General features: G+C 43.2%; 4 protein-coding genes, 1 long non-coding RNA gene, 1 other non-coding gene and 2 pseudogenes across 12 annotated transcripts; 4 read left to right on the top strand and 4 right to left on the bottom strand.

The window, feature by feature from the left end:
* The first annotated feature begins 128,071 nt into the window (after positions 1-128,071).
* LOC125165885 (uncharacterized) lies at positions 128,072-949,097 on the top strand. 6 transcript variants are annotated; one of them, XM_047859334.1, is made up of 14 exons: positions 128,072-128,428; positions 156,161-156,273; positions 166,613-166,762; positions 324,745-325,133; positions 327,742-327,915; positions 334,402-334,498; positions 340,335-340,589; positions 443,620-443,663; positions 670,681-670,844; positions 835,335-835,496; positions 836,499-836,658; positions 894,298-894,395; positions 918,850-918,911; positions 948,672-949,097. In XM_047859334.1, the coding sequence occupies exons 9-14, from the start codon at positions 670,735-670,737 to the stop codon at positions 948,866-948,868; spliced, it is 789 nt and encodes a 262-aa protein (XP_047715290.1). In that variant the 5' UTR covers positions 128,072-128,428; positions 156,161-156,273; positions 166,613-166,762; positions 324,745-325,133; positions 327,742-327,915; positions 334,402-334,498; positions 340,335-340,589; positions 443,620-443,663; positions 670,681-670,734; the 3' UTR covers positions 948,869-949,097. The 6 variants fall into 6 exon arrangements, 5 of the variants coding, with proteins under 5 accessions (XP_047715290.1, XP_047715293.1, XP_047715291.1 ...); XM_047859337.1 differs by lacking the exons at positions 128,072-128,428; positions 156,161-156,273; positions 166,613-166,762; ... (3 more) ...; positions 340,335-340,589; positions 443,620-443,663 and adding exons at positions 445,421-445,476; positions 632,001-632,108; XM_047859335.1 differs by lacking the exons at positions 128,072-128,428; positions 156,161-156,273; positions 166,613-166,762; ... (3 more) ...; positions 340,335-340,589; positions 443,620-443,663 and adding exons at positions 574,465-574,803; positions 632,001-632,108.
* LOC125165646 (60S ribosomal protein L31-like) lies at positions 240,731-240,979 on the top strand. Its single transcript, XM_047858751.1, has one exon. It carries the CDS (start codon positions 240,731-240,733, stop codon positions 240,977-240,979), a length of 249 nt encoding a protein of 82 aa, XP_047714707.1.
* Positions 274,386-276,695, top strand: SOX4 (SRY-box transcription factor 4). 2 transcript variants are annotated; one of them, XM_047859333.1, is made up of 2 exons: positions 274,386-275,657; positions 275,775-276,695. In XM_047859333.1, the coding sequence occupies exons 1-2, from the start codon at positions 275,236-275,238 to the stop codon at positions 276,664-276,666; spliced, it is 1,314 nt and encodes a 437-aa protein (XP_047715289.1). In that variant the 5' UTR covers positions 274,386-275,235; the 3' UTR covers positions 276,667-276,695. The 2 variants fall into 2 exon arrangements, with proteins under 2 accessions (XP_047715289.1, XP_047715287.1); XM_047859331.1 differs by having other exon boundaries at positions 274,386-276,695.
* LOC125165645 (translation machinery-associated protein 7-like) lies at positions 296,035-300,606 on the top strand (annotated as a pseudogene).
* Positions 318,891-318,963, bottom strand: TRNAR-CCU (transfer RNA arginine (anticodon CCU)). The gene has a single exon. It is a non-coding gene; the product is annotated as a tRNA-Arg (tRNA).
* On the bottom strand, positions 744,745-745,838 carry LOC125165887 (uncharacterized). Its single transcript, XR_007152255.1, has 3 exons — positions 745,444-745,838; positions 745,098-745,243; positions 744,745-744,883 (listed from the first exon to the last, which is right to left on the bottom strand). It is a non-coding gene; the product is annotated as an uncharacterized LOC125165887 (long non-coding RNA).
* PRL (prolactin) lies at positions 862,993-873,011 on the bottom strand. The gene is made up of 5 exons (XM_047859339.1): positions 872,958-873,011; positions 870,810-870,991; positions 868,104-868,211; positions 865,547-865,726; positions 862,993-863,335 (listed from the first exon to the last, which is right to left on the bottom strand). The coding sequence occupies exons 1-5, from the start codon at positions 872,983-872,985 to the stop codon at positions 863,144-863,146; spliced, it is 690 nt and encodes a 229-aa protein (XP_047715295.1). The 5' UTR covers positions 872,986-873,011; the 3' UTR covers positions 862,993-863,143.
* Positions 949,098-956,701: 7,604 nt separating the features above from the next.
* On the bottom strand, positions 956,702-957,007 carry LOC125166729 (10 kDa heat shock protein, mitochondrial-like; annotated as a pseudogene).
* Positions 957,008-966,467: the final 9,460 nt, after the last annotated feature.

The following is a 966,467-nucleotide window of genomic DNA, read 5'->3' as shown; positions in this document are numbered from 1 at the left end:
TTCTGAGGTGTCATTGATTGCTTTTGGTCTCAGCAGCTCTCTCTAATCCAACCTGTTATTTTCACCTTTAGCACCAGGGCCCTTCAGCGCTGGTACCGAATCGTTCCTTCAGTCTTCTGTTTGAGGAGCTGCCATTATTTTCTGCATAGATATATTTGGGACTTAAATGCTATTGGTTCAGTAAAAGAACCACGGCGCTTTATTGTGAGTTGAGGAAGCCCAGGCAGGATTTTGTCCCTGTAGTTCCAAAGATCTATTCCTCTGCTGGACCAGCCCACTGAGTTAATGTTTCGTATTAAGATTTCTAGTCTTCATTCCTAGGAACAGAGAGGCAAGTGGCATGCTAACGCTTGATGCTGCTGAAAGAAATAAAAGATGTAGTTGGAAATTTAAAAGGCAAATCTTAGCACAGTGAACCAAATTTCCCTTCTTTTCCCCACCGGGCACATGGGCACACTTGGCAATGATTGAGCAATGGTGTTTTTTAAACCAATAAAATGATCTAGAAGACAGGCCCTAAGGAGTTCAGTCGTGTGAAAAAATTGTCTTGTGCTCTGAGCATATCAGGTACCTAGAATACATTAGGAACAACCACAACCGCCTCTAAATAGTGTTCTGATTGTGAATCGTGACCAGCCATTTATCGTAGGAGCCGTTGTTCTCCCGGGATGGGGGTTGAGAGAGAATAAGGAAGTTGTAGGGTTCGCGATGTGTGGGGGGTGCCTTTACCATCTTGTCCCAGTGACCTGGTGTCTTGGGCGGTGTCAGCCACTGAGTGTGTGCTCAGCATGGTGATTCTTGAGTTGCGCTTACTTATGGGTTTCTATCTGCAACGATTTTCACAAAGCAGTGTATTCTATGTTTTCTATAATGTACCAAAGAAAATACATCTGAGAATATCAATGAGGAAATGGGAACCCAGAGGTTAAATCCTTTTTAAATATCGTGATAAAATATGTGGAACATAAAATTGACTATTGTGGCTATCTTGAAGGATGCGATCTAGTGGCCATTACATTCGTGATGTTGTACAACCATTAACGCCGTCTAGTTTCAGAACTTCTCATCACCCCGAAAGGAAACCCCTTACCTATTAAATAAGCACTCCCTGCCTTCTCTCCACCTCGCTGCTGGTAACCACGAATCTGCTGTCTCTATAGATACTTGCCTATTTTGTGTATTTCACATAAATGGGATCGTATAATATGTGACTTTTGTGTCTGCTTCTATCAGTATTTCTATCCCTTTTATGTCTGTTATCCATTGGTGGATATACTACATTTGGGCTATACATTCATCAGTTGATGGACACGGGTTAAATGGTTTTCACATTAATTAACAACATGAACTAAAATTTTAAGTATCTACAACCAATTAATAGATTAATACTACTGTATTAGTAGTAATCGCTTCGACTAAGCTTCAGAAAGGGGCTATGTGTTTTAGCCAACAGATCGCAGGAATGGGCTCTTTTCTGAAAGCAAGATTCATGGTTCATCTTTATCCTTTAAAATGCTGACAGGCAGGAAAGTATTTGAAAGACATGATTATCCTGAGAAAACTGATCCACTGAAAGCTGGAGGATATTTTTATGGGTTCTGGCATTGGCAGATTAGAGTTACGATGGGGAAGAGTTGGGCCCACTGGTTGTGGAGAGCTTTCTGGGAGGTTCTGGGAAGGAGGTCCAGGAGCTGTCTCCTGGGTTATGTGTGTATGTGGACTCACTTTCCCTCTGCCTTTCTGGCTAGAGTGTTGTCAATACTCATGAATTATCTCTACCTCAGGCATGCAAACAGTCATCCCCTATCAAAGACACTCCACGGGTTGGGGTTTCTGTCACTCCAGCGTTTCACTGTGACTCCCAGTGTTGCTGCTGCACCTGGCACCGTTGAGCTCAGAGGCTGGGATGGAATGTAGAACAGGAGTCCCCACAGCCACGGAGCCTGGCAGTAGGTCTGAGATGAAGAGTTTGGCTTTGCATGGGCAGAGGCATCTCTAACCCATGCTCACATGACAACGATGCTATTCTGGTGTGTAATTAGAAACCTTGGTTTGGAAGGGAGTAGGTTTAGAAATTTGTGAGGGTTGGTAGGTGTCACAGACCAGAGGAATGGGGGCACACTTAGTTCCGCAGTTTGCACAGGTCTGCACTCGTTTGGATCAGCTCAGCCTTGTGTATTTGGAGACTTACATCAGAGCCCCTTTCAGGATAGCTCTCAAACTCGTGTAGTTACATCGGAGGAGAAGAAAACGCCAACTTTTTAAACTGGGGACATGGGAACATAGGTGTTAGTCATTGCATGATGATCTTTGTACCTTCTATAAATGTTATTAAAAGTCATATTATCTCCTGATTTTATTACAAATTCTTAAAATGCTCTACAGAAGCTAAGTGGTTGCAATGAAAATGGATAATAATTGCTTATACTTAAAGAAAAAAAGAGCCCATACCCTTAATGAGATCACTGTGTATACCACACAGCATCTGTTTGGTCTAAATGAGTCTAAATGAGTGATGCTGAATAATAATGTCCTGCATCCTCCACTGCTGCAGAGCCCAGATGTGGTCTGCCATTTCTGGTATTGGAACTTCTCCCTGGCCCACCTCTCCAGTTACTAGGACAAGATCCTACACTGGTTTATGTCTGCAAGTGAACATTGGATGGGTCAAAGTTGAAGTGATTCATGAACCTTGAGCGTGAGTTATCTACCTGTGCAGGATGGTTCTTGAGAAAAGTTGCCTCGTCTTTCTAGAAGGGTGTTATCATGCTACCTTAGTCATGCTAATATGTGGCACATCTTGGAGTAAATGCACGTGATTAAATATGACTCTAAGTGTAAAAGGAAACTAACTTAGAATTTGGAACATGGTTAGTGCTCAACACATGATACTTATTTGAAAGCATCGGCAAAAGTCTATGTCAAGAGGCCTAGAATATTTTCTAGGTGGAAAAGATAGAAACAACTAAGCAATATTCCAGGCTTTTTGGTACAATCTGCAAAGCATTTTTTTTTAAGTTTATTTATTTATTTATCTTAAGAGAGAGAGCAGGGGAGGGACAGAGAGAGAGGGAGAGAGAGAGAATCCCAAGCTGACTCCGCATGATGGAGCCCAACACAGGGCTCAAACTCATGAATTGTGAGATCATGATCTGAGCTTAAATCAAGAGTCAGACACATAACTGACTGAACCACCCAGGCGCCCAATAAGAAACATTTTTATTTTTGACTGGGCCATGACCAAAAAAGACTTAGCGTGGTTCCATGTGGATTTTGCATACCTCTCATGGGGGACCTTCTGGATGAAGGCGAGACAGTTCAAGATAATTCTAGAGTCCATATCCTCATATAGAAAACTAAATCCTTTTCAACATCTCTGCCGAACGGGCGTCCGTCTACGTTTGAACATCTCCACTGGCAGGATCTCACTACTCTTCTTTGTAAAAATGAAACACCTGCCTCATCTGTACTTCACGCCCAGGAAGCCCACCCACTGACATTAGTCCTCCTCATCCTCAACCAGACCAAGTGCATGCTGGAGCGACTGCATTCCTAACAGATTGTTGGAGGAAAGTTGCCATAGCCTGTCACCCGGTGTATTGGGCCGCCATAACAAAATATCGCAAACTGGGCGGGTTGAAACAACAGACGTGTTTTCTTACGGTTCTAGAGGTTAGGCATCTGAATCAGGAGTTGACAAGGCCATGCTCTGTCTGCAGGTTCTAGGGGAGGATTCTTCCTTGGCTTCTGGTAGACCCTAGCGTTCCTTGGCCTATAGATGCATCATTTCAACCTCTGCCTTTAATATCACGTGGCTTTCTCGCTCTGTGTGTCTGTGTCTCTTCCTCTCTTCTTACGAGGACACTAGCCATACAGGATTATGGGCCCATGCTACCCCAGTAGGACTTTATCCTGACCTAACTAATTACATTTACAACAACTCTATTTTCAAAGATTTTATATTCTGAGATACTAGAGGGTTAGGACTTCAACATATTTTGCGTAAGACACAATTCAACCCATAACGCCACTCAATCTATTTTTCTGTCTTCCAAAAAGGAACTCAGCCCTGCTGAGTGTCTAGAGAGAGGATGTGTCAAGAATTGTTAAGCACTAGGAGAGCTGTGAGGGTGTCACCCGGAGTCCTTACCTTATACCCAGCGGTATCACAGAAGGTTTTGCAAAAAGATACAACATTAATGATTAAATGATTGCCCATTGAGTGTTCTGATTTTATTCCCCAGGAGTTCTTACTAGATTTTCTTTGGTTCAATTTGAGTTGCAATGCTTCTGTGTTTCTCATTCTTTTCAAACTCATGTAAAACTTCCTTATTTTATCCTCTGTGGATCCCCACCAGCTAAACCAGTGTCATTGAACTTGGCTTTTGGAGTTTTTGTCAATAAACATTAGATCAATGAAGTATGCTTTGCCAACTTCCACACATCAGGTCTCTATTCTGATGCCTTCTCCTGAGAGGGGACATACTATTTCCGCCAACCCCACCTGAGGATCACTGAAGTAGTATGTACTGCTGTGAGGTAAGGAGCGGCTAGTGCAGAGATGGTTGAAAGACTTGCCCACATCCCCTTCTCTGAAGCTCAACCCAGTATTACCTCCCCTGTGTGAGGCCGGATGGACCTGTACAAGTTGAGTTAAGGTTGCTGCTTCCTAAGAGACAGTTGGTGGTGGGAGAGAAAGAGAGGGAGTTAGGCAGGAAATGGAGCGGCGAGAAGGGAAGACCGCCTTAATCTTCAGAATTGTCTGGATGACTCCTGGAGGCCCTTGAAATGAGAGGCCTCCACCTTGATCACCTACATCTTGATCACCATAATTATCTGCCAGGCAGTTCTGTGGTAGGATTCTAGGTGGAGCAGAAAGAGTCCCAAATGGAGGTGGCGTGGGATACTGGTGACTGAGGAGGTCTAGAGACAAAGACCTCATTCGCTGGGTGGCTCAGAAATTTTAGAGTATCCCTGATTATGGTGTATCTCCCTCCCTTGTTTGTAGAGGGAAGAAGCATCACTTCCAGTTAATTACAGGCTTATCAATGATTGTCAACACCATTCACTTTCCTTTCTTAATGGAAATGGTTCCTTTTAAAAAAAAATTGTGAATTAATGAGTCAAATCTGTGCTTATTGGAATAGTTTCAGCAAATTCTGGTGAGGGAAAAATTACAACAGATTAATTATTACCACTATAATTCCACAGTTTTACCAACTCCTGGGAACATCTGCTTCCTTTAAGAGGGCTCTGCCCACACAGTTCTCAGCCCTGCACTGAGAGGTGGTTCACCCACTGCTTCAAGAGTCAAGTGTCCCCCTCTTTGAGTGAAGTGAGTTTTTTGCTGTAAGGAGAAGGAACTGAAGAGAAGGAATGAGGGAGGCAAGAAGGCTAAGAGAGCTGAGTATCCTATCCACTTCTCCTTTGGGAACTCCGTTTAAATCTTGGGCAGAAAGCATTGTCCAAACCCTCTGTCCCTAGAAGAACAGAGTAAGTTTGCCCCAGAAGAATTTGCTATGTTCTGAACACACTTTCAAGTCTCGGAAGCCATGTGCCATAGGGTGGACATGGCGGGCAACCTAGTGCATCAGCAGTTGCAAAGCCCCAGAATGGATCTCTACACTGTCCGCTGATTGCTTGTGACCACAACTTCCTTTGCTTTTTGTGATTAGCAAGACTTGGAACCCCCTGGCATTTCTCATCTACTAGAAGAGAATCAGCTAGACAGAACTGAATTTGAGTTTATCTGCTGCATTAAAATATAAGAACCAACTTGTCAAATTCTCTGAGAACTAATGAAAGGCAAATTATCATAATGGGGTCTCCAAGTAAAAAATATATGCATATATATACAGTACAAAAGCAAGCATGTGTATTACAGAATATTTAGAACATGTAGAAAAGCCCTAATGAGAAAATAAAACTACTTCTACTCCTAGTGATAACTATTAGCATCTTGGCATGGATCATTCACAAATATATACACACTCCCAACTCGAATTGTATTGCTCACACTGTTTTGTAACACGTCCCCCTGAACTATATTGTTCATGATTTCTTAAGGTGTTAATTACTCCTGTAGAACTGATTTTAAAATGATCACATTATACTTCATCGGGTGGCAGTGACATAATTTATCTAACTAATGTTCTAATTATTGGTCATTTAGCTTGTCTCCAGTTTTTCACTATGACACGTGATACCACAGGAAGCATCCTTGTGTGAGACCGTTAGTGCACATCCTTATCAGATAATTGCTTTGTTGTGTCCTTTTCCGTATTTTTGCTATTTTCTGGATACATGTGTCGTCACTTAGCAATAGCAATTTCAGGTTGAACTCATGTGTTATATTCAGGAAGCCCTTGTTTTATTTGCTCCCACCCATGAAACAGTATTTTCCATTTTAAAACCACTACTTAAATTTAATAATTAGAATGAACTTTAAACATTGTCATATTCATCTACAAAACACGCTGGAATATTCGACTGTGTATTAGTCTGCTCAGGGAGCCATAACACAATATCATAGACTGTGTGGCTTGAACAGGAGGTATTTATTTTCTTATAGTTCTGGAGGCTAGAAGTTTATGATCAAGGTTCTGACCATTTCAGATTCTGGAGAGAGCTCTCTTGTTGGCTTGCAGACAGGCTCTTTCTCACTGTGTCAACGCATGGCCTTTTCTTGGTTTGCACACACTCAGAGAGAGAGGGAAGGAGCTGTCTGGTGTTTCTTCTTTTTTTCTTTTTTTTTTTCAACTTTTTTTAAATTTATTTTTGGGACAGAGAGAGACAGAACATGAACGGGGGAGGGGCAGAGAAAGAGGGAGACACAGAATCGGAAACAGGCTCCAGGCTCCGAGCCATCAGCCCAGAGCCTGACGCGGGGCTCGAACTCACAGACAGCGAGATCGTGACCTGGCTGAAGTCGGACGCTTAACCGACTGCGCCACCCAGGCGCCCCATGGTGTTTCTTCTTATTAGGACACTAGTCTTATTGGATCAGGGCCCCACCCTTATGACCACACTTGAACTTATTTACTTCTGTAGAGTCCCCGTCTCCAAATACAGCCCCGCTGCAGGTTAGGGTTTCAGTATATGAATGTTTTAGAGGAACACAAATATTCAGTTAATGACAAACTGAGATCTTAAAACTTAATTATAAGTCCTTATCTTTGTACAGTACTTTTTAATTTTTTAAGCACTTTTACATACACTGTCCCGTTTCATTTGAAAATGAGTCCTATAATCTTCAAATTTCCCTCATGTTAGCTTCTGTGAAAATTAGGGTCTTGTTTTTCCCCCAAGTAATGCATGGATATGGTTTTCAAGGTCAAATAATAAAAACCTTATAACAACAACAGTTGAAATAGTCCCTGTTCACCAGTCAGCCACCTCACCCCACCCCTGTTGGTTCAGCATATCGAAGGTAACTATGTTAATGCCTTTTGGCACATTTCTTCATATTTCTAAATCCTACAACTGTGTATTAAGTACCGTTGCATAGTAAGTTGCTGCAGATTTAGTGGCTTAACATGATATACTTTTCTTAGCTCATTATCTCCGTAGGTCAGGAGTCCAAGCACAGCCTTACTGTGTCCTCTCCTCAGGGTCTCACGACACCACAACCAAGATGTCAGCTGAGCCGTGTTACATTCTTGAGCTCAGAATCTTCTTCCAAGCTCACACGCCTGTTGGCCGAAGTTGTAGGATTGAGGTCCTCATTTTCTTGCTGGCTGTCCACCATGGCCTCCCCTCAGCTCCTCAAGGCCACCCAATGTTCGCTGCCACTTGGGCCTCTCACTTCTTTCGGCCTCTCTCTTCACAGACTTTCACCTGATTAATTCAGGCCCACCAAGGACAATCTCCCTTTTGTTTATCAAGTCAGTTTCTAGCCTCTCTTAAGAGGAGGAGGTATCCAAGGGCATCACACATTGAGGTCACCATAGAGTATCTGTATCACAATCTATAAAGCTAAACAGTAGAACTTTGGTTTGTGATCATTATTTGTTCCAGAAACATGTTTGTAATCCAAAGCACTTGTATATCAAAGCAAATTTCCCCATAAGGAATAAATACTAAGATGATTCATTCCACAACCCTAAGATATTCATATAAAAAACGATACCCGTACTGTAATATAACACAAAATCATAAATAAAATACAAAATATAAAGAAAAATAAATTAACCTGTATTTACCTTTGAAAACCTTCGTGGCTAGTGTCGGGAAGATAAGAGAGAGGAGGGTTATTGTGTAGGACGACTTTCACTGTCACTAATGGATGTTGACTCCAGTACAGTATTAATAAACTCTTGTCCTATGCTGTATTTAGTGTAACTGGCAATAAGGCAGCAGAGGAAAGGGTCTTTGTCTGTAGGCAGCCTGACCTAGAATAAAGCAAAGCGTTCCTAAGCTCACTCTTTCTGGAGAAGCAAAGGACTGTCCACAGGTGCTTGGAAGTAACAAAAAATACACTAGTGCCTATTGTGAGCGCCTTCCAAGATTCTGAAAAATCACTGATTTCTGCCAAACACCGCGGCCTGAGACCCAGCATCCGAGCATGGGATTCGATCACCCACAATCTCGCAGCGAGTGAGAGAGAACGATTGCCTCAGTTGTGATCATGTAACATTCAGCGTCATTTACTACTTGTATTGCAAGATACGGCCCATTTATCAAGTTAAAATTTATTAGAAATGTTTGCTCGTCTTGCAGAACATTCACAGAACAAGTTACTTGCAAGCCAATGTTTTACTGTATTTGATCAATCAATTTTAGATATTACTGAGTTCCTTTTGGGATCCATAGTATTTTAGCCCTTATGCTTCCTTTCCTCTCCATTCTCTTTCCCACTTTAAAAAAATTCAACCCATGTGTGAAACTTTAATATGTCATGTAAATTGTTGGTGGACATCTGTCATATTTTGTACCTGCAGAGTCTCCTTTGAACACTGTTGCTGTTTTTGAGGAATTACCTGCCTAGTGATTCCCCTCCCTGTCCCATCCCTGGCAATTGTCCACTATCTTCTAGCTTCTAATATTGATTTTAGATGCCTGCTGCGTACTGAATTCATATGTGGAAGCCCTAACCCCTAATGTGGCTATATTTGGAGATACGGCTTTTAGGAGGTAATTAAGATTAAAGAAGGTCACAAGGGTGGGTTCCTAATAAAAAGAGGAAGAGAGAGACCTCCTTCTCTCTCTACATGCACAGAAGAACGTGAGGGCAACAACAAGAAGGTGGCCATTGACAAACCAGGAAGAGAGCTGTCACTGGAACCTGACCATGCTACCACCGCCATATTGGATTTTCAGCCTCCAGAACTATGGCAGGATAAATCTCTTTTGTTTAAACTACCCAGTCAGTGCTATTTTGTTATGGCAGCCTGAGCAGACTGACACAATGCCCAGTGCTGCTCTGACTCCTGCTCTTTTGGGTATAATGTAGATTCCCTTTTTAGAAATATTTAGGACCTGTTCTTTGTTTCTAGAGTTCTGAAATATGATAATGCATCTTGATGTGGGTCATTTAAAAAAAATTCACTCATGCACATTTTCAGCTTGAATGGGACTTTTATCATTTGGATGTTGGACATTCTCATCTAACCCTTAATTTTCTTACCTTTTATGTCCTCTTGTCCATCTTTATCATTTTGTGAAAGTCTGTATTGAATTTGCAAGTTTGGCTTTCATGTTTTTAACTTCTGGGAGCTCTTAAATGCTGATTATTATGATTATGATTAAATGGTATCTTATTATTTCATGCATGTAGTATCGCGAAGTTTTCTTCTTTCTGCATTACTTTAATTTCCTCTGAGTTTTTTGGGGGGAGGGGTATTTATTTATAGTTTTCTCTATTTTGGATGTTTCCCTCAATAAATGTTGAGAAGGAGACCAGGGGCAACTTGTTTTCCATGCAAAACTCCAAACAGTTTCCCTGTGTTTATCTCCTATTGCATATGTACCTCCTTCATGCTGAAAAGTGATTATCTCTAGTACCTTTGCCAGATTTCTGAGATAATGAATGGCTTATTTCTCACCATGGCCATCCCTGCCAACATTTAAGTTTGAATTTTCCCTCCTCTGTGATATTGACCACTCCTCTGTTTTCTTTCTGTCTTTATCTGTTATTGTGTGAGTTATAGGTATCTTCTGGTTTCAGAACCAGAATTCCCTCATCTTTGGTGTTTTGGGGTGGTTCTAGGGATTACTTTCATGAGAAGGGGGCCACAAACCACCCAGGATCATGTTAGAATGTTCTTCCTACTTCCTTGGTGGGAGGGGCAGGCATTTTTGAGTATCTTGTCCAGATAATGGAACTTGAAGCTGGGAGAGGGATGTTGCACGTCACACAGCAGATCGATGGATATAGAAGGAAACTGGAAAAACTCAACTCCCATCAAGGATTCTTCTGAAATGCAGAAGATGGATAACTGGTCTGTTTGGATTATGGAATTTCCCGTCTGATAATGCCCATTGCCTGTAACTAGTTGGTCAAAATTAGATTTCACGAAAACAGACCATTTTGATTACAATGTTAGAATTCTACAGCAAGGCATACCATGTGATTTGAAGTCCTCAAACTCCCTGTCAGAATGAATTTTTGTAAGCCATACTTGTTCAGCCTTTAGAAAAACAGAGAACTTGGCGATGTGCTTCTGGCCAGGACAGAGCAGACTGGAAATGACCACATCAGATTTAAAAATGGTAGAATGCTGCCCCTTTTCCAAGGCAATCAAGGTGAAGGCTTGCGTTCCCCAGTGGCCGCGGGGGATGATCTGGAAGCTGGCTTTGGGCTTCTCCAGCGTTCAAAATGGTGTTCTGGTTCCTCTCTCAAAGTTAGCGAAGGAATAATATCTTTAAAAAGGCTGAGTCATTTTGTGTTTGCTATTTACCGAACTCAAGACAGTATGGTTTGCATTAGCAGGACTTCTGCAAATAAAATTGTGTGGAAGGGATTTAAAACAATTCTCTGGCTTGTATGAAAAATGAGCCCACAATCCCTGGCCCCTCAGAGTTCCTTGTGGGAGTCCTAGCGTCAAGTGATCTTCTACATGCCTGGCGGATCTGTGAGCCAAGCAACATCTGCATTTTTTTAAAAAATAAACATTTGCATGTAGAACTGAGAATTTCTTCTTCAGCCTTTTTTTTTTAGTGCTAAATAGATTGATTCATCATATATGCACACAAGCACTTAGAGAGAAATTGTCAACAGATTTAAAATACATATTTGAGGGGCACCTGGACAGCTCAGTTTGTTAAGCATCTGACTTTGGCTCAGGTCATGATCTCACGGTTCATGGGTTCGAGCCCCGTGTTGGGCTCTGTGCTGACAGCTCGGAGCCTGGAGCCTGCTTCGGATTCTGTGTCTCCCTCTCTCTATGCCTGTCCCCTGCTCACACCATCTCTCCCTCTCTCAAAAATACAGATTAAAAAAAAAATTTTAAATACGTATTTGAGGAGATTTTGTGGTGATTTCTGTGTAACTATTTTGGAGCCAGGATTCTTCACTTTCGTTCCGAACATTTTGTGTTAAAGGAAAATTCCCAGTACCCCAGCTTACAGGTGCATATGGGCAAGACAGCTTTTTCCTACAGGCAGGACCCTCTGGCATGATTTGTAGGCACTCAGGAAATGTCCCTAGCTCTCCACATAGTTTATTCACAATATTACTCCCCGAGAAAGCCTTTTATTCTACATCTAGATATAAATTCTATACTTTAGCAAGCTTTGGGAGAAGTAGCACACTGATAGAAATTTCCAAAGGCACAAATGTCCCAGACCCAGTTGCGGATCTGTATCTTAGGAAGGCAGTGACAGAGAGGAGGCACAGAAGATGTCAACGAAACAGGAAGAAGGGGCTTGGTTAAAAGGAGGATTTTATGGCGAGACAGGCAGTATGATTTGAAAACCACAAAGTGCTTAACTGTCAGATTCAATTTTTAGAAGCCCAAAGCCAGAAAGTTTGCAGAGACTAATGAAGGCAAACTTTGCCTACTTTTCAGTGCTGCTGAGGGCGATCCCCGCAGATGGACTGGGAACGGGCAACTCTCCTGTCACGCATGGTGGAAGGCAGAATGGCACAGTAGCAAACCGGACCCTGAAGTATGGTTTCCCAGAACACTAGGTGAAGGCTGGGGTAGACGGGGTAACTCTCCTTTCTCCTCTGCCTGCACAGAACGAGTTCCTTGGCACTCTCAGACCTGTGAATGGGTTTCCTCATCTTGACAACATGGCTCTAATTGGAAAGAATGGGAGTTACATTCCTGGAAGTATTTGCTCACAAGGGGTTTCTAACAGTAACATAATATATTTCTTTGAGAGGGTATAAGAGACAGAAAAAAAAAAAAACCCTTAACGTTCTTTGAAAGTAACGATGGTTGTTAAAAGTAATACTTTATAAACGGAATTTCAACTTCTTTACAACCCAGGAGGAAAGATTCTGGGCCATGGCATTCTCCAGCTAAACTCCCTTTTATCTACAACATTGGTTCTTAACCTACATGATAATTTTTTTTTTTTTAAATAAAAGCTCTTTCCAGGAAAATGTGTGAGTGCATGCACGCACACACATACACTCCTTACTTACAATTTTCAGGAGCCTTTAACATTTTCATATGAAGACACTTGAGTTCTAGAAAAATCCAGTACCATAAGTTTGCATTCTGGGTCTTCCATTATTGGCCCCAAAGTACTTCTCCATTAAGGAATTATTTCTTTGAGACAAGATTGTGCCTGGACAGTATGCTGAGATCTAAGCCAAAAGGCTGTGTGATAGTCTCAAACACTGTGTAACACAAGATATCGTGGGGTAATGGGCAAAGCTCTGAAGTGGGCATTAAGTTTTGTAACTTAACTAGTTTTGTAACTCCTCAAGTTATAACCTTGGAGAGAAAATATCATCTAGTCTTTTGGGGACTCCTTGGCCTCTGCATAATTCAGGATGGCTCACTGATCTCTTGTTTCTCTTAGCTCTGAGTTCTTAGACTTTATCATTCCAGGTTATGACCACCTCGCGTGGGGCCAGTCCCACTCCCAGGGATCACTTATTAGGCTACTTATGATGGGAGGACATTGCAGAAGATCAAAGCTATGGAGCCTGACCACCCTGTAGGGAGGCAGATCCAGGATGCATCCCCTTCAGGCCTTTTCTAGTTCTCTCTCTGCTTCTCTGAACTCTTGGCCAAAGAGTACCCAGTGACTTATCACCCGGTATATCCAGCATTTGCCTACTCCCTCTTGCATTTGATGCCTTTGAGAAGTGGGGTTCCTGCGTCTCTGACTCATTTATCTACCTGGCCCTCCAGTCACAAGCACTCTTGCCAGAAATGTCTTACCTGCCTGACTCACGTTGCCCTGTTCCTCTTGGCTGCTGGCTCCTATGGCCACCCATGTCTCAGTGTGACACAGAGATGTGGTCTAAGGACAACCGTCTCTTCTCAAGGACATCTCCCTTTCTCAGTCTGTGTGGGTTGCCACAACAAAATACATAGATGGGTGGCTTAAACAACAGATATTTATTTCTCATAGTTCTAGAGTCTGCAAGAGTGAAATCAGGGTGCCAGCATGTTGGGTTGTGCTGAGAATTCTCTTCCTGGCTTACAAATGGTCACCTTCTCACTGTGTTCTCACATGATGGAGAAATAAGGGGCTGTGGCCTCTCCCTTGTCTTCTAAGAATACTGTTCCCATCATGAGGGCACCACCCTTATAACCCCACCAAACTGAATCACCTCTCAAAGGCTCCATCTCCAAATGCCATCACGTTTTGGGGGTTAGGACTTCAACATACGAATCTGGGTAGACACAAACATCTAGTCATAACACTCTTCTCTCTGGCCGAAAGAAGACTGAAAGGGGATACGAAGTGACTTCGGAAGAAAAGAGAATTTGGGACACGGGTGGAAGATGAAAAGTAAGGAGCCTGAGTGTCTTTGGATTTGCATTCACCGAATATCTAAACTGTTTCTAATTTTAAGCTTCAGAGAACCTTTCGTGACCCTCATCCAAGCACCCTGATGAACATACAACTTTCACTGTGCAGCATCTAAGTTGAGAGGGGTGGTTTCTGGGGAAACGCTGGGCTTCATTTTGAAGCAAATGGAGTGGAGATGGCGGCAATAATGGAAATAGAAATTCTTACATTATCCTCCAGGTTCTCAAGGAACCACATACAAATTTCATGCATCCTCTGGCAGTGTTCTGGCTGGAGACAAGAGTCTGGTCATAAACGACCAGAATGTAATCTCCAAATAATTTTGTCCTTAGCCTCCACAGAGCGCAGTGTTTCCATGTGGTCGCCTTTTTGACAAAGGTCAAGATGAGCAGAGACCACTGAGCACATTTCAAGAAGGATATTAGATTTCACTGGGGCCAGAGCTGAAAAGTGAGTTATTAGGGTTTTGTTTACGATACCCTCTGGCTCTATCCTTAATTAGGTGGAACTGATAAGCTTGATAAATTTTGAACTATTGCTTTCTGTTTGCCAATCACAAAATATTACTGTGTAGGATGTTAGTTATTTTCCGCATCAAACCCTTTCTGTTTTCCTGAAGATGTCATTAGTTTCCATTTCAATGGGCCTTTTGTTTAGAGGGAGAGGAATGTCCTTTTTACCTTTTTTAATTAAAGCACGTTGGTGACTAACATACAATTTCTTTAGACTTTCCTCTGAACCTCATTCTCTATTCTTCCTTCTCTTCAGGGCTCCAAGGTTTTGCTCTGCTAGGCAATAATTAGATCAAGCAAAGGACTCAGACACCGATAACTTCTTTCCAATTCTCACCAGCATTTCTTAGCTTCTATTTTCTTTCTCTCTCTCTCTTTTTTTTTCCTTTTTTCATTTGTTTTCCTTTCAACTGTACTAAGCAGACCCCACTGTCAGTGACCTCCTACCTACAAACATTCTATCCCTACTTGGAAATGGTGAGAAGCTATATCGGCAGTATTTTAAGGAACCCAAACCACCAGCATGACAGCAAGAGCAACAAAAAATAAATAAAAAGCAAACATGTATTTATGTTTATGAAGCAGTCGCATACATAGGTTTATACATACAATGAAACGGATATGGCATGTTGGAATATTTCCTTAGCAATGTTCTGAAACCATAATTATATCTTAATGAAATATATGGTCAAGTTCTAACAGGTCCAAGAATAATTATTTTACTCTTGTTTGGTGAATGCAAACTTAGACATCCAAGAGTTCTAATTATCCTACAGTTGAAACAGTTTGCACATAGAAGGATTTTTCCCCCTGGTGTGGTGTTCAATATAAATTTAAGTCTGGGTTTAGTTCCTGCAGGTCGGAAAGATATCCTCCTGCTAACCTCCTCATTCAAAAATACCGAGGAAGATCATTCCAAGGAATCACACCAAGGAAATGAACCAGCTCATTGAGACATAAAGGGGAACACCTGGATTTTAGAACTGTACAACACATGAGACTACAAGAAATATCTGTGGGAAAGAAGAAGTCAGCAGTGACTTAAGGATGAGGTTCATGACTTGTAGTAAGTTACCTTCCAAACAGAAAAACGTGAGGCCATAGGCTGAAATCCTCTTTTGTTTCACACTGGAAGATTGCTTATAAGAGGCTGCGTGAGACGATGGTACTTAGGTCATTTTTGGAAAAGTTTCTTCCCTTCGTGATTTATCTCAGAAATTTGATTTCTGGACAGTCTTTAGTTTCGGGATGTTTTCTGTGGTTATCACCTACGATAACCTACGATATTTCCTATGGCTGGGCCACTTCGTGGGAAGTAGAAGAGAAGGTTGAGGTAGAGAACATATGGGAAGAAAATAAAGCTGAGGGTTAGAAATAGCAAATATATGGGTAAAAATAAAAGACTGATAATTGTTCTCTTCTCTTAAGTTCCTTAAAAGACATTTAAAATTGCATAGTGTGTCTTGTAGCACTGTATTGCTGGGTTTATGTTATACATACATGAAATATGCGTGGCAATAATAACAAAGGAGGAAGGTGGAAATGGAACTATAGTGAAGTCAAATTTCTGTATTTTACTAGAATTTGGTCAGAATCAAGTTGGAGTAGACTGTTCTAATTTGAGATGCATACTGTGATCCCCAGGGCAGCCACTAAGAAAATAGCCCAATAAGAGAGTTAAAATTAAAAAAAAAAAAAGGAATCAAAATGGCACACTAGAAAATAGATATTTAAGGGGTACCTGGGTGGTTCAGTCAGTTAAGCATCCGACTTAAGCTCAAGTCATGATCTCAGGTTCGTGAATTCAAGCCCCGCGTTGGGCTTTGTGCTGACAGCTCAGAATCCTGAGCCTGTTTTGGATTCTGTGTCTCCCTCTCTCTCTTTGCCCCTCCCCCACTCATGTTCTGTGTCTCTCTCAAAAATAAATAGAAATTTTTAAGAAATTTTAAAATTAACACAAAATAAAGTAAAAAGAAAAACAAAATAAAAAAAGGACCTGAGGCCTGGAAAACAAATAGCAAAATGGCAAATGTAAATCCAGTCAAATCAATGACTTTATTAAAGGTACGTGGACTAAACACCCAAGTCAAAAGGCGGAGATTCCCAGATTGGATGAACAAGCAAGGTCCGACAATATGTTGTTTGCAACAAATGAAAGGTACAAATAGATTGAATGTAAAAATGTAGGAAAAGATATACCATGCAAATAGTAACCATTAAGAGAGCTGGAGTAAATATATTAGTATCAGACAAAATAGACTTTAGTAAAAAATTACTAGTATGTAGAAAAGAATGATAAGATAATTGTAAATGATAGGGGCGCCTGGGTTGCTCAGTCGGTTAAGCGGCCGACTTCGGCTCGGGTCATGATCTCACGGTCCGTGAGTTCGAGCCCCGCGTCGGGCTCTGTGCTGACCGCTCAGAGCCTGGAGCCTGCTTCAGATTCTGTGTCTCCCTCTCTCTCTGATCCTCCCCCGTTCATGCTCTGTCTCTGTCTCAAAAATAAATAAACGTTAAAAAAAGTTAAAAAAAAAGATAATTGTAAATGATAAAATATAACGATAAAATGATAAAAACATCAATACATGAAGATGATACTACAGTTGATAAATGTATATATATCTAACACCAGTGGCCCCTCATCCATGAACCAAAAACTGAGGGAAGGAAAGAAGAAATGTCAAATTCAACAATTAGAGATTTTCATACTCCCACTTCAATAATTGATAGAATAGCTAAACGGAGAATCAGCGAAGACATTGAAGACTTGAACAACACTATCAAATTTGACCTTAATTGGGGTAAAATGGCATTTATAGAACTCCACCCAACAACAGCATAATACATATTCTTTTCAAATGCAAAAGGAATATTTTCCAGGATAGAGTATATGCTATATCAGAAGGCAAGTTTAATAATTTTAAAAACCATAACCATTTAACCATAACAGACTTAAAGTAGAAATCTATAGCAGAAAGAATTTGAGGAATACTGCAACTTATTGGGAATTAACACAATTATAAATAATACATGGATCTAAGAAGATATCAAAAAGGCAACTAGGAAATATTTGACCTTGAGTGAAAATGAGAACACAGCAAACCAAAAATTATGGATGCAGCTGGAGTAGTACTTAAAAGAAATTTGTAGGTTTAAATAACTGTGTTAGAGAAAGGTTCTCAAATCAATAAACGAAGCTTCCAGTGTAAACCAGCAAAAGAAGACCAAATTAAAACCAAAGAAAAGAAAATGAAGGAAATAGAGTAGAAATCAATGAAATAGAAAGCAAAAACACAGTAAAGAAAAATCAATAAAGTCAAAGTTGGTTCTTTGAAGAGATGAAGAAAATTAATAAACCTTTAGCCAGACTGATGAAGAGAAAAAGAGGGAAGGCTCACATCATCAAAATCAGAAATGAAAGAAGGGACATTACTGACCCTACAGAAATAAAAATTACAAATGGAATATAATAATTTCATGCCACTAAATTAGACAACTTAGATAATATGGACAAATTTTCAGACAGGCATTAATTATCAAAATTAACTTAAGAAAAAAGTAGAAAATCTGAATAGATATATAACAAGTAAAGAGACTGAAATAGTAACAAAAATCTTCCCACAAATAAAATCCCAGTGTCAAATGGCTTACTGGTGAATTCCATTAACTATTTAAAGATGAAATGATACCAATTCTAGACGAATTCTTTCACAATATAGAATAGAAAGGAACACTTCCAAACTCATTCTTTGAAGCCAGTGTTACTCTGATATCAAAGCCAAACAAAGACATCACAAGAAAAGAAAACCACACATCAGTATTCATCACTAACATAGATACAAAAATCTTTTTAAAAAATTAGCAAAGTGAGTGTAGTAATGTCAACAAACAAACAAACAACAACAACAACAACAACAAAGATGATATAGTATGACCAAGTGAGATTCATCCCCAAAATGCAAGGTTGGTTAAACATCCAAAATCAAGCAATGTAGCATACCATATGAATATAATAAAGCACAAAAAAACCTCATATGATTAGTTAATGATAATCTCATTAAATGCAGAAAAAGCATTTATCAAAATTCATCACCCACTTATTATAAAAACTCAAGGAATAAAAGGGAACTTCATCAACTTGGCAAAGGACATATATGAAAAATCTACAGTTGACAAAATACTTCATAATAAACTGAATTCTTTCATCACTCCGTTTAACATCATATAGAGGTTCTAGCTAATGAAATAAAGCAAGAAAAAGAAATTAAAGGTATGTAGAATGAAAAGGAAGAAATAAGGCTTTGTTTTTAGAGAGTATGATTCTCTATAGAAAATACTAAGGAAATTACAAAAACGCTACCAAAATTAGTGAGCGTGTTTAACAAATTTCCAGGATAAAAGATCATTATACACAAATCAGTTGGGTTTTTTTTTATGTATTAGCAACAAACAATCCAAAAATGAAATTGGGAAACTATTTCATTTATAGTAGCTTACAAAAGAAGAAAATATTTAGGAAAAATATAAAAGAACAAATCTTTTATGCTGAAAACTTGAAAAAAAATTGCTGAGAGAAGTGTAGGAAGACCTAAGTAAAGGGAGAGACATTCCATGAACGTGGCTTGGAACAATCAATATTGTTAAGATGAGAGTCTCCTCCCCCCCGCCCACCCTCATCTGTAGATTCAACAATCTCCATATCAAAATCTCAACAGGTTTTTGTTTTTGTGTTTGAGTTTTTTGGTAGGAATTGGCTAAATGTAGGTGAATATGCAAAGGGTCTAGAACAGCCAAAACAATTTTGAAAAGGAACAAAATTAGATGATACACACTACTCAATTTTGAAACTCACCATAGAGGTATAGCAACCAAGACTGTACTCTTGGCATGGGAAGAGCATATAGATCAATGGAACAAAATTTAGTATCCAGAAATAATCTCTTTTTTTTAATGTTTGTTTATTTCTGAGAAAGAGAGAGACAGACAGAGTGTGAGTGGGAGAGGGGCAGAGAGGGAGACACAGAATCTGAAGCAGGCTCCAGGCTCTGAGCTGTCAGCATAGAGCCTGACACGGGGCTCGAACGCACAAACCATGAGATCATGACCTGAGCTGAAGTTGGATGCTTAACCGACTGAGCCACCCAGGAGCCCCTGCAGAAATAATCTCTTAAGTTTATCTATTGATTTTGATAAGAGTACAAAGGCAGGTCAGTGGGAGAAAGGACAGACTTTTCAACAAATGTTGCAGGAGGAATTGGCAATTTTTGTCTTTTTTTTAAGTTTGTATTTATTTATTTTGAGAGAGAGCACACACACACATGAATGGGGGAGGGACAGAGAGAGGAAGAGACAGAGAACCCCAAGTGGGCTCCATGCTGTCAACGTGGAGCCCGACATAGGGCTCAATCCCATGAACTATGAGATCATGACCTGAGCTGAAATCAAGTTAGATGCTCAACTGACAGCCGCCCAAGTGCCTCAGCAATTTTTTTTTCTGTAGGAAAGAAGAAACCTCCACCTAAACTTTATACACACACAAATATGAACTTAAAATAGACCACAGACTTAAATATAAGATTTAAAGCTCTAAAACTTCCAGAAAAAATAGGAAAAAGTACAGAAAAAAATAGGAAAAGGTATTTTTGACTTTGGTTTAGCCAGTGGTTTCTTAGATAAATACCAAAGTTACCTTCCATAAAAAAGTCACCTCCCATTTTTTTTCCAAAAAAAATGGATAAATTGGACTTCACCAAAATTAAAAATCTTTACCCTTTAAAAGATACCATTAAGAGAATAAAAAGACAATGAGGTGCCTGGGTGGCTCTGTTGGTTAAGCATCTGACTCTTCATTTCGGCTGAGGTCACGATCCCAGTATGATCGAGCCCCACACTAGGCTCCATGCTAAGTGTGGAGCCTGCTTAAGATTTTCTCTCTCCCTCCCTCTCTCTCTCTCTCTCCCTCCCCCTCCCCCCCCCCACCTTCTCCCTCTCCCTCCCTCTTCCTCCCTGTTCCTCTGTCTCCCTCTCCCCTGGTCGTATGCTCTAAGATTTAAAAAAGAAAATAAGACAAGCCACAGACCGAGAAAATATTTGCAAATCTGATAGATGACTTGTGTCCACAACACACACACACACACACACACGTTATATACATCATATGTAATCTTACTGCAAATCATATATTTGCAAATCTGACAGATTTTATATGGAATATGTATTTTAAAACTCTCTCATAGCTAAATAACAAACCCAATTTAAAAACAGGCAGATTTAAGTAATCATTTTACCAAAGAAGATACACCCTTGTGCACTTTTGGTGGGAATGTAAACTAGTTCAGCTACTATGGCAAACAGTATGAAGGTTTCTCAAAAAGTTAAGACTAGAACTACCATATGATCCAACAGTTCCACTTCTGAGTATATATCCAAAGGAAATGAAAACAGGATCTCAAAGATATATCTGTACTTCTGTGTTCACTGCAGCATTATTCACAAAGGACAGGATATGGGGAAGAATGTAAGTATATTTCAACAGAGGAATGGATAAAGATCATGTGATACATGCACACACACACACACACACACACACACACACGAAAATTATTCAATCATGAGAAAGAAGGAAGTCCTGCCATTTGCAACAACATGGAGGGACCTTGAGAACATTATGCTAAGTGAAATAAGTCAGCCAAGAAAGGCAAATATTGTGTGATCTCATTTATATATGGACTCTAGAAAAAGCTGAACTCCTAGAAACAGAATAGAATGGTGGTTACCAGGAGTTTTGCCTTGGCGGTGGTTTTGGTTTTGGTTTTGGTTTTGGTTGGTGGTTGGGGTTGAGGAGATGTTGGTCAAAAGCTACAAACTTCCAGTTATAAGATGAATAAATTGTGAGGATCTAATATACAGCATAATGATTGTAGTTAATAATACTGAGTTGCATACCTGAAAGTTGCTAAGAGAGTAGATCTTAAATGTCTCAGCGCAAAAGAGAATTGGTAATGACGTGACGTGATGGAGGTGTTAGCTCATGCCCTAGTGGTAATCATTTTGTAATATACATCAAATCAACACGTTGTACACCTTAAACTAACACAGTGTTGTCTGTCAGTTATATCTCAGTAAAGTTGGAAAAGAGAAATCTCTAATTCCCTTTGTCTCTTGGTTGACTTTTTAAATGCTGAACGTATCTGAGGTTGGTTCTGGCACCAACCCTTATACTGAAGTAAGCAGAGTAGCCAGCCAACAGTGTTTCAAAATGTATTTGTGTAATTGGGTAATTGGTACTTATGCTGATGAAATACATTTAATTCCAACGGTAGATTTTCTTACAGAATATTCATCACCTACCCCCAATAGTTCATGAATTTCACTGCAGATTTTTAAAAATGACCTTTTGCAACTTGGTAGGAGAATATATTTCGTGGAGAAGAGGAGAGTTAGTGCTGCAGACTGTAACTGTTATCTTGTCCTCTGAATTGGTTCGAGCCAGTGTGGGCTAGCCAGGAAAAGATGTGTTGTCAGAAGCAAGAGTAATTGGCCTTTCTCTATGACTATTTAATGGGCTCTTGCATAAATGTGTATTAGTGTATCCAAATTAGTGTCATTTTTTTAGGCAGCAGAAATTTAGAAACTGAACCAAAGAAAGTCTATTACTTCCTTTGTTTTATAGAACTGAAACTGAACAGAATGGTTGATTATAATATAGCTGGTTTGCATGCACCAGAAATACATTTTGTTTGGCCCATTTCAAGAATAATGAGATTCTAGGAGGATTCCATTAGAATCTTGACAATGGCTTTCATGTACGAAATACATATACATATATTCTCTGCCTTGTCTCTTGTCACTCCAATGCACACAAATATATGATATAAAATCATAAGTCTGATTTTTAAAACACACACATGCTAGAAACTACATCCCCGTGACCTCTGTCACCTCAGCACTTTCTGAGCCTGTAAGCTTATTAAAACAATGTTGCTCAAACATTTCTGTTGCTCAAACCTATTCTGACTTTTTAAAATAAACAGTGCCAAGACTTGTCTCAGGATTTTTTTCAACAAATCTTTGCCCTAAGAGGGATGATTTGACGTTTGGAAACAAATGGGGGTCTTTCGGGGCCAAATTTGATGATCAAGATGGTCTATCAGGTTGGGAAATATAATTTTTAATTGAAAACAGAATACCCTAATTGAGTACTGAGGTTTTTACTGATGTGATTGACCAATTTTTAACAAATTGCAGTATCTGTAGATATCAGAGCACTGCTTTCTTTTTATGGAGATGGGTTTTCTAGTGACATTGAGTAGGAGAAATCTTTTAGTCTCGCAATTAATCACCGTGTAATTCTTGGGAATTATAAAAGTCACATTGTCAAACTGAGTTGAAATTTAGACACCCTGATGAGTTTTTCAGGATTCTTGGAGAGTTGGAGAGGGTCAGAGCCCTCCATCTGTGGGGAGCCGAAGCACTGACTTTCTCTTCCCTGCACTCTATCCTGTTTGGCATCGAGTGATCTTTTAAAATGGCGAGTTGGTGTATTCCCACTTTGACATTTTCATTGGTTCCCTGAAGTCCAAAAGCTCATACCTGTTGGCTTTATAAACTTGAGTCCTCAGTGGGGTCCCCAGAGTTCCATTTCTCCCCCTCACCGGCAGGAGGAAGACGTTTCACATGGACCCAGTGCCACCACTCTGCCTTCCTCCCTTCCAGCTGTGATTCTCTGCTGGTCAATCCTGTCTCTGTTGACATCTCCAGGTCTCTGAGAAGGGCTGTCATGGCTCACCTTGACTCTCCATTGCTGAGGGACTTTACCCCACAAATACCCTTTGTTTCCCATCTCTGGCTCTCACTCTTTCTCCCACTGGAAGCGCCCATCTCTTTGAGAGGAAAGGACCGCTGCAGAGGAACCAGTCCTTAGTGAGAAAAATTTGCCGCTTTCCTTTAAAGCCCTCTTCCCCTCCATGACACACAGATATTCTGGGACAGGTAGGGATGCTGCAAATGTGAACCTTACCCTGCATCCTGACCTGCACCTTTTGTCACGCACAATCAGTCACCTTCTTTAGCCCATTCCTCCAGGTTCATTTTTGGCTTGGTGATTTTCTGTCGGTGGCTGTCTGTTCCTGTGTCATCTGCCAGCTCCAGCCCTGATCCATTCCCAGGATCCATCAACCACGTTAGTGGCTGTTGACCCCCAGTTGTGGACAAGATTTGGGTCCCTCTTCGTGGGGCTCCTTAGCCCTTTTATAAAACAGTCTGTGACTATATAATTATTCCATAGCAATTAAGGAGACATTGACCAGAACGTACAGAAGGTGTTGGGTGTGAGTAGGGGGGTATCAGTTCTGTTCAGCCATGATATTGTTGGCATCGTGGTCATCTAAGATGTTTTGTATCCTGGCTCCTGTCTACCTCTCCAGGCCCTTCCCTTTCCCCCGTCCTTGAACTACCTGCATTTCTCTAACAGGTCATGCACTCTGCTCTCGTTCATTCATCAAAACAATATTTGAGCGTCTTCTGTGTTCTGAGCTCAAGAGACAGGATGTGACAGATAAAAGTTCCGGAGGGAGAGGGACAAGCTTACATTCCAGTAGGAGGCACAGAAATAAACTACTGCATAAACAAGAAACTACCAGATAGTGATGGATGCTATGAAGAAAAGAAAGCACATATACCAGGGACCAGGGAAGGCCTCTCTGAGGAAATGACATTTAAAATAATTTTTTTAATGTTTATTTATTTTTGACACACACACACACACACACACACACACACACACACACACACAGTGTGAGGGGGGAGGGTCAGAGAGAAAAGGAGCCACAGAATCTGAAACGGACTCCAGGCTCTGCAGAGCCTGACGCGGGGCTTGAACTCACAAACCGCGAAATCGTGACCTGAGCCAAAGTCAGATGCTTAACAACTGAGCCACCCAGGTGCCCCAGGAAATGACATTTAATCTGAAATTGGAAGGACATCAGCTTACCTGGAGCGCCTCTTGAACCAGGACAGGGAGTTTGTGTTTTATTCTAAATGTAGGGGAAGCCGCTGGAGATTTTTAAACCAGGTGGCGGTGTGGGATGGTCTAGCTGCCCGACAGTGGATCTTAGAAGGCCTGAGTGGAGGCAGGAAGACAGGTGTGCTGGTCTGCTCAGGCGGTTTATCACAAAATAAGTGGACTGAGTGGCTTAAACAACAGAAAGTTACTTCTCATAGTCCTGGAGGCTGGAAGTCAAGACTGAGTTGTCAGCGGGCTGGTTTCTCCTGAGGCTTCTCCTTGGCTTGCGGATGGCCACCTTCTCCTTGAGTCTTCACGTGGTCTTTCCTCTACGTTTGTACCCCTGGTATCTCTTCATGTGTCTTAATCTCTTCTTGTGAAGACACCAGTCACATTGGATTAGAGCCCCTGAATGGCCTCATTTAACTTACGTAATTAAGGCTTCATCTCTAAGTGTAGTTACATTCTGATATACTGAGGGTTCGGGTTTCCATATATGAATTAGAGGGTGGAGTGGGGGCCGAGGACACAATTCAGCTCATAACAAGTTAGGAAGCCATTGCAGAGTCCAGAGGGGAAAGACAGGGCTTCTGCTAGGAAGCAGCCTGGAGAAAGAACTAGATGGATTTGGGACATATTTTGGAGTAAAGTCAGCAGGGCTCCATGGTTAGATACGGGCAGTGAGGGAAAGAAAGGGATCAAGGTGACTCCACGGGTTTTAGCTTGAGCCACTGGATGGACAGCAGTGCCATTTACGGAGAAGTGGTCTTCGTGCATTGTCTCCCTGTGGCGGGAATTGCCGCTGGGGCACCCCCACAGCCTAGCTGCCCCAACACCCACTCAGACATCCCCTCCTCCTCGTCCTGGCCAACTCCCGTTCCTTCTTAGAAACTTCAGTTCAAGAGTTACCTCCTCGGGGAACTCGATCCCCCCTTCCTCCCACCCAGTGGTGGGACATGGTGGGGGTCGCTCCTCCACACCCCTTAGCACTGTGTGTTGATGCCTGTACCACCCGTTCGTGGTCAGTTTGCTTGCCGGTCTCCTCCATTAGACAGCGAGCACCGTGGCTTACTCCCCGCCATGTTTCAGGTCCTAGAACAGTGTCTGCACGTGGTCCACAGAGAAGGTTTGTTGAAATGAAATGAAGCTACTTCTGAGGTTTTAGTGGTCACCGTTACAGCCCCCATCCGCCTGTTGGCCACGGCGAATTGTGGCACTTGGAGGCTTTTCCCACTTGCCTCTTTCAGCTTGGACCATGACTGTGCTTTTTGGAAGGTGCTGGTGATGTCCATTTAAAGCGTGCATATTTAAGACTGCAACATCTAGCGGGTTGGGCTGAGTAGAATACACTGTGATTATTGTCTCGTTTCAGATGCTTCAAAGGTTTCTCAGGTCCTCGTGTTGGCTAGATCGAATCAGCGGGATTTTCTTTTCTTTTTTTTTTTAAACTTTTTAAAAAGTTTATTTTGAGAGCGGGGGGGGGGGGGGGGGGGTGGGGCGGCAGAGAAAGAGTGAGAGAGAGAGAATCCCAAGCAGGCTCTGCACTCTTGGCACAGAGCCGGATGTGGGGCTCAAACCCACGAACTGTGAGGTATGACCCAAGCCAAACCCAAGAGTTGGACCCTTAACCGACTGAGCCACCCAGGCGCCCCCATATTCAGTGGGATTTTCCATCACCATTTTCTCAACCTTATTGGGATCTTGCAAGTCCATTCATTTGTCTTCACAGGGAGCTCCAATACAACGTAAGAAATGCTCACGTGATTCCTTTTCAAACAGCGCTGTCTTAACTCCCCCTGAAATATTATTTATCAGGAGGATGCCAAGTGTCCGTGGGGTGAGGCGGAGGGCACAGACCCACAGAAGAGCGAGCCTTGCTCTGGCCCCCGCAGCTTTCACACGTGGGGCGTATTGATCTGCACACCCCCATAGAAACCTACCAGGCCTGGGGCCCCGCTGGCCACACCTGGAGACAGAGACTTGAAACCAGGCAATCCGCTTCCGGTTACCAGAAAGCGGATCACAAACTGTCCGCGGCGCCCCCGCGGTCCTAGGACGCAACAAAAGCCCCTGCATGCGGGCCTCTCTCTGTTGTGCCCCCGCTTCTCCTCCCTCCCCCTTCCATGCCCTTCTCTGGCTCTATCACCTCCTCGCCTTTCCTCACCTCACTACCCCTCATCTGTCCCTGGCAGGGGAAAGAACCACGGAGGAAATGACCGCCTTGCACGTCACGTATTATCCGTCACCTGCATATACGCCGTTTGGACATATGTTCCAAGTCTAGGATTCCATGACTGTGTGGCATACAGCTTCAGGTTTCCAGCTTTTCACTTCAGAATGGAACTATCTTCTCCTCTCTCAAAAGCCCTTTTTATTCCCCATCATGCTTTGTTTTTAGTTTATATGTGAGTCTTTCTTATTTATTTATTTTCTCCTTTCTAAGACTCCATCCCGTCCACCCCACCCCACCCCGCATTCCTGCTTCAGGCTGAGCGAGAAGAGGGGACAGGAAGAATTGAGATGTATTGGGCTGGGCGGAGGGGCAGGAGAGCCTGGTCACCAAGTGGGGCTTCCTCCGCACCTTTGCACTTCTCCCAGCTCGAGCTTTGGACCAAAGGCTTTGTTTAAAACGGGAGCTGCATTTTCCCTCAGCAAACACAGAGAGCCCTCTTTCCCATTAGGTGCCTCGCTGTCACCCAGAGTCTCATTTTTCAGGGGCCGCTTGAGTTGCCAGCTCAGGGCACAGTGCCGGGGGAACCTTCCCGGAGCTGCACTTTCTCTTGTCACTGCAAATGAACCAGAAAATTCTCTGAAGCGACAGGCCCCAGCAGATAGGGGCCTGATTTCTTTTGTGTGTACATGTGTATTATGCAGAGAAAATCATTATCTTGCCTTAGATGGGGGTCATTTTCTTCCCTCTTTTCCTACAGACCTATAAATTTAATTATTTGGTCACTGCTGCTTTAATTAAAAAGTCTTACTTATCTTTAGAGGTTTCCCTTTTAAATTCCTAGAGATTAGGATTATCCACAGCATGTCAGCTCTTTTTATGTCCATATACTATACGGTTTCTATAATGATATAAAAATGAATTACCGAGATACTAGAAGCTAATCATATTCTGCATTTCTCCCCCTAATAATCCCAGATTACATTAATCATAAATGTCAGCAGCGTCTCTAGATGACTTCTTGACTTTTGACAAAAAGCCTTCATCTTGGCCCTTTAAATTCCAAGGTCAAGGGGAATGTAACATTCAGAATAATTATCAGCATTATTTTACCTTGACATTTCATCCCTGCTTCCAGTTTAACATTCCACCCAGGCAATGAAGACAAATGTCATCTTTCGATTCACTGGAGGGAATCGCCCCAATTAAACCTGACTTAAAGGCTATTGGAAATGCTGTATTAATTTGCTATTCTTCTTTAAAATAGAAAATATTTCATGAAGGAGCAGAATTTTCATTAAAAGCATTAAGGATTTACCATGACATGAACAAGCAATTTTTGAATTGACTTTTTTTTTTTTCTCCCCGGGCTGGAATCATAGTCACTGTGTACCTCGGCCAGACCAGGGCCTCCCTGTCAGTGGGCATCCCGTCGGGATGGGCCTCCTTCTCTTCCTCTTAGCTCAAAGGTCATCGTTAGAGTCCTGTCACATCAAAAGCGATTAGAAGTATCTCTTAGAAATCCCGGCCTTTCCACGTAGCAGGACCTGGTGCCTGTACAACCTCTTGATTTCACTTCCTCCCTCAAACTCCCCTCCTCCCCCGCTTGATGAAAAAATGTCAGGCCAAGGTTACTGGGGCGTGTTCTCCAAAAGCCTCTCATCCTGCATATGCTACTTAAGACGGGGGTGGTCAGCTCCTTTCGAGAACACCAGTGCCGTGAACACAGAGACCTCATCGGACTTAAACTCAGTGCTGTACGTCTAGCACGAGCCACAGAGTCAGGCAGGTATTTCTGATGGGAGTGAAACACAGGAGTGAGATTTCAGGTTCTGGATCCGACCACCCCGGGATTGGATTCCTGTTTTGCCACCTACTGGCCTTGCGTCCCTGACGAGCTGTGTCCCTTTTTCCGGCCTCAGCGTCTTCGTCTGTAACAAGGAAGTAATAGTACCACCTTCATGGGGTGAGATTAAATGAGATGGTGCTTGTAAAGCACCCAGCTGCAAGCCTGGAGAACATTCGCTCTTCCATGTTAGGCAGAGAGGGGTCAAGGCTAATACCCCGCCCTCCCCAGACCCCGGTTGCTTGGGGGCCTGTGCTAAACTGTGGTCGTTCGCTTTCCAAGCTTCAGTTGGGAAATTGTGGAATTCTCGCTCTAGAATTCTGTGGTAAACTTTCTAGTCCAGCCCTACTTCACAGGTTACACTTCCTGTTCCTCCACCAGCATGAGTTACCACCTGCAGCAAGTTTGAATCTCGGGTGCTCCTCTGTCTGGGTAGCGTCTCCGGACCTGGCTCCCCTGGGGCTCCCCTGTGTGCACCTGCCTGGTCCTCCGTGTCCTGGGACTCGCGGCCTGACGGGGGGGGCCCGTCCCACCTCCTGCAGTCTGGCCCGGATCTTCGTTCCAAGCCCTTCCATTTGTCCCTTCAATTTGTCTTCGCCTGCACTGGGTCGATATTGCCTTGCATGTGAGTCTGTCTTAACATCGTGTTCATCACAGCAAGGGATGCTTCTTCCCTGATGCTACTTTCTCAAACAAATACTTGGAAATATTTCAGATGTGAAAAAAAAAATGCAGAGAATAAAATAATACCCCCAACTGACATTAGCAAATGTTAACACTGAACTGTCTTTGGTTCATATTATGAAAGAATTGAATGGTGCAGAATACAGTCAAATCCCCTTTCCAGATCCCTCTAGGTACCCATTCACTCCTTTTTCTCCCTCCCTGGAGGGACGCACCATGCTGAAGGTGGTTTTTTTTCTCCCACACATGTTTTTGTCCTTCCACTAAGCATTTATATGCCCATAAATTATACACTGCATTGTTTTGTATTTTAAAAATTTTATGTAATCTAAAATTTTACATAGTATGCTGAATGTGTCTGTTGTGGGTTGAGTTCTGTCCCCCTAAATTCATACGTTGAAGTTCTAACCCTCATTTCCTCACGAGGCAACCTTCTTTGAGAAAAGGGCCAGTTCAGGTGTAATTAACTGTCACGATCCGGGGGAGGGGGAGTCCCCATGACTGGTGCCCTCATAAAAAGAATGCCATGGGAAGAGACAGAAACACCTAAAGAGGGAAGACGATGTGAAGACAGAGGGTGAATACCTCCAGGAAGCCAAGAAATGCCCGAGGCACCAGGGACTGGGGGAGGAGTCTGAGACACCTCCCCAGGAGGAAACAGCCCTACGGACACCTTGATCTTGGACTTCCAGCCTCTAGGGCTGTGAGAGAACACATTTCGGTCATTTAAGCCCCCCAACCATGGTGCTTTGTTTAGACAGCCCAAGAGGGTGAATTCAGGATCCTTCTGCCAAGTCGGCTTTCTTCGCCCCACTGATACGCTGTCTCTCTACACATGGCCATGTTGGGGGTAGCAGCCTACTGTCCCCATTTTAAATACCAAATGTTGGATTCAAGGGGTTTTTGTTGTTGTCTTTGTTGTTCTTGTTTTTGTTTTTAAAGAAAACAGGCACCTGGGTGGCTCAGTCTGTTAAGCGTCTGACTCTTGGTTTCGGCTCAGGTCATGATCTCACCGTTCGTGGGTTCAAGCCCCGCGTCGGGCTCTGGGCTAACAGCATGGAGCCTGGTTGGGATTCTCTCTGCCTCCCCCTCTCTTTCTGCCCCTCCCCTGTGCTCTCTCTCTCAAAATAAATAAACATTTAAAACAAAAACAAAACACATAGCCCAGTGCCATCTGCAGCCCTCATTTTTTCTTTCATTCAATAAAAAAAATGTGCTGAGTACCAGCTCTGCGCCAAGCCCTGAGGAGAGCACAGGGGAGTCTAGTGAGCTGGGGCAAATCCCTCCCGGAAGGCAAGCGAGTGACCGGGCTTGAAACGTATGCTGACGGGGGAAGGCAGGGCAGGGTGGGGGCGTGTTTGGCGGTCTAGGCTGGCAGCTCCTGGGGACCAGGTGGGGCTGCTGTCTGGGAGTGCCACCTTCCGCAGCCACCGGGGTGCCCATCCCCCTGCGTCGGTGCTCACCGCCCTTCATCAGCCAGCAGCATCCCCTGGAGGGCTTGTGAAAATACAGATCCCTGGGCCCCACTCACAAGGTTTTGAATTCAGCCTGTCTGGATGGGACCCAAGGAATTTGTACATCTACCACGTTCCGAGGTGATGGAGTGCTGCTGGTCCAGGGAACACACCTTGAGAATGATTGGTCTTTTGTATTTGATGCAATTTGGTGTCTCGTACTTTCTTTGTGTGGTGTGTGTATTGTATAGTGTGTGTCTCATACTTTCTTTGTGCAGTGTGTATGTATATCATACATAAAGATCAAGAGTCATCTGCTTTGCCAACTGAGCCAGCCAGCCACCCTAGGTATATATTTTTAATGAATTCATTTTTCAGCAGGATTAAAAAAAAATGTGTGTGATAGCCTGACTTGTAAAATTTTTGTTCCAATTAATTGTTCTGGGATGGGTTTGTTTTTGTTTGTTTGTTTTTTAAGTTTCGGGTGGGGTTCCAGAAACTTCAGTGTCCCTAGACCAGCACGTTATAGTAGTTTCTTAGTTTACGTGTAGGGATGATGGGTTCAAAGCCCACACCAGTACCTGCTGCAAGGTTGGGCTTTTATTTCCTACTGGTGATCTGTGCCCCTTCCCACCAAGGGCCCTGATAAAATGGCAAGTTTTCTCTAGCTTTCTTATTGCCTCCCTGACACGTAGAGCTTTTTTGTCACGGACTCTGTTGTGTCGCCCAGAATTCATACATTGAGCCCCCGGATAGGGCTGTGTTTGGAGGGAAGGCGTTAAAGAGGCAGTTAAGGTTCAATGCCATCGTAGTGCAACGCGAGTGGTGTCCTTTGTAAGAAGAGACACCCGGGACGCACACACCCAGAGGACAGTCCCCGTGAGGACCCAAGAGAGAGGCCTCGGGAGACTCCCAATCTGCCAGCACCTTGATCTCAGCCTTTCAGCCTCCAGAACTATGACAAAATCAATTTCCCATATGCCACCCGCTCTGTGGTGTTTGGTGACGGCAGCTTGGGCAAATGAATACAGCCCTTTGAAAGGCGGCGGTGGTGCTTCACCCAGGGCGTTATCCCCCCATCACCTTCTGCGGGCAAAGCCTCCACCTCTTACCTCGTGGCCACTGGAAACCCATCCCGTGGAGACTCCGGGCGCTGCTTCTCCTCAGCTCGTGTGTACTCCCCCGAGGGCTTAGGTTTCTTTCGTCTCTGGCACCCAGCAGCTTCCCTTATTTTCCTCTACATCTTTCAATGTTCTGTTTCACCCAACGTTTGGGTCTCTCCGTAACCGTCGTCCCAGGCGACATCAGGTTCATCTGCTATGCCGCTGAAGCTCCATACTATGTTCTTAAATCCTTTTAACACCTTCTTGCATCCGATTTGATCCACATCCCTCCCGATGGTTTCCATAAGACAGTACCGTCACCCTCCGCTTACAGATGGAAAACTGAAGGCTGGAGAGTTGGAGCGATTTTTCCCCAATGTCGCGTAGCTAATAAATAATGGAACTTGTCCTGGGACCTCCCAAAGGTGCCTCCGCTGCAGCCTGGCACCTCATGCAGCCAAAGTGTAACGTTTTTTTACAAGGTAGACGAGTAATATTCCAGCACTACAGAATATAGCTTTATATACATATATATAAAAAAGCTACAGAATATAAATTTGAAAATTCTCCAAATTTCAGAAAACATTGCTAACATTTCTCCCAAGTAAAGCTGTGAGATGCTGTCAGGAACATCCACATTTGACTGTTTCTCTTCCGTGGATCTAAAAGCATCTTCTGAGAATCTGAGAAAACCTTCTCTTCCACACCATCCATGCCATCACTCCTAAGAGACAGATTCTCATCTCTGTTTATGCCTGAAATTTAGCAAAAATTCTCTCTATTTTCTTCTAGTAGATTCTAGGGCCAGCACCCAAAGGATTTTCCTCTTTCAGATATAATCTTGGAACCCTCTAAAGTGCAATGTGTAATATGGAATGGGGAATACAGAAGTGTAAGTTATCCACCGGGCTATGATTCCGGGCGCTCAGCTTAGAAACAGATCTGAGGGTGAGTTTTCCTCTTACAACCACTGGCTTGGGTATAAAGCAGGTCCTTTCTGGAGAGGCATCTCCCCACATTAACACAGCATTCTCTCCTGACCTTGCTCTGAGTTAGCTCACCGTCCGCTGCGCTGGAGTCCATGATTAGGATCTTTTGTCCTGTCTTCATCCCTCACCCCCAACCCGGCTCAAGCTCCTTGCATGCCGCCTTTCCACCCGTGAAGTCTAGAAGGATCCTCGAGTTTCGTTTAGATGCTCTCAACTCCCGTCCTGGGTTCATCCGCGTCCATTCGCCTCCTGCCTGTTTTGTCTGAACCTCATGTACATTCCTTGCCCGTAACCCTCAGCCACTGCCTTTCCTGAAACTCATTTCCTGGCTGCTCTCAAGAGAGTAGCAGTGGATTTGCCCTCGGTTGCCATGACCGCTCGTCTTTCTCTCTTCACGTCTGCTGCCGGAGGGCCTCCAGGGAGGTCTGTCACCCAGCTCTCGCAAGGCAACTGGGCGTCGTCACCACAGGTACCGCACGCACTAAAGTTACAGACCTCGCTCGCCTGTTGCCTAGCCTCGCGCAGGTCTGTTCCGATTTCCTCACCAGCCTTTTTTATTCCGTCAGAAGGAATTGTCAGGTTGGTAAGTGAAGTGATTCCAAGTCAAAAGCTGTGTTCGATCAGGGTATGTATTTGAGGCTGGAGCATTCTTTTCTGCCTACGTGCATCGTGGTTCCTCTTCTTGGCCATCCGTTCTGTGCCTCAAAGTCACCAGGTCCAGTAGATGTCGATGCTCAGGGGCCCGATGACCCCTTTGTTCTCCTTGGTACCAGGGTGATCCCATGACGGTAGCCTCCCCCCTCCCCCACTGGCTGTGTTCTCAGGCACCCGCTCTGCTCTAAATAATCGTGGAAAAGAAAGTTCATGTCTTAGAAGTAATGTTCTCTACCTCCGTTTTCTTCTGACTTCTTAAATGTGAGAAAGCAAGGGTGGGGTCCGAGCCCACGTGGTCTTGCCGTCACAAAAGGCCTCGAGTCTCAACAAAACTGTGCTGGACACATCATGCTGACCAGAGTCGTGGGGATGTTATCAGAGCTCCCTGGAGATGCGGTCTCTTCTTGGGGAAGAGACCTCGCTTACACCTGCACGTGTCCTCCTCTTATCACCTCTGGCTCCACTCTGTTGCTTACGTGCTACCCACACACACAGATGGCCTTGGCGAAGCCGGGGATCCGTTTAATTCCCTGTCATGACGTAAAGCTGCTCAGGAGATTCAGGTGATTATTTCAAATGGCAGCATTTTCTTTTAAACCGGTTGGACGGATTCAAAAATCAGAAACCTGACAGTTGGGTCATTTTCGAAATGCAGCTGTTTTTTGTGTTCTGCGTGAGAACAAAATACTTTTGGCAAAGCCCCCCCCCCCCCCCCGAAATGCTAAACATCTGAAGTCAAAGAGTCCAAAAGAAGGCAGGGGGCCACGTGTTCTAGGAAGAAAAGCGGGAAACAGGAATCCGAACTTGAATCTCTGTCTATGACTGCCAGGCGAGTGAAGACTTGGACAAGATACAACTGTCTTCATATGGGGAAGAAAACCCAAGCCCAGATACGTACTGGTCCCCACGCACCTCACGGTGATGCTTCGCTCCAGCTGCAGCTTTGAGAAACGCGTGAGAAGTCCCTGAGGTTTCTGCATCCGGAAATTCAGTGCTCCGGGAGTTTTTTCTGTACGCAGAGGAAACACCACGGGAATAATTGCTACCAAGGAATCCGGCCTCTCAGGTGGACTTGCAAGGCTGTCAGCTGACCACGGTCGCGTCTCTTCACCCCCACTGTGTGTGTTGGACGGGCGGTGAGCCGAGGAGGCCGTCGTGCATTTTGACATCTACGTGTTCCCTCTTCTTTGCGTCTTCGAGGAGTCCTTGTTTCTTTTCTGCTCATTTTCTCAGCTCACTTTGCAAAGTTCTAGTACCTAGACATCTTCAAGTAGCCGGCCCCACTTGAACCCCGAAACTAGTTTGTTAAACCTTCAGGTTCAGGGGACATGGGAGGGAAGTGTTTGTGTGTTTTAATCAGTCTTCATCCATTCTGTGCCCTAAAGTATTAAAAAATAGGTAATAATGGAAAATACGTGGCGCCAGGCAGAATTTCCAGCATTTTAACTCCACTTACTCCTTTAGTCCTTCCATAGGGAGCACAGGGAGGCTGGGGACGCCCCAGTGTGGACCCCGCAGCCAGTGGACGAGCCGGGAGGGGACCCAGGCCTCCCCTCGACCGACACCTGCCACCTGCGAATGTTTTCACGACCAGTTCTCCAACATCCCCAAAAAGAGCCCTCATTCTCAGCAGATAGTCATTGCAGATTTCCGTGGTTCAGTGCTCCCTCTCTGGCAGAGCTGAGACTTCCAGCGGGAACCCAGCTGGCTCCCAGACCTGCCGAGAAGCTGAATCGTGGGCTTTCGTGAGCCGACGATGCTCCAGACAGAATCTCTCTATTTTCTCCCGCAGCAACTGAAGGGGGTTCTGTGTGCTGGTTCACCCGCCTCCCCAAATATCCTCTGGGACTGGGCTGTCTGCTTCTGTGCCTGCCTCTCCCGCCCCTCCCTGACTCCTGGCACTTTCCCTCTGTGGCCAGGAGGGAGGTTTCGTGCCTCTGCAGCGCAGCGCCCAGGGAGTCAGGAACAGGCGAGGCTCCCTGTCAGGTCAGGTATAGAAGGGCAAATAAACACACTCGGGATAAGGAAGAGAAGGGCTAAGCCGCAAAGGAGGAGAGACGATAGCCATTCGGAGCTCATGGGCACCTGACACCAGCTCGGCTCTGCCCCTCCTTGTCCATCTGACGACCTGCCTCTCTAGGAATAACTACCTGGGTCAAGGGAGCTGTAGTTAGTTTATGCGGATCAGTAAGGATGTGTGGGAATACCCCCCCCCCACCCCCACCCCCCACCCTGGCTGATTTCCATTGACACCTGACTGTGGTTCACAGAAGAGGCCAGGGTATCTTGTCATTGAACTTTCAGAAACATGCACAGCAGGACGGTTGGGGGCGGAGTCTCGCTGACCTAGAGGCCATGAAGGAAGATATGGTTTGATCAGTTCCCATACTTAGGTTACGGCTTTTACTTGGATTCTTTGGGGATTGACCTGCGTCCTTTGCACTGTCTCCACCCAGGTTTCCTTGAGCCTCTGGACAGGGTCTGGGCTTTGCTTCATGCCCACGAGGTCCTTAGAGGTAGCTGAAATCAACCAGCCCAAGGTTGGGGACAGGGAATGGGGAGGTTTGCTCACAGCAGCTTCCGTTGAGGTCACTGCTCCCCAGAAATGGAATTTTTGGGTGAAACGCTTGAAAGTACTAGAGTAGGCTTTTTTTTCTGATTTATTTATGTTTGGTTTTGGGGTGTTTTTCCCTCTAAAGAGAAAGATTCCTTGTGTATAATTGTCAGTTGCTTCTTGGTTTTCATGTTGTAGTGCTCACTATTCATTTCAATTCTGCTGTCTGGATCCCAGTCTTGATTTCCACCGGGAGGAAAACCTCATTCGCTTTCGTGTGACATGAGGGGATAGATCTGCTTTGAGGGTGTGAGTGGGGCGCGTGGGGACCTCACCTGCAGTGCGGGCCAGTGAGGCAGGAAATGACCTTCTTCATCATCACGTTCATGCCTGTGCCCAGTTCCGTTGCAGTGGCTGGGCACCTCCATCACTGCTGCTGAGGCTGGATGGGCCTGTTCCTGTTTCCAGAGGGTTCTCTCTGAGCTCCAGACAGGATGATTAATGGCCCTTCGAGCCGACCCTAAAAGACTGAGGAGACAAATATACCTCATTCATGGGGAAGCAAGCCCCAGGACATATATTATCTAGGAAAAATGAGATGGCCAATGAGCTATTTCATTGGGTATTTATCAGCTTTACTTTTTTATTATAACACTTTATTTGGCCTTTATATACATCTATATTTATATATGGGTGTTTGAAGAGAGGTCTCTATGAATATACAGATATATTTAGAATATATATACACTTTGTTATATATGATATATATTAGTTTGTGTGTACATACTTATATATACTTTATTACATATAATAATGTATATTATGCATGTGTATGTATACATACAGCACCTTATTAAAAAGACCAAGAAGAAAGCACTACATACTAGAATATCATTAAGGGGTAGCTTTTCTTACATGCTTTTTCTTCTTGCAGGAGGTGGAGAAGACTTAGGTAAAAGTAGGTGTAGGCAAAACAAAAATAAAAATAATATGTTGTTTTTTAATCACACAAATAAACTACTGCCAACAGCGTGTATCTTTCCAGTTATTTATGCATGCAGAAGCATTTCTTTAAACAATTAGGATTTTATTATGCATGCAGTGTTGCAGTAGCTTTTTAAAATGTACTATAGTAGGATTAAACAGGATAAATTGTATAAAAAAACTTTTAACCTACTACCTAAGAGTTTACACTAAATAAAAGTTATTATTTCCTTCTCTATCAAATATCATTACCTATTTTATTTCCAGTTATAAACAGTCCTGTAATGAATATTTTCATGACTTTAGCCTTATATATAGCCATTATTATTTCTTTAATATAGTTCCTATGAGAAGAAATGCTAGGTGGAAGGATTATTCACTAATTCATTAAGCGACTCTTTATTTTGTGCTTACTATTTGCCAGCAACTCTCTTAGGAGCCGGAAAGAAATATCAGAATAACAAGACATACTTGGGACCCGCTGTAGTAGAGCTTACACCCCAGGGAGAGAGGGAAACCGGTTAAACAATTAGAGGGAGCTCAGAGAAAGCAACTTCAAATGGTTAATAGACATGTGAAAAGACGTTCAGTCTTCCCTGGTAGGGAACAAAATGCAAATTGAAATCACAAGGAGGTGCCACTTTCCGTCCATCAGGTTGACCCGAACTAACCAACAAACACCAAAGCCAGCCAGGATGTGGAAGACTGGGGTGCTTACAGATTCACATTTGCTGGGTGAAAGGTGAATTATTACAGCCTTCCAGGGCAGTAATCTGACCACATCTATAAATATAAAATGCACATATACTTTTAACTCAACACTGCGGTCGGCGGTCGGCGGTGGGGGGGGGGGGGGGCGGATTTATGCCATAGAAATTGTGTTTAAGAACATACGTCTGAACAAGATCAGAGTATGCCATCCCCAAAATATGCCACTGTGACAGAAGCATTATTTTGAGTTTGAGGAGTCACGGAAGCAACGCTGCCCTCCCTTTCTCTCCTAAAACAGGGTACGTATTCCCTTCATAGAGGTCTCCTTATATTCCCTCCTTGTCACTGGGGACAGCGTTTCCTTGATGCTACATAAACAAGCCTAACCGCCGTCTTCCACTAGTCTCCACATATGTGTAGCCGCCTACAGCTTACCGTTTGGGAAACCCAAACCCCTTCGCCTTCGGTCATTCTTCCACACTTCATCGCCCTTTGTTAAAATAGTATATACACTCTGGGGCCTTAACCATTGCTGTGCCTCTCCCTCTTTTCCTGTAAAACTCCTGTGTGCACGTGAAGTGAACTCTTTTCCTGTGAATCTGTCTTTCATCACTTTGGTGAGCAGGCCACAGTCACCTAAGTGGGAAGAGGAAAAAATTGGGCTTTTATCCCTTCCCTGCACATCCGACAGTGTTCATGGCACCTTTGCTCACAGTGGCAAAAGCCAGAAACAGATCAAAAGGGAGTTACAGTATAGCCACTACATGGGAATTTTAGTGCTATCATGATTTCTTGTACGATATCCCCATTAGGTGGTCTTGTGTGTGTGTGAGTGTGTGTGTGTGTGTGTGTGCATAAAGAAGTTAGGGAAGAATTAGATTTAGGAATATCCGTGATGTATTATGAACCAAAACACAAAACAAAACAAAAAGCCATGAAGAAGAAAGACACAAAGAGTTTTACAGTAATGAAAAATGCATGAGTCTCTTTCAGGGAAAAGCCAGCAAACTCAAATATAAGTATAAGCTCTTATGTATTTATCTGATTAAGGGGAAATGTGTGTACAGATATCTAGCACAGTTTTAATCTGGTTCCTGCGGGAAGATGGGATTGGGTAGATGATTAGCCTTTTTCTCGTACGCCTCATATTGTGTTACAGCGGTAAAATACTAAACATAGAGAATTTTAACATCAGCGGTTTTATTACTAATAAAACGCTGCAGAGAAGATTGAGGGGGTTCCAAGAGCTCAGAGCAGAGGCACCCAGCACTGTTCCTCTAACTTCGAGAAGCCTTATCCATCCAGTGGGCCCGGTAGGGAATAAAGTTCCCTTGTCCAGGAATAAAGAGGCCATGCATGGGCATGCGTAACAAGTTGTGGTCTTTGTTGTTAAGTCTAACGTGAGTGCACATCTATGCAAGTAAGATGCCATTCACTTGAGCAGGTGCCATTTCTTAGGCTCACTGTAATCAGGGAGAGAATTGTAACGGAGGCACAGAATTTAAAGCAGAGGATATATAGTGCAGAAAAGGGTCAACTTTCAGCCCTGGGGCATCCCATTCTCCGATGCTCAAGTTTTTTCCTCTGCATGGGGGGTACCTTCCTTTTGCCCACCTTGCAGGACTGCGAGCAGGATCACATGAGCTAGACTACGCGAAAATGCCCGGCACAGAGCCTGGCGCGAGGTGAACCCTCCGAATGTGCTCCTTGATCTGAACCTGCCCATTCCATCCTACAGAACCGTCACCAAGAACAAAGGAGGAACAGATGCGAGGGCCCTCTGGAGAGTGTGAGGCATGACATAAAAAAGGGAGGCATTAAGAAAGGCAGCGTGAGAGCCAGTGTTAGAACCGGGGACCTTGGCATCCACTTCGGATCTTGGATATGCTCCGTGCGCACTGTCACTGCAAAAAGTTTAGCTAAGTTCGAGAAGTTGGTTGCTTGTCTAACAGCCGGGAGAATGAGGAACTGGCTGAGGTGAAGTGCTCCAAAGGAATGTCTGGCACAGAGCCCTTATTTCCAGAACTTTCCAGCACTGGCAGGTGTGAGATTGTGCAGTCACCGAGAGCCTTGCCAGGGAGATTCGGTGCTAACTGCCGAACGCGAAAGGGAAAGTCCCTTGGTGGGCCGTGTGAGCTGTGAAAGGAAAGTCGCAGAAGAGGGTACAATAAATATCAGTTCCAAAAACACTTTGCAGGCATTGAGACTCGGCCAAGTACAGAGCTAGAGTGTTTTGGCCAGCTCTGAAGTGTGGGGAGAAAAACTGATGAGACAAAGCTTGTCTCCTAGCGTTCTTTTTATAATGCTCTGTGTGTACCAAGTGTCTCATAGCACAAGGTGAAAATATTTGAAAGGAAAAGGAAAAAAAAAAAGTACTGGTTTATATTCATGAAACGGGAGCCTTAGAGTATCACGTCTATCCCCTTGTATCCACCTAAAGCACGGTGAGCCTTCCAGCCTTCTTTCAGACCCAGCTCGAACTGTGCCACGCGGCTTTTTGTTGCATGCTTCGACCTTGAGGTAGAAATCTGTGTGCAAACGCTCTCTCCCTGGTCCATCTTAGAGAAGAAATGGAGGCGTACAGAGGGATGGGCGCACCCACAAGTACCCCAGCTGTGGAAGGGGAACGAGACAAGGGCATCCTTGGGTCGGCACGTGGATCGGGGTCAAAGGACGAAGGTCAAAAGGGTGGGACTGTGACCAAACACATATACTTGGATTCTCAGTTCTTTTTCGTTTTGTTTTGTTTTATTTTTGAGAGAGAGACACAGAGTGCGAGTGGGGAAGGGGCAGAGCGAGAGGGACACACAGAGTCCGAAGCAGGTTCCAGGCTCTGAGCTGTCAGCACAGAGCCCGACGTGGGGCCCAATCCCACAAATCATGAGACCATGATCTGAGCCCAAGTCGGACGCTTAACCGACTGAGCCACCCGGGTGCCCCCGATTCTCCATTCTGAGGTAAAAGCCCATTCCTGGTCTGCCCCTCTCTTCTCTCTAATGTGCCCCTTTCTGGCTTGATGGCCAAATTGTCTCAAGTTAGCTCATGGTGGAAATCCTGTGAAATCACTGATCTTAGACAAAGCCCCCCCTGTTCTTGCCTCCTGTGGTCAGCAGAGGTAGGTGTAGACGGTCACTAATTAACCTTTTAGCGCTTGCTGTTTCTGTTGGCCACAAACACACAAAGGCTTCGGTGTAAAAACAGCAAAACCACTGATCACAGCTCAGTAGTTTCCTGGGTTTATGTGAACAGACAGTCAGAAAAATTGAGGGTGCTGTGTATTCAATGCCTTTTTTTAAAAAAGAACAGTCGTAAGATTGCTGGAGGTGGACAGTCGGCTCCTTCGGGCACTCCTGGGCCTGCGGCTGTTTAGGGGACAAGCAGCCTTAGCTCTCGGGCCTCCTCTTTCTCATACATAAGATGAAGACTGAGTTGGAGGACTGCTGTGGTTCCTGCGGCAACAGTTTAGGATGGCCAGAGTTCGCGATATTTGGGGCATTACTTATTCGAAAAACGTATTCGTTGTTTATCTGAAACTCGAATTTCACTGGGTGTTCTCTGTTGTCTCTGGGAACGCTACCCCTGTTCATATCTTGTTGGGAAGGCCCGCTAACCCGGGTTCCACTGCCTTGCTAGCGACAAGGGGACCACGGCTCCCTCCCACCCCCATGGCACGGGCTCACCCTGGCTGCAAGGCAGGAAAAGGCCCACTGTCCCAGTCAACTTGTCTCTGATCGGGGACCCTGCAAACTAAATTCTCTCCAGTTCTTCTGAGGCAGAAACCTCAAACTTACACTGGGTTTGGCCTCATTTCCCATCAGCGTTGTTTTGAGAAAACAAAAAACAGAAAACCCCCTCTCGCAAGAAGGAGACCATTTTTTTTCTTTCTCCATGGAATTAAATTCTAACACGTGACCAAGGAGGTAGGTGGCTTCTCCGTGGAAAATCTTGGGTGTTGTATGCATTGGACTGAAATTCACTCTAGGAGGCTGGCATGCCCGGCATCTCAGTGAAAATAAGAGTACTCAGAATGGAGAAGCACGATTTGCCTTTTGTTTGTTTGTTTAATTTTTTTAATGTGTATTTATTTTTGAGAGAGAGAGGGAGAGACAGAGGGTGAGTGGGGGAGGGGCAGAGAGAGAGGGAGACCCAGAATCAGAAACAGGTTCCAGGCTCCGAGCTGTCAGCACAGAGCCCGACGCGGGGCTCGAACCCACGAACCGTGAGTTCGTGACCCGGGCCGAGATCAAGTCTGACGCTTGAGCGACTGAGCCACCAGGTGCCCCAGGATTTGGCTTTAAAAAGGGGTGGGAAAGGGGTGCCTGGGTGGCTCAGTCAGTTAAGCATCCGACTTGATTTTGGCTCAGGTCATGATCCCACAGTTCGTGGGATCGAGCCCCACATCAGGGTCTGCGCTGACAGTGTGGAGCCTGCTTGGGGTTCTGTCTCTGTCTTGCTCTGCCTCTCTCCCCGCTGAAATAAACAAACATGAAAAACACCAACCAGTTTGATAAGCATTATTTCAGCAGATGAGGAGACTGTGGCTCCAGATGTTGAAATTAGAACCCAGACATTCAGGCAAGCCCTTGCTCTCTTTCCCTCCCTCCAGTGATTAGGCTGTGCTCAGCCCAGGTGGCTTGGGAAACACTCACAAACGCTTGAATTCAGGGTAGGTGATAAAGAGGATATGGCCTAAGGAAAACAACACACACTTCTGGGGCACCTGGGTGGCTCCGTCCCAGGTTAAGCGTCTGACTCTTGGTTTGGGCTCAGGTCATGATCCCAGGATTGAGCCCCTCCTAAGCATGGAGGCTGCTTAAAATTCTCCCCCCTCCCCACCCCTCTCCCCTGCTCTATCGTGCACTCTCTCTCTCTCTCAAATAAAAAAGAAGAGAAAAGAAAAGAAAACCAACACATACTTCTTTCTCTCTTCCCTTGCTGATATGGGAACATACCCTGTGTGTGTTTCATCAGTGACTAACAATAATTCAATTGCCATTAATCAAATTCACTTCTGTGGTTTCTGGGTGGGTAGACTAGGCTGGGTTCTACGGTAGTTTGTGCCAGGAAACTAGGAAAATGACCAGGATGCTTATTGGACAAGCTTCACTATCCTGCTCTGAAAAAAGATCAGCTAGTTTTAGGGTTTTAAATACTGAATAGCATCGTTTGCTTTTATACGGAGAGCCCACAATGCTTCCCTGTTGCTTTCAAAAGTATGTGCTACTGGGCTATCGCATTAAATTTAATTGCTAAAATTTATTTATTTAGAAAACAAATCAGTTATCCCCTATATTCTGTGTATATAACATTTGTTGTACTCATTCATTCATCCATCCATTCATTTATGTTTGTTATATATTTATATTGTTTTCGGTCACTTAGGCGGAAGAAGAAATAAAAACTACTGAAACCACATTGGACGAATGACTTTAAGGAAATGCGTGCTAGCTGAGATTATGAGTGATCTTTTAGTTTCTTCTTTTACTCTCATAAATATAAAATCCTTTTTTAAAAAGTTGAGAAAAATCCTAGCAGAAAGGAAACCTTCTCGCCCAAACCTACATCTACAAACCGATCTCTCCCAACAGCCTAAAGGTCACGTCCGCTTTCTAGCTGTTGACAAACAACACATATTAACATAATTGAGATAATTAAGGGCAGTGCCAGGTACTGTTATCATACGGGCCTCTACAGTTCAGGGACTGCCAATATCCGCTGCCTTGTAACAGCCTGAAGGCGTGGAGATTAACACCTACAAAGTGTGATGGCTTGAATATAGATGAGGGGAGGGACACAGGCTGCTTCCTTTGATTAAAACATTACCGGAATAATTATTACAATAGCGAAATGGCTTCAGCCTTCTGTTAAGATTTTTTTTTCCTTCTCCAGTTTACCATGTATCTCCGAAACCTTTTTTTTCTCATCCCTCCATATGGCAAATGACTGTCATTGAAAATCTTACGGTACTTCAAGTCGAGAACATTTTGTATGGATTGAGCGAGTGGTCCCCAAGATGGGGTAATTTTCATTGTTGCTGAGGAGAGGAGAATATTACTTGGGGAGACTCAGCCGGCATTTTATTAAACAATTGTACCAGCTGGAAACAAATTATTGCCTTTATTTGAAACCACCATTAAGGAGTCGTACGCTCTCATTTCTGTGGGAAGTAAGTGTCGGGACCAGGCAGGGTTCTCATGTTGGTGGGTTTCTTTGCAGGCCGACCTGAACCCAAATCGTGACCAACACTGAGGCTGTTGGCCGCTGTTTTCACATCAGCACTATAGTTGCTTTCAACTTGGAAACTGATGCCACTGTCACTCTTTTCTCTAAGGCTCTGGAATATTTATGATTTATGGAATATCACCTGCCACAGATAGAGGGACACACGCATATTGGGTAAAATCCAAATGCGGTATTAATGCACCCCTCCTTCAGCTGTGATTTCTTTGAAACAATGATGTATGGATTATTGCTGCAGCCTCTGGGTCCCATCTGTGGTATGCTGTAAGAGTCAGGCACCACAGTTTTGAAAAAAAAAAAAAAATACCGGCCATAATGTCTAAAGGCCTTGTGATCCAGAACTTGGTTGTGCTCTTGGAAAAAAAAAAAAACCCACACACACACAACCCACATTCTGCCAAAAGTAGCACAGGCCATGTTATCAGCTAATATCTCCACTCTGTATAGTTAGTGGGAAAATAAAGTATAGCAGGACAGTGTAATTTAGAAGGGTGGAGAGAGCCACATAATTTCCAGGGCAGGGAAAAGAGTGCTCGTTGGTGCATTTTTGGTGGAACTGATCTGTTTTGGCAGTAACTTCCAGTTTCCTTTTTTTTCTTTTTTTTCTATGCCTAGTCTTTATTTATTTTATTTTATTTTATTTTTTTTTTTTTTGGTAATGGAAAAATACAGCACCAGACCCTAAAAGTCAAAAAGTGACTGCTGAGAACACTGCCCACTGCTTTCTTCCTAGAATTTGCTTACAGCTGCCTTCTTGCTGGATACCTGTTTATTAGAAAAAAATCAAGTGCCTTCCGGTCACAAACTTAATTGAAATGGGCTTATTCAAACCCCGGGGGGGGGGGGGGGTGCCTTTTGGTCATTTCATTTCTTTCAAATCTGCTATGCCTTTTGGCCTCATTGATTAAAACACAAAAAGCCTTCCATGTAATTGTGCAAGTCGGGCACCCAGATAATTTTCTCAACTGAACCGTCTGCCTTGGTTCACCCAGGCTCTACCCTCGCCCTGTGGTTTCTCAAGGGGGACAAAAATCCACTGTGGGTGAAACAGCAACTTCTTCCAAGGTGGTGAACTGAGACACAATTGTAACAGCGCCCTAGATTGACTGGGACGAGGGGATGAGGAGGTTTGCACTAGATAAGTCAGCTCAGTGGAACCCCATCTCAGGACTCAGAAAGGAGCTGTCAGTGAGGTGTCCCCAGCTGTTCTGAGCAGAGAGGGAAGGCGAATCTGAGTGTGGTGGGGTCACCTTAACTTTTTCTCTGAAACACAAGTCGAGTCCCTGGTGAACGTTCGCGACCACCTCCAGCTCCTTCGGGTGGCCCTCTGAGAAGGACCCCGTCCTTTCCACCTGGAGATCTTTCTCCCACCTAACAGTGCTGCACTTTGCAGCCAAGGAGGATGCTTCTTGCCTGTTCCAGAGCCAAGAGAGGGGCTGAGACTGGGTCTGTGTGACGGGCCACCTGTGAGGTCTTGATCCTGGGAGGTATAGACTTGCAGAAGCCCTATATGAGCGAATCTCTCTCTCACACACAGACGCGCGCACACACATTTGAAATGACACAAAATGCGTTTAAAAAATGAGTACTTTTATTCCTTTCCTGTTCCTGCTATATAACAAATCACCACACTCCGGAGACTTAAAACCACAGAAATTCATTCTTTCATGGTTCTGGAGGCTACCGGTCCAAATGCAAGGTGTCCGTGAGGCTGTGTTCCCCTGAGGCTCTGGGGGAGAATCTGTCCTTCGCCTCTTCTGGTTCCTGGGACGGCTGGCTTGCCTTGGTTGCACTCAGATCCCTCTCATCTCTGCCCCCGTCTTCATATCACCTTTTCGTCTGTGTGTCTTCCCTGAGGACAACTGTCATTGGATTCAGGGCCCACTTGGATAGCCCATAACCATCTCTGCATCTCAACATCCACTACTTACTTCCGTCCGCAAAGACCCTCTTTTCAGATAAGATCGCCGGGACCTGGGGAAGATGGCGGTGTAGGAGGATGCTGGGCTCCCCGCGTCCTGCTGATCGCTTAGATTCCACCTACACCTGTCTAAATAACCCAGATAAGATCGCCGTCCCGGGTTCTGGGGATTAGGACCTGGACATCTCTTCTGCGGGGGAGGGGACACACCACCTTGCCACTGCAGTAGCCAAAACTGGTTGATTGCCCACAGCAAAATGTTTAGAAGTAGGTGCCTTATTGTAATATTATATGTTATACTGAATGGCATAGATGTATTTATTTCTTTGGTACACTTCACTTTGCTCCAGAGAGGTTTTGAGATAGATGCGCAAGGTCACACATTGCTCATGAAGAGAAGTCACGCGTATTCTGTATGTTTCTTGCGACGAGACCCTGCGGTCTCTGGGGACTGGAAGCCCTTATCGGGCACCCCCAAGCATGAGGAGCACCCGTTCACAAAAGGAGGGGGTGGGTATTTTTGCCGTCTTGCCCGCGGTCCGTCGAGGACCTCCTCATCCCAGTGGGGCCTCCCCTCCCAGCACGCTTCTCCCACGTGCTCTTTGAGAGGCAGCGACTCTCTGCCTTCGTGCAGTCATAGACCCTCATCGACTGCTTGTTGAATAGTGCTCCTGAGGACTGAAGGGGAGAGATGTCCTCAGCATTCCAGAATACTCCCTGGTGAGGTGACCGGAGATGAAGAGACAGAGGGCGTCTGGTGACAAGTATTAACTTCTCCGCCTTGCAGTAGGCCGTGCGGCCAACAAGCTCCAGTGAGACTGGAAAGCCACGTTCCCCTCTTCTGTGTCTCCTTGTCCCTGGTCTGAAGTTGGCAAGCCATCCCTCTCTTGCCCATCTTCTTTTACTACACGTAGCATCACTGGTAAACTGAGCCAGGATCCCTGTGAGGGCAGGCCCTGCCATGTTTTAAACTCTAGCTCCTCACAAACACATCTGAGTGGATTTGATGGAAAAGGGTGAGCAGAGCCCTCACTTGGACCGTGAGCCTCGGCTGTGGGCCGCAGTCCCAGTTTCACCAGAGGAAGTCAGCACTGGGGATTTGGGAGCATTGGTGCCATTATTAAGAACATGAATACGGGGGCTCCTGGGTGACTCAGTGTGTTGAGCGTCTCACTTCAGCTCAAGGCGTGATTCCACAGTTTGTGAGTTTGAGCCCTGTATCCAGCTCTATGCTGACAGCTTAGAACCTGGAGCCTGCCTCAGATTCCGTGTCTCCCTCTCTCTCTGACCCTGACCCACTTGTGTGCACGCTCTCTCTCTCTCTCTCTCTCTCTCTCTCTCAAAAATAAATAAATATTTTTAAAAGAGTTGGAGGGGCACCTGGGTGGCTCAGTCAGTTGGGTATGGGACTTCGGCTCAGGTCATCATCTCGCGGTTCATGAGTTTGAGCCCTGTGCTGACCGCTCAGAGTCTGGAGCCTGCTTTGGATTCTGTGTCTCCCTCTGTCTCTGCCCCTCGCCTGCTCATGCTCGCTCACTCTCTCTCTCTCTCTCTCACTCTCTCAAAAATAAACACTAAAAAAATTTAATAGCAATAAAAAATAACATTAATATGGATTCCTACCATTTATCGTTCCTTTAGTATCACTCCTTCCAGAATCCTGGAGGGCAATGGGGTGTTTGCAGACGGGGTTCGGACGTTCCTGGGTTTCTAGTCAAAATGCCTTGAAAACCCCATCAAAACCTTTCTCAGGGCACACTCACTTCTATGATTGGCTCAGCGAAATATTGTATTCAGTGGAACTGGCATCTGGCATCATAAGAAGGAGAATTTCTCTAGAAACTATGGCCTGTGCCCAAATCCCATGCTGCATCTTGACTGGGTCCTGCGCCCTCTACTCACGAGATGGCAAGGGGAAAGAGGCCCAGTCACCAACTTGGATGGTGACCAATCAGATTAGTAACCCCTCCCAGCGAGGAGAAAAAGCAGAGGCACATCTGGTGTGGGAAAAGCCAACTACATTTCCCTCCTCACTTTTTTGGTTACCTGGGTTACACCGAGCTCGAGTCCGGGGTGCAGGGGGTTCTGTTTCGTTCAGTTATCTCTGTGCTGCCCCCATGTTTGATCACAATCTAGGCCTGTCCGAAGCGGGCTGCCATGGGGCCTCACCCTGTCCCACTCCCCATCTGACATTTCTTCTCTCTAACGTCTTCTTCTCCGTAGCTTGCATTTATGCTTCGTAAAGGATTTCCTAGACACGGATCCAAGAAGCATGGAGTCCCAAGAGCTGCTTTGACAGGAAAATAAAAGGGGTCTGGCGTCTACTATGTTTGGAAAACTCAGCATGTTGTAATCCCCGCTTGGAAATTGATAATAAACACTAAAAGCCTCCTTAACCTCCGTTAAAGTGGAGTTTCCCAAACTTATTTGACTCCGGAATTCCTCTTTCACATAACCGGTATTAGTAGGGAGAGACACATTCTGGAACATACTGGTGTGCTTCAAGACGTGTCGGGACTCTGAAACGATAGGCCTGGGGCTGAATCTTCTACTCTGTGACTTACTAACTGTTGGCATCAGATAAGTTGTTAGGGAGCCTCAACTGCCTTATAGAAAAAATGAATGTGTACGACACTGGCCTACCTGCCTGCCGGTGTAGGGAGCAATAAAAGTATCCATAAGAGCTCACCTAACATTACAGTAGACCGTTCAAAAAAGTTATGTGTATGTACATCTGTGACAGGAGAATGGCCCGTGGACTAACTCTGTCCCACCGCCCTTTACAAATAAAGTTTTATTGGCACACAGCCATACTTAACGTGTCTATCATCGTCCGCGTCTGCTGTCGCACTCCAGTGGGGAACTGAGTAGTTGAAACAGAGACCATGGGGCTCGCAAAGCCTGAAATGTTTATTATTTGACCCTTTCCGGAAGAAGTGTGCCGACCCCTTTTCTGTAATGAGAAATAATTTCTGTTCAAGGGCACATTGTGTCTGCGGAAGGAGAGATGGCCAGATGTGTTTCTCCTTCATTTGGGAACCTGGGCAGGGGCCCTGGCATGGATCCTTGTCTCAGGGTGCGGGTGGCCTGGCCTGCCTCACCAGGAACATCAAATGGGAAGGTCTCCAGGCCTAGCAGGCAGGTAGCAAAATACCCACACACAGACTTTCTCCAGATAATAACTTGGGTGATGAACCTGTCTGGACACTTGCAGCAAATCCTGGAAGACTGCCCAGTTCCACCCGAGGAGAAGGAAGGGCAGAAGAGGACACAGCTCTGGGCCTATGGAACAGGCAGAGAGGGTCGTCGTGGTTTCTAAAATCCTTAGGAACCAGAGACAGGTATTCACTTGCAAGAGTAATTCCCAGAAGGTTAACAGAGCACTGAAACGTCTGGGTGACACTCGCAAACGTTTCATCCTTTGGCCCCCGTGGTGGGCGAGCTGGGGTTTGGGACCACTGGGTCTCCACTCTTCGACGGTCCGGAGCACTCAGGGAGGCCAGCGTTCCGAAAATCCATCTCGACTCTCTGGAGCTCGCCCCCCCTCCACTCAGCTGCCCGGTGTTCACAGACCCAGGCACGCCAATAGCCGAGCTAAAAGCCGGGAGCCGTTCCTGGGAGGAAGAATGTTCTCCACTCAGTAGGTGGGTGAGTAAGTGTGATAAGAGCCTTACCACCAGGAGCTAGATTGTGGCCGTATCGCTACAGCCCGTTTCTGGTCTTCACAGTCCCGAGCTGCTAACAGCATCTGGCATCCACGGCTCTTGGCTGAGGAACGCTTGCGGGGCTATTTGTGGAGCCTGTCTCGGAGAGCACACTTAAGACACCTCGTGCATTCCTAGCCTTGCTCCCCACCACGTGCTGCCCTTCTGTTTATGGCAGGGAGGGACGAAATGTTTGGGAGAGTCACCGTGACATTTCAGTGCTCTGTTAATCTTTCGAGAATTGCTCTTACGAGTGACTACTTACAGCTGGTCCCTAAGGATTTTGGAAACTCATAGAAACAGAGGGTAAAAAAAAATTCATCATAACTCGGGGGCACCCTCGCCGATTATCGTTCTGCCCGTTTTACCCTGCAGACCAGTCAACTTCCCTTAGTGATTTGAAGGCAAGTGGACCTCCCCCTGCTCAGGCTCCAAGACCCTCTACAATCTTGGGAGCATGTTGTTCATGACTCTCTGGACTTTTGCTGGGGGCAGGTGGCTGAATCCCTGTCCCGCAGTATTCCACCTCCCCCTCCTCTCCCCATCCTCATATTGCTGCCCTCCTGTTTGCCAAGCCCGTCTGCATGGAGCCTGTTCTCAGAACTCTGAGAACCTGAGCCCTACGCTGTATTTCACATTGAATTAGATGCTATTAGTTAGGGCCCACTGAAAACATATATACACTCTCTTCCCTCTAAGAAGAACATTAGCTCCTCGAAGGCAGGGACTGTCTACGTCACTTGAACCTGCCCCACTGATCCCAAGTCGTAGCTGGAATACGGTAGTTCATCGGTAAACGCGGTTGGAAATGAGAAATTATGAAGATAGGTTTTGAGGGGGTCTTTCTGTCTACAACATTTAGGCAGGGGGCGGGGGGCGAGGGGGAAGACATGTTTCAGAGGAAAAAAAGCAGAAGTTCTAGCTGGAGAGTGTTAGCCGTGTTCATTCTAGGACTCAGATGCATCTGGAAGGCCAGGGGTGGGCTTGCCAAGGTCCATTTGCATTTGACCCAAGGAGCCACTGTCTTGGGAAGGAGCTCATCCTCAGGGAACAGAGGGTAAAGGGTCATGATACTCGGACAAGGCCTCTAGGCCCGTGAAAGATGGAGGGGTTTGTCTCCTTTGCTGCCTAGAACAAAGTATCACAGAGTGGGATGTGTGAAACGACAGAAATTGGTTTCCTCACAGCCAGAAGTCCGAAGTCAAGATGTCGGCAGGTCTGTGCTCCCTCTGAATCCTTCAGGATCCTCCCCTGCCTCTTGTAGCTTCTGGTAGCACCAAGCATTCTTGGCCTGTGGCTCCATTACTCCCAGCTCTGTCCCTGTCTTCACATACCCTTCTCTCTCTCAGAAACATACCAGTCATATTGGATTAAGGGCCCAGCCTAGGGGCGCCTGGATGGCTCAGTCAGTTAAGCGTCCAGCTTCAGCTCAGGTCATGATCTCGCGGTCCGTGAGTTCGAGCCCCGCGTCAGGCTCTGTGCTGACGGCTCAGAGCCTGGAGTCCGCTTCACATTGTGGGTCTCCCCCTCTCTCTGCCCCTTCCCTGCTCATGCTCTGTCTCTCTGTCTCTCAAAAATAAACATTAAAAAAAAAAAGGGGGGCCCAGCCCAATGACCTCGTCTTAACTCAATCACGTCCACAAAGACCCTACTTCCAAATAAGGTCACATTCACAAGTACAGGCATTAGAACATCAGCACATCTTTTTTAGGAACACAGCTCAACCAATAACAAAGGCATCTTTAATGGAAACGTATGTGTCAGTCTTCAATATCATTCTTTTCTTTAGGCACTGAGCTAAATAAAGCCCCTGAAAAGAAAAGTTAATAGAAGTAGATTTTTTTTAAATAAAACATTGGTTTATATGCTTTGATTGTATATACATTTATTATCTATATGTGCTTATCTGGATACGTTTATTATCTCTATGTGCTTATAATACTGTTTTGGGAGTGTAAGTGAAGTACAAGAAGCTGATGGAGATTTTCTCCCTGGAGCCCAGAGCCTGACCGAACCCAGCCTACAGCCCAGTCTGAGTAGAGGTAGGCCCATCTACACCTGGGGCGAGACGACAGCAGGAGCGGGGGCTTGAACAGGGAAGAGAGGCCAAGGTGACCGTTCCTAAGCACCCAGAGGGAAGTCAGACCTCAGTGGGGACTGTAAGGGGCTCCTCCCTCCCTTCCTACCCGCTTTGAAGGCTCTCCTCCACCCCCAAACCCCCAGCACTTTGTTCTGCAGAACAGCTTCCTTGTTGCTTCAGTATCCCACCTTCCCCCCTCTTCCTTGTTCCAGGAGCTGGCCAGCTCATTTTATTTAAGAGGGAAAAGAGGATTTTCTGTGTCTGTGCAGGGATGCATGGCTCTGCTCCCCTCCATACTCAGGGCATTCGTGAATCTGCCCCACCAGGGCATCCTGTTGTGGCTGTGGGTGGAAGAGGAATCCCTCCTGCCCTCGGGTTCTCCCCCTCCTGCTAAGGAGTGGAGGGTAGAGAGTCTGCGATGCTTCCAGGTGGCACTGATGCCCTCTGGCTGCAACAGCTCTGCACCACTGTCCAGAACTGTGTCCATCAGAGCCATAGGCACCTGCCTCTGCCTGAGCGAATGTTTCCATAGCCCCACCGAGGGGCGCCTGGGCGGCTCAGCCGGTTAAGCATCTGACTCTTGATTTCAGCTCAGGCCATGGAGTTTGAGCCTCACGTCGGGCTCTGCACTGATGTCACGGAGCCTGCTTGGGTCTCTCTCTCTCTCTCTCTCTCTCTCTCTCTCTCTTCTCTTTCTGCCCCTCCCCCACTCTTGGCCTGCATGAGCTCGCTCTCTCTCCCTCTCAAAATAAAGAAACATTAAAAAAATTCTTTTAAATAACATACCCCCACTGAGCAATCACCTCCCTTTTTTATTTGGTACGAGCATCATCTTTTCCGCCATGAAATAGGAATTAGACTAATATCTGCCTCTCGGTCTTTACACCCTAATATGGGGCCTTGGGGAAAAACGGGGGGGGGGGGCGCGCGTAGAATGCTGTCTCTGGTGACGGGGACCCGCCGACCCTGGGGCACCTGCCCGGGGGGCGGTCCTGAGGGAAGCCTGGATACAAGGCAAGGACACAGGTGCAGCAGGCACAGCCCCAGAAGATGATGCACAGGGGGCCCCGGGGGGGAGGGGGGGGACTTCGGGCCGGGCATGAGGCCTTCGCTGGGCTTGCAGGCTTGTGAGGAGAGGGCAGAGGGAGCAGGGAAGGCGTGAGCTCCCCCTGCCCCTCCCTGGCCGGCCGCCTCGGCGCTGTGCCCTGGCTCACCCCTTGTCAGCCAGGCCCTCAGCAGGCGGCGCTGACAGGGCGGAAGGATGCTGCGGTCATGGGCCTGCCCGCCAGACCCCACTTGACACTTTTTGCGGAGTGTGTAATCAGGGCATCAGAGGGAACTTGAACGGAAAGCACAAAGTCCTGAGTCTTGGGCCGGGTTTTCGGAACTGGAAAATCTTTGTTAACACGAGAGTGTCTACGGATGATGTGTTCCTGCATATGTTAGTGCTTACACATCTACTTACAGGGGCTTGATCATTAAATCATGTTATCCCCTAAAGATGTTCTCAGCAGCAACAAATCTCCTGGCATGACATATCACAGCAATAAAAAACTACTCGTGACAGGCAGGATGCTTCTGGAGCGCAAAAGAAATTTTTTAAAAACTAGGTTAAAACAGTAGGAGGCATGATAGTCAAGCAGAAATAGAAATGACAGGCTGAGATTGCCAAATCCCGATCTTCTGTTCCTGAATAATCGATGAACTGTTTTTAGCTCTTATTTTGTTAGTGTGTAAAGGTGCTAACGGGGCGTTTTCTCCCATTTCCTGCCCAGACCCTCTCCATCGTTCTCAAGTCAGGAATCAATATAATGTCAAAACAACAACAACAAATAAACAACAAAAAAAGAAGAAACAAAATAAGGGGGTTCATTAATTGGTAGATTGATAAACTGATTCGAGAAACTGGGTTCAGAATAAATGACGGGAATGAGGGAGGAGGAAGGTGGCAACGAGGGATATAAGACACGATTTCATGTCCTTAAAGAGTTTCTTGGGGCGTCTGGGTGGCTCAGTCGGTTGAGCGTCTCTTGACTTCGGCTCAGGTCATGATCTCACGGTTCGTGGGATCGAGCCCTGCATCAGTCTCTGCGCTGACAGCCTGGAGGCTGCCTGGGATTTTCTCTCTCCCTCTCTCCCTCTCAAAATAAACTAAAAAAGACAGAGTTTCTTGTCACATGACATCAGCGATGATTTTTTCGCCTGAGGTCAGTCAGTCAAGATTAATAATGATGATTTTTTTCGCCTGAGGTCACTTAGTCAAGCTTAATAACGGTATTCAAAATTTGATTGGCTGCAATGTCTGTGGCAGCATTATATGGGCTCTCTTTCATCAGCTACCCGATCACACCATCTCCCTGTTTTACAGACGAGGAAATAGGGGCCCCCAAAGACTAGGTGGCTTGCCCGAGGTCACGTGACCGGTGGCTGTGGACATTGGCCGAGATCCCATGAAATGAGCCCGCGGAAGCATCATGTGTCTCAATGCCGATGTCCTGCCTTGAGTGTTCTGTGGGCTGCTTGGCTATCTTCTGTCTTTACCACCTCCCTCCCCCAAGTAACCCCCAAAGCCTGGCTGCTAACCCAAGCCCATGGGACTGAACAAATAGACTTGTCCTGCAGGCAAGTCTAGAGACCAGGACATTAGATCAGCATGGCCAATGGAGCCACCAGTGGTCCAGTTGCCCAAAGGCCTTCATCCTGGCTGCTCTTCCTTCACAGAGGCAGATGAGAAGTGGGACGGAAGGATCGCTGTGGGGCCAGGCTGGCACCAGCTTTCCTTAGCCCCAGGGGCGTATTCATTCCACAAGCACAGCATGAGATCTACAGACGTGGGTGTTCAATCCCTACTGTGGAGTGGGTAGTATGTACTTTGGGCAAGAACACCCGCCCAGAGGTGGTTCCCGGCCGTCTGTTGTCCTCTGTCCCGCATCCACATGTAGCTCCTTCGACGCTTCACTTCTTGGCTGTCTCCAGCAGCAGCAGCTTTGCGACCTGGCACAGGAGATGCGAGAACGCGTTTGTCATTGTCAAGCCAAGTGATGTTCCAGATGCCCGGGGCCAGCTGGCAACAGTGTCCTGGCACCTCTGTCCCCGTACAGACAGGCATTAAGGATGCGGCAAGCCCGGTCACTTGTACTCTTGGAATGTCATCTAGGTTGGCCCTGATTCTGTTACCTGGTACCCACTGGCAAGGAAACATGGGCTCAGAGGAGGTCAGCGTGCGCACCTTGCTTCTCCTCTGCCTTCGTGACATCACACGGCAGCTTGACGTCCACCACGAAAATGAATAGTGCCACCAATCAGGGCTTTTTCTTTCCTGTGGGAAGGCTGGTTGGCACACATTTACCTACACACCGCTGCCTCCAGCCTCTGGAGGTATGTAGGGAATGGCCACATTGATCTAAGAGAGTTTGCTGTATCCTTAAAATAAGTCAACCTTGGGGCGCCTGGGTGGCGCAGTCGGTTAAGCGTCCGACTTCAGCCAGGTCACGATCTCACGGCCCGTGAGTTCGAGCCCCGCGTCAGGCTCTGGGTTGATGGCTCAGAGCCTGGAGCCTGTTTCTGATTCTGTGTCTCCCTCTCTCTCTGCCCCTCCCCCGTTCATGCTCTGTCTCTCTCTGTCCCAAAAATAAATAAATGTTGAAAAAAAAATTAAAAAAAAAAAAGTCAACCTTCTCACCCCTATTTTTAGTCCCTATCGATGCGCAAGAAAGCTTTTAATTCGTCTTAAAAGAACCCTAGGATTTCTTTTCTTTTTCTTTTGTTTAATGTCTGTTTGTTTTTGAGAGGGGGGAGGGGCAGAGAGAGAGGGAGACACAGAATCCAAAGCAGGCTCCAGGCTCTGAGCGGTCAGCATAGAGCCTGACACGGGGCTCGAACCCACAAGCCATGAGATCATGACCTGAGCCGAAGTCGGATGCTTAACTGGCTAAGCCACCCAGGCGCCCCTAGAATTTGTCAATATATGTGTATTTATTTACAAACAAGGTCTAAAAATGATAAAAGCAACACATATTTATTATGGGATATTAAGATACTACAGAGAAGCAAAAAAAAGAAGCTGGGGCTTCTAGGTGGCTCCATCGGTTAAGCATCTGACTTTGGCTCAGGTCATGATCTCATGGTTCATAAGTTCAAGCCTCGCATCGGGCTCTGTGCTGACAGCTCGGAGCCTGGATCCTGCTTCGGATTCTGTGTCTCCCTCTCTCTCTCTCTCTGCTCCTTCTCCACTCACACTCTGTCCTTCTCTGTCTCAAAAATAAATAAATGCTGACAATTTTTTTTTAAAAAAGATGAAAACATTATCTCCTTTTATTCTATCCTCCAAAGATGATCATTTTTACTTTCTTAATAATTTTTTAAATGTTTATTTATTTTTGAAAGAGAGAGGGAGGAAAGAGAGCATGAGTGGGGGAGGGGCAGAGAGCCAGAGGGACAGAGGATCCGAAGCAGACTGTGTGCTGACAGCAGAGAACCTGATGCGGGGCTCAGACTCACAAACTGTGAGATCGTGACCTGAGCCGAAGTCAGACGCTTAACCCACTGAACCACCCAGGCGCCCTAAAGATGATAATTTTTACAACTTTACGAAGTTGCTTGACCAAACTTTATTTTTTTATTAATTGCTTTTTTTTAAATTTTAATTCAAGTTAGTTAACATACAGTGTCGTCTTGGCCTCAGGACTAGAACCCAGTGATTCATCTCTTACACACGACAACCAGTGCTTATTCCCAAAAGTCTCCTCCTTGATGTCCATCCCCATCTAGCCCATCCCCCCACCCAGCTCCCCTCCAGCAACCCTCAGCTTGCTGTCTGTATTTAAGAGCGATCAAGCTTTATGTTTAAGAGAGCAAGCAACAAAAGCGAAGCTCCTCCGGATTATGTTAAAATGACCCTCATTCACTGTGGAAAAGGCCCCTTGGAAAGGTTAATTTCCATTCTTTCGTGGTCACTTAAATGAGCCCTGATTCCGGAAAAAAGAAAAGCTGCTTTTCCACAAACTTAAAGCAAGTAGCAGTTGCTCTCCTGTTGTCCTGGATTCCAGTGTCCAAAAAATTACGATTATTTTCCGGCTTAGTGTGTTAGCAGGAAGTTTAGGGGTTACAAATACGCTGAACCGTCCTCAGAATTCTCAGTTTGTTATCCATGAGCTCCCTGAGAAAGCGTCCTCTCAAACGAGTTCAGTCTTCAGAATCATTTGACAACCAAGGCCTCTCCCAATCGCACAGTGGGAAAGTCAGCAATAGCCGTGGTGTGTTCGAGACTCCTCAGAGAGTGACTGTCGGAGCCTGGTCGGGTTCAGAGGCACGCATCAGGGCACGTTAACTGAGATGCGTTTGCTTTGGAACGAAGACTGGTTTAGAAATAAGCTAAGGATCCAGATGTAATCGAAGAAGCAAGGACCAGGCTCTCTGTTCTTTCTCAACAACACTTAAAACTTGTTACCCACATCTTAATGCTGTCACACTGCGGGTGTGAATTGAACAGCCCGCACCGGGCCCTGCCCGAGTATCAGTGGATTCTTCTGGCTCACCGTATAACCGTATAGGGCGCCACAGACGCCCTTGTCCTGACAGCTCACGCGAATGGTGTCATGGAAACAGCCCATGAGGGCTTGTCTAATAAAGTCATTCCTGTGACAGTTCTAGAACTTTAAGATCGGTTCGTTTTTCTGTTTCAGAACTTTAAGGTCAGTTCATAGCAATAGCTATGCAGGATGTTGAAGGCAGTTGGAATTAGACCGAAGTTAGAGTTAAGGTCACTGCCCTTAGGTTGTCTGGCCTCTGATGGGGGATACAAGATTAGTTCCTAAGGCCTAGCAGTTCATAAGTTCATTAGTTCATAAAACCTAGCAGAGCCCAAATCACAGAGCAGGTATCATAAAACCCTTTGCCAAAAGTGCTTCCGTTCACCAAGAGCAAGCCTCATGTCAACTATGGACTCAATTCTGTATCAGTGTGGATCCATCACTTGTAAGAAATGTACCCCTCTGGTGTGGGACGTTGATAGTGGTAGAGGCTGTGCCTATGTGGGGCAGGAGATATGTAAGAACTCTCTGTGCTTTTCACTTAATGTTGCTGTGAACTGCTGTGAAAAACAGTCTGTTGGGGGAAGAAACAAACAAACAAACTTACAAGTTCTCAGGAAACCATTCCCATTGTGGGGAGAGTCAACTTCCAAAGCCAAAGCTATAGCGTTCCTGATGGGTACCATGAACCAATGAACTTATGAAGTATGCATTCGGGGATGCTCCGGACCTTGGGTTATTAGAAATGACTTTTTAGAAAGGTAAGAAAGAAAGAAAGGAAAGGAAGAAAAAAATTCATTTGAAAAGCTTTGTTTCCAACAAACACATCAAATGTTGATTTGTAAAAGTTTTCTGTTAAAAGCAATGAGAGGGAGATACCACATTTTCATTATGGTTCCTTCGAGAGCACTGTTTTTAGAAGATTTATTCTTCTCTTTTTTTTTTTAAATTTAAGTTTTAGTTAACATACAATGAGATTCTGGTTTCAGGAGAAGGATTCAGTGATTCATCACTTACATACAATGCCCAGTGCTCATCCCAACAGGTGCCCTCCTTAATACCCATCTCCCATCTAGCCTGTTTCCCAACCACATCCTCCATCAATCCTCAGTTCTCTATCTTTAAGAGTCTCTTATGGTTTATTTCCCTCTCTTTTCTAACCCTTGCTTCCCCTATGTTCATCTGGTTTGTTTCTTAAATTCCACATATAAGTGAAATCATATGGTATTTGTCTTTCTCTGACTGACTTATTTTGCTCAGCCTAATACATTCTAGCTTCATCCACATCATTGCAAATGACAAGATCTCATTCTTTTTGATGGCTAGGTAATATGCCATTGTATATATATACCACATCTTCTTTATCTGTTCATTGGTCAGTGGACTTTTGGGGTCTCTCCATAGTTTGGCTATTGTTGCTAATGCTGCTATAAGCATTGGTGTGCAGGTACCCCTTCAAATCTGTATCTTTGTATCCTTTGGGTAAATACCTAATAATGCAATTGCTGGATCTTAGGACAGTTCTGTTTTTAGTTTCTTGAGGAACCTCCATACTATTCTCAAGAGTGGCTGTGCCAATTTGCATTCCCACCAACAGGGCAGGAGGGTTACCCTTTCTCTGCATCCTCACGAATACCTGTTGTTTCTTTTGTTAATTTTAGGCACTCTGACTGGTATTGTGGTTTTGATTTGTATTTCTCTGATGATGAGTGATGTTGAGCATCTTTTCATGTGTCTGTTAGACATCTGGATGTCTTCTTTGGGAAGGTGTCTATTCCTGTCTCCTGCCCATTTCTTAACTGGGTTATTTGGGGTTTTTTGGGTGTTGAGTCTGTAAGTTCCTTATAGATTTTGGATATTAACCCTTTATCAGATCTTTTCAGTGTGGTGCAATAGAGAAGAGAAATAAAGGCAGAGCAAATGAGATAGTCAAAGGCCAGGTGGTCTGCAGGGTGACTACTTCCTGCAAATCCACAAATCTCCAGTAAGATCTGTAGAGAAAAAACCATCATAAAGTGCCCCCTTTAAGTGGATTTATTAAAGTAATGGGAGAGCAGGCTAAGTTTCGTGTTCTGGGAGTCTTAGGGTGTAACAGGGACAACTCTTGAAGGTTTAAGAGAATGAAAGCAAGAGAGAAGCATGAAAGGGAATATGATTGTCAAGGGAAAAATAATTCTATTAGTGCTGGTTTTCTTAACTGCAATGGTCAATTTGGGGAATATCGATACAGCCAGAAGGATCCCTCTGACGGATATATTCTACCCCTAACCTAGGAAGTGCTGACATCAACACTAATAACAGATGGTGGTTTCTATACTGGTTGAATAATAGAACCCAGAATTATCACACAAAGGAACTTCAACTACTAAACCGTTTTAATCTAAAATGATGCCCAGAAGGTAAGACGGTAAAAGTCAGGATGGTTCCAGTTATGTGGGAAAGTATCCACAATCTGTTAATCCTGGAAGATTATTGTAGAAACAGAGAAATCACCTGGGGATTGACTGTGTTTATTGTTAGAGGGTAGACTGAGCCACCCGAGGAGGAAGTCATGCCGTCTTTGAACTTGACCAGGAAATTATATATCTCTTCTCAATGACTGCCTTCTGCAAGATGGCTGTGATAGGACTTAGTGCTTCTCAAGGTATTCATAATCAGACAAGAAAGAAGGTGGCAAGATTTTAATACAACACTCAAAGATATTTTTGGAAGAAATATACATGTGGTAACTTTCCTTCCTGCTAGGTATGGAGCAGATCTGAAATATCCTTGTGTTGGATGCATGGAGACTGGGAAGGATGATGGGGGAATGCAGGTACTTCTGGAGGTAGATAATTGAGCTCAGGCACATTCAGAGCCTCTGAGGTGGCAGGACCTTGGGAGTGTGGGGGTTTAACTGGAGACTAGAGTGCCATGATCCCTACTGACAAACCTGGCACTGAGGGAGTGGAGCCAACAGCCAAGCCACTTGATGTTGAAGGAATTGTGTGTGTAGACCTGGGGAACAATAGCCAGGTGATTGCCACGTGATGACCACAGACTGAGGGTCCGGCTTTCTTTTATTTTCCTTGGCCCCAACATGTTTTATAACCAGGTTAGTTACAGTTGCTTGAGCATCTATATCAAGTTCTCTTTTCATCTACTCTCTCCCACTCTGTTTCCAGCCAGGTAGGATCTATTCTTGTTCTTACGTAGGATTGAGCTCTCATTGTCCATGACATGAGACCACTGTGTGCCCCAGCTTGCCTTTTTAAGAAATCTTTAGCGTAATGCTTTTCAATTCTACCTATTTTAAAGTATTTTTTTTATTCTGCCTATTTTAAACATAAAAATACCCATGCTCCAAATTTGAACTCAGTTGGTATGGGGAATGGTTGGGTATTTAATTTGGAGTCAAACATAGCCCTGTTGATTCTAATGTTTAGCCAGAGCTGAGAATCAATGCTCACCTGAATGTACATCTGGGTTCTCTGTAGGGTTAACCTTATACTTTTGTTGTATTGACTTCTATTGAGTTGGCCTTGTGCTGACTCTCCAGTCTGCCTGGGTTTTAACCTTTGGTAACTATCTTCTCTCCCAACTTACTGCCTACTTGGCCTCTGAAACTTGCAATTTTCCTATGCAAGCCTTCTTGGATATGGCTTTTCCTAGAGAAAAACCCAATCGTGTCGAAAGCATGTTAGTGGAACTTTTGATTCTAGTGACCAGGATGTGGTTTTCTGGTTCCTCCTTTAGTTTCTGGCTGTGATACATTAAACAAAGAGGACATGTGGTCATGGGGAGCATCTGGGATCACAACCCCAAGGCTGTAAAAACATGTATTCAGGGTTCTTGCTGTCCTCATGACTTCTTGAGCTTAAGACCTGGGAGGAAGCTGGAAGGTGGTGTTTGTAAGGGGTCTCCAACGAGACAGTAACCAGACATAGAACTCCTTGCCCCTTTGAACAGGTGGATAGATGGTGTGACCACAGTTCACACTTTGCCTTAGTAAATTGTACTGCCTTATGGGGCAAATTTTCCACATGAGGCAAAAAAAACAAAAAAAAAAACAAAAAAAAACCACCTAGCCTCTACCGTGGGATTCCTGTGTGTTGTCTAAAATTCCTCATTTGACTATTGAGAAAAGAGAAAGGACAACGTATGGCTTCTAGAATTTAGAAATAAGGTAGAACACTTGTACACTTTTATTAGGACTTAGCCACCTTGCATCTATCCTGTATTATCCTGAGGGATGGGGTCTCCAGTGTGGCTGATAAAGAAAAAAAAAAAGTGAGAACTGCCCAGATCTCAGCAGCTTTGGTTAAAACCTGCAGGAGTCCTGGTCTCTTGCAAGTGAGAGGTTAAAAAAAAATGTTTGCAAGTTGTGAGCTCTTCCTTTGAAATTTTCATTTTCCTTTGAACCTACTCTTTTGCCTTAAAGAAGAGAGTCACCTGTATCACCCGAAGCCAGAGCTAATTGGAAGAGATTTTCAGTTCTGCAAAGCTGACGTGGTGTTTCATAGGATTATTTCTTTGGTCTCAAGTATATTTTTGACTTTATGATTTCAAGTGATGGTTTTCCTGAGCTCAGATTCTGTGATCTGACTCACCACCCCTGGATTATCAATCTGCAATATAGCTTTAAAAACCTGAAGAAGGATGGTGGTATTTAAAACAAAAACAAAACCCAACTCTCAAATAGACTTATAAGTTAAGTTGTCCTCAAAAGGTATTGAATCATATATTTGCTAAGTTAGGCAGAGATACTGTTTCAAGCATCTTTATTCATTAAATTACTCTTTGTTCATTATGTGAAGGACCCATAAAATTTAACAGCAGTTTTCTAAGGCTAGCCTTGCTTTGAGTTACATGTAAGTAGTGGTGTTAATTTTTCAAGAAACTGGAATGGGGATTTAAAATAAAATATGGGTGTAGGCTGCCTAGTGAAATTTAGTGAAAGCAACAGCAAGCGCCTATATTTGCATACTTAGCATTGGAACTAAGGACAAGTCAACACACACACATTTCCCTGTAATGACAGTCCAAGATGTGCTTCTTAATGGGAGATACTCAACTGCACTGCAAATTTAATGAACTCTTATTTTGAAATGCAAACCGAATCCAATATCCCACAGAAAATTAACCTAGTCAATAATCTAATTTGAAGTTTTAAGCTCTGAGAACATTCCGGTGCACTGACCACATCTGCCTTTTCAGATGCTTTTGCCTTAAAGAGGAGAGTCACCTATATCACCCAAAGCCAGAGCTAATTGGAACCACAGAGCTGGTTCACCACCAGTCCCTGCATATCATACTATTGGCAAAATGCTACCACTCTTATTCTTAAGGAGGGTGCTATGGAACTTCTAGTGACCACCCGTGAAATGTTAGCCTGCATAAGACTGGAAAGAACAAAACAAACCCCAAACTTGCCTGACCTCATTCATATAAACGAAGGAAAGAGAAGCTCCTTTCCAGCCAGGCGCAGCCCCTGTCCCATGTGGCATCCTCTCCTCTGCCCCTCTTTGTCCCTCACTCCTCCATCAAGCCTTGGGGAGCTTCTCTCACTTTCCTTGAACCACAGAGACTCTCCCGTGGCCCCTCCGTCTCAGAAAATGGGGCTGTTTGCCCCACATCTACTCTTCAAAGTAGAGCTCCCGTCCGTGAGTCCATGGTCTTTTATCCTTCAAAGGCCCCTGGAGAAAGGCCACCTGCAGAGCAGTCTTCTTTCCAGTGTAAAACCACTTCCTGTGATTACAGGGTGCTTCGTCTCCTGTCATGCCTTTTTAGGAATGGCCTGCAGTCCGTGGGTCCAAGATGTTTTTCTGGGTCTTTTGATGAAGCACCCTTGTGCCAGGTGGGGCGGGCAGTTGAATATGTAGGTCTGGAACTTAGGAGAGAGACCACAGCTGGAGACAGGGGTTTCGGTCATCCCCACAGAGCTATTAGTTGGCAGCATGGCAGAGGGTAAGATTGTCAGCCACGGGCCTGGAAAATGGAAACAGGATCCCACGGCACCCTGAATCCTCTAGAAGGTGTAGAAAAGCTCCATGGGGCCTGATCTCCTACACCTGAGAGAAAGAAAAAACAGAGAAGAAAGTATAGCAATTGGGAAGCTGTATATACCATGTAGAGAATGACTATGGCACAGAAAACGGATGCTGTGCCATTTTGTGCCGCTTTTCCTAAGTTAATGAGGAATGTAAGTTATTAAGCCTTTGGAGGCTTACAAACAAAGGCAAACAAAGCCTTCTGTAGAAATTAATTTATAACGATTTATAGACTTGGTGCTGAAGAACCGTACTTAGAGGAAATGCATCAGGGAGATGAAGAGTTGGCGGTAAGGGCCTGGGGATAGTAAGGGGCCGCCATAGTGCAGTTGGTGTGGTTTGTGGTTCACAAGCCACATGTGGTGTGCACGGTAGCATGAAGACTGGAGATCAAGGGGAACTATTTCCGAAGCTGCATCATGTTAAAGGTTACCCTCCTCCTGCCCCCTGGTTCCTTAGAGGAAACAGGATCGGAGGCATGTGTGAACCCCACTGTGTACACTTTGTAGTTGATTTTGTACAAGTAATCACAGGGATGCATTGTAAACTGAATCTGGGTTGCCAGATTTCACAAATAAAAATACAGGATGCCTAGCTAAATGTGAATTTCAGATCCGTAGTGAATAACTGTTTCGTGTGCATCTGTCCTGGGCAGTATCTACCCTGTATCTTGCAGGACAAGTGTAAACTGAGCCTAATTCTCATTAGAGAGTCATCCTATTCAACATTCTCAACCAAATCTGCTGTTTTCCTCATAAGGACTTGAGTTCAAGGCCGTCCAGGTATTTCTGTGGTCCTCTGAACTGACTTAATGTCCTCAATAGCTTCGCCACATGTTTCTCCAATTTCCCTGTAAAATCTTATTCCCTTGAATCCCAGTGGCTGCAAGAAACACTCCCAGATTCCCGCCTTCCAAACCGGCTGGGTCCTTCAGGTGGTTTTCTATTCTTAACCTTTTCTTCTAGTTTTTTCCTCTTCCTTCTACCCACTCTTCCACCATTTGGCTTTTCAGATGGTTTCTTGCTTCCCAAGGCGACCCCTTCCTGTCATCTGTAGATTCCCTCTGCTTCCCAACCCGCAGCTGGGAGCCAGCCTTGCCTCCTTGCAAGTAGCAGCTGACTTGGGATTGAGGCCCGGATGGTTCTCTGCACCCTTCTCTGCTAATACCCCTAATAGCAAGACAGATCTGCTAGATCCTGCCTGAAGTATTCACGTCAAGAATGTCGTGCCCACAGTGGCCGAGCCGAGGAGAGAAGTCCCTCTTACGGTGAGCCTCTCTAAGGCTGAGTTCTACAAGGTGCTCAGTGATGGATGCTCGGACAGGCCCTGTGGGGTGAGGAGTGAGCTCTTTAGCATCATGTGGTTAAGGCAGAGGCACATCTGAGAGCATGTTTACACTGTTTTATGTTATAATACAGTACTAGGATTGGGGGGGGGGGTAGGGGTGTCGCATAATTTCCTCAGGAGCTCTAGACTCAAGCTCAAAGTCTAATTCCAAAGAGCACTTTCATATTTATTCACCCTGAAATAAAAAAGATTTTAATTCGAGCTGACAATCTCGACATTTCATTAGCACCAAAATCATGTAAAATCAATTCATGTCACCCGGATTGTTTATTACAGAGAATGGATACAAATACATATATAACTGAACAGTGGCAGATTTCACCCAATGATTACGGGAGGGAGAAGATGCCTTTCTTGGCCGCAGAGGTACTGGGTTCCACCGGGTCCTCTGAAACTGGGCTCCCCGGTTACATCTCTGTGGTGACATCCGAGCATTTCTCGTGACCGAGAGCTGTCCTAAGAGTTCTCTTCCTGGTCCCCGAGTCATCTTCACCCCTGCCCAGGCTGGCAGTGGTGTCTCTTTCTACCAGAATTTCTGCCGGACGATCTCTACCAGCTCGGTTCCTGAGGATAGTTTCTGCGATGACCCAGGGTGCATTAGATCTGGGCAGAATTGGGGCAAGCTCCAGGAGCCACTCCCAGCTAGTTAAAACATTATTTCCATGTGAGCTAATGCCATTCCTACAGCTTTTTATGGCAACAGCTCAGCATTATCGTAGCAACATCTGGAATGACTCTCCCTCTTTTCCCCTCAAAGCGTGAACAACTCTCGGAGACTTTCACTTCGTGTGACTATTTGCCCTGTAAATGTGATTCTCGTCGTGACTGCATTCATCCACACGGACAAATGAGTTGGTACACCATAAGAATCTTTGAGGCCAAAGCCGAAAAAGGTCTCTTTCAGAAACACAGACCTTTGCTCCCCTTCATTCCTCCTAGCTCACAGCTATTTTTACAGCAGCACTAGAGTCTGGAGTTTTGGGAACAAGCCAGATGTGTTGGGCGTGTCTGTGCAGACTCCAAGATCTTTGGGGGGCGGGGGGGAATAGCCGCGAAAGAAAACAGTTTTCCTCCTTTCCTTGGTTTCTAAGCATTTCTGTTCATCTGCATCATGTATGTGCATGGTATGCTAAACTGTTTTCCATTTGGGGGAGTAAGACTGTACTTTAATGCTCTCTGTGATCTTGCTTTTTGGTCCCTCCCGAACTCTTTATTCTCCTGCCAAATCACTGACCTGTCTAACCCTCTGTTGCAGGGATCCACCCTGACCTTCATGGAAATTCCAACCAACTCAGGAAAGGAAAACTTTAGCTCCAGCCAGGCCTAGAATCTTGCAACGCAGGGAAACCAAAATGAGATTTTTATTTGGAATATGCATGGTTGTTACTCCAAATGATAGTTTTAAAGAATTTCTTTTGTTAAAAACTTGGCCCCAGCATTATCATTTTGAAATACGTAGCTTTAGATGGTGCCTGGAGTTGGGCTGTAAAAAAATTAAAAAATAAACTCAATGTCTTTTTTTTTATAGTGTATAGTGTCCCAAATTCAAATCCTAACACTTTATAACAATTGCTACAGCTCTTAATATCAGTAATATGAAAAACTACTTCTTGAATTATTTAGTCCTTTTCCCTGTCTTCCCATGTCCTTTCCCGATTCTGAAGGGTGTTTTCAGTCGCCAGATACATTGTGATGCTGCTTTTCTAAGCCTTTAATTCCATAGGCCATGGAGGGTTAATTAAAATGAGGGTGATTGCAAGTGCCAGTAAGCAAGTATTCCCTTTTCTGAAGAGGGTGTGGTGGACACTATCAAGTCATACTCTTACACTTGCTTGGCAAAGTGTTGTTTGATTTCTAGAAAGAATTTACAGTCAGTCTGAGGTCCAAGTGTCTTTAGCCAGTAGAAAAGATGAAATAGAAGTCTGTGGTACTGGGGCGCCTGGGTGGCTCAGTCGGTTGAGCGTCCAACTTCAACTCAGGTCGTGATCTCGCGGTTTGTGAGGTTGAGCCCGACATCGGGCTTGCTGCTGTCAGCACAAAGCCCACTTCAGATCCTCTGTCCCCCCCCTCTCTGCCCTCCCCCCGCTTGCACTCTCCCCAAAATAAATAAATATTAAAAAAAGAAGTCTGTGGTACTTGAATTCAAACTAAAGCGAAGGTTCAGGCTAAAGTCTGCTACTGGTACAGGGACAGTAGAACCAGCCCCCGGAAGAGCACAGTGGGACCATCCTTCCATCCCAAGTCCGAGGGGCTCTGGGACATGGGGCAGAAATCACCATTCGCTGGCTGATAGAATAAGGGTCAATAGGGTAAATGCTGTTAGCGTGAGGCCCCCCGCCCAGCCATTCTAACATTTCATGACCCCTCTTTTCTCCATCAAAAGCAGGGGAAACAGTGATGCACACATCCATTTGGGGCACCTGTTATACGCTGTGAGGTATTTCCAAAGGGAAAGAGTGGCTTCCTACCTTGCCACCCAGCCCCGCTAGATAACGAAGGCACTTTCTCATGAACTCAGCCTGGCAAGAGCACGTCTACCTTCCAACGGAGAGGTTGGTGATAGTTAGGCTCTGGAATAGGACATCACGACGGTGACCGTCTCCTGGGAAGCTTATTAAAAAGTCCCTTGCACTTCACCCCCCGAGATTCTGATGTAGTTAGTGAGATTCAGGGCCCAGGAATATGCATTCTCATGAGCACCCATGGTTTCTGGATGCAACCAATCAAAGCTGTCATTTATACCAGGCTTCATCTGTTTAAAAACTGTTAGGCAGGAAAGACGGGCCCCAGCTAAGAAGATAATCTCACACCCCATGCACTGAAAGATAGTCTCAGAGATATATACACACACACACACGTACACACACATATACACACATACATATACACAATACATATACACACTCTCATACATGCACACATACACATACATGCATGCATATATACACACATACACATATACACATATATGCACATATACATATACACGCATATACATATGTATTAAACACTCATACATGTACACGTACATACTTATACACGTATATACGCAGACACATATACACACATACATATACACACATGCACACATACATATACACACATATATACACATACATATACACACATATATGCACACATACATATACATATATACATACATATTACTCTCATACATATACACATATATAGACACACACACATACATATACACATATATATGTAGACATATACACACATACATATACACATATCCGCATATACACACGCACACATGTATACACATACATATGTATACACACATGTACACACCCATACACACTGACATATATACACGTACATACATGTACACATATACACACATGCATATGCACACTCACATATATACACATACATACACGGACACACATACATATACACATATACGTATACATACACTTATATACACACATACATATATACATGCATGTGTATATTTTATGTACCTAATATTTACACTTTAAATATACATATATACATGTCTGTATGAATAAAATTAAGGTACATACAGACACAATTTTCACTTAAGGCTGGAAAATATTAATGCTCCTTAGTAAAGAGTATTTTTGTATCACATGAGAATTATTTTTGGAAAAAAAATGCAGCATGGGGCTGTTCCACAAACTCTTTTAGCTGGATTCTAAAAATCACTCAAATCTGTTGTGAAGGCTTCTTGTGGCTGAACGTCCCTGTGTTATATAAGGAAATTGTGTGCAGATAGGGGATATATATTGGTTGTATGCATATAAGGGAGAGGAGAGGGAGCAGAGCTCTGAATAGTTTTAATTGGCCATTTGCTCCTCCAACGGTGCATGAAATATAATTGTTATAACTGAATGTGGGGAGAAGTTAAAACCCCTGAAAGAAGGGTGTCACATTCGTGACGCCAACAGCTCATTTCAAAAGCTCAGCGACAGAACTATTTTCAGAATTTCTAAACTGGCACAGATTTGAGGTGCCAGCTACTGAGAGCAGAATATATGAATAAACTCAGGTGCTGTGACCCAAAGGCAGCGAGACTTCAACATTATTAATAAGACCCCTGGTTTTCAAAATATGCCCCCCACACATCTCCAGCCTCCCACACCCTCCGTGCTAATTGGCCATGAATCCCCAACCCCCCATAGCACCTTCCACTAAAAAATCCCTGACATATGTTAGCACATGAACAAAAGTGCATGCTAAGTGCAAGAAACAGCCCTCCGAGCACAGTCCCTGATATCCTTATTCCGTGGGTCTGGGTGAGGCCGAGAGTTTGCAACTTGATAAGTACCCAAGGGCTTCCTGATGGGGGTGCCACATGGACTCCGGCATGGGCCATTCTGCATCCAGCTGTGTGTGGCCCGAGTCCGATCCTTTCTCCAGAAGAAGAGGGGTGCTGGGCAGGTACACAGCAGTAGGGCAGGGGACATGCGTGCACGGTCCGTGACAATACCTCCTTCGCGCTCTCCTTAGGGTTAGCCCTTGAGCGTCATAGGTACTAGGCAGACATGTAAACTATACAGTAAGACCTTGGATTGTGAGTAACTCGTCCTGTGAGTGTTCTGCACGATGAGCAAACATTTCTAACAAATTTTAACTTTATAAACGAGCAATGTCTTGCACGACGAGTCGTATGTGAAGCCGAATGTCACCCGATCACAACTGACCCGATGGTTCTTGGAATGCACTTTGATATACAAGTGCTTTGGATTACGAACATGTTTCCGGAATGAATTATGCTCTCAAACCAAGGTTTTACTGTAGAAACAAATGCCAGGGAGTAGAAAAATCTTTTTGCCTTTTTTATTATTTTTTTAATGTTTATTTCTTTTGAGAGAGGCGGGGGGAGACAGAGAATTTCAAGCAGGCTCTGCACTGCCAGTACAGAGCCTGATGCAGGGCTTGAACTCACAAACTGTGAGATCATGACCTGAGCTGAAACCGAGAGAGTTGGATGCTTAACTGACTCAGCCCCCCAGGAGCCCCTCTTCGCCTTCTTAAGTACAGTATATATAGGCTCCTAGTCTGGGACGGCTGTTTACTGGGATAGAGGGTTCAAAGCCTTTCCATTTGCAAGTCAGTGAGCAGATGTCTGCAGCATTGGATCTGGAGAGCATTCACCTGAATAACCTTCAGGATGGCTGGGGGCCACGTGCCCTCGCATCCGTCCTTCAGCAGGGTCGTGTACCCCGGGAGGTCTGGGGCACAGACGCTCCGCGGTGAGGAACAGTAGGACTGAAAATGTGACCAAGGGTTTGGGAAGTCTGCCCAGGAGACCCATTGGGAACCAGATTTATTTGCAATCAGGCTTTCCTGGGGCAGCGAGGGCCTCGGAAAGACTGAGTATGTGGAGATGGGATCAGCCCTGGGTCAGCACAGGCCTCCATGGCTGAGCTGAGGAGCCCGGGAAGAACCGAAAGGTGACTGACCACCAGCGAGGAGCCACCTGGGAGAAGATGTGGGTTTTCCCTGAAAAGCAGACAGGACACCTCAGCCAGAAGGGCCACGAGCCCAGGCAAAGGAGCCTGTCTGCTCTGCGCGGGACATGGGCTGACGCTCATAAATGTTCCTCGTTGCCTGGTGCCTCAAGTCGAGCGAAATTTACTCCCAACCCTGAGTGGCCAGTGGTTTGTATGATGCATAGGTTAGAGTTCTAGTCATGTCCAATGTCTGCTTAAAATCTGCCTGTGCTTCCCTGTTTCTCTGCGGATAAAATTCTAAGCATGCCAGGACCTGCGGGCCTGCTGCGACCTGAACCCTGTGTACCTCGCTACCCTGACGTATCCCTCTCCTCACCCCAATATCCTCACCCCTGCCGCACAGGCCTTCCCAGGTCCCCCAGTGCGCCGGGCGCATTCCCTCCCCGGGGATTTTGCACACGCTGTTCCCTGTGAACAGCCCCACTCATCCTTCTTAGGCTGCTTGGCGAAGTGGTCTCCCTCTGCCTTCGTCAGCCCGAGTCACAGCCTCTGGCTGTTTCCTTTATGGCACTTGTCACTCTGTGACACGGCGCATGTGGTTGTGCGTCTGCTTGCTGTCCCCACTAGGCTGTGAGTGTGGGGAGCATGAAGACCATGGTGGCTGTCCTGTCCACCCCCACAGAGTGCCCTCCACACGTACAAGGACCTCAGTATATGCTTGTTGAATGAATGAATGAATGAATGATCGATCCATCTCTTGGCTCTTTGCAACAGTGCCCGGCAGCCTGGGCTCGAGAGAAAGAAAGCAGAGGATGGTGAGAATTCCCTAGGGCTGGGAATGGCACTTGGGACCGTGCATGAGAAGCTGCGGCCGGCAGAGGGGGACCCAGCAGCTTCAAGAGAAATGCATGTATGAATCCGCTAGGACATTGAATAGACCGCCTGAGACGCAAGTACGCAAACAGGGGACAGATGCAGATACTCGTGCTTGTGTCCCATTAGTGCTCCGCGCGGCAGACCGAGAGGGGTCAGGCCAAAGAGCCCACTACGCTCCCGCCCGGATTTCCCGCCGTGCCCGACGGGGCCTGGAACAGCAGCATGAAAGCTACTGCTGAGTACTTGCTCCCCATCGACGCTTGCATTTTACACATTAGCTCCTTTAATCCTCCGCAACAACCCTGTGCGGTTAAGTCATTTCCTGAGGATCGGCAGGGGGCAAGACGGCAGAGCCCCAGCTACACCCAGGCCTCTCTGCTTGCAGCTGCTGAGCTCTTCTGTCTCCAGCACTGTTACCCAGTGCACGTGGCTTCCCGTTCCTGGTCACTGCTCTTAAGCAGAGGGCTCCAAAGCAGTCACGGAGAAGCGAAATGAAGGCAAGACCCTCAGAAGGTTTACAGAAGGCGTATCTTCTGCGTGCCCGTGTGAGGCAAATACTCGATCCCTTGCGCAGCATCTAATTGCCAAATTACTTCCATCTTTTCTTTTGCAAACGACTGCTTAAAACAACCTTGCCCAGAAACCTCTCCTTTCGCAATGACTCGATTGGAAAACCCTCATGGAAGAACCACATATCGGATCCCATTTGGGGTCATTCTTTCTCTCCTTTTTAGCACCAAATGCTCTTTGGCAACTTTGCAGATTGGACATAAGGTGCTGCCTTCAGGGGCATAGAGTGAAAACCATAATTTTCTGCCTGCTTCATGTTATACCCAACTTCTGTCTTTCTGTTTATAAAAATCATTAGGACCGGTTGTGCAGGGAGCAGCTTCTATAGGGGGTGGGGGTGCGAATTTGTTGAAATTCCAGCTTGGGAGCTTGGAAGGAAAAAGTAAGATCAAAGTGAGGTAATGTGAGGAAATGTAAACATAAGGAAACGGCCTGGAGAGGATGATGAAACTCTAGTCCATCTCACTGTGTATTTCCAAGAAGAAACGTATTTGCGTGATCGGTTCACTTGTAAGTAGCCACCCGGATGGATTATTTTGGCAAAAGTGAGTTCAGAAAATCTGCCTGATGCAAGGGAAACAAAAGCAAAAATGAACTACTGGGACCTCATCGAAATAAAAAGCTTCTACACAGCGAAGGAAACAATCAGCAAAACTAAAAGGCAACCTACAGAATGGGAGAAGATATTTGCAAACGACATATCAGATAAAGGGTTAGTATCCAAAATCTATAAAGAACTTATCAAACTCAACACCGAGAAAACAAATAATCCAGTGAAGAAATGGGCAAAAGACATGAATAGACACTTCTCCAAAGAAGACATCCAGATGGCCAACCGACACATGAAAAAATGCTCAGCATCACCCATCATCAGGGAAATACAAATCAAAAACCACAATGAGATACCACCTGACACCTGCCAGAATGGCAAACATTAACAACTCAGGCAACAACAGATGTAGGCAAGGATGTGGAGAAAGAGGATCTCTTTTGCATTGTTGGTGGGAATACAAACTGGTGCAGCCGCTCTGGAAAACAGTATGGAGGTTCCTCAAAAAAACTAAAAATAGAACTACCCTACGACCCAGCCATTGCACTGCTAGGCATTTATCCATGGGATACAGGTGTGCTGTTTCGAAGGGACACATGCACCCTCATGTTTCTAGCAGCACTATCGACAATAGGCAAAGTATGGAAAGAGCCCAAATGTCCATCGATGGATGAATGGATAAAGAAGATGTGGTATAAATATACAATGGAGTATTACTCAGCAATCAAAAAGAATGAAATCTTGCCATTTGCAACTACGTGGATGGAACTGGAGGGTATTATGCTAAATGAAATTAGAGAAAGACAAAAATCATATGACTTCACCCATATGAGGACTTTAAGAGACAAAACAGATGAACAGATAAGGGAAGGGAAACAAAAATAATATAAAAACAGGGAGGGGGACAAAACAGAAGAGACTCTTAAATATGGAGAACAAACCGAGGGTTGCTGGAGGGGTTGTGGGAGGGGGAGTGGGCTAAATGGGTAAGGGGCATTAAGGAATCTACTCCTAAAATCATTGTTTCTCTATATGCTATCTAATTTGGATGTAAATTTAAAAAAATAAAATTAAAAAAATAATAAATAAAACATTTGGAGAAAAAAAAATCTGCCTGATAATAGTCATTCAACCTGCGTTGCTTTCCCGTTGATGCCAGTGTTTCCCAGCATAGGCAGGTGCCCCCAAGCCACAAGGAGGTGCGATCCGAGGCTGGAAGCCTTCCCACATCGGTCTGCTTTGGGTAACGTAGGGACGGTCCCATTTGGGATCTGCTGGCAATTACATTCATGAAACCGAACAAAATCAATTGGTGCTTCGGAAGATTCCCGCCTCCTTTCCTGACTCCTGCTGCGCCCTTAGTAACTGGTCTGGTCGGTAATAGACTTCCATATAGTTAAGGGTTTAACGCAGAATCGCTGTCGCGTGGCAGAGGAAATGTGGATGTCGAGGCCCCGTCAGCTGTCTTTCCTTGGTCTTGGAGTGGGGATGGCACGTGTTGGGCAAGTTAAAGTAGCAGGAAGAATACAGTGAGGTGTTTTATAGGAGGCCCTGGAGACGGTGATTAGGATCCCTCTCGTCTTCATCAGACCTCAGCTGTACAGGAACTAAATTAGCCTGTTAATGACCTGACCCAGGGGCCAATGACTGAGAAATGACACTCTTAATCATGGTGAAGATTCCCGTTGAGACCAGGAGAACCTCACACGTCACTCTGCAAACACAAGGCGGACTAGGGGACCTCCAGGAAGCTGTCTGAAGTGACGTGGGTGCCCACACTCTTCATGATCAGAGGGCCCTGTGTATAAATCCTGTGATTTCTTTTTTTTTTTTTTCCATACAAAGACGTGCTGAGTTCTCTAGGGCTGTGGTCCAAAGGGCCACAGACCAGGTGGCCCACACAGCAGAAATTTCCTGCCTTCCAGTTCTAGAGGCTGGAAGTGCAAGATCGAGGTGTGGGGAGGGCCGGATCCTTCTGAGGCCGGGAGTGAGAACCTGTCCCCGGCCTCTCCTTTAGCTTCTGGTGGTTGCTGGCGATCTTTGGCATTGCTTGGCTTTGAGAAGCAGCACCCTGGCCTCGGCCTTCACTTTCACACGGCGTTCTCCTGTGTGCCTGTGTCTGTGTCCAAATTCCTGCTTTTATAAGGACACCAGTCATACTACAGTAGGGCCCACCCTCCTCCAGTACAATATCTTAACCAATTATCTTTACAATGATCCCCTTTCCAAATAAGGTCCCATACGGAGGAGCTGTGCATTAGAACATCAACATAGGAACCAGGGGGGACACAATTCAAGCCATAACAAAAGAGTTGGTCTCTTAACTTAGGAGTTTATTAAAGGGTTTATAGATAATACAGGCTGTTGACCCTCTTTTCTATTTTGCTGCCAAACTGCTTATAATAAGTTAACAGGGGCACCTGAGTGGCTTAGGCCATTGAGTGTCCGACTTCGGCTCAGGTCACGATCTTGCGGTTCGTGAGTTCAGGCCCCGCATCGGGCTCTGTCCTGATGGCTCAGAGCCTGGAGCCTGCTTCGGATTCTGTGTCTCCCTCTCTCTCTCTGACCCTCCCCCCACTTGCTCTCTCTCTCGTTCTCTTTCTCTCTCAAAATAAATAAACACAAACTTAAAATCATACTTTTTAAAAAGTTAATAGGGGTGCCTGGGTGGCTTAGTTAGTTGAGCATCTGATTCTTGATTTCTGCTCAAGTCATGATCCCAGGGTGATAGGATCAAGCCCTGCATCAGGCTCCATGCTATGAACATGGAGCCTGCTCAAGACTCTCTCTCTCTCTCTCTCTCTCTCTCTCAAATAAAAAAAAAGTCAATAAATAAAGGGGAAAACAATAAAGTTCAAGCCCCTATATCTCACTTTGTTGCACTAAAGCTCTGGTAACAGGTTGGGGGTCAAATGAGGCTTTTAGTTCATAGTGGGTATAGGTGGCTCCCCATCATAATGATGAAGAACGAGGTGGTGACCGAGTACGAAAGAGTCAGAACTAATTGTAAGTACCAACGCGGAAGGAAACACCAGTCATCCAGTTTGAAGTCAGGAGGCATGCCTTACGTGTCTTGTTCTAACGGTGCTCACTGCCGTGGGATTTGTTTGATTGACACCTTCAAGTGTGTAGGGGGCTGTCTCTGCTCCAGGTTGACCTGATGACGCCCTCACTCCAGGGAGCAGCCCTGTGTGGAGGCCCAGGGCCCAGGATGGGTGGTTCATTGAGCAGACGAGGGCATGAGAAGGTGGGCTTTCCTACCCACAAACAGCCCTGTTTGCAGGCCAGAAGGCAATACAGCCCTTATTTTTAAAAACCTCTGGGGGCGCCTGGGTGGCTCAGTCAGTTAAGGCTCCCACTTCAGCTCAGGTCAAGATCTCACGGTTCACGAGTTCCAGCCCCGCGTCGTGCTCTGTGCTGACAGCTCAGAGCCCGGAGCCGGCTTCGGATTATGTGTCTCCCTCTCTCTCTGCCCTTCCTCTGCTCATGCTCTGTCTCTCTCTGAAAAATAAATAAACATGAAAAATTTTTTAAATAAAATAAAAATAAAAATAAAAAACCTCTTCCTCCCCACACATCACTGCCTCCTTTGCCCCCTAACCCCTTCTCAACATGTCATGTTCGACACGCTGTTTTGCCCCCATCTTTCCATCCTATTAACTTATTTTAGGGGGAAATAGTTTTAGCATCCTCCTCCTAAGGAAATTATTCTGGAATTTCAACCACCAGAGTTTTTCCAGGGCATTTCAAAACTCAGCAGTAACTTTTTAAGGCACCGAGGAGAAGATGTTTAGAAAACGAAATTTCATTTTACTAATTGCCACGCTGCACAGCTTGCAGAGGGCTGTGGTTAGGATTACGGGAGCGAGGCACCAGAGAGGATTACAACACAGCGCTGACCTTTTACCACCCCGCCGAAGCTCCAAAAACAAAACCAAATCCTGTCTTACTAAACCGTACCTGCGTCTTTTCTGGGAAATGGCCGAGAATACAAGTTTGTTTGTTTTTTAAGATGGTTTTCCTTGCCTGGGAGAACAATCCAGAAACTGAAGTCAAGAAGGTTCTCCTAGGACGGAAGCATTTTGCCTCATCGGGTTGAGCCTGGGGCTTTTTCTTCCCCCCTTCCCCGTTTAAGGGATATCAAATGCCTTAGATCACAGTTTGTCCCGGGCAGGTTATGCAATTTTAATCTTATAAATATGAAAATTAAAAGGCGTCATTAGAGCTAAAACAGGACACTTTATGTTTAAACCAAAGGAAGCAAAAACAGCAACAGAGAAGGAAAGAGTGTAATTAGGGCTGTCTCTGGGACATACTGCGTATCAGCCCCGCTTCCTCCCGCTTTCCCTCTGGATGTCCTTCGTCTCCCTCCCAACACTCCCGGCCTCCTCTCCTCTCTCTTGCTGTAGCTCTCGGGTTCTCATTCCATCCCAGCTTCTTCCACTAAAGACACGAACGTTTAAAAACAAATTCAAACTGGGGCGGCTGGGTGGCTCAGTGGGTTAAGCCTCCAACCCTTGATCTCGGCTCAGGTCATGATCTCAGGGCTCGTGGGTTCGAGCCCCCCAACAGGCTCTGTGCTGACAGCTTGGAGCCCGCTTGGAGTCTGTCTGTCTGTCTGTCTCTCTCTCTCAAAATAAATAAACATTAAAAATAAAGTTAAAAACTAATTTAATCTGTCTTCGTAACAATGCGCTTTTCCCCTCTCCAGAATTAAGGGAGTTTGGGGGACGAGGAGATGCTCGACCCAGGGAATGCATCCCTGCTGTCAAGTCAGGTGGCCCCGGGTGGCACAGGTGTTTCTGCCTACTTGTATAAGCCCTACTTGTATAAGACCAGTCATGGCTCATGGTCATTAAACACGTATTACACGCTTACACGTTAAGTCGTTTGTATGTAATAATGACCGGCGATGAAATGCGCCATGATTTCATTTTACAAAGGGAGGGATTGGAGGGTGAAAGAAATCACACGTTACCCAGTTCTCCTGGCAAAACTGAGATAGGAACCGGGGTCTTTCTGACCAAAACCGAAACCGTTACTATGTAATAACCTGGGGGGAAGAACCGGGAAAACAGGGAGGCGGAGATCACGGAGTGTTCTTGAAAGCAGGGTTATTCAAGATTCAGGAGCTGGGAGTGCCAGGGAAAGTCACTGAGTTCCAGTACTTTCCGCCTTCCTTCAGCCTCGGGGAAGGATAGGTGTGTTCCTAGCTGCAGATGGGGCCTGGGGGAAAGTTAAAACTGTGGCTAAAAGGTCAAATGCGTGCACCCAACGGAATATCATCCAGCCTCAAGGAAGGAAGGAAATCCTGCCGTATGTGACACTATGGATGAACCTGTGCTAAGTGAAATGAGCTGGTCACAGACGAGCATCCACTGCATGATCCCACTTACACGAGGAATCTAAACCAGTCAACCTCCTAGAAACAGGACGACGGGGGGGGGGGGGGGGGGGGCGGGGGCATTGCTGTTCAGAAGACATAAAGTTTCCGTCGTACAAGATGAGTACCTTCCGGAGATCTGTGCATCACTGTGTCTACAGTTCACAGTGCTGTGTCGGATGTTTAAAAATCTGTTCAAAGGGATAGAGCCTGAGTGGTGGGCTTGAGGGGCAGAGGGTCGGGGCCGGGGGTCACAGCGAATGGACTGCTTCAGCAAGAGCATATGCTGGAAGGATCGAGGATCCCACACAGGGAGATGGGGGAGTCAGGCCACCGCTCGCCTTGGCCCGATTGTCTCGGCCTTTCCCTCTTGCTGGCTGCAGCATCACTTCCGCACCTCCGGCTGACGTAGCTGCGTGCAGGTAGAAGAATTTCAGAAGATTACCAGACGTGTCTGTCCCCTCCTGTCAGGAAAACCCTCTCAAAGACACCCCCCCCTCCCCCCCGGTCGGGGGCTTGTGTCTCCATAACTCGCCGTCACGCCGGGCTAAAAAGGAGACTGGGCAAACAAGCGAGTCAGCTGGCTGATGGCTCCAAGGAAGACGAGCACGGCGAGCGAGTGACTGTGTCCACTGGCTGCTGCTGTTCACACCTTAGTAAAAATAGCTGGTCAGTTTGCTTTTTGCCTGAAATCAGTTATGCTGTGAGAAAGGAATCTGGAGAGGTCCACAGACTGGAAATAGACCCAGGGCGAGGAAAAGGAAGGATGGTTTCAATGGACAGTGTGCTTTAAGAACACGGGTTTGGGGGCGCCTGGGTGGCTCAGTCGGTTAAGCGTCAGACTTCAACTCAGGTCACGATCTCGCGGTCCGTGAGTTCGAGCCCCGCGTCGTGCTCTGGGCTGACGGCTCAGAGCCTGGAGCCTGCTTCCGATTCTGTGTCTCCCTCTCTCTCTGCCCCTCCCCCGTTCATGCTCTGTCTCTCTCTGTCTCAAAAATAAATAAACATTAAAAAAAATTAAAAAAAAAAAAAGAACACGGGTTTGGGGCACCTGGGTGTCTCAGGCGATTAAGTGCCAGGCTCTTGGTTTCTGCTCAGGTCATGATCTCATGGCTTGTAAGATTAAGCCCCACATTGGGCTCTGTGCTGACAGCATGGAGTCTGCTTGGGATTCTCTCTCTCTCTGTGCCAAAATAAATATATATGCTTAATTTAAAAAAATAATTAAAAAACACACAAGAAAATGGTTTTCTGAGGAGTTCAAAGTGCAGATTGCTGTGCAGACAGAAAACAGCCAGACAGTTGGAGGCCCCGAGGTAGAAATAGGGCCCCAGCATCCAACAGGGGTAATAAAAGCAGAAAGGAATGGCAACAATGATGAACCCAACTTATTTTGTAATTTTCCCAGAATTGACAATCTTTCTGGTGCACTAGTTTCTAAAAATATTCTCCAGTGCCTTTCTTTCTTTTTTTTTTTTTTTAAGTTTACTTATCTATTTTGAGAGACACAGAGACAGCACAAGTGGAGGAGGGGCAGAGAGAGAGAGGGAGAGAGGGAATCCCAAGCAGGCTCCACGCCGTCAGCACAGAGCCCGATGTGGGGCTCGAACCCACGGACCCTGAGATCATGACCTGAGCCAAAACCAGGAGTCAGACACCTAAGTGACTGAGCCACCCAGGCGCCCCTCCCCGTGCTTTCTTTGACCTCCAAACTGAACTTCACAGATGCCTGCTGGAAACACACATGCCCATGATCTCCAGGTGACCAAGAGACATGTGAGCAACCTGGGGCACAGGCAAGGCTGCTGGGGGGAGGAGACGAGGAACTGATTGGCCCGGGCACCTTAGGGAGTCTGCCGGGTCCTCACCGCGGCTCTGGGGCCTCCGGGCGGATCCGTGATACACCCTGGAGCTGCCTTCACTTCACTACAGACTCTCAGGGCCAATCTTGAACTCGTTTATCAGCAACAAGAGCCATCATGACCTCCTCCGTGGAAAAGCCAGAAGGAGAAGACATCATAAATCATCCCATTTAATTTCTTTTCTCTCATTTTTTTTCCCAGTTAATTTTTTTTTTTTTTTTCAGTTTTATCTCAGAAGTTCCTGCGGCTGCAAAGCCATGGGTTCCCTCCGCCCCCACCCCTTGAGGTCAAGGCCCTGGGCTTGGGGAGGACTTATACCTTCTTGGGCTCCCAGTGGATACAGCTGCTGGCAACTCTCAAAAGGCAGACAGGGACATGGACCCCGCAGCGGGTGACTCTCCAGAGGAAAGCTGCCATGCTCGGGACATCCGGCTGACCCCACAGCCCGCAGGAAGCCCAGGGAAGGGTTTGCACTTTGGTGTAAAGTCTCTCCACCTTAAGCCTCTGGCATCAAATTGCTGGAAGATGATTTAAAGAGATTGCAATGACTGGTCATTCCCTGGCTGCCGGGTCACTTTCCCAACGTAGGAGTGAGGGTGATCTCTGTAAGAGGCTTTCATCTCCTGAAATTGTGACTCTTGCTCATTCTCAGGGCGCCTGGGTGGCTCAGCCGGTTGAGCATCCCACTTCAGCTCAGGTCACCATCTCATGGTTCTCGAGTTCGAGCCCCGTGTCGGGCTCTGTGCTGACAGCTCAGAGACTGGAGCCTGCTTCGGATTCTGTGTCTCCCTCTCTCCCTGCCCCTCCCCTGCTCTCTCTCTCTCTCTCTCTCTCTCTCTCTTTCTCTGTCAGAAGTAAATAAACATTAAAAATATTTTGAACATTTGTGTTTATTTTCCTCCTGTGTCCTCAGGAGTGAGCTCTGATTGTGTCGATCACCAGTGGCCTCTGTAAAGTCAAGGTCTCCCCAACCCCAAAGCCAGGTTTCCATATGTGATAACTCAATATTACACTCTTGATATTACTACATGTAAAGCAACATTTTAAAAAAAAAATCAAATAAAATATTCATTATTTGGGGAAAGTTGAATAATGAAGACTGTTCTATTTATTTTAGAATTTTGATAGTCTGGTGAAATTAATAGGCTAAAACAGGCACTCTTCTCAATTACCAACTGGATTTATCAAGTGCCGGCGCTACAGGGGCTCTGTTAGGCATCGTATAAAGAAAAAAAAAAATACGTAATCTGCCGGGAAGTCATTTTCAATCTAGGGAATGAATTGATATTTTCTATTCAAGTCCACAAGTTAATTGCAAAGTGATTTGAAAATTAATTGTTGTACAACTGACGGTTTTTAGGTTCAACTTTCTTTCCTCTGTGGTCTCACAGGTCTTTGGAGATCTCTCCACTGTTTTGTGTTTCATACTGAATTTCAGCTGTACCTTTATTTGCCAGTAAGCTACTAAATAATTTGGGGTGAATAAATACATGGTGATAGGAAGGACAGTAAAATTGAACAATCAATACTGACTGAAAGAAGTTTGGGGCACCTGGGTGGCTCAGTTGGTTAAACATCAGACTTCGGCTCAGGTCATGATTTCACGGTCCGTGGGTTCGAGCCACACGTCAGGCTCTGTGCTGACAGCTCGGAGCCTAGAACCTGCTTGGGATTCTGTGTCACCCTCTCTCTGCCCCTCCCCCAGTCGTGAAATAAACATTTTTTTAAAATGTTGTATAAAGGGTGGTCATTGCTGGAACAGAAATGCAGAGTGGAAGGCACAGACTTACTAAGATAGCAGTACAAAACCACACAGAAATGTTTGTATCTATTCCCCCAAATTTAGCCAGGATCGTTCTGGCACCGGAGACTAGCAAGAGCGAGCATGGAAGTTTCTTTTCAGACCATCAGTCTTTGCTTTTCTATCCACCTCCGAGAGCCCTTACCCTCATTCACACTCTCTACCTCCAGCGGGTCCTACTGAAACAGGCTTCAAGTTTCACATCCCTGACCCCTTTCCAAAGCGCAGGTCAGCACAGAGCCTGAATGGCATCCCTCCCCTAAAAGCCACATAGTGCCTCATCGTCATCTTAACAGAAAAGAAACTCAAGCCTTTCATCAGGATCTACCCGCTGGGCTCCCTCACAAGCACCCACTCTCCGCCCGTCACCAAGTTGACCATATACATCAGTCATGGTAAACTTCTTGCAGCTCTTGAACTTCCTATGTTGTTTCCCACCCCTGTGCTCTTGCAGATGCTCTTCCCTCTGCATGGACTGTCCCTCCTCCTGTTGTCTTCCTTCATTTCCAAACTCAGTGCTCCAAACGCAGCCCAAGGGCTGTGTCCACTGAGGACCCTTCCTTCCACTTGTCTCTTCCTTTGTGACTGACTTTCTCTGCTTTGATGATTACACCTCTCATTCCACTGGTGTTATTTTGTTTACGTGCTGGTCTCCTGTGCACTTGCAGAAACTGGGCAGAGCCCATCCGTGTGTCCTGCGCTCCCACATAATATCTGTTACGTTGTGGGTGCCTAAGTCCTACCCGTGGGGACGACTGAGTGAAGGAACGCAGGTAGACTTCATTAAAGGGGTAGACTCTCAGGTGCTGGCTATGACAGGTGTAGAAATGGCCTTGACTTCCATAGGGTACGTGGATAAGAGCAAATACCGTACACAGGTTTCTCCCATGATCCGAAAGTAGACTGTTCCTGTGAAACTTTCTGTAGGTGGTGCAAAACAAAGAAGCAATTACCATTAATTTATCAAGAAAGTTTTTCTGAGCATTCTCAGACCTCCACCTGTTAGGCTTTTCTGACACCTTGGGACACACCTTGCTAGCAGGTGCACAGAATAAACCGAGATGAGACACAGATGCTCACAGACGCGGTTCAGAACCCTGGGGACTTGATGCTGAGCACATTTTTCGGGGAAGGGGCTCTGTGAGGTCTCTCTCACTTCTCGGGGCACTCTGCCTCTTCTAGAAGGGGCTCCCTGCAAAACACACGCTGAATGCTATTTACGCTTTTTGCGTAAAAGTGAAAATCCTCTTAGGATTTCTTTCAGTGAGTGAAAATAGGTCTTTCGTAAAAGCGAAGTGACATAACGCAAACTTTTGGGAAAAGTGGATACCTGTATTATTTTTAGGGAAGCCTCCTTTTTTGTTCCAGAGCCGTGGTTTTCAGAGTAGGGTCCCCAGACCAGCAGCATCAGGGTGACCAGAAGCAATGTCAGAAATGTAAATTCTTGGGGGCGCCTGGGTGACTCAGTCAGTTGAACGTCCAACTGTTGATTTCGGCTCAGGTCATGATCTCACAGTCCTGTGAGTTCGAGTCCCACACTGGACTCTTGTGCTGACAGTGTGGAGGCTGCTTGAGATTCTCTCTCTTTCTCTCTCTCTCAAAATAAATAAAACTAAACTTAAAGAAAAAAGGAAGAATTGTAAATTCTTGGGCCTCACCCGAGACCTACTAAGGCAGAAACTCTGGGGCCGTGGCCGGGACCCAGCAATTTGTTTTACAAGCCCTCCAGGTGATTCTGAAGCACACTTGAATTTGAGAACTACTGCCCTAGGGAGTGAGAAAGTCAGCATTCCACAATATGCTGGTGTCCCAGCTTGAATTCGGGACAGATTAATGAGTTTACACAGGCTCACTGGTGGGAGGCAAATCGCTGGTGACTGTCTTCAGTTGGCCTAAGTACCTAAGACGCCCTCATCCCCCACCCCCATTCAGATCTCCTTACCTCTCTTACAGCGGCTTTCCCACACCCCTCAGTTTCTAATGCCAAAACAGGGAGTTCTAGGTGATAAGATCTAGAACTTTGGATTCACATGAAAAGATATATCTGGAATGAAAAGGGCCTGCTTATGTTAGGCTCCGGATGTGTCGTGCCTTGTTGGGGAGAGAGAAGGAGAGAGTGGCAGGTAATGGAACTGATCTTGGACTCGAAGTTGGGAATGCCTGGGGGAGAATCCTACCTGCACTACTTGGAAGCTGACAAACTCCTTGACTCTCCTGGGCTTTAGTTCCATCCAAGTGAAAAGGGTGTTGTAGCCCCTATCCCGGGGGGGTGTTGGGGGGGATCACATGGGACGCAATGTGTACGGGGGCTCAGCAGATGATAGTCCCTTGCCTTTCTCTCACCCCCCTGGTAAAAGGACTCCCCCGGGGCCACACTCACAAATCAATCTTTGTTGTTCTCTGAAGCCAGGCTACCCTGAGATGTTCTCACAAGTTTTGGTGACAGAGGGTTGCCAGATAAAATACAGTGCATTCAATTAAATTTGCATTTCACATTCTTTTTAGTTGCTATTAATGTGTCCCATGCAACATTTAGGACATACTCATGGTGAAATATATATGTATTTTCGTCATGTATCCGAAATTCAGATTTAACTGGCTGTCTTGTATTTTTGTTTGCTAAATCTGGCCACCTAGGATCATCCGACGGCAGAAGCAAGTTCGGTGGCTTGGCTTTTCTGCTCCCTGCCTGATGCTTTAATAAAGGCTGTTTCTGAGTGGAACATGCTGGGTGCACCTAGGAAGGACACTCAGCACCGGAAGACACGGGATGATGTGGGGCCCGAGGCGGGGAGGCCCATCTCTTCACCTTGGGGACATGGGGGAGGGAAGGAAGGAGGGGCGAGGGCTCTCGTGGAGGTGGCTGCACCTCAGATCCTTGCCTCTACCAGCACGAGGACCAGGGGCCACCTCTCCCCCTTCCTGCACCAGCAGGCATCTCTGGAGGTGAAGTTGTGTTCAGTGGCCCATTTCTGTGCACTTGCGGCACCACTGGAAGTCAGAGGAGGTATTGAAAGCGGTAAGCCTCCTTTTTTTTAGGATTCCGTGGTGCTTATTTTTATTTTCCAATCTGGTGTTGGTAACGAGAGGCTTTACTAAATCTAGCAAACGAGTCGGATCTTAAAGCGCTTGCTTAGTTCCACCCCTTTGAAAATGTTTAGCAGTTGAATTATTTAAAGGAGAAAAAGATGAGGGAGTTTGAAGGGAGGGCTGCCTGCCTCAGGCACAGCCCGGGGAGGGTGCTAAATGTGGTTATCAAGAGATCAAAGAACCAAGGAGAGACTCCTTTGATCTGATGCTTGTCAGAGTCGAAATTAGATCTTTGAGACTCTGCTCGGGTCCACGCCCCGCCCCCCCCGCCCCCCTTCCCTCACATTTCTTCTCTTTCATGGGCACCTGGAAGTGTTAGACCAAGGCATGCCCTAGAAAAAGCCTGTGTGGCTATGGGAAATGTGAGCGCGCCCTGGGACACGAGAGACATAATCTCCGCTGGAGGAAAACCCCTTTTCTAACTACAGTTGCTTTCATTCATCATTTTTGAGGGGAAAAGGGGTAAATGTGAAATCCCCACCCCACCCCACCCCCACTCAGTTGTACCTGCAGACACACGTCCCAGTGTGGGAACTGATATTCATCAAATGCTTTTCCTTTGATACAAACAGGAAAGGTACCAATTGGCTGGGACTATCTTTTGGTTGCCTGGATTTTCCAAATGTTTGGGGGCAAGGGGTCCCCAGGGGAGGTCCGTCAAATCTGAGCAAAGCCTGCTGCATACCCAAGCCAAACGCTACCTCTTTTGATTTCTGTGAGCTTTATTTTCTAAATAACACAACCGCATTTAGAGACCTGCTCTGTCTTCCCTTTGCCCCGAAAAGCTGCTTATCAGGGGCTTTAAGATCTTATTTACGGCAGTCCCGTAAGCAACCTAGGTCTCATTCTGAGAATCGTTTCCACAACTTGTACTACTCCATATAGAGTGCAAGAATAACGGGGTACATTTCCACAGATGAGTCGAACGGTTCATCCCTATCAGTCCATGAGAGATGCAGAATGTCTGTGGGTTCAGCGTTTCCTTAATGGACAAGATTTGATGTGTGTGTTTCCTAATCCCAAGCTATTGAAATATTGATTCTCATCCTGACCTGGCCTCCTGGGAACAGAGCCAGAATATCTACATCTCTGCACTCCACATTTAGACTGTTTTCCTGCTGGCCGAGCCTGTGAACACCAGGATGAGATTAGATTTGTTTGGGGTGGAGAATGTAAATCCCAATGAAATAGCCGTCTGGCCTCGTTTCTGTTTGACAGAATGGGGAAGCCATTCCCGACATTTTTGGTCAATGTTATCATGTGTTTGCCTTCATATCCTCTTTGCTGCTTTTTTTCCTGTTTCATTTAAATGTCTGTAGGCTGTCCGGTGAAAATAATATGAAAAGAAATCCTGGTTAAAGATTCCTTGGAGCTTCTGAATAGGATTGTCTGAAAAATGTAAAATACCTTACAAGGGATTCCAGAAAGGTGAATAATTTTCACCAGGTCAGAAATGTTTCCTGACCTGGAAAATATTGGAAGCCTTTCCATCATGTGTGTGATCTTTGAATGTAGATCAAAGGTGGTTCGGAATCATGCCGTCGCAGCCTGGTGCTGGGCACAGTGTCTGGTCAGTGGTAATGCCATCCTATTTGCAGATGAAGGGGTGGGGAATGTGGCGGCCAAGGGACCATTTATCATCATCAGCTCAACCCCTTTGCACCATGATAATATTCAGGAAGCAGAACAAAGGTGAACCCTGAGGACACTAACAGGCCTTCTCATAACATGTTTAACGTCTTCTAAACTTTGTTTCTCTCCCTTCCTCCCTTCCTGTCTCCTCCACCATTTCCCCAGTTTGGACTGACACAGTCATTCACCTGGACAGGGGATGATGACTTCCTACTGCACCTTCCTTCTCTCAGTCTTGTGGCTTCTGGTATTCATCCTCCGTACTATTGCCAGACGGAACTTTTGAAAATACCTACTTGTTCAGATTCCTCTAGAGGCTCCCCATCACCCAGAGTCCCATGCCCCTTTTCCAACATACCTAGTCACCGTGATCTGATCCACCTCCCTCTACAGACTGGGCTTCCTTCCAAATGCATCTTTAACTTCACCTTCCAGAAATTCTGAAATGCAGTTTTCCAGGTTTGCCTTTACCCCGGTAGTTCATTTTTCTTGGAAGCCCATTCCTTTCTCTTTCCCTCAGCTTTCCCTCTTAGAGACTCCCCTTGAGGACATCTCCAGGAATCTTTTCGAATTTGCTGTCTCTCCATCCCTCGGCTACCCTTCCTGTACTTCGTTAGCAATACTCATGTTGGCTGCCATCACTCACCATGTTTACAGGTTTGTTTGTTTGTTTTGCCCATCCATCTCCATGACTACACTGTAAACTCCTTGAAAGTAGGCACATCCCTTTACTCAACTTCGTATCCGTGGTAACTTAGTCGATGGTGGAGCAGAGAAGGTACTCATGAGGGTTTTTAGACTGAATTTAAGGGAGGATGCTGGGAATATAGACAGGAACAATAAAGACCAAAAGAAATGAGCACCGGTAACATTTTGTTTTTCGTAACAACCCTTTGAGGAAGGATTATCATCTCCGGTTTTTCTGAAGAGGAAAGTAAGGGTCACAGAGATTAAGTTTGGGATTAATCTCTTAAGATTAAGATCAAGAGAGAGTTTCAGCAGGAACATCCTAGAACAGTTCCAGGAAAGGATCTGTAAGGATCAAAAACATTTGTTGAATTGAACTCCTTCTAGAATATCTGCAAGCATTACTCTTGAGTAGGTTCATCATCAAATCTCATGTGGGAAGAGGTTCTTTAAAGACCATCTTTGTTACTTCTTTTTGTAAGGTTTTACCTTAACATCACCAAATTTGATATAGGAAAATGAGTCCCCTGGATTTGAAATATTCATCCACAGTTCCTTCAGCAGGCATTTGTCATGTACCTAAGATATGCCAGGCACTGTGCTAACACAAAGGGGTGTGATTTAGGGCAAGAAAACCTTCCCCAAGGAAGCTTTTATGGAAAAAAGTCTGCCTGGAAAAATCTAATAACATGGAATGAATGTACCATTGACTCACCTGTGGATGAGAGATTTTATCAGCCAGACTCCTACAAATCATACACACTTGTAGACCCAAATCCTGGAAGCCAGAAGCATTTGTGACTCACCAAAGAGTTCTGGATCTTTGGGGTTTGTTAGTGGCAACAGAAAAGACTGTAAGCAGAAAAGGAATTTATTGAAAAGATTAGTTGCTGTAGAGAACCACTAGAACAGCTGGAGGACCAGATTTGGGAACTGGACAGAAACAGAAGGAGACGATAGCTCAGACCCTTGGCTAACGTCTGTATGCAGAGTATTCCAGTGGAGACACTGCTCCTGACCCCCTCCTTCTGCCCCCTGGTCACTGTGGTCCACATGACCACTGGTGCTGAATTCTGAGGCTACTGGTGCCATCACTGCCACCAGAGAAGAACTGTCCTCTTGTTTCTAAACCTTACTGTCATCAGCTCCCAATTCCTTATGGGCGTATGTAATGAGTGGGCCCTGTGCACCCATAAGTCTGTCTGCAAGGGATACTGACAAGGTGGGTAGCCCACATCTGCAGCTGTTGTAGACAGTCAAGGGTTCTCCTTCCCCCAAAGACTGACATACGGGGCAATTCTCCAAACATAGGAAGGGCATCTGGACAGCGAAAAACATGACCAGTGTCCACTATAGCCACTAAGATTAATTTTAAATCTTAAGATGGAGGTATCTCACCAACAGCCACATAGTACAACATGAAAATGAATAATATTTGTCTTTTCCTTTTTAATGTTTATTTTTGAGAGAGACAGAGTGTGTGTGTGTGTGAATGAGTGAGTGGGGGAGGGGCAGAGAAGGAGGGAGGGAGAGAGAATCCCACACAGGCTCCACACGTTCAGCATAGAGCCAGATGCAGGTCTCGAACTCACAGACTGTGAGATCATGACCTGAGCCAAAATCAAGGTTCGGACGCTTAACTGACTAAGCCACCCCGATGCCCCAATATTTATCTTTCCTAATACTACTAATTGAATTCCTGGACTTCCTTGAGTAATTAGCTTCAGTGTTTTATAGAAATAGTGGTCAAAGTTTTACCACATGCCTTTTTTTCTGGAAATAAAAAATGGAACAATATTATATTGTGACATAAATTCTCCCTCCCTCCCCTCCTTCCTTCCTTTCTCCATCCTAAAAACACTGTCAAATGCCTACTATATTCCAGGAACTGTGTTTGGTCCTAGAAAATCAAAGATAAATAAGATATGCTCTTTATCATCAAGTGGTCCCCAACATCCTGGGGGAGAGACAGAAATGAAACAAATAATTGTCTACAGTGTTAGAGGTGCCAGGATACAAATCTAAATATGGTTCCATCAGGGCACACAAGGTGGAATGTTCATCTTTACCCTGAGGAACTGAGAGGTTAGAGAAATCTCCATGGGGATAGTGGCACCTGAATTGAGTCTTCAAACATGTAAGTGGTCATCAGGTGAAAAGATAGAGGGACATTCCCCAATGAGGGTGAACTCACAATGAGAGAATGGGGGCCATGAAAAAGAGGTGGCTGGCCAGAGAAACTCCGAGAGCTTGGAGTAGCCAGCTCGTAGGGTCTTGGGAGCATGGTACAGGGGGAGGCTGGTGGACTGGGTGGAAGAAGGCCTAGATGAAATAAAGTAGAAGGTGGGTCGTGGGGGGACCTTGGCACACACAAAGGGGTTTGGAGCTTTTCTGAATGGATTCCAGAGCCACTGAAAGAATAACATGATCAGACTTAACGGTTATGAAAAAATCGCATTGGTGGCAGTGAGGTAGAAGATCTGGAATGGGATCAAAACCCTGGGGACCAGGTAGGAAATTACTGCAGTCCACATAGCAGGTGGTAAGATCCTACTAAGTACTACAGCAACATTGGGAATGGAAAAGAGGAAATAGAATAACTCCTCAGGAGCTGGAATCTGTGGGACTTTGTATGGCTGAGGGGAAAGCTGGTGGATGCTCTTCCCCAAACAGAGAACTCAGGATGAGCAATAGGATTTTATCTGGAGGAGAAGGGGCTGGTTGAGGGGCACTTAAGATACACATTAGGCCTTAACCATGCTGGTTATCTAGGTGGTTACACATAAAACACCAGAGCTGGGGCACCTGGCTGTGTCAGTCAGTGGAGCATGCAATTCTTGATGTCAGCATGATGAGTTTAAGCCCCAAGTTGGGGGCAGAGATAACTTAAAAATAAAATCTTTAAAAAAATAAATAAATATCAAGAAAACTTAAAGGCAACCTATGGAATGGGAGAAGATATTTGTAAATGACATATCGGGTAAAGGGTTAGTATCCAAAATCTATAAGGAATTTATCAAGCTCAACACCCAAAAAAACAAATAATCCAGTGAAGAAATGGGCAAAACCCATGAACAGACACTTTTCCGAAGAAGACATCCAGATGTGTAACAGACACACGAAAATATGCTCAACATCACTCATCATCAGGGAAATACAAATCAAAACTACAATGAGATACCACCTCACACCTGTGAGAATGGCTAAAATTAACTCAGGAAACAACAGATGTTGGCAAGGATGTGGAGAAAGGGGAATGCTTTTGTACCGGTGGTAAGAATGCAAACTGGTGTAGCCACTCTGGAGAACGGTATAGAGGTTCCTCAAAAAATTAAAAATAGAGCTACACTACAACCAGAAATTGCACTACTAGGTATATATCCAAAGTTTACAAAAATGCTGATTCGAAGGAGCACATGCACCCCAATGTTTATAGCAGCACTCTCAACAATAGTCAAATTATGGAACGAGCACAAATGTCCATCTGCTGATGAATGGATAAAGAAGATGTGGTATATATACACGATGGACTATTACTCAGCAATCAAAAAGAATGAAATCCTGCCATTTGCAACAACGTGGATGGAATTGGAGTGTATTATGCTAAGTGAAATAAGTCAGGCAGAGAAAGGCAAATATCATGTGATTTCACTCGTGTGGAATTTAAGAAACAACAGATGAACATAGGGGAAGGGAAGGAAAAATAAGATAAAAACAGAGAGGGAGACAAACTATAAGAGGCTCTTAAATACAGAGAACAAACTGAGGGAGAGGAGGTGGGTGGGGGAATGGAGTAAATGGGTGATGGGCATTAAGGAGGGCACTTGTTGGGATGAGCCCTGGGTGTCATATGTAAGTGACGAATCACTAAATTCTACTCCTGAAACCATTATTATACTATATGTTAACTAACTTGGATTCAAATAAAATTATAAATACATACATACAGACATACATAAAATAAAATAAAGGACCAGAGCTCCAGGATTAGGGTAAAAATTAAGAGGTGCATCTCTGTCGTTATCTCACCAACCAAGTGGTAAGGCCCTCCTAGTGGCTACTAAAACCTAATAACATACATACCAATGTGTGAAACTGGAGAATCCAGTCTTTGCCACTAAATTCCAGAGTAGGAGCTAAAGTTTGCACCCTCCTAAATCTCAGATGGTTTAAAGAAACCATACTGCGTCTAGGGAGAGTTAACAAGTTTTGACCATGGCAAAGACCCTGGGTGGCAGTCAGCAATGTGGCTTCTATCCAAATTCTACCCATTACTTGCTTGGTGATGGGGTAAAGGGATCTGCACTTGATCAGTTCTTCTCTGCAAAACGAGAGCTAATGATCTCTGAGGTCCTTGTTCGGTTCTAAATAAGCCTGTATGACCGGAGTCCCACCTTGGGTACCTGTGAAGCCACATTCTCTTGTCTTTCAAATTAAGTCTAACTTGGGTCTCCAGAGCTTGGCAGGATATCCAATCCCTCTGTCTACATTCCGTTCTGGTAATAAGCGCCTTTTGGAGAGAGAACTGCCACATATGACCAGCCCACTACATAGCCCATTTGTGGTTGCTTCTGCTCCGTCGCTGCCTCACTGTAGACCTGCAGAGTCACAGCTCAGTGCCCCCATCTTGTCCTGTAACGAAGCCATTGCTGGCCCAGATCTTTGTGCTGAGTGGGTCTTTAAGGCAGGACGATGGCCACACTGTCAAGGCGCACAGCTCTTGGTTTGCATTTGCTCATCTGCACCCCTGTGTCGCCACACACCCACCTTGTCCCCCCTACCCTAGAACCACCTCTCCCTCACCCCCTGGCTGTAGAGTTCCAGTACATTTCTAGACCTTTCCTTTGCCATCATGGTGAGTCCCCGTTGGTGGCCCTTGGCATGTTTTCCCGACGGCAGACCTCGGTCAGTCTACTTCAGTCCACCAGAGACTATTGTGCAGACTTACCCATTTGCATTAAAGTTGTTCTCAGAGCCAGGAGACCCCCAGGGGGACTTTCCATCTCTAGGATAGAGAAGTGGCTTGCAAATTTTAAATAACTAGCTAGTTCCATTGAAGAAGAAACGTTAACAATGCTGATTAACCAGGTACCCATTTAATATTATATGTCTCTATAAAATGACAAACAGCAGTAAGAGAAAGGGAGTCACCGGAGGAGGGACCAGGAAAGAACTCTGTGAAACTTTTGTCAGTCAGCATCCCATTAAGTAGATACAGTCGCTGGTTGGAAATCATCTGCCGGGATCCAGCTTTTCAGCTGAGGCTGTGGGAAATTCTTGTGGTGTGTGTGTGGGGGGGGGGGGGGGCGGTGTCCATCATCACGATAGAAGGGATGGCCAGCGCACCACCACCCACCCAGCCCTCAGCCCCTCCACATATGGTGGCCACGTGCGGTGAACCGCCCTTCCTGCTTCTCCCAACTTGGATATGAAAGTGAGGGCCACCACGACCGCCTGGCGGGTGGAGGTCGGGCTGGGGGGTGAGAATGCCCCCCCTCCCCAGCATTACAGGAGAGTGGGCGGGGCTGCGCCAGCAAGTGGGGAGGCCTCTGGGAATAGCTGAGTGATTTTCAAGAGGAAGGTCAGCTCCGCAGGGCGGCACAGGGAACGCAAGCCGGATCCACGCATCAGGAGGCAAAAACAAACTGGAAAAACACTGCCATTTCTTGCACAATCAACCGCTGAATATGTGTCGTCATCAAACACGAGATCGTCCTCACCTGGCAGTAATGCAGCTGAAACAGATCATTTCGGCAGTCTCACTGTTCCTGAACCCAGTGTGGCTTTGCTCGATAACCATCCCATAACAAGAACCCTGGCCGAATAGTCTGAAGTGCAGGAAACGTTTATTTTCTTCCTCATCAGACGAAAATGTTGTGGGTTCAGAGCCAGAGAGCACGCTTGTATTGGATGTGGTCTGGTGACTTCAAGTTAAACAGCTGTATTTTTTTTTTTTTTTTTTAACAATCACTGCAGCATCCTAGTAAACCTTTTGGGATGAAACGAGGGACTTGGGTTTTATGGGGAAACCTACATTCGTCTTAAAGATAGTACATCATCACCATGTCCTCTGGGGCACTTGGGTGGCTCAGTCGGTTAAGCATCTGACTCTTGGTTTCAGCTCAAGTCATGATCCCCTGGTTCATGAGTTTGAGCCCTGCCTCGGGCCCTGCGCTGACAGTGCAGAGCCTGCTTGGGATTCTCTCTGTCTCTTCCCCTGTCTCTCTCTGCCCCTCCCCTGCTTGTGCTATCTCTCTCTCTCAAAATAAATAAACTAAAAAATATATATATGGTACATAATATCCTCAACTTTGTTATTTTCTGAAGATGAGTTCTCTGAGAATCAGGATCCTGTTTTCACTTCCTACTCATCCTGTCAGGCAAATCTCAAAGATGGAACCCCACAGATCGACTTCAGCCACAACAGACTGATGCACAGAGCACGGAACATGCGGTGTGTGTATGGTTCCAGGACCCTGCATCCCATCTAATGAAAACCTAGGAAAGTGACTTGCTGATCCCTGGTTTTGTAATGAGAAGTCTGCAGGAACAGAGCAAGTCAAGAAAGGAGGTACAGTTGTGTAACTAGTGGTTGCTATAATTAAAGTTATTAGTTAAGGAAGGGCTGTTACTCGGGGCAAAACAATCAGAAGGAAGTTTGAGCAATTAAGTCAAATTCACTGTGGTTATAAGGATTCCACCCCCACCATACCCCCCCTCCCCTGCTTTCTTTCTTTCTGGAAATCAAAACAGCCTCGGGCGAGTGTTCTGTACTTCTCAAAGAGCATCTTGACTCTAGAGTGGCTGGAGAGCAAACAGCACAGTGAACTGTGCTGTTGACTCTAGCAGCAGGTTAATTAAGAAAGCTGTTAGTGATGACTAAAAAAAAAAAAACACATTTTCAGTTGGTATGGACAAAAATCCATGACCTAGGTAGAGTGGATGTTTGTTCAATACTAGGAAGACGTGCTAGAGGCATTTAAGGGAAAAGCCCAACAAAGAAAGCTTAAAGCTCAGTACAAGATGTCCCTTATTTATACTGTTAGCAGAGTCGATCGTTTGAAATCTTACCTACTTTTTCCTCTCATATAAATTATGTAAGCACAAGTGTTCAGGGCTTCAGATTCACCCTGTAAAGGCCCAGTTGGTTCCTAATGGGGTAATTACAAGGGAATAGGGTCTGGCCGTTGGGAGACTGGGCTGTAAGTCCTGGGTCTGGAACTAAAGTGCTCTGTGGTTTGGGACAATGGGTTCGATTCTCTGGGTTTCCATTTCTAGGCCACGTGTACCATAGGTACACACGAGTCTCAGCCACACAATAAACCTGCTTTGCCCAGGTAACATCTTCCACTGGGGGGAACCAGTTCAAAACCCTAATAGGGGATGATGGTAGGAACGCATTGCCCCCGGGACGGTGGCACTGAGTGGGACCATCCTTCTTGGAAACAGAGTCCCTCCCATGCTCCTTCTGTTGCCAGTGGGCTGGCCAAAGGCTGATGAGGACTTAGAGAGGAGGCAGTATTGGGGATTGTTCTACATTTGCAAATCCTGAAGTCAGACCTTGATGGGAGGGAAGAGCTCCTAGTTCCCTAGTTAAGCTTCTGTTTCACTGACCTTGGGTTTAGCTGTCCTGGTTCTCTTCCATGGCCATCACTCATTTCCAGTCTCCCTTGGAGACTCCCTTAGTCCCTTGGAAACACCGAGAAGCACTTCCTCATACTAACAGTAACACGAGTACTGATGTCATTGCTTAGGGGACATGGAAAAGGAGCACAAGGGTTCCCACTAGACCTGGCACTGGCCTTCACTCTCTGCTTCCTTTCTTCCCAAGCGAAGACGCCACTGGTGATTTCCCACTGGAGACTGGCCCAGGACGGGAGCCATTGGAGAAAAGAAAGCACCCAAGAGAAGGGACTCCCCTTACGTGTCTCTAGGATGTAAGGACGATACCAAAGTCAGAAGCACTTGAAATGTTATTTGAACATACATAGTTACTCACCACCTCAAAGATGAGTTACTGACTTCATTTCTCGAGGCCTTTTCTGTCTCTTTATATTTGAGCATTTTTAGTGACCTAACCTCTAAATTTTATTCTTTTGGACCCTTTTAAAGTCTGGAGGTAAAAGATAGAAATATTGACTCCTAAAGATGAGTTCAGAAATATGATTAAGAAGTAAAAATACGTTTTTTTGGTATTTATTCATTTTGAGGAAGGGGAGAGGGACCAAGAAAGAGGGAGAGAAAGAGAAGCCCATGCAGGCTCTGCACTGTCCATGTGGAACCCAACATGGGGCTCAATCCCATGACCCTGGGATCATGACCTGAGCTGAAATTAAGAGTCAGACACCTAGGGGCGCCTGGGTGGCTCGGTCGGTTAAGCGTCCGACTTCGGCTCAGGTCATGATCTCGCAGTTTGTGAGTTCAAGCCCCGTGCCGGGCTCTGTGCTGACAGCTCGGAGCCTGGAGCCTGCTTCGGATTCTGTGTCTCCCTCTCTCTCTGCCCCTCCCATGCTCGTATCCTGTCTCTCTCTGTCTCTTAATAATAAATAAATGTTTAAGAAAATATATAATAAATTATTATATATAAAAAAAAGAGTCAGACACCTAAATGGAATGAGCCACCCTGGTGCCCCAGAAGTAAAAAAAAAAAAACAAAACAAAACATTTATTTAAATAACCTCACTCCCTCTGGTGCACACAGGAGCGAGGATGTGGTGTGTCTGGCTTCAGTGGCAAGATGGCATATGGAGAACCCCAAATGAGAAGAAGGGGAGAGGCCTGACATAGTAGGACCACAGGCCATCCCTGGGGAAGTCTTAATAGCAAGAGTAGAAGAAGGGGGTTGATGAGAGATGGAATGAAGGAAGTTGTTGGGAGAACTGAGCTCAGAAACTCTGGAGGGTCGTGGAAGTTGAACTCGGGGTAACTGAATACCCCACAAAGTAGATAAAAGCAGAATCTCGGAACTCGAATCTGTGCCAGAGGCAGAGAAAGGTACCGGTTTTGCTTGGAAACAATGCCAGTCAGAGTAGCATGGAACTTTATGGGTTATATTCTGTCCCCTTCCATTTGCCCCTCAGATTTTCTTCCTCTGATGGTAAAGCTGAACATGTACAGTTGAACTGACCAGATGCCACATGGAAGGATGTGGGGGGCTGGGGGGCATTGCTACTAGGGATGGAGGCTAAAGAAAGCTAGTGAAAATCTGACGTCATATTTTTTGACAAATAGCGGGACCGCTTTTGGGTACATATGCGTTCTCTCCATTTCTCACAAATTCTTTCTTCTAAGTCTCTAAATACCATGACCTGGCTATATCGCTTCCCTGCTCAAAATCCTGTAAGTCATTTTATGTCTGTGCAATAAAGTCCAGATATCTCAGCCTGGTACTTGCAAAAGCGCTTCGTTACCTAGATCCACACACAGGTTAAACTAAAATCTATAGCAAGCCCCGGGCTGTGCACAGAGGGCATGCAGGTGACAACTCTTGGTCCCCATAGTGGATATAATGGTTTCCATCCAAATCCCATCCTTTCCTCCTTCCTTTGTCTTAAGAGAGCCTTTATTTTGCTCAGATCTCCATTTATCCCACACTTAGAGATGTATCTCAGGGGGAGAGGAAGGCCCTGATTCATCTAAGAATAATCCGAATCCCCTCACCAGTGATCACTTCGGGGATGCGCTGGTAACTCAGTTCTGGCCAAGGAGATGTGAGCAGAAGTGTGTTAGAAGCCTCTGGAAAAACTTCCTTGCTCATTAGAGAGTCTCGGGTAGAGGCAGAGTCTGTCTTTGGGTGTTGCATGTTTGGCTATGATTCCTGGAAATAAGCCAACCCCAAGGATGGAGGAACAGAGAGATGGTAAGAACCTGGGTCCTTAAGGCATCCCCAGGCTGCCGAAGCGACTAAGTCTCGAGTTTGCTCTGCCTCTGGAGATGCTGTGACATGATTTGATACGATGACGTGATAGATGAGATGAGATGAGATGATACAACTTCTCATTTTAAATCAGAGTCAGCTTTTCAACTACTTGCAGCTAAAAGCATCATGCACAACCTTCCACTCTCATTTTCTGATCCAGCCTAACTCCAACCTGGATGTTTACACCTCAGGATCCTTAGCCAGGTGCACCTATGATTCTCCATAAATGCCCCCCATAACTCCCTCCATCTGCCCAGCTACTGAGATCCTAGCTCTTAAAAGCCTTAGTAAAAATGTCTTTTCTGATAACCCACACTGTCCTCCCAGGTGCCAGAAAGTGCTTGGTCCTTTGAATCCAAAAGCCCTTTACTTGTACATTTCTTCAGGCATCATAGTTATTTGTGTGAACCACGTGTCTTTTTCTAACTGGAAAGTCTTGGAGAATCGGGGCTCTATCGTACATATCTCCCGCATGGAATAGAGTCTGTGTTTAACAAAAAGCGCTGAGAGTTTGTTGGGAAAAAATCAGATACTGCTAGACTGATTTACCACCCACCCTCTGAGAACTCAGCAAACACTAACTGGTGTAGTCATAGAGTAAGAACACTAATTATGCAGTTGATTTTTTAAAATGTCACCTCCATGTGAGAAATGTACAAAAAACGAAATCTTAAGGATCCGGTCCCTCTGGTAGGTCCAAGTGAGTGAAATTTAATGATAACAATGGAATGACATTGTAAACAAAGTATCAATTCGCTTGGCAAGTTCTTTGCATTTAAAACGGAAAAGTAAATCACCCAGAGGGCTTGGTGTTGGCTTTTCAATTGAATGAGACAGTCAGATACCCAAATTCCAAGGGCAAATTAACAGCAAAAAAAAAAAAAAAAAAGACAGGGCAGAAATTGTTTTACCAACCCATCCGATAAAACTCTCTTAACCAACCCAGCCGATAAAACATTGGCTCATAAAATTTAGGATACTGTGATAAACCTAACAAATTAGGAAGTTGCCATCTTGGGTTGAGACAAAGGTTATATTCCACACTGGGAAGTGGCCACAGAATGACTTTTCACTTGCAGAAATCATGGGTCATGAAACCTGAAGTTCTCTTTTCTTGAGTCTTTTAAAACAACGGCATCATGACTCAAGTCTCACTGTAAACATACATCTAAGGTTGGAGAGGTATTTTAAACATCATATTGTATTCATTTCAATTTAATTTGAAATATGTTATACACGCAGAAATTCAAAGAAGATGGATTTTAGACACCCCATATACCTAGCTTCCTGAAGTGATAACATTTTGCCACATTTGCAATATTTACCACAATTCGCATTGTGATACTCAGGATAAATTTCTGCTCAAGCTCTGAATTCAGTAATTTATTAAGATTTTTTTAAGTTTTATTTTTTATTGAGGCAACATTTGGAGAGTAAAATGTACAATGAGTAAGTGTAAATCCAGTGATTTCTTTTTCTGAAATGTATTTATTTTGAGAGAGCGAGAGAGAATCCCAAGCAGGCTCTGCACCCTCAGTGCACGGTCCGACACGGGACTTGATCCCATGAACTGCGAGACCGTGACCTGAGCTAAAATCAAGAGTCAGACACTTAACTGACTGACCCACCCAAGCGCCCAAGTCCAGTGACTTCTGACAAATATATACACCTGTGTAAACAACATCGCAATAGCAGTGTTCATTTTCATCACCCTATAAAGTTCATTTGCGCCATGTTGCAGTCAAATTGCCCTTTGAAAAGCAAATCCTGTTCTATCACAATTATTTTTGCCTGCTCTTAAGTGTCATTTAAATGAATTCGTATGGTGCCCACTGATTTGTGTCTGACAACATAACGGGTTTAAGATTCATCCATGTTGTTGCACATTAGCAGTGGTCTTTATGTTGCTTAGTAGTTTTCAACTTACGAATATGACACAATGGCTTTACCCATTCTCCTCCTGGTGGACTTTAGAATTGCTTTCAGTTGGAGATTATTATGAATAAAGTTGGGATGAATATTCTCATGCAAAGTCTCTTTGTGGACATGTTTGTTGGTTTGTTTTTTAATTTGAGTATAGTTGGCACACAATGTTAGGTTACCTTCAGATGTACACCTTAGTGGTCTGACAACCTCATACGTTGTGCTGTGCTCACCACAAGTGTAACTCCCATCTGTCCTGTCACATCCCTGTTACAATATCATTGACTGTATTCCTTATGCTGTGCCTTTTATTCCCATAACTTATTCATTCCATAACCAGAAGCCTGTGTCTACCACTCCCCTTCACCCATTTTGCCCAATCCCCCTGGCCTCCTCCCCTCTGGCAACCATCAGTTTGTTCTTTGTATTCATAGGTCCGATTCTGTTTTCTGTTTGTTGATTGGCTTGCTTGTTTTAAGTTCCACTTATGAGTGGACTCATATGGTATCTGTCTTTCTCATTCTGGCTTATTTCACTTAGCATAACACCCTCGAGGCTCATGTTGTCTCAAATGGCACAATCTCAACCTTTTTTACGGCCATGTAATATTCCGTGTGTGTGTGTGTGTGTGTGTGTGTGTGTGTGTGTGTGTGCTTTCCATATCCATTTTCCTTATCCATTTGTCTACTTATGGACACATAGGTTTCTTCCATGTCTTGGCTATTACAAATAATGCTGCAATAATTATAAGGGTGCATATATCTTTTTGAATTAGTGTTTTTATTTTCTTTGGGTAAATACCCAGCAGTGGAATTATTGTATCACATGGTATTTCTATTTTTAATTTTTTGAGGAACGTTCATACCGTTTTCCACAGTGACTATACCAATTTACATTCCTACCAATGGTGCATGAGGGTTCCTTTTTCTTCACATCCTCACCAACACTTGTTATTTCTTATCATTTTGATTTTATCCATCCTAATTGGTGTAAGGTGATATCTCGTTGTGGTTTTGATTTGCATTTTCCTGATGATGAGTGATACTGAGCATCTTTTCATGTGTCTGCTAGCCATCTGTATGTCTTCTTCGGAGAAATATCTATTCAGATCCTCTGCCCATTTTTGATTGGATTATTTGGGGGTTTTTGGTGTTGAGTTGTAGATGTTCTTTATATATTTTGGATATTAAGCCCTTATCAGATATATTATTTGCAATTATCTACTCCCATTTGATAGGTTGCATTTTGGCTTTGTTGATGGTTCCTTCACTATGAAAGCTTTTTATTTTCGTGTAATTCCAATAGTTTGCTTTCGCTTTTGTTTTGCTTTCCTGAGAAGATATATCTAGAAAAATGTTGCTAAGGCCAGGGTCAAAGAAATTACTGCTTATGTTTTCTTCTAGGAGTTTTATGGTTTCAAATCTCACATTGGATCTTTAATCTATTTTGAACTTATTTTTGTGTATAATGTTAGAAAGTGGCCCAGTTTCATTCTTTTACATAGAGCTACCCAGTTTTCCCAGCACCATTTATTTAAAAGACTGTCTTTTTCCCATTGTATATTCTTTCCTCCTTTGTCATAGATTAATTGATCATAAAAGTATGGGACTATTTCTGAGGTCTCTATTCTGTTCTGTTGATCTATGTGTCTACTTTTGTGCCAGTACTATACTGTTTTGATTACTACTCCTTTGTAGTGTATATTGAAATCTGACTCCACCTCTGTTCTTCTTTCTCAGGATTTCTTTGGCTATTTGGGGACTTCTGTAGTTACATACACATTTTAGTATTATTTGTTCTAGTTCTGTGAAAAGTGCTTTTGCTATTTTGATAGCGATTGCATTGAATCTGTAGATTGTTTTGGATAATATGGAAATTTTAATAGCATTAATTCTTACAATTCATGAGTACAGAATACCTTTCCATTGTTTGTAATCTTCAATTTCTTTCATCAGTGTTTTATGATTTGGGGAATATAGATCTTTCAACTCTTCAGTTAAGCTTATTCCTAGGTATTTCTTTTTCCTTTTTTTTTTTTGGCACGATTGTAAATGGTGTTGTTTTCTTAAATTCTCTCTTTCTGCTACTTCGTTATTAGTGTATAGAAACACTGCAAATTTCTGGTTATTAATTTTGTACTCTGTCACTTTTCTGAATTTGTTTATTACTTCTAGTGGTTTTTTGGTGGAGTCATTAGGATTTTCTATGTATAGTATCATGTCATCTGCAAATAGTGACAGTTTAACTTCTTCTTTACCAATATGGATGCCTCTTATTTATTTTTCTTATCTGATTGCTGTGGCTAGGACTTCCAGTACTATGTTGAATAAAAGTGGTGAGAGTGGACATCCTTGTCTAGTTCCTGACCTTACAGGGAAAGCTCTCAGTTTTTTTTACCATTGGGTGTGTTAGCTCTGGGTTTTTCATATATGGCCTTTCTTATGGTGAGATATGTTCCCTGTTTTAATCGTGAATGGATGTTGAATCTTTTCAAATGCTTTTTCTGCATCTGTTGAGGTGGTCATATGATTTTATCCTGTTTTGTTGATGTGGTGTATGGCCTTGATTGACTTGCAAATATTGGACCATCCTCACATTCCCTGAGTAAATCCCATCTGATCATGGTGAATGATCTTTTTAATGTATTGTTGTATGAAGTTTGCTAATATTTTGTTGAGTATTTTTACATTTATGTTTATCAGGAATATTGCCCTGTACTTTTCTTTTTCTTGTTGTGTCTTTGTCTGGTTTTGGTATGAGGGTGATGCTGGCCTTGTAGAATGTATTTGGAAGCTTTCCTTCCTCTTCCATTTTTTGCAATAGTTGAAGGAGAATAGGTATTACTACTCTTTAAATGTCTGGTAGAATTCACCTGTGAATCAACCTGGTCCTGGACTTTTATTTTTTGGTAGTTTTTTGATTACTGATTCAGTTTTGTTACTTGTAATTGGTCTGTCCAGATTTCCTATTTCTTCCTGGTTTGGTTTTGGAAGATTGTATGTTTCCAGGTATTTATCCATTTCTTCAAGGTTTTTCAGTTTGTTGGCTTATATTTTTTTGTAGTATTCTCTTATAGTTCTTTTTATTTCTGTGGTATCAGTTGTTACTTTTCCTCTCTCGTTTCTGATTTTATTTATTTGGGCTCTTTGTTTTTTTCTTGGTTAGTGTGGCTAAGGGTTTTCAATTTTGTTTATCTTTTCAAAGAACCAGATGTTGGTTCATTGATTTTTTTTTCTTTATGTCATTTATTTCTGCTCTGATCTTTATTATTTTCTTTCTTCTAATCACCATGAGCTTTATGTGTTCTTTGTTTCTGGTTCCTTTAGGTGTAAGGTTAGATTGTTTATTTGAGCTCTTTCTTGTTTCTTGAGGTAGGCCTGTATCGCTATATATTTCCTGCTTAGACCTGCTTTCACTGTGTCCCAAAGATTTTGGACCATTGTGATTTCATTTTCATTTGTCTCCATGTATTTTTTTAAATTTCTTCTCTGATTGCTTTGTTGACCCTTTGGTTGTTAAGTATCATGTTGCTTATTCTCCACATGTTTATTTTTTCCAGTTTTGTTTTTCTTGTGATTTGTTTCTCATTTCATGCCATTGTCATCAGAAAAGATGCATGGTATGATTCCCATCTTCTTACACTTATTGAGGTTTGTTTTATGGCCTAGTATGGATCTATTCTGGAATATGTTCCATATGCACTTGAAAAGAATTTGTATTCTGTTGTTTTGGATGGAATGTTCTGTATATATCTGTTATGTCCATCAGCTCCAATATATCATTCAAAGACATTGTTTCTTTTTTGATTTTATGTCTGGATGATCTGGCCATTGATATAAGTAGGGTGTTAAATTCCCCTACTATTATTGTATTACTATCAATTTCTCTCTTTGTCTATTAATATTTGCTTTATGTATTTAAGTGCTCCAGTGTTACATATGTACTTATGTACAATTGTTATATCCTCTTGTTGGATTGATCTTTTTACCATCATGTGATGCCTTCCTTTGTCTCTTGTTACAGTCTTTGTTTTAAAGTCTATTGTGTCTGATACAAGCATGGCTACCCTAGCTTTTTTGTCACTTCCATTGGCATAGTGAATGTTTTCAATTTCTATACTTTCAGTCTGTATGTCTTTAGGTCCACGGTGAGTCTCTTGCAGGCAACATACAGATGAGTCTTGTTGTTTTATGTCTTTTGCCACTCTATGTTTTTTGATTGGAGCATTTAGGCCATTCACATTTAATGTAATTATTGATAGGTAAAATTGCCATTTAAAAAATTTGTTTTCTGGTTGTTTTTATAGTTCTTCTATGTCTCTTTCTCCTCTTTTCTTCCTCTCTTTCTTTGTGATTGATAAGTTTCTATAGTGTTATGTTGGCTTTCTTTCTCTTTATTTTCTGTGTATCTGTCATAGCTCTCGGGTTTGTTTTTACCATGATGTTCATATAACATCCTAAATAAATAGAAGTCTATATTAATTTTGTGGTCATTTAAGTTCAAAGACATTTTAGACAAGAAAAGGAAAAAAAAACTTCTTTCTTTTTATTTTCCCCCTTCTCTTCCCTTTTTACTTTCTTCTCCATATTTTATGTATATGTATTAATATTTTACATCTTTTTATCATAGTTTCCTTTTATTTTTTTATGTTTTTTATTTATTTTGAGAGAGAGAGAGAGCACACAGAGGAGAGGCAGAGAGAGAGGGAGAGAGAGAATCCCAAGCAGGCTCCACTCTGTCATTGTATAGCTGGTGTGGGCTCAACCCCACGAACTGTGAGATCATGACCTGAACCAAAATCAAGAGTTGGACACTTAACTGACTGAGCTACCCAGATGCCCTATATTTTTCTTTTTTTTAATGTTTGTTTATTTGTTTTGAGAGAGAAAGAGTGCATGCAAGCAGGGGAGGGGTAGAGAGAGGGGAGAAAGAGAATCCCAAGTAGGCTCCATGCTGTCAGCACAGAGCCTGACATAGTGCTCGATCGCATGAACTGTAAGATTCTGACTGAGTCAAAGTCAAGAATCAGACAGTTAACCACCTGAGCCACCCAGATGCCCCATTCATAGTTTTCTTATGTCTAATTTTGGCCATTTCTTTTCCACTTAAAGTTCCTTTAACATTTCCTATAAGGCTGGTTTAGTGGTGATAAACTCCTTTATCTTTTGTTTGGGAAATTCTTTACCTCTCCTTTAAACTTGAATGATAATCTTGCCAGGTGGAGTATTCTTGGTTGAAGGTTTTCTTTTGAACACTTTGAATATTTCATGCCTCGCCCTTCTGGCTTGCAAAATTTCTGCTGAAAAATCACCTGATAGCCTAATGGCGTTTCCCTTTTATGTAACTTTTTGTTTCTCTCTTGCTGCTTTCAGGATTCTCTTTATCTTTAACCTTTGACATTTTAATTGTTATGTGCTGTGGTGTGGACGTCCTCATGTTCATCTTGTTTAGAATTCTGTGTGCTTCTTGGACTTGGATGTCTGTTTCCTTCCCTACTTCCCTAATTGCCTTCCCTGCTGAAATTTTCAGTCATTATTTCTTCAAATAAGTTTTCTACACCTTTCTCTCTCTTCTTTGTCTTCTAGGACCCCTATAATGTGAATATTTCTTTGCTTAATGTTGTCCAAAAGATCTCTTAATCTATCCTCATTAAAAAAAATTATTTTCTCTTTTTGCTCTTCAGCTTGTGTGCTGTGCTGTACATTACGCTGTCTTCCAAATTGCTGATGTGTTCTTCTGGATCATCTTATCAATTGTTCATTCCTCTAGGGTGTTTTTTATTCCAGTTATTGTTTTCTTCAACTCTGATTAGTCCTTTTAAATACTTTCTATCTCTTTTTTTTTAATGTTTATTTATTTTTGAGAGAGACACAGACAGAATGTGAGTGGGTTAGGGGCAGAGAGAGAGGGAGACACAGAATCAGAAGCAGGCTCCAGGCTCCGAGCTGTCAGCACAGAGCCCGACGCGGGGCTTGAACCCACGAGCTGTGAGATCATGACCTGAGCCGAAGTCGGTCACTCTACCGACTGAGCTACCCAGACGCCCCTATTTTCTATCTCGTTATTGAAGGTCTCACTGAGTTCTCCCACTCTTTTTACCAGTCCAGTGAGTATCCTTACAGTCATTACTTTAAGTTCTTTATCCAGCATATTGCTTATCTCTGTTTCATTTAGTTTCTTTTCTGAGTTTTTTTTTCTTATTCTTCCTTTTGGTGCATATTCCTCTCTCCCCATTTTGCTTGACTATGTGTTTTTTCCTTGGATTAGGTAGAATGGCTACTTCTCCTAAATTTAACAGAATGGTCCTGTGTATGGTGTCCCCTCTGTAGACAATGTGTGCATGGTGATGTTTGCTGACTGGCTAGAGCTGTGGCTGTATATGCTAGTTACTCTTGTAAACCACAGTTTTGGGTGTTTTGTTTGTTTGCTTGCTTGTTTATAGAGAAAGAATAATAATTTAAAAAATTAAAGAAAAAAGTAAAAAAGAAAAAAAGAGAAAAAAGAGAGAAAAATAAAAGGAAAAACCAAAAAGAACAAAAAATAAAAACAAGACAAAGAAAAGAAAATTAATTAAAATTTTTAAAATTAAGTCTTTTTAATAATAATAAAAAAAAGATAGCTTATTTTCTATGACCCAGCACCCCTGGGGCCACTGTGGGCTTGCAGATCCTTGTCTTGGGAAAGTCACAAGCTCACTGTGATGACCAGACCCACTAGTTACGGCATCCATACCCTGCTCCGTTCTGGGCTTTTAAAGTGAGGGGGAGAGAACATTACTGCAGCTCCTCTGCTCAGCCCTTTTAAGCCCTGGCTTTTTTTTTTTTTTTTTTCCTCATGCCCCAGTGCTACTGGGGCTGGTGTGGGCATGTGGCCACTGGGCTAGCTGAGGTCACAAGCTCACTGTGAAGACCAGTCTCACCTATTACAACGTCCAGATGCTGCTCTGATCAAGGTTTTTAGGGTGGGGTGGGAGCATTAATGTGTAATTCTCCAGTCCCTCTGACCTGGAGAGCTTTCCTGCAGCTCTGCTTGGCAGAGTTCTAGAGTTGTCTCTTTTATATGCTAGTTGCACTTTTAAGCCATGGGTTGTTTTGTTTGTTTGGTTTTGTTTTGTTTCTGTGCCCAAGGACAGAGGGATCTGTTCCTGGTCCCTCAATGCTGCAGTTCCGCACTGTAGTTCACAGTGTCACAGGTGGGGGTTCCCCACGTCACTGTGTCTCTATCATTCTTGCTGTTCTGTCTTTGGTTGTTCACAAGCTGTTCAGTCATTCCTCAGTTCTTCTTCTGGAGGCATTGTTCTCTTAACAGGTGTGATTCTGTGTGTTCTGTGGAGGAGGTGAGTTCAGGGTCTTCCTACCTGGCCTTCTCCTTTTTTTTTTTTTTTTTAAACATTTATTCATTTTTGAGAGACAGAGACAGAGTGCTACTGGGGGAAGGGTAGAGAGAGAGGGAGGCCCAGAATCTGAATCAGGCTCCAGGCTCTGTGCACAGGGGCCCATGTGGGGCTCAAACTCACAAACCAGGGGATCATGACCTGAGCCGGAGTCAGAAGCTCAACCAACTGAGCCACCCAGGCGACTCCCTATCTCACCATCTTGGAATGGAGCTGTGGATATCTGTTTTTGTGGGGGTTTTTTGTTTTTCATTTTGGGGGTTTGTTTTGTTGTTGATGGTTGTAGTTAAATACTTAAAATGGAATTGCTGAGTCATAGGGAGGTACATAGTTAACTTTATAAGATACTGACAAAATTTTTCCATAGTACTTGAACCATTTTGTATTCCCAGCAATGTATGAGAGTGCCAGTACAGCACATTCTTGCCAACATTTGAGGTCGTAGACTTTTCAGTGGAAATGAAGTAGTATCTCATGGTGGTTTTAATTTGTATTTGCACTTGACGAAGAATACTGACCACCTTTTCATGTCTTTTGACCATTTTAATCTACCTTGGTGTCTATTTAACTACTTTTGCCCATTTGAAATGAGCTTTCTTTTCTTAAAATATTGATTTATACAAAATTTTACATATTCTGGATTCAAACCATCTATCTATCTGTCTATCGAAAGAGAAAGAGATCTTTTCCTCCTATCATTTGCCTTTGTATTAATGGTATATTTTGATTAGTACAAATATTTAATTTTAATTTCTCCTTTCTGCTTTCTTTTGGGTTAATAAAATATATTTTAGTATTGGGGCGCTCAGATGGCTCAGTCAGTTGAGTGTCTGACTCTTGATTTTGGTTCAGGTCATGATCTCATGGTGGTGACACTGAGCCCTACCTTGGGCTCTGGCTGGGCACAGAGCCTGCCTGGGATTCTCTCTCTCCTTCCCTCTGCCCTTCTCCCACTGTCTCTCTCTCAAAATAAATACACTTAAAATATATTTTATATATACATATACACACACATATAATTAGTATTCTATTTTATTTTTTCTTTTAGCATTTTTTAAAAACAGCTTTATTAAAGCATAGTTGACAACAGGTAAACTACACACATTTAAGGTATACAATTTGATAACTTTTGTCACATGTATACACTTGTAAAACCATTACCATAACCAATATAATAAGCATACCCATCACTTTCAAAAGTTTTCTTGATGCTTCTTTGTAATCTTTTCCCCCATTTCTTCTCCTCCCCACCCCCACCCCCACCCCACCTTTTTAAAAATTCCCACACAGTAACTACTTATCCACTTTCTGTCACTGCAGATTATTTAGATTTTTTTAGACTTTTATACAAATGGAATCATACCATACATACCCTTTTTTTTTTTTTTAATTTTTTTTTCAACGTTTATTTATTTTTGGGACAGAGAGAGACAGAGCATGAACGGGGGAGGGGCAGAGAGAGAGGGAGACACAGAATCGGAAACAGGCTCCAGGCTCTGAGCCATCAGCCCAGAGCCCGACGCGGGGCTCGAACTCACGGACCGTGAGATCGTGACCTGGCTGAAGTCGGACGCTTAACCGACTGCACCACCCAGGCGCCCCATACCATACATACCCTTTTTAATCTAGCTTCTTTCCTCAGCATGATGAATTTTGGTTCGTGCTTCAGGTGCACGTCAGTAGTTCATTCTTTTCTATTACAGAGAAGTATTCTATTTGTTTATCCATTTACCTACTGATGGACATTTGGATCGTGTTCAAATTTTGGCTACTCCTAGTAAAACTCCTGTGAATATTTGTGCACAAGTCTTTGTGTTGACACATGCTTTCTTTTCTCTTGGGTTCATATCTGGTAGCAGGATGGCTAGATCCTATGGCTGGTGTATATTTAACATTTTATGAAACTGTCAGACTGTTTTCCCAAGAGGTCATGTCATTTTATATGGCCATCAGCAGGGTATGAATGTTTCATTTGCTCTACATTTCCACTGACACTGATATGGTCATTGTAATTTTAGCCATTGTAATAGATGTTTGATGGCATCTCATTGTGGTTTTAATTTGCATTTCCTTAATGACTAAGATGAGCATTTTTAAAAAATCTGCTTATTTGCTGTCTGTATATCTTCTTTGGTGATGGGAATATTCAAATTTTGACCATTTTTAAAAATTGGGTTGTTGTTTTCTTATTAAAATCCATATTGAATTTTGAATATTTGATTTTGAATTCCCAATTGAATTTGTATTTTCTGGACACGGGTCTTTTTATCAGATGCATCATTTGCAAGTGCTTTCCCCCAGGGGGTAGCCAGTCTTTCTGCACTCTTCATTTTCTCCCTATATATGGCAGAAATTTCTATTTCTGATTACGTCTAATTTATTAGCTTGTTCTTTTATGAGTCTCTCTTTTAGTGTCTTATCTAGGAATCCTTTGCCTTACCCAAGGTCACAGATATTTTCTCCTTTTTTTCTTCTATCAGTTTTAGATTTCGGGCTTTGAGATTTATGTCTATGATCCACTTTGAGTGGATATGTGTGTAGGTATCGTGGATATGCGTGTATGTGTGAGGGATTGCTTGAAGCTCTTTTTTTTTTTTTACATATGGATTTCCAATTGTGAGAGCAACATTTATTGATCATCTGTTAACATAACCTAAAATGTATACTTCTTTGTATTTTTTTTTAATTGTTGCCCTTAGGTTCACATTATGCATTCTTAATTTGTCACAGTCCACTTAAATTAATATTGTACCATGTAAACCATGTAAACTGTGAGAATCTTGCAGTGGTATGATTCCATACACTTCCCTTACATCCTTTATAAATTGGCATATATTTTACTTCTATATATATTATAAAATTCACAACCCAGTGTTATTATAAAGAGTCAATTTTCTTTTAAAGACATTTTTTAAATTTCAAAAGGCAGGTTTTTTTTAAATTTACCACCATATTTACTATGTCTGGTAGTGTTGATTTCTCTCTGTATAACTAAGTTTCCATCTGTTACCATTTCCCTTTAGTCTGAAGAACTTCCTTTAGCATTTCTTGGAGTGAAGATCGGCTGGTTATAAATTCTCTCAGCTTTCTTTTTTCTAGCAATTTTTTTAAACCTCATTTATTAAAGGATATGTTCACTGGCTGTAGAATTCTAGGTTGCCAGTGTTTCCTCTGTGTTTTATAGATATCATTCCATTGTTTTTTGACCTTTACCGTTTTCCAGAAGGAATACTCATACATAATTTTTATCTCTGTCCCCTAGTAGACAATGTGTCTTTCTTTTCTCTCTGCTTTACAGTTTTATCTTTGATTTTCAGTTCTTTGACTATGATATACCTAGGTTTGATTTTCTTGATGATCAATGTGTTTTATTCAGTTTTCAAAAATTCTCAGCTACTATTGCTTAATTTTTTGTTTCCTATTCTTTCCCCTCTCCTTCTATATCTTCAGTTACACTCTGTTAGATCACTTTATATTGTCCTACAGGTCACTGATGCTTTGTTTATTTTTATTTCAATCTTCTTTTTCTGTGTTCATCAATTTGGAAAATTTCTGTTGGGCTTTTTTCAAGGTTATTGGTACTTTTTTCTGTAGTGTCCAATCTGCTGTTAAGCTTATCCAGGGGATCTTTTATTTTAGACACTGTATTTTTCAGCTTAGTGTTTCCATTGGCTCTTTTTTATAGATTTTATCTTTACTATGATTCCTCATCTCTTCACGTTTATTCATGTTCAAAATCACATCCTTAAGCATATTATAATAGGTGTTTTTAAATCCTCATCCGCCAGTCCTAACATCGGAGTCATTTTCGGATCTGTTCCCATTTTTTTTTCCCATTTTACTTCTTTGCAAGTCTAGTAATCTTTTATCGCATGTTAGACATTGTAGATGATACATCATAGGGAGAACTGATTATGTTGTCTTCTTTTAAAGGTTATTGAGTTTTGTTTTGGTAGTAGTTACATCATTGGTCGATCTTGATCTAGTCAGACTTTGCTGAGGCTTTCTGAAGGTGGTCTATTGCTATTTTTATTCTGTGTTCTAGGGTATGGCCCTGACTCTAGGATATTGATTTTACTCATAAGATTTGGCTTTCTAGGGTCTCGATCTAATGAATGCCTTTTGTTTTCATTGAGGATTCTCCACTCTGATTGGGCCACAGTCCCAGTATCTTCAAGCTCGGTGTGATCTCTGATATCTCTGTTCAGCCCTCAGCCTCCCACCAGCAGGATTCACAGAGTCAAGACTAATCCATGCACCTCTCAGCTCCTGGCCCAGGATCTGAGGGGAATCTCCATGCAGGTTTATTGGTCCCCAGTTTTGTGTAACTCCCTCCTTTTTCTGGCCATGCTCCCATTAATTCTAGCTGCCTCCAAAACACTTTTTATAGCAGTAATATTGGGCAGCTCTTTCTTGTTTCTGGTTTTAACAAGAATTTCTTTAATAATTCATTATTTGTTACTTTCTAATAAATACTCTATCTTCTTTAGGAATCTTCTTCCATTTTCATTTTACCTAGAGATTTTACCAAAAATGCCTACTGAATTATATCAATTTCTCTTATCATGTAATAGTATAATCCTGTATTTTCCCCCTAAGTTATTAATAGAATAAATTGTGTTGATAAAAGTCCTAATGCTCAGCCCTTCCTTGATTCCTATAATAAACTTTTATTTTATATAATATTAGGTATGCTTTTCAAATTTTCAGGACCTTAACATTCAAATGGCTAAAGTAGAAGAATAATCTTTAAAATAGAGCATGCTTTAAAAAAAAAAAAAAAGCAAAACCACTTGTTTCAGTCACTTTGTTTTTCTTAAATGTACAAAGGCAAGTTGATTATTAACAGTGAAAAGAAGTTTGTACCGCATTTCTGACCTCGTGCTTTTAAGGCAATTGCATGTTTTATTGAAGTATACTTGTTGACAATTGTACATTAAAGACTGAGCTGATACTGTTGATTGACATGAACAGAATTTAGAATCCTAAGCTCTGTCGCTTGTGAACCAAGGGACCTTGTTTAAGTCATTTACCCTCTCATTATTTCAGTCACCTTCTTTGTGAAATGGAGGTGAAATCATATCTACCCTGCAAGGTTATAGTTATTCTACAATGTGAGCGACTATATTTTTTTTTTCCAGAACTGCTCCACTTTCAGTATTTCTTCCCTCTCCCCCTTCTTGTCCTTAAAACAATTAAGATGATGTTTTTTTGCAAAGCAGTTTAAGGTTCACTGAAAAGTTGAGAAAAAGGTGCAGAGATTTCCCGTATACCCCCTGCCCCCGCACATGCAGTCTTCCCCATAATCATCATCCGGGTGGCACATTTGTTACAACTGATGAATCTTCCGTGACACCTTATGATCACCCAAAATCCATAGTTTACATTAGGGTTCATTCTTGGTGTTGTACATCCTGTGAATTTGGACAAATGTTTAATGACATGTATCCACCATTACGATATCATACAGGGTATTTTTACGGCTCAACAAATCCTCTCTGCTCTGTCTTTTCATCCGTCCCTCCCAAACCTCTGCCAACCACTGATCTTTTTACTGTCTTCATAGTTTTGCCACTGCTATCCTTTATTACCAATGGTCCCTAAGGACTACATGGCTGACATCAGATATTCCCTTTTTAGGAATGGGCTGTGGGAAGATTGTCTCTTGACCCCGCTGTCATTGTTCACAATTGGATTCACTGTTCCTGCCGCTAGGCAGTACCCTCTGAGGGTCCTGTTGTTATGTGAAGAGACATGAGCGGGAAGGAGAAATCCACTCTAACTCCCTGGGAAAGAGTTAAAATGGGAAAGGGAGGAGAAAACTCATCTGTCCTTGAGTGGAAAAGGAGGAGAGAGATGTAAGGGAAATTCAACTCTGGAGACTGGAGCTGTATTTAGAGCAGAGTTCTCAGCCTGCTTTCAAAATTCATTAGGACCAGTTCATTGTTTTTCCCAAAGAAACAATTGGGAACGACTTTAACACTCCAATTCAGCTGCCTTGAAGTTTAAATAAATTTTCAGAGGACTGACCTAGAAACCTAACCACCCAAAGAATTCTATTTTTCAGAAAAAGCAAATGCATTCTGGATTTAAAACAAAAACAGAGGAAAACCTTGCAAAGATATTTCTAGCCAGATCCTTCATATGCATCTCATCAGCCCAAGCACAAAACGACTTAACACATGACAGCAATACTTAGGAAGGGTTCTATGTGGAAAGGGAGCTTTTGAATGCCTAAAAAATGATGATCGAACACCGGGATACATAGCAGAAGAAAGCATCTCTTCTCTTTTGGAGAGCCATGGAAATGCTTTCACATGGCCTTTTAGGAACGGTCACCTGCAGGTGGATGTTAAATAGTCCAGGCTCCCCTGACACCAGACAATACAAATGAGGGAAAGTTGCGAGAGAGCTGAGAGCATTTTTAAAGAAAACCCCAAAAGTCTGTTCTTGGATAAGTGGCCCCAGTTTTACACGCACCCAGACATACTAATTAAACAAATGTGTGCATACACCCTCAACTTGAGATCCCGGACATGGAACTATTAAGTGGCGATATTAAGACTTAAGTACATTCACTTGAACTAACTGAACTTCTGTTTCAGATAACGGGGCCACAAAATTCCTGGAATTTACCTTTTCTTCTTCGTATTTTTCTTTCTTCTGAACTTAAACCCCAGTTCACCTAGAGGTTTCAGGATTCTGGGAGATCTGATTTGCCTAAAAATGAGGTCAAGAGAAGCTCTCTCTGTTTATAACCAGAAAGAGCACGTTCACTGGTGAGAGAAAGATCTTCATGGTTCAGCTCTACGACAGCGATGGCAAATGAAAGGGAAGTTGGTGGCACGATGTGCTTAGGAGATCTGCTTTGCATGTGTGCTATTATCTTCTTGGTTGGTAGCCTAGTTTGTGGTTTTTCAGGAAAAATACTGTAAAGATCAATATCTGCTTCCACGTTGCTATTCCTTTGGTTTCCACAATCCAGGATACAGGCCTGCCTGTTTCTCTGTTTGTCTCCTTTGGGAGACTCAAACTTCATTTATTAAGTTTGATCGGCTTGGGTTGACGCAAAGAAATGTCCGAGTCTACTCAAAAATAGTGATGGAAAAAGCATTAAAGAAAGAAATCAACAAAAATAGTGGGAGAGAAGAAAAAAAAATAAGGAACTAAGGAAAAGGAATGATTAGTGTCAATATGCTATTTTAACTGAGAATTTTAAAGGGGGTGAAACATTGAGAACTCAACGTAATGGCCTGGAAAATAAACTCAGATTAAGAAATGTCAGATTGGAGGGTAATCTTGATGGGGTGGACGTAAGAGAAGCAGTGCCCTTCCCCCACCCCCGTGGAGCATTGCAGAACTCCTCAGATGAATACTTTTTCATTCCTTCCACAAGCCAGATCTTAATTTCCCTAAAGCGTGATGCTTTGACCAGTAATCTGTATTTTATACGTAAGATGAGAAATCCTTGCAGGAGAAAGGCAAATGTCTTAACTTCCTCTGGCCTCTGATGATTTTTTGCTTCTGCTGAGAAGCTGACACAGCCACCACTTGGATTGTTTCGATTTCAGAGGGCTTAAACCCAAGTTATTAAGAGTTCTAAACATTGTGAGTCCAACGCTTATCTAGCTGACGCTAGTTATCATATTTAAAGGATATACTTCCTTGAACTGTTATCTTTATCGGCACAAGAGTACGCCGAATCAAAAGAATTTTTGAGTAGAAAGGGGGAAAACGTTTGGAGAAGAAATAAGATGCAAGACATTTTCTTCATTCATGATCCTACCTGGAGATTCCCAGAATCCTCCTGGAGTTGCAGTGGGTGGAGGGCCTTTTATCAATGGGATTTTTCATGGACTGTTTATATCCCGTGAACAACAGATAACAGCAATTGAGCATTTGTTCTCAATGCCAAACACCATTCTAGGTGCTTTATATGTTCAAATTCAATTAGTCTTCCCTACAATCAAAGGTGGCGCTATTCTTATTATCCCCATTTTAAAGATGAGACCAGCAAGGCTAGGTCACTGTCTGAGGTCACACACTTCTTAACAAGAGAGGCAGGATTCATATCTGACTTATTCTGACTCCAGAATCCACACTCAACAACCACCATACTGTGGTGGTCCCATTATATGAAGATACCGGAATTTTTAAAATAATCTATTTCTGGCCATTGGTGGGAAGATATACTCATTTACCGGGGGAATAGTTGTGTTAGCAGGAGGAAGTCTCCCCTCTGTTACCCATTCATTTCGTAAAATGAGTTTCAATACAAACCAAGTCAGTCTTCACACTGCCAAAAAGATTGCAGTAAGGTGTGGGGAGGGTGGGGAAGAAAAGCATGCGTTGAGAAGAGACTGTGTTGTCTCCCTGGTCCAACACGGATCGAGTATGATATGTTCCTTGCGAGAAAAAAAAATGGAAATAAAATTTAAGGAACTGGTTTTTATTTTTTTCATTCATTTTCTTCTCTGCGACATAATGGCTGGTTTAATTTACCCAGCAGCGGGGAGTGATAAAAAAAGAAATGCTTTAACAAAGAGCGCGGAAGAAACGTGTTTTGAACCCCGAAGTCGGAAGGTGTGAGCGGCTCCTGTGTACCAAGAGCAAGCTGCCCAGAGAGGAGAAGAACGAGCTGGTCGCCACACTCAGAGCAAAGGGAAGCACTGTGTCTCTTGACGTGATGGATGTGCCCGCACCACGGGGTTAGAAGTAGCATCTGTTTCTGCCACCCAAAGAATGATTTACACAGCCTGTCCACATGGTTGTGACCTAGCCGGTGTTCTTGAAGGGTAGAGAGTGCAGGTGGGCAGACTGGAGAGGAGGTTGAAGCAAAGAGGAAGAGATTCACCGTCCCCTCCTCTAACCCCAGTAAAGTGGAGCGTTGTGCAGAATCAGGGACCCAGTAAAGGGATAAAAGAAGAAGCCCGGGAATGGCCGCCTCCAACCCAACTGCTGTTAACACCCCTCCCTTTCTCCTTCCCGCTTTGCAAGGTACCACGTTCGCCGCAAAAATGGAAGAAAATGCCCTGGTGATTCTGAAAGCCCTAACTGGTGAGGGGGGAGGGCACCTAAAGTGATCACAGAAGTAAGAGCTTGGAAAAAAATATTAAAAGCCATGGAATCCCACAAGAACGGCAACGGCTGTGCATCTTGGATGCCGTCACTTAGGGTCCAAGGAGAGCTTAGCTTAGATCTCTACTTTCTACATCGATATGAGGGAAAGGTATGGTTTTATCTCTTTTTACAATAGTTTCTGGCTATGTGATAAGAACTCCTCGCAATCTTGCATGAGGAGAAATGGCTTACATAACTTCAGACGTTACCTCTGCTGGGAGGGGACAGTGCAGTTGCAATTTTTTTAAGTTATTTACTTGTGAGGTCACAGGTTAAACCCATGTTTGCCGAGAATCGTGGGAGAGGAAAATACGGCCGTGCCGTGATTCTTACGGTGGGCTAAGAATCCAGATTATGTACCTAGAGACATGGGCACGGCCGGTACAAGACCTCCCCGCAGATATCTCTGTTTGTGAAATGCAACAACATTTGCAGATGCTTTCCAGCAGTGGGGATTCATGAGACAGTGGTGTTGACCGTTCCTTCAGCACCAACACAGCACCAAGCTTGACGGCCTGCATGTAGGGATTTGAGACTTTTATTTATTTTTTTTTTTAATTTTTTTTAACGTTTATTTATTTTGAGACAGAGAAAGAGCATGAATGGGTGAGAGGCAGAGAGAGAGGGAGACACAGAATCTGAAACAGGCTCCAGGCTCCGAGCTGTCAGCACGGAGCCCGACACGGGGCTCGGACTCACGGACCATGAGATCGTGACCTGAGCCACCCAGGTGCCCCAAGGGATTGGAGACTTTTAGATGCCGCAGAGTGCAAACCATTATTACCCCTTGTCGTTTTTTAAGTTATGGGATTACACAGAGCAGCCCTTATGGCGGATTGCACAGAAAGCCTCCCAAAGGCATTTTATTTCATGCTTTACGGTGTAGTAAGATTATGATCAACTCTATGTAAATCCCAAGAAAGAGTAGAACTTTGTTTCATGTGAGACACGAGGTTGCCTCTGGCTTCTGCTCTGGCCGGTACCATGCCAACAGACCGCAGGGGGTGAGGAATTAAAATTCTAAAGATTTCAAATTTTTGCAAGGTGTGTTCAGTCTATAGTTTCCAAAAGTACGCGTTTCATGATTTTATCATTAAATTAACGCCCATTCATTAAAATATAGGGAAAACAGGAACGAATACAAATTTCTTTTAAAGAGTCAAGGACCTCAACCAGTTCCGCAAGTAGTCAGAGGCAGAAGCCAAGTTAGGAATCCACAGACTCTGATTTCAAAGCTAATGTTTTCACTGGATCATACCTTAGAGTTTAACTATTTTAACATTTTGCTTTTTTTTCATTTAACATTGTGCCAAAAGGATGTTTGATGTAAAACTTCCTTAGAGGGAGGCATAACATTCTATCTCATACTCCAGAAGTGTTTCTGGACTTCTAAAAGTGATGTCTTGTGGAACATCATTGTCGAAGGTGAAGGTCAAGGATCAGGGGACTCCACTGTGGCATCTGGTCCCTGCTGGAAACACAGCTTTTGTGCAAGGACCCGCTCTCCTCAACCTGGGCTAGGGTTTTGCAGAGTCAGTAGGAGGGGCAAGGACCACACCTGTCTTTCATTATAGGAAGTCAGAAGATGATTTAGTAGGTTTTGGTTGGGAGGGAGGAGACAGCATTCTTGACCCAATGTTTAAATAATAAGGGAAAGAAATGGAAACTCATTTCCTTGGGGATCTCTGAAGACAGGAGAAAGTCTCATCCATCTAGCAAGATTAAAGTGTGTCTTCACTCAGATGAGTAGATAAGAGTGGCAATTAGTTGTTCCTAAGCTTTAGACCTATAGGAAATGGAAAGCAAGTGAAAACAAACAAACAAACAAACAAACAAAGCAAAGCGAACAGGGTAACTCAGCCTAATACTCTGAAAAGACAAAGTTGAGTAACACTAGCACCCACGTTATCCTAGGATGTGGATTTCACGATGGAAGGACTGGAAACCCTTCATTCTTCCTAGGCTTCCATCCACCTCCTCCTCGGATGGGTGTCTCCCCGCCTGGTGCTCCTCTCTCCCCTCCGGAAGCTGTCTGTCTGTTCCTTCAGCCCGTTTCTGTACTGCCCAATTTCCTTCCAGGAAATCACTCCGCTCCAAGAAAGACAGACGGTTTCCTTGTCATGGATACACCTCACATGTAGATTCACTCTGAAGTATCAGACTCATTTTACAGCTCGTAAATTAATTTCAAATTCAGTCTCTGGCAAAGCTTTTGCGGCCAAGAGCGGCAGCTCAGATCACGTGCCCCCAGTCGCCCCCACCTCTGCGCCCATCAGCGAGATCTATTTTCTCTACAGAAGCACATGCATTGCCCCATGCTGACAGTCACTTGTTTTAGCATTGGCTAATCACCAATATGTTCTGTTAAGTGAGATTCATAGATGCTGATTACATTTATTGCATAAATTACTTCATTATTAAAATCAGGTCATTTGAGCCCCCAAACCATTAACATGAAGGTTATTAACATAATTTCATAAGCTAATAAATCAAGCACAGGAAAGGAATTAAAGGGTTCTTAGTGATAAGTGTTTCTTCAGAGATTAAGGAACACAATTTTCTTATGCATATATTAACATTTTATGAGTGGATTCGTGCAAGAGCAGTTTTTTTCTGTCTGCACACATGACTCACAGTTCGTCTTCATGCTCGCCCTCTGAAGCTCATTTTCAAAATTAAGGTGTTTTTTTTTTTCCTTTCAAATAACTGTAGAGCAGTTTTCAACTGAATCCATTAGCCGTCTGTAATATGCACTACCTATAAAATTCTTATCTTCTCGCACTCCTTAGGCTGCAAAATCTTTGGAGTGAGGGTGGGGGGAGGCAAGGTAAAGGTGGAAGGAAAAATAACTTGGATTGGTGTTAGATAATGCGATTTTCATTCTAGGTGAATTTCAAATGGATTCCTCGTCTTCAGACGTTCTCCTGAAGTTCTAATTATCTCTCTAATTACAACACATACTGAGGTTAAGTGTTCTTATCAAATGGTGCATTAAAAATGGGTTTTATTCCCAGGCTGGATCTAATAGTTTGAGATACCGGCCTGAACACACAGAAATTGGTTTCTTCGTTCATTCCACTTACCAGATTGTGAAAGATTCTGAGGGTCGGAGCCATCGTTATCCAGTGCGATGATGTTGCCTAGAAACGGAGATAAGTTCCAATGTAAATTAGACTATAACAACTTTATCCTTTGTGCAATTTGTGTAATGTTTTTAGCAAATAGCAACTGATGGGTCATAATTGAAATACGTGGAATGTTGTTAGCAAGCCTTGGCTGTGATTTTACAGGAGAGTTTGTGAGATGGGTGGGACTTGACAGTTCTAAGAACAAATGAAAGAAAAAAAAATAAAGAACAAATGTAGTGGCCATGCCATACCTTTCCTCTAAATCTTAAGTGACTACAGATATTCCCTTGAACAAGTTACGAACTTCCCTGGACCTCCTCCTCCCTGCCTGCTTAAAAAAACAAAACAAAACAAAAACAAACAAAAAAACCTCTCATTGCTCTTGGGATAGAAAAAACTTTTCTCAGCGTGGTCTACAACCCCCACGTGGTCGGGTCTGCCTAGCCTATTGGTCCAGCCCTCTTCATAGCTGGCTCGCTATGGTGCTTGCTTTTCATTTTTCATAAGCAGTTTGTGAGTTCAAGCCCCACGTTGGGCTCTGTGCTGACAGCTCAGAGCCTGGAACCTGCTTCGGATTCTGTGTCTCCCTCTCGCTCTGCCCCTCCCCTGCTCGCACTCAGTCTCTTTCAAAAAATAAGTAACATTAAAAAGATTTAAATATTTGTTGCAGTTGACATTTTTAATAAAAAACAATTTTTAATTTTTAATGTGTTTTCATGGTTACAAAAATTAAAATGAAATAAAAAGGTTTATACTAGGCTGTCTTGCTTTGATCCCCATTCTCATATATTCCATTACATCTCCCGTTAGAGGTAAACTTTTTTTTATTAGTTTCTTATTTATCTTTCCAATATTTTTTTTTTGCAAGGACGAATGCAAATGTATATCCTAAATATATATCTTGTTTTCCTCCTTTCTAACACAAAAGATAACATACTTTGCACTTGGTCTATGTAATGCTTTTTCCTCCTTGACAAGATACTCTGGAGCTTATTCTGTATTGAGACATAAAGAACCTTTCTCCTTCTTTTTATAGCTGCATAGAATTCCACTGTGTAACTCTTCCATTGTTTATGGAACCAGTTCCTTATGCTGGCAGTTAAATTGTTTTTGGTTTTTTACTGTTACACGTAGTGCTGCAGTTAATAACCCCTGTGTGCACGCATGTGTCTCCTTGTTATGCGTATGCAGGTTCCTTGTAGAGCAAAGACCCACAAGTAGGATTGCCGGGTCAAGGATAAACGCATCAGTAATTTTGGTGGCTCTCAGCGTACCACCCTCCCTGTGAGCGGCGAGCGGTTTCCTATTGTGGCTTCATCAGCAGAACAGGATTGTCCATTTCTCCCCACAGCTTCACAGTCATGTTGTCCAACTTTGTGATTGGGAGGTGAGAAGGGGTGCTCAGTGCGGTTTTAATGTGCATCTTTCTGATTTTGAGTAAGGCTGACCATCTTTCCAGGTGCTTCGGGACCATTGGTAGTGTTTCTGTGCAGAAAGTGCATCTTCAGGTTCCCCGCCCATTTTCTATTGGGGTGATTAATCTTTTCCTTCCTGTTATCTGGGTGCCTTCTCTTACAGAGATTAGCCATTTCTCTGTGATATGTATTGCCAATATTTCTCCCAGTTTGTCATTCATATGACTTTCCCTATGGGGATTTGGGATAGTTAGTATTTACTTCCCCTGCAAAGACCCTAATACTGGGGCAGGGGGCAAGTCCCACATCTCTTTTGGTGTCACTGTTAGCGTCGCAAAACATTAGTTTTTAGTCTGTTAAAAAAATGTGAGCTGTGTTATAGGTGGTCTCCAGAGCCCCCTTGTCTCTGCAAGTCTCCAGTACTATTTTCCTACATTCTGGTTTACTAAGTTTCCTCTGCCTTCCCCTCCCTCTGCCTCCCTGAGCTCCGGCTCTGGGGCACACATCCATTGGGAAGTGTGGGGCCTAACATAATGTTACCTGGGAAGTACCTAGAAAGGCTCCATTCCCCAAGTATTCCACCTAATTTTCATTTGAAATTTCACCATCAGTGATACATTTTTAAAAATATATATGTGTGTGTGTGTGTGTGTGTGTGTGTGTGTGTGTGTATATATATATATATATATATATATATATATATATATATATATAATTTGAGAGAGAGGAAGTAAGCCAGGGAGGGGCAGAGAGAGGGAGAGAGAAATCCCAAGCATTCTCCACATTGCCAATGCAGAGCCTGATGCGGGGCTCAAACCCACAAACTGTGAGATCATGACCTGAGCTGAAACCAAGAGTTGGACGCTTAACCGACTGAGCCACCTAGGCACCCGCCATCAGTGATAAATTCACATTCTGTCTTAATTTCCACTAACTTTGTTCAAGTCTTCTGTCTCCAAGTTTGTCTGCCTGGATCCTGTCTCTCCAACCTCCAGCCCATATGCTGCCTCCAGATGACATTTCTTATAGAATAGTCTCGATCAGGGCCCTTTCTCATCTGACTTTCTTGTATTGCCTGTTTCGTTCACTGTTAAGCTTTCAGGTCCCTTCCAGACAAGGTCTCAAATGCATCTCATCATGCTCTCGCTGCTACCTTTCGTTCCATCACGTGGACTCCTTGCTTCATCCACCTCGACGCCCTTCTCAGGCTGCTCTTTCGACATGGCATGTCCTCCTTCTATCCCATCTAATTGTCCCTACAAAGTTTTTCCCGTTTCTCACCATCCTTCTCTGCAGCTGGGATTGAACTCTGCTTCCCTAAAACCCTCACAATACTTTACGAAGAAAAAAGGTCATCTCCTGTGTTTTTCTTGGAAGGTATGTGCGTGGCTCTCTGTCTACCAGAGAGTATGATCTCTTTGAGGGCAGAAAGGTATTGTTTTTCATCCTCCGAGGGTTCTGTATGAAATAGTCTCTAAGGCATTTGTCGGCTAGAAGTGAAGCAATACTGACTCCTGGGATGGGGTAGCAATTTATGACGTAGGTAGGTAAGAGTTAGTTTAGCAGAGTTGGTTTTTCCTCAAATTATGGTTCATGGAAACATTAGTGTGTGTGCGTCTGTGCGTGTGCGTGTGTGCGTATGTGTGAGAGAGGACATGCTCGTGGGAGGGGAACAATATTGAGAGGGAGGGAAAGTATGTGTAGAGGTTAGAATTGAGGGGCACCCAGGAGAACACCTTCCACCTAGCGTTTTGCCAAAAAGCATCTCTGCTCATTTCTGAAGTAGTCTGCCTCATTGTCCTTCCAAATTATATCTTTCCCATCTTTCTGATTTTGGATAAAATTTATCCATGAAAACTTTTCTAGTGAACTCACCACCACCAGCCACCTGGCATCACTCTGATAGGTTAATATGTTCTGTGTGGGCATGTGAAGGCATTATTGATGCAGTCTAATACAGCGTGAGGCTGTGTTTTGTCCATCTCATCACTTCTTTGGATTGTCCCTTCTGATAGAATTTCCTATTTAATCTTGTAGCCTTTCTAGAGAAATAGCTCACGAATATTCGATCGTGAAAGAATTCTTCAGGCTATGTGAACAGGGCAGAGCCCGCCTCCTCCATGACCGCCTGGAATGGAGATTACATCTCCCAGGCTTCCTTGCGTCTAGGTACGGCCATGTGACTAAGTTCTGGTCAAGGAGATGGAAACCCAAATGGCTTTTGAGGTCAGAAGTTTCGCCCTTTTGGACCCTTTCTCCTTCCAGCCAAGGGGGATGCCAAGGTAATGCGTGAAGCTTAAGCAACTATCTTAGATGCTGAGGTGGAATCCCTATGCTAAAAATGACCGTGGAATGAGATACAAAGAGCCTGAGTCTATGATGACTTTCTGAAGATGCACTTCCAGACTACCTACCTCCAGATTTTTTTTTAAGTTTATCTATTTATTTTGAGAGAGACAGAGACAGCACACGTGCAGGAGGGGCAGAGAAAGAGGGAGACAGAGAATCCCAAGCAGGCTCTACAGTGTCCGTGCCGAGCCCGATGCGGGGCTTGAACCCACGAAACCGTCAGATCATGAGCTGAGATGAAGCCAAGAGTCAGACACTTAACCGATTGAGCCAGCCGCGTGCCCCCTGCCTCCAGACTTCTCACACATGAAAGAGAAGGAAGGCTTCTGCGTGTTGTGTAGGTCTTCATGATTTAGGGCTTCATTATTCACAGCCAAACCTAATCCCAATTGAATATAGTCATAGGAAAGAGCAGAGGCTAGAGAATTACAAAGAACCCTTGAGCAAGACCCAAATTGATGCTCCGCCCAGATAATAATAATATACAAACCATTACAAGGGAGAGGAAGAAGATCAAAAATCGTGTGCTAAAGGGCATCTTCCCTTCTCCTTGGTGAGAGCAGAGAATGTGCCCCCAGTGCAGTTCTAATACTCTGGAAGGGCAGGGAGTACCAGAGAACTGAAGTGTGAGCAAGAAGAAAACCAGAAGGTACTCAGGAAGCCAGAATGTAATGTGTACTGGCCTTTTAGACTATCAGGAGGAGACTTCAAAACATAGGAGATGGAGATTTTGATCACATGGTCCCTTCATTCCTCAACTACAGAACTAATAATTTTGTTTATGGCAATTAACATACCAATATAAGTTTTTAGTGGGGCGCCTGGGTGGCTCAGTGGTTTGAGCGTCCGACTTCAGCTCAGGTGATGATCTTGTGGTTCGGGAGTTCGAGGCCCCCCCCCCCCCCCCCGCCCCCGGCAGGCTCTGTGCTGACAGGGTGGAGCCCATTTCGGATCTTGTCTCCTCTGTCTGACCTTCCCCCACTGCTTCTTTCTCTCTCTCTCTCTCTTAAAATAAATTTAAAAAATAAGTTTTTGATCATAATACCTCTCCTTATTTAAGCTATTCCCAGGAGTTTTAAAGAAAAAAACTAAATAAATAAATAAATAAATAAATAAATAAATAAATAAATATTTAAAAAAAGAAGGAAGAAAAAAAAATTCCAGCCTGGCATTATTCCACAGAGCCAACTCTGCTCACAGAAACTCTTTCCAACAGTGTAGAGACATGGGCGTTATGTTCCGGTAGAGAAACTGAGGTCCAGAAAGGAAAGTGATTTACCCTAAACCACCCACCTGCTTCATTAATAACAGGATTAGGCTCTAAACTCCCCCCTCGAGGCTCCTAAGCCAGTTCTCGTCAGTACCATTTTATCAGCCCCTAATTCCCTGTCCAACAGGAATATTGGTCGTGCCATGGAAAACCGGGGTGGGGGGGAAGTGGAATGGAACATTCCTCTTTGCCATAAGGTCACGGGTAACCAAACACCGAACTCTCATCTACCACCCACAAAAGAGAAGGTTGGCTTTCAAAACGTTTGTCATTTTGAAATGGAGTCAGCTGCAAGAAATCCTATGGAACGGGAGATACGCTTCTTCCCAGGCTCTCTGCCCCAGCGCTTCAGGAAAAGTGGTCCGTCTCAGAATCTCAGGTTTTTAACACTGAAAGAAACCTCTTAGTTCAATATATAAATAATCCAATCCCCTCATTTGTAAATGAGGAAAATTGAGGTCTTGAGAGAAGGAAGATTGTGCCCAAGGTCACAAAGCTGGTTGAGGTTTTAATAAGTATCTCTTCCATTCCTTTCATGTCTTTGCAGGACAGATTAAAAAGAAATATTTTTTCCTCCCCTTCTGTTTTCCCAGCCACCAGGCATTCCAGATGAGGCCCCCATGGTTGGAATCATAAATATGGCATAACAAAGTACCACTATATACAATTTATCAACTGATGATTTTTTTTTTTTTTTTTACCCTGTAGGAACAGAATGTATCATAACCACTGATTCTTTTGCACTTTTGTTGTCAGCTTTTTATGCATGGGTTGAACTGGCTGTTCTTTGCACTGAGGTGTGTGTTTGAAGATGTCATGTGTTAATGGCTAATTAGTAGCATTTCAGAGCAGAAGTAGACCTTGCTAACACAACCAAGTTTCTGTGTCGCTGCGATGCAGGGTACAGCTGCTGCTTTTAGGCGTCAACAAAGCCCAACACAGTGGAGACATTACCCAGGGCTGGGAGAAGTCTCCTGAGAGAGGCCAACGACTCATCTGGAGCCTGCCAAGTCGCCGTGTTGGCCACTGGTCTGAGCAAACCACTGGATGCCTGCAGGCCCCTGGTCACCCAGCACTAGCTCCCAACCCCTCGGACAGTTATTCACATGGAACAAACGGCAGGCACTGAAAGAAACAGCGAGTACTCGTGAAAAGAACCATAGAGCCAAGAGAAAGAAACTGAATTGTCGCCACCACTCTACCTGCAGCTGGGGGGATGTCCCCACCCCATCCCCCTGCACTGTCAGTATTGTATTTGGCCGGGCTTTTCGTTCCTGGGACGGAAGTCATCAGGCAAGAGTGCAACGATTAATGAAATGGCATGCTTTGCGGGGAGGAGGAGAGATACTGTGGAATTAGTGTAAGATAACAAGGAGGTGATCAAATCCACGTCGCGGCTGCATAATCTGTCTGATCTACTACTATGGGATCCCGGGCACATCAGATATCAAAGTTCCCTTTGATCATCCCAGGGAATTCAATATGTTACCTTCGCTGAAATTGATTAGAATGGAGCTGCTTTCACCTTTCGTTTTAGACGCTGAGAATGAGCAATGAGCTTGCTTCTCGAGCTTCACCTCAGAAAAACACCCGGTATTTATTCAGCACCAACTCAACAGGCACAGGCCTGTGCTCAGATTCGGGGACGAGGGTTTGCACCTGCACGATTCTTGGAGTACGTTTAAGGCATCGTGCAAATTCGTACAAATGCCCCATTGAGGACCAATTCCGGTCCAGGCGAAGAAGGCAGTTTTGACATTCCTATTTTGAGATTGCCACTTGGTAATAATTGCCACCTTCACTCCATTGTTTTCTTTTTTTTTTTTTTCCTTCACAAGGAATACAAAAATTTCTGAACTCTTGTCACTAGTGTTTAATGAAAACTAATAGAAACGGACTGTGATGCAGAACACAAAGAATATAATTGCTTTCACAATTACTTAATGCTCCTAAAAAACAAACCATAGGGACTTGTAGTTAAATGTGGCAGATGGAAAAAAAAAAATGACTATACGTCCAATCCCTCTCAAACTCCCACTAAGATGACAGTAACAGAAAGAAAAGGCAAACATAAATAAAGGACTACGCGAACAAAAGAGGAAATGCGATATTTTGAAAGCCAGAGAGCAGGATATGTAATGACTGACTGACCAGGGCAAGCGAAAGCTGGAGGGTGAGCGCCAGGAGGGGTGAAGTCGAACTCCAGGATTGATGGGGCCACAGACGTCTGGAGAGGCTCAGCAATATGGCACTGGCCGCCTCGGAATGGGCGTGGGCAGGACTGGAACCGGGAGGAGAGGTGAAAAGTCTGTTTAAGGGGTAGATCCACCTAGATCCCCTAGAGTGTCCCTTCCCTACCTCGTGTAAGACAGGAGGTTCATTCTCAAAAGAGGTTGAGCAAGAAGCTCCTGGACTGGGGACCACTGGGCACAGCTGGCACCCCAGGAGACCGAGGGGGCATGTGCAGACCAAACACTGGCATCACCAGCACCACTGTGCTCCTGCTCCTGGATTGCGGGCAGCCGGGCACATGCACTGGCAGGAGAAAGGAGGCTTCCTTTTGAATAAGCTAATCTTCCCAGGAGAAAGTGTCTACAGATACCGTGGCAACTAGGGCGAGCAGAATAGTGTCCGCGTCCTAGTCCCCGAAGCCAGTGAGTGTGTTAATTACATGGCAAAGAAGAATTAAGGTGGCTAATCAGCCGCCTTTGACATACGAGGTGTCCTGGGTGACCTAGGGGGAGCCAGCGTAATCACCAGGTTCTTAAAAGTAAAAGAGGGAGGCAGAAGGGGTCAGAGTGATGTGACGTGAAAGGCATGGACCCACCGTTGATGGCTTTGAAGATGGAGGAAGGGACCCAAACCCAAAGAATATGAATGGCTTCTAGAGCTGGGAAAAGGATTCTTCCCGAGAGGCTCCAGAAAGGAATGCAGTCCTCCCGACACCTTCTAGTTTTAGCCCAGCGAGACTGTGTCAAACTTCTGACCTCCAGAACTGTAAGGTAATTAAAATAGGTGGCTTTAAAAAAATTTTTTTTAAGTTTATTTATTTTGAGAGAGAGAGAAAGAGAGCACAAGCAGGGGAGGGACAGAGAAGGAGAGAGAGAATCCCAGGCAGATGCCACGTGATCAGCGCAGAGCCCAATGTGGGGCTTGAGCCCACAAACTGAGATCACGACCTGAGCCAAAATCAAGAGTTGGAGGCTTAGGGGCACCTGGGAGGCTCAGTCGGTTAAGCATCTGACTTAGGCTCAGGTCATGATCTCATGGTTTATGAGTTTGAGCCCCAAGCCAGACTCTGCGCTGACAGCACGGAGCCTGCTTCTGATCCTGTGTCTCCTTCTCTCTCTGCCCCTCCCCATTCATCCTCTCTCTTTCTCTCTCTCAAAAATAAATAAATAAATAAATAAACATTAAAAAAGAGTCGGACATTTAACCGACTGCATCACCCGGGCACCCCAAATGTGTTGCTTTAAGGAGCCGAATCACTGGGGGCTTCCTACGCTGCAATAGAAAACTAATGCAGATACTAAGGGGGGGCTCCCAATACCAGATCAGTGAATTCCATCAGTTGCAAATCCCACCCATATTCTCTGGGCTGCCGTTAGCTTTTTAGAACATCCAAGGAATAACGGATATGTGAAGGAAATATCTAACATTAAAGGCAAAACAACGAGGAAGGCATTGATGGTCAACCTGGCACTTTCACCTGCTGCTGGAATGCAGGCCTCACCAGAACTGCTCCCGGAAATAGTTTTGGAGGCCCTCACAGTACTGCAGGATTCCCTGCTTGTGATTCAGAAAGCAGGGAATTCAGTGCAGAAGTATGTTGAAGGCACACCATGGGTCCAGTCATTGCAGATGACATGTGTCCCCTATTAGAAGGAACAAAGATTCTTAAGGAAACAATTCTGTTGCTACGTAAAGAGCAGCATAGACTCCAGACACGGTGGAGGATGTGCACAAGACAGCTCAATACTACTGTATGAGAGAATCCCTATGATGGGAGAGTCCATGAGAAGAAGCCTAAGAAAGAAGTTCCAAAGAAGAGGTACAAGTCTTCCAAAGTACCTCTGGCTCCGAAGAGAGATCATGAACCTCAGCGGGCACGCTTCCTCAGAGCTCAGGAGCCAGCCAAACCACAATTTTCTGGGAAGATTGTTCAGATAAAGGCAAACTTATTGACCAAGCAGCTAAGTAAAAAGAACAAGGAGAAAGGAAAAAAGAAAAGAAAGAAAAGCCTTCATAAAACAGTTTTAAAAATAAGAGATAAGTAAGAAAATAAGTGTCTCTGTAAAGGATACCCAACAGGTGTCCCAGAATAAGGTGGAAAATTTATTGGACCCAGCGTCTACAAGCCTACAGCAGGAACAGAAGACCCCCAATGAGATACATCATTGTATTTTTTCAGAAGTCCAGTAATACAGATGATTCCTCTGGAAACTTCTCAAGAAGAAAACCTGATGAGGGACCAAGGATCGGGCATCAGATCCCAGAGGCTTAAAAGCACCTGAACATTTCTGAAGAAAGCAGTTTCCCCATGGAATTTCCATCCAAGTAGGAGAGCTTCTTCAGCCATTCAAAGTCTCAAAAAGTTGCCTCCCATGCACTTGTTTTTCAGGTATCTACTAGACGTGATGTTCCTCCAAGAAAGAAGACATTCTTAGCCAAGAAACAGGGCATTCTAAATAAAAAAGTAGCCAAGGGAAGGTCGGAATGATTACTATGTTGCAGGCCCAAAGAACACCCAGTCCAGATTGGCATAGAAGGACAGAGAGCTCAGAAGGGATGACTCCAAGGGGGTGGTGGAGGGAGAGGCATCCGACAGTTCATCTGTTTTGCTTGCCCTTGGGAGATGCATACTTACTGAAGAGAGTTTTCTTAGAGCTGAATTAGTGGTAAGCACCTTGGAAGACTGAGCAAACAACTCAAAACAAGACAATTATTTACTCTGAGGATCAGAGCAGAAATCCGTACATGTAAAAGAAAATGTAATCCTAGTTGGGTATGAGATCTAGTGACACGTCCAGCGTGACAATAGGGCAAATACTGAACACCGATTTAATCCCAGTTGATGATGCCTGATATGCTCATGGCTGTGCAAAGAGAACAGTGGTGAGGGGCGCAGATGTGTGTATATGCCATTTGTCGCGCTAGATTGTGAGAGTGACCGCAATTGTCTTCTCCCTGTGTCCTTCACAGCGTGAGGCATAGCATCTCCGTCAAGAGGTGGAGTTTATTTTTCCTGCCCTCAAACCCAGCTGGCCTTCTGTCGGAATGCAGTGGGGACTACCATTTCTGAGCCTGGTCCTCAAGAAGCTTCGTGGGCACCTGCGCCTGGGAGCTCTGACCGTCCTCTGTGTGAGCGAGCCCGACACAGCCTGCCAGGGGATAAGAGGCCCCAGTGGAATGCGGGAGAGCGACCCCAGCTGAGGCCACTCACGCCGGCCGGCCCCCAGCCAGCCCAGTAACGGGCCACAGCTGTATGAATGAGCTCAGCCAAGTCCAGAAGGATTGCCCAGCCCAGCCCAGCCCAGCCTGGTTCAACTGCTGATCCTTGGCATTGTAAGTACATACATGGGTGCTTTAAGCCAATATGTTTCAAAGTGCTTGGTTGCACGGTAAAAACTAATTGATATTGTGCGTATGTGCGCGTGTGTCTACGGGAAGCCGTTAATGCACAAAGTTTTCGTGTTCTGTAACGGGGAATCACTACATCTACCTAAGTCTGGAAAATCAAGCCATACAGTGGAAGCAGGTCATTTAGGAACACGGGGACAAGACAGTGAGTAGATGCTCAAGTGGATACCCGAGGGATGTCAGGAGGGGCCAAGCGGAGGACTGTGCTTTTTCATCAGAGGCTTTTTAGAATGGTTTGAGTTTTGAAAATTATGTACACATTTCACTTGGATAAAACTGCCAACCAAGTGGAAACAGAAAAGTAACTGAACTCCCAAGTTATTGATAGTCAGCTGGTGTAGAGCGTTCGCCATTGCCAGCGATAGTCATGTGTTCAACACATGCCCTGGTGGCTAGAGGAATTTCCTGCTAAGACATTCCCACAACCAGCCCCATTTTCCCTTTTGATTAGTATTCAGTCTTCGTACTCACATACTTGTGGTTAGTACACAGCGGGAGAATTGAAAACAGCACATGGAAAAGTTGGATGCAGGGTCTCAGACACTGCAGGTGTTCTCCAAGCTGGTAGTCTCCATTCTAATGGACGCAACTAAGGACCGCAAACATCAAAAATAATGGAATGCTGGCTGCCGCCAAAATCGGGGCCTGGAAAAATCGGTCATTAAAAATTATTCTGTGGTTTAAAAAAAAAAAAGATTATTCTGTGGTAACGCTGTTGAATTGGCATGATTAAAAAGTGGAGCAAATCACCATTATTCAACATGGAGCAGCGGTGCTGTAAAAACCAAACACTCCATACACACGCGCGCGCGCACACACACACACACACACACACACACACACACACTGTGGCAGCAGAAATGGCTATCGTCAGATGATCACTCTCTTCTTCCCTGATACTACTCTCTTGCCTTACATGTATTTTTCTCTTTGCAATTCTTTCAAGGTTTATTTATTTTGGGGAGAGAGAGAGACAGAGTATGAACGGGGGAGGGGCAGAGAGAGAGGGAGACACAGAATCGGAAACAGGCTCCAGGCTCCGAGCCATCAGCCCAGAGCCTGATGCGGGGCTCGAACTCCCGGACCGCGAGATCGTGACCTGGCTGAAGTCGGACGCTTAACCGACTGCGCCACCCAGGCGCCCCATCTTTGCAATTCTTATTATCACGTGTGCTTATGAAATTCTCTCTCCTGTGTTAGGTTGGGAAGAATTAAGCGATACCTAGAAAAGGTACACAGAAGGTAAAAGCAAGAGACTAAATACCACGCGATGTGTTTACCAGTCAGAATGGGCTAGGGAATGTCGTAGCAGCAGAAACACCCAAACCTCTGTGACTTAACATCTCAGGCTACATACCCAACGTTGAGTCTTCGGGAGGACCCTCGTTGTGCAAGTCACTCAGGGATCCGTGCTGATCTGCGCTGCCGTGATCGCTTCCTCTCAAAGCTGACCGGAAGCGATGTTCATCGTAGATCATTCGCCATCTTCACAGGGCTCTCTCTGTATTCGAAAGAGGGAGAAAATGCCATTCCGCCATGTGCCCAGAGGAGAAGTGGAGCATTTGGGACACATTCCAACTCAATCTGGGATTCTTCCTGCTGGTCAACATTTTCATACCTCACCTGGAATATAAACTGGTTATGTTTATTTTTATCCAAAGTATAGGAACTTTCCCTAGACACGGTTTACCCCAGAAAATTATTGTACTTTGAAGGCAAGATCATGAAGCTGGCTAAAGAGGGAGGGCCTGGGAGGTTATATGAGGTACGAAAGTTATGTAAAGTAATGTGGTTTCCTTTTTCTTCTTCTTGCGGTTTAATGGCACAGCACAGGATTTACAGACCAATACCAGTCTTCCTTAAGTGGTTTCTATAACAAGATAATTTTATTTCACCTAATCACTAACCAATTTACTCTCGCTTCCAAGTGCAGCCTTCTTTTTGCCCAATTTCTGAAGATTGTGAATTTAAGCAAACACCACTTTCTGCCCAGGAAATGACCCAAGGTGGTCTGGAAGTAGAAATGCTAATGCGCGAACGAGAAAAACTTATTCATCTAAATCTCAGGGCAACAGTTGTGCTGCCAGCAGGAGAGGTTAAGGTGAGCAGGGCCTGTTGATCTAGAGGATCTCAGTACAGTCTTCAGATGAGACATGTGGAACGGGGAAGGAGCAGAGTATATGTGCACCTCTGGGGACTAAGGAAGGAAACCTATTTTCCAGCAGTTATTTGGGAAGAACCGCAGTGACAGCACTGGGCTTCTCTCTTGCGGAAAGATGGAAACAGAGAAGCAGGGGATCCAGATATTTAGCCACAGACCCAAACCCGTTTGATCTTGCAGCTGCAAATATGTCGTGCATCCTATCCAAGTCTGGTTACACCTCTTTGCTGAAAATCCAAATAAGCAGAAGGCTGAAATAATCAGCACTCGTTACTGCATTGGAGGAAGACAACACGCGTGGCAAGTAAACCAGTTGAAATCAGGAACACGTTCAGAAGAAAGGCAGATCCAGAACGTTACAGGGTTGGGACTGATTTCAGCCCATTTCTTAACCTCTCTAAAACACATGGCACATTCGGGCAGGAATAAACTCCACCAGGATGAACCACTTACCTGATGACTTCGCTCATTTTGAAATCTGAAATCCGTATTATAGAAGGTTCCAACTCACCTGAATTATAAGTAACGTGGTCTTCAACGTGGGACCTAATGAGATCTGTTGTGAAGATTTGTTGGGAATATTCATACCCGCGAGTATATGCCGTAAACTTCCAACCATCTCTTATGGGCCCTGAGAGCACCTTTCATTCCTCCCTCATTAGCATGCTGGTAACATAAGACAACCAGGATGCTATTGACCTCAGCCCCCTTATTTTATTTTTATTTACTTACTTACTTACTTATTTATTTATTTATTTATTTATTTATTTATTTATTTATATGTTTTACTTAAATTTTCATTTTGTTTTTTTTAAGTTTATCTTATTTATTTTGAGAGAGAGACAGCATGAGTGGCGGAGGGGAAGAGAGAGAGGGAGAGAGGCAGTACCCCAGGCAGATTCCACACTGCCGGCGCAGAGCCTGATGCGGGACTCGAACTCACAGGCTGTGAGATCGTAACCTGAGTCAAAACCGAGAGTCAGATACTTAACCCACTGAGCCACCCAGGCGCCCCCAGATAAGTGTTCTCCTCATCCCTTTCCCCTGTTTCACCCATCCCCCCCAACAACCTTCCCTCTGGGAACCATCTGTGTGTTCTCTGTAGTCAAGATGCTTCTGGCCTCAGGCCCTTTATATTACAAATGGCAGCTTACTGCTTGTAGATTACTATATCATATATATGCCATCATATAGATATAGATTTGTCACTTGTTCACTTTAAGCTCCTTTTATACTTGTTTAATTGATTTTTTAGATCAGGGTTTGTCAACCATGGTGCTAGACATTTTGGATGGGTAATTCTTTGTAATGGAGTGGAGGCCATCCTATGAGTGAGAAGATGTTCAGCAGCATCCCAGGCCTCTACCAAGCAGATGTCAGTGATGCCAGTGTAACAAACAAAAATGCCTCCAGACATTGCCAATGTCCCTTGGGGGCCAAAATCACTCCCATTTTTTTTTAAATTGCCAGCATTTTTTTGGAGCGAATATTTTTTTTTAACGTTCACCTATTCCTTTTGAGAGAGAGAGAGCATGCGCGCATGCGCAGGGGAGGGGCAGAAGGAGAGAGAGAATCCCAAGCAGGCTCCACACTGAGCCCTACATGGGACTTGATCCCACAAACCATGAGACCATGACCTGAGCCAAAATCAAGAGTCAGACACTTAACCAACTGAGCCACCCAGGTACCCTGCCAAAATCACTCTCATTTGAGAACCACCAGGGTAGACCACTTCTGTCCAACAGAAACATAATGCAATTCGTAAGTATGAGCCTCAGAAGTGATTTTATTTATTTTTAAAAAATTTTTAAGGTTTATTTATTTATGTATTTTATATTATTTATTTTTGAGAGAGAGACAGCACGAGCAGGGAAGGAGCAGAGAGAGAGGGAGACACAGATGCCGAAGCAGGCTCCAGGCTCTGAGCTGTCAAGCACAAAGCCCGATGTGGGGCTCGAACTCATGAACCATGAGATCATGACCTGAGCCGAAGTGAGACATTTAACTGACTGAGCCACCCAGGCACCCCCTTAGAAGTAATTTCAAATTTGCTAGTGGCTACATTAAACAAAAGCAAGAGCGTGCCCCTCCCCCACTCGTGTGCTCTCACTCTCTGTGTCTCTCTCTCAAAATAAATAAACATTAAAAAAATTAAAAAGAAATTAGCAAAATGAATTGTAATGATTTTTAATTTAACCATATATATTCAAAGTATTGTTTTAATATGTAACAATGTAAAAATTATTCATGACATCTTTTCCATAGTTGTTTTTCTTTATTTTCTTACCAAATCTGTGAAATTTGGTGTGGATTTTGTACTCACATCACACCTCAACTTGGACAAGTGCTCAGTTGTCACATGTGGCTAATGGCTGTCTACCAACAGGACAGCACAGGACTAGATGGCTGTTATGGACTGTGAGTTTGTGTCCCTCCAAGATTCCTATGTTGAGGATGCAGTTCAAGATGGCAGCATAGGAAGCTCCTGAACTCACTTCTTCCCATGGACATGAAACATCTACAGCCACATATAGAACATTTCCTTCTGGAAAGAACCTGAGAACTAGCTGAATGGCTACTCCACAATGAAGGATAAAAGGGCCACATCGAGACCAGTAAAAAAGACAGAGATGCACTTTTACCAAAAACCCGAACCCCTACTGCAGCAACCCACCGACAGAGGGGCCTTACAAATATGGAACTCCCCCTTGAAGAGTTCTTCGTGCCCCACGTCAAGCACACCCAACCCTTGGGACATGCACTAGAGAGGCAAACCCCCAAGTCTGGCTTTGAAAAACAATGGGACTTATTATATCCAGGAGAACCACAGGGCTATAGCAAATAATGTGCCCACTCTTAACTCATATGCAGACTCATTTGTCCCAGGACCCAGTGCAAAAGCAGCAGTTTGAAAAGAGCCCAGACCATATGCGAAGGAGATTCATTTGGCATCTGCCAGAGGAGCAAAAGCCTGTTGGGAAACTCTTCAGGGTTGGATAGCTGACAGGCACTATTTTTACAGTCTCTCTCTACCTTGCTAGGACCCATGTTGGCAGGCACCATTGTTACAGTTTCCCTTTACCTTGCTAGTGTCCATGCTGGAGGGAGCCATTTTTGCGTGCTCACTCTAATTTACTAGCACCTGCTTGTGGACCCATCACAGGTAGTGGGTAAGTTCCCCTCCACTGAACTGCTTCCCAGGTTCTCAGTGGGCAAGCATGCCACCTTCCCGGAGCCAGCAGGCATATGCAGCCCACACAGGGGATGCCTCCTGATTGTGAGGGTCTGGTGGCCATGGAGGATTGTGTTTCTGGGCCCCACACATGTGAACAATTGGACAGATGATTGGAGAGACAATCAAGAATTTGGGCAAGGTTAAATGATAAGGTTCATCATCTATACAGGGCCACCCCTTCAGGACTGGGAAAGATGGCCGTTTTGCCTAACACATACAAATAAACACAGAGAGTCAAGCAAAATGAAGGAACAAAGCAATACCTGCCAAATGAAAGAATAAGATAAAACCCCAGGAAAAAATACCTTGGATGTGGAGTGTCTGGGTTGCTCAGTCAGCTAAGCGTCCAACTCCTGATTTTGGCTCAGGTCATGATCTCAGGATCATGAGATAAAGCTCCATGATGGGTGTGGAGCCTGCTCAAGATTCTCTCTCTCCCTCTACTGCTGGTGCTCTCTTTCTAAAAACAAACAAAAACCAAAATCTCGATGAAACAGATAAATTAATCTACATGATATAGAATACAAAGTAATGGTCATAAAGATGCTCACTGAATTGGGGAAAAGAATGGACGGACACAGAGAGAACTTCAACAAAGAGTTAGGAAATATATTAAAGTACCAAGGATAAGTCACAGAGCTGAAGAATACAATAACTGAACTGAAATATACACTAGAGGGGTTCAACAGCAGACTAGAAGAAGCAGAAGAAACAATCAATGATCTGGAAGACAGGGAAGTGGAATTCACCGAAATAGAGCAACAAAAAGGACAACAACAAAAAAAATTAAAAAGTTCAGATACCTTAAAGGACCTTCAGGACAACATCGAGTAGGGTAATATTTGCATTATAGGAGTCCCAGAAGGAGAAGAGAGAATGGGGCAGAAAACTCATTTGAAGAAATAATGGCTGAAAACTTCCCTAACCTGGAGAAGGAAACAGACATTCAGATTCAGTAATCCTAGAGAGTTCCAAATAACATGAATCCAAAAAGACCTACACCAAGACATATTACAATTAAAATGTCCGAAGATAAAGAAAAAACCTTAAAGGCAGCAAGAGAAAAACAACTTACTACACACAAGGGAACCCCTGTAAGACTGTCATTAGATTTTTCAGCAGAAACTTTACAGGCCAGAAGGGAATGGCATGATAAATTAAAGTACTGAAAGGAAAAAAACTTCCAACCAAGAGAACTTTACCTGGCAAAGTTATCATTCAGAATTGAAGGGCAGACACAGAGTTTTCCAGACAGGCAAAAGCTAAAAAGGGTTCATCATCACTAAACCAGCCTTACAAGAAATGTTAGAACTTCTTTAAGCAGAAAAGAAAGGGCACTGGTTGGTAATAAGAAAAAATATGAAAGTAAAAATCTCATTGGTAAAGGCAAATATCTATATTTAAAGGAAAGGAGGTTAATTATGATGTTACTATGAAATTTAAAGGACAAAGTAGTAAAAATGTTAACTATAGTAATTAGCTGAAGGATACACAAATTTAAAAAGATGTAAAATGTGAAATCAAAAACAGAACATGGGATGGAGAGGGTAAAAATGCAGAGCTTTAAAATGCATTCAAATTTAACTTGATATCAACTTAAAATAGACTGATCTGTGTGTATATTGGCATACACACACACACACACACACACACACACACACATATACACACACATGTACGTGAGCCTCATGGTAACCACAAATTCATAACCTATAATAGATGCGCAAAAGATAGGGGCACCTGGGTGGCTCAGTCAGTTAAGTGGCAGACTTCAGCTGAGGTCGTGATTTCGCATTTCATGAGTTTGAGCCCCATGTCGGGCTCTGTGATGACAGTTCAGAGTCTGGATGGAGCCTGCTTCAGATTCCGTGTCTCCCTCTCTCTCTCTGCCCCTCCCCTGCTCATGCTCTGTCTCTCTCTGTCTCTATCTCTCAAAAATAAATAAAAATTTAAAAAAAAGATCTGTGCAAACTATGTTTAAAAAAAACAAAACCAAGATAAAGAGAAAGGGGTGCCTGGGTGATTCAGTCAGTTGAGTGTCTGACTCTTGATATCAGCTCAGGTCATGATTCCAGGGTCATGGGATTGAGCCCCACATCAGGCTCCATACTGAGAATGGAACCTGCTTAGGATTCTTTCTCTCTCTCTTTCTCTTTCTCTCTCCCTCTTTTCCTCTCTCCCACTTGTACTCCCTCTCTCTAAACAAAAATGATAATGAGAGAAGAACCTAAGCACAACAGTACAGAAAGCCATCAAACCACAGGGGAAGAAAGCAAGAGAAGAAAAAAGGAACAGAGTAGCTCCACAAAATAGCCATAAAGTAACTATCAATAATTATTTTAATTATTATTATTAAATTATTAAATTAATTATTAAACTAAATTATTAAAATAATTATCAATAATGAGTTTAAGTGTAAAAGGACTAAATTCTCCAATCAAAAGGCATAGAGTGGCTGAATAGATAAAAAATACAAGCCTCATCTATATGTTATTTACAAGAGGTGGAAGGACACACACACAGGCTAAAAGTGAAGGGATGGAAAAAGATGTTTCATGCAAATGGAAACCAAAAGATGGCTGGGGTAGCTGAATTTATATCAGACAAAATACACTTTAAAGCAAAAGCTGTAGGGGTGCCTGGGTGGCTCAGTCAGACATCTGACTTTGGCTCAGATCATGATCTCGCAGTTCACTGGTTTGAGCCCCACATCAAGCTCTGTGCTGACAGCTCAGAGCCTGGAGCCTGCATCAGACACAATTCCATGTCTCTCTCTCTCTCTCTGCCCCTCCCCCACTCATGCTCTGTCTCTCTCTATCTCTCAAAAATAAATTTAAAAAAACATTAAATTTTAAAGCAAAGGCTATAATAAAAGACAAAGATGGGCATTACGTAACAAAAAGGAGTTAATCCAACAAGAGATATTACATTTGGAAATACTTATGCATCCAACATAGGATCATCAAAACATACATAAGCAAATCTTAGCAGACCTAAAGGTAAAAAATGACAGCAATACAATAATAGTAGGAAACTTAAATACCCTACTCACATTAATGTATAGATCATCTAAACAGAAAATCAATAAGGAAACATCAGTCTTAAATGACACATTAGACCAGATGGACTTAATAGATATATATAAAACATCCCATCCAAAGCAGCAGAATATACATTCTTCTTAAGTGCACATGGAATGTTCTCTAGAATAGATCACATGCTAGGCCACAAAACAAGTCTTGATAAATTTAAGAATACTGAAATCATATTAAGCATCTTTTCTGACTACAATGGTATGGAACTAGAAATCAATTATAAAAAGAAGACTGGAAAAATCACGAATACGTGGAGATTAACCTGCATGCTGCTGAACAATCAATAGATCAAGAAATCAAAGGAGAAAAGAAAAACAAAAACAAAACAAAAACCTTGAGACAAATGAAAATGGAAATACAATATATCAGAGTCTATGAGATGAAGCAAAAGCAATTCTAAGAGGGAAGTTCATAGTGATACAGGCCTACCTCAAGAAACAAGAGAAATCTCAAATGAACTTGATACCTAAAAGAATTAGATAAAGTAGAACAAATGAATCCCTATGTTAGTAGAAGGAAGGAAATAATGAAGTTCAGTGTGGAAATAAATGAAATAGAGACTAAAAGGACAATTAAAAAGATCAGTGAAACTAAGAGCTAGTTATTTGAAAAGATAAAGAAAATGGGAAAATCTTTAGCCAGATTCACAAAGAGAGAGGGCTTGAATAAAATCAGAAATTAAAGAGGAGAAATTACAACTGATACCACAGAAGTGCAAAGGATTGTAAAAGACCTATGAACAATTATAAGCCAACAAATTGGACAATGTAGAAGAAATGGATAAATCCCTGGAAACATACAGTCTTCCAAAAGAGAATAATGAAGAAAGAGAAAAACTAAATAAACCAATTGCTAGTGAGGAGACTGAATCTGTAATCAATATTCTCCCAAAAAACATTAGTCCAGGACCAAGACAGGACCAAGTCATCAGTGAATTCTACCAAAAATTCAAAGAAGGTTAATACCTATCATTCTCAAACTCTTCTAAAAAACTGAAGAGGTAAGAATGCTCCCAAATGCATTTTATGAAATCAGCATTACACTGATACCCAAACCAGAAAAGGATGCCACAATAAGAGAAAATTACAGGCCAATATCCCTTAGAAACATATATGTAAAAATCCTCAACAAGATCTTAGCAAACCAAATTCAACAAATACATCAGAACAAATGGTATTCAACAAATACACCATGATTAAGTCGGATTTATTCCAGGAATACAAGGATGGTTCAACATCTGCAAATCCATCAACATGATACACCGCATTAACAAAGGATGAAAATTTTAGGATCATCTCAATAGCTACACAAAATTAATATGGTGAAACTCTAACCCATGAGGAATGGTATTAGCCAGTGAGTTTGGGAGGTAATTATGTTTAAACGAGGCCATGAGGATGAAGGCCCCATGAAGGGGATTAGTGTCCTTCCAGGGAGGGACTGGAGCTTGCTCTGTCAGCCATGTGAGGGTACAACAAGAAGACTGCTATTTGCAAACACAAGGAGTGCTCCTACCAGACATCCAAAAGCCTTAATCTTGGACTTCAGCCTCCAGAACTGTGAGAAATAAATGTTCGTTGTGTAGGCCACCAGTGGCTTAGACAAATATGTGTGCACCCATGCATGATGCCTTCTCCCCATTGACTGTGTCTTCTTACACGTTGTCATGATGGAAAGGCAGAGAGGACTCACGTATTCCCATTTAGTCACTTCATGCCAATTTTGTGTGCGTGCCTTTGCACTTAAAGAATTGGCACAATGAGAACTAAAGTCATGACTGACCATCCACCATGCTCTTTGGTTTATCACAAAAAAATTATATTCAGGCTGTGTTTACTGTTAAATACATTATATGAAATGGTAAACATCCTAATTACCCGTGTATCACAATGCTAGATTAATTGAAGTTCTCTACCAAACATTCGGGAGGAATATTAAGTTTGTGATTTTGTTGTTTTTTGCCATTGTATTCGGTTTTCAGAGGAATCCTATTATAACAGTGGTTAATAGAACCGTGTGCAGCAAAGAAGATAAAAGAAACTTCTTTGATAGCCATTCTTCCCTGTAGGGAGCGTTTTTTCATTCAAGACTACCATTATAGAGAATGGAAACAGGCCTCAGAGTAAGACTTGAATATTGAACTAGTGTAGCTGGGTCTGTTTCTTCCAGGCTAAGAATGATCTCCTCTTTGTATATATTTCCCTTTGTGTTGTTTCATTCACGAACCTTCTTGCCCTGACAACCATCTCCATAAACACTGCTGAGATGATGACTAAGGCACCCGCAGCCCAAATTATTTCCCTTTTTTTCATTCTAAAACAGAGTGTTCTTGAGACCTTTTAGTAGTAGTTGTTGCTTTCCAAACCTGCAAGATTATCAAAATCCTTTGGAGGGAGCTGTTTAAAAGACTAAGGGCCCAGAAAATGTAGAATATTTATATATTTATTTATAACTTATATTTATATATATATTTATTTATTATTATATATTTATTATTTATATATAAATAAATAAAAATAAGAGGATGATGAGAAACAGGAAATAAAAAGCAATACAGAAGTGTGTCAGGCAGTTGATTAGTAAACATATGTTATTTTTCTGGAAAAAGAAGTCTGAAAAGACTCCACCCCCAGAGGTCATATTTCACTAGCTCTAGCGTGGGCCCTGATCGTTGCATGTTTTTAAATCTCATGGGCGATTTTTAAGGATCAGCCATATTTGGGAACCAGTGGTTTCATTTCCTGTATGAATCAAAAGAGGTGGTCTATGATAGGGAGTCTTATCCTAAGATCCTTTGTTTTCCTTCTGTGAGCCTTTCTCTGGGCTAAGATCTTGTCCAGTGGTAGGTGGCACATGAGGTCAATGAGAAGTACTTTGAGCTCGAAGTGAAGACAGCCAGATTTGATTTTATCTGCTAGTAACAATCCCTTTTCAAACACCTCGTCTATTCTTACGAGTTTTTTTCTGCCTATAAAATAGATTTTGTAAGCAATGATCCTTTATGTTGGTTGCAAAAGTGATTTGAAAAGTATTTAGGCTGCAGGGGGTACGTGGATGAAAACCGCTATGGTTATTCATTGGCATATAAAACAAAAGATCAAATTTGCTTCTCAGTACTTACCCCCAAACATGTTTTTGCTACTTTATTCACTGATAGAAGATCCCTTGTATTGTTCCCATAAGAAATCATCCTAAGACTGAGTTGATGGAGATACAGACCCAGTAGGACCACAGCTATATAATATATACGATAAAGATAGGCGCAAATACACATGGTTTCTCTGATCGCCAATAAAATCTCAAATTAATGTAAAATTCATCCCATAAAGTCATTTCTTATTGTTTCATAGTGTATTTTCAAATATGTCTTTTTTTCTTATTTGGATAATATTTCATATTTAACGCACAGAAATTTAAAGCATTCTTTCATCAATATTTTCTAAATAATAAGACTAATTTCAATGAGACATAAAAAGAAAACTGTGGTTAATAACTAAGTATGAAAACATGGCTAGCTAGAATTAATCTGCATATGTAAACTTAATTAACATTTATTTTATTCAAATCGAGTAATTTGCATAAATTTTGAAGGGAATTTACTTTCTGGCATATTTTCATTTTGTGAAAGCTCAGATGCTTTATGAATATCACAATGGCTTCAAACAGTTATTATTCTGAGATAATCAGGATGTTATGATAGCTCAATTTTTGTGGTGAATTTATTTTCATGGATAGCCATTATTATGTAATCCATCAAGTAACGTTTAGGATTTGTCTTCAGAGACAACTTTTCTATCCATACAAAATCTTGATGATCTAGAAAGATGGAACGTAGTATCACCCAACGTTGAGTTGTGTTGCCGAGAGGATACTTCTCTGATGAGTTTCTTATCTGTCATGAGCAGTGGCACACATGTGGAAACCATCTCAGCTCTAAGCCAGCTCCATATGCATCTTGTAAAATACCACCCTCTGAGGCAGTGGAGAAAAGCTCTCTATTCCCATCTCCACCCTGTTTCCTGCAACTTCTGTGAAGTCACAGAACTTGGGGAGGAAATAGTGGCACTTCCTGGCCTAGATTTATCACCATCTGGGAACCACAATGAGATGCCTGGTGATGCCACCACCACTTTAATCTGCTGCATTCTGGGAAATTCACCACCCACGGGGTGATCTGGCCAATTCAAGTCACCTCATCCACTGGGAAGAGGAAGAGAAGAGAAATAATGGGGAAGGAGTCTTGCTCAGAAACCTCCCAGCCTGCTTCTATTTGCCACCACATCCTGTGCTAACATTCCTCAGGCTGACTTCCAAGGCCATTGCTGATTTGGCCCCGCCCTGCCAATTTCTCTCCAGAGCCAAATTGGCCCCCATGATCCACAAACAGAGTCATCTCAGCCTCGGTCTTCACTGAGATTCTTGCTCTTCCCCATGATCCTTCCAGGTGGGACGGCCCAAGTGTCAAATCTCCGAGAAATCTTCCCTGATTCCTCCAGCTTATAATACCTACTACCGTTCCTCCCCTCTGACCTCACAATTTCACCCATAACAAGTCATTTAGAACCTAATTAGGAGCTAGCATGTGCCGTCCTTTGTGTCGTGAGTGAACTTTAATTCCCCAGTTAGCATAACTTTTGTGACTAATGTCTATTTGCTAAACTCTCCTCACTCTCCCTTTCCTCACCCAGTGGGATGGACACTCAGTAGCCATCAAGTGCTCAGTCCACTAATAGATGTTCAATAATTCATAAGATCTTAGAGTTGGAACTTTTAAATTCAACTAGTAGGTGGGCAAATGAACTCTGCTGTATTAGAGAGAGAACCATTTCCATAGCCCTTCCGTCTTTCCTTCCATCCTTCCATCCAGTTTTCCTTCCTTCCTTCCCCTAATCCTTACTTTCTTCTTTCCATCCTTTCCTTCATCCTCTGGTCCCTCCCTCTTTCCTTCCTTCCCTAGCCTCCACATGCTTGCAGAGTTGATATCTCTTCAACTATGACCTTTATCAATGTATTCATTTAACCTGAATTCTCAGACACCTACTGAAAGGTGGACCGTGTTAGGCTATGGAGATGTAAAAGTAACTACAACCTGGCTAGGTCTCTTGGAAAAGACAAACCAGTGATACAATGTGGAAAGAATTAAGCTGAGGAGACACTTAAAACTGCAGAGAGCAACTCCCTCCCTCCGAAGGCCACAGCTTTGCAGCCCTGTGAGGTCAAAACAGATGGTTACTGAGGTTTAACTCTCATTGATCCAATTGTGGAGATTTGCTACAAATTCTTAGGAAGAAAATGACTAAGGTTGACTTAAATTCATACAGAGAGTTTGCACATTATACCAGTTATGTCCTAAGAGCTCATTGCTAAGAATATTCTTTGGAACTTTGGGACACCTTTTTCAAATTCAAACACAGTTTTGGATAGTGATTCTGTCCTTGGGCTACGCATGAAAGCTGGTTATATCCACTGTGTACCTGAAGTTTAGCACAGCATAATATTAATGCTATAAAATCTAACCAGATGTAAATGGAATTTTTTCAGAAAGCAGCAGAGCTCCACATCTGTCCACTGGGACCATGGCAACCCGCCCCCTCTCACCTGCTTCTCTGTGCTCCCCTTACCCTACCATTCAAGAAGGAGGGGGCACCCTCTTTCCCTGTTCCCTCCATGCAAACTACATGGGGATAAGTGGTCATCCAGCCTCTCCCATGGTGGCTGGGAGTGAGGCTTCCTGGAGGAGCATGGAGAACACGGGGGCAGGTTAAGAGAGCTCTGTGTACCGCAGCCACATTTCGTCAGTTGGAAATGGAGATAAGCAGTGTCACAGAAGGTTTTTGGATATTCCCCTGGTAGGAGAGGCAGTCTGGGAGATGATGATTTGTCACCAAGTTCTGGAGTTTCTCAGACCTTTTACCCCCTCCTGGGCTTAGAGGAGGATTAGAGAGAGTGTATATAAGGTTTCTACTTATGGGCGAATGACAGTTCTGAGTAGAGTAAGTTTAGTATTTACTGAGAGCTTACTCTTACTAGGAGAGAATAATGAGATACTATTCGATAGGGCTTCTTATTCGATGTCACTTTTAATTCTCACAGCACCCCAGGGGGCTGTTCTAGCCCATTTACGGATGAGAAACGGAGACAGAAGGTTAAGGAAGGCCACCCAGTAAATAAGGACAAAGCTGAGGTTCACAACTGGGCAGTCTGAGGCCGGAGCCCAGCACCCTGGCTTTTGCTGTTATTGCTCGTAGGGTCAGTAGAACAGACACCCGGAACAGAGGCCGTCATGGAAAGCTCCAGACATGTGCTTTGGTAGTTTCCAGTGGGTGGGCTGAGGAGAGGGGCTGGAGGATGACGCGTGAAAGCGGACCAGGGGCGGTGGGAGTACCAAGAGCGCTGGGGGCCAGCACCACCCGTCTGCAGTCTCTGCTCGCCCACGCCCACCCACTCACACACCTGCTTGGGGCCGCGTGAGCTCTGAGGCACCCCCTTCTCTCCCGCTCCACTGGCCCATTATGGGACTTTCGTGTTCACTTGCACACCTGTCGGAAGCCGGGGCTCCTGTCTGCCTTGACCTCCCCCGCCCCCCCCCCCCCCCCCGGTTGTCTTATGTTGCCGCCCTGAGAGCAAACACAGAAGCAGCTCGGGGCTTCGCCCCCCCCGCCCCCCCACGCCCTTGCCCTGCAACTTCAACTTCAACCCCGGACAGAGATAGATGCGTGAGATAATAGGTTAGGTTATTCCTAAACACCATTGTCTATAGTAAAAATTACCGTTTGTTGTAGTAAAGTCCCAGCCTCGGAGCACCACTGAGGACTGATTTCTAGGACCAAGAAAAAGAAGGATCAGGGGCTTTTGGAAAGTGAGGCTGCGGGTTTGGTGAAGTGGGGAGGCCGCCACAGGTGGGGTGGGAGAGAAAGGAGCGTTCTCTCTCCTTTCTCTCTCATTCCCCCCTCTTTGCCATGTACCTGGGGCGACGTAAGGGGCGTGCCTGACCCCAGCAGCCAGAGGGCCACGAGGGTAGCAGGCTGGAGCAGGGGCTCTCCCTCCGCTTACGTGTGAGGAATACGTCTAAACCGGTGAACTACGTTTCACAAAATTCAGATGCCCCACTGAGCTTTTGAAAGTTAGACGTGCAACGCAGACTCACTATAGGAAAATCAGGACGACTGTTAATCTAGACAGCGCTTTCTCTAATCTCATGTTATCCCGTCCAAAGAATGGGATCTGTGGTCATCTCAAAATGAGCCCACTGCTCCTTTGTGGTTTCCTGATAACTTCATATTTGAGGGATCATCTTAGATTTAGATTGCTCTGAGTTCATGAATATAAAGAGCCTCTGTAACTCCTCTGCCTCTAGGCCAGAAACAGTTAAGTAGAATAAAATCTGTAAAAATAAAAATAACAGAACAAGACAAGCTTTAAGAACGAAAATATTCACAGGCCAATTTCTTGCTTTCTTGCCTCCTTCCATTCCTTCCTCTCCCCTCTTCTCCCGCTTTCCTCTCTCTCTCTCCCTTCCTTCCTTCCTTCCTTCCTTCCTCCCTCCCTCCCTCCCTCCCTCCCTCCTTCCCTCCTTCCCTCCTTCCTTTCTCTTTCTTTCTTTCTCTCTCTCTTTTTTTCTTCCTTTCTCTCTCTCTCCCTTTTCTTTCTTTCTTTCTTTCTTTCTTTCTTTCTTTCTTTCTCTTTCTCTTTTCTTTCTTTCTCTCTCTTTTTTTCTTTCTTTCTCTCTCTCTCCCTTTTCTTTCTTTCTTTCTTTCTTTCTCTTTCTCTTTCTCTTTTCTTTCTTTCTCTCTCTTTTTTTCTTTCTTTCTCTCTCTCTCCATTTTCTTTCTTTCTTTCTTTCTTTCTTTCTTTCTTTCTTTCTTTCCCTCTCCTATCTTTCTTTCTTGTGGGCAGTGATTTTGCAAACCTGTTGAGAGAGGTAAATTGAAATGAATTGTCACAGAAGCATTAAATATTATAGATGATAACAGTGAAAAATGAACAGGGAATTGGGGTGGAATTTTGTACAGCTGAAAAATAATTCCATTGAGGGCCAGATAACATTAAGACAGAGGAATTCTGGAGTGATAACGGGAATTGCTTTCAGGTAACCTTCAACTCCCAGAGAGCATGTTGCAAAGGAAATGTAAAGTTGATGACTGCCTTTTGTGTGGAGAGAAGTATTGATTTACTGCACAAGAATTACTCCCCGGCTGGCCACTGAGCAGAGTTTTGGGGAACAAGACACCTCAGAACTGAAGTTTTGGGGACTCACATCCCACATGTATAAAGGATGGGCAAGAGTTTGAAAAGCTTGCTAAATAAGAATCAGGGGCACTTGGGTGGCTCGGTCGGTTGAGTGTCTGACTCTTGATTTCGGTTCAGGTCATGATCCCCGGGTCGTGGGATGGAGCCCCACATAGGGCTCTGCACTCAGTGTGGAGTCTGCTTAAGATCATCTCTCTCTCTCTCTCTCTCTCTCTCTCTCCCCCTCCCCCTCCCTCCTTCCCTCCCTCTCTCCCTCCACTCCTCTCCCCGACTCGTGCTCCTTCTCTCCCTCTAGAATAAAATAAAATTAAAAATTAAAAAAAAAAAAAAGAAAGCCATTCTTCCTCTTACCTGGAAATGTGTGTGACCCATGGAAGCAAGTTTTGATCCTTTTCCTGCTTAGGAAGTTTGCTGTGTTGTGGAGCAAACAGCAGTGCTGTAGACGTATCCATACAAATACAGTGTGTTAATAGGGATCTCAAAGCAATATCCAAACCAAAACAGTGAGACCTCTCTAATCCCTGCAGTAGACAGATGTATTTTTCTCACCTAATATTTGCTCTAGGGCTTTCTGTAGGGCAAGGTGCCATGGCACATAAAAAGTGGAGCTTGTCTTCTTAAGGAATCACGGCCCTACAAAGTGTCTCCTGGTTCTTGGTTTGCCCATGAATGTGAAGATGGGGAGGGATATCAGCGGGGGACCTACACACTAAGCCCAGAGGAAATGATCTTCCTGTAGGTAAGCACCATGCTTGTAATTAAAACCGAACCACCCGCAACCTGTACTTTGCTTCCTGACTAATGGTAACCTTTTTCAAAAATAAGATAATTAATGGAGGCAGAATAATACAAAATGGAGGCAGAGAATCACAGGGACCACTTTACGGGAAACTTCCTCCCCGGCCTCCTCCATCTGTGTATTCTACAGCTGCGTTCCCCTTGCGCAAAAGGTAATTAAGAGGTGATAATGATATGCGTCCTCCCTTATCAAAGTCATTAACACGTTATTGTTGTTGTCGGGAGGCTAGCTATTGCCTGGTCTCGGAGATGCCACTTTAGGCGAAAAGTCCTTTTTAGTCTCCCAGGGATTTCTGCTGTGAGGAAGAAATTCCAGTTTGGGGACGAATTAGCAGGTTACATTCGCTGTGACTTCTGAGTGTCTTATTTCACCAAACCTTGCAGGTTTCTGAGAACCCCCGGGGCCATTCTGACTCTCAATTTGACCTACATACTCCTTTCCAAGCTGTTCTATTCAAATCAGGGACAAACTGTCTCCTAGTCGCCACATTGCACATCTATTTTGCTTGAAGATTTGGCTCCCACCCCGTCTATCCGCGGTGCCTTCTCTGAACTTAGATAAAAAGACAGTACAAATTCTTCCAACATCAGTCGGTTTCTCAGCCTTGGTTAGCGAGTGGTATGGTGCACAAATATTCACTCCAGATTGTGGTGACGGTTTCGTAATTAATCTCTTAAACATCTTGGGAAAATATGGGAGTATCTACTCGTGCAACTTTTTAACACTTTAAGGATTTCTACAGATGGAAGAAGAAGGAGCAAATGCATTCAGATTGGTTCTGAAATGTCCTAGGCTTCTTTACATTAGAAAATAGTCTGATTTCTCTGAGGTTTGTGTTTAAATTATATGATCCTTTAAATTATATGATCTAATTTGTTGACCGTAAGCCTCATTAGAATCAGACTTATGAGGGCACCTCGGTGGCTCAGTGAGCTGAGTGGCCAACTGCAGCTCAAGTCATGATTTCGCGGTTCGTGAGTTCAAGCCCCACATTGGGTTCTCTGCTGTCAGCATGGAGCCCGCTTTGGTTTCTCTGTCCCCCTCTCTCTATGCACCTCTCCCACTTGTGCGCTGTCTCTCTCTCTCAAAAATAAATACACATTTTTTAAAAATCAGAGTCATGGCAGTTTGTCGTCTTTAAAAATTATCCAGATAAATATATACATCTTAAGAACCAAATATTACTAAAAAGCTTTTTTACATAAAGGGAAAAAACCCACAGCAATTCTCCTGTTCTACCCTTTCACCACCAGTCCCTGCAGGCAGCTACTTATAATTAATTTTAGCAGTTTCTTCTGGTATTTACCTGCATATATCTAAGTAATATATATGTTCTACTAGATCATTATTTAATAAATAACAGTTGGAGAGGATTTAAGTCTGCTATCCCATAACACTGCTTCCTCTTGTTCCCTTTTTTGGTTAAATCAATATTCAGAGTGTATATTATTATAACTATGTAAATAATGTTCTCTACTGAGCTAACACTACACTATAATTACCTTTCCTTTCTTGTACACCTTTTTGTTTTTCTTGGAGTTAATAATTGCCTTGTTTTTCATCAGCCTGACTTTGTATATAACTGTCCCTAAATTCTGCCACAACATCCAACAGTCTTCCCAAAACTTTCCACATAGTAATATAGAAGAGATAATCTATGAGAATCTAAAGACCTCCTTCCTGGGGCCCCTTTCTTCTTTTTTTCCAACCTGGACCACTGTTTCTTTTGGGCCATAGTATCACTGTTATCCCAGAACTTCTCTCTGTCATCATCTCAGTGATTCTCTGTACCTCCTTCTTGTATTAGAGGCTCTCCTTCCTGGTTTTCGTGTTTTCCTCTTTCTTGCTTTGTTCCCTCATTTGAGTGGCACACCCTTCCTGAGTAAGAGTGCATGTGAGGTAAACTTACTGAGAACTTTCCTACCTGAAAATGTCTTTATTCTACCCTTGCAACTTTTTTGGTAATTTGGCTGAGAATTAATTCTAGGTTAAAAATAATTCTCATTCTGAATTTAAAATATCAAAATGATATGCTTTGGTTGAGTCTTTTCCTACTTATTGTGTTGGGCATTAAGTGGTCATAGCCTTTAAATGTCCCTATCCTTCCAGTCTATGAAATTTTCTTGTATTGTTTCTTCAACAGTTTGTTTTCTTCTCCCTTCTTGCAACCCCAGTTTCTCTTATAGAACTCATATTGGGCAACTATTGAAACTTTTGGATTAATCTCATATTTTCTTTTTTCTTCTCGCCTAATGCCCATGTTATTTTTTTTTTGTTTTATTTTCTGGAAGATTTTATCTACTTCATCTCCCAAACTTTCTAGATTTTTTTAAAATACCATGGCTCGGGGCACCTGGGTGGCTCAGTTGGTTAAGCATCCGACTTTGGCTCAGGTCACGATCTCGCGGTCCGTGAGTTCGAGCCCCGCATTGGGCTCTGTGCTTACTGCTCAGAGCCTGGAGCCTGTTTCAGATTCTGTGTCTCCCTCTCCCTCTGACTCTCCCCCGTTCATGCTCTGTCTCTCTCTGTCTCCAAAATAAATAAACGTTAAAAAAATTAACAAAAAAAAATAAAATACCATGGCTCATATTTTTAATTTCCAAGGAATCTTTCATGTTCTAAGATTGCTGTTGCAAGGATGAAATATGTTTTTCAGCCTCTCTCTGAAAATTCATCATATTTTATTGGAAGTATTCTTCTAATCCCTGTATTGTCTATCTTCCCTCTGATTTCTTTGTTTTCTGTTTGCTTGTTTTGTCTCTGTCTTTCATGTTGGAGGCTGTCCCTTGCCAACTGAATGTTCTGTGTGCATGTATAAGGCTCACTGACTGAGGGATTCACTATAGAATTATAGGTCAGTGAGCCAACATTTTTACTAGAATACCACTGAATTCTACAGGGTTTTTCCTGGACGCCCTTTAACTTCTCCACAAAAGGATCTTCCAAATATCTTCCTAGGGATTATAAGCCTGGCTGTGGCCTTCTGCGTAGTAGGTGAAAAAATGAGGTTAAAAGAGTTTGATGATCAGACTTTTGCTACTAGCCCCTGTTTCTATGTCTTCTGTGCCTTGGATCCCTGGTCCTGAGCCTGTCTGGTTCAGAATAAGTCAGCTGTCTTTGAGGGTTGGAGATGATGATGACAAATGGACCTAAGGAGCTAACCGCACTCTACGTGGGTGGTTAGTCCACCACTGACTCCATACCAGTATCCTCTGTGGTCCCTATGGCTCCAGTTCCTGAGCCCTCCAAGTTCTGAAGGATGACTAGCTTATTTCTTATTGGGTTGCCCCGATGGGAGGCATAGACTCCAGCCATCTGTGTTCTGCTTAAACTGTTATCATGGCTCTAATAGCTTGCATAAGGTTGGCATTTGTTGACATTCTTGCCCACTGTTGTCCTTTTAGTTCTGTTCATTCTTGTAGGTTTATATACTTGCATTCTTTTACTGACATTCAAGTGGGTTTCCAGGAAGGAGTGGAGATGAATAGTATATAAAATGAACATGAACTTTGTGATTTAATTGATGATTACTTCTGAGCTACAGCTTATTTTTAAAGGAATTTTGGACCTTAACATACTGATAAGTAAATCATATTAGCATATCATTTATTTTAGTATTGATACCTGCAAGGACTGGGTCTTCCCTTATAAATTAAACTAATAATATTCTAGGGGTACCTGGGTGGCTCAGTGGGTTAAGCATCCAACTCTTGATTTCAGCTCAGGTCATAATCTCAGAGGTTTGTGAGATCAAGCCCCACATCGGGCTCTGCGTTGACAGCGTGAAGCCCACTTGAGATTCTTCCCCCCTCCCTCTCTCTCTGCCCCCCCTTTCAAAAAAAATAAAATAAGCTTTAAAAATAATAATATGCTAAAGTTGGATATGCTAACCAAGGTAAGACCAGGCCCAGGGTGGGGCGCCTAGGTGGCTCCGTCGGTTAAGTGTTTGACTTTGGCTCAGGTCATGATCTCATGGCTCGTAAGGTTGAGCCCCGCATTGGGTTCTACGCTGTCAGCTCAGAGCCTGGAGCCTGCTTCAGATTCTGTCTCTGTCTCTCTCGCTCTGCCTCTCTCTCTCTCAAATATAAACAAACATTAAAATAAAATAATTTTTAAAAAGACCAGGCCCAGGGTTTGTGTTATCCGGTTCTGTGTTGACCATTCTCTTAGGACTTAGTACATACTTTTGCAAAGAAACTTAAAAACAGCAACAGCAACAAAACAGTGAATCACTAGGCTACAGTTTTCTTTCTTCTTTCAATAAACATTTTAGTGGTCACCTATGAAGTGTAGTGAAATAGCTGTATGAACTGGAGATACCACGGGGAATGAACAAAGGTCCTTACCCTGGAGGGCTTCACTGCTAGTGAGAGAGACTAACAAGAAAACAGGTAACTACAAGGCCATGTAATACATCTTGGCTTAGCAATTTGGGAGCGCCATTCCCCCGAAAGTGATAAAAATGCCTAGTTAATACTCTCTTGATGCTCTTCATGTGGGAATCCAAGACTCTGGCTAGTGGAAAGGTTAGAAATCAGTTCATATAGCTATCTGCTATATTTTAGATATATAGCTAGATGCTACAGATGGATACATAGAGAAACCGATAGATGCTATATTTTAGTGGGCCCTGTACCTTACAGAAATGTCACCAGAGATAGACAGAAGCTCTAAATGCGTCTTCTCCTTAGGAGACTCCCCAAGCTTTGCCCTTCAGAGCTGATACAGTAGCATGTCTGGGTTCAAAACTGTTCCTCCATGAGAAGAGACCTAGGTAAGCCTTGAATGTGATTCTATTTATTGCAGTAATCATGTTATTGTTTGTAAACACATGTGCAGACTCTTTGGGGGCAGGTGGAAGGTCTTACTCATTTCAAGGAGGTCCAGTGGTGCATTGCAAAGAGCATGAACTTTGAAGCCAGGGGAGCTGGGTTTGAATTCCACATATTAACTGTGTGATATTCATCAAGTTACTTGATCTCGCTACGTCTACATTTCCTACTATATCAGACTGAGATCATAATACCTGACTCACAGATTTATTCTGTTAAATAAGCAAAAACAGATAAAGGGCCAAGGGCAGTTCTTAATGGAAGTAGGTGCAGAATGATAGATAGTATTTTTTTCTTCCTTTCCCACAAGACAGTGATCCTTTCAAATGCAGAAAACATATGCTATTCCCTCCCTCTCTCTCTACACACACACACACACACACACACACACACACACACACACACACATATTTTTAATGTGTATTTATTTTTGAGAGAGAGAGAGAGGGAAACACAGAATCTGAAGCAGGCTCCAGGCTCTGAGCTGTCCACACAGAGCCCCAACACAGGGCTCAAACTCACCAACTGTGAGATCATGACCTAAGCTGAAGTCGGACACTCAACGGACTGAGCCACCCAGGCGCCCCTGAGAACATATGCTATTATTATGTGTAATCCCACCCTTAGTGCAAGGCGGGGCACGCAGCTGACACTTAATGCGTATTTATTCAATGAAGGAATAAATAAAAGGATGTTTGGATTCCACGGGTTGAGGTTTCTTCCTTTAGACTGCTCTTAACTATTTGCTGATACTAATAAGCCAGTATTCTTTTCTGAGCTCCTGGATTACAAGTTCTGTGGTGCTGCAAACAGAGCTAAGAAACATTCACAGGGGGGGCGCCCGGGGGGCTCAGTCGGTTAAGCGTCTGACTTCAGCACAGGTCATGATCTCACAGTCTGTGAGTTCGAGCCCCGCATCAGGCTCTGTGCTGACAGCCTGGAGCCTGAAGCCTGCTTCAGATTCCATGTCTCCCTCTCTCTCCGCCCCTCCCCTGCTCATGCTCTGTCCCTCACTGTCTCAAAAATAAATAAAAACATTTAAAAAAATTTAAAATAAATAAGAAAAAAAAAAAGAAACACTAACACGATCTTTAAACACCCAAATGACACTTGAAATTCAAACCCGCTTATGCACCCCGCGGTAGGGCATATAAAGAAGTGCCCCTGAAATAAAAGAGGTGTCTGAAGCAGCAGATTGTCTCCGCTTTCTTAGTTAAAAAAAAATTTTTTTTAATGCTTATTTATTTTTGAGACAGAGAGAGACAGAGCATGAACGGGGGAGGGTCAGAGAGAGGGAGACACAGAATCCGAAACAGGCTCCAGGCTCCGAGCAGTCAGCACAGAGCCCGACGCGGGGCTCGAACTCACAGAATGCGAGATAGTCGGCTGCTCAACCGACTGAGCCACCAGGCGCCCCTCCGCTTTCTTAGTTTAAAAGGCCATTTGGCAATCATGTCTCTCAGCAGCCTCCCGGATAGGAGAATCTTCGGTCGTGAGGCTCCGCGCTGAGACTCAAAGGCAGAGGAGAGGGTGAGGCGAGGAGTTCTGTGTGTTGCACGTGATGGTGGTGGCTCTCCCTGCACAGAGCTGGAGAGCGGTCCCCGGCCAGATCGTCCATCCACCGTTGCGTTCACGAGAGCGGGAGCCGTGTTCGGCTAACCCACCGTCCGGCACTTTGTGGCTGGGGCGCTGACAGTGCGTCAGGGCTGTTTGTACACAAAACGAAACAAGCCTCAGTGGCGTCGTCACCGCGAGCGGTCCGAGCAGCACGTGCCTCTGCTGGCCCTGGGCTCCCGTCCCCCTGGCGGCAGACGCCCCGGCTCCTGCAGTCAGCGTCCCGCGCGTTGGCCCTGAGGTTTCCTACCGCGCTCCTGGCCGGGCTCGTCCTGCCCTGGGGTCTGCGGGAGGCCTGTCGTGCGCCGAGACCGTGCCTTCCTCGCTGGCGGGCGCGCACCTTGCTCCGAAGAGACCCACCGGCCGGAGGGCTCTTATCTGATAGTGTCCCCCGAGCCTCTCTGCCGCACCGCTCTCTCTGCAACACCTGTTTGGATTCAACTCTCTTCCGAAGATTTCTTTGAGCTTATTCTGCCCCTCCCCCCTTTTTAAGCTTTATTTATTTATTTTGAGAGGGAGAAAGAGAGGGAGAGAGAGAGAATCCCAAGCAGGCCCTGTACTGTCAGCGCGCCCAGGAGCCCCACTTCGCACTCTCGGGTATGGTTGCTCATCGGGTCTCCTTCCTTCATTTTCCCCCCAGGGGACATCCCATCCACGCCCAGGACTGGGATTATGACGTCTGTGCAACTGACAGCCAATCGTGGCATTCATTTGCACCTCTTAGGAAATTCATAATCAATGAACCTAAAAAGAAATTTGTTATACTTTGGCCCAAATGGGTTTTCCTGTCTTCTGGATTTTTTTTTATCTATCTTGTATTTATTTAGTTACTTTTAGTATGTTTCTCTTCATTTTAAACTCTGTAGATCGAAATATATATCAAATTGATATCTCTGTATGTTTTTTAAATACTTGTTTTGTTTTTAGAGAGAAAGCATGAGCAGAGGAGAGTGGCGGAGGGAGGGAGGGAGGGAGGGAGAGAGACACCGAGAGAAAGAGAGAGAATCTCAAGCAGGCTCTGTGGAGCCCTATGTGGGACTGGATGCCACGACCTTGGGATCATGACCCGAGCCAAAGTCAAGAGGCGGACACCCAACAAACAGCTACCCAGGCACCACTATGTGTATTTATACCAATTACCCCCTATCACTTGGCCAATGTAGATGCCTAATGAATGTTTGATGGTTTATCTTGAGTCACTGTTTTGGCCTTTACAATTAAATAAGGTCTGGTCGGGAGGGCAGTGCTTTGAGCTGAGGATCCTTCTAATCCCAAAGGAAGGAATGGGTCCAGTCTGTTCTCCAGAGAAGATTATAGGACTTAAGACAAAACAAATTTAAAATAAAATTTTAAGGGCATAGATACACAACATGTAAAAGTTGATTTTGTAAGGGAAAATATCAGACCATTACATTACCACAATCAGCTCAACTGAAGTGTCTAAATTAGCTGAAGTTTAGACTTTTGAGATATCTAGTGCAGAGATTTGAGCAATTTTGTGCAATTTTATAGAGGGCAGGAGTTAAATCATCTCTTTCAGAATAGCCTTGGAAAATAACAAGTTTTCGTTACTTCTAAGAGATATCAGGTGTGGCTCTTGAAACACAACGCTAGATAAGGTCTTTTAAGTTCAAGAGTTGTCCAGACTCCCATGATCATAAACACACCATGCCAAGACCATGGAGCACATCATTATTGTTCAGATTCACCAGTGTTTTCTAATAATTCCCGGACATCCCAGCCATGAAGACTTACAAGGGAGGGAACTGGAATTTGCCGTGTCAGCTCTGAGGTGTCTCCCTGGAGCCTCTGACCTGGTCTCTGTTTAGACTAGACTTTGAAATGCCCAATGTGGTGCTTTTTCTCCACTGGACACTTGGGAAAGGGGCAGTGAGATTTATAGTGCGGTTCATACCATGGCAAGGAGATTTTAAAACAGTGTTCAGGCGAGCTGATTAGCCAGCAGGGATCTCTGCTGATGGTCCTCAGGGTGTAAAGTTAAGAATAACTGGCTACATGTCCTTGTTTTGGGTTTTAAAGTGGTTTGGTTTCTCAGGCCACATTATCGCAGACTTCGCTGCGTTTTTAAACAATGCACACCATAAACGACTTCTCCAGGAATCACTCTTCAGTCTTACCTGGATCCCTTCCTCCTTGTTTTGCACTCAGTAATCTGTTGCTTACATTTCAACGTCTTCTGGAGACTGGTTTTCATCTGGCTTACTAGAGAGAAGCAGGGTTTTTTGGTTTTTTGGGTTTTTTTTTCCATGAAGAATTGTGTTGTTGAATTGATCGTAATTCTTCTCCCAGAAATCTTGGCACGCAGCATCGATTTACAAACGTATACATTTGCCTGGGTTACTTTGGCTAGCCCTATGTATGACGGTGGGTTTGGGTTGAATTCTCAGGCCAGTGCCCAAACGTCCATATGCCCCAATGCTTGTTATTAAAGTGGCATTCATATCTGCAAAGTCTCCGGCTAGTCCCATAATATTTCATTTAGCTGAGAGATTACACACAACAATACTTTACGTGTGATGCTGAAATAGGAGTGTATCAAGATTCTGCTCTTCTGGTAGTATTTCTAAAAGCAGCCCCACCTGACGGTAGCAATGCCAGATGGTTAAGTAGAAAGGCTGATGGGCGTATAGATCTTTGGAGCTCCGTTAGCACAGAATGCCACTCTCCGCTTCTTGGAGACTCGTGCTGTCTGTAACCAGACATAATTAAAAGATTAAAGAGACATTTGGAAATGTGAAGCTGGTCACTTTTTAATCAGGGAGATTGATTTTCCAATCCCAGTGTGAAGGTGGAATTTTAAATAATTTATAGGGTAGAAATCAGTGGCTTGTCACAACTTGGCTGAGAGAATACAGCCTCGGGGAAATAGGCGGACTGAATTTTTCTTTTTTTTTCCTCTTCTCTAAGTGCTTTATGGAAAGGAGCGTAAAAGGGAGCGAGCCATGGCTGGTTGTTACAGAGATGTTTCCCAGCCTCTATATCTCTGCTGGGAGAATGAAGATTAGTTGGGTTCCCTCCCTCCCCCTCTCCTCTTCTCCCTCTGGCTGGAGGTCTGCACATATTCTCTTCACTACTCAGCAACATTTCTCTTTTATCCTACAGATACCAGTCAGGTTAAAACCAGAGTCTCCTGAAAAGGGATCGTGACTGCAGAAAATGATGCTTCCATTAGCCACGAGGGTGCATTCCAGGGACACAGATTATCAGAAAGCACACAATCAGAGTCAGAATACAGGAGGGTTAAAGACGGGCTCTGTGGCGCTATCTCAGGGCTCCTGCGGCACCAAAGGAATAGCAGTCCTCCAGTATGAATGTCCGTTCCAGCAGCTATGTGCCAGAAGATGTGAAATGGGTATCTAGAAGCCTCCATGCTAAGGGGAACAATCGATGGATTGGTTAGCTGACCGACAGAAACCAGAGAGAGGGAGGGGGTCGCCAGAAGAGGCTATTGTTTAAGAGCATGGTTCTTTTATATATGTATGTATGTGTGTATGTATAAATAAATAAATAATTTTTAAAAACCTATATGCTAACTAACTTGGATGTAAATTTATAAATAAGTAAATAAATAAATAAATACATATTTTTAAAAATAGAGTATGGTTCTGTTGGGTTCAGGAAACACTGAAGAAAATTTCTTTTCTTCCCAGGTCGGCCAAGTTGGCGGGTCCTCCCTGATTCAGAGAGTGTCCAGTGGTGCAGGCTCACCGTGCTGGGTCCCTCCTGGGCGTGAACCAGTCGTAACACCTCTCCCCTTCCCCAGGTAAGCTTTCGGGACTAACACGGACTTTCCTGTGCTTCATGAAATTTCCAGATTGGGTTTGCCCTCGCCCAAGGTCTCCCTGCAACTTGTAAAGTTTTGTGTGTGTGTGTGTGTGTGTGTGTTTTAATGTTTATTTATATTTGAGGGAGGGGAGGGGCGGAGAGAGAGGGAGACACAGAATCCGAAGCAGGCTCCAGGCTCCCGGCTGTCAGCACAGGGCCCGACACGGGGCTCCAACCCACGAACCGTGAGATCATGACCTGAGCCAAAGTTGGGACCCTTAACCATCTGAGCCACCCAGGCGTCCCTCCCTGTTACCTTTAATGTCTGGAGTGGCTTTGCCAAAGTGGAGGGTGGAATGGAGAAACCCTTTTATTCCACAAATAAAATCCTGTGAGGTAATCCGTTTCCTAAGGGTGAGTAGCCATTCAAGTGCATCAGTCAATAGAGGGAAGTAGGTGATGATGGGACCTTCTCTGTTCTTAGCTGCTGTGGCTCTTTGGGAAGGATGGAGTGGGATGGAGGAGAAGGAGAGCAGGGGAGGGCTTCAGAGTATACACTGTTGGCAGGAAGGTAGGAGGCAGTGACTGCCCTCAGGAGGGGCCAGGGGAGATGGCATCGAGGGACACCTATGTGCTATTGGTTTGGCTGGAACAGCTAGAAGCTGGGAACGAAAGCGTGTTTGCCACTCTTCAAGATACGTCAACCGAGCGGTTCATTTCTAGGACATTTTCCCCCATAAAACTCTTCAAATGAATTGGTAAAGATTCGTAGCCTTCTGGCTACTGAAATGGCAATGGATAGTCAAGTATAAGGTCCACAAAACAACTCTCCCAATAGCGGGTCACAGGGCTGAACGTAACAGGGGGTTTCTGAAGAGGGACAACATTCCAGGGCCACTCTTTGCATTCATGCTTTTACACCCGTGGATTCCTGTTCCTCTGCAAGACATAACTAGAAGCTACTACACTACAGTTCTATCATTTCCACAACCCTGGCTGCTGGCCTATAACCCTACAGCCCGGTCTCTCAACTGCAGCATGATCGCCACTCTGGACTGGACAGGTCTTTTCTGGGAGAGGCTGCCCCGTGCATTGTAGGATGCTTACCAGCGTTCGTGGGCTCTACCCAGTCAATGCCAGTAGCACCCTCTCCCCCAACTGTGACAACTGAAAACATCTCCAGATATTGCCAAGAACTCCTGGGAGAGCAGGGCAGAATTGCCCATAGTTGAGAGTCACTCTCCTAAAGGAACTTATAATTCGTACTGAACCAGTAGGCCAACTACACATCAGGTGAAATCTACACTATTTACTAAGCTTCCTGTAAATAAAGAATAAGACCACATTAGGCATAAGCCTGTAGGTTTGAGCCGTGCTAGAATCATTCTGTCATAATTATTACCTACTCTGTTTGCACTAATGTTGCAATGCAGTCCTGAATAAAACTCTCAACACACAAAGCTTTATGTTACCACCTTTATTTCAGCTCTCTTCCTTTTTCCTCTCCTTGCTGTCTCCCCTCCCACCCCTTTGACCACCAGCTAACTTAAATATGATAACTCTTTGAAGAGTGTTTTCCAGAAGGCAATGCTTAATGCAAAGACATGATTCACTAGTGGTGGAGACTCAGGTAGCAGGGCTCAGGTAGTCCAGAAGAGAATTCTGCAAGGGAGCCTCAAATCATACCGGGCAGAGGCTACCGAATCCCTCCATTTGTACGTTGGCTCTGTCAGAGCAGATCATGTTCTTGGTATTCCCCAACAACTGGCGACAAGAGTCAGAATTTTTGGTAGCTTTCCTGGGAAACAGATCTGGTGCTGAAGACAGGGATCTTGTCTCAACGGAAATGGAAACTTTTTGCCCCAGGAAAGGAAGAATTGTAACCAATGGTTGTTACAGAGCTCTTTGCCCAAGTAATTTTGGTGAGGTTAAGTGTGTCAGCAAAGTGAACCAAGTGTTACCATCATAGATTATGAAATGCAGAGTCTAACTTTAATAAGGTTACCAGTAAATGTGGGAGTTCGGGGTCAGTAATGGGGAACTGGGGTGAGTGAGAGCCAAAGAATTGGGAAGACAGACAAATCAACAGTAACCTGTAGGGTAAACATAAAGAACCATTCACTTGAACACTTGATGAGAACAGGAAGTAAAATTTCTACCTGCATTAGTATAGTGTTGCAAATGTGTCTGGGATCATCAGGTGCATGTTAGAGGGCACCTCTGTTGTAAGGGTCTTCTAGGAGGGAATGAACATTTGGGGAAATTGATACCTAGGTCTGCCTGATGACCGAGCCCTGTCTACCAACCAGTCCCTCCAATAGCAAAAGTTGGTCTATTCCATACCATTCTGCTAGTTGTAAAGAGTGAAAAAGAAATGATCTTCTTGGTTGAAAATCCTCGGACTAAATATTCTGAGAAGTTCCTTCAACTGCCCTACTAGAAATACAAGTGTTTATTCAAAATAATGAAATGAAAGAGAACAAATTCATAGGCAATCCATTTTGTGCTTCCAGCTTTCTTGGGCTGAGATAATATTCTTGTGAGGTGCCCAATTTCCCTGAAATCTGTAGTGGGGGGGGGGGTAGTACAACAAACATGCTGTGATCAATGACTGTCAGACTTCTCCCTTTTAAATCAACTCCTGTCTGTCTTTGGAGATAAGCCGCTGTCTTTCCTGTCTGTACATGTGCATGGGCTCTCTTTCCTGAGCCATGTTTGAGATGTCTGGTGAAAAGGTCTGTAATGACTGCTTCTTCTTCCCTCCCCACATAAATGATCTGCTTAGTGTAAGACTTGGGGTCCTCTGTTTTTCAGTTGACTTTTAAGCATCAGGTAACGTGCTGCTGAGGTGATCTCATTCAGTTCCCCGGCTTAAATACCGTCTGCTTGCTAATGTCTCCCAGTCCAGACTTCTACGTAAACTCCTGCTTCTCATTCACTATCACCCACTAAGACATCCCATAGGCATCTCAGACCTCACATGTCCAGAACCTTGATTCCTGGCTCCCAATCAGCAGACCTGTTCTTCCTGCAGCCTTATGCATCTCAGCAGATGTCAATGCTACCTCCCTCCTCATTTGTTTAAGCCAAGAACCTTGGTGTCATCCCATCTCTCACTAAGTATATCTAATCTATCTGCAAAAATGATTGGTTCCAACTTCAAAGAACATCTTTCCCCAATCTAGTCATTTCTTACTGCCTGTGTGTCTGTATCTGGCCCAAGGGACCCTTTGCCTCTTGCCCGGTTAAATACAATAGCTTCTTATTCTTTCTTTCTTTTTTTTTTTTTCTTAAAGGTCTTACCCTTGAATAATCTCTACACCTAACATGGGGCTTGAACTCACAACCCTGAGGTCAAGAGTTGCATGCTCCACTGAAGGAGCCATGCAGGTGCCCCTAAATGGCAACAGCTTCTTAACTCATCTTCCTGCTTCCTCACTTGTGCCTTTAGCGTTGATATTCTCAGCACAACAGCAAGAGGAGTTCTTTTAAAATTGCTGCTGTGCTTAAAATTGCCCAAAGTATTCCCATCTTAGAGTCAAACCAATGTCCTATGGACAAGAAGGCCACGCTGATCCTCCCAGTGGCATTCCCTGTCCTCTTCCTCTCTCTCACTGGGTTCCAGACCCACTGCCCTCCTGGTTTTTCCATGAGCCCACCAAGAATTCTACTGCATCCGGGTCTTTGCGCTTGTTCTGCCCTGCTCAGACTGCCATTTCCCCAGATAGCAGCCTGGCTGCCTGGCTCGCTAACTTCGGGTTTCTGCTCAAACATCAGCTCGGCAGCGAGGGGGACCTTGACCCAAATGTTGAGCAGCACTTGGAACTTTCCACGCACAACTCTCCATCTGCCTTCCTTATATTATTTTTCTCCAAGGCGTTTTCGTGGATACGATTGTATTTACTTGCTTTCTTTTGTCTCTCACTGCAGGGATGTAAGGTTTATGAGGGAAAGGGCTTTGTTTTGTTCACTCCTGTATCCCCAGGGCCTGTATCAATGACTGACAGATCCCAGGTGCTTAGTACACATTTGTGAAACGAATGGCAGCTTTATATTCCCTTTAAATGTTACTTTTGGAGGAAACCTCCCATGATCCTCTAAGTCTGGGTGGAATGTCCCCCTACAGCTGTTTCCAGTAGTGTTTGCAAAGTGGTCAGCACACTGTCCACACTCAAATATTTGTTAAATTGAATACACACGCGCATACATACACACACAAGACAGGATTATAATTTAGTGAGTTAAAATTCACATGATACGGAATTAACTACGTTAAAGTCTGCATGCAGTTCAGGGGCATTTTTTACATCCATAATGTTGTGAAATCACCACCTCTTTCCAGTTTCCAAGCATTTTATCAACCCAGAAAGAAACCCCACACCCAGTAAACAGTCACCCTCATACTTCAGCTCAACCCCAGCTCCTGGCAACCACTAATCTGCTTTCCATCTCTAGGGCTTTATCTACTCTCAATATTTCGTGTAAATGGAGTCATACACTCTGAGACCTTTTCGGTCAGTGTGGTTTAACTGTATGTGACTTCGAAAGGTTTTATATCAGCAAGACTATTTTTAATCCTTTTGGCATGTGTGGCCATAGGCTCAACCTGTATCTCTTTCCTTCAAGGACCTACCACTTGAAAAGACCAACAAATAAACTCACGTGAAACTTTCTTCCGAGTTACCACTGGTAATTGACCAGAAGCCTTTACTTGTGCTGTGGCCAATCGCTCAAGCCTTCGTCTCTCCCCCAGCACCCCCACCTAGTGTCTCCCATTACGCTTCTTCTCAGGGTTTACCATGTGTCCCACCCCTTTCTGCATGCTCACTGGGATGAAAGTGTTGGCAGTAAAAGACTAAAGCGGAGGGGCACTGCTGAAAGTCCATAAAATCATGAAAGGTAGGGAAAATCTGTGTAAGAACTTGCTCCCCGAATCCAGGAATCTTTTTGAAGCTTAAAGGAGCCAGTTTAGGGGAAAAAAATAAGAAGTTCTGTTTTATGGAGCAGATTGGATACATACAAAACTTGTTACCCTGGTGAAAAGATAAATAGCTTTAGGGTTTAGACAAAGATACAGACAATAAATCAATAACAGACAGTTGAGAGGAAACAGGGGACAGGAGTTAACATCCGAGGGCAATTCCCATTCTCGCCCACAGATACCCCTGGTCGGGGCGCACACGGGGCCGGCAAGAGCGGGCCCCACGGTGACATGTTAACGACAGCCTCCTGGACTGACCGACTGGACTGTCTCTTCCAAACAGACCTCTCTGGAATTGCAGTCAGCTTCAGATTTTCAGAGCCTAATTTTGCAAATTCTCAATGAACTTGCCCTTGGGTTGAGCATTAATGTGTTCCTGAGTCTGAGCTATTTCAGAGCCTGGAGGTGACAGCATGAGAGAGGGAGGCAGAGGCATGGAGACCAGTAAATTATTTCCCTTGTTACCGAGAATGAACTTGAATTTTATCTTGGAGGAGGTAAAAGTAAAGTTCTGGGTGACCTCAGGTTTTCAATAGCCCAGTTAATTAACAGGGAACATTTGAGAATTAGCCCAATAGTTTCAAAACTTTAAACACCTTATTGAAGAAACAACACTTCCATTTTCCACTCTGACTTCAGCTTATGTTTTTGCTTTTAGATTTTGTAGTAATTTACAATTTGCAGGCAAGACCATTTGTAGGCTATACCCTGTTGTACATAACTCGCTGTGCTAGAATATCTCAACACCGCAGTCTGAGACCAATTGGACCCCCAAATATTGCTTTTTTTTTCTTACTGGACCAGTGTTAACATGTATGGTTAAAACTGAGGCATGACAAAGTCTCCCTGAAACAAATAAATGAACAATAACCAAATATTGTTTCCTTTTGCCAGTGAAAGTAGCCAGCTGGATGGACCAGCCAAAGAAAACTAAAACCAGTGTGATGAGATTTATTTTCAAAAGCTCAGACCTCTGAAATAGGCAATTAGAAAAACAGGAGTTTTGACTTCTGAAATTGAGAGTTGTGCTATTTTTTTTGTTTAATTGGGCGATATTTAATGTAGAAGTGAAAATAACATCAAGGCTTCAGGCACGATGCAGAGATTATTAATCTGAGAACAAAAGGCACTTGGCCAGTTAAAATAATAATTTTAAACAAGGACTACAACTTTCCCGGCAAATGGCTGGAACCCAATTAGGTCTTTCCAACTGGAGTTGTAGCTCGTCCCCCCAGATGATGCGGTTTGGCATAATACAGAATGAGTAAACTTTCTTCGGTGGGGAAAATATTATCAAAAGAAAATAATGTCATGAGGAGCCTGACCTTAGCCACTATTCATGAATGGGAAGGTGGGTTTGCTAGTCAGAGAGGGCACCTACCGAAGTCCGGGGGTTGGACATCACTTGAGGAAAGGCAACAAGTCAGAAGACAAATGTTTTTGATTTGTGTGGTTTCCAGTAGGAAGTAATTCATCAACTCACACGGATTTATTTAGGATCTACTTCATGTGTAGCCCTGTGCCCGGGCCAGTTGGTCTGCAGGAACTTACCTCATTCAGGGATCCTCGCAGTGTTCAACACCAACGCCACCGCCATCATCCACGCAGGCAGCGTGTAACGAAAAGTGTGTCAGGCACTTTCGGTGCGTTCTTTGAATGTTAGCAAATCCCCTGCACCGTAGACACTGTTTTGCTCATTTTGCAAGTAGGAAAAGTCACGTTCGAAGAGATGAAGAAGCTTGCCCGGCATCTATTCCCAGTGGCAGAGTGAAGAGGAAAGCCCACGTGGGACCACACAGCCCTCTCAGTGTACCACACTGAATGTCTGTGCCTAAGTGTGTGAACGTGTAGGGTTGTATGAAACATGAGTTGTTGAATTCTGGGCAACTGTGGGCCATTGGTTTGACCAGTTTTCCCTAACTACAATAAAGACCAAGAAGACAGAGTCAACATTTTCCGTTTGCATCCATTATTCAGTTAACAGAAAGGTAAATCAGGTGGTCGTATCTTAGTCCTCATCACTCAAATAATCAACACAACCATCTTAAGTTGAAAACCCAAAATTTTATATGATTTAATATCTATAAATCTTATTAGAACTTGCTGAGTTTTTAAAAATAATCTGTTAAACCTCGTTCGTTTTCGTTCTCAATTACTTTGAGGAACTTTTAGTTCAAAGCCATAAGAAATTTATCTTTTCCACAAAACAACTTAGAAACTTTCTCCCAGAACTTCCATTTAGCCATATTATCCGTATGTGTGACAGCTTTTTTTTTTAAGTCATTTTGAAAGTCATCTCTAGAGCTTTAAAAATTTTTTTTAATGTGCTACCTATAGCAAAGGCAAGGGACAAAAGGCACTTCTTAATCAAGTAGCACCTAAAATCATTTTCTTTTCATCGTGGCTAAAATTTGTGAGACCTAAAAAATTTTTTAGAAGGATATAATTCACATACCATTAAATTCACCCTTTAGAGTGTGCACTTCAGTGGTTTTTGTGGGTTTCGTGTTTTGAGAGAGAGAGAGGGAGAGCATGGGGAAGAAGGTGAGAGGGAATCTTTTTTTTTTTTTTTTTTACGTTTTTTTACTCATTCATTTTGAAAGAGACGAAGAGAGTGAGTTGGGGAGGGGCAGAGAGAGGGAGAGATAGAGATCCCAAGCAGAATCCACGCAGTCAGCACAGAATTTGCCTACCCGGATCTCCATCCCACAAACTGTGAGATCATGACCTGAGCTGAAACCAAGAGTTGGACGCCCAAATGACTGAGCCACCCAGTCCCCCTCACTTTCTATTATAATACTGCTACAAACACTCAACGTATAACTTTTTGTGTGCAGGTACATTTCCAATTCTCTTGGGCATATACCTAGGAACGAAATTGGTTGATTTAAACTATGTTCAGTTTTTGAAGAGCTGTCGCACTGTGATTTGTACAGCAGCTATACCTTTGTACTTTCCCACCGGTAAGGTGTGAGGCTCTAATTTTTCCACATCCTCCCTGACACGCGTTATTCTCCTTTCTATTGTAGTTTTTAATTACAGTCATCACAGTGGGTAAGAGATGGTATATCATTGTGATTTTGATTTGCATTTCCCTGATGAGTAATGATATTGAGCACCTCACATGCTGGCCGTTGTATATCTGCTTTGGAGAAATGTCTGTTCAGGTCCTTTGCCCATTTTTAAATTGTGTTGTCTTTTCATTGTTGAGTTTTAAGAGTTTTTTTAAAAAATATATTCTAGGGGCGCCTGGGTGGGTCAGTCGGTTGAGTGTCTGGCTTCAGCTCAGGTCATGATCTCACAGTTCGTGGGTTCAAACCCACATCAGGCTCTATGCTGACAGCTCGGAGCCTGGATCCTGCTTCAGATTCTGTGTCTCCCTCTCTCTCTGCCCTTAACCCATTCACATACTGTCTCTGTGTCTCTCAAAAATGAGTAAATGTTAAAAAAATTAAAAATATATATATATGTATATATTCTAGATACTAACCCCTTATATGATACGTGATTTGCAAATATTTTCTCCTATTCTTTAGAGTGTCTTCACTTTCTTGATAGTGTCCTTTGAAGCCCAAAGGTTTTTAATTTTTATGAAGTCCAGTTTATTCACTTGTTCTTTTGTCATTTATGCTTTGGTATCATGTCTAAGAAACCACCATTGCCTAATCCCAGGTCCAAAAGATGTATATTTTCTTCTCAGAGTTTTAGAGTTTACTCTTACATTTAGGTCTTTAATACATCTTTTTATATGGTGTGAGGTAGGGTTCCAACTTCATTTTGTTTTTCTGTCACTAGAATTAAATGTCTTGGTAGAACAACAGAGTGATGACAAGCTCAGGCTCCAGCGTCCAGCTGCTATATTGTAAAACAACCTCCCTTCTCCAGTTACAAGATGTGTGATCTTAAGGAAAGTTCCCTCATTTCTCCATGCCTCACCTTTACCATATGTAAAGGGGATAGGCAGTAACTACCTCACTAGTGTGCATTAAAATCAAATTATAGAATTGTCCTGAGAAACAGAGTCTGTGCATTTAAAATGCAGATGCACAGTAAGCATTGATTATTAGCTATCGTCATCACTGGCTCTGTGAACTTTACTTACATTTAGAACTATCCCAGGGGCGCCTGGGTGGCTCAGTCAGTTAAGCGGCCGACTTCGGCTCAGGTCATGATCTCGCGGTCAGTGAGTTCAAGCCCCGCATCGGGCTCTGTGCTGACGGCTCGGGAGCCTGGAGCCTGTTTCGGATTCTGTGTCTCCCTCTCTCTGACTCTCCCCCGTTCATGCTCTGTCTCTCTCTGTCTCAAAAATAAATAAACGTTAAAAAAAAAAAATTAAAAAAAAAAAAAGAACTATCCCATCATCTCCTCTGGGTATATCTTTTCACTAGCAGACTTGATAAGTGTCTTATCATGAATAAGCCTTAGCAGATAGATTTTAATGTACCTTGAATGTTCCAAGAGGGTTGAATGTGGGCTGAATTTAATTTTTTTTAATGTTTATTTATCTTTGAGAGAGAGAGGGACAGAGCGTGAGCGGGGGAGGGGCAGAGAGAGAAGGAGACACAGAATCCAAAGCAGGCTCCAGGCTCAGAGCTGTCAGCACATGGCCGAACTTGGAGCTCGAACCCACGAACTGTGAGATCATGACCTGTGAACTGTGAGATCATGACCCCAGATGTGGGCTGAATGTATTGTTGTAGCTCACCCCAGAAAGAAGCAATGTATTTGGCAAAAGGCATTTCCAATCTTGTATAGAATTTCACACAAATAAAGAGACTAAAAACAAGGCAAATACATCAGTTCGCTAGGACTGCTGTAACAAAGTCCCACAACCTGGATGGTTTAAAGAATAGCAGTTTATTTTTTCACATTTCTAGAGGCTAGATGTTTGTCTTTAGTTTCTTCTGTTACCCTTTTTTGGTGTCTCCGCCCCTCCCCCTCCCAACACTCCCTCCTTCCCCCAGCCTCCTCTGGGGAACAGTCCTCTTATCCAGCTGGCATCATTTTGATCACATAGAACATTAGACACAAAAGCCTAATTCTTACTAATGTGCAAGCAACTTAAAATGTTACCTGTTCATGGGGCGCCTGAGTGGCTCAGTCAGTTGAGCATCCAACTTAGGCCTAGGTCATGATCCTGTCGTTCGTGGGTTCGAGCCCCGCATCGGGCTCTGTGCTGACAGCTCGGAGCCTGGAGCCTGCTTCCGATTCTGTGTCTCCCTCTCTCTCTGCCCCTCCCCTACTCTGTCTATATGTCTTAAAAAAAAAAAAAAAAGTTACATGTTCATGCAACGGTGGACTTCTTACCCAGATAGTACCACCAAACCATCAACTGCGTGTATTTGACTCCCAACAGGAAGAAGCTCTGGAAAGCCAACCTTATCTTCAGACACTGCCAAGGGAGTGACCCTCTGCTACCAGTTGCCCCAGTGCTTCCTGCGAAACTATGCCTGGTGTGGCCCTCGTGGCCTGTCTCCGCTGGACCCCGCCACACGGCTGAGTTCAGGTAGGAACCAGAAGTTACTCCTTTCGGGGGTACATTTTGATGCAGAAGCAAAAGCAATGACGAACTCTAAAGTTGATGTATTCGTTGTGAAATTCAGACATTTGCAACAAGCCAGCGAAGGAAATGTTTTGGAGAGAAACACGTTCTTTTTAACTCTCTAATCATCTCACGTTAGGCAACTGACTGCCTTCCTAGAGCATCAGTCCTACTGAAATGAGAGCCCCTTAATTCAGGTGGTTTGTGGAAAACATTTACCAGGAAACCTTTCTGTTCACATAACAAGAAGCTCTCAGGTAATTTAGAATTACTTGTTTTCTAATGTAAACTCTGTATTCTTAAAAAGAAAAGACAGAGGTTTAGTGTTTCCTGAGATTGGCTTCAGTTAATTAATACATGGTTGCTAACTTCAACTAGGGGAGCGGGCAGGGGGTAAAAGTGTTGCCTTAGGGAGACTTTTGTCAAATGGATAATTCAAAAAAGTCATTCCTTTTGAGCTTAAAGCCATTAACTCCTCTAGTAACCAACTGTGAGAGTTATGTTTGAGCTTGTCTTGAAAATTACTTAAAAAAAAAAAAAAGGAACAGACAAGGGGCTGCTGACTTGGCTGACAGTTTATTTACACATCTTAAACAAGAAGCTGCATATACTTGTTTTAAGATCTGTTTGGAATACTACCGGCACTCCCCAGCTGTCTTCCAGAAGAGTCCCTCTATGATCAGGGTCAGCGCCTACTACCCTGAAGTTGCTACGGACCCTAAAGAACCCCTTCTTTTTTTTTTTTTTTTTTAACCCAGAGGAAGTAATATTCAAATGTTTGTTCTTATATACTCAATCAGTCGAGTGGATCAAATCAAAGGGAACTCTTTTGGGACAGGCTCACTATCTGGTACCTTGTTCAAAATGTAGCAGCTTAGTTCTGTTGGTTCTAAGTCCTGGAACACTTAGTTCTGTTGGTTCTTTTTGGTGTTGATGAACCTGAGGAAAGGAGAGAGAATTCCAACTGGGGCAGTATGGAATGGGGGGGTCTTTCCGTTTGCTAGGGCTGCGGTGACAAAGTATCACAGAACGGGTGGCTCGAATAACAGAAATTTATTGTCTGATGGTTCTGGAGGCTGGGAAGTTCAAAATCAAAGTGTCAGTGGGGTCGGTTCCTTCCAAGGCTGGTGGAGAATCTGGAGCTGGTCTCTCTTCTTAGCTCGTCGATAGCAATCTCCTCCCTAGGTTTTCCCTCTCTGAGTGTTCCTGGGTCCAAATTTCCCCCTTTTGCAAGGACACCAGTCATACTGGGTTAGGGCCCATCCTAATGAGCTCATTTTAACTTGATTACCTCTGGAAAGACCCTGTCTTCGAATAAGGTCACATTCTAAGGTACTGGGTGTTAGGACTCCAACATATGAATCTCAGGGGTACAAAATTCAACCCATAATTGGGGAGCAGAGTGTGGCATTTAGCGAAAACCCATGTGAGAACCGCATGCTGCCGTAAAGGCACTGATCCCTGACAGCCTCACCTGCTACACTCAGTACAATAACAAATGCTTTCAGTGTCTCAAAGACAAGCCTTCTAGAAGCAGTCAGATTAAGTCCTCTGTGTTCCTGTGTTTAAAATTGTGCCGTGGTCTCTTTCGCTATTATCCAGGGGATGCCTAGAACAATACGTCTTTCGCATTGGGTCTGGAAGACAACTCGAATGATCCTTTGTTAAGATGCCATGCTTGGCAGCCAACTGATCTGCTTCTTAACATTCGGATTCGTTTGGGCACATCACTTAACGTCTCTGTGTTTCTTTTTCCTTATCTGTGACATGGCTTAATAATACGCACCATGGGGCTGGACAGTCAGATGACGTCATGCGGGTAAGCTCTCAGTTTAGGACCTGGCCCATAGTCAATGCCCAATAAACGGTAGTTTCTACTACTTTATTTTTGTATTTTTGGATCATTATACACATCCAATTGTGGATCGGGGCCAGATCTTCAGTGTCCACAGACTGAGAGTAGGAGGCGAGGGTCACTTGTCATGAAAGGGAGCCTCGTGAGTCAGAGGGAGGCTTTACAAGCAGGGTGATGCTGAGGAGAGGGACATGATAGAGGCTTGTGATGTGACCCACACTCCCCAACATCCTGTATGTATCTGTAAACTGCAGAAATCATAGGATTGTTGATATGACTGGATTTCCTGTGGAAGTTGGCATGAAATGAAGCTTGGCATGAGTCTGGTATTGACTACAGGGTGGAGACAGAAAGTCAGAAGGGAGTAGAGACAGAGGACTCTGTAAGTAAATAAGATCGGAAATTCGCAGAATATGAAACCCTGTATTATCACCTACAAATAAATGAATGCATGAGTGTGTGAAGCCCGTGTGGTTTCAGGTATGATTTTCTATTGCTGTAAAATCAGAAAACTTCCCACAATCTGGTCGCTTTCGACATTCTTCAGGATAATTAATCTGTTGCATAATTACCCATTTTCCTTCCTAAAGCCCATTTTCTTGGCCTTGTTTTAGATCACCTGGTCGTTTGCCTACTGGTCTTTCAGCCATACAATTAATTAATCTCTCTGTGAATTTTTCTGCCATATAGTGAATGCAATTATGCCCCTTGCTTTCTCTGTCTTTCTGGCTACTAGTGATCACTTACAGTCCGGTTGGGGAGACTTTGCGTTGGCTGGAGAGGTTCACCCAGCAGGCAGTTCAGCACCATCCGAAATCTTCCTCTAAACCACGATCCCAGCCTCATTTACCATTAGTCCTCACAATAAACCCTCCAGGTAGGGCAACTAAGTGACCTGTTGCTCCCTGAATTCCCATTTTCCATGTTGGTTTATCTCCCTGGAATAATGTTATTTATCTCCGTCTCTTTTGCACACTCCCCCCTCCCATGGCATTTTCATCAGATGCCATCACGCACCTCGTCTAACAGTATCTTCAGCCCTATTCTTAACTGCATGGTGAGACTGTGGCTCTCCTCTCCTCAGAGCCCGGTTCACTGACTGACGTAGAGGGGGAGCCCAACACAGGGTTCCATGAAGGGGTAAATGAATGAACAGAAATGAATAGTAACAGGGAAAATCCGAAACATCAAATAACCCAAAAATAATCTATATGTTCCTTTGGTATGTATTTTATACACACATTCAGGGAACATCAAACATGAAACTTCAAATACAGCAATGAAGCCAGCCTGTGCAGATCCCACTTGGGTGGGGTGGCCTGGAAAAAGGGTGGGAATCCTAACAGGAAGGGAGGAACCTCTCCCCAGCCAAGTGCCCTTCCCTAGCCTCAGTGGCTTATCTAGAAATCAGAGAGACTCCAAATGGCTGAGAGCTTAAGGGCACAGGGCTGGGTAATTAATAAATGATTGTAATGCCTTTAGAAATGAAAGTCCTATGGAAACACTAAATTATAATGACACAAAAAGAATCATCTTCCATTTTCTTCTTTAAAGATGTAAATGGCATACTTAAAAAACAAAAACCCAAAAACCTGAAGTGGTTTGAAGAAACAGCAATAGGTTTAACAGGGACACGCACTGAATGATCATGCAAACCCATTCGGTGTTCTAAATGCAGTCACAGTGCTGACCATCAGCCCTGAAAACAAATTACAGTAGCTAATGACAGGGAACAGTAATTAGGATGTTTTTAGAAAATTACTTGGAAGCAAAATTGTCAACAAAGACCACTCAAATATAGCTGTAAACAGCTTAAATAACGGAATAATTCAGTGACCTCTGCCCCAAGCAATATGAAGAAGATGTAAAACACATCCAGGCGCCCAAATAACTGTCTTTCAAGTCATTATGTACATTGTTTTTAACCTCAGTCTCTGTGGGCCGTTCTAAATGTGGTGGGGAGCCAAGTGCCCTTGAACCGTTGTGTCGTTTGCTAAGCCTTATCCTGGTTCACTCGTATATTCTGGATAATCCTCCCTTTCTCCTCTCCTTTGCGTTTTTTTGTTATCTTTGGCATTCATTTTTGAAAAACATGTGCCTCACTTGGAGCGAATCCACGAAAGCAAACAACCTGAAAACTTTCCAGACAGCCCTGACTGTTGCGAGCCACAGGCAGCCCAGCTCCGGTGGAACGCAGCTCCCACGGCCCGGCCCGCAGTGCTGCGGGGACCCTGGCGGAAGAGTTTCTCGTTGGCTCTAATAGCAACTGACATTTACATATCTCCGAGTTAATTCCCACCCCCCCCCCCAGACTGGTGCAGCTCGCAGCTGCGATAAGCAAGTGGGGGGACGGAGGGTAGCGGGAAGAAGGGGTGGGTGGAGGCGAGTATGGAACAGGAGACAAGCCTTGAGATTGAAAAATGTTTTCTTAGTGCTTCATTTAGTAACACAGCAAAATGAGGGAAATTTGAGGAGCGAGTTGCTTTGATAAATTGTCACTTTTTTTTTTTTGTCTCCAGAAAAGCTTGAGTAGATCTCCTCATTTATTGCCTGTTAAGGAAAAGTGAGCAGTTCCTTACAGGGATACGTGTGTGTGCGTGCAGAGTGCACACGTGTGTGTTCAGGCAAAACAACCAAAAATATATTTTAAAAAGAAACCATATTAAGTGGAATCCTTTCCAAAATGTGCATTCCACATGCTTCTCTGACTAGATAGCCTCCCAAGTAGGGTAAGTGTGTTGCTATTGAGAGCTCTAGTCATTATTAGAGCCAACTGCCATAGAAAATGCTGGAATATAGTTATGCTCGGTACCCAGTATTAAATCGTTTTCAGTATATTTTGGTCTGCTTTGGGGTTGTTTTTTCTACCTCTGGACTTTACTGTCAGGCTGGCAGATGTCACTTTCTGCAACCCCATCCACTTTTCCATTTCCTGGACTAGAAATTCTAGCTTGTTCGAATTATGGCAAAAATGAGCCTACCTGGCTCTCAGTAAGTACCTGTGAATAACGCATAGGGGCATTGACAGTCATTTTGCTTGTAAGAAACTTTACTTTTTACTTTTATCTGTCTCCTGACCACATTCCAGAGATTTAAGCTGATTATCTAAATGGGGTGTCACTGAAATTAATAAAAAGGTGAATTTATAGCATAGGATTTAGGCAGCTGATAGAGATTTATATGAAGTGTTCAGAATACACATAACTTTGTTTCAGTTCTTTGGCCCTTAGTTTCATATTTCCAGGAATACACAATGTATTCAAATCATATTATTTTTAATTAATTTAATTTGAAATTTTTCCACTAATACAACTAATATAATTCTACTTGCTATACAGAGAAAAGAAACAACCAAAAAATTCTGCACTCCTATTACCCTAACACAACCATGCTTTGCACTTGGATATATAGTTGACCCTTGCACAACATGGGGGTTAGTGGCAACAACCCCCCACACAGTCAGAAATCCGCCTATAACTTTTGACTCCCTAAAAAGTTAACTGCTAATAGTCTACTATAGACCAGAAGCCTTGCTAATAACATAGTCAATAAACACATATTTTATGGGTTTTTTAATGTTTATTTATTTTTGAGAGAGGGGGAGACAGAGTGAAAGGTGGGGGGAAGGACAGAGAAAGGAGAAGAAGACACACAATCCGAAGCAGGTTCCAGGCTCTGGGCTGTCAGCACAGCGCCCAATGCGGGGCTTAAACCCACGGCTTATGAGATCATGACCTGAGCTGAAGTCGGACACGTAACCAACTGAGCCACCCAGGTGCCCCCCATATGCAAATCTTAAATGTTCAGCTTGATGTCTAGCTTGATGACTTGATGACTAAAAGAATTGACTAAAATTTTTTTTTTTAACGTTTATTTATTTTTGAGACAGAGAGAGACAGAGCATGAACAGGGGAGAGGCAGAGAGAGAGGGAGACACAGAATCTGAAACAGGCTCCACGCTCCAAGCTGTCAGCACAGAGCCTAACACGGGGCTCGAACTCACGAGCTATGAGATCATGACCTGAGCTGAAAGCAGACACTCAACCGACTGAGCCACCCAGGAGCCCCTCTTCTATTTTCTTAAGCATGTTAACCAGAGTTACCTTTAATTTCTTGTCGGATAACTCCAATAATTTGTTAGCTATTTCACCTATTCTCCCCCACCCCCCACCACTTCCCCTCTGGCAATCATCACCCTTAGGTCTGTGTATATTACCTGTTTCTTCTTTTGGTTTTCATCATTTGATCCTATTTATTCATATCCTGGTAGATTTTTATTTTTTTTTACTGGTAGATTTTTTTTTTTATTGAATGTCAGACATTGTGTATGAGAAATTGTAAAGCTCTGACTAATGGCACTTCTACCCAAAGAAGATTTAATTCTTTTCTGGTAGACAGACAGGCTTTATGCAGACAGACTTGATCTGGTTGAGCATGAGTCTTAGGCTTTGTTAGACTTGATCTTTTTTTTTTTTAACATTTATTTATTTTTGAGAGACAGACAGATCATGAGCAGGAGAGGGGCAGAGAGAGAGGGAGACACAGAATCTGAAGCAGGCTCCAGGCTCTGAGCTGTCAGCACAGAGCCTGATGCAGGGCTCAAACCCATGAACCATGAGATCATGACCTGAGCCGAAGTCAGATTCTTAACTGACTGAGCCACCTAGGCGCCCCAGACTTGATTTTTTTATGGTTTTCTCTTGCTCTCATGGTAGAGTCCTCTGGAGTCTCAATGGTGCCAGAGCCCTTCAATCTTTCTAGGCCCCACACTTCAAACTCTATCTGTCTGTCCCCTTTGGGAACGCCAAACCCTGCCATTTTCCATCCCAGAAAAATTGTCCCTATCCCCAGCCCACTTTTTTGCCCATCTCTATTCTCCATCCCATACTAGGTGGAAATAGAGGCAAACATGAGGCTTCTTTCAGTATCTCTCTCCCTCTCTCTCCAGGATTCTGGCCAATCAAGTTCTGTCTGCCTTAGTTGTTCTCTGGTGCCTTTCAATAGTTGGTTTAAATTTCTTATTCAGCTTTAACTTTTTTTTTTTTTAATTTTAGAGAGAGAGCACAAAATTTTTAATTTTAGAGAGAGGGGCAGAGGGAAGAGCTCAGAGCCTAATGCGGGACTCGATCCCACAACCCTGGGATCATGACCTGAGACAAAATCAAGAGTTGGACGCTCAACCAGCTAAGCCACCCAGGTGCCCCTTATTCAGCTTTGATAAGGAGGGAAGAATCTATCCAGAATGCCCCCAGCAGAATTCTTGACACCTCAATGGCAGGAATTGACTAAAAGAGTCAATGACAAGGGGAATGAGACCATCATATATAGGTTAGACCCACTTGAGCACATGGAAAGGTGAACACCTGAGCAAAATTGAGACTCTGCCAGAAAATAATTGCAGAAACTAGGATTCTATATTATTTATTTGTTTTCCATATTATTTATTTAGATGATGATGGGTTTCCTTACAAGAACTGTCACATGTTTAGATTGCACGGGCTCTCCATAATCTTAATCTTCTCCAGACAGACCTACCTTCTAATTTACTCTCCCTTTCTGCCTTGATTCCATTAATTTACGAGTTCCTTTGGACCCATTTGCTGCCTCTCTCTGTATCCTCAGTCTAAAATGTATCTGTATTCTGGATAACTGGGTCTCTGTTATGAAGCATTTGATTTAAAATGTCATTTTTCTTATTTTATTTTATTTTTTAATTTACATCCAAGTTAGTTAGCATATAGTGCAACAATGATTTCATGGGTAGATTCCTTAATGCCCCTTACCCATTTAGCCCATCCCCCCCCCCACAAGCCCTTCAATAACCCTCTGTTTGTTCTCCATATTTAACAGTTTCTTATGTCCCCCTCCCTGTTTTTGTATTATTTTTTGCTTCCCTTCCCTTGTGTTCATCTGTTCTGTGTCTTAAAGTCCTCATATGAGTGAAGTCATATGATATTTGTCTTTCTCTGACTAATTTCACTTAGCATAATATCCTCTAGTTCCATCCATGTAGTTGCAAATGGCAAGATTTCATTCTTTTTGATTGCCCAGTAATACTCCATTATATATATATGTATACCACATCTTCTTTATCCATTCATCCATCAGCGGACATTTGGGCTCTTTCCATACTTTGGCTATTGTGGATAGTGCCATTTTCCTTTTTTTATTGAAGAGTAGTTGACATACAGTGTAACATTGGTTTAAGGTATACAACATAGTGATTCAACAACTCCATACATTATGCTATGCTCACCATAAGTGTGACTACATAAGTCACCATATGCTATTCCAATACCATTGACTATATTCCCTATGCTGTACATTTCATCTCTGTGACTTATTTATTTTATAACTGGAAGTTGCTACCTCTTAATTCCCTTTATCTATTTCACCCATCCCCATCCCCCACCCCCCGCCACCTCCCCTCTGGCAATCATCAGTTTGTTCTTTTTAAGAGTCTGTTTGTTTTGTTTCTTTGTTTTGTTTTTAGATTCCACACAGAAGTGAAATCATATGGTATTTGTCTTGATCTCTCTGACTTATTTCACTTAGCATTATACCCTGTAGGTCCATCCATATGGTTGCAAATGACAGGATCTCATCCTTTTTTATGGCAGAGTAATATTCCACTGTGTGTGTGTGTGTGTGTGTGTGTGTGTGTGTGTGTGTGTGTGTGTGTGTATCACATCTTCTTTACCCATTCATCTATTGATGGACACTTGGGTGGCTTCCATATCTTGGCTATTGTAAATAATGCTGCAATAAACACAGGGATGCAGCTATCTTTTCAAATTAGTATTTTGTTTGGGTAAATAACTGGTAGTGGGATTATTGGATCACATGGTATTTCTATGTTTAATATTTTGAGGAAACTCCATAATTGTCTTCCACAGTGACTGCACCCATTTATATTCCTACCAACAGTGAAAGAGGTTCCTTTTTCTCCACATCCTCACCAATACTTGTTATTCCTTGTCTTTTTGGTACTAGCCATTGCATTAGGTGTGAGGTGATATCACACTGTGGTTTTATTTGCACTTCCCTAATGGTTAGCAATGTGGAACATCTTTTCATGTAACTGTTGGCCATCTATGGAAAAATATCTAGGTTGTCTGCCCTTTTTTGATCAGATCAGTTTGGCTATTCTTGTTTTTGTTTTGGCATTGAGTTGTGTAAGTTCTTTATATATTTTGGATACTAACCCTTAATCAGATATGTCATTTACAGATTATCTTCTCCCACTCAGTAAGTTGCCTTCTCATTTTGTTGATGGTTTCCTTTGCTGTGCAGAAGCTTTTTTGGGTGTAGTCCCAATAGTTTATTTTTGCTTTTGTTTCCTTAGCCTGAGGAGATACATTCATAAATATGTTGCTAAGACCAATGTCCAAGAGATTACTGCCTAAGTTTTCTTTTGGGGGTATGGTTTCAAGCTCTCACATTTAGGCCTTTAATTCACTTTGAGTTTATTTTTATATGTGGCATAATAAAGTCATCCAGTTTCATTCTTTTGCACGTAGCTGTCCAGTTTTCCCAGCACTATTTATTGAAGAGACTGTTGTTTTCCCCATTGTATGTTCTTGCCTCCTTTGTCATAGATTAATTGACCATAAAAGTGTGGGTTTATTTCTGGGCTCTCTATTCTATTCTTGATCTATGTGTCTATTTTTGTGCCAGTACCATACTGTTTTGATTATTAAAAGTGCAACTTTCTTATGTGAAACCAAAGTAACATTAAAAATTGTACTGAAGTCAAAATGAATTCTAAAACATGGAAATAATAGGCACTTTTCTTCCGAATGCTAGTAACTCCAAAAGGAGTTAAAATGTTCCATTAGAAGAATAGGATTCTCATTCTATTAAAATATAGAAATCTATGTGAATTATTTACAATTGGTTATATTTATACTCTTTCAAAAAAAAATACGTGGCCACTAAAGGGTGTTTGAAAAGTCACAGAAATGCCTAAAGAGGAAAAGAAAATTAAACTTATTCTCACCATTTTGGGATATAGCTTGTTCATTTTTTTGGAGAATATCTATCTGATATTTTTTCCTGTGTGTGTGTGCATGTGTGTGTGTGTGTGTGTGTGTGTGTTTAAAAACAATTAAAATGGTTTTAATGTGGTGGGCACTGCACGTATCATTTCCAAACCCTTTTAATATTTATTGACTTTTTTCTTTAAAAGAGATAAAAACTATACTATGTGATTATCTGAATATGAGGGGTTTTTATTTAATGAAAACAATATAAAAGTAATTACTTCTTAATATTGTTTTCATGATGTTTTTCTCCATTTAAGTCATGTGTCCACACATCCTTTGAGTTTTGAAGCTAAAAAAAAATAAATTTTATGAGAGTTTGGTCACAATGAAAACAAACAAGGAATTCAGGAGTAATCTGTTGGGTTTCACACTGTCATGCTTACAACTTCACAGCAAATCTCTGAGATTAAATCGTGACATTTCCAGACTGAGAATCCAGAGCCCTAAGCCTTCCTCCTGCTTTATTTCACTGATGTTTGAAGTATGTTGGTGGTCTTGTAAGAGAATCTGAATAAAGAGAGGAAGTAGCCAATGTTGGGGCATAGCCTAGGAAAAGAAAAACATGATTTCCTTTCTTCTACCAGAAAATATAGCTGCTCAGCCAAGATTAGTCTTTTCTCGTGCCAGACTATTTATTGGGGTGCAAAAAGAAAATATTAAAATGTTATTTTCATTTATTCATTGAAAGTTACATTTTCTGTGTATATCTTTTTTTTTTTTAATTTTTTTTTTTAACGTTTATTTATTTTTGAGACAGCATGAATGGGGGAGGGTCAGAGAGAGAGGGAGACACAGAATGTGAAACAGGCTCCAGGCTCTGAGCTGTCAGCACAGAGCCTGATGCGGGGCTCGAACTCACAGACCGCGAGATCATGACCTGAGCCGAAGTCGGATGCTTAACCAACTGAGCCACCCAGGCGCCCCTTCTGTGTGTATCTTATATATTATATTAACACAGTAGGATATATACATGTTTTATAAATACATAAATATATGTATATTGAGGTAAAATAAAATTCTGTGTTATATTTACACACAAAATACAAGGTATGTATTTTTTTAAGTTTTTTTAAAATACCTTTATCATGAGGCATCTGGGTGGCTCAGTCAATTAAGTGTCCAACTCTTGATTTCGGCTCAGGTCATATTATCATGGTTTGTGGGTTTGAGCCCCGCGTTAGGCTCTGTGCTGACAGTGCAGAGCTTGCTAGGAATTCTCTCTCCTTCCCGCTCTCTCTTCTCCTCCCCTACTCACATGCTCTCTCTATCTCAACATACATAAGCAAACTTAAAAAAAAATACCTTTTTCATGATAGGAGTACACAATCAAAACTTTTGGAGATCACTTCAAAATCACTTCCTTATTGGAGTCTTGTGAGAGATTTTAAGTGTGAAGAATCATATCCTCACTGGAAAATGTGCTGTTTAAGACTACCTTTTTTCTGGGAGTGCCTGGGTGGCTCAGTCACTTAAGCCTCTGACTTTGGCTCAGGTGATGATCTTACTGCTTCTGAGTTTGTACCCTGCGTCGGGCTCTGTGCTGACAGCTGGGAGTCTGGAGCCTGCTTCGGATTCTGTGTCTCCCTCTCTCTCTGCCCCTCCCTCCGCTGGCACTCCATCTCTCACTCTCTCAAATATAAAATGAAACATAAAAAAAAATTTTGTAATTACCTGTATTCTATACGTCTTTCTGATGACTGAAATCATCACTGAATGGAGCCTGGCTGTGGAAAAGGACCTTCTTCCTTAACCCCTTCCACGTGCTAATTAAAAATCGATTCAGTTACTCGGCAACGTTGATTGAGCACCACTCTGTAGAGCACTGTTCTGCCACTGTGAAGGGAGCAGGAAGGGTGAGGACAGGATTAGACGAAAGTCTGTCATTCGCAGAGAAGTGAAGCTTGTCATTCGCAGAGAAGTAAGGGCTAGGTGCTATGGGAGAGCGGAGGCGGGGGAGGGGTCTCCCTTCAGACCAGGGCTATCAGGGAGAAGGTTCCAACTGGAGGAGATTTTTATAGGCCAGGGGGTGCAGGACTGTCCTGGATAAGCAACCAAACAGCCATGCTGGCAAGGAAGGCATTTGGTCTGTGGGAGAAAGCAGTTAGGGTTAGGATTAGGGTTAGGGTTGGAATAAAATAAGTCCATTAATTTGGAATTCAGTCAAGGAAGTTGATTAGGGAAGCATGCACACAAATAGATTTGGAATAATCTTACGTCCCTTAATTATGGATTTGGCATTTTATTTATGAGAGCTAGCATCTTTGAATTTCTGGTTGACAACTAATGGTAATATGGGACACAGCACCGTGGTACAAAGTACACGGGACTTAGGAATTAGATACAGCTTAAACCTTGGTTCTACACTTTCTTTAACTATGGATGAGACTTTATGTAAACTTGGATCATTTCTATGAGTTTCAGGTCTCCTGTCTGTAACATGGGAATATTAATAGTACTTTGTAGGGTTGTTGGAAGAACTAGAAATATAAAGGACATGTAAAGGCCCTGTCACGTATCAGCCATACCACAAAGTCTTGCTGTTACTGTTTTCGTTTTCTGTTTTCATGTTTTAAAAACTCTGGTGCGCTTTCTGACAAATAGTCATTTTGTTGGATGGAATTCCAAGCTCGTACAATCTGTGAACACGGTCGATAGCCATATAATTTTCTCAGCCTTTGTACAGTAAAATTAAATGCAGGACCATCCTGTAGGAATGGATAACTTTAGCTCAGTGGTTTCATATCTGTGAAAATACCATCATTTGTTTAATAAGTGATGTCAGAACAGGGTTAAAGCAACCTACAGAATGGTAGCGAAATTGGGTTTAAACAAATCTGTCTGTTTATATTAATTCCCTCCACTCTCTGATAGAAGGAACAGTTTTATTAGAAAATAATCAGTGTGTAGATCTCTTTTTTTCTACACATTCTATCCACCTTCACTGCATAGACCCTCTTAATCTCAATGATTCCTGTTGAGTTGGGTTCTTCACAGATAACAATGAATTTTAAGCATAGTATTTACAGCATTCTTCATTCTGTGGGGAAATTGATTTGATGGGAACAGTAGATTTGGAGTTCCGGCCTGGGGCACTGTGGAGAATTTACAGAATAAAAACAGATAACTGGGCAAAGTAAACAATATCTTTAGAGAACTTATCATCCGCTCTCCAGAAAAGGCCAGCAGAGTCATTCATTTGCTGTGTATCTTATTTTGTTAGAGACATAAATCTCAGTTATAAAATCAGTTGGGGGACTCTGCTACATGACTTTATAAAACACATGCTTGTGAGCTTTACAAAGTTTCTATGAACTCGAAGCATCCTCCTCATCCCATCGGGAATCTTCCATTAGAGGCTTGAGACATAGGAGTTAATAGGGTTTGTGATCCCCATTCTGTTTTTCCACCAAGCAGATCTCCTAAGAGTATTAATTTACGCATTCTATTTCAGTGGACACGTTAACGCTAAAAATGTCAAATTATTGCCCACATAATTTTTGTCACATATTAGTGGAGTCTCAGTTGTCCAGTCCCTCCTCACCTGAGAGCTTTGCACACGATGAGCTCTAGCCTCTTCATAGTTCTCCCGACTAAAATCCAGCACTCTGGAAATTCTGTGCGCAAATCTCAACCCGTAGGCAAACCTGACCTCTTTGCCTCAGACTCTTCCCTCAATAAAGACAAGTTTCATCCTGCTTGGTAGTTGACATCAGTTGCGTTCCAACAGTCCAATCTTCCTTGCTGTTGTATCGGCCACAATTTTCCCTAGATAGCTTGTTTTTCCAGTGAAAAGGAATCTAAGAAATAGAAATATCCCATATTTTAATACGGGCTCTTGCTTTGTAGTAAGAGTTCAAAGGTCTCTCCAGAGGGCCCTTTTGCAGTTTTCTGGGCCTTGGCCGGTCTCCCTGGAGAAAAAGCACAGTGGGAAGACTGGGGGTATGCCTATGGACCTCTTCCCTGCTTTTCTGCTGCAGTGGAACCAGCAGCCCTCGGTCAAGGTGTGGGCCCTGTAGAACTCTACCTTAGAACCCTGGAGAATGAATCCATTAATTTAGAAGAGGTTTTCCCTGACCTCAAAGGGTGATTGAAAGTAGGTTCAGAAAGAAAGTACATGGTGGCTTCCCGGGACTGGGTGGAGGGAAGATGGAGAATTATCATCTAATGGGTATAGACTTACAGTATTACGAGATGGATGGCATTACGAATATATTTAATAACACTGAGTTGTACACTTAAGGCAGGTGAAGATGGCAAATACTGTGTTATGTGTACTTTACCACATTTTCAAAAAAGGAAACCAAACCAAACCAAACAAAAACATAGGTCCGGAAGTATCACCGCAACTTTAAAGAAAATATGCAGCTGGTCGCAGCTTCAGAGTCTGAGCCAGGCCTGCGTGCACTCAAGTGCCCTGTTCCTTGTTCTTGTCATAGTCTCCTCAGATGCCAGCTGTGGGCTTCTGGCCATCGGTCACATGCTTAGCAGGAACGAGTGCCTGAATCCCCTTGTGGGGACGGGGACACTCTACACAGCTCATGTTTGGGAGTCAAAGGGCAGAGTCCCTGGGTGGCTTCAGGCCCCCACTGCTTCTCCTTGGGCTTTTGTTGACTACATCAGCTTGATTCCTCTCATGTTCAGACCTCCATATTTAACACAATTTGGAAACTGCTCTATCCTTGGGGAACTTTGATTTTAGGTAGCTTACTACTCAGGGAGAAGGTGGGATGAGTGCCCAAGGCTCTAAAAATGCAAGTTCCCAACCTCCAAAGGTACTGCAGCACCGTGACTTTTTCCTAATGAACCTCTCCTTGGAAACATTCTGGGGCGCCCGGGTGGCTCAGTCGGTTGAGCGTCCAACTTCAGCTCAGGTCATGATCTCACGGTCTGTGAGTTCAGGCCCTGCACCAGGCTCTGTGCTGACAGCTCAGAGCCTGGAGTCTGCTTCAGATATTGTCTCCCTCTCTCTCTGCCCCTCCCCCGCTCATGATCTGTCTCTCTCTCTGCCCCTCCCCCGCTCATGATCTGTCTCTCTCTCTCTCTCTCTCTCTCTCTCTCTCTGTCAAAAATAAACATTAAAAACAATTAAAAAAAAACATTCCAACGGAGAGAGGAGTTCTGATATAAAGTGCAAATTCTCTCCCTCCTCAAAAAAATGCCTTCCTCAAATTACATCCTTCAGTCCCCTGCTCCACACTTTCACATCTTGGTAAAATGCATAGTGATTAAAATGGTCTCAGGTCTCTGGGTGATCTGGCCTTTGTCCCCCCTTAGACCTCATGCCTTCTCCCTCTTTCTTACTCCATTCCAGCCTCAGTGGTCTCTTCGCTGTCCCTCTGGCATGGCAGGTATGCCCCTGCATCAGGCTCTGCCCTCTGCCTGGAATGCCCCTCTGTAGATATTTGCAGACCTCGATTCACACCTCCTTTACATCTGCACTCAAATGCCACCTTCTCAAGTGACACCTTTCCTGACCATCCCATTTAACATTGCATGTATAATTTCCTATATTCTTAGGAGTAGGAAAAGTAGGAAGCACAAAAGCAGTAAAATTAAGTATATCTATAAAAATCAAGGAAGGGATTCGCAAAATAAAATAAAAATAAAATAAAAATAAAAGGGATTCGCAGTAAAATTAAGTATATCTATAAAAATCAAGGAAGGGATTCGCAAAATAAAAGGTATGACACCATATACCTAAAGTGCGATGTGGGGGGAGGAATAAAGAATGGGCTCAAACTTAAGTGAGCAGCAACTTCTTACAGACTTCTATATGCGCAAACCTAATGGCAACCACAAGTCGAAAACCACTAACATATATGCAAAAAATAAAGAAAAAGGAATGCAAGCATATCACCAAAGAAAGCCAGCTAATCATAAGAGGGCAAGGAAAGAAAAGAACAGAGAAGAACTACAAAAAAACACCATAAAACAAGTAACAAATCGGCAAAAAGTACATACCTACCAATAGTTACTTTGAATGCAAATGGACTAAACACTATAATCAAAAGACGTAGGGTGAGGGAATGGATGAAGAAACAAGACCATCTATATGCTGCCTACAAGTGACTAATTTCAGACCTAAAGACACCTGCAGATTGAAAGTGAAGGGATGGAAAAGCATTTATCATGCACATGGAATGCACCCAACATGAGAGCACCCAAATACAGAAAGCAACTAATAATAAAATAAAGGAAGTAACTGATAGTAATACAATAATAGTAGGGGACTTTAACACCCTACCTACATCATTGGCAGATCACCCAAACAGAAAATCCACGAGGAAACTACAGGCCAAGATCTCTGATGAACATGGATGCAAAATCCCTCAACAAAATATTTGCAAGCCAAATTCAACAATACATTGAAAAAAAAAATCATTCACCACAATCAAGTGCAATTTATTCAGGATGCAAGGGTTGATCAGTATTCATAAATCAATGAACGTGATACATCACATCAACCAGGGAAATAATAGAAACAGTTGCATGAGTCATACTTTAGTTTTTTCAGTCACAAAAAAGTTGTTTTTAAAAAGCAGATCCTGGAGCACCTGGGTGGCTCAGTCCATTGAGCGTCTGACTTTGGCTCAGGTCATGATGTGGTGGTTCATGAGTTCCAGCCCCACACTGGGCTCACCGCTGTTAGCCTATCAGTGCAGAACCCACTTCGGATCCTCTGCCCCCCTCTCTGTCTGCCCCTCCCCCACTTGCACACTCCCGAAAATAAATATTAAAAAAAAAAAGTGGATCCTAAGGCTAAGTGACCAACGTCCTTTGGTGAACTCTTTTTCAATACCATTTCCTTTATATCAACTCAGAAAACTCAAGCTTCACAGATGATTGAAGATGTTTGAGAACCTGTGTCTACTACATGGCGGTGATTCTGACGGGCCACCATGCCTGCGATCGTCTCGTTGAACAGAGCCCGGTCTTGATGGGGGAGGATTATGCTGCTGCTGCATCATGAGTAATTCAAAGAAAAGTTTCATTTAAAAAAAAAAACAAACTATAATGGTCATCCATAGCTATAATAGTTTTAATCTCGACAGCGTTTGTTCTTTTCAAAAGACGTTCCTAACAACCATTTTATGTTCTTCCCAATGTTCCTGGGGAGCAGAAGACAGGACTTGTAGTATTGGAACCATCTTACATCGGGGGTGCTGCTACGGAGTGGGACCAGAACGAGAACCCGCCCTTCCAGTCTCCTGTCTGCTGTGCGTTACTATACAGTCTCTGGCACTTGCCTGTGTGTGTATGTGTGTGTGTGTGTGTGTTTGACACCTCAAATCGGTCATCTTGCTTTTTAAGAATGGATTACTGCCACCATTGGCAACCTGGATAGATCTAGAGAGTATAATGCTAAGTGAAATGAGAGAAAGACAGATATCATATGATTTCACTTACATGTGGAATTTAAGAAACCAAAAAATCAGACTCTTAACTATAGAGAACTGATGGTTCCCAGAAGGGAGGTGGGTGGGCGGATGGGTGAAATAGGTGAAGGGGATTAAGAGCGCACTTATCAGGATGGGGACTGAGCAATGTATAGAATTGTTGATTCACTATATTGCACACCTGAAACCAATTTAGTAGAACACTGTATGTTACCTACACTGGAATTAGAATTAAAGCAGTTATAGGGGCGCCTGGCTGACTCAGTCGGTTGGGCATCCAGCTCTTGATTTTGGCTCAAGTCACGATCTCACAGTTCGTGAGTTTGAGCCCCACATTGGGCTCCACGCTGACAGCGCGGAGCCTGCTTAGGATTCTCTGTCTCCCTGTCTCTGCCTTTCTCCCGCTCGCACGCACACTTCCACGTGCACTCTCTGTCTCAAAGTAAATCAAATAAGCTTAAAAAAAAAAATTTCTTGGCTAGAGAAAAAATATCACCCTAAAGTCATCTTCGTATAGTGTCTTCCTTTCCTTTTAAGATCCAAGATGATGCCTTTTCCACATACCTTCTGTGCATTTGGTCCCCCTCCCTTTACCCACAGAAAGCCTCAGCCAGGTGGTGACACCTTACCGGCCTTGGGTTTGAAAAATATGGATCTTGGGCGCCTGGGTGGCTCAGTCAGTTAAGCGGCCGACTTCGGCTCAGGTCGCGGTCCGCGAGTTCGAACCCCGCGTCAGGCTCTGTGCGGGCTCTGTGCTGACAGCTCAGAGCCTCGAGCCTGTTCCGGATTCTGTGTCTCCCTCCCTCTGACCCTCCCCCGCTCGTGCTCTGTCTCTCTCTGTCTCAAAAATAAATAAACGTTAAAAAAACTTAAAAAAAATTATGGATCTTCACAAAATAATGCATAGCCTTCAAAACAAATATGCTTTTTTCCCTCGCCTCTTTTAATGATTGGCTTGTCACCAAAAGAGGCCCATTGATACAAGCAGGGGGGCCAGGAGATGTTGCCGTCCAAAGTGGTCGATGCTTGGTGCCGACCCCTGAACCGTGAGAGACCGCGGCCCTGGAGTCATAAGTCCTCGGCAGTGAGCTCCTGAGGCTGTGTGGCCGCCCCCGGACCCCAGCTCCATCTGCCCGCGTCTCCCTGTGCTGTGCCTACCATGGCTCCTGTCATTCTGCTCCACACTTGCCCTACTTTGCCGTGGCTTGAGGACAAACAGAAGTTTGCCGAGGCTCCCAATCAATGTGTGCTTCTCTCTTTAAACGGATCAAAGCTGAAAAAACATTGGCGATCAGCTGTTCTCAGAGGAAGAAGAAAATATGTAGGATTCGTCACCGCCGGGGAAAGTGACACTCAACGCTCACCCAGAACCGGATACTAACAGTCCTCGTCTAAAGGCTGTTCCTCAACACCCTGGCTGGTTCTCACGTAGCCACCAGACCGTCCACCCAAGCGGGTCTGCAGAGAGCTTCTGAATCTCCACCCCCCCCCCCCCAGGGGCCTGCAGGGCCCAGGCTAGCCCCCGCCCAAGCCCTGTGCTCACAGACTCAGCTTCCAGTCCAACATTTGTACAAAGAAATGTCTTTTAAAAAAAAGAAAATGTTTCTTGTAGAAAGGGTGTTTTAAAGTCGCTGCTCTGAGAATCTGTTTTGCCAGAAAATGTGTTTTTCTTATCAAATGTCTTTTAGCCTTGTGACCTGAAACAAAGTATCACAACGGTTTGAATGCCATAAACTTAAAAAGCAACAACAACCAAAAAACAAAAAACAAAACCCTGCCTACTCCGGCATTTCAGTAAGTGAAAATGTCAATTTGTCGTTAGGGCTCAGATTTGCAACGGCCTAATTGGCTGACCCTGGTTCTACTTGGAATCACAGCTGATTTATTTATCCTGGAATAAATGCGATGCCATCATGTCTTGGTGACAACCGAAGTAAGCTTTGGCCAGGTCCGCGCATAGTTTGGGGATGAAGAAAATAAGTTTTGAAAGGCAATGGGTATTGCTGATTATAGATTTTGATTAGGAACAGATGTGGGGCTATGGCTTTTAGTGGTAGACAAACTATTATTGAAACAAGCAGCTACGAGCCGTATTATCTTCTTTTTCCAGAAAAGAGAAATATTAACAAGTTGAATCTGTTATCTTTTTCTTCAAGGGATGGCCCAATCACCAAAAAGGAGCTCTTAAGATACTTGTTTATGCTTATGCTGAATAGTGCACAAACAGGGGGCACTGTTTTTGTTAACGTGTCTCCAGGCAGAAGCAGAGGCTTGCAGAGTAAGTCTGGAAACTTCTTTTACCACTGTGCTAAAGCTTCAGACCTCTCCACTTTAAATTTATTTATGGCTACCCCTGCCAGCAGTTTCACCCTCTTAGGGTACATTACATACTATGGACACTTTGCGTATTCCAGGGCTCTTCCCCTCTTCCTTCGAGGACAGCATAAACGTTCAGGATCACTTACTGCCCAGTCTGGGGCTGGGTCAGGCAAGGGGTGGGCTTTAGACATTGCAGATCGTTCCCATCTTTCTCCGCCATCTTCTTTCATCACCCATCATTTATGGAGACCCCTTCATTTAAGGACACTCCCCAGAAATTTCATATGGCATTTCCAATCATACACCATTGAGCAGAACTTACTCACGTGGCCACACCTAACTTTAAAGGAGTCAGGGAAGTGAAGGGTTCATCTGAGCAGCCATGTGCCAAGGATTCAGCTTTGCGGAAGACTGGGAGATAGGTGTCAAGACTGACTCGTAGGCTGTACCAGAGACTTGTACCAACCTACACACCCATTAAGAGCATCTGAGAGCTCCATTTTCTCCATGTTTTCAATAAAATGTGGTTACTGTCGGTCACTTTGATTTTTGTCCATCTGATGGACACTCATTTGTTTTGTTTTTTCAAAAAACCCCTTTATAGGGGCGCCTGGGTGGCTCAGTCGGTGAAGCGTCCGACTTTGGCTCAGGTCATGATCTCATGGTTGTGAGTTCAAGCCCCACATTGGGCTCTGTGCTGATGGCTCAGAACCTGGAGCCTGCTTCGGATTCTGTGTCTCCCCCTCTCTCTGCCTCTCCCCTGCTCATGCTCTGTCTCTCTCTCTCAAAAATAAATAAATGTTGAAAAACCTCTTTATATCCATAAACTACTCCCATTCTCTCCCCTTCACAGACAACCAGACTAATGTATTTAACATATATCTGTGTTTTCTATTATGCATAATGGCTATTATTTGGTATGTGCCTATTTTTAAGTCTTTGATTCGTAAGATAGTTGCACTGTATGTCTTTTTTTCGCTAAGCAATGTGTTTTTAAGGCCCATTCACGTGGCTCTGTGTGCACCTAGCATGTTCCTTCTGACTGCTACGTTCTGTGATTTCCACCCACACATCTCACTTGTCCATCCTTCCCGATCATGGACACCAGGTTGCTTCTAATTCTCCAGCATCACTTAATGCCTGACAAGGAGCTTGGGTGATAGGTATTACCCCCCACACACCTTGAGAGAGGAAAACTGAGGATTAGAGAAGTTTAAAAGTTCAACCCCGGTCCTATCGTTAATATGCTCTACTGCCTTAGGTTAATGGCCTCTAGAAATAAGAATGCCTGAGCACATCCATATGTGAGTAATAAAGGTGTCTCTGTGGTATGATTTCAGACGTCCCAGGAGAGCTCTACTGCTCCCAGGTTTTCTCCCCCTTTCAGCTCCATTGCTGCCTCAAAGTTGAAAGCAGAGATTCTTTTCTTTGAATGAATGATTCTTCTTTCATCAGAACCCAAATAGAGTGTAAGCCTTGTTGGTTTTATGCCTTGTGGTTAAATGAGTTTTCAACCCCTCTCTGGAGGGGAAGGATTAGGTGAGCTGTCGTAGCTACTGAAGGGCTAGAGGTCAGCGTATCATTTGGGACTGTATTCTGCTATGAATATATGAAAACCGAGGCTTCACCAGAGGGCAGTTCTGTTGTCCAAGTGGCTCTCAAGCCCGGCCTCCAACCAGTGCAGTCAGCATGACCTACGAACCTGTTTCGAGCCCTCACCTCAGACCTTCTGAATCAGTCTGGAGGAAGGTTCCAGAACCCCGTGCGTTAATGAGCCCTCCAGGTAATTCAGATGCCCGCTGGAGTTTGGGAACCACAGGCTCAGCCTTTGTAACAGAGAGTCCGGGGTAAGCAGCCAGGGCCGGTACTATGGTGCAATGATGCCACGGAGGACCCGGCTCCTTCTCTCCCCCTGCCCTGGCATCGTTAGTACACGGCTTTCATGTTTGATGCCGCATCTGCACTCCAGGTCGGCAAAAGGGCAAATTCAGAGTGGGTTGAGCCTGTATGGAGAAAACAAACCTCTCTCCCAGACATCTTCTGCTGACATCTCCAGACGCTGCAGAGTCTGACTGTGAGTATGTGGTAACTGCAGATGGCCATTGGCCCTCTGCTCCCCAGCTGATGTTCCGTCAGTACGACAAGTGGGGGGATTGCTGTTGTGAGCAGGCGGATGGGCAGGTTTTGCGTTTTGCACTTCAAGATGAGCTTACCCTGCTTCACAACTGGTCAGGAGGCAAGCCTTCCTAGGGAGGGAAGGGTGATCACCACCCTTTATGAGCCCCTGCACTTGAGAGAGGGCGGTAGTTCACCTGGCGTGAACGGCAGTTCGGATCCTGCGGCCAGCATCTCCCTTTTGTCCTTGGAGATCAAGAGAAATTCCGCAGTTCACAGTAACTCAATCTGAAGCCCTAAGCTGGGCAGCGAGAACGCATTCCGTCCTGCAGAAACCACAGAAGCGATTAGCAGTGGGACAGAGAGAGATTCAGAGAGGCTTGTTATGATGAGTTTGTTTACATGAGCTCCCTGCAGCCCAAGAGAAGGGATCATCATTTATTTTTGCCTCTCGGCCTTGAGACTGTTTTTTCCCCCTGCTGCGTATCTCTGCCTGTTGACTTACTCTCCAGCTCAGGGAGTATTTCACCTACCTTGTAGGTGAACTTGGGACTAAGCCCCGGATTGCAAAGAAAATAAATATCTTTATCTTAGCCCTCCGAGGGCTGCCTTTTGAGAAAGAAAAGCCAGAGCTGCCTGTCGTCGTAAGCGTTGGGAGATTACAAAGCGCGAGAGAGCTGTTTCCCCAGCAGGCGGTAGGGAAGCTTGCTTCCTGCCCCCTCTGCCTGGGAGGGGCGGAGCGCCCTAGCTCCCCGGAGACCTTTCATGTCTCCCCGCTCCTGGGAGTGGGTTGCGCCCACCCGTCAACACTACAGGTGGGTCCGAAACAAGTGCCAAACAAGCAGCTGCACAGCCCAGGGACTTTGAGCTGTTTGCAGCTCTCCTGTCTTTGTACCCGTGCCAGTTCACACACACCTGGGATCTCACCAGCTGCCTGCCCACTGCAGCCCCCTTTCCACCATGTGACCCTGTGCTCATGACATCTGCTCCTCTCCAGGGCCGGGCGGCCGGCCCCATCCCCACCTTGCCTAAATAAGGCCTGGGGAGGTTGGAACAAGACCTACGCTATTCATGCCTAAAACAGCCAACTCCCACTAATTTCATGGCACGTTACGAGGGATTAAGGTTTACTTCGAAGAAAGGCTGGCGCTCACAATTAATCAGTGTGGTCATTTGGGGATCAAATTAAATTGGACCCGAGACCTCGGCTCTAAAATGGAATCCCAGTCTATCTTGGGCATGTGTCGGACTGAGGATACAAAAACACAGACCGTCCCCATCTTCCTCCTTTGCATATAGATGTTGTCATTTGTAATTTGAAAACACAGCAAGGGGTAAAGCAGGAACTACAGCCTGGGTTTTTAAAGTGAATGCAGGGCTTCTGTTGAATTCAGGAAAGACTTATTTTGTCCTTCTTTTGTTGAGAAGTCTCTCAGGTAGGTGCTGGGGCAATGAGGCAGTAAGGTCGGAATAATACCAGATTTTCAGCGAGACGCAAATCCAGTTATTTCGGAAATGATATTAATACAAATTTGACTACCTAGCACCCACAGGATAAAGAGCTGTAGACGTTACTAATTCTGGTTGGGGATTAGCCATGATTTTACGGGGCGGGGGTGACATCTGAGCTGAGTTTTGAAAGATGAGTTGTAGGGGCGCCTGGGTGGCTCAGTCAGTGAAGCGTCCGACTTCGGCTCAGGTCACGATCTCACGGTCCGTGAGTTCGAGCCCCACGTCGGGCTCTGTGCTGACCGCTCAGAGCCTGGAGCCTGTTTCGGATTCTGTGTCTCCCTCTCTCTCTGCCCCTCCCCTGTTCATGCTCTGTCTCTCTGTGTCTCAAAAATAAATGTTTAAAAAAATAATGAAAGATGAGTTGTAGACGTGTGCTTTCACTCTTCAGGCAGATACTGGGAGGTCACCTGCAGTCAGGATCTCTGGTTGTGTCTGACATTGCTTTGCACCATTATTGCTCCTAGCCTTCCGTGCATGACTATAGTCCAAGGCTAAAAGCGGTAATCACCTTTGGAAACTGCCAACAAACAGGAATAACTGTTCCGGGGCCAACTTTTCTCAAGGAAGTAATAAATGTACCCTTGTGGCTAATGACAGTAAGCATGGAAGTCTCTTTCCAGCTCCCTCCCTGCCTTGTGACTTTGGACACGAAACATAATCTGTCAACTCATTGCCTTTGCAAGTATGGTTTCTTGAGGATGGCGTTAATCTGCAAATGAATTGTAAGCACTCGCTGTATGCTTGGTCCTATTTATTGCCACTTCTCTGACTCCCAACAGTGTAGAAAAGATGGAAAAACAGGGAACAGAAAACATGTCAAGAGCCATATAAGTAAGGGAAACAGCCTTGTTATTTTAAAACAGTATCGTTCCAGAAACGACTGGAAGGGCCACAAAAGAAATTGCAGCAGTTTACGAAGTTTAGAATTCAAATAACTTTTCTAGTAACTTTGAGAATACAACAGGCACACCCCCGCCCTGCCCTGATCGCCCAGGGTGGTCGACTGGTGCCTTCGTTGCTGCCCACCAGTATTTACGGTTCTCTTTTTGGGACCACAGAGGATTGTGTTAGCCCCTTGAGTCTGGGTTTTGTTTTTACCAATGAAAAGTGACTGTCAGTGGCTCTATATCCGATCCAAAGCATTCTAATCACAAGTGCTCACTTACACGGTCCTCCTGCAGGACCTGCAGGAGGTGAAACCTCTCTAAGGAGGTGTCTTGCTGAGCCATCCGAAGGAGGATAGTTTCCCTCAAGAGTCACGCAGACCTGCAGTGGCCTCTGGTTACGTGAAAGAAAACCAAAGAAAAGAAAACAAAAACCTTTTGAGAGTCTTTGAGAGCCACTGAGACTTAGGGGTTGCTTGTTACCACCGGATGACCCAGACTGTTCTAACGAATGCAGCACCTGATTAGCTGTTACTGAGTGCGTTCACATGTAAGAGATTGGAACTGATGAGAACACATACACCCGAGGTGGGGCGGACACACAGGAGTCAGCTCAGGGTAGCTCTGTGCGTGCGAAGGCCCTTGCCATACAGGCCTGCAGCACATCACGTGAAGGAGCTCATTCGAACTCTCACAACAGCACCGACTGATAGCTACTACCACCTGCCTTCCTCGGATGGGAGGACCAAGGATGGAGAATCACAGAGCTCAGGTGACTTGCCTAGGATCACATAAAAGTGGCCAGTGCGATGCCAAAGACCACGTTCTTTCCTTGCTGCCTCCCAGGATGCTCATCTAGACTGTTCCCTCCTGATCGTATTGAGCAGGTAATGAGCTTCCCCGTTTCCCACTGGTCACTAACCTCAAGCCCCCCAGATTTCTGGATCAAGCACCTGATGGATGTCATCGTTAAACCTGATGGGAGAATGTGGACCGAAGGGGGCAGACGTATCCCAACTTCCGGAAAAAGCAAACCAGATCATTGATTGGCTCACAGAGTCATCATTATGTATGAAAACCAAGCAAGATATTCCTGTACTATGTAGATTAAACAAAAACAACAAAAAGGTTGTCTACTCTATTTTTCTAGAAAACGTGGTTGTAACCCAACCAAGGTTAAGTGTTTATCAGTCTTACAACATCAGTGATATCCAGTAAAGGTTTTCACAATGTCCTGTGGTAATTTGTTTCCTGAGTACCCCTGCCGGCAGATAAACATACCAAATTTCCCCATATTTGCATATGGCCCTCCGGTCAGTCCGGCATTAGGTTATCCGAGGGACAAGGTGAGGTTCTGGAAGGGCAGGAACTGTGACCATCTTGTTAATTCATGGATCTCAGTGCCTAGTTTGATGTGTGGAAGGCAAGAAGCTATTAGAGACATTTGTTAAACAAATAGAGTTAAAGAGCCTGTGACTGCTGATAAAGATCACCCAATAAACACAGAAATAAGAGTGTGGTTTTACCAAAATGGATGAAACCCTTGCTTTAGCCAGTCACATGAAGGATTATCCCCCGAGATCTGGTTGTACAGCCTTAACCATGTGGCCTAGGTTTATCTGAGGTCTAAATTCAAAAAAGGAAAATAACTCTTCCCTGTATATTTAAGCTGAAATCCTTAGGGTTTTTTTGTTGTTGTTGTTTTCCTGTTTTATTACTGCTCCTAATCCATTCTTTTGGTGAAGGACGAAATTTAAATTGGCAGCTTTTGGAGAATTTTGACTGGAGGTATGCTAGCATCTGGATTTGGCTTTTCCAAGTGGAAACCAAAGCAGTGTAGCAGCAGTGGACATGTGCTTCAGAGCAAGTCGCCTATGTAGCAAGAGGCTACTTGAGGAAGTGCATGTTCGTCCTTGAAGTGTAATCACCCATCCAGCAACTGGACTGTTAAGAAGCATCCATTGCTTCAAAAAATAACCAGTTCTGGGGCGCCTGGGTGGCGCAGTCGGTTAAGCGTCCGACTTCAGCCAGGTCACGATCTCGCGGTCCGTGAGTTCGAGCCCCGCGTCAGGCTCTGGGCTGATGGCTCAGAGCCTGGAGCCTGTTTCCGATTCTGTGTCTCCCTCTCTCTCTGCCCCTCCCCCGTTCATGCTCTGTCTCTCTCTGTCCCAAAAATAAATAAACGTTGAAAAAAAAAATTAAAAAAAAAAACACCAGTTCTTATTTGGCAAGTCTAATCTCAGGGTATGTGTCATCATTCCACAGTGAAGATAAAAGAAAAAAGTCACCAGAGAGATTTTATCAAGTAGACACCCATACCTATGTGGTAGATACTCCAATGATGTGAGCTGTGCCCACACGTCCACAAATGCCTCGAGAGCCCAGCTCTAAGAATCGACAATGCCTATGAAGGTGACTGCTTGCTTTTGTGTTATTAAGTCAGCTCTGGACGCTTAGCTCAATTTCCTTTCCTTTCTGCAGTTAGTTGTTAACACATGTGTAAGGAAAGGTTTAAATAAATGCTTTATTCACCAGAATCACACGGGATGGAATTGTGGTTAGGGGCATGCATTTGTAACCAGCTTGTAAGTTCCTTGCAGGCAGAGTGCACGTTGGGCTAGTTTTTCAAAAATCCTTATGACATTTAAGCTTTGCATTAAATAGGTGTCTAGTAAGAGCCTGTCAAGTAGGCTTAGTATATATTTGTATCTGGTAATAAGGCTAAGTTTGTATTGGTGCAGGCTCTCCAAAAGATTGTGGTCTGATTTTTTTTTTAATAAAGACTTTATTTTTTAGAGTACTTTTAGCTTCACAGCAAAACTGAGAAGAAAGTACAGAGATTTCCCGTATCCTTCTTGCCCCCACACATGCATAGGCTCCCCAGTTAATCAACGTCGCCCACAGTAGTTCCTGTGTCACAGCTGATGAACCTGTGCTGGCCTGTCATAATCACCCAAAATCCATAGTTGACATTCGGGTCCACTCTTCCTCTTGTGCATTCATGGGTTTGGGCTGGCAGCTTTTTTATAATGGCCACTTAGTGATTTTGCCCTAAGATTTATTGGGTTTGGGGGTGTCTAGGTGGCTCAGTTGGTCGAGCGTCCAGCTCTTGGTTTCTGCTCCGGTCATGATCTCATGGTTTGTGGGATTGAGCCCCATGTCAGGCTCTGTGCTGACAGTGTGGAGACAGCTTGGGACTCTCCCTCTTCTTCTCTCTCTGCCTCTCCCTCACTCTCTCTCACTCAAAATAAATAAATAAACTTAAAAAAAAAAAGATTTATTGGGTTTGGTTTTAGACTCCTAAAACTCTTTTTAAAATTTCTCTCTAATTCTAAAACAATCAGAAATTTACAGAAAAATTGCAGCTACACTATAAAACTTCCTTTCTGGGGGCGCCTGGGTGGCTCGGGCAATTAAGCATCTGACTCTTAATTTCGGCTCAGGTTACAATCTCTCAGTTCATGGGATCAAGCCCCATGCCAGGCTGTGTGCTGACAACACAGAGCCTGTATGGATGGGATTCTCTTTCTCCTTCTCTGTCTACCCTTCCCCTGCCCACTCGCCCTCTCTCGCAAAGTAAATAAACATAAATTTTTATAAAACCTTCCTTTCTGAGCCACTTGAAGGTAAGTGCTGCCCTGATGTCCCATCACCCAAATACTTTAGTGTAGATTTTTTTCCCTAGATCATGGACGTCCTCCTATAGGATGGATCAACCATCCATCATGGACACTTCCATCAACGTCAGGAAATTAACACTGATGCACTACCACCCTCCAACCCTTGGGGTCTATACAAGATTCTCCACTTGTTTGTTTGTTTAATTTATTTTTTAATGTTTATTTATCTTTGAGAGACAGAGAGAGACAGAGCACAAGCAAGGCAGGGGCAGAGAGAGAGGGAGACATAGAATCCAAAGCAGGCTCTGGGCTCTGCACTGTCAGCGCAGAGCCCAATGTGGGGCTCAAACTCACGAACCGTGATATCGTGACCTGGGCCGAAGTTGGACACTTAACCAACTGAGCCACCCAGGCGCCCCTTGTTTTTGTTTTTAAGAATCCCTACCCCCAACGTGGAGCTCGAACTCATGACCCCGAGATCAAGAGCGGCATGCTCTACCGACTGAGCCAGCCAGGCGCCCCTCCGATTGTTTTAACAATGTCTCAATTTTCCAGCACAAAGATCTAGTCCAGAATCACATTTCTTCTGTCAGAAACAGTTCCTCAGTCTTGTTGGGTTTTCATGAACCTGACATATTTTGAAGTGTCCCGGACCATTACTTTATGGAGCCCACCTCTATTTGGATTATTGGTTACTCTCCCACGATTAGATTCAGATTATGCATCTTTGGCAGAAATAACGGAAGTGGCCCTCTGTTCTCTCTGCCTCCTGTTAGGTGATGTGCAATTTCATCCTGCCGCCTTCCAGGCACCGTTCGGTCCAACTGCTTAAGATAACATTCGCCAGCCTTCTTCGCCTGCCTCCCCGGCTCCCCCCCCGCCACTTTCTAATGAATAAGATTTCCTGGGTGATGTTTTGAAACCATGTAAATGTTCCATCCCTCATCAAATTGTAACTGACTCGTATGTAAGGATTCCTAGTTTGCTATTTTATTTAACGGGTTAAATCTACCTTTAAAATTATTTCTCTTAATGTTCAAATTATTCTAACTTGGCCAGTAGCTTCTGTGCTATTTTACGTGACCCCACCATTCTTGGAGCATCTCTTTAATGTCTCGTGCAAAAATACTGGGTTTCGCTTGCCCCAACCCTGGAGTTAGCCACTTCTTCAAGGAGCTCTGGTCCTGTGTAGTGGAGACGCCAAGGTCTGGACCCTGTATGTACTCATTTCAACTGGCATCGCTGCGTCTCGTCACCCACAGGGGACAGAGGTAGGGACTATATGTGCACGTACTCATGTCCACACATACGCTTACATCTGTATTTCTGTATCTGTCTATACGGAGAAAACCATGGGCTCGTACCAGTGTTTGCACTTCCAACCCCACAGGTTTACTCTAGTTTTCTCTAGAATTTGTCATTTGTACCTCCCTTCTCTGGCAATGAGAAGCATGGTATTAGGGACTGAATTGTGTCTCTCCCCCATTCGTATGTTGAAGCTCTAACCCCCAAGGTGATGGTATTTGGAGATGGCGCCATTGGGAGGTCGTTAGATTTAGAAGAGGTCATGACAGTGGTACCTTCGTGATGGATTTGGTGCCCTTAGAAGAAGAGGAAGAGACAGCAGAGTTGTCTGCCGTGTGAGGGCAAAGCGAAAAGGCGGCTGTATGTGAGCTGCAAAGAGACCCCAACTGTGCTGGCACCTTGATCTCAGAATTCCAGTCTCCAGAAGTGTGAGAAAATATAGCTATGTGGTTTAAGCCACTCAGTCTATAGGACTCTGTTGTGGCAGCCCAACCAGATTAATATACATGGTTTCCATTGTTCCTAATATATGTATTTATTTTATCGGTGTCCCTCACTGGGGCCCCTGGCCCTCCACATTGGACTACCTCTCCATGGGGATGCCCCCTGCTCACCCTCCTTGGGCTCTGATTTCCCATTCTGTGCCATCGTGTCCGGCTCCTTCCCCACACCGTGAACTTCTATTCACCTCTGCTTCATCTAATGGCTTCGGAGCTGACCTCCTCAGGAAGAGAAGGAAACAGATTTTGCTTAGTTCCCTAATAATCACCTGATTATTTGGGGAGAAGGGTTTTATCAAGCAAAAGTCTACAAAGTTCACTATAGTAATACATTTGAAGCTAGAAGGAACCTTAGAGATAATCTATAACCATCTTATTTTATTTGGTAACTATTTGATTTCTAGGGATAATTTTTCTTATTTTTAAAATTTTTCTTATTTTAAACAGAAACTGCGTCTTGTAAGAAGTATTTTGCACTTAATGGAGCTGAGATTATAAAGAAGTTTCTGGAGTTAGAACCACTGCTTTGTAGAAACTCCTTCTTATTTATAGAAGCTCCTTGGTTACTGGCATGATGGGAAACTCTGCTACATGGTGTTTTCTAAGGAACATGGGCTACTTAACATAGTTTCTTCAGGGGCGCCTGGGTGGCTCAGTCGGTTAAGGATCCAACTCTTGATATCAGTTCAGGTCATGATCTCACAGTCGTGAGTTCAAGCCCCACATTGGGCTCTGGGCTGACAGTGTGGAGCCTGCTTGGGATTCTGTCCCTCCCTCTCTCTCTCTGCTCCTCCCCCACCTCTAAATTAATTAATTAATTAATTAATTAATTAACTAAGAAAAAACATGCTTCATTCATCCCATTCATTGTGTTTCTCCTGCCCCTCCTTTGTGTTTCCAGTAGAGAGACTTGGAGAAGCAGAACTATAGCTGGAGAATTTGTTTGGTGAAGAAGCTAAAACAAAAGCAGCAGTGACTTCGTTCTTTAGACTGATGTTGAACTAAGAGAAACTAATTTTATTACTGTCTCACCACCACCACCACCACCACACACACACACACACACACACACACACACACACACACACACACCAGGACATGTGGTTTAGCAAGTATAAAGGCATTTACCGAGACAATGTTTCTACAGTGGAGACTGCGTGGGAAAGCGTAGGCAGCGACAGTGGCCACCGCTAAGTGTCTTGCTGGGAAGTTAGATGGGGCTCAGGCTGTAGGAAAGACTACTGACAAGGCTGTGCCTTTAAAGATACAGATTTAGGGATGAGGCGCAGAGAGGAAAGTAGACCCAGGATCAGTGGAGGAAAGCCACTGAGGAGCCAATGCCTTCAGCAGCCTGATTTCACTGGGGAAGAGAGGAACTCTCAAGGGTGCGGTGAGAGAACAGAGCCTGTCTTGAGAAGTGGAATGGACTTCTGTCTCTTTGGCCACACGGAGTCTTTTAGATGACACATTTCAGACAGGACTGAGGTCAACTGCAGATGATAGAAAACTCCAACCATGGTGGCTTAAGGGAATAGGGGTGGATCTACCTTTTGTTTTTGGAAGGACAGTTTTTATTTAGTCATTCGTTCTACAGATTCACCTCTTCCATTTGCTTTTCTCCTCCAGAGCATGAAAGGTTGTGTCAGATTCCCCTCTGGGTAAGAGTTGGCCCTGTCTGAAAATTCCAGCCTGCGTCAGAGCCATGAACAAAGAGATGGACTTTATAAAGCTTGAGACAACTTGCATTCGTTAAACATATACGGTTTATACTACTCATTTATCTTAAAAGATTTTTTTTAGTTTTTATACAAATTCTAATTAGTTAGCATACGGTATAATAACGGTTTCAGGAGTAGAATTTAGCGATTCATCACTTTCCACATAACACCCAGTGCTGTGACAAGTCCCTCCTTAATCCCTGCCCTCCACCCACCTCCCTCCATCAACCCTCAGTTTGTTCTCTGTAGTTAAGAGTCTCTTATGGTTTGCCTCCCCCTCTCTTTTTCCCCTTCCCCTATGTTCATCTGTTTTCTTTCTTGCATTCCACTTATGAGTGAAATCATATGGTATTTGTCTTTCTCTGACTTATTTTGCTTAGCATAATACATTCTAGCTCCATCCATGTTGTTGCCAATGGCAAGATTTCATTCTTTTTGATGGCTGAGTAATATTCCGGTGTGTGCGTGCGTGCGTGTGTGTGTGTGTGTGTGTGTGTGTACATACCCCACATCGTCTTTATCCGTTCATCAGTCAAAGGATATTTGGGCTCTTTCCATAATTTGGCTACTGTTGATAATGCTGCTATAAACTTTATGGTGCATGCGCCCCTTCAAATCAGTATTTTTGTATCCTTTAAGTAAATGCCTAGTAATGCAATTGCTGGGTCATAAGGTAGTTCTATTCTTAACTTTTTGAGGAACCTCTGTATTGTCTTCTAGGGTGACTGCACCAGTGTTCATTCCTACCAACAGTGTAAGAGGGGAACCCTCTCCACGTCCTCACCAACATCCTCACCAACGTCCTCACCAACATCCTCACTAACATCCTCACCAACGTCTGTTGTTTCTAGTGTTTTTAAATTTTTTTTAATGTTTTTATTTATTCTTGAGACAGAGAGAGACAGAGCATGAGCAGGGGAGGGGCAGAGAGAGGGGGAGACACAGAATCGGAAGCAGGCTCCAGGCTCTGAGCCGTCAGCACAGAGCCCGACGCGGGGCTCGAACTCACGGACCGTGAGATCATGACCTGAGCCAAAGCCAGACGCCCAACTGACTGAGCCACCCAGGCGCCCCTAGTGTTTTTAATTTTAGCCGTTCTGACAAGTGTGAGGCCGTATCTCATTGTGGTTTTAAGGATGGATTTATTTTCTTAGAAGTTTGGAGGTTGCTGTTTCCTGGCAGTGATTCAATAGCTCAAAAATGAAGGGCCAGCATCTGTGTGATTCTCGTGGCCTTTCCCTCATGATTCCAAGATGGCAGCTGTAACTCCCGGCATCATGTATGCATATAAAACAGGAAAAAAGGAAAACAAAAACTTATCCAGTCCCTCACTCCATCACCACCCTCAGAAGATATTAATCTGCTGAGCATTAGCCTGCATTTTTTATAATGTTAATTTATTTTTGTGTGAGAGAGAGAGTGTGTGTGAGCGGGGGAGGGGTGGTGGGGGAGAGAATCTGAAGCAGGCAGAGAGCCCGTGACATCATGACCTGAGCCAAAGTTGGATGTTTAATACACTGAGCCCAGGCACCCCTAGCCTGCATTTTGACATCATCCCTTCTGTCTACAAAGAAAGCTGGAAAAGTGAGTAGTAACGTTCCCAGCTTTTATAATAGAGACAAGAAGGGAAAAAGTGATTAGAAATGGGTTTCAGGTCTATCAGTCTATTTGTCTGACACAAAAGGACTGATCGATTATTTTCTACTTATTATTTAGGAAACAAAAGTTTCAATTGGACATAGGAAAAGCATTTTTAACCCTCTGGTTAAAAGGTTACTGAGGCAGACAGCAATGTTCAGATCTTCATGTTGAGAAATATTCATGATTCTCTGTCTTCGAAGATTTAGACATTCGGTTGCCAAAAGCCTGGAGACTGGACCAGATTGTTTCATTAGGTCTATGATTGTTTGATTCACTTCTTCCAAGCTACACATTCCCTACCTCTCATTGTGAGATGCCCAAAAATACAAGATGGTCATCCCTCTTCATCAACCGCGTTCCCCCTCCCCCTCCTGCATCTACCTCACTGGAAAATTTCCACCGGCACTTTGCTATTAGAGGCTCTAAGGCTAATGCTATTCCTCTTAATCAAAACTAATTTCAGGTATGCCAAGAAAAAATAAAAGAATTTGATAAATGAGGTATAAGTAAAAAATCAGAACATCAAGATTTATTTAGTTTACTGAAATGCATTCGGATAAAACTAAAAATTGGTCTAAGATCCTCTTAGACGTGAAGCAATGACTCGAGTTTTACAGTAGAGTCACAAAACTTCCCCAGACATAATATTATACAAGATTATGTGCTATGCTTACTTTGGAAGTAAACACATTTGTAAATCACTTGGCAAAAGTGTCGAGAGCCCACGGTTTATTTCTGCTTCACGTTGCGCTGAAGTCTTGGCTCCACGGTTCCCTGATGGCAACGACTAACCTTTTCCAGACATCCCTTCGTGCCCCGGAGCGGAGAAGACAATGCCCCATTGTGAACTTACACAAGATTTGCAAATATGGTGCAATTTTGGTGTTCCAGCGGTCTGAACTTCACAAACCCACCAAAGATTCCAGCTAGCCTCTGCTTGTCAGCCAGAAAGCATGAGGAAGACTGGGGAAAAGTCCCCTTTCTTAACTGCGTTTAAAGACAGTCAAAAAGACACTTTCTTCTCCTCTAGCCTTTCAAATGGGCAGAATGAGAATTGGGCTTCGTTTCACAGTCATCAAACAAATCATCTCTTTCATACACATTTATGTTTATTACATGGCCGCCTTAGTTTAGGGAAACTTACTAGCTTCCGGGACTTCCACGGATTTTGCTAGCCGAAAGCTCTGGTTTCCATCATGCACCAGGCTCCACATGAGGTGTACCATACGGTACGTCAAATTCATCCCATCTGCTTAGCAGATCTGTACTGAGCACCTACTCACGAGCTGGTGTTCTAAGTGTCAGAGACACATGCTGTCATGACCCCTCACAGTATTACAAGGTAGTTATTATCTACCTTGTAAAAATTAAGAAACTAAGGCCCAGAAAGAATGAACAACTTCTCAAGATCATACAGCCAAGTGCACAGCAAAGCTGGGTTTAGAGCCAGGTCTGAGCCACTCCATACTCCGTGAGTTTGAAGCAGTATCTTCCTGCCTTCCTGCTGTTGACTGGCCTTATTATAACGGGCCATCATTGTAAATGCATGGCATCTTTTTCTAGACTACAATTCATGAACATTTACAATTCCTGTGGCCAAAGAGCTCACGCTCACGATATGGAAATGCAAAGGGGTCCCTGCCTCTATTGAACCTGGTATAAAAGTAGTTCACTCGCCCCTTTTCTTTCCAAACTGCTCAGTCTTCAAAATTCGATTTCAGGAGCCTTTAGTTCTGAGGCCGGCCAGTTGATACTTCCACTCCTGGCAGGCCAGCCTTGGATTGGGAGTCCTGTGGGTCCTGGTTGGAATATCCTCAGAGGGGCGAGGAAAGAACCCTGACTCTGCTGTCAGGAGCCCCTGAGCTTCTGATCCGCTTCCTCACCATCCCGACAACATTCTGTGTTTTTCAATTCGGTGTGTTCCAACTTCAGGGTGGAGAGAAACAAATGAGGTAATATCTGGAAAATTGGAAAGTGATGTATCAAGAATGATCACCCTCCTAGGGCACCTGGGTGGCTCAGTAGGTTGGGTGTCCGACTTCGGCTCAGGTCACGATCTTGCGGTTCGGGAGTTCGAGCCCCGCGTCGGGCTCTGGGCTGACAGCTCGGAGCCTGGAGCCTGCTTCGGATTCTGTGTCTCCCTCTGTCTCTGCCCCTCCCCTGCTCATGCTCTTTCTCTTTCTGTCTCAAAAATAAATAAAACATTTTTTAAAAAATTAAAAAAAAAAAAAGAATGATCACCCTCCTAGCTCACACCCAGAAGCGACCAAACACTAGGGCACATGGCACTTCAGCTCAACGTCACACAACTTCTAATAAAATGTCATTTAATTAGGAGGCTCCGAGGAGGGTAATGAGACCACGCCACTTGCTTCCTGGTATCTGGGGAATGAGATTCTCAAGAGCATTCCTCCTTCTTAGACACAAATGCCGCTGAGGTCAAGAGTGGGTTGTCTTGCCCCACCGATTTTCTCAAGGCCCGTAGGATAGGTTAGCAGAGGCAGAGAACTGGTGGGGTCTTGCTCACAGCCTCAGAGTGGAAAGTTCCTCGGAGTTGGAGAACAGAGGGCATGCAGCCATTTCCATTTGGTTTGCAAACCCTGAATCACATCCACGTGGCCATGGGCAAGAGTCACGGAAGCAGGTTGAAAGTTCCGGAGGCCTAAAGAGGCGGGCGATGGGGGAAAGAGGACCTGCGTGGTTTTGTTGGCCCAGAGCCTTCTGTGGAAGTGATAGAGGTTCTCCGTCCACGTCTCGAACCCAGAGGCAGGGCCCGTCAGCCAGCCCCTTCCTTCACCTTCCCAAAGCACCTCCCCAAACTGTTCAGTCTTCTGCGTTCCTTTGCTCCATCAGCCCACTCCACATCCACATCCACATCCAGCTGCTTTGTCTCAGGGACATATGCTGCCCTTTCTAGCCTTCTTGGAGACGTCAGCCCTTAGGCAGAAGCACACGCAATGCCTTCTAGAGACCGCTTCAGGGAGACAGAGCGTGTAATGCCCAGAACGGCCTGCCAGGAGGGGGCGGGAGGAACCAGGCGGCACCCTGGGCCTCAGTTTCTACATGAGTAAAAGCGGGAATTATCTCTTCTTGTGTGTGCCATGTAAATCAAATGAGACGTTTGCGGAAATGTTTGAACACACTTTACAAACATGAGCAGTCCCGTTTCCCCCGCAGTGACCCTATGACAAATGTAGTCATCTGGCCAACGACGATTGAGTGTTTATGATGGGCCACACTGGGCTGGGCCCTGGGGATATGACAATCAATACGGCGTGTCCCCCTGGGCTCAAGGGAGCTCACCCCCGGGGTGGATACGACAGAGCAACAGGCAGTTAAAATACACTCTGCTGAATCTCATAACTGAACGTAAGAAGGGTGCCCAGCTCACACTGAAGGGGTTTTGCAGGGGGAGGGGTTGCCCAGGAGCTAAATCTGGAGGGACGATTGGAGGATTTGCTAGGCACAGAAGGGGTGGAGGTCCTTCCAGGCGGAAAAGCAACATGCACCAAGGCAAGAGAAATGACATGGTGGAAAGGTCAGAGGATGACACACACTGGGGCCCAGTGTGAGGGAGAGATGACCCTGGAGCAAGGGGAGGGGGACATGCTGTGGGCTCATGAGGGTCATATTCGTATAGAACTCAGGACGAGCAGAGCGCTCGCTCATCACGGGTATCAACTCTTTAATGCTCCTGCCTCCTCCGTGAGGTCAGTCCTTGTTACCCATTCATTGTGGAAGGAGAAGGTGAGGCTCAGACAAGTTAAGCAACTTGGCCAACATCCTACGACTAGAATGGCTACCAGGGAATTGGGTTTTGTCCTAGGACCACTGAGAAGATACTGAGATTTTAAGCATTTCCCCGGGGCTGGGGTGGGGGTGGGGGGTTGGTTCAGATTTACTTCTAGTTATTCTAGTGTCTGTTTCCAGTCTTTTAGATCGTTTCATGACAGCCCGCATAACTGATAAAGTATACAGCCCTTTCTCTCCAGGGCAATGTGTGTTGTTTTGCTTAAATACTTAATGATTATCTCTTGGGCTTGTCAATAAAGTAACCCAGTAATTGAAGTCTTCTGGGACCGGGGAGATTATAAATGGAAATTTATACTTAATGGTCGATTATACTTAATGATCAATTAACCTGGCTAATTTTGCTTTTCCTCCTTTCCTTAATAATCTTTTGTGTGGGATAAACAGAATCAGTGGACCTCAGCAATACAGAAACTTATAAAGAAGACACCGTATATACAAAAAAACCTTCAAACTGTCTGGGTTTTTTTTTATGGTAATTTCATTTGTAGGAATTTATCCTAAGCAGATAATGTGGCATACTAAGTTGCACATATAAGAATAGTGTTAGTTCAGTAACAGACATGAAGTCCACCTTAGCACTCTGTGTTTTAATTAGCTCTACACCCAACGCGGGGCTCGAACTCACAGCCTCTGAGCCAGCCAGGCGCCCCGGTCATGAAGTACACCTGATGCCTGGGTACCACATACTCTCTCTAAACAAATTAAGTCTAGTTTGGATGGTGGGAAGCTCAGTCAATCATTTTTCTGGTCCTTTGGGATTGTGGAGAATCCTTGGGTTTAGGCAGTGCTGGAATTGAAGAAAGGTATATTTCCTGTGAGTTTTATTATCTAGGCTTGCACGGACCTCACAGCCCTCTGGATCAAACTCAGCCACAGGAGTAAATGTAGAAGAGTCCCCGGTCTCCCCAAGACCCCTACCCAAAGCTCTGCTACCTCTACCACCACCAGCGTCCTGAGGATTCCTTCCCTCCTGAGGAATCTGCCCCTCGTTCCCAGTGGCAGAGTATTCTACCCTTCTGCTTCTGGTCCGGCCCTATCCCTCTGGGCTCTAGGAATTCAAAACCTTCAACCCCTTGCTGGAGGGGGTAGCAGGGGATGGTCTAGATGGGTGATGGGCACTAAGGAGGGCACTTTTCTGGATGAGCACTGGGTATCATAGGTAAGAGATGAATCACTGGGTTCTACTCCTGAAGTCAAGAATATTCTGTATGGTAACTAACTTGAATTTAATTTAAAAAATAAATTAATTAAAACAACAACAGCAACAACAACAACAAACCTTTGGGACGCCCGGGTGGCTCAGTCGGCTAAGTGTCCAACTTTGGCCCAGGTCATGATCTCATGGTTCATGAGCTCAAACCCTGCATCAGGCTCTGTGCTGACAGCTCGGAGCCTGGAGCCTGCTTCAGATTCCGTGTCTCCCTCTCTCTCTGCCCCTTCCCTGCTCATGCTCTGTCTCTCTCTGCCTCAAAAATAAACTTAAAAAGAAAACAACCAAAAAAGCACCTTTAATCATTTTCTATCTAGGACTCTTAGTTTATTGGACTTCAGTTGGCTTTCCTTCTTGAGCAAATACTTTTGAAGCAGAGGCCTGTTAACTTGCTCCTGGGACCAAGGAAAGTCCAGATGGCCCCAGCTCAAAGCGCTCCGTGGGTCCTTGGGAAGAGAAGGGAGGACCTCTGTTGCTTTATAATGAACCTACAGCCGAGAAAACAGGCCTACTTTATGTCCCCATGAATTCTACCATATTAAACCTTTAATGTCATCCAATTACATCCATACTAGTAAAAATCTGGAAAAACTTAAATTCCCACTGAAAGGACTGTATATTAGAATAATACACAGCGATTAAAGGGCTCTGTTTTTAAAAACTGTTTCAGTGATTTGGAAAAATACTCTTTATAGACTTGTTTAAAAAACGTTACAGAGAAGAGTATGCAATTTAAATCCAATCTTTAGACTTTGTTTCCACACACACACAACAGTGCTGATCTCAAGAGGAGTGGGATGATAGTTGAGGTTTATTTTCCTCTTTACGCTTCTGTGCATTTTTTCAATTCCTTTTATCTACTTGTATTACTTTTCTTTAGGTTTACTTATTTATTTTGGGAGAGACAGAGGCAGCATCAATGGGGGAGGGGCAGACAGAGAGAGAAAGAGAGAGAGAGATTGAGAGAGAGGATCCCAAGCAGGTTCCATGCTGCCAGCACAGAGCCCAACATGGGGCTTGAACTCCTGAAACCACGAGATCGTGACCCGAGTTGGATGCTTAACCAACTGAGCCACCCAGTCGCCTCTATTTGTATTAGTTTTGTGATGACACTGCATGGTACGATGGTGTGTGTGTGTGTGTGGTGTGTGTGTGTGTGTGTATGTGTGCGTGTGTGTGCACACACGCATGGCACTGGCCCTTTTTCTGGAGTAGTTAACTCAAGTGAGGCAGTGAGCGATCTTGACAGACTTCTTGGTTGGGCATAAGAGGTTAACTTGGAAAGGGAATGACACTGTGAAAAGCAAAATACAGAAGAGGGAGGACAAAACTTCAAATTTTATCAGGATAGCTGTACTGTAGTATTTTTTTAGGTTGTTTTTAGTTTCTCCTTTGGAAATGTAAGTGACACAAATATCATTTTGAGTCTGGCCAACATCAGCTCCTGGGCGACGTGCAGCTTTCAGAAATAGGCCTGATGCTTGAGTATCTGTTGGATGGTGGGTCTTTTATTCACTGTGTGATTAAAAATAAGTCGGTCATCTCTTTGGACTTTCATTTCTTCACCTTGCGTTTTTAATGTTACTCACCAAATGCCTCTATAGCCCTTGCTACATGCCAGCCACTCTCCTAAGTGTTTCTGCAAATATTAACTGAGCTGATCCTCACTCCTGCCCTACAAGGAGAGCACTGTTATCCCTGCTTTGTGTATGAGGAAACTGAGAAACAAAGAAAGGTTCGAAACTCATCAAAGGTCCCATGGATAGGAAGCTACAAAACCAGGATTCAGGGGCGCCTGGGTGACTCTGTCCGTTAAGCCTCTGACTCTTGATTTTGGCTCAGGTCACAGTCTCACGGGTTTATGCTATCAGGCCTTGCGTCTGGCTCTGTGCCGACAACACGGAGCCTGCTTGGGATTCTCTCTCCCCCACTCTCTCTGCCCCTACCCTGCTCTCTCTCTCTCTCAAAATAAACAAACATTAAAAAAAAAAACAAAACAGGATTCAAACCCTTGCTGTCTGGCCACAGGCTCTGTTAGCCCGTGTGCTGTGCTTTGCCGAACTAAATGACAATGTCTGCCATGTGCTGTGTGTAAAACCCCTGCTCGGTCCCAGGCACGTTCCCTGCCCAGACTTCAAGCCTCTTCCTCTCTGTCTCCTGAAATTTCTTACAGAAATCCAGTTCAGAAAATGATCATATTCACGCCAGGTTGTATTTTCTGAAATAATGACTCTTCTCCTATCATATATTAATTTCTTAACTTCTCTGTTTTAAAGTCACCTATATGGGGCACACCTGGGTGGCTCAGTTAGTTAAGCATCCAACTCTTGGTTTCGGCTCAGGTCATGATCCCATGGTTCATGAGTTCAAGCCCTGCATCAGGCTCTGTGCTGACAGTGAGAAGCCTGCTTAGGATTCTCTCTCTCTTCCTCTCTCTGTCCCCCTCTACCCGCCCCCCCCCCCACTCTCTCTCTCCCTCTCTCTGTCTCTCAAAACAAATAAAAAACATTAAAACAAATCTTTAAAGTCACCTATTCAGTACTGAATATTGACTTCATGGCAATGAAACAGAGATCACGTCTTTAGCTGGCTCAGTAAAATAGCCCCTTTCAGTCCATGTCCTTCCATATGGCAATCCTTGTGGTCGCATGTCTAATTCAGCCGACTGCTGGCTTTTGGACTAGGTCAGGTAAAAAACAAAACAAAACAAAATGAAAACACCACCAGCACTGTTTACCTCTTCGATTTGCCAGGAGAGAGAAAGACCTATTTCACTTGGTAGAACATATGCAAATACAAAATGAAACTTTCATACTTCTGGAATTGACTAACTTAAAATTTTTTGGATTAAAAACTTCAACCGAAGAATGGGCTGGCCAGACTTCAGTGGGTAACAGCCTTCCTCCCTTGGCATTGCGAGTAAAAATTTGCCCACCAGTGCAACAACTACCAACCCAGTCAGGATTTTGGAGAACAGAGACCTCCAAAAACTAGCTCAGGTTCTGGCCTGCCCCAGCATTTGCAGGGCCTGGGCAGGAGTTCAGGTGGCCTCTATACCGTGCCTCCAAATATTTAAAAGGTACAAATCAAGCCAACGTGTTGTTAAATAAAATAGAGTCTGCTCTCTCACCTTGACAAACGCAAGGCCAGAACGGACCTTGGGATCCTCCCCTGCTCTGGCGTCCATCCCAGAATGTGGTTGGCCGGCTCTGGCCTGACTCCCTCCTCTGCCCACTCCCAGCTCTTTGTGGCATTAGAAGAGGCTTCTCCCACACCTGTGGGTATCCGACCCCCATGAAGCTGCTCCCCCCGGCCTCCTCTGCTCACCTCCGAGGACTACCAGTGCCTGAGCCAGCAGCACGGCTCACTCAGCCACGCAGGCCCTGGGGCACAGCAATGTCTGGGTGGGGATTCAGGATGTGTCTGGGTGGGGATTCAGACTCCAGGATGCGTGCTGTAGGCGTGAGGTAAAACACAGGCTCTGGGTGGACACGTCCCCTTGACGCACTGACTTCTTGTCCTGTGGGGAAGCCTGTAACAGGGAATGACAGCAAAGGGGCAAATCTGGGCCCCCCGAGTGCAGCTCTCAAAAGTGTGGGCCCGGGGCAGTGGCCCCTCCTGCTGCGTCTAAAGGCTGTATTTCTCTGGAATATCCTCAGTCATCTGCTGTGTTCTGTGGGATGGAAAGGATTAGGAGATGATGTGGCAGAAAGTTAATCTTCCATGATGCTACCTCTGATCTTCCTCCAGCTAAGCCTTCAGTGAGTTCTATTGGTTGATTCTGTATCACACTGAGCTAAAAGCTGGGGACATTTTTAGACCTTAAAAAAAAAAAAGAGAACCTTAGTAGGAGGTCCCTCAAGAGGAGCAGATTTGGACACAAGAAGAGAAGGCAGTCCGCTAGTATCTATTTTCTTTTTTTAATTAGGGCGTTTAAAAAAATCTTTATTATTATTTAGTTAGTTATTTAATTAATTTATTTAATTAGGCTCCACACCCAGTGTGGGGCTTGAACTCACAACCGTGAGATCCAGAGTCACATGCCCTACCTACAGAGCCAGCCGGACGTCCCTGCTGGGATCTATTAAATAGCCCTGGTGGAAGGAGGGCCAGCTGAGTTCTAGGATGATGGCGCCTTCTGTTGAGATGATGATGGTGCTGATGATGATGACACTGACATGTGGTGAATACAAAGTAGCTGCCAAGCACCGCCAAACACTTAGCAAACTTTTGAGGACGTGAAGCTCAGAATGCTTCCTTAACTTGGCCCGGAGTCATGTTGCTGGTAGAGTCACAACACAGATTACAATCCAGGTTTGTCGTACTATAGAGCCTCTTAACCAGTCCATTAGAACGAATTAGTGCTTTAACAAAACAGGCACATCAGTGGAATCCCAGCCAAAGACAGACCCAGCCTTGAGGCGCCTGGGCGGCTCAGTCAGTGAAGCCTCCAACTTCGGCTCAGGTCACGATCTCACGGTTGGTGAGTTCGAGCCCCGCGTCTGGCTCTGTGCTGACAGCTCGGAGCCTGGAGCCTGCTTCCGATTCTGTGTCTCCCTCTCTCTCTCCTCCTCCTCCTCTCTCTCTCTCAAAAATAAATAAACATTAAAAACTTTTTAAAAAGACAGTCCCAGCCTGAACTATTGAATATCTTTAATATCTAATGGAAGCTTTAAGCATGTTGAACCCAATGAAGAAAGATGGCCTGAGGGAGAAGCCACCTAGAAAGTGACCGACATGGGGAGGTGGACCAAAGCCTGGGGAAAAAAGCTTTGACAATCCCTGCACCCCCACCAAGGGGCGGGGCCAAGGGCAGAAGACCTTGTGTGACTACTGAAAGGAGATGCTATGGACCAGAACTAGTGCCCGGACGCTGTGGTCTACAAAACGTGGCAGACTTTGGAAGCACAGCAGGAGCCTTCAACCCTACCAGTGCAAATCTTAGAGAGGCTTGGTCTAGGGCTCAGTTAGGAGAAGAACGGCTGAATCTCATCCACAAGGCTGGATCCAAGAGGTGAAGTCGTGAAGAGGCCTTGAGAGGGCAATCCTTGACTCATTTTTATTATTAAGACCAAGAGAAACTAATCCTCTGAAGAGTTCTTGTGATTCCTCAACTCTCTATTTTTGCTTTCCGTAAGAATTTCCCTGATGCCGTAGAATCACTTGCAAAATGATGAGATTTGTCCCCTTGTTCTGAGGAAAAAAAAATAGTTAAGAGTTGGGGGAACACGGAAGGGAGGAAACTGAGTGGGACACACAGGGGAGCAGAGGGAGAGGCAGAGAAGAGCCCATGTGGAAGGGCAGGTGGTGATTGTTCAAGGGGCATGGGTCACCACTCACCTGCAGGAGAGAGAAGGGAAAACTGCTCCAAGAACAGAAATCGACCCTGGAAATTAATTATGAGTGCCCCGACACCCCCTCCATCCTGATAGTGATGCCGCATTATCCGTGTTCCCCAGGCACAGTGGGTGAAAGTTCGCCTGGCGATGGAGACGGAGACTGGGAAGAGCCAGCTTCCTTCCACCATAGATGTGGGCTTTGTACATTCCAAGTTAAATCACAGGGTCACTGGGGTTTGCATCAAACCGTGCATCATGTTAAAGAAACTGTTACTGCCTTTTAAGAAATAACAGTACACTGTCCTTCCAAATTCTTGCTTCATCATATATAATTTTTTTAAGATTTTATTTGTTTTTGAGAGAGAGATCACGTAAGCAGGGGAGAGCGGCAGAGGGAGAGAGAGAGAGAGAGAGAGAGAGAGAGAGAGAGAGAGAGAGAGAGAGAATCCTAAGCAGGCTCCACGCTGAGTGCTGGGCTCAATCCCACAACCCTGGGATCATGACCTGAGGCGAAATCAGTGCTTAACCGACGGAGCCACCCAGGCGCCCCTTAAAGATCTTATGTTTAAGTCATCTCCACACCCAATATGGGGCTCAAAACTACAACCCCGAGATCAAGAGTCACGCACTCCACCAACTGAGACAGCCAGGTGCCCGTCTTTCTTCATCATATGTAAATTTTACTTAAAGGAAAGCTCTATAAACAAATGTTGAATTCCAGTTAAACACTTCAGCAGGTATATCCTTAGCGGCCAAGTGTATTGACGTCTGCAGCTTACTCTGAAATGTGTCAAAACACTAAGATGGATTGATGGATGGACAAAGAGGTGGATTGTTGGATATGTATGTGGCCAAGCAAGTCCAGAAAAGTATTATTTACAGAGTCTTGGTATAAGGGTATTTACACATTTTCAGCCTTTCTGTGTGTTTGCAAATTTGCATACTAAAATGTTGGAAAGATTCTTTCTGGAGAGAAGAGACTCTTTAAAAAGATAGCACACAGGGGCATCTGGGTGGCTCAGTCGGTTGAGCGTCTGACTTCAGCCCAGGTCACGATTTCACGGTTTATGGGTTCAGGCCCCACGTCGGGCTCTGTGCTGACGGCTCGGAGCCTGGAGCCTGCTCGGGATTCTGTGTCTCCCTCTCTCTCCGCCCCTCTCCCCGCTCATGCTCTGTCTCTCTCTCAAAAACAAATGTTAAAGTAAATAAGTAAATAAAATTAAATACACAAATGTCCAGAAAAGACTTCAATGATTAAGTGGTAAAATTTATACATTCTTTTTTTTACTTAGTTTATATAGTTAGGTTTTTTATTAAGATAAAAAAATGGTACATAACATTATGTAAGTTTCAGGTACACGACATTATAATTTGACGTCTGTATGAACTACAAAGTGATCGCCACCAAAAGTCTAGTTGCCATCCATCACCACCCATCTTGCCCACCCCTCTAGTAACCGCCGATGTGTTCTCTGTATCTATGATACCCATTCCGTCTTAAAGCACAAGGCAGTTTGCTGGATTCTACGAGTGTGCTTCTGGGTGTTTAAATCTCAAGTCACTCCTTGTAACTACAGTTGATGCTCCGTAGTGACGGGCAGTTAGAAGTAGGGGGGGAGGGGTTAACTTTTCGCTTGTCTTTCTCATGCCCACCTTAAAAAAAAAAAAAACCAGAGAAAGCACTACAAAATAGTGTTGAGCCATGATTGTCTGAGATTCACCCAAGTTAAGCCCTAATGGTATACTTCCAGAGTTGATTATTTTTCAAGTCACCTGCAACTGTACTTACCCTTGTAGTCTTTTTCACCTATGTGATGCTTGTCCAGAGCATTCTAGGTAAGATGCATCCATAGACAATGAGTGAATTGTCAATAATAGATGAAAAGTTATCTAGTGAACTCATTTGTTTTAATGATGTATATACAATTTCAATTACTTAAACAGAGTTTGAAAAGAAAATCCAATTTCAGGGAAAGACCGGAGTTCGAGATTTTTAGCTGTGTACAGCTCTTTACCTGTTTCTTGTGGCAAAACCAGTAAATTGCAGGATCATCAAGCACTAACACACGATAGCGTTAACGCACGACAGGCACCTGCATCCTGAAAAAATGAAAGAAACACCTCATTTCCCAAGAATATAAAGGATACATACTTAAATCAGAAAATTATGACCTTCAAATTTGCTATTTTTATCAAGTGAAACTCATTATGTTTCTGAGCCCCAAAAAGGTAACAGTCTGATTTCCAATTACACTTAATTTTAGTATACCTGCATTACTTAAACATCAGACACATAAACCAGTTTGTTGGATGATTACCCTGTTCAAACTTTGACTATTAAAGAGCTTTAAAGTGCAGAAATGAAAAACCCTTTGCAGAGCATCAAGACTCTGTTTTAATGAAAAAGAAAACACTGGCCCAGAGACAGTGCGGGTTTGTGAAAAGCCCTTTGTCACTAACAGCCTCTTTCTTGAAAGATAAGAATAATGGGTTCCGTATTAGAAATGTGAGTTATCTAAAGAAAACAATATGGTAACATAATTGATACCTAGTGAGTTGCTTACGATTTAAAAAAATTATTTCCTAGGTAAAACTGTTTTCCCCTTTCCTTTGAAAAGCATTAGAACCTGGAACGTATTTACATAAAGGGAAGAGACACCATATTTAAATCACCTTTTAAAATGCTACATTTTCATTTGTATTTAGAGAAAAAAAAACACAGGGAAAAAAAGTTGTTAGTTATCCTGAGGGTGGTGAGAATAACAGTACGTGGAAAGTACAGCATAAAAAAAAACATATTCCCCCCGAAACCAGACGAGAAGAACATAATCAGTTAGACTAATGATTAGAAATACGACTTACCTCCTTCTGACAAAGGTATTTGGGGGTGTATAGGAAGGGCCAAAGCCACCATGATGGATTAAGAAGCCTATCAGAGCTCAGGGTCTCAAGCAGAGCACTCAACAATATTAGACAGGTTGTGTTTCAAACCTACCTTCCTCCCCGAGGACCGTCATCCCTCAGAAACCCTGCCTTAGCTCATCAAACTTAAATCACTTGACTCCGCAAGAACCCACACACTGTCTTCATGCCCCTGAGAGTAAAACTCTGGGGGTCGCCGGGCCTCTTAAACGACGGCACAACGTCCGTTCTCCGGCCAGGCTTTCTGAGCCCTGCCTCCTTCTCGCGGGGGCACAGCTGCCCTGACATGGACCGTGCAGGCTGTCAGAAAGAGCCCTCTTTAGGTTAGACTCCACTGGAGGGCCAGCAGGCACAGCCACAGCCAAAGAAAGCTTCATTTAATCACTCAGTTGGAAATACGTGCTTTTAATACAAGCTGCACAGACTGATTAGTGGATGTGTCTCAGGAGCCCCTTTTCGAGCCGAGAGGTTTTTAACACATCACACCAGGACTATAGTTTCCTGAAGGGATCTCTCACCTGAGAGCAGACAGGGGTTTCGAGGAAGAAACAAAGACCTAGCCTTCATCGGGGCTGCATTTTTAAGCCACTCCCCCCAAAACAGAATCTTTCCTCCCTCCTAGTAAACGCATGCGGGTATACGTTCAAGTGAAGGGGGTATGTAAATGAACAAGTCTGTGCCGTCCCGCATCAAGGCATCACCCCCCCATCCACCACAGGCTCACCACTTCTCCCAAACAGGCACTTGGAGTGTAAGCACCGGGGGGTGGGGAAGAATGCAAAAACACAAACCAAAGACGCATTGCAACCCAAGAGAGAGCCCTCTGCTAGGCTCTCAGAGTTCGGGTATTGATTCCACGCACCGCCTTGCTTCTGTTCCGGCGCGAGGCAGATCCACGGGTGTGAGGCAAGGTGACTCACAACGGGCATTCACAGCACACAGTCAGTCTTAGCAAATTAGGTAAATGAGAGATCGTTTGGTGGCCTTCTATTGTTTCTATTGTAATCACAGTCATTTTCCCTGGTAATGGCGCTTCGTGATGAAGTGCGGTCCTCACAGGATAATTGTGAAAGATACCGAAAGATTCGGGGTGCCGCATCTGGTTTTAAAAGCTCTTCAGATTCAAATTGGCGTTTTACTTTATCTCGAACATTTATTAGAGATTCAGATCATGCCGGCTTAAATGGAAAGGTGAAAAGCAGGGTAATTTCAATCTATGAATTATTCAGTCTCAGCCTGGTGAAATTGCCATCCATGAACTCACGCTCTGACAGCCTTCTCGCAGAGCCTGCATTATTACGCTTGTCATTTTTATTTCTTTATCTACGATCTCTTTCTCAGTTACCGAGCTGGTCCCTCAGGGCCGGGCTTCACAAACCAAAGTATTTCGAATTGGCAATCACCTAAACGTGCGGCCGTCTCCACGGGCTGCCTTTTTTTTTTTTTTTTCCTCCAGATCATTAAAAGCCACATCCACGATGGTATCTGTGAGGCTCCTCGATTAGATGGATTCAAACACGCGCGCACACACGCACACACAGGCACACGGGAGGGCATCACTGCGAAGAAGTTATGTCCCGCCAGCATCACGAGTGAAGATAAAGTGATGCTTTCTGCTTCCTTCTTTGTTGTCTGCGTGCCCCTTCCTAGCGGCAGAGAGGAGCCAGCACGAAGGCGGGCTCGCCTGGCACCCTGATTTCCAGCCAGAGCAGACGCAGACCGCACGCAAGGCAGGCTCATGCACACAACTGTGTGCTCTGGCGAGCACGCTAAGTTAGGAAAATAAGAAGAAGCCATCAGATGACCGGAATCAGGCTGTCCTTGTCTCGGGCTGCACTCACAGTAATTCTCCACTGATGGCTGGTTGTGTCACTGCTATTCGGCAGCCGTCCCCGCATCCAGAGAGGACTGGGATTGAATTAGGTCAGTGAGTCTGGTTTCCTCCTTGATACCGTGTTCTAACTGAGGAGGGGGGACCCGCGGCAGCCCCTGTGACCAGCCTCAACTGTCCCCTGGCTTCGGTTGGGTGGACGAGCCTTGCACGGGCCCCGGCCGGCCGGACCACGGCCAGCATCGTCTCCTTTGTCCTAGCCTTTACTCCTGCGGGTCTAGCAGCGCGGCCTGAGCCTGAGCCGCGCCCCCAGGCCGCGCCCGCAGGGGACGGGGACCCAGCCGCGCTCCACGAGGGGCAGTCTGGCCACCAGGCTCCCGGCAGTACCCGCTCTGCTGCAGATTCACGCTGCCAACCTAGAAGCCCCCGTGCACATTCAGACTGCTTCTCTGCTCCTGGCTAAGCCAAAGGTAAATACTCCTCGCGTAAGGCATGCTGAGTGGTGGCAGCAGGACGGCACCCTGTGCCTGGCTGGCGGCCTCGGCTTTGCTGCGCTGCGGCTAGGAGGCTGCAGGAGCCGGGCTCCGGCAGGCGTGAGCGTGCAAAGAGGCAGGGGCTCTGACGCGGCCGTCAGCTGACTCGCAGGGTGTTATCACGCAGGGGCCTCCGCGGAGTCAGGCCAGTCTCCAGGGTGGGGCACCGGTCAGATGACCTCGAGTGCACCGCCTGGCTGAAGGAGGGCCGCCTTTGTGCGTCCACACCTGCCAGGGGACACCTCCCGTCGCTTTGCTCTCGGGCACAGTGTTTTACTCGCAGCCTTGGGGACTTAACCATTTCTGTCCTGCTTGCTGTGAGATGCCAGGTGATTCTTGGCGTGACCGTCCCGAGGCGCAAAGAGGCTGCAAATCGTCACTGCGCCTATCGTGTTGGTTGGCTCCAGCATCCGATGAGTCAATGGGGGAGAATTCCTGCCCCGCGTTTTGATTTTAAAAGCACAACTTCTTCTTCTTCTTCTCCTTCTCCTTTTTTTTTTTTAAACAGGTAGAAGTTGCCTTCAGCCACTTGTATGCTGTAGTGAACCCATAAATTGTACCTAACCAAATGGCAAGAGCGATAGGAAAATCTCGGAGGTGAAGGAGATCAGCCAGTAACCCTAAATCACGGTCCGGTTGCTAGAAAGCAGTGCGCATGCGCGGTTACGAACCGCGGGTTGTGCATCGCAATTAATCTGACAATGGAGCCAAAGCCTTATATGGTATTACCCCAGTGGTTTGAGGAATGCCGAAAGAAGAAAGCAGTCATTACCAGGCATTTGTTTAATGACTGTAATCATCCTGAATTAATTTAACTTGCTGCAATGTTTAACAGAAAGTCAATTATAAATTTGTGCTAGAAGAATAACAATGCTAGTATTTGCATAGCACCTTCCTCTGAGGAGACATCCTCTGAAGACCATCTCATACCCTCCGCGTTTACAGAGCACTCAGAATGTGCTAAGTGCTTCAGTCCATGGGCCAGCCTCTCCGAGGACAGGTGCTTGTCATTCTGAGCCACAGTGACGCGTCCCTGTGGTACGAATAGCATACAGGGGATTGCTCCATGGGCCTATGCTAGGCACTTGGTCAGGATTCGGCAGGGTTTTGTTTTGTTTTGTTCCCTCTTTGTGTCTTAGGAATTTTATTTTTCTGCCTCCTTCTTATCTGGTTGTGTTGACATGACCCCCCCCTGGAAACAAACAGAAGGCGAAACCTAGGTGAGAAAAACATCATCCGTGTAATTGCAGAAGTATTGTATTAGGAATACTACGAGTATCAAAACCAGAATTACTATAAGTACTTAAATGAAGGACTGATTCTACCTGGAGGCGGTGGGCTGGTGGGAGGAGCTGTGGCCCCAGCTGAGGGCTGCTACCTGCACTGAGCCCAACATAGCTCTTTCCTTCCCAGACTCTCATTAGAGGATCCAAACCTCTTAAGTTGGCCTTTGCTCCCTTGTTTCAGAATTTGTTACCAGGTAATGAGCCCCAAAGGATACAAATAACCAATCAGGTTTAGCGTCCTTCTTCGGAGACATTTATCATTTTGAGGAAAATAAAACTTCCAGCAAAGTTATGGCTATCAATTGTGGCATTTCAAGCACTAATTCATTTCCGAGGGGCAAGGAGGCCTTCTCCTTCACCATAGGGCACATCTGTGCCCGTGGGGCTGACCTCCCCTTGGCGTAGGTAAGGCTCAGCCTCGAATCTCCTCAAGCCAGCACGCACTGTGAATGTGGGTGGTCCGTGTGGGGCCCTGGGGCAGGCGGGAGAGACGCCAGCAGCATCTCTCACTGGCATCTAGGGCATCCCACCTTTGCTCGTGATTTCCCTCAGGTCCTTGCCCACTGAGGAAAAGAGACTCAAGCGTTGGTGTTTTTAGAAAGCGTCCCAGGCGATTAATTCCACCATGTGCCCAAGATTGGGAACTACCGATTGAAGATGAAATGCACTCCTGTTTTGCAATGTGTGAATCTGTTGTTTGGAAATTCATACGGTGCATATTATAGTTGACTGCAAGAATGAAAATATAAAAACGAGGGCTTCAGCTTGCCTCTCTGTACTGTTAACATTCTGTACAAATCAATGAAAAGGAAATGATTTTTTTAAGTTTATGTATTTATTTTTGATGGGGGGGAGGAGCAGAGAGAGAAGGAGAGAGACAGAGAGAGTAAAGGAGGGGCAGAGAGAGAGAGAGAATCTGTCAGTGCAGAGCCAGAGGTGGGGCTCGAACCCACGGACCATGAGATCATAACCTGAGCTGAAGTCCAGTGTTCAACTGACTGAGCTACCCAGGAAGCCCAAAAAGGAAATGATTTTTTTTCATTTTTTTTAAACGTTTATTCATTTTTGAGACAGAGAGAGAGAGAGAGAGACAGAGCGTGAATGGGGGAAGGTCAGAGAGAGAGAGGGAGACACAGAATCTGAAACAGGCTCCAGGCTCTGAGGCATCAGCACAGAGCCCAACGCGGGGCTCGAGCTCATGGACCGTGAGATCATGACCTGAGCCGAAGTCGGACGCCCAACCGACTGAGCCACCCGGGCGCCCCAAAAAGGAAATGATTTTAACGGAGAAAATCTACATGGTTATGACACACCCACATATCTGTAACGGGGACAGTCTAGTTACACGCGGTAGTCACACCCTCCCACGGCGCCTTGTTCCTTCCTCTCTTACAGTGCCGGCCGCCTTGTGTTGAGACTTTTTGTTGACCTAGTATCCTCCTCGGTGGACTTGAGAGTTCTTCGAGGGCAGGGCCATGACACAGTCACCCTGATGGCCCCAGTGCTTTCTCTCTGCCTGGCAAGGGGTGCCTCTTCAGTATTTGCAGAAGGACAGCCAGAATGCCAAGAGACATCTCCCGGTTAGAGAAGAAAGCTCAGAGACATCCAGGGTTCCACCATGAGAACAGCAAGCTTTCCTTGCAGATTATCGTGCTCCCAAGGACTAAAAGAACACTAATTCTCAACCACAAATACTGACTTAAAACCTACATAGCAATTTTAGAAAGGGTGTGTGGTCAGTCAAAGCCCTGTATGTGTTTAATGACTAAATCTCCCTTCGTTTCAGGTATTCAGAAATCGAAAGCACACATTTCATTTTGCTTTGCATTTGGCACAGTGAGGCCAGTGAGGTGGTGACCCTGCTTGCCTTGGCTAGCCCTCTGCCGTCCCCAGCCTAGACGAGGAAAAAAGTCTGTTCCTAAGCTGTCCGGAAATCTCCACTCTGATACGTGCACTTTTTTTTCTTCCGCCATCCACTCTCTAGAAGTCTTGGGATCACTTCTCTGTGCTTCTATGCGCATATGCAATACAATAAATAGGATTATCAAGGAAACTAATTGTATTAAAGATTCTAGCTTAAGAACTCTTGCCTTGGAAAGTCAAAATCCCTCCAAAGTGAAATTACAAAGTGACTCCGATTGTCTCTGGTCCGACTTTTGTCCAATAAGAAAACAAGTTCAGGAAGAGCCGAGACAAGATAAAGGGGTGGGAAGGAGAATAGATGACTGTATTTATTGAATTTCATTAAACTTGAAATGGTGTTTCCTCTCAAAAGTGACCTTTCTAATGACTCGCACATTCCCCATTTTCACATTTAAAAGAACACGCCATACTTTCCAAACCGCCAACTCACATTAGATAGACCCTTCCTAAGGCGTAAAAAAAAAAAAAAAAAAAAAAAAAAAAAAAAAAAAAAATATATATATATATATATATATATATATATATATATATATATGGAGGCAATTTATTCTTTCATCTTTTTGTTTTACAAGTGAGGGAGAAAACTGAAGCTCAGAAAGATGGAGTCTCGCTTACAGTGGCATGTAAGTAAGTAAAGAGGCAGTAGATCCCGGGACCCAAATCTCCTACACCTGCATCAGCACCCCCCTCTTGTACACATTTAGTCAGCCATGTGCAGGGATTGTAAAAGCTGGGGACCAGACCATCGGCAGCTTGAATCAACCGCAGTGAGAATATTTACACCACAAAAGTGGGCAGACACTAAAATCTGGGTTGTTGTTTTTCCTCCGCAGGGCTGCCTTACATGTTGTAATCTATTTAATCTTGCCAATTTACATAAGTTTTATGTGTACTTTCATTTCAACTCCAGAATCCAAAGTGCTTAAGAATATGAAGCATAATGGTGAAGCCTAAAGCTCTCAGGTCAGAGGGCCTCTAATCCTATACCCCTGATTCTCTGTGTGACCTTGGGGTAAGTTCAGTCCCCAAGTTCAGTCTGGGATTCAATTTCTTCTGTAAAACAAAGATGCAAAGCCTGTGCACACAGGTTATGTGTATTCGTGAAGCCGTGCACATAAGCTACTTAGCATGGACTCGCGCACACTGAGCTCCCAGTGGCTGTTAGCTGTGATTATTTTCCTCTTCTCTTACCTCTCCCTCCTTTTTCTGATTCAGTTGGTCATCATGGCAGATTGACATTATTTGCACTGAGGTGGGTAAAGCTATGTTTAAGAGATTACAGGCAAAAAACAAAAACCCTGTCCAACCAACTCGGGATTTGGGAGAATGGAGGGTTACCCTGTGGTTCCTGACTCATGTGGGTAACCAGAGATTCGAAGGACCGGTGTCTTTTTTGCATAAATTCTGTAATCCAAGAGAGCGTCATGATTCAACAGAGAGATTATCGAGGGACGTGGTTTCAGCATGATTTTAGAGGTTTTAGAGAAGACAAATTAAGACTATACACTGTATTAGGGGTCTTCGGGCAAAGACCAAGCTGCAGATTGTACACAGACAGGCAGTCGGGCCTCTCGGCCTGCGGTCACGTAGCCCCCTTCACGGGTGTGTTTTCATTTGTGGAGTCTCATGGCCAATTTGCACACCTGCCGAGACATGTGTATTTTTCAGAGCTAAGAATTCTTCCACTAATAAGATCAAGCTTTAAGGGAAGAGGCTCTGCCTGCAGGCTCTGAAGGACTTAGTCCACAGAGCCAAGGTGTTGGAATGTCAAGTCAGCCCTATCTAGAGGGCAACAAGCCAAGGAGATGCCCCCTCCCCCTTTTTGTTGGCATGGGCAATGCTCATGGAAGGCGCCCCGCAGGAACCGCACAGGAATGCTCATGTTAGCTGTCCCATCTTTTGGGCTTCTCTGAATTCAGTGTTCTTGGACACGGGACCACCATTACAAAGAGAAGGTAGAGAGGAATCTTGGAAGCAGTGGGGCAGAACCACCCTGCTTCCACTCATCCCACCCCAACCACAAAAGAGCAAAAATAGGTGGGGGGCGCCTGGGTGGCTCAGTCGCTTAAGGGTCCGACTTCAGCTCAGGTCATGATCTCATGGGCCATGAATTCAAGCCCCGCATTGGGCTCTGTGCTGACAGCTCAGAGCCTGGAGCCTGCTTCGGATTCTGTCTGTGTCTCCCTCATTCCCTGCCCCTCCCCGACTCAACTCTGTCTCTGTCTCTCAAAAATGAATAAATGTTAAGAAAAAAATTTTTTTAAAAAGAGCAAAAGGGGGACAGGATTATCACCACGGTACCCTAGGTTCAAACAAAATCCCAAGGGAATACAAAATGAAGTCACGCCATTCTTCTAGACTGAGCTTTCTAGGCAGTAAGTTCTATTAGAAACGACGGGTCACCTGACTCTCCTTGCCCTGGCTCCCTTCAAGAGTTGTGGGTCTCCTGGCCCACCTACTTTGGGTTTGCTCATTTTCAGAGCTGAAGTTCCACTCCCAGAAAATGGCATCAGCGGGGACAACAGGAACCCTCTAAATAGCCAGGCTATGGCCCAGGAGACATCAGCCTCCCAGTCCCTGAAGAAAAAGATGCTTTAACCCAAATACTAATGTATGATAACAGAACTGCAAAAAAAAGAATAGACATAATTACCATTTATTGAGAGTTTACAAAGTGCCACGTACACATGATATCTTCCCGATCATAAGCATAATAATAAAAGTAAATAAATAAGATAATAAGTATAAAAATAAACGCATGCATAGGGCTCACTATGGCCAGAGTGCCAACGGCTTTACATGTAATAACCTACCTAATCCCTACGACAACCCCGTGAGGAAGGTATTCTCATACCGACTCCATTAGGTAGGAACTATTAGGTCCCTGTCACAACTCGGAAAGCGGAAGCACAAAGAGAGGAGTATTGTTCAAACCACACATCTGGTAAATACAGGCTTGTGGATTCAAACCCGCATTGTCTAATCTGGGTTCAAATTTAAATCTTGTGCTCTTACACATTAATATTCAAACATGGGCTTCCTACGACAGTCTTTAAATGGTTTGAAAGAGCCCAAGAGAAAGGAGAGAAAAATAGAAACTAGTCTTGGAGTCACTGAGGGAAGGGTTACAATCTAAGAGTTTGTGACCAGGGAGACCCTGTCCCATAAGAATATTAGCAAAATGAGCTTTTCATTAAAGCATTCCTTTAAAGATACTTGAACTCATCGGTATGCTAGTAAATTGACTCTCTGAGGCTTCCTCTGTTCACTCCAGAAACCATATCATTTTATAATGCCTATGCATTCGGGACAGGCTTCATACTGAACACACAGCTCTGTGATTTTCCGGGATTTTCTGTGATTTTAGGCAGTCTCCCGTATCTTTCTTGCTCTCCCTCCCAAGCTATGTGTTGTCACTTGTTATATTTAATGAAAGATGTTTTTACTTTTGTTGTTCTTAATTTGAAAAGGAAGTGAGACATTTATATTTCTCTTCCCTTGACCTTCTAAGAAATCTAACAAATGTGTGTGGGTTTTTAAGTGGGAATGACTCTTGGTTGGGTAAAAGCTTTTCTCTGTGAATTGGTTGGCCTTTGGGAGACCTAAGAAACGTGCAGGTGTATGTGTACATGTGCACGAGTGTGCGCATGCACACACACACACACACACACACACACACACACACACACGTGCATTCAACACTATTTACTGTGAACCCTAGGCAGCCTGGAGCTTGTCTGAACACACAACGCTCACCATTTTGGATTTGCACCTGTTCCCAACCACTTTTCCTGCTCTAGCTGTGCACGATATTTTGAGGCCCCAGCAGCCAGGCAAGTTACTCTATAAGTACATGATCACCATGAGGTCATGATGTGAACTCAGACCTAGAACACTAAATGGCAGTTACCCTTTGAGAAACAATGTAACTCTAAGGATAATCACCATGTTCTGTGTAATTTTTTTTAGATCGTTGGGGGTGCTAATTTGTAAAGCATATATAACCAAATGAATAATTACATAGCAAGGGGCTAAAAGGCAATCACAAAAGAATTGCATGCTATTTGATCCCTCCATGAAAACATGCTTAATAGAATGTTCCCCTAAACTGTTTCTGTACCTGTGGAACACTTTAAGGTTATTCTTTTTCCTTAACTCTTTTGAAGAATGTTGTTTGGTAAAATATACTAAAGTATAGGCTCTAAGTGTAGGTTAGAAACTCAGTATAAAGCTTTATTTTTCCCCTATGTTATATAAAGTGAATTTATAAGCTATTCGGTACTTTATTACAAAATAGCCTTTGTGTTAGATGATTTGCCCAGCTGTAGGCTAACGTAAATGTTCTAAGCACATTCAAGGTAGGCAAGGCTGAACTATGATGTCAGTAGGTCAGGTGTACTAACTGCATTTTTGACTCAGGATATTTTCAAGTCATGATGGGTTTAGCAGGATGTAAGTCGAGGAAGATTGGTACTAGAATTACTCAAAAAAATTGTTTTTGATGTTTTTATTTATTTTTTAAGACAGAGAGAAAGCATGAGCTGGGGAGGGATAGAGAGGGAGGGAGACAGGAAACAAAGCAGGCCCTGTGCTGACAGCAGAGTGCCCAACATGGGGCTAGAACTCACGAGCCATGAGATCATGACCTGAGGTGAAGTCAGACGCTCAGCAGACTGAGCCACCCAGGTGCCCCTAGAATTACTCAAAAAGTTTAAGAATACTATTAATTTTTTTAAGTTTACTTATTGATTTTTCAGAGAGAGGAAGCGAGCATGAACTGGAGAGAGGCAGAGAGAGAGAGAGAAAGACACAGAATCAGAAGCAGGCTCCAGGTTCCAAGCTGTCAGCACAGAGCCCAACGTGGGGTTTGAATCAACCAACCACAAGATCATGACCTGAGCCAAAGTGGGACCCTCAACCAACTGAGCCACCCAGGTGCCCCAAAGAATACTATTAGATTAGTTTTTGGGTTTTTTTTTAAGTTGATTTCTTTATAAACAGACAGAGACAGAGAGCATGAGCAGGGGAGGGGCAGTGAGAGACAGAGACAGAGACAGAGACAGAGAGACAGAGAGCATGAGCAGGGGAGGGGCAGTGAGAGAGGGAGAGAGAGAATCCCAAGCAGGCTCCATGCTGTTAGCCAAGAGCCTAGCGTGGGACTGGGTCTCATGAACCGTGAGATCATGACCTGAGCTGATATCAAGACTCAGATGCTTAACCAACCGAGCCACTCAGGCATTCCTAGGTTAGTCTTTGGATTTTAAAGAGCACTTCAAACTTTTGAAAAAGCACGTTCACACGCATCGTGCATTTGTGAGCATTACTCAGCTTAAAAGTGATAGTCTTGAGAGAGAGAAGGTAATAATTTGCCCAATGTCTTCTATCTCCTGGCTCAAAGATTTCCCCCCATACCACGTACGTGCACGCACGCACTTTCGTGTTTCCATTCCTGAGGTAAGATGAGAAAGAGAGAGGAAGAAGGGAGAAGGAAGGAAGTGCTGGCCGACTTGTTGTTAGAGTGAAGCAGAACCAGAAGTTGGGGATAGTTGGAAAACATCACACAAGCACCTACAGAAGCTAGCGAGAGCCCCCACATTAATAAACACACAGGAAACTTGCACCGATATGCATTCTTCCAAAACAGACTGCATTTACGATCAACTTGAAAAGCCGGTAAATAACAGCGTTGAATATATCGTGGAATTTGTTGAACACCCTACCGACAGTGAAACACAGAGCAGTTGGATGTGTACAGAATGACTGTGGCGTGTACCAGGCGTTGCCCCTCGTGAGCGTGTGGCTGAGCGGGAGTAAAACTTCCCGCGGCTGCCGAGCATCACAAGACAGTATTGGACCACGTATCGCTAGCCTGGGAGAAGTACAGTCTCTACTGATTTGGTACCGCGTTTGTACTACTGTGAAGCCAAAAACTCATGAGTCAAACCGTCATGATTTGGGGACCCCCCCCGCCGTGATCTAGAATGATCTAGTTGTAGCCACCGCTCACCTCCGCCCCTACTGCTCCTAGACCCTGCCTCTCCCTCCCTGCTGCCTTTGGCAACTTCTTGTTTTAACCATGCTTTGCAAATGGTCAGGACTGAAAAACTACAAAGAGGCAAAGAAGTATCTGGTAGGAAAATTATTTCCTTGTATTTTAATAAGAGATCAAATCAATTACAGTTGACCTTTAAACAACATGGGTTTGAACTGCGTGGGTTCACTTAAATGTGGAGTTTTTTTATTGTCTTGCATTATAAACGTATTTTCTCTTCCATATTTTTTTAATTAAATTTGTTTAATGTTTATTTATTTTTGAGAGAGAGAGACAGAGCATGAGTGGGGGAGAAAGAGAGAGAGAGGGAGACACAGACTCCGAAACAGGCTCCAGCCTCCGAGCTGCTAGCACAGAGCCCGACACGGGGCCTGAACCCACAAACCATGAGATCATGACCTGAGCCAAACTCGGAAACCCGAACCACTGAGCCACCCAGGCAGCCCCCTTGTGATTTTTTTAAATAACATTTTTTTTTCTCTAGCTTACTTTATTGTAAGACTATAGTATGTAACGCACATAATGTACAAAACATGTATTAACCAACTGTTATCAGTAAGGCTTCTGATCAACAGTAGGTTATTAGTAGTTAAGTTTTTGGGGGCGAGTCAAAAGTTTTACACAGATTTTTGTCTGCATGGGTTGGGGGGCTGGGCATTGGCCCCTGTGTTGTTCCCAGGGTCAGTTGTACGGTTTTACTTCTACTTTCAGGAAATTTTAGAGTTTTTCCATGAGGGATGTTGTTTTCTACAATCCACTGGATACAGACGTGGCCTAAAATTGGCAAGAATTGGAATTTCCCAACACCACCAGTGTGCTTAATCAACTCTAGGTGCTGGAGTTAGAAATATAGTTATATTACACTTGTGGTTCATTGTTGTGGTTTTCCCTGGCTTTGTGAAGTTACCTACTTCCACAGTGACTCAGGTCTCTTCTGTCCCGAGAGGCTATGGTGCTGGGGAGTGACAGTGCTGGTGTGGATGCAAGAGGATGTTCGATTTTCTTTTCCCAGACCCTTCCTGTCACTGATGCTTATTCTACTGATAACTAAAAACGGAAGAGCCATTTTTCATTTACTTTATCACTCAATATGCCTTCATTCCCACGATGAATTAACTACGGTCACAGGCACCAAAATTATTTCAGTATAAAAGGATAGAAGTAGTCAGCCTTCTTATGGTAAGCACAACACAAAGAGAAAATGAACAGCAAACCAACAAAATCATTACAGAGTTCACCATTTCGTAGCGAATTAAAAGTCCTATTGATTTAGTTGGAGAACACGTTTGTGAAAACTGGACTTAAAAGATTTATGAATGCCTTAAAGAGGCACATCCGGGGGCGCCTGGGCGGCTCAGTCAGGTGAGCGGCCGACTTAGGCTCAGGTCATGATCTCACGGTCCGTGGGTTCGAGCCCCGCGTCGGGCTCTGTGCTGACAGCTCAGAGCCTGGAGCCTGCTTCGGATTCTGTGTCTCCCTCTCTCTGTCTCTGCCCCTCCCCTGCTCATGCTCTGTTCTCTCTGTCTCTCAAAAATGAACAAACGTTTAAAAAAAATGTAAAGAGGAATGTCAGAAAAATGAGCAGCCCTGAAGTATGAGCCTCCAACAAGCATCCAGTTGGTCCGCTTGTTTGACTTCTAAAGATGGCTGCCGCTGAGGACGGACTTGGATTTTTAAATCGCCGAGGACGTTCAACATAGTTGGAAATTGAAAAGGGCATATAAATGGGAAGGAAGGAGGTAGAGAGCCTATGTGAAATATTCTTTTAAGAAGTGTGGTGAACGAGGGCTCATTCGAAGCCATAGTTAAAAAGGTACATATTTCTACAAATGAGGTTTTGGAGGGGGTCTTTATTTAGGATGGAAACGTTTAAAATAAATTTATTGGCTGAAGAAAAAGGAACTGGTAGGAAGTGACAATTGGAGGTATGGGACACAGAAGAGTCAGGTGTTGGAGCTCCAGAAAGACATGGGACAAGGCCAAGAGCAAGGTGGGGTGTTGGCCTTGAGCATCTTTCTTACCCTCTGAAACTGATGTAAAGGTGGCAGGGGTACAGGAAGGATTTAGCTGTTCTCGTCTGTCTGAAGAACGTGGCTTCCAGAATTAAGAGTAATGCCACAAATATGTTCTGATCAGAGACAGAGGCTGTTATAGATATTATAGTACTAGTAATGCCGTCCAAGATCCAGTTCACCTTTGGGGTGGCTGGCTGGCTCAGTTGGTGGGGCATGTGACTCTTGATCTCAGGGTTGTGAGTTTGAGCCCCATGTTGGGTGTAGAGATCACTTAAGAAATCCTTTTAAAGAATATTGAATTAGCCCCCAAAACCAAGAGCACACTGTACACGTTGTATGTTAGCCAACTTGACAATAAGTTATACTTAAAAAATAAAATAAAATAAAATATAATATATACTATAATAAAAAAGAAAAAAAATATTGAATTAGCTCTTTTAGAACTAAATCAATTTTCCTTGGGAAATAATATAATATAGAAGTAAATAATAAGGCTTCTGGCATTAGGTTCAAATCCTGGCCCACCTACTTACTAGCTATAGGATTTTGGTCAAGTTACTTATATTTGTCAATTTTTCGAAAAATAATATAGGGATATTAATAATAATAATAACAACAAGTCTGCCTCAGAGACTTACTCTGAGCACTAAATGGAAGATAACCAATAGTAAACATCCAGGAAATACAAGATGTTATTTTGACTGCTGTTATTGCTCTTGTGGTAAATGAAAATTCATAGATGTTTTTATAGGATTATGAAGAAACATGTCCCCCATTCTATCTATAATACAGTTGATTTTTTTAGACTCGGAGTAACCCTATTCAAGTGTGCATGTTAGATCCATTTTATCAAGCCATTCTCCTAAGATCCTTCTGGGGTGTGTGGCTCCATCATTCCATGGATTCACTGCCCTCTCCAGCCTGGGTGACCTGTGAATCTCTTGAGTCCTGTGCCAGCCACTACTGTTGCATACCCAGTATCCACATCTGCCTTCTTCCCTACTGACAGATGCTTGATCTGGTGCATCCAAAGCAGTGTGTCTCCCAGCATCCCTTGCAGCTAGGGGTGGTCACGTGACACAGTTCTGGCCAGTAAGGTAAAAGCAGAAGTCACTGGGTGGGCATCCGGGTATGTTTATTAAGGAGGCTAGCCCCAGGAGAAAGAAAGCCAGATGCTAAGAACGATGGAGAAGGAAGAGTAGCCTGCCCTTCACTGTGCGTCACCAGAGCCCCTGTCGTGTGACAGAAACAACCCCTATTGGGTTAAGCCTCTGGCATCAGGATTTTGTTACATTCGGCAGACACAACTTCTACCTGCTACAGGTGCCATCTGCAGTCCCATCTAAATATCTGGGGACAGGAAAAGAAACCTACACAGAACAGAGCTAAAGATAGAACACTGTAGCATCTCCACTTTGTTTTTTTTCCAGATTTGTTGAGATACTTTTGACGTATAACATTGTGCAAGTTTAAGTAAACAAACGTGCTGATTTTCTGTGCACATATAGATTGTTCTTCCATGAATATCTTACTTTGCAAAAATTGTCTCTAGGTGATAACTGTACCTGTGTCAGTCTTGTCTCCATGATTAGGTGGTCTAGATTGTGTCTTCTGGGTAGGTGGTGGGCCCTGGCTATAGATTTGTAAAAACCAAAAGCAGTCGTGTCCTGATCAGCTCCCAGGGACTCAGATGCCTTGTTCCAACTCAGGCTTCCAGCAAGTTCTAGAGCTGGCTCTTACCCCATATTTTCACAGCCAGTGTTTATTGCCCTGCATCACCTTGCTTGAGTAGCTCATGAAAACCTTCCTTTTGTCTTATACTCTCTCTCCAGGATGTCATTTTACTTTACTCAAACATATATTCTTAACTCTTTAAGTATCCTTGGGCATTCTGCGGGATTAAAGAAAGGTTTTTTTTTTTCCGGGTGAGTTCTCTTGGTTCTGAGTACCATAGTGTCCTATCCACAGTCACAAAGAACCAGTGATAGTAAGGCACAAGGCTTAAGACCGCTTTTGCAGCTATCGGGGCTTCGGTGCCAAAAAGGAAGGAGACTGATAAAGGGCCTCAGGTTCCCCCTTGAACTTGGGGCGGATCACTTTGCCCTCGCCCTCCCTGAGGGGATCTCGGTAAGAATGGCTCTTACTCCAGTAATAACCTGCCATGCTTCTGAGCGGAAGACAATCTGTGACTTTCTCGAACCACCCTGAAAGCGGACAACATTGGCACAAACATTTCCTTGATATTTAATAGCTCCCTAACCCCCTCCAGCTGCTGCAGCTGCTGTAAGACAGACACAGGAGAGATTAGATACGGCATTTGCACCTGGCCAGCCATAAACTGCTTCTTAGTTGCATACGAAGGTTAACAGGCCCAATTCCCTTCTCTCCTTAGACCCAGAGTGTGAAAACATGAAAGAGAGCTGTAATTAGTTATAAACAATAAAAACTTGTGTGGCGTGTGTAAAACGGATGGATTTATTTGCCTACTCGGAGTGGAAGCAGAACTTTTCCTGGCTGTTGACAAGGAAATGCCTTGTCTTCACTGGGTTCTTTCTTTCTCTCTTCTTTTTTTTTTAAGATCTTTTTTTTTTTTTTTGTAAGTAATCTCTACACCCACCGTGGGGCCCGAACTCACAACCCCGAGACCAAGAGCACCTGCTCCACCCAGAGAGCCAACCAGGCGCCCCCTTCGCCGGGTCCTTTACATTCAAATGTTAGACGGTAGGTTTGGGTTGTGTCAGAGGGATGCGAGTGAACTCACTGTGTGGTCTGTCTGGGAGCTAGTGACTCTGCCCTTTACAAAGCTTTACGAAGTTCTATCCAGAACTCTGCCTGGTTCTTTCTGCTGCATCTGCCCCCAGACGGTCTCTGCCCTGACTGCTCATTTTTTTTGTGACACAGCACTGATCCTTAGTGGGGCGCAGCTTGAGAAGTGGAGGCAGAGCTGGGTGCTTTTCATGGAGTCCTCTCTGTAATTATGATTCAGTGGATTCTGGCCGGCTGAAAGCTCTTTAGAGTTTATAGACGACTGCAGCCAGCTTCATCTACTTAGCCACAATGTGGTAGGTAATTTGAGAGCATTAAAAAAAAAAAAAAGACTCCATATTAGCAGATCATTTGAATGCGCCCCCCCCCTTTTCCTCCACAAAACCTAATGCTTTATACTCTTGTTACCAGTATATTATATAAGCATGAATCATTCTTGGAATTGAATAACTCCTTTGACCATGTGGAGTTCAGAGGCACACAAGGAACTTTAGTTGCAATGGAAACTTGCCATATTGGTGGCACTCTCCACTCCGATTTTCTAGTAGTTTCCAAACTTTTCGAGTATGAGAGCCCATGTTTTACCTAATTCTACTAGTTTTGTTTTAGTCTTTGTTGGTTGAGATTACCAGAAGCTACCATGAACGCAGTATATTTTGTATTTATTAATCATCACAACAGTTACTTATGTATGAAAAGTGGTACATATATTCCAGTACATTCTTTATTCTGTCCTCGATAACACTTGATATAAATATAGATTTCAGCACTCCTTAAAGAAACTCCAAGGGTTCCCAGGGGTTCGAGGCCCAAATTATAAATCATAGTCATTTTTCGAAAGCGAATGACTCTTACAGAAGGAATGTAGAGAGAGGGCTGTTAAAATAATCTTGCAAAACCTTGCGGAATAAGATCTTCGATATGCCATGTTCCACAGGACAGATGAAAAGAAAGCTAGGAAGATAGTTTTTGAATTTCCAGCAATAACGTTAGGTGTGATGCTCCTACAATTTAGCCCACCTATGGGTACTGTATTTTATTTTTATATTTTTAATTTACATACAAATTAGCATATAGTGCAACACTGATTTCAGGAGTAGAGTCCTTAGTGCCCCTTCCCCATTTAGCCCATCCCCCCTCCCACACCCGCTCCAGTAACCCTCTGTTCTCCATATTTAAGTGTCTCTTCTGTTTTGTCCCCCTCCCTGTTTTTATATTATTTTTGTTTCCCTTCCCTTCTGGTCATCTGTTATGTCTCTGAAAGTCCTCACATGAGTGAAGTCATATGATTATTTGTCTTTCTCTGACTAATTTCACTTAGCATAATACCCTCCAGTTCCATCCACGTAGTTGCAAATGGCAAAATTTCATTCTTTTTGATTGCCGAGTAATACTCCATTGTGTGTGTGTGTGTGTGTGTGTGTGTGTATTTTCTTTATCCATTTTATATATATATACAAATATATATATATGTATATATATGTATATATATATATATATATATATATATATATATATATAGCTATTGTTGCTAGTGCTGCTATAAACATAGGGGTGCATGTGTCCCTTTGAAACAGCACACCTGTATCCCTTGGATAAATGCCTAGTAGCGCAATTGCTGGGTCGTAGGGTAGTTCTATTTTTAGCTTTTTGAGGAACCTCCATACTGTTTTCCAGAGTGGCTGCACCAGCTTGCATTCCCACCAACAATGCAAAAGAGATCCTCTTTCTCCGCATCCTTGCCAACATCTGTTGTTGCCTGAGTTGTTAATGGTGGCCATTCTGACAGGTGTCAGGTGGTATCTCATTGTGGTTTGGATTTGTATTTCCCTGATGATGAGTGATGTGTCGGTTGCCCATCTGGATGTCTTCTTTGGAGAAGTGTCTCTTCATGTCTTTTGCCCATTTCTTCACTGGATTATTTGTTTTTTGGGTGTAGAGTTTGATAAGTTCCTTATGAATTTTTGGATACTAACCCTTTCTTTATAGATTTTGGATACTAACCCTTTATCTGATATGTCATTTGCAAATATCTCCTCCCATTCTGTCAGTTGCCTTTTAGTTTTGCTGATTGTTTCCTTCGCTGTGCAGAAGCTTTTTATTTTGATGAGGTCCCAGTAGTTCATTTCTGCTTTTGTTTCCCTTGCCTCTGGAGACGTGTTGAGTAAGCGGTTGCTCCGGCCAAGATCAAAGAAGTTTTTGCCTGCTTTCTCCTCGAGGATTTTGATGGCTTCCTGTCTTACATTGAGGTCTTTCATCCATTTTGAGTTTATTTTTGTGTCTGGTGTAATAAAGTGGTCCAGGTTCATTCTTCTGCATGTCACTGTCCAGTTTTCCCAGCACCACTTGCTGAAGAGACTGTCTTTATTCCATCGGATATTCTTTCCTGCTTTGTCAAAGATTGGGTGACTATATGTTTGTGGGTCCATTTCTGGGTTCTCTATTCTGTTTCATTGATCTGAGTGTCTGTTCTTGTACCAGTACCATACTGTCTTGATGATTACAGCTTTGTAGTATAATTTGAAGTCCGGGATTGTGATGCCTCCTGCTTTGGTTTTGTTTTTCAAGATTGCTTTGGCTATTTGGGGTCTTTTCTGATTCCATACAAATTTTAGGATGATTTGTTCTAGCTCTGTGAAGAATGCTGGTGTTATTTTGATAGGGGTGAGTACTGTATTTTTTTAACAGACCAATGCAATTAGATAAAATTCATAGTCACCTCAAATATTTTTTATCTTCTTGGGGCCTCTGGCTGGCTTAATCAGTAAACTGTGTGACTTTTGTTCTCAGAGTCAGAGATTCAAGCCCCATGTTGGGCATAGAGCTTAATTTAAAAAACTTTTTTTAAAGATTTTTTATCTTCTTGGGGTGCCTGGGTGGCTCAGTCGGTTGAGTGTCCAACTTCGGCTCTGGTCATGATCTCCCAGTTCCTGGGTTCGAGCCCTGCATCGGGCTCTGTGCTGACAGCTCTGAGCCTGGAGCCTACTTCAGATTCTGTGTCTTCCTTTCTCTCTGGCCCTCTTCACTCACCCTCTGCCTCTCCCTGTCTCTAGATAAAACATGAAATAGATAAAACATGAAAAAAAATTTTTAAGATTTTTTAATCTTCTTATAGTGCATAACCCTTAACCAATATAATCACTGTAACAGTGGTAAGAGTGACTACAGTTGAAAATCCCTATTTTGTAAAACTAAATTAAGTAAAATACAGACTACATAATGCACAATATGATTTAATTGTATATAAGATTAACAAATACTGAGTTATCATATATAATCTAAGTCACATTCTCTCTTTATTCAGACCTGTAAAATAATGTTCAGGCAATCGGATATGTTTTTAGAGTTATTTCTAGCTTCATTTTCCCTTTTGAGTTGAAGCAAGCAATGATTTTCGCAAGATTCTCTAATTTGTGTCTTAAAAAACACAAAGCAGAATTATAGTGTGAATTATAGTCCTGTCTTCTCTAAAAAAAAAATGCAAAGAAAAAAAACACTGTATCTTATTTTTCAATAATCCTCAACTATTGATTGATATTTCCTCCTGGGAGTCTACTCTTCCTGATGGAATTATATTCGGTTTATAATCTAAAGAAGGATGTTCCACTGGCTGAGAAGAAATGAAAAGGGATTCAGCCTCCCTCCGAAGCCAAACTCTTCCCTGGATAATGCTCTCCAGATAGCAAACATTAGAAAAAGCAAAGGTAAAGCTTACCCGAACAGCTCCAAGGCTGTGCATCCCCAGGAGGAATACTTTGGGACTTCCTTGGGTGCCTGGTTACAAGAATGATGTGGTCCGCGGTGACGAAAGATACATTCCCATATAGCATTTATACAAGTTAAATAGTGACCTCTACCAAGCAGGTAGGGGACCTGATAACCTCTCCTAATCAGGCTACCCGGAGAGATCTTTAAAAGCCAAAGGGCAGACTTACATAAAGTCAACTGCCCTGATAATATGCAGATGACCTGCCGGCATCTTATGGCTATGCACCTATGCAGACTTTCTAAAAGGGCAAAAAGCAAAGGCTTCATTCTCAGTCCTGTTCCGTAGCACAGGGATGCATTCTTCATAGAGTGTAATACCTTCTTCACCCCAAAGACACCACCTGCCTCTCCCCAACCCCGCCACAGGGCCCACTCTCGCTGGATTTGCATCCAGGGGCAAATTCATACATGTGGTGGGAATCCTTCATCCAAAGGCAGATTATTTTGCAAGATCAAAATTCTTCTGCTATCAGCTGTAGGGGCCAGCTTCTAAGAAAATTTGCATTTTAACGGGAAACAGAGGTACAGCCGTGGGTTAGAAATTAAAGGGATAGAGAGATCATCGTAAAAGCAAATTAACAAACAAATGGGATATGAATATATCTGTTAACTGTCTACATTTTTGAAACAAGAAGAGACTAGAATTTAGAAAGCTGAAAATGTATCCAACTGAAAAGGGGCAAAAGGAATTTTAATGAATTGCAACACAACTGGAGAGGCAGACTGGATAATTAGAGTCTCCATTATTGTAACTCAGTGGAAAACTGGCTTGACTTAGCCCCCTTCAGATGATGGCTTGTAGACAGCTAAGTTATAAAGAAAGCCAAGCTAATATTAGAAAAAGTTAGAAAATATTTCCAGCCATAGGGCGCCTGGGTGGCTCAGTCGGCTAAGCGTCCGACTCTCGGTTTTGGCTCAGGTCATGATCTCGCGGTTTCGTGCATTCGAGCCCCACTTCGGGCTGTGTGATGACAGTGCGGAACCTGCTTGGGATTCTCTCTCTCCCTCTCTCTGCCCCTCCCCTACTCATGCTGTCTCTGTATCTCTCAAAATAAATAAATAAACTTTAAAAAACTAAAAAAAAAAAACAAAACATTGCCAGCCAAATATTTTTAAATGACTTGCTAATATAACATTTCAGGACACTTTGTTTCTTATATTTAAAAAAATAAAACCAGAAAATTTCCCCAAATTTAGTTCCAGAAAGTCCTGTGTTAGTTTGTTTGTTATGTCATCCTCCATAACCCAAATATTGGCACTGAGAAACCAAGATGTCTAGGGCCAGTGATCTGGATAAGCACGGGCAATAAAAACAGCTGATAGAGAAAGTATCACCCACAATTTGTGAGAGAGACTTGGAAGCACCTTGAGCACTGAGGAGACCCACCATGAGGGCACAAACTTGGACAATGACCAACATCACATACCCTTGTCCTCCCCACCAGACATGTAGATTCACATCCCCAGGAGCTTCAGGGTTTGACACTGGCCCTATGAAGCCCTGAGCCCCCTCTACACACAGGCCAGAAGTGGGTTCGAGTCTTACCTGGAACTGGCTCTCCTGAGTCCAATATGCAGAACACAGTAAGATCAGCCCCAGCAACAATGGGGGGATGAAGGACACCGAGAGCATTTTCTTACTTCTAGGCTTTCCCAGGGGTGGTTACAATTGTTCATGGACAGGGGCGCCTGGGTGGCTCAGTTGGTTAGGTGACTGACTTCAGCTCAGGTCGTGATCTCGCAGTTTGTGAGTTCAAGCCCCGCGTCGGGCTCTGTGCTGACAGCTCAGAGCCTGGAGCCTGCTTGGGGTTCTCTGTCTTCCCCTCTCTCTACCCCTCCCCTGCTCACGCTCTGTGTCTCTCTGTCTCTCAATAATAAATAAACGTTAAAAAATTTTTTTTGATTGTTCATGGACAACAATTAGAATCGGTAAGGTAGTGTTCTTAGAAGATTCTGAAGAAGACTACAGTTTCTTTGAGCAAGTAAAGTCTCCCTGCTACTGTTTTTATTTTGTTCTACTGGGCTCCTCCCCCAAGCAGTGCCTGACGTTTGACTTTTGAACCGTTGACTATAGTGGGCACCACAGGCTAGGTTAGCTGAGAGACTCTATTTGGAATCAGTTAATGTGATTGCTGGCACATGATAATCACTTATGGGTCTCTCTTCTCCTTCATTCCCACCTTCCCTTCCTTCCTTTCTGAATCCAGATGTGCGTGTGTATGCACACTTGAGTGAAGGCCCTATTCACGTCCAACTGGAATTGTAGAACTCTTCCTTATCACAAAAGACACGAAAGGCCTATTTTTATTAAAAGAAAGAAAAAGTTTAGCCCACCCGTACCTCCTTAACCGCTCTCCATTCTAGCACTGAAACTTCCATTCGGTGATGTCACAGGGAGCCAACAGTTTGGCTTTTATAAACTGTGCTTTATTAATGCTTGCTTTTAAAGACACAACGCTTGGGGCACGTGGGTGGCTCAGTCAGTTGAGCATCTGACTTCGGCTCAGGTCATGATCTCACAGATTGTGAGTTCAAGTCCTGCATTGGGCTCTCGGCTGTCAGCACAGAACCTGCTTTGGATTCTCTGCCCCTCCCCGGCTCGCTCGCTCTCTCTGTCTCTCTCTGTCTCTCTCTGTCTCTCTCAGAAATAAATATGTAGAAATAAAAACATGAACATTAAAAAATATAAAAATATATAAAACACAGCACTGTGTATTTTCCCATCCTGTCCTTCCCTGAGGTCAATACCTGACTCAAAATTCAATTTTAGTCCAAGCTCTGTTACCGCTATTGTGTGATCGGGTTTGTTTAGGAAACACCAAACTCAAGGTCATTCGTGTATCAAACATTCAGTAAAAGTTCTTTACCTTCCCACTCCTTAAACTTAAAGCTAAAAGGAGGCTGGGTGTAGCCTATATTCTATGCTATCCAGTCCATTGAGAGAGCTCAAACCATTTGAATGCTAAGCCTTTTTTAATTTTCCACATGATTTTAACCTTATTCGTAGTTTCTGGTACATATGACAGCATTGCTCATTCTGTGGCTCATTCAACATTTTGCAGTGCCCTTTAGGCAGAGTACTATGAACAGCGCCATAGTGGGGCCAGGAGGAAGGCGGCGTTGTGGTTGACAGAGCAGGCTAATTAAGAATGCTAGCTCAGAATAGCCGTGAGCAAGTTACTCCCAAGCTGTTCCTCAGCTTCCTCATCTTTAAACTGGGGATAATTACAGTATCTACCTCATAGGATTGTTGTAAGGACGAAATGGGGCAGATCCTGTGACGTGCAGAACAGTGTCTGACCCACATTAATCATTTGTTACGTGATAATTATTTTGATGCACCCAGGAGCTTGTGCAGGAGTTCTTAACCAGAGCTCCATGGATGTCGAAGGTCCACAGATGAATTTAGAGTATCCCAGAACCCCCTGAAATTATGTGCAAAATTTAGAGTGCTTTCATCTAGAGAGCGAGTTTCAAGTTTTCATAAGATTCTTTCTAAAAATTGTTTTTTTTTCATGTTTCTTTATTTTTGAGACAGAGAAAGAACGTGAACAGGGGAGGGTCAGAGAGAGGGAGACACAGAACCTGAAGCAGGCTCCAGGCTCCGAGCTGTCAGCACAGAGCCCAACGCGGGGCTCAAACTCGTGGAGTGTGAGATCATGACCCGAGCCGACTCGGATGCTTAACCGACTGAGCCACCCAGGCGCCCCAAAGTTTTCATAAGATTCTTAAAGGGATATGTGAAGCAAAAAAAAAAAAAAAAATGTTAGGATGTCCTGAACTAGGGGCTCTAGAGATACAAGACAGAAATTTTGCCCTCAGAGACCTCACAACTAAAAGAGGAGACGGACATTCAGTAGCAATAAAATATGACAGCAGTTATGTAGAAATGTCCCAGGATGCAACGAGACACATAGAAGAGCCACCTGAGGGGGGTGATGCAACAAACAAAGCCTCCCCCAGAATAGGTGACATTTAAGAGACGTGCTCGATATGAGGTAGCCAGATGAATAAGGGGACTAAGAAGCTTCCAGGGATAACGAGAGTCAGGGGCAGAGGTAGGAGCTGATGTGCTCTGTTTAGGAAAGAGCAAACAGGATCACCTGGGTGGCTCAGTTGGTTAAGCACCCACTCTTCATCTCAGGTCAGTTCTTGATCTCAGGGTCCTCAGGTCAAGCCCCATGTTGGGCTCCATACTGGATGTGGGGACTACTTAAAAAAAAATAAGGGAAAGAGCAAATCGTTGAGTATGAGTGGGCCAAGAGGAAACTACACCAGAGGTAAGGACACTAGAGGCAGTCAGGAGCCTAGTGCGTCAAGGCACAAAGTGAAACAGTCAGTGCCTCAACAAAGGCATTGGTCTCAGATGGGGAATAATGGGTAAGCCCACGTCCTTTTCTATGTGTACATCAGGAGCTCATGATTCTGTCAGTTAATTGTTGCAAATATGTACTGAGATGTATTCCCCCAGCATATACCTTATTCTTACCCTCCATGACTATCACTTGTGGTTACTGATTTTCAGGTCAGAATTAGGAAAATCTGTTAAGGAAAAAAAAAAGGGCAAATTTGAAAGCTAACGTATTTATGAAAAAGCATTTCTAATTCCATTTCAATTTGTTTCTGAAATCCAGTTGGAATGACCAAAGTATTCTTTGTTCATGCAGCCGAAAGGGTATCTCTGACCATTTCAGTGGTGGTGACTAGTTTTCCATATCCTGTAGCTAAACATCATCGGTTATGTAGCTTCCTAATGATCTGCCCTGAGGAGTTATTATTCCTGATGGCAATTAATCAAAATTAAAACAGACTGCATGGAATGAAGCAAATTCAAACATCCAGCCTCAGTTAGGAACACCTGCACATTAAGATGAATCACGGGCCCTGCTTGAATGTGACAGGTATATCAATATTATAGAGAAAAGAGAACGCTTACATTTTCCAGCAGAGTTCCAAGTGTTATTTCCAAGGAGCAGAGGCTTTCAGCCTGAGCCTATGTTGAACAAAACTACACAAAATCCATAGTTGTTACCTTGAAATTAACATTATTTTCTTCCAAAAAGCTTAGATATTTGTGGCAATCTGCATTGCTAAACGTAAAATGCAGAGGGAGGTGACAGTGAAATGGAGGAACAAAAGTTTTCCACTGTCTTCCCCCACCAAAAAACCCCACCAAATTTGACCATCACTCATGAACAACAGTGCTTTGTGGAAGTCCAGGAGTCCAACAGAGAAGCTCCAACACACTGTTGGAGGCTAAGAGAAATCCAAGATTGGACACATTGAAGAGGTGACTCTACCCCGTCACCCTTCCGCCACAGTGGCACAGGTCAGCGCTGAGAGAGACCTTGTGTCACTTCTTCACAAGGAAAGTGGGAGCCTATGACTGAGTGCCTAGCTTCCCCAGCTATGCAGGATGCTTGCCAAAGAGGCCCCGCCCCTTCTTGCCCCATCCAGGATAGGGAAATGTGCTACTTGACTGAAGGGTCAGCAGAGGTTGGGAGAATAGCAGCAGGGCTCTTGGAGGGCAGAAGTGATGCAGATCCTGTTATGTGAATTCCATCCAGAAGCCCAGCCATGAACCACTGGGGATGCCTCATCTGTGCATCCCCCCACTGGCCCACAGACACCCCCAGCACTCTGCGTGGCTCACCCTCAGCCCTCCCCCCCACCCCACCACCATGCGGTCCGCTCCTTGCTCATGCTGGCAAGGTCAACAAGCACAAGCCTTTGCAGATGGCTAGTGAGCACGTGCAGAAAGCCAGCCCAAATCTGCGGGATTGGGAAAGAGCACAAAATTTGAGCATTCAGCACTGCCCTCGGGAAGGCAAATGGGAGGCTGTCAGCATTCAGCTGGGGGTTTTGCAGGGTCAGGGGAAAGAACACCATTAAGAATCATCCCCCCATCCACCAAGAGAGAACAGGAAGTGTGGAGTATGTGTATCCATAGAAAATGTCTGAGAGAGTCTTCGAATGCTTCGCAGGGCTGACAGAAGGTATTTCTCTCCCAGAGACAATCAGTGGAGGCTGCAGGAGGCAACTCCTCCTTCAGATGTGAAGCTAGCAAGGCAAGACTTCAAGAAACATGAAAAATCAAGGAAACGTGACACCACCCAGTGAACACAGTCATTTTCCTGTAACCAACCCTAACGAAATGGAGATCTGTGATGTGCCCGATAATGAATTCAAAATAGTTGTTTTAAGGATGTTCAGTGAGCTACAAGAAAACACAAAAAAAGACAATTCAGTGAGCTCAAGAAAACAATACACAAACAAAATGAGACATTTAACAGAGAAATAGAAATCATTAAAAAGTAAAAAGGAGCCAAACAGAAAGTCTGGGGCAATGAATAAAATGAAAAATTCAATAGAGAGCAGACTTGATCAAGGAGAAGAGAGAAGCTGTGAGGTCAACGATAGGTTATCTGAAATTACGGTCAGGGGAGAACAAGGAAAAGTGAATGAAAAAGAGTGAAGAGAATCTATGCGAATCATAGAACACCATTGAGAAAAGCAATCTAGGCATCACCGGAGCCCTAGAAAGAGAAGGGAGAACGAAAGGGGCAGAAAAATTATTTAAAGAAATAATGGCTGACAGATCCCCAAATCTGGTGAGAAATCTGGACATCCAAATTTATGAAGCCCAAGGTCCCCAAAGAAATTCAACTCAAAAAGATTTTCTCCAAAATGGATTACAATAAAACTATCTAAAATCAAAGAGAGTTTTAAAACCAGCAAGACAAACACACAAGTCTCACATATAAGAGAACCCCCCCTAAGGATAACAGCAGATTTCTCAGCAGAAGCCTTGCAGGTCAGGAGAGAATGAGATGATATATTCAAAGCACTGAAAGAGAAATAAAATTGCCAGTCATGAACACTGTATTCAGCAAGGCTGTCCTTCAGAAATGAAGGAGAGATAGAGACTTTCCCAGATAAACAACAGCTGAGGGAGTTCATCACCACTAGACTTGCCTTATAAGAAATACTGAAAGGAGGGGCACCTGGGTGGCTCAATCGGCTACGAGTCTGACTTGGCTCAGGTCATGATCTCATGATCTCTGCTGTCAGCAGGGAGCCGGCTTGGCTTCGGATCCTCTGTCCCCATGTCTCTCTGCCCTTCCCCAACTCGTGTGCACACCCAGACATTCTCTCTCTCAAACATAAACCAACGTTAAAAAAAAAAACACTGAAAGAATTCTTCAAACTGAAAAGAAAGGACACTAATTAATAGCCTGAAAATATATTACATATATATTGGTAACTATGTAGTCAAATTCCGAATACTCTAATACCGTAATATGGTAGTGTATTAATCACTTAATTTCAGTATTAAGTTTAAAGGGCAAAAGCATTAAAGCTTATGTCTGTTAAAGCATAAAAATATTGGAGCTTATAATTGTTGTAGCCTATAGGTACAATAATTTGTTAATGGAAACACCGTATAAAATGATATAAATTGTGGCATCAAAAACATAAAATGAGGGGAAGTGAAAGAACAGAGTTTTGGCACGTAATCAAATGTAAGTTGCTATCTTTCCTTTCCAACCTGGGCCTGGCAGAATGGCTCCCATAAAGAAGGCTGACAAGAAAAAGAAGGGCCCTTCTGCCATGAAGGAGATGGGAGCTCCAGATGTGAGCATTGACACCAGGCTCAACAAAGCTGTCTGGGCCAAAGGAACAAGGAATGTTCCACACTGTATCTGTGCGCGGCCGTCCAGAAAACATAATGAGGATGAAGGTTCACCAAACAAGGTCTATACATTGGTTATCTACATGCCTGACACCACTTTCAAAATTTATGGACAGTGAACTTGGATGAGAGCTGATCACTGCTTGTCAAATAAAGGTATAAAACTGCACACACATAAAAAATAAGTTGCTATCCACTTAAAATAGAGTGTTATAATAATAAGATGTTTTGTGTAAGCCTCAGAGTAACCAGAAAGCAAAAACCTCTAATAGGTACATAAAGATAAAGAGAAGGGAACTAAAGCATACCACTATGGAAAATCATCAATTTACAAAGACAGCAAGACAAAAGAAAAGTACAAAGGAACTACAAAACAGCCAGAAACAACAAGATGGCATTAGTAAGCCCTTAGCTATCGATAATTACATTAAATGTAAATGGATTCAAGTCTCCAATCAAAAGACATACGGTGGCTGAATGCATTAAAAAAAGAAGACCTAACTATCTGCCACCTGCAAGATACTCATGTCAGCTTTAAGGACACACTCAGGTTCAAAGTGAAGTGAAGGGTTGGAAAAAAATATTCCATGCAAATGAAAACTTAAAGAGACTAGGAATAGCTCTGCCTGTATCAGACAAAATAGACCCTAAGTTCAAAACTATAACAAGACACAAAGTAGGTCATTATATAATGATGGAGTCAATTCATCAAGAGGATATAACAACTGTAAATACATATGCATCCAACACTAGAGCACCTAATTATATTAAGCAACTACTAACATAGCTGAAGAGAGAAATAGACAACAATACAATAATAATAGGGGAACTCAGTACCCCAGTTTCAATACTGGGTAGATCATCCATGCAGAAAATCAATAAGGAAACATTTGGGAAACCAAAAATATCTTGAAATAAATAAAAGTGGAAACAGAACACACCAAAACTGATGAGACGTAGCAAAACAGTTCTAAGAGGGAAGTTTATAGCAATAAATGCCTACATTAAAACAAAAGAAAGATCTCAAATAAACAACCTAACTTCATACTTCAAGGAACTAGAAAAAAGAACTAAACCAAAGTTATCAGGAAGGAAAAAAGACCAAAGTCAGAGCAGAAATGAGTGACATAGAGACCAGAAAAACCATAGAAAAGGTCTACAAAACTAAGAGCTGGTTTCTCGTAAAGATAAACAATATTGACAAAACTTTAGCTAGACTAACTATAACATGGAGTTACACTCTAGGAGTACAACAGCAACAAAGAGGGCAAAAGGAAAGGAAAAGAAAGGAAAGGCAAATAGAACGTTCCTCTCCTTAGAGTTTATTTACAGTCAGGTGAGGAATACAGCTGAGTGAACAGGTACTTCATGTAAAGGTGAAAAGAGGTTTAACAGGGGAATGACAAGGTGCTCCTTTTAATAGGGCTCTGGGATTTAAAGATGGAGGCTAGCTTCTCAATTCTCAGCTGACACCCAAAAAGTGTACTCTGCTGGTGATTTTGTCAGATTTGCATATTTGAAAGATCCCTGCCAGAAGGAAGAAGAAGGATTGGAGGAGGACAGTAGTGAAGGGATGGGGTAGGGAGCTGTTGCAGAGATCCAGGCTAGAGATAACAGCAGTGGCCACAAGCTAGTGGCAGTAAGGCTGGACAGAAGTGGCAAGCTTCTCAAGATGATTATGAAGTAGAATTAATACGAGTTGGTAATTGACTGGAAGAAGAAAAGAAAGGAATAGAAAGAAGGATGATATCTTTCTTTGGTTTCCTCCAGAAACAGACCTCAAGGCAAGGATTCAAGTGTAAGTAGTTCATTTTAGGAGAACAGGGAGTATGGGTAAGAAAGGGAGGAAGTGATACGGAGGAGGAAAAGTAGCCAGGAAAGAGTGTTTTATCAAGCCAACTAGACCATGAATGTCATGGACAAATCCTAGGAGATGATATAAAAACAAATATCTCAGAGTTATCCCACCCAAGAGGTTGAGGAGCTGGGGAATTCATAAACCAATTCCCACAAGTCATTGAATGATGGGTTTAATTCCCCAACGTTTCCAGCCTGCTCTGCTCACAGCAGAACAGCTGTTTACTTTCCTCACACAAAACAAAACAAAACATACCAGTATAAGCCACTGGAAATGGAAGAGGAGTACCTGGAGTGGTAAGGCCCAAAAGATATGGGCTACAGATGACACACAGTCTCTGGAGGGGGTAAATGGGGTCAGGGTTAAATGAGATGGGAAACCCAGGGGTTAACGCAAGATAGAGGGGTGCTGAGGAGTAGGGAGTATGAGTTGAGTTTTCATTATGGTGTATTTGAGCTGCCCATAGGACATCTAAGTGAAGTCATCTGGGAGGCAGTTGGCTATGTGAATAGGAGTCTGTGGGAAGCAATCTGATCTACAGTTACAGATGTGGAAATTGTCATCATGTAAACTCATGAGTGTGGCAGAAATCTCCTGGGAAATTGTATGGAGTGAGGAACAAAGATGGCCAAGGGCAGAAACTAAGCACCATATTTAGGGGGCATGAGAGGAGGAGGAACCAGCAAAAAAGAATGAGAAAACACATCAGAGAGTTATGAGGAAAACCAGAAGTTCTAGGTACCTGGAAGCCAACAAGTAGAAAGTAAAAAAATGTGCCATGTGCTACTGAGAAAGCTAGAGAAATAAAAGACAAGAAGATGTGCTTAGATTCAGCTACAAGCCAGTCTTTAGTGATCTTGGAATAGTAGGTTAAGAGATTCCATTGGAACCAAGAATGCATGGGTGTGAGTGGGTGTAGATAGCAGATATGGAAAACTCAAGAAGTTTAACTGGGATTGGAAAGAACTAGAGAAAATTAAAACTGAATGTATAGTTAGTTCCTGTAAAAGACTGTATATATAGGGGCACCTGAGTGGCTCAGTCAGTTATCAAAAAACTCTTGATTTTGACTCAAGTCCTGATCTCACAGTTCATGGGATTGAGCCCTGTGTTGGGCTCTGTGCTGACAGCACAGAGCCTGCTTGGGATTCTCTCCTCTCTCTCCCTCTCCTTCTCCCTCTCCCTCTCTCCCTCTCTCAAATAATAAAAAAAAACTTTAAAAAGATTGTATAAATAAAGCATATCTTAATGATTTCTTAAAACCAAAGGTGATCTCAGGTTAAGGGAGGGGGTATGGATGAGCAAAGGACTGTTTGTTAATAGAATATGGAAGAGACTCTTAAACTGTTGATAGGAAAGAGCAAATGAAGGAAATGGAGATCAAAGGTGTAGGGGAAATGCTAGAAAGGCATAGAGATCTCTAGAAGACAGAAATCTGAGGGGCGACTGGGTGGCTCAGTCAGTTGAGTGTCTTACTCTTGATTTTGGCTCAGGTCATGATCCCAGGGTCATGGGTTCAAGCCCTGTGTCGGGCTCTGCAATGAGTGTGAAACCTGCTTAAGATTCTCTCTCTCTCTCTTTCTCTCTCTCTCTCTCTCTCTCTGCCCCACACCCCCCCCCCAAAAAGAAAGAAAGAAAGAGAAAGAAAGAAAGAAAGAAAGAAAGAAAGAAAGGAAGGAAGGAAGGAAGGAAAAGAAAAACAACCTGAATAGAACCCAGATAGGGAGGAGGTGGGAAGCAGCTTCAGGCCTCCGACGGACTTTGTTTCCTTTGTCAGGAGTAGGAAGGAGAAACATGGCGGGTCCCAACCAAGGCTAATTTGTAAATTTGGTGGCATGAGATTAGAAAAATACCTGTGCCTTTTCCCCGTGAATTAGACATTGACGAGAAAGGCGTGAATGAGGGGAAATCGGTGGATGCCACAGTTGTAGGGAAGCTTGTGGGTGGAATCAAATGCCTCTGCAGAGGATCTGAGAGAGCACTGTTGAGGGAGCTGTGCTCAGTGACCCAGGTATGATCCCAGAGACTAACTAGTTGGACTTACTCAAGAGGGGGGTTTCAACAGTTGGCGGAAAGATCACAATGATAGGGGAAGAGAGTTGCAAGGTGCAAAAGTGGTGGCAATAGTAAATCTAAGCTACATATGAATATTAAGAATAAGAAGAATTAAAGACAAGGGCAATGATTGATAGCAGACGTTCCTGGGAACAGTGTTCTAGGCTCCATTCAAGGGATTCTATTCCCAGGGTGTCCGGTAAGGCGAGCATGCTGGAAGGGAGACCAGTCACAAACAGGAATGTGTGTAAAGTAATGAAAGTTGGCGGACATGGATTCATTGGCCAGAATAGAAAGATAAAGCAGGAAATGGGTCAGCAACCACTGTGACGAGATATGGCTGGGCCAGAGTCTAACGGAAGAGTTAATTCAGTGATTGTGGTCTGTCCACTGTTCTGTCCCTCTGTTAGGGGTTGAATTGTGTCCTCCAAAAAGATACACTGAAGCCCTAACCCCTGGTTCCTGGCAATGTGAGACCTAGTTTGGAAATAGGGTCTTTGCAGATGTAATCAAATCAAGAAGAGGTCATTTGGGTGGGCCCTATGCCACCAGGACTGATGTCTTTATAAAAAGAGAAGAGGCACAGATAAAGACACACAGGGAGAACAGCACGTGACAATGGAGGCAGAGATTGGAGTGGTGTCTATAAGCCAAGGGATGCCAGGGTTTGCTGGAAATACCAGAAGCTAAGAGAAAGGCATAGAAGAGATTCTCTCCTAGAGCCTTCAAAGACAGCATGGCCTAGTTGACTACCTTGATTACAGATCTCAAGCATCCAGATCCCTGAGAGAGAACAGATTTCTGTTGTTTAACCTGTTTGTGGTATTTTGTTACAGCAGCTCTAAGCAATGAATACACCCTTTATGCTTATATATGACTTAGCCTGGGTCCTGGGCATATTTCCTAATGTCACAGGACACCAAGAGTTGTCAGCCTGTGGTTGACAGGCACTGGGGCAGTCCTCCATTTCTAAGTAGAAATAGGACATTTCCATTCTCATTAAGTGTCATTTTCAGCTCTCATCCAGCGATACGGTAATTCATTGTACTGTTATTCCCAAGCAAAGATGTCCAAAAGTTCGGTTCATCCAAAAGGAAGAGGACTTAAAAAAAAAAAAAGGTTCAAAATGCCTTGTCTGTAAATTTAGAAGTGTGAGGGTATTTTAGACTAGAGTCAATCGTAGTGCCAGAATACCTGGTGTTTACTGTATTTTTACTTTCAAAAGAAGCCAGTGCACTTTTTTCTGGTGACAGTACGTGCCCATTTTGTGTACTAGAACTTTTTTGGTTCACAGCAATGTTGACACACAATGATTTAATGTTCCCATCTCTACTGATTGATTTGGCACAAACAATGCATTGATGTGCCAATGAATAAGAGAGATCTAGGTGACATCTTTCTCTCTACCTCTCTCTCTCTCCCTCTGTGTTTCACACACACACACACACACACACACACACACAGACCAGAAAATGTAACTTTTTTCATATTAACAAATATTGAGAACAGTCATTTAATCAGCGAATTAATGAATGCCCCATGGACGTTCTTGAAAGTCTCAAAGCTTATAAGATTTTTATTAGCCAAAGACTTGATGAAAATTAGAGATTTTCTACCACCTCCAGATTGTGTTAGGTTTTCGGCCTTCCACAAATTATTTAAAACTTAGAGCAATAAACAGCTTATATAAATCAGGGAGGCAAACACAACTACCCTCAGGAGCTGGGCAGGTAATAAAAATAACTGAAGTTGGCCAGATTGTATTCTTGGGACGTAACTTTGTTTACATGTTAAACACACAGCTTCATTTCCACCAAGAACGTCTTGAAACACAAGGACCTGCTCAGTCTACCTTTCATTTGCTCATCTTCGTGGAGGCTCAGCTACAAAATTATTTCACCGTTCTGTGAACTGTGAAACGAGAAAACCAGGGCAGGCACCAGGCTGAACAACAGGAGAGCTTAAGACCCCAGTGCTGACAAGAGCTTAGTGTGGATGGGGGAGGTTCAGGCTTCATGTAAGGGACCAGACCTGCCTGGTCTCCAACTGGTTGTACCCAAGTAAGGGTGTGTGCCCACAGTTACTAGGCAGCCCAGTTTTGGAAGGGATTTTACACAAAATCTCCAGATTCTGAATGTCAGAAACTAATTTCATTGTTTTTGTACATACATGGTGGCCAGAACAGTTTGGGACCAAGCAAAACATTCTAAGAGCAGATTTAGCCAACAGGCTGCTCATTTACAGCCTTTACTAAATGTTGCATGGGGTGTGTGTGTGTGTGTATGTGTGTGTGTGTGTGTGTGTGTGTGTGTGTGAAAATATACATAATATAATTGTGTATTTACCATTCTCACTATTTTTTCAGTGGATAATTCGGTGGCACGAAGTATATTCCCAATGTTGTGCCACTATCACCACCATCCATTTCTAGAACATTTTCATAATCCCAAGCAGAAATTATGTACTCATTAATTTGTTGTGTGCTTTTATTATCAACTTTAAACTGTGAAGAGAGCCTTAAAATGAAAATGACCCAAATGGTTACCAAATTTGTTGTTACAAAAAAACAAAACAAAACAAAACAAAAACCAGTTCAGATTTCAGTGTCAGGCCAAGTGCCCACCTTCTTCCAAGAACCATTCAGGAGTAAATCCTCTGCCAATACTAAAAGCGTCTCCAGAAATCCTGTATCTTGTCGGCGCTCAGCCCCAACCTCGGCCCCAACCCCTTACTTTATCCATACTTCATGTGACCCAACTTTGGACTTCATTATGCCCTTGGAAATGCTGGCGTGTGCTCACAAAACTTTCACGTGCACTTCACCTCTGCTCTCCACACTCTCTTCGCCTCTCACCCTCCGTGAAACCCAAAAGATGCCCAAGAACATCAATTCTCCCCATCAGCCTCTTAAGTGGAAACTGCTTATTCTCAGCTCGGGTTTTGTAGTTGGGTCAACATTCGTCTACTTTCAGGCATTGAACCTGCTTCCTCTTATAAATATCCTCCCTCCTTTGGGACTCATACCATTCAGCTGAATCTTCCTCATTGCTGTCATCTGCTGTCACTTCTCTCCATTCACTTGAGATTTCAACACCTGACTTCCAACCTTCTAGTCTCCTTTAACTCCTGCCATCATATTAGACAATGTCAACATATATTAGATGACCAGTCCAAAAGGCTGAACTGCTAGTTCATTGAAATATCTACCTCAACACAAATCAGACATCCCACTCTCCAGTAAAACTGTCTTACTTTCAAGTTATTCGGTCCATCATCCCACTCTTCCACTATCTTGTATTTCATGAAAACTCCCAAACCACAACCCATCAGCCCCATTTGCCTTTACTTCTCTATGTACATAGAGACTTACAGCCCTTCTCAGTGTTAATAGCTCCTTTGCAAACACTGTAGGAATTGCCACGCTTCTTTGTCCCTTGTCAAACATACCAAACCCCACCCAAGATGAACACTGGAGAAAACATACAACTGAAGTGATTGGTATGGATGAAAAGTCAATGTCTCTAACCTAAACACCGCTTGGCAACCTAATTCTGTGTCTCTGGTAAACTCAGCTGATCACTTCCTAAATGATTATTTGGTACTTCCCTAATGCTGAATCTTTTTCTCCCTAAAAGAGTCCATCACCAAATTCTATCAGTTTTACCCCCAAAATGTATCACAAACCATTCACTGCTCTCCTTCATGGGCACCCAAACCACCACCATCATCTGTAGGCTGGGTCACCACAGTAGTCTTCTAAAGATTCTCCCTGCCACCTTAGTGTCCTCTCCGTGAATTCTCCACAGAGCAGCAAGAGTGATGTTTTTAAAATGTTAATCTTGGGGCACCTGGGTGGCTCAGTTGGTTGAGCATCTGACTCTTGATTTCATTTCAGATCATGATCTCATAGTTTGTGGGTTTGAGCCCCATGTCAGGCTCTGCACTGACAGTGCAGGGCCTGCTTGGGGTTCTCTGTGTCTCTCTTTCTCTGCCCCTCCGCTGCTGATGCACACACACAGACTCTCACTCTCTCTCAAAAATAAATAAATAAACATTTAAAGAAATAGATAGATAGATAGATAGATAGATAGAATCTTAATCAGGTTGGGGCACCTGGCTGGTTCAGCTGGTGGAGTGTGCAACTCTTGATCTTGGGGTTGCAAGTTCGAGCTCCACGTTGGGTACAGAGATTACTTAAAAATTTTAAAAGTCTTTTAAAAAAAAGTTAATCAGGTCCTGCCATTCACTTATGTAAAACCATCCCGTGGCTTCCCACTGCATTTTGAATAAAATCGAAACCACTTCATATAACCCCGTACCTGGTGTGGTCTGGGTTCTACCCACCACTCCATTTTCATCTCCGCCACTTGTTTTCTTGTTCGTTACGTGCTGGGCACACTAGCTTTATGGACTAAGCTCTCCTTTCTCCGGCCTTGACACAATCAGTTGCCCCTGCATGGTGTGCTCTCCCTCCCTCTCCCGTATTTTTCACCATTTATCTGGACAAGTTCTGTTCATTCTTTGAGTCCCACATTTGATGACCCAGTCTCAGAGAAGTCTGCTTGATCAACTCCATCTTTAAATTATGCCCCTTCTGTTCCTCCTAACTTGTTGATTTATTTTTCTTTACATCGCCTATATAGTTACTTATTTCTCTGTATATTTCCTTAGTTTCTGACTCTTATCGGTCGTTACTTGGGGGCAAGGGACCATCTGTAATTTGATTTTCACTACATACTGTCTCCTGACATAGTACATACTATATAATGAGGGTCCCAGAAATAATTGTTAAACTAATGCTGAGTGAAAATTCATTCCTGATTCAGTAGGAAAGAAGGGAGAATATATAGGAAAGAGAGACAGGTGGGAGAGATATTTTACCATTATTTTGATATGGTTACTTGGGACTCATTTTTGTCTCTACCAAACCAAACAAAACCCTTGCTTTTGGTACTTTAAAAACAGTCATACTAGGGCGCCTGACCGACTTAGTCAGTGGAGCATGTGACTCTTGATCTTGGGTTTGTGAGTTCCAGCCCCATGTTGAATGTAAAGATTACTTAAAAAACAAAATCTTAGGGGCGCCTGGGTGGCGCAGTCGGTTAAGCGTCCAACTTCAGCCAGGTCACGATCTCGCGGTCCGTGGGTTCGAGCCCCGCGTCAGGCTCTGGGCTGATGGCTCAGAGCCTGGAGCCTGTTTCCGATTCTGTGTCTCCCTCTCTCTCTGCCCCTCCCCTGTTCATGCTCTGTCTCTCTCTGTCCCAAAAATAAATAAACGTTGAAAAAAACAAAATCTTAAAAAAAAACAAAAAACAATCATGCTATATTTGGGCTAGAAGAGTTTACTACAATAACCTCATATTACAGAAAAAGGACTCGTATTTTGTGACTTATTTTAACTGTAGGGTGATATATTTGCTAATTTAAAAAAAAATTCAGTTTGTGTGTTTATTTTGAGAGAGAGCAAGAAGGGGAGGGGCACAGAGAATCCCAGGCAGACTCTGTGCTGTCACTGTGGAGCCCAACGTGGGGCTTGAACCCACAAACCTGAAATCATGACCTGAGCCGAAACCAAGAATCGGATGCTCAATCGACTGAGCCACCCAGGTGCCCCTTTGCTAAAGTTTTAAAGCAGCAGTTGGTAAACTGTTTTTTGTAAATTAAGTTTCTTAGAACACAGCCATGGTCATTTATTTACGTATTGTCTACACCTGCTTTTGTGCTACAGCAGCAGAGTTAAATAGTTGTGACAGAGAAAATGTCCTACAAGCCTAAAATCTGTGCTGTCTGGCCCTTTACAGATAATATTAGCTGACTCCTGCTTTAAAGTATTGAAAAGCAGGTTCCTTTAAGTATCTTTGTCTTTTTCAGATTTTTTTTTAAACGTTTATTTATTTTTGAGAGAGAGAGGGAGAGACAGAGCACTAGTGGGGGAGGGGCAGAGAGAGAGGAAAACAGAATCTGAAGGAGGCTGTCAGCACAGAGCCCAACGTGGGGCTCAAACTCGTGCACCTCGAGATCATGGCCTGAGCTGAAGTCAGACGGTTAACTGACTGAGCCACCTAGGTATCCTCAGATTTGTTTTTTGTCTTCCTATTGAGTTATACACACACACACACACACACACACACACACACACACACACACTAAAGGCATAAACAGCACTGACTTTAGTGTACTGCTCGATAAAATTTTGTATATGTATACACCCATGCACGCATTACTTAGATAAATGTATTGAATATTTCAAGTATTCTAGAAGGTTCTCTCATGGCCATTTCCAGTCAGCCCTTCCCTAGCAGATAACCACTCTTTAAATCTGTCACTTACAATTATATTTGCCTGTTTCTGAGTTTCATATACATGGAATTATACAGCACATACTCTTTTTTGTGAACTTCTTTTGCTCAACATAATGTCTATTCTTTTGTTTCTGTGTAGAATTCCATCAGATGAAAATTCCATAATATATTTTTGCGTATATATCTGGGGGTGAGTTTACTGGACATGTTATAAGTAGTGACAGTTTTCCATACTGGTTCTACCAATTTACACACCCACTAAACATGTGAGAATTTCAGATGTTCCACATTTCTGACAACACTTGGTACTGTCACTATTTTAATTTTCGCCCATCCTTGTAGGTCCATAGAAGTATCTAACTACCGTTGTATTTTGTATGTCCCTGGTACGTGTCTTTTCATATACTTAGTAGCCATTTGCATACCCTCTTGAAACGGCTGTTCAACTGTGTTACCCACTTTTTTAATGCGAAAAACATATATCCTTCATTGTATGATGCATATCTTCTACCAGTATTTGGTTTCTTTTATGCGTAGGGTTTTAGTGTCCCGTGTTAAAAATCTTTGCCTACTCCAAGATCATAAAGATATCCTATATTTTCTCTGCACATTTACAACTGTGATATATAAGTTATTTTTTGTATATGGTGTGAAGTAGAGGTCAAACTTCATTTCTTTCCCATGTGAATATACGATTATCTTGGCATCATTTTCGGTGGCACACAAACCCACTCTCCTTTTCCCCACAGAATTGCAAGTGGTGTCTTTGTTAGAATCGGGTAATTGCAGGGGCGCCTGGGTGGCACAGTCGGTTAAGCGTCCGACTTCAGCCAGGTCACGATCTCGCGGTCCGTGAGTTCGAGCCCCGCGTCAGGCTCTGGGCTGATGGCTCAGAGCCTGGAGCCTGTTTCTGATTCTGTGTCTCCCTCTCTCTCTGCCCCCTCCCCCGTTCATGCTCTGTCTCTCTCTGTCCCAAAAATAAATAAATGTTGAGAATCGGGTAATTGCATAGATGTGAGGTATAGGTATATTTCTGTATATAGGTTGTATATATACAATTATGTATAATTGTAGAGGCATGGTTCTGACTTTCTTTTCTGTTCATTTGGTCTGTAATTGGTCTACTCTTACACCAATACTACACTGTGTTAATTAAAATCTGGTAGTGTAATTGATTCTCCACCTTTGTTTTTATTCTTCCAGATTTTTTTTTTGACCAATAGGTTCCTTTGCGTTTCTATTTTATTTTATAATTCACTTGGCTATATAGGTTTCATCTGCCATCTTAAAGGAGAGCATTCCTATGAAACCTTTTGTAAGCCAAGCTGCTGTAAAATTTAACAATATCCCCCACTTTCCAAAAGTTGACATTTGCTTTTACAAAAGACCTGCATTAATACCTGCTAACTGAAAGAAATCCAAAGAGGATTTTTACTTTAAAAAAAAAAAAGCCATTACCATACTAATGTAGGTCTTTCTATAAAAGCCAAGTGACCTAACACAAACTTTCAGAAAATGGGGATGCTAGAATCAGTTTGGTTATCTCTACAAAACAAACAAAAAACTAGAATTTTGCTTGAGATTGCATTTCATCTAGAGATCAGTTTTTGAAGAATCAGCATCATTACAATATTCAGTTTTCCAATCAGAAACAAGATATGCTTCTTAGTTTAGGTCTTTTTAATTGCTCGGAAAAGCTCCATAATTTTTAGGATAAAGGCTTTTCATGTCTTTCATTAGATGTACTCCTAAGTGTTGTATGATTTTTAATACTATTGTGAGTGGTGTATCATTTGCATTTTGTTTTGTTTGTTGTTAGGACATGGAAATACAACTGATTTTTGCATCCTTGAGTATATTGAACTCACCTGTTAATTTAATTGAATTTTAAAGTTTATTCATTTTGAGAGAGAGAAAGAGAGAGAGAGACATTATGGGGGGGGGGGGTTGGGCAGAGAAGGAGGGAGAAAGAGAATCCCAAGCAGGCTCCACAAGTTGTCAGCACAGAGCACAACACAGGCCTTGATCTCACAACCCATGATATCACGACCTGAGCTGAGATCAAGAGTCAGATGCTTAACCGACTAAGCCACCCAGGCACCCCTCACCTGTTAATTTTAATAGTTTATAGATTATTTGGATTTTCTGTATACAAAATCATGTCATCTCTGAATAAAGCAGCTTTGTTCCTTTTTTTTCTGATCTCTATATATTGTATTACTTTCCCTTGTCTTATTATATTGACTAGGACCTCCAATACAGTGACTGAATGAAAGTGATGAGAATAGACATACTTGTACTATTTCCCACTGCAGGCAGAAAATGTTCAAAATTCTATAATTTTAGGTTCATCAGATTGAGAAAGTTCTCTTTTAGCCCTAGTTTGCTGAGAGTTTTTATCCTAACTGGATGCTGTATTTTGTCAAATGCTTTTTATTTTAATATTTGTATCTATTAGGATTATCACACAGCTTTTACCCCTTATTCTGTTAATGTAGTATATTATATTGATTTTTATTTTTAAATGCTAAACCAACCTCGCATTCCTAGACTAAACCCTACCTGGTCATGATGTATTAGCCTTTTTATATATTGCTAGATTTGATTTATTAATATTTCCAAAATAATTTTTGGATCTACTGATCAGTAGAAATATTAGAGTGTCATTTTCTCTTCTTGTAATATCCTCACCAGGTTTTGGTATTGAAATTGTGTAGACTCATAAAATCAGTTGTGAATCACCTCCTCTTTAGTCTTCGAAATTTTTCTTGTAAAGTAAGTGTTATTTCTTCTTTAGATTTTTGGAAAATTCACCAGTGGACTGATGTGAGCTTTGCATTTTCATGGTGGGAGGGTTTTTACTTTATAGACACAATTCCTTTAATAGGTGTAGAACTATTCAGATTTCTTTTTGGATCAACATTTGTAAGTTGTGTTTTTTTAAGTTGTGTTTTAAGTACTTCCCCCTTTTCCTTTATGCTGTGAATTGATTGGTATAACACTGTTAATTATATTTTATCATTATTTCTTTAATATCTGTATAATTTCTATGAATGTACCCCTTTAATGTATGATATTGATAGTTTGTGTTTTCATTTTTTTCTCTTGATCATTCTTGCTAGGAGTATTACTCTCTTCCAAGAACCAACTTGTTATTTTTCTCTGTGGTGCATTTGCTTTCCATTTCATTGATTTCTGAGCTTATATTTATAATTTTTCTTCCTTCTACTTCCTTTGGGTTTAGTTTGCTATTTCTAGTTTCTTCAGTTGGAATCAAAGAGGTCTTTAATTTTCCTTTGTAACATATGCATTTCAAGTTATAAACTTTCCTGTGAATACATATGTTTTGATACATCCCATTGTCATTTTTAATTTGTTCAAATAATTTCTAATTTCTAACATGAATACTCCTTTGGAGTGTGGGTTATTTAGAAGCATATTGCCTAAGGGCACCTGGCTGGCTCAGTTGGTAGAGCGTGTGACTCTTGATCTCAGGGTGATGAGTTCAAGCCCCATGTTGGGCATAGATCTTACTTCAAAAAAGTTAAAACTATATTGTCTAATTTTGAGACATGTTGGGATATTCTGATCACATTTCTATTGCTGACTTTTAGTTTAATACTGCTGCGATCGAGGAATATTCTGTGAAATACCAGTCTTGAAATTTACTAAAAATTGATTTATTAAACACAATTTAATGTCTTGATAAGGCTTATGTATCTGCAGTTGTTGGGTGTACTGTCTTATCCATGTTAATTAGGTCCAGTGAGTTGACAGTGTTGTTTAAAAATTTTCATATCCTTACTGGTGTTTAATTGTTTTGATTTGTAAAGTCTCCAACTTTGATTTTGAATTTGTTTTTAGTTCTGTCATTTTGTGTTTACTTTATACATTTTATTTTATTTTTTAAAAATATAAATTTTCATATTTTTTTGTTTATTTATTTTGAGAGAGAGAGAGAGAACCAGCAGGGGAGGAACAGAGAGAGAGGGGGGCAGAGGATCTGACGCAGGCTCTGTGCTGACCACAGAGAGCCCAACAGGGGGCTGGAACTCACAAACCGTGAGATCATGACCTGAGCCCAAGTCGGCTGCTTAACTGACTGAGCCGCCCAGGCGCCCCTGTTTTATACATTTCAAAGCTTTTGCGATGCCTGATTTGCCCAGTCAAAAGAGCATGCATTTCTTGATCTTGGGGTTGTGAGTTCAAGCCCCATGTTGGGTGTTGAGATTACAAAAAAAATAAATAAATAAACTTTAAAAAACAATAAAGCTATGTTACTGGGTGTTCACAAATCAACTTTTTTATTATATTCCTATTGATCTGATCCATGTATTATTATGAAATGTCTCTGTCTCTAGGAATATTTCTATTTTAGAGTCTCTTTCACATTAATATAGACACACAAGCTTCCTTGTGGTTAGCATTTATAGCTAATAGTTCGTCTACTGACTTTTAATTTGACTATATTCTTATATTTAAAATGTATCTTTTGTAAACAGCATATAACCATGTCCTCTTAAAAGCCAATTTGGCTACAAAAGGCCATATTTCATTCTTTCTCATTGCCAAGTAGCATTCCGTTGTGTATATAAACCACAATTTCTTTATCCATTCATCAGTTGATGGACATTAAGGCTCTTTCCATAATTTGGCTGTTGTTGAGAGTGCTGCTATAAACATTGGGGTACAAGTGCCCCTATGCATCAGTACTCCTGTATCCCTTGAGTAGATTCCTAGCAGTGCTATTGCTAGGTCATAGGGTAGATCTATTTTTAATTTGGGGGGGGGGGACCTCCACACTGTTTCCAGAGTGGCTGCACCAGTTTGCATTCCCACCAACAGTGTAAGAAGGTTCCCGTCTCTCCACATCCTCTCCAGCATCTATAGTCTCCTGATTTGTTCATTTTGGCTACTCTGACTGGCGTGAGGTGATATCTGAGTGTGGTTTTGATTTGTATTTCCCTGATGAGGAGCGACGTTGAGCATCTTTTCATGTGCCTGTTGGCCATCTGGATGTCTTCTTTAGAGCAGTGTCTATTCATGTTTTCTGCCCATTTCTTCACTGGATTGTTTTTCGGGTGTGGAGTTTGGTGAGTTCTTTATAGATTTTGGATACTAGCCTTTTGTCTGATAGGAACTGAAGAGTGTTATGCTAAGTAAAATAAGCCATACAGAGAAAGACAGATACCATATGTTTTCACTCTTATGTGGATCCTGAGAAACTTAACAGAAGACCATGGGGGAGGGGAAGGAAAAAGAAAAAGTTAGAGAGGGAGGGAGCCAAACCATAAGAGACTCTTTAAAACTGAGAATAAACTGAGGGTTGATGGGGGGTGGGAGGGTGGGGAGGGTGGGTGATGGGTATTGAGGAGGGCACCTGTTGGGATGAGCACTGGGTGTTGTACGGAAACCAATTTGACAATAAATTTCATATTTTTTAAAAAAGCCAATTTGGCAATTCGTCTTTTAATAGGAGTGATTGGTCCATTCATATTTAATGTCGTTACTAATTTGGTTTGCTTGGAAGTCTGTGATCTTGGTGTTTGTTTTTTATTTGTTCTGTCTGTGCTTTCTTCCTTGATTCTCCTTCCTTGCCTTACTTCTGAATCAAATATTTTGTAATATTCTATTTGATATCCTCTGTTAGCTTTTAATTGTATCTATTTGTATTGTTCTTCTAGTGGCTTAGTCGCTACACTAAAAATTTGCATATGTATCCTTGACTTATCACAGTCTCCTTCTCTACCAGTGCAAGAAATTTACAGCAGTTCAATACTATGCACTGCCCTCCCACTCTGTGCTATTGTTGCCATACATTTTACTTCTGTATATAAACTCTGTAAGATGTAAGTACCATGATTGCTTTAAATAGTCACTATTCTTATGTAGTTACCCTTTCTTATGTTTCCATTCCAACTATGCTTGTGTGCTTGTAACTTGGGATCATTTTCCTTTTGCCCGAAGAACTTTTCATCTTCCTTACAATATGTGTCTGCTAGAAACAAAATCTCTTAGCTTCTGCTTACCTATTTTTCTTTAAATTTTTTTTAATGTTTATTTTTGAGAGATTTTGAGACAGAGAGAGAGAGACAGAGGCAGAGGCAGAGACAGAAACAGAGCATGAGCAGGGGGCGGGGGGGCAGAGAGAGAGGGAGACACAGAATCTAAAGCAGGCTCCAGGCTCTGAGCCATCAGCACAGAACCCGATGCGGGGCTTGAACTCACAAACTGCGAGATCACGACCTGAGCCGAAGTCAGACACTTAACTGACTGAATCACCCAGGCGCCCCAACCTATTTTTCTTTTTAACCATTTTTTGTTAAGGTGTGATTCAGACGTATAACATCATATTGATTTCAGGGGTACCAAATAATGATTCGGTATTTGTATACATTGCAGAATAAATACCACAATAAATCTAGTTAACATCCATCACCACACATAGTTACAAATGTTTTTTCTTTTCTCTTTAAAAATTTTTTTTCATGTTTATTTATTTATTTTGAGAGAGAATGCACACATGAGCGGGGGAAGGGCAAGGAGAGTGGGAGAGAGTGAGAATCCCAAGCAGGCTCTGCACTGTCAATGCAGAGCCTGATATGGGGCTTGATCCCATGAACCATGAGATCATGACCTGAGCCGAAATCAAGACTCAGACATTTAAGCAACTGAGCCACCCAGATGCCCCATTTTCTTTTTCTTTTCTTCCTTTCTTTTCTTTCTTTCTTTCTTTCTTTCTTTCTTCCTTCCTTCCTTCCTTCCTTCCTTTTTTTTTTGAGGACTTTTAAGATCCACTCTCTTAGCAACTTTCCAGTATGCAATACAGTGTTATTAATAACAGACACCATGCTGTATATTATATCTCCATCATTTAATTTGCTTTATAACTGGCAGTTTGTACCTTCTGAGCCCCTTCACCCATTTTCCCACTCCCCACCCCAACATCCTCTGCCTGTCACCAATCGGTTCTGTGTGTCTATGAGCTTGCTTTAGTTTGTTGTTTTTGTTTTTAGAATCCACATGTAAGTAGGACCATATGGTATTTGTCTTTCTCTGTCTGACTTATTTCACTTAGCATAATGCCCTCAAGGTCCATCTCTGTTGGCACAAATGGCAAGATTTCATTCATTTTTATGGTGGAATAATATTCCATTGTATACATGTACACCCCACACCTTCTTTATCCATTCACCTATTGATGGACACTTGGCTTGTTTCCATATCTTGGCTGTTGTCAACGATGCTGCAATGAACATGGTGGAGCATATATTTTTTTCCTAATCAGTGTTTTTGTTTTCTTCGGATAAATACCTAAAAGTAGAATTGCTAGAGCATATGGTGGCTCAGTTTTTTCACTTTTTGAGGCACCTCTATACTGTTTTCCATAGTAGCTGTGCCAATTTATATTCCCACTAGCAGTGCCCAAGGGTTTCTTTTTCTCCACATCCTCACCAACACTTGTTATTATTATTATTTCTTCTTCTTCTTCTTCTTCTTCTTCTTCTTCTTCTTCTTCTTCTTCTTCTTCTTTTGATAATAGTCATTCTAACAGGTGTGAGGTGATATCCCATTGTGGCTTTGATTTGTATTTCCCTGATGATTGCTGATGTTCAGACTTTTTCATGTGCCCGTTGGCCATCTGTTTGTATTCTTTGAAAAATTGTCTATTTAGATTTTTTATCTGATCATTTTAATCAGATTGTTTTGCTTTGTTTGCTATTGAGTTGCATGAGATTTTATATATTTGGAGTATTACCCCCTTATCAGATATATGATTTGCAAGTATTTTCTGTCATTCAGTAGGTTGACTTTTCATTTTGTTGATGAATTCTTTTGCTGTGCAGAAGCTTTTGAGTGTGATGCAGTTCTACTCATTTATCTTTGCTTTTGTTGCCTTTCCTTTCAGTGTCAGATTCAAGAATCATCTCCAAGACCGATGTCAAGGAGCTTATAACCTGTGTTTTCTTTCAGGAGTTTTGTGGGTTCAGGTTTCATATTCAAACCTTAAATCAACTTTGAGTTCTTTTTGTGTGTGGTGCAAAATAGTCTAGTTTCAATATTTTGCATGTGGCCATCCAGTTTTTTCCAACACTATTTATTGAAGAAATTGTCCTTTCCCCTTTGTGTGTTCTTGCTTTCTTTGTCACAAATTAGTTGACCATATAATGGTTTATTTCTGGGGTCCCTATTCCGTTCCATTTAACCTTAAGTTTTGAGGGATATTTTCATTTGTCAGAATTCTAGATAGTTTCTTTTCGGTTTTCAGAACTTTAAAGATATATTCTTATGACTTCAGTAGTTTCTGTTGAAAAGTTAGTCATAAATCTTAGTTTTCCTTCTTTTAGAATAATGTGTCTTTTTCACCCATTGGCATTTTTAAGATTTTTTCTGGGTTTTTCTGGGGTTTCTGGGTTTTGAATACTTTTGTTTCTAAGTTGTTTGAGGTTCACTAGGATTCTTGAACCTTCAGTTTTTTAGGCATCCAAGAGGCGCCCCTCTTCTTATATGGCTTTAATAACACAGTGCTACACCATTTGTCTCTCTCCCTCATATCTCCTGGGCTATTTTATTCTTTCCATTTCTTTTTTCTGTACTTACATTTGTGTATTTCCTATTGACCTGTCTTTGGATTAACTAATCCTGTCTTTTTCTTCTTCCAGTCCTATGTAAAACATATTCAATGAGTTCTTAATTTGAGAGAGTTTACTTAATATTTCTAGAATTCTTAATCATTTCAAAGATTCCAATTCTATGTTTAAATACTTTTTTGGGGGGGGGTGCCTGGGTGGTGCAGTTGGTTAAGCATCCAACTCTTGATTTCAGCATAGGTGATGATCTCACAGTCGTGGGATTCAACCCCGTGTTGGGGCTCCACACTGGGCATGGAACCTGCTTAAGCCTCTCTCTCTCCCTCTGCCCTTCCCCCACTCATGTTCACTCCCTCCTTAGATAGATAGATTAGATTGATAGATAGATAGATGATAGATTATCTTTTCATCTACTTTTTCTATATTTTCTTCTATTCAAAATATTTGTGATAAAGTCATGTCTTCTAACTCAAACATCTGCACAAACTGTTGGTCTGATTCTATTGCCTACTTTTCCTCTTGACCAATTACATTTTTTTTTTTTTTTTTGCCTGTCTCATAGTTTGGTCTTGTATAATTAACACTGTATACAAAACAGCTATAGGGGGCCCCTGGGTGGCTCAGCTGATTCAGCAACTGACTCTTGGTCTTGGCTCAGGTCATGATCTCATGGTTCATGAGTTCGAACCCTGCATTGGGTTCTGCGCTACAGTGTGGAGCCTGCTCAGGATTCCCTCTCTATCGCCTTCTCTCTCTACTCCTCCCCCGCCTGCACATGCTGTCTCTCTTTCTCAAAAAAATTAAATAAACTTAAAAAAAAACTATAGAGATTTATTTTTTTAATGTTTATTTATTTTGGGAGAGAGAGAGAGTGGAGGAAGTGCAGAGAGAGAAGGGAACAGAGGATTCAAAGTGGGCTCTGCCCTGACAGCAGGGAGCCCAATGCAGGGCTCAAACTTACACACTGTGAGATCATGACCTGAGCCAAAGTCGGATGCTCAACCGACTGAGCCACCTGGGTGCCCCAAAAAACTATAGAGATTTAAATTGTTGCTCTTTTTCCCTCAGAAACGGTTTGTGTTTTTGCCTGTTAAGCAGACAAGTGAGGGGCTGATCATCTCAACCCAACTAAGAATGTGAGTTTCAGATTGGCTCACGCATCTAGTTAGACTCCATCCATCTATGGTTTCACATGTCTTGAGGGCCAGACCTTCTTGTGTTTGTTGCAGACTCTCCCCTCCAGTGGAACTTTGCCTCCTAAGTGCCAGGAGACTTTGGGAAATTTTATATTGTATTTCTTGCCCAGCCCATTCCTTGAGGATGGACTTCCTACAGTTTTGATTGAGAGACTAGTGGGTCTCTTTCTCTGTCTGCTCCACCCTTAAAATTCTTGCCTTCAGAGATTTGGTGCTTTGCTCTTTAGCCTCCCACATCCTCAAGTTCAATATCCGACAAATATTCGAAAAGGGAGATGATAGACAGATTCAGAGATTCCAATATAGACAGATACACAAACATCTTTTTGCATGCCCCTTCCTCTGGCACGACTTGGTCTGCAGCTGATTTCTCTGTCTTTGTAACTCAGCCTGTTACACTCCCCTGGCACTCAGCGAATATCCCATGAGAGAAAATGGCTGTTTGATGATCCCATAGATTATAATTTGTCCATGCCAACCATCATGGATATGAAAAATTCTGTTTTTCCCCTTTTACTTTCCTATGGCAGCCTTTGTCAGCAAATGTCCCCAGGCAAGAAAGTCGCCAGCAGTCTCAGCCGCTTCTCTAAAACTTATTTCTGTGGTGCCTGGGTGGCTCAGTCGGTTAAGCATCTGACTCTTGATTTTGGCTCAGGTCATGATCCCAGGGTTGTGGGATCGAGCCCCACGTTGGGTTCTGCGCTGAGTGTGGAGCCTGCTTAAGATTCTCTCTTTCCTTCTCCCTCTGCCCTTCTCCCCCACTTGTGCTCTCGCTTTCTCTCTCTCTAAAAAAAAAATTATTTCTTTCTAGTCTTACATGTTTGTATAGCTCCCTAGTATCTTTAAAAATATGATTTCTCCTGGGCTTTGTGCTGACAGCTCGGAGCCTGGAGCCTGCTTGGGATTCTGTGTCTCCCTCTCTCTCGGCCCGTCCCCTGCTTGCTCGCTCTCTCTCTCTCTCTCTCTCTCTCTCTCTCTCACACACACACACACACACACACACAATAAATAAACATTAAAGAAAATTTTTTAAAATGATTTCTCTATGAGGCACGTAGGTGGCTCATTCGGTTAAGCATCTAACCTCGGCAATTTGTGAGTTCGAACACTGCATCAGCCTTGCTGCTGTCAGCACAGAGCCTGCTTTGGATCCTCTTTCCCCCTCTCTCCCTGTCGCTCCCCTGCTCATGTTCCCTCTCTCAAAAATAAATAAAAGACATTATGAAAAATATGATTTCTGTAATCTCTCCTTTTCCAGTTGTGATAGCTTTCTGCTACTACCTTATCATATTCAGAAGCATAAGTGCTCTTGTCTCTAATGACTTTCTTTTAAATCTTAATGTGTTTTCTTATTTTTTTATTTTTGTAAAGTTTATTTATTTTGAGAGACAGAGAGAGAGAGAGAGCGGGAGAGAGGCAGAGAGAGAGGGAGACAGAGAAGGTTCCATGCTGTCAGTGCAGAGCCCAACATGGGTCTCAATCCAATGAACAGTGAGACCATGACCTGAGCCAAAATCAAGAGTCAGACACTTAACCAACTGAGCCACCCAGGTGCCCCTTAATATGTTTTTTTTAAAAAAGAAAATATATTAAATATTAGTCCAGGTAAAAATTTTTCCTGGCATAGCATAATGCTGATTTTTACATGTGACTGAAAGGAAAATAGGACTCACTTAAAACAAACTTATTTTATAGAAAATGTAGATGAGGTGTATCAGTTCCAGAAGTAATGTGGAACAGGTTTCTAATGTTCACCCATACCCATTTTTCCTCTATTCTGGGGCACAGAGGAGAGTCGTATTTCCAAGCCTTCAGGCTGGGGCAGGTGCCTAGGTAAGTCCGATGGGTTATAGGCACAAATGGTATGTGTCTCTTCCAGGAAGAGGCATTTAAGAGTGAGTGAGAGTTCTCTCCATGCTTCTTTTCATGGAAACCAAGGAGACGGCATGTTTACATATGGAGACACTCAGCCTGGTTCTCTAAGCCGCTGCTGGGAAAAGGCAACCACTTTGGAGAGTTTCTCTCCCCGCAGTGGACTTTTCATCAGTAAGAAGGAATTTCAATGTGTTAAGTCATTGAGTTTTCTGGACATACCTACATCTCAGCATAGTCCACCTAATTAAGCTAAATATAGTAAGGAATACCTAAACTAACACAAAATCATAGCCTTTTCTCTGATTACTTGTTTTTTTTTAAATCCTGAAATTCTAATAATCTAGAAACTTTTTTTTTGACTACTAGATATGATAGGCAATGGTTATCATAATAAATTAGTTGTAAAGGATGGTTAGTGGGGGGCATCTGGGTGGCTCTGTAGGTTGAGCATCCAACTCCTGATTTTGGCTCAGGTCATAATCTCATGGCTCATGAGATCAAGTCCCACATCAGACTCTGTGCTGCTGACAGAAAGGAGCCTGCTTGGGATTCTCTCTCCATCTCTCTCTGCCCCTCCCCAGCTTGTGCGTGCACTCTCTCTCTCTCTCTCTCTCTCTCTCTCCCTCCCTCCCTCCCTCCCTCCCTCCCTCTCTCTCTCTCTCCCAGTAAACAAACATTTTTTTAAAAGGATGGTTAATGAAGAATATCCTTTAATTACATGGTAGGAGCTTCCTTAGGAATATTTTTTTTTCATTTTACCCTTGAGGCATATACATGAAAAGGAAAATATATCTATTTTGAGCTATGCTATATCATACCTTAAAGTAATTTTAGTGATGCAGTTTAGCATATTAACATAAGGGACTTTCCAGCCTTAAGAAATTAAAGCTATGTATTTAAAGAGGGCAGCAAATTTTAACCTTAAATCTTCCTTTTCTCATCTATCATACCATACCCTTTAGCTAAGAACACTACTTTCAAACCTCCCCTTCTCAAAGTGATCTTCCCTTCTCCCCAACCTCTCCCACCCACATTAAACCCTACCTGAACCTACTAGAAAAGCTATTGTAAAGAACTGCTCTATAAGCTAGTGTTGCTTAATAGTGCCTCAATACAATTCTTCTTCAGTAATCTACATTCTTTTTTTTTTTTAATTTTTTTTACATTTATTTATTTTTGAGAGACAGAGAGAGACAGAGCATAAGTGGGGAAGGGGCAGAGAGAGAGAAGGAGACACAGAATCCGAAGCAGGCTCCAGGCTCCAAGCTGTCAGCACAGAACCTGACGCAGGGCTCGAACCCACAAACCACGAGATCATGACCTGAGCCGAGGTCAGACGCTCAACTGACTGAGCCACCCAGGCACCCCAAGTAATCTACATTGTAATTAGAAAAATATATATTATAATATAAAGGGATAAATCCTACTTATGAAAGTGTTACTATCGTGTATTGGTTGGAAGGGTAAGATATCAGAAGGCCAGATTGAAAATCTCCATTTTCCATCAAAATACTTTTTTGGGTGGCTACGTATTCAATCTATTCATAAAGGTCATCCTCGGGTAAAGTCATCTCTCTTGGGCAGAACTTGGTAAGTGTCTGTGATGGTTAATTCTATATGTCAACCTGACTCGGCCCCAAGGTGCCCAGATAATTGGTCAAACAATTCTGGGTATTTCTGTGGGGGTGTTTGGGATGAGGTTAATATTGAAATTGATAAAATGAATAAAGTAGATCACCTTCTGTCATGTGGATGGGCCTCATCCAATCAGTTGAAAGCCTGAATACAACAAAAAGGCTGAGTCTCCCCCAAGTAAGCGAGAATTTCTCCTGCCCGACTGCCCATGAGCTAGGACACTGGTTTTTCCCCTGCCTTAGGATTCCGACTAAAACATCAGCTTTTCCTTGGTCTTGAGCCTCTTGGCTTTTGAAACTGGAGCCACACTATCAGCTGTCCCGGGTGTCCAGCTAACTGACTGCAAATCTTGGAACTCGTCAGCCTCCATAATAGATCTAGATATACCGATGAATAGATCCAGATGTAGATATAGATCTTCCGTTGGTTCTGTTTCTCTGGAGAAACACTATCCCATGGCATTAGAATTACACCCTGCGTGTGAACACCCTACTCTTCCAGGGTCTGCAGATTGGATGCTTATCTCACCCCCGACAACTGACTGAAAGAAATGTATAAGCAGAAGAAATAGCAAAAAAGCCAAGCGAAGCTAAAGAAGCAAATTAGTGAAGGCTTAATGTGGTTGCTTGGTTTACTGACCAAAAGGAAATAAATGTTGAGGTGATAGCCAACAATGAAGACAAATGAGACCAGGAAGAAGAAAAAAGAAAGAAGTGTAAAGGGAAGAGATAGGTGGGAAGGGCCACAGACAGCAGGAATGACAGAGATGAAAAATGACAGTGCTGGTGAGCAGCAAGCCTCCTGAGGGGAGAAAGAATTTCAGGAATATCTGGAAAAAGGCAAAGAAACACCATTTGCAACTAGAGTAGATAAGATGTCTAGAGTTAGTGAAGTCTAACTAACCCCTATATCCACAGGAGGCATTGATGAGTATATGGATTAAATTCATAATGGAGACCTGAAGTCATTAAAAAAAGATAACCAGGGGCGCCTGGGTGGCGCAGTCGGTTAAGCGTCCGACTTCAGCCAGGTCACGATCTCGCGGTCCGTGAGTTCGAGCCCTGCGTCGGGCTCTGGGCTGATGGCTCAGAGCCTGGAGCCTGTTTCCGATTCTGTGTCTCCCTCTCTCTCTGCCCCTCCCCGGTTCATGCTCTGTCTCTCTCTGTCCCAAAAATAAATAAACGTTGAAAAAAAAAAAGATAACCATAGGGGCGCCTGGCGGGCTCAGTCGCAAGAGCATGCAACTCTTGATCTCAGGATTTGTGAGTTCAAGCCCCATGTTGGGTGTCGAGATTACTAAAAAAAAATAAACTTTAAAATGGGTATAAGAGGGGCACCTGGGTGGCTTGGTTAAGTGTCTGATTCTTGGTTTCAGCTCACATCATGATCTGTCTCATGGTTCGTGAGTTCAAGGCATGAGTAGGGCTCTGTACTGACAGCCCAGGGCCTGCTTGGGATTCTCTCTCTCTCTCTCTCTCTCTCTCTCTCTCTCTCTCCCCCCCCCCGCCCCGTCTCTCTCTGCCCCTCTCCTGCTTGCTCTCTGTCTCTAAATAAATAAGTAAACTTAAAAAAACAACAACAAGTTCATAGATACAAAGATACACAGAATAGATTGGGGGGTGAGGGTTGAGTGAAGGGGGTCAAAAGGTACGAACTTCGATTTATAAATAAGTCATGGAGATCTAACGTACAGCATAGTGACTATGGTTAATAATACTGTATTGCATATTGGACATTAAAAAGAGTAAATCCTAGAAGTTTTCATCACAAGGTAAAAATAGGTGTGGCGACAGATGTCAACAAGACACTGTAGTGATCATTTTGCAACACATACAAATATCAAATCATTATGCTGTACACCTGAAACTAATATGCTATATGTCAATTATACCTCCATTAAAAAATAATAAACATCATGTCTTTCAAAAAAAAAAAAAAGCAAACAGATAGCCTTCTTGGGTGGATTTGTAGTTTGGCATCTATCACGTGGTGTTGTGTTAGTTCTACTTTGTCCTCTATTACTGCATAACAAACCACCCAAAACATAGTGGTTTAAAACAACGATTTATTATCCTCCTAAGTCTGTGGGTTTGTCAATCTGAGTGATTCTTCTGTGGGATTCATCTGGGATCACTCATGTGTCTGCAGTCATCTGACAACCCCACTGAAGTCCAAGATAGCCTCGGTCACATGTCTGGAACACCAGCACTGGCAAGGCGTTTCTGTTCTCCCCATAGGGCCTTTCAGCCTCCAGTTAAGTTGGACTAGATTCTTCCCAACACAAAGCTCCCTTAGTCTCAAGTGCACAAATCCCAATATGGAGGCCCTTATCAAGGCCTTGCGTGGGTCATGCTTGCCAGTGTCCCATTGGCCCAAGCAGGTCACACGACCAAATCCAGAGTCGGTGGGGGAAGGCCCACATAAAGGCAACAGTATCAGGTTGATTTATTATACGAATGTACCAACATCCAGGATAAACTTAAGAATTTAGGAAATCAATAGCATTCCCATTACTTAATACTTGCCTGATGTCCACAGTCCATAATTCACATGTGAGTAGTAGTAATCCTTAGGGAGAATTTTATACATTTTAGATATTTTGAGTGTGCTAGTGAAATATAGCCAGAAAATGAACATTTGAAATGTATATTGTTTTATTATGAACTATGTACCTTGTTATATTGTAGTCCGACCATTATGTTGATTTTTATAAAAATATCAGCAGCAAGTAGGTTTTATTATCCATGAGTTTTCTTTCAGAATAGTAAAGTTACATTACAAAATACTTAGACGAGGCAGTGTTGGGGGCCCATTATTTGTGAAACGTACGAGTTCAGCTTGACTGTTTAACGACGAGCCTTCAGTTATTTTCAAACCCTGCTAGCCAGATTAAGTGTCACTAAATTATTTTTTTCAATAGGTATTGGTAATTTTTATTTCTGTTTTGAGACTAGGACAGAAAACAGTGGGGGGGGGGGATCTCTTGTTTCAGGAAGCAGTGCAAAAATCACAAAACTGTCAAACCTTGCTTTGCCAGACTCTCCCCTTCTCCAAGACCCCCAAACCGTCTCAACCTCCCTCCTTGGCACGGTGAATTTACTTCTAGATTGTTGTTCGAATTGTGAATTTATTATACAACAATACCAGCTCGCGGGTATAACAGAACAGATGGTGCAGCTCCCGAGCCCAGCAGCTGGAAGGGACCCGGGCTGCGCTCGGCACACAGTAGGGGCACCATAAACGTTGATTGACTGAGTTCATCGCGGCGGTTGACGCGGAGCCCTCCCGTCACCAGGCAGTATCCTTATCTCTCTCCAAGCCCACACCCCTGGCCCGAGAGGCGGTGAGCTCGGAGCAGATGGCGACTCCCGGGTGCCAGGTGTGCGGCGCGTACGGCTCGGGACCGGGCACTGAGTGCTTTGGTCCCGGCCCCACCCGACCCCTCCCGTCCCACGAGCTCCCCCACCGCCGCGGTCTGCGGCACACGTGCTGTCGGGCGGGAGCGGGACCCCGGGAGGGGAGGGCCGGGAACAAGGAGATCGGTGCCTGGCGGAGCCCGTGCGTCCCGCTCCCACTGCCCGCCACGCGCCCCCACCCCTCCTCCGACCCGCGTCACTTGGCCGCCCGTGCTGTCTCCGAGCCTTCCCACCTCCCCGCTTTGCAATCAAGCGCCTTTCTTCCTCCCCCTCCTCTCTTCTTATCTGACATTTGCTCGCACGTCTCTGCCCACTCCCCAGCGGCTCTCCCTCTCTGGCAGACGCGCCCTAGCCCGCCCTCGCACAACCTCCAATCGCAGGTCAGCTGGTTTGCTAACGTTGGCCGAGGGTTGCTCTCTGCTTTAAGCGTTTTTCCAAGAGTGAAATCGGCCGCTTTCCCCACGGCTCCTGCTGTAATTGCTTCTACTGGGCTGTTGGGGGTGGGGATCCCGTGGGTGCGCTCCTGTCCACACCGCACGCTAGGGTTCCTGGGATAGTTTCGGGGTACCCGGGAGCGAGGAGGTAGCCCCTCCGCCCCCCACGACGCTTACTCTCAGGCCGGGCTACCGCGGGTGCCCTGCGAATCCGAGGGGGACAAAGCGAGCCGAGCCCCTGCTGCTTCCCGGTCACCGCGCCTGGGGCGCAGCCTCCACCAGCTACCCGCCCGCCAGAAGCTCCCTCCTCCCTGACCTGAAACCGGGAACTGAATCCCTGGGGGTTTCGGGTGCCCCCGGGCGAGGGCGCCTCTGCCGCGCCGGGGACTCCCCACCCCGCTCCCGCCTTTCCCGCACCCGCGAGGGGCGAGGGAGGGCACTGAGGCACTCCTGCCCCTGCGAAGGCCCGGGGGCTCGGGGAAACGCTTGAGGATTGGGGTGCAACCAACTGTCCCCCCTCCCCCCAACACACACACACACACACACACACACACACACACACACGCGCCTCTCGCCGTCCACACACACACACACACACACACACACACACACACGCGCGCGCCTCTCGCCGTCCACACACACACACACGCGCGCGCGCGCGCGCGCCTCTCGCCGTCCGGCGCTTTCCTCGCCTAGTCCGCCGCGCGCGCACGCGCCCCGCTCGGGCGCCCAGAAAGACCCGGCGGCTGCGAGCTCCACGGGGCCTCAGCCCGCAGGGACCCGGGCGGGGGGTCCCCGCGTCGCCCGCCGGCCCGAGCGTGGGCTCCCGACGCAGCGCGCGCACAGAGCACGTCAGCGTGCAGAGCGGAGGTCGTGGGCCGCGAGGAGGGGGGGGGGGGGTGGCTGTCGGTTCCGGTCAGCGACGGAACTGGGCGGCACCGCCGAGGGTCTGGCCGGCTCGGGGGCGGGGGGCGGCGCGCGGGGGAACCCCCCTCCCCGCAGCCCCGGCCAGTCACGACTTCAAAGGAGGGCCGGGAGCGCGCGCGCGGGGAGGGGGCGTCTTCCCTCGGGCCGCGTGTGCGCGCGCGCGTCTTCGGCTCCTTCCCCGGTCGTAGAGCCTCCACGGAAGACGGGCGTTAAAACGCTGCTGACAGGACCGCCTGAAACATGTTTACAGTAGGAGAGACTGTCCTCCAAAAGCACCGCCTGAGTCCATTCCAGTCTATTTGTTCCCTGTAACTAACCGAAAGGCGAGGCGCAGCCGCGGCGGCGGAAGGAGGCTGGGCACCACGACTGGTAGCCCCGGCCTCGCCGAGCTGCGCGCCGCCGAGCGCGGCGTCCCGGCCCGCGGGAAACCATGTTTTAAGGAGGCGGGGTGGCCTCTGCGCGCCCTTGAGTACTGCGCGCCGTTCCTCCGAAGCCGCTGTCCAAAACGGAGAGCGGCCGGCGGGGACGCTGCGTTCGGACCCGTGCCCGCGGCCGCAGGATGATGCGGGGTCACGGATCATGTCCCGGGTTCAGTTACCGTGTCCAAACGCGAGGCCAGCCCCGGCTTCCCCGGTCTCCGCGAGCATCTGACAAGTGGACGCGAGGAGGCGGTGGGCGGCCTTAAGTCTTGACTTATGGGGGGAAAATCATCTGAATTCGCCGACACACCCTAGTAACGGCTGATCGTTTAAACTGCTACCTAAGGCAGGCAGAGTAGTGGATGGAGGATGATAGGGGTGCGGGAGGGGGAGGAGGAGGAGGAGGAGGAGGAGGAGGAGGAGGAGGAGGAGGAGGAGGAGACGAAGAAAGAAGTCTGACCATCCCCACGTTTTCCCACGTCTGCTCGCGGGCGCAGGGAGGCTCAGCGCTGCCACCTGGCGGCCGCTCCTCCCCGGGTTGGGAGCCCGCTGGCCGCCGAGCACTCCCAGACTCCGGTGGGTGTGCCCGGCCTGGGCCTCGCCGAAAGCAGCAGCAGCTCGAATTCATGCTTCAGAATTCATACTCCAGCGGCCCAGGCAAACGCTCGTTTTCTGCTTGTCCTCGTGAGACGACGGAAAGGGAAGGAAAGGAAAAGTGGCTTGGTATGGCCATCGAGTGCTTACCTAATCCCACCAGGCGCTACTCGCTGGTGAGGAGGGGTGAGAAAGTGGTAAAAAAAATTATTAGAGAGTCTTCCCTCTTAGCTTATTCTGGGAGTGAAATTAATCATGGATTTCATTTTGCCCCAGACGCCCTATCTTGCTCTTTTGTAAATATGAGTTACTTCCATGTTATGTTTTCAATACAAACCCTGAAAGGGAAGTCCGGTTCTCCTACAACTTCATGAAGTGGAAGTTGTAATTTGTCTACTTGATTGAGAAGTAAATCAGTCTTCCCTCGAGTGTGCAACAGAAAACGCTGGGCCTTTCAGTTGGCAAAGTCCAATGACATCAGATTTCCCAGGGCTGCTCCCGGCCCGCTAAAGTACCAAACACGGGGGGTTCCCCACCCCCTTTACTTCGCTTGAACTGAACACTTGTCAGACCAGCTCCCACAGTCACGGTTTCTATAACCAACGCAAGGCAAAAATCTTGCAAATCAGGGCAAATCCAGGAGATTTGTTAAAGTAATTTCCCTTCAGTTCCCACCCCCCCCCCCCGCCCTGTCCCCCCACCGCCCCCGCACCATGCCATAAGCATATAATGAGCAGTGAGATGGAATCTTATTTCCATCTATACCCCATCCCCTTTTATGGATGTGAGATTCTATGTTGCACAGGTATGTGAGAGCAGAAGAAATGAATGAGCAGATATTACATCTCAAACAGAATTCCATTATTTAATGGAAAAGATAATTTACCATCATTCAAAATTTGAATCGTCTGACATCAGTGCTAACAAAGACAATTCGTTTATTATTCTAAAATAGGGTGGGGTTTTTGTTTGGTTTTGCTTTTTGCAAAACTGTCTTGGTTTCCTGTTAATATGGCTTAAAGAGTAGCATTAAGAATTCCTTCATGTGCTGCAAAGCCAGCAGAGGGATCACTGAGTACTGATTTACAAGGGGCCACCAAATATTTGGTATTTGGGGGAAAAACATCGGTAATGTCGAACTGGTTACAAAGCATAGGAAGTCAGGTAATGAGAACACAGAGGTCTCTTCTCGTTACTTGGTATTGAGAGGCCCGATACATTCCAGCATGCACGTGGTGAGAAAGAGGACTTTAATAAAAGCCATTTGTCAAATGTTTTCTTCCATTTGAAAAGAAATAGTGACATAGAAGAACAAACCTACTTTAGAGGTCTCAGCATTCATATATACTCTAATGTTATAAAGCCAATGGAAATTACGAATACCTTAGTTCTTCAGTTCTAAGAACGTGTTCTTTTTGTTTTCAACATCTCTAAGATATCTTACCACTGAGGGGATGTCACAGCTTCATTGGCAATTTTTCTTCCTTAGTTGCATGTAACAGTGGCGTGTCTTAAAAGCTACTGGATTTGTTAAAATAAAGAAAATACATCTCACAATACAAATAGGCCGGTGGCTATCTTTTTAGTATATACTTTTAAAAACCTGTGTGTAAGTAATGCACCTGGCTGGCTGAGTCCATGGAGCCCACAACCCTTGACCTCGGGGTTGTAAGTTTGAGCCCCACGTTGGGTGTAAAGATTGCTTAAACATAAAAATCTTAAATTGTTTTAATTTTAAAATGTTTAAAAATTGAAAACCCATGTGTTTTCAGCATAAACAAAATTACTAGGCCCACTTTGATTAAGTCCCACTTTCCCCCATACTTTTCAGTGGTGGGAGCAGAAATGGTTTCAGAAATGTAATCAATTATATTGCCAGTCGTCTTGACTGAATGATCACAAACTAGCTATGCTCTCAAATCATTAGTTGGTATAAATCCCAAAATAAATGTATTTATTCTCTTTTTTTCTTCTAGTGAAGATACTAATTTTATACATAAATTACATGTATAAAATACATATACCTGTATATATTTGTGTACATACATGTATACAACTGTATGTATACTCTTAAGAGGTAATTTTTATGTCAGAGTATAACATTTAGGATTGCTGGGGTTTTTGAGTGTGCATACCAAAGAAAAGAAAACGCCTGATTAAACACCCAACTTTGTTATATGCAAAAAAAAAAAAAAAAAAAAGGTTTTTTTGTTTAAGATTTGTTCCCCCTTCTAAAAGAAAAAAATATAACTTGGGTAGGTAGTGGCCAAGAATGAGTTGCTTTTACTCATAAAACATTCTTGCTTGGGTTGATCCTTGAAGATCCAGTCAGATGTCTCCAAAGGGTGTTATTTACAGTAAAATTCTAAATCTGACAACCCGGGCCTCTCGCCAGCTACATACTTTAAAAGTTTGACAAGATAAATAGAAATCTGCTGCCTCCCACTAGTCTGATCTGAATCAAAAGCTCACTTAATTACGTTGGGTTGGCCCTACCTAACCAACTATCCCTGGCCTGTAGAAAAACAGTTTAAGGAAAGACCAATTTTTACTTGAACCCTAATTTTCACACCTTGTGGTAGAGATCATTTTTGTGGCCAAATAAACCTATATTCTGATCACCCTTGTACCTTTCGTCTGCCACACTCTCCACAATAGTCTTCACTTTCTTTTAAAATGATTAAGACAACAGGATTGCCACTGTTGTCCTTGTATGGGTCACATCCATACTCTGATTGCTTTTCAAGTCAGTGACCATCCTCAGTGTGCCTGGCTGGCTCAGTCCGTGATCTGAGTTCAAGCCTCACCGTGGGTGTGGAGACTACTTTAAAAAAATCAGTGAGCATCCACAATTTTAGTCTCTTGAACAACAAAATGCTGCCCCTATTAGAAGGAGTATCTCTGGCATTGAATTACCAAGAGAAGGATAATAACATTCACTGGGGGCTTACAATGCATCAAACTCATTGAAACCTCACAACAACCCTGTATGAAGTAGCTCCTAGTGTTCCCATATCACAGATGAGGAAGACTGAGACTTAATCATATGCCCAGAGTACAAAACCAAGTAAGAAGGACTAGCATCTAGGTCTAACATAAATCCAGAGGCTCCACTGTCTTCTGCCACCAGTTACCACCTCCTTCTTTCCCTTTGCCTTGGCCTTTTAGCTCCATTTGATTCAAGTAGCATAGAAGCAACGTAGGAAGAATATTTAAGAGGAAAAATATATATAAGAAAGAACCCTTCTTAAAGGGTTGGGGTGGGGGGGGGGGGAGAAGGGAGGAGAGTGAAGCAACCTTGAATTTTGAAAATGTGGGAAACAAATATTGAGAAAGTAAATCGATTCCAATCCTTTACTCAACATTATCATCCTCTACAAAACTCTATGGAAATTCTGCCATTAAGTATGGAACACTGCCTGATGTGTACCAGTGGAGAGCTCCTCTGTTTGGGCTATCTAGGATTTACAGGGGGGTTTAAATCGTTAAATAACCATAGTTAACCCCTGTTTGGTTAAGAGAGCAAGCAGTTGTTGCAAAAATTCCTCTCCTCTGCCTTCCACAAACAGAACAAAAATTGCCCTGAAGGGATTTACACAATACATCAACATCTGTGCTGTACCTAGAGTTGTTAAAATAATTGTGATGACAGGTGTCTAGGTACCACTTTCTTAATGGTTTTCAATATCCATTGATTTATTGTTGTGGCTTTCCTTCCCCCTTTTACATCCTTGGCTTTATGAAGGATCCGAGGAACAGATTTTGCACGAGAGGCTGATTCTTTATTCCAGTACTGAAAAGAACTAATAAAAATAATCACTTGGCTTTTAAGCAGAAAGCTTCCATTTACAGTATTTCACCCTTACTCCCCACCCCCCCACACACACTTCCAAGCCCCTTGTTATCTAACATAATGGTTAGAATACATTTCCGTCTCTCCCCTTAATAATTTCATGCATTAACATCCTCTTTACACACCACACACACACACACACACGCACACACACACACAGCAAAAGGAAAAAAAGGCAGCAGAAATCTCAGCTGTACTTCTAGCCCTTTTAAAAAGTTTGCTCTGTAAATTGGAATGAGGTCAGATTTGGAGCTTCTCATTGCACGCGGAGATTATTATTGCATCGGGTTCCAAGCCAATGGGAAGCCCGGGGGAGGGGCTTGGCACGAGGAAGCGTTGGTTACAGCGGCTGATTGGCCGTGGCCAAGACTGTGAAAGGATAAAGAGGCGCGAGGCGGAATTGGGGTCTGCTCTAAGCTGCAGCAAGAGAAACTGTGTGAGGGGAAGAGGCCTGTTTCGCTCCCGGGTCTCTAGTTCTTGCACGCTCTTTAAGAGTCTGCATTAGAGGAACTCTGCCATTACCAGCTCCCTTCTTGCAGAAGGGAGGGGGAAACATACATTTATTCATGCCAGTCTGTTGCACGAAGGCTTTTTGGCTTCCTACCTTGCAACAAAATAATTGCACAAACTCCTTAGTGCCGATTCCGCCCACAGAGAGTCCTGGAGCCAGAGTCTTTTTTGCTTTGCATTGTAGGAAAGGGACTAAGTGATAGAGACTATGTCGCTTTCCTGAGCTCCTGAGAGAGCGCTCGTGAACTGGAACCAACTGCTTCAGGGGAAGAAAAAAAAAAAAAAAAAAAAAAGACTTGCCTGGGAGGCGGCGAGAAACTTGCACTGGAAGCTTCAGCAACCAGCATTCAAGAAACTCCTCTCCACTTTAGCACGGTCTCCAGACTCAGAGCCGAGAGACAGAGCAAACTGCGGCGCGGTGAGAGAGAGAGAGAGAAAGCGAGAGCCAGAAGGAGAGGGAGGGAGAGACTCTCCAGCCTGGGAACTATAACTCCTCTGCAAGAGGCAGACTACTCCTTCCCCGCATCTTTGGGAGACTTTTCTCTCTTCGCCCAACGCCGCCCCGGCGAGGAGTGGAGGGGCCCGCACGGCCGCCGCGCGCGTTCTCCCGCTCGGCGTGTGCTTGGCCCGGGGAGCCGGGAGGGCCCGGCGATCGCGCCGCGGCCGCCGCGAGGGTGTGAGCGCGCGTGGGCGCCCGCCGAGCCGGGGCCATGGTGCAGCAAACCAACAACGCCGAGAACACGGAAGCGCTGCTGGCGGGCGAGAGCTCGGACTCGGGCGCCGGCCTCGAGCTGGGCATCGCCTCCTCCCCCACGCCCGGCTCCACCGCCTCCACGGGCGGCAAGGCCGACGACCCGAGCTGGTGCAAGACGCCGAGCGGGCACATCAAGCGACCCATGAACGCCTTCATGGTGTGGTCGCAGATCGAGCGGCGCAAGATCATGGAGCAGTCGCCCGACATGCACAACGCCGAGATCTCCAAGCGGCTGGGCAAACGCTGGAAGCTGCTCAAAGACAGCGACAAGATCCCTTTCATTCGGGAGGCGGAGCGGCTGCGCCTCAAGCACATGGCTGACTACCCCGACTACAAGTACCGGCCCAGGAAGAAGGTGAAGTCCGGCAACGCCAACTCCAGCGCCTCGGCCGCCGCCTCCTCCAAGCCGGGGGAGAAGGGAGACAAGGTCGGTGGCGGGGGCGGCCACGGGGGCGGCGGCGGCGGCGGCGGGAGCGGCAACGCGGGGGGAGGAGGCGGCGGCGCGAGCGGCGGCGGCGCCAACTCCAAACCCGCGCAGAAAAAGAGCTGCGGCTCCAAAGTGGCGGGCGGCGCGGGCGGCGGGGTCAGCAAGCCGCACGCCAAGCTCATCCTGGCGGGCGGCGGCGGCGGGAAGGCGGCGGCCGCGGGCGCCTCCTCCTCCTTCGCGCCCGAGCAGGCGGGGGCCGCTGCCCTGCTGCCCCTGGGCGCCGCCGCGGCCGCCGCCGACCACCACTCGCTGTACAAGGCGCGGACTCCCAGCGCGGCCGCCTCGGCCTCCGCGGCCGCCTCCGCCGCGCCGGGCCTGGCGGCCCCGGGCAAGCACCTGGCCGACAAGAAGGTGAAGCGCGTCTACCTGTTCGGAGGCCTGGGCGCGTCCTCGTCGCCCGCGGGCGGCGTGGGCGCGGGCGCCGACCCCAGCGACCCCCTGGGCCTGTACGAGGAGGGGGGCGCGGGCTGCTCGCCCGACGGGCCGAGCCTGAGCGGCCGCAGCAGCGCCGCGTCGTCGCCGGCCGCCGGCCGCTCGCCCGCCGACCACCGCAGCTACGCCAGCCTGCGCGCCGCCTCGCCCGCCCCGTCTAGCGCGCCGTCGCACGCGTCCTCGTCGGCCTCGTCCCACTCGTCGTCGTCCTCGTCGTCGGGCTCCTCGTCCTCCGACGACGAGTTCGAAGACGACCTGCTCGACCTGAACCCCAGCTCAAACTTTGAGAGCATGTCCCTGGGCAGCTTCAGCTCGTCGTCGGCGCTGGACCGGGACCTGGATTTTAACTTCGAGCCCGGCTCCGGCTCGCACTTCGAGTTCCCGGACTACTGCACGCCCGAGGTGAGCGAGATGATCTCGGGAGACTGGCTGGAGTCCAGCATCTCCAACCTGGTCTTCACCTACTGAGAGGGGGGCGCGCGCGCGCGCGCGGGCCGGGAGCAGAGGGCAGGGTTGGGGAGGGGGGGGGGAGAGGAAAAGAGAGAGGGAGCGAGAGAAGTGGACAGAGGAAGAGTTGGAAGAGAAAAGGGAAAATTGAAAAAAAAAAAAAAAAGAAAAGATTAAAAAAAAAAAAGCGAGCAGGGCCGGCTTGGGCCGCGTCGCGGTCGCGGGAGAAAGCGCGGCGGCGTTTTGGGGACCCGCGCTCCCATCCCCCAGCTGCCCGGCCGCGGGGACGCGGAGGAGGCGGCGGGGAGACGGGGTGGGGGGGGGGGGCGACCTTTTATTGTTCTTGATGTTGTTGATGGCAAAAAAGCTACTTGGAGTTTCCTCCCCTTTGCCCGAAGAGACACCCCCACACACCCCCCCCCCACTTCCAACGAGCTTCCGGACTTGTCTGCTGCTCCCCCAGCAAGAAGCCGACTTGATAGTTTTTTCTAGAGACTGAAGGAATCTCGTCCCTTTCTCATCGCCCCCTTGCTGTTTTTGCTTTATTTTATCTCATTTCTTGATCGAGAGAGGAGGGGAAAAAACAACAACAACAAAAAAAAAAAAAAAAAAGAAAAGAAAAGAAAGAAACCCAACGCGCCCCTGGGGATTTAGTTCTCAGCACCCCCGCCACCCCCCTCCCCCTGAAGAAGACAGAAGGCTCCGGGCGTGGAATTGGACCGAAGGCTGATCTTTTGGGGGGTCGCGCAGGCTCGAGACGCGCCGGGACTGAGAGACTCCACGCTGGCGGATTCCCGTTTTGCTGGGTTTTGCCTCCTTTTTTACTTTTTTTCCCTTTCTTCTTTCCTTCCTTCCCTTTTTTTTTTTTTTTTTTTCCTTGCCCCCTCCCGCAGCCGGAGGAGGAGGTGATGCGGAGAGCCCGGTGGGGAGCCCGGTGGGGAGCCCGGCGAGGGGCGCGGGGCGGGACGCGGGGGTGGGGGGCCGCGGAGGAACTGGGACGGGTGTGCACGCTCGGGGAGCAAGCAGGTGGCGCGTCCCGGCGGCCCCCGCCCCGCGCCATCCCCGCAATCAGAGAGGTGAGACTGGGCGGCCCGCGGGCGTGCAGGAGCGCGGACTGTTTGATGTGGTACCGGGGGGCCGTGGAGGGGCGAGTGGTTTCGGGCGGGGGGGAAAAAAAAGAGGTTTTTTTCTTCTCTTAATCGGAATCGTGATGGTGTTGGATTATTTCACTGGTGGGGTTAATATAGCATGTTATCCTGTCTATCTTTTAAAGATTTCTGTATAAGACTGTTGAGCAGTTTTTAAAATAGTGTAGGATAATATAAAAAGCAGATAGATGGCGCTATGTTTGATTCCTACAACAAAATTATCACCAGCTTTTTTTCATTCTTAACTCTTTAAAGGATTCAAACGCAACTCAAATCTGTGCTGGACTTTAAGAAAGAAAGAAAAAAAACCACAATTCAGGACCAAATTTTTTCTCAGTGTGTATGTGTTTATTCCTTATAGGTGTAAATGAGAAGACGTGTTTTTTTCCCTCACCGATGCTTCATCCTCGTATTTTTTTTTCCTTGTAAATGTAATCAGATGCCATTTTATATGTGGACGTATTTATACTGGCCAAACATTTTTCTTTTCTTATTTTGTCCCTTTTTTACTTTAACCTTTTCGTTTGCTTTCTTTTTTTTACTTCCTTTCTTCCTTCCTTTTCTTTTTTTTTTCTTTTGTTTTTGTTGGATTTTTTTGGTTTTTGGTTTGTTGTTTTTTTTTTGGGTTTTTTTTTTTTTTTTTGGTTTTTGGTAGTTTGTTGTTACCCACGCCATTTTACGTCTCCTTCACTGAAGGGCTAGAGTTTTAACTTTTAATTTTTTATATTTAAATGTAGACTTTTGACACTTTTAAAAAACAAAAAAAGACAAGAGAGATGAAAACGTTTGATTATTTTCTCAGTGTATTTTTGTAAAAAATATATAAAGGGGGTGTTAATCGGTGTAAATCGCTGTTTGGATTTCCTGATTTTATAATAGGGCGGCTGGTTAATATCTCACACAGTTTAAAGAATCAGCCCCTAATTTCTCCATGTTTACACTTCAATCTGCAGGCTTCTTAAAGTGACAGTATCCCTTATCCTGCCACCAGTGTCCACCCTTTGACCCCAGTCTTATAAAAAAGGGTGGGGGGGGGGGGAGAATTAGCCAAACACTGTACGCTTTTCAGAAAAAACAAAATTTTTTAAATAAAAACTGTTCTGTCCAGAGGCTTTAAAACTGGTGCATTTACAGCAAAAAGGGATCCTGTAGCTTTCACTTGTAAACCACATCTTTTTTGCACTTTTTTTATAAGCAAAAACGTGCCGTTTAAACCACTGGATCTATCTAAATGCCGATTTGAGTTCGCGACACTATGTACTGCGTTTTTCATTCTTGTATTTGACTATTTAATCCTTTCTACTTGTCGCTAAATATAATTGTTTTAGTCTTATGGCATGATGATAGCATATGTGTTCAGGTTTATAGCTGTTGTGTTTAAAGATTGAAAAAAGTGGAAAACATCTTTGTACATTTAAGTCTGTATTATAATAAGCAAAAAGATTGTGTGTATGTATGTTTAATATAACATGACAGGCACTAGGACGTCTGCCTTTTTGAGGCAGTTCCGTTAAGGGTTTTTGTTTTTAAACTTTTTTTTGCCATCCATCCTGTGCAATATGCCGTGTAGAATATTTGTCTTAAAATTCAAGGCCACAAAAACAATGTTTTGGGGGAAAAAGAAAGAAAAAATCATGCCAGCTAATCATGTCAAGTTCACTGCCTGTCAGATTGTTGATATATACCTTCTGTAAATAACTTTTTTTGAGAAGGAAATAAAATCAGCTGGAACTGAACCCTAAATCTCGACTTTTGTCATTATTATTAGACCCAAAGCCTCTAAGATTGGGAGGGCCCCCATCTGCCTTAGCTGTGAAACAAGTAAGTTCTCCCAGGACTGCCTGTTCAATGCGATCTTACTGAGGAATAAGAAGTTCCTCTTGGCCAGATTTGGCAGGCCCTGACCGTGAAATGACGGCGTCCGCTGAATACGTGTCAACTCTGCACGCTTTCTAGGAATTTTCTGATTTTTACATTTAAATAAATGCCGTTGGTCTTGAAATTTTAAAAGGAGGGGGAAGGGCGATGTGGACAGAATCCTTTACAGACAAAAACTGGCCGGCTGCTCTTTTTTTTTTTTTTTTTTTCTCTAAGCCTTCTGTTCCTAAAGCTGCTTTATCCGTGACTTACCCCCAGCTCGCTAACCATCCAGCAGTGGCTAGAATTGTTTTCCACAGATTAAGAACACTCGAGCCTGTGCAATGATCGCCCTGTTGTGGAGGAGGAGGCCATCAGTGATTTTGAAATGGAAAGGTATCCATCTTTTGCCTAGAAGCAGAAAGGTTCGTGTGGTGCTAAAAAGTCTCCATTTTGTGCCATGCCCATTTTGTGGGTTATTAATGTAAGTGAAATGCAACAATAGAGATGAACTGGAGAAGTTGGCTTCCTGAAGGCCGAAGGGAAACCCAACCCCCCACTCTGGATCTGTGAATAGCACGCTTTCACCTAGTGGAGATTTATACTTTTTATATGCGTCTGGCACAGCAGTATTACTGAGACCTGTATGCAGGGGGGTGGGGGGGTGGGGGAGAAAACAGGCCCATTAGTGCTGGCTTGGAAGCTGCATCTTGCTAAGTAGCACTATTTCCTGTTTACTTTGAGAGTTAACTATTGCCATTAACTAACAAAACCTGTCCTTACTTCCAAACGCTGGTTGATTAAAAATGTGTGCTGTGTGTGTTTTCTAGTTTTCTAGCCCTGGAGAGGTGGAGTTAATACGCAGAAATGTTTGGAAGTAACCCTTTCAGCCATCAGGATGGCTTGTACGTAAAGCAATATCCTTCATCCTAGAAGAAGAGGTTTTTGGAGGCGAGTCCAAAACGTGCACATTTTGTTGTTCAGTGAAGAGCAGGCAATCTCTACCTCCAAAATAGTGTTGTAACTGTTGTGTTTCAATATAATTTCACCTTTTCAAGATGATTATAGATACTACTTTCCAATTTTTTTTTTTTTTGCGTTTTTCCAATAGAGTTGTTTTCATTGCATTTCTATCCTGAAACTGTGAGATCTCATTTTTTTTTAAAGAAGACCTTAAGACCATATGGCATCTTAAGTCTCTTCAAAAACCTTTGCGGGGGGGGGGGGGGGGCTCCTTTTATAAAGCGCTTAAATTTAATTTTTGTTCATTGTAGTTATGACGATTGTTTAGTTTTTTCAGATCCAAAGTATCAAAACCTTGACATAAATGAAGCCTATATGATGCACTTTTTTACATTTTATTTTGTAGGGTTCTCCTAGAACTATATATTTTTCCTGTATTTTCCATGTGAGGGCATATGCTTTAAATGTTTTCTTTAAGAATTTTGGTAATGTTCCTTTAAAAATGAAAGCTTAAGTGTGTGTCCTTCTTCGCAGGTGATAGGATAAGGTGTAAGAAACATTTTTGTACTTTAAGCAGTTTTCATTCGTTAGTGTAAGGATACTAACGTGTTGGGTGGTAGGTACAAGGCATAAAAAACCTGAGAAACCGAACAGTTTAGTATGGCTTTTTCTTTCAGAGAATTTGGATCAACAGAAAGGAATAAATTTCAGATTTTCTTTTAAGACTATCAAACTGTTTTTCTTTAAAGACAGTGCTGCGGGGGGGGGGGGGGGGGGTGGCCTAGGCAGCTCAGTCAGTTGAGCTTCTGACTTCTGGGCTCAGGTCGCGATCTCGCATTTTGTGGGTTCGAGCCCCACATCGGGCTGTGTGCTGACAGCTCAGAGCCTGGAGCCTGCTTCAGATTCTGTGTCTCCCTCCCTCTCTGCCCCTCCCCCACTCACACTCTGTCTCTCTCAAAAATAAATATTAAAAAAATATTTTTTGATCAAAAAAGACACTGCTTCAGGCCCTTGTGCTCCATCAGAAATGTGAATCACTTAGTACACTTGCTGATGTAACTTTTGTCACTTCCTAGTTGAGTACCTACAAGTGCCAAGAAAAAAATACAGAGCCTGTAAGCTGATACAGTAGTAGGCGGAGTGCCTAAAATGGCTTCTTCCAGCTGCTCTAGGGACTGGCCTGGGGGTGCTGGAGACGTTAAAGGATCCTAAAGAAAGTGAAAGCAAAGGGTTGGGAAGTGAATGTCAACATTTACTGAGTATTTCCTGTATTTATAGTGTACTCATGAATTAGAAAACATGGTTTGGGGAATGCCAGGGGTCAGAAAGCTTCATCAAAATTTAAAACAATTTAAGGATCCCAAGGAAGCATTGGAAAGATCCCTGTATCCAAGAAAACCAAGAATTCTGCTAGAAATGTAAGTGCATCTTACCCATGTGAATTTCTCAGGGTGAAAGATTGATCTGCTTTATTTTTCTTCTGGTTTTGTTTTACACCCACTTTTTCTCCTCCTTTGAGGCCTATAAACTACTTTTTAAACCCATAGTTGCTAACCTCCACCCCTACCCCTCCTATCCATCCTGAAAAATTAATCTCCGTATACATTTCTAGATCTTTACTCTGGCTGTCTTTCGAAAACTAGAGTGGAGAGCGTACGGTCAGAAGAAGCATCTCTAGGTATCTGCTTGATGTTCCGACTCTGCCCCAAATCCACCAGGCTCCCCTCTATCCAGAATAAGAATGCAAAATTCACGTGCTGCCATTTAAGGCCCTGCACAAAATGGTCTTAGCCCCCCTTTCCAGTTCTCCAAAACTCCAACGTAGCCAAACTGGTCTCTCCCATTAGACTGGAGTTCTTGGAGGACTGGAACCAGGCCTTAAATACTTCCTGTATCCCCAAATTTGCCTTCCCTGGTTCAGTTGCATATAATAAACGTTTAAGTCTCAACTTGTTGACTTTACATTTACATTGTTTCAGTGGGTCCTTAAGAGCTTCCAAAATGCTTTTGCATATTATGCTGCCTGATTATAGCAGCTGTGGTAAGCAGGGTCCGTGGACTTTGGGAAAACCAGGCTTAGAATTCTAGCTCAGGGCCTCTGATCACATTTCTTAGCCTCTTTATGCTTCTGTATTGTAATACCCGGTGAGATGCCTAGCCTACTGTAAGGGCTCATAAAATGCTAGTTCCTTACCTTACAGGTTGTTCTAGAAAAGGTAACCCATGTACAGGCCTAGTACAATGCTAGCAACATATTTTTGAAGATAAATCCCCCCAGAATCAGTGTCTTCACTACAATAGAATTGTCTGGAAATTCTTGTTAAATGGCAGAGATTACAAAGATTATCAGACTCTGGGCTGGGGCCCTAAGAAGTCCCCCCCCCCCAATGTTTTTCCAGTGTTTCAGAATCCCTGAAACCAGAGTTTCAGATTCCTGCCCCAATGGTATGTTAGCATATTCTCCCAATAAATCTGCAACAAGGGATTATGACTCCCTTTTGTTACATGGAGAAATTGAGTTCAGAGTAGTTCAATGATTGGTCTGAGGTCATGGGGTCAGAAGTGAGCGAAAGGGCACCGGAAGCCCTTCTCTTGAGCCATAGTTGTTTCCGAACTAGATGTCTTCTCCACTATAATAACAAAGAAACAGGCTTTAGCCAAGGCCTCAGGCCTGTGGGTAAGGATTCCCTCAGCGCTCCAACTTGCTAGCCATTTCCCCAGGATGCCCTCCTGCCTTCCTGACTGAAAGAGCAAGGTTGGGTGATGAGCTAGGTTGAATATTTTGTCTATAGTCCAGTTCAAAAAAATGTGCTCAGATAAAATGAACTCTGAGAGTGAGGCTTGGATCGAGTGACTGAGCCAGAGAATAGAAAGGCGTAAATACAGTGAGTGAGACTTCTGCTTTGCAGCCTGAAAGGCAGATTCCTGCAAGTGAGAAAACTGGAAATTACTCAGAGGAACACATTCAGCCTTTCCAGAGAAGGCTACCAGCTACCCATTCTAACCTAATGAGATTGACCGTTGGCTACAGTTAACTTGAAGGGTTTTATGGTTTCCTGCATGTGTTGTTTTCCTTCTCAATGTTAAAAAGAAGAAGAAGAAAAAAAAAAAGCCTCACATCACCAAACGGTATTTCCCAGGGGGCTCTTTGAGGAGGCAGCCGCATTTTGGTCTGCGCCTTAGTTAACAACGCACCTCCATCCGAGTATGTCCCTGGATACAGGTGATAATAAATTTAGCCCGTTTTATTTTCTTCCGCCACTTTGAATTCAGGGCACTTGGTTTATGGAGGACGGCCAGACACGCCAGGCCTAAGTCAAGTCATGGCAGGAAGCTTCACGTAGAGACTTCCTGTACCCTGCAGACTTTTTGCTGAAGGACAGGGCTCTAACTCGTCTACACCAATGCACGACATCGCTCTGCATCACACGTAAGACATTCAAATGCTATTCCATTGGAGTTTTTTGTTGTTGTTTTTAAGGATAGGGCATAAGAGAAGAATCCGATGAAATACCGTCATTTAGCTTGCTTGGTTCCTTATATGTTTTCCCTAAAACATAATTCTTTGGATGAGTTTGTAAACACATACTGAATGTGCTGTTTCCGGACACAATCTGCCGTTGAAAGCCAGGACGCAAATGAAAACAATATTAGCAGGCTCTCTGCTTATAGTGAATGCAGTGAACGTCCGGCAGTTGTAGCCAGGTGATCGGCTAACGTGTAGGGTGCTTGTCTCCGCTTTTATGAGAGCTAAGCAGCCAAATCTCGTTTAACAATCAATTAGCAATCATTGCTTCTGTGGTTAATTGCCACCTCCTTCCCAGTGCCTGTCCTAACTTCCCCGGCTGCCAACACCTACAACCTGTGAAAATACCTCTTCTGGAACTGCTGACCTTCATCTTGGCCTCTGCTCTCTCCCTCCCCTTTCCCACACTCTCCATGTGGCCCTTTTATCTCTCTTGTTTGCCAATCCCCTGAGACACTGAATAATTTATTTGAAGTTCCTGGGAAGTGGTGGGACTTTAGTCTAAAAACACATTGCACTTTGTTCCTCCCCCTGGCAGAAGCAGGTCCAGAAACCTGTCTTTTTTTGTTTGTTTGTTTGTTTGTTTCCAAGATATTCAAATTAGGATATTTTGAGTAAGACTTGATTTTATTTATTTATTTTTTAAGTTTATTTATTTTGAGAGAGAGAGAGCACGTGCGTGCACCAGTGGGGGAGGGGCAGGGACGGAGAGAGAGAGAATCCCAAACAGGTTCATGCTGTCAGCACAGACCCTGATGAGGGGCTCCAACTCACAAACCATGAGATCATGACCTGAGCCACTACAGTTGGACCCCTAACTGAGCCACCCAGGCATCCCCAGAAGCCTGACTTTGAAAGAGGTGATGCTAAATTCATTTGCAGATGGGCTAACGGTTTTAAGTTTTGGGTGAGCCCCCAGTGAATCCAAAAGTTGGAGGGGAAAATAAAACGGGTGGGGGGGAAGGTATTGCTGAAAGTGAGAGGTACCTTGGATCCCCCAAATAGGGCCGCCCAAAGACTATTCCCAGATACTGTTTCAAGATGTTAAAAGGTGTGCTGTAGTCAAGGAGATTTAAAAACCGTTGAGCACTGGGTGTTGTATGAAAACCAATTTGAGAATAAATTTCATAATAAAAAAAAACACGTTGCTTAGGAAAATTTCCAATTTTTAATTGTTGCAACCGTGTATGTGTGCAAATGGGAAAGTCTTTCTCGAGTAGCTCCTAGAAGTGGCATTGCTAGGTCTTAGTGCCCCAAACATAGGCTCATAGCAGTTTTCCCACCCTGGACCTGCTTAGGTGCGAAGTGTGTGCTGGGGAGAAAACCAGTGATAGGTCTAAGTGAACTAAGATTAAAAATTAAACCAAACTGGGGTGCCTGGATGGCTCAGTCAGTTGAGCGTCCGACTTTGGTTCAGGCCATGGTCCCGAAGTCTGTGAGTTCAAGCCCCGCGTTGGGCTCTGTGCTGACAGCTGGAAGCCTGGAGCCTGCTTCCGATATTGTGTCTCCCTCTCTCTCTGCCCCTCCCTTGCTCATGCTCTCTCTCTCAGAAATAAACATTAAAAAAAAATTAAAAAATTAAACCAAACTTTGAAACTGTCATTTCCACCAACCCCCACCCCCCCAGAGAAGGTGGATGGACTGTTATAACAGGTAAACAGGGCTGTTTGTAAATCATTCTGTCTTCTATCCCAAGTCTCTGATAACATACATGATTTAAAAAAACACAGGGGCAGCTGGGTGGCTCAGTCGGTTAAGCGTCTGACTTCGGCTCAGGTCATGATCTCACGGTCTGTGAGTTCAAGCCCCACATCGGGCTCTGTGCTGACAGCTCAGAGCTTGCCTGCTTCGGATTCTGTGCCTCCCTCTCTCTGTGACCCTCCCCCCATTCATGCTCTGTCTCTCTCTGTCTCAAAAATAAAATAAAACATTAAAAAAATTACAAAACACAACAGTCACAGAAATAGCCCCCCATAGCCCCCCATAGTGCCAAAGTGTAGGGACTGTACCACAACCAAAATGAACATGAGGACAGAGATCAACTCTCTGTCTTTTTTTTTTTTTTTTTTTAGAGAGAGAAAGAGCACATGGGGGAGGGGCAGAGAGAGACTCCCAAGCAGGCTCCATGCTGTCAGCACAGAGCCTGATGAGGGGCTTCAACTCACAAACTGTGAGATCATGACCTGAGCCAAAATCACGAGTCAGACTCTCAAGCAGCTGAGCCACCCAGGTGCCCCTGGTCTTTTTCCTTCATTAGAACTCGCCAGACTCCTCCTCGTCAATGTGTTACTGGCTCTACTCTTGTTAGGCTCTGTATTTGCCAGAAGCAGGGGCTCACCGAAGTAACCTCACATCATGGGGCTTTATTTCAAAGAAACACGTGACTACAAGGGAACTAGAAATTTCATGAGAGTTCTGGAAGAAATATAATTTAAAATCCATGGCTCTAGTGAGCACTGTTAATTGGTTGCCTAATTTAGCATCAAGAAGGTACAGATATTAATACGGATTGAGCATTCTCCTGGTTTTCCTGTGTGTCTTGACTTTCTCCCAATACCAAATCCTTGATTCTTTTTTCCATATATTATCCTCGAATTCCCTTTAAAACAGAAGTTTGGGTGCCTGGTTCTTTTTTTTTTGCCTTTGCTTCTGGGGTCTGAAAGTCTTAATACTTCCTCTTACATGCTTTCTTTGTCCTCTCTTTATCCTGGGAGAGTGAGCCCAGGGTCCGTGAAGCACGTACACTTCCTCCTCTACTGTCCACACCATTCTCACTGAAAACAGTTTGGTTTTTTATCTCTTTAATACACTAGGTCTTTTTTCTGTAGCCCTAATGTTGGCATGGAGGCCTGGAGTTATAAACAGTGAGGATTAAGTATACCACATTCTTCTGTTTTTTAACATTTATTTAATTTTGAGACACAGGGAGAGCGCTAGTGGGGGAGGGAGAGAGAGAGAAGAAAACAGAGGATCCGAAGCGGGTTCCCCACTGCAATGGGAGGGGGGGGGGGCGTTGAACACAGGAATAGTGAGATCATGACCTGAGCGAAAGTCTGCTTAACCAACTGAGCCACCCAGGTGACCCAAGTATACCACATTCTTAAAGAGAGTGCCCAGTATTGTGAGCCAAAGCCCCTACTGTAATCATCCAGAGCAGAATTGATCTAATATAATTAATACTCTCCTCGCCCCACCCCATCCCCAAGTCCCCCAAGACAAGGAAAGAAAAGAATCGAAAGGTCTTGAGACATCCCTGTGGGGAGCATAGGAGATCCTCATCCCATTCCAAAGCCAAGTGATGGGAAGGTTCTGAGGGATTCTGCAAGGGATTAGGGTACCTGTAAGAAGTGGGATTGGTATTCTCTTTGGTCATGGGCTCAGGTAGCTGAGTTGGAATCGACACAAAGAGACAGAGGACGAGGGCGTCTGGGCAGCTCGGTTGGTTAAGCGTCCAACTCTGGCTCATATCATGATCTTGCAGTTCATGAGTTTGAGCCCCACGTCAGGCTCTGCACTGAGCACTCAGAGCCTGGAGCCTGCTTCGGATTCTCCCTCCCTCTCGGTCCGTTCCCTTGCTCACTCTCTGTCTCTGTCTCTCTGTCTCTCGCAAAAATAAATAAACATTAAAAAATTTAAGAAAAGGAGAGACAGGGGACTCTGGCAGTGGCCAGTTATGTAAAGAGATATTAGTATTGTTCCCTGTCTTTACTCCATCCCCCCAACACACTGGAGGATCTAAGTTTCAAAGTGGCTTGAGGAGAAACTATTTTTCCCCTTCAAGTTGCTCAGCTTGGCTGCCAAGAAGAGAGGAGGTTTAAGTCAAGTTTGAGGGTGAATTTTAAAACTATGGACTTTTTATTTTGTTTTAACATTTTATTTTTAAGTAATCTCTACGCCCAACAATGGGGCTCAAACTCACGACCTCAAGATGAAGAGTTGCATGCTCCGCCGACTGAGCCAGCCAGGCGCCCTTAAAACCGTTTGGACTTTTTCATAATTGGAAATGACCAGAAAGTTATGGGCTCATACCACAATGTCGTTAGACACTCTGCGTTGGTTTTTCCCTGCACCATGATGCCAATCTTATCACACTCTCCTGTCCTGGTGGAACATCTGTGTGGCAAACTGGTAAATGATATTCGGGGATGGGCGTAAGGCTCCTTCATAGCTAAGTAAGAAAGGGAGTTTGTCCCATGTAGTCATCGTGAAGCCCAAAACTCACTTCTCCCTTTCTTTCCCCTTTAAACAGATGTGCTCAAAGAAAATCACACATAGACATGAAACCTGAACAGTTCCTCTTTCAACTATTTTGCATAAAAAGTTTGCTTTAAAAAATGAAAAAAATGCTTTGGGATATGATATGGAGCACTGGTCACAGAATTTTAAGCTTTTTCGTTTTTATTTTTTTGAGTTTATTTATTTACTTTGGGGGAGAAAGAGAGAGAGCGGGAGGGAGGGAGGGGCAAAAAGATGGAGATTGGATCCCAAGCAGGCTCCGTGCGGTCAGCACAGAGCCTGATGCGGGGCTTGATCTCGTGACCAGAGCCGAGATCGAGGGTTGGGTGCTCAACTGACTGAGCAACACAGGCACCTCTAAACTTTGTAGATTATAAAGAAACTTGAGAGGCAGTTTGACCCACTTCCCTAGGTTAATCCTGCCAAATCCCCTAATTTTCACATAATCCTGAAAAGCAGTGGTCTATACTCCCAAATTAACTGTTATTATCCAAATTGTTATTAAAACCACTGAACCCTCAGGGCGCTTGGGTGGCTCAGTCAGTTACGCGTCCAACTTCAGCTCAGGTCATGATCTCGTGGTCAATGAGTTCGGGCCCCATGTCGGACTCTGTGCTAACAGCTCAGAGCCTGGAGCCTGGTTCAGATTCTGTGTCTCCCTCTCTCTCTGCTCCCCTCCTGCTCACACTGTCTCTCTCTCTCTCTCTCTCAAATAAATAGACATTAAAAAAAAAATTTTTTTTAAAGCACTGAACCCTCAAAACCAAATAAAGCCCAGTGCCTTTCCATTAGGACTACTGTTAGGTTGGTATTAGGAGAACATCAATATGATTGAAACTTTTAAATGAAATGATTCTTAGTCTCTTAACTACTAGACATACATTTTAAAAACAAGATGCTAAAAACCCGTGAAGCTGTCCACTTGTGGAGGGGTGGGTAATTTGACAAAGTCAAGTGAGAACATTCAGGAAACGTGAGAGACCATCTTTAGCTAGAGGTTGGTAATTGGCTGCCATTTTGAAAGGCTCACTGACACCAGGCCTTGGGAATCTCCCAATTATTTCCCCTTTGCCTTTCAAACTCACATGTTCTCTAAAAAAGTAGGAGGGTGTTATGGTCAGCGTTCAAATGTTGCAGATACCTATTATGCTCAAATACCTTTACCTAATATATTTGAATACATATTACTAAGCAAATTGGCCGAAAGAACTTCTCAATAACTCACAAGCATTTTATTGATGAAGGCTACCCCCAAATATTTAGGGAGTAGAGAAACCCAAGATATTCCCATTTCCCCCATGTAAGAAGACGGACGTTTGCAGACGATGATTGCCAATTGTTTTCCCCTTTGGGCTACCATTAACGGAGGCCATAACAACTGTGGAACATCTACAGATCCCTGAAATCACTCACCTCTCGTCCTCCCTTCCCAGGTGACTGGAGCCCACTGTGGTTCTCCAACCTGTTCACACTCATCATACAGTCAGTCAAGGCCCTCCTCAGAGAGCATGTCCCACCCCTTGATTCCTGCATGGCTCGGTCCCTTGGGAAGGAGCTCTTTTCTATCTCTGTGCCATCTCTGATTCAAGTTGGTCCATCTGGAAGTAATATTACCCAAGCGTTTACACCCGGAGCCTGGTTCTCCACAAGTGACTGCATGTTTCCTGAAACCAACTATTGGCAGCTGTTACATAGGCATTTTCTGCTTTTTAGATACCTATAATTACACCAATTATGCCAATCATTGATGTTTATAAAGGATTTAAAATTTTACACACCCAGGAAAAGTCTGTCAGAAAGCGGCATCGGAGGCAGAGGGACACCCACAGAGGGGCCTATCTGGCCATTTCAGTTGCTGCTGAAAGCCCCTTAAACTGAGCATCAGCAGAGTGAGTGAGGCTCTTATGAGCCTATATGTCTTAGGCAAGTGAATCCTGTCACTGGAAGAAAATTCTGTTTGGTTAAGGACCACAGAACTCAACCTAACTTTTATCTTTAAAGGAGGGAACAATGTGTCCAAGTTCATGAAATTAGGTTTTTGACCTCAAACTTTCTTTTTTTTAATTAATTTTTTTTTTTTTTACATTTATTTATTTTTATGGAAACAGAGTGAGACAAAGTGTGAGCAGGGGAGGGGCAGAGAGAAAAGGAGACACGGAATCGGAAGCAGGTTCCAGGCTCTGAACTGTCAGCACAGAGCCCGACGCGGGGCTCGAACCCACGAACTGTGAGATCATGACCTGAGCCAAAGTAGGATGCTCAACCGACTGAGCCACCCAGGTGCCCCGACCTCAAACTTTCTGAATGGCAACATGAGGGTGAGATGGCATTCGTGTCCCCGCCCCCACCTTTAGGTTCAATAAAAGGCTGGAGCGGTCAGCATGCTGAACCAGAAACCAGAGAGTGGTCCCAATGGCACCAGGTGGAGCCACACCAGGGCCTGGAGCAAAAGGAAACACTGGGCAATACCCATCCTGTGTTTATTTTTTTTTATTTGATACTTTGGGGCGCCTGGGTGGCTCAGGTCATGATCTAATGGTCTGCGTGTTCAAGCTCCACAGGGCTCTGTGCTGACAGCTCAGAGCCTGGAGCCTGCTTGGGATTCTCTGTCTCCCTCTCTCTCTGCCCCTCCCCTGCTCATGCTCTTTCTCTGTCTCTCAAAAATGAATAAATGTTTTTTAAAAAGTTAAAAAAAAAAAACATTTGATACTTTGCTCATTGTAGATTTTTGGCATTCTGATTTTTTAAAATATTACATGAAGGTACTATTCTTCTTGATTATGGACTCTGCCCCTTATGTTCTGTGCCTGGGTGAGCTCCTTACTTGTTTCGTCCTAACCCACAGCCTGGGTTCCCGAGCGTAGGTTTGGTGTGTGCTTTGCTGGCTGGGTAAATGTCCTTATATCTGAGTCTCTTTTATATGCCTGTGTTTTATGTATTTGCCATTTGCCCGGCGGCCAGCTGGGCAGAATGTAACGTATTTTTTGAGTGGAGCTCTTGAAACATTGGAACGATTCTCCTTTCATCGTTTGGTCTAAGGATCGTCTAGGGTACTTGTTAAAAACGCAGATTTCCAGCCTTGGTGCCCAGAAATTGGGATTTACTATGCTGACGTGGAATTTGGAACTCTGCAGATCTGTGCTTTTCGATAAAACCCTTTCTGATGCAGGTGGTTGCCAAACCACACCTGTTGAAACACCTCTGTTTCAGGGGATAGCTGTATTTTGCGGGTGATACTCTGTTCCACCAGCGGCAAAGGGGACTCCCGCTCCCAGTGGAATAGCCGCCAAAAAAAGTAACAATAACAAAGTCACTCTCTAAGCCAGCCCTACAAGGGAAGGAGATCTAGAGCCAGAAATTTGTTACAGGACCCTGTGAGCAATCCCCAGCAGGTAGGATTTTCTGATCATTTGGCAGACATGGAATAAAACAACACATGTGTACGCACTTGATGTCTAGAAACAGCTCACGTTATTGTTATTACATTTATTCCGGGTTTTTAGAGACACTTAAGACATTCCACAGAACATCACTTTCCTCTGCAAATCACCACTCAGCCAAATTTTCTTAATTTAATAGGATTATCCCCTGATGGACTGCTTTCTCAGTGTTTCTCAAACGGGGGTATGAGGGCCACCTATTTATTTTGCAAGCCGCAGATGATAAGGTCACTTTTCCTGAAAAGGTTACCTGGAGCTCCCCCCAAAATGCTTCTTTACAGCCTCAGGCACCTGTGGAAAGTTGCCGCATTATCTAAATCAGGATGGGAGGAATTTAATAGCAGGAGCTGATACTGACATTAATGGGGGCAGGTTCTCTGTGTCTGCGTGGATTATCTGCGGGATTTAGTTCTCACGGAGCCGGTAGGGCCTTTACCCCTAATCACCAGGGGCAGAATTTGAATTCAGGAAGCAGGACCCCAGGAACAGAGCCCTTCACCCCCAACTGCAGCCAGCTTGGGAGCCCTGCTCTCTGCTCCTGGAAGCCCCAGGCTGTTCCGCTCCAGGGGAACATTCCCAAAGAGCTTATCGATGCTTCTCCCCTGGGCAGTATTTCAGGCGATCCCCCCTCTTGGTTCTTTGTTGGACGATTCGTATTTGTGAAAGGCCTTTGCAGACTGAGGAGGACCCTGTCACTCGGCATAAAGCCTACGTGTGTCTGGTGAGCCCCGAACCTTCCTAAAGTCCCCACCCCATCTTCTAGGGGGTTGGTCATGCTGATGCGGCCTGTGACCTTCCTGCCCTTCGAAATGAGGACTTCTCTCATATGGCTGTTAAGCCTCAACACCCTTATCTGATGCTCGAGGCACCCACCATCTATCCCACTAAAAGTTTATTTCATAGTGATTTCGGCCAGAGTAGAATGATGGTGATCTTATTTCTTCAGTGGTACATACGTGGTGACCTGTCCGGCCCAACTCCATGATTACTGCCCACACTGGGCAGTGCGTGAAGCATGCTCCGTGCTTGGGATTCCCTGTTATCTTCCTGGAACAAAACTGGCCCAGGACAGCTGGGTAGGTGAGTCCCCGCAATGAGAGAAGAGGAAAGGAGAGGGAGAGAAGTTTCGGCTCCAGCTGGCTGTGCCTTCTGCCACAGAGAGGGGGCTTCAGGGTCTCCTGATTTCTGCTTTAGTTCTTCAGCAGACCGAGATCTTTTTACTCTCCCACCTTTTTCCTTTTTGGGGAAGTGGGGAGCAGGGATTGTGTGGGGCCAGGGTGAGTGGTAAGGGGGAGGGTGGAGAGAGAGCCTAGCCTGGGAATTATCAGAAAGGTGTGGATGGATATTTTAATTTTATGTTTGAAAGCTACCAGGGCAAAGTTAAAAGGCAAACCTAGTTTCTCTGTCCACATTCTCTAGACACACACACACACACACACACACACACACACACACACACTTATACGCACAGTCACTTATGCAATCCCTTATGGCATCGTGTTTCTACTGCTGTTCCCCTGTTGCATTGCCAGAAAAGGAAGGTGATATTTTGAAAGACATTTGATCCATCTAATGGAAGAGGAAGAAAACAGGGAGATGAGATCAGGGGGATTTCTGGGAAAGAAAGTGTGAAACACACGGGACAAAAGAGTGAGTCATGGGGCCAGAGGCAATCATGAGAGACCATCTGGCTCAGTGCTTCCCAATTTTTTTTTTTTAATAAAAAAGAGGTATTTGTAAGTCTTGGGGCACCTGGCTGGCTCAGCTGGTAGGCCATGCAACTCTTGATTTCAGGGTTGTAAGTTCGAGCCCCACATTGGGTGTGGAGATGATTTAAAATAAAATCTTTACTAATAAAAAGAAAGATATTTGTAAAATTTTCAATTGGTGGACAATTGCTGGTTTTGCTGCATTAGGGCGGCCAGGGAGTGGCGCCGGGAGGGTATATTTATTTATTTACCGTTGACCATGAACATTTGGGCAGAGACTGAGGTAGGACATTATATTTTGGCCAAGGCATCTGAAATAAACCTTTGAAACTCCTACATCTGCTGGGTGATGAAAAGGAAACTCACGGGGAAAAGAGGACGGGTCTTTTCCCACTGTTGTGGCTGAAAATGCAGTCAGTTCCCGGCCTCGTCTGTGGCCAAGAAGGGCCGTGTGTCTCACCAGACGATCTGAGGGAGGGGCCACGGGGGGAAGGGAGGGGGTGTGAGAGCGAGTCCCCTGCCGGAGAATGGGTGAGAGGCCTTTGCTGAGTGCCCCATCCTGTTTCCTTCCGGTGGAGCAGCTGTGGTGGCTTATCCTGTGGCCAGGAGTAAGCCCAGGAGCACGCTGGAGGGGCTGACCTGGAGCCTTGACATGATACCTATGGAACCAATTCCAGAAGGCCCTGTTGACCTTCTGTCTTCTTGGGGAAAACAAATCCACATCGACCAAGTCACTTTTAGGCTGGTAGTCTGTGGCTTGCAAACAAAATCTTCCCTGATACAGCTAGGGAGGCCTATTTTCTTTCTTTCTTTCTTTCTTTCTTTCTTTCTTTCTTTCTTTCTTTCTTTCTTTCTTTTAAAATATGAAATTTAGTGTCAAATTGGTTTCCATACAACACCCAGTGCTCATCCCAACAGGTGACCTCCTCCATACCCAGCACCCACCCTCCCAGGAAGGCCCATTTTCATGCAGAAACGTATTGCTTGGCTTGCTCTGAGGCAAATGAAATTACTACAAATCATTACAAACACCCTTGTCACCACTAATCGCACCCATAACAACATTTATTAGGCACATTACATACTTGTGCTTTATATATCTAGGGTTTCACTTAATACTGGCCCTTTAAGATAGTTATTATTTAAAACAATATTTTGGGGGGTGCCTGGGAGGACTTAAGTGTCTGACGTGGGCTCAGGTGGTGATCTCACCGTTCGCAGGTTCAAGCCCGGCATCGGGCTCTGTGCTGACAGCTCAGAGCCTGGAGCCTGCTTCGGATTCTGTGTCTCGCTCTCTCTCTGCCCCTCCCCTGCTCACGCTGTCTCTCTCTGTCTCAAAAATAAATAAAACACTAAAAAAACAAAAAAATAAAGTCAGCACTGGGGGCACTGGCTGGAATTGGTGGTGTATGTGGCACCTGATCTCAGGGTTACGAGTTTGAGCCACATGATGGGTGTAGAGATTACTAAAAAATAAAATGAAGTTAGATTAAAAAAATAAAGTACAGCTTATGTTTTAAGGCAATTTTTGAAAAATGGTTAGTTACATGTTTTGTTCATACGTAACAGCATTCACTGAACCATTACATGTACATTGATACGCATCCATTTTCACACTTATTCTGCATAGCAATTCATTAGATCTAATTTGCAAGATTTCCCAATATCGGAAATAATAAAAGATTGCCAAGCGTGGGGTCACAAAAGAAAGGAAACTTTTGAAGAATTATCGAATCTGAGGTTTGAAACAGACTTGGGGGATGTCACGTGACTTTGTGAAATGTGCTGAAATCGGAATTTCTCTTTTCCTATGGAATTTTTTAAATGTGTATTTATTTATTTATTTATTTTTTCAACATTTATTTATTTTTGGGGGGACAGAGAGAGGCAGAGCATGAACGGGGGAGGGGCAGAGAGAGAGGGAGACACAGAATCGGAAACAGGCTCCAGGCTCTGAGCCATCAGCCCAGAGCCCAACGTGGGGCTCGAACTCACGGACTTCGAGATCGTGACCTGGCTGAAGTTGGACGCTTAACCCACTGCGCCACCCAGGTGCCCCAAATGTGTATTTATTTTTGAGATAGAGAGCATGAGCGGGGGAGGGGCGGAGAGAGAGGGGTCACAGAGGATCCGAAGCAGGCTCTGCACTGACAGCCGCGAGCCCCATGCAGGGCTCTGTCTCACAAGCTTCAAGATCATGACCTGAGCCAAAGTCAGACGCTCAACCGACTGAGCCAGCCGGGCGCCCCCAGAATTTCCCTTAAGTATGATGTTATATCTACCAGATTGGCAGCCGTTTTTTCTTTGTTTGTTTGTAGGGAAACCGGCATGTAGTGATTTTATAACTTTAATTTGGCCCCACATGTTTGCTGAATTATTTTCTCAATGGTCACGGTGCAATTCTTGAACTTTTCTGGAATTTAATGTAAGCACTTGAGTCTGTGCTTAATCTTCCTCCTGGAAAAAGAAGAACGTTTGTCCTTTTCTGCCTCCTGCCGTGATTGTTGGAGATGTCCCCGAAGGTGGTCCTTCTGTCTTCTGTATGCCTTCTGGGGGCGCTGGGAGGTGGGGCCTCAGAGCCAGCCCTGGATGGGCTTGGGGCCCCCGGGCTGCTGTCAGCCAGCATGCACTTGGCTTTCAGAGTAAGCTCCTGATAGTAAAAATGGGGACAGAATGGAAGTGAAATTGTTCCGTGTGTTCTCTAGGCCAAGCGGTGGGCCTGAGCCTTCCTGCCTGTGCTGCATCTCTGAGCCACAGACCTTTCTGCTGTGAGGGATGTGCTTCAGAGGCCTCTGGGAGAGAAGCTTCCTGAATGTCTTTCGGGTGGGTGCTGTTTTCTCATCGTCCTGACTTTCATCTTCAGCTCCTGCCCTTTTAAAGTCTGAGCACACCAGCGGCCTACTTCACCTGTTCTTCCCCACGAAGGTTCTAACAATACGATCACAAATGATTCCAATTTTGAGAGTCGTCTGTTCTCTCGCGCTATTTCCCACTTTTGAATCTCTGGCCATCTAATTTTACCTGTCTTTGGATATTTTTGAAATCTGCTTTCCCAGTCTCGAAAAGAGAATGTTGGACTCTATTTAGCTTTTCCTTCTCTGTGAGATGATTATGATTCTGAGGGTCTCCTTCCCACAGTTTCTTGGCGTGTCCACTGTACTGAAGAATTCTTTTCCTGACAAGAGTAAGTCCAGAAAAAGCATCCAAATTCCACTTTAGAAATTCTAATTAATTCAAATTCCGGTGTAGAAGGGAAAGTCAGTGATTTCAAAATTAATTAAAATCGCTACAAACGAAGGAAAAAATATATTCTTTGTTCATGTTTTTAGAATTCTTTATTCTTCACTCGTTTCTATAGTCTCCTCCTTACTGGACTTCATATAACATTTTCCCCTTAAAGTGTTACAGTTTAGAACAGTGGGTCAAAAACCATGCAGACTTGTGTTCATTCAATTGAAAGATTTTGAAGCAATTTTTTTTTTTTCAATTTTTTTTCTTTCTTTTAAAATTCAATGCTACGTTTGTGTTGGAGCAGGGTAGCCTTTTCTAGATGTTTAAGACAGATCGATTTTGACTAAATGGTGTAAGAGCTCCTTTATCTATTGAGTGAGCCGTGACATCCTGACTTTTTAGGAACCACATGCGTAGTCTTGGGCACATAATACGTTCTCTGTGTGTGTATGTGTGTGCTGTGTGTAGAATCAGTTCTCTCGATTGAAAAGAACCAAACCCCTATTTAGAAATGGGTTTAATTATTAGAGACGTTCCACCCAACAAGAAGTCAAGTGAGCTCCTGGTTGACAGAACAACCCCACAGTGTCATCAGGGACCCCAGGCTCTTTGCTCACTGCTCTGCCTCAACTGGACCAAACCAACAGGCTTGGTGCCAGCTCCCCATCCCCCCTAGACAGGCAAGGAGGGAGGAAAAGTGTCTTCTGTCATCTGCCTTTTTTCTCTCTGTCTCTCTCTAATCAGGCAGGAAAAACTTTCCCAAAGACAGTCCTGTAAACATGTGCGCACACCTATATTTTGTGTCTCACATACACGGATTTGCAATATTAGTAAAATTTGCAAACATAAGCTGTACTTTGACCAGGGTCATGGAACATTATTAAGGCAAGAAAAATTAATTCTACTTGACCTCGTTTTTTAAAGAGTTATATAAGTAAACTGAGACACTATAAGAAATCTTTGAAACGACACAAGAGGTGAGGCTCATTATCACCCCGATGTAGGCATGTTGGTTGATAAATCACCTTCTCTGAAAGACTCTACCAGTAAAAACCTAATACAAGGTGCACCTGACTGGCTCAGTCAGTAGAGGACGCAACTCTTTATTTATTTATTTTTAAACTTTTTTTTTTTTTTTTAAGTTTATTTGGAGTTGGAGGGGAAGGGGCAGAGAGAGAGAGAGGGAGGAGAGACAGAGAGACAGAGAATCCCAAGCAGGCTCTGCACTGTTAGTGCAGAGCCTGACATGGGGCTCAAACTCAGCAACCATGAGATCGTGACCTGAGCCAAAATCAAGAGTCAGACGTTTAACCAACTGAGCCACCCAGGTGCCCCTCTTTTTTTTTTTTTTAATGTTTATTTATTTTTGAGAGAGAGAGAGAGACAGAGTGCAAGCAGCAAGCAGGGGAGGGGCAGAGAGGGAGGGAGACACAGAATCCAAAGCAGGTTCCAGGCTCTGAGCGCTCTGCACAGAGCCGGACAATGGGCTCGAACCCACGAACCACGAGACCATGACCTGAGCCAAAGTCAGACGCTTCACCAACTGAGCCAACCCAGGCACCCCAGGATGCAACTCTTGATCTTGGGGTCAGGAATTCAAGCCCCACATGGGGTGTAAAGATTACGTAAAATTATAATCTTTAAAAAAAAATTTATTTTTTAAAACACCAACCCAATACAATACGATAACTATACATGAGGGGTTAATTCTAACCTCCAGCACCAGTACTTAAAAAACAGTTAATTCTGGGGCGCCTGGGTGGCGCAGTCGGTTAAGCGTCCGACTTCAGCCAGGTCACGATCTTGCGGTCCGTGAGTTCGAGCCCCGCGTCGGGCTCTGGGCTGATGGCTCAGAGCCTGGAGCCTGTTTCCGATTCTGTGTCTCCCTCTCTCTCTGCCCTTCCCCCGTTCATGCTCTGTCTCTCTCTGTCCCAAATAAATAAACGTTGAAAAAAAATTAAAAAAAAAAACAAAAAAAAAAAACAGTTAATTCTGGGGCACCTGGGTGGCTCGGTCTGTGAAGCGTCTGACTCTTGATTTCGGCTCAGGTCTTTTTTTTTTTTTTAATTTTTTTTTTTTTAACGTTTATTTATTTTTGAGACAGAGAGAGACAGAGCATGAATGGGGGAGGGTCAGAGAGAGAGGGAGACACAGAATCTGAAACAGGCTCCAGGCTCTGAGCCATCAGCACAGAGCCCGACGCGGGGCTGGAACTCACAGACCATGAGATCATGACCTGAGCCAAAGTCGGACGCTCAACCGACTGAGCCACCCAGGCGCCCCTCGGCTCAGGTCTTGATCTCACATTTCCCGAGTTCAAGCCCTGCTGTTAGCACAGAGCCTAATTGAGATTCTGTCTTCCTCTATCTCTATCCCTCCCCGCCCCCCTGCCCCCCCCCGCCTCTCTCTCTGTCAAAATAAGTTAAGAAATAAAAACTTTAAAAATAAATAAATAAAAATAAGAAACCAGTTACTTCTATTAAAATAATCTTCTAAGGGGTGCCTGGGTGGCTCAGTCGGTTGAGCGTCCGACTTCAGCTCAGGTCATGATCTCACAGCTTGTGAGTTCAAGCCCCACATCAGGCTCTGTGCTGACAGCTTGGAGCCTGGAACCTGCTTTGGATTCTGGGTCTCCCTCTCTGTCTTCCCCTAACCCACTCACATCCTATCTCTGACTCTCTCAAAAATAAATAAACATTAAAAAAAACTTTAATCTCCTAAAATGTATGTGTATATGGAAAACAGAACATTTTAGGATTTAGCTTTAAATTAATCCCTGTGCTATGTTTGGACTCATGTTCTAGGTCTTTTTCTAATCATATTCCATGTACAGAAACTGTGTTCCTGGTTTGAGCGAATGATACCTTTTGCACCTAAGCCCTGCTTTACGCTGATGCTGAGGCAAACCCATTTTACAGATGAGCCTGTTTGTACATGAAAGTGAGTAGATTATGAAAGCCGTACTTAAGGAAAGGGCATGTACAAGTACTTTTCTTGTTTAACTGCCAACTAAATGAAAGTGCTTGGAAAAAGTTTAAACCTTAGCATTGGCACAAAGCCTTTAGCAAATAAGAGTTGCGGATGGTTCCCTGTTTCATGCAGGCAATTCCACCAGAGGACAGCTTTCTTCGGGCCTCTGTTCCCACATGTCTCCACTGACCTGGCTTGTTAGTCAATGTCAGCTTTGTTGCTAACTCCATTGTGTGCTGTTTGACCTTGATTGGACTGGCCCAATCCAGGAAGTATTACAGGTCCCCCTTGAAGCTTTTCCTCCTTTGGCTTCTGTGACATCAGAGTCTCCTAAGCTTCCCGTGGGTCATGCTTCCTTCTTCTGCCGTGGACCACACCTGAAATACTGGTGGTCTGAGCCTCTGTCCTCTCACTGCCCCTGCCAGCTTCTCTGGTAAGAGCATCCAACCAGCATGGTCTGATTAGCTTCCATGGCTTTAAAAATGATGTATGAACTATTGGCTTCCAGAATCTGTGTTTAAATGCCCTGGCCTCTCTCCTGTGCTCCAAACCCACTGAACAGGTCTGTGTGGATGTCTCACATTGATTTCTGACTCATGTGTCTAAATACGAACTCCTGGGCTCCCCCTCGAGACTGCTCTTTTCTCGGGTAGCAGGGTCTGGGGAAGGGGTGGCAGGTGCCACGTCCGGCCACGTCCAGCCACCGCGATGGCAAGTAGAAGGCCCTATAGCAGCCCCAGAAGCAGGCCCAGGAGTTGCACCAGGAAGATAAGGCATTCAAGCAGAAAGAGAAGGAGGAGTGGAACGTGAGGACCTAAGAGCCAAGGCCCCGGGAACAGCCCCTGGCCACAGGCGGAATGAAGAAATCTGGCAAAAAATGAGTAGTTCCTTGTGCCTGAGGCAATGGTGATCCTTAATCCCATTCCTCCCTGAACATCTGGGTTCCGGGTCATAGGTCGTAGCCACCTGTAGCTGGAATGAAGTGTTGTCTTAGATCCTGTTACATGTTTAAGAATAAACTTTTGGGGCGCCTGGGTGGCTCAGTCGGTTAAGCGTCTGACTTCAGCTCAGGTCATGATCTCGCGGTCCGTGAGTTCGAGCCCCGCGTCAGGCTCTGGGCTGATGGCTCAGAGCCTGGAGCCTGTTTTGGATTCTGTGTCTCCCTCTCTCTCTGACCCTCCCCCGTTCATGCTCTGTCTCTCTGTCTCAAAAATAAATAAATGTTTAAAAATTAAAAAAGAATAAACTTTTTAGGGGCGCGTGGGTGGCTCCGTTGGCCAAGCATTGGACTTGAACTTGGGTCATGATCTCCTGGTTCGTGAGTTCAAGGCCTGCCCCTGCTTCATGTGCTCTCTCTCTCTCTCTCTCTCTCTCTCTCTCTCAGAATAAACTTTTGTAATTAAAAAAAAAAGGAAAAGAAAAAAAAAAAAGACTGTTCTTTCTCTACTTTTTTTCCTTTCTTTTCTTTTCTTTCTTTCTTTTTTTTTTAGTGATCTCTACACCCAATGCGGGGCTCAAACTCACAACCCCGAGATCAAGAGTGAGCCAGAAAGGTGCCTCACTGGGGTAGCTCCTCAAAGAGAACTACTCTAGATTCCTTCTCCAGCTTCCCTTCACCCCCACCTCCAGTGATTTCATCTTCTCCAGCCTGCCTTCCCGATGTCTCTAGAATTTACCTTTCACTCCATTCCTGTGGCCACTGCTATAGTCAGGAACCTTATTATTGTCCACCTTTTGGACTGTGGTCCTGTTCGGTCCTGTCTCACTGCAGTCCATTCAACCCACTTGTGTCCACAAAGTCTATTTAACATATACATCCAATCATTTCATTCCTCTACTGGAACCCCTTTAATGGTCTCTGCCTCACCTTCAGGGGGTTTGAAGGTTCCAGCGGGGTTTACAGTACTCTTGGGGACTGGTCCCGATTTAGCTTCCTGGTGCCATTTATTACCAGCCCTCCTTCCTCCTTTGCTCCCAACCTCTATATACTATATCCCAGCAGTACTGAACTGTGGCAGTTACCAGAATAGACCACGCTTTCTCACCTTTGTGCTTCTGTTATATGGCTTCCCGCCTTCCTGATATTCCCTTTCTCTAATTCTTCACGGGATTCATGCTCTTTCCTTAGGAAGCAGCACAGGCTCTCCCTACCCCAGTCTGGGTAGGTCACCTGTGATGTGATCCCTACCACCCTGTGACTATCCAAGTGCTTCTTTCATAACCATCTGTTTGTCCGTCTTTCCTATTCAACACAAAATCTTGGAGGGAGCCCCTGTGTCTTACTGGTCCTCATAAGCGCCCCACCTTGAATGGGGCCATCAGCTAATGTACGCTCACTGAATGCAGCGTAAATGAGGCAACCGATTGAGATAGAAAATACGTTTCATAACTTAAATGTAATAACATAACAAAAATTTAAAGATACTTACAAATGAAGTCATATTGTGGTAGGGAATGTGGATATCTTGATTATAGTAGAAACATGTCTTTGCTCTTTGGGGGCTGTTTCATTGAAGCCCCTTCCTTGAGGTGATAGAACCTGGGTGTTGCTGGAAAGCAAGCACCAAGACAAGGCCCCTCGGGTTGTTTGCTTTTGGATGAACCACTTACACTTGGGAAATTTAGTTTCCTCATCTGCAAAAGGACAGTTGGATTACCGTGGATGTGGGTTGGAAAGTTTAAGTGAGAGACTTATACAAAAGTATCTGGGGGCTCCTGGCGGGCTCAGTCTGTAGAGTGTGCCACTCTTAATCTCAGGCCCCAAGGGTGGGGCTACTTAAAAACAAATAAGGGGCCCCTGGGTGGCTCAGTCGGTTAAGCGTCCAACTTCGGCTCAAGTCATGATCTCATGGTTTGTGAGTTCGAGCCCCGCGTCGGGCTCTGTGCTGACAGCTCAGAGCCTGGAGCCTGCTTCGGGTTCTGTGTCTCCCTCTCTCTCTGCCCCTCCCCTGCTCACATTCTGTTTCTCTGTCTGTCTGTCTGTCTGTCTCTCTCCCTCTCAAAAATAAACACACACTGGGGCGCCTGGGTGGCTCAGTCGGTTGAGGGTCCGACTTCAGCTCAGGTCATGATCTCACAGTTTGTGAGTTCAAGCCCCGAGTGGGGCTCTGTTCTGACAGCTCGGAGCCTGGAACCTGCTTCTGGTTCTGGGTCTCCCTCTCTCTCTGCCCCTCCCCTGCTCACGCTGTCTCTGTCTCTCAAAAATAAATAGATGTTAAAAAAAAATTTTTAAAAAACCAAATAAATAAAAGTATCTGGATATAGTAAGTGTTGAGTACATATTGATTACTTTTCCCTTTTTTTTAAAAAATATTTATTTATTTTTGAGAAAGAGAGAGACAGAGCATGTGTGGGGGAGGAGCAGTGAGAGGGGGAGACATAGGATCCAAAGCAGGATCCAGGCTCTGAGCTGTCAGCACAGAGCCTGATGCAGGCCTCAAACTCACAAACCGTGAGATCATGACCTGAGCTGAAGTCGGACGCTTAATCGACTGAGCCACCCAGGCACCCCAGCTTTCCCTTCTTTGAATAGCTTTTAGCTAAACAGATAATGCCATTTTCAGATGAGGGAAACATATCATTTGGCCTTCAGATAATATGGATTCTAGAAACTAAATACCTAAACATTTGGCCTGTTTGTTCAATTATTCAATTATGATAACTTGGTAAGTTGTGGAATAAATTCATTTGATAGTCATTAATTTATATAAATTATTTTTTATATAGCCTAGAAGCATCTAGGGGCACCTGGGTGGCTCAGTCGGTTAAGTATCCAACTTCGGCTCAGGTCATGATCTCCCCATTTGTGGGTTTGAGCCCCACGTCGGGCTCTATGCTGACAGCTCAGAGCCTGGAGCCTGCTTCATATTCTATGTCTTCCTCTCTCTCTCTGTCTCTCCCCCACTCACACTCTGCCTCTCTCTCTCTCTCAAAAATAAATATTAAAAAATAAAAAAAAATAATATAGAGGCATCTATAATTTTCCTGATTATTATAGTAACTAGCCTATGATATTGACTAGCACATTAACAAAAGTAGCCTAATTTCACTCCTTTCTTGAAAGCATTTTTAAGTCTACTAAATAATGTATAAGTATGCAGAGTTAAAAGAAGTCCAAATGATTATCCATATATCAAAAATTACCAAGTGGAAAGGCATACATTTTATTTCTCTGTTATTACAAACGTCATAAAGTCACTGCTCATTTTTCTGGGAAGTAAATCACCTTAATGTGGGAGACTAGATTAAAAGGGAGACAATAATTCAGATAGTTACTAAGATAAGTTTTCAGATAAATAAGCTAAATCTAGGCAGTAAATTGGGTGATTTAACATTTTTTAAATCTCCTATAAACATTTGAAATAGCTTTTTTTTTTTTAAAGATTTCAATTTTAAACAAATCTATACCCAAGGTGGTGCTTGAATTCATAACCCCAAGATCAAGAGTCACATGCTAAGCCAGCCACATGCCCCTGAGGTAGCTTTTTAAAGTGTGCCTAGGGACACCCGGGTGGTTCAGTTGGTTAAATGCCTGACTCTTAATTTTGGCTCAGGTCATGATACCATGGTTCGTGAGTTCAAGCCCTGCATCAGGCTCTATGCTGACAGCATGGAGCCTGCTTGGGATTCTATCTCCCTCTCTCTCTAAAATAAATAAATAAACTTAAAAAGATAATAATAAAGTTTTCCTAATGTCAACTATGTCCTTTTTTTAAGGTAAATGATTTGCTTGGTTCCCTTAATTCCCTTGGCAAAGGGAATATGGCTTCCCAATCGCCTTACTTTCTGAGTTCCTTCACCCACGGATCTCCAGCAGGTTAAACTGGCTACACATTGGCTTCTTTTCACAAGATACGAGTAATTACTTTAAATTGCTCTGGTTTATTAAGTGAAATCCAAAGTGGCTTCTGCACCTACCTGACATTTAGTTAATGAGCACAGTGGTCCCTTCAGGAGATTAATGGAACTTTGACAAAGGGGTATTTTAATTGGGTGAAGGAATTTTTGTGCGGGAAGGGGTGAAACAATCCATATATTTGAATGTAATTTAATGTGATTACATTGTAATTTTGGTTGTTGCCAAAAGACGGTTTGCCATCTAAAGTGAGGAGGCTCAGATAAGTAATTGGGATCTATCAACAAATATTAATTGAGTACCTATTATGTTCAAGGCTCTGGGGTAAGTATTGTGAGAAGTATAAAGAAGCATAGGACTTAGTAGCTGTTCTCAAGTGACTATTCTCAAGTAATATACATAAGTACAGTAAGCAAATTGATTGAGAAATGTACATGCATGACAACATCTTGGACACTGCCGTGTATTTTGACTTTCTAAGTTCCCCCTGATATTTTTGTGTAGGGTATTGTGTCGGCGACACCGAGAAGTATTACACATGATCTGTTGTGTCACTTGGAATCTGCCTGGGGCGGGGGGGTGCCTGGCTGGCTCAGTTGGTGGAGGAACTTTTGATTGGTGGTGCAACTTTTGATGTCAAGGCTGTGAGTTCGAGCCCCACGCTGGGTGTAGAGATTCCCTAAAAAAACAAAATCTTAAAAAAAAAAAAAAAAAGAATTTGCTGAGGGAAGCAGGGCATGGAGGTAAAAAGAAGTAAGTGAGAGGCAGCATCTGATAAGGTCAAATATTAATAACCCTTATGTTTGCAAACCGCTTAAAAGTGCTTTCATACGTGCCCTATGTTAAAGTGATTCTTCTCAGTCCTGTTTTCCCCTTGAGCAGCAGGTCTACCTTCCTCTTCTCAGTCACCGCCTCTCAGATTTATACTCGGGTCTGGCTGCTTCACCTTTCTGAAACCTCTTCATCCCCGCAGTATCTTACCTGGCTACCCGTCCCTTCCGAAGCATCTCTCCCATCAGCCAAATCCAGTGACCTGTCTCAGTTCCTTTCCCCTTGCATCCCTGTCATGGTCGAGGCCAGAAACTCTTCTCTCGTTCTTGAAACTTTCTCTTCTCCTTCTCGAATACTGCTTTCTGTTGCTTCCCCTTCGTCCCTTTCACACGAGGTGGAAGGAATGGCCTAGAACCACGTGCTGCAGAGTGGTAGATATGCTCCCGGTGGCCCCTGAGATGATCTGATTTACCTAGTACTGGGCTCTCACAGAGGGAGAGCCTGCCTGGGGAGACCTCACAGGATGGGGAGGAGGGTGAGGGTTGCGCGGTGAGAGTAAGAATGGGGACCGGCAAGGGTGGAGGTCTCTCTCCGACACCAGCCCCAGACCTCCTCCTCTCTGGTTGCTCTGAAACCTGTACCCCGAGCAGCTCGAGGTGGGCCCAGCCTTTACCACCACCCCACGGAGTTTGGGATTTAGTGGTTGGGGACGATGGGGAGTTGTAGCCTGGGTTTCAGTTCACCAGCCGCCAGAAAAAAGAACGGGGCGAACACTAGCTTCGGAACCAGACCTTGGGTTTAGTTTAGCTCTCCTACTTACTAGCTATGAAACCAGAGGAACCAGAGAACCCACTCACACGAAAAGCCAGGAGTCCTTCCTGAGACTCCTCCTCCCTCCCCCTGAATCTCCCCACACAGGTCAGCACGTCTAGCCTTCTCTACCCCCAAATCCACTCTGGCTTGGGCCCACCATCGCTTGCCACTGGGCCAACACACGAGCTCTGAACCTCGTGCCTTTGTCTTCTTTTGCCCTTTCTACGTTACTCTTCACACAGCACCCGAAGGATATTTTTGAAATGAAATCAGACTATGTTGCTCCCCTAATTAAAACCTTCCAAATGTTTTTCATTGCCGAGAATAACTTCCAAACTCCTCAACATAGCTACGAGGCCTTATGTAACACTGGATATAATGTTCCCCATCACTCGGTAGATTCTGGCCATACATTCTTTGTTTTCCCTGAACATGCCAAGCTTGTTCTTGTCTTCAGGGCTTTGCAATAGCTGTTTTTGACGCCTGGAATGCTCCTTCCCAGTCTTCATAGGGCTGATTGCTTCTCATCATTCAGTCTCAGCTCAATTGTTCCTTCTCAGGCAAGACTTCCTTAACTGACACCTGCTCCCTTTTCCCCTGCCCTCCACCAACCCACCTGTGGTACATATCTCACCTTCTTCATAGCTTGCCACGATCAGAAATTATCTTGTTTATTCTCCTTTCTCCCCACAACCATCACTAAACACAAATGACCTGACTATGTCTGTTCTGTTTGGTTCTGTTACCTCGATGCCTGTAATGATGGCTAGTATGCAGTAGGCAGTCAATAAATATATTTGTTGACTATTGAAGGAATGAGGTCAGTCATGCCTTTGAGCCTAGAATTAACACTGAGAAAGCTTTAATGAGATTTTTTTTTTTAATTTTTTTTTCAACGTTTATTTATTTTTGGGACACAGAGAGACAGAGCATGAACGGGGGAGGGGCAGAGAGAGGGAGACACAGAATCCAAAACAGGCTCCAGGCTCTGAGCCATCAGCCCAGAGCCTGACGCGGGGCTTGAACTCACCGACCGTGAGATCATGACCTGGCTGAAGTCGGTCGCTTAACCGACTGCGCCACCCAGGCGCCCCGAGATTTTTAAAAATATATTGCATATATTGTAACATCTACTATATAACATATAATCTCACTGTATATAAGTAATATGTAAAATTCCATTATGTATGATATATACATAAAATGACATTATATAATATAGAGAAGCCAGCGCTCTATATGTATCTAGATAGATGTCTATGGGCCACCAAGCCACGTGCCTGGCCCACGTTAAGAGTGCAGTAGGGGCACCTGGCCAGCTCAGTTGGAAGAACATGTGACTTTTGATCTCAAGGTGGTGGGATTGAGCCCCATGTTGGGTGTAGAGATTACTTAAAAAATAAAATCCTTAAGGGCTTCTGGGTGGCTCCGTCAGTTAAGCGGCCAGTTTTGACTCAAGTCATGATCTAATGGTTCAGCACAGAGCCCGCTTCGGATCCTCTGTGTCCCTCTCGCTCCCCGCCCCTCCCCCACTCACGTGTGCTCTCGCTCTCTTTCGAAAATATTTAAAACTAAAATAAGACCTTTAAAAATAACATAAAATGGAAGAGTGCAGTAAATGTGGTAGGTGTTGTATTTTCTGCGCGTAAGACGTGATAAACTCAGGACCCTGGGAACAAATTCTGAAACTTACATTCATTCTACTGACAATGCTTCGTGAAAAAACTTGTAGTTTGTTCAGAAATTTCATCTGAAGAACTTGCTGAACGTACTTTCACAATTATGAGAAGGCCACTTGACAAAAGGTTTTTGTAAGTATTTTCTCAGACCAGATGGCAATGACTCAGGAAAAGGAAATCCTCTGTAAACTGTTTTTCTGGTTTCACCAAATAACCTGACACATTCAGAGGATTTGGGAGTTCGCTTCGGAAGTCCACTGGGACAATAAAATTTGTTGAACATCATTTTGGCCAGAAATTAGTTATCAGTATCCTACCTTTCCTGAGAAGTCCATTAAATATCTTTTGGATATTCAGCTCATCTTTGTCTTAAACTAAGAAACATTGAGGTGGTGTTCATTTTCAATTGATTGATAAGAATGAAAAAAATAGGGTTTTTTTTCTTATTTTTAGGTGTGCCCTTTAGCAAACCAATTAGCTTTGTCATTCCTTTAAAGTTGTTATTTTACTATTATTTTTTTTTTTTTATTTAGGAGCATTCCTTTGTTTTCATAGTATTTGCTTTTATAGCTATTTTCCATACACAAAAGTGATACGGCAGGTGCTTATGCTGGTGATGTAGTATTATTTAAACATAAATTTATTAGGGGTGCCTGGGTGGCTCCGTTGATTAAGTGTCTGACTCTTGGTTTTGGCTCAGGTCATAATTTCATGGGTCGTGAGTTCAAGACCCACATTGGGCTATATATACTGATGGCTTGTGGCCTACGTGAGCTTCCCTCTCCCTCTCTGCCTTCCTCCACCCACGCTCTCTTTCTTTCTCTTTCAAAATAAATAAATTAATAAAAAAAATACATTTATTGGGACAGCAGCCTGGCTCAGATAGTGGAGCAGGTGGCACTTGATCTCAGGGTTAGAGTTCAAGCCCCACTTTGGGGGTAGAGATTACGTAAAAATAAAATATTTATTTTTTTAATTTTTTAATTTTTAATTTAAAACAATTTTTAATGTTTATTTATTTTTGAGAGAGAGATACAGAGTGTGAGCAGGGGGAGGGGGAGAGAGGGAGAGAGAGAGAGAGAGAGAGAGGGAGGGAGGTACAGAATCAGAAGCAGGCTTCAGGCTCTGGGCTGCCATGCACAGAGCCCAACGTGGGGCTCGAACCCACGAACCACGAGGTCATGACCTGAGCCAAAGTCCAACACTTAACGGACTGAGCCACCCCGGCGCCCCTAAAACTAAAATCTTTAAATAAATAAAAATAAAAATAAATTTACTTAAAAGTGATTTTCTTTTTAAAAAGTTATTGAATAAATGATAAAGTTAGTGTAGATATGGCAGAACCATGAGGATGGTATATGGCCACTAAAGTTTGAGAAACAGAGGTCTTCTAGTCTTCTAGACTATTCTATAGTCTTTCTATCTGTGGTAAAGTACTAGTTGTGTTTTGATTTTTTAATTTTTTTTTTAATGTTTACTTATTTATTTCGAGAGAGAGAGAGAGAAAGTGTGCATGGGAGCAGGAGGAGGGGCAGAGAGAGGGAGGGAGACTGAGAATCCCAAGCAGGCTCCATACTGTCAGTGCAGAGCCTGACTTAGGGCTCGATCTCGTGAACTATAAAATCACGACCCCAGCTAAATCAAGAGTTGAATGCTCATGGTGCAGCCACTCTGGAAAACAGTATGGAGGCTCCTCAAAAAGCTAAAAATAGAACTACCCTACGACCCAGCCATTGCACTACTAGGCATTTATCCATGGATACAGGTGTGCTGTTTCGAAGGGACACATGCACCCCCATGTTTATAGCAGCACTATCGACAATAGCCAAAGTATGGAAAGAGCCCAGATGTCCATCGACAGATGAATGGATAAAGAAGATGTCGTATATACACAATGGAGTATTACTGGGAAATGAAAAAGAATGAAATCTTGCCATTTGCAACTACGTGGATGGAACTGGAGGGTATTATGCTAAGTGAAATTAGTCAGAGAAAGACAAATATCATACGACTTCATTCATATGAGGACTTTAAGACACAGAACAGATGAACATAAGGGAAGGGAAACAAAAATAATATAAAAACAGGGAGGTGGACAAAACATAAGAGACTCTTAAATATGGAGAACAAACAGAGGGTTACGGGAGGGTTTGTGGGAGGGGGGATGGGCAAAATGGGGAAGGGGCACTAAGGAATCTACTCCTGAAATAATTGTTGCACTATATGCTAACTAATTTGGATGTAAACTTATAAAAAAAAAAAAAAGAGTTGGACACTCAATAGATTGACCCATCCATCCAGAACTCGCTGGTTTTTAAATTTTCAGCCAACTGCAGGATTCTACTTTTTTTCTTTTGTTTCCTTGTTTGTTTGTTTTTAGTAACCTCTACACCCAGCATGGGTCTTGAACTCACAACTTGAGATCAAGAGTCCCTTACTTTTCCAACTGAGCCAGTCAGGCACCCCATGCAGGATGCTACTTTAATAAAATCTAACAACAATGAATTATTAGAAAAATAAAAGTGAAAAAAATCAAAGACATTCAAAGGATAAGGTTATATTTTAAATTACTATATTCAACATTTATAAAATACTTTTGCCAAATTGCTATAAAAGTTTTAAACATTTGCTCTTAATTTCAGAACTGACCTCCTTGAATATTGGTGAGAGCTTGCAAAGGGGCAGTTGGTTCATGGACCACACTTTGAGTAACATTGGCCTAGAGAAAGGGTACAGACCAGAGAAAGGTCAGTATTTAAGGGTGGAATACAGGAAAGGTCATTGTGATCTCTTCTGTTCCAGGTCCTTACTTCTAAAGTGTCACTAATAATTCCTATTCATTCTTTCCCCTCTGTTCCAATTGCCTTGGTTCAAGCCCTCCCTTATGACCTGAGTATAAATGTATCATTTTGAAAAGTGTTGTTTCTCATCAAGTTGTTTAAAAAAATGCGGCCTATAAAATTTGCTAAGAAATTATCTTTTGAGAACACCTGGGCGGCTCAGTCAGTTGGGCATCTGACTTTGGGTCAGATCATGATCTCTTGGTTCATGGGTTCAAGCCCTGCATTGGGTTCCTCACGGATGGTGTAAAGTCTGCATGGGATTCTCTCTCTCCCTCTTTCTCTCTGCCCCTCCCCCCAACTTGCGCGCGCGCTCTCTCTCTCTCTCTCTCTCAAGCTTAAAAAAAAAGAAATTATCTATTGACTATTGAAGACAATGTCCTGTATATCATTCAAAATGTCTTTGAAGATGGCTCTGTAAAAATTTTCCTTTGGAAGACACCTGGCTGTCCCCGTTAGTAGGACATGCTGTTCTTGAACTTGGGGTAGTAAGTTCAAGTCCCACACTGGGGGTATAGTTCACTTAAACAAATAAATAAATAAATAAATAAATAAATAAATAAATAAATATTTTTAAAAAGTTTTCCTTTGGAAGTCAGTACCAGGCAACTGTTTTCTTTTTCTTTTTCTTTTTCTTTTTTTTTTTAACATTTATTTATTTTTGAGACAGAGAGAGACAGAGCATGAACGGGGGAGGGTCAGAGAGAGAGGGAGACACAGAATCCAAAACAGGCTCCAGGCTCCGAGCTGTCAGCACAGAGCCCGATGCGGGGCTTGAACTCACGGACCGCGAGATCATGACCTGAGCTGAAGTCGGACACTTAACCGACTGAGCCACCCAGGCGCCCCAGCAACTGTTTTCTTCTTAGACATCTTCTTTCCCTCCAGACAGTAAGGGTTGCATAATCCACCCTGTCACCTACCTCATGGTTTTTTGGGGTTTTTTTTGTTTTTGTCAGGAGAATCAGGGATAGATTTCATATATAGTACAGTAATTATATTGGTGTTCAATATTCTCCCTGCTTTTACATAGGTTTGTGTTTTCTATTGTATGAATCCCCAAACTGAGAAAAGGAATAGCCATTGGAAAATCAAGGGTATGATTGCTTTTTCAGTACTTCATGGGTTCAAATCAAGGAAAAAGGGTTTGGATTTTAAATAAAAGAGGGTCCTGGTTGGCTCAGTCAGTTGAGCATCTGAGTCTTGATTTCGGCTCAGGTCATGATTCCAAGGTCCCGGGATTCAGCCTTGCTTTGGGCTCTGTGCTGAGTGTGGAGTCTGCTTAAGATTCTCTCTCTCTTTTTCCCTCTGCCCATCCCGTGTCCACACTCTCTCTCTCTCTCTCTCTCTCTCTCTCTCTCTCTCTCAAATAAAAATAAATAAAATAAAATCTTTAAAAAAAGATCTGAAGATAAAGAAAGAATGAATGGACAGCAAACATTAAATAACTCACTATTCTTCCTGATTTTGCACATTTCTAAAGTCTTCCAAAAGTTTTGAGGAGATAAAGGCTAAAGCTCTAGAGATTTAGGTGTTTTTTCTGTTTTAACTGGGTCTGTTCCACTGGCATGGAATTTAACTTGTCGTCTGAGAATGAAACAGTTAACAAGAGGGCTCGTGACAGAGCGAGTGCTACATGTATTTTCTGGTTATTGTTGGTAGACTGTTGGAATTGGACCTAGATTTGTTTAGGATATGAGGTAGGCATGATTCATCCAGTTATTTTGAAAGCGTTGTCTGTCCCAGTTCCGGGAGACGGGCTGTTGTTTGCCTCCTGCGCTAAGGAGGAAGGCCGGAGCAAAGTGGATTGAATGACACCCTGATTACTGGTCTTAGATAAGGAGTCAGAACTGCAGTGTCAACCCAAGGGCATCCACGCAAGAGTGGTGGGGAGTGGGATTTGGAAATGGGAGGGAGTGAAGTCCTCACCTAAAGCCAGGTCAAACTTGTATTACTTGAGGTGCATCTATTGTTTTGTTTTGTTTTGTTTTGTTTTGTTTTCCCAAATGAGTTTGCCTTGCCACATATTCTTTTTTTTTTATGTTTGTTTTTAAGTTTTACTTATTTATTTTTGAGAGAGAAAGAGAGAGCGTGAGTGGGGGAGGGTCAGAGAGAGAGGGAGACACAGAATCTGAAGCCGAATCCAGGCTCTGAGCTGTCAGCACAGAGCCTGACAGGGGGCTCAGCCTCAAGAACTGGGAGATCATGACCTGAGCCAAAGTCGGGGAGGCTTAACCTACTGAGCCACCCAGACGCTCCTGTTTTTGTTTTTTAAGTCTATTTATTTTGAGAGAGAGAGAGAGAGAGAGAGAGAAAACGCACGCATGTGAGTGCTCGAGTGGTGGAGGGGCAGAGAGAGCCGGAGACAGAGAATCCCAAGCAAGTTCTGTCCTGTCAGTGTGGAGCCCGGCTTGGGGCTCAATCCCATGAACTGTGAGATCAAGACCTGAGCCGAAATCACGAGTTGGATGCTCAACAGACTGAGCTACCCGGACGCCCTGACTTACCACCTATGCTTGTAGGAAAGGCAGTAACTCTCATGTTTAGTGTTTTTTTGTGTGTAACTGCCGGGCAGGAAGGGATACCATTGTAGGACTATCTTGTAAGGTGGTCAGGGAGGGACCAGTGAGCGGGAGGTGAACGAGAGTCTCAGAAGGACTGGAACCGTAAGATGATAGACCCTCAGTGACGAAGCTGAGCAAAGCAGGACAGTATGGTTTTGGCAGCAATGACAAATTTACTGCAACTTGAACTGATATTTGGATTTTTCGTCCATTGCGAATACGGATTTAAAGTCAGGAGCATATTACAACATCAAGATTGTCATCCTTTATCCAGATTGGGGTCTGGGGGGTCTTTAATGTGCTACTCAGTTGACTTAACGCAGAAGAGATGAAAAAGGAAACAAATTACTGAAATATTTATGCTAGAAGAAAATGCTGGCTGCTTGCTCCTCTAAAAACCAACAGTAATGGGGGTGCCTGGGTGGCTCAGTCAGTGTCTGACTTCAGCTCAGGTCACCATCTCACAGTTGCTGAGTTCGAGCCCTACGTCGGGCTCTGCACTGGCAGCCTGGAGTTGGCTTCAGATCTGTCTCCCTCTCCCTCTGCCCCACCCCTGCTCGCACGCTCTCTCAAAGATAAATAAATAAACATTAAAACACACACACACACACACAGTAATGGTGGTGGGAGGAGAGTGGAAATAATAATAAATAAAATTTAAAAAACAACAGCGAGGCATTTCTATAAAAGTAACTGCACTGATCATGATAAGGTATTTATTACATGTGAGTCCCTGCTTCGTGGAATATCCACCTTTATTGAAAAGAACATTAGGGGGCGCCCGGCTGGCTCAGCGTATGACTCTTGATCTCAGCTCACGGCTTGATCTCAGGGTTGTGAGTTCAAGTCTGCGTTGGGCTCGCCATTGGTCCCTATGCTGGGCTTGGAGCCTACTTTAAAAAAAAAAAAAGGGACGCCTGAGGGGCTCAGTTGGTTAGGTATCCAACTTCGGCTCGGATCGTGATCTCGTGGTTCGTGGGTTCAAGCCCCGCGTGGGGCTCTGTGCTGACAGCTTGGAGCCTGGAGCCTGCTTCAAATTCTGTGTCTTCCTCTCTCTCTGCCTCTGCTTCATTTGCGCGCGCTCTCTCTCTTTCTCTCTCTCAGAATAAATAAATAAATATATTTTTTAAAAGTTTTCAAAAGAAAAGAGTTAGTACAAAAAGTGTGATTAAATTAGTGGTTTACCTGTGATGGGAGGAATGAGGTAACTTCTATAAGCTTCCTTTTCCAACTGTACTAGGAATGTTCTGGAATACAGCTGTGATGACGTACCAGAAGGCTTGGCTAATCAACTAAACTTTCTGTTTTATGTTGTGAAAAAAATATGATAAAAAGCAATGAATTATTGATGTAGCAATGCTGTTTGTGGCAAAACAACAACAATAACCAAAAAAAACGCAATAGAACCTTGGCAGAGAAAGTAAACAGAGTATAAACAGGAAAAGTGCGCGCTAGTTATATTTATAAGTGACCGGATTTCATAAATAACAGGAACACATCTCAGGGAAGTAGAATATCCCCCATATTTTGGCAATAATCTCGCAAGCAATTAAATACTCACCGTAACTCCAGAACACTTATATTGCTAACGCTGATTTGCTTAGAGATGTTGTTTCTACTGTTATAATAATTTTATAGAATGATGAGATTTGAATGCTAAAAATAGCTGCAAAATAGTAACAGTCCCTTCTGACCATAAGGAGAAGTATTTCTAATCCATATTAACATCCTTAAGTTATTCTACGTTCGGTCTAAAGGACTACTATGGGATTCACTTTTTAAGGTAACTAATTTATGCCTTGACATTAGTTTGACTGCACAGGTATTCTAGTATAAAATTTTTAGCCACTGAGACATTAGAAGTCCCGGAAGAAATTGTCTCCTTTTTTTTTTATGTCTCACATCCCGTAGACAGTGTCCCGCTCAGATGAAATATTTCAAAAGCATAAGAGAAAAGAATGACTTTCTCTATAAATGAATTTCTACGGAAATGTTTAAACACATTTGAAAACTTCTTTTTCATGGAGTCCATGTAGCCTAGCAACAGAGTCTATAAGTAATCACCCACATAACTGTAGGAATCAGATCGTAAAAGTGTTTCATATTCAGTGTGCAATTCTATATTCTTTGCAATTCTAGAAAGAGTCTTTGAATGCTACAGCACCCCGGTTTTCTAACATCTCCATAAAGTTGCTAGAACTCCTATTCCATGTCCCTTACCGTTGGTGAAGGCACCAGTTTTTGGTGGCTTCACAGAAGACAGGTTGTCATGGTCTTCTGTGGTTCTGGACTCCTTTTTCTGCCGAATTATTTTAGATGTGAGACTGTCCATTCTTATATTTTTCCTGTTCTGCGTCGTGTTGAGCCAGATAGAAAATTTGTTCTTCTTTTTTTAAGTTTCCTGAAAAAAAAAAAATCACTTCCAGAAGGTGCTACCATGTGTACAAGTCTTAACTGAATTTTTTGTGATAGCAGAGAAATTTAATCAAGGAAGTACAAATATGTTAGACTAGAATGTGAAGAAAACCTGGCTGCAGTTTCCCTGATCTTGGACCAGAACCACGAGAAAGAAATGTTCGTTGTTTGAACCACCCGATCTATGGTAATGTTGTTATAGCAGCCCCCAAAATGAGTAGACAAGGAGTAACAGAAATGTGGACTCTCGGGGCACCGAGGTGAACCAGTCGGTTAAGCGTTGGGCTCTTGATCTTGCCTCCGGTTTTGATCTCAGGGCCTTGAGTTCCAGCCCGGTGTTGGGTTCCACGCTGGACCTGAAGCCTACTTTAAAAAAAAAAAAAAAAAGGAAAAGAAAATGTGGACTCTTATCTGTTTATGGTGCAGTCTTGACATTTTGGTTTTCACAAGATTTTTTTGTGCATCAGATCTGTAGGCTGGTGATAACCTTCTCTGCTGTGTCTCTCAGTGGGCGGGTGGAGCTCTTCTGGCTCCCGCTCCGCTTTCACGGTACACGCCGCTGCACGCACAGGGCTCGGCTGTAGTTACAGTAATGTACGGTCAAGATCACGTCTCCTGTCGTAGCACAAAAGAACCCACGGGCTGCGGCCTCATTTGGTGTCTCCTGTTCCTCTGAGTTTCTGAGTTTCTGTGGCCTTAAGTTATGTTTTTACTACTCTGTTTGAAGTTCTCTCTTTTCTCTGACACTTTAGTGCTTCCCTTTTATTCTTGCAAGTGTATGTGTCTGTGTGTGATCTTTCTTTCTTTCTTTCTTTCTTTCTTTCTTTCTTTCTTTCTTTCTTTCTCCCTCTCTCTTTCTCTCTCCCTCCCTCTCTTTCTTTCTTTCTTTCTTTCTTTCTTTCTTTCTTTCACCAGAATGTTGATCAAAAAAAGGCACCCACATCGGCCGGGTCTCCCAGTCTGCCATATTGTTGGAGTTTTGAGATCATCTATTTGACAAACAGATTGGCATTGTAGCCCTTCGGAGTGATTGTCCATGTTTTTTTTGCCTTTTTTTGTTTTTTTTTAAGTTTTTTTTTTAATTTGTTTTGAGAGAGAGATAGAGAGCAAGTTGGGGAGGGGCAGAGAGAGAGAGAGGGAGACAGAATCCCAAGCAGGCTCCGAGCTGTCAGCACAGAGCCTGATGCAGGGCTCAAACTCACAAACCGTGAGATCATGACCTGAGCCCAAATCAAGAGTCAGTCGCTTAGCCAACTGAGCCACCCAGGTGCCCCATGATGGTACTGTTCTAAGTAGTCCAGTCTATGCCATGCAGACATAGAGGCATGGAATATAATGAATAGAAAAAAGGAATGGGTTTTAAATCTGAGAATTTGAATAAAACAAAGACATTTCTTTCACCTCTCAGGAGGAGGAATTTCAGGTTTACAATTTAAAAGAAAAGACTCAAGGCACCTGGGTGGCTCGGTCTGGTGAGCATCCGACTTCAGCTCAGGTCATGATCTCATGGTTCATGGGTTCGAGCCCCACATGGGGCTATGTGCTGCCAGCTCGGAGCCTGGAGCCGGCTTCGGATTCTGGGTCTCCCTCACTCTCTGCCCCTCCCCCACTCTCACTCTGTCTCTCTCTGTCTCTCAAAAATAAATAAACATAAATAAATAAATGAATAAAGAAAGAAAGAAAAGAAAAGATTCAGCAAAGCAAGCAAGGCACATGATAGGTCTTCTCTAAAGGGCTATAGCCAATTAGTCTTTCTTTTGGGTTTTTGCAGATACAACAAAAGATGGGTTATATCTGACACCACACTAATTGCACAACCACAAGGATTCTCTTGTAAATACAAATATCATTTTAAAAAATTACATGAAGGGGGCACCTGGGTGGCTCAATCTGTTAAGCATCCAGCTCTTGGTTTTGGCTCAGGTCGTGACCTCGTGGGTGTGGGAATAAGCCCTGTGTTGGGCTCTGTGCTGTGCATGGAACCTGCTTGAGATTCTCTCTCTCTCTCTCTCTCTCTCTCTCTCTCTCAAAATAGATAAATAAACATTAAAAAAAAATTACATGAAGATTGTTTTGTGTTATATGGTACTACAAGCATACTGGTTAATTCTGATTTTTTGTGTAAGACTCTTTTTTAAAGATTTTAGTTTTTTGTGGGGGGGGGGTGTCTGGATGGCTCAGTTGGTTAAGCAGTCGACACTCAATTTTGGCTCAGGTCATGATCTCATGGTTCTTTTCATGAGTTTCAGTACCCTGTGAGGCTCCTTGCTGACAGTGTGGAGGCTGCTTGGGATTCTCTCTCATCCCTCTCTTTGCCTCTCCCAACTCAAGCGTTCTCTCTCTCTCTCTCTCTCTCTCTCTCTCTCTCTCTCTCTCTCTCTCCCTCTCAAAATAAAGAAATAAACTTAAAAAAAAAGATATTTAAAAAAGTAATCTCTACACCCATCATGGGCTTGAACCTACAACCCTGAGATTAACAATCACACATTCCAGGGGCTGAGCTAATCTGGCATCTTGGTATAAGACCTTTTGAGCAAAATGTGTTCACTGTCCTTAAACTCGTAAATTTCTAGGGTTATATGTTTAATGTCATATTTTCTATTTTTGGCTAAGTCCAGATGTTTTCAACTGATGTAATAATGACAACAAATACCTAATGTACTCTTCTGTTTTTTTTTTAATTAACATATATTTTAAATAATGGCAATCTAAAACATGTATGTTTTAAAAACTCAAAACTGTTTCTTAACATACTTTATGCCCCATATTCTCTACCTCATGTGCTAATATTATTTTTTATCACCAGCCCCTTTTAGAAGTTGGTGTACATAAATTATGCCAATGTTATAACTCCAGATGGGGTAGGTCTTAGGAAGTCCTGTTAATAATCTTCCATTATAAATTCCAAAGACTGAGGGGTGGTTTTGCCCTAGAATCTGTGAGTTGCTTATTGGCCATGTTGAAGCAAATTGTGAAAGACACCAACACAGGGTGTTAGCGCCAATGTTAGATGTTAATAAATGTTAACTAATAATGCTAAGTGCTCATAAATCATTTCCTAGAATGAGGAAGTTGAAGCCCGTCAAGCCTGACTTATAGCCGTTCAGCAGGATATAGGAGAGGTACCAGATTAGAGCATCTCGGATCACTTCCTGATTTCAAATCCACCATCCATCTCACGTTCCTACGTCTTTTTTGTTTGTTTGTTTTGTTTTGAAGTAAGCTTTATGCCCAACGTGGGGCTTGAACTCACAACCCTGAGATCAGGAGTCACATGCTCTGCCATCTGAGCCAGCCAGGTGCCCCCCACTTTCCTGCATCTCTTACTATACAGATTACAATCTAGAGCTCGAAAGTTCAACTGGCCATTTTGCAGAAAAGGAAAAGATTGAATAGCCTTCTGTTGTCTCATACTTGAGCTTGGGGTTAGTGATCTCAGTATATGAGATCATACGAAACATAGGGCTGCCTGGGTGGCTCAGTTGGGTAAGGGAGCGACTCTTGATTTAGGCTCAGGTCATGATCTTGCCGTTCATGCTGGTGTCCATGCTGGCAACACGGAGCCTCCTTGGGACTCCCTCCCTCCCTCTCTCTCTGCCCCTCCCATGCTCCCATGTGCTGGCGCTCTCTCTCTCTCTCTCTCTCTCTCTCTCAAAATAAATAAACATTTGAAAATAAAAAGAAATGAAAAATACATGGAAAATCAAGTGAGCCATGTCTGGGATGGAATTCTAGTTTTGTCTATTTACCACCCCATGGGCTTGAACAGCATAATTATCTGGCACATAAGAAGCTCATAATAAACATTTCTCTGGAATTGGGGCTCCTGGGTGGCTCTGTTGGGTAAGGGGCTGACTCCTGATTTCAGCCTGGGTTATGATCTCACAGTTCCTGAGATTGAGCCCCTTAGTCGGGCTTTGTGCTGACAGTGAGGAGCCTGCTTGGGATTCTCTCTCTCTCTCTGCACTCCCCCTCTCAAAATTAAAATAAACATTAAACATTTTTTTCTGTCTTCATTTTTCCAACATAGTTCCCAGCTTTCTCATAAATTTAGATATTACTATAAAATCTGTCCAGCAAAAGAATCTTTTCTTTTTTTTAATTTATTTTTGAAAGAGAGACAGAGAGAGCAGTGGCGGGGCAGAGAGAGAGGGACAGAGAGAGAATCCCAAGAAGGCACCACACTGTCAGCACAGAGCCCGATGTGGGGCTTGAACTCACAAACTGAGAGATCAATACCTGAGCCGAAATCAAGGGCAGGACGCTCAATCGACTGAGCCACCCAGACGCCCCTGAATTTCTTTCCATATACACTTACTAGGTACCTGTTATCTGTCACCAAGCATCACAAGAATAAATAACACAAATTCTCAAGGAATAAATTATGCCCGAAATTGATTTGTCTCTAATGTATTAGCCTTCATAAATGAATGTGTGTTTCAAGTGGGTTTGTATTGATTTACCCACAGTGTTTCACGTTGTCCTCCGTGTGACCCAGGTCACATATACTTCAGAGTGGACGGAACCTGGTCAAAAAGAGAGTTTCACTACGGAAACAGCAAGGCCAGGGCCTGCCTGGGGGTGCTGGGAGGCAAGACCATGAGATTATAACCTATCAACAGGCCGAACTCAGCGCTGAATTCTGATGCTACATTCTTATGTCCGAACATCAAAGCAAGAAAAAACAAAACAAAACCATTTTTTAAAATTGAGACATTACAGAGGCCCCTGGGTGGCTCAGTCTGTTAAGTGTCCAACTCTTGATTTCGGCTCAGGTCATGATTTCACAGTTTGTGAGTTCAGGCCCCGCATCGGTCTCTGTGCTGACAGCTCAGAGCCTGGAGCCTGCTTCGGATTCTGTGTGTGTGTGTGTGTGTGTGTGTGTGTGTGTGTCTCTCTCTCTCTCTGCCCCTCCCCGATTTGTGCTCTGTCTCTCTGTCTCAAAAATAAAATAAACATTAAAAAAATTTTTTTTTAATTTAAAAATGGGGGTTGAATGGGGAATTAGTGTTTAATGAGTACCGAGTTTCTGTCTGGGGTGATGCAAGTGTTCTGGAAAGAGATAGCGGTGACAGTTGTATAACAATGTGACTGTTTTTAATGCCCCCTGACTTGTACGCTTCAAAATGGCTAAAATGGCACGTTTTATGCACTCTTTGTTTTATCACAATAAAAATAAAGTCATTAAGAAGCACGACGCAAGAAAAAAAGTAGAAGTTGGCTGGTTGAATGGGGGGGCAGTGTTGTCTGGGAAACCACCTCTCTTCCTTATTTTATGGCCAAAATGCTAAGGCACTGCACTTCTTTTTTTTTTTTTTTTTTTGACTTGTGATGTTTGTTGATGCTTCCTCTGACCTGCACCGCTTAAGAGAAGTCAGAAGCTTTGTATATAAAGTATTGTTGTGTACAATGAGATGCTTTCAGACTCGCAGAGAGCCATTCTCTAATAATGGTAGAGCACTTTGTAATCCGCACGGGCTTTGACATCTATTATCTCAATTGATCTGCAGAACCCAGGAGGCATTACCTTTGTCTCAGGGGGTTGAGGAAATGGAAATGTGGAGAGGCTAAGGCCTCACTGTGGTCTTAGTATAAGCAAGACCAGAACCTGGGTCTCCCGGGTCCTGAGTTAACCTTCTTTGGATATGTGGCATTCTGACTTTCCTTTTGCAGACACTGACACTAAAACTTATGTGTGAATGTTTGTTTTTTATTTTTTGAAGGTTTTTGAATGTTCATTTATTTGGGGGGGGGGGTGGGTGGGCAGGGAGGATCAGAGAGAGAGGGGGACAGAATCCAGGCAGGCTCCGTGCTGTCAGCGCAGAGCCTGACGCAGGGGCTCGATCCCACAAACCAAGAGATCGTGACCTGAGCCAAAATCAAGAGTTGGATGCTTAACAGACTGAGCCAGCCAGGTGCCCCTTCTGAATTTTTGAATGTTTGCCTTCTCTGGAAACAAGCAGAGATAAAAATGACCCACACCAAGGTGGCTGAAACTTTTACTTTCTACCCAAATGTTTTGGAATTATATCATCAAAACCTGAATGCAAAAAGAATTTAATACAAATGTTGGATCAAAATAATTTTCAACCAGTCTGTGCTTGTGATTCTAGCCAGCAAATGCAAAAGGTTAGTCTGAAATGCTAGGTATCATAGGCTTAATCAGCCCTAAAGCACCTTTACCTAAACTTATCGCCTTATCAGGGCATTCAAATTTCATATTTGTAAAAAGGGGCAAAATTATTTTATGCTCTGGGGTGCCCGGCTGGCTCACTTGGTGTATCATGGGACTCTTGATCTTGGAGTTGTAAGTTCAAGCCCCATGTTTGGTGTGGAGATTACTTACAAATAAAATCTTAAAAAATACATATTTATGCCCTCATTCATGTGTTACGTTTTACATATATGCAAAGACATAAAACTAATTTTTAAAAAATGTTTATTTCTTTTTGAAAGAGAGAGAGAGAGAGAGAGAGAGATTGAGAGAGAGAGATTGCAGGCATGTGAGCTGGGGAGAGGCAGATCCCAAGCAGGCTCTGTGCTGACAGGCTCCAACTCACAAACCGCGAGATCATGACCTGAGCTGATGTCAGACACTTAACCGACTGAGCCACCCAGGCGCCCAAAAACTGATTTTTTTTTAAAGTAACTTTGTTGGGTAGAAAATAAGGGTAGAAAGACTAACTTAATAAAGCAAGGGGTAAGATTACACAAACACATTTACCTTTTCACCTTGAGAAGGCACTACAGAAGAGCAGCATTTCCGAGGAACATTCTGGGGAACAAAGCAATGAGGGAATCTGCTTAATTACAGGATTTAGGCACGAGATTAAAGCAAAAGTACTTTTCTGACCTGAAAACCTGGGAGACATTTTTCCCGTAGATTTACGTAAAGAGTACATGGTATGAAATAGTGAAAAATGTCCTTGGCAACTTTGCTACAATAGACACAAAACTGACTTTCATGTCTCCGGTTCTTTGATGTCCTTTAGTAGAGGCCAGTGGTATAATACCAAGGCACACTCTACAAGGGGTCTTGTGAGACTCTGTTCTGGAGTCTCAATTTCATATGCAGTAAAAATAATGGCAATGGAATACAATTTGAGCTCAAATTCAATTTCAAAGCATATAAAATATGCTTAAAGCGGTTATAGTAAACTTTACCAAATCCCAAGGGTATGCAGGTTAAATACTGATGTGTATCAGAGTCCGTAAGGAAGGGAGTAGAAGCAATAACCTTGCCTATTAAAGCACAGCATACGGGGTGGGATGTTCCGGGGACCAGGTTTTCCCTCAGGCAAATATGGTTTAGAAAAAAAAGTTCGAGTGAATTGGCTAGCAGTAGAATTACATGGACAAGTAAACAGGTGAAATGTAAGAGCAATTAGAAAATGAATTGATACCAAAGAAGAGGGAGATGTTTAATATCCTTCCTCTGGGCTCTCACCAGGGCGTATGAATCCCTTTATGAAATCGATGACTCAGCTGGAAGCACAGAATTGGGACTGGCGAGTCCATCATATTAGACATAAGTGCCAAAAACACCTTGATGGATTGATGAGATAATTTTGGCAAGATCAAAGTCAACAGAGATGAGATAAGGTCATATATGTTGGATGCAGTAGGAGGGAAAATACTGTCCTGATATCCAACCCCCCCCCCCCCCCCCCCGGCTTCTCTGCATCTTTCTTCTGATTTCAGAAGCACTGAGTGCCTGTTGTGTGCCAGGAATACGATGATACGTGAGGCACATGACCCGGTGGGGAAGACGTGTATAAAAACCTAGGCTGTGTGTGTACTGTTGGAATAGAGATGTCCATTGAGCACAACAGTTGTGGGTTGTGTGGCTAGCTCAGTCGGCAGAGCATGTGACTGTCCATCTCGGGGTCATGAGTTCAAGCTCCACACTGGCTGTAAAGCTTACTTAATTAAAAAAAATAATAAATACAATGGTTGTATGAAGCATGGCAAGTCTTCAGTTCCTTGCAAGCTGAAGGGAGACTCCAATAAGAAGGAAACCCAAGTTAAAGAATAGATCTTTGCTAGTCCTAGGCCTGGGGGATGGGTAGAGGGTAGGGGTAATGCAGAGGGAGAAGAGCACAGGAGAGGTCTATCCAGGGAGCTACAGAGGGAGATGTGTATGTGTGGGGAGAAGAGACAGCAGGACCTGGTATGAGGGAGGTGGATAAGGCCAGATCACAGAGGAACCTGGCTTTAAACTCTGGCAATGGAGGGAACCATTGATAAATTTCTATTTTACTAAGGAAAGGAGTAATGGGGTCAAAATGGCATTTTCATAAAAGTTACGGGGGGGAACAGTGCTTCAACATGGTGCTGGGGTGATAAAGCAGATACCAGTTTGGAGACTCTCTTAGCTCAGCTGCCATAACAAAATAACAAACTAAGGCAAGGCGTGGGGGAGCTTAAACAGCAGAACGTGTCTTCTTCCAGTTCTGAAGGCTGTAAGCCCTAGATCAAGGCGCTGGCCAGTTGCAATCCTGGTGAGGATTCTCCCCATGCCTTGCAGATGGCCCCCTTCCCTCTGTGTCCTCACACGGCCTTTCCTCCGTGTGCATGTGGAGAAGGAGGGGGTGAGAGCTCTCTGATATGTCTTCCTATAATAAGGACACTAACCCTATCAGATCAGGGACCCCCCCCCCCATGACCTCATCCAACCTTAATAACTTCCTTAATGGTTCCATCTCCAAATACAGCCACCCTGGGGCTTAGGTCCTCAACATATGAATTTGGGGGAGACACAAATATTCAGTCCCTCCCAGAGACTGTTAGCGTTGTTCAGTTAAAAGCTGATGAGGGCATAAGTTGAATAGTAGCCAAGGGGCAGGAGGGGAAGGATATCAGAGATGCTGAGGAAATAAAATTGGCAGTTCCTTGTGACAGTGGAGGGGTTTAGGCAGAGGGTGAGATGGAGAAGAAGAACACTGGTTAACTCCAACATCTTTTTGCTGTTGTTTCCTTTATCAGTGTATTAATCAGGGATCTCTAGAGAAACAGATAGATCTAGATGTCCTATGGGTTCTGTTTCTCTGGAGAATCCTGCCATATATATATGTCTTCACAGCCTCCATCATCACACGAGCCAGCAAGCAGTCTCACGCTCTGCTGACTGCAGGCGAGAGAACCAAGAAAGCCAGTTGTGTTCATTCGACCTGACTCCAAAGTCCTGAGGTCCAGGAGCATCGATGTCTGAGGGCAGAAGAAGATGATGTCCCAGCTCAGCAGAACGCACATTCGCGGTTCCTCTGCCTTTCGGTTTGATGCAGGCTCTCCATATATTGGATGATGCCCACCTACCTTGGAGAGGGCCATCTTCTTTACTTCGTTTACCTATTCGAACGCTAATCTCTGCCCAGAAACGTCGCCAGACTCCTCCGGAAATGATGTTGTTATCGGCTATCTGGACATCCCTTCGCCCAGTCAGGTTGACACAAAATTAAACCATCACAACTGGTAAGATGGTAATACCACTAGGGAGGATGAGGACCGTGGGGGAGATTTGCTGATTTTCAGACACAGTAGGTAAAATCAGTTTACGACATGTTAAGTACAGGGGCGCCTGGGTGGCTCGGTCACATAAGCGTCCGACTCTTGATTTCAGCTCAGGTCATGAGAGTTTGTGAGTTTGAGCCCCATATGGGACTCTGGGCCAGCAGCGCCGAGTCTGCTTGGGATCCCGTCTCTCCTTCTCTCTGCCCCTCCTTTGCTTTTGTGCGCGAGCTCTGTCTCAAAATAAATAAGTAAACTTACAAAAAAAAAAAAAAAAGATACGTTAAATATGAGGTATCCGTGGGGCATTGTGGGGGAAAACGTCCGCTGAACGGTTGGATTTATAGGCGTTTGCTTCAGGGAGGCGTGATGTGGGCTGGAGATACAGGGATGGGGGAACCCATAGGGGATAGAGTCAGCATGGGTAGGCAGGTGGAGAGCAAAAAGAGAAGAGGACGAAGGATTGATTCTTGGGAAGAAACTGGGCATGGAAGGAAACACCAAAAACTAGTGCTAAATGTCTTATTGTGTCATTTTAAATATAGGAGAAAAAATATACAGAAATACTTTTAGTTTAATAATTCATATTTTTCCCAGGGCGCCTGGGTGGCTCAGTTGGTTAAGCATCCATCTTTGGCTCAGGTCATGATCCCATTGTTTGTGAGTTCAAGCCCCGCGTGGGGCTCTTTGCGGTCTGAGCAGAGCCCGCTTCAGATCCTCTGACCCCCCTCTCCCTCTGCCCCTCCCCCGCTCACATGCGTGCACGCGCGGGCCCTCCCTCAAAAATAAACATAAACAAACTTGTTTTTAATTTGCATTTCTCTACCTCAGACTCTCACCCTTATTCTTAGTAATTTTGTATGAGCACATGCCACCTTCACTGCTGACTCAAAGTGATATTTTTGCTAATAAATGAGAGAACCCTCTGGAAGGTGCTGTAACGAGTAAAGGATTGTACTTAGCTGTAAATTTAACCTCTGTAACTCCAGCTGTAGAATGAAGTCATTTATTATAGGGAAAAACTGCTGGCTCTGGAGGAGAAGAACAAATGGTTGCCTCTTTGCCCTCGTTTAAATAGGATGATGGCCCTAGCATTGTTCCCTACAGACAAGGTCTGTGCTGTGGAGGCTACAGGCAGCCATTAATGAGGCCAACTGTCACGCGTTGTTATGGGTGCCAAATGGTTCCTCTCACAGGGTGGGAAGGGCTGTTCTCAGAGTTCCTGCCTGGGCTCTGGATCCAGGGGGTCTGTCTCCAGCCCTTTTTAGGAAGGCGGAGCTTGCTTACAGATAAAAAGCAAACTAAATAATCAATGGGAGAAGAAAATACGGCAAAACTGAAGGAAATCTCTTATGAAGGAACCTAAACAGGAATGAAAAACGAATATCAAGGCTGAGTGTATACGGGGCGCCTGGGTGGCTCAGTCGGTTGAGCGTCCAAGTCCAACTATTGGTTTCTGCTCAGGTCATGATCTCGAGGCACAGCCAGGAGCCTGCGGAATTCTGTCTCTGTCTCTGTCTCTTTCTGCCCCTCCCCCACTTGTGCTGTCCCTTCCCCTCTCTCTCTCTCTCCCTCAAAATAAATAAATAAACATTAAAAAAAAAAAAAGATTGAGTGGGAACCTGGGTGGCTTAGTCGGTTAAGTGTTCGACTTCTGCTCGTGACCTTCTGCTCAGGTCATGATCTCATGTCTGGTGGGTTCGAGCCCCACATCAGGGTCTGTGTTGACAGTGCTGAGCCTGGAGCCTGCTTCGGATTCTGTGTCTCCCCCTCTCTCTGCCCCTTCCCTGTTCCTGCTGTCTCTGTCTCAAAAAACAAACAAACAAACAAACAAACAAACACAACACACTGAGTGAGCCTACCAGTCTACAGTAGGTGATACCCCATCCAAATTTAAAAGAGAGAAGAGAAGAAGGGGCACTCGGCTGGCTCAGTCAGTAGAACATGAGACTCTCGATCTTGGGTTCTGTGAGTTCATGCCCCACATTGGGCATAGAACTTACTTAAAAAACATAAGTAAAAGACCACCTATTCCCAATCACGGTAGAGAGAATGTAATTAGTGTTACCAATGGTATACATTGGTATATCAGTGTTACCGTTGAGAGTGTAGTGAGCGTTCCCATTGATACACAGGACGATATAATAGAAAGCATGGCAGAGAAAGTCAGTGGCGGGGGAAGAAGCCACCTTGTTTACCCCTCATACTTTTTAATTGTGTCTGTTAGTGATAGGCTTCCTGGATTGAGTCAAAGCTGTAATAGAAATGTCTCTCTGAGAAGCTTCTTTGACTTGGAAAACCTTGATTTTTTTTTAACATTTCTATATTTTGAGAGAGAGAGAGAGACAGAGAGAGACAGAGACAGAGAGAGCAAATGAGCAGGGAAGGGGCAGAAAGAGAGGGAGAGAAAGATTCCCAAGCAGGCTCCACGCTGACAGCAGCAAGCCCAGCGAGGGGCTCAAACTCACGAGCGGTGAGATCATGACCTGAGCCAAGATGGAGAGTCTGACGCTCAACCGACTGAACCACCCAGCCCCGCCCCCGCAACTTTTTAATTGTTTTTTTTTTTTAGTCTACAGGAGAAAGTCTAATCATGCCTCTCTCCACAAAGCAAAATATGAATCAGTTCTCTTCTTGTGTAAGGTTGTCATCACTGCAAATAAGTATTTCCACGGGAAATAAAAAACAGTGGCAAAGTTGCATGAATTTGGGAGCAGAAAAATATTGCAAATTCCAAAGAAAACAGGTAAGACCATTTCTATTAAAGTCTGTTGCCTTTGGGTTGAAGATTTTATCTAAGTTAGATATAAAGGATTAAATGTTATGGAACAGAAAATCAGGAATTAAACCCAAAAGTTATGCCATTTAACATGGAACGGCATCAAGTTTTTTCCCCTGCAGTTAAAGATACTGCGGTGGCATAATTACATTAGCCTGAAGGAGCTGCTTTATGCATTGGGTAATCATCCAGGAACATGAGCTGTAATCAGAAGTTGTGATGTACTTGTATCCCAAACGGTACCACCCACCTCATTAATGCAGAGGGCTTCAGAGAAACTCTACGATGGGTGGAAACCTCATGCCACCGGGAAGCATACATTGTAACAGCAAATACTGGTTGGGCAAAGGTGCGGAGAAGGCAAAGAAATGCACCTCAACAAAGGGAAAGGTTTAAGTGTGTTTTTAAGGGACACCTGGGTGGCTCAGTCGGTTAAGTGTCCGACTCTCGATTTCTGCTCAGAGCATCATCTCAGGGTCCTGAGATCAAGCCCCGCATCGAGCCCGGCTTTGGGCTCCGAGCTGGGTAAGGAGCCTGTGTGAGAGTCCGTCTCTCCCCCCTGTGCCCCTTCCCTGCATGCATGCATGCATACACTCTCTCTTTTTCTCAAAAAAAAAAAAAAAAGAAAAGAAAAAAAAAAGAAAAAAAAAACCTGGCTCAGTCAGTAGAGCATGCGACTCTTGGTCTCAGGTTGTAAGTTTGAGCCCCCATGCTGGGTGTAGAGATTATTTAAGAATAAAATCTTAAAATAAAATAAAAATGTGCAGATTTAGAATTTTCTATTTTTTTAAAAAAATTTTTTTAATGTTTTTATTTATTTTTGAGACAGAGAGAGACAGAGCATGAGTGGGGAAGGGGCAGAGAGAGAGGGAGACACAGAATCTGAAGCAGGCTCCTGGCTCTGAGCTGTCAGCACAGAGCCCGACGCGGGGCTCGAACTCACAGACTGTAAGATCGTGACCTGAGCTGAAGTCGGACGCTTAACCAACTGAGCCACCCAGGCGCCCCTAGAATTTTCTATAATAATGGCATGGAAATGATCCTTGGTTCAGATGGAAAGAAAGTAAGGAGGCTTTTTAAAAAATGTTTATTTATTTTGGGGGGAGGAGGAGGGGCAGAGAGAGAGGGAGACAGAGAATCCCAAGCAGAGAATCCCTGCACTGTCAGCACAGAACCCGACGTGAGGCTTGAACTCATGAACCGCGAGGTCATGACCTGAGCCAACACCCAGGCTCCACGGACCGGACCGAGCCACCCAGGCGCTCCAGGAGTTGTAATGTATTAGCAAGTGCAAAGGATGCTCTGTCTCCCTTTCTCTTTGCCCCTCTCCCACTCTCTCTTTCAAAAATGAATAAACACTTAAAAAAAAAAAAAAAGAACCGTAAGCAGACACTGATGGATTGTCTGAGGGTGGAATTGTTGGGATCGCTCTTGCACGAATATGGAAAAATGCTGCATGGGACACATGCGACAAGACGGATTGATATTATATTTCTAAATGTAGGGTAAGACATTGCCACCTAACCTACCCTTCAGAAAAGGAATTTCCCTTACAGAAAGGTCCCTATGATACAATCTCTCCACTTCTCGCTTTACTTTGAACAACACATTGCACGCGCGGGGAGGGGGAACCTCGTCACCCTCAGTCTCTGGGCCTCGAGCTAGTTCAAATGCATCTTGAGGTCACCTAACTAACTAGACGTAAAGGAGGCTCAAACTAGTTTATGTAGACTTATTACTTTTTTTAATAATTTGTTCCTAGAGACACGATCTCATCACGACCAATTTGCTGTCTTTATAAACAGATCGCGCCAAGGCAAAGCGAGTGTTAAGTTGTGGCCTGCTCGGCTACACGTCTGTAGGAAGGCTGAATAATTTTGCTAATGTTATGTGAATGACTATTTGTGAAATAGGATGAAGTTTCCAATGTTAGTATCATGTGCTCAGAAAGAGCTGTTTTATTTTTTTTTAATATATATATATATATTTTAAAATATATTTTTAAGTAAGCTCTACACCCAACTTGAACCCACAACCCTGAGATCAAGAATATCACGCTCCACCGACTGACCCAGTCGGGTGCCTCAAAAAGAGCTATGTTTTTAGGGGTGCCCGGGCGGGGCGGGGGGTCAGTCAGCGGAGCATCTGACTTCAGCCCAGGTCATGATCTTGCGGTTTGTGAGTTTGAGCCCCACATTGGGTTCTGTGCTGACAGCTTGGAGCCTGGAGCCTGCTTCGGATTCTGTGTCTCCCTCTCTCTCTGCCCCTCCCGGGCTCACGGTCTATCTGTCTCTCTGTCTCTGTCTCTCTCTGTCTCTCAAAAATAAGTAAACATTAAAAAAATTTTTTTTTAATTTACACAAGAGCTATGCTTTAAACAATTTAAATAGAAATAAAGACGATGGGCTCAGAAAGGGAGATAAATGAATCATGATGGCTATGGGGATGACAGAGGTGTGTGTGAAAAGGGAACAAAATTGTTTCATGAACTGTGGGTGATGAAAAAAAAGAGAAATATTTCTAAATTCTTATTTCTAAATTTATTAATGTAACTAAAACATGCTACCACATTAAACAAGCAGACATATGATCTAAAAGTGTGTATATTCAAGTTGGCCAAAAACCTTTAAAACAATCTTATGAGGAAAACGGGAAATTAGTTTATAGTATTTAGTCTTGTGCAGTACAGAAAGCAGAGAGATTTTCTTAACATTCACTGTGGCCTGGTTGAGATACATTAGACTCCTTGCTCTGTCTGAACCCTCCGGCAGTCTCCCAGAACTCATACATATTGACAGAAAGACGGGAGCACTGTTGATCAGGAAATCCGGTTTCTGCTATAATTCCTTTTTTTTTTTTAAGGTTTTATTTATTTTGGGGGGGGGCACGTAAGTGGGGGAGGGGCGGAGAGGGAGACAGGGGATCTGAAGCAGGCTCTGTGCTATTAGTATCCAGCTGGATGTGGGGCTCGAACTGACGAACGGTGAGATCATTACCTGAGCCAAAGTCCAACGCTCAACTGACTGAGCCACCAAGGCGCCCCTCTGGGATAAGATCTATAGCACAGCAATCTGTCTCTTTTTTTTTAATGTTTATTTATTTATTATTTTTTATTTTAGAGAGAGAAAGAGCACGGGCAGATGGGAGGGACAGAGAGAGAGAGAGAGAGAGAGAGAGAGGGAGAGAGAGAGAGAGAGTGAGAGTGAATCTCAAGCAGGCTCCATTCTTAGCGAGGAACCTGACACAGGGTTCCATCTCACCATCCTGGGTTCAAGACCTGAGCTGCAATCAAGAGTCGGACACTCAACCGACCGAGCCACCCAGGTGCCCCTAAGTTTATTTATTTTCTAAAGTAACCACTACACCCAACATGGGGGCTCACCCAAACTCACAACCCTGAGATCAAGAGTCCCATGTTCTTCCCACTGACCAGCCAGGAGCCTCTAGCAATGTCTTGAGAGTTTGGGTAGCTTTTGTTTTCATTGCCCATCATACGTAAAGTAGATTATTTATGGAAGTTCCAGACCTTTTCACCTGAGAAGAAAAGCTGAGAATCAAAATGAATTTTACCATCTACCTTTTACTAGTTTAACTTTCTTTACATCTACTAGAAGTAATGAGCACTCAATCAATGCCCACTATTTTTATTCTCAGGCTTACATGTGAATCACTTTCCATTTTTGATGGCATTTTATTTATATAATCCCATGATGTCAGTAGGGTTAAATTATTTCACCTGTGGAAACAGAGGTAAAAAAGGCCAAGTAACTCGATCGTGGTCACAGAGGCAGAGAGTGGCAGAGTCAGGTGAGATACACCAAGCTGATGATTCCAAAATTCACATTTTTTTTTTGTTTTTCAGATTTTATTTTATTTTATTTGCAGAGTAATCTCTACACCCAAGCGTCAGGCTTGAACTTACAACCCTGAAATCAAGAGTCATATGCTCTACTGACGAAGCCAGGCAGGTGTCCCCCAAAATTCACACTTTTTTTTTTTTAGAGAGAGAGAAAGAGCAGTTGCTCCAGTGGGGGGAGAGGCCAGAGAGAGAGAGAGAGAGAGAGAGAGAGAGAGAGAGAGAATCTCAAGCAGGCTCCATGCTCAGAGGAGTGTGGAACTCAGGACTCGATCCCATGACCCTGGGATCATGACCTGAGCTGAAACCAAGGGTTGGATGTTCAACCCAGTGAGCCACCCAGGTGCCCCCAAAATTCACATTCTTAGTAAAAAATACCACTACCTCCTTAGAGGATGGAGATAAGCTGAAGAGGGACACTTAGTCCAACCTGGGGGTTCTGGAAGGACTTCCTATGGGAGATGATGGCGTAGACGAATCTGAAAGGTGAGTAAGAATTCGAAATAGGAAAAAGGTGCATGAGTAAAACCATGTATGTCTCAGACAGCATTGCTTAAGCAGGTTAGTATTATCAGAGTGTACAGGGTGAGTCAGTTGATGGAAAATATAGATTGAGAAGGAAGGGAGGCCTGCAGAGGACCTTATATGGTAGGCTATGGAGATGAGATTTTGCCCTAGAAGATGGAAATGATTGCAAACAAGAACATTAGTAACAAGAAGAGTACAAGTAAACTCGATAGTTGGGAGGCCTTGCAAATAAATTAGGATAGCAGGCGTGCCTGGCTGGCTCAGTCAGTAGAACAAGCGACTCTTGATCTCGGGGTCGTGAGTTTGAGTCCCATGTGTTGCATGAAATTTACTTAAAATTAAAAAAAAATTTTTTTGAAGAAATAAAATGGGATTTCAACTCTTCTGATGTCTTCTGGTGAAAGAAAAAGATGGGCTGCTAGCCTTAAAACATTTTGCAATACAGTGATTATTGTTTGGATATTGTTTGGATTATTGTTTGGATATTGAGAAGACGAAAGACGTTTCAGAACAAGCAAGTGCCCTTAACGATGTTTCTGACCATAGTCAGGCAAACTATAAAGTGCTTGAAATTGAATGTGGCCAGTATTATGTGTAGCCCCCAGCTTAAGGACTTTAAATTACTATCTCATTTAATCCCTGTAACAACCCCATGGAGTAGGTGACGACTTCTCAGTTTTATTAGGTAAATAAAATCATTAAAACTGTACCAAAGGTGAAGTGACTTGTCCGAAGAAATTTAATTTAAAACACAGTATGATAAAGACTCAGTGAGTTTACAGTGCTGGTTCATGAGTCCCTGAAAGTTGGTAAGCCAACGACAATGACTGGGGAGAGTTCACTCTTTCTGTGGGCAGATGCAAACATGAAGCGTATCAGGTTCCACAAAATCCTACCCCATTCTTAGGAATTTCTTGGTTGGTTTTTTTTTTTTTTTAACAAGAAGGTTAGCTAATCTTTCATAAAATTATTTACCCAACACGGTACCAGTAAACTGATAGTCCAGATAGAAAACACTATGGGAAATTCATGTGAGCTACTGTATACACTTCCTAAGATGTAAAACCCATAAGGAAACCAGAGGTGTAAAGATAATTGAGTATCTGAACAATTGATAGTCAGCCTGGCTGTGCTGTGATTACAAGCAACCCTAAAATCTCAGTGGTTTATGAGAAGAGAGGGTTATATTTTGCTCGTACAAAATGACCACTGAGGCTTGGCTGAGGGGCACACTCTGGTACTCAGACTAAACCAGCAACCCTATCTCGAATTGTAGCAAATGGAAAAGGCACATGTGCAATCACAAACTGGCTGTTAAAGCTTAACACCCGGGGGCGCCTGGGTGGCTCAGTCGGTTGGGCATCCGACTTCGGCTCAGGTCATGATCTTGCGGTTCGTGAGTTTGAGCCCTGTGTCGGGCTCTGTGCTGACAGCTCGGAGCCTGGAGCTTGCTTGGGATTCTGTGTCTCTGTCTCTCTCTGCCCCTCCCCCGCTCACGCTCTGTCTCTCTCTCTCTCTCTCTCTCTCAAAAATAAATAAACGTTAAAAAAAATTATAAAAGGTCTTCCTTTCTTAAAAAAACAAACAACCCCCCGAAGAGAGAAGTATAATTTCTGCTCACATTTCATTGGCCAGAACAAATCACATGGCTACATCTGATTCACGCAGAGCGGGAAATTTCATTCCTACATGTGTCCAAAGGGAGGATAACACAAATTTGGTGAACAGCATTTAAGGACTCCCATGGTGAAATCTTAAGAGAAATAGCAGTGAGGGGCACCTGGCTGGCTCAGTTAGTAGGACATGTGACTCTTGATTTCAGGGGTCTAAGTTCAAGCCCCACATAGGGCATAGAAGTTACTTCATTTTTTCTTTGAGCTTACTATAAAACAACAAAAAGTAAGAAAAAAGAAAGAAAAATAGAGGTGATAACCACATAAGAAGAAGAAAGTTCTGGATCGAGGAACAGCATTTGGGCTTATAATTATGTGAACACTTAATGACTTATTCATGATGGTGGCTAGGATGGGAATAAGGTTTAATATATAATTTTTTAAAATGTGTTGCAGTAGTTGGCCAATTTATGCTGTGAGAAGTTTGCTGGAAAATTCCTCAGGGTCTCTCACTGGACGTGTTACTGACTAGGTCACACCGAGACATAACATGGTATGTGTTTATCAGCCTCCTTCATGGTCATCCAATGTTATGTGTACTTTTTTTAAAAAAAAAAAAAGTAATTCGTAGGGGCCCCTGGGTGGCTTAGTCAGTTAAGCATCTAACTCTTGGTTTTGGCTCAGGTCATGATCTCATGGTTCATGGGTTCAAGCCTCGCTTAGGGCTCTGAGCTGGAAGTGTGGAGCCTGTTTGGGAGTCTCTCTCTCTGTCTTTCATCTTTCTCTGCCCCTCCCCCACTCAAACTCTCTCATTCTCTCTCTCTCTCTCAACATTAATGAATAAACTTAAAAAAAAGTGGTTCTAATAGTCTTTCCTATTGCACTGCTGTCTGCTGGCATTAAAGAACTCCTTTTCTTATGAACCTATGTACAAACATTTCACACGTGAGATACGATTCTACATATCGCTGCTTCTATACTTCATTCAGTAGAATATCTAATTTGAAACTATTACATAAAAAATGAACTAGATAAACATTTTTCATTACTGAAATAACCTCCATTCAGGGAAAATCTGATCTTGTACCAGAAAGAAGGTTCTCCAGAAAGAACAGATCCTACCCGTTGGAAAGCACATATGGGAGACGCTTGGTAGATGGGGTTCTTACAGAGGCTGATTCTGAGACCAGGATTCAAGGACAAGTACTGGAGTTGATCTGGGATGTGAACCCAGAAATTACTGGCAGGGAGAGACAAGGAAGGAGGCTCCAGGCTCTGAGCTGTCAGCACAGAGCCCGACGGGGGCTTGAGCCCACGGGCCTAAGATCATGACCTGAGCCGAAGTGGGATGCTTAACCGACTGAGCCACCCAGATGCGCCAATACTAATTAACTTAAAAAATATATTAGGGGCACCTGGATGGCTCTTCGGTTTAGCTACAGGCTTTGACTCAGGTCATGACCTCATAGCTCCTGAGTCTGAACCGCACAGGGCTCTCTGCTGACAGCACAGGGCCCGCTTCAGAGCCTTGGTCCCCCTCTCTCTCCCTGTCCCCCCCCCCTCACTCTTGCACGTACTCTCTCTCTCTCAAAACTAAGTAAACATTAAAAACATTTAAATGTGGTGGCATATGAGAAAAGAACAGCATCTTTTTCAAAGGTAGCAGTGGCTAGGTCATACACAGTGTGGCCCAGGTGTGGGCTTTATTGTTGGGATGGGGGAGCTCTGACCTGTTAAGGACCAAAATTGTCTGGAGAAATCCCCCGGTTCCAAAGCAGGTTGGGAAAGAGAAGTAACTCCAAGAGCTGACAGCAGTGTTTCCTGAAGCAGGGAGAAGGCCTTCCCAAGGCCTTACTGACTTTTCACCCAGCCTTTATCCCGCAGTCCTCGAGAAAAGGGAGAAACAGGTATTTTCAAAGGATTGGTCATGTTTTAATAGGTTCAACGAGTACAACTGTAACAGTAAGTGGGGGGGTTGGGTGGTATTTGGAAGTTCCAGAATATCTTAGTTGATCTACCCTACGACAAGTATTTCGGAAAGGCCGCCGAAGAGAATGGTCTCCAAGTCCTGACTTCTCATTATTTTCCAAGCAGCTCCCTGATGATAGCGAAAAGTAAGGGTTTGTCTGGGGATGGGGGTGGGGGGGGTGGGGTAGACTTCTAAAAAGAGAATTCTGGAAGTCATCGTAATTAAACAAAGAGGAAAAACGTGCCGGACAGGAGCCAGGGAGGGGTGGAGGTTGGGGGCGAAGCTGCGGTGCGTTGGGGATTCCCGACCGAAGACGAGGCTTCTGGGCTGGGAGCAGGCGAGCGGCGGCCCCCGGGGCGCGGGGCTGCGTGAGCGGGGCGCACAGGTGCCCGCGCTGCCCGCAGGTGGGGAGGCCTCGCGGCTGCCCGCTGGGCTCCCCGGGCGGGACGGGGCGCGCGGGAAGTCACCCTGGCGCTCGCTCCCGTCCCCCCGGCCTGACGCCGCCGCCCGGCGCCTTCCCCGCGCCCGCTTCTCCGCGTGCCGCCTCCTGGCTGGGGACCCCGCGGCCCAGCGCTGCCCGCACCCCGGCTGCACACACTCGTTTCGTTCTCCCCAGGCAGCCGGGCACGACGCGTGCTCCTGCCGCCCGGGCCCCGTGGGCAGCCGAGCGCGCGGGGTTGCGACCACGCGGCCGCGCTCGCCGTCCCGGAGGGGACGAGGGGGAGGGCATCTCTCGCCCTCCCCCCCCCCGGGTGCGACCGTCCCCGTTTCTGCCTCCGACCCCCGCGCCGCGCGCGCTAACTCTGGGGGAAGTTGTTGCAAAGTTTCCGAGAGCCGCGTGCAGGCGCGGCCCGGGGCGGGGTGCGGACGCGGGGAGGCGAGGACAGGCGCTCCTCGCGGCGGCTTTGTTCTGCTCCGGGGGAAAGACCTGGCGAGGAGTCGCCGGGCGGGCACCGGGACCGCCAGCCGCGGCATTCCGGCCCCAGCAGGGGCTCTTGGCTCCCGGCGCCCTCCTTCGGGCGGCCCCTCGCCCCCAGCCCCACGGCGACCCTGCGCCCAAGTCCCTAAACCTCCTTCCATCCCCCCAAACTTCACCTACCCGCCCAGACCCCACGTCTGGGGTGGGGGAGGAAAGGTGCGCGACGGGCCGGATGCCTCCAGACGAGCGGGTGTCGGCTTTGGAATGTTTGGGGCTTGTTCCTTCGCCCCAGAAACTGCTTCCCCACGCGGCCCCCCATCCTCTCCCATTTCCCCCACCTCTCGGCTTTCCTCCTCTTCAATTCTAGTGAAACCTAGAAGAAAAATTAGCGCTGCTCAGAGTCCCCCAGAGAGCCAGTGCGGTGGGGATTGAGGGTCTAGGGATGGGGCGAGGTGAGGAGGGGGGTCCCCGGTTCTGGAGGCCGGGGGACGACTGGTAAAGGGCCTGGGGACGGGTCTGCAATTGCGCCGGGCCCGAGACACCTGAATTGCCGGGGGCAAGGCAATGGGTGAGGGGACGCAGAGAGGGGATGCTCGGACGGTACAAGCCGCGCCAGGGGGTCTAGAGGATGGGGAGGCAGCGAGGGCCCCCGAGCCTGACCTTCGGGACGAGGAAGCTTGTGCAGGAGGGAAGGGAGCCGGTGGGGAGCGCGGGGCTCCAGGGTCTAGGGGAGCACGGCCGTCCCGAGAGTCCCGCCGTCGCGCTTTGAGGTTGGGGAAGTTCGGGGTCTGAGAAGTGGGCGCGATGCTCCAGGTGGGAACCCGCCCTCCGGGTCCCTGGACCGAATTGTGCAGCGCCTGCAGCAACAGGTAACCCCGAAGGGTGGAGGCTCCGGGGGCACCCCGAGCTGGCTTTGTCCTGCGGATTAGAGGGCTCTCCTAAGGGACAGCGCTGGGGTGGGCGGGTGGGGTAGGCGAGGTTAAAAAAAACAAACAACAAACGCTTGGGGACCCCCTCGGAATTGTCGGGGAGTGTTGGGTGCAGGACCGTGAATCCGAGTAGAGGAACCGGGATGGAGAAGTCTGGGGTGCGCCCCACCTCCGATTGCGTAAATGCCTTTATCTCACGGGGTTGACCCCCTACCCTTTGCATCTCGTCTCCCGGGACGCCGGGAAACTGACAGAAACTCGATGCCAAGTGGATTGTTCACACTGATTGGCAGGGAAAGTGCGAACAAAGAGGTGCGTCCCCCGGAAACAATGATTTTGGAGATTTTCCCCCCCGTAGACTCGTGCGCGCCGGGAAGGCGGGGGATAAAAGGGTGGTGGGCGGGAGGGGCCCGGGCCCGGCGTCTCCCGGGGGGAAAGTTTCCAGCGAGGTCGCGGGAGGAGAGGGTCGGGACAGAGTTGCGTGGAACTGGGGACGCAGCCGCCCCGGCCGCCTTGGAGGTTCCCGAGCCGGGCGGGAGATGCGGGGAGAGGGAGGGGGCGGGGAGGGGAGGGGAGGGAGAGAGGAAGAAGGGGTGAGAGGGAGAAACCTGCCGCCGCTCGCCGCCTCTTTGTCTGCTCCGGGACTTGGAACAAAAGGGGGAACTCTGATGAACTCTCTCCTCCCCTCTCCCCCGGACGCCCGGGTATCTCTCCCTCTCGCAACTTTGCCGCCGCGACTTTCTCCGCTGTCGGGCCACACACAAAAGTGTCCGAGCGCCTCGCGGACTGCAGCAAGGGAAATGTCCCTTGGCAGTGCGACGAGGTGGGGACGAAGGTGAGTGGAAATTGTTGTCTTGTTTACACACCCCCCCCCCCCCCCCCCCCCCCGCCTAAACTCGCCCGGCTCCCCGCCCTTCCGAGGACGGAGGCGTAGTCCGGTGGCGAAGTTTGGCTGGTAAGTTGTACCTCCTTTCTCTGTTCCCTTCTCTTTTGTTCTTTAGCGAACTTGCACAGAATTGTTTTATTTGTTGATTTTTAATAGGCAGCAGCCAGACAGGCACTTCTCATTAACAGGAGAAGCTGAGGGGGTGGGTGGAGATGGGAGCAAGGGTATCTAAGGGGGGCATTGCCTCGCTTTCTCCCAGTTGCGCACAAACGGAGTAAACTTGCTGAAATGCATGGGGACACGTCCAGTCTCCCTCCTCCCCACCGCCCAACGCCGCCCTGACTTGGGTCTTGGAAAAGAAAGAGACAAGGAGGTGGGGGGGGGGGGCTTATAAGTTAATTGTCTGCGGAGCGCTGTGCAGTTCCAACGCACAATAGGAAAGCTGCAACAATAGAATGCAGAAGAGGTGTGGGTTGCAGGGGAGTGGACTCTTGAGTTGGTGGCCAAGGGGGTCTAGAGCAAACAGGTAAGAGTTCAGAAAGTTTTCTTCGGGGCTGGGGTAGGGTGGAGGAAGCCACAGGTTCCCACTGTCAGAGATACAGGGATGGAGGGATGGGGCCTGGACCACTAGTTAAGAGTCGGCCATCCTGACTGCCCTTTCCAGTTCCCCGACCCACCCGGAATAACCTATGCGGTCCCTGAGATCCAGCCACTATCATCTCTCCAATTTACCCCCCCCCCGCCCCCATTTCGTTGTGTTTGAATAGAAAGGGGAACAGGAGCCCCCCCCCCCCCCCCAAAGCTCCTCAGACCCAGCAGTCCGCCCAGCCTTTTGTGTTTTAACCTTTTGTTTCTGTCTGCCACGCCCGCCCAAAACAAGGATGGCTGTGGCTGCTTCTGCGGGGTGGACGCACAGCCCGATTCCCTCTGTATTATTTATAAGCAAAGGGAGGCTCCCTGACTTCTCTCCCAAGTAGCTGCACTTTGCAGCCTTTCTAGGTTGGTTCCTGCTCGAGGGAGGTGACCACTCTACAGCTAGTAAACACCTCTGATTACTCTGAGATTGCCTTCAGCGCGATCTCACTTCCCCACAAAAGTTGTTTATCTGTCCCGTCCCTTGGTGAGTAGACATTTAGGGACAACGTTGGGAGTTTGTTGCAAGTGGGCAGATGTGTCTGCTAGCTGTTAGGATGCGCTCAGATATTAGGAATGGGTGGAACAGGCTTCTGGAATTCAACAATGCAAATTTAGGTCATTATCTTCAGGTATGTGTTATGGGATCCTTCCAAATACCAAGGTAACTTATCACCTCCTCCACTTTCCTCTCCTGTCCCCACCCCTGAGTTGGAGGTTTTCCTCACACCCTGGGACTTAACTCACCCGCCTTTTCTTTTCGGTTTGACGTGACAAATGAAACATCAAACTGAATAGGCTGCTAATAGCTGGAGGAAACACCCAAACACAGTCTATTGTAACTTCTCAAAGTTATGATTTTGCATAGTATTGTATAGAATATCCATTATTTAAAACTTGCAGCTAGAAATGATTTAAGTGCCAACACTTTGTATATGAAATCTATTACGGCTGCGGTTACTTTTTGTTTTTTTGTTTTTTTTTTTTTTTTTTAAAGAAACTGAGTGGGTAGAATGACTCGGAAACTAACATTAGTTAATTTCAATTGTATAGGTGCAGTTATTATCATCAGCATCTAGAAAGCATCATTCAGGGCATTGACATCCATACTGCATTGTTCTTACTGGATCTTTCTGTCAGTGAACATTATGGAAGTACCAATACAGCATCAAGTTATTCCTGGATGGAAAGTTTTCAAACTTCTTCATTTGGAGTTACTTGAACTTTAGGATGATAGGCTTTTTGACGATGCCTTCCCTATGTGGATTACTACAATTTGATCACTGGGAATTCTCTGCCTCCAAGCAGGTACGTTGCTTTTTTAAAATACTCTACACGCATTTGTTTTTGGGCTGGTGATTCTGCCATTAGAGAATTGTCTAGCTGTTGCCTGATCAAAGTGATTTATGACTTTGGATTTCCTCGTTTTGAACTGGTTTTTGTAGGTTCATTTCATTTGGAATGATGATTTGGGTACTTCTGATGGAACTTTACTAATTTTACAGTGTGTTCTCCAACGTTAGCACACATAATGGATGTGGGTTGTAAAGTCACTAAGGAAAGTTATATAACAATGCTGGGTCCAATAGGCACGTGTCCTATTTTATTTATGATCCATTTTGTTTTTAAATATGGCAGTGGGTGTTTATATATTTGCAGAACTTTTGTGGTTTGCAATATTTCTCTTTTACTTTGATATTCCATTTTGGTAAACAAAATCCAAAAGTGACCAGAAATAGATGCATTAATGACAGGGAGTCACTGTTAAGTACAAGTTCTATCAGAATGAAACTTGACTGTGTAATAACAACAGAGGCTGGTAAAGTTGTTTAATCTTTATAGTATACATCAAGTTTTTATAGTGTTCATTAAGAGTCTTATAGTCCTTCTTTTTAAGTCCTTACGATTCATTTTTGTTAATCTCTGTTAGGAAGCAGTTAAAAGTTCACATAAATACTGTCGGTAATAGAAAAAGTAGTTTGATACAGTATTTAATTTCCTTGTTTAGCAGTTGCTTGCCATGGAAAGCGAGAGTTTTCTTTGTTTAAAATAGGTTGATTTGAAATGATTTAAAAGTTGTCGGATTTGATACTCAAAAATGATTCAAGTTCAAGGTGGTTTAAAATCCTACAGATAGAGAATATCATTGATATATTACTGTATTGGGAAATGTTAAGGTCTGGTCAGAGATGCTAATTGGGAATTGGACATCTTTTCATCCTGCTGTAAGTAAAAAAAAAAAAATACTGTGATTTGCTTCTTTCTAGTTATGTCAACTTGGGCAAGCTCTAGTTTATTGTCCAATAAAAATGACGGTTAGGTTAAAGAAACTTTAAGAAATCTTTTGGCTTTAAGATTTTGTGATTTGTTGGTTGCTCTCGTCATTAAGGTGCATCATCTCTCGTGAGGTTTGTTTTTAAATTGTTGAACAATAGACTTACTGACATGGAAAACTTCATATATATTAATAATTATTTCATATGCATGCTTAATTCAGGGAGTATTCAGGAAATACGCTTTACATTTGTAGTAAAATGTACTTTCAGCAAAGTTTGCTAGATGAAAATGTCCGATGTCCTCAAACATTTTTAAACAAAAGTCACCTGCCGGCATATTTTCGGGGGAATAAGGAGTGCAGTGTTGTTTCCCGGAAGGTATTTTACAAAAGTGTTACAAAGGTCTAAACCGAGTATGTTTGAATTTGTTCTAATGACCACCCTGAAAGGGGCTCAGACATGGGCTTGGAACGAAACAGATCTGAGTTTGAATCCCAGCCCAAGTAACTACTCACTGTGATACATTGGCCAGGATATTGATTTCCTTGGGTCTCAGTTTCCTCACTGGTAAGTGGGGATCATAATACTTAGCCCATTGAGTTATTGTGGGGAAGATGTTTTTTAAAAGCGTATATGTAAGAAAAAAACTGAAAGATGGATAAAGACCTGTAAATATATAATAAGAGGCACTATTATGACCTTTCACAATGAATTAGTGGTGCCTTGATACTTCCAATGTTCTCTGTTGATTGACTGCCTTACAAGTTTCAAGCCACAGTAACCAAAACTACTTACTGAAATAATCAGTCAAGTGGGATAGAAGAAGATTTTACATACTCAAATGTTTTTCTCTAAAAATATGTTCTACCGGGGCTCCTGGGTGGCTCAGTTGGTCGAGCGTCTGACTTCATCTCAGGTCATGATCTCGCGGTTTGTGAGGTCGAGCCCCGCGTCAGGCTCTGTGCTGAGCCTGGAACTTGCTGCGGATTCTGTGTCTCCCTCTCTCTCTGCCCCTCCCCTGCTCGTGTGCTCTCGCTCTCTCTCTCTCTCTCTCTCTCTTTCAAAAATAAACATTAAAAAAATGAAAATATGTTCTGTTTACCTCTTTTATCAGTTAAATGTGGATGAATCCACTTCAACAAACACTTACTTAAAAGTCTTACGTGTGTAAGCAAATTGCTGAAGGTTATGGCTTCAACTTGGAATATGTGGCTCTTCCATTTCCTTACACAAGTTTCTGTAAATGGAGATAATCACACGTTTCTAGAATTAATTTACTCAAATTCTCTATTTTCAATGCTATCAGTGATGAATAGACCTAGATATAGTTTTAAGATTTTTGTTCATCCACTTTTCAGCTGTAATAGAAAGTGATGGTTCAGTGGTTTCTTGATGGGGAAATCGAGAACTCTAGCACATTTTCTCACATTACTTTTTATAGAATGGTCCTTACTTAAATAAAAAAACTCTGTTAGTATAAACAACACTTAGAAGCATAGCATATCATTGTGTAATAACGTTTAAAGTCGTGGATTTTCATTTTCGAGATCTGTAATTTAGCAAGACACATTGCCTTCTCTGAGTGATTATTTAGTTTGAGGAAGATTATATTCATTTACCCTTAGGATGTTTCTGATGGGACCGTTAAGGTATTGCTTCCTCTCATTTGTAACTCTAGTTGCCTAGAAATGACAATACTAAGGAAAACATGGGATAAATTGATATTAAAATGGAAAAATGTGTCTTTTGAGATATATCCAAAACTTTCTGTTTGTGGGCAACATTGATTTTAAGCATCAGATTAGATAGCATTCATATAGCAACTACTAATAAATTGTAATTACAGAGTTTACAAGGATAAGTTCCTTTACATTTTCTTTTTTTTTTAAGTTTATTTATTTTGAGAGAGTGGGGGAAGGGCAGGGAGAAAGACAAAGAGAATCCCAAGAAGGCCCAGCGCTGTGAGCATGAAGCCCAATGCAGGGCTGGAACCTGTGAGATCATGACTTGAGCTGAAACCAAGAGTCCGTACCCTCGACTGACTGAGCCCTCCAGGGGCCCCTCCTTTACACGTTCTATATAAAAGCATGTATTTAACTTTGAACTTGATAAGTCTAGGAGGTAATGGCTTGAACCTTTTGTTGTATTTTGAGTTATCGTTTCTACTTATTTATTTGCTATGAGTTTCTGTAGGTATACTAGGTGTTCCCAAGTTTACTTTGGTTTCTTCTTTGTGGCCTTACATTTGCTGATTGTTACATGCCAGCCATTTCTAAGAACTTTGATGGTATTTCTGTTCTTTATTGTTGTAGATACAGGTGTTTATTTGAAGATACAGGAATATATTGATCATGAGCCAGTGAAACCTACTTTGGCCATTCATTCTTTCCTCATTCATTCTTTAAATAATACTTATTTAGTGCCTTGTATATGTCAAGCATTGTGCTATACACTGAGGATACAAAAAACAAAAAAAACTGTGTACTCTTAGAGCTTTTACTGGTAATGATAAAGTAGGTGTTAAAGGTGGCAGCTACTGTTGAGAAAAATAAACCAGAAAAGAGGAGAGAGGGAGTGGGAAAGAGGAGGTTGCGATTTTCAGGGGGTTGGCCAAGGAGGACCCCCTGGAAAAGGTGACACTTGAGGGATGGTAAGAAGGAAGGGAAGGAATGAGCTGCGTGAGGTCAGTAGGGGAGCATTCCGCCAGAGGCCTGGCTAGTGCCTGCTTAATCAACAGAAAGCAAAGAAGGCATAAACGGCTGGAGGGGAGTGAGCAGAGGGGGTGGTGGTGGGAGTTGAGGTCAGAGAGGAAATAGGAATACGGTGGGCAGATCACATGGTTCTTAAAGGCCATCATGAAGACTTTGGCTTTTTTCAGGGAGGGGCATGGGGTACCACTGAGGGGTTTTACAGTGATTGACCTGATGTAACTAATGGTGACATAGAATGACTCAGGTGAGGAGAAACCCGAAGTGGACAAAGGGTAGAAGAAGCAGGAAGACTGTTTAGGGACCTATTTCAGGTATAAAGAGGTGACGTCAACTTGGTACAGGTAGCATGGAGGTGTGGCGAGAAGAGGTTGAATTCTAAAGATATGTTGGCTGGGGGATTTTCTGGTCGGTTGGATAGGAAGTAGGAGAGGAGGAGGGGAGTCAAATGTGATTCTGAGATTTTTGACCTGAGCGCCCGAATGGACCAAACGCCCATGAACCGAGATGAAGTGCGGGCTTGGGTTCCAGGAGACCAGGAGCTTAGTGGGACACATTAAGACACGTTTTAAGCATCGAGGCAGTTTGATACATGAGTCTGGTTTTCTGGGAAGGAACCTAGAGATGCAAATTTGTGAGCTGGAAGACATGAGATGCCATTTGAAGCCACAGTCTCGGATGAGATCACCAAGGGAGTAACTATAGGAAGAAAAGAGGTCTAGATACGGAGCCCTCCGGATTGAGGAGTGGGGAAGAAGAGAAGGGTCAAGCGAAGGATAGTGATTCTAGGCTGCCGCTGAGGTGGAAACCCAGTGAGAGTGTCTCCAGCAGGAGGGCAAGATCATCTGCGGCAAGTGGTGCTGCAAGACTGAGCAAGATGACAGTTGAGAATAGGCCTTCGGGCTTGGCGTTTGGGATGTCGATGCTCATTGGCGGTCTTGCTGGATAGAGCAGTTTGGGTGAATGGTGAGAGGTCACATCTCTTTCCTTATTTGTGTGGTCCATTACAGACCTTTAAAACCTCATCTACTCCAACTAGAATTTGTTAGTACTTTATAATTGATAAAATGCTCTCACGTATGTGATCTCTGCCAAGCCTCAGAGCAACCGGAGAGAAATGGGATGGTGATATCTACGTTTATCTTAGGGAAGGAAAAGTCGAGACTCAGAAGTGAAGTGATTCGTCCAGAGTCACCCAAATATATGAGATAGGTGTCTTTCAACCGCAAACCTCTTACCACTCACAATAGGGGGATGGTAATAATAATAAACAAATCCCACTACAATGGGAGGGAGGTGGTGATGGCAGGATGGCATCAGAGAGGAAGTGATTATCCTCTGGGGTCAGAGAGGACTTTTTCCAGTTGGGTTTTTAAATTTTTTTTTAAATGTTTATTTATTTTTGAGACAGAGAGAGATAGAGCATGAACGGGGAAGGGTCAGAGACAGAGAGGGAGACACAGAATCTGAAACAGGCTCCAGGCTCTGAGCTGTCAGCACAGAGCCCGACGCGGGGCTCGAACCCACGAACTGTGAGATCGTGACCTGAGCTGAAGTCGGATGCTTAGCCGACTGAGCCACCCAGGCGCCCCATCCAGTTGGGTTTTTAAAAGATGAATAGCATTTTGGCATCTAGTCAAAGGGGAAGGATATTCTAGGCTTGGGAGATATGATGTGCAAACATGCCGAAGGCTGAAGCATGGGGTGACAACTGAAATGTATTTGGGGTGCTTAAGCTATTTATTTCCTTGCTGATGTGGAGAGTGGGTGGGAGGCAGGGGGGAGTGATAGCAAGTGCTAGTTCAAGCTTGGATTGAAATCGGGTTTTAATAACACAACTATTAAGTGCCACTATTATTATTATTATTATTATTATTATTATTATTAATTATTATTGTAGAGTATTTATTTAAGCAGTCTCTACACCCAACATGGGGCTGGAACTCACAACCCTGAGATCAAGAGCCACACTCTAGAGTTCTATGGACTGAGCCAACCAGGCACCCCTAAACGCAATGTGCCTCATGCCATGCAAGATAGTTATACACAACCTAGTTAGAAATGCCCGAACATATGTACATCCCCACAAATGTGCTGTCTTAGTCTGGTCTGGCGACTGTCGCCAAGCACCACAGTTGGGTGGCTTATAAACAACAGAAACTTATTTCTGACAGTCCTGGACTCTGGGAAGCCCAAGATAAAGACATGGGCAGACTCAGTGCCTGGTGACGGCTGGCTTCCTGGTTCAGAGATGGCTATTTTTTTGTTTTTGGCTGTGCCCTCACATGGAGGAAGGGGCAAGGGATCTCCCTTGGTATCTCTTTTATAGGAAACCCGTTCATGGGAGGGCCACTCCGATGATCTAAGCACCACCCACAGGCCCCCACCTCCAAACATTGTTACATTGGGAATTAGGTTTCCATATAGGAATTTTTTTTGGTGAGGGGGAGGTGATACAAACGTTCAGTCTATAGCATGTATATTTTCAAAATTCTAGTCATTCTTCAAAAGTAAATGAAAGTGTGAATCCTGTAGCACCAAAGAGGGTTTGGTGACTATATTTCTAGCCTGTATCCATCCGGATGCTTTTGGCTTCAAGGAAGAAAATAACCCCAAGTGGCTTAAAAAGTCAGGATTTTTATTTTAGTTTTTGGTTTCACAGAAAAGAAATTTGGAGCAGGGCTATTCCAGGACTGGCTGATTTAGGCAGCTGAGCAGCGCTAGGGTTCCTGATTAACTGACTTTTTCTTCTGGTTCTGAGATAACCGTTGTAGTGGGAAGCATCATGTCCCCCTGACTTGGGATCCTAAGATAGGAAGGGCTGAATTCTTGGGTCCACACACACACACATACACACACCCCATTTTTAGAACTTTCTATCATGCCTGAAATATCCCCTGTGCCCATTTGCTGTCAACTTCTATTCCCACCCACTGGTCTTAGGCAACCACTAATGTACTTTGTGTCTCTCTAGACTGGTCTTTTCTGGACATTTCACACTTAAATGGAGTCCCGCAATCAGCCGTCCTTTTGCTTGGCGTCTTTCGCTCGCTGTAAGGTTTTTGAGGTTTATCCATATTGTTGCATGTGTTGGGAGCGTGTTCCTTTTTATTGCTGAGGAATGTTCCATTGCATGGATATACCACATTTATGTTTCTGTTCACCAGGTAATGCACATGTGGGTGGTTTCCATTTCTTAGCTATCACAAATAATGCTGCGATGAACGTTTATATACACGAGGTTTTGCATGGACATATGTTTTCATTCCTCTTGGGTAGATATGTAGGAGTTGAATTGCTGTTGCGTATGGCAAATTTATATTAAGCTTTTTCAGGAAGCGCCAAACTGTCTTACAAAGTGGGGATGTCAGTTTGCAGCTTTGAGAATTAACCAACAAAGGACCAGAGTTCCAGTTTCTCTGCCTCCTGGTCTTTTATATCTTTTTAAGAATGAGGCAAACTTCCTGGGGCGCCTGGGTGGCTCAGTCGGTTAAGCGTCTGACTTCAGCTCAGGTCATGATCTCACAGTTGGTGAGTTCGAGCCCCGTTTGGGGCTCTGTGCTGACAGCTCAGAGCCTGGAGCCTGCTTCGGATTCTGTGTCTCCCTCTCTCTCTGCCCCTCCCCCACTCACACTCTGTCTCTGTCTCTCTCAAAAATAAATAAAGATTAAAAAAGAAATAAAAGAACGAGGAAAACTTCCAAAGAAGTCGAGAAGACTTCCTAGGGCATCTATAGAAGCCCATGACAAAACTAGTCGCTAAAAGGGGGCATGAGATTCCTCGGAGAGGCTTGGGCTGGTCGGGTAACCCCCCGGAACCCAGGAAGAGACTCCTAACGCGCATCGGTGCCCAGTGTTAGTACAAGATTGGATGGGGTTGGCTTATGTGTCAGTAACCAAGAGACTCAGCCATATGTCCGTGTGCCAGGCTAAAGACGTACTGTTGGTATAAACATACAAAGCAGAGCCAAGTGCTGTGTTTATGTGACAATTATGATTTAAAAGGTAGCCACAAACCCAAACACCAGTAATAAAGCCTATGGGAATTGGGGTTAGTCTCTGCTTATCTCGGTAAGAATTACTGGAAATTAACCTGTCCCACCGACTCGCAAAACAGGCACAGCCTTGGTGAGTGACTCTGTGGGCAGTTGCTAAGCCCCGACATTCCTTTCCTATGAAGTACCATGTAACTTTTTTGGCATTCCAGTAACAGTATTTTATAATCTTGGTTAAGTGCAAGTTAACAGCCACCAAATCCTTGGCTTAAGATATAGAAAGATATTTAGGCTATGTTAAGTGTGGGACAACTTGGCAGCAGCTGAGCCAGGATGGGAAAAAAATAAAACCCAACCCAAGACTATATTTTCATAGTCTACGTTATTCTTTTATTAGTTCTCTTAAAATCTACTTTTTTTTAAAAGCGGTTTTTGAAACATTTTAGAGAGTGCGAGTGGGGGAGAGGGGCAGAGGGAGAGAGAGATGTCTTTATCTTTTTTTTTTTAAGATTATTTATTTTGAGAGAGAGTGAGCATATGTGGAAGTGGGGGAGGGGCAGAGAGAGAGAGAGAGAGAGAGAGAGAGAGAGAGTCCCAAGCGGGCCCTGAACTGTCAGCACAGAGCCTGACACAGGGCTCAGACTGATGAACCATAAGATCATGACCTGAGCCCAAACCGAGGGTCAGATGCTTAACCAGCTGAGCCACCCAGGCGCCCCAGAGAGAGGATCTTAAGCAGGCTCCATGCTTGGCCCAGAGCCTGACGCAGGGCTCCGTGCTGTGACCCTGGGACCATGACCCGAGTCGAAATCGTGAGTTGGGTGCTCAACCAACTGAGCTGCCCAGGCGCACCTAAAATCTATGTCTATTTTTCATTGTGAATTTTAACATGCAATTAGGGATAGATGACCCCATATATGTGTAGGCTATTGATGCTACTACCCTCTGTTGCAAAATCCAGAACATGTGGGTCAGCATGTTTATTTCAGTTAAATGAAGGAATTTCAAGTGATTTCAGGCCTGAAAGTCCCTGAAAATCTGAAAAGCAAACATTTTGCTAACTTAGAAGGCGTCCACAAATAATTCAGAGAACGTAGGCATAGTCATGTGACACTCCTGCTTTTAAAATTATTTTTTGTTTTCTTCCTTCAAATCGTAAAGTAGGTACCAGTATAGACTATGACATCTAGAATTTTGTAACTGTTAGAGGCGCCTGGGTGGCTCAGTCGGTGGAGTGTCCAACTTCAGCTCAGGTCATGGTCTCACAGTTTGTGCTTCGAATTCTGTGTCTCCCTCTCTCTCTGCCCCTCCCCCACTCACACCCTGTCGCTCTCTCTCTTTCTCTCTCTCTCAAAAATAAATAAACAGAATTTTGTAACTATAGTCTTAATACTGATATTTTGAATTATACAGTGACTACTTAAAAGAGTCTCCAAACAATCCCAGTAGTTCTTACAATAATGGGTAATTGATTCTAGAGGTGGAAAAAGCCAAGAAGAGAACTTTAAGTGTCTTAGTTATTGATCTTAGTGGGTATAAGGTATACATCTTAAAATGTATAGTCTAGTGTTCTATTTCTCAGAAGAATAGTAACCATTACAGAAACCCTGCACATTTGTGTAGCAGGATCTTACATATCCTCTTTTAAAATTTTTAGTTATTTATTTATTTGACTTTTCTTTCAAATTCCATGTGGTAGGTGTTACTAACATTCTCATTTGGCAGGTGAAGAAACTGGGGCTCAGAGAAGTATCTAGCCCAAATGACCAAACTAGTAAATAGAACAAGGCAAGTCTAATTTAGAGTCCGGCAATGTAAACAAGGACAGGAGAATATCCCACTCGAGCAGATAATTTTTCTGGTTTCATGTGGACATGGTTTACTCTTATCCTGCAAATACTGTGAATATATTTTGAGACCCAGACGTTTAATCAGGCTTAAAGGGAGGATGGTCTGCCCTGATGGTGCTTTTAAATTCCTGAGGGATTGTTTTAAAAGCAGTGGTTGAGAAGCCAGCATGGTGGTGAAACTGATCAGCATTCAGGAGTTTTATTTGTCAGATTTTAATGCGATGGCGTCCTTATTTCGTGAATATCCCGGCGATGGTGCATGACAACGTTCACAGAATCCCCGTTCTGTAGCAAAAGAAAAAAACGGATTTTGGACTTTCTGTTCATCTCATTTCTTCTTCAAGTCAGATGTCCAAAGAAGAGCTTTGGGTGGCTTACAACAATAACTGAACCAAAAACCCTAGCTTCATCTTGCTTTGTCCCTGAGCTTAGGTGTCTCCCTGTGTCTCTCTCTCTGGCCCTCTCGCTTCCCGGCCCCACCCCATCTCCTTGTCTATCTGGATACACATGCAAAAGGGTTCTGTACATCGGCTTGCTCTTTCTTTGTAGATCTGTCCCCTATTCTGGGCTGTCTGCTTTGCTGAGCAGCTACTGTGGAGTGCGATGAGCCTCTCAGGAGACTTCTTGTCCTTTCGTTGGGGCTGAGGCCAAAGGTAGGCCCAAGCGACCTGGTCTGTGCCTTCCTTCTCCGCCTCAGGCTTGGGTCTTACTAGCTTCCTGGATATTACCACTTCCATAGGGCAGATAGGATGTCTTTTCTAGAAGCCTGTGGCAGAGCGAAGCCTAACTTCACAAGCTCTGCTTCCTTTCTCCTGGGTCTGGGTGTATCCTGTTTGAACGTGGCCTTCTGATGCTGTGGGTTTGGGAGGCTTTTTGAGCCCCTGCTTTTCTAGACTGGCTTGGAAGGAAGAAGAGAACTTGAATCTCCCTCAGTAGTGCACACCAGTAGGTCCATTGCCTACCCTTTTTGTGGCTTTCATTTGGTGGCCCTGCGGGGCATTTTGGACCGGACCTAGATCTTTACAGCTCCTGTTAAGGTCGGAAGGTGAACCCTAGCGAGTGAACTAGGCTATTAGAATAAAAAAAAAAAAACCCACCTAGACCCTTGAATCTCCTTTCATTGGGATGCAAGTAAGATGCAGAAGAAAGAAGTTGTCTCAAAACAGAAACACCCAGAGGTGGGCCGTGTGCGTGGCCCTCTGCCCTTGTGTCAATACCCTGTGTTTCCGCCCCTCGTTCTGTCTGCCTAAGGGCCACCACAGTGCCACCTACCTGCTCCGCGGCGTGACCTCTGAATCCCCAGGGTTTGTGTGCGCTCAGGCTTCCAAAGCCAGGGGTAGTTTTTGGGCTAGTTCTGGCTGAAGTCGATCGCTTTGGAATGTGGGAGTCCACCCAGGCGCTCAGAACCGCGTCAGGGAGCCTTGACCATCTTGTGGTCCCCGTGCTATTTTCTGACTCCTGGGCTCTGCGTCACTGTAAGTCATTAGTACCTACCGATTCAGCTTAGTTACACAAGTTCAGGGACTTGATGTGCGGATGCAAATGGTTTCTCTTTGCACGTCCTGGTCTTTTGCGTTCCTTGGTTGTTTTGTCTCTGGCCTCGGTTGGGCCTGGTCCTCCTCTGCTACTGTTTTGTCCTTGGTTCTCCTCTTCCCTTCTCAGTCCTCAGAGCTGGCCGGTTCCACTGCGTCTTTGCCAACCCCAGTGGTCTCAGCTTCTACCCCCTGTTCTTAGGGAATAATCTTGGATCTCAATATGTTGCTACAAAAAAAAAAAAAAAAAGTCATACAACATATTTCCAAAATCAGAACTCTCCATTTGCTGTTATCCTGTCTGCCCTTCTCTCCAGGAGATTGTATTCAGGAAAATTCAGGAAAATACCTGAAGTTTGGGGAACTACAGAGCCTCTCAACCATCTAAAGAGAATTAAGTTGGGCTGAGCACCGTTTTTATGTCAAGTGTATCTTAGTGCTCTGATTCTGTGAAAACTGGCTGAATAATATATGTGGTCGGGGATACTTTATTAACCAGACTATTTGATGAATCCACGGAAGGGATTGTAACGAAGTAGCTGAAATAGACTAGCCTTGAGTGGAGTGATGAATAATAGGCATTTTGTTTTGAGTTTTTGGTTTTTTTTTTCTTTCTTTTTAAGTTCATTTATTTTGACAGACAGACCAGAAGAAGGGCAGCGAGAGAGGGAGAGAGAGAATCCCAGGCAGGCTCTGCGATATCAGCACAGAGCCTGCTGTGGGACTTGAACTCACAAACCATGAGATCATGACCTGAGCCAAAACTGAGTCGGACACTTAACCTACTGAGTCACCCAGACGCCCTTGTTTTGAGTTTCTTTCTTTCTAAAAAAAAAAAAAATCACATTTATTTATTTTTGAGAGACAGAGAGAGACAGAGCATGAGTGGGGAAAGAGCAGAGAGAGAGGGAGACACAGAATCAGAAGCAGGCTCCAGGCTCTGAGCTGTCAGCACAGAGCCCGACGTGGGGCTTGAACCCATGGACTGTGAGATCATGACCTGAGCTGAAATCAAGAGTCAGATGCCCAACTGACTGAGCCACCCAGGCACCCCATACTCTCTTTGGTATCTTTTGAATTTTATTTTATTATTACTTAAAATTTTTAAAAATGTTTATTTTTGAGAGGTGGGGGAGAGAGAGAGCGAGCGAGCAAGGGAGGGACAGAGGGAGAGAGAAGGAAACACAGAATCTGAAGCAGGCTCTGAGCTGTCAGCACAGATCCTAGGGCTTGAACTCACAAACCGCAAGATCATGACCTGAGCCAAAGTCGGATGCTTAACTGACTGAGCCATTCAGGCGCCCCTTGTATATTTTGTATTTAAACTATGTGACTACATTTATCCCAGTATAAACAGGGGGGGTGAACGGAAAGAGGGAGGGGAGGGAGCGAGGAAGGAAACTATTAATTATAGAGATTCATTACATCAATTAAGTAATATTTTCAAGTCATATGCTTATCTAAAGTACTTTGCAAAGCTCTTGGGGTATAAAAGTACATAGTAAAAGGAACTCTTTAGAGATCCCTATGTGCCGGTCTTTAGGGAAATGGTCTTTAAACCTGTCAACAACCCCATAAAGCAGGCATTGTTATCCACTTTTTACAAGTGAAGAAATGGAAGCTGTTAATGGTAGGGCCGGGGCTGGACCCAAGTAGATCTTCATGCACACGCTGTGCCATGATGCCACCTTAGTCCGCTTGGGCTGGTATAAAAAAACTGTGCAGACCGGGCGGCTTAAACAGCAGACGTTATTTCTCTCCCTCCTGGAGGCTAGGAAGTCCACTCTCAAGGTGTAGACAGGCTCAGTGCCGGGTAAGGGCTCTATTCCTGGTGTGCAGCTGATTGCCTTCTTGCTGAATCCTCCCTTGGAGGAGACAGAGAGAGATCTGGTCTCTTCCTCCCCTTATAATGGCACCAGTGCCATCATGGGGACCCCATTCTCATGACCTCGTGACCTCGTTCAGACCCAATTACCTCCCAAGGGCCTTACCTTCAAATACCATCGCACTGGACATTACGATGTCAATGTATGAATTTGGGGGGGTGGGGGGACACAAACATTCAGTCCGTAGCACTGCCTCTTCAACACAGGCATCCGCAACTAGGCATCAGCTCACTGGCAACCCTGGCCTTGAGCGAAGCTGTCACGTGGGGGAGATGTGATGGCTACCGGCTACAGTTCCCACCCTCTCGGTCGCCTGCTCTCCCTTTGCCGTATGCATCCTCCATCTTGGCCTCTTTCCTTTTCTTTCCTCCAGAGCAGTTGAGTCTCTCCAGATGCTATTCCATCCGTCCATCTACAGAGCATTCACCTTGCAGCCCCTCATTTAAATATCACTGGGTACCCATCACTTGTCAGGACTGGGCTAGATGCTGGGGATACAAAGTTAAGCAAAACGGCATGATTCCTGCCATCGTGTAGCTGTTTCTTTTTCTTTCTTTAACCCTTTATTTGTTTTTGAGAAAGGCAGAGACAGAGCACAAGCAGGGGAGAGGCAGAGAGAGAGGGAGACACAGAATTTGAAGCGGGCTCCAGGCTCCGAGCTGTCAGCACAGAGCCCGACGCGCGGCTCAAACTCACGAACTGTGAGATCGTGACCTGAGCTGAAGTCAGACGCTTAACTGACTGAACCACCCAGGTGCTTCCAATTTTTTTTTTTAATAGCTTAATGAATTTAACTTTCTTCTTTTTTTAATGTTTATTTATTTATTTAAAAAAATTTTTTTAACGTTTATTTATTTTTGAGACAGAGAGAGACAGAGCATGAACGGGGGAGGGTCAGAGAGAGAGGGAGACACAGAATCCAAAACAGGCTTCAGGCTCCGAGCTGTCAGCCCAGAGCCCGACGCAGGGCTCGAACTCACGGACCGCGAGATCACGACCTGAGCCAAAGTCAGATGCTTAACCGACTGAGCCACCCAGGCGCCCCTATTTATTTATTTTGAGAGAACCAGTGGGAGAGGGGCAAGAGAGAATCTGAAGCAGGCTGTACGCTCAGCACAGAGCCCAACACAACTGTGAGATCATGACCTGAGCTGAAATCAAGAGTCGGATGCTTAACTGACTGAACCTCCCAGGTGCTGGCACTTAACCTTCTATGGAGTCATGATCCGCCCCCCACCCCCCACCCCCGTTTTTTATAACCCACAGAACTTTCGTTAACAAAATTCCACAGAATTAAGCTTTTGATAAACATACGTTTTGGAAATAATGACCAAAGGGTGTTTTTTGTTTTTTTTTTTTTTTTAAATGAAAACTCAGTAACTTGACAGATGAATGTGTAAACCTCTACAAAATAGTATTTGAATTTAAATGGTGGGCTTTCAGTCCAAGGGAGAGATGTGAGGAATTTTAGGCACTGTGACATGTCCTAATAGTGTAACAATTTAGGGCAGCAGAAACCTTTCTGTGTCTCTCAGGTCCTATAAAAGGTAGCTGCTCCCTGTGGCTCTGAGAAGACCCCAAGGCATCGACTACTGTCACCTATGCGTGATCATAATGGACTAGAACAAAAATGTGGAGTGCAGTAAAATAAAGATGATGTAGGCATCCAGAATGAGTACCGTGGGGCTAAGAGTGACTGTCCCACAGTTTAGCCCCTACGTACGCTTGTCCCTTGGTTTCCTGTCATTTCAACGTGATTCCATAGAGGCCGGGTGGCCTTGGCTGTATAATGCCACCCCCCCCCCACCTCCCCCACAAGAGATCAGATCCTAATATCTGGAGACTCTAAGTGTTACCATGTAAGGAAAATGGTTTTTGCAGACGTAATTAAGTTAAGGACCTTGACATGGGGAGATTTTCCTGGGTTATTCGGGTGGCCCAATCCTAAGTGTCCTTGTAGGAGACAGGCAGAAGGAGATCGTCCCTGCAGAGCGGAGGTGATATGAAGGTGATGGCAGAGATTGAGGTGATGTGGCCACATGCTGAGGAATGCCAGCAGCCACCACAAGCTGGGAGAGCCAGGATTGGATTGTCCTCCAGGGCCTCCCAAGGGAGCATGACCCTGTCAACACCTTGATTTTGGATATCTGACCTCCAGAATCACGAGAGAATAAATGCCTGTGATTTTCAGCCCTGGGGTTTGTGCCGATTTGTTAGAGCCGCGTTAGGACAGGACTAGGAGCTGCACACTCTGAGGGCGGGGCTGTGTGTTCTCTGTCCTTGGCCTCTATTCAGCGAGCAGAGTTCTGTCTTTACAGGTACTCAAACACTGGAGTACTTGAACGGACTTCTTCATTGGCTCAGCGATTCAGAGCCTGAAGATTTGTATTTAAAATTTCATTGCAAGAGAAGGGAGAGCAGCAAGATCTGATTTGCAAAAGAAGAAATTAATGCCCCTGAGGCTTAGTCTCCCGGATGAGTTTATTGCATCTGGAAGTTGGATTTACACCACCTTTCTATGTAGCAGTTCCTTCACTGCCCTGCAATATTAATAATACCACCAAAGAGGCTTCATCTAGCAGAACAAGAAAAGTGAGTCATTGCAGGCAGTGGTTTGACGTCTTAATTAAATACCACCTTGGTGCTGGCTTTCTCTTCGCTTGCACTGACGATATCTAAATGACAGTGGTCTGGGATCTCTAGATCCAGCATGAAATGTCTTCTGCTCAAATCCTCCATAAAATGTAATTTGGAACTTCTGAGCTTGGCTCTCACTGAAGCAGAACCCTCGTGTATTTACTGGGACTTTAGAGGCATGGGAACCGCAAGATCGCGTTCTTTGGGGACTAGAAACAGTTTGTTTTCACATATGCGGAAGCTGCAGAAAAAAAAAAATCTGGAATCCTGGCTCCGTAGACTGGCCTGCTAATGAACATTGTGACATTATGACATTTCTTATAGACATTTTGCGTTTGTCCCATAGGGAGACAACGTCTTCTTGAAAAACCATGCCTCTAGAACCTCAGTTATGTCGTCAAGCCACGCAGGAGTTAAAATAAATTGCTAGAACATTTTACCAAATATTCTTAAACCAATGGCAATGGGTTTTGCCATGCAGCATTGTGGTTCTGTGTTGACGATTTTGTTTTTGTTGCTGTTTTTTTTTTTTTTTAATTTTTTTCAATGTTTATTTATTTTTGGGACAGAGAGAGACAGAGCATGAACGGGGGAGGGGCAGAGAGAGAGGGAGACACAGAATCGGAAACAGGCTCCAGGCTCCGAGCCATCAGCCCAGAGCCCGACGCGGGGCTCCAACTCACGGACTGCGAGATCGTGACCTGGCTGAAGTCGGACGCTTCACCGACTGCGCCACCCAGGCGCCCCTTCTGTTGTTTTTTTAAATGTTTATTTCTTTATTCATTTAGAGAGCTTGAGCAGAGGAGGGGCAGAAAGAGAGGGAGAGAGAATCTCAAGCAGACTCCACACTTAGTGCAGAGCCTGACTTGGGGTTCCATATCCCAATCTGGAGATGATGACCTGAGCTGAAGTCAAGAGGCAGACGCTTAACAGATTGAGCCACCCAGGTGCCCTGAGATTTGTTTTTCTTAAGCACTGCCTGATTCCACATAGGAATATGATTGTTTACACTATTAGATTTTGCAAGATTTCGCCACTTTTGTCGCTTTTAGTAATAAAGCCTAGCAGATATTTACAATGTTATGGCTAAAGTGAAATTGCAGTTAATTTCCACCTTGGCTATTCAGGTGTATGGAGAGAGGATTCGATTTTGAAGAGAGAGCTTTTCCCTTTTTAAAAAAAAATTTTTTTTAATGTTTATTTTTGAGAGAGAGAATGAGAGAGACAGAGAGGAAGACACACACAGAATCTGAGGCAGGCTTCAGGCTCCGAGCTGTCAGCACAGATCCTAGGGCTTGAACTCACGAACCGCAAGATCATGACCTGAGCCAAAGTCAGACGCTTAACTGACTGAGCCACCCAGGCTCGCGCCCTCCCCCCCCCCCCCCCATTTAAATTGAACTTGTCTTTCCACAATTATCTTATCTTATGGTTGAGGTTGAACTTGACGTTAGACCATTTTAGGTTTAAGTTAACCCACCAGGGTTGCCTGGCTGGCTTAGTCTGTGATTAGTCTGTGATTCTTGATCTTGGAGTCGTGAGTTCGAGCCCCGTGTTAGGTGTAGAGATTACTTAAATAAAATAAGACGTTAAAGGGGCACCTGAGTGACTCAGTTGGTTAAGTGTCCGACTCTTGGTCTCGTCTCAGGACGTGATCTCACGGTTCAGGAGACTGAACCCTGAGTCGGGCTCTGCGCTGACAGCATGGAGCCTGCTTGGGATTCTCTCTCCCTGCTCCTTCCCTGCTGTCTCTCTTCCTCACTCTCAAAATAAATCAACTTAAAAAAAAAATTAAAAAACAAGTTAACCCCTCACATGTCCAATGACTGAATTCATTGGCACTTCTGTCTCTTGCCACACTTTAGACATGCTTCAAATATGCCATTTAGTTTATAGACTAATAGCAACAGCCTTGTTACCAAAGTATCAACCGTCGTGACTGGGACCTTGCTTGAACAGTTCCTTGTGAAATTCCCTAGAGACAGACCCATGTACGAGATGTGTTATTTTGCCTGGGGGGACATAGCAGTTGGTCAATAAATAATTATTCGGCTAAATGAAGTAATGATTGAATAATGATTGAAATCCCCAATCTGGGTGCCAGCAAAGCCTTGACCAGCAATTTTGGTGCCCTGAGCTCACAGATCAGCTTTGTAGCTGGTATCGTGGGGAGGCGGAACATGGAAGAATATTCTTAACTCATCCAGCACTGCCCAAGGAGACTATAACGTGAGCCACAAATATGAGCCCGCGTAAGTGTGTAAGTTTTTCTAGGAGGCACATTACAAAAGGAGAAAGAAACAAGTAAAATGACTATTGGTAATATATTTTCTTTAACTCAATATATTAAAAAAATAACATCCAACATGTAACCAAAAATAAAAATTATTAGCTATTTTACATTCTTTGGTTTTTTATTTTTACTTATTTAAAAAAAATGTTTATTTATTTTTTGAGAGAGATGGAGACAGAACGCGAGCAGGGGAGGGGCAGAGAGAGAGGGAGACAGAATCCGAAGCAGGCTCCAGGCTCCAAGCTGTCCGCACAGAGCCCGATGCAGGGCTCAAACTCACAAACTGAGATCGTGACCTGAGCTAAAGTCGGACACTTCACTGACTGAGTCAGCCAGGTGCCCCAACGTTCTTTGGATTTTAGTATATGCATTTGGTACTTATAGTACATCTCAATTTGGCCTAGCCTCATTTTAAGTGCCCAAAAGCCACATATGGCTAGTGGCTACCATATTGGATAGCGCATGTTTATACCATCTGGAGGCTCCTATTTTCAGTCATTGTTCCTGCTAACTAGATGTAAAATCTGGATTTCATGCGCTTTTGAGTTGGATACACGTATAGTCCTGTCCAGGAACTGATACGAGTTGTATCAGTTGTGCAACCCAAACAAAATTGACAAAAACAAAAAAGTTCATCCTTTAAAGACTTTGTGAAGTATGTCAGTCATTTCCTGTACATTTTAGGGTGCATGGCCAAGCTTCCATTGCTCTGAGATTCACATTTTCTCTTATGTTCTTGTAGGGCAACTTACTTACCTTTCCTTCAACCTCTGTTTTCTCTTCTGTAGAATGGGGATAATATTTTGCCTCAAGGTATAGCAATAGCATTTGCAAAGATTTTAAGGCTGAAGCAATGAGTACTCACCGTTGGCTGGTATTGGTTCTTATTTAGTTTTTTCTTTTGCACACAAAACTCCAGAAAAACATGGGTGATTTCTGCCCTATATTTGCTAATCTTTTCATAATAAATTTTTTCCAACATCAACTCCCTATTGTGGCAAGACCTTGATGTGATTATTTGATGAAAATAAGATAATTGACATTTTGCTTCAATGGGTTCCACATGGGCTGCTCCAAGTAGCTCTCTTGTACAGGGGGCCGTGTAGGATACCAAGAAAACACAAGACTGGCTTTTCAGGTGAGAAAACTTGAGAGAACCTTAGGTATCTTTCTTGAAGTATCAAACTAAAGTTGGAGACTTCTTTAATGCATTTCCATTAAACATATCAAAATCAAGCCGGAACCTCTTATGTGGTGGGGAAAAGAGATCATGATGGAGAATTGATTATAGATACATCTAGGCTGTTCATTCTGCGTAAAACCTTTTTCTCCCCCTGCTCTCTTCTGATTTTATGAGTTTTGGGGATATGAAATGTATGCTAGGAAAATATGTTTGGCTGTTTACCTTGCTTTGGGTAAGGGTGAAACAATGAGAAATTACTTGCAGGGTCGCCTGGGTGGCTGAGTCCCTTGAGTGTCAGACTTGGTTTCGGATCAGGTCATGATCTCGCTGTTCGTGAGTTCAAGCCCCGCATCAGGCTCTGCGCTGACGGTGTGAAGTCTGCTTGGGATTCTCTGTCTCTGTCTCTCCGTGCCCCTCCCCACCCCTCAAAAATAAACTTGAAAAATAAATAAAACGTTTCAGTTCATTAAAAAAAAAATTACCTGGAGATAATTAGCTAAAAAGTCTTCTTGTATCCTACCAAAGCTCATATAAGCTTTGTCAAATACTTTTTCTCCTGTTTTTAAGTGATGTAAATATGTTTGCACTTCCTCTGGCATTTCCTAAGAATTTTTGCATAACTTGGGTGCCTTTATTTAGATGTTGTCATTGATTGTAATTCCAAGTAAGATGGTCTTCATGATAAAGAGTGGGTGGCCACCAGGCCTGTGTTCTTGGGAATCAGTTGTCCCTTTGCCCTTGCTTTTTGTTGATAATTAAACTGCATTCTGATCCTCCTTCAATTGTTTGTGGAAAAACACCCATCGAGGGAAGTATTCATGATTTGAACAGCACTTGACAAACCCCTGAAAGACTTAGGGAGAATGGGAGAATGGGAGGATTATTGAGGCTAGTGTTTAGAGTCTTCTATTTTCTTTGTCTTTTCTTTTTTGTTTTATAAATTGTTTTTTAATGTTTATTTATTTTAGAGAGAGAGAGAGAGGGAGACAGAGCGTGAGGGGACGGAGGGGCAGAGAGAGAGGGAGACTCAATCTAAAGCAGGCTCCAGGCTCTGAGCCGTCAGCACAGAGCCTGACATGGGTTTTGAACTCGCAGGCTGTGTGATCGTGACCTGAGCTGAAGTCGGACGCTCAACCGACTGAGCCAGGCGCCCCTAGATTCTTCAGTTTTCAACTAAAAACTTTTTTTTTCTTAAGTATGAAACCTTGGCCCCCACACAGCTGACTTTGGAAAGAATGGTTAACTCATGGTTGAAAACAGAGCTCTAAAATGTGTTGGTAAAAGCAACATACCTTTGCTAAATATATTTTATTTGAATGAATGAATAAATATAATGAGTGAATATAATGCATTTTTTGCTTTTTATGTTTATGTAAATTGAAAAAAAATTTGCAAAACTGACCTTGTATCTTTTTTGAAAGATTTTTTTTTTAATGTTTATTTATTTAAGCAATCACTACTCCCAATGTGGGGCTTGAACTCACTACCCTGAGATCAAGAGTCGCGTGCTTTTTTAAATTTTTTTTATTTTTTTAAATGTTTATTTATTTTTGAGAGAGAGAGAGAGAGAGAGAGAGAGCGAGCATGAGCAGGGGAGGGGCAGGGAGAGAGAGAGAGAGAGAGACAGACAGACAGACAGACAGACAGAATCCGAAGCAGTCTCCAGGCTCTAAGCTGTCAGCACAGAGCCAGATGCGGGACTGGAACTCACGAACTGTGAGAACGTGACCTGAGCCGAAGTGGGATGCTCAACCGACCTAGCCACCAGGCGCCCCTAGCGGGGCATGCCCTTGATCAACCAGCTGAGCCAACCAGGCACCCCAGGCCCTTGTGTTTTTATGTTGCACAACGTGGGTAACTTTAGTTGAAATAGACCTGCGTTGAAATGGAGAAAAGGAAGCAACTCTTTGCTTTTCTTTTTAAATCTTGCTGTTAAAATATTTGGGTGGTCCAGATCACTGTGAAGGTAATGGTTTCCCTTTTCTCTGCATCACTGGTTGGAAAAACCATGCATTTGGCTGGTTTTTGAATAGGTGAAAGTTGACAAATCTAGTATATTTTCTTGGAGGGAAATCACTGTGATAGTCCCTTTTTGCTATGAGGTAAAGGGCATTTGACCTCTTGTCTCTTCTTTTCTTTGACACGGCTCACTGCGAATGTTGGAAACTCTGAGAGAGGATAAATTCTGTCTGGTTTTGCACTGCACTTTATCCTGTGTAGAGTGCTCATAGAAAGGGAACCATGTCTGCAGAACTTCTAGAAAAAGTTGTATCTCTGTGGTATTGAAGGGGTACATGAGATGGGTACATATCTTCCCTCCTGTGGAAAGAAGATAATCACTCTGCAGTTTTCCTGTGAGTCAGGAAGCAGTAACAAAACTATAGCTATCCTATCCAGCTTCAGAAAAATGAGGTAATTGGGGGGGTGGCTCAGTTGGTTGAGCCTCCGGCTTCGGATCAGGTGATGATCTCATGGTTCGTGAGTTCAAGCCCAGCATTGGGTTTGCTGCTGTCAGAGCAGAGCCCGCTTTGGATCCTCTGTCCCCTTCTTTCTCTGCCCCTCCCCTACTCGCCCTCTCTCTCAAAAATGAATGAACATTTATTAAAAAAAAAAAAAGAATGAGGTGTAATTTCTCGGGTGGGAGGGAGAAGAAGAAAAAGGCTGGTGACTTGAAAGTCGAAATACTGGTTTTTTGGATCTACACCCAAATCTGGTTTTCCCTTTATTTTGTTCATAGAGAAAAGCTAATCGGTGGGAACCAATCATCTTGTGATTGTGCTTTTTAAACCTTGGCTTCAGTTTTTTAATGACAGTGGTTGGGAATACAGTCGTTCCCTTTTATCCTGGGTTCTCCGTAGTTCCAGGTATCGGACCGGAAGCAGAGTATCCTCCTGACGTAAGGTCAGAAGGTCAATAGTAGCCTGACCCCACGTCACTCACCTTGCTTTATGCCATCATGGAGGCATTTCCTCATCTCACGTCATCACAAGAAGAAGCGGTGAGTACGGGATAATATGATAGTTTGAGCATGAGACCACATTCTCAAACTGTAAACAGTTTATTGTAATAACCATCCTATTTTATTATTATCATTTAATAATAATATTTATTATATTATAAATATTATATATTATAAATATTATATTTATATTATTAATATTATAATATAAATATAAATATTAATGATAAATATAAATTAATAAATATAATATTTATAATTTATATAAAATAAATATAATAAATATAAAATAATAAATATAAATATAATAAATATAAACATAATAATAAATATAAATTAATATAAATATATTATATTATATATATTATAAATATTATAAATAAATATTTATTTATTTATTTTGAGAGAGCGAGAATCCCAAGGAGGCTCTGTGCTGTTAGCGCAGAGCCCGATGGAGGGCTTGATCTCACGAGCCCGTGAGATCACAGCCTGAGCTGAAATCAAGAGTCGGACTCCCAGCCGACTGAGCCACCCAAGCGCCCGTATTCTATTATTATTGTTAATATCTTGCAGTGCCTATGTATAAATTAAACTCTACTGTACCTATGTACATATAAGAAAAAGCATAGTGTATATAGGGGTTGGTGTTATCCACACTTTGAGGTACCTGCTGGTACCCTTGCAGGTGAGGGGGGACCACTGCAATTTCCCTCCTTGGACCTGAGCTCTGTTAATTATTTGATAAGAAACCTCTCATTGTCAGAAGAGCCAAGAGGCAGGTCTAGCTAATGTTTTCAAACCCAGGAAATATTTATTATCTCAAATACTGTTCAACTGATAGGTTAGCAGGATCCTGGGATAAGACAATTTCCCTCATGATAATGAGACGCTGTGTCTCCATTACTTTTCCACAGGGCTTTTTGTTTTCATTTTCTGGTTTCTGCTCCTGGATTTAAGACTCATTCTTCTACACTAAACAGTGATGCTGTTGAATAGCAATGTTACCTTTTTTAGCTGAGGGAAACTTGGTTTATTTCCTAAGTTAACGGAGTTCCGTTCTCCACAGTAACTTTGAGAGCCCTGGATATCAGTCTTTATTGAGCCAATAAAGTTTTATTTACTTGCTCTTACAAGTTTGGTTTCCACAGTAGTGTGGATAATAACGTATTTAATGCAGATTTCAAATATCTTTCTTTGAAACGGGGCAAGGGCCGATTTACTTATTGGCTGTGAGTTGTGAAAACATTTCAGTTGATGTTTTTTTAACATTGCTTGACACTCTCAGAAATGGTTCATTCTGGAACAGGTCCTTGGATCGTGAAAGAGGGGGAAAAGGAGAGTGGTTCCTTCTGCCAATGCTGAGTGATTTGCCCAAGGGGGATGTTACAGGGCCCGGGGTAGAGACTTACCCTGCTTTGTGGACAGTGCCCTGTCTTGCCTTTGAGTCTGGTGGTCGTCCAAGGGAAAGTCCAATCACTTTTGAGGAATAGTTTTGATTAGTAGGATTGGTTCCTCTACATTTTATCATGGAAGAATTGGTCAGATATCTATCTTGTTTTTCATGTTTATTTATTTTGAGAGAGAGAGAGAGAGAGAGAACACGAGAGAGAGAGAACGCAAGTGGGGGAGGAACTGAGGGAGAGGGAGCCAGGATCTGAAGGGAGCTCTGTGCAGACAAGAGAGAGCCCGATCTGAGGCTCGAACTCATGAACCATGAGATCATGACTTGGGCTGAAGTTGGATGCTTCAGCGCCTGAGCCACCCACAAGCCCCAGATAGCTACCTTTTTGAGAGACTCGTGGTAAGATGCCTTGCAAATGTTGAATGGTCTAGGAATATTATGTGTATCCCGATATGCTGACGTTACCGTAGTTACCGCGGTGCCCAGCAAAGCAAAGCACTCAAACTCCTTTCATTATTAGGGTTTCTCGGACACATCAAAGGGCCACCCACCCCACACACGGGATTGCCTTCAGGAAGGTCCTGCCCTCTTGAAGATGACTCTTAGCATTGTAATGCTGCTGTTGTCCGGCTTAGAAAGTCTGTGTTCCTGAAATAGGAAATGTGTAGCAAGAGCACTGGCTTAATTTTGATTAACGTTTGGTTATACGGGATGTATACATATGTACTGTTGTTTTATTTTTTTAATGGTTATGTATTTAATTTTATTAAAAATAATTTTTTTTAATGTTATTTTTGAGAGAGAGAGAGAGAGAGAGAGAGAGAGAGAGAGAGAGAGAGAGAGAGCAGAAGTAGGGAAGGGACAGAGAGAGAGGGAGACACAGAATCCGAAGCGGGCTCCAGGCTCTGAGCTGTCAGCACAGAGCCTGCTGCGGGGCTCGAACTCATGAACCACGAGATCATGACCTGAGCTGAAGTCGGATGCTTAACCGACTACTGAGACACCCAGGCACCTAACTGTTTTTAATTTAAAAAACACATTGGTAAAGTTAAGTCTATGCAACTATCCAGAATAACAGAATGCTTTTACCCTTACAGCTCCTTCTGAAGAAATGACAACATGGGTGTGGGCTATTGGCTAGTGTTTGAAGGTATTTGAGTGTGTATTAACTGCTTCCGACATTGAAAAGTTTTATCCCCTAGGCAATTTGGAGTCTTATGTGTTATACTGGCATACTGGATGGTCTTTGGGAATGTGTGATAGTCTCAAATTCTGCAGAAGGTGGCTATTGAATATTAAAAACAGGGGCACCTGCGTAGCTTAGTCAGTTGAGCAACCAGCTCTTGATCTGAACTCTTGATGTTAGGTCTTGATCTCAGGGTTGTGAGTCCCAGCTCCACATTGGGCTCCGTGGAAAGCATGGAGCCTACTTAAAACCAAACAAAGCATATGTCTGCAAACATTTTACAGTGCTGTGCTAGAGGGGCACCTGGCTGGCTCGGTTGGAAGAGTGTGTGACTCTTGATCTTGGGGTCGTGGGTTCGAGCCCCATGCTGGGTTGTAGAGATTACTTAAAAAAAAAAAAAGAAAAGAACTTGAAAAAAAATTTAAATGCTGTGATAGAGACTCTTCATTTGTCATTCTGAGTATGTGGATCCGCAAATGTTCCTCCTCCTTAATTACATGGCTTGACATTTCTTCAAGGAAGGTGCAGTCGGTTACGAATCACGTCTTGTCATGCCGGAATGCCAGGCTTCTGTCTCCTAGCACTGAAGGTGAAGTCCAACAGGGTAGTTGCCAGGCTCATCACCCGGATTTTTTTTGCCTCCATCAGTTTGCTGATACAGCATCAGTATCAGAAAGATGGACCTCCACAACCCCTTTAAAGTGCTTTAAATTTAGACACATTTATGTCTTATCCAAGGATAATCCTGACAAATTATTGTAAATTATTTCTGGAAGCGGTTGAATTAATCCTGTACTATGCATAGCCAGGTGTATATTTTGGGAAAGATTTAGTGCGTCTTTGGTACTAAAAGCGCAGCAACCAGACTGGAGATGCTCACGGCGAGTCCGGGGTCCTTGCCCTACTGTGCGGATAAATGATGTTCACGAAAGGTCGAATTAGAGCTTTACAATTCCTGATTGCTGTGCTCTGCTTTCTAGTGTGATCCTTTTTTATTCTGTCTCTGTGACTTTTTTCCCCTCCTTTTCATTTTCTCTTTTTAGTGGGAAGGTACAACCCCGATTCATTTATCTTCTGGAAAGAGGTATTCTTTGTGCTTTCATGACAGGTACTTCTCATACCCATTGTTTCTAGAAGCAGGAGGACTTTTTCATTTCTGGGCTTCTGGGGTCACACAGATACAAAGATAGGATGAAACAAAAGTGGGCCTGAGAGAGGAATATAAATTAGTGTTTCCACGTTAAAAAAAAAAAAAGAAAAGAAAGGAAAAGGCATTGAGCACACACCTGCAGGAGATGGTTTGATCAATGGAACAGATAAATTAAGTAAGTGCAGCAGCCCCTGCCTTAGAGGAGCTTATACGCCGAGGCTCACACGTCGAATGGGACAGAGCAGCCTCTCGGGAATAGTTTGTGACGTTTCAGTGTGACGTTTCTGAATTCCCCACGGTGAATGGTTTGTGTTCATCTGCTAAGGCTGCCGTAATGAAATACTGGTTTCAACAACAGGAGTTTACTTTTGCACAGTTCTGGAGGCTCGACGTCCAAGATCAAGGTGTCAGTAGAGTTGGGTTCTTCTGAGGGCTGGAAGGGAGGGATCTATTCCACGCCTCTCGCCCTGCCTTGGAGATGACCACCTTCCCCCTGTGTCTCGTCTTATTGTCTTGTGTGTGTGTGTGTGTGTGTGTGTGTGTGTCCAAATATCCTCTTCCTATAAGGGCACCGGTCATAATTGGATGAGAATCCACCCTAATGACCCTTTTAACTTAATTCTCTTAAAGACTCTATCTCCAAATATAGTCACATTCTAAGGTAATGGGAGTTAGGACTTCAACATAGGAATTGGGGGTCATAATTCAGCCCGTAACAAATGGTTGTGGTTATCCCTTGATACTAACACTCATACTTTGTTTTTCTCATTTCTTTTATTCTTTTTAAAAAATTTTTTTAAAATTTAAAGCTTATTTATTTTTGAGAGAGAGAAAGTGCGTGCGTGCGTGCGTGCATGCACTTGAGAGAGAGTGTGAGCATGAGCAGGGGAGGGGCAGAGAGAGAGAGGGAGACACAGAATGTGAAGCAGGCTCCAGGCTCTGAGCTGTCAGCACAGAGCCTGAAGCAGGGCTCGAACTCACAGACTATGAGATCATGACCTGAGCTGAAGTTGGACGCTTAACCGACTGAGCCACCCAGGGGCCCCGGAACTCTTCTAATTCTTAAGTAGATAAATAATGTATTGATCTTTTTGTAAATTTAGGTTCCTTATTTCTAGGGTGAAGGACTTGGTTTTCTTGGGGGAGGGTCTGGGTTTATGCTTTATTAACAGAATCCTCATTCTCTCTCAGAAGCGCCCCAGTTTGGACAATAAAATTATGGTCGCCCTATTTATATCCACCACCTTTCCTGCATTATTAAAAGTTTTCCTGTCTGAAATCACTCGTTCATTTATTCTGTCATTGTTGAGCTCTTACTGCATTCCAGGAGTGTGGTAAACATTCAGGAAAGAAAGATATATAAGGCATCCCCACCATTAAGGTCCGGAGTATTGTAGAAGAAACAGGTAATAGAACTGCTTTACCTGATTTAATCATAGCTCTGTAATCATAACTCTGAATTCTATGCTGGATCTCTTTAAGAATATCTATACTGGGGCGCCTGGGTGGCACAGTCGGTTAAGCGTCCGACTTCAGCCAGGTCACGATCTCGCAGTCCGTGAGTTCGAGTCCCGCGTCAGGCTCTGGGCTGATGGCTCAGAGCCTGGAGCCAGTTTCCGATTCTGTGTCTCCCTCTCTCTCTGCCCCTCCCCCGTTCATGCTCTGTCTCTCTCTGTCCCAAAAATAAATAAACGTTGAAAAAAAAATTAAAAAAAAAATACCTATACTAATGAAATGATTTGTTATGCCTATAGCTTGTGTTGAGGATTTATGATCTATTTTCCACGACTAATAGTGACTTAGCAATTACATTTGGTCTGAATCACAGAAAATTCACTGTATTTTCCTCTCGCTTTGTGAAGGCAGTCGTTAAAAAAACACCCCTTTTGGCGCTGTGTTTGTCTCAAGATCTTAATCTGTGTTGTGAATTTATGGTCAGAGAATTCTGTCCGCAGCTTTGTAGAACTCGTGGTGTGGGCACAAGCCTTAAACCCTTGAGTTACGGTCAGAGAAACTTGTCTTAATGGGTTGAAATCATGTCTTAAGAAAAAGTCTCTCTGGTCCCTATGTCTTCGTTCAGTTGGATCCAGCTGTGTTAAAAAGGCGATCTAACACTGCCCGTTAACCAGCAGAGAATACTGCCTTAATTTAAATGTCTCCTATTGTCCCATCTGCCCAGGTGCTTAGCTCTTACTCTGTGCTCACTCCCCTGTGTGATTGAACCGTAAACCCTGTCTCAGGATTGTCTGTTTACGTGTCCACCTCCTAGATTAGATGGCGATCAACGTGAGTGGCCCGGCAGCTGGCCTGATGCCCAGTATCAGTTAGCTGTTCTGGTCAGCGAATATACCTTTTGAATGAATGAGGATAAGCAAATCACAGAGCCCAAGCACAGTTCCACATGCAATGACTAAGAAACTACAGAGTACCCACTGCCCAGAGCTAGGCACTGCGCTGGGCCAGCGTGGTCCCAAAGACACCTGCTGACTGCTCGGTCAGACTTCGCGTTGGGGGATGAGAGCAAGCAGAAATGAAGGGATCACACGACGTAGTGTTCAGTTACAGATTGAGAGGTGTGTGTGTGTGTGTGTGTGTGTGTGAGTGTGTAAGTTTATTTATTTATTTTGAGGGGGGGGGGCGCAAGCAAACGGGAGGGGCAGAGAGAGAGAGAGGGAAAGAGAGAATCCCAGGCAGGCTCCGCACCATCAGCGCAGAGCCCGACGTGGGGCTCGAACTCGTGAACCGTGAGATCATAACCTGAGCTGAAATCAAGAGTCGGAGGCTTGACCTCCTGAGCCACCCACGTGCCCCGAGATGTGTACTTTGAAGCAAAGGAGTGCCTGACACTCCTCTGACCCAGGTTCAGAACCTGGGAAGGCTTCCCAGGGAAAGTGGCACTAGAACTCTGAAGGATGAACAGGACTTCGGTAGAGGCAGCAGGTGGGCACGTGGGGAAGGATCTCCGGCCGAGGGAATGGCTTGTCCGAAGGCTCTGCGGTGGGAGGGAACGTGTGTGCACTGGATCACAGAGATTTCCAGAAAAGATAAACCAGCGAGGCTATTCCTGGGCTGGCAGGCTTCACCGCAGATCCTGTTCTTTAGGAGCAAGGGCTTGCCTCTGAAAGGTTGTATGGGAAGGTATAGGTGCAGATTTTCATTTTATGAGGATCATACTGTGCTAGAAACTAGCTTACTACCTTGAAAATGTAAATAAATGGAAATAATCAAATCTTTATCCTTCCTCTGCTGTATAATTTATATCTCAAAGCAACTGAACAGCTCACGAAGAGAAGTTTCTCTGTAGAAGTATTCTAGCTGGGGGGCGCCTGGGTGGCGCAGTCGGTTAAGCGTCCGACTTCAGCCAGGTCACGATCTCGCGGTCCGGGAGTTCGAGCCCCGCGTCGGGCTCTGGGCTGATGGCTCGGAGCCTGGAGCCTGTTTCCGATTCTGTGTCTCCCTCTCTCTCTGCCCCTCCCCTGCTCACGCTCTGTCTCTCTCTCAAAAACAAACATTAAAAAAATTTTTTAACTGCATCATCAGTATTAAAGGAAAACAGTCTAGGGGCGCCTGGGTGGCGCAGTCGGTTAAGCGTCCGACTTCAGCCAGGTCACGATCTCGCGGTCCGTGAGTTTGAGCCCCGCGTCGGGCTCTGGGCTGATGGCTCGGAGCCTGGAGCCTGTTTCCGATTCTGTGTCTCCCTCTCTCTCTGCCCCTCCCCCGTTCATGCTCTGTCTCTCTCTGTCCCAAAAATAAATAAACGTTGAAAAAACAAAAATTTAAAAAAAAAGAAGTATTCTAGCTGGTACATGAAAGGGAATGGTTAGGATACGACCTACCACCATTTTGGGATCCTTAAGGAATCAGGTGCCTAGGCAATACTTATCAATAGCTGTTAACGTTAGAAAAAGAGAGACGAGCAGACATGACATGATTCTTGAATATATATAGTACCATCGTTTGGTAGAATTGTCGAAAAACCACACCTACAGCTGACCGAGCTGGTAGACCCGATTAGCATATTTTCGGGAACCGTAAGGGGACAGAGGGACGTACTTTGCACCACACGTGCCCGCGGAGATGCGGTCAGCGTCGTCCAGATCCCGGGAAGATCAACAACACAAACAACCCTGATTATTTCAACACAGAAATCGCCAAGGGGAGAAAAGGGATAGAGGGGATTAGAAACTGTAGGTTAAAAGACTTACATACATGGAGAGACCCTATTTGGATTCTGACTTGAACACACGAACTGTGAAACAAAACCACATTTATGGAGATTATTGGGATAATTTGAACACTGGCTGGATATTTAGTGCCATCGAGGGATTATCACGAATTGTTCCTGTATGATCACGTTATTTTGGTTGTGTTTAAAGAACAACAACAGAAAGAGTTCCTCTCTTTTACATACTGAAATACTTATCAGCGGGATGATGTGATGTCTCAGATTTGCTTCCAAGGGGGAGTAAAAGTGGGTGAAGGTTGAAGCCGGGTTACGAGTCAGTGGGAGTTCATTTTACTTTTCTTTCTCTTCCTGTTTATGCCCAACATTTTCTATTATTAAAAGTTTTGAGGGGTAGGGGCGCCTGGGTGGCTCAGTTGATTGAGCGGCCGACTTCGGCTCAGGTCACGATCTCGCAGTCCGTGAGTTCGAGCCCCTCATCGAGCCCCTCATCGGGCTCTGTGCTGACAGCTCGGAGCCTGGAGCCTGTTACGGATTCTGTGTCTCCCTCTCTCTGACCCTCCCCCGTTCATGCTCTGTCTCTCTCTGTCTCAAAAATAAATAAACGTTAAAAACAATTAAAAAAAAAAGTTTTGAGGGGCGCCTGCATGGCTCAGTCGGTTAAGCGTCTGACTTTGGCTCAGGTCAGTGTTCGAGCCCCGCGTCGGGCTCCGTGCTGACAGCTCAGAGCCTGGAGCCCACTTCGGATTCTGTGTCTCCCTCTCTCTCTGTCCCTCCCCCACTCGTGCTCTGTCTCTTTCTCTGTCAAAAACAAATAAACATTAAAAAAAAATTAAAAGTTTTGAGAGGTAGGAGGAGAAAAATAGAGAAACCACCCTTACTTTGACTTTTCTCCTCAAGCCCCAAATCCTTGGTATGTCCGAGTTGAAATTTTATCAGGTGTTCACGTTTTAGTGTATTGCTATATTAAAACATTTTAGTTTTAATATCTTGAATATTAGTATATTTTAATGCCCATGGGCATGATTAATCTTTTAGAAAATTAATTCTGTTAATTGTGTAAAATTTGGGTATTTAGGAGAAGCCTAATGACAGTAAGCAGCACTGAAAATCCCACCATCTTGGGGAGAAGCTACAGTTAATATTTTTGGGGTATCCAGTCTCATTAAGGATGTATAGATACTAAGTATGATTTTAATGATAAAGCTGTTTGATTATATGACAAATTTCCTGGTTCATATTTTAACAGTACATTGTGAGCCTTTCCCCAACACATTAGGGATTCTGTTCTAAACAAATTTTAGTGACCATTTAATATGACATCTTATAGACATTAATGGCAGAATTTATTTAATTAATTGCCCCTTGGTGAACATTTATGCTTTTTTAAAACAATTTGTTTTTCCTGTGTAAATGATGTTCTAATGAATAGCCTTATGTAATATATCTGGGTGTATACCCTGATCATTTTCTTAGAGTAAATTCCTATAATTGAATAGCTGGGTCAATGAGCCTGTATTTTTATAGCAATTGATACATAGCCCTTCAAACTGTTGACACTGATTTGCATTCCCATTAGCTGCATATGAGAATGCTTGTTTTTTCTATGCCCTCATCAACTTCGAATATTCTCGGTAATTTTTTGTGGCCAATTTGTTGATGAAAAATGGTAGTAAATTGCTTAAATTTGCATTTCTCTGATTACCATTGAGCTTGAACATTTTTCCTATTAATTACTGCATTAGTCTTTCAATGACCAGAGAGGCCCTTTGTGTATTTTTCTATTTGTGCATTCTTTTTATTGATTATACATTTTCTTTATATATTAAGGCCAGTATCACGTTGGTAGTCATATTGTAACAATTTTCTCCATATGCTTTTGAATTCAGCATGTGGAATTTCTGACATAGAGTTTTCATGTTTTTATATAGTCAAATTAATTTATCTTTTTGTTTGTGAGTTCTCTTTTTGTTTATTAAAAAGCCATATTCTATTTCAAAATGGCTGTGTTTGTCCTGTTTTTTCCCTATTGTTTCATTTCTCTTACCTTTGACTCTAATTCACATAGACTTTATTTTGCTCTATCGCCATATTGTATTTTGTTTTATTGTTTACAGTAGGGATTAACATTATCTTTCTGGTAGTGACCATTTATCCTAGATATTAAACAGTTCTTTCTCTTATTTGAGTTATTACTACTTCTCTCATATATTAAGATCTTTTATGCATGGGCCTTGTATACCCTCTCTATGCCATACCATCCAGTCCTGTGCCAGTATAATCGTATTTTAAGTCTTGCAACTTTACAAACTGTTTTAGCATAAAATATCAATTTTCTGCCTCTCTCTTTTTTACTTTTATCCATTTAAAAAGGCCTTTTCCCTATCCTTTTAATCTTTCAGATGGCTTTCTCACTCCTGTTAAGGTCCAACAAGAATTTTCTTGTGATTTTGAACCGGATGACATCAGACCTATTTGGGAGAGTTTTCATATTTACACATCATTCATTCTTATCCAGTAACAAATAATGTTCAGCGTTTTTTAAATGTTTTTCAGACATTTTTGTATAGGCTCTGCATTTTTCTTGTTAATTCCTAGATGTTGTATACTTGATGATGTAATTATGTTTGGGATTACAAAAATGTAACAGTATTATTGAGATACAATAATTATCTTTTTTTTTAAGTGTTTATTTTTGTGAGAGAGAGAGAGAGAGAGAGAGAGAGCGAGCGAGCAGGAGAGGGAGAGGAACAAGAGAGGGGACAGAGGATCTGAAGCGGGTTCTGTGCTGACAGCAGTGAACCTGTTGTGGGGCTCAAACTCAGAACCGTAAGATCATGACCTGAGCCTAAGTTGGATGCTCGACTGAGCCACCCAGGTGCCCCTGCTTAACATTTTTTGGCTTACTTTTCAAAGCTGATCTAACTGTTGATCACAGGAGTACACATACAACCTTATATTACTTTTAGTTTTCTGTTTTGTCTTTTTACAGGTGATTCTGCCCACCTATTGTTACGTATTGTTTTTCTTTATTTTTTTTTTTAATTTTTTTTTTCAACGTTTATTTATTTTGGGGACAGAGAGATACAGAGCATGAACGGGTGAGGGGCAGAGAGAGAGGGAGACACAGAATTGGAAACAGGCTCCAGGCTCTGAGCCATCAGCCCAGAGCCCGACGCGGGGCTCGAACTCCCGGACCGCGAGATCGTGACCTGGCTGAAGTCGGACGCTTAACCGACTGCGCCACCCAGGCGCCCCACGTATTGTTTTTCAAGACAGGACACAGGATTACCATAACATGGAGATCTCTGAATTAGGCGTAAGTAAACATTAAACTCTGGTCTCTGCTCTGTCTTCAACTGGCTGTGCGGTCTTATGTGTTAAAAGGTAAACTGAGGCATGTTAAAATTTTTAAGAGTGTAAGCAAAAATTGCTTTTTGAAAAATTTATTTATTTATTTATTTTGACAGAGAGAGAAAGCGAACATGGAAGGGGCAGAGAAAGGGGAAGAGAGAGAGAGAGAGAGAGAGAGAGAGAGAGAGAATCCCAAGCACCGTCAGTGCAGAGCCCCATGTGGGGCTTGAACTCACGAACTGTGAGATCATGACCTGAGCCCAAAGTCCGACGCTTAACCTACTGAGCCACGCAGGTGCCCCCCAAATTCCGTCGCATTGGGCAGCATCTCATTCAAAGATAGAAAGGAGCTCTGAGGAGCTGTACAAAATGAGACTTACAGGCAGAGGGAGCAGAAACAAGGAAGTTACACTAGGCCAAAAAGTGGATACTTTCCCTTGGGGAAAAGTCTATCAGGCAGATTACTGATTTAGTGCTGATCAGGTGATTCCTGATTGATTGGTTGAAGATTCCACTCCTGGGAGAGCCAAGACTGTAATTGAGTCTTTTTTGGTGACATAGGGCTTAGCATAAGTGACTCCATGTGGGGTCTGTTGTCTTGTTTTTAATTTATTTTTTTGTTATTGCCGCTGCTGTTGTTGTTATTATTTCTTAGAGACAGAGCATGAGCAAGGGGGAGAGGCAGTGGGAAAGAGCAAGAGAATCTTAAGTAGGCTCCACACTCAGCATGGAGCCCGACTAGGGGCTCCATTCCAAGACCCTGGGATCATGACCTGAGCTGAAATCAAGAGTCAGACGCTCAACCAACTGGGCCACCCAGGCGCTCCGATGTTATGTTATGCCATTGGCAAATCAGTTAATTCTGAACTTTGTTTTTCCTCTAAAGATCTTTATTTCTAAATATGTAACAAGCCCTCAAAACATGTCAGCCTCATACTTTGCGTATTAGAAGGAAATCAGAAGTTCACTGGCAGCACAGCAGATGAAATGTTATAGCAGTGAAAGTATGAAAAATATTCTGTGTTTCCTCCTCATTCTGTTTGCCTGGTATAGGGTCAGTTTGGCATTTGAATTGCTCAGAATATTGGCTTTGTGTCCTAAGTCTACCAAGCATGACTAAGAATACACATGACCTCACTCTGAAGAATTATGTCACCCCCTCCATTTTAGATGCTAGTTTTCACACTTGTGAGGGGGAGAACACATTTTTATTGTAAGGTTTATTTTTATAATCAATGACCCAACTTTAGTGTTTCGAATCTGGTAGCATTTTCACATAGGCTGTTTCCTTTCTAATGACACAAGAGAAGCATTCACTTAAGTTGCAACCGGAAATGCTGCTTGATTATGGAAAAGTATGGAAAATGACTGACTTGGGGAATCCATGCCATGGGCAGAGAAGGTGCTACTGGTGGTCCTCAGGATTATGACCTCCTGTTGATTGGTCTTCGTTTCTCCCACTGGGTATCTAACAACACTGTGGTTCTGAGAAGTAACTGAACTTGCAGAAATAGCTCATGAAATCATTTTCTATTTAAACGGTCTGCACTTTTTAGAATAAATACTCTTTAAGTAGCACGATATTAATCTAGGTCTTTGACAGCAACTGCATTGAGAAGGCAGCCTTTGCAAAAACACTTTTGTCACCCATCCAAGTATGGGTCTTTTATGACAGATTGTTGTGTATCTGAAGGAGCTATTGTGTCAACAATGAGCATCATAATGAGTCTAGAAATCTGACTCAATGGAACAAATGTATTTTAATGGCAAGCATTTTACTTTAAAAGGATGTACCAAAATAGAGCGAGAGTCTGAAAGCAAGGCATTATTTTATAAGGAGAGACTAATACATGGGTAGTTCCAGCTGAAGTAAGGATGTCACTGGGAATGAAAATTGACTTTGAGTGGATAAAATCACTCCCATCAGCAAACCACAAATGCTGTGGGAGAGTTACCTGCAGTGGTACAGGAACATTAAAAGGGGTGCAGATACCCAGGAATGTCCGTTACTGACATTCACCCCAGGGAGATGCAGGATTATGTGGGGCATCAGAAGACTCCCTTCCTGTGGCACTGAGAACACCTGCCATGTTCTTCTGGGCTTGCAAGTTCACATTGACCAAAATGCCACACAGGCAATCCTAGAATAACCTATTTTTCCAGTGTTTAAATTCTACTTACTAAGTGTAATGTAATATTGACGGGCAAAGAGGTAGGTTTGGAGAGTAAGGTAAGTTTCCTAACATGTTTAAGATAACGCAGAAGTTGTATATTTGTAGAAGTAGGGACCAAACTTGAATGTAAAAGGTGGATGTTCTAGAATAACAGTTTTCATTGGTCCTGGAATTTATTTATTTATTTATTATTTATTTTGAGAGAGAGGATACACAGATGGGGGAGGGGCAGAGAGAGAAGGAGAGAGAATCGCAAGCAGGCTCCGCGCCGTCAGCACAGAGCCCAGTGCGGGGCTCGATCTCATGACCTGTGAGATCATGACCTGAGCCCAAGTCAAGAGTTAGATGCTTAACCGACTGGGCCACCCAAGTGCCCCTGGGATTGATTTAAAAAAAATTTTTTTTTAAATGTTTATTTTTTAAGAGATGGAGAGACAGTGTGAGTGGGGAAGGGGCAGAGAGAGAGAGAGAGGGGGGCAGATACAGAATCCAAAGCAGGCTCCAGGCTCTGAGCTGTCAGCACAGAGCCTGATGTGGGGCTTGAACCCATCAGCGGTGAGATCATGACCTAAGCTGAAGTCAGACACTTAACCAACTGAGCCACCCAGGCGCCCCTGGAATTGATTTTAAAGACTGTATATTTTTCTATTTTTGGTAAGAAAATTTATATTTTATGGGAATATAGTGTCACATGTTTTCTGCGTTGATATTTGTCAATTTATTAGGATCCCTAGGCTAAGATATTGGAAACGTTCACGTGTACTTACATACCAAAATTTAGGTATATAATGTTCGACGTGGAGATTGTTTCTTTATTACTCTCTGTGATAATCCACATGGTTTTTTGTGTTACATCTGCTGGCTGAAAACAGTAACTCTATTCCATGAAAGGCCTTTTAGGAGACACAACCCCTTTGGCAGGTAGAATAGGGAAAACCAAAAGAAGAATGTGAGTACTGGATTGTCACCTAACACATTTTCTTTTCTGCGGCTCCTGGGTGGCTCAGTCGGTTGAGTGTCCGACTTTGGCTCAGGTCACCGTCTCATGGTTTGTGAGTTCAAGCCCCTTGTCGGGCTGTCTGCTGTCAGCACAGAGCCTGCTTCAGATCCTCTGTCCCCCTCTATCTCTCTGCCCACCCCCCCCCAATAAATAAATATTAAAAAAAGACAATTTTCTCTCTTAAACTTTTTTTTATTTCAATTTTTAAGTTTATTATTATTTTTAGTAATCTCTACACCCAACTTGGGGCTCAAACTCATGACCCTGAGATCAAGAGTCGCACGCTCTTCCGACTGAGCCAGCCAGGCGCCCCCAAGAGATTTTATTTTCTGGGCAGAGTTTCCTGTTGACTCTAAATCATCATTGACGTCCCTGACCATCTCTTCTTTCTACTTAAGCTGCCTCTGTGTTGTCTTAGATTTCTTTTGGAAATTCCTTACTTCATCAACGCACGGTGCTGTTCATTTCTCCCTCCTTTAGATGTCTCCTTTTTTTAGCTCCTAGGATCCTTGCCTAAGGCAGGGACGCCTTTTAGAAATTGTGTGGGATTTGCAGCTTCTTGGAGTGGCAGTCTGGGAAGAGAGCCGTGGCTGCAAGAATTCAGAATACGCACCAATGACTGAGCACTGTCCTGGGGGGTGGGTAGACTTCTATGCGTAGTGATTTCCCGAGGAAGGCAGTTTACCCGGAAGTGCAATCCTGGGTGCCTTCTGGCAGGAAGCATCTACATGGTTTACAGATTTAATACAGAACAGGAGCTTCGTGGTCTGCTGAAGAGTGGTGAGGCCAAACGCCAGTCTTCCAGGTCGAGGGGAATGTGACCCACCTTTAAGAAAGTAATATGGAGCAGGGGCGCCTGGGTGGCTCGGTCGGTTGAGCATCTGACTCTCGATTTCCGCTCAGGTCATGATCTCACTGTTTGTGAGTTCAAGCCCCGCATCGGGCTCTGTGCTGATGGTGTGGAGCCTGCTTGGGATTCTGTCTCTCCTTCTCTCTCTGCCCCTCCCTTGCGCGCTCTCTCTCTCTCTCTCTCTCTCTCTCTCTCTGTCTCAAAAGTAAATTAATAAACATTAAAAAAAGAAAGTAGTACGGGGCAGCTGCTTTGGTGTGAGAGGGAGGTGCTCTTAGCGTGTTGCTCTTGGGTCCAGCTGAGGTGCGTGCTGTTTCAGACGATGGACGGTGTCCCACCTGCGAAACGGTGCCTTCCAGTGCAGTGTTACATGGCTGTGGCCGCAGGAACCGAGCTGACCCTCGGGTGCTCGCAGAACGAGGGGGGGAAACATGAAAGAACCGCCCCCTCTCGGTCCCTACGTTCTGAGCTCTTTTCTCCTCCGTGTTCGTCCCCGGGATGTACAGAGGATCCAAAGAAGAAATTCTCGCCAATTGACAGAAGAGAAGGAAGGGCAGGGGGGAGAGACAACGGGGAGAGTCAAGCCTTGGGGCCACAGGGACGACCCCAGGCTGGTGAGGTCCAGGAACGTGGCTCCAACAGTGGGGGGGGGGGGGGGGTTGGCCCTTGATGGGGGAGCAGTCAGGCCTGGTTCCCTGCAGAGCCCCAGAAGGGAGCTTCTCTGCACTGAATCCCAGATGTATTTTAGCGAACAGAAGGGAGTCCTTTGTGCTTTGGCAAAGCCGCACATTCCAGAGTCCCGAATAGGGAGAGGTCAGATTTGTGAATGCCGGGAGGGGCCGTTTAAGGGAAAGGCGTCTTTGTTGAAAATGGAACGGGGCAGGGGTGAAAGGTGAGGTGTGGCAGATGCCGGGTGTTGTGTGTGGCAGTGTCCCTCCCGGTCTCTACCGGCTTATGGTAATTGCTCGATGCCCGGCTGGTGAGTGAATGCCAGATGACAGTATTTAGGGCATTGTGTGCATTTCACCGAAGGCAGATTAAACTTTGTCCGCATTATCTGGAGTGCCTTACCTAGAGAGGGGCCACTTTTCTTTAAAAAAAATTTTTTTTTAAATCTTTATTATTTTTGAGAGAGAGAGACAGAGAGTGAGCAGGGGTGGAACAGAGAGAGAGGGAGACACAGAATCCAAAGCCGGCTCCAGGCTCTGAGCTGTCAGCACAGAGCCCGAGGTGGGGCTCGAACTCACGAACTGCGAGATCATGACCTGAGCCGAAGTCGGAGGCTTAACCTGTCTAACCCACTAAGCCACCCGGGTGCCCCTAGAGGGACCACTTTTCTTTCCAGAGTGAAGCCTGCCTCCAGAAAAGAGTCCGTCTTCTTGAAAGTGTCCTGGAGTCACTTTCCATAGTTGGGATTTTCTTTTTTGTGCTTAACTGCGTTTAAAAGTGCCTTTTGCTGGTAAAGAGGACTCTAGCTGGGTGACCAGAAGACCAGCAGTGCCCACATCCAGGTTACACAAAGATAGCAAAGTGCTTTTGGTTATAGTCACTCCCACCTGAGCTAAAACTACTCGTTGGCACCCGTAGTGCCAGTGGTATTTTAAAAATACCGTCGCCTGTAATTTTGCACACTAAATTTGCCTGTGTTGATACTGGCATCGGTTAACCCCATCTCTTTTTCCAATGCATTGCACACCCACACATTTGCAAGCTAGGACGGTGGCATGGGAAATATTTCCAGCCCGGAGACACAATACAGAGGAAAAGTTCTCCTTCGGGAAGACCGTTGGAAACCCGGACCGCACGGCTGCCTTCACCTCCTCCTGGCTTACCTTTTCAGTTGTTCAACCTTAAATGAATTTGCGCAGCAATGGAGATCTGGGGAAATTGGAGACGGGGCAATCGGGAAACATTTATTCACAACTCGGCAAACATCCACTGAACCCCAGTTATATGTTCGGCACTTTCCTGGGTTTGGGGGGTGTGGTTCTGAATAAGGAGACCACCCACCCCTTAGGGTAGCCGCAAAATGAACTTAAGCTTTGCAAAAAGAAGGATGCATATGAGAAGGCACTAAATGTAGGAATTACTTGGTTTTTTTTTTTTGGTCTAGTCTCTGTACGAGGTGTGTTGTATTTTTGTCTGATCTGTGCAAGGCACTTATTCCATTTATTGCTTAGAATAACACTGTGAGAAAGATTTTACAGATTTTATTTATTATTTTTTTAATTTATTTTTTTAATGTTTATTTTTGAGACAGAGAGAGACAGAGCATGAAGGGGGGAGGGTCAGAGAGAGAGGGAGACAGAATCCGAAGCAGGCTCCAGGCTCTGAGCCGTCAGCCCAGAGCCTGACGCGGGGCTCGAACTCACGGACCGTGAGATCGTGACCTGAGCCGAAGTTGGACGCTTAACTGGCTGAGCCACCCAGGCGCCCCAAGATTTTACAGATTTTAAAGGGAATTCTGCCTTTGGGGGTTTGGGTAACCTGTCCCTGGCCCACAGGTTAGCCCCAGGTCACCTTGACTCTTCAGTGCAAACCAAGTTGCTACCTGCTTCTGTATATCCTACACTCCCAGAAGATGCCCAGGGGATGGGTCATGCCATGCTCTAAGTGAGGGGAAAGGCTGAAATAGCAACATTCCAAAATCCTCTGAAGCCAAGTCCAACCCTACCCCGGTTTTCTACTTCCTTCTTGAATGGTTGGATACATACTTGCCCAGACCATGATGTTCTCTCATCATGAAGAGCTTGCATGGGGAAAAAAAAAATCTTTATTTTTCTTGAGTTCCTGGTCAACCATAAGTCATTTTTCATAGATAACAAACATAATAGCCTGGTGTCAAGAAAAGGTACTTATTTTATTCTGGGAAGCGACCCTTGAAAACTTAAAATTTTCTTTAAGTCATTGAAAAGGAATGGCATAATTTTCAGTAATCATACCTACTTGAGGTACTTTTTTTTTAAGGATTCAAAGTTTGAAGGGCGCCTGGGTGGCTTAGTTGGTTAAGCATTCGACTTCAGCTCTGGTCATGATTCATGGTTCTTGAGTTCGAGCCCTGCATTGGGCTTTCTGCTGTCGACAGAGAGCTTGCTTTGGATCTTCTCCCTTCTCTCTGTCTGTCCCTCCCCTGCTCAAATGAACTTAGCCTTTGCCAAAGGAAGGATGTGTATGAGAAGGCACTAAATGTAGAAATTACTTGTTTTTTTTTGGTCTAGTCTTTGTGTATGAGGTACGTTGTGTGTGTCTCTCTCTCTCAACAAATAAATAAATGAACTTTAAAAAAATCTTTAAAAACAATTCAACGTTTGCTATTCCTGCACTTCTCTAAGGCAATGTGTAGCTAAAAGCTGGATAAATTTCATGTTTTGACAAACTAATGAAATGGCAAGCATCACCAGCAGAATATACTCACCAGGGGTGTAATCCCCATTCCGACTCTCCTACCGGTGTCTTGAGAGACTTCATCCCTACTCGTTGCGTGCAATGTCAGAGAACAGAGAGGTGCTTCATCTATAAGTCAGTAATACTTGAGTGTATTTCCCTTGAGGGAATGATACGCCAAGTTTCCTATTACCTACTCCTTTAAAAATACACCACCTTGGGGCACCCGAGTGGCTCAGCTGGTTGCTGACCTGACTCTTAATTTTGGCTTAGGTCATAATCTCATGGTTTATGGGATCAAGCCCCACATTGGACTCTGTGCTGACAGTGCGGATCCTGCTTGGGGTTCTCTCTACCCACCCCCCTCTCTCTGCCCCTACCCTGCTCATGTGCTGTCTGTCTCAAAATAAATAAGTAAACATTAAAATAATACACTGTCTTAAGCACATTTCAGAATTGTGACTCCATGGTACACTTTGATTCTGTTATTGGAAGTAAAAAGGAATGTATCTCTCACACACAAAATTGCAAGACACAGTTGAGTGTGTGTGTGTTATCGCTGAACAGAATAGATTCAACGCATCAGTTTTAGCTGCCATGGACTCTAGAACGTGGAATCCCTTCTGATGGAAAGAAAGGATGTACACTCTTTTTGGGGGACTGCCTCATATGTTTACTGCACAGCTTCTTGTGTCTGGGGACCACTCCTCAGAGCCCCACCATCTGTGGTGGGGCTGGGGGGGGGCAACAGCATCTCAAGTCTTGGAAAATCTGTCCGTTAATTGTCTTTCTCTGACTGGATGACGCCATTGTGGTTACTTGTCCTCTGTCTCCAATCAATAACCTCTCATTGTCCATGATCCCATCTTAAGGACGTTGCAGTGCCTGCACGCTGTTCCATTTTCATTTTGGAAAGGCGATGGCTGGAGAACTCTGGAAGAAGCAGTGGGAGTTCGAGTTCTCCGAGTTCCTTTACGGAGGGAGACCTGGAGTTTGCGGATGGAGTCGGCCGCCCACATGGCAGCTCCAGGCCAGGGGCTGGCATCGCTCCCGGAGTCCTCGGTCCTGTCTCTCCTCTTCCCTATTGCCTCTTTTAAGCTTCACATGTAAAAGAATAGCAGGGGATTTTTTAAAGAATAGCAGAGTCTATGTGGATACCAGGAAATGTGTGTTTGGCCATCAATAAAAATCCAGGATCCTCAATGGTGTTCATCCAAGGACGATTTGAGGTCACAAATTGGTCTTTTGGCAAATGAAAGAAAAAGAAATCTGGCGGGTAACTTCCTATGTTTCTGTCTGCTGGAATTTTTTATGCTTCGGTTGATTTTTTTTTTAAATGTTTATTTTACTTTTGAGAGCGAGAGAGCATGCACGAGAGTGAGCAGGGGAGTGGCAGAGAGAGAGAGAGAGAGAGAGAGAGAGAGAGAGACACACACATAATCAGAACAGTATTGGAAGCAGGCTCCAGGCTCTGAGCTGTCAGCACAGAGCCTGATGCAGGGCTCGAACTCACAAGCCATGAGATCATGACCTGAGCCGAAGTCAGGTACTTAACCAACTGAGCCACCCAGGTGCCCCTGCTTTGGTTGATTTTTATAGACACCACTTTTTGTGTATGTGTGTTGGGGGAGGAGAGGGGTGTTCTTGCCTTTTACCGATGCATTTCAAATTTAGAGAAAACAAAATAGCCTGTGTTTAAGTCGTGTGGGAACCTTTCTTGGGAAGAAATGGAAATGTCGAGGGAATGTGTTGTAAATTGGAGGAAGAAGGAGGTTTAAGATTGCTCGGCCTGGTGAGATCGTGTGAGTTTGGGACTGACGGTGACCCAATCCAGTCTGGCAAGACTGACGGATGAGCCTACCCCACGGGCCACTTTCTCCATGTTGGTTTTTGGCTTGGGATGTTGGCTGGAGGCTAGGCCTGGGCGTGTCGGGCTTCCCTTTCCTTTGGGGTTCCCGCTGGCCTCCATCTTGGGGCCAGCGGTGGACACGGTGGAGGAACGGGGGAGCATTCAGTTCTTGGGCTACTTACTGCATTCTTTCAGGGAGGCGCGTCTCTGTGCGGCGGGTGTTAAAGTGCGGATCAGGGGTCCTTTACTTTTATAACGTGCACTTTTGTGCTCCTTTTCTTTTCTTTTTTCTTAACGTTAATTTATTATTGAGAGACAGAGAGAGACAGAGCATGAGCATGGGAGGGGCAGAGAGAGGTGGAGACACAGAATCCGAAGTAGGTTCCAGGCTCTGAGCCGACAGCACAGAGCCCGACGTGGGGCTCGAACTCACAGATCACGAGACCACGACCTGAGCCGAAGTGGGACGCTCAACCGACTGAGCCGCCCAGGTGCCCCTTGTGCTCCTTTTCACAACCAAGGAAGCACACCCCACCTCCTTCCAGTCTGTTCTATTGATCTATTGATTTGCCTCCATAATGTTGTCTTGTGGTTTCCAGCCCTAGGACACTCCCAGGGCTTTCTCTCTGTGGGCCCGAAACCCACTCTCGCCACCCTTCAAGCTCACCCTGACTGCCCCTGTGGAAACACCCGAAAACCCTCCTGAAGGGCTGTGTGGCCTCACACACTTCCGTCATCTGCCCCCCTTCAGGTGTCTGTGGAATGTGCATGATCACGGCACCCACCCTGTGGGTTCCTGCGGGTTGTGGGTGAGGCAAATACAGGTAAAGCACCTGAAGGCCAGACACACAACAGGTGTTTTACCAGTGGTAGCAGTTTTTGTTGTCACCGCGACTGCTCAGGTCCCCATCCGTGCCCTCGGAGAGGCTTGGGCTGGTGCCGGCATCGGGGGGAATGTCCACCGTGGCCTGAAGCAGGTGTTTCCCAGCAGCCTGACTGGCTAGGAGGCCCTCCTCCCTCTGAACTGCCCAGGCCTCCTCATTTGGGCTTCCTGCCCCCCCCCCCCCCCCCGCCCCCGCCGCCCCGCCTCCCCTCCCCCTTGCTGGGATGAATCCCCTTCCTGTTCTCACACGTCCTAAATTTGAATAACTCACCCCTTTCCACGTTCCGTCCCGATCTGTTGCCTCCTTTTCTTTGTGGCCTCCTTCTCTCCTGCCTTTTTCTCTCTCCTTCTACCTCTTCCACATACCCGCTCTGGGGTTTTGTCATTAAAACAGCTCAGCCAGCGGGAGGAGGGTCGCACTTTGTGGTAGTGTTCCCACATCCACCAAGACCGAGAGTGTGTGACCGTGAAGATGGAAAATTTGCATGAGCAAGAAGGGCAGGCTGGGAGGACCCTGAAGGTATCTCCCCTGACAGCTGCGTGAGAGTAATAAAAATACATAAAAACTAAACTGCTAAGCACAAGTCAGTGCTAGAGAGAGGCTACAGTTATAGCAAGAGGATAAACAGAAGTATTTAGGGTGAAAATCGGCGGCCCTAGATTGTGCTTAATGATGTCAAAGAAGCCTCCTCTTTAGTTTGTGGGAAAACCATATTCTGAGTTTAGAAACTTCTACCTGATTCTCTTGACATGTCCATGTGTGTATGTGAGGACTCATGGATGTGTATTTGTATTTTATTTTATTTTATTTTATTTTATTTTATTTTATTTTATTTCAAAAAAAATTTTTAAGTTTATTTGTTTTGAGAGAGAGGGAGAGAGAGAGCCCCAAGCAGGGGAGGAGCAGCAGACAGAGAGAGAGAGAGAGGGGGGGGGAGGGAATCCCAAGCAGGCTCCGTGCTGTCAGCGCAGTGACCCATGCAGGGCTCGAACTCACAATGCTCGAGATCATGACCTGAGCTGAAGAGTCAGATGTGTAACCAGCTGGGCCACCCAGGTGCCCCTGTACATTCATATTTTAAAATAAAGCAGCTTACTACGAACTTGCTAAATTTGTAGAGTGAATACAGTTAATCTTGGGGAGATATTGTACTAACACATATTGAGTGTTCTTGTGGAACACAATATGTCATTTTTGAATATGCTGTTTCCTTTTTGTGGCTTTTTCTACTCACTTTTCTCCAAATTCCCTGTGACTCTTTATTAATAACGAAGGAGAATTAAACAAGGCCCTGGCATCCTGATATATTTGTTCAAGATCTGGTTCATAGCATTTGTGTTCAACTGGTTTTGTGTGATAAAACCCTGCATGCTCTTTTTTTTTTTTTTTTTTTTTTAGCAGCCTCATCTAATAATTGGTGAGGCGTTGAGGTTTGCAGTCACAAAATATCCAGAGTCGGAAACGTAAAAAGTAAGGCTCCCATAGCATCGCCTTTTTAAAAAAATTTTTTTTTTCAACGTTTTATTTATTTTGGGGACAGAGAGAGACAGAGCATGAACGGGGGAGGGGCAGAGAGAGAGGGAGACACAGAATCGGAAACAGGCTCCAGGCTCTGAGCCATCAGCCCAGAGCCCGACGCGGGGCTCGAACTCACGGAGCGCGAGATCGTGACCTGGCTGAAGTCGGACGCTTAACCGACTGCGCCACCCAGGCGCCCCAACAGAGTGAGCATCGCCTTTTAAGATGTCTGGTAATCATCCCTTCTTTTTGAACCAGGTGGAATCCTCACTAAGCAGGTTAGGGACTTTTCTGTGAGGCTAGGAAGGGGTTCCTTGGGCCCAAGAACAGATGCTCAGAAATCAGCTTGTTGGCCTCCCCAGATACCATTGGAGAGTTCAGGGTGAGTGTTCATGGGGAAAGGCACGCCTTCCCCTCTCCACCTGCCCCCTTCCTTTTTGCCTCTAATGCCCATTGATGTGGAGGTGGTTGAGAGTGGATAAATAATTGATTTCATAGTATCAGCTTTGTCAGAAACCCGCAAAGATTTCTTTAAGTGTTTGGGTCTAAAATCTTTCTCAATGGAGCCCTAAATTATTAATCATGTGAAACTAGTATACATTTCCTGCCTGTGGTGTATACGCGGCTGTAGTTTGAATTATTTGTGGATCCCTTTGCCAGTTCTTCCTCTTTTTCTGGTCTGAAGCAGACAGCATGGAGGAAATGGAAGCTTCTAGGCATTTTTACAACCACTACCAGATACTTCTTATGGCCCTGATAAATTCAGTAGGCAGAATACAAGTCGTTAGTCTCTTGGCCCTCCGTTTTGTAATGTGTAAAATCGGGAGACCCGTTGAAGATCCTTTTAGCTTTAAATTCTGTGATTCTCTCATTTAGAACTTGTGAGGGATTTATCATATTTATGGGAACTAAAGTTCAAGTCGCTACAAAGAGGCAGCAATCAGGTTATCAGTCACCTGGTTGTTTTTTCCAGCCTAGTCTCTGCCCATTCAACCCTTGTTGTAACCACAATGTGGCAAGTTATGATGTCCCATTATTATTTCTTTCACTTGAGAATGCTTCAGCGATATAGATCTATCACAGCAGTTGTTACACTGGTGAGTTTCCCCATATCCATCCGAAGAAGAAAATCCATCACGCTTTTGACTACTTTTCCTCTCCAAGAAAATGATCTTTAAGAGAATGGCACGTAATGTAGGCTTTACTATTCTTGAGGCATTGGAGAAAGTGCATGTGAAATAAAATCAATACATGATGCAGTAGTTTATTTAAATTTAAAATATTGAATGGCAAAGCATTTTATCAGACACTTCGGAACCAAACACACACAGCGGACTTCCATAGAGTGAAAGGGTGGGTGGGATGCAGCAGAAATATGGCGAAAGCTACTGAGTCTGATGCCTAGTTGTGGTTCATTGACTGTACATCCTCAACTCTGCTAACAGAGTGAGGCAGATTCATGCAACGTGAAGAAATGTTTTACGGGGCCCCTGGGTGGGTCAGTCGGTTAAGCGTCCGACTTCGGCTCAGGCCATGATCTCACGATTCGGGAGTTCGAGCCCCACATCGGGCTGTGTGCTGACAGATCTGAGCCTGGAGCCTGCTTCAGGTTCTGTGTCCCTCTTTCCCTCTCTGCCCCTCCCCTGCTCACGCTCTGTCTCTCTCACAAAAAAACTTTAAAAAGGAAAGTGTTTCTCACAAAAAAACTTTAAAAAGGAAAGTGTTTAGGGGCACCCGGGTGGTTCAGTCGGTTGAGCGTCTGACTTTGGATTGGGTCATGATCTCACAGGTTGTGGGTTCGAGCCCTGTGTTGGGCTCCGTGCCGACAGCTCAGAGCCTGGAGCCTGCTTCGGATTCTGTGTCTCCTTCTCTCTCTGCCCCTCCCCCGCTCACGCTTTGTCTCACTCTGTTTCTCAAAAATAAATAAATGTGAAAAAAAAAAGTAAAGTGTTAAAAAAAAAGAAATGAAGGTTTTAGGGTCATATATATATATATATATATATATATATATATATATATATATATAAAATCCCATCCCATAATGTCAAATTAAGTTATAATGATGATGACCACCAGGCAATTTAGAGGAACACAAGCAGTCTTATCTTCATATATTTTTTTTTTTGCATTCTGCACTCTGTTTCATAGGTATAGGTATAAATTGTGTGTGACTGTTGTGTCTTTTTAGATATTCCTTTTGTTTTTTTTAATGTTTTGTAGCAGTTTATATAGCATGGAAATTACTGGTCCTTGAAATTTAAAATAATTGGCCAATAAAACCAAATGGGCATTTGGTCTTTTTGTTGGTATAGATTACTTTATATGTTCCTTAATTCCTTCTCTATTACTGTTGTACTTTTGAGAATTGAAATCTATACAGCCACCAGGGGTATTAAGATTTTAAAATGTGACGGGGCGCCTGGGTGGCTCAGTTGGTTAAGCGTCCGACTCTGGCTTGGGTCATGATCTCACGGTCCGTGAGTTCGAGCCCCATGTCGGGCTCTGTGCTGACAGCTCAGAGCCTGGAGCCTGTTTCAGATTCTGTGTCTCCCTCTCTCTCTGCCCCTCCCCGTTCATGCTCTGTCTCTCTCTGTCTCAAAAATAAATAAACGTTAAAAAAAAAAAGATTTTAAAATGTGAATCGTTTTGCAATATACATGTGTTGACTCATCATACTGAACATCTTACATTCACACGATGTTATGTGTTAATTATATTTCAATACCGCTGGGAAAAAAATTTTTTACCATGAAATCCTATGTTAGGTAACCTTAAATGATAAAATTTTAAACACATAGTTATTTTAAGTTGTCTTTGTGTTTTCTGTTTTTCTGTGATTAGGTTTGCATATTCTTCCCCCACAAGATCCAACTTATAGATTGCTTTATTTTTTTTCTAAGGCCTTTGGTTTTCTATTTACCTTTCAGATTAAAAAATATTTTTTTAATGTTTACTTATTTTTTGAGAGAGAGGGAGTGAGAGCGAGAGCGAGAGCGAGAGAGAGAGAGAGAGAGAGAGAGAGAGCATGAGCAGGGGAGGGGCAGAGAGAGGGGGAGGCACAGAATCTGAAGCAGGCTCCAGGCTCCGAGCTGTCAGCACAGAGCCCCACATGGGGCTCGAACCGTGAGATCATGACCTGAGTGGAAGCACAGAGCCCGATGTGGCCCTCAAACTCACGAGTTGAGAGATCATGACCTGAGCCGAAGTCGGACACTTAACCAACTAAGCCACCCAGGTGCTCCGGGAGGTTGGAGATCTTAAAGTCAACATTTAGCTAGGTCTGAGTTCTTATAACCGCACGTGCTTTCTTCTCGCTTTCTGCTCCCTAGCAGTCTTTGCGAGAAGGAAACTTCTTCTAGGCCTTGGAGCCCAGTGGAGTGATGACAGCAGCAGCAGGTTTCCTTTCTCCTTCCTATGCTGCAGACATCTCTTGTCCCCTGTTCATCCTTGGAACTCAGGCACTCTCCTGGGCTGGTAATGGATTCCCTAATTCCGTCATAGTTTTCCAGGGGACTCTGGCAAAGTCCCTCTGTCTTTTCTGACATTCCAGGACAGCTTAATTTGCCTTGTAATGAGCTTAGTGTATGGCGTCTGGCAGTGTGGTTAGTAAATGTTATTTCTCCTCCTGTGTGTGGGACTTACTCGCTTTCCTAAAAGCAACGGATGCACGGCTCTTCATTTCAGACCGGGCTCAGGTTAGGTGTAGGAGTGGGGTGGAGTTATTTGCAGTGGCATCGCAGGTTTGAAAATTGGGCACCAGGGGCGCCTGGGTAGCTCAGTTGGTTAAGGGGCCGACTTCGGCTCCGGTCATGATCTCGCGGTCCGTGAGTTTGAGCCCCGCGTCGGGCCCTGTGCTGGCAGCTCAGAGCCTGGAGCTTGTTTCCACTTCTGTGTCTCCCTCTCTCTGACCGTCCCCCGTTCATGCTCTCTGTCTCAAAAATAAATAAACATTAAAAAAAAAATTAAAAATGGGGCGCCTGGGTGGTGCAGTCGGTTAAGCGTCCGACTTCAGCCAGGTCATGATCTCACGGTCCGTGAGTTCGAGCCCCGCGTCGGGCTCTGGGCTGATGGCTCAGAGCCTGGAGCCTGTTTCCGGTTCTGTGTCTCCCTCTCTCTCTGCCCCTCCCCTGCCTGTTCATGCTCTGTCTCTCTCTGTCCCAAAAAGAAAAAAAAAAAAAGAAAAAAAAAAAGAAAAAAAAAAAGAAAAAAAAAAGAAAAAAAAAAAAAAGAAAAAAGAAAATTGAGCACCAAGGCAAAATATTCTTGAGGCCTACTAAGAGAAAAAGAATGTTCAAGAAAGGCTTTTTTCTGGGCCTCTCATCTTGCCTCTGCCATCCGCTTCCCAGCATAACATTTTAGTTTGAAAAAAGAGTGCTCTTTTGCCTTGATCCACTGTTTTCCTATCTCGTGGGGCTCTCCTTGCAAGAAGTAGGTTCCCGGGCTCTGAAAACACTCTGCTGGATAGATTCTAATAGTATTATTAGGTGTGGAGAAAGGAGACCCGAAGGATGCGGATGTGGGTCACCCCCCTGGCAGGCTGTGCATTTTCTCAGGCTAGTGTAGTTTCTTGCTCTGGTGCTGTCTGTGAATGTCAGTGAAGGCCTCTCTCTTTCACTTCCAACCCTGTAACTCAGGAGGTAGATTGCAAAATGTTGTTTTGGAATCTAGCCACAGTCCATGGAAGGGTCGAGAGTGTCAGGTTATGATCACCCCTGCTCCCTGTCTTTGTTCCCCATGAGGAGATTTCCCCCCTATTGATATGTTTCCACAGGAGTTTATAGGCGGCTGGGAGTGAAAAGTCTGAGACACTTTACTATTCTATCAGTTGTCCTGAAATGTTGAAATTTTTAAAAAGGATGGTTTCACCAGTTTGCAATTTGTGATCATGTAGATGTTGATAGGGAATTCTACCCAGCTGAAAATAGTGTCTTTCCTATTTGAATTTGAATTTGAAATTAAAAACTTTTTTTTAATGTATTTTTTCAGAGGAGAGAGAGAGAGAGAGAGGCAGAAAGAGAGAGGGAGACACAGAACCTGACACAGGCTCCAGGCTCCGAGCTGTCAGCTCAGAGCCCGACACCAGGCTCGAACTCATGTCCCTGAGATCATGACCTGAGCGGAAGTGAGATGCTTAACCGGCTGAGCCACCCAGGCGGCCCTGAATTTGAAATTTAACATAAGAGAAACATACAACTAGAAAGTGCCCATTAGAGTTTAAGATGGGCACTTTTTTAGTATAGTGTCAACTTTTTAGTATGGTATCAACTTTTCAGATGTCTTCGTTGTGTTACTGTAAGGGATTCCATAGTCCTCTTTACTGTTCTGAGATTTCCCATTCTGAAGCAGATCAAAATAATTACCTTCCGGCATTATTAAACATCCTGGATTAAAACTCAGAGTATGTAGGGGCACCTGGGTGGCTCAGGACTCACGTGAGTCAGAGGCTGAGTGAGGCTGTGTCGCTTCAGTGTTTCCCCAGGGGGGCCTGGGGGGCCTGGGAGGCCTGTACCGCTGTGTGCTTTTCCACGGGGTTGGTTGGAGCTCTTGGGGTCCAGCCTTGGTCACCTAGGTCCTTCTTTGCTATCTCCCTGGCTTCCTTTTGTGTAGAGTTGTTTCTCGTATTATTTCCTTTCCTTGAATGCACAGGGGATGGTGTCTCAGGTTGCAGGAACAAAATAGTGTAGACGAGGTGACTTAACAGAAATTTACTTCTTACAGTTCTGCGGGCTTGCAAGTCTAAGGTCAGGGCATCGGCCGATCTGGTGAGGGCCTGCTTCCTGGGTCACGGAAGGCTGTCTTCTTGATCTGTCCTCACAGGTTGGAAGGGGTGAGGGAACCTCCCAGGGTCTCTTTAGAAGGGCATTAATCGCATTCCCGAGGGCTCTACCCTCATGACCTAATCACCTCTCAAAAGTCCCACCTCCAAATACCATTTCATCAGGCATTGGGTTTCAACACATGAATTTTGAGAGGACACGTTGAGTCTATAGCAGATGGGTTCATGTATTGTGTTATTAGACCTTGCTGACAAAGCTTGGAATGGAGAGCAACGACTCACAGATGGCCAGACCCAACAGGGGATTTCACTGTCAGCCAGTCCTACCCGGCCATCTCCCTGATGCAGAGACTGAGGTCTCGGAGGTTTTGGTGATTTCTACGGGGTGACCCAGTGGGATTCCTTTGAGTTTCCCATCTACTGCCCCTAGTTATTTCTGTGTCTGGGCTTGTACTCGCAGCTGGGTCTCTATAGGTCATCACTAAGTGTGCCCAAACCCAGAACGTCCACCTTCTCCATAACTACGTGAGCTAAAATGGGGCTTCTTGTCCGTCTTTTGTCGTTCTTTTTCCTTTCCTCTCCTCTCCTCTCCTCTCCTCTCCTCTCCTCTCCTCTCCTCTCCTCTCCTCTCCTCCCCTGTCCTCTCCTCCCCTTCTCAGTTCTTTTTCAGCAATCTCAACACCCAGCGTGGGGCTCAGCTCACAATCCCAAGCTCTTCCGACTGAGCCATCCAGGAGCCCCATCCTTTCCTGTTTAATTCACTTGCTGTGGCATATGTTGGGAGTCTATCGAACCTTCTTAAATGAACACTGTTGAAGAATCTCAAGTATTCATATTCATTCGTACTCAGTAAGTACAATGTTGCCCATGTCCCTTAAAGTGTACAACACATAGAGTTTGAGGACTTGGCAGTCAATGTACTGGCATTTCGAAATTTATTTTGTTTCCAATTAATAAAACGTGAAAAAAAAAAAGGAAAAAGTCCTGTTCTGAAAGTTTGGCTAAAGTCCTAGAATTTGTACATGCCTTTGCAATAAGCTCATAGTATACTGCATTATCTAGTACCCTCAGCCCCTGCTCTTGGCGTCTTCAACTGACAAATTAGAGATTAAAGGACGAGGATTTCTCTTCTCCTGCCAAAGGATGGTAAATATTTTAAAATAATTTTTAAAAGTTGTGGTCAAAGGGGTGCCTGGGTGGCCCAGTCGGTCAAGCGTCGGATTTAGGCTCAAGTCGTGATTTCATGGTTCCTGAGTTGAGCCCCTGTTGGGCTCTGTGCTGACAGCTCAGAGCCTGGAGCCTGTTTTGCATTCTGTGTCTCCCTCTCTCTCTGCCTGTCCAATGCTCGCTCTCTCTTTCTCTGTCTCTCAAAAATAAACATTAAAAAAATTTTAAAAAATTGTGGTAAAATATATAAAATGAAGTTTACCATCTTAACAATTTAATTTTTAAAATTTATTTATTTATTTATTTGTTTGTTTTTAAATTTTTTTTTAACGTTTATTTATTTTTGAGACAGAGACAGAGCATGAACGGGGGAGGGTCAGAGAGAGAGGGAGACACAGAATCTGAAACAGGCTCCAGGCTCCGAGTGGTCAGCACAGAGCCCGACGCGGGGCTCGAACTCACGGACTGCGAGATCATGATCTGAGCCGAAGTCGGACGCCCAGCCGACTGTGCCACCCAGGCGCCCCTGTTTTTATATTATTTTTGCTTCCCTTCCCTTATATTCATTTGTTTTGTCTCTAAAAGTCCTCATATGAGTGAAGTCATATGATATTTGTCTTTCTCTGACTAATTTCACTTAGCATAATACCCTTCAGTTCCATCCACGTAGTTGCAAATGGCAAGTTTTCATTCTTTTTTATTGCTGAGTAATACTCCAGTGTGTGTGTGTGTGTGTATACACACCACATCTTCTTTATCCATCCATCCATCGATGGACATTTGGGCTCTTTCCATACTTTGGCTATTGTTGCTAGTGCTGCTATAAACATGGGGGTGCCTGTGTCCCCTTGAAACAGCACACCTGGATCCCGTGGATAAATGCCTAGTAGTGCAATTGCTGGGTCGTAGGGTAGTTTTATTTTTAGTTTTTTGAGGAACCTCCACACTGTTTTCCAGAGTGGCTGCACCAGTTTGTATTCCCACCAACAATGCAAAAGAGATCCTCTTTCTCCGCATCCTCACCAACATCTGTTGTTGCCTGAGTTGTTCATGTTAGCCGTTCTGACAGGTGCAAGGTGGTATCTCATTGTGGTTTGGATTTGTATTTCCCTGATGATGAGTGATGTGGAGCATGTTTTCATGTGTCGGTTGGCCATCTGGATGTCTTCTTTGGAGAAGTGTCTATTCCTGTCTTTAGCCCATTTCTTCACTGGATTATTTGTTTTAGGGTATTGAGTTTGATAAGTTCCTTATAGATTTTGGATACTAACCCTTTATCTGATATGTCGTTTGCAAATATCTACTCCCATTCTATTGGTTGCTTTTTAGTTTTGCTGACTGTTTCCTTTGCTGTGCAGAATCTTTTTGTCTTGCTGAAGTCCCAGTAGTTCATTTTTGCTTTTGTTTCCCTTGCCTCCAGAGACGTGTTGAGTAAGAAATTGCTGCGGCTGAAGTCAGAGAGGTTTTGCCTGCTTTCTCCTCGAGGATTTTGATGGCTTCCTGTCTTACATTGAGGTCTTTCATCCATTTTGAGTTTATTTTTGTGTCTGGTGTAAGAAAGTGGTCCAGATTCATTCTTCTGCATGTCACTGTCCAGTTTTCCCAGCACCACTTGCTGAAGAGACTGTCTTTATTCCATTGGATATTCTTTCCTGCTTTGTGAAAGATTAGTTGGCCATACGTTTGTGGGTCCATTTCTGGGTTCTCGATTCTGTTCCCTTGATCAGAGTGTGTGTTCTTGTGCCAGTACCATACTGTCCTGATGATTACAGCTTTGTAGTGTAGCTTGAAGTCTGCGATTGTGATGCCTCCTGCTTTGGTTTTCTTTTTCAAGATTGCTTTGGCTATTCGGGGTCTTTTATGGTTCCATACAAATTTTAGGATTGTTTGTTCTAGCTCTGTGAAGAATGCTGGTGTTATTTTGATAGGGATTGCAATTTCATTTTATTTATTTATTTATTTATTTATTTATTTATTTATTTATTTATAATTTTTTTTCAACGTTTTTTATTTATTTTTGGGACAGAGAGAGACAGAGCATGAACGGGGGAGGGGCAGAGAGAGAGGGAGACACAGAATCGGAAACAGGCTCCAGGCTCTGAGCCATCAGCCCAGAGCCCGACGCGGGGCTCGAACTCACGGACCGCGAGATCGTGACCTGGCTGAAGTCGGACGCTTAACCGACTGCGCCACCCAGGCGCCCCCATTTTATTTTTTTAGATAACTGTTATTTGTTTATTTTGAGAGAGGGTAGGCGAGTGGGGAGAGACAGAGAGAGGTGGAGAGAGAAAATGCCAAGCAGGCTCGTGCTGTCAGGACTGAGACCAGCATGGGGCTCAATCCCACACACTGTGAGATCATGACCGGAGGCAAAACCGAGAGTTGGATGCTTAACCTTGTGAGCCCCCCAGGTACCCCCAGCTTAATGATTTTAGAGTGTACATAGTTCATTTATACTAAGTACATTGACAGTGTTGTCGACCCTCCACCACCCGTCTCCAGATCTCCTTCATGTTGAGAAGCTGAGAGTCTGTATATTAGGGTATTTTGTATATACAAATAAATCTACGAAGCTGACGTAGTAAATTTCTTATGGTAGAAGGTGCAATTGTGACGTATCACTATTTTGATTTGTAGTCTCCACTTCAGCATTTCTATGCCTTTTCAGCTAACGTTTATATGGCATTTTATTGCAGATATTCTCATTGAATATTTAAAACTTATGAGAGGTAGACATTCATATCCCCTTTTTATGAATGAAGAAATTGAACTGGTCAGGCGCCTGGGTGGCTCAGTGGGTTAAGTGTCCGACTTGGGCTGAGGTCATAATCTTGCGGTTTGTGGGTTCAAGCCCCAGGTCGGGCTCTGTGCTGTCAGTTCAGAGCCTGGAATTGCTTTGGATTCTCTCTCTCTCTCTCTCTCTCTCTCTCTCTGTCCCTCCTCTGCTCACACTGTCTCTCAAAAATAAATAAACGTTAAAAAAATTAAAAAAAGAAATTGAACTGGGGATAGAGGAAAGGTAAGGACGGAGTCAAAATTCCACTTCAGTGCCCTTGCTCTGAAACCCTCTCTGCGTCCATTCGACCACACTTCAAAAGACTGTGACCAACATTTGCTTTCCTCATCTATCTATCCCACCCGTTTATTTTGGGGGGAGGCCGGGATAGGTGTTGAGAAGGTGTATTTGTGGCATTTTGTTGTAAGTTATGGGTCTTGCTCTAACAGTAGGCACCCTTGTCCCTCACGGTGGGCATCTCATCAGATTGGGGACTAGCAGGCTCTGCCTAGATGTAGCAGATGTCTATTCAAATATTACGGTAAAAACTGCCTGGGATTGTATTTAAATTGCTTCTATTCTTCACTAATTAAATTGCAGATTGTTTCTCCTGGGGCTTTTGCAGGAGTCTGGGTTTCTTCAATTGTTTGTGTTGGTCAAGGACAAAATCAATCTTTTGCATTGTAGGTTAGTGAAAAAATCCCACTGAATGGGCTCCTTAAGTCCACAATCCTCCTACAGCAGATCTATTAAAAAAAAAAAAATCAATGTATTTTTTTCTTTTTGGCAAGATAGAGCATGGGCTTTTGTTTTATTTTCTATTTGTGTATTTTGAGGCCTGAGCTTAAAATGCCTGGAGGGGTCTTAGGTACAATGGAGGCCCATGTGTTCTGTTGAGTGGGTCAGCTCCCAAGAACAGGACGGTAGAATTCAGATATTTTAAATTTTTTTTTTTCAACGTTTATTTATTTTTGCGACAGAGAGAGACAGAGCATGAACGGGGGAGGGGCAGAGAGAGAGGGAGACACAGAATCGGAAACAGGCTCCAGGCTCTGAGCTGTCAGCCCAGAGCCTGATGCGGGGCTCGAACTCTCGGACCGCGAGATCGTGACCTGGCTGAAGTCGGATGCTTCACCGACTGCGCCACCCAGGCGCCCCGAATTCAGATATTTTAAAGCCACACATGTGTCTCCCACCTGGCTGCCACAGTTTTTAAATCTTTAATCAGTCCTGTGAAGAGGTTAGGCTGGCAACCAGTTTGGCCTAGAACTTCATCTTTGGCCCTCACCAGTTTCATTGTCTGGCTGTCTTGTTTACAGAACGGTCTGCCATGTGATCTTTTCATTTTCAGGGAGAGGGAGGTAAAAGCAAATTGGCACAAGGAATGAGACACCAGAGCTCAGTGTCCCTCCACATCAGGGGCTTGTCACGGTTTGACCTTAACATTATTTATTTATGTATTTTTTTTTCATATTTAAGTCATCTCTATACACAATGTGCGACTTGAACTCACAACCCCGAGATCAAGAGTCGCCTGCTCTGCAGACTGAGGCAGCCAGGCGCCCAGACTTTGACATTTTTGAACACGAATGCTTGCTTGGTCTTAAAATGTAAATCATTTCCATTTCCCTACAAAAGTGCACAACAATCCCAGTGTAACCTTTCCTCCTATCTACGGACCATAAAGACTCTCAGCTCTCAGAAGGAATAAATTCCTGGCCGTTGTGAACACTGGTTTTGGGACAGTGTGTCTGCTAAGCCTTTTACATCCATGATCCTACTTGGTTGCAACCTGGTGAGGAAGCTGGTATTCATCCCATTTTACAGATGAGGAAAGTGAGGTTCAGAGAGGGTAAGAGAAGACTTACTCGAAGGTTGCACTGGCAATAAAAGCCAGAGCTGGAATCGTGTCCGTTCTGTGACGAAAGTGCTCAGCATTCGAAAAAAAGCAACATCAATTTGTGCAAGATTGTTGCTGAGATTCACGTTCTTCAGACTTGAGAAGTCAGGTGGCAAGAAGGAAGCATATGGATATTAAAGACAATGTCCGACAAAAAGTAAGAATTGGGTTCTACTCAACGATGTGCTCCCGTTGGTGGCATGTCAAGCTACCCAAATATTGGTTGGGGAATAGAATGCTTTTTCAAGTCACGTGTCTCTGAGTGACCCTGGACAGTTGGTGAGCGTGAGTGTGTCCCCAGTGTAAATAATCAGACAGAAGTTGGATGTGTTTGAAGCTACCCAGAGATGTCTATGTGCAGCTGCTGGGAAGAGACCAGGGTGTGTGAGGAAATGAAGGTTGCGCGGTGTGCAGGCTAAAAGAGGGGTGAATCTTAGCACCCCAGATAGAAACTACAGCAGCAAATAACAGAACCAGAAGAGAGACATTTCCATCTGGATCCATCCAGGAAAGGATGTCTGTCAACTAGAACAACGAAAGCAAATACATCACCCATCACCCCTGGTTTTATCGGATCAAAATGGAGGACCAAATTTAAAATGGACTTTTCAGGGGCTCCTGGGCGGCTCTGTCGGTTGAGTGTCCGACTCTTGGTTTCAGCTCAGGTCGTGATCTCAGAGTTTTGGGGATCGAGCCCCTTGTCAGGCTCTGCGCTGACAGCATGGAGCCTGCGTGGGATCCTCTCTCTGTCTCCGTATCTCTCTCTCTCTCTCTCAAGACAAATAAATAAACTTAAAACAGACTGTTCACATGCATATTTCCATTTTGACACACCTTATGCCATATAAATCATGTTGTAGGTAAAGACCTATTTTAGCCTTGTATATTTAATTTATTTTAAAAACCAAAACACTCCTTTCTACAGAATGTCATACTGCTTTGTTGTTAGGCACAAATTTTCCTAGTTACTATTTGAAACGAAATGTAGGTATTTTGTTCTTAATATTGTTTCCCAGCATTAGTTTTTTTTTTTAAGTTTATTTACTTATTTTGAGAGAGAGAGGAAGAGAACGAATCCCAAGCAGGCTCCTCGCCATCAGCACAGAGCCCAGCGCAAGGCTCGAACTCACGAACCGTGAGATCATGACCTGAGCTGAAACCAAGGCTCGGGTGTTTAACCCACTGAGCCACCTGGGCGCCCCTCTCAGTATCGGTTTTAAGAGATTATATGTGGGAGGGGGGGCTGGAAATCGTGTTGTTCTCTAGCTGTGCTGTAGTGTTTAAAGAATGCTGACGTGTTTCAGTATCTTTTGTAGGGTAGTGATGAAATCCTCCACTGGTCAGTAGGACTAAAACATTGCTGCTTATTTCTGAATGTCAAGTCACAATAACCTCCCCCTCCTCCTCCTCCTCCTCCTCCTCCTCTTCCTCCTCCTCCTCCTTCTTCTTCTTCTGCTTATCTTATTCATGATTCAGGTGTTTCAGACATACATTATTTGGTTGCTTTTTCTCCTTTTCTTTGCTGCCTCTTCTCATGGGATCTTTGTGCTCTGGTACTCACCTGCTAATTTGGATCTTTTAATCACATTTTAGATGAAAGGGCGTGGGAGAAGATTTTGACACATTTCATTAGACAAATGGAAATTGTGTCATATTTATATGCAAAAATGTTTTCTTCACTGAAAGTAGCAGGATTTTATTTATTTGGGAACATGTGTGTGTGTCTGTGTGTGTCTGTCAGTCTTGTCTGTCTGGCTCTGGGCACCTATGAGGACTTTTTTTTTTTAATTTTTAATTTTATTTATTTGTTAATTAAAAAAATTTATATCCAAATTAGTTAGCATATAGTGCAACGCTGATTTCAGGAGTAGAGTCCTTAGTGCCTCTTCCCCATTTAGCCCATCCCCCCTCCCACACCCACTCCAGTAACCCTCTGTTCTCCATATTTAAGGGTCTCTTCTGTTTTGTCCCCCTCCCTGTTTTTATATTATTTTTGCCTCCCTTCCCTTATGTTCATCTGTTTTGTCTCTTAAAGTCCTCATATGAGTGAAATCATAGGATTTTTGTCTTTCTCTGACTGACTAATTTCACTTAGCATAATACCCTCCAGTTCCATCCACATAGTTGCAAATGGCAAGATTGTATTCTTTTTGATTGCCCAGTAATACTCCATCACACACACACATACACACACACACACACACACACACACACACATATACACACACACCATATCTTCTTTATCCATTCATCCGTCGATGGACATTTGGGCTCTTTCCATACTTTGGCTATTGTTGCTAGTGCTGCTATAAACATGGGGGTGCCTGTGTCCCCTCGAAACAGCACACCTGGATCCCGTGGATAAATGCCTAGTAGTGCAATTGCTGGGTCGTAGGGTAGTTTTATTTTTAGTTCTTTGAGGAACCTCCACACTGTTTTCCAGAGTGCCTGCACCAGTTTGCATTCCCACCAACGATGCAAAAGAGATCCTCTTTCTCCGCATCCTCGCCAACATCTGTTGTTGCCTGAGTTGTTTATGTTAGTCATTCTGGCAGGTGTCAGGTGGTATCTCATTGTGGTTTTTTTTTTTTTTTAATTTTTTTTTCAACGTTTATTTATTTTTTGGGACAGAGAGAGACAGAGCATGAACGGGGGAGGGGCAGAGAGAGAGGGAGACACAGAATCGGAAACAGGCTCCAGGCTCTGAGCCATCAGCCCAGAGCCTGACGCGGGGCTTGAACTCATGGACTGTGAGATCGTGACCTGGCTGAAGTCGGACGCTTAACCGACTGCGCCACCCAGGCGCCCCTCATTGTGGTTTTGACTTGCCTTTCCCTGATGATGAGTGATGTTGAGCATGTTTTCATGTGTCGGTTGGGCATCTGGATGTCTTCTTTGGAGAAGTGTCTATTCATCACTTTAGCTCATTTCTTCACTGGATTATTTGTTTTTTGGGTATTTTGATAAGTTCCTTATAGATTTTGGATACTAACCCTTTACCTGATATGTCTTTTGCAAATACCTTCTCTCATTCTGTAGGTTGCCTTTTAGTTTTGCTGACTGTTTCCTTCGCTGTGCAGAAGCGTTTTATTTTGATGAGGTCCCAGTAGTTCATTTTTGCTTTTGTTTCCCTTGCCTCCAGAGACGTGTTGAGTAAGAAGTTGCTGTGGCCGAGGTCAAAGGGGTTTTTGTGTGCTTTCTCCTCGAGGATTTTGATGGCTTCCTGTCTTACATTGAGGTCTTTCATCCATTTTGAGTTTATTTTTGTGTCTGGTGTAAGAAAGTGGTCCAGGTTCGTTTTTTTGCATGTCGCTGTCCAGTTTTCCCAGCACCACTTGCTGAAGAGACTGTCTTTTTCCATTGGACATTCTTTCCTGTTTTGTGAAAGATTAGTTGGCCATAGCTTTGTGGGTCCATTTCTGGGTTCTCGATTCTGTTCCCTTGATCTGAGTGTGTGTTCTTGTGCCAGTACCATACTGTCCTGATGATTACAGCTTTGTAGTGTAGCTTGAAGTACAGGATTGTGATGCCTCCTGCTTTGGTTTTCTTTTTCCTATGAGGACTTTTTGAAAGGAAGGGATCTTCGCCCCAGGAAGAAATCCACACACTCACATAAGATTGTTTTGTTCATCCAGTTTCAATTGTGGATTCATCCCTGAACTCTTGGTTATGAGTCCTTTGTTCTGAAACATCAAAAGTCATTTTGAATAGACTTGGCTTTGTGCACTGGCTATTTGTGTGGTCCCCAGAGAACAGGGACCTGTTGGTGTTGCACCTGTGTTTTTGAAGTTGTATGAAACAGTAGGCGATCTGGACATTTCTAGATTTCATGGGTGTGCACTATGGGCCACACTTTATAGAGAAAGAACTTGATTTGGAGAGTGTGTATCATAGCGATAATGGATTAGTGAGAAATGGGGCCAGAGAAATATTAGCGTAATTCCTTGCTTAGTGGTTTTTTTCTTGGCTTGGAACATACACTAAACATGGAGATATACCAAATGCAGTGAAAAACACTGGTAAATATTTACAACCACACTGGACTCTGAGAATAAAGGACAGAGGGAGCCTGGAAGGAAGGGACCATGTCCCAGTGATGTGTGTTCAGGGAGCTCCTATATGTGATCATGTATGGATCTGGGAATCGAAGAGGCCAGGCCTCATTAGACACCTCCTGAGAGATGAGTGTTGGATTGTTGCATCATCTTGAGTCTTACTGGATTTAAGCTATTTTCCCCCATGGTATCCCAACCATAAACCACCCAGCACAGGAGGAATACCCAGAAGTGGTTTGAGACCTCCCTGCTCTCCTTTGTCCTCAGGGAGGAAGGGGCCCTTTCACTCCTCAGTTCCTCACCTGCCATTGAGAGATACAGCAAGATCTAGAATAAATTCTCTACAACCTTGGTCTTAAAGGAGCCAACACTGTCCCCTTAGTCCACACACATGTACCCCCCCTACTAGCGATATGTACTAAATGGCCACAAACAACAACACTTGACTTCATCCCCTTGTAAACTCCACTAATCCCTTGTTTCTACTCCTATGACATCTATAAATCACGCCTTATTGTCACCTTAGTTCAGACACCAGACTGAACAGCTCTTAAACAAGGTGAGGGGTCTTTTCTAGCCCAACTCAGTAGGCCTTTTACTACCAAAGCAAGCCAAGCATGTTGCTGGTATTCAGCAAATAGTTGCTGAGCAAATCTTAAAAAGACCAGATAGCTAGTGTCCCGTAAAATCTCTAAACATTCCCGTCTGAATTGCTTCCAACTCCTGATCAAGTTGGAACAGTGATTCAAGGTGATGTTGTCAGAGACTGCACCATTTACTTGGTGTTTTGACGATTCGTCTTGAAATTTACCCTAAGTCTATACGGCAAGTAATCTGTATAGTATTGGCATTTTGGGTTTCCCATCGATGATTATGATGCATAGCATCATACCAGTCATATTCTGGTAATTTTATTGCGTGGCTCCAGTTGTGAGGCAGGGATGAAACAGATTCATTCATTAAATTCATTGACTATCATATGCTAGGGATTATTTCATACGCCAAGATGTAAACACGAACAAGATGTGGTTATCTGTTTATCAGCAGCTTTCATGTTGGTAGGGGAGATAGATACGTGAGGGGTCTTTTGCAGTATCTAATGTGTTAAGTGACCTCAAAGAGGAAGGCAGAGAAAGGACCAAAGAATAATTGATTTCGCCCGGGACTGGGGAGTATATGCCAGGTACAAGGACAGGGTGCAGAATGAGACAGGAATGGCAACCTTCCAAGCAGAGGAAGAGACTGTGCAAAGCTCAGAGGAAGGTGTGGAGATCTCGGAGTAGTGTGCCTGGAGTCTCGGATGCCAGGAATGGCTGGCAGTGACATGAAGATGTGTAGACACTCTAGAAGGGTTTTTGTGCAGAGTAGTTTGGATTTTCCCTTGTGGGCACTGGGTGCTTTTGAATGGGTGAAAGCAGGTTCTGAGTACCACTTTTTTTTATAGTAAATATCTACAACACAGATCTCAGTTCTTGTCTGAGGTAAATGGTAAGTGGGGACCATCACTGGCCAACAAATTATCCGCTCCAAGAAATTATCAGGGAGGCTTAAAGAAAATTCAGTGTGGGGCATGGTGACTGCCTCCACATTAGCACGCGATCTTTTCAGAAAGTGAGGGGCTCCTCCTGAATATAAGTTTGTATATTTGTTTGCTTAGAATCAAGGGAAACAAAGGCGAACTTGAAGTGCTTCTCATTTAAGCAGTTTGACTCTGGGATCTGAGAAAGACCAGTGTTGTAATCCTGCTCCTTTTAAACTGGCTTCACACAGGACTGATGTCAGAAGAGTGCTGTAGGGGCGCCCGGGTGGCTCGGTTGGTTAAGCGGCCGACTTCAGCTCAGGTCACGATCTCGTGGTTCGTGGGTTCGAGCCCCGTGTCGGGCTCTGTGCTGACATCTCAGAGCCTGGAGTCTGCTTGGGATTCTGTGTCTCCCTCTCTCTCTGCCCCTCCCCTGCTTACGCTCTGTCTCTCTCTCTCAAAAATAAATAAACACTAAAAAAAAAAAAAAAAAAAAAAAAGAGTAGTAGCCAGTGGTGTGAGTAAAGTAGGAGCAACAGGAAACATTTAAAATACTGGATCTGGGTTGTTTGCTGCTGGGTGGGGTAAGAAAACCACTTAGACCCAGTATAACCTGTGTAACTGGATTTACCTGTTCTGGCCCCCTTGTCAGTGTCTGGCAAGTAGTTTTAATAAAAACAACTCAATTTGTTAGATACCTACTAGCATAGTTGCCCTGCTCATTCGTTTATCCAATAAGAAATACTTACTGAACACCTACCAAGTGCTGGTCTGAGAGGTTACATTTTAGGAAACTTTGGAAAAAGAGGGCACCTTTGTAGCCCATTTCTAGGAAAAGGCTTCCGGTGGAGGTTTCCGGGACCGTTTGAGTGAGGACTTTGTCACTAATTAATTATTCAATTAATTCAAGAGATGTTGATCGTGGTCCCTCACAGTGTGCCAGGCTAGGGCTGGGCATTGGCGTTGGGAATTTGATGTCGAACTCTGTAGGCTCAGCCCTTGTCTTCACAGAGTTTGCATGCTAGGGGGATGTATATAAACAGCCCCAGCGTGGGAGTGCAGCATGTAGGGTAAGTACGGGGAGAGTATGTCGGGTGGGTTATTCATCCCCGACTTCGAGAAAAGGCTTCTTGGAGAAAGTGATATCTAAGCAGAGACCCGATGAAGAGTAAGAGGAAATTGGAGCAAGGGACAGGAGGGCCATTGATGGTGCAGGAGGGTGTGCCGAAGCCCAGGGTGAGTGAGTGTGTGTGTGTGTGTGTGTGTGTGTGTGTGTGCACATGCTTGACCTGGCTGTGCTACGAGGTGTGGGGTGGCAGGAGAGAGGTGGGCGCTGCACAGAGTCTGATCGCACTCCGCCTTGCCCTGATCAGGTTGGGAGATACCAGTGACCCAATCAGGGGCAGCGCCGTAGGACCACCGAGCACTGGCTGGGCTGGGAGGGCATGTAGGGAGTAGGATTTAAATAGGACTTGGGGGGGCGCCTGGGTGGCGCAGTCGGTTAAGCGTCCGACTTCAGCCAGGTCACGATCTCGCGGTCCGTGAGTTCGAGCCCCGCGTCGGGCTCTGGGCTGATGGCTCGGAGCCTGGAGCCTGTTTCCGATTCTGTGTCTCCCTCTCTCTCTGCCCCTCCCCCGTTCATGCTCTGTCTCTCTCTGTCCCAAAAATAAATAAACGTTGAAAAAAAATTTTTTTAAATAGGACTTGGGGGGGCCTGGGTGGTTCAGCTTCTGACTCTTGATTTCAGCTGTGGTCCTGATCTCACGGTTTCCCGAGACTGAGCCAGCCATCAGGCTCTGTGCTGACAGTGTGGAACCTGCTTGGAATTCTCATTCTCTCTCTCTCTCTCACTCTCTCGTTGCCTCTCCCCCACTCTGGATCTCTCCGTGTCTCTCAAAAAACAAAAACAAAAAAACTTAAAAGAATTGCAGCGCCTGGGTGGCTCAGTCAGTTAAGCGTCTGACTTCAGCTCAGGTCATGATCTCAAGGTTCATGGGTTTGAGCCCCACGTCCGGCTCTGTGCCGACAGCTCAGAGCCTGGAGCCTGCTTCAGATTCTGTGTCTACCTCTCTCTCTCTCTGCCCCTCCCCCACTTGGGCTTGCTCTCTCTCTCTCTCAAAAATAAATTAAAACATTAAAAACAATTTTTTAAAAAAATAAATAGGACTTGGCGACTGACTGGAGGTGGGGATCGTGAGCAGTTCCAGGAAGAGGACCCTGTTCTACCCAGTAGGAAACACAACCCTTATCTGTGGAGTGGGCATAATTTTCAGGGTAATCCAAAAAGAATGAAAGCAAAGTCATCTAAGAAATCTTTGCTCTCTTGGTAGCTCAGCCAGGGGACAGATGCACCGGGGAAAGGAAAGGAATAAATTCAGAAGGGTGACTGCTCCAATTTTGATGTTTCTCCCTGCTTTTGAATTTCAAGGCCAGTCGAATATGCCTCATTAGTTTGAGGGAGACTGTGATCCTATAATCTGTTTCATTTTCAGAGAACTAGAGAGATGTGCACTTCTTTGGAGAAGGTGATTTTTGTAGCCTTTGAATAAAAGTAGTTTCAATTCCACCTTTACCTGAAAATCAATGGTGTCTGGTGTTTATCAGAAGTCAGTCAACACCCTTATGTCCCAGGTCACCAGCGCTCATATTTTTATGCCAGTCCCTGTGAGCTAAATAATCTCTAATGGTCCCCAACTGCTAGGATTTCAAGCCCTCATTCTCTTGGATCTTCAATTTTTTTTTAATTAAAAAAAAAAAAAAAAAAGATCTCTTCCAGAAAAGCACATTTGATTTGTTGCTGAATTAAAGTTTTTCTCCTTCTGAACGTGTCTTGTAGGTCATTAATGGAAAAATGTAGTCCATGATGCTGCACGGTTTGCCCTTTTTATTTTGATATGTTTTAAATATAAAATATAAAAATTGTCAACATTCCGTTAAAAGAATGTATAGCTGGAATTTTAATTTGATTATCTATCCCAATTTTCTCAGGCTTTCACAGGCAAAGGCTTGTTTGAACAGCTGTACTCCTATAAATCTCAGTAACAAATGAATGAGGAATGATTTTGTGTAGCAAGTCAGATGAAAGGGACTTCCTAAGAAAGACAGATCATTAAGAGAAGGAAGAAAAACTAGCAAATATTTGAGCAATTTGGCAATGATTAAAAAATAAAGCAGTTTACTCTAATAATTCTTTTCTAATGATCTTAAAACATGCTGTCACTAGTAGAGAAAACTCCTTATTTTATTTAGGTTTTAATATTGGGTGGAAATGAAATTTAAAACTAGAGTCAGCAGCAAAGGGGAAATGCTAAACACTGAGATGCATAGAAAATAGGCATGTAGTCCGTTTTCTACTATCTGTCATTTTCTGCCATCTTGTTGTGTGCTGGGGTTGGGGGGATGGGGGGGCAGGGGGACTGTGAAATCTGTCTGCCTCCAATCACAAAGAGATCCAATTAACATGTGAATAGATATTTGAAAGAGGTGTGGGATAGAAAGGCTTTTGGCTTTCAACATCTTACCTACTGGATAGATTAGAAAGCAAAAAATAGAGCTAAAGTAAATTCAGGGAAACATTGATTCACCCAACTGAATAAACAACTTACTGAATTTGCTAATCTAATTAATCAAATTCTGCTTCTCCTTCCAAAGTAGGTTCACAGGCAGTAAAATAAATTAAGTCAACATTTTTTTTTTTTTTTTTTTTTTTTACCCTCCACTTACTAAAAATAAGCTTTCTTTCCCTGGGTAAATCGGTCATTTAAATTCCCAAGGCTATGCTCCCGCAGTCCACTGGCAGGAAGCAATTGTATGGATGTAAAATCGTTTCTCTGCAGATTGCAGAGCTTGGGTTCTGAGTATTGTATCTCAGCTGTACCACCTTAACTGATGAACAGAGTATATATTTACTCAAGTTACTTTTAGACATAAATAGCCTATGGATGATGTTGATTTGCAGATATGGGAGCCTATGACTTACAGGTATATCTTTTATGAAGCTTAGAACTGTAATGATGGTGGGAAATGATGACTTTGGGGGCAAAAAAATTCTGGAAAATGAAGGGTATGTAAAATTTGAAAACAGAAGTAATTGTGACAATTTAGAGACCAAAGTAGTAAAAAGATTTCCGTTTCAGTGGTCTGCAGATCTGGGACTTCATGTTGAGTTTCCCTAACTCTAAACCACTAGAGTAAGATTGTTTCGGGTTGCTTGTAGCTTAAAGTACAGTATAACAACTTTATACATACACGCATTCACATAGATACAGTATACAAGGGAGATGGAGGACAAAGTAAGCAGACAAGAATGAAAAGCTTGCCAAGTGGTGAATGAGAAGCGCTCTGCAAGTTAGATAAAATACAGTGTGTGGATATTCTAGGTAACAAGTGTGAGTCATCAGTTGGTTTCTTTTGTTTTATTTTTTAATTTTTAAATGTTTATCTTGGAGAGAGAGAGAGAGGGACACAGTGCTAATGGGGGATTGGCAGAGAGAGAGGGAGACCCAGGATTGGAAGCAAATTCCAGGCTTTGAGCTGTCAGCACAGAGTCCGATGCGGGGCTCGAACCCATGCACCGTGGGATCATGATCTGAACTGAAGTCGGATGCTTCACCGACTGAGCCACCCTGGCACCCCTTTTTGTTTGTTCTTTAACTGCCTGATACCAGGATGCGGAAGTAAGAAGACTGCAGATGAGAATGGAGAGGGAGAACACCGTTCACATTAAAGTTCTGTCTACACTTAACGGCATTTCCTCGCCTTCGTCGTGAACAGGCACACTTCCAAGGGAGGGTCTCAGTGGAAAGTGCTCCCAGATGACTGAATGCCACCAACCCTAGTCACCTTGCTGGTGTCCTCCCCTTGAGGATCAGAGAATCCCCCAGGACTGCCTTCCCCCACATTTCCTTCTCTGATGGACCTATTCCTATTCTTTGCAGTCTCATTCACCCTAGGATATCATGCCCAAAACTCACTTATATGCTCAACTAATCTTAATTAAAATGTAAGGGAAGATTAGGGCCTGATCAAATGAAGTTCTGAATATACTTGAATAGTCAGGCAGCAGTTTAATGGATTAAACAGTTCTTGGAATGGCTTCCCTTTCTGACAGTAAGTCTTAGTGGTGCTGTCATTTCTTAATACCCTCTTCTACTTTCGTGTGTTGGCTGAACGTTCTCTTTTAACTTACAGATAATTTTGCTCTCTGGAAACTCATGCCCACCTCTTTGACTTCGGGTCAAAATTGCATTCCTCACACTTTTGCCCTTCAGTGGTGGGCTGTGGAATGTCGTGTAAGTTATTACCTTTTTTTTTTTTTTTTTCCAGAATGTGATGGATTTTCAAGTGTGGATTTGGTTGTGTAGATAGCCAAACTAGATTGCTCTCTAAGAACTTGCATCGTACTCTATCAGGTTATCCTTGACATTCACATTGGGGAGCGATTCGGCCAGATGCAGGTGAAGATGATGAACATTACCTTGTTTTAATTGTGATGGCCAAGTCACCCTTAAAAACTCACTGATTTTCCAGTGACCTTTACCCCACCCCCTCCTCCCCAGGGTCAGGTGTTAGAAACTACCTGTGTTAGTCCTTGTGAAGCATTAAGCAGAGTGTCTAGGGCCACGTAAAGGTACGTCTAAATATTAGCTGTCACTATTATTATTTTCAATATTCACAGTAAAGAGATTTATTTTTATATTTCATTCTATTTTTATTTTATCATTAAACTATTTTTATATTTTCTATGCTCTTATATGGCAAGTCGTACATCATACATATATTCCAGTAACCATAAAAATTTTATTTTTTAAATTTTTAAAAAATATTTCTTTTTGGGAGAGAGAACATGGGAAGGGCAGAGGCAGAGACAGAGAGAGAGGGAGACAGAGAATCCGAAGCGGGCTCTGTGCTGACAGCAGAGAGCCTCACGTGGGGCTCGAACCCATGCACTGTGAGATCATGATCTGAGCTGAAGTCGGATGCTTAACTGACTGAGCCACCCAGGCACCCGTGAAAAATTTATGTCTGAAAAAGGTTTTATTTCTTGCCTACGGCGTTTCAGGCACTGGTGCTAGATTCTGCAGATAACAAAGATAACTGAGGTAACGTCTCTGTCCTTTGGAAACTGATGGTCTACCTTTGATAAAAATGTTTCATGCTGTAATGTGCTCATTTACGTCTTCTCAGTTGTGAGTTCATTTGAGGTCAAATTCACGGGAGCCAAAAAAATTCACGTCACCTTACCCTGAAATAGTCTAGGATTAGAAAGATAAATCGCAAAGTGCTTTGCATTGATAAAGCTACTTTTATTTCCAAATTTTTACTAGCACTTAGCACAGTAACTTAATAAATCCAGCTATTATTATCAGGCCATTTATTTTCACTGTGGCTCTTTGCATGACTTTTCACTGAAGAATATGTTTCTAGTGAGGAGGCCCCAAAGGGATAGAGCATCATGCTAAAAGGTTGACCGTTGCTGAGTTTTCCCACCTTTTTTTTTTTTTTTTTTTAATTTTAGGAAGAGAGAGAGACAGTGTGTGAGTGGAGAAATGGGCACAGGGAGAGAGACAGAGAATCTCCAACAGGCTTCACGCTCAGGGTGGAACCTGAGGCGGGGCTCAATCTCAGGAACCATGAGATCATGACCTGAGCCAAAATCAGGAGTCAGACGCTCAACGGACTGAGCCACCCAGGTGTTCCCCTAACCAGTTTTATTAAGATACAGTTGACATACAATATCATATAGATTTAAGGTGTGCAACATAATGATCTGATAGAGGCATATATTACAAAATGATTACCACAATAAGTTTAGTTAACATCCATCACCTCGTATAGTGGTTTTTTTTTTTGTTTTTTTTTTTTTTTTTATGACAAATTACTTTAAAAATACTGTATTCAGTTCTGGACCCATTTGGGAATATTGGTAGCTGAAGCACGTTGACATTCCTGTTTACGCTTTAGGAGACGGTACCAAAGCAATTGTAACCATTGTTACCATTATCCCAATATCCCCCTGCCGTCAGTACCTACTGTTATATAGAGCTCCCACATTGCTTGGCTCATTTGACCTTTACAACAATTCTATGAGACATGGAGGGCAGCAGATTCTTTTCTGTTTTATGGATGTAGGCAACCTTCCTGGATAATAATGATTTCCCTAAGATCATGAAAGGAGTATCTAGCATCAGGGCTCACATCCAAGTTTCTTCGGTTCAAATCCATTGTGTTCACCGCTAGACTTTTATGGCTGGAATATTACCTACACAGGTGAAGATCCCGGGACTATTTCAGCATGGAAAAAGATGACTGCTATCTTTCCATGCCTGAAAGCCTATTCTGTAAATGGGGCATTGGCCTTACTTGAAATTTCTCAGGGTGTAACTTTCAATGTGTGTTACTTACGTCTACATGTATTTTGGCTTCATAAAGAAATTTGTTTGTGATCTGCAAGGCCACAGGGGGAAAATCTCCTGCTACACCCATGTGCTCTGGCCTCTGCTCACCTATCGGCTCCATTTCATTAAGTTCTCCCCAGCCCCGTTCACGACTCATTGGTTTTCTTTTCTACCACAGGACCTTTGCACTGCTAGGCCCTCTGCCTAGAAGGCCATTCCCCCTTTCCCATAGCTCTGCTTAGTTGAATCTTACAGATCCTTTAGGACTCATCCTTACAGTTTCTTGCCCAGAAAAGACTTCCCGAAAAGAATGAATGTTGCGTAACCACTTCAGTAAATGAGTCAGGGTTCCTGAGTGTAAGCAACAGAACGGGACTCCTAGCAGAAGTGGTTTGTTGAAAGGATATCGGGCAGTTCGTGGGAGAGAGCCCTTTTGGGAGGGCTGAAGACCTAGGCGCATCGCGAAGTTTTCGGGAGCGGCGTCCAAAGCCATGCCAGAGAAATGGCCCGGAGGGTGCCGGCTGCCACATGTTCTGGCCCACCGAGCGCTAGGCGCCGGGGTCTACACCACTGCCAGGAAGTCTGCTGCGTCGCAGGAGTGGTGCCGCTCGGCTCCGGGGGCTCCGCCCTGCAGCCAGCCTTGGCCCCCACACTGGGCACCTCGGTTGCCATGACCAGTCAAAGCAAATCCTGTGCATACCAGCATGATGCTCACGTGCGAATCCCTGGTTTGCAAGGGTGAATCTCACGGCCGGTGCTCCCGTCACCCTAGCTGCAGAAGAGCCCGGAGAACAGGGCGCCCTAAGTTCAGAAAGCCAGAAATCACCCCGGTACGTTGAGGCTCTCGCAAAGGTGCTCATCGGCCAGAAACATGACACGCATCTTCGACACTGAGATGCGTGTTCTCATCTGTGTTAGGCACCAGTCATACCGACCTCACAGTGTTGTTCTAAGGATTATGTGATTTGTGAAATTGCTGAATACACTGTCCAGAGAAATGGAAGTATAAAATAATAGCATTCTTTGGCCATGACTTATATTTTTGGCCAAGACATAAAATGGAACGCTTAAGCAGCTGATTAATCTTCAATTCACTTTGGAGCTTTTTAAAATACGAAGGATATTCTGTTTCCCCCCAAAAAAAGCATTTTAAATGGTTAGGAGAAGTTGAAAAAGCAAAGCACTTTTTATATCAGAGTGCTTCCTTTATAAATGTATATCATCTCCACATTTTTGTTTGGTAATGGAAACATACAAAATGATGCCAAACATAGAAATTGTAGTGTAAAAAAATGTGGGTGAGTTTTCAGCTACTCTTGACTTGTTTCTGAATTTTAAGTCTTTGTTCTAATCTAGTTCTTCCTCCAATTTCATGGTGAATACAGCCCTCTTGTTCCAAAACAGACAATGAGCTTATTCAGCCCTCAGTGCCCTCTCTATTTGGATTTTCTGCCATGGCCTTTGGTGACTCTATTGGCAGGATTATTATCTTGGAAAAAAGGTAGACGTGACAGCTGAGTTTGTAAGCACAAGTAACAGCAGTTGTGTAAATGCTTGTAGCAGTTGCCAAATTTGCATTAACGCTAATGTTGTGAGAGTTATTACTCATATGATTCCTGCCTTCCTCTATAGGGAAGCTCCCTCCATAGGAGAAATCAATAACAATGCAATTTCGGAGGAGAAAGAGCCAAGCAGGGTTATTTTCCCATTGGACGGAAATGTTTCTCTGTAGAACATACCAGAATTATGCTATTTGGTTGGCTTTCTTTTGCGGTAAATATTAAACGAATATAATACGTTGCTAGAAAAAATAAAACATGACCCAGCTTTGCACTACCAAAAGGTGGGTTATAATTCCTGATTTCTGTCATCATCGAGGTATCTTTTATTCAGGAATATGGAGAATTCTTTTTTTTTAATTTATTTTTTAACATTTATTTATTTTTGAGAGATAGACTGAGCAGAGGAGGGACAGAGAGAGAGGGAGACACAGAATCCGAAGCAGGCTCCAGGCTCTGAGCTGTCAGCACAGAGCCCAATGCGGGGCTCGAACTCACGAACCGTGAGATCATGACCTGAGCCGAAGTCGGACGCTGAGCCGACTGAGCCACCCAGGCGCCCTAGGAATATGGAGAATTCCAAGATAAGTGCTTTCAGACACCTTCTTCCGTAAGTGATGCTTCATTCTACGTCGAGCTGTGTCCTAGATTACTGAGTTTCTCGTGTTGAATTTGGAAGATTTTCCTCTCAACATGCACGCTCCGCCTCTTCCTCCTCAACCCTGTAATACTTACCTGCACGCGTGCACACACTCACAATACTCATTTACGCTTAACCTCAATGGGACATTTGCTTAATAAGACATATCCTGACGTTGGGTTTTAGTAAAGGTCTTGGCCCGGAAGTAGAGGTTACCTTATGAGCGCCGCACAGTCAACAGAGCTCGCTCGAGGTAAACAGTAAAGTAGGCAACAGTAAGTGTTGGGGATTCAGAATGTATTTCAGTTATGTGGGTAAGTATTTATGTGATCTGGGAATATCTTCCAGCTGTAAAAATTCTACTTCCGTCTCTCAAAATACATCCTGAGCATAAGGGAGTTTTCTGTTGGTTGGGGAAGGGAAATGAGGCACACCGGGGGGGGGGGGGGGGGGGGGCAGGCAACGGAGAGATCTTTGCTTTAATTGGTGATGTTGCAAGTGACTCTCCAAAGAGTTCCCAGGTGACCGAGTGGGTGTATTGCCATTGCCTTTTATTTTATTGACTCACCAAATTCTTAGATTACTCACTACCTCTTGATATCGACACACCATGAAATTCTTAGAGAACCTGTTCAGTAGCGCCTCACAGAGAATTATCTTGTTAATAAACTCCGCGTTATTTGGAATTCAAGTTTAATGAAAAGGGAGAAGTAAATGATTATGTAAAGATTTTTCCTCGTTTATCTCCTTTTATTGTCTCTTTGCCTTTTCTCTAAACTCAAAGATAGATGGTATTTCAAATCCACGTTTGCAAGGTGAATTTTTGCAGCATCTGTTGTGATACCTATTCTGTCGTTAGCTCTTGAACTAAATAAATTTTTTTTTTTTTTAAATTAGAAAGGTTAAGAAGGTGTTGTGTAGTAGAGTCTGAGGGAGGTAAAAATGAAAAACAAATCTATGTTATCCAGGGATTTTAGTGTCTGAGGATGCTGTTTGAAGATAATGATTGTTTATGGGCTCTTTAAAGCTGTTTTCTTATAAGAGTTGCCAGATAACAGATTTGTTATCCGAGAGTGGTTTGAAAGGCCTTTTGAAATTGCCTGGGTGACAGTACTACCTAACGGTACTTACAAAGCTCCTTTGAAGTTGGATTTTTATATTGGAAAACCAGAAACTATTTTTCTTTTCTTCTTTTATTAAACAGAAAGTGATACACGGACCAGAGGGTTTAGTAAAATGGTATAGAAGAAATACACTGGTTATTTTCCCTGATTGACTCGGCTCTTCATCTCGGCTGTTGTGGGTTGCAGGATGTTTCTGAATTCAGATTCTTCGCATAACACGCACGATGCTTTTTGTAAATTGTATGTAGGTATCAAGAACACGCTGTCAGGCCTCACAGTTTGAGGGCCTCCGCGTCTCCCCTTGGACGGGAAGCCTGCCGCTCCCAGGCCTGGCTGTTCAGAGAGCTTTGGATTGAGATGAACGTTGTAGGTCACGGGACGTTCCCGCACAGCCTTTGTTACACACGGTCACGCTAAAAGAACGGGGAAAATGGAATGGGCCGTCAGGGGTCAAGGCGAGAAACTTGACGAGGCAGATACTGCGGCTTGGGTTAGCGGGAGTTTATGGGAGCCCGAGTCAGTCCAAGCTTATCTGAGCTCACAAAGGAGATTCACGGTCCACTGCTCTACAAAAGCTCGTTGGGCAGGCACTTTTCTTCCCAACTAGCTTTTAAGTGCCCCTGGGGCTTTCCACCTATTCAGCGAGGCCTCTCGGATTATGAATACATAAGCCTTAATGATTTTGGAGTCCTGAAGGAAAGACACCAACTAGAGCGTCATCAAAACTCGAAGGAACAAAGTACCCCCAATACGCCCGGTGCTAGTGAGGAGTGCCGTGCTCAGTTTTTGCAACTGTTGGGGGACATTTTCACGTGGATAGGACGGTTGGAACTGATGAGACATTTGCATTCGAATGGCGGAACCAGCCTCGTGTGACAGCTACAACTCCCGAGAGCGGCGGAAATGCTTTTAGTTTTCAGGGTTTGGCAGAAAGTATACAAGGCATTTGATGAATACGCAAGCTGGTTGTTTCAAGCATTGTGGACCTTCCGTCTTCCCGTAGTGAGCAGCTCTAAATATTATGCGCCCCCCCCCCCCTTCTCAGTTTTGTGTTTCAAAATACAAATTGTGATTGTTAGGAATATATTGAGTCTCTGGGCGTACACTTCAACTGTTCTAAGCACTGTTTGATATCATCTGAGTCCGACTCAAAATCCCTTCGTGAGAGAATAGAAACAATCATCTGAAATTTGTGATAATAGGATTTAACCTGTAGTGTCGGATTCCCTCTTCCCTTCAGTTTTTATCCAGTTTTTAATTGCCCACTGGATGATTTATTTTAGAATTGGCCTACTTTTTTTTTTTTTTTTTTTTTTTTGGCTTCAGCCCCTGTGGGCAAATGTAAATTTGCAGCTGAATTAGCAAACCGGGGAATCTCTGTGTAAGTTAATCACTACAATAGGGAATCAAGTAGCTGATTTCTCTCCTTTTCTAGATTGGCTGTGTATGGAAGGTGGCACAGCTAGGACTGGAAAAGTAGTGTGTGGGGGGGTGGGATTTGTGGGGACTTGAGTGACTTTACATTGTTTTCCTAATATGAAAGGAACTTATGGTTGTTCTAGAAAACACAGAAAAGTTAAAGGAAGAGAGGAAAACCCATCCTCACTCAGAGTTTGTTAGGTGAACGTTATGACGTCCTTTATTTCAGATTCTTCGTAGGATTTTTGAAGAATTTTATATGTAGGAAGTGTGCATATATTTCTGTCATAAAGACTAATAGACTACCAACCCGTGCACCCACCATCCAGCTTTAACCCGTCTTGTTTTATCCATATCCTTGCTTGTGCCCCAGGTGCAGTCTTTCCCATTTCAGTTCAAGTTTGTCTTTCAGAATAAAACATGTTAGCGTGATTATTATAAACGCATCAAGTCCAGATATATATATTCTTTTTTATTAAAAATTTTCAATGTTTGTTCATTAAACATAGACTCCAAAGCAGGCTCCAGGCTCTGAGATGTCAGCACAGAGCCCAACGCGGGGCTTGAACCCATGAACCGCGAGATCAGGACCTGAGCCGAAGTCGGATGCTTAACCGACTGAGCCACCCAGGTGCCCCAATATATATATTTTTAATATATATTTTTAGAAGTTTATTTTATTTATTTTGAGGGGGGTGAGGGGCAGAGAGAGAGGGGGAGAGACAGAATTCCATGCTCAGCGTGCATGCAGCCTGATGTGGGGCTCGAATTCATGAACTGTGAGATCATGACCTGAGCTGAAATCAAGATTCCGTCACTGAACCGACTGAGCCACCCAGGCACCCCAAGTCTCAATATGTTTTAAATAATTCAGGATCCTGGCTTTTGCGTTTGTCATTTTCTTCCATTCCTTTCTAGTTCGGCCACACCTGTGGGTATTCCTAAATAATACGTTGTTTTATATGTTTTCAGTGTTTAAATAAGTGGAACCGTGTTTTAGTTCTTCTTCGCCACTTACTTTTTTGCGATTAATGATATCCCCATGCCTTGTGTGTGGTTGTAGCACATTTGTTTTCACTACTATGTCACTTGGTGGGAATGGACCAGTTTACCCAGTTCCCGTCAGTGGATATTTGGGGTTGGTTGTGTAGCAGATTCTGTCAGTGCCTCGCCTCCGCCCCTTGGCTCTTTCTCGGCGCTCTCACCAACTTCCAGATGCTGGTAGTGCACCTGTGCCTCGGGACTCTTTGCACACGCAGGCCTGCTGCAGGAAGGTGTGCTGCCCCAGCAGTGGCCGGCTGCATGTGCCCGTGGAAGCGGCTTGGGAAACGACTTCGTCAGCTGGTCATATGATTCCAGGTCTCCTACTTTCCCTGTGAGATGATGCTCCAGTCACCCACGCAATGACTAGTTTAATAATGTACCCTGTTAGCGGCTGTCTTTCCTTCCAAGAATGACTTCTCCACGCCTCTGCCAGTTTTCCTGTTTATTTTTAAAAATTTTTTAATGTTTTATGTATTTTTGAGAGAGAGAGAGACAGACACAGAGAGAGAGAGAGAGAGAGAGAGAGAGAGAGAGAGAGAGACAGAGACAGAGTACAAGCGGGGAGGGGCTGAGAGAGAGAAAGGGAGACACAGAATCGGAAGCAGGTTCCAGGCTCTGAGCTGTCAGCACAGAGCCCAACGCAGGGCTCAAACCCACGAATCATGAGATCCTGACCTGAGCTGAAGTCGGATGCTTAACTGATTGAGCCACCCAGGAGCCCCTATTCTTCCTTCTAAATGACTGTAATCTTACCTCAGGGTCTGCTTTTGCAAGAAGTTAAGGAAGATCATTAAGTTAAGGAAGGTCATTTGCAGCTTTGGTCATTGTAAATTAATACCACAGTGGACACTCTTGAACATGAGCCAAATATTTCTTTAGGAGGTATTCCCAAGCGGGAGGACTAGATTACACTCATGAGTAGTGAACAAATATTGCTAGTATTTAACATCCTTGCTAATTTACCTTTGGTTTTGTGGCGAGCGTAAAGTAGTTTCTTATGGTTGCAATTTGCATCTTGAATATATAATGAGATTATGATCTTTATATATATTACTGGACGTTTGTATTTTTCTTCTGTAAAGCAGATATTTGTATCTCTTGTAACTTTTTCTATTGGCCTGTAGTTTTTCTTTGTAGGAGCTCTTTATATATGCTAGGTGCTAGTGTTCATGTATCCAGTCTGTATCTTTTTTGCTCACTTTCTTATGAATGCTTTTGGTGAACGTAAATTTAAAGTAGATGAAGTCAGAAGAAAGCATTAAGTCTTTCAAAATTAAGTATGATATTACTCGTAAGTTTTTCCTAGATACCCTTTCAATTGCAGTGTTCAGTCCGTTTGCATTTAATGCAATTATTGATGTGACTGGGTTTAAATCTACCATTTTACTTATTTTCTACTTTTTAAATTTTCTTTCTTCTTCCCCACACCCCCTGCTTCTGCTTCTTCGACTTCTGGTATTTAACACTCCATTCATAAAAGTGGAAATACAATCTACTAAAATTTTAATGGCATTTTTTTCATGTGGACAAGTGGAGGTTCTTTTCTATACTGGGCTCACCACCTGTGGAGTGGATATCTGGAATAAAGTGTTTCTGACAGAATGGGTTTGGATGTCACTCATATAGTGAAAAATATGAAGTGTGATTTTGCAATGCTGAGCCACATTCAGTGGGTGACATCGTTCGCTAAGAAGGTGGCTTTTGAAATGCCATAGAACGGGGCAAATATACTGGAAGACGCCACATAACTGAATGCGATACTTACCTTTGGAGCCCAGGTGAGACAAGAGACTTGAGATGTGCAACCCGTAAAGACTGGAATTTAGAGGAACAACGGCGGGTTCGTGATCCAATGATCCTCACGTTCGAGGTCCCGTGCAGGAGACCCAGACCCACGGCTCACTTCATTCATCAAAGGAAGGGAGGCTTGTAGCTCAACGTTTCCCACATTCATCTGCCAATAAATTCAGGACAACTGATAAGAAAAAAAGAATTGACGTGACGCTAGAAAGCTTTATAAGGGAAACTAAGTCTTGCTGCTCTCGACAGTTTGGTGTAGGGGGGTTTTCATAATGTTTCTAAAATGAGGTTGTGTGAGGTCACTGAAACGGTGCTTGTTTTTCTTGTAACTATTTCAGTGGCAGTTATGTGCTGCTTGATATGCTTTGTTGGGGAATGCGCGATACCGTAAGCGTAGAGTTTTTTGGTCTGTACTTCCTGACGTGACGGTCTAGTCTGTGGGTAGACAGTGTGGTATGTCATCATTCCTGGTATTCTAATGATAGAATGATAATGCGTGTGACCTGACACGGGCCTTACACATCATCCACCTCCCCTACTATATAGAAAAAGAAGTAGGGGCGCCTGGGTGGCGCCGTCGGTTAAGCGTCCGACTTCAGCCAGGTCACGATCTCGCGGTCCGTTGAGTTCGAGCCCCGCGTCGGGCTCTGGGCTGATGGCTCGGAGCCTGGAGCCTGTTTCCGATCCTGTGTCTCCCTCTCTCTCTGCCCCTCCCCCGTTCATGCTCTGTCATCTCTCTCTGTCCCAAAAATAAATAAACGTTAAAAAAAAAATTAATAAAAAAAAAGAAAAAGAAGTAGACACAGACATGTTAAGAGACTTCTTTCAGTCCCACCAACTGGGTAATCCAGGTAGATCTTGTAAAATAGAGCATCCCCCACCAAATGTATTAGCGGCTAATTATTGATTTAGCAAAACTATTCATCTTTTTTTTTTTTTTTTTTTTTTTTACTATCAGAAAGTGACTGAAGTTTCAAGAATGAGGAAGACAAGCTAGATTTCAGGGGAATGGCCATGCCCAAAGGGAGGCATCATTAGAAGGTGGTGGGAAGAGGGTCAGCGGTCCTGAACCTAAAGGTACAAGTGCTCTGTCCGATCTCATGATATTTTGACAGCCAAATTTCATGCCTGCGTTTATACAGCCTCTGTCCGTAATTGCAGCTAGGAAACGGGCACTTAAAAATGGTTAAAAGGGTAAATTTTATGTTCTAGATATTTTCCACAATTAAAAAAAGTACAAATAAATGAAAAAAAGTAGGCTGTGGATTCACACCATTTCTTTCTATTTCTTTGGGTGCGAGGGAAGGGAGTTTTGTTTTTTTTTTTTTTAACGTTTATTAATTTTTGAGACAGAGAGAAACAGAGCATGAACCGGGGAGGGTCAGAGAGAGGGAGACACAGAATCTGAAATAGGCTCCAGGCTCTGAGCTGTCATCACAGAGCCCGATGCTGGGCTTGAACTCACGGACCATGAGATCATGACCTGAGCCGAAGTCGGCCGCTTAACCGACTGAGCCACCCAGGCACCCCATGGGAGGTTCTGATAAAGCGTAACTTGGGTGCCTTTTCGGTGAGGAGCTACCCACTCCTGAGGACGGGCATCTCTTTTGAGGGCAGAGCTAAGAGGATCATCAGCCCACGTTGTGAAAATAAAAATCGGCTTGCCTGCTGGAGGCTGCCCAAACCCTCTTTTTTCTGCCACATCAAATGAGCCCATCATCCCTTTCACTCCGGCCAGGCTACTCAGAATGATTCATGGTTCCACATAAGCTCAGAGGGATGATGTTTACTCAGAACTGTTCCCTGTGAAGTAATATTCTGAAACTTGCATCCGCACGGTCACATTTATATATTGTAGTCATGTGCCGGAGGTGGTATTATTATCCCTGTTTAATATACAGGAAAACTGAGGCTCTGAGAGGTGAAATAAACGATCCAAGCTCACACAGGTGGCAGTGTAGAGTTAGAATCCAAACCCAGGTCTGTGTTGTTGAAGTTCTTGACCTTTTCATGGTAACATAATGCAATTACGTTTATATCATTGTAGCATCATTGGTTTGACTGTTTTTATTCGGTCCAAGTTAAGTGGGGCAAGAATTTAGTACCTTAGACTTGGTACAGAATTTTTCAAGGGAGATAAGTATAAGAACTAGAGTTTTGTTTGGGGTTAAAGTATTCCATTCATTCAGTAGACATTTAGGGAGAGCCCACTTTGTGCTAGGCAAGGTGATCCACAGCCCTGAACAAGATGGACACGGTCCTTGCTTGCAGGGGAAAATAAATTATGCCATCGCTGGGTAGATCCACTAAATCTCTATGCAGAAATGTGTTTGAAACCTAATTAAGGACAAAAGTAGAGCTTTTAACCATTTCTCTGCTACTTTTGTTACCACCAGCTGTCATCTGGGTTTGCGGGCACAAAATAGACTAGTCAGCAAAACGCCTTTCTTTGGAGAACTCCAAAATAAATGCCTTCAATTCTTGTTTTTCACAGTATTTATGTTGTTTAACGTCCCCGTGAACGCTGAATTAACGAATATGGGACCATTGCTCCTAGGGGAAATAGAGGATTGGGTTCCTGCGAGCCTCTGCTCATAACAATTTCCTCCACTCAGTAACACATACCCTTGTTTTGTGTGTGTTTCTGGTTAAAAACGCTTTACTTAATATATATTATTGATTCATTAACGTTGAACTCATGGCCAGCAGTACTGCAGCTCCTGCCTGAACAGAGCCCATCTCATACGTGTATTTTCTCTGTAAGCACACCACAGTCTTTTTGCATTTGGGAGCATCACATGGCTTTGCAGCATCATGCCTGGTGGACGTTCTAGAAGGCGAAATCACCGCAGCCCCTGGGTGGCTCAGTCGGTTAGGTGTCTGACTTGGGCTCAGGTCATGATCTCACGGGTCGTGGGTTCAAGCCCCATGTCAGGCTCTGTGCTGACAGCTCAGAGCCGGGAGCCTGCTTCAGATTCTGTGTCTCCCTCTCTCTCAGCACCACCCCCCCCCCCCACCACCTCTGTGTGTCTCTCTCTGTCAAAAATAAATAATAAACATTAAAAAAAAATACAAATCTAAATCACCAACAAAAAATGTAAAAAAAAAAATATACACTAAATGGGCCACAGAAAGGACTCTTGTTTACAGTGAGTGAGGGGGGCGCCTGGATGTATCAGTTGGTTAAGTGTTGGATTCTTGGTATCGGCTCATGATCTCATAGTTCTTGAGTTCGAGTCCCGCATTGGGCTCGTTACTGACAGTGCAGAGCCTGCTTGGGATTCCCTCTGCCTCTCTCTCTGCCCTTCCCTTCCGTCCCCTGCTCTCTCTCTCTCTCTCTCTCAAAATAAATAAATACAAATTTAAAATAAAATATTTCCAGTGAATGAGAGCTGAAATGAGAAGGCAAATCATGGCCTTGCCTTGTTGGGCCTCTGGGAGGGTGTGCTTTGGGAAACTCAACATTTTCCCAGCTCTGCCCTTGTCTGTGAATGAAGCGAAAGCTTCATTGAGGGTGTTGATTTGGGGGTTATACACATGCAGTTTAGCCAGGTAGGCAAGTTTGTAAATACAAAATTTGTGGGGCGGTCGGTTAAGCCTCCAACTTCGGCTCAGGTCATGATCGTGTGGTTTGTGAGTCTGAGCTCCGCGTCGGGCTCTGTGCTGACAGTTCGGAGCCTGGAACCTGCTTCGGATTCTGTGTCTCCCTCTCTCTCTGCTCCTTCCCCACTTGTGCTCTGTCTGTGTCTCTCAGAAATAAAGAAACATTAAAAAAAATTAAATAGAAAATCTGTGACTGATGAAGTTGGACTGTAGTAATTTCAATGACAAAAACAATACTCAAGAGAAATACCAGGTGTTCCTCTGCAGAGAGTTAAGGCAGAGTGGGGTGCAGATGCCAGCGTGGAGGCTGCTGGTGGGGAGATGGGGTGCAGGAGGTCTTTGACAGGGCCTCCTCTAAACTGAGATCTGGAAGGAGCCTGTCCAGGCTGAGCCGAGGCCTCGGGTGCGGAAGGATTTTTGGTATGAGGAACCCCAAGCATGTGGGGTCACCGCACAAGAGTCGGGGACGGGCAGGGCTGGGGCCGGGGCCGACAGGTGCAGGCCTGGTCACGTTTTCCTCCTGAGCTGGGGCGAGGCTGGGGTCAGCATTTGATTCCAAGCCTAATGGGACACGCCTTGTGGATCCCAGTGTCAGTACTAAGGAGTCAGCGTTGCCTGGGAAGCTTCGAGGAACTATCACAATGTCCTCTCACATGAGCTATTGAACGTTTGCCCTGGAAAATACCACTTTTCCCAGGTCCATCTTCGCACAAGGCTTTCCTCCCGCTGTGGGTGCCCTTCCTTGCACAGCAGTCCCTGGCCAGGAAGCCCTTCCCAGTCAGAAGCACCTGATCCCCACGACTGTGGCTTTGTTCTGCTCTGTTCTACGTGCCCTGAGCACCCTTACTCTGCTGGTCCTCCAGTCCTGGCTGTTGATGTATTTCTCTTTTTAATTTCCCCAGCCACACTCTGTAAGGGGTGGGGTCGTTGTAGCTTCCTCATTCTCTCTTGGGGCCCTGGACACGGTAGCTGCTCTATGTGTTGAATGACACTGAGCTTTCCTATGCTGGTGCCGGAACCTTTTCACCCTGTGGCCAGTACGAATGAGCATCAAATGGGAGTGGCTGATGGCCCAAGAGTTCCTGGGCGGTGGGGGTGCTGAGGGGTGGGGCAGGGGCCAGTGGGCAGCCTTTATAGGAGTGAGAGTTACTCACATGCTGTCCGTCTGCCTTTTCTCTGAACGGGGAATGACAGTATCTGCCAGGAGACAGAGGGCTGGACCAGAACAATGTTTATGGTCTTTGATAATTCTTAATATCTGTGCGTGATGGTCACAGAGCAGCTTAGCTCAGACCCTCGGGGCATAACTGTGTTCTGTAATTTTGTTGTTGTTCTGCAAAAGTAATTTAATTCTTTTGCTTTTCAAGATGGCTTCCCTTTGTCTCCTTACATTAAATATAAGACTTTTTTTTTTTTAAACTGCAAAGCTATGGAATCTGGTATATCCCATGATGTAACTGTGGCATGTTTACCCAAGAAGGAACATACCACTGCAAAGACCTGGGTTTCTCTCTTTGGGGAAAGTTTGCAAATGCCTCAGTGCATTACAGATCCCCATCATGTTGTCCAAATGTGAGGATGAGCAATTTTTAGAAAGAAAAAAAATGTGTTCCAAATAGATCTTCGTTGATTTCTTTAATCATAAATTTATATTATTCCCCCCCCCCCCCCCACTTTGTAAAACAAGCTGTTTTTACTAAACTATGAAAACACAACACAATCATAAGCCATCTTGTCACTTGGGAACTAGAGATTCCTGGACGTGTGGATTATTCCATAGCTCTGAGAAGGCATTAAGACTGCATGATGCCATTCATTTTCATAACTAAGGGACAAAGTAGAGCTTTTAACTACTTCATTGCTAGCTTTTGACATCATCAGCTGTGGTTGAATTTAGTAGGATCAGATAATAGGCTAATTACAGCAGAAGATTTTTTTTTTTTTTTTTTGGAGAACTCTAAGAATGCAGATACTAAAAAGCAGTTTGCTCTAGTGAAAACATTCTCCTTTTACACAACCACTACATTTTGATTCCGGAAAATACCCTGACTGGTGTTTACCTTGGTTTTAAAGCCCAGAAGAAAACGCCCAGTTCCTATTAAACCCAGGATGAACACGTTGGTGAGTTGAGTGTCTTTGTAAGCTCACACTTTCAGGAAGATTAAGTACACAGCAGCTTCAGCTGCCTGATGGGTAGCTTGGGATCATGAGCGAGACAGGGAATTGTGGCTCCGTCTTCCTACAGCAGTCTGCCACATGTTACCCATGGAACCCATGGTTTATGTTGAGAAAATGTGAAAGATTCAGTGCCAGATACAACTCTAATGACTGGAAGCACAGTTCAGAATGTACAGGTCACTAAGAGCAACTTCCCGATTATGAAAACATCAAATCGATATGGTAACCTTATATGCACGAAGGCAAAGCCATGTAGGGTTTCTCTTATTGGTGACAATTGTATGAAAATATTGCAGTTTTGACCAACAGAGGTGTGTATACATTTGTCATTATGCTGGTAGACATACAAACTCAGCAGTTTGGGTGTTTTTTTTTAAATTTTTTTTTTCGACGTTTATTTATTTTTGGGACAGAGAGAGACACAGCATGAACAGGGGAGGGGCAGAGAGAGAGGGAGACACAGAATCGGAAACAGGCTCCAGGCTCTGAGCCGTCAGCCCAGAGCCCGACGCGGGGCTCGAACCCACGGACCGCGAGATCGTGACCTGGCTGAAGTAGGACGCTTAACCGACTGCGCCACCCAGGCGCCCCTACAGCAGTTTGGGTTTTTGTAGTAGAACTCTGAGGTCAGTGTCTGAGTGGTTGATGACCTTACAGCAAACACACAGAGCAAAGTCACCTCTGACCCCTGGGATTTTTTAAGTTTGAGAATCTCCGGGAGCCTATTTGATAGGGTGCCTGGGTGGCTCAGGCGGTTAGTGTCCAACTTTGGCTCAGGTTGTGATCTCACGGTTCATGGGTTCAAGCCCCCCATCCGGCTGCTGTCAGTACAGAGCCCGCTTCGGGTCCTCTGTCTCCTTCTGTCCCCGCCCCTCCCCTGCTTGCTTGTTCTCTCTCTCTCTCTCTCTCTCTCTCTCTCAAAAATAAGTAACCATTAAAAATAAATAAAATATTTAAAAGGAGGTTACACGAAACTTAATGAAACCTAATTTTTATAATATGCATACTCTTATTCGTGATAGAAACATTATATGCTGCCAATCACATCTCTTCCTACACACTCATTTTTATTATATCTTTACCTATTACTCTCTATCTCCCAGAATGTAGCTGTTGACTTACCTCTTAAGATTTCCCCATATCCTCACTCCATAAATCTTGCAAAGTTTGAACCCACTTCCCTCACCAGCCCCTGACGAGATTTCTTTGAATTTTTTGAAATCGCCTGGCCATTTCTTGCCTCGGGCTCCTTTTCTAGTGGAACTCTCTCCTTCCACAGAAGTGCCCCCTTCCCTTCTCCCTGCACAAACTCAAACATGAGCTCCAAGCTCTTCCTCGTGGTTTTTGCAGACAGAACGATGTACTATGAGTGTAGAGGTTTTGTTTTATTATTTTAAGTTTATTTTGAGAGAGAGAAGCACAAGCAGGCTCCACACTGCCAGGGTAGACCCCGATGTGGGGCTTGAACCCACGAACCGTGAGATCATGACCTGAGCCGAAGTCAGATACTTAACCAACTCAGCTACCCGAGGCTCCTTATGAGTGAAGAGATTTTAATGAAAATTTGGTAATAGTGAGGGTGTTTAGAATTCTAGGAATACCAATGATTTAAAATTTATAGTAGACATCCTTGTTCTTCAATATCTCATTGGCCATCCATCTGCAGACTGCAGGGTTCTGCAAATTGCTGATCCTTTGGTCTCTCTCCTCTTTCTTCTCATCTCTCTCCCTTGTTCTCAGATTTCTGCAGCGTGTTTATGTAGAGGTTTAGCTACACTGTGTCCTTTCTGTTCTGTCTCCCCTTGCTCTCAAGGAACTCATATAAAGAGTTTTTCCCGGGATGCCTGGGTGGCTCAGTCCGTTGAGCGTCCAACTTCAGCTCAGTCATGATCTTGTGGTTTGTGAGTTGGAGCCCCGCGTCGGGCTCTGTGCTGACAGCTCGGAGCTTGGAGCCCGCTTCGGATTCTGTGTCTCCCTCTCTCTCTTCCCCTCCCCTGCTTGCACTCTGTCTCACTCACTCTCTCTCAAAAATAAATAAACATTAAAAAAAATAAAAAAGATATTTTCCCAAATAAAGGCAGTTTCCTCCCCAAAACTGTGGGATCAGCTGTTACAATAATGCTTATTTTCCCTGCAACACATAAACTTATTATGCAAGATATTCCCCAATTGTAAGCTCATTAGCGCGCTCTCTCTCTCTCTCTCTCTCTGTCTTTCTCTCTGTTTCTCTGTCTTGTATCCTAGCTGCAGGTTTTTTTTGTTGCATATTACAGCAGGTTTTGATTACTTTCACCATCTGTGGGAAGCGGGGAGGGCACTGGTACTGACCAAGCCAGTGGTGAAGTAGGAGAGTTTCCAGCTGCTTCTGCTTGCCTGCATTATGGTGCACCTAAAATATTTGTAAGGCACGCGTGCAGGAGTAAACAGAGAAAGTTGCATGTGTCCGAAGATGACTGGCCCAGGGGCTGCAGCTGTTCCCAGGGTTCTGGCCACACAGGCTCCATCCAGCCAACCCAAGACCATGGACATCAATATGGAAGCACACCTGTAAAGATGCCACAGCCCTCTTTAGGAAGCTCTGGGAAACGGTAGCCTCACTCAAGCCAAGGAAAATCACAGCAGCTTCTCATCTCTTTGGGCCAAGAGTCCCTGTTTGGAACTTACTATGACACTTCAAGGAAGTGCATAGTTTTTTATACATAATTAAACATATATTACACTGCATTACTTCTAGCTGTAGAACTCTGCAAATGCAAACCCAAAAGCCTACTCTGTCTACAACATTAGTGTTACTGGAGTATATTTTATTAGTCATATTTCCAAATGTACAATACTAAGGTGTAGCATGTGACCATCTTTTGTGTTTATTGTTACTTTAACATTCTACTCATCACTCCTTTTAATTAGCTGGAAAATTCAAGGGGGCTTTGGAACATCTGTGGGAAAATCACCTTAACACACGGGTGGTTAATTCCAAAGCTCATTTGCAAAATGCATGGCGTGTGATCGTTAATTTTTTTTTTTTTTCATTCAGTCATTCATTCAAGAACTGTTGGCCGAGTGCCTGGGATGTGGTAGTCAGGAGAGAAAGGGAAAAAGTTTGTCATAGTCGCTCCTTCTAGGAACGATGGGACCTACAGTCCAACAGACAGACAGTCCTTGGATATTTGAAGCACTAACGTTATGTTTCAAAGAGTTAATAGTTAGGGGTCAAAATAATAGATAACAACAGTGAAACAGGAATTCTTCAGAAAGGATGTTCAGGGTGAGGGAGAATTGCTAGGGAGTAAGGTGTAATTTAAACTTGTCCTTGAAAGATGGGCACGGTGCAGAAGATCTGGAAGGGAGAAACCACTACAACTATAGATTCTGGTAGAGTGCAGTTTAGTTGAAGAAAGGGCTTGTTTTAAAATAAAATACCTCCAAGAAAATAGGTAAACATTTTTAAAAAAATTTTTAATGTTTATTTTTGACAGAGAGAGAGAGAGAGAGAGAGCATGAGTGGGGGAGGGGCAGAGAGAGAGGGAGACACAGAATCCGAAGCAGGCTCCAGGCTCTGAGCCGTCAGCCCAGAGCCCGACGCGGGGCTCGAACCCACAGACCGTGAGATCATGACCTGAGCCGAAGTCGGATGCTCAACCGACTGAGCCACCCAGGCGCCCCGAGAACAGGTAAACATTAAACCCAAGGATTTTTCTAAAAAAATTTTTCTTTTTTATTTATTTATTTTGAGAGAGACAGAGCGAGCAGGGGAGAGGCAGAGAGACAGATAGAGAGAGAGAGAGAGAGAGAGAGAGAGAGAGGGAGAATCCCAAGCAGGCTCCACACTGTCAGCATAGAGCCTGACACTTAACCGACTGAGCCACCCAGGTGACCCGGAACCCAAGGGTTTTTCTAAGTAAAATTTTATTTATTGTAATGAATGAGAGTGCAAAATGAAGAAATGATCAAAGATGCTGGCATAATTCCTAGTGTAAAATGATACAGCATAATTTATTCACTAAATATTGGCAAATGATCGTGTGTCAGCAGTTCAGATGGGTGGGTATTGTTTCTATAATGAAGAGTAAGTGTCTCAAAATTGTTGCCTATGAAGAGAGTGAAAATAGGAATAATATCCATTTTTAAGACCTTGTAAATATTTTATTTGTTCATAGCCAGCACCTTTATTGAAGGGAGAGAATTTTGCTACTTTCGTGACAGTTGATCGTATTAGACGTGTTGCAAGTTCTGACTGATGGCAAGACCAATAAGGGTTGTCCATTTCCCTTCTCAACCCCAACTCAGAGGAACCCGCCTAAGGGTTATTTTTTCCTTTTTCTCCTCAGAATGCTTTAGGACCCATAATAAAAATGACATAAAACTCCAATTTTTGAGTTCCTTTGGACTATGGGGCCAGGGCTATTTTCAATCCCTAGAAGGAAGCATGACTAAATTTTTGTTGGTTCTTTCTTGAATGTGCTGGTCTGAATAAATTCTTCTCATGAGTACTGAAAATTAGTTTTTGTGGGAAAGTTGCCCAAGAGTTACAGTGTACAGGGGCCAGAGAGAGGGGAGGGGACACAAAAAATCTAACAGTGCTACTTTAGTCATTTTAATCCGTGGAATAAGTCAAAAATGGAGATTCATTTTGACAGCTGTAAAGAAATGCACTCTTAGACCAGAGACTCAGGTTGAACTTGTTTGTGAAGGCTCGCCGTGCTATTTGCAGTAATGCTGTTTTTCTCCCATTACTGGCCAAGTCTGAAACTTGAAGTTGTTCACACAAAAACAAGTTATTTAATTTATAAAAGAGCCATTAAAAACGTTTTGCATCCCTTCATCCATCCATCCAACCATCCTTTAATTGTTTTACACCTACTAACCAGGTAAGGACCCGGGGGGTCTATGTGAGTGGTTATATCTCTTGTGACACTTACCCTTCTCCCCACATGCTCGCATAGTGTGACCATTGTTCCAAGCCAAAACATCAACATCTCCTCGTTCTTACGAATGGCGGCATAGCATTTGACAGAATGCGATGGGTGCACCATAATTTATTCGAAGAGTTTCCTTTAAAAACATGCAGCAGAAGTTATCAGTTCTCATAATTAAATCAGAGTTATAGAAAGCATGTAATACTTGATTTATCTGATTGATTTAAAGAATTCCCACAATCCCAAGGGGTTCTTGTGTGTGCAAATTAGATATGGCAGGTCACATTTTTCAAATAGAAAATCCAAAGCTAAAATCGCTCCTTAAAGGACAAAATGCATTCCTTTTTTTTTTTTTTGTCTTTTTATGAACATGTATTTTTTTTTACATTGAAATGTAGTTGACACACCAGGTTACATTAGTTTCAGGTGTATTAATGGTGATTCGATAAGTCTATACACTGGGCTGGGCTCACAGGACAAAATACAGTCTGTCTTCAGAGGTCCATAACAACAAGACAAAGCATTATACGGACCACACTAATGGCTTCTGCAGCTTGGGCTGACCCTCATTCTCTTTCAAGAGGAGTCTGATTTTGATCATTCCACTGCCCTTCATCTCTGTGCCTATAGCCGAATGCAGAATGCTTCTCCTCCCTAACTGCTCTCCATATTCATGGAAGGACCACTTCCCTAGCCTCTCAGAATGAGCAGGCTTTGTGCCAATGCTTGGGTGTCCTGAAAATCTGCCCAGGTCTTCCCACCAGGTCCCTTGTATTCCTGAGATATTTTCCTGTTCTGTTGTGAGTTGAACCAGACTTTCTCTTCTGTAAGATTTGGTAGAAGACGTGGTCCTGTTTTCACAGAGCACCCAACCCTTGCTTTCTTCTGTTACTCTGAACATCGTGATTTTTTTGGTCTGCCTGAATCCCATGATACAGATTTATTTTATTTCGGGGTGCCTGGATGGCTCGAGTGAGCCTCTGACTGTTGATTTTGGCTCAGGTTGTGGGATTGAGCCCTGTGACGGGCTCCCCGCTGAGCACGGAGCCTGCTTGAGATTCTTTCTCCCTCTCCCTCTGCCCCTTTCCTGCTCATGTGCGTGCAGGCATACATTCTGTGTCCAAAATATTTTTTTTTAATGTTTTTGTTTATTTTTGAGACAGAGAGAGACAGAGCATGAGCTGGGGAGCGGCAGAGAGAGAGGGAGACACAGAATCTGAAGCAGGCTCCAGGCTCTGAGCTGTCAGCACAGAGCCTGACATGGGGCTCGAACTCACGGACTGTAAGATCATGACCTGAGCTGAAGTCGGACGCTTAACCGACTGAGCCACCCAGTTGCCCCCAAAATATTTTTAAAAAATAAACTAATTTTTTACTTTGACCTACATGAATCAAAAATTTCAAACTTATCTATTAAAGACTACATAAACATTAGGTAAAAGTAATTTGAAGATTGTGTTTCATGCAACAAAGAACAATATATCATATCCTTAATTTCACCCCCAAAGTTGAGATGAAGAAGTGTTTTCACAAAATGGATTTATTGGGAAATCAAACACAAGCATCGCAGAGAAGAAAATGTGGTGTATATGATCTATTTAGTTTACTGAAAGTAGTGACTTATGTAATTTGAGAAATAAAGCCTTCCAGAGATTTACAGAATTAATCTTACCTTTCAAATTATTTTAGTGGCAGAGGGTTCTTTTTTGTTTAAAGCTCAAGTGAAGCCTGATACTTTTGTCTCCAGTCCACCTGGGTTCATTTCGTTTCACATCATTGGGCAATACAAAGCACCCTTATATAGCAGGACTCCTGTTCCTTAAAAAAAAGTAAAGTGGGTCAGTGAGAAGATAATCATTTAATTTCTTTGAAAGAGAGGAACTTGAGAAAACTACCAAGTATTTACCCAAACTGAGATATTTCCACATGTTTGTAGCTAAGTAATTTAGAATAGATTGGTTTATTTTGAAATGCAAAATGATATCCCCACCAAGATATACTCACGAAATAGGAGGTCTCTAGAAGATAATGAAAAAAAAATTATAAACCATACCCCTGAGACAATAGTCAGCAAAAACAGATTGAAGAAAGAAAAGAAGACAGAGCTCATTGTAGTCATGGTAAAGAGTGGAGAAAATGTAAGAATTATGGGCATTCAGAAAAACGCTCTTTGACAACAGTTCGTACTAAGGTGGCCTGACCTGACCAAGTAATTCTTTTCTTTCTTTCTTTTTTTTTTTAATGTTTATTTACTTTTGAGAGAGAGAGAGAGAGAGGCATGAGCAGGGGAGGGGCAGAGAAAGAGGGAGACACAGAATCCGAAGCAGGCTGCAGGCTCTGAGCTGTTAGCACAGAGCTCGACGTGGGGCTCGAACCCACAGACTGGGAGATCATGACCTGAGCTGAAGTCTGATGCCCAACCAACTGAGCCACCCAGGTGCCCCCCAAGTAATTCTTATAATAGCGTATGGCACTTACACGACCTGTCTCCAAAGATTCTTACCTTCCTAACAGTTTTGGTTCAGCTCACATTGTATCTTTTTTTCTTTCTGTGCCATGTTCACTTCACAGCGATGGTGCAACTGATAACAGAACCAGTTAATTTGAAAGAGATGCTGCCTTGAGAAATGTTTTTCTTTTTCTTTTTTAGAGTCTCATTTCCTTTGGTCATGGTCCTTTTGGAGATTTAAACAGTAATATAATTTTGATTCCTCATCCCTACATTCCTTGCCCATGAGAAGACAATCTGTGCTCTATTGTTTTTAGTTAGTAAATTCTGATGTTTTTAAGCAACCAGTTGTTCATGAAACAGTTTATGAAGCATCTTCCAAGTGTCTAGCACTGAATTAGGCGTGAACCTGACATTATTGTCATTTCTTCTGAATTGTCTTATTTACTGGTTTTTGAAAAGTGGATGTTAATGTAGATTAGGATGGAGATTTTTGTTTGTTTTCTTTACCAGTTGTTTGCTGCTTTTATCTACATGGGCTAAACAATTAGCCTTTGCTGTCCTGAAGTCATCATCTTCCCTTCAGACTTTTAAAAAATTTTTGTTTACTTATTTTTTATTAAAATTTTTTTAAATGTTTATTTATTCTTGACAGAGAGTGAGAGATAGAGAGACAGAGCACAGTGGGGGAAGGGCAGAGAGAGAGGGAGACCCAGAATTCGAAGCAGGTTCCAGGCTCTGAGCTGTCAGCACAGAGCCTGATGCGGGGCTTGAACTCACAGACTGCGATATCAAGACCTGAGCTGAAGTTGGGCGCCCAACCGACTGAGCCACCCAGGTGCCCCTTATTTGTTTATTTTTTATTTATTTATTTTTTTCAACGTTTATTTATTTTTGGGACAGAGAGAGACAGACCACGAACGGGGGAGGGGCAGAGAGAGAGGGAGACACAGAATCGGAAACAGGCTCCAGGCTCTGAGCCATCAGCCCAGAGCCCGACGCGGGGCTCGAACTCCCGGACCGCGAGATCGTGACCTGGCTGAAGTCGGACGCTTAACTGACTGCGTCACCTACGCGCCCCGTTATTTGTTTATTTTTAAGTAATCTCTGCTGCTAACGTGGAGCTCGAACACACAACCCCAGGATTAAGAGTTGCTTGCTCTTCTGACTGGGCCAGCTGGGCGCCCCTCCGTTCAGACTTTTAAGGGTCCTGCTATGGAATTAAAATTAATAGTCTCTCAGTACTGGCTAAAAGCTCATAGATTGATGGCACTTCAGAATAATGTTGGTTTCTAATGAACAGAATAGATTTGTATGGAAATGTCGGTTTCACAGGTAGAATCAGAGTTGGGATTTATTTTCCCTGGTAGATCTGCTTTGAAAATTTGCCTCAGGCCTCCTCTGCCCTTGTCCTAGGGTCATCTCAGAATCATCAAAAACAGGTTTTTTTTTTTTTTTTTTTTTTCCTGCTTGGGTTTCTAAAGGGGAAGAAGGGCAAACTTGATGTGTTGCGCACCTATTTCTGCCCTGTAACCTTCCGTGTAAAATCCCTTCTGTCCTCTTATTCACAGCAGAGTGAAGGTGAAGGTGAGTTCAGGGGCAACACTACTGTCCTTGTCCTCAACCGCAAGACGTTTGGCATGGAGTTACAATTTTACAGTAATGGTTCCACGTTCAAACTTTAATGGAGACCCCGGTGTTCACAGTTCCGCGCTGCGATCTGTCGGTTATGTTTGTGTTATGCATCTCGTCTTAAAATTTCCCCTCTCTTTGCTTCTCCCCGCCCCAGAGCTCACTCCCTCTGCATGTGTCAAACTTCCTTTTCTCTCCTCGGATTTCATTCCTCCAGGATCTGTAAAGTGTCCAAGTTCTCATAGCTCGCTTAGAAATGGATCGAGTCCAGAGGGACCAGTGCAGACTTCTCATTAATCTGTCAGAGTTTCAGCTTTACAGGCTTGCACCGAGAGAGGTGGGAGAGGAGGAAGAAGAGAGTGGGGTCTCCCCTCCAGGAAAGGAAGGCGCTGTCTTTTCTTCCTGTGGCAGGATTGTTCCCTGTAGAGTTCATTCTCCCAAGGCGAATTCCGAGCTGAGCCAGAATCAGTGGGCCTAAGACAAAGAGTTAGGCTAGGACCTTGTGACTTGGCTTGGAGGCCGAGGAAGAATATGTAAATTCACTGAATTCCCAGGCATTTCAGCTCTGGAGGGAGAGGACAGGGGGAATCCAAGAGTCTTGACCTTCCTGTGAGGCTGAATTATAACTAGAGCCTGTTTTAACTAGCACGGCTTGAGTTTCATACTCGCAATAAAGCTTAAATCAAATTACTCTCCACTCCTACCATACTCTGATGGGATATTTATTAAATGTTAAAGTCTAATCTGAAAGCAAACAGAGCTTTAAGTAAAACTATGGGACATCATTTAATAGTGTTTATAACTGCAGCGATGAGAGGCTGGGCCTGACAACCCGGATAGGAGAGGGCGGTCCACGGCCCTGCTTCCCAGTCTGGACCTGTCTGGAAGTGCTTATTTGCCCTGAGTTTTCCAGTCTGAAAGTCTGTGTCCTTGTTTAGATTCCGCCTGAGTAAACAGCCAGACGATAAACTTCCTCTACAGGTGAGAGGTTTGTATCTTGTGAACCAGACGGACCAGAGCCTTTAAGCCATGCTTTCCTGTCCCGGGGCTGTGTCCTCAGCCCCGCACATGTTTTTAGGAGGCCCTACTGTGTGCCCAGACCTGTATGGTTGTACCCACGGGCATACTGATCATGACGATGACACGTGGTCATGTTGAGAAAGTGAATCCGACACGTGAAATTAGATGGTCACTTAGGAAAATCCTGGAGTAAATAGGAGTCAAAGGTCACAGTGTCAAACGTCAAATCCCGCTGAAGCAGATACTGTGCACTAAGTCATCAGGAAGAGGAAAAGTGAGTGTTGGCTTTAGTTACCAGGGGGAAGTTGGATGAAATAAATTGGATTTGAGATGGTCTGTGCTTTTGGATGACAAACTATTTTTTTTTAATGAAAAAAATTAAAAAAAATTTTTTTTCAAGTTTGTTTATTTTTGAGAGACAGAGAGAGAGAGGGAGAGAGAGAACGGGGGAGGGGCGGAGAGAAAGGGAGACATAGACTCGGAAGCAGGCTCCTGGCTCTGAGGGGTCAGCACAGAGCCCGATGTGGGGCTCGAACTCTGAATGGTGAGATCGTGACCTGGGCCGAAGTCGGACACTTAGCCGACTGAGCCACCCAGGTGCCCCTGAAAAAAATTTTTTTAATGTTTATTAATTTTTGAGAGACAGAGAGAGACCTTGAGCAGTGGAGGGACAGAGAGAGAGAGGGAGAGACAGAATCCAAACAAGCTCCAGGCTCTGAGCTGTCAGCCTAGAGCCCAACGCGGGGCTCAAACCCACAAACTGCAAGATCATGACCTGAGCCAAAGTTGGATGCTTAACGGACCGAGCCACTCGAGCGCCCGCAGATGACAGACTTTAAAAGAGTAACGAGTGAAGTTAGCACAGTGCTTGCTGTCCTGGTCCTACACGTGGTTTCTAGGTGTGCTAGGGCTCCCTGCCCACAATCCTGCCCCAAACCCTTGCCTTTCTTCCCCCTGTGCTATACAGATGCTGTTATTTTCTGGGTGTGAATGACATGAGTCGTTCGTTAGGAAGCACTGAATTAGAGGATTTTCATTTGGATGGCAAAGGATCTCGATACCAGGTCTCACGAGGAATGAAGGGCCTTGCACTTGGTGCTGAGAAGATTCAGGGTAAACATCACAGTGGGTTTCAAACATCGCTGAGGCCATTTTGTTGCAGAACAAGTTGATTTCTTATCAATCTGGGGTGCAGAATTGGGCCTGCTGGGTGCATGTCCCAGTGACCGTACAAGAATTCAGCGCAGACCAGAGTTCCCTCACCATTAAAATGCCCAACAGAGCACTGTTTCTTAGAGCAATGAAGTTTTCATTCCTGACAACGTGAAGGAGAGGTTGAATCTCACCAATGCTGGCTGTGTGGATAGGGCGGCTGGTTACACTAAGTGGGCTCCAAGGTTCCTTTCAACTTGAGTATCTTGATCACTGGGTGTGTATTTAGGAAACGAAGGCCAGTGGAAATGAGGATGGCTTTCTGGGCAGAGGTCACTGTAGCATGAACAAATGGAACAAAGAAGAGACCTGGGGACGTCTCCGTGTCTGGTGTGTGTTGAGGGATGACAGAAGCATCAGATGAACGATGGGAAATTTAAACGTTCTGATAGGGAAGGGGGAACATCTTGGTTCCTGTCCTGGGGCAGGATATGCTGAAACAGGTATGTGAGGGGGTTTTGCTCACTATCCTGTGCTAGAGGGAAATGGGGTGGCGGGGAGGGAGATATTGATGGATTCCTTAGGGAGAGCACAGAAAGCTTTCCCAGTTATCCTACCCCTTGCCTGGGCTATGGTGGGAGTAATGGAAACAGAACAAGGGGCAAATCCAGAATTTAACGGAAAGTCTAATATGGTTTTCCTTGAAAATGGCTCTGAAATAGGATTCCCAAATTATTAATTGAAAGTTATATGGTTGAGCCTTTACATCGGGAAACCACAATCAAGTATTTACAGATATTTTGGTCTACCACTGGAGATGACGGGTGACCTGAGAGAAATCATTAAAATTCCTCATATTTGAGTGTCATCCTCTCAACAGAGGGTGTGTACAAAATATTCTGAGTCCTGGATGAAAGGGGCCTTGTTGTATTAATATCATACTATATTCTTGTTATTGGGGTTATTGTTCTCAGTAACAACAGTGATGCAATTTTATATTTCCTACCTTAGGGATGTTTTTGTCTTCTAGCTGGATTCCAAAAGTGGCTTTTCTGTGACATGTTCTTTGAAAGACTGGCAAATCGTTCAAATATTTGCTTTAATATTGGTCCATCAAGGGGATGTGAAAAATATGTAATATTCAAGATCGTTATTCTTATTCCCCTCCCTCCCCCCAGTCTAATATCTAGAACATATTGAAGGTACTTTGGCCTCATCTATTTACAAGAAGCTATCCTAGTTTAGATTGGTGCTTTCCTGGGCTACTGATTTTTTTCTTTTTGTTTTTTTCTTTTTCTGTGGAATTCTCTGAACAGGGCTTTCCTGAAAAGAATACATTAAGACTGGCAGAATGATTTTGTTTGCAACAGACTAGGCTTTGCAGATGCCCTTTGTTGAGGGAAAAATACATTATTCCGAAAGTCCTTCTGATCTTCAGGAAAACTGAAAATATCAAATGTTCTGGAACTAAAGTAGCTCACAGCTGATGGTATTTTACGGCATAAGAATAGAAATGCCTTAAAGATAATTTAACTTTTAACACGGATTTACTGAAAGGAAGACTCCCTCCCCCCATCACCTGCCTCCCCCCACCGCCCCGGGAAAAGCAGAAACCATAGTACCCCTGTCTGTTTTCCATTTAGTATGTTTTTGCACCTGAACATTTCCATAGGTGACACAATGTGTCCAACATAATTATCCTGGGGTGTAATTATTTAATGTGTGTCAGTAAGACATGGTTTAGATACTCTCTGAGCTCTGGTTGGCTGTGCCCTGAATAAAACCGTGCTATTTCAGGATTGCAAAAACAACTCCAGTGCAATGGCAAAAGAAGAAAGGAGGACATTCCTCAAAAAGAGTTGGTTTCATGGCTTAGAAATCCATTTTGTGCTCACATGGGCAGACGGTGCTCGAGTGCGAGAGAACTCACTTTGATTTACAGGGGCTTATAAAATGTGCTGCTCTTTGTATCCAAAGTCACAGACCTGCTGTTAAAAGGACACGTACCCAGAGTTTTTCTGGTGGTAAAATTTATAAAACCAAACAATAATCTCTTTGGAAAGCTCCTCAAAGGCGGGACAGAGTCTGTTAACTTGGGTTTGTACCATGTCTAGCATGGGGCCTCACATAGACCAGCTCTCACAAACGTCTTTGTTGTGGTCGATGGTGATTGAGACTGAGAATCCAAACGGGTTTGTTTAGGATGATAGGTAGGCAGGGAGCTCTGGAGGCTGGGTGGGAAGGGGGGTGGTGAGGGGGGTCGGGGAAGAAGATAGATGGGCGGTCAAGGACCTATTTTGGCAAATGCTACTGCCATTCTTTAAGAGAAAGGAAAAATGGCACAAATTCTCTTCCAGGAGTGTCTGCTTTGGAAATTCATTCCTGGGTTGGGGGCGTCTGAGATGTTCCATGTCATTGGGGTACACGAAGGTCATTTGGGGCTGCATTCTCTCTTGGCTTGACTCTCTGTCCCCCCTGCCTAATCGTTTATTCCAGTCCTGTCCCCTGCCTCTCCTCCTCTCTCCCTTTCGTCCTCAGCTACTTAGGTTTGCTCCTCTTCTAGGCTGTAAACATCCCACTCTTTTCCTTCCTGTATCTGGGGACCATTTCAGGGGTGGTGGACATACATCAAATCAGCATTTGAACGCGTGAGCAAGTGGAGGCTTGCTTTTTAAAAATTTTTATTAAAAAATTTTTTTAACATTTATTTATTTTTGAGAGACAGAGAGAGACAGAGTGTGGGCGGGGTTGGGTCAGACAGAGAGGGAAACTCAGAATCCGAAGCAGGCCCCAGGCTCTGAGCTGTCAGCACAGAGCCCAACATGGAGCTCGAACTCAAGAACCGTGAGATCATGACCTGAGCCAAAGTTGGATGCTTACCTGACTGAGCCACCCAGGTGCCCCAAGGCTTGCTTCTGTACAGAGGGAGAAATCCTACAACATTTTCTAGTGTTCCTACTGTGTCTTTTTTACTGGAAAAGCCTATAAATAGACCATCCCTACTGGAAAAGCATATAAATAGACCGTCCCGTCTATAGGGTCACTATAAACTCTAGGTGGTATTGCAGCTTATTACTTACCATGTATCCCTTTAAAGCAGTTTTGTTGAGAAAATGTCTCAGTCTTGGGGAAAAGACAAGAGAAGAGCCAGTATGGAATTGTTACGTGGTTGAGTTCTTCCTGAAGTAGCAGGAAGAATGATGTGTTTCTTTCAGGCTGCAAGGGAACTGAAGTTTTTCTTTGAGCAAATGTGCTTGTGAAAAGTTAATTTTGAATCGAAAAACCTGTATGTTGCTAAGTTAGTAGTTAGAGCAGTTCTAGATTTTGCCTAAAAGATGATTTAATTAATTAGAAGTAGGTTCCACGTCCAATGTGGGGCTTGAACTCACAACCCGGAGATCAAGAGTCACACGCTTAGCCAACTGAGCCACCCAGGTGCCCCCAACCTGATTTTAGTCTCCTTCGTGTACTCTTTCTTAGGAAGACTGTAACTTTGTCTTACACTCAGCATGACAGCAGACCCTTGTAAACTACAGATGAAAGCGTCATCCCTCTCACTGTGCACCTGCTATCCCAGTATAGTTATTAGAAGCACCTCCTTCCTTCTCTGGGTTTATTCCCAAGTAGTCACCTCAGGCATTCGTGGAGAGAAGCCAGGTTCCAACTGGGTGTGACTTTCAACAGAAGAGAAACCGCTGTTGTCAGTGACTTGGTAACGATGGGTCTGCATTGACAGGTTTCTGATCTGGGAAGTGGATTGCAGTCATTCCACTTAAATATTCACTCACCATCTCTCTTGCGTCAGATACAGTTCCAGATACTGGGAATGTAGAAGTGAAGAAAACGGAGTCGTTGCCCTGAAGAAGCTTCGGTTTTTGCAGGAGAGATTGACAATGATGAAAAAAAGAAAGATATAATTTAATTTCACGTAACAATAAACGCTTTCGAGATAAAGCAGAGTGTGGGAACAGAGATGTCGCCGGAAATGCTATCGTCAATGGGGTGGCCAGATAGAACTTCTGATGGTGCGACATTTGAACTGTCACCACAGTTACCTCAGCTAGGTCCTGTGCAACAGGAAATGCCTTGTTTAATGACCTCAGATGCCCCTGGAGTATCCTGGAACCTCACGAGGGAGAGGACAGTGATTAGCACAATGCCAGGGCAATTTTGTGCGCGTTGTCTTCAGTGGCGGTGGATTTGTCCTCTGTAGCTTATCTCCACTACCAACAATCTCACACCATAAGTGTTCTCCTTGATGTATTACCCACACCACATTTCCAGCGAGTTGAAGAGTTCCGACAGGTACGGACAGGGGAGGACATTTTTAAACATGGCGCAGCAACAGTCCAGAGTGTTTCTTGGGCTGTTTCCTCTCAGTCGTGTGGCTCAGTGAGCAGGTGTTCTGGGAAATTCTTCTTATGCCCCAGATCCTAGTTTGGAGTTTCCTGCCACCTGAGAGGTCTGCACTGTTTCCTGAGCCTTGGAGAGGGAAGGGACATGGGCTCCTATGTCCCAGACCTTCAGACTTCAGCATTTACCCAGTGCTTTGCAATCTGCCCCTCGTTATCTCTGTGGTGGGGTTTATCCTGCCGGTTCTGCACTTTACGGAATACGTGTAGGGACAGATGGAGAGGGCAGAATGGAGGGGAAGGAGAGATGGTATTGAGCTGTGAGCTCTTCCCAGGGGTGCTCTGCCTGTGGGCTTCCTGTGGGGACAGGCACGTGCCCGGCGCATGGTATTGGCTTTCAGTGAAAGCCGTGGCATGAATAAGCTACACAAGGTGGAAAAGAAAAGCTACACGAGGTGAAGGTGAGCTGTTGTTTATTTGAACAGTTTGGAACACAATTATGCATTAAGAGATTCTACTGTCGAAGGAGAATACTCTTTCAAATCCTTTTGCATGGTGAATTTTCTCGATCTGGATTTCATAAGGAATCTCAAAGAAATGACATTTAAAAATGTTTACTAGTCGGGGTGCCGGGGTGGCTTAGTCGGTTACGTGTCTGCCTCTTGGTTTTGGCCCAGGGTCATGATCTCAATGCCACGAGTTTGAGCCACACGTCGGGCTCCTTGCTGACAGCTGCAGAGCCTGTTTGGGAGTCCCTGTCTCCCTCTCTCTCTGCCCCTCCCCTATTCTCCCTCTCTCTCTCAAAAAACGAATAAATAAACCTTTAGCGAGATGTTTAGTAGACGAACTAAGCATGAGTGGTGAAGTGGCCATTATATGGTGGGTCAGTACACAGCCCCCCAGGGTTTGAATTGCTGACGATATCTTGGATCTTGTAGCTGATCGCTGGTTGGTCTGTCCCTTTGTCTGACCATCCATCCGTCCTTTTCTTCATCCACTTACCCACCTGGCCATTCAAGTTGGTCACGTAGGAAGAGGTTCTACTACTTAGCAACAGTGTGGTTATTCATCTCACAGGGACTCGGTTTTCTTATTTATAGAATAATGCGTTTTGTCTAGAATATTTAAAGGGGACTGTTCGTTCTAGAATCCTGAGGTTGTTATATTTGATTATGTGTGAGACACTGGAAAGAATACAGACACGAATTACACACGGGTCCTGCCTCCAAAGAGCACACAGTCTGGTGTGGGTGGTGGCGGGAAGGGGGTGGTGACGGTGCGTGCGGAGAGGGACGGGGCACCAAACACCACTGCAGTGAGTTTGGGAAGGGAATTCAGAGAAGGGGGAGATGGTTTTCAGCTGTGGGTGTTAAGGAAGACCGGCGGGAGTGGGCAAAGGTGGTGTAATTCCCGTGCAGGGATGTAACACTTAGGAAGTTAATGAGCATCAGCTGATGACTGTCCTTACGTGCAGGTCACTTTAGGTCCTAAGGGTGAGGCAGGCTTCAGATCCCCATTTAGCAGATGGAGAAAGTGAGGCAGGGAGTAGGATTGAGTAATTTGCCCAAGGCTACCAGGCTGTTGAGGGGCAGAGGTGCAATTCAGGAGGAGGTCTACTAACTTGCTTCCATTCTGTCCTGAAGGTTGAGTCACCAGAGTCGAGGATGGCAGGGCATTTCAGGAGAAAAGACCACCTGCGCAGGCCTGGCCAGGCCGAAGGGCCCTGTGTACGTGAGGAACAGCAGGGGACGTCCGTGTGCCTGGGGCACTGTGCACCCCAGTGTTAGCAGCAGAAACCAAGCCTGGGAACATGACTGGGCTTCCCCGATGTCTGGCTACAGGATCTGGTTTTCTTTTGGCTCACACAGTGATTTGGGTGCAGGGACGCAACATGACTGGAGGAACACATTTCAGGATGTTTATGACTATAAGACCTTCTTAGGCTTCTAAAGTACTTTTGTGCAACTACGCTTTTCAGTGTGGTGCCCAGAAACTGCCTTCTGTAGTGTCTCCTGCAGTCTGGCCCTAGAGAGGTCTCCTCCCAGGGCTTCTGTTCTAAGGAACCTCTGCCCACCCCCCCCCCCCCCCCCCCGGGGCCCCTGTGCTGCCATTCGGAGCATCAGCACTTTAAAAATCCCTACTCGATTTTTGGGATTTTGAGATGAAAACTCCTTTATCTTCCCCCCGTTCTCTGCTGTTGCCTTGATTTTAACCCGTTTCCTGCTATTTCAAAACTTCTTCTATTCCATACGTGAATAATTAGATGTCCTTTGGCTTTGCTAGGGAAAACTATACCATCATATTTAGATTAAAACAGTGTAATAACTCCACTAGAAAAGTACATGCCCGTTGCAGGATGAGTTTCTCCCTTTCCTTTTTATTCGCGGCATCCCGGGGTGGCCTACTGGAGAAAAAAAAAATACCATTTGATTCTCCCTGGGTGGTCAGACAGGACTTGTAAAGAGTCTTGTTTGTTTTGTGTTGAGGCTTCAAAGGCACGCAGTCTTGCCTACATAAAGATGTACTAAGAAAATGGGGATTTTTTTGAAGTTGCTATGTATAAAGGGAAATTCAGAGCCACTGTTTTCCTTTAGAACTACAAGCTAATGTGATTAGAAGGTCCCTTTTCACCACGGATCTTTGTTGTTCCTGTGTCTGGTTAATACCTCCAGTCTTACGGGGAAATCTGTGCTTACAAAAACCATTTCCACCTTTTTTTTTTTTTTTTTTTAACCACACAACCACACAACTTTAATTCTTAAGCCCACTTTGATGGTGCACATTTAGGTCTTCCAAAACGAGGAGATCCGAGCGTGCGCGCGCGGGAGCCGCTGAGGACGCCGCGCGGGTGTCTGCTCGTGAAACATCGTTCTGGCCACGTGCCCCGCACATTCCAATTAGTGAGGCCCTCCCGCTGTGGCGTGGGAGAAGAGTCTGGATTGGGGTCAGGCCTGGCTAAGTGTGGGAGACTTTTTAACGCAGTCCCTGCACAAGTCCCTCGTTAGCACCTCCAGGTCAGCGGGAGCTCGGGCAAGCCGGTGTCGCGGGCACAGTTGATGTTTTTCTGCGGCGCGAAGCGCGTGTCAGCCATTTTCCTTACCCAAGCTCATGCTCTCCATTTCATAAAATTAATTGTACCTAATGGGGGAGGTTGATGGTGCTGAATTATTTTGAGCCTGGAGGGAGCAGAGAAGCTGGGTCCCTACACCAGACGGCTGATCCATCTAATCGGTTGTCTTGCCGTCTGATGCAGCGGACGAATGTGCGTAGCCAATTATGTGAATCCCTACATGGAGTGAAAAATGACCTTGAGCCCCGGAGAGCCAGACGGTTGCTTTATGTGGTGTGTTCACCCACTGAAGCTGTTTTGCTGCCTTGGCCGAATAGGCACGTGGTCTATTTCTAATCTCTAGAATATTATTAAAAAAAAAAAAAAAAAAAAAAGGTAGCCGCTATGTGAAATAGTTAAATCTTTCATGACTTGCCAGTAACTTTGCTTTTGGAACCAGGCGCTTAGAACATAAATAATTTGGGGTGTAGCCTCTAAAAATTTTAAGGAAGGGGAAAAAAGAAACCCTCCAAGCTTCTTCCTTGTATCCAGACATAACCTGCTATTATAAGCTGTGCTGTTTTTTTGTTTTTGTTTTTGTTTTAATGAAGAATATTAGAGAAAGGAAGATATAAGTTTTTGGATAAAAAAATTAGACACATTATAAGCTAATTTTGCGGGATGTGTTATCGGGCAATTATTTTTATAATCAAATACATTTTTAAAACATGTCAGATTTTTTTAAAAGGGAAGTCTGGACACGGGAAGCAAACTTAACCCTTGATGTATATAAACTTGCACGCCTTTGTAAGTTCTGGAGTCAGAGTTCACCGTGGCTTTGATGTGACTCTACCAGCAACAGGATGGTGCTCCGTGAACCGCCCATGGTGTAGTGGGAAGAACTTCCTTCTGGGGTCAGCCAGCTCCCGGTTTTGATCTATGGCTCTGCTCCTGCTAGTCCTACGACCTTGGGCAAGTTACTGCATACTCTCAGTCCATCTCTCTCTCTCTGTCCATGGCCTTCTGTCACTCTTGAGACTAGCCTTACAAAAATGGTTTTAGAGGTTAAATGAAATAAGCTATAGAATAGGGCCTAGCACATATATTTGTGTTAGCTTTCTCTCTTTGCTTCTGACGACGTCCCAGGGCTAGTATTTTTTCACGTGTAGCAATGCACTGTTGGCTTTGGTAGTCATTATGGATCTCTACCCGCCTTCAGTTTTCAGATAATGAAGTCTAGCCCCAGAAAGGGGGAGTGATGTGCTTGCAGTGCCTTATAATAGGAGTAGCAGAGTGGGCACTAAGACCAGGTTATTGGGTGCTTCTAGCTTTTATTCCACGTAGAAAGAGGGCTTAGCCCTCCGTGGTGAGTGCCTGGCATGGAATGGTCCCCGAGCAGGTAAGTCCAACACCATTCTAACGTGTTTAATAAAGAATCAACTTCTCAAATGTTCCTCTAGCACCTTCAAGGTAGGCCAAGATGTGTACTGAAATGTCACTCTGCTGTGTCCTTCTGATTACTCTTCCAACTTATGACTCAGTTTCCCTTTCTTTCCTAGCACTCTCAGGTGACTACAGAAGCGTTGGCACCCAGCATGCTCAGGTAAGAGACTTCTCGCATGAGGAAGTTTCCAGATAAAGGATCATAGCGATTCCCTTTGTGGTTACGGTTCTTTGTGCTTGCCCTTTCCTGGAAGATCCCAATGGCCACCATTTCCCTGGTTGCTCTCCTTGGGTGTTTGTTTATTTTAGTTTCCTATATGTGCTGTTATTCTGTTATGTTTTCGGTTTTATTTTTATGTATTCACGCATGCACGTTGTAATGCTAGAAAACATGCACAAGAATGGTGAACCCTACCTTCAGGGTAAGGGTTTGCTCATGAGGAGAGAGTTTGGGTACAAGGCAGATGTCAACTATCTGTAGTGTTTTAAGAACTTTTTCAATGTGTGGGCACCTGGGTGGCTCGGTGGGTGAAGCCTCTGACGCTTGGTTGTGGCTCAGGCCACGATCTCCCGGTTTGTAAGATCAAGCCCCACATCAGGCTCTGTGCTGACAGTGTGGACCCTGCTCGGGATTCTCTCTCTCTCAATCTCTTGCCCTTACCCTGCTTGCACATACTCTTTCTCTCTCTCTCTCTCTCTCTCAAAATAAACTTGAAAAGCTTTTTCAATGTATGTCTCTTAAAGATAAGAACTCTTTGTTTTAAACATAGACATAATACTGTTTTCACACCCAGAACAGTAGTTAACAGTAATTCTGTTATGTCACATATCCAGTGTGTTCACTATTCCCATTGTGCAGACAGATACTATAAAGACAAATCTTAGGGGTGTCACATACAACAAGATGACTATAGTCACCACTGCTGTAGGGTGTGTTTGAGAGTTGTCGGGAGAGTAGATCCCAAGAGTTCTCATCACAAGGAAAAAACATTTTTCCCTTCTTTTCCTTTTTTTCTTTTTGTACCTGAGATGATGGATGATAACTCATTTCACAGTATGTGAACATCACATCGCTATGCTACATATCGATTATGTCTTAATAAAACTGGCGAAAAATTAAAAAAAAACCCCACAAATCCCTGTTTGGTATCGCGTATGTTTGGAGGCCACACTGTGGGCTGGAGTAGTGGCTCTCAAGCGTGGTCCTGACTTGAGCTGCACTCGGAGACTACGTGAAATGCTGGACCCCACCCCAGAGGGACTGAACCACAGATCGCGGGTGGGGGGGGGGGGGTCATTCTCTAGGTGATGCGAATGCACGGCAGCCTTAGGAGAAATACTGGTCTAAGGAAGACCACGATGGTATACTCTTTTCACACCCTATTTGATGTTTGGTCTTTGTGTTTAACACAGCAGTATATCCCGCGATGCTCCAAATAACCCAAGATGGTGCACTTACACCTGGGTCTCTGTGACAGAAGAAGTCTATAGTTTGGTCTTTCGCCCCTGGCTCCAGGCCAGAGCTCCTAAGAGCCCTGTAACTTCCCAAACCTAATAGAAGCATCTTTTGTTTTAATATTTGGTTATTGTTGCCAGCCCTGGAAACCGCTCTGGAGCCGTAAGTTTTGTTATTCAAAACAAGCCCCTTTCAACCACACCTGAGTGTATGTTAATAAGGCGACTCGGGGGAAAGCCTCTAATTATGGGGGCTGGTTGCCAGGGGAACCACGTGTGTTTGGAGCATTGGTACTTACAGGCTCCACCCCCTGACCTCCGGGGAGGCGAGAGGGGCTGGAGGTTGAGTTAAACACCAGGCGCCAATCATTTAGTTCCTTAAGTCTACCCTATAAGAAGGGGTTTGGAGTGCTTCTGGCTCGAACCTGCGGAGGTGCTCGGAGCTGGGCGGGGCGGCGCCTTGGGCCTCTCGTCCGGCTGCTGCTGAACCGTAGCCTTCTTGGCAAATTGGTCATCTGGTAAGTAAACTGTCTTCCTGAGTCCCGCGAGCTGTTCTAGGAAGTGAGGGAACTTGAGGAAGGAGTTTGGGGAACCCCCGATTCCTGCAGCTGGTGGGTCAGGGTTGCAGGTGGTGACTAGGACTTGGAATTGGCGTTGGGAGGTGGGGGCGGTCCTGTGAGACGGGACCCTTGATGTGGGGGGCCCGTGCTAACTTGGGGCGGTCGGTGTCCGGATTGAATTAACCTCCGTACCCCCTGTCCCCGTCCAAGGAGCTTTGGAGAATTGCTTGGTGTGGAAAAACACGCGCGTCTGGTGTCAGGAGTGTTGTGTTGAGTAGATGGAAGTGGGAATTTTTGCTTTTGAATTCCCGCTTTGGAGTTCAGGCCTTTCGTTGCCTCCCGGGGCCTGGACCAAGCCCGCCTCTGTCTTAGGCTGGAGAGTGCAGCCTGCTTCCACAAGGGGAAGCCGGCACGATAGCAGCCTCCGAGGCAGCGACCGGGACAGACTGAGTGACCTTAGAGGTCATCTCTTAGAGTGTGTATGGTAGAGTAACCTCCTTTTTAAAAGAGTGCTGTTCTCTGGGGCTCAGGTCAGGGTCTCGTGGTTTGTGAGTTCGAGCCCCACGTGGGGCTCTGTGGAGCCTGCTTCAGATTCTGTACGTCTCTCTCTCTCTCTGCCCCTCCCCATTCATGCTGTCTCTTTGGAAAAATAAGTACAACATTAAGAAAACCCGCAGTTTTAAGGGCTGGGGTTCTCAACTGCGGGCCACACAGGGGAACCACCTGGGAGGCTTTTAAGAGGATGCTGGTCACCTGGCCTGACCTCCAGAAACTCCAGTGTCCGTTGAGTTGGGAGTGGGTGGTGCGGAGGGGGTGGGGTCGGTCTCAGCGTCAGCATAGGTCTGGCCTAAAACCTCTCCAGGTGACGCCTTGTGGCGGTGATTCAGAACCAGTAATGGGTTTGGTTTGGGATTGAGGTAAGCAGACGGAAATGCATTGCAAGAGTGTCCTTTCCGGGGGCTTACCTTTGAAATGAATAGGTGCTTTTCAAACTGTGCTGTTTTGTCTTTTTAAGCTCATTTATTTTGAGAGGGAGAGCTTCAGTGGGGGAGGGGCAGAGAGAGAGAGAGACAGGGAGAGTGAGAGAACCCCAAGCAAGTTCTTTGTTGCCAACGGGGCTTGAACCTATGAATCATGAGATCACAGTGTTAGCGGAGATCAAGGGTTGGGTGCTTCACCGACTGAGCCACCCAGGCGCCCCTCAAACTGTGGTTCTTAAGTTATGTTTTGTTTTCAGCCGAGGCCAGTTCTAGATAAGGAGACTGGACTGTGGTTTGTCTGCTCCCCTGTGGGTGTCCTGTGGGGGGACGATGTGTGTTTCTGTGGCATGTGAGGGACCCCTGCCCTGTCACCTCTGCAAGCTCTCCCTCTCCCCTCTCGTAAGTAGAGATGGCTCCAGGAAAGGAACTCGGAGACCCTGGTGGCCTGCGGTGTGGGCCGTTTTAATGTTTCTGAGGCTATCAATGAGGCCAGAACCTTCCTCGCAGTCCTGAAGTTGCGGAAAGGAAAAATTGAGCTGTATTTGTTGGTTGAGTGTTGAAATATTCCATGGAAAAAGGGAAACAAGTTCTACCACTGATTTTTCTTGGCCGGATTTCTTGCCTTTCCCCCCAAGTTTCTGGCAACTGTGATTAGAAATTGACTTGCAGGATTTCTTCCCACTTGCTTCCCAAGACCTCCTTTGCTGGCTTGCTGCTGACTAGCAGTAGTTAATTTGCTATCTCTCACACGTGTTCTCCAAAAATCACAGAACTCAGAAATAAACAGCATGAACTTGGTCGGTCACATTTGAAGGATTAGCCAGATGTAAATCTGAGTTGCACTTGGGAGGTTTCCTGTGCCTCATTTAAAAATAAATAGAACTCTAGCTTTGAGTAGAAACAGATTTTTTTTTTTAAGTGAAATATCTTACTGGAAAACAAATTTTATTTTTCCAATAAAAAATATGGGGAGGAGGTAAGCTTTTCTTGACGCCCATGGTTATTTTATTTCCTGCCTTTTCTTTCTCCTTGCTGATGGCAGATGTGGCCGAAATAAGACCCAATTTCATTTTCCAAAATGGGGGGAAAAATCATTCAGGAATTTATTTATTCTTAATTGACAGCAGACGCTTAAAATCTGATTGGTTATGGTCGACTGTGCAATGTGCCTTTTAGGAAAATACACATTTATGTATCGCCCCAATTGTGCTGTGCTGATTCCTCAGCATAACAGCAGGTTGAGGTGTTGGCCTTGAGGATTTCTGATTCTTAGACCTTTTAAAAAATTTTTTTTTCTCACTAAGAGAAAAATGAAGCTATTCATGTGATCACAATAGGAGTTATGTGATTAAAAAATATTTTCTGTTGATATGCAAATTTGCTGCCAGAAATCCCAAATCTTCATATGCCACCTGTTTTTAATTCTAGCGAAACCTATAATCAGAATGAAATAAAAAAAAAATCTCCCCTCCGAAAAATCAGAAACCTGGGGCACCTGGGTGGCTCAGTCGGTTGAGTGTCCAACTTTGGCTCAGGTCATGATCTCGTGGTTAGTGAGTTCTAGCCCTGCATTGGGGTCTGTGCTGACAACCTGGAGCCTGCTTCTGATTCTGTGTCTCCTCTCTCTGCCCCTCCCCCACTCATGCTCTGTCTCTTTCAAAAATAAACATTAAAAAAGTAAATTGAAATTTAAACCTTTCTTCATCCTTGCAGATCGTATTAAATGACATGAATACACCAAGGCCAAGAGGTTGACTTTATGAAGTAGACCTTATGTTTCATGCAGACATATGAATTAAGTTACAGATCTGCTAGACCGTTCCTGTGAGCAGATTTTGATCATTCAGGTTTCTGGCAGTCCCCAAATTGAACAATTGTGGGTCCCATTACCTTCTGTATCCTGTGTATTACAAAAGTGACCATTTATAACCTGATGGAGGAAAACATTCTGCTTTGTCAAAGCCACTACAACTTTCCAACCAACCGGTCCCATCTTCCTGTCCCCGAAATCATTTTCTGTCATTCAGTCCTGAGCTCAAACTTCTAATGTACATTCCTACTCTTTTCTAGGGACCCAGATCTGCCCAGTTAGCTTTTCAGTTTTGAAGAGTAATGGATGGTCCGATGTGCAGCACAATGACTTTGCAGAAGGGCTCCTTCTCGAAAGCTTCTGTCACTGAAGGGGTGTCAGGGATAAGGTAGTGATGGGCAAAGGGGTTTCTCTTCCTTACTTCCAGAGAGCTACTCTCTCCTCAGAAGCTCCTTGGTGGGTAGGTACTATCAAATTTCAGGAAGTAAGGCTGCCAGGGAAAGGTAAAGAGAAAGAGAAACCAAATTCCAGACGCAGGTAGTCCTATCCGTGTTCAGCTCCTGTCCGTAGGACCTCAGAAACGGATCCTAAAGTGGGAGCAGCAGACGGCCGCCTCCTCGGTTCCTGTGATCTAATTAAATGTGTTTGCACTTAAAAAAGGATAACAATGTTAGATCTTAATGGGATTAACCTAACTGAAGTTTATTAGGCATTGCTTTGACAGTAAAGATTATGGATGGCTCAAGTTCAGTTTTGAGATTGTAGCTTTGGGTCCTGCCGTGTTTGCTCCCACTGCTCTGCTGAAGACAGCATCTGTGTCCTGCCAGACGTGTTCTGTGACTGGCACTTGGAATAGGAGTGGAGTTTGAATATTTTCCCCCTGTAATTTTGGGGGAAGATGAACTTTCATAGAAGGGGAAGTGTTTCGCTAAAGCAAAGAGGAGTTGTGTGTCTTTTTATTAGAGAATTAAGGCTGTATTTACAGTCCCTTAGGGTCTCTCTCTTAATTACCCAGACACGCTGTTTCTTTAGCCCAAGTTCATTGACGACGACTGGCTTTGCTTTCGAATGTGTTGTAGGTACTGAATAATTTTTGTGGTAAAATGTAAAACTTCTCATTCTAGCTGCGTGGGATGTACAGTTGTGTGGTACTGGGTGCCACATGTTTGTACAACCATCCCCGTGATCCATCCGTACCGCTTGTCTTCCCAAACTGGAATTGGACCCATTAAATGCTCACTCCCCTTTGTGCCTTCCCTTCAGGCCCTGGCAGTCACCATTCTACTTGTTTCTATGAATTTGGCTATTGGAGGTATTTGATCAATGCAATCCTGCAGTATTTCGTGTGTGTGTGTGTGTGTGTGTGTGTGTGTGTGTGTGTGTGTGTGTGTCTGGTTTATTTCATTTAGCATAATGTTCTCAAGGTTCACTGTAGGATGTATCAGAATTTTAAGACCATTTTCCTTTGTATGCGTGGACCATTTTATCGATCCATCCATTTATCAATAGCATGAATGGGTTTCTTCCACCCTTTGGCTTTGAATCATAGTGAATCTTGCTAGTAAGAACATGGATATACAAATGTCTGCTTCAGAATCAATATTTTTGAATTGTTTCCCCATGAGAAATGTCTTTTTCCAATTAAGATACCCAAATACTGGTTTTGACACTGATTAGGTGCTTCCATATCGTTTTTAACAAAGCCTCTTGTGTAGGCTAATGAGAATTAATGTGGGGTATGGGTTATGAAGGTCCCTAAAGGCCTAAGGGAACAGATACACACATGGCACTGAAAATCCTTTTGGAACACACCTGACTAGACCTAAGGGTCCACTTTCTCTAATAGCGACCCATTGGGATAAACTTTTCTTTAAAACAAAGTCTGACTTCTTGTAAAAACCTGTGTTTTAGAATCTTCATTAAGAAATGTTGCATGATTTCCAAAATTAACATTCTTTAATCAAATTTTTATTACAAAAATTTTTTTAATGTTTATTTTTGAGAGAGACTGCATGTGAGCATGGGAGGGGCAGAGGGAGAGGGAGACACAGAATACCAAGCAGGCTCCGGTCTCTGAGCTGTCAGCACAGAACCTGACGTGGGGCTCGAACTCCCAAACCATGAGATTGTGACCTGAGCCGAAGTCAGATGCTTAACTGACTGAGCCACCCATGCACCCCATAACAATTAGTAAAGCAGGAAATAAGGATTTGGGGTGTGCGTGTCTCTATAGAGTGAGGTTTATCTCTTGGAAAATAGTGTAACCGCACATACCACTCAAAAATACACCTTCTCACATTTTTGGTGTTTTCAATGTTTCTCCCAGAACAATCTTGAGGTGATGAGTCTTTCAGATAGCTTATTGTTAACTAGACAGAATCTCCTTGTAGCCAGTATTCATTGGGCATGTATGCTAGTCAAATTTTTAAAAAATGCAGGTTTATTTTTGAGACAGACTGAGTGCAAGTGGGGAAGGGGCAGAGAGAGGCAGGGAGGGAGACACAAAATCTGAAGCAGGCTCCAGACTGTGAGCTGTCAGCACAGAGCCTGACCCGGGGGCTCGAACCCATGAACTGTGAGATCATGACCTGAGCTGAAGTTGGAAGCTTAACTGCCTGAGCCACCCAGGTGTCCCTGGCCCAAACCATATTTAGAGTTAGGATATGATTTACTAGTTAATGTTTATTCAGTCCTTGGTATGGTAGGCTTTTCCCGAGCTCTTTATTTGTGCTGTGATTTAATCTTCCCTAATATCCTAATATTCCCTAATATTCCCTAATATCCTAATGTGTTTATACCAGGATAACCTGATTTCACAAAGAAGGAAAATCAGACGGGCGTCACTTGACCAAGGACGAAGTTAGGATTTGTTGGAGCCCAGACTTAAACTCGGACATGTGACTTCAGACTGTGTATCTTTGCCACTATGCCATACTGACCTGGCACTTGAGCATTTATCTTTTTGAGGAGAACAGACCCTTTAAAGCCAGTTCTGTGTGACTAGCTAGAAACCCATGCCATATTAAATGATAACTAAATATTTTAGAAGGTCAGCACCAAAGGACCAAGCTTTCTTCTGAACACCATGCCCTTTATTTCTCCTTTTAAAGGTAAACACGTTTCCTGGAGAAGGAAATTCAGAAAGGCTATGGTTAGGAATTTTAAAAAATATTTTTATAAAAGGTGTTACTACTGCTGTATGAATTTATTTTGGAAAGAACTTACCGGAAGTATTAGGAATAAATGTCACTCAGAAATTTGGTATTGGTTTGTAAGGAATATCTACTTAGGTCTAGTTAAACTTGAGATCTTCTTGAGATCCTGGTTTTCAGAGGTACTTGTAGCTACTCATTCTAAAATAGCCAAGAATCATCATTTAGACCTGTTAGCAAATGAATGGGTCCACTTAATGAGGTCCTATTTCTCTGAATGCTCATGGTGAGGATTAAAGAATCCTTTGTAGCTGAAGGAACATTCTATGAGCGAGAGTCATAGTTGCCAGGCATTTTGCTAGATGCTGGGGATTTAAAGACCATTAAGAAATAATGGTTAAGATCTGTGTAACTTAGTTTGAGATAGAGAGGTAAGACAGAATTCCTCATCCTGTGAAGGAAAGAAGTTTGGAGAAAAGTGAACTAGGCAGGAGCCTGGTTTTTAAGGTTGGGTAGGAGGGTGAGAGGTGTGTGTGGTCTCCGAGGAAAAGTCACATCCAAGGGTATTAAGGTAAGAAGCAGCATGCTGTGTTCTCCAAGTCCCCAAGTAAGGAGTTGATTAAAGGGTAAAACCATGGATTGTTGGCAAAAGATTTTGAAACTACCCTTTGAGTCTTGGCTTTATCCTTTTGTGGAGACCTCAATGGCTTTGGCCTTTGTTTTGAGGATGAAAAATAATGTATGTAACAGTTCAGTAAAGAACCTGACCTGGAGGTTTCTACATCGATAGTATCATTTATTAGGTTACTTTGCTTTTCATGGTTTTTTTTTGTTTTTGGTTTTCTTTTGGTTTGTTTTGTCTTGTTTTGAATAGTGCTACATTTGCATGGTTCAACCCCCCCCCCCCCCAATCTAAAAAGTTTCCATGCTTGAGCCTCATCAACCAAGTTCTTCCTTAAACCCCTATTTTTAGTTTCTTACATGGCCCTTCCATAGTCCCTTTCTGCTGCTCAAGAGGAAATAGGATTATCCATTCTATACTTCCTGCCCTTACAGGAAAGGTAGCATATTCTATGCATTGTGTAATGCCTTCCTGTTTTATACTTAACCAAACATATTAGACCTCTTTCCATATGTATTTAGAGGAAACTTCTTCATAGGTGGTTTTTAAAAATTTTTTTGCAAGTACTTTTTATTTGGGTGGTTGGATGCCGAAGAACTTACAATAAGTACGGTCGTCCTGTCCTTCTCATTCGGCTTCCCCCGGTCACAGTATCTTTTATAACCTTAGTATGTTGTCAAAACCAGGAAATTGATGTCGGTACAACACCATATATCAGACACCTTATTATTTGGGTTTTATCAATTCCTTTATGCATTCTTTTTTCGGGGCAAGTGCCTATGTCTGTGACCTTTCATCAAGCAACCATCCCCACCGTCAAGGTGCAGAACTGTTCCCTGACCATAAGGGGACTATATTCTGCCAATTTTTAATAGTGCCACCTTACTCCCCTTCCTCACCATTTGGACCTGCTGGTCAGCCCGCACATCTTCTGTGTGCCTACTTGAAGAAAACACAACTGTATGTTCTACCTTTCTCGGGAGTAAGAATCCTATTTTCTTTTTTTTCTTTTTTATTTTTTTTAACATTTATCTATTTTTGAGAGACAGAGAACGTGAGGAGGGGAGAGAGAGACAGACACAGAATCCAAAGCAGGCTCCAGACTCTGAGCTGTTTGTTAGCACAGAGCCTGACCCGGGGCTTGAACCCACGAACTGCGAGACCATGAGCCGAAGTCGGACGCTCAACCGACTGAGCCACCCAGGTGCCCCAAGAATCCTATTTCGAGCATTTTTATTCCCCATTGGCCCGAGCACTTAATGGGTACTTAAGGAAGACTTGTGGAAACGCAGGAGTCAAGACCAGACCGAAGCCAAGCCAAACAGAAAATTCAGAGTTGAAAAACAGATGAGTCAGGATCATTTGCTTTATGAAATAACCAAGTTCAGATTTACTTACATAGGAACTCCTCAATGTGAATTAAGTGACAATTTATCATTTCTTTTAGGACTCCATTAAAAGTGCTAATGATCAGAAACAAAGCTTTTTAAAAAGCATCACTTTTCAGGGTATTTCCATTTTTATGCCCCTGCCCTTTTAAGGACTTCTGTCATAGTGGGATGATAGGATTTATTACCCCTAGTTGAACAGAGCGGGAAACTGGCCAAGGGAGAGAAGAAAGCTAACCTTTAGGGAGTCTAAGATTGAGGCTGCCCGCAGTGTTGAACTGGACACCGCCCTTCTCTTTTCACAGAAAAGAACGAAAGTGCTCAGGTCTTCAGTAACCTGCCTCTGGTCACTTGATATCAGACAAGATTCCAAACCTACAGCCCTCGCTACCACTCTGTAATGAATCCTTTTCTTGGGTTAAAAGTCAAAGAACGCAGGGGCGCCTGGTTGGCTCAGTCGGTTAAGCTTCCGACTTCAGCTCAGGTAGTGATCTCGTGGCTTTGTGAGTTCGAGCCCCGCTGTGCTGACAGCTCGGAGCCTGGATCCTGCTTGGGATTCTGTGCCTCCCTCTCTCTGCCCCTCCCCTGCTTGTGCTTGCGTTCTTTTCTCTCCCTCTCTTTCTCTCAAAAACTAAACATTAAAAAACAAAGAATGCAAATTCCCTGCCTTTTTTTTTTTTTAAATGATGATAGGAGTAGTATTTGAGTACATTATTTATGGAAGATCTATACTGTACTAGATTATGAAAACGGCTAAGAGCTTTGGAGTTAGCCAGTCTTCTGTCCAAATCCCAACTCGGCTGTCCTCTAGCTTTGTTGCTGGTGGACTTCATGCACTCTCCTTTAAAATGGAGACTCTGGTGATGGCTCTGTATTGTCAAAGGTTGCCGTTCCCCCTCCCCCCCCAAGGTATTTTTAAAAATCAGTGAATGCGCAGATTTTCCTGGAAACGAATCATTTCTATTGGTAGTATAGGGACATCCTATCCCTGTGGTTGAGATCTTCCTAAGGTTCTGGTAACATGTATCCATTGACCTATCCGTGGACCTAGTCATTACCTGAGAAGTAGTCAGGTAGAAAGGCAGGTGGCTGATGTGGGTGTATGTGTGGTGGTGGGGTTGGGGGGGGAGGGTGCTCCTCATATACAGCTTTTGTGCTGACAAAAACTGCGTGCAATCCCCAGCATTGCTTTTGCAGTCACCTCACTGGGATTGTTGCGGGAATGTGCTTGGCTCTGTTCAGCTGGGTGTGTGCGTGTGTTGAGGGGGAGACCGTGGAGGGATTTGTGAGCAGCATCTGTATCCCAGTGGCCGACTGTGGAGCGCTCTTGCCTGTGTTACAGATTGCTAGGAAATTGGATAGATCTCCTAAGATTCCATCCCACACCTTCCCACAGGACCAGGCTGTGACCCACGTGAGAGGCAGGGGGGTGGGGTGGAGAGCGGGGAGGGGGGGGCCACCGCAGGGGAGCGAGCTGGCCCTCCATCCAGTGTGTGCTGTCTTCCATACTCGGGCACTTCTCACAGCTGCAGGGAGTCGACTTGGCACACGGTGGAAGATGTACTCCTGTCCCCTTGAGAGCCTCTGCGCTTCTCGAAAGAGCAAAGGAGAGCTTGCCTGGCAGTTCTCATTACAAGTCTACATGGTGCGGTCGGATGCTGTATTAGTGAGGTGGAAATCAGGTGGGATGGAACACTGGTTTCTCAACTCGATGTGCATATTTGAAAGTGGTTTGTTTTCTTAATTTTGTCCGTGATTTTCCTGTAGGGCTGGGGGTTAAGACCCACTGGGCTAAAGAGAAAACCCCGTGACAAAATGACAAAAGGGCTGGACAAGAGCCTGCTTTACGTTGGCCGTGTGGGTCCCCACAGTTCCCGGTGAGGCCATTGATCCTGGGAGTTGGCTGCAGCTTGTCCCTTCTGACTGTGGGGTCCACTGGGCAGCGTCCTGTTGATGGCTCTACCCACCCAGCCTGTGTGTCCTGTGGTGTAGGGCACAACCACCTCACCTATCTCTGGAGCCAGGAGCATGCTGTTTGCCTACTTACCCTTGGAATTGTGATTTAAAGCCTCGACCCTCAGGCTTTAAACAGAAATGTACGGTGCCTTCTAGGGGTATTGTGTTTGAATCTTAATAATTTATCTCTTTCATGTAAGAGATAACTGCAGGGCAGACAAACATTCCGAGAAAGGCCTGTGTTTCATATTTACTACAAATAAGTCATTCCTGCTCTTGAGCTTTCAGAAGTCATAATTTGGAAATCCTTCTTTTCCTGTGAAAACCGGAAAACTGTCTCCCCCCCCCCCCCCCACGTCCTTTTGATAGGAGCTGTAATAAAAGTTCCCATAGGCAAAAGTGTCTGATCTGATGTGGTGGCTGTCTTTCTAGGGAAGTCCTGGCAAATGCATTGCTGCCTTTTTTTTTTTTTCTTTTTGGAAATTGGTGTCTTTTTTTATTCCTGGAGTTTCATGCCCAAGTATGATGTCACTCACATGTCTTTGGTACCTCCCAAGTCCCTTTGCAAATGGACACTACAGAAGAAACAAAAATTGGTTGAGTGCATAAAGTGTATTTCAGGAACCCCGAAAAGGGTATGTTTCAGAGGCACTAAATGCCTAAGTATTAGCTGACGCTTCTCGTCCTGCTTCAAAATTAAATGTCTTTCTGATCACACGTTTTGCATAGTGTGACATATTTGTCCTCTTTTAAATGCATAGGAATTGGCAAGAGTCTAATTTCACTGGTAGGTTTGCTGAAGCATTATCACCAGGCAGGCAGAATGATTGATGAGTGCTTTTCAGGGAGGGAAATGCTGCCAGCTTGGTTTGTATGTTGTCTTACCTGGAGTTGAGCCCCTTAATTTTCTATTTCCGTTAAGAATAACCCCTTTTCATGCTTGTAGCCATAATCACACCGTAAGAGACTTAAAAATTGTCATTTCCCAGCAGTATTTTTCAGGGTAAGCGTCTTTAAGATGGTGCCCATTTTTTCTCCTAACTCCTGTGAGAGCTATCCTGGCGGTGAGCTTTCCCCGTGTTGTCACTACTAAGTCAGGGCACACTGTGGTCAAGTGGAGAAGCTAAGGGGTAACCGAGGGAACCCTGACACTCCGTCTGAAATGGCAGCAGTAGGTGAGGTGGACGTCGACAGTTAAAATGGTGCCTGACGGGACTTGGATGGTTTCGGTTAACGTGGAGTCTAGTGAGGCAGTTTCCCCTTGGGCTCCTCCCCTGTATTGCTTTCATGTTTTCCTATGCTCTGACCTACAAGTACTCCAGGGGCACTTAGCCATTCTTGAAGGACCTACGTGTCTCTGGAAAGGCCAGAGATGGAGACAGGCAGGACCTTCCTAGATAATTACTTCCAAGCCTGTCGTGCAAAACGGCCAGGAGGCTAGAGGCCCACTCTCTATCTGGAAAGTGCAAACGTGGAGCTCTGTTACTTTTACAGACCGGAAACTCTATTGGATCGTGGTAAATTCTTGAGTCACTCTTGAGGCGTGGAGCAGATCCCTTGCGGTCCTTGAACATAGTGAACTTTGTAATTGTAGAACTTCTGTATCATCTCCCCTTTGTCTCCTGAAGTACTTTGGTATAATCTTCATGGAACTGTCCTTTTCTGGGCTTAGGATATAAATTCTTGCATCAGGTCCTTCCCCATTCAATACCAGGTACTCCAGGAGTTGGCTGCCTTCGGGAGAGTGTGCGATTGCTCAATTGATTAATTGTTTGGTTGTTGGAGTTTGGATTTATAGTTCCTGCAGATACTGTAAGTGGTTTGTGGTCAGTGGGAGTGAATCACTATTCTAAATGAGCAAGAATATTGACTTTAAATAGAGGTTTCTGATTGGCTGCCTCTGACTCTTACAGCTATGTCCACTTGAGAAAAAGATGAGAAAAAGATGAATCAGAAGTATTTTTATTGATGGATCCAATCCAATGGATAAGCAGTATTCGACATTCCAAATAGTAAACTTGTGGCCCTTAGCACTTGAAGGCTATGTGACTGCAATTGTATAGAAAGACGTGGAAACACATGGTCCTCACAGACAGCAAACAGAATTCCTATTATGGTGATAAGTACTCTTGCTTGGTTGGAAGTAATTCTTTACAGGTGATGGAGATGAGCAAATGCTGAGCCACACCAAGGGCAGGGAGAGGAGAGGGCTCCCTAAGCATTGTGTGGGTACATTTCCTGTTTACCACAGCTTGGTTCAGTTGTACCGTCAAAACCAAAGAAATGAACTGATTTTTTTCCTAGAGTGGTCTATTTGACGAGCCCTCCATCAGTTCTTAAATCCCCACTGCGGAGGCTTTAGGTTAGGAAGGGACCGTTCATGACAGCTGGGCATTTCCAGCTCTTCCTTGGCTCTCTCCAGTTCCTATCCTCCACTTATGCTCAGATAGTCCTGGAAATGCTGAAGAGTCTGAGGAAAGAATCAGGTTTCCAAATGACATTGCACTGATAGGGAATTAAGAGTTGGCTTAATTAGATTCTACCTTTTTATTTTCTCTTAACTTGAAGAAAAACAGGTATGTGTGGGAGTTGTAAATGAATGGTGCGATGTAAATTGTAGCAAAGGTATGTGACACCTGTTGGAGACTAGATATTCTCTAGAAGTAGAATTTTTGTACTAACGTGGAAGTTTGTTTTTACTTGGCTAGAACTGTAAATTTTTATTTTGGCAAGTTTTGCCTTTTAAAGCAATCCAACTTTTTCAGTTTTGTAGAATTCAGATGGGCCTAAAGGCAACTAATGTGAGTTAGGTTAGATTGAACTTCCTTTTCGAGGTGGGTGAAGACTTTGAATTCTTGCCCAAGATGTGCCAACTCTTCACCATTCTACAGTCTGATGGGCAACATGTTAGGACACTGGCCTTAAGTGAATGCTGTCTAAATTGGGATTTTTCTTCTTCTGAGAAAATAGTTACCTGTGACCTTCTCACCAATTCCCCTTCTTGGTCACAGTTCAGTCATTGAAAAAGGGTCTGAGAGGCTTCTTAGAAGTTCAGGGGTGCCTGGGTGGCTCAGTCGGTTCAGTGTCCAACTTTGGCTTAGGTCATGATCTCGTGGCTCAGGAGTTCGAGCCCCACGTCGGGCTTTGTGCTAACAGCTCAGAACCTGGAGCCTGCTTCAGATTCTGTGTTTAAAAAAGTTAAAAAAAAAAAAAAAATTCATATGCATGTACTGTCTTCAATACTGAACCATTTCACAACAAGGACGTAAGTTTGGAAGCTAAAAGACCATTCATTCCACAGGCATTACAATCAGGGCAGAAAAAGAATCAGTTGACCAGAAAGGACTAAAAGAATCAAGAATTTAAAAAAAAAAAAAAAAAAAAGGCCAGCTGGGGACCCAGGAGCAATTTGGGGTTATGTTGATCCTCTGGGCCTGGCAGAGACTCTGGGCACCAGAGTTCACACAGCTGGATCAAGGTCGCACCCTGTAGTTTCTCTTTCCACTTGGACAGAAATGGAGGTGTTGGGCCTGTAATCTGGTCCTTGCCCAAACCCAAGCGAGTGTTGTGCAGTCTTTCTGTTTTGAACACATTTGTCCTCATTTTCCCTTTTCTCTGCTTGCCCACTCGAAGGGGAAAAAATGATCAGAGGTACTCCTGGGTGGAGCCGCTCTTTGATTGCAGTGCCCCAGGGTTTTCCAGGCTAGCAAGTGAGAGCTGTGGGGCTGGCCCAGTCGGGGCGGCCCGGTGGGCCGCCCCGGGTTCCCTTCCAGCCTTCCCACCCCGGAGGGGAGAGGGAAGCCCAGTTGGTGAGCTCAGGAGGGCAGGCCGGTTGGGGAGCGGTGGCTTGTTGACCGCAGCTGTGTCTCTTTCGTTGGGGAGGCCTTCCAGCATCTTGGAAGGTGTGGGATGAAAAGTCTCTCCCTTCGTCATGCGTTACTGGTGCTTGTTGTCCCCTGTGCCTCAACTTGGACGTGCAGGGGCGTGGGGTGGGGAGGGGAGGAGGTGGAGGTCTCTTGGGTTCCCTCTGAATGGGAGTCAGCGTCCAAGGAAACAGTCACCTTTTGGCCTGTGTCCTTCTCCCCGGGTGAGTGGGAACGGACCTTGGTTACTTGTGTGGGAGTCGAGGGGCTGAGCCAGCTCCATTCGGCAGCACTTGCCTTTGGAGGAATGGCTTTTCCTGAGTCTCTGCTGGGGGTGTGGAGGAGGCAGCAGGAGGTTTCTGGAGCTGCAGTTTATTGAGAAAACAGCTGCCCCACTCCCTTTGCCTCCCTCCCGCCTTCTCTCTGCGGCAGGATGTGAGTATGCTGTAAACTTTGGCAGGGGTGAAGCGTGGTAATGCTTTTCTGAAACAGGAACTGACTTTTTGGCATGGAGCTGCCAGGTTAAAGCTTGGGAGGGGGGCTGGGGAGAAGGATACATAAAATTTGATCTAGTCATTCGAGAAAGGATTCTTACTCATCCCTGAAAAAGTCCCGAGTTCAGTGGGTCAGAGTCCCAAAGCGCAGAGCTGAGATCGGGAGCTGGACTGGACGATGTCCGCACATGCTGGGACCCAAAGGTGTGCCTGCAGTCCATCCTTCATTATCCTAACCTCTCCAACCAACGGAATACACCATTGGAAAGGACAGTAAATGCTTCTCAGTGGACAAGTTTAGGACCTCGGGTTTTGACCTAGAGCACTTGACAGGATTGAAGGAAGCAGGGGAGGGCGGGACACCATTGGCCAGAAGTTGTGTGCAAATCAGGAGCTTGGGGCTGATTTAGAACCTGGAGATCTAAGAAGCAGCTGTTGGATGGTGTGAACTTTTGCACATGGGATTTCAAGAGGCTAATTCTCCTTGGAAGTCTGTTTGCAAAGTGGTTCTTTCCTGGCTGTCGCCGCCTCCTCCTTTGGAGGCCTGTTTTCACTGAGTGTGAGCGTTCTGTGCCAAACGTAGCAATGACCAGAAGGCGCCTGGAGCGGCCACACAGCCTGACCCAGAGGGGGCTGGGGTGGGCAGGACTGGATGAGGAGGGAGGGTCTCTTTAAGCCCCACTGGCTCTGGGGTCGGTCCCAAACCTCAGACTTGGAGTTGAGGAACAGGAGGGAGAGGGGGATGTTCCAGAAGGTTTCTCCTGCCTCCCTCTGATGAATGCAAGCCTGGGCCCCTCCTCCCTCCTGCTTTCCTTCTGGTCTCTTGGGTACCCCCACCCCTGTTGAGTCCAAACTTGCTTGCTTGTCTCACAAATGGTGAGAATCTATTTTTCAGGGAGACTCTTTGGGAATGTATGTAGAGTTCACTAATGGACTATGCCTTAGGGTATGGTTAACACATTCCTCCCTCCCCACCCCTTCCTTTTCTTGCCCTCTTCCCTTCCTTCACAATTGTTTTTCTTTCTGTACTCTGACTTGTGTTTACTTTTACAGTGGAATTACTAAACTAAACATACTTTGACGTGTTTGAGAAAGTGAAGCTCCTCTCTTAAAAACAGCATGATGATGAGTCTGGGATCCATGAGAAATTGTAGAATTCAAAAGGCCAAAGTTAACCTCCATTATTAAGCAACTGATGATGAAGTTCTTGAAATGATGAAGATTGCAGAATTGACATTTTCCTACTCTGCACTTCTTAAGGGATGCACGTCTTCCATACCTCAAAGATGCACAGGTCTGTCTTATTCAGGCACATGAAATTCCTGCAAAAAGAGCTTTTCAAAGTAAAATGACAAGTTCCCTTTCATGTGCCCATAGAGAAATAGGTATGTAAGTGAAAGCTTGAGAAAATCCTAAGTACTGAAATTGCTTATATCTCGTCTTCCATTTACACTTAAGGCTAACTTAAAGAATTATTTGGAGAGAATAAGAGAGGGAGGGGCAGAGAGGGAGAGAGAATCCCAAGCAGGCTCTGCATTTTCAGTGCAGGGCTCCATCCCATGGTTTTGGGATCATGACCTGAGCCAAAATCAAGAGCTGGATGCTTAACCCACTGAGCCACCCGGGTTCCGCTTAACTTGAAATTTTAAGTAGAACATAAAAATTGAACCCTATAAAATACAAAAGGGAATAGACCAGTATATATCTAGTATTCATGTAAAAGTACGCTTTTTAAAATTGTTTTTTGGTATTTTTGAGAGAGAATGTGAATGGGGGATGGGCAGAGGGAGGGAGGGAGGGAGAGAGACCCAGAATCCGAAGCAGGCTCCAGACTGAGCTGTCATCACAGAGCCCAACGCAGGGGCTCGAACTCATGGACCGTGCGATCATGACCTGAGCCGAAGTCGGACGCTTAACTGAGCCACCCCGGTGCCCCAAAAGTGCACTTCCTAATGCAACGAAGGAAGCCTCCTGGAACGTTGACCTGCAGTAGAGATTCCGAATGTGTTCTGTCTATCTTCACATGTTTTCAGCTCTCCGCAGTGAACTAGCATATCTTTTATGACTGGAGCCTCCCTTGTGGCAGCACACTCGAGTGAGTACATAGGCGCTTGGCTTTCTCTCTGTGTGTGGTCTGATGCAGTTCACGTAAGAATGGTAAAAGCTCAAAGTGAAATCTATTCGTGTTTGCAAGGCTTACAGTCGTCCATGTAACCCCTACCACTTGGGGTAAGCCTGGGTGGGTGACAGACCCTCGGAGCTCCAGCAAGGAAATAGAACAGGTCTCGCCGTCCGCGGTGGGTTCCTGTCTGTCTCTTCAGTGCGTGTGTGTGTGTGTGCGCGCGCACGCGTGTGGGCACATGCGGCTTCAAGGACACGTCCTTTACACATCCTGTTGCTGGTTTCCCCCCCCCGGGATCTCTCCCTCCTCGTGGGTTCTGTGCATCCTCTCCCTCCCACCGTGGAGATGATCCCTGAATTACTTTATTGAAGATGACTCATCATCGGGAACAATAGGTCACCATTAAAGTTAATAGTGCTTTCTAAGGACTCTAGCGTGGCAATAAAATTTGCAAGGAGGCACGGAGCAATTGGAACTTGCAGCACAGTGTTTTAATTGTGCGGAGATGTCTGTCCTTTGCTGTGCTATGTTTTTACAATTGCTTAGGAACTGCTGAGATTTTTCTTCCCCAAGATAGTCCTCTGTGGAAGGCACACTCCTAGTCAGCGGTGAGCTGGGATTATTGGCTCCAGAATCTGCAGCCTGAGGGACCAAGCTGTCCCTGACACGTGGCACGTTCTCAAAATGGCTCGCTTTCCAGATTGTGGTGAGGGGACACATGACCCGGAGGTAGCACCACGTAGGATGGCGAATTGAACGCGTTCCATTATTGATACACGTCAGCCTTCCATTCATCCCCTCTACATACCATGTAAGGGAAGTGAAGACTACTTGGGTTCTCCCCATCCTCCCCTTTTTAAATTCTTAAAGTACACATGTTCGAAGTCAGAATCTTAATGGGGTGTCTGGTTGGCTCAGTCTGTTAAGCGTCCGACGTCAGCTCAGGTCGAACTTGCCATCCTTGAGTTCGAGCCCTGTGTTGGGCTCTGTGCTGACAGCTCAGAGCCTGGAACCTGCTTCAGATTGAGTGTCTCCCTTGCTCTGTGCCCCCTTCTTCCCCTCAAAATAAATGAACGTTAAAAACCTAAGAGAATCCTTCCCGTGTGTGTGTGTGTGTGTGTGTGTGTGTGTGTGTGTGTGTGTGTGTCTTTTTAAGACTCTGATTTTGGTCTTCCCAGTTTCCAAAAGGTGGGGTGTGGGGTGGTTTCTAAGGTGTCATGTTTTCACCAGTAATATGGTGGTAGTATAACAGGTCAAGTATGGGTTTCTGTCTCTTGCCTGGAGCTGTGCTTCACCTTTCTTGGTTCCATCCCCTGCAGCCTGCCCTGTCCCTAAGTCCATCAAATGCCACACATTTGAGTTTATTCCCTACATATAAGGCCGTTCATCTTGAGTAATGCTTGAGGCTAAAACTCTGTAACAGAGGGGACATCTCCATTATACCCAAAGGATAATTGGTGAATGTTCTAGATTGAATGACCTTCTAGGTAGAACCTACACTACTTGGTACCTAGAAGGGAATTTTAAATGCTAAGTTGGTAAGTAGATGAATCCTGTAGGTAACTTCGACTGAAACAGAAGAAGCTGATTTGGGCCGGTGAATCTTGGAGTCACTTGGCTTCATTCTGTAGATTGTTGGTGGCCTATGCACATTAGATACATAATGCGTTTTATTTGGGAGGGAGCTGCATAATACTATGTATCTGCAATGAAAATGTCAAATGAGGGGCGCCTGGGTGGCGCAGTCAGTTAAGTGTCCGACTTCAGCCAGGTCACGATCTCGCGGTCCGGGAGTTCGAGCCCCGTGTCGGGCTCTGGGCTGATGGCTCGGAGCCTGGAGCCTGTTTCCGATTCTGTGTCTCCCTCTCTCTCTGCCCCTCCCCCGTTCATGCTGTGTCTCTCTCTGTCCCAAAAATAAATAAACGTTGAAAAAAAAAAATTAAAAAAAAATGTCAAATGAGAGACTGACAGGGAGGAATCCTTGGTTATCTCTGGGAATTCTCATGGAGAAACACGACTTGGAGATTCCAAGAACACTGCCCCCTCCTACTAAAAAGAAGTAGAACCTGGGGGTGGTGGGAAGTACACAGTGAAATCAAACTTCCTAAGCCCAAACCTTGGCCTTGTGTGCCTTGGCTGCCCCATCTATACAATGGGGACACCTCACGGAGTCGTAATGGCTCTACAGGCAGTCCAGGATACCCCATGCCAGACTGAACTTGGGGATCAGAGCTGGCCTGCCAAGCCGGAGGAAGACCACAGACGATGCCTCAATCCCAGTTTTGGTTTTGTTACCATCTGTCTCGGGCGTCTGAACTTCTTGGCCTTCAGTGACTTCCCTTGGGGGATAAACTGATGGTGCTTTGTGATCCTTTAAACTTCTATGACCCAAACCCTAGGTCTGGCTCTGTACAGGCGAAGGCATTCCTTGTGATGACCTCCAGTGTCTGAAGATGAGGTCGTGCCACTTCTGTAAGCCGATGACCCACTGTCTGCTCTAACAGCCCTGTGGAATGAATGAGAAGGTACGGGGTGCCATGGGAATCTTCACTGTGTTGACTAAGTGCTTGGCCCTAACGGCCACCATTAACCACTTAAACAGTGGTGGGTGGTAAACTCACTTCCTTAGTTCCCAGTCTCCCTCTTCTTTCTTCCAGCATACCCGTGTGATTTTATTACTTGAGAAAAGCAGAGCTTTCTAGAGGGAAAACAATTGATTGTGACATTAAACAACACGCTCCAGATGGCTATTTGTGCTTGTTATACAGTTTGAAAACTTAACCCCTTCCCTGATCTGATCATTCTAGTCCTGGCTGGGGCACTCAAGACCCCCCCCCCCCCCCCCCAATACTGCTTCAGGTTAGACTTAGGAACATGAACGCCGGTGTTGGTGGGTTTGGAATAGGTCTGCATCCTCAAGCAGGGCAGAGAACCAAGCTCATTCTACCCACTTTGGGAGTCTGGGGGGCCGCCTGTAGCAATGTACCTTCTGTTTGGGCTGTCGGAGCTACACTCAGTTCCTAGGGAAGTCACTCTTTGTAAGCACACAGAAAAACTAATTTTGTGTCTGAGTTGCTTGCCGTTCAATGTTGTCCTGTAATACCTTGCCAGTGACCAGACGAACGTAGGTCGGGGAGGATTTCCTCACCTCCAAAACTCCATCCACTTCTTTCCATACCAGAGTTAAAAAAAAACTTAGCTAACTGAAAATTGTGGTTTGGGGGAAGGAATTACAATGACCCGGATGATGTTCACAGTCTTGTTGGAATTCCCTTTAGGAAAGAAGATCCTAAAATATTTTTTTTTTCCTTAGAATTTGTTTCTTCGGTATCTTAGAACAGTGACTTGTGCATAGGTGATGTTCAGTGACTGGGTGGAGTGAATTAGTACATGAACACCTTTCCTAAATCTTGTCTCTGCCTCTCTCTTATATCCTTTGCTGTCACTGTAGTTCTTGAAAATCTACAATCTGGTGAATCTACTTGCTATTTTTGTACACACAATGTGTTTTCACTTGGTCACCTGGCACCAATTCTTTCCTCTGCCTGTGTTGCCTCCCCCACGCCCCCATCCAGTAGTTAAGTGCTGTTAGTCGACCTCAAAAGCTAAATCTTCCCAAATGCCTTCATGAGTGGTCTCCTCCACCTCTGGTCTCCACTGCTTACCTCTGCCACCGATAGATGCTAGACACGCAGAAGCCCGGGTTTATCCTTAGATAATAAGTGTACTTTTACATGATGGGAGAACGGCCGCTGTAGAAGGTGACGGCGTGCATTAGAAAGGCCAGCGCATCGTCTCTGGACGGAACACCCCTGGACCAACAGATTAAAGTAATGGATGCTGTGTTGCCGGCCATCCAGCATGGCTGCCATTTATGGGCTCACATGTATCTGAGATGAAGCTTATTTCAAGATGACTCTCTGACCGTCTTCCTCTCTGCTCTGATACCGGTCATTAAGAGATTAGGTTTCTTGAAATATCAGCATTTGTTGGCCCCCTGGCTGAATAAAGCTCTCTAGCTTGAGGAGGAAGGGATTTCTGAATAGATTTTCAGCGGCGAAGAAATGCTGAGTTTTAAAAATAAACATTCCTCGAGCAAGGCAGTCTTCTGCCTACTGTGAACAGGCATACACCTTTCAAAAACTTAATTGCAGTCAAGGGCGTTTAGAGCTGTCTGTAGACAGGGAGGAGGGTGTGGGGGAGGGAGAGACTGTTCTCCTGGTTGGTAACCATCTCACAATATTTGGGCCATTTCTTACCGCATATAAACCTTTTATTTGGAAGGAATCAACTCAAATTGCTTTGAGACTTTGCTTTTTGGATCAGTGTTGCTGGGACCAATGGTTGCAGGATTCCTCGTTAATAAAGCTATGCTCTGGCCTGTTCAATGGAGTGGTAGATTGCATGAAATTGGGATTTGGTACTGTAGGGCCTACTATACTATCCAGGGAGGAACGAAAGGAGGCGGAGGCTCCAAAGTGGTATAGTAACCTCTAGAAGCAAACTCTGCGAAAATAACTGCTATGGAAAGGGCAGGATGTGATTCCTTAAGTTCTCCCGGGTGGGCTCTAGGGCTGTTAGCACCTTAAAATGGTGAAGTTGGTTTTGTTTGGTAGATTTAAAAAAAAAAAAATACCATGAATGGGTTTCCTTGGGGCTTTATTAGAAAATACCCTGAAATGGGAACTTTTTTGATGGACAAAAGGGAAAATTAGGGCAAAGCTTGGCATCTCCGAATCTATTTGCCTGATGAGCGAACTGGGTACTATTTCTTGTACCTAGATACCATACCGTGTGATCAAATGATTTGGCTCGTTCTGATAACCAGAGATAGATTTTCTGTCTGGTTATGTCGCAACTTTCTGGGGCTTGCGGTAGCGGTAGAAACCCATTACAAGTGGTGGGCAAGCATCGTAGGAACTGCAACTGTAGCTCTTCGGTTTGAGCAGGAAAATAGGGAGAGGACACTTGGCCCTTGAGTAGGAGTTGCGCACGCCCACATCCGTGTGCCTGGGTTCCTTTGTTAGCACCTATTCTCATGTTATTCCCAACCAATACTTCGTAGACCAGTGCGTTTACAACTCCTCTTTATCTGCTCTCTCTTCCTCGACCTTCACGTGGGAGACTGTTCTAGGTGCAACCTGATTTTCTTTCCCTTCCTCTGCCTTTTATCTGTTTATGCTGCTCATCCCTCCCCTTCTTTTCCTAGACGTGGAACTAAAATCTCGTGTATTTCACCGTTTTTAACAAATCATGTGAACCTAAAAGATGTTGCTGAAATATTTTAAAGTACTCTATTTCAGAGAGGGCTTCCTTCATTGAAGAGTTGAGAATACACATTTTCTTCGTGTTCTGGTGATAGAACTCATGGCCGCAAATGGACAGTGAAGTCCATGCCACTGATCAGAGTCCTTGAACCTAAAAAAGAACTATTGATGGAGCCTGGACCATGAGCAAAGTTCAAGGCCAAAGCAGAGAAGTAGGCACTAGACACTCCTCACATTACCTTCTCTCTGAATTGTTGGTAGGGTCAAGAAATAATTTTCATCAGTGTCTTGACTTGTCTGGCCAATTAAACAGACATGTCTCTGCGATGTAAGCCTATTAAGTGAAAAGGGTTGGGTCCTACTAGGTATAATTGCAATTAAGAACAGTCCACCATCCTCTTGTAATTTTACCAAAATAAGTATCCTGAACAGAACGAGATTATGATTCAGCGAAGCAAAACCTATACCTCTTAGTAGAGGCCAGATGATGTTACATCAGTATCAATATGTGGATTTCACAGGACTCCCCACACGCACCCCCTGTGAGATCTGAGACTTCCTTGAAGTAACCTTGGCAAAAAATTAGCTACTCGGACCTATAAAGGATATTTTGAGCTGGAATATAAAAAACACATGTAAAAATTAATATAAAAGCAGCTGAAAGCGCCTGAGGTCAGTAGTTGCTACATCTATATTACATGTAAATAAAGTATTAGCCAAAATTCCTTTCAGAGGGCCCTAATTACATCTGTTTTAATTTGATTTTAGTCTGATTTAATGATGTTTTTTATATGAATTTGCTTCATGGTTACTGATTGCAATTTCCTTTCCCTGACAAAAGTGTACTCTAGATGGGATAATTGTAAGCCTTTTTAAAATTTTTAAACCATGTAGTTTGGTGACCCTGGGTATATCAAAGGCAGGGTATCTTAGTGCAAGGAATCTTTGGTTGAATATAAAGCTAATAGCCGGTACTTGAAGCTTAATTTCAGCTTGTTAACAGTTAATGTAAAATTTCATACAATGAATTGCACCAGTCTTCTAGGTGCATTTGAGTTTTGACAAATAGATACACTTGTGTAACTTGGACTTCTGGTTTCCCCAGCTAGTTTATTTCCTGTTCCTTTCCAGTCTCTCCCTGACTCAAATTGTCAACAGGCAACCACTGCTTGGCTCTTCTAGTTTCTTCCGTTATATAGGAGATTTGCCTTGGCTATATAGCTTCATGCAAATGAAGTCTCACAGTATGTACTGTTAAAGGCTTTGACTCATGAGGCTCATTTTAATGAGTTACATGTAATGGAAACAAGTTAGGATGAAAGCAGTTGTGTAGGATTAGAGCAAACCAAGAGTGCCCCTGTTTCAAAGAAGGTAAAATGATTAAAATATTAATTTTGAGATGGCTAAGCTAGTACCTACTTGTTACTGATCTATCCTTAAATTGAAACTTTAATTGAGGTAATTGTATGTTCACATGCAGTTGTAGGAAATAGAGCCTTGGGGTACCTGGGTGACTCGGTTAAGCGTCTGACTTTGGCTCAGGTCATGATCTGGAGGGTTATGAGTTCGAGCCCTGCATTGGGCTCTGTGCTGACAGCTCAGAGCCTGGAGCCTGCTTCAGATTCTCTGTCTCCCTCTCTCTCTGCCCCTCCCTTTCTCATGCTCTCTCTCTCAAAAATAAACATTAAAAAAAAAATTAAAAAAAAAAAAACTAGAGCCTTTATTGTTTCCCCCAATGGTAACCTTTTGTGAAAATCAAATACAGTATGTTAACCAGGATACTGACTTCAGTGCAGTCTACCAATCTTCCATCTCCTGTTTCACCTGCGCTACGTTTTTTCACGTTCATGCTGTGTGTTCTTACCACAGATGTGTGGGTTTGCCTCTCCACCACCACAGTGAAGATGCTCAACATTGCTGACAATACAAGGATCCCTCTTGCTGCTCTTGGAGAACGACACCCGTTTCCCTCCTACAGCACCCCTCCTTTCTCTAGCTCCTGGAAACCACTAATTGGTTTTCCATTTTCTTTTTTCTTTGTAATAAGAAAACCCGACTCTCCCCCTCCCAACGTGGGTCTTGGACTCAGGAATCCAAGTTCAAGAATCAGATGTTCTACCAACTGAGTCAGCCAGGTGCCCCAGTTGGTTCTCCATTTCTTAAAAATAATACGTGTATGTGTGTATATATATACACGTGAGTTGCCCCTCCCCAACTCGTGTATATACACATACACATGTATACAAAATACACCCCCTAGGTTTCCCTATGTGTATATACCTTTTTGGATTGACGTTTTAAACTGGGAGATAAATCAGATAAATCATTACTGGGAGATAAATCAGATAAATCAGAGATTTATTACTGGGAGATAAATCAGAGTTGTATCAGTAGTTGGTTTCTTTTTATGGAATGATACTTCCTGGTGGGTGTATGGATGTAAGCTATCGTTGAACCATTCACCTGTTGAAGGACATCTGGCCTGTTTGGAATTTTTGGCTACTATGAATGGAGCTGCTCTGCACATTTGTGTACAGGCTTAATGCAAAGGTAAATGTTCATCTCCTGGGGATAAATGCCCGTGAATGAAATTGTGGAGTTGTTGGGTAACTACGTGTTCAGTTTTAAAATGAACTGTCAAGGGGCTCCTGGGTAGCTCAGGTGGTTGAATGTCCAACTTCAGCTCTAGGTCATGATCTCACGGCTCGTGAGTTCAAGCCCTGTGTTGGGCTCTGTGCTGACAGCTCAGAGCCTGGAGCCTGCTTCGGATTCTTTGTCTCCCTCTCTCCGCCCCTCCCCAACTCATGCTTGCACACGTGTTCTCTCTCTCAAAAACACTAAGTTTTTTTTTTTAATGAACCGCAAAATTGTTTTCCAGATCAGTTGTACCTGTTTTATATTCCTACCAGAGATGTAGGAGTGACCTCATTCCTGTGCCTCCTCAACAGCATTTGGTGTCCTCATGTTTTCATTTTCACTGTTACAGGTGTGAAGTGATGGTGTTATAGACTGAAGTTGAATTTCTGACAACTAATGATGAACATTTTGTGCTTCTTTGACATCTATATATTCTCTTTGCTGAAATGTCTGTTCATGCCCTTTACCCGTTTTCTAAGTGACTAAAAAAAAAAAATCTGTGCTTAAAATAGTAAACAAGGGTGTCTGGATGACTCAGTTAAGTGTCCTACTCTTGATAGTGGCTCAAGTCAAGTTCTCATGATGGTGAGTTTGAGACCTGTATTGACTCTCTGCTGAGTGTGGAGCCTGCTTGGGATTCTCCTTCCTCTCTCCTCTCTGCCCTTCTGCCCTCCCAAAATACATTAAAAAAAAAAAAAGTAAAACACAACTGAACTAGCTTTAAAGAATGCTGAAAAATATCCTAAGAAACACCTCCCTTGGCTTGGGAGACACTGTTAACAGCTAGTTACATTGATAAATAAACTGAATCGCCTAATGAATGGAAAAGGATGTTTTGCATCCAAGCGGTTTTCATCTGTGGTTCTCCTAATTGTGCCAGTAGCTTGGGCTTTTGATCCCTCCAGTTTTCCCAGGTTCTGTGCTCCTCCTTCTGCCCCAGACCTATTTCCTTCTCCTTTTCTCCTGATGCCCCTGGGTGACAGATCCTCCCCCTTGACTAGTTGAATTCGGAAGCCTATCAATGCATTCCTTCAACCGGTCTTGTGGCCCAGATTGTGTTTTTCTGCAGAACCTGGGCATTTGATATCCTCTATCTCAGTACAGTTCTGTAGTGTTGGCTTCCTCCGTCACTCTAAGAGGAAGACAATGTGACTGTTCTCTTGATGGAAAGATAAGCAGTCTAAGGACAGAGCAGAGAAGCCTGTGAGTTGACTTGGTAATGAATTTACTGTAGAGTGACATATAGGGGTCATCAGAACATTGCTGTATTTAGATGATGCTTTCGTGACCAAGTAATAACGAAAACAGCCCAAGGCTTCCAGGCTAAAGGACTTGGATTTGTGACCTTGTTCTGACCTTGCTAATTGAGTGACATTGGGCAGATGACTCCTCCTTTGAGCCTTCACTTAATTGTGAAAATGGGTAATCATTCCACAGTGAGTTAGAAGGATCAAATAGGACAACGTAATGCATTTGTAAGTGATAAAGTACTACACAAATGTAAGCGGCTGCTGTGTTTGTAATAATTACACTCCTCCTCTCTGTGACTGAAACAAACCGACAAAACCTGGAAGATGAAGTGTCATCTTCACAGAATGAGGTCAAATGATCACGAAGTTTAAGGTGGGGGGGAAAAATTCCTAAGCATTTTGTTAGATTTGATTTTAATTTTGTTTGGTAAACAAAAACCAAACGCTGCTGAAAGAATTCATCCACCAGCAATAATGGCATTTCACGTAGGCTGAGATATGGCCACTGAGCAGAGCCACTAAGAGTGAAAATGTAGTGGATGTGGGAGGAGGTCAGTCTTCCCATTTAAGCTGTAGTTTTAAAGGTGGGCTGTGCGTTACCTTGCCAGTCAAAGCCTTACCTGGGATCTTCTTCCCTCCCATTCTTAGTTTCTATCATTGGCTAGATTAGCCTTGTGGTCAAGAAGCTAGACAGGCCCAGGTTTATAAAAGGAGTGTTATTAGTTGTGTGACCTTGGATGAAAGATTAGTCCTCTCTTTATCCATAATACAGATTCAAATGAAACTGTTGATTTGGTACCTTACACCATCAATTATTTGGACATTGCTGTCGAATAGTTATTTTGAATAATTTTAGAGTATAAACGGGGTAGTAGGCATCCTTGTCTATAAATCCAGAAGTTCAGAAAAAAGGTGGATGAGGTCCTGCTTAGCAGCAAAGTCCTATTGCTCTAAAACAGGAACCTGGTCGTTACCAACTAGGGATTTGATGAACCCGAGCCAGTTTGCATACATGTACTTATTTGCCCCCGATCTTCGTTTGAGACATTTACTTTTGTGACTCAGGGTAATTAGAAGATCTCCAGGCTGTCGAGGATCAGATGATATAAATATACACGAAAATACTTGGGAAATTGTAGTAGCTGTGTGACCATCGTCCGTTATAGAGGTGATGGTAGATGAAGTGGGAGTAATAGGAATAGTGGTAGGAAAAAAGTTTAGGTTCGTCAAGCTTGAAGACTTGGCTAATATTTCTAGTTAGTTATTGGGTAGTGTTGGAAGCTTTCATTTTAGACCCCACCTAAACCACCTAACTTTTGGAACACACCGTGGTGAATGGAGTCACTCTCTGTATTTTAACAATTGAGTTGTAGATGGTAACATTTATAAAATTGTCCTTTAAATCTGGGAGGGCTGATAAAATGGCTTCAGAGAGCTGGAGAGAATCATAATGGAAACCCAAGCAATGATTAGATGAGGTGCCAGGTTCCTGGATCAAATGGATTATGGAAAAATGAGGAAGGAAGTGCATTGAGTCATTATGCTTTTAGTTACAGTATATTTTTATAATTCATTCTGTGGGTGGTACATTGTTTAATTCATTACAGTCTTTAAGGACCAATTTCAGATTATAAGCATGGATGATTAGAGTTTTAACCAGACTTTAATCCCAGTTACTAAAGAGGACTTTTTTAATGTCCTTTAATCTGAAATAGATTATGGTTTTCCTGTAGTGTTGGATTCTTCGAGTACCCTTTAAAATATAAGGATTTATTTCACTCTTTGCAAACTTCTAAGGCAGTTGCTTCCTGGCTTTTAATACAGGATTTTGGTGTCTTTAAAAAATGTGCATGTTTTAAGTGAGAATTACATGAGGAATCTGTTTGAAGCTTGCTTCTCCTTTATTAAGAAGAAAAAAGCTGTCTCTGATAATAATTGCAATAAGTAATGAGATTTTACAAAATGTGTTTGTTACTTCTGATGGTATAATCTGTTAGTGTATTCAGTGCTTTCCCTGAAAAAGAACTCGAAAGAAATTAAGCAATGTCTTTCCTTGGATTCATTGTGTGTGTTTGTGTGTGTTTATGAGAGAGACTGATGTGTGCCCTCTATGTGTAAGTCAGACTTGAGGCTGATCGTGGTTGGCTCCTTTGAGTAAGAACAGATGAAGGGCATGCCCCTTTTTATCTGCTTGGCTGCCTCGCACATATCTTTCCTTTTTTAAAAAAAATTCCTAGGTGCTCATTCATTCACGTGCGTATAAGCAGCTTTTAGCATTTCATATAGACCAATGATGATTGGTGGCTTGGGAGAGTGGAGTTAATATTCTCAGTGTTGGATTTAGTCCACAATTGATTTAAAGGCTTCAGAGAAGCCTTTTCTGCCCACCCTAGCATTTCAAATAGCAGTATTGTCCCCTCCCTGCCCCCAACACTTTGTCACTTGGTATCGCCCTCCATTTTGTTTTTCTTCATTGCCTTTAACGTTATCTACAATTACATTAAATATTTGCTGATTGTTGGTCTCTATTAGAATATAAGCACTATATGGCCAGGACTTGAGCTCTTTTTCAACTCTATTGAGACTGGGATTGTGCAAGGGGGAATACATAAGTTAATGGCATCCTATGAAACCAACCAATGAGATAAATTCTAGTGTTTAAGTTCTTTCAGGGTCTAAGCTTCATATCTGGAGTCCTGCTTTCTTTCCAGATTCTAGCACTTCTTGCGCTGGAGAATTTCCTAAAGAACATTATTCTGGGAGGAAGGATGACAAATGAGTGTGGGTGTCAGGCTATCAAGTAAATATTGGAACAATTTTGTGATTGGAAGTGTTTATTTTGATCAAATGTGCATTTGGTCTGACCTTGAAGTTAGACTTCCTTATGAAGTTGCATAAATGTTAATAAATGTTGGTGATGTGGGCTTCAAGCTGAAAGCACGTAGAATGTAAATATTGAAGCCATAGGTTAGAAAATAGAGCATTGTAGCTATTTTGGGTTGGGGGGATTACTTTACTGACAGGAGCTAGAAATTCAGAGTTCTGGGTTCTATTTTCATTCCTGCTTTTGAACAGCACTTCACAAAATCTTCTTTTCTAATTTTTTTTAAAAATGTTTATTTGTTTTTGAGAGCTGGAGAGTGTGAGCAAGGGAGGAGCAGAGAAAGAGGGAGACACGGAATCTGAAGCAGGCTCCAGGCTCTGAACTGTCAGCACAGAGCCTGATGTGGGGCTCCAACTCACAAATTGTGGGATCATGACCTGAGCTGAAGTTGGATGCTTAACTGACTGAGCCACCCAGGTGCTCCCAAAATATCTGTTTAATAAATATTTAATTGAACATTAATCGCTTTAAAAATCCCTTTTCTGTCCCTTAGAATTTTTGTACTCCAGTTCTTCTGGTTTTATTGATGTTTTGTTAGTCTGTTTTTCAGGTTTTTCTTTATTTTTATTTTTTTAAACCCATGAGTGTCCCCACCTCAGTATGTGTATGGAGACAGTGATTGTCTACTCATCAGTGCCTCACTAGTACATTTTTTTTCCTACCTCAAATTTGTATAAGCTGCACCTGGAAAAACGAATACGGTCTTTAAAATCTAAAACTGTAGAACCATATCTAAGGCAGCAAGTGTAGCTTACAAAGAACAAAAAGATGAACTGGGCCAGTTTTGATGGCGATGAGGAATGTCTCAAAGGAAGATAATCAAAGATGAGAGCCGTCTCTACAGCAAAGCTAAGAGGGTAGACCCCCATAAATCTTAAAAGAAGGCAGCTAGTCCCAAACCAGGTGCCCTATTTAAAGAAAGCCCATTGACCATTAGTGTTATCAGAGCTTTTATGCCAGACTTCTGTCTGTCTGTGGTGTATTTGGTGAATTTTTAACTGGACAGACTTTACAATGGGAGTGTTGAATTAGACCATAAACAGCTGAAAACTACTTCAGAATTCCAGATGCCTGACGCCGCTCTGTCCCTCACTTGGCTTTTTGTCTGCACTCACCCCACTTGCTGGGGTTTCTTAAGGGGTGGTCCTGAGACCACCAGCATCCAACCACTTGGGGCATGTGATGAAGGTCTAATTCCCGGCCTTTGAGCGTCGACCCGCTCAGTCAGAAACCACTGACGTAGAGTTGGGAAATTTTAACAAGCACCTTGCAGGCGATTCACAGGCACATTCAAGTTGGGGAACCACTGATTCCTGGGTGAGTAGTATAGCTTTACTTAAGGTGGCAGGTGTGGGTTTTATTTTATTTAATTAACTAATTGTTTTTGTTTTTGTTTTTTGGTTTTTTTTTTTTTTTTTTTTTTTTTTTTTGACAATATCATGTGCACGGAGGAGTGAACTGCTCAGAAGGAAGAGCTGTTTTTCTCTTTTGGGTCTAGTTTTTTTTTTTTTTTTTTTTTAAGATTGTGGTAGGAGGAACGGAGAACCCATACACCTGTTTCTTGAGTAGACTTGCTCTTTGGTGGGATATCCTAGGTCTACTAAATCTTAACATGTTAATGTATACCTGCACAGAAAACCTCTGCAAATGAATCCTATGGTCTCTGCAAGGTTCCACCTTGGGTGCATGTCACTGCTTTGCTGAGGATGTCATCTGGGTGACCAGGCCAGATATGTTCAGTATTCAGGGTGAGTTGGGATTGAAATATCCGTTCTGGATGGCAATGAGGGCTGTTTAAAGTTTTGTTGAGTTTTGTTGTGTTTTGAGAGCGAATCTCAAATAGGCTCCATGCTATTAGCATGCAGAGCCCACGTAGGGCTCGAACTCCTGAACGGTGAGATCATGACCTGAGCTGAAATCAAGAGTCCGATGTTCAACTGACTGAGCCAGCCAGGTGCCCCATTAAATGTGATTGTTATAGAATGTTCCCTAATAACCCAGTACAGAGTGGGTCTCAGGAGAGGGCTCAGAGAAAAAAATCCTGCTGGAGGTTCTGAAATGGACTCTGTGGTCACACCCTTTGTGATACTTGTTCATTGAAGCTCCTCTACGAGGGTCTCGGTTTCCTAATGTGCAAAGTGCAGCCCATCTAATGTAAAAACACATTCTGAGACTTGAAGCCAGGCACCTTGTCAGCATAGCCGTAAAGCATTCTAGAAGTATCTGCCAATCACGGAAGACCTGAGTCGTCTTCCCTGGGCACGTGTGAAATGAAACGAAAGGTAAGGTTTAAGTCAGAAAGCCGTTTTCGTGCCCAGCCTGCATGACGTCGTTCATGAAGACTGTGTGGGAACTCTGCAGGTCGGGCGGCCTGCCTGAAGCAAGGGGGAGTGATCAGGGTCGTGAATTCTGCGTTCTTGACCTTCACCCTTTGCCAACCTGGGCCAAGTTAGAAGTGGACTCGGCGCATGGGGAACTGGTTTCGGTACAGACAGCTAGATCATGAAAACTCCTTGAAATACTTAGCAAACTGCTACATTAGATCAAGTGGTGGTGTTACTAAATTTTTTTTAATGTTTATTTTTGAGAGAGGGAACGGGGGAGGGGCAGAGAGCGGGGGCGACAAAGAATATGAAGCAGGCTCCAGTCTCTGAGCTGTCAGCACTGAGCCCACCGAGCGAGGGGCTCGAACTCCTGAACCTTGAGCCAAAGTTGGACGCTTCACTGCTTAATCGACTGAGCCACCCAGGTGCCCTGGAATGGTGTGGTGTTTTTAAATGGCTCGAGGAGCCCTAGGGAAGAGATGAGGGATGCTTTTCTCACTGATATGACCACACCTAGGAACTTCAAGCCAGAGGCCAAAATGAAGACTGGCTGAGAGGCTGGGGGTGTGAAGTGGATACTGAGTAGCTGGCTTACCGGGCATCTGGCACCCGGGGGCTGCATTTGTTTCCCATCTCAGCTTCTTGGGGACCCAGATCCAGGGGAGCCCCAACTTTAGGACAGATGCAGAGATTTTTCTTGAACCAATTTTGACTTTATTTCCTGCAGATGCACTTGGAATACATCCTTGCTGAATTTCAGCTCAAAATTTAAATGGTCTCAGGGCGCCTGGGGGGCTTAGTCGGTTGGGCGGCCAACTTCGGCTCAGGTCACGATCTCACGGTTCGTGGGTGTGAGCCCTGCGTTGGGCTCTCAACTGTCAGTGCAGTGCTTGCTTTGGATTCTGTCCCTCTGTCCTCTCTGCCCCTCCCCTGCTCATGTGCATGCGCGCACTCTCATCTCTCTCTCTCTCTCTCTCTCTCAAAAATAAGCAAATAAGCAAAAATTAAAAAAAAAAATTAGATGGTCTTTCCCCATTTTGCAGGCCTGTGAGAAGGATTAAATCAGACAATCCCTATAAAGCCTCCATCTGGTTTCTGGTATACAGTAAGTGAAAACATGAGGCCCCACCTCCAAACCCCATGGAAAAATAAATGTGTTAATGGAGGGAAAGGAATTACTGTTGCTGCCCAGGGCCTTAATAGTTTTTTCCTCGACCAGGTTTTACTGGAGGCAACACTGAAGAGTTGTTTGCTCTTTTAATAGTACATGTCAGGGCCCCTGGGTGGCTCAGTTGGTTGAGCATCAAACTCTTGATTTCAGCTCAGGTCATGATTTCCCGGTTCCCCACATGGAACTCTGCACTGACAGTGGGGAGCCTGCTTGGGATTCTCACTCTCCTGCTCTCTGTGCCCTTCCCCAACTTGGGTGCCTGCCCGAACTCTGTCTCAAAATAAACTTAAAACAACAAAAACACATCATATATGCAATTGTGTGGGAGAACCACATTGTCCTTCTTTGTTCTTGAGCAGTGTTTCCACCCCCCCAGACATGGTACCATTGAGTGAATTTTTTTTTTTTTTAAGGAGTTTATTTAAGTAATGCCTCTACCCATCATGGGGCTGGAGCTTCTTCCAACCTGGAGATCAAGAATCATGTGTTCTACTGATTGAGCCAGCCAGGTGCCCATGGTACCAATGAGTGGATTAATCTATGAATATTCTTGACCTCAGAGTTTGGAAGTGGATGATGAGGCAGAGAACAGGGTCACTAAGTGACAGAACCTTTGCCCGTTGTGCCTGGGATAAAAATAAGCAGAATTGAAGTGTGAGGGGGAGTCTTATTCCCTGTAAACCAAGAAGCTACCCATAATCTCAAGTCTCAACATAGCGGACTTCTGGCTTGGTTTTCTCCTCCCCTTCTTCCATTTGGGGTGTGTGTGTCCTAAATACAGGATGGGTGAAGAACTGGGTTGTAGGGGTTTCATGGAACACGTATTAGTTGAGGATCTGCCTGGGTGCTGGGCACTGGAGGGGCTAGCCCTGCTCTATGCGGTTTGGGTGTGGGGAGACAGTTACACATTGATAGGAGGTGTGGAGGTTCTGGTAAAGGCAGAGCCCTCAGTAGGGGAAAAACACGTTCCAGCTTTAGAGGTTTTGACTTCTGCTTTTATAACTTGACTTTTTGAGAGGCACAGCTTGACTTAAGATTAGCCAAAGCAGCATCTTAATTGAGCAAGTCACAGCTATTGGGACAACCAAATTATAATTAACTTTGATGTTTTTGAATTCCTTTTCCACTCTTTGCTTTTCCTGTGCTTTGATCCTTAATGATACGTGCACAATGAATTATGCTGGAAGAGAAAGGTCTGTATTTGTATTAAGTATCACCAGACCATTCTTTTCATGGAGTGCGGGGGCATTTTTACCTCCTGGTAAGACGGATCGGTAAGGAACATGCTGTACTGTGGTAAGCATCTTTTCAGTTGGAATAACAGCCAGTAATATCACAACTTCAAGGTCAGAATAAACTCTTCTCCATGGCCTGGACAAAAAATTTGTGATGTTGGGAAACAGAGCTAGGCTATGGAGGCAGACTCAAAAGATAACTACGACGTGAGAGTGTATATGCTTCCATATCAAAGCTACTACTTATCAGAGTATAATTTGCCTGCGATATTCCTGACTTGGGGAAGAGTTCACTATGCATACATTTCCCTGTGCCTTCCTCTTATTCTCATTGTTGTAAATTTGAAGTTCACACTCCAAAAAAATGTAATCTATTACTAAGCTATCAGAGGATCTGTCGTGGGGCTGTGGGGTTGCGCTGTGTCTCTTTGGGTAAGTTCCGTAATTTTCCTGAATCTCGGTTTTCTCCTCTGTAACAAGGGTATGCCTACTTGATACTGTAGGATCAGATAAACATGCAGAAATGTCTTGGAAACCCTGAAATTCTTGAAAGAGGATTCTTTAATGATGGGTGGAGAAAAGCAGCCCGGCCTAAGCAGAATAGTGTACTTGCCTTTTCAGTGTCTAATCCCTCACCTCTCAGATACATGCTTGGTAAGACCTCCCTCCTCCAGGTATCTGCCTCTCATGTCGGGCTCTCTTGACCGGTTTCCTCACTGTGTCTATCCTTTTATTGCTGTTTGGTGACAGACACCATATTTTAGGAGTACACTGACCAACTGTGACAATTGAGGGTTCAGATAAGCCGAGGTCAGTTAACAGATGCAAATACAGCTTTTTCTTTAATGTTTCTCCCCAATGCTCTTTATCTCTTCCTCCCAATATTTTTGGGGAATATTAGTAAAATTTGGGGATATCAGCCCAGATTTTGGGGTCAAATTATGGAAACAGGAATTTGGACTCATTTTATCCAAGAAATATTTTGTGTTTAATTTTCCAGGTAAGCAAATTTGCAAACACGTGTCTAATTACTTCACATTTGAGGCTTAGGAAGTTGAATATGACTGTTGATTCTGACCTTGTACCCTTGTTATGTATGTGGAATTCTGGTATCCTGCATGTGTGTGTGTGTATGTAGAATTTTATTAAATCCCCTCACTAGGTGTTAGGTTAGGAAGGTTAGTTAGGAAGGTGGTTTGAGGCACTTTGGTCATGATTGCTGGCTTGCTTCATTATGTTCCTGTCAACTTGTTTTTCTTGTAAAAACTCCCCATCACAAATATGACCCAATCCTTGGAGTAAGTGTGTGCTAAATATTAGCGTGCTGACATTTAGAAACGGTCCTCCCCCTTGTAGCCTTAGATGTATTTTGTTGTTTTGTTCTCTGTGGCATCAAATTTATTCTCGTCCTTTTCTCTTAGAGACAAGATGTAGGAAGGAAGAGACAAGATCACAGCATTAAGATTGAACGTATTTCTCAATCTTCACATCCTTAACCAGTTTCTTTGATGCATTTGAGTTTGCTATAAAATGTTAGGGGAGGAAGGAAGGCAACCACTGATAATCAAAGGGGAAGAAAGATCAGGGTAGGACTCGGTGACATTTGAGGCTAAGTTCTGGAGCTGTTGCAAGAGTTATGGCTGCCTGTGACTATTTGGCCTGGCTACATGTCAGGGCCATTAACTTCAGAATAACAGAGCCTTTAAGAGAATGTACTTTTTTAGAAAACTCCTCATTAACTTAATTTATGGAGGGGGAGAGGAGTTAGGGAGGAGCTGGAAGCCTGTACTTTGAACTGAGCCTGGAGGTTAGGATTGGGGGGGGGGGGGGAGCTGTGAATGCTGGATTATTTGAAAAGTCTTAAAAATCACCAACTGTGCCCCTGGTGGTCTCGGAGGCCTGTCTTCTTGGGATGGAACTTCCTCCTTGGTGATGGCCTTTGGAGCTCCATCCCTACTGTGGATCTCAGCTGGGAAATCTTCAACAATAATTAAGTTTTGGTTTGTTTTGATTCTCCTCCAGCTTTGTGGTTGAATAGCTTTGTGTGTCTATAGTCTCTTGTTAACAGCTTTTCCCACAGTTGTGAAGATGTCCCTTTGCAGTGTCGATCTTTACCTGGAAGGCTTTGACCACCATCTCAGAGAAGTGGGTGACGTGTATCCATGCCTCTCCCGGCAGCCCCCACATGGCTTTTTATCAGATTTGGGAAATGGAAAGAGCAAAGCTAGCATTGCTAAGAAAAGACTGGGAAAAAAACCGTGGTGTGTGGGTCCACACGGCCGTGGGAATGTGACAGGATCAGTCACTCCTCTCTGAAGTGCCTTTGGCCTTGTTTTCCTGTGCCAGGAGAGAAGAGGTGTAGTGTAAGGTGGATGGAGAGAGAATGAAACCATTGAATCCGTCACAAATGCTGGGCCTGCCTATTTGCCCTGTGCTAAGATCCAGAGGAAGGATGTCCTCATGGCACATCACTGCAGGGCAGTGATGCTGTTGCCAGGGCACTGTGTTCACGTGGAGCAGGTGGAGAGGAGTCCAGCGTATGGCCTGGGGAGCTCGAAGGAAACCGTACTCAGGAAGTAGCATTTTGGCTGAGAAGTGGAGAACACCCACTTGTAATCTTTTAGGAATGAACGTAGGGTGTTGATGTGGAAGGCATATCCCGGGAGATGGTATGGGGGTATGAAGGGATAGGTCTACAAGAAGTTCACTATTGCTGTGAAAGCCATTTGTTCACATAACACACATTTGTTGTGTACGTACTTGACACAAAGTGCTGTGCTAGGTACCAGGAGTAAAAGTGGTGAATAGACCAGATAATTGGTAGAATTTTGTGACAGACTGGATGTGGGAGGCGACCTCAAGGTGTTTGGCACCACAGTCAGATGGGTAGTGGTCTATCTTCTAGCAAGGAGGAGGGCCAAGCTGGGAGGGAGGAGCAAGGGTGGGCACGAGGTGGAAGGCAGATGATGAAACAATGGGGCTAGGCCCTTCTGATGTATCTGAGATGTTAAGTGGTGGTTGGATTCACAGCTTTGGGGTTCAGAACACAGATCTGGGTGGGAGATGCAAATCTGAGGTAAAGGTACCTAGATAGTTAGTAAAACCGTGGGTGGGATTGACTGGACCAGGCTTCCTGAAGCACGTCACCTGGCCAGGTGAAGGGGGACGAACAGGAAGCTAAGAACGGCCGCCATGGTAAGGAAATGAGATTGTTCTAAAAAACGAATGGGAGGGAAGTAGAGCCCAACTGTAGCCAGAAGTCGGGGAGGGCCAAAGGTCTACAGGATTTAGAGGCCCGAAGGTCATGGTCCTAGTAGTTCATGTGGAAAGATTGGACTGGATGCTAGAATGAGGGTTGGGAGCTCTGGGGGTATTGGGAATGTGCGGGATTGTGTGTGTGTGTGTGTGTGTGTGTGTGTGTGTGTGTGTGTGTGTCTCTCGTAATGACTGGAGGGCCCTGCGGGATTGTGTGTGTGTGTGTGTGTGTGTGTGTGTGTTTGTGTGTGTGTGTGTGTGTGTGTCTCGTAATGACTGGAGGGCCCTGCAGTCATTTAGTGAGCTGAACCCAGGATGCTTGTATCTTGTAATGCACAGCATAGTCTGCATGTGAAGACGTGTCCTGTGTTGAACATGACCCTCAAATGTCTCAAAAGATTCTTCGTGAAGGTTAAAAATAGACGATCTGTTAACTGGTATTTGAGCTGGAACCTAACATGGCTTTACATCTAGGCACAAAGCATTTGTACTTCGGTTTTAATATACACATTGAATTTTCCAGGGATAAAGCTAATATGTTAACTGGGAAGATTGTGCATGGTTTTATGTGGGCTTTTACTACAAATTCACAATACGGGAAACTCGTGTCCTCAGTGGCAGTACCCACTTGTGGAACTGGAGTCATCAGTGAAAACACTGCTGATCTGTATTTGTATCTGTATTTGTAGCCATTGTCTTTGTGATGATTCTATGTATGGATGCATCATTACACCCTCTTGTATAGTTCTGTATAAATACGTAAATAAGCAAAATGTCTTATTAAACTATAACTATACATTTTGGGCAACCTGGGTGGCTCAGTCAGTTGAGTGTCTGACTCTTGATTTCAGCTCAGGTCATGATCTCAGGGTTGTGGGATTGAGCCTCACACCAGGCTCTGTGCTGAACATGGAACCTACTTAAGATTCGTTCATTCTCTATCTCCCTGCCTCTTTCTTCTGCTTACAGGCCCTATCCCTCAAATTAAAAAAATAGTACACCTCCCCCCCCCCCCCCCCCCGTTGCATATTATACTGAGGTCATGCAGGTAGGTTATACTAATGATGTGTATTTCACAGCTGAAAAGCATATTATGCAGAGGGAGACTGAGAATTTTCAAGCCTGTTAACCCCTGGCTGTATCTTCAAGCACCTTTTGTCTACTGTTAAGGGAAGTTCTGTGTCATGTGATCTCTTGTTCTTTTAAAGCATGGCCCTCAAACCATGTAACCAGAATCACCTGAGGACATATGAAACACAGGTTTCCTGGGCCCTACTCTGTCACTACTGACGTTCCTTGTGGGAGACTCTGGAACCTACATTAAGTCTTTTGTCCCCAACATAGACCTGATTCTTATCCCACTAACATTTGAGAGGTCACTTATGTAGACAAGGGGAGTCCTTTAAGAATTTAGAGAAATTGGGATGCCTGGGTGGCTCAGTCAGTTGAGCGTCTGACTTTGGCTCAGGTCATGATCTCATGGTTTGTGGGTTCGAGCCCCCCTGTGTCGGGCTCTGTGCTGACAGCTCAGAGCCTGGAGCCTGCTTCAGATTCTTTGTCTCCCTCTCTCTTTTGCCCTTCCCTGACTTGCACTCTGTCTCTTTCTGTCTCTCAAAAAATAAAACATTAAAAAAAATTAAATACAAAGAATCTAGAGAAATTGAGTGACAGAAGTAGATTTGGGCCTAAAAACCATATTCTGATGGGACTTTGGAAGGAACATTGGAGGAGTTTGGGACTTCTGAACTCCTGGGCCGGGGGCTGTGAACCAGTGCTTCTAATGCTCTCAATGAAAGCATTGGAAACCTAACAATGGTATACGCAGAAAAGGGAAACGATTAAAAAGTAAAATGATACAACATTGTGCATATGGGGAATAAAAGGAATAAATGCTTGGAGAGAGTTTCTGGCTGGGTGGATGGTGGGATCACGATGAAGCTGGGGCGTTCAGCAGGGAGGGTGGCTAGACTTCAGGGCTGGTTTGGGCATGCCGACTTCGCTTCCTGTCGGACCTGTAAGTTGAGATTTAGTTGAGAACAGGAGTCTCCTGGGGGTTGGAAGGAGGGAGTCTTTCAAATGCAGGTGGTAGTGAAGCTTCTGCCCTCACAGCGATTGTTGCCTAGGGAGTGTACAGAACTTTCATTAAAGGATATATATGTGGACTTGTGTTCGCCCCTCCCTGATTCTAAGTGAATCTCCCTTCCAGAATATGAGACTTCTGGGAGGCATGGTGGTTTTGATGATTGAAGACTGAAAGACGTGAAAAATCAGATAAAGGCAATGTAGTTACATCTTTGAATAAGCCTAATTGGGGTACAGCGTGGGAAACCCTTAAACCTTCTGATATAAAAGCTGTGCAGTCCAGCGTTGGAACCAAGGATGTGCCTGGAAAGATGGGCACGATTTGGGATGTTGTCGGGAAGGTTACACTGAAAACAGTTGCCAGTCTACAGAGTCAGTACAGTTTACAGGAATTGCATCTGGGAGATCTGATCATGAAGATCTCCAAACCAGTGGGTTTTCTTTTTTTTTTTTTTTTTTTGTTTATTTGTTGGGGTGGGGGAGGGGCAGAGAGAGGAGGAGTCAGAATTCTAAGCAGGCTCTTTGCTGTCGGTGTGAAGCCTGACAAAGGACTTGGTTCCATGAATCGCAAGATCATGACTTGAGCCGAAATCAAGAGTCAGATGCTCAACCAACTGAGCCAGCCAAGTGCCCTGTTTGTTTTTTTAAACTCTGAACTGTTTTCCCCCTTAATACACATACTCGCGCCTTTGAAATGACGATAATTTGGATTGAGGTCTCTTCAGTAAGGAGATTCTAGCTTTAAGAATCATTTCCCAGGGGCGCCTGGGTGGCTCAGTCGGTTAAGCGTCCGACTTCAGCTCAGGTCACGATCTCGCGGTCCGTGAGTTCGAGCCCCACGTCGGGCTCCGGGCTGATGGCTCAGAGCCTGGAGCCTGTTTCCGATTCTGTGTCTCCCTCTCTCTCTCTGTCCCTCCCCCGTTCATGGCTCTGTCTCTCTCTGTCTCAAAAATAAACGTGAAAAAAAATTTAATAAAATAACAAAAAAGAATCATTTCCCATGCAGTTGTTTACTTTTTACTCCTTCATGTTGGGATTTGCATGTAAGATGTGAAAATAACCAAAGGGACCAATGTCTTCATTCTTTGACCACCTATGTCAAAGAATAGGTGCCGAGGAGTTGGACTTTTGAAAATCCCCAAGTCCCAGGCTCTGGGAATGGGGGAGGGCCCCATACTGAAACTAATTTTTGCAGTGCTTGCTGTGGCTTGTGTCCTCCAGCCTTTGTATCACCAGCACTGCTAATATGCAAGGGTTGATAATGAGACTGTTACATGTCCCCACAAACCGAAGCTTGGCATGCAGGAGTTGAGCCTGAAGCTTGCCTTTTGACTGTAAAAACTGCAGTTTCTCTATAAAGCCACCAATAAGCAAAGCTAGTGATTATTGTCAGAGTACCCAAACTGCTCGGTTTACTTAATACTGCAGAGACCTCAGCCTGCAGTGCACACCTGTCACTTCGGGAGTTTGGGGGGAAAAGGCCTATCTATGAATGTGGTACTTAACTTTGAAAGGTGTCCATTTGAACAATGGAGAACGTTTTCCTCCCAGTCTCGAGATAAGTTTCGAGGCTTGTTTGTCTAGGTGTCTATGGGGGCGGAAAACAAAAATGCTCAAGGCCTCAGACAAGCCCCCTGTCTTCCACGGGGGAGCAGGAGCAGTGACACATAAGACGAGGGGCACTGTGTGACCTGAATCTGCCACCGCGTAGGGACTGGCACGATTCAGTCATGTGCTTTCATTCCCAGGTAAACTTGATGCTGAAGGACCCTTGTAGGGAGAGCGGGTACCTGGAGATCCCTCTCTCCCCCCATAATGACGATGGATTTCTGTGGGTCTGCCCCACTGCTCTGGCCTCCCTCATGACTAGTTGGAAGCATATGCAGAATGTTCGTTGGAGCTAAGCACAAAATCTATTGCCCTGGGACAGACACTGTGTGATTTGCATTTGGATGAATCTGTGACTCTGGCCTAACCACTCCCCTCCATGCTTAAATCACTGAAATTACTTTGCCCGTAGGTTAACGGCTGGCAAGCTACAGATAACCCTGTGTGGGTCCAGTCATGCTAGTCTCTTCTGCCACATTGTCCGTAGACATGCATTCCTTTTTTCTTCTCTTTACCACCTATTAATTCCTTTTCTTTTTTTCATCTTTTTCTATCCTTGGTGGACCTTCTTTCCTCTCCCTTCAAATAACCGAAACCCAGGAACCCCCTGTAGAGACTCTACGAAGTACCAGGTGACTGAGCCCCATGTTGTCACATCTGTTCACTCCATAAGCTGTAGTTGGGTGGACTCCAACTTTGGTAGTGAAATGATAAACATCTGTAGAACATATGTATATATGTTAAAATTGTTTTTAATGTTTATTTTGAGGGAGAGAGACACAGAGTGTGAGTGGGCAAGGGGCAGAGAGAGGGAGATGCAGAATCCGAAGCCGACTCCAGGCTCCGAGCCATCAGCACAGAGCCCGATGCGGGGCTCAAACCCGAAGCCGAGAGATCGTGACCTGAGCCGAAGTCGGACGCCCAACCGACCGAGCCACCGAGGCACCCCTATGTATATATGTTTTAAAAGTCAAATAGGTTTATTAAAACTCCGGGTTTGAGCAAACATTGATGTGAATAGGGCAGTATCCAGTCTAGCAGACAGAATGGAGTTCTGAAGAGCTGTACACAATGAAAGACATAGGCAGAAGGGAGTGGGAACAGGAAGTTGTACTGTGGGGGTGGGGGGAGGGGGGACCAGTTATTATAAAGTCATTTTCCTTAGGGGATGGTGAATTAACTGACTAGGGCTGATCAGGTGATTCTTGACTGACTGGTCTAAGGTTCCCTGGGAGAACCAAAACTGTAAATGGAGTCTGATTGGTAGTGACATGGGGCTTAGCATAAGTGATTCCATTTTGGGTTTGTTGTCTGGGTGTGTGTGTGTGTGTTTAAACATGTCTATTTGTAGTCTCCAGATATCCCTGCGATGAAGTCACACACCCAGTTATGCTGTCTCAGTTACAGGGATGCAAAAACCTAATGAATTAGCAAAAGATGGCTGAGGGCCCCTGGGTGGCCCAGTCAGTTAAGGATCTGACTCTTGGTTTCAGCTCAGGTCATGATCCCACAGTTTGTGGGAGTGAGCACGGCGTCAGGTTCTGTGCTGACAGGGTGGAGCCTGCTTGGGATTCTCTATACCCCCCTCCCCTGCTCATGCACACATGTGTGTGCACTCAATAAACTAAAAAAAAAAAAAAAAAAAAAAAAAAGTATTACCAAAAAAAGTCTCTGCTGGTTCCAGAGCATGTGATTGGTGAGCACGTGGGGGCTGGCTGTGTGTCCTCTTCCATCCCACGGTGCAGAGCCTGATCTTCTAGGGTGGAGCCTGCACAGCCCCATGGAGTGGCCTTGAGAATGTCCTTCCTTGGGATGAATCCTTTCCAATGTGTGTTCTTCATCTGTTACTCAAAATAGGGCTCCCAGTTTTAAGAAAGGGGTCACACGTACTCAAGGCATAACAAAGCATCGTTAATATAATGCGAAATTCTTTATGTGTAGGAGGATGTACCTAAACTTTTAGATTACTAGGGCAGGCGAATGGTCTAAGGAATTCTTCGTGCAGATCTCTAGCTGTTCATGTGACAGTGGTGATTTGCAGGCAAGGATTAGCCAGACCTCTGAATATGACCTGTGGTTATTTTTTTTTCCTTTCGGTAACTTAGAAGATAATTTCAAGCAAAGCCATCTTGTTTTGTACTGAACAGTTAAGTACTGTGAATGCCAGGGTAGGCCCCTTGGATTCCTAAAGTGTGATGGTTGTCAGTTGAGATTGTATGCTTGGATAAGTAAGTATCTTAGTAATAGTTTTATGTTTTCATGAAATTCCAATCCTAGCCTTCTCTCCAGATCCAGTGGCTTAGGTATAATTAGATAAAAGGTAGGAAGGAAAACCAGTAAATAGAAACCAGGAGAAATGTTTTAGGACATTGAACTTCTCAACCTCCTGTATATCTATTAAGAAATGGGCTTATTAACTCTACCTTAACATGCCTGGTCCTTTTCCATACCTGTTGGTTTTTTTTTCTGTGTGTGGCAAATGTGACCTGTAATGGTGTAACTGTCTTCCTTTAATCTTTTTTATTTAAGAGCTGGGGGTGGGGGAGAGGAGAGAGAATGAATCTTAAGCAGATCCACACTCAGTGTGGAGCTGGACACACGGAGCTTGACCCCATGACCCTCGGATCATGACCTGAGCCGAAATCAAGAGTCAGATGCTCAACCGACCAAGCCACCCAGGCACCCCTGTCTTCCTTTAATCTGTAATGGATGTTCTGTATATCCTATGCAGACACAGCCTGTTAATTGGGAAAGGGAGAGAATACAGCTATGAATCCGCTGCTCCCAAAAAGAGACCTTATTTTTACCCAGAAACCAAATCCTATGAATCAAGATGCAAACTATTTCGATGAAATGTGTGAGAACGGACTTAGTCAAATTTTCATTCTGTTCCTAATGACCTGTCTTTGATTGTATTGTTTCAGAATAAAAAGTTAACTCTTGAGTTCTTTTTCCTTTGACAATCATAGAGCACTTCCTCAGCTCTGTGATTCACTTCCTGTTTTGGGGGACAGGATGTGGGGTAAATGGTGAAGCCCACGGGTCTACTCTACAAGCTTGGGCAAATGGAGTGTTTGCATTGTGCATCCAGGGAACAGGGAGTCAAGTTGGCTCTTGTCAAACTAGAATCTTAAAACCAGAAAGTGATGGTTTAGTGTTTACTCTTTGTTTTAATCCTCATAATCTTTTCTACTACCTTGGCTGTTAATCTATTTTGAGAGAGAGAACACGAGTGCGCGTGCAAGCGGGAGAGCAGGGAAGGGGCAGAGAGAGAGGGAAACAAAGAATCCCAAGCAGGCTCTGCTCTCGAACCCACGAACCCATGAGATCATGGCCTGAGCCGAAATCAAGAGCTGGGCACTTAACTGACGGAGCCACCAGGTGCCCCTCCTCTTTCATAAAATTGTCTTTCGGTTTGTTTTCTCTATATTTAAAAATGCCTAACTGATCTCGTGTTGTGTATAAGGAGTGATTCGTAGGGACTTAAATAGGCGTCTCCACTATGCCCACCCTCACGTTGCCAAGGTATCTAAAATGTTGTTTGAATGATACTTAAGGTTTTCTCTTAAAATCTCAAACCTGTCTTCATTTGTGGTATCCTTCAAATGAATGATAAAAACCGTGCCCATACTGAATTGGAATATAGATTTGTCCCAGACTGCTTCTTGCCATTGTTGAGGAGCTGAAGAAATGGGACCTCGAGGGAGGGAGTGGGAAAGAAGAAAAGAGGATTGTACTAAATACCTTGTCCTGTTTTGGGAATGGCCCTTCCACATACATACCTTTTCTAAACTTTGTCTCCTGAGTAACAGAAGCAGATGTGATCTGTGATTCCACAATGAGATGATGAAAAAAAAAAATAAGGGGATTGACTTTTTTTTGGATGAAAAGACCAAGGCTAGATAAAATGAAGGTACAGGATGCCGCATGAGCTTATATGCCACCTGCTTGGTAATACTGAGGAAAAAGAATTCCTAGTAAGGATGGTGATCCATCCACACATGGGAGGAAAGCTTTCTGCACTTGTGAAAAATAGAATCTGGGTTCCCCTGTGTCTCCTGGATGAGCTCGCTGGGCAATTGTCCTCCCAAATCACATGATCTTCATGTGGTGTAGCCTCTGGAATCGGAATTGGAGTCCAGATTCCATCTGTCATTTGACTTGAATAACTGTCATGAATATGTTGGATTTGAGTTAGAGACTGAAGAAACAGAAGCCACAGCCTTCCTTTTGAGGAACTGGGTGGGGGTGGGGGGGGTGGGGGGGGTGGGGAGTGGTGGTGGTCAGAAGGAGCAGGGTGATGAGCATGGAAAATGGAGTAGGGGAGAGTTTATCATGAAATACATTGTTTTGGTTTATGAGGTCACAGTGCCTTTTCTACCTGGCCACATTTGTTCACACCTTTGTGCCCACATGTCACAGGCAAATCCGGGCCTCTAGATGCTTACCAGCACCTGTGCCTCTTAGGCTAATTCTGTCAACATGATCTATGTGTGGACGATGTATCTGTGACAGTTAAAAAAAAAAAAAAAAAAAAAAAGCCAAAAACAATTGGCTTTTTCCTGTTGCCAGACAGTCACTGTCTGCAGTTGTTAGCTGGTTTGTGCTGAGGGAATATAAAATTGAAAATTCTAAACTAAGCGTAATTAGGGAGGGAAATTTGTTGCCAACTTGCCACCCCCATAGGATACAACTAAAACCACATGTAAATGATTTTCCAGGGATCCAAGTTAGTTTTTCCCTTCTGCCAACTACCATGGAACACCAAGATTAAAGAGTAGTAACAAGGCCTTCTAATAGGTTTTGGAAAGGATTCCATTTGTCTTAGGAAAGGGTATTGGGAAGAACACCCTTTTGAAACATTGACTTAAATATTTATTTTTGGGTTTATGATCCCAACCTACTGCCTTTTGATCTGTTTCTGAGAGCTCAGATTTTCATGTCTTGCTTTTGATTTTTGTCTTGGTGAATTTTTAGAAATTAGAAACTTAAACAGAACACTCATTGCTTAGCATATGGGACAGAAGAAACCCCCGCTTTGGATTTTTTTTTTTTAAATAAGGCATCTAACCGCCTCCCCCTTCCCCCTCTCTTATGCCTCAAATGACCTAAGGATTTAGAGGTCCTAGGTCAGATTCTTCGCTTTACACCCAACTGTTTTCTCCTTATATGGTGATCTTCCTGGTTTGTATGGGCCCCAAGGGCTCAGGGAGAATCTTTGTGTTGGCTTCGATGGGTATATGTAAGCGCAGTTAGAGGATTCTGATTATCTGGCTCCCAAACAGAGCCCTGACTCCTCTTCCCCCTTTGCATCTTTACCTTTGAAGCGAGCTAATTATGAAAAGGTACAGGGTAGTGACTCTATTGGCCTGTTTCTGGCGTGCGGGGTGGGGAGATCCAAGCAGAAGGAAGCTTGTGGACCTTGACTATGCTTGGAGCAGAGAAAATCTTTTTCTCCTTGTACATTGTTAAATCTGTAGGAAAGGCACATCAGCTCAAGATCTGTCACTCTGGCTCCTAGCCAGCATGCCAAATTCTGTCATCTTTGCTGCATGGCCAAGCATATTTATTACATGTTATAATTCTGGGTTTGGTTTTGATCCAGCAATCCTGATACATCATCAGATGGTTAGGGGTGTGGAAAAGGAAAAAGGCTATATTCATTTCTTGACAGGGTCTTGGGAGAAGTGTGAGCACAGAAGTGCATGCTGCAGTTGGCTAGGGCAGGAATTTTTCATGCGGGCTGTAAACCTCTCTGTGCTGCCTGGAATATTAATTGCATCATCAATTTCTGTTCATACAGATTGGTGATCTCAGACTGAGGACAAATCTGGGCCATGCTCCTGCTCTGGCCACCATATTTCCAAGGAACTCAGCAGTCAGCACCAGCCTTGAGAATGGGGTCCCCGTGGCCCCACGCTCCCGGGGTCTATGGTGGAGCTTGGCCTCCATCGGTCTGGGGATGGGAAGGAAGCTGAACTCCTGAACTCTTGGGTCTGCCCTGGCCTAGCATTAACCATTCGGAATTGACTTTCCTTACTCCCTTCTTAAAAATGGCTTCAGAAGGGCAGGAAGTGGTGTGAGTAGATAGTAGTTAAAAGAAAAAAAATAGGGAAAATGATTGCATTTGTTTCTTGAGTCTGGAGAGCCTTGACCGTGTCATTGGCAGTAAAGTCTTTCCTGCTCCTAGGGGCTTCACAGATGAATCCTTGGCTTTGGGGTGGCCAGTGAAGGACTGTTCTAAAGCTCAGGAGTACGTTCAGCTGCTTTGCAGGAAGCAATGACACAAGGTTCCAGCCACTCTCCCCCGCCTTCCACTTATTGTTTGGGGCTTGGAAACCGGCTGGGATGAGGAGGAAGAGCCACTGAGAAGTGTTTTTTGTTTTTTTTTTTTTTTTTTTTTTTTTTTTTTTTGGCAGTTTGGCTGCTGAATGAAAGCAGGCACTTTATTTAGAAGTGAGTAGGGAGGGAAATGTAGCTTAGGGTTGACACCCTTCTGGTGCTTATCCATAAATATGAAATGGTGTTAGAACACCAGACACCAGAGAGCTTTCTGATTGGCTGTTGGTGATGTCATCTTGTCATTAATACTGTGCTCAGAAAATAAACTGATCTGCCTGTTTTCTTTCTTTCTCTTTTTTAAAGCTGAAATGTACAAAAATCCATTTTGTAATCTAAAATGAGGCACTTCAGTCACAGCACTTTGAAAGAATGCTATTTCTCATGTGTTCAGAGTCATTTTGGCCTTCACTTGAGCTCTGCAGTAATGAACCACAGGTATTCAGCCTGTCTTGTCTTCTTGCTGAAAAGCGAGGCGACTGCTTTTCAACACCTGGGCACCAACGGTTGACATTTACCCATATTAAGTGCTAATGCAGTAGATGGGAAAGTCTATCTGTCAGCCTTTAAATGTCTTAGTATGCTCACAGGCAAGGTTGGCGCTTGTGGGTATGGGAGGGATATGGATGGTGATGCAAAGTGCTTGCTTTATTATTCCTAAATCCTAATTTTACTTCTCTACCTCTGATAACTCTGCAGCCAAGTGGACCCCGGCCTCCTTTTCCACTTAATGCTCCTCTGATCTCGTGCTGCTGTTTGAGCACAAGGATCACACTTGTGGCATATGTCCAGGTTCCCTGTGTAAAATCCAATCGCATTCTTGCTATGCAGGATTGATTGACATTCCCAGGAGGAAAACCACTGCCCAGCAACTGTGTGACCCCTGCATTGATCTGTGACCCCCAGAGGTCTGGGAAGGTCTCCCCATCCTGCATCCCTACTGGTTCACTCTGATCGAAGGAGGCGTACGGAGTCTTGATTTACTGTTTTTGTATAACTATACTTGTATGTGTTTTCTTTAAATGAAATGAAGACCTGTCCTTTTGAGGGAAAACCATGATTCTTCATTAGGAATTTTAGCTGTTAAAGTCTTACCTTTCCTTCAAAAACTTGGCTTTTGTGTGTAACTGTTGAACGATAATGCTCCTTTGCCGCCAATGCGCTCCTAGGTAGAATGCCTCTAAGAGTTCACCCCGTCACTGGTGAAATGGCTCTCCAAGGTTATTTTATGAAAGCCATGGGATGTAGTCCTTGGATCAGCTAACTGCCTAGCAAGCAGGTGCAAGTGATGTCTGTCTTGCAACCGTATCTCCTGTTAGAGGGAGATGCTGCGTTACTTTTCAGAGTTTCCCTTGTCTTCAGCAAGCTTAGAAACCATAGATTTAGGGGCCTTTGGGGTCAGAGGGGAAAAAAGAAGAGACAATGAGGCCCATTCATTCTTAGGGGCTCTAATGAGTCATAGAGATGGTCTATTTTCCAGGTTAGAGCTCTCTCTCTGACAGGCTTTAATTATCTGTGATCTGAAACAAGGAGTGATAAAAACATGCAAAAAGCCTTTCAGGAACAGGTTTTTGAAGGAGGTGAATCATCCAGTTCTGTGTCCTGCTCAGCCCTTTTGCGAGGGGCTGGCTGCCTCTGCCCGCGCCCCCCCCCCCCCCATTAGTTTGCCGCTTGGTCATGTGACAGCTGTCTGCAGACCAAAGGAAAGAAACAATCCTTCACTAGCAGGAAACCTAATCCTAGGCAGGTGCAGCTTGAGTAACCACCCTGGACACGAAGGTCAGCATGGTTGCAGCCCCCACCCCCACCCCTCCCTTAAACTTTTGCAGATGGTCTGAGTAGGGAGGAGCAAAACCCAGTAACCCTTCTCTCAACTGCAGCCCCCAGATCGTCCTCTCCTCCGGGATCCCCATTTCTCCAGATACTGCTGAACTTTTGAACTCAAGTACAGTGCGCTATTAGGATGTTTGTTTGAAGGTTTCAGATAAAGCAGTAGCAGATTTTACGGAAACAGTAGACAGATCCATTTTCCTTTTCCTCCAGTGATGTTAGGGATCTAATTAGAAGTCCGTGTTTTAGCAACTTCCTCTGTATGTGTTGTGGGTTCTCCCCCCCCCCCCCCAAAAGAGGCTTATGGACATGAACAAAGGCCGGATGTTGATCTAGAGCATATGAACAAGTGCTGTACTTTAGATTTGTCTGTAGTTTACAGACCACGTTTTCCTTCTCCGGACCAAGCTAGATCCTGTCCGGTGTGAGGACTTGTTATTTTCATCGAGCTGCTGTTTTCACTCTTAAAGTGTCCCCTGGCCACTTTATTTCACATCCCTTACTAACGGCCACTTTCTCTATTTAGATTCTCACTTGGAACTAATGCAGATCCCGGGCACACAAGTGGGTCACGCCCAAGGGCTGGTGTATTTGAAAAGCTATAATGAGAGTGAAGGATGTGTGTCACCCTTTGGAGGGGGGTGGGAGGCAAAAAGTTAACCAGGAATCAGAGTATCAAGTACACAAATCTGCAGGGAGAGGAGTCCAACATTTTCTTACTGGGAACCTCATTGACTGAAATCTGACTTTGGGGACAACAGAATATTTGCTAAACTAATCCACTTCTCTGAATAGCTCTCTCATTTCTTGTGGCTTGGCGACTGAAACTTAGAAATCCACAATTATACTGTATGGATGAGCCTTGTTGTAAATTTAGTGTGTAATCTCCACATTCGGGCTACGTATGGCTATGAGCACCCACTTAAGAGCTAAAAATGTAAGTTACCGCCCACTCTGTCCTGAATTGGAATCCTACATAATTGCTCTATGCTTTAAAAATCTTCCCCAGAGAAAGGAGTTCAAGATTCAGTTGTTAGCGGGCAATCCTTTCTGTGAAGCCAAGAGTCCCTTAGCCCTGGGAAGAAACTAAGTAAATACTTGCTGTTGAACAAATAGTATGAGTGAAGAACATTGGAGGAAGAATTCACATGTGTTGCTTAATCCAAAGGTCACACGGTGGGTTCAGGGGCTCGGCACTTAGAAGTAAACATGCATCAGGCAGTGGGTGTGGGATATTCAGAATCACTCACTGATGGGCTAGGCTACTACAACTGGTAAAAATGGAATGTGTGGAAGGTTCGGTGGTCTCCGAATCTGGCCGTTCGTTGAAGTCCTATTGTGTGCTCTTAGGAAACCAGCACCAAAACTCCCCCACTCGCTGACCTACCCTCCAGAACTCCTGCACGGCCAGAGGAACCTAGGAGCCTTTGTCCCTAGGTCAGGAATGAGGGAATTGGAAGGACTAGCGGGCGGAAGGCATGCGGGGAGAGCACACGCCAGAGGGGAACCGCGAGGTACTGCGGGCACAGAGGAAAGAATCCCCCTAGTTTTGGGGCTTATTTTAAAATTGATTCAGCAACCAGCCTAACACATTGCATCACGTATTGTGATAGACGTGTACACAGCGAAACCCCTTGTTGATGGGCTCAGGCAGATGTGAGCAGAATCACAATGGCACTTCTCCCCTGGGTTAGGGACCCCTGAGCACAATTACTAGAAGGACCTGCAGGAGGTGGAAGGCAACAGCTGGATTTGAAGAAGTCATCATCCTGGGGAGGTGATACTTAAACTGGAGTGGAGAGCTGGGCGTGTAGGCAGTAGTTTTGTTAGGCGAAGGTGCTGGGGATTTTCCTCCTGTAGAGGATCCTTTCCCATAGGATAAGAGGCAGAGGTTGCATGGGTTTGGCCTCCAACAGAATGCCAGCCCTTGGATGGTGGGGAAACACCTTTCCAAGGGTAACTCCTTCCTGTCAGGCAGCATGCATGCAGTAGGCGCTAAGACATACTCTGGTTAGCGCACAATGTTGAATATATGTCTCGTTAAGCAGCATGATCGTTTTCTGGAAATACTTGTGTGCCTCATTTGTGTTTCTCATAAAAACAAAAATTGGGATGGAAAAGAAGGGAAATCTGCTAGTTTTTCCCCCCTCTCCTTGGTGATTGTTTGGTTTTTCACATCTCCCCTGTTGCGATGACTCTGCCTGGATCCCAGGCTCATCTGATCACAAAGTGAGCACAGCCCAAGTCCGTTTCACACTCATCTGTTTTTCTTCACACCGCTCCCAAAACAAAGCCACAAGGATGTGAGAAAGGAAGGATTTTGAACATTTGTGATGTCTGCCTGGGCTGTCTTTAATGCAGAGAGACCTTCTCGGTCCTCCTAAGAGGTAAAGTGGCTGGTATCTGCGTCCACAGGCTAGAGGTGCTGTTTCTTTTCTTTTTTAATGTTTAATTTTGAGAGCGGGAGTGTGAGGGACAGAGCGTGAGTTGGGAGAGGGGCACAGAGAAGGAGACACAGAATCCAAGGCAGGCTCCAGGCCCTGAGCTGTCTGTACAGAGCCCGACACGGGGCTCGAACTCATGAACTGTGAGATCATGACCTGGGTTGAAGCCGGTTGCTTAACCCTCTAAGCCACCCAGGCACCCCTGTAGGTGCTGTTCCCAAGAACGTTCTTGGTGCTTATTTTTACTGCTGGTTTGTTGGCGTCTCTGCAGAATAGACTCACGAGATAGGAAAGGAATGTGTTTTTCTTCCTCCTTTTAAGATGTCAAACCCAGGTGGGGAGTCATGATCTTGATGAATTCTAGCACTTGTCAATTTGAAAATGTTCAGGGAAAACAAACGTCGGAAAGGATGGGTTTGTTTACGTGCTATCACTCAGTGATTTGAAGTCACAGACATCTTTCTTACGACACTTTTGAAGTTGAGGGTTGGAACTGAATAATAGACAACCTTCCAACATAGAGCATTACCAAGCTTGAGGGATTTTTTTTTTTTATTGGGTTTTTTCGTACTGCCTTGTTTTCTAGTTTGCCTTTTGCCTTTGATCACTTATTTCTGTGACAAAAATTTGGTCATGTTACTGCTTTTCTCTTTCCCCGAAGCTGATACCGCGTGATGGGAGTTCTTCTCCCTGCTTACCCCCGCCCCCGCCCGCCCCCACCTTTTCTTACTAATTCTGTTGGTTGCACGTCAATTATTTATCTAGACCTAGATAGTTTAAATATACCCATCCATTGTATGTCTGCTTTCATTTTTTTCCTTAAAATGTTTTCAGTTCTCTTTTTAAAATTTGTTCATAATAATGGATTTCAATAGAACCTAAAACCTGTTAACCTCAAGTGTCGGGCTAAAGTTTATCTTGGTAAATCTTTATCAGTGCTTTGAATTAATAGCTGAGTGATAGTGTGGAGGATGTGGTGTGTTTAAAAATCAGAGTGTAAACTGTTTTCAAGTCCTTAAGTCCTTGAGAAGACTTCATTTCCATCCTGGCCCTTGGTGTGGGAATGATGATTCTTCCATGTTCTTTAGCATATAAGCCTAAGGCTCCGTTCACCATTTGCTTCCCAAAGGTTGAAAATAAGATTGCTTTGCTTTAAAAAAAAATTGGGGCGCCAGGCTGGCTCAGTTGGAGGAGCATGCGACTCTTGATCTGGGGGTTGTGAGTTCGAGCCCCACACTGGGTGTAGATTACTTTAAAAAAATCTATAATTCAGTGTTCTCACTAATAGAGGTGAGCTTTCTTTATGCTTTTCTCTGAAGTTTGTAAACGACAGGAGTTACTTTTTAAATATGTCTGAGAAAATGAGCGTAGTGGAACCACATTAGGGAGGAGGAGATGTGGGTTGCCTTGGAAGGTCCTGAAGGACCCATCAGTCAAAGGCATGGTGATCCCCTGCCTCTCCCTTTCTGCAGTCAGCCTCTGTTCCTCTGTTTCCAGAAACGACTCCTATTTTTTCCTAAGCCCAAATAAGTTGTCATTATTTCAATGAGACCGTTATTTTAGGAAAGGGGTGGGGGTGTATGGGTGGGTGGCTTAGTCGTTGGAGCATCCGACTCTTGATTTCAGTTCAGTTCCCGATCCCAGGGTCATAGGATCAAATCCCGTGTCGGGCTCTGCACTGAGCATGGAGCCTGCTTAAGATTCATGTTTTCATCCTCCCTACCTCTCTCTCCCCCCAATCCTCCCCTGCTCGCATGCATGTGTGCTCTCTAAAATTAAAACAAAAAAAATGGGGGTGGGGTCGGAGAGGCAGTTGAAAAACATGTCCGCATGATAGCCAAAAGGTAGAAGCAATCCAAGTGTCTGTTGGCAGAGTGTGTATATACATGGGGTAGGATGTTGAGACTGCAAAAGGACCTCGAGGACCTTGTGCTCCATGACCTAAGCCTGTCCCAAAAGAACAGGTTGTGTGACTGACTTGTATGAGGGACCTTGAGTAGTCCCATTCCCAGGCACAGCGGACCGGTGGTTGCCAGGGATGGGGGGTGGAGGAAATGGGGAATTCACGTTTTAACGTGTAGAGTTTCACTTTTGACAAGGCTTCTGTGGCGGGTTGTGCCGATAGTACCAAAGCGGGAAGGGTGCACAACACCGTAGAACTGTGCCCTTCCACATGGTTAGGGTGGTAAATTTGATTACAGTTTTTACCACAATTAAAAAAACAGGAGAAAAAGTATCCTTTGTAAAACTTTACAAGTTAAATGTAAAACAACTGGGTCATGTGAGCTAAATGACAGATATTTGACCTTTTAGCGCCATCGAAAAAAATGTACTAAACCTTGATGGCAAATAATTGCATTGAATGTAAAGGAAGCAAAACATGTCCAGTTAGGTTTTTCTGATCTGTGGTATTGGTCTCCTCTGCGTTTTCTCAGTTGGATTCCGAACAGGGTAAATCACTCTTTTTGTTTTGAATTTGGAATTCCTGAAACACACGAAAACAGGCACATGTTCAAAAGCAAATAGGATTGAACTAGGGGCTAAAGTTGATATGCATGTGGAGCACCTGGGGCTCTAATGCCTACATTCTGACTCGGGGGGTTGTGTGGGGGGGAGGTGGAGATGGGGGAGGAGGGACCCAAGACTCTGCATTCCTCCCACAGTCTACCTGCAGAGTTCTTGAGAATGGTTCGGCCTCCCCATGGCTATACTAGGATCCCTCTGAAGGCTTACTCACCATTTTTCTTGCTACTTTGGGTTTCTGCAAGATCAAGGCTGTCCTCATCCGAGTTATCTTGACCTCGAGGGTTTCTACAATCTAAAAAACGCCTTCACTGCCATTGTAGTGGGGTGTTACACGAAAGGAAGGGAGGTGTACTGCCCGCATCTGATAGGAAGTCCGATCCCCTTTCATTTTATGGCCATGTGCTAGTTATTGGGATAGCTGACTAATTTTGATCATGAGCCATGAGACCATGATGAAAGTAGAAAAAAAAAAAAAAGACTCTGCCCTCAATTTCAAGCAATGGAACGTATTTCTGTGAAAGTTCTTGTGCCCATGCCACTTGATCATGGATAGCTCAGACTGAATGGCTTTTGTAGTTAGGCAGTGTTGAGGGGGAGAGAAACATGGCTTTATGGCATTGCGTGGAAGGCAAAATTCTAATATAACTCTCAAGATCTCCTTACTGCATGTGCACCCTTAATAATCCCTGGGATGGTGGATATGGAGTTAAAGTCCTATGACCTAGTTGACCTTTAGGGAGATGGTCCATGTGAGCCTGACCTACCCATATCAGCGCTGTTAAAAGCAGTTTTGTCTTGATGATTGAAGAGAGCATAGACGGATTCCTTTCACCCTTGCTGGCTTGGGACCTTCGTCCTATCACTACAAGGAAGTGAATTGTAATGCTGAAAATCAGCTTGGAAGTGGGTCCCTCCCACCCCCACCTCCCCTTTGAGCCTCCTGATGAAAACTTAGTCCAACCGGTACCTAGATTCCAGCCTCACGATGTGCTGGATTTCTGATCTGAAGAACTGATCTGGTGCGTGCCTGTTGAAGCCACTAAGCATGTGGTAGTCTGTTCTACAGGAATTAGAAACTGATACACATTGTGTACTGGTGTGTAAATGCCTTGAAAGAGTATACAAGCTGTTAATAGAAACGGGCTAATGCTGCTTTGCCGGCTGGACAAAGAAAGCCCACCTCCCTTACACAGGGTGGAAATAAAACCCTTCACGAATGGTAAGAAGTCAAATACTGGAATAGAACCTGGATTTGGAGAGAAGAAACGTGAGCAAGGCTTAGCTCTTAGACTTCCTGGCAAGTGGGTCATGCCTTTGGGCCTTATCTATACAACGAAGTTGACCAATGGCATCACACGGTAACCACTGGTTTTATTTGCCATGTCCTGTACTCCTCTCCATACTTCCTTCTACACAGCCTAGCCCTCACCCACTCGGTGTAGGATTAAGGGTGTCCGTTGTGGGTCTTCTGAGGTAGCTGTCTGAAAGCAGTTGAAAATCTTCTGCATTTTTTTGGACCAGTCTAAAGTGTTCCCGTGTCAGACCGTCGGTAGTCCGATGTTTGCACCGAAAAGTTTCATCAAAACCTATTACTTAGATAAAATGTCTGAAATCTGCTCTAGTTCTACAAAACTAATGTGCATGAATAGCTTTTACATTTTTAAAATCCAGAGACTCCCTTCCTGTGTGTTTAAAATATGAAGGTAGAAAAAGGATCTTTAAAATCTATTTTTGAAACGTAGGGCGATTTTAACTAGAAGTGTTTCTCTGCCTAGAACCACTCACGCTTCCAAAGAACGTTCTTGGGTGTGTTTCTGCAGCCCTTGCGTGTGCAATCACTGCGTGTGAGCCTGGCCCCTTGCACATCCAGGTGTGTGTGTCTAAGTGCTGGAGTCTTGAAGGAAGTGGTGTTGTGTGGAACTCTCCAGTTGGATAGTCTGTTTTTCCTATGCGAGGTCTCTGCCTTGAGCTGAAGGCTCTGGTTCACACTGTAAAATAAAAATCTGCAGAAAATGAAGAATGCTTTCATTACAGCCTTTCAGGAATAGGGCATTTCGAAGGGAAAATGCTACTTCTGGAGAGTTCTTTCACTCAACCTGGAGCTGCTTTCTGTGTTGTCAACTAGCTGCAGATAATTCACTTTTTTTTTTTTTAAAGCATTAGTACTTTAGATTTTTGTAATATTTATTTTTGACAGAGAGCATGGGCAGGAGGAGGGGCAGAGAGAGAGAGGGAGACACAGAATCGGAAGCAGGCTCCAGGCTCTGAGCTGTTAGTACAGAGCCCGCGGGGCCTGCACTCACGAACCGCGAGATCATGACCTGAGCTGAAGTCAGACGCTCAACCGACTGAGCCACCCAGGGGCCCCTGCAGATAATTCACTCTTAAACAGGACTGTAAGGGCGGGGTGACCTCCAACAGTTGAACCACCGGGAACATGGTAGGAAGGATTGGTCAGCTGTTACAATGGGAGAAAAGAGCCACTTTTCAACCCCCTCCCAGCATGTGAAGGGCCTTGAGGAATGTCTTCCAGTGTGGAAAACAAAGTTGTCTACAAGGCCAGAGGGGGAAGTGCTGTGGTTTCAGGACTCCATCACAGGCATGAATAAACCTTTCCATCTAGCCAAGGGGCGTCCCCACTGTCTACACAATACCCCCGTCAGAGCAGATCTGTGGTGTGAGATGCTCCCCCGTCCCCCATCACTTGTAATTTTGCCCAGACTTGCTGGTCCTCATTTGGCGTTGGGTTTGTGAAAATCACTTTTGTGGAGCTATTGTTTCTTCTGTCATCTTTAAACAATACCGGAGGATGGCAGGGAGGGGAAAGGGAATCGCAGCTCCCACACAAAGCAGATGCCTCTTGGAGAGGGTGCTAAAGCGGCGATATTCTGGGCATAGCAGTCTGGTTTTTCTTGTCCGTTCTTCACCCTGAGTAGAAGTGACGTACGTTCTGACAGTGGTTCAGGGACCATAAACCTCAGGGTTCTCATGGTCTGCCACATTTAAAAAATTTTTTTTAATTATTATTTTTTTGAAAACACTGTCTTTAGGGTATATGCCATGACACCACACGTCAACTCTTGCCTCTGTTCCATCCTAGTGGCAACTGTCCCGGGGCACTGTGCTTGTAGGGTTACAGCAAAATCCTTTTATGGATTTGTAGCTTGGTAAAGCACTTTGCAAACAGGCCTTAAGCAAATTAAGTTTCAGTCATTCAACAATTTGAGCCTTTAGCGCTTACCTTTAATTTCCTCACCTTTCAAATCTGGGTTATAAGATTGGGGGGACCAGAGCTCAGTAAAAGTGGTTTGGTCTTAGAAAGCTCACGTGTTGAAGGGACACCTGGGTGGCTCAGTCGGGTAAGCATCTGACTTCGGCTCAGGTCACGATCTCGGGGTTAGGGAGTTCGAGCCCTGCGTTGGGCTCTGTCCTGACAGCTGGGAGCCTGGAGCCTGCTTCGGATTCTGTGCCTCCTTATCCCTCTGCCCCTGCCCTATCCCGAGCCCCTCCCTGGCTCACACTCTGTCTCTGTCTCTCTGTCTCTCTCAAAAATAAAAAGTAAAAAAAAATAAAAAATGAAAAGAATGCTCACGCGTTTAACTCTGCGCCACATTCTGATGACCCATTGTGAATAGAGACAGCCCATCTCGGCTTCTAGCTGGCCTACCTTCCCGCGTTCCCACTTTCTGGAGTTTGAAAAACCACCGGCTCTGACCTTCCCAGCTGCTACATTGAACCGCCGTGCTGTCCTCACGAGGTGTGGCCCTGAGCAGTTGGTGACAGACGAGGGGAGCGGGGGGGATACCCGGAGTCGCCCCAACACCATTGGGGGTGCTTCCGTCCCGAGGCGTTGTTAATGTAGCACCTGAGATTCCACCTGAGGTCTGGGGCTTGAATACTCCTTTTCTCCTCTCTTGGCAAGTTATTTTCCTTGTGGGGCTTCGTCCTCTTCGTGGGAGAAATGGTTATATGGCTGCGTTGGGCCCAGCGCCTTGTGATTAGTGAATCGTAAAAAGAATGGCCAACTGTTGGTCACAAAGCTAAGTGCTTCGTGGCTAACAGGAGTCGAGTCTTTGTTCCAGGTTCGCTTTTTGAGTGTAAGATGTTCTTTTTTTAATTTTTTTTATGTTTATTTTTGAGACAGAGGGACAGAGCATGAATGGGGGAGGGGCAGAGAGAGAGGGAGACCCAGAATCCGAAGCAGGCTCCAGGCTCTGAGCTGTCAGTACAGAGCCTGACATGGGGCTCAAACTCACAGACCATGAGATCATGACCTGAGCTGAAGTCGGACGCTTAACCGACTGAGCCACCCAGGCACCCCAAGACATTTCTATCTATGTGAACTTCCTCCCTTAAAGATCACAACAGAGGTAATGCCAGATTCTATTTCACATAATGGCTCTAAGGGTGTAACTCACGGCCTTGACGCTCCGTGAACATACGTTTGCGCAACATTTCCCTTCTCTTCGTGATCACGTTTCTAGGAAGGAATTGGGGCAGGTGACAAAGGAGACCCCAGGAGGGGCTCGGCGAAGGCTCGGCGGAGCGGGCCCAGAGGGTCTCGTTGGATGTCATCTCCTTCTCAGGAGGGCGAGGGGCGTCCCCTGCACCAGCTAGAGTTCGGACCTGCCTTGGCTTTTTGCTTTAGGTGGAAGCCACACAGAACGAAGCTGAGGAGTAGATGAACGGGATCCTTTTCCCTTTAGAAACGGAACAATACACCTGATTCATGGATGCTGGCTGCCAGCAGTAGCTTTGGGAGTACCTTTGAGGTCAAGGCTGCTGTGGCAGCGCGGTGTCTGTGTGTTGACTTTTGCTGCTGACAAAGCCCTGTCCCTCAACTCGGCGTTGCTTCATCCCCTGCCTGGGGACAGCGCCAGGATCTCGGCATTGTACCTGTGGCCGTGTGGGAGGGCCGTCTTTGAGATCTTCGGGCAAGTCTGAGCGCTTCTCCGGCAGCCTACCCTGTGTCGTGGCTTCAGCCGTCCTCTTGCTGCCGGCCACTTGCTTAACTTGTTGTGTGTTCAGAGATGCGTAATTCCATTGGATCTAGTGTTCTGGCAGCTTCCCTGCCGCACACCCTCCCCTACCCCGTGGTGCCTCATTTTGTGTTGAGGCAGGATCCTGTTGTCCTTTTCTCCACCTCCCATCTCTCGTGGTCTGTGGGCAGCTAGCAGGAAAGGGTGGTGATGTTCAGTTGTCAGGTTCATGCACTCTTCGGGGTCAAGACCTATTCTAACTTGTTCACCTTCCTGCCTCTTGATTTCTTTACTTACGCCGTAGGGTGAGAAATCAGACTGCGAAGAGTGAGAAATCTATTGGCTCCTGGGGGGGGGGGGCGGTGAGGGTGGGGAAGGGGATATTGGTGGGGCCCATAGGGAGGGAATATTTACTATAGTAGACACCAGAAGACTCCCTGCAGGTGCTGTCTGCCATTTTCTAGCGGGAAGACGTTTGACAAACAACTTAACTTCTTTTAATCTTTGATTCCCTCATCTTTAAAATAGACATCACCTCTAACTTTCACTGTGGGGCTGCTGGGAGAATCAAATGAGAGAAATAAAGCATGTGTGAGAACTTTGCAAGTTGTAAGATGAATTAACTAACACCCATCCAAGGCCGTGTGCTCGGTGCCGTGGGACCACTGGTCCACCTGGAATGTTGAAAAAATGTGTAGGGTTTTAAGTGAGAAGACCCAGGGCTGAGGCCCAAGAGCAGAGCTTACTGGTGGTATGATCATTGGCCAATCATTTAACCTCTAAGAGGTTTACTTTCCTTATGCCTCACATTATTATCTCTTAAAAAATGTGATCATGTATTATCTAGAAAATTCTGGGTAGTGCAAATGTTAGCTCCAAAATGTCATCCTCCAAAATAGTTAAGAGATTCAAAGAAATAATTTGCGGATCTAAAAATTCCATATTACGGAATTGTGGGAAACTAAGGGGTAGATTGTCTGATCCAGGTGGCAGTTAACACGAAGGGGCTTGTTTTGGAATCTACAAGTTCAATAGGACACCAGTCAAATTCCTTCAACTTCCACATAGATGATAATTCTCTCAATTAAGCACATTCTTTCATTTTCTGTAGGATCTTGAGATACAGGAAAAGTTCCGTATTTCATCCCTCCTCATATTCAGCAACCCTGATTGGATCCTTTCCTTATAACTTTTTAAAAATGCTTTGGTATCTTAAAATTCACATTGTAAAAAATTTTTTTTAACATCTATTCATTTTTGAGAGACAGAGCATGTGCAGGGAAGGGAGAGAGAGAGGAAGACACAGAATCCGAAGCAGGGCTTCAGGCTCCCAGCTGTCAGTACAGAGCCCGATGCGGGGCTTGAACTCATGGACTGTGAGGTCATGACCTAAGCCAAAGTAGGACGCTCAATAGACAGCCACCCAGGTGCCCCTTAAAGTTCACATCTATAAAAGGCAGATAAAAAACACTTGCCTTACTATGTGGGATTGTTCTAAAGGCAATGTGAGATAATTTATGGATAGGTTTTGGAAATTTGAAAGCTAAAAGATAGATTACTATTTTAATGTATTTTGAGCTCAACATAAAGTTGGGTCTAAAATACTTCAGAACAGGCTAAATAGCTAAATAAAACTGAAATGGGGTCATTCATTTAAAGTTCACATTAAAGGGACCCCTGGTCCCTTTGATTCTTGATTTTGTCTCAGGTTGTGATCTCCTGGTTTGTGAGAATGAGCCCCACTCGGGCTCTGTGCTGAGAGTGCAAAGCCTGCTTGGGATTCTCTCTCTGCCCTTCCCCTGCTCGTGTGTGTGTGTGTGTGTGTGTGTGTGCGCGCGCGCGCGCGCGCATGTTCTCTTTTTCAGAATGAAGCTCAGTGTGAATTTTATTTTATCTTTAAACATTTGTTTTACTCTGGTGGCTTTGAGTTTCGTAGTTCACAACAATAAATGCCATTGAAGTAATCTCTTTAAACAGAAATGTTAAGAATGAGACTTTATTGGATAACAGAGGAAAATTTTACACTGTCCCGACTAGAAACCTAAAGGAATCAACAGAAATGAACTTGAAGGAGTAGGTCAAACATATATCTGTCTGCAAAAGTTAAATGGACAGGTTCCAAATAAAGATTCTAATGCTCTGGTTTCTCTTCAAATCGCATAAATCTTTCGCCTTTTACCAAATAAAGATTCTAAGGATTTGATCGAGGTTAGTAACAATTAAGAATTAAGGGATATATTGAGTTTTGTGCCTCACTGAGATTGGATCTTCTCACGTGCGTAAGACTTTTTTTTTTTTCCCAAGAGTTCGTATTACTGCTTCTATTTTTAAATGGGGGCAACTGGGTGGCTCAGTTGGTTAAGTGTGTAACTTGGACTCAGGTCATGATCTTGAGGTTTGTGGGTTCGAGCTCTGTATCTGGCTCTATGCTCACAGCTCAGCCTGGAGCCTGCTTCAGATTCTGCTCTCACTCTGTCTCTCCCCTGCTCATGCTCTTTGAGTCTCTCTCAAAGTAAGTAAATATTACAAAATTAAAAAGTCAGTGGGTAGTGGGGTGATTCTGTACTATGAACTTGTTGGTAATTATTGTCAGACTTCTCTGCTGTCTTATAATAGGTGCTTCTGGCTCACGTTGAGCTAAAATACCTGAAGACCGTGTGATCTGATGAGAGCCATGTCTATCTGAGGCCAGACAGCTCCCCAAAGAGCTTACTAAGAGAAAACAAAATTTCCCTCTTGCCAGCAGTTATCACCCCCTTTCTTTTCTAGCCTGCGCAGAACACTGGGGAAGTGAGGAGAAAGGCTCATCAGCTTTATATCAGAGGTGACAGGGAAAATTCTGAAAGACTCACCCATAGAGATGGGGGGTGCCTGCAAGAATGCAAAAGCTGGTGTTGGATTTCCTGGTGGAATGTCTGCTCAGGCTGACGTGCCTAACTACCCCTGTGCTTGTCTGGGCTGGGGCGGAAGGAACTGTGAGGCACAACAGGAGAAGGGGCTCCCAGCCCGGCAGCTCACACATTCTCTGTTTAGTTTGGCAGGAGCATGGGAGTTCTCCAAGGGTGAAGGGAACACTGCAAATGGTAGATGGTCTTGATCCATCTTGTTAGAGGATCCCTACAAGGTTGTCGTCTGGTAATGGGAGTCCAGGGGTGAGTGGAAGAGGCTGGGCCAGAGCTGGGGTCAGATCTACATCAGAGAAGCTGTGCCGTGAGGAGGTCCCTTGGGAAAAATCACACAGGAGCCAGAATTAGAGGAGGAGTCATGGCCAGTCATGGTGGGGGGGTGGGTGGGTGGGGGGACATTTGTCTTTACCTGTCTACCGGTTGTTTGCAGGAAGAGTATGGACAGCCCAGAGCAGGGAGGAGGAGAGGTCAGTGAGTAAAAGAGTAGATCTTAGCCCTCCCTGTTTATAGTTGGGGTCACAGGTTTGCAGGGTGTCAGGGTGGGGCTTGCCTAAAACCATAGTTGAACTGGAGAACGAAGAAAATAACTTGGCCTACAGCTTTACTAACCAAAAGTTGGCCCCAAATTGTAGCATCTGCACTAGATCCTACATTAGAGATGGGAAAAGGGTTACCAAAAAAACAACAACCCAAAAACCAAAAAACAATCCGTGGCTCTGATGTGAGTGAAGCGAAGCCATTTCCCATTAATGGCCTGTGAGATGCTAACACTCAGGAAACCGAATTTCCCAGATTCTCCCTCTTTGTTTCTAGGATTCCAAGTATCTATTCCACGTCTAAATCCACCCCAGGGCCATTGGTGTTTGTCACGAGCCTCCAGGAATTTTCCTGTTGCCAGGCTTGTGGTCCTTCTTCTTGTGGTCTATGGTGTGCATTGTATCTGAGGATAAAGAAAGAGTCACAGTCATGGCGCCAGATGTTGACTTAAGTGAATTACGGGTGATAATTTGATGGCCTCTTTGTACATGAAAATGTCTTTTTAAGAATTGGATTTCTGTTGTCAGTAGGGTATTGGGCAGATCCCTGAGACCTATAAAAGATATTAGACAATAAAGGCAGATGTACATCATGATTCAGTTTGAAGGAGCCTCCGTGCTCCTAATTTGCTTAGAAAGACTTGTGAGCATTCTATGACACCATGTCAACACGGCTTAATAAAAAGCTACCTCATAAAGGGAGAAACAGATACAACATGCCTCTCCTAATGTTTTCCAGAGAGTCTGTGAATGAATCGAGAAGTGGATCCAGGATTTCACGTATCAGCACCCTAGGTTTTATCATTTCTATAATCCTTTTTTCTTTCCCTGTTGCTGTCGAGATTTTAAAGGGGGATTACGGTTTGAGTTAAAGAGAGCAGGCGATGCAAGCCTACCACACAAAGTTGTTAAATCTCAGAGGCCTGAGATTTCTTGGCTCCTTTCAAGTTTTGGAAGCCGTGCACTCCTAGGGAATGCTATTAGGAACTGGCTTCATGGAGAAAATGTAGCTTTGGGGCAGTTAGCTTTTGAAGCTGGGAGAGGATAATAGGTTGGCGGACGTGAGTGGGGAAGTGTCTGCGGGTTTAGAAAATAAAGGGCGTGAGGAGGGTGGCGGTGGTGTGCGGGGTCTTACCGTAATAGTTCTTTAGCGGGACCAAGTGGTTCTCCAGATCGAGTTCAATTTTCCGCTGAGTGCGTTTTCTGTTTTGACAAAGCCTGGGGACCCTCTCCCGGAGCGTGCGTCTCTCTGTGCCCTGATTGTGGGGGGCTGTGCTGTTAACTTGGCCAACGGCCCCTTTGGACCCGAAAGGACTAGTTTAATTTGCATCAGATTGTATAGGTCTAGGGCTTGGCAAAACAAAAACAAACACAAAAACAAAAAACAACCTGCACTGGCTCTTCTGTCTCCACCTCACACTGTTAGAGGTCCGGTATCCAGGGAATGAATCCTAACACGAGTTACACGTGGAAGCAAACCTCAGGTAGCAGGGTGGAAAGGGGAGGAAGAGCTGTCACATCTGTGCCTTCCTGAGTGGGAAGTTCAAATCTCGGCTTTGGCAGAGTAGGACACAGGCGAGGAGGAGGGGCGGCAGCGCTAGGAGCTCCTTTGGGGAGGGCGTTCCGGGACAGGGTCACCCACTCGGGAGGTGGTGGCCCTGGAACACCGGAGCGGGCGGCACCTCCGGCTCTGTGCGGACTGATGTTTCTTTTGCTTAATGGGCATTGAGTCACCTTGTGAGACGTCCTTCCTAATAGGGAGGTGGACTTACTCCTGCCCCAAAGCTACTGGGAGCCTGTTTAGGAAGACGCTCTTCTCACACACACCCCTCCACCGCTGATGAACAGCGTTGCTGTCACTCTGTTAAGCAACTTGCCAGGGGGGAGGAAGTCACCTTGCTGGGAGTCCTCTGCCTGAGGACTGAGCTTAGAGGAGGGAGAAATCTGAACTGCCCGGTGATTGCCATGCACAGCGGCGGTGCTATGAGGATACTTAGTAGTGCCCTTGGAGGGAGACCCGGTTCTTGACCTCGAGGGACACCAGCCAGTGGCTCTTCCCTCCATGTGCTTTCGTGTGCCGTCTGTTTGTTCTGGTGAGATCTTGCTGGTACCCTCAGAGTGCCTAAGTAGGCTCATTGCTGATCGCACTGTACTGAATCTTGCTAGAACCTTGTGAATGTGCTCGCTGGGCAGTCGTGGAGGCTCCCTGTGCCACATGTGTGTGTGGGGGGTGGGGGCATCCAAATGGCTTTGAGTGTCAGTTCCCATGTCAGTCGGAATTCTGTGCTAACAGGGCGCATCTGCTCTGTATTTTACAGATGAGGACATTGAGTCCCAGAGAGGAAACGATTTGCCCCTTTCCCTGAGCTAAGCGGCAGGGTCGCTCCTGAAATCTAGGTCTGCAGATTCAGCCCAGCGCCCTTCCCTGAACGTCACACAGCTCCTGTCATGATCTTGAGATTTGTTGAAGCGACAGGACTGCGTGATGGTTGTACATATGTGGATTTCAGTGCCCCAGTGGCATGGACCCCTCTGTCAGTCCACAGCCCGAGCCCGGTTCCACGACACGTGGCGAATGGCCACTCGTGTGGTCTCAGAACTGGGTGCCTGAGGATGTCCCGATCCCCTGGGATAGCGCCTTCTGCTGCACCCTGTGTGCCCTCTACTTGTCTTTTCCTCTTGGGGCCCTGCGGTTCCCGTGTGGAGGCAGGCAGCCCCATGCGGAGCTGAATTTCAGCCCCGTGAAGGGCATTAGCATAGACACCATACATTCTTGAAGAGCCAGGATGTAGTTTTCAGGTGGGTATACTTCCGTTTTAAGAACACTTGCTTTGACATGCTCTGAGATCAAGAAAGGGCACTGCCCGTGTCTCCAGAGGATTCCCTTGGTGCTTTCTCTGGGTTAGAACTTGTCTCAAGAAATGGCTTTGCCCTGCAAGCTTCTAACATCTCTTCCCTTATTGGTTGGCAGCTTTTGGGCAATGGATTTTACTGATAAGCTACTAAATTTAAATCTGGCAATTACACGGTGTGAATTTCTTCAGGGAACTTCCTCGATTTTAGGCCAGGACTGCAATCAAGCCCCAGGCTGTCAGGATTTGGAGTTTTTCCAGTCGTGGTGATGGCTCACCCTCCATACACTCTTATTTTGGTACACAGTACAGAACGGATCAGGATAATTCACTGGATTTAGGGATACGAATAGTTAAACGATCACCTGTCACGGGACGTGTGCTGGAGTTCAGCTAGCCTCATTCACATCTCCTCCTGATTTTGTGCCTTGGCCCCTTCTTAGAGAAGAACTACTCCATTTCCTAACTTCTCAAGGGGCCAACCAGAGTTTGCTTTAGTTGCTCCCCCCCCCCCCCCCCCCCCCCCCCCCCGCTGTGTGCCAACTTTCTCACAGCCCTTTTCTCAGGAATACCCTACTCTGTTTGGGCTGCCACAGGCCTTTTAGCTTAACTGTTGGTCTTGTTGATTTTCCGGTATTGGCTTTTCTCCTGCTGCCTCTGGGGTTCCTCATTTTCTTCTCTGCTCCCTTGGTCTCAGGTACTGGTTGCTCTTTTGGCTTTATTGCCTATTAGAAGTATGGGCAGGCGGCAATTGCTACACTTTGACCTCTGGTTCTTCTTCCCCTGGAGGGCTGGTGTTAAAGAGGCCAGGAAGGCAGAGAGCTGGGAACAGGAGGGAGAGGAGTCCAAGTCAGCCTGCCGATTGCTCCTTAATGTAGCCAGATGTTAAGTACTAGGAGAAGAGTAAATGAAAGCAGGCTTTTCTCTCGGTCCCTACAAAGCCCTTCTCTTTGTCACTTGCCTTGACCCCTTAGCTACTCTTTGCTTTCTGGGTTCTACAAATGACTAGCATTTATTACCTCAGGTACAGACGGAATTAGAAATGCCTCTGTAGGCTGGTCTGGAAACCTAATCACTTTGATGACTGTTACTATGAGAAGCCGTGTTGTGAGTTTTGGGTAAATTTCGAGCATTCCTTAGGCGTATGAGCCATCTGCATGTTTAGGTAAGTAGATCGATCCTTTGTTGCTCGGTCTTTTTAAAGCTGGTAGTTCATTTTAGAATCTAAAGTTATAATGACAGACAGTTTTGAAGGTATCTGAATGGGCAAAAAGCCTACTCTTTTGGCATTAAGTCTCGTTTGTTACCTCCACACACTTCTGAGAGGTCTACATTTTCCTTTCCGTCAGTGTCTCTCAGAGGATTGTGTTTTGGTCTCGGGATAATTGTGCTTTAAGAATACAGCATATGGTTGGGGACTTGCTTTTAAAGTATTATACAGAGTTTTCTCATTTTAGAATAGTTTTTTGTTCCCCCTTGGCTGACTTGACTAAATACCGTAAACTCAAGAAGCACTCCATGGGTGCAGGTCTGGTATCGATTATCATTAATTCTTCCTTTTATGACTTTGCCACTTAAATACACATTTAGAAACAAACCAAATAAACATTAAATAGCATAAGTAGATTTTTGACTTGGGTGGTCCAGTGAGTTTCAACATGTGCTTATGCTTTGAAAGGTGGTTATGAAAACATTATATTTAAGCAACCCATTAAATGATTGCAATAGATTTATTTTGAAATGTATTAATACAGATATATTTAAAAAGGAATCTTTGGTTATTTATAACTTCTGTACAAAGTAGCTAAAAAAAAAAGTAAATTTTTGCCCACATAAGGGGTTAGTCACTGTATTTCAGCTTGGCTGGTATAACCTGATGGGTTTCCAAGGGCACGCCATTGGGCAAGTCACATGACTTCCTAAGTTCTCGTTGTTTCATTAATGACAGGCGAGATAAACTAGTTGGCTCTTAAGCTTTTCTGAAACTCTAGGATGCTGCAATTCTGTGACTTTAACAGTTGATATTTAAAAGAATCCTATGAAGCAGAAAATACAGTATTTACTCCACAATATACATGGAGAGATGGCACGTTCTGGAATGATCAATAAAGGTCTAAAAATAGCCTATAATCCTAAGCCTTCTTTAAAAAGTCAGTCTTTATTTATGGCCTTGTTTAGTGAACTGTGCACACTGTTGGGAAAATAGATGGGGCATCTGGAAAAAATACTAAAATATTTATGGGCAGAGACTATACCTCAACACCTTAAATAACTTGTATTTCTTTCTACGTGTGGTGATACTGCCATCAAATGCAAGGTCAACTATGTGAATCAGCCCCATTAGAATAACTTTGGATTCGGGCCAGTGGTGTTCTGTTGGTTTCTGGATTGTGTGTTAAAACTTGGAGCTTGGAGAGGAAAGCTTTTACTCCTATGGGTTGGCATTTTGCTTGCAACTCCCCAGAACAGAAAGGAGTCCTCCTTTTTGTTTCTGTTTGTCTTCCACACCTCGTGGCGATCATTGTTGTTGCCTTCTGGTGATCCATTTCCCCACCTTGCAGTAGGAGGAGTTTTTTTGTGTGTGTGGGTTGGGGGGGGGGGGGGCGCTAATTAGTTGTCTAAGTTAATTCTCTTAAGGATTCTTAACTGGTTTCCTTGAGGAAGAATTGGGGATTAGGGAGTGATCTCCCAAAACCATTGTAGAGAAGGTGTTGTATGAGGTACATTAAATGTTTAAAAAAAAAAAAAAAAGGCCCCGTAATGTAACCTGTTCGCAAAATCAGACAGTGGCTCCTGTAAGCAGAGCCTGGGGCAAGCCATTTTGATTTGTCACAGAGGTGGCTCTTGGGCAAATGCTAATGGCACATGAAGGCAGAGTGACCACAGTGTTTAGTGTAGGTTCCTTTGATCACTCGTAACTGGTTTTAATATTATACCAGCATTTTATCAGAAACCAAAATATTTCTCTGTGTTCTAACCCTGGCTATTGTGTTTTTTTCCTCCCTCTCTGAACCTGTAGAAGGCTGGCTGTTGTGTCAATATCGCATGTCAGCAAGTCTCTTAAGAAAAACTGTAGCCCTAAGGACTTAAGAGCATTTGATTCCCATTTGTCCCAGGATGTGTGTGTGTGTGTGGGGGGCAGAGGTCATATCTTGATACCCCTGGACCCTACTCAGTGCCTGGTATATGGTGGGGGTCTTCTGTTGGGCAGGGCTTCTGAGGACCCTGCAAGAATCTTCCATTAGAATCTTAAACTGCCTAGCCTCTAATTGATCATGGAAGACAGAATAAAATGAACTTGGTTCCTTTTGTCTTTCTGTTATTTCTTCAGAAATGAGGGTCCCCCCGCCCTTTACAAACCAGTATAATCCTATAAATGCAGAGTTAAAGTTTATCCGTTAATATTCATGCTTAGCAATAGTTGATAAAAAACAAACATCCTACCTCTCAGCAATAGGCTAGTGACGTATGATTAAATTTTTAGAAATTGAAGAGGCAAAAGAGAGTGTAGATGCCTTGATAGGCTCATAAGTTGCTTACAGTGGAAGAGAGTCTGACCACATCTATGCTGGCTGTTTTTCTGGGGGATGCTTGGGCTGCTGGAGATACATGGATTTGTTCCTATCTCTACTTATAATGTGGCCGTTTAGGTCTTTACTGTGAGTTCTGTGGCCATATCTTTGCCACCTTCTAGCTTAGCTTGATATTTTGAGACTTGTCAAGGGTTTCCCATTCCACCATCTAGGCCTCCTGCCTTCTGATCGTTGCACTCACCGCCTCTGTGCTGGCAGTGATGTTGGAGGCACAGGTCTGTGCAGCTATTTCTATGCCCAAGCTTCCCTGGTGCTCAGAGGCAGAACCTGTGTTTGTCAGTTGGTGGTTTAGATGAGTTACAGGTAAAACACGATGCAAGTCTCTGTCTAGATGCTTATCTTTTGCCCCAGCAGAAGCAGACAGAGAGGGAGATAAATGTTTGGCAGCCTTTGTTTAAAAAAGGAGCTGCTGGTGTCTAGAACAATCCCAGCCTCTAAAACATAATATAGGGCTTTGGAGGTGGGGGAAAGACAGCAGAAAGCTTTACACCTGAAGCCTAGTGTTGAGTTAGGGCTCGTAAAATCTGACTATGTCTCAAAGACCAAAACAGGTCATCTTGGAACGTGAAGGTGTTCATTTTATAGAGAGAATGAAATCTTCAGTGCCAGCACATCCCAGGATGGGTTCGTAAAGTCACGATAGATGTGAAGCCTCTCATTCGAAATGCTTCCATCGGTTTCGTGTGCTTAGCGCGTTGTAGGATATCCAGAGGAGTCCAAGGGCTGCGTGCAGGTCTGTTGTTATGATAGCAGTGCTTCCTTGATCTGGAACAGATTAAGGCTAAGGGATGGGGTGACTGCTTCTTAGGTCATGCTGAGGCACCCTTGTGAGGGGAGCAGCCTGGGGGCGGGGGGTGTGCTGGTAGCTGGGCCAGCCTTCGCTTGTAGCTGCCCGGAGTCCGGAAAAACTGCAAGAAGAAATTACTCACAGACTCCTGCCACCTGCTTCAGATCATGCCGAAGTGACCATGGTAGATCCGTGACCCTCCCTGCCTGCTTCTCAACAAGCCCCCAGTTCTGTGAGGGAAAGGCCCTGGGTTAGAGGGATTATTCATTTTATTTTAGCCCCACAAGTTCCTCTTTATTATGACCTTTTTAGCCCAATTTAAACTGTTCAGTGAAGAAACTGATATGTAAGCAAAAGTAAGAAGATGAGGTCACTTACCTTAATTTCCTTAAGCCTTTAATCATTGTAAATAAAGATCTGGTTTCTTTGGAGTTTGCAGTGATGTCTTAGTTTTGTGGTGATTGGTGGACTGTTGGCAGATTGAGTCATCGTTTGACTTGAAGATCTAGAATAACATACCATCTGTCAAGAAACGATGACAGTAGTTGGTCTTGACACACCAAAAGTTGCATTTATGGAACAACCTAAGATTTTTTAGTTACTGTAGTACACCTGGAATCATGCCCTTGCCACCCAATGGCCTTTTGAAGGTGGGACTGACTTCCTGTTTCCACGGGGCCCTTGGCCAGTATAGAGCTGAGCACGAGACTTGCTTATTCCATAGCTCTTGGCGCACAGTAGGCGTTCAGTAAACACTTGATTGGCAGCTGCTGGCAGTTGCGGGCCTCCTGGGTGAATTCTGAGATGGATGGGGGGTGAGGCTGTGTTTTCATTCACCAGCCCGAATTGCACTGCCTGGGCTCCCACGGTACCGTCCTGATAGGATGGTCTTTGGCATTTACTGTTCTTCTGCAGACTCCCCTTAGGGGCGGTGCCTGGCAGCAGTGGAGTTTGAATCTTGCTCCGTGTTGGCCTTCCTCTACGCTGCCGCTCTGAAGGCTTTGTGTATGCGAGGAAAGTCATCCCCCTGGCCTGGTCACCCAATTTTGGCAGAGGATCAACGGCTGAGCCTTCAGCCCCGCAGATGTACCACTCAGCTGGTCTCGGGACACCGATGACGTGCAAGCGATCCCCCACGCTGAACTCGAAGATGAGAATTTTTTCTTTGAAATTTAAAAGAAGGATAAAAATGTGGTTGCTTTTCAGCCTAGATTGATGAGCTGGTGTGGGGGGAAGGCCGGCCTTTGAAATCTATAGGCCTCATGTTGCAGGCCTGACCCCGCCGACCCCGGTAGATTAGTAATGGTCTACGCAGCCTGCTCTGTCAGCACGTCTGGCAGGGCACGCACAGATGGTGCCAGTTGGAGAAAATCGCAGCCCAGCGCCGCACCGCAGCCTCGCCTTGGCCGTGCTGCCTCGGGGGGAGGAGCCGAGACCGGGTCCTTTACGGACGTGTTCGTGCCCTGCGCTGTGGACCAGACCTGGGAGGAAGCCGGTCCAGGTTTAGGATGCGTTTGCCGGTCACGACTTCAGTCGTGCTTTCTTGAGCTCGCTCAGGCCTTCTGCCCCGCCGAGCAGCTGGGATTTGTACCGGGTCTGTGGCCTTGGGCTTGTTCGGCAAGGAATTTGAAACTAGAACTGATCTCATTCCAGGGAGTCCAGCATAATGCGATACTTGTTTTCCTACAGTCAGTGAGCCTCAGGAAAATGCGAGTGGGATGCAAGGCGGGGGGCTGGGAAGGGGGAGGCAGGAGTCTTTAGAGTTGGAGTCATCAACCCCCGGGAAAGAAGAATTTCACTGGAGAAAGCCGCTTCTGCGAGCGGCTTCTGGGTTGCCGGGTGGTACCCTGGGTTGGTGAACACTCCTGTGTGGTGTCAGCCCTGGAAGTGGGGACTCTGCTCCCCACAGGTGGGAGGGAAAAGGCCCTCCCTGGCGCGTAGCCATCGACCGGGGGCTAGGCTTCTAACCAAGTCGAGGGGAGCCTGCTCTTTGGACTTAGACGTTTTATTCTTTGAAAATTCTGCTTGGAGTCGAAAGTCCGGGGTTGAGGGCACGTACCCTCAGAACGCCCCTCCACCTGAGCCACATCTCAGTAGGTGGAGGGCAGGCCGAAAAAATCCCAGTGTGGAGCAGATGTGCGGGGCCCCATGGCAGGGGCTCGCTCGGTCGGCCTCGGCCCGTTTGTGACTTTGTTTTGTACTCTTTTTGCCAAAACTTCTTCTGGAAATCTCCACCCGGGTTAGTCTGGCTTTGTACGTTGTCACTGTTTAACAGACTCATTGGGTTCCTCTTGAGTTTGAGGAAATTTGTTTGATTTCTTGAGTTTTCCTCAGAGATGCCACTGTTGGAAAACGCGAGCCGCTTTTAAGCGTTCGCTACGGAGGAGCGGACCTGGGCTCCACGAAGGCAGTTCGTTTCTTCCTCCGGAAGATGGAAGGACATAGGTCCGCTTCGCCACACCTGGTGCTTCCGAAATTGGGCTGCGGGCCGTGGCCCGGAGGGCGACGTGAAGGAGGGAAAAGGATGTTTGCTAAGTGCACGCCATGGGTACGCACCCACATGAGCCTTGCTGGCTGCGGCGCAGAGGGAGGGCCCCTCGGGAAGCCTGCAGACATCTGATGGAGGCGTGGCTCTCCTTGGCCAATCGAGCGCGGCTCAGGCAGGGTAGCTTTATGGACTCGATGGGAGACTGAAGGGGAAAGTCAAGGTTGCCTCCCAAGCCGGAGGCGGGAGAAACCGGGAGATGATGAAGTGGGTTGGCAAGAGGAAGAGGAATTCTGTTTTAAGCCGTCGGTAGTTGGAACGCCCATTAGGTTCTTGGATTTCTGGGTCGGGATTTGGGCACGGAGGTCTGGCCTAGAGAGGCATTTGGGAGTTAACGCGTAGTAATGGTACAAGAGAAGGGGGAGAAATGGGCAAGTCCGGAGAGGACGAAAAGCGAGCTCCCAATTCTCTTCCCCCTCGGGTGTTTGAGCAGCGACAGGTATTTGCCGAGAGTAACAAAAAGTACTTCGTGATTGTCAGGGTCAGGCTGGTTGTGTATTTGATTGGAAAACTCGTAAGAGTCTTGGCAGTGCAGACACAAATTCTTAACCCTGAAGCAGAATCTTGGCGTACTTTGGGCCATTTCACAGATGCTCTACCATTTGAAGTAGATGCCAGAACCAACGAGGAGACGGACGGTGGAGAGGCTGGAGCCCACAAAGCAAGCATCTGCTGGTTATTGAGTTGCAGGAATAGCAGAGGGACAAGTGGACTGCAGGGGCCAAGAATAAAACCTGGTCAAGAGGCCACATCCACCCAGCTTGGCAGACAGGCCCGGTGGCTTTGGTAATGACACTGGTGCCTGCTGTATGTGAGCCTTTCCACCGAGTTTAAAAAAGGCTTTCCTCTAACTACCGGGTCGCCCAGAAGTTGGGCTCCTTCTGCCCTTGGTGGTTTTCTTCCTGTGGAATCAGTGCTGTGTCTGCTGACTCCACCATCGTACTTGTGGTCCTGCCCCGAGCCCCTAGGAGGTTTGTGAGGACATGCCCTTGTGGACGAGCCCAGCAGAAACCACATGACTTCACGGCTAGACTGGCACACGTGGACTTGACCAAAGCTTTGTCGCTTTGTCTTTTTCGATTTCTCTCCCCGCCCCCTCCCTTTTTGTTCTCTCAGTACTTTTGGCATAAATAATATGTAATTAAAATCATTAGAAATTTCATGGCAAGGCTTACTACCAGTGGTGAGGGATTATTAACACCGGAACTTCCTTTGGATTAATACTTACATTTTGACCGGAACTCCCTTTTTTATACCCACATTCACCAGCACTTCTATTTTAAGTATTCTAACTCTGGGAATGACATAGGAAGGAAAATAGACCCACAACTTTGGAGGAAAAAAAATCCAGGAAATAATTTTGTAGCCTTTTCCTTTGTATGCCCCCACCGTACATGAAGTCCCAGAATAAATATCCGTGAGACTTTTCACTTTCACTCATTTTCTGGGGTTTGCTTGTGTTGCGTTTTGGGAGAAGAGACCCGTAGCACTAGTTCCTGATGCATTTTATGTCCTTCATTAGAAGGAAGACAGTTTGCCGAGACTAGGATATTCTAAATATTTGCAGCTGGAATACTTCTGGCATCTGCTGAAGGTTGTGTTTTAAAATGCCATTATGTTGTGCATAAATGTGCTCTTTTTTGTGTGTGTGCCACTGTGAGTGTTGCTTATTTTTAATAAATATGTAAATATTTGGTAAATATTTACGTAAATAATTGGTAAAAATAAATTATTTATGTAAATAATTGGTAAAAGTTAAGTCCAGCTTTTCCCTGCACCCCACCTCCCCCCTTGTCTGTCATTTACTGGGCACTGGGCTGCCTTTTGGAACTCAAAGACATGCATGAAATGGTCTCTGCCCTCAAGGAGCTTAGTGTCCCATAGTGGTGGATGTAGAAATAGATGCTTTTAGTTCAGTGTGGTCAGGGCTGTGGGAGTATACTCCATTCTAGGGGGCACTGTTGGGAACATATTCTCTTGGAATTAACTGTACCTCATTCTTGAAGATCCAGTCTAGAAAGAGGGGTGGTCTGGGTCTTAAATACCATGGGATAGGTGGATCGCTATGGTTGGTCGTCCAGTATCAGCAAGCTCTAAGGTGGGGGGTGCTGGTGTGGCAGTTGGAAAGGCTGGAAAGCAGAGCCAAGGTCAGAGCTTGACCTAGAGTTGATGTTACCTATGAGGGGTGTCGGCTAGTAAATGGTCTCCCGCTGGTATGGAGGATGAGAGGGATTGAGAAAGGGTAGGAGAGCCCGGCTAGGGTATCCACTTGGGTGGTTGTTGGCAAATCGGATGAAGGCCTGAGTTAAGGCGGGGACCCCGAGCAAACTCGTGAAGAGAAAGGTGTCAGAACGCTGTGGAGATGAAATTGGTGGGACTTGTTAATTCTTACGGTGCCGTGTTTGTAGGGAGTGGTAGCAGGGGAGGCGTGGGGCTCTTCTCTTGGTAGCTGAAATGATTGGGTAGCCATCACTGTTGGGATTGTGAACAGAAGGGGAAGAGTTGTGTGGGGAGACCAGTTGTGAGTTTGTGTCATTAGTGTTTCTTGAATACTTTTAAACTACATCTTGGGGGCGCCTGGGTGGCTCAGTTAAGTGTCCGACTCTTGGTTTCAGCTCAGGTGTAATCTCATGGTTCATGGGATCAAGCCCTGCATCAGGCTGTGTGTGGACAGTGCAGATCCTATTGGGATCCTCCTTCCCTTTCTCTCTGTCCCTTGTCTGAGCACACGCGCACGCTCTCTCTCTCAAAATAAAATAAAAGAAACCCACTGCATCTTGGGTGCTGTTGGACTACTTGATAAAAGTTGAAGTATGTGTTCAAGTCCAGCAGCACTGACTGTGAAAATTGAGGGCTACAGGAATTGCTGCATGGAGAGGGCCTTGATGTCTAGACACATGGATTTAGGAGGATTGGAATTGCCCCGATCTCCTATTTTCTACTTGAAAGCTGGTCTTTTAAGCCAGCATAAAGCCCTTAAGCTATGTCTTTGTGAGTTGCGTCCAGTTTATGCGACCTTCTTGCTGTCTCTACTGCTACCACACTTCCTGTGTAGTCTACTCCCGTGATGGTCTGCTCTCCACAGAGCAGGTAGCACGGTCCTTCCAGAACACTAGTCAGATTATCTATCCTCTGCTTAAACCTCTGAAGACTTCTCATTTCACTGAAAGGAAGGACGTGTACGTACACACACACACACACACACACACACACACACACACACACACACCCTGAAGCTGTTGGTTGGGTTCCCCAGGATGTGGACTCAGAGGTTTGTGGAAGGCTCTAGGAAATAACCCCTATGAGGGGTGAGGAAAGTAGGATTGTGTAGAGCAAGAGATGGAGTTTGGATGCAGTTGTAGGAGCAGACACCTGATGTTACAGTGATCTTTGAAGTCAGAATGGCCTTTCAGACCCATTCTTGCTCTCCTTAGTCTATACGTGGCTGGATATACCTGAGCAGGGGTTTGAAATTCTTGTGGGGCAGTTTCCCTTGTCAGTCTGCTCCTGGAGAAGGACTTAACTGGGGTCCATTGGCAAGGAGCCTTTCCAGGAGTTAGAGGAGTTAAGTGTTTTGGTGCTGGCGGGATTTCTGGACGGTAGACAACAACATCCACCACATGCAGCCTCAAAGTCTCTGTGTGGTCTCCCTACTCGTTCCTGCTGCCCCTGGGACCTCATCGTCTATTTTCTCCTTTGCTCATGTCACTGTAACCACATTGTCCGTGTATCCCCTTGACTTCATATACATTTAGTTGGTGTTGCCTGCTGGGAAAGTAGACTCCATGAGGATGGAGACTGCTGACCGTTTGTGTCCTTTTTTTTTTTTTTTAATGTTTATTTTTGAGAGAGAGACCATGAGTGGGGAGAGAGAGAGAGTGACAGAGAGAAAGGGACAGGGAAACACAGAATCTGAAGCAGGCTCCAGGATCTGAGCTGTCAGCACACAGCCGGACCCTGGGCTCGAACCCACGAGCCATGAAGGTTATGATCTGAGCTTCGAAGTCAGATGTGAACCGACTGAGCCACATAGGTGCTCCTGTGTGATTTTTTGATGGTGTGTTTTAAAAGATATTTTTGGAAAAGATAGCCTATTAAGTGCTTTTCCTTTGGAAAAGTAAATATTCAAAGATTGAGAAGTACAAATGAAATACAATTTAAGGGGTAGTTGATACTGTGGTCTGATAATTTTGGGACTCTTTGAGATGAATTCACGTAGAGCATTTTACTGGTGATGGATTTATAAAATAGACTTGATAAACACTAGTTTTCAGCACTACATCTATTGTATGAAATAACGTGAACCTGTTGTGCCTTTTAAGGGTGTACTACTTTGTCATTGCAATAAAATCTTCTATTGGACAAGCTCCAATTGAAATAAATATTTATCCGAAGGCAGAAATGATGCTATTAATAATTCAGAAGAGTTTTCAATTAAGCATTAACAATATCATTGCCTTTGGCGGCAATCTGCTTGAGCTCATAATATCGAATTATTTTTCTCAATGGAGCTAAAGTTAAACCTCAGATAACCAGAACTCAGGGATTCCACCTTTAAAAAAATTTTTTTATGTTTATTTTTGAGAAGGAGAGAGCATGAGCTGGGGGACGGGGGGCAGAGAAAGAGGCAGACACGGAATCTGAAGCAGGCTCCAGGCTCTGGGCTGTAGCACAGAGCCCGACGCAGGACTCGAACTCCCAAGCCATGAGATCATGACCTGAGCCCAACTTGGACATTTAACTGACTGAGCCACCCAGGTGCCCCACGAATTCCACCTCTTTAATCAACATGTGCTCTTCGAACATCTGTTAAGAGAAATCTAGAAACCGTAAAATAGATCGAGGATTTTTTTTTTTTTTTGAGTGTTCCTTCCCAGGCATATCTGGTTTTCTGTTGATATTTGGCCCCGTATTCTAGGACCACATCCTCACAGTTGCCTCCATTAAAAATTCTGATTGAAAAGCATCATGAACTACTTAAATTCTATCAAAGAAAAATTATGTTCATTACATGGAAACATGGGCTAACGAATGCATCTCCTAAAGATGTCAGTGATAGGTGTCCTTCTACCGGATGGGGGAGGGACTTGGATCATCTGTACTGTTCCTGCTCTCGCGGGTCCCCCCGCCCCCATCAGAAGGCTAGCTAATTTTCAGTGAATCAGAAACTCCATTTATTAAAACATCCCATTCAACATAGCGTGTTTAGCGCGCGTGCTTTGGGCCAGAATATAAGATGTGGTGATTGTAGACTTGCGCATGAGTTTTCTTCATTTCCTGAAGCAATAGTTGATGTTTCTGCATTGCAGGTAAAGAGGAAGTGATTCCTCAGGCTCCCAGAGGTGTCTAGAATACTTACGTTATCGGGCATACTTCCTTGGTATGTGTGTGTGTGAGGGGGGGGGAAACAGTAAGAGTGGTGTTACATTCAGATTTTACCTATGTGAATTTTTCTTGTCTGGCTAGGATATATTTGTGTCCATCATCCTTCCAGGTAGACTACTATCACTGTCACTCCTTCGTGTTCACCCCCAATTTTTTAATCAAAAGGCACTTTCCCACCTCAGACACTAATTATTACAATGGCATGATTTGCCAGACAAACATGACTCAGTAGTGGTATTTGAGCAACAAATCAATGAGCAAATATTGATGCAACAGACTTGCCACATGAGTGTGACACCATCTGGGGTTCTGTACATGATTTATAGCGGAAGACACAGCATCTCTGCCTTTAAGTGGCTCAAAATTAATTAATGGGAGATGGGAAAGAAACAGAAAAATTAACCAAAGCTCTTGAACTCATTTTCACAGTTGCTCATGTACGAGTATCATTCATTCATTTGGTGTTTGCCGATCACTCTTGCTTGCTTGTCAGGAGATGTACTGAGGCTGGGATGAATGGGGAATGTGTGTGCCCTGATCCTCTGGGAGATTACAGATGGGGTATGTTTGACCATATAGTTAGTAAGATGGAGAGAGCATCTTCAGTGATCCAGAAATGAGTGAGGTAATTACATAAACTACTTAGGAGTAAATTGTCAGGAAGGCTTAATATCTAACTGCTACAGAGAGCACTCTTCATCACTAGTAACAGGTGGATTTGCCTATGGGTCTCTAGAGTGTGTGTGTGTGTGTGTGTGTGTGTGTGTGTGTGTGGGCGGGCAGTGTTGGCAAGGGAATCCTGTTGAGTTGGGGTCTTTTGTATATTTCCAATGCCTTTTTCAGCTGTACTTGCCTTTTTTTTTTTTCCTTTTTATATGCTCTAATGTTGTTAGAGCATAACGATGCTGGAGCCTGTAGTTCTGGTTTGAGGTCTGACTTTGCAGTTTACCAGCTGTGTGAAATTAGACAAGTGACCTAATCTCCTTGAACCTCCACTTAAACAGCTGTAAAGAAGAGACAGAAGCTCTGAACTACCTGCTTCGTGTACTCTTCGAGGGTTCAAGGGAGATCACGTGTAACACGAAAGAAGTTGAAAGGTGACATTGTACGCATATTTGTTGTTAGTATTGAGTGGTGGTGAGGGATTGGTCCCCCTCGAGCACACCTACCCAACACGGTTTTCAGTTGTGGAAGATAATTGTGGCTGCATTCAAGGGATATGTTAGTTTGTGGGCTTAGTAGCGTTACTGCAAATGTAAGAGCCTTGTCTCATGCCTTTGAGATTGACCAAGGGAAATTAATGAGTCAACTGGTAATTCCAGGCCTCTAAATTTTAACTGAAGTCAGGCTTGGACTTGGACGATTTGAAGGAATTCTGTACAGGCAGGCCATCCATGCACATGCTTTCTTTTCAGTTTTATTGAGTAAATTTCTAAGCTATCAAAAGGATGCTCGTTCTGTAATGTGCATCTGTGCAAATGTGACTTGAAGCCTGATGCAGGCTGGCAATTTCGTGTATTGTGTTCACTGCTCTAACCCCAGGGTCTGGGGCAGGGTCTGGCCAATAACAGATGCTCGGTGGATTTTCCTTGAACTGTTGGCTCTTTGAAGACTGGTTGTTGTGTTTGAGGCACCCTGTAAGGTGTTTGGTAATAGTGGGAAAGTCCTCTCAGAGTCCATGACCTTAAGGACTCTAGCCTCTAAGAGATAGAAAAAGAAACGCAGAATGCAGTTCTCAACGAGTGCTCCAGTAGTGAGCTAGGTGGGGTAGGATAGCAATTGGGAAGACTTCATGGAGGTGTTGGTAATGATTATATTCCATATAATGTGTTCAAGGATGGTGTGTTCAGTTCCAAATTCAGGCAGTAAGAGGGTTCGTGGTTGGTAGAGAATTTAAAAACAATACAACTGACTGAAGGTTGGTTGGCTGTTTGAGGACTATGTGGGGAGCAATTGTAAAAGTAAGACTGTGAGAAAATATCCTTCCCCCAGGGCTACTTTGGGCCTGCTCCCCACCCATCCCCCGCACCCCTTCCTGTGCCTCAGCTTCTCTGGGTGGAGTTTGTCCCATTGAGATACTTGAGCTTCGGAGACAATGGTCTCCTTGAGAGAAGAGCCTTCTGGCTTGGTAATGATGATTTTACACAAGTGTTCTATTAAAAAACAAAAAAAAAAAAAGAAAAAAAAACCCTAAACTCTGAACACATATCTACTTCAAGATAACCCTAGTAAAAAGGAAACTGCTATAACTTGCAGAAGTCTGGAAAGTTTTTTTTTTTTTTTTGGTCTCCTTTAAAAGCAATGTAGTCTTAAAAAGTGTACTCGACTTTAAAAATTGATCGTTGCTTGGATCAACCTCACATACCATCAGACCTCTATTATAAAATAAAATGACCTTTGACTTGTTGAAAAATTTTTATAAAGACTTTTGAATTCTATCATTTTCATTTAGAATAGCCAAGATTGATCTACCAGTGGGTTATCGTTACGTGTTAAACTTTTTGTTTCTGTACTTAAGGAAAAAGGGAATCCTTTTCTTGGATGAGCCAAAGTTCACAACTCAGTGGTCATCATTCACTGCCGAATTTTTATCTTAATATTTGCCATAATTTGGATGTTGTGCATGTTATAGGCTAATTAAGGATCTGTTCCGGCCCTGCTGCTTTGGGCATATGGAATGAGGTGGCACATGAGTCTCCATATCAATAGCAAACAAAAAAAAGAATTTAAGAAAGCTCTGAATTCCCTAGGACGGATTTGTGTTATTTGAAGCAGTCACTTTTCAAATGGTCCCTACTGGTGTGGTAGCCGTACCCGGAGAGTTTTTAGCCAGCGAGTGCTACATCATTGATTATTGTGGACTAAATCATAACAGCCTATGAACGTTCCATTGTGCTGAGCCTAGAACTAATAGGAGAACATGTGAGGTCAGATCGGAAGTGGATTTCAGAACGTACTAACCAAAGAAGAGGGAGATGGAAAACATATACAGACGCCCATGGGTGAAGCAAAGACTTCAAGGGAAGGTAACAAACAACAGAACTGTGTCATTGTGTAACTTCCTAGCCCTTGGGATTTCTTAAGACAGGTTGAAGCTATTGCTAACATAATTAACTCTTCACCCAAATTTAGCTGACTCGAACACACACACACCTTGTGACCTTCCTCAGCTGTTCTCACGAGGGTTTCAAGTACTTAACTCCATTAATGAGAAAATGCAAGAAAATTGTTTGAATATTACAATCTTCTTGAAAGCTTCTACTTAGGCTAAGACCCTATGGGGGCAAGAATGACAGCTGGGACACAACAGTCCCGGAGGGGCAGTATCCTGCAGAAATTCCTACAGAATAACCTGGACCCCTCGAGACCATGAGACATGGCAGACGGGACTTGGAGAACCACACAGAAGTACAACAGCGATGGATACCTACTGCTTTAGAGCTGTTAAATGGGATGCCAATGGACCCCTAGTTGGCACTGGAAGGAAGGGGACTGTTGGCTAGTTGGGGAACTTGTCTGCATAAAAACTGGCAGCATATCGTAGGGAGAGTGGTTTTGAATGTGAGAACTTAGCTATGTTAAGGTTACGTTACATCTTGAGGTTTATTATGTGCCAAATATTGGACTAGACATTTTGAGGTGTAAGTGAACTAGAATCCTGTCTCCGAGTGACAGCTCTGGAAGATCTGCTTCTGGGAGGCTCTGGAACCTATCACAAGGCCTGGAAAGAACCCTGTGGATGTGTTAAATTAGCTAAAGTTAATCTTACTTACTCAGTCACTTAGTTATCCATTAGCCATTGTTTGGTGGAAAGTTGGGGACGAAAATCTACTTCTTGAGAATGTGATAAGGAAGGGAGTGGTTGGACAAGTGGGAGGATTACCAAGAGCAAACCGTGTCCAGAAAATTGAGGAAGAGATAATTTCCAGAAGGAAAGGGTGGGTCAGATGCATCCCCTTTGACAGAGAATCCAAGTAAGATAAGTTCAGGACACGGGCAGTGATGGGGAGGTAACTGGTGCCTTTCAGGAGATGTGCTTAGGGGGAATGGTGTGGACTGGCTTACAGAAGCTTGAGGAAGACTCTTTTGAAAGAGGAGGGGGGTGTGTGTTTGTGAGAGATAAAGGGGGGTGATGTATGAATTCACCATTAATACTGTCAATTTGTAACTGTCTTTGGACAAGTTACTGGATCATTTTGGGCCTCGATTTCCTGGCCTATAAAACAAGGTTGATAGTAGCAGCTAGAGAATAAAATGAGTGTTAATTCATGTTGTTGAGCAACCGGTTTCCAGAACTTTTTCATCTTGCAAAACTGCAGCTTGCCACCCATTCAACAGTAACTCCCCACTTCCTCCACCCCTTCGACCCCTGTTCCTGGGACTTAAGTTTAGTGGTCAAACTCCTGGGAGTGGAGTCGTACGGTGGTGGTCTTTTTGTGACTCAGCTATTTCACTTTGTATACTGTCCTTATGGTTTTCTTGCATCGTAGCGTGAGTATTGACCTGTCCTCCAAAGGAAGGAAACATTGTTTTGAGGGCTGAACAATACTTCATTGCGTGGATATTACCAGATCGTACTCATCCATTGGTCTGTTGATGGATATCTGGGTTGTTTCCACCTTTCTGGCTGTGGTGGATAATAGTGCCAGAAACATGGGTGTACAGAGAGCTTTTTCTCTTTTAAGCAAGGGGTGTCGACTTTTCTGCTCCTTGTGAGTTATGGCTGGTGCTTGGGCGGGTGTAGGAACAGGCTATGCATGGGAGATGGAGTGGCATTCAGAAATGTCTAGAAGCCCACTAATGGAAGGAAACAGAGCTCGGAGACAAAGGTCTTTTTCCTTTAGAACTTAGGGAGTGCTGTTCCCAAGAGTGTCATGCTTGTTGTATTTCTCAGTAGACAAGGGAAGGGTCCATCTTCAATTTCTTCTTTAAACTTGAGTGGCTGAGACACCTCAGATGCTTTTCCCATTGTGTTGGTCTATAAAAATGTTTTTCTTTCTTTTTTTTTTTAATTGTTAAAAATGCTTATTTACTTTTGAGAGAGAGTGCGAGAGGGGACGGGACAGAGAGAGAGGGAGACACAGAATCAGAAGCAGGCTGTGGGCTCTGAGCTGTCAGCATGGAGCCCAATGTGGGGCTCGAACCCACAGACTTGAGAGATCACGACTAAGCCCAAGTTGGCTTCACCAACAGAGCCACCCAGGTGCCCCAAACGTTTTTCTTTATGGTGTTTTTTTTTTTTTCTGGGCAAGACAACGATAATACACCTTCTCGACAGGTGAAGAGAATGTGACAGACCTCCTGCAGTGAGTTCATGGCCAAGCTTGTGTTGCTCTGGCAGCTGGGTATGGGGTCCCCAATCCCCACTGTGCCATGTCTCTTACTGGTGGCCTCCAGCCTCTCCTATGTACATCTTGCTCCTTTTCTCCCTAATAAACGACATAAGAGCAAAAGTTGCTGTAGTATCTTGTGTTTTGTCTTTACTGAACTTGTAAAAATGTTGCTGTCTACACTCGAAGGGTAATAAACTCTAAGTCGAGAGTCCAGGGAAGGGAGTCCTTTACCTGATAAAAGGTGGAATCCTATTAGCCACATAGTTGATGATTTTCTAGGAGATGCTTCAGGCCAGACATAACTCAGCCACCAGAAAGTAGGATAATCCCCGAGACTGGTAATGTCAAAATTGATTCAACTTTGCCAAGGGTTTCGGAGCAAATGATCTCAGATTTTTCTCGTGTGGCTTGATGTCGAATAAGCTGTGGAGTAGTGAACCAAGTAGATGGGAACTGTCATTTTGGGCTAAAAACGGAGAATGGAGAAAAGGAGAAAAGAAAACCTAAAGGTTAACTTGTTATGGTCTATTTAGCCATAATGGATGCTTTTTCTCACCTCATCAGATGGTAGGTTTGTGACTTGCCCGCCTCCCTCCCACACTGAAATTTGTGGAGAACACCCCCATGTTCTCCTTCCACCCCAGCTTCTAAGGGTCTCCGGCCGCACCTGCAGATGCCCATCCCTGGTTGCCGTCTGCTCTGGGCCACCCGCTCACCCCTCGGATCCCTTCTTTTACCCGGTGCCTGTTCTCTGTACTGCCTCAGCTGCCTACAGAAGTGACGGTCTGTTGATGTAGAAAGGGTGTTGGGCAGTTCTGCTCCATCTGTGCCAGAGTTGAGCCTCAGCAGAGCCTTCGTCCCCCTTCTCTGGGGAAACTGAGGCTCTCTGAGCTGGAAGGCAATTGCTTCATGTGAGGACTGAAGGTTCTTCTTAGCAGAGGTTGCTTGACCACGGAACACAGAAGCATCAACTTCGGGAACTTACTGGGGTTCTCCTTTCACATTCGGCACGAGAGTCTGCTGGTCCCTGGCCCAGGCGCTTCAGGAGTTTTACTGTCAAAATGTGAAATGCTTCTTGGATGTACAGGAAGATGTAGGCCTGCTCTGGCCGGCCGTATGCTCAACCTAATCTTCGAGTTCTGATGGGATGTCCTCCCACTTCAAAAGCTAGTATTTGAATGTTTTGATAGGCTTTGAAATGTTGGTCTGCAACCCAAATAGAGAAGTGACTTTGCCAGAATAACAAGTGTGAGAAACCACCGGGTCTGGGGGGGTGAAGCCAAGACTCCAAATCAATCGGCCAGGACTTTTTTTCAAAAATTGCGTAAAAGTCTGCCCTCCGGGTCAACAGAGCAACACTTTTCCTCCATGTTAACAGTTTTGGTGGGTCAGGTTTTAAAAAGATTGTCCCTGCCTTGACTTGGGATAGAGGATTTTAATTCTGAATCCTGGGATTTTATGCAAGAATGGGAGAAACGGGTGAGGAAACAGAGCAGAGAGGAAGAAGAAGGTATCCTGGGTTAAAGGCAAAGGGTTGCCAGGTACCCAGGACACGGGGGGAGAGAGGGCAGAATGCCAAGCAAGACAAGCAAGATTCTGCTGTCTTTCTCCCGCAAATACGTGTTGCTTTTACCTGGTTGATGGTGCAGATGATGAGGAAATCAGTCTTGAGAATACGATCCGCTAAAGGAAGCCAGGCCTCAACATTGTTCACTTCAAAATGGACTAAAAAAAAAAAAATCTGTGTGTTCTGATAGGTTTTCCGACTTCCTTCTTGTTTCCTCGGAACTCTAAACTGCCTTTGGTGGTGGCCCGGTCCACACTAGTTACAAGGTTTTCTCCTTAAATAAAACTTTTGTTCCATTCCCCACTTGGACTGTGGTTTACCTGCTTAGCAGATGATATCCTTGGGGACTTGATCACAGTATCCCTGTACGAAACAAATTTATGCTAAGGACTTAATAGGTGTTGTATCCAGGGGATCTGATATGTTCTGCACTAAGCCATGGGTAGGGATTTGGGTATTCTCCCGAGCAGCCTAGAAGAGAGTTCTAGAATAGCAGGGCTTCTTGGTGCTTCTGACATCTTGTACGTATTGGCTGAGTGCGCCATATTTATGTATGTATGGTTCTGGCCATATTTAAATACACTTAATGGAGTAAGAAGTGTTTCCTTTGAATGCATAGTTTTCTGTTACTTTAGAGATTCTCATTAAATTTTCCAGCTGGAAAAGACCAACAGTGGTGTCTATCTAAAGATCACAAATTGATATATATGTATGGTTTGTTGCTGTCTTGGGGTGAGAGAAGGGTTAAAAAAAAAAAAAAACTGAAGCTGTGTTTGTCACAAGCAAGAAAAGCTGGGGCCTAACGATGCCCTGGGGTGAATGAAACTGGCCACATGTTGGTTTTCTCAGGTCAATTGTTGGTTTGGTGATTTCCCCCCCCCCCCCCCCCCCCCCCCCCATCAAAACTATGTTCTTTCATCAGGACCTTGCCCAGTCAGCAGACCAGGTTCGGTTCTTTTTAGGTGGCATCAGGCTTGGAGTTAGTATGAGTCAGCAAATGGACAACAGCAAATGTTCAGCCACCTTCATGGTGTCAAGCCTAGCAAATTGGCAAATTAGACGAATATGCCAAATGTGTAAACAAGTCTGCCTGAGCCAAGTATTCCAAATGGGGACAGCAGCTGTTGGTTCTGTCTTTAGAAGATCAGAAGGGGCATTTCTATTCTTAATCTGTTATTGCCCTAGGTGGGGAAATGGCAGCTGTAAGATTTATAGATGGACGGCTCTGGGATAACAAATTCCCTCTTTGAACTTTTCAGCTCCAAGAGCTTCTCCTTATCTAACCAGACAGAGATACAGAGACCTATTTATACTTCCTTCTAGAATTCTTGAGCCATTCACAACATCAGTGGTGGGCTTAAAAGACATTTTTTTGGGGGGGGGTGGGTAATTGATAGGAAAGTACTCCTCAGTAAACCATGATCACTTTCAGAAAAGGTTCTCTTCAGCTGCATTTTAAATGCTATACTGGTAACTGGAGAGTCACACTTTTTTGCAGTCTGAGCTTCATGAGACCTAAGTGATGCCTGCAGGGTAATGGAAAACTCGACTCCCTCCTCTGTTCCTCCTTCCCACCAATTCTTTGAGTCTGTATAGTCTGCCTCCTAACCCTGTTCCCCAAACTTCCCCTTTAAAAAGTTATAAAGACAGTAACCACCTTCCAAGGAATAAGACTGTCTAATGGAAGGGAGTATCTGTGGTTCATTATTTAGTGCTGAACTTGATGGGGGGAACCTTTCCTGGTAAATCAATAAAACCAGCCTTATATCTGGCTCCTGATAACCGAGTGGCAGGTTGAAGGGACTTGTGACCTCGTGGATCATCTGCTTTGATCAACAGATATTGGTAAACCACTTGGTCTATGAATCTTTTCTGTAATTCCATAGCATCAGGACATTTCCATGGATATTTTATTTATACAGAGTAACAAAACCGAAATCTCAAACCACCGTTTATAAAACCCACAAAGTGCTGGGCTATCATTTGGGCTGTGGACTCTAAGCTCTTTCCTGGTTGTGTTTTGCGTGGTGGGTGAATGTGTGTCTGATGGGGATGCATTTTAAAGGCAAGACCGATGTAAGTATATAATTTAGTGATGTTTTGCTGAGTGCCCTCCTCTGCATGTCTTTTCACATATTTTTACTTTTTTAACAATATTTAGGTAAACTTTGCCTACTTGAGGCAGGCCCAACAACTTTGGGACTGTTGCAAACCTGCGTAATCAATGTATGTCTCTTATGGCATTAGCCATTCTTGGTAAAATTTAGGACTGCTTTGTTGACTATGTAGGACTCTGTGTGTATTTAACACATGAGCCAACTAAATGCCATTAACTGAGCTGTCCTTACTTTGGCTTATGCCCGGCCCCAAAGTTAAGTTTTTATATCGAAATCTAGCTTTAACTACTACTTTAAAATCTATGCCTTTTAATTTTAGATACCAAATATGGCAGAGTTATTCAGGTGGCCAAGTAGACTTTTTCTGACCTTGAATGTGGTTTACTGGTATTACATTAAAAAAAAAAAAAAGTCAGTATTTGCCGTTTTAGGATAGCATAAGCCTGTGAGATTTTCCAAAGATCATTTTTAAAGTCTGACATGCAGCTGCTTGACATCTACATTTTTAGCCAAAAGGCGTCTTCCTTGCATTTGGATTTAAGTGACCCAGGCATGCAGTGCAGGGAATAGTTGGCTGTGGGTTAATCTTTGGACACTTCATATCTGACAGGCACCAGCATCTGTGGTTTATATTGCATTGTTCTTTAGATCTAGAAATAACATTCTCCTGAACCTGATGACAGTCAGGGGAATGTTTACTGAGATTGGTTTTCTTCCATTTGCATGGTTTAAAGCTGGAGGTAAAACAGAACACAACTGTGATTTAAACAAACAAACAAAAAAAGTCATTCAAAAAATAATTCTTGCCACTAGTCCGGTTGAAATAATCCCAGGAACTCGTGTTTTGTGGTGGATTGTTTATCAAGATGGATTCTTTTGTTGAGTAATACATTGTATCCATGTACTTGAACATGGATGCCAGCTCTGTGTTAACATAGGCTTATTAGAGAAAGTGTATTTTTGTCTGCATATACATGCAAGCAAAGGCATTATTAGTGTTTTTCAACAGCACAACCAAAAAGTCAAAGGAGATACTTTCGTTTTAATATCATGTTAATGGAGTGTGGATAAGAGGGTCCTTTGTCGAAAGTTGAGCTGACCACATTTCATTTAAATTCAGTCAAAGAGCTTTTGGCCCTACAATGTAGGGCATATAATCTTATTAGAAAGCTCTTTAAAATCAATGAAAAATAAAACAACCCTTAAAAGTGGTAGCACCGAGTTCATTCTTGAAAAAACAAAATCTATTTTCAATTACAGTACTCTTTTAAGTGTACCACGGTGGTTTTTATTTAAAAAATGCTTTCATCCAGTATATTTGCTGCCGTCCTTCTTTGTTCTCAAAAGAAATTCCTTTTCTCAGCCATTTCAGAGCTAATCCTTGGGGCAGCCATTTTGCTGAAAAGCAGTTACAAGAAGCCGTCTGTCGGCCCGGTCTGGTTCTTGCCGAGTGTCTCCATGCATCCCTAAATGCCTGATGTGAGCTTGAGTTCCACATTTTTTGAATGAAATAAAACTAAGGTCAGAAAGTCAGATATAAAAAATCTTGCAGACAGAGCCCTCATTAACATCTACTCATCAATCTCCAATCTAGGAGCTGGGAGACCATTGTACTGTTATCATACTGATACTGAGCTGATAGAAAATTTGATGCAACACACTGGCAGTTGTGAAGGGCAGCTGATAATAAATGGGACAAACTCAACAAGAAAGTTCAGTAAAATCTGCAGGAGGTGTTTTCTGTCCTTGGGCCCTGTTCCGTTGGCTGTTGGCTCTTGCCTGGCAAGAGGAGAGCATTGTTCTTACTTTCCCAACCAGAGAGATTTTAATGTGCTTAAACGTATTGGCTGTGCTCTTCTCTCGCTGCCTTTCCCCAACGAGACAAATAAATAAAAGCATTGCGCTGGTGTGTTGAATAGGAAAACCCACACAAACTTATAAAAGTCCCAGAAACCTGAGAAGTTTTTTTTTTTTGTTTTTTCCATACTCCAAATAAAAGCCGCCTCTTTGATTATTGAAAACTTCTTTCTGTTCAAGGCGTGGTAAATATAAATGGGCGACTCGTCTTAGAAAACAGGTTCATGTCAATTATTTTTCTGTAGAATTGATACTGTGTTTTGATTCTTAACCGCTTCTATGTGAATTTAAGAGTTCTTCTGTATAATTAGGTAGCATCTTAAAACTTACGATTGGTCATGTTTCTGCCTTGCCAAATTTATGAGAGGAAAGTCATGCTAACAACAGGGCCAATTCCACTAATTAAAGTCATGCCTAAGTGGGTTAACATGATATAGATGTTTGCTTTTAATAGAGCTTAGGAAGGGTACTGAGTCCTGAAATGTTCTGTTTGGAGAGCTTTGCTCTATAAAACTTGCCTTTAACACGGCTGATGACTCTGAATTACAATGATAGACTTGCTGGTGTGATGTCTTTTTTGAGAAGAAACAACGCCAGTTTGCCTGAGTATTCTTATTTTTCAGGTATTAAGATGCCTGTCTTCTGGGCATGGCATTTCTGTCTACCTGTCTCATCCGCTGTGTTTTAGGTGTGAATGAATCATGGTGCCACAGTGAAAGACAGATTGATGGCTTGGAGGGGCATTTGTGTGTATGATTAAGGGTTGTAAGTGCTGGACTCGCAAGATTGACCTCCTTCCTGTTCCACTGGGGATCGTGGAGGAACGTGAGTGATGGGATGGTCGATAGCACCGCAGGCCCTTCATGAAGAGACCTCTAGTCAAAGCAGGAAGGTAACAACTCAGAAGATTTCAAATAGAATAAAATTTTTGCTACTCTCTGGACATACCATGTCAGTGCAAACTCCGGAATTCTGGAAGTCTTGAGAATTTCCCTGTCTTCCTCCTTTTTCAAGATTTCCGGTAAAAAGGCTAGTGTGCCAATACTGGTTAAATTACGTAGGTACTCTTAAATTCGGCGTACCTTTGCCCCATGCTTTTTATTTTTTGATATTCTTAGGTTGTTGAGATGTCAAGGAAATGCAGCGCCCTAGTTATAGAACGTGAGGAATTTTTGTGAGTTCTTATTATTGAATGTTGGAAGTGTAATGACATATTTTAGTAGTGTTATCTTTTTTTGGAGCTTACCAATAATTAGCCTGCGTTTTTTAGAATCTTTCATTTTTATTTCCATGTACTTCAGTCTGGTTTTGAAGTGATGAATCAGGGGATTGGGTGGATAGAGTTTATTCCCAACTGGGTGTGTGTGTGTGACATGTATATTTAGGGCAAAAGGGCTTAACTAGTCTTGGAGAAGCTTTATCCTTTTTTTTTTTTTTTAAATTACAAGCAAATAGAGAAGTAGAATGGGGCATCTGGTAATGTTCAAATGGCTTATTTCATCACCAGTGACTCTAGATACAGGCTTCTGTGCTTTGTTTATTTTCATGTTCTTTACAAGTGGCAGGTGGTGCATTGAGAACAGAAATCATCCCCAAATTAAGGTATATTCTCACTTGGGAGTTGCTTATTTCTGAGAGATTTCAGGTACAGCATACTGTGATGGGATCTTCTGACTCGTTGGTGACATTAAATTCAGGCAAAGTGAATACCACAAGTGATAGTTTTGTTAAAAACGCTAATTTTACATTTGACTTTGGAATGTCTTAGTAGTTGGCGGTATAGCGTTCTTATATTAATGATTGAGGCAAAACGGGAAGAGTTCCAAGCTCTTCGTTTTCTGTCTGCCCGAGGTGACTAACACATTCCCATAAATAACTGGTACCCTTTTGACCTGACGTTCAGGTTCGTGAGCTATAAATATTGATGGCCTTGGACATTCCTTGGTATGTACATGGTTCAGGAGGCACAGTGTCTCCAGATAACTGAAAGCAGGTGAGCGGGTGGGTCGACAGCTGTGGGCTCTCACCGATTCCCATAATTCAGGGGGACCCTTGTTAGAACCCTGTCTTTTGACTTTGTGCAGGCGGAATGTCTACTGAGCAAAGTAAACCACAAGTTCAGGGCTTCTGGTCATTTCTGTAGCTAAATCTCTTGGGGTTGGACCCATGTTACTCTGGTCTTCTACTATGATGTTTTCTAGGACAAAGAATAAATGAGTTGGTCCCGTCACCTCTTGAAAAGCAGGGACTCCAGGACGACTACCAGGGTGCTACTGAGTAGTAGCTAAGTTCTCTGGAGCTGGAGTTCTCAGGTTCAAATTTTGGCTCTACTGCTTAGTAGCCACATCACCTTAGGCAAATTATTTGACCTCTCAGCCTTCATTTCTCCAACTACAAACTGGGGACAATAATGTATTAACATTTAATGACCACTATCCAGTTGGGACTTAGCACTTCAGTGAAGATGTCTTCAGTGTCCATCATTAATGAGCTTCCATGTATCTCGTGCCCATGGAGTTGACCCACAAAGCTGAAAAGTCCTGTTGGGCAGGGTGGGGGGGATGGAGTGCTCTCTTGGGACGCCTGGGTGGCTCAGTTGGTTAAGCGTTGGACTCTTGGTTTCAGCTCAGGTCATTTTGTGAATTCCAGCCCTGTGTCGGGTTCTGTGCTGACAGCTTCAGGAGCCTGCTTGGGATCTTCCCTCTTATTCCCCGCCCCCCGCCTTTCTCTTCCCCCTCTCCCCCCTCCATCTGTCTCCCTCCCTCCCTCTCTCAAATAAACTTTAAAAACAATAAAATCTCTTTGCAGGTTCACCCTCCTGAAGTATGTATTTTGTTTCATGAAAACCATTTATTAAAAACAAACAAAAAAGGATCTAGCACACTGACTTGGCAAAAAAATGGCCCAACAAGTTTTATGTTGCTACTGGTTTTAAAGTAATTTTTCTGGTTTTATGCAATGTGTGTATTAGAAATGGGAATATTAGAAAACTTGGTTCATTGTATTGTCAAGCATTATTGGTAGCCTTAATTTATACATCCATTGTGCTGCAATTTTGGTTGCAAACTAGGCCCTGCAGGGATCATTATAGCACTTGAGGGGATCGAATTACTGCACTCTGTTGTGGGCACTTTTTTCACTAAGAAGTATGGGCATCATGAGATGGTACTTACCCATCTGTCTGTTGAAGCATTTATATGTCTATTACCTGAGCACTTACGCGTGCCACTGAGGGGGGGGGGGAGGGTGCTTAAAATGGAAAAGAAAGAAAAATTGAAAATAAAATACCATGATGGAAATAAGAGAAGCCTCTCGCAAAGAGTACCTAAACTGTTGTTAAAGACAGCTTGAATAGCCAGTAGCAAAACCATTCACTATTGTCTTGAAAACAAAGCCCAATCCACAGAGTGGAATCTGAAGTGCCAATCTGGAAATTTTCCAGGAAAGTCAAGCCATGCAAGCTTCTAGATCTCAAATTCAAGGGGAAAAAAAACCCAACCCAATTTACAAAGTAACTTCTTACATTGATTGTGTGCTGTCAGTGTTTGGGTAGTTCTTGAGACATTAACTGATTAAATTCTTCAGTATATGTGGTCATAATTACGGCCTCCTCTGTTTGGAGCTTTTAGGTTTGTGTTATTGACACAGGAGACATTCACTAAATGAGGAGGAGGGAACAGAGTGGAACATTTTTCCCCCAGCTCGATCTTTTTTTCAAAAAAAGAACAGAAAGGTGTTGAATTCAAGTGAAATCCTACTTACTGATTGCCTGTGCTTTATAGCATTTAATAAACTGTACTATCACTTAAAAACACTTAAAGATACTTTAAAATTAGTAGTGAAATAAAACTTGTTAAACTGTTTTTGTAAAGTCTGTGCTATATTCTCATTCCCCGCCTCCCCCCCCCCCCCCCCCCCCCATATATTAATAAAACACTCCTTCTGCCTAAGTTTCCCTTTCTGGTCGCATCAGATAAAAATACTCTGCCCTGGTGGGGAGGGATGATTTCAGGTTCACCACTGGGCTCCTTGCCCGCTATTGTGCACTGTGCTGTGGGCCTTAACACTTTGGAATTCCCTTGGAAGGTAAGACAAACTGTCCTCTCCAACAGCACCCCCCCCCCGCCCCGCCCCCATCAGTTGCCCTAAGTTTTCCCCTAGGCGGCCCCCACCCCTTAAGGACACTGTTCTTTCACCATATGGTTAAACACTGGGGTCTGGTCTTCCATGGTTCTTTGTGTCTGTGAATGCTTGAACGCCTTGTGGGCTAATGACTTGGGAGGATTTTGGGGGTGATAGGACTGCAGAGATAGACTCTAACATTTTATAGATGGCGGAAACCGAGGCCCAGAGAGGTGAAGAAATTTGCCCGAGACCATTCAGCCAGCCAGAATCAGGGCGATGCTTAAAATGAGTACCATTTTGATTTTTCCACTGAGCCCTGTCAGGAGGAAGGTACACACTAGGATGCTGGGCTGTTGTGGTTAAGGGGTTTGCAGCAGACTGAAGGATGAATGAAGAAGGGTGTGAAGATAGAAGAAGGAAAAAAGGGTTTGCTTGAGGTTGTATTGAAGGGATACCCTTTGGCGAGGAAGCAAGAATACTCTTTCTCTGATTTTATAAGGGGAAAGGAAGAGAGTAAAAACACGACGAATGTCAGACATTTTTAGTGGTTGTTTACCTTCTCCTGAACCTGGAACAAGGAATATTTTTATTCATGAGATGATTAAGGGGAATGGAGTCTGGACAATTTGTGGCTCTACCTTCTTGCCTCCTTTGGTCCCTGCTACTTTTGGCCAGAAGAGAAAGCAAGGAAAACGCTTTTTCCAGATCTGATAAATGCAGAGATCTCAAGGCAAACCCTCGGTTGGCTCCCATCCTGGGGTAAAGCCATACTATCTGATATTAGCTGGCTTTGTGTCACCGTGTCAACCAAAATAGAAGGTGTGTTGCCATGATTTTTTTCCAGCCATCTCTGGGGTCAGCAGGAGGGAGCTCTTGGGGTAAGTGTATAGTCTGTTGTCATTCAGAGGCTTAGCCTGTCCGTGAGCGTGTGTGTCTTAGCCTTTTCAATGGGTAGTTTTAAATGCGTGTGGGAAACCTGACTTTGAGTTGTAACCGGGGGTACGGCTTTGGCCTGATCTGTGCTTTCTCACGTTCTTAAATTCACTTTTGTCTGGGCAAGTCTGGAGGTCTGGTGTTCTGGTTTCCAGGAGTCTATTTTGGTGATTGTTTGAGGAACCTGGGGGAAAGATTTAGCTGAGTTGGACAAGAAATCTCTAAACAGATAACCATTGGTGGTGCCTTATACAATCAAAGCAATAACTGTGTGTTAAATGTATGTACCTGAGGAAAACGCTTACGATAACAACCAAGGGTTATTGAGTGCTTACTATGTGCCACGAACCATTCTAAGTACTTGACGCATCTTCACAAGACCTGAATTGTGAAAATGCACGTACCTCCCATGCTTGTGTAAGAGCTTGCACAGCGATAGAGGAGTGTTCATATAAACCAAACTCCAAAACGTGTTTGTGACTCGAGTGGAGGCAGATTTCAAGGAGAAGCATGCCGACGATCCTTTGGGTTATTCTACAATTGAGCGCCTCCTGGCGTCATAATGGCAACCTGGGGAGACTTGACTGTGTTAAAAGGGAAACGAGAACCAGAAGAGAATTGACTGACGAATATCTGTGTGCCACAGTGAGTGTGTGAAGCGGCACCAGGAGCTCCATGGATGGGGGTTGGCGGCAGCAAGAGCGGGTCGTGTGGGCCACAGCTCAAGTGACATCATTGGTGTCTCAGCCGCTAAATTCATACGTTGGGCATCGGCACCTTTGACATTGGTTCTCCTAGGCAGATAACGCTGCACGGGACTGAACAAGAGAGGAGGGAGGTGGCAGATACCGTGTGACGGATGAGAAGATGAGTGTTGCTGAGCTCCTCATCTCCTGGGGGGTCCGTGACACATTACATGGCGAGGGTGCCCGGGACAGGAAGAATAATTAAAGAGAAAGGAAATCCTTAGTGGTAATTCTGCACTTGAGTTTGGGGTTTGCTTTGCGGAGCTTTATGAAGCCCAGAAAGTACCATTTAGCAGGTGTGTGTGCCTCAGTATTGGCATATGGTGATAGTAAGAGAATTGACCTTTTTTTTCTTTCTTTTCTTTTTTTTTTTTTTGGCTTTGTCTTAAGTTAACATAAGTAAGGTGCTCACAGCAGAGCCTGTGAGCCATTATCTAAGTGCTAGATCGAGTGATGAAGAAAGAATAGCCGTCTGTTCTTTAGATTAAACGGGAGGAGGCATAAGCCACCGCACCTAGAATCCAAGGAGGTTTTGTTTTCCTCCTCAAGGAAACTTATCTTCTTGAGGAGTTAATTACTTTGACAATCCTGCATATCTTCAGTCTTGGTGTCCAATTCCTATCTATCCATACGTAGCCAGCCCCAGATTACATTTTACGAGCTCTTCTCCTGTATCGTCCTCCTCTAGAGCCATGCTGGACAACCCAAGTGACTCAGGTTGGCTTCTCTTGTGTCTTGGTGCATTAGCCTGAGCCATTTCCACTCGTCTGAAATTCCTTTTGTTTTAATTGGCCTGTTGGAATGGATCGCCTGTCTGCAAACCCCTCTTCCCTGCCCCGGCCCCTTGTGCAGCTTTCATTGCTTTGACTCCGTATCTTGTGTGTCACCCACACATCCTTCCATCACTTGGTAAGCTTCCTTACACTGATGTAAACTTTCATATTTCAGCCTCTGTGTAGTTCAGCTTATTGAATGAACAAATGATTATCTTTCCAGCTCCACTGTAAGTTCTTGGCGACTGTAGGGATCATGTTTTTGTTTTGTTTTGTTTTGAGCTACTTCCCTCATGTAAAATAGTTCTAAACACCAAGAACAGTGGTTAGCATGCAGTAAAGCACTCACTGAGTGTTGGATTAAGAACAGAACTTTCAGACCTATGTTTTCAGTGCAGTTTGTTTTGATTATATTAAGGTAACTACAATGGCTAACTTGATAGGTTTCGTTCTTCCAGCACTCCTAATCTTCCTTATTTATAGGAGGACTCTTCCTCAACTACACTCAGACATAACTTCCCTGGGGCCACTTACCTCCCACTAAAAAGCAGATGAAGCTAATCTCTTTGGCTTGAAATTGATTCTATCTAGACTAGAGAGAACATGCTAATCATCTTTGCTAAGTGCTTTTTGGCCAAAGGTGTAAAAGCCTGATACTACTTGGGGGAAGAAAAAAAAAGTTCTGTCTTGAAATTTGTGATTACAGAATTTGCATTTTGAAAGGTAATAATATCTCCATAGTAGGCTCTGTCTGCTGTATATAGTGTACCATTAAGTTTTGACCTTTGGGTTGAAAGAACTGGAGGCAGGCATGGGTTGGTGACCTATTTAATTGTGTTATATGCCATTTAATTGCTATAAACATAGCGAAAGTCTCCTCTCCACACCTGCCCCCCCCCCCCCCCCATACTGGTGGTATGTTTTTGTGGATGTTTAAAGCCATTCATTTTCCAAAAGCCCAGGCTGTTTTAAAGAACGGTACTTAAGGCTGTCAGCCTGCCTCAGTTTCTTTGTCAAGGAGTATAACCCTGGCCACCTGCATACCTCCCTGGAGTGTTTGGCTGAATGGCTCTGAGCTTGTAAAGTACTTTGAATTTCTTGGATGAAAGGATCTCTAAGTACAGGTCTTAGGAAGGTATTATATGTGGGCTTTCTAAACTGCCGCACAGCCTGTTTTGCAAGAACACTAATGCACTTCTGGGTTTACAGTTGTAAAAAGATGTGTGTTCAGAAGCCTTGGGCTGCCTCTGGTGAGGTTCCTGAGGCATGTGTCACTGCTTGCTCACCTCTCGCAGAGATTCTCTGGGCACTGCAGGCAGCCACAAGCATGCCCGTGTAGAGCAAACATTTGGACTTGGAGTTGCCTGCATCTGGCTCCTGCGGGGTTGAGGAGAAAGCTCGAGAGGCGAGAAGGGTGGCCTGTGTTTCCTGGAGCGGTGGCCTCAACTCGTCAGGGTTGATGGGTGTGCTCGCTCACTCTCGTATTAGGACTAAAAGTCCTTTTGAAGGGGTAGAGTTGAGGGGAGGGGGTTTGGTCTGGGCAGTGACACTGAGGTTGTGGAGAAACTGGATTTGAATTCTGGGTCTTCCACATACTGGCCCCGTACCCTTAAGAGGGCCAGCTGCCTTGAGTCTCCGTTTCCCTTGGCATTCATTGCCCTGCTTTTGTGGTGGTGCCCAAGGCCAGAGTGTGAATGTGGGTCCACATTCTATGTATCTAAACATTTGGAAGTCCTAAATCAGACGAAAAAAACTGTCATTATGTTCAGCAGTTTTCCTACTCTGCCAAGTAACACGTTCATGATAACCTTGAAGGCCAGGTTTGAATTCAGAGTTTCAGGATTCTAGAGCCGTCTTCACCTGGCCAGGTGGCAGAAGCATGGACCCAGCATGCATGTTTGTGGACAGCCGAGTCTATGTGTGCTCTCGTCCACACCCCCCTTGTGGGCCTTGAAGGGTGTCTGTTGAAGACTGGGTGAGTGTCTGGGGTCGAGGTCTGTGCAGTCCCTCCATAAGCTTGCGCTGTTTCAACAGGGAACTTGAGGGTCCTAGTACGTGGAACGTGGTACAGAAGGGGCTTGGGGGATCCTAGTGGGCATGTGCTTTTGGCCACGGATTCTTCTTGCCTGGGGCTAGGGACGGTGCTGCATACAGGATCGGAATGAGCATTTAGTGCAAAACACATGGAACTTTACATTTACAAAGTGGTAATGTCACATAAGTGGAAAGACTTCGAGCAGGAAAGTCTGAGCTTTTAGTGCAGCCCACATACGTCCATGTTACACAATGATAAAGAGTGAGCTCTTCTGGGGCGCCTGGGTGGCTCAGTCGGTTAAGCGTCTGGCTCTTGACTTTGGCTCAAGTCATGATCTCACGGTTCATGGGATTGAGCCCTGTGTTGGGCTCCGTGCAGAGTCTGCTTGAGATTCTCTCTCTGTCTCTCTCTCTGCCTTCCCAGCTCGAGCGCACACACATCCTCTCTCTTCCTCAAAATGAATAAACGTAACAAAGTGACATCTTCTATAGGTAGGGTGATGCCTTACGGTTCTTCTTCCAGAGCCAAGCCCAGTTCTGTTTTTACTTTAGCGTTTGTTTGATAACCTATATTAAAATAAATGCCGGTTACCTCTTGTTTCCTAAGCATCTGCTTAGTCGTGTTTGTAATATCAGTGTGCAGACACAACTTCCTGCCTTTATGGAACTGATACTTTAATAGGAAGAAACAGAAAACAAGAGAAATAGATATAAAATTGTTAGATTCCTTGAAGACTGTGTACTCCCTGTTTTTTTACATAGAAAATGTGCCCCTGCCAAGGACTAGACACTATGCCTTCACCAGAGACCTGGATGGGAAGAATGATGACAAAAACCGAGGCCCGGGCATCGTTATGTGGGTCACTCACTGTTGACTGCAGGGAATACTCACGCGCTTCAGAACTGACGTTCTGGAATTTTTTTTTCAATCAACTCCTCGAATGGTTCCTCATTCTCCATTGTATTTAAGGCATTGTCCTAGGCTCTACGAGAGAGAGGTTAAACGTATTAAATGCAGCCTCTTGGTTCTTCAGCGTTTATCATCTGCTGGAGGTAATATATAACAATTTGAGATCAGTTCTTGGTGTCTGATAAGCACTTGAATAGTTAGCAACTTTCACTTACCAGACTACATCCCTGTCAACAAAGGGAACTCTGCGCCATCAGTGGGGTCTGTGTATATTGAAAGAATTCTTTTCAGTGTCATGGAATGCTGTCCTTGGGATTCAGCTGACTTCTCTCAATGGGGACTCCTACATCAAGAGGGCAGTAGTATAATTATCTGAGCCACCGTGAGGTCGCTGAAAAGCACTTGCGAATCTGGGTGTAAATGTATTGTGAAGTTTGACGAAAGGAAATGTCACCTCCTCCTTTCCTTTTCTTCCCTTCCATTTGGATTGCATTTAAAAGTTTTCTTTTAGGATAAATGTTACTTGATCTACTAAAAGACGTATCCTTCCTGGTTTGGGATATTGAAACCCCTTCCTGAAGCACAGGAGAGGACTTGGCTGTCTATGCCCCTTTGTGGTGGCAATCTTGTTCTTGTTTTTGACAATTAAAAACAAAGCAGCTAGAATGAGAATTATAAACAATTGTGATGAGCCATAATTTTGTCAATCAGGAACTTCCCACCCAGTTGATAAAGGGCTCAGCCAGCCTGTACCATGTTTTGATCAGAATCAACTACTCTCTACAGCTTATCTCTGTAAAGGGGTTTCTTGTGTATTTACTACAGTTTTTATGCAGATGTCAGTTAATTTTTACATATGAGCTATAAAAGGTAAAATATTTCTGTTAAAATTGAGGTGGTTGTAGGAAACTGAGTAGAAAGAATGCTAAGCCCAATTTTATGGTTTTTCTTATAAAGTATTGGTGACTTTAAAGAATCTTAAAGCAGTACATTTTGGGGTCCACATTTTATCTTGCAGGGGAGACTCCCTTTGCACATAACCTTCTTGTTTTGGGAAACTCTATTTCTGGTGGCAGATTTTTTTTTTAATTAAAAAAAATTTTAATGGTTTACTTTTTTTTTGAGAGAGACACACACAGCAAGCAGAGGAAGGGCAGAGAGAGGGAGACACATAATCCGAAGCAGGCTCCAGGCTGTGAGCTGTCAGCACAGAGCCCGATGCGGGGCTTGAACTCGTGAACGGCAAGATCATGACCTGAGCACAAGTCAGATGCTTAACCAACAGAGCCACCCAGGTGTCCCTCTGGCGGCACTTCTAACTAGTTGTACCATCCTGGGCAAGTTTCTCAACAGATCTGGCTCCTCCCTGTAAAGGAATGTTCTAGTTTTTTGGTTTTATGGGTTTCTTCAAGGTTTAAAGTTCAGTGATGAACAAAAAGACCTATCCGTTGAACCTATGCAGTATTTCGGGACCCTGTCTATGTAATAGAATCATTCAAGAGTTGTTGGTTTTTAATTACATGCGAGGGCCCTATCTGCCAGTATTCTGATTTAGTCAGTCTAGAATAGAGTCTTGGCATACATAGTTATTATAAAGTTTCCCCAGGAATTCTTCTGATGCACAGCAAGAATTAAGAATGGCCACTTGGGTCTCAGTTATTCTGAAAGGGGAGTGTGGTAAGAGTCCTTGAAAATTGAAAAGAACTAGGGAATTTTTTTCTGAATAAACTGTATATACACCATTCTTAAAAGTGTAATTTAAGGGCATTCATGTACCTGCCTGTATTTAACAAATCTTAAGGGTCCCTGATCCAGAAGCTCCTTCTAGGACTCTGTTTTTATCAACTACTACAATCACATAATGTCAAATATGGTAGAATTACAGTGGCCACTGATGTGTCTGTTGGAAATGCCACTGAGAGCCAGAGACACAGAAATTGATGTTGAAAGTAGGAAATAGTGGGAACAGGTGACTTCTTTTTTTTTTTTTTTTAATTTTTGCTTTGGCCTTATTGACTGTGATCTGACCTCTCTGATCAGTTTCATGACTCCTTTGGAATGCAGAGTTGGGGATACTAATATTTGCCACCGGGCAGTATTTATTTAGTGAGGTGAGAACCTAGGGCATGAGTTTGACTGCGTGTGTGATTATTAACAGGGCCCAGGAAAGTGCTGCCAGAAATAATGGCACCTTTGTTTTCACAGTGAGCCTACCCCCCCCCCCCCTTGCCAATAGCACTGAAGGAAAAGTGATATTTGTTATCAAATCAGTCAGGCAATTTACAAATGATAACGAGTTAGAGAGACTGAATTCTTGCTAGTATCTCAGCCTTGTAGTCCTAAATATCTTTCTCCCATGGAAAGATAAAAACTCTTGACCACGGCCATAAATTGGCTCTGTCTTCTATCACTAGGGCCTTAGGAAGTATGAGCAGCTATGACCTCTTCCTGCTCTTCTTTTATTGAGATGATGCTCATACTTACTATGTGGTGATAATTTTAGGAGGGCAGAAGAGCAGCAGTAAATACATCAGTAGAAGTTCCCAAGGAAAGGAGATAGATAAGTGGCTTTTTGGAGTGTGGACATAGCCTTCTTGTGGTGGGGGCTGGGGGTTGGGACCCTCACACCTTCTGCAAGAACTCTGTGCCTACAAGTGGATGTGATATGGATTGGCCAAAAGTAAGCATTAAACTAAGACAAAACCCAACTTTTCACTGTTTTTGAAACTGATTTCTGCTTTTTCCTGTCCATTTGTGTTGCCTTGATTGCTGCCCTTTTTTTAAATTTTTTAATTTTTTTAATGTTTATTTTTGAAACAGAGACAGAGCATGAACGGGGGGAGGGTCAGAGAGAGGGAGACACAGAATCTGAAACAGGCTCCAGGCTCTGAGCTGTCAGCACAGAGCCTGATGCGGGGCTCGAACTCACGGACCGCAAAATCATGACCTGAGCCGAAGTCGGCCGCCACCGAATGAGCCACCCAGGCGCCCCAATTGCTGCCCTTTTTGGGGGGGACATGGAGATGGCTGTTGCTGGCCTCTGCTTTTAAGCGGTAGCATTGAGGTCAGTGGTGATGGATATGGAACGGAGAAGAAAAATTAATCTTTTTTATTTTGAAAGTGCCCGGATGATGTTTTATGGTGCCCTCTGAACGACAAAACACTTCGCAGACTGGATATTTCCATGTATATTCTGGGCTTAGCATTTGAAAGGCCAGAATTTGACACAGATGACCATGTCATTATCCAGAGTGGAAGGTGTTATTTCTGTAGGTTGTTAGCAAGTCTGGGGATTGGTTTTGGGGGGCACCGTAGATTGGGTTCTGCTGGTCTCCAGCCCCAGGCTTAGTGTTGGGTTGTAACTGACCTGAAGCTAGCAGCTGATATGATCTCATCTTGAGTGTTGCTGGCACATTTTTTTTTTTTTTTTCCTCAGGAGGTCTGTGTTAAATTATCTTTCCTTTTCCAAACCCAAAACAAAGAATTTTGGCTTGCTTTGCACACCCTCCAGGTATGTCTGGCGGTTTCTGATGAGTGAGGTATTGTCCTCCGGTTTATTTCTAAGGAAGTGTCTGTTGACACAATACGCATTTCAATCATCTTCACTACAGGGCAGTCTGAAGAATCTTTAGGACAAGTCAGGAAAGTCCCCCAAAGCAACTTCAGAAAGACAGGCCTAACCAGGTACCAACAGTTCATATTTCTGCGTTTCTGGCGATGAGTCTAGTGATAATGAGAGACCTCACAGAATATTAAAATCTGTCACTTAGAACTCGATGTCAGGAGATGTGAGCCAGACGTCTCCAGGTGTTTTTCCTGAGTGTGTGTATCCGTGTTCTCAGGGCTGTGGAAATGCATAGGACCGCTTTGCTTAATGCAGAAGGGAAGTTGCAAAGCTCAGATCAACCTGGGGTATTTGGGACTTCCAGACTCGTTCTTTTCCGTTTCCTGGTCTCAGGTCGTTTACAATACTTGGCTATCAAAGATTGCTGTTAAGAAGGCTGGTTCAATTTCAGATGCCTAATGATGGTAGCATTGGTTTTTGTGGATTTCTGGCAGTGGGACTTGGAAACTGGAGTCTTGGCCAGGTGCCTCTCTTACCTTATATTGGCTCTTGAGCCCCTAACATTCGGCAGAATCTTCCTTTACTCTCCCCCCTGCACCTCCATTCTCTTGCCGGGAGAGATAAGCTAGTTGGACTTAGATGCCCCAAAGCAACCCTAAGCAAGGAAACCTTCATTTTGCTTGGATTTTCTAATTCCTGCCTCCCTTTCTAGTTCAGACTCTTCGGCTGTTTTCTTACAGATATCGAAAGCAATGTGATTTCTCCTTACCATATTTACTTCTGAAGTCCTTTACCATATTGTATCCAAACCAGCTGCTCCTGGAAGAGTTCATAGTCTATTTGTGACGTGTAAATAGATCTCACCACTCCCCTGCCAAAAGACGGGAGGAACAAGGCTGTGGGTGGGGAATTGAGGAGAGAAGTGTTTCATATGAGCCAGGGGTGGCATTGCTTTGGGGTTTTGAGGAGAACCTCAGTAGAACAGTGCCTGCTGATTCTGGGTTCTGTTTGATCAGCTGTTGGATGCCCTATCCAGGCCGGGCTGGGCAAGAGACCGGAGTTTCTAATTGGCCTTCTAGAAGTGGAGTTTACTGTTGATGGGAGAGCAGTGCATAATTACTGGCTTTTATGATCCTTTTGGAACAGTGGTTTATAAACTTTGAAACAAAGGAAACTATAGTAAAACTTTAAATCAGTTTTCAATCTGTGGTTTTTGGCCAACGAAGCATTTATTATAATATGATAAGAATACATTTTCCTGTTTGATTTCATGTGTCCCCAGAGACTTTGGTAACTTCTTAATCATTTGTCTTTAGCCTCTTGACTCTTAAAATCCACACTCCTTTTCTCACTGTACTGCTTTAAGTCTCCATCTAGCTATCTAGGTACATCACCTTAAACGTGAACATATTCAAAGCTAATACGTTATCTTGCTCACCCAGTTTTTCCCCCTTATTGTCTATCTTTAGCATGTGTCCAAGTTAGAAGCTGGGATTCACCCTGGACTCCCTTCGTCCTCACAGCCAATTGGGTCACTAAGTCTTCTGTTTTATCTGGTGAATATCCGTGGACTCTGTCTTCCCTTCCGTGTTTCCATGGATACCGGTCTAGTCTCTAACCCTTTCTTGCTAGCAACAGATGCCAGCCGTCTTCAGAGTTGGATTTTAAAGGAAGTTTGTGATGACTTCTTTCCCCTGCTTCAGATCCTCCAGGGTGTCTAAGACCCTTCCAAAACGGGCTTTTCTGGGTCATTCTCTTCCCTTTTCCCTCCTCATCCTGTGTTTAAAGTGTCCTGCCTTTTAGTGTTAAGGAATAATGCTCTTTCAGATTCTGTGTACGAATGGACCTGGTTTTTTTTTGTTTGTTTGTTTTCCCTTGGTCCTTCCTCCTGGAGACTGTCCTACCTGCTCAAAAGCCTGCCCAAATATCTTCTCTGTGAAACCTCTGTCAGTGTCCCTTTGTCTGTGGCCCCTTTGTTACAGCAAATAGCATATTGAATCGTAATTGTTTGTGTCCGTCTCCCTGCTGAACTGGGTATTTCTCAAGAGCGATGACTGTGTAATGTCTGGCACCCAATAGACAGTCAACAAATATTTGCTGAAGGGGAAGGTAAGCTGAAGATAGAAACTCTGGATAGTAAGCATTTTTTCCCTTTTCTTATGGGTCATTGTAAAAATGCACATTTGCATCTGTTAATAATGAAATCTTTTGACATATTTCCTCTTTTGCCTTTACAATGACTATATTGCTGTCTGTTGGAGATGAGTGTCTAATTTGAAATTAGAAAAATGCAGAACACTGGCATTATGCCCACTTAAAATATCAAGATAGGCCATAACCAACTCCTCCTTGATTGAATGTGTTTGACAGATTATCTCAACCCTGACCTATGTCCTTAGGAAGTCAAACTTCATTTCCTCTAGATGACAGAGTCTCCTACGTGTTTCAGGTGTCTAAAAGTTCACGTTTCGGGAGCAGAGATCCTTTCAAGCATAAACGTTGTAAACTTCTCTAGGGGTAGCAGGAGGTTGGACAGATTGGGTCAGATCAAGGCCTGTAGAGACCGAACACTGATGTAGTTTTGTTTTAAAGTACTGAATCCTTGAAGGATTATTGCTGTTGATACATATTGCGAGACGATGAAAAGGATCCTAGCGACAAAGTTAACAGTTTTTTAGTGACTTAGGGGCAACTGATTAGGGAATAGTACTTTATTGGGTGTGATCTGGCAGCTTGAGAGCTGCTCAAATGGTTCCTTAATGCTTAACACCAATATTGGCTGTGTTTGGCTTGATAAGGTCTCCCTCGAGATTTCCAAATGACTCATTCCAGAGAGTTAAATCTCTCCTGATTTTTAATGCATAATCAAATTAGATACAACTAAAAAACTTTTCAACAATTTTAAAGGAAACTAGGTTAAGAGTAGGTCTATCAAATTGTATTTTCTAGGTATTTGGAGATGTTTGTGTTACTGCTATCTAGTTTAAATGCATTATAGTTTGAGAATGTACACTGTATGATTGCAGTTTTTTTTAAATTGAGGTGTTTTTTTTTTTTTTTTAATGACCCATGTTATGGTCTACTTTGTTAACTATTTTATTTACTCTCAAAGAATGTGTATTTTGTTGGTATTGGTTAGCGTTGTCCTCTGCATGTAAACTAGATCCAGTTGGTTGGTAAATTCAGTTCTTTGCTATCATTACTGATTTTCTGTCTACTTGCTCGACTTTTTACTGAGAGGGGTGGAGTTTGAGGTCTCCAGCTAGAATTGCAGGTTTACAGTAGTCCCCCCGTATCTGTGGGAGATGTGTTCCAGGATCACCCATTGATCAAGTGCAGAGAGTACTGAACCCTATCTATACTGTTTTCTGTATAGATATCTAGGATAGAGTTTAATTTATAGATTAGGCACAGTGCGAGATGAACAATAATAACTAGTCATTTATAGAACAGTTATAACGATTGGCTGTACTACGTTATGTGAGTGTAGACTCTCTAAACATCTTACTGTACTCACCCTTTTTGTGATGTGAGATGGTAAAATGCCTGTGTGAGGAGATGAAGTGAGGCGAACGATGTAGACATTGCGAATGTAGCGTTAGGCTGCTGTTGATCTGACCGTATGTCAGGAGGGGGATCATCTCCTCCAGGATTGTCCTTAACTGTGGGTCACTGAAACTTCGAAGAGCAAAACCATGGATGGAGGGGCACCAGTGTATCTACTGCCCCTTTTATTTTGGTCAGGTTTGCTTCGTGTTTTTTAACCTCTGTCGTTACGTGTATATACATATGTGATTGTTAAGCCTTCCTGGTGAATCAGTTCTTTTTTTTTTTTTTTTTTTTTTTAGTATATGTGTTGCTGAAGCGAGTGCTGAATCCGTCCTCATCCCTGATAATCTTCTTTGTTCTGAAGTCTACTTTCTCTGATATTTATATAGCCATTCACTCCAGCTTTCTTATTTGACTTAAAATTCTTTTTTTTTTTTTTGGTCTGCCATAATTACCACTCACATGCAGTAGTAGGAGTGAACTGTTGATTTCATTTCTCTTAATAGTGACATTTTATAGACTCTAATACAAGATCACAATCAGGAAATGGACATTAATTCAAATCACTGATCTTATTCAGATTTCCTCAGTTCTACGTGTCAGTTGTGTGTGTATTCGGTTAAATGCCATTTTATCATGTGTGTGTGGGGGGGTTGTATTTACCCCTACTGTTAGGGTAGAGTAATTCTGCTCTAAGGATCCTTCCTGTTGCCCTTTTTATCACCACACTCCCTTCTTGTTCCCTTCCTTCCAATCCCCAACCCTTAGCAACCACCAATATGTTTCCCATTTCCTTAATGGTCACTTCAACCATGTTATATAGAGTCATACAGCATAGAACCTCTTGGGATTGGGTTTTTTTCCCCACTCAGCCTAAATCTCTAGAGATCCATCCAACTTTGCGTCGGTAGTTATTTTTCATTGAGGAGTAATACGTATCTTATTTGTTTATTAAAATTTTTTTAATGTTGATTTTTGAGAGAGAGTGAGAGAGAACGAACATGAGTGGGGAGGGGCAGAGAGAGAGAGAGACACAGAGTATGAAGCAGGCTCCAGGTTCTGAACTGTCAACACAGAGCCCAATGTGGGGCTTGAACTCACAAACTGCGAAATCATGACTGAGTTGGCCGCCCAACCAACTGAGCCACCCAGGCACCCCGCGGAGTAATACTTAAATGTTGACTATTAGAAACTAAACATCATTGAGTGGATTTCCAGAGTAGTGGTATCATTTTATATTCCCAGCAGCAATGCATGAATGATCGTGTTTCTCTATATTCTTTCCAGAACTTGATGCTGTTGCTATATTTTATCTCAACTGTTCTGATGGGCTTGTGAGGAGATCTCATTAAGGTTTTAATTTGGATTTCGCTAATGGTTACTGATGTTGAACATCTTTGCGTGTACCTACTTGATATCAGCATATCTTCTTGCGAGAAATGTCTGTTCATGTCCTTTGCCCAGATTGTTTGCTTTTCTAGCTTTTAAAAAAAATTGTTTGCATTATGTATTTTTTTCATTCTTGTAACCTACCTGTATAAATATATTTAAAGTGAAGTTTTCATAGACAGCATATAGTTGAGTCATTTAAAAAATTCAACTGTCTCTTTTTGTTAGTGTATTTAGACCATGTATATTTAATGCAGTTATTGATAAATTTGGATTTGGGTCCACTATTTTTTCTCTTTTTACTTCTGTCATATTTTGGGTTATTTGAACATTTTTAGTAGTCTATGTTGAGAGTGATTTTTGATATCTCTTTGTATAGTTTTTTAGTGGTAGCGTCATGGATTATAAAATATGTGTTTAACTCTTTGACACATAAGTTATATCTTAACACTTTAGGCTGTGGAACTCTTAGCCTATAGGTCCTCCTACACTTGCTTCTTGATGTCATTGTTGTCTCATGTGTAATACCTACGTGATTCGAAAGCCCAGTGGACACTTTTTGCTTTTAACCATCAAACACATTTTGGAGAGTTCAAGAGGAGAGTAGTCTGTTAGATTTATCCAGATATTTACCATTTCTGTTCTGTTGTTGTTTCCTTTGAGTATCGTTTTCTTTAAGAACTTCTTTCAGTTACTCTTTTAGAGCAAGTCTGCTGTCTGCTTCCCCTCACCTGAGAATGTGTATTCTGCTTAAAAAATTTTTTTTTAATGTTTATTTTTGAGAGAGAGACAAACAGAGCATGAGCAGAGGAGGGGCAGTGAGAGGGAGACACAGAATCCGAAGCAGGCTCCCGATTGCGGGGCTCCCGATGCGGGGCTCAAACCCACAGGCCGCGGATCATGACCTGAGCTGAAGTCAGATGCCCAACTGACTGAGCCACCCAGGCGCCCCTATTCTGCTTTTATTACAGATGTTTTCACTGGGTATAAAATCTGAGATTACAGTTCATCAAAGATTTCATGCTGCTGCTTTCTTCTAGCCTCAGTGGTTTCTACAAGATCTCCACCATCATCCCAATTGTTATTTCCCTCTGTGTAACATGTCATTTTACTTTGGCTACTTTGAAGATTATTTCTTGGTTATTTTTAATTGTGGTAAAACAGACATAACATAAAATCTACTATTATAATCATTTTGAAGTGTACAATAGCTTCAAAATGAGAGACAGGGAGAGAGAGTTCTAGTCAAGTTTTGCAGCTGTAACCATTCTCTTGTTTCAGAACTTTTCCACACCTCAAATGCAGTATCTTTAGTCTGTAGTAGTTTGTCTTAGCATGGATTTCTTTGGGTTGACTCTGTTTGAGATTTGCTCAGATTTTTGAATCTGTAGGTTCATGTCTTTTGACAAAGGTAGCAAATTTTCCACACGTGTTTCTTCAAATATATTTTTAGTACATATTTTTTTCCCATATCCTTCAGGGATGTTGATGGCATGGATGTAAACGCTCTGTTGAGAGCCACATGTCTCTGAAGCTCTGTTCATCTATTTCTGTATTTTTTTCTGTTCAGATTAGATAATTTGTATGATTAGCTTAAAGTCTACTGACTCTTACATCTCGCATCTTTGCTCTTGAGTCCATTCAGTGATGTAAAAAAGTTTTGGTGATTGTCATTTCTAGTTCTAGGATTTTCATTTGTTTTTCCTTTGCATTTCCTATTTCTTTACTGAGACATTTGAACATTTGTGTCAAGAATGGTAATGATCAGCCATGAAACGTTTAGATAATAACTGCCTTGAAGTCTTTGTCCCATAATTTCAACATCTGTATCATGTCGGCATTGGCGTCTGTTGACTGTCTTATCCTGTGCAAGTTGAAATTCTCATGGTTCTTAGTACGTTGAGTAATTTTGGAATCTATCCTGAATATTTTGAAGATTACATTATGAGACTCTGGGTTGTGTTTATATCTTATGAAGGATGTTGAATACTTTATTTTCTTTTAAGCAGGCAGGTTAGGTTCAGGCTGCAAGTTCCAACCTATGTTCGGTGGGGGCTGTGTCACGATTAGTTTATTTTCCAAAGTCCTTGTGGTAGGTACTCTTCGGGTCTTTCTTGGGTGTGAACCTTCCAGAGGTCCTTCTGTGACCTCTGTGCAGTGATCTGTCTGTTCATTTCTCAAAGTCTTTGGTATGTGATGACAATCTGATCCACACGCCAGGCTTGGTGATGATCCCTGCGATTCATAAACCATGTTACAGGGTCACCTTTCTGCACATCTCTGCATCTTCCCTGTATCTCTGTTCCTCAGAGATGGTATTTTCAGTTCAGCAGGGTCTGCCGTGTGCTTCCCTCTTTGCGCCCAAGAGGCAGAAGGATGGTATAAAAGAACTGCAAGGGCGTGGTGGCCTCCATGTCTCATGGTCACACCTTGGCCAAATGGATAGAAGGATCCTCGTCCTCAGGGTTCTTGTTGACTTCCAGTAGAGCTCTCTGCCCTTGCTGCCACCAAGCTGGCTGGGGGGCAAGGGCCTGAGAAAACTGGCAGAAAAGGGAAGACACAGAGGAGAACTGGGAGTTTCTACACTCCAGGGAATGGTAGGAGTCCCCGTGTCCTTCCGTGAGCCAGAATAAGAAGGATGGTAGCTTTCTCCTACTTGAGTGTGGTGCTCATTTCTAGGTTTCTGGCTGTATTAAAGTCAGGTCAAAGGATTCTCCTGGAAAACGGTAAACTTATGGTCTCTTGGAACCGTAGATTCCGTTGGTCTTTTTGATTGGCCTGCTGCAGACTTCTCAAAGTGTTCAAACAGCTCCTCGATGTTGTGTGTCCAGGTTTTAAAATTGTGTCCAGTGGAAGAGGTGGATGGAATATGCTTATGTCATTGTGCCCAGATCTAAAAGTCTGATCTAATCCCTGTTGAGTTTTGAACAAGATAGGGGATGGCTTTTTCCGTTTCCCACACTGACGAGGGAGTCATGCATGTAAATCTTGAGGACCGTATTAATTTCGGTACCGTTCATGAGTTGTACATGGTTGTAGGTGATCTGAATGATACAGGTTTTTATGCATATAGAAATGTGGGACTCTAGGTAAGGGAACAGAATTAAAAAAAAAATTGATACGCAGGAGTATGTGTGCATATATACACTCAGATACACAATTTCGATAAACTTAATTTAAAATCTGATGCAGTTTTCAGTGATGATATAATTATCTTAAACTCAAGCAGCGGGATGCTGTACTTAGCTCATTCTTATCCTAAAAGGTAAACATCCGTAATGCAAGAGTGTATGAATCTCTGTGAAATGATTGAGATGAAAACTTTAATTTTCCTGCTTTACCATGTTTCGTATTCTTGGCATCGAACAGAGAGGGGCCTTAGGAAAAAGCTGAAAGGAGTAAGTGGCAGAGTTGGACGACTCATGTACAGTCAAATTTGGCCTCTTTTCAAAGGGAATCAGAAGAGGAGTTTCTGCTGCTTTATAGATGTCTAGCAGAGAAGGATTCAGTATAGGGCATTGAGTTACAACCATTGACAGGACTGGAGGAGCAAATCCAGATCAGGGACTGCAGGCTTCTCCCCGAGCGTGTGCTCATCTGCCACAAGGTTGCCCACTCAGCCACTTTGGGGCTGCAGGCCGCTGTGCCGCCTTCCCTGCTGGAGACTGCGTAGTGTGGGACTCAGCCCCAGCCTGCTGCTGTTACGTCTCCAGAAGCCAAGACGAGCTGATTCTGCTAGTGTCTCATTGCACGAACCCACAGCTACAATCTACCTGGGCCAAGTGAGTCTAAGGAAGTGTAATTTCCAGGCTTGAAGCCTCGCTGGTGGGGTTAGAGTTTAGGAAAATAGGGATGATGATTAAGGTATTTAGTTCACTGACCTCTTAGAATCTGTTTTTGTCTTGCAACGTATTGTCTGGTAAACAAGATTCTAAGCTGCCTGAGGGTAGCAGTCGTCTCTGCATTCTTTAGAACTCCACAAAGCATGGCTCCCAGAGACTTGTGCTTGCTTAGTGTTATTTTCATACAGTCGTGACCAGAAGACCAAGCATGCCTTCATGTGACAGACTGATGTTACTTGCCACTCGTTGCTTCCAGAGCAGTCGGCCAGCCAGAGGGACCTTCTCTTGAGTCCCTGGGGCAAAAGCCAGAGCAACTTAATCCTGTATTCCAGAGACTTCTGGGCTTACATCATGCATGATAGCATGTGCCTCTACCTTTTGAAGAACAAATGGTCTTTCTTACAAGGTGAAGACTGTGGAGGCCGAGGACTATGCAGACAGATCAGTGAGTATCTTGTGCAGGGGATTTTCTGCACTTGTTAGTGAAACCGAGGCAATTTCTCACCCTCTCAGCTGTGTTGAGAAAAGATCAAAGCATTCTGCAATAAACTCTAAGGCCTTTTTTTCTAGGCTAAGTAGAACACATTTCTTAAAAGCAAAGTCACATGAAACCTGGCTGCTTAAATCCTGCACAGGGTTTGGCATATTTCCACCTGGCCTGTTTCCAGGTTTTTGTTTTTGTTTTTTTCTTTTAATGGTTAGTTTGCATATATTACTGAATCTTTATGAGATCTTTTGTGTCCTCTTATATGTTTTTTTAATAAACTTTTTTTAATATTTTATTTCTTTTTTTAATTTTTTTTTCAATGTTTATTTATTTTTGGGACAGACAGAGCATGAACGGGAGAGGGGCAGAGAGAGAGGGAGACACAGAATCGGAAACAGGCTCCAGGCTCTGAGCCATCAGCCCAGAGCCTGACGCGGGGCTCGAACTCACGGACCTCGAGATCGTGACCTGGCTGAAGTCGGACGCTTAACCGACTGCGCCACCCAGGCGCCCCTAATGTTTTATTTTTGAGAGAGCAGGGGAGGAGCAGAGAGAGGATTGGAAGCAGGCTCTGCACTGTCAGCACAGATCCAGATGTGGGGCCTGAACCCATGAACCGTGAGATCATGACCTGAGCCAGAGGCACTTAACTGAGCCACCCAGGTGCCCCTAAATTTTTTTTAAAGCTTATTTATTGAGAGAGAGCACATGCACGTATGTGCACGGGTAAGGGAGGGGGCAGAGAAAGACGGGGAGAGAGGATCCCAAGCAGGCTTCACACTGTGACTGTGGAGCCTGGCATGGGACTGGACCCCAGGAGCCCTGAGACCATGACCTGAACCCAAATCAAAAGTCAGATGCTCAACCTACTGAGCCACCCAGGTGTTCCTGTGTCCGGTTTTATTAGATAGGCCACAGTTTACCTTTCCTTGTTGAGTTTTTTTTTTTTTTTTTTGTCATTAAAATTAATGCTGCGTGACCTATGGTGCCTAAGGTTTTTTTTTTGTTTTTTTTTTTTTTTATATCTGATACTGTTTCCTTAAAGTTCTAGCAGCAGAGGTACTGGGAGCAAGTGAATGAAACACTATTTTCCTTTACACCTAACGTTTTCCTTTATAATGTATGTGCACAAAAGTAAACAGATCGTAAGTATACCGCTCGAAAAATACTACAAATTCTCGCATAGGCAGTGGTGGAATCATTGCCAATACCTCAGAAACCATCCTCAGCCTTTCTCTTAGAGGAGTTCTGCTGGGATTTGAACTATATACGAGTGGAACATCCTCGTTCATATTCTTTTGAGTTTGGCTCCCCACCCCCATCACGTTTGGAAGGTTCAAAGGTGTTAACCATATTTATTTTAGTCATCATGTAAGATTTCATTATATAGACGGTCTGTTCTACTGTTCGTAGACATAGGTTGTGTCCGGTTTTTGGCATGAATGATGATGCTGTGAATATTTTTGTAAAAATACATTGATACATGTGTCCTGTTTTGTTGGGTATGCGCACGTTTACACAAACACACGTGCCCTAGGAGCATAATTGTTGTATGATAACTAACTGGAATTAGAATAAAAACCTTAAAAAAAAAAGGGCTACAATGTCACAATGTTTTCATGGACTCAGCTGGCATTGCCAAAGAAATTTGGAAGCCGGTTGTATCTTTTTATTACCAGTTCAAGTGTAGGAAGTTTTTCTGGGGAAGGTCTTTGAGAAGATGTGACCAACAGTTGGCCCATGAGTCTAGACCTAGGCAATCAGAGGCTCCTCATCACTGCCCCCCTGCCTGGGAATGTGGGTTCCCTTTGCCTCTTCCCATCCCAGAGGCTGCTCCTAGAACATAGCCTTGAGATAGTGGCGTTGTGTCGGGAACACCTGCGTGGGATACACGACTGAAACCAGTTAAAATCTCTATGTAAATTTTTACGACGGGATGGGTGTGGGGATCCGTTCATGTTGGTGCCGCCCAAGACAAATCTCAGACGTAAGTGCCTTTTGCTTTATTAAAACTGCTGCCTACCAGCCTGGCGTAGCCTGCCTCTGTCTTGCTCTCTCTCCCTGCCATCCCTGTGGTGCTGGTTTGGTGCTAAGGGGAGGTTCGCGTGATACCTGGGAAGCTCCCGAGGAGGTGGTGAACCACCAAGTTTCTCATTGCTTTCCGTCGTTGTTATTTTTGTCAACGTTTGTCATTGTCAGACATGTTTGGTTTTGCCGTTCGGGTACGTTTGTAGGAGTATCTCATCGTGGTTTAAATTTATATTTCCCTCTGATGGCTAATGATGTCAATAGCCTTTTTTTTTTTTTTTTAAGGTTTTTTAATTCCAGTTGGTTATACAGTGTTACGTTAGTTTCAGCTGTACGGTGTAGTGACTCAGCTCTTCCAAATATGGCTCGGTGCTCGTCACAGGTATGCTTCTTAATGCCCGTCACCTATCTCCCCCCTTGTGCCCTCCCTTCTGGTAACCATCAGGTTTCTATAATAGCCAGTTTCTTGATTTCTTTTTCTCTTTCTTTCTCTTTGCTCATTTATTAAATTCCACATAAGAGTGAAGTCATATGGTATTTGACTTACTCTGACTTATTCCACTTAGTATTATGCCCTCTAGATCCATCCATATGGTTGTAAATGGCAAGATTTCATTCTATTTTATGGTGAGTATTCTGTTGTACATATATACCACATCTTTATCCATTCATCAATCAGTGGACCCTGGGCTGTTTCCATAATTTGGCTATTGTAGATAATGTTGCTCAAAACCTTTGGGTGCATGTATCCCTTTGAATTAGTATTTTTGTGTCCTTTGGGTAAATATTCAGTTAACGGCCTTTTTAGATGCTTCATGTGCACATGGATACTGTTTTTGAACAATTTAATCAAGTTTCTTGCCCATTTTTTATTGAATTTTACTTTTTTTTGGGGGGGGGCTTGTAAGAGTTGTTCGTATATTTTGGAAAAGAGCCCTTTGATGGTTGTGTTACACATATCTTTGCCCACCCTGTGACATGCCTTTTTGCTCTTATAATCGTGCTTTTTGACCAAGAGGGGCATTAATATTAATGTGCTCAAATTCATTAGTCTTTCCTTTGTGATTAATGTCATTTGTGTTATGTTGAAGAAATTTTTTTTCTTTCCCCAAGTCGTGGGGGGTATTCTGTGTTACTTCTGGAAACTTGATTGTTTTATTTTTCATGTGTCAATCTACAGTCCACGCAGAATTAGTTGACTTTTAGGTAAGCTGTGAAATAAAGGGCTAATCCCCGCCCCCATAGAAAAGTTGAACCAGTCATCTGTTGAAAACTCCATCCTTTCCTAAATGCCTTGTGGGGCCACTTGATCATAAATGAACTTCCTGGATGTGTGAGTTCCTTTGCATCTCCTGGTAAAACATGAGGTGTTGTTTATGGCTAGCTCTCTCTCTTGCTTCTGCTCTGGCTGGGCTCCATAACACTGATGGTCTTTGTAGTCCCTCACTCTAAGATTTTACATGGAATACCAATATATTCCTCTCTGACCCAAAATTTGCGGGCTTACCACTTCTACCCGACTCCTTTATGAATTTGGCGTTCAGGTCATCTCTCTGTATATATAAAAATGACTAGCTTGGTTTAACAGTTCCAAAAAAGCATACATGCTGTGACTTCCTTCTCATTATTCATGTATTGTGTATTGACTCGAATAATGTCAAGCCATCATTTTTAGCTTTTTTTTTTTCCCTCCCCCTAAACTTTTCGTCAGAGCTGTCTGAAAGAAGAAAGATGGACTAATTTAATATGATTTCTGCCTTCCTGTTATCTCTTTGTCATTGTTAAAGGCCGTTGACGATCAGTAAAAGTATCACAAGTGGAAGATGGAGGGATAGTGGGGAAGAACTGATGGGGATAAGAAGCAGAGGACTTGACCCATTCACAAAGACATGACCCTCTTCTTAAATTATTGGGGCCAACGTTGAGAGTGGATCAGGAGTGCTGGGTGGAAGGGTGTATTTTTTAAAACCGACTCCAAGGGGCGCCTGGGTGGCTCAGTCGGTTGAGCGGCCGACTTTGGCTCAGGTCATGATCTCGCGGTCCGTGAGTTTGAGCCCCGCGTCGGGCTCTGTGCTGACAGCTCAAAGCCTGGAGCCTGTTTCAGATTCTGTGTCTCCCTCTCTCTCTGACCCTCCCCCGTTCATGCTCTGTCTCTCTCTGTCTCAAAAATAAATAAACATTAAAAAAATAAAATAAAATAAAACCGACTCCGAAATTATGTTTTCCATAGATCTGTTTGTATTCTCCAATTTTGCTTTAGGAAAACTTGAGATGGCCTCTTGTATAAGCAAACATTAGCCTTCTTTCTTCCCCTATCTGGTGACGAACTTGCAGCAAAGCTTTATCACAAAAATTGTCCTACATTTACAGAATGAGAATAAAAAGAAAGGATAAACATTGTACATATAGTGCTTTGAAAACAGGCATTAACATCTTTTGAGTCTGACCTTGTCGGCCAGTGTGCATAAGTAGTTTTGCTAAAGGTTAACAAAATTGTTTAGACGTCTCTGATGCTTGGACATCCGTCTGCTACATCCAGCTGATGAATGTGCTAGATTTCTGGAGAAAATTCCTTTAATTACTTGAGATGAACTGAAAGTGGCTAATTTTGTGAAATGAAATTGCTGTACGAAGTTCTTGGCAACCCAGGGAGTTAACAAATAACAGCCTGTACAAGAAGGAGAGCTCTCGATTCTTTGAAATGCAGTGGAACTCCTATAACTACTATTGGTATAACACTGGCAATTTATGAAGCTGTTTTTATTTGCTTCTACAACTATATAGCAATGTTATGAGGACAGGAATATTACGTTTTTAAAAAGAAGGAAACGGAAGCTCGGGGATTTCAAAGACTTGGACCCAAAGGCATTCAACTAGAAAGCTGGTAATAACAACAGCTAGGGTTTATTGAGTGCTTACTGTTTTCTGAGAACTTTTCTAAGTGCTTTACGCATATTAAATTTTTAAATCTTGACACTAGTCCTATTAGGGAGGTACTACTGCTATTATCCTTGTTTTACCCATGGGGACGTGAAGACCCGAGGGAAGTAATGTATTCAAGATCCTGATAAATGCAGAGGCAGGTGTAGGGGGGGGCCAAGACCCTACCACCGCACCGTACTGACCAGGGCTTGAACCTTTGGCTGTGGCTTCAAGTTCAGGGCTCTGGGTGCTTTGCAACAGTGCTGCAGGATAACGTTGCTGGTGAGGATGTAGGCGGCTTGAGGTTCCCCCACTTTTCAGTCATGGATCCTGAATCAGAATCTTGGGTCCTGAGTCTCCATCTCTGGTTCTGTCCAGTGCCCAGCATGGTGGTAGGGATTCAGTATCTGTTGAATGGATTTGAATTCAAATCATTGTTTTCTCCCATCTCCCCTGTGGTTTTGCAGTTGACCTTGGCAGTCTCCTTGTTGCTCCTGAGACACGGTGTGGTTGCTCCTGTAGCCTTCATCACTGCCTTCCAGCCTGCAACCGGCCATCCAGAAGATGCTATCTCATGCTATGTCTATCACCTGGCAGCACTCACTGCTTTTCCGACCCCCCATGGGATTCATCGTCCCTGGTGAATGTTGCTCCTTGGGCTACTCTCTATTCTGTGTGTCTGCCGACTGTGTTGGCTTCCTAAACCCTGGATTCCAGGCTGCCAGTGACCGCTCATGTCCTTTGCTTTCGTGTGTTCCTGCGTTTGAGACTCTAGGTTCTGTTCCATGGTCTCATTGTCGCTTTCTGCATTGCGTTTGTCCCAACGACAGAGTACGTAATGAGTGTCGTCCCCTGATAGGGCACACATCTTTCCTCCTGTGTTCTTCAGAATTTTCTTAACTCTTCTTCTCTTTTGCTTCTTCTCAGAAATGTTAGGATTGGCTGGTCACAGTCTGCAAGACAGCATGTTGTGTTTATTGCCGTTGCATTTTATTTTTATTTTTAAATTTTTTAAATGTTTATTTTTGAGAGAAAGAGGGAGAGAGAGAGCACAAGTGGGGAAGGGTAAAGAGAGGAAGATACAGAATCTGAAGTTGGCTCTAGGCTCTGAGCTGTCAGCATGGAGCCCAACGCGGGGCTCGAACCCACAAACCACAAGATCATGATATGAGCCGAAGTCAGACACTCAGCCAACTGAGCCATCCAGGCACCCCCATTGCATTTAATTTTTTAATTCATTTCAGGGAGGATTGAGATTGTTCAACTTTGAATCTGCCCATTTGGCTGCTTTGTCTCCACTTATGATTTTCCTGTATTTTTTTTTTTTTTTAATTTTTTTTTTTCAACGTTTATTTATTTTTGGGACAGAGAGAGACAGAGCATGAACGGGGGAGGGGCAGAGAGAGAGGGAGACACAGAATCGGAAACAGGCTCCAGGCTCTGAGCCATCAGCCCAGAGCCTGATGCGGGGCTCGAACTCACGGACCGCGAGATCGTGACCTGGCTGAAGTCGGACGCTTAACCGACTGCGCCACCCAGGTGCCCCGATTTTCCTGTATTTTTAACACCAGGATATTACACTTTTTTTTTTTTTGAAAATTTCTTTCTAGAAACCTTGTTAATTGCTATTGTGGACAGGCTAATTTTCTATTTTTTTCTGAATGCTTTAATGACTCACAGAAACGCTTCTGACTTTTTAAAATTGCATTTGTACCTAAGTACCTTGTTAAATTTTTCTTCTATTTTTTAGATGGTATTAGATTTCCTATTTCGATAACATAATTTACTGATAAGGACAGCTTACAATTTTTGATTTGCTATTTTATCTGTTACGTTATTTCATTGGTTAGGACTTTAGTATAATGCTAAATAAAAGCACTTAAAGAGGACATTCTTGTGTTTTGCCTTCTTTTAATGTTTTATCAATTATGTTCACTGTAGTTTTATTTTTCAACACTATTTTAATTTTTGTTTGTTTTTTTTTTTTTAGTCTTTATTTTTGAGAGAGAGAGCAAATAGGGGAGGAACAGAGAGAGAGGGAGACACAGGCTCCGAAGCAGGCTCCAGGCTCTGAGCTGTCAGCACAGAGCCCAACGTGGGGCTCAAACCCATGAACCGAGAGATCATGACCTGAGCTGAAGTCAGACACCTAACAGACTGAGCTACCCAGTTGCCCCTGTTCACTGTAGTTTTTAATAAAATTGTAAAATTGAAAGGTGCTAAAATATATTTGGAAAAAAAAAGTGCACATCAGGGTTGGCTGGGTGGCTCATTCACTTAAGTGTGTAACTCTTGATTTTAGCTCCGGTCATGATCTTACAGTTTGTGAATTCAAGTCCTGTGTCACAGTCTGCTGACATCACGGAGCCTACTTGGGATTCTGTCTCTCTTGGCCCCTCCCCAGCTTGTGCTCTCCCTGTGTCTCTAAATAAATTAAAAAAAATTAGCTATAAATATGTCTGTGTCTCTTCTAAAATTTTCACTCTCTAATGTTAATACTCTTAAGAGTATGTTGTTTCTTTCCTTTCTCTTTAGCTATATCTATCCCTATATATACACATTCACACACAGATTTTGCAAAATAAATTGGTGAAGGTTAATATGTATAGTTTTTTCCCCACTTAACAATAGCATATTAACTTTGTAATTTAACACATTTATAGAATTCTTTTTAATGGTAAAGTAATACACTTTGGTGTAATGCACATCTAATAATTTCCCTATTAGTGCACATTTAGGGTTCTTTGTGACTGCAAACAGTGCTGAACTAAGCATCTCTATACATACTTTCAGAGATTTGTATTACATCTTTTTATTCTTAAAAGCTTATTTTTCAGAGAGAGCATGTATGCATGTGAGTTGGGGAGAGGCAGAGAGAGAATCCCAAGCCTACTCCGCTGTCAGTTTGGAACCCAATGCAGGTCTTGAACTCACAAACTGTGAAATCATGAAAGAGGGAGAATCTCAAGCAGGTTCCATGCTGTCAGCGCAGAGCCTGATGTGGGGCTCCATCTCAGGAACCATGAGCTCATGACCTGAGCCAAAATCAACAGTTGGATGCCCAACTGAATGAGCTGCCCAGGTGCCCCCCAAGGTATTTAAAAAAAAAGTCTAATTTTAAGAGAGGGAGGGAGGGAGTGTGTATGCGTGTATGCACACAAGTGGGTGAGGGGCAGAGGAAAGGGGACAGAGGATCCCAAGTGGGCTCAGTGCTGATAGGGCAGGGGAAGAGAGGGAGAGAATCCCAAGTAGGCTCTATGCTGAGCACAGAGCTTGACTTGAGGGTTGATCTCTAGACCTTGGGATAATGACCTGAACACAAATTAAGAGTCCGTTGCTTAGTGGACTGAGCCACCCAAGCGCCCCTGATGTGTATTAGGTCTTAAAGACATGTTTTTAAATGTTCATTTATTTTTGAGACAGAGCATGAACGGGGGAGGGGCAGAGAGAGAGGGAGACACAGAATTGGAAGCAGGCTCCAGGCTCTGAGCCATCAGCCCAGAGCCCGACGCGGGGCTCAAACTCCCAGACCGGGAGATCGTGACCTGGCTGAAGTCGGATGCTTAACCGACTGAGCCACCCAGGAGCCCTTAAAGACATGTTTTTAAAGGCAAAGTCTCTGAATGAATGGATAGTCATATAATCTTACAACTTTATATGATGGCAAATTGGAGGATATACTAAAGTAGGAAATATGCTATTGTGAATCAGCACATGCTCATCACCCAGCTAAAATCCACGAATAGTCCTTCCATTGCTATGTATTCTTGTACCACTGTCTTACTGAAACTGGATTATTTACGAGCAAATCTCAGATGCCCATATCATTGCATCTTTATTTCTGTATGTATGTCAAAAATAGTTTATTATTTAGAAATGTCAACACAGTGGCAATATCATATGTGGAAAATGAATTAAAAAATTTTTTTAAATTTATTTTTGAGAGAAAGAGCACGAGCACAGGAGGAACAGAGAGAGAGGGAGACATAGAATCTGACTCAGGCTCCGAGCTGTCAGCACAGAGCCTGACATGGGGCTCGAACTCACGGACTGTGAGATCATGACGTGAGTTGAAGTCGGACGCTTCACCGACTGAGCCACCCAGGTGCCCCGAAAATGAATTTCTTTAATACCCAGTGTTCAAAATTCTGATTTCCGATTTTTTCCCGTAGTTTTTCTTTGAATCTGAATTCAAAGAAAGTCTGTATGTTGCAACTGGTTAATACATCTTTTAAGTTTCTGTTAATCTGGAGTTGCTTTTCACGTTTTCCCACTTTTCCCTTGCAGTTTGTTTGTGGAAGAAAACAAGCCAAATAGTATTTGCCATTGTTTGCATTTGTTAAATGCATCATGGTCTTGCTCTCTGTCCTGTAAATTGGTAGGTAGTTCTAGAGCTTAGATGTCCAATAGAATAGTCACCTGTGACCATCTTAAGCTAATTAAAGTTAAATGAATATTTCGGTTCCTCGATTGCAGTAGGCACATGCCAAGTGCTTAACAGTCATGTATGGCTAGAGGCTACTATATCGCATAGCGCAGATATACAGGACTTCCTTTATTGCAGAAAATTGTGTTGGATAACATTAAAGGTTTGCTTATGTCGGTGTGTGTGCCCTATCTCTATGGCTTGCTTGCTGCTGCTGTTGTTTCGGTAACAATTATTTGTGATGCGTTCTATCAGGAGGCTCATGATGTCTAGTTATTTTTCTTTCTGTGATTTTAGCAGCCATAATGGATCATTACTCAGATGCATTATTTCATTAGCTTTTCCAAACTGGTGGTGTTCTAATTCCTCAATTATTAGCTGTGTTTTCAATAAAGGAAAACTTTAGTGCTATGTAATTTTGCATTTTATTGGCATAAATGGTCCAGGTGCCTTCGTTTTTAATGCCTGATGTATTTATACGTTTTTTTTTTTTAAAATGATGCCTGATGTGTTTATCACTCTTGATGGTGTGCTGTCCACATCTTTCATGATCTTGACAGACAGTCATTATCTTAATAATGCTTAAAACTTTTGGTGTCGTTCATCATCTGCTTTTTATTTACATATTTTATGTTTTTTTTTCTTTGTGCTTTCTGAATTTGTTTTCATCATAAGTTGGATAATTAGCTCATTACTTTTGCTCTCTTCCCCTGTAAATGCTTAATCCTGTTTTCTCTCTTAATAATTTGAAGACCAAATTCTGTATGATATGGAACTTTGAATTTTTATTAAGACCTCACGACAGTACAGAGTTGATTTTAGTAGCTGTATTACGTGTATTTGACAAAAATGGATAGACTACTTCCTGGCTGCAGGTTCTCTATTGAATTGTTAATTTTAATATTTTGTAACCTTACTAATATTTTACTTGATGAACAGTGTTTGACAAAGTCGTGTTAACACCTCATTCGAATTTTGGTCTTGACAAGGTTTCTTCATAATTTTTTGTGTGTTTGTTTTCGAGGCTATATTTGGTGAACCTCAGCATATGGTTGTTACATATCCACGGACTTTCTTTTATGCCATCGAGTCAGTCTCTAACCCTTCAGGTGTTTTCCTTAAATTCTACATTTTCTGGTATTTATTATAACACAACCTTACTTTTAGTTATTTGCCATGCCAGGATTATCTTCTCTAATCCTTTTATATTCATGTTTTCTTGGCGTATTGTTTCCCTTTTCTCTTTTAAGCCTTTATCGCCCTCTGAGCTCGTGCATTTTATCAATACACACTTACTGTAATTACTTATCTATTTTATGTCTACCTCATTACAACTGAGTCATTCCTAGTTACCATTTTTTCTCTCAGGTTCTTTTTCCTCATTTCTTGATGAGATTGCAGACCCCCCCTTTCCCTTCTCACTGGATTGGAAGGCACAGATGAAATTTCTAATGTTTTCCAGTGATTGCTTTTAAGCGTTGAATATCGTAGGTGTCATGTAACTATACAGTTTCCTAATAAAACCTGTAGTTATTGAGTATGTTTCCCTTCTTCCTGACGATAAAGAAAAGTTCAGCATGCCTTAACGACCCCATTAGCCCATTTCATTTCATGTTTGTTGACAGAATTTTCACTTTGTACTTTTTAACATTAAAAAAAAAAAGGGTTAGTGTTCTCTCAGTCACTAATCACATTTACTGGTATTTTGCTTATTGTTTCCTATACCCCGTGCGGGTATAATCCCTTGACTTCACTTTTTATTTTACTGAAGTGAGTCCTCTAATATTTGGGTGTGGTTTTTTGTTGTTGTTGCTTGCCATCATTTTCCTTAAGTCTCTTTTTCCCTTTCCCTGAAAGAGAAATTCAAAAACGTTTATATATAATACTTCATATACACAGAGTACGGACACATACTATTACATGTACGTCTCAAAGCATGCTATTACATGAATACCAATTCACCTTTACCTGTGTTTATGCTTTTACTTCCTCCCTGGAGGAAACCAGTAGTCTGAATTTAATGTTGTTCGTTTTTTGCTTTTATTTATTTTTTTTAATTTAATTTTTTGAGAGTGGAGAGAAGGGCAGGGAGAGGGAGAGAGAGAATCTCAAGCAGGCTCCATGCTGTCAATGCAGAGCCAACGGCAGGGCTCGATCCCACGCACCGTGAGATCATGACCTAGGCTAAAGCCAAGAATCGAACGCTCAACCGACTGAACCACCCTAGCACCCCTTGTTTTTGCTTGTAAAAATACCCATGTTGGGCTTTTAAAAATAGGTTTAATAGATTTAGATTGGCTTGTATTTAACTTTATAAAAATACTGCAATACAGTAAGTAGTCTTTTGTGACTTGCTCTTTGTGCCAAGCCCTGTTTTCAAGATTCACTAGTGTTACCTTAGCAGCAGTTTTATTACTGGAGCTGTGAATGTTCCATTGTTTACAAATACTACAGTATATTCATGCTCCCATTAGTGAACTTGTATCTTTGTTGCTTTATTGTTAATAGCCATGCAGTTATGAACATTCTAGCACATGTCAACTGACGCACACATTCGAGAGCTTCTCTAGGGCATATACGCTTCAGAGCGAAACAGCTTGGATAGGACCGTGCCAGGCACTGAGCTTGGAACCACCACTGGAGTGGCCACTTGGGCTAAACCCATGGATTTTGGAATCCTATCTTGTGAGTTGGCATTTGTGGTCTGTTTCTGGTCTGTGAAGATGTTGATGATTTTATCCCTGGTGATTTCTCTTTTCATTTTGGCAGTGGGTTTGTACCATTGGGATGTGTTATGTGTGAATTTAAGGCACTGTCTTAATAGGAAGTCACCATTGTTGACCTCAAACACTGAATGCTCAGAGGGAGACCTTGTCTGGAAATTAGAAGGGTGAATCTGTCATATGATGAACAAGCTAGAGGGTTTGCTGTCTTTACCTGTAGGAAATGAAGAGCAGCACCTTTTATTACTCAGATTTTTTCTTAATCTGTTTACTTTTTATTAAAAAAATTTTTTTTTTTAGTTTTGAGAGAGAGAGGGAGAAAGAAGGGGGGAGAGAGAGAGAGAGACAGACAGAGAGTCAGTCAGTGAGCAGGAGAGGAGCAGAGAGAGGGAGACACAGAATGGGAAGCAGGCTCCAGGCTCTGAGCTGTCAGCACAGAGCCCGACGCGGGGCTCGAACTCAGCAACTGCGAGATCATGACCTGAGCTGAAGTCGGACGCTTAACCCACTGAGCCACCCAGGCGCCCCATCTCAGTTTATTTTTGAGAGAGACAGTGCAAGTGGGGGAGGGGCAAAGAGAGGGGGACAGGATCCAAAGCGCGCTCCGTGCCGACAGCAGAGAACCCAATGCGGGGCTGAAAATTAAACGGTGAGATCATGACCCGAACCGAAGTCGGATGCTTAGCCGACTGAGCCACCCCAGTGCCCCTGGCTGGCCTCTGCTGTTTATGTCTGTCTGTGTTGTTCAGCTGGTGGTGATTGTGTCTCCAGAGCATTAGCTAGTGTCTAGTGATGTTTTAGTGGTCATGAACTGGGAAGCATTGAAGGTAATACTTGAATCAGGTGTCTGGAGGCTACGGATGTTGCTAGGTGTCTTGCAGGCCAGCCCTCCACAACGAGGAATTATTTGGTTCTTCAGGTCAGTAGTGCTGGGTTAAGAAACCGTGGGGTGCATGGAGGTGATCACTGTACCAACAATGGAAGTACCAACACTGAAATGTGATGGATTCGTAACTGTATTTATTTATTTATTTGCTCGCTTGCTTGCCTGCCTGCCTGCCCCTCCTCCCCCCATGAGATCTCTATGGAAGTGTACTTTTGGAATGCCCAGGTGATGATGCAATGAATTCCTTGTGTGATACCTGTGAAGTGTTTAGTTACTGTGAAGTGAATGACTAATGATGAAGAAGTAACGTGCTGATCTCGGTCGTATGAAGGGCCTGGTTTGATTTCTATTTATATCTGCAAATCAAATGTTCTAAGTGTTGGTCGGTATTCCTTCTGTCCTTAGGAATACTGTTGATTCTCCAAGCCATCATCACAGCCATCCCAACTCCAGTAGGAATCGGAGAGGCCTTCCCATACACCCTAGGGCCAGCTGAGCAGCGTATGGTCTATGGAGTTCACTGAATTTTGGGAAAAACCCCAGTGTGATATCTCTTCCTTCCCCCCACCCTTCCCCCACCCTTGATTGGCTCTAGCTGAGTGATAGGGCTGCTCGGGAAATGTGGACAGGCAGGAACTCCCTAAGTCTGATGGGCTTTGTTTCTGTTCCAGGTCTCTCCCTGTCCACCAAGGTCTGAAACCTGAGCATAGACTCTGATGGAGGGAGAAGGCAGAGGAGAAAGCAGATAGCTGGCTGAATGTAATCAGCATTTTATTACCGTCCTCAGGAAGTAGGACCAGGAGGGGGAAAAAGTAGGTTGGAGCAAGGAAAGTTAATTATGTGAGGTTATTTGACAGGAAATTACTAAATACAAACAGACAGAAGACACACATTTTAAAGCCGGGTAGGAAATCTCGAGTTACTTCACTGTGTGTTTGAAACCCCAAAGCAAATTCTGAAAATAGCAGTTTAAACAAAAGCTATCTTATCTGATAAAAGTATTTCAAACACAAAGGGAAATTTGTATATTGGGCAGCCAATCTTAAAATAAACCGAGTTTGTTGATAGCCCTGCAAATTTAATGGTGGGAAAGCCCCCTCGGATGTCTGAATTTACCGTGTGTTGTGAATTTATTTTGAATTTGGCATTTCAGTTCTGTGAAGGTGTGTGTCACCCTGGAAAAAGTATGTGTGTGTGAAATGAAACGTTTACTTCGTGTGTGTCTTCCTTTTATAGTATTTCAGAAGTTTTCTGGGTTCTGTATTTGCAGAAGAGTGTTGTCTTAATAAAGTAAAGAACTGAGGAAGTTTTGTCTCACGTATCTATTTCCAGAAGTTATATATTTTAAGTGTCTGAATTAGTAATTGATATAATATGACTATTGTTGCTTTTGCAATACTTGGGAATGTTTGCAGAACTTTTGTAAATTAGCCAAATACATTTATTTGGTAGTGTTTTATTTTTGAAGTGACTGATTAAGGAGGTCTCAAATGACTTCCTACTGAGTAGACCTTGTCACCCATTTAAGAGTGCCCCAAGTTGCTGTTGGTATTCTGACCTTTTTAGTTAGGGCTGCTATTCTCCCCTCTCTCCCAAGCCCCCATCTCTCTCTCTCTCTCTCTCTCTCTCTCTCTCTCACACACACACACACACACACACACACACACACACACACACACCTGGCTTTTCCAAGGAAAGGTAGGACAAAATTTATCTTTTAGCTCTCCACTGTGGGGTTCTCTAAAAACACTTAATAGTTGAGATATTGAAGAGTCCCTGTCCTAGAAATCTACTCTGGGTGAATGTAAAATCACAGTCTGGATCAAGTTACACATTCCAGGTTAGTTCAAAGCAAAAGCAATATTTTGAAAACATAAATGGAGCTCAAAGTCTGCATTCCTTTTCAAAGGCCAACACCTGTGGAAGGAATGCAGGTTATTTCCACTTGACCTTCAAGTGTGGAGCTGGGGGGAGGTGCTTAGATACTATGGTGGGTTGCTACTTGACCACCATATATCTCTGCATAGCCATGTCTCCCCGGGTAGCATCTGTCTTGTCCGTTGTCTGGAAGGGAAAATGCGGCAACAGTCAGGAATAGCCACAGCGCCTCTGAACCCTTGCTTTGAAGAGCTTGCTTCCTATACCGCCGAGTCCCACGGTGATGGATGAGTGGGTGTAGATAATGTGAAATAAGCCATAGCCCCTGTAAGCAATCAGGGTTACGTTTTGCAAGTCCTGGGAAACCCCAGGCAGACGGTACTCGTACACTCAGGCTGTGAGTCCTCTGTGAGCAGTGGTTGAAGATAAAGACATCATTGATGTTCCAGACAGATTCTCGTCATGCATAAATAATTCCTTAGGACGGAATTAGCTGCCTTGAGTGGTGCCTCTCCTCTAGGCTACTTACATTAGTTCAGCAGTTTATTGCGGTGTCTGAAGGACTAAATGCACAAGTTGACATCAGGGAGAAAGTTACACATAGAGCATTCTTTTTGAACAAGGAATTTATTAGTCCGTGCAACTTTTGATGGGAAGGTATGGCTCACTTATTCTTGTTGAACTCTTGATTCATTTATGCGGTAAATATTCCTTAATTGCCTTCTGTATGCCGGGAACCGGTGGCACGGCTGGGAATACGGTGCTCAGCCATACCTGACATTGTCCCTACTTCTGAGAACACCCAGTTTAGTTTCCTGTGGTCCTGCTTTCCTCTATAATCCGGCTTTGTGATCTTGGGCAAAGGGACAGGTTCTCTCTACCTCATTTTCTTGGTATAAAAAATTTTAATGTTTATTTTTGAGAGAGATACCACGCGTGAGCAGGGAGGGGTGGAGAGAGGGGAGACCCAGAATCCGAAGCAGGCTCCAGGTTCTGAGCTTTCACCACAGAGCCCAACACGGGGCTCGAACCCAAAAACCGCAAGATCACGACCTGAGCCAAAGTTGGAAGCTTAACCGAATAAGCCACCCATTTTCTTGGTATAATTTTAATGGTTTTCCTACATAAGTTGTCAAATCCTGCTCAGTGCTAATATTTCCTGGATATACGCTTTTGTCGTTAAATATTTTAATCCCCACGACCTAGCTTGGTGTTCTAAAAGCGACCCAACGGGTTGCTACTGAGTAGATTCTCTTAGATGGTGGTATTCAGATTGGAGTCATTGATTTGATGCCTGCCTGAACTAGTTACTTTTCCTGTATTTATACAGCCTTTTATATCATCATAAGTGCAGCTTCCTAAGACTCAAGGTTATTTTAAAGAGAAAACATGGATTTCCACTGATGCTGGAAACATTTCAACAGTTCTGAAAGCTTGGTCTTCAGATGCAGAAGACTATGATCATAGACATACACTTCTTTGCTGAGACACTAGCCCGGGGCAGTTGAGCTGCGTCTAGTCCAAATTTAGTGCTGACAGAACTATGCTTGGGATAGCATTATTGAAATTGGGATCTTCACAGTTCCGTATTACTTGGGGATGTTGATGAATCCAACCACCGATTACCTCAGCTGGTTTTGTAAATAAAGCTTATTGGAACAAAGCCATGTGCGTCCGTTGACGTGTTGTCTTTGGTTGCTTTGGGGCCTACAAGGGCATGACTGAGTAGTTGGCACAAAGATAAATCCAAAAATGTTTATCGGGCCATTAAGAGAGAACGTTTGCTGAAACCTGGATTATGGAATATACTTGTCTGCTTTAAAAGCTACAAACGCTGGATTACTGTTCAAGCAACTTTGTTAAATAATTGATCTGAGGGAGCCTGAGATCCTACCTTTCCTCATGTTTCAGCTGTGAGGGGAGAGGAAGAGGACATTTCAGAGCTCTGTAAGCCCTGGGAGACATGTTTATAAGCTTCCCCTACCGGTTTCCTGTATTTGTAGTTCCCGGGAGCTCTAGGGCTAATGTGCCTTGCCCACAGATGTGCTGGGTGAAAACCGGGGAGGAAAGTGGGGTCTGTCTGAATTCTGGCCATCCATCCAGGGAGCTGGACCTGAGCTAGTGAGCTGCAATGTAGTTTTAGAAAACTGGAAAAGCTCTAGACCTTGGGTGTCGGACTGGGAAGAGGACAGAATGGGGCCAACCCTAGACTTGGCTCTTCAGCATTTTCTCAAAGGCTCAGAATGGGTTTGTGTAGACACATCAATTTCTTCTTAAGAGTTTAAAGATGAGGCATACAGCTACTTGGTAAATGGTTAGTTCCTACCACAGAAAATGTGAAATTATGGGGAGAATGAAGTTTTAGGATGAAGCAAGGCTGCTTTTATGGGTTGGAATTTGCCTACTGTGACTAATCCTAGCACATAATAATTTCTGAATAAATACTGGTTTATTTAATATGTTTCAAAGCTCTTTGGTGTTTGAAATCCACCAGTGGAAAAAAATCGTTGTTGACTTGAGACTTCATGTGGACAGCCCGGTGAGTGGGTTCATTATTGTCATTCACATCGGAGTCCCTACTATATAATTACACGTTTCCTGTCGCCTTGGGGTTTACATCCTGTTGGGAGTGACTGATAGGCTAACGCTTGGCTAAAAACATGAAATGCTGCTAAGGTGTGCATATGGACACTTAGGATTGTGAGGAGGGATGCCTATTTGGAGGAGGTCAGTGGGACCAGGGCCATTCAGAGAGGGTCCCCAGAGGAGAACGCTTTCTTCTGACCTGTCCATACTGTTGTCCCTTTCCCCAGAAGGGGGGTGTTTGAGTAAAGCCCAAATATAGGCCTCCGGGACATACCTGGGTGTGGGAGCTCAGAGCCCAGGGTTGCTGGGGAATCTCCCTCCTAACATTGTCTGCCCTCCCTGACTTTGGTTTTTCTCTCAGCCTGAGATGAAGGACAGGGGCCAAGGGCCAAGGACTCCTGTGTGTAAGACCAACAGCCTCCACCCTGAGAACAGAGTTGGGGAAGCCCTGCGGGGCTGTGAGCCAGAGCGGAGGGCAGCAGTGTGAGCAGTGCCCTGCATGGACCACCGGGTCAGGGAGCCGCCTCCTCCTTCCCCCAGATGGGGCCTGCTCCTTCCCCTGGCCTCTCATAGGATTCTTTCTTCCTTCCCAGGAGATTTTATAATTAAGGGAGATAAAGGCAGGAAATCTGTAATAAAGTACTAACTTCCACGTATGCCAGATTAAAAAAAAAAAAAAAAAAAAAAAAGCGAGGCCAGCCTGCAAAGTAACCCGGTCTGGTGGGAAGAGATCAAAGGGCGGCCGTCTGGCCTGGCGAGGGCTCCTTTCCCAGTTCCCAGGCGGCGCACATCCTGCCCTCGGAGGAGGAAGTGGTGCGCAGCGGCCGGGCGCGGGCTGTTCTCAGGGATGCGGAGGGGTCGGTTCAGGGGCCCCGGGAGCGCGCCTGCCAGTGCGGGAACGCTCCGCACGCATCTGCTGGACATGGTAAACAAGGCCGCCCGAGGACCGTTTTGAGTTACCAGTCCTACCCCTGCTGACCTCCCCCCACACTCCCCCCGTGATCCTGAGGAGATGCAGGCCCGGATCGGGCCTCTCCCCGCTGCTGCGAGCCCCCTCCGACCCCTGCCCCCCACCCCCAGATCGAATAGCCCGGGAGCCTGAGGATCGCGTTGCAGCAGGCATCACCCTAATCTTGATTGCATCGTTTTTCCTCCCCCGAGAAGGCCGGGGTTGGATCTGGAGGTGGTGGGAGAGAACGAGCCTCGGGGTTGCTGACACCACAGAAGGAAAACCTCCGCGGCGGTCATGCCCATTCGGAGGGCTCAGCAAAAACAGGCCGGCGGACCGGCAGGCCACTGTTCCGTCATCCTTCCTTCCCGCCAGTGACGGCGGGTCCCACAGAGGCCGGCGGGGCCAGGCTGAGTGCTGGGTCTGCCGCACTCTGCGGTGATTACCTGTGAGTGCAAGCAGGCCCGGTGGCTGCAGCCGGAACTGGGGGGCCCGTGGATGCCCCCCTGCCCCGTGCCAGGCAGCTGGGGGGGCTTTCTGCTTCCTCTCCGGCCTTCCCTGGCTTAGGGAGACAGACTTAGCCGTGACAGCGCTGGCTTGGGAATTTCCCTAGGATGGGCCAGGACTTGTTTCCAAAATAACACCTTTCCAAAGCACGCAGGACTTTCAGAAATTAGATAATTGTGTGATATTTATAAAAGGAATTACGTGGTGCTAACAAAGTCTGGGCAGCTGTTTCTGATGCCGAAGTAAATAACCCCTCATGATTCATTACGGTCAGGGGTGAAGAGGCGTTTTACAAAGTTGCTGCTTTACAGTGGAGTCTTTGCCAAAACAGGTAGGCAACTCACAAAGCGGGGAGTACAGTTTCCAGGTAAAGTGCTTGGGTGTGCGTGGCATGGCTAAGTGGTCCTGTTTCATTCATGAAGCACTTGGTATTGGAAATTTGCTTACCTGGGATGGTAGAGAGACCCAAGGATCATCCTTGATTGCTTCTGTTCTCCGTTAATTCTTCTTCTAGACAGGGAGACAGATGTATAAACAGATAATTGCAATACAGTGAGCTAAGTGCTAACACAAGGATAAAAGGAATGCCATAATGGTGTGAGGGACATATCCATTTACAGTGAAAATGGAGAGGAGGGAGCAGCTTCACACAGGAAGTGACATTTGAGCAGTATTTGATGGAAGAGGACGGATTTTGAAAGCAGAGAAGGATGTTGCCTCCTTTTGGCTCGCGTTATTCCCCCAGCCTTGTTCTACCCCAGGGCCTTTGCATGTTTCTCTCTCTGGAAAGCCGCTCATATCTCTTCCCTGTTCGGCCCTTCGGATTCTAGATCCCATGTTCCTTTTTTCGGCAAGCCCCAACTTGTTTAAGTCAAACCCTTTTTTACTCAAAGAGCTCATCGAGTGTCTCTCCTTTTTTAGGGTACTTACCACAACCGCACTCCTATGTTGTTTGTATGATTATTTGAATGATAGCTGTTGTTTCCACTAGGCAGGGACTGTTTTTGTTCAGATTTGTTTCTTGTCTAAATAAACACTTGTTGAATAAAATGTATAAAGGTGTGAGAACACTGTATGTTCAGGGAATGGCAAGTAGGTAGGTCTGTTAGATCTTGAGGTTACGTGAACTGGGAGGAGGAGATGAGGCCGTGGAAAGAACTTGGAAGATCTAAGCTTCTGTTACTGTAGTACCTCAGTTGATATTCTTACCTATAAAAAGACCTTCCAAGATCGGCCTCTTCCTATCAGTGTCACGTGTTTTAAGTCAAAGGTGAAATATTAAAAATACTTTGAAACACGGTGTTTTTAGTTGTGGTCCTGGTTCTTGAGTAGATACACCTTGAAAAGATGTGATGAAAGCACATAACGTGCCTGCAGAAACAACACGCGACTGGTGCCCCTGCAGAAATGACCACGAAGTGGATGTCTGTGTCACTACCGGGCAAGTCAAGAAATAGGTTTATTTCTGGAGCCTGGATGGTGCAAATGGCTGTGGTATCGGACGGGGACAGGACCGGGTGTGGGAGACGATCTGCCAGACTATAAAAACAAGTGCAAGTTTTCTGCACGTGCACTTTTCTGCACTTGGAGGTTTTCTGCACGAAAGTGAGGGCCTTCTCCGAAGGCTTTCAAGCTCTCTCGTGGAGGTGAGGAAGTGGAGGGTGAGGGTTGCAAACCCCGCCGTCCCCTCATCTGTCCCCTTGTCTGTCCCGGGGTGCAGGGTGTGCCCAGCTCCAGGTGGGCACAAGGGGGAGTGTCTTTGTAAGAGAACTACTGGGTCCTGTCTCTCTCCTCACTCAGACCTCTGCTTCCGTATCCCCTGCCCTGACGGGAAGCCAAGGGACTGAGTTTAGATCTTGTCCCCCCAGCCTTCTGCAGGGAGTGGTGTTGACCAGACCGGCTTCTAGCACACCTGTGACTGAAGTGACCTATAGCATCGCGATGCTGGAGTCTCTGGGCCTGAGGACCCGATCTGTCCTGGGGGCTCCCCAGTCACGCCTCATTTGTGTCTCACTTGACATTATTCTCCCCACAAACTAAGGAATCTACCTCCTAGAGTTGTGAGGTTTGATGCACACATCTATGTAAAAGGGCTTACGATATGACCTAGCATATGGTAAGTACTCAGTAGAAAAGCCTTTATTCATAATTATCTTCTTGTTTTTGCCTTACGATGACATGGGTATCCCTAATGGGCTATCAAAGTAATCTGAGGGCTTTTGAGAGACCAGATTGCCGAGTCCACATTGTAACTTGGTAGAGGAAAAAGGATCTAAAAAAGGAACAGCTGCGTTTGTAAATGATACGAGGAACAGGATATGGTTTTCTAGATCAGGACGTTGTATATAAAATGGTGGAGTCACGGATTGGGTGGAATGCCTCTCGGAAGAAACAGGAAGGGTGCATATTGAAAGGAAATACTAATTTGATCTTCAAGTTTATCAGCTAACGTTTGTGTTGTGGTCGGGGAGGTGGATGTCGTAGAGGAATGGTAGGATGGGGACCGTAACAAGAATGATCTATGAAGAACCACTACAGTAGAAAACATGCCCATCGTTGCTAAAAGAAATATGGTGTCGGGATGGAGGGGACCATGACACAGGTACCTAAATTGCAGGCAAGGTATGGCTTAGAGAGTAAGGAAGTTTGAGATTGAGAGAGGTATGCTCACTTGTCCAGATAGCCCTGAAACAGGGGTCCTCCTTCTCACATGTGGTAACAGAAAGCCCGGAGACTGAAGTATCCACACAAGGAGGTCTCTGTATACATATCCACTGTCGTGTTGACCCATTTCCCTTCATCTTATTCTGAGGACAGTCCTGAGATGTCACCATTATTAACCCCATTTCACAGGTAAGGAAACTGATGCCGAGAAAGCTAAGTATCTTGGCAACTCGTTCAACCCTAGGGATATAAGCCTAAAGTTGACTTTAAACCCAAGACTCCTTCAATCCCGCTACATCGACTCTCCGATTTGTTGAGGAGGTATGCATCTGTATTAAACAAAATCTAACGGTAGAAGCACTGAGAACGGCTTTCAGGGAAGAATAAAAGAACAAAAGAAGTGATAAATCTTGGAGTCATAATAGCAAAGAGTGCCAAGTTAGATGCAGTTGTTGTAGGATGTTTTCAAAGCACGTTACAAAATTCATAGTAAGACGAGACGGGGGGAGGTAAGACCTCAGTGCCTAGACCTTTGCAGTGAATCATTTTTTTAAGTTTATTTATTTTGAGAGAGAGCACACATGGGTGAGGGGCAGAGAGAGGAAGGGGGAGAGAAAGAGAATCACAGGCAGGCTCTACACTGAGCCTGACGCAGGCTGGGACTCCATGAACTGTGAGATCACGACCTGAGCCGAAGTCAAGAGTTGGATGCTCAACTGACCGAGTCACCCAGGTGCCCCTACAGTGCATCTTTTTTTTTTTTTTTTTTTTTTTTTTTGCTAAGAACAGCATAGGGTAAAATCTAGGCTTGATTTTTGTATTTTCTTTCCCCCCCCGGAATGTTAAGTAAATCACCAAAGAAAAGGAGAGTACAAAGTTTAATAAAGTAAGAAGTAAAATTCAAAATTGTTTTGCAAGTGGCAGAAACCTGGGCACAAAAGTAATACTATTCCAAAGCTCGGAACAAAGGCACAACGAGTGGTGTGCTGGGACCTGTACCTTAGGTTGGGAATGGCTAACAGGCTTCTTCCTTATTTAAAAATTTTATTTATTTTTTTTTCTTTTTTTTTCAACTTTTTTTTTTTATTTATTTTTGGGACAGAGAGAGACAGAGCATGAACGGGGGAGGGGCAGAGAGAGAGGGAGACACAGAATCGGAAACAGGCTCCAGGCTCTGAGCCATCAGCCCAGAGCCTGACGCGGGGCTCGAACTCATGGACCGCGAGATCGTGACCTGGCTGATGTCGGTCGCTTAACCGACTGCGCCACCCAGGCGCCCCTAAAAATTTTATTTATTAAACATTTGTTTTCCTTTTTAATGTTTGTTTATTTTGAGAGAGAGCATGGGCAGAGGAGGGACAGAAAGAGACACAGAATTCAGAGTAGGTTCCAGGCTCTGAGCTGTCAGTACAGAACCCTATGCTGGCCCTGAACCCATGAATCGTGAGATTATGACCTGAGCCAAAGAAGTTGGATGCTTAACCCACTGAGCCATCCAGGTGCCCCTATTAAAATTTTTTTAAAGTTTATTTTTGAGAGAGAGACAGAGTGTGAGCAGCAGAAGGGCAGAGAGAGAGAGGGAGACGCAGAATCCGAAGCAGGCTCCAGGCACTGAGCTGTCAGCACAGAGCCTAACGCGGGGCTCGAACCCACGAACCGTGAGATCATGACCTGAGCTGAAGTTGGATGCTTAACTGACTGAGCCACCCAGATGCCCCCCAAAATTTTGTTTCTAAGTAATCTTTATACATCCAACATGGGTCTTGAACTCATAACCCTGAGATCATGAGTCAACATGCTTTTCCAAAGGAGTCGGCTGGGGGGCCCCAAATCATTTTTTGGGGGTGGGGTGGGAGGATAGCTGTTTTTTATTGAATGCCACTTCTCAGTGGGTGGTGGTGTTTCTTGTGTTTTGTTGTGAGGTCTTCTGAGACCACATCCGGACAAATAGGAAGAGTCTGTTTCAGTGGGTGTTTGGGTGGGAAGATGGCTTCATAAGTGCTAAGTTTTCCTAGTCTTCCAGAGTGAGACTCAGCCTAAAGAGGACTTCTGAGATATTTTTAAGATTTTTATTAACTTAAATGTTGGGGCTGTTTTGTTTATGTCCTAACTCAGGGCTTTCCAGCCCAGTGCTTGTGCTGCTTGTGTTTAATTTCTTTTTCTTCTTCTATTTTTGAACTTTTTATTTAAGTAGTCTCTACACCCCACGTGGGACTTGAACTCACAACCCGGAGATCAAGAGTTGCATGCTTCTACAACTGAGCCAGCCAGGCGCCCCTGTGATGTTTAATGTCTTCAATGAAAGATTTTCTGTTGGTTTCTACTAAACTCCATTATGTGGGTTGGGGCCCACTGCTCCTTGTCGAGATTTACTTTGGTGGATGTTTACGTAAAGGCTCTGGTGTGCAGAGAATGGTGTCCGATGATGTAGGGAACCCACTGGTGCCTTAGTCTCGGGGGAGGTGTAGTGATGAGTTAAAGGAAACCAAGAGAAGGCAAACTTCTAGGAGCATCCTAGGAGTTTTTCCTTCCAGAAGAGGGATAGGGTGGATGGAGTTGTGTGCCGTCGGGAAAGATAGCCAGGTAACCTCTTCTCTGGGAAGACCATGGGTGCAGTATGTCTGCCCTACAAACTAACACAGCGCCTCACACAAAATTGACGCAAGTGGGCACGTAATAGGTGATAAATAAATGTTAGGAGGACTTAAAACATGCCTTGGGGCACCTGGGTGGCTCAGTCATTTGGCCCTCCGACTTCGGCTCGGCTCATGATCTCACCGTCGGTGGGTTCGAGCCCCATGTCGGGCTCTGTACTTTCAGCCCAGAGCCTGGAACCTGCTTTGGATTCTGTGTCTCCCTCTCTCTCTGCCCCTCCCCTGCTCATGCTCTGTTTCTCTCAGTCTCTCAAAAATAAATAAACGTTAAAAACACACACACATACATCTTGAAGGGAGGATCGAGGTTTTGTTACTTTGGAGATGATGGGGCAGGCATGCAGGGTATTCGGACAGATGCAGGTAAATATCTCCACATCATAAGAGCTTTTTTGGTAAAAATGGTTGGTTTTTGGGGTCTACGGGGGCATGTTTTGGAATTTTAAATATTTAACATATTTGCAACCCTGTGTTTTCTATCAATGCCATTCAAGTCCCCGAAACAAATATTGAACAGGTGTGATCGAGCAAGAGGCCTAAAGGCAGTCTTCAATCTCCTGGTTTCAGATCTCCTTAAAAATACTCCGTGGGAAGAATTGTACGACACGCTTTCATCCGGAATTATGTTCCTTCTGCCTCAGAGCTCCCTTTGGAGTTTCTTCAGTGCATGGATCCTGGTGATAAGATCCCTCAGATTTCACTTGAGTGACTTCATTTTGGAGGAAGATTCTCACTAGCTCCAGAATTCTGAGGCATTTTCTTTTCCCGCATTAGCACCGTCATTTCTGATGCCAAGTCCTCTGGGTTAGCGATGGTTGTGCTGAGATTTGTTCCGTCTTACTTGTGTTGGAAAATCCTGCCCTTCCCCCTGCCCCCTTTTCCCGAAGCTTTACTACTGTTCACTTTGTTCTCCCGCGGTTTTGAGATTTCCCTTTTGCTCTTGGTTTTCAGCAGTTTTGCTAGAACGGTCTAGGTGTGAATTTCCTCGTATTTACCTACCTCAAGATGTGCGTCTCTTCTTGAATCTGTGGCTTGATTTCTCTTAGCAGTTTTGAAAAATTCTCAGCCACTATCTCTTGGGAACCCTCTGTCTTGTGGGTTTCTAATTACACACATGTTAATCCGGGTTTCTTATGTTGTCTTTTCCCTATTCTCTCCGTGCTTTAGTCCCCATCTTTCTGCCCTTCGTAGCGTGCAGTTCACTTTGATCTCCTGGGCTATATAGATATCCTGTTAAAACTGTATATTGAAGGTCTGTGTCGTTACTGGGCCCCATTCCCTAGCAGGCCATGAATTCCGGTTTTTGCCCACCCAGCTCTGTGGTGCTGTGCAACCTCACAGTGTTAGGACTCTGCAATAGGATCGGCAAATGCCAGGCTGGCTTCTCTCCACAGCCAGGGCCCCTTGAGTCTATGTGAATAATTCTTCCCCCCGGTTATTGAGTTCTCCCTGGGGACGGTTGGTCTGCTCTAATCGCTTTCATCATGTCAGGAAAGTTGGAGTACTTGCATAGGGTGGTCTAACCAGAGAGGTTTTGATACTTGGATACTCTCTTCCAATAATTTCAGATGCCCACTTGCCGTTAACGTGGCTGCTTGTCTGCCAGAGTTTTTTGATCAAGTTACTGGAAATTATTTCTATGGCCATAATAAAAAAAAATCACCATATCCTGTATTTGCATTTAAAGATAGTTTATAAATTTTAATTACTGCCTCATGTACTCTCTGCAGTAGCCTCACAAAGTCAGACGTCGCAGTTAGGTTCCCCATGGAGACATACCTGCAGTTGTAATTAGTGAATAAATAGGGTACGTGTTCATCTCTCGTGAAATGAATGTTCTGGAAAACGGGGATGGAGGGGAGGGTATTAGACTGGAATTTAGAACATAATTTTTTTTAATGCTTTTATTTATTTTTGAGAGAGAGAATACAAGCTGTGAAGGGGCCCAGACTGGGGGAGACTCAGAATCCGAAGCAGGCTCTAGGCCCCGAGCTGTCAGCACAGAGCCTGATGGGGGGCTCGAATCCACGAACCGTGAGATGACAACCTGAGCTGAAGTTGGATGCTTAACCGACTGAGCCACCCAGCTGCCCCTAGGAGATGATAACTTTTAAAGGACACCAACTGATTGCGGAATGAGGAGGGAGTGACCATTTTGCTGCAATAAACTTGAGAGGATACTGGTTCTCCCCTTAAAGGGATCATATAAAGAGGGGGATTAGGGTTTGGCCGAGTCAGTAAGGAATAGAGAAAACTAATACTGAATTGTGCTCCCGGGATGGGAGCGTATTGTGGCAAAATCAAACTGTCAGGCGACCTTTTAAGGATGACAAGAAAAGGGGGAAGAGAGGAGTCTTGAGGGAGAGGTGACAAAGGGAAGCGTCTTCCCCCGTCTCCCCCGACTCCTGTCTCTTGAGGGCTAATAGCTGGGCCCCGTGCTATGTTAGCATATACATTCTCCTTTAATCTCTGACCCTGTAACGCGGCTCCTGGTACCCCATTTTGTAGCCCCGTGTCGTGGTCAGGCTGTGAAGCCACGGCCTCCAGTAGCAGGAGATGGTGAAGCACCACGTTGATCAGGAGATAGATGCGGGCGATAACAATCCCAGAACTTTGTCTGACTGAGGGCTTGAGAATTTCAACCTGGAGTCCACTGGCCAAGCCAGGTGCGGTTTCTGGAAGCTTGTGTGGGTAAGCAGCGGAGGGCCTGCTGATGGCAGTTGGGCCGCGGAGGTGGAGTCCTGGGGCCGCAGGGGCTGTGCACCTGCTGGTAATGCTAGAGCGGCCACCACTGATGTCCTGCACGTTCCGTGACAGAGGTCTCTCCTGGGGAGCAGTGGGCAGGGAGGGAGCTGCGGCCGGTGCCAGGCCCCCCAGCTAGCCGGGTCAGGACGTGGTGACCTTAAGGGTTGTTTCAAGCTTGGGTAAAGAAGGGCCCCTCACTGCCCTTTCCTGCTTCTGCCCTTCCTGCAGCTCGTACTCCCGAAACTCCCCAGGTGAGTGCCTCCTGTCCTTCCGGACTGTGTTCCACACCTGCTCCCTGGGAACCTCGGCCGCCTTCTCCCTCGTGCACTTGCCATGCGGTCCCTCCTCCGTGGGAGCTTACCACTCAGGCTGGACTTCCAGTAATGAGACTTTCCGCCCCCCTCCCCGACTTCTTTCCTTTATCCTTCCTTCCCTCTGCCTCCTCACTATTTCCCCTCATTGTTTGCCTTTTTTAAAAAAAGTTTATTTCGAGAGAGTGTGTGCACGAGCTGGGGAGGGGCAGAGAGAGAGGGAGAGCAAGAATCCCAGGCTCTGAGGCCGTCAGCACAGAACTCCATGCGGGGCTCCATCCCATGAACCGTGAGATCGTCACCTGAGCGGGAAACAAGAGTCATGTGCTGAACCCACCAGAGCCACCCAGGCGCCTCAGCCTTTACAAAAAAAAAATAATAATAACTTTTTTTGAACGTAGAGATGACGTAGCACTACGGTGAGTGTCGTGGGTGCAGGGACTGTGAGGTTAGGTCTATACTGCTGTTATCTGATACGACGTCTGCCGCGTATCACATACGGAGCAAGCGTGTGAACAAATGGTAAGTCGTGGTGCCAGTGCCGGAAACACGTAAGCGAAAGCGCACAGCAGCGGAAGTCAGCCGTAATTCATTTCCTTGTCAAGTGGCGTTCCTCCTTTTTGTGTTTTTACAAAAAAAAAAAAAATTCTGCACGGGTTTCAGTATGTATGTTTCACTCGGGACTACTCCACCAAGGGCTTAATTTGAGACCGTAATAACAAAAAGCAGACAACACCAGAAAACCTGCTGCATACCATAATACCACTCATGTATTTCTCTGTGAGAACTTCATTTCTTTTGACAACTGAGTTTACCGCTTGTCAGAGCTTTTGCTTGATAAGATTCTGCTTGATAGAGGTTCCGGCAAACCCTAAAACACCCGCATCATGGGTAGAAGGAGGGAAAAGAAAGGTTGGAAGGACTCATGTGCTCCGTAGGGTTGAGTATAATAGAGTCCTAGGGAAGGACTGCCAGTTTTGGAAAGCAGACAAAGGGGGGATCACATACAGCTTGGAACTGAAGAGAGGGACCAAGGGATACAGAAGTAACACAATTCATTAATTTAGATCGAGATGCAGAATTGTCATAATAGGAAGGAAATGCCAATAAAGTAACCTGCTGCCTCGTCTCAAATCCAGCATCACGTGCTTGGAAATTATGGTCCCGTGGTCACAGCTGACAGGGGGGCTTCCCAGCAGATTGATCTTGGGGTAGGGAGTGGCACTGCCGTATTTGCAGTGTTGCTAGTGAGCTCTCTTTTTTAAAAAAAACTTTAATGATTGCTTTTGAGAGAGAGGGACAGAGCGCCAGTGGGGGAGGGACAGAGAGAGAGGTAGACAGAATCCGAAGCAGGCTCCAGGCTCTGAGCTGACAGCACAGAGCCCAACGTGGGGCTCGAACTCACAAACCGTGAGATCGTGACCTGAACCGAAGTCAGATGCTTAACCGACTGAGCCACCCAGGTGCCCCATCCTGCCATCTCTTGGGAGATTCTGTGAGTTTTGTAGTTACTTGAGTATCTCTAATAATGCAGGAAGGTTAACATGAGCTTAGTAAGTTTTTAAGCTCTTAGGACCAGACCGGAATTAATTTTATCCGCAGTTTGTCCAGTGACAAGCACCCTGTTGAAGAAAAATAAATATTGACCGTAACTTTTATTAGTTTGTGACCACTTGTAAATCAAAGCTGTGAAGAGTTGAAGTAGCTTGGCCCCACCCCCGGGATTCCTAGCTCCCTGAGTTAGCATTTGGAGCGAGGCGGTAACTGGACCCCAGTCTTAACGTGGGATGGTGAGCTTAAGGGAACTTAGCCTTTCTGCCCGTCCAGCTTTAAAATGTTATGTTGTCAGACGTCTAGGGAGAGAAGACTTTCCAGTTTAAATCCTTCCTTTTCCCTCAGGTAGGACTCCAAATTTTAGATTTCACGGATGAATAGGTAACCTTAGTGAGTGATTTGAGACTACAGTCCATAAAAATGTGTCAATAGTTGAGGATGATTGATAGCTTCTCTTGTAACCAAAGCCACCTGCAATTTTTTATACTACTGCAGCATAAGCCATCTTGAACAGATAATCAATTCTCTTGCACAAACAGTCATTTTTGTTCGCCAGGAAGGCCTGCTTTCTCTGGCCAAGCAGAACTACAGGAAAATAAAACCACCCATAACCTACATAATCCAGATTATCACAACTTGTGAAATATTGGGGCATTTGTGAAGGTAGCCTTCTGCATCTTGTCCCCCTCCCTGGCTTTCCTCTTCTGTGATGTGTTTAAGAACAGTGGAACCATTCATGCAGCTGTGACACTGGTCAGTGAGAGCTTCAGTGACCTGTCCGGATGTGCACATGGAAACACACACACACAAGTGTTTTAAAGTATGGTTTCTTGCCCAGCTCTTGCACGGAATCTTGATCTTTAAAGGATTCGGAGAAAATTAATTTTTCTCCTTAAAGTATCTGGTTGCATTGCCACAACAGCCTGTCGATAGCAGAAAGTCAGTTTTCCTTAGCTGCTCTCTGCATTCCGTCAAATTAAAAATAGAGTTTGAATTTGAAATTGGAGTTTCATGAGGTGTTGACCAAAAGTATACTTGCAAGTTCATGTTTTTTTTTAATAAAGCAGACTTATAAACAGTTAATCAAATTCAAGTTCTTTTTTTTTAAATCAGACTTATAAATACTCTACTTTCCCTCATCTATTAAAATGCCATTATACTGCAGAATTCGTGAATGCTGGGTGTTTCCTATTTATTTCTTCAATGTGGCATGCTAGCTACAGTGTCCTGTTTGCTTTGAAATATTCAACAGCGTTCAAATACAAACTAATTCACTGATCCCACAAATACCTAGTTTTGCATAGTTGACGGGTTCTGGTGTGAGGTGATGGGGCTGTGGAGACCCTTTGGAATAAGACCCTGAAGGGTCCGGCCCTAGGAGCTGACATTTGAGAATGCAGGTTATCAGTTAGGGTCTGCTGACCACAAGTGTGCAAACTCTTTGTATAAGCTGGGCCACTAACAAATCATGATTTTGAAGGAGCTGCTAAATCTTCGCATTTCAGGGAGGGGGCAAAAATCAATAATGAGTGATTCAGGCTTGTTAGACATAAAACATTTTCATATCTGGATTTCAAACCAAGACGTGGCTGTTAATGCTCCCGCTTTAGCAGTGACAAATGTGAAATCCAGTGGGTTGTGCCCTTTCCGGTTTCTAGCCGACGAGTTTAGAAACCACATAGAGTTCTTGGATTTGGAATTTGTTGACCAGTTCCCACGTTGAATGTCAACTGGGACAATTTTTTTTTTTTAAATACACGACCTGGCCCCTAAAAGGATCCCTTGATGACCTGGCAGACTTGTGCCACGCTCCCAAGTCCTTGTTGTCACGTGCCATGATCAGCCTAAAGCGGCGATTCTCAGGTTTTGGTTTACAGATTTCTGGGGTCCCTGCTATCTTTTTGGTGACTCTACGAGGTCAAATCTATTTTCATAGTAATACACATTATTGGCCTTCTTAATCCTCTTTCTCCCATGGGGTGTGGTGAACTTTTCCACTACACTTGGAACTTCTCCATAACTCAGTATTTCCTGTCTGACCAACGATGGAGGTTGTGGAATTGTGCACGAGTGTCAGAATCCCATGCTGAAGAGTGCAATAGATTTTAAGGTATCAGATTACAGAAGGTTCAGTGATGGGGGCTCAGATTTCTGTCGAAACTACGTGTTGGTGAGTTTTGGTGTAATATTAAGGAAAGAATATCCAAATTTATCTGAAAGGGCTATTACTCCTCCATTTTCCAACTACGTATCTGTGTGAGAATGGGTTTTCGTCATGTACTTTAAACAAGATATTAAAACAGATGGAATGCAACAGATTGGACACTCCAGCTGTCTTCTCTGAAGCCAGGTGTGAGAAAATTCGCAATGATGTAAAATGGCTACTATTTCACTACATGTTTGGGAAAATCTAATTGTTTATGAAGACTTACCACTTCTGGTAATAAGACTTAGCACTTCTGTAATTTTTTATTTTTATTTTTTATCTTTGAAAGAGAGCATGGGCACAAGCAGGTCAGCAGCAGAGAGCGAGGGAGACAGAATCTTAAGCAGGCTCCAGGCTCTGAGCTGTCAGTGCAGTGCCTGATGTGGGGCTTGACTCACGAACCATGAGATCATGACGCATAGCCAGCTGACCCACCCACATGCCCCCATAATAATGGGCTTTTAGATTATGTTTTAATGAATTAATAAAACGTGTATAAACGTTTTAATTTGTAATGGTAATGATATGGTAATATGTAATGATACATATGACAGACTTAAGAAAAGGTTCTTTAGAGTCCTCAGTAAATTTGACAATTAATAGTGGGGTCTTGCTTGATATTAACCAATTTAAACAGCCACTTATCTGAGGGGCTGTGTCAGCCAATCTACCTTTAGAAAAATCAAGTGTAGACCGAGCATTTGTAGCAATTAAATTGCCTTGGACCCGGGCTGTGCTTCTAGTTATCATTTTGAAGCACTTTCAGGAAGTTTAGATGAAGTGTCCTTAACGGCTCCAGGGCTCCCTTTCTGTGTGCAGTGACACAGGATGAAGACAAAAAGCCTGTACAGTAATTTCATCAATAGAGTCCATTTTTAATCTGCAATCTCCCATGTCCCACAGTCATGAAATCCTCTAGGAACGTTTGAGAGCTTCAAACCACAGCTCCTGAATATGGAGCATTTTCCAAGGGCTGCGTGACATTTATTCTTCTGGAGATGTGGCTCGCAGCCCCGCATGCTAAGAGGGAATCAAAACTGCTTATCGGAAACGTCTTCCTCACCCATTTGGAAATGAAGAATTCTCCCTGCTCTCTTTCTGTCTCTGCAGGGAGCTACGCCCAGCTGACTGCTCAGTCTGGACTTGTTCTCAAGGTCACCTATGCAATTTTTTTTCAAAGCCTCCCTGTCCTTAGCTTTCTCAGAGATAATAGCACCCAGCCCATCAGTCATCATTTCCTGGCCCTCAATTTTCTTTTTGGCTTCCTGCAATTTTAATCCCAAGCCCCTGCAATTCCTTTCCGTGGAGGCTTAAGTAGCCCCATTTACAGCCAATTTTCAGCTAATATTTGATGCAGTCTTGTAAAATAAACCCAATAGTCCTTGCTCTGCGGGCTTTGTACATTTGGACTTAATAAAATCAAGGGCTGGAGAGTGGGCTCTGAAACCGATGTGGTTTTGTTTCAAGATTTTTAAAGAAAAGTAGAGATCTTTAGAAACAGGACGTAGATACTCTTCTTGATGGATACGTCTGCAAATGTAGTGCTGTGTCATTAATGAAGGGAAAGAAATGGCTGTTGACTTTGTTTTGCACCACTTCTTGTAGAGGAAAGCTCGGGAGGGAATGAGGGTGGGGAAGGTAGAGTAGTAGAGAAGTCCTAGATTTTCCTGGGGGCTGTTAGCCCTTGCTTCCTCTGCAGGCCTTATCTCTGGCCCGTTCTGTAAGCTGATCCAGCTCCTGTCGGCCTGACACATGAACCACGCAAAGCTGCTTTTTCAAGAGATTTTAATTCCTGTGTGACAGGCTAGGCTGAAGTCCATAAGCCATAGTAGGTGGGTTTTCTTTTTCTTTTTTTTTTTTTTTTTCAGTGAAAGGCACAATGCACCTGGCATTTCATTGAATGCTAGATATTTTTTTCCTAGAAAAGAGGATAGTTAAAAAAAAAACCAACCCCCCCCCCCAAAAAAAAACCCCCAAAAACTAAGCTTTAAGTAATAAAGCATGGCTTAGTTTGCTAGGAGTCGTGTATTAAGAACAGAGAGCCACCATTTTTGGCCTGCCCGAAGATGGTTTTTGTTCCTAATCTGTTTTAAATCTTTTAAGGGTTTTATCTTCTTGCCCACATTTCCATAAAACTAACTCGCTCCTTTAAATTTTGTCTCCTGATCCAAAATTTCATCCTTAACGAAACGTCAGGGTATCCCGTCCCGTAAGGTAAATGACGCGTACCGACCCGGGATATTCGGGTACACGTGACCATGTCCAGTGTCCTGATGGAGGGATGGCTAGAAAGTAGGATTGTCCTGGAGGATTGTGTGAGGCCCAATCTGGAGAAACAGTGAAACGATTCAGGAGTTGTCTTAAATGTCGTCTTGTACATAGGAAAGGGCTCTGTTTTGGGTCTGAACACAGCACATCTCATGCCGCTTCCGTTGCCCACAGGCAGCCTGCAGCACAAACCACCTCCAGGTCTAGACACAGTAGCTCTGATACCGGACATCGTGATGGTGGTGATGATGGGGGGGGGGGGGGGATTCGTCACTTAGTAACAGAGCACCCGGTACCTAGCTTCCAGTGCTTCATGTAGTTCCCTGCCCCCTCCCCCCCATAAATTGCATACCAACTCTCAGCTACATGTCCCCGTCCCCATGGTACAGATGAGGAACAGGGAAACAGACACCCAATGGCAGAATACCTGGGTGGTTTGATGTCTAATAAAAGTATGGTGCCAGAACTGACACCGTGTTGCAAGAAGTTGGCTCAGTCAACTTTTTGGGTAGAAACGCTGTGTCTCCATCAAGGGAAAAAGAGCCACTTAGCATATAGCACAGCCTCATGTACATAATATTTTCACAAGCGCTGACTTCATTCTTCTGGAATGCTTATGAGGTAGGCGGTCTTAGTACCCCTGGTCCGTGCTTCTCCCTATCTGTGGCGCTGTGGTGATGGATGCTAATTGTGACAGCTTGGGACAAGTGCCCAGTACTAACCTAAAGAACTGTTTTCGGTTATGTGAACTATCTTTATAGTTCAACGTTTGAGGAAGTGTCTTATTAACGTTCCCATGGAAGAGATGGTTCTCTTTTAGTTATTTAACGTGGGCTTGCTGCATCTGTGGGTGTACGTTTTTTTAGGAGGGCTTATAGCCCTGCACGTTTCTCAGCGGAGAATCTGGATAGTTTCAAATTGTACATTAGTTACTTGGAAAACCTTTCAAAGGTAGGGTGGCGGGGTGATGTGGCAAGTTAGCAACCGCACGGGTGGATTGTGCTTCATTTCTAATGAGCTCTGTGACGCTGGGCAGGGCCTGGGAGCTCTCTGGGCCCCGCTTTCCCCACCTTTTACGAGGAGGGGGTGTGATGTTGAATATGGACATAATAGAATTTCTTCTCTTTGTTTTAGAAAAGTTAGTGACACCTGGTTCTTGACATTTTTATTGCCCAAGAATACAAAATTTAAACACACCAGTTCTTTTTGTTGTAAATATACGAAGAATCGTGTGTCATGTGCACATTGGAAGACAGGGGAGAATCCCCTGGAAAGCAACTCTAAACTCTGTTACCTCCTGTGGCTAGGGAATGAGATGCTGTGTTGCTATATTTAGTCGTGGGGCCTGGATTACCTTTTTTTTTCTGTAAAGAGATGATCAAGTCTCAAAAATTTGGTTTTTGCCCACCTTCTTTGCAGGATTGCTTCATTAATTCCTTCCTTTCTTAATTCGCTGCAAAAGCCATTAGGCAGGTCCAAGCAAGGAGGCCCATATGTAAATCCTTCTGAAGGTAATGAGAGCCAGACCTCTTACTGGCAGAAGATAGTTACAAATACAAAGAAGGGGGAAGCCAGAATGAACGCCATGCTATGCGATTTGAAGTATTGCTGTCGACTCCTGGATTTCAACATGTAGGAATGTCAGTGTAGAAACACATGTTCACGTATTTGCACATATGTGAATACGTGCATACCTATACCTATGCGCACATACAACCGTTTCCTAACTTTGCTCCTTGAACAGGCCAGGGTGCAGTGACCACCCAGTCAATACGAGCACGTTTATTGCACAGATACTAGTTTCGAGACCCCGGTCTTAGCTAAAAGGAAGCACATGTCTTTGAGAGAATGTCTGGTTCTCAGGCTGGGGCAGGGGATCTGCACAGTGAGCCTGGAATATCCTGTGTGGAAACGGGAGTTCTCAGAGAATGATGCGACGGCGCCAGAAGAACGCAGCGGCCGGCAAAGAGATTCCGCGTGCAAACCTGGGACAACACGGGCATCAGAATAATAAGTAGAGATGATAATGCCCTAAACCAATCAGGAATCCATGGGGCCATACTTCTATAAATAAATGCATGAATAAGTGGAGAGGAGAAAGTCTTAAACCAGGAAGCTGCTGATAAGTTGAATGTGGAAACCAGAAAGATGGTGATTTTGGCAGTTGTCAGGCTAAGAATTGGGGCAAGAAACATCAGTGGTTGCTGAAACTAATGAGCAAGAGTTGGTGACAGCATATTTGTGTCACCTGAGAGTGCCCACAGAGTCTTATGAGTTATAAAGGGCAACCCAGTAAGTCTAATGGAGAAACTTGGAGGAGTTGACCTTACTCAAGTGGTGGGTTGCCATCACTGTTGATGAGACAAACTGAAATTGTGTATCATTTGATGCAATGCAATGAAAGCACAGCATCATTTCTCCAAACTGTGGTCTTTGAATCTTCTCATGAAAGAACCTTAGTAATCCCAGTTTGGGAAACTTCTACAAAATAACCAGCAATGCTCAGCAGAGAAGGGGAATGAAGGTCAAGGGAGAGCTTGGATACTGCCCCAGATTGAAGGTTGTCCTCTTTCTTCAGTTTCCAAGTACAGTGTGCAATGCTGGAATGTGTGTTTTTTTTGTTTTGTTTTGTTTTGTTTTGTTTTTTAGCAAGAAAGAACATTACTGGGACAGTTGGCCCAACTTGACTGAGGTCTCTGGGTGATGGGAATATCAGAGTTCTTTGAATAGTTCATACAATTTTTTCTGCAAGTTTGAAATTCTTTTGCTATAAAATGAAAAATTATTAGCACAGGAATGCTTAGCTTTTAGGTTTAACTTTATTTTACAAAAATAAAACATAGTTTCTGGATTCCATTTTATTTATTTGTGTAAGAAACTTGGAAGATATGATAATTAAAAGGGACTTTTTAGTTTTGGATTTTTGTGAAATTGCACAAAGAAAACCTTAGTCGCATGAGATCAGGACCTATCCGGATGTGTGGTATGGTTTGTGTAACTATACAAATGAACTCAAATTTGAGAGAAGAATGAGAACCTTCAAGTGTCCTAGGGTCAATACTGTCAATGTCATAATGTGTTGAGGCCTTTTTAGGTTAAGGGGATTATGAGTGGGTGTTCTAGAGTCAGACTGGCTTCCCATCCTGCCTCCGTTACTTAGCAGATGTGTGACATTAAGCAGGTGGCCCGAACTGTTCTTTATTGATAAGAGTTGACAGGAGTACGTATCTCCTAGAACTTTTGTGAGGACTGTACGGTTCATACCAATAGAGTGCTTAGAAGGGAATTGGGCGAAGAGTAAATGCTACGTATTTCTATTACTACTGTTACTCTTGCTATTAACACAGTACATAAATTTGTCTACAGACTAGAGAAGCTGGTTCCAAGGAATTACATTTGTTTTTTGGAAATTGGATGCCTCCTGACACTCTGATTAAAAGACAGACATGCCATTGATTTTGGACATCAACCCTGTGTGCTGATCCTTCATGATGCTCCTCTCATCCCCAAAGCCAGCCTCCACCCTGAAGCACATTTTGACATTCCTTTACTGTTTTTTAAGAAGGAAGGTACACATATTCAATGTTGTGGAAGAACAGTGGAAATGAAGACAAGATCAAAGCAAAATACAAACAAAACAAGACTGTAGAGTCAGAATTAACATCCAAACAAAAGTCTTTACTTTGGCAGAAATACCTGGGAAATCTAATGGCTGCACGTCTACTTTCAAGTTCACATTGAACCTCCGCCCATTTACATATTTGCAAATGTAAGTAAATTTATGCACTGAAAGGAGCTAGCGAACATGGAAAATCCTGGAAGGTGCTGTATTGATTGATGGTCGTTGTCGGCTGTGATGTACTCAGCATCCTGCTAACTGTTCCTGGCTCTCAAGGACCCCTGTCCCCAGAGGGCTTCCAGTCAAACCCCTGTCATATTGCACGTGTTACTTAGCGTTGAGCATTATGCATTTCTATTTTCTATTCTCCTTGGCTAAATGCATTTGAAGACCCACGTTGAATTGTCTCTCACCCTTGTAAGTGCTGGATTTTCCAGGATAGACCAGTGTCAGCAAAGCATACGATGAAAGAGGAATCCGGTTGAAAAGAGAGGAGACACAGATTTTGATCTGCACCTAGAGGAAAGGGTAATGAAGGGGCTAATCAGAGGAAGGAAATGCATTGGTAGTGGAAGAGGTGAAGGGCTTTATAGAATGGGTGTTTCCCTTCTTAGTGGTATGGAATCTTAGAACTGTGAGCACATTTGGTCAACTAGTTGAGCAAACTTGGGCACAGGAGAGCTTGGGAACTATCTCCACAGGCAGCCCATTTGTTGTAGGTCTGCGTAAAACAACCCAGGCTCCCTTCCCTTGATTTGGTCTCTTTATATCATCCTGAGTCTGGTATTTTGAATTTTGGATCACGTCTGTATATTTTAGAGAAACGTTAGCAATTGGATAGGAATCGGTCACCTAGAATGCTTCATATCGTGAAAGCTTTAAGAATCTTCTATGGAACAGAGTATCTGGACATATGCAAAGCATTATGTATTTGAGTTCTCAGAACCTGGGACCAGAATCCCCGGATTTACATCCTGGCTCTGCTACTTACTAGCTGCTCCGTTTTCTTCATTAGTAAAATAATACTGGGAGAAGAAACAAATGAGGTTATATGTGAAAAGTAATGGCTACATAGGAAGCTTTCAAAAAATGGTGAACTAGTACATATTTGAGTAGAAGTCAAACACTTGAGTACTTTTTGACGACGTCCAGTATGATTTACTAGTTACCATATAACGCCTTTGTTTCACACAGAATTCTAATCATTGCCTTTTTTTCCCAGAAGTAAAATCATTTGATGGAACTATTCTTAGCAGATCTAGATCTTCATTTGGAAGTTTTGGATAAAATCTTGAGTGTCTGACTAGCCTGCATTATCAACTGAAATCAAAAGCAAATTTAATTCATTTAAATATGAATTTGTACTTCAGCATGGAAAATGATTGTTTTGATATCTAGACCACCTCAAGTAACATTCTGGTTTCTTAATGTTAAAAATTGTGAAACCAATTAAAAAAAAATACAGCCTGTAAGGGGAAAAACTTGTTTTCCCTTAAGGTTATGAAAAGCTTCATAAAAGCCATCTTTACGTGAATTTTTGAAGTCTTTACTGCCTAATTATTGAAATATCATAAAATATGAGGAAACCACAAACTAAGAAGCGGGTTACTGCAGGACTTAAGCAATTGATAAACTAAATAGGAAAATCTTGTAAACGATGCAAACATTGCCATGGAAAAGTGACAGGAAGTGAGCCGGGGACCCCTCGTGTTCCATTCCAAAGACCCTGGAGGTTTGGCAGAAGAGAAAATCCTTTCTGAGACCCCCGGTTCATTTTGTGTCTAAGTAAATTTTTTTAGTGTTGAATGTAGAAGCTGATTTTTAAAAAAATTTTTTTTTTGACGTTTATTTATTTTTGAGACAGAGACAGAGCATGAACGGGGGAGGGTCAGAGAGAGGGAGACACAGAATCCGAAACAGGCTCTAGGCTCTGAGCTGTCAGCACAGAGCCCGACGCGGGGCTCGAACTCACAGACCAAGAGATCATGACCTGAGCCGAAGTCAGCTGCTCAACCGACTGAGCCACCCAGGCGCCCCTGATTTTTTTTTTTTTTTAATGGTGGTTTATTTTTGAGAGAGACAGGCAGACAGCGCAAGCAGGGGAAGGGGGGGCGGAGAGAGACAGAATCCAAAGCAGGCTCCAGGCTCTGAGCTGTCTGCACAGAGTCCATTGCGGGGCTTGAATTTGTGAACCGTGAGATCATGACCTGAGCCAAAGTCAGACACTCAACCCACTGAGCCACCCAGGTGCCCCAGACTTTTTTTTTTTTTTTCCAAGTGTGGGGAAACTTCCAATAACAGGTTTATTTTACAGTCATCACTTTGTCCTGATCTCCACAGAAGTGGTTCTTACCTTCCTCCTTTTTTCTCAAACTTCTTGCCCTGGCTACCTGCGTATGCTTGTAAAAGAAACTTTGGGCACCAGCTCCCTCTCTCAGGCCATGCTCCCCGTCTGCACCTTTGCTGCGTATGGAAGGAGGCCCCCTGTTAGTCCCACTCAGTTGGCTTCTTTTGCTCTCAACCCATATCCGTTTTCCCCTTCTCTTTACCATTCTTGCTGCTCTCTCCTTTTTCTTTTTTCTGACCCCTCAATTCTGTTAGTACCTGGTCAGTCGTCTTTCTTACTAGGTATGAATCACGTTCATAAAAGTGGTATTTCATAGTTGTTAGTGTTCTCACAAAATCGCAAGACTATCACCGTGGTCTGATCCCAGAATATCTTCATCACCATTAGCACTTACTCTCCACTTCTCTCTTCCCCCAGCCCTTGGAAACCGCTAATCTGTTTCTGGCTCTGAATTTCCTTGGTACGGACATTTCACAGAAATGGAATCCTACACTCTGTGGCTTTTTGTGTCTGGCTTTTTTTTCACTTGGCAAAATATTTTCACGGTTTCTTCACGTTCATACCTTTTTCAGCGTGTACTGATACTTACGGATGATTGAATGGTGCTACATTTTGGAAGGTACCATACTTGATTTACCTGTTCATCGGTTGGTGGACGTTTGGGTGGTTGCACATTTTTGGCTGTTTTGAAAAATGCTGTGGACATTTGTGGACCAGTTTTTGTGTGGACGCAGCTTTTCAGTTCTCCTAGGTATACATCCAGAGGTGGAAATTTGGGGGTGATAGAAGAATTCTATGCTTAACATTTTGAGGAGTGGTCTGTTTTCCGAAATGTCTGCACCACTGTGCATTCCTACCAGTGGCGTGTGAGGGTTCCAATTCTACATCCTCCCCAACACCTACCACTGTCAGTCTTTTTTTTTTTATTATAGCTGTCCTAGTGGATGCAAAGTGGTTATTGATCTCCTGGTGTCTTTACAGACGTCATTTTCTCTGGAAACCGGTCTTGAATACCTCAACTCCTCTTCCCCTCTTTGGACTGTGATAACACTTCCTCCTCTGGACTTCCACGGTGCCTGTGCTTAGTCTTGAACATTCCTCGTCATGCTGAATTACAGTGGTCTGTTAACATTATCTACTCCATCAGAGTGTGAGTGTATTAGGGAGGGTACTAAAATATCATTTCCTGTGGTATCTGCTGGGATTCACACAGATGCCTGACAGTTGAGTCTTATCTTTTTGAGTAGAGAGGGGAAGGGTAGGAGACATGCTGACTAGACTTGATAGCATTATTACCTGAGCCCCGAACAGGAGAAACGAAGTACTCATTGGTGGTTTTTTTTTTTTTTTTTTTTGTTTTGTTTTTTTTTTTTGGTTAGCTGCTACTTAGTTGACTAGGAGAAAAGACAAGACTTCTTGGCCTGTAGGGTTTGCTAGAATGTTTTCTTTACTATTGTACTACTGAATTAGAGTCCCTTAATTTTAGCAAAGAATTGGAAGGGAAGAGGTAATATATATAGATATATTAAAACAAAATATCACCCTAAGGAGAAAGCACGTAAGTGATTTTATTTTTTTTTTTATGTTTACCTTTATTTTTGAGAGACAGAGACACTGACCAGGGGAGGGGCAGAGAGAGAGGGAGACACAGAATCCCAAACAGGCTCTAGGCTCCCAGCTGTTAGCACAGAGCCCTACGGGGGGCGGGGGGGGGGGGCTTGAACCCACGAACTGTGAGATCATGACCTGAGCCCAAGTCGATGCCTAACTGACTGAGCCACCTGAGCACCCCATTAAGTGACTTGGAAAATATAAATCCACGAGCCATTTTTACTTTGATCCTTTTGAAAAGCGTAACTGATTAAGAACTGACTTTCCTTTTAAAAGAATACTACTGGCTTCACATACTAGAGTTAAAAAAAAAAAATCCAAAGGAGTTTGGAAGTCAAAGACAAGGCCATGAAATTTGTGGACCTTCAATACTAACCTGTAGTTCTGATGGTACTTACGTACAAGTATCAGGACTCTGAGGTCTATTAGCATCAGAGTTGAACAGATAGAGATCAGTGCTGGGGAACAAAAGCGGGAAGTGGAATTAAACATAATTAAAGACTTAAAAACAGAAGTTTGAATTAGAAAGCACATCCAGCTTGAGGTTGACTCAGTAAATTAGAATGCCCTGTGCATAAGTACAGATGAAAAGGCATATTTAATTAGTTCTTTTGAGCTTTTCTCTTCCAAAAACCTATTTGCCTTTATATAATATTTAGATAATTTTGTTTCCGGTTGTTACTTATGATCCTATAAGGATTTGTTTTAGTGTTCTAGGTTTTTCTTAGTTGAAATGAGGTTATTCTTGGCGTGGAGAGCCATTCCCTTATTTGATGGTGCTCTCAGGGTGTTGGAAAGTCTCTCCTGCTGCTTTGCTATGATTTTTGTGTGCTTCTGGAATGAAGAGGAAATGGGGGAGGGACAGAGAAACAAATGTAAGTTGGACCCAGATCAGTGAGATAGTATCAGATGAGGCCAAAATGAATTTGGCAGATGTTCTTCCCGTTTCCCACTCGGGCGCACACATATTGTTACTTGGGATACTGCTTGCATTTCTTTCATGCTTCTAAGGTTTTTCTGCAGCTTCAGTAACAAACGTTAACTTCAAAGAAGTGCCAGGAATGAATATTGATGTTTTCTTTCTTTGTTCCTTCCTTCCTTCCTTCCTTCCTTCCTTCCTTCCTTCCTTTTGTTTCTTTTCTTTCTTTCCTTTCTTTCTCTCTTTCCTTCCTTCCCCTTTCTTTCCTTTCTCCCTTCCTTTCCTTTGTTCCTTCCTTCCCTTCCTTCCTTTCGTTCCTTCCTTTCCTTCCTTTCTTTCCTTCCCTCCCTCCCTCCCTCCCTCCCTCCCTTCCTTCCTTCCTTTCGTTCCTCCCTTCCTTCCTTCCTTCCTTCCTTCCTTCCTTCCTTCCTCCCTTCCCTTCCCTTCCTTTCTTCCCTTCCTTCCTTTCTTTCCTTCCTTCCCTCCCTTCCCTTCCCTTCTTCCTTCCCTTCCTTCCTTTCGTTCCTTTCTTTCCTTCCCTCCCTCCCTCCCTTCCCTCCCTTCCCTTCCCTTCGTTTTCTTCCTTCCTTTTTCCTTTTCCTTTTCCTTGTGTCTGAATGTGCTTTGAATGGGTATTTTGCTATTAAGATTTGGTTAATAAATAGGTGCCTTTTTAGCAAAGAAATGAGAGCGTGGAGAGGCGAAGAGGGTGGAAGGTATATATTTTTACAGCCCCGCCTATTGAGTTTGAATTCTCATTTTGCCAAGGATAGTTGCATGACTTCTGCAAATCAATCCGTCTAGCTTCCCTCAACAAGTAAAATGGGTATTTTTGGTTTTACTTCATTGTGTTGTGATGGTCAAAGAATGTAATGACACGAAGGCATTCAAAAAACGGGAGCTCTTTGAAAATCATCTCATTCCCTGGCAGGGGTGGGGGGGGTGGAGCCCTGAATCATTCTTAGAAAAAGTAAATTTTTTTTAATGTTTGTTTTTGTGAGAGAGGGGAAGGGAGGGGCAGAGAGAGAGGGAGACAGAGTCTCCAAAGCGGGCTCTGCGCTGACGCAGAGAGCCCTACGTGAGGCTCAAACCTGCAAACTGTGAGATCATGACCTGAGCTGAAGTCAGATGCCCAACGGACTCAGCCACCCAGGTGCCCTGAAAAAGTAAATTTTCTTATCAAACCATTTTTGTAAATGTCAGCTAGGCCCTTTGTTTTTAGGATAGGTAATTGAGATATGAATGGTAATTCTCTTTCCCTGGAAAGATAAGAAAAACGAGTAAAAATAAGAGTGGAAGCACATAAACTTGTACAGATGAAACAATAGAGCACCATGCGGTAATTAATATGTATTTAATGAAAGTTTATTAACATTGAATGGGAGTAAGAGGAATCCAGTGGTGTTTTTTTCTGGCACTATATACATCTGGTAGTCAACTGGGAATTGGCCTTTAAAAAAATATATATATACCTATTATATATATATATATAATATATATATATATATACCTATATTATATATATATACCTATATATATACCTATATATATACCTATATATATATATATATACCTATTATATATATATATAATAGGTATATAAATATTTTCCAAGGAATTTTATGTTTATCTCCAGTGTAGATCTTAAATATATATTTGTATGGGTCTCTTATTTCATATATCTATATCTCAAGTATACCTACCTATATGTACCTTGAAATCTATCATCCATAAATATATTGGATATACATATATCCAAAATCAAAAGAAGCTAGGTAACTTACCGACAAGTTTTTTCCACATCATTTTCAATAAAACTTATTTGAAAATAATTTGAGGTCGCAGGAAGGTCCAAAACAATAGAATTCCTATGTACCTTTTACTCAGCTTCTCCAGTGATAGTATGTTCAGTAATCAGTAAAAATTATCAAAACCTGGAAATCGACTCTGGTAAGTTTACTTTTACAGAGCTTAACTCACTCTAGTCTTTTTAAATGGAGAAAATCACTCTGTAGGTCTCGCTTACCTGATGTTCATGTAAGTATACGTTAGAGTTGGTAACCTTAAAAGATATTTTGAAGTCAGCATGACTCTGGGTAAATCTCGGTTTTGCTGTTTTTTCTGACATGACCTTGAGGATTTCTCTTAGCTTCTATGACCGTCCGTTTCTTCTTCTGTAGAAGGGGGTATCATTGACATTACAGAAATGTCCTGAGGCTTAGTGATTGTATATTGTGAAGAGCCTTTTGAATACATGGTAGCTTTCAGTATTACTGCTCTCTTGCTGAATATTCATCAGAATCCGAAGTAGCTGGTCATTACCTTTAAGACAGTATGTGCACTTTGGCCCTTGGGAACACTTAGGAATTGAGGACCAGATACTAGTCAACAACTTCATGGTTCGTCGGCGTCCGTCTGTTGGTAACGTGTCTGCTATAGCTTATTGGATTTCCTCACTTCCCTTCCACCCCATACGTGTACGACCAACTCTTCCCTACTTTTGTTCTACCTCATGGGCCAGTAATCATTCCTCTCCTTGTATGAATTCAATTTTCCTCCAGGTCTCTCTTATTCTATGGATTCTGTGGAACCTAGTTAGCTTTAGATTTTTGTTTTGTTTTAATAATGCCTCTTAATTACTTAATTCTGTTTTCTCAGTTGTTTATGGCTCTTCATAGATGCCTTCTTCAAACCCAAGCTCACACACCTAGTTCCTGGTAACCCTGCACAGAAGTACCCTCCAGGAAACGTTTGCAGGGCTGCGATGGGGGCTGGAAAATATTGCAGGCTGTGGAGAGGGCTAACAGTGTTGTTTTGAAGCCTGTGCACACATTGGCATATCTACTTGGAGGTAGCTGGCAGGGTGGAGACAAACTTCTGCGCTTTTATATGTGTGTGTGTGTGTGTGTGTACCTCCTCTAGCCCAGAACTTTCTAGCCCCATTTAAATAATTTATGACTATTTCTAGTATTGGCCCAATAAAGGTATTTTCTGACCTTCTAGTATAGGGAGCTAAAGCTGTCCTCAAAAACGATTTTCAGTTGACTTGAAATAGAAATGTATATTTCTAACTTCTCATTGAGCTGTGCCTGGGGAGCCTGGCGGACCTGTCTGGTCCTCGGCCTTGGCTTCCTGCTCTCCTGAGGTCTGTGTCACCTCCTCCCATTACCCCGTTTTCTGTTTGATTATCGTGGTCCTCAGTATTTCCACCCTTTTCTTATTTTCCAACTTGAGACTTCCAAGAGAGGGACTGCATTTTCTTATATCTACATGTTATTCAAATGTGTTTAAGGAATTTTTAAAAAGGTTCCTTTATGGTTTAAAGTATCCCTTTATGCTTTAGCAAGTGGCATATCGTTTCCTGCTTTAGCTTTGGCCTTGGGCCAGCAAGCTGGGGCTGAAGCAGGGGTGAAAAGTTCATTCTCCGGAAGTGCTGTGTGGATCTGATTCACGTGATTGGGAGCAGCCCCAGACTCCCCGTAATTCCCTGTGGATGTGAGTCTGGGCAAAGGCGGCACAGGAGGGGTCTTAATTCTCTTTTCTGTGCTTGAATTTTTAATGCATGTGTGGCACTATTATTCCAGGAATTCTCTTTAATGCCCTTATTATTGTCTAGAGCGATTGTGTTTTAAAATGGAAAGTTGTAAACCATTGGTAGGTTATGCAATCAATTTAGTAGATAGAAATCAGCATGAAAAATTGGAAATAACACCTGGACATAAGATGTAACCTGTAGTAAGGTGTTACTTGGTACAACTTTTGTTCAGTCCATATGTCCATACACATGTAAGCATACATTCTCATGGGGCCCTACTTGTCTGTGCGTGCGTGCACGATGGCATCGGATTCCCCTCTGTCCCCCATTCTCTTCCTTCTAGAACCCAGTTTTCAAAATGTATGTATTTCAATGAATGTGTTCTTATTGTACCTATATTTTAATTCATGTAAATGGGCTACACATCTTATTGTTTTCTCCACTTGGCATCGTTTGGAAGTCCATGAATAATGCTGTGTGTACATCTCACCCATTGGGTTCAGTGCTCATAGTGTTACTGTGTCTGGAATACAGTTCTTCCCCAGTGATGGCTGCAAACAAGGGTTGTTATCACTTTAGGTCACCACTAACAAGGCTTCTGTGAACAGCCTCAGCCATGCCCCCTACTGGAAAATACCAAGGAGCATTCATTTGGGATCTAGACGAATAGTGGAATTGCTTGGCCATGGGGTGTGGGTGTAGGTAGGTGTGTGTGTGTGTGTGTGTGTGTGTGTGTGTATGGCTCAGATGCTGTTAACAGTATGGTTTCACCAAGTACTCTGATGACCCGTAGTAGGGGTGTTTATATACTCACATCCTCGCCCAATACTTAGAATTAAGTTTTCTAATTTTCTCTATTTTTTTAATTTAGTTATGAGATATTTTTGTCTTATTTTGTTTTTGATTATTGATGAATTCAATTATTTTTTTTTATAGGCTCGTTGTCTTTTGGATTTTTCTTAGATTCTTTGCAGTTTGTCCAGTGGAAGGTTTTGTATTTTTCCTATTGATTAATACAGTTTTTTGTGTAGTCCAGATAGTCTCCCTAGTGGGTTTCAGATTTTACAATATTCTCCTTGCCTGTCATTTTTCCATTAACTTTGTCCATCATGTTCTTTTAGTGACTAAAAATCTTTAACATAATTCATCAAGATTCGACTTTGGGGGCTCTGTGAAATAAATTAATCCCTATCTCTCTGTCATCAAATTTAAATGATCTATTATACTTTATAGTTTAATCTTTCACATTTAGGTCTTAACCCATCTGGAATTCATGGATCTACATGGTAGGGATCTAGTTTTCTCCATAGGATGATTGTGTCTTCACTAAGGTGGTATCAGCTTTGTGCTCCATTGGTTTCTTGGTTCTTTAAACACACTCATGCTGTTTTGTTAGCATGGCTTAGTAGTATATTTCAATATCTAGCAGAGTAGGTCCTCTTTATTGCTCTTCTTTTTCAGGGTGGACTTAGGAAAGCTAGTAATTTCCTCAACAGGCAACTGAAAGTCTGATTTGGAATGTTTTTAGTTTACTTAAAACAGGAAAAATAACATTATTTTAATGAGTCCCATCGAAGAGCTTTAACTGTGTCTGTATTCTATCGTTTATGTACCTTTTTACAGTTCACATTACTCTCCCCAGATATAGGTATTCTTGTTAACATTTGGAGCCTAGAGAAGAAGGCAAGTAATACCAATACATAAAATGGTTCTGAAATCGTTATAGAAAGTGAGGGTTTAGCAGTTGTTAAGGTAGTAATATCCTTTGATCATGGATTATTCATGCAAGAAGAAATATTCAAGATAATCTCAGATATACTGACATCATATAGATTCCCAGTGAGGTCAAGAGAATCTCAAATTGAAATAAGGTCTTCTCCTAGTCCATTCTTCTTGGCAAAAACCATGCCCATATTGACCATATACTTCTGATACCTTAGTATTTTTTTTTTTCTTGGTAGAGTTATGATTTGCTTAGGCTTCAGAAGAAATCAGCTGCTTTTGTCACTGATGTTCACAGAAAGAACGATTAACCTGCCAAAGCCCTAAGATAGGGGAGAGAAATGCCTCCCGAGCGGCTTATTGTTTTCTTACTAATGATGGTGTGAGTTGGCTTTAGGGTCATTTTCAACAGTCCGGTCCCTGCATTCCAGCTGTGGTTGATAGAGACTTGAAAAGATCTATAAGGTGGTACTTGCCCCAAATAATGGTCACATATTAATTCACATGTTAATGAAGTCCTAGAGTGCTAAGCAAGGCTAGCAGGCCAAAGCAGGAGAGAAGGGGCTTGCCTCCTTGCCTTGTGCGCCCGACTGCATGGTCCGAATGCAGGAAGGCACGCCTTAGATGGATGGGCAGGACGTTATTCCTTACTGACAGGCGCTTTCTTCCTCTCCCCACGTGCATGTTGAAACTTGGTTTCTGCTGTCTTTAACCCATCTAATTTCTCCCAAATAAGCTGGTTTGGGGACAGAAATGAATACTCTTCCTTTTTTCAGACAGACAGCAGAGTGCATAAGGGAGTCATTACAAGACTCATTCTTCTGTTTTAATGACATCAGTTGAATAACATTAAGTCAAAGCCCACATGGTTTCATAGCATTTGAACTCGGCACATTTGAATCGAAATAACATGTCATGTTGCTGTGAGTTTGTGTACTAGGGCCAGAGAGAGAGAGAGAGTGCGTGTGTGGGTGGGTGTAGGTGTAGGTGTGTCTGAGGCTAGTCTTGGTGGGTGGCAGGGGGAATTCTTGTTTCCTGAAGGTTGGGGAGATGTCAGTCTGCTCTGGTAGCCAATACAGACACTAGTCTCCCATATAGGGAACCACAGTGACACTGCTGACCCCCCCACGTGGCCGAGCGATTGCAGAGTCCCTGTCTTTGGTATTCATTTTATTTCTACTCACCTGTCAGGACTTCATTCCCCAGCTGTTCCCAGCCTCCGTACCTCATGTCGGCTCAACACTCCCAGAACTGAGCTCCTTGTCTTTGGCTGAACCCCAGGACTCCTGGGAGCCCCCTTTCTCAAAGTGTCTGCTGCTGCCTTCTGGGGTTGTGGGCTCCTCGCTCCCATGACATGTCACCGAGTCCTGATCACTAATGTGTAGTGTCACTTGTGCGTGTGCCTTGCTCCTGCTCCTCCTTGCCCTTGTCACTCATGCCTGGGAACTTGGACGACTGCTCATGGTCTTTCCAGCAAACTACCTTGTGAGCCCCTGGTCGGTACCTCTCCCCAGACTCTGGTGTCGGATAGGACTATGTGTTGCCTATCCTCTGTTAACTCTCCTAGTTCACTTAACGCTTAGGAACGTGGTTTTTCATCTTCCGAGTGCGAATAGCAACAATTTGAATTGTTACGCAGACTGTGGGCATGATGAATGTGAGGTGCCTAACGTATTGCCTGCCGTGTAATAGGTTGTCTATCTTGTTCTTTTAAGTTTATTTGTTTTGAGAGAGAGAGAGAGAGAGAGAGAGAGAGAGAGAGAGAGAGAGAGAGAGAGAGAAGAGACTGAGAATCCCTAGCAGCCTCCGCACTGTGAGCACAGAGCCTGACACGGGGCTCGAACTCCAGAACTGTGAGATCATGACCTGAGCTGAAATCAAGAGATGGACATTTAACCGACTGAGCCCCCTGGGCGCCCTCCAGCGTTCCTTTTTCCTCCAGCTGAGATTTCATCTTCCCGGATCCCCCCCAGTCCCCAGAGCCCTGGCTGGCCGGGCTCCATCACTGTCCGGCACCTCCCTTGTGGATTTTAAAATCTCTTGGTCTCCGACATCATCTTGCATTTACTCATGTGACTTAGGCTGTCTGTCCTCCTCCCCCCTTGTGCGCTAGGATGTGAGCTCTGTGAAGGTGGAGGCTGCCTCTGTCTCCTTTGCTGCTACAGTCCAGAATGGCTGCTGGAGCCTTCGAGATCTTTGAGGGCTTCTGAGTTGTCGGAGCTCCGCCTGCCCGCAGCGGCACCCGAGGCCTCAGGCCTTTCAGGAGACGCCGTAGCATGAAAGGTTTGGGGAAGAGCCTCCTAGGTGCAGGCCCTGTGGAGGAGGACAAGCTGCAGAGGCTTTGGTGTTTCCTACCTGGAAGAATCGCCCTCGGGGTAGGGATCATGAGGCCAGAGCTGAGTAACTCTGTGAAAGCAGGGTGTTTTGTTTTTGTTGGATCTAGTACGCTCTCTTCAAGTACCTTCTAATGGCCACTCCATCCCCTTCACGGGATTTCCTGCGGCCTTGCCCCAGATCCCGCCCAGCCTTCAGGCTGCCTTGTCCTTTGCCAGGACCTTAATCCTTATTTATGATCCAGCTGCGGGCCACTGAACTCTGCTTTCAGGAACCACAGATTCAACCTTGCTAGCGGCTTGGCCGCGTCCTGGTGCGTGCCTGTCCCTGGATGCCTTCATTGGTTCTTTGTCACCCTGGAAAGGCCTGCGCTGTCACTGTCCTTGGTTTCCCCATTTGGTGAGGCTTTGCCATCTGAATTCTAGCGTATTAAACCCCAGAAGAAAACAGCACGCCGACCCGGCCCACTGCGTAGGTGAACACGAGGCCCCATCCCTTCCCCTCTCCCCGCTACCTTCGTACCTCCCTGCCTCTGAATCTCCTCAATCTCTCCCTGTGTCTGTATTGCTCCGCTGCTGAGAAAAGTTGTGAGCTTCCTAGCCTGCTCCTCCAGGCTTACCCGGTCTGGACTCTGCTTCGTTTCCAACCGTGATCCCTAAGTGAATACCGGGTCAAGTGCCACCCGGGCCACCAGGTATGTTTGCACGGCAGTATTCTAGCTTTGCCACAGCTGTGTCCCTGCCTGAATGACCCCTTGCTCCTTGGTACCTATTCAGTTTAGAGCTGCACTTCAGTTGATGATTCAGGTCCTGGTTGCTCTAGGAAATGTCTCCCAACTGTTTGATCAACACTTAACCCTGCCTCCCCTTGAACTTCTCTTTTTTTTTGCTGCACTCTTCATTTGGTGGGTGGCTTCTGTTGTACACAATGCCACTCCCCTCGCTCTGAGTGTATTGGGCCTCCCTGCTTGGCTTGAAAGCCCCTTGGAAGAAGAAATACTCTTTGCTTTTTGAAGTATTCTAAAGAAGGTAACTGTTCTGTTACTGCTAAATATGGTAATGATATTTGCCCTTTTGGTGGGTACTGGCTTTCCTATCATGTGTTGCACATTTTACATGTGCTCTTATTAATTTGCCAATTACCCCCATGACATAAAACATGCATGTTATGAGAGAAAACTGAAATTTATTCAGCTGAGAGTTTGGGAGAGTCTTGTTTCAAAGATCTGTAGTTTTTTTTTGTTTTTTGTTTTTTTTAATATTTAATGTTTATTTTTGAGAGAGCACAAGTGGGGAAGAGACAGAGTGGGAGACACAGAATCTGAAGCAGGCTCCAGCCTCCGAGCTGTCAGCACAGGGCCTGATGCAGGGCTGGAACTCAAACTGTGAGATCATGACCTGAGCCGAGGTCGGATGCTCAACCGACTGAGCCACCCAGGTGCCCCAGTCTGTCTGGTTTTAAAGCTTATGTTCTTTCTACTTATGTTCTTTGGCAGACCAAAGGTGGTAAGTATTTGAATTTGAGGAATAAACCGCAGAAAAAGATCGTGAGGTTTTCAGTGTGATCTGAAGACCATGGAATGGTGGAGTAGTGAACATGGGTAAACCTCATTCTGTCCATGAGAACAACGCCCGTGAAATTCTGCCTGTAACACTGTTGTCTGTCTTTTCCATCTGGGCAGTCAGCTCAGCTGAATCAGGTAATGGGAAACATTGACAAACAGAAAATATAATGCTGTTGATCGTATCTGACATGTATTTTAGCTGGTGTTTTTCAAGATTTCCTTAAACTTGGTTTTTGACTTTTTTCTTCTCCTAGGTTTTCTTGGGAGCCAGCTTGTTGAGTGGCTTTAGATTTATATTTAATACAAGAGGAGAGGGATGTAAGTGTAACTTCTAAATCTATTGGGATTAGATTTGTCTCTAACATCCAGCAGGTTATAGATACTTCTGTATTTTTTTTTTTTTTGAGGGAGAGGGGGTTTACAAAGGTACACTGTCTTCCATGTGTTCATCCAAATGGTTGACAAAGGCCATTTACTTATGTCCTCAGAAAAAATGTCATCTCAACTGAATTAAACCATGATCGGTTTAATTTTTTTTTAATTTACATTTTAAAATTTACACATTATCATTTACTCTGAGTTAATGATCATTAATACTTAAAAACTTCTAATAAATGGACACCAAGATCACAGAACCACTGAGCTCTAAGTAAATATTTACATCAACTTTTTTTTTTTTCAATGTTTATGTATTTTGAGAGAGAGTGTGAGTGGAGGAGGGGCAGAGAGAAAAGCACAGAATTGGAAACAGGCTCCAGGCTCTGAGCTGTCAGCACAGAGCCAGATGTGGGGCTCGAACCCATGAATTGTGAAATCATGACCTGAGCCGAAGTTGGATGCTTAACAGACTGAACCACCCAGGTGCCCCTCAACTTTTTAAGTTTACTTATTTTGGGGGGAGGGGGAGAGTGCAAGGGCACCCGAGCTAGGGAGGAGCAAAGTGAGAGGGAGGGAGAGAGAGGGAAAGAATCCCAAGCAGGTTCTGTGCTGTCAGTGCAGAGCCTGATGCAGGGCTTAGGGCTCAATCCCATGAACCATGAGATCGCGACTGGTTCCAAAACCACCAGTTTGGATGCTTAACTGACTGAACCACCCAGGTGCCGCATGATGCCAATTTTTGATGCAAAGTTTTATGGCAAGAATAGCACAGGAATAGAATTTCTCAGAAATTTGGGACCGTTTACTCTCTCAGGGTCTAGGTTCCAAAAAACAAACTTAGAGGATTAGACTCAATGGTCTTTAAGGTTTCTTCAGCTTAAAATCATTCAGAGTCTATGACTTTTTTTTTGGCGGGGGGGGGGGGTCTATTTCTTGCCTCATTACTCTCTCCTCCAGAAGTTAACCTGATGTTTGGCAATATATGAGGCAATAGAAACAGCATGTTTATAAGGATTGGAAAGCCTGTTAGATGAAGAGGTCATTTCCTTCACTCTCTGTTGAAGCGTCTTGAACATTAGGGGAATGAATGGGATGCGTCGAAAGGACCACTAGTTCTACAAGATCAACAAGTTAAAACCAACCAACCCCCAAACCTAGATGATGGAATTTTATGTGTCCAGACCTGGTCAAGAGTGAGTTAAAACTGAGGTGGTAACTGCCCCAGAACTCCTGTAACTTGAAAGAGCCAAAGACAATCTTATTATCATACCATGACTAATGGAGTATATATTTATTGTTGACTCTCTATGTGCGGGGCATTCTATCCAGGACTCACTTAAGTTAGCGCTGTCCCTGCTTTTCAGGTCAGAAAACTGAAGTTCAGGAGATTTGGCTGCCCCGCAGTCACACAGAGTGGAGGAGCCGCTGTCCAGTCGTGTCCGTATTTGACCGCTGGTCCCTGATTGATTTTCCTGTGCTCATTTCTGTCAATACCAGATATTCTGCCTGATGTATTATTTACAGGCTCAGGATCCAGCACTCTGTGTCTGTCGTTAGCTAGCTGTGTATACAGCACGTATGCTGAAACTCACTACCAGATCTTTTATGGTGTTATGACTTAATTAAATGTTGAATAATAACGAAGGCGCACTTCTGTAGGAAGTGTGAAAACACTGTTTACACCTGACAAAATCCACACGCTGTTATGTCTATCAAGGTACAAGAATGCAAATTGTGAAGTATTAGACAAAGGCCACTTCTATCTTCCCATTCTTAAAACTAGGGACAAATAATATCAATAGAATGGAATGAATATATTTTTTAGCTGTAGTTTTCTTTCCTAAAATACGCATGCTGTATCCTGGTTCCAGTTTTATTGTCTTTTTTGTAACTACTAACAGTGTATGAAAAAATACTATAATTTTTAAAAAAAATAACACAAGTTACTTTTTAAAATTTATTTTGAGGGGGAGAGAGAGTGTGTATGTGCACTAGTGGGGGAGAGGCAGTGAGAGAAGGAGAGAGAGAATCCAAAGCAGGCTCTGAACTGTCAGTGCAGAGCTCAGTCCCTTGAACCATGAGATCATGACCTGAGCTGAAATCAAGAGTTGGGTACGTAACTGACGGAGCCACCCCAGAGCCCTGACACAATATTTTAAAAGATGGTTTTGTTTTGTTTTCCCAGATTGATGGCCCCTATTAGTTTCTACTTTGGTTTCTAAGATACCTGCTTCAGATGTTGGGAGCCCATTGGATATTTGGTTTATTGAAATTGTAGTTACGATTGCAAAATTCTTCTAGACTATTGAATCAGGGCTCAAATGGTGAATTTTTTCCTACTGATTGGGACTTCTAGAGCCATGCTGTCCAATATGGTGGTCACTATCCAATAGAATAAAATTCGGTAGCATTATATGAAACTAAAAATCCAGCTTCTCAGTTGTAATCGGCACATCTCAAATGCTGAGAAGGAAGATAATGCTTAGGGAGTACCGGGCTGGGAAGTGCAGATGCAGAGCATTTATGGAATCATAGAAAGTTTCATTGGCATTGATAATGTTGGATCGTTTTAATGATCTTTTAAAGACTGATTTTACGATATCAAAAATCAAGACTATTTTTAAGAGCAGTTTAAGATTCACAGGTAAATTGAGGGGAAGGTACAGAGATCTCCTGTAAATCCCCCTCCCTACGCGTGCATAAGCTCCCGCATTGACAACATCCCCACCAGAATGGTACATTTGTTACAATTGATGAACCTAGGTCGACACCTCATTATGACCCATATGCATAGATTATATCACACACCTCTCTCTCGGTGTTGTACCTCTTACGTGTTTGGACAAAGCTATAGTGATAAGTATCCGCCATTATGCTATGTGTAGTATTTTCAGTGCTCTGGAACACCTCTGCTTTCCACTTACTCATCCCTCCCCAGTCGTACAAAAACTCATCTTCTGTCTCTGTCGTTTTGTCTATTTTTCAGAATATCCTATCTTTTTGGTTTGGCTTCTTCCACCTAGTAACAAGCCTTTAAAATTCCTCTGTGTGTTTTCAAGGCTCAATCACTCCTTTTTTTCCTGTTTATCTTAAAGCACCGAAAAATAGTCCATTGGCTGAATGTACCATAGTGTTCACCTACTGAAGGACATGTTGGTCACTTCCACGTTTTGGCAGTTATGCAGGCTTTTATGTGGATAGAAGGGTTCAACTCATTCGAGTAAATGCCACTTTGAAAGTGGCTGCACTAGGTCGCTTTCCCATCAGCAGTGAATGGAGGGTTGTTGTTGCTGTACATCCTTGCCTGCATTTTGTGTTCCAGATTTCAGCCACTTGAATATGTGTGTAGCATGTCATCGTTTTAATTTGCATTTCCTCATGACCTATGTAGTTGATCTTTCCAAATGCTTATTTTCCATTTGTGTATCTTCTTTGGTAAGGGGTCTTTTATAATCTTTGGCTCCTTCTTAATCGAGTTGTCATCTTATTGAGTTTCAGGGGTTCTTGGTATATTTTGGATAACAGTCCTTTGTAAGATGTGTTTTTGCAGGTATTTTCTTCCGGTCTGTCGCTTGGCCTCTCATTCTCGACCTTTTATTTCACGAAGAAGTTTTACATTTTAGTCGAGTCCCGTTGGTCCATTCTTTCTTTCATGGATTGCACCTTTGGTATTGTTGGAAAAGTCACGGTCATGCCTGAGATAATCTAGGTTTTTTCCCTATGCTATCTACTAGGAGTTACACAGTTGTGCTTTGTAAATTTAGATCTGTGACCCATTTTGAGTGAATTTTTGTGAAGGATGTAAGGTCTGTCGCGATTTATTTTATTTTGCCTGTGGCTATCAAGTTGTCCCAGCACCATTTGTTGAAAAGGATACGGTTGCTGCATTGTGTTGCCTTCCCTCCTCCGTCAAAGACCAGTTGACTCAGTTGATGGTATTTATGTGGGTCTATTTCTGGGCTCTCTTGTTCTGGTCCGTTGATCTGTCTGTCTCTTCTTTTGCCAATACCACACTGTCTTGCTTACTGTGGCTCGATGCTAAGTCTTGAAGTTGGGTAGTGATGATCTGCTTTTAATAATCTGTTTATTTGGATTAAAACATTATGAATTGGGTTATTGCCATAAAAGGTAGCCACATCTTCTAGCCAGAAGAGGTTGTGGTAGGAGGAGCATGCTTTAGACGTTTTAGGAGATATTTCTAATTCCACACAGACAGCTCTGTATTAAGTTATTTGCTTTCGTGTATGTGATAGCATTGGCCACTGTAACTTCTGTAACTTGTTTCAGAATCCGTTGTTCTGAGGAACCATAATTTTATTAAGTGCGTTGCACTGCTGGTTTTGATCGGTTGTGTCTTTGCCGCATGAACTGGTAAGGAGAGGCCATAGACTCCAGCTAATTTGACATAAAATCCGAACACGGGGAGTCTTACATTACAGAACTGCTTCACGTTCATTTTGTCGTCTACAGATTGTCCTACAGAAATTCACCCTTGAGGGCCGCCGGCAGTTCAGCAGACTGTCTGGTGGCCGTCTGTCCAAGTTCCTTGAGGCAAAGAAAAGAGACAACGGATCCTTGTTCTTGGACAGTTTTAGTGAATGTGTTCAGTCCTGAGTTTGAATAATTTGTTTAACTGGAGGTATTTTGCACAGTGAATAAAATTTCTTTGCTATGAAATTTAATCCTGGTAGGATCTTCAGAATAATTTTAACACTTGCCAGATCTCTGCACTGCTCAGCTCTCCAAATGCTTCTACTACTTCAAGAGAACTCTGTCTTAGTGATTTTTCATCCCTGGTAACAGGAAGTGTACAAGATACATGTTTAAAAAAAGAAACAGAAGATGATTGGTTTAATGTTTCTCTTGAACTTGCTCCCTCCAGGCAAATGATATTTGATGAATTTTGGCTAATTCTTCTTTCTTGTTGGGTAGAGGAATGTATAAACGATAATTTACAAACTGCAAATTAGCTCAGCGACCATAAAAAAAAAAAACTCCTAGAGGAGCTTACCTCCAAGGGCTTAAAGGAAATTGATTATGAACGTGGGGAACAATTTTGTTTTCAACCCGCACTGGTGGTTCATTAAAATCTTTTGTGACTTTAAGCGTCTTCACTTAAAATTGTTTGCTGTAAGCTTAATATGATACTTGGTGCTCTGTTAGGATGTTGTTCTGGTTCTCCTCCCCCCCCTCCCTCCCAGACCCTATGATCTTGTAAGGGTACAGGAATTGTTACTTACCTTGGAGGCCCTAGGAAGCCCCCTTCTGTAAGAGATCAGTTGCCGAGAGAGAGGGAGAGAGGGAGAGAGGGAGGGAGGGAGGGAGGGAACACTGAAACAGTGGCTGGCTGGGTTGGTGCCTCCAGTAATCTTAATTTCCTGAGTTGGGGAGCTTATGAAGGATGCCTACCGTTAACATTCTACATTGACCTTTAGAATCATCCTTTACATCTATCCAGTTCAAAACTGGTCGGGTTAATGCTCTAAAAGCCAAGCTTTTAGGATCCGACAAGAGCCTGTGGCAAAGGTGGAGTCCAGCAGATGGCTTCACAACGTTTACTATTCTAAAAACTTTCCCCGCTTAAATTATTACCTTACCCATCGGGGTTGCCATGCTTGAAATGCACTCTTTAGAAAGTGGCAAACTGTTTTAGGTTGCCATTGGTTTTTATGAATCAGTTTGGTGTCCTCAAAGCATGTAGTTAATACAATCCTGTCCATTCACCTATCTTTTTTGTAAGTGGTTTACCTAGACTTGAATACCAACTGAGCGACAGCAGTCCTTCCTGAAGAAAAGGGCAGAAAATACTTCACAATATGGTGGGCCTTCAAGATTTGTTTGTTGGCATTGCTAGGAGACTTGGAACACAGATAGAAAGCAGATAACGTTAGGATGCAAAGTAACACTTGGCCCATGGTTGGGCTGGAAGGCTTTTTCAATGTAAGGGGTGATAGGAATGAATGGAGAGAGGCAAGCACAATATTGACTGTTGTATCAAAACTCTACACACGCCTCATTCTGTGTGGAGGAAGCTTGGGAGTACCTAGGTAGGAGGGGGTGAAAAAAGGATCATGCCGAGTTTGGTTTTGAAAACTCAAAAGTCCTTTGTTCCTATTCCCTGCTTGGTATTCTGGATTCCAGAAAAAAAATGGTATGTATTTGTATTTTCCATTTCTATTTAATTTGACTTTCGAATCTTTCATATTTGGCCAGCTCCTTTCTGAGAACATATTGTACACATGTTCTGATGCTGTTTGAAGGCCCTCGGAGAGACCAGAGTTGATTGGAAGCTCTCAGTTCTACTGCAGTGGGTGGCCAGAGTGCTGGAACTGAACAGCTGCCATACACCCATTGAACTTTTGTCATTTATAAATTATTTTCCACGCCATCTGGAGCCAGAATGGTGCCATGGTTTAGAGAAACTCTTGGTGGGGGTACGTTCACATCCAGTGCTTATTTAACTTGCTTGAAGTTGTAAAATCGTTACTTGTTTGGGGGCTTAAATCGTGAGTAAATAGGAGTTTCTGCTTTAAATGTCACATTAGCGACACCACCTCCACCTCCACCGCAACCAACATTTTCCCCTCCCTTTCTCCCTTCTAGTGACTACATCCTGCCTGCTTTCAGCTCCAGTGGAAAATGCATTAATCCTAGAGTCTCCATGAGGTTTCCTGTTGGATGACATAATCAGAAAATCCTCCCTCGCATTGCCCTTGGGGTTGCTGTCTGGATGTTAGGTTGTCTTGGTGGGTGTAACTCACCCATCAAAAAAATCACAGGCCATAAACTTGGAGCCTGAAATGCATTAATATCATGTTAAAAGAAATAAAGCTGTGGGCATGTCTGCAAGCCCTGTAGAGAATTTCATTAATCTACAGATTCTTGCTGGTGTGGAACACATTGGCGGGTGGCTCCCGTTCATATGGCATGAGCTGGTGCAGTGCCACTAGCAGGAGGTATTTGAACTGTTCCAGTGTAAGCTGTTAGACTAAATCTTGTGGGAAAATACCACAGACCCTCAACTACTAGACTTTGGTAGTGTTCGTGAGCCCCCACCCCCCCCCCCCCCCCCCCAGGGCTGGTTACCTAGTGAGTTTCGCTTTTAGTGGTTGATCACCGGAAACCGGAACAAGGAAAACTATTGGGACGAATCAGAAATAGAACATGGGATGCATTGGAAGATGAAAAAAGACAGTTGCCATCTGACATGTAAAGTAGTTGGTAAAAGTTCTGAAGTTGAAGATCTTGCAAGGCAAAAACTTCAGTGGCTGTGACTTAGCTGGATACAAGAAAACCGTGATATGAAAGTTGAACCAAGAATATGCTATTCAGATGCCAAAGGGCACGTGCAGTTTTACAAGTTAAGAAGCCATTGGCATAGGCAGTTGAACATATGTTCAAATATGGATCTTCCCTTCCTTATTTGGAGAATCTGTCATGGTTTTTGTTAGGATGGGAGGCTGCCATAACCCTCCATTTGGTTGACTTGGATCGAGTGTCTCTTGCCTTTGATCTTGGAAGTCCGAGCTTCATTGGCGCTTGATCAGAATGAGAATGAGGAGCAGGCTCCTTAGCAGGACGTACACGTTCTGTTACTTTTTCTTTTTGTAAGAGAATTTGATTCTTAGCAGAGAAGGGGATAGTTTGTGGTGGAAAGCATTATGATATAAGCATAGGTTTTTTGTTGTTTTTTTGTTTTTTGTTTTGTGTTTTTTTGAAAGAATGAGCAAGGGGGAGAGGCAGAGGGAGGGAGAGAGAATCTGAAGGAGGCTCCATGCTCATCACATAGCATGGTGTGGGGCTCAATCCCACAACCCTTGGTCATGACCTGAGTTGGAAATTAAGAGTAGGATGCTCTACTCATTGAGCCATCCAGGCGCCCCAGGATTTACACATTCTTTATGCAGGTTGCCTCCATGATGCTTCCTCTTTTGTTGTACCTACTCTTAGGTGTAGGGCAGGATCAAGAGAAAAGATCTGCCTGGTGGGGTTTCTTTGGGGGGAGTAAAGAGAAAGGAGAGGGTTTTAGCCACAGCCCCATTGAGTTGAAAGCTCGGGAAGGGGTCACCATTTCTACCTCCTTGTATCAGAGATGTCGTTGGGTTTTCCATATTCTAAGCATTAATATAGTTCTCACAGGTGCTACCACTTATGCTCTTGGGGAGTCTAGAATACATAGCCCTTGAATGAAAAAAATTATGTATTTTTAAATGTTTATTTTATTTTGAGAGGGAAAGAGAGAATCCCGAGCAGACTCCATGCTGTCAGCGCAGAGCCTGAAGCAGGGCTCTATCTCCTGAACCATGAGATCACGACTTGAGCTGAAATGAAGAGTTGGCACTTAAGCAACCCAGGTTCCCCCCCAAATTAGATTTCTTCATGGCTACTGTGAACAGTTTTTTATGTTTATAAATCATCATTGAACTCTAAAACTTGGAGTTCTGAATGTATCTTGATTTCTTTTGTAAAATGCTGTAGGGACTACATACACGTCCACACTGTGAGCGCCGCTCTCAAAATGGGCTTGTTTGACCACGTATGCCTTTTAGTAGAATAAAGGTACTGTAGGGGTGGGAAGGGATCTCAAAGATCACATCTGACGGATGAGTCCCTTTTTCTACTGGTAACGGTTCTTCGAAATGTTATGTGAACCAAGATGAGTGCAGCTGATGACGGAGCTGTCTGGAGTCTTTGGGTCCCTTACCTTACGTGCCTGTATTGGTCAGAAACCTAAGTTTCTATTTTTGGTGACTTTGTACTGCACCCAGTTAGCTCAATGGGAACTGTAATTCCTAGAGTCCCTCTCCTGCACCGTTACCGTCTGTGGTTCTTGGTTAGGGTTGAGCACGAGAGAAGCGTGTGCAAGGTTTTGGAGGTGAAGTAAAGCAACAGCCAGTTTTCCCGCTCTGGAGTTCAGTGTAGGAAGCCAGACCCTGCATTGCCCACATGTTGTCGCCTGTCCCCGGCCTCCAGTGTTGGTGTGGAGCTACACTTGGGTCTCCCCTCCTCTGTCTCCTGTGTCCTCGCCCCCATTGGCTTCTCCAGGTCCTAGGACAACGTGTGCAGCCCTGAGGTGACGTTGCCACCTTTTCCTGTAGGACCACGTCAGAATCCGTGTGGGACTTGGTGAGAGACGTGGGTTCCAGCTTTTCCTTGTTGGCCCCTACTTTGTAGCCAGCTCTCCTCGATTGCCTGCCTACTTGAAATACAGCAGTTCCAGACAATTCCAGATTCGAGAACAGACACAGCTTCTCCAATTATGTAAGATTGAATTCCTTTAATTGCTTATTTAGATCACCCACTGTGGTGTGTATCATTTCACTCTGATCAAACTCTGATATGTGATTGAATTGTTTGATTTATCCCCTCCTGTGGTACACACAGTCTAACATACGACAAATATCTTGAAGACCGCTGTTGGTCTTTTCTTCCTATCAATAGTTGGACTCTCTCAACTTTAACGCCTATAATTGCTTCACTTGTTCTCCAGATGGCCTGATTTCCTATTCTCTATCATCACGATAACTATTTTCCAGTTACCCTCCATCCGTTTTATCATATACCCAAAATGTCGTATGCTGTTGCCCAGGTGGGTTGTGACCAGAGGAGAGAAGGGGTGACTAGGATCATTTTTACTCTAGATAATAACACAGCTTGGCTGGATTAGCTAATTTACCATCTCAAAAAACATCATCAGGTTGAATGTTTCAGGATATCCATGTGACAAAGTGGTATCCATGTGGGTACATTGGGACTCGATTTCATGTCGTTTCTCTGCTGCTTCCTTTGGCTTGGGCTTGTCAAGATCTCTTTGAATTCTATACCTGTAGTCGTTGGCTGTCTCCGGTGTTGGTCAAAATGTGAAGTTAAAGACAGGTGAAATCTGGACTCCACTGTTTTTGAGCTTTGTTATTTGAAATGAGTAATTTACCACAATGTCACAGTTTCCCCAATTGTAAGATGGAAAATAAAATGTTTTAAGTCAATGAATATTTGTGTAAGTAAAGAGTAATAGCAACTTTAGAGGTATTTGGGGGGGAAATAATGCATGATATAAAGAAGTTTTTATGTAGCAATCTTACATTATGATAAGTATTCCTTCTTTGGCTTCATCCAGGTCATTGGTTAAAAATGGTAAATCCCTATGTTAATTGTGGTATTACAATAGCTAAGGCAGGGACACAACCTAAGTGGTCATTGGTACATGAGAAGGAAATGTGGCATGTATATACACACAGTGGAATATTACTCAGCCCCTAAAAAGATTGGAATCTTGCCATTGGTGATGTGGAAGGACGTCGACGGTATTATGCTAAGTGAATTAAGTCCGAAAAACAGAAATACTATAGGGTTTCACTTCTTTGTTGATGCTAACAAAACAACAACAAAGAGAAACAGATGCCTAAACACAGAGAACACTGGTGGTTGTGAAGGAGAGAGAAATAGGAGGATGAGGGAAATAGGTGAAGGAGATTAACAGGTACAAAATCCCAATTCTAAAAGAAGTCGTAGGGATGAAAAGTACAGTGTAGGGGATGGAGTCCGAATATCGTAAGACAATAATAGTGTTGAGCATTGCAGGGTACAAAGCTGTTGAATCACTATGTTGTACACCTGAAACTACTGTAAATATTCTTTGTGAACTATACTTCAGTTAAACATAAAAAAATAAAAAAATGTTGCTGCAAAAGGACCGAGGACATAAAACCCTATCCTGGGGACCTTCCTTCTGTAGAAGGTCACAGCAGTGATTCAATGTTGATGCCATTTCAGATCAACTGTTGATTAGTTTAACAAAGGGCCCTAGTATTCGGCCCCTGTTTTTGCATAGTGTCCATTAAGCGGTCATGAGAGCCCTTGTCCAGTCTCTTACTCAAGTCCAAGTATATTTTGTCCGGTGTATTTCCCTGATGTGCCAGCCACTGGCATGTCAGAGAAGGAAATGAGGTTTGTCTTGTCCCTACTGAACCCGCCCATGTGATGGGATAGTTGCTTGCTTTTCTGAGGAATCACGAACCCTTCTTTTAACAATTTGCCAAGAATCTTGTCCAGGATCAACAGTAAGTGTGCCGGTGGTATGTGTTACTTCTCTCTATCTCTTTCTTTATCTTTCCTGTCTTTTTGGCAGTGGGAACTTGGATTTTCATCATCTGGAGTCTTCTGGCATCAATGCCGTTCCTCCCTCAGTATTTAGAAGAAGGGAAATTCAAGAGTAGTAATGAACTTGAGAGCAGGTCTCATACCCATTCCCTTTCTGAGCCTCATGTCACTTTGGCCAGTGTTGTCTACATGCTCAGGAGCATGAGGTGCGTTACGATTGTGAATTTCGAATACTTAAAATCCATGTAATTAGAAGACCTTAGAAATGTATTCCTGTATATTAGAAATGCATTTTAAAATTTTAGCATTGCTTATACTTCCTAAAAGCAAAATCAACATGAAAGCCACTATGTTAAGAACATTATAATAACACTATTTTTGAGAAAAAAAATTGGATTTATTTTTTTTTGAGAGAAGGCCATTCAGTGGAAGTTTTCCTTGACTCTTAATTTAATGTTGACATGCACAAGTGAGGAAACGATTAGCTTTCCAGGTTTTGCTCTAAACAATACTACTAATAAAAGTGGCCACATAGCAATTTATGCTACGTTTCCGACGTTTTACACACGTTAGTCATTTATTACAATCACCTAGCAAGGTGTACAGGTTTGCAAATTGGGGAAATGAGAAAACCGAGACTCAGGCAACTCTAGTCGAATAATAAATGCCAAGCTGGAATTTGAATTGACACCATCTGATTGTAGAGCCACAGGTTTTTTTTTTCCATTTCACCACACTGTAAGGTTAAATGACATTTTCCATTTGACTTTTAAGTTTTGTACTTCCTATGATGGCCATGCTGAGTGACCTTTCATTTGGGCCATGTCCGTGGGAATTGTGTGAATAAAGTTGTGTTACATTAATAAGTTGAATGACAGTTGAGCTGGACTGCTTTGTACATTTCAGTGTAAAGAAATCTAGCAATGAAGAAAAAGCTGCCTTTATCAATTGCTGGTCATAAGCGGAGATTGTGCTTTATTTATTACAAATCAATTAATGGTCCTTTCCTCTAACACCCCATCAATCAATGCATATAAGTTTCCATTGATAAGGATACCTCACCAAAAGAAATCCATTCTCCTTTGTCATTTTGACAGGAGTTAGCTCTGAAGGTGGATTAGTCCAGAATGTGGTAGGGAAATATCCGTAGGCTGAGGCCCAAACCTAATTCTGTTAAGTCAAAATTGTCATAAGAACATTTGACGATCGATTACAAAAGGCTTTCTTCCCTTGTTCCCATAGTCAGGATTAATTTGCTTCTCCGACTGAAGGGTTGAAAACTATTTCTGTTGGTTCATTTCATCGCGCTCGCCCCATTGCCAGATGCTGTAGAAGGAGCTCAAGATAGTGTCTGCTCTGTTTCCCAAGGCTGGGTTTGGAATTTAAACCATTTTAATAGGGAACTGTGTAAGAAAATCTAGTGTAATGCCTAAAAAATGTACAGTTGCAGATCTGCATGTGGCCGCTGGCTGGCTCAGATGCAGGATTTCTATAAGAAGGGTCCAGAAGAATCTTTGGAAAGGAGAAGTTTCATTAACACAGGCTCACCAGAGGAATGTTTGAACCGGGATAAGCACAGTCGAGCCACCAGCCCTGTGCACAGTATTACTAAGAGTGTGCTGGAATGTAGCAGCCCCAGACGGTGCATCTGTGGAATTTTATTTTAAAAAGTGATTGCAAACATGTGAGTATAGTTAGCATGCCCTGCTTTGGGCCCTAATCGTGGTATTTCCATAGTATTTACGGAAATTCATTTTTAACGAAGTTTAAAAACTGGACGTTAAGAATCCTCTCTACTTAGCTGTGTGATAAAAAGCATTCAGGAAACACCGATGCTTCTTTAGTTCATGTTTAACCCCCGGCTGGAAAACTGAACTGCATTTGTGGCCCTTTCCTTCCAGAATGTTGCCTCGCTGTTTTGATTTGTAGAACTTAGATCATGCGGGTCAAATCCTTGACTAGGAACTCAACTACATAAGGTTTACTTCTAAATCTTGGTTTGGTGTGTAAATAGCCTGGGGCGGGGGGGGGGGGCGGAATGTACTTTACCAGAGTCTTCATTAACGAAAGACCATAAGCATTGTTTTTCACTTAGTTTTATTTTATGTAACTTTGATATATAAACGTTGATATTGGACAATCATTTTCCGGATGTTTCTTAAAAACTCAAATCCTAGTCTTGTTCAGTTTGCTCCAGTGTAAATTTTAAGGTAGTTACTTGATCTATTGACATAATCTAGTTTTAGTCTCTCAGAAGTAGAGTGATTAGATTTGGTTTAGAAATTGTATGATTTGTTTAAAATGTGGTATAACTTTAAGACAGGATTATACTACTTTCCATTTGTTAGCCAATGCTTTGGGTAAAAAAAAAAGAATATTTGTGTAACTAAAATACTTTGTCCATTTTCCACAGGTAGCAACCAAACTTTCACCCAATTAAGATTTGTTTTTTGCTTCTGTTAAGCAATCCCGTAAGTGATGGATATTTTTAATTCTTGTAGACACAGTGGATGCAGCTATGTTAAGTTATGCTATTAACATTTTAAAGGTATTCTAAATATACATATTATTCTAAGTATTCTAATGTTGAGGGGCACCTGGGTGGCTCAGTTGGCTAAGCGTCCAACTCTTGGTTCAGCTCAGGTCATGATCTCCCAGTTTCCTGAGTTCAAGCCCTGTGTTGGGCTCTGTGCTGACAGTGCAGAGCCTGCTTGCGATTCTATCTCCCCCTCTCTCTGCCCCTCCCCCACACATGCTGTCTCTGTCTCTCTCGAAATAAATAAACGTAAAAAACATTACAAATTTTCTAATGCTGAACCCTCAAAGAAATCTCCAATGTAAAAGGAATTGAAATCATACATTATGAACATATGTTCTTTGACAACAGCAAAATTAAATTGGTTGTAACAGAAAGCCAACTAGAAAATTCCAAGACGTTGATATTGAACAACTCATGTCTAAAGAACCTACAGGTCAAAGAATGTATTTTGAGATGTTAACAGCGCATACGAAAATATCAAAGACCAGAAGACGCAGTTATAGCACAACTTAGAGGCTAATTTATTGCTTTAAATGCTTCTGTTAGAACAGTATAGATTTTAAAACCTCAAATAAAATTGGCAAAACTATTAAGAAATGGAAAACAAAAATCCTAGGAGTGGCTGCCCCTGCAGGATAAGGGTTGTGATCTGGGAGGGACCCCAGAGGGACTGCCAGGGTTCAGTTTCCTTAACTGATGTGGCATGCAGTGTTTGTTAAGGGCTGGACTGTGTTGTGCCGGAATTCAGGTGTTGAAGCCTCCACCCCCAGTTCCTTTTAATGTCAGCTTGATTGGAGAGGAGGTCTTCAAAGAGACCTTAACCTAAAATCAGGTTTTTAGGTTGGCCCTAATCCTACCTGACTGGTGTCCTTCTAAGAAGTGGGAATTTGGACACACAGAGGGGATATCAGGGAATGGAAAGGACAGGGACCCCCGTGGGAAAGAGGCAAGAGGGGAGCAGTGTGCATGTCAAGGAGAGAAGCCGCAGAAGACACCAGCCCTCCTCACGCCTTGTTCTTGGACCTCCACCCTCCAGAACTGTGAAGAAACTCATTTCTGTTGTGTGTGACACCCAATCTGTGATATTTTTATTATAGCAGTGCTGGCCTTGTAGAGCATCCATATTTCAAACAATTCTTTCTTCTTGTACATATCGTAAGGATTTTTGTATCCATCTCCTATGTCAGTTATAAATGAATGCATAGGTAATGTTCTACTGAGCCTAAATGCTGCCCTTCTGTGCCAGTGCATGCTAATGGCATTTTTGGGACTCTAGGTTGTGGGTTTTTTAAGTTTGTTTTTTTTTTTAAGTTTTATTAACTTTAATTTGACAGAGCAAATGGGGGAGGGCAGAGAGGGAGAGAGAGAGATTCCCAAACAGGCTCTGCACTGGTCATTGCAGAGCCTGATGTGGGGCTCAAAACTCTCGAACTGTGAGATCATGACCTGAGCCAAATTCAGACACTTAACCGGCTGAGCCACCCGGGTGCCTCAGGACTCTAGTTTTAGGGAACAATGGGGATTCAGTAATTTCTTTGGGAAAATTCTACCCCTAAATAAATCTCTCCCTCTCTTCCATCTCCCTTCCTCTCTCTTTTCCTTTCTCCCCATCATGCTGGGATTCTAGAGTTAAAAATGTACTCTTTGGATTAAAGACGTTGTGGTCTCTTCCAAGAATTTATTTTTATACGATGAATATTCTTGGAAAGTAAGACTTTGCTCCACGTGAGGGATTGACTCATCCTATTAGTTTCCCATGTGGTGGCAGGACTGAGAGGGTCAAGGTGGAGGAGTAAATCTGGAGAAGTGTCCGTCAATTGGGCCGTATCGTCTTCTGTCCAGAGCACATACTCTTGGGGACTTCCTTCTCTTCCAGAGCGCCATAACTTTGTGTTTTCATTTTGGTGACAATAATAGAACTAGTATAAATACACGCTGAATCACTTGAGTGGTCATGTTGTGACAAAATCATCCCATGAAGTTTCAGCACCTGTGTTTACACTTGCGTCTCCCCCGTACAAGTAGCCGGCTTTGCTTCTGGCTCACTGTTGATTCATAAATGAGGAGTTTCTACCAAGTTTAGGCTGGACGGCATCCTTTTTCTGGTACAGGTTAATAGGAGAAGTGGGGGGAGAATGGAGCCTCTCTGTTGCCCGGGGTGACGTCAGCCCTCTCCACGTGAGAGAATCCTGCCTGTAGCTTCAGTGCCATAGGCAGGCTGCAAGGGACAAATTAATCGCAGCACACCCTCTTCTATCTAATTCGCGTCATGTCGTTCCGTTGTGTTTCCTAGCGTTTCTTGAGCTCGTCTTCTAAATTTATTTTGGCTTTAGAGTCGGATGCAAGCTTAAGGGGCTTCTGCCTAGTGGTGGTGGATACAGATTTTGAAAACGGAATAAAATAGTTTGTGTCAAAACTGGGAGTAGGAGTGAACTTTTGTGGCTTACTCAGTTTGAAGGAATGCTGGTCTGGAATAGAGCAGAGAAGGCTGGGCTGGGTGGGGGCTGTCACGAGGGATCCTGGGGCACGCGGGAAGGACGGGGTTACGTTAGCTTGGATACTTGGGGGAAGAAGACGATCTGGTAGGTCATTTTGTAGGTGACCTGGAGGAACACGGGGAACTCACAGTCTGACCTACAGCTGGCACTCTGGGTGAGTTATCAGTAAGGGAAGAGCCATCTCAGAAAAATCTGACCTCTTCTGGGTGATTTAGAAACAAATGCATTTCTAAAGCGATTCATTATGAAAATTGAGGGCCGTGCCCTCTGTAAAGGAAGGTGAAGTGGTGTCAGACCCCTTCCATTTAGCTACTGGCAGGTCCTGAGGCCATAAGTGGGGTGTTCTCTTGCACAGTGAGCAAATGGAGCCGGCAGCAGTTGGGAAGGCAGAGGAGCAGGAGACGGCCACTGGCCACCGAGAGCTGACCCCTGCTCTCCACGTACATGGTGGAGCCTCATTCCCGATGCTGAATTCCTCTGTTTATACTGTTACTGAGCTAACCCGATTTCTGTGTCCTTTTTAGTTCTTTATTAACCAATCCCACTTTTAGGTGGCTTCAGAGATGAACCAGCTTTATAATAAATTCCGGAAAGGGAGTCGTGTCTCCAGGTGCTCCTATGGTTGAGCCACATTTTCAGGGAGGAACTTCAGTTGAATGACCGACCTTATGCTCACTTTTGAGAGAACTGTAACCCCAAGTCTACCTAAAAATACCTAAGTCTTCTAAACACAGACATTGCCTGGAAAGTTAACATATTGCTGTTTATCTCTCAGAAATATTACTATATGGAAATAACCATGACAGCGCAAAGTACGGGATTTTATGATTTTTGGGTCTTTTAGCACATTTTATATATGAGGCACAAAAGTGTCCTGCAAAACACTCACTTTTTATTATACTAAAAATGGGCTCATGAGACCAAAATAAAAATTTAGAATTTCATTTTCTTGAAAAAGTAGAATTACCCCTGGATTTCATTAGGGTCTATATATGTGAATCAATACTAATATTTCACTGCCTATGTCATTATGAATATCATGAGAACTTATGCTTTGTATGTTACATGTATAATGAGAAAAATTTTAATATATTCCATCATCCAAAACTATTTTCATTTTCCGTGTTTACCATTTAATCCATTTTGTTTCTTAACCCTGTGGTGGGGAGATTTCAGTGAGTGGAAATCAAGTCTTACCATCTTCCACGGAGGGAAGACCACGTCCTCCTAGAGAGCATTGGCTTGAGAGCACGTGGATTTGAAGCTGGATTTTGTTTGTGGCTTATGTTGTAATTTCCATTTATACAGCATCAAACACCAGGAAGCAATTCTTCTCAAAGGCAAAGAACAGGGTATGAAGGAAAAGGGGAGAAATGCGACTTCCAGAAAACAAGGCATGATACTGAAAATGTATACGTGAAATTGCGACAAAGTTAAGACATGAAGGAAGTATGAGGTTTAAAGATAAAAAAGAATATGATCTTGAAGTATAGTTACAGTGGGTTATAGGACGGGATTAAGGCATAGAGGCGTAGGGACACCTGGCTGGCTCAGTTGGTGGAACACGTGACTCTCGATCTTCGGGTTGTAAGTTCACCTCCCACGATGGGTATAGAGATTACTTTAAAATCTTAAAAATCCAAGAAAGAGAGATGAGGGAGGATAGAATGATGAATAATTGGAAATGTGACCGGGTAGGTTTGAATTAGATATCTTCTTCATAATGAAAGAAGTTGTGAATGTATTAGTAGTTTCTCAGCCGTAAGAAGATGAAAATATGTGCTCCCCCTTTTTTTTCATAAGGCATTCATTAACGTGTTAAATGAAAGAACAATTAAAACATTTCTAGGTGACTTTTTCCTTTGATCAAAGAGGAAGGAGAAAAATGTTGATATCTTTGACATTCACAGTTTTCTACACATGCTAAAACCGTGTGAAGGTAAAAATATAGTAAATGTGTTGTAAATGAATGATAGTGCAGTACACATATACAAATTCTACAGATAGGCTATAGCAGAATTGTAATTTAGATGGCCTAGTGGATTTCCCAGTGATGATGCTCGCCTAAAGTTCTAATTTTACCTCCCCTGCAGGTGGTAGGTGGGACTTACGGATTGCAAATATTTATCGTAACACCCACAGCAAGCCTTTTCTGTTGCTTTTGCAATAAGTAATCCATGCCATGGACTAGCATTAAAGGCAGCACGGTGGAGGTTTATCTGTGTGCTAGTCTAGTAATTGTAATACCAGCCTTCAGGTTAACTCTTTTACTTAGATTATAGGGATGGAATAGTGTTAACCTACATTGCATTCTGTGTACTCAGCAATGTTGTAAGGGTGTCCTGGGTGTCATCACATTGAAACTTCACGGCAATATAATGGAGTAGATCATTATTTTATACCCATTTGTCAGTTGAGGAAACTCCGTGAGGCTCAGAAGAGACTTGTCTCCAGTCAGATGTGTAGGAAAAAAATGGAGTCAGGATTTCCACCTAGACTGCTTGCTCCGGGGCTTTTAATCAGTCTCCTTACAGCTCCCCAAGGAAGTTTGGATGCTCCTTAATGTAAGCCACAGAACTGGGATTCTAATTTTGGAATTACATAATGAACTGCTTTTACAGTGTTTCAGCCATTCTATATTTAATGGTATATTGATTTTTTTTTTTAACCTGGCTAAGAAAATGTAACGTTTGACTACTAGACTGGCCATTTTCCTGAGTGGTTTTTCAGGTGTCATACTGATAAGTACATACTTTTACTCTGTACAGGTGTATTATTCAGTTGCTTTGAAATCTAGAATTCTTTGTGGATCTTCTACACCTTCAGACTTCAGTTCTCCTTGGTTTGATTTGCTAAGATTGGGTACTGCTACAAATGAACTTTTTTCTTTCAGGGAGATGGGTATGGTGTATCGTTGCTATGTGTTAGGCTAGTGTTACCTGAGGTTCCCTCCAAGGGAGAGAGCCACGTGGATGTTGTGGAGAAGGGAAGAGATAAGACCTGTGTATATATAGCATAAATCTGCCTGAAGTTAGGAATTTTGATGTACAGAGTAAAGAATGGACTTAAGATCCCAGAGGGTATGGAAATCCCATTTTTGAGTAGTCAAAAAGCTGGTAGTTCTGAATAGTAAAACTCACTTTGCTAAACGTCTGAGCGTGTTCCATGTATATTAAGTCATTCTTAAGGAATTCCTTGGAGATGTTGACTTGTAGACCTAAGTGGATTGTATGCTTTTAATAACTTCTAAACCAGTCTGAAAGATTTTTCTGGAAAAAAAAAATGCACGATTCCATGTTTCAAGTCACGCTACCTACTGTCAGTCGGTTAATGAACGCTTGAAACTATGTGTAGCATGGCAATACTATGTGAGTGGCTACCACCATGCCTTTTCTAATCCATGAACATTTATGTATAGGGTGCTCACTCTGTTGGAGCAAAATACTGTGTGTTAGGAACCATAGGAAAAATTAACAGCCTGTATTCTCAGCCAGTCCTTGGGTAGCTGGTGACCAGACATCTGAGTAGCAAATAGGTACTTGTAATACAGGTAGTAGGTAGTCCCAAACAAGTGCTATTTCATTTGGGGTAACCTATTCAGGGGAGTGAACATATAATATTATGTGGAAGAGACCTAGGAGGTAGGATTTTGCGGAATTACATTGAATAAAATGATGGAAGGCAGAAAGTCGACCTTGGGGAATAATAGTCCGAAGAAGACAGTGGAACTAATGTCTGTTGAGGATGTGGGGGGAGAGATTAATTTGACTGGAGGGAGAGGCCTTTTAAGGCAAACTGAGATCTCAGATCTGCATTGCTCATCAGAGTTGTGAATGTATGTTGTTATGATTAAGGGTAATTTTGGAAGGGATTCTTAAGTTTGAAAGCTAAGCTCAGGAATCTAGTGCAACATTTCTAAAGGTGAATTCTTGATCCCCCGTGAAGTATTCAGTGAAGATGTGTTCCATGATCAGTTAAGTGTTAGTGACACTTCACAAAGTTTCTGTGGACTTCTCCAAGTCTTGAATATACTCATGTGTGTGGTGCATTCCCAGAAGGAAGGGCCATGGCATGCTAATGTCTCACACTTTGAGCACAGAATCTTTGTTTCCTAGAGAACTCGTGAACAGCTACCCTGTGTACTAGTTTGCTGGTTTGTGCTGTTTGGAAAAGGTGGTCTCAGGTTGTTCTGTGTTGGGACGAGGCATTGAAAACCATTCTGAAGTGGGCAAAACTAAGTGTGACTTTTTTTTTTTAAACGTTTAATCAATTTCCGGAGAGAGAGCATGCGTGTGCGCAAGAGAGACTGAAAGTGTGTAAGTGAGTGTGAGGGGAGGGCAGAGACAGAGAGGGAGACATAGAATCTGAAGTAGGCTCCAGCTTCTGAGCCATCAGCACAGAGCCTGATGTAGGGCTTGAACCCATGAACCGTGAGATTATGACCTGAAGTTGGACACTAAACCAACTGAGCCACCTAGGCATCCCTAAGTGTGACTTCTTTTTTTTTTTTTTTTTTTTTTTTTTTTTAAATTTTTTTTCAAAGTTTATTCATTTTTTTTTGGGACAGAGAGAGACAGAACATGAACGAGGGAGGGGCAGAGAGAGAAGGAGACACAGAATCGGAAACAGGCTCCAGGCTCCGAGCCATCAGCCCAGAGCCCGACGCGGGGCTCGAACTCACGGACCGCGAGATCGTGACCTGGCTGAAGTCGGACGCTTAACCGACTGCGCCACCCAGGCGCCCCAAGTGTGACTTCTTAATAAGCCAGCCTGCAGGCTTTTTTAAAAATTTATATATTTTTAAATTTCTTAAAATTTTTATTTTTTAATTTACATCCAAGTCAGTTAGCATAGAGCCTGCATTTTTAACTTTGGTAGGCCTAGATATAAGCAGCTAAGAATTTTAAGGTGCAGAGAAGTCCCAAAATTTCATGGAATCCTAAGGAAGTCCTTTACGGGAACTAATTTCAAGGTATATTTTAAATTTAGGGTTTGTTTTTCAGTGCTGTGTTCTGGCTTGTGCCGTTCTCACCGATGTTGAGTTTAAAAGACTTTTGTTGATCATAGTTATTCAATCATATTGGCATCACATTCGGTATTAGGTGCTATGAGAAGGTGGTGGTGTGGACGAGAGAAACCCGGCCACCCACATTTCCTGTAACATCCCCCACACCCACCGTGGTGTTGAAGGAAGGACTCACTAAGACCTCATGTAATGGATAAGGACATGGTGGGACTATGGTGGTTTCCAGTCTTTCTGGCAGCTGTTGATAAAGCTTTTAATGCTATGTCTAGCCGTCCACTTCTAAAACTCCATTCGGATTTGTCCTGGTAGAATCGTGCGATCTAATACTTGTGTTCTATGTTGTCACTTCTGGATTGTCACAGGATTGTCCAAGTTGGGATTTAAAAATCATTTCCTCCCCTGCCCATACTTGAAACTGAATCACATGGCAAGTTGCGTTTCATCAATAAAATCCTTGGTTGCTTTTTTTCTCTGCCTTTCCATAACTAATGTTTAGAGGCATTTTCTCCTTTAAGTTTTGAAATAAGGTAGCAAATAAATAGCTTACATAAAACTAGCCACTTGAGGATGTTTGATCCAGAGAAATGTTATGAGAATCAAAAATACAATTCATTGGATTGTTAGTTGTGAAGGGTTTCAGTTAAAATCTATCCTTCCCAAAGATATGACTACTTTCATTAAAAATTAATGTTTCACCTGTATGAGCATGATTATGTACTAGATGTTTGTATAATTCTTTGAAACTCACACTAGAATTGGGGACGATGGGAAGAAGAATTAGGAGCATATAAAGTGCAAGATAAATCCTGAAGTTCTCTTAAAAGCCACATTGTATTTACTCCAAACTCTACTTTAAAAAGTAGATAAGCGTGTCTTTTAGGAGAATCACTTTTTTCTGGGAGCGGATGCTTACAACCGCTCTGGTCTTTCAGTATAGCTCATTTCATTGTCTTTTGTCACCCTAAATGGTCAAAAGTTTCTACATCCAAGTGGAATCTTTTTTTTTTATTTAAACTATCTTCAGAAAGTGTGTGTGTGTGGGGGGGGGCACTATTTGGGTTTGTTTGTATCTGGTACTCTTGGAGATTTTTGAAATAATCAAAAAACACTTAGGTCATAGACAATGTTTACTGTCTTTAAACAATAGTTTACTTTTCTTTTTAATAGGAGATGTGGTATTGGAGCATGTATTTGAGAAACAGGATAGACAGCGTGCAGATGGAGTGTGAGACACTGGAATCCTGCTTAGATCCAAGTCCTGGCCCCACTACACGCTAAGGACGTAATTTGGGGTGACTTCGTCCATCTGTGCCTTGGTTTCTCCTCACATAAAATGGGGTCAGTGATCATCCTAACTGTTGCATACAAGTTTGTGAGGACATTGAAGAGTTTAAAATATTACCAGGTACATAATAAACATTACATGAACGTTGGCCATTTATAGTGGTTTTGTTTGTAATATGATGACTGGGACATCTTTAGCAGGAGGCTAGGACTTGATTGTCATGTCCATATCCTTCTCCCTCCAAGGATTGACAAGCTCCAGAACTTTCTGTCTCTGTAGTTGTAGAAATGACTTCCAGCTTTGTGTTCCTTACCGGAAGCTGAAAATAATCTAGGAGAATGTTTGATTTACCTTCCTCGTTTGAGAAACCTTCTTTGGCTCTTTGACACTGAAGCTCAAAATGTTTAGGGTCCTAAGAAACCAAAAACATGTTTGTAAAAGGTTCTTGTGTTTGTCCATGGCAAGGAGTGGGCGGGCACTAAAAATACAAGACTCCGCGTACCTGTTGGTGACGTTGTTTTTATTTCTTGTTGTCATGGTAGTAAGTGACCGAAATCAAAGTATTAGCCATAATTTATTTATGTAGTTAAATTCATAGAACTCCATTGAACGTCATTACTGACCATAAAATTGAGCTTGATATTTTAGGATGACTTTTGGTTGTTAGATGTTTGTCTTTGAAGCCCAACCTCATCTCTGAAGTATTTCCAAGTTCTTTGGTTTAGGATTTTTCCTGATAGTCTGCCACTAAAATCAGAAACTGTGATGTGTTTGAGAAATTCCAAAACCTTTCCATCTCATAGCCCCTGAATTCTTTCTATAAACGGTTTCCCTAAGACTATATTTACTATTTCAGCTTCCTTCCAGAGTGGTGACTTTGAGCCCTATACCTACAGTGCACATGGACCTTCTGGAAGACACTTCATTTGGATTATGCCCTCTCCGCACCTCAAATTCCATGTTTTCACAAACAGAATCACTTCTCAACCTGTGTCCACCTTCTTTCTTCCCAGTGACTTATTAGCGATCTCCTTGATCTTCTTGATACTGAGCTGTGATCCTCGGGAATTTTTACCTTTTTCTCTGTTCCTTTATTCTCTTCATGTCTACGGTCCCTCATCCCTTTCAGTCCCCATTAGAACTCTTTGTTTTCCCCCCAACTACCTTTCCTTCGACTCTTTGCTTGCTTCTTCCCTGACCAGGAACTCATGGCTTCGTGCCTAGATCATGACACCAGCCTCCTAACTAGTCTCTAAAAGACAGGGAATCAGTCTTCTCTTGGCTGTGGATCTTTCTGATTAAAGCCCCTATTTTATGTTTCACTCCTGATCTAAAACTTCTGGTGGTTCCCTGTAAAACCCATCACTTGCCCTTGACATCTTCTGTCTGGCAGTAAGCATTCATTTTCTGTGCGTAGCTTCGTAACTCCTCTCGGGCTCTCGCCTACCTGCTTGTGTGGCATTCCCTTGGTATCTCCTTCACCCACACTGCTCCTCTCTTGTCTTGGATCCATTTCTCCTGAGCTTCAGCTCCTGTCTTCCCCTGGTCTTTCATGTACACCCTCACTTAAAGACTCCTCACCTTCATTTCTCTCTCTTATTTCATGCCTTATATGGATACCTGTTACCTATCCATTTATATATTTGTTTTGTTTCCTGTTTTTATATTTCTGTTTTTTAGATTTTCCATCTTCCTGGTTTATCAATTCCTATGTTTGTATTTGTCCTCTATTTGATAAAGTAGGCACTAAATCGAAAAATGTGGAGTGGATCCATGGTCACATCTTGGGGGGGGGGGGAGCCAACATATGCATAGCTGTGCTGGGGTTCAAATGAGGCATTCTGGAGCAATGTTCATAGAAATACAGGCGTAAGGTGCTGTGATTGATGGTTGGTCACGTTCTGGGCTTTTGCTGCTGATGTCCTTTTTTTCTGGAATAGCAACACTTTTCTTAGACTTCACATGACCTTCAGAGTTCAGTGGGAGACATTCCTAGACTTCACGTGACCTTCAGAGTTCAGTGGGAGACAATGAGGTGTGTTGGCATATAGGTCTTCGTGAATAAGAGCCTATGAGCTCGTGCTTATTTATTTCCATATATTTTACTAGGTCTTAGATCTTACTAGGTTCTCTATGGATGTTTGTCTTGTCTAAAAGCTTACTAAGATGGAGGTGCTGTTTTCTTGTCACCTCAGTACTGCTGGGGTCTCCATTAGACGACCAAAACCCAATGTTTCTTGACCCACACGATGGCTTGAATATTCTTAGTCCTTTGCGTGTTGTTGTTACACCTTACCGCCGTCCCTCACTGCCACTCTGGTGCTGCCCCTCTTTCTGCATTTCAGCTGGTACTGGGTGCTTGCGTTCTGCCACGGAGCACTGTTCGTTGAGCATTTTGGTGAGGAAGAATAGAACATTGATAGCTGTACGGCCCAAAGGAGTGGGGTTTTTGTGTGTTTGGTAAGCATATGTTTTCCTTCACAGGTCAGTCCACTGCTTTCTCCCCCTTATTTCTTTCCCCATGTGGTCCGTATGCGTGCATGTACTGTTTTGGGTTTCCTCTTTGTAAGATCTGCATTTGCTGCCCCAGCAGTGCCTAACTTGACGTCCCTGCAAATTCAACACCTGTGCTGTCTTTTCCGTCCTCAGGTCATCTCCAACACGCACGTCCTCCTCCCCTGCCCCATCCACGGAGACTTCTCTGGTGTTCGTTCCCCAGATGCTCCCAAAACTCACAGAAAAGGGAAAAGACTAACGGTAAGAATTTTTTTCTCCCTCTGCCTTGAAAACTTCTTACTCACTTTTAAGTGCTGCCAGTGCAAGAGTTCTCTTAAGAGGGAGTGTTAGGGGTGTAGTTAAAAAATGTTGATTTTGGATTCCTGTCGTGGTGATGATCCAGGAGGAAGAAGGTGAAAGAGCATTTTACAGGTAACTTTTTCAGGTGTCCGTATATAAAAAAAATTTTTTTAATGTTTAGTTTTGACAGCATGAGCGGGTGTGGGGCAGAGACAGAGGGAGACGCAGAACCCGAAGCAGGCTCCAGGCCCTGAGCGGTCAGCACAGAGCCCGACGCGGGGCTCGAACTCAAACTGCGAGATCGTGACCTGAGCTGAAGTCGGGACGCTGAACTGACTGAGCCACCTGGGTGCTCCCACTCATCCATACATTTTTAACAGATCCAGGATTCTGTTGGCTTCTAGCTGCCACCCCTGGCATGACCCACTGGTACCTTAAACTCGATAGAGCCAGAGACAAACTCATTCTGTCTGTCCTCCTGTAACCTTTTTCTTTCAGTCTGGTACTCCAAGATTGGCAATGTCACTTTTTGGCTGGCTCCATGCTGTACCAACCACTCACTCCCTGTGCAAGGAACTTGCTAGGTCCTCTAAATATTTTCCAGTCTGCCACCATTATCCCTTTCTCTCTGGCCTCCGTCTCCAACCATGGCATGTTCAGTCCCGTTCTTAGCGGGTTGTGTAGGTTACTGTGGATACCACCCCCCCTCCCCGTTTCCAGCCTCCTGAAATGGATCTCCTTGAGTTTCATTTCTTGACTAAAGGGCTAGCTTTTTGGCGTTTTATGTCTCATTTCCATAATTGTCCCACACCTGGATCCGTTGAGGTCTTTGGTTGTCTAGTTCTGGTCTAGTTCCTGAGTCCGTCTTGATTGAGCATGTAAATGTTTTCCGTCCCTCTCTTCCATATCCAGTGGGCACTTTACATTAAATTAAGTGACTATCATAGGCCAGAAAGTTGGGGGCTCCGTGGTTACCTCTGAGTTGCTGTATCTCTGATTGTCCCCAGTACGATTCAGACCCAGTCTCCTTCCCTTGTGTGTCATTGTTTCATGGTTATGATTTGGAGTTCTTCTGTCCGTTTTGTGTTGACCTAGTCGGGGCTTTTATCCGGGTCCCAGTGTCTGATTGTTGACCAGTTACTTAGTGGAGTAATCCAGCCTCTGTATGTGATTTCACCTTGGACTTTCACTTCTTGATAGTGCTTTCCATCTGATTGTGGATTGACTGGTGACGGTGATACCCATAAGCACGGAGGGGACTCCTTTCTCACTGTGTACTTCTTACGATTACTGTAATCAATTTCTGCAAACGTAGTGGCTTAATCAATACATTGGAAGTTTAGGTGTTCACGGGACCACTTTCCCCACAGGGAAATTCTTTCGGGAGAATCTGTTCCTCGTCTTTTCCAGCTTCTAGTGGCTGCTTCACTCCAGTATCTGCCTCCATGGCCACCCTGTCTTCTCCCTCCACCCTCCTCTTAGAAGCATAATTGTGACTGCATTTATGGTTCAGGTGGATCATCCAGAATAATCTCCCCATCTCCGGATACTTACTTGCAACAGCAAAATCTTTGCCACGGAAGGGAACCCATCTAGTTTCCAGGAATTAGGATCTGTCACATTCGGAGGCCATTACGCAGACTATTACCCCACGGTGGTTTTACTCCCCAAATGTGGGCCTGCTAATTCTCATGGAAACCCTGCTCCTGACTATTCCTGAGCCACGGTCAAGCTTGCCAAGCCCTTGGGCATCTCTGCCTCCTTATCCGTCTTACCTGTACCTGGACAATTGGCCTCAGTCCTATATATTAAGTTATAGAGATTAGCAAGTCCCTTTTCAAAAAGATCACCCCCTCGATGCACCCTCTCTATCTCTTACAAAGGCCTTGCCATTCAGGGCCTCCCAGATGGTCTCCATGGTGCTTCAGTTATGTAGGACACATCTTGACATGCTGGGAAGTGTGGGCTGCTGTTTACTTCTCCAGAATGCACTTTTCTCTTCTTCGGTACTTGGTGAAGTATTATTCATTCCGTGCGGTTCTGTTCAAGTGTTGGGTTCTTAGAAACTCCCCCGAGCTCCTCCCTTCCCTCCTTTTCCACGTGGCATTAATGACTTCTTCCCTCCATTCTTCCTCAGCGCTCTGTTCAGACTTCCTTCTGACCCTTGTACTTGATTGTGTCTGAACCTCCTCCTTGCTAGACTGGGAGAACCGGGGATAGGATAGTATTCGTGGTTTTAAAATTTTTGTGACACGTGACAAGTGTTTGACCTAATACAGAATATAAGAAGTGTTTAATCATTTACAACTTTCCATAATTCAGAGTATCTTAGGGCATATAGCTATTCAGTACTCTTCTCCCCATTTCCTTATGAATCCTAAAGTAACTGTTTTCCTCAGGTGAGAATTCGTTCCTCGTCTTTTCCAGCTTCTGGTGGTTACTTCACGCCAGTATCTGTCTCTGCGATTGCTTTGCCTTTGTACAGTCCATTTTGGCTTATGTTTCCTGTGCAAATTAATTAAAAATATTCTAATTTATGTATTTCTCACTTCAATTTTTTTTTGAGAGAGAGCACGCACACACAAATGGGGGAGGGGTAGAGGTGGGGGATAGGGGATCTGAAGCAGGCTCTGCATGGACAGCAGAGCCTGACATGGGGCTCGAACCCACGAACCATGAGATCATGACCTGAGCAGACAGGTCATGATAGACACTTCAGCTAGACACTTAACTGACTGAGCCACCCAGGTGCCCCCACATTTAAATTTTTAATTGATGTCAAGGGGTCACTATGCTTATTCCTCTGTGGAACCAATTTACCTTCATAAGTGATTTCATGAAACCTGACTCTACAGTCAAGGGACCGTCTTGTTGTGGATCTGTACTTTTGGGCCAGAATTTGGAATTTGATTGGTTGGGGCTGTTACTTTGAACTTATTGGCAATTTGTTGAAACAAAACCTTTTCTTTTCTTTTCTTTTCTTTTCTTTTCTTTTCTTTTCTTTTCTTTTCTTTCTTTTCTCTCTCTCTCCCTCCCTCCCTCCCTCCCTCCCTCCCTCCCTCCCTCCCTTCCCTCCCCTGCAGATGTTTTGTTTTGTCTGAGTAGATCTGAACCAAAGTTCTTTTCCCCACCTTGTCCCTGCAAGCTCGAGACGGCATTGCCCATTGCCTTCCTGATTGTCAGTGTTCTGCCCCGGGAGGTACGTGCCGCATACCTGTGCCGCGTCCCCGTTTCCTAGCTCTATAGCCTTGAGCATCTTAGGAGTTTGGTAGATGGTGCTGGTATCTTATTACCTTGCCTGTCTTATATTTATGAGCAACTCAAAGGGCTTTGAGGATTTTCTTTCTTTCTTTTTTTTGTATCTAATCTTCTAACAACTCTCTGAGGTAGGCAGCATGAAGTGTTATCTCATTTTGCAGATGTCACAACAGAGGTGTACCACACCATGATGGAGGCCCTGCAGCAAATCACGGGCCCAGTGCACAACGTCTCCCTGACTTCTAACTTCCGTTTCTCTCATCTGGATGCCAGACGACTTAATTTTAATTTTGAACACCTATGCCCATTTGGGTTTTGCTAGAAGTATTGGCAGCCCTCCTGGGGGATGCAGTGCCGCTCCAGTTTTAGTGTGAGTTTTTCTGTCTTTTGTGTCCTTCCTCGTTGGTTACACACACCTACATGTGTGTGTGTGTGTGTGTGTGTGTGTGTGTGTGTGTGTGTGTGTGTGTGTATGTGTCTGCATAATGAAAAATGATATGTCTTCTTTCTTTCAAAAGAATTGATACACAAAATTGGGTTCTACCAATGGGTTACTTGGTCTGGGAAAGGCATGCAAATATATGAGATGGTGGCATTATTAGTCTGATATTTTGTGACTATCTTGTCATTTGAGTATACCTCGTTGACATTAGCTACAGACAGGAAAACGTTTAAAAATATAGTTTGTGACGACAGTAGGAATTGTTAGAAAGTGAAGGCCGATGTTAACAGGGATAATTTTTTTTTTTAAATTTGTTTAAATGTTTGTTTCTGAGAGAAAAAGACAGAGTGCGAGTGGGGGAGGGGCAGAGGGTGAGGGAGACACAGCATCCGAGGCAGGCTCCAGGCTCTGAGCTGTCAGCACAGAGCCCGATGCGGGGCTCGAACTCACGAACCGGGAGATCATGACCTGAGCTGAAGTCAGATGGTCAACCAACTGAGCCACCCGGGCGCCCCTAAATGTTTTTTGTTAGATAACGCTTCATGCAAATGACCGTCTCCCCGAAATGGGCTGCTACTATAACTTCCATGTACTTTTCCTCAAAATGTGAAGGTTGTCACTTTTCACTTAGAGTTAATGACTTTTGGGTTTTTTTTTTCTTTTGAATTTCAAATTGTACCGTAAATGTAAGTTCCTGATGAGATCTGTCCGGGTCTTTAAAGGGAGTGTCTTGAGGGGCTCTGCGTCTGCGGGCACAGTGTGGGGTAAGTCTGCTTTCTTCTTGATGACCGAATCTGGAACGTCTCTGTCCTTCACGGAGCGGCCTTCGCTCTAGCGAGGTGTAGTGTTCCTGGAGTCCCTGGGGCCCGGTTTCGTTTCCCGGCTGTGGCAGGGTGGTGGGGCCGGCTGTGACCAGCCGCCCTGGGGATCAGCCCGGAGACCTCTGATCTCCCTGAGCCCCGGGAGGGCGTTTCGAGCACCTGGGGGCCACCCTCCCCCTCGGTCAGCCTCGCCTCCCACCCCCAGCTCTTGGGAGTGCCACCCGGCTGCCGCGTTCCTGCCTGGAAGCCATGTGGGGGCGGGGCTGAGGCCACCCAGGGCTTGCGTGGAGCAGCTATGGCTGCAGAGAAGGTTCTCACTTATCTGTGCTGAACATGGGTGGCCGGGATCCCTTAGGATCGTGCAGTGTCTCACTGTCCGGGGGTGGAAGCTCGTTGTCCTCCTCCCAGCTTGTCGTCTGAAGCTGTCTTGTATGGCTTCCGGCTTTTGCTGACTCACAGAGGCACGCGGGACAACTCGGTCCCTCCCACGCTCCCTCACCCCCATTTCATGGTTCTTGAAAGGACTCCGAAGAGAACCCATCTCCCTGCTGGGGGGTGGGGTCACCGCTTGAACCTGACGGAGAGGGAGGTGTTCACCCAGGTCCACCAGGTCTGAAAAACTTCCTCTTCCTCCTTCCCTGCTAAGTGGTGTCTTTTCCGTTCCCGTCTCGCCCCTGGGAAGTGCCCTGGGCTGAGCCACAAGCCGACGTGTGGCCGGCGAGTGACTCCGGATGCCTGCGTCACGCTGGGGCGCTTCTGCACGTACGTGAGTGACAAAGAGGGCGTTTTGGTTTCCCCGACGGAAAGTGGTCATTTCTGACGACCGGTCGATGAAGAAGGCTTCTTCGCCCATCTCTCTCCCTTGTGCTGAACTGTCACGAAAAGGGACGAAGGGCCGGATTCCTGGCGCGTGGCCCGGGACGCTTGGTGGAGTCTCTCTCAGCAACACAGAGTCACAGAGCGGCCGGCTCGGTGCCTTTCGGAGGCCGGAGACCCAGCTTACTCCCGGTGGAAGCTTCAAGTTTGGGAAGACGCGCTGTAATTTGGCGAGGTTTGGCAGGCACCCGCGGGCCCGGCAGCCACGGGGACTTGGGCCTGAAAACCTAGACCGTCGGCTCTCCTCCTCAATGACTCTGGCATCGTGTCATTAGCGCCTTCTCAGGGGCAGCGGCAGTACCACACTGTAGCGGTCGTTTTTTGTTTTGTTTTGTTTTGTTTTTCTGGCAATAACGGTCTTAGGCTGTTTCAGCATACAATAAGACTTAATCGAGGCCAAAGTGAACGCGTGTGTAGACAGCATTCCTAACTTGGTAGCTTGGGTAAACTCCTTGGAATTACCCGCATGTGCTAGTTGTGCCCTCGAAAATGCCGGTTATATCGGATCCCCTACTTTGTGTGGGTCACTTCTTGCCCACGTTAGAGAAGTCCTTTAACGGGTAACTCGCACACCTTCCTCAGTGATATTTTAGACTAATAACAACATACAAAAATAGTCTCTGGCCTCTATTTTGTTGTCATCAGCTCACGAAAATACTGCCAAAGGGCCAGAAAACAAAACTTTCTCGTGTTTTACGACACAGCTCCCCAGGGCCCCTCGGCCTGGTTTGTTCTTAGTAATTTTCAGAAGCAATTCTGTCCGTGAGCTCTGCATCAGTGTTCAAGCAAGCTGCAGCCTGGTACACTCCGCCAGGTTCTAGGTGATGGAAGGTTCTGGAAAGTGGATCATTTCCCCCCCTCTGGGAGACAGTCTACGTTTTAGATGGTGCATGTATTGCATGTGTGGTGTCTGTGTGTTTGACATCTACATATATAGCTTGTGGTACAAAAATCGTGAAAACTTTCATTTTCCCTAAGGCTTATGTCCAAGTGCTTGTGCCTTGAATGCAGATTATAATAAACAGAGGCAGTCTGTGTCTGGAAACGCTGGACATCTCTGCCTGAGTTAGCGCTCTTGTTCCAGGCCTCAGGGGACCAAGACAGAGGGTGTTTCTCTACTTTGCCCTGGAGCCCCTGAGCCTTTGCAGATTGACATAGCTGCTTTTCTCTGTGTGCAGGATCTTGCCTCCAGCCCCCCACAGCTGTGGGGCTGGTGGGGGGGGCGGTGGCAGGGCGGGGGAAGGTAGAGAGAAGTGGGAAGGAGATCTATGGTTGAACCTCTGCTGTCAAACACGGTGTTGGATGCCGTACTTGGATTGCACGGGATCCATCGCACAGCCGTGGAGAGTAGGTATTTTATAAGGGAGGCAGTGTAGCGCTTCAGAGCTCAGACTTTAGAGCCAGTCCGCCAGGATTTCGTTATCAGTTGGCCACTTTTTTAAAGTATGTGACTTCCCAGTGCCTCAGTTTCCCCATTGGTAAGGGGAGTGTCATACTGGCCCGACCTCAATTGTTCGTTGTTGAGATGAAAGAACTGCGGGGTGCTTACGAGAACGCCTAATGTACAGCAGCAGGTAAACACTTGTTAAATAAAGGGGATAGAAATAGAGGTTCATTGCCCTGTTCATAGAGCAAAGTAGCTGGGTGAGGTCAGAGCTTGGGTCTCTTGGCTTGAAGCAGGTGATTGTTCTAGCTCACTGCTCACCATCCTTCCTTGCTTTTCTTCCCCATTTTGTTTGACTTGGTATCCTGAGTCCATTCTGTTCCTTCCTCCTCACCTTGCCAGATCTGGGGGTGGGGCTGGGGTCATCCCTCTATCATCCTGGTTTTCCCTGTTGTTGGACCTTGTCAAGACATCCTAGGGCCCACGACTTAGAGCTTGAATGTTAAAGGTGGTCCACGGAGGCAGGTGATAGGACTTTGGGGTTGCATGGACCATTTTAGATGCATGGTCAGTCTCTTAGGATAGAAAAAACGATTGTTTGTGTCGTGTGTGTGTGTGTGTGTGTGTGTGTGTGTGTGTGTGTGTGTGTGTGTCGCTTCCTTTCCTCCCTCAAACATGGAAGCATCCTGTGAGCAGGGTCTGTGCCCCAGACTTCCCATTGTACTTGCTCCAAGCATTTGGCTTTCTGCTGAGCACAGAGATAGCAGCTCAGGGGTGTTTGAATCGAGGAAGGAGAGCACCACGTTTCACGGCCTTTTCCTGTCTCTAAACATAAAATGCCATGGGGCAGTCTTTTTCCTTTTTACGGTGGCAGGTTCAAGAGTTTATGGACTTGGGGATCTTTGACCTGTCCTGTCTTCCCCTGGCCACTTCTCCCGGAGTTTCTGGCGTAAGCTTGTGTCCTTCTCTCGCAGGTCTCCAAATGCTGTGAAGTTGGCTTGAACCTGTGAACCTTCTGCCAGCTCTCCGTCCTTTACACTCTCTTAAGAAATGCTGCTAAAGATGTAGACCGTATTTACAAAGTCCTTAGGTGTGGCCGTGAGGAACATAGCATTCGGTCTCCAGAACTGAAACTATAGAAGGGGTTTGATGACTGTTGCCTTGGTCCCGCCTAACTCACCTACCCGTGTCCAGTTTATTTTGGACGGGCATTTTCAGGAACGTTAACATTTATGTAAACTGCAGTGGGGTTTTCGACTAAGGATACAGGGTCCTTAAGGCAAGACAACACTATTAATAGCGTGTGGATGTGTGTGGTTTATTTTTGTTTTCAAAATGGAAATGTCTCTTTGGTGTTTTGGCATATGCTCTTGGATATGTGGAAAGATGAGAAAACATCATTTGGGAAACTCAGCACTCCTACCATATTAGGAAATTTACAGTGCCTCGGATTTCACATTTAGTGTTTTAATTGCCTGGTTTGGTAGTAGAAAAATCTCAAACGTCTCTCTTTTCATTTGAAGCTGCCACCACCTCCCCCCCCCCCCCCACCCCTCTCCAGCAGTGGACTACAGCCAGCTTCTCCTTCCTGCTCCAGCCCCAGCATATGGCCCGAGCAGTTGTCCTGAGAACGCAGTTCATCACATGGAGATGTTGACTTCTGACATAGGCCATTGTTTCCTGTGTTGCTTGTAAATATCCTAGAGGTGCAACGAAAATGGAGTTGTATTTTCGAAACTTTGAAGACCTGTTGGAATAGAGGGTGCTCCTCCAAACCTTCTGTAAGGTCCATGAGAGGTGAAAGAGAATGTTGCCATTGTGGTCGCGGGACAGCATCGAAGACCCATGCCTGTACGATAAGAGAACACAGACGGAGACCGCATGGCAGGGTGGAGAATGAACAGAAGTTGAATGGTGCATGGAGTTGAGGCCTTTTGAAAAAATCAAGATCTAAAATAAAATGGGCATTTACTCTTCTTGTAAATACCTTCTTATGGAAGAAATAGTAGTTCAAGGATTTCTCAAAGTCATTTCTTGGACAAAAAAGCGGGAAGGGAATAAGCTTATACATCTTCAGCGTCACACATGGTCACAGGTTCAGAAGGAAATGCGCTCATATCTGGGGAACCGAGGCTTCATCACCAGGCAGCTGAGAGAGGGGATTGTGTTCACTTTTCACGGACCACTCGAAATAGAATTCCAATTAAAATGTATTTCATATTTCAACAGCCCAGTGTAATTTTTAATCATAGAGTAATCCATGCTTCGTGTAGAAAATGTGGGGAATACAGGAAGACTTCCAGAAGAAAATAAAAATAACCTATAATTATGTAAACCAGAGAGAATCGGGAGATATTTTTTTAGTGTTTGTTTCTTTGTGTTTATGTCTCTATGCGTTTTTTTGCAAGTAGGATCTGCGTATAAATAATTTTTGAGTTCTCATTTTCTTTCTGTAATAATAAATACGGTATTTAATGGTCGCATTGTAATTCTTGATACGGTTAGCCCAGAACTTTCTTACGGGATCTCTGCTGTGCTGGCTGTGGTGGCGGTAGTTTGTAGCATGAGGTTAAGCAGTACGGCAAAGAGCCTGGGGAACTGAGTGCTCAGCAAAATGCTGTCGGTTGATTTCCCTGGTGGGAGTTTTTCTTTGTTGTCTGTAGCTCCTCTTGTTTTCCCATTTCTTCTATCTTCTCATTCATTTTCTTATACGGGACTGAGTCGCATTTGGTGTCCCTGTTTTAGAAACCACGTTCCCCGCTTGACTCCCTCTCTCTGGAGCGTTACCCCATGCCCTCCTGATAATCTATCGTTTTCTACTACCACGGGATTTGAAGTCTTCAGAAACGGAGCAGCTAGCTAATTTTTCCTCGTCCTTTCTCATTTGTCTATTTTTGTTTTCTTGGTAGCCTAATTAGTGCTGTTTTCTAATTCTTTTTTTAAAAAAATTTTTTCTTAGTGCTTATTTTTGAGAGCGAGTGAGCAAAGGGAGGGGAACACAGAATCCAAAGCAGGCTCCGGGCTCTGAGCTATTAGCACAGAGCCCGAGGCGGGGCTCGAACCCATGAAGTGCGAGATCATGACCTGAGCCGAGTCGGATGCTCAACCGCCTCAGCCACCCAGGCGTCCCTATTTTCTTATTCTTAATATAGTTTTTACCTCTTACTCTCTTTGGCAGATCCCCACATTTTTGTAACCCAGATTTGGCTCTGTTTTTTTGTGGGAAGTCCTCTCCACACTTTAGAAAGCGGATGTGGCCTGTATACGTGCAGAGTTGAGAGGTGAAGCTTGAACAGTGAAATGTGGGCCCTTCATGCACTAGGAGAGCAGGAGGAGAGAGATGGGTGTGAAGCAGTTTACTCAAGGAAGGCTTCACAGAGGGGCGCCTGGCTGGCTCAGTCAGAAGAGCATGTGACTCTTGATCTTGGGGTTGTGAGTTTGAGCCTTACTTTAAAAAAAAAAGAGGCTTCATAGATGTGAGTGCATTTACTGGGGGTATGAAAGGATGGTTGGATGTACACGGAGGACCGGGAAAGAGCGGGTATTTAATGATTGGAAAAGGAATAAACAGAACCCCCAGAACTATTGGTAGCAGTATTTGGTGGAAATGAACGTGGCAGGTAAGTGCAAAGTTGAGGACAATAAGGATGTCTGTGCTCAAAATGAACAAAAGGGGAACATAATGACCTCTCGGAAGTCAGTATATGCTCCCTCTGTGTGGAAGCCCACCATGAATTTCTGTAACCCTTGGCTAGACCTGCTCCCTGGTTCTCTTCCAGTTCTTGACTGCTGCTCTCCCTGCAGGAACAATCCTGGCTCCTCCTCTCTTCCTTAGCCTCCCGCTGGAAATGCCATTAAGTATAGACAGTACAGTTTTCCCAAAGAATTTCCCAAACACAGTCTCATTGGATGCTTATGATAATCTGGGGCAGGCACTGTTGCACCAATTGAAAAGCAGGAATCTGAGTCTCCCTGAAGCTAAACACTCCTGAAGCCACAAAAGGCACCACTGGCCTGTGAGGCTCAGGTCCAGGTGGGGTCAGTGCTCCTTGTGATCAGTCACATCAACTACCATTTAGGCCCCTCTGTTGTTCACGTGCTCATTGGCTGGTTTCGGGCATGTTTGGCACATCTCGAATGAGCACCTCCTATCGGCTGGGCCCCAAGCCAAGACAGAGGGGAACCCTCCCTCTGTGTTCCCCCTTCGAGGCAGATGGGATTATAGATGCAAAGCTGATAGTTGAAGTTTTGCGTGGTGGTGGCGTGGATGCGTCTAGAAGGACTTTCAGGCTGAAATTTTGGCAGGGACTTAGGTTCCCGGGAGGGGAAGTGGTATCTTCACCGAGATATTGAGGAAAGGGTTAAGCGTTCCTTCCAGGAATCGGTAACGTAAAGGGGTAAAAGTTGACAGAGGACAGTGGTCTATCTGGGCACGTAAAAAACCATCGAATTTTCCTGGAACCTGGGGTGCAAATTAGCAAAGGGCAGAAGATGAAACTGAAGAGGTGGGCAGATCATGTGTGCCTTCAGAAACCATGGTTAGAGACTTGACCTTCTGGGCACCATGAGGAACCTTGTCAAAGGCACAGAGCCCGAGTGACGTGACCACATTGGCCACGTGGGAAGTCTCCTCTGATGCAACGGGAAGGCATCATGTGCCAAAGAAGAACCATTAGCAGAGGTAAGAAGGTAATGTTCTCTTCCTCAGACTCTGGAGGAGTCAGAGGGCCTCTTCTGGAGCGAAGCTACGTACGATGGTGGGTGGAGAAACGGGAGTTGGCTGTCTTCTGTGATTTGGAGCCAAAGGCACGCTCTTGGCTCAGTTCTTTGTAACATCTGTGAATCTTAAGTTAGGAAAATGGCTTCGAAATCCTTAATGTCAACACAGACCTGGCATTTGAACTACCTTTCTCCAGATCAGATAATCGAGACCAGTTTTGATTTCATTAAAATTGTATCCTTGTTTTGTCTTCAAGCCATGGGTCTAAAAACACAAGCTGTTTAAGAACATACGTACCTTCCTAGAAGTTGAGAATAATGGCAAAGCATCACTATAGAGCTAACATTCATAAAAAGGTTGTAAAATAAAACATAGCCCACGAGCTTTTCATTAAGGCTTGGGTTCACTGGTGAGTGTGTGCAGCATGGTCCAGCCAAGGAGCTTGGTGAAAACATCTGCTTGGGTCAGACGGGCAGTGCGGTCAGGCTGGTCAGTGTACCTGGACCTTTGCCTAATAGAGCTGCTTCTGTCTTCATAAGGAAAATACTCTTCTTTTGTGGTCCTTTCTACATTTTTCTCCTAAGCAACTCCCTTTGGCGACTAATTTATCCTTCCCTTTTCTTTCAGAAAGAGAGATGGTGGGTAATCCAAGAGAGCTGGTGGGAAGGAGCCACCTGTAAGCTTAGGGTCCTTCTAGTCCCTGGAGAGCTCTGAACTTGCCTGTTCTCCCTCAGGTGGCTCATTGTTTCTCTTACCTGGATAGAAGGTGTATGTGACTCCCCTGTCTGCCTGGCAGTCTCGTTGCCACGGAAACTTCCATTCCTCACACCTGATTGACACATCACGCTTGGCCAAGTCCAGACAGAGGTCACAGCCTGGCATTTGTCCTTTGTTTCCCCTTCTTGTGTATCCAGGCACTTAAAAATGGGTAGAGGGATGAGAGGGTGGGTAGTGTTGTGTGAGGAAGCTTTGTTGTCCGGGGTACAAATTTGGGAGTTTTAGGAATGATCCTTGTTAAGGGAAGAGCAGAGCAAATGGAAAAGTCGGTACACTTGTCAGCTTCTCATGAAAGGAGAGGCTTTGATTCAATGAAAGGTCTGCAAGTGATGTTCCAGGTTTTTGGGTGACCTAGGAATAGAACAGATTAGGGAAGCTGTTGTTCCTTAGCAGGTTTTCTGTCCCATTTTTACCGAATTATCCAATAATCTGATGTCATGGTGTACACGTTAAGACTGTGACCTGGGTTTAGACCAACCATGAATTACAGCTGTGTGTTAAGAATCAAGTCCTCCGATGATGATGTTTAGGACATTGGTTGACTTTTACGTAATATACAATATTTCAGAAAGCACAAAGTTTTGCGGTAGGTGTCACTAAGGGTCAATATGCTTGCTGGAATATGATTGTTTCCCCCATGATTTCTTTCTTCCTCTTCGATATCTCCTTTCATACATGACCTAGAGAAAAGACCTGGTAGGAGGGGAGATTAGCCTACCTTCCCAGCCCGAATTTCTCTTCCATAGATTGAGAAGTTTTCTTTTGTGTCCTGCTTATGAGGTCCTGTTTCAGAAATGGAAAGACTTTCACCTTGACATGCTAACCAGGCTCCCTAAAACATTAGGTTTCAAAACCTCTATGTGGGGTAGTTAGGTGTCCCGTATGGGTGATGGAGTTAGCGAGTCACTGGCTACTTGGCATTACCCCCGCTTGCTCTCCTGTTTCTCCAGTTTGCTAGTTTACCTCCTATTTGGATGGCCTTGGTTTGCAGACCGTGCCCTCAACAGCAGTCATGAGCTCTAGTTTGGACTCCACCAGACTGGAGTGAAGAATCTCCTCTCTCTTGTATTCTTGAACATGTGCTTTTTAAAGACTTCATTTTTTAAAAATCAATTTTATTTTGAGAGAGAACATGCCTGCACGTGTGTGAGCAGGGGAGGGGCAGAGAGAACGAGAGTGAGAATCCCAAGCGGGCTCCACGCTCAGCGCAGATCTCACAACCGAGGTCATAGCTTGAGCTGGAATCAAATGTTTGATGCTTAACCCACCAAGCCACCATCACCTGGTACTCATGACACGTGCACTGCTGAATCCCCATCACCTGTTTAACCCATTCCCTCCCACCCACCTCCCCACTGTTAACCATCAGTTCTCTATAGTTAAGAGTCTGTTTCTTGGTTTGCCTCTCTCTTTTTTTCTCCTTTGTTTTCTGAAATTCCACATATGTGTGAAATCCTATGGTATAGGTCTTTCTCTAACTTACTGTGCTTAGCATTATACTTTCTAGCTCCAACCACGTGATTGAGAATGGTAAGATTTCATCCTTTTTGATGGCTGGGTAACATTCCATTTGTGTGTGTGTGTGCATGCACGCATGTATATACGTGCTTGAGCTGATTCCATGATTTGACTATTATAGATAACGCTGCTATAAATGTTGTGGTGCATGTATCCCTTTGAATTGGCATTAGTATTTTTGTATTCTTTGGGTAAATAGCCTAATAGTGCTATTGCTGCATCATAGGGTACTTCTATTTTTAAGTCTTTGAAGAATCTCCCTACTGTTTTCCGGAGTGGATGCACCTGTTTGCATTCCCACCACCAGTGCATGAGGGCTCGTCTTTTTCTTGGACATACCTTATTAATCTCAGTTTCTTCATTTGTCCAGTGGTGTTAATAACACAAGTTTCCTGTTAAAAGTACTGTAATTTTAAAAGGGCTTTGCATAGTGCCTGTTATGTGATGTCTATTATTACCTTGCTGGATAATTTTAGAAATAACATAGCATCTAAAAGCATCTTCTTGGCATCAGTACAGCTGAGTTTGTTGTTGCTGACTTCGGCTTGGATCCAGATGGGCGTTGACCACGAATGGTGGATTAAAAGAAATAATGTTTTCCAGAAAGACTGTGTGTACGCACACACGCTCCCTCTTTCTCATTTGTGTGTGCATAGTCTATTTTTTGACTCTCCCTGCAGTTTCGAGCAATCAAAAGGTTGTACAACCATCACCACCGTCCGTCTCGAGAACATTTTCACCTTCTCCATCTGCAGCTTCCCCCTTTTAAATGTTAACACCCCATTCTCCCTTCCCCCAGCCCCATGGCAGCCTCCATTCCACTTTCTATCAGTTTGACTGCTCTAGACAGGTACTTTGTATCAGTGGGGTAATGAAGTCATTGATCTTCTGTGAGTGGCTTATTTCACTCAGCACAATGTCATCAGGGTTCACTCATGTCGTGGCATGTGCTGAAATTTCATTCCATTTTAAGGCTGAGTAACATACCATTGTATGTTAATACCGCGTTGTGTTTATCAGTTCATCTGTCAGTAGGCATTTGGGTTGTTTTGGCCTTTTGACTGTTGTGAATAATGCTGCTGTTACATTAGTGTCCCACAATGTGAGCACGATTTCTTCTTTTATTATGGTAAAAGAAAGTGGCATGTTCTATTGCCTCGTGGTCCCCATTGTGGATTCTTCCGTTTCCGTAGAATTGATCATGTCATGCATTTCCTTCTGTTTTTTATTGTGGTAGAAATATAAGATGTATCATGACCTTTTTTTAAGTCTACAGTTCAGTCATGTTATTATTTACATTGCTGTGCGACAGATCTTTCAACTTGTTCATCTTGTGAAACTGAAACTCTATACCCATTGAACAGCAAATCCATATCCCTAACCCCCCTCCCCCAACCTCCAATCTCCCCTTAGCCCTTGGCCATCACCAGTCTCCTTTCTGTTTTTATGGGTTTGACCACTTTGGATACCTCCTATGCACATATACGTGGAATCATACAGTATTTGTTCTTTGTGATTGTCTTATTTTACTTGGCCTAATGTTCTCCAGCTTAATCCATTTTGTAACACGTGGGCGTATGGTAGGTTTTCCTTTTTTAAGGCTGAATAATTTTCCGCTGTGTGTATATGTCACGTTTTGTTTATCCATTCATCTGTGGATGGACACTTGGGCTGTTTCCACCTGTTGGCTATCAGAAATAATGCAGTGAACACGGGTGTGCATATGTATCTTAGAAATCCCGTTTTCAGTTTTGTTCTTTGGATGTATGCTGAGAAGTGGGATTGCTGGATCATATGGTCATTCTGTTTTTAATTTCGGGGGCAAGAAGAGCGTTCCGGTTTCTCCACATCCTCACCAACTCTTTTATTTTTCATTAAAAAAATGTTTTTCATGTTTATTCATTTTTGAGAGAAAGAATGTGAGTGAGGCAGATTGAGAGGGAGGCACAGAATCCGAAGCAGGCTCCAGGCTCCGAGCTGTCAGCCCAGAGCCCGACTCGGGGCTCAAACCCATGAACCGTGAGATCGTGACCTGGGCTGAAGTCAGATGCTCAGCCAACTGAGCCACCCAGGCGCCCCACCCTTGTTCTGTTTTTTCAGCGGTCATCCTGATGTGTGTGAGGTGATAGTGTGGTTTTGATTTGCAGGGAATTTTCTTAAAACAGTCTTAAAGAATGTATTAAAAGCGAGTAATTGGACTGGCAGGATAGTTCTATTTAGGATAAAAAGCCTGGGATACTGAAAGGCTCCCCGACGAGTTGTTTTATGTCCCGGTGACAGTTCCTTGCAGTCTGTCCTGCTTGGTCTTTTACGCTGCTGAGTCTCCACCGTAGGACTGAAGGTTGAGTTTGGCCTCAGTGGTGTGGCCTGGCCGACGGTCTGTCGCCTTCTCATCCTTTCTGAGTCCTGGGTGATTAGTAAGCATTTTCTCAACAGCAAATGACTCAGAATGAAACGTAGCTCCAGATAGAAGTTATTTCGAAAACAAAACAAAAAAAAAACAGCTGTGCCTCACTCCTTTTTAACCATTCCTAATGACCGTTTCTTTGTTAATTAAAAAATATTACTGCTGATCTTAAGTCAACATTCATTCACTCGCTCACTCATTCAACAACATTAATGGAATGTACAGAACCATGCTGCCCGATAGAAATGTAATGCATGCCATGTGGGTGATTTTGCATTTTCTGGTGGCCGTGTGAAAAGAAAGGAAGCAAAACAGGTAAAATTAATTTTAACAACACATATTATGTAACCTGATATATTCAAAATGTGACTTCAATGTGTAATGAATATAAAAATGGATGAGACAGTCAACTTTTTCATACTAAGTCTTGGTAATCTGCTGTGCATTTAAAATTTACGGCACTTCTCAGTTTGGATTGGCCACATTTCAAGCGCTCAAGGGCCACATGCACCTAGCAGCACCCCTTCCTAGATGGGGCACACCTAGCAGACTCAGCCAAGGACAGGACTTCCCCAAAAGGTCAACCCTCAGCTCTGCCTAGTGGGCAAGATGCATCACTAAGGAATAGAAACGGTGGTGTGTGCTCAGGGACTTGTGCCTAGAGAGTCACACAACCCAAAAGGGGCTCCTTGCAGCTGACAGGGATGATTTTCAGCCACCTCCAGACCTAGTTCCTCTGAACTAGTCCCCGGGGGAGGGGCCTGAGGGGGGAGTGTTGCATGGGCCCCGGTCCATCAGACGTGAACTTTCTGCTGCCCGTGTTGAGAGCCGCTGGCATAGCTGACGTTTAATTACAGGCTCTGCTCTCGCCAAGGCTCCGTGAGTTGGGACTTCCAGCCCCACGGCTCCCTGCCCGCCTTCCATTCCCACAGGCAGCACTGCTCTCCTGTCCTCCCGGGGCCTGTTAGCCAGGTGCCCCTCCTCACTCCCTCCTCAGGAAGGCTGAGAGTGTCCTGTGGAGAGGACAGGAAGGACAGCATCGTGATTTTGTTTTTCTCTGTCCAGACCCCTCTCACCCCTGGGAAGTGACATCATGAGCTCTGATTGTTAGTGGAAAGGTGACTCTCATCAGGTGCACTGCTGTGGATCCATCCTGACCCCCCCACCCCCACCCCCTCCGTGCCCGGCTCCTCAGGCGGTGACACAGGTGTTGAGTGTGGGTGGCGGGGCTCCTGCCGGTAGACAAGCCTGTGCGCCTCCCTAGGCTCCCTGCGTGGGGAGGGGTGGTGGTGAGGACATGTTTATAGACCGTCCGCCAGAAGCACGGCGAAGGGGAGGGCCTGCTTCTACTCATCCTCCCCCCGTCCTTTTGGCTGTCTCTTCTGGCCTCGCCGAAGGCCAGAAGAGGGATGGGAATTTGGCAAAGCAACGGGCTCTCATGGTACTTCCCTACCCCTCCGTGTCTTCTCCCTCCTAAGGACGCCAGGCTGGGCTCTTTCTACCCAGGTCAGTTAACACCCAGGGACTCGACATTCCTTTCCTACTGTTGATGTGGAACAGGCTGGGAAAGCGTGTTTCTTTCCAGGGGATGAGTGATAGGGCAGAGAGCCAGGGTCAAATGAGGCCAAGGGACTGGAGCCCGAGGCTTGCCAAACTTGCATGGCAGCACCGGGTGTGCTGAAGGGCTGAGAAGAAGGGCTGCCCTGGGGGGCTCCGTGGTGTCGAATCCCTCCACTGATAGGCGGAGCCAGATAGAGCCAGAGGGCTTTGGGGGAGACCGCTGAGTCGGGCCCTTCGGAACGGTTAGTACCGCCAGCCTAGTCGAAGGCTCTGCTTGTCACATCACCTAATCTGTCTTGATCATATTGTAAACTTTATTAACCTAGATTTCTCCAGGGCTGTCGTCTCCCATCGAGACATTAAGGGTGAGTACAGTACAATGAGACATTTGGAGAGAGACCACATTCATGTAACTTTTGCTATCTATATTGTCGAAAGCGTTCTACTTTATTATTTGCTGTTGTTGTTCTCATTCTGTGCCTAAATGTAGATGTTAAACTTGATCCTATGTACGTATGTGTAGGCAAAAACCGTTACATATAGGGTTTGACTCGGTCTACTGTTTCAGTTATCCACTGGAGGTCTTAGAATGTATCTCTGTGGATAAGAGGGGGTCACTGCGGCGGAACGTGATTGTTGTTACTGCTGTGGCCTATGACCATATGCCTTTTGCCACCAAAAATAGTTGGCAGTTTGCAGGGTTTTACTGGATAGATTGAGTGATAGTTGAAGCCCATTGGAGTGGTCAGCAGACCAGACGTGGAGCTCGCTGTAGTTATCACATGGGGGATGATAAGGCACCGTGAGCTGCGGCCAGCAGGCTGTGGGCTCTGGGTTTGAATCCTGGCTCCACAACTCACAAGCCCTGTGTGAGTTAGTCAGCCTCTCTTAACCCGATTTATTTTCTGTAAAATTGGAATTATGAACTTAGGTTTGTGGAGCTTATCCATACACAGATGATCTGTGTAAAAGTAGCCCATAGTTCCTGACAAATAATAAATTATGAGGAAATACTAATTGTTCTTAATACTTCTCAAAGTGCTGAGTTTAACTGACAATTAACAATTGCCCTTGTTTATTTTTGCCAGTAGCAAGGCACTGCATTATTTGGTTAACGGTTGCTTGGCCTGTTTGAAAAATTCTTGAATTATGTATACTTTTTCTTTGCAGCATTGCAGGGGTGTGTGTGTGTGTGTGTGTGTGTGTGTGTGTGTGTGTGTGTGTGTGCGCGCGCGCGCGCGCGCGCGCGTGCGTTTGCAAGGCCAGTAATTATCTCTTGCAGAGGGAGCCGCCCGAACACAATCTTTCCCATAGCAACTGAAAAAATAAAAACTAAAAGCAAACACGAGGGATACCTAACTGCTGTCACTGGCCTAGGCCAGTAGAGATGATGAAGCTTTTTGTGGCTTCTGGCTCTCTTCTGGTTGAAGGTGTTGGGTGAAGATACAGAGGTCCTACTGAGTAACTGAACAGGATGCTGTTGCTTGCTTTGAAGGCAGTAAATTGGTCAGAAGTACAAGTAGGAGGGGAAATTGAGGTTTAATGAAGGGTCATTATTGATGTTTCCATGGTTTTAGCAGTTTAAAAACTGGGAGCTGAGGTGAAGTTGTTGGTTGTGGGGAAAACAGGCCACAGATGTTCAGACATATTTGAAGTTCAGTCTCCTGGTGTTCATTATGACCTGGAAGCTGGGACCCAGGGCCTCTGAGTCACACAGCCCAGGGGTCACTTCATAACTTGAACAGTGAAGGCTGGTGAGCCCGTGTTCACAATGGCACGAGATTTCAAAAGCTCCCACATTCTTTACAAATCCCATTTATCGGAAGATTATTTTTCTTGGGAGGTGAAAGAACATTCCTATTTTGGATTACTAACCCTTCTTACAAAAAAGATATACGTTAATTTCCCCAAGGCTTTGGTGGAATGAGAAATATTAGCATTGAATGAACAGGTGTTCTCTCTTCCCCGCATCCATAATCTGATCTTTGTTTTCCTTCTTCTGGGATCCCTTACGTAAAGATTAACGTAGAAGAGTTCATTTATTTAATTGTAAGACAGAATTGACCTTTCTCCTGGAGATCTGGCCCTCTCCATTCTAGAACAAAGACAGATGAAACTATTAGCTTACCTTCCCATCCCCCAAATGTTAAGCCAAGTATTTTATTTCTTAAAATTATTTTCTCAGGGCACTGGAGTGGCTCAGTCAGTTGAACGTCCAACTCTTGATTTTGGCTCAGGTCATGATCCTGGGGCCATGGGATTGAGACCCACACTATGCTCCATGCTGAGTGTGAAGGAGCCTGCTTCAGATTCTCTTTCTGTCCCCCTCGGCCCCTCTCCCCAGCTTGTGCTCTCTCTAAAAAAATAAAAATAAAAATTATTGTTTTCTTCCAAAGACCCATGAGATAGGGTAAAGCCCAAGTCCTCATTATAATAATTTGGGGGTAGAAAGTACATGGAGAATTGAAATCTATGAATTCTCCTAAAACCCACCTTTGAAAAATTTTTTGTGTTCAGCTCTTTAAATATAAGTGTAGGACAGAAGGGGGAGAGGGAAGATAGTATCTTTTATGAGTGCCTGTGGTTTAGGTCGCTTGGAGTCGAGACCTCTGGCTTATGAACCAGCCTCTTAGAATTAATTGCCAGTCACTGGGCAATTTTTGTAATTTCTAGACGTTCTCCTTTCCTCATTTGCCAAATAGGGATATATACAGAACTTGTTTTCTTTTGTTTTTTGTTTTTTGGTTTTTTTGGTTTCTTTTTTTTTTTTTTTTAATGGTGGTGGTTCTATTAGATGAGGTGTGTATGTGACAGCTTGTCATGCATTGAACATTCTCCAGGTCTGTCTTACATGATAGAGGGGACAGGAGGCACACTCAAACAGTAGCCTGAGTAAATATTTTCTATCATTCACCCTCAATTATCAGGAGTGGCTTGTAAACTAACAGCCTCCACTGTTTGACCTCCATCAGCTGTAATTGTCCCAGTCCTATGAGCTTCTGTTGTTAAGGCAAAAATGTTGGAAGCAAGATCCATATCCTTATTCTCCTTGCTTGGCCTCCCCCGTTCATGATATCCATGAGGCCATTTACCTAGTAGCCTAGATAGAAAAATTTGGAACTGAAACAGAGGTGATTTCTTTTGGACTAAAGATCAGAACTTTTGTAGTATCTCTGCTCCAAGTTCCTCTTCTACCTATTTCTACCTGGAACTTAGGTAGAGAGAATCTACCTGTACCTTCCATCATGCTTGCCTTATTCTAATCTAGCAGGAGTGACTCTTTTCTAGTAGTGTTGTTTAGTTTTTTTCTCCCTTCTTTTCATTGAAGAGGGGGATGGACATTTCATTGTTCTCTCCACTGTTCTCAGAACAGTATTGGAGATGTGCCTCTTGAGGGCATGTGTGGGTGGAGTGGCCACGGCATTTTCCTGCAAGTCTCTCATGGCAGCCGCCCGTGCTCTCAGCAATTCTCGGTCTTGTCCCTGGTCTAGTCCTGAGCACATATTCTGTTCCCAGGACCCTTGGTGAATGCTGAACAGAAGTTATTAAGATCCAGCCATGAGAAAGGAGTGAATTGGTCTGATTCAATATGTTAGACACAGTATAAAAACTCATTCCAGTGACGTACTAAGAAATGGTCGAGGCAAGACTGGAGGTGTAGTTTTGCCACTAACTAGAATTGTAAAGGTGGTCTGATTTTTATGAACCTCCTATCCAAATATGAAATTATTTCATAATATATGAGAACAGATTTTAGAGTGAATTATCATGAAAACTTAACATTATGGTTCAGTTTTTAAGCCTAATACTTCTGATTGTAGTTTTGTTTTATTATGGATTACCATGTTTATAGTTCCTATTACTTGAGGAATTTCACATGGCATTGAAGATTGGTCATGTGCATTTTCATGCTCAACTCTCAAAGCACTCTGGAAGTTGCTTTCTGTGGCTCTTATTAGTCTGCTTCACCCAGTGGGGGAGACTTTTCTCATAAAAGCAATGCAAGGGACTGAGGTAAAGAGGACTCAGTATCATGATTTTTAGCTGGTCTTTGGAGAGGAGTCTCTATATGAGTAAAAAAAAATGGAATTTAAGCATAGATACCGCTTTTAGAATCACTCCTTTTGGAAGCTTTAAAAATGGAAAGAGCAGATTAGTTTATTCAGGTATTCTCTGAGGACAGGAGAATTTTCATTGGCCTTCTAAAGACTGAGTTTCAGTCTTAGCAAGTGCTCAAATGCTTCTTTAACATAATCCTGTGTTGACAGTTGATGGATTATTTTCAGATGGAATGTAGAAACATTACCTAGGTGTCTATAGAAGCCAACAGAAGTGCAGTTAGAAGGTAGATGTGCTCAGTCAGAAAGCTTTATACGAAAAGCTGTTTCTCAGAAAGATGTATGAACCACAAACCAGCGTCTCCATGTTCTTCTCTTTTTTTAAAAAATTTTTTTAAAAACGTTTATTCATTTTTGAGAGGTAGAGCGTAAGTGCGGGGAGGGGCAGAGAGAGGGGGAGACACAGAACCCGAAGCAAGCTCCAGGCTCCGGGCTGTCAGCACAGAGCCCGACGCGGGGCTTGAACTCACAAACCGTGAGGTCATGACCAGAGCCGAGGCTGGACACTTGACCAACTGAGCCACCCAGGCGGCCTTCCTTGTTCTTGTCTTAAACGTATTTGTGGACTTGGAAGTGGCACGTAATGAACCACTCATGGAGCCGTGTAAGGTGTGAGTTTTGCATTGGTATTAAACCAAGTGAATAAAAGCTCTTTATAACCTTGTATATCTCCTCAACATAGATGCTATCTTTTCAGCAAATCATTTTCCTATTAGTCTATATATAACATCATGTGGGAGCTTTTCCCCTTTCTCCGTGTCTGATCTGAATTGCTAGCATAGACATTTCTATCTCCTCACAGTGGTTTTCTAGGTTCTCTTTACCCTCCAAACTGGCATGAGCCAAAGTTATTTATTTTATCCGTGTCAAGGGATAGCACTTTTTACTGTATCCCAGCCAGGGTACCCGGTGAGTAAATTTTTAAAGCCTTTGCAATTTTCTTTTTATGTCTATAAGTATACCCTGTAAATAGACATTTGTATTGATGAATTAGCAAGGTTGTTTTTTTTTTTTTAAGTCATTTATATATGACCCTCACCTGTCCTTATTTTTCTCCATCTAACAGTTGGTTTCTTCAGAGGATATCATGGTGTTTGGTTTTCCATGAGCATATTTTGTATTGACCAGGATAAGAAATGCTGTACATTTTTTTCCCTGAGAAGGTTAAAATTAGATATGGTAGTATGAGTATATTCTTCTTTGGTTCTCTTTCTCTTTTTAAATAGGCTTTAATTTTTAGGGCAGCTTTAGGTTCAAAGTGAGAGGGAGGTACAGAAAATTCTCAACCACTCTCTGCCCCACACGTGCTCAGCCTTCTCCATTACCAACATCCCCTACATGAGGGGTACGTTTGTCACACTGGATGAACCTACATTGACACGTCGTTATCACCCGAAGTCCATAGTTCATCCCAGGGTTCGCTACGGGTGTAGTTCAAGTTCTAGGTTTAGGCAAATGTGTGCTAGTATGTGCGCATTCCTCATTTACTGTCCTATGGAATATGTTCACTGCCCCATAAATTGCCCGTATCCCACCTGTTCATTCCTCCCTACCCTCCCAAACATAAGAGACACTTGCCTTTTTTGTGTCTCCATAGTTTTGCCTTTTCCAGAATGCCGTAGAGTTGGAATCCTACGGTATTTGGTCTTTCACTTAATGATATGTATTTCAGTTTCCACCATGTCTTTTCAAGGCTTCTTAGTTCATGTCTGTTCAGCACTGGATAGCAGTGCCTTGTCTGGATAGATCTCAGTTTCTTTATCCATTCGTCTATTTTGAAGGCTATCTTCCAGGTTTTGATAATTATGAATGGAGCTGCTCTATACATCTGTGTTTAGACTTCTGTGTGCACGTAACTTTTCTACCCCTTTGGGTAAATACCAAGGAACAGGATGGCTGTATGGTAAGAGAATGTATTGTTTTTATAAGCAGCTGCCAAATTCTCTTCCAACGTGGCTACACCGTTTTGCTTTCCCACTGGCAGTGTTGAAGAGTTTCTGTAGCTCTACATCTGTGCCAACGTTTGGTTTTGTGAGTGTTCCGGATTTGGACCCTTCTAATGGATGTGTAGTGGTATCTTGTTGTTTCAACCTGCATTTCCCTGAAGACATAAGATGAGCATCTTTTTGCGTACTTACTTGCCGTTTGTATCTATTTTTGATGAGGTGCCTGTTGAGGCTGTTGGCCCATATTTTAATTGTTTTTCTTATTGAGTTTTAAGAGGTCTCTGTGTATTTTGGATGTACAAAGTCCTTTATCATATAATTCCTTTGCAAATATTATTTCCCAGTCTGTGACTTTTCATTCTCTTGACAATATCTTTCACAGAGTCAAAATTTTTCATTTTAATCATGTCCGGTTTATCAATTACTTCTTTCACAGCTTGTGTCTTTGGTGTTATATCCAAGTGGTCATTGCCAAACCAAGCTGGTGTAGATTTTCTCCCATGTTATTTTCTTGGCGTTGTATAAATTAGTGTTTTACGTGTAAATTTTTCATGTTTGTTTATTTTTGAGAGAGACACACACAGCACAAGTGGGTGAGGAACAGAGAGAGAGGGACACACAGAATCTGAAAGAGGCTCCAGGCTCTAAGCTGCCAACACAGAGCCCGACGTGGGGCTCAAACTCACGTACTGTGAGACCATGACCTGAGCTGAAGTCAGACGCTTAACTGACTGAATCGCCCTGGTGCCTCAGTGTGTTTTACATGCAGATCTATGATCCATTTTGAGATAATTTTTGCAAAGAGTGCACAGTGTGTGTCTAAATTCTTTGTGTTTTTTGTTTTTTTGTTTTTTTGGTTTTTTTTGCATGTGAATGTTCAGTTGTTCAGTGACATTTACTGAAAAGACTGTCATTCCTCCATTGTATTGTTTTCTTCTTTGTCAGAGATTAGTTGATTATATGGGTCCATTTCTGGGCTCTCTGTTCACTTCTACAGATCTGTTTTTTTCTATTCTTTGGTCAGTTCCACACGGTCTTGATTACTGTAGCTTTCCAGTCTATCTTGAAGTTGGATAGTGTTAGTCCTTCAACTATGTTATTCTCCTTTAGTGTTGTTGCTTTTCTTGGTTATTTCATTTTATGCCTTCAGTGGGTTTCATAAAAGCTGACTTTGGAACAGTATAGGAAAGTGTGTTGTTGTTTTGAGAGTCTGGATATATAGAGGATAACCATAAATAGGGTATGCCCTAGAAATTTTGGAAGGTTGGAAAGAATGACTTGTTGGCCATCCTTTTGCTAAACAGTGTCTCTGAAACTGTGAATCAAAAAGAGATCAGCCTCTGACCAGAAAGCTTTGTTACAGCAGGAAAGTTTTAGTTCTTGAATTTCATGTGTCTGTGACAGATACTGTTTCCGTTCCTTTTCAGCATGTCATTTTTCTAATAGAGTTTCAGTGCCTCTTACACACTCCAGGAAACACAGACACTTGGTGACCACTGCTAGTTGGCTCCAGTTTGCCTTTCCAGAAGGGAAATTCTGCTTTGTGAATGTGTATGCACAGTGAGGCATAGTTTGGGGACTGAGGGGTGTTGCTGTATTTAGAACATGTGACTCAAATTCCCATGTGGCATTTATTAGCTATATGCACTTTGTCAAATCACGTCACCCTTCTGAATCACACTCTTCAAAAGGCTAAAAGTTAGTGTGTGTGTCAATCTGAAGTGTGATACCACATAGGTAAATATCACGTAGGTATCACGTCGGGTCAGAAACTGCTGTTCCTTCAACTACTTTTTGTGGCCAATTGGGATTTTGCACCGGATGAACATGGGATACTTGGAATTTAAGAAATGTTTCCTTCATTAGCATCTGTTTAGGTGGCCAGTTATTTTCCTATTAAGATCAAAAAATGCTTGAGCCACAAAACAATGATAATTTAATGGTAGATTTGGGGTGCAAATAAACTGTTGAAAAGTTACCAAATAAAAAAGACTATACATAAATCTTTTTGAAGTTTATGTCCAGTCTTTAGTTTGATGTGTCACTCAGTTATGAAGAAGAGAGAGAACTTGAAATCTGATTTTTATCAGATAACGTAAACGTTTTTATTTTTTGTCTTCTCTAATCTTGCAGAAATCTCTAGGAGGATATACAGTTCAGTGTTCTCAGATACTGCTCACCATCTGTTTTCAAAGTGAAAAATGAGCATCATATGATACCTTTATTATGCTCTGCTCAGTCCAAACTCAGAGGAAAGAGGTCACTATTCCTTGCAGCTAGCTTGATACTAACATTCATATTCCATACTCTACTTTCTTGGTATAATTTTGTGATAACCATTCACCCTTTATTGGCCCCCTTACATACTTACTGCAACAGATATTCTTGGCTCAAGGAAATAGGGAACTCATTCATCAGGAATGTTTGGGTTTTACAGAAACAAAAAGTAGTTCTGATTTCCTTAGTGTTTTTTTTTTCTTTCAAATATCATCCAATGTGGAAAGGAGAGAAAGCAGTAAGAGAATCTTGGAAAATGATATGAATCATAGCAAGTTCACAGATTGAGATACAAATTGGGAGGAATAAAGAGATAAAGATTGCACAGATCATCTATAACTAGATGCTTTCATATACATTACATTTTATCAGAAGCATTAGCTACAGTGACCCATGACTAATCTCATTGGACAGAGAAGGAAAGTCACCTGGCCCAAAACATTGCTAGTAAGCTGGGGGGGGGGGGGAGGGGGGAAGAATGAATATATATATATATGTGTGTGTGTGTGTGTGTGTGTGTGTGTGTGTGTGTGTGTGTGTATACACACACACACACACACACACATATATATATCTATCTATATTAAGTCTGTTGTGTGTGTTGTATGTTGTATGTGGCTCACAAACATGTCTTGCGTGCAGTCATATGGGTTGTAGTAAAATCAATACTACAATTATGTTGCCTTGCAAAGCCAGCAGTGATTTCCTGCCCCATAGGAACGTATCTTAGGATCAGGTTTTTACACTGCCATCTGTGCCCCATGCTCAAAATGGCAGTGACTTTCTGGTAGAGACCTGCTCAGGAGGAAGAGCATTTTCTCATCTTCTGGAATGTTCTGCCAAAGTAATTATGTTCAAAGATGACTATATAGCAATGACTATTATTAAATGCTTAATGTGTGCCACACATGTATCTCTGTGTTGGCTTTTTGGCTCTGCACAGTGCTCCTGGGGTAGGCACCCTTGTTTTTCTATTTGCATGTGAAATGGCTGAGCACAGCAGGATTCATTACTTGCCTAGGCCCCAAACCCTTGTGTGGGTTCAAGCACAAGTCCAGTGGCTCCAATGGCCACTCTACAAGGCCACCTCTTCTCCTGATGAGGTAGCATCTTTCTCTCTGAGAACCTTGACTTGGTCTCAGTTGACTTAGGAAATCGTTCTGTGTATTCCCAAGCCATCATTTTTTTTTTTCCTTATTAGTTATAAGGAGTGAGTCCTTAGGACAGTGGTTGTAAATTGAAACTGAACACATAGTTAGAGGGTGGGAGAGGAGTGAGTCATTTGGAAAGGTTACAAATGACTCTGGGCACACTTCCTGGGAATGAAAGTTCTAGCTGGGCATGGGACCCTGACTGTTTGGAGAGAGCAGGAGAGTTTGTGTCTTTCCACGTAGGTGTCCCTGCATCCTCTTGGTCTGCAGCCTGAACCACTCTATGATGGAAAAACAAATCTCGGGAAAGATCAAAGAGTACAACTAAAGGAAACACCGCGTAGGTTTCAAAGGACTAGAGTTTCGCAGCTATAATTTATAGCGTCCACTGCCCTTGTGATAATTTATATGGGATTGTTTATCTTTTTTGTGTTTGAGAATGTTTTTCTTTTATATTTAAAAATACCCTGTCTTTAGAATCCTTTCAAGTGTAGAGATTGGAGGGTGGAGGTTCTTTTCACCCATTCCCCTTCACTAAAGGCAAAAAGGCTTTTTTGCTTTAGTCTTTTGTATAATTTAAATGGTTCTTGGTTCACTGGCACGTATTGAACAGATGTTTATTGAACACCTACTATAAGCCAGACCCTCTGTAAGACTCTGGAGACAAAAGGTACATGAGATGCTGAATCATCTGTCCTCGGGGCATTTGGGGGCTGGTAGGAGCAACAGTCGAGTAGTTAGTTATGCCTCATGCAGTTCAAGAGGTGCTATGTGAGCGGAAGGAAAAGTTCTGTAAGGGCACAAAGGAGGGAGCAAGTAATCGCTCCTGTGTTTATCTGCAGACGTTTGAGCTAGGTGTAGAATAATAGCGGTGAGAGGGAAAATGGAGATGTGTGTGTGTAGGAGACCGGGCTGCTCAAAAGCACTGTGAGGACTGGAATAATTATTGTCCCCTCCCCCCTGCAGATCTGGACAGTGTGACCAACTTGGTTGACCCGTGAAAGAAATGCCACCAGCACTTTGGGCTCAAAGATCTCCCCAGTCAGTCTTCACTTCTTCATTTATTATTGGGTAAAATTGGGCTGCTGCTTCTCTCCCAACCTCCCTCCCTCTCTCCCTCTGTCTCTTTTTCTTTTCTTTTACTTTTTCCTTTTCTCAGTGGTTTGACAGATGTCAAGTAGATGTGAGGTGTTGTCCACATCAGGCTTTAATTAAAGTGAGGGAGTCGGGAAGGAACTAAGAGGCATGGCGTGTGGCACACAGTGGAACATAACGTTATCTGCTGTTTCTATGTCCTGCTGCTATTTGTTTTCCTCAGGGAACTGTGTTTTTTGGGATGTCCTTGGAATATGTCTGACTACTGAAGTGCCCATTCACTGCTTCCTTTGGCTGGCCGTGAGCCATGCCAGGGGGCATGCTGCGGGGAGACTTCCTCTGTTGAGTTTCTGAAATTTGCAGATCTGGGGGTTTGTGTTGGGACAGCAAAACTCTCTCGTTTAAATAACATACGACTCATAGGAAGCTCATAAAACTATCCGACACGATGTTAAATAGTTTGTGCCTGTAAGAAACTTTGCAGAGGGCGAAGTACGAAGGATGTTTTACATTGACTTACTGTGTCCTTAATTACATTATGTAAAATTCAGACTTCTCCTTGGTCATCAGGGAAACAGATGATTTTCCTGTTGTAAATCACAAATACCACAGATGACAGGATTATAATAGACAGGTCTGCACTGATAGTTTATGTACATTCTCCAAGAGGACACACAAAAATTGTGTCCACCAGAGTTATTCAAAAAAATATATTCTCAAATAAAATTTCCTTCGGGGCGCCTGGGTAGCTCAGTCGTTTAAGCATCTGACTTTGGCTCAGGTCATGATCTTGAGGTCTGTGAGTTCGAGCCCCGCGTCGGGCTCTGTGCTGACAGCTGGGAGCCTGGAGCCTGCTTCGGATTCTGTGTCCCCTTTGCTCTCTGCCCCTCCCCAGCTTGTGCTCTGTCTCTCTGTCTTTCAAAAATAAGTAAATGTAAAAAAAAAAAAAATTAGGAAAAAATTTCCCTGACACTAGTTGGTATAGTTGAGCAACTTAATTCTGACTGGTTACTTTGCTTGGTAAGGTAACCGGGTGTCCCAAACAGGGTTGTGTAAGTTAAGAGAGCACAGTGCCAACACTTTGTACGAATACGACGTCACAATGAAATACATGTGTATGCACACAGGTACAATTGAATATGCTGTTCACAATGTTCTGATTCAGGGAAACTGGAAGATGAGTAGGAGGTATTGTGATCAACTTGGTATTTATTCCAGAAAAAGTCCCTGGAGGAGAAAACGCATTCTTGGCATGAAGTTAAAAAAAAAAAAAAAAAAAAAAGAAAAAAGCCTCTTTTTGGTATATAATCATTTTGTGATTTAAATTGTTAAAATTCAGTAAGTCTAATAATAAACAAGGTAGTTTCGGGTGTCGAGTTGAGTTTTGTGAGTAAAAAGAAGTGCGTGAATGGTCTACCTGTCTGCAAAGCGAACTGCTGAATTGTGGATGTGGTTTCTGTGAACCTCCTTTTTCTCCTGGTCGTCCTGGAGCCCTATCCCTGTGTCCTTTCCCCTTAGCCTAACCTCCCATCGATCAAAGGAAAGAAGGCTTCAGGAGTTGTAACGCAATTATATTTAGGATGAGAGTTCTGTTTAGTGTAACATCATTGGCTGGTTTGGCAATTTCTAGAATTCTGCCCAGACTTGAAAATACTTTCAATGCCCCTTGCTGAATGCTGCTGTTCTCTGCGTGTTTTCCTTCTGGGATTGAACTGGCCGGGATTTTGGTGTTTTAATACATTCCAGTGGGTATAAGCATATTGGCTACTAAAGGTTTCCTTAACTGACCTGGTTATAGTAGGAACGACCCAGTCCCCCTTAATTTTTCTCCTTTTTAAAACTGGAGATTAAGAGCTTGCTGTTAACTCCATTAACCTGGTGGGGGATTCTATCCACAATGGGTTACAAAAGCAACTTTGGGGTTAGATCTGGGGGGAGCGGCTAGGGTGGTAACAAAACTAGACCCATGTTTTTTTGTTTGTTTGTTTGTTTTTTTGTTTTGTTTTCTTAACACACGGACAGTTTCATAAATGAGGTTACCAAATTGGCGTTCTATATTCTATTTGCTCAAGAGGCAACATGTAGCATCCCCCTCCCCCCGATTGTTCAAATAAAGTCTCCTTGTCTGCGGACACATGCCTTTGCCCAGTCCATTTCTCCTGCCCCCAGTACCTTGTGTATAGTGAGCATTCAATAGTCAGTGAATGGATCTCTTTGTCATTGTGTCCCTAGTGTGTCGAATGGGAGTCTGCCCTGGAACGATAGCTGGTGGATGGTCTGTGCCGGGGAGGCCTGGGCTCGACTTCAGAAGCGATTGCCCCATCCCGACAGGGCAGGACATGTTCTCCTTGGGCTGGGAAGTCACCCCTCCATCCCGGTTAAAGACCGCACCTCCCTTTTGCTTTCTCCTTCCCAGGAGCTGTTGAGTCCAAGTATGACTGCCAAGGCAGATCCCAAAGAGCCGAGGAGCCTGAGCATGTCAGGCCTTCCTGTAGCCACACACGCTTCAAACCCCAGGGAAACGAGTGAGGATCGGGGGGAGGAGGCGGGCCAGCCAGGTGAGCAACCACATCAGTCTGAAGGCTGAAGCAACAGGAAGGGATCCTTGGCAGCTCTGTTTGGCAAGGTTGGGAGGTGACCTGAGTTCACACCACATTACCTCACGGCCAAGAACTTCTTACCACGCACTATAAATGTTAGGGTGACTCTCGGGCCGAGGACAGATGAGCACATCAAAGCCCGCTGATCTGTTTCCAGGTGTGGTTGCGGAGGATTGTCTCTCTTTCAGGAAAGGGTTAAATCCTACCTTTTTTTTTTTTTCAGCCCTCAGGTGAGCTGCTTTTGTTCAAAGCTAACTAGGAGCTTTAACACAGAGTCTTTGGGTTTCGGTAGCTATGGGAGGCGGGGTATGTGTGTGTCTGTATCCACAAGAGGTGGACAAGGCTGTATTTCCTTTTTATAAATATTCGTCTCGTGTTTTCTTCATTTTTTTTCCCTGTCGTTGGGGCATATGTTTTGAAGCTACTTTCCAGGTGAATTAAATTAGACTATTCCTTAAAAATTTTTTAAATTTATTTTTTAGTAATTAAGTCACTGGTTGGAGTCTTTTGCAAAGTTTGGTGCTATGATAGGATTTCCTAGGGTTCCGTTGTGCTTCTGAGTTAGTTTTCAATTTCTACCCCTTGCTTTCCTTTTCATTTATGTTAAATGTTATTGCTATGTGGAGATAGCAAGATGTCATTTAGAAACTCCTTCTGAAGGGCTACTCCTGAAAATCAAATGGAATATGATCCCAGGAGGGAGTTGAATCCTTGAAGCAATTCTCAGGCAGGGTTACTGGACCTCTACGCTACTCACATGTTGAATTGGATACTTCTGTGTTGTACAGGGCTTTCCTCTGTATTATGGAATTTACTAGTACTCCTGGCTTCTACCCACGAATTCTCAGGAATACCCCATTACCGCCAGTGTATAACCATAAAAGTCTAATGGACGAAATTGCCCCAGGTGGGAACCATTCCTCTAGATGTATATGTAACTAAGGGAAAACAAGGTAAAGAAAATGGTGAAGACGGAGAACATGGAGCTATTATTTTTGCTTCTTGAGAGTATTACCTGTGTAGTTTCACAGAAAGTAAATTCTTAGCGAGTGGGGTCCACCAGGAGAATTCCCACTTCCCCACCAATTGTCTACCCATTATTGACAGGAATGTAGTTTCGATTAATACAGCTGCACCTCACTTAGAATAGGTATTGATTTTGATGCTTTTGGTAACAACTGAAGAACTCTCAGATGTTTCTACAACATGCAGAACTTTCTTTGAAGTTCCCCGATAAGTTAATCGAGAGAAAGTTGAGTGGAAAGACGGTGGAACAAGATTCAAATGAGGCTCACATAAGACTTTAATAACTGCATACATGAATGGAATGAAGAACCACACCCAGTCTGCACTGTAGTTCAGCAGTTTTATGAATGGGAGGTCACATATGTGGTTTCATGACAGGTTGCACTGAATTCACAATACTAAAAAATGTCTAGAATATTGCATTCTTCTGACGCGGGAGTGTAATTCATTTTCTCTGTTCTGACACCTTCCACATTTCCTCCTAGCTTTGTAGTACATTGTTTGAGTTGTCAGACAAGTCAAATCATGTCTTTACTGTGATTTAACACAAAATGTCCTGTTGTCTTTATTTCAAATTTTCTTTTATTCTCTGTTCTCGCCTCACGTGAACATCCATGTTGGCCAGGCATGTTTTTGCTTTTCCTTTTTCCGTTTCTGAGTTTCCATCTCTCCTGCCTGCCCTTGTTTTCTTCCTTTTCTCTGACCATAGAAACGGTCAGGTGGCCTTGCTGGCATCATCTTACCTTTTGTGAACCCCCTCACCCCGAGATTTCCATTTAGTATGCCTTGGGCACTCTCTTTAATGCTAGATCTCTGAGGGATAGTTAATGATCTTTGCAGCAAATGAAGGTGAACTGTAGCCACATTATTGTTATAATACAGCCGACTGTACGGAACAGATTGGGCTGAGCTCTGAACAGCTGCGGCTGGCAGAGTGAGTCTTGACTCCTCTCAGAAGAGTTCCAGAGCTGCCAAATCATCAGACTTGAAGGGGAAAGAGGGACAAGAAAGGTTATGGGGAGAGTGGTTCCTGCAGGTGCATTTTGCCTTTGTGATCTGCCTTTTTGAAATTCTCACCGGTTTGTGGATCTGGCAAAATGTGGTCTAATTGCACCCAGGGGCGGCTGTCGTTGCTGGTAGATTGGCCAGCTTTTAGTGGCTGTGATGGTATTTTATTGCTCATTTTCAGGTACTGCACGTGTGGTGAAACAGACACTTCTGTTAAAACTGTGCCTCTTTTCTGTCCATGGGACCTATTTGTAGTTTTCAGGAGAGTTTTGGTTTGCAAAATGGACCGAGCCCTAATATACAGTAATAAAGGCTCCTTTGGGACTTTTGGACTTGGGCTGCATCATGCGGCCTCCTGGTGGATGTAATAAATGAGACTCAGCGTGATAGGACAGACTTCATAAGCTCGTGGCCCTCAGAAGCCCATTCAGCCTCCAGATATGTTGTGTTTGTCCATACAAGGGTGTGTGTGTGTGTGTGTGTGTGTGTGTGTGTGTGTGTGTCTTAACGTTTATTAGAGAGTGAGAGAGTGCGAGCAAGTGTGGGAGGGGCAGAGAGAGGGAGACACAGAATCCCAAGTGGGCTCCAGGCTCGCAGCTGGCAGCACAAAAGCCTAACACGAGGCTCAAACACACGAACTGTGAGATCATGACCTGAGCCAAAGTCTGATGCTTAACTGACTGAGACACCCAGGTACCCCAACGTGTGTGTGTGTGTGTGTGTGTGTGTGTGTGCGTGTGTGTGTGTTAAAAGAACTAGCTGCCAACATTGATACGCATATCTATAAGTTTGGTGAATTTTTCCAAAGGAGCTGAAAGATCTGGTTTCCCCGGAGCCGTAGTCTCCTATGGTAAATATGTGGAAGCTGAGTAACCATCTCTTAGATACCTGTCCTGAGTGGGCAAGATGGAAAGTGCGCAGTTCACTGGAGTCCTCACCTCATACCCCCATAGTCCCTTCTTGCTTGGCCTGTGCAGGAGTTTCTCAGAGACCTGACAGAAGCTGTGGTTTGGGGAGGAACTAGGTTTGACTCTTAACTTCACCACCAGCTTTAATTTGGGCAAGTGACTTACTTTTCTGCTTCTTCGTTGGCTCACGTGTCCAATGGGAACACGGGTCTTGACCTCTCACGGTTTCTGGGAAGAGTACTAAGGGCGCGGAGTGAGGCAGCCTGCCTGAGTCCCGTACAATAAGCCGTGTGCCTCCCTAGTGTGATTGCTATCCATAGTTGTTCCAGTCATTTTCGGCGGCCGCGTATCACAAGAGCGTGCCCGGGTCTTCAGCATCCTGTTGGTCATGTTACAAAATGGGCTACACGCTTCTACTCGGGACAGCGTGGGAACTTGTATCTGGGCTTTCCCATATCTGTTTTTGTCTTGCAATACAGAATCGACGGTATCTCTAACAGAATAACACCACAGGAACTGCTCTTACGGGTGGCATTGTCGGAAGAGAGGAACCTCTTTTAGTTTATGTTAGGTAGACACTTGGTTGTGGGTTTCTGTTCGTTTTTTTTTTTGTTTTGTTTTGTTTTTTTTTTTTTGCTTGGGTCATGACTTTGTAATTTGGGGTCTAAGCTCTTGGAGTTTCTGTCTCCTCATCTCTACCCCATCTCTATCCCGGTCACATTCTAACTCTGGTTGGTGATGACACTGTGGACTGAAGATGCACAGAATTTTCATGGAGGGAAAGATACAGAAATGAGAGCACTACGTCAATTAATATATTTTCTTAAAAGTGAGAGTCAAAGTCAGTTTGGGTTCTGTTTGACGTGTGCCGAAAGCAGTCTTTTGTCAGCACGCGGTGCTCGGGTTCTTTACAGCCCTCAAAGGAATTTTTTGTACGTTATGGTAGTCCATTTGTATCTTTTCTAATGCCTGACCTTTAGCACCTGTCAGAGGGTCCCAGCAGACATTTGGCTACCACCCCGAGTGGGGGCGGGGCTTCCTGGTTGTTATACGTGTGGTTCAGAAACCGTGTTTTCCGCTCATTTTTCTACTTCCTTCAAAGATAGGTTTCCTTTAGATGTGGGTATTTCCCTTCGATGCATACACTTGTTTGAAGATGGTAAAGGACGACAATGCCATAATTCTTCTACTTTGTGAAGGTGTCTGGAAAACTCTGTGTTCCAGTGTCAAGCTTCCTAGATGAAGGCAAGGTGGTTAGAAGATGTCTAGGCAGTCCTGGGACCAGGAGTAGAAAACAGATGTAAAAAGTGAGAAATGATTTGTGATCAGCTCAGTTTCTAGAGCCCCGAAATCAAACCCCACGGCACATGAAACAGATTATGTTTTCTTTCTGGTTAAAAAATTTTTCTTAATGTCTGTTTATTTTTGAGAGAGAGGGACAGATCGTGAGTGGGGGAGAGACAGAGAGGGAGACACAGAACCCGAAGCAGGTTCCAGAATCTGAGCTGTCGGCATCGGGCCTGACACGGCGCTTGAACTCATGAACCATGAAATCGTGACCTGAGCCAAAGTCGGATGCTCGACTGACTGAGCCACCCAGGCTTCCCGAAACAGATTATGTTTTCAAGTGTCGTCTTAAACCCACTCAGGGTTGAGTTAAAAGTCCTCATGAGGGTGGAAGGTCCCCTAACAGAAGAAATGAGAGGGCAAAACTTTATTTTTAGAGCCCTGCTTTAAAAAAAAACAAAAAACAAAAACGTATGAGTGGAAGTGTAAGTCTACCTCGGGTCCTTGAACTTGCCCCCCGACTCAGATCAGGTTCCAGGTGACCACTTAGTGCTCTTGTTGCCACCTCCATCTGACAACCTGAGGGAGAAGGTAAAGAGTGGGAAGAGTTTGGCTGAAACTAGGAGGATGAAGAAAATGGTAATTTCTGCCGTTTATACACTTTTTTGTCCACCTCACCAAAAGGATTGTGGCTAGTTGCAAATGGAAGGAAAGATTCACGCTAATTCTTACGAATTGTCAGTGTTAGTCGTACAAAAAAAAATATGACAATTTTATATAGCTCATCCAAATAAAATTACTACATTTTTGCTAGCATTTCTCCGGGTACTCTGACTTGGGGTTACGGATGGTTTACAAAGCCAGATGTGATCTGTCATCCAATTGGTGATTTTCTTTTCTTTTGCATATACTTTGCTCGAATATACAAGTATTTTCTGCTTGGATCCTTCCCTGTTAGCATGTTTTTTCCCCTAAAATTATAGTCACTGCTTTAAATCTCATAGTAGAAAGCCTGAAACGAGTGCCCAGCAGGAGGTGATGGGAGGTGGTCCAGTGTTGTCAGATCACACATCCCGGGACCTGCATGGCAGACCGGCCTTGACTGGGGGGCGGGTACTGAGATCCAGAATTGGGCTTCTACCTTCGCAGACTTAACACGTTAATGTCAGAGATGAATGTGAAAAGATGCAAAGCTACCTACATGGACATGACATGGCACGACGCGTTCTTCGGGTTGATTGAGCCTCTTTCAGAATTGTGAGGTTTGCTCAGGTAGGCACACCCCGCCCCCCTCCTCGATGTGGGTGGGTCAGAATGATTCAAGGAATCCTCTTACAGTTTGGGCCAGACCAGTTGCCTTAGTCAAGGAAAATGAAAAGGCTCTAAGACGTCACGGATGTAGTACAATCAGGGGTCCCCTGATGGTAGCGGTAGGGGTGTCGGTGGTGAGTGTGCGTCTGTGCACGTGCGAGTGTGATTCACGGTGGGAGGTTTGTGCAGGGGGAGACAGATGCTGCCTTGGCTTCTTTCCTGGTTTTCAGAGCACGCTTTTTGTAGTTTTATAAGGTTGGGTGCCTTTCTGGTCTGTCCGTGAGGGCACTGAGAGCCTCTGGGCACATGCGCCCACCTCTTTAACTTGTTATTCCTTGTGTGATATCAAGTGGAAGTGCGAGGCACCACAAGCTGCTCTGAGCAGAGCCCACTTCCCTTCACCCCCCAGAGAACATGGTGCAGTTACACCGACATCAATCAAGGAAAACCCACAGGCTGAAGTCACACCGTTGAAGCAGGTGCGTGAGTGAGCTTTCACCAACAGGCGCGCGTGATTGAGGTGTACCTTGGTGTCTTGCCCACAGATGTCAGTTACGATGACTGGGTGGGGCCATGCCCACTCCTCACAGAACTGAGATCAGCCTGTGCTATTTGTGGAACAGAACGAGTGGCTCATTGCGGCTAATTGACTGAAAGCAAGGGGAAGAATGCAAGGGCTGGTGTGTGTGTGTGCGCGCGCGTGTGTGCGTGTGTATACACATGCATCAATATATATCAAACGTAGAGGGACGTAGACATACACATAGATGCATAGTCACACATATCTGCAGACATACATACATGCCCGTTTAAGGTGAAACTCCAGTGGGTCATGAACGAAAGAGTATGATCGACTTAAGTCTCTGATGGTAAGGTGTGAAGGTGCTGGTAAAAAACAAACGTAAAACACAGACCTCATTCTCATTGGACCCTTTGGATATATATTGAGCTTTGGGAAATTTCTCCAAGCGTTTTGAATGATCTCCAAAAAAGAAATGGAAACATTTCACAGTAGGACTTTGATCTATAAGGCACCTCTGAAATAGTTAACTAGCTCCTCTAAATCTACTTGTGCAAGTTACTGGTTATGAGTATCCGTGTCAAGCTGAGGTTTCAAAATATTATGTGTATTTTTAAAATTTAAATAGGAGCGCAATCTCCCTTTAAGCAGTATAAACTAGAAGACCCACTCTTTATCAAATATGGCTAAGGTTGGGAATAAATAGAAGTCCACTTTTACTATAGGTATGGGGGGGAATACATCCTATGGAGGAGGGAATTTTATACACTATTGAGAGACTATTGTGCGATATATAAAATCGAAAGCCACGAAATGTGCTTAATCATAGTCCTGGCAATATAGTTTCTAGGTGAATTTATCTTAAGACTATTACTGAACGTATGTAAAAAGGTTTACTCTAAGAATTCCTTAACATGGTCTTATTTTTGTTTTAATGTAATTATGTATTTATTTTGAGAGAGCGAGCAGGGGAGGGGCAGAGAGAGGGAGGGAGGAAGAGAGAAACCCAAGCAGGTTCCTGATGCAGGTCTTGTACTCATGAACCATGAGATCGTGACCTGAACTGAAGAGTTGGACACTTAGCCAACTGAGCCACCCAGGCGCCCTGGTCGCCATCTTATTTTTGATGTCAATTTTGTAATTGTCTGAATAGTGTTAAGGTGGTCATAAAAATTATAGTAGAAATGCACAATAAAATACTGAACGAATCATTAAAACAATATCGTAGGGTTTTCTATGGTCTTCTTAAGAAATACCTTGTGGCGTGCATACCTGAATGTGTAGGTTTAGAAATAGTTTGGGAGATTACATATAAACCTTAAAGTTACTGTCTCTAGGTGACTCAAAGGTACTAAAATACTTTTGCCTATCCGTTCTTAATAATATTGTAGTATTTATATGTATTACCTGCATATTGAATACAGCAAAGGGTTATCATGGAAATCTCATTTTAAGAGTCACGTGTATCCAGAGAAACTTGCGAAGACCGGGAAGAAAAAGAGCTTTTTGTTTTCTCCCCCTAGATAGCTGTTGAGCAGAGGATGTCCAGGACTGTTGGTTGATGGATTCAGCCATATATGTGTACCCGGCATCAGACAAGGCTCTGTCATAGTGCTGTGTGCTTCCCGCATGGCAAGTGGCTGAATCAGTTCTTCATACACCGATCCATGTGGCTTCACCACCAGAGGTAATGATACTAATATGAAAATTCTAACAGGGACGTGAAGACACCAAGGTTCAGTAGTGACCTTTTGCTTCACATTCTTACGTATATGTTCTGTCTGCTCTCTGCTGTCTCACATGGTTATGCTTCTCCTGCCACATGGGAAGTTGGTCAAGCAAGCAGGAAAACCCGACCCCATTCATGAAAACTTGAAGGGCCTCTAAAAAGCATATCGGCAAGTGCTTTGAAACCCCTGACCTCTCCTTATCTCATAGAGTTTGGCCTTTGAGACCAAGTTTAATGTTCAGCAGGTGGTAGGACAGGAATTGAAGCAGGAGAGAGGAGTGTGGTGAATTCGGTGTCCATCCATCTGGAATGTGGACTCTGTGGAGGATGTGAAGATAATATCTGAGGGAGGGTCAGGCTTCAGCAGATGTGCAGATACTCCTCTACAGGCTTAAGTGCTTATAAGTCCCCAAGAATCTACCCAAAGGGCAGTCCTCTGACGGCCGCTCTGTCTCGCCACTGTGATCCTGGAAATATAGCCATCGCTATGGCCTCTCAACACATTGGCCTCTCCTACTGGTATGAGACTAGAAAGCTAAAAATTCCAGCCAGAACCACCCAGGGTTCCCAAATGAGAAGATTCTTCATGAGTGCAGCTATAAAAATAGCAAAGATTCTTGAGAAGAAGGATCCATTTTGGATGAGGACCAATTTGCCAAGTTGCTGTGTGTGTGTGTGTGTGTGTGTGTGTGTGTGTGTGTGTGTGTGTGTGTCTGTGCGTGTCTGTGCATGTGTGAGTGTGTGTCTATCTGGGGGAATGATGATCGCTTCTTGAATCTCGTTTGTTTCTTTCCCACTGGTGAAGGGAACAAGTGAAACTTTGGATTTGGTTCTATTTCCACTGTGCAGTAAATCAGGAGAGTCCGCTCCATCTGTTACCCCCGGCTATTTTTCTGTGATATTGTGGGAAAATTCATTGTTTTCCCATCCTCCTCTCTTTATCCTTCTCTCCTGTTAAAACAGAGATGGTGCCATTAATTAATTGCTTCAGGATATTTTATAAAGAAGGGTCTGGGTGGGGAGAGTTTTAGCTATTCCTGAAATCAGTACAGTGATAAAATCAATAATTTGAGGAATTACTTGCCTTACAAAAATCAACAACAACAAAGCAAAACTTGTAAATAGAACAAGTTGAGAAAAACATGTCTTTAGGCAGCCTAATCTAATCACACACAGAAGGCAGCCTGTTTTCTTACTTGTTGGAAAACTTCCACTTTATGCTCTCACAGGGAACAATATATTAAGTCCAGTATTTAGAAATATTTCTTGAATCCTACTGTCTGATTTTGGCAAATCCCAAGGAAAAAAAAAATAAAACAAGAATATGTCTTGGACTGCATGCGCCTTCCTGGGAAGAGACTGGAGTTTTCCCAGAGAGGCTGGCTTCACACTGTGGGAAACGTTGGCTTGGGAGATAACACTGTTAGCGTTTGTATTTCAGAGGGCGTCTCATTTTCTTCAGGTTTTTGGCTCAGCCACAGCTGGTCTTGTATCTCCGGATCTGATGGAAACCAAAGCGTGTACCCATCTTCCCTTCTGCTGATACCTTCATTTCCTCTTGAAGGGTCCCCTGGCTTGTAACCCCTCCTCCCGTTATGGGGGCAGGCTGAGCTCCCTAGCCCTGCAGTAGCCCAACCCGGAGGAGGGATGTGGTGTGCAAGTGAGAGCGGGAGGTGGGGCCTTAGGGGGTGACACATCCAGTGGCTGCTGCTTTCTTTCTCTGATGGAATCATGAAGCATCAACATTTTGGCAAAACCCGAAGCTAATTCTTGTTAAATGTGATCATCCCATGGCATTGACTGAGTAATTGAAACTCGTGGGGAACACAGAGATCTTGAGAATGTGACGTTACGGCTTCTTTACTTAAAAGTATGTGCTAACAGACATGTACGTTATTATGAGGGACGTAAGTGAACTAAATTTCCTTGAAGTTTCTTAGCATGCACCTGGCATAAAATCATTTTAATAGATCTTCTGCAAGGGTGTGTCTGCAGTCCTATTGCACTGGTTGCTTCAATGTGAAATAGACCTATCTGACAAAGACTTTTTCTATTTAGCTTATAACTTGGGGAAGTGATTTACCCTCTAAATTTTCATCTCTAATTTTTTTAGACTTGTTTATTTTGTGTGTGAGAGAGAGACAGCAGGAGAGGGGCAGAGAGAGAGAGGGACAGAGAATCCCAAGCAGTCTCCAACCCATCACCGAAGAGCCCCGTGTGGGACTTGAACTCATAAAACGTGAGATCCTGACCTGAGCCAAAATCAAGAGTAGGTTACTTAACCAACTGAGCCACCCAGGCACTCCCAAATCTTCAACTCTAAAAGGGAGGTGAAGGGGAGCCTGAGTGGCTCAGTCTGTTGAGTGTCCAACTTCGGTTCAGGTCATGATCTCATGTCTCATGAGTTCGAGCCCCGCATCGCGCTCTGTGCTGACAGCTCAGAGCCTGGGGCCTGTTTTGCATCTGTGTCTCCCTCTCTCTCTATGGCCCTCCCCTGCCTATGCTCTGTTTCTCCGTCAAAACTAAATAAACATGTAAAAAGAATTAAATAAAGGTAGATGAAGAGCATTAACCTCAGAAGTTTTTTAAAATAATTTTTTTTTCTTTTACAGTTTTTTTTTAGACAGTGTGAGCTGGGGAGGGGCAGAGAGAGAGGGAGAAAGAGAATCCCAAGCAGGCTCCTGCTGTCAGCACAGAGCCCGACGCAGGGCTCCATCTAATGAACTGTGAGATCATGAGCTGAGCCAAGATCCAGAGTCGGACATTCAACCGATTGAGCCACCCAGGTGCTCACAGACAAAACGAATTTTAGGATAGTTTTAGATTAACCGAGACATCGCAAAGACAGGAAGAATGTATTCATATACTCTTGTTCCAGGTTTCCTTATTGTTACTTTACCTTTGTTCGTGGTAGGTTTGTCAAAACTAAGGAACCAGTATTGGTATTTCATAATTAACTGAACTCTAGGGTTTATTTTGAATTGCATTGAATTTCCTGATGCCCTTTTTCTGCTCAGGACCCCCTCCTGGACACCTTCCATGTAGTCCTGTCTCCCCAGACTCCTGTGATCTGAGACGGTTTCTCCGACTTTTTTAGATGACTTGACAGTTCTGAGGCACACGAGGTAGCATTTTGTACACTGTACTTCCTTTGTGCTTCGTCTCACGATCCGACTGGGCTGTAAGTTTTAGAAGGTAGGTTGCCGAGACGGACAACCATCTTCAACGCTTCCAGTCAAGGGTGTAGACCTTGCACATGGCTTATCATGGTTGACCTTGAGCCTGATGATAATGTGTGAGGTCATGTGGTGGTAGGTTTCTCCAGTGCACGGGGACTCTCTTCTCACCCTTTCCAAACTTTGTCTTTGGAAGGAAGTCACAAGGCACAGCTCCTGGGATCGTTTTAAGGTGTAAATGGAATGATAAAGCCCCAAGCCCAGCACCTGGTGCTTGCAAAGCACTCTGGAAAGTCCGCTGTTGCTGTAGAAGCTTCTTGCTTGTAGTTACACGGTTCTCAGGCACTTACTGATGTGGATCAAAAAAAGAAAAAAAAAACGAAAATAAAAAATAAGAGTGCTCACAAGTCTGTCAAGTGAGAGGACTCTATTCAAAGGCCCTTTAGGAAGGAAGCATGTGCATTCACTCCAGATTTCCCCCTGAAGGACTGTTGATCTTGGAATTACCGGTACCTGGTCCTATTACAAGGGATGGTGTCAGTCATCAGGGATGAACATAAAGGTGGGGCTGAGGGGGGGGCGGCGGGGCTGGCTAGTCTTGGGAGTCTTTGGTGGTGGAAAAAGAAAGTAATTTAGGAGCTGGGCCTACATTACAGGAAGATTGTGTGTGTGTGTGTGTGTGTGTGTGTGTGTGTGTGTGTGTGTGTGTGTGTGTGTGTAGATTTGATGGCTTTCATGTAGAATTCAGAGTTCTTCTTAGAATAAACTGTCCTCAGCACTTCTCTTTAAAATAAAGACCTCATTCTGCGACCTGCAATGCTTCAAAGCCCATGCGGTTGTTGCTAGAGTACTTTGCTGAGCCTGGATAATAGAGTTCGGAGTCCCGTGTAACCATGTCTGTTGGAATAAATAGGAACAGCTGGTCTCTTGTACAGATACCGTTTGGCATGAATTTTTTATTTAAGTCTCTCCATGTATCTAGTAAACAGTAAGCAGTATTCTAACGTTACTAAAAGCATTCAAGTCTCCTTCCAATAAATTTCCTTCACTCCTCCCCATTTCAAAGTTCAGGGTGTAGGGCAGGGTTAATGTAGCAGAGAAGGAATGCTAGGAAAGTATTTCAGAGCTAGAGAAAATAAGGTTCCTCTTCTTATGTATTCCTTCCCATTTGACCTTCAGCTTCTCTCTTAGATAATACAGTTTTTGGACTGTTTCTTGGGAAAGCCAGATTTGTGCAGACATTCTTTTGCTGTTCTGTATGTCTTAAGAGAGGAGAGACTGACTCGCATTAAAATGGCATACTCTTTCCCTAGTGCTTAACAGGGAGAAGGTTTGATTCTGCGTTAAAGGTAGTTGAGTGATGACCTATTCTCTCGGTCTTCTTTAAATGACTAGCAAGGACATTGTTTCCATAAATTCTTGTGAATTTGTCTTAACAAGCTTACTGGAAACTGAACACCCCTTTCCTGCCTCATAAGGAACCTAGCAAGTACTTGAGGAACACATTTCCTGTTATCTCTTGTTATCAACAGCCAAAATAATTGTTTTACTTAACTTGCCATGTTACTTTTGGGCTTCAAAGGAGTAAGGACTATTGTAATACCTTGTCCAGTCTTCCTCTTTTGTCAAACAGACTCGGAGCTCCCTGTCCTGGGGCTGGAAATATAAGTAAGAATAAGATGGGATCGATGTACCTTAAGAACCCAGTGATCGCCTTTATAGGCCCTAAGAGATGTTTTCTTCTTTTAAGGCATTGTCAGACTCTTGTGGTCATTGAGGATGCACCGTAATGTATCGATTGCCCTCCTTGGGACTCTTAGTATAGATGTGCTTTCTTGTCCCCTTTCCGGTTAGGTGTGACCATGTGACTGGCTTTGGCTCTTGAAATGTGAACACAGGTCACACACGCTGCTTCTCCAATGAAGCTTTAAGAGTCACCATGGGATTTAGTCCGTCCCCTTGCACCTATCACAGCGGAAACACACGTTGTTGACATAGAGCCTTCACAGTCTGGTCTCTGAGGGGCCCTGATGGAAAGATAGCCCAACCTAGGTTGGCCGTGGAGTGCGAGCCAGAGTTAAGCTTTGGTCTTATGACAAGTCGCAAGGATTTGGGAATAGTATCTTGCTGCAGCATTATCGCCCTGTCCTGACTAATGCCCGCAGCATCACGGTCTCTTGAGAGGTAAGACGCGAGGGCTGGATATTTGGGCTGTGGAGGCGATATTCACACTGGTGATGGCGTTAGCTGTAGGAAGTCTGTATGCCTGCTGGTAACTGCTGCATAACTGTTGGGTGCCATTCTGTAGAGCGTGACCCACATTTCCTTAGAGTTGTTAGATTTCTTCAGGGAGATTACATCCCTTCTGACTTTGGTACGTACACTTTTTAACACATATCTTTACATAATGGAGGATAATTGTCATGAAGGAAAATTCACACACAGACACATAGACATACACACCCCTTAACTTAATCTCCCAAGAGTCACACGAAAGATTTTAATGCCAGACTGTTGGTTGAGCGCCAGGAAGAATGTCTTGGGTGGACGTAATGCTTAATTTATATTTAGGGAATTTCCACTGTTAAATCTCAGAGCTTGTAAAATTTGAAAAAGAGGAGGAGGAAGCGGAGAAGGGGAAGAAAAGGGCCCAGGGATGTGCTTGACGATATTCCTTTTAATTGAAAGCCACCTGAAAGCCTCCGTCGAATAATAAAGTAATTCCCACGTGGCTTCCGTTCCTCCAATGTTGGAACCTCTGAAATGTAATCTACTTCCAGCTTCTGCTTGTGTCTTTGTCAGGCGGAGAATGCATCCCGTCAGCTAGCTGGTCAGAAATGGAAGCAAAGCCCACTTCTCCTGGGGATCATTTCCACGTTGCACTGTCTACCCGGGCAAGCTGGCTCCTCCTTCGATGGGGAGGAGCTGTTCCTGCCGGGCATTCTTGGCTCTTGGAAAGATGGGGACAGCCACCTGGACCTCTCTGAAGCAGGCACTTGGCTCAACTTGATTTTGTTCTTCCGTCCGTTATAGTTCTGCTTACAATAAACTTTTCCCTCAAAGGAAAAAGCCCATCGTTCATTTGGGTTTTATTGTTTTCCCTGAAAGGCTTTGTAGCTCTCAGAGCTGTTACAAGGGCAAATACTCAGTAAATCCAGAATTGCTTTCCATTCCTTGTACTTTCATTGCTAAAAGTTGCCTTGTTTCCTTATCCTATGCAAGTTGACTTTCCCCCGTGTGTGAATGTGAGTTTGTGATAGACTCCGGGTGTTTGTGCAAAAGCATTTTGAAGAAGTTGGACACTACAGTGCTCGCTGTAATCCTGCTGAAAGACGTTGGAGGGGCCATCCTCTTGCTTACCCCTTCTGCCTCTGAATGTTTTTTCGGTATCCATGCAATAGCAACTTGAGTTTAAATGTTAACTGAAAAAAAATCATCAGCATTCAGTTCACAGTCGTGAGAATTCAAGTCTTACGCGAGAATTCACATGGGGAAAGCCAAAGTGTTTACAATCCTAAAAGTACTATCAATAGACAGTGTAACACGATAACCTCTGAAAAATATGAGGAACCAATTATATAATTGTAATAAAAAAAAGGTGCAAAGAAGAGGCTCTGCTCTGGACATCGGAAAGTTGGCCCACAGCTTGCTTAAAGTCTCTTAGCAAAGTAACTCTAGTTTACATAGCCAATTTTACACCTTTTATTTTGTCTTTTAGGAGATCCCTGTCTTTCCATTTCTTCCCGTAAATTTGGCACAGTGACTTGTTCATATGTAAATATTTTACTTTTAAAAGTGAGGTTTTTAATTGCTATTGTCTTACATAGGATTGAACTAAATGTGTTTTTGCTAAAGGAGTTAATTTTATCTCTAAAAACAAAAAACAACAGCAAAAAATATTACTGAAAACAAAAATCTTTCTCTTTTGGGAGAAACTTAGAGGAAGGTATATTTCAGATTGGACCTGCGTGGCTCAGCTGGCTTAGCATCTGACTTGGGCTCAGGTCATGATCTCACGGTTCGTGGGTTCGAGCCTTGCGTCGGGCTCTGGGCTGACAGCTTGGAGCCTGGAGCCTACTTGGGATCTCTCTCCTCCCCTCCCCCTCCCTTCCTCCCCCCTCCCCCTTCCTTTCCTCCCTCTCCCTTACTCTCCCCCTCCCCCCACCCCACCCTACTTCACCCTACTCCTTACTCATGTTCTCTCTCAAAAATAAACATTAAAAAACATTTGGATCTGAAGTTCATCTTATTTTTCAAATGTGTGGAATTAAATTAGCAAAGCCCTGGAAATCTAAGTGCTAAGCTAAGCACTGGGACCCATTGACTCTGGGTTGTGCATAACCCTTCTGATCTGAATTCGTGCATGCCTGTGTTAATGCCATTAGGATGCCATGAGATAATTTTCTTGTGGCTCCAAAAGAAGCTGTCTAGGAAGTCAGAAGAATGTTGATCCTACTTCGTTGTGATCATGTCACTATTTAATTTCCAAACCTATTTGTCCATAAAAAAAAAAATGAGATACAAGGGGCTAATCTTTCCATTCTTCCTGGAGTTACAAAATGATGACTTCTCACAAAGACAATCAAACTAAAACATATAACGTGGCCTGAATTGTTAGAAGGAAAGCTCTACAAAAGTAGAGGAAGACTATTTAAAGAACAAGAGAGTGTGGAAAGAAATGGGCTTACCAGCTCCTTCAATTACTAAGCAGGACTAACGATTAAGCCAGTATTTTGAGAAGTAACTTTGGGCAGGTCCTTGCCTCAGTTAGTTTCCCCTTACTCTGAAATAAGAAAGTACATGTTGGGATACCAGGGTGGCTCAGTGAGTTGAGCACCTGCCTTTGGCTCAGGTCATGATCTCACGGTTCATGAATTCAAGACCCGCATTGGGCTCTGGGCTGGCAGTGTGGAACGTGCTTGGGTTTCTCTCCCTCTCAACATAAATAAGCTTTTTAAAGAAAAGTACAGAGGCACATCTAAGATGACCTCATGCCAAACTGGGCCTCCATGATGCTCAGAAATCATTTGTGGGATATACTTCTGACATGAAAATGCTCTTGTCTGGCCTGTAAATTAAATGTCATAGTTTGTCTCCTCTACCATGTGTCCTGAAGTGATATTTGATGTGTCTCTAAGAAGTGCCTCCTATAAACTAATGTGCCGCATGTGACTTTTTTCCCCGCTTAATTTTAATTAATTACGAACATAGTGACTTTGAAATGTAAAAACAAAGAAAATCAAAGACGACATGTAAATGTCTCCATGTCCTATAAATCTCAATACAATTTTTTTTTTTAATGCCTGTGTCACTTAAATTACTTGTGGCTTCCTTAGGTCACTTTAGTATATTTAAAAATCTACTTAATGAGCTAACGATACAGGGACTTCAGCCTTTTCTCTGCCTCTCTGTACCCTTCTACTTTTAGTCATGTTCAAAGTGTGCACTTATTTTCACATAGCTTAAAGTTGCTAACAGTTTTGTCCCTTAACTATTAGCAAGTCTCCCTTGTCATGTATTCACGTTGATAATAAACAAAAAACCAATAACCAGTGTTTGTGCTGTGTCTGTGTAGGTAAAGTTCACATAGGGCCAATTAAGATGCTTTGACTACTTTCTTTTCCAATTTCGTGACCCCCGTGCCTCTCTATGAAAGGAGTCAAATACAGAGGGTCAAAGGAGGACTTGTCACTTTTATCAGTTTATTGAAATCCTACAACGTTGAGTTGACTTCCAACTTGGCCTATAAAGTTATACAAGTTACTAATCCTGAATTGTTTGATCTTTGTTTTTTCTTGCTGCAAGAAGAAATACAAACGTTTAAAAGAAGTTGAATTTTTTTCTGGGTTCATTGTTTTCTCTCATTAAGCTTTTGGGATGTCTGTTAATCTTGGTATTATCAAATTTCCTACTGAGGTTTGGGTCTTCTTAATTTCTGAGTGATACTTGGAATAATCTGGAAACTATATCTCCTCTTGGTCCTGAGGCATTTCTTTTATGTTATTCTTAGCTTTCTGTCTTCTTTCTTAATGGAGCTCCTGTCAGTCAGATGTTGGATCCCTGGATTTGACCTTCTGCATGTCTTCTCTTCACAGTTTTCATTGATCTTTATCCTTATGTTGTGGGAGATTCTGACTTTTGGAGCCTTTTCCTTAGTATTTTCTTAGCAGTCAAATTATTAATTTCTAAGGGTTTATTCTCTTATTTTTTGGGCAAGTATTTCGAAATGCATGAAAACAATAGTAGAAAGCACTAGCGTTGTGCCAGGAATCCATCTGTTAGAAAGATCCACATTCTGAAGTCAGAATTCCCTGTGAGTATTGGTAGAGACCGCTAGAAGTACCCTCTGGTTTCATAATCTGACTGCTTAGGAAAAGAATGCCAGTTGCTGATTGGCCTTCTGATTTGACTTTGACCTTCCTAATGAAGAATACCAAACAGCAGCAATATACACAGAGGTGAAAATACACAGGCTCCACTCTCTGGGAGTCGATTGTCCCATTGAAAGAAAAGACCAACGCAGAAACCTTTTAAGAATTGTCAGATTATGCAGTATGGAGTTTTAAGCCATAGAAGTTATTTATATTTTTGTTTTATTGGGGTGGGTTGGGGGGTTGGGGTTTGTTTTTTTCTTGTTTTTTGATTAAGATGAACCATTTTGTACACATAGCTTTTTTCCGTGTTTTGATTTTTTTTATTTATTGAGAGATGTAGAAAGCTAAGCTGTTGGATGAAAAATACTGCTTTTGATGCATACATCCATGTTCCTTTGATAAAGTTTCCATCATATATAAGATCAAATTTACGGAGATTGAACTAGCAATGGGTGTTGTGAATTTTTAAAAAAGCTAATTATGTGTGAAAAGTGATATTTTGTTTTAGCTTTAATTATTTACTATTATGTTACCTTTAAAAAACATTTTAAGTGAACTCCATGCCGCACATGGGGCTTGAACATACAACTCGGATCAAGAGTCATGTGCTTTACTGACTGAGCCAGCCAGATGCCCCCTATTCGGCCTTTTATCACTGATTGACATTTATGTATTAATCACAGTATATGTATGTGCAAAACATATTTTCCTGTTCCTTCTTCTCCCCCTCCCCCTCCCCATCTCATCTTCTCTCTAACCCTCTTTTGCTTCTTTGACCTTACTCTCCTATAGTAGTGACCCAAGAATGCACCCAATCCAGTGATGCCATGAGGACAATGGATTATTTCCTGAAGATGACATTGGAATGTATGTAGCATGCACTATTGATTAGAGACCAGGTGGTCTTGACGTGGGATGGGAGAGCCACGTATGAGCACTTGGATTCTTAACGTGGAATCAACGTGGGGCTTCATTGCATCAGCTTGTCATGGTGCTGCTTCTGCTTTGAAAGCTCCCTACAAGAATATATGAAGGTTGACAACTTCATTCAAAGAGGATAATAATTGTCCCTCCTTACTGTATGTTTCCACCGCTACATTTTTTTTTTTATTTCAAGTTTTGAAATTGGCAGTCGGTATATTTTGGCTCTCGCGCCAGTTAGAATTAGGCATAAGGTGTGTCGTTTCCCATCGATGAAAAGTCTTTCTTGGGTGAACTAATTCTGAAAATATAAATGCATGTTACTTGATATTTAGGGCCCAGCTGTTTGAATAAGGTTTTTTTAGAATGAGAAGCTAGGCTGCAGCTACTGTCTTTGAGCAATTTGTTGAGCAACTGCAGCTGTTTATTGTTAAGTGTTCGTTGCGTATTGTGTTCCTTTATTATTCCTAAGTTTCACATTTAAGAGATAAAAATAGCCTTCTGTATTTAACCCGATAGAATTACCTTCCGCTTGGAGGTAATTAACATTTAAACCCTCTGCTGGTGGTCAAAGCCCAAGGTGAAAGGTATAGTCTTGGATATAATTTTGTTGGTTCTTAAAGCACCATCTGGCAGAAGGTATGTGGTATAGACAGTAAAACATAGACGGTAAGAATTACACAGATTTAATTCAGTTTTTCTTTCTAAATGAAGAAAGTAGCCTTATTCAGGCACAGTGTAAATGGGGAAGAATCTACACATCCTTGGCTTTCTTGGAATAAAGCAGTCAATAAAATACAGGCCCCCCAAACTCTGTGTAATCTGTGTAAACAGGTTCCTATACCGCATGTCAATTAGTGTCACAGTATTTGTAGGATGATGTTGATAAATTGCATGATTGCTTTCTTCCTGATTGATAGTAATAAATGACAATGATTTATCACTGTGCTTTTCACATGGGCTCAAATGATGAGCAACTAGACTCTTCCACAGAAAAATAGACCTCTCTGTTCTCCCAGAAGCCTATGTCTAGATGTTAGCAATGGGAAAGGAAGAAGGGGAAGGAAAATTGTTTAAGGATCATTCTAGAAATATTTCTTATGGTCAGAACTGAATGAAGAGCTCATTTTCATGCCTGACCCTCTCTCTGCTCTGTCAGTAGCACTAGTATCTTTATCGGGTTATTGCTTCTGAGGTCTGCATTTTCATTACCTTGGTTGCCATTTAATTAAAAAAAAAACAAAGAAAGACAAACGTCTAAGGCCAAGAGCAGGGGTGCACCTGAGAATGGGTGTCTCTTTATTAGTTTATATCGCTTTATTAGTGTTATATCGCTTGTGATCAGAGTTATTTTTCCAAGCCAGATTCCCAATTCTTGCTTTGCTAACTTTGTCTCACGTTAACAAAAATTGTTTTGAAATTATTAATTGATGAAAACTCTCGAGGTCCCATTTCCGGAAGTCGGTCACTTTCAAATCCTGTTCTAAATTGTCTTCAGTACAAAGATGCCTCTGGTGCCAAGGAAGACAGAGATGAGGGGAGGGTACAGGTCCCAGCTCTCGAGGCTTTTTGGACAAAGAGGCTTCAGCCAGGTTTTGAAAATCATACGTCAGAGTTCTATAAAATTCTGTTAGATACCGGCTGAACAAAGTCTGAAAACCGTTGGTTCAGGCCATCCTAAGTTCTAAAACGTCCTCCGCTTCCAATCTCTCTGCATGAGCTTGTCTGGTACAGCATGTTCCCGAAAAGCATCTTGACACTAACTGTAGCTGGAGGGAACCATGTTCTTCAGAGCATCGTGCTTTCCCTAACACTATACGTGTGTCTGCTTTTGGGTAGTTGGATTGGGAAGTCTGGTGGATGACTGTATAAGGGTAAATAGGAAGACAGGAAGGAAAGCAGCCAGGTATTTCCATTGGTCTATTCCTTTATGTCCATGCATGTAATTTTAAAATTATCTGATTGCAGTTTTTCTTCCCACTTGCGGCAGGAATCACATCTTGCCCACACTTCACTCTCTTATGTGCACTTAGAATAACAACGAACTCTCTAGTCACTCTTCCGTGTTGTTTGCGCCAGGCACCCTTCTAGCCGCTAAGGACACAGCGGCAAGAACACAGAAGAATAACTGACCTCATGGAGCTTCTTTCTACTTAGCAAAATCCTAGTAAATATGCAGGTATGTTATATAGTGTGTCAGTTAATCATAAGTGCTACGCAGAAATTGAAAACAGAGAAGGGAAGGAGTTAACTATTTTATGTCCAGTGGGCAGAGACCTATGCAGAAGACTTCAAGAAAGTGAGTTGGGTGTGGGGGGTGGATCTCGGTAGACCTGTAGGGTAAGAGCCTCTTAGGTACGGTGAACAGTAGGGACAAAGGCCGGGTGCAAGAGTGCGTTTGGAACAGCAGGAAGAGGAAGGAGCTGATCGTTCCTGTGTTTATTACATCCTATTACTCTGGCTTTTATTCTTTAAGAAAGATGGGACACCATTGGAGAATTCGAGGCAGAGGAAAGATAACTGATTCGAAAGGACCACTCTTAGGTTAGTGTTGACCATAGACATCTGTGTGCGTGTGCGTGCGCACACGCACACAAATGCAGCCATGGACAATGTGTACACGGAAGGCCATGACTGAGCTTTAATAAAACTTCAGTGAAACCGTTAGTGGCTGGATTTGGCCTACCTGCCGTAGTTTGCCAATTGCTGAACTAGACCATTTGCCGAGTGGTTTTGAATTGAGGCTGTGAGAGGGTGTGCATTGTGTTTGCATCACTTATCACCTGTGCCACACCCAGGCCAGGCTGCCATCAGTTGATGGCTCTTATGCATATCCCCTGGCTGCACAATTCACTCGCTATCACCTCAAAGCCATAGATCTAATTTAATACACGTTTATTAAGGATTTAAAAAGACTTTGCTCCTAAAAGTAAAGGTAGCAGTACACACGTTCTCTGCCTCAAGGTTTTCTCTATCACTTTGAGGAGTGGGGGTATCTGGGACAAAGACTCTTGTATAGTAATTCCTTGTGGTAATTGTTCTGAGCCTGCTTGCTCTGAAACCCTTTTCCCCTACTCGCTTCTGATTGGTTCAGCCCAGTGTTCTCCAAATGTAATGCGGACCTCAAATGCAAACCACATTTAAAATTTATAGTAGCCACATAAAAAATGTGAAGAGAAACGAAATTAATATTACATGTTGTATTTAATGTAGTACACCCAAAGTATCATCATTTTAATGTTTAATCACCATAAAGGTTACTGAGATATGTTTCATTGTTCATTTCATACAAAGTCTTGAAATTCTTGTGTATGTTTTACGATTTGGACTACTGAACTGCCAATCACTCCATAGCCACATGTGGTTAATGGGTGCCATATTGGACAGTGTAGGTCCAGTATATAGCTACTGGAGAACGTTCAGAACTCAGCCTTCTCAGCTGACAAACATCCTTCTATAAAAGAACTAACAACACCGCTAACCTAGCAGTGTTAAAGCTGATTTGTGAAAGTTGTTTACTTTTTTCTTGCAAGATTATAGATATGGACTGCTTTAGGAATGCACATTCAAGTCCCTTAAGTTAATTGGCAGTGAATAGCAGCCAACTATGATATAGGAGGACTTAGTATTCAGTGTACTTATCCTAAAACTTACCTTCTCCATTTAAGTTTCTCATATTCTCAGTTCGCTGGTTATAAACAGGAAAACAAAAGTCTGCTTTTTGGCCACATTCCATTCCAAATCCCCAGCTCAACAACGGATTCCAAGGCCATTTGGTGAGACTTTAGAATTGCATGGATTGTACCTTCTCCCTCTTGGAGGGGAATCTTTTTTTTTTTTTTAATTTTTAATATTTATTTTTGAAGGAGAGAGAGAATACAAGCAGGGGAGGGGCAGAGAGAGGGAGAGGGAGACAAGGAATCCGAAGCAGACTCCAGGCTCTGAGCTGTCAGTACAGAGCCTGATGAGGGGCTCAAACCCATGAATCAAGAGATCATGACCTGAGCTGAAGTCAGACGCTTATCCGACTGAGCCACCCAGGCGCCCCTTGGAGGGGAATCTTCTGTGTGCTCAGTCATTAATTTCAATGTGAAACCGAATTCAGAGGTGGAGACTGGTAAAGGCTAAACGTGTCAACACAACTCAGTAATACTCATCCTGTACAATTTAAGTATGTGCACATTTAGTCACCTATGACTGTCATGACACCTGTAACCTGCTTATGCCAAAGTTATCTGGGATTTGCGTAAGTCCAAAGAGTCTTCTATGAGCTACAAACAACACCTACATTTTCGAGATTGGGGAAATAGCGCAAGGGCCATAAATAAAAACCCTCTGAGAAGATTGGCTGAAAATTGTGACCCTGAGAATCTTGTAGCACCATGACAGCTCCTCCTGTGGCTTCGGACAGCAGCAAAAGGAGCACCCTTCATCCCTTTGCCCGAGACTGCTAGTTTGCCTTTATTCCAGTGGCAGGAGCGCCTAGCTGTGTGCACAGGGATCCTCACAGAGAGAATGGGCCATAGAATCTGGTGAAGGAGGTAAAGATAGGAGCTAGGAAAATTTTGAGTTATTTTTTATGTTTTCTTTTAATTTTTTTGAGAGAGAGAGTGCAGGAGCTGTGCTGTCAGCACAGAGCCCAACGCGGGGCTCAAACTCATGAACCACGGGACCATGACCTGAGCCGAAGTCGGACACGTAACTAAGCCACCCAGGCTCCCTCGAGTTATTAGTTTCTGTAAACACCTCTGGTTCTCTAAGGAGGGTAAAACCTGGGTGTCTTTGAGGTGGGCATATAAGCAGTTAGATCTTACGTAGTTCTCTTTCAGGTACAACCAGGCAATTGAAATAATAACTGGCTACAATGGGGTCATTCCTTTTCCAAGTCTTGTGGATTTGTAGATACAGTGTTACTCATTAAGTTGGACCTTAAGCCACGTGATTTCAGTTTCTTTAAGGAAGGAATCTGGCAGATGTTAAGATGGATGGGGCCACCTGCTTTTTGGAATTTCTTGAAATAGAACTTTTTTGAGTCCAGTTAAATTGGTATTATATTGTCATGGAGTAACAGCAGGTACAGCTGGTGTCTAGATAGCACCTCCTCCGGCCAGCTATTGTCTTAGAATTCTCTACGTAGAGCTCACTCTTACGACAACCATGTGAGGTAGGTATGGCTGTTTTCCCCATTGTACAGTGAAGGAAAGTGGTTCCGAAAAGATTTTGTAATTTGCCTAAGATCACACAGCCAATAATTGGTGAGGCTGGAATTTGGGCCCCTTCAGCCTGACTCCCCATTTCTTGCTCTTAGAATCACCACACTGAGTAAATGTTCGTGTGCAGGATTAGTGGATCCCTGGACATATTTTACAAATCAACTCATTTTAAACATTTTGGGTTTGAAATATAATGCATTTCTCCGGTGAAGCCGTATGAAAATCACTCATGTTGGGGCATTAGCTGGAATTTTAGTAGCTTTTAAATCTAGATTTTAAAAATATCAGGCTTTCCTAAAATAGAATTCCACTATAGAAAAGCATTTGAGTTATTCACGAAATAAGTACTACCTAAGTTAATAAAGGACTAGAATATGCTAGGGTTGGATAGTTGGTCTGATTAGAGTTCATAGTTAAGAACTGAATGTTGACCTAAGTCTCGTTTTTAGTCTTCTAAGTCATTCTGACACTTCCTATAGACACACCCATCTGATAGATGAGAAATTCAGGCAGAAGAAGTCTTCTAGAAATGATCCAAGCAGCTCTTTGTTCCTGTACTCTTTCTCTGAACCAGCTCTCAACTTACATCTTGGTAAGTCCTGGTGTTGATCCCGCCTTGACCCTCTGGGCTCATTTTTTGCCGTTGGTCTCTCCAGTGTTTGAAATGCAGTTTTTCCTAAATAACTGTGGACTTTGGTCAGCCCTCAGACCCTGCGAACCTTTAGCGGAAGGTCCTGGCCCTATAAAACCCAGCCCTCTTCTCCTTCTTGGACGATTTTTTGAAACCAAATATGCTAGTGTAGCATCTTCTTCTGAATTCCTTTTTCTTTGAGCTCTCTCTGGACGTTTCTGTAGGCTAATGGCTCCCCACCCACTTGACATTTTGCCCATTACACATTATATGTTTCTTCCAAGGAACAAAAATATAACTCTGCTTTTCTGACAGCATGGGAGACATTCCCTTGTTGTTGCTCTCCAGGAAAAAGCTCATAATCTAACTAGACAAACCCTTGCTGAAAAATTAGACCAAATGACATTTGTAAACTCCAAGGAAAGCATTTTTCTTATGTGAAGTACTTCCTAGCTGGGAGTGTTAGAAACTTTACATATACTGATACCGGTCAGGTTTATGGAAAAAATGAAAAGCTACAAACAGCTGGATACACGGTCAAAACGGAGCCCTCTCAACCTAATTTGTCCCCTAGCCATGTGTGCTGAGAAACTTGCAGCATTCTGAACTCACACTTATAAGACGAAGGAGAAAAATGCACGGAGTAAAGTGTAGTTGGTAAAAGAAAGAATGGGTAGATAGCTCACCCCTTTTCGCTTACCTAGTGATTTCAAATGAAGGAAATAATATTGGAAAGTGTGGGATGGGATCGTGTGGCTGTATCCTTTCTAAAACTGTTTTCACACATACTAAAATCAATGCACAATCAGCTTGCCAGTATGCCTCACACTGCTGGTGTGTGTTTATTTTATTTTTTCATGTTTGACTCATGATCTAAGCCCATTAGGCAATGGAATATCTTGAGAAACAAATATGCTCTACCTCTTTTGGGTTACCAGGGAGCCATAAAGGATCTAACGGTCTGAGTGTTTGTTTTTAGTGTCAGATAAATGAAAATGTTGGATCTTTTGTCTTGTGTTTTGGTAATTCATGGTGCACAAATGTGATTTCCTCATAAGGTTCTTTTATTTACTAGTTAGTACTCCACTAATGCAGTCTACTGCATTATAAAAAATGTTCTTAGGCCCTTTATGTGATGGAGAACTAGTAGTGATGAAATAAGCATAGCCAGTGAGTTATTTAACATACTTGCAGGCTCTAGGGAAGCACAATTACATAATCAGATGTTTGAAACAAAGGGGGGATGGAGTGAATGTGTTCTCATCTGTGCTTAATGTTAAACGTAACTGACTTCATAGTCTAATGTGCCTTCTTTTAAGAATCAGGTTAGTGGTGGGGCACCTGGGTGGCTCAGTCGCTTAAGTGTCCACCTTGGGCTCAGGTCATGATCTCAGGGTTCGTGGGTTCGAGCCCCACGTCGGGCTCTGTGCTGACAGCTCGGAGCCTGGAGCCTGTGTCAGATTGTGTGTCTCCCTCCCTCTCTCTGCCCCTCCCCTGCTGGTGCTCTGTCTTTCTCAACAGGTAAGTAAACATTAAAAAAGGATACACTGAAAAATCAGATTAGTGGCATGTCTGAAATTGAACTTTGAATTTAATATATTTTAGAGAAATAACTTGTATTGAAAAGACCCTGACCATTAGAGCTACTTGCTCCTTTGATAAATAAGAGCCTCGTATCACAGCATGTCTTAAGCGGTTCTTCTCTACACGACTTCCAGTCTACCATGATTCTTCGTGCTACAGGGAGAACTTTAGAGCTAAACATACTGTGTGTTTATAGCAACGTGTCCTGGGGTGAATGACTTAATCTGTGACAGTCCTTAATTTTGATATGTGTAAAATAATGTACTAAGTCATTTGAAGAATTCTCCTAAGATAAATTATCTGACATCGTGGCTGGGACACAGTGATTATCAAGAGGTTTTCATGGTTTAGATGGTTTCACTGGTGAATTCTACAAAACAAATAATAATACCAACATTAATACTCAAAGTCTTGCCGAAGATAGAGGAGGGTGAGAGCCCACTTTATGCAGCTATCGTAATGCTGATGGGAAACCAAAAAAACCCCCCAAAAACCAAAAAAAAACACAACAATTTAAAAAAGTAGAGACCTTAACAAAATGTTCTGAACTAAAATGCAGCAATGCATAAATATGATGATACCGCAAATAGAGTTTATCCCTGGAATGCAAAGTTAAGCATTTGAAAATTCATGTAATTCACCAAAACTACAGAATAGAGGAGAGAAGCTACATGATGATTTACGTAAATGCAGGAGAATCATTTAACATGATGAAACATCCCTTTGTAACCAAAAGTTGAAACCAAGCACTTGATCAGATTAGGTCAACCTATGAAACATATACAGCTAATTTTGTACTGAATGGTGAAATGCTGAATGTTTTCACCCTAAGACTGATAACTAGGCAAGGGTGTCCACTCTACCCTCTTTTCATTATTGTTGTTTTGGATGTCCTAGCTAGTACAATAACAGAAGAAAAAGAAATAGAGACCAAAAAGGAAGCAGTAAAACTATTCACAGGGGACATGGTTGATGGCACAGAATACCCTAAGGGATCTGCAAAAGAAGAATTAATGAATTTAGCAAGGTTGAAGGATGTGGTGTTGATATATATATAAACTTAGAGGTATTTTTACATGCTAGTACAAAGAATTGGAAAAGGAGTTTTTTATATGTATATATGTAAGGTTTTATTTTCGTGTAATCTCTGTACCCATCATGGAGCTCGAACCCACAACCCTGAGATGGATTGTCTCATGCTTCACTGACTGAACCAGCCGGGTGCCTTGGAAAAATAATTTTTAAAGTTCTACTTACTGTAGTCTGTAGTGGTGAGATCTCTATTTCAAAATTGACACATAAATTTAATGTAATCCCAACCAAAGTCCCACTGGGTTTGTTTGCTTTGTAGAAAGACAAGGTGATTCTAAATTATATATAAAAATGGGGCACCTGGGTGGCTCAGTGGGTTTAAATGTCCGACTTCAGCTCAGGTCATGATCTCACGGTTCATGGGTTCGATCCCCGCTTTGGGCTCTGTGCTGACAGCTCGGAGCCTGGACCCTGCTTCAGATTCCGTGTCTCCCTCTCTCTCTGCTCCTCCCCTGCTTGCTCTCGCTCTCTCAGAAATAAACATTAAAAATTTTTTAAAATACATATAAAAACGAAATGGGCCTAGACTATCCAAAGTAAGCTTGGAAAAGAACCAATTCTGACTTCATTTCTCACTGAAGAACTATAGGAGTCAAGACTTGAGGGATGCCTTCATAAAAAGAAAGATGAACAGAACAGAATTGAGCCCAATAATAGCCCACACTTATACAGTCAACCGGTGACCAACACAGGTGCCCAAATAGCCCAGTGGAGAGAGGAAATTATTTTTAGAAAATGGTCCTGTGAAAAACTGGAACATCAACCTCTACCTTATTCCATCCACAAAAATTAGAGACGGATTATAAACTTAGAAATAAAAGCTAACAAAAAGGTTTTTAGAAAAAAAAATGCATTATCTCTGCACTTTGGGGGGTAAGCAAAGGTTTCTGAGTTTGAAGAAAGTACAAACCATAAAAACTGATAAATCACACTTAATCAAGGTAGAAAATTTGAGCTAATGAGAAAACATTAAGGAAATGACAGAATACATACCTGACAAAGGGTTGTTGCCCGTAATATGTAACACAGTTGTAGAACTCAGTAATGAAAAGGCAATTCAATAAAAATACAGGCGAAAACCTTGGTCAGCTGCTTCAGCAAGGAAGATGTACAAATAGTGCGCAAAAAATGCTGAGCGTCCTTACTCATGAGGGAAATGCGAATTAAACCGTAATGAGAGGCATCTATTGGAATGACTACAAAGACGACAAATGCAGGTGAGGATATGGAAGCAGCTAGAGCTCTTAAATCTTTGGTAGACACATGTAATCACACAGCCACTTTGGACGAAAGTCTGGTAACTTTATACAACTAAACATAATGTACCTACAGTTTCACTTTAGATATTTTCAAGGTGATATAAAAACACACATCCATAGAAAGACTTGGAGAAAAATGTTCATTGGAGCTGTCTTTGGAATAGCCTTGAGTGGCAATAGCCTTCATGCCCATTAAGGAAATAAATAAATTGGGAGGTTCATAACTGGAATACTTTTCGGCCAAAAAAAAAAGAACTCCTGATTCATGCCACCACATAAATGAATCCCCAAAACCTTTATGCTGCATGAGAAACCTTCCACCAGTGAGTATCTACTGTATGGTTCCATTTATCTCAAGTCTTTGAATAAGCAAAATAAAGTTGTGATGAAAATGTATCAGAACAGGACGGTTGGGGGCAAGGATTTGAACAGAAGGGTCATGAGGAAAACTTGGGGGGTGATGGTACCGTTCTTTATCTTGATAGGGGTTCGTGTTACATGGCTATATGAGCTTGTCAGAACTTATTGAATGGTACATTTACAATTTATATATCTCCCTGTATATACATTTTGCTTATGAGACACCTGAGGAGTCTTGAAGTCTATCTTGTGCATGCCGAAGTATTTAGGAGTAAAGTGTATTGAGATTTGTAACTAACTTTGGAATGGATTAAAAACATGGAGTAAAGGAGAGAAGGTTGGAAAGATAACTAAGTATCTGATAAAAAGCAAATACAACCAAATGTCCATTGTAGAACTGAGGTGGAGGGAATATGGGTATTCACTGTATAGTTCTTTCAACTTTTCTGTAGGTAAGAAAAGTTTCATAAGTGAAATAGGGGAGAAGGCTATTTTTCTGTTAGAAATGATCTTGATTTATAGGTGAAGGCATTGAAATCTAATTCCTCAAAATCCAGAGTTGTTAAATGTATTAAAATTAATAAAACTGATGCATTTACTAATAAAGTAGAAGTGGCAGGTATTAATTTGGGCATCTCTAATCCTACAATCCATATTCTTCCTGTGTTATTCTGTCACTTTCCAAATCCGAACACCCAGAGCCCATGGGTTAAATTAAAGTAGGAACTAGGCATGAAACCTCAGTTTTGATTTGAATGCCTTTAGCTGCTCTCAATTTTCTTTTCTTTTAAAAACAATTTTTTTTTAATGTTTATTTTTGAGAGAGAGAGAGAGAGAGTGCGAGCTGGGGAGGGGCAGAGAGAGAGGGAGATACAGAATCCGAAGCAGGCTCCAGGCTCTGAGCTGTCAGCACAGAGCCCGATGTGGGGCTCGAACCCACAAACTGTGAGGTCATGACGTGAGCCGAAATCGGACGCTTAACCGACTGAGCCACCCGGGCGCTCCTCAATTTTCTCAATAAACTGACCTTTTTTTTTTTTTTTCTCCCTGAACAAAAATGTTTGAGAGAAGAGATGCTGGTAGGTAACTGAGCACACCTTCATTAAGAGCTATAAAAGATCAATATTTAGATGACATCAGTTATAAAATTTATTTTGTCACCAAATTATTTTTCTTCTTAACCTCACATACTAGGAATTTTGTTTTTTTAATTTTTAAAAAATATATTAGAGAGTGTGTGAGCGGGGGAGGGACAGAGACCTAGACAAAATCGGAAGCAGGCTCCAGGCTCCGAGCTGTCCTCACGGAGCTGGACATGGGGCTCAAACTCATGAGATGTGAGATCATGACCTGAGTTGCTGAAGTCGACACTCAATCGACTCAGCCACTCAGGCGCCCCACATGCTAGGAATTTTAGATACTGGAATAACATTCCAAGTACCTAGAGTCATTAGCATATGCCGTGCACGTTTTCCTTGTTCAGGCAGAAATTCAGCAGAGTCTTGCAGAGGATGGGCATGTCTCTTATTCCTAAGACCTCCCCCCGTCCCCCTCCAGGCAAGCTTACAGAGCAGTGGCAGGAAGGCAGTTTTGGGTGTGCAGTATCTGGGGCTCCAACCTCAGGTCAAATTGCACCTGCTCCTTTGTGCAGCCCCCTTAGCGTTTCTCCATAGCACCCTTTGATTCCGCTTTCCTTATTAGTGTGGGGCTGAAAATAAAACACTTTTCCAAATGGAAAGAAAATGAAAAGATCGAGCCCAACCTTCTCATTTTATGGGTGAGACATTTGAAGCCTCGTGATCAATGGGTTCAAGGTAATAGAACTAGGTGGAAATATTTTCCTGACTTAAAGGTTAGTCTAGTGGTCTTGTCCGTTACCACCATTCAGTGGTGAAAGCGCTCAACGTCATCACAGGCAATACAGGAACGTGAGATGTTGTGATTTCCCTTACAATACATGTAAATATGGTATGCATGTTTTTATGTGGAAAATACGTCTTTTGTGTTATACCTATACTAAGGTTTTATGTTATATCTATAACTATATAACCATGTGTGGATAACGATACAACTGTAAGGAAGTGGTCTCTTAGGTAAACTTTATCATTTTATTAATACTCTGATCACTGTGTTGGACCTTTTTATAGATTATTCCTAAGTGTAATACTCAATATATATAATAAACTATGATACTCAGTATTTGAATGGTAGATGTCCTACTGGGATCTGGTTGAATCAAAATATATAAAGCAACACAGTACAGCATTGCCTTGGAAATAATAGGACTTTTGTAGCACCATAACTAAGTTTAATGGCATCTTTTCATGTATTATTTTCTTTTTATCCATAAAAAAACAAAAGCCATTTTGAGGTTAAAAAAATGCTAAATGAAATTTTTTTTAACCAAATGCATATTGGCAGCTTTTTAATTCTGGTGATGTTTGTGTTTTGTAGACTTTATGCAAGATTGTTACATATTTTACATCTTGATGGAGTTATAAAATTGCGCATATTTAAATACAACGTGATCAACTTTGACGTGTTTATACATGGATGGAGACATCACCATAATCAAGATAAATAGTATTTTCATCATCCGCCCCAAACTCTTTAGAGCTCCTCACCTCCACCTCCATTCACAAGCAACCATTGGCTTGCGTCTTTCTTTCCACTGTAAATTAGTTTCCATCTTCTCTATTTTTACATAAATAGAATCATAAATGCACACTTTTTATACCTGTCTTCTTGGCATTTTTTAAATGTGATTTTGATACTCATCTCTGCTATTGTGTTTATAAGAATTTCCTTTTTTTTTCTTTGCCCTGTGTTATTCCATGATGTGGACAGATATGCCCTGACTTGCTTATCCATCTGTTTGCTGGACATTTAGGTTAATTTCCATTTACAAACTAAGCTACCACATCTCTGTGTGGATATGTTTTCTTATGGGTGAATCCCTAATGCCTCAGTTGTACGAGATAGGTGGATGCTTAACATTTTGTGAAGCTACGAACGGTTTTTCCAAAGTGGTTACACCATTTTACATTTCCACTGTGAGTAAATGAGAGTTCTCTTTACTCAGGATTCTTGTCAGTACTGGTCATGCTCAGTCTTTTTAATTTTAGTCAGTCTAAAGGATGAGTATCATCACACCCTTGTGTATTTAATTTGCTTTTCTCTGAAAACAGATGATGCGTGTGTCATTTCATGTGCATTTGGCATTTGGATATTTTCTTTTGTGAATTGTCTAAATATTTTGTCTATTTTCTTTTTTTTAAATGGGTTGTAACTTACTGTAAAAGTTCTTTCTGTATTTTGAAGATAAGTCCTTTATCTGACATCATGTTATGAAATTTTCTTGCTGAATATGACTTGCCTTTTTTTAAGGATGTCTTTCCAAGAACAACAGTATTAAATTTTGATAAAGACTGATATATCATTTTTTACATTCATTTATTTGTGTGTGTGTGTGTGTGTGTGTACACATTCTTCAAAAACTGCCTACAATGAGATCACACAGGTCTTCTCGGATGTTTTCTTGTAGAAGTGTTATTGCTGTAGGTTGTACATTTGGGTCCATAATCCTTTCGGAATACGTGTTTGTGTTGAGCGTGAGGTAAGGATCATTGTACTTTTTTTGTTCTTTTGGTTTTGATTTCTACTTGATCAAGCATCACTTGTTGAAAGACTACCCCCGTTCCCCTGCATTGTATTGCCTTGACACATTTGTCAAAACTTGACCATATTTATGTGGGTTTATTTCTGGACACACTATTTTGTTTCAGAGATGTAGATAGATCTGTACCTTTTGGCCAATAACACACACTCTTGAATACTGTAGCTTTATAGTTAATCTTGAAAGTAGGGAAGGCCAATTGTCTAACTTGTAACTATCTAGGTTCTTTGAATTTTATTTTATTTTTTTATTTTTTAAATGTTTATTTTACTTTTGAAAGAGAGACAGAGAGCACAAGTGGGGAGGGACAGAGAGTGAGAGATAGGGAGACACAGAATCCAAAACAGGCTCCAGGCTCCAAGCTGTCTGCACACAGCCCGACATGGGGCTCGAACTCACAGACCGCGAGATCGTGACCCGAGCTGAAGTTGGATGCCCAACTGACTGAGCCACCCAGGTGCCCTGGTTGTTTGAATTTTAAAACAAATTTTAGAATCGTGTTGTTAATTTCTACCAAAAAAAAAAAAAAATCCTAGTTGATTTAGTTTGGAATTACACTGAAACTCTAGATCAGTTTTGGGAGAATTGCCATCCATAGCTATGGTACATCTTTCCATTTATTATTTTAAATATAATTTTTTAATGTCTATTTATTTTGAGAGAGCGAGAGTGGAGGAGGGGCAGAGAGAGGGAGACACAGAATCTAAAGCAGGCTACAGACTCTGAGCTGTCAGCACAAAGCCCGATGTGGGGCTCGAACCCACGAACCATGAGCTCATGACCAGAGCAGAAGTCAGATGCTTAACTGACTGAGCCACCCAGGTGCCCCTTCATTTATTTATTGTTTAATACAGTAAGAAGTATTTTGTAGTTTTTAGTATAGAGGTATTGGGTGACTTTTATTTGGATTTATTTGTAGGTGTAACTTTCTCCCTCACTATTATAAAAGGAAGTATAAAAAATTCATCTCAATATATTGCTACCGATACCTTATTATAGAATCACTTTTTAAAATATTAGTCTTCATGTGCACATGGCTAAATCTTTCATTAGTTTGTATAGACTTTTATGGGTTCTGTGGTATTTTCTAGGTAAGCAATGTATTTTCTAAAGCATGCAAAATGCAAATTTTCTAGTGCTTGGTATTTTCTACAGCATGCAAATATTGGCAGTTTTCCTACCGCTTTTTTGATCGTTACTTATTTCTTCTGTTAATGCAGCAGGTAGATCTTGCAGTAAAACATTGAATGAGAATATTGAAAGCAGACATTCTTGACTTGTTTCTTACCTCATGGGGAAAAAATTAGGTCTTTCACTCTTATGATATCAACTGTTGCTTTTTCCTAGATGCTCTTTATCAGTTTAAAGAAATTTTCTGCTGTTCCTCATTTTTTGAGAGTTTTTTTTGTTTTTTAATACCGTGAAGGGGTGTTGAAATTTGTTAAATGTTTTTTCATCATTTATTGGAATGATCTTTTTTTCTCCTTTATTAATATGGTGAATGACATTGATTTCTGCATGTTAAACAACTTTGCATTTTTAGGGTAAGTTTCCGTGGTTATATCACTGCTTATACGCTCGCGCGCGCGCGCGCACACACACACACGCATGTACACACACACACACAGAGTTAGGTTACATTTGGTAATATTTTGTTAAGGATATTTACATCTTTTGCAGGGATATTGAAATGTGACTTTTTAAAAAAGATCTCTTTCAGATTTTGGTATTAATGTTATGTTGGTCTTATAAAATAAAGCTGGGAAGTGACCCCCAATTTTTTATTTTCTGAAAATATTTAAGAAAAATAAGTGACTCGAGAGTTTGCCAGAATTCACTATGTAAAACACTGAGGCTTGGACTTTTCTTTTAGGAACGATATTTGATAATTTCATATATATTCTAACTTTGTTTTCCATGTGCCATTTTTGTTTGTTATGTTTTTTAAGAAATTTGTCAATTTTTTTACCGTTTTCACATATTTTAGTGTCATGTTGTATTATTATCCTCTCAAAGTCTGTTGCTCCTCTGTGATTAACTCTTTCTTTCTTGATATTGGTTTGAGTCCCCTCTATTTTTTTGGGCATTCCAGCTGAAACTTGTCAATTTTGTTGATTTTTTTAAATAACATGCTATTAGATTTTGTCAATTTTCCCTTTCACAGATTCTTGCCTTTTATTATTTTCTTCGTTCTAGTTACTTTGTAGTTAAATTCATTTTTTGTCTGCTTTTAGGATGAGAATCTGAGGTCATTTTCTTTCATTCTTTTTTCTAATATCAGCATTTAAAGTCATGTGTTTCTAAGCCCTTATTTAGTTTCACTCCACAAATTTTTTTCCTAAAAATTTTTTTAATGTTTATTTTTAATTTTTGAGAGAGACACAGAATGTTTGTTTTGTTTTTGTCTTTTGGTCTTCTTTGAGAATTGACTGCATTTTCTTGTTTCTTTGTATGTTGAGTAGTTTTCGATTGTACTCCGGATATTGTAAAGCTCGTGTTATGCAGAGTCGTAATGTTTCTATTATAACCATCTGGAGGTATTGATGTTTATTTTTGCAGGCAAATAAGCCACTCAGATTCCAACTGTAAGGTATGCCTCACCTTCTCTGGGAAGTGGTTCAGACCTCAGTTTATGTTTCTCAGGTTTGGCTGTATTGGTTTGTTGAGTTTCCATTGTATGTGTGCAGAAGTCTCAGATCTCTGTTCAGCTCCCAACACCTTTGCTACCTTCTTTGGGACGGTCTCCTGCATTCTTAGCTCAGGCATTAAGGTGATACTTTTTTTTTTTTACAGAATTAAGGGATCCCTTTCTCTCACTCTCTCATCTCTGGGGCTCTCTCCAAACTGTGTGGCCTGCTGGAGTCCTTCTGATTCTTCTTGCCAGAAAGAATTGACCTGACATTTTATCTACTCGGGCAGCCATCCTTGCTCATCACTTTGCAACTGGGGTCATACTGTGCAAGGGAGAACAAAATGAGAAACTACTACGTAAGTCGCTTTTCCAAGTTTTGACTCTACTCAGTAATCTGCCTGCTTTTGAGAGTCCTCAGGTGAATGAGATAGACATGTATCCCTATGTACGCGTGTGTATCTGTGCATATGTATAAAGTTTAAAGTTTTTCCGTTGTAATCTGTATGAGGAATGGGTGATAGTCGGCTCACCCTACCGCAGTTGAACCAGAACTCATATTGAGTTTGTTTTCCCAGAAAAAAACCTAACTGTATGTCAGTGGCTAAGATCTTCAGATCAGCAAAACCATTCTAACCAAGTTCTCTTCATTTGTGAGTCGTGCAGAGGAGAGCGGGGTGATAGTCAAATTGTGTTCCTTGCAAACACACAATTTAAGAAAATACCTGCTGTGATACTTTAGATTCTCCCTTCCAACTAATCTTTGTATTTTTAAAAAATGTTTTACTTATTTTTGAGACAGAGAGACAGAATATGAGCAGGGGAGGGACAGAGAGAGAGGGAGACACAGAATGCGAAGAATGCTCCAGGCTCCAAGCTGTCAGCACAGAGCCTGACGTGGGGCTCGAACCCACTAACTGTGAGATCGTGACCTGAGCCAAAGTCGGACGCTTAACCGACTGAGCCACACAGGCGCCCCTAATCTTCGTGTTTATCATTATTTCAACACTAAGGTTTTTTGTGTTTTGTTTTTTCCCTCCTCCACTGGGTTGCTAAAGATACAATTGATTATATGTGCTTGGAGCCATCAGAATCAAACTATATATAACTCTAACGCACAACTAATCTTTAGGTATTGTTCAAGCCTCTTAGGACTGATACTTTGTAGGGACTTAAACATGCTTTAGTTAAGAATAAAGAGTTTTAAGAATTAACGTTGGTGATGTTTCCTGTTGTGAAATGCATGTAGTGGGTCAGTGCCAACTTCCTTATGAAAGTGAGTTTATATAATGATAAAATAAAAATCAAAGGATAAATTATTATGTCTGAATGATGTGTGTTTTGGAAATAGTACAGTATTCTTTTTTTGTTTCTCAGAATAAACAGAGGCTGGTGTGTATTGTGTATTATGTATTTCGGCTTTTTTGGGTAATGATTAAGTGAGACTCTTAAGGAAATGAAGAATGAGGGCAGCAAGCCCGTTTTATGTAACAATGAAATTACATTGTTTTTTTTAAAAAGTAGGATGTATGGGCATGCGATAAAGCATACGATTTTCCATATGCGTAAGATACCCTTGTGACCCTGAATTAGATTAAGTTATTTAACTGGGGCTCAGATAAGGAGCACATTGCCACTCAGGTGGAAGAATTATGTAATGTGCACTTTCCCAAGCATCTGTTATTCATGTTGGCCCCTTGATATTGTGGGTACAAAAGTAGCAATTCTCTAAAGTTTCATTATTATTTGTAAAACGATGCACCGTTGAGACATTTTGTTATATGGCCACAAGAATTTTTAAAATGCTTGTGTTTCATCCCTATTTTATTGTAACAAATTACCTCAGTGCTTTACATTGTAAGTTTTTTAATAATTCTTTTTCCAGGGCACGTGGATGGCTCAGTTAAGCATCAGACTTCCGCTTAGGTCATGATCCCGTGTCTCGTGGGTTCGAGCCCCGCATCAGGCTCTGTGCTGACAGCTCAGAGCCTGGAGCCTGCTTCGGATTCTGTGTCTCCCTGTCTCTGCCCCTCCCACTCGCACTGTGTCTCTCCCTCACAAATAAACAAACATTAAAAAAATTAATTTTTTTTCCTTTTTAAAAACATGTTTATTAAAAAATTTTTAAAGTGTTTATTAAACATTTAAAATGTTTATTAATGTTTATTTTTGAAAGAAAAAGAGAGCACGAGCCAGGGAGGGGCAGAGTGAGGGGGAGACAGAATCCAAAGCAGGCTCCAGGCTCTGAGCTGTCAGCACAGAGCCTGACGTGGGGCTCGAACTCATAGACCATGAGATCATGACCTGAGCCAAAGTCCGGCACTTAACCCACTGAGCCACGCAGCTGCCCCACCAAGTGTTTATTATTGAGGGAGCATGAGTGAGGGAGGGGAAGAAAGAGGGGGACTGAGGATCTGAAACAGGCTCTGTGCCGACAGCAGAGAGCCTGATGTGGGGCTGGAACTCATGAACCGTGAGGTCATGACCTGAGCCGAAGTCAGACGCTCAACCGACTGAGCCACCCACGTGCCCCAATATTTTACATTCAAAAATTTGAAATATAATTTGCATTCCGTAGAATGCACAAATGTTCGTGTGAAGCCGTGTTCATGCCTTTTCACAGATAGACATTCTCTGTGTGTAACGCAGATCAGCGTCTTGTCTCTCTCTCAGCCCTGATCCATGAAATGACTTCCATTCCCCTTTCCTCTCAATACCCTCCACCCCCAGCCAGAAGTAATCATTTTGACTTTTGTCAGCACATATTGGCTGCCTGTTCTTAAACCTCGTATAAAGAGAATCGTACAGTGTGTAATCTTCTGTGTAACGTTTTGGGATTCGTGAGTTTGTATGCAATAGTTCTTACGTTTCCACTCTTGAGTGTTCATTTTTGTCAGTATACCCCAGTTCGGTTACGCATTTTTCTCTTGCAGGTTGCTTCCTTGGGAGGCTATTACGAACATAAACCCATAGAGCTTTCTTGTGCACATCTTTCTGTGGATCTAGCTCACACTTTTCATATTATATAAGTTCATTATAAATTGTGTTTCATATAGCGATTTCTCTCTTCCTTTTTCCTGTCCCCTCTTAAAAGATACTTTGCTATAAAAAGAGACAAAAGTGGTCCCCAGGTGTAAATGTTCCGCTAAAACATATTAACATTTTTGAAAGATTAGTTGCCCTTTTTCAAAACATGGATAGTCCGTATTCAATTGTCTTGTATGAAGTGTAAAAAAGTTAAGCGTTCTAAATCTATAAAAGGTATTTGAAAATGAAAACATACGACCTCTGTGAGATTTTGTTTTCCACACAACTTACATGATTGTTTTGTCCCTCAAAGACCAACCACATGGTAGCCTGTCTTTTCCCCACTACGCTATTTGACTTTACTATATAACAAGGAAATACATGTCCGTGTTCTCATGCGAATACAAGCTCCTTGGAGACCAGGGCCATCTGTGTCTTACTCCTCTCTCCCAAGCATCCAGCACTTTGCCGGGCACACGGTAGGTATACACTATGTGTTGTGTGAACTGAACAGCTGCCTTTGTCTACAGTGTTTATTTGCCTTGCAGAAGTTGTGTTTGCTATGGAAACATAACACATGCTTAGCTTTAACTCAGGCGTTTATGATTCCCTTTGTCTTAAGTCTTTTGTTTAATACATGAGCTGATTTATCCCAGTTTCCTGTTTATATAGAGTAGGCTTTTGATGGAAATGCAGACTACCAAAAACCCTATGAGATATTTTTCTAATTAGCTTAATTACATTGTGTGAAACTTCACTGATGTGTCATTGAGGGAAAAGCAACTTCAAGCAAAGACAGTGTACGTATGGGCCTGTACGCATATACACCCATATATTCCCGACGTTGCTTCTAGAATATATAGTGCTTTATGCACTCTGTACTTAGTGTGTAGAATGCAAACCTCAGAACCTCAATTTTCCTTTTTTATTGTTGGCAAAAGATGCATTATGTGTTGAGCACAATTAAAAGACCTTGAAATTATGCATGGTTTTCATTACTACTGGGATTTGTGTGTCACATCTAAGGTCATTATTCTAATCATCTCAGACCCCTCTTTTCCCCTAATAGATCTTTGCAGGGCCCATCTGTCTGTGGTTCATGGTATAACCTTTTCTGATAGGGGCAGGATGGCAGATGGACAACAGATGGGAGTTTGGCCCTGCCTCCTGATTCACCTCCTGGCCCAGGCAGAAACTGTCAGTGACTGTCAGTTTGTCCTCACAGTTTGTGGCTCCCAGGGCATCCCGGCCATAGGTCTGAATTGTTGCAGAGCTGAGCCAGCTCTTGGTCATGACTAGTTAATGGTTCAAAACTAACAGTAAGGGTGGGGGGCATCTAGTGAGTCTCTAAAACCACCTGAGAGGCAGTGTCCTTTCTATTTCAATGTGGGCGAGATGCTCATGACCCCAGAGTCCGTTCGTTGTCAACATCCAAGTGGCACAATCAGGACAACGTTATTGTAATACAGTTCTTTACCTATTTTTAAAATAGAACTCCATTTCCCCAAAGTCTTTGGTTCTGTGCAAAATCACACGAGGAAGCAAGTGAGAAATAGAGCTGCACAGACAGACAGAGGCTTGATCTTTAAGTGTTTGTCTAAATTGTTGGACAGCTTGTCACCTTCCGGAATTCCTAAAGGCAATGGGTGGTTAAAACCTGGACTAACATTTGGAATGTGGTAACTATAACTGTGCCATCGCGTTAAGAGAGAGTTCATGAGATTGCTAGTCATTACCACGGGAGAGAAGGAAGTCTTTTTATTCTGAACTACCCAGCACGCAATCTTTTTTGAAAACTGGTGCATAAATTTGTTGCATTACCAGTGACTCTCTTCATTACAGGTATCAGCCGGATTGGAGTAAACAGATGAGGCTGAGCAAGTCATCATGGTGATTAAGCCTTGACAGTGACCACAAGTAAAAGGCAATCATGAGTTAAATTGTGTGCTAAGAGGTTTTTTCTCTTTTTCTCCCCTCTCAGTTTCTTTAGACGTGGAGCTTCACGGAAATCATATTGTGCCCTTTCTTTAACTGAGCTGAATCTCAATGTTGATTAAGAACGTAAGAGTTTCTGTAAGGAATATGTGTCCACTGATCTTTGGATAATTGTCTATCCCGAGTATAGAAAACTGACCCTCAGAATGTGCCACGCCTTCCTCGTACTCTGAACTAAATTGAAATATTGTGCCCTGCTGGTTAATAGTATTTCTGTTCACACAATAGGTAGATGATGGCGTTCTGACACCATTTCTTAACGTGAATTGTTTACATTTGAACGTTTCCTTGTGTTCTGGGAGGTAGGGGTTGCTTTCACATACGTAATAAACTGCCGGTCCAACCTAGGTCAGTAACGTCCGGTTGTTACACTCAAATGGCTTGCCTTTGTTCGAGAGATTCCTTCAGTCTAAGACATCTGCAGTGTTAACCACCACAGGGCACTGTAAACTCTTAAGTTGTAACCGGTTGCTGGACAATCGGTTGCCTAAATCTTGAGTGATCTGTGCCTTATAAAATGAATATGCATTGTATCCCATGTTCCATCAGTTTATCTTTTCAATTTACTTCTCTCTTAATTTAATGAACGTATTTAAATTTTAAAGAAAGGCTGTGCATGTGTCCTCGAGATTCTGTGTGTGCACATGTGTGTGCAATTATCTGTCAGGTTATATATATTTGACAGGTGACCGAGGTACCACCATCTTGGAACCTTGGCACTCTGGGGTCTCCTTGAAACCAACTCCTTGATTCTTTCAACGGAATCTTGAAATAGAAAAAATCTTGTTCCACTGCTGCCCAGGATGGCCTAAAGGACCGTGGTCCACCCCTGCTGGTGATAAATGTGCTTTCACATGGATCTTGCTAACATGATTTCAGGTGAGGTGTGGAAGGCTGTAATTAGTTATAAATCTGTAAATGCTGGAAGAGAGGCTTAGCTTGAAATTCCCCATCTGACCGATACTGCTGTCACACTCTAATCCCAAAAAGTGGCCTTCTAGTGAATTCCCTTTAGCTGTGGAGTTAAGGCAAAGTCATGAACTTGAGGAATGGAAGCAATCCCTCTGACTTAGCCAGTTAGACAGAAGAAGCTCTACTCAGCCAGTGTGCTGTTGGACCCCCCCCCCCCCCCGCCCCGACTTGTTGTCACTTTTATAAGGCAACTCTTAGAGGAAAAGTTACAACCATAATGAACTGTTCTACAGAGATTTTTAAGCCATCTCACATCGGACGTGTTCGATAGACAGCTAATGTCTTGTATTTAATCATCCTTTATGTTGTAGAATGCTTCTGGATTTCAAACTGTTTTGTCCCATGCTTTTATCTGTTCTGATTTCAAAACATCCTCATTAGGCAAGCAGGGAAGAAATCTGAATAGCCTAGAAGACAAACCAAAGTTCAGTATCCGGTTGATTAGTTACTGCCCTTTTGCCACAGCCATCAACATCGGATATATAATGGCAAACTTACAAAAGGTCCTTACCTTCAAGAAACTTACATGCTAGGGTTACCTGAGTGGCTCTGTCAGTTAAGCATCTGACTTCGCCTCAGGTCATGATCTCACTCTTCATGGGTTTGAGCCGGGCATTGGGCTCTGTGCTGATAGCTGGGAGCCTGGAGCCTGCTTTGGATTCTGTCTCTCCCTTTCTCTCTGCCCCTCCTCCACTCACACCCTGTCTCTGTCTCTCAAAAATGAATAAACGTTAAGAAAAAAAAAAACCTATATGTGAATAGGCGGTAGATATGAGTAGATAAGGATATGCTGGAATGTCACTTTTGTTTTTTTAGTGTATTTTGAGAGAGAGAGAGCGAGCAGGGGAGGGGCAGAGAGAGAGGGAGAACGAGAATCCCAAGCAGGCTCTGCACTGTCATCACAGAGCCCAATGCGGCGCTCTAACCACTTGATCATGACCCGAGCCGAAACCAAGAGTTGGACGCTTGCTTAACCGACTGAACTCCCCAGGCGTCCCTGGAATGTCACATCTTAATAAAAAGTGTTCTTACAAATACTGAAGTAGACCCATGTGTCAGAGACGGAGAGGAGGTGTGCTTCTTCATGTAGGGTGGCCAGAGAAAGCCTCTGTAACTGTGTGTGCGTGGACATTATTTCACCCGTGCCTTTTTCCTGAGATGAAATTTACACATCTACAGGTTGAGAGTTTTGCAGATTTTAGGCAGACAGTTGGATGAGTTTTGGTACATGCGTCCTGTGCCCTGTCAATGTATGGTGTGTTCCCATCACCAGACACAGAGCACTGTCTTTCCCTTTACAGTCAGGCCTGTCGTCTGCACTCTTCCCAGGGAACCGCTGTTGGGACCGTTTCTCTGTAGATGAGTTTTGCTGTTCTGGAACTTCATTGAAATAGAATCATGTAGTTTGTGCTCTTCGTGGCTGGATTCTTTGCTCCTCTGAAGATTGTGGATATTTATTTATGCATGCTCTTGCTCTATGATGATCATTCCTTTTTATTCCTTTGGGTGTACCATTAGGTTTTTGTAGTCCATTGTCCTGCCTTTGGACACTTGGATTGTTTCCAGTTTGGCCATTAGAAATAAAGCTGTTAGGAACAATGCACCAGATTGTTGTGTATGTGTGTTTACATTTCCCTCTGGTAAATACCAAAGGGTGGGTGTTGATCTTTAAAAGTAACTTCCATACCAGTTTCCAAAGAGGTTGTGCTATTTCCCCCTCCCAAAAGGAATTCAGAAGAGTTCAGTGTTTTGTTTTTTGATTTCTCCCCCCACCCTTATATCCTCGTTAACATTTGGTATTATCACTATTTTTAGGTTTCAGCCATTTGACTAGGTGTAGAATGGTGTCTCCTATGGTTTTGATTTGCATTTCCATCATGACTAACGTTGGGGAGCACTATTTCATGAGCTTATTGGCTATTCACATATATTCTGTTGTGAAATGCCTATTCTGATATTTTGCCCATGTTTTAAATTGAGGTATCTTTATATCATTGACTTCGAGGAGTTAGAACTCCTTTGTCAGATCCGGGTACTGTGAATATTTTCCCCCAGGCTATAGTTTTATCTACATTTTGCCCCACTGATGGCTTTCAAAGGGTAAAGATTTTAATTTCAATGAGATTTGCATTATAATTTTTTCATTAATTTTCTTTTCGGGAAAATTTTTGCCTTCCCCAAGGTCACAAAGATATTCTTTTATGTTTCCCTTTAAAAGTTCTATTGTTTACTCTTGGTGTTTAGATCTACGATAGTCTAGATCCATTTTCATGTATGATGTGAGGTATGGGCCAAAGTTCATTTTCCACCCCCCCCCCCGCCCCCACCCCCACCCCCAATAAAGAGCCAATTGTTCTAGCCTCACTGGTTGAGAAGATCTGTCTTTATCTTTAGAAATCCTCTGGGGCCCTGGTTGGAAAGTTAGGAGTCTAGCCTTCTGTTGAGAATGTAGAAAGATGAGAAGAGCCGTGTCCCCATTCTTACAACAGCAACATGGTAGAAAAGCTGCAGACACGTAACCCTTCTTGAACTCAGGAGAGGGCTGAGGTCCCAAGGAAACCGACGGACCTGAGAGCTACGGAAGGGCAGGTGCCTCCCACGACAGACGGGCGCGGTCTCCGGCTGACCAGAGGCCGCTGCGCCCCCACGCTGGCACGCGGCTTGCTAATGCGCTGTCGAAAGCCATGTGCGGGGTATAGCAAGAGAAGGTAAGGCTCCTGGGGACTGTACACACAAATGGAGTTTGTAGTCATCCCTGCCTCTTGAACTGATGCATAAAGTATGTGGGAAAATGGTAGGTGAAGAGTTCTGAGAAGTCCGTCTTCTGTGCAGGCCAGGGGAGCAGGTCAGCTCGGGGGAAGGAGGGGCAGGAAGTCCTGTCCGAGTCATTCTCCGTTCCCTCTCCTAGAACGAAAGCCTTTGCATTGCCTGGGGAAGAACAGCACACTTTGTCCTTAGGGCGCCAGTGAAAGCTCATTGCTGCTGGAAGAAGGTCTGGAAAAACCCTCTCCCCCTGCAGAAGGGGCAGCGGTAGATCTTGGGCTCAGACCCAGAGGTAGGAGTGGAGCAGGACCCACGAGGAGGTCCTCTGTTCCCGAGACTCAGGAGCCCCGACTCCCACCACCTGGCCAGCACGTGTCAAGGGGCCGATGCCGGTATGATCCCCAATTACAGGTGGAAAACTAAGGGCGGAGAGAGGAAGTCTCACAGCCAGTAAATGGAAGAGCAGATTGGAGCCGGGAGCATCTGTCCCTGTAATGGCCCGCACCACCGTAGAGGCGTGACAGCAGGAGTGCTGAGGGCAACGAGGCGGATCAGAAGATTGGGCCGCTCCAGAGTGGACACAAGCACTTGGCGGGGGGCATGGCTTTAAGAACGGGGTGCAGTCAACAAGAGCCAACTGAACAGAGCTGCTCAGCCGGGTGAGGCATGAAAAGGAACCATTGTGCTGAGCAGTTGAGAAAACTATCTGTCACGTTAGCAGTAGGTGATTTCATTGGGATGGTAAAGATTGGAACTAAAATCCACTGGATTCGGCAGTGAATACAGGATGATGAAGATGGGCCCCTAAGGGTACTTCATTTTCCCCAGAAGTCTGGATGGGAAGAGAAGAACTGGTGTGTAGTTTGTGACGTGGGAACAGGAGTGGTTTTTAAGGGTAAACGTGATTTGAGTTTGTTTACAAAACAAGGGCGAGACTGAAGTAGAATAGGAACACTTGCCATTTTTTGTAAATGTTTGTTTATGTATTTTAAGAGAGCACGAGCAGAGGAGGGGCAGAGAGAGAGAGAGAGAGAGAGAGAGAGAGAGAGAGAGAATCCCAAGCAGGCTCTGTGCTGTCTGCACAGAGCCCAACGCGGGGCTTGATCTCATGAACCGTGAGATCATGACCTGAGCCAAGACCAAGAATTGGATGCTTAACTGAGCCACCCAAGCACCCTAAAAATTTGTCATTCGAAGAGAAGAAAGGGACCGATGAAGTGGTGTAAGGTTAGTTGATGTGTCTGGGATATGTATTGAGTTCCTGGGAGTACACATACCCTTATGTGCAATATTACAAGACAAATAATTTCCAGACTTTCAATCTATTCCTATGTCAGATAAAAACTTATCTATGCTTAGAGACCTGTAGATTAATGTCACAGCTTCCTGGCAATTTTTTTTTTGAATGAGGTAGCAAGGAAAAAGTTGTTTCCTCTTTATATGATGTGCATTGATAGGCACTCTGTCAGAATATAGCTTTTTGGTAATGGTGCAATAAAACACTGTCGCTCTGATGCAGTAATATGGAACAGACACGGTAACTCAATCATTCCATCGTACTTGGCGTAATGCAAAATGGCTTGGAAAAAGAGAGCCCAAAACTCTGAGGAGAATGAGTTTTGGGGTTTCCACCAGTGCAGTGGTGTCTCGGAGGGGGCACGGACTGTGCATACGTTCACGTGTTTATCATCGTCCCTACTAATAGATGCCTCAAAATGCCAAATGTGTCGAAAGAGAGTAACTTTGACGTGAGTCTGTTATCAACATTTTAAAGCATATGGCTATTTAAGCATTTGTAATCCTGTATTTGATGATGAGTTGGAACCTCTAGAAATCCTGGACTTTAAAAACTGTAGTTGAAGGTACGAAGTTTTAGCTGGCTTTAGAGATTGAGTCATGGTAGCCAATTACTATGGTCAGTGTAGAAGGTGTTCCACTTGGCAGAAACACTGGAAACATTCTTCACCTAGGCTTCTAAAATTCTTGACTGTGTGGATAAGAATCTTTGGTCAGATCCACTTCTATTCTATGCATCTTGTTCGAAATATTCACCCCTTCCAGTAATACAAATATAGTACACTTGTAATTTAAAAAAAATTGCATTCCTTTTTACTGCAAACGTGTGAGATGGGTTTATTTATATCTGTATCTTCAATGCAGCCACGTATTAATAAAAAGGTGAAGTTTTCATTTGGAAATTGAATTGACAATGGCAACTTCCGGTTGGCTCTCACCGTGGGTCACGTGGAAGAACTTGGCCAAGTTTATCAGCCATATTTGGCCTAGTTTTCTGCATATGTTTGCCAGATGCAAAAACCAGTTTGTTGCCCGAGGGCACAGAAACCTGGAGGAACCTGTGCCATCTAATCCACTGGGTGTCTGTCTTTTTGCTTTGAGTTCGCAACGCGAGGTCAGGTTGTACCAGTAGAATATAAATAGAATGAGGTTTCTCTGTATCTTTTATATGCTCCAGAGGAGTTTTATAGAAGGCTCTTATCAGGTATTTTTGGTACCATGTCTGCCAAAAAAAAAAAAAAAGCAGAACAAAAACCAAAAAATAAGAGCTTTATGGTGAAAAATACAGTTGTAGGTATGAGTGTTTGAACAATTGAGTTGAATAAACACATTGTTTTTTTGAGGGTCTCAATTCCTTGTGGAAGTTGTCACTTAGGGCTCCACAGAAATATTTGTATTCCTATGAAATTCGTCCCCTACATAATAGGTTTCACAATTTTTGACAAATCAATCCCACAACCAAAGGTCGTACATTTGTAGCTGATTCAAATCCCTAAATGAATAGAGACATCAAAGCACTGAGCATATTGGATGTTTACACATGAATGGGCAAGATGGCAGAAATTATTTTCCAAGAGATCTATTTTTTTTTTTTTGCCTTTGCGTGTTTTTGGTAAATCTTCGACTTGCAGTTTTCATAGAATATGTTGTCATATTTGCGTTAGCATGTAGTTAGCATGTATATAATTCTGTAGGTCTGTCATTACATAGTAATATATAATTATGTGGGGCTATGTAAATGCTGCCCTGTACAAAAGAGGAACAATGGGTCTGGGTTTTAATTTCTCTTATTGAAATCTCTCTAGACTATTTGGGATTTGGGGGGATAACTGCCCTTTCTTTAAATTAAAATTAATGTTCTTAAGTGATGCAACAGTCTGTTAAGGTTCTTTTTTTTTTTTTTCAGCAAGGACCCTAAGATTTTAGGGCACACATCTGGGTTTCGCAATTTGGAAAAACAGGATTCTGACCCATTTATGGCACTTTTCCTCTTCGCTCCATTTTACCTGTGAATGCTATAGTCGCTCTTCAGCTCACAAAGGGAATCTTGCATTATTCTCATAAAACCACATAAGCGGACACTACCTGGAAACCTCTGGAGGGAGGCTCCCTGTAACTCTGCTCACATCACCAGAAAATGTCGTATTTAAGGAAGATGTTTCAATGAAATTTACCAAATCCATTTTTTAATGGTGTGTGTGTGCATGCGCGTGCCCACGCAGACAGCTGCGTTGTTCCAGAGGAACTGTTTGTAGTGTATTGAGGCTGTTGAAATATGAAATGACCAGTGATAAATGGGTGACAAGTGAACACGGGTGGCTCTCATGACCTCCAGGGTGCCAAACACTCTACATTTCTGTCTTTCCCTTTGAGATTAAGATTTACTGGGACAGGAATTTTCTACTGTTGAAGTAATGCCTCACATCCCAACATATAACAACACTTCTCTCTGTAGAATTACTGTAAAACTCCAGTAACCATTTGAGGCATGAAAAAAATTGATTTGGAAACCCTCAGAGCCCTGTGATACTTAACGATCATACAGTGCTAAACATGCTTGGTTGTATTATAATTACATCTGTCCATCTCCTCTGCTATATTTTGGTTTAATTAAGAGCGGGGACATTTGTTTTTGGTTTGTGTTGCTGGTTGGTGTAAAATCACAGTGTAGTGATTCAACAAGTCTGTACGTGATGCTGTGCTCTCCACAAGGGTACCTATTACCTGTCACCATACGATGCTATTACAGTATCACTGACTATATTCCCTGTGTTGTGCTTTTTCTTCCTGTGACTTATTCTATACTTGGCAGCCTATATCTACCATTTCCCCTTTGTGCATTTTGCCCATACTTAGACTCTCCTGCTTCCCCTCTGGCAACCATCAGTTCTGTATTCATGGGTCTGTTTTTGCTTTTTGTTCCTTTATTCGTTTGATTTTTTTAGATTTCAAATACAAGTGAAGTCATGTGGTTTTTGTCTTTCTCCTGCTTACTCACTAAGCATAATACCATCTATGTCCATCCATGTTGTTGCAAATGGCAGGATCTCACTTTTTTATGGCCGTGTAATATTCCATTGTGTGTATATGTGTGTATACATATGCACACATACCATGACTTCCTTATCCTCTTGTGTATTGATGGACACTTAGGTTGCTTCCATATCTTGGCTATTGCAAATAATGCTGCAATAAACATAGGGGTGCATATATCTTTTTAAATTAGAGTTTTTGCTTTGTTTGGGTAAATAGCAAGTAGTGTAATTACTGGATCATATGGTCATTCAATGAATATTTGGAGTAACCTCCATAATTTTTCCACAGTGGCTGCAACCAAATTACATTCCCACCAACAGTGCAGAAGGATTCCTTTTTCTCCACATCTTCACCAACACTTGTAATTTCTTGCCTTTTTGATTTTATTCCGACAGAAGTGATACCTCACTGTGGTTTTGATTGGTATTTCCATGATGAGTGGCGTTCAGCGTATTTTCTTGTGTCGGCCATTTGTGTGTCGTCTTTGAAAAAATGTCTATTCAGGTCCTCTGTCCATTTTTTCTTTGGGTTGCTTTGTTTTATTTATTTATTTTGATGCTGAGTTGTAGAAGATCTTTATCAGAATTATCATTTTAGGTTTCCCATCCCTTGTACAGTATTGGTTATATCAGGAAGCATCCAACAAATGGTAGTTGAGTGAAGAACTTAATAACTTACCAGGATTTCTCTCTTTTGTCGTCTTCACCAAAGTCATGTCTTTTTTGCTTAGGTAAGTGGCAGGGATTCGTATCCATATTTTCCCTTCTGGAGTTGATGGATACTGTCAAGGAACCTGTGTAGCAGTTAGAAGGAAGAACCCTGGAGTTTTAGTACAAGTAAGTGGAGTTTAATCCTTGGCGTCATTGCTTACCTGCTGTGCCTCACTGGGAAAATTCTCTTCCTCGAGCCTTCATGTCTTCATCTATAAAATGGGTTAATAACCTCAACTCCATACAGTTATTTCCTAGTTACTTTTATTTATCCACGAAGCCCTTGAAATCTCTGCTCAGCTTAGATACCAAGGATAAAATTTTTGAAATATTTAATGATTCTTTTAAAAAAAATTCCCTGTAAATCTTGTGGCCCTCCAGCTGCCACACTCATCAAATCAATGGCTTTTCTTGCTTTAGGAGTAGGGCAGATACAGCGTCGATTCTAGAACAAACGTATCATCGTTCGCTTGTCAGAGGAGTTCTTCTAGAAGCCAGGATTTGTTGAAGATGCTAAGGCTTCCCTTTACATATTGAGAAGAACATCTAGAGGTCTAAGAATAAATCTTAAAAAAGTGCGCCCCAAACACATAGGAAGGGAAGGCCCCCTATAGTGGTACAACATGATGCTCGATGAAATCGGGGACTTGGGGCTGGGGCAAGGCGCGTGGCCCCAGAGAAGACAAGAAGGTTGCAGGAGGAGATGAGGACAAAGGAGACTGTGTCTTCCTTCCCCTCTAGAACCCTGGGAAAGTCCTCTTAGGGACTTAACCCTACCCCCCCCCCCCCCCCGCTTGCCATGTGCAGGAGGATGGAAACGTGTCCTGTTCAAAAGAGGCCTCTCTCCTCACTTCTCCTCCATGTAACTCCTGTCTGACAACTGGCCCACGTATTGACCAGACATGAGAAGCTGGCACGTAAGTCGGCGTGGGCACAGCCCGTGAGCATTGTAGAGCAAGAGGAATCTGTGGCAGAGGGTGTGGTGTGCCCCTCTCCACCTGGGGTCCTGACAGTGGACACCCCCAAGCCTCTGAGGTGAGGCGTGAGAGCCAAGATGAAGGGTCTGGTCCACTGGGGGAGATGGCCAGAAGCCGTCGTCGTCCCATGCCTACGCTGAGAGAACCACCCCAGACACTTTGGAAACAGACACAGAGAAGGTAGAGACCCGAAGCCAAAGACCAGGCCAGAGTAGCCCCTCCCCTCTCAGGATGGAGCAGCCCACCCGGGAAGGGCAGTAAGCAGAGTAGACACTCCACTCTGCCATGGCAACATTACTTAAACGACTTCTCAAGGAAAGACCGACATTTCAGGAGGAAGGGGCACAAGAGGGTGGGAGGGTGAACCCGGAAGACTAAACATTTACTCCAAATTGACTATCTTCTGAAAAATCTGAGTTACGTCAAGTGAATAAGCTGTAAGTTGTGGTTTTGCTTGTTTTACCATCGTGTGAGAAGGAAAGTGTGTGAGCAAGACGAGGGCAGTCACGGGACGGGAAAACCGTTTTGTTTTTCACAAAATTAGTTTTTGTACATCTGTGTTATAAGGAGTAAATTTCAAATCAGCCGCGCAAGTCCGCCCTCCTCTTGGTGGTCTCATTTATAATTTACGTCTTTGGAACGTTTTACGGCGTAGGGAAAGCTTTCCCATACGCCCTGTCATCTGTTTCTTCCCGTCACACGATGAGGTGATGTCGGTATTACTATGCTTATGTTCATGTGAAGAGATGGAGGATTTGTCCAAGGGCATATAGCTGATGAGAGAAGACCAAGGACAGCTTATGGTCCAGGTCTTCTTTCCGTGCTGAGGAGTTACCACAAATGCTCCTGTAGGACCCACTTTGCTTCTCTCTGGAACTGTAGTCTATGTTTACAACAGTATGGTTGTTGGTTAGGATCTCTTAGACACTTTTTCTTCTTATGGAAAGAAATATTCCTGCAAAGCTTTATCAGGATGTATTTAACATGGAAATATTCTCCTGTTAGCAGCATGCAACTCACCTTTTTGATTTGGTGGTGTTATTCAAAATTTTATGTAAAATTGTCTATACGGAAGTTTATGAGCACACCTAGGCAAAACAAAACAGCCTATGGAAAACTCATTCTGATCATTTCTTATCCTAGGAGAAAGGCAGAGAGCAATGAAAGTGTGTCAATATTTTATAAATTCAAGGTCAATATTCTATGTCAATGTCAATAGTGTATGAATTCCAAAGGATTTGTGTCACTATTAAATTAGAAATGATTCACTCTTATTTGATGTCTAGTAGATTTAGCCATATAATGGACAGAAACAAACAGAATAGAAAGGATAGAGAGCAAACATATTTTGTAAGATAATTGGAAACATCTTATGAGCTTCCACGCAAAGCAAGAGAGACCATCTTGTCTTTTTGGATATTCATTCATCTTTAGCATCACTGAATTTATGGCTTGGATTCTTGGCCTTGACCTAGGGCCCTGATGGGCTGCATGTCTTAGCCCTGCATCATCAGGTTCAATTCAGGAGAGGGAGTCCTACATACCTATAACCCAGATCTTAGACAGAAGGGGGCTATTAGAAATTGGGAGGGAGGCTTAAATGTGATGTTCAAGGACTTCCTACTTTTGTATATGTTTGAGTCTTGTGTGTCATCTTTCCCTGTAAACTTTTTTATTCTCAATATTAAGCCCAGTGGAATTTGTTGAGTTATTGTTCCTGACTACAGAAATAGACCTGTAGGGCTTTCTCCAATAATATTTTTCATTGCTAATGTATTTTGTAACTAGCCAGGTTTATGGAAACCCCAATTTGTGTGTTTCCCTGAGATACACACATCAAAGAATGTTTTTCCTCCGTGCATAGGAAGTTTTATTTTGCATCAGAGTTCAGTGGGCCTCTCAGAACCTTCTTCAATCACACAACTTAATCTTATCATTTAAGCAATTTCTTTTAACATATTAAGAGTGTGTGCTGGTCCTTTGTATATAATTTTTATTTTCAAAGTCAGATCAGATTTTCCATTAGAGTATTGTAAATTCACATCTTAAATTCTTTGGGTTTCTTTTCTTTTTGTTTTTTAAATTTTTTTTAATGTTTTTTTTTTTGAAGGGGAGAGAGAGAGACAGCGCATGAGTGGGGGAGGAGCAGAGAGAGAGAGGGAGACACAGAATCCAAAGCAGGCTCCAGGCTCTGAGTTGTCAGCACAGAGCCCGACGCGGGGCTCGAACTCACAGACTGCGAGATCATGACCTGAGCCAAAGCCGGATGCTCAACCGACTGAGCCCCTCAGGCGCCCCTGGGATTCTTTTTATATTCTTATTTGTAGAGTCTTTACACAGAATTTTCCAGCCCATCTTTACTGATTACCACTGACAAACGACCATGAGATGAGCAAACCCATGTTTTAGTGCCTACAATGGTGAGCCTCTTTGTTATGCAATTTATATGCATTATTATCTAATATAGTGGACAACACGTTAAAAAAAATGCTCAGGGTAAATGAATCTCCTTACCATCCCTTTAGGAAAATGACAGCATGTATATAATTTAAAAGGACTTGTTGGGATGTTTTCGGCTATATTGGAGGACATTTTCTGATAATAAGTCCATTTAGTCATCAGAGTTTTGCATACTAGGAATTAACTCAATGTCCTTAATATCCACAGCTACTTTTCCTATTCGTAACGGCTCCATTGTGCAACATGTAAATGGAAACTATCCCTACCTGTTTTAAAAACATTGGAAAAAAACTCCATTTCATTTACATAGATTTATTATGTAGTCAGTTCAGCACTGAAGTTACATGACTTGGGTTAAAGCCAGGGCACCAACGTGAGAGAGGCATTAAAGCTTTGTGAAAGACAGTGTAATGTTGTGATGCCGTGCTTATGATGAACTCTTGGCATTATCGTTTCATGAGCGTTTTTGGTTTATCGGTTAGGCATCTTACTTGCAATTATATTTTCTCTTTGGTTCTTGCATTTCTACATAGCCCTTCCAATATTTATCTTTTCTGTCCTCTTTTTATATATATAAAGGGTACTAACTGGAAAGTGTATAAATAGCCTTGAGCTATTCAAGTAGGGGAGGAGACACAATTTGCCAGGCCTCAAGTATTTCCGCATCTGGATCTAGAACATAGCACATATTGATATGAGTTCTCTAACTCATGTCTATTTGGAAGTGTTGTGTACACATTTCAGCACATTTTGGCAAAAGCCGTGTCCTCTGATGAGGAAGTGACTATCCCCTTCTTGTGTCATTTCCCAGCCCTGAAGTCTTGTTTATAGCAAGCTTCTTTGTTAAGGCTTCGACATAAAGGTCTTTGATACTCTCGAGCCCATCCCTGACTCATTATTAGCCAACACTTTGTGTCTGGCTGGCAATTTTTCCATGAGTGGTAAGGTCAGCCTCATACGATATTACACAACCTTCCCCATTCCTTGTGCGTCAGTGAGAATCAAATGACTCTTCACAGTGAAAAACAAAATCTTGGAGTAGGGTAAAAAGATGACCAGTCTCTGAACAAAGCAAACCAATGTTCAGACTCTCTCTCGTTTGTTATGCATCTTCCTGGTTTTCTGTGAAACAGCTTTCTCTTGCTAAAGTACTCTTTACAGTTCGTCTTTCCTATAGGTAATCAGCATCTATAATTTGTGATTTCTCTCCTTAATTAATTAGGTTATGGAACATTTGAAAGTAACTCCGGGTCAGCAGAGTATAGTGAAGGAGGGTCCTGAGTCAGCAGACCTTCCCTCAAGGTGCCCATTAAAAGGTTCCTTACCATCTCTTAGTCTCTGACCTCGTCTGTACAATGGCAATAATCCTATCTACCTCGCAGTTAATGCATAATTTAATGTGTATAAAGTAACTTTGTAGATTGCAAAAACCTATTCAAATGAAATAGGCTACTCTGCTTTTAAGAGCCAGAAGAGTTTGCTATTATCCTTTGAGAGGAGGTCAGAGTCTTGGAACCTTTTAGAAACTGTAGCATAATGTTGTCGAAGGGGCGATTTGATAAATATTGGCTTAAACTAGTGGGATTTTCAGGAGCTCAATTGCTACCTTTTATTATCACCTTGCCTCTGTGAGGCTATCATGCTATATTGGAAAATCTTCTTCCCCTTAACCATGAAATTAAAAATGGAAGTGGGCTTGAGGATGGCTGTGACTTGTGAGTGACGTAGTTTGAGTAATACGCTCCTCCTAACTATTTTAGCTCTGTCCCCATCCTCTCTCCTCATTTTCTTCATTGCTTGGAAGGAAACAATGGGGGAATTTCCTTCAACTGTTCCTGCCTGGTTTTTGATGGACACACACAATGTATGTGTGTGTGTGTGTGTGTGTGTGTGTTTCTTTCAGGAGCCCATGTTTAATCTTGAGCAAATGTAATCTATATTTTAAACCTAGGGGTGGATACACCAATTCAGGAACCTACCAGTAGAGTTGAACTTTGGGGCCACAGTGATTGTTGGGCTTCAAAGTCTTCCTAATGAACATTCTCCATTATAATGTCATTTAGCAAAGATGAAATTGTTCCCTTGGGAGATGCCTTGCCAAACCGTCATCCATAATCCTGAATCGATTCCAAGCCAGACGGTTACCTGAAAACAATGTCACATTGTTTCTTGTCTATTCCCTTAACCTCAAGGATTCAGTGTGTGAGCGCTGAAACAGCCAGAAACTGGAGAGGAGCCCCTTTGTCAAAATTAGAGTCATTAAGGAATAATGCCATATGGGGCTCAAGGGTGGCAAAGGTGCTGAGCGGCTTATTTGTTAAGATCCAAATATTTATGTCAGCAGTAATAACAAGAGCGTCTTTGAGAATCCGTGTGGTATGAAGTTGAGCACCGATGAGATTAGAGAATATCGACAGCCCTGCTGTAATTATGTAAAGAACAGCAAGTTCCGCTTTCCCTGTGCCTTTCGTTTCCACGTGCACACGTAAGAAGAGGGCTAGGAAGTGGGTGAATGCCGGGCAGGAATGCTCAGCTATTTATTTGCCTGACGGGGTAGCCTGAAGCTCGTATTCCCCTGAGTTATTTTTTCATCCAAATCAAGCAATTCCAGGGGGTTGCACAGAAGGGACATACAAGTATGTGTCCACTTGGAGGACTGCTTGGTGACAACATCCACGTGAGAACCCGCGAACCCAGTAGGTGCATCCTGACGTTTTCCACTGCAGAGCTGCGTGTTTGGATCCCACTTGACTGATACCAATGTTTTTTCTGTTACCTTTCGGGCAGATCCCTTTAAATTGTTCTCTGTAGGGATGTTTTCTATGTCTAGCTGCCTATCAATCTTTCTATCTCGATGCAGAAGTATTTGATTAGTGTATTTAAAGTAATAAAGATGTCAACAGCAGTGTCACCTTGATTGATGCTAATTATAAGTCTTTAATGGTTCCTCCGCTTTGGCCGCTATCCTTGCAGGTTGTGATTTTTATGGTGAAAATAGTGCCCTGCTGTCCAAAGGCTTAATCATAAATTCTGGTCTATCTTTCTCTAATGATTCTGCATATGCAGTGGTATAATCCCAGTAACATACATTATCTTTGTTCGTGAAAAGCAAGCAGTGACTTTCATAGGGGTGATTAATGCATTTATAAGGAGTTTGAAGAATCCTTGTTGGGATCACAGCAGAGGTTATGATGATTATGCTTGCTGGGCGTTAGCATTAGCAGCAATGGTACAGAGGCTGTTGGAAAATAATGGAGGGTTTTTCCTACACTCCCTGTTCAGCACATTAATGTTGTGAATGAGACTATAGCTCCGGTGGCAAAAAGACGTAGGTGTTGCAACCTGAAGATGCTATCAGTATGTGGTTGTCACACCAGTGAAACTAAAAGCAAGTTAAATTATCTGAGGGCTTTCCTTCTTAGAGCAAACAGCCTTGTTAAACAGATTTGGGGTCGCTCAATTTGAAATATCTCTTGATTAAAATGTCTTTTCCACTGGGGTTTTTCAGGCTGAATTTTCACAGTGCTAATAAATGTTTAGTTGAATCTCCTTTCTCTCAAGCCTGGAGATAGTTTTAAATAACAGAAAATGAGCCCAGTCCTATATATGCTCACAAGACTTTCCGGATGTGGGTAATTTGCTTAGGAATTTCTGCCCATTTGTGTCCCATGATTATACTTCTCTGAAATGCCGTATCTTACCGAAGAGAAGCTGCAGATAAATTTGAACAATGCTTTATTATTTTATAAGAGCAGTTTACGTTCGCATCAATTACAACACATAGCTCCTTGCGTATAGTAGACATTTTAACACAGTGTTTTAACACTATGGAAGAAGGTACCAACAACTTTAAGAAAAGTTGCTTTTTAACTAATAATAGTATCCGCCTGTTTTCTCCTGTTTAATTTTACTTTTTTTTATGCATATAAATTAAGGTAGATGGAACTTCGTTCTGCCTTGGTCCAAAATGTGAGAAGTGTTCATATCTCTCCACTTGCTGCCAATTTTCTATTCTGCTCCAGTGATAATATTCAAGTGTAATGTTCTCTGCCAGCTCTAACCTGTCTACCTGAAACTGTGCCTTAACTTCTAGTAAGAAGAATATAGTTTAAAAAAAAGTTTTTTGAACCATACTCATTTTCAAACAGGGAGATGCCAAAGTGCATTATAGGAAGATAATTATTCCCCCAAGTGGTACCAGCTTAGGGAAAGAAACCACAGACCCCAGAGAACAATCTTGAGAGGGTAGTCGTCTTATAATAACATGCATTTAACATTTCTGGAGGTGGCTATAGTTTGGGATGATAATAAGATCTACCCAATATATTTCTTTGGCTGGACTTTTGAGAATATATGCCAAGCTGCGTAGTGTTTTTGTTTGTTTGTTTGTTTTTGTTTTTTACGAAGGACTCTCAAATTGCAAGCAGTGTTTTGGAGAACATCTAACATCTACTTTGGGTTTTTACAATGATGACTTCACTACGAAGTCTTTTTATCTTGCCATTTTATAGCTTAAGGTGGTTGAAATGGTCATTGTCCTACATCCTGGGGCTCTCTGTTAATGATTATCCTCAGTGAGCCAATGCACATTTCTTTTTTTCTTTCTTTTTTTGTACATCTTTTTTTGTACATTTCTTTACCAGAGCGATAATATGGAAAACATACACACAGTCTAACCTCATGCACAGGGAACCTTTGCTTCTTCTGGAGCTTTGCATAGACATTGCAGATATGGGTGGGCCAGAAAGGGGTGTTAGACAGTGTGGGATGGACAAAGAAGGCCAGGATTGATTGAACAAGGACTGGCCAGGGATGGGAACGTAAGAGAATGCTAGAGCTGACCTTCACGGTGAGGAATCCCCTGTGAGGTCAGTACATGCCCCGACCTGTCCCTCTCATGTACACGATCGTAGCGCGCCCCCCCCCCCCTTATTATGGGTGGTGAGTCTCATCAGAATAACTAGAGACTCCTGTGGCCAACAAGAATCGGTGGGAGCCGAGGAGATCTCGGCCATAGAATTCCATTGTGTGTGATTTTGGAAAGAGAAACGCGGACTGTTTGATCAGGGGAGGCGTTAGCTGCTTTGCTTAGTCTCTCACTGTGTGATTATTTCCTTTTGTAGTTTTGATAAATTAACATTGCCTCACGTACTCAACAGGAATATTTTTTTAAGGTTTTTTTTTTTAAAGCCCCAGGGCTCCTTTTTAAAAATGCAGGTTAATTCTCAGAGGCTTTCAAAAGCATTTCTGCATCATGCTACTAATTAAGATAAGGTTATCATTTTAAGTTATACCAGGAATGCAATTAGAGCTTCTAGTGAGAACTGTAGCAATCAATTTTATACAAATTATTCAGACCTGGTAAGGTAGAATACAGTTTTAATAGGACAAGTGAACATACTGTGATTTATTAGATATAATGTGAATTCAAATGACACCTGAACACAGCATCTGTAACCCATCATGTGCCCAAGTCACTGGGAATCCAGTTCAACGGCCTTTCATCAGAAGGGATTTAATACCATGCCTTCCATTCCCCCCATTGTTCAGTGGCCATTGTTTTGGACTTGAAGAGTGGTTTTTTGTCTTCAAATTTGAATGCTTTTAGACACGAGCAAGGCATTGGTGGAATACGAAGTGCAGATTACCCAGTCCTCTCATTTATCTGGACGGACGGTGCTGCAGAGAGGACTGCTGCGTCCTGCTCGCTTGCTTTTTTTCCTTTTGTGTGGTCTGCAGAGCCAGGTGACCAACTGACAGTGTAATTAGCTAATTTCTCTGCGTTGGGCCTCTCTGCTGAAGGATGCTGGGTAAGAACACGCCTCGTCTTATCTGCCAGCTGGCAGTGATTACTTATTCATTAAATGGATACCTGATTTCTAAGGGGCGAGGATGGCCGGGTTGAGTAGCTCCCGAGGAGGCTGTGGATCGCTTCCTCCTGTGAACACTCCGAGTCCTCGGGGGCTCCGCGTGAGGCCATACAAATAAATGACAGCCCTTCTGGGCTTTCTTTTCCCGGACGCCTTAAAAATATCTGGAGCGCATTTATTCCCCCCTGCTTGGCTTTTATGCTCCTTTGGCCTGTCAGCTGTTGTCTATTGTGGCCTGTGCCTAAATTCCTCAAATTGCAGCCATTCGTCCAACGTGTGTGTGTTGCTTCGTTTCCGTTGTATGCATTGGGTCGCTCTTGGTATTGCGCACATGGTGGTGACTGAAAGATAGCGTGCTGGTCTCTATGACACGAGCCTGCCTTTCTCCTCTCCGCCGTGAACCACACCGCATCCCCTCTCGGCCAAGTGACCTTTCCTTCTAATTTACAGAGAAACGCCAACTGGTACGATCGCTTCCATGTTCTCTGTCTGCTCTGTACCTACGACTATCTACCAACGAAAGGTTTTGTCCTTTCTGTTCCACCTGATACAAAATGCCCGGTCTCCTCCATAAAATGACCTCTTTAATTTGGAGAAGTTTCTGCATTAAGGAGCGCCTGGGGGCTCAGTAGGTTAGGCGTCCGATTTGGGTGCAGGTCATGCTCTCACAGTTTGTGAGTTTGAGCCCCGCGTCAGGCTCTGTGCTGACAGCTCGGAGCCTGGAGCCTGCTTCAGTTTCTGTGTCTCCCTCTCTCTCTGCCCCTCCCCTGCTCGTATTCTGTCTGTCTGTCTCTCTCTGTTTCAACAATAAATAAATGTTAAAAAAAAATTAAGAAGTTTCTGCATTAATTTTCTTCCTTCTTTATCTCAGTCTTTGTCCCTTGTCCGCTCCTTCCCTTCAACTAAAAAAACAAACGAAAAACCAAAAAACATATATGCTTAAGTTTGCCCCCACCCTAAGCATAAACAATAAATAACATAACCTGTTGTCTCGCCTCTCTGTTACTCATTCAAGCTTCCTGGATGCCAGTTTTCTTGAAAGTGTGTCTCCATAGATTCTGTTTCTTTTTTGTCATCTTATTGCAACTGTCTGGCTTCTGGAACAGCACATCTACAGACCAGTGAGCACCAGTGGCCTATGATTAATTCTCATTCCATATAACCTTGTAATAGCATTTGCTCTTGCTGCCTGTTTCCTACTTCGGGAAATTGCCAACCTTCTTGAAGCCATGACGTCATTCTCTCCTGGCTTCCCATCCAACCGTCTGATTGATTATTCATCCTTCCTTTGGCTGAACTGTCCTTCTTTGCCAGTCTTTTTAGTGACAGTCACTCTCAGGGTTTCTGCCTTGGTTTTCTTCTTAGTGCTTTAGGAGGTTCTTAAAAGAAGATGCTTCGAAAGTGAACTGTGAATGTCCTGAGATCACGCATTACGTATAGAGTATAGGTTTCAGTATATGCATCTTTCCAAGAGAAGGATTTATAGCATTTGTGTGATTCTCAAGGGCGCCAGAGACTTACAAAATGGTTAGAACCTCACTTCTTGAATGATTGCGTCATTTCCTGTGGCATCTCATTCCAGACCACCCCTGGTTCTCTGCTGTCCTTTCTCTCAGGAAGGGGGGTTGCTCTTGACTGAGGTTCTTACGTGGTCCTCATGCGTCTTCTCTTACCACGTTCGGTTATATGCCAGGTTCTCTCAATTATGACTCACAGCTGTAATTGGTCCATCACGATTTTGTTCTAATTAGATTTTCTGTCACCTATTTCTCCTCAGCCCGGTCCAACCTGCGTAGGATTGCTAGAAATATCTTTTGCTATGTCCTAAAATAAAAAGCTTGCTCCTACCATTCACCTTCACTTGATATTCTATAGCAGACTCCTCCCATTCCTCCTCCTCCTCCCATTCAGGTTAAATTCCAAGTCACTTGGATTATGAAACCCTCCAATGGGATTTCCCTTACTTGTAAGAGCCCTCTGAACCTTTTGCAATTACCCAGATATATTATGGTGCTGTTTTCTCTCCCTGAAACAAGGAACTACTCTGGTTTGCCTGGGTAATACAAGATTTCTATTTATCTTTTACGATCCATCTTGGCTGTTAGGCTGTCCGTGAAGTCTTCCCTAGCCCTAAGTAAATTAGGCATGGCTTCCTCTTTGTACTGGATTCTGTCATTGCATTGACTCTTCTGTATCTTAACCTTATTTTAATGTTTATTTTTGAGAGAGAGAGAGTGCGTGCAGGGGAGGGGCAGAGAGAGGGGGGACAGAGGATCAGAGGTGAGCTCTGGGCTGTCAGTCCAGAGCCCGACGCGGGGTTCAAACCCATGAACCGGGAGATCGTGACCTAAGCTGAAGTCGGATGCTTAACTGACTAAGCCACCAAGGTGTCCCAACCTTTTTTTTTTTTTTTTTAATTCCTCTCCCCAATAACATGATAGGCCAGGAACTTTGGAGGCTAGTCCTCTTATCTGAGCATGCTCAGTGCCCAGCACAGTGCTTCAAAACATACTTTGTGAGGGACCACTAGCTCTCCACTGGAGCTGGACATTAAGGTATAAAAATTGAACACTGTGTATGGTTCAATTGCTGGATTAAGCAAACAAATCAGTCTTGTCTGGACTCCTTTTTGGGAGAGACTCCAACTCCTGTGATTTAAAATAGCGACCCTCTCTGAATTTCCCAGCATGATGCTTTCTGCACACATGCTCATCACATGTAATATATATTGTGATGTATATGAAGAGCACATATAAGCACAAATTTATTTTCTCTGACATGCCCCTTAAAGTAAATTCTAAGGACACCTGGGTGGCTCAGTCACCGACTGAGTCAAAGCATCCGACTTTGGCTCAGGTCGTGATTTCGCCGTTCTTGAGTTCAGGTTCCATGTCTGGCTCTGTGCTGACAGCTCAGAGCCTGGAGCCTGCTTTAGATTCTGTGTCTCCCTCTCTCTCCACCCCTCCACTGCTCGTGCTCTGTCTGTCTGTCTGTCTCTCTCAACAATAAACACTAACAAAAATTTTTTTAAGCAAATTCTGAGTATGCTGACAGAGGCTTTGCGTTCGTTGATCTGTGACTTCCTCAAGTTTGCAATGGATATTTGGTATTTTGAAACGTACCAGCAACTTGGCATACTGTTTAGAGACCTCTTCTGTCCCCCTTCCCCAAGGTCTTCTGCCCTTCTTGCTAATGGTTAAGACAATCATCAGACGAAAGTAATTGATATCTCTCTATGCTTGAATTTCACAGTGCCGTGCTTTAATAAAAATGATGGATTTTTTCCTCTTTTCTGAGATTTGTTAGGTAATTTATTAACATGATGTGTCCCAGGGAAATATATTTTTAATCTAGTATTATCTCAGTAACATTTTTTTTTTTTTGCCAATGAGTAAACTGGATCACAGAGAGGTTAAATTACTATCTGTGGAGTTTTTTTGTTTTTTGTTTTTTTTCTAGAGAACCACAAGTGTTATATCATTAAAAGTCACAAAACTTTCTTCTAAAAAAAGTTGTAGTGCTTTACAATATATAGGAATCCTTTAATTCTCAGTCAACCTGGTAAATAGTTTCTAGATACCATGAAGCCGGCACTAAGTCATAGTATTTTGTTACTCTTTGACCTATCAAGCTGTGTCATTTTGCTCTTCATATCTAGGTAGAAAAAGAAGTAATAGGGATTCTTAACCAGATTTTTATGAACATTCTCAACAGGAAAGAAGATGAAAACAGGAATAGAAAGTTAATTTTCTTTCACATCTCTTCCAGTTATAGTCTCTTTGTTTCTAAAGGCTCTTAAAATACCAAGGGACGGGGAGCTGGGTGGCTCAGTCGCTTAAGTATCCGACTTCCACTCAGGTCATGATCTCACGGTTTGTGAGTTCAAGCCCTGTGTTGGTTTCTGCGCTGACAGTATGGAACCCGTGGGGATTCTCTCTCTCTCTCTCTCTCTGTCTCTCTCTGTCTCTCTCTCTGTCTCTGTGTGTGTGTCTCTCTCAAATAAATAACAAAAAATTACAAAAAAAACCCCACAAAAAACGAAGGCAAGTACTTCTCTGGTTACGATAGGTGGATTAATTGGGGGATGTGCATTCGTGATTTTTATTACCTTTCCTGAGTACTTAGAGACTTCCTCTTCCTTTCCAATAGTTTAGTATTTGGGCTCGACTAGAATTGAACTCTAAGCCATTCTCTCTTACTGGCGTCTTTGCTCATACTTCTTTTCATCCTACAAAGAGTCCTGTTACAAAACATCCAAATCAAAATTCTGTCTTTGTGTCTTGTTACCAGCTATTCAGTCTTGTCATGAGTCTATGCTTCACTCTCTCAACTGACTCATGTTTGTTTGGCCACCTCCTATGTATTCTCTTTTGTAAAAAAAAAAAAATGGAATGTAGCTTTATGAATGCTATTTATGAGGCTAGAAACTGGATTTTTCTTTTTCTTCTTGGAAGGATTTTTTTTTCATGTAATTTATTGTCAAATTGGCTTCCATACAATACCCAGTGCTCATCCTAACAAGTGCCCTCCTCGATGCCCATCACCCACTTTCCCCTCTCCCCCACCCCCACATCAACCCTCCGTTTGTTCTCTGTATTTAAGAGTCTCTTATGGTTTGCCTCCCTCCTTCTCTGTTTGTAACTTTCCCCCCCCCTTGACTTCCCCCATGGTCTTCTGTTAGGTTTCTCAAGATCCACATATGAGTGAAAACATCTGATATCTGTCCTTCTCTGACTGACTTATTTCACTTAGCATAACACCCTCCAGTTCCATCCATGTTGCTGCAAATGGCCATATTTTATTCTTTCACATTGTCATGTAGTATTCCATTATATATATAAACCACATCTTCATCAGTTGATGGACATTTAGGCTTTTTCCATAATTTGGCTATTGTTGAAAGCTCTGCTGTAAACATTGGGGTACCAGTGCCCCTATGCATCAGCACTCCTGTATCCCTTGGGTAAATTCCTAGCAGTGCTATTGCTCGGTCATAGGATAGTTCTGTTTTTAATTTTTTGAGGAAACTCCACGCTGTTTTCCAGAGCGGCTGCATTCCTAGAAGAATTTTTGAAGATTTGAACCGTTGTTTTGTGGAGTACGTTAGAACATAGGGACTTCTCGAGATGTGTGACCATATCCCTAAAACTCCTACATATCCTAGATTATTGGATATCACGTGTCATAATGTAAAGTATGTTGTATGGTTATTAATCCTCTCTGTGGCTAGGGCTGACTGGCCCATTTGACAAGTTGTGAGCATCGACTGATGGGAATACTTATTTTAACACTGCTTCATTACAAGACAGATTAATCAAAGCACTCTTGCGACTGCCCTGAAAAGCAGGCATATCCTTTAGCTGTAGACGATCACTCTCCCTGTTTTGCTCAGACTCCTGTTTCTGGCATTTACGTCCATCTTGGTTTCTGCTCACAGGTATCTTGTGAACTTTCAATATCTTACCTTTTCTGCCTTCTTGATGCTAGTGATTAGATTCTAGGAAGAGCCTACCACCTGCTTGCTGCATTCCAGAACAGACGACTACCTATCTATATATGTCGATATACAGATATATAGATGAGTCATCCATTTTTTTGCCCCCATCACATCCTGATATAGTAATGACAATCCTAGCAGATCGAAGATTGTTGCTTTAAATAATATCTGTGCAAGAGTATTTTATTTCGGGTCTTGATTCCTGTAGATCTATTCAAAGGTGCTACTGCCTGGTTCCACATTTGTTCTTTGAAGGTATTTAAATAATGTTTTTAATATGTGGTATGATGAGAAAGTACACCCTAATAACTCGGATACAAAGTTGCATATTAAGAGTTACACTGAATAAATTTCCCCAAAATGGATGTGATTTATTATGAGTAAATGCTAACCGAAAATTTTCTATAAATATAGGGCTCGAGAGATTACAAAGCTTGTAGATTCTAATCAAGGTGGTCCCTGGGAAAAAATCTCGGAGGCAGGCCTGGAAAACAGTTATAATTTGCTAATCAGAAACAATCAGTGTATTGTATCCTGTTTTGAGAAAGGCTGTATAAATATAACCAAGTTATATTTATGTGACTAAGAAAGTCAAGAAAAGCCTCAAAGAAAATTTGTTGATGCCCATTTAAGCATAGTCTGGTGGAGAGGAATTCCTGAATAAAGGACTTGAACGTTACCAGAAAAACTACTGATAAATTGAGCATTTATTATGTGCCAGGTGTGTGCTAAAAACTTTACACTGTCCTCATGTTCACAATGATTTTTGAAAGCTACTCTTGCATTTTGAAGTACCTACATTTTATTGATCAGGAAAATGAAAGAGGCAAGATTCGTTCTAGTAATTGGCATATTATTGAGTAATTCAGTTAGAGAGCTGGGATTTGAACCCAGACTCGGGCTCCACACCAGCCCACAGACTCACCAACTGTGTGGTGTGATTTTCTTGTACCAAAACTATTTCCCACAAATAAATTTCTTAAGATCTTCTAAGTAATTACATTATACATATAGTCATGTAGCCATCAAGACAAGTTACAGGAATGTTTTTCATCCCTCAAAATTCTCCCCCACCACTTTGAAAATAATCCCTATGTCCTCCCCAACCCCCTCTAGAAGCCATTGGTCTGTTGTCTGGTCTGGCTTCCATTTTTATGTGAGGTTCACCAGCAGGTAGCCACAGCATGTTTAGGATGAAAATAGACACTGGTCAGACTGACAAGATCTTTGTGAATTGACCGTTGCACATCTCATTAAAAGTTAACAGATTGACTTTGTGGTTAGAATTTGGCTTGCTACATTGCTTGCTTAGTAGAGAATTCATTGACATGCTGAGTAGAGGCCTGTATGTGTTTGAAAATACTTTATTGATAAAATGGCATAGGTATATGCTTCTGTATTTGTGGGAGTGATGAATAGGAGTCTGGATCTAAACATATAGCTAAAGGGGGGCTTGGCTGGTTCAGTCAGTAGATCATGTGACTCTTGATCCCGGGGTTATGAGTTTGAGTCCCACGTTGGGTGTAGAGATTACTTAAAAAATGTGTGTGTGTGTATACATTTTTTATTTTATATATATACTTTACAATATATATTTAAAAACCTATATTGCGTATATATGGCTAAAGGTATAAAGTCAGGATGCCTAGTACGCTTCAATATGTTCTTAAAATATGATTAAAAATTTTTTATGATTTGAGTATAGATAACACATAATGTTAGGCTAGTTTCAAGTTTACAATTTAGTGATTTGCCAACTTTATCCATTATGCTGTGTTCACCACAAGTATAGCTACCATCTGTCCCCTTACATCACTAGTATGTATCATGGACTGTATTCTTGAAGCTCTGCTTTTTATTTCCATGACTTACTCATTCCATAACTGGAGGCCTGTATCACTTACTCCCCATCACCCATTTGCCCAGTCCTCCAGCCTGCTCCCCTCTGGCAACCATCAGCTTATGGTCTATATTTATAGCTCTGATTCTGGTTTTGTTCGTTCATTTTTTCTAGATTCTATTCGTGAGTGGAATCTGAAATATGATTCAAATGTGTGTTTGTAAAAATACCATATTGGTCATCAAAGGCAGACTCCCACTTAAACAAATATCCCAAATCATGTGTTTCAGAGGGCTCGCTGTTTCAGACAGTGTTTTGAACACACTGCATCCCTTCAGCAAGTATTTATTGATCATCCTTACCAGGCTAGACACTGGATGAAGAGATGGGGCATTGGGCACAGGGTAGAACATTCTCAGTTAAAAGAGCAGCATGTGTGAAGTATCTCCAGTGAGAAGAATATAGTGCATGCAGTACTGAAAGAAGGTGGAGACAGCAAAAGAAAGATGCGGAGACCAACATGAATTGTATGAGATCAAACTGGGCCTGGATCTGTTACTAGTTTCTGTGACATCCTGTGAAGGTATCCTTTCACTGCCTGGCTCTGCCTCCACGTACGTGAACATGTTTGTTTTGCATCTGTCCCATCCTGAGTACAGAAGGAGCTTACACTGTCATTGTACCCTTTTCTGGCCTGTATAGTCAAGGACTCCCTCTCAACTGGGTCCTTTCCGTTGACTTTTCAATCTTCAAGTGCTCTCATTTCATACACAAACAACCCACCCTTCCTGGACTCCATAGCCTACAGGTATTGCTTGCTTGCTTCCTCTCTTCGGCTGGATTGGTTGAAATCATGGCTCTTCATTTCCTTCCCTTCTAGGACCAGCCTAGTGTAGCTCTACCTTCATTCTTCCATGAAAACAGCTTCTCCTAAGTTTACAGTGACCTTCTCTTGTTGATCCCATGGTCGTCATCTTAGTAAACTCTTTAAGAGCTCCCTTGGAACACGAACTTCTACGGTACTTTAATGTCCTCTTTTTCTTCACATTTACGTTTTCAGTTGCCTCTGCAATTAATCAGGTTTTAGATAATCATACCCTCAAAACCTCTCTTCTGTTGTACCGCCGACTACCTCCAAAATTAGTCTCATCCCCTTCCTTGGCTTACTATGAGAGGTGGCTTAGTATGACGGGGCAAGAGTACCTGGGATTATGTCCCAGTTGTGTGACTTAGGCAAACAGCTGTAACTAACAGTTTCTTCATATGTCAAATAAGGATCATTAGAATATCTGCTTCATGTGGTGGTTGTGAAGGCAAAATGAATCCACGCATACAAAGTGCTTAAAGCTGTGCCTGGCAAATAGTAGATGCCTCTTGGATGCACAGCTGCAGTTATAATTTGTGAATAAAACCTAATTTTATATCCTCCGCATACTTATGTATTCAGTTGTTTATAAAGGTGTCCACTTTCAGCTCTAAAGACCCATCAGACTCCATGTATCCATGATCAACTGCATAATTATTCTGGTGCTTCCTCCCCAGACAGAAATGTGTGAGCACTCCTAGTGTTTCCTGCCTCAGTGCGTAGCTCAACCATCCCTCATTTACACAAGCCAGAATAGGAGATTTCACCCCCCTGGGTCTCTCTCGTCTCTCTTGCCAATTTATCACGAAGCCTTGTCAATTTGACCTACCAAATTCCTATTAAAGCTGCCACCCCAGGTGGAGATCCTACCCGTTCTCATCTTGACTATTATAGTAAGAGATCTCCGTGTTTTCACTCTGTCTGCTCATCACCTCTGGTAAATTCTCCACCCTGTTGGAAGAATTATGACTTCAGAAGGCCGCCCTGTTGATCTCCCCTTTGTTTCAAGCCTTTACATAGCTTCTCATTACTCTTAGGATAATGACCCAATTCCTTTGCATGGTCGACCAGTCCCTGCCTCTGAGGCCTCGCTAGTCCTTCACCCATGCCTTCTGTTCCCTGTGCTCCTGTCACACCCATCCACTTTCAGCTGCTTCCACACAGTTTACTTTCTCCCGCCAGAAGGTTTTGTGCATGCGGTTTCCCCTGCCAGAAAGCTCTTCCCACTCCTGCCCCGTTTCCTAATATGTTTTTGTGCATCCCTTGAATCTCCACTCAGACGTCACTTCTTCGGGAAGCCTTCTCTGACCTCCTGATCTAATTCAGACTATGTGAGAAGCTCCCATATATTCGGCTATTCACCTTCAGAGTATGTGCATCAATTTGTCATTAGAGTCGAAACTTGGGGGTTCCCAAGACCACCTTTAGGCCCAAGGATTTGTCACGAAGACAGGACTTAAGAAAGCTGTTCTACTAGTGGTTCCGGTTATTACAGTGAAAGGTCACGGCTGAAAATCCACAAAGGGAAAAGGTGGCTAGGTGGAATCCAGGAGAGACCGGGCACCAGCTGCCAGTTGCCCTTTCCCAATGGACACACGCGCAACACTTCCTTCCATCAGCAACACGCTGTTCTCTCTGCAACAAAACCCTGTGTTGCCAACAAGGGAAGTTCACTTGAGCCTTGGTGTGCAGGTCTTTTTGTGTGTGTGTGTGTGGGGGGTGGGGTGGTCAGCTGCATAGGCATTCGGAACCTGATCTACTTCATTTGCAGCCCCCAGAGGTCAGATTTATAGTGTGGTCCAGAGCTTCAGGCTTACCAGACCAGGTGATCGCTCACCATAAGTCCTATTGTTAACATAAGTTGTTTGGTGTGGCCCGAGGCCTCAGGCGTACCAAAACATTCCCCTGATGTGACGCACCAAGGACTCTGAGGTCATGTCTCAGATGCCAGGCCAAGGACCGCTCCTGAAGATTGGGAAAATGTGCAGGTTTGAGAGCCGGGACTTCTGCGTTACCCTTTCCTGCGCACGTTCCATAGCGCCTTTGTTATTTCCCAACAGATTGCGTGAGGCCAAAATTGGTAACTGTTTTTTCTCAGCATTGGGACCCACTTTCCTGACTGATTGCAGGTGCTCTGTATTTATGGAAAGAACGAAACCTACGTTTGTCGTCTTGATTTCCTTCTAGTCTACATGGTGTTCTTTGTCCTTCTGTGCGACAGCTTTCGTGTACTTTTTCTTTATTATGGAGTTTTGTCCTGTGTTTTATGCCTGAAGTTACTTAGTGCTAATGAATGGTGTGTAGTAAGTATCTAAGGGGCGCCTGAGTGGCTCATTTTGTTAATTGTCTGACTCTTGATTTTGGTTGAGGTCATGATCTCACAGTTGTCAGATCAAGCCCCACGTCGGGCTCTGTGCTGGGCAGGGAGCCTGCTTGGGAGTCTCTCTCTCCCCCTGTCCCTCTCTGCTCGTGAGCTGTCTCTCTCTCTCAAAGAAAATATGTACTATATTCTTCTACCTTCCAATTATATTCTATACCTCCAGTTGTTACACTACCAATATTTTAAAGTTTTTATTTTAGTATTTAAAAATTTTGTGCTTTTTTAATTTTTTAGAGAGACTCCGTGAGAGTGTGGGAGAGGGGCAGGAGAGAGAGAGAGAATCCTAAGCAGGTTCCACACTCAGCACAAAGCCTGATGCAAGGCTTGATCCTACAACCTTGGGATCATGATCTCAGCCAAAATCAAGAGTTGGGCGCTCAGTGCACTGAGCTACCGGGACCCTAAATAGTTCTCAAAATGCAGGTGTTTTTTACAGTTCTAAATATGTAGGGAGACAAATAGGGTCGGTATGTTGGATTGTGTGACGCCTATTTGTATCACCAAAGTTATTTGTAAGAGAGAGGGGTGTTGAGTCTGCATCTGTCTGAAGAATTTCAATAACCAAGTCACGTGAACTTTGAAGACACTGACTATGTAATGAATTTTGTTCTGCCTATATCAGAAATAAAGTGAGAAAGTCCCCTAGAACAAAGGGGCACATCCCTTTTTTTTCTTCCTGCACATCCCCGGCATCTTAATCTTCAAGGTGCTCATGACCTCCAAATAGTTGCCTCTACCTGCAACCTTTCCCTGGCCCGGAGACCAAAAGTGACAGGCCCATCTTTGTCAGTGAACTTCAGTAAATCTCCTTTCAAAACTTGTTTTAAGGTTTATTTATTTTGAGAGAGCGAGAGGGTGAGCAAATGGCAGAGGGGCAGAGAGAGAGGAAAGAGGGAAAATCCCAAGCAGGCTCTTTGCTTCCAGCAAACAGAGCCCGAAGTGGGGCTTGATTTCCTGAAGTGTGAGATCACGACCTGAGCTGAAACTGAGAGATGGACACTTAACTGACTGAGCCACCCAGGCACCCCTCAAAATTTTTTGGTTGTGATAGTGTTGCCTTATAACTCTAGCTATAAAATAAGTATCCATGAGTTTATATTAATAGGAAAATGATTGAATAAGTAAGTCACTGGGAGAGAAGAAACTGTTATCCCCTGCAGAAGAATTCCAAACAGCTGGTGTTGATATTCTGTCCACAAAAAGGTGGGGTCTAGCTCCCTACCTCTTAGTTCAGGATGCACGTAGTGACTTCCTTCCTTCCGGAAAGCACAGTGTGGGCCGCGTGGCCGGGGGGTGGGGTGGAGGAAGGGAAGCTTTATGGAAAAACATGGTGGACACTACCACAGCCCGATGACCAAGCTTCATGTCCGTAGGTCAAGGCATGTTGGTGGCATGCAGCCTTGATGTAATCTGGCGAGGACTGCAGTGACACTTCACCTCTGTGGGTTTCCTCCCCAAAACCCACAAACCCCAATCAGACTGCAAGGCAAAAAGGCCCAGTCGACCAAAATTGAAGGGAATCTAGGTGATGCCTGAGCAGTACACGAGATCATAAACAACGGGGCCAGTCTGAGAAGCTTGTAACCCAGAGGCATGTAAGGACACATGACAAATGTAATGAAATATCCTGGATGGGATACTGGTACAGAAAAAGGATATTACGTGAAAACTGAGGAAATTCAAATAACATATGACTTCAGTTACTAATACTACATCTGTTGTTCATTTGTGACAAACACAAGATGTTGATAATCGTGGACTCTGTATGACCTTTTGCACTTTTCAAATACATCCAAAACTATCCTAAAATTTAAAAAGTTAAAAAATTTTATTCTGTGATAAAGTCTTTTGATTTAATCTCAGTGATATTTTAATGAAATTTGCTTATCAATTTTATTCGTGTTTGATCAAGAATTCCAGTTGACTGGAGTTTATTTTTTCTTATTTTTTTAAAAAAAATTTTAAGTTTTATTTTTAAGAGAGAGACAGAGCATGAGCAGGGGATGGGCAGAGAGAGGGGGAGACACAGAATCCAAAGCAGGCTCCAGGCTCTGAGATGTCAGTACAGAGCCCGACGCGGGGCTCAAACTCACGAAACATGAGATCATGACCGGAGTCAAAGTCGGACGGTTAACCGACTGAGCCACCCAGCCATCCTGAGTTTAGATTTTTTTTTTTTTTAATTTTTTTTTCAACGTTTATTTATTTTTTTTGGGACAGAGAGAGACAGAGCATGAACGGGGGAGGGGCAGAGAGAGAGGGAGACACAGAATCGGAAACAGGCTCCAGGCTCTGAGCCATCAGCCCAGAGCCTGATGCGGGGCTCGAACTCACGGACCGCGAGATCGTGACCTGGCTGAAGTCGGACGCTTAACCGACTGCGCCACCCAGGCGCCCCCTGAGTTTAGATTTTTTAATGTGACTGTCATAAAGGTGATTTTTCTACAACAGACACAGAAGTCATTTTGTCATTGTTTTGTTTGGGGGAAATAATTATGCCCTTTTGGATTCTGAATTTCTTATGGTTCTTTAAGAAATTGTAAAGGTTGTGAGATGCTATGGGTGTACCCATCTTAGAAATAACAGGATAAAACCACTAAATTAACTAAACGAATTGGCATAAAATGGAAAAAAAAGAAACAGCAGCATTTTTGAGAGCATGAGTCCAGACAACGTGTCTGTAAGACAGGCTTTACAAACTTCGTTTGATGAGTTTTTGTTTTTCTGAGGAGATGATTCTTTTCTGTAATTATCGTTCTGTTTTTCCTGACAGGCTATCTAGTACCCGCCGCCGTAAGCTCCCTGTGAATTGAGTTATTCTCAATCATATTCTGTATTATGAAGGCATTATTTGAGTGGCTGTCCACTGTGATCTGGTTATTTGGAGCTTTACATAAAACAGGTGGTTCTTCCATTGCATCAACGTTTCTTATTACCTAGAATTTGCCATCTTGTTGTCTGTGGCCCGTCAGACCTACCCCCTCGCAGATGTGGCTCTATCCTACAGCTTGTCCTTGTTTATTTCACTTCCCGTATACGTCTTGGTCATTTGTCTCTGATGGTCCAAGTTCCCTGTTTTCAGACTTTATCAGGGCTCATGCTATATGGTCATGGGTTGATTTACGCTGATTAATTCCCAGAGGTCTTTGCAGCGGCTAATTTTGTTTGGCTCCAAAATGACCCAGGCAATTCTGATTGCAACTCTGCTCAGCAGGCACAGGGCTGAAACTCGTAACCACAGTGCAAGGAGCAGAGATCTGCGATCCTATGAACCCAGTGCTCTCAAAGGTGTCGTTCTCCGGGACGCAGAGACCTGGGGTGTGAGCTGTTGGCTCAGACATCGTTGCCGATTTGTTTTCCTTTAGATGACGCTTTGAACTCGACCTGTCAGTAGCATGACTAGTCTCGAGTACAAGCTTTAGAGTCCCATAGAGCAAGGTGCAAATCTTACCTCAGTTGTCAGCTGTTTCATTTTGAGGAAGTTACTTAATCTCTGTGGGGCTCAGTTTTCTCATCTGTAAAATGAGAATAATAGTAGACTGGTAGAGTTGTAAAAGTCAGATTACAGTTTTTCTAGAGCTCTTCTGGAGTGCCCGGTTCCATGTGACGAGTGCTTAATATAGGCTCGCTGTCATCAGAATGGTTATTAATTGGGCTGAACTGCCTCACCTTCTCTCTTTAGCCCCTTCTGGCAAGCTCTGGACTGCTGCCCGCCATGTCTCCGCTCGACGTGCTGATTTATCCATTCACATGTGTTTGTAGTCCCTGTGTGGTAGGAGTAAGTAGGCTTCGCAACTTTCGTGCCCTGTTTTAGTCGGTGTTTTTAAGTTTATTTATTTTGTGTGAGAGAGTGAGCGTGTGCACAGGGGAGGGGCAGACACAGGGAGAGAGAGAATCTCAAGTCAGCCCCACACCGTCAGCCCAGAGTGCGACGCACGGCTCGATCCCATGAACCGTGAGATCGTGACCTGAGCTAAAACCAAGACTTGGACGCTTGACCGACTGAGCGACCCAGGTGCCCCTTTAATCACTTGAAAAACTCTATAGAATGTCATTGGGATAGTTTTCACCAGCATAAACATGTCATTAGAAGTGTTACATTTTCTTCCTTGCATTTTGACATATGATGATTTCCTAATAACACGAAGTGCTGTGCAGACCCAAGAGTGGCATCTGCCCTGGTTTTGTATTGGGTATGTTTGGGGTCAAGTAGGAGAGGGAAGGAGGACCTACAGGCAGAGGAATGGACTCTGGGGCCCGACTGCCTGAATGTGTAGCCTGCTTTCCCATCTATTAGCTGTGTGGCCCTGGCCGAGTTACTTAGCTTCTCACTTACTGCTGTTTCCTCATCTGTAACATGGAGAGAAGATTAGTGCCTAATTCCTAAGTTTCCTAGTGAGGGTTAAATGTAGAGTGCTCACGGCACTGCCTACCATGTATTAAGTAATAATTAAGTGTTCAGTATTATTAGAATTCTTCTTTTCCAAAAGTTCCACAACATTTACTGCGTGAGATAATCTTACCGATAGATGAGGCCCGTTTCAACCTCAGTAACTTCAAACTAATAAGATTATCTTCTTTTTTTAACGTTGAAATTTTTTTTTAATGTTTGGTTTTGAGAGAGAAAGAGAGACAGAGCGGGAGCAGGGGAGGGGCAGAGAGAGAGAGAGGGAGACAGAGAATCCAAAGCCGGCTCCAGGTTCTGAGCTGTCAGCACAAAGCCTGACGTGGGGCTCGAACTCACGGACCGCAAGATCATGACCTGAGCCAAAATCCGGTGCTCAGCTGACTATGAGACACCCAGATGCCCCAAAATTATCTTTTTAATATACCCATATAACTAAATTTGTCCCCTGAAAGGAGTCCTGAGAATTGCTACACTTGTATCAATTTATAAACTTTGAAAAACTATTTTGTTATTGTCTTCATATTCTGTGAAAATTATGCTTTTGAATATCCTCATTAATAGCAAATCTTTGTTTTTTAGAGCCTCAAAAATGAGAGCCAACTCTGTTAAATTTAAGGCCATCTTTCTATATATTTATATAATTTCATATACTTGCATAATTATGTAAATTTGGTAACTTTATAATCTTCATAAAAGATATACACACAATATCCACCTACATATAAAATGTAGGGGTACTAGAGAGGGAGAGTATCGGGAACCAGTGTTTAATGTAAACGGAATCATTTTCACGGAAAAGTGAAACATCGAGCTTCGGTTCGCTTAAAAAAAAAAAACCCACAGGGGCGCCTGGGTGGCGCAGTCGGTTAAGCGTCCGACTTCAGCCAGGTCACCATCTCGCGGTCCGTGAGTTCGAGCCCCGCGTCAGGCTCTGGGCTGATTGCTCGGAGAGTGGAGCCTGTTTCCGATTCTGTGTCTCCCTCTCTCTCTGCCCCTCCCCCGTTCATGCTCTGTCTCTCTCTGTCCCAAAAATAAATAAAAAACGTTGGAAAAAAAACCCACAGAAGGTCTCTCACATTTCGAGAGTATTTTTAAAAAGCATAATTGAAGTTTTTCCCTTAGGGGATAGAGTCTACATAAACCGCGCATTCAGGCAAACGGAGGAACAAACCAGCCTCTCGTCTGTCTCGTCCCGGTGCGCTTTTCTCCCCGTCGGTGTTTTTACTTTCGTGCAGACCCCGTGAGGCTGTGTCGCTGACCTGCAGAAAAGGCCATCACGCGCAGGGAAGCGCGCTCCAGCGAGGCGCTCGGTCTAACTGAACGTCTGGGGCGAATTCCTGCTTCTTCTGTCGCTTGAGAGAGCTTCATGACTGTCGCGGCCAGCGAGACACCTGTGTGCATTTGGCATCCTCAGCGTGGCCATTTTCTGACTTTAAAGCGTCCTCTAGAAGGGCTGCTTCACTGCTGGGATGGAGATGTGGTCACCTGTGACCTAGGTCATTTCATCGTAGAGTCGCTGTTGGTGACGGTAAGCTGACGTGTTTACAACTTGTGTTCAGATCCGATGCTGTTAGGCACTTAATTACCTAACAGTTTGCCACCTAGGGATATTTTGCAAGCAGATAATATCAAAGGGTGTCGGTCCCCGCCCCCAGCGCTGCCTGGGTCTGGACGACAGGTGCGTGGCACAGCCTGGACTTCTCATTCCGGCTCCCTGGTGTGCTGCGTGACCCTCGCCTCGTAAGGCCAGGGTCCAGAGAACTCTGCTGACTCCCTGACGGTGACCTGGGGCCGGGGGCAGTGAAGAGGCAGGCACAGAGAAAGGCTGGGTCCACCGTGGGCTCCACTTTTGAGAAAATCAAGCCCACCTTTCTCATTTTTTAGTTTTAGTTCTTTGATCTAAGAGAAAAATTGCATAGTCTAATCACCTACGTAGCGAAAAGGTCAGCTATTCTGACGTTAACGTTAGGAGGGTGGGATGCGTCTTAGAACCTTGCGGTGGAGTTCCTTCTACCCTGCGTGAGCTCTCCAGGTGATGAGCGGGTCTTCTCTTGTCACTGTTTGCCAACCGTCTCTCTCCTAACTAAGGATGTGGACTGTGTTCCCATTGTGACAGCTGCTGATTGACATCGAGCAACAGTGTTGTCATGGCTCTAGTTAAAAAAATGAGAAAGAAAGTGGATCTTTTCAACCTAAAGGTTCTCTCTGTAGAGTTAATTAAAGACATTTTACGAAGACATTTGGATTATGGAAAAGTGATGATATCACATTATGACATTTATTTCGTTCCCTACCCTAAGAATCTCCGTAATTGGCTCACCTATTGAAAACCATTATTTTTATCAGAGGGTAAAGATGGCAGGGCCCCCATTCTGGCTTCCCTCACGTAACTAATTGGCATATCTTCTAAAAACAACTGTGAACAGAGGACCTTTTAGATGCGTCCGTGCGCCGTTCACATGTTTTGAAACCATTTAACGTGAAAGTCTATGGGCAACGTTATCCAAGGGTCAGCATTTTATTTATGCCATTGTATTAACGTATTTTAGACATTTAATTAAAATTCCACACGACCATTAGCTGTTCTGATGCTGGGCAGCTCAGGGTGCATATTGTCGGGGTTCGTACTTTGCATCGGAAGAAACCGGGGTTGGAAAACCGCTAACTGCTCACCTGTGGTCATACAGCAAAGAGATCCCTGACTACAACATGGACACCACAATCTAGAGCTTTTGACAGCCGGTGCGGTGTTCTTCCTGCCAGGCCAAGCTGTTCCATACCACGGAGGCAGTTCCCTCAATGCGGCGCTGTTGTGATAGAGGAAAAACAGAAGGTGTACCCACTGCCTTCTCGGAATTGATGCCTTCCCTGGGGGTTCTGTCTTCCCCTGGAAGAGGTCTCTATATTTATACATACATTCCTGTGTCCTTCCGGGCTGGTTTGCTACTCCGCCTTAGCTTTGTATGTTTGTTTGTTTGTTTGTTTTTAATACTATAGATTCTTATATGTACTCACCCCAAACAACATAAAAGGTCAAATAATTCACAAAGTCCCCATCCGGCGATGGCAACATTGTGATTTAGGTGGAACCCATATGCACGAAGGCACAGGGGAGCCCAGAGAGTCACCAGTTTGATGTGTCCACCAGGAAAGCGAAGGCAGGTTATGCTCTGCTGTATCTGTTCTTCACGAATAAGGGAGGTGACGGTACCGTTTACGTTGTGTGTCCACATCCTGGGGTTCGGTGTTCTGCTCCACGCGTGCGTCATTCCCAGAGCTGCCAAGAAACCGAATTCATAGGCTGGGAAGGGGATTTTGAATCGAGTAGTAGTCACGGAGCAGTGGTTAAAGAAACCGTATATATTCTTTGTAGAAAAGGAGAGTCTGAGCGGGTGATGATAGATTGCCTCTAATATTTGCCGGACCATCACGTGGAAAACTTTTGAGACTCGAGCCCTCCAACTTCTCATTCGAGGGCCAGGGAACAGGAGCTACAGCCAGGGTTCCCCTAACATGGAATCAGACCTTTTGGCTCAGGGCTTTTAAATAATCAGGCTGTTGCAGTCAGGAGATGGGATGGTCTGCCTCCCTCCCAGGGCACTGCATTTTTCAGTCCCTGGAGGTGCCTGTGGGAGCCAGGATGGTTACGTGGAGGAGATATTTTTAAAGGGCAACATTCACAATTCAGAGCTGCAGTTGGACCCGATGACCTTTAAGGTGCTTTCCAGCACCTGGGGTTTTATGATTCTGTTTCTATTATGCCCCGATGCTGGGTATGTGTCACATTGTCTGAACCGAACGCTGAGAATGGACAGGAGCGCGGTTTGGAATGTTGCTGGTGCTTTACATCTATTTTGTGTTTCAATTTCTGGAAGCGGTCTTTGTCTTTGAGGCAGTTTGGTCCCTGACCTTCTGTAACATTTGGAGCCCAGCCACACTGTCTTTGTTTACTGTAAAGAGCATGGAAAGACCGACTTCCTGACAGTGCTCTGCAGAGTCTAAGGTCAAACCACTCACAGGTGAACAAACAGTCCCTTCCACCTTAAAATTGCCACTTGGCCCCTGTAAAATGGGGCAGGGTAATGACACCGGGTAACAGAAGGAGGGGAAATCCGTGGTCTGCCAGCAGCCAGCAATTAGTCACTTTGTCATTCTGCTTTGTGAAGAGCTCATCTTAATTCAGTATCCATTTGGGGGAAGTTCGAAAACATGGCATGCAATTTTCCGCCCTCTAGCACACTACTAAGTAAGTCTGCAAGATCCTTCCTTTCTCTACATTATCATGACTGCATCATTTATAATATGTCCCAGGATTGCAAAGCTAAAGCATAATGTTCTTATTCACTTATGGGACTTATGAGTAACACTAATTGAATATTCATATCGTCCAAGCTATTTCTTTTCCTTTCTTTCTTTTTTGTTATGCTGAGACCTCAAAGTGGCCTGGTGGGGTTGATTACCGCTCAAGAAGGCATCTCTATAATCATGATAATAATTATTATGTATGTTATTTATTTTTTTACTAACCTCTGCTATTGTTTACTGTCATCCAAAGCAATAGGTCCCCTTTGTCAAGGGGTGGGAAGTGTCTTCCAGGGTAAAGTTACTGGTAAGCTCTTTCTGCGCCTAGACTTCATTCATTCCTTTTACGCCACTCCTGTGCCTTACACGCAATCTTACATTAGTATTAGTAGGTGCGCATAACACATGTGTGACTGTCACTGAATAACACAGTGACCTTCTCACATATTCCCCGTTTACTCAAAATCACTTATTTGCAAGATCCAAGGTGTTTTTTTTTAACATTTAAAGATTAATTATTAGAAGTGATCTGAAGCAATACAAATAAAAACATGTCCAGCATAAATTCGCCATTTTTTAAAAATATCTTTCCTTCAAGAATGCAGCAATAAATTTGACGTTGGATGTAATTTATTTTTCTTTTCTTTTCTTTTCTTCTCTTTTCTTTTTTTTTTTTTTTTGTCTCTAGTGTAAGCAGGCTCTTGAAATGCCCTAGTTCTATCTAACATTGCTCTTGAACTCCACTTAGAGATGATATACTAGCCTTTTACTAAAATATATCTAGGTATTAAAAGCCCAATTCTTTACTGCTGATGAGAAAGATTATTAACACTTTTTTTTCCCCAGCTATAATATGAGGCAATAACACCCTTTTTTACTTGCAGAGCCAGAGGCAGTATGTCATATTAACCTCCATTAACTGCCTACGAAATGAGGTACGTTCGTTAATTTAGTATTCTGGTTAGCTAAGACTGTGTGAGAAGGCTGATCAACTTCCCTTTGTTTTTTCCCTTTGCTACATAAAAAAAAAATAAATAAGAGAATGGTAAAATATGTTCACACACGTATTTTCTTGCCTTGGTGCGTGTGGCATCTGTATCACGGGCTAGCCGCGGATGACATCGGTGTGCGGCTGGTGGGCAAAGATGGGGGTGGCCGGAGGGGCCGGAGGGAGCACCGCCTCCTCTAAGGGGGCCCAGAAAGTAGATATGAGGCGTGTGGTGGGGGAACATGCCCTCGAAAATCTGGGCCAACGGCGGTAGGAGAAAATAAAGTCCACTTCTCTGTATGGAATCTCATGACGGACCTTGCCCCTTGCATGTCCTATGAAACACGGAGTTCTCTGTAGAGGTTTTCCCCATACGGAGCACCGCTTCTGATTTTCCCATTTCTACCTCTGTGACTTTCGTTTGCTCATTCATCATTTTGTAAAAACGCATCCAGCGTTGTGCTCGCTACTGGGGAAACAGATTAATGACACGGCTCCTGCACACAGGGACCTGCTTCTTTCTCTGTCCAGGCTTAAAAACACGTGCAGTCAGCGTGGCCACCATCGTTCTCCTCGTTCTCCGCGAGCACTTCGGCAACATCATTTCTTTCTCCGTAAAGCCTCCAGAATCCATCTCGATTTTTCTTTGGCCGCTGTCAGAGTTCGGGCACTGTCCCCATATAGTGATTCTATTGCAGGAAACTCTTTATTATTCTCTTTCTACCCAAGCTCCCCCGTCCCCTTTCCATCTCACCTGTGGCTATACCCGGCCCCGTGTCCTACGACTGGGTTGTTCTCTTGGCTTGTTCTCAGGACAGTCCCACTGCTATGAAAACTAACAGCCTCCTTGCACCGAATCGATCCTTTCAGGCACCCTGCGCCTTGGCTGTGTCTTCTCACCGGGCTGGTTTCCCTCCCACCGTTCATCCAGTGCCGAGTCCGGCAAGGGGGCGAAGACGGTGTGCTCAGGGCCCAGACCAGCCACTCCCTCCCTGTGCGGTCCTGGACGACTTCCTTCCTTTCTCTTTGGTGTTTCTGTTCTAGATCACTGAAAAGAGCAACACATCCCTCCTAGGATCGTTAAGATGAAGTGGGTTCACGTATGTAAAACGTGTGGAGGAGACGCGCTTGCGTGTTCAGTCTTGCAGTGTCTGTTTGGACCCACGCCTCAACTGCACCCCTCCAGACATCTCACGGCTCACGGCACACCTCGGGGTTCTCTGCGGTCCCTTCCCAGCATCTAGGTAGAAGTCATCTTTCCCTTCTCTGGCCCTACTTACCTGATGCTCATTTAGCGGGCAGATTTCCACTATTTTTATTATTTTTTTAAAGGAACTAAAATTTGAACAGGTAGCTAGCAGTGCAAGATAGTGCATGGTTAGGACCCATAGAATACATACCACAGATTCCATAGATGATATGTTCTCTGAGGGCAAGGGGAGTGCCTCATGGGGCTTCGCTTCCTTTCCAGTGCTTTTTGCCTCGTCATTAACAGCGGTAGGCCCAAATTAGTACGTTTTCCCTGATTCAATGGGTGACGTGTTTGGATGCTCAGGAACGGAGTAGTCTATACAAAACAGATAATGTATAGTCGGGTAACAAGGTGTCTTCGCTGGTAGCAGAGGAAGGTGGTGATACAAAGGGGCCATGCACAGACCATGTGTGGAAGGGTTCTGGATGTCACCGATATGGTGGCTGAGTAGGATTCGTTGGGTGACAGGCCGCCAAATGTTCTGGAATGCAAAAAGAGACCAGACAGAAGCTTGTTGAGTGTGAGGGCATGAGTGCCTGAGCTTACACTCTGGAAATGGGGAATGGAGGGGGAGTCTGTAAGGAAAGAATCCACAGGACTTGGGAGTTCTTAGAGAATGATGATGAGGGAAGAGTGCAAAAGTGCCCCTGTCTTCCTGGTAACTTTGGAATATTTGTAGTTACTAGACGTTGAGCCCGTGATGGCAGGGACCATGCCCATATGGCTCACCCCTGGCCTCTCGGTGTTTGGAACGGTCCCTGACACCCTCACACATTTGGAGCCTGGCAGGGGCAGCTTGAACAGTCTCTTTCCTTGATATCTGCACTATCGACTAAGTCCTGTTGTAGACACTCTTGCCACTCATTGGAGGATTCTGTGGTGCTAGTTAGCCGGCGTGATCAATTTTTCTAAACAGACCTACTTCTCACATCATCGGCACGATGTCCCAAATAGGCAACTTTTTTCATAAGTGAGGGAATCTACAAGACCCTGAGGCCATCTCCTTCCTCCATGCCATATTGTAACTATTAAAACATACCTGGCAGTGCAGCCCTTCTCTAGAAAGCAATTGTTTGCTCTCGCCCTGCTGAGAAGTAGCAATATCCTTGTGGCTTAAGGGCTCTAGCTGTAGCCATGAACAGCGTTAGAAAAATATCACCACCATTTGCCAGCATGAGATGCCAAACTGCAAGTAAGAGGCATGTCAATTCAATGAAGCAGAAACATTTCCCTTGTTTTTAATGATTACTTGTGGGAGAGCTTGATGGTTACGTGTCTGTGTGCCTTTAAAGAAGAAATTGCATTTTTTGGGGGGGGGGGGAATGATGGAAACCGTCTCGCCTCGTCTCCCTACAAAGGGACAGGCTTTTCCCACATGGGTGAATATTGCCTGCGCCACTCGCCGAAGAAAAGCAGCGGTCTTGGCAAGCATCTTATTAGTCTAAAAATAAATTATTCAGAATGCAGGTTCAGATACAGATTGCAGGGAGAGATAATAGAATTGGTTTCCCAAGCCTGATCATGCTATGAAGATATGGTGTGTGCTTTTCAGGAATCCACTTAAGTGGAATCAGCTTTGACTAATACAAACTAGAAATAATATTGCTGCCATCCAGCTAGTGTCTGTGGTACAGCATCCTGCAAATGTCTTCAAGCATCCCTGGCCTCTGTGGTCTGTGCAAGCGTGCGTGTATGAAGTACACATGCATTCACGAGCGTTTCTTCCGAGATGCCTTCTTCTCATTGTTCTTGTGAGGAGATTTCCCCGTGGCAGCGCGAGAGGGGCATGTCTCACTCGAGATTTGTCTCCCTCCTACTCCCCCCCCCCCCCCCCCCCCCCCCGCCTGCCTCGGTGAAATAGTTGACCACATCAGCAGCCGGCTCCACTTGTCATGTGGCTTCTCATGTGATGCCGGGGCTGCAGCACTTTGGAGCAAGAGCCTTTGTGACTCGGCACTCATGGACAGTAGTGGTTCGGGGACAGAAGAGATTTTGGAGGGGGCGGGGCGGCCAATAAACCGAGAAACGTCAGAAATAAAAGTCGCACGAAGTACCCTGATCTCTGTATTCCTTTTTATTTTTTTATTTTTGGAAATTTGGTTTTCGTTCGTTTTTTTTTTAATGGTTTGTGTCTGTTTTTTTTTTTCCTACTCCCGCAGGCGCCGAGCTGCGCTGTTTTGTGTTTCTTTCTTTTTCTTTTTTTTTTTTTTTTTTTTTTCCTCCTCTTCCGAAGCAAGACCATCCTTGCTCTCCCAGCCCCAGGGCTGCATCTCTGTGGGCACGCTGAGCCTCCCTGGTTACCTGAGCTGCTCCTGCGGTGTCCCCGCCTCGGCTTCGCCAGGGTGCAGGTGCATCTGAACCCGGAGCGGCGGTCTGCACAGCGCCCAAGGAGGACCTGCTCCGGAGCTCTGGCCGGGGCCCCTTGCGGCTGGAAGAGGCTGAAGCTGCACAAGGCCCGGGGTGGGACGGACAGAGCGGACGCCGAGGCCCGGGGACGGGGAGTTAGCAACACGTCCCGTGCCCGCCGGGTCCTCCGCGGGGCCGGGGCGACAGCAGCTCCCCCCTCCTGCCGTGGGCACCCAGCTCGGGGCTGCTCCCAGGGATTAGTCTGGGTGGGAGGGGGGTGGCGAGCCACGCCGAGATGCGGCGGCATTTTACCTGAGTAGAGCCGAAGATGGACGAACCAGGTATCTGCTGCGTCTGCCCGGCGAGGCAGAGCTGGAGAGAGACAGGGGAGCGCGTGAAAGGCAAGAGGAGGTGCCGGATGCCGCTTGGTCGTCTGCCGCTTGGTCTGCATTCCCGGTCTAGAGAGGAGGGCATAATTTATAACCCGGCACATGGATGGAGGAACTGTAAATTGTAGTCTGGCCATCCCCTGTGCTGTCAAGGCAGAAACTGATGGGCTAGGTGACTGAACCGTGTCCCCAGAGAGAATCGCAGCCTAGCAGCATGGCTTTAAATGCATGTGCATGCATGTAGAGACATGAAAAGAAAGATTTCTGACCATTTTACACAGGAAGTCTGTCACTTGGCTGGACCGGGCTTGATTGCAGCTTGTATTTTCAGCTTCAGCTCAACACCCATTTCCTGACTAGCTAGAGACGATGGCCAAAGCAGCTGCATGCAGAATTTTCTTGTTAATGTGAAAGCAAGACCCCTCAGCGTTAACTCCTTGGAGCTCTGAGTGCTCTGCGCTTTGCTAGGGCTGATTGCGGGGTTTTGTTTTCTTCTTCTCCTCCAAATCCCTGTAAACACAGCTGTATTCAGTATGGGGGAAAGATTCTATCCTGTAAATAGAAATCTGATCAATTTAATCAAAATAAATGTATCCCAGATGACTTCGGGACCAGCTGGCTACCACAGGCTTCAGATGCTAAAATGTTCGATAGACACGAATGCGGTGTTCTATTTACATGTTTTAGAATTCCAGGATCAGCGTATAATTAAAAAAAAAAAATCCTTTTCTAAGGAAGAGTCGCGGTCCTCCCAGCTCCCAGCTACACGGTTAAGGCACAGGTGCGGGATGCTGTTGGTGAGATTTGGGAGTCGGTGGCGCTGCATTCCGAAGGGCGCGTGACATGCGGCGTCTAGAGCGGCCACAGTCCGCGTGGAGCAAGCGTGCATCCAACTTGCAGCGTAGAGAGGCGAGTGCCCTCGGAGTCGCCTCCGCGGAGTTTGGGGGAGGTGCTTGAGGCTGGTTTTGGACTCAGATGAGTGAGCCGTGCTGGTCTGACCCCAGCTCCGTGGAGTCCGCTCAAACCTGGGGAGGAGGAGTTTTCCCAGTTGTCATGGGGAGCTCTTCTGGGACGCCTGTCTGGCCTTTCCACTGTTTGTTACTATTTCTACAAAGGCAGCTCTGTGCGTTGGATTATGTTTGGCCAGCTGTTGATGCATTCCTGCGGGCGGGGTTGGGTGGGGATCTCATTACTGTACTTCCCCACTGTAGATCTGGGGGCATGGCGTGCCGGGAGGGGGTGGAGAGCCAGCAAGCTGGAGAATCTGATCTTACCGCTTTCTCCAGAGAGTCCACGAGTGAATCCAGAAGGGCTCAGAGTGGCGAGATGGGGGGGGGGGGTGGATAATGGGGCGAAAGGCGGGGGGGGGGGGGATTGAAACTGAGCAAGCACATGAGAGAGAACAGTCGTAGAACTTCAAAGCTGCATAGACAAGCAGAATGTCAGCAGCTTGTAATTAGCGGTTCATGGTTGCGTCAGTGACTGTATCTCTCCAAGAATAACTATGTGATGTGTGCCACGGAGTGAAGAAGATAGTCATAACTGAGTTATCAAACCCGGTTCAAACAAGGGCAAGTGGATTAAGGAATTTTCTGTTTGTAAATCAAATACGGATGGATTATACTTTTAAGACCGGGTGAATTCTGCTTAATTGAAGGCTGATTTACCAGTTTGTCGGGGCGGGGGGAGTCTCTGTTCGTTAACTGAAATTGTGACTCAGACGTTCTGATTCGTCGTGCAAAAAGAACATCAGTGCAGCCCCCCTTTACTCAAGGTGTTTCCCCCACGTTGCCAGTCCTCCTGCCTCATCCACGCGTGATGTTTGTTTGCTCGTTTCTGGGCATTCACGTGGAAAGGAGTCAGAGGTTACATCCCAATAAATACGGTCAGGTGCGGTCTAAGGTTCCCGTGTTAGAATTCAAAAAACTGCCGCGGGGTTCTGCTTTCTGTTCCTTGCCCCAGTGTCAGCCTCGAGAGGGCCTCGGCCGTCTTGAAGGCACACAGCGGTGCCTTCGGAAACCCGCGGGAAGGGAGGGCAGCAGGGCGCCTGGGATTTGAAGGCCGTGTTCACTTCCCTCCCCTGTGTCTCCTGTGCCTGGGAGATTTTGGTGGGAGTAGAGCCCCCCACAAAGACACGGTGGGAAGAGCTGATTGGTCGCCAGGCTGACGATGTTTACTCTTATTTGTTTGTGGTGCTCCTCCACAGCATTCATTTTGTATTTGTGTTCACGCCGCCCAATTACTCCTGACCCGCTTTGTTTCTCTGCCCGAAGAGAAGTCCATTTTAGCGCGGCTCTGTGTATTTGGCTTCCTGGGCGCTCTGCGCGTACGTATCGCGTTCCCCATGTATGCGTTTCCCTTTCTAATGTGAATTAGGGAAAATTGTACGCAGGGAAAGCTGTGTATATTAAATCAATCGCTCTTTGAATCACATGTAATATAATTTAAATATACTGACTTTGAGGTTGCCAAAGCTGACATTGTCTGAGCCCGTTTAATTTACATCTCCCATTTAGTCAAGAAGCGGAACCTGCCAGATCAGAATAGTGTATTCTGTGCACCCAACAGGGTGGAAGACATTATTTTGTTTGTGTTAGTTCCAACAGCTGGTCATTAATGCGGTCCCCATTTCTAGAGTAAAGTGCTGGTGAGCATGAATGGCTGCCTGATTAATGCCGCCCCTCCGAGGGTCCTTCACCCAGCAGCCACGCTCACAGCAGAATAATGTAGCATGATGTGATTGCACTCTAACAGCATAGTATGTCATTGTGTCACCAAGCAATTGAGGTTATTACGGGGCAGGGCAGACAGACGGGACAGTGGGGTTACTAGACCGTAGCATTTTTAGAAATACAGGCCTGACCTACTTAGAGTTATTCTCTCTGGCTGGCGGCTGCTTGGCACATGAAGTCTCCTGATAGGCTGACGCTGTTGCTAGGGGGAATTAGCATGAATTTTTTTTTCCGCACACAGACTCAGTGACTGAATGATAAAAGCTGACTGGAATTAAAGAGATTTGGTTTAGTATTATACAGATTTATCTGCCTCGTTTTTCTTTCTCAAGTGCAGAGAAAGAGTGCAGAAGACAGATTTTTTTGTTTCCATTTGTTCTTTGACCTTCTTGTTCTCCCCTCCCAGAGGCAGGGTGGGGGGTGGAGAGCAGGACAGTTATGAAATTTTGGTTAATCTCTGACTGTTGGGGTCATTGAAACGACGTTACAAATTGCGAGATATTTAAGCTTAAAGACTGCAGGGAACGAGGAACAGAAGGTTAGATTATTTTTCCTCTTCTGTGCACTAAGCTGTTTTGAAGCTGGGCATCTTTCATGCACTGTATATTTAAACTCTTTCCCTTTTGGACTTGAACAAAACATTTATATAAATTCTTTTCTATCCAAACAGATTGAAGCTTGCAATCTCTGGCTTGTTTAAAATAAGATAGTAAGGATTCCAGATTTAGACGGGAAAAATATATATATACCCCTTTTTTTATGACAAAAAAATTTTTTTTTCTGGGCTATTTTGGGTTTGGCTCGTTTTTCAAAAGCCAGCCTGATGTTTATGCTCGTGGATAAAACTTAACTGCTCCCAGCCCACCCCCTTTGCCTCACAATATACAGAAGGACAGAGGTTTTTCTCCAGAAGACAGGGTATCTGCACAATTTATCTGGAGATTGTTTTTCCTTGTTGCTGACATCAGCACTGCTGCGAGAGAGCTCACATAATCAATTTTATAAGATGACCTATTTTTTTTCCCCTACTCCTGCATTCTCCAAGTGTCTGTGTGCTTGTGATTTTTAATAGATCTTTTAAGGTAAACTGAAAGTCCATCAGGAGAAAAATAAAAGCAATGAATGTCTAATCAAGAATACTTTGATTTTTCTTGTTCTTAATTATATGCTCTCTGGGCTTAAATTGCAGTGTCCCTCTGTTACGTTTCACTGCTGAAAGTAATTATTATCCTGCTTTTTTGATTTGAAATTAATTTTTGTAAGAACATGCTGTGATATCACAAGTAAACAAGAGGCCTGGCCACCTAAGGGAGAGGAATAGTGGAGATTCTTAGGAATTTCTAACATTGGGTTTCTTGGCCACGTGAAAAAAGACGAGAAAAGATAAATGGGGATTTTTTTTTTCTTTTCGTTTCCGTCTTGAAAAATATTCGGAACTACTTAGAGATCCATGCTTTTAAGCAATGATTTCCACTTACATCAGAGATCGCAGTCAAAACAAACAAACAAAAATGCTCTCATGGTATCAGAGTCAAGAAATCCATCAATCTTTTTCTTTTTTAAACTCAGCAGTATTTACATTTCAGCATACAAATGCAGCTTATCAAGCTAAAATAGAGTGTGTTTTCTGATGTGTAACTGACACTTCGTAGCCTACCTGGCTTTGAGAACCCTCCAAATAAGGTGTATTTGTAAAGGTTGTCAGCCACACTAACAATCTTTCTTTACTGAATAAAGTGTCAGTTTATATTTGGTGAATAACAGATTACCTTGGTGTGCTGCTCTTTCCAAAACGAATTAATTTCATTTACTTTAGTGAGCATTTTAATTCTTGTACGAGACTTTCTTTGCTTGGGTCAATGGACAGTCATTGAAGTTCAAAGTTCCAGAAATAAAATGCCATTTTAGGATCTCTTAAGGGGAAATGTTGGCATAAGTTCGTTAACATCTGTTAAGGACCGATGCCTAATTTATATGTTGAGTACAGCCTGCGTCCAGGTACCAGGTCAAATCGAATATTTGTTGTTTGATTAATAATAAATTGATCACACTGACGTTGTTTGGTGTGTGAATCTTACTTGGTTGGTTAGGTTGTTAAGAATTTTTCATTGCCATGGCTTTCCTCCATGACTAGAGAGGTCAGTATCAGGTAGGTCTAAAGCAAAAACAAAACCGTTCTCCTGCCTTAGCTCCAGTCAAGCTTAATTTCTGCAGTCAGGCTTACCTCTGATAATGTAGGTCCATAGTGTGACTTTGATCCCCTGCCAATTGATCAGAAAGCCTAAGGAGCATCACTCAGTCATTTCGTCAATCCCTTATTTCTACGGTATTTACTTTCTGCTCACCTATGAGGCCGGCTTCTCCACTTAGAAGGTTCAGTTTGGACCAGTGAGTTTTGGGGGATGATGTCGGGTAAAAAGAAAAAAGGAACACAACATTTGGTTGTTGTGGGGCACCACGTACAGTTAGAACTTGGGTTAAGCCACTTCCTTTGCCGTGTTATAACACCTAATGATGTGTAATCCTTACAACCTGGTAGAGGTGCTGGTGGTGACCATACTGGGTGCTTGGAGATCATCAGTTCTCCTGACCTCACAGACAAGCTCTCTCTCTTCTTAACCATCTTAACGCTTTCTAATATTGAAGATCGGGGGCACGTGGGTGGCTTAGTTGGTTGAGCATCCAGCTCTTGATTTTGGCTCAGGTCATTGATCCCAGGGTCGTGGGCTCATGCCCAGTGTCATGCTCTGCACTGAGATTGGAGCCTACTTAAGATTCTCTCTCTCTGCCCCTCCCCTGCTCATGCACCTGCTATCTCTCTCAAAAATTAAAAAAAAAAAAAAAAATATATATATATATATATATATATATATATATATATATATATTGAAGACCTAACAGTAAGCCAGAATGTATCTTTGGTGAAGTCATGACAGTGGAATGTAACCCAGAGATCTGAAACATCATTATTTAAACAATAGTATGTCAAATACCTTTAAGTAGCCAAGCTATACATTCCCCAGAACTACGTGAGTCACTGTAAATGGTTTGCTTTGGTTTTCTCCCCCTTACCTTCAACCTTTTTCCACCCCTTTAAGTGTGACTGCGCTACCGTCTTGTGTCGCCACCCCTGAGTTTCCCAAGCAAAGGACTAAACAAACCGTATTCATGCTTCTGACCCCTGTGATCAACTCTGTAGCAAACTCAAGTTAGACCTGTCTGACTTCCTCAGAATGACACCTTCCAGGCTTCCTTTTCCCTATGGACTATTACACGGTCCTTTGTGTTTTTCTCTAGGAGTCTCTAACCTGTTCTTCATCTGTGTCCCAGGTGCATGGAAGTTGCTTCACAAACATTAGTGGATTAGCAAATGAATTAATGGGAATCCAGAAGACAAATTGTAGAGAAGGATAATGAAGTCTTCTGTCTGCGGACTTCTCAATGGTACAGAACAGGGCACGGCAAACTTCTTTATAAAGGGCCCGACAGCAACTGCTCAACTTAGATGGGACAGAGAGAAAGCAGCCACAGACCATTCATAATTGAACGAGTGTATTTGTTTTTCAATAAAACTTTATTTACAAATACAGGCGATGGGCCAGATCTGATCTGTGGGCTATAGTTTGCTGACCCCTGGTTAAATTATTACCTATGATATTTTGAGGATGCGATTATACAGGACTTGTACACGGAAGATCAAGATATTAAAGAATTCCAAACAATTCAAAAAAATGAAGACACAAGGGCAAATATTTTTTTGAGATGAGAACTCATTGCTAGTTCACCATATTTTATTCCCTTGCTGATAACACAGAATGGTTTTTTGTTTTAAATTTAAAGACGAAAGCCAGGATCGTTACTCTTTCTTAAAATATAATGCTATTAAAATCATTCAATGCATAAAAATGGAAAATTTGTACTTTCCCAAATTACCCTTCTTCTGCTTCTTACCCAGGGACAGGAGGAGGCCCAATCTCCGTTAGAAAGAGTTTGTTGGCACAATAACCAAAATGCGCAAAACGGTAAAATCTGGAAGCATTGCCACAGCATCTTGTTATTGTTTACGGATTCTCTTAATCAATTTAAATACTGCTTTAGTTCAGTGACCTAAGTCAGACCTTTGCTTTTTCCCACCTCCTTAGTACTTTTCCAGAACCTAGTTATCAACCAGCAGTATTAGAAGTTCTGCACTATCCAGTTTCGTCTTTTCTCTTGCTGCCTTGGAGTCTCTCTCTTTTCTTCTTTGTTACGTGGCAGGATTGGTTGAGCTTGGTTGACGGTGTTGGGGCAGTAAGCAGGTGCATGTAGGGTCTAAGAGCTCCAGCCTGGGAGTTAGGCAAGTCCGTGTCGCCATCTCACCCAGGCAACTGCCAGCTATGTGACCTGTGATGCTTCCACTTGCTCAACTTTGAGCTTTGCCCCTCGTAAAGTAAGGATAACGATAGTACCTACCACACGGGAGTTCGGTCAGGATGAAGTGGGATCGTGAACATAAAATCCTCCTGGGACTTGGTGAACCTTCACTAAAATGTCAGTAGTGCTGTGGCTTTGGCTCTTGCCTCCTTACTGGGAGTCCTTCTATAAACAAAGGAGTGTGCGGCTGACATGAGGCTTTGAGATCTCAGTGGCATCATTGCGGAAACTCTCCCTCATGTGGAGGCGTCACCTATTTATTTACTGTGGGGAATCAGGCATCAGAAGTCCTGAAGCCAAGAGCCAAGCAGACACAGAAGCCCGGACCAGGTCTGGAGGTATCCAAAAAACTGTCAAGGAATCTTATGCTTGCTGTTTTATCCTTCTTAATTTACTTATTTTTTTTAAATGGGTTGTGGGTGTGTTTTAGCATATTTTCTTCTAGGAATGTCCTCGAGGCACAGTAGGGTTATTTTTTTATTTTTTATTTATTTTGTGTCTGTTCAGCATAAGGCCAGACACCGATGCAGTGTCAAACTGCTATTCTACCCTCAAGCTACAATGTTCTTTCTCGAAAATTATGCTCAAGGCTTATCTCCTCCAGAAAATGTATCCCGATTAAATGGCTTAGAAACAACACATGTCCACAAAGGTTCCTCAGTCTTAAGCTGATTTTGGGTCAAATTGTTAAGAGCATTTGTTATTCGTCATTGCCTGGCTCACTTCCCTGTCCCTTCTTGGCCTCTCTTCAGTAATTATGTTCCCCTGGACGCCTTTGCTGGCCTTCACATGTGGCCTGGGTTGTCCTCTTGTGTGAGCACCCGAGGTCCCCAAGCGAACCACTTATTAAGCCATTATTCCTGGTTTCCATCTCTCTGATCACCCCCATTAACTGTGAGAACCACAAGGCAGCAGAACTGTTTCTTTAATGATATTCCCAGCACCTCACCGCAGAGGGATAGGTGCATGCTAAGTGCTCACGAAATATTTGGGAAGCAAATGACTGTCAGAGGCCTATCCATTCCGTATATTATGCTAATGCCCATTAAGCAAGTGGCTTGGCATTTCGCCACACTGGTAGTAGTAAGTACACATTAATGGCGACATTCAGGAGTTAATCTGTGTCATGGTCCTAGAACATCACCAGAAAAGAAGGATCCTATCCATACAGTTATGGAATTACTACACGAGAAAGTATACACATTATTGTGACTTCTTTTGTGATCAGAAACAACTAAGTATACATTTTTATTGAGACGTAGTGGAGATGAGAAAAACCAATTTTTTTAAAGTAGCAAAAATAGCAATTTTTACAAAGCAAGCATTTTGTACAAAGAATGATCATTCCTTTGTGGCGATTTCATAAAACATGTATCTTATTCCAGGAGCGAGACATGTTCTTAGTTCTAACAAACCATCGAGAAGCTTATTAAATGAAAAATGTTCAGGAAACATCAATTGAATTTGATATTTTGACTTGTCTTTTTATTTTTCTTTAATAAAAAAAAATCCTTTAGTTCTCTATCTGCCCAGAAAAATGTTACTTTGATGCTTTTAAGGACCCTTTCCAAACCCGCAGACTAAAATATTAATACCAGAGAGGTGTCGAGCCAGGAGGGTGGGGGTGTAACGGAACATATCTGGTCTCCCTGAAGTTTTCCCCTTGTTGCTGCTTGTGGCCACAAATGGCCATGTACCCCAGGGGGAGTGAATACAACAGCATGGAAGTGAGAGCCCTTTTGTGTTTCCTGCCAATTATTAGGTGTGATTGAATATTTTGAAAGAAGCCGGTACATAAGAATTGGCATTTGGCTGGTGCCTTACAGAAGTGATCTTTCCTCTCCTGTTTTCTTTTCAAATGTGTTTGATATCTGACATTGGATTCTGCCTACTCCTCTTGTTATCAAAGGCAGACATCAACCTTACAAAGGACGCTCAACAGATACAGGGTAGGCGATGTTGGGTTTACTATATTTTATTCCTTCTGCAGCCACTATGAGTTTACGTTTTCCCTTGTTCTGTTGCAAGGACACTTTTACTTTATCTTTTTTCCAGGACCGTAGGAATCAAAGTTCATACTATAAACCAACTTTGGTTTAGGTGTCTAGTTTTAAGAATCAGGGATGGCAGTATTGTTTCCCAAGAATGACCCCTGGAATATTTAACTTGATAGTATTTTCAGAATGAAAGGCATAACAGAATTTGTAAGTTTTGTAATATCATTAAGGAAATCCTTTTACATGTTTTTTTTTTTTTTTTTTTACTGGACAACTATAGGATTTTGCATTTCACATTGTTTCAACAGAAAACATCAGTAGCAGAAGTGGTGTTTGGCGATCATTAATCCTTATAAAATGAGGACTCTTCATTAAAGCGTGAAGGAAGCACCAGACTTTTTTTTTTTTAATGGAACACATATACATATAGAAAGAGTCTTACAGCAAAACATTACTTGCTTAGAGTCCTTTCAAGTGAGGGTCCGCAAATGGTCGTTGAACAATCCCATCCCTCTTTCCACCAATTCTCTGTATTGCTAATTACTGGGAATCAGGAGTTGGGGGAGGGGCTTGGCTTGGCTTTATTCCCAGGGAGCATGGGAAGGATGGACAACTATGTATTCCTTGAGCGGAACTATTGATGTGATGCTGTGCAATAGAAATACAGTCTCAGGAGCCTTTGGTATTTGGAGGAGCCACGTTATCAAACAGGACCATGCTGTATTTCTAGGAGTTTATGTGTCCAGGACCCTGCTTAGAACCACCGTAACTCCCCTCTGGCATCTTAATCACAAGCATGGGTAGAAAGGGAAACACGGATTAAGGTCTATGTTTTTAGAAAAGCTGCTTTTTTTTTTAAGGTCAATTTTTAATATAAAAGGTTGATGTGGCTGTACTACACAGTCAATCCTTATAGAAGGATTAGGTTAATTTCCTTCAGATCTATTCCCTGGGCTCTAATCCCATTGGACAAGTATTATATCGAGTCAGCACTGGCTCAGAGAAAGTGCTTCATAGTCATCTGTGTTGAATGAGTTGAAAGCAGTGGAAATGGTGTTAACATAGTTGAAAACGAGATGCCCAATGTAAATGATTAGCCTTCAGATAAAAATTAGAAGAGAAAAAAAAAAACCATGCAAACATTATTTACAGGTCATCATTTCCAACTTTCATGTAAGAAGATGAAATTTTCCAAAGAAAAGCGTCATTTTAGCCATGCTCTTGCTTGGTGCGATGCTTTCTGTTACGGGAGGCTTATTCTTAGGGAAAAATTGTTATGGTCACGCCAGCTTGGGATTTAATTTCTTGATAAAGTATTCAGCAGTACTTGACCAATCCTTAGACCTATCCATAGACAGAACAGGTGGCAGAATTCTTTTTTTCTTCTAGGCAGAAGACTAACTTAGGTTATTATTACATAATCATTTGTCTAGCAGGAATTAGAATAAGTATCTTAGAACTGGAAGAGACCTCAGAAATAATCTAATCCTCCCACTGCCAGTCATTTTCCAGATAAGGAGATTGGGTCATGGAGAGGTTAAGAGATTTGCTCAAGGTCACACAGCTAGTTTTTTCCAGAGCTTATTCCCCACCTAACCCTCCACCTTGCTTCTAGCATTGTATACGTTTCTGTAACTCTGTTGTATCTTAGGCCTCATGGTTCTACCTCAGAAGTAGTGTGCAGTTCTTATATTTGGGAAGGTCATTTATGTTCATGACTAAGATCTGTATTACTAAGAGCTCATACGGGACAACTGTGGGAAATCGTGATGTGATGCTGTGTGATAGAAATAAAGTAGAGTAGGCTTCGGTGTGTGGGCAGTCGGCATACTGTAACAGAAGGGGACAAAGCTAGAAACATGGATTTCCAGCCTGCCTCTGCTGTCTCCCAGCTGTAGGAGCGTGGGCAAATCCCTCCTCTCTCCAGGAACAGGCTTTGCACGGTGAGAAGACAGCACTGTGGTAACCAGCTTCCTCTAGTTCTGTCCCTCAACAGAATGTGGTTAGAAGAACAAAATTGACCTGAGTAAATCTGAAGATCTAATTGGCTTTATTCAATGATCCCTGAATCGGGCGGCGCCGATCTAGCAAGTGGAAGGGAGCTCCCAGGGGTTGTACAAAACGGAAGACTTTCACAGACAGAGATGGGGCAGGACAAGGAAGTTAAAAGGTTTGTTTTGGGCAGAGTCACCTTCTTTGGGGGAAGGGTGGTGGTCCCTCATGCAGATGACCTCATGCCCATCAGGAAATTCCAGATTAACTGGTTAAAGGTCACATTCCTGAGGGGCCCCCCCGGGTGGCTCAGGTCATGATCTCGCGGTTCGTGAGTTCGAGCCCCACGTTGGGCTCTGTGCTGGCAGCTCAGAGCCTGGAGCCTGTTTCAGATTCTGTGTCTCCCTCTCTCTGACCCTCCCCCCGTTCATGCTCTGTCTCTCTCTGTCTCAAAAATAAATAAAGGTTAAAAAAAAAACTTAAAAAAAAAAGGTCACATTCCTGAAATTAAGTTTTGGTTTGCTGGTTTGGGGACAAGGTCCATTTTGAGCCTGCTTTTCTCTTTTGTCTTTTGAATCTTATCCATGTCCAGAAAAAGTGATCCTATGTTTTTGAAGCTGTGACCAAAGTATCTCTGCAGTCAGTCATGGTCTTTGGACTCTGTCATGAATTAAAAGAAGTTGGTTTCCAAATAAAGACCTGACACAGTTAAAATTGTATCACCAGGAGCTGTTGCCCTGGTGGTATTCCACATATTAAAAGAAGAGTCCCAGGCCTGCAATTCTACCAGGTTTCTTCTCATTTTCAATCTCTGGAGCATAATAGATACGGTTACTTGGAAGAAAAATATATAGCAAAATACCAGATAAAGAGAGTATTTGTTGGGCAGTGTGCATCCAATATGGTAGCCACCAGCTCCATTCATATATCTACTTGAGCACTTGAGTACTTGAGATGTGGCTATTATGCATTGAGATATGCCATAAGGACAAAATAGACTCTCGACTTTTAAGCAGCTTCAGCGCAGTAAGAGGAATGTAAAATGTGGACTGAATTAATTTAAATATTGACTACATGTTAAACGATAGTTTGGATATATTGGATTAATATGTCATCCAAATGAAATTTTTCCTTTACTTCTTAAAGGGTAGGTTTTAGAAACTGTTTTAAATGTGTATGTGGCTCACATTATATTTCTGCCAGCAGCCTTCATCCTTTGCTTTAACTTGCCCACTTTTAGTCTAAGAAGCATGTGGCTACCAGAGTAGATGTGGGGCCTGAGAAGACTGCATGCCTGGAAAACCCGTGAGAGGAGTGAACTTCCCACATGTGGGGTGGAGGCTTCTTTCAAGAAGTTCCTAGCTGTGCTCCCCAGGCCAGTGAACTCACTTGGAATGCTCGTAAGTGACCGAGCCATGGGTGCGGTCAGTTACCAATTCACTATCGACCCACTGATAGACACCAATTTCTGAGACCCCTCTAATCTCTACGGGGCAGGATGACTTGGCTTTTAAAGGATTTTTCCTTTTTAAATGAAGCTTGCTGGCTTTAAGTGGGTTCAGTCTGAATTTCCTAACAGTGCCAAAAGGCATAATTACCCATAGGACTCTCGATAATAGGGAAGTTATGGAATTTGGAATAGAATAGATGGAATGGATACCCTAAAGGATCATAAAGGGGTTTTATGACTTCGCGTGTAATAACAAAGCATTTGAGCAATAACCATTGTAAACTTGTGGGATAGCTGCCATCATCATGAACAAGCTGTGGGGCTCTTTGAAAATAGTATTGAATTTAAGTTTGGAGACAGCGTGAATAGAACACTGATCATGTTTGGGTTGTTTAGTATATTTCAGCACTGCTTTCAATTGACAAAGCATGACTGCTTACTTAGCACTGCAATACTTCGATCTTAGAGTCTTTTCCTATACGGTCAAAAGCTCAGTGCAGCCTCTGGGGTTGAACTGGACATCGTTTAGTGGTGAGGAAACAGAGGTACAGACGTTGTGAACATTTTGGTGGTCCTGGATTCACATCTCTTGATTTAGAATCAAGTACTTGTTTCTATGTTACCTTGTGAATGTTCTCACATAAACCTACTGGTTTGTTTTTTTTTTAAATCCCATTACTAAAGCACAAGATCTTCTAGCTGTCTACAACTTGTTTCTTACATCACAGAACAAGATGCAGCAAAACCTGCCACGGACCCTCAACCCTCTAGGAAAGCTAGTTGTTGACAAACAAGTATGTTAATAACTGAAAAGAACTGAACACTCTTTGAAAACACTAAGGGGACATCTTGTTTGCTGGCTAAAAAAAGGAATATGTTGATTGACCCGCTAACAGTAACTCTTGACGTCAGGGCGTCTTGTTACCGAAAACCCTCAAAGCAAAAGGAAAGACAGCTTTTGCTTTATGTAATAACTAAGTAGGGTCCTATAGACAGACACCTCCACCAAAAACGACTACAGATTTTGGATATAACACAAAACACGGCCACGTACAGGCACTAGAGAATAAACCCAAGTAGGCAGACGCTATTAGAGGAGTCTTTTTGAAGGAGGGGAATTGAATAGAGCTATTGCCTGTTGTCATGACTTTAACTGATCTTTAACATGGCATGTAGGGGAAGCGGGTGCTGGTGCAGAAATCCGCAGTCTCTGTCGACAGAGAACCAGAAAACGGAATTTGGGGAAATCTCAGCCCAGAGATAAGAGGAAACCCCAGAAAGGAAAGAGCTGTAAGTGAGATTCCCACATTTTTGGCACTGTACGTGTCTGATTCACATATGTGGAACAGATTCAAAACATTTCAGCTCATGATAAAATATCTTCACTGGGACTAGAACTGTCATCCAAAAATCAAAATTGGAAGCTTGAATTGACATGACATAATTGTAAGCTAAAACAAAATGAACGATACTCGTAGGAGAAAAATAACAGAATCCAGAGTTTTAATATCTTACCATTCCTAATGTCTGGGGCATGAACTACAGATAATTAGGACAGTGTTCTCATAAAAAAGGGACATTAACTGATATAAATACCAAGATGACATAGGTATTGGAATTAACAGACGGTATGTAAAATGGTTATCATGACCATCTGCTATGAAGTAAATACAATATACTCATAGTGAATGAAGAGAGAGAAATCTCTGCACAAAAATAGAAAAGATAAAGGATCAGAGGAAATTCTGAACTGAAAAATTCACTTGATAGACTACCGGCAAAAGAGAATTGACAAAGGAAAAGGTTAGTGAACTTTACGTTCTATTAATAGTACTTATTCAGTGTAAGGAACAGAGAGAACAGATTGAAATAAAAATGAAGAGAAGTTCAGAGATCTGTTAGATAATATTAGGTGGATTAATTTACATGTACTTGGAGTTCCAGAAATAGAGAAGCAATGGAACAGAAAGAAGTATTTGAAAAAATCATTGCCAACATTTCCCCAAATTTGATGGAAGAGGATGTCACCACATACCAAGAAGAAGAAAGAAGAAAGATGGCCCGTGGTAAAGAAAAGATCTTGAGAGCAGCAGGAAAATGATGCATTGCATACAAGAGAAGAGTGATGTGATTAGCAGATGCCTTTTCTTCAGAGGCAGTGGAGACAGAGGAATGTAGCAGGGCATTTTTATAATGCAGAAGGAAAAATAAAACAGCTTTCAATTCTGTATTCAGCAGCAATATCCCTTAAGAATTGGGATAAAATAAGAATGTTTTTCGGATCAAAGAAAGCTACCAGTATTCATTAGCAGACTCACAATGCAAGAGATTTTAGAAGAGGTTCTTCAGACTGAAGGGGAATGATACCAGATAGAAATGTTGATCCTCACAAAGGAAAGAAGAGCACTCTCTGGGTAAATCACCTTTTTGTTCCCTTTGCATTTCTTGATACAGCATATGGTTGTTTAAAGAATAAATTATAACATGGTCTTTATGACATTCATGACGCATACAGCTATAATACGTGTGGTAGCAGTAGAATAAAGGAAAAGGACGGGTGGCGACATGGACCCGTATAGTCGCACAGTGTCTCCTTGGTGAGATCGTGCAACGTTGGCTGTAAGGTGACTGTGGAAGTTTGAGAGTTTATGTTGTAATTTGCAGAGCAGGATTCCTCAACTTTGGTGTTCATGACATTTTGGGCCAGACAGTTCTACGCTTGTGTGCAGCTGTCCCATGTGTTTTAGGATATTTAGCAGCATCCTTGGTATCTCCCCACAGTAGTAGTACTTCCCACCCCTGCCCTCATTGCGATAACCAAAAATGTCCACGCACACCCCCAGGGGACCAAAATCGTGGTTGAAAACCGTTGGTATGTGTAATAGAACAATTTTAGTGACAGTGTCTATAAATTCTTTGGGTGTTTAAAAGCATTTAATCAGGGATGCTTCAAGTTTGTTATATATGTGTGTATGTATGAAAAGTAAAGTGGAATAAATCTTCATATAACCCCAAAAGGGCAATAAAGACAAGACAAAAAAAGATAGAATTGACAAATAAGAAACAAACACAAACCCAATCATACAAATACATAATGTAAACATTAAAGGGATAAATATTCTAATGGAGGGGAGTGTCAAATGGATTAAGAGAGGCAAAATGTAATCATATGCCATTCATTTAGTCATATATTAAATATAAGAGATGTCTACAAACGATGCATGTATTTCAAATATAAGTATAGTTAGGTTGAAACTAAATAGACGGAGAATGGAAACAGGGAAGAGAAAAAGGCCAGTGAGGCACAGACAGCATGGGGCCTTGGTGTGCATGTCTCCCTACCACACACCCCCATCCCTGCCCTATGCATCTCTCTGTTTGGCTGTGTCTGAGCTGTAGCCTTCATAACAAACCGGTAACACTGAGTAGAGTGCTTTCCTGAGTTCTGTGAGCCAGTCCAGCAAATTACCTAGCCTGACAAGAAAATCATGGGAACTCCTGACTTACAGGCAGTTGGTCTGGAGTACAGATCACAGTTTGGGGCTTGTAGTTGGTGTTAAAGTGGGGAGGGTGGTAGGGGCACCTGGGAGGCTCAGTTGCATAAGCTCTTGATTTTGGCTCAGGTCATGGTCTCATGGTTCATGAGTTGGAACTCCACATCAGTTCCATGCTGACAGTGTGGAGCCTGCTTGGGATTCACTCTCTTTGCACTTTCTGTGTGTGCATGTGTGCATGTTCTCTTTCTCTCTCAAAATTAAATTTAAAAGAAAAGAAAAGGAAAGAAGGAAGGAAGGAAGGAAGGGTGCCAGATTTGTGGGACTGATTCCTTAACCTATGGTGTCTGTGCTAACTCTGGGTAGTTAGTGTAATTACTGCATCCAATTGGTAGCTGGAAAATTGGGCCATTGCATAATGTAAGGGAAAAACCTACACACTAGCCATCAAAAGTATGTGAATAAGAGGAAAAAGTTTTTAACTGCAAAAGAAGTTCTAAAAATCCATGATTTAATTCCCACTGTAAGAAGTTAGACATTGAGAAAAATAATCTTTAGTAAGAAGTAAAAAAAAGAAAAAAAGGGAAATTATAAAGAAAAATATTGAAATCAGTGGAAAAAAGAGTGGGAAAGTAGTAAAGAAAATATATTAAACCCAAAGCTCATTCTTTGTGGAGAAAAATAAAGATACCTATTCCAGGACTGATCACCAACGTAAAAGAAACAAATCGGTAGTATCAGGAATGAAAGAGGCACATCACTACAGGTCCCATAGATAGAAAAGAATCAATAAATTTGATGAAAATGGACACATTCATTGAAAGGCATACTTTAAGAGACTTGACCTAAGAAGATATAGGAAACTTGAGTAGATTGATGTTGGATATCGGTAAAAGAAATTCAACTCATTATTAAAATCTTGCCAAGAAAGAAAACTAGAGGCTCTAATGGCTTCACTGGTAAATTGTATTAGAGATGTAAGAAATAAAGAGTACTAATCTCACACAAACTCTTTGAGGAAATCGAGGTGGCGAGTTCCTCTTTCAGTGAAGATGGAGTAACAATTTGAAAGAAGAACTAAATGGAGCTGATTTTTGAAAAATTTTTATGTTTGTTTATTTTTGAGAGAAAGAGACAGAGTGCAAATGGGGGAGGGACAGAGAGAGAGAGAGACACACACAGAATCCGAAGCAGGCTCCAGGCTCCGAGCTGTCAGCACAGAGCTCAACGCAGGGCTCAAACCCATGAACTGGAGATTGTGACCTGAGCCGAAGTTGGACACTTAACCAACTGAGACACCCAGGCACTCCTGGAGCTGATTTTTTTTTTTAAAGGGAAGTCTAATAAGTATGTGTTACGGTCCAACACAGTTTTCTTTGATGATGGAATTAGGTGTGCCCTGTCCAGTACAGTAGTCACCCCTGACATGCATCTACTCGATGCTTGAAATATGGCTACTTGGCTCTTTGAAATGGATTTTTTAATACAGCTTAATTTTAATTAATTTAACATTAGCCATTTGTCTAGTGGCTACCATATTAGAACAGCTTTCAAATATGTAAATTGAAGCGCCCAAGAATGGATTCAGTGATTTTCAATAGCCAGAGCATATATAGATATTGCCATTGAAATTGTTAAAATTAAAAACAAATACTTAACATGCAAAATTTCATGTGAGTAAATGATTTGTCCATATTTCCCTATTGTCATTACCGGGATGGTACTAGGCAAATTAGTTTTTAGCTGAACTCAATGTTAAAAAATTAAAATAGTTTTTGGATAAGAATATTTAATAAATTTTATTGCACAGCTAATACACAAAGCTCAAAGAATATTTCACATTAAATCTTAAAAGGTGTGAGGAACATTATCTTTTAGTGACCTACAGCCATACAAAAACTCATTGCTGTTTTGATTCGTTACGTTTGTCTTGATTTTAAGTGATTTTTTTCTTACACTATTTCTCACTATCTTAGTTCCGATTAACCCCCCACCCCACCCCCCACCCCCCCGGAAGGCAAAAGCAGGATGGAAGGGATAGGAAGACCCAAGTAAGGCTGAAACCTGGAAAGAAAAATAAAACATCACTGTCCTAGGCGTTCTTCATTCATCCCCTTTGAGGACTATAGCCTGTTGTAACAGCAGAATCGGAGCCAGTTACTGAATATGTGCGGATCCACAGTTTCTCTACAGATAAAATTAAGTCTGTGTCATCTACATCTTAGAAACTACTGTGAATACTAGATGAGAGGTATATATTTGCAAAATCTCCTGCGTTCCACACCCGCCACACAGTACAGTCACGTAAAGCGTTCTCTCTCTTGAGCTGGTAGAGGACTCTCTTAGGAAAGACCCTGAAAACAAAACCAGGAGGTCATAAAAACAAAACCAGGAGGTCATAATAGCAGAAAAATCAATTTAAGTGTAAGTGATTTTGCAAGGAAGTTACAAACAAGTGGAAACTATTTAATGCATACTTTTTACGAGGCTCCGTGATAATCCTAATCAAAACAGTAAGCACAATAATCCTACCTGAGAGGTATTGAGTGGTTATGTTTACCTGTTACTGTTTAAAGCACATCCCATGCATTCTCATCTTCGCCAGAGGCTAATGGAATATTTATAGTATTTTCTCCATTTTACAGAGGAGGACATACAAAGCTTTAAGTATTTCAGTAACCCGCCCACGATTGTTCATTGTTATTTGTGGTAGAAGAGGGATTTGAGGGGCGCCTGGGTGGCGCAGTCGGTTAAGCGTCCGACTTCAGCCAGGTCACGATCTCGCGGTCCGTGAGTTCGAGCCCCGCGTCGGGCTCTGGGCTGATGGCTCAGAGCCTGGAGCCTGTTTCCGATTCTGTGTCTCCCTCTCTCTCTGCCCCTCCTCTGTTCATGCTCTGTCTCTCTCTGTCCCAAAAATAAATACACGTTGAAAAAAAAAAAAAAAATTTAAAAAAAAAAAAAAAAAAAAAAAAAAAAAAAAAGAAGAGGGATTTGAATTTGGTACGTTGGTCCTATTTCTCAAATAGACCACTGGTTAGAAGATAAATAACATCCATCAAAAATATCTACGTCATCCAGGAGGAAAGATTACAAGTTGAAGCAATTAGTTCCAAGAGATTTCAAAGTACTGAAAGACCATTGTGACCTTGGGTAATCTGAGAAGGTTTTACGTTTTAAATAAATAACAGATAGCTCTGGGGTTGCCTTTATATATTTTTAGCCTAATTTCAACAAGAGACTGCAAGTAGGCAGAACTTTCCTGGTAGGAGTGTAAACATTGTTTGACCGCCTCCCCTCCCAGTGAGATAAGCATGTTAGAACACAACATTAGAAATGAGAGGAGAGAGAGAGAATGAAGTAGGATCTTGATGGGACTTAAAGCCAGTTCACATTGTTTTGTCTTGTCCTGTTGGTCCTAGAGCAGTGACCTTTAGACTTTGTATCTTGTCTCCTTAGTAGGGTGTGAAGTTGGTATATTGGGTCACAACCAACATATTTATTTTAATGAAATGGACAGAGTAGCACAGGATGGAAATTGTCAAAGTGTCTTGCTGGGAATAAGGGTCTTTGTGAAACATTTGTTTTAGTTCTCTACAGTTGATACTCATTATTTGTAGTACTTCTGTTCTCTGGAGTCAGTGAAAACCACGAATTAGTGAATACTGAACCATTTCTCCTAAGGGAAATTCAGGGTTAGGATCTTTTGAGCCTCTGAGTACATGATTTTCATCAACTGGTCCATATATAACCTTATTTTATGCATGTTTCTGTTTAAAGACACCTTATTTAATATATACTGCTGATGCATTGACATTGAACTTCTGCCCAACAGCGCTGCAACTCAGGTCTATAGCATATCTAGCACACATTTTCTCCATTAGACACATCAGAGCCATCTAGCATTTTGGAACACTGGTGAGCACTTCAGCATGTGTTTGGGGGCTATTTTAAATGGCAAAGTCACCGACAAAAAGCCCAAAGATACAGAAAGGGTGGCATTAAATAGACTATGAAAAGGACCCTTGTTTACAGATGGCAGAACATCGCCTTGTCCAAGCTCAGTTGGGAGCGTTTGCATCAGGAAACTAAACGTGTTCCATGCTGTATACAGGTAGGTCTGTGAATGAATCGAAAGTTCTGGGAATATTGATTTGAGTGCTGTAGGTCAGTTTTAGCAAGTAGCTGGGTTTGCAAATATGGAATCCAAACAATGCGGACCAACGGAATGTGTAGACACACAGAAATGGTTGTTAGGTCATCACACGAAATATATTTCTCAAGAATAAAATATGTTTTGAGACGTATCGTGCTAGATCATCAGAGTGCTGAGGAATAACAGGGTGATCAGTGTCACCAGCATTGATATGCAGAATAGCGTTAACAGGTAAAAGATGAGCTGGAGGGACACCTGGCCGGCTCAGTCAGTGGATCAAGTGATTCTTAATCTCTGGATTGTGAGTTCAAGGCTCATGTTTGGTGTGGAGATTACTTAAATAAATGAAATCTTAAAAAAAAAATTGATGAATTGGTTACAAATTGAGTTATGTAAATGAAGAAGTAAAAGTCGATTATTAAGCCTGAAGATCTCTGGTTTAGAAATTAAAAGAGTCGGGGTGCCTGGGTGGTTCAGTCGTTAAACATCTGACTTCAGCTCAGGTCATGAGCAAATGGTTCGTGAGTTCGAATCCCACATCGGGTGAGCACAAGTTCCTCTTCCCTCTCCGCCTCCCTCTCTGTCTCTCTCTCCCTCGGCCCACCTGGGATACTCTATGTCTCTTCCCACCCCTTGCTCACTTGCACTCCCTCCCTCCCTTCCTCCCTCCTTCTTTCTCTCTCTCTCTCAAAAAATAAAAGAAAGAAAGCGTGATCAGGTCCGTGATATAATGGAAGGACTGGCACTTGGGTACTGGTGGATTTGCCATGTGACCTTGGCATGTCACAAAGCCTTATACTTCATCTTTAAAATAATACTATTTGAAGTGCACATTAGTTAGAATCCAATGAGGCAATATACCTACGTATGACACTGATCGAATACAGTAGTGCCTGGAATCTAATTAGCTGCTCTAGAACTAGCAGGTGGTATGTTTGTGTATTAGGTGTACCTTCATGCATGTATAGATTATGCATGTAAAATATACTACAATTTCACCTGAACAAATATTGGGGTATGTAAGAAGAGGTACTCCTCAGGCTATCAAAATGTGGTACTATAATAAAGTTGAGACATTAGGGTTAGAGATTTATTCATTATCAGAGACAAAGAAACAATAGAAAAGTTAAAAGAACCAGGGGTAGAGATACAAGTATATAAACTGAACTGTATGATTCAGTAACCCATATGTATTATAAAATCTATATAATAAAACAAATTTATATATTTACAACTCTGTGATATTTATTCTACATGAACGCTTAAAATGTATACTACAATATGATGGGTTATGTTTATACCACACGTACTATATGATAATACCGATTTTCAAGGCTCCAGAGCATAAGAAATACACAGTGAAATTGCCTGACAAAATGTGACCTTTGTTTGAGAATGAGTCGGATCTTGCAACCGACCATAATCATGAATATCAATCTTTACCATATTTGCAAAGCTTGGAATTGCTAGTAGAGAGGAACTTCTGGATGATGGACTACCAAATATGTTTTCCCGTAATTTGTTCCACAGGCTGAAGTTAGTATTGTCAAACACGGCAGGCAACATTATAGATTTTAAGGTTTGAGCTTCATTCTGTCTCCCATGGTATTAAATGTAATTCAAACACAGAAAAACGCTCTTCTCTCATTTTGTCTTTTCTTTTCGATGAGAGATGAATAGATCCACTTGAGGAATGATTATATTGACTCTTGTAGTTTTAAATTTTCTTTAGTACTCTAAAACTGGCAACAAGTGCCAACCGGTCAGTCCAAATAGACCGGTGAGGTGTGATTTCACATCAGCTATTTTCTCTGCAACAGAACAGAGTGTGTGATTCCAAGTTATTCCCCCAACGAGTTACGTCCCTCTTACCTGCTTTCCAAACAGTTTTCGTTGATAATAATCATTACTAATTGTAATTCAAACTTGCCAGTGAATAATGGGAGTTACATTTTTACAAATGTTGTCTCACAAAAGGCTTTATGATGATGATGATGATGATGATTTTTCCTGCATCCTGGTCATTGTGCAGTCTGATTGCTTTCAAAAGAACAAACCCAATTGCCAAATGCTGTCGGTGTGTAATGTCACTTTCGATCTGGAGCTGAGAAGTGTGGCCTCAGGTTTCTGGCCTGTCCTTTATGTCGCAGAAGCACAGAATCGTTAAACAATCTGGGGAAGCTGAAGGCAGCAAATGTGTGATAAAATTTCCAGGGTGGTCCAGTTCCACATAACAACAGGGACCCTTCAGCTTTGCTCTCGTCTCGCATCGGATGCTAACTTACCTGCAGGAACGCCATGCACGGCAGCCGTCGAGAAAAATAGAGCGTTTGAAAACTAAAACTTCGGGAAATAGTGTTAAAGCCTTTGTTTCGGCGAATGCTCAAAGCTTTTCTAAAACGTTCTGTCGGAAACTAGGAGAAGGGAAGAAGCTCAGTTTTCCCTTTTCTCTCGTTTCTGGACTTTCAGAATGGCCTTAAGAACCGTGAACTTGTAGGGTGTTTTCATTAAGGACCTCATTGTCAGAGTATAACAACATAAAACTAAGAGCTCCTGCAACAGTCATGCTTTATTTATGGTTTTACAATAACCTCGTATTTTATCCTGTTACCGTGTCATCATTGTACCATTTGAAGCTGCCCCCGAAATCTCAGAAGCCGAAAGGAGAGACCTCGTCAGCCACTTTGACTTTTTTTTTTTCCCTCGATAAAGTGATCTATCTCTGTATTCAACTCAGTACATGGGACTTCGGAGTACATGTATTGTTTTAAAATGTCATGTTTATTTAGAGCAAATGAGGGAAGACTGTGTTGAAAATAAGACTGAGAACTATTTTCAAAGAGAATTTCTCTCTCTGTCAAGGTCATTATATGTATCTTCCTCCCACCAGGAAATGGGCATAATTTTGACACCTTTTACTTTGTTTTAGAAAGTGCTTTTGGGCTTTTGTTGTAGAAGGAAAGTTAAAAAAAGAAAAAGGTAAGCAATACTGATCATCCCCAAATTATTTTGCAGTGAGGTAAGATGTGAATGGAATTGTACTGTCTTCCTGTAACTCAGAAATTAAATCTAGAGCCTCCATGTGGGGCAGAGCAAGGTGGGCGTCTGCCGCGGGAGACAGGGGCGGGTGCCCGGGACTGGTCATGGCTCAGAGCAGGCCATCTGGCCCCCGGGGTTGAGTAGGCTTTGACAGGAGGGCTGCCTGTAGAGGGTGTCAGAGCTTCGTCAGGGTCAAGAGGATGTTAAGGTGTGGGGACAGCCGGAGGAGGGTTTTGAAGCCCACACAGGGTGAACAGGGTCTCCACATGTGTGGGGGGCTGAAAAATGTCAACCCTAAGTAGATCTCTCCAAGTCTTAACTCCAGGCACCAAACTCTGTGTTAGTTTTCCATGACTGCTGCTACAGATTACCACCGACTTGGTGACTAAGATGGAAATTTACTTTTGAATGGTTCTGGAAGCCAGAGGCTGAAATCAAAGTACAGGTGGGGTGGTTTCCTTCTGGGGGCTCTGAGTGAAAAGCCAGCCCTGGCATGCTTTCCAGCTTTGTGGGGCAGTAGGCCCTCCTCAGCATTTTTCGGCTTGTAGGGGCATCACTCTGGTCTCCTGTTCTATTCTGTATGTTGTTGCACTCCTTCCTGTGTGTCTTGTATCATGTCCTTTCCTGTTGCTTATAAGGACATGTGTCATTGGATTTAGGGCCTTCCTTAATCCGGAATGATCTCAACAGCCTTACCTTAGTTACATATGCAAAGAACCTTATTCTGAATAAGGTCTCATCCTAAGGTTTTGGGTGGACCTCTCTTTTGCTGGGCTGCTATTCAACCCCTATAGCATGGCAGGGGGCGGCTTATCTTGGTGAGTCAGAGCTCAAGAGGAGTGAGAAGGGCATCCCTTTGGAAGGGCAGCTGAATGGGGTGGCAAAACTCATGTCAGGGTAGGAGAGCATCCATGGAGGAGGTAATCTTGCACAGGTATCACATCCAGAGAGGGTGAAGAGGGTATCTGCCTGAGGCAGGGGAGAGCGGGACCTGAGAGATTGGTTGTATATGGTGGGTGATCAAATAGGCATATATATTTAGGGTAACAGAAGCCAAGTTCCTCATTGGCAGAGAAGTGGAGAATATGGAAAAGGAGAATATATTGGAATTTAGTGTTGGTGAGTGCTCATGGTTTTTTATTAAATAGTAATACATGGAAACAAATGTGTGTAGGTGTGTGTACATATGTATGTTCCCTAGTTCTGCCCACTGACGGGGCCTCAGAATAGTTCCCTGCAGTGGCAACATGCCCACGTAGCAGCCATAGCTTAGCTTCTAATGGTCTAAGAGAAGTAAAAGAGAATTTCTTGGAAAAAAAATGGCTAATTGCAGAGTTTGGATAAAGGAAGTACAGTGTGAGCCAGGATCATCTTGTGCCAGAAAGTATGGAAGTGCTCAAGGAATGATGGGAATATGCCAGCAGGACATAGAAGTTATCTTTTAAGAGGCTCCCATCGACCACACTGGGAATAATTTGAGCATCAAAATAAATGACGGCAATTATCACAACCTATTAAATACAAAATAGTCTATTGTAATCTCAGTAAATGAGTGGGTATGTTGAAGGTTTAATGAATGAGGTAGTTGCTATTTTCAAATATAACTACACAAAATAACTACACTAATGACAACAGGGAAAAGGAGTAACTTCTGAGTGGGAAAACTTGGTGGATATCACCTTAACCAAGTGACCAAAGCGCACACCCCCCAGTGTTGACATCGGCCCAGAGTGTCTCCTGATAGATTGCAATGAGAAATATCTGTGATATCCTTGCTACGGACACATAACCTGAATCTAATCGTGAGGAAGCATCATAAACCCATTTGAGACCCCTTCCACAAAGTGGACTATAACTTTCAAAACTGCCAATGGTATGAAAGTCAAAGAAAGATTAAGGAACTGTTCCTGTCTGGAACTGGAGAACCGCAGTTGAAATGGACCAACTGTTTTGACACTTGGTAAAACATGAATGGGTCTGAGACTCAGATGGTGGTAATAATGACCTCAACATAGGAATTGCCTAGGGAATACCTGGAGCAGAGGAAGTGCTCGTTGATTTTAGATGTGATGATGACAAGAAAAGAATGGAAGAGTCACATGAAAAATCTATCTGACCTCTATCTACTTAATATCCTGGGAACCTGGAAAACAAATGTCCTGGAATCATATGGAGAAAATTGTTTCCCCCAGGTCTCCTCAAGTTAAACTGAGAGGTAAATTTAAGTTATGTCCTTTTTAGTCAACAGAGAACTTAAAAGCACTCTGCCACATAACTCAGTACTTGGGAATTGTAAAATTAAATTGTTCATGGAAGTAAAAAGTCAGTCTTCGTCCAATAACCAGAGGAAAGGAACAGATATGAGAAAGGGAGCATGAATTGTCCTAACATTGGAGTATTGGGAGTAATTCATTGAACTATGAATTTGGAAGAGATATTGGTAAGCATGCCAAGATCTTTTTACAAAACCACTTTGGAAGAACTCAACTCTCATTCCATTTTTCAAGGGGAAAACAAATCCCAATGAGTATTGGTACTTCTGTGTAGATTTTTGCTCGTGTGTTCCAAAGTTCGGAGTTCACGGCATGTTGCCATTTGTATTCGGGGATGTGGACGTGAGTATCCTCACTCATATTGAAGTGGTATTCCTAGGGATTCTGAACATCCATAGGCCATTGGTTCAGCATCAACCAAGAAGTGTATAAAAGTATTTCCATCCTACCCCATATGCACCCCAAGCGTGCATTCTGTACTTATACGTGTAGTCTGCAAAATGCTTGATTACCTGGTTTTCCAGAGCCTCTCATATAAGAAACAATAAGTTTGTTATACTTTGATAATAAAAAAAAAAGTCAGCATGTGGATGAAAGGTGATAGAAACACAGAGGAAGTCAAAGCTGGCATCTGCCAGGAAGGTAACCATGAAAATGCTGACAAAGAAGTGCTTTATTCCACAGTTTGGAAAAGGGAAGTGTAATTAAGAGAGCACTAGATCTTAAAAAATGAGGCGCCAATAGGGCTCAGTTGGTTAAGTGTCCTACTCTTGGTTTCAGCTCAGGTTTTGATCTCTTGGTTCTTGAATTTGAGACCCCATTGGACTCTGTGCTGACAGCTTGGAGCTTGCTTGGGATTGTCTCTTTCCCCTCTTTCTCTGTCCCTTCCCCGCTCATGCTGTCTCTCTCAAAATTAAATGAATAAACTTAAAAAAGAGAGATAGAGGAGCTCCTGGGTGGCTCAGTTGGTTGACTGTCCAACTTCAGCTCAGGTCTTGATCTCGCAGTTCATGGGTTTGAGCCCCATGTCGGGCCCTTTGCTGACAGCTCAGAGCCTGGAGCCTGCTTTGGATTCTGTGTCACCCCTCCCCCCCTCGCTCATGCGCTCTCGTTTGTGCTCATGTGCTCTCTCTCTCTCTCAAAAATAAACATTAAAACGCTAGATGGAGATTTTTAAGGCTTGTGCTCTAGTCGTAATAGTTATGGGGGACCTTGGAGGTTACACAATTAAATATTCTCTCTTTACATCTGTAAAGTGGGGACAATACTGACCTCACTGAGGATTTCCCACAATTGTAGTAAGAAGCAATTTTATAATAAAAGTGTACTATACGTTCAAAGTTCCGCACAAACAGGTATCATTCTCGTACATGTTTATAGTGCCGACTATACTATAAATTACATTTAAATGGGTAAATTCATCTCCACAGAGGAGTGTGCAACAAATACGTACAGGATTTATGTTAAAGCTAGTCACTGAACAGAGACGTAATATTCTAAGTGGTAAGCCTCAGGTAAGTGAACATTCAATTAGGCCATTGTTTAGGGTGTTTGGTTGCAGGTGACAGAAACCCAACTGAAGCCAGATGAAGCCCATACCTGTGAAGTCCCTGATACGGTTCCGGCTTCAGAAGTGGGAACATTCTGGGAGTGGCTGATCTTTCATCTGTGTCGTTTTCATTCCCGGCCAGTGTCTTTGCATATGACAGCAAAGAGTACCTGCAAGTAAATGTCTCTCTTTTTAAGAGTCATTTTGAGCCATTCTAGAGAAGCTAGTAAAAGCTACTTGTGCTGTACTGGGAGGATTGTTTTTGTTTTCCCTGGTTCGTGATGAGTGGAACGGTGAGCTGTGATGTTGAAGAACGTCCTGTGGTGTGGTATGGTATGGTACGGCCAGGGGGCTGAATCTGGCTTGCAGGTTGCAAACACGGCCACTCATTTACATATTGTCTATGATGCTTTCAGGCTACGATGGCAGAGTCGAATAATTGTGACAAAAATATTTGCTATCCAGTCCTTTGCCAAAAGACGGTTGCTGAACCCTGCTCTGGTTTGTTGTGTGTTTCTGGTCTTGGCGATCAACTTCTTGGGTTTTTATCTTCTCTTCTTTACAATGATGATCTTGGACCCAGTGATTCTTGAGACTCCTTTTTGAATGCTGAGGTTTATTCTTTGACAACTCTTTGGCTTTGGTCCTCAGGCTACTGAACGCACAACGCAGTGCCCCCAAGTTCCCACCTCTCTTCTGCTAAACTCGCGTCTCCTCACATAAATTCCTGTCTAATCTTAGAGGTCTTCAAAGTCACGGCATTTGAAAAAGAGCCAAGTCATTGAAAAAGAGCCAAAATTCAAAAATGGCCCGTTAGTCCATACACACTACCATTGAAAGAGCATCTCTTTTGTGCACTGCATGTACTTGGGCGCCCTCGCAGCGGCCCAGGGAGCAAGGGGAGATTCTTCTGCAGCATACGTTATCCACACGGTGGTCAGAAGCTCCTCTTGACTGTGGGCAGTGACAAAGGCATGGGATTAAATGGTAGGAATGGGGTATCACAGAGAATCCTAAACTGTGAGGATTGAAAAAGACTTCTACAGTTCAGGCATGCGAAATTTTCAAAGTGAGAAAGACGACTCTGGTTTAATGGCTGTTTTGGCAATGCTCCCATATTTGGGTATAAAGGTCTCTCACCCTGTAGGTTTCCAAAGCTTGAAATAATAAAATTTTAAAAACAATGTTAAAATACACTAAATAGAGACAAAAATCCGAGAGCCAGCTTCCTCTCCTTCCTCCTTGACTCTTCCGTTGGTCTTGGTTCTAGTTATTTGGACCAGTTCCCCAGCCCTTTGCTTTTTATTATTTGCCTATAGGTGGTGTTTGCCATTCGTGGCAAAAGTAATGACATCGCCTATAGGCTTGTGACCTTGTTGAATGACTAGGGAGAGAGACGGTGGCATCTTCAAATTGTGTAGCCCTGTAGCACCTTAACAGCGGATGCTAGTCTGCGTTCTGTACCTTTGTGTGTTTGTGCAGGGACTGGAGACTTCATGTTTTTAGGACATTATCCTAACTACCAGCCTTTTGGCGAGGGCTATATATTTATATGCGTGTGTATGTGTGTGTGTGTGTATTTGTTATGGTGACATCATTTCTGTTTTAATGTAGAGCTCATTGAAGATGAATGCGTTATTCATTTTTTTTGCACAAAACTGACAAAATTACTTTATAGTCGAAACCCCGGTGTTTAACTTTATGCATTTTACATCATTTCAAGTATATCCCAGTATTTTAAAACATAAAATACTCAACTATCTTCAACAAACTGAGAGCTGAACGTCAGTATTTTAATTAGAAAAAAAGTGTGCCATGACAAGCTGTGACTTCAGAAAGAAAGACAAGGAATGGTCTTCATAGACCAAGAGAAAAATGGGACCTCAGATATATTTGTACTGAAGGAATATTATACTTGTAAAAAGCAGCTTGTCCAAAAAAAAAACCCAACCATCCAAACAAACAAACAAACAAACAGAACACCAGTCTTTACTTACGTTATTGTAAGACTAATGCTTCTTAGTGGGGAAAAAAAAACAAACATAAAGTGGTCTTACGTGTCTCCATATTTAATAACTTTATGTTTATAATTATTTTGCCTGAGGGTTTTTTTTACTTCAAGTTCAGCAGGATGATTGCAATAGTTTTAATTGAGGCAAATGTGAAAAACCGGAAGAAAATAAAATAGTGAGCAATATCTAACAGATGGAACCTCAGTACACCAACTCAGGTGTGCCAGAAATAGAACTTACGTTTCTAGGTTTAAACCTAATTTCACTTTTGAGTGTCTGACCCCTAGATGTTAATTTCACTCAATTCAGGCATCCAAGGGTTGTGCCTATGTTGTAGAGGATAACACAGCTACGGTATCAGGGGGGTGGGGCTGGGAGGAGGTTGCTCTCCCGTGGTACCAAGCAGCCATGCTGGCCTTGTCCTGCACTGGCATCTGTCCACAGTGGCATGGACGGAGATGTCTTCTTTCACACTTAATTCTTTATCTGATCTTGTCTGTCGTAGGGCTTCTTCAGTTTTAGCTCCCCCTCAGGAATGTTCAGGCCTCTTTTGATCACCTGGGGAGCCTTCTATTCCTTCTTCATCATGTTGATCCATGAGATGCTCTGTGGGGTGCTTTGAGAGCCTCTTTGTCTAAAGACGCCTTACCAAGATTTCCTCCCTGGGTCCTGCCACCTTCCCAGGATTAAAAGAGCTTGCATCCTCTTTCCTCTTGGATCTCCCAAACACCCAAATCTAGCCAGTATTTTTCAGAAGTCCACAGAGGGTAAACACCTTTGCTTCTCTTCCGATTTCCTCTCCTCTGTGGGGGAAATGGCCAACTTGTGAGTAAGATGGTCTGTCTTTGCCTGTTGAGTATACTCTGAAGACAATTGCTTATTTGAGATTCTTCCGTTTCTTCCTGAGGACTCGGCTGTTAAAACAAGTTGACTCCCTTTATCTTGTTCTGTTTCAACCTTCTGCTGGGTTATGCCTTCTCTCAAGTAACAAATTCCAAAATGCTTCAAATAAATAAATGAGGCAAGGGTCAAAGTAATATTACAAAGTGCTATTCTGCCCCTAATAAAAGTATGGTTTATATTATAAAGGTGGTGTTCTAGGGATTGAAATACCACCTCCTTCATTACTGTCAACCCTCCTGTCTTTAGAAATGGCAGAAGAAAAGTCAGTATGGGTAGAATGAGCCAAAATCATTATTGGAGAGATGTAAAAAATCCTGTTGGTTGTCTTCCTGGCATTATCTGTCTGCAATTAGACTTAAGTCTTTGGTGAAAGGGCCAACTCCTTTTCAAGGTCCAGAATCCATTACAAAGAAGTGGACTTCATTGTATTAGTTTACTCCCAATGATTGCTGAACCCCTGACAGAGTAATGGATGTTGAGTAGCGAAGAGAAGTCCCCTGTTCAAATTCTGACTCTGTCACTAATTAATTCTGAAATTCTGTGTTTAGTGATTGGGTTTTTGATGTCTCATTTAAAAATATATAATAAAATAGATTGATTTTTAAGATTTGTATTATGGTTTTATTTGGAATCAATATATATATATACCCCTTTCGGGTGGGGTTGGGATGTAAGAAGAGATGAAGGAAAGATCTACACCCTGAAAATGTAGGCAATTTAGGTTACTGGAGGACATCTTGGGGTTCCAAGAACCCCAATGCACGGAAGAGTCAGGAGGCGAAATGCTCCTTGGCAAATAGACTTCATTTATTCAGCATTTTTCTCAAAGCTGATCATGCCCACAATTTGTACTTCAGCCGGGTTCAGCTCTTTGACTCAGTTTATCCTTCAGACCTAAAACTCGATGCAGTAAATGCCGTGGTTTTGCTGTTTGGGGCACGTATTCTAAAGTGCCCACGTGGATTACAGAAAATCCACACAGACGCTCTGGTCTCAAAGGATTTGTGTTTGTATGATACGGCACTTTTTATTTTCACAAGTCGGTTTAGCGGAAAGTACTTAGGCATTTGAAATGATGGCCTTAAAACGTGGGATTGGGCCCAATGCGAACGCTTGACCTCTCCATAAAATTGAATTGCTCTTTACGTTTCGAGTTTTGACAGAGGAAGAGAGGGAGAGGGAGAATGTCCTTATTTGGTAATGAGCACCCGTTAAAAGGACAGCATGTAACATTTCATCTTCCTACCCCACATTGCTGTGTTAAGCATTTGTGAGCGGAGAGCTCTGAGACTCCTGAGTTATGAGCCCAGAGACAGGTAGTTTTGACGATATTTTGAGGGGCACCGGATAATGTGCGTAGTCTGCGTGGTGAATCTTAATTAGCTTCGATTAAATCCAAATATACTGAACCACTACGGTGTATCTGCAGTGTTCTGTGTGCCAAGGTGGTGTGAAGGAGACACAAGAGCCGTCGAAGCTTAGAGATGAAAAGAGACGTGGAGCAACTGGTCCCTGCCCAACACACAGTTAGCGGGTCACCAGTGCCTTGTCTGAACTTGCTGTCAGCCCCTCATCGCAGAGAGGCAGGGTGACATGATGAAACGGGCACTATATTTAGACTCCGATGCCTGGCTCTTTGAGTCCTGGCTCAACTGACTCTCCTGTGAAGCAGATAAATGGAGTTGGTGACTGTCCCACCTGCCTTCCTGGGTCATTTGAATGGCAAATGACATACCAGTGTCTCGTAAACCAGAGAGAGCTATTTTGTGGTAAGGCTCCTGTTATGAGCTGAATCACGTCGCCTCTAAATTCATGTATTGAAGTTTTGATCTCCACATTTCCTCAGAATGTGACTGTTTTTGAGATAATTTTCTTTAAAGTTGTGGTATAATTGATATATAGCGTTGTCTTAGTGTCGGGTGTATGGCATAATGATTGGATGTTTGTATAAATTGCAAAATGATCACAGTAAGTCTAGTTATCACCCGTCACCACACATAAATACAAAAATGTTTGCGTGTGTGATGAGAACTGTTTATTTATTTATAAAGTTTATTTTGAGAGAGAGCAGGAGTGGGGAAGGGGCAGAGAGAGAGGGAGAGAGAATCCCAAGAAGGCTCCATGCTGTGGTGTGAGCGTGTAGAGCCTAATGCGGGGCTCGAATTCACCATTTGTGAGCTCCTGACCTGAGCCGAAATCAAGAGTCGGTTGCTCAGCCAACTTTTAAGATCTACTCTTTAGCAACTTTAAATATGCAATACGGTACTATCGACTACAGTCCCCATGCTGTGTGTTACATACCCATGATTTATTAATTTATTTTTTTATAATTAGAAGTTTCTACCTTTAAAGAGATAATTAAGTTTAAATGATCTTGAAAGTGGGCTCTAATCCAATATGACCAGTGTCCTTATAAGAAGAGAAATTTGGGACGTAGATATTCATAGAGAAAGGACCATGCACAAGCTGAGGAGGGGGTGCTCAGAAGAAACCAACCCTGATGAGACCTTGGTCTTGGGCTCTGAGCTGCCGGAATTGTGAGAAAATATATTTCTGTTGTTGGAAGCCACCCAGTCTGGGAAACTCTGCTATTACATCTCCGGCAAACTAACGCAGCATCTTTTAGTACTCTGATCCTGTCTGTGCCATGCGTGAGAGCCAGTGGACTCCAAGGACTTGCCCTATCTGACCTTGAAGAGTTTGTTATCCTGCAGGGCGTGATGAAACACGCATGTGTACGATAAATAGCATACGGCTAAGTGTCCAAACTACTAATAATTTCTGTCGGTGCCATTGACGTTTAGAAACCTTCTATCCTGTGTTTCAACTTTGCAGCTTCCACCACTTGCCAACTTCAGTTTCTTTATCCGGCATTAAACTTAGGTTTTTATCTTTTGGTGTCCTGTTTTGTGCTCCTACGAAGAGGAAAATAAATACCGGTCTCTGTGAACTAAGGCAGGGGTCTTAAATGTGCTATTTCAATGTTTAACCCTCACAATAATATTGAACTTAGGATTCTGTTTTCAAGATGAGGAAACAAGGTTGAAGAGGTGAAGAACTCATTGCTAGAGCTGGTATTCTAACCCTGTTCTGTCTAAAGCGGAATCCGGCGTTCTTTCCGCCAGAGCAGGTTTTGTCTTCATGGTAATTTTGGGACCAGAAAATAGAGTCCACTAAAGAATATATAAAACAGGGAAGGCTATTTATGTGGCCTCAGTGACTGGTGCGTTTGAAACAGTTTCCAGCACGTTGCTCGTTGGCTGCTCAGATGTGGCACGGGAGAGTAGGCTGTGTGAGGGAAGCGCATGATGTTGGGGGGGGGTGTCTTGTCACAACACCAGCACAGTCACGTCTCGGAACTCGTGCAGAAGGAACCAAGGAGCCCGTAGTTTGCAGTCGGTGTGCCTCGCGTGCTACCTTTGGCTCCCCGGAGCCAGTCCTTGGGCATTCGATCACATTATCTTCCAAATCAATCAACTCTCTAGCCTCCATCCTACTTTCTTAATTTCCACTGACGCCATCACTTCCCTTGTCCATGGAGTCTGGCGACCTCGAGGTCGTTCTTCTGGCTCCTTTGCCCTTTGTTCTTCCACACTGTTTCCTCTCTGCAAAATCACCAAGCCCGAGCACTTTTTATTCTTGGTGCTGTTTTGTAGAATTGCCATCACCTCCACCCAGGTCCTTGATTGTTCCCCTGCCATTTGGGTGAAGCAGCTTTGCCTATGGGAGTGGTCTGATTCAAGCTTACTGTTCTGTCTGCCATCTGCTCCCTCAACACTCGCGGGGTTCCAGATCTGTGCTCTGTTCCTGCCTCTCCCACATGCCACAAGCTTCCATTGCCATCTCAGAAACCACCTCCTCCATGAAGCTCTCCTGAGCTGTCCACGCAATCTCTCTGAGCTTTGGTAGCGTTACTGCTTCTAACTCTCGTAAAGCGCGAATTTTGTGCTGCCCTTTATTCAAGTGATGAATGTTTAAACTCCTATGTTTGATTAGTGTCAAAGTCTCATTCTGAAATATTGCTTCAAATTTCAAAACATATTAAATATCGTGATTGAAAACAGATCATGGGAATTATAACGTTGAGGGTCCCCCCCCCACCCCGGAATGTGCACACTTCTGTCAAGACTATGCTATGCTTTCTGCCATCCTCACATCCTTCCTACGTGCCCCATATTAAAAGGCTTACTGATTTAAATATCTCCCCTTAGACCCTGGATGGTGGAGGATGTTCTTACCATGTTTTACCCTTCTCCTAATGTCCAATGTATAGTTAGTGTTTAATAAGTGTTAATTTTGCATAATAATAGGGAAAACCGAATAGGGCTTAGAGAAAAGTAACCCACATAAGAACAACTCAGTTAACCAGGCACTGAACTGTGGTCACCCAGATAAACTGAACTGTCAAGAGCTTGCTTACAGGTGCATGCGGGTTTATGGTGGGGATGCTAGAACACGCGTCTGTACTTTACTCCATAGAGGGAAGGACAGAAAAGGTCGTGCATGCCACAGAGGCAGAGCTCCTAGACCTGGTTCCCACTTTTTCTTCTCACGTGCTGATTTTCTTGTTTTGGCAAATAGAGGACTCACAAGCCAGCGTCTCATTCGCCCTAAAAAACAGAATTACCGCATTGGCCTTGCCTTCAGAGCCTCCGTGGAGTGCCTGCCCCCCTCAGTGTGAGGGAGCAGCATTACACCGAGGTACAGCAGAAATGGAAACCCTAAATGATAGGTTAAGCCATTGGTTTCTTCCTCTGTCCCCATCCACATCTTGGTAAAAGCAGACTGTTGTGTTTAAGGGCACGGTGCTGGAATCAGACCTGTCATCTTTTCCTGGGATGATTTAAGGCTAAATAAATAGATAATTTACATGGAAGAAAGCTATGGACGTTCTCTGTAGAGACAAAATAGTTGGTAGGCTAGGGCTCGGACAGGGGAGTGGGTAGTGATTACGTGGCCTCCGTTTCTTTCCAAGGTGATTGAAATGTTCAGAAATTAGACTGCTGGTTGTACGGATCTATAAAAGTACTAACACTCATTGAATTGTATACTTAACATGGGTGCGTCTTATTACATTTAAAATATGCCTTCAATTAAACTTCTTGAAAACGAGTACGTGCTATGGTAGAGTTCTAGGAATGAGAGAAGCAGCGAGGCATCCAGCGGGCTCTCTGCACACCGGACCTGTTGTTGGGCAGGTGGACGGCCAACACCGGTTCTCATGCCCACATTCATAGGATCGGGCCCGCGACAGACCAGTGTTCATCCACCACCAGCAGGCCTCAGAGGATGATACACTTCCCTGCCATTCACGTGATTATATTGACTTCAGCTTTTAATTTTGTGTCTTGCTGTGTTTTTGTTTTTTGTTTTTGTTTCTCCTGTCTTAGCCACTGAAGCATGGACATTTGTGGTTTCCGTTGCCTTTTCAGAAAGCAGTGAAGAGGTTTTGCGCGATTCCTCTCTTCAGGAGTGTCAACGCCCTCTCTGGCTTCACTGAACATAAACCTGAAGTAACACTGGGAGGGGTCATGAAAGAGTAATACATGTCTGCTTTGGGCTGAATTGTGTCTCCCCAAAATGCATATGGTAGAGCCTTGACCCGCCAGTGTGACTGTATCTGGAGATGGGGTCTTTGGGAGGTAATTAAGGTTAAATTAGTTCATAAAATGACGCCCTAATTTGATGGGAATGTGGCCTCAAAGGAAAAGAGAGCTCCTCCCGTCGCCCCACTTTGATGTGAGAAGATAGTTAGAAGGAAAGCCAGAAAGAACCAGCGAAACAGCTTTCATTTGGAGCCAAATCAGCTGGCGCCTGGATCTTGGGCTTCCAGCCTCCACAGGGAGAAATGATTCTTAACATTTTCCAAGCCACCCAGTCAGTCTGTGGTATTTTTGTTATGGTTGCCTGAGCTGACTAATACAGTGTCCTTCCAGAAAGAGAACAATGCCCATGTGTTGAGGGTGCTAATTTCTTCATAATAACAGATGTTCTGAAATACTCGAGCCATTGTACTATTGTTTTAGAAATGAGGACTGGATCGTTGTTGTTGTTGTTGTTGTTGTTGTTGTTGTTGTTTTGTGATTCCTCTCCCCCAACCTCCCTTGGGCTTTTCTTATCTTTATACTAATAGTAGGAAGGACTGCTCATGGCAGAAAGCATACATTTCATATAATTCTTAGGAAAATTCTTAGAATACAAAGTTTGCAAAATATTGGTTGTCACGGTCTCCCAGCCAGAGGGTGTGGATCCATGCGGTGCCCCTGCCTCCACTCAGTCACTAAATGTGACTTGATTTTGCTTTTCTGTATGTTTCTCGAGTCCCTTCCTTTTTCCCTGCACCTTCATTTATGTCAACAACATCTCTCATGTGAGTTATTTTTATTGTCTACAAAATCTCATTTGGCTGTATGTCTGTCATATGTCTGTTAGTGGCTTTCAGTTGCCCACAGAGATAGAACCTTCCGTTGTCTTTTATGTTCCATGCCTTGCTATGTCTTCAGACCCATTTCGACGCATTGCTCTTACGTGTGTCCCCAATATTGCCGTTCAGGTTGCGGTTCCTGAACACGGCATGCGCTGTCATTTCTGGGTCCTCGACGGGCCTTGTTTGTTCCTGAAATGTCTTCACTCCTGCACACCCTCGGCCATTTTTCTTGATGGCTTCAATAAGAACATGGTCAGGATAAACTTATGTGATTTATAATTTACTATAGAGTTTTTAAACTGGGATCTGTTTGAGATTAAAAAGTAGGCACTTATTCATTCTTAACTTTAGAACCCCAGGCATAAACTGAAATTATCTTGAGTAAATAGGGTGAAGGACTATCTTATTTCTAGTTAAAACTCTACGATTTCCCTCCTTTAGGAATCCATCAGTAACATGCCATAATTTGCCTTATGTTTTCACGTGATACTATCCATGCCTTTCATATAACGCACTAAAAGTATCTTGTTACGTTCTGACTCCTCATCCTGATTTGAAAGTGGAACAATGGGAGGAATTGGATCTTTCTCATTTTGGGGGGGCTAGCACTTAGTCCAAGAGTATAAAAAGATCTAAGGAGCACAAAGAGGTGAACTCCACATATGATGCTGCTTTTCCTGTACAAAACTCACGGTAATTCATAAGAAGCAGCTGAGCATTGGACAAGCTGTGCAGAACTCTAGAAGTCTTACGCGGCTGAGGAGGCTGAAAGTCAACTTCGGGGTCCCCAATACTGAAGCCCTAGGAAAGACGACAGGTTGTAGGTTGGGACCTTAAAAGAGTTGCATGCTAGGAAGAGACATGAAAAGAACGCAGAAAGTCTTAACTCCGTAAAACACCAGATAAACTTAAATTCGGATTCAAGTGAGCAAAATACCCAATCAGATGAAAAAGGATCTACCTCTAGCTTAACTGATTGCCAGAAGCAAAATTAGATCCGCACCTAGGAAAACGTCCTCTTAGAGAGTCAAATTTTCTCTTCAAGTTCTTATAGACAGTGCCTAGCATATAATAACAAATAACTGGGCACACCAGAGGACTAGATAAATGGAGAAGTGAGGAGAGAGAGCAATAAAAAGAAACCTATAAGTCCTTCCAATATTGCAGATAGGGACTTGAAAGTATCTCTGAAAATCTTCAAGAAAATATGTACTAAGATTAAAGGATAAGGGGCGCCTGGGTGGCGCAGTTGGTTAAGCGTCCGACTTCAGCCAGGTCACGATCTCACAGTCCGTGAGTTCGAGCCCCGCGTCGGGCTCTGGGCTGATGGCTCAGAGCCTGGAGCCTGTTTCCGATTCTGTGTCTCCCTCTCTCTCTGCCCCTCCCCCGTTCATGCTCTCTCTCTGTCCCAAAAATAAATAAACGTTGAAAAAAAAATTAAAAAAAATTAAATAAATAAAGGATAATTGCAGCAAATGAAAAGTTTATAAATAACTGAAGTCAAGATATGGATATATGGGTTTAACAACAGATTTGAGAGGTGCCTGTTGGTAAGCATCCAGCTCTTGATTTTGGCTCAGGGCGTGATCTCATGCTTCTTGGGATCTGGTGCCGCATCGGGCTCTGTGCTGACAGGGTGGAGCCTGCTTGGGATATTCTCTCTCTCTCTCTCTCTCTCTCTCTCTCTCTCTCTCTCTCTCTGCTCCTCCCGCGCTCTCTCTGTCTCTCGAACATTAAATTCTACTTAAAAAAAACAGTTTTGACATAGCCCAAGAGAGGGTTGGTTCTGTGGATTGGTTTCCAGTTTTTTTTTAATGTTTTTTCTTAAAGCAAGTCAGAAGAAATTGTTAACACTAAGGCATGAAGAGAGAAAAAGGATATAAACATGTTAAACAAGAGATACATGGAAAACAGTGAATTAGCTTAACGTATATGTAATCAAACTCTGAAGAGAAAGGAAATGGTTTATTAAAAAAAAAAATTGAGATCCCTCGGTGGCTCAGTCTGTTCAGCATCCTACCCTTCATTTTGGCTCAGGTCATGATCTCAAGGCTTGTGGGATTGAGCCCCACATTGCTGTTAGCATGGAGCCTGCTTCAGATTCTCTCTCTCCCTCTCTTCTCCTCTCCCACTCATACGCATGCGTGTGCTGTCTCTCTCAAAATATTTCAAAAAGGTTTGAGAATTAGACAAAATGGATGAAACATATCTAGCCCCAAATTAAAAAAAGCGTCACAAAAATAATTTGGAAAAAAGGCATTTTAAACCTAGGCATACCATAATAAAATGCTAAAAATTAAAGACAAAGAGGCAATTTTAAAAGTGTTCACAGGAAGACTCTCATTCCAGCCATAAATGAGTACCTTCTATCACAGCAACACTTTTCCAAGCACAGCTACAAAAGCTAGAAAAAATGCATTCTGAAAAAGTCCAAAGCCATTGGAGGACAACTAATGTAGGATTTAAGGTGCTCTAATCCTTGCCTGAAGGGAAGTTGCATCAAAATGAGCTACACTGGGGCGCCTGGGTGGCTCAATTGGCTCAGCATCTGACTTCAGCTCAGGTCTGATCTCATCGTTCACGTGTTTGAACCCTGCATCGGGCTCTGTGCTGACAGCTCAGAGCCTGGAGCCCCATTCAGATTCTGTGTCTCCCCCTCTCTCTCTGACCCTCCCCCACTCACACTCTGTGTCTGTCTCTCACTCAAAAGTAAATAAACATTAAAAAAAAGAAGAGCTACAAAGTCACACTGACTTTTTCCTCCAAGGCATTTGCCAGGTGATAGCAATGAGGAAAGAGTGTCTCAGTGGGGAAGCAATAATCCCACTGGCCTGGGAAGACAGAGGCTATAGCTTGGGGCCGCCTAACATGTTAGGAAGTGAAGGTCAAAATCTTAGGGAACAAAGGTAGGGAAATGAGTTGAAAACTTTGTATAGGGGTTCTTAACTGACATCTAAGTTGTAGGTGCACAGAGTGAAATTCCAAACACCATGCTGAAATCAGAGATTTCTGCATTTATGAATGATGGGGAGATAAAAACTGGAGTTCAGAATGTGGTAAGGTGGATGAACTCTGGTACCCAAACTTTTAATTGAGACTTAAGAAAAGTCCACTTCTAAGAGCAAGAGTCATACCAAAGGACGAGGGAAAACCTGGAATAGAGACCAGCCCTAAGAAAGCATCAAACAGACCTCTCACACAGTCAAGGTGGTACACCTGTATTCTCTCTGCCCGCCAAAGGCAATTTTGTGTCTCTTTGGATGAAGGGGTCATTCAGAAGTTATTCACAGGACCTAGTAATAATTTAAAAATTGAGGCATAGCAAATAACATGACCACCAAATGACTAAAAACCAAGGGAAAAAATGACACTGGAAACTGACCCCAATGGGATTCAGATAAGAAGAGGGTTGTCAGATAGTGTTGTTAAAATAATTGGGAATAATATGTTGGGAAAATGGCAGGGAAATGGAGAATTTAAGCAGAAACTTGAAATCTATAAAGGAGAAAGGATCAAACTAAATCTGAAATGCAGAATTTGGTAGATTGTTTCCATTGACTAGACAAAGCAAAACAGGATTAATGAACAAGAAGACACGACAATATAAAATAAAATACTGAAGCAAAGAGAAGAAAAATGGAAAATAGGGAACAAATGTGAAGAGTCATATGCAACTGAAGTCGTATTCAAATAAATTCTGAATAAGAATTTTCAAAACTAACAAAAATCTTCCAAAGCACAGTTTCACGATACTTCACGAATTCCACACAGGAGTATGTTTACCTAGGAAATACTACCCTGAAGTGCATTGTGATCAAATTGATAAAAGATTGCAAAAAATTAAAAAGACAAAAGGAAAAACAGTGGAGTAAAAAATAACATTAAAAGGAGCAACAATAATACTGATGGATCACTTTTCAACAGCAATTATGGGAGTCAGATGAGCACAGATCCTTAAATTATGTACAGAAATTACATACCAACTATGAACTCAATACTTAAGCTCTTCTTCAAACAGGAGAGCAAAATGCAAACTCTTACACTGAACCGAAAGTTGCAAATTTTTCACCATCCCAAATGCATCATAAAAATTCTGAAATTTTTATGAAGTAGGATGTTGATCCCAGGAGGAAAGGATACAGAAAGAAAAGTAAGTCATCAACTAATGGAATAACAAATGATATAAATAATAAAAATCCTCAATTCAAAAGAAGCCAAGAAGGGCAAATAACAAAACAAATAACAGGCAAATGTAAACAAATGACAAAAATTGTAGATTTAAACCAAATTAGCAATTAAAAGTAACTGAATTAAATTCTCCATTGACTTGACAAAATTATCAGATGAGGATAAAAGAATAAAACTTGATTATATGCTATGTACTTGAAAAATTTAATATTTGTATGAAGGCCAACGCAAATAGCTTATTTGAGTCTGATTTTAGTTTTTAAAGCCGTGAGGCTGTCTTAAATAATGTGCTTTGGTTTCTAAAAAGAAATCACTCATTCTGTGGGTATAAATCTGATCATGTTAAATACAGTTCTTAGGCTTTTTTTAAAGAAAAAATTATTTAAGTTTGTTTATTTTGAGAGAGAATATCAAGCAGGCTTTGCCCTGTCTTTGCAGAGTCCAATGCAGGGCTCAATCTCGCGAACCTTGAGATCACGACCTGAGCTGAAATCAAGAGTCACATGCTTGACTGACTGAGCCACCCAGGCCCCCTGTTATACTTTTAACTCTAATAAGGTTTCTGTGACTTAAGTGAAATCAGTTCAAAGCAGTGCTTTCTTTTTTATAGATTTGTTCGAGCTAATTATTAAATGCACATAAGTATTTCATTTTTTAGCTACCTTTTCATTTTTCCATAAGTAGACCGAGTTAACAGTCCCAGTGTTGGTGCAATAACAAAAAACAAATTCCTTGTTAGACCCCAGTTCAGCTGTCAGTTCATGATTTTCAAAACCCTTGGCTTTATCTTCTGGGATATTCTTCCTTCTCTCCCACCTCCTTTGGGCAGATTGGCAGGGGACATTAGAGAATATGTCCTCTTGGGTCCTGAGCAGATTTATCAATATAATATCTTATGGCAAAAATTTAGGGCCACAAAAGTTGTTTTAGGTTTTGAGTTGTGCTAGTCTTTTCTTAATCCTGTTTGGTGCTACCTTTGTCGGTACAATCTGTCAAACTTTTACCGGCTTCCAAACAGCTCCATGTGCCGATATCTATACCCAGATTTTTTTTACTTTTTGAGATGGATCTCTTTAAATACTTATTTTGAGTTGACTGGCTTCCTGGGTGAGCCACACACACACATTCTCTGTATTCTGAGCATCTCCCCCCTAACTGAAAGATTTTCTATGAACAATCTTAAACCTTTCACCGTGTTTAACCAAGGAGGTGAGGATCGTACTCAAGATTTGGTCTTTACCTTGAGATCTAGAATGTATAATTGCTCAAGTGTTTGTCATTATTTTCTTTTACTGGCTATGGATGAGGAAAAAAAATAACTACATACTTCAACTCTGCTAGAACTGGAGTCTCTGGATTTTCTCTGCATATTTTCATCCTACTACTCTTGGGCTCTTTTTCGCATTGATACCTTGTCCAAGTCAGCTAATAATAACAATCCAGGCACCCTAGCAAAGCCTTGCTTTGCAGTCTCCTTGCCTGAAGCCACATGTTCAATACGCTGATTATGCTATCACAGAGGACCATCAAATTCGGTACCGCACTGTTGTATAACATATACCATCCTTTTTCTCGACTCGAATAATTTTTTCTTCGCCACCTACCTACCTGGCTCCATAGCCAGGTCCTCATATTTATGCATTAAGTCTTCACCCTACTTCTGGTACCAATTTCTCCTGGTCCAGATTTTTATATTTTTCGTTTTTGCTTCATTCGCAATGACCGTATAATCCCGTTAATTTACACTAACATTTATTTCTTGCTCTGCTTACATTTTGTCAGCTAGCAGATCAGTAGTTGCTACTCTGCTCCACATGTATTCACGTTCTGACACGCACATGGAACAGCCTGTGTATTTTCCGTCCATATCTTAACTCTATCATATAAGTTGTTTTGATGCTTCTTATGATGGAGGGAAAAAAATGACAGGACTTTCTGAAACAACCAATGTGTCTTCAAGCTTCTGCTTAGACATGGCCGACATTTTGTCATCTCTTGTGCCTTTGGCCACAGCCAGTCACATCGAGAAGTCTTACGATGTTATGGGGAAGCATAAGGCATTTATAGGGCACTGCAATTTGTGTGGCAATGGATGGGGGTGTGATATACTTTTGTAATGAAGAATGGAGCAAATAATAAAAGACAGTAATATAGCAAGGACACCAAGGCCAGTTGGGTCTAAGAATCTTGACAAGTTTGGTGGAATAATTTACTAATGCCCCGAGATGCCCGTATGCCCATATTTCCAGACTAAATAGGAGACCAGAATCTTAGTTAAAACGAAAAGAGGTATGTCGCAAAGGCTTCTTCAGTAAACTGTAGAGCAGTTATTATGATGTGCATTACTAGGTCATTACCATTGTGTTAGTTATACGTACATTTTATATTAAGCACTTACCATGTACCAGGCACAGTGATGACACCTTTCCTGACATTATCTATTTAATCCTAAAAAGAGCCCTGAGATGTAACGATTTCTCTTCAAATTTATAGATGGGAATATTAAAAGACATAATAGTTAATTTTTCCGAAGTCATAGATCCCTGCTCTTACCCACTGTAATTTGTCGCCTGTAATACAGAAATTCTGGCAAATGATCATCCGCCCTCTATTTGGACATTGGCAACTCACCACTTCCTAAAGTAGTCTATTTTAATTTAGAATAGCTCACAGTCCTAGAAAAAAAATTACCTGCTCTTTAATCAGTTACTCCTAATATTCCAATTGGTTCTCATTTCCAACTTTTGGGGCTAACCATGTAGGAAATAATCCAATGACTCTTAAGTAGTAGAGACATCTTTTAAGTCTTTTCTTTTCCATTCTAAAAGTAGTTTCTTCAGCCATTCCTTATATGACCCAGATTACAGATTTTTACCGTCTTTGTTACCTTTCTCTTAGACTGTCAAACCCTTTGTAGTGTGGCGGAGTAAGAACTGGTGTCAGTATAACACACGTGAACGCTCATGTTACATTCTCAAGCCTTCTATTCAACTGAAATATCTCAGAACATACAAGAGTAGTACTTGGTATTTCAGAAAATCTGGCTCCTGCCTCTTTGTCTGGTCTGAATTGTTATAATAACGAATGGCTCTATTCTGAGGAAGGACCACTTCTGCTGTTTTGACTGTGAAATCAGTGCCCATCACTGACACTTCTGCAGAATCATGGCCTGAGATCTCCTCTGTCATCGCAAAGACTTAAGGATTAAAGGTGAACGATGGGTTCCTCTGGGTTGCTTTGGCAAAGTTTTGTGCTCGCTTAGAACGTTAATTGTTTCGATTTAACCTCTTGGCTCAAAACAAATAATTGCATGTTTGTATCTGACACTCGTATTTGTCAAATCCCAAAGCTGATGCGAACCCTAAATAAACCCACTTCCCTGCTTTTCCTCCAGATATCACACACAGCAAATATAGTCACTCCCGTTGTACTTTAAAAAGTCAGCTCCCTTATTATTTTACTCCTGGAGTTATTAGAAGATCCTCTTACTTCAAAACCCTGAGCTTGGAGGTGAATGTTAAATTCCTGTCTTACCATTTGATAGGTCTCTTCATAGTGATCATCATGTAAGTTAAAGAATTTGCCATCTTGAAAAGCTTATTTGTCTTGTTCGAGGGAACAGTTAGGTCAGGATGCAGACCGTCCACCATGACTGTATTGATGAAGAGTTACATGCTGTAAATGTGTTAGTCATGTTGGGAAAATGGAAGTTATCCTGCGTATTTCCTGAGACTTCTAAAGATTCTAGTGAAGTGTTCATCTCAGTCTTGCGTAAGGGAAAAAAAGACCGGAGAATCCAATACTTTATTCTGCCATACTAATTTGCGTATTTCATTGTTGGATTTGGGGAGCCCATCTTAAACATCTTTAGAGAATAAAAGGGACTTCAAATAATAAAACTTACCTGGAAGTCTTGGTAAACTTACCTGGCCCAGCTTGCTGGGCCCCACTCTGAATTTCTGGTTCAGAAGAGCTGGGTTGGAGTCCATGACTTTGCATTTCAAGTCAGTTCTCAGGTGATGCTGATGCTCTTATAGTCAGGGGACTATATATATATATATATATATATATATATATATATAGAGAGAGAGAGAGAGAGAGAGAGAGAGAGAGAGAGAGAGAGAACACTTTATTTTTTTTTCATATTTTACTTTTCAGTAATCTCTATGCCCAGTGTGGGGCTTAGACTCTCAACACCGAGATCAAGAGTTAGATGCTGTAATGGCTGAGCCAGCCAGGCACCCAAGAACATTTAAATGGATCCATCCTCTTGAAGGATTAAGGGTTCCTCCAGGTCCCTGACAGTAGGATTCATAACCTACTGATTATTGTGCTTCTCGGAATGTTTCCGTCTCTAAGTCAGAACACTGATTCAGTATCAAGCAAACAAAATAAATCCCAGAAACAATTAGGTTCGTAGTGAGAGTGGTACCAGGGTTAAAGTTATTCAATTTGGCATATGGGGAACAAAGCAGGTGAAGTCCTTCGTTAGTCTTTAAGAATGTATTTTGAAATTTCTGTGTTTCTGTATATCATTCTTTTACAAGACGGATGGGGCAATGCCATTTGGGCATAGGTTTATTCAGAATCTTCAGAATCACAGGAGTGATTCGTGTTTCAAAAATAAATTTTTCTGAGTAAAGGAGGCATTTTAGGGCATTTCCTAAAAGCCAGGAAACAGATGCAAGGATCTGAGTTAAGGTTAATAACTCATTAACTACGTTAACAGTTTGACACCTGTATTTGTGAATAATAATCTTAAAAACAATATATAGTGTTGTGACACCTTAATTCAGGGAACCATTAGTTCACTTGAGTGCTGGATATTTATTGATACATTCCTTAAATTTTAAGTGTCTGATCTTATTATGCAAGCATCACTTTGTTAGGACTTCGTACTAATATTTTTCTTTTATTTTCTGTGTGTGTGTGTATGTGTGTGTGTGAGAGAGAGAGAGAGAGACAGAGACAGAGAGAGGGATTGTGTCACTTTTGAAATGGAATAGAGTAAGTTTTTAAAAATCTGGTTAGAAAATCCATCCCTTTCCATAAGCAAGTTTTATACTTTACTGTGATTACTGCTAGATTTGATCTTTCTTCTCCCTTCTTATTGTGTTTCTACTTACCTTCTACTTTGTGGGTTTTCTGTTTTTTGCTCTCTTCTGACATTCCTTTTTGCCTGCCTGTTACTGAAAAATGGAGGTTTTTTGTTTTTTTTAAATACTTTTTTGTTTTCCATTTTACCAGTTTAGAAGTTATTCATTCTTGGGGTGCCTGGGTGGCTCAGTCGATTAAACATCTGATGTTGGCTCAGGTCATGATTTCATGGTTTGTGGGTGTGAGCCCCGCATTGAGCTCTGTGCTGACAGCTTGGGGCCTGGAGCCTGCTTCAGATTATGTGTCTCCCTGTGTCTCTCTGCCCCTCCCCTGCTTGCACTCTGTCTGCCTGTCTGTGTCTCTCTCTCTCTCTCTCTAAAAAATAAATAAACATTTAAAAAATTTTAGAAGTTATTCATTCCCTTTAATTTCTTATAGTGGGCATCTTAAATATACATGCCTAACAACATATATACTTAATATAAATTTTGATCCATATAAGGCTCATTTTTATTTCAAATTTTTATTTCAATTGTAGTTAACATATAGTTTCATATTAGTTTTCAGGAGTTCATTACTTACATACAACTTCCAGTGCTCATCATAACAAGTACCCTCCTTAGTATCCATCACCCATGTAGACCATCCCCCACCCACCTCCCCTCTAGCAACCCTGTTTGTTCTCTGTCATTTCAGAATCTCTTATGGTTTGCTTCATTTTTCCTCCTTCCCCTATGTTCATGTTCATCTGTTTTGTTTCTTAAATTCCACATATAAGTGAAATCATATGCTATTTGTCTTTCTCTGACTGACTTCTTTTGCTTAGTGATCTTAAGACACCGTAACTCCAAACTACCTTCTTTTTGGTAATTTCAGTCTATTATCTACTCTTTTTTTGTATTTAAATACCTCTTATGAAAAATAAATACCTCTTATAAGTTAGTCTTTATTAGTAATATTGTTCTTTAAAAAAAAGATTTTTTTTAATTTTTAAGTAATTTCTACACCCGATGTGGGCCTCGAACCCATGACCCTGAGATCAAGAGTTGCACGCTCCGTTGACTGAGCCAGCCCCAGTGATAATAATCTTGTTTATACTTAATGCCTAGATTTATCCCAACTTTTACTGTTATCTTTACCCTTTGAACTGCCAGGCGTTGACAAAGGTCTGAGATTCTACCCTTCCTACAGGCAAACAAGATAGCCTGTGATTTCACCTGTGTCCCTGGGTCCCAGACATACGACTTTATGACTCATGGCAATAGTATACCTAGGAATAGCGATTCACTATTTTTCTGACGGTTTCCTTTGTTCTCCAAGTCCTACAGAGGCAAATCTCCCCTTCTCTGGTGTGGTTTAGGTGTGGGCTATGGATGGTTTTATTTGTCCTCCTTACCGATCTAGGCAGTTATTTCACAGTATGTGAAAAATAGTGGAATTTAAGCAGTTTCCATTATGTTAAGGGACCTGAAAGTATTTTTGTTTCTTTTTTAAGGGAATTTGTAGATATGTACTTTATCAAAGTCATCACTATTAGATTTTATCCTCCTTAATGTTAATTAATTGGTGGAAAGTATGGTGGATATTATTTACAAGAAGCCCTGAAGCAAAATTTTGGAAAATGGTCTAAAAAGTTGCTGAGTATGTCATTCCTAGTGTAATAAAAATGCCTAAGAGGAACTTTTGTTTTGCACTTTAATATGCCATGATGGAGTTGAACAACTAGTAGATAAACATCTGAATACCAATTTTAAACTATAGTTTTGTCTCAGGTTGAGTGATTGTCGATCCTTTGGTCTTGTTTTCCTCATCTGTGAAATAATTCTGCTCTTACTCTCACCATCACTAATGCTAAAACATTTAAAATGTTGCTAGGCAGAACTTGTGCTAGGCAGAATTACAGTTCCCTGAAGATTCCTCCTCCTAATCCGAGAACCTGTGTGTGTGTGAACTCACATGGCGAAGGACCTTTGCACATGAGAGTCAGTTAAGAATTTGAAGTGAGGAAGATTATCCTGAATTAGCTGGGGGCGGGGCAATATGATCACAAGAATCCTTATGAGCTCAAGAGGGAGTCAGGTGATGTGTTAACAGAAGCAATCAGAATTATGCTGCATGAGAAAGACTTATCTGTGCATTGGTTACTGGATTTGAAGATGGACGGAACCGTGAGCCAAAGGACACAGGCAGCCTCCAGAAGCCTGGAAAATCAGAGAAACAGATTCTCCTCTGGAGCTTCCACAAGCAATGAGGTCCTGCTGACAACTCTTTTGTGTCTGTAGTTGTGTTTTTAGGTGAAGCATACTTGACATCTAATGTTACCAATATCTTGATTTTAGATGTAAGACCTGTTTTGCACCCCTGACCTCCAAAAGGTATAATAAACTTGTGTTCTTTCTAAGCCATTACATTTACTGTAGTTTGTTACGGCAGCAATAGGAAACTAATATGTTACTTTAGTAGATTACTGGGATGATTTAAAAACTTAATTGATAATGAGAAAGTGCTTTGTAAACTGAAGTATTATAAATGTTAATTATTATTAATAAAATTAAAGTGGGTTCTAACAACTCTAATTAGAAGGATGAGGTCTGTTGCAAACAAAATCTAGATTAGAAATGGGCTAGTGGGTCTTTGCCATTTTCATCAACTTTAATAGGGTTTCTCTCAAAGTGAATTAACAGAACCATTAAAAGCAATCCCTCTGGGACCAATCTGAAATTAATTTTTGAGCTTGATCTCCACAACATTCTCTAAGCCATAAATTAAAAGGAAGCAATAATTCTTCTCTGAGTCATGCATTTGCTTCGGTAAGAAGCCCACTGGTGCAGTGCACAGTGGCCTGGGAATAAAACAACCTTGGCGGGTTCAAAGTGTTTAAGCTAAAGAAAAGTCTGTTATATATGCCATAGCCCCTTGTAGTGTAATCCTAACGATAGACTGATTATTTAAAAAATGTGCAGTCTGCGAATATATAGAGGAAACGTTTCCAGTAGTACTAAACGCAAGAAGGAACTGACTTTCTTCCGTCTTAACTGCCTCCTCCCTTCCCCTGGCCTCACCCTCTGCCACCAATCAGCCTTCATGAGGAAATACAATCACACCTTTTTTGGCAACAGACTATGAAACAATCCAATTGGTATAAATTGTTTGAAATTATCCCTTTTTAGCCCATGGTTTCTTCCTTTGCACCCCTGGGAATTATTTTACATTCAGCAACAATGATATTTGAAATTTAAGTCAACCTAGATGTTTGCTTGAAACAATTTGCATGCATAGCATGATGTAGAAAAATGATTAATTGACTACAGTCATCACTGTTTAATTCACTTCTATATCCTCAACATTCCTAGTTCATCCTTGCAGTGATTTTCAAAAGCATGTCGATTGTTGAAATTAAAACAAATTTGTCTGTTGCAGACATGACTTTGGTTTCAAACGGACTCTGATAAATCTGTCCAATCCAGCCCAAAGGGGGGAAAAAAACCCCAGACATTAAGAAGGATCTGGCTTATCTAGTGGATATTGTAGGGACACCTACTCCATAATTTCACTCAGGACCTTGAAAGAGAAAGTGTTCCTTCTGAGTTAATTGCTGCACAGAATTATTTTGATCTAGCAATCACACAGCAGAAGCCTCCCACGGAGCTCAAGCCATAAGAGTTGTGGGAATTGTAGTTTGTTACAAAAATAGAACAGCTGAGCATGTGCAGGAAGTTCTGCCTCCAGCAGTGCAAGAATGCCAGGGAAGTATGGGTTTGATTTGTAAGGAATTCTTTTTGGGCTCAAACCTAACACGGGTAGGTGTGGCACGCCTCTGTGGGAGCACAGTTTGGACAGTACAGAAAACGGAGAGAATTTGGGTCTGCTTTGGTGTGTCAGTGTTCAGCTTCTTGGCCTTTGTCCAGTAGAACTACATTTGAATTGTATTTTTGCATTTGTAATCCTTGTCTTGAACTGCACCAGCTGCTGCAAAATGTAGACTGGCACCTGCCTGTGCTCGGCGTTGAACTTCCCCATCCAAGTCCTTGGACACCTTCTCTCAGAACCTGGAAAGAATTTGCTTGTGAAAAATCATAAATGTACTCAATCAGGCATATGAAAGTCAGGCATTTTAATTTATAAGTGCAGTTTGGAAATTTTAAGGGGATTTAATTAAGTTTTTAAATGAGGCTGGTTATTTTAGGAGGAATTTAGTTTTCGTAACTTGAGTTTATCAAACGCTAATCAAAGTTTCCTCCAAAAGTTGGTCTATTTTGTCTAACATTTATTATGTTTATAAATAGATGAGAAGATTTGCAAGTTGAATTTAGAGCAAAGTATGTTTCAAGTTTTTTTTTAACTTTAATAAGCAAAAATAAAATTAAAACACAAATAAGTCTAAATAGCTCTTTTTATGTAAATAGGGAGCCTTGGGTAAAATTACTTTGACACCTTTGGCAATTCTCCCAACTGGCATATGTCTTTGAAAATGCCTAATTCCTTCTGCATTGCCATGGCGTCTCTTTGCATCATTGTTCAGCCTCGGGTGGACATCTTGAGGGTACTTTCTCCAAAAACTCCATGCGCCCAGTGCTCTCCTGCTTGGGTGGTCCTTTGTAATAGATTTCGGAGGCTTTTTACACAGTCGCCCCCTACTGGTCTGTCTGGAGGCCTTCCCAGGTGAACTCCCTGTTTCCCTTCCTCCCTACCCCCTGTCCTCTTATTTTCCCAAAGACCCCTCTATCTTTGAAACTCTACTCTTCCTCCTTACTCCCATCACACCCCAGGCACTAGCCTACTTTCTTTAGTCCTCTGTCCTTTGGTCAGCTTCGGTTACATCTGGTTTTTTGGTTTGGAAATAGCAGGGGATTTAGATCCATGGGGAGTAGAGAATGAGATTAAGGAAGGCAAAACCTCTATGGGACAATAAGAATTTAAGTCCTTTATCAAGCTAAAAATATTCTTTGACTCTTCTCTGTGAATCAAGTTGTATTACAAATATAACTCCCGTCCTAGCTTGATATCGACCTAGCTTCCAAATAGGGGAGCAGAATTATAGAACCTGGAAAATAAAGGGGGTGGGGAATGCAGTCCTGGAGCTTCTAGATAGAACACTCATGTCTGGCATTGTAATAGAGTAAATGGCAATTTTTATTTACATTTTATTTCTGCGTATCATTTCCAGTATTTGTCCAATCTGTCTCTCTCCATCAAGATGATGATCTCTTGACGAAGCCTGTTTTGTGTGTTTGCTTGAATCTTACCGTGGTAAGAACCCTTCACATGAGATCTACCTTTTTAACAAAATTTTAAGTGTACAATATATTGTTGACTATGGACTAAGCCTTTTGTTTTGTTTACTTAATTTTCTTGGGGCAGTTTTGGGTTCATAGCAAATGTGAGGAGGTAAGTAATTTTCCCTCTATCCCACTGTGGTCCGTTCGTTACAACTGGTGAACCTACTCTGACGACATAATCATCCGATGTCCTTAGTTTACATTATGGTTCATTGATGGTGATATACATTCTTGGGTTTGGACAACTGTATAATTACATCTATGTAATTATCTACCGTGATAGTATCATACAGAATAATTTCACTCATCTAAAAATTCTCTGTGCTTACGTACGGATTCCTCCCTCATCCGACCCCTGCCAACCCCTTCGATATTTGTCTCCATATATTGCCTTTTCCAAAGTGTCATATGGTTGGAGCCAAACAGTATGTAGGTAGCCTTTTCAGATTGGCTTCCTTCACTTAGTATTATACGTGACAGTTTCCTCCATGCCTTTGTATGGCTTTTTCAAGAAGATTAATAGGAATCCCTCTCATCACCAGGTGCTTGTGTTCTGGAATCGACATGTTCTCTTGTTCTTGATATGGTTCTATGCCCAAATTCTTCATCCTCTGCTTACCTTTTTAGTTTCCCGGTTTGCCTTTCTATTTCCTCCTAACTGCAGCCCTGTCCCCGACCTTTAAAATCATTAGCACTTTATCTCTAAAGCCCCAGCCTCAGGTTGATGGGCCATGTATCAAAAAGCCCAATAGTTGGGTACACCATGTCTGCCTCTAACAAATGAACCTACTAGACGGAGATACATGATCTGCCTGCGTGGTTAGTACATATATCTGTGGTCTTATTCCCACACTTGGACGATGCCTCCTGGAGAGAAGTATCAGCCCTGACTGAAATACAGGGTCCCCCATATCCTCGAACTTTATTATTTCAACTGCTGGTTTTATCCTTTGGGGGAAAGTCCTGCCACCTGGTTCATTTCCCCAGCTCTAGACCCTTCCATCCCCTGCTGTCATTACTCTTCCTGCTGCCCTGCTTGTGCTCCCAATGTGCAGAGAGCCCATGTGAGTTATAGCCGTGCATATCCGCAGTCCAATTATAATTGATGTTCACGGGCCTGTCCCTAAGTCACTCCAGGAGCTAAAGGTGCCTTCTAAATCATCAAGGAAAGAATAAATTATGTTCACTAAAATTTTATTGTTCCCATATTTTTTAGTCTTTGAAACCTGGTAATCCACATAGGAAATATGGTTAGCTCTGTAGTAATCAGCTTCATCAACTGTCCATTTTGAATAGCTTCAGATTTACTGCCTTCGGAAAGATCTCAATGATTGAATATCTCCTTCCACGTTGGGACATTTGACATCCCATATGCAGATTTCAGACAGAGGTTAGTATAGTGGGAAGATAATCTCTTGCACATGAGCCCTCAGCTCCTCGGTGGTTCATGCCAACAGTCTCGACTACCTGCTGGTTCTTTTGTTTCCATCATTGACATTCATAGGTTACCTCCCTGATGATTCTTAATAATGAAATGTCCATATTGTGGCAGCCGGAGGTGCTCACTCCAGATCCCCTGTGTTACCTTACGCCTGGTGCAGGTAGTGGGGCTGTATGGTGGAGGAAAAGGTGAGTAGAAAGCATGAGTATCATTTCTGAGCCGATGCGCCTAAGGGCCAACATACCATCTCCATTTTCTTGCTTCTCCTCCGTCAGGAAGAAGAGAATCCTTTCAGTGACTAAAGATGCCACATGTTGAGATGCAGACAGAGCCCACGCTGGAAAGCTGTCTGACGCTCTGAGTCACTCGACGGAAAGAGAGCAGAGTTGTAGACTTTTGAATCCAACTTTGCATGATGGGCAATTTGGGAATATGTTTGATTCCACTGAAACAGCGGGGTTATTTGTCACTGTGGTGTAGCATTAGCTGGGCATGTAGGCAGTCCTTAGAATGAGAACATTGGTCTCCCCTCATCCATCCATTTCCTTGCACGTGTCCTGGTTGTCACCAGAAACTAAACGTTTTGCAAAGATTAAATCTTGAGTATCCTGCTCTTCAGACACTATCCCCTGTCCTTCCATCTTGTGCTGCTGTCTCAACTCCATGAACTCGTCCCAACCTTAGTTTCTCTTATGCCCTAACCCACTCTATACCCTCATTTCCTTCCTTGCCCAGCTTATATTGTTTAGTCTACCACTAGGACAATTCCTGTGCACATAACTACAACTACTTTCTCTCTCTCTGTCTCTCGCTTCATGGCATAACCTCAGCCTAGGTTCATCGTGACTTAAAATTTCCAGTGGAGCCTGGGTGGCTCAGTCAGTGAAGCATCTGACTCTTGACTCTTGATTTCAGGTCATGATCTCATGTTCCTGAGATCGAGCCCCACGTCGGGCTGTGTGCTCTCAACGTGAAGCCCGCTTGGGATTCTCTCTCTCTCTGCCCCTCCCCTGCTCACACACCCACTCTTTCAAAATAAATTTTAAAAACGACAAAAAATGAACTCCAGTGTAGTTAACATATAGTCTTATATTAGATTCAGGTGTACAATATAATGATTCAACAATTCTGTTACGTTACTCAGTGCTCATCCCGATAAGTATACTCTTAATCCCCTTCACCTATTTCACCCACCCCCTCACCAACCTCCCCTCTAATAACCATCAGCTTTTTCTCTGTAGTTGGTCTGTTTTTTGGTGGGTCTCTTTTTACCTTTGTTCGATTGTTTTGTGCCTTAAATTCCACTTATGCGTGAAATCATACAGTATTTATGTTTCTGACTTCCTTAACTTGATATTATCCTCTGTGGATCCATCCATGTTGTTGCAAATGCCAAGATTGCTTTTTTTATGGCTGAGTGATAGTCTATAGCGTTTTTTTCTTACGCCGATTCTTTATTCATTCATCTATCAAAGGACACAAAGGCTGCTTCCATAATTTGGCTATTGTAAATAATGCTGCACTAAACATAGGGGTGCATATATGTTTTGGAATTAGTGTTTTCATATTTATTGGGTAAATACTCAGGGGTGGAATTATGGGATCATATGGTAAAAGTTTCAATTTTCTATGGAACTTCCACACTGTTCCACAATGGCTGTACCAGTTTGCATTCCCACCAACAGTGCCCACAGTTTCCTTAGTCTCCACAACCTCACCAACACTTATTTCTTTTGTTTTTTACTTGAGCCATTCTGACAGGTGTGAGGTGGTCTCTCATTATAGTTTTGACTTGCCTTTCCCTGATGATAAGCGATGTTGAACATCTTTTCAAGTGTCTGTTGGCCATCTGTGTGTCGTCTTTGGAGAAATGTTCGTGTCTTCTGCACATTTTTAATTGGATTATTTGTTTTACTGTTGAGTTGTATAAGTTGTTTATACATTTTGTATACTATTTATTGGATATGTCATTTGCAAATATGTTTTCCCATTCAGTACGTTGTCTTTTAGTTTTGTTGATTATTTCCTTCATGGTACAGAAGCTTTTTATTTTGATGTAGTTCAAAGAGTTGTTTGTTGGTTTGTTTTTGTTTTTGTTTTTGCTTTTGCTTTTTGTTTTCCTTGCCTCAGGAGACACAGCTAGAAAAATGTTTTTCTAGCCAATGTCAGAGAATTTTACTGCCTGTGTTCCTTTCTAAGCTTTTTATAGTTTAGGTCTCACATTTAGGTCCTTAATCCATTTTGAGTTTACTGTATGGTAACTCAAGTGTAAGAAAGTTTCGTTCTAGTTTCATTCTTTTACATGTAGGTGTCCAATTTTACCAATACCATTTGTTGAAGAGACAAGAACGTCTTGGATATTCTTCGCTGCTTTGTTGAAGGTCAATTGACCATATAATCTTGGTTTCATTTCTGGGCTCTCTATTCTGTTCCATTAATCTTTATGTCTGTTTTTGAGCCAGTACCATACTGTTTTGATTATTTCAGCTTTGTAGTATATCTTGAAATCTGGGATTGTGATACACCTAGCATTATTGTTTTTCTAGGTGGCTTTAGCTATTTGGGGTCCATACAAATTTTAGGATTATTTGTTATTGTTCCATGAAAAATGGTGTTGGTGTTTTGATAGGGATTGCGTTAAGTCTTTAGATTCCTTTGGATAGTATGGACATTTTAAAACTATTTGTTCCTCCAGGGGCACCTGGGTGCCTCAGTCAGTTGAGCATCCAACTCCTAATTTCGGCTCAGGTCGTGATGTCACTGTGAGTGCAAGCCCTGCATTGTGTGTGGTGGGGAAGCAGGGAGAGGGTGGTTTCTGCGCTGATGGTGCTGGGCCTGCTTGGGATCCTCTCTCTCTCTGCCCCTTCAGTGTTTTTTTCTCCCTTTATCAAAATAAATAAACGAACTTAAAAAAATTGTTCTTGGGTCGCCTTGGTGGCTCAGTCGTTGAGCGGCCGACTTTGGCTCAGGTCATGATCTCATGGCTTGTGAGTTCGAGCCCCATGTCGGGCTCTGTGCTGACAGCTCAGAGCCTGGAGCCTGCTTCTGATTCTGTGTGTCTCTCTCTCTGCCCCTCCCCCACTCATGCTGTCTCTCTCTGTCTCAGAAATGAATAAACATTAAAAAAAAATTGAAAATTGTTCTTCAGTCCATGATCACAGCATTTCTTTCCACATGTATTTTACTCCTTTTGGTGCAATTGTAATTGGGATTCTTAATTTCTTTTTCTGCTATTTCATTGTTAGTGTATAGAAATGCAAAGGATTTCTGTATACTGCTTTTGTGAATTTACTGAATTCATTTATCAGTTCTAGTAGTTTCTTTTTGGAGTCTTAAGTTTGTTATATAAAGTATCATGTAATCTGCAAATAGTGCAAGTTTTACCTCTTCCTTACCAATCTGGATGATTTTTATTTCTTTTGCTTGTCTGATTGCTGTGGCTACGACTTCCAGTGCTATGTTAAATAGAAGCGGTGAAAGTGGATATCCTTGTTTTGTTCCTGACTTACAGAAAAAATTCTCAGTTTTTCACCATTGAGCATGATGTTAGCTGTGGATTTTTCATATATGGCCTTTATTATGTTGAGGCATGTTTCCTCCAAACTTACTTTTTTGAGTGTTTTTATCACGAATGGATATTGTACTTTGTCTTGTGCTTGTTCTGCGTCTATTGATAGGATCAGATGGTTTTCGCCTTTTCTCTTGTTGATGTGAGGTATTTCATTGATTTGCAAATATTGAACCACTCCCGCATCTCAGGAATAAATCCCGCTTGATTGTAGCGGGGTGCTTCCTCTGTGTTTTCCCCTGAGATGCTTTCATTGGTGGGTAGGCTGCAGTCGGACCACATGTCTGCCCCCAGCCAACTGCTGGGGCTGAAGGCATACTGGGTATGCGGGGGTTATCTTCCCATTTCCCTGAGGCAGGATTCTCTTTGGAGTGGTGTTTTCCCCTTTGGGGCTGTTTTCCCAATGCTGTATTTGTGCCAGTGCTTTGGAAGGGCTCTGGACGATGGTGTATTGGATGGGGAAGTTCTACAGGAGAACATGGGGGCAGGCGCATTTGGTGCCAGCAAGGTCTGTGCTGTTCCACTGCTGGACGTATCCTGGAGCTGAGGCCTGGCTGGAGGGCACAGGCCCACAGGAGACTGTGGAGGTGGGACAGGATGTTAGCAAGCTAGTTGGAAGGTGTTGGCACTGCATCGGTTCTGGCAGGCATCCATGTGTCTAGGCTATAGGGTGGCTGGGGGATGGGAGTGGCAGTGGTGGCGAGGGGTGATGGTGCCCGCCGGCTCGTTGGGTCCTGGAGATGTCTTCTAGAGATCCCTGCCCCTTTAACACCCACCCTGAGACTAGTAAGTAAATCTCCCTGTAACCTAGGTGTTTTTCAGCTTCTTCTGTGTAGTTCTCAGCGGGGCTATTTGTTGTGCTGAGCCTTTACAGGTGGGGATTCAGCTTCCTATCACTGTGCAGCTCAGAATAAAGACCACTGATTTTTAAAGTTGCAGGTGCTAAGTCCCGCTGATGGAAAGAACTCGAGGAATTAGGCCCCTCTGGTTTTCAAAGCCAAATATTATGGGGATTCATCTTCCCCGTGCAGGTTCCCAGTGCCTGGGTTTACTGGTGTGAGGGTTTGTTTCTCCTCTCCGTGCCCACGGCATCCCTACCTCCCGCAGACCGTTGTGTGGGTGCATTTTGCTTTAGACCAGATCTCTGTCCCTTCTACCTTTTCGACGTGGCCTCTTCTCTACATTCAGCTGTAGAGAGTCTGTTTTGCCAGTCTTTGGGCCATTTTCTGGGTTATTAAGGCTGATGTGGGTGTTATCTGGTTGTATACATGGGCTAAGGTGCACTTAGGGTCTTCCTACTCCATCATCTTCCTCAGAAGTCTAACTCTGCCTTTCTTGAAACACACGTCTTTTTTTATGTACCAGCAAATGGCCAAAGCTGGGGGGAAAACATGTAATTCTCTGGTCAGATTCTAATTTCTATTTCATTATTCCTATTATATTTTTCATGTGTGTTCACTCTCACATTATCTAAGATGGACAGTTCATCTTATTCTCTATTCAATTTCCCATCACTTTTTTTCCCCCTTGTCATTCTCAGCTGATGAGTTTGCCTCTTACTGAGAAGATGTGAGCAATCTGAAAAGTGATTTTACGCACCTTCACTACCAAATCTGCCAATCCACTTGCTTCGTCCACCTTTTCTGCTATTCCAACTGCTGCCTCAGGTGAACTGTCCTTGTTCCTAAAGCCAATCCCATTCGTTGCTCACTGGGTCCCTTTCTTTATGCTTCGGCAGGATTACTCATTTGTAATCCTCTCTGTTTTCTCTTAATTAAAAATTTCCCCTTCTTAGTCATCCCATCAGCATAAAAACATGCTCTGATATCATTTAGCATAAAAGAAGGACTGAAAAACCTCAATAACCATATATGTTCCTGCAGCTCCTTTACCACTTCTCTGCTGCCCTTGATAGCTCAGCTCCTGACTGGTAGTCTACATGTCTCCTCTTCCCATTTCATCCTGAACTCCGTCCCCTTAATATTTTACACAGATCATTCTAATGAATTCGTTCTTTTCAAGATCTCCTCCAGCCTCAACATTACCAAGTACAAGATCCAATCTTCATTTGCATCTTACTTTATCATTTGACAGAGTTGATTGACTCATCCACACTGAAATGATGTCTTCCCTTGATTCCAAGACCTCATTCTCTCAGTTCCTTCTACCTCACTGTCATTTCCTTCTCCTCCTCTTTTCTCATCGTCTTGGCATGACATGGGGCTCAGTTTCCACACCTTTTATCTTCTTTTACCTTCCCTGACTCCCTTGTCTCTTTTGATTCTGTGGTTTTAATACCTATCTCCCCTCCAGACATGTATTTAAACTCCAGACAAGGTGCACTATTATGGAAAAACTCAATGTAAAGAGCACCACGTATTGTTGGATTTTATATTTGATTTTTTCTTTTTTTTTTTTTCTTTTTTTTTTTTTAATTTTTTTTTCAACGTTTATTTATTTTTGGGACAGAGAGAGACAGAGCATGAACGGGGGAGGGGCAGAGAGAGAGGGAGACACAGAATCGGAAACAGGCTCCAGGCTCTGAGCCATCAGCCCAGAGCCCGACGCGGGGCTCGAACTCCCCGACCGCGAGATCGTGACCTGGCTGAAGTCGGACGCTTAACCGACTGCGCCACCCAGGCGCCCCTGATTTTGATTTCATACCCTCACATGCAGGAAGACAACTTTTATCATCTAAGCTAGAAAGTGAATCCTTAAAATATTTTACCAATTCCATTTAAGTTTTTAAGTCATTTGAATATTCTGACAGATGAGGAGAAGCCAATTATACTCACAATTAATTCCAGAAGTGTTAAGATTGAACTTTGGTGAGTTTGTTTCATTTCTTCCATAAGAGAGTAAGATCAAGTTAACTTTTTCTGGCAGTACTTTATATGCTAACTATTCATTTTTCTGTCTGAGTGTAGATAGGGGTCTCTTTGTCTTTTTTGCCAAACTTTCCTCACAGCTCTAGGGGAATGTATGCAAAGAGTGCAAAATACGTGAGTCAGTAGTGTGGAGACAGATTACAGTTAACTATGGTCAATAGTTGTCCAGAACCGTGGTGATATTTGTAGTAACCACGTTTGAATGGGGCTCTTGTAAACGGGCGTAATGGGAAGAGCTCTGGACTAGAAATCATGGTACCTATCACCGAATAGTGGCTTTCGACGAATTACTTCTCTGTGGGTACTAGCTGCCTTACCTGAAAAATAATGAGGGTGAACTCAGTGGTTTGTAAGAGTCCATTTGGGGACTTATATCTGATTGACGAGTTTTTTTCTGTTGTTGTTTTTTCCTGTATCTTCAAGAAAATTGAAGAGATTGAAAGGGAATTTGTGCCTTTCTTTTTTGTGCGTGCTATAAATTTTGCAGGCTTGGGCTTAGGAGTTCCTCTACTTATGGTGACAGCAAATCCTGTCTTTATGTTCCCTGGAGTGGAGTCCATGTTTTCTCTGTCTAGTGCCCTTCTCACTTTACAGGGAAGTACAATCCTCCCTTTTGCAAATTGCTCATTCTCCTTCCCTAACCAGGTAATTCTCTTGGTTCTTCAGTAATCTTGAATAATTCATTTCCTCCTTCAAAATGATGATGAAATCCAACTGCTCCAACCCCAGATGACTTTTCTCCTGCTCATGCGTGATTGGTTGCAGAGCCAGGCATGTGACCAAACTGGGGCATCAACATTTTTCCTAGAATTGTTAAGCTAGAGGTGAAGGCAAAAAGGCTTTTCCTCACATGTGATGAAGTTGGGAAACAGGAAGCAGGTGGCTTCACGTTCTCTTGTCCCCTGCTCTGTAGAGAAAGTTGGTCTTAGAGCACAGTGTGATGCAATGAGAAGCCAAGGGAAGGGACGAGAGTGATGGCCTTACATATTATTTGAACTTGGCCAGCTGAATTACTCTGCTTCCTACAGTTAAAAGAGCCTTCCAAGAATTCTACTTTTTGCTTAAGTTAGAGTTTAGGTTTCTGTCTTTTGCAACCAAGATTAATTACTGACTTTGAATTTCATAGCCAGTCTGTTGTGGAAATTTGTGGTGGAAGAAATAGTCTTTGTTCTTTCTTTTCTCTAACCTCCCACACACCTTTTTAAGCTGTCAAAATAATTGAGGACATATGGAAGGATTCTGCTGTAAATTAGTATCAATCCTTCAAAAATGGCTTACTATTGTTCTTGTCCATTCTATGCCTTTTCTCTCTTCTTCTGGTAATAGTCCCTGGCCCCAGGAATGAGGCTTTGACTCAGGATGCCATAATTACTTTTTTTTTTCTTTTTTTTTTTATGGCACGGTGATTAGTTCAAGATGCGAGCATATAGCCCAAGCCGTAACAACGAGTGCCTCTCTTTGGATGCTTTCGAATTAGACCAGAAGACATGCCTCTTAGACTCTTGGACCATAGAAGTACTATCATATTGGTCTGATATGTCCATGGCTGTGTCGTCCACACACAGGATTGAAAAACTGCGTCCTTAGTGGGAGAGAATTAAGTTGATTGGCAGAAAAGACAAAACGTTTGGAAAGAGTCTCCATGCTGTGGAGCTTCTGGTTCCACTTGTCACCAGCTCAAGGCCCACCGCCACAGCCGTGTTCTTCGGTAGCAGATGCTGAGATGGGGTTTGGCATTCTGGGCAGTTTTAGGGATCGGTGCCCATGGATCATACACTGGGAAGTGGGTTGTACATGTTGTCTTGCAGGGGAGGAGTCTTGGCATTGTCTTCAGTGAAGGGAAGAGTGCCAGCTCTTAGTAGGGGTGCGTGGGCTCCTTCTACGGGTTCCAAAGATGCAGAATGCTCTGGGGTTCAAAACTTTGAGGGGCCGTTGCCCTGGTGATCCCCTCCCACATGAAAGTGCCCCGACCAGGTCTTGAGCCTCATGTGACAGCTTGCCTTGGTTATTTTCCCTCTCTGGAGTCTGATCATTCTGACTATTAAGCCAGAGTCAGATCCACTAATTGTTGTATTGACTTGCTTTTCCTTATGTTGTAGGAAATGCAGCCCCCCTGTGAGGGACCAGAGGGGTTTTCTGCCTTTCGTTTTCATTTCTCACCTGTACCTTTTCATTAACTTTGTCCGGAAGAACAGTTTCAAAGTTACCACGACCAGAAACATCAGCCTCACCTTGGATCTTGTCAAGCACGTAAATTCTTTGGCACCTCCTCGGACCTTCCAAATTAGAAAGATTGTATCAGGGCCCAGAAATCTGTGTTTTACCAAACGTCATTTTGATTCATGGTGCGGTCAGAGCCACGGTGTTGTCAGTATCCCCTAGTAGCCATTGGGGCACATCGCCTCTTAGTTGCAAAGTCCTAGCCCCTGTCAAATACATGAATATGTCATGTCACCAGTACTTTCCCTCCTGGTATGCTGTTCCCATTCAGCGCCACTGCTGGTACCAACAAATGCATCTCAGCCTTGTGCAGGGCTGTCCAGGTCCTACCCGCCCAGTGGTTGAGTCCCTTTTTGCAAAGGCTGGTTTTACGTTAGGATTCTACCACTCACTCCCAAAGGAATCCTGACTTAATACACCTGCAACCCTTAAGTGTATCTAGGAGAAATGTATCTTTTTAATCACAGCGTCGACGGTGATCCTTTAGCACCACATAATCATGTCACACACTGCTGCTTGCCACGTGCTTTCCTACGTTACTTCGCGTGGTCCTCACAGCGAGGCAGGTAGAGCGGATTCTGCCATAGGTGCACACGGCTCTCTGCATCTGTGGATCCTACTGAGTTTTTCTTGTATTATGATATGAAACATGATCAGGTGAAACAAGGTAGAAACTTCTGGTTGTTCAGAGCAGTGCAAGATGCTCCCATTCTTTTATTGCCTTTAATTGAAACCTGTTCCTGTAACCTCAGGAGGACTGAAAAGATAAAGACCTGTCCTCCAACTTCCTCAGAGGTCTTTTCTGCAGGATCCGCTGTCACGAGCATGACACAATCTATCCACAAAGCATATGACAGTGTTCAATGACAATATTCCTCACAGACTCTCCGGGTAGATAGGCAGTTTCCAAACGACACACTTGATCCGATCATTTTGGCACTTTAAATACGAATCACCGCTCTCTGCTGTGATTTCCATCCGTGGCCGAGACAGGTGAACTGCTCTATCCATTGCACGCTGTCTGTACTTTGCATCTACATTCTTAAGCTCCCAGTCATGCAAACTGAAATCAGTAGGCTTTGCTCCTGCACATGTTTGGTTGCAGGTATTTCTACCAATCAACTAGAAAACATGAGTTTAAACACCTCGGAGGAGACCGGTATTAAGTTAGATATTACGGCAGAGAAAAGCAAAGACATGAGACACAGCCTCAGTCTAAAAAGACTCCCTCTGCTAAGGTGAGTGTCTTAGGTTGGTTCCATAGGTTCTGTGTTCAAGGAATTCTCCTGCAAGTGAGTAATTGAGGTCATGTTATCAGAAAACCCTTCAAGGGAGTGAGAGAAACCAGACAGAACGGGAAGAAGCCAGACAGAAGGGTGGTTTTAGAAAACATCTGGCCTGGGATCGTTCTCATCACAGAACCCTGGAGAGTGGATCGTACGGCGGAGTTTGTCCTTCACAGAGAAAAGGGGACGAGGCTGTTTTACCTATCGCATTAGTCACTGGCTATGGGTTGCCTCCAGGCAAAGGAGGCACAACGCCCCAGATGTCTTCAGTAGAGACAGCAACTCCTGTCAGCCAAGGACACTCTTCTGGAGAAGGTGGCAGGCATGAAACTTTCATAGCCAACCCCTCCAGTAGCCGAGCAAAGGGGGATCAGCGAAGCAACAGCTTCTCGTGTAGGAAAAATGATTACCTGTATTTCTAATAATAATAATAGGGCCGTTAATAACAGCAAACGGTTATACGGTCTTTAATACATGTGAGACATCATTTTGAAAGCATCATAGCTATAGACTCAGTTAATCCTTACGACGCTCCTGCGAGGGTAGGTGGTAGTATTATCCCCATTTTACAGGTAAGGAAACTATGAATGATCATGACCCTGGAAGTGACAATAGGAAGCGAGGGAAAGCAAAACCCAGGCACCATGGAGAACGCAATTCAGGCGATATGTCTGTGGGCAAAAGTGGCTAGACCTGGTGTTTGTCTGGAGGATGACTATCCAGATAGGGTTCTGACACAGGTAAGAATCAAGAAGTACACTGATGAGGAGGAAGATGTTGGCAGGAACACTCTTGATAAAATATGCTTACCGACAATATAACTACATTTCCATAATAACCTGGTAAGATAAGGATTTGGATTTTAGAGAAAACCAATAATCACAGTATTTGTGATCAGCTTCACGGCACTCGGGAGGGGGGTGGTCTGAGTAGCTCTTTACTGCCCAGACGGGAATAGAGCGTTTTCAGCTGTGACAACTAAAAGACTAGGTTCAATGTTTGAAGACTGTACGGATTGAATCGTGTCCTTGTACAAGTCAGGTGTTGAAGTCCTAACCGTCCTTGTGACTGTTCTCAGAGGCAGGGCTTTTAGAGAGGTAATGAAGGTCAAATGAGCTCATAGGTTGGCCTGAATCCAATATGTCAGGTGCCTTGAGAAGAGGAAGAGACGTCAGAGATGTGCACACAGAGAAAAAGTCCTAGGTAAGCAACATGAAGCCAATGTTAAAGAGAACCAGTGACTGAAACCGTCATCACTAAGTACTTTGAATGCACCATTGGGCTTTAGAATATAGTGAATCTATACATGTCGTTCAACCTGATACATTAACTGTATTAGTTTCCTCGAGCTGCCATTCCAAAGCACCACAGATTGAGTGGCTTTCACAGCAGAAATTAATTTTCTCACAATTCAGAGAGTAGCAGTTGAATATCAAGGTTTTGGGCAGGATTGGTTTCTCCTGCGGCCTCTCTCCTGGGCTTGTGGACGGTGTCTTCTCTCTGTGTCTTCTGCGTGTCCTCATCTGTCCTTAGGAGGACACCACTCATTGGATTATGGCCTACCCTAATGACCTCATTTGAGGTTAATTACCTCTTTAAAGACCCTGTCTCTAAATATAGTCCCATTCCGAGGTTAATGGTGGTTAGGACTCCAACGTACGAATTTTGGAGTGGGACACCATTCAGCCTGTAACACTGGCCGTTTCTGAAACATAACCTCCGAGTACTTTGTACACGTGATGTGTTCCTCTCCTGAGAAAATTGGCTGCAGATGTTTCCTTTTGTATTCGTTGGTTTGCTTTGTACCAAGTGACTTTGCTAAGAAAGCTACAGCTGATTGGATCGGCGGCTGACTCAGAGATCATTGCAAAGAGGGCTGGCCTCCTATGAGAACTCTCTCTAACAATGCTGCTTGCATTTGAGCAGAGAAAATCAACCACACGTACTTTTTGTTTTGGTGGCTTTGAATCCATAGCATCCAAAGAGAAGATAGAAACAGGAGGTAAAGCAGAGACAGAGAGATGCTGAATCCTAGGAATGGTGGGGTGATGGGCATGGCAGCCACAGATGCCTCTGTGTTGAAATCAGCCTCTTTGTTGCCTGGGCTTCCTCTGCATCGATGTGTGTCACTACTTACTGGTTGGCTTAAGCCAATGGAAGGCACTGCTAAGAAATTTGATTCAGGTAGAAGGGGACAGCCACGGTATTTTTCCCTCTCCTCCTGTCCCAGCTGGTGTCTCAGGCAGAGACTATATCATCTTCATGATTCTAGCTCTGCCTGAGAGCACCTTCTTTGATAGTCAGACTTTCCTTCCATGGTTCCATTTTCCTTCAGGTGGCTGCCCTCTGTGGAGTCTAGTAATGCTGTCTTCTCCCTTTGTCTCTCCAGCCCACAGGATGAGAGCAGATTTTAGCTGTTTTTAATGAGCACAACCATCCTTCACGGGCTTCTCACCTCTTTCATCATTTGTGAAACCAGTTCTTCTATTAAATTCCTCATACTTGAAATATGTGAAGAAATTTCTGGTTTCCTGACTGGACCACAGTTCCATCCTTTTCTAAGGCGATGAATTCACGAGTCGTCAAGACAACACCTATTCCACCCTTTAATACGAATAGCATTCTGTTTGTAATCTTTGGTGTGCATTGCCTAGGTCGTTTTTGGCATTTCTTTGCTGTCTCGTAGGGCCTCACAATACATATCCATCATTTGAGAAAGCTTAAGCCTGTCTGATTTTTACAACCTGGCAGATTCCAGCCTAACTAAAGCAATAATCTCTGAGGGAATAGCACTCTTATCAAAAAGGCCAATTATTTAATCACAGGGTCATAGAAAGGTTAGGATCAGGGCAGGTCCTAATAGCAGTCTTCGTATTTACATGGATGTTTATCCCATCCAGTTACCTCCTGGAATTCTTAGACTGGGCTCCAGTAGGTAAGGCATACTTAGTTAGAATATGGACCAATTTCATAGATGCTGTAAAATTCCTTTAAGATTATACCCCTTTAAGTTACTCAAACCATAGAGATGGTGAAAGTTATCTTTTTTATTATCCATATTCCTATTAAAGCCTCAGAGGTAACCCTTATAATGTTGCAGCAGAATCATGGAAAAATCTTGCATAGCAGCCTGATCAAAGGGGTGGGGGGGGGTGGTGGCAGAGGCAACCTAGGACCAGCACAGCTGTAATTTTTTTAAAGATTCATAGAGGATGCTTATATATATATATATATATATATATATATATATATATATCCATCCAATGCTAAGAAACTCTTGTATAGACTGGTAGAATGATACAATGTCCTTCAACATTTTTCTTCCCAATAATCTTTTAGGTGCATGGATTTGCATGCTCTAAGTTGACACATGGCATTGAAAGCATATTTGGAGAAATAAATATCATTTGTCATCGTTTCAAATTAAGTCCATGCAGGGGCGCCTGGGTGGCTCGGTTGAGTGTCCGACATCGGCTCGGATCATGATCTCGTGGTTTGTGAGTTCGAGCCCTGCCTCCGGCTCTGTGCTGTCAGCTCAGAGGCTGCTTCTGATCTTCTGTTCACCCCTCTTTCTGTTCCTCCTTGCTTTCACTCTCTCAAAAATAAAACATTAAAAAATTTTAAAAAACCAACAAAACAAAAACTAAATTAAATCCATGCAAAGGACTTTAGGATGTTCTGTGAGACACCCAGGGAGAGAGCATGAAGTTAAGGTGTCTGTGGAACAGCAATCCCAGAGACCTTAGTCCTGAGTTTTCCAGGCGGTTATAACAGTGCTACTTAGAAAATCTCCTCATTAAATCAAATGATATGAGTTTCCATGTCGCAGTCCGGACTGTTGCTCCCTGCCAGATGATAAAGTAATGCTTCTTGTAACACTACTCTGCTGGCAGGGGCTGGGACAACCCCCACCGCACATCATGGTGAATGCACTGACCCCAATCCAGCTGAACAGCAGAATGACCTTCGAGGCAGCCAGAGCTGCTGCTTACGGTAGAGACTTAGGAGTAAGAGGAATGAACCAACTGTCTTAGGCGTGGGCAGACAAGAAGAAAAGCATGGCCCCTGAGAAGGAGCTAGGGCTTTGAGTCTCCTTCCTGGGGGAGACCAGCTTGAGCTAATCTGCTCTCCCAGTTCGTGTCAGAGAGGGGAGGCGAACCCCGTGTGAGGCAAGGATGATGGTCTTGGATGGGATTTCACTTGTCCTGCTTCGTGGAAGGAGCACATTCCAAGGGAGTCAGAAAATCAAGAATCAGGAGGCACAAAGCCTTTCCCCGCTGACTGCCACCCTGTGGCAATGGATTTGGGTTCAGTTTGCGCAGAAAGCCAGACTGTGGCATCTTTGGGGGAAAGGATTTACCTTCCTAACCTTCCTGACCATTGGAATCCAAATGGACAGGAGAGGGAATGGTGCCAGGAGTGTGAGAGCTTTCACGGAATCTGGGACCACCTGTTTTTTTTAAATGTCAGTTTTATGTCCTTCTGTTCTGTGTGTGTGTGTGTGTGTGTGTGTGTGTGTGTGTGTGTGTGTGTGTGTTTTAATGGGTGCTTCTTTCTTGGAAAATGCAAAGTCATATAGTGTGCCAGTGTATTTTACTTCTATGATCACCGATTGAAATGATCTGTGTGATGTTATTTAATATTAATGACACCATGGTGGTTAAATGGATGATATTTTACTAACTTATTTGGAAGAGTTGTTTGCAGTTATTTTATTAATGTTTTTCTATTTAGGGTATAAGGGTAGGAAGATAAATCACTATGTGTTGATGAGGAAAATAAGGGCAGGGCTCTGTAATTTTTTTTTTCCTTGAACTTTCATGCTTTCAATGAAAGAACCTCAAGGCATATGCTTCTTTGAGATAAAATACATTTTGCATACTGTCTTCCCCCTCACAACCTGGGCCTCTGCCTCACCCCGTCGGATGTTGGCTCCGGGCATGTCTTATCTCTTCCTAACATGCATCCTGCCATGTTCTATTCCTTAAATGAATGGAAACCTTGTTTAAACAGGGGAGGACTCTAATGATCACCTCACCTGTGTAAATGACTGCATGAGCAGGCTTCGGTCATCATCATTAAAAACGTGTTTACTCGGCAAGTTCTGCTGTATGAGTGACTCTATAAGAATTCTCCACAATAGTTATCCGGAGATGGAAATATAGTTAACTTACTACTTCCGTGTGTATTTTAAAATGAAAGGTGGCAGTTTAATAAAATGGAAAAGGAGTGGGCTTGGGAGTTAGAGCTTCTGAGTCTGCGTTTTCCATTGACTCCTGATGTAACCTTGGGCAAGATATATGACCTTGTGCAGGCCTCAGATGCTTCGTCTATAAACTGAGAATAACATCCACTTTATTAAGATAGTAGCAGGAAAGAGATGCTCCACGAGAATACCTGACAGAGTTGGCACAGAGTACGAACAGAAACACAATGTTTTGCTTCTTTTTAGTGTTTTCATTTCCCTATTTTTTATTCTTCTTTGAGAATTCATGGGTAGCACTGTGTTTGATTACACAGAGGTTTGCGACGGGCTTTGTATCTTCAAGGGGCGCCTGGGTGGCTCAGTCAGTTAAGCGTCTGACTCTTGATTTCAGCTCAGGTTGTTATCTTACCGTTCATGAGTTTGAGCCCCGAGTCAGGCTCTGCACTGACTGACAGCACGGAACCTACTTGAGATTCTCTCTTTCTCTGCCCCTCCCCTGCTGGTGTGTGCGTGCACGTGTGCAACAGATAAATAAACTTTAAAAAAAGTGAGTCAAATTTGCACTTTCTTAAGAGAACAGACCAACCGAGAAACTTCAGTAAGCAAACAGCTGTGGAGCTGGTGGGTCAGAGGACGTCCTCTCAGCTCTGGTGATTTTTGTCTTGCCATTTTGATCATTTAGCGTCATCTTTTTATTTTAATTTTAAATCGACTGAATGTTATTAAAATGAGCATGTTCTAGTTTCATGGCGAATTTACATTCTAGAAAGGACTCAATGGGTGGCAACATACTGAATACTTGCAAAAATGATTTGACAAGTTTAGTTCAAAAAGAAAGGGGCGCGGGGCGCCTGGGTTAAGTCGGTTAAGCGTCCGACTTTGGCTCAGGTCATGATCTCACGGTCCGTGAGTTCGAGCCTGGCGTCAGGCTCTGTGCTGACAGCTCAGAGCCTGGAGCCTGTTTCGGATTCTGTGCCTCCCTCTCTCTCTGGCCCTCCCCCGTTCATGATCTGTCTCGGTCTCAAAAATAAACGTTAAAAAAAAAATAAAAAAACAAAAAAAACAAAAAAGAAAGGGGTGTAAGTGATGGGCCAAAAAAACCAAAAAATCCCCAAAAAAAACCCCAAACCCTCACGGGCATGAATTCAAGCTGCTTGACTTTCTCAGAATGACCGATGTACAGTTTTAAAGGGCCCACATAAAGAGCTCTTTCTGCAGAGGGTACTAATGTTATGATATCACTGCAGCTGGTGAGGTCAGCTGAGACATTGGCTAGGTAACAGAAAACATGTTGCCCGGCTTCATTTCCTTCTAAACAAGGGCATAATTCATATTTTGAACAGAATACCTATCATTTCACGGATCTAAAAAGAAACTTGGTTTGGGAGCAATGTGATGTAGTAAAAGGATATGAGTTTTGGAGTCAGATCTGTCCAACTGAGGTCATATACCAGCTGGACACATTTGAGGAAGTCATTTATCCATCTGTGTCTCAGTGTCTGAAAAATGGGGACCGTGCCATCCAACTCACTGGCTGGTGGTGAGAATTTAAATGCGATACTGCCTGTGGAAGCGTCTGGTATATGCTATATTCCCAATAAGGGTCGCTCTGTGTGTGTGTGTTTTAACCGATATTCTCATTTATAATTTTAATGGTTCAAACAAACCCCTACAGCCAGGGAGATTTGGAAATCTCACAGAGCTCCCCTGAAGAAACCTTTTAAGGACTCCTGTGAAATAATATCACGAACATATGGAGTAGATTTCCAACTTGAACACACTGTGCCCTCAGGATTAAGATTAAAATTATTGACTTTTACCCACCCTGGAAAGTCTGACAGGAGGGCAACACATTTGACCCCTCACAAACCCAACTGGCTTTGCCAACACCAAGGAGCCAGAAAATGTTAGATGGAGAAATGTGCCTGCTTCCAAGCCTGCAGAATTCCTCTGATTAGAAGTTCAGGGTTCTACATCCAGGTGACCTATTGCGAGACTGACCGTGGCGGCTTCTTAATACCGTGACCGTTTGTTTCCTTCTCTCTTCCGTTTATGTTGTTGATGGCGGTTCTTGGAGACGAAATCACTAGCTGAAGCAGAGCGTTTTCCCCAGCACTAACTTGTTAGCTCATTCCCAAAGCTCTGCTACAGTTGGATGAGGTTCACTTGCTTCTGAGAGGCTGTTGTTTGACGTTTGGATTCCATTCACATGACTTTATCCTTCATAACTCACAGATGATCATTAATAATAAATGCTGTCATGAGTATGTTATGTGAAAAGTGAGATTTAAGAGGCTGGATTTCTAAGGCAAGACCGATGGGGCTGTAGTGGGACATTGAAGTTATAAGGAAACTTCTTGCCTCTCTGAATTAGACTATTAATTATGTCCAATCTCTTTCTCGATCTTTCTGACGGGCCCTCTCAATGCAGTTGCAGAATAGAATTAGAGATTTAAAAAATGTCAAAACCAAGAGTTCATTAGTCCAGCTTGCTAAATCCACTGGTAAGATAACAGATGAAAATATTTTCTTTGAAGGGTGTTTTTCAAAACCTACAATATCACATTAAAGATAACAAGACTGTATTAATATACGAAAGGTTACTCGAGGCCAAGGCCGGATTTCAGAATAGGAAAGTAAGGTGCTTATGTGTGCATTGATTGTCAGGCAACTATGACTTAGTGGGAAACAATTTTAATTAAAAAAATAAAATTCAACTCACGTTTTTACTACTTATGTGACTTAGTTGCTTAACTGTACAAAGCTTTAGTTCCATTATCTTATGAATGAAAATAAGGATATCACCATATAGCAATGTTGTAATAAATGTGTAGAATATCTGAGGCAACCCTAAAATGTGGTATGTCCTCAATAAAAATTATGAACACTCATCATATCCAAAAATATATTGTGGGTTTGAATCACCATGATTCACAAAAACTATACTCGTTGAGAGACAGAAATGATAGATAATTCTAAATGCCCTGCTACTCGTCCAAGGTTATAGAGTGACCTTGCCAATTTGAATGGCTAAGGTCTTGGTGTGCCCAGTATAACAAAATGACCTTAGATAACACCAGTCTGGGTCACGAAGTGATAGAACATAATGGTGGTATCGTGGGGTTTCACGCTAGGGGACTTGGGTTTGCATCCTGGGCATCCGCTTCATATTTGCGTAATCACTTAAAGCTTCACTTTCCACATCTGTGAAACGGTGATAATAGTAATGAATCTTGGGGTTGTTGTGAGGATTATAGGAAGCAACTCAATCAAAATGCTTAGCCCAGTTCTAAGCCCAGAACTCTCTCTGTATTTGTGTGTGTGTGTGTGTGTGTGTGTGTGTGTGTGTGTGTGTGTGTGTAAATTGTGGCAGTATGCACACAACATAAAAATTTACTGTCTTAAGTATTTTTTTCCATCATAACTATTTTTAAGTGCACAGCTCAGTGGTATTAAATATATATACAACGTTTGACAACTTCACCACCATCTATCTCCATAGTGTCCTCAAGGTCTATTCATGTGGTGTGTACATATCACATTGTGTTTTCCGTCCATCGATGGAGCTTGGTTGTTTCTACTTATCGTGAACAAGTTGCTATGAACAGGAGTACAAAAATATCTTTGAGCCCTGGCTTTCAGTTCTTTGGGGTATGTATTCAGAAGTAGAACTGCTGGATGAGATGCTAATTCTATTTCTAAATAGTTGAGGCATTTTCATGCTTTCTTCTCCATAGTGTCTGAGCCATTTTGCATCAGCACCAGCAGCACTCAAGGGTTCCAATTTCTCCATGTCCTCATCAGTATTTGTTATTTTGTTTTGTTTTATAGTAGCCAACATAATGGGAGTGATGTGGGTAAATATATATTTTTAAATAGCGAGTTTGTATTATTATGCATGTGATTGTCTCTTTGGACTATGGTTTATACTTCGCATTGTCCAAATTCCTGGGCAGTGATTAATCCTGGGAGGGTAGATAAGTTAGGCATTAGGACTAGGGAGAGGAGATTCTTCAACAATAGATATGTGTATGGAGTGGAAGAGGCTAAGAATCCTAAGGCATGGGGTGATTGAAGTAAGTCAGAGAAAGACAAATGCAGTAAAACCTTGGTTTGTGAGCATAATTCGTTCTGAAAACATGCTTCTAATCCAAGGCACTTATATATCAAAGCATATTTCCCCATAAGAAATACTGGAAACTCAGTTGATTCATTCCACAACCCAAAAAAGTATATATATATAAATGATTATAGTACTGTAATGTAACACAAAATAATAAAGAATATACAAAATATAAAGAAAAATCAACCAACTAACTTGCCCTTACCTTTGAAAACCCTTGTGACTAGTGTGAGGGAGACGAGAGAGGAGGGTTATTGTGTAGGACGACTTTCGTTATCACTAACAGAATCACTGCTACCCCTTGGCTCAATGGAATCTTCTTCTGCATGAGGGCCATTTCATATGTTCACATGGATGTTGACTACAGTGCAGTATTAATAAACTCTCGTCATATACTGTATTTAATGTAACTGGCAATGAGGCAGCAGAGGAAAGGGTCTCTATCTGCAGGCAGCCTGACCTATAAGGAAGCAAAGGGTTCCTAAGCTCACTTTTCTGGGAAAGCAAAGGACTGTCCACAGTTGCTTGAAAGTAACAAAAACTACACTAGTGCCAGTTGGGGCACCTTCCAACGTCCTGAAAGATCACTGATTTCTGCCAAACACCTCGGCCTGAGACCGAGCATCCGAGCATGGGAGATGATCACCCACAATCCCGCAGAGAGAGAGAGGGAGAGAGAGAGAGAGAGAGAGAGGATAATCAGTGCCTCAGGTGTGATTGTGTGACTTTCAGCATCACGTACGACTCGTAGTGCCAGACGTCGCTCGTTTATCAAGTTAAAGCGTATCAGAAATGCTTGCTCATCTTGCAGAACACTCATGGAACAAGATACTCTCAATCCAAGGTTTTACTGTATATGATTTCACTTGTATGTGGAATAAAATAAACAGAGTAGACCCTTACATACAGAGATCCAACTAATGATTGCCAGAGGGGAGGTTGGTGGGGGTGGGGGATGGGTGAAATAGGTGCAGGAGGTTAAGAGGTACAGACTGCCAGTTATTAAGCAAGTAGGTCACGTTGACGAACAGGGAATACAGGGAATTCAATGAGTAACACCGTAATAACATCGCGTGGTGACTACACTTGTCGTGGTAAACTTGGAGAATTGTGCTGCACACTGTGTTGTGCGCTTGAAACTCACATAACGTTGTGTATCACCTACACTTTAGTAGTGAGTTAAAAAAATCTAAGGAGGAAGGGGCGGAAGGAGGAAATAAATCCCTTCGGGAAGAGATAAATTACCTTTTCCTGGCTGTACTAACCCAAGCTATGGCTATAACTCTCATCTTAATTTAATCAAGAAGATATTTCTTTTGGTTCTACGTTGTGGAACTTTGGAGTTCTAGAGATGAGCATCCGAGTGGCCCCCCGGGTAGGGAGGTGACAGGGTGGCTGTGACGGAGAGTTTGCTTCGTAAGTTGCAGTGAGACCCTGCCAGAGAGCTCAAGGCAGCGAGCCCACTTTCCTGACATCTGTGGTTTCTGAGATTGGGTTGAGAGATGCGTCTGAGCTGCTACCAGCTCCGGGTAGGGCAACAAGCAGGTCTCCAAGAAAATCCGTTTCTGTGACCCTAGGAATCCTAAAATTGTAGCAGGAGGTGTACTAGACAAAGGATGAGAAGCCCTCATGCTCCCCTGGGCAAGTGGAGGCTCAGAGAGCTCCCAGACTCCAGGTACTTACAAATGTGATGTTACGGTAGAAATGGAGATAGAGAAATGTGTACAAGATAGTTCTGTCTATTAATGCACTCTGTGTGTGGATTCATCCAGAAGTGGATGTCTTAGATGAGCCGTAGCCCCGAGTATGGCAGCTTTGGCCGACGTGTGGCCTTTGGTTCTCTGTGACCACACTATACATCCTCCCAAACAGCAGGGAGCCTCCGGGTACCCAGCTCAGTAAAACCGTGCCCCTCGAATTTAATGATCATCTGATTCTATTAGAGGTGGAGTGTGAACGTAGGTGTTACATTCCAAAGGTTGAGCAGTGGATCGAGATGTGTAGAGAAGAGTGTAACTCGGACAGAATGCTCCCGAAGTCTTGAGCTCCAGTCCAGACTCCGTGATTTCACTTACTAGGTAGGTGATCTCTGCCAATTTACCTCATTCTTCTGAGCCTCAGTGTCCTCAAGTCTCAAATGATGGTGCGTAATAGTACTGACTAGAAATACACGTAGACAAACAATTAAAGCAGCGTGTGTTTAATACTCTGGTAAGAATTCTGAGCGTTGCAGAAGAAATGTACACAAGTGTGGCAGATTACATTTTCAAAAGCAGCAACAGTGTCCTCCCATCTCGCTTGCTCATCTACTGTGTGACCTTAATACTCTCTGCATTAAGGGTCAGACATCTGTGCTTCTCCCCCCTTGAGTCTGGGCTGGCTTATGACTTGCTGTAGCCAGTAGAATGTGGGGAGGTGATGTTGTGTGAGTCCTGAGGTGAGGCCAGGAAGGGCATCGTGGATTCCACCTTGCTTGCTGGAACTTCTCCCCTTGAGGTCTTTCGTCTTTGTGTAAGCGGTCCATTTGTCCCAAGGCCTCTGTGCTGTGAGGAAACTCAAACTAGCTCAGGCAGAGACACCACAGGGAGAGCTCTTGAGACTTTTTGGAGAGCATAAGAGATACCTGGCCACCCCCTCCCTAATGGTTGCATCTCCGCTGATATTCTAGCAACAGCCACTTTCTGACCGCAACCATGGGAAAGTTCCTGAGTGGGCACTATCCAGCTGAGCCCTTCTTGAATTCTTGGCCCACAAAGTCCTGGGCCAAACAGATGGAGGGTATAAGCCGTTATGTTTGAGGTGTTGTTACTGTTCAACAAAAGAGATCAGAACGGTAGGGCCCCTAACCTAGACTTGTAGGACCGGGAAGGCTTCCTCAGAAAAATAACATCAGAAATGAGATCTTGAGGATAAGCAAGGTTAAGCGGTTGGGTGTGGTGATGGTACCTCCAGTCAAGGACCCAAGCTGAGGGAGAGTGCCCACCCTACAGAGCCCATGGAACGTTAAGGGGTAGTTTAGGTGTTGTTTGAGCTTGCCAGAGAGGAGACAGAGAGGGGTAGGAGAGTCTCCGTGTGGAAGTAATGAGGGTATGGACGGTCACTGAAGGAGCTGGAAGGGGGTGAGGAATAACTGGAAGGGTAAGAGAGTAGGGCCCCTGAGGCAGCAGCGACGAGCAAAGGCATTTCCGTGTTGTGCAGAGCAAGCGAAGTCCATGAACGAAGACCGGGAAAGGGTAGGCAAAGAGATGAGAGAAAAGCCAGAGTGTGGGGTCCAATCAGAAATGAGACGATTGTAAATAGCTGTCCTTGGTATCTGATAGCTACTGATTGGTCAGGGCAGCAAAGATCTAGGACACATGTCTGGTTTTGAGTCGCACGAGGGGTGAAGGACATTGGCAATGGCAGCCTCGGTGCAGGAGCGGGGACGGGTCATGTTGCTGTGAGTTGAGTGGAGACGGGGTAAGAGTGTCATGTCAGCTCTGAGAAAGTGGCCAGTGTAGTTTGGCTCAAGAAGGACGGGATGGATGGAAAGAAGGCAAACTCTGGCAGTGGAACTTACACGACGGTGGAGAGGTTCTACCTTCACACTCTCCTCTCTACGGTCGCAGCCGCTTGAGATGTGGCTAGTGCCACTGAGGAATGGAGCTTCAAGTTTTATTTGTTTAATTGACTTGATTGAAAAGAATACATGCGACGAAGGGTGATCATGGAAGAGAGGGCGAAGAGTACGGGATCTGTAGGAAGAGAAAGAGATTTTTTTGAGGGAGTTTTTGTTTCTGTTGCTGTTAAGATAGTAGAGACTTGTGCACTTTTTTTTTTTAACGTTTATTTATTTTCGGAGGAGAGAGAGACAGAGGGCGAGTGGGGGAGGAGCAGAGAGAGAGGGGGAGACACAGAATCCGAAGCAGGCTCCAGGCTTCCAGCTGTCAGCACAGAGCCTGGTGAGGGGCTCGAACCCACGAGTCGTGAGATCCTGACCCGAGCTGAAGTCCGATGCCCGCTTGACTGAGCCACCCAGGCGCCCCGAGACTTGGGTACTTTTAAATACCGGTGAGCATTAGGCAGCAAAGAGGAGCATTTGAAGTTGCAGGACAGGATCAGGGAAGGAATCAATATGGTCTCTTGAGGAGAAAGGTCGTCGGTTGATGGGATCTAAAGCCGAGACGTATGCCTTGGCTTTTTGGAATGCTCGGGACCAGGGGCCGTGGGAGGGAAGAGGGGAAGGGAGTGTTGATGGCTTTGGATGCCGTCGGGTGTGTAGGCTGGTGGCGGGAAGCGGAGTGGGTTTCCAGCTGATGGATTCCACGTTCTCTGCGGGGTGGGAATTGAGCTCATTTGTTGCCACGGAGGGGAAGCGTGGTGAGGTGGAGGTTTCAGAGAGTTGGGGACATTTAACACAGCCTTGTGGAGAAGACGAAGTTGCCCAGTCTGTCTCAGATGCAGAGAACATCTGCGCCTTCAGGCTTTCGGATTCTGCAGCCACGGTTACTACTGACGCTGTTGCGACACGGGCCCACCTATGCCTCCCTCCTAGCACCTCGTCTCCGGACACTTGTCACCTCCATCTTTTAGCGTATTTATTCACCTGCCGGCTGTGTTGCTCTTGGCCACTTCCAGGTGTGCAGGACCCATCACCTAAATTCATCCCTATTTCCCTGGAGCGCGTAGCACGATTCTGCTCCCACCAAGGAGGCTCGGGAAATGCTTGTTGAGTGAGGGGATGTGTGAGTGAAGAAAGAAGAGACGCGTGGCACTCAGGAAAACCCCTTCTCTGACTCAGGTTCACCTTCCTCATTCATATGCATGATTGGCTTCATTTCTGTTTCACATTTCTGGCTTACACATAGCTGGAGCCTCTCCCTGTTCTAATGATGCTTCAGAGAGGCATAATGTAAAACCAACCGACGTGATGCCGTATGGAAAAGAAGGGCTGCTATTTTTGAGACTGTTTTTTTTTTCTTGCTAAAAATCTTTATTTTTGTGGAGTCCAGACGTGGCCTGAAAGCTGACACTTGGGGGGGGTTCCTTTTTCCCCAGTGTAACTGACCTCACAGAGTTCCTGCTCTTATCCCTCATTCTCCAGGGTATAAACAAACACTGGGATTGGCCAGAGCCCTGACCTTCCGGATGATGAAGGCTCACTGGGGTTAAATTCTAACCAAGATCTTTCCCCTGGGTCTCAAGTTCTATCATGTTGTGCTATATTTACCAATGATGTTACACTTTATCTTTATCTTAGCCAATATTTAACTTTTGTGGAGGGAAAACATGTCATGAATGCATTACTCATAAGTTTCCATATTTCCCAAAGATTTTGGCAAGTGGCAGAGATGAAACTTCTGGGGTCCTATTAATACAGTTGAACTGAAGCCAAGTGCCAAATTTTAGTGAATTCAGAGGGGTAGAAATGGGTTTGTGTAGAGGCTAGAGGAAATATGCTAAGTGATTTCACATGGCTGGTTGATCAGTTATCAGCCTTCCCGTCGCAATGGTCTTCTTAGCTTGGGAATCAAACGGTTTTTAAAACAGGCAATTAAGAATGCAGAAAATGGGTCTTACTCACTGAAAATATGGGGAGCTCACCTCTTTTTCCCCCCAATTCCAGTCTCTGTTCAATTAAATATGTAGCTGCCAGTGGGAAGATGTAAGGATGGACTGAAATTTTTCATCATCCCATTTTTGTGCTAACATGTAAGCTTCTGAACCGGAACATCTTTGTGCGAATCAAATACCTCTTGGCATTGGTGGCTTGGGGACTGCCGAAACCCATAGTGTTTTAGAAAACTGAAATAGGCTGTTTGTTGAAAGAAGAATTTTTATTGATAAACACCCTTTAAAATTCATTATTTATACCGCAAGCTGAAATCCGACCATAGAAGCTCTTCTCTTGATTTCCCAAGCGACCTCATAAAAGGTTTGGGCTAACGTTCTGTAATTCCAAAATCCAAAGAAAATAAATTTTATCCAGATGCTGGGCTTGGGGATGTGTGTTGCATTACCAACAAAACCGAATATTTGTTTTTTGGAAAATCTTACTACTGTATATAATTTAAAGTAAAGGTTATATCTGTTTCTTCTTTCTTGTCCAGTTTCTTGTTTTCAGCCTCCAATGCCACTTTCCCACTTCTGAGTCTCTGGCCTTTCCATGTTTGTCGACAGTGTGCATGATTAAAATGATATTTTCATATTTCAGTGTAGTTGGAGCTCCTTAAAGCAGGGGGTTGTAAGTGCAAAAAAAAAAAATAGATATGCAGTTCCCTAATGGCTTATTACCATCACATTTGCAATTCAGATCAGCTTCTAAATTGACTGAAATTTTTAAACACATAGCAGGCAGTTTAAACTAATGATTGTCTGGAGGTTCACATCTGACATGAACTAAGCTTCTGTTCAAAACAAATTGCAAATAATTCCTCCCTTAGAGTCAAAATGTCACTTTTAAAACTCCGTGTTATTGCTAGATTTTTGTCAGTTACATACAAAAAAAGAAAATCTGCTTTTATCTGGAGTATTCTACCTTTGAAAGGATGGAGTGACACCATTTTCCTATTAAAAAAAATAACACAACAACATGTATCTGTATATATGGCTCTTCTACATCAGTTTCACTAGGAATCGCCCCCCTCCTCCCCCACTTCCCCCTTCAAAAATCCTAATTGTAAAGTAAAATACCCTTGGGGCAGTGGTAGGCCCAAGTTGCTTAGCAACCCTCAGCAGGTAGCGGGATTCAGCTGCAGCTGTTCTGATTCTTTCCTAAAGAACCTTCTTATTACTGTTTGTGTTAATCTTTAACCAGGCTTTTAAACTGCAGTCTTTCTCTCGCCGTCTCTTGTTGTTAGATTGAGGGGGCCTGCTCAAATGTTGTCCCAGAGGTAATGGTATTAAGGGTGGCTGTTGAATGTTTGAAGAGCGATAAGCCCTAAAAGGAATTAGAATTGCATGTTCCAACTCACCTTCTTTTACATTCTTCAAAAATATCGTGAAAATTGTACCCTAATAGAAACAACGGTTGGTGTTGACACACAGCCTAAACCCGCTTTTGCTCCCCGGCTTATAACTAAGGTGAGGCCGCTTCACTCTAACTGTTCGTTTTCAAAAGCCCCACCCTTTCCTGCAAAGACCACTTAAGGAATTCATTTAGAAGTTGTAGATAGCGGTTAGACTGATTCCTAAGTCTCTTGATTTAATTATGGGAGAGCTAGGTATGGATGGGTGGGTATAAAGACAGATTTAATAGGGCACTGGTGGATCTCCCTCTTCAAGGAAGTGTTTCTGTTGGGGGCTTCCTTGGACTGGAAGTTGACCAGTTCTTCAAGGATAAATCAGTGTTATGTGACAGGGAGGCACATTTAACTTTAATTAGCATGGGGACCTCATCGTTTCCGCTGTTATGAAGTTTGGACAAATTTCAGAGACCGCCCACAGCTGTTATTAGCCAGTGGCGGCAAGCTCATAAAACATTTTAAAATAAGGCTCTTTCTCCATTTCCGTTAAGCAACACAAGACAAAGTGAAGAAGGTCTTTTCTGAGGTCTTTTTACTCCCTTTCGCTCAGTAGATTAGAAAAAAGAAATCTTCACGGATGATTCACTCCCAGGACCTTCACTCCATGTCATTTAAAAGGAATTTAGGCCTTTTTCCATCATAGCATTTGGTTACAGACCTGGTCCTGTCCAACATAACATGTGCTTAATAGTACTGATTAACTGACTTGGAAATTGGAGAAAGGTCAGAGTATTTAAAGGAGATAACATTTTCATATTTTTCGGACCTTATTGAAGTTACTCCATATAGATATAATCTTCAAATTTTGGATTACACACACTTATTAGCCTCCTGATTTCTGAATTCCATTGATATTCTCCTTTTTGTCTGAGGCTGTTTTAAAAATACTTTGATCTTATGTAAACAACCAAAAAGTATAACTTCTTACAAAGTTCAATAGTTGTTACCGTCCAGTATCTATTGGGCTTTTGTGGATAAGTTCATTTTTATTCCTCTGAATACATCAAATGTGGGAAATGTACCTTATATTTCTGCTGGAGAAACGGAGACAGGGCACTTGTTACCACATTGTAGGCTGCCGTGGTTGATTGCCTTGGAGGTGTCATGATACCAGACAAGATCGGGCACATTCAGGGTGGTATGGCTGTAGACTGGAAGTCTCATGATAACAGGTAAGTGACCCTCTATGTAAGGCAGCATTCAGATTTCCACTGAGATCAGTTTTGCGTTCAGAATACCAGCGCCTTTTTTCTTCTTTCCAAGGAACGTTCGCCATACCATTTACAAATGATAAACCCTCTCTGTAGTTTTGTTTTGTCTGCTGTTTAAACTCCAACCTCTGTCTTTTATCTTTCTCTTGCCCTAAGATAAATTATTTTGTTACATGAAATGATTGCCCAAGTGGGTCAATTAAGTTCTTAATACAGTTGGTGTTGATTATGATTTTCCTAATGAAAATATCGATGTGAAATCTTCAAGGCAACTTATAAAAGTAAACTCCATGATGAATTTAAAAGAAAATTCAGGAAAAAGAAGACTATCGATAAACATGTTGGTTTTATTCTATCAAAACTTAGTTTATCAAATAATAATTTGTCAAATGTCAGTAGGAGAGAATATCAGTTTAGAAAAGGGCGATTTGAGACAGTGTGTTTATGCCTAGATTGTGGATCCATTTTCATGGGGTTTGGCCTTCGTCTCTACAGTCAGAGGGAACATAGGTCCCATGCCTGAAATCAGTAGGTGCTGTGTTCCTGTTATATCTGGGCAGCTATCTGTGTCTACTCAGGGCAGACTGTTATGTGGACCTCGTGCCTGCCTGCTCCTCATTTATGCCCAGGATCTGTGGCTTCAAAACCATCAGTGCAGATGCCGGAACTATAGCCCCAACCCTGAGTGGTGTATTAGGTTGCAATGACCCACTGTGGGCTCTGTGGCTTCCATTGTGGCTCATTATTTAGGTATGAACACACATTTTTACTCTTTCCACCCTCACCCCCACCGTCAGTTTTTTCTTTGCTTGGTTTTTGTTTTTTGGGTTTTGTTGGACAAACGTAGATATGAATAAAACACAATAGATTTTATTCCTCCTACGATATATTTTTGTTAAATGGAAAAGATCCTCAGATTGGTTCAGTCCCGAGTTTTTCAAGTGTGGCCCTACTGAGATTTTGGACTTTACATTTGGGACAGTAATTCTTGGTGGTTGAGACTGTCCTGTGCAGGGTGGAATGTCTAACAGCACCCTGGCCTCTACCCACCAGATGCCAGTGGCACCTCCCCCAGTTGTGACAACGCAGAGTGTCTCCAGGCATTGCCAGATGTGCGTCGGGGCCCCCCAAGCACCCCCTGGTTTCGTCCTTGACTCAATGTGTGGTGACCAGGATAGCCTATCACCGTCACCTATAATCTCAAGAGCCCCTGAATCGGAATCTGTGTTTTTAGTCAGATTTCCCAGGTGATTTCATACGAACATTATTGTGTGGAAAGTACTGATTATGTTCAGTAAATTTGGGCATATTCACTTCTTAGGCTGAGACAGCACAGTTCCAGAGGTTGAAATGTCATTGTAGCAGATTCCTCAGTCTGCAAGGTGATATATATATTGGCAAATGTACTTAAAGCAAGCGCAATCGAAATACTTAAGAAAAATGAAAGGGCGTTGACTAAAAAGTCCTCCCCTCCAGTAATTATCAGACCGTCTTAGATTTTGATCCACTTTCTACCACATGATTATAAATGAATGATACTTGGGAAATATTTCTGTATCTCCCAAGCTAATCCATATGGAACGCTAATGATAATGAATACTATAATTTATCAGGTATACATTATGTACTAAGTGCTCTGCTACGTACTTTGATCCTGATGACAACTCTGTGAGGCATTCACCTAATTCGACAGATGAAGAATCTAAGACTTCGAGAAATTAAGTACCTTTGTCCCGATCACAGATTTCTCCAAAGTGAAAGGCCCAGTATCCAGGCTCACGTTCTTGGCCATCTTCCTATTCCACTTCGCCTTCGAAGGGGAGAAGAAACCATAATGAACATTTTTTTCCAGCTAATTATGCCTATACAACATCCACACAGATTCTCAGCCCCAGGAACGAGCAGGGGGGAAGAATCATTATTTTTCTTTAAGGCTCTCTTTTGTTCTATCTTCTTAGGCAGGGGTCTCATTATACCTTGAGAATGTCTGAGTGTAGCCAACAGCTTGAGGTGAAGAGCAGAACTCCCCATTTCCATCCCTGTGCCCTGATAGAATTAGCTATCAGTGACAACAAAGCCACACGGTACATTGTAAGAGGCATCCTTGGAAAAGATCGTTTTGTCTCTTGTTTTTGAGATTTGCCCACGGAGTGCTAGGAATATGAACTATAGACTGCTTAGCTGGCCCAAGGCTTAATAAGTACACACAAACTGAGAAAGAAAATTACATGTGGCATTTACATGATTTAATTGGAAACTAATACCTCTGATTTTTTTTAAATTTTTTCCCTTCATTAGAGAACCCCTCTGCTTTTGCTTCTGATCCTTTCTTTAGCTGAACCTCTTCAACTCTATCACCAACCTATTTTTTATTCAACCTATATTCCGTCAGATGGTATTCCCAGCTTCCTTTTATCACCATGGTGACACCATGTGCTTATGCCTTTATTAAAAATTTATCTTAAATAGATCTTCTAGGAACTCGTCTTTTAGGCAATGACAGTTTTTCAGTTTCAAATCCACCCTAATGTCCAGATACTGGGAATTTGTGTGCAAATATTATTCCACTATTACTATAAAGGGAAATAAAGCAAAATGTTTAAAATTAGCTTCTATTCCTGCTAGTTACTTATGCGTGGAAAAGACATTTTATATGCATTCCATTCTTACTTTCCAAGCCCACTTGTCACACATTCTTCCTAAAGAAGAACTTTACGTAGGCTTGAATGAGCTTATATGATCATCCACTATTGGCAAATTTTAAACTTTTAAAAGAGTGTCCAGAAATATATCCTATGAAAAAAAATCAGAAATGCTTATTAATACAGATTGATATGGATCTCGTTGGCCTCATTTAAAAGCTTAAAAAGTACCTATATGTCCAGCAATGACAGAAGGATGAAATAATACTATAGCAGTGTGGTTGAACAATGTGCATTTCTTAAGAATGATATTACAAATAATTCAAATAATTTTAGTGGTGGGAAAAGGATTCTGTGTTAATTGAAAAAAGATACAAAACTTAGATGTGAGAAGATTTCTATCTTGATAATTATATCTATAGCTTTTTAGTTAAATATCTTTTGTTATATGTGTATTGATCTAATTACACAATTGAGTAAATGCCAGATGTTAATAATGGCTCTACCTGGTTGAGTAGTTTATGGGTGATTTTTATCTTTCTAAATCTGTTCTCTGTTTTCTGCAGTTTCTTTAGTGAGCATGAAATGCCTTTGAAATCAGAAAGAAAAAAAGGAGTATTTAAATATAAAATTAATTTAATTCTACCTGGATTGCACTAATATGATTAAGAGGTTCCTGGGATTTGCATATTTTTCTTATATTTAAAGAGTCCATTGTTACAGAAACTACTCTTAACCTGGTGCTTTTGTTTTAGAAGAGGGTTTCAAAACAATTATTCCAGATGAAGGACGGAGACTATTGTCTTCACCATGGATAATGAAAAATGAGTTACAAAGAGACAGGAACAAAATCAGGGGACATTGTCCCGAGTGTGTATAAATTAAATAGCTAATTTTCCAAAAGGTCAAATCTGGAGTCTGCAGATGGGTTTGACAGTAGAAAAGATTGCAGGGATATTTTTCATTATAATTAAACAAAAATGCACTTAAATAAAGCAGAATGTAAGAAGGTGCTTTTCTGTATGGATATGATAAATGGGTATTGGCGGGGGGGATTCTCGAAGGATGATGTTAGGGCAGTAAGAAAAAGGTTCAGAATTTGGCCACCGGAAACATGGGATTCTAGATTTGTCTCTGCCATTATGAAGACTTGGACCCATCATTTAATCTCCCTTGACCTCGGTTTCTTCACTCATAGTACATGAAGGGTTTGATGAGATGCTGTCTAAAATCCCTTACGGTTGAGAGTCTGATTAACCCTACTGTGTCCCATGTTCTCATAGCACACATCAAATTGTGGGAGTTTCATTTCTGAAACTTGGGTCAATGTCCTTGCTGATCCTCGGTGAAAACAACTATGTAGGCATCTCTGGTGATGATAGGAATGCTTTGGTGGCCAGTCAGCTCTGTTATTCTCTCCAACTAAATGAAGCCAAGCAAAGCACACAAAATCTCTTCTTAATTTCCACCAAACAGTGCTTTTTCACTTAGAACGCTATGTACACATGTGGAAATATTTCATCTTTTATAAAATGCTAGTATAAATTTGTGATGAGGGCCAACAAATGGTGACAAGAGCTGTTCTGTTTTATGAATACAAGTATCTGTTAAATATATCTGATGTGCACTTGTATATATGAATGCATGTATTAAAAAGATAGTTAATTGTTAAGCCTAGATTAATGTATTTGTTTTTAAAGTAACTTTATTGAAGTACAATTGATATTTAACAAACTGCACATATTTTAAGTACATAATTTGGTAAGTTTGATACTTGGATATACACATAATCCCCCACCAAAACCAAATTAGTAATCCTAACACTACCCCAAAAAACAATGTCTTGTTTCCCATTGTAATTCCTCTGCAAACTCGTACGTAGCATGAAGTTTGGTTCAGAGTTATTTTTTGTTCTTTGCAATGTGGATATCCAATTTTTCCAGCACTATTTGTTAAAACGTTGTTCTTCCTGTCCCTTAAAACTTTGTTAAAAAGCATTTGATCCCCTGTGTGGGGTTTATTTCTGAAGTAAACAACTCTGTTTCATTGATATGGTTGTGCCCCTGTATGTTAATTCCACTTTGATTCCTATAGTTTTATAATATGTGTTGAAGTTAGTATAAGCCCTTCACATTTGTTCTTTTATTTATCCTTAAGTAGTTTTGGATATTTCAGATCTTTTGAATTTTCATAGAAATGTTAGAGTCAGCTTGTTAATATCTAGAGGGAAGCCTGCTGAGACTTTTATTGGAAGTGCACCGAATGTCTAAATCAGTTTGGGGACATGTGGTAACCTGATGATATTGAGTTTTCTGATCTGTGAACACAGTGCATCTCTCCCATTTATTTAGGTGTTCTTTAATTTCTCTCTGCAAAGTTCTGGATTTCTCAGCATGCAGGTTTTGTATATCTTTTGTCATATTTGTATTTAAATCTTTCCTATTTTTGACACTTATATGAATAGTATTGCCTCTTTCAGTTTCACTTTCTGAGTATTGATTACCAGTCTATAAAATTACAATAGTTTGTTTTTGGTTTTGTTTTAGTATTGAACTTGGATCTCATGATCCTGTTAAACCCGATTTTTAGTTCTAGATTTTTGTGGGTAGATTTCATAGGATTTTCTATATAGATGGTCATGTCATCTGGAATTAGTGGTAGTTTAACTTCTACCTTTCCAATCTGGATGACTTTTATTTATTTTTTCTTATCTTATTGCACTGGCTTAAACCTCCGGTAAAATGATGAGTTCATGTGGTGACAGCAGGTGTCATTTCTTTGTTAATATTTTAGGTGAAGAGCACTAAGTATTTCGCCACTAAGTATGCTGTCAACTGCACATTTTTTGTAGCTATTATCATGTTGCAGTTTTCTTCTGGTGCAACTTTCCTGAGAGGTGTTTGTTTGTTTGGTTGGTTTTTTAAACCAGGAATGGATTTGAGTTTTGTCAATGTTTTTTTCTGCATCTATTGCAATGTGTATGTGTTCATCAGTTAATATGGTGAATGACATTGATTTTTTTAATGTTAAACCAGACATATGCTAGGATAAACTCCACTTAGTTATAATGCATTATCTTAAAAAATAGATAGATAGATGTAGATACATAGATAGATAGATAGACAGACAGATGGATTTGATTTGCTATAGGGTTAAACACTTTTTGCATTTGTGTTCTCTTGGGATACTGGTCTGAGGTTTTTTATTCTTGTAATGTATTTGATTTTGGATCCAGAGTGATGCTGTTATCACAAAATCAGTTGAGATGTATGTTTTATTTCTTCCCTCAGTGTCTGAAAGAACTGACTACTAAAAATCCATGTGGATGGAGTTTTCTTTGTGGGAAGATTTGAAGTTAACAAATTTAATTTCTTAATAGATACAGTGCTGTACAGGCTGTTTCTTCTTCTGTGACCTTGAGTAGCTTGCGTCTTAAGGCATTTGTCCATTTCATCTAGTTCTCAAACTTATAGGCATAAAGTTTATAATATTTTTATTAGGCGTTCCAGTTATCAGTTCATTACCTCTCAGCTTAAAATCTACTCTTCTTTACCTGCTCTGTGAGCTTTAAACATTTCTCCTTTGCAGCAATTGTGATAATAAGCTTTGTCGAAAGAAGGCACTGGAGGGCATTATGGAGGAGTGAAGTTTCTTCCTGGTTCCTGTTGGGAGTCCATGCTCCATGTATATTTTCCCATTTTTGCAGTGAGGGCTTTTGAGCAAAGAATTCTGGCACCTGAGTTAAAGGATGATTAAATAGAACTATAAAGATAGAGATATCCGGGGAGAGATAGCGATTTATCTCCGGAGAGCTATTTGTTTACATTTGTTTATACTCCAGGTGGTTATATAGAAGGGAGAGAGGAGGGGATCTCCAGAGAGGATTTGTTTATATTCTGGAGCAAAGGTCTTTCTAAAGGGGAGGATGGCTCGTCTGCCAGCAGCCCCGTATACGCTTTGAGTTTGTTCATTTTCGAGTTCTTCTCTTGTGGGGCAAAGCCCCTTTTTGTGCACAGGGTGCGTGTGTACAGGGCATCGCGGTGCATTTTCCTTTGGACATTTGGGACAGTTTGCACATGTGGAAATAGAGCACGGGATGCTCCGCTGCATCGCCGTGCGGGGGAACGGAGGCACGAGGAAGGGACGCCCCGTTCTGTATGTAAAAGGTCTATCCCGCGAAGAAGACACTTCCCATGCTCACACGTGCACGCCCCCGCCCCCAACGTACTTGTGTATACGCGCACATACACATACGGAGACATCTGTGGCAGGCTGGCTCGTCAGCCTGCAGGTCTGGTAACAATTCAGCTCGCTTGCAGTTGCAGACGTCACAGTTCCAGCGTGCTGTGCTGCGTCTGTGCCCCTGCTGCGCGGTTGTCAGCCTCGTGTCGCCCCCGCCGCTGTGCGCACTCACCGTGGTGCTGCTGACACGGGCACCATATGCTCCGGGTGTCACTCAGCCTTTTTGATCCACGGGGTCCCAGCGCTCCAACCTCCTCTGCACAAGCTCCCCCCCAGCCTCTTCCCGTGTGTATTCCGCGGGGTCATTCTCCACAGCCTTCCTGACATAGACACTGCGTATCCCAGCTTTTTTTTTTTTTCTGCATCTATTGAAATTGTGTGTGTGTGTGTTCATCAGTTAATACGTGAATGACCTTGATTTTTTTTTAAAGTTTATTTTGAGAGAAAGTACAAGTGGGAGAGGGGCAAAGAGGGGGAGAGCGAAAATCAGCACTGTCAGCGCAAAGTCCCACGCAGGGCTTGAACTCCTGAACCATGAGATCATGACCTGAGCGGAAATGAAGAGCCAGAGAGAGGTTCAACCGACTGAGCCGCCCAGGCACCCTTGACTTTGATTTTTAATGTTGAACCAGACTGATATTCTGGGATAAACTCCACTTAATTTAGCACCCCACGCCTTCGGTGAGTGCACCCCCAACACCTTGACTCCTTTTGTACTCTCATTCACCAGCATTGTTTCACCTGCAACTGTGAGACTGTGGTTGGTCATTCCCTCCCTCCTTCCTTCCTTCTCCTTAGCATCTCTGGCTTAGGTAACCCAGTTACCTTCTCTGTCATGGGGTGGTCGGTAAGACCGACTTTCCTTTTTTAAAAAAAAATTTTTTTAAGCATTTGTTTTTGAGACAGAGACAGAGCATGAACGGGGGAGGATCAGAGAGAGAGGGAGACACAGAATCTGAAACAGGCTCCAGGCTCTGAGCTGTCAGCACAGAGCCTGACGCGGGGCTCGAACTCACCGCTAGATCAAGACCTGAGCCCAAGTCGGACGCTTAACTGACCGAGCCACCCAGGCGCCCCAAGACCGACTTTCCAATAAGGTCTGTATTCAGGCTTGAAGAAGGCATGGTTTCCAAGTTTATTCCTCCTTGAATACTCTTCCTCCAACTTACTTTTGTTTTTGTAGAGTTTTCCTTACATCTTTCTCATTGCCCTTCATTATATTCCTTTTTAGAGTTAGGCAGCTTTTATTTATGAAAGACTCTTAAATTAGTTGTCCCATGCCATTAATTCATATAAAGTACAGTGACCCTGCAGGGCCATAGGGAGAAGAGCTCACAAAACCCAGTCATTAATTATTATTTATATCAGAACTCCTCTGTTCGACTGTGTGTTTTCTGTGCCCTGATTAGATTTGGACTGATATTTGACTTATAAAAACAAAATTGTAACTGACATACAATAAATATATTTTTTTAAGTTTTGTGTATTTATTTTGAAGGGGGGAGAGAACAAGGGAGGGGGCAGAGAGAGAGGGAAAGAGAATCCCAAGCAGGCTCCACACAGGCAGTGCAGAGCCCAACACGGGGCTTGAACCCACAAACTGTGAGATCGTGACCTGAGCCGCAACAAGAGTTGGCACTTAACTGAGCCACCCAGGTGCCCCCGGCCCCAAACATTTCTTAATGTCAAATTCAGGGATCACAGAGAAGCTGGGCCAGTGGTTCGTTTAGTTTGGGTTCGTCGTATCGGTTTATGTGATTCCCTTTCTTGTATAGTTAAGTCAGTGCTGGTCACCTTGCTTTAGGAATGACTTCTGGGATTACTTCTGTGTACCTGTTGTCACCTGCTTCTCAGTGGGAAGCATCAAAGCCATGTGAACATGTACTGTGGCAGTAAGCCTGGACCTATGTGGCTACTGGAGGAAAAATACGGTTTACAATATATAAATGTAGAGATCCAGGACCTTGTCTGCACAAAATTGTTCTAAATTCCATATTCATGTGTGCAAGGACCTGATACAGGTTTTCCCAAGTTACTAGCAAAACTTTAAATTACTGATAATGCATCCAAAAGCAAAAAGGGTCCTTTCTGAACTATTAATAGAAAATAACATTTTATTAACCATGTTCAAGTAGAGACTAAATTAGCTATCTAACATCTTTACAACAGGGAATCAAAGAGTTTGGGACCAAAAAAAAAATGTAGGCAAAACTTACTGCGGTTACCACAGAGTCTGACAGGTTATTAATACACATGTTTGTTTTCCTTGAGTTTATTATGTTTGTGGTATTGGTCAGCTTTTACATGTTGAAATCTGTTGCATTTTACTGGTTTCGTTTCAACGGTTTATGTTTATACCTAATTTTATATCCACCATTTTGTATTTTTCTCTTAAAGTAGGAACCCCGAAATGTATGAGCTTCTAGCCTCACATGAACTGTGTCCGTCCTTGCCTCCGAATCTTGTTTTACTTGGTCATGTCCTAGCAAGTGAATTACCCAGTGCGTGGTATTGTTCATGATATTAGAGACTATGTAGAGATTTTGAATATAAATATTGATGATGATGATGGTGTCAGGGCTGGCCATGTTGACCATAATAGCAGTGATGATAATGAATGGCTTTTTCTTTGAATCACAGATCAAACTAAATCCATTAACCACCTTTTGTAGAGACACATCAAAGATTTCTTTTTGTTTGCTCAGAATTATACCTACTGCAATTTAAACGTACTTGGTCTTTGTCCTCACTCAACAGTGAGAACCTCTGGTCAGCATTTGCTGTGTATCTCTTGATGTGGTTGAGGTCTATATTTCATCAACCCAAAATCAGAGCACACAATTTTCCCCTGGTTATAGATTTATGGTATTAAACAATATAGTATTTCAAGCTTTATGAAAACATTTGGTTAATTTATATTTGCTAATATACTTAAAGAATTGCCTTTAGTATAGAAAACACATGAGAATTAAGTACGTACTTCACATACATATCAAAGTACGTGAAAATTGTACCGGAAAATTGGGGACAATGTTATTTAGAATGATATTTGTCTAGTCTTCGATAATTATGTTTTCAGGTGTGTTTTTCCATTTAAGGGTTAGCATTGAGATTCGTGGCTTCAGACATATTTTAGGCTCAAGACAAAGGTTAGACATTCTTTTGTGTATTAGGCCTTGAGAATTATTCAACACAGCATAGAAGTCAACTCCTAAGTATGCTGTTATCATATTTAATTTATGACAGTGTATTGTTTTTAGATGTCTATCTTTTTTTCTTCCTACTTTGAATAGACTCCTTCTTGTCTCTCCCTTTGTCATTTTTTTTTCAGTCAGATTGCTCAATCTGAAAACAAAGAGCTCTTTGATAATGCACTAGAAAAAAGGGTTAAAGGATGGTTTCGAACAAATTCAAGAAAGAATGATCCAGTTCCCGCTTGGAGAAGGACACACGAGCTGAATCCAGTGGGGCTGTGGGACCTGGGGAGGAAATTGTGAGTACTTGCTCTTGATTGAGTATCATTATCCTCCTGTTGTCTAGGAAGATGATTGTTATAATTAGCAACAAATGTCATGGGGAACTATAATTTACTTCACCCTGTAGCAACTGATAGTTTACCTTTTTCAGTGCCCTTTTCTACCTAGCCACCAGGTCACTCTCTTCTCCCCACCCCTCTATAACAATAAAATATAGACTAAAATATATTTGTCTTACAGTCTTACATATTGATGTACACTTACAGCAATAATCTGACTATAAATTTTTTGTAAGTAATTGAATGGACGCTCACCCAAATTTTAGACTCTTTTATAGTTAAAATTCCTACAAGAAATGAGAAACCATGAGTTTGCATAATAGGTACACAGGAGGGGTTGTTAGAGATATTTTAGGACTCTGCCTCATTAATTTTATTACTAAGTGTACCATAAAGGGATGTTACTCACGGTGTTGAACAGTGCTTTTTAAACAGAATTTTAATATCTTTTGGATTTTATTTGTGGTGTACTTTTTCAATTTCATTTTGAACTTATTATGGTTATCCAGTAGAGTTATATGTAACTCTCGAGTTAAATTTTAAAAACAGAATGCAAAGCACCATAGTTTATAAAGCATCATATAATTAGTTGTGAAGAATATTGAGCGAGCATGAACCCGTGCTAGGTATTTACTATATGAGAGTCATAATCGTTCAGTTGTCTTTAAATGAAAATAACTCAAGTGATCTTTTGAAACGTGTCACTATTTGGGACTTCATACCATATCCAGGTGAACAAGCCCCAGTGTGTATTTTTAAAAAGCACAGAATATTATATTTAGAATAGTAATGAAATGAAAGAAGTCATTGAAATAAATACATAGTGGATAAATCTAGGCCAAAGATAAGAGCTTTCCACGCCGAGGAGGGATGTGAATAATGTCTCATAACGATATATTTTTATCTGAGTGTGGCATTTTACAGGAGTCCCCCCATTATCTGCACTTTGACTTTCTGCAGTTTCAATTACTGGTGGTCAACCAAGACCCGGAAACAGATGATCCTCCTGGCAAACCGTCGGAAGATCAGTAGCAGCCTGACGCTGTGTCACAATGCCTACGTCATTCACCTCATTTCATCGCGTCATGTAAACATCTTATCTCCCATCATCACAAGAAGGGTGAGTACAGTATAATATATTTTGGGACAGAGATCACATTCACTTAACTTTAACTATGGCATATTGTTGTAATTGTTCTATTTCATTAGTCACCATTATTATCGTGTCTAACTTAGAAAGTAAACTTGACCATAGGTGTGTATATATAGAAAAAAGTGTATGTAGGGTTTGGTATTATCCGTTGTTTCAGGCATCTGCTGGGGTTCTTGGAACATAGAAGAGGAGACTGCCGTATTTCTTTGACTACCACAGTTCTCAGACGAATAGTCAACATCTTATTTTGATGTCTCTACTTTATAGCCTTATGACCTAAAGTCATTCTATATGTTTTCACTGAGACTCTGCTCTACAATGTCATTAACATATTGTTTTAACCATGTGCAGTGGCCTTTGCTCAGTGTTCATTCTCCATAGCATCTCTGTCGATTTCAATATTTTTTGACTATTCCCTGCTTCTCTAAACAGTTGGCTTTTATGGCATTGATTCTGATTTGTCTTCTCTCACCTGGGTTGCTCCTTATCTTGGTACTTTTGTTTTACACTCTTCTAAATGTGCGTGTTCTATAATGCCTGTTTCTAGAACATTTGCTCTTTTCATCCTTTTTAGGGGATTATCTGTTTTCTAGGCCTCAACCATTTCTTTGTGGGAGAGACTATGATAACTGGTATTTTTTTCCCATCTCTAGAATTGTCTTCGTGAGATTCCTAGAGTCAAGGGAAATGAGAGAGAACTAAAAATATTAAGGATGTCTTGTGAGATCAGAAAATTATCTAGTTGTAAATTTGGAACTCCAGAAATAAGTGGAACAATGGAGATTTAGTTGGTAGAAACAAAAATGAAGCTGGAGTTTATGTTTTTATTCTTGTGCTCATTTGAAAGAAGATTCTTTTCAATATACATTTTTATCCTTCATGCTTAATTTCAGAGTTGGTTCATATGTTGGTGTGTAGCTTTTTGCTAAAGGTCAATCGAATATGTACCATATCCAACTGTTTTGAAGTAATTAGTTCAGGTCCTAAGCAGAGGTACATGGTTTCTCAGGTGACGGAAAAATTCAATTACTATTTATAGTGAAAGTTGCACTTGGACAAGTCCATTAATTTATCACCACTTACTAATTTCGCTGGTATTGATTACCATATTTATAAAGTGGTTTTAAGCTGTATACTCAGAGTGCCTGGATGTCAGGTAACACTCCTTCCTTCATTTATTTTTTTATAGGACTTTTTTTTTTTACCATTTATTATTTTTAAGGGAGAGAGAGAGAGAGAGAGAGAGAGAGAGCGCACAACAGAGGGACAGAGAGAGAGAGAGGAAGACAAAGAATCCGAGGCAGGCTCCAGGCTCTGAGCTGTCAGCACAGAACCCGATGCAGGTTCGAACTCAGAAACCGTGCGGTTGTAACCTGATTCAAAGTCAGACACTTAATCGACTGAGCCACCCAGGAAACCCCCTTTATTTATTGACGTTTCTTTATTTTGAGAGGTGGGGGGACGGAGGGGGGGAAGAGAGAGGAGCAGAGAATCCCAAGCAGCTTCCTCACTGTCAGTGCAGAGCCCAGTGTGAGGCTTGAACCCACGAACAACGAGATCATGACCTGAGACAAAGCCATGAGTCAGATGCTTGACAAACCAAGCTGCCTAAGGAGCTCTGGTGTCCCTTCCTTTATATGTTTGCTTGCTGAGTTCACTTGCTGAGGCCTGATGAACGCATTTCCACAGGTTCATTTTCCTGATTACTGGGCCCACAGAAACAAAATCTATACATTCTAATTATGTAGGATTGCCCCATAAATTCTAGATTTTTTAAACCATATTGTTCGTATACATGGATAGAGTTTAGAGCAAAGAAACAACCAGAAACACAAAGAAACTGTGAGAGATGGAAACTCAACCCCAAGTTGTGTTTTTGTGTCCTGAGTGAAATGTGACTATAAGACAATGAGATTGTTTCTTCCATGTGATTGTGAAATTAGTCACATTATCTTAAACTCCTATCCTGACTGTTCTTGTCACCATAAAAAGTACAAAGAATACTCTCATTTGCTGCCTAAAGCTTGATTTGGCTAATGAAGAAAATATTTCCGGGCCACCTCTTTGCCATTGGAAGACATCGTGTACAAAAGCTTTGCAGTTACTTCTGAGAAGTTAGAGCTTATTTGCTTAACAGATTAATCTCCCTCCCTCCTCAATTTCCTTTTGTTCACATTTGCTTCTTTGGCTTCTCTATCAGTTTCCCTCTTGTCCACGTTGTTTGGGTAATGATTGTTGAGCACAATGTCCGGACTCTGGATACTTCAGTAGATTTCAGCAACATGGTGTTCATTACAGAAAACTGTGAATCCGCATGGACCCTCCACTCTGTCTCTGAGCCTTATGGGCCTTTGGCTGTTTCTTTTGTCCTGTAAATTTGAAGGGACAATTCCACAAATAATATTTTCTTCTTTCTTAAGTCATTTTCTGAACTGGAAATACCTGCATATCTACATATGGCCTTCAACATAGGTGGAAAATGTATTGGAATAAAGAATAACTTTTGGTGGAAATAAGAAATATCTTAAAAGAAGTAAGATATTTAAATATCTTAGAGTACATCTAATGAGACAAAATCATTAATGTTATCGAATATTTTCAATAAAAAGATTGTAATAGAAAATTGATGTTACAGTAAACACTTTGAGAAAATTGCTACACTAGAAATTTTGAGATGGGAGTTTAAGAAGTTTATTTGAATATATATTTTTTATGTTTATTTACTTTTGAGAGAAAGAGAGTGGGGGACAGAGGATCCAACGTGGGCTCTGCACTGACAGCAGAGAAATTGATACGGGGCTCAAACTCAGGAATCATGAGATCATGACCTGAGCCCAAGTTGGACACTTAACCTACTGAGACACCCAGGTGTCCCTTGAATATTTTTACTTAATTTGCTCCTATTAAGGTTATTTAAATACTTAGATTCAAATGGTGAGTAAATCAGAGCATTGTGAGTTAGCAAATATTAGAAGACTTAAAAAATACACCATATTCATATCCCTGTAAATTCATTCTCTGTTCTAGAAGCTGCCAAAACATAAAGTAATACTATGATAAATCTCTTGAGGGGTATTTTGGGATAAAATAATTGGAGAAAATGATTTCTTTATGATATAAGGCAAAAACATTAAGATTTTAAGAGTAAATACTTTCACAAAAGATTCAAATTCTAAACAAATGAATAGACTGCTCAGTTATATTCAATGTGTACTAAAATTTTGAATCTCATTTTATTTCACAGTTAGACTTTCTCTGATAGTTTTCGAAAAAACAGCAAACAACCCCTTCTCCCCTCAACATACTAAAAAGCCAACACCTTAACGGAAATCCACTTAATTTTATTTTAAAAATTTTAAGGATATTTGAGAGTTACACTCTCCAATTCTATTTCAAAGTAATAGAAACGTAAGTACACAATATATTTATTTCCTTGTCCTCCAGATCTTCCACTGATTAGATTATTAGTTATCTGATTAAAGAGGCACACCAGTTTTTTGCTTTCATTTTTTAAATAAAGCAGACTACTTAATCCCATACCATATGTAAAGAGAAAACAGGCTCGCAAGTCAATTCTATTGTACATCTAAAGCAGACTTGAGGGGCGCCTGGCTGGCTCAGTTGGTGGACCGTGACACTCTCAATCTCAGGGTTGTGAGTTTGAGCCCCACATTGGGTGTAGGTATTGCATGGAAATAAAATCTTTAAAAAAAAATGAAACTGCTTTAAAAAAATAAAAAGTAAAAAAATAAAGCAGTCCTAAAACACACCAAGAAAATCTAGCAAAACATCGCTCAAAATAAATTACTTTATGAATAATTTAAACTTGGGGCGCCTGGGTAGCTTAGTTGGTTGAGCCTCTGACTCTTGATATCCGCTCAGGTCATGATTCCATGGGTTCCAGGCTGAGTGTGGAGCCTACTTGGGATTCTCTCTCTCTCTCTCTCTCTCTCTCTCTCTCTCTCTCTCTCTCTCCCCCTCCCTCCCTCCCTCCCTCCCTCCCTCCCTCTCCCTCTCCCTCTCCCCCTCTCTCTCCCTCTCCCTCCCTCTCCCTCTCCTCTTCCCTCACCCACACGTGTGCATGCACATGTGCATACAGTCTTTCTAAAATAAATAAAATTTTAAAAAATAACTTAAACTTTAACAGATAAACAATGACAAGAATACTAAATGTATATTATACACTTGCTACAAATACACCAAAAAGTCATCACTAAGCTTTTTACCAATTAACTGAAAAATTTTAACCTGGGCAATTCCATGGTTCACAGAGTTTATGTGTTTAAAAATAGACCAATTGTAGGGGCGCCTGGGTGGCTCAGTCAGTTAAGTGTCCAACTTTGGCTCAGGTCATGATTGCACAGTTCATGAGTTTGAGCCCCGCGTCGGGCTCTGTGCTGACAGCTTGGAGCCTGGAGCTTTCTTCGGATTCTGTGTCTCCCTCTCTCTCTGTCCCTCCCCTGCTCACACTCTGTCTCTCTGTGTCTCTCAAAAATAAATAAACGTTAAAAAATTTAAAAAATAAACCAGTTGTTCAAGAGGTACAATTTGTATCTTTTGTATATTTTGTGTACTAATTTGTATTTGTATATTTTGTGTACTAATCCTAGACAGGGGTGTTTTGCAAGATTCCTCATGAAGCGAATGATGTAAATAATGGTGTCCTCTGTGAGATTCCTACAGAGGAGTTCAGAGGTCTGTTATGAGAAAAGTTATATATTGAATATTTGAATTAATATATTTAGGGGCACCTGGGTGGCTCAGTCAGTTGAGCTTCCAACTTCGGCTCAGGTCATGATCTCATGGTGTGTGAGTTTGAGCCCCGCCTAGGGCTCTGTGCTCATAGCGTAGAGCCTGGAGCCTGCTTCGGATTCCGTGTCTCCCTCTCTCTTTCTTTGCCCCTCCCCTGTTCTTGCTCTCTCTCTGTCTCTCACAAATAAATAAATGTTTAAAAAATTTAAAAAAAGAATATATTTGCATTAAGATAGGTAAACTGATATTTGAGTACAGAAATAAAACATCAGTATTAAATATTAAGCTACACATTCTGTTTTTCTAGAGTGTTAAAGCAGAGAATAGAGAGGTACACTTAAATTCTTTGAAGTGTATGGCAGGGGTACAACTCTGAAACAAAAGTCATTATTATTATTTTTTTGAAAACTATCTGTAACATACAACTGGCTTATAATTTTTTTTTAAGATTTTAGTTTTAAGTACTCTCTACACCCAACGTGGAGCTCAAACTCAACAGCCCTGAGGTCAAGAGTCATACACTCTACTCCCTGAGCCAGTCAGGTGTCCCTTACAATTTTTGATCATATTCAGTATGTTAACTTATTTCATTCTGTAGGCATATATTTTTCAGTCAGTTCTCCTCTGTTGTACAGAGAACGACCTGCTCTTCAAGATGAACCATTTCAGAGGTTCTTTCCCCAGACTTAAAATGCCAAAAGGCATGCATGATTGGTTTGCCTGCATGTATAATTTTCAGGTTAATCTTTTTCAGCTGCCTACCTTTTGCTGGTGAACTTCAGGGACCTGTTGGTCCCTTGATCTGTATTTCCAAAATTATATCTTGAGGAACTTCTTGCCTCTTCCCTTGGCGACTGAGAAATGTTAGTCCCTCCCAAGATAGCCTCTTGCTCCACACGAAGGCACAACACAGGGTAGCTGCATTCCAGGTAGCTGGCTGGTAAGGAGTACACCTTGAGGTCCCTGAGGCTCCAATGCTGTCGAGAGCTCACTTGAATGAAAGCGTGCTTATACACACGTGTGTGCATGTGCACACACGCACATGCACACACCACGGAAAGTATACGTGGTCCTGCCCGGAACTGCATTAATTGACTGCTTACTGCCGTTGGCCGCTCGAATAACTGCTTTTATTGAATTGCTTCTTGAGTGCAATGCCGCAGCCTACAGTGAGTAATTTTATATAAAACAGCCTGAGGAAACACATTGCTGCCCTTAGTGTAGGATGCTGTTGGGCTTGATTCATCGCCTACTGCCATCTTTATGAGGACCCATGGGAGGAGATTCTCTTGGATTTCCAAGCAGTGCGTGTCGTGGGCCCCATTCCCCATCCGCACAACGGTTAATACGCCTGATTGGGCTTCCCTGGAATCCTAGACTTGGTGGCTCTGCCCCGCAAGACTCTCCTCGCCCTGGATGCCAGAAGAGGTTGGGTCAGTAGGTGATCTAGCAAGGATCCAAGAGTCTGTATCCACAGGCAGCTTGTGTACTCGCTTCAGCCCTGGCTTCAGTGGGTCTCTTCTATTGTCATTTTCCCCTGATGACATTTCTTACCCTGTTTTTATCTTTTCTTAGTATATTGTGTGGATTTTTAAAGCTACCTGAAGTAACTTATGGAAGTGAGCATGAGAATTTTGAGGACGGTGAAAGCTCTGACCTTCCACTCTTCCAGTCTAGGGCTCCCTGTGTTCTTTAAGTCACCCCCCTCCCCCAAATCAGACTGTACTCAAGACTCGCTTACTGTCACCTATTTCTGTACTGGTAAAATAATGTTTTACTACCTTCTCCAGAGAGGACACGCAGCATGGTTGCTGTTCCGTCTGTCTCTGCCCATCACCTGTGCTCCGCTCTTTAAGCATATACATTTTAATACAAAATGTAAGGGTTCTTGCAAGCGTTAGATTCTGTGAACTTAATGTTTTTGATGAGTCATGTTGTCACTCAGCTTCTTGGGTGATTTAGTAAAAGATCCGAACTCCTCTCTGAAATGAATGCATTCGCTTAATGAAAAAAAAAAAGAAATGTTTACATAATTATTTTGATAGGAATTGACAGTAAAGCAGAAATTCTGAGAAATGTGAGTACTAAACATTGTCAGTAAACTCAATTCTCCTTTGTCTGACAATCTTACTCAAACGGCATAACAGAGGATTCAGCGTATCGAGGGCGTAGCTTTTGTGTTCATACTTTTGAGTAGTTAAGTTGAATATAGGAAAGTCATTGTTGATGCTCTCATCTGTTTTTCGTGTAGTCAATAAATACTTTGTCCCCTCTACTGTTCCAGCTATTGGAGATACGGTGATGACAGTTTAAAATCCCTGCCTTTGTGGAACTTACATTCTAGTCGCAGGAGGAAATAATGAATGAATGAACTACTGAGCAATGGCACGAGATTGTTTCACATGGTGATAGATCCGGGGAAGAACAAGAAGTTGGTGCGTGTCATGATGACTTTGGCTAGAGGGACCAGGGCAAGACCATGGTTTTTGACATGAGACCCGCATAAGATAGGGAGCCAGCCAGGGAAAGAACCCTCCAAGGAAAGAGCACGAGTAGTATAAAGGATCTGAGACAGGAACGAGTATGTGCGCTCAGGGTCCAGAGAGAAATCCAGGGGGGCTTGCGTGCAGAGACGTCGGAAGAGGTGGGCCAGGAGGATGAAGGCCGGCAGAGGGCAGATCGCTTGGAGTCTTGAGCTGTGCACGTCTGTCTGTTCAAACCTTGAGAAAGTCCCCTGATGTGTCTCAGCCTCCATTTCCCTTTCTCTAAAACGGAAAGGAGGAAAGCCACCTCAAAGACTTCTTTGTGAAGATTTTGTGTGTTAACTGATGTTAAGTACTTGGGAAGAAGGTCTGGCCCTCGGTAAAAACTGGAGCGTATTCTGTTGTTAGTACATATATATGCATCGTACAATTTTCCTTCTGCTAACAATTTCAATTTCTTGCCCTGATAGGCTTTTGAAGCTACCAAAGGTCTTGGCAATTACATCCAATCTTGACATTTTACAGGAGGCTTTAGCTCAGAGAGGTCAAATGGCCTACACAAGTTCCCACAAGTAGTAAGTAAATGTTTAGACTAGAATCTCTGTTTCTTGATTCTCAAGCCAAGAACTTTCTACTGTTGGATGGAGTTGGCCTGTAGTTAACCTAATGGCTTGGAATTGCTTTCCTTAATATTTACCTTCTAGGATTATATTTAGAATAGTATTATTGAGCCTGAATGCTTTTGTGAAGACTGAGATGGTTACCATATTGGTAGTAAACTTACAAGCGAATGATTTACTGACAATGGAAAGATATTTGGAGGTAATTAGAATTTGAGATTATCCTAATGGATTAACCAACGTTTCAAATATTCCTTTAGTAGCTTTAGCATTTACACTTTTTTAATAAGATGGGTATAGGAAAAAATTTCATTATATGATTCACTCATTCCCTCAACAACCCCTCTGTGTCCTGTACTGTTCTAGGTACTGGAGATACAGTGGTAAACAATTTGTGGAGTCCCTGCCCTCATGGAATTTACACTCTTCTCAGGGGAAGCAGATAATAAACCCTTGAATAAACAATGAAATAAAACAAGGTAATTTCAGGACAGTCCCCCAAGTAATTTAAAATTGGGAAATCAGATGGTCAGTGACTTGATTGTCATTATGATGAGTAAGAAAGTTATCACTAAAATTGGAAGAGCTAATCACACTTTAAATGAGTAACTCACTTAAACAGTTTTTTTCAAACCTCCGTTCTCTGGCCTCACTGCCTACCTATAAACAAAGGAACAGCTTACATACATTCAAATGCAGTTACGCACATGGTATTAATGGAGCGAGGGCCTTTAAACTAATATATGGCATAAAGACTTTGCTAATCCACCGCTATCTAGGACCAAAATCATTTCACACAAAATGTATGATTTGGTGGCTTGAAGAAATTTTAAATTTTAACCTGTCTCTTTCTACAACTTTCTAGGTTTTCCTAAGCATAGCAAAATTGGTACCTGGGATGATCTCTTTTTTTCTTGTTGTTTTCCTCTTTGCCACTTTGTAGGAAATCTCTTACCTGGGAAAGGTTTTGTTCAAGAAGTTCATTTGTAAGCCATTTTGAACTCCTTTGCCATAGAAGCGGTGTTTAGCGTGGGGTTTAAGTTCAAATGCCAGTTCACAGAAGTTTCTTTCTTTGTTCTTAAAGCTGAAAGGCCGCACTTAACGGGCACTCCCCTGAGTTTTGGCCCCGTTTGGTTTAGAAGCAGTAGACGCAGGAGGTACATTTCTTTTTCTCCGGGCTCGGAACCAGATCCAGCCCATTACAGGAAACTGGTGCAGGTGAAGTATCCCTTCTGCTGCCTGCTGTCTCCCTTTCTGTACCCCTGCCTCCCCATGGCAGTCTACTTGTTAGGCCTTCGTCGTTTTTTGTTCCGCCGGTGAAAGCTGTATGTCCCTTATTCTCGGTTTTCTATCTTATTGCAACAATCCCGAAGTTGGTAACTGAGTACACCATGTGGATGTGTGATTTTTCAGGTCGCCAAACACTATTCCACCCCATCAGAAAGATATCTTTTGACTTTCGTTCAAGTACCTGTTTTTCGGTGTCAATAACTTATTTTCTCAGAGTTGCCTCCCTTTGCTCCCTAACAACACCCCCTATTCTGTCAGAGCTGCAGCTGACTGGGCCCCACGTGGTCATGGAATGTTCTGGTTTCTCACTTTGGGATGGTATATGGGATTTGAAAATCTATGAGATATCACCCAGGGCAAGCTTAGTCCTATAAGAAAAAAGAAAGAAAAAGGCTGAAAAATTATAGCAATATTATCCGATTAGCTTGGGTTCGGCCTGCCGTTGGCGTCTGCTTTATTTTCTATATCGTCTTTGTGCACTTGGCTGTCATGTTAGAGATATCTACTACATGAAATCCCAGCCTAGGCAAAAAGCAGATGTAAGCGGGGCATTTGTCCCACAGCACTGTGAGGACGGTGGGTAGGCCTGCAGCCCGCCAGAAACAGATGCAATTTATAGTTTGTTCAATTCCATTGCTCAAGTTTTTTCATTTCCTGTTCTCAGCTGAACAAATGGGGGGAAAAGAGAAAAAAATTACTACCATAAAAAGTACATTTCCCCCTCTAGGTTCAATCATGGAGGGACATCTATAAACAGAGGCATAAAGCCCAAAGGAAGGGAGAGATTTCCTAAATGTTGTCTGATAGTCACGTTCGCCTCCAAATAAAAATTGTTTAAGAATACATTTAGGACGTATAAGCAGAATTATTGACATATGGTATGTGATATTTGGCTGAGTTCATGGATGATATAGGAGCCTGTCTCGAGGAGCTCTGATGGTAATTGTATAAGCCAGGGAGAGTCTGCTTGTCAGAAACACAGACATTTAGGGATCTCTGGAAACTTAATGGTCATGTAGAAGAGTTTATTTGATAATTAATGTGAAGGAACGTAAGTAACTTAAGCTCTGACTAACATTAATGAAACGTTTTGAAAATAACTGAATTATTCAGTTTTTGTTTTTGTAATTTCCAAAAGAAGCTATCGGCCGGGCCCCAGGTAGCCATGACAAATATGTGACCTTTGTCGATATGTGCAGATGAATTCTTGTTTCCAGGCTGCTGAGGGGATCACATTTACTCGTTCATCACCATGTTACCTCTAAAGCGTGTGCCACTTACGTTTATAGCATGTGTAAACAGATTTGCAACAGTGAACAGAGGTACGTGCTGAAACCTCTGTTTACTTGAAAGGTCAAGTTTTGGGACGCCCGGGTGGCTCAGTCGGTTGAGCGTCCGACTTTGGCTCAGGTCATGATCTCACGGCTCGTGAGTTCAAGCCCCGTGTCGGGCTCTGTCTGTCAGGCTCTGACAGCTCGGAGCCTAGAGCCTGCTTCGTATTCTGGGTCTCTCTCTCTCTCTCTCTCTCTCTCTCTCTCTCTCTCTCTCTCTCTCTCTGCCCTCTCCCGCTCATGCTGTCTCTCAAAAATAAATAAAATAAACATTAAAAAAATAAAAAAAGAAGGTCAAGTTTTGAAGAGATATCATGGTTTATGGGAAATCCCATTGGATCGGAATTAGAAAATTTAGTGTCTGTTTCTACTCTGGATATCTAATTTTATGAATTTAGATAAATGTCATAATCATTCTTGGGTTTATTTATGCACCTCTAAAATGGGAGGATTGTCTAGCTGATTTTCAAGATTCCTTCATTGTCTATATATCCAGTGAATCGTGCCAGACGATTAATAGTATACAAACCCCTTTTTTATGTCAAGGCTATTGGCTGAAATATCTACAAAATTGTATAAAAGGTAAAGAAAAAGTACATGAATAGTTTTCTTTTTCATTTTGATTATTATTTAAAGATTTGTCTTAGCCATTTGCTGACCTCTCAAGTCCTGCCATTATTTTTATTGGAAACTAGTTGAATTTACTATTAAAGATCGGGCATATTTTCAATATTTAATAACCCCACCATGCATAATGCTATACATAACCATATAGTGAGGACTTCTTTGTATATTATATATACAATATATATGTATATACGTATATATACAACATAGTGATTCAACAATTCTGTTTGTTACTCAGTGCCCATCATAAGTGTTCTCTTAATCTCACCTATTTCACCCATCCCCCTTCCCTCCCCTACTTCTGGCAGCCACCAGTTCTCTATATTTAAGAGTCTGCATTTTGTTTCTTTTTTCTCTGTTTGTTTGTTAAATTCTAACGTATGAGTGTAGTCACATGGTATTTGTCTCTTTTCCTCTGATTTCACTTAGTATTGTACCTGCTGTATTCGTCCATGTTGTTGCAAATGGCAAGATCTCATCATTTGATATGGTAAGTAATTTCACATTATGTGTGTGTGTGTGTGTGTGTGTGTGTGTGTGTGTGTGCGCACATATACACACACACATACACAACCACACATGAATCCATTCATCTATCAGTGGACAGGTAGGTTGCTTCCATATCTTGGCTGTTGTAAATAATTCTGCAATAAACAGGAGTGTGTATGTCTTTTCTAATTAGTGGTTTACTTTCCTTTGGGTAAATATCTAATAGTGGAATTAGTGAGTCATATGCGAATTCTATTTTTAATTTTTTCAGTTAAAAAATGTAGTGTTTTCTGCAGTGGCTGCACGGATTTACATGCCCACCAACAGTACACAAGTTTGCCTTTTTCTCTACATCCTTGACAACACTTGTTATTTCTTGTCTTTTTGATTCTAGCCATTCTGACAAGGGTAAGGTGATAGCATTGTGGTTTTGATTTTCATTTCCCTGCTGATGAGTGATGTTAAGCACATGTTCATGTGTCTGTCTGTTGGCCATCTGGATGTCTTCTTTGGAAAAATGTCTACTCAGGTCCTCTGCCCATTTCTAATGGGATTGTGTGGGGGTTTCTGTTGTTGAGTTGTGTAAGTTCTTTATATATTTTGGATATTAATCCCTTATTGGATACATTTTTTGCACTTATCCCACTCAGTAAGTTGCCTTTTTGTTTTGTTGATGGTTTCCTTCACTGTGCAAAAGCTTTCTATTTCAATGTGGTCCCAATAGTTTAATTTTGCTTTTGTTTCCCTTGCCTTGGGAAACATATCTAGAAGAATGTTTCTGCAGCCAATGTCAAAGAAATTACTGCCTATGTTTTCTTCCAGGATTTTTATGGTTTTCGGTCTCACATTTAGGTTTTTAATCCATTTCGAGTTTATTTTTGTGTGTGGTATAAGAAAGTCCAGTTTCATTCTTTTGCATGTAGCTGTCCAATTTTCCCAGCACCATTTATTGAAGAGACTGCCTCTTCCTCATTGTATGTTCTTGCCTACTTTGTCGTAGACTAATTGGCCACATAAGTGTGAGTTTATTTTTGGGCTCTCTGCTCTGTGCTATTGATCTATGTGTCTATTTTTGTGCCAATACCGTACTGTTTGATTACTCCAGCTTTGGAATATATCTTGAAGTCTGGGATTGTGATTCCTCCAGCTTCGTTGTTCTTTTTCAAGATTGTTTTAGGTATTTGTCATCCTTTGTGGTTCCCTACAAATTTGAGGATTATTCTAGTTCTGTTAAAAATGGTGTTGGTATCTTTTGATAGGCGTTGCATTACATCTGTAGACTCCTTTGCACAGTATGGATATTTGAACAATATTGATTCTTCCAATTCATAAGTATGGAATGTCTTCTCCTTTGTTTGTGTCATGTTCCTTTTCTTTCATCAATGTTTTATAGTTTCCAGAGTACAGGTCATTTCCCTCCTTGGTTAAGTTTCTTCCTAGGTATTTTACTCTTCTTGATGCAGTTGTGAAAGAGATTTTTTTTCTTAATTTCTCTTTCTGCTACTTGGTTATTAGTGTGTAGAAGTGCAAGAGATTTCTGAATTCAATAGTTGATGATTTTATTTACAGTTATTTTTACCTGCTCTTGTGGCACCTGTGGATGTTTCTATATTTATGATCTTGGAGTCAGGGGAAAAAAAAAGATGTCACCCTCCTACCTTAGGCACATTAGTGATAGATCTTTGAGGGACTGTCGTCATCTAGCGGCTCTGTAGTCATCTGTATCATTAGCAGGAAACAAGATTGTAGACTCAAATGAGGACAGTAAGGGGAACTTAATGAGCTGTTGGAAGTTGCAGTCAGAGTTAAGGTTAACCTGAAAGGAATGACAAAAATGACAGGCAGGAGCAGGGAGACATTGACACTTTTAGGGCTGCGGGAACAAAGGGAAAGAGTGGAATTAGGAATCTGTGGAGAGTCCTTTAGGTAGCGAGGCCTCTGACTAGACCTCTGGGCTTCAGCAAAGAAACCTTGCCCCTTTCCAGCAGGAAGGGGGGCAGAGAGAGGTCTGCTTCTCTCTTTTGCCACTGACTGAGGTCTTGCTAGTGTCTATCATTGGCCAACTCAAGTAGAAGAACCCAAGGGAATCAGAGAAATGCAGTATGGTCAGGTCAGCCTCCAAAGGTTCGTAACATGATAGCAAAGGATGAAGCATGGTCTAGAGAGGCAAAAGTGGTGCCTGAGTGGGGGCTCAGTCAGTTAAGCCTCTGATTCTGGATTTTGATCAGATCATGACCTCATAGTTCATGCGGTCGGGCTCCACAATGACAGTGTGGAGCCTTCTTGGGACTCTCTCTCTCCCTCTCTCTCTTCCCCTCCCCTGCTCATGCTCTCTCTCTCAAAATAAATAAGCATGTTTTAAGAAGGAGAGGCAAAGAGAGAGTATCAAGTACATCCGTTATTGGATAGTGTAGAAGTATCTTCTTCCGCCTATAATAAGTAGTTGTATGTGTTTCTAAAAAATTTTTAGATTATTTAAAATTTTTAATTATTAAATTAATTTTAATTATTTTAAATTATTTAATTGTTAAAGTAACTGATCATTTCTTCTCTGTTATCAGCTTCATGATTATAAAATTATTTTTAGTATTCTTTTGTTTAAAAATAACTGTAGGATAGGTAGGGAGAGAGAGAATTTTTTTTTTTTTGATATAGAGGAGAGCACAAGCCTGAGCCCGATGTGGGGCTCAATCTCACAAACCGTGAGATCTTGACCTGAGCCGAGATCAAAAGTCAGTAACTGAACCAACTGAGCCACCCAGGCACCCCGTATATGTTTTTGTTTTTGTTTTTTTTAATTTTTTTTTCAACATTTATTTATTTATTTGGGACAGAGAGAGACAGAGCATGAACGGGGGAGGGGCAGAGAGAGAGGGAGACACAGAATCGGAAACAGGCTCCAGGCTCTGAGCCATCAGCCCAGAGCCTGACGCGGGGCTCGAACTCACGGACCGCGAGATCGTGACCTGGCTGAAGTCGGACGCTTAACCGACTGCGTCACCCAGGCGCCCCACTGTATATGTTTTTAATAGACATTTAGAATGACTATTGGCCAGATTAACTTTAATGGAAAAGTCAGTTTATAGTTTGACACACACTTGGTTATTTGTCACCATATTGCTGTATTGATGATCATCTAATTAGGACCCAAACTGACCGTATCACTGCCTTATCCCTGCTATTTGAAGAGCCAACCAGACCTTGGAGGAGACCAGAAACAGTTCAAGATCTGTCTTTATACATTGTTGGATTCATTTTGCTGATTTGTGTGTGTGAGTGTGAGGATTTTTAAATATAAATTTATGAACGATGTTGATCTGTTGCTTTCTTTTTTTTTTGTACTGCCTTTGTTTGTTTTTGGTATAGGGCATTGGTATAGGGCAATATTGGCCTCATCAAGTGAGTTGCGAAGGTTTTTTCCTCTTGTATTTTCTGAAAGAGGTGGTACAAAATTGACTAATTATTTGGTAGAATTCTTTAAAACAATCTGGGTTGAAGATTTCTTTTTCAGGAGGTTTATTTTTTTTTTATTTTCATTATTTTTGTTCAAGGGCTTTCACATTACAATTTTCGTGTCCTTAAACGTTATATGACTATTCAGATGATCTAATTCTTCTTGGTTGAGTTGTGGTAATTTGTGTTTTAAGAAACTGATCATTTCTTCTATGTTCTCAACTTCATGATTGTAAGATTGTTTTGTCGTATTCTTTTGTTAATTTTCAAAATAACTGTAATATCTGTAGTGACATCTATTTCATTCCAATATTGGCGATTTGTTTCTTTTTTTTCAGCATTGGTAGAAATTTATGTATTTTATGATTTTTTTTCAAGGAACCTCTTTTTTGTTTCATTGATATTTTTTTCCTCTCCTGTTTTCTTGTTTTTGGTTTCATTACTTCTTACTGTTACTTTTATTATTTCCTTCCTATTGCTGGTTTTAGGTTTACTTTATCCTTCTTTTTCTAGTATAAGGTAGATAATTCCTTTTTTCTTTGTTTATTTTTATGATTTTTTAAAAATTTTTAAATAATCTTTACACTTAACATTGGGCTTACATTCACAAACCTGAGTTCAAGACTTGAATGCTCTAGTGACTGAGCCAGTCAAGTGTCCCCTCCTTATTTCTAACGTAAGCATCAGTGCTCTAAATTTCACCACCAGCACCGTTTTAAATACATTCCATATACCTAGATATGCTGTGCTTTCATTTATATTAAGTTCTTTCTATTTTTAAAATTTTATTAAAATTTCCTGTTTGACTTCTGGATCATATAGAAATGTGTTGTTTAATTATCACATGCCTAGAGATTTTCTTTTTTGTCTTTATGTTATTTCTGGGGTTTTTTGGACTTTAGTTAGAGAATACACTCTGATTTCAATACTTTTAAATATATTGAGCTTCGTTTTATGGCTCAAGATATGATCTTTTTTTTGTAATGTTTATTGTTGAGAGAGAGAGAAAGAGAGAGAGAGAGAGAGAGAGAGAGAGAGAGAGAGAAAATGTGAGTGGGGGAGGGGCAGAGAGAGAGAGAGGGAGACACAGAATCTGAAGCAGGCTCCAGGCTCTGAGCTGTCAGCAGAGAACCCGTCGTGGGGCTTGAATTCAGGAAGCTCAAGATCATGACCTGAGCCGAAGTCAGACACTTAACCGACTAAGCCACCCAGGCACACCAAGATATGGTCTGTCTTAATGTTCCAGGGGGCACTTGAGAAAAATTCGTATTTTGTTATCACTGAATGTTCTAAATATGTCATTCTGGTCCTGTTTGTGGTGTTCATATCTTCTGTAGCCTTGCTGATTTTCCATCTTGTAGTTCTATCAGGTTCTGAGAGGGAGTTGTTGAAGTCCCTAACTATGTTTGTGGATTTATTAATTTCTCCTTCTGCTTTATCAGTTTCTGCTTCATGTACTTTTAGACTGTGTTATTTGGTGTGGGTATATTTGGGATTATTATGTCTTCCTGCTGGATTGGTCTCTTCCCTTATGTAACATCCTTATGTTTTTCTTTGTCTCCAGGAATTTTCTTTAGTTTGAAGTCTCCTTTACCAGAGATTTATATAGTCACCCCTGCTTCTTTTTTAAATCAATGTTGCATGATATATCTTTCTTCATCCTTTTACTTTCAACATCTTTATGGTATTACATTTGAAATGATTTTCTTTGAATCAACATATAGTGTCTCATGTTTTTTAATTCACTCTGCCAATCTCTTGTCTTTTGACTGGTGTATGTAGACCATGTATATTTCAGGTAATTAATAATATGTCAATTCTTAAGTCTGCCATTTTATTATTTGCTTTCTTTAGTTCTTCTTGTTCTCATTTCTCTTTCCCTTTTCTTGACTTTCTGTGTTATTTGAACATTTTGTAAGATTACATGTTAATTTATTTCTAGTACTTTTGAGTGGCTCTTTATGTTGTGGGTTGATCTATGTATCATCTATTCCATCTATGAATGAATGAGCTTGTTACAGCCTATTAGTATTTACAATATTCCCAAGTTTCTTTTTAGTTTATTTATGTTAAGAAAGAGAGCGTGTACTCACAAGTGAGAGGGGGAGGGGCAGAGAGAGAGAGAGAGAGAGAGAGAGAGAGAGAGAGAATCCCAAGCAGACTCTGCACTTCTCAGCACAGAGCCTGATGCAAGGCTTGATCCCACAAACTGTGAGATCATGGCCCAAACCGAAATCAGGAGTTGTACACTTAACTGACTGAGCCACCCAGTCGCCCCCAGTCTTCCGCACTTTTATATATCATTCTCGTGAGTATCAAATGGTATTATAATTTTTGTTTTAATCAATAAGTATGATTTATAAAACTCACGAAGGCAAGGCCAGTGTGTTGTACATCCTCAGTTCTTTCGGTCATTGTTTTGTCCTGATGCTCCAAGATTCTTTTATTGCTCCCTTTCTGTTTGTAGAATGTCTTTACCCAATGTTTAAAAGTACATGTGCTAGTGACAAATTCTTTTAGTTTTCTTCTTCATCTGAGCATGCTTTTGTTTGCCGTTCATTCCTGCATGATAGCTGACCAAGTACAGAATTTGTGATAGATGGTTCTTTCTGCATGTATGATTTATTTCCTTGTATCTTTCATAGTTTTATGAGCGAAATCCACTGACCTATCACTTGGTGTTTCCCCATAGGTAATGCATCATTTCTCCTTGGTTACTTTCTAGACCTTTTTCTTTGTCCTTCGTTCCCTAAAATTTAATTATTATGTGTCTTGGTGTGGATTTCTTTGGGTCTATCCTTTTCAGAGTTGCTGAGTGTTATGAATGTGTAGATTTTTGTTGTCTTCCACATTTAGGACATTTTTAGCCATTATTTCTTCGATTAGTTTCTCTGTTCCATTCTGTTTCTTTTTTCCTGAACATGTTGAGATGAACGGTATATTTCTTATTGATATCCCACAGGTCCCTGGGGCTCTATTCGTTTTTTTTTTCCTCAATCTGTTTTCTCTCTGTTGTTCAGATTGCATGAATTCCATTGAGTTGTCCTGAAGTTCACGGATTCTTACCTCCTGTCATTTCTACTCTGTGAGGTTTTTTTTTTTCCTTTGCTTTTGTAGCTTTCATTTATATAATTTCCATTTGGTTCTTTTTTATAACTTCTACTTTGATGGTTTTTTTTTTTCATATATTCCTAGAGAATTTGTAATTTATCTTGAAGTATTTTTATGATGGTTGATTTAAAACCTCTGTCAGATAATTATATCTGATTAATTCCAGTGTCGGCATTGGTTGGTTGTCCTTTCTCATGCAAGGGTTTATTTATTTATTTATTTACTTATTTGGGTTCTTGACATGACAAATCGTTTTCATTTGTTGTTTGGACATTTTTTTTTCTTTCGTCAGAACACTTTAGGATCCCATATAAATCGTTTATTTTAGCAGAAAGTCAACCTGTTTTTATTTAGCCTGTAGTTCCAGGTCTACTTTGTGGCTATGTTTCCATTGACGGCTTAAATTTCAAAGTCTTTGCCATGTTATTTTAATCTCGTTGACTTATCTCATGCTTCTTGGGTTCCCAGGGGCCCCTGATGGTTCTGGCTGAGGAAGCAAAGTGGGATCCTTCAGGCTGGATCTTTGCTTGTCTTGAGGTTCGACAACACAGCCACAGGGCCTATAGGAATAACAAGGCTTCCCGAGCCAGAACTTTCTAACACATGACTCGCCTAAAGTGCCCCCTAGATGCTCCCCTGTCTCTGGGCAGAGGACGGGAATTTTAGGCTCTCAGCGACAGACTTCCGATGCCCTACTGTGTGTGTAGTTAGCTCTCCTGACGGTCCTTGCCATCCCCCTGGTGTCCCCAGTGTGAAGGGGAGTTTCAAGCTTGCAGAGCCTTCTCTGGCCAGATGCTTGTCTGATGGGATCTTTTCCTCTGAGGAGGACCTGGAGTGTTTCCCAGGCTGGGCTGCTTCTTGTGTTGGAATCCCACCACAGGTGCCCTCTGGAGGGGTGTCACAGGCCTGTAGGGACAAGGAGACTTCCAGAACCAGGCTGCTTGTGTGGTGTCTCTTGCTTGCCCTGCATGGCAGCCTCGGCGTCTCCACCGGAAGGAGAGTGCTTCTTCCAGCCCGACTAACTACCTTGCTGCTCGGGCCTGGCTCACCTCGCATTCATTCTGGTTCCACCGAGGGAAGGAGTGGCCCTCCCCAGCTGCCTTCCGGTGCCGGGTCGGGGGTTCCGGAAATGCCGAGCTTGGGTCGCCCCCCTGCGTTGGGTGCTGGTTGTGTTCCTCCTCCAGTTTTCAGGTCCCACAGCAGTTCCCGTCAGTTCTTACCAATGATTAGATATCTCCTGTAGTGACCTCTTGTTGTGTCCAGGACGGGGAATGGGCACAAATTTAGATGTATGCCACCTTGTCTTGTTCAGGAACCCAGGATCTGTTTTATAATTTTATAGTATCTCCGGGGAGACGTGTTAATAAAGGAGGTCGTGGAGGCAAGTGGAAAACTCCGCAGCAGACAGAAGGAAACGGGGTGGAGCCCTCTTTCTTTGATGCCGTGGGAAACCGACTAGGTGCTCTATCCGTCTGTGAGCAAGCACGCTTTCTGTTCCAGGTGCTTTTAAGCCTTGCATGTCTTCATTAATTCTGTACACAGATGGATGTGCATCATGGTAAACGTACTACGTTTTGTTCATTCTTGTAGGCCACCGCTCTGCTTTTGGCCTGCCTTGAGATGTAAGCCCTGTAGGAAAGAATTTTACTGTAAAATTTGGATTATTATTTAGCAGTGGATGAATTGATGGAACAATAAAAGGGGCTAATGGTGATTACTTAATAGAGCTGACAAAATTTTATATATGCATATGAAGAGAGATCTTCACATATAATGTTATTCCCAGCCCCTTGTGGCACTCTGAGTGCTTTGATTTGAATTGTATGTAAAAGAATTATTTTATTATGATAGTTAAACTGTAGTATAATTACATGTGTGCACAAGGAATCTATTAATCCAGTGGCCTCAATCCCTTTGGGAAGAAAATATCAGCATTTCTGTTTCTAATTTTTATCTCACTGTCCTTTAATTTATATTTTGTGCATAGTTTTAAATGCCACGATATATTCGACTAGTAATACAGCCAGGACATTTTAAACTTTTATGATTTGGGGCCCTGATAGGGTGCTGTAAGGCAAAAATACTTTGGAGGTTAGTGATTCAGGGAGCAGAAAAATTTTAAATTTGACTGTATAAAAAGGTACTTAATCTGGGCTAGTTCACCCTCAAATCTTTCAGTTCCAAGAGAGAGAGGCCGGTGAGTAAAATACTTAGGTTTGCATGAGTTTGAAAAGCACACATCCGGCTTAGAGCCTCAGAGAAAGAAACATTTTTGAAGTCCTGCGGGAGAGAAGGAAATCTGGCCCAACAGGGACAGGACGTGGGTCTGGGATGTGAGAGAACACAGCGTTTGCAGGATTTCACAGGAAAGGCCGCTGTTGCCTTTCCTACTGGGTTCTCCCCTGTCTTTATTTTTATTTATTTTTGATTTTTTTAAATGTTTATTCATTTTTGAGAGAGACAGCATGTGAGCAGGGGAGGGGCAGAGAGAGGGAGACACAGAATCGGAAGCAGCCTCCAGGCTCTGAGCTGACAGCACAGAGCCTGAGGCAGGGCTTAAACTCATGAGCTATAAGATCATGACCTAAGCCGAAGTCAGACACCCAACCAACTGAGCAACCGAGGCGCCCCTCACCTGTCTTTAAAATTTACTTCTCTTTTCTCCAGCTGTACTTCCTAAATTCCTTACCTTGCTTTACTCTTTTCTTTAGGTATAGCATGGGTCACCTGCTATCATACTATGGTGTAATTGTATTCATGTCTATTGTGGGTAGTCTGTCTTCCCTAAGAGACACTGTCTGTTCCATGAGGGAAAGTGTCTGCCTGCTTTGCTCAGTGACGTAAACTGGACACCTACAAACAGTGCCTGGGTAAAGTGGGAATTCACTAAATGTTTATTAAATGACCAATAGCAGGGAACTGGACTGGCTTACAACTTTCAGGATTTAGTGATCGTTATTAGCTTTTGTAGCTAAAATGTCCTGCAGTTAATGTTACAAGGTTAGGACCCTTTTCTTTTTCTCTGCATAAACATAAACTACATCTGGAGATGAAGTTTTAGGCCCAATATGCTGTCTACAATACAATATTTAAAAAAAAAAACCGTATTTGTTGATTTCTTTATTCAAAATAGAAGTCTATTCCTTTAAATAAATTTGCTTGCTTTTAGTCTTTTTTATGGAGGTACAGTTGACATGTAACAATTACATTAGCTTCAGGGGTACAGCATAAGGAGCATAAGGATTCGATATCTGTATGTATTGTGATCACCATGAGAAGCCTAGTCAACAGTCACCACCATACGTGGTTACAGAAATTTGTGTGTGTGCGATGAGAACTCTTAGAGTTTCCTGTCTTAGCCGGTTGGAAATATGCAATAAGCATGTTCCTTTTCTGGGAGCTCAATTAAGTGAGACGAGTGGCTCTGAGTGCTAGAATCGAAGAGTTGTGTTGAAACAGTTGAGTCGTGTAAGATTTCTTGTAGCCAATTCACGGAGAGCCATCACCGAGGCTCGCCTGGCTCCTGTCATGCTGGCTTGGCATGCAAATGTGAACCTGTCTTTAAAACCTATGTTATCTTTCCCATTTGTCCCTGCCTTGCTTTCTCAATGTTGTTCATTGCTCCATTTGTCTTTCCTATCTTTGCTGTCCAAACAGGTTATGGTTCTTGCAGAAGCTTTCTGAGTAGCAGAGTCAAGTCTGGATGCCCAGGGGGCATTTTGGAAAGATGCTGGGGCGTAGTCGTCTCACTATTAGAGCTATATTTTCAGGGGATTAAAGGCTTTTCAGTTTCAAGAGACTTTAAATATGAATATTATCTTAGGAGTGGACAGTGTTCATTTATTTGATTTGCGACTAACTGACCATCTGCTGGGAGTAAGACAATGAAGGGACAGGAGACAGGAGTGGATTCAAGAGAGAGTGAGACACTCTTAGGGAGGATGGACGGGTTTGGGGGAGGGAGGCATGACTTTTGTTTAGGTTTTGTGCAGGGCTGGCTCTATGAGGACAGGAGTTGTTTTCATTTTATTCCTACTCATCCACTGTGCTTTACAGTGTATGTCTTAATGTAAGTGTTGAAAGAGCCCGGTGACTTAGCACTCATCCTCACCAGCTTGGATAAATGCGTTGGTTCTGGCATTGGATACAGTCTAGCCGAGGCTCTTGTGTGTACTCATGTCTGTGATTTGCTAAAGTAACCGAACATTTTTGACGGTTTCTGGTACAAAGTTGATGAGATACAGGGAAATTGAGTTCAGATGCATTTGGACAAAACCTTAATTGATCTCCTCTCTCCTCTTTCTCATCTTCCATTTACTCTTCCAAGTGCGTGGATGCTTTCTTGACTCTTAATGTCTGCCTCGCTTCTTTGAGGCAGTCAAGCCCTGATGCTCTGCCTACACGTCTCATGTGCTTTGCTTCTCTTGGCTTGACGGAGCCCTCCTTGATTTTCTTGTAGGATGTCATAACACTCTTCCAACTTGCTTCCCGGCTGCTTCTTTTTCTCTGCCAGTCGCACACTCCCACAACCCTCCAAACCGGGTTCGTGTTGCCTTTTTCCAATTCCGGACATACTGCTCTCTTGCACTAAAATCTCCTTGTTTCCTGTTGCCTTGTAGAGTAAGTACAAACTCTCCAAATTGACATATGTGATCCTCCGCAATGCATAAGCAATCCCTGTGTGGTTTTCGTTGTTAATGTGGAGAGCATATTAGGAGAGCATACTAGTGAGAGCTATTATACGTCTGTTAAAAATGTGAGCATTTCTTGTACTTGGGTCAAATTTGATTATTTACTGACACCTTATAATGCTTTACACATTAACAGCTCAGTTCACTTTGTGTTAAGAGCTCAAGAGGTAGGGGATACTTAGGTCACAAAATGATTTTAAATGAATCAACAGATATTCCGTCTTCTAGTTTTGTGCCTATCAATATCCCATCAACCCTTCACAACCCCACGGTGAAGCCGTCAGTCCAAGAAGCTCCCTCGTTCTCACATCCAGACGTCTCCTCGCCATCGTTTAATTCACTGTAGTGCTTTGGTTAGCGTCACCTGCTATGCTGACTGTTCTCTACCATTTGGTACAGTAACTTGTATGTGTATGCCCCCCACTCTTTCTCTACAACTTGAGAGCAAACTGTTAGGGGATAGAGGTTTTCCAAACCTCTTTTAGTTCTTACAGCGCCCATGATTGACTAACCTATAAGATCAGTAAATTTCAAGGATTTTTGTTTGTGTGTTTCTCTACCGTTCTTCCTCTAGCAGGGCCCGTTTCTTCAACTGTAATCTTACGTGGAAATCTGTAAAAGAAGAAGAAAATAGACACACTCCGGTTGGCAGGGGAGTGATTGTTATGTTCTTCCCAAATATCCCCTTTCCGCCTACCCCTTGCTGACTCCACAGAACACCCATGGCTCCGCTCAATCTTGTCTGAAAAATACAGTGTTCGGTTCATATGTCATGGTCAAGCTGCGAGAAACCTTTTCATATCATCACCTCAGTTATTTATCTCAAGTATCTCGGAATTTGTGCGGGGAATAAACTTTGTGAGAGACAAATACGTGAAGATGTCTGTGGGCTAGTGGTGAACTTATGTTTTATACAGTTTCATTGTTCATTTCTTACCAAACTTCACCCCTTGTAAATACCATCCTCTCTGTTGGAAATATTTAGAAATGGAAGAATAGGAAGTTAAGTGGGTAACACAAGAGAATTAGATGTTTTCAGCAGTAAATGACTGAGAAAGGAAGTGCGTGCAGGTTTTTCTCTGACTTGCCTGCCTTTTAAAAGAAGAAAGCTGACATTTGGCGTGCGTGCTGGAGAAAGGGGTGGTTCAAGATTGGTTTGGGGCATTCTGTCGTGTTCTGAAAGGTTTGGGTCATCACAGCTAGAGTCAGAAGCAGGACCCAGATAAAACGATGCTGCCCATGACGCAAGAGTTTGGTTTTGTTGGGCAGCATTCCTGTGCATGTGAGAAAGATTTCTTTGCAGGACGAGGAGGATTGACTTGAGTTCTGATCTGAAGATGTGCCAAGTTTTGCTCATCTCTAGAGCTATTTCAAATTAATGAGTAAGGGCAAAGAATACTTGAATACAAAGGCAAATTTCAGAAAAGGAAGAGAGAAGAGGAAAGGGGAGTATAAGGAAAATGTTAGATAATATTTGCTCTTATGGTATAAAATTTAAGCAATAGATTGAAGTCTTTACCAAATCCCGTATTCTAATAGCATCTCAGCCTTCACAACTCCGAAGTCTTTTACTCACGTTTCCCCTTCTTTTTTTTTCCCCGCCTCCTTTTTCCTCTTCATCCTCTTCCTGCTCTACCTTTTTATTTCCTCTCTGTCAGGATGTTGGATGGAATAATTGTTATTGTCTGCTGTCGAGGAATGCCTGCCAAAGCCCTTATGCTGCTGCGGAAACAGTCGGGCAATCCCACTGCCTTCTGCAGCCGGCCGGAAGAGATCGGCCCTAATCCCATGTTGTTTAGTGGCAGTTGGACAAGCTGAGCTCCCCTAATCCAGTCACCTTTCTCCAGCAGGAGACCAAGTGTAGAAGGAGTAGGGTGTTAGGATTCAGTGGCCTAGCAGGGAGTATTTGCAAGGCCAACTCTCTGACAATTACTGACAGAGATAATGACTCATCGGTTCTAAAAGAAAGGGAAAGCCACATCTCTTTCCTCAGATTCATGTGTGTTCATGAATCTAACCTCCCGATCCACTCTGTCTTTGTGGACAGGAAGAGAAGAAGATTGTCAGGAGACCCCGGGATGAGATAAAAAGCAAACCAGTATTATGGCCTCCTGGTTGTTTCCAGTGGTTATGATGCATGAGTTTGCTGTGGGTTCCCAAGGAGACAGATGACCCTGAGCCAGTTTTCCCTGGTAGGGTGCAGGCAGGGCGAGGACACAGCAGCAGAGAGGTTGGGGGGATACAGCAGGGGGCACAGCTGTGGGGGTAGAGAAAGAATCAAGCCCGAGTATTTTCCCTGGTAAATACACTAGACAGTAGGATGCCCTCACTTGTGAATGTCCTGGAAAATCACAAGGGTGCCCCACAGGGAGCCACTTGCCACTCGAGGGAATTCAAGGTTAGCTCCTGTTGGCAATGAGGAGGCTACAGCGACACCGTGAAAGCCAGTGATGTCAGAACTTGACCATCTCTCCTCATCTCTATCCCCTTCCGACGTGGCCCAGAGAGATGGTGATCCAGAAGCAGGAGGGGGAAGAAACCTTGCAGAAATTGACCACATTTGCTTCCCCTGGTAGGTCCCACGAGCCACAAAGGGGCAGAGGAAAACATTAAACAGGTTGAGTGTGAAATGGAGTTGAAAGTGGACTCGAATGGACTTTTGAGACCAAGAATAACTCAAACCTATGAGATGCGTCCGTGATGACGCCACCAGGAGGAGTTCAGTGCTACATGGTTGAGAACGGCCACTGGAGAAGGATAACACCATGACATGTTGGAATCTGCCCTGATCTGAGTGTTTGTGTTCCTCCCAATTTCTGATGTTCAAATCCTAAACCCCGGAAAGTAACAAATAGCAGCAGTAAGTGGGGCCTCTGGGAGGTGTTAAGTCATGAGGCTGGAGTCCTCATAATGGTATTAGTGCTCTTCTAAAAGAGACCCCGCAGGGCTCCCTGGCTCCTTCCACCACATGGGGACACAGGGAGAAGGCTGTGACTTCCCTGCCATGGCCTCCCCTGGCCAGATGTAGAAAAATATTTCTGCTGGTTGTAAGTCTGTGATGTCTTGTTATAGCGGCTCAAATCTACGAATACGGTAGCCTACCAAGTTTTAGACGGCTCGGTAAGCCTCGTACTGTGAGGGCACATCACAGCTTCATGGTGCTTACATTGTCTGTTCAAACATGGTGTGTGGCTGACTTTCAGAGAGTCCTGAGAGTTCCCTCTTTCTGGTAGCAGGACCAGCAGGATGTGTAATTATCTAATTCTTTGATTCTGGTCATTTGACCTGTAATAATTTACTGTGAACCTCAAGGAAGCTGTTAACGGTCTTGTTTCTAATGCTAGCTTCTGCTATTTGTGACAAATTTTAACAGGAACTGTTCAATGGTGGTGATGGATCTTCTTTGGATTCTCTACTAAATGAAAATGAGACACTTTGACGAATTGCTTTTTTTGATTTTGACGTCTCGGAGGAGTCCGTTTTTATTTTTTAAGATGAGACCCATTACACCCGTGCGTGCATTAAAAAGCTATAACACTAAGAGGAGCTTGCTGCGGGACGGATCATTAGGGACCCTTCCAGAAATAGATGGGACGGATACGGGCTTAGCAGTTGCTGTCGTAGACGATTCGGCACTTCAGAAGCTTGAGGTAACTGTCAATCTTATGTGAATCCCTGCGTAGGCAGTGGAGCAGGTTATAAAAAGCAAAGAGGCGAGAGTCTTCATCAGCCATCTGCAGGGATGGGAGTCCGGACCAGACGGAGTAGACCTCGTTTTCTCTGACTCCGGGATGAACCTAGTCACCAAAAAGATAGCAACTTAGTATTACTAGTAGTCGCTTGTCTGCGTTCCTTCCCGTTGTCAAACGAAGATTTGGGGAAGAGGCATGGGCGTCAACGCTCTCTAGAGGGAGGGGTAGATTACTGAGCTGGTGTATCAGAGTTCTGTTAATAGCCTGAGCAGTAGAAGCCGAATTCAGATGTAGGTTTTCTAACATGGATGTGATCACAGATGAAGCATATCTGCCCAGGAGTAAAGAGAGAGAGAACCACAAAGCTGGTGTATGTATATTGAGAGAGATTTAGTCGCAGTGGAGTTGCACCCTACGTATATATGAGTGTGACCGAGGGACAGTGGAGGGGTGGCTTCAGATTTCTTCCTTGAGGACATCTTCCGTGTCCTGAACCTTGTGTCTCGTGTGTTCTTTGTTCCAAATTTCTTCTGATACGTCACCATAATTACATTTATCTATTTCCCGCTTCACACTGATTCTCGTCTCCGTGTAGCGTATGGATGACAGACCTCAGAAATGATAGGGATGGCGCCTGATGCCTTAAGGTGCAGGGCATCTAGTGCTGACTGTCCCTAAGAGGATCTGCTGAAATAGGAGACAGTCACAGTCCACCTGGGACCGATAACCCCCAAATGTCTGTAAGTAGTAACCGTTTGCTTTTGAGGTCTCTTGGGGGGGACATGCTGTGGAAGGTGCCTGTGAGAAAGAGTGAGGGTGCCAGCAGCATGCCCTTTGAGGGCAGGGGTCAGTGGTAGGCTGGGGAGCCTGACAGTGATAACAAAAAGACTGGAGTGACGTCAGGGTGGGGCCCCATGGTGTCTGCTCCCCGGGCCGCTGCAAGCCGAGAATGCCCCGAGGACCCGGAGACCGAGTTGCCTGCTTGGCCACCAGGCAAGCTTGAGAGCTGCTGGGTACAAATGCAGGATAACCGTAGACCCTGATCTGCTGAACTGTCACCTGCAGAGTAAGGCTATTTTCAAGCTGGGATTCTCTCCTGGAATTTAAAGTGTTTGTGCAGCGCGTAGTGTATGTTTGTGTTGCCTTGCGTCTTAGGTTTAATTTTGGTGCTTGGGCTCTAAGACGAAATCCACCATGCAGGGGACAATGATATGCCTAAGAATAAATAAGTCATTAAACTGAAGTGTTCTAGAACAGTGTAGTGACTTCAGAAAGTAATGAAGCAAATAATTTGAAAACCCAGGTGTTTATTTCATGTCTCAAGGTGGAAATGTGCTGTAGGCTTCGCCCTGGAAACTGACAAAAAGGACACATGATGTGTACTTTGTACAAAACAAGGGACGTAGAAAATCACTCCTGTTATTCTTAAAGTCCTGTCTTTTTCTTTAGATGACACTTTCTGAGAACTTCATAAAGCTGTTCGGATGTTAACTCATTTGTGTTGAAAACATCCCATCTGATTGGAGATCTATATTGCAAATACTAACTCCATGTAAATTTGACATTAGTAGAGGAGATGAAATGCATGAGTTTTAATTTTGGGGCCCCCAATGGGCTCTGATTTTGAAGCCCCTCCCCACCCCACCCCCCAGTTTAGGAAGAGACAACTTTCTGCAAGTTACAAAACAAAGAAAATGCCAGAAAAGAAACACTCCTGTCTTTTGTGACCCACGGAAATCTAGTACTCGTGAGGCAGCATTGATGCCCTGACCCCATCTTTTCAGTCTCCTCTCTGTGACAAATATGTGCAGCGGGCTGGGGCTGGGGTAGTGGCACGAAACACCATCTAATCTGATTTTGATTTTCTCTTTTCTCCCTTCCCTTTGTCCTCCTTTGGGGCGGGGAGAAAAGAGAAAGAACCCAACCAGAATTTCAGTAGCAGGTGTCCTGGGATACTTTGAGGAACGTGTTTATCTTGCAGATTCTGTTCTCTATAGGTTTCTTCTCCTGGGACATATTGTAAACCCTGGTGCCCAGGACGAGGAAAGCCTTTGGTGGATTCCTGTGTTGTGTGTGTGTGGGGGGGGGGGGGGGGACGCTTCACCTGTCAGACATCACGGTAGCATCCTAAGGTTCACTAACAATAGAATCTGCCAGCGTGAATTACTAGAGTCTTGCTTTATTTCATAGCCGTCTAAGATAGAAAGTGCCTCAACTTTGGTCTTGCCCAGTGAGGTATTCAGAACTCACTTGCCACCATGGAGGTCACCTCTTTCATTAGTGAGAAAAACAAGGAAGCTCCGGGAGGCTGCTCACCTGGTGCACTATCTTCTCCATGCCCTCTAGAAGCCTCCTGTTTTGCTCCTCGATCTCAATGGCTCTGGACAGAATAGCATCGGGGGCTTCGTGCAGTCCTCGCACTTCCGTGACGAGGTGATACAGGGGGTCATTCCAGGACCGCAACACTCTGAGTATCACGTTCAGAAGGTCTTCGTGCTAAGCGACCACATGAAACAATCGCATTAAATAAATCATAACACAGTGGGTTTGGTTAGCTTGTGATTTCTGCTCCCAGAGGCTGCCCCGAATTATCTCTTTGGTCTTCGTGTGTGCGCGGAAAATATTTTGTAGGTGCTTCAAGTTGTAAACATAAAAAGCTGAAGCTATCGGCTTAAACTTTGTTAAAATTAGAAAACAATCTGGCTGATTCGAATAACTGCTTCATCTAATGAGGCTTCTAGTTTATAGCATGAAGGATTTTGTTTTCCCTCGGAAATTCTACCATCCGCCCACTCAGTGAGTTCTTTTATTGGTCCCAAAAGAGGTTTGCTGGAACTCGGTGCGCACCTGCACTACCTGACTCAGGAAAGACAGATTCCACCAGTGTCCATGACAGAGGGCCCAAGTCATTTTCATCCAGCGACTCATTCATACGAATGACTCAAATCATTCTTTAATGTATTCGTTTGTGATTTGTAATTTTTACTCCATGATATTAGAACAAAGAGCAAAGAAGACAGGGCATTCGTACATATGCTGTCCTCAATCTAGACCAACCCCTGTCCCTCTACGGCTACCAGAACAGTCCCTTCTGTTGACCCGCTCAGGTGAATAACAGGGCGTATGCCAGCTGTAGTCTGCAACGGAAGTCAAGGGACGGTTGCCCCCTGTGGATCCCACAGGAGAGCCTTAGGAGAGGGTCGTCTCTGATAGAAAATACTTGCTTCCCTGAGGTCCATGAACTAAGCTAGTATAAAGGAAGTGAGGAGTAGAGAAGAATCCAAGTGACAGTGCAATGGGAACATGTCCTCAGATACGACATGGAGGGCCAGGCCGCACAGGGAATGGCCGTCTGGTTTTGCTAAGGCCGGTGTAGCATCATGAGTAAGAGTGAGGGCTTAGAATCGGATGAAGCCCGGACTCACAACTTACAACTCCTGTCGTTAGTCCAAATTCTGCAACCTCTCAGAGCCTCAGTTTCCTTACCTTGGCAAGTGTCCTCACGGTGCCCTGTGTTCTGGGATTGTTTTTGGTGAGGATTAAATACAGTGCATGTAAATTGCTCTGTGAAGTGCCTGGCAATGGAGTGGCCCTCAATAGATTTTAACCCCTCCTCCTCCTCCTTCACCCTTTCCTTCATTTTAAAGTTCTTTTTGAAAGTTTATTTGTCAATAGAGTGCAAACGTGGGAGGGGCAGAGAGAGAGGGAGAGAGAAGATTCCAAGCAGGCTCCTTGCTGAGAGCAGTGCTGTCACAGGGAGGGGCTCGATCTCATGACCTGAGCCGAAATCAAGAGTCGGTCGCTTAACTGACCGAGCCACCCAGGTACCTCATCCTTCATTTTATAACCACCACCACCACTATTACTGAGCTTAGAGGACAGAAAGAATGCTGGTACCATTAACGAAGCTGTGAAGAGAATCAGATTGTATTAACGGGGGTATGTGTGTGAAGATAGATGCTTATTTGAAGTCACGTTAAGACTGTGACCGTGGCAGAGAATCAGAAAGGAGAGATGACAGTGGTCAAAGAGTTGGGATGAATGACTGGGGCTTCGTATGCAGACTTTGTTGTCATCAGAACAGAGGCGATTTTTGCAGCCGTGAGAAACAATACATGACATTACAGGACAGAGGAGTCAGGGGAGAATGGAGAGGGAAGTAGGGGTCAGAGAAGTAGAAGCAGAATCAGAAGGAGAGCTTTGAAAATCAGCAAGACATGGCTCACCTGGGACAGTGCTCAGTGTTGTTAAATGCTGCCAGTGTAGGAGCCAAGGGTATCGTGTAAAAAATACAACTGCACTTGCATTTCTTACATACCCATGATTTTGCAAACCTTCTGTTTTATGCATGGAAGTCCAATTTGGTGCAGGCTTTCATACAATATAATACATGCAACCCTGGGTCTAAGGCATCGGTTAAAATAATGGTGTTTGCATCAACAACTTACAGATTTTTTATTTTGCTGCTACAATCTTTTTTTTTTTTTTAAGTTTATTTGTTTTAAGAGAGAGAGAGAGCAGGGGAGGGGAGGAGAGAGAGAATCCCACGTGGACTCCATGCTGTCAGCTTGGAGCCAACGTGGGGCTTGAACTCATGATCCCTAGGATTTTGACTTGAGCCAAAATCAAGAGTCAGAAGCTTCACCGACTGAGCCACCCAGGCACCCTGCTGCTACAATCTTGAGCTAGCATTTGGGTTTCACCACTGATTCTTCAATGACATACTGTCTTTTCTCTTTGATTGCTTTTCCTCCATATTTGTCTGTGTGTGCAATTAGCATTACCTACTGTGGCACTTCTAAGAACGTGTGGTATGGTATTACCAGTGCACTGCCTCAGTGGTATTGGTGAGAAACTCAGATAAAAGACTCACATGGATCTGTTGGGCTTGCTCCTTGTCCTCAGGGGTAGGGAGGGAGGAAGTGTGACAGCTGTTGATGGCCTTGGTAATGAACCCCCGGCCCTGGGCATACCTTTTATCCTGAAAGTGAGCAAGCAGATGCAATTAGTTATAGGTGTTTGAGCATCTGTTAAATGAGCCCATTACCAGAATATTAACACACTTGATGTATAATCTTTTATTTTAAATGAGAACTACATGAAAAACTGAAACCAGAGAATTGAGAAAGTCACCCTTTCTCTGTGTTTTATTTATTTTGTACGTGCATTTTTTTGAAGTGTAACTCTTCTAGTCCCACCTTCTTTCCTTCTTTGTGATTTACTTGTTTAATTTACCCTTTCCACGTATTACTACTTGGAAAACAAACACTAAAAAATACCAAAAATATGAAGCATTAAATATTTTGTTAAGTTTCCTTTTTCTTTAGTATTTGAGCCACTGTTCTAGCGCATATATACCTATATTTTGCCATTTAGTACCTTATTTACCAGGGGTCCAAGCCAATATGCACCCCCTAATAGACATTATTATCAAATTATAACTTTTCTTTGCCTGATACAGTAAAACCTTGGATTACGAGTAACTTGTTCTGCAAGTGTTCTGCAAGATGAGCAAACATTTCTAATGAATTTTAACTTGATACATGAGTGATGTCTTGCAATATGAGTCGTACATGACACTGGATGTCACGTGATCACAACCAAGCCAATGGTTCTTGAAATTCGCTTTGATATACGAGTGCTTTGGATTACAAGCATGTCTCTGGAACAAATTATGCTTGCAAACCGAGGTTTTGCTGTATCTGAACCCCCACAACTGTGCCTCACCATGTTCATCATAGATGCATAATACCATTTTGTTGATTGCGACCAAATGGTAAGTCAAAAAAACAGGGCATAAAATTTTAGGAAATATTAATCAATGGACTCAGAATAAAAAACACACACATACACACGCACCTAGCTAAGACATCGACGTAAAAGTAATCTCTACGAAAAGTTGTGAAAATTAAGGAGATAACTGTGAAGATGTGAAAGACAAAAGATAGCCAGTCAAAAGTGGAGGAGGAAAGAAAAACCAGTGAGTGAAGAGAACTATGTGTATGTGTGTGTATATATACATATATATATATACAATGTATATATATATATAGTATCCATGTATATATACATATATATATATTGTATACACACATACAAACATTGACCCTCATTCTTTATGGCGACCCTTTGATTTACTGAACCTCTCATATGTATACTGTCTGCTCCTTGATTGACCTAAAAGAGTTAAGATACAACTTTCAAAGTACTGTAATAAGAAAGAGAATAATTGTTTCTGATTCTAAACCAACCCTTCTATTCTAGTTCTAAACCTATACACTGGACATCTCAAACTAACACTCTATAGCATTTTGGGGTTTCAGAAGAGCTATCATTGTTTGTTTTCCTGATATGGATTCAGCTTAGTTTAACTTTGTTCAGTTAACTCTGTTCTGGGCAATGAGACTGTCATTTATTAGATATCCAGTATGATAGGTGAAGAATGCCTAGGGAGACCTGTACCCCACAGTCAAGGACAAGAAATCAGCATGCTTTCATTTCCTCAAACTCCACCTGAAAGTGCTTTTTGCCAGGTGTTGTTATGAAGGGATGTTCCTCCCAAAAATTCAGTTGAAGTCCCGACCCCCGAAGTACTATATTTGGAGATATGGAGGTAAGGAAGGTTAAATGAAGTCATAACAGTGGAGTCCTGATCCAATAGGGATCAAGAAGAGACCCCAGGAGAATCCCCCACCTACACCCTCTGCCACCACGAGGACAGGGAAAAGGCAAGCTGGGAAGATGTGTGCACTTCTCAGAACCTGACTGTGCTGGTGCCCTGATCTCAGACTTCCGGCCTCCAGAACTGTCAGAAAATACATTTCTGTGGCTTAAGGCACCCAACCTATGGAATCCTGCGATGGCAGCCTAAGCTGGCTAATATAGGTGCTGAAATTTTTTAGGAAGTTTTTCTCAAGAAGGAGAATTAAAGGAAATTTTTATTTTTTTATTTACTTTTAAATGTTTCTTTGGGTGGGAGGTGGGGGGGGGGAGCGAATCCCAAGCAGGCTCTGCACTGTCAGCACAGAGCCAGACGTGGGGCTCCATCCCATGAAGCATGAGATCCTGACCTGAGCCAAAATCAAGAGTCAGACGCTTAACCGACTGAGCCACCAGCCACCCCTAAAGGAAACCTTAAAAGAGTTACTGTACTCTAAGAATTCTTGAGGTTTCATGAAACTGTCCCTTTCTTCTTGTTGCACATTTTGCTAACCAGTGGCTTTTTTTTTTTTAATCTAAAATGTGTGTGGTTCGATCAGGCTCCTGCACCTTTCTTTCTTTTTTTTTTTCTTTTAATTTTTTTTATCACTTATTTATTTTTGAGACAGAGAGAGAGCATGAACAGGAGAGGGTCAGAGAGACAGGGAGACACAGAATCTGAAACAGGCTCCAGGCTCTGAGCTGTCAGCACAGAGCCCGACGCGGGGCTCGAACTCACGGACCGCGAGATCATGACCTGAGCTGAAGTCGGACGCCCAACCGACTGAGCCACCCAGGCGCCCCGCACCTTTCTTGTGTCAAGCGTAGGACAGCCCCTGCCTTCCCGGGAAGGCTCCTTCTGGGGAGAGGCAGTACTTACAAACTCGTTGAACATTTCCGAGGACAGGTTGTGGATGTAGTGAGACAGGATGACTGCGCGGTCAAACAGGTCCCGCAGGGACACCTGGCAGTTGACCGCCCCGCTGGGACAGATGGGCAGGGAGGCCACGCTCTTGCACAGGAGCAGGTCCGACAGCAGCAGCAGCAGGAACAGGAGTGACCCTGCTTACACAAAACCACGCACCGCTCTGAGGTGACCTGTGCACCTGAGGCCATCACCGGCAACCCCGTCCCAGAAGCCTTCCCTCTCCCCATCGCCCTTGGCACCTTCGGGTTCTGTAACAGCTGGGGCCGGGAAGAACCCACACCTTCCACCGTGTGACTCGGGCTCTATAATTATATTTGCACAGATAACATAGTTTGAGAAGCGGGTTACTCCCTGCATGTTTCTGTCGCTCCCGGGAGTGCTTCTGCACTCGCAAACATTGGGAGCTGAAATGAACACTGAGCCGGGGTGTTTAAGTCATTCCTAGAAGTTAGTTCAACGTCTTGGGGGTTTCTGCAGATTTTTGGTAGTCGGGCTGTCTGTGAGGTTGTCATTTTTTAACTCCGTGTTGACTAATACCTGCATCTTAGACCCTGAAATAGCACACACAGCACAGTGGATCTGTTTGTTTCGCTTTCGTGACTGATGAGGCTAAACACGATGGACAACTGCTAGTATCGAGTACGAAGAGAACCTAACACGAAGCGATACGGTGGCCTCGATCTGCTAACTCACCTTAATAACCCCCGTGCACTTGCTTGACACTTTGCCAAAAGCTTTGAATTTTTTTTTTTAATTTGTGTTTCCCAGTAACCTTGTAAGAGCTTCGACCTTCATTATTATCATCAAATTACATCGATGAAGCAGAAGGCTTCGAGAGGTTAAGTGATTTTCCTCAAGTCCTATCATTAGCAGGTGGAGGGGGCTGGATGCCAGTATGATTGCTTTGACTTTGCCACGTGGCATCGCACACACCTGCGGGCTCTCAGGCTTCATCCCTGCAACTGGCCAGAGCTGCGGCTGCGATGGCTCAGGGCTTGCAAAGGTCTTTCCATTACTTGGAAAGAACAGTACTTTGACTTTAATGCGCGCTAACATTGTTTGTTAACAGAGAATGTAACGCACCACCTTTTAGCTGCAAAATAAAAGATACAAGTGTTGTCAAGTGACTCATATAACAGACTTTTAATTTTTCAAAAAACGTGGTATTTCCAAAAAGTTTATTTTAGGTACTTGATAGTCCTGTAACTTAGCTGAATGGATATTTTTATCTACAGGTGTAAATAAAAAGTGCTCTGCAGATAGAGAAATTGGAATACCAGTTCTCGGAAATTCATAACTTCATAGATACTATTTAACTCTGACCGCATGTATCTGTACATTTATCATCTGAAGGGTTCTCACAGTCCAAGAGGAGATAAAATAGATAAATGTTTTTGTTCTTCATTTCATAAAATGAGTTTTATGGTTGTTCCTAATTTTCTTTTTCTTGCAAATGTCAACCAAGAAAGTAAAGACGGTTAATTATTGCCAGGCTGTTTCTCTTTTTGAAATGTCATTTGGCCCAAACCCAGTTAACAGAGTATCATAAGACACAATTCTATCCTTGTCCATATTATGGTTTCTGCGTTGAAAGTTGCATCAGGCTGACTTAGGTCGGCCAAACCGCATAAGAGGCCTGAGAACCAAAAAATGCTGGTTTCTACCTTCTGAAGTTGCGATAAATGGACCCGTAGACATTTCTGGTCTTGTTCCAGGCCAGAGTTTCTCAACATTGGCATTATTGGCGTTTTAAGATGGATGGTTCCTCGTTCTGGGGGCTGTCTGGTGCATCGCGGTACATTTAGCAGTGTCTCTGAGTTTTACTCACTAGATACCAGTAGCACCCCCATTCCAAATTAAGACAACCCAAAACCTCTCCAGACTTTAGCTACATGTCTCCGGAAGAAGGAGGATTTCCAGTTGAGAACCAGCGTTCTGTTCCATTGCCCCTGCTACAGTTGCTTTCTAGAGCAATGACTAGCCCTTCTAAACTCTGTAAACCTGAAACCTCTTGCTAAGAGAATACTAGCTCAGATTTCGAATTAGTGCCACCCCCAAGAGTGTTGATAATCCAACAGCTCAGCGAGCTGTTGCACATACCTTTCAGCGACCACCCCTTGTTGTCCATGTTGGTGATGCTTTCGAGAAACACACTTCACCAGAGAAGATCTGGTAGTCCAACGGCTTTCTCATTCCCAGATGTTGGCTTTATAAGCCTTTGACATCTTCATGAATATATTTAATCAGGCATTCCCTTCCCTGTACCAGTCATCTATTTCCGTCATTGAGATTACCCCCATAATTTCAAACATCAAATGGTATTTTATGTCTTATTCATATTCAGGAAGACATACTGGCCAGAAATGAACATTCTAGGAAGGATTGTGATTAATTAGAGCAAAAGGAAATGAGAGAAACAATGAAGATGAACTCTGGAGACTATTTTGGGTTAAAGGGCCCGTACAGCTACAGAAGTTGTACTTTACAGGAGTCACGAACGATCAAGTTTACCTTGACTTCTCTGCAGTCTCTTGAATCTACATTGTATTTCACTTAGGTGTCTCGTGTGTTATCGAAGGGTATTCTTTTTTCCCCAGTTTGGAATTGCTAGGTGAAGTCAAGATTTCAAAACTTATACAGGAAATATCAGGAGTGAGAAAACAGGACATTGGATCCCCCGTGATGCTCTCATCACTTGGGCCCTCCTATTTTTCTTGTTTTTACACAGTGTGTGTTGTCCTTTTTAAAATGACATATGTGTATGTTTTAACTGGGTATTTTCATCTGTTTATTTCTTTTGACTCCAACATATAAATAAATGTAGATTGTCATCCCCAGTTTACAGATGAAAAAAAAGGCGGGAAAAAAGGCGAGATTCATTGTCAAGGATATAGAAGTAATTAGTCACGATAGATGCTGGAAGGATGGTTGCTTCGTGAGGAATCAGGGATATAAAGAAGCCTTGGAAATGAATCATTTAGCAAATACGGTCACGCATGAACAAGAAATCACCCCTGATCCCACTGGGAATTTATTCTGGGGAAGCAACATAGTGGTTTTCAAGGATGGACACACACACACACACACACACACACACACACACCCTGGTGTATAATGCAATAGAAGAAAATTCTAGGCAATAATTTGCACTCTCCTCAAGGATGGGGTGGAAAAATGATGACTGGTTTATAATTACTTTATTTCTCTGACTCAGCTCCCCTCTAGGGCCAACATGACAAAAATTCATCTTTCATGGGCTCAAACGTTCCATCCGCCTCTTAGAGATTTCCTAAATGAAATGATTTTAATGAATAAGAACTGGGTTGTTGATGACTTTCTCTAATTTTTAAGTCCTTGCATGTAAATCAGCCTGTGACCTTCCCTTAGCTTTCATCTCACTGTGTGTCTCTCCTAGGAAATCGACAGGTGAAGTAATTTTTAAAATAATCCCTTTTTATGGCATTTACTTTTTCCATAGTTGCTCCTGACACATTTATGTGATAGCAATTTTCCAAGCGCTCTTAGGGAGACCTGGAAATCTTGACAGAGTAACGTCACTTAAAAACTATCTTCCTAATTGCCTTAGCTGAAGCAATACTAGATTTTGAATCCTACTCATCAAGTGTGATGATGTACAGACTCTATCAGTCCAAAGCTGGGGCAGGATTCCATTCACTAGGAGGAGGTATCCATTTCCGCCCCAGACAGTGAAATTTTGAATTATTAAGAGAGCGGTGCCTTGTGGTAGAGAAATGAATGCTACCCTACATTCCCCTCTTCTTCTAGAAACTTAAGAGTAGGGAATCTTCCATAAGAACTGACACCGTAATGTTCAAATTTAAAGGTGTTGGGACTTTTGTAGATAGCCAGGAAAAGAGCAGTCTAAGAGGACCTGAGTTGTGTTCATTCTGGGCGGCCAATTGATTTACTTGACTCCAAAGAGAAGGATGTTTCTCTGTAAACTCTCATTTGCTTCTTTGCTGCCTCACCGCCCCATGTTTCCTGTTAATGGGATATTGCAGTATCTAAATAATGCAAAAGGTGTATTTTATCCAAAAAGTCATAGTTGTCCTGTTTTTCTGCTATATATGTCACCCGCTTTCACCGTAATGTGGCTCTTTTAAAGATCTTTCTCTTTACCAGACCCTGCCCTTAACTTAGAGCTATAAAGACATTCACCAAGAATAACCTTGTCTGGTGTTATTTACAAAAATTCATGTGTTTGCCATAAGCTGGGAGCTGATGATTGATTTCTGTCAAGTGGCTGAATAAATGGCTGAGATGATGTTAAAGTCACCATGAGGGTTTTAGTACCTGAAACGAATGAACAATTTTGTCATCTTTTCTGAATGGTTCTGATTTTAAACATTAAGTAACATAAGGTGTCTTTTCCTTACTAATCAGAAATGGAGCTTGTATTTCATACTGTCTTTTGTTTCTCTGTTTTTAAGTTTAGAATAATACTGTTCTTCTCGTCTCATGTATGATGCAAAAATATTTAAAATAGTTCACAAAACTTGAAAGGTGTCTACTGCAGGGTATCAGAGGGAATACTAAAGAGCAAAAGAAATTAAGTTTAAAAATCATCAGATTAGTGGATCACACTGATATTTCAATTTATATTAGTCATGAATTGCCTCTTATTAATAAAGTGAAATTTGCAGATGATAAAAAGCGTATTGTTTATAAATTGAAGAATTCCCCATACCTGTCTTCCAAAACTTGGAATAAAAGAGCAGATGGGATATGTGTTGTTTTCTTTGATATAAAATAACAGAAAATGTGAAGAGCACATTGGAAAAAGGATCAATCACAATGGTGCTTTCTTGAATTGCACTGTTTTCAAGATAAACCAAAGTACTGATTTCCTTACATCCTCTGTTTACATTAACTTCGTGCATACTAAGATGTACATTTCCCCCAAAGTGCTTGTATTTAATGCCTCTCTCTGCCAGGGCTTTGCAGGTTATCAGCTTCCTTAAGTAACTCCAGAACCCAAGCTCTTAATCTGTAGCAGTGTCTTGAGGGAATTTGCTCCTTAATTTTTTTTTTTAACGTTTATTTATTTTTGAGACAGAGACAGACAGAGCATGAACGGGGGAGGGGCAGAGAGAGAGGGAGACACAGAATTGGAAGCAGGCTCCAGGCTCTGAGCCATCAGCACAGAGCCCGATGCAGGGCTCGAACTCACAGACCGCGAGATCGTGACCTGAGCTGAAGTTGGATGCTTAACCGACTGAGCCACCCAGGCGCTCCGGGAATTTGCTCCTTAAACAAAAAAGCCATAATGGAAGCATTTGGAAATTTCTCCTGTAATTTCTTTTCACCAACACAATATTCACGTCCTCTGATCTAATTCCGAGTTCTCTGTGTCAGTTTATCCTATGACCTTCTTGTCACACATGTGTTCTGAGCGACCTGTACCTTTGGACAAATTTTAATGAGTGATATATGGCAATGCCAGATCTAAGGACGATGTGTCTGGAGACTTCACAGATTCACTCTTGAAGATGACACTTTTTTTTTTTTCAAGCTAAAAGCATCAAATATTGGCTGTACGCTAATGCTAAGTGAGGCAGATAAAAACTTTTCTTAGGAAAGATTCTTTATACTCCGCTATTACACGTGTGTATCTGTGTGTGTATTTTCTGTCTAATGGGAAGTTGATCTGAACCATGCCCACTTTCAGAGAGATCTAGATCTATATATAGATATGGACACACGCAGAGAGTCCTTGTCTAATAGGATGTGGGACTCTGAGCCATTGCTACTTCCAGGGATAATTTTAAACTTTATAATTAGCACGGGCACCACCAACAGAACAGAAAGCTATAGCAGTAGGCCAGGGTCCCGGCGGCCTGTCTGTACTCCCTGACAGGCATTAATTCTTTCATCATTCAATGTGGTGCTATTGTCAGGCTCCTTGGGGAGGGACTGGGGCCGTCAAGAGAGGTCAGGGGGCACATGGGATCAGGGTGCCAAATCTGTACCCATCCGAAGAGAAGCATTTCGATAGTGTCACAACTCATAGGGCCACACCTGTGCTGACGGTTATCATCTCTGCCTTCTTCCGTGGTTGGTCTTTTTCTGTGCATTGAAAGAATTCAGACTGAGAAGTAGGGCAGGTTCTTCACAGGATATAATATACTTCACTTCTCGTCTGTCTCCCCATCATCCTGTAATACATTTTTCTATGGGAATTTGCCTAAAATACCTTACTTGGGACATGTCCCTCTTTTTTTTTTTCTTATTCATTCATTAAATGCAAAATGTATTACTAGCATAATACATCCTTTGATACCCAGGGATCAACTGAAGTGACATTTGGCAAAACTGTCATCTGGCATTGAAATATAAATAATATGAATTGATGGGATGCTCTATATACACGCAAACACATGCATACACTTACTTTAAAGTCTCTTTATATATGTCTATATGTGCACTCTACATATAGTTACTAACACGTATATACATATAAATACGTATATATAGAAGTATGCATATATGCACTTTTAAATTATAGGGGAAAGTAAAGGTAAATGGTAATTATGAAGATTTCTGAGATACGGGGATCAGAGAATATTAGCTCTGCCCAATTCTAATGAAATGGGCAAAAAAGTAAGCTTGAAAAATCTGGTAATATTACACCTCCTGTCAAAGGTGAAGGGAAATGTGAGCATGTTATGTTCTTCATGGTTCAGAGTGGAGAATCAACAGGCAAAATCAAGCTAATTTTTTAAAATAGGAAAGGTGTCAACAGATGATACAAAGTTATCATTACAACCACTAAAAATAGGGAACACAGAAACCTTCTAACTCAGAAAAAGGAAATATCACACAGAAGCAGGGACACACACATGCATGCACACAAAATAAGTCCTTCCATTTAACAAAAGGTAGGAAGCATAGGGAACATGCACACACACACACACACACACACACACACACAATTAGAGGTCAGAATAAGATCATCAAGATTATAATGGGACAAGTTTATTAAAATTAAAAAATGACTCAGTTTCTTTAAAGGTGGCAAATCCCAATTAGGTGCTAGATACAAGCGATATCTCTAAAACGGTCATTTTCAATGGATGAGGAATTAAAGGCTGATTTTGTGTTCTCTTCTCCCCTAAGGGACAGTTGCCAATGTCTGGAGACAAGTTTTGATAGTCATAACTGAAGTCGGGGGGCGATCCTGGCATCTGCTGGGCAGAGCCCAGGAATGCTGCTAAATATTATACAACACACAGCACAGCCACCAAAACCAAATATTACACCATCTAAATTGTTAGTAGCTCCAATGTGGAGAAACCCTGACTTCAACCAAAGTGGCTAAGAAAAGTTAAAGTACCAAAAAAGCATATCAAGTAAATTCTTTAAAATTGTTGGAGTAACAAAATTACTATGAGGCCAGTTTAAAATTAAGCCAAAAATGGTAAAAGGCCATACTTGGTGATATCGTATACAGTCAGCAATGGAGACCAGGCTATCAGCAATCTTTACGCGTTTCAGAGTAGGATCCAAAACATAAAGCTTAGGGTGAGAAAACGTGAAGGGAAATTAACCAGTACACAAGGGTAGGAGATCCAATGTGTGCGTGTATTTTAAACACCTACGAAACATCTGCGGTAAATGACATGATACTCAATCAGCATGAAAATGTAAAAATTTTCCAAAAGAGTACAAAGAAAGAACATATAAGTAGTTTGACTTGTTTTGTCCTGTTTTCTCTTATTTTATTGCTCCATCAAAATAACTCCCCAAGTCCTCCTCTGTGTTGTTTCTGGGGCATTCAGCCCTGTAATTTCCCACTGGCTGTCGCATCCAGTGCCACGACTACCTGTCATATCCATGAAGATGATCCCAACTCTATCTTCCTTCTCTGACGTCTCTTCTGCGATGCCATGTGCCTGCCAACCATTTCAGCCTATATATCTGCAACCTAGATAGGCTGAATAATTTTTTTTTAAAAAATCCTTAACTAGTCAGCTTTTCTCTTAAACTACTGTCTTCTCGGTCACCCACGCTTAACCTCTCGGCGTTGTGTTTATTTGGTTTTCTTTTGTCTCCTTTGACTCACACTCCATCAGTCCCTATGTTGCAATTATTCTGCCTCCTTAGCTTCCATAAAAGTTTCTTTTCTTCTCTTTCCAGGTTATCTTGACCTGCACACTTATAAAAGCTTCTCCTCCATTTTCTCCTGCCTATGTCCATTTCAATTTCAATCTGTTTCTCCACCAGGAAGATTAGTCATCCTGAAGGGTAACTTCTGAACATTCTCGAATCTGTCCAAGTCATGGTATTTGAGGTCAGAGGCACTAGAGAATAAATCTAACCAAGTAGTTCGTTGCACAGGTGAGGAAAATAGTTACGCATATGTAATTACTATGCCGGCACACAACTCCAGATCTCTTGCTTGCCTTCCTGGTTTTATTTCTTCTTGCCTTCCGTATTCATACGTGTGCCCACTGAACTTCTTGTTCAGCTGACAGTAAGTCTTGCTGAGGAGATGCAGATGTGACCTTGAAGACACATTGAGAAACACATTACTTCAAGGAAAAATGCCAAGGCAATTGAGTTCCCAAAGAGAGGAGAGAGAAATAGAATGTTTTAAACGCTTTGGAAACATTGACGCTGTCAGATAGGATTTGAGTGCGATTCTTAATCATGTTAAAAAAAAAAAAGACGCACACAATACGTTTGTTAAAATACTTCTTAATGAGTTTTATCAATAAGGAATGAAAAGCTATTAATTTTATTTCTACTTCAATTTGGTCTTTGGTGTATCTGCCATTTTGGTCTCGAAGAATTCTTTTACTAATATGAGGCTTGCATGTGTCATAAAATCTTCATTTAACTTTTTGGCTTGTCACTTCTACATCATTAGCAGAATGAAAGTCAAAGAATTCTTGTAGATTAAAAAAATAATAAAAGGTTATCTGTCGAGACCACTTGAGAGAAGCAATATTACTATTACCATTATAGGTGATGTGGCATTTGAGTGTCCTGTCTTCTACAGGCCATTTGTATTCCTACCTTGTATGATGAACTTAACAGATGAGAAATTGGGTGTTTCTTCCAGAAAGGGGCATTAATTTCATAGAGGAAGAGCGTGACTGCAAACTATACGTTTCTGTTAATAACTGCTGAATAAGAGATTGTCTTTACTTCCAGCTATATCTGAAAATAATGTCCACTTATATAAATGAAAATTGGGGATGCATATGTAGGAAGCAGCCATGAAGTTGTGAGAATGTTTTCCTGTTTGGTTTACAGAAAGGTTTCACACTGTGTTCCCATCAAATATATAGGAACACATATTTGATCATTTGGAAATGTACTTTGAAGAGTGAACTAACTGTATCTTCCAAACTCTTTGTCCGTATAAATGAAGTATTAAAAATGAATACTGTTCGGCTTCAGTGTAAAGAGAATTTGAACCTCTGATGTTAAGACACCATTTTTTTTCCTCCATTATTTCTCTAAGCAGTTTCAGTAAGAATGCTTTTGCACGGTCGTGTACATCTGTGCCTTACTTTTGGTTGGAATGTTAAATTTTTTGTTGACATGGGAGGTAGTTAGCTAAAAACAGATTGTTTTTGTAAGCCTCGTAGACTAAGCAACTGTTGGTGAAATCATTAATTTTTAATTTTCAAACAATGATGGTTTGAAGAATGTAGCCATTTTATAGCATTGTGATCAGAATCCTGTAACATATACAATAATGGGTATATTTTATTAATTTTGCTAGAATATTAAAAAAATTTTAGTGTTTATTTATTTGAGAGAGAGAGACAGACAGAGGGCAAGCAGGGGAGGAGCAGAGAGAGAGGGAGACACAGAATCCGAAGCAGGCTCCAGAATCTGAGCTGTCAGCACAGAACCCAACGTGGGGCTCAAACCCACGAACCGTGAGATCATGACTGAGCTGAAGTTGGACACTTAACCGACTGAGCCACCCAGGTGCCCCAACATCACTAGAGTATTTTAACCTTAAAAATTTTATAAGTCAGTTTTACTTCTTGTGTCTGCTGGGGAGGTGGGCAGGAGATGTGTCGGTGTATCTGTACTGTGTATCACAAAATATATTGTATGCAAAATATATTTTAATTTCTCACCAGTGTCTTATTGTTTTTAGAAGAGGAATCTTTAAAAAACGACATGCATTCTATTATATGAGGTATCTCTCATATTACACCACAAGATAACAATCCCATAGAAAGGATGTCGTTGGGGCTTTGATTGACTGTAAGAAGGTAAAGAACATGAAAGTGGAAATAAGTCAGTTTTTGATGCATTTAAACTTTTTTTATAACATGTATATAAAATAAAAGGTGAAAGCTTAGGTCCGATAGCATTTTATCACCGAGGCCCGTTTGTACTGATAACCAATTCTTCCTGCAAAGGTTAATTAAATTACAAACACACACCTGCAGAATATTTGTGTGTTTAAAAAATTCATTAAAAGTGGAATATACCTTCCTGTTTGGCCAATTCCTTAATGAATATATTTGCATTTAATAATAGCAGCCACCTTTAGAGCTTTCCTGCTCATTTTTGCTGCCTTTATCCTAAGCAGACAGATTTCCAAGGTTAAGACCAAAGGCTTTGTGAAAATGTCACGGGTTTGTCCTTGTCGGAAAAAATCTTAAAAGTCTTTTCTTGTAGTTTACTTCAATGTCATTCCAAGCAAAGGAAACTTTATCATCCCAAACATAAAACCAAAAATGTTGTTTTGTAGTATTATGAAAGACTTTATTATATATATTCTCTCTTCTGACTGACACATTTTAGCACACAGTTCATAAAAGATGACATTAAAACTGTCTGCTTTCATTGCAACCCCAAATTTCAAGTTTATATCTTAAGGCTTCTCTTTTCAGAAAGGGTTACATGGGAGTAAACTCCAAGATTTTGGAAGAAGAAATATGTTTATTTCTTGGAACAAACTGTATGTTATTGTTAAGGAGGCATATAGACTCACTCATAAATCATTGAATAAGAAAAAGGAGTTTCGAATTAGTATTGACCCCATTTCTGGTTTGATGAGGCTATACCTACATGATTGTGACAGATAATTGCTTTATAACCAAATCTGATGAATGTATGTCATGGGTCAGGAAAGTTCCTGGTTCTGCTCATAGATGTCTGTAAGTCAGCAGTGACCAACAGCTTGGGTTATATCTAGTCCTGCTAAGGTATCATGAAATCAAATAATTCATGTGGGACTGTGGCCTCTCTGATGTAATGATAAATCGAATCATGTTAGGAATACTCTTTGAATCTTCAGTAAAAGAGACTATAAATAGTTCTGATTATTCACTGCTGCAAAAAAATTACTTCCTCGGTCAGATGTGTGGTAGTGAGTTGACGTAGTTGGTGTTGACTGTCAGCTGGGGTTGTCCAGCTGAATCCCTCCTCATGGCCTCTCCAGGTGGTCAGGGCTTCCTCACAGCATGGAGGCTGGGTTCCAAGAGCAACCACCTCAAACCTTGGAAGCTACATAGCATCATTTCCCTTAAGGTCACTGGCATGCTCAAATTTAAGGTGACAGAATAGAAGCATCTTTCAATGGGAAAGGCGTCAACATATCACTGCAAGAAAAGCATGCCGACTGGAAGATTCCGTCATATCCATCTTGGAAAGGCTAGTCTGCAATAATCATTATACTCTAGTGCAGATATTATGTTCATCCCTTAAATTATTCTGCAGTTGACTTTGATGTCTATTGTTCAATCTTTTTTTACTCAACCAGTAACATATTGCTCCATATTCTGGTTCAGGGGTTGCCAGACAGTGATAGATTCCTCCTTTGGCCCACCAAAAAACTATTTCTAAAACTAACTCTTGTAATCTGGGGCACACATTTACAAAAGAGAGAATATTAGAAATAATTTTTTTTCTAAACTCTAGATTAGGGGTTGGCACACTTTTTTTTTTTTAAAGAACCAGAGAGTAAATATTTTAGGCTCTGCTAGGCAAGAGACACAATTAAGGATATCATGTAGGGACTTATAGGACCACTTTAAAATATAAATAATTTTCTTAGTTCATGGGCTATACAAAAACAGCTTGTTTGGCTGCATTTGGCCTGCAAGCTATTGTTTGTACACCTCTGGCCTCGCTCACTAAGACAATGGTAGCAAACAAAAATTTTTAAAACTAGTGAATCACATAGTATCATTTCCTTCATGGTCACTGGCATGCTCAAATTTAAGGTGACAGAATAGAAGCATCTATCATTGGGAAAGGCATTAAAGGCATAAATTGCATCATGTTAGGAATACTCTTTGAATCTTCAGTAAAAGAGGCTACAAATAGTTCTTATTATTCACTGCTGCAAAAAAATTATCCCAGGTTTTAGTGGGGTAAACAACAATAATCAATTTATTAAACTCTCTCATTTGGTTTTAGGAATGGGTAGGTGCTGAAATCTGACTGTATGCACTGGTCCCTGTACATACTGTGCTCTCAATTTTAATTGCAAAGAGTTACCACCACGGTGTAGTTGGATGGACCTTTCATAAAACCTGTCATCCACTTAAGTTATAAAACTAGTGTGGGAGTGAATCCTAGATATCTGAGTTGGGAAGGGCAGAAGAAGGAAAAAGGGGAAAAAACATTCAGAAAATTCAATTGCTTTTTTCTTTTTCTGTTCTTTTTTGGAGGACCTTAGGTAAAGGGGTAGAGTTACTTATTTCATGGTACATTATCCTTGTTCAATGCAGGGCTATATTTCTTTTTATTTATCTTTCTTTTTTCTAGATCATCTATCTCTGCTTCTGTCCTGTCCTCCCTTTGCTTTCCCCACAAGCAATCGTTCTAATATGTTTATAGGAATTACTTTGTGTTCCTGTAAGATGTGTATTGTCGTTGACTGAGAGTACATTTGTAATTTATCTCAAAAGTATGGTCTTAGAGATTTCAATCTAATCTTTGTCTTGTGTTTTTTTTCGTTGTTATATTTAATAAGATATACTCATGTTGCCACGTGTACATGTAGTCTGTTATTTCTAACTCCTTTCAATGCTTCATTGAAACTATTAACATTTTATTGTCCACTCTTCCACATTACATCTTCTCCCCCCTTCACTGTAAATAATTGTGTGAGAAATACTTGTATACATGCCCTTATGGGAAATGTTGATAGAAAATTCTCTTAGTAATCCAAATGAAATGAGGAATTTGTCACTGTGTGACTAAATCAGTGCTTTACAGATCCCCTTGAACTATTATAATTTCTGCATGCGACACAATTAAAACCAACACTCAATGTCTTGGAAAGAAACAACACAAAAAGTATTTTACTAAGAGTGTAATGTCAATGGTGATGCTGTTGGGCCAAGATGTATTTACTTCCTTAGATTTGACTGAAGTGATAGTTACTGTCTTCGATATAAGTTATGATGGCATTCAGATTCTAATAATTTTTTTTAGTAGTTCTAAAGATTACATCGTGCATTCGTAACTTTTCACAGGCTAGTTAGCATCAAGGTTTCATTCTACATAAATTCAAGAAACCTTGCACTTGTATAGGTGCACTTGCTCCCCTCCTCATTCTTTATGCCATAGTTGTTCTATATGTTACATGTCCACACATGAGACAACTCACAAAACAGTGTTACATTTTTTGATTTAAACAGTTATGTGTGTTATGTAGAAATTAAGAGAGGAAATAGTATTATCTGTTTATACAGAGACATACCATTTCTAGTATTTTCTATTGTTTCCTAGGAATCCAAATTTTTCTCTGATTATCTTTTCCTGTTACACTGAAAAACTTCATTTAACACTTCTTATAGTACAGGTGTGCTTATAGAAGATTCTCCCATTTTTAAAATGTAAAATGTTCTTTTTTTACCTTTACTTTTGAGTAATAGCTTTGCCCAATATGAAATTCTTGTCATATTTTTTTTAACACTTTGAATACGGCATTCTAATGTCTTCTAGCAACTATAATTTTAGGTGAGAAGTCAGACGTTAACTAATCATTGTTCTCCTGTGTTTGATGTATCGTTTTCAGGGATTTTTGTATTTTTGGTGTCAAATAGTTTGCCTATAATATACTTGGGCAGGATAGTTTTTGAATTTGCACTCCTTGGGTGTCACTGAAATTCTTATATCTGTGCATTTATTATTTTCACCAACTTGATAACTTTGGCTATTCAGATATTTTCACACCATATTCTCTTCTTCCTCTGAGACACCAATTAAATGTAAATTGGACTTAAAATTTTTTTAGTGTTTATTTATCTTAGAGAGAGGGAAAGAGAGAGGGAGAGAGAGAGAGACAGTGTGAGCGGGAGAGGGGCAGAGAGAGAGGGAGACACAGAATCAGAAGTAGCCTCCAGGCTGTCAGCACAGAGCCCAAGGCAGGGCTCGAACTCACAAACTGCGATATCATGACCTGAGCCAAAGTCAGACACACTTAACTGACTGAACCACCCAAGTACCCCTGTAAATTGGACTTTTAAAAATTGCCCCATAGGTCCCTGAGGCTCTGTTTCTTTTTTTTTTTCCTAGTTCTTCAGATTAGATAATTTCTAGTGTTCTATCTTCAAGTTTGCAGACTCTTTATCATATGCATTCTGTGATTTAAAAAAAATATTGTGCTTTTCTGTAATTTTCACTTGTTTGTTTTTAATTCTGTTTTTCTGCTGAGATTCCTATCTTTTCATTCATTTTGATGCTATTTATCTTCATATTATTGCTTATAGATATAATAATTATTTTATAATTCTTGTTTGCTCAAACACCTCCATCATCTCAGAATGAACTCTGCTCATTGACTTTTCTTTTGATAATAAGTGACATTTTCCTGTTCCTGCATTTCCTCCTGTCAATTAATTTTATATTGCACTCGGTGTAAATTGTATATTGTGTTTGGATTTCAATATAGTCTATTGAAGAGTATTGCATTTTGCTTGCTTGTTTATTTTAGCAGGCAATTAATTTAATAAGACTGAAACTTCGATCTGCATTTCTTGGAGAGCAGTTCAAGCCTTGGTTCGGCTCTTTAATCCTTACCTGTGCTACATGAAGTCTGCTAGAGGTCAGCTAGAAATTTGCACAGAGTTTATACGCTGAATTTGGGTGCCTCTTCTGTGGGTCTTTCCTTTCTGAAATTGTCCATTCCCTTTCAAGTGTCTTCAATTCCCCGGGATAGTCATGGGGTTTCCAACAGAGTTTCAGCCACCCCACAGAACTTTAGTGCAGTCTTCCCTCGAGCTAAAAGCCATATACAGGAAAATCACCTTTGTCCCCTTCTCCTGAATATGGACTGTCTCTGGAAATGCCCTGCATTTGGCGTTCTTCATATGTTCAAGTATGTTTTTGCTCCCTTCCCTTCTCCCTTCCCTTCTCTCTTCCTGGCTCCCCCTCCTTTTTCTCTCTCCTGCTCACTTGCTTGTGTTCTGTGTCCATCCCAACCTCCCTTCCCCCACTCTGTCTCTCCCTTCTGTCTTCCCTTCCTCCTTTCCTTCCCCACACCTCTCCTTCTCTCTTTCTCACTTTTTTCTTTTCCTTTTCTTGCCCCGGAATTCATAGTTACCAGCAGAAGGAGAATGGACAGTAGGAGATTCAGGTCCATGCAAATTTGAGGTTATTGAGTCCTTTATTGAAATCCAAGAAAAAAAAAATACAAATATTTGATATCCCACACTCAAAAATATAAACATTCCCATGGTTATAAGATAAACCATGATCTATTTTATATAAAGTACTGCTGTTGAAAAATTAAAAAAAATAAGGTAATTTTGTCACACTTGGGCAAAAAATAATTTCTAATTGCATTTTTAAAAATGTTTACTCATTTTCCTTTTTATAAAAAGGATGTCAGAGGATAGGCACATGTCCTTTTTATCTAAAATATTTTTATTTGTTTTAAATATCATAATTTTTATTATCATAAAAATGTCTCTGAGATAAACTTTTTGCCCCTGGAACTGGAAAAAGTATTGAGAGCCCGATTTAAGGGTGGAAGAATAATGAGCTAATGACCTCTGTAAGTAAGTGGAGTTCAAGACTGAAGTGAGAAGGAACTCAGCCTGGGCAAAGACTGACGAATGAGAGAGATATTATCATCCCGAATGAGATCTGAACATGAGTGTTTTTCCAATTTATCAGAAGAGTGGTAATTAAATTAAGGAGAAGATACCAGCACTTACTAGGTTTTCTCTGCTTTTAGTCAATTGGAAATGCCCGTGGTCTCTAAGAACAAAATTGTTATTTATAATCAGGTGGTTAAAAGAAACGAAATAGTCCTCAAAAAGAAGGAACGAGTTAGAGAAATATAGGACGGTATCTCTCAACATACTAAGAACTTATTGTGACAACCAAAGGGAAATAATAGCTCAAACGTCACAATATTTCTATGTATATTTACATGTGTTGTTGTGCACAAATATAGATAGACATTTAATCCCTATATAGCATTTTGGGGCGTATCTAAAGTAGATCTTACGTGTGGCACTGAGTGTAGCAGAATATCGTAAGTCCTAGTGTGATCAATCATTCATTGGTGGATGGGCAAATGGGAGATTTTGTTCTGTTAAAATGTTGTTTCATGACCGGATAACCAACCAAGGATCTAAAATCACTAAAGAAGTTCACACTAGGTCGTCAAGACCCCGAACTGAAGGCCTCAATAATCACTGCATAAATACACACTACCTTTACAGTTTTACAGAGCAAGATTTCATCTCTGCCTGCGCTCACTTTCAGGTGTCATAGTGTCCCAGCATTAAAGTTGGGTTAGTTCCCAGAAGTGCACAGATATGAACGCTCAGAGTCTTTTTTTGTGGTGCTGGATTCCCTTCTGTTTTCTGATCCATCAAATCCCACACCTGAGCGTTCTCTGGTTCCAGCCAATTGCACAAGCTTTTGTATTTTGGCTTCCCAATTTGTTTCTCTTTTTCTTTTGGCAGACACGCGAGCCCCTTGAGAATTTACTTTTCATACTCTTTTATGTTTCGGTTTTCCTGATGCTCATTAGTGGTTTTGATCTCAGGTCTACATCCACTCCTGAATTTTCGAATCTACATATACACTCCTCGACTTTTCTTGTTGGTTTACATTTTGGCTTTTTGCTTCGTCATAGTTTTATACATTTAATTTTAATTTTTCTTCTGGTAGACAATGTAAGGTGGCTTCTCACTTCTGGCTTGTTCTCAGCTTCTCAAGCAACTTTGAGAACTTTGCTTGTCTCTAGGTGAGCCATCCCTCATTTTGATCCCACTGTTGGCTTTCTACAATTCTACTTCCTGCCTTATATATTCTTTGTTTTTCTTTATTCACAATAATTTCATTACCCTGTGCTTGTCTGTTGGTATTAATCTTCATAGTGTATCATGAACCTGATGTACCAGAGATTTAAAAGAGATAAAAATACAACAGTAATAATAAATCTCCAAAGCATATAATTTGTTGACGCTGCCATTTTTTGTGATTTTCTATCCATACATTATTGAGGTTCCCTAGCTCATTTTTCCTGACTGTGTCTTTCAATTTTGAAATAGAATCTAGAGAACAATGGGTTGCTAAACTGTACACATCACCTTGCTTTTCATATTCCTCATTAATAAGTATGTGAGTATTAGTTATTGCCCACTGGGTCTATTCTGGGGCCCATGTTAGAGTTCACTGTGGAGCGATTGCTTCTGAGTGCAGGATGTACACTGTGGGCTACAATCACAGAACAGATGGGTGGCAATGAAAAAAAAATAATGCTCGGAAGGTCTTATTTACTCTGCGAGGAAAATCTTGCTATGCCTGTCATCTGGAGTCTAATCTGCAGATTTGTCAAAACTTTTACTCTTCCTTTGCCCATTTGAAAAGTTGAGTTTGTTTGTTTGTTTGTTTTGCTGTTGAGTTGTAGGAATTCCTCATATGTTTTAGATATTAACCCCTTATTGAATATGTGGTTTGCAGATATTTCTTTCCTGTTTCATAGGTTGCTTCATTTTGTTAATGGTTTTCTTTATTGTGCTTTTTTAGTTTGATGTAGTTTTACTTGTTTGTTTTTGTGGCCTTTGCTGTAAATGTCACATCCCAAAAAATCTGTTAAGACCAATGTCAAGGAGATTACCTCTTCACTTTTCTTCTAGAAGTTTTATGGTTTCAGGTCTCAGGTTAATAGGAGTTCAGTTTCACTCTTTTTCATGTGGCTATCCGGTTTCCTCCACACCACTTATTGAAGAGATCGTCCTTTCTCCATTGTCTATTTTTGGCTCCTTTGTCATAAATTGATGGCCTGTATATACTGTGTGCTTTTTTCTGGGCTGTCTATTCTATTCCATTGATCTCTGTGTCTTTTTTAATGCCAATAGCATAATGTTTTGATTAGTATATATTTTTTTTGAGAGGGGGGAGGGGAAAGGGCAGAGGGAGAGAGAGAGACTCTTTAAAATTTTTTTTAATGTTTTATTTATTTTTGAGACAGAGAGAGACAGAGCATGAGCAGGGGAGGGGCAGAGAGAGTGGGGGAGGGGCAGAGAGAGAGGGAGACACAGAATCCGAAGCAGGTTCCAGGCTCTGAGCTGTCAGTGCAGAACTCAACGCGGGGCTCAAACTCACGAACCATGAGATCATGACCTGAGCCGAATCCGGACGCTTAGCCGACTCAGCCACCCAGGTGCCCTGCAAAGAGAGAGATTCTTAAACATTTTCTACACTCAGCGTGGAGCCTACCATGGGGCTCTATCATGACCTTGAGATCATGACCTGACTCGAAATCGGGAGCTAGATGCTTAACCAACTGAGTCACCCAGGCACCCTGATTACTATATTTTTGAAGTAGTTTGAAATCAGGGACTGTTATGCCTCCAGCTTTCTTTTTCTTTCTCAAGATTACTTTGCCATATGGTGTCTTTGTGATTCTACATGAATTTCAGGATTTTTTTTTTTTATGTGTGGAAAAATGCCACTGGAATTTTGATAGGGATTGCAGTGAATTTGTAGATCACCTTGGGTAGTATGGACATTTTAACACTACTCTTCCAATTTGTGAGCATGGGGTATCTTTCCTTTGATTTGTGTCTTTTTCAATTTCTTACACAATGTCTTATAGTTTTTAATGTACAGATCTTTCATCTCCATTGTTAAATTTATTTCTGTTTTACTCATTTTGAAGCTATTGTGGGGAGATTGTTTTCATTTCTCTTTCTGATAGTTTATTATTGGTGTATAGATACACAATTGATTTTGGTAGGTCTATATCCTATGGCTTTGCTGCATATATATATATATATATATATATATATATATTTTCTTTTTTTTAAGAACAAGAGGTTTTTTTAATGTTTATTTAATTTTCAGAGAGAGAGAGAGAGAGAGAGAGAGAGAGAGAGAGAGAGAGAGAGCAGGGGAAGGGCAGAGAGAGAAGGAGACACAGAATCGGAATCAGGCTCCAGGCTCTGAGCTGTCAGCACAGAGCCCAACACAGGGCTCGAACCCATGAACTGTGAGATCATGACCTGAGCCAAAGCCAGACGCTTAACCGACTGAGCCACCCAGGCGCCCAAGATATATTTTTTTCCAGAGAAGACATACAAATGGCTAACATACATGAAAAGATGCTCAACATCATTAATAATGAGGGAAATGCAAATCAAAACTACAATGAGGTATCCCTTTGGAACAACTACTATCAGAAAGACAAGAAATAAAAAGGTTGAGGAGGATGTGGGTAAAAGGGAGCTCTTGTGTCCTGATGGTGGGAATGTAAATTGGTATGACTTTTGTGAAAAACCACTGGGGAGATTTCTCTAGAAAGTTAAAATAGAACTATTGTATGACCTAGTAATTCTTCATATAAATCTAAAGGAAATGGAACCATTATCTCAAAGAGATAGCTGTACTCCCATGTTTATTGCAGCATTATGCACAATAGCCAAAGTATGGGAAACAACTGAAGTGTCTGTAGTTGGATGAATAGGTAAAGGAAATGTGGTAAAGAAACAGTGGAATGGGGGCTCCTGGGTGGCTCAGTTGGTTCAGTGTTCTGCTCTCGATTTCGACTCAGGTCATCTCATGGTTCATGAGTTCAAGCCCCGCATCTGGCTGTGCGCTGACAGTGTGACGCCACTAGGGGGTTCTCTCTCTCTTCATCTCTCTTTCTGCCCCTGCCCGCTCATGCTGTCTATCAAAATAAATAAACAAATAAAACCTTAAAAGTGTTGTTGTTAATAAAAAAAGAAACCGTGGATTGTTATGCAGCCATAGAAAAAAGGAAATCCTGCCATTTGTGGCAACATTACTGAGCCTGGGGGGCATTATGCTAAAGAAAGCAGACCGAGAAAGACAACTACTGCATGGTATCAGTTATACGTGGAATCTAAAAAATTAAAAGGTCAAACTCATAGAAACAGAGTAAAAAAGTGATTGCCAAGGGCTGGGGAGGGTGCGGTGGGGAATAGGGAGAAGTTGGTAAAAGGGTACAAATTTTCCATATTAGGATGAACAAGGTCTGATCATATATAACATGGTGGCTATAACTGATCAGATTGTATTGTGTAACTGAAATCTATGAGAATCGAACTTAAATGTCAACAACAAAGGGGCAAGTATGTGAGGTGTTGAATATGTTAATTAACTCAGTGGGAAGGAGAATCAAATCCTATACTTTATACCCTTTAAGCATCTTACAACCCTTTTTTTTTTCTTATTTTCATTTTACGTCGTGCAATTTTGATGGTCTCAATGAAAAAAAATAACCTCTTCCTCTTCTTACTATTCATTGTTTATGACACTTGATATGTTCAGGTCGGTGTTTGTGTAGGAAAAAACTTGTTCTTGGCAACATCTTCTGAAAAGCAGAATTGAGAAGCTATTGGGGTGTTTAAGTACTATTTATGCCAAAGGGTTAATACATAAGTAGTAAATGGTGGATAGTAAGTCCCTCAGCAACCTGCCTCAGTTTTAACAAGACATGCCATAGTTTCCTATCACTTGAAACAGCTGGTGTAGAATAAAAACCACCCTGTCTTTCATAGCGTTCCTGACGAGATTAAGAAGGGTTGAGGTAATGGTAAGGGAGGGGTTTTGTTTTCCAAGCTGGACTCCTCCTGTCAGAACTAGGTAGGCAGTGTGTGAAATTTTTCAAGCTGTTCAAGCTGCAGTGGAATTATGTGTGTGTGTATGCCCCCCCAGCCCACTTCCCCCCTCCCCAACATATCACATGATAAAGCTATTGGCCTAGAACCAAAGTTAGAATCTGAGTTTCCACTGTACAAAGATCTAAAATGTAGACTTATTATTACTGTAATTCTTTTTTTTTTTCAGTGTAACATCTGAACGAGAGAAGTGAAAATACCATACCATAAAACCTTGAAGTCAGAAAAAAATTTTAACCTTTCCCCTTCATTTTCTCAATATATATACATAAAAGATGAAATAAATAAAATACACACTCGTAAACGTATACATGTGCTTATACATGGAGTGCCTGGGTGGCTCAGTTGGTTGAGCATCTAACTTCGGCTAGGGTTATGGTCTTGCAGTTTAGGGGTTTGAGCCCCATGTGGGACTCTGTGCTGACAGCTCGGAGCCTAGAGCCTGCTTTGGATTCTGTGCCTCCCCCTCTTCTGCTTGCTCTCTCTCGCACGCGCTCTCAAAAATAAATACGCATTAAAAAAAACACATATACTTATGGTTATACATAAATTGTAGCTGAGGGATCTTTTAACAAGGATGCTGCTAACGTTTGTTTGGATATACTGGGATAGTGTTCATGATGACTAGTCCCTGAAAGAATGGACATTTTTGATTTGGCCAAAATATTTTTTGCGGTGTTCAGATGCCTGGCTGGCTCAGTCAGTACTGCATAGGACTCTTGATCTCACGCTTGTGAGTTCAAGCCCCACATTGGTTGTTGAGTTTACTTTAAAAAAGAAACAAAATCTTTTTAAAAATCGGAAACTTTTGGGCACGTTAGGTTCTAAAGACTTTGTGGCAATAAACGGAGAAACCTGCTCTTGTGTTGCTATTACCATGTCTGTGATATAGTTTTGAACCCCTTGGGGTGTCTAGTAAGCAGACGTGTCAACTAAAATGGCTGCTGTGAAGTTTGCATTTATTGTGTTATACATATTTTATCTTCAGAATAGTTTTTAGGAGGCTCCTGGGTGGCTTAATTGGGTAAGCATCCAAGTCTTTTTTTTTTTTTTTATGAAATTTATTGTCAAATTGGTTTCCGTACAACAGCCAGTGCTCATCCCAACAGGTGCCCTCCTCCATGCCCCTCCCCCCCACCCCTCCCTCCCACCCCCCATCAACCCTCAGTTTGTTCTCAGTTTTTAAAAGTCTCTTATGGTTTGCCTCCTTCCCTCTCTTTTTTTTCCTTCCCCTCCCCCATGGTCTTCTGTTAAGCTTCTCAGGATCCACATAAGAGTGAAAACATGGTATCTGTCTTTCTCAAGTCTTGATTTCAGCTCAGCTCATGATCTCATAGTCGTGGAATCGAGTCCCACATTGGGCTTTGCGCTGAGAGTGGAGTCTCTTTAAGATTCTCTCCTTCTGCCTCTCCTCCCTGCTCCCATTCTCTCTCTTTCTTTCTCTCTTTCTAAATAAATAAATAAGTCAATAAATAAATAAATAAATAAATTTTTTTTCTTTTTTTTTTTTTAATTTTTTTTTCAACGTTTATTTATTTTTGGGACAGAGAGAGACAGAGCGTGAACGGGGGAGGGGCAGAGAGAGAGGGAGACACAGAATCGGAAACAGGCTCCAGGCTCTGAGCCATCAGCCCAGAGCCCGACGCGGGGCTCGAACTCACGGACCGCGAGATAGTGACCTGGCTGAAGTCGGACGCTTAACCGACTGTGCCACCCAGGCGCCCCAATAAATAATTTTTAAAAGGAAACCATTTTTTATTTGACAGCATATGGAATTTTAGGGTCATTTTCAAATTACTAAATTTTTTTAAATGTTTATGTGTATACTAAAGTGTATTTTGACCATTCTGGAGCTGGAAAATATGATTCTGATGAGCTAATCTCTCTCATTCCTTTTGCTGGGTTGCAAAGTATGAACCACATCAGACGGTGACCATTCAGCTAGACCACAGTCTCCTTTAATGATTCATCCACCCCAACACTCAACGATCCAGACTGTTGGAATTTTTTACTATATATACCTTGACACTTGAACTACCCATTTTTTTTCCAGTTTTACACAGAGTTTGTAAACCTCCCTAGTCTAATAATAATTCCTAATAGACGTTGTTATTAACTGACCTTGGACCTAATTTTTGGTAAAGCGAGCAACCCTAACAATTCTCGTAAGTATTTAACATTTCTCGTAAGTATTTTCCTCCTTTTGCATATTTTAGGGTATGCATTACTAATCATAATTGAGATTATTATAAAGCTTCATAGTTTATTATACACTTTCCTACTCATGTTCTCTTTTATGGTCCTTCCACAAACATTGTGATAAACAGGGAGATGAGTTGTTCACGGCACTGAGACCAGGAAGGAAGAAATCTGGAAGGAGGACGAAGGAACGCTTGCATGAAATGAAGGCTCAGGCAGACTGGAGGTGAATACTAGAGTGTAGCATAATGTAATGTTGGTGGATTTCAGCTGCTGAGCTATATGAGATCGATATATCCACCTGTTCTGATTCACTAATTTCCACATCCAAAACAAAGCCCTGAAGTTTTGCGGACTTTTATTGCCCGGTTAGATGGACCCCGAATCCCACTGTGGTCCGCTTGGTGCATAAATGTGCTACCACACGCTGGGCACATACACAGACCTGTACACATGAAACGTGCTGGTTTCAGCCCTCTTTTGTCTTCTGCACTTTCCTTCCAGGCCTCTGTACTTTCCTTTCCTGTCTACTCTGTCTCCCCCTGGGTAGGCAGTGGAAAGAGGGGAGCTCAAACACATCTGCGTGTAAAGAGCGTGGGGGGGGGGGCGCCTGGGTGGCGCAGTCAGTGAAGCGTCCGACTTCAGCTAGGTCACGATCTCGCGGTCCGTGAGTTCGAGCCCCGCGTCGGGCTCTGGGCTGATGGCTCAGAGCCTGGAGCCTGTTTCTGATTCTGTGTCTCCCTCTCTCTCTGCCCCTCCCCCGTTCATGCTCTGTCTCTCTCTGTCCCAAAAATAAATTTAAAAAATTAAAAAAAAAATGGGGCGCCTGGGTGGCGCAGTCGGTTAAGCGTCCGACTTCAGCCAGGTCACCATCTCGCGGTCCGTGAGTTCGAGCCCCGCGTCAGGCTCTGGGCTGATGGCCCAGAGCCTGGAGCCTGTTTCCGATTCTGTGTCTCCCTCTCTCTCTGCCCCTCCCCCGTTCATGCTTTGTCTCTCTCTGTCCCAAAAATAAATAAACGTTGGAAAAAAAAATTAAAAAAAAAAAGAGCGTGGGGATCAAGTTGGCTCACCAAAAGTTGAAGTTTCCTCTGTTCAGGAAGACCTTTGAGAAGTTATTTCTCCAGTTTTTTTTCTGAGGGCTGCCAAACTTGATTTAAAAGCTGGAGATGTTGTGTTGCATTAAAAAAAAAATAATCACAATTACTTGTGAAGTTCCTGACTGAGGGATGAGTAGATAAACTCAGTCCCTGAATGTTTAAACTTGCAGAACGTCCTTCAGCTGTGATGAGAGGGTCAGGGTCGAGAAATGCAGGCTCAGGTTGGTCTTCTCTTCACAGGGAGCTGGCCGGCAGATGATGTCCTCCTCTGAGTTTCTTGTTTGTCTCTGCTTGTCTCCAGCTTGTAGAGCAAGAAAGCTTAAAAGGCTATTAGGGTTTTGTGGGTCAGATACCCAATGGCAAAAATTTCCCCCGTTCCCGATCCCACAAAGCAAACAGCCTCTTTTTGAAATTGGAAACTTTAAAGAAAGATTTATGAACCTTCAGAGTTATGAAACCATCTGGTGCTTTACAGACTGGTTGCTTTGACGGTTCAAAGTTTGGACCAGCCCCCTACTCGTCCTTCTAGAATAGTTCAATTCAGTCTCTACATTGATGCCTGGGAGACGAGTCTTTGAAACGTGTTGAACAACCTGTGAAAATCAGTAGGATTTGGAAGAATGTACCTGTTACTTTTTAAGGGCGTTTTTACTGTTTGGTACGTGCTGCCTTAAGGAGCCCAGTTGGTGAACTCTGAGTTTCCACTCCGCTTTGCTTCTTTGCAGGAGCACTGTGTAATTTTGGTTTTGTTTTGACAGTTGGTGACCTTTGACCCCTCTGAGTAAAATGTTTAGGCTGAGGAGTACTGAAAAGGGCTTTCAGATGGGATATTTCCAACCTCTTTCAAGCTAGAGCAATGTCCCCCCCCCGCCCTCAGCACAGCCAACCCTTATATAGAAATGGTTTTCAGCCTCTGTGCGGTGTTCTGGTGGAACACATCAGATCAAAGCCTTGCTTAATATGTTTGAAAAATGCACATCCGCATTGCAGAACAAAAACATGTTATGGAAATCAATAATATCATATTCAGGCAGCTCTAACTTCAAAGTGACTCCTAATGTGTGTTCTCAATTTCAAAAGAAAATGGAGAAAATGAGAACAGGGTGCGTACGCTTTCTCTGCTTAATTCTATTTGTAACTGAGCTGAGATCTCAAATGTCTCTTTCCTGCTTTTTGATGGGTCCCCAAGGACTCTGGGCGTAGGGCAATCTGCTTATTAATTCCCTGCACCTGTGATAATCTTGCACACTTAGGTTACGAGAGTGGCAGACTTTCTTCCACCCCGTGCTTTTGGAACGCAAATTATTTACACGTTATTGGAGGAGTAGCATTTTAGGGGAGAATACAAAATGAGAGACCTAGAGATAATGTGGATCCACCCTTTAGATTGTTTGAGTCCCAGCCAGTGGGTTTCTGTTGGTTGTTTATTTTTCCACAGTTGTTACAACGATGTTGAGGACCCGTTGTAGAGCTGTCTGTCACTCTCCTAGGTACACTATAGTTACACTTTTAAGTATGTAATTGTCTTTAATAATCTTTATATCTTTAGGTTCTATACACTTTGAAGGATAGGGTTGATATTTTTACGTGTCGAACTTCCTTTAGGATAACGTTAGAACACGTAGGCTTAGGTGTGCGGTTATGCATGTAAACAGTTTATTCTTTTGATTCTTCCTCGACACCTGTGTCATGCACTCGTCATCTGATTTGGTAGAAGCTAAGTATTAACCCTAGTGGGATGGAAGGACTATGTAAAATCAGCTCTCCCTCCATCTTATTTTCCCCTCTGTGTTCTTTCCTAAAATGGTGATGGGAAACTGTAACGTTGGGGAGGATCATGTCGAAGATGTGCCGCTCACACCCAGAGCCCCAGGGATCGAATCGTGAGACTGATCTGTTTCATAACTTTGCCCGAACCCGCCCAGAGGTTAGACAGGCCAACCGTGTTCCTTCCATAGCAATCGCCCTTGCTTTGCTTCTCAGTCTCTGCTAAGTCTGCTTGTTGGGAATCTCTTCCAGCACAGTGTTAACATGTCAAAGTTCATATGACAGACTGAGACGAATACTCTTTGAATTGTGGGCTCCAAGTCATACTACACGGTCGTTTGTTCAGCGAATGGTGGAGATTCGTCTGCATCAATTCTGGACCTGACTCGCTTGTGACCAGATCTCAGTTACCAGTACTGCATTTCATTTCAACCGAAACTCCAAAAATAAAACAAATCCATCCAAGACTTTGATCGGTGTCCTTTAAGTTTTCTTTTAGATAATTCCTCAGATGCAGCTTATAGACTACGGTATGCCTCCCAGCTCCTTACAGAATGAAATCGCGTCCTCTAAATGGTACACTGCTCAGTCACTGGTGTAAAAGGCAGACAGACTCGGGCTGCTTTCTTTCCATTTTGCAATTGGTAGGGACGAAAAGGGCTCTTTAGACATTGTTGAGGGAAGACACAGATAGAAACTCAGGATTTCAGTCACCTTTCACTCCTGTTTTATCCTGCTCTCTGATCTGTGCCCAGTTCTCTGAATTTTTTTTTTTTTTTTTTTTACAGAGAGCAGGTATTTTCACTTGACTCTCATGTCAAGAGCTATGAAAATATTTTAGAGTTTTGACAGATGTTATCAACTTTGGTTTTTCTAACTAGCAGCCCCGAATAAACTCTGTCCTGGGGATGACTGACCTTAAGTCTGCCAGTTGGGTTTGATCAATGGTTGCCGTCACTTTCCAGAAAGACACATTTTAAAACATCACATGATATGACTGTCAATTGTAGTTGGACACCCCTTCAGTATCCATTGTCCTTACATATTTTTTCTAAATACTTTGAAATACTTTCCAAATACTTTGAACGGTATCTATACACAGTTTTAAACACTGTTTTATATGATTGTACAGAATTATATATATATGTATATATATGTATATATATTATGTATATATAATGTATATACATATAATGTATATATATAAAATTATATATATGTATATATATATATAAACTATATACACATATATGTGTGTATATATATATAAAACCTTTGCAATACCTTTATGTTTGTTACCCTTTCTTTTTAATTTCTCTCTTTTAAAATTCTAGCATAGGTAACATGCAGTGTGATATTAGTTTCAGGAGTACAAGAGAGTGATTCAACACTTCCATACATTAGCCGGTCCTCGTCACAACAAATGCCCTTCTTAACCCCCATCATCTATTTTCCCCATCCTCCCCGCCCCCTTCCCACCTCCCTTCTGTTAACCATTAAGTTCTCTATAGTTAAGAGTTTGTTTCTTGGTTTCCCTCTCTCTCTCTCTCCCTCTCTCTCTCTCTCTCTCTCTCTCTCTCTCTCTCTCTCTCTCTCTTTTCCCCCCTTTGGTCATTTGTTTCTTAAATGCCACATATGAGTAAAATCATATGGTATTTGTCTTTATCTGACTGACTGATTTCGCTTAGTATTATATTCTCCAGCTCCATCCATGTTGTTGCAAAGGGCAAGATATCATTCCTTTTAACAGTTGATAAATATTTTTTATTTTTATCAAGAAAGGGCAAAACAAATTATGTTCCCTCAGTACATTTGGTCTTTCCTCTCAACCTTACAAATCAGATTCTGATTCTCACTGAATTGAGTGCGATCCAGACAAAGGTTTGTTACTATTTGCTACTTTATTAAATGCTTCATCATGAGGTCTTCATGTGTTTTCCAACCACTAAATTTCACCAGAGCAAACCCACAATTTACTTCAAAACCATCACAAGCGTTTGCTGGCCTTGACCTCTTGATCATTTGTTTGAGATTTTTATACTAACCACACATTTCTGGGTAAGTGAGCACACATATCCATGCATTTCTGCAATATTATGGTAAAAGTCTTGGTCAAGTTGTTTTCAGAGGGGGTGGGGAGGCTGTATTTTTAGTATTCAAGTGACCCCTGGGTCCTGGGTAAAATGCAGATTGCAAAAAAGAAGACATGACCAATCCTGGAACTTTGGCCTTTGGCCCAGAAATATATCTTGATGGGTCTCTGGCCGAATTTCCACAGCAATTCTTAGCACAATAAAACTGACAACCATGAGCTTTTCTCAAATGTTTACACTGTAGTTTCTTAACAACATGTGAACACAATTGAAGCATTTAGAAATAATCTTTGGATTCTCGAAATTCGCAAACATTGGTCTGACCTTGAAGAAAGGGGTAGATGAGGAATTTGGAATTCCTAGCCTGGAATAACTGAATTAAGTGAGAATAAGGTATGTGAAAATGCTCCGTAACTTGTAACTGTCATGCTCATGTCAGTCATTGGTTTTTTTAGTTTGGTAATCTTCTTTTGTTTCCCCGATAGACGGCTCAAGTCAGGTCAGTGCTATTTGGTTTAAGTATGTACAATAACGAAACATAAACCGAATCGGTTTCAGGGTTACTGAGTCTGTTCTTGCTCCTATACACCAGTTATCTATCCATTGGTTCTGTCTGTACAGCATTTCTTTTGCCCCTACCTTTGGGAAAGTGGTATTTTTTTTTTCCTTACAGGAATCTTGGCCTCATCTGAGTCCATGCTCTTTTGAGTGGGGCTGACCCTAATGTCCCACTCCAGAGAGGCTAGCTATCTTACTTGGACGTAGTGAATCGTAACTCACTACAGTTAGTCCGTGGGTGGGCATGTGAATAATGCTTGTTTCACTACCATCGTCTATGAGAATTTTGCTAGAACCACTGGGAGGAGTAGTCTTAGAGCTTCTAGTAAGTTGTGTGTTCTGTCCTGTGGGGAAACCTGCCTGAGAATGAAGTCCGCATGGAGAAAAGGGACACATTCCTGGTAACAGAGATCAAGACCCTGCATCTACCCATGCTCAGAGTCTGTTCCATTAAGCTTCCAACTCTGTGATGTAATGTACATGGCCTCCTCTGTGTTCGTTGTTAGTTTCAGGGAAGTTTCTGTTCCTGGCAACTGAATGTTCTGGTTTACTCCCACTCTGCCATTCCCTGACCGTCTAATTCATTGTGTTACCTTGAGTTTGCCACCTAACTTCTCAGATTTAAATTTTTCATCTGTAAAAGTAAATTGTATTATTTAGAATTTAAGCACAAAGCAGGTGGCACAATGAGATTAGGGTATTTCAAGGAGTGCTTGTATATAAAGGTATGGAAACTGGGTAGTGTTGGATGAGTAGCATAGATTCAAAGAGATGGGAGCAGGGAGCATATCTGGAAACTGAAGAGAGAGAGTCTTGCAGAGAAGTAGTGACTTGTATCTGGGGTAAACTTAGCAGGGAGAGCTGAGGGGATATACTCACTGGCCCCATTCTCCTTCCTTTCACCCATCTCTTACCATGGCTTCCCTTTTGCTGACCTCAACAGGAATGGACGGGGGCCTGCTGATGTGGTCCATGGAGGTAAGGAACAGGGAGAGAAGGGTGGAGAGTGGATTTGGATGGGCAAATAGAAGGATCTTCAGCTTGTCTTCTGGTTCTAAAATTAAATGAGTATCATTGAAGGAATAAGGCAACTTTGGGATCAGTTTGGATTTACGTTCAACGTATGTGTGAGAAAAGAGAAAAAAAATCTTAAGTTTGTCCATTAAGTACACAAATAGTTTGGTCAGTGCCATTGTGTTGTCTCTAATGACATGGGGGCAAAAGGGCAAAAGGGATAATTTACTAGTTAAATTAGATAATGCATTTATTCCAACTGTTCTTAATCGTTTCTTCCTTTCCTTTCTTCTCTTTCCCTTTCCCTTTCTCTTTCCCTTTTCCCTTCCCCCCTCTTTCTTTCTTTCTTTCTTTCTTTCTTTCTTTCTTTTTCTTTCTTTCTTTCTTTCTTTCTCTTTCTTTTTCTTTCTTTTTCTTTCTTTTTCTTCTCTTTTCTCTTTTCTTTTCTTTTCTTTTCTTTCACACAGACAGCATGAGCAGGGGACGTTCAGAGAAAGAAGGAGAGAGAGAATCCCAAGCAAGCTCCACATTGTCAGTGTAGAGTCTGAAGTAGGCTTTAAACTCCCAGACCATGAGATCATGACCTGAGCCAAAATCAAGAGTTGGATGCTTAACCAACTGAGCTGCCCAGGCTCCCCTTAAATGTTCCTTTCAGTAATTAGAGTGGAACTGTACCTGAGTGTCAGTTTTGAAAATGGATAAAAAAGTAACTTATCTTAATTACATGTGCTTGATAAAAAAGCAAAAAAAAAAAAAAACAGACAAAACATATATTTTTACAAAGGCAGGCCTGGTGTTTGATCTGGTTTCTTGAGAGAAGAGACAGCAATTTGTGTCGGTGCTGGAACAGAAGATGAGCGTGTGAGGCTTATTGCAAGACACTCAAGTATGTACTAAACCGCATATATCGTTCTTTGTGGGCGATCTAAAGAATGTTCAAGAGTAACTTTCTCTGAGATGTTTTTCCCCCACTGATTTAATTGCTGAGTAAGCTGCAGCTCGACCAGATGGCACAGTAGATTGCTCAGGGAGAAAATAATAATTTTGCATAGTGGCATACAGGTCATATACATTGAGAAAATGCCTGTTCAGTTCCTGATCTTTTATTAGAACTGTATCCTTACAAATATGAAGTATGAATGTTTGCATGTCAACATGTAGGGTAGCAAGGCCACACTCCTCCTCAGTGGTTATGTTGGTCTATCTCTGGTTAAAGAACTAGGACAGGGTCCTGCTGCCTTGGGATCCTCCCGCTGGGCCCTGCCCTCCGCGGAGGTCAACCGATGGCCGGTGGCTGCAACGCCTTCTCAAGCTGCATGAACCCTGTACCTTGTGCATGGGCCTAACTACCGTTCTCCAGCCCTCCAGAACTTTGCCTTGGCCGCTGTCGGGGAGGGTGGCGAACTGTGCAGCGTCTCAAGATTTTATTCAATCCAAAGGGTTACACCTTGAGGTTTTAACCCATAGCAGCAAAACGGGCTTCTGAAAAAGAATTGGAAACTCAAGGCCTCGATTGTCTTTGGAAATTTAAATTGGAAACCTTACCAAATTGATTGAGATCTATTTTCATATATTTTTTTAAAATTTTAAAGTTTCCTCATTTATTTTGAGAGAGACAGAGAGAGCATTCGCATGGGAAGAGCAGAGAGAGAAGGAGAGAGAGAATCCTAAGCAGGCTCCATGCTGTCAGTGCAGAATCTGACACAGGGCTTGAACTCACGAACCTAGCAACTTTATGACCTGAACTGAAACTGAGAGTCGGATGCTCAACCAAGGCGCCCCGTGTGACACGATTTTGTTTTTGTTTTTTTGTTAGCTGTCCACGGCATACCTGCCAAGATGTAGAGGTAGACAATTCATAATCCAGATGACCTACTGTAGGCTATTTCCTCGTGGTGACGGAACAGTGTCACCCCTGCCGCACTTGTTTCCGTTTGCATTGGCGGGCTACGGTCTTTGAATCCCATTCAAAGATACGGATTTGACCCAGAGGGGGGAAAAAAAAACCCGCCTTGCATCACTTGTGAGAAGAATTGAGCAAAATTTGGTTTCACTCTAAAAACCGACCTTTTCATTCTTTTGAGCTTCTGTTGCAGATCAGGCATGATGGAGGAGAGGTGGTATGCAATGTCCCATTTCTGTTGGGTTCACCAACAGCACATTGCTGGGATTAAAATCCTTATGTTACAGCTAGAGATCTCTTTCTCTCTTGCTTTCCTTATCCCTCCTGTATCTAATTTGTTATCAATTTTAACCATTCTTTATGAAATCTCTTTTGGATTTGTCCATTTCTTTCCTCACCTTTCATAGCAAACGGTTCCATCTCTCTCCTGGATAATCAGTAGACCCCTGATTAACATCCCTGTATCCACTTCTGCCTCCAGTACAGGTTCTGCTCTGAAACTAGACTTTGCTTAAAAAACACAAAGCTAGGGGCCCCTGGGTGGCTCAGTCGGTTAAGCAGCTGACATCAGCTCAGATTATGATCTCATGGTTTGTGGGTTTGAGCCCTGCGTCAGGCTCCGTGCTGACAGCTCAGAGCCTGGAGCCTGCTTCGGATTCTGTGTCTTCCTCTCTCTGTGTTCCTCCCCCACTTGCACTCTGTCTCTCTCTCTCTCTCTCAAAAATAAATAGATATTAAAAAACAATTAAAAAACCACACACACACAAAGCTAATTGTGTCTCCACTCCCTCAACCCTTGGATGGCTTCCCCCTTGTCCTTAGAATAAAATCCACATGGGGCACCTGGGTGGCTCAGTCGGTTAAGCATCCGACTTCAGCTCAAGACATCATCTCACATTTTGTGAGTTTAAGCCCCGTGTTGGGCTTTGTGCTGACAGCTTGGAGCCTGGAGCCTGCTTTGTATTCTGCGTGTGTGTGTGTCTCTCTCTCTGCCCCTCCCCAGCTTTCACTGTGTGTGTCTTTCTCAAAAATAAATAAAACGTTAAAAAATGTTTTTAGAATAAAATCCACATTGCTGTATTATGGCTGTGGGTCCCCTAGGTCTGGGCCTTTCCCTACCTTCACTCATGCCTCACCTCTGCCTTTTCTGTCCAGTGCAGCCACATCAGACTTCATCAGGTCCTTGAAGTATTGACAGATTCTAAGTTCTTTGCAATAACTATATATTTTTTTAATTTTTTAAAAAATATTTATTTTTTAATATGAAATATATTGTCAGATTGGTTTCCATACAACACCCAGTGCTCATCCCAACAGGTACCCTCCTTCATGCCCATCACCTACCCTCCCCTCCCTCCCACCCCCCCCATCAACCCTGTTTGTTCTCAGTTTTTAAGAGTCTCTTATGTTTTGGTTCCCTCCTTCTCTAACCTTTTTTTTTCCTTCCCCTCCCCCATGGTCCTCTGTTAAGTTTCTCAGGATCCACATAAGAGTGAAAACATATGGTATCTGTCTTTCTCTGTGTGACTTATTTCACTTAGCATAACACTTTCCAGTTCCATCCACGTTGCTACAAAAGGCCATATTGCATTCTTTCTCATTGCCACGTAGTATTCCATTGTGTATATAAACCACAATTTCTTTATCCATTCATCAGTTGTTGGACATTTAGGCTCTTTCCATAATTTATCTATTGTTGAAAGTGCTGCTATAAACATTGGGGTACAAGTGCCCCTATGCGTCAGCACTCCTGTATCCCTTGGGTAAATTCCTAGCAGTGCTAATCCTGGGTCATAGGGTAGATCTATTTTTACTTTTTTTGAGGAACCTCCACACTGTTTTCCAGAGCAGCTGCACCAGTTTGCATTCCCACCAACAGTGCAAGAGGGTTCCTGTTTCTCCACATCCTCTCCAGCATCTATAGTCTCCTGATGTGTTCGTTTTAGCCACTCTGTCTGGTGTGAGGTGGTATCTGAGTGTGGTTTTGATGTTAATTTCCCTGATGAGGAGCGACGTTGAGCATCTTTTCATGTGCCTGTTGGCCATCCGGATGTCTTCTTTAGAGAAGTGTCTATTCATGTTTTCTGCCCATTTCTTCACTGGATTATTTGGTTTTTGGGTGTGGAGTTTGGTAAGTTCTTTATAGATTTTGGATACTAGCCCTTTGTCCGATATGTCATTTGCAAGAGAGAGAGAGACAGAGCACAAGTGGGGGAGGGACAGAGAGAGAGGGAAACACAGAATCTGAAGCAGGCTCCGCGCTCCGAGCTGTCAACACAAAGCCCAACATGGGGCTCAAACCCATGAACCACGGGATCATGATGTGAGCCCAAGTTGGACATCCAACTGACTCAGCCACCCAGGCACCCCTGGAACATATATATTTTAGAATAATGTCTTAAAAACTGTAGATAATTATCATGTTGAAATGATCATATGTTGAAATCTGCATGTTTTGAAAAAGTTACATAATCTATAACACTCCTGTGAAAATAAACGACTTTTAATTTTGTCTTGAATGTCATGTTAAGATTTCTAGTAATTCTTTATCGTCTCCTAATCTTCCTGAAGTCCAGTTTTCCCTGAAAGATTGCTTTGAAATCATGATATTGCTTGGGTATTTACTTTACAAAAATTTCTTTTAATGTTTGTTTATTTTTGAGAGAGAGACAGAGCATGAGTGGGCAGAGAGAGATGGAGGGAGACACAGAATCTGAAGCAGGCTCCAGGCTCTGAGCTGTCAGCACAGGGCTCAAACTCAGGAGCCATGAGGTCATGACCTGAGCCAAAGTCAGATGCTTCACTGACTGAGCCACCCAGGTGCGCCTACTTGGGTGTTTACTTTTGCATATGCAGTGCCACGAAGAGACAGATCATTGCTGCTGTGTAACTATGTTTGTTTATGTTAATAAAAGAAAGAGGAGAAATGAATCTGTTGGCAAGCAGGTGGCGTGTGGAAGGCGAGGCTGGTTTATGTTTGTCGGTAGTTAATCTGTGAAGTTTAATCCCCGGTCCAGGTGATGTTGGGAAATACAAGTAAAAATGTTAGCCCTGGCTTTGGTGACCTTCTCTCTACTGATCTATATAAAGATCTGGTGAGTGGTTAGCAATTTACAAAGGTTGTAGGTTGCCTGAAACCAGTGACAAAGGGGGATGGAGGAACTTCCCTTCCTTCCTTTCTCAGACCTTGGTTTTTCAGGCATCTCTAAAAAGATGAGAATAACTGAAGACATAGAAACACATCTATTGATGGTTAGTGGTAGGGAGTGGGCATTTAAGTTCGTTTTGAATTTTAGTGAGTAAACGGTATTTGGTGTGTGCTTCCTGGCAATTACAGGCTCCTAACTGGTGCTGGTTCCACCTTGGAAGGAGATTTGGGGACAGAGAGACTCTGGAATCCAGCGAATCTGGCTTTCTTGTTGGTCAAAGTTTGAAAAACAGTAGCCGTGGAGAACTTCACTTTCCAGTACAACTTGAGTATTATTGGAATGTGGTTTGTTTTTTTGGTTTTGTTTTTTCCAGTTCCCTGCATCCATTTTGTAACTTTCCATGGACGTTTCCATGATTCCCAAATTAATTAATTTTCCAAAGTAATTTGCAGCTGTGATGTAGCATTTGTGGTATCTATTGCGTAATAGTAATAGGGACCATCTTTGAAGGTTGATTTGTCGTTTGAGAGTAAGGAATATTCAACCCAACTGTGACACTCCTCTTTGTTCACTCATAAAACAGGCTTGTCTGGTTGCATGAGCTCAGAGGTGTCTTCGATTTCTCTTTGACTCGCTTGAAATAATTTCGTAGGTAGTGACTTCAAAAGGAGGCATCTGGAAATACAGCAATGTTTCAAATGACTCATGAATATGGAAGAAAATTTTCTGTTGTAGGTGAGTTGAAAGATGAAGCCAGTTTTGAGTGATAGCAATGAAATACTGACCATTTGAGATACTCTAGGAGATTTTCTAAGACCAAATAGTTTTGCAATATTTGTTTATTTTACTAATTTGTGTATTTTGCATTTTTAGAACTAAAAGGAATTTTCTTTTTATTTTTTTTTTAATTTTTTTTTTTTAACGTTTATTTTTGAGAGAAAGAGAGACAGAGCATGAACGGGGGAGGGTCAGAGAGAGGGAGACACAGAATCTGAAACAGGCTCCAGGCTCTGAGCTGTCAGCACAGAGCCCGACGCAGGGCTTGAGCTCACGGACCGCGAGATCATGACCTGAGCCGAAATCGGCCACTTAACCGACTGAGCCACCCAGGCGCCCCAGGAATTTTCTTGAGGGAGAAAACACTGAAAGTGACATTTTCACCAAGCTCTCAAGAATTTCTGTTTGTTTTCAAATAAATAAAAATGGTGTGTGTGATGCTCTTTACCTAGACTCTTGGTATTTTTCACTAGTTCTCAAAAAAGTGAAACGTTTTTAGTGAAGCAAGGTAGAAATTCGAAGTTGTGAATCCCAGTTGCCTAAAAGAAACTCCTACCTGTGTATCTGCTTCCTGCAGATTCTTGACAATCTTCATTTTGTTTGGTGGAAAAAATTATTTTTCTCAGGCCAATAATCAAAAAAGTGCTACCTGCAATTGACAGCTTTGTTTTTGTTTTTTAAATTTTTTTTAATGTTTATTATTGAGAGACAGAGAGACACAGAATGTGAGCAGGGGAGGGGCAGAGAGAGGGGGAAACACATAACCTGAAGCAGGCTCCAGGCTCTCAGCTGTCAGCTCAGAGCCCAGAGCAGGGCTCAAACTCACAAACCGCCAGATCATGACCTGAGCTGAATTCGGACGCTTAACCGACTAAGCCACCCAGGCCCCCCTGACAACTTTGTTTTTGAAACAGGTCTGGCACATGTGGAAATGAAGAGGCAGAAGAACAAGGTGGGTGGGTGTGTGAGCTGACAGGGAAAGGGTCATTGGGGCAATAAAGTTACTCATTTCTCATCTTCTTTGATGACAGCCACTATAGACGACTTTTCTCAGTATGGCCTTGCGCGGATACAAATGTGGAGCTTTCAGGCTACTGCATCAGGTGCAGCTCCTTACTGCTTAATCCCCTCTAGAAACACAAGGTCTGGGGCACCTGGGTGGCTCAGTCGGTTGAGTGTCCAACTTTGGCTGAGGTCATGATCTCGTGGTTCATGAGTTCGAGCCCTGCTTTGGGCTCTGTGCTGACAGCTCAGAGCCTGGAGCCTGCTTCAGATTCTGTGTCTCCCTCTCTCTGCCCCTGCCCTGCTCTCACTCTGTCTCTGTCTCTCTTTCTCAAAAATAAACATAAAAAAAAAAGAAGAAGGTCTGAAATGCTTGGGCTGGAGTGGCAAGAAAAGTCACCACTCGATTCCTGATCATTCTTTAGATCCTGATTAGACAGCATACTCTCTGCCTCTGCTCTGTGTCTTGTGGGTTACAAATTTATTTTGAACCCAAGGCAGATGCTTTATCTGTAAGTCATCCATTACTGCCTCAATGCTTTTGGGAGGCAGATCGGATTGGGCCCTTTATGAAATCCCAGCCAGCACTTTCACTCAACACTAATTGTCCGCTTACATTTAATTGCAAGTGGAGACAGTGCCTCCCACTTTCCTAAACTGTTCTGTTCCATCTTATTTGGTAAAAAGTAAAACAAATTTGGGATACCTGAGGCCAGCCTTTGGATGACAGTGAGAAAAATAGCATGTTGTGGCCAAGATCATCTTATAGTAAAGACATTTTGGGCATCATTCATGCTGTAATACGTTAATTAATCTATCATGTTTAAATATGTATCATAAACACTTTTGATACAACAGTGCCGTATTACTCCATGGGATACAGATGGGTAGAAAGCATGTTTTCTACTGTAACAGGCTCTGTAGTCTTGAGAAAACAAGAAATATGACAAGAAAAAGCTTTACAGGGTATCTTCCTACTGGTCACAGATGGTTTTAGATTTGGAAGAAGCTGCTTTAGGACCCTTTCAAACCAAGGTCTTCTGCAGTGTCTTTCCTGCAACAGTGATACACATGAACATCCACATAAGTGACCTCCCTGCCCCCCTCCCCACTTAATTAACTCTCCAGCTGTTGGGATGCCCTCTGTTCTCCCCTAAAACCTGTGTACTGGTGCCTCCTGTTTGCTGAACAGTCACTCAGCGGGGCCCTCTGCAGGCCGTCACCCCTCCCTGCAGGTGAGCTAATGCTCACCAAGAGATAGTGTTGTTTGTCCTCATACTGGTTAGTGACCATGGTACTTGCTGTTATAATTATATAATGAAATGCTTTGTAAATAAAAGACATGTGAGTGTGATAAGAGAGGTGTTTCAATAAAAATAGAATACTTTGGTAAGACCCTTGAGTCTAAAAACATTACTATCGGATTAGGAATAATCTATCAAATGTAAACAATTAAATCTTAGGACTCCATACTTGAATTTCTTTTCTAGTATCTTTATGTGATTTTACATTAGAGAAATCTAGAAACTAGAGATAAAGTGTAAGAGATCTGGATTTTGGGAGAAGAGGGAGTATGTTGGAAACTCCACTCAAGGTAGAGGCCATGGCCGTATGTGAAGAGAAGCATTTATTTCCTCTTTGCTGCTTAGGGTTGTTGCGTTTGAAGGGCTTTTCCATTCACAAAGAAACCATTGGTGCTGATCACTTCGGTTGAGAGGGATTCTGACACTGACTTGTCGCTTCTTCTAAGAGGATCCTAATGTACATTTACATGGGTAAGGTTCTGATAACTTCTCCAGAAAAGAAACTCAGGTTTCTTTGACTCAGTGTTTGATAAACTTTTTGGAATTGGTAACTCTTTTCAGATTTCAGTTTTGGGGAATTAGAATTCTAACGTAAAATGTAAGTCCTCCACTATTCTGTACTAATTGTGAAATAACAGCAGTGTTAAAAATTTTGCTGCGTCCTGTGGAGAAGAAAAAAAAAAAATGAATCAGTCCTAATCTTAATTCTTGAGTTTATTATCTAATGTGGAAAAAACACATAATCAATTATAATATACTGAGGTTGGTACAAAGTGATAAAAAGATAAAGAAATATTAATTTTATATGTAAAGAACTTGGGGTATCAGGAGGCTTAAACATCTTCCCCAGAGTTGGCCAGTGCAGCATGGACAAAAAACCTGATACATCTGACTCGGTATCTAATTTAATAGCTTCATACTCACATAATACTTCATACTAAGCCTGGCAAATAAAAAGCGAGCTTTCATAGTTTTCAGCTAAATTATTTTTAACTTTATATTGAATTAGAAAAATAATTTGATCACTCAGATTCCCAAATTTGTTTTCTAGAATATGGAATAATAACATGTATGATGTATATGCCCCCTCCCCTTTCTTATGGTTCATTTTAAGTACTTTATTATTTTTAGTGTTATTTTTCTATAAACCAGTCATACTCACTGCCTCCCACTCAGCTGTATAGGGATAGAAGGCCCCCCACCCCGACCCTGGAGAGAGAGCCGGTTTGTTGGGGTCTCACTAAAATACGTAGAATGCCATGCATGACTAAGATTCTTCTTCCACGTGAAAATATCAGCAAATGGTTGGTTTTTATTGAAAAACATATATATATATATATATATATATATATATATATTTCTGGAAATATATATATTTCTGGAAAACATTTTAATAGTTTGTTTCAATTTACTTGATTAAAAGACCAAAGAAGACAGTACATTCTTTTTTAAACCCCTGTCTATATACATTTAGAGAATATGCTTTATTGAAATGGTATCCTTAGACAATAAACATAATGGTTATTTTGTGGAAATGGTTAACCTTGGACAATGAGTGTATATCATATCAGCATATGCGTTTTCTCCTTTTCTTTACCATGGTAAAAGTTCCTTACTAGAGGGGCCTCTGGGTGGCTCAGTCAGTTAAGCATCTGACTCGTGATTTCCGCTCAAGTCATGATCCTGTGGTTTGTGAGTTTGAGCCCTGCATTGGGCTCCATGCTGACAGCGTGGAGCTTGCTTTGGGCCCTCTGGCTCCCCTTCTCTCTGCCTCTCCCTTGCATGCTCTCTCTCAAAATAAATGAACATTGAAAACAATTAAAGGGATGCCTGGGTGGTTCAGTCGGTTGAGCGTCTGACTTCGGCTCAGCTCATGATCTCTCAACTCGTGAGTTTGAGGGCCACATCGAGCTCTGTGCTGATAGCTCAGAGCCTGGAGCCTGCTTCAGATTCTGTGTCTTCCACTCTCTCTCCTTCCCCTCCCATGCTTGCACACTCTCAAAAATGAATAAACATTAAACATTTTTTTAAATTAAAAATCCTTATTAGAGACAAAAGAAGAATGATTTAAGAAAATTAAGAAAAAATCTAAAAACCTCATTGGCAGCAAATACTAAGGCCACTCTTTGTTTCTTTTTTTTTTTTCCATAATATAATTTATTGTCAAATTGGTAACAGACAGTGTGTAAAGTGTGCTCTTGGATTTCAGGGTAGATTCCCGTGGCTCATCGCTTTCATACAACACCCAGGGCTCATCCCACCAAGTACCCTCCTCAGTGCCCATCACCCACTTCCCCCTCTCCCCCATGCCCCCATCAACCCTCAGATTGTTCTTTGTATTTAAGAGGCTCTGACGGTTTGCTAAGGCTACTATTTCTTTGTAAAACTCAATACAGATGTTTAAGAGGTAAACAGATAATAACATACATTTAAAATCCATGTTTTCATTTTCTAGAACTGCAAGATACAAAGTCCCCTTACAGCTTTGAAATGACACACTTGAACGTTCCGTTTCCTAACTTTCCCTTTTGGCCTTTGTTTCTCTTCACCTGACAATACTTCTCTATTTTGCAGATCTGTTTGGTTCTACAATATAATCCCAGGGCCTTAAGCATATCTCCTTACTTCCTAGAAGTGAAATCTGACAAATGCCTGAATAACTGAGTAGTTTTAGAGTTAGCAGATGTCAAAACACGGATGTGAGTGTGTCAGCTTGTCCCGACAGCATGTGAAAGTTGAATGCTCCTCATGGTCCATTCTGCCTGGAGCATTGCGTCTGTGGTTGGGGCGTAGGAAATCTTGTGGGGTCAGATTGTGAAGGACCCGTGTGACATGTTAATGAATTTAGATCATGTTCTTAAGGAATGATGAACTTTGAAGGAGATGCGGAATGAGAGAAATTTCTAGGAAGAACACGAAAGCAAAAGGTATTTTTCCTAATATATCTGATAGGTAAGCACAATCAACGTATTAGTGATAGAGTGAATTTTTTGGTTGTGAAGCCATTATTTTGAGCTACCATTACATTAGGTGGCACGACTGGGTCAGCCAAGAAGAAGGGAAATACAAAACTGTGTATAGGTATTTTTGTAATTTAATTGTTCAATTGACAGTGAAGCAGCTACTTTATGTGGTGCATTTGTAGGATAATTTCACTGAAACAGACCTCTATGCCCTTAAATAATCTTCCTCCTTACAAAGATTTCCATTGCTTTCTCTGCATGAGAGCCCAAGGGAAGATTGAGGAGACTGAAAAAAGACAGTTTTTTTTTAAGTTTCTTTATTTAAAGAGAGGGAGAGAGAAAGGGAGAGTGAGTGAGTGTGTGTGTGTGTGTGTGTATGTGTGTGTGTGTGTGTGTGTGTGTGTGTGTGTGTGTGAGCGAGCAGGGTAGGGACAGAGAGAGAGAGAGAGAGGGAGAGAGAGAATCCCAAGCAGGTTCTGTGCTAACAGCACAGATCCTGATGCAGGGCTTGGTCTCAGGAACTGTGAGATCATGACCTGAGCTGAAATCAAGAGTTGGACGAGCTGAGCCACCCAGGTGTCCCAGAAATGGCAGGTTTAACATAGACTCTTAAGTGGGTTTAAAACATAAAACAATTGCCGGAAAGGAAAACCCAGGAGAGAACAGGAGGCTGCCTCCAGGGCAAGCATGGAGGGTCGTGGAGGCTGGACTAAGGAAGTCACAAAAGGGAGATGTGATGTGTAGAAGTTCCAAAGATATTTTGGTAGAATGGGCACATTTGGGTGATTGTAAGGGAGAGGCAGGGAAAAGAAATGAGTCCTGTTTGTGATTTGGGCAACGCTTGCTTGGCCAGGGTTAAACAACCCAGGAGTATCTTGTGAGTTTTATAATGTATTTGGGCATTTATTAGCATTTATTGGATTGGTTAGCCTAGTATTATTATGTTAAACTTTTAATATATGTAGTATTCCATAAGAGATGTGCTTACCCAATAGATGTATTCAGATCCATGTAATAAGTTGATACAGTACATCTCTACCAAAGAATGTGATCATGAATCTAATTCTTCCTTACAAAGGCATATACCTACTCCTCACTGTCAGAAATGCTTGTCTGAAGGACATTGAGGACATATACATGTATAGATAGTTGGTTGTGAATGATGTAAAAAATGAAGTCAGTAAATATCCATTATATTTTCTACCAGAAATATGACATTCACTGTAAATTGGACAATGCTATTATACATTATTATTGAAATGAAATGAAACATGTGAAATGAATGAGTTATATTTTATAAGGTACAACCACTTTGTGGGCAATGTATTTGTAACAGTGTTTGTTATGCGTTTCCTGATGTGAGGGAAATATAAATGGTGATGTAGTGTTCTAAGGTGATTTAGATTTTGGAAGGATAAATGAAATGGAATTTTTGATTGAGATGACTGCATTAAATTGTTTGGTTTTACATTTGATTGTGCTTTATGTATAGACTTCATAATAGGGTTTCAAATACATAAAAGGGAATTTATTCCATAAGCTAGAGTTAGAAATTCATTTTAAATATTTAATGATTTAATTAAGTTTTATTAGTGTGATGCTTTTTGCTTTGCTGATGAAAAATTGACAAGGGCCTCATCTGGGTTTTTTTCCCCCCTTTTTGGGTAGTATCTTGGTTAGATTTGTTTGTTCTTTTCTGTATCTTTATAAACAGTGATAAATACTCATTTCTCAAAATAAACGCTTTTTCTAAACATCTGAAATTGCCAAGAGAAAAATAGTAAACAATTGTGAAGCATTAAAATCAACAGACTTTACTCACTGAATTGCTCTTTGATTCAAAAACTGATTTTTCATACTGTGTCTCTAGAGAAAATTTGGTTTGTTTTCCTCCAGTCTTCTCTCTATCCTGATTGTCTTCACCAGGGTGCAGAAGCCGTTTCGTGCCCCAACACTCAGGCCAGGTGCACATGGCACTTGCTGTTGGACTAGACGTTGGGGCACTGGATGGGGAGTGGGGCTTGCGCTGGTCAAGCAAACAGTGAGGGAGAGTGAAAAATGAATCACCTGAATTACCCCACTATCAACAGTGGGTTCAATGGGTTCACTGTGAGGGGTTTGTAGGGAGTGGACGTTCCCCAGATTTATACCTCAGGAACATATTAGTACTGCAAGTGTATCGGATATGGAAATGCTGTAAAAAGTCGAGGGACACTTTGGCCACGTGCATTTCTTTGAACTGTCCTACTCCTATTTCACTCATATTAATTAACAAAGTGGGGGGAAAGGAAGAGAGTATAGTTGCGATATTTGTCCAAAAGGCAGCAGTTGGCCCAGGGTAGCAAGGAATGTGATTCTCCAGACTTTACTGATAAACCTCATGCCCTTTGCCCGTGTGCTGATCAAGAGTCAACGTTATCTTCAAATGTGCTTCTGGAGGAAAAATAAAATAAGTGTATTATCTCCAGATAATAGATGTAGATAATTGTTAATTATCCTCTTTCTTTTTAGATAAACAAATGTAATTAACCAAAATTCACCTTTACTTTGGTCAAACTTTTCACGATTTGGGAACACAGGCTGTTAATAGGTAGGAAGGTATGCTGAAAACCATCTTGTCTCCTGTTGAAAGTTTGAATGTTATTGCTAGAGAACTGAGTGTCCCCTTATGGTAGTCATTAGCCACACATGGTTGTTAACATTTCAGTTTAATTAAAATTAAATAACAGTTTTATTTCTTCAGTGGCCACAAGAGAGTTGTGGCTGCCATATTGGACAGGGTAGAAATATTTCCATCATTATAGAAGATTTTACTGTGCTGTCCTGGGTTAGAAAGTATGTGGTTATGGCATCGAAGAAAGTATTTTTATACAGATCTTGTTGACGTAGTAATAAACAAATGATACCATTTCAGTTACAAAGAATATTCTTTTTGGCTTTTTTTTTTTTTTTTTTTTGGGACAGAGAGAGACAGAGCATGAACGGGGGAGGGGCAGAGAGAGAGGGAGACACAGAATCGGAAACAGGCTCCAGGCTCTGAGCCATCAGCCCAGAGCCCGACGCGGGGCTCGAACCCACGGACCGCGAGATCGTGACCTGGCTGAAGTCGGACGCTTAACCGACTGCGCCACCCAGGCGCCCCCTTTTTGGCTTAAGATTTTATTTGAATTGCAGTTAGTTAACATACAGTATTATATTAGTTTCAGGTGGACGGTATAATGATCCAACACTTCCATACATCACCTGGTACTCGTGACAACTCCTTAATCCCCATCATCTATGTCACCCATGTCCCCACCCACCTCTGGTAACCACCAATTTGATCGCTATTACTTCGGGTCTGTTTCTTGATTTGTCTCCCTCTCTCTTTTTTCCTTTGCTCATTTGTTTCTTAAATGCCACATGTGAGTAAAATCATGTGGTATTTGTCTGTCTTGGACTGACTTCACTTAGCATAATACTTTCTTTTTTTTTTTTTTTTTTTTTTTTTTTTTTAAAATTTTTTTTTCAACGTTTATTTATTTTTGGGACAGAGAGAGACAGAGCATGAACGGGGGAGGGGCAGAGAGAGAGGGAGACACAGAATCCGAAACAGGCTCCGGGCTCTGAGCGGTCAGCACAGAGCCCGACGCGGGGCTCGAACTCACGGACCGCGAGATCGTGACCTGGCTGAAGTCGGACGCTTAACCGACTGCGCCACCCAGGCGCCCCAAATACTTTCTAACTCCACTTCGTTGCAAACGACAAGACTTCATTCTTTTCTAGGGCTGAATGATATTCTATCACATATGTATACCGTATCTTCCATTCATCCATTCCACATCATTCGTTCCATATCTTCCATTCATATTATCCATTCATCAGTTGGCAGACACCTGGGCTGCTTCCATGTCTTGGCTCTTGTAAATAACGCGGCTACAAACATAGGGGTGCATCTGTCGCTTTGAATTAGTGTTTTTGTATCCTTGGGGTAAATACCTACTAGTAGGATTGCTGGATTATAGGGTACTTCTGTTTTTTTCTTTCTGAGGAACTTCCATACTCCTTTCCTACAATGGCTACACCAGTTTGCATTCCTACCAATGGTGCAAGAACGTTCCTTTTCCTCCACATCCTCACCAACACCTGTTGCTTCTTGTGTTGTTGATTGTAGCCATTCTGCAAGTATGAGCTGATCTGTTATTGTAGTTTTGATTTGCATTTCCCTGATCGTGATGAGTGATGTTGAGTATCTTTTTGCGTGTCTGTTGGCCATCTGTATGTCTTTGGAGAAATGTCTATTCGTTTCTTCTGCCCATTTTTAAATTGAATTATTTGGTTTTGAGTGTGAGTTTTATAAGTTCTTTATATATTTTGGATACTAACCCTTTATCAGATATGGTATTTGGAAATATCTTCTCTCATTCTGTAGGTTGCCTTTTAGTTTTGTTGATTGTTTCCTGCACGGTGCAGAAGCTTTTTATTTTGATTTGGTCCCAATAGTTTATTTTCGCTTTGTCTCCCTTGCCTCAGGGGACCTATCTAGGAAAAAAGTCGTTACAGCCCGTGTCAAAGAGGTTATTGCCTGTGTTCTCTTCTAGGACATTTATGGTTTCAGGCCTCACATTTAGGCCTTTCATCCAATTGTGTATATGGTATATGTATGTGATGAGTATTTCTCGTTCGTTTATGTGTTACTGTGGCTGTTCCCAGCTGTCAGGCAGCTTTTCTCTTAGTGATGAAGATCCAGGCTCTTCTTTCTTGGGATTCTGCCACGCTTCAAATCCTTGAAGTGCTGGTCCCAGCTGCTGGAAAGGTTAAGTTGCACTGGCCTCTTCACCACCTTGACCTGCAAGTGATAAAATCGATTTTCCCTCAAAATCCACTGGCGAGAACTAGTCACGTGGCCCACCTATATGCTAGGCTTTCCAACGGCAACTCTGTCTCATGGAAGGAAAAGCCACTGGGAAACCACCACAGTTTCTCAGCAACTGAGAAACTCTGCAAAACAAATATGAATTTTATATGGAAAAGTAACTAATGGGTAAGGGAATAGTTTTGCTCATTGTTAAACTGATTGCATTCCATCATCTTCGGCAGACATATATTATTGTTTTCTACCCTTTTTCAGGAATTGGCTTTCACATTATGATTTGATTATAATTTCACATTATAGTTTGATAATCTCTGAGAACCAATTAATATCTTTATATTCGTGTTCTTCTACATTTAAACACTTTCTACCTTGCAGATTAAGAACAGTCGATAAGACCAACCTCATTTTTACTTAGTTCATATAAAATATTATAGATCCATGGGAAATTTATGTAAAAATGGTTATATATTTTTATGTAGGCTTTTTATTTTATAGGTGAAATAGTGATACTCTGTTCCTAGAAGTTTTCTCTTGTGGGTCTGAGTATGATTTAATTTAGAAGAATAGAATGTACATAAAATTAGGATTATGTGTATCACATGTAGTGAAGTACACCTGGAAAGGAGTCTCCCTATTATGGACAAAGAGTTACTGGCAGAATTCTCATAGAATTATCTCTTATAAATCATCTTCCAAGTTAAAAGATAAATCCATACTCAAAATCTGCACTTTTAATTTTTTTAGTTTTTAGTTTTGGGGGCTTTATTTGCATTTTATTTTTAAGTCATCTCTACACCCAACATGGAGCTCAAACTCAAAACCCCATGATCAAGAGTCATGTGGTCTGGGGCGCCTGGGTGGCGCAGTCGGTTAAGCGTCCGACTTCAGCCAGGTCACGATCTCGCGGTCCGTGAGTTCGAGCCCCGCGTCAGGCTCTGGGCTGATGGCTCAGAGCCTGGAGCCTGCTTCCGATTCTGTGTCTCCCTCTCTCTCTGCCCCTCCCCCGTTCATGCTCTGTCTCTCTCTGTCCCAAAAATAAATAAAAAACGTTGAAAAAAAAATTAAAAAAAAAAAAAAGAGTCATGTGGTCTGAGTGAGCCCACCAAGCACCACCAAATCTGCACGGTTTTTACATGTTGATACCATTATTGGATATCCAGTGCACATGCAAGCACACTTCTCTTTCTTGACCTTGGCACTTACGAATACCAAAAAAAGATAGTTCAAGGTTACCCTATGCCTAAATTCAGTTTGACTGTTTTCTTCTCTTTGGATATCTCCGTCTGTAATCTCTGCTTCTATCTCTAGAGCCATCTAGCTATCTTGTGTGTCTGTCATCTGTTCATCCTTCCTTCCTTCCTTTCTTCCTTTTCCTTCCTTCCTTCCTTCCTTCCTTCCTTCCTTCCTTTCTTTTTCTTTCTTTCTTTCTTTCTTTCTTTCTTTCTTTCTTTCTTTCTTTTTTTCTTCCATCTATCCATCCATCCTATCAATCATATCTGCTGGTAATACGTTGCACAATAGTGTGGGATTGTAAAAATGATCTTGCAAACTGGTGCGCCTGGGTGGCTCAGTTGGTTAAGCGTCTGACTTTGGCTCAGGTCATGATCTCGTGGTTTGTGGGTTCGAACCCGCATTGGGCTCTGTGCTGACAGCTCGGAGCCTGGAGCCTGCTTTGGATTCTGTGTTTCCCTCTCTCTCTGCCCCTTCCCCACTCACGCTCTGTCCCTCTCTCTGGTCTCTCTCTCTCTCTCTCAAAAATAAATAAACATCAAAAAAAATTTTTTAATGACCTTGCAAACTGAAAATGCACAAGGCAATTTTAATAATCAAGTGAAAAATTTGGTTTATCAGCGACCTTTACAATTTTTTGCTTAAGCATTAAAAACTCTCTTAATTTCAGTCATAAGTATGTAGGAAAATGAAAAAAAGCAGTAAAACTCTCTTCAGTACTTTATAATTTAAAACAGAAATATCGAGAACTAAAATGCTTTGGCCCTTTGTAAAAAACGTGTCAGGAGTAGTTTGAACCGTGCTTGCCACCTTCTCATCGAGTAACTTAAGGAATGAAAATCTTCTCGGCCACGGCAAACTGCTGTACTTCTAAGTTTGGGTCACCTCCTGACCTGTCCCCCTTTGTGCTTGCATTGTTATGAAATATCAGAGCATTCTTTTAATGTGAAATTTATTTTTTTTAACAGATGTCACCTCCTCGAGGACAACTCGATCCTTTTCATCACGACTAGCCTCTTCATGTTTGTTGGTAAGCTCTCTTGTACTACGTTTTTATTGGTTATACGTCCAGAGTCTCTCAAATGGTCATAGTGTCAATGTTCCCGTGGTCAACCATGCGTGGAAGATTCCGATTTAACTTCCAGTGCTAGCACTTTTTGTTTCTCTGCTCTACTTTCCTCTTCGTCGGCTGTTTCCCTCCCGATTATCCATTTTGTAAAAAGTTTTGTGGGGCTTTCCCTGGGAGATAAGGGAGCCGTGGAATGACACGCTTTTCTGTCTGTATGTGCGCGGAATAACAGATGTACAGTGACTAATCGCCGATAGGCTTCGAAAGAAGTGCCGTGGTTGGTCACTACAAGGGGTGTACGTCTCTTTTTTACATAGAGATTTGTGGGCTAAAGAGCTAGCAGCAAAGTTTACACTTGAAGCAATTACTCACATCTGATATATTACAGTAACTGAAATTTGAACCCTGTTGTTGAAAGCTGGTGGTATTTCACTAAACCATGATAGCTGAAATTTGTGTATATTGGAATCCTGCAGACAAGGATTGTTTCTGTGTGTGTTTTCCTTTTATGGAATCCTCTCTCTGGTCCTCCGATCATTTCCCCTCCTGGGCTGTTACTACTGCTACAGCCCGTATAAAATGAACCCATGAAGCCCTTTATTTATTCTGCTACAATGTGTCTATGACATAAGCTGGGACAGGTTTGAGGGAAATAAGCATCGTTACTGAGAGAAGTCCATAAAATATTTACCTCTGGCAATTGGATAATGCTTTGAATTAGAGAAGGCTAAAAACATACTGCACAGTGCAGGGAGAGCCATCCACCCAAGTGAATCTACACCATCTGTATGCATGGCTGTGATCGTATTCCAATTTAAGAGTAAAATTCATTACTTGAGATAGTATAACTTGAAGCTAGTTAATTACTGGATTTGAAAAAAGAGCAATGCTGGTGTTCACAGATAAATTAGATGTGACTCTGGTGTGTATACAGAGTAAATTACAACAATTTCAAACTATACTTTAATGGATAAGATTTCTCTTGGGTTATCTGTAGTAGAATCTAGATTCGTGGGTTTTAAACTTTAAAACACATTTGCATCACTGGGGGTCTGCAATTTCGTAGTTTTAACTACTTCCCAGGAAATGCTAACGTAGATGACCAGACATTGAGTATCAAGAATCTAGAACTACGTAGATGTTGCTGTAAACGTTTAGGAAGTCAGTGGCTTTAGCGAATAAAACTGCCATATTTAAAATTCCTTTGACTCTTTTCCACTTTCCAAGTGGAAAATACGCACTGTTAAGAACAAACTTTGGACCTTTCCTAGCTTTTAAACTTCTGCCTTGGGTTTGCCTTTCCTTTCAGTACCTTCTGAAAGCTTTCTCTTTCTTTACTCCTACATGATGGCCTTCCATTCATTCACCAGCTCACCAAATCAGGCTTCAGTCTGGATGTGAACTTCTGACAGAGACTTTCTAAATGTACATCAGGACCTCCTTGCAGTCCACTGTGTGATGTGCGTATAAGATCTTGTAATGTGGAGCTGACTTCATGCACGTCTTCCCTCCTTTGGTTTCTGGAATATCACTGCTCTTGTTTCTTTTCCCACTTTTATGGGGCTACCCTCTCCATCTCGTGCACGAGCTCCTCAGTTCAGCCCCATCAGTGCTCTCCTGCCCTTCTAACAGACCAGCGGCTCCTGCCACCATCTCCTCTTGGTTCTAGTTGCCATGCATATTTCAGTGACTCCCAATTTTTGATCTTTCTATCTCCAAGACTCATAGGTTCACTCCCGTAGTGACCTTGGGCAAGTTTCCTAACTATCCTGACCCTCACTTTCTACCTCACCGTGTTCTTGTGGGGATTAAACAATTCTACTTGTAAAATGCCTGGAAGAGTTCCTGGCATCTAGCAAAGGGGTGCAAAATGCAAGCTGGTAAGCATCTGTTGGAATTTTGAGCAACAAAGAGGCTGTATGCCACACGATTTAGGTGTCTACTTAAGTGCCTTGAATAACGATCATGAGATTCCTCTGAGAATATTGCCCATTTCTCCGCATGACAGATTAGCAGGTTGCAGTAAACTATATCAATTTGAATTTATTTCTCTGGAAATGTCCCATCTTCTAGTTTGACTCAAATGCACGTAGTAACAGCTGATGCCATGGGTGCATCCAGCCTGTGGGGGTGACAGATTTCCTTGGTCATATTCTCACTGTGGGCAGCTCTCTTCCATTTGAAGCCATGTGAAGCACAGTCATCCATTTTTACTGAGGACTCTATCATCCCTCAAACACTTGTTCTTATTGATGGAATTTTTGGAATCTTGCACTTTGGAAAATACCTTAACTAATTTTGAGTTTACCATTCTATTCCTTTATAAAAAGAAAAATGTAGTATTATCCTCAGACATAGCCTGAAGAATTTCAGTCTGAGAAATGAGCCTGATAGCCAATTTATAAACTACACACATTTAGTGCATTTAATTCAACACATATTCATTGAATATTTATGAAGCATCATCATCAGAATGTAACTCTCGCTGGCCTCGAATTTTTCATGAGAAGGAGGCAAATATATGAATAAAGAATTATAGTCAGATGTGTTAATTTCTCCATGGTAAATATTAGTAGAACACATCATAGGAACCCAAAGGAGAAGACAGCCAATCTGTCCAGAAAAGTTAGAAGAATTTTCACAAAGGAAGTTGGATCGGGTCTACTGGAGAAATCTCCAGGAGTGAAGAGGAGAGAGAATTCTCCAGATGTGGAGAAGAGAGCATATGCAAAGACCTCAAACCCAACAGGGCCCTGTGGGTTTGGGCAATATGTTAAATTCTGTAGGTTCACACCCGGTTCGTTGTGGGGGCCAAGTGAAAGCAACAGTGGAGGCCTAGCCTGTGGCCCACACCCTTTATCTTCCTCTCTGTAGACTTGTTCCTCCCATGGGCAGCCTTCTGGGAAGATGTGTGAACCCTTGAGCCTAGGGTTCAACATGTGCTCCCCATCTGCCCTAGAGACCAGACTCCTTACACTGGCCTTGGAAAAGGGTATGGGGTCATTGAGGCAGGGAATTCCAAGGTTCCAGGTCTAGAAAGATGAAGGCATAGGTCCAGGAGAGGAACATTCCTTTGCTCTAAGGAAAGAAAGCCAGAGCAGGACTTTCTACAGTTCTGTCTGGGGCAGAGGATGGATGGAGCCCAAGTTCCATATGATTCATAAGTTGGTCACTTGGAGAAGGTTGGATATGGAAGATGAAGCCCAACTTGTGGATTAGAAGCAGATTGTGATTCGTTTTGATTTTAAAAATATATAATGGTCATTGTCTCCGACTGTAATTAGTGGAATCTAATTTTAACTGTCTAGGATCAAAAAGTTCAACCCGAAAAATTATACTGCTCGGTTTATAACGTGGTTGTGAATGAATTATTGATTAGTAGTGTTACTCATTTTCAAAGAATTAGAATGCCAGGAACTATACTTAAGCCAAAAGTTGTGTTAGACAGAATTAAATCTCTTCTCTCCAAATTTGATTGTTGCTAGCACTTCTAATCTTGCAGTGATTCAAAAATATAAGCATAGCCTATTAGATGCTGGTAATCTCAAATTAAAGAACGGTGCCTTGTAATTGTGCTGTGCTTATCTTTATTATATGTACTGACTTAGTCTATATATGTGAAGTAAGAGTGCTTATATTTCCTAAATCTTAAACTTCATACTCATGAGTGAGGTCTAGCAAATACCTAGCTAAAACTTTCCATCAAGGCAAAAAGTTGGAGGTGAAGAGTTACATACCATAGAATAATCACATTTCAAGAGTTTTTCTCTTTCCTTTCCTTTCCTTTCCTTTCCTTTTTTCTTTTCTTTTCTTTTCTTTTCTTTTCTTTTCTTTTCTTTTCTTTTCTTTTCTTTTTTAATGTTTGCTTATTTTTAGAGAACAAATGTGATCAGGGGAGGGGCAGAGAGAGAGAATCCCCAACAGGCTCCTCACTGTCATCTCAGAGCCTGACCTGAGCCAAAATCAAGAATCATACACTTAACTGACGGAGCCACCCAGGATCCCCTCAAGAGTTTTCCTTTAATGTAAGTCAGAGAAAGACAAATATCATATGATTTCACTCATATGTGGAAATTAAGGAATAGAACAAAAGAACAAAGGGAAAAAAAGACACAAACCAAAAAAGAAACTCTTAACTATAGAGAACAGTTGCACGGATGGTTACCAGAGGGGAGGTGGGTAGGGGGTGGGGTAGTAGAGGATGGGGATTTAGAAGTGCACTTGTGATGAGCTTTGGTGATGCATAGGAAGTGTTGAACCACTATGTTATACCTGAAACTAATAGAACACTGTATGTTAACTATACTGGACTTAAAATTTTCAAACAGTGTTTTTTTAATTTCGTTCACCAGTTGCAGTGTTTCTCAGAGTCATTCTGATTTATATCTCAAACTACTTTTCATCGTAGAACATGACTCAAATTTACAGTAAGTCTACTGTGTTTGCTAAGAAATCCTGCGGCTGCTTAATGACACCATCGGGAAATAAAACGGAAAAAAACAGTTAAAGAGAAGTGGGTCAGGCAGGAACTGAAGGAAAAAAAGAAAGGAGAACAAAAAGGGATAAGAAGTTGTGTGCACTAGATAGTGTTGGGTGAGAAGGTGGTAACTGCTCAAGTTGTCCCTTAATGACCAGTCACCATATGTGTTTACCTCTAATGCATTTTACAGATGGGCACAACATTCAGGATTAGGACACACAAAGCTTTTTCTATAAAGCTTCAACTTCCTGGAGACAGTGGGCATTAATAAATTAAAATTTAGTGACACATTGATAAGTAAAAGTTAAAAAAAAAATAAAACCCCAAATATGAAAATCATGCCAGGAGCGCCTGGGTGGCTGTTAGTTAAGTGTCTGATTTTGGCTCAGGTCATGATCTCATGATTTGTGGGTCCACCCCTGCGTTGGGCTCTGTGCTGACAGCTCAGAACCTGGAGCCTGCTTCTGATTCTGTGTCTCCCTCTCTTTCCGCCCCACCTCTGCTTGTGTTCTGTCTCTCTCTCTCAAAAATAAATAAAATTTTTAAAAAATAAAAAAAAAAGGAAAATCACGCCAAAGGCCCTATTTCTCCCTTGAACTTGGGGACCAAGTTATGAACATGATAAGAAGTTGTAAACTCTACTTGGGACTAATCAGCATTGCTGTTCAGGGTCCTTTCACACTAATTTAAGGTGACTATGCTCGTAGAATCCTATGATGCTTCAGCATGCTGTCATTTCACATGCTTTAAGCACATAGGAGAGGAAGAAGAAGGAGAAAAGGAACCCACCTTTCTATGGCAGTTGTAACTCAAAATACTGTGTGTTCTCTTTTAGTCTCTTGTTGGTTCTAACTAGAACTCATTTATTTTGCTAAAGGAAATTTAATGTGGAAGAGATGCATTGGGTATGACAGATGAAAGTCACTTTTCTCAGCAAAAGACATTTTAGTCTCAGGGCATATTCTAGAATAACCAATGCTATTAAAAAGCAGGCAGCTGGAGTACCCTATAAGACACAAAATGAACTAAAGCAGTCCACGTGATCAGTACAGGCTCACAATATTCAGGGCTAGGTAGATGCATCATCCAGATGCCTTATAAAATCCAACTTTGTTAAAGTGACCAGATATTTTGGCATTGTGTAGACAGTCTTAGTTCTACAAATGTTAAGTGACATCAGATTTTTCTGCTGAAGACAACTCCGGTGACCGAATTCAACATTAAACACTTAGTTGAAAAAGTAGTGATTTGGTTTTAAAATTTAAAAAAAAAAAGGTTTAAGTTAATTTTCATCAGGGTGAATTTGTTTAAATGTGGTTGGAAGACATGTAAAAACTTAAAAACGTGGTTGGGGGAAGCGACCCAGAGCAATACAGGTCTGTGTCACAATGCTACTTTTCAGTTAGAGAGTTCTCTTCGTTCTTCAGAAATTTCCACATATAGTTTCTCATTTAATTCTCCAAACAATTTTTTAACGTAATACAAATTATTCCATTTTTCCAATCTAGAGGTGACGAAAATGAGTCCCAGACAGGTGAAGTGACCTGCCTAGAGGGGGCAGATTGTTGTAATAGGCTTCTCACGTTGTTCATGCGTCCCTGTATCTATTTCCTTACGTGTCTACACCCACTTTAACTGCACTTACTCATATTGTTTTTGGCCAATGGACCAATAGCAAACATGGCACAAACAGAGGCTTGACAGGTGCTTTTTCCCCTTCTTCCTGCTGGGAGTCTTTGTGCTACAAGGTGCCGCCTGATGGGCCACCTGGAGACCAGGCCAAGGCCACAGACATATGGATGAGGGCATCATAGATCTACCAGCCCCAGCAAAATAGCCAAGGGGGTAGGACCAGCCAGCCAGCCGTCAGATTCATGAATTAATAATCAGTCATTGTCTTTTTTTTTTTTAAGTTTGTTTATTTATTTTGAGAGAGACAGAGACTGCCTGAGTGGAGGAGGGGCAGAGAGAGACAGAATCCCAAGCAGGCTCCATGTGGTTGGCTCAGAGCCCGATGCGGGGCTCAAACCCACGAACCACTGAGATTATGACCTGAGCCAAAATCAAGAGTCAGACACTTAACTAACTGAGCCACTCAGGTGCCCTCTTCCTATGTTTTTTAACCATGTGGGAAATGAGGTTGCAGTATATTTGTATTACTTATTTTATTTTATTTTATTTTATTTATTTTTCAATGTTTATTTTTGAGAGAGAGGGAGAGCATGAGTAGTAGAGGGGCAGAGAGAGAGAGAGAGAGAGAGAGAGAGAGAGAATCTGAAGCGGGCTCTGAGCTAACAGCAGAGAGCCCAATGTGGGGCTTGAACTCACAAATGGTGAGATCATGACCTGAGCTGAAGTCGGACGCTCAACTGACTGAGCCTCCCGTGCACCCCTGGGGATGATTTTTAAAGCATCAAGCACTAACTCACAAACCTAGAGTCACAAGGCAGATGGAGCAAGACCAAAGCACAGAACTTTTGAATCCAATTTCAGCCCTCCACTGGGGGGATGGGTGAGTGGGTATTTTACCCAGAAGTTGAAAGAAATTGATCTAAAGGATTTTAAAAATTGAGAAGGGAGAAATCAGATCCTTCCACAGGGACTGTCAGAGGCTTTAGTTTTTGCTTATTTTTACAAAATTCTTTTATCTTTGTAACTAAATAGCTGTTATCTACAGACACATTTTTTCCTACTCTTAGATTTGTTCCTTCGTCGCTTGTATCATAGTATGTGGCTTTCATTAAGGGTTAAGTTTTCCAGGGGAAAATGTAAGATAAAACCATTCAGGGTTATTCATTTATTGTCTTGACATATTTATAATTCATGGCATATGTATTTTACCTTCTATAGGCCTGTGGGGCTGAATAAAATACCCAATGTAGCATAGAGCAACATTTTTTTTTTCAGACTTCCCTCCACGGGGCTTGTGCATACTCAAATCAGTAGTTCACAACTGCTCAGGAATAAAACAAGTTATTTTTGTTGTTTTACACGGCCCCAAAATATCGTGCCGAGTATCCCAATGAAAACAAACATTCATGTTTTCAATATTTGTCGTCTTAGTAGTTGCTTTGGTGAATTTCCCTCAAATCTCCCAACGGTTTCTTCGGGTTTCATACCAAGATTGATCTTTCTCAGGCACAAAATGATTTTTCAGAAACTAAGATTTAATTTGAATGGGGACAGGGAAGTAGGTGAAACAATGGCTTTTCGAGGGAGGCTGGCCGCAACTTTGAAGTCCAGAGCTATAGGCATGGCTTTGTAATGCCCCACTGGAAAAAAAAAAAAAATCCCACAGAAAAGTAAACATTTTGACAAGGATCTAGACATCAATTGGAGCTCATCCAGTATTAAACAGAAACACATGCTTTGTTCAAGGCATTTACAGAAACAAAACCATCCTGCCTTCTTTATTTATTTTTTTAAAGTTCAGCCTTCTATTTATGCCCTGTCATGACTAAAGGAGACTATGAATTGGAAACAAAGGCACATTCTTCCAACTAAAATCTGAAACACGTCCACTTTCTCCTTTCCAGTGCCTTTACCTGTGACCTCACGGCCCATGCTCTCACCCTCCTCCACCGTGCCCTTCCACGTGTTACTATATTTTTATTTTTATTTTTTTTAAGGAGTCTCCACACCCAGTGTGGAGCTGAACTCAGGGCTCGAGCTCACGACCCTGAGATCAAGACCTGAGCTGAGATCAAGACTTGGACGCTTAACCGATTGAGCCGCTCAGGTGCCCCCACCATGCGTTACTATAAATGTGCTTTGGCCAAATATTAATGCTAGGCGCCGATAGCAAGAAAGCCAAACATACACCCTGAGGAGAGTCCCGAGAGTCAACTCTTTTTTTGTTTTTTTGTTTTTTTTTTATTTTCCTCTTGACTTGAGCTGTACCTGTGATGCTGGTGTCCCCTGTGATCTGGAAGCTTCCCACTCTGTAGGTGGGGAGTATTCTCTACACTGGAATAGTCTGGAAAGTTACCTCATACAACAGTGCCAGGAGCGGGTGTAAGTGCACTTTCTGGACCCTCCAAGCCCCACATTTGAAGAAGTGTGATCTATTAAGCGGTGTAGACAATAGAGACCCAAAACCAAATAGTCAAAGAGCTTTGTTAATCCCGTGGGATAAGCCAGCACAAAACCAAAGCAAATGCCCCCCACCCCCCAAACCTAGAATATTTTTGTTTTTATAGGAGTTGTACAACTGGCTCATTAACTAAACTTCTCACTTTTCAACTCATTATTTTGGTGTAGATTTGATGCCTTGGTAATTCTATTAAAAACAGAAAGTTGGAGTGTTTGTAGAGTGTAGGTACAGTGAAGCACTGACAGTTTTGGCCCAATTTCTCGAAGGATCCTTTAGCTTCTAATCATTACAAAAGAATCCTCTGAGGAAGGCAGTTTTACATATTAAATTTCACCGTTACCTGTTTGTAAAACTGAAACGCAGTAAAATGGGAGAACATCTGTCTTTAATATTTCTTTCAAATCGCAGTTGTGACGGATGTTTCCAAGACCACCCACCTGAGGGATGTGGAGGCACCAAACGGTCATAAGAATGACGCTAGACCCACATCGGAACACCATTGCTCATGCTCGCCATGTTGCTATGTGGCAGTAGCTTGAGCTCCTCTCCTCCTTTTCCAGGAATTTCCTACCTGGACGGAAACAGATCTAAGAGGGGGCCCGCAAACGTCTTCCCAGTAAGAGCACCTTCTGGTGCTTGGAACTGGCCTGTGTCCCTCCTCCCAATCGATGTCCGTTTGGGTTTGCTGTTGGAGGCACCATCTTTTGGAAACCACCGGCCACTCTGGAGATGTCCCTGTGTCATCAGAGAACGGCCATGAGTAGAAACACTCCTCCCTTGTGCTGCCTGAGGGTAGATGGCATCATTGGCCCTGTCCCGGTTGGGGAAGGGCCTCTTTCTCACAGCATCATTAGGTCCACGTCTCTTCAGTCGCCATTCCTCAGAAAAATTGTAACTCTCTTCTCCCCCTGTACATCAGCTGGATTTCACACGAAATTCCTCATACGTTCAGTGCGTTTTCAGGACTCCCATCCCAATTTTTTGATTAAATACCAACACCATTGGTCACACAGCAAGTGAACAGAAGCTTTTTACCCCAAATTTAAAAATTAATGAAGTTGGGGCGCCTGGGTGGCTCAGTCGGTTGAGCCTCGGACTTCGACTCAGGTCATGATCGCACGGTTTGTGGGTTCAAGCCCCGCATCGGGCTCTGTGCTGACAGCTTGGAGCCTGGAGCCTGCTTCGGATTCTGTGCCTCCCTCTCTCTCTGCCCCTAACCCACTCGCATTCTATCTCTGTCTCAAAAATAAATAAACATTAAAAAAAATTTTTTTTACATTAATGAAGTTGGATCATCTGGACCAGTTGGTACCAAACCAAGGCATCCTGGGGCATATGAAGATTTCCCAAGGGGCATGCTCTCATGGAGTGGTTTAAGGGAAACAGTTTTCTTGCCAGACATTTGTATTTGAAGCCTCAAACGCTGGTCGTCCTCACCTCCCCTTTCAGAATCGCCCTTATCCTGTTTTATAAAGAAAGGCATGCCTTTCACTCATCCGGAATCTTACTATTGTGCAGTGCCCCAGGGTGGACAGACCTCTGGGATGCCAGACAAAAAGACCATTTGAAATACTGTGGTCAACTCAGCCTTCTTTGATCAGGGCACCGTGAGCTCATGGTAAGTCTTCGTGTCCTTCTGCCTTCTGTTTATGTCGGTTAAATGTAGAGCAAGATGAGTTGCTGGTTGTGGCAGAATGAACTCACATATGTTGTGGAACAGAAGGGCAGCAGTGGACGGTTTTCAGTCAGTACCCGTGCTTTCTTTGAGCATGTGCCTGTGGACATTGACTTCGCATGGAAAAGGCAGTATATTTGCGGGACAGTGATGATGAGCACAAGCTCCTGTAGTCTCTTCATTGTCTGGACTCCCGTATTCCTTGATTGTTCCATCTTCAGTCACTGGCTCTGTAATTGGAGACAAGCCTCAGTTTCCTCATCTCTAAAATGCCGTTGAAATAGTGCCCACTGGGACACCTGGGTGGCTCAGTGGGTTAAGCGTCCGACTTCGGCTCAGGTCACGATCTCACGGTCCGTGGCTTCGAGCCCCGCGTCGGGCTCTGTGCTGACAGCTCGGAGCCTGGAGCCCACTTTGGATTCTGTGTCTCCCTCTCTCTCTGCCCCTCCCCTATTCGTACTGTGTCTCTCAAAAACAAATAAACGTTAAAAAAAAATTTTTTTTAAGTGCTGACTGCAGCAGGCTGTGGTGAGGATTAATGGAGGCAACGCTGGAAAAACATTTCAGAGAAGACCAGAACAAAATAAATGCTTAAGAAGTGTTTTTTTCATGGATAAAACGCACTTACAGATTAAGTTAGAATGGGAGAGCATCCCCAGGTGTGACCAGCTATCCAGTAGTGGAGTACAGAGCTCTCCCTTCCCCAGAGAGAAGTCTGGCCTCTGTCCTGGTGTCTTGGACGGTAACCTGTAAACCCTCAGAATGTGTCGTCCGAGGAAAGTTGTCAAAAGTGGTCATTGAGGGAAGTGCTTCTGTTTACCTGGAGGCCTTTGGGCAGTGGACAGAGCCAGCGCAGTTTGGAGTGGAAGCTTTGTGCCACACCAGCGATGTGCCGTGCAGTGGGGTTTGCATCATGGAGGGGCCGGAGACTGAGATCAGCTGTCTGGGCAGTCACTCAGGGCTAGGTGATGGAGCCCCAGGGAAATCCCTGGACACTGAAGCTCGAGCGAGCTCCCCAGCTTGGAAAGACTTGCTGCACGTTGTCACACGCCAGTGCTGGAAAAGTAAAATGGATCGCGACTCCCGGGGGAGAGGACAGCCAGAAGCTCCACATCACATACTTTCTCTGACTCCGCCCCACCCAGCCTTTCCCTTGGCTGATTTTAATCCGAATCTCTTAGCTGTGATAAGCGTAGCAGTCAGTATAACAGCTTCCGGGGTGTTACACTGAAACCCAAGTGTAACTGAAGGCCTTCTTGCTGATTCTGGAACCCAAGAGTGGTTCCTGAACTTGCGATTGCTGTCACAAGTGGACATGGTCTTGTTCGTTTCATAAGGCATCTAACGATTGGGTTCCTATGTTGTATACCTGAATCCAGTACAGTATTGTATGTCCACCCTTCAATTAAAAAAAAAAAAGTAGGTGTAGTCTTGTGGACCCTTTTCTCCAAACTTTGCACCTGCGAAAGGACTTTTTCTTTGTGCCCATAAGACTTGGTGTTGTCACGTTGGCTAACTTGGATTTTGTGATCATTTGTTTCTGAACTCAGCAATTAACTCTTATTTTCTAAATAGGGACACATGTGGAGGAGAATTACTTAATCCAACTGATAACCCAGAAGGAACTTGCAAATACTCCTGTGTTGTGAAGTCCCTCAGCCTCAACCTTGCCTATGGCTGTTGGTCATGATGCAGCGGTCTGACACCTTGGCTTCCGATCAGCTCCACGGGGCGCTCAGTATGGACGACGAACTGGGTTCCTTTAGATAAATCATTGTCTTATCAGTTCTGTTTCTCTGGAGAAGCCCGACTCATGCCAAGATGGAGGCGCCTAAGAATCATCTCAAGGTTATTGTTGAAGGTGAGCTGGATCCAGTCTACTGCTCTCCCAGAGCAAAGGAAACAAGAAAAATTAGAATGTCACAGGTGGAAACAACATAGAGAGTGTTTTCCGTTTCCCTCAACATCCCTCGTCTATTCCAGTCATTCTGCTTGTATGAAGAGGACTTACAGGTTCCCAAACAGAGTGTTTCTTCATGTTCTGGAAAGGATCCATTCTCGTAACAGCAGCCACTGAAAACGACAGCTCAGGAAACCTAGTGTGCACTTCTAGTCAAAATCGAAGGACAGTAATAGCAAACCACGGCGAACTACTCCTCATTCTCCGTGTGATAAATGCAACTCATACATGATCTCATTTGGCCTCCATCACAACAATGCACAGTAGCTGTGATTTCTCCCATTTTATTTCACTCTTTTACTTTAAATTTTTTAAAAATGTTTTTATTTATTTTTGAAGGTGAGAGAGACAGAGCATGAGCAGGGGAAGAGCAGAGAATGAGGGAGACATAGAATTGGAAGCAGGCTCCAGGCTCTAAGCTGTCAGCACAGAGCCCGACGCGGGGCTCAAACTCACGAACTGTGAGATCATGACCTGAGCCAAAGTTGGACGCTTAACCGACTGAGCCACCCAGGCGCCCCACATTCTATTTTATTTTAGAGAAAGAGCATGCAAATGAGCAGGGGAGAGGAGCAGAGAGAGACAGTCTCTCAAACAGGCTCCATGCCTATCTTGGAGCCTAGTGGGGCTCGATCCCACAACCCTGGGACTATCACCTGAGCCAAGAATCAAGACTCGAACACTCAACCCACTGAGCCACCCAGGTGCCCCTATTTCTCCTGTTTTAAAAACAAGGAAACTGAAGTACATAAAGTTTCTGTACCTTTCTAAAGCTTGCTAGAAGGGTGTGTTGACCCAGCCCTAGGGGACACACAGACGGAAAACTAATGTCCACTACACGGAAGGAACTTTGTCTGGAGAAGTGAACTAGGATTGCCAGGCAAGCGAGAACCACTGCACAGGCCAGAGAAGACAGAAGCTGTCACCAGAAGTCAGGACCGTCACGCCTGGGGAATCCCACACAGATATTTCATATCATGGGCGCCCATTTACGAGAGCAGGATGGGGCGGTGGAGAGGCAGCAATTTGACTCTGGGGCCGGACCCTGGGCTCCAGTCTGAGCTCTAACATGACTGCCCTTCAATCTGGGAAATTCCTCTTCTCTAGGCCTATGTCTCCCTACCTATAAAAGGCAATTAGATTAGAAAATCCTGGAGTTTTGCAAAGATTGTGCAAACCTCTCTGTAAAACACGACCCCAAGCTCGGTTTTCGTGGCTTTCTCAAAAAGAAAAATACAGATTTGTTGTGCAAGTGTCCCATTTGAATCCCTTCTACTCCTCATTATCTGCTCTATTTCCCTGTGTATTTGTCTAGATTTGTTTGAGAGAAAAAAAAATCCTTGGTTAGAAACAATCACTCTACACTTGTGAAATACTGTTTTCATGCCCAGCGTCTTCTGTTCTTCTTAACAGAAGCCCGAGTGGTAGTCACCGTGCTCTAATGAGAGAGATTATTTCCGAACGTCAGCATGTCACCTTGAAGAAGTTTACCGGCTTAAAAATGGGTCTTGAAGTGTACAGAAGGGGCATAATTTGCATACTTTTGCTTCCTGTAACAGTCTTTTTCCAAATAACACATCTGTCCTGTCTCCATTTGCCTGAAGCAGTGTAGAGAGCATACTGTCTTTGAAAGAGAAAATTAATAATGCATTAGGCAGCCTTCATCTGGAATAACAGTTCAGGTGTAGTCCAGTCGGCATCTAATCCAAGATACTAATATCATAGTCTCTGGGAGGGTGGGCTTCCCATGTAAATTGCCATCGATTTTGTACTTTAACTTGACAGTCACTAATGTAATGTATGCTATGAACAAGGAAGGACCCAGGCTGGATGAGGCATATAAAGAAAACCAACTTCTCTGACATTCGGTTTCCTCATCTCTGGAACGCTTACCGTTGTAATATTTACCTGAAAAAGAAAGAAGGTGGTGCCTTTAAAATTCCAGTTTCTGGCGTGGTGGAGATATTCACTAAACAGTAACCTCGCCGTAGCAGATGTAAACCCTCGTTGCCCTGAAGGAACTGAATGTAAGTAGTGAGAATTCCTGCCGTCCTAATGAGTGACAATATTAGAAGCCAGAATGTGGTCAGAGAGAGAGAGATGGCAAGAACAAGAAGAGGGTACGTTGAGGGAGAAGAGAGTACTTTTGTTTAGAGAAGTGAGGTAAGCATGTATCGTGGCATTTGCCATTTCTTTTGGGCCTTAAAAGATTTGATTTTGGGGACCCTGGGTGGCTCAGTCAGTTGAGTGTCCAACACATGGACAGTTGAGTGTCCATGAGCTGAGCTTTCAGCTCAGGTCATGATCCCGGGGCAGCCCCCTGTTGAGCATGGAACCTGCTTGAGATTCTCATCCTCTCTCCCTCTCTCCCTCCCTCCCTCTCTCCTTCTCTTTCCCTCCCTCCCTCCCTCTTTCCTTCTCCCTCACCATCTCCCTCTTTCTCTCTCCCTCTCCCCCTCTCCCCTGCTGGCACACTCTTTCTCTAATAAAAAAATAATAATAAAACACTAAAAGATTAGGTTTCCATGTGCAGTGTAAGGGTATTTGATTTGTAGACTCTCCTTCAGTTATCAGCCCTGATCAGGATAATGCAGCGGGCAAGTTGAATGTCTATGGTAAAGTAATGTAACTGGATACTAAGAAATCGTTTCAAGGGGCAGGTTGTAGACCCCTGGCTCTAGTTTGTCCTGGTTAGCACTTTGACAGTGACTTGATTATCACATTGCCAGAGGACATGGAAGCTGCAGGGATGGTGTCCGTGGAATAGCGGGACGCAAATCCAGTGGGTTTAGTCTTGTAAGATGATGTTTAAAAGCACACGTATTTATAGTTCTGTAATGAGATCCACCAAATAATCAGGCTCTAGAGTTTAGGTAGGAAAAAAAATGACGAGTTTAGTCAACTGTAAGTCATATGAGAGAGAACGTCTAAAAACCCATTGAGGGGCTCTTGGGTGGTTCATTTGGTTGGGCATCCAGCTCTTGATTTCGGCTTAGGTCATGATCTTGCTGCTCGTGAGTTCGAGCCCTGCATTGGGGTCTGTGCTGGCAGTGCAGAGCCTGCTTGAGATATGCCCTCTCTCTCTCTCCCCCTCCCCTGCTCACTCGCTCTCTCAAAGTGAGTAAATAAACTTAAAAAAAAACCTCATTGAGATTTCACGCTGCCATGATAAAATTTCACTCAACAAACATCTAATGAAGGGCTACTATATGCAAAGAACATATATCCATAAAGAGTACACATTTGGACGCTGTGATCTCAGGACTTGACTTTTAATAGAATCAATAGAAATGAAATGAATTTCACAGTTGAATGTTGCACTCCAACTGTGACAAGTGCCAGGAGGGAAAAGTACAGGGTGCCACACGTACACATAACAAGGGGACCTGAGCTCACGTCAGGGTCTGGGGAGGCCTCCTTGAAGAAATGACTTTCACTGAGAAAGATGATGGAAATTAACCAGGTAAAAGAATCTTCTAGGTAGAGGAGGCAGCATTTAGGAAGGTCTTCAGCCAAAAGTGAGGCTGCAGACGGCAAAGACAAGACACACCAGGACTGAGTCTCGAAGGAATTCAGTTCAACTGGAAAGTCCTGAGATAACTGGACGACTCATACGAGGTGGAATGTGGTCAGTGCTGTGAAAGATCTCAGAATAAAGTTTTGCAGATCATAGGAGATCTTTCTGTTTGCCCGGGAATTAGGTAAAAATTCACCAAGATGAGCTTTCGTTTGGGTTTTTTTTTTTATTTTCGAGAGAGCGCGCACACATGTGAGCAAGGGAGAGTGAGTGGGGGGGAGAGAGAACCTCAAGCAGGCTCCACATTCAACGCAGAGCCCAACATGGGGCTCAGTCCCATGACTATGGGATCATGACCTGAGCTGATATCAAGAGTCAGATGCTCAACCAACTGAGCTACCCAGGTGCCCCTCGTTTAGGTCTTTAAAGAAAGATGTGGTTCTGGTGGGCAGGGTTAGGGTATCCTCCAGAGGCAAAGACCGGTTAGAGGAGGATAAGAAGAGTTAAACAGGGAGGAAGAGGCTCGGTATGGTGTGGGATCGTGGGAATTGAAGAGAAGTTTACAACGAGAGATGGGTCATCATTTGGGATGATTTGACAGTGTTCAGGTAGGATGAGAACTGAGCTCCATCCACCGTATTCACCCAACTGGAAATTACTGGTAAATGTAGCGTGAGTGGACTGAGCTGTGAGTAAAAAGTGAGGAAATGGAGCCCACAGGTAGGGAGCAGCCCAGAACGCCTCGAAAACTCAACGCTGTAGGCTTCCGGTGACCGGATCCTTGTGATGTTCCTTTTTTTTTTAATTTTTGGAGTGAAGCACAGAGCAATAGTCATGCAGTATTCCTCCAAAACTTAATTTCAGTTGGATGAATGAATATTTGGGGAAAGAAAGGTTAATTATACTAGAAATAGGACAAGACTTTGGGGAAAAAGACTTACTATCACACTTTGTCTCTAGCAAATTACTAACTTTGTGACCTTGGGCAAGTCATTTAACCACTTGGAGCCCTACTTTCCTTGCTTATAAAATGAGGATAATGATAATTGATCTAATTTCCCTAAAGAGTTGGTGAGCATGCAAAAGTAAGAAACTTTCCATGAATGTGTGGGGTCCTTATCTAATAAAAGATACTTTAGTATTCAAAGGATTTGAAGCTATGTCATGGACTGAGGAGGTGGTCAGATCATTGCCTCCTCTTCCTGGACTACATTTCCCAGGGACCCTTGCGCTGGAATAGCCCTGTGTTTGTGTGTGAGCAGTGACGTGTGACCAGAGGGGTTATGTGCCGCCTCCGGGACCGGGTCATTGAAGCCTCCCCAAAGGGGCCCTACATGCTCCTGCTGCTTTTAATGGTTTCCTGCAGATGGGGGATGGGGTAAGAACTTGTAAGTTCCTACTACCAACTTGGAAGACAATTTGGTGTTTGTGTCAAAATTTGAACATTCTCCTATCCCACAGTCCTGCTATTGTAGTCCCAGGTATATTAGCTCTGGAGAAAGTTGGAAATGTGCTCTTACGAGACATTTTTTTTTAATGTTTATTTATTTTTGAGAGAGAGAAACAGAGTGTGAGCAGGGGAGAGGCAGAGAGAGAGGGAGACACAGAATCTGAAGCAGGCTCCAGGCTCTGAGCTGTCAGCACAGAACACGACGCTGGGCTCGAACTCACAGACCATGAGGTCATGACCTGAGCCGAAGTCAGACACTTAGCCAACCAAGCCCCCCAGGTGCCCCTCTTAGGAGACATTTTTGAGTGGGTTTGTTTGTAATAACCCAAACTGATGGCAATCCCAATGTCTTTCAATAGGAAACCCAATGTCCATGCATAGAAGAATGGAGAAAGCAATTGAAATTCACAAAGATTAATTAACACTATGGGAAGAAATCACTATACATGACATGATGTGAATGGAAGTAAGAAGTATAATGATAGGTGAAAAACACAAGTCACAAAGGAAAACGTGGCAAAATTATAAAAGACTGAATAAGATAAAATGACGGGACCAAGCAATACACTTTTTAACATTGTATGCATCAGTGACTTTTTCAAAAGGAGGAAGGGAATTGTATAAATAATGACAAAAAAAAAAATACTGCACACAACCACCATGAAACTCGGTGACTGAAAGAAAGAAACACGTGGGGCACCTGGGTGGCTCAGTTGGTTAAGCTTCTGACTTGGGCTTACGTCATGATCTCACGGGTTGTGAGTTGGAGCCCCGCGTTGGGCTCTATGCTGACAGCTCAGAGCCTGGAGCCTGCTTCGGGTTCTGTGTCTCCCCGTCTCTCTGCCCCTTTGCCACTCGTTCGCTCACTCTCTCTCTCTCAAAAATAAATTAAAAAACATTTTTTTTTAATAAATAAAGAATCATGTAATATGTATATAGCTCACTGTCGGCTGTGTTCATCTGACCTTGCCACTGCTCGGTTGACCTGACCTGGGCTTCCTCGTATTTCCATGGGGGCTACAGGTTTGCTGGGTGGTTCTGGTAATCTTGGCTGACACATGTTCTTGGCTCTGCTGTCGGCTGATCTAGGATGGCCATGACCTAGGGCGACATAGCTCTGCTTTATGTGTCTGTCGCCATCCAGCTGGCTAGTCTGGTCCTGTTCTCATGACGGGGCCCAGAGGGAAGGAATCAGTGAGAGCGATCCTGCAAAGGGCCAACAGGAATGTGTGTGCACTTTCCAAAGCTCTACTTCTGTTTCCTTTGCTTATATCCTATTGGCAAATGCCAGGCACATTGCCAAGCGTAGCCTTAGAGCGGGAAGGGATGACATTCTAGGATAGAGGCCATAGGAGGACATTAATGAGGGCCGTGGATGCAATCAGCCTGGCAGAAGTGATGACCCCTGTCAGGACGGCAAGGGGTGGAAAGGAGAGGAAATGCAGCTGCCAGCTGATTGGTGATGTTCTAATACCTACGTGAGGCAGTGGTTTTTTACTTTTCAATTTGTAATTGTGCCTTGTCACAGGCGTGCATATATTACGTTTATCCTTTTTAAAAAAATTTTTAATGTTTTCATTTTTGAGAGAGAGAGCACGCAGGAGCAGGGGAAGGGCAGAGAGAGAAGGAGACAGAGAATCCAAAGCAGGCTCCAGGCTCTGAGCTGTCAGCACGGAGCCTGATGCGGGGCTTGAGCTCGTGAACCGAACGGAGACATCATGACCTGAGCAGAGGTTGGACGCTTAACCAACTGAGCCCCCCGGGCACCCCTATGTTTATTCCTTTGTAACCACCAAGTGCTAGACTTTTGAATATTCAAGGGAAAAGCTTTTGGGGAACTCCAGTGGCAAATGAGGCCTCTAGGCCTCTGGATTCTCTCTGTTTCTGCCAAATGGGATATTAATTGTGGCTTTTAACAGAAGATTGTGACTTTGACAAAGAAAGCACATATCAAATGAAATTGAAGGACAAGCTTTGCCAAACTGGTGAGAAGAATTCTTTTTTTTTTTCTAGAGACCTCAGATCACATTTCGGCATTGTAGAAAATTCATTCATTCTGCTCTGTTCTGCTCTCTTTTATGCTGTTTGTTTTATTCCTGGAACAAAGATCCCACAGCTTGTCTTCGAAAGACTTCCATGTGAGTGTGAAAGAGGGTAGGATTTGGAACATGCTAGAGTTCAGATAAAACTCCTGATTTTTTTTTTTTTTCAAAGCGCTTCTCAATTGGACGCAGATCTCAGACCTCCAGGGTTTGATTCATTCATCTCGAGCTGGAACTCTGTTTTTTCACCCCGGTCCAGAAGACTGGGAGATTCACTTTAAAAAGATGCTGCTGCTGCTTTTTTCCACATCACAAAAGAATTAATGTTTGTGCAGCCCTTTGAAGATGTGGTGTCACGCATGTGCTATTATTAATAATAAACTACAGATCTGCTTCACACCATCTGAAAAACAGGGCTGTGCCACCATGAAAGGGCTCTTATTTCAGCCCGTTCTCCATTGTGCTTCACCCGGGTCCCACTCTGCTTCAGTCTGGGGCTGCTTCCAGAACATGGGTAAAGAAAGACAGCAGCTGGAGGGAAACAAAACAACCTCTACCACCCAACACATTAAAAAAAACAACTAAAGTAAGAGGCTTGTTTTTTAAGTTTATTTGTGTCGAGAGAGAGTGAGCAGGGGAAGGGAGAGAGAGAAGGAGAGAGAAAGAGAATCCCAAGCAGGGTCCTCACTGTCAACGCAGAGCCCGATGTGGGGCTCGAACTCACAGACCGCAAGATCCTGACCTGAGCCGAAACCAAGCGTCAGACGGTTAACCGACGGAGCCACCCAGGTGCCCCTAAAAGAGGCTTTTATAACCATTAGAGGTCAGTGCCACCTGCTACGAGCCTTTTGGCCGGAACGTGGGTTTGGGACACAGTACCTGCTGAAGGTAGGGACAAACGGAGCGTGTCTGATTCTGAGCGCATTCTGGGGGGACGACAAACATTCTCAGGGCTCGCCAGCCTGCACAGCCAGGAAAGAAGGCACTGATCACAGCCTGCTGTCTGTCCCTCCTTTTCTGGGAGTTGTTCTTCCCCCCCCCCCCCCTTTCTGAAACCACTCCTATCATTCCTCCGGTAGCTTTGTGCAATCTACAAGCTACCTTTCCATGGTGGAGTTTGGGGAGATGGGTGTAGGAGGAGGCCACTGTAAATACCAGCGCAGTAAAGCCTTGCGGACAGGTTTCACTTGGAGAGGCGAGAACACACACACAGGGCTGAAATGCAAAGGGTGGTTTCCGTGGGCTCCACGGACCGCGGGGGACACCCGCTGACCGGCCTGAGGAGGGAGAGGCACGTTTGAGAGCTGGGTCTGTTCTGGTTTTGAAAAAAGCAAAAACAGAAAAACTTTACACCTGTCTTTGGTGGCGATTTTCAACTCACCCTGCCAGTTTCAGCCTCCCGTTGGCCCGGCTTCTTTTGGGAGCTGCGTATTCAAAATGGACTTCTGCCTCGTTTCTGAATTACAGCGGCTGGCAGACGGGGAAAGGATGGATCTCTTGCTCCATTTCGGGCCCCAGCGCTGAAGGCGTAATATATGAACAATGGAGCTGGGGAGAGAGAGACCGAGCAAGCAAAAAGAGGCAAAGATACAAAACTCAAGGAAATCAAGATCACGCTGTGCAAAATTGTTACAGCTGTTTCTGTTTTTATTGGCTGTTTCTTTTGGCTTCGCTTTTTCAGCAACTGCCGTTCAGATGGGCAGGAAGGCATACGGCGTGGCCCAGCTCCGCGCTGGGAGGACCGTGGATGGAGCAGGGGAGGAGGGGAGGGGCAGGCACTGGGGGAGGAGGTTCTGAATTTCGTACAGCCCTTGGAAGAGCTACACATCAAAGCAATTTTTTTTTTTTGATAGTTTGGTGGAAGCCTTAGCAATAGAATTCAGATGCACTTAATGGAAGGCTCTTAAAAGCATCCCATCTCCCTGGCTGGATCAGATTAGCGGGCCGTTGAAGGCATTGCACCAGCCCTGGAAATGACGTTCCGATATCTCGGAGGAAATAAAGTGTCAGGACACATCCTTTTTCCCTCTCTCTCCCCGACTGTGATTCACCTAGACCATTGCACAGGGCTGAACATATGGAGAGTGCACATTTTCCCTGGGGAGCTCTCTTTCTCCCGGTTACAAATGGAATGAGCTGTATGCCTGCTCACTGACCCTAGGAGAATATTGGCAGCTGGGATACAGCGCCCCAAGGCTTGGCGGAAAATGCACACCCACCTTGATTACCCTGCATAGCAGCTGGAAGGTGAGCCAGGAAAAAAAGCATGTGGAAAAGCCCACAATTACCCTCTCACTTTCTTAAAACTTCCTATCGAATCGGTGATTTAACTGACATTTTTAAGGTTTATAAAATTGCTTACACTGAAGTTCTTGGATTTGATACTGTTCTTAACCACCCCGTCCCCCCACCCCCACTCCAGACACAACCACTCTTAACCAAATTCATTCTGCCAACCGTAAGGAAAGATTATTCTAACAGCAAACACTGAGTCCCTAAATGAAGGCATGTGGGCAGTAGAACAGGGAGATCAGGAATATAGCAAGGTGGAGAGCTTTTACTTCTGTTTGGCTTGTAGTTGGAGCAAAAGGGAAAGTTTAATGAAAAGGCGATTAATGAAAAATACCTAGAGCTGGTGATACGTTGTTACACACTCTCGTGTTAAAAAAAAACGTCCAATCCAGTGAGCCCCACTGTAGAATGAAGGGCAGATCCCAAGCCCAGGGCCCAAACATTGGTTCTGCTTTGAACTTACTTGACTTTTCTGGACTGGACCTCTGACTTGACCGCAGGAGGGCAAATCGTTACCTTTATGCCTCAGTGTGCTCATCCAACAATGGAAGCTGCACTGGGGAGATGGGTTGACGGAAGGTTGCAAAGCCCTTTGAGGCTCTAAAACCCCAGGTGATTGTGAACAACAAATCTAATGTGATTAGATGTGCCTTGGTTTCTTGGTTGTGTCTTAGTCATTTTTTTTTTCATGTTTACTTCTGAGAGAGAGATTGAGCACAAGCCAGGGAGGGGCAGAGGGCGAGGGAGACACAGAATCCGAAGCAGGCTCCAGGCTCTGAGCTGTCAGCACAGAGCGTGACGTGGGGCTCGGACCTGTGAACCGTGAGATCATGACCTGAGCTCAAGTCAGAGGCTCAACTCAACCGACTGAGCCACTCAGGCGCCCCTACAATGATCTATTTTGAGATGTGCCATGCTTCTTTTGCATTTTCTAATTTCATCTCTTCCTGCTTTGTTCTTATGTGTTAATCGTGGCTAACAGCATATCATTATTGCCAGATATTAAATTTGTTTAAAAGTTTTCAGTTCTGGGAGAATGTGGTCCAGGTAGAGTGAGGCAGGCTGTTTTTATGAAAGGGGGCTCACTAACCTCCTTGAACAGGAAATGGAGTGATTTCCCAAATTAGAGATGTCTAGGGAGAGCTCTTCTCTTACAAAGAAGGAAACTGTTCCTTGTGAAGGAACAGTAGTAAAAAAAATAACAGATTTTGTTATTTGTCGCTAATACTTAAAAGGATATGGTAAGTTTGTTTGCACCTCAGCTCTTAGTGTAAGGGTGGGTGAAATTCTTTTGCCCTGGGCTTTGGCCACAAAATGCCATTGGTTGATGGGGCTTGACCATACATTCCCTCCTGAGAACCTTGTGAAACTTAGATGTAAGACTTTGAAACTGAAGCACTGAATGTTCTTGTTTGCTCTCCGTGTTCAGCCTTAAACTTTTATCTAGAGCCCTAGGAAACTCTGCAAAGGTCAATCTTGTGAACATGGACGTTGGTTATACTTTTCGGGGTCATTATGAACAGCCTCACTTGAAAAAACAGATCTGTTTTCTTGATTCACTTTTCTGTGCTTTAGAATGAAAGTTATTATACTTCACAATGTTAAAAAAAAAAGGCATCTGGGGAGCCTGGGTGGCTCAGTCAGTTAAGCATCCAACTTCAGCTCAGGTCATGATCTCTTGGTTGGTGAGTTCGGGCTCTGTGCTGACAGCTCGGAGCCTGGAACCTGCTTTGGATTCTGTGTCCGCCCCCCTCCCCCCCCCCCCCACTCATGCTCTGTCTCTCAAAAATGAATAAACGTTAATTTTTTTTTTAAAGCATCTGTTACATGTTACTCCAAATTTGAGATACCATTAGTCAGGAGCATCTTTTACAAATGAGGAGTCGATTTTTGCATTTTGAGGTTCAGCCAGGCACTCCCATTATTCGGCTATACACCGAACCTCACTTGCAAAAACATGTTTCTGCCATTATCCTTACAGAAGGCCGTGTGTTCACACACATGCACAATTATGAGGCTGAACATCCCTTCTTCTTTGGGTTACTCTTTGATCTTTTATTGTTTTGCTGCTGTGTCCATATGGAAATGTTACCAACCAGTGGGCAATTCCTTTTCCATTATGATTCCTCGTCCAGAGTCTTCCCCCCTGTTGTTTCTTATTTGTGTTGGGCTCCAGATTGATGCCAATGTTTCAAAGGAGTACACCTCCTCGGGTTCAAAAGCTCAATTTGCTTTAAGCAGCCATCAAAGCTTACACTCAGATTTAAGTACTTGTTTATAGCCAGGTTTTTCTGACATGCAGTGACAATGTGGGCATCTCCCAAGAAACAGTTTTCTTGTGATACGGGGTGGGGGGGGGGAGACCTTTGGGATCAGGTAGGGAGGTCATCAGCCCTGTCAGCAAGAAGCCTGTTTTCAGTTGGTGTTCCCTCTGCTGATGTCCATTTTGGTCCTTACCAATTGGAAGTATGTACAAGACCCGCAGGGGCATGACCTCATCCAAAGAAGATCGATTGAAAAGTTCCAAACCCTAAAAAAGCTCAGTTTGTGGATGGTAGGTTTATGTTCATTCGTAAAATTTTTTCCTGTCCAGAGTACCCAGTAATGCTTGTCCTGGAAACCCCCCACTTTTTTATACCGGAAAATACCAAAGATGTGAGAGCATAGAGGTATGTGTTTGCTAAGGGAACTTTTTTTTTATAGCCTTCTGAATCTCCTCCTTCGAAGAGATTAAATAAAGCCGGTGCCTTTCCACTTCCCAAGTCTATCTCACACATCAAACAAATGAAAATCCTTCCAAAACTCCTTTCCCTTCATGCCCACACTCAAATATGCTGTTTTATGTGGGTTGACCAAAGTCTTTTTCTGATTTTCCTCCCCATCTGTTCTTTGAATAAACATGCATCCTAAAGGAGGACTTACAGGATCAAATTTGATTCCTGTATTTGGAAATGTTTTCAAAAGACCGTGCCGCACTTGGCTATTCGGTCAAATTAGGTTCCGTTTGCCTCTAATAGCATTTAATTACCTCCCACACGCTTCTCACACTCTTTCACTTCTTGGTCTGCATGACTTAGCTCTTCTGATGTCCGACAAAGTGTACCGGCTATATTGGCCGTCTGGAATTGTGGAAACCAAAATAACCGGAGACACAACCGGTTAGTTTTTAACTTTGCAGGTTGTTTTGTGGCCAAAGACACGGCATCTCAATTTCTTGCTTTTACAAGTGGATTGCTATACTCATGGTGATGAGGGAGCGTGGGGCAAGCTGAGGACAGAATACAGGCTGGCACCCCGTCCCCTCCCCCAGGTGGAGTATATGTGACAGTCCCCGGAGACGCCTGGCTGCCCAAGAACAAAGGAAAGGGGTGTAAGTGCTGGCCATGGTGATGGGGGAAACTAAGGCAGATGAAAAATTAAATTTCCTTACTGCCTTTAGCCCATTGACAAGTCCTTGAAACAGGCAGTGACCTCCCTCTAGGAGCTCAGCTGCCTCAGTGATGACACTTTCCTGGATGCAAAAGAGAACTTTAGCTTAGCATTGAACCTCGAGGATCCTGTAAGCGTACTTCCTTTATCTCAACTGCAGTAAGATAGACGCTGGCAATCATACTCGAAGCTTATGGCCCCCCAGTATGCATCTGAAAGGTCTCATGACTGAGATTTTGTTAAACAGTAGTGAGTGGCATTTCCCTAGTAACAGCTAGCCCCTCAAGGTCCTGGAAACCTTGCTTCCAAAATACCTTAGAGACTCAGTCTATCCCTCACCCCCTCCCAATCTGAGGGTATATAATGAGTTACCCGTCACAACCCCATACAGCTCTTCCTGCCCACGGGTCCTGTCCCCCTGCTTTAATAAAATCCACTTTTTTCACCAAAGACGTCTTCAAGAATTCTTTCCTTGGCCCTCGGCCCTGGACCAGCCCAATATCACCCTAAAACTTCATCAATATGATTTAAAAACTCACTTGAATGGAAAGCAATGTGCACTAATAAATCTCCGAGAGACGTTCAACCCAAAGTATGAAGCATCGAGGACAAGTTATCTTACAGTTATCCTCAAGGAGGGATTCGGTTATCCTGATTAATTTTTATTTTTCTTTCTCCAGATTAGAAAGGAGAGGAGGGTGGAGTGAAGGCCTTGTGTGGAATGTCATGTTCAGTTGTCATTATTTCCGGTTTACAACCTCTGCATAGGCTGAGATTATGTCTGTTAATCGGAGTTCAATTTTAGTGGCATCACATACAAAGATTAGTTATCTTCAATATCCTAATTCAGTTTATTTTTATTTATTTTTTAATCTCTACTCTTGAGAGAGAGAGAGAGACAGTGTGTGAGCCAGGGCAGGGAAGAGAGGGAGAGGGAGACACAGAATCCAAAGCAGGCTCCAGGCTCCGAGCTGTCAGCACAGAGCCTGACGCGGGGCTCGAACTCACAGACTGAAAGATCATGACCTGAGCCGAAGTCGGATGCTCAACTGACTGAGCCACCCAGGCCCCCCTCCTAATTCAGTTCAAACCTGGAGTTGGCAAACTTTTTTTTTTCTTTTGAAGGGCCAGATAGTGAATGATTTAGGTTTCGATGTGCACTATGATCAAAATCGCATATATTAGGTAGGGACGTAGAGGATAAAAGAGGAAGTGCTTGCCCCTCTGTGGTCCTGTTCGCTGTTTACATTGAGGCACTCCTGCCTTCAGCTGGAGATGTTCTCTGGCTCCGGTGGGTCAGGCCTGGTGGGCAGGCAGGAGTGTGTGGTGCCCCGGGGATGGGGATGGGTGGGTGGGTGGCCCCTGTTCCCAGGGCAGGCGCTGCAGGTGGGAGAAATTGGGACTGTGGCTTGCAGCGTTGGTGCACGGAGTAGTGACTGAGGGCCGTACACAAAGAGGCTTTGGTCTGGATGTGGTCTCCTGGCTGGAGTTGGCCAAACTCCTGATTACACAAACACCTAGATGCCGATGACTCCAAACTGGTATTTCCGGTGTGAGTTGTACCTGTTGTACATTTCCCCTTAGCTCCTTGGTAGGCCCTTTAAAGAAAAGATGTCCCAAACTCATTATATTACCTTCTTCCCTCCATGCCCTATTTCTGCAAATGGCACCACTGTGCTCACCCAGCTGCCCGAGTCAGAAACTCTGCGTCCATTTCTGACTCCTCGTTTCCTTCATGCTTTTGCCTACAGTGACTGGACTAGAAGCGACGGAAAGGCCTGAACAGATCTAGCTCATGTAAATATTTATAACTTCCTCTAGAGGGCCTGACACACAGTAGGCTTCTAAAACTTGGTTGTTGAATTAATCTACCCAACACCAAACATAAATGATTCTTCCTGATCATCTCATTCCTCTGTCAACATTTATCCATGGCTTTCTGTTGAATAAAGAATAAGCATAAAATGTTTGCCGACCATGCAAAACCTTTCCCTGTTTGGACTGTTCCTCCCCTAAGGACTGGTGATACAGAATTATGTCACAGGCACTAGTATCTCTCGTACTTGATGTCTTCAGGCGGTGCTGTTCCCTCCGCCCGGAGTGCTTCTCCACTGGATTTCCATGTCCTTCCAGACTTGAGTCTGTTATCTGCAGGAAGAACCCCCCAGGTACCTTCCCATTCATCAGGTGTTTGTTCTCATAGAACCAGGCAGGGCTCCCCCCAACTCTACCACAAGAATTCGTCGGTGCTGAGATTACTTGGTAAATGCATTCGCCCTTACTGGATTATACATAGCCATCAAGGCAAGACTTTGTCTGTCTTTTTCTGTATCTTAGTTTGGCACTTGGAACACGGCTAAAATGACACCTAAGTGTATTTGAGAAACCTCAGAACGCTTTTTGCATCCATGTAGACTCAAGAGGGGTCTTTCTAGAGTCCACTGGGCCTCTCTCAAACCTTCTGTTTGCAGCCAGAGAGAGCAGGTGACAATTAGTCTGTGCTAGGGATTGCTTTGTGTAGTGAAAGGCACTGGGGCTCCTATTGGAAAGGATTTTGGTGGGGGGAGGGTAGGAGGAAAGTGCTTTGAAGCCCCAAGGCATGGTCTTTGGTCTAGAAATCCCCCTGGGTCTGGCTTTGTTGCACACAAGGCAAGGCAATTGCATTTACAAGTTACTTAGACACAAAGAGGCTGAGCCTGACTGGGGCAGCCAATCGAAGCCAGCACCACAGTGTAAATTTTGTCCTACAGTCACAACGGCAATGCTCATACGATATCAGAGATGGCAATGAGAATCTTGAGTTATTTATTTATTTTTTTGAGTTATTTCTTTATATGCATAAAAGAAAGTCCATAATGATCATCGTAATCAATGATTGTAATACCCTCTATGTGCATGTCAATATTAAACAGCAAGAAGGACGCCTGGCTGACTCAGTCGATAGAGTGTGCGTCTCTTGATCTCAAGGTCGTGAGTTTGAGCCCCTTGTTGGGTATGGAGCCTACTTAAAATAAAACTTAAAAAAATTATATGACACGAAATCAAGCAATATATTACCTAGTGTCTCTTTTTCCTTTCTGAACTCTAGGTAGGTGGAGAATTACAAACAGAAAAAGCGTAAGAGATAATTATATCACTGCAATAATTTAGAAAATCTGAAACAAAGCCTGGTGGCAGTGGCCTTAGGGGGAATGTAATACCAACTAAGTTATTTGAATATAAGCATGATGTTGTTTAATGCATCCATCATGTAATTAGGCATCATTAAGAATCTTTCTAACATACAGTGATAATTGAGATAATAATGAAGGAAAAGAGATAGTAAAGATTATAGACATTTGGAAGAAAGTTGCTCTTTTGAATTTAATAAGGAATATAATAAAGTACCTGAGGGCATTGTAAGAGTCCAACAGGGGGTTGAGCTTCAGGGATTTGTGAATTTTTTTTTTTTTTTACGAATACAGTACTGTACATGTATTTTCTCTTATGATTTGCTTAATAATTTTTCTTTTTCTCAAGCTTACTTTATTGTAAGAATGCACTCTATAATACATATACAAAGTATGTATTAATCAACTTTATGTTATCAGCAAGGCTTCTGGCCAACAGTAAGCTATTCAGTTATGGGAGAGTCAAAACTGATATGTGGTTTTTTTGACTGCGTGGGTTAGTGCCCCAACCTCTGTGTTGTTCAAGGATCAACGGTACTCAGACTCTCCAGTTATATCCTTTCATTAACCACAAACGCCTGGCAGTTAGATGAATTTGGGTTATTATCAGAGAGGGAGGAAAAAGTATAAAATTGGGTGCAGAGAGAATGCCTGCTCTATGCCCTTCGCCCCTACTTTTCTTTCACCCCAGTAAAAGGACGAAAAATATTCCAAAAGTTCCACTTCCACATTACTTAGAAAGGGGGCCTTTTAGTAACCAAAAACTCCTCCAAAAGGATACAATTAATTTACAAAGCAAGACAACTTCCTAAGCTTTCCTATCTTCCTGTTTCATGAAAAAGAAAATAAGACATCATGGTTTGATCCATAATTAATCACATGAGAATGGAATTTATTTTTGTCCTGAAAATGTTGATTTTGGGGGAAAGGAGAAGGTAGGGCTTTTTTTTTCCTTTTTTCTCCCTGTCTCTCTCTCTCTCTCTCTCTCTCTCTCTCTCTCTTTCCTCTTTCTTTCTTGCTTTCCCTCTCTCTCCGTTTCTCTCTCTCTTTCTTTCTAACATTAAGGAAGAAACTGGCAGAAATAAATGAATCATAAAATTGTGGACAAATCAGACCACTGGAATTAATGAGATTTCTCCAAGTAGAACTTTCTCTGAGGCCAGGTTTAGGCTCTGGGAAAAAAAAAAATATGTGCGCTTGTAGGGCTTTAAAGATGAAAACTGTTTCCTCTGCACGGTAATGCAGAAAAGGATTTACCCCACCAAATTTCCCCAGAGTCCTCACTAATAAGATAAAGTCAGCTGAAAATCACTTTGCTCAGCATAGACTGTGACTTCTGAAAGGCTTATTGAAATTAATCAGTACATTTCTGTCCTACGCCGTCTTTATGTTTCACATCTAAGAATGTTCCTTAGGACCAAGTGAGGAAGAGGCAGTTTCCTCAGTCTTTGGCAGGTGTCATTTACTTGCAAGGTGGGCTAACAGAGGCGGAGAGCAGCTCGTCTTGAAGGTTCTGTGTGTTGCTAGAGCTGACGTATGTGATGAGTGGGCAGACGAGCCTCTGTGATCTACTTTCTTCATTCTGCATCATTCCTCTCTGGAGTATTTCACAGGGACGTCCAAGCCAGCGTGGAAGAATGAAGGACCGCACCACCAGGCAGAAACTAAAAGGAGCAACCAGGAGAAATGTGTCTTGTGTTGGAAGCTACGCAAAACACCAGGAAGGTGTGTACTTCTTTGGGGAGCCCCGAGTGGATGCTTTCGAGGCCTGATGTTTTCGTGGCTTGCTTTGAGACACCATCGCAAATGACCTTGTTCTCTTCGTTCAGACATGTCTGCTTTTCTCATCTATCAGAATGTCCTCTTTCAGAGGGCTGGGACTGTCCCTGGATTTCTTCAGCCTTGCCGTAGAACCTTGTTGAATGATATGAAAAAGGAGATAGTCGATAGCATTTGGGAAATTGGGTTGTACGGTAAATGACTTAAAAGATGCATAAAGTCTTGCTCTAGAGCAAAACAGTCCTAAACCCTTCTTTCACTTTTGACATTTAAATAAAATACTTAATATCACTTTGCATGTTTACATGTAAGTTTTCCTTTATTTAATCACCATATGTAAACAATTTGTTTCCTGGTATCTGTAGTTTCTAACTCTTTCCTCCTCTCAATTGAATTAATAAATTGTAATGAGGTTTTGTGTCTCTCTCTGTCCAGAAAAATTTATTCAATTCTAAATCTGTGGCCTCACTTGCTAATTCCTAACCTTTTGCTGTCTGTGTGTGTGTGTGTAGTCTGGACCTACTTCTTCAGGATAATGTGGCAGAGACGATGCCATGTGTTCACCAAATTTCATTTTTGTTTTCCTCTTCCTTGGACACACAGCAGAATACATTTCCCAGTCTTTCCTGTGTTAGGTGGAGGCAGACCATGGATGCTGGTCAATGAAATGTGAAAAGGAGGAGCACATGCCAATCCCAGGCTGAGACAGTGAAAAGCCCTCGGGACTCTTTGGGCAGTTTCTTCCCCTGCCATGGGGAGTGTGAAGGCGTCATGTTGAGACAGAAGAGCCTCCGGATCAAAGCCACTTGGATCACCGTGTCGCTGCATGGAGGACACCTGCCATGGAGGATGGCCTGGGCCCACGGCCAGACTATGCATGTGTTATGTTAAACTATGTAAGACTGCATGGCTGTTGTTTACACAGCGTGAGCCAGCCTGCTCTAGCTGATACTGATAGGATGCTGTAGGAGTGCTTTCTAGTCCCCTGGGAACACCTTGTGTTTTATCACTTGTGATAACGTGGGTAGTAAACACCAGTCTTGAGCTGTGGGGAATCCTAGATGTTTTTGGATGGTAAGCTCTTAAATTATTATTAGTGTGCAAGTGACATTCAACTGAAGGATAAAATAGCGAGAATAAGGTACATATTGAGGAGAAAAGGCCACAGTGGAAAAAACAACTCTGTTGAAGTTGAATCCCAGTCTCCCACCCTTATCTCTATTCCTTTGAGTTTTATAATCTGCTTTCCAAGTCGGTTACCTCATAATTAAAATAAGGATCACACTCTCTGCTTTGTAGAATTGCTGGGCGGACGTACTGGCATAGGTCACTAATGTGACCTTGAGAGAGACACTTGAACTTTGTGAGCGTGAAATTCTTTACGTTTAAAAGTAAAGCAATACCCACCTTGGGGGCTGTGGTGACGACGCATGAGAATGTGTGCGTTCCGTGGTTTCTGGCACATGCTGTATGCTCAATAAGGCTGATTGCCACCATGAGTTGATAAGCAAACATATTGGGATTTACTCTCCACAGTAGCATCTCCAAGCACGGGGGCTTATACCTCGATTAAGGGCGTGAAGAGTTTTCCGTACCTGGGGCTCCACGTAGAGCTGGACAGTCTCATTTTGCTGTTTTTGTTATTAGCATCGAGTACAAATAAATAAATGCCGCTTTCCTTTCTTGTGCGTGAGCCCTATCGTTCAGTGTTTTTATAGACCATTCTGAGTCCGTCTTGCATTCTGCATGGAGAGAAATAGGCTTCAGGTTTGCTCTCATCCTGGGGTGATTCTGGCCTGGAGAGAAAACCCAGGCTGGATTTTCTTAGACTTTTCAAGAAAGCATACCCACCATCTACACCTGTACTGTCAACTGGTTAATTTTTAAACTATCCTGATCTGTTTTTACCAAAACCCACACGACGGAAATGTTAGGTGGAGGGACACTTGGCTCTCCCACATCTGCTGACAGCTTTTGCCGTCCTGGTTTGCTCTCCGTTTTTGACAGCCGAGTTCATCTGAGAAGCAGAAGCACAAACATCAAGTTAGCATCTTGCATACATTACCCTGCGATAACTCACAGCACAATAAACAGCTGTTAATGAAGAGTCTCAGTGCAGAGATATCTGGTTTTATGATTTACTCGACACGACTAATTAAAGAAAGAAATCTTTATTGCCTTTTATAACTGTGCAGCCCCTTCACATTTCTGTCTTTATGCATTTTTTCCCCTTCAAGTCTGTGAGCGATATTGGCCCACATTGGTTTGTGCTCCCGATGGATTACAGTGTAACTGGATTCTCCTGTCTCTGCAACTACCTTTTTTTTTTTTTTTTTTTTTTTTTTTTTTTTTTTTTTTTGCCAGTTCCCTACACTTCAGTCCTTTCACGTCTCAGAAGCTCCAACACCCTACAGCTGTCCTGGTCCCTCCACCAGCGATCTGTTAAAGGAAGTAATTTTAAGTTTGTAATGGCTTTATTATATGCTAAATAACTGTTTGAATGTGAACAAATCACTTACCTCTCGGTGAATTTCCTCATCTGTGAAATGATGAGGTTTGACTAGATCACACTGGAAAACTACTGAGACTGAGGATTCTGTGGCAACCCAGAAATCAAGTCAAGAGCTTTAGGGCTTTCAAACCGAAGACTGGAGGGAGGTGATGCTGAATGTCACCAAAATAATTAATTTCTAATGGTAGATTGTATTATCATCATGCCAAATGTACGGCCTTTGGTGGAATACCAGAAATGCAGAAGACATTGTTCCTGCCCTGAAGGAGTTTTTAGTTCAGCAGTGAAGACATGTATATGACTAACTTTATGTTATAACATTTAATTAAATTAACATCCTAATGGCGTCCCAATCATAATGGATGATTTACGTCCATTTTAGTTAGCTAGAGTTTGATAGATAATTATAACTGTTTGCTTCATCAAAAATAGGATCATTTGGGAAATTGAAAAAAATGCCCGAAATTGTTGCCAGCATTCTAGAGATTTGAGGTCTACTTGTTTATTACAAAGAAAGTGGTTTACGTGTTCTCCAGAAACACACTAAGATCTAACTCGTCTTCCATTTTAAATTTCCAGGAAGCAAAGGAGGTGGAGTCAAGATAAAAGGAGACATTTTAGTGGCTTTAAAACAACCATTTCATTTTGTGCACAGTTGTGTGTGGGTCAGGAATTTCTACAGGACTCAGCTGGGCGGGTCGTCTCGCTTCCACAGGGGGGCATCTGGAGCTGGAGAATCTACATCCATGGTGCCTTCATGCACCTGTCTGGCTTCTCCGTGTTCCTCAGTCTCTGTTTCACCACACAGTGTCTCATTTTCTACAGCTTCTCGATGTGGTTTGGGCTCCTCATGGCAAGATGGTCGAATGGTAGTCTTCTCACCTGGTGACTGACTGGATTCTAAGAATGCAGGGAAGAAGTACCCCTTTCTTAAAGGTCAGGTCCGGGAACTGGCCTCACATCACTTATGTTATACTCCATTGGCCAGAGCTGGTGGGGTGGGGACACTCCTCTCCATAGGAAGAGTGTCAAGGAACTCAGGCCGTCATTATTCTGCCACACACACTGGGGCACATGATCTATGAAATCAGAATGCCTTGGTTTTTCATTTGCCTCATTTTTTATAAGAAATATAAATTATAAATAAATGTTTAGTCTGACCACGTTCTTTTTTTAAATGTGTATTTATTTTGAGAGAGAGAGAGAGAGAGTGTGTGTGTGTGTGTGTGTGAGCAGGAGAGGGGCAGGGAGAGAGAGGGAGAGAGAGAAAATCTCAAGCAGGCTCTGCACTGTCAGTTCAGAGCCCACTGTGGGGCTCGATCTCACTTAAAGAATGAGGATAATCGGAGGACATCTAGTTTGTATCTGTGTTATTTTTTTTCTACCGTAGGTATATATTTTTTGCATTTGTAATGGTAATGCATTCAAGAGATTTGGGGAAATTGAGAGCAGGTATTGCTTTTAAAAATGCTTTCTTAACTATGTCATTAAAATCTGCCGGTGTTCTAAATAAACCAGCAGATGGATTTAGCAACCGTTGTGATATATTGGTCCTACATCAAATGACAGGGTGGGGATTTGAGAAGTTTGTGAGTGAGGAAATGACAAAAGACACCCTCTAAAGAACACCCATAATTCACGCTAAGGTCATTACAGAGCTTGTATTTCTTTTTTTTTAATTAGAAACTGAAGTATAGTCAACATACGATATTCGTTCAGGTACACAACATAGTGATTCAGCGATTATATACATTACAACATGCTCACCATAAGTGTAGTTAACATCTGCCACCTTATAGAGTAATCACAATATTATTGACTGTATTTCCTGTGCTGTACTTTTTATCCAGGGACTTACTTATTTTCTAACTGGAAGTTTGTACCTCTTAATCCCCTTCACCTGTTTTGCCCATCCCCTCCACCGCACCACCCCCCCCCCACTCCTAGCATTCACCACTTTGTACTCTGTATTTATGAGTCGGTTTCTGTTCATTTTTGTTCCATTGTATATATACCCCACCTCTTCTTTACCCATTCATTCACTGATGGACATTTCAGCTGGTTCTATATTTTGGTTACTACAAATAATGGTACAATATGCACAGGGATGCATGTATTTTTTCAAATTAGCGTTTTCAGTTTTTTCAGGTAAATACCTAGTAATGGAATTAGTGGATCGTGTGATATTTCTGTTTTTAATTTATTGAGCAACCTCCATTCCATTTTCTGTAGTGGCTGTAACAATGAACATTTCAAACCAACAATGCACAAGGGTTGCTTTTTCTCCACGTCCTTGGCAACGCTTGTTATTTCTTGTCTTTTTGATACTGGTCATCCTGACAGGTGTGAGGTGACAGCTCATTGTGATTGGATTCCCTTTTCCCTACTGATGAGTGATGTTGAGCATCTTTTCATGTGTCTATTGGTTAACTGTACGTCTTTGGAAAAATTTTTATTCAGGTCCTCTGTTCTCTTTTTAATCAGATTGTTTTGTTTTTTAGTGTTGAGTTGTATGTGTTCTTTATATACTTTGAATATTAACCCTTCTCAGATATGTTATTTGCAAATATCTTCTTTCAGTAGGTTGTTTTTTTGTTTTATTGATGGTTTCCTCATTGTGCGGAAGCTTTTTAGTTTGACGTAGTCTCATTTGTTTATCTTTGCTTTTGTTTCTCTTGCCTGAGGAGCCAGATCCAGAAAAATATTGCTAAGAGATGTCCAAAAGTTTATGTACTGCCTCTGCTTTCTTTCAGGAGTTTTATGGTTTCAGGTCTTACATTTAGGTCTTTAATCCATTTTGAGTTTATTTTTGTGTATAACATAAGAAAGGGGTTCACTTTCATTACTTTACATGTAGCTGTCTGGTTTTTCTCATGCCATTTATTGAGGAGATTTTCTTTTCCCCATTCCATATTCTTGACTTTCTTGTCGTGGATTAATTGACCATGTAAGCATGAGGATACTTCTGGGCTCCCTATTCTGTTTCATTGATTTATGTGTCTGTTTTCATGCCAGTACCAGACTGTTTTGATTACTATAACTTTATAGTATGGTTTGGAATTTGGAATTGGGATATCTCCAGCTTTGTTCATCTTTCTCAAGATTGTTTGGCTATTCAGGGTCATTTGTGGTTCAATACAAATGTTAGAATTATTCTAGTTCTGTGAAAAATACTATCGGTATTTTGACAGAGATTGCACTAAGTCTGTAGATTCCTTCAGTTAGTATAGACATTTTAACAATATTCTTCCAATCCATGCACATGGTGTATCTTTCCTTTTATTTTTGTTGCCTTCATTTCCTTTCATCAATGTCTTATGGTTTTCAGAGTACAGGTCTCTCACCTTCTTGGTTAAATTTATTCCTAGAATTATTCTTTTTGGTCCACTTGTAAAATATGGTTGTTTTCTTAATTTCTCTTCTTGCTACTTCACTGTTAGTGTATAGAAATGCAACTGATTTCTGTATATTAATTTTGTATCCTGAAACTTAACTGAATTCATTTATTCTAATAGTTTTTTGTTGGAGTTTTTGGAGTTTTCTGTATATACTATCAGGTCATCTGCAAGTAGTGACGCTTTAACTTCTTCCATTCCAATTTGGATGCCTTTTGTTTCTTCTTACTGTCTGATTGTTGTGGCTAGGGCTTTCAATTCTGTGATGACTAACAGCAGAGAGAGTGGACATTCTTGTCTTGTTTCTGATTTTAAGGGGAAAGCTCTCACGTTTTCAACATTGAGTATGACGTTAGCTGTTCGTTTATCAAATATGGCCTTTATTATGTTGAGGTATGTTCCCTCTAAACCACTTTTTTTGAGGGTTTTTTTAAAAATCAGGAATGGATATAGAATTTTATCAAATGCTTTTTCTGCATCTATTGAGATGATGTTATAAGTTTTTATCCTTCATTTTGTTCATGCGTCATATCACATTGATTTGTGGATATCGAACCATTCTTGAATCTCTATAATCCCATTTGGTTGTGGTAAATGATCCCTTTAATGTACTGTTGAATTTGGTCTGTTAATATTTTATTGAGGATTGTTACATCAATGTTCATCAGGGATATTGGTCTGTAATGTTCTTTTTTTTTTTTTTTTTTTTTTTGTAATGTCTTTGGTTTTGGTATCAGGGTAATGCTGGCCTTGTGGAATGAATTTGAAGAATTCAAATGAATGAATCCCTTCCTCTTCTGTTTTTTAGAGTAGTTTGGGAAGGGTAAGTATTAACTCTTATATGTTTGGTAGGAATCACCTGTGAAGCTTTGTGATCCTGGACTTTTTTTGTTTGCTTGCTGATTTTTCATTATTGACTTAATTTTGTTACTGGTAATCAGAATGTCATATTTTCTGTTTCTTCCAGATTTAGTCTTAGAAGATTGTATTTTTCTACCAATTTATCCATTTCTTCTAGGTTGTTCAATTTGTTGGCATATAATGTTTCACTGTAGTCTCTTATAATCCTTTGTATTTCTGTGGTATTGCTTATAACTTCTTTTCTTTCATTTCTTATTTTATTTAAGTCCTCTCAGGTTTTTTGTTTTTTTGTTTTTGTTTTTGTTTTTATTTTGTTGTTGTTGTTGTTGTTTGGATGAGTTTGGCTAAAGGTTTATCAATTTTGTTTATTTTTTCAAAGAATTAGCTCTTAGTTTTTTCATTGATCTTTTCTATTACCGTTTTAGTCTGTTTCATTTATTTCTGCTCCAATCTTGGTCATCTCCTTCTTTCTACTAACTTTGGGCTTTGTTTGTGCTTTTTCCTAGTTCCTTAGGCATAGGGTTTGTTGGTTTGATTGTTTATCTGAGATTTTTCTTGCTTCTTGAGATATGCCTGTGTTACTATAAACTTTCCTCTTAGAACAGCATTAGCTATATCCCAAAGATTTGGAAACATTGTGTTTCCATTTTCATTTATCTTCAGGTATTTTTTTTAATTCCCTCTTTGATTTCTTCATTGACCCACTGGTATGTATGTATGCATGTATGTATGTATTTCTTTATTCATTTATGATACCGTTAGTTTATTATAAAAGAAATACATGAGGGACGCCTAGGTGGCTCAGTCGGTTAAGCGTCCGACTTCAGCTCAGGTCATGATCTCACAGTCCATGAGTTTGAGCCCCGCTTTGGGCTCTGTGCTGACAGCTCAGAGCCTGGAGCCTGCTTCAGGTTCTGTGTCTCCCTCTCTCTCTCTGCCCCTCCCCTGCTCATGCTCTGTCTCTCTCTGTCTCAAAAATAAATAAAAACATTTAAAAAATAAAAGAAATACATGAAAATTATTTACATTATGAAAGATTTCACAGCTCCACTGCAATGGGCATCTTCACATGATGCCATTTCAGTAATGATTTATTTCAGTCTACATACTTTCTGAGAATGTCACCATCTCTAAATAAGAAATAATCCTCATCATCTAGAACTACTTTGGTGCCTCCATATTCTGGGAGAAGAACTCGAATTCCAACTTTCACACTGACTGGGTGAATCTCTCCACCCTTTCCTTTAGAGCCTGATCTAACAGCTACTGTGTCTGGTTGCACTAGTTTCTTGGGGATTTTTTGGAAGCATAATGCCTCCTTTGGTTACAGTTTGGCTGCACTCCTTTCAACTAAGACTCAGTCAAATAGGGGAAGAAACTTTCTAAATGGCTGTCCTGCCATGACTCCGGCCACCATGACTTGGTTCTGGAGCTGCCACCACTGCAAGGATACCATTAGTCCAACCCACGGGCCACATGACCTGACCCACTGGATTTTAGTAGCATGTTGTTTAGTGTCCATGTGTTCATGTTCTTTTTCCAGATTTTTCCTTATAATTGACTTCTGGCTGCATTCTGTGGTGGTCAGAAAAGATGCTTACTATGATTTAAGTCTTCTTAAATTTATTGAGACATTTTTTGTGGCCTAACATGTGAGCTATCCTGTAGACCATTCCATGTGCATTTGAAAAAAAAATGGTTATTCTGCTGTTTTGAGATGGAATGTTCTGTATATGTCTGTTAAGCCCATCTAGTCCAGTGTGTGTCATTCAAAGCCACTGTTTCCTTATTGGTTTTCTGTCTGGATGATCTATCCATTGATATACGTGGCATATTAAAGTCCTCTACTATTATTGTATTATTGTCAATTTTTTCCTTTTGTCTGTTAATATTTGCTTTATATATTTAGGTGTTCCTCTGTGCGTTGCAGAGATATTTTACAATTATTATAGCCTCCTGTTGGATTCATCCCTTTATCATTATGTAATGCTCTTCTTTGTCTCTTATTACAGTCTTTGTTTTAAAGTCTGTTTTGTCTGGTGTAAGTATTGCTACCCTGGCTTTTTGTTATTGTTTTACTTCCATTTGCATGAATTATCTTTTTTCCATCCATCACTTTCAGTTTGTATGTGTTTAGGTCTGCATTGAGGTTCTTGTGGGCAGGTGAGAGACAGACGTAATTGTGTTGTTGTTGTTTAAAGTTTATTTACTTACATTGAGAGAGAGAGAGAGAGAGAGAGAGAGACAGCCAGCCTGAGTAGGGGAGGGGCAGCAAGAGGAAAGAATCCTAAGTAGGCTCTACACCATCAGCATAGAGCCTGCTATGGGCCTCAAACTCACAAACCAACACATCATGACCTGAGGTGAAATCAGGAGTCAGACAGTTAAGCAACTGCACCACCTGCACACCCCTGTTGCTGTTGTTAATGCCATCATCCTATGTCTCTTGATTGGAATATTTAGTCTATTTACATTTAAAGTAATCATTGATAGGTATGTGCTTATTTCCATTTTGTTAATTGTTTTCTGGTGTTTTTCAATGCCTCTCTATTCCTTTATTTTGCTCTCTTCCCTTGTGATTTATGACTTTATTTACTGTCATGCTGGGATTCGTGTGTGTGTGTGTGTGTGTGTGTGTGTGTGTATCATAGATTTTTGGTTTGTGGTTACCATGAGGTTCATAAATAACATCCTATGTAAATAACAGTCTATATTAAGCTGTTGGTCACTTACATACAAACACATTTTTTTAAGTTTGTTTGTTTATATTTATCTTGAGAAAGAGCATGAGCAGGGAGGGGCAGAGAGAGAGAGAGGGAGAGAGAATCCCAAGCAGGCTCTGCACTGTCAGTGCAAGGAGCCCAAAGTGGGGCTCAAACACACGAACTGTGAGATCATGACCTGAGCCAAAATCAAGAGTTGGACACTCGGCTGACTGAGCCATCCAGGTGCCCAGCAAACACATTCTAAAAGCACTATATTTTTATTCGTGCCTCCACATTTATATATATATATACATATATATATATATATATACATATACATATACATGTATATATATATATATATATCCCCTTAACCAATTCTTGTAAATACAATTTTACTAGTTTTATCTTTAAACCTTCACACTAGCTTTACAAGGTACTGATTTATTACCTTTACTATATGCTTACTTCTACCCGCAATTTTTTTTTCTTTCAGAATTTTCTTCTAGTTATGGCCTTTTCCTTTCTGCTTAAAGAACTCCCTTATCATTTCTTGTAAGGCTGGTTTACTGGTGATGAACTCCTTTAGCTTTTGTTTGTCTGGGAAACTCTTTATCTTTCCTTCACTTCTGAATGATAACCTTGCTGGGTAGAGTATTCCTGGTTGTACTTTTTTTTTCTTTTCATCACTTTGAATATATCATGCCACCCCTTTCCAGCCTGCAAAGTTTCTGCTAAAACATCAGCTGATAGCCTTATGGCTATTTGTTTTCTCTTTTGCTTTTAAGATTCTTTCTTTAATGTTTGATATTTTAATCATTTTTTTAATTTTTATTTTTTATTGAAATCCAAGTTAGTTAACATATAGGGTAATAATGCCTTCAGGAGTAGCATTTAGTGATTTGTCATTTACATATGACACCCAGTGCTCATCCCAACAAGTGTCCTTCTTATTGCCCATCCCCCCACCCAACACTGCTCCAGCAACCCTCAGTTTGTTTTCTGTATTTAAGATTCTCTTATGGTTTTGCCTCCCTGTTTTTATCTTATTTTTCCTTCCCTTCCCCATGTCCATCTGTTTGGTTTGTTAAATTCCACATATGAGTGAAGTTATATGATATTTGTCTTTCTATGATGGACTTGATATTTTAATTATTATATGTCTTGGTGTGGACCTTCCTTGGCTTCATCTTCTTGGGCATTCTCCTTGCTTCTTGGACTTAGGTGTCTGTTTCCTTCTCTACGTTAGGGAATCTTTCAACTATTATTTCTTCAAGTAGGTTTTCTGCCCCCTTTTCTCTCTCTTCTTTTTCTGAGACTCCGATTATGTGAATGTCAGTACGCTTGATGTTTTCATGTTGCTCCTTGATGCTTCTGCTGTTGATTCCTTCTAGCATATTTTTCATTTCGGTTACTGTATTCTTTAGTTGGTTCATTTTCATGTTTTCTTTTTTCTTGTTTAAAATATTTACTTTGGGGGGAGCGCAGGTGGGGGAGGGGCAGAGAGAGAGGGGGACAGAGGATCTGAAGCAGGTTCTGCGATGACAACAGTGAGCCCCAGGTAGGGCTTAAACTCACTAACCTTGAGATCATGACCTGAGTGGAAGACAGACACCAACCGACTGAGCCACCCAGGCGCCCCTGCCTTTTCATATTTTCTATCTGTCATTCACTCTGTATTCTGGTGAGAATCTTTACAACAATTGCTTTGAACTCTTTAACACGTAGATAGTTTATCTCCCTTCCATTTATTTCTTTTTCTCAGGTTTTGTCTTGTTCTTTTGTTTGCCCTACATTTTCTCTGTGTCCTCATTTTGCCTGACTCCGTATGTTTGTTGCTATGTGTTCCGTCGGTCAGTTCCGTCTACTGGTCTTGAAATTAGTGGCCGTGTGTAGGTGTGTAGTGGGGCCCAGGAGCGCAGTACCCCCTGGTCACCAGAACCAGGAGTGTCCCCTCTGTGGGCTGCACGTATCCTCCTTTTGCAATGGATACAATTGCTGTGGGCACTCCGGTAGGTGACACTGGCCCCCAGCCCGACTGGCTGTAATGGCCTGCCATGACTTCTTGGAGGCACTGGTGAACAGGGCTGGCCCCCAACTCTCTGGGGCAGGAGTCACTTCAGAGGGATGCTGGTCCCTGCCAGCACTGCCTGCTCAGTGTGGTGAGAGGTAGTCATTTCGAGGGGACTCTGGTCCCCTCTTAGGCTGCCGACCAGATGTGGCAGGGTGGGAACTGCTTTGGATGGGGCTAGTGGGGACAGATAGTTTGGGTGGGCCTGTTTGCAGGGGAGAATGAGTTGGGATCAGCAGAGCCAGCCGGAAGTGTCAGTGGCTCCTTCAGGTGTCCAGGAAGGACAGGACAGGCAAGAAAATGATGGCTGCTAGCACTGTTTTTTTTATTCCCCAGTGAAAGCTCCTACAGATTTCTGCCTCTCCAGCACCTGCCCTAACATTAGTCAATACACCTCCTTCACGTATAACCCAGGTGCTTTTCCAATAGCTGCTTCTTTGCTGGGTCTCTGACCAAGTGATCTAGCGTGCTGGTCCTTGGTTTTCAAGGGCCCTCCGGCTTCCCTGGAGATGAGCGCCACTGATTTTCCACGTCCTATGTTATGGGGGCTTATTTTGTCTGTTCAGTTCTCCAGGGTGAGGGGTGCCCAGCGTGGGGCTCGCTCCCCTCACTCCTCAGTGAGGACCTCTGTGGCCATGCTATTCCTTCTCCTTGTGGGTGTCCTCACAGGGATGTTTGGTTCCCACCTCGTCTCTGCCCCTCCCACCCTTCTCCACGTGGCTTTCCTTATGTCGTTACTTGGGAAAGGACTGTTCTGCTTGTGTTCTGGTCATTTTCATAGTGAATTGCATTATATGTGTGTGTCGCCCCACTGTGTGTGTGTCTGGGAGGTGAGCTCAGGACCCTCTTCCTCCACCATCTCCTCCCTCTCTGCCTTCAGAGTTTCTACCCAAAGTAAAAGGAAGGAAGCAAACCTCTTGTTTTCAATTTACATGATAAAGATTAGATAGTTCTCATCAACCACCTTAGCAACAGATACTATATTCTAAATAAGATTAATGCATTTAATAATAGGGTACTATAATTTAATAATGGGTACTAATAGTATCCATGCTATCCATAGTCAAAAATTACAAATATACTAACGAGATAATGAAAATGAACGTCAGTTACATGAGGGTGGGAACTTGATTTTGTTCTCTTTTCTCTCCCAACCACTCACCAGTAACGACTGTCTGGTAACGTTGAGAGGCTGAGTGAATGAAAGTCTCTCCATTAAGAAGAATGTACTTCCTTTTTAAAATAATGGGATAAGAAATCAATCGCATGAGACAAAACAAAGAATGACTTCTATAACAAATAGGAAATTTGCCTGCAAAAACTGGCCAGGAAAATGCCGTTTTGTGGTGTTACGACTTGATTGAGTGTAATCTATTCTACAGAAAATGTTTGTGGAAGCAAAATAGTGCTGAGATCTCAGCCACATCTGTTTAGCAAATTAGGTGTAGGTCATGTAGCTATAACTGATGTAAGACACTACATTAAAAATGAAGAATTATTTAAAATTGAGAGGCAGTGTGATTATTAAAATTCTTTCACTGATGTGAAGACGGAAAACAATATGGTACATAGGAAAATAGTGAATTATTTTAAACAGCACCTAGTATTGGTAAGTTAGATTATTAATTAGTATGTAAATACTTGTTAATGAATGAATGTCATTTTGTATTATATCATAATGAAGATGAGTCAATAGGAAAAAAGGCTAGCGAAGGTGGTTTCTACTAAACAAGCATATTAAAATAGCAATTTTAGGGGTGCCCGGGTGGCTCAGTTGGTCAAGTGTACAACTTCGGCTCAGGTCCTGATCTCGCGGTTTGTGGGTTCGAGCCCCGCGTCGGGCTCTGTGCTGACAGTGTGAAGCCTGCCTTGAATTCTGGTTCTCCCTCTTTCTCTGCCCTTCCCTCACTCTCTCTCGAAAATAAATAAACATTAAAATAAAATAGCAATTTTAGTTCATATTTATATACTTTTGCCTAAAAAATAAGCATTGCAAAATAACTATGACAGACCCATAATCATAAATGGACTAACAAATCCTGGCCAAATGAAAGTAATGTTCCTTGGTAATTGTAATGCCTCATTTGATAAAGTCAATATTGCAAATAGCCTTATTCTGTGTAGTAAGAAGCATGAGTAGAGCCGTACTGTTTGCACATTACAGTGGTTAAATTTTAGTGGTCAGAAGGATCCGTTAAAAGTTGCTAAAAGTCAGATTCCTGGGCCTCAACCCTAAATGACTCTCATTCAGCAAGTGTGGGGGCAGTTTCCTGAATCTTCCGTCTGTAACCTGCACGTCAGGGCATCCTGTGCAGGTAATTTGCAGGCTACATTTTGAAAACCAGTTCTTGAAATTCCTGCTGCTGTCTACTTGCTCAGAAGATTCAATCTATTAGTAAATAATGAACCTGAGATACTCTTATCTTAGGAGGACATTTTCCTTGTAGCTTCTGGGCATTCCTGTGGGACTGCCTTCCAACTAGATCGCATTCCCCTAAAATCTGCTTTTGCCTTTCTGAAATTGGTACCCTTACTCAGGACTTACTCAGTGTTCATGAGTAAGACTAGTCAGAAAAATCCTTTCTTGTGTAATCTCTATTGGGTTTCAATAACCATGGTTTTTATACCTCATTACTGATATATTTTTCTTCCCTGTCTGTGCTTTGGAACAAAGTAGCATTAGAATCAGTTGCTCTGAAGAGTTTGTAAAATTCCCCTATGACACCTTGTGTATCTTGTGCCTTTAGTAAAAGGAGAAACTAGACTTTTGATCAATTTCTCTATTTCTTTTCTTTGTATTTGAACTATTTTGCTACTTATCACTTCCAGAGTAAATTTTATACTTTAGGATCCATGTTTTCAATTTTCCATGTTTCAAATTTCATGGATCCCTGAAAATCCATGTTTTCAGATTTTTTGTTAGTATCAGATTCAGAAAACTAGTTTTCTGTGTTTTTTGAATTTCATCAATATTGATGAATAGTCCTCTCTTTTTCTTATTTTGTGTATTATTTTCATATCTCACTCTTTCCCTTTCAGTTAACTTTTAGGTGAGCCATGGAGAAAATGGAAGCAAGTAATTTAAAGAGAAATTTTTATTTAATGAGAAAATCAATTTAAAGTGAGCATCGTCAGGGGCACCTAACCGGCCCAGTTAGTAGAACATGTGACTCTTGAATCTCGGGGTCGTGAGTTTCAGCTCCATTTTGGGCTTAGCGCTTATATAAAGACAAATAAATAAAATGAGCATCCTCAGAAGCCGGGGAAGGTATTTGCCAACACACATCCCAATACATGTGAATCTGTCATCGCCTATTCCAACGAATCTTGTAGTGTCCCTGACAAATGAAGCTTGTAGTGTTCTAATGCATTTATATAGTCACCTGGAAACATAAAAGAATGATGCCGTTCCATTTCACTAATAGTGTAAACTGATTACAGACGATTTACTTAAAATTTCTGACACGGATGTGTCAGTGTAGATTACATTTTGAGGATAGATCAGCTTTTATATCTACTCATAAATTTGATTCAACTCAATGTTTTTCAAGGGCTAAGAATGCTTAAAGGGATGTAAAATTCTTCTAAGCACCTACTCAAGGGTTGGGGTCAGGAAATATGGCAAAATGAGATATTAAGAAAGCAATGGGTTGTGTTCAATGCATGTTAGTGTCAGGATGGTCATTTGTCTCACTAAATACTCCCTAAACCCTAAATAGCTTTAGTTCTCTTACTCTAAAGGGAGGCACAAATTTGGACAAAGAAGATTCTTAAACTTGGTCTTTTTTATGTATAAAAGTGAAATTCTCTTGTCTTCAAAGCTCATTTGTAGCGCTAGAGAGGTTGTCTCCGATCTGTAGGTAAGTGATGGGTTGAAGGCAGAATTCTAATAACTTTTCCAACACATGTTGGCGCCTGTAGTCTTTTCTTTCCCTTGGGTGGGGGACGGCTCTAGTTAGGTTCAGAATTTCTATAAAAATGCCCTGTGTCATAATAGGTGCCAGGTGCCCTGCTAGGCTCAATAAGTAATGTATGATGATGGGATATATTCACACCTTGAAAATGAGGTGGTGAATTTCTTGAATCTTCTTCTGGAGTTCGGCACCGTGAGAGTCCCCGTGGAGGTCCACAGGGTGATAACCTGTCCCAGGGATAGCAGGTGATGACAGAGAGTTTGATTTCCATATGTTTTGTGCAGGAAATCACAGCTTTGGGCTGCTTAAGCTGGGGAGCTGTCATCAGTTATACACCGGTGGTGTTAGAGACTTGTGGAATCTGTCCTTCGAAAGGATTCTGAAAGCCAGAGAGTGACATTGGTATCCTTTGGCATCGATAATTACATGTATGGAGTGAGAACTTTTCTAAAGGCAACTGAATAAATAAAACACTGCATTTTTTTTTAATGTTTTTTAATGTTTGTTTTTGAGAGAGAGAAAGAGAGACAGAGGGCAAGTGGGGGAGGGGCAGGGAGAGAGGGGGGGTGGAGAATCTGAAGCAGGATCCAGACTCCGAGCTGTTAGCACAGAGCCCGACCTGGAGCTCAAACTCCTAGACCTCGAGATCATGACCTGAGCTCAAGTCGGATGCTTAACACACTGAGCCACCGGGACTCCCCCACAAACACAGCTTTGGATGCAATAAGCGGGTGGTGGTATTTTTCAGGTTGAGGGTGGAAAGAAAGAGCTTTCAATCTCATTTTCAGCAACTCCTATTACCACACACAGTATGGACAAGACACAGTATGGACAGGACTATTTGGGGTGGATTTAATCCTATTAAATTATTTAACAATTTCAGATTTTTTGTTTTAAATCAGCTACTAGATGAGTGGAGATAGGGGCCAACTGATGTCAAAAGGCCATCACTGTCCTGTAAAACCAGGCAGAATTTTAAGTATATTAGCATTCCACGGGGGAATCTGTATTGGAGACCTTTCTTAAAAGTGACCCTGGGTGGCTCAGTCGGTTGAGCGTCCGACTTCGGCTCAGGTCACGATCTTGCGGTCACGATCTCGCGGTTTGTGAGTTCGAGCCTGGCGTCGGGCTCTGTGCTGACACCTCGGAGGCTGGAGCTTGCTTCGGATTCTGCGTCTCCCTCTCTCTCTGCCCCTCCCCCGCTTATGCTCTGTGTCTCTCTGTCTCTCAATAATAAATAAACGCTAAAATTTTTTTTTTAAGTGACCCTGATTTAGTAGTTTTGAATTTCACCATGAAGACTGCAGTCTATCAGTATTTAGTGGGCCTCATGCAATAGTACGTGTAAAAAAGTAAAGGTAACTCCATCAGTATCAGGATTTATGTTTTTCCACTTGTACACCCCAAAAGACAGCTCATTTCCATGGAGAAAAGCGGGGACAGGTGGGACCAGTCCACCTGTGCAATCCTTGCAGAGTCATCCTGCTTAGGTCAGAAAGCCATGGCAACCTCACCCTTCCTACGCGCACTTCCGCACATCGTGAGTCACCTCTTGGCCCGCAGTCCCCACCAGCTCCCGAGGTCCCACCTGACCCAAAGGTCTGTTCTCCATGCCCTGGGGAAAGGACAGGGTCAGCAAAATGGAATCCCTCCAGGTCATGCTGACCTGTGTGGTCCTAAGTTACAGACATTGGATTTTTCAAAAGTAATTATTTCCTGTCTAATCTCTTCCTCGTATTTATTTTCCTCTTCTCTTATTTGCCCCCACTACTTTCATTGCTCTGGAAACGGCTGTTTCCCTAAAGCCCTTAGCGGGGTAAGCCTAGCTCTCACAGGCCATCTCTTTCTGTCTTAGGGATTACACAGCACTCTTGGAAAACGTGTTCAGGTAGTTTCGGGGATGCAATTGTTTTGCCAGAAAGAGTCCAACACCCTAAATATGACATTTTGGGCAGCCTTGTGAACATGCTTTTTTACTATCTTGTTGCAAAACTGTGGATTTATAACAGTCCTAAATATTTAGATAGACCATGAAAATGTCATCAGTTAGGACAAGTGTGATGTCCCGTAAAGACAATTGATTTAATTATTTGGCTTCAATTTCCCTTCTCTAAGTTGTGACTAGATTTTTTTTTTAACTTGGTTGACTTGTGGTCCTCAGAAGACAATGTC

This window comes from Prionailurus viverrinus, chromosome B2 (assembly GCF_022837055.1).
Source record: "Prionailurus viverrinus isolate Anna chromosome B2, UM_Priviv_1.0, whole genome shotgun sequence".
Classification (NCBI taxonomy): Eukaryota; Metazoa; Chordata; class Mammalia; order Carnivora; family Felidae; genus Prionailurus; species Prionailurus viverrinus.
The sequence above is the reverse complement of the archived record's forward strand: the minus strand, read 5'-3'. Positions and strand labels throughout refer to the sequence as shown.

Bases quoted from the DNA above. Each gene is read 5' to 3' on its own strand.
- LOC125165646 (XM_047858751.1), top strand. From the start codon at position 240,731: ATGGCTCCCATAAAGAAGGCTGACAAGAAAAAGAAGGGCCCTTCTGCC.
- LOC125165885 (XM_047859334.1), top strand. From the start codon at position 670,735: ATGTGTACCCGGCATCAGACAAGGCTCTGTCATAGTGCTGTGTGCTTC. The intron at 836,659-894,297 runs GTGAGTACAGTA...TGTGATAAACAG, and splicing joins CTCCCATCATCACAAGAAGG to GGAGATGAGTTGTTCACGGC. The intron at 918,912-948,671 runs GTAAGCTCTCTT...AGTATTTCACAG, and splicing joins TAGCCTCTTCATGTTTGTTG to GGACGTCCAAGCCAGCGTGG.
- SOX4 (XM_047859331.1), top strand. From the start codon at position 275,236: ATGGTGCAGCAAACCAACAACGCCGAGAACACGGAAGCGCTGCTGGCG.
- PRL (XM_047859339.1), bottom strand. From the start codon at position 872,985: ATGGACAACAAGGGGTGGTCGCTGAAAG. The intron at 870,992-872,957 runs GTATGTGCAACA...TTGTGTAAGCAG, and splicing joins CAAGGGGTGGTCGCTGAAAG to GGTCACTCCTGTTCCTGCTG. The intron at 863,336-865,546 runs GTGAGCAGCCTC...TTTGGTGACTAG, and splicing joins TGGAGAAGATAGTGCACCAG to GTTCATCCCGGAGTCAGAGA.